Source organism: Choloepus didactylus, chromosome 13, assembly GCF_015220235.1.
Source record: "Choloepus didactylus isolate mChoDid1 chromosome 13, mChoDid1.pri, whole genome shotgun sequence".
In the NCBI taxonomy this organism is placed as follows: domain Eukaryota; kingdom Metazoa; phylum Chordata; class Mammalia; order Pilosa; family Megalonychidae; genus Choloepus; species Choloepus didactylus.
This window is the reverse complement of record NC_051319.1, coordinates 1,207,154-2,233,411: the sequence shown is the minus strand read 5'-3', so window position 1 is coordinate 2,233,411 and position 1,026,258 is coordinate 1,207,154. Positions and strand designations below refer to the sequence as shown.

General features: G+C 36.8%; 9 protein-coding genes and 6 pseudogenes across 29 annotated transcripts; 8 read left to right on the top strand and 7 right to left on the bottom strand.

Annotated features, from left to right (window-relative positions):
* Positions 1-60,300: 60,300 nt before the first annotated feature.
* Positions 60,301-61,517, top strand: LOC119508395 (annotated as a pseudogene).
* A 43,004-nt stretch (positions 61,518-104,521) lies between these two features.
* NLN (neurolysin) lies at positions 104,522-244,264 on the bottom strand. The gene is made up of 13 exons (XM_037801563.1): positions 244,044-244,264; positions 201,148-201,407; positions 196,644-196,792; positions 183,291-183,398; positions 181,076-181,178; positions 180,288-180,448; positions 164,573-164,708; positions 162,017-162,383; positions 159,321-159,522; positions 147,111-147,297; positions 146,642-146,770; positions 145,356-145,492; positions 104,522-106,927 (listed from the first exon to the last, which is right to left on the bottom strand). Exons 1-13 carry the CDS (start codon positions 244,082-244,084, stop codon positions 106,793-106,795), a joined length of 2,115 nt encoding a protein of 704 aa, XP_037657491.1. The 5' UTR covers positions 244,085-244,264; the 3' UTR covers positions 104,522-106,792.
* Positions 244,265-244,397: 133 nt separating this feature from the next.
* On the top strand, positions 244,398-309,824 carry SGTB (small glutamine rich tetratricopeptide repeat containing beta). 2 transcript variants are annotated; one of them, XM_037801939.1, is made up of 11 exons: positions 244,398-244,600; positions 245,711-245,833; positions 255,159-255,262; positions 258,214-258,283; positions 267,100-267,199; positions 298,389-298,493; positions 301,463-301,601; positions 301,706-301,768; positions 304,613-304,650; positions 304,887-304,970; positions 309,598-309,824. In XM_037801939.1, exons 2-11 carry the CDS (start codon positions 245,734-245,736, stop codon positions 309,707-309,709), a joined length of 915 nt encoding a protein of 304 aa, XP_037657867.1. In that variant the 5' UTR covers positions 244,398-244,600; positions 245,711-245,733; the 3' UTR covers positions 309,710-309,824. The 2 variants fall into 2 exon arrangements, with proteins under 2 accessions (XP_037657867.1, XP_037657868.1); XM_037801940.1 differs by lacking the exon at positions 298,389-298,493 and having other exon boundaries at positions 309,598-309,735.
* On the top strand, positions 286,546-289,061 carry LOC119508306 (annotated as a pseudogene).
* Positions 305,301-308,241, bottom strand: LOC119508308 (annotated as a pseudogene).
* Positions 309,825-317,362: 7,538 nt separating the features above from the next.
* Positions 317,363-389,235, bottom strand: TRAPPC13 (trafficking protein particle complex 13). 5 transcript variants are annotated; one of them, XM_037801054.1, is made up of 14 exons: positions 389,096-389,235; positions 388,783-388,900; positions 358,967-359,035; positions 358,345-358,444; positions 344,758-344,842; positions 338,148-338,275; positions 328,883-328,955; positions 327,765-327,809; positions 324,621-324,638; positions 322,559-322,692; positions 321,297-321,495; positions 320,040-320,140; positions 317,721-317,871; positions 317,363-317,638 (listed from the first exon to the last, which is right to left on the bottom strand). In XM_037801054.1, the coding sequence occupies exons 2-14, from the start codon at positions 388,877-388,879 to the stop codon at positions 317,531-317,533; spliced, it is 1,308 nt and encodes a 435-aa protein (XP_037656982.1). In that variant the 5' UTR covers positions 388,880-388,900; positions 389,096-389,235; the 3' UTR covers positions 317,363-317,530. The 5 variants fall into 5 exon arrangements, with proteins under 5 accessions (XP_037656982.1, XP_037656983.1, XP_037656984.1 ...); XM_037801055.1 differs by having other exon boundaries at positions 317,721-317,868; XM_037801056.1 differs by lacking the exon at positions 324,621-324,638.
* SHLD3 (shieldin complex subunit 3) lies at positions 384,555-389,229 on the bottom strand. 3 transcript variants are annotated; one of them, XM_037801061.1, is made up of 2 exons: positions 388,783-388,855; positions 384,555-386,053 (listed from the first exon to the last, which is right to left on the bottom strand). In XM_037801061.1, the coding sequence occupies exon 2, from the start codon at positions 385,992-385,994 to the stop codon at positions 385,239-385,241; it is 756 nt and encodes a 251-aa protein (XP_037656989.1). In that variant the 5' UTR covers positions 385,995-386,053; positions 388,783-388,855; the 3' UTR covers positions 384,555-385,238. The 3 variants fall into 3 exon arrangements, with proteins under 3 accessions (XP_037656989.1, XP_037656990.1, XP_037656988.1); XM_037801062.1 differs by lacking the exon at positions 388,783-388,855 and adding an exon at positions 388,603-388,623; XM_037801060.1 differs by lacking the exon at positions 388,783-388,855 and adding an exon at positions 389,096-389,229 and having other exon boundaries at positions 385,188-386,053.
* Positions 389,236-389,808: 573 nt separating the features above from the next.
* On the top strand, positions 389,809-459,385 carry TRIM23 (tripartite motif containing 23). Of its 9 annotated transcripts, XR_005211479.1 has the most exons (13): positions 389,809-389,950; positions 394,031-394,193; positions 397,551-397,672; positions 399,536-399,814; positions 400,410-400,592; positions 408,173-408,388; positions 411,332-411,466; positions 446,159-446,288; positions 446,801-446,911; positions 448,168-448,292; positions 450,383-454,734; positions 454,896-454,926; positions 458,624-459,383. XR_005211479.1 is itself a non-coding variant. In XM_037802143.1 (11 exons), the coding sequence occupies exons 1-11, from the start codon at positions 389,870-389,872 to the stop codon at positions 450,560-450,562; spliced, it is 1,668 nt and encodes a 555-aa protein (XP_037658071.1). In that variant the 5' UTR covers positions 389,809-389,869; the 3' UTR covers positions 450,563-459,385. The 9 variants fall into 9 exon arrangements, 5 of the variants coding, with proteins under 5 accessions (XP_037658071.1, XP_037658070.1, XP_037658072.1 ...); XR_005211477.1 differs by having other exon boundaries at positions 454,896-459,385; XR_005211480.1 differs by lacking the exon at positions 454,896-454,926.
* LOC119508341 lies at positions 400,696-402,150 on the bottom strand (annotated as a pseudogene).
* Positions 454,383-476,468, bottom strand: PPWD1 (peptidylprolyl isomerase domain and WD repeat containing 1). Of its 4 annotated transcripts, XM_037802140.1 has the most exons (12): positions 476,234-476,305; positions 475,896-475,931; positions 472,974-473,068; positions 468,160-468,260; positions 467,888-468,008; positions 465,956-466,403; positions 461,788-461,978; positions 460,780-460,969; positions 457,771-457,952; positions 456,636-456,717; positions 455,716-455,898; positions 454,384-454,672 (listed from the first exon to the last, which is right to left on the bottom strand). In XM_037802140.1, the coding sequence occupies exons 1-12, from the start codon at positions 476,303-476,305 to the stop codon at positions 454,529-454,531; spliced, it is 1,845 nt and encodes a 614-aa protein (XP_037658068.1). In that variant the 3' UTR covers positions 454,384-454,528. The 4 variants fall into 4 exon arrangements, with proteins under 4 accessions (XP_037658067.1, XP_037658068.1, XP_037658066.1 ...); XM_037802138.1 differs by lacking the exon at positions 475,896-475,931 and having other exon boundaries at positions 472,974-473,076; positions 476,237-476,468; XM_037802139.1 differs by lacking the exons at positions 455,716-455,898; positions 475,896-475,931 and having other exon boundaries at positions 454,383-454,672; positions 472,974-473,076; positions 476,237-476,468.
* Positions 464,437-465,881, bottom strand: LOC119508516 (peroxiredoxin-like 2A). Its single transcript, XM_037802150.1, has one exon. The coding sequence runs from the start codon at positions 465,717-465,719 to the stop codon at positions 465,063-465,065; it is 657 nt and encodes a 218-aa protein (XP_037658078.1). The 5' UTR covers positions 465,720-465,881; the 3' UTR covers positions 464,437-465,062.
* Positions 476,469-476,563: 95 nt separating the features above from the next.
* CENPK (centromere protein K) lies at positions 476,564-575,113 on the top strand. 3 transcript variants are annotated; one of them, XM_037802148.1, is made up of 12 exons: positions 476,659-476,998; positions 481,471-481,608; positions 483,935-483,991; positions 486,106-486,178; positions 495,017-495,063; positions 519,512-519,594; positions 519,691-519,789; positions 520,113-520,239; positions 525,111-525,164; positions 527,541-527,677; positions 558,846-558,862; positions 574,981-575,113. In XM_037802148.1, the coding sequence occupies exons 1-11, from the start codon at positions 476,903-476,905 to the stop codon at positions 558,847-558,849; spliced, it is 915 nt and encodes a 304-aa protein (XP_037658076.1). In that variant the 5' UTR covers positions 476,659-476,902; the 3' UTR covers positions 558,850-558,862; positions 574,981-575,113. The 3 variants fall into 3 exon arrangements, with proteins under 3 accessions (XP_037658077.1, XP_037658076.1, XP_037658075.1); XM_037802149.1 differs by lacking the exons at positions 476,659-476,998; positions 558,846-558,862; positions 574,981-575,113 and adding an exon at positions 476,564-476,644 and having other exon boundaries at positions 527,541-528,074; XM_037802147.1 differs by lacking the exons at positions 558,846-558,862; positions 574,981-575,113 and having other exon boundaries at positions 527,541-528,074.
* Positions 575,114-575,215: 102 nt separating this feature from the next.
* ADAMTS6 (ADAM metallopeptidase with thrombospondin type 1 motif 6) lies at positions 575,216-1,004,498 on the top strand. The gene is made up of 24 exons (XM_037802152.1): positions 575,216-575,353; positions 577,473-577,837; positions 596,146-596,314; positions 600,874-601,085; positions 601,599-601,682; positions 602,201-602,346; positions 759,608-759,651; positions 763,116-763,221; positions 861,742-861,888; positions 869,966-870,107; positions 905,316-905,423; positions 913,209-913,354; positions 915,562-915,625; positions 931,934-932,036; positions 939,120-939,253; positions 942,511-942,634; positions 943,158-943,238; positions 950,424-950,587; positions 950,970-951,108; positions 966,449-966,578; positions 975,802-976,006; positions 984,728-984,904; positions 987,389-987,545; positions 1,002,300-1,004,498. Exons 1-24 carry the CDS (start codon positions 575,257-575,259, stop codon positions 1,002,407-1,002,409), a joined length of 3,354 nt encoding a protein of 1,117 aa, XP_037658080.1. The 5' UTR covers positions 575,216-575,256; the 3' UTR covers positions 1,002,410-1,004,498.
* Positions 821,318-822,894, top strand: LOC119508513 (annotated as a pseudogene).
* On the top strand, positions 922,312-923,022 carry LOC119508340 (annotated as a pseudogene).
* Positions 1,004,499-1,026,258: the final 21,760 nt, after the last annotated feature.

Sequence of the window (1,026,258 nt, the reverse complement as noted above, 5' to 3'; positions counted from 1 at the left end):
AAATGACCCGCGAAATTGCCTCAAGATAGTGCCTTTGTTAAAGGAAACATTGAGTATACTTCGAATGCTACGTAGGCTTTCAACCCCAGCGGTTTCGGTGGTGCGGTGGTTGAATTGCGCTGGTCCTAACAAATCAGCCTGGCAGGGTGTGCGTTTATTGCGGAGAGCGACTCTTGAGCGTTGTCAACACATATGGCATAGAAAGCCTCAACCATAACATTGCAGTTTTGCAGCTACTGCTTTAGATAGATTAACAGGAAAGACGGCCTCGTTTTACCCGGAGAAGGAATAGAAAAGAGATGAAGCAAACCACCGCCGCCCCCCAGTCTCTGCTGTACTTAACTGTGTACAGTGTGATGGTAATTAGTCTTTGGGTCCCTGAAGTAACAGGTTCAGTTCTTCCGTCTTCCAGAGATAATTATTTATTACTAAGTTTGAATAATGAGCTGTATGCCTTACAGGTGATTTGTGGTTTGAATCCAAAGGGAGGAGTTCATAAAGTCCATCAAATAATTGTTTACCAAGGTGAATTGTTTATAGTGAAAAGTATTTGAAATAATTCATAAGAGATTCAAGACATACTGAGGGGTGGGAGTATTTCAGCTCCCTCCAGAACTTCTGAAATTAACACAGCTATTAGTTTCTTAGCATAAGCAGAAGTTGAAGTTTCACCCATAATACAACTAATCTGAATGTATTCAGAGCTTACTTAACTAAAGGTAAGAGAGTTGTAACTAGACGCTAGGTAACAGCAGCCAGGTGGACTAATAATACCAAGCTAGGTGTCCATTTTATATGAATAGCAATCTTAGTCATTGTATAAAATCTAAACTTAGCATGTCATATAAGCTATGTTAAAACACATAAGGAAGATTTATTCCCCTTCTAAAAACTGGTTTGTCTCACCAGAGCTCAGTGTTACAGCTCTGAACTGAAAGGGTCACTCCCCTAAAGCTCCCAGGGTGGAGTACTTCCCATACCATTGGGAGACTGGATTCTGGGATTCCAGAGCTGATCTAGTCTCAGATTGATTCAAGTGTGCTTTAAATGTGGTGCTGTAGATTCATCTTGAGTGTATTCCAGCTGAACATAACCATCTCCTCTATCCTCCCTAACCTCACCCCATCCCAACCCCCAAATAACTTAAATAAGTAGGACCATACCACATCTATAGGGTGGTTCTACCTTCCCTGGTCCTAGACTTTTTTTTGCTTGAACCCACACTCAGGGTCAATCTGCCTGACAATTCCGCCTAGAAAAGTCTCCATAACCAAAATCCCTTCCTCCCACTCGAATTCTGCCATTAGAGTTTTATTCTGTTGAGTAGTTTATTTCTCTGGCATAAAACCATAATCCTGGGAAAGGTAATATTTTAAGCCCTATTGGTTATTTATACCTAATTCATCAGATTATTTCCCAAAAGCAGCTTTTGATGGGAGGGAACAGAGAGAACGTGTTAACTCTGAATAGGTAGGAAAAGGAAATGTAGTCGCATTCCTTGGAGCAATATATGGAGAATCTAAGAGGAGTGTAGACAATAAAATAGCCCCCATTTGATTGTTAAATAAATCATGCTTACTCATAAGAATGAACCCCAAAACACTGGCCTTCAGGGGATGAAAGCCCTTGTAAATAGTTATCTATTTATTTTGTCAAATTTTTTTTAATAATCCCTTTATAAAGTAAGCAATTGGTTCTGTTAGAAATGTGCCTTCAGCAGGAATTTTTGCATCTGTGCTCATACAGAAGGATGAAAGGACAGTTATGACCAAGGTATTCAATAAATCAGGTAGAAATAATTATTCATTTTTGTTATTCATTGCTGACTACTTATTTCTAACTCATATGAGCTGCACATACATAGCCAAATCTTCCATTTGTTCATTTTTACAATAAGGCATTCCTGCTTCATACTTTACAGCTTACTTTTCTTTGAATATCCTCCCCCAGGACCGTCAACAAAGATGGACTTTACAGTTATGATTAAAAGGAGAACTAAAACTCCACCCTAAACAAGACTGCCTGACTGTGATTCTCTAATGATTAACAAAACTCCAGACCACTTTAGAGGGAAAGCTAATAAACATTTGTTGATCATGTAGCTTGGTCTTCACCATTGTGATTCTCTAAATGATTGTGAAAGTTAGGAAATCCTTTCTTTAGGATTCCCCTTCCAAAAGGTTGGGCTCTGCTCCTGTGAGGTATTTCTGCCTATTAGAGATAAGCCGCTCATCTGAAGAGGAAGCCTTAAGGCCTTAAGCATTCCAGGGAATGCATATGGCTCTTATCAGAAAAAAAAGTCCCTGGGGGAGAGCCCCTCCACTGTTTTTTTGAAAGAGTGGTCACCCTGTCACTTCCCCACACCAGCCAGGCAGCTAGGCAGAAGCATTGAAAAGAAAAAGTGACAAAGGATAAGGAAAAGTTTGTAATGATAGTTCTTTTAACTCCTTATAAGAAATTGGTTACCTAAAACCAATTTTTTTTTTTTTTTATCACGGTGGTTCTTGGGGAAAGTTAGTATTCAGGCTAGAATAGAGTTAGATTCAAAAAATGTCTAGATGAATTGAATCAAAATGCATTTGAAAAATTCATAAAACAAATTTAACTTTGGTAGACTAGAAAATAATGTATAGGATAGAAAAAGTATTATCAAACATATACTAGACTTTTCGTAAAGTTTTTCACAATAGAGGCAGATGTCCCTTTGACTTTGATTAATAAAATATTACTGAAAATATATTTGAATGGCAAAAACATGTTATGAGGAGAAGTGGTTCCATTCCCAAAGAGTTAAAATTATTATAAAATCCATAACTATTATATTATATATATATATATATATATATATATATATATATTTAAATAGCTATTTAACTTCTCTATTTCCTTTTCCATTGTAGACCCTAGATAGAGGGCAAAAAGTCAAGGTGGCAAGTCTGTGGGAATGGGGATGCTTGGGTTCAAGTGAAGCAATACATGCAGAAATGAAACTTGCAGATTTCATAATAATTTTAACTCTTTGGAAATGGAACCACTTCTCCTCATGACATGTTTTTGCCATTCAAACATATTTTCAGTGATGTTTGTTAATCAAAAAGAAGTCTGCTTGTATTGTGAAAAACTTTACAAAAAGTCTTGAAGGTTTTTTTTCACCTAGTATATGTTTGATAATCTTTTTCTATTCTGTACATTATTTTCTAGTCTACCAAAGTTAAATTTCTGTTTTATGAATTTTTCAAATGTGGAGAGAAAATTAAAAAGGCATGGTGATTACACATGTGGCTTCTAAAACAAGAGTGCCTAAATTGGAAACTTGGTTACTGAGTAAACTTCAATAAGTTCCTGAACATATCTATAAATGTAAACCTGAGCTTCCTCATCTGTAGAATCAGGGTGACAGTACTAACTGCCTCTTATTCTATTGGGAGGACTACATGAGACAATGCTGGGACAATGCCTGGCACATTTTAGCTCTTTTTTTTTTTCTTTAATGTTTATTGTGGTAACATAAGTACAACACAATATTTCCAATTATAACCATTTTCAAGCATACAATTCAGTGGTGTTATTTACATTCAAAAAGTTGTGCTACCATCATCACCATTCATTATCAAAACTTTTCTAGGGTATTTTAAAGACTCAAAAAGTGTTAGGTATTACTGTAGTGCACTTTTAAATGCACTGATATAATATGCCATGCTTCCTTCATTTCCAAGTTGATATAGTTTATCATTCAACCCAGGACACGTCTGAAAATGAAAGCAGATGTTATTAATAATTACACAGGGACAACAAGTGAAAAACCAGGGTTGCCCGGGCCAACCCAGGCAAATTACCCTAGTCATTTCCAATCTATTGCCTTCTTCTGATCCACTTCCTCTTTCAAATCCTCCCTAGTATGACTCACAACCTATTTCCATCATATTATGATAAGCACACCTCTTTCCAAGTCACAGTGGTATCAAATGAACAAAAGAAAAGCATGAATACTGATGCTTATTGCCCTTCCATGCAACTTGCACTTAAGAACACTCTTTGGATAACAAAGCTGCTGCTTTCCTACTTAAGGCAACGTTTAATTGCTTTAAATTATTTCTAGTATTTTGTTTTTAAAAATGTTTGGCATCAAATATACCATGAAAATAGCCAATACATGGGTATTAAATCTGAGGTGTAAAAAGGGCTTAAATGATCTGCTCTAAAATGCCAACTACTACATAAACTTTTCTTGAGTTATGTGCCTATCATTCCTATTTTCATGGAAAGAGTAAATCCTCTCCTCTATAATGTCAATGACTACCATGTCATAACCAGACTACTGGATAAATTGCACCTAAATCTATTTTAATCAGTATTTGGAAAATGGTATTTCTCAATTAGATTTTCTAAAATAATTCTGAATACCATTTAACACTCATTTTCTTCTCTTGGAAACACACTCATTCTGTGAGAATTGACTTCAAATTTCCTTCAAAAGTGCTGATCCAAATATCATATTTGTAAATGTTTACTCTCTCCTGTTTTTCCCTAGTCCAATCCCTTTGCTTTTATATGCCACTAAATTAACCATCAAATCAATCATATAATATTTTAGTTTTTACTTTTAATTTTCTTGTTTGTTCCATTTTCCTCTAAAACAGATGCTGAATTTCTCTTCTGTCTACCTCTGGAAACTCCCTGTGAGGTTTATTGTTCTCCTATACAAAACTTTCTATAGTTTCCATTATATAGTTACATACTTTATATAGTTTCTGCTATACAATACACCAAATTATTAATAGAAACTTCACTTTGCTTCCAAATGATACCTGTTTTACTTCCTTATAGGGTAGTTTTCAAATATTTTACAGTTTTCAACATTATTTTTATTTTTTATTCTTCCTATTTTATTTCGTTTACCAGATTACTGGTTACCCTACCTCACAGATAATTGATACTTCTAGTTTGTTTTCTATAGTAATAAAAACCTAGCCAATAAATCCTTTCTTACTGATATTATCATCTTTCAGAAATGTTCTGGCACTGGCATAAGGGTTAATAGCTGTTGACCTTGAACAAATCATTTAATCTCTCTGGGCAACAGTTCACAATCTATAAAATGGAAAAATAAACCCTGCCTATGTACCTCATAGAGTTATTGTAGGTACCAAATGAGATGATGTATGTGAAATAAAAGCTATCTTTTTTCCTACATTAGTAGTAATACAATTCATTATTATTATCAATAAGCTATAAAAAGCCATATTAGATGTCTATTGACTTTGTGACTCCACAGGATGCATCATTTAGAGTACATATTAAATGAAGTGCCTCTTTGCTATAAAGTCTATAATGTATAAGAGGAGACGAGTACAAACTCATCAAATATTTCCTAAAATCCATTAATTCAGATACAAAAATTTAGAACTTTTGATAAGTCAGACACTGGCTAGACTTTATCTGTGAAAATGTTGCTAAGCAAATTAGAAGTGTTAGTTACAGGGAGAATATTTAGCCCACTTAAAGAAAACAAACTCTTAAAACTCTGGAATCTGAGAAATTTGAATAGTGACTGAATGTTAAAGCAGGAAGGGATCTTACAGGTCATGTGGTTTCTAGAAGAAGTGCATCTTATAGGTCAGGAGACTTAGATTTGGAGGCTTGCCGGAAGTCACACTGCTGCTTAACAGCAGAACCATAATTAGAACCCAGCTCTCTCCTAGTTGAGTATGTCTTTTACTATACCACATTGCCACCACAAAGCAATTCAAACCTGGAGCAACCCAGAAGCCACAAAGGAAAAGTTTGACAAATTGGACTATTTAAAAATTTTAAACTTCTGTTGGCAAAAGACACCACAAACAAAGTTAAAAGAAAAATGAATATATAACACAGTGAATCTTTTGGTAGACAATGTCCATAATTAACTGTACAAATATTAAAAAGTTCTTTCATGAGCTAGAACAAATTTATAACACTATTACAAGGAGTTAATAATAGAGGTGTATATGGGAAAAAATGTACCTATTGCAAACTATGGACTATAGTTAACAGTAATATTTTAATACTCTTTCATCAACAGTAACAAATGCACTTACTAATATGGGGGAAGGGAGTGTGGTAGAATTTGGATTTTCTTTTTTAGCCTCATTTCTTCTCTGGAATAATGAAAATGTTCTAAAATTGATCATGGGGTTGAATGCACAACTATGTGATGATTCTATGAGCAGCAATTGTATGCTTTGGATCATTTGTATGGTGTGTGAATATATCTCAATAAAAGTGCATTAAAAAGAAGAACAGTCTGGAAGAAAATATAACATATATAAGAAACAATAGTTAATATCCATAATATAGAAAGAACTCTTATAAATCAAGAAGAAAATAATCCAGTAGAACTATACACAAAAGATATAAACCAATAGTTCACACACACACACACAAAAAGAAATACAAATAGCCAATAAACATTTGAAAACATTAAGGGCTTAAAAATACATATGGGGTGCAACTCCATTTTAAAAATAGAACACAAACTGCAGCCAGCTTTTGCTGTTGTTTTGGAAGTTGGGCAGCCAGGGGGTGGTGGTGGTTTTTTCAGCTTTCGCAATGAGTAATAGGAACTCCAGTGGCCTATACCAAAGGGTGCTCCTATGACCTTGCCAGAAAGGGAAGTGAACCAATCTGATGACAAGTAGTTTGTTATTAAACTGGTTTAAACATGGTCCCAGAAACTAAACATAAAGTCTTTCTTTTACCCCCTTCCATGAAGATCTATAAGGAAACTCAACAACACCACCTGAAAATAGTCAGGACTGGGCAAACGCTAGGGAGCCCCTCCTCGAGCATTTTACCCTTGGCTCAACCACCATGCTTCTGGCATGTATTTGCCACAGTTTGCCCAAATTCCAACCATTATATCCTTTGGAAACCATGGATTTTAAACACTAAGTTCCTCAAATAAGGGCCAAACAGTGTGATGTGGTAGCAAATTGTTCTTGCAAATCAAAGTGCTATTTGTGTATTGGGTTTAACTCACAAGTTCATCCTGGTTCCTGAATTAAAGTTCTTTTGGGGCTGGAGAATCCTGTGAGAGGATCCAAAGGGGCAACTGCGGGAGCAGAGAATGGGGGAAGGAAGACAGCCCCACTTTTTCTGCCTCTGTTTATATATGTTATATGTTTGTAAAAGTGGACTCTCCCCTCTTCACATTTCTCTGGATTTGCTTCTAGCCAATTCTTATAAATGGGTATTAGAGAAAAAATATAGGATCAGGTAGGAGAAGAAAAAAAAAGTAGACTAGTAGACTCAAAACAATTTTTAAAAAAAGACTAAAGCAGGCCTGAAACTAGGAATTTAATTAAAAATAAAATACTGTTAAAAGAATGAAATAGTTTGTAGAAAACAAAACAGATGATGGGGGAGAGAGAAAGTGAGAGTTATAAACTACTAAAAGAGCAATGGGGGTGGGGGGAGACTTCAGGTTAAACTCTCTTTAACCCAGAAAATGAAACTGGCCTCAATATATATATATGAGAAAAAAATAGAGTAAAAAAAATAAAAGATGAATTGCATTGACATTAAGGGGAGTGGCAATAAGATTAATTTTTTAAAAAAAAGTTACAAATTAGAAAGAAAACAGAAGCCATTCAGTTCCTGACTGAGTTTGAAATTCCCAGGAAACAGGATTCTGCTGCACTAGCAGCCTTTTGGGTGGTGAATTGATGAAGCAAAGAGCAATGAACTGCCTTGAGACACTGAGGCTCCTGGTTCCTAAAGTCCTGGTCTGCTACGTGTGGAAGCAGATAACTGGGCTTCTGAGAGCCCAAACTTCCACAGCTGATCCAAGCCGACTGGTCTACAGAAACTTCTCCCAGGTCTTCCACTCCCTCCTCTTCTTCAGTATATCCTTATCAGAATAATAAATTATGATGCTGGTAATAGATGACTTGCCTACACAACATCACAAGTAAATTGTAGTGAATGGCAGAGCTGGAATGTGAACCTGGTAACCTGAGACCAGTGTATGAGCACCGACCATGAAACTACATATAGTCCTTTAACTGCTTTTACTACCTGTACCAGTAGACTTTCTACACCAACATTTTCACTTCTAATCATTCTTTTATTCATAATCCACGACCTGCTGTCAAATAAAAGCAAAAATAGTTTACTTTCATCTCAAAATACTTCTTTATCTTCTGCTATTTCTGCTCCTTTAAAACAAAAGCTGGTCCCTTTCTTTTTTCTTTTCTTTCTATTAAAAGGCAATATGCATGCATTGTAGAAAATAAGGGGCTTACAAAGGATGCAAAGTAGAACAAAAAAATTCCACCAAGTAGAACAACAAAATTATGATCCTCATAATGGTGTTACTCAAATACCTGAGTTAAACTGGGCGGTTGCAAGGACTTTTCTCCAGAACACAGAGCTTATTTTTGGGTAGCAGCAGTAAAAAAATTGTGCTATATCCATAAATAGAGTCATATCCTCCTATACATTAGGCTGAATGAAAAATTAGCCATTCCAATTTGGTTCTACAGTAGTTTTTCTTAAAGTAATGATACTGTGTTTTCTCTTAGCCTTATTTATAATCATTCCATCTCATTTTACCATAAAGAGTTTGCATTGGAATCTTGCCGATAACCACTCTTTTCACATGTCTAATGTAATATAACAAAAATAGAGTGAGGATGGCTTCAATACCAATATGCTAAATGGTCTCTAAGATCTTGTGTCTTTGTCTTTCCCCTTAATTTTATATGACTCATTGATGCTTCTGAGCCACTAGTGGATAAGTAGTTTAAAACTCATTACTGACAGAAATTTCCATTCACAGACTCTACCTTTTACTTTCTCACACCACCTCATTTAAAGTCTTTTGTGTTTAGAAGTATGTAATAGCCCCAAAAGAAGGTATTATGTGTTTCATCTGTTGCTCCAAAAGAAGCGAAAAACTAGACTATTAACCCGCTGTGTAATCCCTACACAGACTACAACGCCTTTCAGTGGGAAACCAGGCTCTGCCAAGAGCAGGGAGGATTTCAGTTTAAACATCACAGTGTCAAGTTCAACATTTGTTCCATTCACAGAACTCCCACTGACATCAATGGGAGTTTTGTGCAGAGTAGAATTTCTTCTCAGTTAAATTATTTCTATAATGCTTTCTATTTTGCCAGAACATATTCCACAAAGAATGTAATCAAGAAAATATATGTAGTACTCCTCTTATTTTTTTTTTCAGACCTACTCTTGATTTCAATAAAATGTTATCTACAAAAAAAGCATTTTTCTTATAGGACATGATTTAGAAGACAAATCAGCCATTTTGCAGAGAAGATGAAGAGCCTTTTACATCATTCTAAACTCCTCTGTTTGCAGTTTTTGAGATTTTTTTTTTTACCTGTGATATAAAAAGCTCAAATGAATTCAATCAACAGTCTTTGAACCTCTGGAATTATATGCCCCATGATACATCATAATTGACTGATTGGGAGCAAGCACTTCTTAAACTTATTAGGCCAAGGGATGGGGAGCTAAATATCAATTCCATAAATCATTCCCAGTTAAATAAAGGCTGTTAAATAGTAAAAATGAAAGCACTGAGATTTATATAATTGTTGTAAAGGTGGGCAATCAGTATTAGTGAAGAGTATGACAATGCAATTTAATTTTATTGTTAAGCAATATAGTAATATCAACTAAAATTAATTATTTTAATAAATAAATATTCATGATTTACAATTACCTCATTGTTCATGTGACGTAATTTTAAGGAATCTTTTAGTTTGACATAACATTAAATTTTCTCTCTTTGGCTATAGTTATCTGACTTAACATTGCTATCAGTTTGGGAAATTACACATTAATTTACATTAAAAATCAATTTCAGTGTCTAACACCATAATTTAAGACCATCTTTGACTTTTAAGATTAAAAAGAAAATCTGAGTTTTCTCATAAGCCAAAGAAATACTCCAGACTCTCAAAAATCTGGTGTATGTTTGTTTAATTTCTGGGATATTTTAAAACAGATTGGATTCTAAACATGATTAGTAGTCTATAAAAAGCTTTGGCATAATGTATTCATACTTCACATAAGGGAGAAGCTCCTGTTTTTCTTTTGCTTAGTAAAGTTTTTAAAAAGGCAAAGGAAAAGGAAGAAGAAAACTGATAGAAAGTAAAAATAAAATAGAAAACAAAATAGGCACTCTGGCCTCCACAACAACTTACTCCCTGTTATCACCAAGCATTGCCTGACTGCAACATTTTATAATGAATTCTAGTTTTCTGGAGAGGTTCCATTTTTCTTTTAACTGTAACTATATCAGGTTTTTCACAGAATAATGAGATCATACCAACTACTACTGATTGATGGTATGCTCAATCAATAAGAACTTCTGAGGCACTTAAACAAAAATCAGACATCATCAATATTTATGGAGTGTCTGTTATGGGCCTAGTATCAGGCCAGGCGTATCACATGTGATATCTCATGATGTAATTTAGGAGATACTAAATTATGAAGTCTTAGGATAAATCTGTAAGATATATGGCAGTTGCAAGAGGAAACAATTGTTCTGTAGTCCTGGGAATCAGAAAGTCTCCACTATGAGTTGCCATGACAAATGAACTCTGTCAATTCTTTTGTGGACTTTTGAGGTGGCAGCTGATCACCAGATATGGGGGGTTATTAAGGATGGCGTGGCAGTTTTAAAATATGTCCACAAATTTTTTGACATTCCTCTCACTAAGAGGCATGGTCTATGAAGCCTTTCTTTGAAAATGGATTGGCTTTTGATTCTTTTTAACCAATAGAGTACAGAGGAAATGGCATAATGTGACTTCCCATGCTAGGATAGAAAAGGTGATACAGCTGCCACTTTGTTCATTGGAAAACTCACTTTTAAAGACATCAGCTGCAAATAATAGACTTCCATGAGGCCAACCTGTGGGAGAAAAGCAAAACGTGAAGAGACCAGATGGAGAGGGCCTGTGACCACATACAAGCAGAAAGTGAGCTGCCAGGGCAGCCTCCAGCTGCTCCAGCCTTGTACCCAATCACCCTCCCTTGATTATTACAGCTCAAGCCACCATTGCAAAGGAAACAAGAGCCAGAATTGTCCAGCCAAGCTCTTCCCAAATTTCTGACCCAGAGAAAATATGAATGATAATAAAATGATTATTGTAGTTTAAGCCAGTAAATTTTGGGGTGATTTATTACACATCAATAGTAACCAGAACAGGTATTGCTATTTAGTCAGGGTTTTTCAGAAAAACAGAACCGCTGGACATATAAATACATAAAGAGATTTATTACAGGAATTGACTTACATGACCATGGGGATCAGCAAGTCCAATTTTGTAGGTGATGTCATCAGTTCTCCCTTTAAGGCCTTCAACTGATTAGTTGAGACCTCTCCTATTGCTGAAGGCAATCTACTTTGTTGATTGTAGATGTAATCAGCCATCTGATTACTGACTAATGATTTAAATCTGCCAAATAGCCTTACCATAACAATGCTGACTGGTATCCTCAGAACAGGTCAACTCGTTCACTTGATTATTAAAATTCTCCTATGCTGAAGACACCCTCTGGTGAGCATTCACATAAAACAGCAATACCTTCATGGTTTTCACCCATTCAGAAAGATCTGTCTACATACCTCTCCCCTATACCTCTTTGTCACCAATTTTGCAATCATGTTCCTCACACAGTGAGACTCAAATTCTTGTTTTCAGAAACCTCAAGTCTAGGGTTACAAGAAATAAGAGTTTCTTTCAGGACACACATAGAAACTTTCATGTCTTTCATGTGGCACTTGATTTGGGAATTTGAAGCCTTGAGATCATCCCTTTCTTTAACAACTGTATCCAGTATATTATACTCTTTAACATCATTGCACTTTTTAACCCCACAAAACTCTGTTAAGGTATCAAATACACTATCACTCAGAGCCTTGCCTCTCACATGCATTTGAGCAACAGTATCCAATGGTGATATTTTCCTTATCTGCTGCCACTTGACACCATGGACTATCACTGCCATCAAGATCATTGGAAATAGTGTGATTTGTGCCTTTTAATCTAATCAGATTGGAGAACCAATTCCAAAAACCCCAAAACCACTCAAAAAACTAATTCTTAAGATTCTGTTTCTCAAGAACCACTCTTGATACCAAAATCTGTATTAGTCAGGGTTCTTCAAAGAAACAGAACTGACAGAAGATATTTATTATAGGAATTAGCTCAAGCGACTGTGGGGATTAGAAACCAAATTCTGTAGGACAGGCCACAAGTCAAGAACTCCAATGAAGGCTTTGATGAATTCCCCAGGAGAAGCTGGCTGGTTGAGTAGGGATATTCTTTCTGACTGCTAAAATCATCCATTCTCCCTTTAAGGTCTTTAACTGATTGGATGAGACATCTCTCATTGCTGGAGGCAATCTCCTTTGTTGACTGTAGATGTAATCAGCCATAGATGTCATCAACTGACTAATGGTTTAAATCCACAAAATACCTCCACAGTAATAATCAGCCTGTGCATGCTTGACCAAATAACTGGACACCATAACCTAGCCAAATTGATATATGAACTTAGCCATCACAGATATATATTTTTTAGTTTTAAAAAATTTATTACATGTCATGTGATATCATACTTCAGTATGAATCTCTAAAAATATAGACTTTTACTTATATAACCGAAATGCCTTTATCACACTTGAGAAAACTAACAATAACTCTTTGGTATCACCCAATATCCAGGCAATAAGCAAATTTCTGATTCTCATAAATGTCTTTTTACAGTTGTTAGATTCATCATCCAAACAACATCTGCACACTCATTTTGTTGCCATATTTCTTAGCCCCTTTTATCAGAAATAGCCATCCTCCCTCTGCCCCTTTTCTCCCTGCCATTAACTATTTGCAGAAATCAGATAAATTTCCTGGGGAATATTTGCTTGCTTGTGGTGTCATTTAACTTGCTCCTTTATCCCTTGTAGTTCTTGTAAATGAAAGTTGGCTCTAAAGATTGATTAGATTCAAGGTAGACACTTTTTCCTGCCATACAAATACTTTATAATTGCTGTGTGCTTCTTGATGCATTACCCCAGAACTCACACAATGTCCAGTTGCTCTACTTGTCGTGATGCTCGGACTGATCCGTCATATGTTGACAGCCTGATCTCACATGGTAATGGTCCCCATCAACCTTCAACTAATAGTTTCATCCATTGATGATCTTTGCCTAAATCAAGTGTTTCATAATGGCTACTAGGTTGCAATTGCTTATAAGCCTTTTCAGAAAACAGTGCTAAGAAATATGTGTATTTGAAAAGGAAAAAAAATGATGAGTAAATAATGATATTTCCAAATCAAATTAAACATTAGAGTTTTTTTTCACTTAATTTGATTTCCTACTTGTTTCTTTTACATTAAAAATCTTAGTTTCTAACATCAAAATAATTATTTGTGTTAATCTTCAGTGTATTTAAAATAGTTTCAAAATAATGATAACAGTATTACCTCTAAACTCTAGACTAATGAAAGCAGTCTAGAATTTCTTTGTATCTCTGTTCTTAGAATATGTTTCACTAGGCTATACCCTTGAAATAATTATTTTATTTGTATCTTTTTAGTTGAGTCTTTTTATGTTACCTACTTGATATTAGTTTCAAAATTTCAATTCATTCACTTCAGTTCAAGTTAGGTTCCTTTGTTTCAGTTTGTATTAGAGTGTACAGATTGCTTTTAAAAATTTTTATTTTATTTTTTGAGTATGTGAATCATTCATATTCCTTTTATGGCCAAACTATATAACAAGATATCATTGGAGAAGTCTCATTTCCATTCCTGTCCCTATGCTATGTTCTCTCCCTTTAAAAGTAGCCATTTTTATTAGTTTTGGTTTAAGTGTTTTCAAAATATTTTCATTTATTTAGTTTATTTTGATACATAGTAAGAGATGACAGCTTGGCTTTAGGCTGAGTTTCTACCAGATCAGGACAACTATAGATTGAGGAAGAATTAATCTTCAGATGAAGTGGTCTTCATAAAAACAAGTCATTTTGGCCATTCTTGCCTCACTGCTTGTCTACCAAAGCCTTATTAAAATTCTCTGCATCTCTTCCTCATGGTTATTTACCACCTCTACTGTAATATGCTTACCTAGCTAAAAGACTTTTCAAATAGTTGAAAAATATAATTCATAATAGGATTCCATATTACATGTATATATTTGCAAGAGAAAAACTAATGACAACTATACAGCAATGTATTTATACTACTTACTTATGGAGAGTGGAATTTCAGATGATTTCATTTTTATTTATATTTTCCTATTCTGTGCAGTGATGATGTACTTGCATAACTGTGAAGGGAAAATGTGCTTCCTTTATATAAAAAGATAATAAAAATAATCATTTTTAAAATGGCTACAAACAATCCCTAGTATTCAATGAAACTTATTAAGCACCATGATCTTGCCATGCTTCAGTTATGTTCTTTAGACAGTGTGGTATTTTGAAGCTGTTATGTACCCCAGAAAATCATCAATCTTGCTTGATGTATAAGAACAACAAATGAAAACTTATTTTATTGAGGGACTGAGTGAGCATTTTCATACATTATGACATTTAATACACAAAATCCATGAAATAAACACTTTGTTTATCTCCATTTTGAAGATGAAGAAATTGAGGCTAAGAAAGATTAAGTAACTCCTCAAAGGCCACTCAGCTATAAATGGCAAAACTAGAATTTGGCCAAGGTCTGTTTGACACCAAATCCTTGCTCATTAGGACCATGCATAGTGTGATAACACCAGCTCTATATTGTCATATAGGGACTTGTTACACAGCATCCCTGTAGTTATAAAAAATTCTTTCATAACTTTCCAACTATGAGTTTACTTAAGAAGTCTGTCAAGTGTACTTTTAAACTTTTATATTTCCACTATGTTTAAAACATTAATAGTGCAATCATGGAAGACATTCCCGTGATTATTATCCTTACTAATTTTATAGTCATGTTAAATAATGACAATTGAGGCACACATTCTATTTTGGTTAGACAGAGTCAATAAGAAGGTGCACTCTAGGATGTATTCTGAACACATTTTTCCAAGATGAGATCAGCAGTTTGCTAGAAATGCTGGAGAAAATCACCCAATTATCTTTCTGAACCCAGCAACTTCAGAATCTCCAGGGTCTAGGCAGAAGACTAGGGTTTGGATTAGGCCTGAGTTTAAGAAACACGGTCACCTTGTGCATTTTCCATCTAGTCTGGAAGTTTAGAGTGCACAGTTTGTTAGTGTCCATGCAGAGCAGCACACTTGTCCCAACATCCACTCCCTACTTCTTCCCTCTACTCCAAAGTTCTCAGGAGTAAATGCTGCTTAAGGGATGGTAGAATTAGGGTCCATTAGGCTCTTCTTTCCTGGCTTAGACTCCTGCAAGGATCCTGGAAGCCAAATCCATTCCTTTAGATGCCGTTAGGTGTTTTGATTCTGAACCTGATATGTGGCTGCACTCTTCGATGGATATTTCTATGGGCCTCTTAAACTGACACTTCAGACACTAAAGCTTCAAGCTTGGAAAGGAATAAACTACCTGAGGTTTGGAGTGTAGACCAGCAGCCATGAAGTGAAAACGTGTCTCTATAGAGAACCTGCTTATAACTTTGCATTGTATTGACTTGATTTTCCCAAATAAAATACAAAAATGAATTCATTTAAAACACGTGATGATGCTTCCAGAGCTGTCAAGACAAATGTAAATTTAGGAGCATTATAAGCTCACTCCTGAAAGAAATGAGAATAGCAATGAAAAATATCAATATTACCAATACTTTAGTATGAGGATGAGAAAGCAAAATTCATGCCAACAATCTGTCCAGTCACACAGAACTGAAGTCTGAGCATGCAAAGTAATTAGCTAATCAGGATCAAAGGTGGAACAGAAACCAAAAAATGTCCAGAAGTTTGACCCTCTTGGAGTCCAAAAGATTTGGTGTTGAATGTATTTTCCATACTCTTGGTTAAGCCCATATGAGAAATTCTTCACATATATTTCTACTTCTCATAAATGTGCTTCAGCCATTGTACAAATGGTCAGCATTTGAAAAAAAAAAAAAAGGTGAGCCTACCACCCCAATTCAAAAGTGACAAACTCTTAAGTAACCATGGAAAGACATGCACAGAGAATAATAAATGCATTTTCAGTCCTTGCTCATGGAGTAAAGATGTGGAATAGAGAATCCAAAACAGAGATAACACCCAAATTGTTCATACTTCAATTTAAAATACATTTGTTAATTGTCAATTGCTTCCCTAATTTATGCTTTATTTCCATCCAGGTTTCTCAACAACACCACTACTGACATTTGGGGCAATAATTCTTTGTTGTAGAAAGCTATCCTCTACATTGTAAGATGTTTTCCAGCATCCCTGGCCTCTGTCACTAGATGCCAATTGCACCCCTCAGTTGTGACAACCCAAAATATCTCCAGACATTAAATGTTCCCTGGGGGGGCAAAATTGCTACCAGTTGAAAACCAATGATTTATGTTAATATCATAATTAGTTTGCCTTTCCTGATGGGCATACACAGCTGGGTAGGAGTGAATGTGATGGAAAAGAATATAAGAAGCTGACCCAAAACAAAGAAAATTCATTGCAGATAATCTGCATTGTGTATAATCAACAAGTAATTCAAGGAAATTAAATATAGGCCTAGGAGCATCTTATTAGAATCAAGTTTCTGAATTTGGTAGACAGTGAGTGATCAAGGTTGATATAAATGCCAGATATAGTTATAATCACCTTCCAGCCACTAGAAACTGATCACCCAAGATCAAATCAAGTATTCCTTTTATAGAATTGCGTGACTTGATACACATCATGCAATTGAGAGTTGGCTTGTTTTCAATTCATTGACAGCTGGTATAGCAGAAAGCCTGCCAGATGCTTGGGTCATGCAACCAATTCTCAAAAAGCATATTGGGCCTGAGTAGATAAAGAAGCAATGACTAAGAATTTTAAAAAGAAGAAGTAATCACGTCATTTCTGACATAAATTTGTGTTTCTGATGCATTTAGCAAGGTATGTTTTAACCTTGTTTATAGGTTTTGTATATATTTTAAGAATAAAAATTTTATTTATATGACAAAATGTTAAATGATTACAGCATGATAGTTCATGAAGTGGTACCCTGAAGACTAGTACTACAAAATACAGGTTCAGAAGGTACATTCTTTAATTACTTAGGGTTTTCTAGGGAAACAGAACCAACAAGAAATATCTATAAATATAAGATTTTGTAAAAAGTGTCTCACACAACTGTGGAGATACATGAGTCCAAATTCCATAGGACTGGATGCACGAGTCCAAATTCCATACAACAGGCAGCAAAGTGGCAACTCTGATGAAGGTGTTTGATGAACTCCTCATGAAATGCTTCACAGGCTAATGAAGAAGAAGTGAAGTTTCTCTCTCTTTCCCCCTTAAAAGTCAACTGATTGGATTAAATCCAGCTGATTGAATTCTCTCATTGTGGAAGACATGCCATTCATTGATGCAATCAGTCACAGGTATAGTCAATTGACTGGTGATTTAATAAACCAGTGTTCTAGTTTATTAACCAGCTATAAATGTCCTTGCAGTAATGGTTAGGCCAGTGATTGCTTGACCAGACACTTGGACACCATCATGTGGCCAAGTTGACACATGAAGCTAACCATCACAGTCCACCCCTTGTCAACTTGGCAGTTATATACATCACCTTAAACCATACTTACTCTATAAATAGAGCACAATTACAGACATATATTTTGCCTAACAATACTCAGCTGTCCTTCATATAACTGGAAACACAAAAATCTCTCCAGAATAGGGTACAAATCCTTGGGTAACATTGACTCTTAAACTTGATTTCCTATAACTTAAATACTGCAAAATGAACAATACAGCTGTCATATGATAAGGAGATAAGATAGGGAAGAAAACAAAGATATTTGCTTTATGGACAAATAAAGACCTACTCATAAAAAAACAAGGAGGAAATATTCACGCCATCATAGTCCTCATTTCTGTAACTGGTCACATGGTCATATTTATCACCACCTTCTTCCTCTATCCATCTCATGTTCCCTTTACCCTCAGTAAGCACTTCAGCTGGCCATAGTTCTTTGCCTGAAGGGGTGACCCAAACCTTCATTCCTGAAGTTTCTTAGCCACTGGTAGTCCTGCCTGGATTGGGTTGTTGCAATTTTCCATTTACTTTAATCACAGGGCATGGTAGTACTAAGGGATGCCCCAGAGGATGTCCTGTATTCCAGGAAAACTCTTCTTTACTTCCATTGTGTCGTTGTAGTGCTATTTTCCCTTGATAATCAGGATCAGTCACCCCAGCCAGTACAGTAATCCCGTTCCTTGCCTGTTGATTCAAAGGAATGGGAAGCTCAAAGTGGCCAGGTGACAGTCTTAACTTCCAGTTCAATGGGATTATTGTTGTGTTTCCTGGTGGACGCACTCCTCCTTTTGGAACTAAGACTTGCAGATCAGCAGAACTTAAGCTTTCAGGAACAGGAAGCAAAAATTTTCCTAGTGGATCACTAGGAATGATAGTGAGTGGTGCCACTTCTGTTTCCACCCCTTGCTTCCTGGACCCATGAATCCTGACTATGGGAGAAACAGCACCATAGAGTGGATGCTGATTTAAAGCATACACAGCCTCCTGGAGAACACTGCCCCAACCCTGCAAGGTATTGCCACCCAGTTGGTACCATAATTGAGTCTTCAAAGGCCATTCCACCATTCTACCAACCCAGCTGACTCTGGATGATGGGGAACATTGTAAGACAAGTAATACCATGAGCATGTGCCCATTCCTTCACTTCATTTGCTGTGAACTGGGTCCCTTGATCAGAAGCAATGCTGTGTGGAACACCATGATGGTGGATAAGGCATTCTGTAAGTCCACAGATGGTAGTCTTGGCAGAAGCATTTCATGCAGGGAAGGCAAACCCATATCCGGAGTATGTGTCTATTCCAGTGAGAACAAATAGCTGCCCCTTCCTTGATGGAGTGGTCTAATGTAATCAACCTGCCACCAGATAGCAGTCTGATCACCTCAGGGAATGGTGCCACATTGGGGACTGAGTGTGGGTCTCTGCTGCTGGCAGATTGGGCACTCAGCAGTGGCTGTGGCCAGGTCAGCCTTGGTGAGTGGAAGCCTATATTGCTGAGCCCATGCATAACCTCCATCCTTATCACCATGACCACTTTGTTCATGAGCCCACTGGGCAATGACAGGAATGGCTGGGGAAAGAGGCTGACTGGTATCCACTGAATGGGTCATCATATCCACTCAATTATTAAAATCTTCCTCCGCTGAAGTCACCTTCTGATAAGCATTCACATGAGACACAAATATCTTCATGTTTTTTGCCCACTCAGAAAAGTCTATCCACATACCCCTTCCCCAGACCTCTTTGTTGCCAATTTTCCAATCATGCTCCTTCCAAGACCCTGACCATCCAGCCAAACCATAAGCAATAACCCATGAATCAGTATACAAATGCCCCTCTGGCCAGTTCTTCTTCCAAGCAAAATGAACAACCAGGTGCACTGCTCGAACTTCTGCCCACTGGGAGGATTTTTCCCTCACCACTGTCCTTCAGGGACATCCCAGAAAGGGGCTCAATGCTGCAGCTGTCCACTTTTGGGTGGTACCTGCATATCATGCAGAACCATCTGTAAAGCAGACCCAAGTTTTCTCTTCCTCAGTAAAGTGACTGTAAGGAACTCCCCAAGATGCCATAGCTATGGGCTGGGAAAGAGAAGGTAACGTGGAAGAAGTGGGGGGCATGGGCATTTGGGCCACTTCCTCATGTAACTTACTTGTTCCTTCAGGATCTGCTCAAGCCTTATCTTGTGTATACCATTTCCATTTTATGATGGAGTGCTGCCGTGCACACCCAACTTTATGGCTTGGTGGGTCGGACAACACCCAGCTCGTGAGAGGTAACACAGGTCTCATGGTAACTTGGTGACCCATAGTTAAGTATTCTGTCTCTACTAAGGCCCAATAGCAGGCCAACAGCTGTTTCTCAAAAGGAGAGTAGTTATCTGTAGAAGATGGTAAGGCATTACTCCAAAATCCTAAGGGCCTGCATTGTGATTCTCTGATAGGCTCCAGACAGCATCTCTATTTGCCACTGACACTTGCAGCAGCACTGGATCAACTGAATCATATGGTCCACGTGGCAGAGCAGCTTGCACAGCAGCCTGGACCTATCACATAGCCTCATCTTGCTCTGATCCCCACTCAAAACTAAAAGCTTTTCTGGTCACTTGGTAAATGGGCTGGAGTAGCACACCCAAATGAGGAATATGCTGTCTCCCAAATCCAAAGAGGCCAAGTAGGCATTGTGCCTCTTTTTTTGGTAGTAGGAGGGGCCAGATGCAAGAGCTTATCCTTCTCCTTAGAAGGGATATCTCGACATGCCCCACACCACTGGACATCTAGAAATTTTACTGAGGTGGAAGGCCCCTGTAATTTTGTTGGATTCATCTCCTATTCTCTGACACACAAATACCTTACCAACAAATCTAGAGTAGTTGCTACTTCTTTCTCATTAGGTCCAATCAACATGATATCATCAATACAATGGAGCCGTGTGATGTCTTGTGGGAGGGAGAAATGATCAAGAACCCTATAGACAATATTATGACATATGGATGGAAAGTTGATATACCCCACTTGTGTCCTTCAAGTCCTTAAGAGTGGCATTAATCTCTGAAATCCCTCCAGGAATCTGGTGTTGCTTCTGGTTTACTATCTTCCTATGCAGGGGCAGTTCTAGTGGCTTCCACTTGGACTTTGCCACCATAACAGCCCTCACTCCATGAGTCAGGGTACCAATGTGGGGATCCTGCCATTTGCTGAGTATGTCTACTCCAATTATGCCTTTTGGAACTGGGGAACTAACCACAGAGTGGGTACATGGACCAACTGGACCCAGTGTGAGATGGACCTGAGCTAAAACTCCATTGATCACCTAACCTCCATAAGCCCCTATTCTGACTGGTGGACCAGAGTGACATTCTGTGTCTCCTGGAATTAATGTCACTTCTGAGACAGTGTCTAATAATCCCCGAAATATCTGATCATTTCCTTTTCCCCAATGCACAGTTACCCTGGTAAAAGGCCATAGGTCCCCCTGGGGAAGGCTGGGAGGAAGATTAACAGTATAAATTTTTGGCAGTGTAACAGGATCCTTCCTCAAGGGTAACTGGCTTTCCCTTCATTCAAGGGGCTCTGGTCTGTAAGCTGTCTCCAGTCTGGTAATTGATTAAGGGGACATGACTCTCTGTTTTTGTAATTCAAGGTAGACTTTTGTTCACTTGACCTAGAATTCTTCTGCTTAGACAGATCAAGAAAGAATTTAGCAGACTGCCCATTTATTTTACTTCTAGGTACTCCATGATCTACTAGCCAATGCCATAAGTCTCTGCGAGTCAGATTATTTTGACTGCTGTTTTAAGCCTGTTTTCCATTATGTAACCATGCCCACCTTGCCTTGGCAATTAACTGCTGTCATGTGGCTTCTGCCAACTTGGGATCTGATTATTCCCATTGTGTTTAAGGATTCCAGCTCAGTGACAGCAGTTCCCACAGTAATATCTGATCTATATAGAAGGGTGACTACAGAGCTCTTCAGGGTTGAGGGAGCTAGTCTCACAAATTTATTCCTCACAGTCCTGGTAAAAGGTGTGTCCTCTGGACATTCCAGGGGTGTATGAGCAGATCTTCCAAGATAAATCCACTCGAACACTACAATCTCTCTAAGTCGTTGAATCCCCTCCTCTGTGTTATACCAGGGCAGTTCTGGCATTTTGACCTCAGGTAATGTTGGCCACCTTTTGATCCACATTTCAGCCAACCACGCAAACAAACTGTTAAAGCCCTTTCTAACCCCTTGAGCTACAACATTGAGTGCAGAGTCTCTGCTTAGTGGGCCCATATCAATAAATTCAGCCTGATCCAACTTTATATTCCTTCCACCGTTATCCCAAACCCTTAATATCCATTCCCACACATATTTCTTTCTACATAAATTGGAAAACTCATGCAGTTCTTTTGAAATATAGCATACTTCCTCATGGGTCACACTTTGAACCTCATCCTTTGGGGCCTGTTGGGACTTTAGTCTAGTTACAAGTCTTGAAGAAAAGAGTGGTGGTGGGGAGTGGGTCATGGAAAGAATTAGAAACATCCCTCAAGTCAATTACCTCAGGACATTCTGTTGCAATTTCATCTGGTGAAACAGGATTAATCTCTCCAGACAGAAGAGTGAGGGCTGCTTCCTCAGGGTGTTGATTACAGGTTTTCAGTAGGCACTGAAGGGTTAATCTCTTTAGGTAGAGGTTGGATGGCAGGCTCCTCAGGGCAGGTTGGAGGTCAAGAAGCTGTTTCCTCCAAGCATGCTGGAGGTTGGGTAGCTGTCCCAGGGCAGACTGGAGGTGGAGGGACTGTTTGCTCAAGGCAGACCACTACAGGTATATCTAGCAAAGACTCAGCAGAATCCAGGGTTCCAGTGTCCTCACTGCCATTATTGTCAATCTAGATGTCCCCATCCCAAGTTTTAGGATCCTATTCTTTTCCAGTCAATGCCTTTACTTTAACAGCAGATACCCTGTGAGGTTGAGATTTTAGTTTACATTGTAAATCTGCCACTCTCACAATGAGACCCTGGGTCTGGTTTCAAGAAATCTCAAGTCTGCAGCCATAGGAAATAAGATTTTCTTTCAGGGCACACATAGAAAACTTTACATCTGTCATACGCCATTTAAGTTTCAAATTTGAAGCCTTTAGCTCATTCTTTTCTCTTATAACTTTATCCAGAATATCCAAGAACAACCAGCCAACATCATTATACTTCTTAACTTCACAAAACTCTGCTAAGGTGTCAAAAACACTGTCATCCAGAGCCTTTCTTTGTACAAGAGTATGATTAGGAGACTCAAATGGTGATTCTTTGCTTATCTCCATTGCCAACTCACACCATGGACTCTTAGTGCCATCTTGATTATTGGAAATGGAGTCATTAGTGCCTTTGAATATAATCAGAGTAGAAAACCAATTGTAAAAGCCCATTTTAAGATTCTGTTTCTCAAGAACCACTCCAGGTACCAAGCTCTATTAAGTAGGGTTCTCTAGGAAAACAGAACCAACAAGAGATATCTACAAATACAAGATTTTATAAAAAGCGTCTCATGCAACTATGGAGATACATGAGTCCAAATTCCTTAGGACAGGATGCATGAGTCCAAATTCCGTAGGACAGGCAGCAAAGTGGCAACTCAGACGAAGGTGTTCGATGAACTCCTCAGGAAACACTTTGCTGGCTAGCCAAAGAAGAGGTGAAGATTCTCTCCCTTTCTCCCTTAAAAGTCAATTGATTGGATTAAATCCAGCTGATTGAATTCTCTCATTGCAGAAGACATGCCCTTTGTTGATGTAATCAGTCACAGGTGCAGTCAATTGACTGATGATTTAATAAACCAGCCTTCTGTTTTATTAACCAGCCACAAATGTCCTTGCAGTAATGGTTAGGCCAGCGCTTTCTTGACCAGACACCTGGACACCATCATATGACCAAGTTGACACATGAACCTAACCATCACAATTTTTTAGAAGAATACAGGTGTTCAGTGTATTTCTTCTTGTTCTTCCATTAATCTTAATAACTGTGCCCTGAGCTCTGTTGTCTGCCCACTGTTAGGCGTTTAGCAAAAAGTCAATACACACATACCTGTAGACCAAGAGATAGCTTAGTTGCCCTTATATGAGGTTCAACAATTGTTTTCTCTGCATGTTCATTATTAGATTGCTATCTACTTGCCCACTTAGAGGGAAACCAGAGTTAAGGTATGTGTTCAGGTGTTGGTCCTTTAATCTAGTTTATGCAGCAATTTTATCAGTCAATTTAATGAAGCCCCAGAAGAGTCATTTATTGTATCTCTAACACAATGCCTGGCAAAAATATTTGTTGAATGAATGATGGATCGAAAAAATGGATGTCACATAACTCCCTTAGGGGCAGAGTCAATATGGTCAGTAAAAAAAAAAGTTATTTCAGAAAATAATAATATTTAAAAGGTAAAGCAGCATGTCCTAGGTCAGACAGCAAGAAAATGGATGAACTGGATTACAAACCCAAGGTGTCTAATTTCAAAGCACTTAATCTCTAAACTAGGTAGAAAGCTTAGAAAAGAAATGCTAATATGGATGAATGTAAATGCCTTCATTTTAGAGGCAAAAATTAATCATACAAGTGCAGAACTATGTACTGTTAATGACCACAGATCATATAAAAGAGACCTGGTAGCTTTAGTTGATCACAACTCAGCAGATCCCACAGTGTGATACACTATTACAAAAGATAATGCCACCTGAGGCTATGTTAATCGACATATAATACCCCAATCAAAGCAATGAAAGTCCTGTTAAAGCCAGTTCAGCACCTCTCATTTTTCTCTCCCTGGAAGGATGTTGTAAAAAGATTCAATCCTTGGTCCTGTATTTTATTGCCACTGGAAATATGCAGGCTTCATGTCATACAGATAAAACCCTCCAACATAATCTTTTGCTTCAGGTCCAATTCCTGCCTTCTACCTGTGCCCTTCACATGATATTTTGGATTGCCCCTTCCTGCTGATCTGCCCTCTCATGGGAAGTGGGCATCAACTGCCTTTGCTTTATGCCCCACAGACCCAAGCCCGCAAGATCAAGCCCCACAACCAGCCTGAGAATCCTGGCCAGGGCCAAGTCCTTAACCCTGCTAATTTGGAAAAGGAATTGGCATGTCCCAGGTTACATTACAGACCATTGTACATAGTTATGGGAGCCTCATTAAGACAGATACTGATAAGCCAAAAACAACCAAGATGATGAAATGTCTAGAAACCATACCACACGTACACATTTGATCTTAGCCAAAAGACTGAGAAAGAATATGTTATATAAGGAAAAGCTGAAGAAACTGGAGAACTGAAACAGGACAAGAAAAGGCAACATTGTCTGGTAAGCATGATTGTGTTCTGTATGTGAACAGCTGTTACGCAGAAGAGGGAAGAGTTATATTCTCATTTTAGAAGTAGGGAATACAAATAGATAGAAGCTTTAAGGGGAAGTTTTGGTCTGATGGGAGGAAGAACTTAACCATAAAGAAGCCTCTGTATTAGTCATGTTACAACCCAACTCAAACCAGTTTACTCACTAAAGAAAATGTCCTGTCTTACGAAACTGAAAAATTCAGAGGGAGGATTAGCTTCAGACTTGAGGGAAAAAAGGATAAAGATACTATAGCGGTAAGGAATTGACAACATTCTTGAGTAGTTCTAAATTATCTCCAGAGTCAAGGTTGCAGTGTCTTAGTGCAAGTGTCTTCTTGGAAGAGGTTAGTTTTTTAGATATTTTGAACAATAGAATGGAGATGATTTTCAGGGAAACAATGAAATACTGTTCTACACAATACAGCTGGGGTTGAGAGAAGAGAATAATGGGTTTGTAGTAAGAGGTTGTCTGATAGACTGGAACAAAAGGTGTGGAGTAGAATGAAAAGATAGAAAAATTTGAGACAGTGACAGGATGAGTGATACGTTAGTCTTATTCTAGCTCTCCTGGTTACCTCCACAGCCTCCTCAATGGTTTCTCTCTCTGTAGTTCTGTCTTCCTTCGATTCTTTCTCCACACTGCAGCCAATCATGTCACTGCCATTCAAAAGCCTTGAATGGCTCTCCATTGTCCTCAGGAAGAAGTCCAGCTTCCTTTATATTCCACATTTGTATATATCTTCTTCCCATACCCTTCTCTCATCTTTAATTTCCTACTGAGGTGAACTTAACCCATTCCTGCAGGTGTGAACCCTTGTAAATAGGTAGGTGTTCTGAATATATGGAATATGTATCCCATATATTCCTTTACATATATATGCCTTTTCATCATTTCTCACCACCTTCCCCTTCTGTGTTCCAGTGTTTCCATACCTGGAACTCACCATGTCCTCTCATATTCCCGGAACAATCTGCTTCCCCATCTTGGCCTGGTTTAATTCCTATTTATCCTTGAATTCATCAAGGTTTCTCTTCCCCCCAAAAGCCTTCTCAGTCCCCCAAATCTGAATTGGCAAACCCTCGTATGTGTTTCCATAGCACCCTCTACCTCCTACTCTGATTTTACTGTGGTGTACTTATTTCCTCTGATTCCCACCCAAGACTCTCAGCTCTGTGAAGACAGAGACCACATCCAGATGCTCATGGCTACATCCCCAGCATCTAGAACAGGTCCTGGAATGCATAAGCACTTAAATCAGTTGGAGATGTACTCAGGAGAAAGAAGTATACTTAAATAAGTTTGTCATATTGGGAAATGGAGACTTTCCTAAGAAGAACCACAAAAAGGAGGGATCTTATCAGTTTCATTTATTAAATTGTGTTAATAATACAGATTTGTTCATCAATATTGTCTTAACTGAATTCCTGGAAGGAAGGCATTAGAATGTTTCATTTGGGTTGAGAGTATATTTATATTGAGGATATGCATTAATAAGTCTGGTTCTCCTGCTAGAGAATTCTATAGTATAACAATACCTAGACATTGAATGTTATTTGACTGGGATTTTATTAAACTTCTCTGAAAGTCCCCTTTTGCAAGTCAACACTCTCTATCTTATAGCTCCTATCTCTTCACACACACACACACACACACACACACAAACCTAAACAATCACTTTCTAGTTTATAGTATTCTATCCTAATATGAGGACATTGTTTTTACATCTTAATAAAATGACATGAATTTCAATTTTTATAATATCATACATTGTGTTTCTTTAATTCTAAGGTGTCAAAGATTTAATTATAGTTTTTTTGGGAAAAAACAAATCTGACATTAAATGCAACCAACAATTTTAGGACTGGACCCCAATTTCAGATATATAAAATGAAAGAAATTGCATCTTAAACACACATACACTTGGAGAAAAGAATGAAAAGAAACACATCAAAATAAATAAAGGTTGGGGGGACATGCAATTATGAGTAATTTTTCTTTTCTTCATTCCTATTTTTTCCAATGTTTCTATGAGGGGACGGCTGCAAATTTTTGCATGATAGACTAAAATTAATAAACTTTTGAATTAGGTGTGAAGGTTTTAACATGTCTGTTGGTTCTCTCCATATGCTTAAGGTCCTAAGTTCTCAGTTCATGAAATGAATTAACACACTGTTGTCTTCATTTTAGGCTACATGCTCTATCCATTTGAGCCTATCATTGATGGTCCTTCTGCTATCATTCTTTGCACAGGAACACCATTCTACCTTCTGGATGTAACCGCATAGACAGGTTTTGCATAGTCCTCAGTTCATTATTCCTTGTGTGGCTGCCAATTTTCATCTCCATCAGCACTTGCATGTTTTAGGACAATAAGAAAATGAATTAGGGCCTCTAACATAACTGTATATTGCAATGCAAATGAGAAATCACAGAAATTAGTTTCTGAGAGCTTGCAGATGGTATTAGATTGTATGATCATGCAATTAAATTAGTGAACAGTGGAGAAAGTGCTTCATAGGTGTTCCATAAATGCTCCCGTTCTCATGCTCATCATGTTTGAGAAAAGAATGAGGTAGCTCAATAACGTTTTTTTCTTCTCTTTATTTTGCCTTTAGCATTTCTTACTCAAACAAAAAGTCTCTAGATTTTATGGATCTCTTTCCTTCAAAAAAATGTAAACAAACAACTTATTAAATAGCACTTCCAGGAAAGCAAAGTTAACTTCAGTATCTTACAGTTTGACTGAGAGCTGCTACCCTGGTTCACAGTGACAGGATAGAGGTATTACCTTGTGAGAAAGAGCCAGTATAATCAGCATTTGTACCCCTTGAGGAACTTTTTAAAAAGTTCATTAGGTAGAAGAAGAATGGGAAGAAGCATGAGATCCTTCAGTTTGCAGGATAGGACTCTCCCTAAAAGAAAATTTTCTTACCTACTCACTATGTGGTCATTCCAAATTTTGAGCCACTAGACTCAAACTGAGAAGTTGCTAAATTCTGATAGCAATAATGATACATTGCTTCAGTGTTGTCCCTTGTCTTTTTGCTAGCACATTTCTATACAACTTTAGCCATTCTCATGGAAGAAATCAATTCTTTTTAAAAGATTAACTCATTATTTTTTCCAACATGCCCCCATATACAACAGTAGATTTCATCCTCTCCCATGGGTCTTCTTACCATCTATATGCTAGTGGCTCCTAGTTCTACGTCTCTTGTCCAGACTCCCTCTCCTGACTCCCAAACAACAATTGCCAGCTGGACATCTTAATTTGGATGTGCCAGAAGCACTTCATGCACTACATGTTAAATACTTATCATCTTCTTCCCATACCCTTCTCTCACCTTTAATTTCCTACTGAGGTGAATTTAATCCATTCCTGTGGGTGTGAATCCTTGTAAATAGGATGTTTTAATGAAGTTATTTCAGTTAAGATGTGTCCCAACTGAATCAAGATGGGTCTCAATCCTATTACTGAAGGCCTTATAGAGAAAGCTTGAGAGAAAAAGCCACAGGGGGAGCAGCCAGAAGCCAGAAGTCAATAGAAACCAGAAGAAAAGCCAGGAGAGGCCACCGTATGCATTGCTATGTGACAGACAAGCCAAGGATGAAGAATCACTGGTAGCCAGCCCTAAATGCCACAGTCTTCCAGGATAAAGCATCGCCATGATGATACCTTGATTTTGGACTTCTCATAGCCTCAAAACCATGAGCCAATAAATTCCTGTTTTTAAGCCAGCCCATTGCATGGCATTTGTTTTAGCGGTCAGGAAACTAAAACACCATCCCAAACCAGTAACCTAACTGTCATAATTGACCCATCCCTATCCATCATCTCCACCCCACTCCCAAACGCCAAGACTTGTTGATTCTATTTGATAACCTATCTTCTTAAATCCATCTACTTCTTGCCATCCCTTCTGACACTACCATAGTCCAGGCCACCATCATTTCTTGCTTCAATAACTGCAAAAGTCTCCTAAATCACCCTCTTGCTTTCAGTCTCTTTCCTCAACAATCCAATCTACACATTGTATCTAGAGTAATCTTTCCAAAACAAAAACCTAATCACGTCACTCTCCAGCTACAAATGATATACTGGCTGCCCACTGACGTCACTACTAAATCCAAATTTCTCAACCTTGCTTTATAAGATTTCATAATCAGGCCCCCTGCTTGTTTCTATAACTTTATCCTCTCTCGCCTCCCTTTACGCCAAGCCCTGCTATAGCCACGGTGCACTTTATTTTTTTTTTTTAATTTATTTTATATATTTTTATTGTGCATTTTAACATATATACAGTGATGACTTTCAAAGTATGATTTACAAGTAGTTAGAGAGTAAATTTCAAAGGATATTATGGGTTACAATTCCACAATTTCAGTTATTTCTTTATCATAAAATATAACCTTTATACATAAAAATGATAACTTTCAAAGTATAGCCCAACAAGTAGTCATATATGCAATTTCAAAGTTCTTTCCTTATTGTGAAATATAAGCTATAAACATAAAGGTGATAACTTTCAAAGTACAATTTAACTAGTAGCTATAGAGCAAACTTCAAAGAATGCTATGGGTTACAGTTCCACCATGTCAGTTATTTCCTTCCAGCTATTCTAATATCCTAGCATCAAAAAAAACCAAACAAACAAACAAAAAAAACTCAAATAAAGATTCAGTATTCATAAGCCTTTGTTAAATCCTATCTTCTTTGTTGCTACCCCTTCCTCTCATTTTATCACTTTCTCAATCTTCAGGGGTGTCTAGGCAGAGACCACCCTAACTTGTTCTTATTGAAAAGGGTGTCAACATTATGGGGAAGGGGGCTGCATCTGATTGTTGTTCTTAAAAAGGCTGTGCCTCTGGGTTATAGGCCTTATCTGGCACAGGAACACTCTGGTGGATTTAAGTTTCTGAGAGATAAACTTAGTGAGTGAAACTTTCATAGAATCTCAGGAACCTAAGTATTTTGGGACTACTGTTGGCTAGTGCATGGCATACTGTGGCCATTTGGGATGTCTAGCTAGAGCTTGCATAAGAGAAACCTCCAGGATAGCCTCTCAACTCTATTTGAAATCTCTTAGCCACTGTAACCTTATTTTGTTACCTTTCTTTCCCCCCTTTTGGTCAAGAAGGTATTTTCAATCCATAGATGCCAGAGCCAGGCTACACAATGGGCTTCTTTTTGCATGCTGTATTATTTCTTGGCCTTTGCATATACTACATTCACCGATTGGAACACTTTGGTTTTTCAGCGTCACCTATTTCTGTTATCTAGTAAACTCAGCCTCAGATCTCAGTGTAAATGTCACATTCCCTGGGATATCTTTCCAGCATCACTCCTGCCCTAGATAAGGTGCTTCCATAACATTCCATACATAGTCCTGTCAGAGTACATTGCACACTGTATTTTAATTTTTTATTTACTTGTCTATCTCTTCCTACTAAAGAGCTCCTTAAGGAAAAATACATCTTGTTGTATATTATCTGTTGAACCTAGTGAAATCCTGGCACCCAGTAAGCTCTCAATGAACATTTCTTGAATTAAAGAGTGAAGTTGTAGAAGTAACAGGTTCCCTGGTTGCTAGAACATCTACAAATGAAGCTTGAGTTACTCTATTTGGGTTGGTGAGGAAGGCTTCAGATCTCGGCTGGATTGGAGAAAATCAGGACTCTGAGTCTTGATAGAGATTAAGCTGACTCCAGAGCCGGCTGGTCCCCTAGCAGTCTGAGGCATGTGAATCATAAAATGCCCCTAATCCCTGCTTCTGAAAGAAGAAATTTCATCCTCAAGGTAGTTTATAAACAAGTCATAGTGAGATTCCTATTCTTTTCTTCATTGGAGCATTCCTCTGGGGATTAGACGGTTTCAACCTTAGATTCCAGAAAAACAGATAGACACGAGAAGATGAAGATTAGTGCTAGAGAACAATGGAGGGACCAAGTACATTGCACAGAGCTCAAACAGTGCTTTTGAATGAGAAAATTGAATAGCTGGAATATTTTTATGGGAATATGCCAGAAACAGAGGTGAAGAAGAGACAATGCCCCTGCTGTGTGGAAGGGAAGAGTCAGACAACAAATAAATCAACAAGATAAAATCAGAAAGTAATACATGCTACGATGTCAATAAAACAGGGTGATAGGGTGAGGTGATGATAGAGTATGGAAGTGAGGAGGTGGCTGCTTACAACAGGGGTCATGGAAGGAAGGCCTTTCTGAGAGGTGATATTTGAGCCAAGATTTCAAGGGTAAAAAGGAGACAGACACGTAAAGAAATGAAGGAAGGCTAATCCTGTTGGAAGGAATAACAAATGCAAAGAATAAATTTGCAAGTTCAAAGAACAGAAAGAAGACCAGAGTGAACGAAGGGAGCAGAAGAAGGCAGGGGCTCAGCGGGGTCTTTAGCCTGTGCTGAGGAATTTGGATCTGATTATCAGGAAGCCACTGGAAGATTCTAAGCAAGTCAACTGACTTTATCTAAATATGATTGCTTTCATAGACTGAGAAGGGGCTAAAAGTGACCCCCCAAAAGTATTTTTTTAACCTCTTCTACTTCAAGCAAAGCCATGTCGTTGTGCTTTTCAGCATTTCAGTACTTAGAATGAATTGTTGGCATATTAAAATTCATTTATTATATAATTTTATTTCATTAATTGAAGGGGAACTTTGAAATATCACTGCCGTTAATGATTCTAGGTGAAGAATTCCCTGCATGTTTTTTTTTTTTGCTTGTGTTTTTTTTCTTTATTGTTCCTACCCAATGGGACATCAGAAAGTAATTTTGTTTAAGAACTAAAATTAAAGTAATAATTAATTTTAACCTATTCTACTCCCATGTGGTTATCGCAATTAAAATCAGAATTTATAACAATTACATCCAACCAGAATGCAGGGTTTTAAAACCTTTCTTTCTAGACTGTCAAGTGAATAGCTGAAATCTTGCAAATCTTCTCTATTTAATTGCAATTTCCACAGCCTTTGTAGTGAAACTGTGAGGTTTAAAGGTGAATTGAATCTGAGTATAATTAAAAAGTTGTTTGGACAGCATTCCTTGCTAGGAAATGTTATCTACATAGTGTTTGTTAATGATTATAAAGCTTGGCTTGTTATCTATAATTTAGAAACTTTATGTGGTTCTCTGTCAAAATAAAAACATAATACACTGTAGTACTGAAAAAATATTTTTTTTCCTGAGGAGCTCAAAGCATTTCACTGGTGTTTTCTCATTAATCCTCAACATTTCCCCAAAGTAAGTACAGTAGATGGAAAGTGGTATGCACATTCAGTGGATGGAGAACAAGGCCAGAAGAAATGAATGAACATGCCCAAGGTCATAGAATACGTCAGTGGCAGGAGAGGGATGAATCTCAGGTCTTCTAATTCCCAGGGATCTGGCATTTTGTAACATATTGCAAGGTACCAAACCTGTTCTTGTCTGCATCTAGGTCCCCATGTATAGAGTTACGTGAACTAATAAGGCATCTGTTATAGTGCATATCTCTATGTCTAGTGTTTATATTGGCAATGATTGTTAACTGTTATTTTTAAATGAAGATTTGGGAGGGTAAAAAATATAGTAAGATTAAAATATTTATCTCATATATTGCATGTGGGTTTCCTGTCTAGGAATTTATATTGGCTATAGGAACTTTATCTTTTTATTAAAAACTAGACTTATTGCCTGCTGTTTAAGGAATTAGAAATATAAAAATCCATCCCCCACCCTCCCAAAAAATACCTTTCACTGTAACATTTTCCCATAATAAGATATATGAAACCCATGGGTTCCTATAAAAAGTTGTCTGTTTAAGCTTTGATTCTTAGATTTTAGGGTGTTTACATGTCTTCTCATATTAGTATGTATTAATACTCTTTTACTTTTCCACTCTCTCTCTCCTATGCCTGAATCTTTATTATAAAAAATTCTGAACACACACAGGTATAACAAGAAAAATACAGTGAACCTGCATATACCCATCACCAACATTCAATAATTATAAAGATTGTGCCACATTTATTTCATTTGTCTCTTTTTATTTTTTTACCTTTGTCAATCTTTAAAAAAAGAAACACCAGACATCAAGTCATCTATCTCACCCCCGTATACTTGACCTATGAGTCTAAAAACTTTTAAGATGTAGTCATAATGTAATTATAACTTTTAAGATGTAGTCATAATATAACTATAACACTCAAAATTTAAACAGTAATGCCTTTGTATCATCTAAAATCCTTTCCATAATCAAATTTTTCAGATCATTTAAAAAACAATCTTTTCATAGTTAGCTTGATTGATTCAGGATGTAAGCAACATCAGGTGGTCTCTTCTGCTCTAGAGCAGCTCTTCCACATTTTCTTTCCCCACTACCTTTGACTAATTGCATAAAGCAGCTAAGTTGTCTGGGAGAACATCCCACATTCTGAAATTATTTGCTTCTTCGTGCTATCATTTAGCTTGTTTCTCTGTCTCCCATTGTTCCTATGAAAGGAAGTCAGCTATAGATGCTTCATAAGATTCAAGTTCAAATTTTTTGTTGCAAAAACACTTTATGGGAGGTGCTGTGAGCTTCCTATTGCACCACACGAGGAGGCCCACAATGTGTGGTTGTCCCAGTCTTAGTGATGCTAAGATTAATCAACGAATTCATTTGGTGACAGCCTTATCCCTTCATTGTATGGCATCATAAAGTTTCCCATCAACCTTTTAACTAATGGTTTCAGTCATTGATGATCTTTGCCTGAGTCAGTTATGACAGGGGTTTCAAATAATTATTTTCTAATTCCATTATTCCTCCCATATTTATTAGCTGAAATTCTTTTGTAAAGAACTAAAGTCCATTTGGTTAAAGAGAAAAATAAATGCTTGTCTTTCCTTTTATTTGATGAGGAATTGGTATCCTAGTATGTTCAACAGTGTCACAAGGAGGATTTCAATTAATTGCATTTGTGATTTTTCTTGATATTCAAATTCTGGCACTGAATTTTTACTTCTAACAACAGCAAATACTGTAAATATATAATATGGGTGGAGTAGTCGCTACACACTGATTTGAGGGGAAAGCAATGGAATAGCATATACACCCCTCTCTGGTACCAAGTACTTCCCCATCTCAGCAGAATATTTTCTTCTGTTCCCTTGGCTTTCCTCCACTGCCTAGTGGCTATGAATGGGTTGTAGAAACAACGAAGAGGAGAAAGAGTGAAAATGGACAATTAGAAACAAGAGGGGGGCAATTGTGACTCATATTCCAAAGCCAAGCTTCCCAGAAAAAAGAAATAAATATTTATTTCAAGGAAATTTTAAAAACTCTTCTACTTCATCTCCAGCCTTGAAGGAAAGGAACCAACTACAGAAAGTTTGTCATACTTCTGTTCAAGGCATAAAAGACCAGAGCTTTATCAGTCTGTTACCTTAATAATTTTATGACTAATAGGCGAGGGTAGCTAAAATGGGGAGACTTTTTGAAATGCCCAAATTTTTTATGTTGCATATCAGAACAAGACCACCAAGGAGAAGTATCCTGATAAATCCAAAGGCCAAGGTGGATTGCACTTTTGCTTTACCTATCAGCTCACAGGGTTTATTAAGTACTAAACTTGACAGGGAACCTGGTCTTGTTTGCATAACTACTACAAGTCTAATTGGTTGGATACCTTCTTTCATATAACCATCTTTTATTCAGAAACAATATATACTTTTTTATGGTAGGTATCAAAAAATAATTTCATCCTTTACTCATGTGCAAAATAAAGTTGGGAGACAAGCTTTCAGCAATGAAATTTGTAAGAACAGTTTAATATCTTTTAATGTTAGAAAGAACACAAAGATTATTACCACAAAATGAGAGTGGCTTGCCAAAGCACTGTTTCCCTTACCAAAAAAAAAAAAAAAAAAAGTAAAGTGGTAAGGTTAATACACAATATTTTTTTATGGTCCAGAAATTAATGTGGAAAACCATAGTTCAGAATAAGAATACCTTGCTTTTCATTCACCTTCCTCTAATGGAAATTAATCCCTTAAAGTGTAAAACTTTTCTCTGCCCTGCCAAGTTACATATCCTAAGAATAAAATCTAATAATGCAGGCCGACAGTTTTCAAAGTTAAACAGCATTAGGGATATAGGGCTTAGAATATTTGATGTAATGTAGTAACTTATTGACTTTTTACAGAGAACAGCTTAAACGATGCCTTTTTTTCCCCCAAAAAACAATGGAAAAAATCTGATACTCAGTTCTGCTCTCGAGTTAATGGTAGTCCATGTGGGAAAAAATTTATCCAAAGATTAGATTTGGAAAGTTTTAATAATGAGCTTCCGGAGGTTAAAGTGGACATAATTGATTTTGGGTATCTTGGCAGTATTTCTCACTGAGCAGTGTACATATTTGTGGATGGAAATATAAGTGTGGGCATTAAGTGTGAAGATCTTTGTATCAGGATAATCTATCATGAAAGAGGTGAAAAAAAAACAAGTAGACAAAATGACTCGGCTGGTTGATACACTGGCCTCATGGGCACAGGACCGTGGCCATGGGGAAAGAAAGAGTCTGTGCATGAGCCCAGTTGTATGGGCTACCTCTTTCCAAATCTGATCAAACAACTGCCATTACCAAATGTCTATCAGGTCATTGACAAGACTGATGTTGAGCCACCACTGTGACACCATCCTCCAAAAAAACCAAACAGCCACTTGGTGGGAAGTTGAATCCATTAGACCATTTGTGCCCTTTTTTTTTCCTGACAGTAATAGACACATATTCTGGTTATACATTAGCTTTTCCTACCTGCAGAGCTTCTACCAGCACCACTATTCAAGATTTTACGGAGTGTTTGATCCACCAGCATGGGCTTTCGCATAACATCCATCAGCAAAGGAGATGTAGGAATGGGCCCATGAGCAAGACTTTCTGGGGTGCTGGAAACATGTATCACACCAACCAGAAGCTGCTAAATTAATGGACTGTTCTTGGTCCACAATAAGGGTGCTGCGGAACACCCATCAGTAGAACTCAGACTTTGAAGAAATGATAGTGGGTTCATCCTAACTCTTACTTGGTTTCCCTTGGTCAGGAGTGAGACCAGTGAACAGGTTAGAAATTAGCAGTATCTATGCTTAGACATTCACAGGAAAGCAGATGATTGGGGGAAAACCCTGTCCAGGCTGGTGTCAGTTTCATTAGAACATAAGAAGGAAAAATGACAAAAGGTAAATGGAACACAGTTTACTCGTGGCAAGATGGGAAGCTTGGCCATCCTCAACCAGATGTCTACTGCAGCGCTCTAGGAAAGTCACTGTTAAGCTTTGGTCCAAAAGCCTATGTGGAACCCCAAGTGTTACACCAGAATGGATTGTAAGGGAACCACAGAAACTGCCAGTCCTCTGACCTAAAAGCAGTTACTCTCGTCCAGGTCCAGAAATGAATCTCCACAGGTGAAGCTCACAGCCATAATGATGAGCAAAAGAAGCCAGACACACAGGACAACATACTGTATGATTCCATTTATATGAAGTTCAAGATCAGCAAAACTAATGTATGCTGATAAAGGTCAGAATAGTAGTTACCTCTGGAGTCAGTGTTGTGACTATATGATACTGCTTGGGAATGGATTTGAGAGACTTTCTGGGGTGTTGGAAATATATATTTCTTGATCTGGGTGAAATTTACTGAGTGTATCCAATATGTAAAAAGCTGTACATTTAAAATTTTCACACTAAAAAAGTAGAAAAAGAAAATGCACTCATTTTTAACCCCGTTTCCCTATTTCCCTCCCACCGCGCGCACACACACACACACACACACAGACACACACACACACAATTATGTAGATAGTCCAGGTGCTTTGGCCATTTATGTCAGAGCTCTTCTTCCTCAGGAAATGGAGTGTAGGGAGGGGCAACCTTGAATTTCCCACAGAGCGGGGGTTGGGGGCTGAGTACCTCAATAGAAATTCATTTCCTGAAATTTGAAGGTCAGGTGGGCAAGGCTGGAACACTAAAGGAAAGGGGTACCTACAGGGTACTTACGGTCTTGTAAGACAAGAATACTTACAAGAACTAAAGGGACTTGGCTACAAAAAGCACTCGAAATAAACCAATATTAAACCTTTACAAGATATCAAGACCTTGTCTATTATCTGCATGACTTTCGGCTTTGAGATTAATGTGTCTCTGGCATACTGCACATAACAGAATGAAAGGATGGAATCTAATTGCAATCAGTAGACTCATGAATATAAGCAAAGCTTGTCTATGGTCAGATGTAGATGCTATTGTAATCCAAAGGACAGAGGGATCTCCATGCAGTCATTTAAGGATAACATTACCCATTTTGGCAGGCAAAGACAACAATGCTGTCAGAAACAACAGCTGCATCTCAGAAATACACTGCAGTCATCAGAGACTGTCACCAAACTGGGCAATCATACAGAAGTCCAGGATTTAATTAAGTGTAGAGCTTGTACCATGCTAACCTGCTTCTGGTCCTGTTCTCCAGTGCTATTTATTGAAGCAATTTTTTTTTTCAGTTAGGACAAGAGTGCATGTTTATAAAGGTGAAAATATTATTCCCAGGAATAGGAACTTCTGCTGGATTCATCTTCCCAAAACACTTCTTTAGGATGCACCCCCCCCCCGCCTTTGCTCAAGACTGTTAATGGTTCTTCTTTCCAGCATATCAAAAAGGAATTATTTTAATTGGCTTTCAAGACGCTGCATAATCTGGCCACATTTTCCTTCCTAACTACTTGTATAAGTCCTTCTGCTTTGGCCAATCTAGAGAGCCTTTGCTTGTGCTACTTTCCTTACCTAGACCAGCCTCTCAGCTTCCCTCCCACCTGTTCAATCGCTGAGCAAGCTCCAGAGCCCAGTTCAAGATTCCGTTTCTACAGACCCGCAGCTGTCATTGATTCTTTCAACCCTCAGTGAGCTCCTTTTCATCAAGTACCTCAGCAGTAAAACTCCCCAGGCAATCTAGCCCTTCATGTTACAGGAACAATATTTTCTTTTTTGCTTTTGTTTGAGACTTTTAATTTAGTCTTTCCCAGTGCCTTAGCAGTTCCAATATGCCCCCATCCTGATGACATCCCCATCTCTCCCCCACAAGAGGAGGCCTGTAGTAGCTTGGAGTTATGCATCCCAGAAAAGCATGTTCTTAATCTTAATCTATTCCTGTGGGTGTGAACCCACTGTAAATAAGACCTTTGGAAGGTTAAGGTGTGGCCCAACTGATCAGGGTAAGTCTTAATCCTTCTACTGGAGGCCTTATAGAGAAGGCAACAAAGAGAGAAGCCAAGGGAAGCAGCCAGAAGCTGAAAGTCAATGGAACCCAGAAGAGAAAGGAGAAGTCACCATGCATGTTGCCATGTGACGGAAAAGCCAGGGAGCCCCAAAGATTGCCACCAGCCAGAAGATAACTACCATGGGAGGAAGCAAACGTTCTAGCCTCTGAAACCATGAGCCAATAAATCCCTGTTGTTAAGCTAACCTATTATATGGTATCTGTTTTAGAAGCTGGGAAACTAAAACAATCTATATATCTTTATTTTTGTGATTCACACTTTGATTGATTTTTTTTATTAACTAATCAGATATCCGCACCGTCAGTTAAGAGGGCTTCTATCACACTACTGAGGGACAGTGTCTGTTAAAGTATAAAGTAGGGCACAGACACATAAATGAAAAAAGAAGCCATGCTCAGCAAATTACTCGTTATGCCTCCAAAGATAAAAAGACAACCTGACTTTACTTATCCTAGGATGATGTGCTGTCAGTTGACTCCAGTGGTTTAAACAACACTCTGCCATGCCACATAGACCATATCTGTTCAGTGGGATTAAGTGGGACCTTAGGCCAATCAAGCTGTCAATAACTTTATTGAGATTTTAGACCTGTAATCTAGTAGTGATTTTAAAAACAATGTGTAGCATCCCAGAGTAATTTGGGCAGATAATAAAAAATATATTTACAGCCTCCCCCTCCCCAGCCCCGAGGATCTTGGGGAAGGTGCGGATGTGTTGGACATCCTCACCTGGACTGGTGTTGATGTTGTCACAAACATTGGGACTGGCGGTTTGATGTGCTGAGCCCTCGAGCATGGGACTTGCCCTTATGAAGCTCATTACCACAAAGGAGAGTCTAAAGTTGTATGTAATGGTGCCTAAGAGTCTACCCCTGAGTACCTCTTTGTTGCTCAGATGTGGCCCTCTCTCTCTCTAACTGAGCCATCTCGACAGGTGAACTCGCTGCCCTCCCCCCTATGTGGGACCCGACTCCCAGGGGTGTAAATCTCCCGGGCAACGCAGAGTATGACTCCCAGGGATGAATGTGGACCTGGCATCGTGGGACTGAGAGTATCTTCATGACCAAAAGGGGGATGCAAAATGAGACGAAATAGTTTCAGTGGCTGAGAGATTCCAAATGGAGTCGAGAGGTCACTCTGGTGGACATTCTTACGCACTATATAGATAACACCTCTTAGGCTTTAATGTATTGGAATAGCTAGAAGTAAATACCTGAAACTACCAAACTCCAACCCAGCAGTCTGGACTCCTGAAGACAATTATATAATTGTCCTGAAGACAAATATAACAATTATATAATAATGTAGATTACAAGGGGTGACAGTGTGATTATGAAGACCTTGTGGATCATAAGATAAAGGTAGATATATCCATACCTTTATCTAGTGTATGGATGAGTGGAGGAATGGGGATAAAAACTAAAGGACAAATGGGGTGGGATGGGGGGATGATTTGGGTGTTTTTTTTTTCACTTTATTTTTTATTCTTGTTCTGGTTCTTTCTGATGTAAGGAAAATGTTCAGAGATAGATTGTGGTGATGAACGCATAACTATGTTATCATACTGTGGACAGTGGATTGTATATCATGGATGATTGTATGGTGTGTGAATATATTTCAATAAAACTGAATTTAATAATAAAAAAAAAAACAATGTGTAGAACCAAACATAATGAAACTTGGTCATTCTCACTATGGTCTCTGGTGTAGAGCATTTTATTTCTATGGCAGAATATAAAGTCCCATATTTCAAAACTGCTGAACACATGGAGCCTTCAACAGAAGCATGGTGTGTTATCTGCCAAAAAGAATTAAACAAACCAAAATTCATCTGGTGTTTTCTGTAAATAATTCACTATTATTGCCTACCATCTTATAAGTATCAACCATGTGAAAACAGAATTCTAGAAATGACTTATCCTAATTCCTGTGACTTCACTAAAGACAGAGCCTATTTTTCATTTATGTATTTCAGATTGGCATTTTTTTAGCATTAATATTTTATTCTTGGCATATGAAGACATATGAAGACATAATATTGCCCCACATGAAGTGATTTTTTATTTCTTTGCAAGTTAGTAGAGGATATATATCATAATCTTCATCATCATTATTAACAATAAATATTGAGTGTGTATCATATACAAGGCCCTACTGCAGGAAGTTTGGTGAAGGATATTCAAATGTATGACATGCAGTTTCTGCTATCCAAAAGCTGACAGTCTAGACAGGAAGATTGGATGTAAATAGATGAAAAAAGATAATCATCATACTACCTCTTATTGAATTATGAATTACTATGTTCTGGTATTGTGTTAAATGCTTCTCATAATTACCTCATTTAAGCCTCACAGTAACCCAATGTGATAACTAATATGTCTCCATTTTAATAATGAGAAAATTAAAGCTTAGCAGGAACTTTAATGTGACTGTGAAGAGTCATTCCTTCATTTGATAGTGATAATTTCTTAAGTATCAGATATTACATAATACAGGGATTTAAGGGAGGGAGAACTCTAGTTGTTAGCCCTTGATCTAAGCTTCATGGTTCTGTTGGATTTTAGCAAATAGGAAAAAAGAGGGAGAGCATTGCAAGCAAAAGAAAAGGCATTTGCAAGGGTCAACCATGAAAGTGTATTTGGTAAGAACAGTGTGGCTCAAGTGAGTATTTATAGGAGAACTGAAGATTGAACTAAATTCTATTAATGAATGCTTCTAAAAGACTGGTGAAAAGTAATTTGAGACCAAACGGTTGAGTGCTTTATAGATAAAGCTAAGAAGTTTAGACTTTATTCCATAGAAAATGGTGAGTCAAAAATGAGTTAATATATTTAAATTTTAAAAATTATAACAGAAACATATATGCATGTAAAAAATTCAAACAATACACATGTGTAGAAAGAATGAGGCAAAATATCTCCTCCCTCCTACCATGACATGCATAATTCTACTCTTCAGACATAATCACTGTTTGTAGTTTGATGACAACCTGCCAACCTTTTAAAATTCATAAGAATATAGATCTACTTTTTAACATCAGTGGAATTGTAGTACACATGCTTTTTGGCAAACTGTTATTTTCCTTCAGCAATGTATTATGGAAACTTTGCATGTCAATACATATGTACTGGTTTGAAGCTGTTATGTACCCAGAAAGGGTCATGTTCTTTTTTTTTTTTCATAATCAACTCATCTATTTTTAATTCAATTTTATTGAGATATATTCACATACCATGCAGTCATACAAAATGTAATTCAATTATTCACAGTACCATTATATAGTTGTCCATTCATCACCAAAATTAATTTTTGAACATTTTCATTACCACACACTCAAAAATAATAAGAATAAAAATTAAAGTGAAAAAGAACGATTAAAGTAAAAAAGAACACTGGGTGCCTTTTTTTTTTTTTTTTTTTTTGCCCCCGTTTTTCTACTCAGCCATCCATACACTGGACAAAGGGGAGTGTGGTCCATATGGCTTTCCCAGTCACATTGTCACCCCTCATAACCTACATTTTTATACAATCATCTTCAAGATTCATGGGTTCTGGGTTGTAGTTTGATAGTTTCAGGTATTTACTGCTAGCTACTCCAATTCACTAGAACCTAAAAAGAGTTATCTATATTGTGCGTAAGAATGCCCACCAGAGCGAACTCTCGGCTACTTTTGGAATCTCTCAGCCACTGAAGCTTATTTCATTTCCTTTCACATCCCCCTTTTGGTCAAGAAGTTGTTCTCCATCCCATGATGCTGGGTCCACATTCCTCCCCAGGAGTCATATTCCACGTTGCCAGGGAGATTTCCACCCTGGGTGTCAGATCCCACATAGGGAGGAGGGCATTGTTTTCACTGCCACGCTGGCTTAGCTAGAGGTCATGTTCTTTTAATCTGTTCTTGCGGGTGCAGACTTGTAGCTGAGACCTTTTGGTTAGGTTACTCCAATCTGAGATGTAACCCACTCATTCAAGGTGGGTCTTAATACTTACTACTGGGGTCCTTTATGAGAGGATAAAGGACAGAAAAAGCCCAGGAGTTGCTAAGAGAAGCCCCACAGAAGAAGCCACTGGAACCAGAGCTGAAGGCAATGAAACTTGGGAGCGAAGGACCAGCAGACACCAGTCACGTGCCTTCCCATGTGACAGAGGTGTCCCAGATGCTACCAACCTTTTCAGAATCCAGGTATCATCCAGTTGATCCCTTAATTTGGACATTTGCTTGGCCTAAGAACTGTAAATTGTAAGTTAATAAATCCCCTTTGTAAAAGCCAAACCATTTCTGGTATATGGCATTGCAGCAGCTTTAGCAAACTGAAACAACATGCATGAAGGCCTTTGAATAGCATAAAGCATTTCAAAGCCTGGATGCACTAAAGAAAAAAAAATCTAGAAAATATATATTAACATAACCAATGTTGCAATAAATATCTTGGTATGAATAGCTTTGTAGACTTGTCCTATTATTTCTTTTTTTTTAAATGCAATACATGATCCTGGATGGGATCTGGCAAGGGTGGAGAAAAGGCTCAAAAGGGCATTATTGGGATATATGAAAAAAAAATTGGAATATAGACTATAAGCTTTATATCAATGTTAAATTTCTTCACCTTGCTATCTGCTTTTTTAAAAATTCAATTTTATTGAGATATATTCACATATCATAAAATCATCCAAGTGTACAGTTGTTCACAGCACCATTATATAGTTGTACATTCATCACCACAATCAATTTTCGAACATTTTCATTACTGCTAAAACAAAAGAATAAGAATACAAATTAAAGCAAAAAAGAATACCCAAAACATTCCATCCTCCCATCCTCCCCATTATTTATTTACTTTTCGTACCCATTTTTCTACTCATCTGTTCATACACTGGATAAAGGGAATGTGAGCCACAAGGTTTTCACAATCACACAGTCACACAGTGTAAGCTATGTAGTTATACAATTGCCTTCAAGAATCAAGGCTACTGGATTGCAGTTCAACAGTTTCAGATATTTCCTTTTAGCTATTCCAGTACACTGAAAACTAAAAAGGGATATCTATATAATGTATAAGAATAACTTCCAGAATGTCCTCTTGACTCCACTTGAAATCTCTCAGCCATTGAAACTATTTTGTTTCATTTCCCTCCCCATTTTGGTCAAGAAGTCTTTCTCAATCCCTTGATGACAGGTCCAGGTTCATCCCTGGGAGTCATGTCCCACATTGCCAGAGAGATTTACACCCCTGGGAATAATGTCTGACATGGGGGGGGGGCAGTGAGTTTATCTGCAGAGTTGGCTCAGAGAGAGAAGCCACATCTGAGCAACAAAAGAGATCCTCTAGGGGTGACTCTTAGGCACAGTTATAAGTAGGCTTAGCCTCTCCTTTGCAGTAACAAGCTTCATAAGGACACGTCCCAAGATCAAGGGCTCCGCCCACTAAACTGGTAGTTTCCAATGTTTGTGAGAATATCAGGCATTGCCCAGCTGGGGAAGTTTAATATTTCCACATTTTCCCCCAGTGCCTCAAGGGGGCTTTGCAAACACATTTTTATTATCTGTTGAAATTACTCTGGGATGTATCAGGGTTTCACACTAACTTGTACAAACCAATTAGATCTCACCCTCTATTCAAAGTTCTGTGTAATTATGGTGTTTGAATAAACTGACTACACAGGTTAAATTATATAGTGTGCTGTAGAAAATACAGATTTTGCAACAAATAAACATCTCTTCCTTGGGTCTTACACAGAAGTTGAAGTTTTAAAACACCATCAATATCATCCTTTACCCTTTAGTCTGATTTAACTCAGTCCTAACCAACTCTATTTCATTTATATCTCTAATTGAAGTTTGATCTCTTTTTCAACCTCTTTAATATTTGCTATATGGGGTAATACTGCATTTATAGCTGCTGAACTCTAGCTCTGAGTCTCAGGTGTCATGTCACACAGATACCCATAGTTCCAGGGACTGACTAGGTTATACACAAACAGCTCAGCATCTCAGAATTTAGAGACAACTGTTACAACTCATGATTAGATGTGACTTCTGTAAGAGCTTACAATCTAGGAACCTTTACCAAAAGCCTTCCCCGGTTAACCTATGCTCTCAGATTCAATTCTCAGAGTTTGCGCATTATAGTTAGTCTATTTCAGGGAGGTATTGTAATGTTTGTCTTTTCATTTCTGGTTTATTTCACTCAACATACTGTCTTCATTGTCCATGCATCTAGTTGCATACCTCACAACTTCCTTCTTGTAGCCACTCAATATTCCATTGTATGAATACACCACAGTTCAGCATTCTGTTCATCAGTTGATGTACTCTTAGGCCACCTCCATCTATTACAAATCATGAATACTGTCACCACAAACCTCACTGTGCAAATGTCCATTTGTGTCCCTGTATATACCCAATAACAGGGTTGCAGGACCATATGGCAACCCCATGCTTAGCTTCCTGTGGAATGACCACACTGCCCTCTAGATGGACTGCACCATTCTACTTCCCCTCCAATAGTGATTAGGTACCTCCCTCTCTCCACATTTTCTCCAGCACTTTCTGTTTATTTTTTAAACAGTTTTATTCACACACCATACATTCCCTCCTAAGTAAACAATAAAACATTCCCAGTATAATCCCATAATTAGACACTCACCACCACAATATATATGAGGACATTTCCATTTCTTCCACAAAGAAAGAGGAAGAGGGTAAAAGATAAAAAGGAAAACAGAAAAAAAGAAAAAAAAATGATGACTGATTTTTCTTTTCTTTCTTCAATTCAGCATTTGCAGGGTCATTCTCCAGTCTATATCCTCCTCCAGAGTTTCAAACAATTCAGAATTGTCTTTTTTTTTTTTTCATTTTTTATTGTGAACTTTAACATATATACCTAACAGTGATAACATTCAATGTACGATTTCACAAGTAGTTACAGAGAAAAACTCAAATAATGTCATGGGTCACATTTCCACAACTTCAGCCATTTCCATTACTGTAAAATATAGCATACATACAGAAAGGTGTCACCTCACAATGTACAGCTTAACAAGCAGTCATATAAGTAATTTCAAAAATTGTTATGGGTTACAGTTCCACAATTTCAGTTCTTTCCTTATTATGCAATACAAGGGATATACAGAAAGGTGAAGACCTTCAAGACAAAATTCAATGAGCAGCTGTGGAGCAAATCTCAAAGGATGAATCCCATTAACATACTATGGTCACTTCCGACCATTTTCATACCATTAACATCACCCTCATTATCACATCTGTACATGTTAGATCATTGTCTCCCTTCACTAAGTTCTGACTATCTCTAAGTTCCCTATATTCTGTTTTTTAGACACTTATTTTACATTTTTCACAGAGTTCACATTAGTGGTAACATACAATACCTCTCCTTTTGTATCTGGCTTATTTCACAGCATTATGTCTTCAAGGTCAGAATTGTCTTTTATTTCATTGAGTCTCTGGAGAGAAGTTTTCTGGAGCTGTTTACATTGCCATGTTGATAATGTCACCTCCCCATTATTTCTTAAGGCTAAATTCCTGAAAATGGGATTACTGGGTGTGATGGTTAGGTTCATGTGTCAACTTGGCCAGGTAATGTTGCCCAATTGTCTGGTCAAGCAAACACTGGTCTGTTACTGTCAGGATATTTTGTGGACTTAAATTATCAGTAAGTTGATTGCATCTGTGACTGATTACATCTACAATCAACTAAGGAGAGTTTCTTCAGCAACAAGAAGTGTTTCATCCAACCAGTTGAAGTCCTTAAAAGGAGAAGTGATGACTTCAGCAGTCAGAAGAGGGGATTTTCATCTCTACTTCTGCCAGTGAGCTTCTCCTGGGGAATTCATCAAAAACCTTCATCATTGTTGCTAGCTTGCAGCCTGCCCTTCAGAATTTGGAATTGTGCATCCCCACAGTTGCATGAGACACTGTTATAAAATCTCATAATATTTACAGATATCTCCTGGCAGCTCTGCTTCCCTAGAAAACCCTGACTAACACAGCTTTGGTACTGGGAGTGGTTCTTGAGAAATAGAATCTTAAAAATGGGCTCTCTGAATTGGTTCCGGAGTTTTTGCAATTGGTCCTCTCCTCTGATTAGATTCAAAGGTACTAATGACTCTATTTCCAATAATCAAGATGACACTGGAAGTTTATAGCATGAGTTGGCAATAGAGATAAAATATCACCATTGGATACTGCTAGTCATATGCTGATAAGAGGCAAGGTTCTGGGTGAGAGTGTTTTTGACACCTTAACAAGTTTTTTTGGCATTCAAAGGTATAATGATGTTGGCTGGATGTTCCTAAATATGCTGAATACAGTTATGAAAGAGAGAGATGAGCCCAAATCTTCAGATTTGCAACTAAGTGCCACATGAAAGTTTCTGTATTCCCTGAAAAAAATTTATTTCCTGTAGCTGCAGACTTGAGATCTCTGAAAACCAGACCCAGAGTCTCACTGTGTGAGTGGGCAGAGTTACAACGTAAACTAAATTCTCAACTTGCAGAGTTCTCTGCTATTAAAGTGATGGCATTGATTGGTAAGGAATGGAATTGTAAAAATTGGAATGGGGATATATGGGTTGGTATTGATTGCAGTGGGGACATTGAAACCCTAGATTCTGCTTAGTCTTTGCTAGATAAACCTGCTCTGAGGAAACAGCCACCCAACCTTCAGCCTGCCTTGAGGAAACAGTTCCAAACTCCAGTCTGCCCTGAGGAGCCTGCCATCCAACCTCCACCTAAAGAGATTAACCTTACAGTGCCTGATAAACTTGTAACCACCTCCCCTGAGGAGACAGCCTCACTCCTCTGTCTGGAGAGATTAATCCTGTTCCACCAGATGACACTGCAAAGGAATGTCCTGAATTAGCTTGAAAGGCACTTCTAACTCATCTTGTGACGCATCCCCACCTCCTCTTTTCTTCCACCCATATAACTAGACTAAACTCCCAAAAGGGCCCAAAAGGTGAGGTACAAAGTGTAACCCATGAGGAGTGTGATGGTTACGTTCATGTGTCAACTTGGCCAGGTTATAGTACCCAGCTGTCTGGTCAAGCAAACACTGGCCTAACAATTGCTGTGAGGACATTTGTGGCTGGTTAATAAACCAACAGGCTGGTTTATTAAATCATCAGACAATTGACTGCAGCTGTGACTGATGACTCACCAAAGGACATGTCTTCCACAATGAGGGAATGCAATTGGCTGGATTTAATCCAGTTAATCAGTTGAAGACTTATAAGCGAGACAGATAGAGGACCTTCACTTCTTCGGCTGCCCAGTGAAGCGTTTCCTGAGGAGTTCGTCGAAGTTGCCACTTTGCTTCCTGTGGAGTTCATTGAACACATTCGTCGAAGATCCCAGTTCATTTCCTGAGGAGTTCATCAAAGTTGCTGGTTCATTTCCTGAGGAGTTCATCGGACATCTTCCGTGGAGTTGACAGTTTGCTGACTGCTCTACAGAATTTGGACTCATGCATACCCACAGTTGCATGAGTCACTTTTATAAATTTTATAGTCATAGACACCTCTCACTGATTCTGTTTCCCTAGAGAACCCTAATTAATACAAGGAACTACGTTACACTCCAAAAGAACTGCATGAGTTTTCCAATTTATATAGAAAGAAATCAGGGGAATATGTGTGGGAATGGATATTAAAGGTGTGGGATAATAGGGAAGGAATATAAAGTTAGATTAGGCTGAATTTATTGATATGGGTCCACTAGGCAGAGATTCTGGATTCAATGTTGTAGCCTGAGGGGTTATAAAGGACTTTAACAGTTTGTTTGTGTGGTTAGCTGAAGCATGGATCAAAAAGTGGCTAATATTACCTGAGGCCAAAATGCCGGAACTGCCCTGGTATAATGTAGAGGAGGGGGTCTGAAGGCTTAGAGCAATTGGAATGTTAGAGTAGATTTATCATGGAAGATCTGCTCACCCACTCCAGGGATGTCCAGAAGACACACCTTTCACCAGGACTATGAGAAATAAATTTGTGGGACTAACTCCATCATCTCTGAAGAGCTCTGTAGTTGCCCTCTTCTGTAGGTCAGATATTACTGTGGGAACTGCTGTCACTAAACTAGAATCCTTAAACACTATGGGGATGATTGGATCCTGAGTTGGCAGAAGCCATGTGGCAGCACTTAATCAACAAATACATGGTGGGCATGGCTATCATAATGGACATCAGTCTCAAAGAAGCAATCAAAATAATCTAACTCACAGAGACCTATGGCATTGGCTAGTAGATCATGGGGTGGTACCTAGAAGTAAAATAGATGGGCAGTCTACTAAATTCTTACTTGATCTGTACAAGTAGAAGAGTTCTAGGTCAAGTGAACAAAAGTCTAACGAACTACAAAAACAGAGAGTCACAGCCTCCTAATCAATTCCCAGTCTTGAAAAGTTTATATATCCAGAGCCCCATGAATGAGTGGAGGGCTGGGTCCCCTTGGGGAAGGACCCTGTTACACTGCCAGAAATTTACACTATTAATCTTCCTCCCAGCCTTCTCAAAAGAGACCTATGGCCTTTTATCAGTGTAACTGTGCATTGGGGAAAAGGAAATGATCAGATTTTTGAGGGATTATTAGACACTGGTTCAGAAATGACATTAATTCCAGGAGACTCAAAACATCATTGTGGTCTTCCAGTCAGAGTAGTGGCTTATTGAAGTCTAGTGATCTATGGAGTTTCTGCTCAGCTCCATCTCGCAGTGGTTCCAGTGGATCCCCAGATCCATTCTGTTATTTCCCTAGTTCCAGAATGCATAACCGGAGCATTCATATTCAGCAACTGGCAGAAATCCCCACAATGTTTCCCTGATTCATGGAGTGAGGGCTATCCTGGTAGGAAAAGCCACGTGGAAGACACTAGAACTGCCCCTACCTAGCAAAATAGTAAATCAGAAGTGATACCAGTTTCCTGGAGGGATTTCACAGATTAGTGACTCACTTAAGGACTTGGATTCAAGGATGGTGATTCCCTCTACATCCCCATGCAACTCTCCTATTTGGCCTATGCAGAAAACAGGTCTTGGAGGATGACAGTGAATTATCATAAACTCAACCAGGTGGTAACTCCAATTGTAGCTGCTATTCTACATGTGGTATCATTGCTTGAGTAAATCAATACATCCCTGGTACCTGGTATGCAGCTTTTAATCTGGCAACTGCTTTTTTCTCAATAGCTATCAGTAAGGACCACCAGAAACAGTCTGCTTTCAGCTGGCAAGGCCAGCATTATACCTTCACTGTCCTACCTCAGGGGTGTATCAACTCTCCAACCCTATGTCATAATATTGTCCATAAGGACTTTGATCATTTCCCCCTCCCACAAGACATCACACTGGTCCACTATATTGATGATATTATGTTGATTGGACCTGGTGAACAAGAAGTAGCAACTACTCCAGACTTACTGGTAAGGCATTTATGTGTCAGAGGATGGGAGATAAATCCAACAAAAATACAGGGGCCTTCCACCTCAGTAAAATTTCTATGTATTTAGTGGTGTGGGGCATGTAAAGATATCTCTTCTAAGGTGAAGGATAAATTAGGTGTGCATGGCAGCACTCCATCACAAAATGGAACTGATATATATGAGATAGGGCTCAAGCGGGTCCTGAAGACACAAGTAAGTTACATGAGGAAGTGGCCCAAATGGTTGTGGCTCCCACTCTTTCCACATTACCTTTTTTTTCCCAGCCCAGAGCTATGGCCTCCTGGGGAGTTCCCTACAATCAATTGCCTGAGGGAGAGAAAACTCAGGCCTGGTTTACAGATGGTCTACACTGCATGCAAGTGCCATCCAAAATGGACAGCTGCAGCACTGCAGCCCCTTTTTGGGATGTCCCTGAAGGACAGTGGTGAGGGGAAATCCTCCCAGTAGGTGGAACTTCAAGCAGTGCACTTGATTGTTTCTTTTACTTGGAAGGAGAATTGGCCAAAGGTGTGTTTGTATGCTGACTCATGGGCTCTTGCTAATGGTATGGCTAGATGGTCAGGGACTTGGAAGGAACAGGTTAGAAAATTGGTGACAAAGAGGTCTGGAGAAGAGATATGTGGATAGACCTTTCTGAGTGGGCAAAATACATGAAGATATTTGGTTCCATGTGAATGCTCACCAGAGGGTGACTTCAGCAGAGGAAGGTTTTAATAATCAAGTGGATATGATGACCCATTCTGTAGGTACCAGTCAGCCTCTTTCCCCAGCCACACTTGTCATTGCCTAATGGGCTCATGAACAAAGTGATCATGGTGGTAGGGATGGTGGTTATGCATGGGCTCAGCAACATGGACTTCCACTTACCAAGGCTGACCTGGCCACAGCCACTGCTGAGTGCCCAATCTGCCAGCAGCAGAAACCCACACTCAGTCCCCAATATGGCACCATTTCCTGATGTGATCAACCTGCTACCTGGTGGAAGGTTGATTGCATAGGGCCACATCCATCATGGAACGGGTAGTGATTTATTCTAACTAGAATATACACATACTCCAGATATGGGTTTGCCTTTCCTTCACACAATGCTTCTGCCAAAACTACCATCCAGACTTACAGAATGCCTTATCTGCTGTCATGGTATTCCATACAGATTTGCTTCTGATCAAGGAATTCCCACTTCACAGCAAATGAAATATGGGAATGGTTACATGCTCATGGAATTCTCTGGTTTTACCATGTTCCCCATTACCCTAAAGCAGCTGGCTTGATAGAACAGTGGAATGGCTTTTTTGAAGACTCCTTTTGGGTGCCAACTAGGTGGTAATGCCTTGCAGGGTTGAGGCAATGTTCTCCAGAAGGCTGTGTATTCTCTAAACCAGTGTCCACTCTAAGATGCTGTTTCTCCCATAGCAAGGATTCACAGAATCAAGGGGTGGAAATGGGAGTGGCACCACTCACTATTATCCCTAGAGATACATGAGAAAAATTTTTGCTTCCTGTCCCTGCAAACTTAAGCTCTGCTGGTCTACAGAGCTCTTCCTAAAGGAGGAGCGCTTCCACCAGGAGACACAACAATTCCTTTTAACTGGAGGTTATGACTGTCACTGGCCACTTTTGGCTTCTCATGCCTCTGAACCAATAGGCAAAGGATATTACTGAACTGGCTTGGATGATTGCTCCTGACTATAACTACACAATGGAAGTGAAACGGAGTTTGCCTGTAATACAGGAGATCCCTTAGGTTGTCTCTTAATACTATCATGCCCTATGATTAAAATCAATGGAAAACTGCAACAACTCAGGACTACCAATCCCCAGAAACTTCAGGAATGAAGGTTGGGGTCACCCCACCAGGCAAAGAACCACAGCCAGCTGAGGTGCTTTCTGAAGGTAAAGGGAACATGGATGGGTAGTGGAAGTAGGTAGTGATGAATATGAACTTGATCATGTGCCCAATTACAGAAACATGGACTGTAATGGTATGAATATTTCTTCCTTGTTTTGTTATGAGTATGTTTGTATATGTACACAAAGCAAATATCTTTGTTTATTTCTTTATCTTATCCCCTTATCATTTAACATAAATTATACTGTTTATGTCATAGTATTTACGTCATAGGATACCAAGTTTATGAGTGTACATTACTTAAGGACTTGATCCTATTCAGGAGAGATCAAGTGAATTTCTGGTTGTATGCAAGACAGTTTTGAGTATTGTTAGGCCAAAAATATGTCTGCTATTGTTTGTTGTTTAGACATTAAGTATGGCTTAAGGTGATGTGTAAAGCTGCCAAGTTGACAAGGGATGGATTGTGTTGGTTAGGTTAATGTGTTAATTTGGCCAGGTAGTGGTGCACAGTTGTCTGGTCAAGCAAGCAACAGCCTATTACTGGGAGACATTTCATGGATTTATATTATCAATGAGTTGATTGCATTTATGGCTGGTTACATCTACAATCAACTAAAAAAAGTTTCTTCAGCAATGAGAGATATTTCATCCAATCACTTGAAAGTTATAAAAAGGAGAAGTGATGACTTCAGAAGTCAGAAGAGAGAATTTTCATCCCTACTTCAGCCAACCAGCTTCTCCTAGGGAATTCATTGAAAACCTTCATTGGAGTTACCAGCTTGCAGCCTGTCCTACAGAATTTGGACTTTGAATCCCTGCAGTTGCATGAGACACTTTTATAAAATCTCATAATGTGTACAGATATCTCCTGCTGGTTCTGTTTCCCTAGAGAACCCTGACTAATATGCTGGGTATCTACATATTTTCAAATCGCTCTCTGTCTGGGAAAGTTATACCTATTTATTCTCTGACAGAGGTGTTTGAATGTTTTTTTCTCTCTACCTTCACCAATACTGGATATTATCAACAAAGAAGCTTTTTGATCAAGGGTATGGCATGACCATAGCTGTTGTATGTCATGTAGCTGGTCTATTCCAGATCATTGTTTTTAATACATAATTCATTATCTATTTAACATCTTAAATCCATAAACTGGGTACTCAGAAAGTAAGGAAATGAAGATTTCTAATGTATTAGGATGTCAACTAAACATAGAATAATTTTCATCTGGCAGAAAACTAATTTTATTATATTTAGTCAGTGGCTCTTAAACCTTAGTACAAATTGAAATCATCTGGGAAGTTTAAAAAACATTGATATCTGGGTTCCACTCCCAGGATTCTCATTTAATTGATCTGCAATGTGGCCTGAGCATCGAGATTTTTAAAAGCAACTTGGGTGATTCTAATGTGAGCCAAGATCGAGAAACCCTGCTTCAAATGTTATTGTTAAAACCTACTTGGACTCCATGTGCACCAATCTCATAATGATGCCCCCTGTAGCTTCCTTTTACTGAGGCTCTCTTAAAACAATGATGATTTTAAGTATGATATTGTGTTTCACGTTTGGGAGAAACCTCACTAGATTCAAACCAGGCACTGTATAGTAATAGTCTGAAGAAATGTGTATATTTTTTCTTGGCAAAGACCCTGCACTGTTTTTCCAAGGTTTAATTTAATTTCTATACCTTGAGCCACAAAGACTAGGAAACATAACTATTCTTGGGTTTGAGTCAGACATTATGTTAGGCCTCCAGTGAATCAAATAGAAGCCTGGTAAATCTACAGAAAATGAACAAAATGAACAAACATGGTTCTTAGTAAATTCTCTTTAAGATAAAATGTATAAGTTAGAACAGCTCTGGGTTGTCTGATACAGAAAAGGTAGGATTTATACAAGGCAATATTAGTAGAATAATAAATAAGCTAGTCCAGTGGAAAATTTTTCTTTAGGTACTTCAACTGAGTAATATCTAACTTCCTCCATCTTATTCCTACATAATCTTCAAACATATTCATTGTGATTAATGATATTGGAAGGAAAATCTCACCATGTTTTGAGGGACAGATGTCCCCTCACCCTACTGACTGGGAGAATGAGTCACTCACTTCCCAGGGATCTTAGGATATTTTGGGGCTCCATGTCAACCTATCACTGCCAAGCAGCAGCTGACACTGTTAAGTGAACTTCTGAGAGGATAGGGAATGAGGTGTTAAAACTTAATTGGTGCAGAATTTCTGTTAGAGGTGATGGAAAAGTTTTGGTAATGGAAAATGGCGATTGTAGCACAATACTGTGAATGTAATTAACACCACTGAATTATATATTTGAATGTGGTTAAAGGGGGAAATTTTAGATTGTCTATATATATATTACTAAAATAAAGATAAAATTAAAAAGTGAACCTCAGCCTTTCAGAGATGCAACTGAGCTCTAAACTTTGGGAATCTGAGTTGCACATTGTGCCTGGGTTGGTAGCCAAGGCTGCAAGGCAGCAGCCACTTTCCAGGTATGATGAGGAGTGGGTTGCTGATTACTGGCAGCAGAGCATGAAGCCTGGGATTCATATCCTGACATCCCAGAGGAAAAAGGATGCTCTATCAGTGGTGTGCTGGTAAACCAGCCCAGGTGTGTATGTGTGTGGGGGAGGGTGGGAAATGGGGGGAGGCCCTGATTTATAGCATTTGTCAGTTTTTTTAAATGATTCAATTTATTCTTTAATTCACCTTTTTTTATTAAGATTTATTCACATACCATAGCATCATCCAAATTATATAATCCATTGATCACATTACCATCACATAGATGTTCATTCATCACCCCAATTAATTTTATTTAACATTTTCCTAGTACCACAAAAAGTGAAAGCAAGAATTAAAAAAAAAAAAAAGAGTAAAAATAGACCACCCAAATTGTCCCCCCATTCTTCCTTTGGTTTTTTGTTTTGTTTTGTTTTGTTTTTTGCCCCCATTTTTCTACTCAGCCATCCATACACTGGACAAAGGGGAGTGTGATCCATATGGCTTTCCCAATCACATTGTCACCCCTCATAAGCTACATTTTTATACAATCATCTTCAAGATTCAAGGGTTCTGGGTTGTAGTTTGATAGTTGCAGGTATTTACTGCTAGCTATTCCAATTCATTAAGACCTAAAAAGGGTTACCTACATTATGCGTAAGAGTTCCCACCAGAGTGACCTCTCGGCTCCTTCTGGAATCTCTCAGCAACTGAAACTTATTTTATTTCATTTCACATCTCCCTTTTGTTCAAGAAGATGTTCTCCATCCCATGATGCCAGGCCTAGATTTCTCAATGGGAGTCATATTCCACGTTGCCAGGGAGATTTACACTCCTGGGTGTCAGATTCTAGGAATAAATTTAACCAAGGATATAAAGAATCTATACACAGAAAAGTAAAAAATACTGCCAAAAGAAATCAAGGAAGACCTAAAAACTGGAAGGACATACCATGTTCATGTATTGGAAGACTAAATATAGTTAAGATGTCAATTCTACCCAAAAATGGTTTATAGATACAACACAATACCAATCAAAATCCCAACAACTCACTTTGCAGAAATAGAAAAACCAATAATCAAATTTATTTGAAAGGGTAGGGTGCCCTGAATAGCTACAAAATCTTGAGAAAGAAAAATGAAGTGGGAGATCTCATACTACTTGACTTTAAAGCACATTACAAAGCTATGGTGGTCAAAACAGGATGATACTGACATAAAGATAGATGTACTGAACAATGGAATCAAATTGAGGGTTCAGAAATAGACCCTCTCATCTATGGACAATTGATTTTTGACAAGGCTCCCAAGTCCACTCAACTGGGTAAGAACAGCCTCTCCAACAAATGGTGCTGAGAGAACTGGATATCCATAACCAAAAGAACGAAAAGGATCCCTATCTCACACATTACACAAAAATTACTCAAAATGGATCAAAGACCTAAACATTAGCACTAAGACCACAAAACTCTTAGAAGAAAATGTAGGGAAATGTCTTTAAGATCTTGTGGTAGGAGGTGGTTTCCTGGACCTTACACCCAAAGTGCAAGCCATGAAAGAAGAAATAGATAAATGGGATCTCCTCAAAAGTGAATACTTTTGCACATCAAAGAACTTTGTCAAGAGAGTAAAAAGGCAGCCTAATTCAATGAGAGAAAATATTCTGAATCCACATATCTGATAAGGTGTAATATCCAGAATTTTTAAAGAGATCTTATGGCGCAACAACAAAAAGACAAACAACCCAATTAAAAACTGGATGAAAGACACAGATAGATACATTTCCAGAGAGGAATTGTAAATGGCTTAAAAGCATACGAAAAGATGCCAGCTTCACTAGCTATTAGGGAAATGCAAATCAAAACCACAATGAAATATAATTTCATACCTACTAGAGTGGCCATTATCAGAAAAGCAGAAAACTATAAGAACTGGAAAGGTGTTCTAGTTTGCTAATGCTGCTGCTAAGCAAAATACCAGAAATGGATTGGTTTTTATAAAGGGGGTTCATTTGGTTACACAGTTACAGTCTTAAGGACATAAAGTGTCCAATGTAAGTCATCAATAATCGGGTACCTTCACTGGAGGATGGCCAGTGGTGTCCAGAAAACCTCTGTTAGCTGGGAAGGCATGTGGCTGGCATCTGCTTCAGAGTTCTGGTTTCAAAATGGCTTTCTCCCAGGACATTCCTCTCTAGGCTGCAGTTCCTCAAAAATGTCACTCTTAGTTGCTCTTGGGTCATTTGTCCCTTTTAGCTTCTCTGGAGCAAAAGTCTGCTTTCAACAGCCATCTTCAAACTGTCTCTCATCTGCAGCTCCTGTGCATCCTTTGAAGTGTCCCTCTTGGCTGTAGCAAGCTCGCTCCTTCTGTCTGAGCTTATATAGTGCTCCAGTAAACTCATTAAGGCCCATGCTGAATGGGCAGGGCCACATCTCCACAGAAACTATCTAATCAGGGTCATCACCCACAGTTGGGTGGGGTGCATCACCATGGAAATACTCAAAGAATTACAATGTAATCAACACTGATACATCTGCCCACACAAGATTGCATCAAAGATAATGGCGCTTTGGGGGACATAATATATTCAAACCGGCACAAGAGGATATGGAGAAATGGAGAAACTAATTCACTATTGGTGGGAATGTAGAATGGTGCAGCCAGTCTGGAAGGCAGTTTGGTGGTTCCTAAGGAAACTAAGTATAGAATTGCTGTATGATCCAGCAATACTGTTACTAGGTATATACTGGAAGAACTGAAAGCGGAGTCACAAATAGACATTTGCACACCAATGTTTATAGTGGCATTATTCACAATTGCCAATAGATGGAAACAGCCCAAATGTCCATCATCTGACGAGTGGATAAACAAATTGTGATATATACATATGATAGAATATTATGCAGCTGTAGGGTGAAATGAAATCTTGATGCATGCAGCAACGTGGGTGAAATTTGAGGGCATTATATTGAACAAAGTAAGCCAGAAACAAAAGGACAAATACGGTATGTTCTTACTAATATGAACTAACTATAGTGAGCAAACTCTGAGAGTTAAATTTGAAAGCATAGATTATCAGGAGACAGAAAGAGGGTAGAGATTAGGCAATTGATGCTTAAGGAGTACAAAATGTTTAATAAGGTTGACTGTAAACATTCAGAAATAGCACAATACTGTGTGACGGCAGCACAATAATGTAAGTATAATGAACAAAGCTGAGTGTGAGTATCATTGAAAGAGGAAGGCTAGGGTCATGTATGTCACCAGAAGAAAAGCTAGAGGATAAAAACTGGGACTGTATAACTTAGCAAAATCTAGGGTGGATGATAATGGTGGTATATTGTACAAATATAAGAAAGTTTTAAACTAGAACAAATGTCCTATTACAAGGTGTTAAAAATGAGATAGCATGTGGGAAAATACAATTAATGCAAACTAAGGTCAATAGTTAACAGTAGTAATTTTGTAATATTCTTTCATTAATTGTAACAAAGGCACTATACAAAGCTAAATGTCAGCAATAAGGCTATATAAAGGAGGGGTATGAGATATTTTTTCCCTTTCTTTTCAGAAGAAATGGGATGTTTTCATCTAGAGGTGGTGGTTGTACACTTAGGATGGATTGTATGGTGTGTGAATAAAACTGTTTAGAAAAATAACAAACTGCAAGGGTTGGAGAAAAAAGAATAATAACCTGGAGTCTTTTCCCATTTCAAATGATGGAAAAGTTTTGGTAATGGATGGTTGTGATGGTAGCACAACATTGTGAATGCAATTAATATCACTGCACTGTATACTTGAAAGTGGTTAAAATGGGAAATTTTACATGTGTATACATGTTACTACAATAACAATTACAAAGAAAAACCATAGAAATGTATAACACAAAAAGTGAACTTTAATGGAAACTATGGACTTTAGTTAATAATATAATTATAAAATATTGGTTCATCAATTATACAAAATGTATCACATTAATGCAAAATGTTGATAATAGGGAAAGCTGGGGGGAAGGGGAGGTCATTATATGGAAACCCTGTACTTTTTGCATGATTGTTCTGTAAACCTACAGCTGCTTAAATTGAGTACCTCTTTGTTGCGCAGATGTGGCCCTCTCTCTCTAGCTAAGCCAACTTGGTGGGTGAATTCACTGCCCTCCCCCCTATGTGGGACCTGACTCCGAGGGGTATACATCTCCCTGGCAACACAGGATAAGATTCCTGGGAATGAATCTGGACCTGGCATCATGGGACTGAGAACAGCTCCTTGACCAAAAGAGGAAAGTGAAATGAAACAAAATGAAGTTTCAGTGGCTGAGAGATTTCAAATGGGGTCAAGAGGTAACTCTGGTGGGCATTCTTATGCACTATATAGATATCCCATTTTAGGTTTTAGTGTATCAGAATAGCTAGAAGTAAATACTTGAAACTATCAAACTGCAACCCAGTAGCCTTGACTCTTGAAGACAGTTGTATAACTATGTAGTTTACAAAGGTGATAGTGTGATTGTGAAAACCTTGTGGATCACACTCCCTTTATTCAGTGTATGGGTGGATGAGTAGATAAATGGGGACAAAAACTAAATGAAAAATAGACTGGGATAGGGAGAAGATTTGGGTGTTCTTTTTTTTTTAATTTTTTATTCTTATTTTTATTCTTTCTGGTATAAGGAAAATGTTCAAAAATAGATTGGGGTGATGAATGCATAACTATATGATGGTACTGTGGACAGCTGATTGTACACCATGGATGATTGTATGGTATGTGAATATATCTCAATAAAATTGAATTTTAAAAAAGAGGGGAGAGGGGCAAGATGGTGGTATAAGGAGGTGTGGAATTTAATTAGTCCTCTGAAACAACTAGCATATAGCCAGGAACAACTAATAAATAGTCTGGACCAATGGTTTGGGGTCATCTGTGACCAGACAAACCTCATCCACCAATCTGGAATGGGTGGAACAGCTGACATCTCAGCATAAGAACAGGAAACCTGATATTGATTATAACCTCTTACTGAGACCTGGGCCTGTCTGGTCTGGGAAAATCTGATTGGGGTAATCAAGGAAACCAGATGCCTACACAACAAAAAACTATGAAACACACTAGAAAACAAAAACAAAAACAAAAAAAACGAAGATACGGCCCAGTCAAAGGAACAAATTTACACTTTAAATGAGGTACAGGAGTTGAAACAACTAATTAAAGATCTTCAAACAAATATGCTAAATCAATTCAAAAATCAAATCAATGAGTTGAGGGAAGATATGGCAAAAGAGATGAAGGATATAAAGAAGACATTGGGTGAACATAAGGAAGAACTTGAAAGTTTGAAAAATCAATTGGCAGAACTTATGGCAATGAAAGGCACAATAGAAGAGATGAAAAACACAATGGAGACATACAACAGCTGATTTGAAGAGGCAGAAGAAAGTATTCAGGAACTAGAGGACAGACCATCTGAAATCCTACACGAAAAAGAATGGATAGGGAAAAGAAGGGAAAAATATGAGCAACATCTCAGGGAACTGAATAACAACATGAAGCACATGTATACATGTCATGGGTGTCCCAGAAGGAGAAGAGAAGGGAAAAGTGGCAAAAACAATAATGGAGGAAATAATGACTGAAAATTTCCCATCTCTTATGAAAGACATAAAATTGGAGATCCAAGAAGGGCAGCGTGCCCCAAACAGAGTAGATTCAAATAGACCTGCTCCAAAACACATACTAATCAGATCATCAAATGTCAAAATCAAAAAGATAATTCTGAAACAGCAAGAGAAAAGATCCATCACATACAAAGGAAGCTCAATAAGACTATGTGCAGATTTCTCAGTAGAAAGCATGGAGGCATGAAGGCAATGGCATGATATATTCAAGATACTGAAAGAGAAAAACTGGCAACTTAGAATTCTATATTCAGCAAAACTGTCCTTCAAAAATGAGGGACAGTTTAAAATATTTTCAGACAGACACTGAGGGTTTGTGAACAAGAGACCTGCTCTGCAAAAAATACTAAAGGGAGCTTTACAGGCTGATAGGAAAAGACGGGAAGAATGTAGTAATGAAGACTATTAGTGAGGGTAAAAAGAGAGAGAGGCTGTGAGGAGGAGGTGGTGGAGGAGAAGGCTGCTCGCAGAGAGCTGCAAGCTAAAGCGCGGAGCATGAGTGAGGGAGTCCAGCCGCCTGCCCGCCAGCCTCTGTCGCCTCCGCCGCCTCCCCTCCATAAGCAGGAGCCCCAGCCGGGGCCGGGACCCTGCCCCTGCTCCCTGCCCCTGCCCCAGCCCCTCCCTCATCATCAGGCCTAGAAGACAGCGAGAGCGAGGCAAAAGGAGAGCAAGCGCCGGGAGAAGGCGGCCTGACCCATGAGCGCCACCACGTGTGGCTTGAGGGGAAGCCGCCTGCCCACCCCCTTCGCCTTCCCTCCCCCCCACCCCTGCTCCCCGCCTCTCCCTGGCCGCGGAGCAGCACCCTGTCGGCGCCGGTGGCCAAAGTCAGTAAAAAGGAGCTCAACTCCAACCACGACGGGCCGGTGAGACCTCAGAAAAAGAAGAGCAGGAAGCAATTGAACATATTGATGAAGTACAAAATGAAATAGTCAGACTGAATGAGCAAGCCAGTGAGGAGATTCTGAAAGTAGAACAGGAATACAATAAACTCTCTTTCAGAAGAGGTCAGAATTGATCTCCAAAATTCCAAATTTTGGGGTAACAACATTTGTCAACCATCCACAAGTGTCTGCACTTCTTGGGGAGGAGGATGAAGAGGCTGTATTATCTGACCAGAGTTGAAGTGACAGAATGTGAAGATATTAAATCAGGGTACAGAATAGATTTTTATTTTGATGAAAATCCTTACTTCAAAAATAAAGTTCTCTCCAAAGAATTTCATCTGAATGAGAGTGGTGATCCATCCTCAAAGTCGACTGAAATCAAATGGAAATCTGGAAAGGACTTGACGAAACGTTCAAGACAAACACAGGAAAAAAGCCAGCAGGAAGAGCAGCATGAAGAACCAGAGAGCTTCCTTACCTGGTTACTGACCATTCTGATGCAGGTGCAGATGAGCTAGGAGAGGTCAGCAAAGATGATATTTGGCTAAATCCATTACAGTACTATTTGGTTCCTGTTATGGATGATGGAGAAGGGGAAGGAGAAGAAGATGATGCTGATGAAGAAGAAGGATTGGAAGATATTGATGAAGAAGGGGATGAGCATGAAGGGTAAGAAGATGAAGATGATGATGAAGGAGAGGAAGGAGGATGAAGGAGAAGATGACTAATAGAACAATGCTGGATTCCAACCTTCCCTTTTTAATTTTCTCCAGTCCCTGGGAGAAAATTGCAGTCTTTATTTTATTTTATTTTTCCTCTTGTGCTCAGTCACCCTGTTTTGTTTTGTTTTTTCAATCTTCATTGTATTGAGATATATTCACATACCATGCAGTCATACAAAACAAATCGTACATTCGATTCTTCACAGTACCATTACATAGTTGTACATTCATCACCTAAATCAATCCCTGACACCTTCATTAGCACACACACAAAAATAACAAGAATAAGACAAAGTGAAAAAGAGCAATTGAAGTAAAAAAGAACACTGGGTACCTTTGTCTGTTTGTTTATTTGTTTTCTTCCCCTATTTTTCTACTCATCCATCCATAAACTAGACAAAAGGGAGTGTGGTCCTTATGGTTTTCCCAATCCCATTGTCACCCCTCATAAACTACATTTTTATACAACTGTCTTCGAGATTCATGGGTTCTGGGTTGTAGTTTGATAGTTTCAGGTATCTACCACCAGCTACCCCAATTCTTTAGAACCTAAAAAGGGTTGTCTAAAGTGTGCGTAAGAGTGCCCACTAGAGTGACCTCTCGGCTCCTTTTGGAATCTCTCTGCTACTGAAGCTTATTTCATTTCCTTTCACATCCCCCTTTTGGTCAAGAAGATGTTCTCCGTCCCACGATGCCGGGTCTACATTCCTCCCCGGGAGTCATATTCCACGTTGCCAGGGAGATTCACTCCCCTGGGTGTCTGATCCCATGTAGGGGGGAGGGCAGTGATTTCACCTTTCAAGTTGGCTTAGCCAGAGAGAGAGGGCCACATCTGAGCAAAAAGAGGCATTCGGGAGGAGGCTCTTAGGCACAACCACAGGGAGGCCTAGCCTCTCCTTTGCAGTAACCGTCTTCCCAAGGGTAAAACCTACGGTAGAGGGCTCTACCCATCAAACCACCAGTTCCCTATGTCTGTGGTCATATTAGCAACCATGGAGGTGGGGTAGGCGAATACCCCTGCATTCTCCACAGGCTCCTCAAGGGGGCACTACATCTTTTTTCCCTTGTTTTTCTTTTTTTTTTTTTTTAACTTTCCCTTCTTTTTTTTTTTTTTTTTTTTTAATTCAGTTTTATTGAAATATATTCACAAACCATACAGTCATCAATGGTATACAGTCAACTGTTCACAGTATGATCATATAGTTATGCGTTCATCACCACAATCTATTTCTGAACATTTTCCTTACATCAGAAAGAATCAGAATAAGAATAAAAAATAAAAGTGAAAAGAGAATACCCGAACCATCCCCCCATCCCACCCTATTTGTCATTTAGTTTTTACTCCCATTTTTCTACTGATTTTTTTTCAATTTTTTAACTTTGTTTATCAAAAAATTAAAAACAAACAGGCAAACAACAACCAAAAAAACCCCACAACATTTCAAACAAAGCAATGGATTAAGGAAAACAAATAACCTAAAATAACTACTTTGCTTCCAATATGTTCCTACCATACCCCAAGAAAATTAATAAACCATGTCCAAACAGAGGAGTAAGAAAAACAAATAATCTAAAATAACTACATTGCTTCCAACATGTTCCTACCATACCCCAAGAAAATTAACAACCCCTAAGAAAACAAAGGAATAAGAGAAAAAAAAAACCTAAAATAACTCTATTGCTTCCAACATGATCTTCCTATATCCAAGAAAGTTTACAAACCATAATCATTGCTGAGCATTCCCATAACATAGAGATTACCCTCCATAGTTTATCTGTTCTTATTAGATTATCATTCCCCCTCCACTAATTGCTATCTCTAGGTCCCCTACATTCTACAGTATAAAACATTGTACATTTTTCACAGAATTCACATTAGTGGTAACATACAATATCTCTCTTTTTATGCCTGGCTTATTTTGCTCAGCATTATGTCTTTTTTTTTTTTTTTTTTTTTTTTTTTAATCTTCATTTTATTGAGATATATTCACATACCACGCAGTCATACAAAACAAATCATACTTTTGATTATTCACAGTACCATTGCATAGTTGTACATTCATCACCCAAATCAATCCCTGACACCTTCATTAGCACACACACAAGAATAACAAGAATAATAATTAGAGTGAAAAAGAGCAATTGAAGTAAAAAAGAACACTGGGTACCTTTGTCTGTTTGTTTCCTTCCCCTATTTTTCTACTCATCCATCCATAAACTAGACAAAGTGGAGTGTGGTCCTTATGGCTTTCCCAATCCCCTTGTCAACCCTCATAAGCTACATTTTTATACAACTGTCTTCGAGATTCATGGGTTCTGGGTTGTAGTTTGATAGTTTCAGGTATCCACCACCAGCTACCCCAATTCTTTAGAACCTAAAAAGGGTTGTCTAAAGTGTGCATAAGAGTGCCCACCAGAGTGACCTCTCGGCTCGTTTTGGAATCTCTCTGCCACTGAAGCTTATTTCATTTCCTTTCACATCCCCCTTTTGGTCAAGAAGATGTTCTCCGTCCCACGATGCCGGGTCTACATTCCTCCCCGGGAGTCATATTCCACGTTGCCAGGGAGATTCACTCCCCTGGGTGTCTGATCCCACGTAGGGGGGAGGGCAGTGATTTCACCTTTCAAGTTGGCTTTGCCAGAGAGAGAGGGCCACATCTGAGCAACAAAGAGGCATTCGGGAGGAGGCTCTTAGGCACAAATATAGGGAGGCCTAGCCTCTCCTTTGCAGCAACCGTCTTCCCAAGGGTAAAACTTATGGTAGAGGGCTCAACCCATCAAACCACCAGTCCCCTATATCTGTGATCATGTTAGCAACCATGGAGGTGGGGTAGGTGAATACCCCTGCATTCTCCACAGGCTCCTCAAGGGGGCACTACATCTTTTGTTTTTTTTTCCTTGTTTTTCTTTCTTTTTTATTTTTTTTTTTAACTTTCCCTTCTTTTTTAAATCAACTGTATGAAAAAAAGTTAAAAAGAAAACAAACATACAATAAAAGAACATTTCAAAGAGACCATAACAGGGGAGTAAGAAAAAGACAACTAACCTAAGATAACTGCTTAACTTCCAACATGTTCATACTTTACCCCAAGAAAGTTACCTAATATAGCAACATTTCTGTGCACTTGTTCCTACTATATCCATCAGAAATTAACAGACCATAGTCATTCCTGGGCATCCCCAGAACATTAAATAGCTTATCTGTTCTTCTTGGATTATTGTTCCCCCTTCCTTAATTGCTCTCTATTGCTAGTTCCCCTACATTCTACATTGTAAACCATTTGTTTTACATTTTTCAAAGTTCACATTAGTGGTAGCATGTAATATTTCTCTTTTTGTGCCTGGCTTATTTCGCTCAGCATTATGTCTTCAAGGTTCATCCATATTGTCATATGTTTCACGAGATCGTTCCTTCTTACTGCTGCGTAGTATTCCATCGTGTGTATATACCACATTTTATTTATCCACTCATCTGTTGAAGGACATTTGGGTTGTTTCCATCTCTTGGCAATTGTGAATAATGCTGCTATGAACATTGGCGTGCAGATATCTGTTCGTGTCACTGCTTTCCGATCTTCTGGGTATATACCGAGAAGTGCAATCGCTGGATCGAATGGTAACTCTATATCTAGTTTTCTAAGGAACTGCCAGATTGTCTTCCAGAGTGGCTGAACCATTATACAGTCCCACCAACAATGAATAAGAGTTCCAATTTCTCCACATCCCCTCCAGCATTTGTAGTTTCCTGTTTGTTTAATGGTAGCCATTCTAACCGGTGTTAGATGGTATCTCATTGTGGTCTTAATTTGCATCTCTCTAATAGCTAGTGAAGCTGAACATTTTTTCATGTGTTTCTTGGCCATTTGTATTTCCTCTTCAGAGAACTGTCTTTTCATATCTTTTGCCCATTTTATAATTGGGCTGTCTGTACTATTGTCATTGAGTTGTAGGATTTCTTTATATATGCAAGATATCAGTCTTTTGTCAGATACATGGTTTCCAAAAATTTTTTCCCATTGAGTTGGCTGCCTCTTTACCTTTTTGAGAAATTCCTTTGAGGTACAGAAACTTCTAAGCTTGAGGAGTTCCCATTTATTTTTTCTTTTTGTTGCTTGTGCTTTGGGTGTAAAGTCTAGGAAGTGGCCGCCTAATACAAGGTCTTGAAGATGTTTTCCTACATTATCTTCTAGGAGTTTTATGGTACTTTCTTTGATATTGAGATCTTTGGTCCATTTTGAGTTAATTTTTGTGTAGGGGGTGAGGTAGGGGTCCTTTTTCATTCTTTTGGATATGGATATCCAACTCTCCCAGTCCCATTTGTTGAAAAGACCATTATGGCTCAGTTCAGTGACTTTGGGGGCCTTATCAAAGATCAGTCGGCCATAGATCTGAGGGTCTATCTCTGAATTCTCAATTCGATTCCATTGATCTATATGTCTATCTTTGTGCCAGTACCATGCTGTTTTGGCAACTGTGGCTTTATAATAAGCTTCAAAGTCAGGGAGTGTAAGTCCTCCCACTTCGTTTTTCTTTTTTAGAGTGTCTTTAGCAATTCAAGGCATCTTCCCTTTCCAAATAAATTTGATAACTAGCTTTTCCAAGTCTGCAAAGTAGGTTGTTGGAATTTTGATTGGGATTGCATTAAATCTGTAGATGAGTTTGGGTAGAATTGACATCTTAATGACATTTAGTCTTCCTATCCATGAACATGGAATTTTTTTCCATCTTTTAAGGTCCCCTCCTATTTCTTTTAGTAGAGTTATGTAGTTTTCTTTGTGTAGGTCTTTTACATGTTTGGTTAAGTTTATTCTTAGGTACTTGAATTTTTAGTTGCTATTGAAAATGGTATCTTTTTCTTGAGTGTCTCTTCAGTTTGTTCATTTCTAGCATATAGAAACATTACTGACTTCTGTGCATTAATCTTGTATCCCGCTACTTTGCTAAATTTGTTTATTAGCTCTAGTAGCTGTATCGTCGATTTCTCAGGGTTTTCTAGATATAAGATCATATCATCTGCAAACAATGAGAGTTTTACTTCTTCTTTTCCAATTTGGATGCCTTTTATTTCTTTGTCTTGCCGGATTGCCCTGGCTAGCACTTCCAGCACAATGTTGAATAACAGTGGTGACAGCGGGCATCCTTGTCTTGTTCCTGATCTTAGAGGGAAGGCTTTCAGTCTCTCACCATTGAGTACTATGCTGGCTGTGGTTTTTTCATATATGCTCTTTATCATGTTGAGGAAGTTTCCTTCAATTCCTACCTTTTGAAGTGTTTTTATCAAAAACGGATGTTGGATTTTGTCAAATACTTTTTCAGCATCTATTGAGATGATCAATTGATTTTTCCCTTTTGATTTGTTAATGTGTTGTAATACATTGATTGATTTTCTTATGTTGAACCATCCTTGCATGCCTGGAATGAACCCCACTTGGTCATGGTGTATGATTTTTTTAATGTGTCTTTGGATTCGATTCGCAAGTATTTTGCTGAGGATTTTTGCATCTATATTCATTAGGGAGATTGGCCGATAGTTTTCCTTTTTTGTAGCATCTTTGCCTGGTTTTGGTATTAGATTGATGTTAGCTTCATAAAATGAGTTAGGTAGTGTTCCATTTTCTTCAATGTTTTGAAAGAGTTTGAGTAAGATTGGTGTCAGATCTTTCTGGAAAGTTTGGTAGAATTCCCCTGTGAAGCCATCTGGCCCTGGGCATTTAGTTGTGGGAAGATTTTTGATGACTAATTGGATCTCTTTGCTCGTGATGGGTTGGTTGAGGTCTTCTATTTCTTCTCTGGTCAGTCTAGGTTGTTCATATGTTTCCATGAAATTGTCCATTTCTTCTACATTATGTAGTTTGTTGCCATACAGTTGTTCATAATATCCTCTTATAATTTTTTTAATTTCTTCAGGATCTGCAGTTATGTCACCTTTTTCATTCATTATTTTGTTTATATGGGTCTTCTCTCTTTTTGATTTTGTTAGTCTAGCTAGGGGCTTGTCAATCTTGTTGATCTTCTCAAAGAACCAACTTTTGGTGATATTTATCCTCTCTATTGTTTTTTTGTTCTCTATGTCATTTATTTCTGCTTTAATCCTTGTTATTTCTTTTCTTCTACTTGGTTTAGGATTGGTTTGCTGTTCATTTTCTAGCTTCTTCAGTTGATCCATTAGTTGTTTCACTTTGGCTCTTTCTTCCTTTTTAATTTATGTGTTCGGTGCTATAAATTTTCCCCTTAGCACTGCTTTTGCTGCATCCCATAGGTTTTGGTATGTTGTGTTCTCATTTTCATTCATCTCTATATATTTAACAATTTCTCTTGCTATTTCTTCATTAACCCACTGATTGTTTAGGAGTGTGTTGTTTAACCTCCAGGTATTTGTGAATTTTCTAAGTCTCTGATGGTTATTGACTTCTAATTGTATTCCATTGTGGTCAGAGAATGTGCTTTGAATAATTTCAATCTTTTTAAATTTATTGAGGCTTGTTTTATGTCCCAGCATATGATCTATTCTGGAGAAAGTTCCGTGAGCACTAGAAAAGTATGTATATCCTGGTGATTTGGGATGTAATGTCCTGTATATGTCTGTTAAATCTAATTCATTCATCAGATTGTTTAGGTTTTCAATTTCCTTATTGGTCTTCTGTCTGGTTGATCTATGTATAGGAGAGAGTGATGTGTTGAAGTCTCCCACAATTATTGTGGAAACATCAATTGCTTCCTTTAGTTTTGCCAGTGTTTCTCTCATGTATTTTGTGGCACCTTGATTGGGTGCATAGACATTTACGATTGTTATTTCTTCTTGCTGAATTGCCCCTTTTATTAGTATGTAGTGGCCTTCTTTGTTTCTCAAAACATCCCTGCATTTGAAGTCTATTTTATCTGAGATTAATATTGCTACACCTGCTTTCTTTTGGCTGTAGCTTGCATGAAATATTTTTTTCCATCCTTTCACTTTCAGTTTCTTTGTGTCCCTGTGTCTAAGATGAGTCTCTTGTATGCAACATATTGATGGTTCATTTTTTTTGATCCATTCTGCGAATCTATATCTTTTAATTGGGGAGTTTAATCCATTTACATTCAACGTTAAAACCGTGAAGGCATTTCTTGAATTGGCCATCTTATCCTTTGGTTTATGATTGCCATATTTTTCCCTCTCTCTATTAATATCCTTTATTGTACCCATACCGAATCTCTTTAGTACTGAACCTTTCTCCAAGTCTCTCTGTCCTGTCTTTGTTTCTCTGTCTGTAGGGCTCCCTTTAGTATCTCCAGTAGGGCAGGTCTCTTGTTAGCAAATTCTCTCAGCATTTGTTTGTCTGTGAAAAATTTAAGCTCTCCCTCAAATTTGAAGGAGAGCTTTGCTGGATAAAGTATTCTTGGCTGGAAATTTTTCTCACTCAGAATTTTAAATATATCGTGCCAGTGCCTTCTCACCTCCATGGTGGCTGCTGAGTAGTCACTACTTAGTCTTATGCTGTTTCCTTTGTATGTGGTGAATTGCTTTTCTCTCGCTGCTTTCAGAACTTGCTCCTTCTCTTCTATGTTTGACAGTGTGATCAGAATATGTCTCGGAGTGGGTTTATTTGGATTTATTCTATTTGGAGTTCGCTGAGCATTTATGATTTGTGTATTTATGTTGTTTAGAAGATTTGGGACGTTTTCCCCAACAATTTCTTTGAATACTCTTCCTAAACCTTTACCCTTTTCTTCCCCTTCTGGAACACCAATGAGTCTTATATTTGGACGTTTCATATTATCTATCATATCCCTGAGGTCCATTTCGATGTTTTCAATTTTTCTCCCCATTCTTTCTTTTATGCTTTCATTTTCCATTCTGTCATCTTCCAGGTCACTGATTCGTTGTTCAACTTTCTCTAGTCTTGTACTATGAGTGTCCAGAATCTTTTTAATTTGGTCAACAGTTTCTTTAATTTCCATAAGATCATCCATTTTTTTATTTAGTCTTGCAATGTCTTCTTTATGCTCTTCTAGAGTCTTCTTGATTTCCTTTATATCCCGTACTATGGTCTCATTGTTCATCTTTAGTTCTTTGGGTAGCTGCTCTAGGTGGTGTGTCTCTTCTGATCTTTTGATTTGGGTGCTTGGGCTTGGGTTATCCATATCATCTGGTTTTTTCATATGCTTTATAATTTTCTGTTGTTTTTGGCCTCTTGGCATTTGCTGAACTTGATAGGGTTCTTTTAGGATTTGTAGACCAATTGAAGTCCTTATCTCTAATTTATCAGATCTACAGCTTCGTGGAGTACACTTTCTCTAACTAACCAGCAGGTGGCGTCCACGAGCCACCTGTTCTCCACAAGCCAGTTCTCCCCTGCTTAGCCTTTTTGGTGAGTGGGGGAGTGAGTCTTGTGGGGTCCAATTGGTGTACCAAGCTTGCGTGTGTAGTTGGTGTTGCCCGCCCTGTATATGGGGTGTGTTTCTGGGCAGTCAGGGAGGGGGGGTGGCTCTAACAATCAAATCTCCCTGGTGATCCTAGAGTTTTAAAGCTGCTGCAATAGTCTAATCCTTCAGTTCAGTCCTGCCACAGTTTGTCTCTGCCACTGACCCACAAGTCCTTGGTATTGGCATATCGCTCCTGAGACTTGCAAGTGGGCCCCTCTTCCAGGCTGTGCACCCCAGGTCCTCTGTTGAGGGATGACTGTGCTATGTCACAGGTGAGTGCCGTCCCCCCAGGGCAGTTCTGGGCTGCTGGGCTGTGTAGGGAGGCTCCCAGTCTGCTGAAATGATGACTGAATGGGGCTTTGTTAATTCACACTGCTCTACCTTCCCAACTCTGGGACAATCAGCTGAGGTTGCAGGGAAGGCTAATGTCCACACCCAGTTTTGTGGTGTGTGCATGTTATTTGAAGCACTTCTGTCACACTGGGTTGTCTGGGGCATCTCTGGGCTATGGGGCTGGCAATGGGCAGGAGTATTTCCTGTCCACCAGAATGATGGCTGTGAGCGGACACCCCCCTTTTCTTGGGAAGTTGTGGTGTTTAGTGAATTTTCTCAGCCACTGGATTATTGCCTTTTGTCTCAGAGCTCTCTTAGTTCTGCTCTTGTCTTGACCTGCCCAAATTGCAAGTCTTTGAAGCTTTCTGTATTGGGCTTCTTAGAGTAATTGTTTTAGGGAAAAAAAAAAAAAAAAAAGGGCCCTCCTCAGAGATCTAATGGGTTATTGAAATGCTAAGAGACAAAGCAATTAGGGCCATTAAGGAAAGGTCCACAGGGCAGAGAGATCAGCTTTTCTTCGGGATTTGCATATGAGCCTCAGGGCCTGAGCTCTGCCCTTCCCCTTTCTATGTTCACCAGAACTCCAAAAATCCTCCGCTTTTATTTTGGAGTTTTTCGTGTTGTTTTTTTCTATGCCTGTCTACTCTCTGCTGGGCTGACTGCTCTCAGATTCTCTGGTGTCTGGTCTCAGTCTATCTATGGTTGGAGTTTTGATCAGTAGAATGAGTTTCCGATAAGGGCTGCCACTGCAGTTCTCCCTTCTCCTTCCCGGAGCTGACAGTCCCTCCTCCCACGGGACTGAGCCTGGCAGGGAGGGGTGTGGGTCCCCTGGCCACAAAAACTTACAGATTTCATTGATCTCAGCAGTTCCACATTTTCATGAGTGTTGTATGAAGTATGCCCAAAGTCAGATTGCTCTGTGGTGTCCAGTCCACGCAGTTCCTGTCTTTCTACCTACTTTCCTGGAGGAGTAACTAAAACATACAGCTCACCAGTCCACCATCTTGCCCCGCCTCCCAATATGGTTTATATTTAATTAACCACAACACTATTTCCCTGACTCAAAATAGGGTAAACTATTAGATAGCAGAAAAACTGATACTCTAATCAGAAGATTTTTTTTTTTCATACATGAGCAAGGTAAATGTTGCTAGCTACTGATTTTGGAAATAGTATTATTCCTTGAAAACAACTATAAGTTTCTTCTATTAGCAGCAGGAACTGTTTCTAAAGGCTTCCTCTGTGCCAAGCATGGTGTTAAACCCTTTGTAAGTAACATCCCTTTTGAGCCTCACGAAAACCTTCTGTGATAGGTATTATATTCTTTTTACAGATAGTAGTAATAGCTAATAAATATGACCACTTAGTCTGTGCTAGACATTGTGCCAAGTATTTTACATGCATTATCTCATTTCAATCAGCCCAACAATCTTCTGAGATAGGTAGCCAGTTTGCTAATGGATATACTATATAGGTAAATTTGATGTTAGAGTTATAGAACAGGAAGCTTTTGATTACATATTATCTTACCCTCTGAAATTACATAATTTCAAGGATCTGCCAAGACTATTGTGCCAGAGCCAGTTCCATTAAAAATAGTTATTGAAGTTGAGATAGGAGAGAAAACAGATATTGGGGCAAAGTTATACTCAAGGTGTGTTTGTGTAGCATAACATTGTGAATGTAATTAGCAGCAATGGAATATATATTTGAATGCAGTTAAAAGGGGAAAATTTAGGCTGAATATATGTTACTAAGAATAAAAAATTTAAAAACAAAACAAAACCATAGGACTATACAACACAAACGAACACTAACGTTACCCACGGACCATAGTTAATAGTACAATTATAATATTCTTTCATCATTTGTAACAAATGTACCACACTAAGTGAAGGTGCTAATAATGGGCAAACCCTAATGTAAACTATGGACGTTACTTAATAATATACCTATAAAATACTGGTTCCTCAATTGTACCAAATGTACCACATTAATGCAAAATGTTAATAATCAGGGAAACTCTGGGGGTGGGCTGCAGGAGGTATATGGGAACTCCATATTTTCTGCATGATTTTTCTGTAAACCTACAATTTCTGTAATTAAAAAAAAAAAAGTCTGTTTGTACATTCCTTTGATAATCTTTCCACACCCACTACCCATAGTTGTAGAATAAGATAGGCTATGAAAAATTTGAATTTGGGGGAGCCAGGCCACAGGTAAAAATAAATTCAGTTTGGAAACTGCACATTTGAAGAGTAAACTGTCCTTAATACTCAGTAACACATCATAGCTTTTCCAAAGATAAAAATGGTGATATGGTTAAAGAAGTATGTTGTTTCAGGGCGTCTGTTGCTATTAATAAAACAGCCTCTCTGCAGGAAGTACACATAGACAGCTCACAAAAACCGGAAAGTCACTCAGGAACCTGCTTTAAAACTTGCAGTCTGAACTCCTGAAATTGTCCTCAAGCCACAAGGAATGGATATCACAAATTAGAAGTCAAAGAGAACAAGGCAGTTTCTCTCATACTTTATTCTAACTCAGATAATGTATTTATAATTCTGTGACGACTGATGCAGGCAGCTTAGAACAGAACTTTTTAGACCAATCTCTTTGTTTTACAGATAAAGAAACTTGCCTGCCCAAAATTCATTTTCCCTTCTGGTAACAGCCCATCTCAGGGACTTTTCTTTAGGGAACCCTCCCCAGTGGATCATGGCCTGCTTGCTTAGGAGAGGGATGGTCTCGCCTTCAGCTCCAGGGGTGGGCATGAGAAAAGGTGTGGCCAGAGTCACATTAAAACTTTCACTGACAGACATGAGGCAGAATCTGAATCGGGTTAATACAGAGATTATAAAGTAAATCCAGGGTCACAGTTATTGTCAAAACTAGGACTAAATCCCAAGTTCCCTGCTTCTCAATCCAATGCTGCTGTCAAGCTACCACATAAACTACATAAGAAAGAAAAAAAAAAGTCTTACTAATTTAAAAAGTAGCTATAGGTCCCATTTTGGTATTAATAAGCTGGATTGTCTCAGGATCTATGCTACTTCCTGTTTGTGCATTAGGTACCTGGAATCTACACCCGTATTTCCCTTTCTTTCCTTAAAGGGAATAATAAGGTATACCTGGACAAAGAGAGGCCGATGATGATTCAGTTACTTTATATTCAGTGTTCCACTAAGGCCATTTACAAATATTATCTTATGCCACTAGGATACCTCTCTATATTCAGTCAATAAATAATTGTACTATAATTTATAGCCATCTGAAAAAGGGAGCTAGGAAAGAAATGGGAAGAAGTACAGAATCTCATAATGTGGTTTTATTGCAGTGAAAGGATTATATGTAATTTCCCCTCATTCCTTTATTTTTTCATTTTTTGGTAATACTATAATTCAAAAATAAATAAATTTATATTTTTCTAAAAATCCAATTTTCAAAGACCAATTATCTATGTTTCAAATCTTTCAACCCTTTTGCACTTGTACTATCTCACAAGGCCTGCCTGTCATTTCTGTTTTGGCCATTAATCTCCTTAATTTGGCAAGGACAGAAAGCTGTGCGACTCAAACCAGACAATATTCTGCTTGTTTCCAGGGCATATTTTTCATAAGAGAGGCTGTGTGAAAGTGTGACTGGATCAGGGCCAGTGCATCAGAGCTCCTAGGGAAGTAGCTAACACCCAGGAAAACAGTGAACAATGAAGAGGAGGAAATTAGGAATTACCCATATCAATTTTAATTAACCGTATCAATATGGTTTTTCATTACGTCAGGAAACTTGGAGTTGGTTCTACTTAATATCATATTTGGGTGTTACGCCAGACCTCAAACACAAAATGTATGAACTGAATTCATTGTCTTCTTTCCAAAATAGTTACATACCCATACACCCATCTTTATGAGTGATACCATTATCCATACAGACCAGGACGCTGGAATTTTCCCCCAGCTCTTCCTTGCTGCCTACATTTAGTAATCCATCAAGTCCCTCGTGTTTTCTTCACCTTTCTCATGGTTGCTACCCTATTTGAGGTCCCCATTAATTCCTACTTGGACTAATGTAATAGTTTCTCAGCCACCAGTCTCCTCCTCCTCTCTTCCACCCTCCACAGTGACCTTCCGAATCACAAATTCAACCAGGACATTCCTCTGTCCCACCTCCATCCCCACTCAAAACTAATCAATGGGTCTTCACTTCCTTCAGGACAGAATCCAAATTTCTTAGTATGGCGTTGAAAGCCTTTGGATCCAACCTCTGCCTATCATTTTAGCATCGTCTCTCACCCATACACTAACAAATCTCACATCAGTCCTTCAGTCACACCTAATTATGTGAATTGCCTGCAGTAGATGCACCATGATCTGTTTTTTTTTGTGAGGCTTATTGCATTCTTGTCTGAAATACTTTGACTCCTCTATCTGGGGTTGATTAATCCACACTAGTTTTTTAAGTCTCAACTCAGGATTCACCTGACCACCTCCACTCACCCACCCCACCTCCCACCCTCACCCTGCCCCAGGTGAGATACGGTGGTGGTTTAGAAGGCAGTGGCTGTGAGGATGGAGAAAAGAGATGGGTTGGAGGAACATTTAGAAAGGAGAATTGTCAGGTCTTTCTGGAAGTGAAGGAGAAGGAGTTAAGAATTCCTCCAAGGTTTCTGGACAGAGCAGCTAAGTTACTGATGATGTTATTTACTGAGATACGAAACAATGGAAGAAGAGTAGATCCTGGGAGAGGATGACAAATTCAGTTTTGGATGTGTTGAGTTTGAAATGCACTTAGTTCACATGTCTATTCTACAATAAAACTTACCATATGATAATGTAATGATCTATTTTGGAATCTATTTCTTTTTAAGGGTAGGAATCAATCTTTATTTTATATCCAGCACTTAGCACAATGCCTGGCATAATGCAGTTATACAAAAAATGTTGAGTTGCTTTCCTCTTTGGAAACATCTTTTATTAAAAATGTTTTCAACTCATATCACAGGCCAAAAGATGATTTCCTTAATGTAGAAAGAATTAGTACAAAGCAATAAGAAAAATGATTCAATCTATTAGAAAAATGAACAAGTAATATAGAGAGAGATTTTTCATGTTAGGAAATACAAATGAATTTTTAAACATGCAAAAGACCTCTCTCATATTTAGAGGAATTTAAAGCTACAGTGAGATACCATTTTTCACCCAAAAACTAACAAAGATTAAAAAGTTTGCTAATTCACTGTGTTGGTATGGGGAAACAGGGATTCTTATATTATTGAGGCAAAATTTTAAATGCCCAAAGCCATTTTTATCCTACAGATATATTCTTTTTTTTTTTTTTAATTCAGTTTTATTGAAATATATTCACAAACCATACAGTCATCCATGGTATACAATCAACTGTTCACAGTATGATCATATAGTTATGCGTTCATCACCACAATCTATTTCTGAACATTTTCCTTACATCAGAAAGAATCAGAATAAGAATAAAAAATAAAAGTGAAAAGAGAATACCCAAACCATCCCCCCATCCCACCCTATTTGTCATTTAGTTTTTACTCCCATTTTTCTACTGATTTTTTTTCAATTTTTTAACTTTGTTTATCAAAAAATTAAAAACAAACAGGCAAACAACAACCAAAAAAACCCCACAACATTTCAAACAAAGCAATGGATTAAGGAAAACAAATAACCTAAAATAACTACTTTGCTTCCAATATGTTCCTACTATACCCCAAGAAAATTAATAAACCATGTCCAAACAGAGGAGTAAGAAAAACAAATAATCTAAAATAACTACATTGCTTCCAACATGTTCCTACCATACCCCAAGAAAATTAACAACCCCTAAGAAAACAAAGGAATAAGAGAAAAAAAAAACCTAAAATAACTCTATTGCTTCCAACATGATCTTCCTATATCCAAGAAAGTTTACAAACCATAATCATTCCTGAGCATTCCCATAACATTGAGATTACCCTCCATAGTTTATCTGTTCTTATTAGATTATCATTCCCCCTCCACTAATTGGTCAGATATATTCTTAGATGTACGGAATTTCACATGTTAATGATGCATTGTTTGTAATGGCAAAAAAATTGGAAATAACACCAATGTCTATCATCATGCATTTGAGAAAATAAATTATGGTTATATCCATGTAATGGAATACTATGAAGTCGTTTAATGGAATGAAACATTTCTGTGTTCCTGTTGTAAACTAATTTCAAAGATATATTATTTAGTGAAAGAAGCAAGGTACAAATGAGTGTGTATTATGGGGTATAAAACACGAGACTTTATCTACATATGTTTCCATATGCAGAATATGTTTCCAGAAGAATACACAAGAAACTGGTAAAACAGGTTGCCTCTGGAGAAAACTGTGGAACAGAGATGTAGGGGTGGGAAAGAAACTTTTCACTCTATACTTATTTGTGCCTTCTGAATTTTGTGTCATATAAATATATTTACAATTTGACTAAAGCTAACTATATGTCTACTCTATGATCCAGCAATTCACTCCTAGATATAGACCCAAGAGAAATTAGTGCATATGTGCACCAAAAGACATGTACAAGAATGCGTGTAGCAGCTTTTCCTATAATAGATGCAAACTGAAAACAGTCCAAATGTCCACCAACAGGAGAATGAATTTATAAGCTACAGTGCTTTTATTTAATGTACTACTACATAGCAATAAAAAAGAATGAACTGTGATACAAACAATGGATGGATTTCACTTACAAAATCTTGAGCTAAAGAAGCCAACACAAAAGAGTAAATACTGGATAATTCTAATTATTTCAAGTTCAAAACAGGCAAAACTGATCAATGGTGATAGAAGTCAGAATACTGATTACCTCAGGCAAGGGTGGGACAGGAGGATATTGACTGAAAAGGAATAAGAGAAATTTTGGGTTACTGGAAGTGTTCTATATCTTGAACTGAGTGGAGGTTACCTGAGTATATCTATATGTAAAAAGCAATTGAACTAGAAAAAATAAAATAAATAAATAAACAAAAGAACAAAAGAAAAACAAAACAAAAAAATTGAGTTATACACTAAACACTAGTGCATTTTACTATATTTGTGTTATACCTTAATAAGTTTTGAAAAGCATGAAAAATATATACCAATTTGAAAAAGTTCAATAAAATAATTTTTAAAAATTTGCCCCCAAAAAGCAGAACACCAAAACAAAGCAAGTAACAGTAATAAAAAACAAATAAAAAAGACAGAAAAAACAAAAAATAAAAATAAAAAACAAAATTGCCCCAAATATCAAGTAATTTTTCCCTTTATAGTGATAAAACTAAATGCAACTTTCACCTTACTAAGAATCAAAAAGGGGGGAAAAGAAATAGGGAAAATACTAAGAATTTCTTTAAAGGAAAGAAAGAGAGACGTTTGAAGCCACTGTTGATTGTAAGAATAAAATTCTGGTTAAACCAATCAAAAAAAAAAACTTAGAATTTTCTATCGTGGCCCTAAGGACCCCCAAAACTATAATGCAATGAATGCTTCAGCCTGCCAGAGGCAGGAAAGTTTCTTTTACAAATGAGTTAAACAACTTTTAGAAGTGTAAGTGAATCAGAAAGACCTTTCACTGACATTTTATCAGGGGACACCATGGTAACCTGGAGGGAGTGGAGTTTGTGGGAAGTGGCAATTGAAATGAAAGTGACAAAGGCAGCGTTAAGTCAGTAAGTTTATCTGCTTGAGTTGTCCACAGAGAAGCAGAACAATGGCCATCTTTGTAGGCAGAGGGACAGAAGAACGAGGTTGTGAGGAGGAAGAGACAGAGAAAAGGAAGAGAAGATGCTATAGGCACCTTTTATCAGTGGAGCTCAAGAACAAGAGAAGAGAAGGGAAGAGTCACCAAAGTGAAAGCAGCACATGCTGCTTTTTAAAAAGACTTTCACTTTCAGTTCAGGAGCCTTAGTAGGTGCCAATAGGAGATGTCTGCACCCAGCCCCAACCCCCACAAGAGTCAGCATTGAGGATTTTGACATTTTTCTAGCTTGTCATGTTTTTTCTTTTAATAATTCTTTTTCTCATTAAAAAGTAATAGCTGTTACAGCAATAAAAAACAAATTTAAAAAAATAACAGACTTCTTGTAGAAAAATTTTAAGGAGAAACCAAAAATCACTCAAGGATGACCACTGTAGCATTTTTGGTATAGGGCAATTTCTAATAGGCAGAGAGCAGCAAAGCAAAGCAGCTCAGAGAAGTGCTTACTCCAGGAACCCAGGTGTTGTTTATTTTTGGAGATTTGTCATTTTTATTTTATTGGTGCATTTTTTCCTACTAGAATAAAACTCTGTGACAGCAGAGATTTTTGTCTGCTTTGTTCACTGCTGTGTTCCCAGTGGCTGGCACATAATAGGCTCAGTAAATATTTATTGAATTAGCTATTTTTATATCTACTTATGACTATTAGCTGCTACTTTTCATTTAGACCTTCCACAATTAAAACATTCAAAGTTATTTTCATGTTCCATTTAATGACTTTTCTTATCAGATCACTCTAAGTTGTGGAAAAATGTCAAAGTTAGGAAAAGGTTTAATGTGAACTAAAACTTCATTATTTATGTCAATATCACATTGTATTTCTTCTGTGATGCCTTCTTATGCACTCTCCCTGAATGTTAATCTATTGCTCAGTTAGCTTATCAAACAGAACTTGAAAATCAATTTGACATCTAGGGCATTGCAGCTCATTTTTCTTTAAAACCAGGATTTCTTCTTAGAATTCAAGTTGGGATCTTGTCCTAAATTTTTTTTTTCCTCCAAATTCAGAACTTGCCTTTGCATGGTGAAAATGATCAAGGAGATTCCATGATGCTTAGAAGTCTAATAAAGGAAATTACAATTATTGAATATTCTTGCGTAACAATTTTCAGGGAGAGCAGATGGAATTACTCGGACTTGAAATATAGCCAGAATTCTGTACTCAAATTCCCCACCCAGCAGTCTTTCATAATCATAGGTACCCAGGGCTTCAGCCACCCCAAGCCAACCAAAACCTCAGGGCCACAACACAGGCATTTTGGAAACAAACAAACAAAACCACATAGTTAAGCAAAAGGGGGTTTTATAGGTTTATATAACTGGGAAGTCTAGCGATAGTGCCAGGCTGGGCATGGCTGGGTCCAGGGGCTTAAATAGTGTCAGGGTTCTCTCTCCCAGCATCCATGGGATCAAATCTCAGATGGATTGGTTTTACGTGGGCCATGTACTCTTTGCTGGGCCATTAGCAGTGGCCAGAGAATAAGATACTTGAATTGGCAAGACCTGGACCATATGCCCATTCACATGAGTAGGAAAGTGGGGTCAACCTCACCCACACCAAGTGAAATGGATTCTCTACAAGAAAGCAGGGGGCTGGTACCACCTGGAGAGGTAAAGGGTACTGGTGACAATGTTGAACTTTACTTGAGCCTCCTGGGAAACAGTGACAGTCAAGAAATGCCCACTACATTTTTGTGTTCTGGGAAACAACTTGCTGCAAAGAGCCATTCTTCCCTGTATGACTTACATAAGACTCATGGATGACCCCTTGTCTACCTACAACAAGGCCAGACACTAACCCTCCAAAATCCCATTCTTTGTCTTCCGAATGATTAGCTGAACTGTGTGTCCCCATTGACCAATCTGGACAAAATGCTCATTAACTTGACATGTTCAACTTTAGCCAGGCTTCTCTCCTGCTCCTAGACCCCTGAACTTTGGCTCACGCTTGAGAATCAGAACAAAGTATAACCCCTCTCTGATGGTTAGGTTCATGTGTCAACTTGGCCAGGTGATGGTGCCCAGGTGTCTGATCAAGCAAACTGGCCTAACAGTTACTACAAGGACATTTCATGTCTGGTTAATACATGTAATCATCTATTGATCACAGCTATGATCAACTAAGGGAGTGTCTTCTGCAACGAAAGAATCCAATCAAGTGGATTTAATCCAAACAGTTGAAGACTTTTAAGAGAAAAGAGAGAACTTACGCTTTTTCTTCTGCCAGCCAATCTCTCCTGGGGAGTTCATCGAAGACCTTCATCGGAGTTGCCTGCCCTATGGAATTTGGACTTATGCATCCCCACAGTTGTGTGAGACACTTTAATAAAATCTCATATTTACAGATCTCTCCTGTTGGTTCTGTTGCCCTACAGAATCCTGACTAATACACCCTCCTTAATGGCTCCTTCCGAGTATCCACTGACCTCAGGGGAAACATTCCCCGATCCTTTGTCTGATCACTCTACCCATTCATCCCACTCTCCACACCCAGTTCTTTCCAGCCTTATTTATACCTTCCAGTAAAAGAAAAATCCTCTTCTTCCTAGCCTTTGAGACACTTGCCGATCTTATGTCTTTGGTCAGAATGTTCTCCCTATTGCAATAGTTCTCCTCCCCTAGTTGCAACAACCTTTTGAATAAAGTCTCTCCTTCCAAAATCTAGATTTATTTTTTATTTGACATTAGCCAGACAAATAAAAACCATAACACTGTTATCCAGTCTGATGGGGTTTGAGGGGATGATAATTAATGCCTCCCCTCCCACTCCTAGTTTTCAATCAACTGAGAAGTAGAAGCAGTAATCAGAGTTCAAAAGGTTAGCTGCATTACTAATAAAGCTGGTTGGAGAACGTGGCATGGACCTTTGGCCAAAATGGCTTGCTAATACTCACTTCCTTGAATTAAAATAAATTAAAATAAGTGCTTCAATTTTCAGGCCTTCTTGCAGGGCGGGACCTACTCCAGCAAACTTATCTAGATAGATAGGTACTTAAGGACAGGACACTCTGAAAGAGAGCAGGGCTGAGTCACACATTAGCAGAAATTTCCCTCAATCTTATCAAAGAAGGTGCTTTTTCCTAAGGAGAGAGCTGGTGAGGGGTAGAGGCCTGAGCCTCTCATACATTTGTCCCTTCCGGACTGAGCATTCCCCACTAACCAGCCTGTGAAAAGAACACACTAGAATGTCCTCGAAGTTAATATGAAAAACTGTGAGTAGCTGCTAAAATAATACAAGTTGGAGTGATCTTTTTTCCTAAATTAAAACAATACTGTTGTTTTGCCTTTTAAAAATATAATTTGCTGACATTGGAAGTACCACATTTATAACAATTTGATACACTCAATTTATTAAGTGGATAAAAGGGAAAAATAAAGGGGATTATTAGTTCACAGCTGGCAATTTATAATTATCCTAACTATTTTCTGGCTTTTTGTCAGGCAAAGTTCATTAATACTATCAGTGAAGCTGAACAGTATCAAAGTGTTTTAAATTGATATTAATGTCAAAACAACAGGACAATTTTGCATAGTCAAGTGTAAACCTGATTTACATATTTTTCTTTGAAAAGAAACATATCCACTCATGGTCAAAAACTTTGTCAGGTAAAAGATTAATTTGTATATACAAATTTTTTTAATGTAATAATTCAATTCATTATAATACTAGGGACATCCCTGTCTTTGTAACATCTCTGTGAAGAAGGTAGTGCACGTTTCATTTTTCTAGGTTATCAGATGAGGAAACTGAAGCATGATTATAATAAATTATATGCTTCTGATCCTGTTATTCAGGAGGTGAAAGAGCTGAATTTGAAACTCTATTCTCTTCTCTGTTTGGAAAGACCAGAATATCTTTAAATACAAGCTTCTCTCTCATCTAATTTATGGTAAAAGTGTCATTTTAAAAAGTTACTGCTATTTGCAATCCAGATTTTAAAGAGAAAATCTTAATCACACTGAATAGAAAAAATAACAAAAACATAAAACAAGACTGGAGAAAATATCTGTGTGGGGAACATCAGACAAATAAAGGAGTAAATTCAAAATAGGCTGTAGATGACGCTTTGGATAGTATGGAGTAAAAACTTTGTATCTTCAAAAGAATGAAAAGTAAGATGGACACTGTAATGTTAAAAACAACAACAACAACAACAAAAAACCCTCTATCAGCCCAAAGCACATTTGGCTTGAATAATTTCTACATCCTCAGAGGCATTTTCTCTCTAAGGAATCAATCCATTTAGGAAATTGCTTCCTAGAACTTTTATTAAAAAATGAGGCAGCCTTATCTATCAACTTTGCTTTGAGCGGAAAATGGTGTGTTTTAGATAAAACATTACAGTGACCAAAATATTTCCAATCATTCAACTTTATATTCCTCTCATTTAATTTCACATCATGCAGTTTGGCAGGATTCATAGGAGAAAAGCAGACAAGAACCTATTTTTACCATTGTTAAAAGCAAGCCAATTTGGCAAGGATGTGGAGCAATGGATGTTCTCATGCACAGTGAGAATATAAATTGGTTCAGCCTTTCTGGAAGGTAATTTGGCTCTATACAGGATATCAACATTTTAAATATGCATATCCTTTGGCCCAGATATTCAACTTCTGGGAATTTATCCCAGTAGAAGAATTGGGCAAATATGCAAAGAAATATACAAAGGGCATTTACAAAGCATTGTTTACAATAAGGATAAGTTAGAAACCATCAGAATGGCTATCACCAGGGGACTGATTAAATGCATTATGGCGTATGGCATTTTCAGTGGAGTATTTTGCACTGCATTAAAATGATCACGTATATCTTGTGTTGACTGCTAATAAAGATTACAAAATTGCATGTATAGTGTCTGTGTGTGGGGGGGGTTGTGAACATTTTTTGTTTAAAAAATATGGTTCTAAAAAAAATTAAAAAAATAAAAATAAAAAATAAAAAATATGGTTCTATATTGATTCATGTAAGCAACATGTATGAACCTCAAAAGCCAGGTACAAAAGGTCACATATTGCATAATTCCATTTATATGAAATATCAGAATTGGTAAATCCATAGAGACAGAAAGCAGGTTGGTGAGCGCCAGGTTCTAGGGGTGGGGAAGAAGTGGGAGGTAACCGCTTAACCAGTACAGTGCTTCCTTTCGGAGTGATGAAAATATTTTGGAACTATATAAACATAGTGTCTGCACAACGTTGTGAATATACTAAATGCCACCAAATTGTTCACTTTAAAATAGTTTTTATTTTATGTGAATTTTACCTCATTAGAAAAAAGGTATTGTCCTATGTGTATGATAAAAGCCAGAAAGACATACACAAAATTAATGTGATTATGACTGGGTTGTGGGGTATCAAGTGATTGTTATTTCTTTGTTCCTTTCATGTTGTTTGAAACTATACAGTGAGTATGTATCACTTGTCTAATCCTAAAAAACACATCTTCTAGCTTTTAAAAAAATTAAAATGTCAACTTAAAAAATGTTTTTTACATAGAGGTATCTATTTCTGTATTACTAAGGAAGATCTAACTACTTGTCAGAAAAATGTCTATAGATTTTAGAAAACAGAAAACTTGCATTTACCTCAAATCATATTCTCTTATCCATGGTCTGGCTACATCGGAAGATATAGGTGACCTTAATTATAATGAAGAGGAATTAAATGAATCCTCTTTATTTGGTTTATTTGGATTTGACCCTAATTTCTCCACATAGTACCAGACACCTGGTAGAGGTGGAGAGCTTGTGAGGGGAATGAGAGATGGGTGTTTACGTCACATCTGTCAGCAATTTCAGCCAACCTGAAATAGTCCGGCTTGTAAATGATTACAGCTCTTTGGGTTCTCAGAAGTAGTCTGGCTTTTACCAATTTTTATCTTCATCAGGGACTGAGCTATTCAGGACAACCTTGCTGTGTCCCTGGTTTGTGCCATTCTCTTAAGCATGCTCAATAGCCTTGGCTGATGGCCTGCAAGAGAACAGATACCCCTCTCTTCATTCTGAAAGTAGTTTTCTGTCCTCTTCAGAGACCTTCTCCATCGAGGTGGTAGCAGTTTTCAACCTTCCTGATGTGGGAACTTAAGTCTGGTGGGGATCTCTCAGTTGCAAAGTCCCATTGCTCTTTCTCCCAGTGACTATGGTGGAGGTAAGGTGGATTGACAGTACTTGGGTTGGGACGTGGGGTGTGGGTCGAGTGGAACTGACACCAAAGAAGATCAGGTCACTACAGAACTAAGCTGAGACTGGAAGGACAGTCAGGACTGGAAGGTCTGACTCAGTCAGACCCAGGCAATTCAGCAGCTGCCTGATTCTCCACGACAGCACCCAGGAACAGAAATCAATCCTATAGCACCTTCCATCCTTTGGCAGTTTACCTCCCATTACCATGAGAAAAATAAACAAAAAACAAACAAATAAACCTGTGCTACCTCCTCCTTTACACTGCCCCAAACACTGTTTTTGCTTAGTTGATACCACTTTCTCTTCTGGAAAGAAAAAGGAAAGGAGGCCTCCTTGTTTTTATATACAGAGGCCACTTTGCACTGGCCAATTTTTTTAAAACGCAATTTTATTGAGACGTATTCACACACCATACAATCATCCAAAGTGTGCAATCAATTGCTCACAGTATCATCATATAGTTGTGCATTCATCACCAACTGTTTGAACATTTTCATTTCTCCATAAAATAAAACTAAAAATAAGAATAAAAATAAAAATAAAATAAAAAAGAACACCCAAAACATCTCATACTCCTTTCTCTCCCCTATTATTCATTTACTTTTTGTCACTTTTTCTATTCCACTGACCATACACTGGATAAAGGGAGTGTGAGCCACAAAGTTTTCACAATCACGCAGTCACTCCATGTAAGCTGTATAGTTATATGATCATCTTCAAGAATCAAGGCTACTGAATTGCAGTTCAACAGTTTCAGGTATTTCCTTCTAGCTATTCTAATACACTAAAAACTAAAAAGGGATATCTATATAATGCATAAAAATAACCTCCAGAATGACCTCTGGACTCCGTTTGAAATCTCTCAGCCACTGAAACTTTATTTTGTTTCATTTCTCGTCTCCCTTTTGGTCAAGAAGGCTTTCTCAATCCCATAATGCTGGGTCCAGGCTCATCCCTAGGAGTCATGTCCCACATTGCCAGGGAGATTTACACCCCTGGGAATCATGTCCCACATAGCAGGGAGGGCAGTGTGTTCACCTGCAGAGTTGGCTTAGAGAGAGAGAGGCTACATCTAAGCAACAAACGAGATTCTCTGGGGGTGATTCTTAGGCATAATTAGAATTAGGCTTAGCCTCTCCTTTGCAGTATCGAGCTTCATAATGGCAAGCCCTAAGGTCAAGGACTTGGACTGGCCACTTTTTTACTGATTAACCCACTGCACACTGACTATCAAGCTTAGGGAAACCTCATGCATACAGGGCTTCTGATTGTCTGCTCTTGTATCTCATCCTTCCTTAGGTGAACACTACTTATCAAACAACACTTGGATTCTCATACCTAGAGTGCCCAGGATCATGGAAGTTAGAACCGAAAGGGACTTTGAAGGACAACCAGTCCCATTTCTTCCATTTTTGGATGACGTTTAAGATATGAAGTTATCTGGCCAAGAATATATTCACTGTGTGTAGAAATCTCCACTATTAAATCTAGGAATCATTAGGATTTCTTCCATTTTGTGGTTTGTTTTCAATGATGGCTTTAAGTACTTTGATCAGGGGAGAAGTGGGGAGAGAAAGAGAATCTCAAATCTGTCATTTTTGGTAGCTGTTCACAACTCAGATGTAACATTTTTGTGTTGAAAAAAGTTGAAATTCATGACTAAAATAAGTAATTTTTGAAAACTCTATATTCACTTAATGCTCTCCTATTATCATAGATATTCTAGAGTTTACAGGACTTAGCCTATACTGCCATTAGCCACATGGGACAGAACAGTTAATAACTATGGATAATACAACAAAATAGCTAGTTGAAAATGAAATAAGCTTGATTTCTTTTAAAATACAAGACATAAGGTAAGAAGCTGAGGTCACTGTGGCCGAGGGATCCCAAAGAGTCGAGAAGCTATCTTGGAGGTTTCTCTTATGCAAGCTCAGCTAGACATCCCAAATGGCCACAGTATGGCTTGCCCTTACCAAAAGTAGTCCCCAAACTACCTGGATCCCTACCTGAGACTCTAGAAAAGATTCACTCACTAAGTTTTGTCTCTCAGAAACTAAAATCCACCAGAGTGTTCCTATGCCAGACAAGTCCTAAAGCCCAGAGGTAACAGCCTCTTTAAGAACAGCAATCAGATGCAGCCCCCTTCCCCATACTGTTGATACCCTCTTTCAACATGGACAAGTAGGGTGGCCACTGCTTAGACACCCCTGAAGTTGGAGAAAGAGATTAAGTGTGAGGAAGGGGAAGCAACAAGTAAGATAAGATTTAACAAAGGTCTATGAATATCGAAACTTTATATAAACATTTTTTAGATGCTGGGATGTTGGAATTCCTGTGAGGAGGTAAATGACATGGTGGAATGATAACCTATAAAATCCTTTGGAATGTGCTCTATAACTACTCATTGAATTGTGCTTTGAAAGTCTTCACCTTTCTGTATATATCCTATATTGCATAATAAGAAAAGAACTGAAACTGTGGAACTCTAACCCATAACAATTTTTGAAATTACCTATATAGCTGCTTGTTGAGCTGTAAATCAGAAGTTAACACTTTTCTGTATGTATGTTATATTTTACAATAATGGAAATAGCTGAAGTTGTGGAACTGTGACCCATGACATTCTTTGAAACTTGCTCTCTAACTACTTGTTAAATCATACTTTGAAAGTTATCACTGCTACGTATATATGTTAAAGTCCACAATAAAAAAAATGCATTAAAAATACAAGACATAAAGTTAGACACACACACACACACACACACACACACACACACACACTTCTTCTTTTTAAAAAATAGACTTCATTTTATAGAACAGTGTAGGTTTACAGAAACATTACACAGAAAGTATGAAATTCCCATATCCTGTTTGGAGTTCACTGAGCTTCTTGGATCCATTGCAGTAGTGGTTAGGCCAGTGCTTGCTTGATCAAATATATTTTGTTTAATTTTGGAAGTTTCCAGCCACTATTTCTTCAAATATTCTTTCTGCCACTTTCTTTCCTCTTCTTCTGAGAATCCTATAATGTGTATATTGGTTCCCTTGATGGTGTCCCACAGGTCTCTTAGGCTCTGTCCACTTTTCTTCATTCCTTCTTTGTGCTCCTTAGACTGAATAATTTAAATTGTCATATTCAAAACCATGATTCTTTCTTCTACCAGCTTCAATCTGCCATTGGAATCCTCTAGGAAATTTATTGAAATTCTCATTTTGTTCGTATATCATTTTTCTGATATCTTTTTGTTTTTCTTCTCTGTGTTTTCCTTTAGTTCACTGAGCATACTTAAGACTGTTCGAAAAAATCTTTGTCTGGTATTTTCAAAGTCTTGTCCTATTCCTTGATGGTTTCTGATGTTTTATCTTGCTCCTTTGGATGGACCATTGTATTCTGTTTCTTTGTATGCCTTGTAATCAATTATTTCACACTGAACATTTTAATATTTTAATGTATTAACTCTGTGTTGGCTTGTGCTCTCCTTCAGAGTTTAGCCTTCTGTGATGGTTAGGTTCACATGTCAACTTGGACAGGTGATGGTGCACAGGTGTTTGATCAAGCAAGCACTGGCCTAACCACTACTGCAAGGACATTTGTGGCTGGTTAATAAACCAGAAGGCTGGTTTATTAAATCGTCAGCCAATTGATTGTATCTTTGTCTGATTATGTCAATGAAGGGAGTGTCTTCCCCAATGAAATAATTCAATATGCTGGATTTAATCCAATCAGTTGAAGACTTTTAAGGGAGAAGAAAGAGAACCTTCACTCCTTTAGCCACCCAATCTCTTCTGGGGAGTTCATCAAAGACCTTCATCAGAGTTGTCAGCTCGCTGCCTGCCCTACAGAATTTGGACTCATGCATCCTGCCCTATGGAATCTGGACTCATGCATCCCCACAGTTGCATGAGACACTTTAATAAAATCTCATATTTAAAGATATTTCCTGTTGGTTCTGTTCCCTAGAGAACCCTAAATAATATACCACCCTAACAATGAACCTAAAGAACAGCTTGAAGCTAAAGTGTAGGGTCCTCTTTCATCTTTCTAAGCATGTATCTTGTGCTGAGCATGCACTTTTGGCCTTAGAAATTTCCTCTTTTACAACGTTATGAATGCACCCTCTTCTTCTTACAACACAGTCTCTCCTCCCATTCCAGGGTGCTCTATTTCATGTCTTAAAGCTGGTTAACTTTTGCCCCAGCCTTCTGCAATTTGATTGTTTCTTAGGGGCCCAGGAGATGCTCGTACATGCAGGGCAAGTTCTGGGATGTCAAGGCAGAAACAAGTGTTCTGGTTCAGACCTTCTGGCTGCCATTAGATAGATTGATACAGATGGACATGCACCTCACTATGCACATGGGGGTTACTCTTCTCCCTCCAGAATCAGGACCAGGGACCCTGAGAATGCAGGCTGGCTCCTCACTGAGCTGGGGAGGGGGTAGGGAAAGGGCCAGCAAAGGCATCATGAGGTTTTCCTACCATTTTTAAGTTAAGTTGCCTTTTTCTTGAATTGGTGCTCACCCAGTTGCTGCAACCCTTTAACTATTTTCCAGAATGCTGAGAAAGATGGTTCTGCCAGTTTTTCCTAGTTTTTTTTTTTAATTTTATTGAGATTGTTCACATACCGTACAATCATCCAAAGATCCAAAGTGCACAATCAATTCCCCATGGTACCATCATACAGCTGTGCAGCCATCACCATAATTAATTTTTTTTCAATTTTTAGAACATTTTCATTACTCCAGAAAAGAAATAAAGGCAAAAAAGAAAACTCAAATCCTCCTATATCCCTAACCAGCCCCCCTCCTTTATTGACTCATAGTATTGGTATAGTACATTTGTTACTATTGATGAAAGAATGTTAAAATACCACTAACTGTAGTACATAGTATGCAATAAGTATATTTTTCCCTATATACCCCTCTATAATTAATTTCTAGCTATCGTGTCATACATTTGTTCTAGTTCATGAATGAGATTTCTAATATTTGTACAGTTAATCACAGACTTGTCCAGCACAAGGTTCACTGTTTTATACATTCCTATCTTTTAACCTCCAACTTTCCTTCTGGTGACATACATGACTGTAAGCTTCCCCTTTCCACCACATTCATACACAATTCAGCACTGTTAGTTATTCTCACAGTACTGTCACCTCTGTCCATTTCCAAACACTTAAGTTCAACTTAGTTAAACATTCTGCTCATAATAAGCAACTGCTCCCCATTTTTTAGCCTCATTCTATACCCTAGTAACTTATATTTCATGTCTATGAGTTTACATATTATAATGAGTTCATATCAGTGAAACCATACAATATTCGTCCTTATGTGTCTGACTTATCTCACCCAATGTAGTGCCTTCAAGTTTTCTGCATCAACCTGTTTTTTTAAAGATGGTTTTGTTCACCCACTGTACTGGTTTGAATGTATTATGTCCCCCAGAAAAAGCCATATTCTTTGATGCAATCTTGTGGGACAGACATATTAGTGAGGATTAAGTTGGAACGTTTGGATTAGGTTGTTTCCATGGAAATGCACCCCGCCCAACTGTGGGTGATAACTCTGATTGAATGATTTCCATGGAGGCGTGGACCCACCCATTCAGGGTAAGTGTGCCAGTTTGAATGTATTACGTCCCCCAAACGCCATTATCTTTGATGTAATCTTCTGTGGGCAGACCTATCAGTGTTAATTAGATTGTAATTCTTCGAGTGTTTCCATGGAGATGTGCCCCACGCAGCTGTGGGTGATGACTCTGATTGGATAATTTCCATGGAGGTGTTGGCCTGCCCATTCAGGGTGGGTCTGAATTAAATTACTGGAGCACTATATAAGCTCAGACAGAAGGAGCAAGCTGCTACAGCCAAGAGAGACACTTTGAAGAAAGCACAGGAGCTGCAGATGAGAGACAGTTTGAAGATGGCTGTTGAAAGCAGACTCTTGCTCTGGAGAAGCTGAGAGAGGACAAATATCCCAAGTGCAACTAAGAGTGACATTTTTGAGGAACTGCCACCTAGAGAGGAACATCCTGGGAAAAAGCCATTTTGAAACCAGAACTTTGAAGCAGACGCCAGCCATGTGCCTTCCCAGCTAACACAGGTTTTCCAGACACCATTGGCCAGCCTCCAGTGAAGGTACCCAATTGCTGATGTGTTACCTTGGACACTTTATGGTCTTGAGACTGTAACTGTGTAACCAAATAAACCCTCTAAAGCCAATCCATCTCTGGTGTTTTGCATTCTGGCAGTTTTAGCAAACTAGAACAGTGGGTCTGAATTAGTTCACCGGAGCACTATATAAGCTCACACAGAAGGAGTGAGTTTGCTACAGCCAAGAGGGACACTTTGAAGAATGTCCAGGGCTTAGAGAGGGGCTGCAGATGAGAGACAGTCTGAAGATGGCCGTTTAAAGCAGACTCTTGCTTCAGAGAAGCTAAGAGAGGACAAATGCCCCAAGAGCAACTGAGAGTGACATTTTGAAGAGGAGCTGTGGCCTAGAGAGGAACGTCCTGGGAGAAAACCATTTTGAAACCAGAACTTGGAGCAGATGCTAGCTACATGCCTTCCCAGCTAACAGAGGTTTTCTGGACACCATTGGCCATCTTCCAGTGAAGGTACCTGATTGTTAATGCATTACCTTGGATACTTTATGGCCTTAAGACTGTAATTTGTGTAACCAAATAAACCCCCTTTATAAAAGCCAGTCCATTTCTGGTGTTTGGCATTCCAGCAGCATTAACAAACTAGAACACCCACCATACATTCCATCCTAAGTAAACAATCGATGGTTCCCTGTATAATCATATATTTGTGCATTCATCACCATCACTGCTATCTATATACGGACATCCCCATTTCTTCCACAAAGAAGGAGGAAAAGAAAAAGAAAAGAAATAAAAAATTGACAGCTAAAAAGCAACAAAGGAAAAGATAGAATTAACTTAAACTACAATAAAAGAGCCAGACAACATCACCAATGCCAAGAATCCCATACCACTCCCTTATGTCCCCTATCTTGGGAGTGCTTACCCAAGCTGATGAAAAGGTCTCAGTCTGTGGTAGAAGCTGGGACTCTGAAACATGAGGAGAAAGGAGAGAACGAGAACACTCAGCCGCTCCTGGCTCTGGACTGAACCCCCAGTCGCCCAGATGCCCCCCACATCGCCAGCCTTCAGTGCTATCAGCCACCCAGGAAGCACATGAGCAACTGACCTTACACAGACACGTGCGTTCAGCTCGACACAGGCCTCCACTTCTGCCACCCAGTAAGAACTGTCACCGTCCTCTGTCTGGGCAGCCAAAGTTGAACAAAGACTTGGGAGATTTTTTTTTTTGTTCCCCAGTGAGGGGATTGGCAGATCATACAAGGCATTAGTGTAAACACAATCCCCCCGCTCCCCCATATTTATGGTACTAGGTGGATTGAAGAAAGAAAACCTAAATTTGATACACACATGCATTAGGACAAGGATTTTCCCAAGGCATCATACAGAGATCCTCTCCAGTTTTTGCAAATTAAGACTAAGTGCATTTTTAAGTAGATACATCAGAGTTAAACTGTGCATAGTTGTTCAATGTAGCGTAAAGCCCTGGGGCAGGAGTAGCTCCAGTAATTTCCATTCTGATTGAATTTCTTTCTTTGACCTCATCACCAGCATCCAATTGTTCCACCTAAGAGTATGTTCTCACTGCGGTCGCTCTTGACAGAGTTGGCTTATTGTGATATCCTGCAAAAGTGACTTTGACGTCACATCCTTTAACAGGACAACAGCTGACTGACATAGCTGATGTTAAAAGAAGACACACAGCATTTGAAATACGATTGTTTCATTTTAGCAGTGTGGTTTCCCACAGGCAGCCCTAATGCCCGAGAGTCCACTGTGTGTCTGAGGAGAGAGAGGAATCTCCCTGGGAAGGATGGTTCAGGATAGCCATGCATCACTGAAGTGAAGATGACAGGCCTACCTTCCTTCTATGCATTTCTCAACTGTTTCAGATTTTTAATTTTATTTTTTAAATTTTTTGGCTTTTATGAGGGTACCTAAGGGTTATTCTAAAGCAAAAAGTTTGAATGTGGGAATTCCATATGCCTAGGTTTTGCAAGATTGAAGCCAAGATAGACTTCTGGTGAAAGTTTGCATTGAAAGCCACATTTTAACAAGTCCCTCAGAATTATTTATTTTTTTACATTACAAAATATTTCAAGCAATAAAAAACAAAGCTCTCAAAAACCTTAACGTTTTTCCATATTTGCACTAGATTTTAAAAGAAAGAAAATGTTGCAGTTACAGTTGAAGCTCCTAGTGTATCTCTGCCAGATCTCATTTTCCTCTCTTCCTTACCAGAGGAAACTAGTCCTGAATTTGGTGTCCATTTTCATGAGGATTTTTTTAGACTTCGACCATTATGTTATGTATATATCCATAAAAGATACATAGTATTGCTTTGAGTATATATAACTTAAAATAAATGGTAACCTGAACATATTCTTTTGCAATGGCACTTTTTGCTCAACATTGTTTTTAAGACATATCTATACTGATATATGTGACTTTAGTTCACTCATCCTAATTGTAGTATAGCCCATTATTCAAATGTACTCCAATGCATTATCTACTTTTCTGCTGATGGATATTTTGTTGGGTTTTAATGTTTTGCTATTATAAACAAAACTACTGTGAACATTCTTGTAGACATCTCATGGTGCACATGCAGAAGTTTTGGGGTAGTAAATATTAGTTTTTTGGACAGGAATTATTGGGTGTGCTCATCTTCAACTTTAATAAATTTTGCCAGATTGCTGCCAGTCTGATGGGTGTGAAACGGAATAGCATTGTTGGTTTTGGAAGTATATTTCCTATGCCTATGAAACTATTTTCTTGAACTTATCCCATATTAGTGCACTGGGAATTTTTTTTCTTTCTTGTATCATGGAAAACCTTAGTGGCTATTACGAATGTCTTCATTTTATATATCTTAAGTTAGCCTGTTTTCTCCTTTGAAATATGTTTTATTTATTTATTGGACATAGAGAAATGACAGTGAGAGAAAAGAAATAAACAAATACACAGACATGTCATTTTCTCTCCAAAGTTTTGTTATTTGAAATAGGTAATTTTTTTCTTGGTAATTTATTGCTCACTTGACTAAATACATAATATGATCAGAATTTTGCTTTTTGTATAGGGAATGGAATGTGTCTCCTTTTCTTTTACTGGAGAAATCCTAAGACTAGAAGATTTAAGAATAGCAACAGATAACTGATTCGTTTAATTAGTGTTTGGCAACCCTCTTTAGTAGAAACCTTGAACATTGCACCTGGTGTGCAGAAATGACACTACTGAAAGATGCCGGTCTCAGATCTTAAAGCACCACTCTATTTTTACACAATGTCTACCTAAGAGGTTCAGTTGCACTTGGATACGCTTACTGTAAGCTCCCTGAAGAGTTTCCCTGTGTTTTGGGGAAGAAGATAGGTCAGTAAATCAAATTTACACCCTGCTGATCCAGGAAATGGAAAGACAACACAATAAACAAACATGAGATCATATTTCCATTTTGGTTGAGGACGTTTAATTATGAGCAGCAGTTGGGGAATGGGGGTTTGAGTAAAATGCATGGTGACTGAGATTATTCTGTTTCCTCTTGCAGTTTGCTTTGCAAAATCCAAGGGAAAGGAATAGTGTTTATTTTTCATGCTGTTCACACTTACCTTTTAAGTGTCTTAACTTCAACAGAAACACCCAGTCTGAAAGTGTGTCTTTCTTTACTCAAAGAATGTGGTGTAAATGAGAATGTGTTTGAGGGGTGGATATGGGAGGGGGAGCTTTGTGGGCCCAAAGAAAGACTGAAGATAAAAATCATAATAAAAAAATAATAATGTTCAAGGTTTAAGTCAGAAATACCTGATTGGGGAGAGTTATTTATGTTGGTTATAGGTTCCTAGAGGGTTGAACAATGCATTTGTCTTTTTGTTTATGGATTAGGCTGTTTGGAAATGCTACAAACTGATGTCAAGCCTGCCAAACAGCTCCTTTTACTTCTTTCTCCAGGGTCTCAAAATAAGAGGTAGCTTTTTTTGGCAACTTTAGTGATGTCCCATTAAAACATGACTACAAAGTTTTATACATAAGGGGTAAAAAGGAAGATTTTTTAGGAGTTTTCTTCTAATTCATGCCTTTTATATTAATGGTTTAAAAGACTGAAAATTCTTTGGAAGAAGTTAGCTATTCTCTTATAGTATTTTTGCAAAGTAAAACTTCCCCTACTCACTTTGAATTACGATAAATTGTTAAGCAAGGAGGTCTTTGAAATGTAAGACATCCTTTTCTTCCGTTTTAGTGTTCCCTTAGGTTTCTGCAGTTGCTCAGCCCTTGCCTGCCATCCAGTTCTCTGATCCTTGGTGCTAACCCTGCCCTCCCAGCATTTACCTTCTGATAAGCACATTTGCATGTCTGCCTCCACACCAACCCCTGTCACTGCCATCTCAAATATCATAAAACCTCAATGTGCCTTAAATGGCACTTCCGTTCCACCCTCTCCTGGCAACTGGAGCCCTTATAGCTGTTGGATCAGTGACCTTAACCTGGGAAAGTCAGTGTGCTCAGGGTGAGAGTATATCATGGACACATGATTCACTTACTAATGTAATGACTTCATTTTTATGATCCCAGAGGAATGCAGCAGGTATATTGACATTTTCTCCACTGGCACCAAAGAAAACAGTGTGTTGCTATACTAACATGCCCCAGCTGAATTCTGATAGGTTACAGTACTGAGAAACTTAAGTAGACAGAGGAACTAATCAGGCCTTTGTTGGGTTTCATATAAGTACATTCCCCCCTTATAAAACAAGTTGGCTTTAAGTAGCTCCCTCCACCCTTAACCTGAATTCCAGTAGGTAAAGGTCAACCAGGTAGCAGTCTGGCTTTCCTGGAACAAGTTGGTAATCTTTCTTATTTGGTTGATATATTATGAAAGAAGCCAAATCTTTGATACCTCTTCTGTGTTCTTCACTGACATTTTAAAAAGGCATTTACTTTTAAGAGTGGTTGTATATAATTTACTCATATCTTAATCATCCCAAGCCTCTCATTTAGCCTGTAGGCATTAAAACATTGTAATTTAACAATGAGGTGTGTGAAGAAAAGCCCACCAAGCCTCTACTCTCTAATTAAAAAGCACTTAGATCTGTTACCCATGGCCTCACTGGTCATGTTTTCTGCCTCAGACTTCTACCATGTTCCTGCTGGGATTTGGAGAGATTTGCCCAGGATCTTCCATCCATCCAACTGGACCTTTGGAAGAAGGAAAGATGAAAGAAAGGGAGGGCAGGAGAAAAAGAGAAGCTTCATATGGCTGCTTAGACCACCATATGTAGCTTATCTACTAAAGAATTAGTGCCATAAAAATAAGAAAACAGAAGGATTGCACTTCATGAATTAGAGGGGTCTGTCTTCATTTAGATAAGTCATCGTTAAGCTACTCCTATTCACACACACACACTCCCTCCCCAACTAAGGTGGAATTAGGAAAGGAAATGCAAAGTTGGGTCACATTCCCAAATGGCTTCAGAAAAACTTGCCTGACCAGGAGGACCCCAAAAGGAGGAAAGACACTATAAAGGTTTGATGGATGGAGTCTGAGAAATTTCTTTCTTGCCACCTTATCCCAGCTGGAAATTCACTGCCTCCTAACTGCATTGCTGACTGAACAAAACAGAGGATAATAGCCTCTGGCTGAGATTTTATAATTGAGGCTGAGACAGAGTGGGCCACGTGCATGTTTAGAACAGTGACTGCATTGTCAATTACAACAGAAGTCCCACTTGTCAGTCACACAACTGTTAAAGACCAGGGAAAGGCATCTGATTTGGGGCAGGGATGGCAAAAATGGATCTTTTGGTTTCCCCCACTTTGCCCTGAATATAAAGGGACTGATGACTGCCTTGTTCTGGAGTGATGTCTTACATTCCTTTTAGGACCTACCCAACAATTAAAGAAGAGAAAAAATTCCTGTCTGGAATTACTCCTACACTTTCTGAAAGAAGTAACCTTTTAGTCCTCATTAACCCATGGGATAGAAAGCAACATAAATAATTATCAAGCCGAGAAATTTTGCCTTGCTTGCAAACCATCACTTTTCTCCATTAATCTTTAGTAAATGCCTCAATGCTGTGCTAAACAATATTAAGAAACATGGTTCTAATTTGACAATATTTATGAACACCTAAAATGCTTTTACCCTTTGAACCAGAAATCACACCTTTAAGAATTTAACAGATGGAAAATAACATACTTAAAAGAATAATCATGGCAGCATTGTTTGTAATGTTTAAAGAGTAAAAACAACATAAATATTCATCAATAGGGGATCAATTAAAAAATTACATTTACACAATGGAACACTAGATAATCTATTTATTAAAATATGGCAGATATCTAAATACTGGTAAAGAAGGTGCAGAACAATGTGTATAGAATGCTATTTGTATGTATGGAAAGGATATATTCTTGTATATGTGTAGGATGTCTCCTGGAAGATTATACAAGAAACTGGTAGCAGTAGCTGCCTCTGGGAAGGGGATTTGGGTACCCAAGAGAAAAGGGTGGGAAGCAGACTGACTTTTCACCGTCTACATTTTTCATACCTTTTGAATTGTGTAATGTGTGCATATATTATCTCATCAAAAATGTAAATAATTACATGAATAAGGAATATAAAAAATAAAGCTTATCGGTCTGATAGACAAAAATAATGAGTTCTGCAATTATTTAAAGAAATAGAAGGAAATGGGGTCAAGTATATAAAGCCCAGTCCTACTTCCTTGCCCTGAATCTTGGAAATCTGGAGTTTTCATATTCTTTCATTGAACTGCTAAATTAGTTGCTAGCCCTATAAAAGAGAGTCCAAATAACAGGCAGTAAGGGATTGAAGAGTTGGGTGCTCTTCTTTTGAGTCTTATAAGTAATAGAAAATTACTAACATTGGCGGGAAAAGGAAGCACAGAATCTCTAAACAATTCAAAGGCCGTCTCAGTCCATTTTCAAGACTTACAGGATGCACCAATGCCTTGGCTATATAATACTTAATAGGTTGAAAGGAGTCCCACATCATTCCACTAATGGCTATAGGTTTATAACCATTTGACCACAGTGCACAAAAATGGTTCATGTGAACATTTTCATCTCTTGTCTGTGATCCTTTTAACCACAGGGCCTAAGAAACTCCTGGATATGACAGAGGTGGAAGAACTCTATTTAGTCTCACTGCTGAAATGCTAACAAGAGGAAAGTAACCATTTGGTTAAAAAGAAAAGTCTATGGGGGTAGGTATCATGGAACCATTTACAGACTTGTGGCACAAAGGTAATTACACAATTGAGTCAACCAATATTTGGGAAAAACAATTTTATACATCTCTTTCTTTTATAATTTATCTTGATGTATAATGAACTTATTAGCCTTTCCCACTACACTGTGAGCAACCTGAGTTCAGGGTTGTTCATTGTTTGTGTATCTTCAGTGCCTAGCACAGTGCTTGGTACAAGTTTTAGTTCCCTAGGATGCTCAAAGCAAATGAGTTCGTGTTAAACAATGGGAATTTATTCTCTCACAGTTTTGAGGCCAGGAAGATGTTCAAATCAAGGCATCATAAAAGCTATGCTTTCTTCCCAAAGACAGGCTGCTGGAGATCCTTGGCTCCTCTGTCATGTGGCAAAGTACATGGCAGTGTATGCTGTATGCTCTCTTTTCTTCTGGGTTTTGTTGATTTGAGTTTCTTGCTTCCATGACTTTCTCTCTCTCTCTCTCTGAATTTTATTCTCTTATGAAGGACTCCAGTAATAGGATTAAGACCAATCCTGACTGAGGTGAGTCACACCTTAACCGAAGTAAACTCATCAAAAGGGCCTACTTACAATGGGTTCACACCCACAGGAATGGATTAACTTTAAGAATATGTTTTTCTGGGGTACATATAGCTTAAAACCTCCACAATACCTTGTTGGCACTTGATAAATGATCTTCAAAATGAATTAAAAAACAAAAGTTTGAAAACAATTTGATTAAGACAGCAGTCCTTAAAGCTAGGGCCCCTCTCCCCAGAAAAACACACATACTAGGACACAAAAATTTTAATGTAACTGCAGAGCATTCATGGCACATCTTCTCTCCCTGTCCCTTTCATAGAACCCCTACAGAATCAGAGATTCCAGACCAAGAATTTCTAGGTTTTAGAATATATAATTATAGAGAAAAGAAGAGGAATTTTTGGAAACATTCTTTAGCCTCAAATTTTTCTTTTACAAAACACATGTTTCTTTTACCTACCTCATGCAGAAACTTTTAGTACCCTAAAGAGGCCTCTTCACGCAGAAATTTGCTTTTAGCAGTTGTAAAAATACTCTATATAGTTTTGAATTAATTTGCAAATTAGTTATTTCATGGTTATTGTACCATATTTGCATCCTTACGACAAAAAGGTAATTTTAAAGAAGGTATATTTATTTAACAACCATTTGTGAACCATTTACTATGAGTGAAGGACTGTGTAAGATGGGAAAGAAGCAATGCCTCAAAGGAATCACAATATGGTGAAGTGCATGCACCATAAGTCTGGGCATTTGAATCAGATTTTTGCCTCTATGTATGGGTGATGAAGATAGTGGTGGGTGGAATGGGCAGGGAGCAACTGTAAATCCTGTAAGCAAAGAAAACTTATCTTTACCTTTACCATGGCCACATACAACTATTAGTCTTCCATTATCAGCTCCCAGAAGACTGATAAATAGCCTCTGGATAAGCACTGGCTGATTACAAATGGGAAGTAAGACGTTTAAACTATAAAGGAACCATACCAACCATGAGGGAGCTGCAAACCCCAAATGCCATTTCTGAGATCTGACTTGCACGTTTTGTTTAGTGATGTTTTTGCAATGATTATTTCAAAGCTGATCTGGTATGCATGTCTATTCCCTCTGTAACACTCCTGGCAGCCACAGGCTTTGTTTGAACACTCATTAATAGGAAAATAATCTATTGTTAATTAAAAGTAATTAATAGAAACCTCTCTCTTATACTGAACTAATACCCCCAAAAGCTTCTAACCATTTCTCTATCTCTAAGCTTTGCCTTTTGAACCAATGCACAGCAAGTCTACTCTCTCCCATATCCTTCTTTTAATTAATTAATTAATTAATTATTTTTTATTTTGAAATAAATTCCAAGTTATAAGAACAGTTGCAAAAACAATACTAGCCCCATACACAGAATTCCATCATACCCTGACCCCCCTCCCCCGATAGCTCAATCCACAAACTTTAACATGCTGTCACATCACTATTTCTTTCCCTCCCTCCCTCCGTCCCTCCCTATCATCCATCATCTATTGCTCTGTCTTCTGAACTTATGAGAGTTAGCTGCACACATCCTTGAACATACACTATAATTCACATATACACTTCCCATGAACAAGTACATTCTTTTATGCAATTCCATTAAGCGCAGCTAAGAAGTACAAGAGATTCAACAATGATACAAAGCTTACATTCTGTATTTCCTTTTCCTTATGTCTCAACTGTGTCCCTTTGAGCCACCTGTCCTCTATCCTCCAATCCCATCCAAGTTCATCCTTGGCATTCAATTGTCATCTAGTTAGACTGTCTTTTTTTTTTTTTTTTCCAGTTGTGGAAACATATATACAGCCTAAATCTTCCCATTCCACCCCCTCCCTAGCCTTCCATTAGTGGGATTAATCATGTTTAGAATGTTGTAATGCTCTTTCCCACCATCCATTGCTAGAAATTTCCCTTCACCTCAAACAGCAACCCTACACTCATTTCTTAACTCCCCATTGCCCCGTCCCCCATTTCTCTTAAACCAAACTCTACTTTTCATCTCTAGTTATATTCTCTGATAATTTCTTTGTGTTTACTGTGGGGCTTAAAATTAACTTCTTAAATCCATATCAATCTTGTTTTTCTTTGATACCACCTTCACTTCAATAGGACACATAAACTATGTTCCTATACTCCTTCATCCCCCCACCTTTATATAGTTGTCTAAAATTACATATTTTACATTGAGTTCAAAACCACTGATTTGTCATTAGAGTTTGTGTAATTTATATCATGTAGGAAGTAAATAGTGGAGTTACAGTTCAAAAATTATTGACTTCTATTTGTATTCCATTGTGGTTGGAGAATATTCTTTGAGTATATTCAATTTTTTTTTTTTTTTTTTTTTTTTTTAAATTTCTTGAGGCTTGTTTTATGTCCCAGCTTATGGTCCCTTTTGGAGAAAGAACTGCAATCACTAGAGAAAAATGAGTGTCCTGCTGATCTGGGATGCAAGGTACTATATATGTCTGTTAAAATTCTCTATATCTCTTTCTCCTTTCTTTGTTTCTCTGTTGGTAGGGCTCCCTCCAGAATCTGAAGTAGGGCAGGTCTTTTATTGGCAAAATCTCTCAGCATTTGTTTGTCTAAAAAATTTGAGCTCTCCTTCAAATTTGGAGAGTTTTGCTGGATAAAGTATTCTTGGTTGGAAATTTTTCTCTCTCAGAATTTTAAATATGTCATGTCATTGCCTCCTCGCCTCCATGGTGGCCGCTGAGTAGTCACTGCTTAGTCTTATGTTGTTTCCTTTGTCTGTGGTGAATTGCTTTTCTCTTGCTGCTTTCAGAACTTGCTCCTTCTCTTCAGTATTTGACAGTCTGATCAGAATACGTCTTGGAGTGTGTTTATTTGGATTCTATTTGGAGTTCACTGGGCATTTATGCTTTGTGTATTTATATTGTGTAGAAGGTTTGGGAAGTTTTCCCCAACAATTTCTTTGAATACTCTTTCTAGACCTTTACCCTTCTCTTCCCCTTCTGGGACACCAATGAGTCTTAAATTTGGACATTTTATTTTATCTATCATATCCCTGAGATCCATTTCAATTTTTAAAATTTTTTTTCTCCATTCTTTCTTTTGTTCTTTCATTTTCTGTTCTGTGGACTTCTAGGACACTGAGATGTTGTTCAGCTTCCTCTAGTCTTGTATTGTGACTATCCAGAGTCTTTTTAATTTGACCAACAGTTTCTTTTATTTCCATAAAGCTCTTCTATTTTTTTTATTTACTCTTGCAATGTCTTCTTTATGCTCTTCTAGGGTCTTCTTTATGTCACTTGTGTCCTGGGCCATGGTCTTCTTGATGTCCTTTAAATCCTTTGCCATGTTTTCGTTCCTCGATTGTAGATCTTCAATTAATTTTGCGAGATATTGTGTTTCTTCCGATATCTTGATTTGTGTGTTTGGAGTTGGATTCTCCATATCTTCTGGTTTTATCATATGCATTAAGATTTTCTGTTGTTTTTGGCCTCTTGGCATTTCTTTTGCTTGATAGGGTTCTTTCAAGTTGTAAAAAAATAAAGGATATCGATCTGATTTTTCAGAAACACAATTTGGTGATGTACACTTTCTCTAACTAACCAGCAGAAGGCATCTGTGGGTCATTTTTATCCCTCAAGTCAATTCTCATCCTTGTTCCCATGGTGTGTGGGGAAATGATTCTTGTGGGTTCAGTTGGAGAACTCAGTTTGGGTGTGTTGCTGGAGCCGTCCACCCTGAATGTGGGGCATGTGTATGGGTGGCCAGGGAGGAAGGGCAGTTTTAATGTTCAAATCCCCCAGGTTCCCGGACATTCAAGGCCACCGCAAGAGTCTAAGCCTTCATTTCAGTTCAGCCCCAGACCCTCTCTCTCACTGATCCACAAGCCACTGGATTTGGCGTACTGTCCCTGGGTTCTCGAAGTGGGTCCCCCGCCCAGCCACGCTCCTCCAGGAGCTCAGCTGAGGGAATGCCGTGCTACGTCACCAGTGCACGCTGTCCCTCAAGGGAAGCCCTGGGCAGCTGGGCCATGCAGCGGCGCGCTCTCAGGCTGAAGCAAAAATGGCTGAACGGGGCATCTCAACCCCTCCTCCTCACAGTTCCTCCTTCCCAGCTCCGGGACAACTGGCGGGACTCTGGGCTGTGGGCATGGCCCCAGGCAGGAATTTATCCAGCCCTTCGGGGGGCCAGCTGCTAGCCGCGGGGTTTCTTTCTGCTTCCAGCTCTCCCCTCCGTTCCCCCAGCCCCAAGGGTATCTGCAGCGGACTATCTTCCCAGCCAGACACCGAGAGGCCAGCCCAGCCCCCTCTTGCTGTGTTTTATTGCGTGGTTCCCACTATTGCAGCTGTTGCTGCTCCTGGGTTTTTCCCTTTGTTTTTTTTTTAAAGAGCCAGCCAGTCTCCAAACGCTGAGCCCTGGCTTCCCCAGATGCCGCGTGGCTGTGTGTCTTCCAGCCAGCTTACTCACTCATTTCAGAATGCAGACTCCTGGTTTCAACAAGTATATGGCCCCTCTGGAGCTAGGAGACCTTGTCCAGCTGGCACATCGCTGTAACCGGTGTTATGGGTCACCTTCTGGTTTTTAGCTAGTGTTTCTCATGGAGGTGTTTTATCGCCCTGTCTCAGCTAGCCGCCATCTTAGTTTCTCCCTCTCCCATATCCTTTTAGTATTTGAAAGCAACTATCATTTGTCTTTCTGAATTTTCTTACCTCTAGAGTGAACTTTCCCTAATTCTTTCATGCATTCCTCTTGAGAAGTATTTTCAAAGTCAAAGCTGTCCTGTTCTGTTCTCTTACAAATGCTCTATACTTGGCTGAAGTCTGCTTAAAATGTGACACCCTAGAACAGAACATGATATTCTAGCTGTGACTGACCTTATCACGCTGGAGTACAGAGGGATTATTCTTTTGATCTGGACACATACTTCCATCAATACATGGTTAAAAGGCTTTAGTTCTCCCCTCCTATCCCTCTCCCTAGGTGTGCTATATTGTGGGCTTATATTGGCATTCAGTCAAATAAAATGCCAGGTCTTCCCTGTATACCACTATCAAGTCAGGTTTCCCCTCCTTTTTACTGTGGCATTGCAATATGTCCATTTTCAGCTTACATTTGTCTCAACACTGAAATAATTTTATATCTTAATAATATCATGTTTAACCATTCCAACTCTGTTATCTGTAAATCTGATAACATTTCCCTACAGAATTCCTCTTGTCGTCATTCAAAGCACTGGAAATTTCCCTTCAACTTAATGTGAATCATTATTTAACTTTCTCAGGCTGGGGGGTTTCAATAGCTGGGAATCCACCTGGCTACACTATTATGCAGTCATATCCTACTTCTTAAGACACAAAGATGTCAACAGAGATGTCAAGTGTCTTGTTGGATTCATAAACACTGTTCCTCTAAACTATTCTTAGTCATACAGTTTCTCTGATGACAAATGCTAGAGACATTTAATTTATAGTAAAATTTTAGGTGAGTCGCCAGGCTTTGTGAAATAAAACAGCTAGAATGGGTGCCAGCTCATGTGAGCAGAAAACAAGAAAATCTGTTTCAGATTCACCCCTTCCCTTTTCCTGTACACAGCGTGGGTCAGATATATTATATTTTATCATAATGGAAACTACAAGGTGAATTCAACCAAATAAAAACTCAGGAATCACTCACTAATGGGGAATTGAAGCATTATTGTGGGTATGTTTGAAAAGGCTATTATGGCTTCGTCTTTAGGTTTTATAACCTATTACCATCAATAGAGGTGGCACTAGATTATCATGTAGTTAAGGTGGGTCTGTTTCCAGTGGAAATTTCTCCATCAAACATGTCTGAAAGATTAACTTTGGTCATTGACTTTTTAAAAAAAGGAAATGAAAGCATGCATGTCTTTTCTGCTTTTATTCTCACCAGATGTTACTAAGAGAAGACATATTCAATTTTGAGGGCCTATCCGATTTCGACAGGAGACACATAACTGTAGTAATGGTGTGTTGAGGGAAGAAAGAAACCTAGGGTTTCTCTTTTGGGGCTCAGTTAACTATGCTTAAACCTGGTTTGGGGGGCTAGTATTTTAAGAAATTTCCTCAAAGTATGGACAATTATTCTTGGGCATGATGGAAAAAAAGGCCATATGCATGCCAGCTGATGCAGTGAGAGGCAGGATCTCCATGTACCTTTAATTCATACATAAAGGCTAAAGGCAGAATGGTAAAGTAGAAAATTAAGCTATTCTTTACTAGGTAAGGCTTTTAAAAGTACAAAAATGTAGTATTTTTTCATTAAAGAACTATTTGCTCATTTTAGTCTCTTACACAATGCAGTTTGTCAAGCCTTAAAAGCAATAGATAACTACCTTTAATCATTTTAGCTTCAGAAAAAAGCAAGACCTTGGTATAAATATCTCAGGCAATAACTCTTCAAAATAATTTTTAGTGATTTATTTTGGAAACATGCAACATTTAAATCTGTATTAGGTAGTATAACATCAGGAGTTATTCTCTCTTCTCTGTAGCATCTTAAAATTAAACCTTTAGCAAGCATGCCTACCATACTACTGCCACGTGATGTTTTAAGAAACTTCCTTAGCAACAAAACAAAGCTCTGAAGACTTAAAGCAGGTCTGAATTGTATGAATCAATAACCAAGAGAGACTTTATCACATGGGGCTCAGTCCGTAAGTCTGAAGTGTAAGTTTGCCCAATTACAATTTTTATAGTTATTCACCATCCAGAACACCCCAGTGACACTTTATGCTTTTATCTGGAAAAAAGAACAAACAGATGGATGACCACATTCAAAAAGCTTTAAAAAATAACTCTTTCCTTTTGAACTATGCTAGATTTTAATCATTAGATGTGAACCCTAAATAAAAAGAATACCATAGTGTTTTTATTCTCCTATGTATTTCAGTTTTATCATTAAAGTACATAAAAGAAATGTGAGTGCATTATTATGGTTAATAATGAAACTTTATTGTGTGCCACACTTTTCACACCAATAATTAGTTTTTCTATGTGAAATAAAATTCAAAATGATAAAATTATCATTAAGGAGGCACACTAGGCAGTAGAAAAGGCTGAAGAGAATTTTTGTCTGAAATTGGAAGACTGAACAGTCAAAATAAAAAGATATGAGAAAACTATCATAGGTTGCTTAAAGCACAAAAACAGTTTTGGGGACCAGGAGTGATGATGTTGAGGGAGGGTGGGGGAAAGAAGGGCCAGGAAAATTGTCTCAGAAGGGTATGCTATTTAAGGTTTCCTTCTGGGCCTCTAGAATTCATGATTTTTTCCTTCCGTCCAGAATTTTATTACTTAGCATAATAATTTTTACCTAGCATAATCAAAGTCCATTTGGACTAGAGGGCAGACAAGCTCTAATTTTGTCTTTGGCCTGCAAAGTAATAACTCAGGTACACATTGGGAAGCAACGGAAGAACTATACCAGGGTATGCTCATTATTTTGCTTATCTTATTATTTTATTATCCTGCTTCTGTTTCCTGTTTGAGTAGCTTTCTAGAGGAAAAATAAGTAATGTGAGTTTACTAGTCTGCACAGAATTGGAACTTGGGTCCACAGTAAAGAGTGTTACAGAGCAATTCAGAGGTTAACTTAAAAACATAACCAGACAAAATAGGCTACTGATGAACCTACTCCCCATGTGTTCAAGAAAACATGTATCACTCTGGAGCAGATGTCCTCAAATACTTCCGTTCAGAACCCACTCTTCTGGAGTTTCTCAATTCTTCTAATCCACAGCAGCTTCAGCTTTCTTCCCATGGCATTCTCAATAGCCATCTGTGACATGTTTACTCTGCCTGCCACTTTGTGTGAGGTGGGCAGTAATGGAGGCAAAGTCCCGACCACTTATTAAAAACATGAGAATAGAAAAATATCCTTGGTCTTGGCTTTAGTGCTCTAATCTGGCAAAAATGCCCAAAGACTGACAATCTTGTATGCTGAAGTAGAAATGGGCTAATCCTCTAATACAAGAAACAAAAACTTGCAATATGTTAGGACAGTAGAATTAAAACTCATTAATTGCTTGGTACTCTCTGACCGGACTTAAGACAGAAAAAACAAGCCCATGTGGAGGCACATAATTAAAGTGTGGCAGAAAGTTGGAAATCATGAGGTCTGATATATGAAGATAAATGCCCTACTGAGATTTATGGTCATGGCCCTGAGGTATAGAGGCAAAGAAGAGGTCATACTATATTGTGAGATACAGAATCAAAACTGATGCAGGACTTCAAGAAAATATTTATCAGAGGAATGTGTGATGATTCATTTATCAGTCCAGAAATTCCAAGTACAAAATTTCAAAATATAGGAAGGATCAAATCATATATAATATATATGATTCAATTTAAAAATTCTTAGCCCTCTTACATTATATTATGCAGATTATAATACTAAAAAATCAAATTACATTCATATGAAACTTTTATAAAAAGAAATCAAATCTAATTTTATGAAATTTTATAATACAATTATTTTCTTGTGGGTCTTTTCTTAGGTCACAGTATTTGTAATTCCATTTACATTTGTGCAATTTTTAAAATGAAAAAACAAAATGAAGTCAATAGAAATCTAAATGTTCATCTGCAAAACTCCCTTCAGTTTCCAGGCCAGTAACACGTGGTGATGTCAACTTGTCCTCCAGACATGGACGGCTACCAAATATCCCCTGTTTACGGAGCAGGCAGGCCTCGACTCATTAGGAATGCTTTTTGGTTTGGCTCACGTTTCAAGAAATTCTGGAGCATGTCCATGCCGTCTAGAGATCCCCCAGGTTTCAGGATTAGGTTTCTGTATTTCATTCCAACCTAATAAAATAAAACATCATGCCTAATAATTCACACAATACCAAATTTCCAGATCTCTAGATATAAAAAGAGAAAAGAATAGGGGTGAAGAAAAGGAACTTCAGCTTTACTCTGCTTGGATATATTCTTTTACCTAGACTAACGATAGTTTTGAAATATTTATTTATTTTGGTAGCTAAGAGCTTTGGAGCTTAAACCGCAAGTCTTCTGCACACCCCTTCTTACTGTCTTCCCTTCTTAGATTCTCAGCAGTGAGCTGACAATATGAGCAAACAGACAAACAAAACATAACCGAATGGAATGTATAACATGTTCCTGTTTGTTACCCCATCTCAAACATGATTTCAAAAGTCTTAGCAAAGCAGGTACTCAAGAATGCTTTGCGCTTGTGTGTCTGGAAGCAGTGGCACATGCACAGTGAAATTACTTCTGCTATGTTCCTGCTATGTATATATTAGGGGCTCATAAAAGACCCTTCTCTGTGGATGGGAGAAAGGCATATGTCATAGACATTTGAATAATGTAGTCTAAGACACTTCTGTGGTCCCAGTGCTGGAAATGAGGACCTTTGTAAAGCTTCTTTGGGGACAGAGGTCTAAAATTTAAAATATATCACAGTTCCTCTGTCTTTATTTATATAACACATGAGCAGATGAAGCGAAAGCAAATAGTTGTTATTCAGTATAGTGACTGACTTTCACTTCCTTTTCAGTATCCTTTTAGGAAAACAAGAGAATTCAATGAAAAATAACCCTAAGTAAACACATAAAGTAAACAGTTCACAGAGTAGCACTCTGAAATTTATATCCATTATATCTTTTGATCAATGGGATTGATAATCTTTTTAGTACAAAAATTGCTACAGAATTTCCAGATATCAAGTGACCAATTTTTGATTTATAATAGTGATTCTTCCTGATTCAAGCATCAGAGGTAAATCTAGTAGAACTGTTAAACCAAATAAAACATGGATGAATAAATTCTTCTAAGTTTAATGTTTACTGTTTACTGTTCTACAAGGCAACACAAGCCAAACCTTAGGGCTACCTTTTGCTTGTGTACAGAAACCATTTGCAACTTATCAATTAACTGCAAGCTAACAACTTAACTTCACAGAGAATGGGCCCTAATCAGAAGTAAAAATTAGTCAAACAAAGTTACCTACATGTAGACTCTAGAGCAGCGATGTCCAACAGAAATCTAAGTATTATGATGATCCCCAGGTGACCTTGTTAGACAATGCTTTAATGTGACATCGAAAGGGTCAGGCAGCAGTCTTGTTGCCTTGGTTACAAGTTTTGGATACATTTGTTTAAAAAGGGAAAGCCTGTAGTCACTGGATACTGGACTTTCTGAAAACCCTGGTGATGAGGGCTTGGAGCCAGATTTAAATTGTTTTAGAAAATGATGACATATCTTTCCTTGCTTGGTCTGCAGCAATTCATTCCCGCAATCTAGACTCTAAATATGAATGATGGCTATTCTTGTCATAGACTTTATTGTTCTAAGAAATAGCATATCAGAGCTCTTGAGCCCAACCATAATTTATCTCCCTTCCCCTATTTCTTTTATTGCCCAATGTATTTTTTATTTGACCAGTGTTAGGTTAGTGGGTGGGGCAAGGAAAGATTGTGTTTTCTGGGTGTAGCGGTGTAGGAGGAACTTAGAAAATGTTAGTTAAATTTATCTGCAGAATTACAAAAACAGTTACACCTTTTATTATCGAACACTTAAAATACACAATAGTAGAGACAACCGTATAATGAACTTTCATGCACCCATCACCCAACTTCAATAATTACTATTTATCTAAATTCTTAATGCTCAAGATCTATGATTCTGTCATCTATTAAAAGATATTTTTGGAAGATGGCATAATAGGAGAGGCAGAACAAACCTCTCCCCCATGGAATAACTAGAGAAAAGGCAGAAAATGACCAGGACAGTGGTTCCAAAGTACAAGGGGCCAGAGAAAGACTTCTACAATATATAGTGGGGAATTGGTTGAAAGAGCGGAGAAATTACGACTCAAAGGACTGGGACCATCACCGGGCTGGTAGCTGTGAGCCAGTGGGCCGAGCAGGGGAGGGAGGAGCTCTCCACTCCCACGCATCCATTTCAGCAATGTGCTGTGGAGATAACCCTTCTGAGTCCTGTGGCCTGGAGCTCCTGTGAGGGAACTCGAGAACCAGCTGACCTGTGTTGACTGCACACAGAAAACCTGGTACATTTACTCTTCTCCATGGAAGCCTGCAGTGTGCACAGGTGAGAGTCAGGGATAAGTGAGGGTGCCACACAGAAGTCCCAGGACCCCTCCCACACCCAAAAGGCTCATGGGCATGCAGTGGGGCACTTTTGAGCTGGCTGAGGTCTGGGGACTGTGAGACTCGCAGCTGCACAGCCCAAGAGTGATCCATCTGGAAGCCTGGGAATCACTAGACTCGCTGTGCCCTTAAGCAGACTCTCTGCCCAACTGCACAGTGCCCACCCCCCACCCTCAGGGCTGGCAGTTCCCAGTGCACAAGACAATTGGATTTCCACCTGGTTTGGACCCTGCCCAGCATGCAGCCACAGTCAGGGAAAAGTGGGCTTGAGGGGAAGAGGTGGCTCAAGAGCACTATCTGCTGGAAAGACAAGGAGAGTGCACTCCAGCAAGCTGTGGCTCTGCCAAATTTGACATAAATGTCCAAACAGTCCTGCATTTCCAAAAATAACCTTACCAAGATAAGCAAATGCCATGAAGTCTACAGAAAATCACAAAGCATATGAAGATCCAAGAACATATGGACAAGCCAGACAACCAAATTAAGAAGCCAGAGGAGAGAAAGAACTTAGAGAAATTAATCAAAGAAGTACATACAAATCTCCAAAACATCTTCAAAGGGTTGGCTAAAGGCAGAAAGGACATCAAGAAAATGCTGTAAGAGCATAAAGAAGAATTTGAAAGAGTAAACAGAAAAATAGCATATCTCACAGAAATAAAAGATACTGTAGATCAAATTAAAAATATACTAGATATACACAATAGTAGATGTGAAGAGGAAGAAGAATAAGTGAACTAGAGGACACACAATTGAATGCGAATGCATAAGAACAAATGGTGAAAAAAAAAATTTGAAATGGATCTCAGGGAAATGATGGACAAAATGAAGTGCACGAATATAAGAATCATTGGTGCCCCAGAAGGAAAACAGAAAAGGACTAGGAAGAGTATTTGAGGAAATAGTTGGGGAAAACTTTCTAACCCTTATAAAAAACTTAAACATGCAAATCAAAGAAACCCAACGAACTCCAAATAGAATAAATCCAAACAGACTCACTCCGAGACATATGCAAATCAGATTATCAAAGGCTGAACAGAAGGAGAAAGTCCTGAAAGCAGCAAGAGAGAAGTGATTCATGACATACAAGGGAAAGAACATAAGACTAAGTTCTGACTACTCAATGGGCCCCATGGAGGTGAGAAGGCAGTGGTATTTAAGATTCTGAAAGAGAAAAATTGCCAGCCAAGAATTCTTTATCCATCAAAGCTCTCCTTCAAAAGTGAGGGAGAGTTTAAAACCTTCACAGACAAATGCTGAGAGAATTTGTTAACAAAAGACCTGCCCTGCAAGAAATACAAAGGGAGCTCTATTGGCTGAGAAAAAAAGAAAGGAGAGGTCTGCAGAAGGGCACAGAAATGAAGAGTATTAGTAAAGGAAAATTAAGGCAAAAAAGAGAGAGAGGGGAAACAAACAGATATGACAAATAAAAACCAAAGGATAATATAGTTGGTTCAAGAACTGCCTTTACCTTAATAACTTTCAATGAGAATGGACTAAACTAGTCAATTAAAAGACAGACTGGAAGAATGGAGTAAAAAGAATGATCCATCAATATGTTGTTTACAAGAGACTCATCTTAGATCCAGCAACACAAAGAGACTGAAAGTGAAAGGATGGAAAAAACATTCCACTCAAGCTGCAGCCAAAAGAAAGCAGGGGTAACTATATTAATATCAGATAAAATAAATTTTAAATGCAGAGATGTCATAAGAGATAAAGAAGGACAATACATATTAATAAAAGGGATAATTAACCAAGAAGAAATAACAATCACAAATGTTTATGCACCCAATCAAGGAGCTCCAAAATGCCTGAGAGAAACATTGGAAAACTGAAGGGAGCAATAGATGCTTCTACGATAATACTGGGAGACTTCAATACACCCCTCTCTTCTATAGATAGAACAACCTGACAGAGAAGCAATAAGAAAACTGAGAACCTTAGCAACGTGATAAATGAACAAACTTAACAGACATATATAGATCGTTGCATCCCAAATTACCAGGATATACATTCTTCTCTAGTGTTCATGGAACATTCTCCAGGATAGATCACATGCTGTGGCAAAAGACAAGTCTCAATAAATTTAAAAAGACTGAAATTATTCAAACAACATTCTCTGACCATAATGGAAGGTAGCTGGAAATCAATAACCACGAAAGAACCAGAACTTTCACAAATACATGGAGTTTAAACAACACACTCCTACACAATCTGTGGGTCAAAGAAGAAATTGCAAGACAAATTGGTAAATATCTAGAGACGAATGAAAATGAGAACACCACATATTAAAACCTATGGGATGCAGTGAAGGTGGTGATAAGAAGGAAATTTATAGCTCTAAATGCATACACTAAAAGGAAGAAAGAGCTAAAACCAAAGAACTAAATGAACAAATGAAGAAGTTAGAGAAAGAACAGTAAAGTAACCCTAAAGCAAGTAGATGAAAAGAAATAACAAAGATTAAGTCAGAGATAAATGATCTGGAAACAAAAAGACAATAGAAAGAATAAATAAAAGCAAAAGTTCATTCTTTGAGAAGATCAACAAGATTGACAAACCCTTAGGCTAAACTGACAAAGCCAAAAACAGAGAAGACCCAAATAAACAAAATCAGAAATGAGAAGGAAGTCATTACTATGGAACCTGAAGAAATTTAAAAAATCATAAGAGGATGCTATGAACAACTGCACACCAACAAACTAGACAATTTAGAGGAAATGGACAATTTCCTGGAAACACATGAACAACCTAGACTGATCCAAGAGGAAAAAGAAGACCTCAACAAACCAATCACAAGCAAAGAGATCCAATTAATCATCAAAAATCTTCCTACAAAGTCCAGGGACAGATGGCTTCACAGGGGAATTTTACCAACTTTCCGGAAAGAACTGACACCATTTCTGTTCAAACTCTTTCAAAACATTGAATCAAAAGGAACACTATGTAACTTATTTTATGAGGCTACCATCACTCTAATACCAAAACCAAATAAAGATACTACAAGAAACGAAAACTGTGAGCCAATATCCCTAATGAATACAGATGCAAAAATTCTCAACAAAATACTTGCAAATCGAATCTAAAAGCACATTAAAAGAATTATACACCATGACCAGGTGGGGTTCATTCCAGGCATGCAAGGATGGTTCAACATAAGAAAAGCAATCAATGTAATACAACACATTAACAAATCAAAAGGGAAAAAAATCAAATCATCTCGATAGATGCAAAATAGCATTCGACAAAATTCAGTATCCTTTTTTGATAAAAACACTTCAAAAAAGTAGGAACTGGAGGAAACTTCCTCAATATGATGAAGGGCATATATGAAAAACCTACAGGCAGCATGATACTTAACAGTGAGAGACTGAAAGCCTTTCCCCTAAGACTGGGAATGATACAAAGCCTTTCACCACTGTTCTGGTTTGCTAATGCTTCTGTTATGCAAAACACCAGAAATGGACTGGCTTTTATAAAGGGGGTTTATTTGGTTACAAAGTTACAGTCTTAAGGCCATAAAGCATCCAAGGTAAGGCATCAACAATAGGGTACTTTCACTGGAGAAAGGCCACTGGCATCCGGAAAACCTCTGTTAGCTGGGAAGGCACATGCCTGGCGTCTGCTTGTTCCCAGGTCACATTTTAAAATGATGTTCTCCAAAATGTCAGTATTAGCTTTCAACTGCTGTCTTCAAAATGTCTCTCTAAGTTGCAGCAGTGAGCTCCTTCTGTGTGAGCTTTTATATATGACTCCAATGATTAAATAAGATCTGTGCTGAATGGGTGGGGTCACACCTCCATGGAAATAACCTAATCAAAGGTATTACCCACAGTTGGGTGGGTCACATCTCCACTGAAACAACCTAATCCAAAGATTCCAACCTAATCAACATTATTAAGTTTGCCCCCACAAGATTGCATTAAAGAACATGGCGTTTTGGGGGACATAATATATCCAAACCAGCACAACCACTATTATTCAACATTGTGCTAGAAGCTTTACCCAGAACAATTAGGCAAGAAAAAGAAAAAAAAAAAAAAAGTCATCCAAATAGGAAAGGAAGATGTAAAACTGTCATTATTTGAAAATGATATGATCTTATACTTGGAAAATACTGAGAAACTGATGACAACATTCTTGAGCTAATGGACAAATTCAGCAGAGTGGCAGGGTATAAGATTAATGCGCAAAAGTCAGTAATGTTCCTATACACTAGTAATGATCTAAATGAAAAGGCAATCAAGAAAAAAATTCCATTCACAACAGCAACTAAAATAATCAAGTATCTAAGAATAAACTTAACCAAGGAAGTAAAAGAGCTCTACACAAGAAATTACAAAACATTGCTAAAAGAAATGAAAGAGGACCTAATAGGTGGAAAAACATTCCATATTCATGGATAGGAAGGCTATATATCGTTAAGATGTCAAGTCTACCCAAACTGATCTACAGATTCAATGTAATTCCAATCAAAATTCCAACAACCTACTTTGCAGACTTGGAAAAGCTAGTTATTAAATTTATTTGGAAAGGAAAGAGACCTTGAATTGCAAAAAAACATTCTAAACACGAAGAACAAAGTGGGAGGGCTTAAGACTTCCTGACTTTAAAGCCTACTATAAAGGCATAGTGGTCAAAACAGCATAGTTCTGGCACAAAGATAGACCTATTGATCAATGGAGTCAAATTGAGAGTTTGGAAATAGACCCCCAAATCTATGGTCAACTGATTTTTGACAAGGCAAACAAATCTACTGAACTGGGACAGAATAGTCTCTTCAACAACTGGGGCTGGGAGAAATGGATATCCATATCCAAAGGAATGAAAGAGGACCCCTACCTCACGCCCCATACAAAAATTAACTCAAAGTGGATCAAAGACCTAAACATAGAGCCAGTACCATAAAACTCCTAGATGATAATATAGGGAAACATCTTCAAGAACTAGTAATTGGAGGTAGCTTCTTAGACCTTATGCCCAAAGCACAACAGTGAAAGAAAAAAATAGATAAATGGGAACTCCTCAAAATTAAAAGTTTCTGTTCCTCAAAGGACTTTGTCAAAAAGGTGAAGAGGCAGCCAACTCAATGGGAGAAAATATTTGGAAACCACATATCTGATAAGAGACTGATATCCTGCATATATAAAGAAATCCTACAACTCAATGACAATACTACAAAAAATCCAATTACAAAATGGGCGAAAGATATGAAAAGACATTTTTCCAAAGAGAAAATGCAAGTGGATAAAAAACACATGAAGAAATGTTCCCCTTTACTGGCTATAAGGGAAATGCAAATCAAAACCACAATGAAATTATCATCTCACACCAATAAGAATGGCTGCCATTAAACAAACAGGAAACTACAAATGCTGGAGAGGATGTGGAGAAATGGGAACTCTTATCCACTGCTGCTGGGAATGTATAATGGTACAGCCATGGTGGAAGAGAGTTTGGTGGTTCTTTAGAAAACTAAACATTGAGTTACACTTCGATCAGGCAATTCCACTACTTGGTATATACCCAGAAGATATGAAAGCAGTCACATGAACAGACATTTGCATGCTGATATTCAAACAGGCATTATTCACAATTGCCAAAAGATGGAAACAATCCAAGTGTCCTTCAACAGACAAATGGATAAACAAAATATAGTATATACATACGATGGAATACTATATAGCTGTAAGAAGGAATGAGGTCCCAAAACATATGAAAACATGGACGAACCTTGAAGATACAATGCTGAGTGAAATAAGTCAGACACAAAAGTAGAGATATTATGTTTTCACTAATATGAACTCTCTGAATTACTGAAATCAGTGTCTTAAAATGTAGAATATAGGGAACCTAGAAACAGATAGACGCTAGAGAAGAGGGAAATATTACATGCTATGTGTAGATCTGTTAACAAGGTTAAACTTAAAGATAGGGAATGGATGGGGTGATGATAGTTTGTTAATGGGATTGTAAGTATTAGTGTTGTATTGAAGGCGAACATGATTGAAAGGGGTTGTTTAAAGGGATGTATCCCTCAGATTAGCACTAAAAATATATATAAGTGCTTGCATGATTTACTTCTAAAGTATGACAATGGTACAAAGAGTTAACAACAGAGTGGTATATGGGAAAAACTACCTTTTGCATACTATGACCTATATTTAATAGGATACCTTACTAGCACCACACTACTACTAGGGATAAATAATTAGGGGGTGATAAAAGTTTTGGGATGTTTTGGGTTATGACTGTTCATAATTGAGTGACAATGATTGCACAACTAAGTGAAGATAATGTGAGACATTGATTGTTTAACTTGGATAGAATATACACTATGTGAAATTAGAGACACCTTATTTAGTAAGTTAAGCTCTCAATCTTGAGGCTTGCTCTTGTGAAACTTACAGCTGTAAAGGGGAAGCTAAACCCATCTATAATTATGCCTGAGTCACTTCCAGAGAACCTCTTTTGTTGCTCAGATGTGGCCTTTCTCTCTCTAAGCCCCCTTCTGCAAAGAAATTCATTACCCTTCTCCCTGTGTGGGACATGACTCCCAGGGGAATGAGCCTGGCCCAGGCACTGAGGGATTGAGAATGCCTTCTTGACCCAAAGGGGGAAAAGAAAAGTAACAAAATAAGGTTTCAGCAGCTATGAGATTTTAAATAGAATCGAGAGGATATCCTAGAGGTTACTCTTATGCAAGCTCCAGCTAGATATTCTAAATGGCCACAGTATGCCAAGCGCAAATCAACAGTAGTCCCCAAAATCCTAAAGAATACCTAGGTCCCTATCTGAGACTATAGAAGTTTCACTCACTCAGTTTATGTTTCAGAAATTAAATCCTACAGAGTATTCCCATGCCAGATAAGCCCCCAAACCCAGAGGCAGCAGCCTATTCAAAAACATCAACCAGAAGCATTCCTTTTCTCCATAATGTCGATACCCCTTTACAACATGAACAAGTTAGTATGGTCACTGCCTAGACATACCTGAAGATTGAGACAGTGATCAAATGAGAAGGAGGAGTAGCAACAGATAAGACAGATTAACAAAGGATTACGACTACTGAAAATTTATGTAAATATTGTTTTCTTAGTCTCTAAGGTATTAGAATAGCTAGAAGGAAATAACTGAAATGGTGGAACTGTAACCCAAAATATCTTTGAAATTTGCTCCGTAACTAGTTGTTAAATCGTACTTAGAAAGTTTTCACTTTTCTGTACATGTTATCTTTCACAATAAAGAAATAACAAATTGTGGAACTGTGATAACATTCTTTAATATTTGCTCTATAACTACTTGTTAAATTGCACTTCAAAGTCAAAAAAAATTTTTTTTTTCACTCCCCAAATATTACAGGAACATTAGTGGAAATCTCTCAAAAAAAGTAAAAATTCACCTACAATGCTAATACCTGACTATGTTTTCTCATTTTGTCCAGAGAAGTATAATTTTAGGCAGTAAAAAAAGCAAGCATTTGAGGAGTTCCATAATTGCAAAGAGACAGATGCTGACTCCTCTGAGTGGCAAAGTCATTTTAGAGCAGGGCACTGTTCAGTCTCACAATATGTGGCTCAGTGTAGCTGAAGTTTTCCTCTGCTTATAAGCTCCAAACAAGTTGATTCAATTTCCTGAATTATAAAGCAATGGTCTTTTAATAGTTTCATTTCCTTTGCAATGAAGTTTTGAGATGCATTTAAAAGTCATTTTGGTAACAGGATGTTGCTTTTCTTAAAAAACAAGAGGTAAGTGGATGTTTGTGTTTTAGGAAGGTACCAGGATCTGGGGGAGAGAGGACACAGTCTGGGTGCTGCAGGTGGAAAGAGCTTGCAATGAGTTGTTATACTTTTTTATGCAATAAAGAATCTTTAACTGCGAGGAAAGCAGGAGGAGAAGCATTAAGACAACCAGTAAAATTTTTTAAGCTAAAAATATCCTTCAGGAGGATCTGCCTATAGTAAGAGTTCCTATAAGCTATCCAATGAAGGAAAATTTAGTGTCACATCATCCTTGTGGATTTTTATTTTATTTTATTTTTTATTTTTTTTGACATTGCAAGGGATGAGTCAAGATTGAACAGGGGTTGGCCCAGTTCAAAGCCTGTTCTCTTCCTCTTTTTTTTTTTTTTTTAATTTTATTTTGAAATAAATTCAAACTTACAGGAACAGTTGCAAAAACAATACAAACCCCATATACAGAACTTCAACATACCCCGAACCCCCTCCCCGATACCCAGAACCACCAACTTTAACATCTTGTCACACCACCATTTCTTTCTTTCCCTCCCTCACTCCTTCCCTCCCTATCTATAATCCATCCTCTATTGCTCCGTCTTCTGAACATATGAGAACAAGCTGCACACATCATGGAACAAACACTATAATTCACATATACGATTCCCATGAACAAGAACATTCTTTTATGCAATCCCATTAAGTGCAGCTAAGAAGTTCAAGAAATTCAACATTGATACAAAGCTTACATTCTATATTTCCTTTTTTTTTCTTATGTCCCAACTGTGTCCCTTTGAGCCTCCTGTCCTCCATCCTCAGATCCCATCCAGGATCATCCTTGACATTCAATTGTCATCTATTTAGACTGTCTTTTTTTTTTTTTTTTCCGATTGTGGAAACATATATACAGCCTAAATCTTCCCATTCCAACCCCTCCCGAGCATTTCATTAGTGGGATTAATCACATTTAGAATGTTGTAATGCTATCACCTTCCCACCATCCATTACTAGAAATTTCCCTTCACCTCAAATAGCAACCCTACACTCATTTCTTAACTCCCTATTGCCCCTTCCCCCACTTCTTGTAACCCACACTCTACTTTTCATCTCTGTGGTCAAATTCTCTGATAGTTTCTTTGTGTTTATTATGGGGCTTAAATTTAACCTCTAAAATCTTGGTTTTCTTTGATACCAACTTAACTTCAATAAGACCCATAAACTATGCTCCTATACTCCTCCATTCCCCCGCCTTTATATAGTTCTTGCCCAAAATTACATATTTTACATTGAGTCCAAAACCACTGATTTGTCATTTGAGTTTATGTATTTTATATCCTGTAGGAAGTAAACAGTGGAGTTACAAATCAAAAATTATTGACTTCTATATGTATTCCATTGTGGTAAGAGAATGTTCTCTGAATATATTCAATTGTTTTTTTGTTTTTTTGTTTTTTAATTTATTGAGGCTTGTTTTATGTCCCAGCATATGGTCTATTCTGGAGAAAGTTCCGTGATCACTAGAGAAAAATGTGTGTCCTGGTGATTTGGGATGTAAGGGTCTACATATGTCTGTTAAAATTCTCTATCTCTCTCTCTCCTTTCTTTGTTTCTCTGTCGGTAGGGCCCCCTTTAGTATCTGAAGTAGGGCAGGTCTTTTATTGGCAAAATCTCTCAGCATTTGTTTGTCTGTGAAGAATTTAAGCTCTCCCTCAAATTTGAAGGAGAGTTTTCCTGGATAAAGTATTCTTGGTTGGAAATTTTTCTCTCTCAGAATTTTAAATATGTCATGCCACTGCCTTCTCGCCTCCATAGTGGCTGTTGAGTAGTAATTACTTAGTCTTATGTTGTTTCCTTTGTATGTGGTGAATTGCTTTTCTCTTGCTGCTTTCAGAACTTGCTCCTTCTCTTCAGTATTTGACAGTCTGATCAGAATATGTCTTGTAGTGGGTTTATTTGGATTTATTCTATTTGGAGTTTGCTGGGCATTTATGCTTTGTGTATTTACATTGTGTAGAAGGTTTGGGAAGTTTTCCCAAACAATTTCTTTGAATACTCTTTCTAGACCTTTACCCTTCTCTTCCCCTTCTGGGACACCAATGAGTCTTAAATTTGGACGTTTTACTTTATCTATCATATCCCTGAGATCCATTTTGATTTTTTTGATTTTTTTTCTCCATTCTTTCTTTTGTTCTTTCATTTTCCATTCTGTGGTCCTTCAGGACGCTGAGTCATTGTTCAGCTTCCTCTAGTCTTGTATTATGAGTATCCTGAATCTTTTTAATTTGGTCAACAGTTTCTTTTATTTCATAAGATCTTCTATTTTTTTTATTTACTCTTGCAATGTCTTCTTTATGCTCTTCTAGGGTCTTCTTCACATCCTTTATATCCTGTGCCATGCTCTCATTGTTTGTCTTTAATTCTTTGATTAATTGCTCCAAGTACTGTGTCTCCTCTGATCTTTTGATTTTGGTGTTTGGGTTTGTGTTACCCATATTGCCTGGTTTTTTCATATGCTTTAAAGTTTTCTGCTGTTTTTGGCCTCTTGGCATTTGCTTTACTTGATTGGTGTTTTTCATACCCTGAAAGAACCCTATCTCTAATTTGTCAGATCTGCAGCTTGGTGGCATACACTTTCTCTAACTGACCAGCAGATGGCATCCGTGAGTCACCTATTCTGCTCAAGTCAGTTCTCCCCAACTTTGTCTTTGTGGTGTGTGGGGGTCTGATTCTTGTGGGGTTCAATTGGTGCACTAAGTTTGGGTGTGTTGTTGGTGCTGTCCACCCTGAATGTGGAGCGTGTGTCTGAGTGGTTAGGGAGGCAGGGAAGTTTTTATTATCAAACCTCCCAGGTGTTCCTGGAGATTTAAGGCTGTTGCAAGAGTCTAAACCTTCATTTCAGTCTTGCCACAGATTGTCTTTGCTGCTGACTCACAAGTCCTGGGTATTGGTGTAGGGTCTCTGGGATTTCTGAGCGGGTCCCTTTTCCAGCTGTGCTCTTCTAGGACCTCTGCTGAGGGAATGCTGTGCCATGTCACAAGTGTGCGCTGGCCCTCCAGGGAAGCCCTGGGCCGCCAGGCTGTGCGGGGGCATTCCCAGCCTGCTGTAAAGATGGCTGAATGGGGCGTGTTCATTTCCCCCCCTTCGCACAGCTCCGCCTTCCCAACTCTGGGACAACCAGCTGTGGGTGCACCAAAGGCCACCGTCCAGGCCGATACTGTGGCATGTGCGCGGTGCTGCGGGAAACACTCCCCATCACACTGGGACCCCTGGCGCGGCTCTGGGCTGTGGCTCCGGCCCCGGGCAGGAGTGTCCCCAGCCCGCCGGGAAGATGGCTGCAAGGGCGTGGTTTCTTTCTCCTTTTGGCTCCCCTCTGCCCTCCTGGCTCTGAGACAATTAGCAGTGGGTGTGGGAAGGGCTATCTTCCATGCCAGATATTGAGGCGTTTGCAAAGCCTGGTCCTGCCATGCTTCACTGCGTGGTTCTCACTGCTGTATCCATACCCGCTCCCTGGTTTTTTTTTTTTTAAAAGAACTAGTCCATCTCCAAATGCCAGCCCACAGTTTCCCCACACTGCAGCACAGCCGCCAGACTTTCAGCCAGCTCACTCACTCGTTTCAGAACGCAGACTCCTGGTTTCACCAAATGCATGGTCCCTGTGGATTCAGCAGACCTTATCTGGCTGGTGCATCGCTAGAACTGGTGTTCTGGGTCACTTTCTGGCTTTTATCTAGTATTTTTCATAGAGGTGTTTTTTTGCCCTGTCTCACACAGCCACCATCTTCCTTCTGTCCTTTGTGGATTTTAAATCTGGAAGATTAGCATGTACCTTTTGACAATTTTGTGCAAGTCCTTTCTAATGTTGATGTTTCTAAAGCCTCAAGATCAGGAGTTTTTAAGTCAGGCCCAGATAACAATCTTGGGTCCTTTCTCAGCTATGTGATCTTGGGTCTTGGTTTCCATATATGTAAAATGGGAATACGTAACTCAATCTGTTGATGGGCAATTAGACATGATTTCAGTGTATTGCCCAATTTCTAGTAAGATATCTGGCACAAAATGGTATTCAATAAATTTTAGAGTCATCTATCCCTCCTTTTATTTTCCTTCCTTTCCCACTGTCCCCAAGTTCAGTTATTCATATATAATTCAGATAAATAAATGCATTCCTGGTATGACATTTCCTTAAAATTAGTTCTGTCTCCTAATAAAGGTAGAGAAAGGCACAAAGAGATTTCGTCTCCACTATTAGTAAGAAATAGAAAATATAATTCCACAGGAATATTAAGTAGGAAAGGCAAGCATATTTTATGCAGTAACATGCAACGTTTACTTGAGGCAGTATTTTAATAGCAATCATAATGATCAGAATGACGATGCCCATCATTTACCAGTAATGAGAATATATAAATGGGAAACAGATTGGTTCTCCTGCTCTCTCTGGCATTTCTGAAGCAGCACATGAAGGCCCCGGTACCTGTGACACTCCCTCCCCACTCCTTCCCACCATGGTTGACTCTGGGGAAGAGATGCCTTCTTCTTACCCTGAGTAACAGGCACCAGGGAAGCGTATATCCACCCAAGGACAGGAGACGACGATCAGGCACTTAACTGGTTCACCAAGTGCTTTAAAACTGGACTTTGACACTCTTCCCTAACACAATCCATCTGTAGGCTCCTTCCCTACGGCAAACCCTTTGTTTTCTCTGAGGGTTGGGAGGTGGTGGGTAGAAAAATTTTTTTAAAGAATACCTTTGACAACAACAAAGAAGGGGACAGAGAGCAAATGACTGGCGCTGGTTGTCAGGGAGATGGAAACAAGAACAGTGGTCAGAATCAATGTCTGCCCACCATGAGGAAGTTTTTGATTAAAAGAGGCCTTCTGGAAACCTTAAGCAGAGCTCTAATTTGTGAAGATAGAGGGATAAACATATATTTGGTAGTGATGGTGGAGAGGTCAGGAGAAAAAAAGTATTAGGAAAGTAGAAAGATGAGAGCAGGTGGGAGGAACTTTCAGGTCCAAAAAAGTATGCATATGTAACAATCATAATTAAACATGTACAAAGCATAGGAAGGAAGACGAAAATGAGTAAAACAGTTCCTATTTCAAGGGTTTTAAAATCTGTAGGGGAGGTAAAGAACAGACAACTAGCAAACGGAGATTTTAAGAGTTCTAAGAGAAAAACAAAGAAGGGTTTTAAGAACACAGTGGAAGAAAAACTGCTTCTACTTGTTGGGCTTCAAAACTTAGAAGGCATTACTTACTAAATATTTAAGAAGTAGGTTAGAAATCATTCCCCTTTCCTTCCTTTGTCTCTTAAATCAGACAAAACATGAGACTACTAGAAAAAGTTGAGGTATAAGAAAAATAAGATGTTGAGTGTAGATCAGGAAAGCTGAAGCAAGGTTACCAAATGGAAAAGAATCAAAACCACTTGTAAGGACCTTCAAGAAAGGAAATTTTATATTCCCCCAACAATGCATAGCAGAAATTGGGCCTAGGATTATGTTTGAAGAGCACTGGATTACTTAGCTTTATAGTACATATTTTCTGCCAGGTAATCTTTTTCATTTTTGACAAAGACACTTCGTGTTTCTGTACCTGTTACTGAATGTAAGATCTAGCTACTTTCCTTGTGACATTAAAGATTAAAATATAATTCTTACACTTAACCACCTTGACTTTCTTGTATTCCTTTCAGGAATGATACTTAGTTGTATTTCTCCTTCGCTGATGGAAGAAACAAAGCTTAGAAAAATTTCTCTAAATACAAAAGAGGAGGAACCACAAGCAATGAAAGAAAAATTCCTAAAAATTGAATATGTCAGTGCTTCAAAGGACTTTGACAGTAGGGTGAAAAGGCAATCGATTCATTGGGAGAAAATATTTGGAAACCACATATCTGGTAAGGATTGGATATCTAGAATATAAAAAGAAATCCTACAATTCAACAATAAAAAGACAAACAACCCAATTAAAACATGGGCAGAAGACATGAGTGGATATTTTTCCAAAGAAGAAATACAGATGGCTATAAAGGACATGAAAAGATGCTCAGCTTCACTAGCTATTAGGGAAATGCAAATCAAAACCACAATGAGATACCATCTCACACCTACTAGGATGGCTGCTATTAAATAAGCAGGAAACCATAAGTGTTGAAGAGGATGCGGAGAAACAGGAACACTTATTCACTGCTGGTGGGAATGTAAAACTGTACAGCCACTGTGGAGGATGGTTTGGCAGTTTCTCAGGAAGCTAAGTATAGAGTTGCCTTATGACCTAGCAATCTGGCTACTTGGGATATACCCAGAAGATCTGAAAGCAGGATACAGACATTTGCACATTGTTGTTCTTAAAGGAATTATTCACAATTGCCAAAAGATGGAAACAACCCAAGTGTCCATTAAAAGATGAATGGATAAACAAAATACACAGACAATGGAATATTATTCAGCAGTAAGAAGGAACGAAGTCCGGAAGCACATGACAACATGGATGAAACTTGCGACAACATGGATGAACCTCAAGGACATTATGTTAAGTGAAATAAGTCAGACACCAAAGGACAAATATTGTATGATCTCACTGATACAAACTAATTAGAATATGTAAACTCAAAGACATAAAATATAGAATTCAGGTTACCAGGATATAGAATGAGGCTAAAGAATGTAGAGCAATTGCTTATTATGTGCAGAATGTTTAACTAGGTTGCACTTCAATATTTGGAAATGGACAGAGGTGATGGTAGCACATTATTCTGAGAATAATTAACAGGGCTGAAGAGTGTGTGAGTGTAGTGGAAAGGGGAAGTTTAGAGGCATGTATTTACCAAAAGGAAAATTGGAGGTTAAAGTAGGGGAATGTACAACACAGTGAATGTTGTGGTGGACAATGTCTGTGATTAACTGTAAAAATATAAAAAAGTTTTTTCATGAATTAGACAAATGTACTACACTGTTACAAGGAGTTAATAACAGAGGGGTGAGGATGACATCATCAACATGGCGACGTAAACAACTATGAAAACCTCTCTCAGAAATTCAACAAAAAAAGGACAACTCTGAATTGTATGAAACTCTGGAAGAGGACATAGACTGGAGGAGGACCCTGCAAATGCCAAATTGAAGAAAGAGTAGAATATCAGCTAGGAATCTTCTGTCCCAGACCAGTCGGTCCTTTTCCTTCTGCCTCACTTAGTCTCATGTGGGAAAGGCACAGAATCAGCAGATGGGAGCCCTCCCACCATGGACACAGACTACAGAATCTCTCAAAGCAGTGAGAAAAACACCCACTGTTTGAAGACCTGGGGGACAGGGGAGGACATTTCAAGGCCCAGGTCAATGAGGGACAAACAGACTAAGAAAAGGTAGACAGACACTGTATTTCCAGCCCTTCCCCACCCTTGAGGGAAGCAGCAGCCAGGGGCTGTTTCCTTGCCTCGGGGATGGCTGGAGTTCTGGGTCACCTGAGGCAGTACCAGGTGGAGCCCCACATTGAGCCAGATTTTTATCAACAAAGTAAGAGCATAGGAATCCCGCAGTTTCAGCTCACCTGTGTAGATGCAGCCTGTGCTTGGAGGCAAAAGAGCTTCAGAGATCAATTAAGTTACTGAACAGCGTTATGTGCTGGACAGTACAGAAGGTACAAGGGAATTGAAAACTTTTAAAAAGATACTTCAGACCCTTTCGTAGGACAAAAGGAGCTGGTCTACATGCCCTGTACAGAAACCCAGCCCTGTCTTGGCTGAGAAATACAGAAGACTTAACTGTTAAAGCAGGGCTCTAAAACAAATCCAGGTCTTGCTGGCTGGTGGAAAGCAGAGCATACAGCAAACCAACAGACTTGTATTACCAGAACAGTAAACTTGCTGGGGGGCCCAGTGCCTACTTCCCATTCCTGCCTCAGGCCATCATGGGTGCCTGATTCTGGGGGGAAGACTGGGGGCAGAGCCAATATGACAACTGGACAGTGAGAGAAACAAAGAAAAACAGAGAGAAAAGACAACCAACAAGAAAACCTTAGAAAAAGAGAGGAAAATAACCTCTAAAATAAACTAATCAAGAAAATCAGATGCCCAGACTGCAAAAAATCACAAGTCACACCAGAAACACGAAGATACGGCCCAGTCAAAGGAATAAACTAACTCAACTGAGATTCAGGAGTTGAAACAACTAATTAAAGATGCTCAAACAAATCTTCTAACTCAAATCAACAAGTTGAAAGAAAATGTGACAAGAGAGACGAAGAATATAAAGAAGACACTGGGTGACCATAAGGAAGAATTCATAACCTTGAAAAAAGATATGGCAAAACTTATGGGAATGAAAGGCACAATAGAAGAGATGAAAAACACAGTGGAGACATAGAACAGGAGACTTGGAGATGCGAAGAAAGATCAGTGACTTAAGAAAGACAGGACATCTGAAATCCTATACACCAAAGAACAAATAGGGAAAAGAATGGAAAATACGAGCAGGGTCTCAGGGAACTGAATGACAACATGAAATGCATGAATATACATTTATAGGTGCCTCAGAAGGAGAAAAGAAGGGAAGAGGAGAAGAAATAATAATAGAGGAAATAATCAATGAAAATTTCCCAACTCTTATGAAAGATATAAAATTACAAGTCCAAGAAGTGCAGCATACCCCAAACTGAATTGATCTAAATAGACCTACTCCAAGACACTTACTAATCAGATTTTCAAACGTCAAAGATAAAGCAAGAATTCTGAAAACAGCAAGAGAAAAGCAATCCATCATATAAAAGGGAAGCTTGAATAAGACTAAGTGTAAATCTCTCAGCAGAAACCATGGAGGTGAGAAGGCAGTGGCATGATATATTCAAGATACTAAAAGAGAAAAACTGCCAACCAAGAACGCTATATCTGGCAAAACTGTTCTTTAAAAATAAGGGAGAGTTTAAATTTTTTACAGATAAACAGTCACTGAGAGTTTGTGAACAGGAGATGTCCTCTAAAGAAATACTAAAGGGAGTGCTACTGACAGGAAAAGACAGGAGAGAGAAGTTTGGAGAAGACTGTAGAAACGAAGATATCAGGAGATAGAAAGAGGGTAGAGATCGTACATTTGATGCTGAAAGAGTATAGAATGTTCAAGATCCAGAATGTATAGATCCAGAAATGGATAGCACAATACTGTGTGATATAGCACAATATTGTAAGTACACTGAACAAAGTTGATGTGAGTATGGTTCAAAGAGGAAAGGCTAGGGGTAGGTATGACACCAGAAGGAAAGATAAAAGATAAAGACTGGAACTATATAATTTAATGAAACCTAGACTGGTCAATGATGGTGATTAAATGTACAAATATAATGTTTTTACATGATGGAGAACAAATAAATGTCAACTTTGCAAGGTACTGATAATGGTATGGCAGTGGGGAAAAAAAACAATCAATGCAAACCAGAGCCTATAGTTAACAGTAACATGGTAATATGCTTCCATTAATTGTAACAAAGGCAATATACTGAAGCTAAAAATCTATAAGAAGGGGTTATAAGGGAGAGGTATGGGACTCTTGGCATTGGTATTGTTGTCTGAACTTTAATTTTAATGTTATTTTTTCTTTTATATTTTTAGTCATCATTTTTTTTCCTTTTTCTTTTTTCTCCTCTTCCTCATTCTTTGCAGAAAACATGGAAATGTTCTTAAATAGATTGTGGTGGTGAATGCATAACTATGTGATTATACTGGGAACGGTGCTTTTAAAACTTCAATTTCTGTGTGAGGCAAAAGGAAGAGATGTTTATTTGGTACAAAATCTCTATTTTCTATAGCACACTATATATTTGAACTTACATTGTCATTGTCATTGGAGAAGACTGTAGAAATGAAGAACACCAAAATTACATGGAACTTTGAATAGGGAGTGAGATCTGGTTGGCTCGTACAGGTTCATGTGAAGCCCTGATACATCTCAGAGTAATTTCGACAGAGAATAAAAATGTATTTGCAAAGCCCCCTTGAGGGACTGGGGGAAAATGTGGAAATATAAAACTTCCCTACCTTGGGAATTACTGATATTCTCACAAGCATTGGGGACTACCAATTTAGAAGACCGAGACCTTGATCTTGGGGTTTGCCCTTATAAAGTTTGTTACTGAAAAGGAGAGGCTAAGCCTACTTATAATTGTGCCTAAGAATCTCCCTGAGAGAACCTCATTTGTTGCTCAGATGTGGCCTCTCTCTCCGAGCCAGCTCTGCAGGTAAATTCACTGCCCTCCCCTCTACGTGGGCCAGGGGTGTAAATCTCCCTAGCAACATGGGACATGACTCCTGGGTATGAACTTGGACCTGGCATTGAGGGATTGAGAAATCCTTCTTCACCAAAAGGGGGAAGAGAAATGAAACAAAATAAAGTTTCAGTGGCTGAGAGATTTCAAATAGAGTAAAGAGATCATTCTAGAGGTTATTTTTATGCTATATAATCATCACTTTTTAGTTTTTAGTGTATTGGAATAGCTAGAAGGAAATACCTGAAACTGCTGAACTGCAATCCAGTAGCCTTTATTCTTGAAGGCAATAGTACAACTATATAGCTTACAATGTGTGACTGTGTGATTGTGAAAACCTTGGGGCTCACACTCCCTTTATCCAGTGTATGGAGAGATGAGTAGAAAAACAAGGACAAAAAGTAAATGAATAATAGGGAGGGATGGGGGGTAAGTGGGATGTTTTGGGTGTTCTTTTTTTTACTTTTTATTTTTATTCTTTTTTTTTGTGGTAATGAAAATGTTCAAAATTGACTGTGGCAATGAATGCACAACTATATAATGGTACTTTGAATAAGCAATTATACACTTTTTATGAATGGTATGTGAATATATCTCAATAAAATTGAATTAAAAATATGGAAAGATAAAAAATAAGAGGGGTTATATGGGAAAAATAGTACATGCTACAAACTATGTGCTATAGTTAACAATATTTTAATATTCTTTCATCAACAGTAAAAAATGTATTACACCAGTACTATGGGTCAATAATAGGGGAGTATAAGGAGTATTGGAGGATTAGGGTTTTCTTTTTTCTTTTTGTTTCTTTTCTGGAGTAATGTAAATGTTCTAAAATTGATCATGGGGGTGTACAACCATGTGCATGATACTGTGAGCCAGTGATGGTATACTTTGGATGGTTTGTATGTTGTGTGAATACAGCGCAATAAAATTGCATTCAAAAAATAAAGAAAAAGGGGGGGGGAGACAATTGTGGATTAACAATGTAATTCCTTTGAATCCACAATGTCTATTACCTTTTAGGAAATTTCCCACAATAAAGTTTTCTATTAAAAAAATGGACTTCATTAAAATGCCCCCATTCTTTTCAATCTTACGATTACCTGCTGGATTTTGAAACTATATTTGGTCACTTCAATGATATCCTTAAGGAGCTACTAGAGCTTGCTTAAGTTGTTTAAGAGAACAACAGTTAGAGAATCACAGATATGTTTGATAATGAGACAACTTCTCCATGTTCTACCAGAACATCAACATCCAATTAAATAGTTAAAATGTGAACTATTAACAATGAAGAAGAATACAGAAAAATTACAGATAGAACAAGAGATAGCAAAGTTTTAGACTATTTATAGGTAAGCTACTAGTTCTAACATTTTGATAGGCATCCTCAAAACAGAATGAAAACAATTGTACCACACCACAAAATATTCTACTATTTCTATCTGGCATTCAGAAGACTGCAGGTTTATATTTGAACCTTCCTATTACTGTTCTCCCAGTGAGCAGCACACTTTCTACAGTTCTGCTTGCTAAGGTCTGAAATGGTTCTCAGAGCAGACAGGGTTTTACAGGATGGTGAGGGAGATTATGGACAGAAGGTCTGTAGACATTTTCCCATATCCTATGACAATAATGTCGTCAATACATGCCCCCTCAGCCCCCAGCCTTTCAAATGCATGGGGACTAAGAACAGTAGGGACTGACTCGTTGAAGAGTCATCCTGTTACCTTCAAGTTGATCCAGACACACATTGGGGAAAGTGAAGCTTTGAGACAAAAAAAGCCAGTATGATATATTATGATTGCTTTAATTTCCATGACTTCAGATCAAATTGAGCATTACTTTATACTATAAAAAGTCTTATTTTTATCCTGTTTATATAGCTGGTGAAGTCATCACCCATGGACATGTGAGACTAAAGCAAATGCACAAAAGCTGAAACAACACAAGTTAATGCTATCTTTTTCAGTGTTGATTAAACGACAGGGCTCTGTGACTTTGGCACAAATTAAGCAGTGCATGGTTTATCGGCTTGAACAATATTTCTCTTTTTATTCACCACAATATAGTTGTAACAAAGCTCTAAGCTTTTTGTAGAACAGGATTGTTTTTTCCAAAGTATTAAGTTTTCATAAGTGGGTATTTGAATTTTGTCCATCAAGTGTTATTTTAGAGCAGACATTTGTAAAAATAAATAAAAATTAAAAACAAACAAACAAATGGTACAGTGCAGGACAGAAGATAATGACTCCTTAAAAAGCTGGCTCTAATATCTGCCACTGATGCAAAGGGTCTGGGTGTGGGTGCAGAGGGATTCTCCACAGCCAATGGAGCCAGGTTTCTACCATCGACTGTGAGAGTAGGGGGAGTACAAAATGACCAGCATACCCCCAGAGCATTTGATAGCAAAGAAAAAAGTCAGAAGGAAGGGATGAATTAAAGCCCATCTTCATTGGCATATAAAACATCTAATAATATGTAACACTGTTGACATTAAGAATGTTAATTAAATCTGAAAACTGTTTTTAACATTACAAGGAAACATTTTCAAGTTGTGTCCTCGTACTGTCTCTTCACTACTACTTACAATTTTGTGAACCTTTCTTTCTTCAATTTCAACTAAGCCCCTTTGTCTAAGTTAAAACTTTCTGAGTGTAAAAACGGGGGGGGGGGTTCCTGAAAGTTGGGGTCATGCTAGGTCTCAGCTGAGGTGGGATCAGATGGGGGTGCTCCTTGAACTGCTTGGACCTGGATCTCAAGGCTGGCAGGGGGTACTGCTTCACCTATGTGGTCTGCTGCCAAAGGATGACAACAAGAAAGGTGCTGGAAAGTTGATCAAGAAAAATAAGGACCCATTGAAAAAATCTGGGGGCCAGACCAAAAAGAAGCAGCAATCCAAAGGCAAAGTTGAGGACAATTCCAATAACCTAGTCTTATTTGACAAGGCCACGTATGACAGATTCTGTAAGGAAGTTCCCAACTATAAGCTTATAACTCCTGCTGTCCCCTCAGAAAGACTGGGGATTCGTGGTTACCTGGCTAGGGCAGCCTTTCAGGAGCTGCTTAGTAAAGGATTTATCAAGCTGGTTTCAAAGCACAGAGCTTAAGTAATTTACACCAGGAACACCAAGGGCAGGGATTGCCCTAGGCTGCTGGTGAAAGATGCAGATGAACAGGTCCTGTTAACTGTACATTTTGAAAAATAAGACTTCATTAAATAAAAAACAAAATAAAATTAAAAACGTAGTCTGGCTGCCTGCCAAGCTGCAAATCTTGAGATTCAGAGGGAGTACACAGGGAAAACTAAGATGGCGGCTAGGTGAGGACAGGGCAAAAAAAACACCTTCGTTGAAAAATACTAGATAAAAACCAGAAACGGACCCAGAATACGGTTTACAGCGATGTGCCAGCTGGACGAGGTCTGCTAGTTCCCAGGGGCCGGTATACTTGGTGAAACTGGGAGTCTGCATTCTGAAATGAGTGAGTAAGCTGGCTGGAAGAACCCGCAGCCACATTGGTGGTCTGGGGAAGCCAGGGTTTGGCGTTTGGAGACCGACTGGCTCTTTTTAAAAAAAAAAAAAAAAAAAGGAAAAACCCAGGAGTGGCTGCAGCTGCGATAGTGGGAACCATGCAGTAAAACAAAGCAAGAGGGGGCTGGGCCGGCCTCTCGGTGTCTGGCCTGGAAGATAGCCCGCTGCAGATACCCTTGGGCCAGGGGAACGGACGGGAGAGCTGGAAGCAGAAAGAAACCCCGCGGCTAGCAGCTGGCTCCCCGGAGGGCTGGATAAACTCCTGCCCGGGGCCGTGCCCATAGCCCAGAGCCCCGCCAGTTGTCCTGGAGCTGGGAAGGAGGAACTGTACGGGGGGGGGGTTGAGAAGCCCCGTTTGGCCATTTTTGCATCAGGCTGAAAGCGCCCCAGCATGGCCCGGTGGCCCGGGGCTTCCCTTGAGGGACGGCGCACACTGGTGACGTAGCATGGCATTCCCTCATCAGAGGTCCTGGAGGATCGTGGCTGGGCAGGGGGACCCGCTCGGAGAACCCAGGGACACTACGCCAAGTCCGGTGGTTTGTGGGACAGCGAGAGAGAGGGTCTGGGGCTGAAATGAAATGAAGGCTTAGACTCTTGCGGCGGCCTTGAATCTCCGGGAACCTGGGGGATTTGAATATTGAAGCTGTCCTTCCTCCCTGGCCACCCGTACACACGCCCCACATTCAAGGCAGGACAGCTCCAGCAACACATCCAAACGGAGTTCTCCAAACTGAACCCCACAAGAATCATCTTCCCCACACAGACCGGAGACAAGGTGGAGAAACTGACTTGAGGGGTATAGGTGACTCACAGACGCCATCTGCTGGCTAGTTAGAGAAAGTGTACACCACCAAACTGTGTTTCTGAAAAATTAGATAGGTATTTTTTTTTTTTACAACTTGAAAGAACCCTCTCAAGCAAAGCAAATGCCAAGAGGCCAAAAACAACAGAAAATCTTAATGCATATGGTAAAACCAGACGATATGGAGAATCCAGTTCCAAACAAACAAATCAAGAGATCAGAAGAGACAGAGTACCTCACACAATTAATCAAGGAACTACAATCGAGGAACGAAAACATGGCAAAGGATTTAAAGGACATTCAAGAAGACCATGGCCCAGGAGGATAAGTGACATAAAGAAGATCCTAGAAGAGCATAAAGAAGACATTGTAAGAGTAAATAAAAAAATAGAAGATCTTATGGAAATAAAAAAGAAACTGTTGGCCAAATTAAAAAGACTCTTGGATACTCACAATACAAGACTAGAGGAAGCTTGAACAACATCTCAGTGCCCTAGAAGTCCACAGAACAGAAAAAGAAAGAACAAAAGAAAGAATGGAGAAAAAAAATCGAAGAACATCGAAATGGATCTCAGGGATATGATAGGTAAAATAAAACATCCAAACTTAAGACTCATTGGTGTCTCAGAAGGGGAAGAGAAGGGTAAAGGTCTAGAAAGAGTATTCAAAGAAATACTCTTATTTATGCAATATATTGGAATGTTAATAAGGAAGAAAATGTAGAAGGTTTTAAAAAAAGAAAATTTGGATTAGAGTTAATCAGTTTTTCTCCACAACTTAGTAACGATACATGATGATTCAAGAAGATGCAAGATTTTAAAGTTAAAAGCTCTTACCAGATCATTATGCAAGACTAAGATGATGGCGTAAGATGCTCCAGGGTGCCATTCCCAACAGAATCTTTGAAAAACTAGCAAAAACTGGCAGAGCTACCAACCTGAAAACTCCAAAAAAACGGCTAAAGGGTTGCAGGGCAATTGGGCGACTACCGAATCAAGAAAAACACAGCTTTAAAAACAGCAGAAATTTGTGGTCCCTTGCGGGTACCTCCTCCAACTCCTCTCCAGCGTAGTGTGGAGCCAGCCTGCACTCCCACTGTGGGTCCCTGGCTCTGTTCTGGGGGGAGTACAGTAAACCCTTTCTGGACTCTGGGGTGTCTGTACTTCAGTTCTATCGGTTGGTGGCCTCAAAGACTGAATCAGGACACTGTCTCTTAGCATCCCAGTGCTTGCCTTGCAGACATAAGCAGTTTGCAGACAGCTAAAGCAAAGTAAGAAACAATTAAGTCAAAGTGGCTTGGTACAAGGGATTACCAAATTTAAGAAACACAAAAGAACACAATGTAGAAGGGACAAGTTTATTTCAAAGGGCACTGAGGGGGCACTGGAATTACTATAAACAGGGGTATTCTAATGACCAAGAAATAGCACAAGTCCAGGACAAGACTCAGGCTCAGAAAAGACAGACAGGACCCTGTAATTCCCTCTTACCTTAGGGTAATCTTGATAGGAGAGCTAAACTCTGAAGGAGATCACCAGCCAATGCAGGATCAATTTGCAGAGACCAGAAAACTTTTTTTTTTGTCTTGGATTGTTTATTTTTGTTAGCTTCTGTCCTATCACTAACTGGATACAAACTTAAGGAGTGGACAGCTTAGTTACTAAATCCCAGGGTTAACACTTTAAAATATTAAAATACATAGTGTGCAACAAACGATTCTAAGACAAATGACAAAATAGAAAACGATGGTCCATCCAAAGGAACAAGATAAAAATTCAGAAATCATCAACAAATAAGACCAGACTTTGGTCATACTGGATACAAACTTTTTAAAAAATGATTGTTGGATCCCTTAAAAGTTAAAGACCGAAGATGGTGGCATGGAAAGAAGTGGAAGACTTAGTCTCCCCCAGAACAATTCATAAATGAACAAAAAAAACAGTAAATAACCTGGAATGGTAGCGGGGAGACAAACGTGACAGTACACTCAACTTCCACCGACATGAATTGGGAGGAATGCCCGAGATCACAGCATAAAATCTGTAAGTAAAATTGCGGACCCACGCTGAGAGCTGAGAACCTAGAGCCGGGAGCCCCTCCCTCATGGAAGCCACGCTGTGCACTTTCTTAGCCCAGCTCCAAGTGAGCTTTTAATAATAACTGCTCAATACAGACAGCGAATCCTCAACAAGCAGACAGAGGCTTTTGGTGACAACTGACCTTGGAAGAATTGGGGGAAATATTCTGTCTCTCGCTCTCTCTCTGTGGAGAAAACCTCAGCTGTTCTCAGCCAACAAGGCATTGCAGTAAAGACAGCCTCACACATTCTGCATTCTGAAACGAGCTGAGAGCCCCATGGCACAGCCAAGCGGCCCAGGGCTTCCCTAGAGGGACGGCACACACTGATGATGTAGCATGGCATTTTCTCTCAGCTGAGGGAGTTTTGCGGCTGGGAGGGGGGATCCACTCGGAGAACCCAGGGGCACTACGCCAAGTCCGGTGGTTTATGGGACACAGAGAGAGAGCTGCCCTTCCTCCCTGGCCACCCATACATGCGCCCAACATTCAGGGCAGGTGCCTCCAGCGGTACGCCCAGGCTGAGCTCTCCAACTGAACACATAAGAATCATTTCCCCTCACTACGCGAGAACTGTCTGGAGGGATATAGGTGGCTCACAGATGCCATCTGCTGGTTACTTAGACAAAGTATACATCACCAAACTGTGTTTCTCAAAAATTACATCGATATCCCTTTTTTTTCATACAACTTGAAAGAACCCTATCAAGCAAAACAAATGCCAAGAGGCCAAAAACAACAAAAAATCTTAATGCATATGATAAAACCAGATGATATGGAGAATCCAGTTCCAAACACATAAATCAAGATTTCGGAAGAAACGTTATACCTTGCAAATTTAATTAAAGAACTACGAGCAAAGAACAAAAACATGGCAAAGGATTTAAAGGACATCAAGAGGACCATGGCCCAGGATATAAGCGCCATAAAAAAGACCCTAGAAGAGCATAAAGAAGACATTGCAAGAGTAAATAAAAAAATAGAAGATCTTATGGAAATAAAAGAAACTGTTGGCCAAATTAAAAAGACTCTGGACATTCACAATACAAGACTAGAGGAAGCTGAACAACATCTCAGTGTCCTAGAAATCCACAGAACAGAAAATGAAAGAACAAAAGAAAGAATGGAGAAAAAAATTGAAAAAATTGCAATGGATCTCAAGGATACAATAGATAAAATAAAATGTCCAGAGTTAAGACTCATTGGTGTCTCAGAAGGGGAAGAGAAGGGTAAAGGTCTAGAAAGAGTATTCAAAGAAATTGTTGGGGAAAACTTCCCCAACCTTTACACAATATAAACACACAAAGCATAAATGCCCAGCGAACTCCAAATAGAATAAATCCAAATAAACCCACTCCGAGACATATACTGATCAGACTCTCAAATACTGAAGAGAAGGAGCAAGTTCTGAAAGCACCAAGAGAAAAGCAATTCACCACATACAAAGGAAACAATATAAGACTAAGTAGTGACCACTCAGTGGCCACTATGGAGGCGAGAAGGCAGTGGCATGACATATTTAAAATTCTGAGAGAGAAAATTTCCAGCCAAGAATATTTTATCCAGCAAAACTCTCCTTCAAATTTGAGGGAGAGCTTAAATTTTTCACAGACAAACAAATGCTGAGAGACTTTGCTAATAAAAGACCTGCCCTACTTCAGATTCTAAAGGAGCCCTACCAACAGAGAGACAAAGAAAGCAGAAAGAGATATAGAGAATTTTAACAGACACATATAGTACTTTACATCCCAAATCACCAGAACACTCATTTTTCTCTGGTGATCACATATCTTTCTCCAGAAGGGACCATAAGCTGGGACATAAAACAAGCCTCAAGAAATTAAAAAAAAAAAAAAAATTGAATATACTCAAAGAACATTTTCCAAACACAATGGAATACAAATAGAAGTCAATAATTTTTGAACTGTAACTCCACTATTTACTTCCTACATGATAAAAAATACACAAACTCTAAGGACAAATCAGTGGTTTTGAACTTAATGTAAAATATGTAATTTTAGACAACTATATAAAGGTGGGGGACTGAAGGAGTATAGGAACATAGTTTATGTGCCCTATTGAAGTGAAGGTGGTATCAAAGAAAAACAAGATTGATATGGATTTAAGAGGTTAATTTTAAGCCCCACAGTAAACACAAAGAAATTATCAGAGAATATAACCATAGAGATGAAATTAGAGTTTGGGTTAAGAGAAATGGGGGAAGGGGCAATGGGAAGTTAAGAAAGGAGTGTAGGGTTGCTGTTTGAGGTGAAGGGAAATTTCTAGCAATGGATGGTGGGAAAGAGCATAACATCATTCTAAATGTGATTAATCCCACTAATGGAAGGCTAGGGAGGGAGTGGAATGGGAAGATTTAGGCTGTATATATGTTTCCACAATTGAAAAAAGGGGGAAAAAAAAAAAAGAGAGACAGTCTAACTAGACGACAATTGAATGCTAAGGATGAACTTGGATGGGACTGGAGGGTGGAGGACAGGTGGCTCGAAGGGACACAGTTGAGACATAAGGAAAAGGAAATATAGAATGTAAGCATGGTATCATTGTTGAATCTCTTATACTTCTTAGCTGTGCTTAATGGAATTACATAAAACAATGTTCTTGTTCATGGGAAGTACATATGTGAATTATAGTGTATGTTCAAGGATGTGTGCAGCTAATTCTCATATGTTCAGAAGACAGAGAAATATATGATGGATGACAGACAGGGAGGGAGGCAGGGAGGGAAAGAAACAGTGATGTGACAGCATGTTAAAGTTTGTGGATTGAGCTATCGGGGGAGAGGGTCAGGGTATGATGGAATTCTGTGTATGGGGCTAGTATTGTTTTTGCAGCTATTCATGTAACTTTGAATTCATTTCAAAATAAAATAAAAAAAATGATTGTTGGTTTGCTCAAGGAGATAAAGGAAAACAAAGAGAAAGAACAAAAGGATATCCAGAAAACAAAAAATGAATAATATGAGAATGTCAATAAAAAGAAATTTTAAAAGCAACAAAATAAAAATACTGATGTTGTGAACCACAACAACTGAAATGAAAATCCCCCTAGAGTGTTTCAATAGCAATATTGGGACTGGCAGAAGAAAGAATCAGTGAACCTCAAGAAACGACAATTGAAATCATACAGTGTGAGTGACAGAAAGAAAGAATGAAGAAAGAGAACAGAGCTTATAGTGGGACACCATCAAGTGTACCAATATAGCTATTGTGGAAATCCAAAATTAGAAAGAAAGAAAGGAAGGAGCCAAAGGAATATTCAAAGTAATAATGGCAGAAAACTGCCCAAATTTAACAAAAGAAATGAATATACACATTGACAAAACCAAATGAGGGAGTGACAACATCAACTTGGTGACGTAAACAGCTACTGAAAATTTCTATCCAGAGATTCAATGAAAAAAAAGGACAATTCTGAATTTTTTGAAACTCTGGAGGAGGATATAGATGGGAGAAGGATCCTGCAGATGCCAAATAGAAGAAAGAGAAGAATATCAGATAAGAATCTTCCATGCCAGACCAGCTGGTCCTCTCCCCTCCCCCTCACTTAGACTCAGTGTGGGTAAGGCACAGAATCAGCTGACGGGAACCCTCCTACCAGGAACATAGATTTAAAAATCTCTCACAGCAGTAAGATATACCGTCACTGATTGAAGACCTGGGGGACAGGGGAGGACATTTCAAGGCCCAGGTCAGTGAGGGACAAACAGACTGAGAAAACATGACCAGACTTTATGTTTCCAGCCCTGGGTGTGAAAACACTTTCCCCAACCTTGAGGGAAACAGCAGCCAGGGGCCATTTCCTTGCCTTGGGGATGGCTGGAATACTGGGTCAGCTGAGGGAGTACTTTGACACAGGTGGAACCCCTCATTGAGCCAGACATGGCTGGCAAATTGAGCGCACAGGAATCCCGCAGTTTCAGCTCAACTGTGTAGATGCAGCCTGTGCTCAGAGGCAAAGCAAACTCTGAGGACAATTAAGTTACTGAACAGCGCCATCTGCTGGACAGTCTGGAAAGTGCTAGGAAATAGAAACAATTTTATACAGATGCTCCAGACCCTTTATTAGGAGCACAGGAGCTGGTTTATACACCCTGCACAGAAACCCAGCCTGGTTTTAGCTGATAAACACAGACAACCCAACGTCAAAGCAGGGCTCTAAAACAAATGCAGGTCTTGCTGACAGGCAGAAAAGACAGCACCACTGGAAGCCAGCAGATCTATATTACTACACACAGTGAACTTGCTGGGGTGCCCAGTGCTTACCTCCCAGCCCTGTGGCAGGCCATGGTGGGTGCCTGATTTTGGGGGAAGACTGGGGGGCATGGCCAATATGACAACTGGCCAGTGAGAGAAATAAAGAAATGTAGACATCAAAGAAAATCAACAAGCAAACCCAAGGCAAAAGAGAAAACAATCTCCAAAATAAACTAAGAAAATCACATGCCTAGACAGCAAAAAATTACAAGCCACACCAGGAAACACGAAGACATGGCCCAGTCAAAGGGGCAAACTAACACCTCAACTGACATTCAAGAGTTGAAATAACTAATTAAAGATGTTCAAACAAATCTTCTAAATCAAATCAAGTTGAAAGAAAATGTGAAAAAGAGATGACGGATATAAAGAAGACAATGGGTTACCATAAGGAAGAATTTGTAAGCTTGAAAAAAGAAATGACAGAACTTATAAGAATGAAAGGCACAATAAAAGACATGAGAAATACAATGGAAACATGCAAAAGCAGACTCGGAGAGGCAGAAGAAAGGATTACTGAACTATAGGACAGCACTTTTGAAGTCCTACACATACAAGAACAGATAGGGAAAAGAATGGAAAAATATGAGCAGGGGCTCAGGGAACTAAATGACAACATGAAGCACATGAAATATATGTGTTATAGGTGTCTCAGAAGAAGAGAAGAGTAAGGGGCAGAAGGAATAATAGCAGAAAAAATCAATAAAAATTTCCCAACTCTTATGAAAGACATAAAATTACAGGTCCAAGAAGTGCAGCATACCCCAAATAGAATTGCTCCAAATAGAACTAATCCAAGACACTAATGAGATTGTCAAATGTCAAAGACAAACAGAATTCTGAAAGCAGCAAGTGAAAAGAAATCCATCACATAAAGGGAAGCTCAATAAGACTAAGTGTGGATTTCTCAGAAGAAACCATGGAGGCAAGAAGGCAGTGTAATGATATATTTAAGACACTAAAAGAGAAAAACTGCCAGCCAAGAATCCTATATCTGGCAAAACTGCCTGTGCCGGTTTGAATGTATTATGTCCCCCAGAAAAAGCCATATTCTTTGATGCAATCTTGTGGGGCAGACATAATAGTGGGGATTAAGTTGGAACGTTTGGATTAAGTTGTTTGCATGGAGATGCGCCCCACCCAACTGTAGATGATAACTGATGGGATACTCCCATGGAGGCGTGGCCCCACCCATTCAGGGTGGGCCTTGATCAGTGGAGCCATATAAATGAGCTGACTCAAAGAGAAGGAATTCAGTACAGCTGTGAGTGACGTTTTGAAGAGGAGCAAGCTTGCTAGAGAGGAACGTCCTGGGAGAAAGCCATTTTGAAACCAGAACTTTGGAACAGACGCCAGCTACGTGCCTTCCCAGCTAACAGAGGTTTTCTGGACACCATTTGCCATCCTCCAGTGAAGGTACCCAATTACTGATGTGTTACCCTGGACATTTTATGGCCTTAAGACTGTAACTGTGTAGCCAAATAAACCCCTTTTTTATAAAAGCCAATCCATCTCTGGTGTTTTGCATTCCGCAGCGTTACCAAACTAGAACATTGTCCTTCAAAAATGAGGGAGAATTTAAAATATTTACAGATAAACAGTCACTGAGAAAGTAGAGGAGACCTCCTGTACAAGAAATACTAAAGGGAGTGCAACAGACAGATAGGAAAAGACAGGAGAGAGTGGTTTGGAGATAGTGTAGAAATGAAGATACAAGGAGACAGAAGAGGGTAAAGATCAGGCATTTGATGCTGAAGGAGTACGGAATGTTCAACAGGATTGATTTAATAGATCCAGAAATGGATAGCACAATACTGTGTGATGGAAGCACAATATTGTAAGTACACTGACCAAAGATGACTGTGAGTACGGTTGATCAAGAAAGGTTACAGGCATGTAGGACACCAGATGGAAAGACAGACGATAAAGCCTGTATAACTTAGTGAAACCTAGAGTGGTCAATGACTGTGATTGAAGGTACAAATATAAGACTGTTCTTACATGAGGGAGAACAAATGAATGTCAACTTTGCAAGATACTGAAAATGAGATGGTATTGGGGAAAAAATACAGTCAATGCAACCTACAGTCTATACTTAACAGCAACATTGTAATATGCTTCCATTTTTTGTAACAAAGACAATATACCAAAGCTCAATTTCTATGAGAGGGACCTAAGAGAGGGGCATGGGATTCCTGGTGTTGTTTTTGTCTGACATTTTAGTTGTATTTAATTTTAATTTTATTTTTTCTTTTCTTGCTTTTTAGTTGTTCTTTTCTTTTCTTTTCTTTCTTTTTTTATGCTTTTTTCACCTCTTTCTCTTTCTTTGTGGAAGAAATGGAAATGTCCTCATATAGATAGTGGTGGTGAAGGCATAACTATGTGATTATACAGGGAACCATAGATTGTTTACATAGGAGGGAACGTATGGTGCATGAATAAAACTGTCTAAAAAATAAACAGAGGGATACAAGTGCTGAAGAAAAGGTGGAGAGAGGGATGTATCTAATCACGGTTGGTGGGGAAGTAGAATGGTGCAGTAGCTCAACAGGAAGCTAAGCATGGGGTTGAAATACGGTCCCGCAACCCTGTTATTGGGTATATACTTGGAAAAACTGAAAAGAGGGACATGAATGGACATTTGAACAGTGGGGTTTATAGTGGCAGTATTCACAATTTGCAATGGATGGATGGCCTAAGGGTACATCGACTGATGAACAGAATGGCGAACTGTGATGTAAACATACAATGGAATACTGAGCTGTTACAAGAAAGAATTAAGTTGTGAGACATGCAACTAGGTGAATGGACATTGAGGACAGCATGTTGAGTGAAATAAATCAGAAATGAAAAGGCAAACATTAAAATGCCTTACTTATATGGACTAACTATAACATGCAAACTCTAAGAATTGAATCTGAGAGCACAGGTTAACAGGGGAAGGCTTATCGTAAATGTTCCTAGGTTGTAAGCTCGTACAGCAGTTAACATCTATTCCTGAATTGTAATGGCTATTTCTAAATTCTGAGATGCTGAGCTCTTTGTGTATAACCTGGTTGGTCCCTGGAACTTTGGGTATCTGTGTGACACCTGAGACTCAGAGCCAGAGGCCAGCAGCTATGAATGTCAACATTACCCGATACAGCAATTGTGAAAGAGTCTGAAAAAGAGGTGAGAATTCAGAGATATGAACGAAATGGGCTTGATGAGGACTAAGGTAAATCAGACTCAAGTGTAAAGGATGATATTGACAGTGTTTTACAACTTCAACTTCTGTGGGAGACAAAAGGAAGGGATGTTTATTAAGTGCAAAAACTATTTTTTGTAGCACACTATATAATGTAATTTGTATGGCAGTTTATTCAAACACCATAATTACATGGAACTTTGAATAAGAAATGAAATCTGGTTGGTTTGTCCAGGTTAGTGTGAAGCCCCAATCCATCCCATAGTAATTTGGGCAGAGAACAAAAACATATTTGCAAAGCCCCCTTAAGGGACTGGGGGAAAATGTGGAAATATTAAACTTCCCCACCTTGGGAGTTACTGATATTCTCACAAACATTGGGGACTACCAATTTAGAACGCCAAGCCCTCGATCTTGGGGCTTGCCCTTATGAAGTTTGTCACCGAAAAGGAGAGGCTAAGCCTACTTATAATTGTGCTTAAGATTATAAGAACCTCTTTTATTGCTCAGATGTGGCCCCTCTAAGCCAACTCTGCAGGTAAACTCACTGCCTTCCCCACTATGTGGGACATGACTCCCAGGAGCGTCAATTTCCCTGGCAATGTGGGAAATGACTTGCGTGGATGAGCTTGGCCCCGGCATTGTGTAATTGAGAAAGTCTTTTAGACCAAAAGGGGAAAGAGAAATGAAACAAAATAAAGTTTCAGCGACTGAGAGATTTCAAATTGAGTTGAGAAGTCATTTTGGAAGTTATTCTTATGAATTATACAGATAGCCCTTTTTAGTTTTTAATGTATTGGAATAGCTAGAAGGAAATACCTGAAACTGTTGAACTGCAACCCAGCAGCCTTGATTCTGAACTGCAACCCAGCAGCTTTCATTCTTGAAGATGACTGTATAACTATATAGCTTACACGGTGTGACCATGTGATTGTGAAAACCTTGTGGCTCCCACTCCCTTTATCCAGTGTATGAGTAGATGAATAGAAAAATGAGGACAAAAAATGGTAAATGAATAATAGGGAGGGATGGGGTTGGGGTATGTGATGTTTTGGGTGCTCTTTTCACTTTAATTTTTATTCTTACTCTTTTTTTGTGGTAATGAAAATGTTCAAAAATTGATTGTGGTGATGAATGCCAACTATATAACATTACTGTGAACAACTAATTGTACACTGTGGCTGACTGTATGGTTAGTGAATATATCTCAATAAAATTGAATTTTAAAAAACATTACAACAAAAAAGAGACCCAGTGGACCCCAACAGGATAAAGTCAAAGAGAACCATGCTCAGTCACATAGTGGTCAAACAGTCAAGTACCAAGGACAAGGAGAGTTCTGAAAGCTGCAAGCAAAAAGCAACATTTCTTGTACTAGGGAACCCCAATAAGATTAAGTGCCAAAATTTCATCAGAAATCATGAAGCCAAGAAGGCAATGGGAGGAGATATTTTAAGTGTTGAGAAAAAACAATTCAAACAGGAATTTTATAACCATTAAGACTGTCTTCCATAAATGAGGGAGAGATGAAAACATGCCCAGATACACAAAAGCTGAGGGAGTCTGTCACCACTAGACTGCCCTACAAGAAATGTTAAAGGCAATTCTTCAGACTGAGAAGAAGGGACACCAGACAGAAGATCGAAGTGGCATAAAGAAATAAAGATCTCTGGTGAAGGTAACGACATTGGTAATTATAAATGCCAGAGTCTTGTATTTTTTGGTGTAATACCAAATATTATTCTTCAAGGTCATAAAATGCAAATAAATGAAAAGTAATGATAAGTCTATGGTGTTAGACATTGTACGAAGACAAACCTGTAACAAGTACAACAAAAAAGCAGGGGTGTGGAGGGGTACAGGAACAGTGTTTAACAACTTCACTTGAATAGCAAACAAATGTGACTGTGATAGATTTATGATATTAAATTAAAGCTCCATGGTAACCTCAAAGAAAATATATTAAAAATATATACAAAAGGAAATAAGAACTCAAAATCGTACAGTAAAAAAAAATCAAATAATATGACATTAACAGAAGAATGGGGGACAAAAAAGTTATAAGACTAATGGAGATCAAATAGCAAAATGATAAGAGAGTCCTTCATTATCAGTAGTTACTTTAAATGTAAATAGATTAAATTCTCCACTCAAAAGGCAGTGATTGGCAGAATGGATTAAAAAAAAAAAAAAGGACCCAACCATATGCTGTTTACAAGACACTCACCTTAAATTCAAGGGCTGAAGTATGTTGAAATTGAAAGGATGGTCTGTGTGAGAGTGGGGTGTATGGGAACTCTGTACTTTCTGCTTGATGTTTCTGTAAACCTACACCTGCACTAATTAAAAAAAAAAAAAGAGGAAAGAATGAAAAAATACATAGTATTCAGATAGGAACCAAAAGAGAGCTGGGGTAGCTATAAAATAGACTAAGTCAAAAACTGTTATGAGGGACAAAGAAGATCACTACATACTGATAAAAGGGTCAATTCAACAAGAAGACATAGCAATTATAAATATGTATGCACCTAACAGCAAAGCCTAAAAATATTTGAAGCAAATATTGACAGAATAGTAGGAGACATCAATAGACCACTTTCAGTACTGGATAGTATATCTAGACAGATGATCAATAAGGATATAGAAGACTTGAATGATAGTATAAACCAACTAGATCTAATAGACATACGTAGAACACTTAACCCACGAGCAGCAGAATACACATTCTTCTCTAGTGCACAGGGGTCATTCTCCGGGATAGACCATATATTAGGTCACAAAAAAAGTCTCAACAAATTAAAAAATATTGAAATCATACAATGTATATTCTCCAATCACAATGGAATGAAACTAGAAATGAAAAAACAGAGGGAGAAATAGAAAATTCACAAATATGTGGAAAATAAACAATACACTGTTAAACAACCAACAGGTCAAAGAAGCATGTGTTAAAAATGGTTTCCTAGACTTTATACAAAAAGCATGAGCAACAAAAGAAAATATAGATAAACAGGACCTCGTAAAATTTAAAAATTTTGATGAAGCCAAAGGACTTCATCATGAAAGAAAAAGACAAGATACAAAGTGAGAGAAAATATCTGGAAACCACATATCTGATAAAGGTTTATTGCCTGGTGTATATAAAGAGATCCTACAACTGAACAACAAAAAGATAAACAACCCTATTAAAAAATGGGCAAAAGATTTGAATAGATATTTTCCCAAAGATAATACACAAATTGCCAAAATGTGTATGAAAAGGTGCTCAACATCATTAGCCATTAGGGAAATGCAAGTTCAAAACCACAACGAGATACCATTTAACACCGAGTAGAAGAGTTACTATTAACAAAATAGAAAATAACAAGTGTTGAAGTGGATGTGGAGAAACAGGAAATCTTGTTCATTGTTGGTAGGAAAAATAAAATGTTGCAGTTACTGTGGGAAATAGTTTGGCCATTCCTCAGAAAGTTAAGTATAGAATTAACATATGACCCAACAATCCCACTTTTAGGTACATACCCAAAAGAATTCAAAGAAGCAGAGACTCAAATAGATATTTGCACACCAATGTTCATAGACGCATTATTCACAATTGCCAAAAGACGGAAGCAATCCAACTGTCCATCAGCAGACGAGTGGACAAACAAAATGTGTTATATACACAAATGGAATATTATTCAGCCATAAAAAATTAATAAATGTGACAACACAGATGAACCCTTAAGACATCATGCTGCATATAATAAAGCCATATACAAAAAGAAATATTGTATGATCTCACTGATATGAAACAGTTGGAATAAGCCAACTCAGAGTAAAGAGCCAGAATACAGGTTATGAGGGGAGGGATAGGGAATGGGAAGTTAATGCTTAATTGGTAGACAGTTTCTATTTGGTATGATGGGAAAGTTTTGGTAATGGATGGTGGTTGGTAATGATAGAATGCTGTTAATGTAACACCACTGAATTCTCTTTTTAAATGTGGTTAAATGAGGGAAAATTTAGATTATACATATATTAGAATAAAAATTAAAAACAAACAAATACAGGATTGTACAACACAGTGAACCCAAATGTTAGCTATAGAGTATAGTTAATAATACATATTTTTTAAAAAGCTGGTACCAAATTTCTTACTCTAAAATCTAGGTGGAATAAATATTTTATAGTAGGAGTTAAAGGAGAGGGAACAACTACATAATTAACAACAGTAGAAAAAAATACAATACCTCTGGATTCATTATCCCTTCTTTTTTAAAACAGCTGTAAAACATGTCCATGGAAAATACTTCACTCCAAAGATATCCATAATATTGTCCATCATATCCCCCTGCCAAATGTCCAAAAGTAGCTGGCATATTTGTGCCTTTAAGGAAAGATACGTTTCAATTAATGTGATGGCAAAGGTTAATTATCAGGTGAGCAGCTAATTAAGGTTTCCTCATGGGAAGAGAGAGACAGAATCTCACCTCTAGTGCACCCTGGGGTTCATGCATTCCTTTGGCCAAGATGTTTACAAACGTCTCTGCTATGAATGGCTCAGAGCTGGTTTCAGCCCTAAGCTCTGGAATGCCTAACAAGAGTTTCAGCAGCTTTGCCCACACCTTCAGAGAGTTCAGTGTTTCACAATTCATTAGTTCTGTCTTATCCCTTAGACACATATGTCTCAAAAATATTAACCCTACTCTTCGTCACGTCTTTTTTATCTAACGTGTCAGAACGGCACTTATTTTGGTTGATAATTACTCAAAAAGAACTCTTCAATTGAAAAGCAAAAGGTTTCGCAATTCAGTCTAGCTCTAGTATTACTTTGAAAAGGAGTTTAAGAAGCTTGGGGCACCAAGTTGCTTTATGGTTTACTAGAAGCAGATCACAAAAGGAGGTGAGAAACTTAGATTGACTCAACTGACCATTCTAATCTTCATTTTTCTTAAATGTGGCTGATTCATAGTAATAATAATTTCCTTGGTAAGAACAAATTCACCTTACCAACTACATATACATATACATGCCAACTACATGTTGGCTTAAAAGGAAATGTATACACACACATAAAACAATCCCAATATGCTAATGAATCTCAGGTTAGAAACCAGTAGTCAAAAGGCCATTACAATCAGAAACAAGGTAGAAGTTTGTGTTTTACTCTAAAAATGCCCATTCTGGCAATTTCTTACCAAAAATCACATAGAAGTCATGGTGCATAAGGGAGGGAGGAGCCAGGCTGGCGCTTCCAAATATGAATGGCTGTCTCTGCTCTGGGGTGGAGGCCAACTGCTCATGCCTGATTACACTAAAATGCAGTAGAGCTGGAGCCACCTTTCCTTCAAGCACATTTAGACAGGGTAACCCATAGGGACATATTATATTTATCTGAAAGTCATGCCCTGATTACAGAAATCAGAAACAAATGAAATCAGGTAATCTGCTTGACAAACTCTACCCTCCCTGGCAGTTTCAGGAGTACAGCCTGTGGTTCACAGAAAAATGAACACAAACCTTAGTATTTACATACCTGGAGTAGCTGAAACACCTAAAATTTCTGTGCAATATCTGGCATATTCACTTGCAGCATCCAGTGATGTGTTGGTATGGAGAGACTGATCAACTTTGCTCAAAACAATCTGGCGTAGGGTCAGAAGACCTAAGAATATAAGAATGTTTGGGAATGTTTTGGAGAAGACATAACAGTTGTTCTAATAGCACAAGATCATACAATTCAAAAACTGATTCCAGCAGTACTCATCACAAAATAGGAGCAAGATACTTCATTTTATTTAAGATTTAAAAGGAAATTTTTTTCTTTTTTAAGACATAAACCTAGGGTTTCTTCTTCCAATATATTTAGCATTCTTCCTTCCACATACGAGCACTCTGGGGTACTATTATTATTAATCAGGAAATAAGTTCTATGGAAGAATATTCCAGCAACTCTGCATTAAGCAATTCCAATTTATTTTCCTTTCTAAAATTTTAAGTCATACCTGTGTTGACCAGTCTAGAAGCAACAAGTTTTTCAAGCAAATAATCTGTAATAGGACTTCCATCTTTATAATGTTTTGACAGTCTTCGGAGGGAATCAATGTCCCACACCCAATTTTCAAGCATTTGTGATGGCACTTCTACAAAGTCAGTTTCCACATTTGTTCCACTAAATCGTGCAAAATCCGTCTAGAAAAAAACATAGAAGTATTTTGTAATGCACCGAATGAAAATTATATATGTGTAACTCACCAAAACTTAAAAAAGAGTCAGTCAACTGCCCCTTTGAATAAAGAGTTAGAATAATCTCAAATTTAAATAAAAACAAAACAGCAACCAAGCAGCATGAAAAACAACCCTCAAATAGTCTACATTAAGGTAATATTTCATTCTTTTGAATCTCATACAAACTTGTAACGATCATCAGCAAATCTTAACTGGAAAAAAAAAAAATCAGCCTAAGCTAAAACAATCTTTAAGCTGTGAAAGTAAAAATATTTTTAAAGAATTTTCCATTAAAAACAAAGAGATCCATAATCTTAGACAAGCAATTTTTCCCTAGGTCCCCTTCTGTTTGCTCACCTTTGTTTAGTCTGAACATGCTTTTCTGGGGGCACTCATCACTATTACTTAACTACTTAGTTCTAACAAAATCAGTTAAAGGGTTAAACTACAATATTACCATCTGATACACTTTGTGTGTGACGTTTTGTGTCATAAACTTTAAAATAAGAAGCCACTTCAATGGGAATCATGGATGCAAATTAGCTGGCAAGCAGGGTGAGGTAAATGCTATAGAAAAAGAGAAACAAAGGATATACTCACAAGTTAAAGCACTTGTGTTAAAGGACTTATTCTGAGGTCCTAGGCTAAGAATAATAGATGGAGTTAAAAAAAAAAAAAAAGCAGAGGCAAATTTAGTAAATTGTTGAGTCAGATGTTAGAAAAGCTCTTGAGCAGAAAGCTGGAGAATCACTGGAACAGATTAGTGCTTTTTAACTTTCATGCTGTCAATGGAACATTTGCAAAATTGCCACTGAGAAAGGAGGCTTAGTATTCACCCTCCTGGGTCATCTGCAGAATGAGGATCATCACTCTGTTGTCTTTCCCTGAACTTTGGTCCTATTCACATCTACAGATGCTTTACATTCCAACCGTCTCTCCCTGACTTCACCATCCCTGGGGCTCTAAATGGAGGGTTGGGGTGGGGGGGGGGGACTTAACCACCTGAGAAAGCAGCAGATGGGGAGCCAAATCAGCAGCAAATTACCATTTTGGACCTGGGCAGAGACACAGATGTCAACGCCATCTCACATTCTGCCTTCCTCTTTTTATGGGAAAAAATGATTTGCTTGACTTCCCATTATAATTACGCTGATTCTAAGATATGAAGAACTGCAAATACTGAAGGGCCAAGGAAAACTAAACTCACTAGGAACTGGAATTAGGCTACCTCTGTTGAGGACATCTCAATAAAAAATTCTTATAGGAAACAGGCAAAAGTCCCCAGAAAATGGAATATTTTGCCTCATTCTGATATATAATCTTTGAAAATAGCCCTATCCTACATTATAGATAAAACAATTTTATATATTAACTCTAATAACAGCAAACATCTACTGAGACTTGACTAGGTCGGGCATTACGCTAGGCCCTTTACATGGATTAGCTGACTTAAATTCCAAAACAACTGTATGAAGGAAGTACTACTATCTCCATTTTTGAGATAAGGAAACTGAGACATAAAGAGATTAATATTAGACCTAGGATTTGAAGATTTGAACCAGGGGGTCAGACTGCAGAAACCACAATCTTAACCACTAATGCTATAGTGACTATCTTACAGAAAAATGAAACAAAGGGTTAAATTATGATATTACAGAATGACTAAATTCTCTTGGAAGTGATCTAAAATGGGCATGTCTTATATCAAACTCCCCTTTAAGTGAAGAATTACAGTGAGGTTTCAGGGCACTTACTGAGAAATCTGACTTCAACTATATATTGGATGATTTTTCAAAGATCAAGCATAAGGCCAAAGTGTAAAGGCCATTTGTAACCATGTATCCTGGACTTGGAATGGTAGTGATATTTGTAATACAAACTGCCTAATATTTTACAAAAATATAGTTTTAAAATAGGAACTCCCACAGCAAACAAAGGTAAAATCATACCAATAGCTACCACCATACAATAGTTTGACAAAAATATAAGCTTTATATATCCTGCTTGTGTGAACATTTTTCAAATTTAGTATTCGCAGATGAGGGGAGAACAATCAATACCAAATAATATCAAAAAAGTGTATGTGCATAGGGAAGGAAAGGGTGGGAGAAGGGTTAAATATCCAGAGAAAACATGAACAAATGAATAACTCATGAGGTACTGTTAAAATGGAATAAAATTAAGAATCAACATAGTTATGTCACGCAGAGTAGAGAAGAGAGGGCTTATTCTATCCAAAAGCAATCTTGTAAGGGGGGAGAGAGTACAGCAAATGAATGAACAGATCCACAATGTCTTCTAAAGAACAAAAGGAAACGTTTGCAGGGAGTAAAAGCTAAAAATAACCCTTGAGCCTACTAATTTCCCGATAGTCAGTCACGCTGTTTCTCTGTGTGCCCTTTGGGCAACATCATTTAAATATTTTTCAAATGAGTACAAAGAACCTACAAAATTCAAAAGCTCTATTTCCAGCAAACAACTAAATTCTAAAGTGAAAGGAATCCATAGTCAGCTACTGTGTCTGTCCACACAGAAACCACAGGCAAGGCTTAGAATCTAGCAGCCTGATGGGGTATTGCAGGCAAAACAGCATTGCTCCTGAATTATTACTCCCTCATTTAAAAATTACAATCCAACGAATCCCAAAATACTTAATACAGTTTTTAATATGAACAATTCAAGAGTGCTGAATCAAGTAGTTTTGTAGGATATGGTAACTACCAAGTTTAATGTATCTTCTAGATAAAACAGAGTATTCTTATTCCAAAATAAACACCACAAAATAATCCAGTTAGGAAATCATTTTGCAGATGACACTTCACAAAGCTTTACTGAAGGAAATGTTTTGGCAACAGAACCCTAGAAAACAATGTAAACTTCGATTCCTGTTTAGTTAGAAGTTACTGAGAGGAAGAAAGTTGTATGAAGATGAGATTTTTCTTTATCATCTTTTAAAATAGGCAAAAGGATGCCTAAAATATACTTTGTACAACATAACAGAATCTTTAACAGATGACTTGGTTCTATAAAGAGAAATGAACTTCTCAATTCATATAACACAGTGTGAGCTGGAGCACAATTATATAAACTGTAGCTCCAAAAGTCTTGTGTTAGCTTTTGTTGTATTTAAATGCCAAAGCCCTGTGGGTTATTGCTCTAAGTAAGAGACCAGCTGCTTTTAGTGATTACAACTAAGTGTTATTTTAATGATGGCAAATCCCAACTCAAAGAACAGGCAGTTGCTGAAATCAGTAAGTGCCTTGTGTTAAGGAAAAAGAACAGGCTTCAGAAGAACTGACCTTGGCTGTTTGGGGGTGGTCCACTATTTATTTCTTAGTAGTCATGTGGTATCTTGACCTGTCTGATCTACCCCTAAATCTTGGGAAATGAGTAAGTTTATATAACAAGGCAAGACATTAAAAACAACAAAAAAAGTGACTATGATCCACTAAACTTTGTCATAAATAGAAAGTTAAAAGGTCATACTCGCTTCTATTTGGGAAGATGGGAAAGTTTTGGTGATGGAAAGTGGTGAGGGTACTGCAGCAGTGTGAATATTAAAATACCACTGAATGGTATGCTTGAGAATGGTTGAGATAGGAAAGTTTATGTTTTATATATGTGCCCACAACAACAACAACAACAACAACAAAAAGAAGGAACAACTAAAGAGACAATGACAAGTAATACATGTTCCTGGATGGGATCTAACAAGGGAGGATAGAAAGCTAAAAAAGGACCTTATTGGGACATATAAAAAAATTGAAATATAGACTGTAAGCTTTATATCAATGTGAAATTTCTTGAACTTGATACCTTGCACTTAAGGTGGTTACATAGTGAATATCCTTGTTCTTAGGAAATGTATGTGGCAGTATCAAGTGTTCAAGGAGCATGATTTATATGACTTACACTCAAATATTCAGGAAATGGATTGTTAAATACATGGACACATAAATGGACTGATAGATAGGTGGAATGAAAGAATGATATGGTAAATGCGGGCAAATGTTAAAATTGGTGGATCTGGGTATCTGGTGGTGGTGGGGTTGGGGAATGTTGGAGTTCTCTGTATGGGGTTTGTATTATTTTTGTAATTGTTCTGTAAGTTTGAAAGTATTTCAAAGTAAAAAGTTTTTTTTTTTTTTTAACAAAAAGGTCCTATTTTAACAATCACTAGAAGTAATAACAGCAACAGAGAACGAGTAAACATTTTATTAATCTTCACAATAGTCTTACAGTTCAACAGATACGTATCATCATCATCATCATTTAAAAGACACATGACACAAAACATAACCAGCAAGTCTTGAATATCGCATCTTAAATCTCCAGACCTCCCCCCAAATTGGCTATATTCTTCTATGTATTCCTATTTAAATTGCTTCTTTTTAGATGAAAACAACAAAAAAAAATACTATTCAAACTAAAATGCCGTCTAATCCACGAATCGCTCAATAAAGCTCTGACACCATAAAAAACAAATAGCCAGCAACCAACAAGCAAAACCCCCAAAATGCAAATGGTTAAGATTAGGGATTATGCCTTATTACCACTGTCTCCAAAGTCCAGCGCGTAGCCAGAAAAGTAGTAGGTACTCACAAATATTTGTGAAATGAATGAAGCTGTGAGGAAAATCTGTATGTATGAAAACTCAGCCTTAAATAATCCTAAGAAATTTCTTATGATCATACTTGACTTGACTTCTTACCCATCCTTGACCTAACATCGCCTTTCTTCTATCTTCTCTCAGAATTACTAAATATTTAATTTTTATCATTGTACTTAATACTGCTTTAAAATTTTAAGTTTTGTATTTCATGTCCGCAAGCTAAACTCTGAACATTCAAGACACTCTTTTCTTTATTTTGAATCCCATCCTTCCACACCTAGTATAACACATTAGACACAGTAGATGATAACTCTCTTTCTTAAATAATCAACCAAACATTTCTTTTAAAAATATTTCTCTAATTATTAAAAAAAATACATGTAGGCTTTCATGAAGATGGTGCAAAGGTGAAGAAAGCCCCTGCTTCTCTCAAAACTGAAGCCAAAGCAAAGACTTTGAAGGCCAATAAGATAGCGCTGACAGGTGTTCACAGCCACACAAAAAAAGATCCACACATCATCTACCTTCCAGTGGCCCAAGACTCTGCATCGCCAAAGATAGCCCGAATATTCTTGGAAGAATGACTCAGGAGAAACAAGCTTTGCCACCATGTCATCCTCAAGGTCCCCCGTACCACTGAGTCAGCCACAAAGAGAGACGTCAACAACACACGTGTTCATTGTGGATGTCAAGAACAACAAGCTCCAGCTCAAAAAGGCTGTGAAGAAGCTATAAGACATTGACGTGGCCAAGGTCAACACCCTGATAAGGCCTGGTGGAGAGAAGAAGGCATACATTTGACTAACTCTTGACAGTGCTTTGGATGTTGCCAATAAAATTGGGATCATTTAAACTGAGTCCAGCTGGCTAATTCTAAATATAAGATTTTTCACTACTGAAAAGAAAAGTAGAAAATACAGTAAGCGAATGAAAGAAATAAGCACCACCCCAAATAAAAATAAACACCATGTAGATTACATTTTGATTTATAAATTTAAATGTTCATTCTATGTATGCACTTGTATATAAACAAATATCAATCAAATATCAAAAATGAGATCCCTGAAAGAAATCACTTCTGATGTTGAAGTAAAAAATTATAACAGTGTATAGGGGTTAGGGAGAGGGATATAGGATGACAGTCAGCAAAGGCTACAGTGTTTTGGTTGATAGTTCACTGTACTTTAGGACCAAACCTCAGTGTCAACTTACATGGAGGTAAACATGATACATGACAAACTCATTTACTCCACACAAGCTTACATGAGACTGATTAAGAGAGAATGCCATTTAAGAAACTTAGGAGAAAGAACTCCATCCAAAGGTAATACACACTTGGGAGGCCAAATTCAGATCACATGACATAGTGCTGTCTCAGTCAGAGGGCAAAGAATGGTACAGGCAATAGAGTGGTGAACAACATGATTGTGAGATCTTGGGCAAATCATTTAACCTTTCTAAGTCTCACTTTTTTTCACTTTGAAAAAATGGGGAAAATAATACTCCTTATCTCCTTTACAGAGTATAATGAGGACAAAATTAATTAATGGAAAGCACTGTGCAGAGTGCCTGGCACAAGGTAACTGCTCAGTAAATCTTGGCTGCTATTATTCTTCTTGGCCCGCCCAGCCTGCCCAACCAGGTAAGATCTTGGCTGGGCTGACCAAGCTTGTCCTCAGCTTCCTGCAAATATCCCTTGGTGTTAATGCTGAAGATAAACATACCCACATTTCTCTTCAACTAATGCCCCACCATCTCCAATACTCTAAACTGCTCATTCTGTTCTTGCTTCTAAGCAGATACTGATAATTAAAACACAACAACAAAAAACACAAACACAAACATGGTAGCTTCCAATCACCTTCCACAGATCTTTATTTTGGCTTTTTTTTTTTAAGCCAAAAAGGATATATTTTGGTTTTTATTGCATTCAGACTCACATCCCCAACCTGAAACATGCAGAGAGCATATTGGGAGTGGTCCGAACTCTGCCACTGCCTGGCCACTGTTGTGACCTTGGGCAAATCATTTCCTTCCTTGGTTGGTGTTTCAGTTTGCTAAAGCTGCTGGAATGCAATATACCAGAAATGGCTTGGTTTTTATAATGGGGATCTATTAACTTACGATTCACAGTTTGTAGGCCATGAAACTGTCCAAATTACGGCATCGGCAGGATGATACCTTCTTTGAAGAAAGGCTGCTGGCATCAGGAACACCTCTGTTACATGGGAAGGGCACATGGTTGGCATCTGCTGGTCCTTTGCTTCTGGGTTTCATTGCTTTCAGCTCTGGTTCCAGTGGACTACTCTTCTGAGTTTCTGTGGGGCTTCTCTTAGCATCTCTGGGGCTTTTCTCTCTAAGCGCTATGGGCTTTTTCTGTCCTTTATCCTCTCAAAAAGGACTCCAATAAAAAGGAATAAGACCCACCTTGAATGAGGTGGGTCACTTCTCAAATTGATATAACCTAATTCAAAGGCCCCACCAGCAATAGGTCTGCACCCACAGGAATGGATTAAAAGAACATGGCCTTTTCTGGGGTACATAACAGCTTCAAACCAGCACAGCTGGACTGTATCAGCTCTCAAACCTGTCTGTACTTCGGAACCACCCGGAGAGGTTCTTACAGACCTACTGAGTGAGAATTTCAGTGACAGGGCTCTTCCACAGATCTTCACTCAAAATTCATCGAGGGTTAGCTTGTCTTGAGGCAGTTTTTTATTTAAGTTTTGAGTTGTGTGCTACTTATTAATCCCAAAAGAGCTGAATTATATATAAGCAGAATAAGAATAATACTTCAAATATGCATAGCACTTTTCTAAGTGCCTTTTCACACATTATTTTATTTAATCTCCCCAGCACTCCAAGGACATAGGCACAAGAATCACTGTTGCTTCCATTTTTATGAATAAGAAAAATACTATGGTTCAAAAAGTTCAAATAACTTGTCAAAAGTCACACGGGCCCACAAACACATGGATGATTTCTAATCCAGTGTTCTTGCCATTACACCAGAGCACCTAATACAGTGTATGTTTACTTACAACAGTATCTAATTCAACACATTTATAGCAGATAAGATGCTCTGTTATTAGTCTTATGACCAAAGTGACAGATTATTTGAAATTATGTAAATTTTTTTTTTTTTTTTGCCCCTCCATTCCTTTTCTTTTGAATTAAGAAGGCTTTATTGTGATTCTGATGTATTGCCTTAAGATAATTATCCTTCTCAGTTCAAAACTCATTACTGGTTGCTTTCAATGAACAAACTAACAAAGACATCACAACAGAGGCTAAGAGACATTACTCTTTGATTCTACAGAAGTTCAAAAGGCCAGTGATTACTGAGATCCCAAACCACAATAAAGCCATGAAAAAGGAACAAAATAGGAGAGATACCACCTCTTGACTGCTATTGTCAAAATTACCTACCTTGTAGAGTAAACACAAGAAAATACAGGTGAAACTCATGCCCTGAATGATGTGATAGTACAAGTATTGAACCAGTACATCTACATGTTTGAAACTGGTTGTTCCTGTTGACACATTTAAATATTACTAGGACAAGCTCAAATGAACTCTTTTGTTCATCAAACCTGCAAACTGCCAGAGTGGAGAACTCAAACATTGAAAAAGCATATCTTAAAAAAATCCACAGAACATATATGGCAAAATTTTTATTCACTATATATTTCTCAGATAAGTCAAAAGTATTACTGAATATAGAAGCTATTAAACTCCTTACTTAGTACAACCCAGTTTAGGTCAGTACAAAAGGTTTGAAATTATTATAAAGTTGCAAATACAGATCTGTGCTTATACTTAAAACAAAAGTAGTGACAAATACGGTTACCTCAGAGGTTCTTAAAATATTATTAAGACATCTGAAAGGATTAACAGACAAAAAAGAGATTATTCTGAGATAATCTCATGAGATGACCAAGCAAAGGACTGTACTAACACACTATTCATCCGTATGACACATTTTGTGCTCATGAATAAGGTTAGGCAAAACTCCAGCTACTGAACATAGAGCACAATTTCAAGAGAGAGAGATATCAAACTGGTGAATGCAATATTTATAGCTTATTCACTAGCCAAACAGCTCTAAAATGTCAGAGTACCAAGAAAATTTTTTCTACTGATAATGCGGCTATCCTAAGGGATCAAAATAATATAAGGAATAATAAGAACAACATAAAGAATTGTGGAGCAGTGCATGATGAATACATGGTAAGCATATGTTATTAGTTATAAAAGGACTGTGCCTGAAAATAAGAACATACATAAAGAACACTGAAAACTCTATCTGAAGATCTATTATTTTAATAGTGTGATTAAAACCATCAAATTACTTCCTCGTGAACTCATCAGCCTATTATCAACATCCATATAAGGAGGAAACCTGCTGCAACCTGGGAGTTCTTAACTTGGGATCCATCATGGCCTGGTACTCAAGGAGTCTGTGAGCCCTTTGGAATTCTGTGTGAAATTCTGGGTGTATCTGTATGTGCCTTTTTTGGGAAGAGGTATCTACAGCTTTTTCTCAAAAGGGTCCTCAGATCCAAAAAAGTTAGGCATCATTGTTTTAAAAGCAGGCCATTGTTTATCTATGTACAAATACATAACTAGATCTTGAATAATCTAAATAATATTCCACAAGCCTGAAATTAAGAACAGTATTTGATTTTTCTAAAATACTCATAAAAAATTTTAGAAAAATGGAAATTGGACTTATCCCAATTAAGGGAAACTTCATCCACAGAACAGACACTGGTGGAAGTCTAATATAATAAATATTTCAGGAAACAAGTGCTATGATAGCAGACTTTCAAATTACCTAAGAAAGAAAGTTTGGATTATTCTGAAAGACTCCCTCTCCTGGGATTAAAGAGAGGGTAGAAATCGCTATATCGGGACTTATTTATCTGGACAGATGCATGTCCTATTCCTCCCCTTTCCACCCACTTTTAGATAAAAGACAGAAGCACCAGGATGTAAAGATAAAATGTTGAAAAAAATTAAAAAAGTTTTTCAACAAAGGCAGTGGTGGTATTTTGGAAATGTGTGGGTACATTTTTGGTTATTTCAATGATTAGGGGCACTCTGGGAGCTACGGATGCTGGATGTCCAGGACGTCCCACATATGTCAGGCAGTAAATAACTGCCCCATATCTTGCATGTCTTTCATATGTCCTGATGGACATTTATGTAAATAAACAATTATAATTAAGTGAACCTAGAAACTAACTCCATTGTACATATTTTTGCAAAGTATTTTTTACAGAATTTTAATTTCCAAACCTATTAATTACTGGGCTCTAATATAGAAATTAGAGTTAGATTATACTTTTTTATTTGAATGTTTCCTAAGAGATGTTCACCATTTTGGAAAATCATGTCACTGTCAGCAATATCAATCTTGGATTTGAGTTGACAACACAAACCACTTGTATCAGCCAGCAGGTACCACTCCTGCATTCAGAATTATTTACATATAGTACAAATCTCTTAATAATTCATTATGTCTTACTGCATAGTTGTGCCCAAGCCCTAACTTTTGAAAAACATAATAAATATCTTCCTTTTTTTCAGTTAGAAAACTAAATAGATTTTAAAAAAATTCTCTGTATGAAAAAAGGACATAGAGGCAAATCTAATAAAATCTGAATGAAGAATGGAGTATATCTGGGAGTTCTGTACCAATGTTGGTTTCTTAATTGTAAAAGGTCTACCCTGTAAGATGTTAACAACAGGGGAAACTGGGTGGATAGTGTATGGGCAATCTCTGTACCTCAAATGCAACTTTTCTGTAAATCTAAAACTATTCATAAAAAAAAAAGGTTATTAAAAAAGTTTCTTTAGAGACTCATAGAGATTTCAAATTTGGAAAAGTATCCCTCTATTTCTGTCACTATCAATTTATTCAAACTATTAGGTCAAACTACTGAACTAGATGTTTTCATATGTCAAAAATGGTTAAATATCAGCAAGTTCATATGGTTCAACCTAAATTACTGGACTGTGTGACAAGCTGAGAATAAACATACTTTTTACTTTCAGAAAACCAGAAAAATCAGTTACAATCCATTACACTCCCCCCTTCTACCCCTGGCAAATTCTCTACATGGTTGGGTTATATTATCTATGATTTTAAATTGAGGCTAACAAAGAGAGGTGTTTAAAAATATTTATTATAAAAAAAGAGTATATTTGCACACCAATGTTCTTAGCAGCATTATTCACAATAGCCAAAAGGTGGAAGCAACCCACGTGTCTATCAATGGATGAATGGATAAACAAAATGTGGTATATACATACAATGGCATAAGTTATACAGCTGTAAAAAAAGGAATGACGTTCTGATGTGTACTACAACATCGATGAACCTTGAGGACATCATGTTGAGATAAGCCAGACACAAAGGACAGATACTGTATGATCTTACTTATATGAAATAAGTAGGATATGTAAATTCATAGTCAGAAATCGGAATACAGGTTACCACAGGCAGGAGTGGGGATGGGGCACAGGGAGTTAATGCTAACTTACATAGAGCTTCTGTTTGGGGCGATGGAAAAGTTTTGGTAATGGATGATGGTGATGGTAGCATAATACTGTGAATATAATTAACACCACTGAACTGTATACTTGAAAGTGCTTAAAACAGGACATTTTATGTTGTATATGTTACCAGAATAAAAATTTTTTAAAAAACCATAGAATTGTACAACACAAGGAGTGAACCCTAATGGAAACTATGGACTTTAATAACATGATTTTGGTTCATCAATTGTAACAAATGTAAAACCACTAGTGCAAAATGTTAATAATAAGGAAAACTGCATGTGTGTGGGGGGATATATGGGAACTCCATATTTTCTGCATGATTTTTCTGTAATGATATAATCTTACAACTGCTCTAAAAAAGTAAATTTTTAAAAATCAAATATTGTAAAAAAAAAAAAAAGAAACAGTCTGAAAGGGTTGAAAACTACTGAACTGAAGGAAACAATTAGCAGAAGAGACAGTATATCTCAGTTTTTATCTCTCATACCAAATTCCTGTGAAGAAAATAATTAAAAGGAAAAATCATAACATTTATAATCTTTCCTTAATGATAATTTTTTTCTTTTTCCATATTACTGGTATTCAATGAAACTCTTTCACCATTGGATTAACCACCTCTGAGTAAAAATATATTGTGAAAGAGACAAGATGAGAAAAAAATTTGTGTTTTTGCAGAAGGTCTAGGAAATTCTCAACCATGTTCAGCTTCTGAAAACACATTTTGAGTGGAGAAACTTGACAGCAGTGGAAAAAAAATTTCTGGGAAAGCAAGAGGGAACTGGTAGGTTTACTATCAAAAATCACTCACCTGTGCACAAATCTGATGCATGACATGACCGAACTCATGGAAGTAAGTCCTCACCTCATCGTGCCTCAGGAGAGAGGGACGACCTGCTACCGGCTGTGAGAAGTTCACCACAAGGGCAGCCACAGACATCATCCGGCTGCCATCGGGGAGAAGGCAGCCAGGCTGGAGACCAAAGCAGGCTGCGTGGTTGTATTTTCCTTCCCTAGGAACCAGAAACGTACGTTGGTTAGACAGGAAAACTATTCTCGAGTAACAACAGTGATGTGGACTCTGTCAATCACTAAGCCATATTAGATACCAGAAGACACATAATACATTTAATTTGCCTTTTGGAAAACAGGTCAATGTCTTGTTAAAATGGAAAAACTGAAACAAAACAAACCAACCAAAATGCCACCACCACTTTCCTTGGGTTGTTATGTCCAAGGCTTCTTTTGTTGACAAAGCTCAACATGAGAACTGAGAACCTACATCACATTTAGTGTATAGATAAATGTCCAATTTGTTTTAATGGGCTCCCACCTTCCTTCTTCAAAGATGGAATCAGTTTGGTTTTCCTTAAACCATGTTGAGACAAATTTGAAATAGAAGATACAGTTTGATTCAGCAGGTAGTTTTTTCCTTAAAATTAGAATAAATAAAAAACTAAATTCCAGACTATAAGGTTTTTCCTTTTATTCAAGAGGAAAGAATCACTTCTCACTATTAAATGAGCTCTTTTTATAAATTAGACAGCCTTTGTGAAATAGGATCCTTTTTGTTAGCCTTGGAAGAAAGCATAAAATATACTATAAAGTCTTCTATTCTTAGACAATGTGGTATCAGCGATGGTCCTTCCAAAAGCTATAGGCCCTAGGCACCATTCTAAGAGTAGGGTTTCTTTGTTTTTTTTCTTGGAAGACTAACAGTGCATTTGGGTTTCAGGTAGATTTTTTAGTTTGCTTTTTTTTATTTGCATGTATTTTTCTGTATTGTTGTTCTTCATGACTCTCATTACTTTCTGTTTATCCCTGCTGAAGCTAGTCTAGTTAAAAATAAACTAGTCTTCTTCCAGCTTTCTATAAAGGCATATACAACTGGAAAGGGATTGCTCCTACCCTTACACTAACAAGAGAAACATGCAGGGCCATGTGCAAATCACAACTTTTCTCAAATCCATCAGAGAACAAAGGTTGAATGACAGTCTAAAATAGGTGCCTCCCAGGAGAGAGAAGCAGCAAGTACTTGCTTACCTGGGACTTACTTACCTGGGGCAGACACTGCCAGACACCATCAAGAAGAGTTTTCAATGAAATCTTAATGGCTGATGGTGGGTCAGTAAAAACAGGGAACCCTAGGGGGCTATAAACAAGGGCAATTTCACCACCCATTTGCAGGGTCTTCTCTAAGAACCTCATGAGGAAGACAAGGCTGGGTGAGAGCCCTGAGAAAGCGTTAGCTTTGAGCTCTGGTGCAGGCCCAAGGGAAGGGAATGGCCGCTGTAGTCAAGGAATGGAGCACTGACTAGATCCTTTTTACCTCTTTCTCCTACAGAACTGCTGGAGGAAAGGAACAGGGGAAAAAACCCTTTCCCCTTGAAGGAGGGGGCAAGAATGTGGCTGGGGTCCAGACCGACAGCTGAGAGTGGGGCAGGATCACCAAATAGGTCCTAGTCGGTAGACCCAGGGACCCAGAGGCCAACCAAGATGGAGGCCTCCCTTCCCCTAATAAGCAGTGAGTAACAAATAACAGCAGTCTACTGCTGGGAGAGAAGCAAGATCTTTGAGAGACCTGCTCTGAAGCACAGCACTAAGGGAAGACCTAAAGCTGAAAGTTGAACAGATACTGAGAAAAACTCTTGGCAAATCAGTTCCTACTCTAAAAACAAGACAAAAATACAGGAATTTGAATCATGTGGTGCACTGAGAGTAACCATAGTGACAATAAATCCCAAACCAAGCTGAACTGCTAAACAGATTAAATCAAACCCCCACACTAGTGGCCTAGAAGAAGAAAAGGTGTGCCCATTTCCAGGCATAAAAACTGTTTGACTCAGTTTTTACTCTCCTAGCCAAAAGTCTGGCTTTTAAAGAAAGACTTTCTTTAAAAAGATGCAGGAGGGTGGCTGGGGCGGGGCAGAAAGAGCACACTGATAAGAAGCAAAGGAAACCAAAGCACCAGACTCAGATATCTCAAAGACCTTGGAGCTATCAGAGTTTTTAAAGTAACTATGATCAACATGTTAATGAATCTAGTGAAAAAAGTAGAAACCATACATAGTCAGATGCTGTCTCTGAGCAAGACTGAGGGGAATGGCCAAAGATTTAACAGTACTGAGAGACAGATTTTCTTAATAACAAACATTTTGGGGAGTTAATTTTAAATTAAATAAATGCAGTACACTAACTAAATGATGAAAATGATAGCAGCTACTATTTATTAAGCACTTGCTATGTGCTGGGTATCCTTCTAAATGCTTCGCATGTAATTAACCAATTTAATCCTTACAATAACCCTATGCAGCAAGACCTCTTAGTATTCCCAATGTATAGGACCTGGAATAGAGGTAAAGAAACTGAGGCCCAGAAAAGTGAAGTAACTTGCCAAGCAAGTGATGAAGCCCCTATACTGTGAACCACACGTGAGAAATAAGGAAGTCTTCAACTGGGTACCAGTTGAATCCCTAACGTTCCATCCAACAATGTGCTCCTTAGTACCTTGGATAGAGGTCCAAGTAGAATTGGCCCAGTACTTCTCCTGTAGCTTTATCCTTCACAGTGTAAAGCATAACACTTTTATTCCAAACGTGAGCATCTGCCACTTGCTCAAATGAAAGTCCCAACAACTCCTGGTAGATGTTTAGCAACCCTTCAGTGACCACTTCAATTGGGAAGTATTCCTTTAGGATTTCTTGGTCAACGGAGTACTTGAGTTCTTCTGTTTTAGTCATGTAGTAATGTAGATCCCAGGCATTGATTTTCCCATCATATTCAAAACCTCTCTCTTCACATTCCTTCTTCTTCAAATTCAAAATAAACTCTCGTTCTGCCTCACCTAAGGGTTTTAATTTCTGGCTTAAATCATCTGTGGGGGGAGTGGGAAAAATTAGTGACCTCTTGTTCTTGGTAGGAAGCATATTCATGCATACCACTAGTATTTTAGCATGGAGCCTCCTTCTTTGTAGCACCCAATGAAGGTAAATAGGTAAACATGCAGGCAGGAAAGAAGGAAAGAAGAAAGGAAGCAGGAATGGAAAAGGGGAGGGGAGCAGGCTCTGCTAGGGCAGCTACAGTTTTTCTCTTCAGGGTGATTTATTTTATGGCTCCTTCCCCATTTTCCTTTTTGCACTACCAAACAAGGACACAATCTCCTAACAGAAGTAACATAGCTGAAGTTTATCTCAGAGAACTCAAAAGAATGTTGTGATTCAGGGAACAAAAGCAATAGGGAAACTAAACTCATATCTTGATTATTATTCAGTGAGGCTAGGCTCCTCAGAAAGCCAGGGGAAACAAATAAGATGCCACCTCTGTTCAGTACTATCTAAAAAGTGCTCAATGCACTCAATAGCCATGGGTTTAGATGATCACTACCACATTCTCATCAAGAGGGTCTGTTTGGACATAGCAATTCCACTTTTTAGATGGAGAAACTTCTGAGTACTACAAATTGCATACTATGGTTACTTTTGTGACTATTTCATTGTAGTTGGTTAGATGGATAGGCTTTTACTATATAATTATTCCTTACAACTTGTTAGCTATGTAAGGTGAACACTGCTTGGCTCTCTAAGAGACATGGCTATTTAGGAGGCAACCCCATCGTATGAGCTGGAGGCAGCAGCCCAGGCAATGCTGTGACGAGACAGGGCAGCTCATGGGGGAAACAGAGACAGAGAATTCTGATTAGACCTGTGGGAAAATACGTGAAAACAGGTAGTAAGAGAACAACCGTGAGAGAAAAAGCCAATTTTAAATTACAGAGACTACTACTTTAAAGAAATTAAGTTAATCATGTAATTACCAAGGAAAAATTTCAGTATGTGCAGTCACTACTAAAGGAAACATTCTCACCACACACTCAGTGTCATTCTCTGGCATTATATGCATCAGACTGTATGACATTTTTCTGTTCACATCTCTGTTGCTCCCACTGAGCAGAAAATTCATTGAGGAAAGGAGCCCTGTCTTACTCCTTTCTATAGTCTATTATTTAGCATACTGCCTAATACAAAGTAATTATTTCATAACAGTCTTGTAAATGCATAAGTGAATTATATAAAAATAAATAGCTACATTTTCTGGAACACCTGCTGTATGTCAAATACTATGCCAGTATATACATCAGTGAATTAATGTATGGTCATTGAGGACCCAGGCAAGTCAATTCTGGGTTGAAAGCTCATTTTAGCACATTAATTATTTCTAACTGAATTTAGCTAATAAAAGGATATTAAGATTAAATGGCTATCAAAGTAATAGACTAAATATTTTGATTAGCTGTTGAAAATGAGTAGCTTGAAAGGGGTAAGTGTGGAAAATTAAAAACAAAATCAGACTCTGGACAATTCTGATTAGAGATAATTACAACAAAAATTAGAATCTTTACTATGGCTAAGTTATTCAACAATTTTCACTAAGTTGAAGGAGAAAAAAGAATAACTATTGGAATAGTGGCGCCTAATTGAGAGGGGGGTGGGAAAGAGTGATAAAGACCCAGTGACTAAAAGCCATGGCCATACTAAATGTGATTTTTAAAAGACTGCTATAAAAATAATTTTTGATGAAAGTGAATATAGTTATTATAGTTTTGGTATATATTATTTTATATTGCTTTAGTTTCTGGAGCATGAAACATTTATTTTTTGTTTATCTATTTTCATTTATGCTGATTTGTCAGCTTAGTTCATGTGAATTCATAAGTAGCTATAACTGCCAAACATCTGGTGGCAGTGAATAAAGGCAATGGGCTAATACTCTGTTAGAATCCTAGACATCTTGTGAGGAATTAGTGTAAATATCCTAAATAAGATACAAAGTAGAATGAAGGAAGAACTATAACAGTAATACAAGCAACAAGCAATCCTTAGAACCAAGCACAGTTTCTGGACTATACTAGTGATTAATAAGCTTCTCTGCAATGAATGAAAAATAGGACCAGATGCCACATTAGATTCTGAGGCCCTACGTCAAGCTGCTATGATGCAGCAAAACAGTCAAAGAGAAAAAGAAACGAAAATCATATAACTGATTTAAAAAAGAGAAAGAACTAACCTAGAAAAGTTGTTACGTGGCTTGTTCTCTTTGCAGTGTTCATTTCAAGTACAAAGTCAGCATGTGTGCTATAGCCGAGTAGTTTTGCAACTTTGGCCCGCAGTGGAAGTAGCTGCTGCAAAATTATGGTATTTTCCTGGGAATAAACAACAAAACATTAATAATTAACTGGATCCAAAGAACTGAAAAGAAAAGAGTGCTTACATATATTTTTAGGTTGGTTAAAAATTTTCAAATATTTTTAGACTAACAAAACTTCTACCAAGTTATTCCATATAATTACATGGAATATAATTTATATATATAAAAGTTATATACTTTTTAAGGAGGGAGTGGGAATGGGGTTTAGAAGTCCATAGGAAAGCACTTTATCTCTAGAGGAGAAAAATTTTGCTCCCTTTCTAGAAGATTTTTTTGTTTCAGAGAGAGCAAATCATCAATTGCAATCTTATGACAAAGCCAGACTTCAAAATACCACAACCTTAGCACTCACTGATGAGAGCCAAGAATACAAACTAAATTTCAACTATACGGATAATCATAGTTGCTAAAAAAAAAAAAAAAAAAGTGACTATATTTGGTAATTCCTTCCTGCAGCCTCAATCCAAGATAACAGTGAAGTGGGGACATTCATATGCAGATGTTTGAAATTTCTCTTAGAGAGACTTCAGTGCTCTACTTTCAATAATGGTAGAAGAATCAGGCAGAAGTTCAACAAGGAAATATAAGACAACACTATAAACCAACCAAACCTAATAGACATCTATAGACATCTAAACAACACTCCACCACATATTCTTCTGAAGTGCAACATGGAACATCTTCCAGGAGAGACCATATGCTACATTTTTTTTTTTTTTTTGCCCTAGAGATTTTTTTTTTTTATTAAATTCAGTTTTATTGCAATACATTCACATACCATACAATCATCCATGATATACAATCCACTGTCCACAGTATGATAACATAGTTATGCGTTCATCACCACAATCTATCTCTAAACATCTTCCTTACATCAGAAAGAACCAGAACAAGAATAAAGAATAAAAGTGAAAAAAAAACACCCAAATCATCCCCCCATCCCACCCCATTTGTCCTTTAGTTTTTTTTTTTTTTTTAATCTTCATTTTATTGAGATATATTCACATACCACGCAGTCATACAAAACAAATTGTACTTTCGATTGTTTACAGTACCATAACATAGTGGTACATTCATCACCCAAATCAATCCCTGACAGCTTCATTAGCACACACACAAAAATAACAAGAATAATAATTAGAGTGAAAAAGAGCAATTGAAGTGAAAAAGAACACCGGGTACCTTTGTCTGCTTGTTTCCTTCCCCTATTTTTCTACTCATCCATCCATAAACTAGACAAAGTGGAGTGTGGTCCTTATGGCTTTCCCAATCCCTTTGTCACCCCTCATAAGCTACATTTTTAGACAACTGTCTTCGAGATTCATGGGTTCTGGGTTGTAGTTTGATAGTTTCAGGTATCCACCACCAGCTACCCCAATTCTTTAGAACCTAAAAAGGGTTGTCTAAAGTGTGCATAAGAGTGCCCACCAGAGTGACCTCTCGGCTCCTTTTGGAATCTCTCTGCCACTGAAGCTTATTTCATTTCCTTTCACATCCCCCTTTTGGTCAAGAAGATGTTCTCCGTCCCACGATGCCAGGTCTACATTCCTCCCCGGAAGTTGTATTCCACGTTGCCAGGGAGATTCACTCCCCTGGGTGTCTGATCCCACGTAGGGGGGAGGGCAGTGATTTCACCTTTCAAGTTGGCTTAGCTAGAGAGACAGGGCCACATCTGAGCAACAAAGAGGCATTCGGGAGGAGGCTCTTAGGCACAACCATAGGGAGGCCTAGCCTCTCCTTTGCAGCAACCGTCTTCCCAAGGGTAAAACCTGTGGTAGAGGGCTCAACCCATCAAACCACCAGTCCCCTATGTCTGTGGTCATGTTAGCAACCATGGAGGTGGGGTAGGCGAATACCCCTGCATTCTCCACAGGCTCCTCAAGGGGGCACTACATCTTTTTTTTTTCCTTGTTTTTCTTTTTTTTCTGTTTTTTTTTTAACTTTCCCTTCTTTTTTAAATCAACTGTATGAAAAAAAAAGTTAAAAAGAAAACAAACATACAATAAAAGAACATTTCAAAGAGACCATAACAAAGGAGTAAGAAAAAGACAACTAACCTAAGATAACTGCTTAACTTCCAACATGTTCCTACTTTACCCCAAGAAAGTTACCTAATATAGCAACATTTCTGTGAACTTGCTCCTACTATATCCATCAGAAATTAACAGACCATAGTCATTTCTGGGCATCCCCAGAACGTTAAATAGCTTATCTGTTCTTCTTGGATTATTGTTCCCCCTTCCTTAATTGCTCTCTATTCCTAGTTCCCCTACATTCTACATTATAAACCATTTGTTTTACATTTTTCAAAGTTCACATTAGTGGTAGCATATAATATTTCTCTTTTTGTGCCTGGCTTATTTCGCTCAGCATTATGTCTTCAAGGTTCATCCATGTTGTCATATGTTTTACGAGATCGTTCCTTCTTAGTGCCACGTAGTATTCCATCGTGTGTATATACCACATTTTATTTATCCACTCATCTGTTGAAGGACATTTGGGTTGTTTCCATCTCTTGGCAATTGTGAATAATGCTGCTATGGACATTGGTGTGCAGATATCTGTTCCTGTCACTGCTTTCCGATCTTCCGGGTATATACCGAGAAGTGCAATCGCTGGATCGATTGGTAACTCTATATCTAGTTTTCTAAGGAACTGCCAGACTGACTTCCAGAGTGGCTGAACCATTATACAGTCCCACCAACAATGAATAAGAGTTCCAATTTCTCCACATCCCCTTCAGCATTTGTAGTTTCCTGTTTGTTTAATGGCAGCCATTCTAACCAGTGTTAGATGGTATCTCATTGTGGTCTTAATTTGCATCTCTCTAATAGCTAGTGAAGCTGAACATTTTTTCATGTGTTTCTTGGCCATCTGTATTTCCTCTTCAGAGAACTGTCTTTTCATATCTTTTGCCCATTTTATAATTGGGCCGACTGTACTATTGTCATTGAGTTGTAGGATTTCTTTATATATGCAAGATATCAGTCTTTTGTCAGATACATGGTTTCCAAAAATTTTTTCCCATTGAGTTGGCTGCCTCTTTACCTTTTTGAGAAATTCCTTTGAGGTGCAGAAACTTCTAAGCTTGAGGAGTTCCCATTTATCTATTTTCTCTTTTGTTGCTTGTGCTTTGGGTGTAAAGTCTAGGAAGTGGCCGCCTAATACAAGGTCTTGAAGATGTTTTCCTACATTATCTTCTAGGAGTTTTATGGTACTTTCTTTTATATTGAGATCTTTGGTCCATTTTGAGTTAATTTTTGTGTAGGGGGTGAGGTAGGGGTCCTCTTTCATTCTTTTGGATATGGATATCCAACTCTCCCAGCCCCATTTGTTGAAAAGACCATTATGACTCAGTTCAGTGACTTTGGGGGCCTTATCAAAGATCAGTCGGCCATAGATCTGAGGGTCTATCTCCGAATTCTCAATTCGATTCCATTGATCTATATGTCTATCTTTGTGCCAGTACCATGCTGTTTTGGCAACTGTGGCTTTATAATAAGCTTCAAAGTCAGGGAGTGTAAGTCCTCCCACTTCGTTTTTTTAGAGCGTCTTTAGCAATTCGAGGCATCTTCCCTTTCCAAATAAATTTGATAACTAGCTTTTCCAAGTCTGCAAAGTAGGTTGTTGGAATTTTGATTGGGATTGCATTGAATCTGTAGATGAGTTTGGGTAGAATTGACATCTTAATGACATTTAGTCTTCCTATCCATGAACATGGAATATTTTTCCATCTTTTAAGGTCCCCTTCTATTTCTTTTAGTAGAGTTATGTAGTTTTCTTTGTATAGGTCTTTTACATCTTTGGTTATGTTTATTCCTAGGTACTTGATTTTTTTAGTTGCTATTGAAAATGGTATCTTTTTCTTGAGTGTCTCTTCAGTTTGTTCATTTCTAGCATATAGAAACATTACTGACTTATGTGCATTAACCTTGTATCCTGCTACTTTGCTAAATTTGTTTATTAGCTCTAGTAGCTGTATCGTCGATTTCTCAGGGTTTTCTAGATATAAGATCATATCATCTGCAAACAATGAGAGTTTTACTTCCTCTTTTCCAATTTGGATGCCTTTTATTTCTTTGTCTTGCCTGGCTAGCACTTCCAGCACAATGTTGAATAACAGTGGTGACAGCGGGCATCCTTGTCTTGTTCCTGATCTTAGAGGGAAGGCTTTCAGTCTCTCACCATTGAGTACTATGCTGGCTGTGGGTTTTTCATATATGCTCTTTATCATGTTGAGGAAGTTTCCTTTAATTCCTACCTTTTGAAGTGTTTTTATCAAAAACGGATGTTGGATTTTGTCAAATGCTTTTTCAGCATCTATTGAGATGATCAATTGATTTTTCCCTTTTGACTTGTTAATGTGTTGTAATACATTGATTGATTTTCTTATGTTGAAACATCCTTGCATGCCTGGAATGAACCCCACTAGTCATGGTGTATGATTTTTTTAATGTGTCTTTGGATTCGATTTGCAAGTATTTTGTTGAGGATTTTTGCATCTATATTCATTAGGGAGATTGGCCGGTAGTTTTCCTTTTTTGTAGCATCTTTGCCTGGTTTTGGTATTAGATTGATGTTAGCTTCATAAAATGAGTTAGGTAGTGTTCCATTTTCTTCAATGTTTTGAAAGAGTTTGAGTAAGATTGGTGTCAGTTCTTTCTGGAAAGTTTGGTAGAATTCCCCTGTGAAGCCATCTGGCCCTGGGCATTTATTTGTGGGAAGATTTTTGATGAGTGATTGGATCTCTTTGCTTGTGATGGGTTGGTTGAGGTCTTCTATTTCTTCTCTGGTCAGTCTAGGTTGTTCATATGTTTCCAGGAAATTGTCCATTTCCTCTACATTATCCAGTTTGTTGCCATACAGTTGTTCATAGTATCCTCTTATAATTTTTTTAATTTCTTCAGGATCTGCAGTTATGTCACCTTTTTCATTCATTATTTTGTTTATATGGGTCTTCTCTGTTTTTGATTTTGCCAGTCTAGCTAGGGGCTTCTCAATCTTGTTGATCTTCTCAAAGAACCAACTTTTGGTGATATTTATCCTCTCTATTGTTTTTTTGTTCTCTATGTCATTTATTTCTGCTTTAATCCTTGTTATTTCTTTTCTTCTACTTGGTTTAGGATTGGTTTGCTGTTCATTTTATAGCTTCTTCAGTTGATCCATTAGTTCTTTGATTTTGGCTCTTTCTTCCTTTTTAATACATGCGTTTAGTGCTATAAATTTCCCCTTAGCACTGCTTTTGCTGCATCCCATAGGTTTTGGTATGTTGTGTTCTCATTTTCATTCGTCTCTATATATTTAGCAATTTCTCTTGCTATTTCTTCTTTAACCCACTGATTGTTTAGGAGTGTGTTGTTTAACCTCCAGGTATTCGTGAATTTTCTAAGTCTCTGATGGTTATTGACTTCTAATTGTATTCCATTGTGGTCAGAGAATGTGCTTTGAATAATTTCAATCTTTTTAAATTTATTGAGGCTTGTTTTATGTCCCAGCATATGATCTATTCTGGAGAAAGTTCCATGAGCACTAGAAAAGTATGTGTATCCTGGTGATTTGGGATGTAATGTCCTGTATATGTCTGTTAAATCTAATTCATTTATCAGATTGTTTAGGTTTTCAATTTCCTTATTGGTCTTCTGTCTGGTTGATCTATCTATAGGAGAGAGTGATGTGTTGAAGTCTCCCACAATTATTGTGGAAACATCAATTGCTTCCTTTAGTTTTGCCAGTGTTTCTCTCATGTATTTTGTGGCACCTTGGTTGGGTGCATAGACATTTATGATTGTTATTTCTTCTTGCTGAATTGCCCCTTTTATTAGTACGTAGTGGCCTTCTTTGTCTCTCAAAACATCCCTGCATTTGAAGTCTATTTTATCTGAGATTAATATTGCTACACCTGCTTTCTTTTGGCTGTAGCTTGCATGAAATATTTTTTTCCATCCTTTCACTTTCAGTTTCTTTGTGTCCCTGTGTCTAAGATGAGTCTCTTTTATGCAACATATTGATGGTTCATTTTTTTTTGATCCATTCTGCGAATCTATATCTTTTAAATGGGGAGTTTAATCCATTTACATTCAACGTTATAACTGTGAAGGCATTTCTTGAATCAGCCATCTTATCCTTTAGTTTATGTTTGTCATATTTTTCCTATCTATTAATATCCTTTATTGTACCCATACCGAATCTCTTTAGTACTGAACCTTTCTCCAAGTCTCTCTGTCCTTTCTTTGTTTCTCTGTCTGTAGGGCTCCCTTTAGTATCTCCAGTAGGGCAGGTCTCTTGTTAGCAAATTCTCTCAGCATTTGTTTGTCTGTGAAAAATTTAAGCTCTCCCTCAAATTTGAAGGAGAGCTTTGCTGGATAAAGTATTCTTGGCTGGAAATTTTTCTCACTCAGAATTTTAAATATATCGTGCCACTGCCTTCTCGCCTCCATGGTGGCTGCTGAGTAGTCACTACTTAGTCTTATGCTGTTTCCTTTGTATGTGGTGAATTGCTTTTCTCTTGCTGCTTTCAGAACTTGCTCCTTCTCTTCTGTGTTTGACAGTGTGATCAGTATATGTCTCGGAGTGGGTTTATTTGGATTTATTCTATTTGGAGTTTGCTGAGCATTTATGATTTGTGTATTTATGTTGTTTAGAAGATTTGGGAAGTTTTCCCCAACAATTTCTTTGAGTACTCTTCCTAGACCTTTACCCTTTTCTTCCCCTTCTGGGACACCAATGAGTCTTATATTTGGATGTTTCATATTATCCATCATATCCCTGAGGTCCATTTCGATTTTTTCAATTGTTTTCCGCATTCTTTCTTTTATGCTTTCATTTTCCATTCTGTCATCTTCGAGGTCACTGATTCGTTGTTCAACTTCCTCTAGTCTTGTACTATGAGTGTCCAGAATCTTTTTAATTTGGTCAACAGTTTCTTTAATTTCCATAAGATCATCCATTTTTTTATTTAGTCTTGCAATGTCTTCTTTATGCTCTTCTAGGGTCTTCTTGATTTCCTTTGTATCCCGTACTATGGTCTCATTGTTCATCTTTAGTTCTTTGAGTAGCTGCTCTAGGTGCTGTGTGTCTTCTGATCTTTTGGTTTGGGTGCTTGGGCTTGGGTTATCCATATCGTCTGGTTTTTTCATATGCTTTATAATTTTATGTTGTTTTTGGCCTCGTGGCATTTGCTGAACTTGATAGGGTTCTTTTAGGATTTGTAGACCAATTGAAGTCCTTATCTCTAATTTATCAGATCTACAGCTTCGTGGAGTACACTTTCTCTAACTAACCAGCAGGTGGCATCCACGAGCCACCTGTTCTCCACAAGCCAGTTCTCCCCTGCTTAGCCTTTTTGGTGAGTGGGGGAGTGAGTCTTGTGGGGTACAATTGGTGTACCAAGCTTGCGTGTGTAGTTGGTGTTGACTGCCCTGTATATGGGGCGTGTTTCTGGGCAGTCCGGGAGGGGGGGGTGGCTCTAACAATGAAATCTCCCTGGTGATCCTAGAGTTTTAAGGCTGCTGCAATAGTCTAATCCTTCAGTTCAGTCCTGCCACAGTTTGTCTCTGCCACTGACCCACAAGTCCTTGGTATTGGCGTATGGCTCCTGAGACTTGCAAGTGGGCCCCTCTTCCCGGCCGTGCACCCCCTGGTCCTCTGTTGAGGGATGACTGTGCTATGTCACAGGTGAGTGCCGTCCCCCCCAGGGCAGTTCTGGGCTGCTGGGCTGTGTAGGGAGGCTTCCAGTCTGCTGAAATGATGGCTGAATGGGGCTTTGTTAATTCACACTGCTCTACCTTCCCAACTCTGGGACAATCAGCTGAGGTTGCAGGGAAGGCTAATGTCCACGCCCAGTTTTGTGGTATGTGCCTGTTATTTGAAGCACTTCCGTCACACTAGGTTGTCTGGGGCAGTTCTGGGATATGGGGCTGGTGATGGGCAGGAGTGTTTCCTGTCCACCAGGATGATGGCTGTGAGCAGACACCCCCCTTTTCTTGGGAAGTTGTGGTGTTTAGTGAATTTTCTCAGCCACTGGATTATTGCGTTTTGTCTCAGAGCTCTCCTAGTTCTGCTCTTGACTTGACCTGCCCAAATTGCAGGTCTTTGAAGCTTTCTGTATTGGGCTTCTTAGAGTAATTGTTTTAGAAAAAGAAAAAAGGATTAAAAAAAAAAAAAAAAAAAAGGGCCCTCCTCAGAGATCTAATGGGTTATTGAAATGCTAAGAGACAAAGCAACCAGGGCCATTAAGGAAAGGTCCACAGGGCAGAGAGATCAGCTTTTCTTCGGGATTTGCATATGCGCCTCAGGGCTCTTCCCCTTTCTATGTTCACCAGAACTCCAAAAATCCTCCGCTTTTATTTTGGAGTTTTTCGTGTTGTTTTTTTTCTGTGCCGGTCTCCTCTCTGCTGGGCTGGCTGCTCTCAGATTCTCTGGTGTCTGGTCTCAGTCTATCTATGGTTGGAATTTGGATGAGTAGAATGAGTTTCCGATAAGGGCTGCCACTGCAGTTCTCCCTTCTCCTTCCCGGAGCTGACAGCCCCTCCTCCCACGGGACTGAGCCTGGCAGGGAGGGGCGCGGGTCCCGTGGCCGCAAAAACTTACAGATTTCGCTGATCTCAGCAGTTCCATGTTTTCATGAGTGTTGTATGAAGTATGCCCAAAGTCAGATTGCTCTGTGGTGTCCAGTCCACGCAGTTCCTGGCTTTCTACCTACTTTCCTGGAGGAGTAACTAAAACATACAGCTCACCAGTCTGCCATCTTGCCCCGCCTCCGCTACATTTTAAAACAAGCCTCAAAAAATTTAAATGGAATTAAATAAGAAATCAACAACAAAAGGAAATTTGGGGAATTCACAAACGTGGAAATTAAACACCACACTTACAAATGACCAATGGGTCTTCTGAGGAATGAATCAGGCCCCCCACCGAAAGCATGTTCAAGTCCCAACCCCTGGTCCTATACGTGTGAATCCATTTGAAAACAGGACCTCTGAAGATGTCATTAGTTAAGGGGCGCCGAACCTAATGAGGGTGGGCCTTAATCCACCATGGCTAAAGTGCTTATAAGCAAAGGAAATTGGACATAAAAAAACAGGAAACCACAAGGAACAGTTAGAAGCTGGAAGTCAACAGGACCAGGAAGGGAAAGATGAAGATGTTGCCATGTGCATTGCCTTGTGACAGAAAAGCCACGGAAAGAAGCAAGCCTTCTAGCCTCTGAAACTGTGAGCCAATAAATTCCTGTTGTTAAGCCAATCCATGGTATGGTATTTGTTTTAACAGCTAGAAAACTAAACCGGGGTGAAAGAAGAAATTATTAGGGAAATTGGAAAATACTTTGAGATGAAATAAAATGAAAACACAATATAATGGATATAGCTGAAGCAGAGTGCAGAAGGAAATTTATAGCTATAAATGCCTATGTTAAGAAAAAGAAAGATCTCAAATCAATAACCTAATGTTCCATCTTAAGAAACCAGAAAAAGAAACCTAAACTCAAAGCAAGCAGAAGGAAAAAAATAAAGATTAAAACAGAAATAAATGAAATAGAGAAATAGAAAACAATTGATAAAATCAATGAATCCAAAAGCTGACAACCCAATTGACAAAATGACAGCCTTTAGCCTGACCAACCAAATTCACAAACTTTTAGCCTGAATGATCAAGAAAAAAGGAGAAAAGACACAATTTATCAAATTCGGAATATAAGAGAGGACATCACTATTGACTTTACAGAAATAAAAATTGTAAATTAATACTATGAGCAACAGTATGTGGAATTAGGAATTAAAGCACTTCATCCAGAGAAAAGCCAAGGCCCAGGTTTCTCTAGTGAATTCTACCAAACATATGAAGAAGAGAGTTCACCAATCCTTTAGAAACTCTTTCAGAACATGGAAGAGGGAACACTTCCCACTTCATTATATAAGGCCAGTATTACCCTGACACTAAAGTAAGGAAAAGGCATCACAAGAAAACTACAAAACAATGTCCCTTACAAATATAGGTGCAGAAGTGCCCAATTAAAAATGGTAACAAACTGAATTCCAGAACAGATATAAAGGACTATACACCATGACCAAGTGGCATTCTTCCCCAGTAATGCGAAGTTGGTGTAACATGAAAATCAGTCAATGTAACACATCATATTAATAGAATAAAGGACATTAAAAAATATAGAATAAAGGACAAAAAACACATGGTCATCTCAACAGACAAAGAAAAAAGCATTTGAAAAAATCCAACAGTCCTTTACAATAAAAACATTCAACAAGACAGGATAGAAGGTATGTTAGTCAGGGTCCCCTGACCACCCAACATTTGGAAATTCTCTAGAATGAGATGAGACTCAGCATGTAATTGTATCCACAGCTAAGATTTATTATTGTGATGCAGTAAGAATACAAAGCCAGATCATAAGAGAAAAAGGCACAGACATAGGCTGGAGAAATCCAAGTACAGGCTTCCTTATGCTCTCCCCCCATGAGGGGTTACACAGAGGGCACTCTTCCCCTTTCAGTGAAAATTCGGCAAAATGCATGTGGTGTTTCTGTCCAGAGAAGCCCATGACAGACTCAGTGCCCAAGATTTTTACTGGAGACTGGTCACGGAAGTACTCTCTGCCTGGTATGTACCAAAATTCTAGACTCCCATAAGTAAAGCAGATGTTCTGCTCAAACCATATTTTTGCCGAACAGTCCTATATATTTAGTACATTCCTATGTGAATATGCTAAAAACCACTGAATTATATACTAAAAATTGGTGAATTGTATGGCATATGAATTACTTCTCAGTAAAGCTACTGCATTAAAAAAGGGGGCTTTTTGTAGAAATGACAACCTGATTTAAAATTTTATGTAAAAATGCAAAGGAACTAGAACAGCTAAAACAAATTTAGGGAAAAAGATAAGTGTTTTTAACAAATTGTATTGGGATAACTGGCAATCTCTATGGGGAAAATGAGCTTTGACCCTTATCTCACACCATCCACAAAAATCAACCTAAAACATTACAGATCTCTAAGACAAAAAAGGAGAAAAATTTCGTGGTCTTGGCATAGGCAAAGGTTTCTTAACAGGACAAAAAAGGCTCAACTATAAAAGAAAAAACTGACGAATTGAACCTATCAAAATTAGAAACTTCTGCTCCTTGAAAGACAGCATTAAAAAAAATACAGATCAATGATTGAGGGATAGACGTTTAAAGAGCAGAAAAGGAGGGGGAACAATATATCAAAGAAAATTTTTTCCAGGATAACCCCCGTTCTCCCCTCTTCCCAAAGAGCCTAGTAGAAAAGGAAGATCTAAGACTCCAGCTTCCCTGGAGAGAGTGAAGTAGCCCTCTGAAGTGGATACTCTGGTGTGGGATATGCACCCTTAGTCTATTATGAAACAATTTACTACTATCCTTCAAAAGTTCTACAATATTCCATTAAGAAGCTCTCCATTACTGCACAGATTCGCCAAGGATGGGCTCAGGGCAAGCGTAAAGAAAAATTATACACAGAAATACTTGTTTGTATTTTTTTTTTTTTTTTGACCATGTATACAGTTCACAGAGGAACAGTGCTGAAAATCCACATCATGGGATAGGTATTCTGTGATCCTATGTTAACTTCTAACTCTTAAAAAACAGTCATTAAAGGTGGTACTGCTGGGACTAAACAGGAACACGCTAAGCACTGGGAAAGACCCTACTGACAGTGTGGAAACTTATCTGTGACTTAGGTTTCCAACTGAATCTCATCTCACACTTCGCCTGACCTCAGTCCTCAGTAGTTGAAAGCCAACTTAATGTTGATAAAGTGGCTTGAGCCATTCTTTATTTAGTGTGAATCAAGTGAGATGCACTCTTCTCAAAAAAAGGTGAAATAAGCCTCCCAATTTTGAATATCTTGCAAATATTTCCAGTTGACAGTATCTTTACTTTGCATTTCAACATTAAGAGATTTTGCTGACCAATATGCTCACTGTTTTCTAGAAGACAGGGCTAAAATTTATCATGAAATATGAAAAGTTTATTCAGAGTTGCTCATTAGGATGACTAAAAATCAGATCATTTGAGAAGAATCATCAATAAGTAAACATTATGTTTAAAGCAAGATGAACAATATGTTAAAAAAACACAAATCTTCCTAAAGCGCTGATTAGAGATTTTTACTGAGTATTTAATAAACAAGTTCAGAAAGACACATTTAGATGCTATTTATTACTCAGTTATATATTACTCATTATATAACTATAAAGTTTTCAACCTAAGAGACATTCGATACTCACTGTGGATACTAGTTTAATAATGTTGCCAAAAACCTTATGAAATTGTGATAGCAATTATATAAAAATGTGTTTATATATGAAGGTGATATGCAAAAATAAAAGTAGTTTGCTGGGATACATGGGATATAGTGGATGTTTGAGAATTTCCCCCAAATTAATATTGTAAATATTTTCTTTAATGATATTGTTTCATTGTCTCTTAACAATGAAAGTAAAAGTATTTCTCTCAGAGAAAGTAAATAAATATTAAACCCAAAGAAAAACTAATCCCAACAATTAAATCAATAAATGATTTATTGACAGATTTCTAAGGAAGAGCATACACTGAGGTCAGACTACTGGGGTTCAATATTTTGCTCCATCTTTACCAGGTGACTGACCTAGAGCAAGTCACTTAACCTTTCTGAGCCTCAGCTTCCTCATCTGTAAGAAGTAAATAATGAAAGTTGCTATGTTAAAGGGTGATGATTGTGAAGATTTAAATGATATTATATGTAAAGTGCTTAGAAAAATGCCTGGCACAAGAGCAAGCACTATATAACTGTATATTATAATTATTATTTTAAAATTAGGAATGGAAACATGGATAAGAGAAACATAATACAATTCCCCAAGTTCTAACAATAACTAGTTTGAATTTTTCTTTCATCTTTTTCAGTTTCCCCAGACTTTCCTTCTAGACTGACAATTTTCTCCTAATACCTATTCTCCCATTCTTCATTTTAGAAAAAGAACTGAGTTTTTGCTGGACAATGGAAATCTAGCTTCTTTTCCTGAAGCTAGGTATGGCTATGTGGCACATACTGGGATAATGAAATGTGAGTGAAGTATGGAGTAAAATTTCTGGGTGATCGCTCTATAGATGCTTACCTTGTTAGCTACAAAATGAAGATGAAAACAATGACCCTGAAAGCCACATACTGAAGACAGCAGAGCTGTCCTCCAGCTCTGGTCCACTCATTCTGGACAGTTAGTTGCAAGAGAAACAAACTTCTATTTTATTAGAGTCACTATATTTTTGGTTGTCTTTTGGTACATTTGCTTAGTTTGTACCTTAACTCACACAGAAAATGGTACCAGGAATAGAGGGTTGCTATAACAAAAACGAAAAATTTGCAGGAATGTATTACTGATTGGGTAGTGGGAGCTGAGGATCCAGTTATTGTGAGCTGGGAGTCTGGTGATCCTCATCATAACATAGAGTAACACTTATTACAGCTATTGCTCACCATAACTTGAACAGCAGGTCCAAGAAATGTACTTTCTGATTCTTAGCTCTAAGGGAATTGGTTGGGAAAAGTAATAAGGTTGGTGTGTATTAGTTGGTGTTTGTTGCTTTTGGAAAGATTACATGACTGGTAAGGATTGGCCTGTTTGCAAAGATGGAAGGAAAAAAGTTCTGCTAAGGGAAGGCTCTACCTGTGGCCCAGGATCTGGGGCTTCTGTACTCTTAACATCAGGAAAAGACTGTCAGTCAGAGCCACTCAGTTGCAGAGATTAGATTGAGAATACTGCCTTTCTCCTCAGGCCTATTGTTTCAGTTGGTCTTAAAGCAGATACCATCAAATTGAGGAAGGGTGGGATGGTCAAGACACAGAAGCCAGTAAATAAGAAAAGATTTGGTAGGTTTGAGAACCATGACTGAAAGCAATGATTAGGTGTAGGTATTTGGACATGAAACTAAATGGAGGCAAAAGGATAGGAAGCCTAAGTTTCGGAGGTAGTTTTATTACCAAAGAAATCATAAGCTTGGCCTTCAAACTCTGTGATTATTTGATCACTAAAGCAACCCTCTGGCTTCAAACTGGTATTGGCAGGAATATACTAGTAGCCATCAAGGATATGATCACTGAGGACGATGGACAGGAAAGAACTCCCTGCAGATAGTACCAGGGGCCATGGAGGGTAACTGCCAGAAAGCAGATCCAACTAAGTCCATTGGGCTAACCAAGGAATTTCACCAGAGCATGGAATAATCCTTAGAATCCCTGCCAAGCATTTTTTGAAAATTGCTGTGGTGCTTGCTATATTTTCCATTCTTTCCTTCTACAAATGGGAATCTTTAGTGTGGTTATCCTATTCCTATTCCACTACTGGGTGTCTGTGTTGGGGTTAGAGGACCAAAAATATCTGTCTTTCTTTTCTTAGGGTACAAGTTCATGAGAAGCCACAACTGGGGAGGACTGTGTATCACCCAAAGATCTTAGCCTTTGAGCCGAAACAGTAACTGGTGGGGAGACATATATAGGTTTAATGGGTCCTATGTGTAGAAAAAAGGGTTCATGTTTACTTGGGTAGCCAGAGAGGCAGACTGCGGTGAAGCTGGCTAGTTGACTCTGTGAATACATTTTTAATTCTTCCTTTCTTCTTTTTGAGTAATAGAACCCCCTCAGCTAAGCAAATGGCTTGTCAACTAGACATAATTTCCAGGCCTCCCTTATAGCTAGACATGGCTATATGATTGAATTTTGCTTAAATGGGATATGAATGGAGTTGATGCATGTCATGTTTATGTCTTCTTTTTTTTTTTTTTTTTTTTTTCAGAAGAATTCCAAAGATTTTATGTAGATAGTATACCTTCAAGGAGAGAGAGCATAAATCTCAACTCTAAGTGTGGGCTGCACATAGTAACTTATTTCTAAAGAGTACAGTATGGAAAAGAGGAAAGAAAGAGTAACCCTACAGTGCAGAAACCTGGCAAACACTACTTCAGCCAAGTGATCAGGATCAACAATAACCATCATAATTCATGTTGATATTATGGACCCTTGGTAGGATATGATAAAAATCTCACTTTACCTCTGTGGTCTTCCTCCCCCAAACCCATAATCCCAGTATAATCATGAGAAAAACACCAAGCAAATTCTAATAGAGGCATCCCATAAAAACTTGACCAGTACTCCTCAAAACTGTCACAAAAACTCATTATGTCTTCTTAAATATGTTTGCTCTGTACTCTTTCCTCCCCCTTTTCAAGTTAGGAAATGGTGACAACTGGAATGACCTTGGAAGTCACTCATGGAGGAAGGAAGAGATGCCTCATTGGCCCTGGACTGTTGTTTTGAAAAAGGAATAAAACTTTGAGTTTATTTAACTTATTCTATTCTTTAGAGCAGTTTAACTTGTGCCCAAACCAGACAAGGTACCCATGAGCAAAGGAAAGGCTAAGAGTCTTGTAGGAGACAGATAAAAGGGGGGTAAAGCACACATAAATAGGCGTATCCATTTCTGAGCTGACTTCAGCGTTGGTAAACAAAGCACATCTTTCTCTCAAATTTTATTTACAAAACAAAGACACATTCACAGTACCTCTTTGCACCTTGAATTAAAAGCCATTTCCATCTTCCTTCTGGTTTCAGGGACACAACATTTCTTCATGACAGGAAAATAGTGTGGATATTTTAAGGTAACTTTATACTTGTCACCATCTGTCTTTTCTAAACTGTCAATGAAATCATCAGGAAGAGCACCTGCAAAAAATCATTTTCTCATACATCGATTTTTCTTCTCATTATTGGTTTATTTAGCACTGGCATGCCTTTAAATAGCTCTAGGAATTTTGTGGAGTAACTAAAATTCAAGTAAAATAATGACAATCCTTATGCTATGTTTTTGATGTTAGTGGAAACAGGGTGGAGTTTAGAGGCCAGGTGTCTCAGGAGATGGTCATTCACATTATGAATAGGCTTCAGTGCACTTGTGCAGATGGTGTTTTGATGGATAACAGGCAAAATTAAGCCAAGAAAGACCCAGAACAGAATAAGAAGAGACTAACTTAAGTTATAATGTAAGACACATAGTCAGGCAGAAAACATTTTAAGGCACTGAAGGCTGCTAAACAGAAACAAAGTTACCAAGAAAGATTATAAAATCTTCTCTGGACTGTCTCTAGAAACAATATATACTCTTAGTAGTCTAAAATCTAGGCTACTGGTTTGGTTGTCTTTTCTGTAGAATGGGTGTGGTGGGGGACAATTTTTTTTTAAAGGATACTTTGAACTTTGATTTAGGTTTTGTATCTGGAAAGTAAGGCAAACTGAGGTGACATTATTTGCCCAAATTACATAATTTAATCCAGAAAAATAACAAAATTTTACCAAGTTCAGCCTTTGAAAATACAAGGAAGGTATCATCCTCATTGAGGTTTTTGTTAAAGTCAATACAAAGCTCACTCATTCTTTTCTTCATTACTTTGATTTCCTGAAATGAAGATAAAAACACAGGACATTTAACAATACAATGAAACTCATTTTTATCACTATCAATCTAGTAAGATTCACTTTTATATGAAGATACCCTTCGGAATTATTTTTTAGAGATGTGCTTGATAAAATAGCTGCAGTCTTCCATGTCATATGCATGTATATCTGTATGTAGCACATATAGAAAGGCAATTGTAGCAATCTATTAAAATTTGAAAAAACAAAATAACTATAAGAGGTACAGTAAAAGTAGTATCTGGCACATAGTATGCACACAATAAAAAACTGTTGAGTGAATGAATGAATCTAGTAGTCCTTTCCTAATTATCATACTTCTAATCTTTCCAGTTCTAACTTTTAATTAAGTAATCAGTATCTGGTGCTGAAGTAATTCCAAAAGATAAGAACTAAGTAATTAATTCTATGGTTGCTTAGGTCTCAGTTTTACAAAGCTTTGTAAATAAAGGTGATTTATGGGCCCTCATACTCACATAAGTAGTGTTAGGTAGGAGATAAAAGGAAGCAATAGGAAGGAAACCACAAAGAAAAAGCCGGAAATATTTTTATTAACTAGTCCTATTACTCTTCAAAAAAATGATAATGAAGTTTACTTAAGCTTTTGGTTCTAAAAGTGTGGCTTTGACAAGAAGCATCAGCACCACCTGGGATCTTGTTAGAAAAGCAAATTCTTGATCCCAAAATTAGACCTATTGAATTGCAAACTCTAAGGGGTGGGTTGAGTAATCAGAATTTTAACAAGCACTTTAGGTGATTCTGATGCACACTCAAGTTTGAGAGTCACTGATTTACCACATGCTGTCCCCCCAACACTCCTTCCAACCAATTCCCCACACTACCCCAGCCACAGTGTTTTGGTGGAACTTGATCCCATCTGAAGCTCCAGGAGTGTGCCCTCTACACAATTCGAGGCCCTCCAGGTAGTGATCAGTTCAGATAACCCAGGCCAGACAGTCCCCTGACTAAAGAGAATTCAGGATTAGGCACATGAAATAATCTGGGTCATTAAAGACATGAGGGGTGGTTGGATGGGGGCTTCTTTATGTTCTTCTGGATTGGGGGAGGGAGTAGATCTGCAGCCATTTTAGTAATGAAAGTACATAAGCCATTGGATAATGCTGACACTAAGACAGAGTAGAGAAGCAGAAAAATCAGGTCTCTGTTGACACCACCGAGCATCTGGATCAAACCAACCACGAAGCCCATCTACCTCTGAGTCTTCCAATTATACAAGCAAATAAATCTCTTCTGTTGTTTAAAGAAATTTAAACTGGGTTTTGTTAGCTGCAGTCAAATAGATCTTAACTAATACCATGTTCATGCTCCAAAAACAACTGAGAGCTGAGCAGAAAGGTAAAGGGTCAGGTAAGTGAGATCAGTCACATTCCCCCTCTTAGTAGGATGAAGAGGGTACAAGGCGTATCAAGGGCATTTAGGTGGAAGAAAGGTTCCCTTATTCCAGTGGAGCCTCCAGTTACATCTACCAGGCTGACTCCCTTGGCTTGGATTTCTTTCAAACTTATTTCCAGTTCTGCTGGCCAGAAGAATGACCTGTAAATAAACAGTGGATTATATTTCCTGCCCAAGAAGAATGAGGTCAATACTGCAGCTGAGTTTACTCCAAAATGGAAAGACTTGACTGGCATTACACAAAAGAAAAAGTGTGAGAAGCACTACTCAACAGAAAATCTCTCATCTTTTAAGGGGCATATATTAATAGGGGCCCCAATCCAAAGGGGTGGTTTTAAAATACTCCATCAATAATTTATTACCAGTGCCTTATCTTGGTATGACCGGGGATTGAGAATGTAAATCAACTATTAAGACCTGGAACTAGCTCTTAAACAATGTAAAACAGAGCAGGGAAAATAAGCCCTATACAAATGAAACAAAACTTATACAGGATTAAAGAACAATCAAGTATCAGTCAGTCACTATGAGGTCACAGAATTTAAAATCACTGAACACCAAACACATTGCAAATGGATCTGTATCATGAGTTATTTTATTACAACCTCTTTCCTGTTTTCTGTTTAATTTTGTTTTCTTTATTCATTTTTTTTCCCAAAAACAAAAGGAGAGGTAAACTTACATTCTGAACTTGTTCTGGAAGATGGAGTCCATTCCTTTTTCCCATTTTAATTGACTTTTCCAAGTATCGTCTGGCTTCAGGCTTTATCTTTCCCAGATCACAGATTTCCTGAAAATTAAAGAGCATGACAACCATTTCTGTTGCAACAGTGCATGGGTAAATTATAAACTACAAGGACAAAGCTAATTTATTCATCATCTGTTGGGCTATGAAACACATAGGTGATTATGAGGCAGGCCCTTTTGAAGACCTAATTTTACAGTTGTCTGTTACCCTATAGTGTGCTCTTGTTCATTCAAAATGGGGAAAAAAATAAAGCTAGCCAGAATTTTCTTGCCTTGTGTCAGAATCAAGAGTGCCTGGAACACTTGAAAGCGTGATAACAGAAGCATTTGCATAATCTCATCTGAGCATTCTATATGACTGAATGGTCTTTTTTGCAAAATATATTCCTTATCACAAATCAGCTGGATTTAATTTTCTATCATTTGCTAACCTGGCTCCACTTGAGAGGCAGGAATAGAAATTATAGGCAAATTAGACACAAATGGAGTAGGACTCTTTTGCCAACATACCAAACAAGGACATCTGGATAAAATCCCAGCAAAAGGCTTCCAATGCTTCAAAAATGCCTCCTTGTCATTTGGCAAGAGAGATCAAGGAACTACAGCAAGCAGTATATGAACAAATAAATATCTGGGGAAAATGAGTCAGCACTGCACAAAAAAGAAGAAACCTAGAGAGTAAATTTGAATCTGCATACATCAACACAAACACAGATGACCCTGGAGGAAAGAAAATTCCCTTCCACAGCAACATACCAAGAACACCACACATTTCTCTAAAATGGTTAGCAGAATATACGCAGCACAGCTGGGTAGCTGGTCAGTTAGTGGTACCTGGGAGGAAATGGAATCAACACAGATTCAGCAGGTGTAATAGACTATTTGGTTGAGGGCCAATGAAGGACTTCTGTTTCTGGAGTCTTAGAGACCTCCTATCACCTGGACTTCCTCTCCAGAGATCTGGGCTGTCCATCCATGAGCTTTATATTTTGCCAACTAATTAGATTTTATTAGGTCAGGGATTGCATTTAGCTTTAGAGCCTGCATTTTAGATTGTTAGTGCTAGGCTCTTGTTGCAATAATACTGTAACTTTCTACATTTTGTTGCCATAGGTTTGTGTTCTGAGTAGGGGTACTATTTAATACAACAAACTGTTGCTATACCTACCAATAAATAATTTTGTATCATAGTACTAAAGCACTGTGTATGCCTTACTCACAGTTTCTTCTGAGTTTATTCTCAGTGAAGACAGAAAACAGACTCCTGTTTCCACAATAACTTCCTTTTGTATCCTTGGAGAATTAGTGAGCATGCTGGCATGACTGGAGTTGGAACCCTCCCTATTTGGTACTGATGCATATTGGGATCCCAGCATTAGGTGCCTGTGATGGGAAAAAAAACAGACTGGCCAGGGAGATAACTGAGTTATTGGCTGGTTCCCTCAGGAATGGTCAGCAGGTCAAATCACAGTGTTCATGCAGATGTGATTAACTTGGGTCAATCTAGGCTGGCTTGTTTAGCGGTGCCAAGAAATCTGTTCTGAGGTATGCGGCATGGCAACAGCAGTCTCCAGACAGTATGACACTGGAAGTTGCAAGGCTGGGGAGAATCCAGGCACTAGTTGTGAGTAGCAGGGGGGAAGAGGAAAAAGTCCCTGTGGAGAAGGGGCTGGCAAGGGCTGGGTAAGTTGTTAAGGATCCAGAGCACAGAACCATTCCAGCAGGTAACTGAGCCGAGGCAGAAGCCCAAGCATATAGCTGGGCAGCAATGTGGGTACTTAGGTTTCACCGTAGCCAAATTTGACCCTGAACTTAGAATAGGCTCATCACAAAGCCTCCCCAGCTAATGTAAGCTGAATCCTTACTCTGTGGCAATGCTTGATCAGCCTAGTTTCTCACACTAGGTGGGTCTGAATTTGCCATATACATCTGCTAGCAGCAGGGCTGCTACTTCAGAAAGCCTGGAGGTACACTCAGGATAGTAAACTCAAAACTAATAGTCTAGATTAGGTAAAAACTACTTACTCCCCAAACATGTGATACATATGTAAACAGGTACGAAGGTATTTTAAAAAATTCAGCCCTGAATTAGGTCTAATTAAAATTTTAGATCTAAATAAAATATGGCTGTGCCAAAATTAATTGTGCTGAAATATTTAACATACCATAAAAAGTACACTTTTCAAAAACCTGACTCAATTATAACCAGATACCCTTTGCCAGTGAGACTCTGAAGTCTCAGGAAATCTCTAGAGGTCTCTAGTAGGAGTAAGGCACTTATAAAATGTGCTTCTAAAGCACATTCCTGTTCCAGAGCTGATTATAATAATATTCTCTTTTATAATCTCCTGGCAAGGTCAGAATTACTGCCTAAAGATTTTCTAAGAGGGAATCAGCCAACACTTCTAGACCATTCTGTTGTGGCTGTACCTTCCTTCCTGAACAAAAATTGCCCCCCTTTAACCCGAACCAGGCTTCAGGCCTCTTTGAGTGAAGTTTCTCCTCTTTAGAGGGGAGCTGAAGTTCTCTGAAGCCATTTTAAAATTTATATAATATGAAAGCATGGGCCCTTATTTTAATTTCTGTGGTGACAATACTTAGTTTCCCCAACTACCTCCTGAAACAAAAAGCTTTTATATAAACTTGTACACACACACACACACACACACACACACTCTTACATTATGTTTATTTTACAGATAAGAAAACTGAGGTCAAATGACCTATAATCATACAGAGATCTACTGCAAAGCTGAGGATAGAAATAAATTCTTCAAATTCTTAGCTAGGTTCTTTACCTGATGTGCCATACTACTACATTGCCATCCTTAACTCATTACCACTTTTTAAAATTTCATGATAAAAAATGAAACTTTTTCTTAAATTCTCCCAAATCCTCCCCACCTTCTGTCCCTTGACTTGGTCCTTTTCTTCACAAGACCTTCACATTTTTAGTTTCTAAAATATGTAAATAAAAAATTATTTCAGTGGGGTTTTCTGTATTGAGCACACTGTAAATACAAAGTAGAAATCACAATGTTGCTAAAAGAACTCTGAAGATTAAGAAAATAAATTACTCATTTAGAAAGAACTGACTCAGAAACTCTGAATTTGCTATGGAAATACAGTAAGACAAGAGTATGATAAGGAGCCTGCTTCAAAAGCTGAAATAGACCAGTTTAATTAAATGTGTTATATTTGCAGTTTCTTTCAAGCCATTACATTCACTGTTAGGTTTCTAACCTAACAGCGAGAAGAGGGCATTCTTAGGCAGCTGCTGGCATTCCTGGACTGGAGGGATGCTTCAGAAAGGTCTGCTTGCTAACTACTAACTCAAATTGCCATCATATGATCCACTACTTTGGTGTGAACCATAAGACAGAGCCACAAGAGGACACTGGGAGTTGGTCCTATATTGCATGAAGACATATTTTAACTGGGGCTAGTTCAGTTCCATGCAATGTACATTTATTTACTGAGTACCTATTTTTAACAGGTACCAGAGAAACAAAGATGGATATTCTTGAGGAGCTCTAAAAGTCCTATAAAGGGGGAAAAAAAAGATATATAACAGATAACTTCAATATAATATGGTGAGCAAAAAGAGAGATAGGGAAACACAAATGAGGTATACCTGGCTGATGGGAGAAAGCTAAGCCAAGGAAGATCATGTTTTGTATCTGGGTCCCAAGGCTTTAAAAGCCTGACAAAGTTTCACATTTCAGTAGCATTGATGGCCAGTGACTTGGTTTAAACATTTCAAAATCAAGAAGGAATTGTAAGTAAAGTGAATTAAATTGTAACTGAATTCTGGCCATTGTTCCTCCACCCCCACCAGAGTTTAACGGCACTGTTTTTTTAATTTGTATTTTAATTTGGTACTGGGCCTCCATGGCTGGTAGAGTAGAAGAAATCGATGCTCAAAAGCAACTTTATTTTATTTCCATGACCTATTCATCTGCACTGTAATATTAAAAACTTTCCTAACTGGCTAAGGCAAATTGGCAACACCAAAAGTACATAGCTCTGAAAAAATGTACACAATATCACAATAAATAACTACATTTCTCAAATTTAGCTTGCATAATTCAGCCGTTATTTCTCTAAGAAGTCCTCATGTACCTTTAGGTCACTGGATAAATATTACATGCCTGAATTGTTTTTGGTTTTTTTTAAACAGATTTATTGAGATGTAATTTGCTTACCATGCAATTTAACCAATTAAAGCGTACAATTCAATGTTTTTAGTATATTTACAGAATCGTACAATCACCACCACAAGCAATTCTAGAACATTTTCAATACCACCAAAAGAAACACTGTACCCCTTAGCCTTCATCCTCACCAAACTCCTCATCCTCCCTGCCCTATTCATCACTAATCTGCTTTTTATCACCATAGATTTCCCTATTCTGGAAATTTCATATAATACTTGTTCTATTGTGACTGGCTTCTTTCACTCAGCATAACATGCTCAAGGTTCATGCTTGTCATAGCATGTACCAGCCCTTCATTTCTTTTCTTTTCTTTTTTTTTTTTACATTTTATTTTGAAATAAATTCAAAGTTATAGGAACTGTTGCAAAAACAATACAAACCCCATACACAGAACTCCAGCATTCCCTGACCCGCCCGATACCCCGATCCACTAAGTTGTCATACCGCTATTTCTTTCCTTTCCTCCCTCTCTCCCTCCCTCCTTCTCTCCCTATCATCCATCATCTATTGCTCTGTCTTCTGAACATATGAGAGCTAGCTGCACACATCCCTGAACAAACACTATAATTCACATATACAATTGCCATGAACAAGAACATTCTTTTATGCAATCCCATTAAGCGCAGCTAAGAAGTACAAGAGATTCAACAATGATACAAAGCTTACATTCTATATTTCCTTTTCCTTATGTCTCAGCTATGTCCCTTTGAGCCTCCTGTCCTCCATCCTCAGATCCCATCCTTGGCATTCAACTGTCATCTATTTAGACTTTTTTTTTTTCCCTCAATTGTGGAAACATATATACAGCCTAAATCTTCCCATTCCACCCCCTCCCTAGCATTCCATTAGTGGGATTAATCACATTTAGAATGTTGTAATGCTATCACCTTCCCACCATCCATTACCAGAAATTTCCCTTCACCTCAAACAGCAACTTTACTCTCATTTCTTAACTCCCCATTGCCCCTTCCCCCATTTCTCTTAATCCATACTCTACTTTTTATCTCTATGGTCATATTCTCTGATAATTTCTTTGTGTTTACTGTGGGGCTTAAAATTAAACTTTTAAATGCATAAAAATCTTGTTTTTCTTTGATACCAACTTAATTTCAATAGGACTTATAAACTATGTACCTATACTCCTCCATTCCCCCACCTTTATCTAGTTCTTGTCAAAAATTACATATTTTACATTGTGTTCAAAACCACTGATTTGTCATTAAAGTTTGTGTATTTTATATCATGTAGGAAGTAAATAGTGGAGTTACAATTCAAAAATTATTGACTTCTATTTGTATTCCATTGTGGTCAGAGATTGTGCTTTGAATATGTTCAATTGTTTTTTTTTTTTGTTTTTTTTTTTAATTTATTGAGGCTTGTTTTATGTCCCAGCATATGGTCCATTCCAGAGAAAGATCTGTGATCCCTAGAGAAAAAGGAGTGTCCTGGTGATTTGGGATGTAAGGTTCTATATATGTCTGTTAAAATTCTCTGTATCTCTTTCTCCTTTGTTTCTCTGTCGGTAGGACTCCCTTTAGTATCTGAAGTAGGGCAGGTCTTTTAATGGCAAACTCTCTCAGCATTTGTTTGTGAAAAATTTAAGCTCTCCCTCAAATCTGAAGGAGAGTTCTGCTGGATAAAGTATTCTTGGTTGGAAATTTTTCTCTCTCAGAGTTTTAAATATGTCATGCCACTGCCTTCTTGCCTCCGTGGTGGCTGCTAAGTAGTTACAACTTGGTCTTATGTTGTTTTCTTTGTTAAAACAGTGGTGAATTGCTTTTCTCTTGCTGCTTTCAGAACTTGCTCTTCTTCAGTTTTTGACAGTCTGAGCAGAATATGTCTTGGAATGGGTTTATTTGGATTTATTCTATTTGGAGTTCGCTGGGCATTTATGCTTTGTGTATTTATATTGTGTATAAGGTTGGGGAAGTTTTCCCCAACAATTTCTTTGAATATTCTTTCTAGACCTTTACCCTTCTCTTCCCCTTCTGCGACACCAATGAGTCTTAAATTTGGATGTTTTATTTTATCTATCGTCTCCCTGAGATCCATTTCAATTTTTTCAATTTTTTTCTCCATTCTTTCTTTTATTCTTTCATTTTCCGTTCTGTGAACCTCTAGGACACTGAGTCATTGTTCAGCTTCCTGTAATCTTGTATTATGAGTATCCAGAGTCTTTTTAATTTGGCCAACAACTTCTTTTACTTCCATAAGATCTTCTATTTTTTTATTTAATCTTGCAATTTCTTCTTTATGCTCTTCTAGGGTCTTCTTTATGTCCCTTTTATCCTGCTCCATGGTCTTCTTCATGTCTTTTATATCCTGTGCCATGTTTTCATTCCTCGATTGTAATTGTTTCATTAATTGTGCCAAGTACTGTGTCTCTTCTGATATTTTGATTTGGGTGTTTGGGATCAGGTTCTCCATATTGTCTGGTTTTATCATATGCATTAAGATTTTCTGTTGTTTTTGGCCTCTTGGCATTTGCTTTGCTTGATAGGGTTCTTTCAAGTTGTAAAAAAAAAAATACCAATCTAATTTTTCAGAAATACAAGTTGGTGGCGTACACTTTCTCCAACTAACCAGCAGATGGCGCCTGCGAGTCACCTATACCCCTCAAGTCAGTTCTCCCAACTCCGTCTCTGTGGTGTGTGGGGAAATGATTTTTGTGGGGTTCAGTTGGTGAACTCAGTTTGGGTTTGCTGTTGGAGCTGTCCGCCCTGAACGTGGTGCATATGTCTGGGTGGTCACGGGAGCAGGGCAGCTTTAATACTCAAACCTCCGAGGTGTTGCCGGAGATTCAAGGCTGTTGCAAGAGTCTAAGCCTTCATTTCGGTTTTGCCCCAGATTTTCACTGTTGCTGACCCACAAACCACCGGCACTGATGTAGGGTCCCCGGGTTTTCTGAACGGGCCCTCCTTCTCAGCTGTGATCTTCCAGGACCTCTGCTGAGGGAAGGCTGTGCTATGTCACTAGTGCACATCGTCCCTCAAGGGAAGCCCCGGGCCGCTGGGCCATGCAGGGGCGCTCTCTGCCTGATGCAATGATTAGCCTATAATTCTTGACTGGTGTAAGTTCTGAATGAAAGGCAGGTAGTAGAGCTGGGCCCCACCCCTTTCCTCTTAGAGAAGATAGATGCCTTAGGGGGAGGTCATTAGCATTTCAATGGTCTCTCTCTGCCTGTGCCACACCCCTGAAAATGGCTGAGGCTTTCTCCACTGAGTCAAAAAAGGAACAGAGCTAGTCCGAGGCAACCCTCCAGCTCTCCAAGGTCGGTTGTCACCCAAAGCCTCTGTCTACTTGCTGGGGATTCGTACCTCATAGTGAGCAGTTCACACTCGCTAACTAAAACCCCAGTTGGAGCTCAGCTGAGCTATATTCGCTTGCTGGGAGAAAGCTTCTCTCTGGCACCATGAGGCTTTGTAGCTCGGGCTGTGGGGGAGGGGTCTCCCAATTTGGATCTGCAGTTCTTACTTACGGGTTTTATGCTGTGATCCCAGGCAATCCTCCCAATTCAGGTTAGTGTATGATGAGTGGACGGTAACGTTTGTCCCCCTGCAGTTATTCCGGATTATTTACTAGTTGTTTCTGTTTTTTTTTTAAGTTGTTCCAGGGGGACTACTTAGCTTCCACTCCTCTCTATGCCTCCATCTTGGATCCCTCCGCCTGGATTGTTTTAAGATGAAGACACTGTCAATTTTTTTCTCAACAATTTGGCTGAAACCTTCTTTTGTAACAAGGAAGTTAGGATTTAAGGGATGATTATGGTTTCTGAACTATTATATAGATATTCCTTTTTACTTTCTGGTATATTAGAGTAGACAGAGGAAAATACCTGAACTCTCTGAACTGTAATTCAGCTGCCTTGGTCTCTGATAATGATTGTATAGCCTTGATCTTGTGCCCTTGTGATGTAAAAACCTTGTGACTAATCTTGATTTGTACCCATTTTATCTAGTTTTTTCAATTTTAGATTCTTAAGATCACTAAAGACAGCCCCTAATGTTTATTAATGAAGGGTCTTGGGTCAGCCCAGAAGTAATCCACCCCAAGTCCAAAATTATACGGATAACCAAAACTGGTTGTAATTAAAATGGGCCCGCCTCACATACACAGTAGCTTAGACTTTAACCTATAAATCACCTATACCTCATTATAATACTAAAAATCACACCCATACTAAGGCCACCATTTTCTTACACATGTTCTGCAACTAAGCATGTAATCAATCTGTGCACGCTCAATAATTAGATTACTTCTAATGACATCATCTGAATACTAAAACCTGCCCATCTTTTAATACTGCACAAGTATCAGAATTACTGCAGTTGGGGGAGACAGATTTTTGGGCCAATAGGCCATCTGCTCTCCCACTTTAAGCCTAGCAACAAACTCTTTCTGTGAAACTCTGCTATTTCAGGAACTGGTCATTTGAACGCATTGGGCAAAGAATCCACTGCCTGGGTCCACTAACACTGACTTTTAGCCAACAATCGAGACTCTTGTCAGGACTGGCAAATACCAAGACCTGTGGTCATAATGACTGACTTTAGACATTTGGCCATTTTTTAGTTAAAAGGATGAGGAAATCCTTGTTTTTGCTTGTTTTTCTATTATTTCTTTGGTAGAATTAAGGACAAATTTCATATATTAATTTCTATGCAATATTTTTTATCTACAAATGAATCTAACCACATGTATGAATTTAACTACTTGTATGCAAGTTATGAAGGCAAATTAAAACAACTTCAACTTATGAAATAGAACATTAATAACACTGTTGCATTTACCTCTTCTTCAAGTAATCTATACAAAAGGTGTTAAACTATTTTTTCCAGTTTTATCACTGGACACCAGTCATATTGGAATAAGCACCAACCCTACTCCAGTATGAGCTCTTCTTAACTAATTACATCCACAACAGCCCAGTTTCTAAATAAGATCACAATGTGAGGTACTCAAGGTTAGAACTTCAACATATCTTTTGGGGAGACAACTCATAACACCACTTATGAATACATACTGTTTAGTGTTGCTTCTTTTTGAGCCTTAGATAAGCATATCATGCTGTATGAGTGTTCTGCAACTTCTTTCTTTCTCTTTCACTGTTACTAAGTTTATGTTGTTGCATATTGTTGTAATTTATTTATTTGATTACTATAAAATATTTCATTGTGTAAATATAAATTACTGATCCATTTTCTTGTTGAGGGAAATCTGGGTTGTTTCAGGTTTTTGCCATTGTAAGTAATGGTGCTATGAACATTTGCTCTAATTTGTCTGTATACAAAATGCAAAAACAGAAGTATCTAGATAAACACCAAGATGGGGTGGTGGAGAGGATATACTAGGTTGCAGAGAATGTGAGAAGCAACTTTATAAGACAGCATTAAATTTTCCCCTAAATTTGTTACTTTTCTTTTTAAATCAGTTATACTCATACTAGAAAAGCAAATATTCCCATTGATCTACACCCACATAGACACTTGGCATTGTCAGACTTCTTAATTTCTGCCTATCTTTTAAGTATAAACAGTATCTTACTGTGGTCTTCATTTGCATTTCCCTGATTACTAATGAGGTTGAGCATCTTTTCATTAACTGCCATTTGTATTTCTTCTGAAATATCTCTTCATGCGGTTTGTCCATTTTTCTATTGGGATGTTAGTCTTTTTCATTGATTGAAGAGTTCTTTATAAATCCTAGATACTAATGCTTTGATAGTTTTAGTATTTGGTCTGTCTTTTTATGTTCTTTATGGAGTTTTTGATGAACAGAAGTTCCTTATTTTAATGTAATAAAGTTTATCAGCATTGTAAGTTTAAAATTAGTACTTTTTGAGTCTTGTTCCCTGCCCAGATGTAATAAAGATATTCCTACAAACTCCCCAAATTTTTAAAGTTTGGCCTTTTAAGGCTTTAGTTAATTAGAAACTGTTTTACAGTTTGGTTGTGAGGAAGAGAGCCTCTTAATTTTTTCCTATGTGGATAATTCCATGTCCCAGCACCAATTACTGAAGCCTATTTTCTGGATCTGCCACTAACTGGTTTCTCACTGTAGTTCAATGAACTTTTACTGAAAGCTTACTTAGTACCAGGCACTGTGCCAGGATACAAAATAGAATTAAACATGATACCTCCCTCCCTTGAGGAGTTTAACAGTGACATTACTTCTGGCAAGCTCCTTACCAACTAGCTTTGTGGCTTCTGGAAAATCACCATTTCTGAAGCTCTATTTCTTCACTTACAAAAATGGGCTACCTCACAAGCTTGGTATAAAGGTTAAATTAGAATACTATATTGCTATAGAAATGTAAAGTAGTGTTACTAGCCACATCGGGAGGGAGGCAGGAAGACCAAAGCACATTGGTCAGTCTCACACTTTATTATAATTTCATCCATCCAGTTAGTCAACCAAGTTGTTACTGTGGAGGTTTTGCAACATGACTACAAATTGTTTGGTACTCCTCAGATGGAGATGTGATATTTAGGCCCTGTTTCCTTGAATCTGGGATGAGTATAGTGACTGGCCAACCAATACAGAATGGCAGAAGTGATGCTGTGTGACTTCTGAGCTAGGCCATAAAATGCAATACAGCTTCTCCCTGGTTCACTGGAACACTCATGAAGGAGCCCTGAGCCTCCATGTAAGAAGTTCTGCCACCCTGATGCAGCCAGACTCTGAGGAAGCCCAAATTACCTCATGTGAAGAGATTATATGGAGATGCCTTGAGACTACATGAAGAAAGGGGAATGCCTGGTTAGTCCCACCTCCTTTAGCTCCAGCCACCATCTGCCTGAAACCACAAGTGAGACCCCAAGTCAGCACTGCCCAGTGATTCCTTCCTGAATTCCTGATCCACAGAAACTGTGAGAGATAACAAAATGATTGTTCTTGTGTTAAACCACTAAGTCTGGGATTAATATGTTATGCAATGATAGGTGACTAGTAGACTCCTTGAGTACAGATTTTGCACAAAGAATGGCAAAAAGTAAAGTAATTTCACTTGTCTATTTATCAATCCTAAGTGAAAAATAACATCAGAGCTAGAAAATATTTTATACCCAAATTGAATAACACTATATTTGATTATTGTCTACACAGCTGGTATCTCGAGATCTCAGAAACATTCAGAGCAGCCTCATTTTAGTAGAGCATGCCTGAAATTTCTGGTTTTTTATTAATGAAGGCTTTATATGTTACATCATGGTTACCCTATTTCACCTACAGTATTACAAAGAAGAATAAATAGAATACTTGGACATATTTAACTTTGTCCTTTAGGTATGAATGGGATAAGATTTACCATTTATTAGACAGCATTAAAATGACTCTGATAATTCTAGATTTTAAAATATCCTATCTCAGTAGACACAACATTTGTCAAGGAAGATGTTTAAAGAAAACAAAAGTCACCCAACAAGCTCCAATGTAAAAAGAAATAAAATGTTTTTTAAAAAATTATTCTGATATAGCTTGAATAGCCATTGTAGAAGCCTCTAAAACTGTTCACACAATGATCTACATGTAGGACAGTAATCACTCCACTGGAGAGAGAAAAAGATTATGGAACCAAATCTGAAACTAAACTGTTACAATAAAATCTTGAAGTGAACCAGCCCAAACAAATCAGATGAGGGCATTGGTGTTTTTTAGGTCACTATAGTGTGCTAATCTACTGTGATACTCTACAGAAAACAATTTATTCCCAAATTTAGTGGTCCCAAATTTAGTGGGATGAGTCCCAAATATATACAAAATTTAAAAGTATAACAAAGAAATCTGAAGCGACAAATCTTCCATACCTTTGGATGACATGCATAAGAATCAAGGAAGGTGAAATAGCAGCAAAAACATCAGACTTGATTAATGACATTAAGATTGCAATACCTTTTGGAGGTTAGAAATATCCAAGTGAGAACTTAGGAGTCAGGATGAAAACAGAGTTAATCAAAGGATATTAGAAAATTTAGGAAAAGATTCTAAAATACATATTTTATACAGAGCTAGAGAGGAAATTAGATTATTTGGGAATGAAATAGAAATAGAAGACTATGAAAGCCATGATTCAAATCATATAGAATAAAAACTGTGGTCAAAAGGAGAAAAGAGAACAATTTAGCTAGTAAAGAATAATTATCATGATATTTTCAATTAATATTATTTTATAGTGACAATTTATATTATTTTATAGTGCTATCATGAACCAAATAGATGATTATAAATTATAGGGTGAAAAATGCTTATATGACATGAGAAATTAAATAGCATGAACAGTTTACATGCATGTGAAAATAAAGTCTTGATTACATATTCTGTAATGAGTTACAAATAAAGGAACATTTTTATTTAAAATGTTTTACTTTAACTGTTGTCATAATTTGTTAAAAAGGAACAAAAAATTGAGGTTTTGCAAAAAGGAAAATGTAAAAATTAAACAAAAATATCCAGGATTGTAAATCACTGGTTGTTTTCCAAACAAATTGCTGAAGTGTCATGAAAATAAAAATTTAAAGCAAAGATATGATGGAAATGCTAGGGAGCAAATCAATATTGGTGAAGAAAAGATCAAAAACACTCAAAGCAAACCCACCCAGAACATTTGTTACTCATAATTTCCATGAGTCCTGAAAAGTGTAAGGATGTCAGGCAGGAATGACTAGTGTGCAGCGTTAACAGTACGTCACCAATATCATGGCCATAAGCACAAGATATTTACAAATAAACAACTCAATTTCACTTGCTTTTAGTTTATTTCATCTAATATAAACTTTGCAGTATTTTGAATATTCAAAGAGGTTTTTAAATTGAACCATCAAATTCATGGTGGTTAAAAAGCCCTAGATTTATCAATGTACATTCTTCTTCACTTGTTCTTTGATCTTTAAGTGAATGTAATTTGCAGTTCAGTAGAAACTTAATTGGTATAATATAACATTTTATAATATGCTCATTATTATAATCACTGGGGAAAAAATCCAGAAAAATTCAAATACCTGCTATTTCTGGCCAAAGGTTATTACTTTATTGTTGTAGTTTTTTTTTTTAAAGGGATTTATAACATCATTTACCTGTAAACGAACAATTCTCTGAAATATATCTTCTCTCATGCTCATCTCAATATCAAAACGAGAAAGTCTTTTGTCTGCTTCTGTACTTGCTGCCCTTACTTCTTTGTCAGAGGAAACGTGCTGGGGAAAATCTAGCATGGTTCTTTCCACTGTTGACAGAGAAAAAAAAAAATTAACACTATAGTACTTGTCAAATCAGTATTAAGCCAGATACCTCCTACTAGATAAACATTTATCCCAACATAAATTTTTCATTTTAAACTTTCTGCAATGGTTCCTATGGCTACCAAGAAATAATATCTAATGCAGGACTTGGCTACTCCAGTTGGCAATATTATGAACATTACGTTTGTGCACAGAACACTTACCAAAGTATGTTAAGGTATAATTTATTAACTGGGAATATAAAAAGATAAAGACATAGTTCTTGTACTCAGATGCCTTCAAATTGAAGGAGGGATATATACATGAAAAAATAAAGAACAATTAACAAGCACGTTAGTTATCAAATGAACAGGGCTGTAGTTCAAAGGCAGCAACAACCAAGGGCAGGGGTACTAGGTAATGCTTTATGGAGAAGGGATCAATTGGATTGGACCTTAGAAGATGGGCAGGGCAGGAAGATGGGTTCACTAGGGGGTTGGAGAGGTGGGGAGTCCAAGTGTGAGGTGTGGCAGAAACACTGTTTAAGAACAAGCAGATCAATTTAGAGAGATGAGATTTGTTTTGAACAGGAGCTCTTAACTTTTTTTTTTTTTTTTTTTTTACTACAGACTCCTTAGAGAATATAATCACCCCAAAATGCACACATGCATATAAACACAAAAAGTTCCATAGAATTTCAGAGGATTCCAAGATTCCCAGAAATCTCAGAAGACATATCCAGTAAGCAAATGGATAGTGGGGCTACTTCCTTTTAAATAACGATGGTAATGTAGTCTATTCAAATCTTCACATATTAAACTTGGTTCTTAAGTATTTTATAACACTTGTATTTTGATGTTAATTGGTCAAAAATCTCTGATGCCAGTGAAATAAGCCATACTATAGAACAAAAATGAATATGGCTTATATTGATGGTTTTGACTATGCTGTGACAATGAATATATTTTTATTTTATTATCTTCAGTATTTTGAAGGTATTGTAAATAGATAAAATTTACACATGAGATATTGTAGACAGTAGATCTATCCTTTACGTAACAAGAATTTGTAGAGTTAAACAAGCTACCTCACTCATACCAGTTCTCTTAAAACATTGTTACAAATAAAGCCGTAATTAAAAAACAAAAAACATTGCCACAAGTATCTAAATAAATCCATGATGTGTATTTTTAAAAAATCAACTTAGGTAAATTAAATTAGTCAGGGCTCTCAAGGGCAACAGAACTGACAGGAATTACATATATATTATATATATATAATATGTATTATATAAATACTAAAGATTTATTATAGAAATTGTCTCAAGCAACTGCGGAGATTGGCAAGTCCAAGTTCTGTAGGGCAGGCCGCAAGTTGGGAACTGCAGTGCAGGTTTGTATGAATTCCCCAGGAAAACTGGCTGGCTGAAGTACAGGCAGAAATTGTTTTTTACTGCTGAACTCATCGGTCTCCCTTTAAGGCCTTCAACTGATTGGATGAGACTTCTCTCATTGCTGAAGGCAATCTCCTTTGTTGAGTGCAGATGTAATAGCCAAGATGTAACCAAGTGACTAATGATTTAAATCCACGAACTATCCCCACAGTAACAATTAGGCCAGTGCTTGCTTAACCAAAGAAGTGGACACAAAAACCTAGCCAGGTTGACACATGAACTTAACCATCACATTAGGTAATTATGCTTTTATCACTTGGATAAAGAAATAACAGAATAGAAGTTTTAAAATTTAATACATATAGCACTTATTTAATTAATAATTTAGTATATACAGTTACAATTTGTTTACTTTTAAAAATTAGCCCAAACAGATAGTAAGAAAGAATCGAAATTGCTCAAGAACTTAGATGAGCAACATAAAAAACACAAGCCTAAAATTGGAAACATATTCTTAAACAAACAATAATGCTGAAAACCATTTCCTTCCTTACTTTGCCACAAAGACCTGGAAGCAGACTTGAGGTATCCCTGCCGAGCTATAAATAATGCCCAATACCTGATAAAGGACAAATCAGGTTTTAACAGCTATTACAGGAGGCATAATGAACTCTGAAAATATGCAAAGATAAGAGAAAGTTAGTCTTTAAATCTATTTCCAAACTCAAAATTTTTGCTGATTAGCCTGCAAAGATGTATTTATAGGAGAGCAGGAACAACTATTACAAAAATAAAAGTATATTCAAAAGATCTATTACTGGGGGAAGGGGGGACCTATAATTTAAAATAATTCTTTCTTTAAGGTTTGGCTTATTTCACCTCCCTGATTTTTATATTCTTCAAATGCATACACTACCAAGCTGTTCCACCATCTTGCCATAAGTGATGGAAGAAGTGAGCACCTGACCCAAGGACAAACCATTTATAGGGTGAGAGAGGCAATGAAGTTGCCTGCTGGCAGAGAGCTGCTGATTAGGAACCAATCCCACCCTTTTGGCTTTTTTTCCCCCTATATTTTTTATTGTGGTAACAAACACACAACACAAAATTCCCATTTTTAACCACTTTCACATGTACAATTCAGTTATATTAACTGCATTTACAATATTATGCTACCATCACCCCCATCTATTACCAAACCTTGTCTATCACCCCAAACAGAAACTGTACACCACTGAGCAGTAACTCCCCATTTCAAAATCCTCATCGCCCTCATCTGGCACTTGATAACCTGTAATTGACTTTCTGTCTCTATGAATTTGCATATTGTAGGTATTTAATATAAGTGGAATCATATAAAGTATGTCCAAAACTTTTCCAGCACCCCAAACAGAAACTCTATACTAATTAAGCATTAGCTCCACATTCCCCACCCCCACCCCAACCCGTGCTAGTCTAATTAATCCTATATTCTAATTTCTGACTCTGTGAATTTGCTTATTCCAATTATTTCATATCAGTGAGATCATATAATATTTATGTCTGGCTTCTTTCACTCAACATGATGTCTTCAAGGTTCATCCATGTTGTTGCCTATATCAGAACTTCATTCCTTTTAACATCTTAGTAATAGTCCATTGTATGTGTAGACCACATCTTGTTTATTCATTTATCTGTTGATAGACACCTGGGTTGCTTTTACCTTTTAGCTATTGTGAATAATGAGGCTACATTATTCAAATATCTGTTTAAACATTTGTTCAAATACAAATATCTGTTCAAGTCCGTTTTAAATTCTTTTGCATATATACCTAGAAGCGAGAATGCCAGGTCATATGGTAATTCTTTGTTTAACTTTCTGGGTCATATGGTAATTCTATGTTTGACTTTCTAAGAAACTGCCAAACGGTTTTCCCTGTACATTGGACTCTGAAATGAGACTAACCAATCCTTTTATTCAGGAATTTAAACTCAAGACTTGTAACACGATTTAGTGTATAGTAATGACAGTGAATCGGTTGGTATTAGGGCAGAAACTGAAACAAATGCAGAGAGATAAGAGAGAAAGTAGCTAAGTCCCTATTACAGTAGAAGACAGGGTACAGAACTCATGGTGTTCAGACACTGGTGAGGGCAAGGAGATGACCTGGACAATCTTCCAAATTGCAAAATGCATACATGTGTTTATGAGATCCAGCTTTACAGCTATGCTATGTTCTTAGAAAGTCTGGATATACAGCCAAGATTGTGTAGCCATAATTATCCTACAAAATATGTCCAATCCTTACAGGGAAGCTAAGTAGTCCTCTTTCCTTATAACTCAAAGGGCCTGATACATTATGAAAAAATATATACGTTTGGTGTAGGAAATGTGGAAAATTAAGGAAAGCATAAATAGGAAATCAAAAATCAACCGTAAACCTACCACCCAAGAAATTATCCATTATTAAAATGTGGGTATTTTCTTTTACTTTTCTTCTGTGTCCTCTTTTTATGTGTCATTAAACACTGATCTCAAACATGGTTTTAATGGCTGTTACAGAGGATGGATGCATCATAATTTATTTAACCATTCTGTCAATTGACATTTAGAAGTTGTTCCCAAGGTTTTGCTATGATAGAGTACCTATATATACATAAATTTATGCACAAATTTTGCTTGTATCTCTGATTATTTCCTTAGAATACATGCAGACATGTGGAATTACTGGGCTAGGGTAAGAATTTAAAAGCTTTGTCAAAATGCTCTCCAAAAAGCAGTGTAATAAGTGTGTATATTTTACAGCACCTTTGTTAACATAAAGTTTAAAAAAAAACTTAGGTGATTTAATTCTAAGCAATTAATTAGTCATTATGTAAAAATCAATCTCTTATAAAACTGGAAAACTGATTGCTGAGCCAGAAAGCATAAAATGGGTTTTGATGCCCATAAAATTAAATATTGATGTGTTTTTGCATCCTACTCACCTATATACTTCACTTCTACATCTGCCAATGCCTGCAAACAGTTCTCATAAGTTACTTCCTCAATATTAAGCATTCCAATATCATCATACACTTGCTTGGTCTGCACAATCAGCTCCTCAGTTCTTGTTTTAATTTGTTCTGGTGACAGGTCCCATCGTAAAACATTTCTGCCAGCTGCAGTATAGGAAGACATCGCCTGAAGAGAAGACATTACTTCTCTTCCTAAAGTCATTCTGAGTAAAATCCTGGAACCACCAACCCTAAAAAGAATCAGAAAAAGAGTAATTAGGGATTTCTGTCCTAAGTCAACATATAAATGTTCACTATCTAATTAAATTTTAGATTAAAAAGGACTTTTAATAAAAAGAGCAAATTTATTACAGATAAACATATGCATAAAACTAAATGTTCTTGTTATTTTCTATTTTTATTGCAGAATGACAGGTTTAATCAAATTCATAGTTTCCAAACACTGAATTGTTATATAATTAAATCATACAGAAAAATAAAATTAGGAGTCAGAGACATAATAATTGTCTTTTATAAATTAAACCAGCTAATCTTTCTTATTTAAATGTGAACTTCCACCTACTATGAATTTAGACTCAAAAAAACATTTTGGGGTCAGCAAGGAAGCATTTTCAAAGTTTTATTTTCATATTGGACACAATTTTTTTTTTAAAAGAAACAAAATTTCATGTAAATCAAGAATGGCAATTTGAATTTAAGACTTTGAAAATAAACTCTGTAATAAGCTATGGTATTATCCTGAGGGAATAAAGAAATTTTATGTTGTACATATAGTAATAGAATTAAAAAAAAAAACTATGGAACAGCACTGCACAAAGAATGAACTCTAAGTTAAACCATGGACCGCAGTTAATGGCACAATTATAAAAATGTGCTTTCGTCAATTGTAATGAGTGTGTACCACACCAATGCAAAGTGTTAATGACAGGGTGGTATTTGGAAATCTTGTATTTTATGCATGATTGTTGTGTAAACCTACAACTTTTCTAATTAAAAAAAAAAAAAGAATAATGATATCAACTGTGATGGTTAGGTTCATGTGTCAACTTGGCCAGGTGATGGTACCCAGCTGTCTGGTCGAGCAAGCACTGTCCTAACTGTTGCTGAGAGGACATTTGTGGCTGGTTAATAAACCAACAGGCTGGTTTATTAAATCATCAGTCAATTGGCTGCAGCTGTGACTGATGACATCAAATAAGGGTAGTCTTCCACAATGAGAGAATGCAGTCAGCTGAATTTAATCCTATCAGTTAAAGACTTTTAAGCAAGACAGATAGAGAACCTTCACTTCTTCTTCGGCCGACCAGCGAAGTGTCTCCTGAGGAGTTTGTGAAAGTTGCCAGTTTGTTTCCTGAGGAGTTCATTGAACATCTTCATTGGAGTTGCCAGTTTGCTGCCTGCCATACAGAATTTGGACTCGTGCATACCCACAGTTGCGTGAGACACTCTTATAAATCTTATAGATATCTCTTACTGATTCTGTTTCCCTAGAGACCCTAACTAATACATCAATCCTTCACTCCATTAAAACACTCAAACTAATAACATCGATACCTTACAAATATATATACTTTTTTAGAGCTTATAAATAAAACATGTTGTAATTAATAGCTAACATTTATTGTGTGCTCCGGCACTGTTATAAATGCTCTCCATGTATTAATGCATTCAGTCCTCACAACACATCCCTGAGGAGGATACTATGGTTATTCACATTTTATTGAAAAGGAAACTAAAACATAGAGAAATTAAATAACTTGCCAAGTCATACAGCTAGTAATAGGGTAGGAGCTAGGATTAAAAACCAGGCTGCATGGCTCCAGAACCCATGTGCTTAACTACTATGCTAAATGCCATTTCTATTATCTCACAAGCCACCCCATAAAGTAGGCAGGGGATTATTCCCTTTTAACAGATGAGGCAATTGAGGTTCAGAGGGACTAAGTGACTAGTTTAAGGTCATCCACTCAATAAGTATAAGCACATAGTGTGTCTGGGGTCACTGTGATAGGCAGTGGGGATGAAAGGGCAAATTGATTGGGACCGAGCTATCATAGCATAGTGGAGAAGATAAATGAATAAATAGACAATTATACTACACTAAGTGAGAGCTGTATGATAGGGGTAAATAGAGGGTACTCTGAAAGGCTACAGAGGGGAGGAATGGTGTCAAGGAAGATTTTTCTAAGAGTAACAAGGAACAAGCCGAGATCTGAATAACTTATAGTAATTATCCAAACACCAAAGACTGTAAGGAGTGAAGGCTGAAACGGGTGGGGACTAGAAAATGGAGAGCCTTGGGAGGGATGAAAGACTTCAACCTTATTCTGGAGACAATGGGTGAGCCATAGAATGGTTTTAATCAGGTGAGAGATGTGTACTTCAGAGAAATCACTCACCCTATAGTGAGCTGAAATGTTTGCAACATGGAGATCATTCTACAGGGAAGCTGTTACTGTAATCAGGGCATAATTATTGTAGACTGAACTTGGAATAGGATGAATTAAGAGTGACTTAAGAGATATTAAAGGCAGAATCAAAAGGGCTTGGTGAGTGAACGGATATGGGAGGAGGGAGAATTGAAGGAGTTAAGGATGCTTTCCAGATTTCTGGCTTAGAACTGGAGGGAATGGATGGTGATTGCCATTTGCTGATACAAGGAACACAGAAAGGGGGGAGGCTTTGGGGGTGTAGATGAATTCAATTCTGGACATGCTATGTTTGAAGTGGCTGTGGCACATGTAAGTGGAATTCATCAATATTAAACGGTACTTGAAATTATAGGATGGACGAACTTCCTCAAGGAATTGTGCAGAGTGAGAAGAGAATAACTAGGCTCTAACTACAGTGATCAGTGAAGGAAAAGGAAAAGCTAGCCAGTATGGGTTCTAGGAAGTTGTGAAAAGCAAGCACTGAAAAAGGGAGGGAATGAATAATAGTAACAAATGTTGTACAGATGTCAAGAAATACTGAAGAGTCTTCACTGAATTTAGCAACAGGAATGTTGTTGATGACTCTGGCAAGAGCAGTTTCAGTGGGGTGGTAGGAGTGAAGTCAGATTACTACAGCTGAGGAGTAAGAATTAAAGAACTGGAGAGTGCACCTAAGCACCTGGCTGTGAAAATGAGGAGTGCTAGAGCACTGTAACTGGAAGGGGCCCAGGCATTTTTAAGAAAGGAGAGACCCAACTATTGACCCCCTTAACTGTCTCTTTACAATAATGTCTCTCTTCTGTAAAACATACTAGTTGAGGCTTACAGTCGAGACTATTTCCTAATATATTTTCACATTTCTTCTTCCACCAGTTGAGTTATATGCTTACCATGGCCCAAGTCTCTTCCAAAATCTGTTTATACCTGCTAAACTTGTTACCATGTAATTTTAATATTTAATTGATTAGGGGGAGTGACTGGCCATAGATGGTTCCCCACAGTATGTGGAGGGGATGCTGACAAAAACACGAGAGAGATGATGCCTCAACAGACACAGTGAATTTGTTCTGGATGGGACCTCCTCCGACCCCCTAGTGAGACTGCCATCGGGCAAGGGAGTGAGCAGCAGCTCTCCACTCCTGTGCACCTACCATGGCAGCTAGCTGGAGAGGTGACTGTCCACAGCCAGATGGCCAGGAGTTCCTGTGAGGGAACCTGGGAGGCAGCATTTGCTCAACCCCAATGGAAGTCTGGGGTGCACTCATGAGATGCAGGAAAATGAGAGGGCACCATACCAGCAATCAGGAGCACCTCTCACACCCCAGAGACTTGCAGGCGCACAGCAGGCAGGAAGTGGGGCACCATCCATCTGCAGGGTGCCCTATGAGCAGACTCCCTGACTAACTGCTCAGGGTCCACATCACAGCCCCAGGGCAGGTTTTTCCTAGAGCATATGGAGTACTAGTGCACTGACTGGTTCCCCAGCCGGTTTGGACTCTGCACACTGCACCAGAGAAGTTTGAGGAAGACTGCTTGAGAGTGCTACCTGCTGATAGGATTGGGAAACTGCACTCCAGCAACTGCTCTCCCAAATATATACAAGCTCAAATAATCCTGCCTTTCTCAAAATAATCTTATCAATACAAGCAAATGCCCCAAAGTCAACAGAAAATCACAAAGCAATTCAAGAATCTAGAAGATATGGATAAGCCAAATGAACAAATTAAAAAGCCAGAAGAGACACAAAATTTGGAGCAATTAATTGAAGAAGTACAAACAAATCTCTAAAACAACTTCAATGAGATGACTAAAAGACATAAAGGAAATCAAGAAGACCCTAGAAGAGCATAAAGAAGAATTTGAATGAGTAAATAAAAAAACAGCAGACCTTATGGAAATAAAAGATACTGTGGATCAAATTAAAAATATACTAGAGACACACAACAGCAGATTTGAAAAGGGAGAAGAAAGAATAGGTGCATTAGAAGACAGGGTAACCAAACACAAATGCACAAAAGAACAAACAGTGAAAAGAATCAAAAAATGTGAAATGGATCTCAGAGAAATGATGGATAACATGACACGAATAAACATAAGAATCACTGGTGTCCCAAAAGGAGAAGAGAAGGCTAAAGGGCTAGGAAAAGTGTTTGAAGACATAGTCGGGGAAGGCTTCACAACCATTCTAAATGACATAAATATGCAAACCAAAGATGCCTAGCAAACTCCAAGTAGAATAAATCCAAATAAATCTACTCCAAGACATATACTGATTAGATTGGCAAATGCTGAAAAGAAGAAGAAAGTTTTGAAAGCAGCAAGAGAGAAGTGATTCATCACATACAAGAGAAACAACATAAGACTAAGTACTGACTACTTAGCAGGCACCATGGCAGGCAGGAGGCAGTGGTGTGACATATTTAAGACTCTGAAAGAGAAAAATCGCCAGCCAAGAATTCTTTATCCAGCAAAGCTCTCTTTCATAATTCAAATAAATTCATCATCTCCCGCCCCATGACATGGGACAGTACTCCCCAGGTGAGTGTGTCTCCCTGGTGATGTGGGACACGGATACCAGGAATGAGCCTGACCCTGGCATTGAGGCACTGAGAATGCCTTTTTGACCATAAGGGGGAAAAGAAAGGCACAAAATAAGGTTTCGGTGGCTAAGAGAATTCAAATAGAGTTGAGAAGCTGTCCTGGTGGTTACTCCTATGCAAGCTTCCACTAGATATGCCACATGGCCACAGTACGATAAGCCCAAGTCAAGGGTAGTCCCCTAAACCCTAAAGAATACCCAAATCCCTATCTGAGGCTCTATAAAAGTTTCACTCACCAAATTTATTTTTTAGAAACTTAAATCCTTCAGAGAACTCCTGTGACAGCTAAGTCCCCAAACCCAGATGTTCTCTTCAAGGTTGGGATTCCTACATTATATGGACTTGGAGGGGCCCTTCCTTTTTTGGTTATGCTAATGATGGACTGATGAGCTATATCTTTCTTTGGTTCCTTTCAGGCACTGACCTGGGTGAGGACTAGGTATGTATGAGCCAAAACGAACTCACTGCTATGGGTCTTAGGGTCCCTTCCCCCTCCTTTCTTCCCTCTCAGAGAATTCCATCCCTTAATCTCAAGGAGTGCTGAAGGGAGTTCAGTCTTCTGTAACTGCTTCCTGCTGACAGAGAGGGCACCGTCCCTGCCTATATGGGACCAGAATTCTCTGGCTATTATATCTAATGATTCTTCTGGGAGGATATGGGGGTTTTGGCATCTTTCTTGTTCTGGTGTGACCCCTTGGTTTTGGAGGATGACACCAGCTAACGAATTTACTTGGGATTGGAGAATGGCTGAGGTGGAGGCCGTTCATTCGATGCTAGTTGATAGCTGGAGGGAGAGATTCTGGTGGATCCACTCTGCAGGGGCTATTCCTATGGCTCCAGTAGCTACAGCTCCCCCAATCCTGATGGTACCTAGGAGTGAGATCAGGAATGGGACTGCTCTTTGACTCCAGTTTGGTATGACAGGTTGGGAAGCTGGGAGTAGAAAAGGCTCATTTCCACTCTTAAACGTGAGTACTGGGGTCACAAATACCAAAGTGCATGTCCTTGACCACCATGGGGGTAGGCTTAGATAGGTTTTATGCCCACAAAGGAAGAACACTCCCTGAATGGGGTCTAGGGATACAGCAAATGTTAGGTTGCCTACTGGTCTGAATGAAGGGCTGCTGGTTGCTGATGTGACCAGCCAGAGTTCAATTTGCTTGTGAGTGATCATGCGCTGTTGAAGGCTGCAAGGCAGGGGCTTAGGGAGTTGTCATTAGAATTGCACACGATGCCCTGATTTTTATCCCAGACCATCCCTGGAGTTCCTGTCAGGTGGTCATAGAATTTGACACAAGGATTGGATACAGTCTGAAGATAATACAGGGGATTTGCATCTGTTCCCCAGACGACCCTGGCAGAACTGGGGAGCCTCCCTCTTGGAAGTGAGTGATATTTTTTTCCTAGGAGTTTAAGTTTCCTGGGGTACTTAGACACAGTGAGTGTGCCTTGTAGTGCCTTCTTTCTGGTAGATGATACTGTGGCCAGTGCTGATAGTGACAGGGTCCTCAGTGATCCAAAAGTTGTATCTGCAGAGTGTTGAATTAAGGCTCCCTAAATCTACTTGACGGGGATGTCTGGAGTTGGTATATAAGCAGAAGGGCACTGTCTTTACTAGGGGTGATAGGTGGGCACCTGTGGACAGAACACTTCCAAATGGTATGGCAAGAGGTGCTAGGGTGATGTTGGATTTCTGCAGGAGATGAAGGAGTTAATCGACAGCGTGGAAAATGAAGGCAATGAGGGTGTACTTGATATGAAGAGAGACTATATTTTCAGTAAAATAAATAAGATGGGTAAAATGGTAGTAGTAAGTTATAGTAAAAAAGTGAGATGTTTGAATTTAAGAATTCAATGGTTAAGTGGTATGAAAAATCTAGGGTATTATCCTGGAAGTGGATAGTTGATGTACAGAAGTTGAAGAATACAAGGAACCAAGAGTCCAGTACTGTGTAAATTGTCTACCTGAACACTGGAGTCAGAAGCTGAATGGCTGGGCCTGGAAGTAGAAAGAAGACTGAACCAGGAACCAAAGTCTTCAAAAAATGGAGGGGACCAGCTAGGTGGCTGGGAGGAGAACCATGAGCTGAGTATAGGTTAGTAAACTCAGATTGTAAGTCTCAAGGTGTTTTTCTGCCTTTGGAGGTATAAATGGTAGAGAAGTGTTGATCTGGGAGCATCACTGGGAGTTGAGGGTTGGAGCTGGGGAACAGAGAAGATGCTGATCTTTCCTACTTACTTTGTGGTATGGGATTTGGAAGAAAGAGGATGTAGGGAAAATATTTTTCTCAAGGTTGAATGGATTTTCATAAACAAGGAGAAGGGAAGATCCAAGGAAATGTATGAAAAAGTGGAGTTTGTTTACCATGGGACAAGGATTCCAGAAATAACAATGGAGAAGTCTAGGAGTGTAGTACTGGGCTAGATATATGTTGGTTATCTAGCCGTTCACTTTTTTCTCTCTATCTATACATGCATTTTCCTCCCAGTACCCACATATTTCCTACATGGTCCATGTTTTTTGAAAGTGGCTATCCCTACCCCTAAAGCCTTGCTTGGAATGCTGTGAAAGAAGAGGGTCTCATTCCCACTGAGTGTAAATGAGCAAGTTTCTATCGTTGATTGCAGCTGGGAGCCATTCTATGAAAATGACTTATGATGAAATAAACATGAATGGAGAACAAAGGAAGGAAACCATATATTTAATGATATCATTGAGCCCTGAAATCAACCTATCCTGAAGCCTGACCTAGAGCTGGACTTTCCAGTTATGTGAGTCAATAAATCCTCTTTTCTGTTTGAAGCCAGTTACGATGTGGTTTTATATTAGTCACCTCATACAGAATCCTGATAAAGCAACAAAAATTGATGAAGGAATAAGCACAGGAAAAAAAAAAACAACAAAAAATGAATGCCTGTTAGAGGACAAGAAAGGATGGATGACTGGAGGGTCTTGCAGGCTGGGTGGTGGCATAAGATAACAGGGATGTGAAGTTCGATGTGTGGAGTTGGCTAAAAATATCTAAAACAATTATTCCCAGCAACCCCTCCAGAATGCACAGAACTGAAGCCTCTAAGGAGTCAGCCATAACCATGACTGATTGTGCTTTCAAGGTAATTCCAGTACAGGTGAAGAGGCTGCCCACGGGATTACTGAATCATGAATAGTAAGTGGAAGAACAATGAATAAAACATAGGACTTCTGCTTTGAATACTCTGCTCTTTTCACCATTCCTCTTAGTACAAACCAAGGACAATGGATGAACTTTCCATTGTGAAAGAAAATTACTTCTAACACTTCATGGAAAAGATGACCTCCACTGATTTTCATTTATTTTCAAACATTTACCAAAAAATTGAAAGTGTTTGGTCACAGCATACCTGATTTTAGCTCAGTTAAACCAATAAAAATGTCAACACCTCCGTCTTGACTGAACAGATATTCCCCTGATCACTCCTGTACAGTTTCTGTTATAACTAATGAAAAGCTACCCCTCCTGTATTACAATATTATTCCCTGAACATGGAAAGGATAAAGAGAAAGGAACTAAAGTTAAAAAGCATGCTCTCATGGGTCAACAGAACACATTAAATTTTTATCTTAATACCTTCTTTTCTCAGTATTCTAGGATTTTATCTTAATTCCTTCCAGTATTTATAATTCTTCATTACCAAAGAAAAGAAATGGAGACAAAGATTCCCTTAAACTTCTAAGACATTTTGATTGTTTTCCTTTCTGCATTATTTGTTTTTCCTCTTCCACCTTCATTTTACTCAGTATCTCTCCTCTTCCCCTTTGTTACATTTTCAAGTTCATCCAATGTACACTTCTCTTCCCCTTCAGTGCCTCTGCAGCCCTGGAGAACTGGTTAGGATAACCAGTGCACCTGTAGTCACTCTAGCAGCTGTGCTTGCACTCTTGAGGCTCTGGTGAGAATTTTTCACTGACCTATTGCAACTGAGAACTTCTAAACTGAAAATGCAGCCACCACAGTATGAGCCTGTTTGTCTCCACAGGAGTTATTGATGCAATTATTTGATAATGAAAATCTGGATCAAATCTGAGATTTCTACCATCTGATTCTCAATTTTTTCTTCTCTACAAACTTCCTGGCTCTTTTTTATTTCTACCCCACCCCCCACTCCCCCATTTCTTCATTGTCTCCTCTCTTTTCAGAATGTGACCTTGTGAAATTCTAACCAAGAAATACAGAGAGAATGCTATACTGGAATTGACAGACATGTGCACTTGTTAAGGTTATTGTCTCCTGTATCCAAAAAAACACAAATGAACTGCTTCAAGGCAAAAGAAGCAAGCTGCATAGATGTTGACAGACCTCACCAGGTGGCAAAATTTCATTTGGTTAAATAAGCATGCTACAGTTATTCAGAATTAATTATTTTCTTGAAACTTTTGCGAAATATTTTATGGAATGTACTCTCCAGAATGTTTTGATTTACTCGTTTCATTTTCTTTTGAAGTATACTTTAAAAGCCTCTACTTCCTCCCATCAAGTCTTCTTTGATCATTCCAGTTCATCCAGATGGGAGATTGCATCACCTTTCAGCCATATCATTCATTTCAGTGTTTCAATTACTGTCATTGACCTGTTGATTAGTTTGTTTTGGAGCCTAAGAGAAACTGGGATTTTCTCAAGTATGAGATGATTGTACAATTCTCTTGTCACCCACCCCCAGCTCAACACTCTGCATTCTGCTAAGCACATAGTAGCTGCTCATTAAATACTTGAATCAAGATGGAACTGATACTGCTAAAACACTACAGCAACACTACCTTCCTTCATCACCATCAACATTCATAAAGTGAAATGTGTTTTATTAGAGCCAGGACTAGAGTGAAACTCTATTATGTAAATGCTACAACTTCCATTTCCCCCCAATTTACATTTTTTCCATGTTCCCATCTCCTTTCCCCACAGTATTACTGTGTTGTATTACATGGTTTACAAGGTAGGTCCTCAAATTTGCCCTAATTCTCTGAAACACTTGGCAAATATTTCCAGTATTTTTTTTTTCTCAAGTTACTACTGAAGTCTGCATTACATTAATCCCTCCTGGAATACCTGTAAAAGTGTAAATGAACTATGCTATAATAGCTAATTTATTTTAGTTATCTCTCTTGTTTGGCTATTTCATCAGAGCCACTCCCCTCTAAACTTGATTCCTATTGAGGAGTTGACTTTTTCAGCCATTGATTTGACTAAGTCCCCCCTGTCCTTACAACTCAGAGCAGAGTTCAAGTCCAGGATCCTTTTATCAGGGCACAGGGGCTCCTTAATTTCAGATTTTGCCATTGCTGAAACCCAGCCATGCATTTTGCTGAGCTTACCTGTTCTTTTAGGCACTTGGCCCACTTGTACCTTAAAGCCAAGCAGCACCTTATTCACTAGACCTTGCTGTTCAATACAGTAGCCACATGTGGTTATTTAAATTTAAATTAATTAAAAGTAAAGAAAATTAAAAATTCAGTTCCTTGGTTCCACATGTGGCAAATGGCTACCAAATTGGACAGCACAGAGAGAAAACATTTTCATCACCACAGGAAGTTCTAAAGGACAGCACTGTACCATAGATGATCTCCAGCCTTGCCCATACTTCCCATGGCACTCTCTCTTTCCACTTGCGAAGCAGTGCACTTGGTTGTCTTCTTTGGAGGGAAGAAAGGATAGAGAAAGAAACGAAGGATGGATTCATTTATTGAGTAGTTCCCATGGGCCATGAACCATTTTAAAACACTCAATCTTTGTAATGCTCTGAGAAGTAAGCATAAGTAAGCACTACTGTAAAGAGCATTAGTGTGGTAGAAAAGATTTTTAGTTCTTTCTAGAGGGAGCAGGGCCAAAGTCATTGACAATAGAAGTAAAATATAGACATGGTTTTTCTACAAGACTTTAAATTCCACAAATCCATTATTTTACAATTGAGAGTTAATCTAATTTATTGTGTTTACCAATATAGAGATCAAGTTACAAGATTTTACTAAATGTTCACAGTAATAGACCCTTAATACATCAAGTATTTTTGAACTTGCTGTTTTCTCCCTGCTCTGACTATCCTTTCATGCCTCACATCCCCGCCACTGTCTCAAATGTTAAGCATCCCCAGTTGGTGATCTCTTCCAAACTCCCAGTCTCTCTCATGATACTCAAACTTCCCTACATCCTCAACCTGGTCACAGAACACTGTCTCTTTCACTTTTTCTTAACTGGAACCCGGATCCCTGCGGAATATACTGCCTCCCCTACGACGTGTAATTATTTTCTCACTGGGTCCTGAGACAGGCTGAACTTTCTCCCAGCTTCCCAATGTGGTTTCCAAATCAGTACCTTACCAAAACCCTAATCTTCTGAGGCTGCTGCCATCTTGCTATATCATTCACTAGCTCCCTTTGTTGCCGTCATCAACTGATGTCTTTGCCATTCCCTCACATTTATAAAAAAATTGGCCATATAGTCTTCTCCATCCTAAGCTCCAAAATCACCCTAGGGGGACTCTAATGGTAGATGGATGAGCCATACCATTCCCTTAATTTCAGTTTCTTGACCTACTTTGCTCCAAGGACCTTCACATTTATTCTTCTTACTCCCCATTCAGAGATGCATCTCAAAGATTATTAATTTTGATATTCCATTCTCTGACCACAAGTTTCTATTTTTACAACTCCCACTTTTCTACTTCCATGATTCTTATTTTTCCATCTCTTAGACATCCAGTTCTGTGATCCCTCTATTTTCTCCCACTCTAACAGGCTCCTTTTTTAGGTCTGCTCTTAGACCTGGGCAATTGCTGCAGTTTAGAGCCCCACTTTGGTCCTTCTGTGGCACACTCCAATGACAAGAGCTAATGGGATGTGCCCATGAAAAGCCAGCCTACCCCTCATCACACAACTATGCTTGGAGTCCCAGGACTCCAGAATTCATTGTTCAGTGGCTCCTAGAGCCTGTGGGGGCCTCTTCCCCAGGTCCTTCCTCCTGAGGGTGAACTGTACCATTGGTGGGTATGCCTCTTACCCTGAGGGGTAGCCATTAGTATGGGAGAGGTGGGGGTGTTCATCCACATGTGCGGCCCCTCATGATACCAGAGGGAGACAGGACCAGGCTTCCAACATTGCACAAATGTTAGAGGTGGGCCTTATCTCTCAATTCAATCATCTTTCACTGAAAACTCAGCTGCCTTTCCTATTCCTTGTGCTACATCCATCTTAAAACCTCTGCCCAGGACCCTATTTACCAGTCACCTTCTTCTTACATGCAGGTTACTGAACAGAGGCTATGGGTTTTGATGCTATTATATTATGATCTCTAATTTTAGTTGAACTCTAAAGGCTTCAGGAAAATTCATTCATGATGGTCTGCCTCCCATTCTCAAACCAATTATTTCAAACTATGACCAGCCTCCCAAGTTTTTCCTTTCACTGACCTTGCTATATCGCTAAGGTCATCAGAAAGAAATTTCCTTGGCTTCTCACCAACAAATATAGCTACATCTATATTACCCTTTCCTCAACTCCTAACTCAGTATAAGAGGTATCTGTTTTGTCCAAAGACAGTTTTTTTCTCTCTGCTTGGGTCCTATCCCATCTCTTTCTGGACAACACTCCATTAAACATCATCTCTCTTAGCAGAAATTTTTTTTTTAAACATCACTAAAGTCATTTATTTATTAAGTATGTGCACATGATTTTGTTTTGTTTTGTTTTTTGTTTTTGTTTGTTTTTTAAATTCAGTTTTATTGAGATATATTCACATATCATACAATCAACTGTGGTATACAATCAGCTGTTCACAGTACCATCATATAGTTGTACCTTCATCACCCCAATCTATTTTTTGAACATTCCTTATTCCAGAAAAAGCAAAAATGAAAAAAAAAAGTAAAAAAGAACACCCAAATCATCCCCCCCCCACACTATTTTTCATTTAGTTTTTGTCCCCATTTATCTAGTCATCCATCCATACACTGGATAAAGGGAGTGCAATCCACAAGGTTTTCATAACCACACTGTCATCCCTTGTAAGCTACATTGTTATACAATCGTCTTCAAGAGTCAAGGCTACTGGGTTGCAGTTTGATAGTTTTAGATATTTACTTCTAGTTATTCCAGTGCATTAAAACCTAAAAAGGGTTATCTATATAGTGCGTAAGAGTGCCCACCAGAGTGACCTCTTGACTCCATTTGGAATCTCTCAGCCACTGAAACTCTGTTTCATTTTGCATCCTCCTTGTGGTCAAGATGATGTTCTCAATCCCATGATGTCGGGTCCAGATTCATTCTCGGGAGTCATAACCTGTGTTGCCAGGGAGATTTACACCCTTGGGAGTCAGATCCCATGTGGGGGGAGGGCAGTCTCACATGATTTTTAATTAGAAATGTATCCAAAGGCAAAACAGCACAGACACATACAAACTTTTAAAACTTAAAGAAACAGAGGACTGAAACTAATATATAGGCAAATGATACACTGAGAATCCAATGTACCAGTTTTTCCCCAGTCCCCAAATGTTTAAATGTGTTGAATTTGGATTAGCAGAATCTTAAATGTCTCATCTGAACTGCTTCTTTATACACATGCAAACACTTGAGTGCATAGGTTTCATCTAAGTAAAACAAAACAAAAAACAAAAACAAAAACTTGGTCCTGGATCCCTCAATAAAAACCACTTTCTCTCTCTTTTCTTCCCTTCACCTCCAAGATTTTTCATAGTGGTCTAGCCATGCCATCTTTAGGTTCTAATCTCTCATTCATTCCTCAATCTACATCAACATGTTCCCGGCCTCATATTAAATAGAAACAGCTCTCATCAAGGTTCCCAATGATCTCTAAATCCAAATGACATTTTTCAATACCTGACTAATTTGTGATATATGACAATGCTGGCCACTCCTTTTTCCACGCCCTCCTTTTTGAAACTCTGTCCTTCCTTAGCTTCTGTGATAATGATTCCTGTTTTCATTCTATGTCTTTGGCTGGTTTCTTCACAATTTCCATCATCTGCCCCTTCCAGATTCAGTTCTATGCACTCTTCTCTTTTCACTTTGCACACTCTTCCTGAGGTATTCTGGTCTATTTGCATGGCTACATATGCCATTCATAAGCTAACGACTTCCAACTCTCTACCTCCAGCCCAAATCTCTTGAGTTTTACCCCATATATCTAATTGCCTATTGGATAGCTCAACTTGGCTGTCAATGGTCACCTCAAAGCCTGTATGTCTAAAATTAAACTCACCATGTTCCCTGGCCTCCACAATCAAACCTTTCCTCATCCTGTATTCTCTGTCTCAGAGAAGATCACCAGGATGCACTCAGTTGCCCAAATCACCCAGGAGACTCTATTTTGTAGACTGCCAGCAGACTAATCTTCCTAAAATGTAAATCTGACTATGGAACTCCCCCTCAGTGGCATGGATTCCCAGTGACTTCAGGATCAAGTTCAAGCTCCTTATTTAACATGAGGTCCTCCTGGTACTGCCTAACTACCTAACACCTCTCTGACTTGCTCAGTGTCATTCTGACTGTCACAACTATGCTCCAGACATAATGAACTACTTTCACATCTCCCTCCAATTGTTAAGCTCTCTTCAGGCCTTTGCAGTGTTTTCCGATCTGCCTGGAACACCTTTCTTCTTTCAAATCTCAGTTCAGACTTTACCTTCTCCAGGAAGCCTTCTTTGACTACCTCAGCTGTTTCAGAAACTCTTCCTCTATGCTCCCACAGTATCTTACACATAACACTGACAAAAACACTCATCATACTGAATAGTATTTACCTATTTACTTGTTTGTATCCCCAAGAGACTTTGAGCAGAGGCTACATCTTAGTCATCTAAGGTCTAAGTCACCCTGAACTTGACATAGTTTGAGGTACATGCTGGGTACTCAATAAATTTGCCAGAGTTATATGTATATTTTAACTGTAACTATTTTTTAGAAAATCCACTTAAGCTTATTTGTTTAATGCCGTTCTTCTTTAATCTGCATGTGCAATATATAAGTAGTTCGAACTGAGAGTGTTTACCTTCCATAGAGCATTATGTAAAGTCCTGATCTACACTTAGTGAAGATGGTACAGACAGGATATAATAGCACATATTCAAGCATCCTGAATGCTGCCAATAATTTTTCCTCTGAATGGACTGCTACACAGGGGAATCAGATTTAGGAGTAGTGCTCAACATTTATTGAGCCCTCTAACTTGAGTACCTATAGTCCCCTGACAAAGGTTAGTACCTGGTACTTGAATAACTAGTGTTCCAGACAGTGGGCTTTTTAATTTAAGGACCTTTTAATTAGGCTTAGGACTGAACTGCTTTACGAGCAGAATGTTCTAGAACTAAATGTCTTAGCATAAGTCAACTTTCAATGGTAAACAGAGACTCACATTCTTAGCCAAAAGTGTTACTTCTGATGCTCTTTAGTGGAACAAGAAGAACTGATATTCAGAAAGGAGATTCTAGCTCATTTCTAAATTTACAGGAAATTTAATTAGGTGTGATAAATGTATCTGTATTTGTACCCATTCCTATCTTTTCTTCTCTTACAGAACAATGTACCCAATTTATGGTTTTCAGCTTTTGTACTTAGAAATATCTCATTGACTGTCTCCATTTCTTTGCCTATCAAGACTTCTTCCACAGTATTCAAATAAAAGTGCTATGGCAAAAGTCACTTTTCCTTTTTCCTTGTTCTTCCTTCTTCCAGTTTTTAACCATTCCTTCTCAGTCTCCTTTGCTGGCTTCTCTTCTTGTACCCACCTGTAAAGTTGGTGTCTCCTATGATTCTGTGCTCAGTTTTCTCTTTTCATTTTACTTATTCGTCCTCAGAGAAGCCATCCACTCTCAGGGCTTCAATGAGTATCTAAAATCATCTACTGTAAATCCATCATTTCCATTCAGATCTTTTGCTCAAACTCCAGACCCACATATCCAACTGCCTCAGATACTGCAAATGCTACATGTTCAAAACTTGATTTTTCTCATGGATTCCCAATCTGAGTTTACATGCCCTACCTAGATGCCTAAGCTAGAAACCTGTTACACACATGACTGGTATATATCATCATCACACCTAATACTTACTGAACCCTATTAATGTGTCAGGAACTACACCAAGAATTTACAGATGTTTTCTTATTTAATCCTCCCAACAAGCCAAGAGGCAGGTATTAGTGACCCAATTTTACTGGGCTCAGAGAAGTAAAGTGGCTTGCTCAAGATCACACAGCAGGTACAGGATTCAAACCCAAGCCTGACTCCAAAGCCCGTATTCTTAACTATTATGCCTACTGAGGTTGTAACTGCATCCCAGAAAAGGAAGGCACCAAAGTTCTAACCAATTACACCTTCCTGATCTTTCACTCTGCTTTTAATGGAGAGAAACATCTTTATAGCACTTCTCTGATTTGTTATCTATGCCACTCCCTGAGGGATTGCTGCATAGTCTGTGGAGGAGTGCCCCACTTTAGCTTTCATTCAGCTCTGAAAAACAGGCCATGTTGGCTTGGGCAGCTTTTAGTCACCCATTTCCAAAGACTAAAACAACACTCAAACTGGGACTCCTCGGATGGCTACCCTTTGCACCCGGGTCTCATTCTTGTCTATAGACCTTTAATTAACTGTTCTTAGGTAATCAGTAAACCACTTCAAAGAGTGTACCCCCAGAAAGTAGCAAACTCTTTCTTAAAGTACTCAGGCAAATAAATAATAATGGATAAGGCTCAGCTGAGACATTATAAGAGAACTTTCTAGGTAATAAATGTGTCTTTATTCCATAGTGATTTCTCAGATAAAAATAATGATTTGTTGCCATCATGTGTAGTTATGTTTACACTGCAGACTCTATAGATAGATATCTCATTATAAAGCATCTTTCCATGAAATAAATTACTTGATTCAGTCATTAATTTGCAAGCATTCATTGAGAATCTATTATGTGCCAGGTACTGTGACTACAATGAACAAGTCTTATTACTATTAAACACTTCAGGAGTTTATAGCCCATGAGCAAGGGACACAAAGATAGATTTCAATATGTGGTAGCACATGCTACATGACTAAAGTGATCTGGGAATACAGAGGACAGGCAAACTAATTCTGCCTTGCGAAACAGAGGAAAGACTTCAATGAGGATGTGACATCCAAGTTGGCTGAGTGTTTCAAGACAGCTGTATGAAGTATGGAGGGTATGTGGATTTGAAGGGGTGTGAAGGGTGGTATGTGGATTTGATGGGGTGTGGGAGGTGACTATTAGGAATAAAATAGTAGGTTATACCCAGACCATGGATGTCCTCAATAATTTACACATCCACACTGATGATGGAAACAAAAATCCTTTAGTTGGGTTGGAAATTTCTGATAAACAATGGATTAAGATGAAGGATAGCTTGGGGCTTGAGAGATACTACTAAATATTGGTAGCAGCTAAATCTTGCAAGAAATTCTGGGGCCATTCTTTTCTATCTTCCATAATTATGAGGTGTTCCAATATCTCTTCCTCTACACACACAACCTTAGAATTTGGTTCTTCTCTTCCTTTGATACCCTTTGTAGTAATAAAAAGCCAAAAGAATTGACCTAGAGTATCATAATTTTATTTTATTCCAACCAGCATTTGTGGAAGGTCTTCTAAGTATATTCCAGAAAACATTATCCACATTAGCTACTTCTACCTGAAAATTCCTTAAGTTCAAGGTCTTAGGGTCTATAATGTCAATTGATTACTTGCTCTATCCATTCTGTATTGAAAAACTTAAAAATAAATGATGCTTCTCCTCTAAGACCATTTTGGCCTTTTTAAAAAAATCAATAAGGAAAAAAGAGTAACTTTACAAATCAAGTCTGTATATAGTGCCTGGCATATCAGAGGTACTCAACAGATATTTCTTGAATGAATTAAAGTATGTGTGAATACTGAACCCCTCATTGCCCATCATACAGTGGTTAGAGATAGATCAGGAAGGCTGAATGATCTGCTGCCCATGCCAGGGAAGGAATGAAGAAAATATCCTCCTTTCCATTCTACTAGAATATACGCTCTTGAAAAACATGGTCCATATTTCAGCTACCTTTTTATTTCTTAGCAAACATGGAGAACTGTACTCAGCACATAGCATATATGTGATAACTGTTGAATACATGAGTGTAGAAAAGAGATGAAAATTTTAAATTAATCTGTCCTAGAATGATGACTAAATTTAACCGAAGGCACCAAGTAAATAAGAATGTTACAGCAATCAAAAGAAGGTGCTCAAACACAAAAGAGTTGTTGAAGAAAAGTAATTAAGTGAGGGATATATCACAAAGATACTTTGATTCATGGATAGGTAATCTACACTACATGCTAGCATACTTGGAAAGCAAAGCACAATTTGACTGCTCTTGCTTCCACCTGCTGGTATAGGAAAGTAATTTTTTAGATTGGGTAGAAATTATATAGCAGCACTGGAAAAAATGATGCATCTTTATGAAAACACTGAACTTTCAAAAGTTCTCTTCTCAAGGTAATACAGCACATTTCCCATAAACAGCCGTTCACTAAAATGTACACCATGAACTCAGCTACAAATATTTTGAGTGCAAAACAGAATTGCCCTAAATATGGAGCCATTCCAGTGGTCTTTAGCCTGAGTAGCTTCCAGTGTCCGAAAAACTGAAAGCATTATCAGTTTCCTTTCATTATAAGTCCCTTTTTATGTATTCACAAAAGTAGCATTTAAGTATAATGACTAAAATGATCAGTGCAATGTTAATGGTTCAAACTTGCTCTTACACAGCAGAAATCTAGTATTTAATTTGGAGATAGTGTCACATATAACCTCATTTTTGTACGACTGCCTCTGTCAGTAAGAATTAAAAGTGTAACTAATTATACAAAGGCTCCCCCTCAGAATGAATAACTGATTTACCTTCAGTTTTTTCTCAAAACATTAGTGATCCACTAAAAAAAAGAAACAAAGGTCATTTTATTTTAGATTTTGGAATGTAATGGAAATAAGAATTTCTTGTTTCCAGATTTCATCATTAATAAAAAGGGATTCTTCAAAGTCTTGTTTTCCAAGAAATATAAATAAAATTTAAAAATGCTAGAAACTGCTCAAAATCATTTGAAGAACTGTTTGACATTAGAAACACATGCAGTATTTCCATCCTTAACAAACAGAACTTTTAATTAGAAAAGGTCCATACTACAAAATTATAAAGAATGAAATAAAGAACAACCTCAGGTTCTGAAAAATAAGAAACAGTAGATAACAGTCTAATTTATATTTCTCCTAATTCTGTTTATGAGACAACTGGTTTCATAATTACAGGTTCTAAATAAATTTATATAGATAAATATAGAAGGATTTCTCTTCTTAAATTTTGTAACTGAATTAAGCAAGGTCACCTAAGACCACAGATTACATTGAAAAAGTGTTACTTCACAAATGAAATCAACAGAATTCCTTAATAATTCATTAGCAAAGGGCCCTATGAACATGCACGGAAAACCACAACTCAAAAAGACATTGCAATTTTATTTGTCTCCAGAAGCCTGAGTAAATTGCTTTTGGCACATTTAATTGGTGTTTGGGGCACACTTTTCAGAATTGAAAACCTTGGTAAATTACTCAGAGGAGACTGTTAGCTCTTCAGTACATTATTTAATACTTAAGCTTTTTTTTTTTTTCATCTATACATGTATATTTTGTTGTGTGAATGATGTCTAAGCACTCATCCTAAAGCCTATCTAATAACTAGTTTGCTCTTCTTTTTAAGTCTGATATAACTACTAATAATTTAAGCATTCATTGTTTTTACCTGTTAAATTGGTATTGTGATTATGTTAAAAAAAAAACAAACAACTTTATCTTTTAGAGCTATATACTGGAAAGACTTGTGACTGGTAAATGAAAAAAGACTGGCCATGAGCAGGTAATTTTGAAGCTTGGTGATGGGGTTAATGGGGAAGTTCATTATAGTAATTTCCAAGTATTTAGTAACTCTTCATATGCCTAGGTCTAGTTGCTAGTCTAAATTTAGACATGGGATCCAAAAATATTTGACTTCAGCACTGAAACAGTAATGTTGGCCAGCATCCCAAAAGGAATAATAAATGTAGTAAACCCCAAGGGAGAAAGTATTGGTCAGATAAGTAAAATATACTTGACCAGTAAATGAAGATTTATAAATTGCAAATGAAACCAGCTAGATCAAATCCATTACTTTAATGATAAAGGCCAGTGATGTTAAAGCACAAATTAACTCTCTTTGTGTATGTGTATTCTTTTTTGTTTTTAATTAGACATGTTACGGGTTTACAGAACAATCATGCATAAAATAAAGGATTCCCTTATATCACCCTATTATTAACACCTTGCATTGGTTTGGTACATTTGTTACAACTGATGAAAGCATATTTTTGTAACTGTACAATTAACCATGGTCCATGGTTTAAATTAGGGTTGATTGTGTTGTGCTGTTCCATAGATTTATTTTTTTAAATTCTTAATTCTAGTACCATATATACAACCTAAAATTTCCCCTTTTTAACAACATTCACAAGTAACTCTTAATTACAGGCCCAGGCTTAAGCACTTTACTTTACTACAGATATTGTGAATGTTATGTTAGAAAGAGACTGCTGAAGAAGATTCAAATGATACTGATTTCCAGTGTGTCTAAAACTTGAGGTTGGCAACTATGAGCACAGTTTTCAGATGGTTTGCATACTACTTTATCTAGCTACCAGGTAAGATTCTTTAACTGTTCCTTGACTACTGCCAACTGTCACTACCACCACTATCAATAGTAGTAGTAGTAGTAATAATAATAATAATAATAATGTCAAACATGTATGTAGCAGGTACTGTTCTAAGTGCTTTACATACACTAACTCATTTAATCCTTCCAACAACTCCACGACATAGACCCTATTATGATCCCTATTTTTAGAGATGATGAAACTGAGGCAGAGAGGTTAAATAACTTATCCAAGGTCACAAGGTCACACAGCTGGAAATAGCTAGTAATCGAGGTAGTCTTGCTCCACAGTTAATGCTGTTAAATACTACTGCATACTGCCAATCACACTATCACTTCGGTAAGTCTGACATTCTCTTCAAGTTGCCCACAGTGATTAACCTAACACATTATTAGTATCTACAATTTTCTTTATTCTTTCCCATCCTTGTTGAGGGAAATGCAGGGACATAACAAGAGGACCTGGCCTATGTGGCACAGTGTTGAGCCATGCCTCTTCCCCAGATTCTCCTGTTCGTCTGGCACTGAAAGTCCTAAAAGTCACCAACTGTTATTAACTCAGGAGGATTACGTGAGTGAGCTACCAACGGTCTACACAAGAAAGAAATACAATGATGAGACCTTGTATTTCTAGAGTATATGCAAATACTTAGCAAATATTACCTCCAGATGATAAAAATGATTTCAAATTCTATGATTTTCTACATACCAAAGGGCTATTCTTTTTTTTTTTTTTTTTTTTTTTTAAAAAAAACTTGTTGTTTTATTAAAAATTAACAAACTACACACACACACACACACACACACACACACACACACAAACACACACACACACACCGCTCCAGGGTTGAATTTACCTAGCTGAAGAGTTCAGACTTTGCCCAAGTCAGGGACTGATAATTGACTTCAGTTCAGGGATTCATTTTCCCATTTCTCAATATTGAATGGCGATCTCTTTTTTTTTTTTTTTTTTTTTTTTTGACCTTAAAAAAAATGTTTATTTTGTTTTCAGATTGGGGTTATTTTTGTTTTTGTAACAAAAAATAAATGTTTTGATCTAATCTTGATTTGCCTCAAAAATCTTTTGCCTCTAATCATTAGTTTTCTCATACTGCTATGATTTTCCGGAATCTTATTCTATAAAGACAGTAAAATTTTGTAGTATGAAACTTTTATTTTTAATGTTAATTGAAGCTCAGAGAGATGAAATGATCTGAGGCCAGAATTCATCTGATTCCCAATTTGCTACTTTTCTTAAACTATAGACTACTTTTTTTATGCCATGTTAAATCTTTACTTCTGTATTTTGATAACTTAAACAACATTTATTGATATTTCAAAGGTGACCCTTCAAAACTCATGTTTTTAAATATTAATCATTTTAAATTGTTGTAAATTACTTAGTTCCTGAGCCATTAATATTATTATTAGTTGATAGAGTATTAATACTTACACTCCAGAGGTTTTTTCACCACAGTTGTAAGAGCAGTGTTCTCTGTTAAATTGTGGTGGTGGGCTTTACATTCTTTATCAATGTGCACATTTTCCAGGTATCTAATAGCAGATTCATTTAGCACAGTTTTCTGTAAAGTGGTTTCTGTTGCCACATCTACTTTTTTTTTTTTTTTTTTTTTTTAAATCATCATTTTATTGAGATATATTCACATACCACGCAGTCATACAAAACAAATTGTACTTTCGATTGTTTACAGTACCATTACATAGTTGTACATTCATCACCTAAATCAATCCCTGACACCTTCATTAGCACACACACAAAAATAACAAGAATAATAATTAGAGTGAAAAAGAGCAATTGAAGTAAAAAAGAACACTGGGTACCTTTGTCTGTCTGTTTCCCTCCCCTACTTTTCTACACATCCATCCATAAACTAGACAAAGTGGTGTTTGGTCCTTATGGCTTTCCCAATCCCATTGTCACCCCTCATAAGCTACATTTTTATACAACTGTCTTCGAGATTCATGGGTTCTGGGTTGTAGTTTGATAGTTTCAGGTATCCACCACCAGCTACCCCAATTCTTTAGAACCTAAAAAGGGTTGTCTAAAGTGTGCATAAGAGTGCCCACCAGAGTGACCTCTCGGCTCCTTTTGGAATCTCTCTGCCACTGAAGCTTATTTCATTTCCTTTCACATCCCCCTTTTGGTCAAGAAGATGTTCTCCGTCCCACGGTGCCAGGTCTACATTCCTCCCTGGGAGTCATATTCCACGTTGCCAGGGAGATTCACTTCCCTGGGTGTCTGATCCCACGTAGGGGGGAGGGCAGTGATTTCACCTTTCAAGTTGGCTTAGCAAAGGGCTATTCTTAAAGCAAGAGTGTGAGCTTCCTAACCAATAAAAGGTAAAAGGCAGTCTTTAAAGAATTTTTTCCTAACAAAGATGAAAGATGAATCATTACCAACCTTAGGTCCTTTAGGATTGAAAGCTGTATTGAAACCAGATAAAAGCATGATCGCACCTACTCAAGTTAATACAGGGTCATTCATTTATGGAGTGCTTATTATGCCCATGCACTGTGCTAAGTGTTTTCTATGCATTATCTCATTCTACAGATGAAGAGACTGAGGCAGAGAAAGGTTTATTTTTCATCCCAAAGTCACACAGCTAGTTAAGTGGCAGAGCTGGGATGTGAACCTGGCACTCTAATTCCAGAACCTGAAATCTTTACTATTTACTAAACTGCCTCTTTTAACCTAAAAATTCTATTTTGTATAAGCTAAGCTGCTGGTCACCAATAATTTCAGAAGTGGAAGTCATCTAGTTTGGTTCTATGTCAAATAAGTGTATATTTTCTACCATGGCCCCAACATGACTTGGTGGAGTAGGGGTGGGAAGAAAGGGGGAGTCTAAGATAATGACATTTCTGTTTTGTGTGGATATGAATGACAGTGTCAGTCACCAAGCTAAGGGAGTCAGGAAGATAAGCAGGTTAGAATGTATGTGTGTGTGTGTGTTTTGTTTTGTTTTGTTTTTAATTAAGGGGGAGGTTAGAAGGGGTGTGGAAAAAGGGAGCTTTATATGTATTCTATTTTAGACATCTGAGTTTCTGATGCCAGTAGGATATCCAAATAGAGATGTGTACCAGGTATCTGAAAAAGGGCACAGGGCTAGTTGCTAAAGATAAAAAGATTATAAAGGCCTCAAGGAACTTACTGGCTAGTATGGCAGAGAAACACTTAGCATTCATTTAGCAAATACTTATTGAGCACTTATGTGTCACCAGGCACAAATAATGGCAATACAGTGTTGTAAATACAATTATAGTGTTACATACAGACATTATGGCTGTCTTGAAGAGTGCATAGGATAGGACTCACAAAGGCCCCTTTTTCAATCATTGGCATAGTGTATTCCAGGAATTACAGCATTTTGGAATTTAGAAGTAGAACTGGAAAGAGATGAGGCTGGAGAGGTTAAAGGTAAGATTCCATGGGTTCTTTTATGTCATGCTAGAGAACTTAAAAACTTATATTATAGGTAATAGTCTTCAGTTAGAGGGTGAGGTCTGTATTTCAGTTGGGCATGCAAATAGCTATGGAGGGTGGGGAAAGTTAATTTTAAGGGGCAAAGGAGACCAATTAGGAGGAGGCTGCCAGTAATTCAGTAATAGGAATTAAAAGTGGTGGTAGGAGTGGAGAAAATAGTGGATTCAAGAAATATTCAACAGGTAAAACTGGCAGGATTTTGTGAAAGACAGAATGTTCCCAAGTTTATAGTTTGGCAGAGTGTGGATGGTGGTACTATCAATGAAACCTACTGTGCCGGTTTGAATGTATTATGTCCCCCAGAAAAAGCCATATTCTTTGGTGCAATCTTGTGGGGCAGACAGAATAGTGGGGATTAAGTTGGAATGTTTGGATTAGGTTGTTTGCATGGAGATGTGCCCCACCCAGCTGTGGGAGGTGACTCTGGTGGGATACGCCCATGGAGGTGTGGCCCCACCCATTCAGGGTGGGCCTTGATCAGTGGAGCCATATAAATGAGCTGGCTCAAGGAGAGGAAACGGAGTGCAGCTGTGAGTGACGTTTTGAAGAAGAGCAAGCTTGCTAGAGAGGAATGTCCTGGGAGAAAGCCATTTTGAAACCAGAACTTTGGAGCAGACGCCAGCCACATGCCTTCCCAGCTAACAGAGGTTTTCCGGACGCCATCGGCCATCCTCCAGTGAAGGTACCCGATTACTGATGTGTTACTTTGGATACTTTATGGCCTTAAGACTGTAACTGTATAGCCAAATAAACCCTCATTTTATAAAAGCCTATCCATCTCTGGTGTCTTGCATTCTGCAGCATTAGCAAACTAGAACACCTACCAAATTTACAAATGGGTAACAGAAAACGCAGGAGCAGTAATGGGTTTGGGGAAATATTACTACCTAAGTTTCAGACATGTTGACTTCCGAGTGCTTGTGAGATATGCCAGAGTGTGGTGATTTGGCAATCAGATACATGAATCTAAGGATCTGGAGAGGGGTCAGGGTTGGAGACATAGATATAGAGGTCTTCAGACAGTAGGTGAAATTCTTAGGAAGGGCTGGGTCACCTAAGGAAAGTACGTGGGTAAGAAGAGTAGAGGAGACTGGAAAGGGAAAGGAAAAACTGCAGTAGTTGAATTGCAGGAAACTTTCAGGCAAGAGGGTATATATGGAAGAGATTTGTGCAGGTATTAACGGGAAAGGAAACAGTACTGAAAGAGATTTATAGTACAAGTTTGGACTAGAAACTTGAGAAAAACCAACACTCGTGGGACAGGTTTTAGGAAAAAGAAGCTTAAAAGGAATCTGAGGAGTACCCAGAGGAAAGAAAAATTAGGAATTTGTTCCTTGGAAAATAAGAAAGGAAATGTGGTCAACAGTGCAAATGTTATACGGAGACCAGTAAGGTCAGAACTGGAAAGTGTCCATTGGATTTGGTAACTAACACCCAAGATTTAAAGTATCATTTGATCAGTGACACTATCTACTCTTGTTCTTTGGCAGGCACACTTGGAAACAACATTTTTTCCTAAGTGCTGCTCTTATGTTACCCTGCTTTTACTTAGGTGATTTGTTAAGCTTAAATACAAGATTTCATATTTAAAGCTATTAAGAATCACCTTATTAGACTGATGTTCTAGTGAGTAGAAATCTTTCAGGAACTTTAATTTTTCACCTTTACTTACACAGTGACTTGAAAATTTTATCAAGTAGGTCATCTCTATCCTCATCTCAGTCGCTGGTAAAGTATTTGTGACTTTCAATATCCACATACAGCCAGTTCTTAATTATGTAAGGGTTGATTACTCATTCCTTACATGAATTATCCAGGTCCTTAAGACTCCTTTTCTCTACTTAGAATGTAAGAGAGGAAACTATAATTTACTATATACCTATTTGGTATCAAGCACTGTGCTAGATGTTTTCACAAACATTAGTTCCTGCAATCTTTAAAAAAAAAAATCATGGGAGCTAGTTAATGTTATCTCTAGGTTAGGGTTGAAGAAACCGAGGCCTCTGTGAGTTTACACAAGCATTTGAACTTGGGTCTGTCTCCAAAGTCCATGTGATCGGCAGTATGGCATATTCCCTTTCTGGGAGCCATTTCATCAGTTTTAACATCTTTGCCTTGGGAACGCAATTTATTCAATGTGACCATTTCTAAGCTCTGGTAAATAGTCTGGGGGGAAGAGGACACCCTCCTTATCTTTAGAGATCAAAATCCTACCATCCTTTGAGCCCAGTTCCAACACATAAAATACTTCCTTGTCCTGCCCTTCTATCTTGGACGTAATATCTCCCTCCCCTGAACTCCCATGTGAATTTCTATTACTCTCTGTGGTGCTAATCACCTTCTATCTTGTATTATAATTATTTATGTATGTGCCTTATCACCCTTACTAGGCTGCATTACCTTGGCCTTTTAAGAAAGGTCAAAATAAGAAATAGTCCTATGAAATCTACTTCTGCATTTACTACATAAGCATTCTTGAGGCCGTTATTCATTGCATTACACAATTTCCCTTATACAACGAATCTACAAGGAAAAAGTACACCAGGAAGAACTCTTTTCCTAATAATCCGTAACCATGGTTTCCCTTGCCCTCACTGCCAGAAGTCTCACAGTAAAATTCTGGACCCAATTACAACAACCAGGCTAACCTTAATGCTCCTTTTATTATTATTTTTGTTTATTATTCTTTTCCCTTTACATTTTTCTTTTTTAAATCTTTATATATATTTTTGTAATCAACCACAAATTATTTTTGGTGAAGGGGAGTAGAAAATAAATTTCAACTAGTAAATATCAACACAAGTGTCTGGCAGATAGGATCTAAGTTTGCCTTAAACATCTACCCTCATGCTACTTACTATACTCCCTTGTTTATAGTTATTCCACTCAGTTCATGTTTGTGGCATGAGTTAATGAAGATTTGGAGGTTATTTATGGGTTTCAATCAGCCACATTCTACTACCCACCATTTCTGTAACTTTACAATTTTTCAATGTCATTAAAAATTTTCAATGAACAGTTACATTGAATAGTCTTGCTTGGGCTCTTTTTGCCACTGTAAGAAAATTTTCCATATTTTTACTTTTCTTCAGCTATTTCTGTGCAGGTATGAAAATACAACACTTACAGCACAGGGTGCTAGATCTAATATAAAGCCATGATGTGTTCTGGGATATGGATTCCCCATCATGGTTTCCTCCAGTTCTCTTGGACACCTTTCCTACCAGGTAGGGCAAGCTACATGACATTACCTTCTTGGTCTGACCACTAAGTCTTTCTGCTTCTTTCAGGATTATGCCCTGCTCAATCACAACTTCCCCAGTTCCAAGTAACTCAAAAGTAAATATAAATCTGGCGAGCCTGGCTCCCTTACCCTGGGCTGACCTCAGGCATTCCCATGAGAAGTCTGCCTTCTGTTCTTCATCAGCTGTGGTTGCTTCTGATCCAGTACTTCAGAGGTTGGCACCCCCTTAAATTTATTCCATACCCAGACTGACAGGTTTAGTAGGAACTTTTCTTCCAGAATATTTATTAAATTACCACTCTCTAGACACACCAACTGGGTCTACAAAGCACCATGTCACTGTGTGAATGCCTCCAATGATGATAAGGGACTATGACAAAGTTCATGCCTTTCAATTTGTGACTTTTTCCTGCCTCCCAAATGCCAAATCTAGGTCTATTCTCTTCAGATATTAGCAGTGAACACTGACTTTCCAGTTAGTATCACTGATGACATCTTTTCATCCAGTCATTCAATAAACGTATATTTTGAGCATCTACTATGTGAAAGACACCATGCTTAGTATTGGAGATCCAGGGATTAACACCAAAAAAAATAGGCTTCTGCCTCAAAGAACTTGTAAACTAGTTGGGAAAATAAACACTATTCATAATAAGGTGTGTGCTACGGAAGTACTTACAGTTGTATTCAGGGAGACCTAATTTAGTAGCAGTCAGGTCGGTTCACCCCAAGGAAGTGCAGACTAAGCTAATGTTGACAGTACCTATCACCAGAATACTGGTTTAGAGATGTGTTTACTCTCTGATTCCCTGACAAGAGTGAGGTCATGAACCTGTGAGGTCAGGGATGGTGTCTATCTTGTCCACAGCTACATTCCCAGAGTTTAGGTCAGCAGCTGGCACAGATCAAACATTCTATAAATATATTTTTTTGAATGAAAAATAGGAAAGGTATCTAGAATATATAAGTGATTCTTAAACTCAATATGAAAAATATAAACAACCCAATAGGAAATGGGCAAAAGAAACTAACAGGTATAAAATGCAGATAGCAAACAGACATGAAAACATGCTCAAAGTTAAATAGATGTGATAATGCATATAAAACCCAAGGGATACCATTTTACAACCACTGGATTGGCAAAAAGTTTAACAACAAGAGTTGCCAACAATAGTGGATCAATGGATATTCATGAGCACTATATGGGGAGGAAGAGATTAAATTACTCACCACTTTGCTAAAGAATTGGGCATTCTTTGATAAAGTTGAGTATGTGTACATCCTACAACCCAGCAAATTTTCGCTTAGGTCTATACCTTGCACATAAGCATCAGGAGACATTACAAGAATATTCATAACAATATTGCTTATAATAGCAAAAAAGATAGAAAAATACAAATATTTATTAACAAGAAAATGGATAATAAATGCAAGATCTTACAACAGTTAAAATGAACCACAGCCATGTGAAACTGGCTTCATCATGTGAAACTAAGCCATATATTGTTTATAGATATATATGTCTGCATTACCATTATGAGGAAAAGGAAGAGGGTGATAAATACAAAATTCAGGACATGGGTTATCCTGGAATTAGGACAAAAGAGATGGTTGGAGAGGGACATACAGGGACTTCAAAGGTATGAGAAATATTCTTTTAAGTATAAAGATACCTTTTCTCATTCTTTTTATGTATAATTATACTCTTGAATATAGTATTTCATAACTTTAAAGATAACAATGAATAAGTAAGTGTTAGCTAGGCTGTGGAAAGGTGAAGGAACACAAGAATGTTTCAAATTAAGGGATCAGTATGTGTTAATTAAGCTGGGAGAGGTAAATTGGGGTTAGAATACACAGGGATTTAAAAATCATATTAAGGAGTTTTTATTTTATCTTAAGGTTAATGGCAAGTTAAAGAATTTCAAACTAGTGTGATATGAAATTTGCATTTCATAAAGATTCCTTTTTCATGAGGAGAATATATTAGTTAGAAGCAAAAATTGAGGCTGGGATATGACAAAAGTTTGGATTATGAAGGTGGTACTGAAGATAGAGGAGGAACCTGAAGACAATTTAGGAGTTGGTGGCTGATGGAAAAGGTAAAGGAGATAAAGAAGCCAGGGTGGCTCCTAGACTTGTGACTTTCATAAATGGTGACATTTACTGGGACAGAGAACAATGGCAGAAGAGTAAGTTTATAGGGAAGTGTTTTACATTTAGTCCAGGACAAGTTAATATTGAGATTAAACAACATAACAGGTGCTCAAAACATGTCTGTAAAATGAAAAAGTAACTGAATGTGAGACCTCCAACAGAAGCTGTCCAATTGGTAGCTGGAATCCAATATCATTCATTTCTTTTAAAGAAATAATTCATGTTTTCCTATTTTGTATCTTGACAGAGAAGGATATAAAACCTTGAAAATAATTCCTATGAGAATCTGAAAGATGTATATATGCATAAATTTCAGTGTAGAATGACAGCATCTAAGTGAAGTATGTAGCCCTTACAATATGGATGTTATGTATCATAGCAAGCAGGTTTCACCTGAAAGCTGTGATTATTCCAGTCACTGTAACTGTGTCTAGGATGTAAGGCAGAAATAAAAATTTCCTCTTGGTCTTGACCACAAATAGAATTAGGTATCAAAGATACCAGCAAAATGTGGCTCAGACATGAGAGGGCACCACTTTGAATGCCAGGCAGGAGCTGTAGATAATCTCAGAATTGGTGGAATGGAACAGGGTCTTACAAAGTAAACCATGGTAAATCAGGAACCTACATTTTGTAAGCTGGACTTATTCTTGTACTCCTTACAGCTTCTGTGTTGATTTCCTTTTCGTTTTACTTAGTAACTAGAAGACTTTCAACAAAATGTTAGTCTTCCTGGATAATAGGTGCCTCATTTATACTTTCACTGATACTTTTAAAGAAAGATTTTCTCTTATTTCTCTATTGAATCTGCTTCAGAACTTCTTACAATTCATATAGCAGCCACTGAATAAAGAACTAAGAATATCACATATTTACTAATTGTTGGTATGAAATGATATCAGCGATAATGGTATTTTATGAATTGGTTGGCTTTTAATTTTTCTTTTGAGATTAATTAGAGTCACAGGAAGTTACAAAGAAGTGCATTGTGGCATTGTGGTCTTTTTTAATTAAATGCTATAAGACAGTCATTTTCTCTCTCTGTTTCTGTACCGAAACTATAATATATTGTATTAGTTAGGGTTCTCTAAGGTAACAAAACCAACAAGAAATATCTGTAATTGTGCGATTTTATAAAACTGTCTCATGCAAATGTGGGGATGCACGAGTTCAAATTCCATAGGGCAGGCAGCAAGCTGGCAACTCCAATGAAGGTCTTCAATGAACTCCCCAGTGGAGGCTGACTGGCTGAAGAAGAAGTGAAAGTTCTCTCTCTTCTCCCTTAAAAGTCTTCAACTGTTTGGGTTAAATCCATCTGATTAAATTATCTCCTTGCAGAAAACACTCCCTTCTTGATGAAATCAGCCACAGATGCAGTCACTTGACTGATGATTTAACAAACCAGTATCTGGTTTATTAACCAGCTGCAGATGTCCTTCAGTAATGGTTAGGCAGCGCTTGCTTGACCAGAAACCCTGGCAGCATCACCTGGCCAAGATGACGCATGAACCTAACCATCACACATATTGATCATGCCTATTTCACAAGAATGCTGGAAGAAATGATTACCAAATGGTTTTGCAATTCTAAAATAAAATGATTCTGAATTAAAAAAAAAAAAAAGTTAGCCTTCCTGATAGTCAAAGGGTTTAAATGTAAAAAATGAAACATAAAATCACTAGAAGAAATGTAGGTGATTTTTTAAATTTATAATTTTGAGGTGGAGATGGGCTTTCTAGACATGAAACTAAAGGCAGAGATCATACAGGAAAAGACTGATACATGACTGATTACACCAAAAATTTAAACTTCTTTATGGTGACAAGAAAAAAGTAAAAAGCAACAACCCACTGCAAAGTGCAAAGACAAAAACAATGGGAAAAAAACGCAACATCTGTGAAGGGCACTTACAAATTAATAAACCCAATTTGAAAATCCCCAAAATAAAACCAGGCAATTTATAAAAGTAAAAATAATAGTTAATATTTATTGAGATTTTTTTATGTGCCAATGTGGCAGACTGATTCCTTAAATGGCCTCAATTCTCTACCCACCTAGGTATCCATGCCTTCTTACAGTGTAAGTTTGTTGTTCCTCTATCAAGAAGGAGAGACTCTATTTCTTTATTTCTTGAATCTGGGCTAGCCTTGAGACTCGCTTTGGCAAACAGAGTGTGGCAGAATTGGGGTGTTCCAGTTCCAAGCCCAGGACTCAGGAGGCCTTATATACTTCCACTCTCTTTCATGGAACACTACCACTAACTGTCAGGAGATCGAGCCAGAGGTAGCCTTCTGGAGGATGCAAGATCATGTGATAGCCAAGCAGCCCCAGCTCTGGCCATCGTAGACCCCCAAACATGTAAAAGAGCCCAGCCAAGATCAGCAGAGCTACCAACATAACCCATGGCTGACTGCAAGTGCATGAATGAACCCATCAAGACCAGAAAAACTGCCCAGACATTAGATTTCCATGCAAAAATAAACATTCATCATTGCATACCACTGATGTTTTGTTTTTTTACACAGCATTTCTATGATAACAGTAACAGACACAGACAGGCAATGTTCAAAGGGCTCTATATTTATTATCACTCAATCTTAAGAGATGAGTATAATTTTCACCTCTCTGATTTCATCTCCTACTCACCTCTCTGACATTTATTCATTATACTCACAATGGCCTTTTCACATTTCAGACACACCAGGCACACTCTGGCTTTCAGAGCCTTGGCATTTGTTGTTTTCCTTACTTGGAAGGCTCTTCTCCCAGGTATCCACAAGACACATTCCCTCTTTACCCAAGTATCACCTTCTCAGTGACCCCCATCCTACTGACTCTAACTAAAATTCCAACACTGCTCCCCGCAATACTGAGTACCTCCTTTTCTTGCTTTACTTTTGCGCCTTAGCACATTTTCCCATCTAACTCATTATGTATTTTATATAGCTGTCTTTCCGGCTAGAATACAGCTCAATTTTGTTTGTTTTGTTTCTTGTGGTATCCCCAGACATAGAATATTGTTTGGCTATGTAGATACTCCATAAGTATCTGAGGAATGAAGAAATCAGCCAATCAATCCTCAATTTACTGGTGAAGAAACTGAGACAAAGAGAAGTCAAGTATCTGCCTGAGATCAAAGAGCTAGTCAATGGCAAAGTCAGTATTCACACTCAGGCAAGATGGCTTCTGATCAGTGTAATACAGTATAGTACAGTACAGTATATATCTGACATGCGTTTTCTAATCCAGAGATTGACGTACACATATGCATTCAATAGATTTCAATTTCCTTGGTTCTTCATGTTTTGAATCTAGCTGCTTCTCCTGTGCCTTACCAAAGAGGTGATAATATTTAAATTTGAGGAAGTAAATTTCTGACCAAAATCAGGCATAAAGAACAATCAAAAGCCTCCTTTTACAATTGTTTTTTTAAATCCATTTTAATATTCTCAGTCTAGCCTTTAACACTTATAACTTAAAAACCCTTTTTTTTTAAATACTTTTTTTTCCCCTAGTATAATTCCCCTAAAATTTTGATGGCTTTGTCTTTTTGATTTGGGGGGATAATCTCAAATTTATTTAATTAACAGTCATATACACGAAGACTGTTAAATTTATGAATAATTTAAATTTAATTAGTCTGGCTTTCTAAGAGTTTCCATTTGAAGAAATTGTAACTTCAGGACACAACCTTTCTGGTCTCTAGACTACAGTCTGAAATTTTTTTTAGTAAACATACTCAATGAATAAACCCTCAAAATATGTAGAGAAATGCAAATTATAATGAGTTACTACTTATTAAATTTGTAAGGATAAAAATAATTAAAATGTCAGTGTTGGTAAGGGCAGAAGAAACTAGCATTTAGAGCTCTACTGATAGGAGTATAATTTGAGAGAACATTTTTGGAGGAGAATATTGATAGTAGGTACCAAAGACCTGAAAGATGTGCAAGTCTCCTGACGTACAAATTCCATTTCTGGTAACATATCCTAAGGAAATAATGAAGAATTTGCAAAGAGACTTAGTAACAAGAATGTTTATGTAAACACTGTTTCTCATAGCAAGAAGTTGGAAACAGTTGACATCTCCAGTAGTAAGGATTAATTAAATCATCATACATCCCCAAATGGTCTATGTTGAAGATATTTATATTATGGACAGATGTTTATATTATTACATGATAAAAATTATAATATGGTTAAGTAAGGTATAATCTCATTTTAAAACCATTAACAGTAGATGGATTGTGTGTATTTCTATATTTTTAGTATTTTCTTTTTCATGTCAGTATTTTCCAAGTTTCCTACAATGAACATACATTGCTGTCATAATTTTAAAAACCAATCTATTTTTTTTAATTGAATAAGAGAACTAGGGCTGTTACGTGTACAACTTGGGCTAAATAGTGTCGAACCATCTTTCCCATTAGTTTTTTGACCATGTCATCCATTTCTCATTCTATAATACACATTTAGACTTTGCTTGGCTAACATGCTGTGCAATCTGGCTGAGGCAGGAAGAGCATTCTCCTGATTTAATAGTTGTGGCAATATTTTAGAGTTGAATGAAACCCAGATGTCATTTTGGCTAGTCCTTTTCATTTTACAAAATATGGAACTTAAGAGAGGTGTCAAGAAATTGAATGATTTACTTAATGTCACAAGGTCAGTTGAATAACAACTACAATCTAGTCTCCAGAGTCCCAGTTCACTGATTCCCCAAAAATTGGCTTAAGACCCCATCAATGATCCTTGCTACCACACTGGCTGTAGGATGGGAGTACCGTAGCTCTGCTAGCAGTAAAACTAATGGGAAGCCATAAGTTAGTTCAGGTAAAGACTAGTTACCACTATACACCAAATGATCTCCCATATATCAATGTAAACAGGAAAAAAATTTCTACCACCACTAGTTCAGAAGAATACAGAAGGCACTCCACATTGTATAATATCACCTCCTTTTGGAGAACACAGATTTTGAAACAAACAGCAGATTCTGTGATTAAGTCTTTTGTAAGAGCCCTAGGTTAAGGACTAGTGTATATGATAATTAACTGCAATATATTTTCTGAAGTAACACAATAATTGATATATTTATGGTAGATCGCCAGCTTCTAATAAGGTAACAATCATATGGTTTTTAAAACATATTTCTTTGCTTTCATGCATGTGCCAGTTTGAATGTATTGTGTTCCCCAAATGCCATTATCTTTGTGGTCTTGTGGGACAGACGTTTTGGTGCTGGTTAGATTTGCTTGGAATGTGCCCCACCCAGTTGTGGGTGGTGACTTTGGTGGGATACTCCCATGGAGGTGTGACCCCACCCATTCAGGGTGGGCCTTGATCAGTGGAGCCATATAAAACATGCTGACTCAAAGAGACTGAACGGAGTGCAGCTGTGAGTGACGTGTTGAAGAGGAGCAAGCTTGCTAGAGAGGAACGTCCTGGGAGAAAGCCATTTTGAAACCAGAACTTTGGAGCAGACGCCAGCCACGTGCCTTCCCAGCTAACAGGGGTTTTCCGGACGCCATTTGCCATCCTCCAGTGAAGGTACTTGATTACTGATGTGTTACCTTGGACACTTTATGGCCTTAAGACTGTAACTGTATAGCCAAATAAACCCCCTTTTTATAAAAGCCAGTCCATCTCTGGTGTTTTGCATTCTGCAGCGTTAGCAAACTAGAACAATGCATAAGCAAAGAATCTGGGTACTACAAATCAGAGTTTCTCAAAGTGTGGTCCCTGGTGGTGAGGTGGGGTGAGGTGTCCCTGATACCCTTTCAAGGAGTCTGCAAGGTTAAAAATATTTTCATATTAAAACTAAGACACCATTTACCTTTTTTTACTTTGTTTATATTTTTACTGATGGTGAAAAAGCAATGGTGGACAAAATCGTTGGCATCTGAACACAAATCAAGGCAGTGGCACCAAACTGTACTAGTTAGTAGTCATTGTGCCAGTTTGGATACCTTATGTCCCCCCAAAAGTCATATTCTTCAATGCAATCTTGTGGGGGCAGACTTATTAATCTTTTTTTAATTTATTTTTTTATTTTTTTATTGAGATTGTTCAGATACCATACAACTATCCAAAGATCCAAAGTGTACAATCAATTGCCCACAGCACCGCCATACAGCTGTGCATCTATCAAGACAATTAATTTTTTTTTCAATTTTTAGAACATTTTCAATACTCCAGAAAAGAAATAAAGACAAAAAAAAAAAAAAAAAAGAAACTCAGATCCTCCTATACCCCTAACAATGCCCCCCTCCATTATTGATTCATAGTTTTGGTATAGTACATTTGTTACTGTTGATGAAACAATGTTAAAATACTACTAATGTAGTATATAGTTTGCAATAGGCATATTATTTTTTCTCTATATGCCTCTCTATTATTAATTTCTAGTTCATGAGAGAGATTTCTAATATTTGTATAGTTAATCATGGACTTTGTCCACCACAAGAGTCACTGTTTTATACAGTCCCATCTTTTAACCTCCAACTTTCCTTCTGCTGACATGCGTGACTCTGAGCTTACACTTTCCACCACCTTCACACACCTTTCAGCACTGTTAGCTATTCTCATAACATGCTACCTTCACCCCTGTCCATTGCCAAGCATTTAAGTTCACCCTAGTTGAACATTCTGCTCATGAGAAGCAACTGCTCCCCTTCTTTAGCCTCATTTTTATATCCAGGTAACTTATATTTCTTGTCTATGAATTTACATATTATAATTAGCTCATATCAGTGAGACCCTGAAATATTTGCCTTTATGTGTCTGTCTTATATCACCCAATATAGTGCCCTCAAGGTTTCTTCATCAACCCATGTCTTTTAAGATGGTTTATTCACACACTATACATTCCATCCTAAGTAAACAATCACTGGTTCCCTGTATAGTCACATATTTATGTATTGAGCACCATCGCCACTCTCTATATAAGGACATCTCCATTTCTTCCACAAAGCTGGAGGAAGAGTCAAAAAAGGCAGAAAGGCAAAAGAAAAAGGCAAGAGAAAGAGAAAAACAAACAAATTAAAAAAAAACTTGATAGCTAGAAAGCAACAAAAGGAAAGACAGCATTAACCTAAAGTAGAATAAAGAGTCAGACAACATCACCAATGCCAGGAGTCCCATACCCTTCCCCTATTCCCCACCCCCCCATATGCATTTAGCTTTGGTATATTGCCTTTGTTACATTAAAGGAAGCACAATACAATGTTTCTGTTAATTCTAGCCTCTAGTTTTCATTGACTGTATTTTCCCCCCAATTCCACCCTATTTTAACACTTTGCAGTGTTGACATTTATTTGTTCTACCTCAGGTAAAAACATATTTGTACCTTTTATTACAATTGTTGAGCACCCTAGGTTTCCCTGAGTTCCACAGTCCCAGTCTTTATCATTCGTATTTTGTTCTGATGTCCCACATGGTCCCAGCCTTCCTCCTTTAACCAATTCACAGTCATCTTTGTTCAGTGTACTTACATTGCTGTGCTACTATCTCCCAAAATTGTTTTCCAAACCTCTCACTTCTGTCTTTTCCTTTCTGTCTGTAGTGCTTCCTTTAGTGTTTCCTATAGAGCAGGTATCTTGTTCACAAACTCTGTCATTGTCTGTTTGTTAGAGAATATTTTAAGCTTTCCCTCATATCTGAAGGATAGTTTTGCTGGATATAGGATTCTTGGTTGGTAGTTTTTCTCTTTCAGTATCTTAAATATATCACCCCACTTCCTTCTTGCCTCCATGGTTTCTATTGAGAAATCCACACTTAGTCTTATAAAGCTTCCTTGGTATTTGATAGATTGCTTTTCTCTTGCTGCTTTCAGGATTCTCTCTTTATCTTTGACATTTGATAATCTGATTATTAAGTGTCTTGGTGTAGGCCTACTCAGATCCATTCTGTCTGGGGTATGCTGCGCTTCTTGGATCCGCAATTTTCTGTCTTTCATAAGAGATGGGAAATTTTCATTGATTATTTCCTCTATTATTGCTTCTGCCCCTTTTCCTTTGTCTTCTCCTTCTGGGACACCAATGACATGTAAATTCTTGCTTTTTGTTTTGTCTTTAAATTCCTGGAGACGTTGCTTGTATTTTTCCTTTCTTTTCTCTATCTGTTCTTTTGTGTGTAGGCTTTCAGGTGCCTTGTTCTCCAGTTCCTGAGTGTTTTCTTCTGCCTCTTGAGATCTGCTGTTGTATATTTCCATTGTGTCTTTAATCTCTTGTGTTGTGCCTTTCATTTCCATAGATTCTGCCAGTTGGTTTTTTGAACTTTCAATTTCTAACTTATGTACGTTCTGTGTTTTCATTATACGGTTCAGCTCTTTTGCCGTATCTTCACTGAACTTTTTGAATTGACTTATTAGTAGTTGTTTTAATTCCTGTATCATGGGTGAAGTGTAAGTTTGTTCCTTTGACTGGGCCATAACTTCATTTTTCTTAGTGTAGGTTGTAGTTTTCTGTTGTCTAGGCATGGGTTCCTTGGTTACTCCAATCAGGTTTTCCCAGACCAGAATGGGCTCAGGTCCAGAAGGAAGAATATTCAGTATCCGGTTTCCCTGAGGGCGTGTCTTAGAGAAGTGGTACACCCTGTGATGCCTCAGGTCACTGTGCTTTTCTGCCCAGCAGATGGCGCCTGTTAGCCTGTAATTCTTGACTGGTATAAGGAGGTGTGGCTGTTTTTCCCCTGGCTCTGGGGTCTGGTTCTGAATGGAAGGTGGGTAGTAGAGCTGGGCCCTACCCCTTTCCTCTTAGAGAAGACAGACCCCCTAAGGGGAGGTCATTAGCATTTCAATGGTCTCTCCTAGCCTGTGCTATCTCCATCCTTGCCTGAGTCACAGCACTGAGAACTGAAAATGGCTGAGGCTTTCTCCACTGAGCTGAAAAAGGAACAGAAAGTCCCCTTCAGAGATAGTCTAAGGTGACCCTCTGGCTCTCCAAGGTCAGTTGTCACCCAAAGCCACTGTCTGCTTGTTGGGGATTCGTACCTCGTAGTGAGCAGTTCACACTCGCTAATTAAAACCCCAGATGGAGCTCAGCTGAGCTATATTCACTTGCTGGGAGAGGGCTTCTCTGGCACCACGAGGCTCTGCAGCTCAGGCTGTGGGGGGAGGAGTCTCCCAACTTGGATCCACAATTTTTACTTACAGATTTTATGCTGTGTTCTTGGGCATTCCTTCCAATTCAGGTTGGTGTATGATGAGTGGACGGTCACGTTTGTCCCCTGCAGTTATTCCAGATCATTTACTAGTTGTTTCTGTTTTTTTTTGTTGTTGTTATTCCAGGGGGACTACTTAGCTTCCACTCCCCTCTATGCTGCCATCTTCGTTGGGCTGCCAGACTTATTAATCTTTTTGATTAGGGTGTGATGTTTTGATTGAATGTTTCCATGGATATGTGACTTACCCAACTGTGGGTGATACTTTTGATTAGATTATTTCCATGGAGGTGTGGCCCTGACCACTCCAGGTGGGTCTTAATTAGAGCATTTTTAAAAAATTCATTTTACTGAGATATATTCTTATACCATGCAGTCATACAAAACAAAGCATACATTCGATTGGTCACAGTACCATTACATAGCTGTGCATTCATCACCAAAATCAATCCCTGACACCTTCATTACCACACACACAAAAACAACAAGAATAATAATTAAAGTGAAAAAGAGCAATTAAAGTGAAAAAGAACACTGGGTGCCTTTGTTTGTTTGTATTTTTCCTTCCCCCATTTTTCTACTCATCATCCATAAACTAGACAAAGGGGAGTGTGGTCCATATGGCTTTCCCAATCACATTGTCACCCCTCATAAGCTACATTTTTATACAATTGTCTTCAAGATTCATGGGTTCTGGGTTGTAGTTTGATAGTTTCAGGCATTTACTGCTAGGTACTCCAATTCACTAGAACCTAAAAAGGGTTGTCTATATTGTGCATAAGAGTGCCCAACAGAGTGACCTCTTGGCTTCTTTTGGAATCTCTCTGCCACTGTAGCTTATTTCATTTCCTTTCACCTCCACTTTTGGTCAAGAAGATGTTCTCCATCCCACGATGCCGGGTCTACATTCCTGCATATTCCATATTGTCAGGGAGATTCACTCCCCTGGGTGTCTGATCCCACATAGAGGGGAGGGCAGTGATTTTACCTTTCAAGCTGGCTTAGCTAGAGAGAGAGGGCCACATCTGAGCAACAAAGAGGTATTCAGCAGGAGGCTCTTAGGCACAATTATAGGGAGGCCTAGCCTCTCCTTTGCAGCAACAGTCTTCCCAAGGGCAAGTCCTGTGGTAGAGGGCTCAACCCATCAAACCAACAGTCCCCTATGTCTGTGAGCACATTAGCAACCATTGAGGTGGGGAAGCCCAATACCCCTGCATCTCCACCAGCTCTTTAAGGGAGCTCTGCATATATATATATTTTTAATTAACTCTTTTTTTTTTTTTTAAATCAACTATATAAAAAATAAAAAAAATTAAAAAAATTAAAAAAACATACAATAAAAAAAACATTTCAAATAGACCATAACAAGGGAATAAGAAAAAGACAACTAACCTAAGATAACTACTTTACTTCCAACATGTGCCTACTCTACCCCAAGAAAGTAACCTAATATAGCAACATTTCTGTGAACTTGTTCCTACTATACCCATCAGAAATTAAAAGACCATAGTCATTCCTGGGCATTCCCAGAATGTTGAGTTTACCCACGGTAGCTTATCTGTTCCTATTGGATTATCGTTCCCCCTTCCCTAATTGCTCTCTATCATTAATTCCCCTATTTCTACATTATAAACCATTCGTTTTACAGTTTTCAGTGTTTACATTAGTGGTAGCATATAATATTTCTCTTTTTGTGCCTGGCTTATTTCACTCAGCATTATGTCTTCAAGGTTCATCCATGTTGTCATACATTTCATGAAATTGTTTCTTCTTACTGCCGCGTAGTATTCCATCGTGTGTATATACCATATTTTATTTATCCATTCCAAGTGGGTCTTAATTAGAACATTTTAAAGGGACAAAACACCCCAAGAGAAGCTGAAAGATACATTTTGGAGATGGCCGTTGAAATCTGACACCTGGAGATGCTTCGAGAGTGCAGACAGTAGGATACTTGAAGATGCTGAGCCAAGACACGAAGCCCAGAGTTTGCCTCAGAGAAAAGAAAGGACCCCACCCCCCACCCCTGCCCCAGACCCTTAGAGAGAAATGTCCTGGGAGAAAGAAATAAGGATGCACAGGAACTGAGAAAGAGGAGCTAAAACAGATGCTCAGAAACATTTTGGAGAAAGCCATTTTGAAACAACCCAGGAGTAAAGGACCAATAGAAGCCAGCTACGTGCCTTCCCAGCTGACAGAGGTGTTACGGAGGCCATTAGCCTTTCTTCAGTGAAGGTATCCTCTTGTTGAAACCTTAGTTTGGACACTTTCATGGCCTCAGAACTGTAAATTTGTAACCCAATAAACCCCCTTTATAAAAGCCAATCCATTTCTGGTGTTTTGCATAAAGGCAGCATTAGCAAACCAGAAAACAGAGTAAGAAAAATACACTGATATGGTTTCAGATTGCACACTGCAACTAACCTTTAGAGAACTACCACTTGAACATTGGTACGGTTTCAAAGAATATCTGTTACTATCTTAAAAGCCTATTAAAATACTCCTTTCTTTTCCAACTACGTATCATTGTGAGATGGTATCCTCTTCCTCTTCTTAAACCAAAACAAAACAGCATAGTCTAACAGACTAAATGCAGGAGCAGATGTAAGAATTCAGCAATCTTCTATTAAGTCACATATAAGTTTTTTAAAAATAAAACAATAGCACGCTTCTTACAGATTTTTTTTGAGGGGTGGAGAACGTGGACAACAGTTATTTTTCAATAAAAATGTTATTTATGCATATAATGAGTTTATTACTATTATCTGAAAATAAACTAAGACATAATTTTAGTTTTAGAAAATTTAAATTTCTAGTATGGGATAGATATACCTCATATAAACAGAAGATCTTAGAGCCTCCGTAATTTTTAAAGGGTAAAGGGATCCTAAGACTAAAAAAGTTTGAGAACTGCAGCCTTATAGGAAGCTTTATTCTCTTTGACACCTGAGTCCTGTAAATATTTCATTTGCTAGTATGGCTTCATTTGACAATTGTAATACATGCAGCCTGGAGAGCAGCAAAAAAAGACATCCTGAAATACGGTCAAAATCATCATATGAACTTTCTATAATTACTATTACCGCCTGCATGCACCATGATTCTTAAGGCTTGAGCAACACAAAGCTCCACAGAATATGTCACAATGTACAACAGAAAACGGTAAAAAGCTTAAATGCGGATACGTTCCAAAGTAATTTTATTACAGATATCTGGCAGATAAACGCATTTCCTTTTTTTTTTTCTATTGGATATTCATTTGGATTTACAGTTCAGGGCCAGATATGGGAATGGGGGTGATGGCAGCATTGTTTCTGAACACCACGCCATCCGGCGCAACCGCGCAAAGAATTTAATTCAGCATCCTGCTACTGGTCTATTGTAGAGGGGTGTGTTTAGGCAGCTAGGAAGCACTCCAAAACGGCACTAGAGGCTCCTCCAAACCGTGTTCAAGCAATAATTTTTTCCATTTGGGCCAAGTCAATTTGCCCGTGCAAGACCCAGAATGTTTTCCGGTAGGAAAACAAATAAGTAAATGAGAAAGCACGAACGGAAGTAAGCAGCAAAACCAAAGTGGTTTCATCTTGCGCGGATGTTAAAGGATTGGTATGCTAATGATGTGCGCGAGGGACCAATGAGAATTGTTATTCCTGAGTCTACAGCAGTGGCATTTTTAGTGGTAGGGTGGGGGTGGGGGCTTAAGTCAAATAATTTTGTCATCTGGGGTACCTTTGTGGATTCATTTTGGGCCAGACCTGTGACCAGTCACGCTGACTGCGGTAGCCAAACAAAAGGGAATGCATGCCCTCCCCAGGGAGCGGCGGCGGGAAAGGTGGCCCCAAGGTTCCCGCACCAGGTGTCCCTCGGGGATCGGCCTTGGCCCCGGGAGGGAGGGTCCCAGGAGAGTAATAGGAGTGCAGTTTGGAAAGGGTGGGCCGCGACACTGCCAGTGCAGAACACCCCGCCCTGTCCACGGTCAAGGTTAACAAGCGCACGGGAGGTACCTGTGGAGGACTCGCACAGCCGAAAGGCACCGGAAGATCATGAGAGCGCCGAGAGGCCGGCGACGGCGGCGGGCGCTTTGTCCTTCGGCTTGGCAGAGGAAGAGGCAGTGACGGAACAGGAGAGCCCTGGAACCGGGAAGCGGCCTAGCTGAGGAAGGCAACGGCGACAGCAGCGGCGACAGCCAGCCCAGCCCAGCCCAGCCCGCTCCCTCCCACGTGCAGCAGCTCCACACCAGCGATCTCCTCAGCCCCGCCCCGCGCCCCCGCAGCGCCCGCGCCCTGCAGCCACGCCCCTCACCACGCCCCACTCGGTGCCCGCCCCGCCCCGCTCGTCCTGCACCGCCCTATGGGCGGTTTTGGCGAAACAGGCGCCCTCAGCAAAGCGCACTGTTAGGTGGGCTGAGGGGACGTCGGCGGCTGTGGAGCCGGGGAAGTTCGGGTGGCCGCTGCCTGCGCTGCGACTCGGGAGGCAGGCTCAAGCCTCAAAGACTAGAGTCGGGCGGACCGGCCTACGACGCTGGCGGGCCTGCTGCGGTCGTCTCGCGTCCTCTTGCCGGGTAAGGGGCTTCTGCTCGAGAGGGTGCGTCTTTCGTCGCCCCAGCTGAAGGCCTGCACCCCGCACCAGGCTGCGAACCCATTCGGGACGGAGGCGAGGCCTGGGTGCTAGAGGGAGGGAGAGGAAGGTCGATGTTCTTTGGGGAGAAGGGGGAGAAGCTCGGAGGAGGGGAGACATCTCCTTTTTCCTTTGCATCCCCTTTTCGTTTCTCTCCTTCTGCCCTGGGGCCTTATTTTGTACTTGGAACGCCATGGCTTCGTGGCTGGATTTGCCTTTAAAATAAGTACACAAATAAAAAATATCCCAGAGGAGACTACCACACCCTGGCTTTGAATTAGGGAACCTGGGGAGCAGATGGATGATGTGATTCGGTGGAAATAAGCCATTAATGCCGGCTGGCCCTGCACCAGTGTTTGGATGCGATAGTATTCCATATGAATGAACATGATCCGGAGCTTCCAGCTTGTCCAGGAGAGCACAGCTCCTGCAGAGAGCACTGGGTCGACTGAGACAATGATTTTGTGACACGTCTATTGATTAAATATAAATGTCCTTCTTATTAAGAATGACACTCAGCAGTTGAACAACCCTTCATCAGTATATTTTCTCATCATATAACTGCCCCAGCCTACAAAAGTAGATGGAGTGTAAATTATGCATACATTAAAAAAAAATTTCATGAAATAGAGAAAGATGCCGGATGGGGATCAGCTTCTGAGTCAGCAGTATGAAATCTTCCTCAACTTGGTACTGAGGCCTTTTGGGAATATCGATGTTTATATCTGTATCTGTATATGTATATATACTGTTAATATATGCTGAGATGTTCAGTAAGAGTCTTAGCTTATATTGTACAATTTTTGAGAAAAATTTTACATATGCAAGATTTAACATCTATTATTACTGGTAAAATTGAAAATATGTAATAAGTTAGCTTAACAATACTTAGTGTCCTATTCCTTAAAAAGAGAAAGAAGAGAAGCTAGTACAGGTTTTTTAAAAAAACTTAAATGTAATTTATAACCCTTGTTTTTTATAACCTTTGAATTTGTAACTTTTGTGACTGATTTTTTAAAACAACTTAGTTCAGTGTTTTCATTTTTCTTATCAGGGAAAAGTGTTTAAACTTCTAAAATGTCATCTATCAAACACCTAGTTTATGCAGTTATTCGTTTCTTACGGGAGCAAAGTCAAATGGATGCTTATACTTCAGATGAACAAGAAAGCTTGGAAGGTAGGTGCCTGTCCTTTGTGTTCATTTGTATTATAATTTTAAGTAAAACTAAAATAGCTATAAGGCCTATTTTATGATACATTTTAACAAAATTAGAGTATTTTTGTTGATCTTTTAAAAAGGGAGGCCTAATTATAAGGTTATCTTATTCCCATTTTCTGATGCTTGTTTTGTTTTAAATTAAAAAAACAGGATAAGGGGACTATCATTCTTTTATTAAATGACTACTTTGTGTCAGAGCTATGCTATTCCTATTGTCAGGAATTTATTTTTCACAGTGACTATTGAGTTAATATTATCCCCATTTAACAGATGAGTAAGTGAAATCAGAACGGTTAAAGTAACAGCTAATATGTGTCAAAGCTGTGATTTAAATCCTGGTTCTTACTCTAGAGCTCTCCTTGTCTGTCTAATAGGAAAGCAACTATTTTAGAAACAGTGCATGAAAATACCTTAGTCATAATAATAGTACCATGTAAAAGCCTAGTAATTATACCACTAGTGAGTGCTGGCAAGTATTTTGTAGTGTCGGTTGACTGGAAAACAAGAGGATTTCACTTTTGTTTTTATAAGGGCTTTACATATTGTATTTGGTCATTTGTAAAGTTGAACTGGATTTGGATGAAAGCATAATATGTTTCCTTGACAGCATCTTTTGTGATTCATGATTATTCATTATAAAATGCAAATTCTGTATAATTATCATGAGGTAGAACTCCACAGATGGGTTTGTGGAGGTTCACTGAACTTGTGGATGGTTCAAAGAGCCTAGCGTTCTTGTGACCTAAACAATTATTTTGCTGTTGTGAAACAGTACATTTGGGAAAACTTAATAAATAACAGTGCAGTTTGAATTTTCTTTCTTGAAGCTGCTTCTCCTATAAAGGGACACATCTATTTACTTCAACAAGCAGTTCCCTTGTGAATATACTTTTAGGAGGTGGGGAGGAAAATTGGACATTTGTTCTAAATCTACTTGCAGTCTGGTGAGATAATGTTTTTCCAGGTGGCAATGAGAGGAGCAGGTGATACACAGTTGGAGAATACTGCAATCAGTCCATTTATTATTAAGGTCTTTTTGTCCTCCTTCATAGACTATGTGAAGATAAAGGTGATTGGTTATCTAAGGGAGGTATTGATTGTGGTTGCTCTGTGGAAAACAGATAAATGCAGTTGTGTAATAAAAGATGTTATTTTCTAGTCAAAGACAGTATAATATTTTACAGGCCAGAGTTTTTTTTAAAACCGAGATGTTAAGTCCTATTTTTAGTACAGTATTCAGCCAAAAATGTATGCCTTCAACTGTTTGTTATACATGGCAGCCAGAAATGGTGCCAATTGTTCTTGACTGTGAGTCTAATTTAATGGAATATGAGATCATGTGGAGATGTCTGCCCACCTTCTAGATATTTTAAAAAGCCCTCGAAAAGGAGCCTAAGTTTTAGTACTGGCTTCACCACTATTGTCAAGCTGGTGTACCATCAGCCTCACCACTATTGTCAAGCTGGTGTACCATCAGCTTTGAGTCTTGTCAACAGATTATGTTACACACTCCTCTTAATTGTTGTCATCCGCTGACATCTGCTTCATTTTTCCACTGTTGTGTTCTTGGTTCTGCGCATTGTCTAGCACTGCTCCTCTCTAGCATACTCCTGTCTTAATTCTTGGCAATTACAATATACTTATAGAATTGGCCCCTCAATTCTTTGACCCATTTCCTTGCTGTTTTCTCCTCCAGTGATCTTGTCTTTCCCTTTACTTTAACCGCTTACTCCCTTAATCATGCCCTAGACCAGTGGTTCTCAGTCAGGGGCCATTCTGCAATGTCTGGACACATTTTTTTTTTTTTTAAATCCAGTTTTATTGAGATATATTCACATACCATACAGTCATCCATGGTGTACAATCAACTGTTCACAGTACCATCATATAGTTGTGCATTCATCACCCCAATCTATTTTTGAACATTTTCCTTATACCAGAAAGAATCAGAATAAGAATAAAAAATAAAAATGAAAAAGAATACCCAAGTCATCTCCCCCATCCCACCCTATTTTTCATTTAGTTTTTGTCCCCATTTATCTAGTCATCTATCCATACACTGGATAAACGGAGTGCCATCCACAAGGTTTTCACAATCACACTGTCACCCCTTGTAATCTGCATTGTTATACAGTCGTCTTCAAGAGTCAAGGCTACTGGGTTGGAGTTTGGTAGTCTCAGGTATTTACTTCTAGCTATTCCAGTACAATAAACCTAAAAAGTGTTATCTGTATAGTGCGTAAGAATGTCCACCAGGGTGACCTCTCGACTCCATTTGAAATCTCTCAGCCACTGAAGCTTTATTTCATTTCATTTCACATCCCCCTTTTGATCAAGAAGATGTTCTCAATCCCATGATGCTGGGTCCAGATTCATCCCTGGGAGTCATATCCTGCATTGTCAGGGAGATTTACACCCCTAGGAGTCAGGTCCCATGTAGTGGGGAAGGCAGTGAGATCACCTGCCAAGGTGGCTTAGTTAGAGAAAGAGGGCCACATCTGAGCAACAAAGAGGTCTGAAGACATTTTTGTTCTTCATGACTGGAAGAAGGGGTATATCATTACTGGCATTTAGCAGGTAGATGCCAGGGATGCCACTAAACAACCTACAACGCACAGGACAGTCCCCAACCAAAAAAGAATTATGTGGTCCAAAGTGTCAGTAGTACCAAGGTTGAGAAATCCTTTCCTAGACCTTGTCTTTACCAAACTTCATCCTCTCCATAAGCTCAATCTTAAACATTTCACTTCCTTGCTACTACTGCCTCTGTTTCCAGCTCACTCCTTTTGGAATCCTACTCCAGCAATTCCCCCAGATAATGGTAACACACCCCACCTCTCCACCCATGCCCCATCTCCCTCCAGTCTTTGCCAAATCTCTTTTCTCAGTGAGGCCGTCTCTGACCACTGTTAAATCTGCAGCCCGCTTCCCTGATTCACTCCCCACACTCCCCATCCTCCTTTCCCTGCACTACTTGATTATTCTTCATAGTTTACCTCTCTCCCAGAGGAAGTGTCAAGAAGGTAAGTGCCAAGAGGTCCGGGATATTTTCTGTTTTGTTCTCTGATATATATCCCAGGTATCTAGAAAAGTGCTTGATATATATCTCAGTGCCTAGAAAAGTGTTCAATAAATATTTGCTGAATTGAACTGACGAATTGAAATAAGTGATCCTGGGCATATAGCTTAGATAGTCTGTATCTTAGTTTTTAAGTCTGTTAGGTGGAGATCTCTGCCACCTACCCGTCTGTTGTGGTTTGCTACAGCTGCTGTTATGCAAAATACCATAAATGGGTTGGCTTTTATAAACGGGATTTGTTAGGTTACAGATTTACAGTTCTATAGCCATAAAAGTATCCAAACTAAGGCGTCAACAAGAGGATACCTTCACCGAAGAAAGGCCAGTGGTGATCATAACACCTCTCTTAGCCTGTCAGCTGGGAATGTATGTGGCTGGCATCTGCTGGTGCTTTGCTCCCAGGTTGCATTGCTTTCAGCTTCTGATTCTAGTGGCTTTCTCTCTAAGCATCTGGAAATCCTCTCTTAGCTTCTCTTGGGCAAACTCTGGGCTTCACCTCTTAGCTGAGCATCTCCAAATATCCTTCTCTCTGTGTCTCCAAGCATCTCTAAGCATCTCTTTTGGCTCTGGCTCCCTCAGTTTCTGTGTGTCCTGGCTTGGTATATCCTGGGGTGTTTTCTTCTCTGCTCTCTGTGTGAGCTCTTTAAGGACTCCAGTAAATTAATGAAGACCTACCCTGAATGGGCCAGGTGAAATCTCCATGGAAACATTCAATCAAAATGTCACACCCCACAAGATTGGATTAAAAGATCATGGCTCTTCTGGGGGACATAGTGTATACAAACTGACACACCATCTAGTAGATTTGTGAAGAGAATCAGAATCAGTGAATTGTGGGTGTATGACATATGAAAGCTTTTGAATAAAGTGCTATACAAATGAGATATAGTATTACTGAATACAATTCTTGTCTTTCTCTTCATCAGTACCAAACATACCATTATTGTTTGGTGTTAGAATGGAACAATAATTATATACAATACTTCTTTAGAGTGTTATGTCTTTTTCCTGACTTTGATCTCCTAAAAAGAGGATTAAATGTAATAATTTGTTTTATTGTTTCATAAATGAGAATCTTGAGGTAAAAATAAGTTGAATTATTGCCCACAGAAATTATTTAATTTTGGGGGATGGATTAATAATGATAATGAGATAATCATGAGTTTCAAGGCTGTGGTGGCCCTGTTCACAAAACCATATCTGTCTTTCTAAATATGTGTTAGTGTTGAACACTAAACATTTCGGCAACTCAGTGTGCTTATCAAAACAGAATTGTGTTTTTTTTAAAACCAAAATAACCATCTCCTTCAGTGATATTTGGATTTAATGTATGCCAGATCCATGTTCTAAGATTAATGGCAAAGAAAACTACATAACTCTACTAAAAGAAATAGAAGGGGACCTTAAAAGATGGAAAAATATTCCATGTTCATGGATAGGAAGGCTAAATGTCATTAAGATGTCAATTCTACCCAAACTCATCTACAGATTCAATGCAATCCCAATCAAAATTCCAACAACCTACTTTGCAGACTTGGAAAAGCTAGTTATCAAATTTATTTGGAAAGGGAAGATGCCTCGAATTGCTAAAGACACTCTAAAAAAGAAAAACGAAGTGGGAGGACTTACACTCCCTGACTTTGAAGCTTATTATAAAGCCACAGTTGCCAAGACAGCATGGTACTGGCACAAAGATAGACATATAGATCAATGGAATCGAATTGAGAATTCAGAGATAGACCCTCAGATCTATGGCCGACTGATCTTTGATAAGGCCCCCAAAGTCACCGAACTGAGCCATAATGGTCTTTTCAACAAATGGGGCTGGGAGAGTTGGATATCCATATCCAAAAGAATGAAAGAGGACCCCTACCTCACCCCCTACACAAAAATTAACTCAAAATGGACCAAAGATCTCAATATAAAAGAAAGTACCATAAAACTCCTAGAAGATAATGTAGGAAAACATCTTCAAGACCTTGTATTAGGAGGCCACTTCCTAGACTTTACACCCAAAGCACAAGCAACAAAAGAGAAAATAGATAAATGGGAACTCCTCAAGCTTAGAAGTTTCTGCACCTCAAAGGAATTTCTCAAAAAGGTAAAGAGGCAGCCAACTCAATGGGAAAAAATTTTTGGAAACCATGTATCTGACAAAAGACTGATATCTTGCATATACAAAGAAATCCTACAACTCAATGACAATAGTACAGACAGCCCAATTATAAAATGGGCAAAAGATATGAAAAGACAGTTCTCTGAAGAGGAAATACAAATGACCAAGAAACACATGAAAAAATGTTCAGCTTCACTAGCTATTAGAGAGATGCAAATTAAGACCACAATGAGATACCATCTAACACCGGTTAGAATGGCTGCCATTAAACAAACAGGAAACTACAAATGCTGGAGGGGATGTGGAGAAATTGGAACTCTTATTCATTGTTGGTGGGACTGTATAATGGTTCAGCCACTCTGGAAGTCAGTCTGGCAGTTCCTTAGAAAACTAGATATAGAGCTACCATTCGATCCAGCGATTGCACTCCTCGGTATATACCCGGAAGATCGGAAAGCAGTGACACGAACAGATATCTGCACGCCAATGTTCATAGCAGCATTATTCACAATTGCCAAGAGATGGAAACAACCCAAATGTCCTTCAACAGATGAGTGGATAAATAAAATGTGGTATATACACACGATGGAATACTACGCGGCAGTAAGAAGGAACGATCTGGTGAAACATATGACAACATGGATGAACCTTGAAGACATAATGCTGAGCGAAATAAGCCAGGCACAAAAAGAGAAATATTATATGCTACCACTAATGTGAACTTTGAAAAATGTAAAACAAATGGTTTATAATGTAGAATGTAGGGGAACTAGCAGTAGAGAGCAATTAAGGAAGGGGGAACAATAATCCAGGAAGAACAGATAAGCTATTTAACGTTCTGGGGATGCCCAGAAATGACTATGGTCTGTTAATTTCTGATGGTTGTAGTAGGAACAAGTTCACTGAAATGTTGCTATATTATGTAACTTTCTTGGGGTAAAGTAGGAACATGTTGGAAGTTAAGCAGTTATCTTAGGTTAGTTGTCTTTTTCTTACTCCCTTGCTATGGTCTCTTTGAAATGCTCTTTTATTGTATGTTTGTTTTCTTTTTAACTTTTTTTTCATACAGGTGATTTGAAAAAAGAAGGGAAAGTTAAAAAAAAAAAAAAAAAAGAAAAAAAAGAAAAAAGACAAACAAGGGGAAAAAAAAAAAAAAAAAGATGTAGTGCCCCCTTGAGGAGCCTGTGGAGAATGCAGGGGTATTCGCCTACCCCACCTCCATGGTTGCTAACATGACCACAGACATAGGGGACTGGTGGTTTGATGGGTTGAGCCCTCTACCATAAGTTTTACCCTTGGGAAGACGGTTGCTGCAAAGGAGAGGCTAGGCCTCCCTGTATTTGTGCCTAAGAGTCTCCTCCTGAATGCCTCTTTGTTGCTCAGATGTGGCCCTCTCTCTCTGGCTAAGCCAACTTGAAAGGTGAAATCACTGCCCTCCCCCCTACGTGGGATCAGACACCCAGGGAAGTGAATCTCCCTGGCAACGTGGAATATGACTACCAGGGAGGAATGTAGACCTGGCACCGTGGGACGGAGAACATCTTCTTGACCAAAAGGGGGATGTGAAAGGAAATGAAATAAGCTTCAGTGGCAGAGAGATTCCAAAAGGAGCCGAGAGGTCACTCTGGTGGGCACTCTTATGCACACTTTAGACAACCCTTTTTAGGTTCTAAAGAATTGGGGTAGCTGGTGGTGGATACCTGAAACTATCAAACTACAACCCAGAACCCATGAATCTCGAAGACAGTTGTATAAAAATGTAGCTTATGAGGGGTGACAATGGGATTGGGAAAGCCATAAGGACCAAACACCACTTTGTCTAGTTTATGGATGGATGTGTAGAAAAGTAGGGGAGGGAAACAGACAGACAAAGGTACCCAGTGTTCTTTTTTACTTCAATTGCTCTTTTTCACTCTAATTATTATTCTTGTTATTTTTGTGTGTGTGCTAATGAAGGTGTCAGGGATTGATTTAGGTGATGAATGTACAACTATGTAATGGTACTGTAAACAATCGAAAGTACAATTTGTTTTGTATGACTGCGTGGTATGTGAATATATCTCAATAAAATGATGATTTAAAAAAAAAAAAAAAAAAAAAAAAATATTAATGGCAGCAGAGATAAAGGAGCTGGAATAGATTGTCTCAACAAGATAGGGACTACAAATCCCTCAGAGCCATCACATAGTCTTTTTACCTGTGAGTGTTTAGCTCTGACGTTATATGCTCTATTTTTGGTTAAGGGCTTGGTTGAGTTCTATCTGTTTTACACATGGCTGTGAATTAATGTTTTTTGAGGGGAGGAGTGCTCTCTTTAACAGATTTGATTGATTCTGTTTCCTCTGAAATTAAAATATTACTTCCCAATGCAGATGATTAAATTTATTGAGTGTCTGTTATTTGCCAGACTCTGTTAAGAGTCAAAGATGAGTAAGATGCAGGCCCTGTCCTCAAGGAAACAATCTAATATGGGAGACAGATGTGTAAGCACATAAAAATACGTGCACTAAGTACAATAAAAGAGACAATAGAAGCTACATGGCACAGTAAAGGAAATGATCATGAGGGAGGATGTTAATCAAGAATGGAGAAAAAATACACACACACATATGTGATTTTAAAAAATTTAATTGTCTTCATGACAATGAACCTATTTTCTTATGGCCCATAATTAAAAGTGCAGCTACTACTGCATTGACAAGAATAGGAAGAAAGAGAATGAGGGATGGGTAAATAAGATTGTTTTCCATCTAAAAGATACTTTGCCTTTTTTGAAATTGGTAACTTAGTTTCTTAGTTGCTTTTCTAAGGAGAATTGTTCTGTTGCTCTGGGAGTAGTAGTATTTCTTTTATGACAGATAATTTTCTCAGGACCACAATTAATATCTAATGTATCTTTTAAAAGTCATGTACAAATGTAAGTGAATCTATTCCACACTGTCTGGAAGTATCCTGGACATTTTGGCTAGATTCTCATCTTGTTGAGCCAGGAGAAAATTCCTTTCTTAAACAAGAGAACTATCTCCCTCAGAGAGTACTTGTAGAAAGGACAAGTTCTGCTCTCTCCTTTTTTATTGTCTTAGTTCAGACTCCTTGTCTGTTTATGTCACTTTGAGGAGCCCACCTGGTTTTCTGCTTCTGTTATCTCACTGGACTTTCTTTAATCCTTTCTCAACATTCCTAGAAGACTTTTAGTTCTAAAACAAATCCAGTTATGTTATTCTCCTTCACTGAGTTCTTTAATAGCTCTCCATTTGTCCATAACCTGAAGTCCAAATCCCTTAAAAATGCCATTTAAGGTGCTTGTCATCTTATGCCAAACTTCTTTTTAGCTTATCTCCTACCATGTCTCTCCAGGCAGTCTGTCCTGTAGCCATACCAGTTATCTTCTCATACTGCAAATATAGAAAAGGCACTTGTCACCACTTAACATGCTATTTATTTTAATCATTTTGTTTGTCTGCCTCTTTCTGTTAGATGTAAAATTTTTGTTTGCTATCTTTTCTGCTGCCTCCCTACTTCATTAGAGCTGTGTCGTATACATAAGTAGGTGCTTAGTAATCTGCATGCATGAATGAATTTTTAAAAGTCAATCTATCGTCACAAAAGTATACCAGGATTAATATTTGGAGCCTCCTATGTGCTAATGAGTACACTTTCCTCACTGTTTTTAATCAGGTTGAGAATTCTATTTCTCACTTTAAAAATAGATAATTTTTTAGTTTTGTTCAAGGCATTAAGACTTTAGTGGTTAATCAGATATTTTGTTGGGGGGTTAAGTTGTTAATGACTTGCTCTTTCTGGTAGACTTCAATAAGAATATGATGTAATTCATATTTTGAGAAATTATATTCTAGATAACATTTTTACTTATGTAAAAAATAAGAAATCAGTTGTCTTCCCTTCATAGTTGGTCTATAAACAGAACTATCTGTGCAGCTGAACCATTTAGTTTTCCTTATGTTCTGTGATCATAATGCTGAATTATCACAGATTGCAAGCCTACCAGAAAAGAAAAAGGTTGATTCTTTTTTAAGTTGCTGTTTTTTTTTCTTTGTTTGTTTTTCACTATTAAAATTTATTTCAAGTTGCAATTCAGTGCTTGGAGACGGTTTTTAAGATCACCTCAGAAGATACACACCTAGCGGTTGCACAGCCCTTGACAGAAATATTCACAAATTCCCTCTGTAAGGTAAGTTGTCACTGTTTTCTCATTAGTATCTGATTTAAGTATGACTACAATTTTATGTTAGTTTGGTGCATAATTGAGGGGTCAGGCAAAAAGGGAACTAATTTCTTTCTGTTTTATTGTATCTTAGTTTTACATATTAGTAGCTATTCTCATCCCCTCACCTTCTTTTGTATTTAATAATATGTCTTAGTCAACTTTTAAGGCCTTTTCAATATATGAGTATTTTTAGACTTCTAACATCTGAATTGGCATTTCTCCAAAACATGGTACACAAGTTAAAAACAAAAATGGTTACTTTAGAAGCAACGTGTAGAAATAGTTTCATCAGAAATTGATTGATGAAATCTGTTCATTTCTGAAGCAGATTTCATCAGATTTGGCCATGAATGGGACCCTTTAAAACAGGGAAAGAATCAGGGTCAATATCCAAAACTGAGACTGGAACCCAAGTTTTCTGATCCTTGCTCCCAAGTACAGTTTATGTGGTCTGTGATTTCCAGAAACATTTTTAAATTGGTGAGTTTAGGGTCCTAGGATGACCTCCCATGTGTTTTGTTTTCATTGCATTTTAGTGCCTCACGGACTCCTTTTGTTATTCTAGCTCTGTATTCAAGCTTCGGGACAGAATGAGGAATTCAGGAGTGAAGCTGAAATGTGTAGTGTATACTTCAGCCTGTAATAGACATTGTTGATGATAACCTCATCTGACTAGATTCTCCAGGCTCTGAATCTAGAACTAATTTGAAGAGGTTCTTAGAGTTGTAATGAAGATGTTAATTTGGTACTAAACTACTCCCTCTTTTTATATGTAGAAAAATAATAATGTACTTATGCATTGATCAAATAGATGAATTCTAATGGTATGGTAAGATGTAGGGAGACAGTGGCATGCCTCTCTGTGTTCCTCATCAGAGAATTCTCATTTTCTTCCCTTTGGTTAAGGTGGATGTGGTTCTCTCATTCTCTGGTCTTGTGGCTTCCTAAAGATACCCTGTTTCAGTGGCTGGATATGGTTACGGCTGAAGCTTACCTTCTTCACTCTTAGGTGCTCAAGAGGCCTGTGCTTGAGACTGCACTTGGAGTTGCTCACTTTTTAGCTTCTGCTGTTGACCTAGTATGAAGAGATCAGAACTTTCCTTACTGCCCAAGAAGCTCAAAGTGACTTTTACACACTGTATTTGAATAAAACTTTCTTTTTCTGCATCTCTCAGATTGTATTTAATAGTATAGAATTGGTTGCTTACTTTTTTTTAAATATTGTTTCTGAAAACGGGCTTGATAGTGTATCTGCAGTACTGTTATTTGTGGTATAATCTTTTCGTAGTCCTGTTTTATAGCTTCATGTGGCTTCATGACATATGTGTGAGTTAGCAGAGTATGAAAGTCTGAAACTTGTCTGAAATAGCATCAAGATTGTTATAATTAAAGAAATTATTTGTCTCATCAAGTATACTTGATTGTTAAATAGGTTTTTTTATTTTTAGGATACTGTTTTTCTCTTTTTTCCCTCCAATTCAGTTTATATACTTAAATGAGTGAATTCCCATTGTTTATCCCTTTAAATAATGCTCTTCCCCACATCATAGGCTACTCAAATTTATTCAGTGAATACGAGAATTAGTTTTTGAAGTTGTAAAGCTGAGGTACTTTCATTAAAATAATTTATAAGGGTTTGGAGGACAGAATGGATTGTAATCTAGCTTTCAGTGTGCTATTTTTCTGACCCAAAAATTCACTTTTAAAAATTTGATGCGTAAACTCTGCCTAGGCTTGTTGGGAGATTTGAAATGGAAGGAACCCTTAAAAGCAGTAATGTGTCTCTGAACTAAACTGACATCCTAAGTAACTATAGTCAGTTTTAACTAGTGACCTACCTCTTCTTATAGAAGTTCCCATTTTATTTGTTTCTATAGTTTTTTTTATTCCATTAGTTTATGCTTAGAAAAACTGATTAGAGAAAGATTTTCTAGAAATGAGGGCAAGATTCATATGCTTTAACAGTGATTTTGTACTTGTGAATGTTTTTGTATATTAAACAAAGTATATGTACAATGTTAGATCTAATTTTACTGAAACTTTGGTCACGACAAAAGTAATGGTGGGTATATATTTAAATATAGTACATAGACAAAATGGCTATATATAATGCTTTTTGAAAACTGTGTACTTATTTATAACCTTTATAGTCAGATTTAAAAGCAATGCAATTTTAAAAAATCTTTCAAAAATGGAAAAATATATAGCGTTCCCAGAACCACTGAAGATATTTCTGAATTTTCAATTTAGTTTTCACAAACGTCTTTGGTTTGAACCTTATTAATACCAAAGAGGTTTGAGGATGACAGTAGGTGCCCAAAACAGGAATTTTATTGTTTTTTTAAGACAAAAATAATGCATGTTCATTGTTTTATAAAATTTGAACGTGATATTAAAAAACCTGAAAATTCCATCTCTGAATATTACTGCTGTTAACCTTTTGCTGTACACTTTTCCAGTGTTTTTTTTTTTTTTAAACCTATTTGCCTGTTGCCTGTTTACCTGTGATTTTCTCAGTAGGTTATCTCTTAGATAAGATAGTAAATATTTTATATCAAAATTTTCACAAATACAAACAATCTCTTGAACAAACTTCTATATATTCTTTGTATCCTATTTCAATTTTTTTTTCATGAAATGGGATTGTTGGGTGTAAGAAAAGCAAATAAAAATTGATTTGCAGTTGCCTGTTTTCTCCAGAATGTTCCATATATTCATATTTCTAATTAAAGTATGTGAGAGGACTTTTTTCCTATTTCTTGCTAATGCTAGTATATAGGTATTAACTTTCATGACATGGAATTATAGGTTTTATTATAATGTGGATAATAATTAAGTATTATTTTACTTGCAGTTCTTTGGGATGACTATTTATGTAACTCAGTGGAAGTCCATTGATTTTTATTTAATTTCAGAATGATATTGTGCCCCTCTTAAACTCGGTGGCTGAAGATGTGGGGAAAGCTGACCAATTAAAAGATGAAGGTGAGTATTTCATAAAAAAAATTTCTTTTTTAGTAAAGCTGTCTGAAACTCTGGAGAAAGTAACTCTGTCAATCAATGTGATTCTGGTTTACACACCAAGAAATTAATGTGATAGGTAAGAAGCCTGGAAATACGGAATGGCTTGTGGGCAGCATGGGTATAGCTTGCTTCAAGTGAAGCAGATCTGTTGTGAGTAAAACTTGCAAAACAGATAACTTAAGGGCTGATTATTTTAACTATATTTGCTATGTTTACTCTCTGATCCCAATTTCTTTATGCTTAATCAAAGAGAAGAAAATAATTTTCAGTATTATTTTTAACTCTTGAATGTTTAGTGCTTTGAGCTCCATCTTAGCTTCCTATAGCTGGTGTAAAAAAGTAGCAGGACCTGGGTGGCTTAAAGCAACAGAAATTTATTGTATCACAGTTCCAGAGACTAGAAGTTAGAAATTAAAGTGTCAGAATGGCTGAATGGCTATGCTCCCTCTGAAGTCTGTAGGAAGAATCTATTTCATTCCTCTCTTCTGTCTTCTGGTGGTGGCTGGTAATCCTTGACGTTCCTTGGCTTGTGGCATAAATCAGTCTCTGCCTCCCTGTCATATGGCTGTCTCCTTTCTCTGTGTCTGTATTTCCTCACTCCTCTTTATAGGAACATCAGCCACACTGGATTAAGTATCCACTTGACTCCAGTATGACATTTTTTTTAAAAATAGTTCTTTTTTTAAAAAAAATTTTATTGTGGTAACACGTATACAGCATAAAATTTCCCATTTTTCACCACTTTCAAGTATACAATTCATGGTGTCAATACATTCACAATGTTGTTTACCATTTCAACACCCATCAGTAGGACCCCATTTTAATTTAACTGATTCCATTTGCAATGACCTTATTTCTAAATAACGTCACATTCACATGTGGGTTATGACTTCAACTTATTTTTGTGGGGGACACACTTCTAAACCCATAGCAAGGTCTTGGAAATTTGTTAATGCATGCATATAGCACTTGATTTAGGTGTTTGTTAGCTGGCACATTTGATTACCTACAATATTAAATTTTTGACAGTTGGCACTTGAAGCATTCTTTATTTTAACAAATACAGTAGGATCTTGATTTACACAAATTTAACATGCAAATTCAGCTATATGTGATTGGCAATTGAAAAAAATAAAGGCAGAGAGAGAATTAAGATTTTTAAAGATTATTTCTATGATTAATTTTGTTTACTTATTGTTACTAAATAGCTTATTTATTAAAAATGAGTGATAGGTTGTTCATATAAGAAATACTTATTAAATAATGGGGTTTGCTATTATGTGTGATTTTCAACTTACATGAAGGGTCTTAGAATATTTGGTTGCGTAAAACAAGGTCCTGTATTTCACTATTCAGGATCTGTGCTCAATTTTTCTATCACATCTATTATGTTAAACTGTAGAGAAAGGACAGGTCAGGACAAAAGATTTGTATTAAGAAACTGTAGGGCAGAGTCCTTGTCTGTAGCAGAGGATGAGAGCCAATAAATTCCTTGTCCTATAGGTAGAGAGCTGTTAGGGAATATGCTATGTACAGAAACTATACATAGAACTATGTTGGGCCTTTTCTTTAGTTTGTGCCCTGAAGAAGGCAGTTAGGTTTTGTTTGTTTGTTTGTTTGTTTATTTTAAATCTCTTGGTGTCTAAAAAGGTATATATGGCAAAAAATACACTTTTCCTGTTCCTTGGGCCAGGTCATCTCTCTGGGTCAATAAATATAACTAAAAAACCATTTTTAATGGCAGCATAGTGTTCCATGGTACTATTAGACCATGATTTACTTACACAGACAGATAATTTTGTAATCCTAAGTAGCATAGTCTTCAGTAATTTTGTGCATATTTCCTCTATTGTGTGATTGTCTTCTTAGGATTACATTATTAAAATGCTATTTTTCCAGCAAATAGATTGGTTTCAGTTTTCAATATTTTGTTTCCTTTAAAAAATATCAGCACAGTGGCTTAAAAACTTAGAATATAGTATGACTGTCATAATTACAATGCAAAATAAAGTAACGACCTGATCTTTGTTATCAGTGAGTTATTATGTTTCCCAAAGAATTTGGATTCAAATTATTCAAATACAAATGCATTTTACATATATTGGTTTCTAACTGAAACAATTTAATCTGATTTTTTTTTTCCCACCGATTGTGTGTGAAACCTTCAGTGATGTAGTAACATTTTCTGCTGCAGGTTTCTTGGTTTAGTTTTAGTAATAATGATAAGTAAATAGCAGATTGAAAATTTATTTTTGTCACCCATATTTATTCCCTCAGCATGGCAGGACACTGGTACAGTGCATTCCCTATAGAGTTTGTTTTGACATAACGGATGTTAGCAAGAAGAGAGTTAGAGGGTAAGCAGGGTGAGACTCATTTACTGTGGCAGCAGGAGCATATTGAATTACTTACTGCTTTTGCCTTCAACCAAAAGGCAAACTAAAGTCTTTTGTTTTCACTGACATGTTACATCTAAGACATGTTACGCATAAAGTTAAAATGATTGCCATTCTTTGCAGGTTTTGCTGTTTGTCTGCAAAGCAAATGATCATGGCAGATTGTCAAGAATAGGGTTATCCCAGGCTGCATGTTGTGCTTATCTGTCTCTTTAACCAAGGCTTTTAGACAGCTAGTACCTTTTGGGAAGTTTGCTTTAAAATATTTTGGTGTTTTGGTGTGCTTTGAGTCTGAAGAGCTGCAATAAGATCAGTATAAATCAAGAAGAATTCGTTGCTGTCATTCCCTGACAGATCACAGAAGTGTATCTCACGGGGTTGTTGTGAAAATTAAAGGAGACAATTTTATAGGAGAATACCATTAACCATTAAATACTGTACAAATGCATACTTTTTACATTTGTCCTTCAAAATTTTTCATTGCATTCTGAATTTTTATATATTGAATATTTTATGGCTTGAAGCTTTTTATTATTAGCTTACATTATACTGTGTATTTGTATAATATTTGTAGTACATATCTATACATTAGAATATATACTCATTTGAGGTATTTATAATAAAGTATACAATAAGGTTTTGATAATAATAATAGTAGTAATAATAATAAAAAATGCTACTGCAAGATAAAAAGGCCCAATAGTAACAAGAGAATTCTAATAAACCCAGAAAATTAAAATCTTTTACATGGAAGAAGCAAATCTATTTAACTACCTGGGCTAATGTAGTTAACATTCTGCTTAATCATAAGAACTGTATTATTGACTTCCAGAAGATGGCCGTTAGGAGAGATAGGGCAAAAAAACACCTCTGTGAAAATACTAGATAAAAGCCAGAAAGTGACCCAGAACACCAGTTCAGTGATTCACCAGCTAGACAAGGTCTGCTAAATCCATAGGGAACATGCACTTGGTGAAACCGGGAGTCTGCATTCTGAAACAAGTGAGTAAGCCTGGCTGAATATCCGGCAGCCACACTGCGGTGTGGGGAAACCATGGGTTGGCATTTGGAGTCGGACTAGTTCTTTTTAAAAACGTGAAAGTCTGCAGATACAGCAGCGAGAACTGCACAAGGAAGCGTGGCAGGGACGGCGTCTCCACAGCCTGTGAATACGCCTCAGTATCTGGCGTGGACAATAGCCTTTTGCGCACCCACTGCTAATTGTCTTGGAGCTAGGAAGGCAGAGGTTAGCCAAAAGGGGAAAAAACTATGCCCCTTACAGCCATCTTCCTGGTGGGCTGGGAATGCCCCTGCCCGGCGCTGGCGCCACAGCCCAGAGCTGCACCAAAAAACCCAGTGCGATGGGAAGTGTTTCCAGCAACGCTTGCACATGCCACAATATCTGGTGTGGACAATAGCCTTTCATGCACCTGCAGCTAACTGTCCCGGAGCTTGGAAGGCAGAGCAGTGCAAAAAGGGGAAAATTAACACGCCCCATTCAGCCATCCTTTCAACAGGCTAGGAACTCCCCTACATGACTTGGCAGCCCAGAACTTCCCTTGAAGTTCAGTGCTCACTTGTGACATAGCACAGCCTTCCCTCAGCAGAGGCCCTAGAAGGGCATGGCTTGGAAGAGGGACCCACTTGGAAATCCCAGGGACTCTACGCCAATACCAAGGACTTGTGGGTCAGCAGCAGAGACAATCTGTGGTGAGACCAAACTGAAGGTTTAGACTCTTGGAACAGCCTTAAATCTCCAGGAACACCTGGGAGGTTTGAGTGTTAAAGCCGCCCTCACTCCCTAACGGCTCAGACACACACCTCACATTCACGGCAGGAAGCACCAACTACACACACAAAACTGGTGCACCAGTTGACCCCACAAGAATCAGACTCCCACACAACACAAAGACAAGGTTGGAGAGAACCGGCTTGAGGGGAATAGGTGGCTTGCAGATGCCACCAGCTGGTTAGTTAGAGAAAGTGTATGCCACCAAGCTGTAGATCTGACAAATTAGAGAGAAGTCTTTGAATTAGCATGCATATCCTAAATGAATCCTATCAAGTTAAGCAAATGCCAAGAGGCCAAAAACAACAGAAAATTTTAAAGCATATGAAAAAACCAGTTGACATGGATAACCCAAACCCAAACACCCAAATCAAAAGATCAGAGGAGATGCAGTACTTGGAGCAATTAATCAAAGAACTAAAGACAAACAACGAGACCATGGCACAGGATATACGGGACATGAAGAAGAGCATGGCACAGGATATAAAAGATATGGAGAAGAACCTAGAAGAGCATAAAGAAGAAATTGCAAGAGTAAATAAAAAAATAAATGATCTTATGGAAATAAAAGAAACTGTCGACCAAATTAAAAAGATTCTGGACACTCATAGTACAAGACTAGAGGAAGCTGAACAATGAATCAGTGACCTGGAGTAAGACAAAATGGAAAATGAAAGAACAAAAGAAAGAATGGGAAGAAAAATAAAAAAAATCAAAATGGACCTCAGGGATATAGTAGATAATACAAAACATTCAAATATAAGACTCTTTGGTGTCCCAGAAAGGGAAGAGAAGGGTAAAGGTCTGGAAAGAGTATTCAAAGAAATTCTTGGGGAAAATTTCTCAAACCTTCTACACAAAGCATAAATGTCCAGTGAACTCCAAATAGAATAAATCCAAATAAACTCACTCCAAGACATATTCTAATCAGACTGTCAAATACTGAAGAGAAGGAGCAAGTTCTGAATGCAGCAAGAGAAAAGCAATTCACCACATACAAAGGAAAAAACATAAGACTAAGTAGTGACTACTCAGCAGCCACCATGGAGGCAAGAAGGCAGTGGCACGACGTATTTAAAATTCTGAGAGAGAAAAATTGCCAACCAAGAATTCTTTATCCAGCAAAACTCTCCTTCAAATTTGAGGGAGGGCTTAAATTTTTCACAAACAAATGCTGAAAGATTTTGCTAATAAAAGACCTGCCCTACTTGAGATACTAAAGGGAGCCCTACTGACAGAGAAACAAAGAAAGGAGAGAGAGATATGGAGAAAGGTTCTGTAATATTAGATGAAGATGCCTTTTTAAAGCCATATAGTGACCATTGAATATAAGTTTGGCTTTATTATCATCATAGTCATCATAAGACAAAACCCTGTATTAAATTATTTTTAATTCCGTGTTTCAGAGAGGAATAAACAGATATTGCAGAATGGTGACATTATGAAGGAGAAAACATACTTGATATCACATCCTATTCCATGCTACCATTTCTTTCACTCTATTTCAAATGGATAACTCAGGTTTATGGTATGGCATTCTTTCTGAAACACTAGAAGTCAGAAGATGAAGATACTTGCCCCACTTTTCTGCCTTGCTGATTGTAAATGTGGTCATGGCACTTAACTTGTAAGATGACTCTTAGTTTCCTAATTGGTAAAACAGGAATTAGACTAAGAATAATTAAAAACTATTAAATTTAAGTCTGAAAATACAGACTTCTTTTGAAAATCCAAAGGAATACTCTTATACTTTTGGAGAGCATTGAAAAAATGTGTATTCTCAATTATGTTTTATTGGTCAGTGTAGATTAGATGCCCTCGTCTGGAGATAGGCATGGGATATATAGAACAAAAGCGTATAGGGAGCAGTGTTGGTGAAAATGTCTATTTATATATGGAGAGACATCTGTTATTGTAGTCATTGAACCACTAAATTTAAGTGGCAATTATTAACTTCTGTTTCATAGAGTGAAACAAAAGAACATTAATTGTGGGCCCAAGATTTGCTATTTATTGCATGGTTAATGGAAAATACTCAGCCATTTTAGCTTCTGAGTTCAGATAGAGGGTTTGGCAAAAAAAAAAAAAAAAAAAAATCTATTTACTCTCTGATCTCCCTAAGCTTGTATAGTTTACAGTGAGAATTCCTATAAACAAAACAAAATTATCTCAATGCATTTAGTTCCTTGGTTCAGATAAAAATAATTTGAATAGCAAGGGTTATGTGTAGGCATGTTTGTAAATGTACAAAGGAGGAAGAAGGGGAAGTATTGATTTGTATTCAGATTTATTCTGCAACCCATGTATGGTGAGAATAGTGTAACAATATCCTCATTTGTAAAATTTATAACATGGCCACTATTCTGTGATATCAAATAATATGATTATAAATATCTGAAAATTAAATACTATTCTGAAACTTAAAAAAAAATAGAGGGGCATATAGGGAAAAAATATACCTATTGCAAACTGTGCCAGTTTGAATGTATTGTGTCCCCCAAACGCCATTATCTTTGATGTAGTCTTGTGGGGCAGACATTTTGGTGCTGATTAGATTTGTTTGGAATGTGCCCCACCCAGCTGTGGGTGATGACTGGTGAGATATTCCTATGGAGGCATGGCTCCACTCATTCAGGGTGGGCCTTGATCAGTGGAGCCATATAAATGAGCTGACTCAAAGAGAAGGGACTCAGTGCAGCTGTGAGTGACGTTTTGAAGAGGAGCGAGCTTGCTAGAGAGGAATGTCCTGGGAGAAAGCCATTTTGAAACCAGAACTTTGGAGCAGACGCCAGCCACGTGCCTTCCCAGCTAACAGAGGTTTTCCGGACGCCATTGGCCATCCTCCAGTGAAGGTACCCGATTACTGATGTGTTACCTTGGACACTTTATGGCCTTAAGACTGTAACTGTATAGCCAAATAAACCCCCTTTTTATGAAAGCCAATCCATCTCTGGTGTTTTGCATTCCGCAGCATTAGCAAACTAGAACAAAAACTAATTGCAGTTAGTAGTATTTTAGTGTTCTTTCATCAACAGTAACAAATGTACTATACCAATACTATGAGTCAACAATGGAGGGGGGCTAGTTAGGTGTATGGGAGGATTTGAGTATCCTTTTTTTGTGTGTGTGTATTTCTTTTCTGGGGTAATGAAAATGTTCTAAAAATTGAAAAAAAATATTAATTGTACTGGGGGCAATTGATGGTACACTTTGGATCTTTGGATAATTGCATGGTATATGAACAATATCAATAAATAAAAAATTTTAAAACAAAAGCAAAAACACACAAACAAACAAAAAAATGTGTTATCTTCCTTAGAGACTTTATATATATAGAGAGAGGTAGAGGGAGTGGGGGGGAGATCCAAATTATTCTTATTTGACTTTTTAAAATTAGGATATGATTCACATACCATACAATTTACCCCTTGAAAGTACAATTCAATCCAATGGGAATGTAGTATATTCACAAAGTTGTGCAGACATGACCACAGTCAATTACAGAACATTTTCAACACTCCAAAAAGAAATCTTGTACCTATTAGCAATGATTCTTTATATTCACTTCTGATTGCTAATTTACAGAAAGTTTTGTACAATTTTAGATGCTTTTATCTACCTGCTTTTCCTTTATTCTTCATGTTCCTGTTCCCTGCAGACTTCTGTCTCCCCTCCCCCATTAGGTAGCTAATGGTCTATTAATAAACAAGGTTAATAGGTGAGCTCGGGTTTAGAGAAAGCTGGATGGAATCATAGAGGCCATTGTGATATAAATCCTTCCTCATAACCCCAATTTATTCTGTAAGATTCAATTTTGAACATTGGTTCATGTAAGTGGGCAGGACATTTTTTTCTGCTTAAGGGAATACCAAAGATAGCCACAGGAAATCCCTTATTTCGCTGACCAGTTGTTAACCCAGCTAAATTATTGCCAGATGTAACTGCAGATGCACTTCCTGAGAACTGCAGATACTGGGGGCCTAGCCATAGTATCTGATATTCCGTCTTTATAAAGATTAATCTCCCCAAATCCTCCCTTTTAAAGAACCTATCTCTGGAAGGTATGACACCTAAAAATAGTATCTGCCAATAACATAAGAACATGATTAGTTTACTAGCTTATCTCTAGCAGAATTCTAAGAGTGTGGTTATTCAGCAGGTGTATGTTTTGGCAGGGAAGGAGTGGGAGGAAGACTCAGCCCAGAGTGAGATTGGTGTTTGAGGAAGGGGTTGCATCTGGAACAGGGTGGGACAGCTCTGAAAGTGGGGAGACAGATGAAGATAAGGAAGGTGAGAAGAGATTTTGCCTTGAGAGAGTCAAATTGTTGTACTTACTTATTGAGGACTGGATCTTATAAAGTAGACAATATTAATATGTTAAGGCTCTGTATTGTTAAAATCATTTAAGTGCACTGAAGGCTAAGGAAGATCAACTATATAGTACGGCATAAAACTCATCTCCAGTGTGACTGAAAATCATGTGGCTGCCCTTTGTATTATTGTAGTTTGTGTCATTAAAATTTATTTTTCAGACTTTAAATATTTTTTTTTGTATATTGTACTTACTATGTGTATTGTTTACTTTATTTCAGGCAATAATCACATGAAAGAAGAAAATTATGATGCTGCAGTGAATTGCTATACACAGGCAATAGAATTGGATCCAAAAAATGCGGTTTATTACTGCAACAGGTACATTGGCACTATTGTGGCAGGGTCACAGTTCTTAAACATTTTGATTAATAGGTCTGAAGATCTATATAATTTATTTTTTATTTAGAAAAATTTAAACGTTCTATGAAGTATAAAGATGGAATTAAAAATAAACTCAAACTTATTCTTGAAGGCAATCACTATCAAACTTTTGGCTTTTTTCTATATAAGTATAACTAATTTTAGACTCAGTGTTGCTTTCTAGGCATATCATAAACATTTCCCTGTTTTATTTAAATCCTTCATAAAATTTTTAAATGGATACCAATTAGTCTATCATTGCCTCTTTTTCTCTTTTGTATTTCCAGCACCTTTTGTTGTGCCTGGCAAACAAGCACTCATTATGAACTGTGGTCGAGCAATTGAATAGAATAATTTACTTAACTGCTGTCCTACTGATGATGTTGAGGTTGTTTCTGTTTTTGTTTTTTTTAAATATTATGAAACTGCAGTGAACAACTTTGTTTTTAAAATTTCTTCTGGACTTCAGATATTCTAGATTTTGGACAGAGCCTTGGAAATGTACTTGGTGTAAAGATTTAAACATTTAAAATATTGTTGATGAAAATTGCAAAATTGTTGCAACTTCTTTGAAAATACCTTGAAAATTAATTCCCTCCCACAGAGTGTTCTTCCACATTCTTACCAGCACTAAGTATTCAAATTATTTGCTACTTTAAATTTAATATTATTATTATTTTAATATCAGCTGTTCAGAATTTATATTTCTTTAATTATTAGTGCAGTTGGGTAGTTTTCAAATATTGGCCATATGTGTTTTTTGTACTTCTATTATCATTTTTACCTATGCCAGGCTTTACCCTGTTTGACTTCAGACTTATTTCTATTTCTTTCCTGTTCTGCTCTTTATAACAGGGAGCTAACCGCTACAGGCTGCATTTACCAGGTCTCTTTGTTTCCTGGCTTCTATCTGGGTTCAGTCATGGGAAGTCTGGCAGGAGATTGGAGGGTGAAAGGAAGGGAAAAGCTCTGGTGTTTCTTCCCCCTCTTTTTACATCAGAGTTTGTGTCTGGTAGGGACTCTGTTTCATCCTTGTCTCTAGCCTCCACCAGGAGACCTGCTATGGTCCCAGCTATTGCCGGGTGACTTTGGGTTTTGGACTCTGGCTCTTGTCCTTCTGGCTTTGGAGTGGTAATGGCTTCCTGCTGTTTCCTAATCTCTGGATTGTAACACAAATCCCTGTTTGGCATCTCAGCTCTGTATCACCTATGTAATGTATTCCCTCCATTAAATTACTCTGTTTTCAATATTTTAACTGATACATGTCCTTTGACCATATTTTTGAGTATTCTTATGTTTTTTCAAAATAATATATGTGTATATTTTATATTGGTGTTGTCCAATAGAACTTTCTGCAATGAAGGAAATTTTCTGTATCTTTGCTCTCCAATACAGTGGCCAGTAGCTGTGGTTGCTTTTGAGCACTTGAGAAATAGCGAGTGCAATTGAGGAACTAAATTTTTAATTTTTAAATTTATTTAAAATCAATTATATCATTTAATTAGTTAATTTAAATTACAATAGCCATATATGGCTAGTGGTGACTATTGGACAGTGCAGCTCTATATTAAAGATATAAGCCCTTTGTCATAATTGCAATTTGTTTGCCTTTTTTTTTAACTTTATTTATCGAAAAATTTAAAACAAACAACAACAAAAAAACACATTTCAAACAAAACAAAGCAAAGGATTAAGAAAAACAAATAACCTAAAACAACTACTTTGTTTCCATCATGTTCCTACCATACCCCAAGAAAATGAACAAACCATAATCCAACAAAGGCATAAGAAAAACCAAATAACCTAAAATAACTACATTGAAGCTAAATTTTTTAATGCACTAGTTTTTTTTACTTTATCAAAAAATTGAAAAAATTCAAACAAAACAAAGGAATAAGAAAAACAAGTGAATAACTAAATAAGCAAAATAATTGTATTGCTTCCAGCATGTCCCTGCCATACCCCAATAAAATTAACAAACCTTAACAAAACAAAGGAATAAGAAAAGCAACCTAAATTAACTACATTGCTTCCAACATGTTCCTACCATACCCAAGAAAATTTGCAAACCATAATCATTCCTGAGCATTCCCATAGCATTGAGATTACCCTCAATATCTCATCTGTTCTTATTAAATTATCGTTCCCCCTTCACTATTTGTTATCTCTAGGTCCCCTACATTCTATAATATAAAATATTTATTTTACACTTTTCACAGAGGTCACATTAGTGGTAACATACAATATCTCTTTTTTTGTGTCTGGCTTGTTTCACTTGTTTGCCTTTTAATGTTTTTCAACATACAATGTAAAATTTACTACTTTAACCATTTTTAATTTTACAATTTAGTGTCATTGATACATTCACAATGTTCTGTGATCAATCCCGCCATTTCCAGTATATTTTCTTCATCCCAAACAGAAACTCTGTACCCATTAAGTAATATCTCTATTCCCTACTCTCTCTAGCCCCTGGTAAGTACTATTCTACTTTCTGTCTCTATGAATTTGCCTATACTCTAGATACCTCACATAACCTGAATCATACAATATTTGTCCTTTTGTATGTGAGTTATTTCACTCAACATGATGCTTTTGAGGCTGTCACATGTATCAGAATTTCATTCCTTTTTATTGCTGAATAATATTCCATTGTATATACATACCACATTTTCTTTATCCATTTGTCTGTGGGTGGACATTTGGGTTGTTTCCACCTTGTGGCTATTGTGAATATTGCTGCTTTGAACATTGGCTTACAATTGTCTGAGTCCCTGCTTTCAATTCTTTTGGGTATATACCTAGGGGTGGAATTGCCAGGTCATATGGGAATTCTGTACTTTGTGACAAACTGCCAAACTGTTTTCCACTGCAGCTATACCATTGTATATCCCCACCAGCAATATATGAGGATTCCAATTTTTCCACATCCTTGTTAACACTTATTTTCTGTTTTATTTTTATTTTATTTAATTTTTTTTTCTGTATGTATGTGTGATAGTAGCCATTGTAGTAGGTGCAAAGTCATATCTCATTATGGTTTTATTTGCATTTCCCTAGTAACTAATGATGTTGAACATCTTTTCATGTGCTTGTTGACCATTTATATATCTTCTTTGGAAAATGTTCAAGTGTTTTGTCCATTTTTTAATTGGTTTGTTTTCTTTTTGGTATTAAGCCTAGCAGTTATTTATATATTCTCAATGTTCAACCCTTATCGTGTGTATGTGTATATATATATAATTTGCAAATATTTTCTCTCATTCTGTGGGTTTTTTCACTTTCTTGATAATGTCCTTTGATGCACAAAAGTTTTTCATTTAGATGAAGTCCAATTTATCTCTTCTATCTTTTGTTGCTCATCACTTTGTTGCCTTATTTAAGAACCTATTGCCAAATTCAAGCTCATGAAGATTTACCCCTGCGTTTTCTTCTGAGAGTTTATGGTTTTAGCTCGTATCAGCATAATGTTTTTGAGATTCAACCATGTTGTTGCATATATCGGTATTTTGTTCCTTTTTATTGGCCAATAGTATTCCATTGTTTGAATATACCACAGTTTGCTTAGCCATTTTCCTGTTGATGGACACCTGGGCTCCTTCCAATTACTGACTATTATGAATAAAGTAGCTGTAAACATTCTTGTACAGATGTTTTTGTGAATATATATTTTCCCTTTTTTGGGGGGGTAAATACCTATGAATGGAATTGCAGGGTTCATGGGGTAGGTTTAAGTTTCATTTTTATAACAAACAAAACATTTTCCAAAGTGGTTGTACCATTTTAGATTTCCAACAATGTAGGAGAGTTCCACTTGCTCCACATTCTTGCCACCATATGATGCTGTCCATAATTTCAATTTTAGCAACACTGGTGGTTGTGTAATAGTATCTTCATGTGATTTTACACAGCTTTGATGACTAATGATGCTGAGAACTTTTTCATGTTTCTGTTGGCCATTCTTTTGTCTTCTATTATGAAGTTTCTGTTCAAATTTTTCAGCCTTTTAAAAATTGGATTGTTTATCTTTTTCATTACTGATTTGTAGGAATTTGTTATATATCCTGGATACCAGTCTTTTGTCAGATGTATGTTTTGGGAATATTTTCTCCAAGTTCATGGCTTGACCATTTCCTTAATGATGTCTTTCATGAACACATGTTTTTTAAATTTGACGAAGTCTAATATAACAGTTTTTTCTTGTATGGTTAATGCTTTCTGGGACCTTTCTAATACACCATTGCCTACCCTTAAATAATAAAGTTATCATTCTTTTGTTTTCCTCTAAAACCTACATTGTTTTAGGTTTTACATTTTAGGTCTGTGATCCATCACCAGTCAATTCTTTGTATACGGTGAGAGGTAGGTGTTAGATTCCTTTTTTTTTTTTTTAATCTTCATTTTATTGAGATATATTCACATACGATGCAGTCATACAAAACAAATCGTACTTTCGATTGTTTACAGTACCATTACATAGTGGTACATTCATCACCCAAATCAATCCCTGACACCTTCATTAGCACACACACAAAAATAACAAAAATAATAATTAGAGTGAAAAAGAGCAATTGATGTAAAAAAGAACACTGGGTACCTTTGTTTGTTTCCTTCCCCTATTTTTCTACTCATCCATCCATAAACTAGACAAAGTGGAGTGTGGTCATTATGGCTTTCCCAATCCCATTGTCACCCCTCATAAGCTACATTTTTATACAACTGTCTTCGAGATTCATGGGTTCTGGGTTGTAGTTTTTTTTTTTTTTTTTTTTTTTTCGTGATGTAATTTTTTTTTTTTTTTTTTTTAATCATTTTATTTAGATATATTCACATACCACGCAGTCATACAAAACAAATTGTACTTTCGATTGTTTACAGTACCATTACATAGTTGTACATTCATCACCTAAATCAATCCCTGACACCTTCATTAGCACACACACACAAAAATAACAAGAATAATAATTAGAGTGAAAAAGAGCAATTGAAGTAAAAAAGAACACTGGGTACTTTTGTCTGTTTGTTTCCTTCCCCTACTTTTCTACACATCCATCCATAAACTAGACAAAGTGGTGTTTGGTCCTTATGGCTTTCCCAATCCCATTGTCACCCCTCATAAGCTACATTTTTATACAACTGTCTTCGAGATTCATGGGTTCTGGGTTGTAGTTTGATAGTTTCAGGTATCCACCACCAGCTACCCCAATTCTTTAGAACCTAAAAAAGGTTGTCTAAAGTGTGCGTAAGAGTGCCCACCAGAGTGATCTCTCGGCTCGTTTTGGAATCTCTCTGCCACTGAAGCTTATTTCATTTCCTTTCACATCCCCCTTTTGGTCAAGAAGATGTTCTCCATCCCACGATGCCGGGTCTACATTCCTCCCCGGGAGTCATATTCCAGGTTGCCAGGGAGATTCACTTCCCTGGGTGTCTGATCCCACGTAGGGGGGAGGGCAGTGATTTCACCTTTCAAGTTGGCTTAGCCAGAGAGAGAGGGCCACATCTGAGCAACAAAGAGGCATTCAGGAGGAGACTCTTAGGCACAAATACAGGGAGGCCTAGCCTCTCCTTTGCAGCAACCGTCTTCCCAAGGGTAAAACTTATGGTAGAGGGCTCAACCCATCAAACCACCAGTCCCCTATGTCTGTGGTCATGTTAGCAACCATGGAGGTGGGGTAGGCGAATACCCCTGCATTCTCCACAGGCTCCTCAAGGGGGCACTACATCTTTTTTTTTTTTTCCTTGTTTGACTTTTTTTCTTTTTCTTTTTTTTTTTTTTTAACTTTCCCTTCTTTTTTCAAATCAACTGTATGAAAAAAAAAGTTAAAAAGAAAACAAACATACAATAAAAGAACATTTCAAAGAGACCATAACAAGGGAGTAAGAAAAAGACAACTAACCTAAGATAACTGCTTAACTTCCAACATGTTCCTACTTTACCCCAAGAAAGTTACCTAATATAGCAACATTTCTGTGAACTTGCTCCTACTATATCCATCAGAAATTAACAGACCATAGTCATTCCTGGGCATCCCCAGAACGTTAAATAGCTTATCTGTTCTTCTTGGATTATTGTTCCCCCTTCCTTAATTGCTCTCTATTGCTAGTTCCCCTACATTCTACATTATAAACCATTTGTTTTACATTTTTCAAAGTTCACATTAGTGGTAGCATATAATATTTCTCTTTTTGTGCCTGGCTTATTTCGCTCAGCATTATGTCTTCAAGGTTCATCCATGTTGTCATATGTTTCACCAGATCGTTCCTTCTTACTGCCGCGTAGTATTCCATCGTGTGTATATACCACATTTTATTTATCCACTCATCTGTTGAAGGACATTTGGGTTGTTTCCATCTCTTGGCAATTGTGAATAATGCTGCTATGAACATTGGCATGCAGATATCTGTTCGTGTCACTGCTTTCCGATCTTCCGGGTATATACCGAGAAGTGCAATCGCTGGATCGAATGGTAACTCTATATCTAGTTTTCTAAGGAACTGCCAGACTGACATCCAGAGTGGCTGAACCATTATACAGGCCCACCAACAATGAATAAGAGTTCCAATTTCTCCACATCCCCTCCAGCATTTGTAGTTTCCTGTTTGTTTAATGGCAGCCATTCTAACCTGTGTTAGATGGTATCTCATTGTGGTCTTAATTTGCATCTCTCTAATAGCTAGTGAAGCTGAACATTTTTTCATGTGTTTCTTGGCCATTTGTATTTCCTCTTCAGAGAACTGTCTTTTCATATCTTTTGCCCATTTTATAATTGGGCCGACTGTACTATTGTCATTGAGTTATAGGATTTCTTTATATATGCAAGATATCAGTCTTTTGTCAGATACATGGTTTCCAAAAATTTTTTCCCATTGAGTTGGCTGCCTCTTTACCTTTTTGAGAAATTCCTTTGAGGTGCAGAAACTTCTAAGCTTGAGGAGTTCCCATTTATCTATTTTCTCTTTTGTTGCTTGTGCTTTGGGTGTAAAGTCTAGGAAGTGGCCGCCTAATACAAGGTCGTGAAGATGTTTTCCTACATTACCGTCTAGGAATTTTATGGTACTTTCTTTTATATTGAGATCTTTGGTCCATTTTGAGTTAATTTTTGTGTAGGGGGTGAGGTAGGGGTCCTCTTTCATTCTTTTGGATATGGATATCCAACTCTCCCAGCCCCATTTGTTGAAAAGACCTTTATGACTGAGTTCAGTGACTTTGGGGGCCTTATCAAAGATCAGTCGGCCATAGATCTGAGGGTCTATCTCCAAATTCTCAATTCGATTCCATTGATCTATATGTCTATCTTTGTGCCAGTACCATGCTGTTTTGGCAACTGTGGCTTTATAATAAGCTTCAAAGTCAGGGAGTGTAAGTCCTCCCACTTCGTTTTTCTTTTTTAGAGTGTCTTTAGCAATTCGAGGCATCTTCCCTTTCCAAATAAATTTGATAACTAGCTTTTCCAAGTCTGCAAAGTAGGTTGTTGGAATTTTGATTGGGATTGCATTGAATCTGTAGATGATTTTGGGTAGAATTGACATCTTAATGGCATTTAGCCTTCCTATCCATGAACATGGAATATTTTTCCATCTTTTAAGGTCCCCTTCTATTTCTTTTAGTAGAGTTATGTAGTTTTCTTTGTATAGGTCTTTTACATCTTTGGTTAAGTTTATTCCTAGGTACTTGATTTTTTTAGTTGCTATTGAAAATGGTATCTTTTTCTTGAGTGTCTCTTCAGTTTGTTCATTTCTAGCATATAGAAACATTACTGACTTATGTGCATTAACCTTGTATCCCGCTACTTTGCTAAATTTGTTTATTAGCTCTAGTAGCTGTATCGTCGATTTCTCAGGGTTTTCTAGATATAAGATCATATCATCTGCAAACAATGAGAGTTTTACTTCTTCTTTTCCAATTTGGATGCCTTTTATTTCTTTGTCTTGCCGGATTGCCCTGGCTAGCACTTCCAGCACAATGTTGAATAACAGTGGTGTCAGCGGGCATCCTTGTCTTGTTCCTGATCTTAGAGGGAAGGCTTTCAGTCTCTCACCATTGAGTACTATGCTGCCTGTGGGTTTTTCATATATGCTCTTTATCATATTGAGGAAGTTTCTTTCAATTCCTACCTTTTGAAGTGTTTTTATCAAAAACGGATGTTGGATTTTGTCAAATGCTTTTTCAGCATCTATTGAGATGATCAATTGATTTTTCCCTTTTGATTTGTTAATGTGTTGTAATACATTGATTGATTTTCTTATGTTGAACCATCCTTGCATGCCTGGAATAAACCCCACTTGGTCATGGTGTATGATTTTTTTAATGTGTCTTTGGATTCGATTTGCAAGTATTTTGTTGAGGATTTTTGCATCTATATTCATTAGGGAGATTGGCCGGTAGTTTTCCTTTTTTGTAGCATCTTTGCCTGGTTTTGGTATTAGATTGATGTTAGCTTCATAAAATGAGTTAGGGAGTGTTCCATTTTCTTCAATGTTTTGAAAGAGTTTGAGTAAGATTGGTGTCAGTTCTTTCCGGAAAGTTTGGTAGAATTCCCCTGTGAAGCCATCTAGCCCTGGGCATTTATTTGTGGGAAGATTTTTGATGACTGATTGGATCTCTTTGCTTGTGATGGGTTGGTTGAGGTCATCTATTTCTTCTCTGGTCAGTCTAGGTTGTTCATATGTTTCCAGGAAATTGTCCATTTCCTCTACTTTATCCAGTTTGTTGCCATACAGTTGTTCATAGTATCCTCTTATAATTTTTTTAATTTCTTCAGGATCTGCAGTTATGTCACCTTTTTCATTCATTATTTTGTTTATATGGGTCTTCTCTCTTTTTGATTTTGTCAGTCTAGCTAGGGGCTTGTCAATCTTGTTGATCTTCTCAAAGAACCAACTTTTGGTGATATTTATCCTCTCTATTGTTTTTTTGTTCTCTATGTCATTTATTTCTGCTTTAATCCTTGTTATTTCTTTTCTTCTACTTGGTTTAGGATTGGTTTGCTGTTCATTTTCTAGCTTCTTCAGTTGATCCATTAGTTCTTTGATTTTGGCTCTTTCTTCCTTTTTAATATATGCGTTTAGTGCTATAAATTTCCCCCTTAGCACTGCTTTTGCTGCATCCCATAGGTTTTGGTATGTTGTGTTCTCATTTTCATTCGTCTCTATATATTTAGCAATTTCTCTTGCTATTTCTTCTTTAACCCACTGATTGTTAGGAGTGTGTTGTTTAACCTCCAGGTATTTGTGAATTTTCTAAGTCTCTGATGGTTATTGACTTCTAATTGTATTCCATTGTGGTCAGAGAATGTGCTTTTAATAATTTCAATCTTTTTAAATTTATTGAGGCTTGTTTTATGTCCCAGCATATGATCTATTCTGGAGAAAGTTCCATGAGCACTAGAAAAGTATGTGTATCCTGGTGGTTTCGGATGTAATGTCCTGTATATGTCTGTTAAATCTAATTCATTTATCAGATTGTTTAGGTTTTCAATTTCCTTATTGGTCTTCTGTCTGATTGATCTATGTATAGGAGAGAGTGATGTGTTGAAGTCTCCCACAATTATTGTGGAAACATCAATTGCTTCCTTTAGTTTTGCCAGTGTTACTCTCATGTATTTTGTGGCACCTTGATTGGGTGCATAGACATTTACGATTGTTATTTCTTCTTGCTGAATTGCCCCTTTTATTAGTATGTAGTGGCCGTCTTTGTCTCTCAAAACATCCCTGCATTTGAAGTCTATTTTATCTGAGATTAATATTGCTACACCTGCTTTCTTTTGGCTGTAGCTTGCATGAAATATTTTTTTCCATCCTTTCACTTTCAGTTTCTTTGTGTCCCTGTGTCTAAGATGAGTCTCTTGTATGCAACATATTGATGGTTCATTTTTTTTGATCCATTCTGCGAATCTATATCTTTTAATTGGGGAGTTTAATCCATTTACATTCAACGTTATAACCGTGAAGGCATTTCTTGAATCAGCCATCTTATCCTTTGGTTTATGTTTGTCATATTTTTCCCCTCTCTCTATTAATATCTTTTATTGTACCCATACCGAATCTCTTTAGTACTGAACCTTTCTCCAAGTCTCTCTGTCCTTTCTTTGTTTCTCTGTCTGTAGGGCTCCTTTTAGTATCTCCAGTAGGGCAGGTCTCTTGTTAGCAAATTCTCTCAGCATTTGTTTGTCTGTGAAAAATTTAAGCTCTCCCTCAAATTTGAAGGAGAGCTTTGCTGGATAAAGTATTCTTGGCTGGAAATTTTTCTCACTCAGAATTTTAAATATATCGTGCCCACTGCCTTCTTGCCTCCATGGTGGCTGCTGAGTAGTCACTACTTAGTCTTATGCTGTTTCCTTTGTATGTGGTGAATTGCTTTTCTCTTGCTGCTTTCAGAACTTGCTCCTTCTCTTCTGTGTTTGACAGTGTGATGAGTGTATGTCTCGGAGTGAGTTTATTTGGATTTATTCTATTTGGGGTTCTCTGAGCATTTATGATTTGTGTATTTATGTTGTTTAGAAGATTTGGGAAGTTTTCCCCAACAATTTCTTTGAATACTCTTCCTAGACCTTTACCCTTTTCTTCCCCTTCTGGGACACCGATGAGTCTTATATTTGGACGTTTCATATTATGTATCATATCCCTGAGGTCCATTTCGATTTTTTCAATTTTTTTCCCCATTCTTTCTTTTATGCTTTCATTTTCCATTCTGTCATCTTCGAGGTCACTGATTCATTGTTCAACTTCCTCTAGTCTTGTACTATGAGTGTCCAGAATCTTTTTAATTTGGTCAACAGTTTCTTTAATTTCCATAAGATCGTCCATTTTTTTATTTAGTCTTGCAATGTCTTCTTTATGCTCTTCTAGGGTCTTGTTGATTTCCTTTGTCTCCCGTACTATGGTCTCATTGTTCATCTTTAGTTCTTTGAGTAGCTGTTGTAGGTGCTGTGTCTCTTCTGATCTTTTGATTTGGGTGCTTGGGCTTGGGTTATCCATATCGTCTGGTTTTTTCATATGCTTTATAATTTTCTGTTGTTTTTGGCCTCTTGGCATTTGCTGAACTTGATAGGGTTCTTTTAGGATTTGTAGACCAATTGAAGTTCTTATCTCTAATTTATCAGATCTACAGCTTCGTGGAGTACACTTTCTCTAACTAACCAGCAGGTAGCGTCCACGAGCCACCTGTTCTCCACAAGCCAGTTCTCCCCTGCTTAGCCTTTTTGGTGAGTGGGGGAGTGAGTCTTGTGGGGTCCAATTGGTGTACCAAGCTTGCGTGTGTAGTTGGTGTTTCCTGCCCTGTATATGGGGCGTGTTTCTGGGCAGTCGGGGGGGGGGGCGTGGCTCTAACAATCAAATCTCCCTGGTGATCCTAGAGTTTTAAAGCTGCTGCAATAGTCTAATCCTTCAGTTCAGTCCTGCCACAGTTTGTCTCTGCCACTGACCCACAAGTCCTTGGTATTGGCGTATGGCTCCTGAGACTTGCAAGTGGGCCCCTCTTCCAGGCCGTGCACCCCGGGTCCTCTGTTGAGGGATGACTGTGCTATGTCCCAGGTGAGTGCCATCCCCCCAGGGCGTTTCTGGGCTGCTGGGCTGTGTAGGGAGGCTCCCAGTCTGCTGAAATGATGGCTGAATGGGGCTTTGTTAATTCACACTGCTCCACCTTCCCAACTCTGGGACAATCAGCTGAGGTTGCAGGGAAGGCTAATGTCCACGCCCAGTTTTGTGGTGTGTGCCTGTTACTTGAAGCACTTCCGTCACACTGGGTTGTCTGGGGCAGTTCTGGGCTATGGGGCTGGCGATGGGTAGGAGTGTTTCCTGTCTACCAGGATGATGGCTGTGAGCGGACACCCCCCTTTTCTTGGGAAGTTGTGGTGTTTAGTGAATTTTCTCAGCCACTGGATTATTGCGTTTAGTCTCAGAGCTCTCCTAGTTCTACTCTTGACTTGACCTGCCCAAATTGCAAGTCTTTGAAGCTTTGTGTATTGGGCTTCTTAGAATAATTGTTTTAGAAAAAGAAAAAAGGATTTAAAAAAAAAAAAAAAAGGGCCCTCCTCAGAAATCTAATGGGTTATTGAAATGCTAATAGACAAAGCAACCAGGGCCATTAAGGAAAGGTCCACAGGGCAGAGAGATCAGCTTTTCTTTGGGATTTGCATATGCGCCTCAGGGCCTGAGCTCAGGCCTGAGCTCTGCCCTTCCCGTTTCTATGTTCACCAGAACTCCAAAAATCCTCCGCTTTTGTTTTGGAGTTTTTCTTGTTGTTTTGTTTCTATGCCTGTCTCCTCCCTGCTGGGCTGGCTGCTCTCAGATTCTCTGGTGTCTGGTCTCCGTCTATCTATGGTTGGAGTTTGGATCAGCAGAATGAGTTTCCGATAAGGGCTGCCACTGCAGTTCTCCCTTCTCCTTCCCGGAGCTGACAGCCCCTCCTCCTACGGGACTGAGCCTGGCAGGGAGGGGCGCGGGTCCCCTGGCCGCAAAAACTTACAGATTTTGCTGATCTCAGCAGTTCCACGTTTTCATGAGTATTGTATGAAGTATGCCCAAAGTCAGATTGCTCTGTGGTGTCCAGTCCACGCAGTTCCTGGCTTTCTACCTACTTTCCTGGAGGAGTAACTAAAACATACAGCTCACCAGTCTGCCATCTTGCCCCGCCTCCTAGATTCCTTTTATTCCTGTATGGACATCCAGTTATTCCAGCAGCATTTGTTGTAAAGAGTTTTCTTTCCCCATTGGATTACTTTGCTACCTTTGTCAAAAATCAGTTGACGCTCTGTTTCTGCATAGTATAGTGCTTTAGTTTTCTAGGCTGCTGCAGCAAGTACCATGAAATGGGGCAGGTTAAACAATGAGAATTTATTCATTCACAGTTTTGAGGTCAGGAAAATATCCAGATCAAGGCATTATCATGGAAATGCTTTCTCCCCGAAGACCGTGGCATTCTGGGGCTGGCTGCTGGTGATCTTTGTTCCTCTGTCACATGGCAATTCATATGGTGGCATCTCTTGGTCTCTTCTTTCTCTTCTGGGGGCCATTTCAGCTTCTTGCTTCCTGTGACTTTCTCTCTCATGTCTGAATTTCATTCTCTTATAAAGGACTCCAGAAATAAGATTAAGATCCACCCTGATTGAGGTGGGCTATAACTTAACTGAAGTAATCTAATCAAATGGTCTTATTTACAGTGGGAAAAACCCACAGGAATGGAATAACTTTAAGAACCTGTTTTTCTGGAATACATGGTTTCAAATTACCACATAATAAATAGTATGCCAGTTTATAAATTAGCATGTTAATTTATGAAAAAAAAGCCTACTGGGATTTCAATTGGAATTACATTGAATCTATAAATCAATTTGGAGAGTATTGCTACCCAAAGAATACTGAGTCTTCTGATCCATGAATATGGTATGCCTCTCTGTTTATTTAGTCTTTATCTGAACAGTGTTTTGTCGATTTCACTGTGGATGTCTTGCATGTCATATGTTGAACTTATTACCACGCATTTTATAGTCTTAATTTTATTTTTCCAATTATTTGCTGTTATTTTTGTATAACCTTGGGTCCAGCAATCTTGCTAAGTTCACTGTTAGTTCTAGTAGTTGTTCTATAGAAACCTTTGGATTTTCTATGTAAACAATCATATCATCTATAAAGAAAAACTGTTTTATTCTTCCTTTTCAATCTTTATGCATTTTAGTCACTGGTATGCTGGAGCTGGCTTGCCCAGGCCCGTGAGAGATGATTGTGCATGTGTCCTCCCAAGTTCGCATTCAGTGACATCACACTGATAGCTTGAATCAGCCATGATAGCAGCATGTATACAATGGAAATCAGCAAATACTGCATATCAGTTCTCCTTCCCACCCCAACGTAGGAGAGCTGGTTGTTAAACATTTACCAGCATAACCCCTACTTGCTCGCTTTTTTTTCTTTTTCCTGTATTGCCATGATTAGGACTTTCAGTGCTAGGTTGAATAGAAGTGGTGAGAATGGGCATTCTTGTCTTGTTCCTGATCTTAGGAGGAAAGTTTTCAATATTTCAGTTATGTATTATGTTACTTGTAGATTTTTTTTAATATATGCCATTTATCAGAAAGCAAATGTTCCCATCTATTCCTAGTTTGCTCAGATTCTTATCACAAATGGGTGTTGAATTTTGTTAGATGCTTTCTCTCTATTGAAATGATTATGTGGTTTTTATTCCTAGTTTATTAATATGGTGAATTATATCGATACACTTTTTGAATATTATACCTATCCTTGCCTGCCTGAGATAAATTCTATTTGGTCATAATGTATTATTGTTTTTACATTTTCTGTGGTTCAATTTACAAATAAAATTTTGCAAGGCAATTTTGCATCTATGCTTATGAGGGAAGTTGATCTATAAAATTCTTTTTTTTTTGTAGTGTCCTTTTCAGGTTTTGGTATCAAGGTTATTCTTGCTTCGTTAAATGAATTGGGAGGTGTTTTATCTTTTTTCTGATAGACTTTGTCTAATGATGGTGTTGTTTCTTCCTTCAGTGATTGATAGAATTTGTCAGTGAAACCATCTGGGTTTGAAGCTTTCTCTGTGGGATTTCTTAAATAGTTTTAGACATATTTAGATTTTCCGTTTAATCTTTTATCAGTTTAGATAGGTTGTATTTTTTGAAGATTTTTTTCTATTTCATTTAGGTTGTCAAATTTATTGGCATAAAATTTTTGATGATATTCTCTTAATGGTCAGTTTAATCTCTGTTGATCTGTTGTGATAACTCCCTTTTTAATTAGTCTGGGTAAGGAATTATCAATTTTGTTGATCTTTTCAAAGAAGCAACTTTATGTTCTGTCAGTTTTCTCTATTGTTTGCTTTCTTTTTTATTGATTTTGCCTCTTATTATTTCTGTTCTACTTACTTTAGATTTACTTTTCTATTCTTTTTCTAATTTTCAAGGGTGGAAACTTGGTATTTAAAAATATATATATTGCAGAACACAGTAATTTAATTTTTGTTGCATTTCAGTTCTATTTGGTTGAAAATATAGCATTAGTCAGTACCACAAGGTCCTTGGTCTTACTGAGTTTTAACTCCTCATGTCTTCAATTTTTTTTAAAGCAGTTTTATTAAGATATATTCACATACCATACAATCCATCCGATGTATACAATCAATGGCTTTTAGTATAATCACAGTTGTGCATTCATCACCACAGTCAATTTTAGAACATTTTCATTACTCCAAAAAGAAAAACCCAGTACCTCTCTATCCTTCCATAGCCCTTCAGAACATCTAATCTAATTTTGTCTCTTTGGATTTACTTATATTACATATTACATAAATGGAATCATGTGATATGTAGTGCTCAGTGTCTGGTTTCTTTCACTTGGCATAATGTTTTTAAAATTATTATTATTTTTTAATTAGAGAAGCTATAATTTTATATAAAAGTCATATAAAAATAGAACATTACCATATACTGCCTTTTTGTTGACACTTTGCATTGGTGTGGTAACTGTTAAAATTGATGAAAGAATATTAAAATATTGCCGTTAGCTATAGTCCATAGTTTACATTAGGATTATTTTCCCCCATATATCAACCTATTATTAGCACCTTGTAATAGTGACATACATTTGTTCTAATTCATAAAAGAACATTCTTACATTCGTACTGTTCACTACAATCCATTGTAGAGGGAAAACTTTCAGTCTCTCACTATTGAGTACAATGTTAACTGTAGGTGTTTCATATATGCCCTTTATCATGTTGAGAAAGTTTCCTTTTATTCTTATCTTTCAAAGTGTTTTTATCAAGAAAGGATGCTGGATTTTGTCAAATGCCTTTTCTGCATTTGATCATATATTTTTTTTCCCTTTCAATTTTTTTAAATTCAATTTTATTGAGCTATATTCAACTTGAACACATTTTAAAAAATCTTTGAACATTTTCATTACTCCAAAAAATAAAATAAAAATTAGAATAAAAAGGAACATCCAAAACATTCCATTTCCCTCTTCCCCCCATTGTTCATTTACTTTTTTCCACACTCAGTCATTGTTTTTTTAAGCTTTATCAAAAAATTAAAAAAACGAACAATAAAAAAATTTCAAACAAAGCAAGGTAATAAGAAATAACCTAAAATAACTACATTGCTTCCAACATGTTCCTACCCTACCCCAAGAAAATAGACTATAACCCAACAGGAATAAGAAAAACAAATAACCTAAAGTAACTACATTTCTGCGAACTTGTTCCTATCATACCCCTCAGAAATTAGCAAACCATAGTCATTCCTGAGCATTTCCAGAACATTAAGTTTACCCTCCATAACTTATCTGTTCTTATTAGATTATTGTTACCCCTTTACCATTTGCTGTCTATTGCTAGGTCCCCTATATTCTACAATATAAACTATTTATTTTACATTTTTCACAGTGTTCACATTAGTGGTAACAAACAATATTTCTCTTTTTGTACCTGGCCATATAGTTCTGTTTCTTAGTATGGCTTGTCATATTTTGGTGACATCTAAGCATCTGATTATCTTGATGAGAATACTGTGAAGGTCAGCTTCTCTTTCTTGCCTAGGATTTTATTGTTGATTGCCTCTGTATTAAGGCTCCCCCTTTGGCACTTGTTTCCACTTCTTCTACTTGTTTAGAATTGCCTGTTGTTAACTGATCAGATTTTTTTCAGCTCTTCTCATCTGATTCTTGCCTGAGGTATGCAATACAGTTTTTAAGATTGTACTATTTGTGCAATTGTTTCATTCCCAGGAGAAGGTTTGCTTTCCTCTCTTCCTTCTCTGGGAGTGCTGATATGTTCTCTTTGTTTTTGTTTTGCCTCTATAATTTTTTTTTTTTTTTTACTATTCCTTTCCTTGCCTGTAACTGCTTTTGCCTGGAGGGAAAATTCTGGGGAGTGTCACCCTGAAAAGGACTTTCCTAAGTCAGTATTTCCCAGTCAAAACAGGCCCAGGGACCCAATAAGGGGATGCAGACCAGCTCCAAAGGGCCCTTGGGAGAGGGTCAGGAAAGATGCTAAAAAGCCTTTTTGATGGCTCACTGAAGTTGTGCTTTCCCTGTTACAGTGGCCTTGATTCCTCAGTTATGTATTTTTTTTTTATCATATGTTCTGCCTTATCTTATAGTTGTCTGCATATTTATTTCTTCAGGTGAAGGACAGAGCTGGGTTTTGTATCTATTTGTATCACCCATAGCATCTAACACTGTACCTCATAGGAGTTCAGCACTTTTTTGTTGGATGAATGGAGGACTATAGAAGAAATGTAACAATTTTCCAGTGATGTTGAAGCAAGTAGACATTCACAATAACATTGTAAACATAAAACAATAAACATTGAGTACAGATCTTAAACACTTCTGAGTACTTTATGATATGAAACAAATAGCATTTTCTATATCTTTTGTTCCTAAGCAAGAACAATATTCTTACTTATTTTGTAAAACATCAGTACTGAGTACATTACTTTACCCATAGTACGGTAATGTTTCTAGGATGGAGAGTGGTTGAATGACTGAGGCAATAAATGGAAAAAAAGATACCTAGGAAAGAGAAACCGTGGTGGAGGGAAGTTGTCAGGGACAGCCTTTCAGGTGATGAGGAACTTGAGTTGGGACTAGATTTGAGGGTAAGTAGAACTTGGATAGACAGAGAAGAGGGAAAGGCATTTTAGGATGGGGAGTGTTTTAGTTTCCTTGACTGTTTAAGCAAATGCCATGCAATGGGTTGACTTAAATGGGAATTTATTAGCTCATGGTTTTGAGGCCAAGAGAAAGTCCAAAATGTCATCAAGGTGATGCTCTGTTCCTGAAGACTGGCATTTTGGGGCTGACTGCCAGCAATCCTTGGTCCTTGGCTTCTCTGTCACATGACAATGCACATGGTGTCCTCTCCTGGCCTCTCACTTCTTTTCTGGGTTCCATTGAATTTCAGCTTCTTGCTTCCTGTGGCTTTCTCTCTCTGCCTGAATTTCATCCTGCTTATAAAAGATTCTGGTAATAGGATTAAGACCAATACTGATTGAGGTGGGTCACAACTTAACTGAAGTAACCTCATCAAAAAGTCATACCTAAAATGGGTTCACACCCACAGGAATAGACAAAGTTTATGAACATGCTTTTGTGGATTACATACAGCTTCAAACCACTAGAGAGATTAGTTTAAAAAGCAGAATCAGAAAGTCAGACCATTGTAACAGGGAATGCTGATGACGACTAGCCTTCTAAGTGCTGAGAAAGATGGGCACAGAGACTTCATTAGTTTTCCCTTTGTTTTTCTCCACCTCTATGGGCAGTTTACTGGGATTTGAATTTGGTTTGTTGAACTTGAAGTTGAATTTTGGTTCTGCCACTTACTAGCTATGATCTTGGGCTGGTACTTAATCTTTCTGAGCCTCAGTTTCCTTGCTTAAAATGTAGAGATAGTCCTAAGCACTTACCAGAGTAGTTGTAAGGAGTTAATATATACAAATTCCCTGACATAGTACTAGGCTTTCAATATTTGTTTCTTTTCAAAAAGCAATGCAAGAGTTTTTTAGTTGTGAGAATAGGTTTTGACTATTTTATTTATGTTTGATATACAATATAGAAAGTGTGACATACCTATGGTTTTTCTTTACTGCCTTATTTTCTACAAAAATAGGAACACAAATGATTTTCATGCCCTTTCTCTAATAAGATGAAAAAAAGGGGGGGAGGTGTCTTAAAACATGGTGCTGTGTCTGAATTGTTCTACAGAAATTTCATTAGATATGCACTGACAGCCAGACATCAGAGGCATGCAGAGCAGAGCACTTTGTTATTCGGTTCAGACATCGACATTTTTGGCTTCATCTCACAGGGGATTTGATCACTGCCTGACTTCTCTTTCCTTTCCTCGTCTTAGAGGCTCATGTGCCTCCCCACCTTCTTTTCTGAGCTGTGCAAATCTGCTTTCACTCTAGCATGTAGCTTGTGATTAAAGCTATCAAGATTGAAACAGGCCATCGGTTGCAGTGCGGCCGGGTGCGCAGCATGCGGCGGGGAGCATGAGGGGCGGGCCCTCACGCCGCAGCCCTGGACCCAGCGAGCACGCTGACGCCTGACACCAGCGTCCTGCTGGACCAGATTGTAAGTGCCTGGAGACCAGGAACCTGAGCTTCTGTAGTCTCCAGCCTGCGACCTCCAGGCAGCTTATTGATGTTCTTGAGGACCCTGCCATCAGGAATGTAATTGTGCTACAAACAGTTCTCCAAGAAGTGAGAAATAGGAGTGCCCCAGTATATAAACGAATCCGAGATGTGACTAATAACCAGAAGCATTTTTATACGTTCACTAATGAGCAACATGGAGAAACATGTAGAACAAGAACAGGGAGAAAATTCTAATGACAGGAATGATAGAGCCGTCCAAGTAGCAGCAAAATGGTATAATGAACATTTGAATAAAATGTCAGCAGAGAACCAGCTGCAAGTTATTTTCATAACAAATGACAGGAAAAACAAAGAGAAAGCCATAGAAGAAGGGATACCAGCTTTCACTTGTGAAGAGTATGTAAAGAGCCTAACTGCTAATCCTGAACTTGTAGGTGGTCTTGCTTGTTTGTCTGCAGAAGGGAATGAAATAAAAAGTGGAAAAATAATATTTTCAGAGCATCTTCCTTTAAGTAAGCTACAAGAAGGCAAAAAATCTGGTACATATCTTCAAGGAACATTTAGAGTCAGTAGGGAAAATTAGTTAGAAGCTACACAGTATGGATTCACTGAGACAATGAAGAAAATAAAGAGATAATCATACAAGGACTTCAAATTTAAACTGAGCTATCCATGAAGATATTGTGGCTGTGGAGCTTTTCCTCAAGAGTCAGTGGGTAGCACCATCTTCTGTGGTTTTACATGATGAAGGTCAAAATGAAGACGATGTGGAGAAGGACGAACAGAAAGAATGCATTGTATGAAACCAAGAAGCTCAAGACTGTTGTAAATGAAAACATGTTAAAGCCTACTGGTAGAGTTCTAGGAATAATAAAATGGAATTGGTGACCATATTGTGGCATGCTTTCTAAATCTGGTGTTAAGGAGTCAAGAAGACATCTCTTTACACCTGCTGATAAGAGAATACCTCGAATTCGGATAGAAACCAGGCAGGCTTCCACAATAGAAGGACAAAGAATTATTGTTGCTATTGATGGTTGGCCCAGAAATTCCAGATACCCAAATGGACACTTTGTAAAAAATTTAGGTGATGCTGGAGATAAAGAGACTGAAATAGAAGTTTTGCTACTTGAGCACGATGTTCCCCATCAGCCTTTTTTACAAGTTGTTCTTAGTTTTCTGCCTAAAATGCTCTGGAGCATTACTGAACAGGACATGAAAAATTGAGAAGACCTGAAGCATCTGTATATTTGTAGTGTTGACCCAGCAGGATGTGCTGATATAGATGATGCTCTACATTGTAGAGAACAAGGAAATGGAAAATTGGAGGTTGGTGTTCATGTTGCTGATGCTTAGCCATTTCATTGGGCCAGGAAATGCTTTAGATCAAGAATCAGTCAGAAGAGGAACAACTGTGTATCTTTGTGAAAAGAGGATTGACGTGGTTCCAGAGTTGCTTAGCTCTAACTTGTGTTCCTTAAGATGTGATGTGAACAGGCTGGCATTTTCATGTATTTGGGAAATGAATCACAATGCTGAAATCTTAAAAACAAGGTTTACAAAAAGTGCCATTAATTCAAAGGCTTCTCTTACATATGCTGAAGCTCAGATGAGAATTGATTCAGCAACCATGAATGATGGATGATATTACTACTAGTCTCCGTGGACTAAATAAACTAGCTAAAATTTTGAAAAAACTAAGAATTGAAAAAGGGGCCTTGACTCTTTCTTCCCCAGAAGTTCGATTTCACATGGACAGTGAAACTCATGATCCCATAGATCTGCAAACCAAGGAACTTAGAGAAACAGATTCCATGGTGGAAGAATTTACGTTACTTGCTAATATCTCTGGTGCAAAAAAAATTCATGAAGAATTTTCGGAATATGCCCTGCTTCGGAAACATCCTGCTCCTCCCCCATCAAATTATGAAATTCTTGTTAAGGCAGCCAAGTCCAACAATTTGGAAATTAATACTGATACAGCAAAGTCTCTGGCTGACTCTTTGGACCAGGCTGAATCTCCTGCTTTCCCATCTCTAAATACTCTGTTAAGAATATTAAACATTCGCTGTATGATGCAAGCTGTTTACTTCTGCTCTGGAATGGATAATGATTTTCATCACTATGGTTTAGCATCACCAATATATGCACATTTTACTTCACCCATCAGAAGATATGCAGACATCATTGTTCATAGGTTGTTGGCAGTGGCTGTTGGAGCACATTGTACTTATCCAGAGTTGACAGACAAACACAAGCTTGCAGATTTATGTAAAAATCTCAATTTCCAGCACAAAATGGCTCAATATGCCCAACGCGCATCAGTGGCATTTCATACCCAGTTATTTCTCAAAAGCAAAGGAATAATAAGTGAAGAAGCCTATATTCTTTTTGTAAGAAAGAATGCTACTGTGGTATTAATCCCAAAGTATTGTTTAGAAGGTACAGCCTTTTTTGAAGAAAAGGACAAACCAAGGCCACGGCTTACTTATGATGATGAGATACCTTCACTTAAAATAGAAGATACAATCTTTCACATATTTGATAAAATTAAAGTGAAAATCATGTTAGACTCATCTAATCTTTAGCATCAGAAAATCCGAATGTCCCTGGTAGAACCACAGATACCAGGAATAAACATTCCTGCTGATATTTCAAACATGGATATTAACAAGCCACAGAAAAAGAAGCAGCTTGGAAAATAGCAGTGTACAGCAAGAAAACTTAAAAGATTGGTTTCCCTAAAGGACAAACGGGGTGGGATGGGGGGGATGGTTTGGGTGTTCTTTTTTCACTTTTATTTTTTATTCTTGTTCTGATTCTTTCTGATGTAAGGAAAATGTTCGGAGATAGATTGTGGTGATGAACGCATAACTATGTGATCATACTGTGGACGGTTGATTGTATACAATGGATGATTGTATGGTGTGTGAATGTATTTCAATAAAACTGAATGAAAAAAAAAAAAAGATTGGTTTCCATTTTTTAAAAACACTTGAGAACACTTCTAAGCCTAAGAAGTGTGTGATACAATTTGTTACTTTCAAATACATTTTAATAATTTTTAAAATTTGCATTTTGATTGAAAAAAAAAGATTGAAACATAGTGAGTCTCTTTCTTCCGTGTTCTTCTCCCACATTTGGATTTGGTTTTCCCTGTGTCATTCATTCCCTATCTTATATCGGATCTGAAGCCACAGATTAGGAAGTCTTCCTCCTTGTCTCCCTTGTTCATGTTCCTCCCAAATAGCCAATTTATTCCTTCCTCCATTTTCGTCACTTCTCCCTTTGTTCAAGTTCCTAACTTTTGCTAAACTAGTGTTGTAGTAACTTAAATTGGCCTTCCATTTCTACTTGCTCTCCCCACTTGCCTTCTGCCAAAAAGGATCTTCCTAAAATGTGAAATTGATCATCTAACTCTTGCTTTCCATACCCTAGTTCTAAGTGTCCACACGATAAAATTTAAGCTCCTTAACATGCTATATAAGATTTTTTATAATCCAGGCTCTTTCTTTTACCTATTTTTAAATTTAAATTTTATTTTAGTAACATATATAGAACCTAAAATTTCCCCCTTTTAACAACATTCTTTTCTCTTTATTTTCTACACTTCCTACCACCATTCTCTCTTTACCCTCCATACACATGTAATGTAAAACTTAAAGATTTCTTAGAAATACAGTTTTGAGCCATCTCTCCATGCTTTTTTCTGCTGCCTTGTTTGCCTAGAATATTTCCCACCTCATCTAATTGATGACTGCTAGTCATCCTTCAAGATCCTGGTTAGATGTCAGCTCTTCTGGGAAGAGAAAAATTTCTTTATTTCTTTTCTCCCCAATCTCCCTGACCATTTCCTTTTGTTTCCCTCACTGTCCTATGCAGTGGTGCTGTCCAGTATGGTAGCCCCTAGCCACATGTGGCTATTTAAATTTAAATCAATTAAAATGTAATAAAATTAAATATTGAGTTCCTTGGTCACACTAGCTACATTTCAAGTGCTCAGTAGTCACATGTAGCTACTGGCTATCTTATTGGCCAGAACATATATAGAATATTTTCTTCAGTAGAAAGTTCTTTTGGAATTCTCTATATATGGTTAACCATACTTTTCTCTGTAATACCTCATCCCTTGACACATCCATTGTTGTACTTTTCATAAGATTTTTTTTATTTTCATGTCTGTCTCCCTATGTAGACAGTGAAAGGTTGGAGGGTAGGGATATATCCTCTTTGTCTTTGTATGTTTGGTTTGATTTCAGGTCCAGCATATTAGATATGTTTAATACAAGTTCGAGTTGAATTTGATTGATTTAGTGAATTTTAGGAGAATTGCCTCTATCTGAATACTTCTAGTGTCAAAGCATTCACATGGCAGTATGTTACATTTTTTTAAAGTAGATTTTAAAAGAAACAAATTTAAATCTATTTAAACTTATTCAGACTTACTGAAAGAGGAGTGCAAAGAACATCCGTATATGTTTACCCTAGAATCACTGCCAATTGCTAATATTTTCCCACATTTGTACTCTCTCCGTCTCCCTATGGAGGGTGTTAGTGTGTGTGTACATGTATACATATTTACAAATCTTTTCTTGCTGATCCTAAATACTTCAGCTATATTTCCTAAGAATAAGGAAATAGCTATCATAACATTCATACTTAAGAAAATTAACATTAATATCAAAATTTCCTCCAGTTGTCCTTAAAATATCTTTTATATTTGTGTTTCCCTTCTCCCAGAGCTAAAAACCTTGCTTTACAGTAGCGCCAGCATTTTTACTCATTTGCCCTGTCCATCAGTGTCCTTCAGTTGGTATTATTCTACCAATAAAATCTACCAAGTAAACTTTAGATTTTCTTTACAATCTTTTTTGTCCTCAGATTACACCCTACTAAGAATACATACTCAAAATACTGTGCTCAAAAGTTACTTGAATTATTTTTCTTTTTGATGTACAGTTAGGATTGTGTTTTAGTTTTATTCTGTTTTAAGGTTTTATTCTGTTTAAAGGTTTGCCTTTTCATCCATTTTGAAGTCTTACTCCCACTTCCCAAAGCCTACCCCTTTCCATCCATCTCTTATAGGATGAGAGGGAGACTTAATATAGGTTTGGCTTCTGAGCCGTGTAAATGTTTTGTGTATCCAAAAAATGAACTTGAAAAGGATGATAAATAAATATTGACTCTATCCAGTAATGCTATTTGGCTTACGTATGATGTGAATATTTCAACACCAGCTTTATTTTGCTTGGTGTTCAGTTTGTCTGGTTGCTTTTTTTTCCCATCCCTTTGACTTTCAATCTATGTGTGATTATGTTTTAGGTGTTATCTTATGTATCCAACTTGAGAATCTCAGTTTTGTCTGGGAAACTTTGACATTTACTTTGACATTTGAATTTTCTGCCATCTTACTTTCTTTAGCATACTTTTTCTTGGCTCCTTACCCCCTCCCCCCTCCCCACTTTTTTTTTGCCTTCTGTTGGATTGATTGACTTCTCTTTACTTCATTTTTGTCATTCTAATTATTTGTCAGTTATACATTCTGTATCTATTTTAATGGTCATCTGGCCATACTGTGTTGAGTATTCTGTCCTATAAACTCCATACTTTTCCACATGAACTACTAAAACAGGTTAATTGAATCCTGCACTTTCACATTAAAATTTTTTTAACTGAAGCAAAGGACAATATGTTTATTTCAAATTTTTTAATCTTAGTTTGGTGAGGTAAGACATGCTGCATGAGGAAAAGTTGATAGAAAACTGGACTCATTATCGCCTTTTCTTTATCATCTGCCAGTCCATCCCACCTCCCTCCACTAGAATCTAAGCACTGTTGAGTTCAGGGTTATTGTTTTGTTTGCTGATTTATCCATTGTGCCTAGAAAGTGTTTATGTATTAGCTAACCCTCAATGGATATTAGTTGAATGGAAAAAGTATGAATATTTAGTTTAGAGAAGGATGGATGGAGTGGTAGGGGAATGGAGTGTAGAAGATATTATGGAACCTGTCAGTTTGAAGGACTTAAATGTTGAAAAATAATTAATTTGTTTAGTGTGGCCCTAAGTGGTAAAGTGAGAATCATTAAAGGGAAACAGAGAGCCATCAACGTCAGGATTGTCGGGAAGGGGGATAATACATGGCTTCATTATGTTGTCAGTTCCTGGTAATTTTAGGAGAGTTTTGTAACTGGGGTATTATGGAAGGGATTAACAGATCAGATAAATGGTCCTTAATGGCTCTGAGAATCTGTGCTAAGTAGATGAAATACATTGCCATCCTTAATTTACAGCTAGACTTAGGCACACAGGTAAGTTTTATTTTTCAGTTTTAGACTTGCCAGATGACCCTAATATTTGGTAAGGCCATGTATACCCATAGAATGAGAATTTTGGTGTCAGGCATACCTTGGAGTAACTGCAGGTTTGGTTCCAGACCACCGCAATAAAGTGAATAACTCAATAAAGTGAGTCACGCAAATTTTTTGGTTTCCCAGTGCAAATAAAAGTCATGTTTACACTATTCTGTAGTCTGCTAAGTGTGTAATAGCATTATGTCTAAAAAACAACATACATACCTTAATTGAAAAATACGTTATTGCTAAAAAATGCTAACCATTGTCTGAGCCTTCAGCAAGTCATAATCTTTTTGCTGGTGGAGGGTCTTGCCTTGATGTTGATGGCTGCTGACTGGTCAGGGTGGTAGTTGCTGAAGGTTGAGGTGGCTGTGGCAATTTCTTAAAATAAGACAACGGTGAAGTTTGCTGCACTGATTGACTCTTCTTTTCATGAAAGATTTATCTGTAGCATGCAGTGCTATCTGATAGCATTTTACCCACTTTAGAATTTAGAATTTCAAAATTGGGGTCAGCCCTCTCAAACCCTGTCACCACTTTATCAACTAAGTTTATGTAATATTTTAAATCCTTTGTTGTCATTTCAATGATGTTTACCACATCTTCACCAGGAGTAGATTCCTTCTCAAGAAACCATTTTCTTTGCTCATCCATAAGAAGCAACTCCTCATCTATTAAGGTTTTATCATGAGATTGCAGCAATTCTGTCACATCTTTAGGCTGCACTTTTAATTCTAGTTCTCTTGCTGTTTCCACCACATCTGCAGCTACTGAAATCTTGAACTTCTTAAGTCGTTCATGAGGGTTGAAATCAACTTCTTCCAAACTCCTGTTAATGTTGATTTCTTGATCTCCTCCCATGAATCATGAATGTTCTCAATGACATCTAAAGAGGTGAATCCTTTTCAGAAAGTTTTCACTTTACTTTGCCCAGATCCATCAGAGGAATTACTGTCTATGGCAGCTATACTCTTACGAAATGTATTCTTCAATATTAAGACTTGAAAGTCGAAATGATTCCTTGATCCATTGGCTGTAGAATGAATGTTGTGTTAGCAGGCATGAAAGCAGCATTCATCTCATTGTACATCTCTTGGGTGACCAGATGCATTGTCACTGAGCAGTTACGTTTTGAAAGGAATCTCTTTTATTGAGTAGTAGGTCTCAACAGTGGACTTAAACTGTTCAATAAGCCATGTTGTAAGCAGATATGCTGTCATCCAGTCTGTGAATATTGGCTTCAACTTAAAGCCACCAGCTACATTAGCCCCTAACAAGAATCAATCAGCCTGTCCTTTGAAGTTTTGAAACCAGGCATTGACTTCTCCTCTCTAGCTATGATAGTCCTAAATGACATTTTATTCCAATAGAAGGCTGTTTCTTCTATGTTGAAAATTTCTTGTTTAATGTCCACCTTCATCTTAGCTAGATTTTCTGGTTAACTTACTGCGGCTTCTCCATCAGTACATGCTGCTTCACCGTGTACTTTGATGTTGTGGAAATGGTTTCTTTCTTAAACTTCATGAACCATCCTCTGCTAGCTTCAAACTTTTCTTCTGCAGCTTCCTTACCTCTCTCAGCCTTCATAGAATTGAAGAGAGTTGTTAGGGCCTTCCTCCAGATTAGGCTTTGGCTTAAGAGAATGTTGTGGTTGGTTTGATTTTCTGTCCAGACCATAAAACTTTCTCCATATAGGCAATAAGGCTGTTTTGCTTTCTTATCATCTGTGTGTTGCACTTTTCATCTATTGAAGAATTTTTCCTTTGCTTTCACAACTTGGCTAACTGTTTGTCACTAGAGGTCTAGCTTTCAGCCTGTCTCAACTTTTGACATGCCTTCCTCACTCAGCTTAATGATTTCTAGTTTTTGATTTCAAGAGAGACACAAGGCTGTTCCTTTCACTTGAACACTTGGATGCCATTGTAGGGCTATTAATTGGCGTAATTTCAATATTGTTGTGTCTTAGGGAATAAGGAGGCCTGAGGAGAGAGAGAGTGATGAGGAAACGGCTGGTCAGTGGAGCAGTCAGAACACACACAACATTTATCAAGTACGCTGTTTTATATGGGTGCGGTTCATGGTGCCCCAAAATAAATACAATAGTGACATCAAAGATCACTGATCGAAGATCACCATAACAGATATAACAATAATGAAAAGGTTTGAAATATTGTGAGAATTACCAAAATAATGCACAGAGACACCAAGTAAGCCCATGTGGTTGGAAAAATGGTGCTGATAGACTTGCTTGACCAGGTTGCCACAAACCTTCAATGTGTAAAAAATGCAGTATCTGTGATGCACAATAAAAGGAGGTATGTCTGTATTGGGAGGGCATGAATTTATAGGAATTAAAGATAAATTTTTAATTATTAAATGAAGACATACAATTACAAAATACATTGTTAACATGACATCAAGAATTAAGTCATCTGTTTACAACCTAAAATATAATTTATGTGATATTGTGAATTCTCTTTAATTTGTGCTATTTTAAATACTCAGGAGTATGCTATGTGCTATATATTATGTACAGAGAACTCATTTTGTGGCTACATTTTTAAAATCACAAGATAGATACCTAAAACAAGCATTGCCTTTCTGTTACTTGAGGATGTTTAGCAAATGCTTGTAGATTTATTGTTGATTTTTAACCAAATAGTTCTTTCTGTACATCTCCCTTCTCACAATCTCCCTTTTCTCTCTCTCATTGCACTGACTTTCTTATCCTTTGTGCATATTGCTATGCAAGTGTGAATGCACACACACTGGTTAGAAAAAAAGACATTAGAGAAGAGATGAGATTGGGGCATTTTTTGTTCTATAAAATCACTTTTAGATTTACTTAATGGGATGTCAGTGATAGACCAGATTCGAAATATTAGCTATAAGAACAGGGCTTGATACAAATGTCATGCTCAGTTCCTGGACAAGGGTTTTTTGTGTTGTTGTTTGTTTGTTTGTTTGGTAGCTGTGCTTATCATACATGATATGATCATTTAAAAAAATCTATCTTAGAACTTAGGCTGTTAGCTTCTTCTCCTCCCATTAAAATGTGGTTAATTCTTAGAGGGATTTTAGTAGGTTTACATTCCCAGGTTCTCCTTCTGAGTTGGCATTAATTCAGTAAATATCTGTCAGTACTGTATTCCAAGCAACTCCAACCACTGACAGGGTAGGCAAGTAGGTTTGAGTCCTCTTAGCAAGTACTTTCTGGCTCTACATCCTAGAATCACCTACAGAAAAGAGAGCTTTCGATGGGGCTGGGGAAATGGAGCTTGCTCTGAGGCAGACACCCAGTTCCTCCCTAGTATTTTTCCTGTTGTTACTTTGACACAGAGTTTTAGTTCCTACTGTATTGTAGCTTAGGAGGCCAAATTACTTTGGTCCTATGTATGAATATTCTTGAAATTGAGTCTACTTTTTGAGACTCAACACATTTGCCAGCCTTTGAAGTATATATACTCTCCAAGGCTGGTCACTGAAATTATCTTTGCGTTAGACTACTCTAAAAGGAATATCTATACATCACTGTAGGTTTGTGCCCTCTATATAACAACTTTAATAAATGCTCATTCCCTTGGAATACTTGTATTAGAATGGGGAAATGTCAGTGATCCAGATTCACATGTTCCTACTCTGTTTTGTGGAAACCAGGCTATGATAGGCACCCCGCAGTGATCAGAACTGATCTCCTATTTCTTCTTTATCCTCCCAGTAAATGTGATTAAATCTTAGAGGAATTTTGGTAGGTGTGAAGTCCCAGCTCACCTTCCTGAGTTGACAGTATTTTGCTCTTAGCTCCTTCTATTCAGGTTTGGTTTCACATAGCACATTCTCTTCTTTGTCACCTAGCAAACAATCTGTTATTATTTATGAAGTGCAACAATAAGCTTGATGTGATATTCGAGAATCCCAACCTATAGTTTGATTGCCAGGAAAATAGAATATGCTTAAAGAATGCTGAGGATCAGTGAAGTGCAGAAATTGTAGTTAAATGGTGTTTTAATCAGTTTTGTTGTTTTCTTGTATTCTTAATAGAATCCAGATAGGTCTCTGAAAGAAGTGACTCTTGACTAATTTCAAAGAAGATAGATAGTTCAGTGGGTAAATACAAAGTTTTTTAGGACAATGGAAACAATAAATGTGGGTAAGGACAGAAGAATAAAGAGAGCAAAAATGAGAGTAGTGCTTCTCAGATTGCAGTGAGAGAGGACCAGGAGACCAGAGAGTTTGGAATAGCATGGGGGAATTCCAGAGGACTTCTGTCTGTAGACTCAAGAAGAACATGAAGGACCTAATTTCTGGGCTTGCAAGCAAAACTTTTTAGAAAATCTCTTTACCTTTATTAATAGAAAAGGTACCAGGTCTTGGAGGTACAGTGTTTGAGGCAGAGGCTTATAGCACAGCATTTTTCTTAGTAGTTGTGAGAAATCTATGAAGTGATCACAGCAAGTAATGATTATGGTCTGGCTCTCATACCTGATTCAAGAGAGTTGACTGCGATTGCTCATGTAGCTACTGTTCGTTGACTTGTGGTCCCCTATTACCTTTCTAAGCATCTACATTAGATTTTCTGTTTTCCTTTCCTGTTTCTCCTCTGAGTTAATTAGCTAACTACTTAGAAACAGTGGGGAGAGGCCACAATTACAAGAATTTAGGTCTATGCAAAGTCCTTGTTTTCCAGAGTTGGTTTTTTCAATCTTTGGCTGAGGTACAATATTATGAGAACTTATGACAGACTGAAAGAATTTACAATAAAGTTTAGTCTGCCTCAGAAGTGAATGAATGGGATAAATTGCTAGAGGACTAGAATGTTACTTTTATTTGTACTTTAACCCCACGGATAAAGATTTGGTTAATAGCACAACATTGTGTGTGTAGTTGTTTACAGAATCACTCACTGTGTGCCTTCTTAGTGTCCTCAGATGTCCTAGCATTTTCAGTTTTCGGTTTGAGCAATAAAGAAAGGCAGTTAGGAGGTAGAGAAGTTGAATGACTTGCATATTTGTCTTTTCTGTAGCAAAGCACACAGCAAAAGGCAGCTCGTATATTTTCTCTGAACAGAAGTTTCTGAGCGTTTTTTTGGTTTGATTATCAAAGTATCTTAGCCAGTTTGATTTACACATTTACTGGGAGTGTCCTATAATTTGGGACAAGGAAAATGTAGTGTCATTAGTACTTGAAAATCAAAATTAGTTCCTGTAATGGTTAAGTTCATGTCACCCCTTGGCTAGATTATGGTGTCCAGTTGTTTGGTCAAGCAAGCAGGGGCCTGATTGTTATTGTGAGAGTATTTCATGGATTAGTTGATTGCATCTACAGTCAAAAGGTGATTGCTTTCAGCAATGAGAGAAGTCTCATCCAATCAGCCGAAGGCCTTGAAGGGAGAATGGATGATTTCAGCAGTCAGAAGAATTTCTGCCTCTACTTCCACCAATCAATTTCTCTTGGGGAATTCATTGAAATCTCCATCAGAGTTCCCAACTTGTGGCCTGCCCTCTGGAATTCAGACTTGCCAATCCCCATGGTTGCATGAGCTAATCCTATAATAAATCTCTTAATATTTACATGCATACACACACACAAACACATACTTTGTTGGTTCCTTTTCTCTGGAGAACCCTAAGACAGTGCCTTGAAGGCTGCTAATAAAAATCTCTTCTCTTTCTCTTAGGGCTGCTGCTCAGAGTAAATTAGGTAACTATTCAGATGCAATAAAGGATTGTGAAAAAGCAATAGCAATTGATTCAAAATACAGCAAGGCCTATGGGAGAATGGGGTAAGTCCTTTAAGAATGTTCAAAGTAGTATCAAATAGTTCCAGATTTGCTGTTCTTTATGACTTGGTTTTGAATTTCCTTCTCAATATTGTACCCTCCAAACTAGTAAGATGATATTATAACATAAAGGAAGAAATGATTACAATTTCTGTGAGTTGGGAGTGAGATGAATGGTTGGTTGTTGGAGAGACTCACAGCCATAGTGAGTAGATTCATTTCATGTTCCTGACCACAAATCTCAAATGAGCACCCAATATTGACAGACAGTCCTATCATATTTCCTTCTAAGTTCACCCCATCACTCTCTTAAATGTCTATTTGACATTACTACTCTCTTAAAATTTCCAGAACTCTCTCCATGGGGACTCTCAGCTGATTGATATTGCCTCACACTTGAGAAAATAGATTCATTTAGAAGAAGAGTAACTCATCTTCCTACTTCCAGATCCACCAATCTATTTGCATTTGTACCTATACAGATTACCTTTATTCCTGTTAAAATGAAGAATTCTTATCTAAGACCATTCCCTCCATTCACATTTTACATCTCATCTTTTTGTACCTTCTCCCAGACTTCACATTGCAATTATCTTCTACAACACCAGTTTTTCAATCTTTTATAGATGATGATGACTGGCATGTGAAAAAGTAATTAAAAAATCATCCATCTGATCCTTCCTTCTATGCAGTGTTTCCCTCTGGTTACCACCTCATTTCTCTGTTCCTCTTTTTCTGCAAAGACCCTGAAGATGTCTGTACTTGTCTCTTCTCTCATTTTCTTTTCGGCTCACTGTAGTAGGGCTTTAGCCTATATCACTTTACAAAGATAGCTCGATCAAAGGTCACCAGTTATCTTTATCGTACTAAGGCCAATGTTTGGTTCTATGTCTTCATCTTACTCTACTTTTTAGTATTTGACACAAGTAGCTTATTTTTGAAATAATTCATTCTCTAGACTTCTGTGAAACCACACTTACCAGGTTTTCCTTCTACCTCACTGGTTATTCTTTTCTTCCTCCCTTGCTGGTTCTTCTTCCTCTTCCACCTCTAAATAATAGTGTACTTCAGGGCTCTATCCTCTGCTGCTGCTGTTTCCCTGTGTACACTCCCTTCCGATTTCATTCCGTCCCATGCTTTAAAATTCCGTCTCTATGTTGATGGGTCTCTTAAGTTGTATGTCCTCTGAAATTCATACTCATATATTCAAGTACTATTCATTTCCACTTAGATGTTTAATAGGTGTCTTAAACTTAACATGTCCCAAACAATACTCTTGTTCCCTTCTTAAATCTTTTCCATCTCAGCAAATGGTACCGTCACTCTTCTACTCAGTGCTCGGACCAAAAGCCTAGGGGGTCATCCTTGATTCTTATTGCACTTGACACTTCCAATCCATCAGCAAGTTCTGTCAATTCTAGTTTCCGTGTATATATTGAATCTGAGCATTGATCACTATCTTGCTCCCATAGTTGAAACCACCATCTCTCACCTAGACTACTGCAAAAGCCTCCTAACTCTTCTCCCTGCCTGTGCTCCACCCCTGCCCATGCTGATCCTCCACAGAAAAGCATAGAATACAAATCAGATCATCTCACTGCAGTCAGAATAAAATCTAAACTCCAAACCATGGTGCTGTATGAGCAGGCACCTGGAAGCTCTCTGACATTTTCTTTGCATACTTTGTTTTCTGTGTTCCCTTCTCATCAGCCTTTGTCCTGTACTTTAAGCATACTAAGCTTGCATCTTTCTCAGGGCCTTTATGGCTGCTGCTTCTTAGAATGTTCCTCCCCTGGTTTTCATTAGACTTCTTTCTTGTCATCATCTAGGTCTCAACTTGGATGTTTACTTTTTCAATATAGCCACCTTTGAGCAGCTCTACCAATTCATTCTCTTGAACAGTTCCCTTTTTTATTTGCATGTGTATTGTCTGTCTTCTTTTTTATTTGCATGTGTATTGTCTGTCTTCCCCAGGTAGAATGTAAATTGCTTAAAGTTAGGAACTTTATCTTTTTCACTGTGAAATCCTCAGTGTCTAAAAAAGTGGACATAGAAGGTTTTCAATAAATATGGAGTAGGTTTTCAATATTTATTGGCTGACTATTGATTAACTGGGGACTCTGATGAAGTATCTTTCATGGTTTACTAGTAGAAAACTAATTTGGTTCTGAGAATTTTTCTGTGGTTAGGTACTGTATTTTATCCAGACCAGAGACTGTGAGGTAAATCAGCAAAGAAAGAATTGGAGTAATTTGTTCAAAATCAAATCCTAACACTGTCTCTCCATATATAGTATTGGCCACTATTGTTTAGTTTCGAAGTAATTTTCCAATAAAAAAATTTAACTATGTGGAGGTAAACATTAAAATTTGATAACTTACTCTTTGATCAGTGCCTGGGATAATTTATGCTATTTGATTTTTAAAGGATGCTAATTTTATCTATTTAACAACTAAAGTATCTTTTTCCAAGGATAGCCAACTGCTATGCTATAGTCTAGTTTTTTTAATGGCAAATTGATATATACTGTGACTCAACTTCTCTGTAGGGATGAAAGTTGGACATTAGAAGCACAAATCTAGTTCAGAGTCCTTAAAATGGTTTTAGCATTGTGGAATTATATGACCACAAGATTGTTAGACAGCTCCCATCTTTGTGGAGCTTAATCTAGGCATTCATAAAGCAGCTATTTCACATTGTAGCCTTAAAAATATGATAGGGTAGATAAGGTTCATCTCTAAGCATAAAGTTCGTGATACATATTGGACAGCCAAGGTTGTCAGCAAGCAGAGTGGAGAGTTCAGACTTATAGAATCTTGGAATTAGAGGGAATGTTAGTGTTCCAGTGATACATTCCCAAGATAGTACAGTGAGTAAGTTATGTAATCTGAATTGGAATTGACTACCAAAATAGATGTTGGACTATGTTTGTGATATCCTGCTATTCTTTAATCATGTATCTTTCTTTTTAGGTTGGCCCTCACTGCAATGAATAAATTTGAAGAAGCAGTTACAAGTTATCAAAAGGCATTGGAGCTTGACCCTGAAAATGATTCCTATAAGTCAAATCTCAAAATAGCAGAACAGAAGCTAAGAGACGTATCCAGTCCTGTAAGTTATTTATGTCAGATGAATGAAATATTTTCCGTCATTCATACTTTATTGTAGTTAAATTTTGGTGGTTGGAATGATTCTCAGATATACTTGTTTTACAGATAGGAACTGGATTGAACTTTGACATGGCCAGCTTGATAAACAATCCAGCCTTCATTAGTATGGTGAGTGTATTTCCTTTTCTTCTCTGCTGGCTCTGTTTTCCATAGAGCCATATAGCTCCAGAACGTTTTAGAAACAAATAAGCGAGGTTTTGTGGTGGTGATGGTATGTGGTGGTGGTATAAAGCTGTGGGAGAGGTTCTTAACCGGTCCATGGATCTCCTTGTGGGAAAGCCTGTATGGACTTTATAGAAAGTCCATGGATTCTCTGAAATTATATGTAAAAATTTGTGTACATGTGGATATGTGCATTTTCTAGGGAGATAACCATAGTTTCATCTGATTGGCAAAGGAATCTGAAAATCCAAAAGTTTAAAACCAATCTTACATGGAAGTGGTTGTAAGAAAATATCTAATAATTGAGGTCTGAGGGTTTTGACAATAATGGTTCCATAGCTCTCCCCTTAGCATTGTCTGCCTTCGCTTCTATCTTATGAGTTTATTTGAACTTTTCATATATTTCGCATAAAAGTATACTCCCCGTCCTTCAACAAAATTCAATTAGGGACCTTTTTGAAAATATACATGCTCTGGCCCAATATGTAGAGACTCTTATTTAATACACCTGGGATGTTACCTCAGTATATAAAACTCCCTTGGGTGACTGCATACTTCTGGTTGAGAACTACTCTACTACAGGCTATGGCCTTGGAAGGCAGGAACTACTTTTTGTTCATCTCAATTTCATTCAAAAAATGTGTCTTGCAGCCACTAAATCTTTATCTGAATAGAAGTGCACAGATGACTCATTCCTCTAAGACAAAGAAGTCTTTTGAGCAATTGGTAGTTTTAACTTTTTTCCCAATCTAATTGAGGTCATTCTTCCTACCTACCTGACAAAAAATGTATGCCTCTTTGCAGGTTTTGTGACATTTTTGAACATTGTTGCCCATTTTCAGGTCTCAGGTTATCCTGTTTTTATAGGATGTGAAAATGGAATTATTTTAGTTTCGAATTTGACTTAGACCCCAAGATACAACATTCCAGAGTAAGGTGTGAAACCATCATGGAGTTGCAAAAGATGGGGCTTAACACCATATTTTGTCACTCTCAAAAAAGAGTCAGGTAAATAGAGATTAGGAGAGGGTTTTGGAGAGAGCTACTGGAGTTTCAGAGCCTTGTTTCATGGGTGAGGGAAGTAGTTGGGGCCTGTCCTCATCTCAAGTCCACTGAGAAAGAAATACGATTCTTAGTTTAGAAAACAGTGGACTGCTGTCTGATTTGCTCAAGAAGCCTGCGGTATAATTAATGCTGTGGTTTGGGAAGTAATTATACTTATGACAGTGGAGCAGAGATATGTTTCTTGTGGATCAGAGCTGAATACATATGTTTTTGAGAGAATTCCAGTCTGAATCTTTCTAATGGGACTTTGCCTGAAACAGCCTCCTTGAAGGTGATGGGGCTATGAAGGAAGACTGCTAAAAATCTGGGACCAAAGGGAAAGTCATAATCATCTAGGCAGGGAAAATTACCCTTTTCAGAATATAGGTGGGAAATCCCCAGGAGGTGAGGGGGTATGGAAAGGGGTGGGGAGGGGAAATAGGTGTCTAAAGAATTCAGAAAGTGCTCTGTGAGAGATCCAGGGTAGTTTTAAACAAATTTCAAACCCATAGAGTACCAATGCAAAACCACTGTGATTAACACTAGTCATCAAATAAGAACTTTCCATCTTCCCTTACCTCTCTTGCCTCCACTGAAACCCTAAGCATGGAGGGCCAGAAATCTTGATCATCAGATTAGGAGGAGTAAAAGCACTTTGGGGTGGGAAGGGTGGGTAAAGAACAGCCAATCATGCCCTTCTTTTCTATTACAACTGGCTAACCTGTAGCAGGCCTATGCTGTAGCCGGAAAAGTTTTACCTATAAAGGAAGTTTTATGCATTTGATTATTACACTGAGCAAGACTGATTAATTACTGAACTGGAGGTCATTTTGTAACTTACAGTGATTGGAGGACTTCATACTTAAAAGTTATTAGAAAACCTGTAGGACCTGCTTTAGATTTCTTTCAGGTCGTAGATTCTAAAAGAAGGGGAAGAACTAGTTTTGCAGCACCAGCTTAAAGGCACTGTGTAACAAAATAAAATGCTTTGTGTTTATAGCTCATAAATCATGCTCTTTCTATGTGTGTAATGCCTATATTATTCATGTGTTGGCTCAGAGGCACCAATACTGACTGAGACTCGAGGACAGTTATTGAATTATTTGCAAGTCAGTCAAACAATTATCTTTCTGCTAATAAAAGCAAGTGTTTTTTTTTTTTTAACACCTCATTTCAGGTCAGTGAATTAAAAGTTACTTTTATGAAGATTTAGGCTAAATTTAAATTTTACATGAATATTGTTGACAGGACCTATTTGAGGCAAAAAAGAAAATTATGCCTCCTAAACAGGAAGTTTTGAAAGTGTGCATCTGTGTGTATAAATACACTCTCCTTCCACTCCACTCCTGTAAGCATGGGAAAGATTGAAACTGGGTCCCAAGGAGCAAGGGCACGTCTCTTATAGTACACTTTTGGAATGCACCATCTCAAAAGTATGAGATTCTTTAAGTTTTCTCTCAAAATTTTTTTCTTTTGGTTCAGTTGATCTGATCAGTAGAAAATAAACTGCCATCAATATCCTGTTTATAGTATTGTTTGCAATCTCTTTAACCTTGCAATGTATTTTTAATGCCTTTTTTTCTAGTAACTCTTTTTTTCCATTTCAATTTATACAGCACTCTAAAACTCTACAAAATGTTAGAATATAGTTTAGTCTTCATTCTCTACTTTTTTTTTGTTTGTTTCTTTGTTAAAGATCCCTAAATATTAACTGCCTTAATGGGAGATGCCATTTTTCAATTCCAGGCTGCAAGTTTAATGCAGAATCCTCAAGTTCAACAGCTGTAAGTATAGAAAGAACTTATTACATTTTCCCCCTTCCACCTATCAGGCCCCTAATTTGAGCACATCAGCTCAAAAATGATAAAACTGCCCTGAATGCCAGTCAGTGGGACCTTACAGCTATGCTTTCCCTAACCTCTTACATAATGTAGGTATATTTAACTGACTTTTCTTTGGGCAGTTATAGTACTTGTTAAGAATGTACTAACCCCATGGCTATATCTCTTGTGTACTCTAGAATGTCAGGAATGATGACAAATGCCATTGGGGGACCTGCTGCTGGAGTTGGGGGCCTCACTGATCTATCCAGCCTCATCCAAGCGTAAGTGTTACTTAAAAGAGAACTAGTGAAAATGTATTTTATGTTTTACCGTTTGTCTCTAAGGTGAGGGAACCAGAACCTTTAAAATTTTTATTTTATTGTCTGACCAGATCTGTCTCTTCAGAGGGAAGCAATTGTGTGTGTTTAATATACCTTTTTTTTTTGAAGTCTTCTATAACATTAATTTAAAAAACACACAAGTGAAAATTGCTCTTTTTAAAAAAATTACAACTTTTCCCTACTTTATAACAATGTGGAATGATTTCAGGTATCCTGTACTAAAAGCTGGACTTTTAAAAAACTGGTATTGTAATGTTTGATATAATGATTTCAATCAGTAGTGGCTTCAGTTTCAGGTGGACTGCGAATTAGTCTTCGAATTCCTCTTTTTCCTGCAGGACCTTTTGGTTTCGCAAAACTTTGCTTATGAGCATGTTGCTTGGGGTGTACTTTTTTTTTTTTTTTTTAATTAAATTCAGTTTTATTGAAATACATTCACATACACCATACAATCATCCATGGTATACAATCCACTGTCCACAGTATGATAACATAGTTATGCGTTCATCACCACAATCTATCTCTGAACATTTTCCTTACATCAGAAAGAACCAGAACAAGAATAAAAACTAAAAGTGAAAAAAGAACACCCAAATCATCCCCCCATCCCACCCCATTTGTCCTTTAGTTTTTATCCCCATTCCTCCACTCATCCATACACTAGATAAAGGGGGTGTGATCCACAAGGTCTTCACAATCACACTGTCACCCCTTGTAATCTACATTATTATATAATTGTCTTCAGGAGTCCAGACTGCTGGGTTGGAGTTTGGTAGTTTCAGGTATTTACTTCTAGCTATTCCAATACATTAAAGCCTAAGAGGTGTTATCTATATAGTGCATAAGAATGTCCACCAGAGTGACCTCTCGACTCCATTTGGAATCTCTCAGCCACTGAAACTATTTCGTCTCATTTTGCATCCCTCTTTTGGTCAAGAAGATACTCTCGGTCCCATGATGCCGGGTCCACATTCATCCCCGGGAGTCATACTCTGCTTTGCCAGGGAGATTTACACCTTTGGGAGTTGGGTCCCACGTAGGGGGGAGGGCAGCAAGTTCACCTGTCGAGATGGCTCAGTTAGAGAGAGAGAGGGCCACATCTGAGCAACAAAGAGGTACTCAGGGGGAGGCTCTTAGGCACCATTACATACAACTTTAGATTCTCCTTTGTGGTAATGAGCTTCATAAGGGCAAGTCCCATGCTCGAGGGCTCAGCACATCAAACCGCCAGTCCCAATGTTTGTGATAACATCAACACCAGTCCAGGTGAGGATGTCCAACACATCCGCACCTTCCCCCAGATCCTCGGAGCTGGGGAGGGGGAGGCTGTAAATATATTTTTTATTATCTGCCCAAATTACTCTAGGATGTGTCACTATTTCACTCCAGCCTATACTAACCTACCGTATCTCACTTCCTATTCAAAGTTCCATGCAATTGTGGTGTTTGAACAAATCGACTGTAGAGTTGTACCGTTTAGAAAATTTAGATCCTGTACCAAATAGATATCTATTCCCTTGGTCTCATATGAAAGTTGAAGTTTTAAAACACAATCAGTTTCAACCTTTACCCTTTGGCCTGGCTTGCCCTGGTCTTAACCAGACCTGCTTCATTCATATCACTAATTGAAGTCTGGGCTCTTTTTCAGCTTTTTTTTTTTTTTTTGACAGTGGCTGTATGCACTAATACTGACATTCAAATCTGCCGAGCTCTAGCTCTGAGTTTCAGGTGTCTCAGAGATATGCATTGTTCCAGAGACCAATCAGGTTATACGCTAGGGGATCAGCATCTCAAAGTTTAGAGATAGGCCTTACAATTCAGGGATAGAGTTAACTGCTGTAAGAGCTTACAATCTAGGGACTATTACAATTATTGTGTCCACGTTAGGCTATGTTCTAAGATTCAGTTCTGAGTTTACACATTGTAGTTAGTCCATATTGGTGAGGCATCATCCCTCTCACCATGTTTTCTCCAACACTTTTACTCCTATATATATATTTTCCTACAATTTTATAGAGTTATATTCACATACCATACATTTATCCACAGTGTACAATCAGTTGTTCATGGTATCATCATAAAGTTGTACATTTATCACCACAATCAGCACTTGAACATATTGATTACTACAAGAAAAATTGTTTTTTTTTTTTAGCAATAAGAAAAAAATGATAAAAAGAAAAATAACATGTCATACAATACAATATACTAGTAAGGACAGCAAATAACACCACTACCAAGAATTGGGGTGTACTTTTTCATAAAGGAAGTCTGCAGTCAATTCATCCCCATTATCTATTCAGTCTTTCTAATTACATCCATTTGTAGTTGTCTTTCTACAGTTTCTAGCAGAGGGCTCTTGCAGCTAGAATACAGCATCTATTCTATTATACTGCATGTATATCAAGGCATTGAATAAATAAAAACTATGGACTCCAAATACTCTCCTTCATGGGAATGTTTATACAGAAAGAAGTGATAACGTGCTGAATCTTTGGGAAACCTCTTTGGCAAATCTTTTAGTTCTGTATTTGTTCTGTTGGCCAAAATTATAATTTCATTTTTTATATCTGTTTCCAACTGCTTGTAGTTGAGCTGTTATTCAGTTTTTCCAAAGCCTGAAAAGCTTCCTGAGAAATAGGAAATGCTACCCCTTGTAGTGTTTGATGCTTAGTGTCCACACTCACATCAGTTTGTTCCTCATTAATTTTAATTTGTCGTAATTCTTCCTCCACTGCAGTCAACGGGGCAGGGGAAGATTGCGATAGCAAATATTTTTTTATATCCATGTAATGCTACATCTTCCTTTACGGTTCCAAATACTTCATCTTTAATGTGGCCACCTCCAAACTCCTTCTTTAGAGTTGCTTTCGTTGCTGCATACATTTTCTGACGAACATGAGAATGATCTGGAGACCATGCAATGAATATCCATTCATATCCCTGGGCATTCTGAGAATCTCATCTGAATAATACATAGCACGGTTGTTTGTCCTCCGGGGGGGGGTAGAACAAAGGAATCGTAATCCTTATCCCAGGAATCTGAAGGTTGACTGCATGACCCAATCACAGATTGCTCGTTTTCAATAGATATTTTCAGAAGTCTGTATTGCCCATTTCTTGCTGTGGCAAAGATCTCTTTAATGTCTTCACTACCTTGGATGCCAGTGTCATGGGACATGGCAGCAGCTGCGGGCTCCAGGCTCCGCCACTGACTGCCTAATGTACCTTTTTAAAAAGGGTTTTTCAAGTACCAGCTGAGTCATTTTTTTCCCCTTGTAACATCTCAATAAGGCAGGTGAGCAACAGATATTAATGGAAGGGGAGTAAGTAATTTACATCCCTATTCAATAGCTAGAGATACTGAAGCACAGGGTAATGACTTAATAAAAGCTCCAGAGAATCCATGGGAGAGCTAGGTCTGCATCTAGTCTTTTGACTTGTAGCCTAAGTTTTCTTTACTTAATTATGCTGTCAGTATATTAAGGTCCTTAATTTCTTTAAATGGGGCTAACAATACAATAATCTTTATTTATAGTGGGTCCTAAGGTTTGGGGATTGGTGCTTTTGAGGGCAGGGAAACAATAAAAATCGTATGTCCAAACAAAATGTTATCTTGTATATAAAGCAGTTAATCCCCCATTTTTCTCAGTGAAGAATCAAGAAAAAGTTTTTTAGCAGATTTGAATATGTAACTTCTCAGGGATGTAGATGAAAAGTCAAATATCTAGTTAAATTATGTATTAATTTGGGTACACATGTACATTTTAAGATCATATATTATACATATAAACTTTAAAACAATTTTTTATTAGACTTATAATTTAGGAAACAATTTTATTCAAACTTCTTTCAGTGTCTATCATCACTAGAGAAACTCTTTACATCTTTTCAATGTACTACTTGAGTATATTGCCTTCACTTCCATCCAAATTGCTTAAGAGACATTGCTTTTGAATCTGCATATAATACTGTCACTGGAGATTTTATACAAAGCCACAAGTACTGTACCTATTTGTTATTTGTGATTGTAACCATATAACTACTTAAAATATTGCATTTTTAGTGATTTTAAGTGGCATGATTATAATGCTGTCCAACACTTGGAATTGAGAGTATCACATTCAGGAATTTGTGTTAAAATTCTTTGCCCTTTAAAAAATCAATCCTGTTAGGTTTTCAAACTGGGTATTACACTGAAATATGAGAGATTAAGATTTGAATATGAGTAAATACCTTGATTATATGTGAGCATATACAATAAAAGCATATACTTCCTTAGTCCTTTGCATCTTTATGGTTAAGCACCAGAGTGAGTGGTGGATTCCATTTAACTCAGACACTCAGTTTTTAGCTTGGGTGTTTTGATTCTTATAAAATATATTGCTCTGTAATAACTCTATATGGAGGCAGTGGTAAGCTTGCAAATACTCAAGTTGTGATTCTAAAACTTGTTTTTATAGAAAGTTTCCTTTGAGTAGTCCCCCACAATCTTTGCAGTTCTTTTTGCACAAGTGTTGTATGACTGGGAATTCCCTAATTCATACCATTTGTCTCTTTATCACAGGGGACAGCAGTTTGCTCAGCAGATACAGCAACAGAATCCTGAACTTATAGAGCAACTGAGAAATCATGTCCGGAGCAGGTCATTCAGCAGCAGCACTGAAGAACATTCCTGACTTGACCAGGGACCATAGCTCAGAATGCAAATGGTTTCTCTGAAATGTTTACCATAGATAATGGCCATAAAAAGCACCATAGCTGATTTTTGAAAATAATGGAGCAAAAACTCTTGTGTCTATTCAAAAAAAAAAAAAAAAAAAAAAAAAAAAAAAAAAAAAAAAAAATCTGTTTAGCTAATAGATTTATTACTGACAGACTTGAACATAACATGACTCCTTTGGATACGAATGATCAGTAGGCCTGTTAACTGTAAGTGCCAATATAGCACTGGACAAGATTCCATTTTCAAACCTTTATTATCATATTTGTATATTAAGACTTAACAGAGTATATTTATTGAATAGTAGGGCTATTTATTGGTGAGTTCTTGAGCTCCAAATTCCCTCAAGCAGGCATTTTTGAGAGGGGAGATGAACAAAAGGAAAGTTTTTCCATGTTGGTGTAGAAGAAATATACTTGCCACTAAGCAGCATGTCAAGAGAAGAAAATGTTTATTTAGGTTTAACTTGGATAGTGCTATCAGTAATGAATGTGTTATCATAGATGCCACTGCCATTTTAATGTTGCTTATTCTGATACATGCCAGAGGATCTTAAGAGCTGGTGAAAAGTAGCATTTGAGCAAGGGATGTTGTTTTGAAAAGAAAAATAGATGAGGTGAATGTAAAGAGAGTGAAGGTAGGATGCTCAAGTTTTCTGCCTAGTTCTCAAGTAATCTTGCCTGCAGTTTCATATTGATAACATTAGCATGGCAAATTGTGCTAAGTAAATAATAAAATACACTTAGAAATCCTTAATTGTACTGGTTAGGTCAGTCATATTAACTATTCAATTTAATTGGCACAATCTCACCATTGGTGATCTTCCATGGAAACTCTCAAAATATAGGTCAGGATATACCTGTATTTAAATAAACCAATGGCTTGACCCTAAGTTAAAGATTTTCTAAGTGGCATTTAATTGTTTTCATAAACATTAAAAAAAAAAAACCTCAGTAATTAATGATTAATGGATTTCAAAAAGCATCTATCACTAACATTGCTTGTTCATGTAGTTTTCTGCTCCTATAATTTGGCTTTGCATGCCACTTATGCTTAACCTTAATTTGATGCAACTAAAACATAATAGGAGACTTAAAATATTTTATTGTAAATTACATGCCGTAAGAGTGGAGAATAGTGGCATTGGTATTATTGGCATGCTTCTAACTATAGTGATGGATGAGACAGTTCTAATTCCAGTTAGAATTTGTTAATCACAAAATTGGTAAACTGGGGGCTGACATGATTTCACAAGTATTGAGTGAAAACTGAAATAGACGATAATATAAAATATGTCAGTAATATTGATGATCAGGGTCTCCCCCCCAAAGACCAACTTTTTTCTTTCTTTTCCTTTGTGAGATTAGAAAAGTGATTCTCTAATTCAGGTAGTTCTGATGTAGGTCCTAGGACTCGAATTTAGAGAAACGCTAGGTTAGAGTTTCTCCTCCATTAGACCAGGGAGTACCTAAGCCTTTGGGCTCGGCTACATTGAAGATCTATATAGTTCTGGCCAGAGTAGATGAGAACTTAAATTTTAGGCATTCTGAAATTAAATCTCTTATATTCCATCTAAACCAACTTAATTTTTCATGAAGTCAGCTGCTTGTGTTCAAATGTTACACAGAATAAAATGCTAACCAATCAGATAAAAGTGATGACTCTGATGAAATAACAAAAATACTGGAAGCAAAGTTGATCCTTATAAAAGTTAGTCACTCTTATCCCATGTTGAATAAGAAGTTAACGTTTCCAGTGTAACTATCTTGAGTGCATTAAAACACTTCCAGATCAATAAAATTGATAATCCACTTGTCGGATGGACTAAGAAAAAATATAGAAAATAAAATTAATAGTATCAGCAATGAAAGGGGGAATTATCACTATAGATCCTATAGTATATATCAAAAGGATAATTTAGAAAATCCCAACTTCAGATCTAACAACTTAGATGAAATACGTTAATTTTAAGGTACAAACTACCAAAATTCACTGAAGAAATAATGAATAGACCTATAATATTTGTTTAAGAAATTGAATTTATAGTTAAAAACATTCCAGAAAAGAAGGAATTCTACCAAATATTTAACATAGACATACTGTCAATTCTATGCAGCCTCTTCCAGAAAATGAGGAACCACTCCCCAACTCAGTTTATTTGGCTAGTGTCACTCTGATACCAAAATCAAACAAAGACATTATAAGAAAAAATAAATGTCTTGATGTGGTAACATTGGTAGTTAAGGAAGCCATTCTTTTTACATGAAATAACGGGAATGATGTATTTCTTCCATTTTACCCTTCTAGTTTGTTTCTTTGCTGATATAACACTGATAACAAATACAATCTATATACCTGTCAACTACCTGGATTTCCATTCCATCCAGGGCCCTTTGGTCTTCAAGGAAGTACTTTCTTTACTTTGGAATCATTGCATTGCAAGCTGTTTGAAGAGATGGGTCTATGTATTGGATTGTGCTAGCAACTCTTAAAACTCTAAGAAATGCCCTAAATATTATTCTTGCTTGTCTGGAAAAAATACAGTCCCAATCTAACTAAAGGAAAAAGAGGGCATTGCAGTAAATCTTTGTATCATTTTAATTAGGAATGCTTGACTTCCATTAACCACACTTCATTGTGGTAGCTGTAGCTGTTATGATGCTATGTAAAACTTAACGTGTCCTGTTTATGCAAATAATGTTTTTATTTACTGTACCAAATTGTTTATCTTGTTTTTATAATATGGTTTTAACAAATCTTGTCTAAGGTGGCATTATCTAACCCTCACTTTAAAAGTATATGTCTGGGTTATTGTTTTCAAACAAAAGGGACTTTATAAATTAAATCAAATAAATAGATACAAGTGACCATTATATCTTACATTTTTTTTTTATTTGAAACAGGGTGAAACAGAAGGTTCAGTCATGAGAAGTTTCTTGAAAAACAATCAAAGTGCCCTGAGCCAGTAACTACAAAATCTTTTTTCCTCATTTAATTAATCTTAATTTACTTTGGAAGACTTCAATTTTATACTACTTGAGCTTTATTTTGCAGAGACATTTCATTAGTTATTAATCCAATTCTGGACAGAGCTTTCATTTTGGACCAAACAATTCGTTATGGCAATAAATAATTAGGCATTTAAGAAAAGCCAATTTTTTATTTGACTTAATGTACTTTTTTTTTTTAATTTTATTTTGAAATAAATTCAAAGTTATAGGAACAGTTGCAAAAACAATGCAAACCCCATACACAGAACTCCAGCATACCCTGACCCCCTCTCCCGATACCCCGATCCACCAACTTTAACATGCTGTCACACTGCCATTTCTCTTTCCCTCCCTCCCTCCCTCCTTATCTATCATCCATCATCTGTTGCTCTGTCTTCTGAACATGAGAGCAAGCTGCACACATCCTGGAACAAACACTATAATTCACATATACAATTCCCATGAACAAGAACATTCTTTTATGCAGTCCCATTAAGCGCAGCTAAGAAGTTCAAGAAATTCAACATCGATACAAAGCTTACATTCTATATTTCTTTTTTTTTCTTATGTCCCAACTGTGTCCCTTTGAGCCTCCTGTCTTCCATCCTCAGATCCCATCCAGGATCATCCTTGGCATTCAATTGTCAACTATTTAGACTATATTTTTTCAATTGTGGAAACACATATACAGCCTAAATCTTCCTATTCCAACCCCTCCCTAGCATTCCATTAATGGGATTAATCATATTTAGAATGTTGTAATGCTATCTCTTTCCCACCATCCATTGCTAGAAATTTCCCTTCATTTCAAACAGCAACCCTACACTCATTTCTTATACTCCCCATTGCCCCTTCCCCCACTTCTTGTAACCCATACTCTACTTTTCATCTCTATGGTCATATTCTCTGATAATTTCTTTGTGTTTACTGTGGGGCTTAAAATTAACCTCTTAAATCATAACAATTTTGTTTTTCTTTGATACCAACTTAACTTCAATAGGACACGTAAACTATGTTCCTATACTACTCCATTCTCCCGCCTTTATATAGTTCTTGTCAAAAATCACATATTTTACATTGAGTCCAAAATCACTGATGTGTCATTAGAGTTTGTGTATTTTATATCATGTAGGAAGTACATAGTGGAGTTACAAATCAAAAATTATTGACTTCTATTTGTATTCCATTGTGGTCAGAGAATGTGCTTTGAATATATTCAGTTTTTTTTTTTTTTTTTTTTAATTTCTTGAGGCTTGTTTTATGTCCCAGCATGTGGTCTATTCTGGAGAAAGATCCGTGATCACTAGAGAAGAATGTGTGTCCTGGTGATTTGGGATGTAAAGTTCTATATATGTTTCTATATATGTTTCTTAAAATTCTCTATATCTCTCTCTCTCCCTTCGTTTCTCTGTTGGTAGGGCTCCCTTAGTATCTGAAGTAGGGAAGGTCTTTATTGCTCAGCATTTGTTTGTGAAAAATTTAAGCTCTCCCTCAAATTTGAAGTAGAGTTTTGCTGGATAAAGTATTCTTGGTTGGAAATTTTTCTCTCTCAGAATTTTAAATATGTCATGCCACTGCCTTCTTGCCTCCATGGTGGCCGCTGAGTAGTCACAACTTAGTCTTATGTTGTTTCCTTTGTATGTGGTGAATTGCTTTTCTCTTGCTGCTTTCAGAACTTGCTCCTTCTCTTCAGCATTTGACAGTCTGATCAGAATATGTCTTGGAAAGGGTTTATTTGGATTTATTCTATTTGGAGTTTGCTGGGCATTTATGCTTTGTGTATTTATACTGTGTAGAAGGTTTGGGAAGTTTTCCCCAACAATTTCTTTGAATACTCTTTGTAGACCTTTACCCTTCTCTTCCCCTTCTGTGACACCAATGAATCTTAAATTTGGACATTTTATCTATCATATCCCTGAGATCCATTTCGATGTTTTTTATTTTTTTCTCCATTCTTTCTTTTGTTCTTTCATTTTCTGTTCTGTGGTCCTCTAGGACACAAGTCGTTGTTCAGCTTCCTCTAATCTTGTATTATGAGTATCCAGAGTGTTTTTAATTTGGCCAACAGTTTCTTTTATTTCCAGAAGATCTTCTATTTATTTATTCTTGCAATTTCTTCCCTATGCTCTTCTGGGGTCTTCTTTATGTCCTTTATGTCCTGTGCCATGTTCTTCTTCATGTCTTTTGTATCCTGTGCCATGCTCTCGTTCTTTGATTGTAATTCTTTGGTTAATTGCGCCAAGTACCATGTCTCTTCTGATCATTTGATTTGGGTGTTTGGGATTGGGTTCTTCGTATCGTCTGGTTTTATCATATGCTTTAAGATTCTCTGTTGTTTTTGGCTTCTTGGCATTTGCTTTGCTTGATACGGTTCTTTCAAGTTATAAAAAATACCAATCTTATTTTTCAGATCTACAACTTGGTGGTGTACACTTTCTCTAACTAACCAGCAGACAGCGTCTGCGAGTCACCTATTCCCCTCAAGTCAGTTCTCCTCAACTTTTTCTTTGTGGTGTGTGGGGAAATGATTCTTATGGGGTTCAATAGGTGAACTCAGTTTGGGTATGTTGTTGGTGCTGTCCGCCCTGAATGTGGGGAGTGTGTCTGGGTGGTTAGGGAGGCAGGGCAGCTTTAATAATCAAACCTCCCAAGTGTTCCCGGAGATTCAAGGCTGTTGCAAGAGTCTAAGCTTTCATTTCAGTTTTGCCCCAGATTTTCTCTGCTGCTGACCCACGAGTCCCTGGCATTGATGTAGCATCCCTGGGGTTTCTGAGCGTGCCCCCTTCTCAGCTGTGATCTTCCAGGACCTGTGCTGAGGGAAGGCTGTGCTACGTCACAAGTGCTGCCATCCCTCAAGGGAAGCCCCAGGCCACCGGGTCGTGCAGGGGCGCTCCCAGGCTGATGCAAAGATGGCTGAATGGGGTGTCTTAACCCCACTCCCCCTTTTCACACAGCTCCACCTTCCCAGGTCCGGGACAACTAGCTGTGTGTGCACCCAAGGCCACTGTCCACAGCCGATATTGTGGTGTGTTCGCGGTGCCGTGGGATACACTCCCCATCACACTGGGTTTCCTGGGCAGCTCTGGGCTGTGGGTCCGGCCCTGGGCAGGAGTGTCTCCAGCCCGCCAGGGAGCCGGCTGCAAGCAGCACGGTTTCTTTCTCCTTTTGGCTCTCCCCTCTGCCCCCTGGCCCTGAGGGAATTAGCAGCAGTCTATCCTCCACGCCAGACACTGAGAGGTTGGCACAGCCCGCTCCTGCCGTGCTTCACTGTGCGGTTCTCGCCGTTGTAACTGCAGTCGCTCCTGGGTTTTTTTTTTTTTTTTAAAACAACTAGTCAGTTTCCAAATGCCAGCCTGCAGTTTCCCCACACCACAGCGTGGCCACGGGACTTTCAGCCAGCTTACTCACTCGTTTCAGAATGCAGACTCCCGGTTTCACCAAGTGCATGGTCCCCGTGGTTTTAGCAGACCTTGTCCAGCTGGTGCATCGCTGGAATTGGTGTTCTGGGTCACTTTCTGGTTTTTATCTAGTATTTTTCATGGAGGTGTTTTTTTTTTGCTCTGTTTCACCTAGCCGCCATCTTAGGTTCTGACTTAATGTACTCTTAATTTAAGAAACTATGTATACAGTCTTGAATTTCAGCTTACTAAAATAGGATAGCTTCTATTTAACAACATAAGCTTTTGTTTCCCTGACAAAATATTCTAACCTTTTATTACATTCATGTTCCAAAATTGTTTACAGCCTTAAGTTTCTCACTGTTTTGTTCATGATGTAAGTAAACAAGTTTGATTACATGCAGAGAGTTTTACTACATTAATACATGATTTAGAGTTCAAGATCAAATACCATAAGCGGAGAATCCTTTAAATGTGCCTTATGAAAAGGAGTAGCTTTATTTTTCAATGGCAACAAAACCAAACCAAACCAACAAAAGGAACTTTTGGCTTAGAATGAGAAAAATTATTAGTCTACTTAATTAGAAGTTAACTGAGTAATCAACAACCTAAGAAACGAAACCAATTCTGATCTGCTGTCTAGTAACAAACTTTTCTTTGTGTGTATCAACAAGCACACATACATACCACTACAGTCAAAATACAATGATTTTGAAAATGATTAGAAAAGCTCATCCGACATTGTGTTAGAAAATACCAGTTTACAGGAATACTAACCCAAATATTTTACACATTTTTTCTGTTGACTGAGGACCTAGAAAAAAAGCTGGGGGTAATTATTATGAAAATTCTAAATTTCTAAGAAACAACTATCTTCTAGATTGGCATCAGCAAACCAGAAAACCAGCTGGCCTGTTTTTTTAATACATCTATGTTTTTTCATTTACAATTGTCTATGCCCTTTTTTTATACCACAGTTGCAGAGTTGAGCAGTTACTATAGACACGATACAGCCCACAAAGTGTAAATTATTTTCTTTCTAGCTTTTATGGAAAACGTTTGCTGACCTCTGTTCTAGATGCTTGCTTGATAAAAATGGTCTTAAGTGTAGAACTTTTGGAGAACAAAGTTCAATAGTCATCTAACATGGAACAAAATGAGAGGTACAGGAAATACACAAATGTTCATTTAGCATATAACTCATAAGATAAAATCAGAAGATCCTTTTTAAAACAAATATTTAATATTTTAAAGAAATCAGTTTTACAGGAAAGAAATAAATAATACATACTTATTTTTGCCGTTAAATTGATCATTTAACAAAGCTGACAAAAATATAGAAAGCAGTTCGAAGAAACTAAATGGAAAACATAACATTGGAAATTTTCTTCAGCTTTCCACTTTAATGGCCGAAGATACCACACAGACTTGTGCAATGTCATCATATTCGTATGTTCTCTTTAGGAAAGTGTCTGTCAGTCTTAAGCCGGAAACACTCTATTGAGAGAAAATATAGACATATGTTACATGATTATGGGTTAACAGTCCCCAATTATTGAAATTATTCAAAAGAGCATACTTGCAGTCCCTGTACTGAAGACAGCAGAGTAAGGGCAAGGCAGAGAGAGGAACTTGGATGTAGCTTTCCAAGCTGTCTTCCTGAAACGCCACACCAGTGGATGGAATTGGTATTGCACATCTCCAAAACAAGATCCATAGTCCTTTCACTGCTGGACGAATCAGAAAAATAGGAATAAATCTTGTTTCTTTCACAAAGAGGTATTGTGAGATTTCTTCCATTATTGCTAATGAACTTGTTTTCTGGGTCTTCAGGGGAATAAAAATCAGATATAGTTCTGAAAACCTATTATACCATTTTTATTTCACTTAAGATAGAATCAGGAAAATGAAAGGAGATGGCCTCTTTCTGGAACTTAAAATGGCATTAGACTAATCTGCCTGACTGGATGTTGGCCTTGTGGTTCCAATATTGAAACTGGCTCCCTGGTGCTGATCTGTTAAGAACTTTGCCATCTCTCTGGAGGGCTTGCAAACATTGTGTCTAATCTTGCTGCTAGGCATTCTTCCTATTTGTGTTAGGAACTCTTCAGGAAGCAAAAAGGGAAACTGAGTCTGACCCAGTATCTCTGACATGTAATCTATCTTCCCTTACTATTATATTCAGCTAATGTGAAAATGAACAAGATTCTTAAGAAGTAAATACTATTCATGTTTGTTCACTGTATTATTTAACAGGAAAAGACTGCTTTGCTTATAACTGGTACCACCAGTTCATCCTAAACATTTATTAAAGTTAAAAAAAATTAATGAAAGCTTATGCACATTGTATTTTAAAAAATAATCTTGGCTTATAATGAAAAAGTCTCTTAGTCTACCACCATAACTACTTTCAACTTTTTTTCCCTCATGGTTGGTTCTATATTTTTGAATATTTATTTTAATTTTTAATTTATTTTTAGACATACTGACTTTATATTTAGTCAATGTATATACACCTCCATCTCCCCATCAGGCATTTGAAATGATCACTATTTGCCAGAGAACAGGTTAGATGAACTACATTAGTTTTTCATTATATTTCACAAGAATGCAGTAATATTATGGGTGTTATGTGCTTGTGGGTCTGTGAGGAAACTGAAGATCTAAGAAACAAGTCCTTTTTAGAAAACTCTTATCTGAACCACCAAAAGTTAGTGAGCACTAAGAAACTGAATTTATTTTTTACAGCACTTTTGTCAGTTGATGAATAACTGATTTGCTATGCCTCAAAAAACCCCAAAATAAACTGTATAAGCACAGGGTCTTTACCCTGTATGTGGGTTGTTGTTTACTGAGCTCCTATGATCTGGTAGGCACTGCATATACAAAGCTGGGTAGGACACGATTCTTTTCCTTGACCAATTCACAGCTAATGAGGAAGAGACCAATTATTATAATAATGTATGTAGTACTGCTAAAAAGCTATCGTAAAATTTGCCATGACAGAGAAAAGAATTATTGGGCTTGGGAGGTCTAGAAAGCTTCATAGAAGAAACCGGTATTTCTATAATTTTGAAGGATGACTATTTCCTAGCTCCCTAATATCAAAAAGTTGGAATGGATTTGGGATTAAAGAGGTTTATATATTCTGAATATGGGGTTGGGATTCATCACTGCAATATTATCAAAGTGCTCCAACTAATAATACATACCAAGGAGTAACAAATGTAGTAGAACTGGGATTTAATCGTCGGTTTTTCTGACTTCAAAGATCTGTGCCCTTTGCCTCCCAATAGGTACATTATGTTCTCTATTTATTAGAAAATCTCTATTTTACAATTAATGATTATCCATCATATTAAATTCATACCTAATTTCTGGTTTCTTAATACTAAAGATACCACTTAAGTACAAGTATGCCTCAGAAAATCCATCTTATTACTTTAAATCTATAATGTATCTTCCCAAAAGAATCCCCTAGTTTGTACATTAGTAATCTGAACTGTGAAGAAAGTATAAACAATGAAAAGCGTATGGACTTGATAGTCAAATACACTTGGATTCAACTTCTGGCCCCATCTTTACTAATTCTGTGAGCTCAAATAAATCACTTAATCTCTCTCAGTCGGATTTCTCCTACATAAAATGTGAACAATTAATAATCACCTCATAAAGTGTGATGTATGAATGAAATACAGAAAGTGCCTAAAACATAGGACCTCAAAAATATTTAATATACTACTGCCAAATGAAGAACTTGGTATTATTCAACATCAACACCAAAGAAGGCTACATGCCAACAAGAACCTTAAAAGGAGACAGTGTATGTAAAAGCTTTTAAATTGTCTTTTAGGTAGGTGAGGAGGAAAGGGTATCTATCCACAAATACTGACATTACCTGCAGTTTGTTATTTTACAGGTAATATGAAAAGGTTCTTCTAGGTTTACGGTATCTGGGATTGCCTCCAAAGATAATCTAACATCTCCATAACCTGGAGCCTAAAAAAAAACAACACAGTTAATATGTTTATATTACAGAATCTTTTTGTTTTAATGAAAGCAGCAAACCAGCATATTTGCTCAATAGTTGTTGGGTCGCCAAGCTTAAGTTCTGAGAAAACATTCATCCTGTTTCCTCATTCACTGTTTTCTCATTCTGTCTTCTTGTGCTGCTACTATCTGAGGCACAGCATTGCAGACCCTATTTGTTTTTGCTATAACTACTACATATGCAGTAGATGAATCTCATAGGTAAATAGATAGTAAAGAAATTTCATGGGTCTGACCTTAAAGGGATGCTTTCTAGAGATACTGTAAATTCTACACACATAACTCTAAATAGACAAGGTTATTGCCTAAACAAAAGATGGAAAACACTTTGAAATGAGCTGTATTATATCTCTTCACAAGACACACGGGCAGGGACCATAGAAACATCAGATAGGCTTAAAATGTGCCATAGCAGGACAATAGCTAATTGGTATATTTAAAAATAGGCCCCATGACTGTCTTTTTAAAAGAAATTATTTGAAATTACTCCAAATAACGGCTATGTAATGAATGAATATCTTTCCTTTTGTAAAATTATTACCTCAAACAGTGAAAGGAAAGTAAATTTTAGAATATATCAGTATAGGTAATACCCAACATAAAGGGAGAGCCCTGTGGCATGTTTTCATTAGCACAAGAAAAGACTCCCAGAACAGAAATTAGGTAAAATGTCCAACCAAGGTTTCCAAGATAACTATCATGGGAGTCACCTTCATTCTGCCTCAAATTTTTAACATCTTTAAAAAGGTATGAACTGAGTAGATGAAATGTACTAAGTCCAAGAGTTTCAGGATATTACAAACAAGAAAAATTTACTGTTAAGTCAGATGGGTAGTGAACATTAATTAATGTAGGAGGGACAACTGATAAGCAGTTATTTTCATCTGTTGTTAAAACAACATGTATTAAGGATTAATTAACATTTGAACACTTCTGATTCATCTCAATATCAGTTTTCTACCCAGAGATAGAAAATATTGACCTGTTATCTCTTATTCTCTAGTAATATTAATGATTTTTACTGGCAGATCTAGGAAAATTTAAGTTCTAACCGCCTTCTCACCTCAATGCCAAAACACCCACCAAACTTCCCTTCCAGACTTACCATTCTTTGAAGTTGGCTGGTCTGTAACCTTCCTCTTTCACCCAGATTTGTTTTCCATACTATATCCAATTTTCCAATTACAGTTACTCCCTTAATGATGCCTGCCTTTTCTGCAAACTCTTTCTTGGGCTTTAGGCAGTATAAGTACTGGCGTGTATCCATTGGTTGCAAATAGGCTCTTGATCCAAATGTAGACGCACTGAGAGGGGAAGAGATAGAGATGGAAAAAAGATTTAGCATATTTTAAAAGAGAAATGATGGCTGTGATTATTCCTTTAGGACAAGAATTGTATGATTTATCATTTAAAGATCAAGACTAGAAGAGATCAGTGGGTTTCAACACAAATGAAAAGGACTTGTACTACAGAGGGTTTATTTTTCTTTAATTATTTTCATCTGATTGATGTGTTATTTATATAGAATAAACTGCATATGACTTGGAACATCTTCAGGTTCTTTATAATAGAATGAAATGTATAACCTAAAATACTGGACATGCATGAAGTAAATGAAAAATGTAATAGAAACAAGAACCTGAAGTATCCTGTCCCTTTTCTCTAAAATTGTCAAATAAAATAGTTTAGAATTAAAAAGAGACATTCCATTCTGAAATAAACAATCATTTTCAAAATGAAATAAGAGAAAAGAGGTCACAGATTAGGAGAAGAAGGGAAAATTGTTTTCCTCAGTGGGTGTTGGGGGTGAGTGATGTGGAGGCTACAGACTTTTCTGTATCTGTCCACCATAATAAGATAAAAGGAAACGTTTATTCTTATTTAAGAAAATGAGGTACTACTTTCCTCAGCTATTACCTTATCCATATTAATCTCAAACATATATCTATTTATTCTTCCTCTTGTAAATTACTTATCAAAAGACATGACTGCTTTTCATGAAAAAAATTAAACCATTTGTCCCTATGCCGAATCCTTTTATTGTTGGAAAGTATTTCTTTTTAAGATTCACTCTCACTCTTACCCTTTCTAACTTCTCCACTATTCTTTACCATGATTCAGTTTCATCATTTGCAGGATAGTTTCTGTATTTATCTCACTGAATTTTTGTTAGAACTGGAAGAACAAGTACTTTGAATAGTAAAATAAAAAATGCAAGGGGCTAGAATCCTTATTTTTTTTTTTAATGGATAAGTGAAGCACTGATGTAGTATTGTTGAGATAAAAAATCTAAATCACCCAAGAGTAATGGATGTTAGAAAAGCTCGTATATTTTAAAAACAAGAACAGTTTGTAATCCATATTTACCATTCTCCAGCTTGGTCCACAGAATTTAGTTCTGCTACATTGTACATTATAGATGGCTCCAATGAAACCTTCTCCATAAACATGGGTGAGGTTGTAATATTCTGAATCTGGGCTTCGAGAAATACTTCATCAGTCTGAGGATATGAAAAAAACAACCACCAAAGTGTGATGGTACCTTAAGTATTTAACTTAATAACAATATTTGATCTATATGAAGAAAAAATATTAACCACAAATGTGATTAGTTCATGCCTGCAAATCAAAGTTATCATAATTAATGCAAGAAAAGAAATCTTCATCCCAACATAATTAACAGGAGCAGAGTCAAATGTTAGTCAACTGATACCTTGCCAAACAATGGATGGGGGATAATTGTAATGTATTTTGTATTAACATTCTAAAAATATGTATGTAACTGAAATTGCATTTACAAACATCCTAAATCTTTTCATGTCATTAAAAAGTTAAAATGCACTTTAGTATGAAGAATTTACCCATGAACCTATGATTTTAGCAATATGTTATAATGCAAGATATTTAGGTCTTTATTAAAATATTTCCACATAACACAACTTCAATTGTGGTCATATACTTCAATTAATACTGTATAGGGACCACTAGTACTGCGAATAATCATTTTATAATCTTGTAGGATTTAATTAAGGCAATTTGTAAATGGTCACCAGTGAGTCTTGGTTCATTTTAAATGTATATTTACAGCTAGGAGAAGAATATGTGAATTCTACAATGTTAGAGCTTTTAAATGAAGCAAAAGGTAATTTGTAGCCTTAGTAACAGATGAGAAAACTGATATTATTGAGCAATATTTCAGTCATCATGTGTTATGTACTTAATTTTATATACATTTTTTATTCCCTGATTATTGACACTAAAGGTCTTTATTTTTCTGCTATTTTGTTATTTTCTTTAATTGAAGGATAACAGACTAACTTGGTTCATACTTGAAACAAACCTATATCAAAGCTGATATATTAAGAGTATGGAAGAATTATTTTGTTCAAAATTTCCTAATAATAAATATACAGAAATATAAAAAACTTGGCATTTATGAAGTTTTGTAATAAAAAGTCAGAATAATAGAAATCATTTGCAAAAATGAAATGATGAAGTTATAATTTAATGAACTATTATTGAAAATAAAAGATTCTTTAGTCCCTGGCACATGTGCTCAAATGAAAATAGAAATATAATGATTTATCAGCATAAAAGGATGCAGCATTTAAGGGCATTATTCTGTTACCTTTTTTTTAAAAAATAAGTATCTCCCATCAATCCATTGCTTTTTAAAAATTAATCACAGACCCACATTTCAGTTGTCTGCATAAGTTTAGGAAGAGTTTAGACAAATGAAAGAAAAACAAGCAGCATAATGGAAAATCAAGTTAGTCTGAACAGTTAGTATAAAGTAATTTTACATCTGAAAAATTAATACAAGAATTCAGCAAGGCAACTGATGATGTTATTAAGTGTGAAATGTGATATAAAAAATGTTCCTTATTTTATGTGGAAATTGGAAAATATAATTTTAGCCAATTTGGGAAATTTTAATTTTCTTCTGTTTACTGTTATTGTCAAAAAGCTCATCTTTACCAGATTCAGACTTAACATTGAAAAGTGCTATGCATTTGAAGATGGATTTTAATTACACAGTCTATTCAAAGAATTGAAGGATGGTAGAATATTTTATAGCAAGGTGGTGAAAATCTCAAGGCTATTTTAAACAAGGTTAACGTGCCTCTTTCAAAAAAACATGTGAAGGAGAAATACTAATATGAGAATATAATTGTTTCAATGACAATTTACCTTTAATCTAATTTAATCTAATTTTTTTCCCACAGAATAAGACAATTTAACCTTTAATCTAATTTTTTCCCACAGAATAAGACAATCAATATAATATATATAGCTTTCTGAAGCCACATAGGGGATATTCACAACTAACTTTGTTTTTCCACTATGTTTTATAGAGAGATTAATTAGGCAGACAGTCAATAAGTGGTGAGTAAAAAAGCATAGAAATTTATAATAAAAATCAAATTACCACAGAACTGAGGTCACTCTAATGGAAAAATAAAAAAGAAAAATTAGAAAAATCAGAGTTAAATATTAAAGAAAAAGAATAACTTTAAAATAAAATGCATTTCTGCATTTTTTTGTTCTTTACTAAACAAGACAGCATTAGTACACAAGAAAGTAAACAGAAAGCAACACGGATATATGACAAATCATTTTCCTAAAAAGGTGAAACTGTTAAGGTTAAATGACAATGATACAGAGAACACTACAGCTGAATATTTTAACAGGAACAAATATATTTAAGGATACATTTTAGGGGAGAGAGGTATCTCAGGCTTTTACAGTTCAGTGACTCTTTAACCCACATTGTAATTTTTCACAAATCATTTTGTAGGATATACACCATCCACCACATTCAGAATAGATGTATCCTATACAGCTTCTCCTAAGCTTATCTAATAATGGAATTCTTTTCCAAGGAGCATCGTGGGTGATTATAGTTCTATGGATCATACTTTGGGAAATGCTGGGCACGGCCACTTCAGATGTTCTATGTTTATCCTCTTCATGTTAAAGATTTCATAGTTAGTCTTCTTTTTCATATATATTTTTAAAGCTACTTATATTTATCAAGGTTTATCTCAAATGTTACCTCCTTTGTAAAATGTATAGCTGGAAATAGTCTTTCACCTATGTTCCCAATGTATACTGCTTATACTTCGTTATTATTTTTTTGAGTTATATTGTAATTATGTCAATGACTTACATTAGCTCTAAGTTCTTTGATATTGAGAAGATGTCCAGATTATATTTGTTTCTCTTCAGTACCTGGCATGGGGCTCTGTCCCTAGCAGGTGACCGAATGTTTGCATCCTTGCTTCTAATATTACCAATCTTCTTGCAAGGCTTTCCTATCTTGGAAAACTACAACAAAGTTTCTCATGAAATTTCTCTTCTCTTAGGTGATTCGCCTCTTATTAGAAACAGCCCCAAAAGCTTATGTTTGAGGCAAATGTGTGGCTAATAATATAATCTTCGTGTAAGGACTACAGCACAGAATAATAAGCTTCACCTCCTATGCTAGTGTGGTTTACTGACTCCTATAGTCTATCTGCAAGTCCTGGTTGGGGTCAACAGAATCTGCCTTGTGCTACTGGCTGAAGAGTATTTGTATGCTTAGTGGGTAATATAAAATATCTTACAGATACATGCCCATTTATTCACTCGTGGTTTCTAAAAAGACGTCTATTTTCAGAAGTTCAAAATTTTACCTAAAATATTTTCCTCAAGTGTGCTGGCAAAGTTTAAAGATTATGTCTAATTTTCTAACTAACAATTAAATTGTTACTATGATTATAAAAACAGAGTATTATTATGTAAATGAAAAGAGAATGAAAGAGAATATGAATTAATGAAAATCAGTTACTTGGTAGTGTGGTATAATTGTGGGGTTTCCTTTTGTGGGCATGTGACTGCTATATTATTTATGGAATAACCAGGAATAAAAAATAGTTTACAAATCTGAATATCAGTGTTGTAAAACTACTTAACAAGTATCTTAATGTACCACATTTTCAATAAAAAAAATCTAAAATAGCTGAATATGTGCCTTTTTAGGAGGCAATTATAGAAGTAATACCCACCTCTAGCCTGATTTGTTTTTAATTTTCTAACATATCTATTCTAACAAAATAGTTGATATTCTCCCCTCATACTATGAATGAAAACTTTTCTAGCACAGATAGACTATTTGAAATTCACAAAGTTGAATGGCTATACTCTAATTAATTAACCATATACCAATAGCAAAAAACATGAAACAAATTATGTAGTATCCCAACTCCCTTCCCCCAAAAAAGAAATGTCAACTCTTAAAATATCTACTTCTCTTCTTAAAGAGACTGTTCCTCCCATCAAATATGATGTTCTTTACTATTACTCAATATTCCAGGTGTATCTGTAACCTTGCTTGGAATGCCCTCTCTGTTCTGACACATGTCTATTTCCAACATCCACTCCTTCTAGTCTCCACTCCAGTTTGCCTCCTCTTCCACCAAGCTTGTTCAGACTTTTCCAAGTCTTTTTTCTATTCCTAGAATTCCTGTAGCATACCTTGTTATATCATTCTCTTTAGATTTATTATCAAATTTGTCATATGACTGCAAATTTCTGAACGACATCAGGGTTTAGACTAATAGAGATATAATATTCAGTCCAAAATACTGTATTTAGATATCTTTGAATTCACCACTGTGGTAAGAAATACATCATTTTGGGGTGGGGGTGAGGGGGCTAGAGGTCATGAAAAGATATGGTTTCTCTGAAGCTCTATAAGTCAAGATAAAATAGAATACTGTAAAAGAAATCCAATCAATAAAATTCTTCTCTTATGGCAAATTCTATTTTTATCTCTTTTTGTTAGGAGAGGAGATAGTTTATCTTCTATTCTGAAAGTCACTTCTTTCTCTATTTTTTTCTAAAGCTGTTTCTCCCAAGTATATTTTCAAGCCATTCACCAAACTCATCAACCTACTTCCAACTTCCCAGGGCAAGGAATTTAATGTGCTGAGCTTTACTTGTCAATATTTTTCCATGTGAATATTAAATCTACTTTGTAAGGTTAGATCTACTTTTTTATAATATATAGAACACTATAAATGGATTGTCATTGTTCTTAAACAATAGCAACAACCATTAAATGGAATTACAGAGCAATCATTTAATGAAGTGGGGGAAGCCTCACAAAATTAACTCAGAAAAAAAAATCTTGATTCCATGTAGGCTGAAAACAGCAGATTAAGAGCTGTACACTTGAAATTACTTTTAAAGAAAACATTTAATTGTGGTAACATATATACAACATAAAATTTCTCATTTTAACCACTTTTCAAGTATATAGTTCAGTGGTGTTAATTACATTCACAATGTTGTGCTACCATCACCACCATCCATTCATTACCAAAGCTTTTCCATCACCCTACTCAGAAATTCTGTACCAATTAAGCACTAAGTTCTCAGAAACTATTCACTTTTGATTGAACTTTATACTCATTTTTCACAAAGAATACAGTCATATCAGCAATTTACTTCAATGTAATATATCAGATTTTTAGTAAATTAAGACCTTAATGTTTAATTCCTAAAAATCCCAGGAATACCCAATACTTACTTCTGCATTGTAAAATTTGGTTTTCACATCCAATGGTTTGAGAACCTGGTTGAAAAAAGCATATCAATGAGAGGAGATTCTTATCCTTTGAACATTTTATTTTTGCTTATTTTAAATCACAAGGCCTAAAGTCATCAAACCCATTTTCCAATTTTAATTTTAAAAGACTTTTCTAATGGGTATGCAACACTTGGAAAAAAAAAAAAAATCCAAATGTAGTTTCCAAATGCATCATTTCTTGACTGGGTGATGGTTACACAGTGTTCACTTCATAATATTTTGGTAAAGTGAACATATATTTTATGTATTTTCTATATGTATGTTATATTTCACAAAAAATGTTTACAAAAAAAGCAAATGAGCCTCCTTTCATTTTCTTTTAGAAGGCATGCAAAAATCTTAAACAACTGATTGCTGCAACAAAGCAATTGCAAATATTTTTCCTACTGAAAGTGCTTTTTCTTCCATTTACAGAGGAATAAAAAAAAAAAAAAACAGATCTAGATTTATATTTACATAGATACATATGGCATTTCCTATCTCCACTCCCCTCCCACTGCTCCCCTCTCCCTTCTAGCCCCATACAGATACAAATGTATTAAACCAGTGGGTTTTCACCATTTTTGGATCATGGACTTTGAAAATTCCAAGTAAGTACAAAATTCTACCTACCATTCCAGTAATACATGAAGTCTCTGAAGAAGTTTGGTTCACTCACCGCAAGTCAATAATCTCTCCTTTAAATAGTTCTTTAGAAATTGATAATATTTATACTCATTTTAGCTGAACTTGACACTCATTCATCTCTTGTCTATATTCTTGTATGTTTTATCAAATCATGAAAAAAACAATTATTTCCTTTGGATAAAAGTCTTCCAGTTTCATTACAAAAAACATTACATTAGCAACGATATTTTGCTCTTTTATTTAACTTAATTTAGGCTAACTTTATATTGCTAGTAATATGACAAATTCAAAAGGATTGAGCTATTTGCTTTATTTGGTGTTTGTTTTCATTGCAGATAAACAGGAATAACTATACAGTTCTGGGGGTGGCGTGAGGTGGGTAGGTGTTTAAAAACCATTTAAAAACTGGTGACCATTTTCATATTCAATACCTGAAATTTGAAGAACTTTCTAAAATACATTTTTTCTCCACTTTGAGTTGTATAACTCACTGCACACACCAAGCTGAAATAGAAAGATGTCTTAATGATTTGTAATCATTTTCAATTTTATTGCTTAACAATAAATGTAACATACCTCAATATTACCCACAGAGTTGAAAAACCCTTACACCAGTGATGTGAAAACGTAGCCAAATGAAGCTAAAGCATGTTAAAAAAAGTTCCAGCAGATGTAGAGCTAACGACATGAAAAAGAAAGCTCTGATTAGTAAAATGAAAGACACAATTTTGGAGCAGGAAGCCAGGACATTTTCCTTGGAAAGGTGAAATATATTAAAAAATAAATCCCAGAATAACCAAAATAAAAATAAAAAATAAAATTATAGTAACTAGAAAAAGATACACACAAATTTATTTTTTTTTAGATGGGGAAAAACTTAACATAAATACAATGAAAAGGAAAAGACTATTAGATTAGTTTACATAAAAATTTAAAAATAAAAATAAGTAAAAAACACTAAAACAAAATAGCAGACAATAAACTGGGATAAAATACTTCTAATATATGATGAGAAAATGGTTAGATTCTTAATACACAGAGTTCTTATAAATTGAAAAGCATTAATATCTCACTTAAAATATGAGCAAAGGAATACATAGATAAATCACAGTACTGTAACTACCTAACAAAAATGTGAAAATTTCCAGCCTCCCAATTAATCAAAGCAAATTAAAACAATAGATAAGATTTTTCCATCTATCAAGATTTGGCAAAAATTCCCTATAAGTGGTATCAGGGTTGGTGAAGGTCTGTAGAAACTGATCTTTCTTACTCTATTTGTTATAAGGAATTTGGAAAACATACCTTTAGCAAAAGAGCCTTAAAAAATACTTACATGTTCCCAAGGTAAACCTACTTCAAGCAATCTATCATGAAGGACTATTAAGCATTTTGTATATAAAGGTGTTCAACACTGTGTCATTTATACTAGTGAAAAAATGGAAACAACTGAAGCATCCAGCATTAGGGAAAACGAAGTGTATCAACCAAATGATTGTACAAGATGCAGCTGTTTAAAAACTGTTTTTCAAATAATATTTGCTGATGGATGAAAATATTCACAGTGAATTGAAAAAGACAAACACTTGTAATAAATCAAATTTTGTAAAATGTTAAATTATTTATATACATTTGCTTATATATATGCACATAAAATGACTATAAAGAATATGTTAATATTTTAACAGTGGCTTTACTAGGTGGTGATATAAAAATTTAATTTCTCCATTATACTTGTGTCCAATACTAAGCTAGGTACTAGAGATAAAGAGTTGATCAAAATACAACATTTGTCCTCAAAGTGCTCACGGTGGGAAGCACTGTAAGCACAGTACAGGTTGGAAATTAGATCCGTAATTGAGTTCTATGCCATCATTTACTAGGTATTAATTCCACATGAGTCTCATATTTTATAAAGCAGGGATTTTACACATTTAATAGCATTTCAATAAATTTACCTTCAACAAATACTGACTACTGTTCTCTCCTAGATCCTGGGGATATATCTTACTTTATCCACCTCCACAGCTTAATGGTATGGAATATTGGGATTCTAAATAATTGTTAAGTATGAAAGACATAAAAAATAAGTTGTAGGTGCTATGGAATACACAAAAGTTTAATCCAGTCTAGGTAGGCAGGAAAGACTCCTTGAGGAAGTTATACTAAAACTGAGATATGAAGAAAAAATGGAAGTTAACTAAGCAAAATGATGAAAGCATTTCTTTGTAAGGGGAAAACAAATTTCAAGGCATGAAGTTCTGAGGTAAAAGAAGTCCAATATGACTACAGTGTAGAGAGGGAATGGATGAGTGACCAAAAAAGTGAGAACTAGAATGGTTGGTAAGCATTAGGTTATGGACAGCTTTGTAAAAGCTATGCTAAAGTCAGAATTTTCTCTAAGAGCAGTGGAGGTCATTGAAGAGCTAAGTGGCTTACCAAGATCACATTAATAAATGGTGGAGGAAAAATTTGACTCCAAAGCTCAAATCAAAAACAATATATATTAAAAAGTGCCTACAACAGAGGTTTTCACCAAAATGACTGAATAAATAAAAGCAAATCTATAATTTAATGGGTACAGACAAAGAAGAGAAGCAAAAATGGATACAAAAGTAGAGATGGAGAGGAGGGGTGTTATGGTTTGCTAAAGCTGATGAAATGCAATATAACAGAAATGCATGGGCTTTTAACAATCAGGGATTTATTAGCTTACAGTTCTAAAGCTGTGAAAATGTCCCAATTAAGGCATCAATAGGGCAATATCTTTGATATTTTAATTTCTCAAGGTAAACCCTAAAATATATCTTTTTACTTCAAGTTATTGCAATGGATTTGTTCTTTCACTTTATAAAATGAGGTGCTAAAAATAGTTAAGTTCATTTAATATGTTATGAGTTGCATGAGAAGTGTTTAAGAAATATAAAAATTACAGCGATTTTCTAACATTCTGTTGTTTAAATTTATATTAATAAAATATTGTTCATATAAACATTTAGACTATATAAAATTTCTAAAAATGGTGTTCTCATTGTCCATGTTATATCCTAATATTAATCTGCATGTTAGACAACAGTATAATGCTATTAATAGTTTTAATTATTTTAAAGATACTATATGTCACAAAAACAATCAACCTTCTTTATCAGTTGCATTATTTTTCCTAGTAAAAATATGAAAGAAAACCAATAGAAAAACTTTCGCTATAGTCTGTGGTTAATAACCTAGAGATAAGTCACTGACAAATGTTTTGTTTCTGGAAATAGCTTCATTTGGAAGATGCTCATAAAAAAATCAAAGCCCAGACTGTAAGCTCTTACAACAGTCACATTTATTCCTGAGCTTCACTTGCTACTTCTAATTTCTAAAATGCTTTGCTCTTTATGTATAACCTAGTAGCTCCCTGGAACTTTGAGTATCTGGGCAACACCTGAGACTCAAAATTAAAGTTCTCTTGCTCTGCAAATACTAAAGGAGCTACATTAATTCTAGAAAATGACTCCATGTAGCCACTATTGAAAAAGCTCTTAAAGGAAGGATCAAACTTCAATGAAACTGATTTAACTGGAACTAAGGTGAATCAGAATTCAAAGTAAAAAAATCATATTATCTATATTTTGAAACTTTAATTCCTATGTGGGACCAATGAAGAAAAATTTATTTTATACATACTCTAAATTTTCTGTTTTAGTCAACATAAAACCTAATGAGAAATATTTTCCTCACTCACATCCAACCAGGCTGACATACAATCCCTCCTAAACATTTGACTGATGGGAGAGGAAATGATCACTGTCTTAACAAAAGCAAGGGAAGAAGCAGATAAAGAAAATCATGACCATTCCAGTCACCTAATTAAAGAGACCAGATAACTCAGCCATCCCAGACAGGATCCTGGGTGGAACTATCTAGGTGATCAGGACAAACAGAAGCTAGAACACGATCAGAATATGAACATGCTCCTGAGGGGGAATGAAAGCCACTGGGAAAAAGCCCATAAATTTGAACAAGATTAAAAACAGAACAGACACCGCAAGAATTCTCTGTCCTTGACAGACTAAAGGAATGTCTAAGGCTCTGTACTACCCTAGACCCACAATCCTCTGAAAGCTCTAGGCAGCACAGTCCTCAAAGCACACTTTCTTTTACAAAGTGCCCAGGCATCAGGTGCAAGCTACAGAAATCAGAGTTAGAACCTGACCCCCCCCCCCCATCCCATGTCTATGCTGGCAGAGGTTGCCAACAAGATGTTCAACAGTTGAGATACAGAGGATGAAAAGAAAAAGGTCAGAAAGGCCCAGCAGAATGCCACCCTGATGGCTGTTGCCCTCCAGTGTCAGACGGGTAAATCAGGAAAGAGATTTGTGCAAGAGACAGACGACACTGGTGAGTGAGCCCCCACTGCCCAGGAAGAAAGAAAAACCATGGAAGTTAAGGCCAAACCAGTATGCCTATTGTAAGTAGGACAGGCGCTGGAAAGGGGACTGTCCCAATCGACCACAGTGAGGGAAGAACAGGGAATGCCCTAACCAGGTCCCCCTGAAGACACTTTCAGATGATCCAGACAGATGAAGAATAATGAGGTCTGGGAGCTCCTCACCAGCCCCCCAGGCATATCAGCATAACTCCCGAGGGGCCCTGGCTGACACTGGACATAGGGGACAAGCCTGTCAAATTTTTAATAGACACTGGAGCCACATAATCAACACCAAACTTGGCAGATTTACTCAACAAAAATGTAATATAATGGGGATAACAGGAAATGCCAACAGTAAGTCATTTATAGAATCCTGAAGTGCAAATTAAATGAATAAACTGTTGCATTCCTTCCTGTACATCCCAGAGTGCCCCAACCCTTTATTAAGAAGATATCTCTTATGTAAGTTAGGAACAGTCATATCTATAAGGAAATAAGTTAGAAATAAATGTTCCCCTCTCATAGGGACACAAACTTCTCATGTTAATGACCAAAGGGACAGAAGAGGCCTGGTCAATCCACCTCTTACAGACCTGCCAGGAATAGATCCTAGAGACTGAGCACAAGGGCTAGTAAGATGGGCCAAAGAAGCCCAGCCAGTAATAGCAACGCTAAAACCAGGGCACACCTGTCCCAACAGGAGACAATATCCCTAAAGCAGGAAGCCTTGAAGGGCAAAGCCCCTATAATGAAAAACCTGCTAAGTCAAGGACTCTTTCAGCCCTGCAGATCAGCCTACAACATCCCGATCCTTCCAGTTAAAAACCCAACAGGGTGTACTGGATAGTGCAAGATTGAAGAACAGTCACTGAGGCTGCCGAGGACATCTACCCTGTAGTCCCAAATCCCTACACCTTGCTAGCTTCTCTATCTTCTGAGAATACTTGGAACTCAGTACTAGATCTCAAGGATGCCTTTTACTGTATCCCTCTAGTCCAGGAGTCCCAAGAGATATTTACCTCTGAACAGCAAGACCCAGACACCCAGTAAAAGAGGCAGTTCTGCTAGACAGTCCTGCCCCAGGGATTTAAAAACTCCCCAACTATCTTTGGAGAAATTCTAGCTAAAAATTTAAGTGATTTCCACCTTGACCAAGGGGTTCTGTTTCAGTATGTAGGTAGCCTGCTTACAGCCAGCTCATCCAAAGAACTACCAGATAAAAATACAGTTACCACCTTAAACCATTTATCCAAAAAGAGCTAAGTATCCAAAAAGGCGGCTTAAATCTCACTCACTAAGGTCATCAACCTAAGATTTACACTAATTAAACACACAGTAGTCTCTCTCAAGAAAGAAAGGAAGCTATTTGTAATCTGGCCTCACCCTAAACAAAGAGACAACTCAGGGACTTCTTGCGGATGCAGGGTTCTGTTGGATATGGATACCTAACTTTGGCCTAATAGTCAAACCCCTCTATGAGCAACTTAAGAGCAAGGAGGACGTCCCTATAGAGTGGGAACCAAAATGTAACTAAGCCTTTAGAAAGCTGAAAAGCTACAAGCTCTGGCTCTATGTCTTCCAGACTTCACTAAGCCTTTTCATCTCTTCATCTGTGAGAAAGCAGGAGCAGCCCTTGAGGTATTAACTCAAAAGCTAGGGCCTCTAACTAAAGTGGTAGCATGCTTCTCAAAACAGTTGGACCAGAAATCAAAGGACTGGCCACCATGTCTAAGAGTAATAGCAGCCACCACTTCCCTCTTAAAGGGAGCAGGGAAACTAACTTTTGGCCAGCCTGTACCCATCTGGACACGATACCGAGCGCAGACTCTAGTTAAGGCCAAAGGGACTGAATGGCTCTCACCAGGAAGGACAATCCAGACCCAAGCCATGATATTAGACAACCCAGAATTAACTATGAAAACATGCTAAACCCTAAACCTTGCCACTTTGTTGCTAGAAGAATCAACAGCCCTAGAGCATGACCTGTACTGAAACAATAGATGCAGTCTACTCCAGCAGAGCAGATTTAGAAAGTGAGCAACAAAATGGTGCAGAGAAGGAATAATTTATGGATGGGAGCAGTTACATAAGAGAAGGGAAGAGGCTAGAAGGATATGCAGTGGTATCAAACAATAGAGGTAAGAGCATTGCCTCCAGGAACCTCTGCTCAGACAGTGGAGCTCATGGCCCTGACCCGAGATTTGTAATTAGGAAGACATAGTAGTAAACATTTACAGACTCCAAGTATGCTTATACCATTCTCCATGCCCAGAGAGCTATCTGGAAGGAGAGGAGAATGCTCACCTCAGAAAATTAATGAGTAAAAAATAGTCCCACTATACTATAACTCTTAGACGCAGTAAAACTCCCAAAGAAAGAGGCAGTAGTCCATTGCAGAGGACACCAAAAAGGGGAGGCTAAAATAATAAAAAGGAAATAACAAGGCAGATTCTGTCATGAGATGAGCAGCCCAAGAACACTGCAGAATATCAATCCTGCCCCTTCTTCCTAAAAAGCCCAACACAAAGAAATATGTCCCCATATACACAGGGGAAGGAAGAAAAGGAAAAAGCATTAAAAGGGGGGTTCAGTGAGAACAGGCGCTAGTTTACCAATAGGCATGGACAGTTTTTCTTCCAAAAAACTATTACCTTTCATGCATTCAGAGAAGAACATGAAAGAACCCATTACAGGAAGGAAGACTTACATAACTGGGTGCGGGATGTTATGATTACTCCAGGGTTGAAAAGCCTAACATCCTTTGTAATCGAGAGACTTGAGGCCACTAAGTTACAGATGATTATAACTCAGGGTTACAAACAATTAGGTCTTCAACACAGTGACAATCAAACATACCTTAAAATAGCCAGGGAAAACCTCTGCTCCTCTATGGGGCCCCATGACAATGCCCACATTCAGCTGGATGCAGCTACAGAAGAGAGACCTTTAGCCTTCAGCACCCCTCAAGAATGAGGTGCAGGGTACAGAGAGAGGAGGGATTTGTCATCAGGATGAAGCCTGACACAGAAGGTCGCCCATAAAAACTTCCATCGAACTTCTGTCTTTGCTTGAGATGTACATATTTTCAGAAAAATGTAACTGCAAACATCTGCAAAGAAGCTGAACTGCTAAAAACTGCAGCTCCTGCAGCCATTGCCCCTATGCCTGTGGTGAACCACAAAGTCCCCAGCAAATGAAAAAGCAAGAACCCATCTCGATGCTAACGTAGGTTCCTGCCTTGCTTTAGCAGGGACAGTCTCCTTCCCAGAGCACGTGCACTAAACCCCAACCCTGACCCTACTTCACCTTTGCTTATTGTTCTAGTTTGCTAATGCTGCCGGAATGCAAAACACCAGAGATGGATTGGCTTTTATAAAAGGGGGTTTATTTGGTTACACAGTTACAGTCTTAAGGCCATAAAGTGTCCAAGGTAATGCATCAGCAATTGGGTACCTTCACTGGAGGATGGCCAATGATGTCCAGAAAACCTCTGTTAGCTGCGAAGGCACATGGCTGGCGTCTGCTCCAAAGTTCTGGTTTCAAAATGGCTTTCTCCCAGGATGTTCCTCTCTAGGCTGCAGTTCCTCAAAAATGTCACTTTTAGTTGCACTTGGGATATTTGTCCTCTCTCAGCTACTCCAGAAGCGAGAGTCTGCTTTCAACAGCCATCTTCAAACTGTCTCTCATCTGTAGCTCCTGTACTTTCTTCAAGGTGTCCCTCTTGGCTATAGCAAGCTCACTCCTTCTGTCTGAGCTTATATACTGCTCTAGTAATCAAGACCCACCCTGAATGGGTGGGGTCACACTTCCATGGAAATTATCCAATCAGAGTCATCACCCACAGTTGGGTGGGGTGCATCTCCATGGAAACACTCATAGAATTACAATCTAATTAATACTGACAGGTCTGCCCACATCAGATTACATCAAAGATAATGGCATTTGGGGGGACATAATACATTCAAACTGGCACACTCATTATAGTAGTAAATTCTCCACCTCTGGGCAGAATTTAGATGCCCTTTTCTGATCATATGATGTATGTATCTAGTATGACCGAAGACTGTGCATGCTCAAAACCCATTCTTCAAAAAGCCCCTTGAATTCTTTAGAAGTCCTCTTGCCCACCTGCCCCAACCACCTGCACATGCATCCCCTGAAGGATCCTACTCAACGTCCCTATGGGGAGAAGTTACCTTTAGAATCCCACTCACCTCCCTTTGGGGAGAAGTTACCTGATGAATCCCTCTCACCTCCCTTCTGGGGAGAAGTTACTTGATCACTCCCACTCACCTCCCTTCAGGGAGAAGTTACCTTTTGGACATGAGTTCACCCTTCTCCATTCTTTGGCCAAAGAATAAAGGGCTGCTGTGCTTTACTGAACCTGGTTTCGTTCTATTGGTGTGAGTGACACCAGACAGGAGACCCATTTGGGTGGGTGGGGGGAGTTTGGCCAATAGAGGAATGGTAACACCTTCTCTGAAGACCAGTTACTGGCAACCTTGGGCTCTTCTGTCAGATAGCAAGGCACATGGCGACATCTGCTGGTCCTTCTCTCTTGAGTTTCATTGCCTCAGTTTCTGGCTTCTTCATCTGTGGCTTTTTCTCTAAACTTCTCTGGGTGTTTCTCTCTTCTAGCATCTCTTAATTTCATCTCTTAGCTTCTGTATGTGTTTTATCCTCTTATAAAGGACTCCAGTAAGGATTAAGACCCACCGTAAATGCAGTGGGTCACATCTCAAGTGAAATAACCTAACCAAAAGGTTGCATCCACAATAGGTCTACACCCACAGGAATCGATTAGAAGAACATTACCACAAGGGGATGAATGGAAAACATTTAAGAGGAATTAATACAACTTTGAATTGATTAGACGTGAAGGTAGTTAGGGAAATGGAAAAGTCTAAAATTACTTCAGATGGCTGAAATTTTCATATTCGCTTCTCAGACTAAAAGAAATGTAGAACATTTATATATAAATACAGACAGCAGTCAGGAATACAGAATTTGAATTTTTCAACATCTACATGGCTTTCCGCTTTATAGACAGAACTGTCTATAGACATAAATAAGAAACTAGAGGTAAATGAGGATAAACCAGAATTTTCCCTATGGAAGAAACATTTAAAGTTTGTTTCTGGTAAGTATGTAAATACAGAAAAAAAAATTACTTTTGAAGTCAATTTGGCTTAATGATAAGAGGGAAGAAAGCAAAAAATGTCAAATAAAGATATTTTATTAAGAAAAAGACTTTTAGAATGAGTAAAATTAAACCTTACATGTGTGTTCCAATTTCCTTTACTTCATGATGTATTACATCATCAATACAACAATCAGGTTTAAGTTCAGCCACCGCAGCATTGGAGGCTGAAAGATTTAAACGCTGAGAACTTGTCTGAAGATCAGCCTTAAAAAAAAGAGATAAGAAAAATCCAATCGAGACTGGTTACCTATAGGGTATGCGTGGGTATGGGTGGAAAGAATAGGGGATTAGAAGGGAAGAGGAAGAAGGGATGAAGGGGGAACAACATTTCTCTGCATAAACTTTTCTGTATAGCTTTGATGTTTGGAACCACGGGTCATATCCCCTCCCCCAAAATAAATAAATAAAATCAACCAGGAGGTGGGGAAACCCAAAATAGAATAGAATACAAAAAGTAACAAATGAACCTAACTGTGTTACAAATAAAGAACATAAGCACATTGGAGGGGAGAAAGGGGTAAAAAAGAACTAATTTAAGTTTGGAAACCAAAATCTTGACTGTAGTGTAAGGCTAAAAACAAGAACGTTCACAAATATTATCCTGTTGTTAGTACATTTGTTTTTCAAGAGGTATGGGCTAGGAATTCTGTAACTAGGCTTAAAGAAACAAACAAAAATAAACAGGTTATGGATAATCAGCAACAGGTTTCTCACCTTTGGAGAAAAAAGGTACAAATGTTGAAAGGGGGAAGGCTAGAATGAAAGCTTTTGGTGTTGGACTGGAATTGGAGGCATTACAGAAACAAATATAGATATATGTGCATACATTTGTTAGTATAAACACTAAAAGATAATAAAAATAACCTTTCAAAACAATAATATTAGATGTCAGAGGTCAATTAATTTGTAAGAGAACTGGAGAACAGCATTAAAATCACCAACTAAGAAAGGACTACCTTCTCTAAAATAGCACCCCCCTCAGTTACTATTATATTCCCTCTTTTATTTCTTTTTGAACACTTATTACTCTAATGACCTAAAATAGCACCCTCCCTTAATCGTGGATATTCTCTATCACATTCAATTTATATCCTTTGAACATGTATCACAATCTGTTAATTACCTTATTTATGATTTTGTTGACCTGTTGCTTTCTGTCTCCCCTACCAGAAATGTAAGGTCTATGGAGGCAGGAACCTCTTGTCTTCTCTTGCTCACCACTATAGCACGGTGCCTGGCACACAGTAGGCAATTAATAAATATTTGTTGAATATTGAATGAATAAATGAAGTTATGATAAAACTTCAAGGCAAATGTCAAGAAAAATTCAGAAAAAGCAAAGATCACATTAGGTTATGGGGACCAGTGAAGGTTTTTAACATAAGAAATAGATTCTTTTAAGTTTTCGTTTCTTTTAAAACCAGTTAACAGGTTTTAGGCAATTAATTCTAATCTAACACTCCTGATGCTGAACTCTTTGAATTGGGATATCAGTGCTGTCTCTTTTCTTACATTCAGTTATAAAATCCCAGTAATTCATGTTTATTGGGTACCTATTATATGCAAGGCCCTATTCTAAGCACATTACTCATTAAATCCTCACAATCCTTTATTATTATCCCTACATTACAGATAATGAAACTAAGGCTTGGAAAAGTAACAACTTACCCATGGTTTTACAAATAATTAGTAGTGTGAGCTGAGATTCAGATTCCCTAACACACATTTTAGAAATCAGAGAAAGAAGGAAAAAAAGAAATACTGAAACCCACTGGCTTCCTATCCAACATATTTTCGTTGTCATTTTTTAAACATTAAGCATAACTACAGTGTATATCATATATGGCTGAAAAGTTTTGTTTTTCTCCTTTTTCACTGTTATAAATAATGCTGTGATGAACATTTATTTCCTAATTATCTACTACAATAGGGCCTTTTCCAAGAACTGCAGATGTATCAGTGAACAAAACAGACCAAAATTCCTGCTCTAGGGAGTTTACATTCTCCTGGGAGGAGCAGGGAAACATGACACAACTAATAATAAACAAGTAAATTATTATAGTTTGTTAGAAGCTTGTAAAAGAGCAGCATAAGGGGGAAATGGAGGCCTGGTTTAGGGTAGGGGAATAAAATTTTAATTTTAGGGCAGGCTTCTTGCTGCAAATTGTTTTTAGATTAGTAGGATTTGAAAAGGCTGAGAGGAAAACACGCAGGGGAAACATTCCAAGCAAGTTGAATAAAGCTAGCAAAATATACAATGTTTAAAATTGTAAGACCTCTTCAGAGTCTGTTAGGAAAAAGTTCGGTATAGTTAAGGGGTCCATGTTCAAGAAAAGAGAAAAAAATATTTTTAAAACCTTTAAAATAAGTTTCCAGAGAACAGAGGTTTCAAGCTATCAAATGGTAGTTGGGAAGATATGTGCAGTCAAGTCTCATGAGCTGCTACAAGCTCGTACCAGGCGGCTCAGATATACCATTGTATAGTATTCCTGCCAAAAATACAACACTCAATCTAATCATGAGGAAACATCAGATAAACCCAAATTGAGGGATATTCTACAAAACATCTGACCCTTTTAAAAGGCCACATCTTAGTGCCCCCTTGAGGAGCCTGTGGAGAATGCAGGGGTATTCGCCTACCCCACCTCCATGGTTGCTAACATGACCACAGACATAGGGGACTGGTGGTTTGATGGGTTGAGCCCTCTACCATAAGTTTTACCCTTGGGAAGACGGTTGCTGCAAAGGAGAGGCTAGGCCTCCCTATGGTTGTGCCTAAGAGCCTCCTCCCGAATGCCTCTTTGTTGCTCAGATGTGGCCCTCTCTCTCTGGCTAAGCCAACTTGAAAGGTGAAATCACTGCCCTCCCTGCTACGTGGGATAAGACACCCAGGGGAGTGAATCTCCCTGGCAACGTGGAATATGACTCCCGGGGAGGAATGTAGACCCGGCATTGTGGGACGGAGAACATCTTCTTGACCAAAAGGGGGATGTGAAAGGAAATGAAATAAGCTTCAGTGGCAGAGAGAATCCAAAAGGAGCCGAGAGGTCACTCTGGTGAGCACTCTTACGCACACTTTAGACAACCCTTTTTAGGTTCCAAAGAATTGGGGTAGCTGGTGGTGGATACCTGAAACTATCAAACTACAACCCAGAACCCATGAATCTCGAAGACAGTTGTATAAAAATGTAGCTTATGAGGGGTGACAATGGGATTGGGAAAGCCATAAGGACCACACTCCACTTTGTCTAGTTTATGGATGGATGAGTAGAAAAATAGGGGAAGGAAACAAACAGACAAAGGTACCCAGTGTTCTTTTTTACTTCAATTGCTCTTTTTCACTCTAATTATTATTCTTGTTATTTTTGTGTGTGTGCTAATGAAGGTGTCAGGGATTGATTTAGGTGATGAATGTACAACTATGTAATGGTACTGTAAACAATCGAAAGTACGATTTGTTTTGTATGACTGCGTGGTATGTGAATATATCTCAATAAAATGAAGATAAAAAAAAAAAAAAAAAAAAAGGCCACATCTGACTTTTAAAAAATGTCAATGCCATGAATGCCAAAGAACTGTTCCAAAGTAAATGAGTCTAAAGAGTCATTATTTCCTGGATCAAAAGGAAAAGATATAAAGGACATTATTAGGACAATTAGAGATTTAAATATGGAATGTATATTAGACAATAGTATAGGCTGAATGTTAATTTTTCTGAATGTCATTAATTGTAATATAGTTATATAAAGGGATGTGCTTGATCACAGGAAATATACAGTGAAATACTTAGGAGCAAATGGGTACGATTTCTGTAGCTTACTCTCAAATAATTCAGAAAAAAAATTACCCACGTGGAGAAGAAGAACAAGAGTGTAAATGTGGTAAAATGTTAATAACTGATAAATTTGGTATGATGGATATACTGGTATTTTTTCGTACTATTCTTTGCAACTCTTTTCAAGAGGTATGGGCTAGCAATTCTGTAACTAGGCTTAAAGAAACAAACAAAAATAAACAGGTTATGGATAATCAGCAACAGGTTTCTCACCTTTGGAGAAAAAAGGTACAAATGTTGAAAGGGGGAAGGCTAGAATGAAAGCTTTGGTGTTGGACTGGAATTGGAGGCATTACAGAAACAAATACAGATATATGTGCATACATTTGTTAGTATAAACACTAAAAGATAATAAAAAATAACCTTTCAAAACAATAATATTAGATGTCAGAGGTAAATTAATTTGTAATTCAAAATTATTTTAAATAAAAGTTCTAAAAAATTGGGAAAAAAAAAAAAAAGAGAGCAGAGGGCTTGTCTGTTTTGTTTCTAGCTATAACTCTAGTATCTAGAATTGTGCCTGGCATATGTGTTTGTTGAATAAATGAGTGAATGACTAGGATAGACCAGTGCTTCTAAAAGTATGGTTCCCAGAGCAACAGAATCATCATTGGATGGGAATGTGTTAGAAATGCAAATTCTTGAGCACCATTCAATAACGAATAAACTAGAAACTCTGGGATTAGAGACCTAGTGATCAGTGTTTTAACAAGGCCTCCAGATGATTTTTATGCCTTCTAGAGTTTGAGAATAACTGGTATACATCATAAGAGTTATACTCTGTAGACCTCTATGCAAATAAATTTGAATATCTAAATGAAATGGATCATTTCCTAGAAAAAGCACTTTACCGAAACTGGTCCCATTAGAGATAGAAAGCTTAAAGAGACCAATAGCCATAGAAACAAATAGAAAATGTCATCAAGGAACTACCCCCCAACCCCCACCAAAAGAAAAAAAAGCACCAGCCCAGGTAATTTCACATGGGAATTCTAGGGAACCCTTCAAATACCAGATAACCTAAATTCTCCATATATTATTCCAAAGCATTGAAAATGAAGGAACATTTCCTAAACAAATAAAGCAACCATAACATTTGACAACTAAAACCTCATAAAAGCCAGTATAATGGTGTTTCTTGACCTATATCTTCCTCAGTGATCTTGTTGTCAAAAACTAGCTTATGGGTTTATCATCTGTCTGAATGTCTAGCAGTGCCTGCTAGTTCCTGCTCAATAAACATTAGCTTTTATTATTCTAAACACCAATGCCCTTAAAGAAATTAAAATATATTAAAATATAAATTTGTATTTCATAACATGCATTATAATATTGTATTATCTGATGTTTATAATATTGGTAAATTATATGCATTTGTTGATTTATTAATCTAATTTATATAAAAAATTCAACATTTACTGAATGCTAATAATATGCCAGGCAAAAACATGTTCTCAAAGTTCAGAAAGTAACATCTTTCCATAATCAAATGCAGAAGGTGGCAAAACTTTTTCTTTTAAAGGCCAGATAGAAAATATTTTAGACTTTGCTGGAATATACAGTCTCTGTTGCAACTGAACAACTCTGCTGTTGTAACTTGAAAACAGCCACAAATAATACAAGCAAAAATGAGTGTGTGAGTGTGTTTCAATAAAACTATTCATTGACACTGAAATTTGTATTTCATATACTTTTCATGTCATGGAATATTCTTTGTTTCTTTTCAACATTAAAAAAATGTAAAAATGATTCTTAGTTGCAAGGCCCACTAAAACAGATAACAGCCCAGATTTGGCCTGTGGGCTGTAGTTTGCCAACCCCTGAGCCAGTGCAAGGCAGAGATTCCACTTGTAGTTTCACAAATATATGTACACATATGCAAAAATTTGCATCCAGTTTCTGGAAATTGGGTCATATAAGAAACGTGGAATATTGCCCTCTAAAACTCTATGATCATCTCCTTCAAACTCATTCTAACTGGACTTCCTTTTTGGTAATACTCCAGTGACCTAAGTTACCACTTGAAGATAGCTTTGACAACTTCTGCCAATATAGTGCTTTTTTAATTATCTTTATGCCTTTTGTACTTGTGAATAAATTGCAGGTTGTTTGAGTTACCATATGCTATGGCTTGATTTCTAAACTACTGCAAGAGTCTTCAAACTGGTCTGTCTTTCCAACAATTCATCTCATACGATGCTCTCATAGGCATCTTCCTAACATGAAATGTGAATATTTTCTGCTCAATAGCCTCCTCTGAAGGCCCAGACTTTAAAAGAAAAAAAAAAAAAAAAAAAAAAAAAAAAAAAAGGCTAAAACTTTAACCTGACATTCAAATGCTCCACAGAATGGCTACTACACATCTCTATAACCTAACCTATTATCCAATTAATTATATTCACTGCTACCAGAACATGTTGTGTATCCCTATGTGTCTCTACTTATTATCGTATCCCTCCTGTCTTTTTCTCTAAATCCCACTATTCCTTCAAGATCCTCTTGTATTTCCCTTCCTCTAATAAGCCTTCCTTATTGATACAATGCACAGTGATCTTTCCTCCTACTTCCAAATCATATTAGGTTAATACAGTATCAAAAACTTTAATTATTGTTATTTGCTTTTGAACAGTATATTTTCTCACCCAGACTATGGCCAACTTTGAGGACAGGAAAAATGTTTATTTGCCCAGCATAATATTTCATACTTTAGGTATACAATCAATACTTGTTGTTAATGACAATAAAAAATCCTAGTATCAAACATGCATTTTAATGAAGTTTCAAAAACATAATAGAAATAAAAAAGTTTTATTTTCTTAAAGAGTATATCTTAGACAAGAATACCACTTACTTTTACCAATATATCCTTTACAACTTGGTTGCTATCATTATGAACGCTGATATAACTGGAAAAGGTCTCTCCCAAAAATATGTTCCTGTAAAATAAAATACATTTTCAGGCAAAAATTCATTCAAGTTTTATCATGAATATGCCATATGAGCAGGACTGAGAACTTCAAATAGAAAAAAATTTACTAAAGGATAGAGATTAGATGAAATACTGCTTCAACATTGTTTTTTACACATTGTCGTTAACCTTGTGCAATCCAAAATAGAGATTTAATTTACAAAACATAATATATCTTGGTCCTAAACTGCTACATAAACTGCCAGTCTTCCTAGACATAGCAGTCATTGAAATAAAATGCATGCTAACAGTGTTATGCTTTGCACCTCTAGAGGCCAGAAAACTCAATTTCCATTTTTGGAAATTGTTCTGAACCTAGAAGGGACCCAAGTTATTGATAAAGTATCTGGGATACTTCTACCAATCTATTTTTCCAAGATGTTCTAAAAAATAATGACCACCGACTTTACTTTAGTTTTATATACTTTACATGAATTTATTTCCAAGTTTTTAAGACAAGTCAATGAGCACATTCTGTAAAACTACAAAAAACTAATAATTCCTTTTGTCTCAAATTTCTCAAACAGTGGAACCAGGAACTTCTACCTAATTAAAAATACAGAGTAAGAGACAGCTGAGAGCAAGGGGAAGAATACAAAATTTTGAGGTCCTAATTAGCTGTAATGTCTGTTGGGAGAGGGCTATGAGGCTGAACAGAGGTGGTGCTTCTAAAGAAACACATTTAGATTAATTCAGTTAAAATAAAAGGAATGTAAGACCATTAAAAAATATAAAAGATGTAAATAAGAAAGCCAAAATTTTATCACCTGGGAACCAATATTAACATTTTGGTATGCATCCTCTTTTTATTATTTTTAAAAGAAAACCAGAGTAGCATAGTAGAATTTTAAAAAATATTGTTACTGTTTAATTGTATCATGAGCATTTATTTTCCCATCCCAGCATTTTACTTCATTTTTTCTTGTAAATTACAGAATTTGCAGAAAAATCATACAGAAAATATACAGTTCCCATACACACACTTTCCCTATTATTAACAATTTGCATTAGTGTGGTACCTTTCTTATAATTGATGGAACAAGATTATTATAATTATCCTACTGTTTACAGTCAATAGTTTACATTAGGGTTCACATTTTGTGCTGCAGTTCTATTGCTTTAAAAAATTCTTATTCTAGTATATATATATATAAAACCTAACAATTTCCCTTTTAACCATATTTGAATATATAATTGTTTTATTAGTTATATTCACAATGTTGACCTACCATCACCATCATCCCTTACCAAAATTGTGCTGTAGATTTGTTACAACTGATGAACACACATTTTTATAATTTATGGGTTTACATTTTTATAAGTTTTGGGTTTACAGAACAATCATGAATTAAATACAGGATTCCCGTATACCACTCACTTTAGTCTGCTAGGTGGCCTATATGCAATATACCAGAAATAGCCTTTCAACAATGGGAATTTATTAGTTTATAAGCTTACAATTCAGAGGTTGTGAAAATGCCCAAATCAAGGCTTGATTAAAACTATACATGCTTCCTAAGAAAGGTTGCCAGCGATCCTGGACTACTTTCTTGGATGGCAAGGCACAAGGTAGCATATACTGGTCTCTCCCTTCTCTTCTGGGTTTCTTGCTTCCAGCTTCTGGCTTCAGTGGCTTCCTCTTTTTCTGTGGCTTTCTCTCTCAGCTTTTGTGTCTCTTTCTCTGTCTTTCCATATTCATCTCATTTATAAAGGACTCCAGTAAGAGGATTAAGACCTACCCTGAATGAGGTGGGTTACATCTTAACTTAAGATCCTACTCACCAAAAGATCCTAGTTAAAATATGTCCACAGCCACAGGAATGGATTAGTTTTAAGAACATGATTTTCTGGGGTACATAACAGCTTCAAACCATTACATCACTATTCTAGTTTGCTAATGCTGCTGGAATGCAAAACACCAGGAATGGATTGGCTTTTATAAAAGGGGGTTTATTTGGTTACACAGTTAACAGTCTTAAGGCCATAAAATGTCCGTCAACAAAGGGTACCTTCACTGGAGAATGGCCACTGGCATCTGGAAAACCTGTTAGCTGGGAAGGCACATGGCTGGTGTCTGCCTGCTACCAGGTTGCGGTTCAAAATGGCATTCTCCAAAATGCCTGCATCAGCTTCCAACGGCTGTCTTCAAAATGTCTGTCTCAGCTCTAGCTAGCTATGAGCTCCTTCTGTCTGAGCTTCTACAGTGTTCCAGTAAACTAAATAAGGCCCATGCTGAATGGGCAGGGCCATGCCTCCATGGAAATTATCCAATCAGAGTTATCATCTACAGTTGGGTGGGTCACATCTCCATGGACAATGAACCAGGAGGTTCCAACCCAATCTACACTAATACGTCTGCCCACACAACAATGCATTAAAGAATATGGCTTTTTCTGGGGGACATACATACACAAACCGGCACAACCACCCTGTTATTAACACCTTGCATTAGTGTGGTGCACGTGTTACAACTGATGAAAACACATTTTTATAATTGTACCATTATCTATAGTATATGGTTTAACTTTGGATTCACTGTGTAGTGCAGTTCCACAGATTTTTTTTTTTTAATTTTTTATTCTAGTACCATATATACAACCTAACATTTCCCCTTTTAACCACATTCAGATATACATATTTCAGTGCTGCTAATTATGTTCACAATGTTGTGGTACCATCACCACATCCATTACCACAACATTTCCATCATTCCAAAAAAGGGACCCTGTTTATTTAAAGCTTTTTGTTGTTGAGTTGACAGATTTCTTGAAAAGCCCTTACTGGCTATAACCCATAATGTTATTTGAAATTTTCTGTATAGTTACCTATTAAATTGTACTTTGAAAGTTATCACCTTTCTGTATATACGTTATATTTCACAATAAGGAACTAACTGAATTGTGTAATTGTAACTGATAACATTCTTTGAAATCGTACTTTGAAAGTTTTCATGCTTTCTGTATATATATTTCACAATAAAAAATACAAAAAAATCTTATAAAACTATCAAATATTAGCCAAAATTAACCACAAGAAAAATAATTCCTTTCCAAAAAGCCTTCTTAAAAAAAAAAAAAATACCCTTATTGGATATGTGGTTTCCAAATATTTTGTCCCATTGTGTTGGCTGTCATTTTACTTTCATGATAAAATCCTTTTAGGTAGAAAAGTTTATCTACTTTTTTCTTTTTTTGTTTGTGCTTTGGGTGTAAAGTCTAAGAAACCATTGCCTAAGACAAGGTCCTGAAGATGATTCCCTTACCTTTTCTTCCAGAAGTTTTATAGTTCTGGCTCTTATATTTAGGTCTTCGATCCATTCTGAGATGATTTTTGTATATGGTGTGAGGGAGGGATCCACCCTCATTCTTTTGCAAATTCAACCATTTGTTGAAGAGACTAGTCTTTCCCAACTGAATGGAGTTGGCACCTTTATCAAAAATCAGTCAGACAGAAATTTGAGGATTCATTTCTGAGTCCCTCAACTTCATTCTTCGTTTTCAAGATGTGTTTGGCTATTCAGGTTCCCTTAATCATCCATATAAATCTGATTGGCTTTTCCATTTCTGCAAAGAAGGCTGTTGGAACTCTGGTTGTGATTGTATTTAATCCATAAATTGCTTTGAGTAGAATTGACATCTTAACAGTATTTAAGAATATTTAACAATATTCTTCCAATCTATGAACACGGAATGTCCTTCCACTTACTTAGGTATTTGACTTCTTTCAGCAATGTTGTGTATTTTTCTGTGTACAAATACTTTAATCCTTGGTTAGATTTATTCCTAGATATTTTATTCTTTTGGTTGTTATTGTAAATTGAATTTTTTTCTTGATTTCTCCTTCCAATTGCTCAGTGCTAGTGTTCAGAAACACTAGATTTGGGGGTGTTGATCTTGTACCCACCATTTTGTTTAATTCATTAATTAGCTCTAGGAGTTCTGTTGTGGATTTTTAAGATTTTCTATAAATGGGATCACATAATCCCCAAAGTTCTTCCTTTCCAACTTGTTTGCCTTTTATTTCTTTTCCTTGTGTAACTGCTCTGGTTAGAACTTCCAGTAAAATGTTGACTAACAGTGGTGACAGTGCATACCCTTGTATCCTTGTCTTTTTTTTTTTGGTTGGAGTCAGGACAGATTTTGTTTTTCTAAAGTGTACAATCAATTGTTCACAGACAGTATCATCATATAGTTGCAGTCAATTTTTGAAACCTTGTCTTCTTCTTGATTTTAGAGAAAAAACTTTCAATCTTTCATAATTAAATATAATGCTACCTGTAGACTTTCATACATACCCTGAATCATGTTGAAGAAGTTTCATTCCATTCCTAATTTTCTAAGGTTTTTATCAAGAAGGGGTGCTGGATTTGCTCAAATACATTTTTTTTCTTCAATAATTGAGATGATCATAAGGTTTTTTCCCCTTTCTGTTAATGTGGTATATCACATTAATTTTTTTAATTCAGTTTTATTGAGATATATTCACTTACCATACTCACTAATTTTGTTATGTTGAACCACCACTGCATACCTGTGATAAATCCCATTGATCATGCTGTATAATTCTTTCAGTGTGTAGTTGGACTCAGTTTACTATCATTTTGTTGACGATTTTTGTGTCTATATTCATAAAAAATATTGGTCTGTAATTTTCTTGTGGCATCTTTATCTGGCTTTGGTGTGAGGGTGACATTAGCCTCATTGAATGAATTAGGGAGTGTATCCTTCTCTTCAATTTTCTGGAAGAGTTTGAGAAGAACTGGTGTTAATTCTTGGAGTGTTTGGTAAATTCCCCTGTGAAGCCATTTGGCTCTGGGCTTTTCTTTGACTCACTGTTTTTGATAACTGAGTCAATCTCTTAATTATTTACTGGTTTGTTGACATCTACTACTTATTCTAACATAAGTAATTTGTTATCCATTTCATGTAGGTCATCTAATTTGTTGGTGTACAGTTGTTCATAGTATCCTCTTACAGTCCTTTATATTTCAGTGGGGTGAGTAGTATTGTCCCCCTTTTCATTTCTGATTTTAGTTATGTGTCCTCTTTCTCTTTCTCTCCATCAGTTTACCTAAAGATCTGCCAATTTTATTGATCTTTGCAAAGAAGCACATTTTGGTTCTGTTGATTCTATTTTTTTTTTCTTCCTATTTCCTTTATCTTCAATGCAATCTTTGTTATTTCCCTCCTTATGCTCACTTTGGGTTTAGTTTGCTCTTCTTTTTCTTGTTCTTCCAGTTTTGAGATTAGGTCTCCGATTTTAAATCTTTCTTCACTCTTAATGTAAGAATTTAAAGCTAAATATTTCCCTCTCAGCAATGATTTTTCTTCATCCCAGTTCTGCTACATTGTATATTTATTTTCATTTACCTCAAGATATTTTTGAATTTCTTTTGTGATTTCCTCTTTAATCAATTTCCACATATTTGTGAATTTTCCATTTCTCCCTCTATAATTGATTTCTATTTTCATTCCACTGTGGTCAGAGAAGATAAAATGTATGATTTCAAATTTTTTTTAATTTATTGAGGCTTGTTTCGTGACCTAAAATGTGCTGGTTTGGATGTAGATGTCCCCCAAAAGGCCATTATGTTTCATGCAGTCTGGTGTGGGCAGGAAATGTATCAGTGTTGATTGGGTTGGAGACTTTTGATTGGATATTTCTGTGGAGATGTGATCACTCAACTGTGGGCAAGATCTTTCACTGGATAATTTCCATGGAGATGTGGCCCTGCCTATTCAGATGTTCTATCCATTATTGAAAGGGATCTGCTAAAATCTCCTACTATTAATGTAGAATCACCATTTTCTGCCTTCAAATCTGTCAGTATTTGCTTCATTTATTTTGAGGGCACTGTTAAGTACATACATATTTATAATTATGTACATACATAATTATCTCTTTTCGCTGAATTGACTGCTTTATCAGTATACAATGCCCATCGCTGCCCCTTGTAACTGTTTTTTACTTAAAGTCTATTTTATCTGATACTAGTATAGCTACCCGAACTTTCTTTTGGTTACTACTTGCATATTTTTTCCATCCTTCTTTTAACTTATGTCTGTGAATTTAAGGTAAGTTTGCTGTAGACAGCATATAGTTGGGTCATGCTTTTTTTATCCATTCTTCCAATCTCTGCCTTCTGATTGGAGACTTTTTATTTAAAACCACTACTGAAAATGCAGGATTATCTTCCGCTATTTTGCCATTTACTGTTTGTGTTATACCTATTTGTCCCTAAATTCTTACATTAATGTCTTTCATATTTACTTGATTTTTTTTGTATTGTTCCATGTTGAATTCTCATTGTTCTCAATCTTATCTGTATACATATATACATATATACAACACATATATTTTCCTTGTGATTACCACAAGATTAAAATGCAACAATCTAAATATATCACAATCCAATTTGATTTGATACCAACTCAACTTCAATAGCATACACATACACTGATCCTATACTACTCCATCACCCCCACCGTTTTTAGTAATTGGTAGAAGTTATAACTTGGTACAGTGTATGTTGAAAATAATAAATTTCTCATTGATGTTTGCCTTTGCATTATATCATCTGTAAGAACTGGAGTTACATACCAAAAAGTACAATATTATAATACTGGCATTTATAATTACCCAGATGGATACCTTTACTGGAGGTCTTTATTTTTTTTTCTTCTAGTTTGCATTCATTATACTTTTCCCCCAACACCACTGTGCTGGTGTGAATGTATTATATCCCCCCAAACGCCATTATCTTTGATGCAATCTTGTGTGGGCAAATGTATTAGTGTTGATTAGACTGTAATTCCTTATTTCCATGGAGATGCAATCCACCCAACTGTAGGTGATAACTCAGATTAGATAGTTTCCATGGAGGTGTGGCCCTGCCCATTCAGCGTGGGCCTTGATTAGTTTACCAGAGCATTATATAAGCTCAGACAGAAGGAGTGAGCTTGCTACAGCCAAGAGGGACACTATTAAGAATGCACAGGAGTCGAGAGAGTAGCTGCAGCTTACAGAGACATTTTGAAGACGGCCGTTGGAAGCTGATGCAGACATTTTGAACGCCATTTTGAAACGCAACCTGGGAGCAAGCAGATGCCAGCCATGTGCCTTCCCAGCTAACAGAGGTTTTCCGGACACCATTGGTCATCCTCCAGTGAAGGTACCCGACTGTCGATGCATTACTTTGGACACTTTATGGCCTTAAGACTGTCCCCGTTTAACCAAATAAACCCCCTTTTATACAAGCCAATCCATTTCTGCTGTTTTGCATTCTGGCAGCATTAGCAAACTGGAACCACCACCCTATTTTTAACACCTTGCAAGGCTGACATTCCTTTGTTCTCCCTCATGTAAAAACATACTTGTACATTTTATCACAATTGTTGAGTACTCTAGGTTTCACTGAGTTACATAGTCCCAGTCTTTATCTTTCCTCTTTCCTTCTGGTGTCCCACATGCTCCTAACGTTCTTCTTTCAACCACACTGTTCTAGTTTGCTAATGCTGCAGAATGCAAAACAGCAGAGATAGATAGGCTTTTATAAAACAGGGGTTTATTTCGCTACACAGTTACAGTCTTAAAGCCACAAAACGTCCAAGGTAACACACCAGCAATCGGGTACCTTCACCAAAGGACGGCCAATGGCATCCGGAAAACCTCTGCTAGCTAGGAAGGCAGCTGGCGTCCACTCCAAAGCTCTGGCCTCAAAATGGCTTTCTCCCAGGACGTTCCACTCTAGCAAGCTTGCTCCTCTTCAAAACATCACTCACAGCTGCACTCTCTTCTCTCTCTTTGAGTCAGCTCATTTATATAGCTCCACTGATCAAGGCCCACCCTGAATGGGCGGGGCCATGGCTCCATGGGAACATCTCATCAGAATCATTGCCCACAGCTGGGTGGGGCACACTCCAAGCAAATCCAACCAGCACCAAAACTTCTGCCCCACACAAGACCACAAAGATAATGGCATTTGGGGGACACAATACACTCAAACCTGCACACACACTCACAGTCATCTTTGTTCAGTGTACTTACAGTGTTGTGCTACCATCACCCAAAATTGTGTTCCAAGTTTTCACTCCTGTCTTTTCCTATTTGTCTGTAGTGCTCTCTTTAGTATCTCCTGTAGAGCAAGTATCTTGTTCACAAACTCTCTCATTGTCAGAGAATATTTTAAACTCTCCCTCATATTTGAAGGACAGTTTTGCTGCATATAGGATTCTTGGTTGATGGTTTTCTCTTTCAGTATTTTAAATATATCACACCAATTCCTTTTTGCCTCCATGGTTTCTACTGAGAAATGCACACATAGTCTTATCAAACTTCCTTTGTATGTGATGAATTGCTTTTCTCTTGCTGCTTTCAGAATTCTCTCTTTGTCTTTGACCTTTGACAATCTGATTATTAAGTGTCTTGGTGTAGTTCTATTCAGATCTATTCTGTTTGGGATTTGCTATGCTTCTTTGATCTGTAATTTTGTCTTTCATAAAAGATGGGAAATTTTCACTGATTATTTCCCTCTATTATTGCTTCTTCCCCTTTTCCCTTTGCTTTTCCTTCTGGGACACCCATGACACGTACATCATGTGCTTCATGTTGTCATTCAATAACCTGGAACGTTGCTCATATTTTTCCATTCTTTTCCCTATGTGTTCTTTTGTGTATAGGATTTTAGCTGTCTTGTTCTCTGGTTCCCGAGTGTTTTATTCTGCCTCTTAAGATCTGCTGTTGCATGTCTTCATTGTATTTTTCATCTATTGTGTTGTGCCTTTCATTGCCATAGATTCTGCCAGTTGTTTCTTCAAACTTTCGATTTCTACCTTATTTTAGCCCAGTGTTTTCTTTATATCCTTCATCTCTTTTGCCATATTTTCCCTGAACTTGTTGATTTGGTTTTTGAGTTGATCTAGCATATTTCTTTGAAAATCTTTGATTGTTTCATTAAAGTGAAACAATATCTCAATTGTATCTTAATTGAGGTGTAAGTTTATTCCTCTGGGCCATATGTTCGCTTTTTTCTAGCATAATTTATAGTTTTCTGTTGTCTAGGCATCTGGTTTCCTTGGTGTTCTACTTTCCTAATGCTGCCAAAATGCAAATCCCCAGAAATGGATTGGTTTTTATAAAAGGGGGTTTATTTGGTCAGACAGTTACAGTCTTAAGGCCATCAAGTGTCCAAAGCAATGAATCAACAATCGGGTACCTTCACTGGAGGATGGCCAATGGTGTCTGGAAAACCTGTTAGCTGGGAAAGCACAAGGCTGGCAACTGCTCTGGAGTTCTGGTTTCAAAATGGCTTTCTCCCAGGATGTTCCTCTCTAGGCTTCAGCTTCTCTCCAAAATGATACTCTCAGATGCTCTTGGGGAGTTTTTCCTCTCTTAGCTTCTCCAAAGCAAATGTCAGCTTTCAAAGGCCGTCTCCAAAATGTCTCTGTAAACTGTGGCTCCTCTCCCAGCTCCTGTGCATTCTTCAAAGTGTCCCTTTTGGCTGTAGCAAGCTCACTCCTTCCCTCTGAGCCTATATAGTGCCCCAGTGACCTAATGAAAGCCCACACTGAATGGGTGGGGCCATGCCTCCATGGAAACCATCCAATCAGTTATCACCCACAGTTAGGTGGGTCGCATCTCCATGGAAACAAAGAATTACAATCTAATCAACACTAATATGTCTGCCCACACAAGATTACATCAAAGATAATGGCATTTTGGGGGACACAATACATCCAAACCTGTACACTTGGTTACCCCAATCAGAATGGGGTTATACTCAGTTCTGAGTTTCCTTGAGGGTATATCTTAGAAGAATGACAGACTTTCCCGTGAAGCCTCTAGTTGCTATGCTTTGCATAACCTGCCAAGTAGGTGGCGCCTGTCAGCCCATTGCTCCCCATTGGTGCAAGGAGGTGTGACCCCCTAGTTTCTGTTTTGGCTGTTTTCCCCCAGGTTCTGGGGTCTGAGTACTGAAGGGGAGGCTGGCCCTAGAGCTCGGCCCCACCTCCTTTCTTTTATGGAAGATATACCTTCTAGGACTTATCTTCTGCATTTGAATTGCTCCTTTGTCTCTCTGACTCTGTTAACTCCACCCTGTCTGGGTCAGAATGCTATGAATCGAAAATGGCTGAAGCTCTCTCCACTGAGCCATTCAGGTTGAGAGAGAAAAAGAGAAAGAAAGCCCCCTTTCAAAACCAGTACACAGCCCCCCAGTTTTGCACATCTTTCAGAGAGAGCACCTGGTCTTCTGGGCTCCCTTTCTGGAGCACAGGAGTTTTTTGTCCCTTTAAAGTCAGTCATCTCTAAATGCCTCTGTCTGATTGTTAGGGGTTTGTCTATGTTTGTAGCTTGTATTCAGCACTTCACATTTGTTAAAACCCCTGTTGGAGCTGGGCTGAGATATATTCGCTTGCTCTGGGACTGCTGATTTATCCCACAGAGAGGTCCCATAGCTCAGCCTGCCATGGTGGGAGGGGGCTTCCAGTGCGATTCTGCAGTTTTTACTCACAGAATTTATTTTAGTTTGCTAATGCTGCTGGAATGCAAAACACCTGAGATGGACTAGCTTTTATAGAAGTAGGTTTATTCGGTTACAGTTACAGTCTTCAGGCCATAAAGTGTCCAAGGTAACACATCAGCAATCAAGTACCTTCACTGGAGGATGGCCAATGGTGTCCAGAAAACCTGTTTTAGCTAGGAAGGCACGTGGCTGGCGTCTGCACTAAAGTTCTAGTTTCAGAATGGCTTTCTCCCAGGACATTCCTCTCTAGGCTGCAGTTCCTCAAAAATGTGAGACTTAGTTACTTTTGGGGTATTTGTTCTCTCTTAGATTCTCCGGAGCAAGAGTCTGCTTTCAACGGCCATCTTCAAACTGTCTCTCATCTGCAGCTACTCTCTCAGCTTCTGTGCATTCTTCAAAGTGACCCTCTTGGCTGTAGCAAGCTCGCTGCTTCCATCTGAGTGTATACAGTGCTCTAGTAAACTAATCAAGGCTGAGGCTGAATGGGCAGGGCAACACCTCCATGGAAATTATCCAATTATCCAGTCATCACGTACAGTTTGGTGGGTCGCATCTCCATGGAAACACTCAAAGAATTACAATCTAATCAACATTGATACATCTGCCCACACAAGATTACATCATAGGTAATGGCATTTTGGGGGACATAATACATTCAAACCAGCAGAGTTTATGTGGCGATCTTAGTCATTCCACCGAGTCCAGGTTGATGTATGATGTGTGGACAGTTATGGTTGTCCCCAGCAGTTGTTCCAGATTATTTACTAGTTGTTCCTGGTTGTTTATTAGTTGCTCCAGGGGACTAACTCAAGGTTGGAAGTCTTTATTTCATGTTTCTCTGAACCACTGTCTAGCGTCCTTTCCTTTCAGCTTGAAGCACTCTCTTTAGCATTGCTCTATGGGAAGTCTAGTGGTGATGAACTCCCACAGCTTTTGTGATCTGGGAATATCTTAATCTCTCTCTAATTTTTGAAAGTAAATCTTGCTGGATATAAATTACTTTTTGGCAACTATTTTATTTCCACACTTCAAGTATTTCAACTCAGTGCCTTCCTGCTTCCATGGTTTCTGAAGATCAGTCTGCACTTATTCTAATTGGGACTTCCTTGTACACACCAAGTTGCTTTACTCTTGCAATTTCTGGAAATCTCTCCTTGTTCTTTGCATTGGACAGTTTGATCAATACATGACAGAGAGTATTTTCTTCAAGGTTATCCTGCTTTGTGTTCTCTGGGCTTCAAAACTCTGTCCTTGTCCCTGGTCTGTTTGATTAACATGGGTCTAGGGATGGTTATCTTTATGTTCATCCTGTTTGGAGTTTTCTTGGGTTCCTGAATGTGCATATTTTCATCCTTTTTTAAATTTGGGAAGTTTTCTGCCATGATTTCTTTGATTAATCCTCTGCTCCATTCTCTTTCTTCTCCTGGGACTCCAAAATGTATAGTGATAAGCTTCTTGATGTCCTATAGGGTCTTGAGCTCTGTTCACCTTTTTCATTTTTTCTGCTTTCTGCTCCTCCTGAATCATTTTAATTGTGTTGTCTTCAAGTTTCATTTTTCTTTTGCCAGCTCCAATCTTCTGTTCAAATCCTCTATTTTCATTTTCATTTCAGTTATTGTGGTCTTCAACTTCATTATTTCTGTTTGGTTCCTTTAAAAAATTTCTGTTTATTGAGATTCTTGTATTGTTCACTCTTCATTTTCCGGATATCCCTTAGTTCTTTCTCCGTGTTTTCCTTTATCTTCTTGAGTATGTTGAAGAATATGTTCTTAAAGTCTTTGTATATTATATTCAAAGTCTATTCTTTGTTGATGGTTTCTGGATTTTTAAGTTGTTCCTTTGGATGGGCTATCAATTCCTGTTTGTCTTGTGAATCTTCTGCTGTACATTGTACATTTTAGTGTTGTAATGTGTTACTTCTGGGATTTAGTCCCTGAGCTGTTTGTTCTTTAAGTTTGTATCCTCTTAGTGATATGACAGAAGTGCCAGGACCTAACAAAATAAACCAAGGCACAAAACATCTCTCAGTCTTTGCAAATTGGTTCTGCATTTGCTGGGGGTCTCCTTCTGAGTTTAGCCCTCCCATCAAGATCAGCCCAAGGTTAAGAAGAAAGAATAGGGTCTTCTCTTGATTTTCTGAGTCCGAGTCTTGTCCTAGGCTTGTGCTACCTCTTGGTCTTCAGACTTCCCCTCTTTACAGTAATTCCAATGCTCCCCTTGACTCTCTTTAAAATATACTTTCCCTACCTCTAGGGTGCTCTATTGCATTTCTTAAAGCTAGCATTCTTTTGCAGCAGGCCACCATAACTTATTTATTTCTTCGATCACTTTAGCCCTCTTATGGAGATCAGCCCAAGACAACAGTCAAGTGCAGGATCCTCAGTCTTTTCTAAGCCTTTACCTCGTCCTGGGCTTGTGCTTGCTCCTTGCCCTAGAAATTTTCCCCTTTTCAGAAATCTGAATGTCCTTCCCTATGGGGTGGTGCGCTATTTTATGTCTTAAAGCTGGTGATCCTTTGTCTAGGCTATTTTAACTTAATTGTTTCTTACAGTACTTAACTTGTCTGCAAGCTATTTTTGCCTGTAAAGACAAGTTCTGGTGGGTAAGACAGAGACAAATGTCCTTGTTCTGTCTTTCAGGCCACTACCTAAGAGACTGGCATTGAAATACAGGTATCCCAGAATGCGCATAGGTATTAATCTGCTCCCTCTGGAACAGGGCCAGGGACTCACAACAGAAGCACAAAAGGGGTCTATACTCTATCCTGGACAGGGTGGGGGAGATGTCAGGAAGGGGCAGCACAGGCTTCCACCATTTTTAAAGGTGTGTTTTCTGATTTGGCAACTGTCCAGTGGTGCAACCCTTTAAACGTTTTCCAGAGTTTTGAGGAAGATGGCTCTGCCAGGTTTTGACAGTTTGCATTTCTCATTTGAATGTACCATTCTTACCCGAAATTCTGTGGTAAAGTCAACATTTCTCCCAACATTAAAACTTCTGCACAATTAACAGTCGAAGGATCATCTCTCATGAGTTGGTTAAAGAGATCTCCTGTAGCAACAGAAAAACATAAAATTCTAACATCTATCTTGCAAATAAGTTTTATTTACATAAATTTCTGGAAGAGTTACTTAAAATCTAATTTCCAATTTTTAACACAACAAATGCATCCAAAAAAAATCTGGTCTTACTGAAAGAAAAGGAATACTACATAAAGGAAGGTAAAGTAAGTCATGAGATATAAAATATATGAAAAAAGACTCAATAATTATAAATTTATGGCATCCTAATAACGTACATGGATCATGTTTTAATATATTATGAAAAGGAATGTATATTTAGTTAAATTAAAAGTTTCTTGTTGCTATGGGATATCAACAGTGTCTTGACTAAACAGATTGTGAGTATGGACTGTTACTCATATGGCCACCATTTACATGGTACTAAAATAGATAAGTGATCCAGCAAAGGGCTAGCATAAGATTGGAAAACCTAGGCTTATTCCAAGGACAAGCAGGCAATGAAGGTTTCAGCTTTTACACAGGTATAAGTAAGACAAAGAATATACCATACCAGGTAAGTCTTTTTCTTCACAAGTCACTGGAATATTGGTGAATAAAGTAGGCTTAGTCAACCGCATCACTGTGAATTAAGAAAGTGAAAACAAACGAACAAAACATTAATACTAACTTGGGCTAGTATTCTCAGGTTGTGTGACTGAGAAATTAAGAATTAACAAATGATTATGATTAATGAATCATTGTTCTTTTCTTTCTGTATTGTAGAATACCAAAAGTTAATACCTGATATTACTGAAATTCAACTAGTCTCAACCTGGTGTATACTTAGTATTGTAATAGTTATTCTAGCCTAGTCTTAGCCCTGCTTATACCCCCCAACCCCCTAAATAAGACTTTGTCTGAATTTTAAACAGATTCATGGACTGATGGCTCGTAACCATCAGCTCGTTCCTCTTTAGCATGTGTTGCATCTCCAGTTGCTTTTCCAGAACTACTATCTTCACCGTGAAGCTCCATGACTTTTCTCAATTCAAACTTGGGCTTCTTCAGCATTTTTACTTTTCTAACAAACACATCATGGAGAAGATAAATAGATTGGCAAGCCTTTTCTTTGTCTTTACCAATGCTTTCTGGAATCAATTTACTGACCATTTCTTTCAAGACATTTGTCTGCATGACTTCCATCATCTTTCTCCTGATTTGGCGGACCTGCTGGTGCTGAGTTTAAGAGGTCTTCCGAATCTGATTGTTGCTTTTTTGGTAAAACCAACACAGAAAAGACAAAGCAAATAACCATTGGTAGTTTTGATACTGACATGAGCTTCAATCACGGTCTGCCATTTTTTTTTTTTTTTCATTTTTATTGAGATTGTTCAGATACCATACAATTATCCAAAGATCCAAAGTGTACAATCACTTGCCCCTGGGTACCCTCATACAGCTGTGCATCCATCACCACACTTAATTTTTGTTCAATTTTTAGAAACTTTTCATTACTCCAGACAAGAAATAAACTGAAAGATGAAAAAAGAAAAAAAGAAAAGGAAACTCTAATCCTCCCCTATCCCTAACCAACCCCTCTCAATTGTTGACTCCTAGTATTGATATAGTACGTTTGTTACTGTTTATGAAAAAATGTTGAACTACTACTAACTGTAGTATATAGTTTGTAATAGGTATATAGTTCTTCCCTATATGCCCCTCTATTATTAACTTCTAATTGTATTGTCATACATTTGTTCTGGTTCATGAAGTGATTTCTAGTATTTGTACAGTTGATCATGGACATTGCCCACCATAGGATTCAGTTTTATACATTTCCATCTTTTGACCTCCAACTTTCCTTCTGGTGACATATATGACTCTGAGCTTCCCCTTTCCACCTCATTCACACACCATTTGGCGCTGTTAGTTATTCTCACATCTTGCTACCAACACCCCTGTTCATTTCCAAACATTTAAGTTCATCCTAATTGAACATTCTGCTCATACTAAGCAAGAGCATCTACATTTCTTCCACAAGGCAGGAAGGAGAGTCAAAGAAGGTAGAGAGGCAAAAGAAAGACGAAACAAAAAAAAAAATGACAGCTAGGAAGCAGCAAAAGGAAAAATAACCTTAAATCAAAGTAGAATAAAGAATCAGACAATACCAGCAATGTCAAGTGTCTAACATGCCTCCCCTATTCCCCCCTTATCTGCATTCACCTTGGTATATCACCTTTGTTACATTAAAGGAAGCATAATACAATGATTCTATTAGTTACAGTCTCTAGTTTATGCTGATTGCATCCCTCCCCCAGTGCCTCCCCATTTTTAACACCTTGCAAGGTTGACATTTGCTTGTTCTCCCTCGTAAAAGAACATATTTGTACATTTTATCACAATTGTTGAATACTCTAGATTTCACCAAGTTACACAGACTGGGGGGTCTGCCATTTTTTGACCATGGAACACATTTTGTCATGGGTAAGATCCATGCCACAGAAGTTGGTTAGTTTTTGCCCTGCACATCCTCAGTAACTAGCTTGAATTTTCTAAATGCAACTTCATCATTTTGCAGATGAGCGAGGCTCACTTCAAAAACAAGACCCTTAAGGCCATCGGATGCAATTTTGGTTCCTTGAGTCCTTGTAACTAGTGTTTTCCCAATATTTCTTATATTAAACATTGCTGGTGCTTTCACATCATACCAATCTTTCTTAGAAAATGGGTCAACTACTTTTTTTCTTGGCTCCTTTTTTGCCACCTTTTGTAAGGGCGCTTGTTCTTGCCAACTGCCATGGTGCTTCTCCAGCCCTGCTTATACTTTTGTAACGGTTATTCTAGCCTAGTCTCACCCTTATTTACACCTACTGTAATGGTTATTCTAGCCTGGGCTCAGCCTTGTGTATACTTACTATTGTAATGGTTATTCTAGTTCAGTCTCAGCTCTGTTTATAATTGATATTGTAATAATAACAACTCTATCTCCACTTGTTTGAAACCATAAAACCCTAAACTTCTTAGACCACCTGATCTCCTGCTTCATGCATAGCAATAAACTTTTTTTCTGTTTGAAACCCAGGTGTTATGGATTGGCTGTTATGTGCATCAGGCAGAGAACTCCTGATTTGTTCTATATGAGTTGTATGGTATTCATCAATTTTATACTAGTATAATTTATAACCTAAATATTTCCTTAACTAAATGTAATACTAGATACTCTCTAAGATTACTACACATCAATACTTACTAAAAATGTTTATATGTAACAAAAAGAAGGGTATGCCTTTTTACATGAGAAAAATGAGTTAGAAAAGTTTTGCTTTTATTCACAACCTGATGAATTATAAGAATTGTGTGTATATATAATACTTGCTTCTTATAGAAAAACTGGAAAATAAAAGAAATTTTAAAACTTAAGGTATATTAAGAGCATTAGATTTTTGTTCTAGTTTGCTAATGCTGCCGGAATGCAAAACACCAGAGATGGATTGGCTTTTATAAAAGGGGGTTTATTTGGTTACACAGTTACAGTCTTAAGGCCATAAAGTGTCCAAGGTAACGTCAGCAATTGGGTACCATACTGGAGGATGGCCAATGATGTCTGGAAAACCTCTGTTAGCTGGGAAGGCACGTGGCTGGTGTCTGCTTTGAAGTTCTGGTTTCAAAATGGCTTTCTCCCAGGACATTCCTTTCTAGGCTGCAGTTCTTCAAAAATGTCACTTTTAGTTGCACTTGGGATATTTGTCCTCTCAGTTTCTACGGAGCAAGAGTCAGCTTTCAACAGCCATCTTCAAACTGTCTCTCATCTGCACCTCCTGTGCTTTATTCAAAGTGTCCCTCTTGGCTGTAGCTCCTCTTCAAAAGTTCACTCTCAGCTGCACTGTGTTCCCTCTGTCCGTCAGCTCATTTATACGGCTCCACTGACTCAACTTAGACCCACCACAAATGGGCGGAGCAACACCTCTATGGAAATTATCCAATCAAACTCATCACTCACAGCTGGGTGAGGTGCATCTCCAAATAAACATTCAAAGCATTACAATCTAATTAACACTGATAACGTCTGCCCACACAAGATTACATCAAAGATAACGGCGTTGGGGGGGACATAATACATTCAAACCGGCACAATTTTTTAAAAAAAATCTTGAGTGATTTCACTATAAGCATTATCAACAAAATATTAACCAATATTAGCATGTCAAGGAACAAATTTAGGAGCAATATTTTGAATATGAAACAATTTTATGCCAAAAGGATCTTTGTCATCTTTATTCCTCAGTTATAATCACTGGCCACTGGCAGTTCAGTAAGAATTCCTTAAAGTAACATTAAGGAGATGTGTGTAGAAATTAGTAAAATATCAATGAGTAATTATCGATTAGTATTACTTATATGGAGATGACTAATAGTAATCATAATATCAATAGCAATTAATGTTAATAGTAATATCAATTAGAATTACTAACATTAATTAGTAAAATTAATGTACAGGTTTACATAACTGCAACCAAAATGAAGGTTTTTTCCTGGGTTTTATCTAGAAAATAAAAAAATTTAAATGAGCTTCGGAAATAAATGGGAAAAATGAGGAAGAACTGTATTAATCATATATTTAACCACTCTTAATTGACTTATTAATGCAAGATATATAAACCAATATATTGAACAGTAAAAAGAAAAACTATTAGGACACAGCAAACAATTTAACCAAAAAAGAACTACTCATTAATTATAAATGACTAGGACAACTGGTTAGGTATCTGGGAAAAACAAAATTTAATTTATAAATTGATATCAAATATCAAATAAATTTCACATGTATCAGAGAGTTAAATAGGCAGAAATTAAGCCACAGAAAACTACAAAAAGTGAAAGTGAGTATTTATTAACTTTCTCATGAGGGGAAGACATTTTAATTGTTTAAAATTTTTCTTAAATTATTTCTAAAGACTGACATTTAGCCACAAAGTAAAGACAAGCACATACAGAATTGTACATCATACAAAATTGTATAACTTTCCAGAAATTCTATCATAGAAGGCTATTTTGTTATTCTCAGTTAAAAGTGATCGTTCAAACAAAAAACAAAAAATTTAATGAGAAATAGATCTAAATTGTCACTTGAAAATATAAATGGTACTCACTGGCATTTATAGAAATGTATCATCTAATCATTATTTAATTATTAAAAGAACTCATATCAGATTTAGTGCCTTTCTCATTGTAGTCTCAGCCTAAATGTCACCTTTTTTTTCAGAAAAGAAATAACTGGTCATCCTGTTTCCCTCATAGCACTCTGTATTTATCATGAACTGTCTTTCTTTACATATTTGTTTGTTTATATCTCCCCAAATTCTATGAGGTCTAGTCCCTTATGTATTCATGTTTAGCTTTATAGTCTCAGTTCCTGAAACAGGGTCTCTTGCAACAGTATATTCTACAAATCTTTGCTGAACGAAAGAATTACCACCCCACCAAAGTCTTCATGTAACTACCATTATTTTGAAGGTACAAATCTCATTAACTGAGACCAGTAAACAACCTCTTATATTAAGTAGCTGCCTTCACAAATAGTCAATGAATGCTTAACATTTAAGTCACCTTATATAGCATTTATCAGTGCCAAGTATTGCACTAAACTCTTCATAAGTATAACATACTTAATTCACATGAATACTCTACAAAGTTGGTATTATTGTTAATTATTCCCATTATACAGATGGGATACTGATGCCTGATGAGGGGAATTTGGATATGAAGGACTATACAACACAAAAATGGAATAATCTAGACTTTGATCCAGGAGCATTCACTTTCTGTTTGAAAATAATTCTCTACATTAATTATTAACTAAAGCCTGGGGTCATAAATCTGGAACATCATGCCTTATGAGAAACATCCTATGAGAATTCAAAGTAAGACTCTATTCCAAATAGAATATTAACTAGATATAGATCAATGATGTGCGGGTGAAGCAACTGGGGAGGTGTTTCTGACTTTTCCCTTCACTCTCATTTTTAATTGGTAAAATATTAAAATTATTAAGTACAACCTGAAGGGAATAAAAAGGTGCCCAAAAAATGATATAAGGGAGAGTTTCTCCCACAGGCTAAATATCTAAGACTCCAAATTCACTTTTTAAAATATTTTTTCTTCATTTGAGAGGCTGTGGGTTTACAGAACAATCATGCATAAAATACAGGATTCCCATATACCACCCCACCACCACCACCTTGCATTGGTGTAATGGTACTAGTAAAGTCCATGGTTTAACGTAGGGTTCCCTGTTTGAATAGTGTAGTTCCATGGATTTTTAAAAAATTTTTTATTCTGTAGCCATATATTCATTTAACATTTCCCCTTTTAATTATATTCAGATACACATTTCAATGTTGTTAACTTCATTTGCAATATTGTGCTACCATCACCATCATCCATTACCAAAAAATGTCCATCATTCCAAATAGGAACCCTGTACATTTTAAGCTTAACTTCCCATTCCCTATTTGCACTCCATCCCCTGGTAACATATATTCTGGCTCTTTACTCTGAGTTGGATTATTCTAATTGCTTCAAATCTGTGAGAACATATAGTATCTGTCTTTTGTGCCTGGCTTTTTCACAACATGATGTCTTCAAGTTTCATCCATGTTGTCATATGTATCAGGACTTTATTTCTTTTTACAGTTGAATAATATTCCAATGTATGTATATGCCTCACTTTATTTATCCATTCATCAGTTGATGGACATTTGTGTTGCTTCCATCTTTTGACAATTGTGAATAATATTGCTATGAATACCAGTGTGCAAATATCTGTTGGAATCCCTGTTTTCAATTCTAGTGGGATTTCTGGGTCATATGGTAGTTCTGCACTTAAGTTTTGTGAGGAACCATGAAACTGTATTCCATAGTGGCTGCAACATTTTGTACTGCCACCAGCAATGAGTAAGTATTCCTATTTCTCCACATCCTCTCCAACACTTGTTCTTTTTCTTTTTTTTTTAATAGCAGTCATGCTAATGGGTGTGAAATGGTCTCTCATTGTGGTTTTGATTTTCATATCCCTAATGGCTAATGATGTTGGCATATTTTCATGTGCTTTCTGGCCATTTATACATCTTCTTTGGAGCACTGTCTGTTCAGGTCTTTTGCCCATTAACCCTTTATCGGATATGTGGTTTCCAAATATTTTCTCCCATTGTGTTGGCTGTTGTTGTACTTTCATGATAAAGTCCTCTGAGTTGCAAAAGTTTTTAATTTTGATGAGGTCCCATTTATCTATTTTTCTTTTTTTTCTTTTGTTGCCTGTGCTTTGGGTGCAAAGTGTAAGAAACCAATGCCTAACACAAGGTCCTGGAAATGGTTCCCTACATTTTCTTCTAGGAGTCTGAAAAGTTTTAGCTCTTATATCTAGGTCTTCAATTCATTTTGAGTTAATTTTTGTATCTGGGGTGAGGTATCCATTTTTCTGAAAATGGAGATACAGTTTTCCTAGCACTATTTATAGAAGAAACTATTTTCCCCAATTGTGTGGTCTTTTCCCCTTGTCAAAAATCAGTTGGCCATAAATGAAGGCTGATTTTTGATCTCTCAATTCAATTCCATTCCCCATTAATTCTTGTTTCACCTCTTAAGAAATCAAATCTTAACAAACCAAAAGAAAATATGTTCTCAAAGGACTACTGAAACTTGTTTAAACTGCCTTTGAGTTCACTCAAACATGTGACCACTCATTTGCTTATGGGTTCAAACTTTCATTAAGTATGAAAGTCTTATAAAGTTTAGTTTTTGCTAATCCTATGGTTCTTTAGGAGACAGAGAGTGGTGGTGGTAAGGACCAACCCGCCATTAAAAAATGATCCTAAATTAGTACTGAAAATATCTGTTTTCTTCATACATTCAGTAAGGGTAAAAAGTAGTTGGTAGGAAATATCATTTTGGGGACTCAAAGAATATTATTATGAAGCACAACCTATTATACTGAAGATTCTTAATCACCAACTGAAGAAGGTGAGTTAAATGACATACACTATCCCATTCCTTGAATATTTTAATTAACTAGGATTTCACTATAGCTGTCTAGAAAGAAGACAATCCAAAGCATTCCAATATCAATCAGAGATCTAAAACTCAATGTTTCCTATCTTATAATGAATTACTGGACTTCAAAAATAAACATAATGTTGGCTAGAAAAGACTAAATAAATATATAATTAAGGTTTAATAAGAAAGCACTGGTGATTAAACAGTAATCTTGTATCCAGACTTGAATGTTAAAACTGGTTTTGGGGAGGCGGGGCAAGATGGCAGACTGGTGAGCTGTATGTTTTAGTTACTCCTCCAGGAAAGTAGGTAGAAAGCCAGGAACTGCATGGACTGGACACCACAGAGCAATCTGACTTTGGGCATACTTCATACAACACTCATGAAAACGTGGAACTGCTGAGATCAGCGAAATCTGTAAGTTTTTGCGGCCAGGGGACCTGTGCCCCTCCCGGGCAGGCTCAGTCCCGGGGGAGGAGGGGCTGTCAGCTCTGGGAAGGAGAAGGGAGAACTGCAGTGGCAGCCCTTATCGGAAACTCATTCTACTGATCCAAACTCCAACCATAGATAGACTGAGACCAGACACCAGAGAATCTGAGAGCAGCCAGCCCAGCAGAGAGGAGACAGGCATAGAAAAAAAACAACACGAAAATCTCCAAAATAAAAGCGGAGGATTTTTGGAGTTCTGGTGAACATAGAAAGGGGAAGGGCCCTGAGGCGCATATGCAAATCCCGAAGAAAAGCTGATCTCTCTGCCCTGTGGACCTTTCCTTAATGGCCCTGGTTGCTTTGTCTCTTAGCATTTCAATAACCCATTAGATCTCTGAGGAGGGCCCCTTTTTTTTTGTTTGTTTTTGTTTTTTTTGTTTGCTTTTTTTTTTTTAATCCTTTTTTCTTTTTCTAAAACAATTACTCTAAGAAGCCCAATACAGAAAGCTTCAAAGACTTGCTATTTGGGCAGGTCAAGTCAAGAGCAGAACTAGGAGAGCTCTGAGACAAAACGCAATAATCCAGTGGCTGAGAAAATTCACTAAACACCACAACTTCCCAAGAAAAGGGGGGTGTCTGCTCACAGCCATCATCCTGGTGGACAGGAAACACTCCTGCCCATCGCCAGCCCCATAGCCCAGAGCTGCCCCAGACAACCCAGTGTGATGGAAGTGCTTCAAATAACAGGCACACACCACAAAACTGGGCGTGGACATTAGCCTTCCCTGCAACCTCAGCTGATTGTCCCAGAGTTGGGAAGGTAGAGCAGTGTGAATTAACAAAGCCCCATTCAGCCATCATTTCAGCAGACTGGGAGCCTCCCTACACAGCCCAGCAGCCCAGAACTGCCCTGGGGGGACGGCACTCACCTGTGACATAGCACAGTCATCCCTCAACAGAGGACCCGGGGTGCACGGCCTGGAAGAGGGGCCCACTTGCAAGTCTCAGGAGCCATACGCCAATACCAAGGACTTGTGGGTCAGTGGCAGAGACAAACTGTGGCAGGACTGAACTGAAGGATTAGACTATTGCAGCAGCTTTAAAACTCTAGGATCACCAAGGAGATTTGATTGTTAGAGCCACCCCCCCCTCCCTGACTGCCCAGAAACTCGCCCCATATACAGGGCAGGCAACACCAACTACACACGCAAGCTTGGTACACAAATTGGACCCCACAAGACTCACTCCCCCACTCACCAAAAAGGCTAAGCAGGGGAGAACTGGCTTGTGGAGAACAGGTGGCTCGTGGACGCCACCTGCTGGTTAGTTAGAGAAAGTGTACCCCACGAAGCTGTAGATCTGATAAATTAGAGATAAGGACTTCAATTGGTCTACAAATCCTAAAACAACCCTATCAAGTTCAGCAAATGCCACGAGGCCAAAAACAACAGAAAATTATAAAGCATATGAAAAAACCAGACGATATGGATAACCCAAGCCCAAGCACCCAAATCAAAAGACCAGAAGAGACACAGAACATAGAGCAGCTACTCAAAGAACTAAAGATGAACAATGAGACCATAGTACGGGAGATAAAGGAAATCAAGAAGACGCTAGAAGAGCATAAAGAAGACATTGCAAGACTAAATAAAAAAATGGATGATCTTATGGAAATTAAAGAAACTGTTGACCAAATTAAAAAGATTCTGGACACTCATAGTACAAGACTAGAGGAAGTTGAACAACGAATCAGTGACCTGGAAGATGACAGAATGGAAAATGAAAGCATAAAAGAAAGAATGGGGAAAAAAATTGAAAAAATCGAAATGGACCTCAGGGATATGATAGATTATATGAAACGTCCGAATATAAGACTCATTGGTGTCCCAGAAGGGGAAGAAAAGGGTAAAGGTCTAGGAAGAGTATTCAAAGAAATTGTTGGGGAAAACTTCCCAAATCTTCTAAACAACATAAATACACAAATCATAAATGCTCAGCGAACTCCAAATAGAATAAATCCAAATAAACCCACTCCGAGACATATATTGATCACACTATCAAACACAGAAGAGAAGGAGCAAGTTCTGAAAGCAGAAAGAGAAAAGCAATTCACCACATACAAAGGAAACAGCATAAGACTAAGTAGTGACTACTCAGCAGCCACCATAGAGGCCAGAAGGCAGTGGCACGATATATTTAAAATTCTGAGTGAGAAAAATTTCCAGCCAAGAATACTTTATCCAGCAAAGCTCTCCTTCAAATTTGAGGGAGAGCTTAAATTTTTCACAGACAAACAAATGCTGAGAGAATTTGCTAACAAGAGACCTGCCCTACTGGAGATACTCAAGGGAGCCCTACACACAGAGAAACAAAGAAAGGAGAGAGAGACTTGGAGAAAGGTTCAGTACTAAAGAGATTCGGTATGGGTACAATAAAAGATATTAATAGAGAGAGGGGAAAAATATGACAAACATAAACCAAAGGATAAGATGGCTGATTCAAGAAATGCCTTCATGGTTATAACGTTGAATGTAAATGGATTAAACTCCCCAATTAAAAGATATAGATTCGCAGAATGGATCAAAAAAAATGAACCATCAATATGTTGCATACAAGAGACTCATCTTAGACACAGGGACACAAAGAAACTGAAAGTGAAAGGATGGAAAAAAAATATTTCATGCAAGCTACAGCCAAAAGAAAGCAGGTGTAGCAATATTAATCTCAGATAAAATAGACTTCAAATGCAGGGATGTTTTGAGAGACAAAGAAGGCCACTACATACTAATGAAAAGGGGCAATTCAGCAAGAAGAAATAACAATCGTAAATGTCTATGCACCCAATCAAGGTGCCATAAAATACATGAGAGAAACACTGGCAAAACTAAAGGAAGCAATTGATGTTTCCACAATAATTGTGGGAGACTTCAACACATCACTCTCTCCTATATATAGATCAACCAGACAGAAGACCAAGAAGGAAATTGAAAACCTAAACAATCTGATAAATGAATTAGATTTAACAGACATATACAGGACATTACATCCCAAATCACCAGGATACACATACTTTTCTAGTGCTCATGGAACTTTCTCCAGAATAGATCATATGCTGGGACATAAAACAAGCCTCAATAAATTTAAAAACATTGAAATTATTCAAAGCACATTCTCTGACCACAAGGGAATACAATTAGAAGTCAATCACCATCAGAGACTTAGAAAATTCACAAATACCTGGAGGTTAAACAACACACTCCTAAACAATCAGTGGGTTAAAGAAGAAATAGCAAGAGAAATTGCTAAATATATAGAGACGAATGAAAATGAGAACACAACATACCAAAACCTATGGGATGCAGCAAAAGCAGTGCTAAGGGGGAAATTTATAGCACTAAACGCATATATTAAAAAGGAAGAAAGAGCCAAAATCAAAGAACTAATGGATCAACTGAAGAAGCTACAAAATGAACAGCAAACCAATGCTAAACCAAGTAGAAGAAAAGAAATAACAAGGATTAAAGCAGAAATAAATGACATAGAGAACAAAAAAACAATAGAGAGGATAAATATCACCAAAAGTTGGTTCTTTGAGAAGATCAACAAGATTGACAAGCCCCTAGCTAGACTGACAAAATCAAAAAGAGAGAAGACCCATATAAACAAAATAATGAATGAAAAAGGTGACGTAACTGCAGATCCTGAAGAAATTAAAAAAAATTATAAGAGGATACTATGAACAACTGTATGGCAACAAACTGGATAATGTAGAGGAAATGGACAATTTCCTGGAAACATATGAACAACCTAGACTGACCAGAGAAGAAATAGAAGACCTCAACCAACCCATCACAAGCAAAGAGATCCAATCAGTCATCAAAAATCTTCCCACAAATAAATGCCCAGGGCCAGATGGCTTCACAGGGGAATTCTACCAAACTTTCCAGAAAGAACTGACACCAATCTTACTCAAACTCTTTCAAAACATTGAAGAAAATGGAACACTACCTAACTCATTTTATGAAGCTAACATCAATCTAATACCAAAACCAGGCAAAGAGGTTACAAAAAAGGAAAACTACCGGCCAATCTCCCTAATGAATATAGATGCAAAAATCCTCAACAAAATACTTGCAAATCGAATCCAAAGACACATTAAAAAAATCATACACCATGACCAAGTGGGGTTTATTCCAGGCATGCAAGGATGGTTCAACATAAGAAAATCAATCAATGTATTACAACACATTAACAAGTCAAAAGGGAAAAAATCAATTGATCATCTCAATAGATGCTGAAAAAGCATTTGACAAAATCCAACATCCCTTTTTGATAAAAACACTTCAAAAGGTAGGAATTGAAGGAAACTTCCTCAACATGATAAAGAGCATATATGAAAAACCCACAGCCAGCAAAGTACTCAATGGTGAGAGACTGAAAGCCTTCCCTCTAAGATCAGGAACAAGACAAGGATGCCCGCTGTCACCACTGTTATTCAACATTGTGCTGGAGGTGCTAGCCAGGGCAATCCAGCAAGACAAAGAAATAAAAGGCATCCAAATTGGAAAAGAAGAAGTAAAACTGTCATTGTTTGCAGATGATATGATCTTATATCTAGAAAACCCTGAGAAATCGACGATACAGCTACTAGAGCTAATAAACAAATTTAGCAAAGTAGCGGGATACAAGGTTAATGCACATAAGTCAGTAATGTTTCTATATGCTAGAAATGAACAAACTGAAGAGACACTCAAGAAAAAGATACCATTTTCAATAGCAATAAAAAAATCAAGTACCTAGGAATAAACTTAACCAAAGATGTAAAAGACCTATACAAAGAAAACTACATAACTCTACTAAAAGAAATAGAAGGGGACCTTAAAAGATGGAAAAATATTCCATGTTCATGGATAGGAAGACTAAATGTCATTAAGATGTCAATTCTACCCAAACTCATCTACAGATTCAATGCAATCCCAATCAAAATTCCAACAACCTACTTTGCAGACTTGGAAAAGCTAGTTATCAAATTTATTTGGAAAGGGAAGATGCCTCGAATTGCTAAAGACACTCTAAAAAAGAAAAACGAAGTGGGAGGACTTACACTCCCTGACTTTGAAGCTTATTATAAAGCCACAGTTGCCAAAACAGCATGGTACTGGCACAAAGATAGACATATAGATCAATGGAATCGAATTGAGAATTCGGAGATAGATCCTCAGATCTATGGCCGACTGATCTTTGATAAGGCCCCCAAAGTCACTGAACTCAGTCATAATGGTCTTTTCAACAAATGGGGCTGGGAGAGTTGGATATCCATATCCAAAAGAATGAAAGAGGACCCCTACCTCACCCCCTACACAAAAATTAACTCAAAATGGACCAAAGATCTCAATATAAAAGAAAGTACCATAAAACTCCTAGAAGATAATGTAGGAAAACATCTTCAAGACCTTGTATTAGGCGGCCACTTCCTAGACTTTACACCCAAAGCACAAGCAACAAAAGAGAAAATAGATAAATGGGAACTCCTCAAGCTTAGAAGTTTCTGCACCTCAAAGGAATTTCTCAAAAAGGTAAAGAGGCAGCCAACTCAATGGGAAAAAATTTTTGGAAACCATGTATCTGACAAAAGACTGATATCTTGCATATATAAAGAAATCCTACAACTCAATGACAATAGTACAGTAGGCCCAATTATAAAATGGGCAAAAGATATGAAAAGACAGTTCTCTGAAGAGGAAATACAAATGGCCAAGAAACACATGAAAAAATGTTCAGCTTCACTAGCTATTAGAGAGATGCAAATTAAGACCACAATGACATACCATCTAACACCGATTAGAATGGCTGCCATTAAACAAACAGGAAACTACAAATGCTGGAGGGGATGTGGAGAAATTGGAACTCTTATTCACTGTTGGTGGGCCTGTATAATGGTTCAACCACTCTGGAAGTCAGTCTGGCAGTTCCTTAGAAAACTAGATATAGAGTTACCATTCGATCCAGCGATTGCACTTCTCGGTATATACCCGGAAGATCGGAAAGCAGTGACACGAACAGATATCTGAACGCCAATGTTCATAGCAGCATTATTCACAATTGCCAAAAGATGGAAACAGCCCAAATGTCCTTGAACAGATGAGTGGATAAATAAAATGTGGTATATACACACTATGGAATACCATGCGGCAGTAAGAAGGAACAATCTTGTGAAACATATGACAACATGGATGAACCTTGAAGACATAATGCTAAGCGAAATAAGCCAGGCACAAAAAGAGAAATATTATATGCTACCACTAATGTGAACTTTGAAAAATGTAAAACAATTGGCATATAATGTAGAATGTAGGGGAACTAGCAATAGAGAGCAATTAAGGAAGGGGGAACAATAATCCAAGAAGAACAGATAAGCTATTTAACGTTCTGGGGATGCCCAGGAATGACTATGGTCTGTTAATTTCTGATGGATATAGTAGGAGCAAGTTCACAGAAATGTTGCTATATTAGGTAACTTTCTTGGGGTAAAGTAGGAACATGTTGGAAGTTAAGCAGTTATCTTAGGTTAGTTGTCTTTTTCTTACTCCCTTGTTATGGTCTCTTTGAAATGTTCTTTTATTGTATGTTTGTTTTCTTTTTAACTTTTTTTTCATACAGTTGATTTAAAAAAGAAGGGAGAGTTAAAAAAAAAAAAAAACAAGGAAAAAAAAAGATGCAGTGCCCCCTTGAGGAGCCTGTGGAGAATGCAGGGGTAATCGCCTACCCCACCTCCATGGTTGCTAACATGACCACAGACATAGGGGACTGGTGGTTTGATGGGTTGAGCCCTGTACCACAGGTTTTACCCTTGGGAAGACGGTTACTGCAAAGGAGAGGCTAGGCCTCCCTATGGTTGTGCCTAAGAGCCTCCTCCCGAATGCCTCTTTGTTGCTCAGATGTGGCCCTGTCTCTCTAGCTAAGCCAACTTGAAAGGTGAAATCACTGCCCTCCCCCGTATGTGGGATCAGACACCCAGGGGAGTGAATCTCCCTGGCAACGTGGAATATGACTCCCGGGGAGGAATGTAGACCTGGCATCGTGGGACGGAGAACATCTTCTTGACCAAAAGGGGGATGTGAAAGGAAATGAAATAAGCTTCAGTGGCAGAGAGATTCCAAAAGGAGCCGAGAGGTCACTCTGGTGGGCACTCTTACGCACACTTTAGACAACCCTTTTTAGGTTCTAAAGAATTGGGGTAGCTGGTGGTGGATACCTGAAACTATCAAACTACAACCCAGAACCCATGAATCTCGAAGACAGTTGTATAAAAATGTAGCTTATGAGGGGTGACAATGGGATTGGGAAAGCCATAAGGACCACACTTCACTTTGTCTAGTTTATGGATGGATGAGCAGAAAAATAGGGGAAGGAAACAAACAGACAAAGGTACCCAGTGTTCTTTTTTACTTCAATTGCTCTTTTTCACTCTAATTATTATTCTTGTTATTCTTGTGTGTGTGCTAATGAAGGTGTCAGGGATTGATTTGGGTGATGAATGTGCAACTATGTAATGGTACTGTGAACAATCGAAAGTACGATTTGTTTTGTATGACTGCGTGGTATATGAATATATCTCAATAAAATGAAGATTAAAAAAAAAAAAAAAAAAGACAAAATGCTGAGCAAAATAAGCCAGGCACAAAAAGAGAGATATTGTATGTTACCACTAATGTGAATTGTGTGAAAAATGTACAATGTTTAATACTGTAGAATGTAGGGGACCTAGAGATACCAATTATTGGAGGGGGAAGGATAATCTAATAAGAACAGAGAAACTATGGAGGGTAATCTCAATGTTATGGGAATGCTCAGGAATGATTATGGTTTGTAAACTTTCTTGGATATAGTAAGATCATGTTGGAAGCAGTAGAGTTATTTTAGGTTTTTTTTTTCTCTTATTCCTTTGTTTTCTTAGGGGTTGTTAATTTTCTTGGGGTATGGTAGGAACATGGTGGAAGCAATGTAGTTATTTTAGATTATTTGTTTTTCTTACTCCTCTGTTTGGACATGGTTTATTAATTTTCTTGGGGTATGGTAGGAACATATTGGGAGCAAAGTAGTTATTTTAGGTTATTTGTTTTCCTTAATCCATTGCTTTGTTTGAAATGTTGTGGGGTTTTTTTGGTTGTTGTTTGCCTGTTTGTTTTTAATTTTTTGATAAACGAAGTTAAAAAATTGAAAAAAAATCAGTAGAAAAATGGGAGTAAAAACTAAATGACAAATAGGGTGGGATGGGGGGATGGTTTGGGTATTCTCTTTTCACTTTTATTTTTTATTCTTATTCTGATTCTTTCTGATGTAAGGAAAATGTTCAGAAATAGATTGTGGTGATGAACGCATAACTATATGATCATACTGTGAACAGTGGATTGTATACCATGGATGACTGTATGGTTTGTGAATATATTTCAATAAAACTGAATCAAAAAAAAAAACAAAAAACAAAAAAAACTGGTTTTGGGTTAAAAAAAAAATTATCCATTTCTCCCTACTAGATTAAGAGGGAAAAAAGAATGTTATATTTAGTTGAGAGTATCAAATATTTGCCAGACACATGGCATAGTTAGTGCCATGTGTACAGAGATGCTATCAGTGGAAATCATAAAACACAAACTAATTTCATTGACATAAAAAACTCAGGTTTCATCTAAAATTTTGTAATATAAATCTTCAACAAATTAAAACAAACACAGGCCAGAGGCCATACACTAGTGAACTGGGACTAATTCAACTTGTGTACACATTGTACTTGGCTAAAGCATAAACTTCTTCAGTTTCCAAGCACTTAACAGTGGAACCTGGACACTGTCCTTAGCCCTTATGTTCAAATGAGGCTTCAAAGAAGTTCTAAATGACTTCTTGGCCCTCCATTACTTCTTAAGCAGTGTAAAAGTAGATAAGAAATGAATCTCTTTTCTTCTTTTAAGATCATGGCACTATTTGCAGTAAAACTCAATCTTCAGTATTCCAATTCTGAATAAGCTTTTCATTGTTTCTCAGAGGGGTAGAAAGTAATTTATATAAATTAGAAAAAAAAATCTGCCACATATGAACATGAAGAAGCTCTTTCCAGGGTGTGATTTTTGGTTTAAAAAACTGCTAACAAGTAAGGGTCCATGACTCCTCACTATACCTTAAATTTTTGGTTACATAGCATCATTTCAAAATATTCAAACTGTATCATAAACATTGTCTTCTATGCAAGAGACTTTTGATTAGCAACCTTATGGTAAATAAGACCTGAACAAGAAACCCACCATTTATGATTGCCAAATAATCAAACAACTCTTCTACTTGCAAGCTCACTGGTGATACTAACTTCTTAAGGTTTCTCCAGAAGTCATGGTTGATAAACAAGATAATTGAAATGAAAAAGGAAAGAATTACTGAAGAAGTTGCCTTGGAAACTGTCGCTCCTTCCAGTGTTTTTTTTTTTTTGCTTGTTGTTCAAAGACTTTTGGAAGCATCCATGCACAAGATTATTATATGAGAAAAGAGCCTCATTTGAGAAACAGTAAAAAAGTACCAGAATTAATTAAAAACAAGAAACAGTCTTTGATTAGAGTGAAATTTTTCAGGTAAAGATTATTTCTTTAAAAATTAGTGGCCTCATATTTTTAAACCACCTCAATCACCACAGTCTGTGAAGAATCCCTCTGAAGGGCACGTTAACCATGTATTATCAAGCTCCTACCATGCCAATCACTGTGCTACAAGGCAAACGTGGCAAAATAATCTTAGTGCAAACAGTCTTACTGGTGTTTTTTGTAGGGAGTTGGTTTGGCTACTTAATAGTAATAATTCCACATAAGATCCAAGAGAGCAGGGTCCATGTTTCTCTTTCTTTACTATATCCTTGAACCTGAAACATGGTAAGCACTTAAATATATTGAACAGATATATACTTATATGCTTTGACAAAAAACTATTTTATTATATAATCACTAGTTATTTTTATGAGGTGATCTGTACACCCAATTCATAACACTCTGTTTAAGGGAAACAATAATCAATCCTACAGTCACTCCAAGAACCAAACAATTAATAATCAACATTAATATTCCTTAAGATCAAACTACCTGTATTACAAGTTGATCTTTTGTCCACATTTGACAGTGTCCTTAGAAACAAACTATAGCTTTAAAGATACATTATACTGACTTCTGGGAAGATGGTGGATTAGGAGAGATGGCAAAATTAGCCTCCATGAAAAACACTAAAGGACAGAAAGTGCTCCAGAACAGCAGTTCCAGGTTTCCACAGGCTGTGTAGGTACTTCTACACCACAGTGAGTATGTACTTGGAGAAGCTGAGACTGTGTTTAAGACTGGTGAGTGTTTGGCCTGGAACACCACCAGGGAATGGGTGGTTGGAGCTGGCTGACGAACATGGAGGGGAGCAGCCTTCCATGCCCCAGGCACCCTCCTCAGCACTTGGCTTGGGTGATAACCCTTTGCAGACACACGGCCAGGAGCCCCCAGGCCAGGGACTGGCAATGGAAGCAGGCAGAACAGTGTGGAAGGGAGCAGCTTTCCACACCCTGTGCAGCCATCTTTGCAGCTGGCTGGGGAGACAATCCATCACAGGCCTGAGGCTGAGGGTTCCCTTGAGGGAATTTGGGATTCAGCGGGCTTGTGACAACATCCACTCTTCCTCCACGGAAGCCTGCAGTGTGCACAGCCTACAGGCAGGGGCACTGCACGGTAGAGTTAGATGTCCTCCTCCAATCCCAAGGGACTTGCAGGCTCAAGACAGAGAGGGACATTTGACCTGGAAGTGAGATGTGCAGCTCTGCAGCCCTAGAGTGCTCAACCCATGGCCCTGAGAATGGCCAGAACCACTGTGTCCTGGAGCGGTTTCCCTGCCAAATTGTGAAGGGCACACACCCAACCCAGAGGGCTGGCAGTCCCCAGTGCAAACAGAAAATTGGTGCACTGATTGGACTTGCACATGGTTTGAAACCCCCACTCAGTGCACAGATGAAGTTGGGGGAGAAGTGGCTCAAGAGTGCCATCTGCTGGTAGGTAAGGGAAAGTGCATTCCACCAAGCTGTAACTCTGCCAAATTATAGATAAATGTTCATATAATCCTGCATATCCTAAAGGAACCCTATCAAGATAATCAAATGCAAAGAGGTCAAAAGCAACAGAAAATTATAAAGCATATGAAGAAAACAGAAGATATGTATAGCCAAACATCGAAATTAAAAAGCCAGAGGAAACACAGAACTTGGAGCAATTAATCAAAGACGCATACCTAAACATCAGTGTCATGGCTCAAGATATAAAGGACATGAAGAAGACCCTAGAAGACCATAAAGTAGAATTTTCAAGCGTTAGTAAAAAAAAAAAAAAATGGTAGATCTTATGGAAATAAAAGATACACGTGAAACACATAATAGAAGATTTGAAGAGGCAGAGGAATGAATGTGTGAATTCGAGGACAAAATGATGGAATGCGAAAGCAAATGAATGAATGGTGAAAAAAAATAAAAAAATTTGAAATAGATCTCAGGAAAATGATGGACAACATGAAGGGCACAAATATAAGAATCACTGGTGTTCCAGAAGGGGAAGAGAAAAGGGCTAGGAAGAGTATTTGAAGACATTCTTGGGGAAAACTTCCCAACCCTTCTAAATGACATAAATATGCAAATCAAAGATGCCCAACGAACTCAGAATAAATCCAAATAAACCCACCCTGAGACTGATTCTGATCAGACTGTCAAATGCTGAAGGCAAGTAGAAAGTTCTGGAAGCAGCAAGGGAGAAGTGATTCACCACATACAAGGGAAACAACATAAGACTAAATACTGACTACTCAGTGGGCAACACACACAAGAAGGCAGTCATATGACATATTTAAAATTCTGAAAGAGAAAAACTGCCAGCCAAGAATTCTTTATCCAGCAAAGCTCTCCTTCAAAATTAAGGGGGAGCTTAAAATTTTCATAAACAAATGCTGGGAGAATTTGTTAACAAACGACTTGCCATACAAGAAATACTAAAGAGAGCTTTATCAGCTGAGAAAAAAAAGAAAGGAGAGAGAGGCCTGGAGAAGGGGACAGAACTGAAGAGTATTATTAGGGTAACTTGAAATAAAGAGAGTGAGGGAAAGAATAGATCTAACAAATAAAAACCAGAAGATAAGATGGCTGATTCAAGAACTGCCTTCACAGTAATAAAATTGAAAGTGAATGGATTAAACTTCCCAATTAAAAGATATAGATTGGCAGAAAGGATTAAAAAATATAAACCATCAACAAAAACATAAACCTTCTATTTACAAGAGACTCACCTTAGACCCAGGAACAGAAAGAGACTGAAAGTGAAGGGATGGAAAAAAATATTCCATGCAAGCTACAGCCAAAAGAAAGCAGGCTAGCAATACAAATTTCAGATAAAATAAGACTTTAAATGCAAGGATATCATAAGGGACAATTCACCAAGAAATAACAATCAGAAATGTTTATGCACCCAATCAAGGTGCTCTAAAATACATGAGAGAATCATTGGCAAAACTGAAAGAAGCAACAGATATTTCCATAATAATCAAGGGAGACGTCAATACACTACATTCTTCTATAGCTAGACCAACCAGACAGAGGACGAATAAGGAAACTGAGAACCTAAACAATGTGTTAAATGAATTAGACTTCACAGACATATATAGAGCATTACATCCCAAATTATCAGGATATACATTCTACTCTAGTGCTCATGGAATTTTTTCCAGGCTAAATCATATGTTGGGGCATAAAACAAGCCTCAATAAATTTAAAAAGATTGAAATTATTCAAAGAACATTCTCTGACCACAATGGATTGCAACTAGAAGTCATTAACCATAAAAGATCTAGTACATTCACAAATATACGGACGTTAAACAACACAGTCCTAAACAATCAGTGGGTCAAAGAGGAAACTGCAAGAGAAATTGCTAAATATCCAGAGATGAATGAAAATGAGAACACAACAATTATAACGTATGGGATGCAGTGAAGGCAGTATTGAGGGGGACATTTATAGTTCTAAATGCATACATTAAAAAGAAAGAAAGAGCTAAAATCAAAGAATTAATGGAACTGAGGAAGCTAGAAAATGATCAGCAAACTAATCCTAAAGCAAGCAGAAGAAAAGAAATAACAAGGATTAAAACAGAAATAAATGATATGGAGAATAAAAAAAAAATAGAATAAAAAAAACAGAGTTGGTTCTTCGAGAAGATCAACAAGACTGACAAATCCTTAGCTAGACTGACAAAGTCCAAAAGAGAGCAGACCCAAACAAGCAAAATAATAAATGAGAGGGGGGACATTACTGTGGATCCCGAGGAAATTAAAAAATCATAAGATGATACTACTATGAACAACTGTATGCCAACAAACAAGACAATTTAGAGGAAATGGATAATTTCCTGCAAACACATGAACAACCTAGATGGACCACAAAAGAAACAGAAGACCTCAACAAACCAATCACAAGGAAAGAGATCCAATCAGTCATCAAAAAACTTCCTACAAATAAAAGCCCAGGGCCAGATGGCTTCACAGGGGAATTTTAACAAACTTTTCAAAAAGAACTGACACCATTCCTACTCAAAAATCCTTCAAAAAATTTAAGAAAATGGAACACTACCTAACTCATTTCATGAAGCCAACATCACTCTAATACCAAAACCAGATAAAGTTACTACAAGAAAGGAAAACTACAGGACAATCTCCCTAATAAATACAGATGCAAAAATTCTCAACAACATGGTTTCAAATCGAATCCAAAGACACATTAAAAAAATCATACACCTTGACTAAGTGGGGCTCTTCGCTGGCATGTGAGGGTGCTTCAACACAAGAAAAATCCATCAATGTTAACACAACACATCAACAAATCAAAAGGGAAAAGTCAAATAATCATCTCAATAGATGCTGAAAAAGCATTCAACAAAATTCAGCATCCTTTTTTGATAAAAACACTTCAAAAGGTAGGAATTGAAGGAAACTAACTCAAAATGATAAAGCGCATATATGAAAAACCCAAAGACAGCATAGTACTCAATGGCAAGAGACTAAAAACCTTCCCTCTAAGATCAGGAATGAGACAAGGATGCCTACTGCTACCACTATTATTCAAGATTGTGCTAGAAGTTCTAACCAGAGCAATCCGGCAAGACAAAGAAATAAAAGTTATCCAAACAGGAAGAAGTAAAACTGTTTTCATATGCAGATGATATGATCTTTTATTTGGAAAACCCTGAGAAATCAACAACATGGTTACTTGAGCTAATAAACAAATTCAGCAAAGGGGCGTGATTCAAAATTAATGTACATAAGTCAGTAATGTTCCTATATGCTAGAAATGACCTAACTGAAGAGACACTCAAGAAAAAGATTCCATTCACACTAAAAAAATCAAGTATCTAGGAATAACTTAACCAAGGATGTAAAAGACCTCCACAAAGAAAATTACATAACTTTACAAAAAGAAATAAAAGGATACCTAAGAGATGGAAAGATATTCTGTGTTCGTGGATAGGAAAGCTAAAACTCATTAAGATGTCAATCCTCCCCAAACTGATCTACAGATTCAATGCAATTCCTATCAAAATTCCAGTGACCTACTTCGCAGATTTTGAAATGCTAGCTATCAAATTTATGTGAAAGAGACAGGGGCCTTGAATTGCTAAAAACATTCTAAAAAAGAAAAAGTGGGAGGACTTACACTTGCTGATTTTGAAGTCTACAGTAGTCAAAACAGCATGGTATTGGAACAAAGATGGACTTATTGATCAATGGAATCGAATTAAGAATTCAGAAATAGACCCCCAGATCTATGGACGACTGATTTTTGATAAGGCCCCGAAATGCAGTGAACTGGGACAAAACAGCCTGTTCAACAAATGGGGCTGGGAGAACTGGATATCCATATCCAAAAGAATGAAAGAGGACCCCTACCTCACACCCTATTCAAAAATTAACTCAAAGTGGATCAAAGACCTCAACATAAGACACAGTACCATAGAACTCCTAGAAGATAATGTAGGGAAACATCTTCAAGACCCCCTAACAGAGGTCACTTCTTAGACCTTACACCCAAAGCAAAAGCAACAAAAGAAAAAATAGACAAATGGGAACTCCTCAAAATTAAAAGCTTCTGTACCTCAAAGGAAATCGTCAAAAAGGTGAAGAGGCAGCTAACGCAATGGGAGAAAATATTTGGAAACCATGTATCTGATAAGAGACTGATATCTTGCATATATAAATAAATTATACAACTCAATTACAACAGTACCAACAGCCCAATTATGAAGTGGGCAAAAGATATGAAAAGACATTTCTCTGAAGAGGAAATACAAATGGCTGAAAAACACATGAAAAAAATATTCATCTTCACTAGCTATTAGGGAGATACAATCCAAGACCGCAGAGATACCATCTCACACCAATTAGAATGGCTGCCATTAAACAGGAAACTACAAATGCTGGAGAGGATGTGGAGAAATTGGAACTCTTATTCATTGCTGGTAGGACTGTATAATGGTACAGCCACTGTGGAAGACAGTTTGGTGGTTCCTGAGTAAACTAGATACCGAGTTACCCTTCAATACAGCAATAAGATCTGAAAGTAGTGACACGAACAGATATTTGCACACCAACGTTCATAAAGGCATTGTTCACAACTGCCAAGAGATGGAAACAATCCAAATATCCTTCAACAGATGAGTGGATAAATAAAATGTGGTATATACATATGATGGAATATTCAACAGCAGTAAGAAGGAATGAGGTTGTGAAACATATGACAACATGGATGAACCCTGAAGATATAATGCTGAGTAAAATAAGCCAGACACAAAAGGAGAGATATTGTATATATGCACTAATATGAACTCCATTAAAAATGTAAAATAAGTATCTTATAATGTATAATATAGGGAACCTAGAGATAGAAGCTAGTGAACGGGAATCATAATTCAATATGTACAGATACGATAATGAGGGTGAACTTAATGGTACGGGAATGGTCAGGTGTGACTATGGTTCGTTAATGGGATTACAAATATCAGTGATGCCTTGAAGATGAACATGTTTGTAAATGACTGTTCAAAGGCATGTAACCCAGAGTAGCACCACAACCCTAAATAAGTGTTAGCATGATATACTTATAAGGTATGACGACACTGTTGCAGAGGGTTAACAGAGTGGTATATGGAAAAACTACCCATTACATGTTAAAGACTATATTTAATAGGAATATCTTACCAACACTACACTAATACTACAGAAGAATAATTAGCAGCTGCTAATTGTTATGCTCAATAAGCAATAGTATTACTAATTATTATGCTCAATACATAATAGTAGTATTGAGTTCTGAGGTGTATTGTTATGAATATTGTTTAAAATAGAAAGTAATGATGATTGTATAACTAAGTGAAGATAATGTTAAGAAAATGACCATTTATCTTGGGATAGAATATATATTAAGTGAAATTAGGAATCCACTACTTAACAAATCAAGCCCTTGACTTGAGGCTTGCTCTTGTGAAAGTTAGGGTTGTAAATGGGAGGCTGAGCCCTCCTATAATTATGCCTCATAAGCACCTCCAGGGAACCTCTTTTGTTTCTCAGATGTGGCCTTTCTCTAAGCCCAACTTGGCAACTAAACTCATTAATCTCCCCTCCATGAGGGACAGGACTCCCAGGGGAATGAATCTCCCTGGAGACGGAGGACATGATGCCCAAGAATGAGCCTGGCCCTGGGAGCGAGGGATTTAAAATGCCTACCAAAGAGGGAAAAATGAAAGGTAACAAGCTAAGGTCACAGTGGTTCAGAGATCCCAAATAGTCAAGAGGCTATCCTGGAGTTTTCTCTTAAGCAAGCTCCAGCGAGACATCCCAAATGGTCCCAATATGCCACGCCCTTAGCAAAAGTAGTCCCCAAATACCTAAGTCCCTACCTAGATTCTATAAAAGATTCACTCACTAAATTTTATCTCTCAGAAACTTAAATCCACCAAAGTGTTCTTATGCCAGACAAGTCCTAAAACCCAGAGGCAACAGCCTCTTTATGAACAACAATGAGATGCAGCCCCCTTCCCCACACTGTTGATACCCCCTTCCAATATGAAGAAGTTAGGGTGCTCATTGCCCAGACACCCCTGAAGATGGAGAAAGAGATTAAGTGAGAGGATGGGGGAGCAGCAAACAAGATAAGACTTATCAAAGGTCTACAAATACCGAAACTTTATATAAATGTATACATATATTTAGATGCTGGGGTGTCTGAATAGCTGTAAGGAGGTAAATGACATGGTGGAACTCTAACCTATAACATTCTTTGAAATTTGCTCTATTGCTACTTGTTGAATTGCGCTTTGAAAGTCTTTACCTTTCTGTATATACCCTATACTGCACAACAAGGAAAGAACTGAAACTGTAGAACTGTAACCCATAACAATTTTTGAAATTACCTATATAAATGCTTGTTGAGCTGTACATTGAAAGTTAACACCTTTCTGTATGTATGTTATATTTTACAATAATGGAAATAGCTGAAGTTGTGGAACTGTGACCCATGGCATTCTTTGAAACTTGCTAACTACTTGTTAAATCGTACTTTGAAAATTATCACTTATGTAGATATGTTAAAGTTCACAATTAAAAAGTGCATTAAAAAAAGATACATTATCCTTCTTGTACTTTTGTTTCAAAACAACACAGCAACTGTTGTCTATTACATATCTTTGCCAACATCCATAAAAATCTGGGCTGGTCTCTCACTTTGTACATTAATGCAACCTGAGCAACATTCTCAATAGATTTTCAATTCTAAGAATTGTCTGCAATTTTATTGGAAAAAAAATCATTACACTTCAGATGAAAAAATAAAAAAATACAGTAAAATTAGATTCAGAGCATTCACTGAAATCCAACCTAGTTATCTTAAGTCACAGGAATATCTAATTCAATCACTAGAAAAGTAACAAAAGGAAAAGAAATATTTTACCTTCAAATTCACTTTAAATAAATTATCACAATTAATTTAAAAGAAGGTTGCTAATAGGAAGAACCCAGAAAGTTCTTGAGTTAATGACAAGGCTAGGAATTTCTTGATACACATCCATTTTTGGGGTACAGACTGTATACATAATACCACACAATTATTTTTCCACAATGTTAAGAGCAAACAGGCTATATGAACAAAAGTTCAAATAAAAAGAAAGTCATTAAAATGTAAAAAGCAGTAAAACATTTATTCATCTTACTATTTCACATCCATACTCAGTTCATTTACAATACTTTTTAACAATCAGTGAAATTCATTACATACTAAAAATAACACCATATTTATGTACAAATAAATTCATTTTCCCAGAAAGAGCTAATCTTCTTTTAAGAAGATTTCCCACATATTCACAGTACATAACATCACAGAAAACCCATATTTGGCCTAAATGTCTCTGAATTGTTGCATTACAAGATGGTAGTTCATTGTGCCTGATAATTTGATTGAGTTTTGCCCAAATGTCTTCCAGTGTTTGGCTGTTACAAATAGTGTGTTCTATTGTCCATCTTCCTCTATAAAAAGTGTGCAAATTTAATGCCTTTAAACTATCTTGCAATTTTTTAGATAAAGGAAAAACCTTTTCAGTACAATTACTGCTGGGAATTGAGACACTCCAAGACCTCTTCAAGTTCTGTTTTCCTTTTTCTGATTGTTTATTTATATTTTCAGAATTAGTCTGTTCATTCAGTGTGTAAGACCTGATTAAGTGCTTCGTTTTTTTCAAATTAGGTTGAAACTCCAATAGATCTAATGTACAATCATAACTTCGTGATTTCATATCATGTTCTGAAATGGTTAAGTACCATTTCACATCTTTAGTTGCCTCTTTAGAAATCACAGGTGGTGATCTTTTAGGTTTGAGTGGAAGTCTGGATCCATCATGTGGAAACCAAGGAACAAATCTTGATAGCGGACGAGTAGGAAAGTCTTGAATTGCTTTTTCTGCAAGTTTTGGCAGTTTTGTAGGGTCACTTTCATATGGTCGATAATGTAATATTACTTCTGTGGTCATTCTACAGTAATCCAGTTACTCTTAATGAAGAGAAAATTTCTTAGCTGAGTTCCTCAGACCTAGAATGTAATTTATAATTACATGACTGTCTCTCTTCAAATCAGGAGGAAACAAAACGTAAAGTGGAAGTACTGCAAAGAATAAGATATGGTAGCGGTAGCCTGTCCAAAGAAAGGCAGGGAAAAGAGGAAAATCAAAGTTCACCCCAATATGATATTTCACCAAAGTGACTACTGGTAAATGTGAATGTAATCCACAAACTTAAAAAGAAAACTACTTCTCTCACCAAAATAAGGGATCTGAATTAGATGCCCTATAAGATCACTTCCAGCTTAAAGATGATAGTAGTCAAATGTTCAATTCAAGAGATATAAAGAATGTGGAAATATTCATATTAATATAGTTAAGTAATAATAGTTTTAAGACTGTAGACACAGAGTAAATTAGTGATTCTTAAAATACTAGATTCACATGAAACACATTATCACAAAAATGTGATATTTAAAAATTTGAAACATCTGAATTGAGGGCAATAAAAATCACTAATTTTTAATCTATTTGGAAGAAAATCGATTATTTTATATTTTAAAATGAAATGAATTCCACTAAATAAATATACAGATTGAACACTTACTGATTTGGTCCCATTCTCAGTAGCAAACACAAAACACATGGATATGGTTTAACTGTTTTAATGAGACAAGGAACTGACTTTGTGACAAAGGGTTTTCTGTAACATCTGGGGCACTTAAGCAGTATCAAGACCCTAGTACCATGATCCCTGAATTCCAATTTGGAAAGGAAATTGTACAAGAAGTCTAGACTCTATTTTTTTCCTCTTAGAACAAATAAGTTTTTAAGTTGCCCCAAATTAAATATTGATAATAGGTTCCAGCATATAGAACACAGGCTCAAGAATGAAGCCTTTCAGGGCATGCAAGTTAGGCCTCCTAACCAGGCCCAAAACTGCAAGAGCCACAATGCAGGCACTTTTATATATTTAACTATTATAGAAAAAAACAAGGAGGTGAATCCCCTCTTCTCAAAAGTCATTAGAGAATTACTTGATGAGGGGTCTCCTACTGCTAGGGAACCCATGTGTGGAGACTCGTCATGATGTCACAATACTTAAACTGACCACTGTCTCATTCTTAAGAGTCAGAAGAAGTAACCAACAATGATTCTTTTCACCTACTGCTAATGTCCACTGACAAATATATTTGACAGTCTCAAATTTATAAATGACAGATTCTTAGCCACAATTTTTTTATGGACCTAAACCTGGGATAGCATATTCTTTCAAGAATTAATAATGCTCTCATCTTGTTTCTTGCCCCTTCCTTATGATTTCCTCATGGCAGATATGGCACTGAGGATTCCTTCACGGTTTTCTCAACTTACTCAGTGTTATAATTCAAGGACACCTGAAGGTGTGAGAGTTCCTTTTAAATCAAACTGTCTTTTGTAGACTAACTATATATAAGAACTGAAAAGTCAAAGAAATATTTAATGTATTTGGCATTCGACATCAGTAAAATTAAGCGATTAGCACAATAGGGAAGAGTGGTGACAAAGAGTTTTAATAAAGTTGAAACTATCAGTGAATTTCAAAGCACTTCTCTTTCCAGGCTCCTAAAATACTCTTTCCCAGGTATTTTCTGTTTTGGAAAATAAGAAGAATAACAGAAAACTGAAAATTTCTAATAGCAGTTAGCCTCTGCAGTGCTGGAATTTAGCTGTATTCAACAGCTTCTAATTTGTACAAAATCATACTCAAAAGGTAATACAGCTGTTCCAAATTCCCATTACAGCAGTGCCTAAGGTAATAATCTCTGAAAATGCTGTTTCCTTAATAAGGAGGCAACACAGCATCTTGGAAACAGGGAGGCACTTTGTGTTGAAATATTGCCTCAGTCACTTAACTAGCTATACAATCTTGATAAAGATACTTAGATACGCTTTGTGAGATTAAGAGACAAAGAACATGACAATTAGTTCCTTTTTCTCTTTTCCCTTTCCTTGGAGTATAACACATTTCAGTACAGATCATTTGCTCAGGCTAAGTTTACAGGTTCCATCACTGTATTTACTCAATATTGCAGAGCTTCTTGGTTCAACAGTTAGAGGTGGTCCTGTCGACTCCAGCCATCAGTATATGATTTATGTTACCCATGAGACTGGTGAACTTCTGGAATGTTTGCTGACTGCATCATAACAGGGAAATGCCTGTTATGATCCCTCAAAATGGATGCCATAAGGAAGGTTAAGTGTAATTCCAATGTCTATTGAGCACTTCTGTAGCTCAATCCAAGAAGGTACTGGTATTCACATATTAGAGCATCCAAGAAATAAAAAGTGCATTTGTGGTAGCAAAATCATGAAATAAAGCTGAAACACTTCAAATAAAAGATCTTCAGAAAGCAATTGGAATTCCAGGAAAACTCTGAATTCCTGCTGTTTTTCCCCCCAAATAATGACCTAATTAAATAATTAAACTTACTTAAAATTGTTTTTCCGTGTACAAAAAATGAAAATTGACATGAGATTTTGGACCTATTTCCCCTATACACAATACTTTGAAGTAAACTGCAGTTAAGTTTTAACAAACCTGTTATATGTTGTAGTAAAGTGTATTTCTAAACCGTTGGCACTGCTGTCATACAATATTACACTAATTTTACAGATGGAGCTGAAGCCTGGTAACTTAGTGCCACATGAAGAGACACGAGACCACGAAAAACTACTTTCGATGTACGCTGCAAATCATCCTGATTCACGGGGATCTCACCGAGAACAGTCCGCACATCAGCTCCTGCGGTTAAATTCTGTCTGGTGATTGCACGAGCACTGATCAGAAAGAGTGATGTACCAGGTATCCATTCCATTCTAGAGCGCGGCTCTCAAACCTAAAAAGCAAAGAGGCAATATCGCTTCCTCCCGCTCTTCAAAAAGGGACAGAGCAGGAGGGCTAGACCCGACGCTGTTTTAAGAAGGGTGAGGCCTACATCCCAAGAGACCAAGTCTACACGACAAAAGCTTCGACAACCAGGGAGAGAAGGGAAGAAAACAGAGTAAGGGGACCCAGGTTCCCAACAATTTACCTTTCAGCGCCAAGAGGTGCTCCTGTTTGAGAGGATTCACTTCCATCTTGAGCGGTACTACGGACCCACCGTCTACGGAGACTGAGGAGGTTCAGCCTGGCCCACAAAACAGGAAAGCGCTTGTTCCGGAAGACCTAGCGCCAAACACTTCTAATAACTTGTCTGCCAGTGGTGCCTTAAATTCTCTTTCTTCTTAGTCCTTTAAGGACCCAAAGGCTTCTTTTCACCAGTCATCGCTTGTCTCATATATATCTACATATAAAATACCTCTGCATGTTCCAGGTACACGCTCACATCGAGGCTTAGACCACTTCCGGGTAACAATATGCGGCCTCCCAAACGCCTACACTACCCGCGTAAAAATAGCGACAAGCGGCATGCTGGGATTTGTAGTTTATACAATACCGCATTGCATTTAGGGGAATGTAGTTCCTTTGGCCTTGGGGAGGAGAAATCTTTACAAAAGCTTGAGTTTCACCCCCAAAATTTACTTCTGTTTTATCCCATCCTTTTTTCTTGACTTTCTTTCCCCTACCAACTGCAGATTCCTGAATACCAGCAAAAAATAACGAACCGCCCATGCACAAGGCCGCGAAGACAAACTTAACTACAATCCAGTAGGAAAGCAATCCAAAAAAGCCGGCCGAGGGGCGCGCGGCGTCGTACTGCGCTTGTGCGCCAGCGGCGTTCGCCGAGGCGTCTGGGTAGGTGGCTGCACTTTGCCTCCTAGTTGAAGTCTGTGACGACTGCTTGTGCTGCGCCGTTGCTCCCGGGATGGCTGCCCTGGTTGTAAACAAGCCTGGAGCAGCTCTAGACAGTGGCCGGCAGGCCAGCCGGGGGACGGCCGTGGTGAAGGTGAGGGACTTTGCGTGTCTTTTTTCACCATTGGCCTCCCTTTCTCTGGGTTCATCCCGAAGACTTGGCGGTGTCGCTGTGGCCCAGGTTTCGATAGGAATGATGCGAGGCCTTTGGGCCCCTCTTAGCTTTACAAGCTTTGCTTTCCTCTCCTCTCCGCTCCTGTCCGCTGACCTCAAGTTGTCTGGTCTCCTGTTCATGCCAGCCCTGTGCTTGGCATCGCCAACTGGGGCAATTTTGAAAAGTAGCTTGTAGGCCTGTGAGAGTGACCTGAGGCGGTCTTTCCCAGGTCCTCTGCTTTTAGTTCAGCTCAACAAGCATTAATTAGTTTATTTTTTATTAAATTGAACTATTATTATTGCGAGATACTGTTAGGTGCTTTAGGTCGTTAATATCTATGAGTAGATGTTAATCCCCCTTTTAACAGATGAGGATTTAGGGTAAGTGACAGTGTGTGGCAGAGCCAGAGTTGACTGGTTCTGAAATATGTTCATTTCACTACTGCACTACTTCTACAATGGGATATCTATTATTAGTTGAACTGCCTCCACCCGTGATAGTACAGTTCATCAACATTTTTGAGGAGTCTCTAATTGCAGCATAGCAGAGCATTAACGTTAGTGTTATGAAGTATTTCAATTGCTTGAAATTTAAGATTTTAGTATATATAAATGTTCCAAAATGCATTTGTTAAAAATCCAACTGAAATAGGTGGAACTCATTCTTCCCTTCTGCTATGTATGTGAAAAGATCTGGGATGGAGAGCTGATTTCGGTGGCTGTTTGAGCCACCTTCAGGATCATCTGAAATCTGAGCGATTGGTAGTTCTCATCCCTGGCTGCATATTAGAGTCACTGAGTAATTTTTAAAGCTGCAGATGCAACCCTCCTCCCTCAGTTCTGATTCATTTGATATCAGTATATTTTTAAAATCCCCTGAGATGATTTTAATTGCAACCAGGGTTGAAAACCACTGGACCAGGTAATATCTGAAGTCCTTTAAAGTCTTAAATGGTATCTGTGATTTTTCACCTAATGTTGCTTTTATATGACAGTAAATGATATATTTCTGACCACAATTTAGCATCAATCAATATTGGTGATTTATGACTCATGTAATTTTATATAATAATGAAGTTATTCTGAAGGTACATAGCATATCTGAGATGTAGATACTATTATTTTATTAGGCATGTTGTATGCTTGAGATATTATTTGTTGTGCTTTTTCTAAGAGCACACCTGCAGATTATTTTGTGAATTAACTTGAAGTTTAAGAAATTTTATGCTATAATTGGAATGGATATCATTGCTGTATTTTTGTTACCCTGTTTACATTATAATATCAAAAGTATATCACAAAAAGAGTATACCATAGCCTGATATAACTCCAGTTTGTTAAAGCACAGAATTGGATTTCTTAGAGTCTCACTTCATTCATTTTGATCTTTACATGTGAAATGTATCGGTGCTGTGCACCAAGTAGTCCTTTTTGGCAAGATACTTATGCCATAATTCATGAAGAAAATGGTGGTATAAATTTAAGAATCTCATTGTCATTTTCATAGATAAAAGTAAGAAGTATTCATTAGAAGATAAAGCTCAAGATGCCTTTTTATCATTTTTTAATTGTGGTAACATATATAACAGAAAATTTCTCATTTTAACCATTTTTAAGTGTACATCCTAGTGGTATTAATTAAATTCATAATGTTCTGCTACCATCACATTCATCCATTACCAAAACTTTTCTATCACTCAAGACAGAAACTTTTTAATCATTCCTCCCTTCCCCCAGCCACTGGCAACCTCTAATCTATTTTCTGTCTCTATGAATTTGCTTATTCTAGATATCTCATGTAAGTGGAATTATATAATCTTTGTCCTTTTGTGTCCGGCTTAGTTCACTCAACATAATGCTTTCAAGTTTCATCCATGTTGTAGCATGTACCAGAACTTCATTCCTTTATACGGTTGAATAATATTCCATTGTGTGGCTATGCCATGTTTATCCATTCATTTGTTGATGGACACTCAGGTTGTTTCCACTTTTTGGCTATTGTGAATGATGCTGCTGTGGTCTCTGCTTTCAATTTTGAGTTGGTGCTTTCAGTTGTTTTGGGGTATAGGTAGGAGTGGAATTGCTGGGTCATATGGTAATTCTGTGTTTAACTTCTTGAGGAACCAGCATTCTTGGCCACAGAGGGTGTACCATTTTAAAGTTCTACAAGGGTTCTATTGTACACGGGTTCTAATTTCTCCGTATTCTTGCCAACTCTTATTTTCTGTTCAAGTAAATAGGCATCCTAGTTTGTGTGAAGTGGTGTCTTGTGGCTTTGATGTGCATTTCACTGATGACTAATGATGTTGAGTATCTTTTCATGTGCTTATTGGCCATTTGTTTGTCTTCTTTTGGAGAAATGTCTATTCAGGTCCTTTGCTCATATTTTAATTAAGTTAGTTGTCTTTTTGTTGTTGAATTGTAGCAACAGTTATGTGATTGTTAGCTATTTTCTTTCAGCCTATAGGTTCTTTTTACTTTCTTGATAATGTCTTTTGATGCACAAATGTTTTAATTTTGATGAGGTCCAGTTTATTTTGTTGTTGTTCATGTTTTTGATGTCATATCTAATAAGTCGTTGTCAAATCCAAGGTCATGAAAGTTTTCCCCTGTGTTTTTTTCCCAAGACTTTTGTGGTTTTTCTCTTATGTGCAATATTGGCTTCTTGCTTAAAGAACAAATTGACAATGATAGAGTCAAAACAAAGACACAAAAATGAAATCATTTACAACAAAAAGAAATCCCAGAAGGTTTCTTTTGATTAGTGAGCCTTCTTAGTACTTTAACGTCTGGTATGATTTATTAAAATTTTATTTACCTGTTGGTAACCCTCTTTAGCATGTTTGTGAAGTTTATTAATTTATAAAATTAATAGTTTTTTTTCTATCTAGGACTTAATTTCTTATACTTTTAGCCATAATTCCTATTTATAAATACTGAAGAAAGGATTTCTGCTCTGCTGTTTACCAAGTTGATACAAAATAGTCTAGTAATCTAATTTTTGGACCTGGGTATGGTTTTCTAAGCAATGGAATTTTACTAGTGTTTTTTGAAAAAATTTATAGTAGCAACATGTTTTTTTTAATCTTGTGTATTGATGAGGTCAGATATATAAGATATGAATAAACTATGAATGAAATAAGTAAAATTTTTATTTGTTTCTTTGGAGTTTATTGTCATAGATAAGTTTAATTTATCATAGTATAAATAACAAAAATATTTATAAAACATGTTGCATTTTTCATACTACCTAATTCTATTGTGAATATCTTTTCTATATTTAATTGAATTTCAGTAAGGATAGATATTTAAGGAAAATTTTTTCTTGTCCTTTTTAAAAATGTAGGATAAGAAGTGTGTGTATGTGTTTAATACATATAATATTATGTATAGCCCCCAGCTATTCATTTCCCTTTCTTATATGGAACCAGTGTTTTCTATGTATCCTTCCAAAAGGATTTAAAAGTATTTATGTTCTCTTTTCACTTTGCTTTATTCATATGGAAATCATTCTGTATGTGTACATAAAACACTTCCTAACTCTTCCTCATCAGGCTGCGTAGTTATTTCCATGTACCTTTACTTTGTTCCTATTCTTTGGCTAAGAATAACCTTGTCACAGGTGTGATGGTGTGTGTGTTGGAGGTGTGAAAATTACAGGGAACTTGCTTAAGAACCCAACTTTAGTAGAATTATATATTGATGCTACATGCTCAAATGTAAAGAGTAAAGTCATCATTTGCAAAAGATAGACATAACGTTAATTTATAATGTTATGTTCATCCTTAGTCTTTCAAGGAGATTTCACCATGACATGATTTTGGTAGGTTCTATCGGATGGAACAACTGAAAAGTGATTTAAGGTTTTATAGCTTAGACAGCTAATTTTTTTTTTCATGGAGTAATAAAGTAATTTGTCTAACAAAGTTGATTCAATATTTAAATCTTTAAAAAAAATTAAAAATGTGTACTTTAGCTTTAAAATCATTTGAAGAACACATATTCCCTTTCCACATTTCAGGTGCTGGAATGTGGAGTTTGTGAAGATGTCTTTTCTTTACAAGGAGACAAAGTCCCTCGCCTTCTGCTTTGTGGCCACACAGTCTGTCATGACTGTCTTACCCGCCTGCCGCTTCATGGAAGAGCAGTCCGATGCCCATTTGATCGACAGGTGACAGACCTAGGTAGGAAAATATATGTGTATGCCTTTAAGTTTTAAAATTGTTCATGTAACACAAATGTTACAGAAACAATTTCTTTCCACTTGATTCTTAAATGACAAAATTCTAAGGAGGTTTCATAAAGCCTGGGTTTCTATTAAAGTCAATAGTTTTGTAAATAGAATCTAGCCCATTTTAGTTACTAGTTTTAGTTTATCTTCTGAGATGTTTATATTCGGTACTTATATGTGAAAAGCTTTAAGACACCTGAGAAAAACATGCTTCCCTTATTTAAAGAAATAAGTATATTCATCACAGAGTAAATGATTTGCCTGAAGCCATTAATCCAATAAAATAGTTTTTTTATAAATGAATAAGCCAATAATGAAAATATAGATGAGTTTCAATATTTTTTTTTTTACTGATTTGAGAAATTTATTTGTAGCTTGTGATAACTATCCCTTATTTTCTGAATAAAATATGAATTTAAAGATCTAGTGGATGTTTTTCAATTTCATGAATATTTTTAGAAGTTTGCTTTATATTTCTCAAAATGAGTTATTACCCTGGGATACCAGATTTGGAAATAATATTAATATTTTGAAAAATTATTTTACAAATATAAGTTCTGTAAGTTTACTCTTTTTGATAAGGGAATTTCTCCAAAATAAATATTTTAGTTTGCCATTTTTTCTCAGGTCAGTTGCACTATTTAAGACTATTTATTCGTACAGTATGTCAAGTGGAACACTTTCAAAATTATTTATCCACTGAAAAAAGGAAGCAAAAATACCCAGATTTTTGTACTAGAAAGCTTTAAAATGCTAAGAAACATGGTTTTAAAATGTTTCTTGTATAGAAAGAGAAGTATTTCTTAAGGTTTTGGTGGTCTTTGAAGTAAATAAGTAGTACAATCAGTTTGACAGACAACTTAAATAGGACAGTGATAGCATTATTATGGTTATCATTAACTTACTATTAGCCAAGAAGTATGAGTGTAGGGAGAAGTGTCTCTATTTTGAGGTTCTTTTATTTGGCTTTTTATTCTGTAAAATATACGTATATCATAGTATCTTCTTTATGTAAAACTATACTTACAGAAATGGTAACATTTTGCAAATGGAGGATAGACCCTTTCATCCACTGTTTTGAAGAGCACTGTAGTTTCTCTGCATATTAATGTCAAAGTGTGGATTGTTAACCTGCAACTTTTAATTAAACTAGACATTTATGATGGCATGGCTAGTCATAGCCTAGGTTGAAATCAATCATGCCTGCTATTACATCAACATTAGATCAAACAAACAACTCTGACTTTGGGTACAGATTGTAATTACTATAGCTTACTGTGATTTTATTGTGATTCCAGCCTGTGGAATATGTTATTGACTCTTGATATAGTTGGATGTCATTCTTTAAAAAAAAGGAGATCTAATTTTTAATTGTATTATAGAAATAATGTGTTATATATTGTAGAAAATTTGAAAATATAGAAAAGAAAGAGAAAGTCATCTGTAATTCCTCCTTCAAGAGAAGGTAACCACCCTCAATGTGAGAAGTCTTAATCAGATTTCTTCTCTAGTTCAAGAAGAATATCAGTAGTTATTTTTGGTAGTAGTACAGTTCACTGATATTTCCACTTCTCCTTTCTGTCTAGTTCCCTGCCCTCTTTAGTAGGTATGGCTGTGTGATTTCTTTTTAATTAGTGAAATGTAAGAAGAAGTGAATGGTCACCTACAGGCAGAAGCCATTATAAAAAGGTTTATAGTGTTTTTCCACAAATCCTTTTCCCTTATATGGTGACTGTAAATGGTCCAGGTAGTTGGAGGCTAAGTGGTTTGTGTCCCTGAAGTGGACAGTGGGGAACAAAGACTCTCTTGCTTCTTCCCCAACCCCCTGAGATGTTACGTGAGCAAAAATTAAACCTTTGTTGCCTTAAGCCACTGAAATGTTATAGTTGTTTTGACAATTAGAGAAGTATTAAGTGATATGCTAGGCAATGGATAGATTCTGCCTTAATACTGCCAAGAGTTTATGTGTTTATTACACAATGACTGAATATTTGGAAAATTATCAAAGACCTTATTTTTAAATAAAGGACTTATTTAGTATGCTTCTTAACCTTTGTAAAAAAGACTCAATAGAACTCAGCTGGTTGTAGAACATGTGTGAAAAATTAAAACACTTAAGGAGAAAGCCTAATGTAGTGACATGGCTGAGAGGAAATACTTGGTGGGCTGCATGAAAGTACTTGGGAAAGGAGGCATAGATTTCAGAGAAGAGGATAAAGGCATTTAGCCTAGATTGAAATTTTTTGGCAAACCACAAGAACAAATGGTTTTTTCTTTTAGAAAAGAAGGGCCAAGAGGAAGGGGAGCCCTGCAGCCAATGTTCTCATCATTCTTTTAAATATTTATTCATTCAACAAATGTTTTAGGTGGTAGCTAAGTGTCAGATGGCATTTGTTGCATAGAAACTCATTAACAGGTAGATATTCCTTTTAACTGCTGAAGGATCTGGCATTTATGTATAGGCTCTGGAAGGGTTTGTGTGTATTTGTGTTTGTATGCACATGTGCACATATATCCACACTCATCTGACCCATTGGTCCACATTCAAATGTGCCTAGTCTTATCTATCTAGAAGAGAATGTTGTCTTTCTTTGGTGTGAGCTCTGTATGTTTGTGTGAGAAGGGGTTTATTTAGTTTTTGCTGCTACAGGTTAGAGAAGGGATGGAGAAAAATATTACTTTTATTATTTCTAATTAAATATTAATTAGTTCTAATTCTAGTTTACTTAGAGGTAGTGTTTTTAGGTTTATGTCACTTTTTTTTAGGTCAAAGTGTGTCTTTTGTACTGTGGTTTTCACACATAACTTAGCTGTGGTCATGAAATCAATTTAATTGTTGTTAACAGTGTTTTTTGAAAAACAAAAAATAAAAAAATATCAGAGTATGTTGCACACTGTAAGGGTAAATATTGATTTGTGAAATTTTGTTTCATTTATATTTATGTATGTTGTCCTGGGTTGCAACATGGACTGTCTTTCTTATTGTAGACTGTTGGAAAAAAATAATTTGAAAGTCTGTGATTTAGTGTATATATATGAAAGTTAGTAACAAAAAAAGATTTGTAAAGTTAAATGATAGAAAAATATTTGGATTTTAAAGTATGTTTCTACTTGGAATGCTGAGGGGTGCTTCAGTGTTTTAAAGACTGTTACCATAACATAAATGGAAAATGGGGAAATTATGAATTTTTAAGATTTAGAGATTATTAGTGATTAAACTATAAGACTTAGAAATTAGTATTGAAGTATGAGTAAAATGATTGATATTCCATTTTGTTAAATTTAGTTTTTGTTTTTACATTTATTCTAGGTGATTCAGGTGTTTGGGGATTGAAAAAAAATTTTGCTTTATTGGAGCTTTTGGAACGACTACAGAATGGACATATTGGTCAGTATGGAGTTGCAGAAGAAGACATTGGGGTATCTGGAGAGGTATTGATTGAACTTACTAAAATATTCATCATGAGCATGATTTTTTTCTTTTAATTTAAAATGTTTGCCTTTATAAGCATAATATTATTGCACCTATTCCAGCAGGTGGATTTCTAGAATCACAACCCTTCATTACTTTTCAGTTTCGAAGGCAACAGTATTCTCAACAGAACAAAAGTAAAACTGAAACTTGAATTCACTGAAAATTCTTAGCCCAAACTGTGTTTTATGTGTAAAATTGTCTTCTTATTATCATTCAGTTCTATCCAAGGATAAAGTGAAAGAGTAAGATTATGGAAGAGTAGCAAGAATGTAGGAGCTACATTAGAGTGAAGGATGCAAAATAAACCACTCACCAGCAAAGCACAAGGAAAGAACCAGGAGTACCACCAACTTGAACAATAGAGCAGTCTCTGGAGAAGTTTATGAAAGAGGCCAGTTAGTGTGGAGGCAAAACACTTTAAAGATATAAGTAGCTCCTGAGGGAATTACTACTATTATTAAATATCTTCCAGAAAGGCTTAAATTATGTGTAGATAGATGTACTCTCTTTATCCAGACAGAGTCCTAGTAAGTATTAGAAAGAAATCCATCAATATGTGTTAAAATACATTTTTTCGCTTAAAGAATTGGCTCTTTAGCTCTTGTAATGCAAAGAGTTCTAGAATAAGAATAATTGTAGTAAATGGCAATTAATGATTTTGGTGATCAATTTTAAAACCACATATTTGGCATTAAGGGAAAAAAGTTAGATTGATTTCCACTTTCCCTTTATTAGATGATGATTTCTTCATATTAAAGTGAACCAGTTAAATGAATTTCAAACTGAAGCACTATTTTCTAAAATGTTTGCCATTCTTTCATGCTTTATTTTTTATCTTTATTTCAAGAGGATATTACATAATGTTGACCTTGTAAATTATTTATTTGTCAGGACTGGAAAAACAAGACATGAATTTTTAATGTTACATGTACACATGTATACATTTCTCATAATTTCAAACATAACTGTTCAACTTTGGATTTGTTTTTTATTTAATGTGATAGTGAATCACTGTATTTTCTAATTTTTATTTCTGGAAAAATGTGTACAACTCTTTCCCTTTTCAATTATGGCCTTTCAATATTCAGCAAAAGTTTTCAAAGCATTCTTGGTTATCTGACATGTAATTTTTTTAACCACTTGAATTGCTTTTTAGTAATTAATGAAAATTATAAATGATATTTAGTGGTTTGCATATAAGTGTTTTTTTTTTTTTTTTTTCCTATTTGCTTAAATGAGTGGTTTTCAACTACGATTATGCAATAGACTCACCTGTGGAGCTTAATTAAAAAAATACAGAGTTCCAGGTTTTACCCGTAACCCACTGAAATAAGAATTTCTTATATTGGAGTCTGAGCATCTGTGTTTGTAAAAGCTTCATGGCTGGTTCTGATTCACACTCTGTGATTATCAAAATAGCATTCGTACTTTGTTTCTTTCCATACATGATCATGACAAGTAATATTTAAATCAGTGAGTTGTGTATTTCATATCAAATTTTTTTTTTTTTAAAAAAGGGCTTCTAACTTCAATGGTGGATGATGTCTTTGCACAGACTGTGAAGCTATCAGAGTAGTTTTCATTTTTGCCTCAAATTCATAGCATATATTGGTTATCAGTCTTGGAAATAGCTTCTCACTCACCCACAGAAATGCGTACTTTCTCAGATGAGTAGCAAATGACTTTTGTACTAGTTTCCAATGTATTTTCTTGAATAAAGGCTCATCAGTAAAAGAAAAAAAAAGCATCTTTTATATTTAAATATTTGTCATTACAGTGATTGAGATTCAGTTTTAAGGCATTGATCTTTTGTTTGTCAGAGTATCACTCGTTGTGATGAAGATGAAGCTCATGTTGCATCTGTATATTGCACTGTATGTGCAACTCACTTGTGCTCAGAGTGTTCCCAAGTTACCCATTCTACAAAGACATTAGCAAAGCACAGGCGAGTGCCTCTAGCTGATAAACCTCATGAAAAAACCATGTGCTCTCAGCATCAAGTGCATGCCATTGAGTTTGTATGCTTGGAAGAAGGTTGTCAAGCTAGCCCACTTATGTGCTGTGTCTGCAAAGAATACGGAAAACACCAAGGCCACAAGGTATGAATTTTATTAAAGTAGATGACTCCAGCTAGTTTACCAGCCCAGTGTTTGTTTTTACTGCCCTGGTTCTCTGTGTTAAAAGTAGGGATTGAAGAAGAATTAGGTGGTGAACAAGTTGGGTTTGGTAGCATGAAAAGAAAGGAAAGAGTTAATTTCTGAAAGTCACAACAAAAATTCCAGAGATGCCTCATGGAATCTTTACTGAAAAATAGCTTCCCAGCAGTAAACAAAAATCGTCTTCTGTTTGCATGTTTTTATAATGCACTGTATTGTTTTGGCAGTATTTACATGTATTAATGTACTATTACTAATGATACAATTTTGAAGATACAGATCTCTTGATTTCTTGAATAGTGATAAACAGATTTCCAAATTTTAAATTATTTATTTGCAGGATAAATAGTTGTCTTATGAAGGAGTGAAGGGGAAATATTTTTTTCTTTAACCTTTTATGCTGTGCTTATTCTGAATGTGTTATGAAAGCTGCTTGTGGCTGATGCTTTTTTTTAATAGGAGGGGCTTAAAAATATATTATTTTATATCATTCCTCAATACAGTGAGTTTTTTTTTGTAATTATGCTGTGTTTTATAGCATTCAGTATTGGAACCAGAGGCTAACCAGATCCGAGCATCAATTTTAGATATGGCTCACTGCATACGGACCTTCACTGAGGAAATCTCAGATTATTCCAGAAAATTAGTTGGGATTGTGCAGCACATCGAGGGAGGAGAACAGATAGTAGAAGATAGAATTGGAATGGCTCACACAGAACATGTATGGATTTTTTCTTCTTTCTTTACTTTCTTCCCTTTTCCCTTCTCACCCTTTCTCCTTCTAATAAGAATTTATTGAGCAATTACAATGTATAAGTAGTGTTCTAGTCACTGGAAATCAGTTTTTTAAAAAATGTTTCTAACTTCATGGAGCTTGTAGTCCACTATGAAGCGAGTTTAAAGTGTGGTAACTGTTTATTTTATGAGAGAAGTACAGGGTGCTATAGAAGTGTATAAGAGGGGCATCAATTTAGGTGAAGCAGAGCAGCCTCCCTAGAGGAAGTGGTGTCTAAATTGAGATTTGAAGGAATTAAGTCAGAGAGAAGAGTGAGGTGGGGAATGAATTGTCCCAGAGAGGGAAGCATATGTTGAAATGCCTGGAAGTGAGAATTAGATGTGTTACAAGAAGCTTTGAGTATTGGGTGGGGTATAACACGAGAAGACATTGGAGAGTTAAGGGCCAAATCCAGCGGGATCTTGTTAGCTATGTTAAAGAGTTCAAACTATATATACATATATATACACACATACACATACATATGTACATATATACATTGTGTGTGTGTATATGATACTATCCCCATTTTATTGGTACAGAGGCCCATGAACACATCGTCTATGTAAAGACTAGAGTTAAGTGTTTGTGGTGTCTTGTAGACTTTGATGGCTACATTATTGGAGATCACATCGGTAGCTCCAGCGGTATAGTCAGGATAAACTGGCCACTGGTACATGTCATAGAAGATATAGTATTTGCTGCTTTTGTTTCTTATGGAAGGAGCACCACAGTGAACACAGCCAATCCAAAAATCCTGGACACCAATTTGTTCTAAACTTTGAAGTTTTCAATAAGATTTGACATGTGAATAAATACATCATTGTCTGCAGTCATAAGGAATCTGGCATGTGGACAGAATGTATTTGCCCAACAAAACTGCAGAAGTAATTTCAGAGTAAGACTGTAGAAAGACATCAACAGAGTCTTGCTGCTGAATTGTATCATTGTACATTTGGTTTTCCAATTCCAGTTTTCTTTGCATTTCTTCTCTCTTCAGTGGATTAGAAAGAGTTCCTAAGACAAACAGAGTTTTGATGTTGGCATCAAGTTGAGACCTAACATACTTCTCATTGCTCCATGTTTTTCTAATTGCAGAACAATGGCCGTAGTTTTCAGGAGCACTCTTTTATGAACAGTGAAAGGAGGATGTCTTGGGCTTGATGCTTTTCCTCACGGTTAATCAAGTAACCATGCTTAAAAGTCAGGCTATCATACACAAAGTCATAGCTATTTATGAGATATCTGTAAGAGTAGGACTTCATATGGTTCATGATTTGACTATCATTCAGTCCCCACAAAAACATAAGGTTTAGCATAAAACAAGTGGCACATAACTGAACAAACTGCCATATCTATAAGAGTAGGACTTCATATGGTTCATGATTTGATTGTCATTCAGTCCCCCTAAAAACATAAGGTTTAGCATAAAACAAGTGGCAAATAACTGAACAAACTGCCATTTTTTGACTCTTCTGCCACTAACAAACATTCTCATGTCCATTCAGGTCTGTTTTTATTTAGGACCAGTTTTATGCAGGTGCTTGCTTCTTCGAGATCAGAACATTTTGTACTTTTCAAAACAGATGTCCATCTTAATACATATTGATGATTACAAATTTAAAAAGGGGCTTCTAATTTCACAAAGTACTTCCTTTTAATAACATTTTTTTCTGTGAGTTCAAAAGAATGGAATGCACTGTAGAACAAGGGCATTGGCACATCAAAGTTTTTCCGTCTTGGCGTCCATGATTAGCCTCGTGTAGCTCTTCCGTTTACTTGTTTTTGTGAATGTTAGATGAAACTGTGTAGCAGGCCATAGGCAGGGTGCTGTAAAGGCTTCAGAGATGTCTCAGGTGACATCTTCTACCGAAGAGTTAAGTAAATATTCCAGTACAACCTGGAATCTGTACCTTTTCCTTTTAGAGTAAGAGTCCGAAGGACAGGCGATTCTTATTAAAAGGTCTCTTGTTAGACTACTCATGTCTTGAGCTTATGGGGGCCAAGTCCAAGCTCAGCTCCTTAAACTCCCAAATGGAGGTCAGCTTTCCTCATCATACCAGAGAATAGAGTCATTGGTCTCAAAAAAAAAAAAATGTGCCCATTTTAAATTTGGGCGAAGACCCAGCAGCCAGAGCTTCTCTTGTCTGGCTTCCCCTGCTGGGAGCAAGCTTGGACCTTATCTTAAGGGCATTGATGAACCATTGAAGAATTGACAGAGGAATGACATAATCATATTTTCATTAAAACTTGCAAATGTTAAATATTTTAATGTATAAAATAAATTGGAGGAGCAACAAGATTTGAAGCAGAGAGACCTATTAGGAGGTTGCTAAAGTTATCCAGTTGAGAGATGTTTATGGCCTGTAAATACTAGGGTAGTAAGAATGGAGAGAAGTAGATGGATTTGAGATTTTAAAGAAGTAGATTAGGTAGGTCTTAGTGGTTGGTTGATAATATTGAGTGGATAGTTAATTGGAGGGTCAAGCATGATGTCTGGGTTTCTACATTGCCTGACTGGGCAGATGGTGATGTCATGCACTAATAGGAGAGGAGGGAGGAAGAGTTTTTGGAGGGGATAAAGGGAGTAAGTTTAATTTGAATGTTGAATTTATTATTCCTGTGAAATAATCAAGTGGAGTTACCCTCCAGTGAATTGAAGAGCAAGTGGGTGTTGAGAAGTAAGTGTACCTAACTGAAAAATTTTGTCTGTGGAGGAGAAGAAATTAGGGTGGTAGCTGTAGTCAATTTTTTTTTTTTTTTCTGGGTTGGGGTCATTCATTTTTTTTTTTTTTTCCATTTTTGTTGAGATTGTTCAGATACCATACAATTATCCAAGGATCCAAAGTGTACAATCACTTGTCCCTGGGTACCCTCATACAGCTGTGCATCCATCACACTTAATTTTTGTTCAATTTTTAGAAACTTTTCATTACTCCGGACAAGAAATAAAGTGAAAGATGAAAAAAGAAAACAAGAAAAAGAAACTCTAATCCTCCCCTATCCCTAACCAACCCCCCTCAATTGTTGACTTGTGGTATTGATATAGTACATTTGTTACTGTTTATGAAAAAATGTTGAAATACTACTAACTGTAGTATGTAGTTTGTAATAGGTATATAGTTATTCCCTATATGCCCCTCTATTATTAACTTCTAATTGTATTGTCATACATTTGTTCTGGTTCATAGAAGTGATTTCTAGTATTTGTACAGTTGATCATGGACATTGCCCACCATAGGATTCAGTTTTATACATTCCCGTCTTTTGACCTTCAACTTTCCTTCTGGTGACATGTATGACTCTGAGCTTCCCCTTTCCACCTCATTCACACACCATTCGGCGCTGTTAGTTATTCTCACATCTTGCTACCAACACCCCTGTTCATTTCCAAACATTTAAGTTCATCCTAATTGAACATTCTGCTCATACTAAGCAACCACTCCCCATTCTTAAGCCTCGTCCTATATGTTGGTACCTTATTTTTCATGTCTGTAAGTTTACATGTTATAATTAGTTCCTGTCAGTGAGACCCTGCAATAATTGTCCTTATGTGTCTGGCTTATTTCACTCAGTATATTGCCCTCGAGGTTTTGTCATCAACCCATTTTTTTTTTTTTTTTAATATGGTTTTGTTCACTCACCATACATTCCATCCCAAGTAAATAATCGATGGTTCTCTGCATGGTCATACATTTATGTGTTCACCACCTTCACCACTATCTATATAAGGGCATCTACATTTCTCCCACAAGGCAGGAGGGAGAGTCAAAGAAGGTAGAGAGGCAAAAGAAAGAGGAAAAAAAAATGACAGCTAGGAAGCAGCAAAAGGAAAAATAACCTTAAATCAAAGTAGAATAAAGAATCAGATGATATCACCAATGTCAAGTGTCTAACATGCCTCCCCAATCCCCCCCTCTTATCTGTACTTACCTTGGTATATCACCTTTGTTACATTAAAGGAAGCATAATACAATGATTCTATTAGTTACAGTCTCTAGTTTATGCTGATTGCATCCCTCCCCCAATGCCTCCCCATTTTAACACCTTGCAAGATTGACATTTGCTTGTTCTCCCTCGTAAAAGAACATATTTGTATATTTTATCACAACTGTTGAATACTCTAGATTTCACCAAGTTACACAGTCCCAGTCTTTATCTTTCCTCCTTTCTTGTGGTGTCTCACATGCTCCCCACCTTCCTCTCTCAACCATATTCATAGTTACCTTTGTTCAGTGTACTTACATTGTTGTACTACCATCTCCCAAAATTGTGTTCTAAACCACGCACTCCTGTCTTCTGTCACCCTGTGGTGCTCCCTTTAGTATTTCCTGTAGGGCAGTTGTCTTGTTCACAAAGTCTCTCATTGTCTGTTTGTCAGAAAATATTTTGAGCTCTCCCTCATATTTGAAGGACAGCTTTGCTGGATATAGGATTCTTGGTTGGCGGTTTTTCTCTTTCAGTATCTTAAATATATCATACCACTTCCTTCTTGCCTCCATGGTTTCTGCTGAGAGATCCGCACATAGTCTTATTAAGCTTCCTTTGTATGTAATGGATCGCTTTTCTCTTGCTGCTTTCAGGATTCTCTCTTTGTCTTTGACATTTGATAATCTGATTATTAAGAGTCTTGGTGTAGGCCTATTCATATCTCTTCTGTTTGGGGTATGCTGCGCTTCTTGGATCTGTAATTTTATGTCTTTCATAAGACATGGGAAATTTTCATTAATTATTTCCTCTGTTATTGCTTCTGCCCCCTTTCCCTTCTCTTCTCCTTCTGGGACACCAGTGATACGTACATTATAGTACTTTGTTTCATCCTTGAGTTCCCGGAGATGTTGCTTATATTTTTTCATTCTTTTCTCCATCTGCTCCTTTGCGTGTAGGCTTTCAAGTGTTTTGTTCTCCAGTTCCTGAGTGTTTTCTTCTGCCTCTTGAGATCTGCTGTTGTATGTTTCCATTGTGTCTTTCATCTCTTATGTTGTGCCTTTCATTTCCATAGATTCTACTAGTTGTTTTTTTGAACTTTCGATTTCTGCTGTATATATGTCCAGTGTTTCCTTTACAGCCGCTATCTCTTTTGCAATATCTTCTCTAAACTTTTTGAATTGATTTAGCATTAGTTGTTTAAATTTCTGTATCTCAGTTGAAGTGTACGTTTGTTCCTTTGACTGGGCCATAACACTGTTTTTCTTAGTGTAGGTTGTAATTTTCTGTTGTCTAGGCATGGTTTCCTTGGTTATCCAAATCAGGTTTTCCCAGACCAGAACAGGCTCAGGTCCCAGAGGGAAGAAATATTCAGTATCTGGTTTCCCTGCGGGTGTGTCTTAGAAAATTGCTCCACCCTTTGATGCCTCAGGTCACTGTGCTTTTCTGCCCAGCAGGTGATGCCTGTTAGCCTGTAATTCTTGCCTGGTGTGAAGAGGTATGGCCGTGTTCCCCCAGGCTCTGGGGTCTGGTTCTGAATGGAAAGGGCTCCACCCCTTTCCTCCTAGAGAAGACAGACCCCCCCTGGTGGAGGTCATTAGCATTTCAGTGGTCTCACTCTCTGCTTGTGCTGTCTCCACTCTTCTTTGAGTCACAGCCCTGGAAACTGAAAATGACTGGGGCTTTCTCCACTGAGCCAAAAAAGAAACAGATAGTCCCCTTCAGACCCAGTCCAAGGCGACTCTCTGGCTCTCCAAGGTCAGTTGTCACCCAAACCCTCTGTCTGTTTTTTGGGGATGCGTACCTGTAATGAGCAGTTCACGCTTGCTACTTAAAACCCCAGTTGGAGCTCAGCTGAGCCATATTTGCTTGCTGGGAGAGAGCTTCTCTCTGGCACCATGAGGCTTTGCAGCTTGGGGTGTGGGGGAGGGGGTCTTGCGACTTGGATCCGCAGGTTTTACTTACACATTTTATGCTGTGTTCTCGGGCATTCCTCCCAGTCAGGTTCGTGTATGATGAGTGGATGGTCTCGTTTGTCCCCCCTCAGTTATTTTGGATTATTTACTAGTTGTTTCTGGTTTTTTGTAGTTGTTCCAGGGGGACTACTTAGCTTCCACTCCTCTCTGTACTGCCATCTTGCCCCGCCTCCTGTAGTCAATTTTTAAAAATAGAATTGTATAGGAGAAAGGAGTCTTTTCAGAGAGGAATATAAAATACAGGGACAGTGAAAAGGTAATGTTTTGGTAATCAAACAAATTTAAAACAAAATCATTGGGAAATAAAGCTAGAGCTGCTCTGTCCCATATAGTAGCAACAAGCTATATGTGGCTACTTAAATTTAAATTAGTTAAAAATTAAATAAAATCCAAAATTTAGTCCTTCCTTCTCACTAGTTTCAAGTGCTCAATAGGTGTATGGAGCTAATGGCTACCATATTGGACACCACAGATATTGGTCATGTCCATCATTCCAGAAAGTTCTATTGGAAATTGCTGTGCTGGTGTGTAGCTATTTCATTCATTCCCCCAGCAAGTATTTATTAAACGCAGACCAAGTGCCAAATACTGTTCCAGAGGTTGGGGATACCATTATGCAAGATAAAAATCCTTGCGTTTGAGCAGTTTACATTCTGATGTGGCAGAAATATGTTAAGGTTGTTGGAGAAGAATAGTGGAAAGGGGAAGTGTACTTTTATATAGGGTGTTCAAGGATAGACTCCTTCAGAAGAAGAGTGGAAGTACAGAAGCCCTGGAGATAGAGTGTTCTGGTGTGTTCAAGAAGCTGTGAGGAGCTAAGTGAAGCTAGAGCAGAGTGATGGGGATGGGGTGGGAAAGATAGTAGGAATTGAGGTCTAAAAGTGACTTTTAAGCACTTGTTCTTCTCTCTGCCTGGAATGCTCTTCCCCAAGATATTCACATGGTTCCCTCTCTCACTTCCTTCAAGTCTTGGGCCAAATGCCCCCTCAGAGAGTCTGTCCTTGAACTTTCCATATAAAGGACTTTAGCATTTACTCTGAGTGGAATGGAAAACCAATGGAGAGTTTTGAGCAAAAGAGTAACATAATCTTTCTAACTTAACATTAAAAAAAGGATCATTGTGGCTGCTGTATGGAGAATTCACTGTAGGGGTTAGGAGTAGACCTAGTGAGAACAGTTAGTAGTCTATTATAATAATCAGGAGAGAGATGACGATGTCTTGGATGAAGCTGGTAGAAGTAGAAGTGGTAGGGCATGATCAGATTCTGGATATATTTTGAAGTCAGCAGAATTTGCTGAGAGGCTAGATACGAGTTATGAAATAAACGTGTTAGGAATGACTCCAGTATTTTTGGGCCGAACAACCAAGATGGAATTGCCATTTACTGAGTTGGAGGAAACTGGGTTCTGGGGTGAGGGAGACTGGAGATGAGGTATTCCATTTTGCTTGAGCTTTCAGTTAGGTAACTGGATAGACAAAGTATAGCTGAGGGCACAGGTATAGTGTGAGTATCTAAATTTTGGAATTTATAAGGCTATAGACGGTATTTAAAATTTCAGTTTTTCACGTATAAAATCTCTGTTAAGTTTACAATTGTTTAAAACTTATTTTTATTTTGTTAGGTACCAGGTAGTGCAGAGAATGCCCGGTCATGTGTCAGAGCTTATTTTTCTGATCTACATGAAACTCTTTGTCGTCAAGAAGAAATGGCTTTAAGTGTTGTTGATGCCCATGTTCGAGAAAAACTGATTTGGCTCAGGCAACAACAAGAAGATATGACTATATTGTTGTCCCAGGTTTCAACAGCCTGTCTTCATTGTGAAAAGACTTTGCAGCAGGTAGGTAGTTTAAACATGGTGAGGACATAGTTTAAGAAAGAGAATTTTTAAGGTTAAGTAGATAATCACCAGATGTATACTCTAGTTAATGTTATTAAGTTAATAAATATTTAGTGTCTACTGCATGTATTAACTTTGTGCTTAGGACTCTTTCTGTAGCCTTGAATTGATCTGTCAACCATCTCAGTGTCTTCTCCTTCATGTGCCCTCTCTACCATAAAACCGTGGGTTCTAGAAGCCCTCTGACTTGTCATTCTTCAGTTTTGTCATGCTTTTACTACTTTTCTGCCAAACACATACTATTCTTTTTGCTTGGAGTGCCTAAATCTCTCTTTTTGATAGTGGAAATCCTCCATCTTCAAGGTCTAGCTCAAATGTTTGCTCTTCTTTAAAGTACTCTCTTCCTTGCAAACTTTTTGGATACCCCTCTGATGTGTATTACTACCTCTATTCTAATTCACTGGTTTTTAACTTTGATGTCACAGCAAACACATATTTTGTGGTGACTGAATTATAAGCAATTTGTTACCCGGTTTAAAGATGATTTTCTTAAAAAAAAATAAATTAGAGGCTGATAAGAGCTTTGGGGTGTTTTGGGTTACGATAATTGTTTAAAATTTGAATGATGATGGTTGTACAACTAAGTGGAGATAATGTGGAACATTGTTTATATTGGACAGAATATATGTCATGTGAAATTAGGAACCCCCTACTTCATGAGTCAAGACCTCAATCTTGAGGCTTACTCTCTTGAAACTTACGGCTATAAAGGGGAGTTTTAAGGCTACCTATAATTATGCTTAGGAGTCACCTCCAGAGAACCTCTTTTTTCGCTTAGATGTGGCCTTTCTCTCTCTAATCCCAACTCTGCAAATAAATTCATTAACCTCCCCCCTACATGGAATATGACTCCCAGGGGAGTGACTCTCCCTGGTGACGTGGGACACAACTCCCAGTAATGAACCTGGCCTTGGCATCAAGGGATTAAGAATGCCTTTTTGACCAAAAGGGGGAAAGAAAGGTAACAAAATAAGATTTCAGTGGCTAAGAGATTTCAAATAGAGTTGAAAGGCTATCCTGGAGGTTACTCTTATGGAAGTTCCAGCTAGATATTCCGAATGCCAACAGTATGCCAAGCCCTAACCAACAGTAGTCCCCAAAATACTAAAGAATACCTAGGTCCCTATCTGAGACTCTATAAAAGTTTTGCTCACTAAATGTACTTTTCAGAAACTTCAGTCCCCCAGAGTGCTCCTATGCCAGATAAGTCCCAAAACCCAGAGGCAGCAGCCTCACCAAGAACATCAGCCAGGTGCATCCGCCTTCCCCATAATGTCAACACCCCTTTTCAATATGAACAAGTTAGGTTGACCACTGCTCACATATCCCTGGAGATTGAGACATGGATCAAACGAGAGAGAGGGGTAGCAACTGACAAGATAGGATTTAACAAAGGATTACGAGTACTGAATCTTTATATAATTAATTTTTTTTTTTTTTTTTTTTTTGGTTTTTAAGGTACTAGAATAGCTAGAAGGAAATAACTGACATGGTGGAACTCTAACAACTATAACATGCTTTGAAATTTGCTCTATAGCTGCTTGTTAAATTATACTTTGAAAGTTACAACATTTTTGTATATATGTTATATTTCACAATAAGGAAATTACTGAAATTGTGAAACTGTAACCCATAGTATTCTTTGAAATTTTCTCTATTTTAACTACTTGTTAAATCGTACTTTGAAAGTTATCAGCTTTCTGTATATGTTGTACTTCACAATAAGGAAATAAATAAATGGTGGAAATGTAACCCATAAAGTTCTTTGAAATTTCCTCTCTAACTACATGTTAAATCATACTTTGAAAGTTATCACTTTTCTGTATATATGTTATATTTCACAATAAAAAATTAAAAAGTAAACTGAAGGGGGGCAAAGATGGAAGGAAGGAGTTCTATAGTTAGGAGGATGTTGCAGAATTCCAAGTGGGAGGTAATAGTGGCTTGGATAGTGGGAGTCAGAAGCAGCTACATTCTGGATATCTAATAGGATTTGCTGACAGATTGCATTTGTGACATGAGGGAGAGAGAAGGCAAGAATGCAAGAATGACTTCAAGGTTTTTGAACTGAGCAACTGCAACAATGGTATTGCTCTCAACTAACATGGATATCCAACAGTGAACAAAAAAGAGACAGTACCACTATTCATGGAGTATACATATTCATATTGTTGAGGGACCTCTTTCATATGAAGAATGTATTGGTTTATACATAAAATATCTATGGAAGAATACTCAAGAAACTGGTAAGTATTTGACTTTGAGGAAGGAGACTGGGGCTATAGAATGAGAAGGATATTTTTCATAGTTAGACCTTTAGCTTTAGTCCTTTATGTTTTTTTAAACCAATACGTGTATATCTTAAATTATTTTTCATACTTTTTATAGAAGCATAACTATAACATAAATACAGAAATGTGTGCATAAATGTTTCAGACTGGACATTGACTATGTAACCAGCACCCAGAAACATTATCAGCATCTTAGAAGCCCCTCACATACTCCATTCTAGTCACTACCTGCATTCCCCACCAAGAGTAAATCATCATCCTGACTTCTAATGCATATTTTATTTTTGCCTATGTGATAATTAATATAATTAGAATCTTAAAGTATGAACTCTTCACGTCATGTCTTCTTTTACTCTACATTATGTTTATGAAATTCATATCACATGTAGTTTGGTTTTATTTATTCTTCTGATAGGCCTTTAAATTATTTATTAATACCCAGTTATTATTATCGTAGTCAAATTTATATTTAAGATAACTTTGATTGCTGTAATGTTAAATGAGCTTTTACTAAGTTTTGGTGGTTTAAGTTTCTTTTTAGCTTATTTCTCTAATAAAAAGTTTATGAGAAATACTGTGTTCTCTTCTGTAGGATGACTGTAGAGTTGTCTTGGCAAAACAAGAAATCACAAGGTTACTGGAAACGTTACAGAAACAACAGCAGCAGTTTACAGAAGTTGCAGATCACATTCAGTTGGATGCCAGCATTCCTGTCACATTTACAAAGGTAATGTACTGTACTTCATTTTTAGGTATGTTTTCTGACAAGTCATAATTGATTTACATTCTATGATAATGAGTTTAAAGAGACAGGAAATTCATGAATTATAGGATTATTTTTAAGTTGTGGAAAATAGAATGGTACAGTGAATCTCCCTGAATCCATCACTTTTTCTATTTTAGAGAAGTTGTGGGTTTACAGAACCCATTACCTAACTTTAACAATTAAAAACTTGTTGCATCTATCCTTTCCGCCTCTACTCTCTACTCTCCATCTGACAAGTTAAGGCAAATCCCAACATCATATCATTTCATCTATGAAATGTAACAGTATTTATCTCCAAAAGATAAGGACTCTTTTGGAAAACATAACCAAAATATCATTATTACACCTAAAATTTTTAACAAATCTCTCATATTAACAACTGTCCTGTTAGTGGTTAGATTTTGCAGATTGTTTCAAAAATGCTTTTTTTTAGCAGTTTGGTTTTTGTTCTTGATATGTTTAACCAAACATTAAATGGATCCCCCTATTTTAAAAAGGCTCGTGTTTCATTTTGTTTTCTATTTCTAGGGACTTGTTAAAAAATTCAATTTTGTTTATTACTTACATGAACTATTTAAATTATCTGAAGTCAGATCTACAAAGCAAGAAAGATTCAGAGATGTCTACCTCTCTGTCCTGTTAATCCTATTTTCTGCCCTTCCCCATTGAAAAACATTTCGAATATTTTCTTATTTTTATTTCTTACATTTTAAAAATGAAGAGAAATGTTTATGCATTTGTATGCACACTTCCCACAATTAAAGGCTGAATACTTTTCACACTTACCTCCACCTTGCTCTTTTCACTTAACTGTATATCCTGGAGCTCACGGCACCACAATGTAAAAAGATATTTTCCATTCCTTTTTACAGCTTCAGGGTACGTTACTGTGAACATGTGTCATATTTTATTCAACTAGTCTCTTGTTGGTGAAAAACTGGGGTGTGTAGTCTTTTGCAGTTATTAATAGTGCTGTGATAAATAGCCTTGTACATACATGTCTTTTCATACATTTGTCAGTGTAGCTTTGGTATAGATTCGTACAAGTGTGATTGCTGGGTTACAGCATAAATGTATATGTAAGTTTTTTTAAATCAGAAAAGTTGTAGGTTTACAGAAACTTATGCATAAAATACAGGATTCCATTTGCCACCCTATTATTACCAATACCTTGTATTGGTAAGGTACGTTTGTTACAATTGATGGGAGTGGATTTTTATAATTGTACTATTAACTATGGTTCAAGGTTTAACTTAGGATTCACTGTGTTGTACAGACCCATGGATTTGTTATTTTTTAAGTTTTTATTCAAGGAACATATATACAGTCTAAAATTTTCCCTTTTAATCACATTCAAATATATAATTCAGCATTGTAAATTATATTCACAGTATAATTATGTGAACTGCCATCACAGCCATCCATTGCCTAAACTTTCCCATCAGCTCATATCCTTATTGGCTTATGATGTTGAGCATATTTTCAAGTACTTTATGACCATTTGTATATTTTCTTTGGAGAAATGTCTATTCAAGTCTTTTGCCCACTTTTTAATTGAATTGTTTATCTTTTTCTTAGGTTGAAGAATTTCTTTATATATTTTGGTTATTAAATTCTTTTCAGATATGTAGTTTCCAAATATTTTCTCCCATTGGATTTTTATTTTCATAATGAAGCCCTTTGATTTCTAAAAGTTTTTTAATTTTGATGAGGTCCCATTTATCTATGTTTTCTTTTATTGATTTTGCTTCTGATACAAAGTCTAAAAACCATTGCCTAAAGCAAGGTCCTGAAGATGGGTCTTTGTGTTCACTTCTAAGAATTTTATAGTTCTGGTTGTTATATTTAGGTCTTTGATCCATTTTGAATTGATTTTTATATATGATGTGAGGTACCTTTATTCTTTATTCTTTTTGCATATGGACATCCTGTTTTCACAGGGCCATTTGTTTAAGAGACTATTCTTTCCCCATTGAGTGGACTTGACACTTTGTGAAAAATCAGTTGGCCATAAACATGAGGGTTGACTTCTGAACTGTCAATTCGATTCGATTCCTTTCATCTAATTGCCTGTCCTTGTGCCAGTACCATGCTTTTATTTTTTTTCATACTGTTTTGATTACCATACTTTGTAATAAGTTTTACGATTGGAAAGTGCGTCCCCCAACTTCATTATTATTTTTCAGGATCGCTTTGCTTATTCAGGGCCCTTACCCTTCATAAATTTGATGATAGGCTTTACTGTTTCTGCAAAGAAGGCTATTGGAATTTTGATTTGTATTGTGTTGAATCTGTAAGTCGCTTTAGATAGAATTGACATCTTGACAATATTTAGTATTCCAATCCAGAGGTTCTCTGTGGGTGACTCTTAGGCACAATTTTAAGTAGGTTTAGCCTCTCCTTTGCAATAACAAACTTCATAAGGGAAGGCCGCAAGATTGAAGGCTTGGCCTTCTAAACTGGTATTCCCCAATGCTTATGAGAATATCAGTAAATCCTGAGGTGAGGAAGTTTAATATTTCCACATGTTCCCTGAGTCCATCAAGAGGGCTTTGCAAATACATTTTTATTCTCTGCCCAGATTACTCTGGGATGTACTGAGGCTTTACACGAACCTGTATAAACCAGCCAGATTTCACTCCCTATTCAACATTCATGTAATTATTGGTGTTTGAATAAACTGACCATACAAGTTAAATTATATAGTGTGTTACAAAAAATATAGATTTTGCACCTATTAAACATCTCTTCCTTTGGTCCCACACGGAAGTTGAAGTTTTAAAACACCATCAGTATCGTTCTTTTACCCTTGAGTCTGATTTACCTTAGTCCTCATCAAGCCCATTTCGTTCATATCTCTAATTGAAGTCTGATATCTTTTTCAGACTTTAACATTTGCTGTATGGGGTAATGCTGACATTCATAGCTGCCAGACTCTGGCTCTGAATCTCAGGTATCACACAGATACCAAAGTTCCAGGGACCAACCAGATTATACACAAAGAGCTCAGCATCTCAGAATTTAGAAATAGCCATTACAGCTCAGGAATAGATGTAACTGCTGTAAGAGTTTAAAATCTAGGAACCTTTACAGTAAGCCTTCTCCTGATAACCTGTGCTCTCTGATTGAATTCTCAAAGTTTGCACATTATAATTAGTCCATATTAGTGAGGCATTATAATGTTTGTCTTTCATTTCTGGTTTATTTCACTCAACACACTGTCCTTAGTATCCATTCACCTAGTTGCATACTTCACAACTTCATTCCTTCTTGTAGCTGCTCAGTATTCCATTGTATGTACACACCACAGTTTGCCATTCTGTTCATCAGTTAGTGTACCCTTAGACCACCTCCATCCACTGCTAATCGTGAATATTGCCACCATAAATCCCACTGTACAGATGTCCATTCATGTCTCTCTTTTCAGTTCATCCAAATATATACCCAGTAGCAGGGTTGCGGGACCATATGGCAACCCCATGCTTAGCTTCCTGTGGAACCATCACACTGCCCTCCAGATGGGCTGCACCATTCTACTTACCCACCAATGGTGATTAGGTATATCACTTTCTCCACCTTTTCTCCAGCATATGTATCCCTCTGTTAGTTTTTAGACAGTTTTATTCATATACCATACATTCCTTTGTAAGTAAACAATCACATAGTTATGCATTCACCACTACAGTGACGTAGTTACACTGTATAATCATACAGTTATGCATTCAAAATAGTTATGCTGTATAATCACATAGTTATGCATTCACCAGTACAATTTATATGAAGGCATTTCCATTTCTTCTACAAAGAGGAAGAGGCAAAAAAAAAAAAAAAAAAAAAAAAAAAAAAGCAACAAAAGAAAAAATAAAATAAAGTACGATAAAAAGGTCTGACACCAACACCGATGCCAAGAATCCAATAGAATTAATGGAAGCATATTACAGTGTTACTGTTGACCATAGACTCCAGTTTGCTTTGATTATGTTTTTTTCCCAAATATCAACCCTTTATCAACACTCTGCATGGTTGACATTCATTTGTTTTCCCATATGTGAGAATATTTTTATACTTGTACATTTAGTAACAGTCGTTAGGCCACTCCAGTTTTTGCCAAGTTATACAGCCCCAGTCTTCATCATCTGTCTTTACCTCTGGTGTCATACATTCCCCTATCCCACCTCTTTCAGCTTTACTTGCAGGCATCTTTGTTCAGTGTAGTTAGAATGTTGTCAGCCATCACACAGTATTATGCTATCTATTTCTGGATCTATATAATAAATCCTGTTGAACATTATGTACTCTTTCAGCATCAAATACCCAATCTTTACCCTTTTTCTGTCTCCTTATGTCTTCCTTTCTACATTCTTCTCCAAATCTCTCTCTCCTGACTTTTTGTATGGGTCTGTAGCACTCCCTTTAGTATTTCTTGTAGAGGAGGTCTGTTCACGAACTCTCTCTATCTATTTTTCTGTAAATATTTTAAACTCTCCCTCATTTTTGAAGGACAGTTTTGCCGGATATAGGATTTTGGTTGGCAGTTTTTTTCTTTCAGTGTCTTGAATATAATCATCACCACTGCCTTCTCGCCTCCATGGTTTCTATTGAGAAATTCACACTTAGTTTTATCGATCTTTCCTTGTATCTGATGGACTGCTTTTCTCTTGCTGCTTTCAGAATTCTCTCTGTCTTTGACATTTGAGAATCTGATTAGTATGTGTTGTGGAGTTGGTGTATTTGAACCAACTCTGTGGTATGCTGTGCTTCTTAGGCCTGTAATTTTATGTCTTTCATAAGAGTAGGGAAATTTTCATTGATTATTTCCTCTATTATTCCTTCTGCCCCTTTTCCCTTCTCTTCTCTTTCTGGGATACCTATAGCACATATACTTGTGCACTTCAAGTTGTCATTCAGATCCCTGAGCTCCTGCTCATATCTTTCCATTCTTTTCCCTATCTGTTCTTTTGTGTGTAGGATTTTAGATGTTCTGTCCTCTAGTTCAGTAATCCTTTCGATCTGCCTCTTTGAGTCTGCTTTGCATTTCTCCATTGTGTTTTTCATCTTGTCTGTTGTGCCTTTCATTCCCATAAGTTCTGCTGTTTTTTTTTTTAAAGCTTGCAAATTCTTCCTTATGGTCACCCAGTGTCATCTTTATAATGTTCATCTCATTTGTCATGTTTTCTTTCAACTCGTTGCTTTGGTTTTGAAGATTTGTTTGAACTTTTTAATTAGTTGTTTCAACTCTTGAATCTTCATTGAGGTGCTAGTTGTTTCTTTGACTGGGCCAAATCTTCATGTTTCCTGGTGTGGCTTGTGATTTTTTGATGTTTTAGGTATCTGATTTTCTTGAATAGTTTATTCTGGAGGTTATTTTCTCTCTTTTGCCTTGGTTTGTCTTTGATCTCTGTATTTCTTTGTTTCTCTTGCTGTCCAGTTGTCAGATTGGCTGTGCCCTCCAGTCTTCCTCCAAAATCAGGAACCCACTGTGACCTGCCCCAGGGATGGGACGTAGGCACTGGGCACCCCAGCAAGTTCACTGTGTGTGGTAATACAGATCCGCTGACTTCCAGTGGTGCTCTGTTTTCTGCTTGTCAGCAAGACTATTCCCTTGCACTTTCCGGACTGTCTAGCAGATGGCGCAGTTCAGTAACTTAATCGTCCTCAGAGGCTGCTTTGCCTCTGAGTACAGGCTGTGTCTACACAGGTGAGCTGAAACTGTGGGACTCCTGTACCCTCAGTTTGCCAGCCAAAATCTGGCTCAGTGTGGGTCTGCACCTACGACAGAGTACTCCCTCAGCTGACAGTGCTCCAGCCATCCCCAAGCAAGGAAACAGCTGCTGGCTGCTGCTTTTCTCAAGGGTGGTGGAAGGGTTTTCAGACCTATGGTTGGAAATGTAGTCTCTATCCAAAATTTCTTAGTCGCTTTTTCCCTCATAAACCTGTGCCTTGAAATGTTCTCACCACCCCTATCCTTCCAGTCTTCAAACAGAGGGGGTATGTTTCGCTGCTGTGAGAGATTTTAAAATCTTTGTCCCTGGTGGGAGGGTCCCCGTCTGCTGATTCTCTGCCTTTCCTGTACTGAGCCTGAGTGAGGTTCAGCGTAGAGGACTAGTTGGTCTGGGATGGAAGATTCCTACCTGATATTTCTTCTCTTTCTTCAATTTGGCACCTGCAGGGTCCTTCTTCAGTCTCTATCCTCCTCCAGAGTTTCAATGAAGTCAGAATTGTCCTTTTTTTCATTGAATCTCTGTAGAGGAGTTTTCAGTAGCTGTTTGCATCACTGTGTTGATGATGTCACTCCTGCAACACCATTGATTTTTGCATGTTGATCTTGTATCCCGCCATTTTGGTAAACTTTCTTATTACCTCAGGTAGCTTTGTTGTTGTCTTTTCTGGGTTTTCTAAATATCATGTCACCTTGCATATTTTCCTTCTTTCTTTCCAGTTTGGATGCCTTTTATTTCTTTATCTTGCCTAATTGCTTTAGCTAGAATTTCCAGCAAAATGTTGAATAGCAATGGTGACAGTGGGAATACTTGTCTTATTCCTGATTTTAGAGGGAAAGCTTTCAGTCTCTCACCATTGAGTATGTTAGCTGTGGGTTCTTCATATATGCCCTTTGTCATGCTGAGGAAGTTTCCTTCATTTCAATTCCTACCTTTTGAAGTGTTTTTATCATGAAAGGATGCTGAACTTTGTCAAATGCCTTTTCTGCATCAATCGAGATAATCATGTGGTTTTTTTTACTTTTAATTTGTTAATGTGGTGTATTACATTAATCAATTTTCTTGTGTCGAACCAACCTTATGTACCTGGAATAAAATCCACTTGGTCATGGTGTATAACTCTTGATATATTGCTGAATTCCATTTACAAGTATTTTGTTGAGGATTTTTGTGTCTATATTCATTAGAAAGATTGGTCTGAAGTTTTCTTTTCTTTATACAGCTTTGTTGTTAGTCTACTTTTGTCTTCATGGAATGAGTTAGGTAGTGTTCCCTCTTATTCAATTTTTTTTGGATGAGTTTGAGCAGAAATAGTATTAATTCTTCTTGGAATGCTTGGTAAAACTTGCCTGTGAAGCCATCTGGTCCTGGGCTTTTCTTTGTTGGTAGGTTTATTTATTTATTTATTTTTAGATGAAATTCAGTTTTATTGAAATATATTCACATACCATACAGTCATCCATGGTATACAATCATACGTTCACAGTATGATCTCATATAGTTATGTAGTCATCACCACAATCTATTTCTGAACATTTTTCCTTAATATCAGCAAGAATCAGAATGAGAATAAAAAATAAAAGTAAGGAAGAACACCCAAACCATCCCCCCCATCCCACCCTATTTTTCATTTAGTTTTTGTCCCCATTTTTCTATTCCTCCATCTATACACTAGATGAAGGGAGTGTGGTCCACAAGGTTTTCTCAATCACACTGTCATCCCTTGTAGGCTACATTATTATACAATTGTTTTCAGGAGTCCAGACTACTGGGTTGGAGTTTTGATAGTTTCAGGTATTTACTTCTAACTATTCCAGTACATTAAAACCTAAGAGGTGTTATCTGTATAGTGCATAAGAATGTCCACCAGAGTGACCTCTCAACTCTATTTGAAATCTCTCAGCCACTGAAACTATTTCATCTCATTTTGCATCCCCCTTTTAGTCAAGAAGATATTCTCAATCCCACGATGCCAGGTCCAGATTCATCCCTGGGAGTCATATCCTGCATTGCCAGGGAGATTTACATGCCTGGGAGTCCGGTCCCACGTAGTGGGGAGGGCAGTGAGTTCACCTGCCGAGGTGGCTCAGTTAGAGAGAGAGAGAGGCCACATCTGAGCAACAAAGAGGCACTTAGGGGGAGACTCTTAGGCACAATTATATGCAAGTTTAGCCTCTCCTTTGCAGTAACAAATTTCAGAAGGCCAAGTCCCACGATAGAGGGCTCGCCAGTCAAACTGCCAGTCCCAATATTTGTGACAACATCAACACCAGTCCAGATGAGGAAGTCCAACACTTCTGCACCTTCCCCCAGCTCCTTGGGGTGGGGATGGGGGGAGGCTGTAAATATATTTTTTATTCTCTGCCTAAATTACTCTGGGATTTGTCACTATTTCACTCTAACATATACTAACCTACCGTATCTCACTTCCTTTTCAAAGTTCCACGTAATTGTGGTTTTTTTTTTTTTTTTTTTGTAATTGTGGTGGTCTTTTTATTATTGGGCTGGTTTGAAACTGTTGTGGATCTCAGAAGAGCCATGATCTTTTATTCCAGTCTTTTTGGGTAGAACCTTTCAGTTGAGTGTTTCCATGGAGATGTGATTCATGCTACTGTGAGTGAGACCTTTGATTAAATTGTTTCCATGGAGGTGTAGCCTCACCCATTCAGGGTGGGTCTTGATTGGTTCACTGGAGTACTTAAGAGAGCTCAAGAGCAGACACAGACACTGACATTTAGAGATGCTTGGAGATGCAGACAGAAGGATGTTAAGTAGGTGATGAATCCCAGAGTTTGCCCCAGGATATGCTAAAACAGGACCCCCAGGCACTTAGAGCGAAATGTCCTGGGAGAAAGATCCAAGAATGCACAGGAGGTGAGAGAGGTGCTGGAACACAATCCAGGATCAACAGACGCCAGCCATGTGTGTTCCCAGCTAACAAAGGTTTTCTGGACCTCGTGGTCCTTTCTCTAGTGAAGATACCCTTTTGTTGGTGCCTTAGTGTGCCTTATGGCCTTAGAACTGTAAATTTGTAACTTGATAAATCCCCTTTATAAAAGCCAGTCCATTTCTGATATTTTGCAAAACGGCAGCATAGCAAACTGGAACGCTTCTTCAGAGTTTTCTCTTTTCTTCTCAACCAGCAATACTCCCTTTAGTAGTTCCCTAGGGCCAGTCTCTTATTAACAAACTCTCAGCTTCTGTTCATCTGTGGATATTTTAAACTCTCCCTCATTTTTTTTTTAAATTCATTTTATTGAGATATATTCACATACCATGAAGTCATACAAAACAAATCGTACATTCGATTGTTCACAGTACCGTTACATAGTTGTGCATTTATCCCCAAAATCAATCCCTGACACCTTCATTACCACGCACACAAAAATAACAAGAATAATAATTAAAGTGAAAAAGGGCAATTAAAGTAAAAAAGAACACTGGGTGCCTTTGTTTGTTTGTTTGTTTGTTTTTTTCCTTCCCCCATTTTTCTACTCATCCATCCATAAACTAGACAAAGGGGAGTGTGGTCCATATGGCTTTCCCAATCACTTGTCACCCCTCATAAGCTACATTTTTATACAATCGTCTTCAAGATTCATGGGTTCTGGGTTGTAGTTTGATAGTTACCGCCAGCTACCCCAATTCATTAGAACCTAAAAAGGGTTGTCTACATTGTGCGTAGGAGTGCCCACCAGAGTGACCTCTTGGCTCCTTTTGGAATCTCTCTGCCACTGAAGCTTATTTCATCTCCTTTCACATCCCCCTTTTGGTCAAGAAGATGTTCTCCATCTCACGATGCCAGGTCTACATTCCTCCCCGGGAGTATATTCCACGTTGCCAGGGAGATTCACTCCCCTGGGTGTCTGATCCCATGTAGGGGGGAGGGCAGTGATTTCACCTGCCCAGTTGGCTTAGCTAGAGAGAGAGGGCCACATCTGAGCAACAAAGAGGCATTTGGGAGGAGGCTCTTAGGCACAATTATAGGGAGGCCTAGCCTCTCCTTTGCAGCAACCGTCTTCCCAAGGGCAAATCCTGTGGTAGAGGGCTCAACCCATCAAACCACCAGTCCCCTATGTCTGTGAGCACATTAGCAACCATCGAGGTAGGGCAGGCCAATACCCCTGCATTCTCCACCAGCTCTACAAGGGGCTCTGCTTATTTTTTCCTTGTTTTTTTTTTCTAAACTTTTTTTTTTTTAAATCAACTGTATGAAAAATAAAAAAAATTTAAAAGAATTTAAAACAAAAAACATACGATAAAAGAACATTTCAAAGAGACCATGACAAGGGAGTAAGAAAAAGATAACTAACCTAAGATAACTACTTTATTTCCAACATGTTCCCACTCTACCCCAAGAAAGTAAACTAATATAGCAACATTTCTGTGAACTTGTTCCTACTATACCTATCAGAGATTAACAGACCATAGTCATTCCTGGGAATTCCCAGAACATTAAATTTAGCCATGATAGCTTATTTGTTCTTATTGGATTATTGTTCCCCTTTCCTTAATTGCTCTCTATCGCTAGTTCGCCTACATTCTACATTATAAACCATTTGTTTTACATTTTTCAAAGTTCACATTAGCGGTAGCATATAATATTTCTCTTTTTGTGCCTGGCTTATTTCGCTCAGCGTTATGTCTTCAAGGTTCATCCATGTTGTCATATGTTTCACGACGTCATTCCTTCTTACTGCCATGTAGTATTCCGTCGTGTGTATATACCGCATTTTATTTATCCACTCATCTGTTGAAGGACATTTGGGTTGTTTCCTTCTCTTGGCATTTGTGAATAATGCTGCTATGAACATTGGCGTGCAGATATCTGTTTGTGTCACTGCTTTCCGATCTTCCGGGTATAACCAAGAAGTGCAATCGCTGGATCGAAGGGTAACTCCATATCTAGTTTTCTAAGGAACTGCCAGAATGACTTCCAGAGTGGCTGAACCATTATACAGTCCCACCAACAGTGAATAAGAGTTCCAATTTCTCCACATCCCCTCCAGCATTTGTAGTTTCTTGTTTGTTTAACGGCAGCCATTCTAATTGGTTTGAGTTGGTATCTCATTGTGGTCTTAATTTGCATCTCTCTAATAGCTAGTGAAGCTGAACATTTTTTCATGTGTTTCTTGGCCATTTGTATTTCCTCTTCAGAGAACTGTCTTTTCATATCTTTTGCCCATTTTACAATTGGGCTGTCTGTACTATTGTCATTGAGTTGTAGGATTTCTTTATATATGCAAAATATCAGTCTTTTGTCAGATACATGGTTTCCAAAAATTTTTTCCCATTGAGTTGGCTGCCTCTTTACCTTTTTGACAAGTTCCTTTGAGGTTGAGAAACTTCTAAGCTTGAGGAGTTCCCATTTACCGATTTTTTCTTTTGTTGCTTGTGCTTTGGGTGTAAAGTCTAGGAAGTGTCCGCCTACTACAAGGGTTTGAAGATGTTTTCCTACATTATCTTCTAGGAGTTTTATGGGGTACTTTCTTTTACATTGAGATCTTTGGTCCATTTTGAGTTAATTTTTGTGTAGGGTGTGAGGTAGGGGTCCTCTTTCATTCTTTTGGATATGGATATCCAACTCTCCCAGCCCCATTTGTTGAAAAGACCATTATGACACAGTTCAGTGACTTTGGGGGCCTTATCAAAGATCAGTCAGCCATAGATCTGGGGATCTATCTCCGAATTCTCAGTTTGATTCCATTGATCTATATGTCTGTCTTTGTGCCAATACCATGCTGTTTTGACAACTGTGGCTTTATAATAAGCTTCAAAGTCAGGGAGTGTAAGTCGTCCCACTTTGTTTTTCTTTTTTGGAGTGTCTTTAGCAATTCGAGGCATCTTCCCTTTCCAGATAAATTTGATAACTAGCTTTTCCAAGTCTGCAAAGTAGGTTGTTGGAATTTTGATTGGGATTGCATTGAATCTGTAGATGAGTTTGGGTAGAATCGACATCTTAATGACATTTAGCCTTCCTATCCATGAACATGGAATATTTTTCCATCTTTTAAGGTCCCCTTCTATTTCTTTTAGTAGAGTTATGTAGGTTTCTTTGTATTGGTCTTTTACATCTTTGTTTAAGTTTATTCCTAGGTACTTGATTTTTTTAGTTGGTGTTGAAAATGGTATCTTTTTCTTGAATGTCTCTTCAGTTTGTTCATTTCTAGCATATAGTAGCATTACTGACTTGTGTGCATTAATCTTGTACATGTCCTGCTACTTGCTAAATTTTTTTGTTAGTTCTGGTAGGTGTATTGTCGATTTCTCAGGGTTTTCCAGATATGAGATCATATAATCTGCAAACAATGACAGTTTTACTTCTTTCTTTCCAATTTATGCCTTTTATTTCTTTGTCTTGCCCGATTGCCCTGGCTAGCACTTCTAGCACAATGTTGAATAACAGTGGTGATAGTGGGCATCCTTGTCTTGTTCTTGATCTTAGAGAGAGGGGTTTCAGTCTCTCTCCATTGAGTACTATGGTGGGTGTGGGTTTTTCACATATGCTCTTTATCATATTGAGGAAGTTTCCTTTAATTCCTACCTTCTGAAGTGTTTTTATCAGAAAGGGGTGTTAGATTTTGTCGAATGCTGTTTCAGCGTCTATTGAGATAATCATTTGATTTTCTCTTTTGATTTGTTAATGTGTTGTAATACCTTGATTGATTTTCTTATATTGAACCATCCTTGCATGCCAAGAATGAACCCCACTTCGTCATGGTGTATGATTTTTTTAATGTCTTTGGATTTGATTGGCAAGTATTTTGTTGAGAATTTTTGCGTCTATATTCATTAGGGAGATTGTCCTGTAGTTTTCCTTTTTTGTAGCATCTTTGCCTGGTTTTGGTATTAGATTGATGTTAGCTTCATAAAATGAGTTAGGTAGTGTTCCATTTTCTTCAATGTTTTGAGAGAGTTTAAGTAACTTGGTGTCAGTTCTCTTTTGGAAAGTTTTGTAGAATTCCCGTGTGAAGCCATCTGGCCCTGGGCATTTATTTGTAGGAAGCTTTTTGATGACTGATTTAATCTCTTTGCTTGTGATTCGTTGGTTGAGGTCTTCTATTTCTTCTCTGGTCAGTCTAGGTTGTTCATATGCTTCCACAAAATTGTCCATTTCCTCTACATTATCCAGTTTTTTGCCATACAGTTGTTCATAGTATCCTCTTATATTTTTTTAAATTTCTTCATTATCCGCAGTAATGTCACCTTTCTCATTAATTATTTTGTTTATATGGGTCTTCTCTCGTTTTGATTTTGTCAGTCTAGCTAGGGGCTTGTCAATCTTGTTGATCTTCTCAAAGAACCAACTTTCGGTGTTATTTCTTCTCTCTATTGTTTTTTTGCTGTCTATGTTATTTATTTCTGCTTTAATCCGTGTCATTTCTTTTCTTCTACTTGGTTTAGGATTGGTTTGCTGTTCGTTTTCTAGCTTCTTCAGTTGCTCCGTTAGTTCTTTGATTTTGGCTCTTTCTTCCTTTTTAATATATGCGTTTATTGGTATAAATTTCCCCCTCAGTACCGCTTTTGCTGCATCTCATAGGTTTTGGTATGTTGTGTTCTCATTTTCATTCGTCTCTATATATTTAGCAATTTCTCTTGCTATTTCTTCTTTAACCCACTGATTGTTTAGGAGCGTGTTGTTTAACCTCCAGGTATTTGTGAATTTTCTAAGCCTCTGATGGTTATTGACTTCTAATTGTATTCCATTGTGGTCAGAGAATGTGCTCTGAATAATTTCATTTTTTTTAAATTTATTGAGGCTTGTTTTATGTCCCAGCATATGATCTATTCTGGAGAAAGTTCCATGAGCACTAGAGAAGAATGTGTATTCTGGTGATATGGGATGTAATGTTCTATCTGTGTCTGTTAAATCCAATTCATTCATCAGATTGTTTAGGTTTTCAGTTTCCTTATTGGTCTTTTGTCTGGTTGATCTATCTATGGGAGAGAGTGATGTGTTGAAGTCTCCCGCAATTATTGTGGACACATTAATTGCTTCCTTTAGTTTTGCCAGTGTTTCTCTCATGTATTTTGTGGCACCTTGATTGGGTGCATAAACATTTATGATTGTTATTTCTTCTTGTTGAATTGCCCCTTTTATTAGTATGTAGTGGCCTTCTTTGTCTCTCATAACATCCTTGCATATAAAGCCTATTTTATCTGAGATTAATATTGGTACTCCTGCTTTCTTTTTTTCTTTTTAAATTCAGTTTTATTGAAATGATATTCACATACTGTACAGTCATCCATGGTATACAATCAACTGTTCACAGTACGATCATATAGTTATGCATTCATCACCACAATCTATTTTTGAACATTTTCCTTATAGCAGAAAGAATCAGAATCAGAATAAAAAATAAAAATGGAAAAGAATACCCAAATCATCCCCCCCATCCCACCCTATTTTTTGTTCAGTTTTTGTCCCCATTTTTCTACTCATCCTTCTATACACTGGATAAAAGGAGTGTGATCCACAAGGTTTTCACAATCACACTGTCACCCCTTGTAATCTGCATTGTTATACAGTCATCTTCAAGAATCAAGTCTACTGGGTTGGAGTTTGGTAGTTTCAGGTGTTTACTTCTAGCTATTCCAATACATTGAAACCTAAGAGGTGTTATCTATGTAGTACATAAGAATGTCCACCAGAGTGACCTCTCGACTCCATTTGAAATCTCTTAGCCAGTGAAACCATTTCGTCTCATTTTGCATCCCCCTTTTGGTCAAGAAGATAGTCTCAGTTCCATGATGCCAGGACAGTATTCATCCCTGGGAGTCATATCCTGCGTTGCCAGGGAGATTTACACCCCTGGGAGTCGGGTCCCACGTAGAGGGGAGGGTACTGTGTTCACCTGCCGAGGTGGCTCAGTTAGAGAAAGAGAGGGCCATATCTGAACAACAAAGAAGTACTCAGGGGGAGACTCTTAGGTATAATTATATGCAAGTTTAGCCTCTCCTTTGACTCCTGCTTTCTTTTGGCTGTAGCTTGCATGAAATACTTTTTTCCATCCTTTCACTTTCAATTTCTTTGTGTCTCTGTGTCTAAGATGAGTCTCTTGTATGCAACATATTGATGGTTCATTTTTTTTTTGATCCATTCTGTGAATCTGTGTCTTTTAATTGGGGAGTTTAATCCATTTACATTCAACGTTATAACCGTGAGGGCATTTCTTGAATCAGCCATCTTATCCTTTGGTTTATGTTTGTCATATATATTTTTTCCCTCTCTCTATTAATATCCTTTAACATACCCATACTGAATCTCTGTAGTACTGAACTTTCTCCATGTCTCTCTCTCCTTTCTTTGTTTCTCTGTCTGTAGGGCTTCCTTTAGTATCTCCAGTAGGGCAGGTGTCTTGTTAGCAAATTCTCTGAGTATTTGTTTGTCTGAAGAATTTAAGCCCTCCCTGAAATTTGAAGGAGAGCTTGAAAAATTGGTTGGCAATTTTTCTCGCTCAGAATTTTTAATATGTCATGCCACTGCCTTCTTGTCTCCATGGTGGCTGCTGAGTAGTCACTACTTAGTCTTACGCTGTTTCCTTTGTATGTGGTGAATTGCTTTTCTCTTTCTGCTTTCAGAACTTGCTCCTTCTCTTCCATATTTGACAGTGTTATCAGAATATGTCTCGGAGTGGGTTTATTTTGATTTATTGTGTTTGAGTTCGTTGGGCATCTATGTTTTGCGTATTTATGTCATTTAGAAGTGTTCGGATCTTCTCCCTAACAATTTCTTTGAATAGTCTTCCTAGACCTTTACCCGTCTCTTCCCCTTCTGGAACACCAGTGAGTCTTATATTTGGATGTTTTATATTATCTATCATATCCCTGAAGTCCATTTTGATTTTTTCAATTTTTTTCCCCATTCTTTCTTTTGTTCTTTCATTTCCCGTTCTGTCATCTTCCACGTCACTGATTCGTTGTTCAGCTTCCTCTAGTCTTGTACTATGAGTATGTATAATGTTTTTAATTCGGTCAGCGGTTTCTTTAATTTCCTTAAGGTTATCTGTTTTTTTATTTACTCTTGCAATTTCTTCTTTATGCTCTTCTAGGGTCTTCTTCATGTCCTTTATATCCTGTGCCATGGTCTCATCATTCATCTTTAGTTTTTTGATAGTTGCTCCCAGTACTCTGTCTCCTGTGATCTTTTTATTTGGGTGCTTGGGCTTGGGTTATCCTTATCATCTGGTTTTTTTACATGCTTTAAAATTTTCTGTTGTTTTTGGCCTCTTGGCATTTGCTTAACTTGATAGGGTTCTTTTAGGATTTGTAGACCAATTAAAATCCTTATCTCTAATTTGTCAGATCTACAGCTTCGTGGAGTACACTTTCTCTAACCAGCAGGTGGCATCCACGAGCCACCTTTTCCCTGAAGCCAGTTCTCCCCCGCTTTGTTTTTGTGGTGAGTGGAGGTGTGAGTCTTGTGGGGTCCAGTTGGTGTCCCACGCTTGTGTGTGTAGTTGGTGTTGACCACCCTGTATATGGGACGTGTGTCTGGGCGGTCAGGGACGGGGGGTGGCTCTAACAATGGAATCTCCCTGGTGTTTCTGGAGATTTAATGCTGCTGCAATAGTCTAATCCTTCAGTTCAGTCCTGCCGTAGTTTGTCTCTGCTGCTGACCCACACGTCCTTGGGATTGGTGTATGGACCCTGAGACTTGAGAGTGGGTCCCTCTTCCAGGCTGTGCACCCCCTGGTCCTCTGTTGAGGGATGACTGTGCTATGTCAGAGGTGAGCACCATCCCCCCAGGGCAGTTCTGGGCTGCAGGATTGTGTAGGGAGGCTCCCAGTCTGCTGAAAGGATGGCTGAATGAGGTGTGTTAATTCACACTGCTCCACCTTCCCAACTCTGGGACAACCAGCTGAGGGTGCAGGGAAGGCTAATGTCCATGCCCAATTTTGTGGTGTGTACTTGTGTTATTGGAAGCACTTCCCATCACCCTGGGTTGTCTAGGGCAGCTCTGGGCTTTGGGGCTGGTGACGGTCAGGCGTGTTCCCTGTCTACCGAGATGATGGCTGTGAAAGGACGCCCCCCTTTTATTTCGAAGTTGTGGTGTTTAATGAATTTTCTCAGCACTGGACTTGTTGCCTTGTGTGTCAGAGCTCTCTTAGTTCTGTTCTTGTCTTTTTTTGTCCAAATTGCAAGTCTTTGAGGCTTTCTGTATTAGGCTTCTTAGAGTGATTGTTTTAGAAATGAGGAAAAGATAAGAACAATTAAAGGGAAAGGCCCTCATTGCAGGTCTAATGGGTTATTGAAATGCTAAGAGACAAGGCAATTAGGGCCATTAAGGAAAGGTCCAGGGGGCAGAGAAACCGGTTTTTCTACTGGATTTGCATATGAGCCTGAGTTGATCTGAGCTCTGCCTTTCCTCTTTCCATGTTCACCAGAACTCCAAAAAGCCTCCGCTTTTATTTTTGGGTTTTTCTTGCTGTTTTTGCTATCCCTGTCTCGTCTCCACCGGGCTGGTTGCTCCTGGTGTCTGGTCTCAGTCTATCTGTGATTGGAGTTTGGATCAGTAGAATGAGTTTCCGATAAGAGCCACAACTGCAGTTCTCTGTCCTCATTCCCAGTGCTGACGGCCCCTCCTCCCACGGGACTGAGCCTGGCAGGGAGGGGTGCGGGTCCCTTGGCCGTGAAAACTTACAGATTTCGCTGAACTCAGCAGTTCCGTGTGATCATCAGTGTTGTATGAAGTATGCCGAAAGTCAAATTGCTCTGCGGTGTCCGGTCCACGCAGTTCCTGGCTTTCTACCTGCTGCCCTGGATGAGTAACTAAAATGTCCACCTCACCACTCTGCCGTCTTGCCCCTCCCTCTCTCCCTCAGTTTTGAAGAACAGTTTTCCTGGATAGAGAATTCTTGGCTGGCAATTTTGCTCTTTCAATATCTTTAACATATTGTACCACTGCCTTCTTGCCTCCATGGTGTCTGATGGGAAATCAGCAATTAGTCTTATTTGACTTCTCTTGTTTGTGGTGAATCTCTTTTCTCTTGCTGTTTTCAGAATTTTCTCCTCTTTGGTATTTGACAGTCTGGTTACTGTGTGTCATGGTGTGGGTCTATTTGGATTTATTCTGTTGGGAGTAAATTGGGCTTCTTGGATTTGCATATTTATGTCTTTTGTAAGGGTTGGGAAATTTTCAGCCAGTTTTTCTTCAAATATTCTTCCTGGCCCTTTTGCCTTCTCTTCTTCTTCTGGGACATCCAGGATGTGTATATTTGTGTGCTTTGTGTTGTCAGTCATTTCCCTGAAATGCTTTTCAAATTTTTTCCATTTTTTTTAATCAATTTATTCTTTCATCTGTACAAATTCAGTTCATCTGTCTTGTAGCTCACTGATTCTTTCTTCTGTCTCTTCAAATCTGCTGTCGTGTGTCTCCGGTATATTTTTAATTTCGTGTACAATATCTTTTTTTCTGTAACGTCTGTTATTTTTGTCTGTATTCTTTGAAATTATTCCTTATGCTCTTCTAGTGTCTTCTTAATATCCTTTATATTTATACACATTCACCTTCATTTCTTTGAATTGATTCGGAGATTTCTTATCACATTTTTGATTGGTTGTTCCAGATTGTGTATGTACTTCAATTTTTTGATCTGTTCCTTCGATTGAGGCATTTCTTCTTGAGTTTTAATATGCCTCGTGATTTTTTTTTTACTGTTATATGGTCATCTGATTATTTTGATGGGCCTATTCTGGGTTGATTTCTCTCTTATCTAGGATTCAGTTGTTGCCTGAGTTTGTATTAGGGCATTGCTTTGACAGTTGTGTCGTTGTCATTTCTCAGCCTGACAGCGACAGGTACCCATGCAGGGGGTATAGATCAGGTCTGATGGAACTTGGGTAGGGTCTCAGAGGCTCTGAAAAGCCCTGTAGTTCCCCTGCACTTTCCAACTTGCCCAGCAGTTGGTGCTGTTTGTTGACTTAGGCTTCCTCAGAAGCTGTTTACCTCCTGGAACCCGGGGAAGTATCTGACTGGGCAGGGCTGAACTGCGGGTTTCCTTTGGCCTCACTTTGCTGGCCAAATTCTGGTTCAGTATGAAGCTGTGTCCCCCTACTTTACTTGTTGCAGAGGATTCCTCCTGCTGCCCTAGAGTCCAGCCATCCCCCACGCAAGGATTGGGCCTCCAGCTGCTGTTTTCCTTAAAGGTAGTGGATGGGCACCAGGACCTAGGGCTGGAAATAAAGTCTCTGTCCATGTTTTCTCAGACTCTTTGTCACTCACTGACCTGGGCCTTGAAATGTCCTTCCCTGTCCCCTGGGTTCCCAAGCTGTTGATATGGGTAGTTTTTTCCCGGCTCCTTGCTGCTTTTAGGGTAGATTTTGCTGTTCCCTCCCTGATTTTCCATTTTGGAAGCTCTTCCTTGCTGCCCTTTTGTATTCCACCCTCTCCAGCTGCTTAAATCCTGCCATGTCCCTGTGTGCTTGGGTTTCTGTGTCTGGATATAGGTGGGCATCTGTCTCACCGCTGTGAGAGATTTTATAGTCTTTCTCCCTGGTGGTAGGTGGGAGGGATCTCAGCTGCTGCCTCTTGGAACTTCCTAAGCTGGGTGGGACCAAGTAAGCGGGAGGGGAGAGGACTGGTTCATCCGAAGAGGGAGTTTCCTACCTGATATTTTTCTCTATTTTCAAGTCAGCATTTGTGGTATCCATTTCCAGTCTATATCTTCCTCCAGAGTTCTGAACAAGTGAGAAATGTCCCATTTTCAACTGATTCTGTCAGGAGATATTTTCAGTAGTTGTTTACATCGCCATGTTAATTATGTCACTCCTCTTTTTTTTTTTTTAATTGTTCTCTATCTCATTTATCTCTTATTTCCTTCCTTCTGTTTTCTTTGTGCTTAGTTTGTTGTTCTTTTTCTAGATCCTCTTCTTTTGAGGTAAGGTCTATGATTTGAGATCTTTTTTCTTAGGAATTTAGAGCTATAAATTTCCCTCTTACCACTGCCTTTGCTGCATCCTATAAGTTTTGGTATGGTATGTTTTCATTTACATTTGCCTCAAGGTATTTCCTAATTTCCCAAATGATTTCTTCTTTGGCCCATTGGTTGTTCAATAGTATATTGTTTCCATGTATTTGTGTATTTTCCACTTTTTCCTCTGATACTGATTTCTACCTTCATTCCGTTGTGGTTGGAAGATTGATTGGATGATTTCAATATTTTTTAATATATTGAGACTTACTTTGTGACCTACCATATGGTTTATGTTAGGTCTAGATGGTTTAGAGTATCATTCAAGTTGTCTATTTTCTTGTTGATTTAGCTGTTCTATCCATTATTGAAAGTAGTGTAAAGAAATTTGTTAATGTAGAACCGTCTTATTTTTTCTCCTTCAAATCTGTCAATATTTGTTTCTTATACTTGGTGCTTTGCTGTTATGTTCATATATATTGATAATTGTTATTTCTTCTTATTGAATCGATACTTTTATTAATGTACAATGAACTTCTTTGTTCCTAGTAACAATTTTTTACATAAAGTCTGTTTTATCTGATACTCTTACAGCTACCCCAGCTCTCTCTTGCTTCCTAATTGCATTGTATATTTACTCCCCATCCTTTCGCTTTCAACCTACTTATGTCTTTGATTTTAAGATGAGTCTCTTGTAAAAGAACATATAGTTAGGGTCATGTTTTTTAATCCATTCTGCCAATCTCTGCTTTTTTTACTGGGGAGTTTAATGCATTTACATCTAAAGTAACTACTGATTATGTATTTCATTTCTTTTTCCATTTTGCTATTTTGTGTTTGTAAGTCATACCTTTTTTGACCCTCAATTCTTGAGTTAATATCTACTTCTATATTTATTTAGCTTTTTGTATTGTCCCATTTTGAGACCCTTCTCATTTCTTTCTGAATGTATTTTTCATGTATTTTCTTTGTGGTTACCATGGGGTTAAAATTTAACATCTTGGAGGCGGGGCAAGATGGCGGACTGGTGAGCTGTATGTTTTAGTTACTCCTCCAGGAAAGTAGGTAGAAAGCCAGGAACTGCATGGACTGGACACCACAGAGCACTCTGACTTTGGGCATACTTCATACAACACTCATGAAAACGTGGAACTGCTGAGATCAGCGAAATCTGTAAGTTTTTGCGGCCAGGGAACCTGCGTCCCTCCCTGTGAGGCTCAGTCCCGTGGGAGGAGGGGCCGTCAGCTCCGGGAAGGAGAAGGGAGAACTGCATTGGCAGCCCTTATCGGAAACTCATTCTACTGATCCAAACTCCAACCATAGATAGACTGAGACCAGACACCAGAGAATCTGAGAGCAGCCAGCCCAGCAAAGAGGAGACAGGCATAGAAAAAAAACAACACGAAAAACTCCAAAATAAAAGCGGAGGATTTTTGGAGTTCTGGTGAACATAGAAAGGGGAAGGGCAGAGCTCAGGCCCTGAGGCGCATATGCAAATCCTGAAGAAAAGCTGATCTCTCTGCCCTGTGGACCTTTCCTTAATGGCCCTGGTTGTTTGTCTCTTAGCATTTCAATAACCCATTAGATCTCTGAGGAGGGCCCTTTTTTTTTTTTTTAATCCTTTTTTCTTTTTCTAAAACAATTACTCTAAGAAGCCCAATACAGAAAGCTTCAAAGACTTGCAATTTGGGCAGGTCAAGTTAAGAGCAGAACTCAGAGAGCTCTGAGACAAAAGGCAATAATCCAGTGGCTGAGAAAATTCACTAAACACCAGAACTTCGCAAGAAAAGGGGGGTGTCTGCTCACAGCCATCATCCTGGTGGACAGGAAACACTCCTGCCCATCGCCAGCTCCATAGCCCAGAGCTGCCCCAAACAACCCAGTGTGACGGAAGTGCTTCAAATAACAGGCACACACCACAAAACTGGGCGTGGACATTAGCCTTCCCTGCAACCTCAGCTGATTGTCCCAGAGTTGGGAAGGTGGAGCAGTGTGAATTAACAAAGCCCCATTCAGCCATCATTTGAGCACACTGGGAGCCTCCCTACACAGCCCAGCAGCCCAGAACTGCCCTGGGGGGACGGGACCCACCTGTGACATAGCACAGTCGTCCCTCAACAGAGGACCCGGGGTGCACGGCCTGGAAGAGGGGCCCACTTGCAAGTCTCAGGAGCCATACGCCAATAACAAGGACTTGTGGGTCAGTGGCAGAGACAAACTGTGGCAGGACTGAACTGAAGGATTAGACTATTGCACCAGCTTTAAAACTCTAGGATCACCAGGGAGATTTGATTGTTAGTGCCACCCCCCCTCCCTGACTGCCCAGAAACACGCCCCATATACAGGGGAGGCAACATCAACTACACACGCAAGCTTGGTACACCAGTTGGACCGCACAAGACTCACTCCCCGACTCACCAAACAGGCTAAGCAGGGGAGAACTGGCTTGTGGAGAACAGGTGGCTTGTGGACGCCACCTGCTGGTTAGTTAGAGAAAGTGTACTCCACGAAGCTGTAGATCTGATAAATTAGAGATAAGGACTTCAATTGGTCTACAAATCCTAAAACACCCTATCAAGTTCAGCAAATGCCACGAGGCCAAAAACAACAGAAAATTATAAAGCATATGAAAAAACCAGACGATATGGATAACCCAAGCCCAAGCACCCAAATCAAAAGATCAGAAGAGACACAGCACCTAGAGCAGCTACTCAAAGAACTAAAGATGAACAATGAGACCATAGTACGGGAGACAAAGGAAATCAAGAAGACCCTAGAAGAGCATAAAGAAGACATTGCAAGACTAAATAAAAAAATGGATGATCTTATGGAAATTAAAGAAACTGTTGACCAAATTAAAAAGATTCTGGATACTCATAGTACAAGACTAGAGATAGTTGAACAACGAATCAGTGACCTGGAAGATGACAGAATGGAAAATGAAAGCATAAAAGAAAGAATGGGGAAAAAAATTGAAAAAATCGAAATGGACCTCAGGGATATGATAGATAATATGAAACGCCCGAATATAAGACTCATTGATGTCCCAGAAGGGGAAGAAAAGGGTAAAGGTCTAGGAAGAGTATTCAAAGAAATTGTTGGGGAAAACTTCCCAAATCTTCTAAACAACATAAATACACAAATCATAAATGCTCAGCGAACTCCAAATAGAATAAATCCAAATAAACCCACTCCGAGACATATACTGATCACACTGTCAAACACAGAAGAGAAGGAGCAAGTTCTGAAAGCAGCAAGAGAAAAGCAATTCACCACATACAAAGGAAACAGCATAAGACTAAGTAGTGACTACTCAGCAGCCACCATGGAGGCGAGAAGGCAGTGGCACGATATATTTAAAATTCTGAGTGAGAAAAATTTCCAGCCAAGAATACTTTATCCAGTAAAGCTCTCCTTCAAATTTGAGGGAGAGCTTAAATTTTTCACAGACAAACAAATGCTGAGAGAATTTGCTAACAAGAGACCTGCACTACTGGAGATACTAAAAGGAGCCCTACAGACAGAGAAACAAAGAAAGAAGAGAGAGACTTGGAGAAAGGTTCAGTACTAAAGAGATTCGGTATGGGTACAATAAAGGATATTAATAGACAGAGGGGAAAAATATGACAAACATAAAAATAAAATAGGCTTTATATGCAAGGATGTTATGAGAGACAAAGAAGGCCACTACATACTAATAAAAGGGGCAATTCAGCAAGAAGAAATAACAATCGTAAATGTCTATGCACCCAATCAAGGTGCCACAAAATACATGAGAGAAACACTGGCAAAACTAAAGGAAGCAATGGATGTTTCCACAATAATTGTGGGAGACTTCAACACATCACTCTCTCCTATAGATAGATCAACCAGACAGAAGACCAAGAAGGAAATTGAAAACCTAAACAATCTGATAAATGAATTAGATTTAACAGACATATACAGGACATTACATCCCAAACCACCAGGATACACATACTTTTCTAGTGCTCATGGAACTTTCTCCAGAATAGATCATATGCTGGGACATAAAACAAGCCTCAATAAATTTAAAAAGATTGAAATTATTCAAAGCACATTCTCTGACCACAATGGAATACAATTAGAAGTCAATAACCATCAGAGACTTAGAAAATTCTCAAATACCTGGAGGTTAAACAACACACTCCTAAACAATCAGTGGGTTAAAGAAGAAATAGCAAGAGAAATTGCTAAATATATAGAGACGAATGAAAATGAGAACACAACATACCAAAACCTATGGGATGCAGCAAAAGCAGTGCTAAGGGGGAAATTTATAGCACCGAACACATATATTAAAAAGGAAGAAAGAGCCAAAATGAAAGAACTAATGGATCAACTGAAGAAGCTAGAAAATGAACAGCAAACCAATGCTAAACCAAGTAGAAGAAAAGAAATAACAAGGATTAAAGCAGAAATAAATGAAATAGAGAACAAAAAAACAATAGAGAGGATAAATATCACCAAAAGTTGGTTCTTTGAGAAGATCAACAAGATTGACAAGTCCCTAGCTAGACTAACAAAATCAAAAAGAGAGAAGACCCATATAAACAAAATAATGAATGAAAAAGGTGACATAACTGCAGATCCTGAAGAAATTAAAAAAATTATAAGAGGATATTATGAACAACTGTATGGCAACAAACTGAATAATGTAGAAGAAACGGACAATTTCCTGGAAACATATGAACAACCTAGACTGACCAGAGAAGAAATAGAAGACCTCAACCAACCCATCACGAGCAAAGAGATCCAATTAGTCATCAAAAATCTTCCCACAAATAAATGCCAAGGGCCAGATGGCTTCACAGGGGAATTCTACCAAACTTTCCAGAAAGATCTGACACCAATCTTACTCAAACTCTTTCAAAACATTGAAGAAAATGGAACACTACCTAACTCATTTTATGAAGCTAACATCAATCTAATACCAAAACCAGGCAAAGATGCTACAAAAAAGGAAAACTACCGGCCAATCTCCCTAATGAATATAGATGCAAAAATCCTCAACAAAATACTTGCAAATCGAATCCAAAGACACATTAAAAAAATCATACACCGTGAACAAGTGGGGTTCATTCCAGGCATGCAAGGATGGTTCAACATAAGAAAATCAATCAATGTATTACAACACATTAACAAGTCAAAAGGGAAAAATCAATTGATCATCTCAATAGATGCTGAAAAAGCATTTGACAAAATCCAACATCCCTTTTTGATAAAAACACTTCAAAAGGTAGGAATTGAAGGAAAATTCCTCAACATGATAAAGAGCATATATGAAAAACCCACAGCCAGCATAGTACTCAATGGTGAGAGACTGAAAGCCTTCCCCCTAAGATCAGGAACAAGACAAGGATGCCCACTGTCACCACTGTTATTCAACATTGTGCTGGAAGTGCTAGCCAGGGCAATCCGGCAAGACAAAGAAATAAAAGGCATCCAAATTGGAAAAGAAGAAGTAAAACTGTCATTGTTTGCAGATGATATGATCTTATATCTAGAAAACCCTGAGGAATCAACGATACAGCTACTAGAGCTAATAAACAAATTTAGCAAAGTAGCGGGATACAAGATTAATGCGCATAAGTCAGTAATGTTTCTATATGCTAGAAATGAACAAACTGAAGAGACACTCAAGAAAAAGATACCATTTTCAATAGCAACTAAAAAAATCAAGTACCTAGGAATAAACTTAACCAAAGATGTAAAAGACCTATACAAAGAAAACTACATAACTCTACTAAAAGAAATAGAAGGGGACCTTGAAAGATGGAAAAATATTCTATGTTCATGGATAGGAAGGCTAAATGTCATTAAGATGTCAATTCTACCGAAACTCATCTACAGATTCAATGCAATCCCAATCAAAATTCCAACAACCTACTTTGCAGACTTGGAAAAGCTAGTTATCAAATTTATTTGGAAAGGGAAGATGCCTCGAATTGCTAAAGACACTCTAAAAAAGAAAAACGAAGTGGGAGGACTTACACTCCCTAACTTTGAAGCTTATTATAAAGACACAGTTGCCAAAACAGCATGGTACTGGCACAAAGATAGACATATAGATCAATGGAATCCAATTGAAAATTCAGAGATAGACCCTCGTATCTATGGCCGACTGATCTTTGATAAGGCCCCCAAAGTCACTGAACTGAGTCATAATGGTCTATTCAACAAATGGGGCTGGGAGAGTTGGATATCCATATCCAAAAGAATGAAAGAGGACCCCTACCTCACCCCTTACACAAAAATTAACTCAAAATGGACGAAAGATCTCAATATGAAAGAAAGTACCATAAAACTCCTAGAAGATAATGTAGGAAAACATCTTGAAGACCTTGTATTAGGCGGCCACTTCCTAGACTTTACACCCAAAGCACAAGCAACAAAAGAAAAAATAGATAAATGGGAACTCCTCAAGCTTAGAAGTTTCTGCACCTCAAAGGAATTTCTCAAAAAGGTAAAGAGGCAGCCAAGTCAATGGGAAAAAATTTTTGGAAACCATGTATCTGACAAAAGACTGATATCTTTCATATATAAAGAAATCCTACATCTCAATGACAATAGTACAGACAGCCCAATTATAAAATGGTCAAAAGATATGAAAAGACAGTTCTCTGAAGAGGAAATACAAATGGCCAAGAAACACATGAAAAAATGTTCAGCTTCACTAGCTATTAGAGAGATGCAAATTAAGACCACAATGAGATACCATCTAACACCGGTTAGAATGGCTGCTATTAAACAAACAGGAAACTACAAATGCTGGAGGGGATGTGGAGAAATTGGAACTCTTATTCATTGCTGGTGGGTCTGTATAATGGTTCAGCCACTCTGGAAGTCAGTCTGGCAGTTCCTTAGAAAACTAGATATAGAGTTACCATTCGATCCAGCGATTGCACTTCTCGTTATATACCCGGAAGGTCGGAAAGCAGTGACACGAATAGATATCTGCACGCCAGTGTTCATAGCAGCATTATTCACAATTGCCAAGAGATGGAAACAACCCAAATGTCCTTCAACAGATGAGTGGATAAATAAAATGTGGTATATACACACGATGGAATACTACGCGGCAGTAAGAAGGAACGATCTGGTGAAACATATGACAACATGGATGAACCTTGAAGACATAATGCTGAGCGAAATAAGCCAGGCACAAAAAGAGAAATATTATATACTACCACTAATGTGAACTTTGAAAAATGTAAAACAAATGGTTTATAATGTAGAATGTAGGGGAACTAGAAATAGAGAGCAATTAAGGAAGGGGGAACAATAATCCAAGAAGAACAGATAAGCTATTTAACGTTCTGGGGATGCCCAGGAATGACTATGGTCTGTGAATTTCTGATGGATATAGTAGGAACAAGTTCACAGAAATGTTGCTATATTATGTAACTTTCTTGCTGTAAAGTAGGAACATGTTGGAATTTAAGCAGTTATCTTAGGTTAGTTGTCTTTTTCTTACTCCCTTATTATGGTCTCTTTGAAATGTTCTTTTATTGTATGTTTGTTTTCTTTTTAACTTTTGTTTTCATATAGTTGATTTAAAAAAGAAGGGAAAGTTAAAAAAAAAAAAAAGGAAAAACAAGGAAAAAAAAAGATGTAGTGCCCCCTTGAGGAGCCTGTGGAGAATGCAGGGGTATTAGCCTACCCCACCTCGATGGTTGCTAACATGACCACAGACATAGGGGACTGGTGGTTTGATGGGTTGAGCCCTCTACCATAAGTTTTACCCTTGGGAAGACGGTTGCTGCAAAGGAGAGGCTAGGCCTCCCTATGGTTGTGCCTAAGAGCCTCCTCCCGAATGCCTCTTTGTTGCTCAGATGTGGCCCTCTCTCTCTGGCTAAGCCAACTTGAAAGGTGAAATCACTGCCCTCCCCCCTACGTGGGATCTGACACCCAGGGGAGTGAATCTCCCTGGCAACGTGGAATATGACTCCCGGGGAGGAATGTAGACCTGGCATCGTGGGACGGAGAACATCTTCTTGACCAAAAGGGGGATGTGAAAGGAAATGAAATAAGCTTCAGTGGCAGAGAGATTCCAAAAGGAGCCGAGAGGTCACTCTGGTGGGCACTCTTACGCACACTTTAGACAACCCTTTTTAGGTTCTAAAGAATTGGGGTAGTTGTTGGTGGATACCTGAAACTATCAAACTACAACCCAGAACCCATGAATCTCGAAGACAGTTGTATAAAAATGTAGCTTATGAGGGGTGACAATGGGATTGGGAAAGCCATAAGGACCACACTCCACTTTGTCTAGTTTATGGATGGATGAGTAGAAAAATAGGGGAAGGAAACAAACAGACAAAGGTACCCGGTGTTCTTTTTTACTTCAATTGCTCTTTTTCACTCTAATTATTATTCTTGTTATTTTTGTGTGTGTGCTAATGAAGGTGTCAGGGATTGATTTAGGTGATGAATGTACAACTATGTAGTGGTACTGTAAACAATCGAAAGTACGATTTGTTTTGTATGACTGCGTGGTATGTGAATATATCTCAATAAAATGAAGATAAAAAAAAATTTAACATCTTTAATCCATTAGAATCACATTTGCTTTGATACCAAGTTAACTTGAGTAACATACCCGTACACTGTTCCTATACCCCTTCATCCCCACCCACCTTTTTGGTGCTTGCTACGAATTATATCTTTATACATTGTATCTCCAAAACCATAGATTATCATTACTTTTTATGCATTTGCATTTTAGCACCTAAAAGTAGTAAGTAATGGAGTTACATACCCAAAAAGTACCCTATAATTGTTCTGGTTTGCTAATGCTGCTGTTCTGCAAAATACCAGAAAAATATTGGCTTTTATAAAGGAGGTTTATTTGGTTATAAAGTTACAGTCTTAAGGCATAAAGCATCCAAGTAAGGCATCAACAACACGGTACCTTACTGAAGGATGGCCATTGGCATCCGGAAAAGCTCTGTTAGCTCGGAAGGCATGTGGCTGGTGTCTGCTTGCTCCCACGTTGCGTTTCAAAATGGCATTCTCTAAAATGTTGCTCTTGGGGTGTTTTGTCCTATCTTAGCTGCAGCTGCTCTCCAAAATGTCACTCTCAGTTGCTCTGTGGTCCCTCGCTTTGTGAGCTCTTTTTATAGGACTCCAGTGAACTAATCAAGACTTACCCTGAATGGGCGGGGTCACATTTCCATGGAAACATTCACCCAAGAGGTCACACCCTAATCAAAGATGTCACTCACAGTTGGGTGGGTCACATCTCCATGGAAAAACTCAGTCTGAAGGTTCCAATCTAATTAACACTAATACGTCTGCCCCCACAAGATTGTATAAAGAATATAGCTTTTTCTGGGGGATATAATAAATACAAACCAGCACAACAATAGTACTGGAATTTACAATTACCCACATAGGCACCTTCACCAGAGTTCTTTATTTCTTTATGCCACTTTGAACCACTATCTATTGTCCTTTCCTTTCAGTCTGAAGAACTCCCTTTAACGTTGCTTGTAGGGGAAGTATACCAGTAATGAACTCCTTCAGCTTTTGTTTATATAGAAATGTCTTAATCTTCCTCTCATTTTTAAAAGAAAGGCTTGGTCAATATATAATTTTTTATTGGCAGTTGTTTTGTCAGCACTTTAGCCTTCTTGCCTCCGAGTTTGTCATGAGAAATTTGCAGTTAATATTATTGGGATTCATTTGTATATAACTCATTACTTTTCGCTTGTATCTTTCAGGACACTCTCCTTGTCCTTGGATTGAACAGTTTGAATACTCTGTGTTTAGAATTAGTACTCTTTGAATTTATCCTGTTTGGGGTGCATTAGCCTTCTTCAGTGGTGCATATTCATGTTCTTCATTCTATTTGCGAAGTTATGTGACATTATTTCTTTAAATATTCCTTATGCTTCTTCCCCGCTTTCTCTCTTCTCCTCTGGGTCTCCCATAATCCATATATTGGTACACTTGATGGTGTCCCTCAGGTCTCTTAGGCTCTGTTCACTCTTTTTTATTCATTTATTTTTTTGCTACTCGACCTGAATCATTTCAGTTGTCTGTCTGCAAGTTCAATGATTTTTTTCTTCTGCCACCTCCAATTTGCTTTTGAAATCTTGTACAGAATCTTAAATTTTAACCATTCCATTCTTCATTTCCAGTATTTCTGTTTAGTTCCATTGAGAATCTCAAAGAGATTAATTATCGTATTGTTCATTCATTGTTTTTCTCATATCCTTTAATACTTTGTCTGTGTTTCCCTTTATGTCCTTGAGCATATTAGGATCATTTTTTTAAAGTCTTTTTCCAGAGAGTGCAAACTTTGGTCCTCTTCATTGATTGTTTCTGGATTTTTATCTTGTTCTTTGTATGGGCTGTCATTTCCTGTTTATTTGATTCTCTTGTAGTCTCTTGTTGCACACTGTAAATTTTAGGATTTTAAAGTGTTAACTCTGCTATTCACTCTCCCAGCTGTCTGTTCCTTTTGTCTTGTATTCAGCTACTGATATAACAGAGATTTATTTGAGTTCTAGTAGCTAACAGAACAAACCAATGCAAAAAAAAAAACACCTTTCACAGTCTTTGCAGATTGGCTCCAATTAAGATTAGCTAAAGGCAAAAGTGAAGTCCAGGTCGTCTTTGCCTTTTCTGAGTTTGCGTGTTTTCCTGGCCTTGTGCTCTCTTTCTTGTAGCCATAGGAATCCCCACATTTATATAAATCATTATATAAATGATTTACCTATGAAATAGACATCCTTCCTCCATACACACATCCGAGGTGCTCTGTTATATCTTTTAAAACTGGTAATCCTTTGTCCCATACTGCTTTGACTTAGTTGTTTCTTATACTTCTATAACTGTTTGCAAGCTACTTCTGTCTGCAGGGCAAGTTTTGGAAGGATGAGCCAGAGAAGAGTTTTCTGGTTCATTGTTTCATGCTGCCACCTGATAGACTGTCATGTACATACTAGTACCCCATATGTGCGTAGGGCTTCATCTGGAACAGTGCCAGTGACCCATAATGGGAACACAAGCTTGCTCTGCACTGCTTGGGTGGGATTAGAAGAAGGGCCAGCAAGGGCCCCAAGGGCCTCTATTGATTTTTAAAGTACATTTTCTTGATTTGGCACTTGCTTAGTTTCAGGAAACATTTAACTCTTTTCTGGAGTTTTGAGGAAGATGGCTCTGCCAGTTTTTGCTAGTTGTTGAAAGATTCTGTGGGGGAATCAACACCCTGGAACACCCTATGCTGCCATTTTGGGCAGCCTGAAGTCCTTGTAAAGTTCGTCTTCATGAATTTTTTTTTTTTTTTACTTTTAATGTTTACCAAAATTGGTGATATAGTTATGTTTAGATTCATTAATACAGAATTAATTGATCATAATGATAACTCAACCCAGAAGAATTATTTTTAAAACTTAGGTTCTTGTAGTTAGAAATTTTAAGAAGTTTTCTTTTTTGTAAGTATTTTGCAGGGAATAGGGTGATTAAAGTCTTCTAAAAAAATCTCCATATTAATTCCTTAAGGTAAAATTCTATAGAGGACATAGAATGGACAGACAATTTCAAAGCAAAAAAGGGATAAAATTTCCTACTGTTATCAGCATTTAGATCCAGTTGGATACATTTAAAAGTGATATAACTGCATTTTAAAAATCATCAGCATTTATAATCCTGGCAACTTCATCTTTTGTAGCTATTAAACTTATAAAAAATTTGAGATGTCAACTTAAAATTTTTTGAGAGGTTATGTAATTTTTTAGAATTTTTTGAGGTATATACAAATAACAGAATTTTGAAGACTACTGTTAGAAACCATTAAAGGAGTTCGGATTTTTTCTTAAAAGTTACCATTTGAAGGGTTTCCATTGTGAAATGACACAATCAGATTTGCATTTTAGAACAATCATTATTTTTGAAAATGGATTGGTAGAGTTCCCTAGAGGTTACTAGAGGACAACTGAGACCAGTTAGAAGACTGTTAAAGTGATCTGAAAGAAAGGTGATGATGGCCATAGGTATAATAGGCATATAGAGAGGTGAATGAAGTGAAGATATTAGGTGGGTAATGGCTAATAATTGAACAACTGATAGTATATGAAGGGTAAGGTAAAGAGAGAAGGCAAAATTGATGGCCAGCTAGCTGGATGGTGATGTATTCCTGAGCAAGGGAAGACAGAAAGAAACAAAAGGGGATGTGTGATGAAATTTTGTTTTGGATATTTTGAATCTGTTGGAATGAACACCAATGCATTAAAATCTAAAAAGGTTTATCTATGTAGTGTGTAAGAAAGCCACCAGAGTGACCTCTCGACTCCATTTGGAATCTCTCAGCCACTGAAACTTTGTTTCATTTCGCATCCCCCTTTTGGTCCAGATGTTCTCAATCCCACGATGCCGGGTCCAGATTCATTCTTGGGAGTCATATCTTGTGTTGCCAGGGAGATTTACACCCCTGGGAGTCAGATCCCATGTAGGGCGGAGGGCAGTGAGTTCACCTGTTGAGTTGGCTTAGCTAGAGAGAGAGGCCCACATCTAAGCAACAAAGAGACACTCAGGGGGAGACTGTTAGGCACAATTTTAAGCAGGTTTAGCCTCTCTTTTGCATTAATGAGCTTCATAGGACAAGTCCTGAGATAGAGGGCTCAGCACACCAAACTGCCAGTCCTCAATGTTTGTGAGAACATCAGCAACAATCCAGGTGAGGAAACCGAACACCTCTGCATTTTCCCCCAGCTCCTCCAGGGGGGCCCTGCATATATATTTTTATTCTCTGCCCAAATTACTTTGGAATGTGTCGCTGCTTCACACTAACCTATACAGACCTACCAGGTCTCACTTCCTATTCAAAGTTTCATGTAATTATGAAATTTGAACAAACTGTATGAGTTAAATTGTTCAGGAAATACAGATCCTGCACCAACTGAACATCTCTTCCCAGGTCTCACATGGAAGTTGAAGTTTTAAAACACAGTCAGTATCGTCCTTTACCCTCTGGCCTGATTTGCCTTAGTTCTAACCAGATCTGCTTCATTCATATCTCTAATTGAAGTCTGGACTCTTTTTCAGCTTTTTTAGCAGTTGCTGTATGCGCTAATACTGACATTCATATCTGCCAAGTTCTAGCTCTGAGTTTCAGGTGTCACACAGACACCCAAAGTTCCAGGGATTGATAAAGTTATACACAAAAGGATCAGCATCTCAGAATCTGGAGATAGCCCTTACAATTCAGGAATGGATGTGACTGCTGTAAGAGCTTACAATCTAGGGACCATTACAATAAACGTTCCCCTGATAAGCTGTGCTCTGATTCAATTCTGAGTTTATACATTATAGTTAGTCCATATTGGGGGAATTAAAGTGTTTGCCTTTGCTTCTGGCATAATTCACTCAAAATGCTGTCTATAGGATCCATTCACCTCGTTATGGGTCTCACAGCTTCACTCCTCACAGTTGCTCAATATTCCTTTGTATGCACACACAACAGTTCACTATTCTGTTCCTCAGTCTATGTATCCTTAGGCCACCTCTGTCCATTGCAAATCATGCATACTGTCTCCATGAACACCAGTGTGCAAATGTCCATTCATGTCCCTGTGCTCAGATCCTCCAAGTTTATGCCCCACTAATGAGGTTGCAGGACCTTATGGCAACCACATACTTAGCTTCTTGTGGAACCACCACACTGTCCTCCAAGAAGGCTACACCATTCTGTCTCCTGACCAACAGAAAATACATATGTCCCTCTCTCCATGTTTTGTCCAGTACTTTTATCCCTAGTTATATTTTTCCCTGCAATTTTATAGAGCTATATTCGCATACCATTTAATTATCCACAGTGTACAATCAGTTGTTCATGGATCATCATTTATCACCAGTCAGCACTTAAACATATTGATTACTACGAACAAAAGGTATCTGGCAAGTAGTTAATTATTTCCTAGGCTTAAGACTGGACTAAAGGTGTAAATGTGGGATCCATCATCTTACAGAGGATAGTTGAAGCTCATGGGAATAAATGAGTTAGTATGAGAAGTGGTCCTTGTATAGACCCTTAAGAATACCAGTGTTTAAAAGGTGGATAAAAGGAGTATGTGAAGGAAGAGAAGGAACATTCAAAAAAATGAAATGAAAACTAGGGAAATATGATACCATGAAAACCAAGAAAATAGTTTTCAAAAGAAAGGAAAGTAATAATTGCTGACACTTGTATAGCCCCTACTATATGCCAGGAATTATTCTAAGATCTTTTACATATATTCTTTTAAATTAGTCCTTGCAAGAATTCCATGTAAATTTGGTGCCATGTATGTTCGTAACAGCATTATTTGTAATATCAAAAAATCAGAGATGACCTAACATCTGTCAGTTGGGGATTGGCAAAATTGTGGTTCATGGAATATAATGAGGCCATTAAAAGAAAAAAAGTAGGTCTGTATGTATTGAAAGGATTCCATAATATACTGTTGAATGAAGAAATCTAGTTTTAGTGTATGTGTATGGTTTTGTTGTTTTAAAAAATGTTTTTTTAAAAAATATATTTGTGTTGGGTGTGTTGTCTAATGTGTGCATAGCAAAGTGTGTGTAGGGATAAATATCAAATTGTTAACAATGGATATTACCAGGAAGTGAGCAGCAATTTTCATTTTTAATTTATATATTTCCTCCTATTTTGAGTTTTTTAGTACAGCATAAAAATTTGTTTTTTAAAGAAGATTTGGTTGAGCTAGAAAATCTGGAAAAATTAAGTGGGTGTGTGTATTTTTTAACCTATAAAAAGATGAGGTGTAGTCAGTTATGCTGAGGAGAGATTTAGCAATGGGAAGGCAAATTCATGTCTAAGAAGATCAGGTTCAAGGGATGTGGGGGACTACAACCCAGATTATAGTATGTTAATGAATAAGTTGGAGATGAAATAATTAATGAAGTTATATTATAAATAAGGAGAATAGTATAAATGCTAATACTTTCTAACTCTATGTCAAAATAACAAGATTTAAAACAATTTTAAATTACAGGACAACAGAGTTCACATTGGACCAAAAATGGAAATTCGAGTTGTTACTTTAGGATTAGATGGTGCTGGAAAAACTACTATTTTGTTTAAGTTAAAACAGGATGAGTTCATGCAGCCCATTCCAACAATTGGTAAGTATGAGTGTTGCTTTTTACTTTAATGGACATTTTATAGACAAAGTCTAGCTTTTAGTTAAGTTCTCAGGGTCTGATTTGCTGCAGACCCATGGAGTGGGCTCTTTTCTTGTTTCAAGACACTAGCATTTCAGTGGCTGTGGGACTGAAATGTGGATGGTGGAATAGAAAGGAAAAGAGTATTTGTAGGATAGTAGGAAGGAATAGAGGATTAGTGACCCTGGCTGATATGAGGTGTGGAGGTGGTAGTGGTGTAGAATAGGCACGTTCTTTGCTTCCAAGGTCCTAAGGACCCTGATGGAAGTTTAGAGCGTTCACAGTTGTTAAAGGTATAGATTCCCCATGTAGATTTATTAGGAGTGGAGTTGGTTGGGCAGCAGTAGATAATGCTATATGCAGATAATTTGTAAGTCACAGTTGTAACTAGGGGGTTGCCTGTGGTGTGTCACTCATTATAAATATAAATGCAGTATAAAAGTATATATATTTTTTTTTTATTAAAAAAACAGGATTTAATGTGGAAACAGTAGAATATAAAAATCTAAAATTCACTATTTGGGATGTAGGTGGAAAACACAAATTAAGACCATTGTGGAAACACTATTACCTCAATACACAAGGTAAGAATGAAAAATGGACATTTTAATTTTTCAGATTTTTAGGATTCCAGTTTTCAGTACACCAATTTAACTAGCAAAGCAGATATTTGAATACTGATTAAATACTTGACTATACGTTTAAATATTGGTGGTTAGCCCTATATATTTTTAAAATTGAGGTGGAAAGAGTAGATGTACTTGTGGTTTATTTCATGATAAAACCATGATTATAGCGTGAAAACCATACTTAGATATGTAGGCACGTAAGAGTACTAACCTCTTCTGCTCTTGACAGTTAAAGTATATTATTATTGGTCATATGGGTATAATCACTGACAATATGGTGGTGTACTGACTTGAATTTGTTGTCTATGGTTCTGCTGCTCAGTTTGATATACAAAATCTCTCAATAGCTTTACTTCTTCATTTCCATTCCCAAATGTTTATTATCTTCAGAAGAACTGACATTGACTTGCTTTTGACAAAGTTGTGTTTATATCACATATATTCCATCTAACTTTTAGCATATTCACATTTGGGCCTCATTGTACATTTTTGCCTCCTACACCCCAACATGAACCTTATTTTCATTCCACTTGTTCCATATGTCATCCCACTTTCCACCTAGACAGAAGACTAGATCATTTTTTTTAATTTGGGATTTTTAATATTAAGTTCAATAAAAGCCAGTGATTAATGGGGAAAAGTATAATCTTTAATACAAGGAATAATCGAAAGTGCTGCAGATGGTTTAACCTAGAGAGAATACAATGGAGAGACAAAGATGGTGATATTTTTATATTTGAAAGACTATCTTTTGGTAAAGGAAGTAAAGTAGCATGAGTAGGTAGAAGATCATGAGAAGCATGTTATTAAGAAAAAAGTATTAATTGATAAAGACAGCAACTTGTGTTTGGCTTGCAGTTGTTGTAAATCCGTGTTATAGATGGGGAAACTAAATGTCTTTTGAAGTTGTGTGAACTACTTTATTATATCTGTTAAGTAGTGGCAGAATTAAGTGAATATGTCCTTTAGTTATTGCTAGATGCTTCTACAAATACAAGGTGGCCTTTATGTGAAAATAGTGACAGTAGACAAAGCCTAACCGTAATATAAGTCCTTAAAATATTTGATCCATTTACTGAAACATAACAAGTGACTAATTGTGTGTGTGTGTGTGTGTATATATATATGTGTGTGTGTGTGTGTGTGTGTATATATATATATGTGTGTGTGTATATATATATACACACACATTTGTTTTTTTTTTTTGGTAGCTGTTGTATTTGTTGTTGATAGCAGTCATAGAGACAGAATTAGTGAAGCACACAGTGAACTTGCAAAGTTGCTAACAGAAAAAGAACTCCGAGATGCTTTGCTCCTGATTTTTGCTAACAAACAGGTAATATGTTTACATCTCAGAATATATATTTTAGTAGTTTTGTGCATTCCATGTCATAAGGTAACTGGAAAGGTTTCAAAAGAATCAATTCAAGAGATATTTATGAAGTTTATGCTGTGTTTTGTGAGCTTTGTGGAAAATGCTGTGCTGGGTACTTCCCTGTAGTTTACAGAAAGAAATATGGTAGTTAATGCTCACCAGAAGCTCCTGTGTAGATGTCTGAACATATATGTAAATGTATGTGAGATTCTAATACAGAAAAGACTGGTAAGTAACTTCAGTAATTTTAACAAAGTTTCATGGGAAATTAGGAAAGAGAGTTCTAAGATTACATCTTGTAAGATTTGTAAAAAGTAAGATTTGATTGAATGTTTAATTATAGTTAAGACTGACTCAATATGTGAAGGAAAAATTCATATTGAGTCAAACGTAAAATTCATATTGAGTCAAAGGTAGAGAAAATAAGGGGTGTTTTTGGGGAGCATCAAGCAGAACTATTTATGATGGGAAAGTAGTAGGATGAAGAAAATCTAGAATTGTGAAGGCCTGAGAGAGCCAGATTCAGAAATTTAGGTTTTATTCTATTAACAGGAGAATCATCAAAAAGTTTTTGGACTAGGAAATGATAAGCTCATATCAGTGTTTTAAGACTGCAATTCTGGGGGTAGCATGTAGAGTGAATCAGAGGGTAAGGGACCGAAATTAGGGAGATGAAGTGAATTTTGGTGGTAATTCAAGTGAGTGAGTTCAGATACTGCATTAGAGGAGTAGAAAGGTGGAAGCAGATTGAAGAGACTTTGTGGAGGTACAGTTGTTAGAATTTAGTGACTGAATGGGGAGGATGAAGGACAAAGAGTAGCTGAAGATTCCTAGATCTTATGTCTAAGGTGGTAGGAGTATGGGGACACTTTTAAGTGAAATAGAGGGGCTTAGACAGCATAGGCAGGGAAGAGTAGGATGAAGAATAAAGACTTTCCCCCTTAATTAAAAAAAAAGAGCAAACTATTCAGAACTGATACATTCAGCCTTACTTATGAGTAAAGACAAGCAATAAGCCAAAGTGAAATACCGTTTTCCACCTATCAAGTAAAAAATGTTTGATAATTCTTGGAGACTTACATACACTGTTGGTGTGGTTATTAAGTTGATATGTTTTCTTGGAGGGTAATTTGGCAATACCTGCCAAAGTTTCAGATGCATTACACCCTTTTTACCCTGCAATTCTATCTGTAGTAATGTATCCTGCAGACAAATATTCTAAGGTTATACTGCGGATAATTTTGCAAATTATAGTGATATATATAGTGATTACAATAGCATATAGTGCATGACTTAAATCTAAATGTCCAGTGTAGTCCTGGTTAAATAAATTATGCTACATACACACACAGTGGAAAGCAATTCAAATGTTAAAAAGAATGTGGATAATCTGCTTGTGCTGATAGTGAAACGGTATCTACCTTTAAGATACGTGTTAAGTAAAAAGAAAAAAAAAACCTGCAAGGTATAGAATATGTCTGGAGTATGTTTCTGTTTGTATGACTTGTTTCATGTCTTTACTCATAAGTAAGGCTGAGCATATCAGCTTTTAGTAGTTTGCCTTTTTTTATTTGCTTTTTTTTTTTTTTTGCTTGAATGTACATGGAAATTTTCTGGGAAAATGTGTGAGAAATTTTTACTTGTAGTTTCTTCTGGGAAGTAAGATGAAGAGTTTGAGGTGGGAGAGAAATGAACTCTTCATTATATGTACCCTATGTAGAATCCATTTAGTGTTATTTGTTTTTAAGGTTGATGGCCTTATAGTGATGACTCAGGCTGTATATTTCAAGGTGCATGGTTTTTAATGATTTCATCATAAAGTTGTTCTTTCAAACAGTATGTATATATATATATATATATAAATAAATCATTTTAACAAAAAGTCTTAATTCTGTTCTTTTAATCTCAGAATAATTATTTAAAGGTAAACTGGGTTTTACTCTTGTTTAGGCTTCTCTTCGAATTGTATCAACAAATTTCTATAGAAATAGTAATAATTAGGAAAATGATAATTTGGGTGCATACAAACATGATGTGTATATATCTTTCAGGATGTTGCTGGAGCACTTTCAGTAGAAGAGATCACTGAACTTCTTAGTCTGCATAAACTGTGCTGTGGCCGTAGCTGGTATATTCAGGGCTGTGATGCTCGAAGTGGTATGGGACTATACGAAGGGTTGGACTGGCTTTCACGGCAACTTGTGGCTGCTGGAGTATTGGATGTTGCTTGACTTTAAATGTAGCAGTTGCTTAATGTTTTGTGGTTAAGGGTTACTTTGCATATAATATGTTGTAAAGATAGTAGTTAATCTCAAAGATAGTAGTTAATTTAGGGTGTGTATAGAAAAGGAATCTTGGATTGGGAATTCAGTACAATATTACTTTACAAAATTATTCTTTGGGGAAATTTAAATATATAACTGAGCAGATTAGATTGGATTAAATAGGAAATTTTTGAAATTTACATTTTTTAAAAAAAGTAAATTTGTTATTTAAAGTTTTTAGATTATACGTGACCCATATATTGGGGCAGAAGTAGTCATAGAGAAAGGGCAAATGGAGGTTTATTCTTTCAATGAAAAAAGAATAGTCAGCTTAGTGCCTAATGGAACCTCTGTTGTGAAGCAAAGCTTCTTTAACTTGCCTTTTCATGAAATTTTGGCAGTATTTAGTAGCAAAAATGGCAATGGTTTAATGAAATCAAATCCAAACTGCATCTCTGGCTAATAGGACTTCTTTACATTTATGTTCAGGATACCTGAATACATTTAATACTAAAAAGTATAAGCTATATACTGAGAATATTAATTTTTTATAGTGTTTCATTAAAACTTTCTCCTAAAACATTTTGTATAAAACATGGTGAGAAATAATAAAATGTTACACAACTAGGCCTGATTGTCAGATTATTGAACAATAAATAATAAAACTGTGAAAGTCAGATTATGTTCTAGTTTCTTTTCACTTATGAAAGACCCATTTCCAGAGCTGAACCTAGATTTAACTATTATTTCCTAGGTCAGCACTCTAAGTTGGTCCTTATATATCTTAACACAGGCATAGTACTTAGTAGTGTTTCTTTTTAAATTATCATATCCTTAGTGACTGTAGGTAAACACGTAGTGAATTAGAGTCAGGTAGGCTTTACATAAAGGATAGATGCCTAAATACCTTTATCTTAAGAGAAAAGTCGTTTAAACAGTGGGAAATGCTTATTACGTCAATTACTTTACAGTATTTTCCCCAAATAAGTGCATTTATCTTGATAATAAAATGTGATGAAGGTGCTTCTTAATAAGGCCTTGAAAAGTTAACAGGAACAGCATGTCTGAAGAAGGAAAAGAAGAAAAATGTTCAAAAAGTTTACGTCACTTTTATGATGCAGTGTTCTGAGTAAAAGTTTAAAACTTGTGCTCTTTACTGTTTTTCGGTTTTTAAGGTTATTCTTATTATGAAAACATGATTTATTATATTTTAAAACAGCTAGATTGAGATTTCATGTCTTTTTAATGCTCTTTATATTCTAGGATGAAGTTGAATCCTAAATCTATTAATTGAATTATCTTAAGGACATAGATGTCTGATAAGATTTGGCCTTAGGTGGCACTGTTTTGGTTCAGTCTTTTCAAATGTATTTTTGTTTATTTAAAAAAAACAAAACTTTTAGGAAACAAAGCATTAAAAAAAGCCCATCAATGTTACGGGCACCATGTAAATAAGTAACTATAATATATCATCCTTTATTTTTCAAGTATAACGTCATGCTGTTACAAGTATAGTTTGTGTACATATTTCTAAATTAAATTATTTAATATCTGTCATTTCAGTTTAACTGTGAAAAATAAAAAAGGTCTTGCGTTTGCCTGTGAGCCCTTGAGCTGTTTTCTCTATTAGGTAATTTGAAAAAAAAAAGAACCCAACTCTAACACTTACATATGAACTTGCTTCCCTTGTAAATTATTTATTTTACCAATTTTGTTTAACTTTGTAATTCACATTCTTAACATATTACTGAATACAAGTTGAAAACTGTTTAAACCTATGGTTAATTGTGGTTATAAGGTATTTGACTGTAGTGTTTGTGTATGATTTTTTTTTAAGAATGTTTTTCTCAGGTTCTTACCACTATTTGTTATTGTATTCTTTCACTAATCATTAGTTAAGAATGTACTAATTTCCCCTGGGAAATGCCAAATTTAAGGAGAGAGATGCTTTAAATACATTTAATAGAGGATTTGCCTCATAGCTCTGAATTTCCGTATTAAACCTAAATAGTATTATATGCTTTACGTAAGGCAGATTTGTCAAGTGTATAGTCCTGGTTTATAATTCAGGAATGCTGTATAACCATCAGAAGCCATTATTTGCATTACATATATTACATATATATGATTAGTATAGATAGCAATAAAATGTCAAAATCATTTTAAAGGAGAATTCATTCTTGAATCATCTATCCACTAGTAATCAATATAAAATGTTGTATTTGTGCTAGGGTTAAGAGAAAGAATAAAATAAAATGAGATGGGGATTGATTTGCATGTCAGTTTTGAGATGAAGTAACTGACTATTTGCAACTTAGGTTCACATTTAAATGATTGTTTTGAAGGGGAGCTAAAATTTACATAGAGCAAAGTGAAACTACTGCTTTTTAAATTTTTAGCTTTGTTTCTTACAAGAACATAGCATTTTGAATGACTGCTCTAGAAAATGGCTTTTAAAACTTAGCTGTCACTTATGAACTAATATTGCTAAGAGAAAAGCTTTTTATGTAACATTGGGATGCTTCTCAATTTGCAAAGTGGTAATGGAAAGGACTAATGAATAAGTATCAGATTGCATCTTGCTGATAATTCATACCATGCTTTACAAAAGACACCTGGCAGTGAATATTTGTAGATCTAACGATTCTGTTAAATTTTTGACATGGAATTGAAAAATACATGAATCAAATAATTTTTCACTCAAATTAAAGGAATTGTATTCTGGGGGTATGAGGTATTAGTACCACCTGGTGGCAGTATTACCAGAAATTTAGGAAAAAGCTTTCAGGCATGAATAAATTGATAGGTAGATTAAGTTGAGACACTTAAAATTAGGAAGAAAAGGTAAATGTCACAGTAAAAAATCACTTTATGTTGAACTTTTATGTTCTACTTTTGTAAAAGAAGGCATAGTAAAGTAGAGAAATTTGGCATATTCTTCTGAAAAGAGTCTGTGGGTAAAAAAAAAAAGAATAAAGGAAATGATCATGCTGATCAACAAAAGCAAAGTTGTAGGCTTATATTTAAAGCATAAGAATGTGATATCTCTAAACAGGTCTGTTAAACATGTTCTGCCTATAAGTTTCTTGAAGAGTCTGCAGAAGCAGTGGTTCTTAGTAGTTAGGAAGTAAGCTGAGACGGTAAGTGAAGAACAAATGAAATCAATTAACACAAGACTTATGACATACTTTTTTATAGCTCCAATTTCTACTAAATCTCTCCATTATTAGATACTAAAATTTTTATTCCATGTATATTTTCTTGAAGTTATTAAGCCTTAGAATATTTACTAAGAAAAGACATGCTGTAAGTTAAGGATGGAAAAAATTGTTTATATTTTTGGAAAAAATAGTGAACTTACATACAAAACCAAGGATTCAGATATTAATTTATTAATTTATTCTGATTCTTCTATTTGAAGGACTATTTCATAATTACTGAAGAATTTAATAGCACTTTTAACCAAAGGAACTTCCTATTTATTTATTGAAACTTTATTTACCGCTGCTTACTTATGCTCAAAAGAGAAAACTATTTGGCACGAAATACAAATTTTGTACAAGAAAACAAACCATACATAGCAGATCCTGGTATCTTTTCTTGGTGATCTAAGGAAACACTATAAGGGCAGAATATCCAGCAGGTTTTTAAAAAGTTAAGGAGCTTTACATACCACTATCATTAATATGATTTTGAATATCTTAAGAAATTCCCCTTAAGGAGTGCTATTTGCCCAAGTTTTTTGCATTTCGATTTATCAACTGCCAGGATGAGAAATGTCGCAAAAAAAATCAAAAGCCGACTTTCAACAAATGGCCTTTAATGAAAAGTAAACAAATATAATATTGCATACTTGAAACATGATTTGTATGTTCAGTGCTATGTTTAATAGATGTTTAGTTTTATTTGAAAGTACACTGAAACATCTTTATTTTACTTGACAGTAATATTTATGATGCTGACATCCTCATAGGGCTTATCTGTTTTGGGATTGACTTTGACGTTAGAGATCCTCTGTACAACTTCCATTCCTTTAGTAACTCGTCCAAATACTGTGTGCTTATTATCAAGCCAAGGCTGTATTGGAGGACAAATGGAAAATCTTGATAAACCTGGAGTTCTTAAATCACACCCTCTGGGTGAGCAAATTAATGAGATTTTAAATTTATGCTTCTTTTTATTACACAGTTAAAAAGTAAAATAATTTCATTTAGTAGTTTTTAAAAGTGATTTCCATGTTTATATAAAAATTATAAAAGAATAGTATAATAACATTGAATTAAATATCTGCATTCTTTAGACCAAAGGGAGCTGGAAGATGTTTGCTAAAGGTAAGTTACTTTGCATAGCTTAAAGACTTACCGTTAAGGCTATAAAAGTTCTCTGCAGGAATCCTACCTTAACTAATTAAGAGGCAGTATGGAATAGTGTAAACAGCATGTGCTTTGGCATTAATCAGATGGGTGTGCAAATGTTGGCTCTGCTACTCACTTGGCTTTGGGCAAATTAATCCTGTCTCTTTTGTATCCTCATCTATTACTTAAAACTGGGGTAGTGATACCAGAAGTATTGTGAATGCATACATATTTCTCCTTTCTTTAGTGCTTGGTGCTGAATTCCAAAAAATAAACTGTGTAATGTTTTATAAATTTGTGGAATTATATAGTAATAGAGCTAGAAGATAGTATACTGTATTTCATCAAATCTAAAATGCCATTGATTATGAGATGTATTCAGGTTTCAGAGATATAAAAATGTGGAAAAAAATCTTAAAATCAGGAATCCATATACTCTTATCTGCATTTTAAAGATGAGGAAACAGGCCCAGAGTTGTGAAATAATTTTGTTTCAGGCTGCACAATTACGAGTGGCAGAGTTAGACTTAAATCATCCTGAATCATGGTCCTTTGTGCTTTCTATTACATGAAATATTGTTTTACCAAGTAAAAACAGATTTGTTAGGTAATTTAACATTTTCTTCTCTAAATTGTTTTCATTCTTACATCTTGGCAGATTTAAATAAAGATAGAGAATAATGTAGTTCCCTTTTCCACTGAATTCACTCTCTTAGATCATGACCTATGAATCTCTGGTTTTTAGAACAGTACTAATGTACTTACTGTTGGTACCACTGTTATGAAAAACTGGGATCCATTAGTATTCGATCCAGCATTGGCCATGCTGAGTGTATATGGTCTGTCATGTCGTAATGTTGAATGAAATTCATCTTCAAATTCTCCTCCCCATATACTTTCTCCTCCCATACCAGTACCTGTTGGATCTCCAGTCTGAATCATGAAGCCCTTAACAGAAAGTATACAGAAATCATATAATACTGTCCTTTTCTATATGTATGCTTTGGACTTTTATTAATTCCTGCCAAATGTGCTTTATATAATCAGTGAAATTTTAACTTCCTTAACAGTCACTCTACAAAGTGACTTGATTAAATCCTTAGTAAGCTGTACTTTAAATTTGGATGATGTATTTCTATTGCTCAACCATCAGCTTATATGCAGTAATTGAAACAAAAATTTTAAAGGTCTTCTCATGTATAGACATGCACAAACTTCCCAGATAATCAATAATAAAGTCAATAATTCAAACCAGTTGATAATACTGTGTAAGTAAGTCTTAGGATCTGGATCTGTACAGTATTTTATGTCTTATAAAATGTGCAAGAAAATAAAGTTGTAGGATGTCTACAATTGTTACTTCCCCAGAGTGAATTTCTTTGCCTTCCTATTAGCTCGTCACATAAATACTCATCACATAGTACATTCATATGCCTGTCTCTTCCCACCAGTTGAGTTCCTTAAAGGCAGAAACTATTTTATTCATATAATCTGCTACCAATAAAGGATTTCAATACATGTTTATTGAATGGAGATGTCCATCCTTCACAAATGGGAAAAAAATACAATGGTTCTTCTGACAATGCCATTTTTCTTACCAGTTTCATCAGTCCTTGCTCTCTGCCTACTAAGTTTAGATCAATAACATAGCATTCTTTAAATTATGTAACATTTGTATAACGTACCTTAATTATACGGTGAAATGTATGCCCATTATAATAACCATTTCTGCTGTGAACACAGAAGTTTTCCACGGTCTTGGGGCACCTAATAGGATAAATATTAAAGATATGAAACCTATCTAAATCATCTTAAGACAGTTTTCTTTGCACTTCTGCCTCCTAATGATGTTTTTAATGTCTTCTGAATGTTTCAGAAGGATAAGTCTTTTATCATAATCTCTTCTAATCTTAGGACAAGCAAGAGTAGATGGGCATGTAAATAGGCAGTATATTATTATTTAATGTAGTGTCGTTAGATCATGATTGTTTATTCGCGTTTGACTATTTAGATTAATATGGTGTACTATTACTATTACATTGCTAGTATATTAAATTGCTAGAAGTTCTCTCTTAGAACTGAGAATGGAAGGGGAATCAAGATGATCTTGAACCAAGTACACCAGTAAACAGATTTAATGGGTACATGGGTTCTGACTGAAATAAGACTACCCAGGAGTCTGGAACTGCGTAATCCTTTGTTCAGTGCCAAACTATGGTATGACAGAAACATTCATATCCCAAATACAAGTACATAAGTACTTTTAGGTAAAGGATGTCACCTTCAAATCAACAACAATCAGAGATACTCTGTTGTATTTTGTATTACATGTTCATTTTACGTACTTTTAAGCTATCCAGAGTACTTTGAGCTTCTTTCAGTTGAAGCCTTTGTTTTTTTCTGGAATTAGTTTTTAAAACATACAGCTATTGGGACTAAAGAAGAGGTACCAGGTGTCTAGCAAATGTCAGGAAGGGAAAAAAAAAAATTCCTTCCCTTACGGATTTGTGTTAAGAGGAAGGCCATGAGACCTAGAGCTGGGACTGTGTAGTTAATGGTAAGAGTACTATACATTTATATTTGTATATCACTTTATAGTTTACATCAGCTGTTTCACAGGCAGTATACTTCGTCCTCCCAACAAACCTTTATGTATGTATAAAATTTTCCCATTTCCTAGGTAGAAAACAATTAGGACAAGAAAGATGCGCTATCAGACATTTCAGTTTTTTAAAATTCCCAAGTCAAAATAATTAAGTTTCCTCAAATACACATATTTACACTGTTGTTTATTTAAGACAATAAATAAAAAGTACATACTCAACCGGAAAAAGTTTGATGTGAATATCTCCCATGCTTGTATGGATAATAGCACTATCTGAAACTCGTTTAGGTCCTTCAGCTTGAGTAGCTGCCATGACTTCTTCCTTAGAAGGTTTCTCATTAAAAACATCTCGGTCAGAATCTGCACTTTTTGTATCTTCTGGTTCTCGTTTGGTAAACTAGAGGAAAATTTAAAAAATGAATGAATTACTCTTTTTATCTGGTGAAAATTTATGAACAAGCAAGTTTCATTTCTAGTGAAGTATTTGAGAAGAGTAAGAGTTCACATTAGAATAAATATTTCAGGAATCATATCCCATCATAAGATGTGTAATGCAGTTAAATTATTTTTACATTTGTCTATGATGAAAACAGTCTATGTAATATAGTGGAAATGTATGGTTTCAGATGGGATTTAATTTACTTTTGGATGGAAACTTTCTTAGGTACACATTTAACAGGATACAGTTTTATTTGAGGTAGCTCTATTTCTCCCTTCTAGAATATCTTAGCCTGCCACCTGTTGTTGCTCACTTTTCACTGTTTAGATTGCCTGGGTTTGAATTCTAGCTTGGCCACCAGTAAGCTGATTTCTTCTGTTTATTCTTTCATAAAATAGGAATAGTACTACCTCACAATGGTATCTATTGTAAAATTAAATGACGGGACATAAAGTGCTTACAGAAGTGTGCCTAACACATTGAAAGCACTACACACACACACACACACACACACACACACAATCATTATTACAACTATCTGCAGTACCACATGCTAGGAACGATGGTGACTCACAAAGATAAATCGGTAATAGGTCCTGACCCTTTTTTTTTTCTTTTTCTTTTTGCAGAGCCTGACCTGATCTACCTACACCCTAAAGCCTGGCAGAAAGAATGCAAATTTTGAGTGAAATTGCTAGAAATCTCAGGATCCCCTGGGTATAGGGAGAAATGAGAAAAATCTTTGGTGGTTAAAATTTTGGAATTCTCAAGGCCTATTTCTTTTACTTGACTCTCAGTAAGTAGACATCCTCTCTCTTAAGCTCTACCTTATGTCAGCTGAGTTCCAGGAAGGTGCAGCTAGTCCCCCAGTCCCTGTCTTGCCTAATGTCATTCTTTGATCTGATTGGATAGATTCCACATAAAGTAACAACCAAGCTAGAATGTTACTGCCTTAACATCTTATTCTACAGTTTATAAAGGAATGGCATGTCTGTTTTACTATTTATTTATATGGATTTTTAAAAAGTTATCTCCATTTAGCTTACATGTGGAACTACTGAAGTTCAAGATTTATAAAATACTACTTCATTTCATGAATTTGAAAAGGAATACAAAATTTATATGTAAAATGGTATAAATATATAAATGATATGTCTATATATATATACCACTTCAGTTTTGCTTAAGAAAATGCACATCTGATAAGACTGAAAGACACTTTATGAAAATGTTAGCTGTATATGGAAACACTATGATTTATTTATTTCCTCAAACTATACAATGAACATGTATGGTTTAATCAACATCATAAGCTTTGGAGAAAGAAAAAGAAAACATAACTTGTTAATAAAACAGATGGAAAATTAACAAAATATGTGTGCTTAGTGTGTATCGTTTCCTTTTTGACTGATTTTTACCTTTGTAATAGAGTTAAATTACAGATAGAAAGCAGGACAAATTTTCCTTTAACGTATGTTAGTAAGTTTTTAGCAGTAACTTTGAAAGTTATAAGCAAAATTCTCATCTTAAAAGAATTTACCCATTTTATATTGAAAGCCTGATTGGGATACAGCAACTGCTATTTCAATACATGTAACAAGTGCTGGCAACCTAACAGCATCACAGCTCCTTACAGTATATTAGATGAATGAATACTCTAATGGCCCAGAAACTTTACCGGAAAATTGTGGATTTACTAGGGAGTAAGACTTAGTGCCCTGTCTTTATGGATTTTATATTATCTTGAGGGAGAGATGGCAATGTTAGAAACAAAAAGTCAACACATTATTCCAGAAAGTGTGACACATGCTTTGACGGGGGAAGCAGAAGAGGAACATGAGCAGGCACACTTAACCCAGACTTTATGTTAAGGGAAGGCTTCCAAGCTGAGACCTGTAGTATGAGTAGGAGTTAGGGAGAGGTGTGTGGCAGGCAGAAGAAATAGCCTGTGCAACAGCCCAGATGAAAAAAAGAACATCCACTAATAGGAAATGGGAAAAAGTTCAGTATGATCAGTATAGCACGTGAACTAAAAATGCAGAAAGATAAAGCTATAGAAGCAAGGAGGTTCAGAAAATGTAGAGAGCTAGTGAGTCATTAAATGTTTTAGGCAGGTAAGTATCAATCATGTTTCAGTCTTAGAAAGTTCTGTGGCTAGAGCATGCTGGCTAGAATACAAGGATAGAGGTCTCTTTACTTAAGATTTTTTTTTTTGCATAGGTGAATAGTTAGAACAGTGCTACTCCTAAATAGCTTAAGTAGTTTGATTTTGAACCCAATTTTAGTCAACAGGTAAAGTATTTTTAGTTCTGCAGAGAAAAAAAATTTCTCAAGAATATGTAATTCCAAGGTAGTGCCATTAAAATAGATACGAATAGCAAGAAAGGAAATGCACTTATAAAAAGCTGTGCAAGTTCAGGGGAAATAAATTATTTTCAAGAGTAAAAGCTGTAAAATAATAACATTAAAAAGAAATTTAAAAACCCCTTAGCAAAACCTATTTTAGATGCAATTATGTCTCCATAACCACTTACTACTGCCTACCATCTTAGATAACACAAACAGTTGTAGAAACCAGGTTGAAAAATTTTCAAAACTGAATGGAAAACAGTGCAAAAATACTTAAAGTCATCTCTTAGTTAAAAATTCTACAATTGTGAGATGGTATTCTGGTTGTTTAGAAAGTCTGCCGTATTGCCAACATTCTCTTCAGTTGAAAGCACAAGTTAAGAAACAAACTCCTAACCAAACTGGAAGAAACCATCTCTTTAGTACTTCCACATACCAGATAAAACCTATTCTTTTTGAAAGACGTACAGACTATCGTTGGGTCAGCTTGAATATTCTGAAGAACAGGGTTTTCAGAAGCTTTCATTTCTATAGTAGTTGCAGCACGATGTTTTTTGGCTATTCCCTGGAATAAAGCCAGCTGCATCACTCTGATATTTTCTTGCTTGCCTAAGATCCGTACACACCTGGAAAATACGTTTTATACAATAAAATTACCAGATTAACTCCAATCCTAACAACCTGACAGAAAAAAAAAGCAGGCATCAAATATCCTTTATCTACTTAGAAAATAAGTAATGAAAGGTTTTTAAAAGTATTCTTTACCCAAATTGGTTGGCAATTAAAAAAAATAATTCAGGTTAAAAAAATACAATCATTTAGTTAAACAGTTTTAACCTATCCCTATTTTAGTCTTTCTGTAAGCCTTCAAAGATTTTGTATTGCCAAGAACTACAATATCAATATGTTTATATGTAGGAATGTACAGCACAGGATTTTTTTTTTCTCCTTAAAATGTACTTGAAGTTCTTTTCATTTACATTCAGCAACAGTATCTGATTGTAGCTATGTTTTACTAAGACCAAATGGACTGTTTGTACAAAAGGCTTATTGTGGTTTCATGCATTTTAACTTCTGATTTTATGTCTAGCAGGATGTAATGCTGAATTCTGTGGTTAAAATATTTGGCAGCATTTAATGCGAACCATGCTAATTTAAATCAACAAGCAAAAGACAGACTAAAACTTGTAAAAAAAAAAAAAAACTTGAAACCATGCATATCTTCTTTCCATTTCTTTTACAAACATGATTGGAAACTTTTTACATGAGACTATAAACAACCAAGAGACCACAGAAAAATCCAGTCAAAACATCTGGCTAAGCTGAGACATTTGGGACCATTCTACTTGTCTTAGAACAAACAAAACTCCCATTGTTTCCCTGTGGAGGAAATGTTCCCCCATAAATGCATTTTTTAAAAAACATACATCTTACTAAAGCTTACCGGTTTGTTTCTACATTTATGACTTTAATGCCCAGCATTGTTCCATATAACACAAAGTGTCCAGTTTCATCAAAAATTATATTAATTAATCTTACTGCATCCAACTTCTCCAACTCACGCTCTACAGCCATTCGTCGGCCAAATTCCATGTCTGGTAGCTGTTGTCTCATCTGCTGCAGTTCAGTAAACATCTAGGAAACAAACCATTTATTAACCAAAAAAAAAGCTATTTAAAAAAGGGAATGAGAATTTAAATAGAAGCAGAGTACACATTAAGAGCCACTGATAGTTTGTGTACTTATCTAAGTGAGATTCTAATACATTAAGACACTAGTAAGTTCAATCATAAAAATGAGTTAACTGGTTCTTCTAATTAAAAAAAAGTCGGTTAATATAACTACCACTTTTTCCATAGAAATAACAATATATATCACTGCTTTTTATAAGCTACAGACTAGCACTTTCCAAAAGAAATATAATGCAAGCCAAATATATATTTTTAAAAATTTTAGTAGCTACATTAAAGTAAAAAGAAACAGGCAAAATTAATTTTAGTAATGTTTTATTTAACCCAAATATACAAAATATTATCATTTCAATATTAAATGATATTTAAAAATTGAGATACTTTACATTTTGTTTTTCATATTTAGTCTTTGAAATCTGGTGTGTATTTTATACTTCTAGCACATCTCAATTTGTACAAGCCACATTTCAAGTGCTCATTAGCTCCATGTGGCTAGCAGCTACTGAACTGGACAATGCAGCTAATGATTGTGAGCTTCTTGAGCAAGGATCATGTGCCTGGCACATAATAAGCATAGCAAACACAGTTATTATGTGTCAGGTACTGCTGTTACTGCTGGAGATACAATCATGAGCCAAAACAGAGGACCAGGTCACAAAGAGCTTAGTGGACTGGGAATGATACACATTAACTACATAATAAAACCTTATCAAATGCTCTAAAACAAAATAGTGATACACAGTCACATGGGGAAAAAAAAAAAAAAAGCTCTCCTAAACTGGATGAACAATGAAAGCTTCCCTGAGGAAGTAACTCTTCCAATTAAGATTTGAAGGATAAGCAGGTGTTCAATAAGGTAATGGAAGAAATGGGGAGGAGAGTATATTCCAGGAGAGGAAACTAAATATAAATATGCAAAGGCCCTGTAGTAGGAGACATAGTCAAGAAACTGGAAAAAGACCTAACTGGCTAGATTAAGAGGCAGGGAGAAAGGTGATAAATGGTACACCAGAATGGTAGGCCAGGGCCACAACATGGAATGTCTGATAGGCTACAATTTTGGTCTTGATCCTAAAAACAGGAAGTCACTGAAAGCTGCTGGGTGAAGGACTGACATGATCAGATATGTGCTTTTAAAAGATTGCTCTGGCTGCAGTGGATAACAGATTAGGAGGAGGCGATAATAAATTAATACAGTAGGCCACACAACAGACCAGGCAAACGATCACGAACTAGTGACAGCTGTGTGCGGGACACTGATTACGTGCTTCGACTTGGCGGGCCTGGGCCAGGGGATCGGCCACCCCTGGGGAGGGTAGTGGGTACGGGTGAACAGCGCCCTTCACAGCCCCCCGGGCCTGGGAAAGTGAGGCCGGAGGCAGGCCCCATTTCCTCACCCAAAATACCACTGTTAGGAGAGGCTTGCCGGAGGGAACCGCCTTTTCCCCACCCCCTTATCTTGCCCGGACACTCCCCGTTGCCAGTGCAACTCCCATCACCACCAGTGCGCATACATTGTTGCCAGACACCGTTGCCAGAGCAACTCCCGCCCCTTTTCAAACAACCTCCGCGCCCTCTTAGAACCAATCCTAACCTCCGCACCCTCTCAGAACCAATCCTAGCCTTTATCCCCTCAGCATTGACTTGTAACAACCCCCGCCCTCTATGCCAGCCTATATAACCTGTGCTCACCCCTAATAAACTCTCTTGGCTTCTTCACCCTCAAAGAACCGTGTCCTGCCTGTTCCTTCTCGCCGCCCTCCACACCTTGCACGCCTCCGCCGGGGACCGGGCCCAGTCCCCCGCCTCGCCCTCGCCTCCGGGAAAGAGCCCCCGCCGCCGGTACCCTCCGAGCAACGCCGAGAGCCGAGGGTTCAGCAACCGACCGCCCCCCCCCCCCTTAGACAACTCAACTGCGACCGCAGCTGTGATGAAAAAAAATGGATGGATTTAATATAGATTTAGAAAGTAAAATTGGCAGAATTCATAATGAATTAAATAGAGGGGTGAGGGAAAAGAGCTAAGGATGACTCCTGGGTATCTGGCTTGTGCAACTAGCTGAATATTGGTGCCACTCATGGAGACAGTGAAAAAACGGATAGGACTAGGTTTGTTCATAATAGAAAGCTTAAGAAATAAAATTTGTAGTATCATATAGATGGGAGTAAATAAAGAGTGAGAAGAGGGCCTACGATTAGTTTTGAGGATCTGAAGAGTATATAAGCTTGCAAACAAAACTGAAAAGGAAGCGACGTAAGTAAGAAGATAACTGGCTGGGAAGGTGTATCATAAACTTTGGGAAGTTTTGAAGATCAACAATGGAAGACAAATATAGTTGAATAATATCTTTAATGTGATAAGAGAAAATAGCAATCAACCTAAACTTTTTTTTTTTTTTTTCATTGTGATAAATATTTTTATTATTAGTTCTATCAGAAAAACTTGTATATATAGGTGATTTTAAAAGACAGGATGCTTTCTGATACATAATTTGTTAGAGCCAGAGAGGATCATTTCTTCTAGAAGGACAAACCTCTAAGGTTAGACCAGAAAACAATGGAAGAACAGATTTCACTTCATAATTACCTGTATCAAATCACCCTGGAATACATCAATTCCATCATATGAGTCTTATTTTATGTAACAAGTCATTAATAGAAAACACACACGCCAAAAACCTTATATTCTCTAATCTTTAAGTCAAACATCAATTTTTCTTAATTTTTGAAGGCGTGAACACAAAAAGCATTGCAAACAACAGCATTATTATTGTGATGAGAGCACTCAAGTTTAAGCCAGCTTTTAGCTGAAATAACCCTACTCATAGATTTTTGTCAGGTTTGTTTTGGAGCTATTTTGGCTTATTGGGCCTCAACAGGGTACAATTTTAAAATATGCTAATAATCCATACCGAGAATAAGGTACAAATGGATTCTAACTCCTTAGAGATACAAGTGAAACATTAACTCATCCCATGAACACAGGTGAGTATCCCCAATTATCCCTGAGCTGGGCAGTTTCAATGAGATCAGTTTTTCTCTGGGACTGAGGTCTGCGGTTTGATCTTCCTAGCGGCTTCCAGAACAGAAACCTGGTTTACCTTGTCTCCAAATTCTTTCTCTCTGTGCTCAAGAAGTATGCCCTGCTTTCCTGATCCCAACACAAAAACTCCCCCAAGGATGAAGCCCTCGCCATCCAGGTTTCCGGAGAAGCCTCCATTCCGGGCCCGGAAGAAGTTGTACCAGACACCCAAACGGATAAATCCCATAAACATCATCTTCCGTCTTTGGGGCCCATAGAACTTTTTCTTGTCATCCAGGAAGATTTCTCCTTTGAAGTATGGCTGGAAGTCCTGCACTTCAGTCCCAATCTGCTCCTTCACCACTGCATAGAGGGGGATGCCCAGTTCATCCAACCTGGGCTTCAGGGAGGACAGGTCTGCAGCCTCCTCTCGACATAGGAAACAACCTGGCCTCCTGACAGCCATAATCACAGCTCCATTCTTTTCCCAGAGCTCCTTTGCTTTGAAAGTCCTTGGTTCCTTCTCCAGTGTTTTCAGGTCTATATCCTCCAGATACTCCAGCGTTGCTTTCTGGGGCTTGGACAGAAACACGTCTGTGTTGGCCAGAAGCAGTGCCACCGCAGCAGCCCCCAGGGCCCCTGCACCAATGGACCATATCCCCATGGTGAAGAAACTTGGGTCCTGCGCCGCGGTGGAACCCGTCTACGCGGACGTCACGTGCCTCGCAGAGCTCTGCGTGCAGCACGTACCGCTTGCGCTTCCGGCCCGGGCGCTGCGGGACCGACCCCCTCCCGGGACCCAGGGGTCCCAGGGGTCCCCCTAAACTTTTATATGCAGCAAAAATCTTTCCAGAAATAGCACAAAGTAAAGACATTTTCAGAAAAATAAATGGTACTTACACTTAGTGATTCATCAAAGACTCTCATGAGTTTTCCAGTTAAAAATCTGAAAATTCTAACTTTTCTATCAGAACCAATAGTAGCTATTTTCTTCCCATCAGGTGAAAAGCATATGCTGGTTGGATAAGCCTTGCACTTGGCAAATTCATATAAATCTGTGTCAGTTTTATATTCCCAATTCACATTTTTGGGGAATTTATATTCATGAGGAGGCCCAGTCCAGTACTCAATCATTCCAGATTTGTCAGAAGACACTATTGCTTTGTAAACTTGGTTTAGTCGTATCTGAGTAAGAGGTGATGTATGGAGTTTGTCAAAAATATGAAGTGGTTGGTTATCTCCTCGACCATCATAAATGAAAATTTTTCCTGTACTCTTCTCAGAAGCAGCAACTGAAGATATGGCATCCCCTGGGCAATAGATCCACTCACATTGTCCAGGAAAATAGCTAGAACAGTAAAGAATTCGGGGGGGGGAGTTAATATAACAAGCCAACAAATAAGCAGTTCACTCCTTCCAACTCATCACAAAAAATAAAAAACAAACAAACAAACAAAAAAAAACCACACACAAAAAACAAAGAAAACGTCCCAGCCAGTGGACTCCTTTCCTTGCCCAATAGTAGCAAAGAAAGATACAGAATGGGGAGGAAGAGCTAAGAATATTTACTAATTTTTCTGACATCAATGCAATGATAACTTCTAAGGATCTATCAAACATACAGCAGTCCATTTACTTCCCATGGATGGATAAAGAGAGCTAATCAGACCTGGGCCTTAGATATTCTGGGGCATTGCTTTTTGGATCCTTTTAAATAGATTAGCATGTAGTAGTATATTTATAAATCATTCTTGAAATATTTAAGACCACAGTATTTTAGTTACAGCTATGCTTAGTAGAATAACACTCACATTGAATGCTCATTATTACTAACTTGATCTTGCTATTAAAACTATAAGCTTTGGACCTGCTGCATGATGGATGAATATAAAAGGACTGGGGCAAATTTAATCAATATACCAAATTTGTACATTCAGGTGAGTGTTCTCTTCAAAGTAGTCTGAGAAGTTAAGTTATTCCAACCATGGTGCTGATGCACAAAACTTTTTTGGAACTCTTCTATTAGCATTTCTATCAAAGCCTGAAATATACTCGAGTATCCTCAAAGGTGCCAAGTATTCAACATTTGATTTCTAAATGGATTTGATTTTTAAGAATGGCTAAAGTCTGGGAAACAAAACTGGGGAATAAAACAGATGATCAAGTCACGTAATTCTATTTGTGGTCAAAAAAATAAGTTGTGACCATAAATGAGACTGATTACCTTTAGTAGCCTATGAATTGATTTTGAAGGAAATTCCAAAAGAAGCTCCAAATTTATTTTTCACAATGCTACAACTTTCAAAGTGGCCTTCATTTAGATGTATATAAATTCAGCATGTTATCTTAAAAAACACACACAAAACTTTATCAGTCTCATTACTGTGCAGTCTAACCACATAGTTTGGATAGCAATATATCCAGAATTTAAAATCATTAAGTACCCCGAATTCCCCCAAAATGTACATAAGCCGTATAAGAACACAATATCATAATACTGAAATAAATACAGCAAGGAAGTTAATATACTAAGCACCAGTAAATTAGACATGATAGATCCTTCTTAATTTACTAAGTCATGTTAATTAGATATAATGAATCCTCATTATGTCATTTGGAAATTTTTGCTGTAATAAATAATGATCAAAACCACAGCAGAAACGTTCAAACAGCATCATAACAAGGATTCATTATTTTCCCAAGCAATAGCCAAAGGCACATTTTTTAATGGCATGATAATATATTCTGTTTAGAAATAACCTCTGAAATGGTAAAGTTTGGTTTAAAAATTATTTCACTAAGTTAAAAAAGATATACTTTAAAAAGACTTACCCAAGTTTCAGCATATTGATCATGTCAAAGTTCACCACATCAAACACCTTCATGGCTTTATCATCACCCACGGAACAGAGCAATGCTCCCTCAGAGCTAACTGCAATACTCTCAATAACTCCTATTAAAATAAATCAAATTAAAACAGTCTAGTAAATACCAATGAAATAAATGTGCATAATTCAAAGGAAAAAATGACATTTTAAAAGAAACTAACCAGTACAGTTTAAATGAGAACTACAAAAATAAAAAATAAAAGGTGAAATTCTTACCCAAGTGGCTACGAAAATGTTTGACAAATTCAATTCCTTCTTCTATTTTTTTCCAGAACTTAACATGTCCATCATGACTGGCAGTAATAATAAAATCTGTCCTGCAAATACAAAATTTTAAAAGTTAATTTCTAAAAGAAATTTAGGGAATCAATATCTCCAAGGCAATCATTCACTAAGATCTTTAACTCTTTTATAATGGGTTTAAAAAAAAAATTCCTCTATGCAGATCACTCTATTAGGGTAGACCATTGTAAATTTTGAAGCTATTTTCTGGATATCCTAACAGTTACTGCTGTAGTAATTTTAATCCCAATAACTAGGGTCAGAATTGACTAGTCCTTAGTAGAAGAAGAAGGAAGGAAGGAAGGAAGGAGAGCCCCCATTAGTAGATCACTAAACCTTAGGATCCTGTGATGGTTAGGTTCATGTGTCAACTTGGCCAGGTGATGGTGCCCAGGTGTCTGGTCAAGAAAGCACTGGCCTAACCATTACTGCAAAGACATTTTTTATTAAGTCATTGCATCTGTGGCTGATTACGTCATGAAGGGAGTGCTTCCATAACGAGATAATTCAGTCAGCTGCATTTAACCCAATCCGTTGAAGACTTTTAAGGGAGAAGAGAGAGAACTTTCACACTTCTTCAGCCAGCCCGCCCATCCTGGGGAGTTCATCAAAGACCTTCATTAGAGTTGCCAGCTTGCTGCCTGCCCTAAGGAATTTGAATTCATGCATCCTGCCCTATGGAATAGGGACTTGAGCATCCCCATAGTTGTGTGAGACACTTTTATAAAATCTCATATTTACAGATCTCTCCTGTTGGGTTCTGTTTCCCTAGAGAACCTTAACTAATACAGGTCCCCTAAGACTAAAATCACCTCATAGGCAGTCTTTTCATGGGAAAATCTATTATTTTGCAGAAGTTGATAAATAATTAAATATCAATGTACTACTCTCACGTGCAGCAAAATTCAATGCAAGTCTGTTTTGTATCTTATCCAAGGTATTTAATTTATTTAAGTATCAAAAAGACTGTACAGAATATTCTCCCCTGTAAGATATATAAAAATGGATACCATTTATTGAAACCTAGTATATTTTGAGTACTTTATACATATTACCTTAGTTAATCTTCACAGCAAGTCTATTAGGGTGGATATTTTTATTACCATTTTAAAAATGAGGAAATTGTTTCAAAAAATGTTAAATTTATTCATTCAGGATCCAAAGCTAGAGAGCAGCATTCAACATAAGATCTGCCTAACCCCAAAGCCTAGGCACTTTTTTTTTTCCACACCTCATGCCTTGGGTTTAAAACAAAAAACAAACTTGAGAGTGATGGTAATACTAGGACATATATGCTTCTTCAAACATCAACAAATTCAGACTAGGAAGGTGTTTTAGTTTGCTAATGCTGCAGAATGCGAAACACCAGAGATGGATAGGCTTTTATAAAACGGGGGTTTATTTCACTACACAGTTACAGTCTTAAGGCCACAAAGTGTCCAAGCAATCAGGTACCTTCACCAGAGGATGGCCAATGGCGTCTGGAAAACTTCTGCTAGCTAGGAAGGCAGCTGGCATCTGCTCCAAAGCTCCGGCCTCAAAACGGCTTTCTCCCAGGACGTTCCTCTCTAGCAAGCTTGCTCCTCTTCAAAACATCACTCCCAGCTGCACTCCGTTTCCTCCCCCAGTCAGCTCATTTATATAGCTCCACTGATCAAGGCCCACCCCGAATGGGCGGGGCCACGCCTCCATGGGAACATCTCATCAAAATCATTTCCCACAGCTGAGTGGGGCACATTCCAAGCAAATCTAACCAGCATCAAAACCTCTGCCCCACAAAACCACAAAGACAATGGCATTTGGGGGACACAATACATTCAAACTGGCACATTCCACCCCTTGGACCCCAAAATGACATTATCTTTCCAAATGCAAAATACATTCATTCCATCACAATATCACAAAAAACTTACATTATTTCAGTAACAATAGTTAAGCACAAAATCCCATCAAAATCCATTTAGGCGTGGTAAGTCCCAAGGCACAATCTTTCCTTTAGCTGTGGATCTATGAACTTAGAATAAGTTATATGCTTCCAATATACAAAGGACAGACATTCATAGGATAAACATTTCCATTGCCATAAGGAGAAACAGTAAGGAAAACAGGGTTAACAGGAGCAAAACAGTTCCTAAAACCCGCAGGACAAACTCCATTAGATTACAAAGTCTGAGAGTCATTAACAGAACAACATTGCATCCTTAGGGCTTGAGAGAGCGGGAGCCTAACCCTTCCCAAAGGCCTTTTTGGCAGCTGTTTCCTCTCTAAATGCTTGGGTGAGTGTTCCAACATATCCACACATTGGGGAGACCACCTTCTCGGCCCCACCCTCCTCAAACATCGGGGCAGCTCCCGGATTCCCTTCCATCTCCAGGGCACACGCTCAACCCCTTCAGAACAGTGGGGTGGCAGCCAGGCTCTCCCCAATTCCCTGGAAATGTGCTCCACCCTCTTTCGGACCTGAGGTGGCAAAACTCTTCCAGAGCATCGAGGCGGAAAGCCCGCCCTCGACCTCCAGGGCAAACTCACCCTTTCCATGCATGTGGGCTGTTCCGCTCTCCCGGCCTGAGACCTCCTGACTCCAGACCTCAACCTCCATGGCTCTGTCTTTGAAGAGATTTTTCCTTTAATTTTTTCCTTGTCTGTCTCCTCCAGTCCAGACCAGCAATGGCTCTGTCTATAAAGATCTTGCAAAAATTCCGTTGGCTTTGCATGAAGCACGCAAGGGTCAAAGCCATCAGACAATAGGACTTTCCACAAATCCTTTCTGCTTAACTCCTTTTCCAATCTTGGCTTGTACTGAAATGGCGGCTGGTTTCCATGTTCGGTTACATCCTCATGTTGGGCTGTAGCTTCTGGGATTCCACCCCCTGGAAGCTCATAATTTTCCAAGCCATCGGCTTCTGGTTTCTTTGAACCCAAGAGTTCAGTTCTAAGTTTATCTCTCTCCTCTGGCATTTTACTATAAGCTGCAAGAAGAAGCCAGGGTATGTCCTCCACATGTAGTCTGGAGATCTCCGCAGCTAAGTATTCCAGGTTGTCACTTTCAAATTCTTCCTTCCATCTGACACCAGGGCTCAATTTTGCCAAATTCTCTGCCACTTTAAAACAAGGATCACCTTTCTTCCAGTTTAAAGCAGTTTTGGCCTTTTCTATCAAGCTCCTCACAATTCTTCCAGAATCTTCCCCTTATCCACTTAAAAAGCTGTTCCAACATGTTTGGTATTTGCAAAGTCAGCAGCAAAAGCACCCCAATTCTCTGGTACCAAAATCTGTTCTAGTTTGCTAATTCTGCAGAATGTGAAACACCAGAGATGGATAGGCTTTTATAAAACAGGGGTTTATTTCGCTACACAATTACAGTCTTAAGGCCACAAAGCGTCCAAGCAATCAGGTACCTTCACTAGAGGATGGCCAATGGCGTCTGGAAAACTTCTACTAGCTAGGAAGGCAGCTGGCATCTGCTCCAAAGCTCCGGCCTCAAAACGGCTTTCTCCCAGGACGTTCCTCTCTAGCAAGCTTGCTCCTCTTCAAAACATCACTCCCAGCTGCACTCCGTTTCCTCCCCCAGTCAGCTCATTTATATAGCTCCACTGATCAAGGCCCACCCCGAATGGGCGAGGCCACGCCTCCATGGGAACAGCTCATCAAAACCATTTCCCACAGCTGAGTGGGGCACATTCCAAGCAAATCTAACCAGCATCAAAACCTCTGCCCCACAAAACCACAAAGACAATGACATTTGGGGGACACAATACATTCAAACCAGCACAGAAGGGTACTAATATTAGCCAGATTATCCTAGAAATGAAATATAAAGATATTTTATTTAATTGGATTTGTATCTCTTATGTTTCCCAAATGTGGTTTGTCTCCAAGAGATCAAGAATGGACTGGTCCAAAGAGGAGAATGAAATAATCCATCTAACTTCTTTCCATACTCACTGCCAATATCCAAGCCACCATCATATCTTGTCCAGTTTTCTGTACCAGCCTCCTAACTGCTCTCCCTGTATCCACTCTTGCCCTATTTGAATACATTCATCTCACTACAGCCAGAGTGATCCTTTAAAAAAATAAATCTGATGTTACTCTCCTGCTCACATGATAAAATTCAAAACCAATATAAGGAATAGAAAGTCCTCCAGGATTCAGCCCTTGCTTTTTTCTCCAGTTCATCTGCTATGTAGTCTCTCTAAACCTGAGTTTCTTCATCTATAAAATGAAGATCATGAAGATCACATGATTATTCTAAAGATAAACGACATAATTTATGAAAAAGCGTTAGCACAATACCTGGACATACTATGTGCTCAACAAACAGTAGACTATTACTTACTATCATTACCTTTCTCCCAATCCCCTATTCATCATTTTTGATGGTCCTCTGGTATTTCCAGCATGTCTTAGTTCCCAATACTTTCCCTATTAGTGTCAAAGAGGAGAGCTACCAATTACTCCCATCTTAACTAAAGTACACTTTTCTCCTAGGAAGCTTAAACATCACCTAGTTCAACCCACTCTTGGTATTTATCTCCAAAGTGTTTTCTATCTTAAAGAATGCATTCCTTGTATGATATAAGGAAGAACATACAGGCTTTATTTAACTTAAATTATCACAGAGTCTATGGAATTAAACAGACATCCATAATATCCTAAAGTCATTTGTATTAATCCACCACAAGACTGGAAACATTAAAAAAAATAAACAAACTTCTCATGAAAAAATAAAAACGAGATAGACTTACTTGGTGCACACCACATGGGTAATAACATCTCTGTGCATGTAACTGCGCTCATACATGGATGCACTGGGGAGATTATCAAGATAGACTCTTTCAAACTCTAGAACTGAGAAAAAAAATAAAGTAAGTTTATTTTTAAAGTAAATGGAATAAAATACTATTTTTTATCTTATTTAAAATTTTCTAAATTCTATTTTAATTTTTCTCAACTCACATGTAATGATTAAAAAAATCCATTGTGTTATGTCAGTTTAACTTTTATTATTCCAGATATTGAATAGCACTGTTAATTAGTTATGACCAGTTCTCAGGTATTATATAGATGCTTATCTCTACCCAGGACTTAACTGGATCTGGCTTAATATGAAGGTTCCATTAATAAAAACTAAAGTTTCATGAAAATATCACACCCATCTTTCTCATGATATAAATTCAATTAGTGACAATTTAAATAATAAGAGGCCAGTGGCCATCTATAACATGTCTCAGTTTATCATTAAGGCTGATCCTCTTTGAAATCACTGATACTGGGTTTGAAACATGTAAACATGATAAAATGCTTCGATTTTTAGAACTGAGAAAATCCTAAAGATTATCCAGTTGAGTGCTTCTCAAAGTTTTCCCAGGGGGCAAAACACCTTAAGAGTGGTAATCTGAGAACATCAGGAAATACTGATTTCATTATATGAACTATGAACTGCAAAAGTGATATTATGCATGCAACAAACAAAATAATCCAACCAAACATGCCTATAAATAGTTCTTAATTTAACCATGACCACCTGAATCGGTTTTCAATAACTGTTGTATATAGCAGAGTCAAAGAAGTCTTTTACAAACTACTTTTCCCTTTATTTTTAGTAACAGAAACTCCATTTTCAAATGGGTATATCGACATCCAGCTATAAGAAAACGCTTCTCAGGCTCCCCTGTAGTTAGGTGGGACCATGTGCCTGAGTTCAGGCCAATGAGATTAAAGTGTAGGTGTTGTATGACAGGAAATCTCCCTAAAAAAGGTGTGCTCCTCTTCCCTTCTTTAATCCTGCAGCCTGGAACTGGTGCATGATTGCAGTAGTTCTAATAACCAGTCAGTACACTGAAAAGAAGGGCCATATCCTAGTGCTAATCAGGCAGAGAGCTGTTAAGAGCCAAGGTTGCTGATGACATTGGAACCTGCATACCAATCCTGTTCTGCCTACTTTGGGACATCTTTTACACATGAGAAGTACATTTCTATTTTTTTAAAGCCATTGTCATTTTGGGTTTCTCTGTAATATATAGCTAGATTTAGTTACCCGATAACATGTTCCTTTTGCTGTTAGTTCACTTTTTGAACAAATATTTACTGAGAACCAGATTTCAGGATGCATGATATAAAGGGGAATAAGACATAGTTCCTGTTTCTAAGATGCACTCAGTTTAATTAAAGGCCGTGCCATATATTCATATATAATGCCTTTCTTAAAATGTACACAAAAGCCCAATGTTCAAATATTTGTTAAAGGTGAAGGCTCTATTTTTAGGAAGCTAAAAATATTATTAAACCCTTGCTATTTTAGACAAAATCTTCAATATATTTTTCTCTAACGTTTTATACATGATTCTTAATTTCAATTTTTTAATTCAAATTGAATATACTATTGACTGGCTTAAATCCAATGAGCATCTAATTATGGATAAAGATTTCCACATCGAATGATTTTTATCTGTCTCAATTATATTAGGTTTATGAGATCTTTGTCTCCTAATTTCAGCACTTTTATATATTCGGATTTTTCCATTTTCTCCCACTCAGTGCCATAAAAAAAAGGACATGTATAGACACTCAAATGCAATAAAATAAACAGCAGCATAAACTTTATAATATTCATTCATTCAATAAGTACTTATCAAGCACCTGCTTATATGTATCAAGCACTGAAGCAAAGTAGGCATGGTCCTGAGTCTTAGCAGTGGAGAGAAGCACTAATCAGACAGTCACACAAATAAATACACAATGGCAAACTGTGGCAAGTACAATGAGGAAAAGGTTGCTATGAAAAAACTTTTAACAGGAAGACCTGGCAGTTAAAAAGATAATATATGTTAAATGTGTTAATGTACAATGTTCAAAAAAGTAGCTTCTTCTAAAATTGGATACATAAGATTTGAGGACTACTTGTAAATTCAGCGTGATAAATATTTGAGGACTACTTGTAAATTCAGCGTGATAAACATTACTTCAGAGTTATGATCAAGGTGCTTTAGAAACCCATCCCAGACTGGAGAAGTCAGCCTTCCCAGAGGAGGCAACAGCTGAGCTGAGTGCTAAGGGTTGAAAAAAAGTCAGGCCTCCAAGAGGAGAAAGAGAACATGATCCATTCTCAAGTGATTTAGCATGGCGGAGCACAGAGTAAGGAGGAAAGACGGGGTGGGAGAGGGAGTAATGGAAAATGTAGTTGGGGAGGGCAGGAGAGATCATATCTTAAACGGCCTTCCTGGTAAGGTGCGATACGGAGTTTGGACTTTATTTTGAAAACAATAAGAAAGCACTGAAGAGTTAAGTAGGGGAGAGTGATAAAGTAAGATCTGACTTTAGAAAGATCACATTTTAATAATGGTCTTATACTTCAATGAAAACATTTCACAGAAAATTTTTAACAAAACAAGACAATTTTAACAAGACAATTTAAATCTATTCCTTTCCCCACCCTTTTTATTTGATTAAAAAAAAAAAAAAACTGTCACTATTTCACTTCAGAAGCAAAAGGCTTCAGCCCGTGGCATCCCATTAGTACGGTTTGAGAGCCACAGACCTCGGGTTTTAGGTGAATTTTACGATCCAAGAAGCTTAAGTCAGAAAATTTCCGTAAGTCAGAAAATTCATTAGTGGAAGAGTTAAGGGTTGAAATTCTCTTTACCTTTTACAGGTACTCTCTTTCACACCTGCAAAACGGGGTTAGAAATTTCAACCTCATATGGCTGTTGTGGGGATTAAATGAGAGATGCTAAGCACATAAATAAAGGGAAATATTAGCGTTAGTATCTATTGTAACAAAATAGTGATAAATGCTAGTTATTATTTTTAAAAAGACGATGTACTAAGCCCAAATCACTATTTCGGAAGGACATTAAAGTACAGAGTGGCCAGAAGTGAGAAAGCGACCCTCTTTTCTTAGGACACAAAACCCCACAGTCACACACCATCCCTTTTCGGGTCCGGCTTCAACTTCCCCATTCAGTGGCCTCAGTATTCCAACTTGCCCTGGGTCTATCTCTGCAACTACCTTTCCTTTTCTTGGCCAGTGTTGCCTCCACAGGTAAAGGCCCAAACCAGCGCTCTTCATTCTCCTCATCCTTCTCTTGGGCCACCGCCACTGCCATTGCCAGCTCTTTTTCGCCGAGTTCCGTTTTTTCCGCTTCCTCTGGGTCCCGAGAGCTCCTCCTTCTCTGTTGTGAATCGCCACCACCTTCCGCCGCCATGTTACCAGAATCTTTAGGAAAGGCGCGACACACAGCTCCGCTACCAATCGCGGAGCAGCGGCGCAGCTTTGTCGTCAGCCGCCGAGCGAGTTACGCGATTGGCTGAGATGGGTAGCGGCCGATCGAATCAACAAGCAGCGCGCGCTCTGGTCCTGGGCGGGGAGGAGTTGACCTTGCAAGGCTGAGGAGAAGGTGTTCGTGTCTCTGTCAAGGTAAGAAGTTGGAAGGGATGAGCGCAGTAACCGTTGAAACTTGCCGCCGGGGCTGGCAACTCACAGGATATGGAGCTCTAGCTCCGAAGCTGGGACCCTTACCGCTGAGGAACTGGATATCCGACATCCAGCTTCGCCTTGAGTCCCGCTGGTCTCGGGCTTCCGCGTCTTCTCCATTTCCAGAACTCCGCTGGTTCCGAGAAAGACCGAGGGGTGGGGAATTGAAGGCACTGGTTAACTTGCGAGCATGCCCCAAGTATGTCTCCTCCCCTGAGCCCCTTTATTGTCTCACAGTCTTTGAAGAAGTTGGTGAATGCTTGTTACTGTTTCCGGAAGGAGAACCAGCTACCCCAGGTAATCTAAGTGGTCCCCGACAGCCTTCACCCTGGCCTGGGCTTCCATCTCTTGGCGGTTTTCTGGACTTCAGGCTCTCTTCTTTTCCACCCATTACATACAACTTGATAAAATGACCTCTCGAAACTACAGGTTTCAAACGTCTCGTGATTGTCCATTTCAAACCACATGTATCTCTACTTTTGTCTTAAGGTGAACACCAGACACAAAGGAACTGCTCATAGTAGGCACTTATAAAGAGGTTTTTGAATTTCAAGGGCCCCCCTTATTTGACTCATCCTACTTAGCAAGTCTTTTTTTCTTCTCTGCCTCCTACTCTAATCAGTCCACTTTCTTTTGTATCTCACAAATGTACCTTTGCTTATTCTTGCCTCCCAATCTTTACTCACATTTTAATGCCTGGAAAGCATTCGCCGCCACAGCAAATCTAGCCTTTACCTTTACTGTTTCTCATCTTTTTAAAGCTTATGACAATAAAAGTAAGGATTAGGATGATAATGGTAGGGAGCTAATTAGCATTTATTAAGCACTACTGTGTATCAAGCACTGTGTTAAGCCCTTTGTCCTTCCACATAGGTTTCCCTGACCCCTCTCCTGAATTCTGAGAGTACTTGCAAGTCTGTGTTCTTAATTGACCATTGCATAGCACATCTAACTGCCTGAAATTATATCATATATATATAGTTATCCATTTGTTTATATTGTCTGTCTCTGGTGAGATTGTAAGCTGGAGGACAGAGACTTTTTATATATAACCACAGTATCTGACAAATGGTACATATGAAGAATGTATTTGTTGAATAAATGGATCCAGCTTAAAATTATATGGATATTTTTATTTCTTTATTTCAAGTATATTAATCTTGTTTTTCGAATAAGGAGTGTGAGTTTCTTTAAGTTGGTATTAGAGCTTTTAATTTTGTATGGCATAGAATCCTTAAATACAGAGAGATTGTTGTCCTTCAGTATTGATTAGAAATGGAGTACTAACTGGGCACCTCATAAAGGAGACTTGCTCTGTTTATAGAAAGATGGGTTTAAGTATACAAAAATGTGTGAAAGGGATAAAGTTAAACTCTTAAATATTTTTACTTATTTGTACTCTGTTACACTGAATAGCCAATCCAGCTAATTTGTTGGATGTGCCTCCTGTCTGCCTCTCTCTCTATATACACACACTCACACAGTTTCACATTTTTTCATACTGAAAATGTAATTTAGTAGTCACTATTCTACAGATGGGGAAAGATCAATTTGCACATAATTCTGAGTTAAGGAATATTTATAAAAGAAATATTTATATAATGTTTGACTTTTTTGCTTAAAAATATTCTAAAATTTTTTATGACTGGTATGGCTTTGTGAATTTAAACATATTTTATGGGTATAGCAGAGAAGATGTTTATAACTTAAACATTTTTATGGATATGACATAAATTAATTAACCAGTCTTCTAGTTGATATTCAGATTGTTAGTAGCTAATAGCTAACAGTGATATAGCTCATTATATGCTAGGTACAATTAAGAGCTTTACATATATTTATTTCATTTAATTGTGAAAACCATATGGGGAAGTAATATTAGTCTCATTTTACAGATAAGGAAAATGAGGCACAGAAAGTTTAAGTGACTTACCCAAGGTCCCATAGCTTGTAAGTAACGAAGCTGGGATTAAAAACTAGACAATCTAGTTGCAGAGTTGATCCTTTTAAAGTTTCTTATAGATAATGCTGCAGTAGTATACTTGTATAGACTTATGCAAATATATCAATCTGTAGGATAATCCCTAGTAGTAGAATTTCTGAATGAAAAGATATATGCATTTCAAATTTTGATCGCTATTGCTAATTCTACAGAGAGATTGATCTGTCACTGGTGTATGCCTCTTGTTCCACACTTGCCAATATTGTCTGTTGTTAAATTTTTCATTATTTCCAGTCTAAATAAAAATAATTCTTATTTAATTTGCATCTTTATAAGTAATGGGTGAGTCTGAGAATATATTTTCTTTTCTATATTTAAGAATTATTGTAATTTTTTTCTTTAAATTCCTTATTTGTGTTCTTTGCCCATTTTGTATTAGGTTGTTATTTACCTTTTTATTGTAAATTAAAACACATATACAAAAATACTCCACACAATAAATGTAAAGTTAATGACTTATTGTAAGGCAAACACCTTTCTCACCATGCAGGTGAAGAAATAAACTTTGATAGTCACCTCAGAAGTCTTTCCATTTGGCCCATCTCAATCACATTCCTTCACTACCTCTCTTTTTCCCTCCAAATGTAATGAGTATCCTAACTTTTGTGGCACTTTTTAAGGATTCTTTATGGTTAGTTGTTTTTTTTAATTTAAAATTAATTTGTATACATTCATTTTACATTATGGAAATGAGGTCTTGGCTTGCCAAATATGTTGATAATATTTTTACTAAGTTTGAAAATTTAATTTCGTTTTATTGTTGATTTCTTTTTTTAAATTCTGTGTTCTCTTTTCACTTTTTAAAAATTATTATTAGGGATATTATGGGTTTACAAAACAATCATGCATAAAATACAGGATTCCCATACACTAACCCACCACCACCACTTTGCACTGGTGTGGAACATTTGTTACAAATGATGATAACACATTTTTATAATTGTACTATTAATTAACTCCCTCAGATTTTGTTTAGCTGAGAATGTGTTAATCTCTTCCTCATTTTTTGATCGAGAGTTTCGCCGGATATAAACTACATGGCTGGCAGTTGTTTTCCTTCAGCAACTGAAGTATTTCAACACACTGCCTTTTTGCCTTGGTAGTTTCTGGTGAGAAATCAGCACTGAATCTCATTGAGACTCCTTTGTACGTAACACATTGCTTTTCTCTTGCAGCTTTCAGAATTCTCTCCTTTGCCTTTGCATTCAATAAAGTAATTAATATATGATTGGGTGTTTTTTTTTCTTCATGTTTATCCTGTTTGGTGTTCTCTGAGTCTTGTGGATTGCATATACACATCTTTTGCTAAGTTCGGAAAGTTCTCTGTCATTATTTCTTTGACAATTCCCACCCCTTTCTCTTTTTTCTCCTTCTGGAACTCCCATAATGCATATATTAGTGCACTTGATGGTGTCCCATAGCTATCTTAGGCTAGTTCCACTTTTAATATTTCTTTTTTCTTTCTGCTCCTCAGCCTGAGTATTTTCAAGTGTCTTGTCTTCAAGTTCACTGATTGTTCTGCCAGTTCCAATCTGCTCTCAAAACCCTCCTGAGCATTTTTCATTTCATTTTTTTTTTGGTCTTTTTAACTCCAGTAGTTGTTTGGTTCTTTTTTAAAATTCCTGTTACTTTACTAAGCTTCTCATATTGCTCATTCATTGTTTTCCTGATATCCTTTAGTTCTTTCTCTGTACTTTGCTTTATCTACTTGAGCATTTTTAAGATCATTTTTTTAAAGGCTTTGTTCGATATGTCCAATTCTCACCTTCTTTGTTGGTGTTTTTTCCCTCTTTATCCTCTTCCTTTGGCTGGACCATCATTTCCTGTTTCCTTGTTTGCCTTGTACTCTTTTGTTGCACACTGTACATTTTAATACTTTAAAATATTATCTCTGGGATTTACTCTGTGGGATGTCTGTTTCTTGATTTTGTAACGAGCTGGTAATAGGACAGAAATTTTCTTGAGCTTCAGCCCTCCTGTCAGGAAGGTCTGCCCATAGTGAATGCAGTGTGCAGGGCTTTCCCTGTTTTTCTGAGCTTCTGTCTTGTCCTGGGCCTTTGCTTGTTAGTTGTTTTGGAGTTCCGCTGTTTATAGTTCGGTTGTCCCCTCTGCTTCCCAGGAGACAGACCTCCCTCTTCCAGATATTTGAAGCAGGCTGGCTTTTGTCCCAGACTGTCCACCTCTGTAATTTTTACATTCCTTTTATTGTCTCACTGTGCTTTTGTCTAGAGCACAAATTCTGGGAGGAGGTTCAATCCCTATTGTGTCTCTGTCCTCGTCTCCTACTACCTTCTGCCCTACCTACTCTGCTCTACTCATACTGCCTCTTTAGTGCTCTAGGGACACATCAGGCGTACTCCCACTTCAAGAGCTTTGCACTTTCAGTTCCCTCTGCCTGTAGCCTATTCCCCTAGATATCACCCATGGCTCACTTATCTCCTTCATGTGTGCTCAATCGTCTACTTCTCAATGACCTTTTCTGACCAACTTATTTAAAGTTACATTGCCCCTTAGAATTCCCTGTGTTTCTTCCCTGCCTTGCTTTTCTCCATAGCATTTGTATATTAAATGCTACAGAATGAATTTCAAAAAACTTTTTGGCTACTGTCTGTCTTAACTAGAATGTAAGCTCCATGGTAGGAGAGATTTTGTTCATTTTGTTCACTGTTATATTCCTTGTTCATAGGTGAGTCTTTGGCAGCTAATAGGTGTTCAACAAATATTGTTGAATTGATAAGCATTGTTTACTGGTTTTTCTTGTCATAAGGCTAAGAATATCACAAAGCACATGTCAGTGAATCAGCAAGATCTAGATCCAGATAGTACTACGAATGTCGAAAATGTTACAGATCCTGAAGAAGAACTTATTAAAGAATGTGAAGAAATGTGGAAAGAGATGGAAGAAGTAAGTATCAAGAGAGAAAAACAATGTGTCAATTAAGAAATATAAGATTTAAATCAAGTTCAATAAAAGCTATTGGAAAGAATTAATTGTGCTGACTCCCAAGAGCCATTATATCATATGATAAATATTTATATAGTATTTAGACCTATAGTCATTCATTCAAGAACCTCTATAGTAGATGAGAGATAGAAAGAGTAAAAATTATAACAATCCCTGTTCTCAAGGAGATTATTATCTTATAGAGGCAATAGCCTTCATTTTATGTTATATACATATTATAAGCATTGTGGTAGAGGTTCAAAAACTATAATTAGGAGGGGTACCAAAACTAGACAGAAGGGGTCAAGGATAACTTTCTAAAAGAGTTAATAACTGAATTTATATATAAAGGATGAATAGCAGTTAGCCTGTGGAAGTCAGGGAGGTATACAAAACACAAAGAACAAAATATAGAAAGGTTAGGAGTTTAGAGATCTCTAGGTAAAATAATATGGCTAATATAAATTAGGAGAAGACCTGTGGGTGGAGACTGGAGAGGAAAGCAGGGGCAACCACATGAAGTGTTTTGCTGAGTGTGTACTGTGGGGAGCCATTAAGGATTATAATGGAAGTGACATGATCAGATATACAATTTGGAAAGATTGCTCTGGTGGCTTTGAAGAATATGTGATGCAAAAGGGTGAGACCATAGGCAGAAAGAGCATTTAGGAAGTTCTAGTAAGAAATGATGGCCTAAATGCTATCATTGCAAATAAAGAGAAAAACTGATTTAAGAGATATTAAGGAGATATAGGACCAAGATGACTTGGAAATTAATTTAATGTGAAATGTGGGGAAATTATGGATAGTTTCAGGTTCTTGGTTTGGGACATTGGGTGGTTTGTGGGGTTATTTTCTAAGAGAATACAGATATGGGATGAACACATTGGTGGAGTTTGGTTGAAAACTTGAATTTATTTAGAAAATGTTAAATTTGAAATTTATGTACATTTTCTGAATCAGCGAAATAGAACTGCTTTTGATACTCTACATTTTGTTGGTAAAAATTTGTTCTACTTAAAGTAGATTAATGTATGATATAGCCCACAGACATTTTTAGCATGGTATTCTTGCCAATGAAGTTTCAGATTAGGGCAGATTAGTAGGTTTTTTTCTTTTTTAAAAAATGTGTTTTACACCAATGTTCATAGCAGTGTTATTTACAATAGCCCAAATGTGAAAATCAGCCAAGTGTCTGCACATTGACAGATAAATGGATCAACAAGATATGCTATGTCCATAGAATGGAATACTATTCAACCATTACAAGGAATGAAGTTCTGATACATGCCATAAAATGGATGAACCTTGAAAACATTATGCTAAATGAAATAAGCCAGACACAAAAGGACAAATATTATATGATTTCATTTATATGAAATATCTTGAATAAGCACATTCATAGACACAGAAAGTAGATTAAATGTTACCAGGGACTGTAGAGAGGGAAAATGCTTAAAGGGTAAAGAGTTTGTTTTGGGTGATGAAAAGTTTTAGTAATGAAGATGGTAATATTAGCACTTAGCACAACAGTGTAAAAGTCTTTAATGACAATGAATTTTGCAAATGATTAAAATGGCAAATTTTATGTTATATATATGTTGCCACAATAAAAAAATTAAATTTCAAAATATGTTTTAACATAAATATTTGCGACTCTATCATTAATGTATTTTCAAGATAATTTATACAATCTATTTTCTTTTTTTTGCTTTTGACGTTTTTTTAGTAGAGAAATTTGGATTTAAAAATAACTTTAAAATTTTTACAGGAGCATACTGATACTAGAAATAGGCACAGATAAAATTAAAATTTCCCCTCTTTTTACCCCTCAAATATAGTCAGCAGTTTTGCATTTTTTAATAACAAAAAATACCTCCTGAAGTTATATTTTCTTATGATCTTATCTTTTTTATTTTTTATTTTATCTATCTTTTTGTTATTTTTCTATATTGTTTTCTCTCTTATTATCTTACCTCCCATTTTTCCATTATCTGGCTTCTAATCCACCCTAGATATTTATTGTTTTCCTTTTCCTTATTTCTTTATGCTCATTTCTTTACTCTGTACAGATACTCTCTTTTACTCTTTGATTTTTTTCACTTTGGGGACTGTTTGACTGCCTTCCTAATTTTCTTGCTTAGAAAGTGAAGGTTTTAAACAAACTCTTCTCGTAAATCAAATATTTGTATATTGTTTCAGAGTTGTAGTACAATTGGTTTAAAAAGGCAGGGGAATTGTCTGTGGATTGTATAGTGACTTGTTTTTCTTTCATTTTAAAATCCAGTGTCAGAATAAATTATTGCTTGTTGGAACTGAGGCACTCACTGAATCAAATGCTCAGGTATGAACCTTTTTTCCCTTCCTAAACATAGGTAAGTGGAATTCATTGTGTTTTGAATAAGAAGTTCATCTGTCTATACTTTCCCTAAATGAATAGCTTGTTAATACCTATATGCTAAATTGTTTGGAAAATTCCATATTCTTTGTGATTTAAGAGTTAAAAGTCCTGTAAAAATTTTTTGTAACAGGCTATTGTAAATAAATAAGGCAGCATTTTAATTTTTTTTATCTTTTAACAGTTGTACATACTTTTGACGGTTGAGTGAATTACCGGTTAGCTACTATTATACCTCGTTAAAAACTAGAACAAAGACTAATTTACTTTATTGGGTACTCTAGCCACAGATGTTACTATCTGTGTGGAATCTTAACTGAGTTTACTCTAGTCTTAAAAAAAAGGATTAAAATATTGACTATAATAATCAGAGCACTATGGAATTGGTTAGGTGTAGATAAATGTATTGGTGGAATAGATTAAGAATTTAAAATATAACAAAGATTATTGTTCAAATCTGTGGCGAAAGGATGATTTAATAAATGATACTGGTACAACTAGAGATCCATCTGTAATAAAATAAAATTTGACCTCTATTTTTCACTGCATGCAACTCAAATTGCAGATGAATTATCAGAATAATCTTGTAAGAAAAGCTGAGAGACCATATGTGCAATTTAGAGACAAGGGAAAACTTCTTGGCTAATATTAGAAATCTAGACTTAATATAAAAGAAAAGTTAGATATATTTGACTATGTAAAAATTTAATAACCTTTATGTGATAATTCTAAGAACAAATTCAATATTACAAATGATATCAATGAAAGTTCCCCAAAACTGATGGGGCCATGTCAGAAACACAGGAACCAATTTGGAGGCATTCTTGCAGTCCAAAATTTGGTATAATATGCACATCAAAAGGAACAATGCCTTTAATTAATTATTAGCATATGAAAAAATAAAAATTCGTGAGTATAATGAGAGAGAGAGAGAAGGGAAAAAAACAATTCTTAATCTAAAAATTGGTAACGAATTTTGCCTTTTTTTACGTCCATAAAAAATTTTGAATCCATCAATAAGTACAGAGCTTGTTGTGTGGGCTAAAACCGAATACTCTATTTGGAAAAGCATTATACAGTAGGCAGTCTGTCTTCTCATATTCTTAGGAAATGGTACCTAAGTTGTGGATAATTAGATTCTCCTGGAGTAAAGATTTTTAAATGCCTATAAATGCATTTTTATATAATTATATAAAGCTTTCATAGGAACTTCAGGTTTTTGTTTTTGCTCTGACAGTTTTCAACAGCCAATTTTATGATATAGAGCAATCTTTGAGATGCCATGGATTAGATATGACGTTGTTGGCCTATTGTTATAAATCATACAGCAATACCCCCACTGCATTTTTGAAATGTAAAATTTTGATCTGTCTGGCTACCAATAAGAATCATACACAGGAGAGAAAAGTGTTCTGAAATTTAGCTTCAATCATGCATGGATTTTAATCTTGTGGTCTAATCAGTCAACAAATTTACCAGATAGATTTGCAGTTATAAAAATTGGAATCAAAATTCATACTCAATTTAATTTAATTTTTGGCTAAGGGATACACCATTTATAAACTAGTAAAACTGTAATGTGTGACTTGTGGAATCTTTCTAATTTTATAATCATCTCCATATATGTATTTAAATATATTTTTAGCCACTCAGCTAAAGACAGTTACAATTTTTCTGAAAGGTCATAGGGAGGAAAAAGGACATTTTTAAAGCAAATTTGTCTAAAAAGTATTGGTAAGAAATAGCATCCTGGTTTTTTTATTTTAAGAAATATTTATTTAGGAAATAAACTTAATGTATTACAGTCTTTTAAGTCGAGTAATGAAGCAGAATTAATCATTTTTAATACTATATTATACTGCTAATACCACAAGTTGTTTATATTAATTAGCTTGGTATAAAACAGAATTCTGTTTTGAGGGATAATTTTTTATAGTTTAAATGACTGTAATTTATGTTAGAAACTAGTGTTAAAGTATTATGAATGAGTACATTTCCTATAAATAGCTATGAATATTCCCCAAAAAATGACTTTTTATTCTCTTATTCTTTTTTTCTAGCTGTCATTATTAATTATGCAAGCAAAGTGTTTGACTGCTGAACTTAGTCAATGGCAGAAAGAAACTCCTGAAAGTAAGATTCTTATTTTTAGGTTTGCCTTTTTGTACACAGATAAATTGCAAATAAATTCAAGAATTACAAGATCCATTTGGCCTCCTAGAAATTGCCTAAATTCCATTGATGTTAGAGGCCACCCCATATTGTGCTTATTTCATTATAGATGAACATATCTGTTTCACATTAGATTATATAATCTTGATTATATAGACCTTATCATAGTCATCCTTTTATCATCATAGACACTGCCTTATGCTTAGTAGAAGCTACTGTTTCTTTAATGAGTGAATCTTACCTAGTGAAAGAGAAAAGTTATTGAATTTTAGATACTGACATAAGGGCTTCATAGACTGCATGTTGCCTCTTGACTTGTCCGGTAGGGGCCAACTGTATTTTTGTCTTTAGTTGAACAATTCAAGATGACTTAAAAATACCCAATGTCTTAGTTTACCAGGGCTGCTATGAAAAATACCACACAATGGTAGATAGCAACTAGTGAAGGGAGAATGACAATCTAACAAAAACAGATAAGATATTGAGGGTAATCTTAATGATATGGGACTGCTCAGGAATGACTATGGTTTGTTAGTTTTCTTGGGGTATGGTAGGAGCATATTGGAAGTAGTATAGTTATTTTAGGTTATTATTTGTTTTTCTTATTCATTTGTTTTGTTTGAAATTTTTTTTTTTTTTTTTTTTTGATAAAGTTAAAAAAAAATACCACACATGGGTTGGCTTATACAATAGAAATTGTTTCATGGTTTTGGAGGCTGGAAGTCCAACATCAAGATATTGCTAAGGCTTGCTTTCTCCCTGTAGCATTCTGGCAATCCCCTGTCACATGACAGTTTCTCTCTCTTTGTGTCTGTTCCTCTCATTTCCACTACTTTTGGCTTCTACTGTCTTCTGGCTTATACTGCCTGCTCTGTCAAATTTCCTTTGTTTATTGGGACTTCAGCCATATGAATTAGGCCCATCCTGATCCACTTTGGCCACATCTAAATAAGATCTTCGCAGATCCTATTCACAAATGAGTCTACACCTTAAATAATAATAATGTCTTCAAAGGTCCTGTTTACAAAATGTATTCACACCCACAAAACGTGGATTAAAACTTGAACATGTCTTTTTGGGGGAGATGATTTAATCCTCAACACTCAACTAGATATATTTCTATTATGAAAACCTAGGTTTTTTTTATATCATATGTATACATATCTGCATTGGTGTTCTATATGGATTGTACTCTTTTTCAGTATGTATCTCCATTACCCTTTCTCCTCTGCACTCTGTCTCCTTTCCCTTTAATTGTCCTCCTTCCCTTCTTAGTCTCTTGTAGCTTATCCTTCTCCACCCCAGTTATTGAGATTCCCCAAGGATCAGCCTAGGCTATCTTTTCTCATTCTCTTCCTGGACAATTTCTTCCATATACTTGTTTTAATTACCATATTCATTCCAGTATCCACGATTTTCCCACATATTCACTACCATTTGTCATTGTTATTCTTTTTAATTTTAGCAATTCTGGTGGGCATATAGTGGTGTACAATTGTGACTGTATGAACTGATCTGTTTATTCCCTGACCCTTGAGTGGAATCTACCTGGTCAGCCAAAAATTTGAGTCCTCCTGGATTCTTCCTGTTTCATATTCACATATATCAGTCACTAAATACTGAGCCACAATTCCTCAGATTTACTTCAGGCCCACATTGCCAATACACTAGATTATTAAAAAAGTCTTTTATCCCCTTGTGTGAATATATATTTTTTAATTATTGAAGTTTTCAAACTTCAAAGTTACAAGTTTAGTATAATGAACCCCAATGGATCCAAACACCAGCTTTAACAGGTATCACCATTTTTCAGATTTTGTGTTGGGCTTTTTTGTGTAGCTTAAAACAACATATGTTTATTATCTCACAGTTTCTGGAGTCTGGAGTCTAGGCACAGATTAGGTCCTCTGTGTAGGGATCCTGAGGCATAACTGAAGTATCAGTCAGGACTGGGCTCTCATCAGAGGTTTATCTGGGGAGGAATCTTCATCTAAACTCCCTCAGATTGTTGGCAGAGTGCATTTCCTTGTAACTTGTAAGAGTCATGGCAGCTTGGTTCCATGTTTTTCTGTTTCTGTTGTTCTTTCTTTCTTCCTGATGTTCCAAGTTTCCTTCTTTTATATTTCCTTTTTATTTCAAGAATTTCTTTTAGCCATTCTTATAGAGTAGGTCTACTGGTAATAAATTCTTTTAATTTTTCTTTGTCTGAGAATGTCTTGATTTCTCCTTCATTCCTGAAAGATATTTTCAGTGGATATACAATTCTGGCTTAACAGGTCATTCTTTTAGCACTTGAAAAATGCTGTGCCATTTCCTTCTGCCTCCCTGATTTCTTATGAAAAATATGCTGTCATTCTAATTGTTTTTCCTCTATAGGGAAGACATTGTTTTTCTCTGGCTGCTTTCAAGATTTTTCTTTGTCTTTAGTTTTCAGAAGTTTGATTATGATATCTCTTGGTATGGATTTATTTGGGGTTCCCTCAGATTATTAAATCTGTAGTTTTATGTCTTTTGTCAAATTTGGGAAAATTTCAGTCACTATTTCTTTGAATACTTTTTTCAGCTCCAATGACAAAAATGTTAGATCTTTTGTTATAGTCACACAAGTCCCCAAGGTTCTGTTCAGTTTTTTTCAGTCTATTTCTCTGTTGTCAGATTGGATAATTTCTACTCTGTCTTCAGTGTCAGTGATTGTTTCCTCTGTCCTCTTCATTTTGCTGTTGAACCTATCCATTTGGTTTTTTTATTTCAGTTATTGTATTTTTCTATTCTAAAATTTCCATTTGGTTCTTCTTTATATCTTCTATTGCTTTGCTGAGCTTTTGTATTTTTTCACATATGTTTCAAAAGTGTTTATATTTGCTTATTGAAACACAATGGCTGCTTTAAAATCTTTTGTCAGGTATTTCCAACTTTTTTGTCATTTTGGTGTTAGGGCCTGTTAATTTTCTTTTCTCATTCAAGTTTAGATTTTCCCAGTCTTCGGTATAACAAGTAATTTTGATTGTATTATGGACATTTTAGGTATTATTCTATGAGATTCTTACTCTTATTTCAATGTTCTGCTTTAACAGATCTCCTCTGACATTGTGGCTGATGGGGGGAGGGGACATGGATTCATTGCCACCAGCTGGTAGTGAAAGTTCAGGTTTCCCAGTCAGTCTTTGACAACCTGGATGGATGTGGTGGAGGGGTACATTCAGGAATGCCTTGTTACTGGTGGACAGAGATAGAATTTCAATAGGATGCTATTAACACCACCCTGGCTGGGAGGTGGTGGGACATCTTGTTACTGCTCCACATGTAGCCTCTGCTGACAATGCAGGTGAGGGGAGGAGGCCTAACTACAGCTAGATGGGAATTAAAGTTTCAGTTTCCCACTTAGCCTCTTCTGACCCTGATTGGACAGGAGAGGCTTGCCACATTGCCATTGGGTAGGGGTGGAAGTCTGGCATCCCCATGTGGCCATCACTTCTCCCATGGGGGTGGAGAGAGGTTTGATACTGCTGTACTGGGATAAAGTCCCAACTCACTCCGTCTTCTCTGATACCATGTTGGTGTTGTTCAGGTGGAGGAGGAGATGCTTCTTGAAAGCTCAGTGAGGGTGAAAATCTAGTCTCCCCCTGTTTAGCCTTTGTTGACATCTGTGGGTGTGGGTTTCTTTTTCTGTGGTGTTTGAGTGGGGTAGGGTGGTTATTGTCTGCATTAGTTTCTTATTGCTACTGTACTAATTACCACAAACTTAGTGGTGTGAAATATTACAAAGTTACTATCTTACAGTATTGAGGTGAGAGGTCTGAAATGGGTCTTAGCTAAAATGAAGATGTTGCCAGAGTTGCTTTCCTTTCTGGAGGCTTGAAGGGAGAACCCATTTTTTTGGCCTTCTCCAGCTTCTAGATACTGTCCACATTCCTTGTCTTATGGGCCCTTTCTGTCTTTAAAACCAGTAATAGCAAATGGAGTCTTTCTTAAAATTGCATCACTCTGACGTCGACTCTTCTTCTTCCCTCTTCCACTTATAAGGATCCCTGTGATTACATTGGGCTCATTTACATAATCCAATATAATCTCCTTATCTCAAGGTCAGCTGATTAGCAGCCTTAATTCTAACTGCAGCTTTGATTTCCCTTTGCCATGTAACCTAACATTCACAGGTTCCAGATATTTGGACATCTTTGGGTAGGCTATTATTCTGCTTACCACATTGTCTAAAAGTTTTATCTTGCTTGTTTGCTCCTTTCCTAGTCCTTTGGCTAGAGGGAGCAAGCTTTGGTTGGGGCTTTTTTCATCTAATTCTAGTGACATTTTCAAGTTGCCAGCTTCTTCATCACTTTGTACAAGGTATCTGAGGCAAAAAGGACTCATCACTGTGTCATTCTATGGGTAGCAAGTTCTGTCTGTCTTCTCTTTACTTTTCAGTGTCATTTCATGTTTGTTTTATATATAATGTCTAGAGTTTTTAGTTGTACTTAATGGAAGAAATAGGAATAAGTACAACTATCCCATCTTGGTCCTCAACTGAAAGTTTCCAAACTTGTTTTATCCCTTCCCCAGCCCCTTTTTGTCCACCCCCATGCTATAGTATTTTAAGTAAATGCAAACATATTATTTCATCCATAAATATTTCAATATCCATCTCTAGTAGATAATGACTTTAAATGTAGCCAAAATATTATTATTGTACCTAACTCAATAAGTATATACTACCATCTAATAACCAGTCCAGTTTCAAATATGGAAATATACTCAATTTTGCTCATATTAATACCATATTTTAAAGCCACTTAAAACTATTCTTTTTCTTTGTCATTGTGCCCCTGACAGGTTCATTTTTTCAATTTTATTTTAATATTTAGGGCTGTTTTTTTCATTTTGATTGGGTTCTCGTGTATAATCATGTAAAACATTTATAAGGCTTCAAAGTAAGAACTGTTCCGTAAGATACAGCCTAGCTTTATCCCTGTCGCTTTTTTCTTGTTCCTTTCTTTTACCATGGACAATTGTTTTATTACTTTCTCATTCTTATATTATTTCTTTATGAAAATATTAGTGTTTTGGTTTGCTAAAGTTTCTAGAATGCAGTATACCAGAAATGGTTTGGCTTTTATGATGGGGATATATTAGTTTACAAATTTGCAGTTCTAAGACCATGAAAATGTCTTAACAGGATGATACCTTTTCTCAAAGGCCACTGGCATCTGGGGTTCCTCTGTCAGATAGCAAGGCACATGACCGGCATCTGCTGGTCCTTCACTCCTGGGTTCTGCTGCTTTCAGCTTCTGATTCAAGTGGCTTTCTCTCTGAGCATCCTTGGGTTCTCTTTAGCATCTCTGGGGCTATTCTCCTTTAACTCTCTCTGGGTGTTTCTCTTTGAGCTCTCTGGGCCCTCTGTCCTTTATCCTCTTATAAAGGACTACTGTAGAAAGGATTAAGACCCATCTTTAATTGGGTGGGTCACATCTCAATTGAAACAACCTAACCAAAAGGTCCCACCCAGAATAGGTCTGTACCCACAAGAATGGATTAAAAGAACATGGCCTTTTCTGGGGTATATAACAGCTTCAAACTGGCACAATAGTAAATATGAGTGTATGTGTGTATTCATTCATACTTCTCCTTTTTCTTTCTTTATAAATACTGTTTTGTAGTTTTGTACCTTGCTATTTTTAGTCAATATAATCATGAAGACCCTCTTCATTAATATATAGAGATCCCCTCCCCCACTGTTTTTTTAAACTTTATTTATCAAAAAAATTAAAAAAACAAACAATTAAAAAACATTTCAAACAAAACCAAGGCAAAGGAATAAGAAAAACGAATAACCTAAAATACTACATTGCTTCAAACATGTACCATACCCCAAGAAAATTAACAAACCATAACCAAACTAAGGAATAAGAAAAACAAATAACCTAAAATAACTACATTGCTTCCAACGTGTTCCTACCATACCCCCCCAAAATTAACAAACCTTAGTCTTCCTGAGTATTCTCATAACATTAAGATTACCCTCCGTAACTTATCTGCTCTCATTAGATTATTGTTCCCCCTTCACTAGTTGCTGTCTATCGCTAGCAAGGTCCCCTACATTCTACAATATATAACATTTGTTTTACATTTTTCACAGAGTTCACATTAGTGGTAACATACAGTATCTCTTTTTGTGCCTGGCTTATTTCACTCAGCATTATGTCTTCAAGATTCATCCATGTTGTATGTTTCACAACCTTGTTCCTTCTTACTGCCACGTAGTATTCCATTGTATGTATAACCACATTTTGTTTATCCACTCATCTGTTGAAGCACATTTGGATTGTTTCCATCTCTTGGCAATTGTGAATAATGCTGCTGTGAACATCGGTGTGCAAATATCTGTTTGTGTCACTGCTTTCAGAGCTTCCGGGTATATACCAAGAAATGAAATTGCTGGACTGAAGGGTAACTCAATATCTAGTTTTCTAAGGAACTGCCAGACTGTCTTCCAGACTGGCTGTACCATTATACAGTCCCATCAACAATGAATAAGAGTTCCAATTTCTCCACATGCTCTCCAGCATATGTAGTTTCCTGTTTGTTTAATGGCAGCCATTCTAATTGGTGTGAGATTATATCTCACTGTGGCCTTAATTTGCATTGCCCTAATAGCTGGTGAAGATGAACATTTTTTCTTGTGTTTTTTAGCCATTTGTAGTTCTTCAGAGAAATGTCTTTTTATGTCTTTTATAATTGGGCTGTCTACTATTGTCGTTGAGTTGTAGGATTTCTTTCTGTATGCAAGATATCAGTCTTATCAGATACATGGTTTTGAAATATTTTTTCCCATTGAGTTGGCTGCCTCTTCACTTTTTTGTCAAATTCCTTTGAGGTACAGAAGCTTTTAATTTTGAGGAGTTCCCATTTATCTATTTTTTTTTTTTCATTGCTTGTGCTTTGGGTGTAAGGTCTAAGAAGCGACCTCCTAAAACAAGGTCTTAAAGATGCTTCCTTACATTATCTTCTGGGAGTTTTATGGTACTGTCTTTTATATTGAGGCCTTTAATCCACTTTGAGTTAATTTTTGTGTAGGGTGTGAGGTATGGGTTGTTTTTCATTCTTTTGGATATGGATATCCAGTTCTCCCAGACCCATTTGTTGAAGAGACTGTTATGTCCCTGTCCCCACCATTTTTTTTTCAACAGCTCTATAATAACTCTGTATGGAAGTACTGCAGTTAATTAACCCATTCTTAAACTGCTGGAAATTTGAATTATTTCCGGTCATTTGCTCATATAGATAATGCTACAGTTAATAGACTTATTCATATATTATCTCAACAATTGCCAGTATATTTTGAGGATTGATTCCTAGAACGTGTTTAGTAGGTCAAAAAGTAAATGCATACGTAATATTACTAGATGTTACCAAAATTCCCTCTATGGTGGTTGTACAGTTAATGAATTTTCACCAGCAGTGTATAAGAGTACCTGTTTTTCCACAACCAGTCCAATGGAATGTATTGCCAATTTGGGGATTTTTACCAATCTGATTGATAAGAAATTGTATCTCGGGGAAATTTAATACGTTTTTCTCTTATGATCATCGTTTACAGTTACACCATGTCCTAGTAACATTGAACACACATGCAGCCTTGTTGGCTGGGTACCCACTAGCTTAGGGTTGCCAGTCTCAGAGGCTTCCATACCAGAAGGACTTTAAAAATATTTATATCCTTAGAACCTGTGCATTGCATTTGTTGAAATGATTTAGTAACCATCCTAGAGGTGCCTATAACCAGTTACAATGCAGGGCCTATGAAGCATATGTAGGGAGCTCCTTCTTGTTAGAGGATTCTCTAGAATAGCAGTTGGCTTGGAAAGTTTTCTGTGGCATTATCATTTGAGAAATGTCAAATAGCACTTCATTAGAAATGATAAACTTTTCTAAGTATAAGGATTGGGCAATTAATAAATTTTGCTGTACAAAATTTAAAATGAAATACTGGTTTATAGTCAGCAGACTGGCAAAGTTTTAGAAGAGTTTATAATTATGATGCCTTTTGCTATTTCTTATTCACTGATTATAGAAATGTTTCCAGAATGGAATCTGGCATCCTCTATTAAAATTCAAAATATACATTTCCTCCTATGAAATTCCATTTCTGGGAATCCCACAGAAATCAAAGTACTAATAGGTAAAAATAGAAATGAAAGGGTGTTTGCTACATCACTGATTGTTTGGGCTAAAAATGAGACACAAAAGTTAATGCTTAGTAGGGAAATTGTTCAACACATTATCACTGTGAAATATGCAGTAATTTAAATTATGAATTTGTTATTAAACCATATAGAAAGATTTCCATAGGGGTTTTGTTGAGTGAAAACAAGATGAGGAAAATAGAGCATATGGTATGATCCCATTCTTATAAAACCAGCAATGACAAAAACGATAAACCTTGAAGTATGTGTACGAATGTATGTGTGTGAGTGTATGTGTGTGTGTGTGTGTGCATAGGATCATGACTATAGAGAAAAGTGTTTGAAGGAGACACTGTAGAACTTTGCTTCTGGGGGGTTGGGAAAATGAAGAAAAGAATAAAGAGCACTAAAAACACAATGGGCAAATATGGTTACATTTATATAAAGTTAAATAAATATAGTTGTTTTATATGTGAAGATATAAAATAAAAATAATTTAGTAAAAATTGCACATCTCATAAGAAGTTCTGTAATATATAATTATGAAGATAAAGGTTTATCTTAGAAAACCACATTTTTTATTTTTGAAAATTAACATATGTATAATTTTGGTTTATTTCTTTAGTAATTCCACTGAATCAAGATGTTCTGGTAACGTTAGGAAAAGAAGAGGTAAGTCATTTTATGAATTTGTATTAACTCCAAATAATTTATACCCAGAATTTTTTTGGATAAATTCATGACATAAGAAATAAGATGAAACTACTTTAAAGTCATATTAATTTTTCTCTTTCTATTTCAATTATGTTTTTTTGAGTAGAATATTTTAACAGACTTCGATTTTTGAACTCAGTTTTTTATATCTGAACTATTGTTAAGGTTAGTGTTTAATACAATGTGGAGCAAGTAGCTATATGATGTGTTGTGGGAACATAGGTTCAGGAACAATGGAACTTTCAGCAAATGACTGCTTTATTACTTACACAGCACAAAGGGTCCAAAAGAGCAGGGGAAGAGATCCCATTGTGGCTGGGCTCCCCTGGAGGCCAACTGCTCAGGTCAGGTTTGGGGATAGCAACTCCACAATGCCCCACTTTGCTTCCGAGAGGAGGGACAAATGTGTACTGTTTGAGTGTTGAGTATTTATCCACCCAAGGGGGAGGGGATCCTGCCACTGAGTTCCCGCCTGATAAGCATTTGGGACTGCTTTTCCTCATTTTCAGGTTTAAGGTATGGTTGGGTCTTTTCATTAGACCTAACATCTGCCCCAGGCTGTGAAATGGAAATAGACTGAAACATCTGCGCACAATAGAAAATGAGTTGGAGGGCCGCGGGTGTGTCTGTGACTTCCCTAGCAGTCCACTCCTTGGCCTCTTGACCAAGTAGGCCTTCCTGCTCCTCCACATTAGCTTCCAAAACATAAGCCCACCTTGGACTTGAAGGTGGATATGGGTTGAGTCTACCAGCCTATGGCTCTCAACAATATTGACAGTGAAGTTTTGGGAACATCAGCAGCTGCAGCACATTAGGAGGACTTCACCTGTGTATACCATTTCTCCAAACAGGGTGAAGTCTAAGGCAATGCAGTTATCAAGCACTAAAATTTACTGAGACATTTGCCAGTTTCATTACATTGGGAGTTGTTGAATCCTGACAGGTTGTCCAGGGATGTGGAGAAGAGTACACAGCCAACAGCTGTGCAGTTATCTTTCTCTCAGGTTATAAATGAAGGATTTCCTGGTGTTAGTTCAAATGTGAGGCAGGGAAAATCATCTCCTTGAATGTTAATTCAAACTCAGCAAAGAGGAGAATAGGGAGCAAGAGATCAGATGGCAGATTCAGCTGTCGACCAAGTTCCCTGCTCTCGCAGTGGCTCAGGTGAGCTGGACAAAGGTGTTTTCCTTTCAGCGTGCCACTGGGTGAAATCTGTGGAAAACCAGAGAGGGAAACCGTAACTCATCCTGACAGGCTCCTCATACAGCTACTTCCCATGGGAGATACTTTCCTCAGACTATTTGCATAAACTTATCTTTTCCCTCTAAGTCTACTTGGTCTATCTGCCACTTGCCGTGAGCTATAACGTCATCCCTTTCCCATTGATCCAAGTGCCTCACTCATATCTTCCAGCCCACTTCCACCCCTTCCTGATAGATGGGAGTTGTTGGACTCCTTGAAGTTGTCGCATGACTATTCCCAAGGGGACTGGTGGCCCATCCAGGGGTAGGTATTGCCCATTAACCTCCAGTATGATTGTTTAAGGCCCCACAGGTCCAGCCCACTGGCTTGTCATGTGTGTTAAGCACTTCTAGGTACACTTCTGTCATTCCACCCCTCTGCTGGTGGTCCTATCTTCCTACCATCCTGAGAATTGTGTGGAGGGTGTTTTAGGGTAACAAGTGGGATGATCCCCAGACGGTAGCTGAAAAGGAGAGTCCCAAGTGGTATCGTCTTGATCCTCCTTTCAGGGCCAGTCTTCATATTGATGGTGTAAGGCAGATGCTCAGCAAAGCTTGGGTTCTTCCCCCACCTTCATCCCCTCCCTGTGACAGGAAGCAGGCGAAGGCCATGTTTCCCCTACCAGGAACTGCTGAGTTCAGTTTCCGGAGGGCTGAGTAATATGGAGGACAGTTCATCCGTTAAGAGAGTTGCCATGGTGTAGATGCCAAACCTCTTTTTTTAGGTGGCCATTAAAATACTCCACAATGCTGATTGTCTGTGGGTGGTGGGTGATATAGAGGGTCCATTTAATTCTGTGTGTCTGGGGCCATTGTTGAGAGGATTGTGCAAAGTGGGACCTTGGTCAGAGGAGATGTCACCTGGGTGCCTGAAGGGGTGATAAAGCAACTTTCCCAAGTTATCCAACGTATGTGCTGTATCTGCATGATGAACTGGAAACAAAGGCTATGGCCTGAATGTGCCTAATGCAACCAACGCATAGCACCCTTGGGGTGGTAGGAGAGGGCTGATGTAGTCCACTTGCCATGAGTGGCCCAGTGTGACTCCTTTGGGAATAGCTCATAAATGCCCTTTTCAGACTCTGGTTTATTGTTGATATCTCTCACATTGGCAAATGGCAGATTGGGCCTCTTAATGAGAGAGGTACTCTGTGTTCCTGGGCCCATAATTTCATGGTGTCAGAATTTCCATGCCTAGTTCAGTGGTGAATCCACCCAGTGGCAGAAGCAGCCATGGGAAATTCAGCTACTTCACAGATATCATCAAGGCTAAGTCCATTGTCATCATCCTCCAGGCAGGGCCCTTGTCAGGTGCGTAAGGCAGCTCAGTACATCCTTTATTGGCTAGGTCATTCCAATAATGTTCATTGCAATATGGGCCTTTGCCATGTACATCAGCACAGATGCCTTTCCACATCACCAGTTGTTTCCAAAGGTCCCTGTTCTGGTTTACTAATGCTGCCATTATGCAAAATACGAAAGGGGGGTTATTTGGTTACAAATTTAGAGTTCTAAGGCCATAAAAGTGTCCAAATTAAGGCATCAACAAGAGGATACCTTTACAGAAGAATGGCTGGTGGCATCTGGAACACTTCATTCGGCTGGGAAGGCATGTGGATGGCGTCTGCTGTTCTTTTGCTCTCAGGTTGCATTTCAAAGTGGCATTCTCCAAAATGTCTCTGGGTCTCTCATGGATTCTCTGGGGCAAACTCTGAGTTTCATCTTTTAGCTTAGCAACTCCAAACTTCCTTCTGTCTGCATCTCCACCTGTTTCTAAGGGTTAGTAAGTATCTGTGTCTGTGTCAGCTTTTAGCCTTTCTCTTAAATACTCCAGTGAATTAATCAAGATCTACCCTGAATGGGCAGGGCCTCACCTCCATGGAAATAATCTAATCAAAGGTATCACTCATAGTTGGGTGAGTCACATCTCTGTGGAAACACTCAATTGAAAGATTCCACCCTAATCAAAAGACTAATAAATCTGCCCCCACAAGATTGCATTAAAGAACATGGCTTTTGGGGGGACATAATATATCCAAACTGGCCCAGTCCCTTACCCACACCAGGGAATCTTTATTTTCCAATCATGCTTCCTCCATGAACCTGACCAGACTGCTAAGCTTTTGGTAAGGCCTGTGAGCAAGTAAACAAGTGCTTGGGTCTGAGTGTTGCAGGGCTAAGAGGACCACTAGCAGTTCAGCCCATTGGATACTCTTTCCAGTGCCAGGCATGATGTATATATATAGTCTGCCTGAGACAAGGAAAGCAACAGCTGCTGCCCAACAAACACCAGATGGCTTCAGCTTGGCTACTATAGCAGTGAACTAGTGCTAACATCTGGGACATCCTTGACTTGAGATCCCCAAGATGCCAATGTAGGGAGGGAAGGGCCCTTGTCTGGTGTTGCAATAGGTTCATTGTTGAGGGGAGCCTCCACCACCCACTCATGCGACTGTGTCACTCTGTTGGGGCCCGGGCAAGCGCAATTCTGAATGTAGCACTTCCATTTGATTGATAACTCTTGTTTTTGGGCACTGCCTGGGTTTGTGTTCTGATTACCCAGGAACCAGGACATGATGGGGATTTCTGGCCTCAGGGGGACCTGGGAGTGCTCAGTAATCCTTTCTGTTTCCAGCAAGGCTCAGTAGCACTCCAGAAGTTGCCTCTTGAAGGTGTCTAGCAGTGGGCTGCATCTGGGAATTTCTTGGTTCAAAAACCCAAGGATCTGCAAATTCCTGTTGCTCCATCCTGCCAGGTGAACCAATTGGCAGATGTCCAGGTGGCAGAAACCTGTAGCTTGAATGGAGATCCAGGCTCTAAAGGTCTTAGAGGTAGGGCCACTGCAGCAGCCTTTTTACCTCCTGCAGGGCCTGCTCCTCCTCCATTCCCCAGGGCAAATTACCTGCTTTTCATGTCACCCAACATAGGAGTTTCAGGAGGATACCCAGATGAGGAATATGCTGGTACCAATTTGCAAGTAGGCCAGTCAACTGCCAGGCCTCCTTTTTGGAGGTCAGTGACTTTAGAGAGAGTAATTTGTCTCATACTGAGTCAGGAATCAAGCACTGGGCTCCAGCCCATATACTACCTAAGAAGGTGACCTGCTGGGCTGGGCTTTGTTTCCTGTTGGGATATATGGCCCAGCTGGACTGTTGAAGCCCAGTTAACAATTTGTGCAATCCCTGGGTGGTTTGCTCCTCGCTCTAGCCCACCAAAATGATGTCATCAATATAATAGAACACTTGGAGTCCTTTGGGCAGGCATGGTTTACTTAAATCCTGTTCCACCCATTGGTGGCAGATAGTGGGGGAGTTTAAACAGCCCTGTGGCAGTACAGGGAAGATATACTGTTGGCCTCACCACTGGAAAGCAAATTGATCTTGGTCCTCCTCCCAGAGTGGGATAGCAAATAAGGCATTCACCAGGTCAGCTGCATGCCAAATGCCAGGGCAGGCCATAATGGTGCCAAAGGGGACACTTCTGCATGCAATCACTGGTAGTCTATAGTTAGCTGCCATGCTCCATTCACCCTTTTCACTGGCCACATCAGGCTATTATCAGCAGAGATCTTGGAGAGAAAGACAGGTACAGATAGAAGATACTTTATGAGTTTGGTAATGTCTTTTTCCCCATGGTAGTGCCACTGCTGGACAATGTGGCAGAGAGGTAGTAGCACTGGAAGTTCTCCATCTGTCCCTAGCCTAACCGTGATGGCCAGAATTTAAGATAAGGGAGTGTATCCTTGCAGTTGCCACTGGGATGTGCCAAAATGCAGGATATCAATTCCTGTAATAAATTCCCAGTGGGAAACACAACCTCTAGGGCAGCCATAAGTACCAACCCACAGGGTAGCAGTTACTTTCCTTTCCTCTTCCTGTGTGAAATGCCTGAAACCTCCCAACATTATTCGCCGGCCCCTCCCGTCGGAATGATAGTGACCTGGTTGCCTTTATCCAATAGTTTGCTGCCCCCAAATTGTACATGCACTGGGATATATGGCCTTTGGTCCCTGGGTGGTGGGCAAGGCCCTTGGCCCACCCCAGGTCATTTTCAGTTTAGTCCAGTCTTTAAAGAGGGTGCTAGACTCCTCAGTTGGGGCCAAAGGGAGAGGTGGGAGATCTTTAGAATCCTCTGCCTCCTCTACTGCTCATATCTGGGGATTATGCAGAGGAGGTCGGACAGGGGTAGATTGTTCCTGTCGAGTCTGTGGCCCTCCTTCCAGCCCACATTTTCCCCAGGGTTTGCCACTAGAGATCCTGTCCATGCTGCCTTCTGGGAACCCCCTGCTCCAGCAGCTACAAGAAAACATTTCAGCAAGTGGAGGCCTTGAGAGGAAAGGGTGGCTGCTGAATCATCACTGGGGTCACAGGTCTTGCTGGGTTAATAGTTATGTGCCCACTACCCATGGACCCAGCTCTCCTGCCAGTCACCATGTCAGCCACTCCCTCCCCCTAGCATGGGAGTCCCCACCCCAAGCAGGGAGGGCAGGATATACCCACTCAATCATGTCTCCCAGGGAAAGCCCTGGGGCAAGGAGCAGAATCACCTTATTGCCCCATTCAGGAGAGCCCACTCCAGTAAAATCATCAATGTCCACCGCAAAATGAGAACCCAGCAAGGGGCCAAATCTCTGGTGGGGGCAGCAGACCATGTCACAGCACAGACCATGACTTCCTCTTTGTTACTCCAAGGCTTAGTTATAATTCAGGGGAGGTCATCCAGAGTGTTTTATGCTCATCTGACTCCCTGAAGGATCTAGTCAGATAGAGGCTGCAGCCACAACACACCTGTGGCTGCATAGTCAGTTGTTCGTTCCTCGCTTCCCATCTCCTTCTCCCTTAACTCCAACTCACTAAGAGTTTGTTGGAGGACAGAGTTGGATATGAGTTGGCCAAAACTCCTTCATTTAGCCTGATTGATCAGGGTTGTAGTGGTGCCCTCATCGTAAAGTCAGAAAAGCTACCAGAGGAGATTTTCTCCAGGTTTTTGTATATACCTTTTGTAACCCATATCTCCTCCATAAAAACTCACACTTTCATTTTCACTTCTGGGTCCTCATGTTCAGTTCTAATAGTTTCCCGAATACTGAGCAGCTTCACACTAACCACAGGATATTCTGGGTAGCCTGAGGGTGGGTATGCCTGAACCCAGAATGAGAACAGATATAAGAAGTCATGAGCCAAGGGAGTGTATACTGGGTGGTAGAGGCCTTAACCTCATTGAGCTCAGCATTGAACCAGCCTGCCAACTTGCTGACATTGGTGGGGGGATTCTCAAAGTCCCATTTATCACCACCCTTCCCCCAGAGGATGGAGACAACACTGCCTAGGACCCCCAACTGTGCGTTGGTTCCTCTACCCAGACTGGTAGGGCAGGGATGACCTTTCAGTTTAGCCCACAAAGCCATGAGTCCTGTATTACCCAGTACAAAAGGAACACAAGAGCGATGAAACGAACAGCAAAAAAGCCATCCCACTCCTTAATTCTCTGTGAACCCTGCTTGCTGCACCAAAATCTGTAGAGTGAGTTGCTATATGGTGCATTGTAGGAACACAGGCTTAGGCACAACAGGAACTTAAAGCATATTACTGCTTTGTTACTTAACATAACACAAACGATCCCAGAAAACAGGGGAAGAGATCCCATCGTGGCTGGTCTTCCTTGGAGGCCAACTGCTCAGGTCAGGGTGCGTGAATGGCAGCTGAACACACCCCACTTCACTTTGGAAAGACAAATCTGTACTGTTTGAATGTTGAGTATTTATCCACCCCAGCGGAAGGGAGCCCTGTCACTGAGAGTTCCTGCCTAATAAGCATAAGGGACTGCTGGTTTCTGGGTTGGAGGTATGGTTGGGCCTTTTCATTAGATCTAACATCTGCATGCAGTAGAAAAGAAGGCAAAGGTTAAGCGAGTGCTGGAGGTCCCTAGTGAACACACAAGTTGGCCATAGGTCAAAAGCCCCCTACGTGAACCCAGAGTTTTTACTAAGTTTTCAAGGGTTGAGTATGAATGCCTAGCCAAGGATCGTCATACATTTGAGAAATGCCTCCAAATGTAAAAGCAGAAAACCAGAATCATTGAACAAAGACATTTCATTGAACTAAGACATTTCATTGAATTAGAGACATTTCAGGGAAAAGAAGAGAATTAAAATTTATATATATCAGGAAAGGTTTTTTAATCCATGAAACAATACCAATTTTAAGAAAAAGAAGGACCACTTCACACCCACTAGGATGGTTATAATAAAAAATACAGGTAATTACAAGTGTTGGTGAGGATTTAGAAAAATTGGAACCCTCATATACTACTGGTGTGAATGTAAAATAGTGCAGCCACTTTGGAAAACAGTTTGGCATTTCCTCGAAAAAACAGAAGTTCTATATGAACCAGGCATTTTACTCATAGCTATATACCAGTAGTGGGTTGAATAGTGTTTCCCCAAAATTCATGTAATCTAGAACCTCAGAATGTGATCTTATTTAGAAGTAGTTTCTTAACAGATGTAATGAGTTAAAATAAGGTAATACTATATCATGGTGGGTCTTAAATCCAGTGGCTGTTGTCCTTATAAGAAGAGGAGAGAATATATAGACATACTTGAATGGCCATCCAAGGCAGAGATTGAAGTGATGCAGCTATAAGCCAAGGAACACCAAGGATTGCCGGGGGAGGCGTCAGAAGCTAGGAAAAGGCAAGGAAGTATTTTTCAGTAGGGCCTTAAGAGGGATCATGGTGTGTTGACATCTTGATTTCAGATTTCTATCCTTCAGAACTATGAAAGAAAAAATTTATGTTAAGTTACCCAGTTTGGGTACTTTGTTAGGCAGCCCTAAGAAACTAATACAATACCAAGAGAAATGGAAACACGTCCATGCAAAAACTTGTACGTGAATGTTCATAGCAGCATTTTTTGTGATAGCCAGAAGAGGAAATAACCCAAATGACCATCAACCGATGAATGGATAAATAAAATTTTATCTGTCCTTACAATAGGGTATTATTTGATAATAAAAAGAAATGACATACTAATATATATACTACAAAATGGATGAACCTTGAAAGCAGTATGCTATTTGAGGTAGCCAGACACAAAGGATTACATATTATATGATTACATTTATATGAACTATCCATAATAATCAAATATACAGATACAGAAAGTAGACTGTTGATTTCCTGGGGCTGGCAGTTGGAAGGAAAACAGGGAGTGACTGCTAATGGAGATGCAAGCCCTTCCCAACAATTGGCCCTAGCATTATCCATCAATATTTGTGGCTCTGCCTGACTCCTTTCACTGAAGCCCCATCATCATTCTTGGATGTGAATTCCCTTAATCTGCTTATTCTAGTTAATAAGTCTTTTACCTCTGTATGCCACTACTTATTAAAAGTGAAGTCAGCTTGTCCCACAATGCCTAGAGTGGCATTTTCTGTCTGTGGATCAGTGTTTAATCCACCATATATGTCGCCATTGTGTACTAATGGCTTGAATGCAGTTAGGATACATGTTTTGTACCCAAAAATGTTGGGCCGCCATACTAGGATTAGATGAGTGGTAGTCACATGCAGATATAATTTAGTCTGAGTATGTCGTAAGGCCTCTATAACCTTTGTCTTCCTGGTGTGCAACCATTCTCCAGGGGCATTCGGGATTACCACATGAAGCCTACTGCTTTATTCCCATCAGAAACTCACTGTCTTCCCCTATTCTGTTTTACAGCTTTCAACCCATAAAACAAGGGTGATATATGTATTTGTGCACAGAATACTGTGGCATGTCAGACATACAGCTGCTATATTTTTGTCCTTTGTAATCAGGGAGCTTTTTAAGCACTTATGCATCAAGATTAATAGTTACACAGTAATAAGTCTGCTATGAGTTGTGCATTGCATGATTCGATGGCCCAATGGGGAGTAGCTCCCAGAAATCTCTTCTCAAATGATAATCTTTTTAGTGACAACTGGTCATAGGATATGACCTCACAGGTAAGGCCACACAGGTGATTAAACTTCCATTTGACCCTGCCAGGTTCTACAACCAGGAATGGTCTTGGCAAACATATTCAGGGATCTGGATAATTATTCTAGAGACAATATTTTTCTCTTCCTTGGAGCCTCTTTCAAGGCTCCAAGGCCGTGGATTTCCATCATTGCAAAACACATTTATTCATTCCTTTACCCTCAGCTATTTCTTCTTTCCATTTGTCATTGATTTTTGTTTATTTATTTTATTAGAGAAGTTGTAGGTTTATAGAAATATCATGCATAAAATACAGCATACTGGTAGACCACCCAATTATTAACAGCTAACATTAGTGTGGTATATTTATTTCAATTGATGAAAGAATATTTTTATAACTGTAAATTTTAGTATATTCCATGGTTTTTATTAGGGTTCACTGTGTTGTACAGTCCTATGGTTTTTTAAAATTTTTATTCTAATAACATATATACAACCTAAAATTTCCCTTTTTAACCACGTTCGCATATATAATTCAGTGCTATTAATTACATTCACACCATCACCACCATCCATTACCAAAACTTTTCCATCAACACATATAGAAACTCTGTCCAATTTAAAGATTAACTTCTCATTCCCTACCCCCACCAAGCCCCTGGTAACCTACATTCCAGTTTCTGTTTCTATGAGTTTGCTTATTGTAATTATTTCATATCAGTGAGATCATACAATATTTGACCTTTTGTGTCTGGCTTATATCACTCAACATGATATCTTTAAGGTTCATCCCTGTTGTCACATGTATCAGATCTTCATTCCTTTTTATGGTTCAATAATATTTCATTATATGTATATAATGCATTTTGTTTATCCACTCATTGGTTGATGGACACTTGGGTTGCTTCCATCTTTTGGGCAATTGTTCATAAAGCTGTTGAAAACATTAGTGTGCAAATATTTGTTGGAGTCCCTGCTTTTAATTCTTTTGGGTATATACCTAGAAAGTGAAATTGCGCAGTGATATGTTAATTCTGTTCTTGGCTTTCTGAGAAACTGCCAAACTGCCTTCCACAAGAGCTGCACCATTTTACATTCCCACCAACAATGAATGAGTGTTCCTATTTCTCCACATTCTTTGTAACAACTGTAATTTTCTGTTTGTTTTTTTTTTTTTTTGTAAATAGTAGCCAATCTAGTGGTTATGAAATGGTATCTCATTGTGGTTTTGATTTGTGTTACCTTTTGGCTAATGATGTTGAGCATCTTTTCATGTGCTTTGTAGCCACTAGTGTGTCTTCTTTGGAGAAATGTCTATTCAAGTTTTTGCCCATTTTTTAATTGGGTTGTTTGTCTTTTTGTTGTTAAGTTGTAGGATTTCTTTATATATTCTGGATATTAAATCCTTATCAGATATGTGATTTCCAAACATTTTCTCCCATTGTATAGGTTGTCTTTTCACTTTCATGTTCAAGTCCTTTGAGGAACAATAGTTTTTAAATTTGATGAGATCCCTATCTAGTCTTTCTTTTGTTGCTTGTGCTTTTGGTGAATAGTCTAAAAAACCATTGCTTAACACAAAGTTCTGTAGATACTTCCCTATGTTTCCTTCTAGGAGTTTTATAGTTCTGGTTCTTATATATAGGTCTTCGGTTCATTTCAAATTGATTTTTGTATATGACATGAGTTAGGAGTCCACTTTTGTTCTTTTGCATATGGATATCCAGTTTTCCCATATCTTTTGTTGAGAAGACTGTTCTTTCCCTGTTGAGTGGACTTTGGCACCCTTGTCAAAAATCTGTTGGCCATAAATGTGATGGTTGATTTCTAAACTCTCAATTTGATTCCATTGGTCTATATGTCTGTCCTTGTTCCAGTACCATACTGTTTTGATTACTGTAGCTTTGTAATAAGGTTTAACATCAGGAAGTGTGAGTTCTCCAACTTGTTCTTCTTTTTCAAGATGGCTTTGGGCTATGGGGACCCTTATTCTTCCATATAAGTTAGATGATTAGCTTTTCCATTTCTGCAAAGAAGGCTGTTGGAATTTTGATTAGGATTGCGTTGAATCTGTAAAATGCTTTGGGTAGAATTGACATCTTAACAGTATTTAGTCTTCTAATCCATGAACATGGGATGTCCTTCGGTTTATTTAGATTGTCTTTGATTTCTTTTAACAATGTTTTGTAGTTTTCTGTGTACAAGTCCTTTACATCTCTGGTTGAATTTAACCAAGGTATTTTATTCTTTTAGTTGCTATTGTAAATGGAATTGTTTTCTTGATTTCTTCTTCAGATTGCTCATTACCAGTGAATAGAAACATTGATTTCTGCATGTTGATTTTATACCCCACCACTTTGCTGAATTTGCTTATTCATTGTAATAGCCTTGTGGATCGTTCAGGATTTTCTGTATATAGGATCATGTCATCTGGAAATAGAGAACATTTTACTTCTTCCTTTCCAACTTGGGGGCCTTTTATTTTTTTGTCTTGCATATTTCTCTGGCTAGCACTTGCAGTACAATGTTGAATAATAATGGTGACATTGGGCATCCTTGTCTTCTTCCTGATCTTTGAGGGAAAGCTTTCAGTCTTTGACCATTGAATATGATGTGAGCAGTGGGTTTTTCATATTTGCCCTTTATTGTGTTGAGGAAGTTTCCTTCTATTTCTAGTTTTCGAAGTGTTTTTTGTCAAGAAGTGTGATGGCTTTTATCAAATAGCTTTTCTGCATCAAATGAAATGATCGTATAGTTTTCCTTCATTCTGTTAACGTGGTCTGTTACAGTAATTGATTGTCTTATGTTGAGCCACGCTTGCACACTTGGGATAAATCCTACTTGCTCATGGTGTATGATTCCTTTAAAGTTTTGTTACATTCGGTTTGCTAAAATTTTGTGGAGGATTTTTGCATCTGTATTGATAAGGGATATTGGTCTGTAATTTTCTTTTCTTCTGCTATCTTTATGACAGTTTGGCATGAGGGTGATGTTGGTTTCTTTTTTGGTAGAGATTGAACAGGATTGATGTTAATTCTTTTTGGAATGTTTGGTAAAATTCACCTGTGAAGCCACCTGGTTCTTGGCTTTTCTTTTTGGGAAAGATTACTGATTGAATCTCTTTACTAGTTATTGTTTTGTGGAGATCTTCTATTTCCTGAGTCAGTATTGATCATTTGTATGTTTCTTGGAATTTGTCCATTTCATCTAGTTATTTAATTTGTGAACATACCGTTGTCTGTGGTATCCTCTTATTGTCCTTTTTATTTCTGTGGAGTTAGTAGTAATATCCCCCTTTACATTTCTGATTTTCATTATTTGTATCCTCTCATTTTTTCTTCATCAGTCTAGCTAAAGGTTTGTCAGTTTTACTGATCTTTTCAAAGATCTTTTCAAAGAACCAACTTTTTGTTATGTTGCTATTTTCTTTTTTTTATTCTCTATTTCATGTATCTCCACTCTTATCTTTGCTGTTTCCTTCCATTGGCTAACTTTGGGTTTAGTTCACTCTTGTTTTCTAGAATATCCAGTTTTGAAATTGATTTAACAGATTTCTTCTTTTTTAATGTAAGCATTAGTTGTTGTATTGCATAAGTTTTGACATGCTGTGTTCTCATTTTCATTCGCCTCAAGATATTTCCTAATTTCTCTTGTGATTTCTTCTTTGCTGTATTGGTTTTGTTTAAGTGTACATTGTTTAGAAACTGAATATAGTCTCCTCCTAAGACCTGAGCCCATCAGGTCTGGGAAAATCTGATTGGGGTAACCAAGGAAACCAGGTGCCTAGACAACAAAAAATTACAAATCACATAAGGAAAAACGAAGATATGTCCCAGTCAAAGGAATAAATTTACATTTCAACTGAGATACAGGAATTGAAACAACTAATTATTAATCAAACAAATCTCCTAAGTCAACTAAAAAATCAAATCAGCAAGTTGAGGGAAGATATGGCAAAAGAGATGAAGGATATAAAGAGGACATCAGGCAAGCAAAAGAAAGAACTCAAAAGTTTTAAAAAACAATTGGCAGAACTTATGGGAATGATAGGCAAATATAAGAGATGAAAAACACAATGAAGACATACGACAGCAGATTAGAAGAGATAGAAGAAAAGATTCATAAACTGGAGGTTAGCACATCTGTAATGCTATCCACAAGAGAACAGATAGGGAAAGGAATGGAAAAATATGAGCAGTGTCTCAGGGAATTGAATGACAACATGGAGCACATGCATGTACATGTCATGAGTGTCCCAGAAGGAGAAGAGAAGGGAGAAGAGGCAGAAACAATAATGGAAGAAATAATCACTGAAAATTTCCCATCTCTTATGAAAGACATAAAGTTACAGATCCAAGAAATGCAGTGTACCCAAACAGAATAGATCCGAATAGACCTACATCAAGACACTTAATAATCAGATTATCAAATCAAATGTCAGAGACAAAGAGAGAATTCTGAAAGCAGCAAGAGAAAAGCTATCCATCACATACAAGGGAAGCTTGATAAGACTATGCAGATTTCTCAGTAGAAGCCATGGAGGTGAAAGGGAAGTGATGCGACATATTCAAACTACTGAAAGAGAAAAACCATGAACCAGGAATTTTATATCCAACAAAACTGTCCTTCAAATATGAGGGAGAGTTTAAAATATTCTCAAACAAACAGACACAGAGAGTTTATGAACAAGATACCTGCTCTACAGTAAATACTAAAGGGAGCAGTACAGGCAGATAGGAAAGGACAGGAGAGGGAGGTTGGGAGCACAGTATTTGGTGATGGTAGCACAATAATTTAAGTGCACTCAACAAAGATGACTTTGAGTACCGTGAAAGAGGAAGGTTAGGGGCATGTAGGACACCAGAAGGAAAGATAGTAGATAAAGACTGGGAGTGTATAACTTAGTGAAACCTAGAGTGGTCAGTGATTGTGATTAAATGTACAAATATGTTTTTACATGAGGGAGGACAAAAGAATGTCAACTTTGCAGGGTGTTAAAAATGGGGCAGTATTGGGGAAAAATACAATCAATATAAACCAGAGTCTATAGTTAACAGTAACATTGTAATTTGCTTCCATTAATTGTAATAAAGGCAATACACCAAAGCTAACTGTGTATAAGAGGAGAATATAAAGGCGGGGAGGAGGCGGGTATGGGATTCTTGGTGTTGGTGGTGGTGTTTGACTTTTTTATTGTGTTTTATTTTAATTTTATTTTTTGTTCCTTAGTTGTCTTTTTGTTCCTTTTTAGTTGTCTTTTTGTTCTTTTTCTTTTTTCTTTTTACTTTTTTTTGCCTCTTCCTCTTTGTGGAAAAAACAGAAATGTCCTTTTATAGATAGTGGTGATGAATGCATACCTGTGTGATTATACAGGGAACCATTGATTGTTACTTAGGAGGGAATGTATGGTGTGTGAATAACACCATCTAAAAAATGAACAGAGGGATACAAGTACTGGAGAAAATGTGGAGAAAGGGATGTACCTAGTCACTGTTGGCAGGGAAGTAGAATGGTGCAGCCTATCTGGAGGGCAGTGTGGTGGTTCCACAGGAAGCTAACTGTGGGGTTGCCATATGGTCCTGCACCTTGGATATTGGGTATATAGTTGGAAGAACTGAAAAGAGGGACACGAATAGACATTGCACAGTGGGGTTTATGGTGTCAGTATTCACAATTTGCAGGGGATGGAGGTGGTCTAAGGGTATATCAACTGATGAACAGAAGGGCGAACTTTAGCGTGTGCATACAGTGGAATATTGAGCTTCTACAAGTAGTGAAGTTGTGAGGTGAATGGATATTGAGGACAGTATGTTGAGTGAAATAAACCAGAAATGGAAAGAAAAACATAATGCCTCATTAATATGGACAAACTATAATGTGAAAACTCTGGAAATTGAGTCTGAGAGCATAGGTTATCAGGGGAAAGCTTATTATAAAAGTTCCTAGATTGTAAGCTCTTACAGCAGCTATATCTGTTCCTGAGTTGTAATGGTTATTTTTGAATTCTGAGATGCTGAGCTCTTTGTGTATAACCTGGTCGGTCGCTGGAATTTTGTGTATTTGTATGACACCTGAGTCTCAGAGCCAGGGTCTAGCAGCTATGAATGTCAGCATTACCCCATAGAGCAAATGTTAAGGAGACTGAAAAAAGAGGTCAGACTTCAATTAGAGATATGAACAATAAGGACTTGGTTAGGACTAAGATAAATCAGACTAAAGGGTAAAGAATGATATTGATGGTGTTTTTAAAACTTCGACTTTTTTTGTGAGACCAAAGTTAGCAATGTTTATTAGGTGCAAAATCTATATTTTTTGTAACACACTATGCAATTTAACTTGTATGGTCAGTTTATTCAAAACACCATAATTACATGGAACTTTGAATAGAGAGTGAAATCTGGTTGGTTTGTGCAGGTTAGTGTGAAGCCCCAATACATCTCAGAGTAATTTGGGCAGGGAATAAAAATGTATTTGCAAAGCTCCCTTGAGGGACTGTGAGAAAATGTGGAAACATTATATTTCCCCACCTGGGAAATTAATGATATTCTCACAAGCATTGTAGGCTACCAATTTAGAAGGCCGAGCCCTTGATCTTGGGGCTTGCCCTTATGACATTTGTTACTGCAAAGGAGCGACTAAACCTACTTAAAACTGTACCTAAGAGTCACCCCCAGAGACATCTTTTGTTGCTCAGGTTTAGCCTCTCTCTCTAAGCCAACTGTGCAGGTAAACTCACTGCCATCCCCTCTATGTGGTACGTGACTCCCAGGGGTGTAAATGTCAGTGGCAATGTGGGACATGACTTGTGGGGATGAGCTTGGTCCTGGCATTGTGGGATTGAGGAAGCCTTCTTGGACCAAAAGGGGGAAAAGAAATGAAATGAAATAAAGTTTCAGTGGCTGAGAGATTTCAAATAGAGTCAAGAGGTCATTCTGAAGGTTACTCTTATGCAAGCTTCAGGCATTTTTTCAAATTGCTGTGGTATGCCAAACCCCAACCACCAGTATTCCTGAAAACCCTAAAGAAAACCCAGGGCTCTAAGTCTCTATAAAAGTTTTACTTATGAAGTTTATTTTCCAGAAACTTAAAACCTCCAGATTTTTCCTATGTCAGATAACTTAGAGGTACCAGTTTCTCCCAGAACATCAACCAGTTGAATTCTCCTGCTGCATATTGTCTACACTCCTTTTCAACATGAAGTTAGAATCATCATTGCCCAAATAGCCATGAAGACTGAGAAAATGATCAAATGAGAGGGAGGAGTTGTAGCCGAGAAGTTAAGAGTTTAAAAAATGATTAAGGCTACTGAATCATTATATAGATAATTTCTTTTTAGTTTCTAGTGTATTAGAACAGCCAGAAGTAAATACCTGTAATTGTGGAAATGTAACTCATGTTATACTTGAAATTGCTGTATAACTACCTGTTTGAAATTTATCACTTTTCTGCATATATGTTATATTTCACAATAAAAAAATGTTTTAAAAAATGTAAATTGAACTATCCAGTCAAAGGGCCGACATTGCCAGAATGGATAAAACAAAAACAAAAACAAAAAACTTCCAATTCTATGCTGTTTACAAGAGACTCACCTTAAAATCAAAGACATAAGTAGGTTGAAAGTAAAAGGATGGAAAAAAAACTACACCATGCAGTTCTCAAAAGAGAGTTGTAGTAGGTATAATAATGTAAGACAAAACACATAGCATTCTGGAGCTGGCTTGCTGTAACCCTTGGGGTTCTTTGGATTACATCTCTCTTCACATCACATGGTGAGGGCCACTCATTTATTTCTCTTCTGGGTTCCCACTGACTTTCAGTTTCTGGCTCTTCCCTGTGGCTTTCTTTCCCATTTACATTTAAAGTAACTACTAATGCAGGACTTCCTTTTGCCATTTTGTCTTAGTAAGTCTTCTACCTTTTTTGACCCTCAGTCCTTTCACTAATGCCTGCTTTATATTTATTTGATTTTTGTATTGTACCATTTTGAATCCCTTTTTATTTCTTTCAGACTATATTTTTCATGTTTTTCTTTTTGGTTACCATGAGTTTAAAAATTTAAGATCCTAAATCTGTAACAATCATGTTATTTAATGCCAACTTATCTTCAATAGTATGTACATACACTGTTCATATACCCTTCCAACCCCCACCTTTTTTGTATTTGTTACAAATTCTACATTGTATATCCAAAACCACAGATTTTTCTTTGCTTTTTTTTGCATTTGCTTTGTATGCATTTGCATTTTAGCACTTGAAGAAGTAAGAAGTGGAGTTATATACCCAAAATACAGTGCAATAGTACTGACATTTATAATTACCCATATGGGTAACTTTATTGGAGGTCTTTATTTTCTTAGTCTGCTTTGGTCCACTGTGTAGTTTCCTTTTCTTTCAGTCTGAAGAACTCCCTTTAGCATTGCTTCTAGAGCAGGCCTAGTGATAATGAACTCCCTCAGCTTCCGTTTATCTGGGAGTGTCTTAATCACTCTCATTTTTGAAAGAAATTCTTGCCAGATATAAAATCCTTGGTTGGCATTTGTTTTCTTTCAGCCCTTTAAATTTTTTGTACCACTGCCTTCTTGCCTCCATGGTTTCTTATGAGAAATTTACACTTAGACTTATTGGGATTCCCTTGTACTTGTTGCTTTTCTCCTGCAGCTTTCAATATTCTTGGACAGATTGATTACTCTGTGTTGGGCATAGTCCTCTTTGTGTTTCTCCTATTTGGGGTTTGTTGTGCTTCTTGTGTATGCATATTCATGTATTTTTTTAAATTTGGGAAATTTTCTGACATTATTTCTTTGAGTACTCCTTATGCTCCTTTCTCTCTTATTCTTCTAGGACTCCATAATGCATATATTGGTACACTTGTGATATTCTACAGGTCTCTCAAGTTCTGGTCACTCTTTTTTATTCTTTTTTCTTGCTTTTCCTCAACCCGAATCATTTCAATTTTCTTATCTTTGAGATCACTGAATCTTTCTTCTTTCACTCCATTCTGTTGTTGAAACCCTCTAGGGAATTTTTCATTTCAGTCATTGTATTCAACTCCAGTATTTCTGTTTGGTTCAATTGAGAATCTCAGAGAGATTCCCATGTTGTTCATTCATTGTTTTCCTTATAAACATTAGTTCTTTCTCTGTTTCTTTGTCTTCCTGAACATAATGAGGATCATTTTTAAAATATCATTGTTCTATAAGTCCAAAATCTGATCCTCTTCGTTGATGTTTTCTGGATTTTTATCTTGTTCCTTTGGATGGGCTATAACTTGCTGTTTTTTTGTCTTATGACCTACTGTTGCATACTACAGTTCAATATTTTAATGTGTTAACTCTAAGATTTAGTTCCTGATCTGTCTGTTCCTTAAGTTTTTTTTTTTTTTTTTTTTTTTTTTTTTTTTTTTTTTTTCATTTTTTCATTTTTATTGAGATTGTTCAGATACCATACAATTATCCAAAGATCCAAAGTGTACAATCACTTGCCCCTGGGTACCCTCATACAGCTGTGCATCCATCACACTTAATTTTTGTTCAATTTTTAGAAACTTTTCATTACTCCAGACAAGAAATAAAGTGAAAGATGAAAAAAGAAAAAAAGAAAAGGAAACTCTAATCCTCCCCTATCCCTAACCAACCCCCCTCAATTGTTGACTCCTAGTATTGATATAGTACGTTTGTTATTGTTTATGAAAAAATGTTGAAATACTACTAACTGTAGTATATAGTTTGTAATAGGTATATAGTTCTTTCCTATATGCCCCTCTATTATTAATTTCTAATTGTATTGTCATACATTTGTTCTGGTTCATGAAGTGATTTCTAGTATTTGTACAGTTGATCATGGACATTGCCCACCATAAAGAATCAGACAATACCACCAATGTCAAGTGTCTAACATGCCTCTCCTATCCCCCCTTCTTATCTGCATTTACCTTAGTATATCACCTTTGTTACATTAAAGGAAGCATAATACAATGATTCTATTAGTTACAGTCTCTAGTTTATGCTGATTGCATCCCTCCCCAATGCCTCCCCATTTTTAACACCTTGCAAGGTTGACATTTGCTTGTTCTCCCTCGTAAAAGAACATATTTGTACATTTTATCACAATTGTTGAATACTCTAGATTTCACCAAGTTACACAGTCCCAGTCATTATCTTTCCTCCTTTCTTGTGGTGTCTCATGTGCTCCCCACCTTCCTCTCTCAACCATATTCATAGTTACCTTTGTTCAGTGTACTTACATTGTTGTGCTACCATCTCCCAAAATTGTGTTCCAAACCACACACTCCTGTCTTCTATCACCCTGTAGTGCTCCCTTTAGTATTTCCTGTAGGGCAGGTATCTTGTTCACAAAGTCTCTCATTGTCTGTTTGTCAGAAAATATTTTGAGCTCTCCCTCATATTTGAAGGACAGCTTTGCTGGATACAGGATTCTTGGTTGGTGGTTTTTCTCTTTCAGTATCTTAAACATATCACACCACTTCCTTCTTGCCTCCATGGTTTCTACTGAGAGATCCACACATAGTCTTATTAAGCTTCCTTTGTATGTAATGGATTGCTTTTCTCTTGCTGCTTTCAGGATTCTCTCTTTGTCTTTGACATTTGATAATCTGATTATTAAGTGTCTTGGCGTAGGCCTATTCATATCTCTTCTGTTTGGAGTACGCTGCGCTTCTTGGATCTGTAATTTTATGTCTTTCTTAAGAGATAGGAAATTTTCATTAATTATTTCCTCTATTATTGCTTCTGCCCCCTTTCCCCTCTCTTCTCCTTCTGGGACACCAATGATACGTACATTATTGTACTTTGTTTCATCTTTGAGTTCCCGGAGACGTTGCTCATATTTTTTCATTCTTTTCTCCATCTGCTCCTTTGCGTGTAGGCTTTCAGGTGTTTTGTTCTCCAGTTCCTGAGTGTTTTCTTCTGCCTCTTGAGATCTGCTGTTGTATGTTTCCATTGTGTCTTCCATCTCTTGTGTTGTGCCTTTCATTTCCATAGATTCTACCAGTAGGTTTTTTGAACTTTTGATTTCTGCTGTATACATGTCCAGTGCTTCCTTTACAGCCTCTATCTCTTTTGCAATATCTTCTCTAAACTTTTTGAATTGATTTAGCATTAGTTGTTTAAATTCCTGTATCTCAGTTGAAGTGTACGTTTGTTCCTTTGACTGGGCCATAACTTTGTTTTTCTTAGTGTAGGTTGTAATTTTCTGTTGTCTAGGCATGGTTTCCTTGTTTATCCAAATCAGGTTTTCCCAGACCAGAACAGAGGGAAGAAATATTCAGTATCTGGTTTCCCTGCGGGTGTGTCTTAGAAAATTGCTCCACCCTTTGATGCCTCGGGTCACTGTGCTTTTCTGCCCAGCAGGTGACGCCTGTTAGCCTATAATTCTTGACTGGTGTGAGGAGGTATGGCCGTGTTCCCCCAGGCTCTGGGGTCTGGTTCTGAATGGAAAGGGCCCCTCCCCTTTCCTTCTAGAGAAGACAGAGCCCCCAGGTGGAGGTCATTAGCATTTCAATGGTCTCTCTCTCTGCTTGTGGTGTCTCTGCCCTTCCCCGAGTCACAGCCCTGGAAACTTAAAATGACTGGGGCTTTCTCCACTGAGCCGAAAAAGAAACAGATAGTCCCCTTCAGACCCAGTCAAGGCGACCCTCCGGCTCTCCCAGGTCAGTCGTCGCCCAAAGCCTCTGTCTGTTTTTTGGGGCTGCGTACCTGTAGTGAGCAGTTCACACTTGCTACTTAAAACCCCAGTTGGAGCTCAGCTGAGCTGTATTCGCTTGCTGGGAGAGAGCTTCTCTCTGGCACCACGCGGCTCCGCAGCTCGGGCTATGGGGGAGGGGGTCTCCCGACCTGGTTCCGCAGGTTTTACTTACAGATTTTATGCTGTGTTCTCGGGCATTCCTCCCAATTCAGGTTGGTGTATGATGAGTGGATGGTCTCGTTTGTCCCCCCGCAGTTATTCTGGATTATTTACTAGTTGTTTCTGGTTTTTTGTAGTTGTTCCAGGGGGACTGCTTAGCTTCCACTCCTCTCTATGCCGCCATCTTGCCCCAACCTCCCCTTAAGTTTTTATACCGCTAGTGATATGACAAGAGATTTTCTTGAAAGCTAGTAGCTAATCAGAACAAATAAACCAAAACAAAAATCATCCTTCACAATCTTTACAAATTGACTCTGCTTTGGGTGGTGGTCTTCTTTAGAGTTTAGCCCCCATCAAGAAGATCAGCCCAAGGCAAATGCAAAGTGGAGAGTCCTGTCTGTTTTATCTGACCCTCTGTGGTGCCATGGACCTTGCCTCTTTTCCTGGAGTTATGCTTGCTAGAGGCCTTATGAATTCCCCCTTTTACAGTTTACAGGAATTTGAGTGAACTCCCTTCTATTCCCTTTGATATACAATTTCACCCACTCCAACCCCTTTCCAGTACTCTCTGGTGTGACTTTATGCAGTTAGTCCTTTGCTCCAGCTGCTTTGAATTAATTTTTCTCACCGTGTCCCAACTATCTGCAAGCCATTTCTTTGCCTTCAGAACAGTCTGGGAAGGCGCACCCCAGATGAGTTCCTTGACTCAGTTCTTCAGACCACCACCATATAGATTGCCACTGACATACATGCACCCCAGTATACACACAGGGACCACTCTTCTCTCTGTGGAACAGGGCCAGGAACCCACAATGGAGTGCGATCTATCTCCACCTTGAATTGTGGAGGGCCTGAGGGAAGGGCCAGCTAGGGCACTAGGGGCTTCTTCTATGGTTTTAAAGCTGTGTTTTCTTGGTTAAGCACTTGCCGAGGTAATGTAGCCCTCTAACTGTTTTCCATAGTTTTAAGGTACATTAATGTCTTTAAGATTCCTTTCCCACCTTTGCATGAAGGGGATTAGAACAATGGCCTTCCTCAGAGAGGGGCCCCGGCAAGCTGAAGTAGCTGATCAAAAGCAGTTATCAGCAATAAGACTGTACCCTCATAGAGTTTGGAGGAGTAGATCTTTATAAGCTGTGCCAGCAGCCCAAGCAGCAGTCCCCACCACTGCCTACCATGATGCTGTGGATTGGGGGATGATAGCCACTGTAGGGAAAGTGAAACTCACTGGTATTTATCACAGTTTGCCAACCTCTTTCTCCCTGCATGATGCAGTGTTCCACTAGACTCTGGAGTTTCAAAATAGCTGATTCAAACAGTTCCTGCCAGTTCAATAGTTGTTTTTTTGTCATGGTTCTGGAGCTTCCTACTTTGCCAACTTCCATAAATTCTGTTCTTGAGTTTTACTCAAACTTTTATGCCTTTGGAAGGGCCATTAGGTTCAGCTGTTATGCTGATCCAGATCACTGGATCCAGTCTAGCAGTGCCTCCTCTTCATTCCATTCCCATTCATGTAGGACAGGATTCTATAAGTACAGAACTAGTTGGCTATCTCAACCACTATGTAATAGAGCAGCATTTATTGTCAACTCCATTTTTGCTGAATAGTGTGAAGACACAATCCATCCCATCCAGTCTTTAAGAATTCTGGCACAAAGGTTTACAAGTATTTTTAGTTTCTTGTTTATATATCATCTCTGCTTCCAGTACCCACCACAGTGGCAGCCCTGGCCCAGAACTCCTGCATCAGTTAGGAAAGAAGAAAGTAGGCAATATGTGGGAGAATTAAATAGTCATACCAGCATCCTCCCCTCCCCACTCCCCCAGAGCGCTCAGAAATGCTGAGCACATACTCATGGAAGTATGTAAACCAGTCCTTTGTGCCTGTATCTACTCCTGTTTTAGACAATAGTTGTTTCAGTTTCTCATTCCAACCTGTCTAGGAATGATATGCAATACCGTATGTCCATTTGATGTGACATCTCTTTGCCCACTTTTGGGCACTATGGGCTGTAAAGTGTGTTCCTCAATCCAAAGAAATGCACCTCAGTGGTGCAAATTGGTATAGTATCCAGTTCTTTTATAGTGTTTTGAAATTTGCATCCATCATCAGGAATGTAATACCCAGACCAGAGTAAGTATCTTTTCCTCTCAGGATCCATTTATAGCCACTTGGGACTACCAGTAGTGCTCTAATATAGTCTACTTGCTGGCTGTGTGTGCGGGAGGTACAGGGACCTTCTTCCCCAGGATTCTGCCCCATAGCCATCTGCAGCCATCAGCAACAGAGATAGCTTGTAGACAGTCCACTTATTTTTGGCACATTGTATCTCAGAGGGTGCAAAAGAAATATGTTGTTGATCAGCCTATCTCTGTATTGTTGCAGCTCCCCCATGTTCACTCATTTCATGAACCCAGGTGGGCACCTGAAGTGTGCACACCAAGAAATCTACTTGTTGGTTTCAATCATCTCTGGAAAGGAGTTCTTCTGATGGGCGTAAATATATCCTGTTTTAATGAACCTCTTAAATTCCAATAATGGTTTCCATAGAACTGTTTCTCACATGAGCATCTCTTCAGTAGTCTGGTTTTTCATTGCCCATCTGCCTGACCAGATGGTCAGGACATTGGTCACTGCCCATGAATCAGTATACAACCAAATGTGATAACCTCTTATCGTTTGATTCTTCCATCGTTGCAGGGAAATAGCTTGCAGTTCAGTCCACTAAGCAGATTTATTCTTCCCTTCTTCAGTCAGTTTTTCCGTCAGACAGTTGTGGGGAGGTGGCCTTCCAAACAGGATGCTGTCCATCTCCCTTGGAACAACCACCGTAAACTGAGCAGCTTTTTATTGGGCAATCAAGAGCTGTTCAAGGGGACCATCTTTGTGGCAATAGAATCCAGCAGCTATTCAGGTCGTTCCAAAGTCAGCCCTAGTAGAAAAGAGGCTACCTGCTTATGAGGCTACTTTTGCATTCCCACCCCTTTCAGCAATATCTGGTAGTCTATAACTAATCAATAGAGGTCTGTTGAATGAATGATTTTCATTTGTGTCGTTTTTGTATGGTCTTCTTAGAAAAGAGACCTAATTTACCTGATTACTGAAAACTTGCCATTAGCTTGCCTTTCAGAATGAAATTGAAATATATTGCTCAGAATTCCTTCTTATATTTTAAAATTTAGCCTTCTATAAGGCTTTCTACTAGGCTTTTTTTGCTATTGATATATGAAGTGAAGTTATGTGTCCTAGACCAATATGTAAATTTCACTGTCATTCAAACCTATAGCTATTCATAGGATTAAGTACTCAACAATTTATTTGAATTATTTTGTTCTAGTTCCAAAAATTGACACATGATCTTGAAATGGTACTGTCTACTCTTCAATCAAAGAATGAAAAATTACAGGAAGACTTGGAAAGGTAAATTATGTTGTAATTACCATTAATCATTGATATGTGTTGAAATCGGCAGTTAATGTTTTATTTGGCTGTTGTTTTATGTTTCCATGTTTAAAGGGAGCAGCAGTGGTTGGATGAACAAAAACAGATACTGGAATCTCTTAATGTTCTACACAATGAACTAAAAAATCAAGTTGAACCATTTTCTGAATCAAGGTATTGATTAGATTTTTAGAATAGGAGAAAGTATTTTCTTTTATATGTAACATAAAATACATAGTTGGAAAGAAGGTAAATTTCTATTAGGAATCATAGGTTTTTTCCCTAACTTTTGCCAATCGTTAGTTCATGACCTTTATGAATGGCTTGACTTGTTTATACTTTTAGTTTCCCTCCATGTTAAATAGAGAATATTACTTTCATAAAGTTATTTATTTGGTTTGAGCAAACAAAGTTCAACAAAATTTTTGATCAACTTTATGAATGTGCATATGGATTTTGTCAACTAAATGTTTCTCTTAATTTTTTTAATCTATTAGAATTTTTAATGGACTGAAAACTAAAATGCTTCGTATAAGAGAATATAAGGAGAAACTCTTAATTACCTTGGGTGAGTTTCTAGAAGACCATTTTCCTCTGCCTGATGAAAGTGCTAAAAAGAAAAAGGTAAGTTTTAGAACAAATATTCATTTAGCTATATATTTGAAATGGTTTCAGGTAGGTTCAAAAGCAAACTTTTGATAAGTTTTTGTATATTTCAAATATTTACACACCTATATACATATACAGAAATATTCCCTCATCACATTATAATATTTATTAAAATTAGAAGCAATGTAATTGTTCAATAAAATGGGATTTGTTTAATATATTTTTTGTATTGTAGCTTTATGATGGAAAAATATTCAGCTTTTAAAAGTAGTATTGTGAGCACTATTACAATAGTTAAGGAAATGCTCACTGATAACTAAATTGTATGAGTAATTTGTATCAAATCTGCAATAGTGCTTATGTCTATGGTTTAGAATTATATGAGATTATTTTCTTTTTTGCTTTTCAATGTTTTCTGAATTTTTTAAATCAGAAGATATTTTTTAAAAACTATTAGTTAAATATAAGTTATTGACTGTTAAATGATAGTTATGATGGAATAAACCTTTTCCAAAACAGCAAATAAACATTTCATTGGGTGGTAGAACTGTGAACAACCACTTTATTTCCTTTTTTTAAGAACAGTCTATAGTATAAATAAATATAACTTGTGAAAGTGGAATAGGCATTATAATTGCATTCTACTTACAGAGCAGATAGAACAAAGGAGTATTGGAGTATCTTGATATGTCTTGTATTGATGACATATCTGGCCATAGGAATTATTTATCTCTAATGAATCATCTCCCTGAATTTTCTTTTCTTCCTTCTTTCTCATGCTTTAATAAATATCTGAAATGCAAGGACTATAGGCCTACAGCAAATAACATGGGACATATATTCCAGACTGCTGTAAAATAAAATATTTAAGTACTATTTAACTTATATATTTTGGTCATTGAGGCTCTGGAATTTGTATAAACTGAAGCTGGCTATTATATATGGTGAATTAAAAGACAGCTTGTCTTTTTTTTTTAACTGTGATAATGATAACATTTATAACAAAAATTTTTCCATTTTAATAATTTTTAAGTGTACAATTCAGTGGCATTAATTATACTTATTGTGTTCTGCTTCTGCCATCACCATCCATTACCAAAACTAAGCCAGCTTTTTGAAGGACAATTTTTCCTGTTTAAATCTTTTGACTGTGTTCATATCCACCTCACTGCTTCACAGATACAGCTCTGCAGCTCTGCAACTTTTCCTATCTTAAACCTTCTCTTACTGGCATCTTAGTCATGAGGCAAAGTATGGACATGGTTTGATGAAATTGCCTAGAACAATTGTCCTCAACCTTTTTTAAAAGATTCTGATATGTCCCCTCATGAAACATAATGGTGTGATTTAAAATCTTGGGTCCCTAGATACTACAGGGCATGCTGATTCTTTTAATACCTGAGCATTTCTGTTTAATGCCTGTGGGGTCAGTAGTCATGTTTCCTATATCATGCCTGATATTGTAATTTGTTTTCCCTCTTTCAAATCAGTTTTACCTGGGTTTGGTCAATTTTATTAATCCTTTCAAAGAACCAGTCTTAGCTTTGCTGATTTGCTTTATTGTTTGTTTTTATTTCATTCTTTTTTCTTTAGGTTTAATTTTCTCTTTTTTTAGCTTCTTGAGATAGCTCAGATTACTATTTGTAAATCTTTCTTATTTCCTATTCTATGCATTTAAAGATAAAAATTTCCCTCTAATCATGCTTTAGCTGCATTCTGTAAGTTTTAATATGTTGTATTTTCATTATCTTTGAGGTCAGAAACATTTTCTAATTTGCTTTGCAATTTCTTCTTTGACTTATGGGTTATTTAAAGTGTGTGGCTTAATTTTTAAACATTTGGAGGTTTTCTAGTTATCTTTTTGTATTGGTTCCTATTTAATTTTGTAGTGGTCATGAACATACTCTGTTTAATCTCAATCCTTTGACATTTACTGAGACCTTTTTTATGACCCAGCATATGGTCTTGAAAAGATTATATAGTCTCCAGATGTTGAGTATAGTATTCAGTAAACGTCAGGTCAAGTTATTAAGTGTACAAATATTCTGTATGCTTATTGGCCTTTTCTGCTGTTCCTATTATTTATTGAGATTTGTTGTTAAATGTGATTATGGATTTGACTATACTTCTTTTAGTTCTGTCCATTTCTTGCTTCGTATATTTTGAAACTGTGTAATATTAGGTGCATTCCTATTTAGGATTGTTAGGTCTTCCTGATGAATTGATGCTGATAATTATGAAATACCCTTTTTATCTCCAGTAATACTTCTTACCTTACTTCAAGACAGATTTCTTATGAATAGTATGTGTATGTATATTCTTTTCCATTCTTTTACTTTCAACTATCTTCTTATATTTAAATATGTTTCTTGTAGCTGGCCTGTGGTTAGGTCTTTTTTTTTTTTTTATCCAGACTGATGATCTTTTAATTGGGATGTTTCGTTCATTAGCTTTCAGTGTGATTACTGATATGCTTAGGTTTAGATTTACCATTTTGTCATACGGTTTTCATGTGTCTATTCTGTTCTTTGTTCCTCCTTTTGCCTTCTTTTGGGTTTATCTTTGTTTTTACTATTTCAAGCATACTTGTTCTATATATGTACATTAATAAGCTTATATCAGATTCCTCTTTCCCTCTGTAAATTTGACGTGTTCAAAACTGAACTCTTTTTCTCTTCCCATCTTCCTTCCTCATCCTTGCTGCCCCCACCAAAACCAAAACAAAGAACAACTAACTTGTATTTACTCCTATTTACTTCTTTTTTGGTGCATGGCATTGCTACCTACTTGGTTTCCTGAACTAGAAACCTGGAAATTCTCTTGCATTCCTTTTCCCTTAAATTGGCATTGTCAATTAATTTTGATTCTGCATCCCAATTCTTTTCTGAAAAACTCTCATATATTCATTCCATTGCCACTCTTCATTTGGTTTCTTGTCATTAAACTAGGCAAAAACCTCTTTACTGTTCTTGCCATCCTTGATTCTTTTCCCCTCTGATCTGTTACTTTTTTCTGCCTTATACCTTCTATTCTCTCTGCCTAGGAAACCTTTCCTAGCTCATGAGGAAAGTAAATTCTTATCTAAGACAGCTCAGACATCATCTCTTGTGTGAAGCACTGTGTGAAATATAGACATCCCTTTATTAGTGCTTATCACGTGATTTTGTAATTGTCATTTTTGTCTTTCTCACCCACCCACCACCATGCACTATGAACTCCTTAATGTCTTTTATTCATCTTTATATCTCTACTATCTTGCATATCTAGTCTAGTGCCTTCTGAGTTCATATTTGTTGAGTAAATGAGAGCATACTAGGGAAAGAAGAAATATTTCTGCCTATGTTTCTTACAATCTGTGTTTTCTTTATTCTTCCCTTTCTTCATTTATTATGGACTATGTCCCTCATTCTATCCATTATTGTTATCATTCTTATTCATTTCTGAAATTGTTGACAGACTTATTTTGACCATTTCATTTAGCCCGTGGTTCCTTGCCTCTTAAACTTAATCCTATAACAACTCACTGATTTATATGCACATCTCAGTCTCCCTTTTTTTTTCAACTTTTTTTCTTAACCTGCCAGGCATTTCCACTAGTAGAAACACACCAGTTTGAGAAGACTGAAAGTGTTCTGAAAAGAAAGCATTAATTACCAGAAGCCAGTATGGGCTCAATAAGAAATCATAGTCTTACAAATAAACATTTTAATAAATTAATAAAAATAATAAACATTTTTTATAAAGTATAGGAACTATTGGTACATGTTATAAAATGGAAGATTCCTTTCTGTCTTTACAACTAAGCAGTAATATTGACTTTATAATTAAAAGATGCATACAAAATTTCCAAATTTTTTGAAACTAAGAGGGCTAGATAGTAAATACATATATGACAGAATTAGGACTATATTTTTTCAGCTGGCCAGGAACTAGGCCAAATAAAATAGAATGATGTTCAGTAGCGAGACACAGAATATCTTTCTTGGGTTTAAAACATTAAAATAATGAGAGAGACATACTTTAACCAGATATATGAAAAAGACTTTGGCCTTTTATTTGATAGTATGCTCAGACAGAAGTCAGCAGGGTGAATTATATGCTCCAAAGCTAATGCATCTTAAACATAATGAATAGAATTCTAGCATCTACAAGTATGGAAGTGAGTCTCTTTATCGTCTTTGGTGGTCCCATCACACCTGGATTTAAAAAAAAAAAAAAAAAAGAAAGATAAATTAGAACACATTCAGAGAACAACCATGATATAGAGGGGCCTAAAAATCTATAGCATATGAAAAAATTCTTGAAGGAACAAATGATGATTAATATGGAGAAGAGAAGATTTGAGGCTCTTAATAGCTGTCTTCACATATTTAAAGAACTTTGAGTAAAATTGGAATGAGATTTATCTGTGTCATTCCAAGAAAAAAAGAACCAGTGATTGGACTTAACATGAAGAATTATCAAGAACTGTAGAAAGATGAATAAGGCTCCCTGGGAGGCAAGTTCCCTGTTTAAATTATATAAATATAGTCTGGAATGTCTTTTGTTTGGGAAATGTTTGTTGGGGGATTCAAACGCTGGGTTTTGTTTTATATGATTATGTATAATATGTATACTATAATTTTTCTGTTATGTATTTATGGATAGTTTGAATTGTATCTTCTAGTAATTATAAAGTTTTTATTGTCAAAGAAGTTTGAACTGCATTTTTATGAACCTGATTGTTAAGTACAATCAGGTTATTTATTTTCAGAGTTATTTTTAATTCACCATTAGTAGAGCTTGTACCATTGCATTAAGAAATATTAATTTTAAAAATACAGTCTAATGTCTGCCATTTGCAGAATTTAAATGTTTATTCTTTGTATTCACAATTTCTCTCAAAGAAAAACATTCAGGAACCAACAGTACAGCTGATAACACTGCATGAAATTTTAGAGGTAAGTGTTTTGTGTATTTAACTGTCTGTCTTGAAGATTTCTCTTAGTGATTTGTGAACAATTAGACACAGGCTTGAAAAGAGCAATATTACTTTAGTTTATATATATATATCAATCTTTCATAAATGTATTTACAATAATTTGTCATTAGTACAAAATTAATTTGTTTTCCATGTAGTACTAGAAAGAATATTGTCCCTTTTAAAAGAACATAAAATTGAAATCTAACTCTTACATCCTATTATCACAGGTAAACACTTTAAAAATTTTTAATGATTTTATTTAGTATTTACATGGTGAAATTCTATGCCCTTACATTGTTGGAGTCTAGCTGACAGCTATTCTAAAATATGTATGCGAGCTTAAGGATTCTTTCTACAAAGTTGCTGGAATTTTGCACATTTTTTCCTCAAATAACATCAGGCTCTTTTTTCATTTTATAAGGATTGAGAAATTCTTTTTCTGCTTGAAGGTCTCCTTCCTTTACAAATATCTTTAACCTTTTTAAAAAATATATATATTTTGAACTTCAGCTGTAAACTACGAATTATCGAATGTATTAAATACTTTAGAAGATCTTAATAAGACCATCTTTGGCAAAATGGATATAGAGAAAGGTAGAGTAGTTTATGAAGAGCAAGATATTTGACAATTAGTATGGCTTTTTAAATTTTAGTTGCTGGTAAGTTTAGAAGAAAGAATGATTTCAGAAAACATGTTTCATTATAATTTTATGAATTGTGCTCTGAAGTCTCTATTTTTGTCCCAACTATCTAGTCTTGGTGTCTTAGATTCTCTTAAATACAGAATATTATTGCTTATAAAGCAAAATACAAATATTTCTCAGATTTCTTATTTGAATCTTTTAACCTGTTGCTAGCTACTCCAATTTGTAATGAAACTAAGAAGTCTTCTGCTTCTCATGGATGGCTTAACCTATTATTTTTTAATAAAGATTGTCATTTCTGGGGCAAATATTTGATAAGTATTAACTATGAAATACCTGTGTAATTTTTGAACAGTGGAGTATGGAATATTGTCTAAAACTTAGAAATCATTTTTGCCTCCTAGGCTCAATGATAGAATTAACCAGTATTTAAACTGCAATTCAGTGAAAAATAAAACTTCATATAAATGTTTATTTTTAAATTTGAATTTTTAGCACTTAACTATTTTTGGCATTTACTAGAAGTTTGACTAATGTAATTAAAATAGGAATGAAAAATTAGAAAGATTTAAATTATAGTAAAACAAATAATTGCTTTAAAATAGGAATAATAGTTAATTCTTTATCATGATACTTAAATGAAATGAGACCAAAAGCTTTTTTTCCCAGGAGCTAGGACTTGAAATAGCTAAAATTAATGATAGATGAAAATTTTATTTCAAGAATTGAGATACTGATATTATGAAATATAATTGCAATGAGAGCTTGACAATCTAATTTAACCATTTCTGTAGCACTTTATATTTGTAAGATGCTTTTCCTTTTCCAAGTTCCTTACAGTAATAGTATTTCAGTTAAAGTTTTGGCCTGGCAATTTAGATAAGGAAGTTAATCCATGATCCTTCACTAATTTTATATATCCCTGAAGAATCTCTTAGATTTTCTAAGTCCAGTTTTATAATTTTTGAAAACACTGGGAGGTACCTGGGGAGGCAGAGTGATCATTGAACTGCATTTAGTGCTTTTCACTGTGTTTCATAGAACATTACTGTTCACAGAGTTGTAAATATGTATTCCTTGAATAAGTATTCTAATGCCAGTGGATTTGGAAAAGGCAGGTGATTCTCAGTACACTTTAGCAATCTTTCCCAAGTTTATTTGACCACAGTAGCTAAGCTTTTTTCAAAAACTAAGAATATCTGTAGGGAGACCAATTCCATGGAATGTAGTTTGGGAAGTGCTAACCTATGTAATTTATTAGTATTCACCATTTATGAGCATTAGGTTATTTTTGTTGTTTTGATTTAATTTTGGTTTTTAGATTATTTCTTTCTAGATATTAAGACATGCGTGCTCACTTCCTTTTGAACTCTGTGTTTTGTTGATATTTAATTTTTAAAAGTTTCTTATTTTAATTTTTTATTGATGGTTTTAAGTAAACTTCTATGCTAAAGAAATTATTACTCCAAAGTGGATAAATTAGTTTCAGGAAGTGTTTTCAAAAGTTAAGATGCAGAAATACATTTTCAAGCTTTTTTCTTTCACAAATATCTGTAGTCTAAAGAAAACAAAGTCAGTTGGTTAAGTCAGTACATGAGAATTATGATTTAAAGATCGACATTCTTTTGTGAAGAACTTATTAATGCTTTATTGTAGCTGTATTGCATTTTTCCGAAATAAAATATATTTTGAATGATATTTTTTCCTAGATTCTTATAAATAGATTATTTGATGTTCCACATGATCCATATGTCAAAATTATTGATTCCTTTTGGCCACCTTATATTGAGCTGCTACTGCGTAATGGAATTGCCTTGAGACATCCAGAAGATCCAACCCAAATAAGGTTAGAAGCTTTCCATCAGTAAAAGGATTTTATCCTTTTCACACAGTACTTTTCATTCAAGGATAATGGAAATACCGAGGACTACTTGGATAAAGAACATTATTTGCAAATCAAAAACAAAGTCCATCTTCCTTTTATCCTTAAATGACATATGCTACAATCTATTACTCATTTTTAGATTGTCACTTCTCATTCAGTCTGTACATCAGTGTTTTAATCTGCATGGACAAAAATGCATGTGAAAAAGTATTCTAAACTGCTATAAAATATTTGATGCATTTTATCTCACGCAGTATTCTTCAAATAATTCTTTTTAATTTGATATTTCTAATATAATATTTTAATTATAAAATTTGATAGTTTTTTTAATGCATTTTTTGTTCCATTTGATGCTTAACTCCTTTATGTTTAGTAATTTTAATGGAAAAAAACATTTAATTTGCAAATGGTTTTAAGATTGAAATGGTATCTCATATAAAAGGCATATAATTTTAAAATATTTAGCAAATCTGTTTCAGTTATATTGTCTTAGTTCTAGATTTGTTAAAAATTGGAAGATCAAAAACTAATGGAAAAAGTTAGAATAAGATATTTTAATGTATATTATATACCAAGTAATATTATATATTAAAGCACTCTTCATTCTGCTAATTATTACTAATGAAGTTGTGTTCATAAATTTTTGCTTATTTTTTGAATTTTCTATAAATAAAATTCATCTAAAAATTTCTAGCTTTTTGGTGACATGGTGGCACAATATTTTTACAAACAGAATAGACTTTTTCACAGGTAGATAAATTAAGATATTAGGGCTCATTCAGGATTATACACAAGCTAAACTAGAGAATTCTAAACCCATTTAGTTTTCTGAGAGGACTTTGTGTGTACTTTTATACCTGAAAAAACTTTTTACTGTATGTTATTCAAGTTTCTTGCTTACCTTAAATATTTCATCTTTTTTTTAGTAAGCAAATAATAGTCCAAATATATCATGTTCCTTACATAGAAAATACAAATATGTTATATTTTAGAGAAGGTACATTGTTTAGGGAAGGATAACATAGAAAGACCTTCCTAGTATACTCCACTAGGAGGTCCAAGGAATGAGCAACTTTTTATTCCTTAAAGTTACTGGAGAGGTGAGAAATGGTTCCAGCAGGGTAGGCCTGACAGTTCTTCAGAGCAGGTAATAATATTGTCCTTAAACTCCTCTGCATTGCAAATTACAAAAAGGAATGGATAAAGGCAATAAACAACTTGGCGATTTATCTGAAGTATTCTTTTTATGTTTTACTGATAAATTTAAGGTTAGGATCTGTTTACTACATTATCTTGTATAAGGGTCTAAAGAAGACTATGATGATAGCATCCTACTTTAATTCAAGATTAATTTCCCACTTTTGATCTCAATCATAAACAAAGTAAATTATACTAGAATTAGACTTGATTTGTAGTCCTCCTAAGCTTACAATCAGAAAATGTTTCAAGTGCTGAGAACCAATAGGAATCTTCATTTTTCACTGATTTAAGAAAATCACTGAAATCTAATAAAACTTAGAATTTGTTTTTATATAATTGACTTAAATATGATAATGCAAAGACCGTATTTTAGCTTTCCCATACCAGATTGTTATGATAGCCTAACTCAAAAATTTGTTTCAGTTTACTACAAAGTATGTTTAAATTTATTATTGGTTAATGTGAAGTTCTAGATTGATTTGGGAGAAATAAAATCTCTGCTCAGTTGAAAATTCTACTCTGTTGAGTCTTATCAGTGTTTTATTTAGTTGCACATCTGTATTAACATTTTTGTCTCCCTTATTTTCCTTGGTTTACTTTGTTGTTTATTTTTATTTATTTATTTGTTTATTTTTCTTCGTTTCTTTTACCAAAAATTGTATTTTTTAATTCTGTACAACTCATACCCCAATGTAGTTTCCTGAAAATTTCTAATAAGTAATTATTAATAACCTTCTCAGGAATTGTAAATGAAATGAACTATTGCCTTTTGGTATCTGCTAGTCAAGACATTAAATATATGTAATCTTTATTCTGGCTGTGTCTAGTGATAGACCATTTTTTCCCTACAAGTCTGTATGTATATATCAATATGTTCCTAGTTATCAAAAGCAGCATACCAAATATTTTGATTATTGTTGCATTTTATGACATGTTGACTCAGAAATGACATCAGTTAGTAAAGTGAAAAATTACATGCTGTTCTGGTTTGCTAATGCTGCCGGAATGCAAAATACCAGAATTGGATTGGCTTTTATAAAGGAGATTTATTCGGTTATAAATTTAAAGTTCTAAGGCCATAAAAGTGTCCAGACTAAGACATCAACAAGAGGATACCTTCACTGAAGGAAGGCTGATGGCGTCTGGAATGCCTCTGTGAAGGTACTGTGACTGGCATCTGCTGGTCCTTTGTTCCCTGGTTGTGTTTCAAAATGTCCTTCTCTAAAATGTCTCTGGGCTTCTGTCTTAGCTCTTCTCTCCCAACTCCTGTGCATCCTCTCTTCTTTCTGCCAGGGTGTTTCTCTCTAAATGTCTGGGGGTCTTCTCTTAGCTTCTCCAGGGCAAATTCTGGGCTTCATCTCTTAGTTTAGCATCTCCAAATGTCCTTCTGTTTGCAACTCCAAGCATTTCTCAGCGTCAGCAAGCATCTGTGTTGTCTCTTGAATCCTCTTAAGTAATCCAGTGAAGCAATCAAAACCCACCCTGAGTGGGCGGGGTCCACACCTCCATAGAAATAATTTAATCAAAAGTATCACCCACAGTTGGATGAGTCACATCTCCATGGAAACAATCAACAGGTTCTACCCAACAAGATTGGATTAAAAGATCATGACTTTTGTGGGGAGCATAATATATCCAAACCGACACACATGCTTTTAAATTATTTTTGATATTTTCCTTAGTTTGTCTTTTTAGCCTTGCTTGGGTTGAACTTCCCTTTCTTCAGCATGGAAATATTTTAATTTTTAGCTGATTTTCAATTATATAAGTGCTACATGAATGCATTCTTTTTTGAAAAATGTTGACATTACAGAGAAACCTAAAGTCTCCTTTGACCACATTTCCAATCTGGGTCCCCCAAACCATGAGGTAGCACTGTTCAATATTTGCTATTTTTTTCTTTCACATTACATGTCCTACCATGTGATTATGTCCAGCATGTAATAGCATCATCTTAATGAATCTACTTTTGTAATAATCAGAATCAAATAACATCATGGTAAATTGTTACATCTGTTGTTTTCTGTTGCCAAATAAAATTTCTACATGATAAAGTTTAACTTGGGTGTTAGCACAAGTCCTTACTTAATATAATTTAGCTAGTTCAACTGTATTTCGTGGGAAGATAATTTTGGTTAATTTAATTTCTAAATTGTACTTTAACTTTTCTGAGTAATAAAATGATTGTTTTAAACCACCAAAGTGCTCTATTCTTTAATTCAATATAAAAAGCAACATATGCCAACCTTTGCTATATATCCATGGGACATACAGTCAACTGCTCAAGGAAATTTACAGCAGTATGCAGTCATGGGTAATTCATGTGGCCCAGATTTACTAATATAATGTGATGGGAGAAAAATGCATACATTCTCTTGAAAGTACTGTGGCAAATGTGTCTGTTTAAACATTATGGCTTACTAAAAGCACTAAATTCATTTCTAGTTGGTAGGTGGTTTGGAGTAGCTGGTTTGAGAGAGAAGAATCTTGAGTTTTGGTAACTTAGTTGTTTGGTTTTGCTATCCCTGCTGCTTCTTAAAAGACATATCTAAAAAATTACATTTCTTTTTTCTAACTTGGCAACTTTTAAAAAATTTTTGTTGTGATAAGATATATAGCATAAGATTTATCATTTTAACCACTTCTAAGTACACACTTCAATGACATTGATTAAATTCACAATGATTTGCAGCCATCATAGCTGCCCATTTCCAAACTATATCACCCAAAACAGAAACTGTACCCACTAAGCAGTAACTCCCCAGTCCCTCCTCTTCCAGGTCCTAGGAAGTACTGATATACTTTATGCCTCTATGATTCTGCCGACTGTAGATACTTCATATAAATGGAATCATACAATATTTGTCTTTTTGTGTCTGGCTTATTTTACTTAGCATGTGTTGTCAAGGTTCATCCATTTTGTAGCATGTATGAGAACTTCATTCTTCTTAATGGCTGAATATTATTCCATTGTATGTATCATCTATTGATGATCACTTGGGTTGTTTGGCTACTGTGAATAATGGTGCTGTGAACATTGGTGTACAAGTTACCTATTTGAGTCCCTGTTTTCAATTCTTTGGGGTTTATGCCTTGGATTGGAATTGCTGGATCATTTCATTTTATGTTAATGTTTTTGAGGAGCTTCCAGTTTTCCAAGCAGCTGCACCATTTTACATTCCCGCTAGCAATGAGGGTTCCAGTTTTTCCCTTTGCCAACATTTGTGATTTTCTGTTTGTTTTGTTTTGTTTTTGTTTGTTTGTTTGTTTGTTTAGTAGCATTCTATTGGGAGTGAAGTGGTACGAAATTCATTTTTCTTGCTTCTATTTCTGTCAGCTCTATTTGGAGGAAAGTAGAGGAATGGATGGAACATTGATATATAAAGGCTCATATAGTTTTTAAATGTCCACTGACAATATGTTAGATAACTACTGATAAATCTATGGTGTCTTCTTTGCAAGGTGTTGCTGAATGTTGGTGAGATTTAATAGATCAGAGCATGACAGTTTATTATAGCACTGCAGATAGGAGCATCAACATAGTTGTGCTGTTTTCCTTTGTCCCCAAGTCCCACAGAATAGCCTGATGGGCCTAGATGGAGGCTACACATGCAATTGGTTTTGTCACAGCTAAGGAAGCCAGGACAAAGGCTTATCACCTTTTGTAGCATGCAACAAACAAGCCAGCCCCCTTATCGTAGACCACTTATATCGCAGTTACACTATGGTTACGTTGACATGATTAGTTGCCTTTGTGGCTAGCTCCAGGAACTTCTCAGTATGAGACAGATAAGCCTTGAGTTTTACACAGCAAGAACATGCAGGGATGCTCAGAGCATATGAGACATAAATATGAGACCAAATACCCAAAGCACGAGCAATCAAAGAAGAAATAGAAGTGGGATCTCCTCAAAATTAAACACTTTTGTACCTCAAAGGACTTTGTAAGAAAAGTAAAAAGGCAGCCTATGCAATGGGAGACAATATTTGGAAACCACATATCAGATAAGGGTTTAATATCCAGAATGTATAAAGAAATCCTACAGCTCAACAAGAGAAAGACAGTCCAATTTAAAAATGGCAAAAGACATGGACAGACACTTTTCTGAAGAGGAAAAACAAATGGCTCAAAAACATTTGAAAAGTTGCTCAACTTCACCGGCTATCAGGGAAATGCAAATCAAAACCACAGTGAGATGTCATCTCACACCTACCAGAATGGCCATTATCAAAAAAAAAAAAAAAGAAAAAGAAAAAGAAAAAGAAAATTACAAGTGCTGGAGAGGATGTGGAGAAAGAGACACACTTATTCACTGTTGGTGGGAATGTAGAATGGTACAGACACTCTGGAAGGCAGTGTGGTGCTTCCGCAGGAAGCTAAGTATAGAATTGCCATATGATCCAGCAATTCCGTTGCTAGGTATATACTCAGACAAACTGAAAGCTAAGACACGAATGGCCATTTGTAAATTGATGTTTATAGTGGAATTATTCATGATTGCCAAGGGACAGAAGCAGCCCAGATGTCCGTCAACAGACAAGTGTAAACAAACTGTGGTATATACACACATGGAATATTATGCAGCTGTAAGACAGAACAAAGACATGGAACATATAATAACATGGATAAACCTTGAGGAAGTTATGTTGAGCAAAGTTAGCCGGAAACAAAAATACAAATACTGTATGGTCTCACTAATATGAACTAACATTGATAAACAAACTTTGAGAGTTAAAGCTAAGAACATGGGTTATCAGGAGATAGAAAGATGGTAGAGATCAGGCATTTGATGCTGAAGGATAATAAATGTTCAACAGGATTGACTGTGTAGCTCCAGAAATGAAGAGTGCCGTGCTGTGTGATGGTAGCACTGCATCATAGGTACACTGACCAAAGATGTCTGGGAGTAAAGTTGAGAGAGGAGGGCTAGGGGCATGTATGATTCCAGAGGGAAGGATGGGTGATAAAGACTGGGACTGTGTAAGTGAAACCTCAAGTGGCCAGTGATGGTGACTAAATACAGAAATGTAAAAATATTTTTACATGTGGGAGAACAAATGAATGTTAACCTTGCAAGGTGTTGAAAAAAGAGATGGTATTTGGGAAAAAATACAATCAGTGCCACTCAAATCTGGGGTTTATAGTAACATTGTTATATGCTCCCATTAAATGTAACAAAGGCAATATACCAAAGCTAAATGTCTATGAGAGAGGAGTGTAAGGGAGGGGTACAAGATTATTAGTAGTGGTGGTGTTGTCTGACTTGATTGCTGTGTTTTATTTTATTTTTACTTTTTTATTATCCTTTTTGTTCTTCTGTTTCACGTCTTTTCTTGAGTAATGAATATGTGTAAGTGCTCATTGTGGTGACAAATGCAAAGCTATATGATACTGTAAATGATTGTACACTGTGGATGATTGTATGGTATTTGAATATATTCCTATAAAATTGCAGGGAAAAAAAAAACAAACGGGGATACAAGTGCTGGAGAGAAAAAAAATATATGAGACCAAACATATTAGTCATAATAATAAGAATTGGCTTAACTCACAAAGCAAAACCCAACTTCAGATAGGAGTTAAAACTAAAGCAAAATGATTCTGAAAGATTAAAAATAAGGGATGTGGAAGAAAGTATATCAAGCAAATGGAAAATAAAAAGTAGTTGTAGAGAGCCTGATATGAGACAAAGTAGAATTCAAGCTGAAAGGCATTAAATATGACCAAGAAGAATACTTAATGCTAACAGTCAAAACCCACAATGAAGATATAATACTTAAGAACAGATGCACCAAGTAACATAGTAGTCACTTTTAGGATGCAAAACCACAGGAAATGCAAAGAGACAAGTAGAAAACTCAATAATACCAGGAGACATCATATTTGACTCTTAATACTAGACAGACCAAGTAGATAAAAAATATAACACAGCTAATATGGTATCTTGAATATATATGAAACTCTATATCCCAATAATAGAGAATACACATTCTTCTCAAGTGCCTACAGCACATTAGCAAAAATTGATCATATATTAAGTCCTAAAGAAAACAAAAGTAGCTTCCAAAATTAGAAATGTTGCAAGCACTCTGATCACAATTCAATAAAACAAGTATTTAAAAAAAAAAGCCACAAAGGCCCTTCCATTTAGATATTAAAAACCCTCCTGTTTCAAAACTCCTTGAGGAAAAGGGAAAATACAAACTAAAATCACAGGATTTTAAAATAATGTCAATGGAAACACCAAATATTACATATGAAAAGCATTTAATTGTTTTAAAGTTTGAGGTTGGGAAAGTGTCCATATTAAGGTGATGCTTTCTTTCTGAAGACTGGCTGCTGGAGATCCTTGGCTACTCTGTCACATGGCAAGACACATGGCAGCTTCTGCTGGTCTCTCCTGTTTCTTCCAGGATTTTTTTATTTCAGCTTCTTCCTTCTGTGGCTTTCTTTCTCTCCATCTGAATTTCATTCTCTAATAAAGGACTCCAGTAATAGAATTAAGACACATCCTGATAGAGGGGGAGTCACACCTTAACTGATGTAGCCTCACTCACCACAATGTCCTTCTTACAACGGGCTTACATCCACAGGGACAGATTAGGTTTGAAAACATTTTTTTCTGAGTTACATACAGCTTCAAACCACCCCTGTGTTGATCAGAGGAAAATTCCTTGCACAAAACACTTTTTTTAAAAAAATGGAATTTTATTGAGACGTATTCACATACCATACAATCATTCAAAGTGTACAATCCATTGTCCACAGTATCATCATATAGTTGTGCATTCAACACCACAATCAATTTTTGAACATTTTCATTACTCCAAGAAATAAAAATGAAAATAAGAATAAAAATAAAAGTACAAGGCCCTGTACAGCCATCTTTTCAGCGGGCTGGGAATACCCCTGTGTGGTGCTGGGACTTAGAGCTTCCCTTGGGGATTCTGCTCGCCTGTGACGTTGCGCAGTCTTCCCACCATGGAGGCCCGCGGAGTGCACGGCTTAGAGGTGGAGTCCCGCGTGGAAGTCCCAAGGGCCCTACACGAATCCAAGGGACATGTGGGCTTGCGGCAGAGAGAGATTGTGGGGAGTCTGAGCTGAAGGGTTGGATTCATGCAACAGCTTTAAGTCTCCAGGAATGGCTGGGAAATTTGAGTCTTAAAGCCACCTTGCCTCCCTAACTGAATGAGTTGCAACCCCACCTTCATGGCTTTTCCAACTGCACATGGAAAGTTGGTGGACTGATAGGACCCCCACAAGGTTCGGACCCCAACTCGCCGCATGGAAGAAGTTGGGGAGAACTGGCTTGAGGGTAATAGGTGGCTTGGGGGTGCCATCTGCTGCTAAGTCAGGGAAAGTGCACTCCACCAAGCTGTAGCTTTGACAAATTACCGATAATTATTCAAATAAGCCTGCATATCCTTAAAGAACCCTGTCAAGATAAGCAAATGCCAAGAGGTCAGAAACAACAGAAAAATTTAAAGCATATGAAGAAACCAAAAGATACGGATAACCTAAACCCAAACACCCAAATAAAAAAATCAGAGGAGGCACAGTACTTGGAGCAATTAATCAAAGAAGTGATCACAAACAAGATCATGGCACAGGATATAATGGGCATGAAGAAGACCCTAGAAGAGCATAAAGAAGAATTTGCAGGAGTAAATAAAAAAATAGGTTATCTTATGGAAATAAAAGAAACTTGATCAAATTAAAAAGATTCTCTATACACACAGTACTGGGTTAGAGGAAGCTGAGGAAAGAATAAGCAAACTTGAAGAGTGCAGGCTTGAAAGTGAAAGGGCAAAAGAAAGAATGGAGAAAAAAATAAAAAAATTTGAAATGGATCTCAGGGATAAGAATGAAAACATAAAACACAAAAATATAAGAATCATTGGTGTTCCAGAAGGGGAAGAGAAGGGTAAAGGTCTAGGAAGAGTATTCAAAGAAATTGTTGGGGAAAACTTCCCAGCCCTCCTAAACCACATAAATATGCAAATCATGGATGCCCAACGAACTCCAAACAGAATAAATCCAAATAAACCAATTCTGAGATGTATTCCAATCAGATTGTCAAATGCTGAAGAGACGGAGCAAGTTTTGAAAGCAGCAAGAGAGAAGCAATTTACCACATACAAGGGAAACAACATAAGACTAAGCAGTGACTACTCAGCAGCCACCATGGAGGCGAAAATGCAGTGGTATGACATATTTAAAATTCAAGAGAAAAATTGCCAACCAAGAATTCTTTATCCAGCAAAGCTCTCCTTCATATTTGAGGAAAGGCTTAAAATCTTCAGAGACAAATAAATGCTGAAATAATTTGCTAACAAGAGACCTACCATACAAGAAATACTAAAGGGAACCTTACTGGCAGAGAAACAAAGAAAGAAAAGGGAGATATGGATAAGAGTTCAGAACTAAAGAGATTTGATAAGGGTTCATAAAAGAAATAAAGAGAGAGAGGGAAAAAATATATCTGACATACTAAAACCAAAGGATAGGATGACTGCTTCAAGAAACGCCTTCACAATATTAGCATTGAATGTGAATGGATTAAACTCCCCAATTAAAAGACATAGATTGATGAATGAATTTAAAAAATATGAACCATCAATATGTTGCTTACAAGAGACTCATCTGAGACCCAGAGACACAAGGAATTGAAAGTGAAAGAGTGGAAAAAATATTCCATGAAAGCTACAGCCAAAAGAAAGCAGGAGTACCAATATTAATCTCAGATAAAATAGACTTTAAATTCAAGAATGTTATAAGAGACAAAGAAGGTCACTATATACTAATAAAAGGTACAATTCAACAAGAAGAAATAACAGTCATAAATGTCTATGCACCCAATCAAGGTGTCCCAAAATACATGAGGCAAACATTGGCAAGACTGAAGGAAGCAATATATATTTCCACAATAATTGTGGGAGACTTCAATACACCACTCTCTCCTATAGATAGATGAACCAGACAGAGGAACAATAAGGAAATTGAAAACCCCAACAATCTGATAAATGAACTTGAATTAACAGACATATATAGAACATTACATCCTAAATCACCAGGGTACACATTCATCTCTAATGCTCACAGAATTTTCTCCAGATTAGATCATATGCTGGGCCATTAAACAAGCCTCAATAAATTTAAAAGTATTGAAATTATTCAAAGCACATTCTCTGATCACAATGGAATACAATTTGAAGTCAATAACCAAAAGAGACTTAGAAAATTCACAAATATCTGGAGGTTAAACAGCATACTTGTAAACAATCAGTGGGTTAAAGATGAAATAGCAAGAGAAATTCCTAAATATAGAGAGATGAATGAAAAAGAACACAACATATGAAAACTTATGGGACAGCAAAGGTGGTATTGAGGGGGAAATCTATAGCTCCAAATGCATACATTAAAAAGGAAGAAAGAACTAAAATCAAAAACTAATGGAACAACTGAAGAAGCTAGAAAATGGACAGCAAACTAATCCTAACCAAGTAGAAGAAAAGAAATAACAAGGGTTAAAGCAGAAATAAATGACATAGAGAATGAAAAACACAATAGAATAAATAACACCAAAAGTTTGTTCTTTGAGAAGATCAACAAGATTGACAAGCCCCTAGCTAGACTGACAAAATCAAAAGGAGAGAAGACCCAAATAAACAAAATAATATATGAGAGAGGCAACATTACTGCAGATCCCAAAGAAACTTAAAAAATTATATGAGGATACTATGAACAACTGTATGCTGACAAACTAGATAATGTAGAAGAAATGGACAACTTCCTGGAAACACATTAACAACCTAGACTGTCCAAAGAAAAAATAGAAGACCTCATCCAACCACTCACAAGCAAAGAGATCCTATCAGTCATCAGAAAGCTTACCATAAATAAATGCCCAGGGCCAGAAAGCTTCACACGGGAATTGTACCAATCTTTCCAAAACGAACTGACACCAATCTTATTTAAACTCTTTTGAAACATTGAAGAATATGGAACACTACCTAACTCATTTTATGAAGCTAACATCACTCAAATACCAAAACCAGCTAAAGATACTACAAGAAAGGAAACTATGGGCCAATCTCCTAATGAATATAGATGCAAAAATTCTCAATGAAATACTTGCAAATAGAATCCAAAGATACATTTTAAAAATCATACACCAGGACCAAGTGGGGTTCATTCCAGGCATACAAGGATGGTTCAACATAAGAAAATCAATAAATATATTACAACACATTAAAAAATCAAAAGGGAAAAATCAAATGATCATCTCAGTAGATGCTGAAAAAGCAGTCGACAAAATCCTACATCCTTTTTTGATAAAAATACTTCAAAAGGTAGGAATTGAAAGAAACTTTCTCAATATAACAAAGAGCATATATGAAAAACCCACAGCCAGCATAGTAGTCAATGGTGAGAGACTGAAAGCTTTCCGTTTAAGATCAGGAATGAGACAAGGATGCCCACTCTCACTACTGTTATTCAACATTGTGCTAGAAGTGCTAGCCAGAGCAATCCAGCAAGACAAAGAAATAAAAGCCATCCAAATTGGAAAGGAAGAAGTAAAACTGTCATTATTTGCAGATGATATGATCTTATATTTGGAAAACCCTAAGAAATCAATGACACAGCTACTTGAGCTAATAAGCAAATTTAGCAAAGTTGATTAATCCACATAAGTCAGTAATGTTCCTATACACTAGAAATGACCTAACTGAAGAGGCACTCAGGAAAAAGATACCATTCTCAATAGCACCTAAAAAAGTCAAGTACTTAAGAATAAACAACCAAGGATGTAAAAGACTGATACATAGAAAACTACATAACTTTACTAAAAGAAATAGAAGGGGACCTAAAAAGATGAAAAAATATTCCTTGTTCATGGATAGGAAGGCTAAATGTCATTAAGATGTCAATTCTACTCAAAATCTACAGATTCATTGCAATTCCTATCAAAATACCAGCAACTGCTTTGCAGACTTGGAAAAGCTAATTATTAAATTTATTTGGAAGGGGAAGATGCCTTGAATTGCTAAAAACATTCTAAAAAAGAAAAATGAAGTGGGAAAACTTACACTTCTTCACTGTGAAGCATATTATAAAGCCACAGTATTCAAAACAGCATGGTACTGGCACAAAGATAGACATATTGATCAATGGAATCGAATTGAGAATTCAGAGATAGGCCCCCAGATCTATGGTCCACTAAATCTTGATAATGCACCCAGATGCACTGAACTGGGACATAACAGTCTATTCAACAAATGGGGCCGGGAGAGCTGGATATCCATTTCAAAAAGAATGAAAGAGGACCCCTACTTCACAACCTACACAAAAATTAACTCAAAATGGATTAAAGACCTCAACATAAGACACAGTACCATAAAACTCCTGGAAGATAATGTAGGGAAGCATCTTCAAAACCTTGTATTAGGAGGTTGCTTCCTAGATATTACACCCAAAGCACAAGCACAAGCAACAAAAGAAAAAATAGGTAAACTGGAACTCCTCAAACTTAAAGATTCTGTACCTCAAAGGAATATGTCAAAAAAGGAGAAGAGGCAACCAACTCAATAGGAAAAAATTTGGAAACCATGTGTCTGAGAAAATACTGATATCTTGCACATATGAAGAAATCCTACAACTCAATGACAATAGTAAAGACAGCCCAATTATAAAATCGGCAAAAAATATGAAAAGACAGTTCTCTGAGGAGGAAATAAACACATGAAAAAAACGCTTGAAATAATGTTCAGCTTCACTAGCTATTAGGAATATGAAAATTAAGACCACAATGTGACATCGTCTCACACCAATTAGATTGACTGCCATCAAACAAACAGGAAACTACAAATGCTGGAGAGGATGTAGAGAAATTGGAACTCTTATTCATTGTTGGTGGAACTGTATAATGGTACAGCCACTCTGGAAGACAATCTGGCATTTCCTTGGAAAACTAGATATAGAGTTACCCTTTGATCCGGCAATTGCACTTCTCAGTATATATGTGGAAGATCTGAAAGCAGTGAGATGAACAGGTATCTGCATGCCAGTGTTCCTAGGAGCATTACTCACAATTGCCAAGAGATGGAAACCACCCAAATGTCCTTCAACAGATGAGTGGATAAACAAAATGTATATGCACACAGTGGAATACTACACGGTAGTAAGAAGAAACATGTGAAAGATAAGACAATGTGGATGAACCTTGAAGACATAATGCTGAGTGAAATAAGCAAGGCACAAAAAGAGAAATATTGTATGTTACCACTAATGTGAGCTCTGTGAAAAATGTAAAATCAATAGTTTATATTGTAAAATGTAGGAGACCTAGCAATAGACAGCAAATAGTGAAGGGTGAACTATAATCTAATAAGAGCAGATTAGGTATGGAGGGTAAACTGGGAATGCTGAGGAACGATTGTGGTTTGTTTATTTCTGGGGGATATGGTAGGAAGAAGTTTCCAAAAATGTAGTTATTTTAGATTATTTGTTTTTCTTATTCCGTTGTTGGGTTATTGTCTGTTTATTTTCTTGGGGTGGAGTAGGAATAGGTTGAAAACAATGTAGTAATTTTAGGGTTTTTTAAAATTATTATTCCTTTGTTTTGGTTTTGTTTGAAATTTTTTTGTTTTTTAATTTTTTGATAAAATTAAAAAAAAATAAAAAGTACAAAGGAACACACAAAACATTTCATACTCCTTTTCCCTCCTTCTTATTCATTTACTTTTTGTCCCCCTTTTTTCTACTCTTCTGTCCGTACGCTGGCTAAAGGGAGTGTGAGCCACAGTGTTTTCAAAATCACACAGTCACACAACACAGTCTATATAGTTATACAATCATCTTCAATAATCAAGGATACTGGATTGCAGTTCAACAGTTTCAGGTATTTCCTTCTAGCTATTTGAATACACTAATAACTAAAAAGGAATAGCTATAAAATGCATAAGAATAACCTCCAGAATGACATCTTGACTCCATTAGAACTCTCTCAACCACTGAAACTTTATTTTGTTTCATTTCTCATTCCCACGAGTAACATTTCATGTTGCCAGGGAGATTTACATCCCTGGGAATCATGTCTCACATAGAGGGGAGGTCAGTGAGTTTACCTGCAGGTTGGCTGAGAGAGAGAGGCCACATATGAACAATGAAAGAGGTTCTCTGGGGGTGACTCAGGCACAATTATAAGTAGGCTGAGTTTCTCCTTTGCAGTAACAGACTTCATAAGGCCAAGCCCCATGATTGAGTGCTTGGTCTACTACGATGGTATTCCCCAATGCTTGCAAGAATATCAGGAATTCCCCAGGTAGGGAAGTTTAGTATTTTGAATTTTTCCCCAGTCCATCAAGGGGGCTTTGCAAATACATTCTTATTCTCTGCCCAAATTACTCTGGGATACGTCCGGGTTCATGCTAAGCTGTACATACCAACCAGATATCACCCCCTATTCAAGGTTCCATGTAATTATGGTGTTTGAATAAACTGACCATACAAGTTAAATTATATAGCATGCTACAAAAAATATAGATTTTCCACTAAATAATCATCAATTCATTTGGTCTCACATAGAAGTTAAAGTTTTAAAACACAGTTAACATCATCCTTTTCCCTTTAGTCTGGTTTACCTTAGTCCTAACCAAGTCCATTTTGTTTATATCTTTAAAATCTGATTCCTTTTTCAGCATCTTTGACATTTTCTGTATGGGGTAATGCTGACATTCATAGCTGTTGGACTCTGGCTCTGAGTCTTAGATGTCACACAAATACCCAAATTTCCAGGGACCAAATGGTTATACACAAACAGCTCATTATCTCAGAATTTAGAATTAACCATTAGAACTCATGAATAGATGTGACTGCTGTAAGAGCTTACAACCTAGGAACCCTTACCATAAGCCTTACCCTGATAACCTGTGCTCTCATTCAATTCTCAGAGTTTGCACATTATAGTTAGTCCTAATTAGTGAGGCATTATAATGTTTATCTTTTTGATTCTAACTTATTTCTCTTAATATGCTGTCCTTAAGGTCCATTCACCTAGTTGCATACTTCACAACTTCATTTCTTCTTGCTGCTACTCAGCATTCCAGTGAATGTATACACCACAATTCACCATTCCATCTATTGGTTGATATACCCTTTGGTCACCTTTATCTGTTGGGAATCGTGAATACTGCTGCCATAAACACCGGTGTGCAATGTCCATTCTTGCCCCTGCTCTCAGTTCTTCCATATATATACCCAATAATGCGGTTGCAGGACCATATGACAACCCTTAGTTAGCTACCTTTGGAACCACCACACTGCCCTTCAGATGGGCTGCACCATTCTACTTTCCTACCAACAGTGAATAGGTACAAACCTCTCTCCACATTTTTCCAGCACTTGTATCCCTGTTTATTTTTTAAACAGGTTTATTCACACTCCATACAATCCATTCTAAGTAAACAATCAATGATTCCCAGTATAGTCCATAGTTATGCATTCACCTACACAACCTATGTGAGGACGTTTCCATTTCTTCTGCAAAGAAAAGGAGAGAAAAAATGAAGAATGTAAATATAAAAGATAGAAGAAAAATAAAAATAAAGTAACATACATTGAATAGGTCAGATACCACCACCACCAAGAATCCCATATTAATCCTTTATAACCTCCTCTTATAGACATTTACCTTTGTTATATTGCCTTTGTTACAATTAATGGAAGCATCTTACATTGTTAACATTAACTATAGACTCTAGTTTGCATTGATTGTATTTTTTCCCTTGTACCATCCAATTTTCAGTACCTTGCAATGTTGACATTCATTTGATCTCCTTCTTTTAAGAACATTCTTATATTTGTACATTTATCCACCATCATTGACCACTCTAGGTTTCACTAAGTTATACGATCCCAATCTTTATCTTCTATCTTTCCTTCTGTTGTCATGCATGCCCCTGGCCTTCCTCTTTCAGCTGTACTCACACCCATCTGTGTTCAGAGTACTTACAATATTGTACTGCCATCACACAGTATTATGCTGTCTATTTCTGGATCTTTCAATCAATCCTGTTTACCCTTCAGCATCAAATGTCCACTTTGTAACCTCTTTCTATCTCCTGATAACCTGTGTTCTCAACTTTAGCTCTCAAATTTCACTCATAAATGTTGGTTCATATTAATGAGTCCATAAAGTACCTGTCCTTTTATTTCTGGCTAATTTCACTCAATGTAATGTCTACTGTCTAATTTTGACTTTTGGATTTTGTATGCCATACCTTATTTTATTTCCCCCCTCTCTTTTTTTACTCTCATTGATAGTCTTCATTTCTACTCTCTTCTCCAAACCTCTTTCTCCTGTCTTTTCCTATCTTCCTGTAGTGGTCTCTTTACTGTTTCTTGTAGAGCAGGTCTTTTGTTCACAAACTTTCTGTTTGTCTGAAAATATTTTAAACTCTCCCTCAGTTTTGAAGGACAGTTTTTCCAGGTAGAGAATTGACAGTTTTTCTCTTTCAGTATCCTAAATATATCATGCTACCACCTTCTCATCTCTATGGTTCCTACTGAAAAATACTGAAAAATCTGTATGTAGTCTTATCGAGCTTCCCTTGTATGTAATCTATCACTTTTCTCTTGCTGCTTTCAGAATTCTCTCTTTGTCTTTGACATTTGATAATCTGAGTATTAAGTGTCTTGGCCTAGGTCTATTCAAATATATTCTGTTTGGGGTATGCTGTGCTTCTTGGATCTGCAATTTTATGTCTTTCATAAGAGATGGGAAATTTTCAGTAAGTATTTCCTCCATTGTTGTTTCTGCCCTTTTTCCCTTCTCCTTCAGGGACACCCATGACACGTATATTCATGCACTTCATATTGTCATTCAGTTCTCTGACACACTGCTCATATTTTCCAGTCTTTTCCCTATCCTTTTTTTGTATAGGATTTCAGATGTCCTGTCCTCTAGTTCACGAGTCCTTTCTTCTGCCTCTTCAAATCTGCTGTTGTATGTCTGTATTGTGCTTTTCATGTCTTTTGTTGTGCCTTTCATTCCCCTAAGTTCTGCCACTTGTTTTTTTCAAACTTCCAAGTTGTTCCTTATGTTCACCCAATGTCTTCTGTATGTCCTTCATCTCTTTTGCCATAGCTTCCCGCAACTCAGTAATTTGATTTTTTATTTGATGTAGCATATTTTTCTGAAGATCTTCAATTAGTTGTTTCAACTCCTGTATCTTATTTGAAGTGTAAGTTTGTTCTTTTGGCTGGGCTATATCTTTGTTTTTCCTAGTGTCATTTGTAAATTTTTCTTTTCTAGGCATGTAGTTTCCTTGATTACCCCAATCAGATTTGCCCAGACCAGACAGGCCCTGGTTTCAGGAAGAGAATTCAATCTGTATCAGGTTTCCCTGAGGATGAGACTCAGCAGGTTGTCAGACTTTCCTGTGATACCTCTGGATGCTGAGCTTTTCCTACCCTGACCAGTGGGTGCTGCTTGTCAGCCTGAAGCTCTCCACAGTTGTAAAAATGTGTGTTGCCTTTAATTCTTAGTATACCCTGTCCCTGCCAGAGGCTGAGAGTGTCAGAAGCCAAGCGTAAACTGTTTCTGTTTTTTTTCCCCTTCAGGCCATATAGTCCAAGTTCTCTGAAGGAGAGCAGCCACTTGAGCTGGGCCCACCTCCGCTTTTTCTTCAGGAAGATAAGCCCTTTAGGGATTTATCTCCTGCATTTGACTTCTTCCTTTGTCATTCTAACTATCCTAAGTCCACCGTTGCCTGGGTCAGCACTGACAATTGAAAATGACTGAGGCTTTTTCTAATAAGGTACTTAGAATGAGAGGGGGAAAACAAAAGGAAAAAAGAAAGGAATCCCCTTTTTGGAGCCCATTCCCAGCCCCTCAGTTACCAGTTAAGAACCAGAGTTTGTGCCTGGTTCTTTGCCCCTTTTCTTGGCACGCAGCCCTTTTGCAGTATTCTGAGCTCTGCCAACTCTAGAAGCCTCTGTTTTTACTTCCTTTTGTGTCTTACTTTTCCATCACCCCTGCCTCCTCTCTGCTGGAGAAACCTTGCATTCCTTTCCTGCTTGCTCTGGGTGTATCTGTGCTCGTAGCTTGTATTCAGTAGTCCAAATTTGTTAACTAAAACCAGAGTTGGAGCTTGGTTGGGCTATCTTCCCTTTTTCCCAGTAGACTACTTTTTTTTTTCCCTACAGGGAAATGTTTCAGTTCAGCCTACCTCACCGATGGGGGAAGGGCACGAGCTCCACCATTTGGAGAGCTTTACTTATAGTTCTGTGCTGTGATCTCAGGTGTACCCCCCATTCCAGACTGGTGTATGATGTTGTCTGGTCACAGATATCCCCAACAGTTGTTCCAGACTATTTACTAGTTGTTCCTGGCTCTATGCTAGTTGTTCCAAAGGACTAACTAATTTCCACACCTCCCTATACTGCCATCTTGCCCTGCCTCCACCCACAAAACAGTTTTATCAGTGAAATTGAAAGAAAAAGATGAATTAAATAACCAGCTCTAAAACCTAGAGGATAAAATCCATAAAGAAAACCAGAACAAAGTACAAGGAAGGAAATAATAAAAATAAAAGCAGAAGTTAATGAGGAAGAGAAGTTAAAAGCCATGATCTTAATTAAAAACCCTACATAAAAAAATTAATAAACCCTTCACTAACTTAAGGAAGAACATACAGATATCAAAAAGAAGTCATGACAATGGAGAAATAACCAATTAAATGGAAATTTTAAAAATCAATACTTTGCAAAACTCTGCAAATAAACTTGAAAACTTAAATGAATGGGATTTCCTAGGGAAATACAGATTGCCAAAATTTACCCCATTAGACTAGAAAGCTTAAGCTGAACAGTTTCCACAATAAATTGTGATGCTTGTAAAAGAACAACCACACATAGAAGCCCAGATTATTTCAAAGGTTAACCCTGCCATACATTCAAAGACCTGATAGTCACAATGCTCTATAAACTATTACAGAATATTGTAAAGGATGGAAAACTCCTTAATTTCTTTTATACAGTAAGTATAACTCCAATTCTTAGACCAGATAAAAACACTATAAGGAAAGAAAGCTTCAGATCTCTGTCACTCATGCATATCAATGAAGAAAATTCTAAAAAATATATTGGCAAATATCCAACACCACATTAAGAAAATAATGTACCATGAATTTGGTATTTATTCTAGGAAGGCAAGGAAAGTTCAATATTAGGAAATTCATTAATATCAAATATAACAAATCTAAGGAAAATGAATCATTTGATTATCTTTATAGATGCCTAAAAAGTCTTTGACAATTTTGAATCCTTGACAGTACACTCAAGAAATAGAAATTGTGGAATATTTTTTAACATGATAAATAATATATGTCTCTTTATATATCTTAATACTAAGGCCAGTATCTTAATGGAAAGTTACTAGAAGCATTTCTACTAAGATCTAAAACCATGCAAGGCTGCACCCTACCTCCACTACTAACCAATATTAAATAGAGTCATTTGCCAATGCAATTAGAAAAGGAAATTTGAGGCATAAGTATGATATAAAAAAATTAGGAGAACTATTTCTATTTGAAAATAATGTGATCATCTCTCAGGAAAATCCCAAAGAATCGATAGTAAAACTAAAATAAGAAAATAATATGTCAGAGTTGCAGGATCTTAAATTAACATACAAAAATCAATAGTTTTCATATACATAAAAAGTGAATAAAATAGTAGGGTAAATCCCATTTACAATAATAACAAAGAAGCTTGAAGACTTAGAAACAAATTTGTAAGAAATGTACAAAACCCTTATAAGGAAAAATGTACAAAACCCTTATGAGGAAAACTCTCCTGCAAGACACAAGAGTAATCTTTAATAAATGGAAAGACATTCTGTTTTTGGATAGGACAATTAAATATTATATATGTGCTATTTCTATGTACATGAATTTATAAATTCATTGCAAAAATTCAATAAATATACCAAAAGCTATTTTATGGAGTTAGACAAGTTGATACTAAAATTCATATGGAAAAACAAACTTACAAGAATGTCTAAGAAAATGCTGAAAAAGACAAACTATGAGAAAATCTAGCTGTATCAGATGTTGAAACATATTATAGTTAAAACTGATACTGGTTGAGCTAAGATGGTGGCATAGAGAGGAGTGGAAGACTGTTAGTCCCCCTGGAACAATTCACAAACAACCAAAAAACTAGTAAATAACCTGGAACAACTGCAGGGAGACAAACATGACTCTCCACTCATCACACACCAACCTGAATTGGGAGGAATGCCTGAGATCACAGCATGAAATCCATAAGTAAAAACTGCGGACCCACGCTGAGAGCCAAGAGCTGAGAGCCCCTCCCTCACGGAAGCCTTGTGGTACTAGATAGCAGCACTCTCTGTAAAAGCGAGTGTACCTCAGCGCAGATCCAACCGGAGTTTTAATGTTAACTGCTCAATACAGACAGCGAATCCCCAAAAAGCAGACAGAGGCTTTTGGTGTCAACTGACCTTGGGAGAGTCAGGAGACATATCTGTCTCAGGATGGGGAGCCCAGAGGATCAGGTGCTATCTCTGGCCGACAGGTGAATCTGGGAGCTTTCTGTTCCTTTCTCTCTCCATCAACCTGGGCGGCTCAGTGGAGAAACCTCAGCCATTTTCAGCCCACAGCACTTTGCAGTAAAGAAAGCCTCAGCCATTTTAAAATCGCAACATTCTGACCAGCAGAGTCAGAGAAACAAAGAATATTTATATGCAGATGACCTCTGGAGGGGGCATAGCTTCCCAAAAGGAAAGGAAGGGGTCCAGCCCTTCTACTACCTGCCTTACATTCTTATATTCGGAACTAGACCCCAGAGCCTGGGGGAGGAGAGCCGCTGGCCACACCCGCTTACACCAGCCCATGACAGGCTGACAGGCGCACCTGCCAGAAAAGCACAGGGTGTGTCAGTCCTCTAAGAAAAACCATCAGGGAAACTGGATACTGAATATTTCCTCCTTGTGTGACCTGAGCCTGTTTTCCTCTGGGAAAACCTGATTGGGGTCGCCTGGGAGGTCAGATGCCTAGACAACAGAAAACTACGACCTACACTAAGAAAAACGAAGTTATGGCCCAGTCAAAGGAACAAACTTACACTTCAGCTGAGATACAGGAATTTAAACAACTAATGCTAAATAAATTCAAAAAGTTTAGAGAAGATATGGCAAAAGAGATAAAGGCTATAAAAAAAACACTTGGCATACATAAGGCAGAAATCGAAAGTTCAAAAAAACAACTAGCAGAATCTATGGAAATGAAAGGCACAACACAAGAGACAAAAGACACAGTGGAAACATACAGCAGCAGATTTCAAGAGGCAGAAGAAAACACTCAGGAACTGGAGAACAAAACACCTGAAAGCCTGCACGCAAAGGAGCAGATGGAGAAAAGAATGAAAAAATATGAGCAACATCTCCGGGAACTTAAGAACAAAATGAAATACAAGAATATACATATCATTGGTGTCCCAGAAGGAGAAGAGAAAGGAGAAGGGGAAGAAGCAATAATAGAGGAAATAATCAATGAAAATTTCCCATCTCTTATGAAAGCCATAAAATTACAGATCCAAGAAGTGCAGCATACTCCAAACAGAATAGATCTGGATAGGCCTATGCCAAGACACTTAATAATGAGATTATCAAACATCAGAGACAAAGAGAGAATCCTGAAAGGAGCAAGAGAAAAGCAATCCATCACATACAAAGGAAGCTTAATAAGACTATGTGCAGATCTCTCAGCAGAAACCATGTAGGCAAGAAGGAAGTGGTGTGATATATTTAAGATACTGAAAGAGAAAAACCACCAACCAAGAGTCCTATATCCAGCAAAAATGTCCTTCAGATATGAGGGAGAGCTCAAAATATTTCCCAACAAACATGATGAGAGACTTTGTGAACAAGAAAACTGCCCTACAGGAAATACTAAAGGGAGCACTACAGACTGATAGGAGAAGACAGGAGTGAGGGTCTGGAACACAATTTTGGGAGATGGTAGCACAGCAATGTAAGTACACTGAACAAAGATAACTATGAATATGGTTGAGAGAGGAAGGTTGGGAACGTGTGAGACATCAGAAAAAAGGAGGGAAAATAAAGACTGAGACTGTGTAACTTGGTGAAATCTTGAGTGTTCAGTTGTGATAAAATGTACAAATACATTCTTTCACTAGGGTGAATAAGCAAATGTCAACCTTGCAAGGTGTTAAAAATGGGGAGGCATTGGGGGAGGGATGCAACCAACGTAAACTAGAGACTGTAACTAACAGAATCATTGTATTAAGCTTCCTTTAATGTAATAAAGGTGATATACTAAGGTAAAGGCAGATAAGAGGGGCGGATAGGGGAGGCGTGTGAGACACTTGACATCACTGGTGTTGTCTGGCTCTTTATTCTACTTTGATTTAAGTTCATCTTTCCTTTTGCTGCTTCCTAGCTGTCATCTTTTTTTCCTCTTTCTTTTTCTTTTGCCTCTCTACCTTCTTTGACTCTTCCTCCTGCTTTGTGGAAGAAATGTAGATGCCCTTATATTGACAGTGGTGAAGGTGGTGAACACATAAATATGTGACTATACAGGGAACCATCAATTGTTTACTTAGGATGGAATGTATGGCATGTGAACAAAACCATCTTAAAAAAAAATGTGTTGATGACGAAACCTTGAGGGCAATATACTGAGTGAAATAAGCCAGACACATAAGGACAAATATTGCAGGGTCTCACTGATATGAACTAATTATAGTATGTAAACTCACAGACATGAAATATAAGGTACCAAGATATAGGATGATGCTAAAGAATGGGGAGCAGTTGCTTAGTATGAGCAGAATGTTCAACTAAGATGAACTTAAATGTTTGGAAATGAACAGAGGTGTCAGTAGCCAGAGGTGAGAATAACTAACAGTGCTGACTAGTGCATGAATGAGGTGGAAAGGGGAAGCCTCTTATGTAACCAGAAGGAAAGTTGGAGGTCAAAAGATGGGAATGTGTAAAACTGAATCCTGTGGTGGGCAATGTCTGTGATTAACTGTACAAATATTAGAAATCTCTTCCATGAACCAGAACAAATGTATGACAATACAACCAGAAGTTAATAATAGAGAGGCATATAGGGAAAAAATATATACCTATTGCAAACTGTATACTATAGTTAGTAGTATTTCAATGTTCTTTCATAAACAATAACAAATGTACTATACCAATACTATGAATCAACAATGGAAGGGGGTTGGTTAGGGATATGTGAGGATTTGAGTTTCCTTTTTCTTTCTTTCTTTCTTTCTTTCTTTCTTTCTTTCTTTCTTTCTTTCTTTCTTTCCTTTGTTTTTTGCTTTATTTCTTGTCTGGAGTAATGAAAAGGTACTAAAAATAGAACAAAAATTAAGTGTGATGATAGATGCACAGCTGTATGAGGGTACTGGGGGCAACTGATTGTACACTTTGGATCTTTGGGTAATTGTATGGTATGTGAACAATCTCAATAAAAAATTGAAAAAAAAACTGATACTGGTTGGCAGATGAATTCACATATCCACAAGAAGAATGGAATAGAAAATCTCAAACTAGATCCAAATACATAGTGAAATTTAGTATATGAATAAGGTTAATATCTTATATTACTGGGATGAAAATGGACTTTTAGAAAAAAGATACTGGGACAACAAGGTGGATATTTGGAAAAAATAATATTAGATCCATGTCCCATACCATATACAATAAACTTCAAATGGGTTGGATATCTAAATACAAAAAAAAAATGTTATACCAGAAAACTTGGGTAAATAACTCTTTAACATTTGAGTAGGGAATGGCTTTCTATGACCCCAAATCCATAGGCAGTTAAAGAAAAGATTGATAAATTTATGTTAAAATTTGCATGACAAGACACCATAACAATGTTGAAAGACAATGTACAAGAGGAGTGACATCATCTAGATGACAGTAAGAAGCTCCAAAATCCTGTTCCATAAAAAAAATGAAAAACAAGCAGAAACTGGCAGAACCAATTTTCTCAGAAATGTGGGAAACAAGCAATGGTTTACAGCAACTAAGTGAATGCTGAATAACAAAAAGGCCATTTTAATATGGTAGGAAAGACTTGTGGTATTTTTATTGCCCTTCTCCAGTTGTTCTGTGGTTTAGCACAGCAGTAAGTTGTGCTCCCCGTGCAGTTCCCTGGTCCCCAGGTTCCAGAGGGAATCAGGGTACCCCTTATTTGCATACTGGGGTGATACATCTGTTCCAACCCATCTGGTGGCAACCTGAATGCCTGAACCAAGGTGCTTGTCTCTCTTGCCTGTCCCAGAACTCATACTGCACAGGGGAACAGCTAGCATGGGTGCTAAAACAGTGTAAGAAAACAATCAAATGGCAGCTGCCAGGGGCAAAAGATTACAGTTGTGACATGTGATAGACTACTTGGGACCCAGGAGGAAAGGCTGTAGAGAATTTCTTGGGGGAAATTGGGGCATTCAGAGTGTCCATGTACACAGGAGAATTTGTCAGACCATGCACATACCCAGTGCAAGGCATATATTCAGAAATGACCTGAAAGAACCTTAAGCTTTTACGTTAAGTTGTTCTTTAGGCACCCTGCACTGCTGAATTAGTGCCTAAGGAGACCCCCAACACAGAGGCAATCTGCAAAGTCTGGGAGAGGTGTTTTTTCTTCTCCCTCCTTCCTACTCTCCTCCATCTCCCTTTTGTTACCTCCTGAAATTCAGGGGAAACTCTGTGATACACTAGTTGAACACAAGCTAAAAGAACAGAGACTTAGGGATTATACATATCATGGTATACAGTTTTTGCAAGACTAGTTTGAGGAAAAAGCACTAAACAAGTAGACCGCTACAACATTCAATAATAGTAAGGAAAACAAAACAAAAGAGCAATCTCAGGGAGGAGGGAGAACCTTATTTTCAGAGTTAACAAACTAAAATATTAAAATGTCCAACATTTCAACAACAAAAACAAAAATCTCAGGGTATATAAAGAAACTGGAAAAACTAAAGCCAAAGGAACAAAATAAAGCAACAGAAGCCATCAATGAGGAATCTTAAAATATTGGACTTACTAGACAAAGACTTTAAAACGACTGCCAAATATTCTCAAAGAGCTAAAGGAATACACAGTGAAGAATTAAAGGAAATCAGGAAAATAATACATGGACAGATTAAATTTTAACCCATAGAATAAAGTAAATACCCATGAATCCATAGTGACTGTGGTAGGTTGACTTTGTACCTCAATATAGACATGTTAATCTTTTTTTTGATTTTTTAACTTTATTTATTGAAAAACTAAACAAACACAAACAAACAAACCCAAAACATTTCCAACAAAACAAAGGATTAAGAAAAACGAATAACCTAAAATAACTACTTTGCTTCTAACATGTTCTTACCATACCCCTCAAAAATTAATAAACCATATCCAAAGGAATAAGAGAAACAATCTATAATAACTGCATTGCTTCCAATATGTTCCTACCATACCCCAAGAAAATGAACAAGCCATAATCAAAGGCATAAGAAAAACCAAATAACCTAAAATAACTACATTGAAGCTAATTCTTTAATGCAATAGCTTTTTTTCACTCTATCAAAACAATTTAAAAAAAAATTCAAACACAACAAAACAAAGGAATAAGAAAAACAAATAACCTAAAATAACTATTGCTTCTGACATGTCCCTACCATACCCTAAGAAAATTAACAAACCCTAACAAAACAAAGGAATAAGAAAAACAAATAACCTAAAATAACTACATTGCTTCCAACCTGAACCTACCCTACTGAAGAAAGTTTGCAAACCATAATCATTCCTGAGCATTCCCATAACATTGAGATTACCCTCAATAGCTTATCTGTTCTTATTAGATTATTGTTCCCCCTTCACTAGTTGTTGCCTATCTCTATGTCCCCTGCATTCTAGGATATAAAAATATTTATTTTACGTATTTCCCAGAGTTCACATTAGTGGTAACATACAATCTCTCTCCTTTTGTGTATGGCTTATTTCACTCAGCATTTTGTCTTCAAGTTTCATCCATTAGATATATTAATTTTAATTCATATCTCTGTGGGGGTGAACTCATTATAAATAAAACCTTTTGAAGATGTTATTTTAGTTAAGATTTGGCGAATTGTACCAGGGTGGGTCTTAATCCAGATATAAGGAGAATACCACAGGTATTATAAGGAGAAGACCACAGGGAGAAGCTGGAGGAGAGGACATCACCATGTGGCAGAATGCCAAGCCAAGGGAACACCAAGGATTGTGACAAGCCAGCATTAGAACATTACCGACCCCAGAGGAAGCAATTGTTCTAAGCTGTAAAACTGACAGACAAATTCCCATTGTTTAAACCAACCCATTGTGTGATATTTGTGACACACAGGCAAACTATGTCAGTGACATAAAATTATATTTCAATAAATAAATGAATGGGAGAGAATGGGCAACTTTTCTTTACAGAGGTGTTGCAAGTAACAAGGTTGCTATATGCAAATACCATAGTAATAATTTTGCAGACAGGATTTTCTGATGGATTCTAAAATTAGTGGGTGAAAGTTCAAGGAGAAACAGTTTATTTGCATAGCCTCAACATATCTTCCTCAATATATTCATTAGCTAATTACAGCTAAAAACTTTGCACATTATATGTGAAACACATGTAAGAAGACTCTGAAAAGTAGAGAGAAGAAGGTGGACAGCAGCAAGTTCCCTAGGTTTTCTTTTTGTCTTATATATCCTGGATGGGGGTGCTGAAGAAGCATGCAACCCAGAAATGCTAATGAGAGAAGGCAAAAAAAGAAAAATCCCCCACCGCACCCCCAAAGCCTACTCTTTCTTTCCAAAGCACAAGGAAAGGGCAACCTAGAAAGAAAACTTTTAGACAGTATCTGCCCTACTTCAGCCAAACACCACAGGAAAATAAAACATGCAGCCCCATTACCACTGCTGTCAGCAAAGGCCAAATGGAGAGCCTTGATGTCTGACTGTAACAAGACATCCCACCCTTCCCTTGCCCCTGGAGTGGATCAGAGAGAATTGAGTGAGAAGTTGAGATTTTCATCCCTGCCGACAGTTGCAGGGCCACATACAGATCCTATACTTATATAGGCACAAACAGAAATGTCAGACAAGTCCTAACTAATCAATAATTACATTAGATATGAATGGTCTACATACATCAGTTAAAAGACAGAAATTGACAAAGTAAATAAGAAAATATGACCTGACTATATGCTGTGTGAAAAATGCCAGTCTCAAAAGGTCACATACAGTATGATTCCATTTATAGAATAATCTGGAAATGACAAAATTATAGAGATGGATAACAGATTAGTGGTTGCCAGGGTTTAAGGATGCTTGGGTGGAGAGGAATGGTGTGGCTATAAAGGAGTAGTTTGAGGGACATATTTGTGGTAATGGATTATTCTTTGTCTTGACTGCAGTGGTGGTTTCACAAATACACACATGATAAAATGGCATAGTATTATGCATGTGCATTGTACCAGTATCAATTTGCTGGATTTGCTATTGGTCTGTAGTTACATTTCTTGTCACCACTGGGGGTAATTGGGTTAAGAGTACATGTGACCTCTCTTTATTATCCTTTAAATGTTCCGTGGATCTGTATTTATTTTAAAATAAAAGGAATGAATTTAAAACATCAGAAAGGGAGAAAAAACTTATCAAAAATTGGCATATTTGAAAAAAGCAAATAAAAATTCTAGAAAGGCAATATCATTTAAATTAAAAATTCAGTAGATGGATTAAAGAATAGATTAGATGATCAATTGATTGAAAAGAAAATTGGTGAACTGAAGATAGATATGATAAGATATCCTAGAAAGGAGCACAGATAGACAAAGATGAAAAATATGATAGAGTTTAAGATACATGGAAGATAGAATGAGGGAGTATAAGAATGAGAGGCTCTAATATAGTCAAATAGGAGTCCTAGAAGGAGAGAATAGCAAGAGTGGGAAAGAGGCAGTTTTCAAAGAGATAGTTCGGAAGTTTATAGGCCTGATGAACCAATTATATACTTAAGTTCAGGAAGCACAGGGAATCTCAAAGATTTTTTTTTAAATCCACATCTAAACATTGTAATGAACATTTAGAACACTAAAGACAAGATTTTATAAACAGTAAGAAGGAAAAAACACTTGCAAATTAGACTGACAACAGACTTAAGAGCGACAAAGAATGGCAAATACTAGTGGAATGATATTCTAAAAATGTATGCCCCTACTTTGTCATTGGTGCTTCATCATCTTGCCCATCTTAGTCATAAGTTCCCCTTTTAAGTGACCACCCCAGTTAGTCTAGTCATGGCATAACCATAACTAGTAAGGCCTATTTGAATGATAAGAGCTGCCCCCAGTTTCTCCAAATGGCCTTTGCTGCTTCTGCTTTTCATGCAATATAGTTTAAAACTTCCAATCTCCAGTATCCATAGGAAAATCCTATTCCTTCCCTTGTCCCAATAAAGGCAAGAGCCTGGATCCACAGGTGCTCTTCTTCACCTATTATGGAAGACTAAGTTAGGTAAGCTTCAGCTCCTCTGCTACCCTTATTCTCTCCTGTTCCCCTCCAGGCTCTGTGATCTAACAAAGCTGTCCTTCATGCATTCTTGGTTGGCTGGCTGGCTGTGTTTGCATCTCATCATCTGAAGAACTTCCACATAACATCTGTTCTGGTTTGCTAACCCTGCTGGAAATGCAATAAACCAGAAATGGACTGGATTTTAATAATAGGGATTTATTAAGCTACAAATATACAGTTCTAAGGCCATGAAAATGTCCAATTTAAGCATCAAGAGGTAGATACCATCTTTGAGGAAGGGACAATGGCATCTGGGATTCCTGTCATATGGGAAGGCACATGGCAATGTCTGCTAGTCATTCTCCTGGGTTCTTGTTTCAAAATGGCTTTCTCCAAAATGTCTCTGGGCTTCTGTCTCTCTTAGCTTCTCCAGGGCAAACTCTGAATTTCATCTCTTAGCATCTCCAAATGTCTAGTTCTGTGTTGGCTCTGAGCGCTCTCTCTCTCTCTCCCCCCCCCTTCCATCACTCTCTCTGTCTCTTAAGGACTCCAGAAAACTAATTAAGATCCACATTGAATTGGTGGGGTCATATCTCCATGGACGATTGGATGGGTCACACTTCCATGGAAACATAATCAAAGGATCCCGACCACAATAAGTCTGCACCCACAAGATTGGATTAAAAGAACATGGCTTTTGTGGGGTGCATAATAGATTCAAACCAGCACAACATCCAAAAGAGTCATTCAAAAACACGACTGAAATAAAAGGATTTTTAGATAAATAAACATTGTTAACATTATCAACAGCACCTCACTGAAGGAAATTCCAAAGGATATTATTATTGAAAGAGGAAAATAAACAAAGAAGGAAAATCTATTACAAAAGGAATAGTGAATTAAAATTTGCTAAATGTGTATAACCTAAATAAGCATCAACTGTATAAAATAATGATAATATATAATTTGGAGTTCCCTACAGTTGTGCTTCATGCAACCTGCATAGCCATATTCAATAGCTCTCGTGGGAGAGGAGAGGAGTAGGAAACAGGAAAGAACTAAATTCCCAGGAAACAATAATATATGTGGGTAAAAGTATTTCTGAACTCCTTGGGTAGAAGTTTTGTTATGCTGGTAAACTTTAGAGTTTAAGCTAATTATACTTGTGCAAATTTAAGAGGAATCATTAAAAGAATAGAAATAGAGTGAACATCTCTCAGATGGAGAAAATAAGTGGACCTTTATGAAGACCAAATCTGTCAATAAAAACAAAGGTAAGGAAATAACAGAAAAAAGAAAAAAATCAGGACAAATAGCAAAAAATAGATGGTAGAAATAAACCCAAATATATCAATAATCACATTTTATGTAAATGTCTCAAAATTGCCCATGAAATAGTTTTATTTTTTAATTTAAAATATTTTTATATGCTGTTTACAAGGGCCATGCTTCAAACATAGATCATAGAACAGTTTGAAATTAAAAGACTGGAAAAGATATTCCAGGCAAATTTTAACTGAAAGGAAGCTGATATAGCTTCTATTGTAAGACAAAATAAACTTTAAGGATTAAAAAAGGGTGTGTACTAAGTTGCTGTATGGTGTGTCATGGGAACACAGTCTCAGGCACAACAGAAACTTTCTCAGCAAGTGACCACTTTAATATCTACATAGCACAAAGGGTCCAAAAGAGCAGAGGAAAAGATCTCACCTTGGCTGGTCCCCTGGGGAGGCCAACTGCTTGGGTCAGGGTTGTTGAATGACAGCTCCAACATGTCCTGCTTTGCTTCAGAGGTGAAGGACCAGTTGTGGCTAGTCCCCTGAGGAGGCCTAATGCTTAGCAACTCAACACACCTCTCCTCACATCAGAAATGAGGGATACCTGCACTGCCTGAGTGCTGAGCTTTTATACCCTTCAGGATGGAGTTTAAAATAAAACTAAATATTTCTTTTTTGCCACTGCAATAAAAAGTATGAGGTAGAATGACTGAATTTATGAGCTAAATCTAATACATGAGTTTCACTAGCCTTGCTTACCCATGAATAATTACACTGCTATTACGAATTTAAGGTATAGAAGTCCTACTGAAATTGATAGATAAATTGTAATAATAAATATCAGTAATCGTCCCTTTTTCTTTGTTTTTTAAAACTGTAAATCATTTCAACAGTATTCAGATTACACACCACCCTGAATTAACAAATGTTTATATATTATGATATTAATTCAGATATTTTGTTTTTCAAACAAAATTTTACAAATTTAGTTCCTGTCCAGTTTGTGCTGCTCCTTAATCTGATTCTCTTCTCTTTCTTCCCCAGGTAACTATAACCTTCAGGTTAGTATATATTCTTCCTGTGTAGATTTTTGTAAGTTTGAGATATGTATTTTATGTGTTTTAAAAAATTAATAGAAGTATCATATTGTATACATCCTTTTCCAATTTATGTTGTGATGTGTCCTATTATATAGCAATTATATAGCATTTCAACTCAATGCTATACAGTTTGCCCATGGTGACACTGTGGATTTAGTCCATACATTTAAATGTTGTATAGTATTTCATTAGATGATTAGATTGCATTTATTTATTTCTCTATTGATAATCATTTAAGATGTTTCCAATTATTCACTGTGACAAATAGTGCTGCCATAATTATTAATGGGAGTTTCTCAAGTGCAATAATTTCTTAAGGTTATATACTTAAAATTGGAATTGCTGGGTCAAAGATTATGTACATCGTCTTTATTAGATATTGCCAAACTGCTGTCCATGGTGTTTGCACTTTATTTTTATTTTCATTCATAGTATATGAGATGTCCAGTACTCCAAATCCTCCCCAACATTTGATATTATGCAATTGTACCATTTTGGCCACTATGGTAAAAGAAAATATTTGCATTTCCTTGATTGCTAATAAGGTTGAACCCCTCATTATTTGTTTATTGGTAATTAGTTTTTTTCTCCTATGATTTGCAAGTTTATGCCACTTTCCTATTTAAAATTTTTTGCCCTTTCTTTTATAGATTTGTGAGATTTCTTTAAATATTCTAGATATTTACCCTGTTTCAGTTATATGTGTTGCAAATGGTTTCTTTTATCATACAGAAAAAATTTCATTTAATAAAGTTCAATTTATCAGTCTCTTCCCATTGTTTTGGGCCTTTGTGTCTCACTTAAGAAATTTTACAATGGTATTTCAAATGATGAGAAAATGTTTATTTTTTTCTATATCAAACTCAAATTCTATCCCATTGAAAGAATAAAATGTATTGTGTAAAAGTGTATGAAATTTTCTTTTAATGTATTTCCTCTGGTTTTAATGTCTAGAAGGTAGAATTAAAAAATCATCATCTTTTAGAAATAGTCAACTCCGTTTTAGTAATTCTAAGAAAGCATAATATCAGAATTCTTTATCCCATTTTCTGCAAATACAAGTAAGCAATCTTGTTTTCAGAAATGCCATGGTTTAGCTAAAAACTTTAATTTACATCCTATTGTATAAGAATTCTGAGAGTCTCTGACCAAGATAGTGTGGTATTGGTGAAAGAATAGACAAATAGGAAAATAGACCAGAATAGAGAGCCCTGAAATAGTCACAAATACAGTCAGCTGATCTTTGACAAAAGAGCAAAGGAAATTCACCCACATCCAAAAAAAACAAAAACAAAAACAAAAACAAAAAAAAATGTTTTTCGATATAAACCTTACACCTTTCACAAAAGTTGACTCAAAATAGATCAAGGACCTAAATGTGAAATGCAAAACTATAACACTTCTAAAAGAACAAAGGAGAAAATGTAGGTGACCTTTGGTTTAGTGATAACTTCTTAGATGCAACACTAAAAGAATGATTTATGAAAGAAAAATATTGATGAGTTGGACTTCATTAAAAAAATTTTTAAAACTTCTCTGCAAAAGACAGTGTTAAGAGAATGAAAAGACAAGCCACCATCTAGAGAAAATATTTGTAAAGCAGATATCTGACAAAGGATTATAACTAAATTATACAAAGAACTCAAAACTTGACAATAAGGAATAAAATAACTCAAATAAAAATGAGCAAAAAATCTGAACAGACACCTCACCAAAGAAGATATACAGATAGCAAACAAGAAAATTAAACATGCTCAACACTGTATATCGTTGGGGAATTGAAACAACAAGATACCACTATATACCTATTAAAATGACTAAAATCCAAAACACTGATAACCTCAAATGCTGGTGAGGATGTGGAGCAAAAGGAACTCATATTCATTGGTGGTGGGGATGCAAAACAGTACAGCCACTATGGAAGACAGTTTGGCAGTTTCTTATGTCGCTGAACATAGGCTTACCATAGGATCCAGCAAGTGCACTCCTAGAAATGTACCCAAATGAGTTGAAAATATGCCCACACAAAAACCTACATATGAATGTTTATAACAGCTTTATCCATAATTTCCAAAATTGGAAGCAATCAAGATGTCCTTCCATAGGTGAATGGATTAACTATGCTACATCAATACAATGGATTATTATTCAGTGCTAAAATGAAATGAACTATTAAACGATGGAAGAAACTATTAAGGTATGGAAGAAATTTAAATGCACATTACAAAGTGAAAGAAGTCAGTGTGAAAGGCTACATACTGATACTATAGGCTGCCAACTATATGACTTTCTGGGAAAGGCAAAACTATAGAGACAGTAAAAAGATCAGTGTTTATCAAGGGTTCAGGGGGAGGTGGGGGAGTGTTGAGTTGATGGAGCACAGGGCATTTTCAGGGCAATGAAACTATTGTATGATACTGTGATGATGGATGCATGACATTATGCATTTGTGAAAACTCATAAAACTACAACACAAAGAGTGAACCTAATGTAAACTATGGACTTTAATAATAATATATCAATATTGATTCATCAATTACATTAATGCAAGATTTTAATAGGAAAAACTGCATGTATGAGTGGGGATGTGTATATGGAACTCTATACTTTCTGTGCAATTTTTCTATAATCCTAAAGCCACACTAAAATTAAAGTATATTATAAAAATGAAGTATACTAAAAACAAATTAAAAAAGCAAAGTGGCAGAGGGAAGAGACAATAAGAAGGTGATGGTTATGTTGAGAAGTTTACTTTGTAAAACTTTATTAGACTGAATACTCATCATCAAACTATACATGTATTTATGAACTTTTGCACATATGTTCTATTTCAATGAAAAGTTTACTTAGAAATGAGTCTTAAGAGAGAGAACACCTTCATACAATGTATGGACCATAATTCCAATAAACAAGTTTTTTAAGCTTTTATTTGCAATTGAGGATATCTGAACATAGATATTTGATGAAATTAATAGTTAATGTTTTCAGAGTGATAGTGATATAGTAGCGATTATAAGTATAATTTTGAGTCTTTATACTTTAGAAATACAAGGCAATACTTAATGGGATTGACTTCACAATAATCCAGTGGGGTAGAGCAAGTGAATGGGGATATCGATGAAACAAGATTGGCCATGAGGAAAACTACAAAATATTGCTGAAAGAAGATATGGAAGACCTAAATAAATGGAAAGATATCCTGTTTTCATGGATTGGAAAACTTAATATATTAAGATGTCAGTACTACCGAAAGTGATCTACATATTCAATGCAATATAGATCAAAATTCCAACAGCCTTCTTTGCCAGATTGAAAAGCTAATTGTAAAAATCATATGAAAGGCCAAGGGACCCCAAATAGCCAAATCCATCTTGAAAAAAAAAAAGAAAAAAATGAAGTTGGAGGACTCCTCACAGTTCCCAATTTCAAAACTCATTACAAAGGTACAGTAATGAAGACAGTATGGTACTGGGCCAAGGATATACATATAGACATATGGAATAGAATTGAGAGCACAGAAACCCACACATTGATGGCCAATTGATTTTTGACAAGGGGGTCAAGTCCACTCAATAATAGAAAAAACAGTCTCTTCAACAAATTGTGCCAGAAAAACTGGATATTCACATGTATAATAAATATGAATGTAGACCCCTACCTCATACCATATATAAAAAGCAACTGAAAGTGAACCAATGACTTAAATATAAGAGCTAAAACATAAAATTCCTTAGAAGAAAACAGGGGAATATCTTCAGCATCTCATACCAGACAATAGATTTTTAGATATGACACCAACAGCATGAGCAACAAAAGAAAAAATGGATAAATAGGACTTAGTCAAAATTAAAACTTTTTGAGCATTGAAAAGACATCAAGAAAGTGAAAGGACAACCTACAGAATGGGAGAAAATAGTTGGAGACCAGATATCTGGTAAGGGTTTAATATCCAGAATACATAAAGAACTCCTGCAACTCAACAACAAAAAGACAAACAACCCAATTTAAAAATGAGCAAAGAACTTGAATAGACATTGCTCCAAAGAAGATATAAGAATGGCCAATAAGCACATTAAAAGATGCTGAACATCATTAGCCATTAGGGAAAAGCAAATCAAAACCACAGTTAGATACAATTTACACCCTTTAGGCTGTTTTTTAAAAATGGAAAATGGCAAGTGTTGGTGAGGATGTGGAGAAATAGGAACCTTTTACATTGTCGGTGAGAATGTAAAATGGTGCAGCTGCTGTTGTAAACTGGTGGTTACTCAGAAAGCTAAATGTAGAATAACTATATGACCTAGCAATTCCACTCTTATGTATATACCCCAAAGAATTGAAAGTTGGAACTTGGACAGATATTTGTGCACCAATATATATAGCAGGATTATAGTCACAATAGCCAAAATGTAGAAGAAATCCAACCGATGAATGGATAAATAAAATGTGGTGTATATACACAATGGAATATATTCAGCCATAAAAAGTAATGAAGTACTGATATATGCTACAACATGGCTGAACTTTGAAGACATCATATTAAGTGAAATAAGCCAGACACAAAAGGACATATATTGCATGATTACACTTACATGAAATACCTAGAATATGCAGATTCATAGAGACCAAAGGTAGATTACAGGTGGGCCTGGTGGGATGTGGATGGGAGGGAGATGGGGAGTTATTGCTTAATGGGCATGAGGTTTCTGTTGGGGATATGGAAAAGTTTTAGTAATAGATAGTGGTGATGGTGGTACAATACTTTGAATGTAATCAATACCATTGAATTGCATTCTTGAAAGTGGGTAAAATGGGAAATTTTATGTTGTAAGTATGTTATCACAATAAAAATTTTCAAAAGGAAGAAAAAGAAAAAGGAAAAAGGATTGGTCATGAAATGATACTTGAAACTTGGTGATGGCTACTTTGGAGTTCATTATACTATTTTTTTCTACTTTTGTATATGTTTGACATTTTCCATAATACTCTCTCTATATGGATATATTTAAATTGACACTTCCTGATTCCTCACACATAATATTTTCATACCCTCTTTTTTTTTTTAATTAGAGATGTTTTTAGAACAATCATGCATAAAATTCAGGATTCCCATACACAACCTCCCCACCAACATTTGCATTGGTGTGTCAAATTTGTTACAATTGATGATAGCACTTTTTTTTTTAAATTCTACTATTTTTAACAGTAGTTACATTTGTTACAAATTGATGAGAGATCATTAAAGTAGTACTATTAACTATTGTCCATAGTTATGTAAGGGTATTTTTCCCCATATTCCCAAACTATTATTTATTTAGTTTTCCATGCATGTCTTTATTTTATTACTCATCTACCCATACACTGGATAAAGGGGGTATCAATCCCAAGGTTTTTACAATCACATGGTCACAGGATAAAAGCTATATAATTATACAATCATTATCAAAGATCAGTGCTATTGGATTACAGTTCACCATTTTCAGGTGTTGCCTTCTAGCTACTCTAATACACTAGAAACTTAAGGGAAATATCTACGTAATGAGACAGTAGTCATAATCATTTGTAAAATCCTAACTTCTCCATTACACCCCCTCTCTCATTTGATCATTCTTTCAATCTTCAGGGATACTGGGCAATGACTATTCTAACTTCTTCATGCTGAAAAGTGGTGTCGACATTACCGGGTAGAGGAATGAAACTGGTTGATGTTGTCAGAGAGACTAGTACCTCTGGGTTTCAGGGCTTATCTGGCATAGGAACAATCTGGAGGCTTTAAGTTTCTGAAAAAATAAACTTGATAAGTAAAGCTTTTATAGATTCTTCGATAGAGCCTAGGGTATTCTTTAGGGTTTTCAGGAATACTTAGACCCTACTCTTAACTCTTTAATTTATTTCTCCTTAACCTATTTGGAGGGAAAAAGGATGTTAGAAAATTTTCATTACTCTCTTTAGACACACGATGGCACTATTGGAATAAGTAAATACCTGAAGTTCACTTCTCACTGAATAAGCTTCTTTCCTTTACAGTGCAGCTACTTCCTAGGGCTGTTGATCATAGTTGAGAGTAAAAACTTTTCAGATAGCTTGTATAAATGATTACTGCCCACACCTTAATTTTAGGTTGCAGTACTGGCTGCATCTATCTACTACCAGTACCTGAAAAATTAAGGAAGAGTAAGATTTGCAACTATTTAAGGGGTGATTTGGTACAAAAACAACTCTGTGCCCACTCCTCTTATTTTTGGTGTTTATAATTTTGGTGTTGAATCTCCTTATGTATTTTAATGCAGTTATATATAATTTACTACCATAGGAACCATATTTTAAACCATCAATGCCAACCACAGGACATTTTTCTATGTTTTAAATGGCATTGAGCCAAATATTAAGGTGAAGATGAGTACTATTAACTCTGTGGACAGATGCTTTCTCTTTCAACCCTTGAAGGACAATTGAAATAACTATATTACTGGACGTCCTCAGTCTGATTCATACCTTCTTTTAGCCAACTATTCATGAATTCACCAGAAGAATTACACCTACTACCTCCGGTGTAGGATGAAAAAAAAAAAAAAAATCAAATGGGCAATAATGTTAGCAGAAACTTGAAACTTTATAGCTGGTCTTCGGAAAGGTCTTCCTTTCCACCCCCTTCCCTCAGCTCCAATTCCTCTTTCTCCTAGCCATCGGAAATTGACTTGGCGATAACTAAGGACTGGAATTTTAAGGCGTCAATTCCTCCCTCCTCCCTACCCCTTCACCCCTCCCTTCGACCTCGGAAACTTTAAATTGCTCCCTACCATACACTCAATTGTAGAGATAGATAAATGATGCAGCAGATTACACCGCCAAAGGACTACTTTAGTCCTGAGCTATTTTCACATTTTTTTTCCTGTTTCCGATTTGTGTGCCAGACTTTGTTTGCTTGCTTAGGACGTGGAAAACAGTTTCGGGTATTTTTTCCACAGTTTGATGCCGGTGGCTTTCTCCCAGCATATGAAAGTGAAAGTGCTACGTTGTAGCAGTATTTTATCCTTAAAGTCTGGACTGGCAGCTGGTGTGTAGGAGGAGGGGCGGGGGACGGTGGGGGGCTGTGAGAGGGATTGGGAAGCTTGAAAAGCCAGTTTTGAGGTTTTGTTTGTTTATCTTGAGATTGCAGCAGAGTTCCTGCCCCCCCACCCCCAATCCCCTTTGGGGTCTGACTTCAAATTTATTTTCATCTGGGCAGTCATTGAAGTTTCATTCAATGTAGTGACTTAAAAAAATACACTCCACTTGTAGCTTTCCCCGGTTGCACTTTAAAACACCATCCAGTCTCACCCTCATCTGGAAATAATGCAAGCTTCTTTCTCTTCCCCCACTTCCTCCTCCCCCACTTTTCTTTTTTTTCTTTTTCTTTTCTTTTCTTTTTTTTCTTTTTTTTTTCCCCCCCCCTTTTAAAGCCCCACATAAACTGAAGTCAATAATCAGATGGAAAACGTGCTGGTCTTAGTTTACTTTAGTTGACTTTCCCTTTTGGTGACAACTTACTTGTTAAAGTATATATAACACACAGGCGTTTTGTACACATATGTAGCTACCGAGTTTTGAAATCTGCCTGCCCTACTGATCTTAAGTTTTTTGCTATGTTTCCTCAAAGGCACTGCTTATGAGCAACTTTTAACATTTTTATTTTGTGGATTAAATCTATCTAATCTATCTATCTATCGAGAGAGAATATTACAACGGTGATCTTAACCAGTGACATTAGTCCATCTAGAATCATTCATCCTCCCCCACTCCTTCCTTTTTCAAGAAACAGCTAATGACAAATCAGGCTAGAATTTCTAAAAAATTTAGAGGAGGAGGAAAAGAGGTGGAGTGGGACAGGGGAGAGAGGTTAGTTGGGCCAGAATTTCTCTCATTCACAGGGTGGAAAAGTTGACATTGTCTAAACCCTTTCTGAATGGCTAGTAGTTGGTTACCCCGATTGTACCTCTACCTCCCCTCCCCCTCCACGTGACGACCTAGGACACATGCGCACCCGACGCAGCCCAGGCACATCTGCAGACTGACGTCAGTGTGCTCTGCCTCCGAGGAAAAGCTGCCAAAATTTTCTCCTGCCGCAATTCAAGTTGGCTGGGGGCCGGTAGTGAGATCTAGGGCTACTTCAACAAAACTTTGCTGCCCTTCCTGCTCCTCTTGTCTTCTTTTCTCCTGATACCTTTTGATGCTCTTCACATGTTATTTGCATAGCAAAGGCACTAAGTTGTCCAGGAAGAGAGGGCACCACTTCCACCCCCAAAAAGTCTGTTTTCCTTCCTTGCTTTCTTTTTCCTTTCCTTTTTTTTTTCTTTTTTTTTTTCTTTTTTTTTTTTTTTTTTTGAGGGGGGCGGCGGGGGCGGAGAGAAAGGGGGTTTACAAAGGCAGCATCTCAGGGTGATAGCCTGAATATATTGACGGCATCTCTTTTTCTGCCAAATCCGAAAGTCCGTTCTCTGAAGCCGGGGTTAGCCAGACTATAGGATTTTATTCTGGCTGCAGAATAACTGGCTGGTGTGGCTTTGCAAAGGGGGGCAAAAAAAAAAAAAAAAAGAAAAAAAAAGAAAAAAAAAAGGCAGAGAGGAGAGGGAGTGCTTGAGTCGTCCAGTGCAATCTCTATTGTTTGAAACTTACTTTTTATCAGAATTTGAAGATGAAAACGGTAAGGAAGAGTTCGCAATATTCAATGAAACCTTTTTTAAATTTGTGTTTTGCTTGTCTTCCGAATAACTCGTAGAAAACTTTTTTACTGTGTGTGTGTGTGTTTTTATGGCAATGAGTGAGCTTGACTGAACTCATTTTACAGATAAAAATCTTTTAAACTCCAGACTAGTCGAGGGTTAGAGAATTCTGGGACTTGCAAATACTTTATGATGCAAAAATATATGCATTTATTATATGAATATACATGTTTTGAGAAGTATGACTTGATTTTGATTATTGTAATCTTTTAACTAATCACCAAATAGTAATCGGGAAAGAAATAATGCTGTGTTTTAAACCGATTTCCAATTTTCTTAAAGAAAAACGTTCTGCGTTTTACAGTTTCATGTCACTGTCTTAAGTCAGACAAGTGCATATTTTATGCCTGGGCTCAGAGGGTAGGATTAATGTGCTAGCTGTAGCCCCGATGCTCTAGGATATGTAAAGCTCTTAATAGGCTAATCAAAGAGATGGAAGCGTGTGTTTTTGATTTACTTTTGGCCGCTTGGGACGTACTAGACTCATAACCCTCTGGAGCCTTGTTTATCGGGGTATGTCTGTATATATTGTGTATGGGACAGAGTTCAGGGATTGGCGGGGGTGGGGAGGGGGGCAAGAGTGCTGGAGGGGTATTGGAAAGCCTTTTGATAATGTGTGCTACAATTCCTGTCTTTGGTAATTTCTTTCATTGTTGTGCTAGAGGCAAAGAGAGCAAGAGAGTGAGACAGCGCGCTGAGAAGGAACAAGAGAGTGAGTTTCTTACTCTTGTTTTTATTTGAGCTGCCGGTGCAACGCGTTTGGGCCAAATGCCAACTGTCTGGGTCACACGCGTTTTATCCAAATAGATTTAGCGCTGCTGTCTGGAAATGGGCTGCTGAATGTTAACTTTAGGATCAACTCAACCAGGGCAGCTCAGACTGTTACCCTCTGTCTGGGCGAAGTGGGATGGGGGTGAGTGGGCGGGGGCGGCTGTTGCAAGGCCAGAGAGGAAAGGGGAAAGTAAACCATTGCTTATAACTTGTAAAAAGACACTGGTGTGTGATTTTGAACATATTCTTTAATGTTCAGATTTCTTAGAGTAATTTTTTTTTCTTTTTTTTTGCTTATGCTGAGGAGACTGAAACTTTTAAATGGAGGAATGACAGTTCTCAGAGTTCAGGACAAGGAAAGAAACAAGAATGGTTGTAGTTGAAGGAAATTAATAAAAGTATTTTGAAGATAATTGTTTTCCTGTATTTCACCAAGGTGGCAGCTGCACTTCTGGTTTATCTTCATTTAGTGCTTAAATGTGATCATTGTTGTTTTGGACTTTTGAAGAACTGTATATAAAGGCAAATAAGTTGATTTCAACAATACCATTCATTCATTTGCCACAAATGGCGCCAAATGAAATCTGTGTTGTGGTACTGATGTATTTGTGATTCCCAAGGAGAAACATCTCTAATATCAAGACTTGAAATATTATAATGCGTTTCATGTCTGGTCCAATACCTGTAAAATTAATTCCTACTCTTATCTACTTTTACCACTCCCTCTTCATTTCCTTAGCAACTAGTAGTAGCTACAAGTGATTTAGAATGGGTCTCTATGTCAGATCTCACCCTTTATTGAGAGAATAAAGAGAGTTAACTTAAGAAAGTTAGCAGCATATTCTTTGGAACATTTTTGGCGGGGAGTGGGAGAGGAGGAGAGGTGGACAACTCTCTTAGTTCGACCAAAACACATGGTTGATTATTAACATTTTGAGCTAATCTCAAGAGAAAAAGATGTTGTTTCTGTTTTTAGAAAGAAGTTGTGATACAGATAACCTTGTCATCTGGAAAAAAAAAAATGTTTGGGACTATACGTAATTTGGGGACTTGAATTTTTAATATGGTGTTCTGTATTTTTGCTTTGGGCTCATTTGCTTTTCTTGCTAGATAAGTTTTGAGTAATTAATGTGTTTACACCTTTCTTTGGAATGCAATCTCGTAGAGTTTATAAAGACCTGGAAACCTTTGTACTTAGAGCCTAGTTGTGTCCTTGGCATAGAGTAGGTGACAAAAAATGTTTGTTGAGATAATAAATGGAAAATGAAATAAGAAGCTAATTTCCAATATAAAAATTAAACACCTGAAGGAAGCATGGTATTGTTACTTCCTCTTTGGAGACCAAATGGGCCTTTTCTTTTTTTTTTTTTAAGTGGGTCTTAAAATAAATAACCAGAGTTAAGAGGTTGAGAAGGATGGTTTTTAGCTCCATAGTAGTAGTTCGTGAGAGGAGATTATTGCCTTGGCAACTGTCAGATCACTTGAGTGGGAATTAAAGATGCTTAAGTGAGGGAAAAAGACAAGTAATACCCTTTAAGCAAGGCAAACTACTGAGAGAATTACTGTAGTGCAAGTTGTCTGATCTTGTTTCTACTTAGCTAGTGTAGCCTTGATCCATGGAAGCAGGTAAATAATTCCTTAACTTTACTGGCTGGTGCATTTGTTTTAGGGAAAAAAGCATATATAGAATCAAAGTAAAATGGAAGTTTTTTATTCCGTTTCAAATGTAAGCAAAGTTATTGTGACCTAAGTTCCTTACTGTTTGTTCTAAAAGACAGTGTAACCTAGTTGATTGATTTATGTCATCATTTCCAACTATTTCACATTTTTTAAGAGTGGGAGAAATGTGAAACTATTATTGAATAAAGGTCTTTGAAAAGTGCTGAGCTACATAACGGGGGGAGGGGAAGTAACATTTATTCAGTCCTTAAAGTGTGCAGACACTTTACATCATGTATTCTCCAATTTAAGATCTCAACAAAATCTTTGTAAGATAGATATCATTATTAGTACCAATCAAAAATGGTCGGTTGTCTGCCCGATGAGTTCAAATGACCAATTCCTGAGCACTAGGGTTTCAAAGAGAGAAAGAGTTTATTGCTAGGCACAAAGCAGGAGATCAGACAGCCTATCAGCCTCAATATCTGTCTCCCCAAACTGCAGTAACTCTGATGGTTTTATAGTATCAAAAGATGGGCAGATTTTAGGATAATGAGCACAATGGCTCTAGATGATATAATTAGAGGTGATCTAATTATTGAGCATGTACAGATTGATTACATGTTTAGTCACAGAATGCATGTAAGAAAATGGCAGCCTCAATATGATGACGGGCATGATTTTTAGTATAAAGAGGTGTAGGTAGGTCACTTATAGGCTAGAATTTAAGTTAATGTGCATATTAGGCTGTTCCATTTTGGTTAGATCCAGCTTCCTTTATCGAGATAGATTTGTGGGTTCATTCTGGGCTGACTCAAGGCCTTTCATTAATAAACAGCAAGGGCTCTTTAGTGACCATAAGACTATGAAGTTGAAAAACTGGATAAAATAGGTAAAAGTTAGGGTCATTCACAAGGTTTTTACAATAATAAGGGCACAAGATAAAGGATATACAATTATTATCAGAGATCAAGGCAGCTGGATTACAGTTCAGAGATCTCGGGTACTTCCCTCTGTCTACTCTAATACACCAGAAAGAAAAAGAGGAATACCTATATAATGATTCAGTAATCATAATCATCCCCTAACTTCTTGGTTACAATATCATGATTTTATAGGTGAGAAAACAGATAAAGAGAGGTTAAGTAACTTGTGGATTCAAAGCCTTTGTTCTTTCCACAACATTGTAATGCTTCTACTTGAAGAGTTAATGCATTATAATTTCTGAAAAATTGTCAGGATTTTTATGTCAGTTGAACCTTGGAAACTATATCTGGAAAAGTCAGTGCTTACATATATTTGTAGGTGGTGTCCAGATTAACCTCTCCAGCTAATATCAGAAAGTAGGTTAACCCCTTCATTTTTATTGTATAGGTACCTAAGAGAGGTTAGATATGCTACTGATCATTGATTTTAGTTGAGCTGGAGCTCACTGTTAAATTCTTTCACTAGGCACTACAGACTTGAAAGGAAGTGGGGAATGAGGGAGAAGATGAGAAACAACAAAGAAATTTGAATTTATTGAGGGTCCATGTGCCAGATACTGTAGCTAGTGGTAGAACTAAGACAGTAACTCTGGTTTGTTTGACTTCAAAACTCCTGTTCTTTCTACTATGTATCAGTGCCCTTTTTTCTAGGAGTCTTTAATAAAATGTTAGTCTACTTATGACCAAGTAGTTACATATTAACATTTTCTCTCAATGCTACTAGCTTAGTTAAGTTGGGTGCTAGTAAGGGTAAGAGTATAGGTTGCCAAACTGTGAAGACCAGGAAATTTCTCAAGGGGGAAAATTTTTGTTCCCTAAACCCAGCCTATATTACTCTACATTGTAATTTTGTGTCATTAGTTTCAAAGCTGTGGAAAATAGGAAAGAAGACAAATAATTTAGTACAAATCTATCATCATTACTAGAAAATTAACTCAAATGTTTTAATTATATATGCTTCTTTAAAGGAAGATTAAATGTTAAAGTATCTGAGGGACTCATTGGTGTTAGGCACTGTTATACAAAAAAACTAGTGATTTGAAAAAATAAGCAGTGTGTATGAATGTTCATGAAGCAACAATTATATTTAATATCTGATGTGAAGTTTTGGAGTATGGAGATTGTCTGTAAGTATGTTAGGAACCGAAAGAATTGGGTTGTTTTCATTAACATTATTGAATAATGATGTGACAATCTCTTTATACATTTTTGCCTGAGAAAGGGATATATTATATCTGTTATCTTTCCTAAATGACTATAGAAGTAATTTTAAGATGAAAGTCTTTGAGTGTAATGTTGCTAGAAACTATTCACATTAATCAAACAATAACTTTTATGAATGTCTTATTTGACACTGGTTTACAGTTGCTACTGAATGTATGTCAGAGTGCCTTAAACTGGAAGTGTGATAGAATAAAAAAAAGTTTAGATTTTAAAGACAGCCTTGCGTGTGGATCTGGGCTCTGATATTTTCTAGCCATGTGATCTCTATGAGCTTCAACTTCTTTATGTGTAAAATGGGGGCTGTATTATTTATCAATTTCCTCATAACAAATTTACCAAAAATGTAATGGCTTAAAACAACAACTATTATCTCACAGTTTCTGTGGGTCAGGAGTCTGTGATGGCTTAGATGGGTCCTCTGTTTCAGGGTCTCTCATGGCGGTGCAATCCAAGTATCAGCCAGGGCTGGTGTCTCCTCAGAAGGCTCTGCTAGGGAAGGATCTGCTTTCAAGCTCACATGGTAGTATGCAGAATTCAGTTCCTTGAAGGCTATTGGACTGAAAGCCCCTGTTCCTTATTGGAGGTTGTCTGGAGGCTGCTCTTGGTTCCTTGCCACATGGGGCTTTCCCATGGCAGACTACTTCATCAAAGCCAACAAAGAAGAAAGTCTGCTACCAAGACAGAAGTCAGAATCTTTTGTAATCTAATCACAGAAGTAACATTCCCTCAACTTTGAGTTATTCTATTGGTTAGAATAAAATTATACAAGGGGAGAGAATTACATAAGGGCATAAATACTAGGAGGTGGGATCATTGTGGGACCATCTTTGAGTCTGCCCCCACAGGGTCTATAATACCTACTCCACAAGATTGTTGTAAAGATAAAAAGAGGTAAATATATATTCAAGTTTCCTTTTATTTTTGGTCTGACCTTTAACTACCTTTCCAGATATTAACTGTTAATCTTCTGCACAGCAACAAAATTTACTCTTACTAGTATTACTAATACTATCTACTATTTCCCATTTTTTTCTTGCCATCTAGACATTGTGAAATGGGATTGCTCCCAGTAGTTTGACTTGTGAAATTCTGTCCATCTACCAGGGTCTGTCTCAAATGCTACTTTTCCCTTAAATTTTCTTTGACATATCCTTTTCCTGTAACCCCTTTTCATAATTTTATTTTGGCACTTGCTATAGTCTGCCTTGAAGTTTTTTCTCTGTTACTTAGATTATGAGCTCCCCAAGGACAGTATTGTGTTTTAATCTTTTCTCTATCCCCATTTTGGTATAATGTCATTTTTAAAACATAGTTAGATGATATTTGTTTGTTAGTGAATTAGTTTCTCAAAGGTTTAGCAGGTTAGTAATTTATAGAGGCAGATGTAAGGAATTTTAAAATGGTTGTGGTTGTTTTATATGTTGTAATAACCAATATTTCTAGTAGCATAGGGAATGAAATATTACAAATAATTAATTTTCCAATTAACTACAAATATTCTTTTATATGCCCAAAGTGATTTTATTTTAACAACAATTCATGCACACATTCATTCATTTTTTCAACCAATAAATATATAGTGAATATTTTCTATGTGATAATCCCTATCTATATTAAGGATTTGGCATGAAAATCTTTCTCATATCTTTTGCATACTTCTCTATCTTAATAGTAATTTATCTTTTAAAAGAAATTTAACCTTTTGTTTCTGACTAAGGCATAGGATTATGGATATCAGATATTGAGTTATAACACAATTATACACACAATAGAAACTGTTAAACTATATAAAGGCCCTTTGCTTCTACACCAAAGTGTAATAATTTGGGTTTCCAAACCTACTTTTTAGTCCGCTTTCCCCCCTTTTTGGTCACTTTTGTGCTGTCTGTAAGTTTGTTTCTAGTCCCTTTGTTATTTTCTTCTTCCAATGATCCGTGTGCTGGGAAATCAGGTGGTTAAGTACGATAGTGTTCTGTATAAAATGTGAATACATGGACCCTGAACTTGGTTGTATGCTGAAAGGAAAGTACATGAGCAAGGCCATGAAATCTGTTGTGATTGCTTAGATGCATTTTTAAAAATTTCTTTTTCTTCAGTTACATTCTTGGTGGTTGAAATTGCCTGTAGATTCAAGAATTACAGTATATATGGTTCAACTTTTTCAGAAGTTTAGTTTCTACTACTGTCTGAGTGCTCACTGGCAGCTGCTAAATGTCACTTTGTATTTGTAGAACTACTTTGTCATAAAAAATATGTGCCTCATAAAGCAACAAAACAATCTCTTTATATGAGTGTGTTGAAAAGTATGTTGAGGAATGGGATCACATACTTTGATTATAAAAGCAGTTCTTTTTATTTTATCAAAAGGAGGTTAGCTCCATGTACCCACTCATTGTTCTCTTCAAAGTTTTGTTTTTTTTTTAAACTTTGGTTTCTTTTCAGATTCCTTCTTTGATTATTAAGTAGCTCTGGCACTATCCTACTTACCATTTAGATTTCAAATTCTGTGTTTAGTCTTGGGAATGTTTATTTTGACTGTAAAGAACAATGGTCTAATTTAATTATATTAGTTATTTTGTAGTTTACGTTCTTCAGCAAGTATTCAGTCATACATAGTAAGTCTGTCCATTCAGAATGTTTTTTAGTTAACTTAATCTTTTTTGTTTTATTTTTCTAGGTGAAAATATGGCAATATTTTAGTAAATTATTTGCCTAATGCTTTATTGATGAAAAAATTTACCATCTTTTTTTCATTTCGGATTGAGAAAATGAATTCAGATGTAGAAGAAAAAACGGGATGTTGGAAAAAAGTACCTGTTAAACAGTGGAACATCTAATAAGTGATTTTCAAGAAAAATTAAAGAAATAAAATTGTTATGCTTCGATTTTGGTATGGTGTTTACTCGCTAGCACATAGGTAGCCCTCTGAAAATTCATCCAGTTTTTCTAAATTATGGAAATTTTGTGGAAGACGTTGACCTGGATTTTGAGCCTCATCATGGCATCATCAGAATTTTATAGTGATAACAGGCTTTCATACAGTTCTCAAGGTAGGATTCCTTAATTTGAAACTGAAAAAAATTACTACTATTAACCTGACAAGGATAGATTCTCAATATTTGGATTGGATAAATACTTTCTTTGGGATAGGTGGTGTAGGAGCAGAAGCTTATTGTGTCAATTCAGTGCCCATTTCATAAATGTTAGGGGCTCTAAGATTTTGATTAACTTGTCCTATAGTAACTAATACCCAGTGGATTTTAGAATTGGCTGGTCTTTCCGAGAAGATGATAGACCCCCGCCCTCTTCTGAATCCTAAGCTCATCTAGTTGTTAGGATTTATGGGCAGTCTTGTTCAAAGGTAATTCAAAATCTTATGCTGTAAAAGAGTAAGAAACCTGACAAATTTGGATACAGGACCCTTCCAATAAGGGTCCTTCATGAAAATATACTTTTCCAAACTTAAGAATTTTAATTTAAGGATTAGAACCTGGGTAAAAGAGTAAGAAACATTAAACTTTTCAAATTCTAATCCTTAGGTCCCTGTAATTATAATTTTAATCTACAGAATTGAATTTAATATCATAGGAAAGACCATATGTGTGAATGCCACTTTGTTTTCCCAGGACAGTCTAATACTCATAGAATTATTGAAAGACATACTTTTGGATCCTCCTTCCGTGGATGTATAGTAACAGCTCACTTTTTGGTGATGATGAGCCAGAATTTCAAGGCTATTACAGATTGATGTATATGTCTAAAAGTCAATGGTTACAGAGTGTGGTTCTCAAAGTAGATTGACAAAGCCATGGCGTTTAATATGAACATTTGTTTTCAGGGAGTGAATGAAATACTGTCTCTCAATTTATTTCCATTTGGTTATGGTTTCATGGAAGTTTATATTTGTAGGTGAACTCCATGTAGAGACAGTGCAGCACTGGGCAGATATCTGTTTTCCTTCAGTAGTAAACCTACGTAAAGGAAGGTATGACTAAAAAGCTAGATGGGTAATAGTTATTAAATGTTAAGTGAGGAAAATATGTTTAATAGTCCTCTGAATGTTTAGTTGCTCTGATTTTTTTTCACAAGTTTATTGAGATATAATACACATTCTATATCATTCACCCATTTAAAGTGTACAATTCCATGGTTTTTAGTATAGTCACAGAGTTGTGCAATCATCTCTGCAATTAATTATAGAACATTTCTACGGGAAGAAACTCTGTACCCATTAGCAGTCATTCTCAAACTCTCTGACTTTCCCCTGAATTAGGCAGCCACTCATATGATTTGCCTAGTCTGGACATTTTGTGTAAATGGAATTGTATACTATGTGATCTTTTGTGACTGACTTCTTTCACTTAGCATAATGTTTTCATAGCGTTAGCATAATGAACTTTGATTATGAAGGCAGTGATTATTAAGGTTCATTCATGTTGTATCATGTATCAGTACTGCATCCCTTTTTATGGCAGGATAATATTCCATTGTGTAGATATACCTCATTTTATTTATCCATTCATCAATTATCAGTTGATGGACATTTGGGTTGTTTCCCTTTTTTAGCTATTATGAGTAATGGTGCTATGAACATTCATGTACAAGTTTTTTGTGGATATGTATGTTTTCATATCTCTTGGAGTGGAATTGCTGGATCACATATGGTAATTTCAAGTAAATGAAATGCCAGACTGTTTTCCAAAGTGACTGCACAATTTTATACTCCCACTGATTTTTAAAAAATTTCTACAAAGCTATAGAAACTATAAATTCTTTAGGATAACTCTTTCACCTACAGATTTTTATCTGAGCTAAACTCGATTCTTTTACAGATGTATAGTTTTCACTTTTTTTTTTATTTCAATGTAAAATATTCAGACCTCCTGTAGAATTAGCCCTTTGAATCCATATTTTTAGAAGTAGTTTAATAAAGAAAAACAGTTCCTCACCATTAATTTTAAGAAATGAAATAATTGGGGCTTTATTAGTCTTTAGATTTTTAACTTTGTCATTTTTGTTTAATATAACATTTTTTGCCTATATCTCACATGCAATGATGTGTAGTTTTAAGCAACATAGTTATTGTTTATACTGCTACTTCTTTGTTCTGTTAAATTTTCTTTTCTTCCATGTGTTTTTTTCTGGATTCTCTTCCTTGTGATTACAAAGAGGAATTCCTGACATATCTTGAACACTACCAGCTAACTATTCCAATAAGGGTTGATCAAAATGGAGCTTTTCTCAGCTTTACTGTGAAAAATGATAAACACTCAAGGAGAAGACGGAGTATGGACCCTCTTGATCCACAGCAGGCAGTATCTAAGTTATTTTTTAAACTTTCAGCCTATGGCAAGCACTTTCACCTAAACTTGACTCTTAACACAGATTTTGTGTCCAAACATTTTACAGTAGAATACTGGGGGAAAGATGGACCCCAGTGGAAACATGATTTTTTAGACAACTGTCATTACACAGGATACTTGCAAGATCAACATAGTACAACTAAAGTGGCTTTAAGCAACTGTGATGGATTGGTAAGTAGATGCTACATTTTAAATTTCTCATGGGGAAATAAATTCTGAATGAAATGTCTGTCCTTGGATTAAAAATATATTTATAGATGGTATAAAATTTTTTGTTGTTTCTGCTATCTTTCCTTTTGATAGTCTTTTAAATGACTTTTTAAAGTAAGAGAAGCATTGACTTTTTAAAGTAAGAGCAGCCTTTTAAAATCCTATTATTAATAGAGAAATGAATGAAACTTCAGGTTTCACTTTAGGCTTAAAGATTTTCTGTTTAAATGAGATATCTTTTTATACATAAATAAAACTCAGTCATTGATAGAGAATTTAAGATTGTGTGACACTGATGACCTCTTTAGGTTTCTTTCTATAATATGTTTCTCTGGTAGCTAACCTACTTATTTTGACCTACTTATACAAGTTCTTGATAACTGAAGAAAATCTTTTATATCAAAGTCTCTTCTTTATGAAATAATTTTTCCCCACTTTCATATGTAGGTTGATGATAAATCGTATTTTACTTAGAACGCAGGGTATATGCTGGGCATTTGAGTCCATTCTACTCTAATAGTAAATACACAGTTCAAAATTGCACGTAGTAATGGCTTCAGAACAAAGCATATTCCCATGCTTCCTCTTCTGCTTTTGCCCTGTTCAGGCTAATGTAGATGTTCCATTAAGGCTTTACCAAGGTAAAATATTTTGATGCCCAAGTCATATTTTCAGAAACTTTTTTCCCTTAGTTTAATATACTCATATCCTTATTCATACTTTAATGTTAAAAAACTACATAGTTAAGTTGTGTTTAAATAAGTGCTAAATTTGAAAGGAATATTAAGAAATACAATAGGAGAAAAATGTTCGTTACAGGTATAAATATAAAAATTTGTTCATCTTGTCCATATTCTATAGCTGTTAAATGAACTGAAATAATAACTTGATCTCAAAGTTCCAATTAATAGAAACATTGGGTACATTTGTCACTGGTTTCTCTATAAACAGTGTTAAGACTTCATATCCAAAATAGATTTACCTTTTTGAATAAAAAATTGTTCGATATAAATCTGTACTCTAAAACTTCTCGTTTATTAAAGTGCCACTTGCTGTTTATTATCACAGAAAAGTACTGTTCCTAGCCATTGACTAAATTCTTTAAGCGCGTCATTAGCATTAACTATGACATTGATAGTTTCAATAGGGCAGTGAAATGAAAAGATTTGTGTTTTAGGAAAAAAAAGTTATTTCCATTGTGGGATTTGAGGTTGGAGGAGTTATGGAGATAGAAAGATGCATTAGGACATGTAGGAGATAATGAAGGCCTATAAAAAGATAATGACACTCGGAGTGGAGAAGATACAATAAATTTGAACTGCATTTTGGTGAGAAATTTAGAGGATTTGTGTACTATTAATGTTTTCTTCTCTGACATATTATGTAACACATAGTACATAGTAAGCATTTAATAATATTTCTTTTTAATTGAAATATCATTGAACTAGGTGTAGGATGGAGAGAAAGTAGTTGAAGATGAGTGAGGTTTCTCTTTTTGGATGAGGGTTTATATGAATGTTATTAGCTGAGAAAATAAATGCCAGAGGAGTGCTAGATTGGGGAGCAAAATGAAGAAAGTGATTTGACATAGTAAATGTGAGGAATCTGACGAAATAAAGGCTAAAGATATCTAGTTTGGCATTTGGGAAATAGAGCGCTGAGATTTAGGAAAGAATTCAAGTTTGGAAACAATTGATATGAGAGGCGTAAGTGTCTGTCTATGAAATTGTGAAATGTTTGAAGAATCAAAAGTGAGAATAAGATTGAAAATGAACCCTCTTCTTTCTTTAGGGAGCTAGTGGAGTTAACCATCTAATCTTCATACACACGGAAACTTTCTGACTCTTGTTCTCTTTCCCTCTGTTTCTTAACACCTTTCTGGTTTCATTTGCTTCCCACTGAAACTGCATGGTCTATGTTAACTTTGGTCAGTTGGTTAGGTGTGGTCTGCACATTTGTCCACTGAAGTAACTATTTTCCCCTTGGCAATTAATAAGGATTTTATGAGCAAAATTTTGAGATTATGTAAATATTTGATTATCCATCACACTTTACTGATTCTTATTTTGTATTGTTGCATTTTTTTAATCAAATGGAATATGTAACCAAGTTTTTAAAAATCCCACTTTCCAAAGGCTACCAGTTTTAACCAATTCTGCTTAAAATTTTTCTATATAAAATGCTTTTCAATTCAGAGTTCATTAGTGTTTTCTAATCACATTTCCTCATCTATGGTTTCAGTGTTACAATTCTTGCACTGTTCCAAGGACAAAACTCCTAGTATCACATTTTTCCAGTTCAAAATAATGTCACATTTTAGTTTGCTTGATATTGGTCCATGGCTTTCTTATCTAGGTTTGTTTTTCTGAAGTTTCTAATTATTTTTACTGAGGAAGAAAATATGCTTTCTTTCCCAAGTGACCAATATTACCCAGTTCCTTAGTCCTTGTATCTATTGTTGGAATACATTCCATTCTTTTTGCAGGCTTTTTCTTGGAGCCTACTGTTGAAGTAACTTCTTGAGTTGCTGTACATCTCTCATCTTGAGATTTCTTTTTTCTTAGATTAGTTCCACATCTTTCTTTGAATTTACATCCTGCAGTTTTTAGAGAACATCCTCAAATAATTACCTCAGAATAGGTGTCTGAGAAGTAAAATTTCTGAGTCCTTGACTATTTGAAGTGACTTTATGTTGCCTTCATGTTTTTTTTTTTTTTTTTTTTTTTTTTTTTTTTGGCTTTTATAAAAAGGGGGTTTATTTGGCTACACAGTTACAGTCTTAAGGCCATAAAGTGTCCAAGGTAACACATCAGTAATCGGGTACCTTCACTGGAGGATGGCCAATGGTGTCCGGAAAACCTCTGTTAGCTGGGAAGGCGCGTGGCTGGCGTCTGCTCCAAAGTTCTGGTTGCAAAATGGCTTTCTCCCAGGACATTCCTCTTTAGCAAGCTTGCTCCTCTTCAAAACGTCACTCACAGCTGCACTGGGTTCCTTCTCTTTGAGTCAGCTCATTTATATGGCTCCACTGATCGAGGCCCACCCTGAATGGGTGGGGCCGCGCCTCCATGGAAATATCCCATCAGTTATCATCTACAGTTGGGTGGGGCGCATCTCCATGCAAACAACCTAATCCAAATGTTCCAACTTAATCCCCACTATTATGTCTGCCCCACAAGATTGCATCAAAGAATATGGTTTTTACTGGGGGACATAATACATTCAAACCGGCGCACTGCTTATTTGTATATTTAGTTGTCTTTTGTAGTGCACCCTTTAGAATCCCTTTTCATTTCCTTCTTTGTGTATTTTCCAGTATTTTCTTTGTGGTTTACCCTAGGGCTTAAATTTAGCATCCTAAATCTGTAACAATCTCAATTGATTTGATGCCAACTTAACTTCTATGGTATGCACAAACTATGTTCCTTTACCCTACCACCCCCACCTTTATTTAGTTATTTTCATAAATTACGTATTTATACATTTGAGTCCAAAACCATTGATTTACCATTACTTTTTATGCACTTGCATTTTAGATCCAGTAGGAATAATACAAACAAAAAATACAATAGCATTGACATTTACATTTACCCATGCCATTACTTTTACTGTAGATCTTTTTTTTTTTTTTTTATTTTATTTTATTATTTTTTTTTTAAATCATCATTTTATTGAGATATATTCACATACCACGCAGTCATACAAAACAAATTGTACTTTCGATTGTTTACAGTACCATTACATAGTTGTACATTCATCACCTAAATCAATCCCTGACACCTTCATTAGCACACACACAAAAATAACAAGAATAATAATTAGAGTGAAAAAGAGCAATTGAAGTAAAAAAGAACACTGGGTACCTTTGTCTGTCTGTTTCCCTCCCCTACTTTTCTACACATCCATCCATAAACTAGACAAAGTGGTGTTTGGTCCTTATGGCTTTCCCAATCCCATTGTCACCCCTCATAAGCTACATTTTTATACAACTGTCTTCGAGATTCATGGGTTCTGGGTTGTAGTTTGATAGTTTCAGGTATCCACCACCAGCTACCCCAATTCTTTAGAACCTAAAAAGGGTTGTCTAAAGTGTGCATAAGAGTGCCCACCAGAGTGACCTCTCGGCTCCTTTTGGAATCTCTCTGCCACTGAAGCTTATTTCATTTCCTTTCACATCCCCCTTTTGGTCAAGAAGATGTTCTCCGTCCCACGGTGCCAGGTCTACATTCCTCCCTGGGAGTCATATTCCACGTTGCCAGGGAGATTCACTTCCCTGGGTGTCTGATCCCACGTAGGGGGGAGGGCAGTGATTTCACCTTTCAAGTTGGCTTAGCCAGAGAGAGAGGGCCACATCTGAGCAACAAAGAGGCATTCAGGAGGAGACTCTTAGGCACAAATACAGGGAGGCCTAGCCTCTCCTTTGCAGCAACCGTCTTCCCAAGGGTAAAACTTATGGTAGAGGGCTCAACCCATCAAACCACCAGTCCCCTATGTCTGTGGTCATGTTAGCAACCATGGAGGTGGGGTAGGCGAATACCCCTGCATTCTCCACAGGCTCCTCAAGGGGGCACTACATCTTTTTTTTTTTTTTTTCCCCTTGTTTGTCTTTTTTCTTTTTTTTTTTTTTTTTTTTTTTTTTAACTTTCCCTTCTTTTTTCAAATCACCTGTATGAAAAAAAAAGTTAAAAAGAAAACAAACATACAATAAAAGAGCATTTCAAAGAGACCATAGCAAGGGAGTAAGAAAAAGACAACTAACCTAAGATAACTGCTTAACTTCCAACATGTTCCTACTTTACCCCAAGAAAGTTACATAATATAGCAACATTTCAGTGAACTTGTTCCTACTACAACCATCAGAAATTAACAGACCATAGTCATTTCTGGGCATCCCCAGAACGTTAAATAGCTTATCTGTTCTTCCTGGATTATTGTTCCCCCTTCCTTAATTGCTCTCTACTGCTAGTTCCCCTACATTCTACATTATAAACCATTTGTTTTACATTTTTCAAAGTTCACATTAGTGGTAGCATATAATATTTCTCTTTTTGTGCCTGGCTTATTTCGCTCAGCATTATGTCTTCAGGGTTCATCCATGTTGTCATATGTTTCACCAGATCGTTCCTTCTTACTGCCGCGTAGTATTCCATTGTGTGTATATACCACATTTTATTTATCCACTCATCTGTTGAAGGACATTTGGGTTGTTTCCATCTCTTGGCAATTGTGAATAATGCTACTATGAACATTGGCGTGCAGATATCTGTTCGTGTCACTGCTTTCCGATCTTCCGGGTATATACCGAGGAGTGCAATCGCTGGATCGAATGGTAGCTCTATATCTAGTTTTCTAAGGAACTGCCAGACTGACTTCCAGAGTGGCTGAACCATTATACAGTCCCACCAACAATGAATAAGAGTTCCAATTTCTCCACATCCCCTCCAGCATTTGTAGTTTCCTGTTTGTTTAATGGCAGCCATTCTAACCGGTGTTAGATGGTATCTCATTGTGGTCTTAATTTGCATCTCTCTAATAGCTAGTGAAGCTGAACATTTTTTCATGTGTTTCTTGGTCATTTGTATTTCCTCTTCAGAGAACTGTCTTTTCATATCTTTTGCCCATTTTATAATTGGGCTGTCTGTACTATTGTCATTGAGTTGTAGGATTTCTTTGTATATGCAAGATATCAGTCTTTTGTCAGATACATGGTTTCCAAAAATTTTTTCCCATTGAGTTGGCTGCCTCTTTACCTTTTTGAGAAATTCCTTTGAGGTGCAGAAACTTCTAAGCTTGAGGAGTTCCCATTTATCTATTTTCTCTTTTGTTGCTTGTGCTTTGGGTGTAAAGTCTAGGAAGTGGCCTCCTAATACAAGGTCTTGAAGATGTTTTCCTACATTATCTTCTAGGAGTTTTATGGTACTTTCTTTTATATTGAGATCTTTGGTCCATTTTGAGTTAATTTTTGTGTAGGGGGTGAGGTAGGGGTCCTCTTTCATTCTTTTGGATATGGATATCCAACTCTCCCAGCCCCATTTGTTGAAAAGACCATTATGGCTCAGTTCGGTGACTTTGGGGGCCTTATCAAAGATCAGTCGGCCATAGATCTGAGGGTCTATCTCTGAATTCTCAATTCGATTCCATTGATCTATATGTCTATCTTTGTGCCAGTACCATGCTGTCTTGGCAACTGTGGCTTTATAATAAGCTTCAAAGTCAGGGAGTGTAAGTCCTCCCACTTCGTTTTTCTTTTTTAGAGTGTCTTTAGCAATTCGAGGCATCTTCCCTTTCCAAATAAATTTGATAACTAGCTTTTCCAAGTCTGCAAAGTAGGTTGTTGGAATTTTGATTGGGATTGCATTGAATCTGTAGATGAGTTTGGGTAGAATTGACATGTTAATGACATTTAGCCTTCCTATCCATGAACATGGAATATTTTTCCATCTTTTAAGGTCCCCTTCTATTTCTTTTAGTAGAGTTATGTAGTTTTCTTTGTATAGGTCTTTTACATCTTTGGTTAAGTTGATTCCTAGGTACTTGATTTTTTTAGTTGCTATTGAAAATGGTATCTTTTTCTTGAGTGTCTCTTCAGTTTGTTCATTTCTAGCATATAGAAACATTACTGACTTATGTGCATTAATCTTGTATCCCGCTACTTTGCTAAATTTGTTTATTAGCTCTAGTAGGTGTATCGTTGATTTCTCAGGGTTTTCTAGATATAAGATCATATCATCTGCAAACAATGACAGTTTTACTTCTTCTTTTCCAATTTGGATGCCTTTTATTTCTTTGTCTTGCCGGATTGCCCTGGCTAGCACTTCCAGCACAATGTTGAATAACAGTGGTGACAGCGGGCATCCTTGTCTTGTTCCTGATCTTAGAGGGAAGGCTTTCAGTCTCTCACCATTGAGTACTATGCTGGCTGTGGGTTTTTCATATATGCTCTTTATCATGTTGAGGAAGTTTCCTTCAATTCCTACCTTTTGAAGTGTTTTTATCAAAAAGGGATGTTGGATTTTGTCAAATGCTTTTTCAGCATCTATTGAGATGATCAATTGATTTTTCCCTTTCGAGTTTTTAATGTGTTGTAATACATTGATTGTTTTTCTGATGTTGAACCATCCTTGCATGCCTGGAATGAACCCCACTTGGTCATGGTGTATGATTTTTTTTAATGTGTCTTTGGATTCGATTTGCAAGTATTTTGTTGAGGATTTTTGCATCTATATTCATTAGGGAGATTGGCCGGTAGTTTTCCTTTTTGTAGCATCTTTGCCTGGTTTTGGTATTAGATTGATGTTAGCTTCATAAAATGAGTTAGGTAGTGTTCCATTTTTTTTCAATGTTTTGAAAGAGTTTGAGTAAGATTGGTGTCAGTTCTTTCTGGAAAGTTTGGTAGAATTCCCCTGTGAAGCCATCTGGCCCTGGGCATTTATTTGTGGGAAGATTTTTGATGACTGATTGGATCTCTTTGCTTGTGATGGGTTGGTTGAGGTCTTCTATTTCTTCTCTGGTCAGTCTAGGTTGTTCATATGTTTCACCTTTTTCATTCATTATTTTGTTTATATGGGTCTTCTCTCTTTTTGATTTTGTCAGTCTAGCTAGGGGCTTGTCAATCTTGTTGATCTTCTCAAAGAACCAACTTTTGGTGATATTTATCCTTTCTATTGTTTTTTTGTTCTCTATGTCATTTATTTCTGCTTTAATCCTTGTTATTTCTTTTCTTCTACTTGGTTTAGGATTGGTTTGCTGTTCATTTTCTAGCTTCTTCAGTTGATCCATTAGTTCTTTGATTTTGGCTCTTTCTTCCTTTTTAATATATGCGTTTAGTGCTATAAATTTCCCCCTTAGCACTGCTTTTGCTGCATCCCATAGGTTTTGGTATGTTGTGTTCTCATTTTCATTCGTCTCTATATATTTAGCAATTTCTCTTGCTATTTCTTCTTTAACCCACTGATTGTTTAGGAGTGTGTTGTTTAACCTCCAGGTATTTGTGAATTTTCTAAGTCTCTGATGGTTATTGACTTCTAATTGTATTCCATTGTGGTCAGAGAATGTGCTTTGAATGATTTCAATCTTTTTAAATTTATTGAGGCTTGTTTTATGTCCCAGCATATGATCTATTCTGGAGAAAGTTCCGTGAGCACTAGAAAAGTATGTGTATCCTGGTGATTTGGGATGTAATGTCCTGTAGATGTCTGTTAAATCTAATTCATTTATCAGATTGTTTAGGTTTTCAATTTCCTTATTGGTCTTCTGTCTGGTTGATCTATCTATAGGAGAGAGTGATGTGTTGAAGTCTCCCACAATTATTGTGGAAACATCAATTGCTTCCTTTAGTTTTGCCAATGTTTCTCTCATGTATTTTGTGGCACCTTGATTGGGTGCATAGACATTTACGATTGTTATTTCTTCTTGCTGAATTGCCCCTTTTATTAGTATGTAGTGGCCTTCTTTGTCTCTCAAAACATCCCTGCATTTGAAGTCTATTTTATCTGAGATTAATATTGCTACACCTGCTTTCTTTTGGCTATAGCTTGCATGAAATATTTTTTTCCATCCTTTCACTTTCAATTTCTTTGTGTCCCTGTGTCTAAGATGAGTCTCTTGTATGCAACATATTGATGGTTCATTTTTTTTGATCCATTCTGCGAATCTATATCTTTTAATTGGGGAGTTTAATCCATTTACATTCAACGTTAAAACCATGAAGGAATTTCTTGAATCGGCCATCTTATCCTTTGGATTATGTTTGCCATATTTTTCCCTCTCTCTATTAATATCCTTTATTGTACCCATACCGAATCTCTTTAGTACTGAACCTTTCTCCAAGTCTCTCTGTCCTGTCTTTGTTTCTCTGTCTGTAGGGCTCCCTTTAGTATCTCCAGTAGGGCAGGTCTCTTGTTAGCAAATTCTCTCAGCATTTCTTTGTCTGTGAAAAATTTAAGCTCTCCCTCAAATTTGAAGGAGAGCTTTGCTGGATAAAGTATTCTTGGCTGGAAATTCCTCTCTCTCAGAATTTTAAATATATCGTGCCATTGCCTTCTCGCCTCCATGGTGGCTGCTGAGTAGTCACTACTTAGTCTTATGATGTTTCCTTTGTATGTGGTGAATTGCTTTTCTCTTGCTGCTTTCAGAACTTGCTCCTTCTCTTCTATGTTTGACAGTGTGATCAGTATATGTCTCGGAGTGGGTTTTTTTTGGATTTATTCTATTTGGAGTTCGCTGAGCATTTATGATTTGTGTATTTATGTTGTTTAGAAGACTTGGGAAGTTTTCCCCAACAATTTCTTTGAATACTCTTCCTAGACCTTTACCCTTTTCTTCCCCTTCTGGGACACCAATGAGTCTTATATTCGGACGCTTCATATTATCTATCATATCCCTGAGGTCCATTTCGAGTTTTTCAATTTTTTTCCCCATTCTTTCTTTTATGCTTTCATTTTCCATTCTGTCATCTTCCAGGTCACTGATTCGTTGTTCAACTTCCTCTAGTCTTGTACTATGAGTGTCCAGAATCTTTTTAATTTGGTCAACAGTTTCTTTAATTTCCATAAGATCATCCATTTTTTTATTTAGTCTTGCAATGTCTTCTTTATGCTCTTCTAGGGTCTTCTTGATTTCCTTCATATCCCGTACTAGGGTCTCATTGTTCATCTTTAGTTCTTTGAGTAGCTGCTCTAGGTGTGTCTCTTCTGGTCTTTTGATTTGGGTGCTTGGGCTTGGGTTATCCATATCGTCTGGTTTTTTCATATGCTTTATAATTTTCTGTTGTTTTTGGCCTCGTGGCATTTGCTGTCCTTGATAGGGTTCTTTTAGGGTTTGTAGACCAGTTGAAGTCCTTATCTCTAATTTATCAGATCTACAGCTTCGTGGAGTACACTTTCTCTAACTAACCAGCAGGTGGCGTCCACGAGCCACCTGTTCTCCACAAGCCAGATCTCCCCTGCTTAGCCTTTTTGGTGAGTGGGGGAGTGAGTCTTGTGGGGCCCAATTGGTGTCCCAAGCTTGCGTGTGTAGTTGGTGTTGCCTGCCCTGTATGTGGGGCGTGTTTCTGGGCAGTCGGGGAGGGGGGGTGGCCCTAACAATCAAATCTCCCTGATGATCCTAGAGTTTTAAAGCTACTGCAATAGTCTAATCCTTCAGTTCAGTCCTGCCACAGTTTGTCTCTGCCACTGACCCACAAGTCTTTGGTATTGGCGTATGGCTCCTGAGACTTGCAAGTGGGCCCCTCTTCCAGGCTGTGCACCCCGGGTCCTCTGTTGAGGGATGACTGTGCTATGTCACAGGTGAGTGCCGTCCCCCCAGGGCAGTTCTGGGCTGCTGGGCTGTGTTGGGAGGCTCCCAGTCTGCTCAAATGATGGCTGAATGGGGCTCTGTTAATTCACACTGCTCCCCCTTCCCAGCTCTGGGACATTCAGCTGAGGTTGCAGGGAAGGCTAATGTCCACGCCCAGTTTTGTGGTGTGTGCCTGTTATTTGAAGCACTTCCGTCACACTGGGTTGTCTGGGGCAGCTCTGGGCTATGGGGCTGGCGATGGGCAGGAGTGTTTCCTGTCCACCAGGATGGTGGCTGTGAGCGGACACCCCCCTTTTCTTGGGAAGTTGTGTTGTTTAGTGAATTTTCTCAGCCACTGGATTATTGCCTTTTGTCTCAGAGCTCTCTTATTTCTGCTCTTGACTTGACGTGCCCAAATTTCAATTCTTTGAAGCTTTCTGTCGCCTTCATGTTTAATAATTTGCTGAATATGGAATTCTAGGTTCAAAAATTATTTTTCTTTTAAGACTTGGGTGATGAAATTGGGAAAGGTGATATGGGCATCATATTTCTCTATAAGGCTTTATATTTTAAAAAAACAAAAAGATCTTTAGATCTTTAAAAATAAATATTGATTGATTTTGTGTGTCAGGTAGAAGTCTGTTTCTAGTCTGATTCTTGCTTTCTTATTCTTAAATTTTTTTTTCTCAATGGATGCTTATATGATCTTCCCTTTATCCTTCCTTTGCAGAAATCTTATAACAATGTCGCTATGTATGTTTTATTTTTCTTCTCCTTGCTTGGTATTTGATGAGTGCTTTCAATTTAAAGACCCTCCTTCAGGTTACAGAATTTTTTTTTTTTTTTAAAAGAATGTCTTTAGTAAGTTATTCTACTTGTTTTTTTTTTTCCCTCCCTTGCTTTCTATTTCTGGAATTGGTTCTTCTCTTATCTTTCTCTCTTTTTCCATCTTTTTCTCTTTTGTTATTATTCTATGAGATTTCCCCAATTTTGCCCCCTTTTCCTTCAATTGATTTAAAAATTATACCAGCCATATTTCTAATTTTCAAGAGATCTTTCCTATTTCTTGATTGTTCCTTTTTTCTGTTCCTCTGAAGTTACTAGTGACCATGTAGCTAATTAGACAAATTCTGTGACCTCATTAAACTTTCTGTTCATTTTGTTATGTCCACAATTGCCCTTCTACTCTTCATTCATCAAATACTTATAAGCACCTACTATATACCATACACTGTTCTAGGTGCTGGGAATACAACAGTGAACAAAACAAAATACGCTACCAACGTGGAGCTTGTATTCTAGTGGAAGAGACACATAATTAATAAAATAAATAAATAAAAATCATGGTATGTTGGATAGTGATATGTTAAGAAGAAAAATTGAATGAGATCCCGAGGAAAATGATGAAGGAAATGGTTGGTATCAGAGCATAAGATTCCCAGGTGGAAATGTGCAATTTCAAAGGTTCTAAGCTGAGAGTGTTTGAGGAATAGCAAGGGGAGCAACTATGACTGGAGCTGAGTTAAAGAGAATGATAGAATAATAGGAGGTGAAGTCACAGTAGTAACTGGGTGCCAGATATGTTTTTTTAAGGATATAGGGTTAAATAATAAAATAAATTATGGCTCCAGGCTTGAGGACTGAGCAACTAGGAGAATGTAGCCACCATTAACTGAGATGTCAAAACTAAGAGGAGTAGGTTTGGGGGGGTGGGAGAATAGGTTCAGTTTTGGACATGTTAAACTCGCGATGTTGTATAGGAAGTTGGATATGCCAGTCTGGAGTTTGGAAGAGGGATGTGAGCTGGAACTATACATTTGGGAGTCATTGATGTATAGATATTTAATGCCAGGAGAATACTTAGGGAGTATGAAATTACTTAGGGAGGTAGTATAGATAGAATATAGATCTAAGGTCTGAGTCTTTGGGTACTCCAAAGGTCAGGGAGGTCATAGAGATGAGGAGGAAACATCAAAGAACAAAGGAGGAAGAATGTTGAAGGAAAACCATGTAAATGACATGGAAACCAAGAGAAGGAAGTATTTCAAGAGGAAAATGTTGATAATGAATTAAAATAAGAAGAGGACTGAGAACTGACCCTTGCATTTCTCTATGAGGTGGTCATTGGTCACTTTGACAAAAGCAGTATTGATGGAGTTATGGTGGGGATTGGAAGAGAGGCAAAAAACTAATTTGAATAGATTTAAGAGATAATGAGAAAAGAGAAAAAAGTATATAGACAATTATTTTAAAGATAATTGGAAAAGCAAGATATGTGTCAGTAGCTTCAGGTGGAAGTGGGGTCAGGAGAATTTTTTTGCTTAGTGCTTGTTTTATAAAGATGGCATGATTGTGTAGAGAGAAGAGAGAAGGGAAATAGCTCACTAAGAGCATAGACAGTTCATCTATAATAACAGAAAACAAAATAGATGATATAGACATGAGATACAGGTAGATGGGCATTTGTGGTTATAGGAGTTTGTGGTTGTAGGAGGTTTTGCAATGTCTATTGAGAGGGAAGATAAGGGAATGAGGTGTTGCAGGATTGTGAAATCTGGAGAAAGTATGAAATATTTATCCTGATTAGTGGGATACTGAATAACGTAGAGAGACATAGTATAATTGCCATGCCACATTAAGGACACATTTGAAATTAGTGATGATAAATTTAAAGTGGGTTCAGTTAGCATGTTTGTGTGTTTCTCTCCAGCAATATACAGTTGAAGGATAGCAAAGATGAATTTAATCAGGGGTGTGGTTTAGCCAGATTAATTAAAAAAAGTGAAAAAGAGGCAAGGGAATTGAAGGTGAGTAAGGAGGGAAGTGAGGACATAAGAGGATGTGAAGGACAGTGAAAAGGTGATGGGATCAATGGATTGTAGGTCCTGGTGGGATAAAAGGGTTGTCCCTTGGAGTCAGGATACCAGACAGAGAGAGTGCTGGAAAGAGAGGAGAGTGGAATGTTTGAAATTGAGATTATGGAAGGGTTGCAAACATTGATAATGTTAACGTCTGAGCATGAATGTCTGAGGTAAAGTGAAAGACAAGAAATTTGAAGGTAAAAAGGTCAGGAACTCAAGAGGCCGGGATTGAAGAGACTATCTGTGTGCGTAGTTCATAACCTGGGGTCCATGGATGGAATTCAGGGTGTTTGTGAACAGGAATGGGGAAAAATTTCATCTTTGTCTTTATTAACTTTTAACTGAAATTTAGCATTTCCTTTTATTATGAATGTAGGTAACAAACCAGTACCTGTCACTTTGTCACCCATAAAAATCACAGATATTTGCGTATCTCATTATAGTTTTTGCAGGTTTTTCAAAGTTTATGTTTATCACTATTGTGATATTATGGCATTTATTACATCCACTGCCAGATCTTCGTACTTAAGGTGTTATAAAAATCATATGTATTACTATATTGCACTTTAAAAATAGTTTGATAACTGTACTTTGCCATAATGGGTTTTATTTATAATCATATATATATATATATTTATGCATTTAAAATATTATTCTGAGAAGGGGTCCTTCGGTTTCACTAGACTTCCAGAGATATCCAGTGCATGTTCACATACACACACACACAAAATTAAGAACCCAGAATTTAAGAAAAAATTCTGATATACAAGAATATTGATACCAACAATTACTCTAGGAATATATTGCAGAGACTGATAGTGATCCAGAAGTTAAAATCTTTAAGGAAAGAGGGGAATGGCTCAGGGTCAGTAGGTAACTGCGACCAGGAGAGGTAGTAGGTGATGCAAATAGGAGATGTAGTAGATGTTGGGCATGAGGGTTTTTATTTGTTTGTTTCTTTTGAGGAGAGAGGGAAAATTATTTGGAAATGGCAGAGAGTCACAAGGACACTTGCCTCATCTCCACGTTCAATAGGAGGCATGTAGAAGAGAAAATAGCCACTACATGAGAGGACTACAGAGTGTCATTAAGGGAGATTCAGGTTTTTGTTAGAGTATAGGAAATTTTGTTGATGAGGGCACAGTGATAGAGCGGGATTGAAGATAGAAATCCCAATCAGAAAACAAGGTGTACATAACTATATGGGGAATAGAATCTGGAGGATGAGTCTTGGGCTACTTGGAGGGACTGACATGACAGGGGAAAGAGACATGATTAGTCCTGAGGGTTCCAAGGCAAATAATGTAGAGTTGAGTGGGAGTGCTGAGAGAAAGGAGAGTGGGGCTTTTGCTATGCATGCAGAGACCTGTGGGATGCCAACTTAATTCAGGTCCTCCATCATCTGGCCTCCTGTGCCTTTCTAATTTTATAATCATTCCCTCTCTTCCTTCCACTTGCCACAGTATTTCCTTGTTGCTTCTCAAATAGCACAAGGATGCTCCTACCTCACTGCCTTTGCATTTGCTGTTCCCACTGTCTTCACCAAGATACCTATTTGGGTTGCTCCCTCACTTTATTCAGGTTTCTGTTCAAATATCACCTTGTTAGAGAGGGTGTCTCTGGCCACTCTAGTTTACCTAGTCCTCTTACTTCTCCCTGTCCTCTTACCCTACTTTATGTTTCTTCTTAACATTTATCACGACTTGACTCATCATTTATTTATCTAATTTATTAATGAATTGCTTTCTGTCTAGCTCTTCTCACCAGAATGAAGAACAGAAACAACTTAATTTTGTTTGCTGTTATATCTCTAACTCCTAGAACAGTACCAGGCATATGACAGCACTTAATGCATGTGTGTTGAATGAATACAGTCAGAAACAGTCCTTGGAGTATAAGGGAAATATAGTATAGTGGTTAAGAGTCCAGGCTCCAAAGTCAACTGATTGGGTTATGTAACTTTGCTCAGTGTTGGTTTCTCATCTGCAAGTGGAGATGATAGTAATACTTCAAAGAGCTGTGAAGATTAAATCAGATATCACCTGGAAATGGGAGCAATCTAAAAGCTGAGGAGGGCCACCCACAGGACAAAAGTAGAGCTCCAGAGGAAGAAGGTAGAGGCAAAATTCACAAATTTCAACTGTTCAAGCCCACACGCACTTACAGAATGCTGAAAGGCTTGAACAGACACTGGGCATTAGTGTTAATTTTCACATATTGAGGGGAAAATATTAAGGGAACACAGGGATACAAAGAGAGGAGTCAAGGAGAAAACAGTCACATTATGGGGGTGCAAATAGAAGACTTGGAGAAAACATTCCAGGAAATAGAGGGACTTTCAGATAACAACATACCTTGGACAACTCTCACAGAAAAGAACGCGCATGTAACGTCCATGAGAAAAAAAAGAGATGAAAGATGTAGAAATAAATCAACTGAATGAGATAAAACAAGGGAGCTGGAAGAGCTAAGAAAAGAAAGCAGGGACAAAAAATAATTTTAGAACAAATACATAAAATAGAAATAACAAACAGCATAATTTATGCAGTAGCTGCCTTAATATGTGATGTGGAGGTCAAGCTTAAGACAATCACATAAATTTCATAGGGAAAAACAAAGAAATAAAAACAATTAGAAGAAGACGGAAGAGAGGCCACAAAGAGCCGGAATACCAATTTGACAGAACTTGTTGATTGTTGATCCAGTAGCCATTCCCAACCCACCTCTTCTTTGCCTACCTCTACTGTAGAGGATACAAAAAAAGCTAAATACTCAATATCTCAGCTCTGGAAGATACACATCTTCTGACTTGAAAATACGTTGACACTACTTTCAGTGAGAGAAGCAAGTTGTAGAATTGTACAGGAAAAGGAACTATTGTGTTTAATAAAAAAGATTAAATGAGATAATGTGTATAATCATCTTACACAGTACCTAAGACATAAAATCACTGTATTGTCCTTTCTGAGTCCTTCCATTCTTGAAGTTAGAGATTTTATTTCTTACTAGGTTTCTGACTCCATTTTTCCCCAGCAAGTGAGTTTCATGTCTTGGGGTCTTACAACTTCTTTCTGCCCAAAACTGAATATGCCTTTGGTGCCCTAGCTTTCCTGGGCAGTACACTATGCCCTACTTTGTACACTCTCCTCTTATTGAAACTTTTTATATATGCCCCCTTTTCTGAAGAAACTGTGCTCAATTTGCTAGCACATTGTTAATATACCTTTTAACGTAATTCATGTTCAGGTGATAGAGTATGTTAATAGCATATTATATTACTACTGTCAGTATTTTTACTTAATTTTGAGACTATTATCCTTAAACTAAAGCAAACGATGAAAATGATATGGAGTGATTAAGGACTCAGACCTTTTTTTCTTCTTTTTTTCCGTTATCCCAAGAAAGGATTTTAATTTAATTTTATTTTGCATTCCTCAGCTCATTTTGTGTAGGTGGCTGCCAGCTTCATCTGTAAGTTAGAGCAATTTTAATTATGTCTTATCTTTTTTTTCCAAGCATGTGGTACTTAACATGAATTTCCCTAAACAGAATCATTCAGATTTAGAATTAAAAGGGATTTTAGAGATTATCTGAACCAGAAGTTTTCAATTTTTTTTCTTTTTAAAGCTGCTGAACCCCTTTCTCAAGTGAAATGATATGTGGAAACTTAATATATAAGTTAATAAAAGTACAACTGAAGTTCCTAAACCCTGGAATCCAAGCCATTTAGATCTCTCTTTGTTGTCTGGGGCAATCCCCTGAAGGGACCTCATGGAACCCTTAGGGCTCCCCAGAGTGCTGTTTAAAAACCACTAATTTAGACTAACCCTTTCATTTTTTTCAGCTGAGAAAATAGGCCCAGAGAGTTTGTGTTCTATCTAGTTTTAAAGAGTAAGTTACTTAGATTTCCTAAGTTTTACTTAAGAAAACACTATTAGACAAAGATGAAAGTTCTTATGATTCAGATAACTTTTGCTACCTCATTTCTTTTAATCAGCAAATATTTATTTAGTATGCCTACTACATATGGGACAATTTCTATGGCAATAACTGGTACAAAGAAATATGAGACATAACTCTTTGCCTTAAGGAGGCAAATAGTCTAGTTGGGAAGATAAAATATACTGTTGAAAAGCTAAATAGAGAATTTAAATAAAACTTGAAGATTTGAGATGTAACAAAGCAGTATGGAATTAATTGAAAATAAATGATAGTGATATTTGGTAACTTTTGTTGGTCAGAGGAGGGTGAAGCTACTCCAGTTGGGCTACAAAAGGTTTTAAAGAGGTATGATTTAGCTGGCTAGGACTTGGATAAGTAAATAGGTGAAAGGCAATATAATACTGTTAAAAAGAGCAGAGATTTATTTAAATTCCAGCTCATCTTGTCTCTATATAATCTTGGGTAAGCTCTTAACTTCTGAGCCTTTTGCTTCATTTGCAAAATGGGGATGTGTGTTGATTAAAGATACATTAATTGGTGTAACATAGGCCTCAAAATCTCTGTGGCTTATCACAACAGAAGTTATAGTTCTTCTCCTTTGTCAATGTTCATGTTGGACAGCTTTCCAGTGTTCATGTTAGATAACTTTTACTCAGCGACTCAGGTTCCCTATCTTTTGGCTTCTTCCTTCTCTAGGTCTTTGGAGTTGTTCCCATTCAGTTGGTAGTGGGGAAAGAGAAAGAGTAGAGAATTTCACTGGGGAGGTTCTCAGGCACCAGTCCTGAAAGTAGTATACAACACTCTGCCCATTTTCTATTGGCCAAAATTCAAATCACAAAGCTATCCTTAAACAGAGAATGTGGTTAAGTTGTGTGCACAATTCAGAAAGGAAATAAATTTTGGTGGACACATAAAAGTCTCTGCTACCTCACAGAGTTGTTGGAAGATTGGATGAACTAATGTATTTGAAGTACTTTGTATAGTGCATAGCATGTAGAGGTATTTAAACATCCTTTTTAAAGAATAGGGAAATTTATATGATGTTTTGCTGAGTATAGGTAATGTACTAAATCTCTATTATGTTTTAACCTACCATTTGCATAGGTATCCATTTATGCTTGACTGTTTGTATTAATGATAATTAATATTTAAGATGATCCTCCTTGGTAAATTCTTTGTTTCTTTTTCTTTTAGCATGGTATTATTGCTACAGAAGATGAAGAATATTTTATTGAACCGTTAAAGAATACCACAGAGGATTCCAAGCAATTTAGTTATGAAAATGGCCATCCTCATGTTATTTACAAAAAGTCCACCCTGCAACAAAGGCATCTATATGATCACTCTCATTGTGGGGTTTCAGGTGAGTGAGTGTGTGGCTTTTAGAAAGCATATTGTATCATATTACCACTTTCTGTTCTGGCGAGTATCGTAAAGTTAATAATAAAAGTAAATAGGAATTTGGGTTATTAGAATTATAATCTTTAGAATGTTCTTAGAAGATGCACCCACCAGTAGTTTAAAGTCAATTTTAAAAGATCTTTCAGAAGTTATTAAAATATAGTTCTCTGTAAAATTTGATGTTTTTTTTTCTTTGGGGGGAAAAGACCACCTTATTTTATCTGAGTAATAGTTACAACTTTCATGCACAGGTGTCCCATAGTACTTTATTCCAATGATGTTTGGTTAGCCTGATATTTTCATGATAGGACCAGGAATCCCAATCCTTGGATAAGACTTGAAGAATCTTTGACGTAGTATTCAAAGGTAAGGACAGCACTGAATTAGGGTACTACAGAAATACATTGTATGGACAACAAACTTAGACTTTAGTGTCAAGGAAGGCTTTCTGGAGGAAATAACTTCTAAACTGAGGCCTGAGGAATAAGAGGAATTAGCTGGGAAAAAAGTAGAGGGAGCAGTAGTGTTCCGTGTAGAAGAAATAGCATTTACAAAGGTCCTGAGCTAACAGAGAGCATGTCATATTCCTGGAATTAAAGGTTCGTATAACTGGATCTTAGAATTTGGGTTTGAGGGGTAGGAGTGGGGTTCACAGTACTTGGGAAGAGTGGTAGTGTGAGGTGAAGCTAGAGAGATAAGAAGGAGTTGAATCATGAAGGGTTTGTAAGCCATGCCAAGAAGTTTGTTTATCCTAAGTGCTCTGGAGTCCCACTGAAAGATTTTAAGCAAGAATACCATGATCAGATTTGTGTTTTAGAAAGATCATTCTGGCAGAATTATGGAGACTGAATTAGAGAAGAGCAAGGCTAGAGGTAGGGGGAACAGATAAGAGGCTGTGTTTAGTGTAAAGATTAGAAAACTGAAGGGAAGGGAAGATTTAATACAGTTTAGAAGAAAGAACATGGGCTTTGGTACAGCTTTGGACAAATTACCTAACCTCTCTGAGTAATCCTCTTAGTGCCCAGCAAACATTAGTTACTCAGTCAAATTGTAGCTTTCATTATTATCAGGATGGCTGTTTCCATCCTGATAAAGGGCTATTAGGTTAAAAAAAATAAAAAAGATTAGAATTGTTCTAGATAGTTTTAATAGTTAGAGGCAGATTTCAGCCTGATGCAAAGAAGAGTTCAACAAGTAGATTTAGTAAAAAATGGAATCGGTTGCCTTGTGAGTAAGTGAATGCATCATTATTTTGCCTCTTCTCCATATCCTTTATGGGTTCCTTTTCTTCTGCCTTAAGTGTAAATTTCCTTTTGCAGTCTTTCCTCAAACTGTTCTCATTCTGCATACTCTCTTGAGTAATTTCTGAGGCTTTTAATTATGGGAAGTCCTTGTTGGTTGAGAAAAATTGATACCAGAAAAAGGCCACTTAAAGTGAATCCAGTTAAAATATGAAATACGATTTCATAGTAAATAATTGTCTTAGTTTACTAGAGCTGCTATGACAAATATCACACAGTTAGTTAGTTTAAACAGTGAGAATGTATTAGTTCATGGTTTTAGAGACCAGAAGTCCTAACTCAAGGCATTGGCAAGGCCATACTTTCAACCTGAAAAAGTTTGTGGCATTCTGGTGATGGCTTCTCGCAATGCTTGGGGTTCATGGATTTACATCTCTGCCTCTGTTATGTGGGCTATGTCATTGATCTCCTCCTGTGTCTTTGTTTGACTTCTAGCTTCTCTTTATAAGACTCCAGTAATTGGATTAAGGCCCACTCTGATTCAGTATGGCCACACCTAAATAGGATTTTAGAAGATCCTGTTCATAAATGAGTCCAACTGATAACACATCTTCAAAGGGTCCTATTTTTCAAATGGGTTCACACCCACAGGAACCTGGATTAAGATTAAGAATGTGTCTTTTGTTGGAGTACATGATTTAATCTACCACAATAGTGAAAATGAAAAATGGTTTGGTTTTTGTACTGAATAATGAAACTGAACATTATGGAGAAAGTTTATCTTATGTTTAATAGAAAAATTATGTTATAAGTACAAAATATATTCAATGAAATATATATTTAATAGTGTAGTTTAAAGATCAATTGATAGAGGTGAATTAGTTATTAGGAACAAATCAAGATATAAAATGTAAAAACCCTTTTGACAATGGGTATATTTATCTCTTATTCAGATATGAATTTTCCCATCTTAATTAGATTAAAAACTATTGATGTTTTCTTTTTATGAAATTAATATCTATTCTTTATAGAAAATTTAGAAAATATAGGGGAACAACAGAGAAAAAGAAAGGAAAATGAAAATCGCTCTTACACTACTACTCAGCGACAATTAAATATCCTTCCAGCATATTGATAGAGATATTGCTATATCTCCAAACCTGCATTACCTATGTGTATGTTTATCAAATAAATATTCATTTAGCATATATATACCAGACTATTTTAGGTTCTGGTGATAAAGCAATTAATAAAGCAGGAAAAGTCCTTGCTCTCATGGAGCTTACATTCTTGTGAGAGGAGACAGTTAACTAAATAAGTAAACAAACAAACAAATAAATACATGGCTAAATGTCAGTAAGTAATAAGTGCTATGAAAGAAAAATAAAGTAGAGCAATGAAATAATCTTGACTGGCTATATATATTCAGAAATATTTTGGGATTGATCAAAAAATTAAAATCTTATTTCAGATGTCAGAGATCCATATTTATTTGGTTTGGGGGAAAATTGTTACATGTTTATGGAGGAAATTTTCTTTACTGTTCTACACTCTATCCAAAATTAAATTGAACAAAGCACATGTCATTTGAAGAACTGACCTTTATTTTAAAACAAAACAAAGCAAGTCAATCATGATTCCGTTTTAGACAAAAAAGGTATTAGTTGTGGATAATTAAACTTAACATCAAGAAGTCAGTTGACAATTATAGAATGAAGATATCCTTTTGAGATGAACCCATCTCAAATCTGGCTAAGTGTGATGGATTAATTTAATTTTCTAAATGAAACTGAAGATATTCTCTCCCTTGGTTTCTTTCATTTGGTATGTGTGTATATAAATATGTGTGTGTGTATGTGTATGTGTGTGTGTGTTTGTATGTTTACCAACATGGCTGCTTGCTTCTTCCAAGCCAGCAAGAGATGGACTTTAGTAAGATGGGTGCCTACAATATTTGTAACATAATCATTAGTAATATACATGTAGTCACATATAGCCCATCTTCATTGTCATATTCTATTGGTTAGAAGCAGGTCACAGGTCCTGCTCACACTCAAACGGAAGGGATCATATAAGGGTGTGAACATTAGGAGGCACGGGTTATGAGGGCCACCATAAAAGTGAGTCTGCCACAACTGTATGTAAAGAAACTCTCTGATTGTCTTGAGGATATACTATTGAAATAAGAAGCATTATGTTTCTGTCTCTGTTGGCCTTTGGGAATAAAGACACATTGCATTTATATAAGTTTCAAAAGTAGTTCTTCTCATGGTCATTTTACATCTCATATTTCTTAAGATTTATAACATCTACCCACTGTAATTTTTAAAAAGGAGAGGGTAAAGAAGTTAGTAAGATAGAGAATAGTGCCACTTTCTGTTAAGTATATCACATATTTTAATTTAATTTTTCCTCACTGAACTTCTCAGTAAGTGATGATGCTGAAGATTTCCTATCCAGTGTAAAGATACGAAAGCGAAGTATGCAGAAGCCTCTTCTGCTTCAGTTCATTTAATAAGGATGAATGTTAATGAGATGTGTATGAAAATGTCCTGATAAAAGGTTTCCTCTATGTTGATGAACCAAATGTCTAAAAAACAGGATAAACTACAGACCACACTAAAATGTTGTTTAAAGGAAGTTGTGCTGGAATCATCATCTTTCAATTCTTGTACTGGTGCCATTTATCTATAGGCTTTGGAAAAGCTAAAGGATAGGGTACTGTGCCGGTATAAATGCATGTAGACTGCAAAACTAAATGAAAAAAAAAAAAATTCACAGCCTTTTAGAATTGGGATTTCTAGAGCAGTAAAACTGACTCTACAATAATTTAATAAAAGCATCGTACTTTAACGTAAAGGCTCAAAAGCATTCTAGGATTACATTTTTGCAACATCTATATTCTGTCTCAGACTGTTTTGAAAGTTAATACTCCAGTTGCTTTTCAACAACTTTAAAGAATTTTTTAGTATGTATTCTAAATTTTTAAGAAATTATGATGTAATTACTCACTGGAATAATGTGAAATGATTATTTGAATGTTTTTATTAAGTAGTTTCTTAGATTTATTTTGTTTTGTTTTCATGAGCAGTTGAATGTTATTATTCTTTAGTTTTTTCTGAAAAAGAGTTTAATTTTCTCACTACTGCATTACCTTCCCTTGCTTTGAAATATCTTAATATGTTACAGATTTTATAAGAATTACATCTGCATGAAGGATCTATAAATAAATAAGTTTAATAAGCGAACCTATCTGAATTGGTTAAATTTTTTATTGTAGATCTCACAAGAAGTGACACACCTTGGTGGCTGAATGCTACATCTGCTTTTCCTTCTTCGCTACTAATTAATGACACACATATCCGTCACAGACAGAAGAGATCAGTAAGCATTGAACGATTTGTGGAGACATTGGTTGTGGCAGACAAAATGATGGTGGGCTACCATGGACGCAAAGACATCGAACATTACATTTTGAGTGTAATGAATATTGTAAGTTTGATCCCTCTATGTAATATTGTACTTAATAGTTTGTTGTGGTTTTTGACTAATGTCATGGATTTTTATTGTGAAATAAATAATGATTTTAAGAATGCATTTGTCTAAAATGAGGGAGAGTTAACCTATTAATTTTTCAGATCTTTAGAAACTAAATTTAAAGGTGACTTTATTGTCCATTTTCAGATTATATGACTTTTATAACGGGTCATGTTAATTCTTGTTTAAGGGGTTGTCTTTACCTTGAAACATCAACTCACCCTCTAATTACTATATTGTAGTTTGCTTCTAGGAGAAAATATTTCTTGAGGTACACTTGAATAAAAAACCTTTATAACAAGGCGTCTTAGAGTAGAGTTCTAAGTAATATAGGGGAAAATAAACCTTTTTCTATGTACAATGGTTAAATTCATGAAAAATTGTATTATCCCTCTTTTAAAACATATCAAGCTATAACACTGTGATTTTTGTCTGACTTTGTGTCTTTTCTTATTTTCTGGAGGTCAGGTTGCCAAACTTTACCGTGATTCCAGCCTAGGAAACGTTGTGAATATTATAGTAGCCCGCTTAATTGTTCTCACAGAAGATCAGGTAAGAATGAGTTAGTTTATAAATCTAAAACTCTTAATATACAGGTTATATAGAATTAGATATTATAAAAGGATTTATTTTATTATTGCTCCTCCTAGGAAGTTTTAGTTGAGTATGATTTTTCAACTGTAAGCATTTAATATTTTAAGCAAGATTTAAGTAGCTTACAAGAATATACCTCTTAAAACATGTTAAGGCTTTACATATGTATGTTAACTATATGTTTCAATACAAGGATGAACATCTGCATGGCAAACTTTATAGTGATGGCTCTGGTTGGTTTCGCATGCCAATCATCTCACATATATTCATGTTTTCATTAAAGCTGGAACTGGCAAGAATGTCTATTCAATAATACACTGAATGATTTCTAGTCAGATTTCATAGAGATAAAACTTGGCAAGAGATTATTCCTTGAGACCACTGCTTCTCATTATAGTCCCATTTTAGTCTTCAAAAGTTTTAACTGACCTTAGTAATTTGTTTGGAACATTTCTGGTATGCATGTTGTATTGCAGCCAAACTTGGAGATAAACCACCATGCAGACAAGTCCCTCGATAGCTTCTGTAAATGGCAGAAATCCATTCTCTCTCACCAAAGTGATGGAAACACCATTCCAGAAAATGGGATTGCCCACCACGATAATGCGGTTCTTATTACTAGGTATGATTTGTTGCAAGTATTTTTCCTTTGATTATTGTGCTTATTTTTCTATATTTGGTTCACTTAATGAGTAAAGAAAAAGCAATATGATAATTTATTATTCACCACTAAGAAAGAATGTGTTATGTCATTATTGTGTTTAACAAATAAGAAAAAAGAAAAGATTAACTTAGAAATTTAATGAATATCTTTCATTCTACTGATAAGATTCATAAGGTTTAATTGAAAGCACATATATGATCTGTTAATTGAATAAAATTCCCACTAAAGACAAGATTAACAAGTATGAGATTTAAAAAAATAAGTTATCACTTTTGAATATAAAATATGTTACCTATTCTCAACCCCAGGTTGTGTTAAAGCTTGTTAAAAGGTAGGAGGAGATGGTAGTTACACAATTTACTTAAATGAAAGTTTGTTTAATTAAAAAAACTCTTAATTAAGATATGTAAGTATAAAGAAGCAGATTTATTACACTGTATGTTGAACACTTGTCTCTCAAGCAAAATTATGATTCCTCAGTAATAACCCGATGTATTCATATATTGCTTTCCAGTTACACAAAAATTATATTCGGATCCATTTTTTCCTTACTCTCCAAAAACGATTCTGTGAAGTAGGTATTGTTATTATTTTCCCCATGTTAGAAATGAGGAAACTAGTTCAAAATAGTTAGCTAACTTGCTTAAGATCATTCAGCTAATATGTGAAAGAGCAGGACTCAAACCCAGGTGATCCTGTGCTCTTTGATGATACCATATTATCAGTTTTAATTTTTTTATTCTCTGATTATCATTAGTTAAAAATATTATGCTTAGATCATTTTAATACAACTGTCTTTTGACCTCATCATTATTTAAAAATACAAAAATAAATAAATAAATAACAACAACAAACAAGCAAAAAACAAAATGGAAATAACAGTCTCTTGGCTAAATGTAATTGCTTTATCTTGATTATTTCTTTTAATTTGCAAGGCTGTATTTAAGATATACTTTATCTGTGGTTGGCCCATTGACTACATTAAAGTTCCCTGGAGGGAGTATGGAGTGTATAGGATCAGAATCTTGAGACCAGTAAGATAATGTCAGTTTAGCTTTTAGTATAATTTCCCTGTTAACTTTATTGCAGAGTTAAAGTTTCTGACCATATATATATTTTTACAGTTAATCTTCTTTTAATTGACTTCATCTACCTGGCATCATAAACCAGGTATGACATGCTTCTTGAATTAAAAAAAAATACTGTATGGTTCTATATTCATATGTGTTGACATAGTCTGATAAATTCTGCAATTCCTCATAGTCTGCAATGATTCCCAAATATACTTAAAGAACTAAAAAATTACTAGGAAATGTGCAAAGGTAGAAACCTTTGTGTAAAAATATATATGCATATGATTAGTGTCAATGAAATTACTGGAGGAAATGTATGTTATATTTTGTATTCTTAACAAAATGATCACAGATATTTATATTGGCTTTTAATTTATATATGTAAAGCCCTGCCTCTCCCTTAAAACTCAGTGTACAGTGGGCTACTGATACTTCACTTTTTTATTATTCAATCTGTATTTGATTTTTAACTTTTACATTGCATGAGAGAAGATATAGCAAGGGTGTGCATGTGTAAGTATTCATGTAGTGGAATACAACTGTACATTTAGCCACCCTTTTTTTGCACTGGCTACAACATTCAGTTGTCTGACTCATTGCTCTGAATTGGCCCATATATTCTGATCTTCTGCAGAGTTCTTCTTTGCCACTGTGAACTACTCCAATGTTAGCCTCCCGCTAACATTGATCTTTGATGGGTGGAATTTGAACATAAAATTTTATTTTTAAACATGTTACCTATTGGTCAGACTAGAACTAGAAATTAGAAATTATCTCAGGATTTAAGAGGCAACAATTCAGAGTTCATATCTTGTATCATTTTAGATTGGTTATGTAATGGGGGTTAAGAAAATGCCTCTTTGGTACAAATAGCATACCTTTTTGAATTATTATTAAAGTCTCAAAGTAACTTCTAGCTTATTTAAAATAATAAGCTTCTAGCTTATTTAAAAGTCTGCAATTGATCTTTCAGTTACAGAGGCCACAGCATGTCTTTCTTAAATCAGATGTCTATCATTTCTAATAGATATAGTATATTTATTTTTTTAGTTGCCAGCACTCAATTCTCCCTTATGTATTTTTAATTTGTGAATTAAATATATGTTTTAATCTCACTGAAACTTCTAGTAAAAATAATTATGAGAATTCCACAGTTGATTTTATATTAATGTTGAAAATTGCTTCAAATAGCTAACTTATTTACATGTTCAGAGTTATGATCCTACCATTTAGAGGTAAGATCATGATTTATGTTCACTTGAAATGTCAGCTCACTAGGAAGAATATATTAGGTGCTTATTGAAAATTTCAGAGGGAAACAGATGAGTATGTTTATCTCCATGAAGACAAATTTTGTCCTACAGATTTAAATCTTTTAAGCAGAAAACCCTTTGGAATTATAGTCAATTTGGAAATAATGTTACTTTTGGAAAAAAAAGAACAAAAACTCAAAATGTTACCTCCCATAACAAATGACATCTCATTGTTCTATTTTATTGATTTAAAATAAAACAAGCTGTTCTGTAAAGCTCTCAGACCCACCTTGACTGGACAGAAAATTTTAGAAACAAAATTTAAAATTTTAAAATATTGTTATTTATCTGGTATCAATAATGTTGAATTAACCACAACAGCATCTTACCGATTATCTTTATATACACATATCTATATTTATATACATGTTTATATACGTATAAATACATAGTGAACATTTGTTACCTACCACCTAGCTTTATCAAATCTTAACTTTATACCATACCAAAGAGCAGCTTCATGCCACTTTCTAAAATGTTATACAGTTAATTCTCTCTGGTATATCACCACATGATATCTTATTTCAGAATACATATATATGCATATATGTACTTATATGCTTTATGTATATAAGTTATATATATATATAACTTTGGTATTCAGATTTATATAATGTACACATTTGTGGAAATATGGCAATATGAGATAAATAAACATTAATAGTGGAATAATGAAACTGATCTTTCATTTTTGTGATTTTTTTTTTCCCAAAATATCAGAATTAGTAACTGGTATTTATTGTTTCCCTAGACTAGACCATTTGAACTATTTGGTGTTTGCTAGTGTTCATCTAAATCAGATTGATGATTAGTACTTTTAAACAAAATGGTGCTAAAAATAGTGATATATAACTATTTAACTAAAGAAATTATAAATGCTCTGTACTGCATTTGAAATTCTAGAATCAGAATATAAGAAGGTATAACAGGACAGTTGAAATACACTTTATTTATCTTTATTAAGTTTATCTCTATTAAGCTTTGCATTGACAAAATTGACAATATGAAGTCAGGAAATATCTACCACAAGTTTAAAGTCAAACCGATTTCTAAATTTGTTTTGTGGCAAAGTATTCATGTAATCCATTTATAGTTTGAAATTCAGTAAGAATTTAGTGACAGAGTGTACTTGCATCAGGGTTTAGCAATTAGAATGAACATATGAATGCCTACATTTCTTGGCTTTCTTTCCTATAAAGAACTGGAATCATGTTTCCCATCTTTAAGGTATTAACATATAACAGTTTATGTATATAGTTTAGGAAATATAGCCTAAGTTTGTTTCTTTTTCTTTTTTTTTTTTTTTGATAACAGCTTTATTGAGATTTATTTTTTATACCATGCAATTCTGTGGTTTTTAGTATATTCACAGGTTTGTGCAACCATCACCACAATCAATTTTAGAATATTATTTAATCATCCCAGAGGAAACCTACTACCCTTTAGCAGTCATCTCCCATTCCCCTCGTTTTCCTCCTACCCCCAACCCTAGGCAATCACAAATCCACTTTCTGTCTCTGTAGTTTTGCCTATTCAGGAGATTTCATATAAATGGAATTATACAATATGCCGTCTTTTGTGACTGGCTTCTTTTTCTTAGTGTAATGTTTTCAAGTTTTATCCATGTTGTGGCATGTATCAGAACTTCATTCCTTTTTATTATCCTAAGTGCTTGTAAATTCAAGGCACCAAACTTTTAAGAATGCCTCTGTTAATTAAATAGACTACTCTGCAATAATTATACTTCCTTTAAAATTTTTTCATTAATGAAAAGCATGTGATAGGTAAATACATCTCAAAATACAGATGTGAAAATTGCACACCTAATCAAATAATTTTAAGTCTTTAATTAAAATGGGCATATTTATCCTCTTAAAGGGTCATGACTGTTGGCTTTGATGCTGCTGGATTATAAAAGGATTAAAATTTCCAAAGTCAACTACAACATTTTCAGGTGGGAGTTTAAAAATAGCTGTAAAAATGGTTTCTTGCCAAAATGTCACCTGCAAAGTATGGAGTTAAACAGTTTTATTATTTTCAAAAGACTGTATCTATCAGGATTATATATGGCTTCTTGATTGTATAGAGAAAAGGGAAATTAAATGTGGTGCTTCAATATTTATTTGGCATTCATTTATGGATTTTTAAAAATCTTTACATAAATGCAGTTAAACATTTATAAGCTATTCTTGAACTTTTAAGAATATGCCAGGTTTATAAGTCCCAGAGGAAGTCTGAATTCAGATTGTGCATGAATTGATTTCAGTACTTGGGCATTAAGAGCCATTTATTATTCTCTTATAACTCTGGTCCCATCATTCCCACCCATCCTTCCCCCACACCCATTCTCTTCCTTCTTTAGTTTCTTTTCCTTCTGTACCTGGCTTGTTCATTCCTTACTCAATTGTGTTCATCTAGATTCTATTTCCATTTCATTCTAGGACTATGACAAACTGGGGTGACCATATAATTTCTTGTGCAAACTACAGTACTTTTAAGAGTGAAGGAGAGTGCCATTAACAGTTTTGCCTGGATAACAGGCCCAAACTAATACCAAGCAAAACAGGATTATGGTCATCCCAGGTATTACCTATGTTTTCTTGTTAAACTTCAACTGAAAATGTCAATAAGAAGCAACTTTTCCCTTAGTGCCTAGGTTGACTAAATACATGCAATGTAGTGTAGTGTCTTTGTACTCACCTTGGCTAAAACTCTGCCATATGTGAAGTAAACATCACTAAATTGTTAAATCAAGGGAGGATGTGTTGTAATAAATACTTAGTGTTATGAAATGGTAGGTTTAATATTTATATTGTTATATGGATATGTTGATGTATGTGTGTAAGCAAGTGCTTATTATGTGACAAACAAGTGGTTTACAAGTACTTACTCATTTAAACTTCACAATAATTCCCTGAGATAGATATCATGATTATCTCCATTTAATAGATGAGAAAACTGAGACACAGGGTAGTTAAATGATTACCTTCACATCGTAATTAGTAGACCCAAGACTTACAGCTCCAGAATCCTTTTAGAGGAATTATGACTGCTCAACAGCAACAGCAAAAAGAGTGGAGATTCTTTACTAACATTTGTGCCTGTAGACTTCTAATATAGCTCTCAATGATCTCCTCCTCCTGGTATTGTGCAAACTGCAATACTTTTAAGTGTAAAGGAGAGTGCCATTAATAGTTTTGCCTGGATAATAGGCCCAAACTAATACCAAGCAAAACAGGATTATGGTCATCCCACGTATTACCTATGTTTTCTTGTTAAACTTCCTTGTAAACCTTGTGTAACTCCCTTCCCTTGAGCATAGGCTGGAACTGGGGAATTGACATGTGAACAATACTGAGACTTTGTACCCATGAACATGGTATATTTATTTATTTAGCTCTTGTTTAATTTCTCTCAGAAGAGAATTATTGTTTTCAGTGTTTTCAAATTTTTGGAGGGTCAGATTTATCTCTAAATACCTTATTTTTTATGTTATTTTAAATCATATTGTTTTCAAAATTTCATTTTACAGTTGCTCTTCACTGGTATATAAATACACCATTGATTTTTTTTTAAACAATTCTTTTTAATAAAAATTTTAGGTTCAATTTACTAGTCACATTATTCTATTCATAAATCTATTGACTGTTAACAATAACTTTTAAGGGGACTTGATTAATAATTGGTTCTGTTTTCAAAATTAAAACTACTTTAGGCAGTATACTGCATTTATTCATTCCATATATTTGATTTTCACTTTTAAACATAATCGACTGACAAACTAGCCTCCCAAGTACTTTTTTTTTAAACTTTATTTTGAAATAAATCCTATAAATAAATTTATAGGAACAGTTGCAAAAACAATACAAACCCCATACACAGAACTCCAGCATACCCTGACCCACCTGCCCCAATACCCCGACCCACCAACTTTAACATGCTGTCACACTGCCATTTCTCTTTCCCTCCCTCCCTCCCTCCCTATCTATCATCCATCATCTATTGCTCTGTCTTCTGAACATATGAGAGCAAGCTGCACACATCCTGGAACAAACACTATAATTCACATATACAATTCCCATGAACAAGAACATTCTTTTATGCAATCCCATTAAGTGCAGCTAAGAAGTTCAAGAAAGTCAACATTCATACAAAGCTTACATTCTATATTTCCTTTTTTTTTTTTTCCTTATGTCTCAACTGTGTCCCTTTGAGCCTCCTGTCCTCCGTCCTCAGACCCCATCCAGGATCATCATCCTTGGCATTCAATTGTCATCTATTCAGACTGTCTTTTTTTTTTTTTCAATTGTGGAAACATATACAGCCTAAATCTTCCCATACCACCCCCTCGCTAGCATTCCATTAGTGAGATTAACCACATTTAGACTGTTGTAATGCTATCACCTTCCCACCATCCATTACTAGAAATTTCCCTTTACTTCAAACAGCAACCCTACACTCATTTCGTAACTCCCCATTGCCCCTTCCCCCACTTCTCGTAACCCATACTCTGCTTTTCATCTCTATGGTCATATTCTCTGATAATTCCTTTGTGTTTACTGTGGGGCTTAAAATTAACCTCTTAAATCCATAACAATCTTGTTTTTCTTTGATACCAACTTAACTTCAATAGGGCATGTAAACTATGTTCCTATACTCCTCCATTCCCCCACCTTTATATAGTTCTTGTCAAAAATTACATATTTTACATTGAGTCCAAAACCACTGATGTGTCATTAGAGTTTGTGTATTTTATATCATGTAGGAAGTAAATAGTGGAGTTACAAATCAAAAATTATTGACTTCTATTTGTATTCCATTGTGGTCAGAGAATGTGCTTTGAATATATTCATTTTTTTTTTTTTTTAATTTATTGAGGCTTGTTTTATGTCCTAGCATATGGTCTATTCTGGAGAAAGATCCGTGATCACTAGAGAAAAATGTGTGTCCTGGTGATTTGGGATGTCTGTTACAATTCTCTGTATCTACCTCTCCTCTCTATGTTTCTCTGTTGGTAGGGCTCCCTTTAGTATCTGAAGTAGGGAAGGTCATTTATTGGCAAAATCTCTCAGCATTTGTTTGTCTGTGAAAAATTTAAGCTCTCCCTCAAATTTGAAGGAGAGTTTTGCTGGATAAAGTATTCTTGGTTGGAAATTTTTCTCTCTCAGAATTTTAAATATGTCATGCCACTGCCTTCTTGCCTCCATGGTGGCCGCTTAGTAGTCACTACTTAGTCTTATGTTGTTTCCTTTGTATGTGGTGAATTGCTTTTCTCTTGCTGCTTTCAGAACTTGCTCCTTCTCTTTAGTATTTGACAGTGTGATCAGAATATATCTTGGAGTGGGTTTATGTGGATTTATTCTATTTGGAGTTCTCTGGGCATTTATGCTTTGTGTATTTATATTGTGTAGAAGATTTGGGAAATTTTTTCCAACAATTTCTTTGAATACTCTTTCTAGACCTTTACCCTTCTCTTCCCCTTCTGAGACACCAATAAGTCTTAAATTTGGATGTTTTATTTTATCTATCGAATCCCTGAGATCCATTTCAATTTTTTTCATTTTTTTCTCCATTCTTTCTTTTGTTCTTTCATTTTCTGTTCTGCGGTCCTCTAGGACACTGAGTCATTGTTCAGCTTCATCTAATCTTGTGTTATGAGTATCCAGAGTCTTTTTAATTTGGCCAACAGTTTCTTTTATTTCCATAAGATCTTCTATTTTTTTATTTACTCTTGCAATTTCTTCTTTATGCTCTTCTAGGGTCTTCTTTATGTCCTTTATATCCTGTGCCATGTTCTTCTTCATGTCCTTTATATCCTGTGCTATGCTCTCATTCTTTGACTGTAATCCTTTGATTAATTGCACCCAAGTACTGTGTATCTTCTGATATTTTGATTTGGGTGTTTGGGATTGGGTTCTCCATATCATCTGTTTTATCATATGCTTTAAGTTTTTCTGTTGTTTTTGGCCTCTTGGCATTTGCTTTGCTTGATAGGGTTCTTTCAAGTTATAAAAAATAGCAATCTAATTTTTGAGATCTACAACTTGGTGGCATACACTTTCTCTAACTAACAAGCAGATGGTGTCTGCGAGTCACCTAGTCCCCTCAAGTCAGTTCTCTTCAACTTTGTCTTTGTGGTGTGTGGAGAAATGATTCTTGTGGGGTTCATTTGGTGAACTCAGTTTGGGTGTGTTGTTGGTGCTGTCCGCCCTGAATGTGGGGCATGTGTCTGGGTGGTTAGGGAGGCAGGGCAGCTTTAATAATCAGACCTCCCAGGTGTTCCTGGAGGTTCAAGGCTGTTTCAAGAGTCTAAGCCTTCATTTCAGTTTTGCTCCAGATTTTCTGTACTGCTGACCCACAAGTCTCTGGCATTGAGTTTTCCGAGTGGTTCCCTGGGTTTTCTGAGTGGGCCCCCCTTCTCAGCTGTGATCTTCCAGGACCTCTGCTGAGGGAAGGCTGTGCTATGTCACAAGTGCGTGCCATCCCTCAAGGGAAGCCCCAGGCTGTGCAGGGGCGCTCCCAGCCTGATGCAAAGATGACTGAATGGGGTGTCTCAACCCCCCCACCTTTATGTACAGCTCCGCCTTCCCAGCTCTAGTACAACTAGCTGTGTATGCACCCAAGGCCACTGTCCACAGCCGGTATTGTGGCATGTGCACGGTGCCATGGGATACACTCCCCGTCACACTGGGTTTCCTGGCGCAGCTCCAGGCTGTGGGTAGAGCCCCGGGCAGGAGTGTCTCCAGCCTGCAGGGGAGCTGGCTGCAAGCAGTGTGGTTTCTTTCTCCTTTGGGCTCTCCCCTCTGCCCCCCGGCCCTGAGGGAATCAGCAGCAGTGTATCCTCCACACCAGACACCGAGAGGTTGGCACAGCCCGCTCCTGCCGTGCTTCACTGCATGGTTCTCACTGTCGTAACTGCAGCTGCTCCTGGGTTTTTTTTTTAAAAGAACTAGTCCTTCTCCAAACACCAACCCCCAGTTTCCCCACACCACAGCATGGCCGCAGGACGTTGAGCTGGCTTACTCACTCGTTTCAGAATGGAGACTCCCGGTTTCACCAAGTGCACGGTCCCTGTGGTTTTAGCAGACTTTGTCTGGCTCGTGCATCGCTGAAACTGGTCTTCTAGGTCACTTTCTGGTTTTTATCTAGTATTTTTCATGGAGGAGTTTTTTTGCCCTGTCTCGCCTAGCTGCCATCTTAGGTTCTCCCCACCACTGATTTCTTAATTTTCATGTTTTATCCTACAACCTTGCTAAGTTCATTTATTAGTTTTAATAGTTTTTTTTTTTTTTTTGCAGGTTCCATTGGATTTTCTACCTAGATTATGTTGTCTAAGAGTAAAGACACTTTCAGTTCTTCCTTTTAATCATGAATGAATTTAATTTCTTTTTCTTGCTGTATTGCACTGTTTAGAACCTTCAGTACATTGCTGAATAGAAGTGGTGAGAGCAGACATTCTTGTCTTTGTCCTGATCATAATGGGAAAATACTCAGTCTTTCTAAGTTAACTGTAAGTTTCTCATAGTTGCCCTTTATCAAGTTGAGGAAATTCCCTTCTATTCCTGGTTTGCTGACAATTTTTATCAGGAATGGTTGTTGGAATCTTTTTTTTTTTTTTAAATTCAGTTTTATTGAGCAATATTCACATACCATACAATCATCTGTGGTGTACAATCAACTGTTCACAGTACCATCATATCATTGTGCATTCATCACCCCAATCTATTTTTGAACATTTTCCTTATACCAGAAAGAATCAGAATAAGAATAAAAAATAAAAATAAAAAATAACACCCAAATCATCCCCCATCCCACCCTATTTTTCATTTAGTTTTGTCCCCATTTATGTACTCATCCATCCATACACTGGATAAAGGGAGTGCCATCCACAAGGTTTTCACAATCACACTGTTACTTCTTATAATCTACATTGTTAATACAATCATCTTCAAGAGTCAAGGCTACTGGGTTGGAGTGTGGTAGGTTCAGGTATTTACTTCTAGCTATTCTAATATATTAAAAACCTAACAAGTATTATCTATATAGTATGTAAGAATGTCCACCAAAGTGACCTCCCAACTCCATTTGAAATCTCTCAGCCACTGAAACTTTAGTTCATTTCATTTTGCATCCACCTTTTGGTCAAGAAGATGTTCTCAATCCCACAATTCTGGGTCCAGATTTATCCCTGGGAGCCACATCCTGCATTGCCAGGGAGATTTACACCCCTTGGAGTCAGGTTCCACATAGAGGGGAAGACAGTGAGATTACCTGCCAAGGTGGCTTAGTTGGAGAGAGGGCCACATCTGAGCAACAAGGAGACACTCTTAGGCACAATTATAAGCAGGTTTAGCCTCTCCTTTGCAGTAGCAGGCTTCATAGGGGCAGGCCCCAAGACAGAGGGCTCAGCATGTCAAGCCATCAGTCCCCAGTGTTTGTGAGAACATCAGCAGCAATTCAGGTGAGGAAGTCCAACACCTCCACATCCTCCCCCAGCTCCTCAGGGGGGCCCTGAATATATATTTTTATTCTCTGCCCAAATTACTTTGGGATGTGTTGATTTCATTGTAACCTATACAGGTCTGCCATATCTTACTTCCTATTCAAAGTTCCATGTAATTCTGGTGTTTCAACAAACTGACTGTAGAGTTTACATTGTTTAGAAAATATAGATCCTATACTAAATAAACATTTCTTCCCTTGGTCTCACATGGAAGTTGAAGTTTTAACACACAGTTTCAGCCTTTACCTTTTGGCCCGATTTGCCCTAGTCTAACCAGATCTGCTTCATTCATATCTCTAACTGAAGTCTGGGCTCTTTTTCAGCTTTTTTTTTTTTTAACAGTTGCTATATGTGTTAATACTGACATTCATATCTGCCAAGCTCTAGCTCTGAGTTTCAGGTGTCACGCAGAGACCCAGTGTTCCAGAGACCAATCAGGTTATACAACAAGGGATCAACATCTCAGAGTTTGGAGATAGCCATTACAATTCAGAAATACATTTGACTGATGTAAGAGCTTACAATCTAAGGACCGTTACAGTAATCATTTCCCTATTAGACTGTGCTCTAAGATTCAATTCTGAGTTTACACATTGTAGTTAGTCCATATTGGTGAGGCATTATAGTGTTTGCATTTGTTTCTGGCATACTTCTCTTAAAATGCTGTCTACAGGATCCATTCACCTCCTTGTGTGTCTCACAACTTCACTCCTTCTTGTAGTTGCTCAATATTCCATTGCATGCATACACCACAGTTCACCATTTTGTTTTTCAGACGGTGTACCCTTAGGCCACCTCCACCCACTGCAAATCATGAATACTGCCTCCATAAACACCAATGTGCAAATGTCCATTCATGTCTCTGCTCTCAGATCTTCCAAGTCCATACCCCATAATGAGGTTGCCAGACCTTATGGCCCCCACATACTTAGCTTCTTGTGGAACCATCACAGTGACTTCCAGAAAGGCTACACCATTTTGCCTCCTCATCAACAGTAAATAGGTACATCCCTCTCTCCATGTTTTCTCCAGCACTATTACCCCTATTTATATTTTTTCCTACAATTTTATAGACATATATTCACATAACATACAAAATTTTATAGACATATATTCACGTAACATACAATTATCCACAGTGTACAGTTGTTCACAGTATCATCATATATTTATACATTTATCACCTCAGTCAGCACTTGAACATATTGATTACTTTGAAAAAGTTTTTTTTTTTTTTTTTGGTGAATAATAAAAAAGATGATAAAAAAAAAGGAAGTGTCATACAATACAATATATTAGTAAGGACAGAGAGCAACACCTCTATCAAGAATCCCATATCCCTCCCTTGTATCCCCCTCTCATACGCATTTAACTTTGGTGTATTGCCTTTGTTACATTTAATGGAAGCATATTACAATGTTACTGTTGATAATAGACTCCAGTTTACTTTGATTATGTTTTTTTCCCAAATATCATTCCTTTTTCAGCACTTTGCATGGTTGACATTCATTTGTTCTCCCACATGTGAGAACATTTTTATGTTTGTACATTTAGTAACAGTCATTGGCCACTCCAGTTTTTGCCAAGTTATACAGTCCTAGTCTTTATCATCTATCTTTACCTCTGGTGTCATACATTCCCCTTTTCCACCTCTTTCAGCCTTACTCACAGACATCTTTGTTCAGTGTACTTAAAATATTGTGCTACCACCACACAGTGTTATGCTCTCTATTTCTGGATCCTGCTGAACATTCTGTAGTCCTTCAGCATCAAATGCCTGATCTCTACCCTCTTTCTATCTCCTGATAGCCTGTGTTATCAGCTTTTAACTCTCAAAGTTTGCTCATTAATGTTAGTTCATATTAGTGAGCCCATACAGGGTTTGTCCTTTTGTTTCTGGCTAACTTCACTCAACATCATGTCCTCAAGTTTCATCCACGTTATTATATGTTCCATGTCTTTGTTCTGTCTTACAGCTGCATAATATTCCATCATGTGTATATGCCACAGTTTGTTTATCCACTCGTCTGTTGATGGACATTTGGGCTGCTTCCATCTCTTGGCAATCCTGAATAATGCCGCAATAAATATCAGTTTACAGATGTCTGTTTGTGTCTTAACTTTCAGTTCCTTTGAGTATATACCTAGCAATGGAATAGCTGGGTCATATGGCAGATCTATACTTAGCTTCCTAAGGAACCTCCACACTGTCTTCCAGAGTGATTGAACCATTCTGCATTCCCACCAGCAATGACTAAGTGTGCCTCTTTGTCCACATCCTCTCCAGCACTTGTAATTTTCTGTTTTTTGGATAATTGCCACTTTGGTAGGTGTGAGATGATATCTCACTGTGGTTTTGATTTATATTTTCCTAATAGTCAGTGAAGTTGAGCATTTTTTCATATGTTTTTGAGCCATTTGTATTTCCTCTTCAGAAAAGTGTCTGTCCATGTCTTTTACTCATTTTTTAATTGGGTTGTTTGTCTTTCTTTTGTTGAGTTGTAGGATTGCTTTATATATTCGGGATATTAAACTCCTATCTGATATGTGGTTTCCAATATTGTTTCCCATTGGGTAGGCTGCCTTTTTACTTTTTTAACAAAGTCCTTTGATGTACAAAAGTGTTTGATTTTGAGGAGATCCCATTTGTCTGTTTGTTCTTTGGTTGCTCACACTTTGTGTGTAAGGTCTAGGAAACCACCTCCTATCACAAGGTCTTTAAGATATGGTCCTATGTTTTCTTCTAAGAGTCTTATGGTCTTAGCATTTATGTTTAGGTCTTGGATCCAATTTTTTGGAGTTAATTTTTGTATAAGGTGTGATGTAGGTGTCCTCTTTCATTCTTTCGGAAATGGATATCCATTTCTCCAAACACCATCTTTTGAAGAGGCTGCTCTGTCCCTGTTGCCTTGGCTTGACTGCCTTATCAAAGATCATTTGCCTGTAGATTCCCGAGTCTATTTCTGAACACTCAATTCAATTCCATTGATCAGTATCTCTGTCCTTATGCCAGTATCTCTGTCCTACATACTGTTTTGAGCACTATAGCTTTGTAATATGCTTCAAAGTCAGGTAGTGTGAGACCTCCTACTGTGTTGCTCTTTCTCAAGACATTTTTGGCTATTTGGGGCCCTGTGCCCTTCCAGATAAATGTGGTTATTGGTTTTTCTATTTCTGCAAAGTAAGTTCTTGGGATTTTAATTAGTATTGCATTGAATCTATAAATCAGTTTAGGTAGAGTTGACATCTTAATTACATTTAGTCTTCAAATCCATGAACACAGTATGTTGGAATGTTGTTTAATTTTTATTTTGAAATACTTTCAACTTGCAAGACAGCTTAAAAAATAATACAAAACCCGTTTAGACAACTCCAATATACTCCAACCCCCTGCCCCCGTGATACCCAGATACACCACTTTTAACATTTTGCTGACCATCTATTTATCTATTTCCTAAACATATGAAAGTAGGTTGTATACATCATACTACTTGAATCTTTAATAATTCCATGTATAATTCATAAGAACAAGGATATTCAGTTATGTAACCATCTTAAGTGCAGTTATCAAATTCAAGAAATTTAACAATGGAAAGTTTATAATCTATATACAGTTTAGTTTTTTGTGTTTTGTATCTTCTATCTGTATAATATTGTCTTGATTGTTTTGGCTTATTTTCAGAAATGTTTGAGTTAGAATCAAGAAATAATGAATTTTTTTCTTAAATTTGCATTTCATAGGTGATTTGAGGGACTTTGATTATTAATGTTAGTATTATTTAAATATAAGGTATTTTGGGTAATTAAAATGCATCAGAGAGTCAGGGATGAGCTGCTCCAGCAAGCAGATGATTGTGGAAGTGGGTATTTCCCATGCCCTGTGCAGCCATCTTTGAAGTGGGCTGGGAGCCATCCTTCACGGTGCTGTAGCCGAGAGCTTCTTCAAGGGAACTTGGGATTTGGCTGGCTGTGACAGCGCAACTCCTCCCCCATAAAAGCCTGCAAGGTGCATAGCTGAAAGGCAGGAAAGCCACCTGGAAGTGACAGGAGCCCTACACCAAGCCCAGGGACTTGTGGGTCCATGGCAGAGGGGGACTGAGGGGAGTTTGAGCTGAAGGGATGAATGCCTGCTGCAGCCCCAAGGTATCACGGGTGCTGCAGCCCCAGGATATCACAGCTGCAACCCTGGGAAAAGCTAGGAGTACTGGGTCTTAAAGCCCTCTTCCCTGCCAAACTGCACAGGGAACAACCCACACCCACAGGGCTGGTGGTCCCCATTTCACACGGAAAATTGGTGCACTGATTGGACATCCACATAGTTTAGACCCCAACTCACTGTGTAAATGAAGTTGGGGAGAACTGGATTGAGGATAAGAGGTGGTTCGGGAGCTCCATCTGCTGGTAGGTCAGTGAAAGTGCACTGCATCAAGATGTAGCTCTGTCAAATTATAGATAATTGTTTCAATAAGCCTGAATATCCTAAACAATCCTATCCAGATAAGCAAATGCCAAGAGGCCAAAAACAACAGAAAATTATAAAACTTATGAAGAAACCAGAAGATATGGATAATTCAAACACCCAAATTAAAAAATCAGTGGAGAGATTAATCAAAGAAGTAATCACAAACACCAGTACCATGGCTCAGGATATACAGGATGTCAAGAAGACCCTAGATGAGTGTAAAGAAGAACTTACAAGAGTAAATAAAAAAAATAGAAGATCTTATGGAAATAAAAGAAACTGTTGATCAAATTTAAAAGATTCTTGATACACATAGCACTAGATTAGAGGCAGCTGATGAATGAATAAACAAACTGGAAGAGTGTAGGTTGGAAAGTTAAAGCACAAAAGAAAAAATGGTGAAAAAAATTGAAAAATTTGAAATGTATCTCAGGGATATGATGGACAACACGAAGTGCACAAATATAAGAATCATTTGTGTTCCAGAAGGGGAAGAGAAGGATAAAGGTCTAGGAAGAGTATTCAAAGAAATTGTTGCGGAGAAGATCCCAACACTTCTACATGACATAAATATGCAAAACATAGATGCCCAACGAACTCAAACAGAATAAATCAAAATAAACCCACTCTGAGACATATTCTGATCAGCTTGTCAAATGCTGAAAGAAGGAGCAAGTTTTGAAAGCAAGAGAGGAGCAACTCACCACATACAAGAGAAACAACATAAGACCATGTAGTGATTACTCAGTGGCCACCATAGAGGCAAAAAGGCTGTGGTATAACATATTTAAAATAGGATACTATGAACCACTGTATGCCAACAAACGAGATAATGTAGAGGAAATGGACAATTTCTTGGAAACACATGAACAATGTAGACTGACCAGAGAAGAAATAGAAGACCTCAACAAACCAGTCACAAGCAAAGAGATCTAATCACTCATCAAAAAGCTTCCTACAAATAAGAGTCCAGGGCCAGATGGCTTCACTTGGGAATTCTACCAAACTTTCCAAAAAGAACTGACACCAAACTTATTTAAACTCTTTCAAAACATCGAAGAAAATGGAACACTACGTAACTCATTTTATGAAGCTAACATCACTCTAATACCAAAACCAGGTAAAGATGCCACAAGAAAGGAAAACTACTGGCCAATCTTCCTCATGAACATAGACACAAAAATTCTCAAAAAATACTTGCAAATTGAATCCAAAGACACATTAAAAAAATCATGCATCATGACCAAGTGGGGTTCATTCCAGGCATGCAAGGATGGTTCAACATAAGAAAATCAACCAATGTATTACAACACATTAACAAATCAAAAGGGAAAAATCAAATGATCATCTCAATAGATGCTGAAAAAGCATTCAACAAAATCCAGCATCCTTTTTTTGATAAAAACACTTCAAAAGGTAGGAATTGAAGGAAAATTCCTCAATATGGTAAAGGGCGTATATGAAAAACTCATAGCCAGTAGGGTACTCAATGGTGAGAGACTGAAAGCTTTTCCTCTAAATCAGAAACGAGACAAGGATGCCTGCTGTCACCACTGTGCTAGCACAACATTGTGCTAGAAGTGTTAGCCAGAGCAATCTGGCAAAAGAAAGAAATAAAAGGCATCCAAATGGAAAGGAAAAAGTAAAACTGTCATTGGTAGATGATATGATCTTATATTTGGAAAACCTGAGAAATCGATAACACAGCTACTTTAGCTAATAAACAAATTTAGCAAAGCAGCAGGTACAAGATTAATGCACGTAAGTCAGTAAGGTTCTTATACACTAGGAATGACCTAAGTGAAGAGATACTCAAGAAAAAGATTCCATTCTCAATAGCAACTAAAAAAATCAAGTACCTAGGAATAAACTTAACCATGGATGTAAAAGACCTATACATAGCAAATTACATAACTTTACTAGAAGAAATAGAAGGGGACCTAAAAAAATGGAAAAATATTTCATGTTCATGGATAGGAAGGCTAAATGTCATTAAGATGTCAATTCTACCCAAACTCATCTACGGATTCAATGCAGTTCCTATAAAAATTCCAACAACGTCCTTTGCAGACTTTGAAAAGTTAGTTATCAAATTTATTTGGAAGGGAAGGTTGCCTCAAATTGCTAAAAACATTCTTAAAAAAAGAAAAGCAAAGCAGGATGGCTTACACTGCCTGACCTTGAAGCTTACTACAAAGCCACAGTAGTCAAAACAGCATGGTACTGGCACAATGATAGACATATTGATCAATGGAATCAAATTGAGAATTCAGAGATAGTCCCCCAGATCTATGGTTGACTGATTTTGATAAGGCACCCCCCAAAATACTGAACTGGGACATAACAGTCTCTTCAACAAATGGGGCTGGGAGGACTGGATATCCATATCCAAAAGAGTGAAAGAGGACTCCTACCTCACACCCTACACAAAAATTAACTCAAAGTGGATTAAAGACCTCAATATAAGAAACATCACCCTAAAACTCCTAGAAGATAATGTAGGGAAATATCTTCAAGACCTGGTATTAGGAGGTTGCTTCTTAGACCTTACACCCAAAGAACTAGCATCGAAAAAAAAAAACATAGATAAATTGGAACTCCTTAAAATTAGAAGTTTCTGTATCTCAAAGGAATTTGTCAAAAAAGTGGAGAGGCAGCCAACTCAATGGGAGAGAATATTTGAAACCATGTATCTGATAAAAGAGTGATATCTTACATACAGAAAGAAATCCTACAGCTCAACGACAGTAGTACAAACAGCCCAATTATAAAATGTGGAAAAGGTATGAAAAGACATTTCACTTAAGAGGAAATACAAATGGCTAAAAAACACATGAAAAAATGTTCATTTTCTCTAGCTATTAGGGAGATGCAAATTAAGACCACAATCAGATATCATCTCACACCAATTAGAATAGCTGCCATTAAACAAACAGGAAATTACAAATACTGGAGAGAATTTAATGAGTAGGAAGCAAATTTGAGAAGAAATAAGTTGGTGGCCTTCAATCCCTTAATTGGGTTTTTCTTTTCAATCTTCAAAACATTAAAAATATTGATTTTTTTTTAAAAATAGCAGTATTATAATCACCATATATTTGAATTCTACAGGTGCATATTTTTAATTTGTAGTTTTTATTTTTAAAAGTTTAAAAACTTAAATTTTGAAGTGATTTTAGAATTACAGAAAAAATAGTACAGAAGTGCTCTGTGCTCTCTTGTGAGCCTCACTCGCTTCGCCCAATGCTAACATCTTATGTAAAAGTAATAAAGTTGTCAAGAGTAAGATGTTAATGTTGGTAAATATTAACTAATTTAAAACATTTCAAATCAAAAGAAAATACAAAAATTATATAACAGATACTCATGTATCTTTAGCAAATGTAAACATTTTACCATATTTTCTTTGAATTCTTTTAAAAAATAGGATTATTCATAAAGTTGAAATCTTCCCTGTACCCCACTTCCATTCCCTTCACTTCTTCATCAAAGATAACAACTATCCTGAAGTTTGCATGCATCCTTCACATCCATATTTTTATTTCTTTTGCTACATCTGCATATATACCCAGGTGTTATGTTTATAACAATGTACCTAATAGATTTTTGTTTTGAGCTTTGTTTTCAAAATTAAATTTGTGTTTAATTTTGTTATTTAATTGCAGGGTTTACAAAACTCAAATTATCCTTTTCTAATTTGATTTTTAAACTCATCTCTCCATTTTCAAGTTTCATCTGTTTTATATACATGGGTCTATTTAATTCATTTTAACTGTTGTATAGTTTGAATATTTATCCAAACTTTTACTGATAAGCTTTTTTTTTTTTTTTTTTTTTTTAAATTGACCTAATATTTGGTTTTATTTTTGAAAATTAAATTGATGAGTTACTTTTTGCAACATATCAATCTGACATTTTCCCTCTGTTATCCTCAAAATGTAAAAAATGTTTCACTTAGTTTGTGTTCATTTAGAATACAAATGTGTTTAAACAGTGTCTGAGTATCACAAAATGTTTTGAAGTTCAGTAAGATGTTGCTGTGAGATACTCACTGGGATGTTCTCGGAAACGTGGATGTGGAAGACAGTGTTTCTGTAACTAAATTATTTGGGTTTCCTGACACCCTCCAATAGAGAGATGATATCTACTGGCTAAAAGTTCTCAAGTGATGCAAGTAGATAACTTAATTTAGCTTTTTTTACATCTACCAGTGACACCATAATAAATGGAGACCTCCACTGTTGACATTTATTAAAACGCACAAGGGCAGAAGTTGGAGTTACAACTGGGGAAAAATAACAAAAATTATACTTTAAAATCCATCCTGGAAAATTAATATTGAGGTATTTTCTAGTTAGGTTTTAAAAATAGTAGTTTGTCATTTGAGAATCAACACCAAAAACAGATGCCACCATCTCATAAAATAAACATGCAGTGAAAGGGTAACACACACATTAGCCGCAAACTGAGTCTGCAGCCAATACAGTATGATGAGAAGGAATACTCAGTATGGTGTGATGTGCGATCGAAGCCATTAGCCATATGGTGCAGTGTGAAGAGAGCCTCTGTGACTGAATAACTGTTGTATGTTATATGGTTTATTAAATAATTATGCAATGGCAAGCAACACTTTTATAATTACTGGCTGTTTTTAAACTATTTTTGTTAATCTAGCTGCATTTACCAGGTTGAAAGATGCGTGTTCCAGCAGATCTCCATGTTTCCTATCTGCTTTGTGTATTGAATGGAAATAGGCTGCCATATTGAAGATTTAGGGCACATTTCTTTCTCATACTGTGTACCATCAAGGTATGCCACAGGGCATTTAGTAATATAGGGGCGCATTCCTTTTAGAGTTGCCTTCCCACCTGCCACCTGTCAGTGGAGACACTATATGTGGGATACAGACTGTGTTATTTTCATGCAATTTCCACAGAATGAGATGGGGAAGTATTAAGACATCCAGATGAAAGTCAAAATATGCAATAAAATATCCAGATATTTTGCTATATGACGCAGTGGTGGCTTCCATTTGGATTCTTTTTTTTTTTTTTTTTTTAATCATCATTTTATTGAGATATATTCACACACCACGCAGTCATACAAAACAAATTGTACTTTCGATTGTTTACAGTACCATTACATAGTTGTACATTCATCACCTAAATCAATCCCTGACACCTTCATTAGCACACACACAAAAATAACAAGAATAATAATTAGAGTGAAAAAGAGCAATTGAAGTAAAAAAGAACACTGGGTACCTTTGTCTGTTTCTTTCCTTCCCCTACTTTTCTACACATCCATCCATAAACTAGACAAAGTGGAGTTTGGTCCTTATGGCATTCCCAATCCCATTGTCACCCCTCATAAGCTACATTTTTATGCAACTGTCTTCGAGATTCATGGGTTCTGGGTTGTAGTTTAATAGTTTCAGGTATCCACCACCAGCTACCCCAATTCTTTAGAACCTAAAAAGGGTTGTCTAAAGTGTGCGTAAGAGTGCCCACCGGAGTGATCTCTCGGCTCATTTTGGAATCTCTCTGCCACTGAAGCTTATTTCATTTCCTTTCACATCCCCCTTTTGGTCAAGAAGATGTTCTCCATCCCACGATGCCGGGTCTACATTCCTCTCTGGGAGTCATATTCCACGTTGCCAGGGAGATTCACTCCCCTGGGTGTCTGGTCCCATGTAGGGGGGAGGGCAGTGATTTCACCTTTAAAGTTGGCTTAGCCAGAGAGAGAGGGCCACATCTGAGCAACAAAGAGGCATTCAGGAGGAGACTCTTAGGCACAAATATAGGGAGGCCTAGCCTCTCCTTTGCAGCAACCATCTTCCCAAGGGTAAAACTTATGGTAGAGGGCTCAACCCATCAAACCACCAGTCCCCTATGTCTGTGGTCATGTTAGCAACCATGGAGGTGGGGTAGGCGAATACCCCTGCATTCTCCACAGGCTCCTCAAGGGGGCACTACATCTTTTTTTTTTTTTTTCCTTGTTTGTCTTTTTTCTTTTTTTTTTTTTTTTAACTTTCCCTTCTTTTTTAAATCAACTGTATGAAAAAAAAAAGTTAAAAAGAAAACAAACATACAATAAAAGAACATTTCAAAGAGACCATAACAAGGGAGTAAGAAAAAGACAACTAACCTAAGATAACTGCTTAACTTCCAACATGTTCCTACTTTACCCCAAGAAAGTTACATAATATAGCAACATTTCAGTGAACTTGTTCCTACTACATCCATCAGAAATTAACAGACCATAGTCATTTCTGGGCTTCCCCAGAACGTTAAATAGCTTATCTGTTCTTCTTGGATTATTGTTCCCCCTTCCTTAATTGCTCTCTACTGCTAGTTCCCCTACATTCTACATTATAAACCATTTGTTTTACATTTTTCAAAGTTCACATTAGTGGTAGCATATAATATTTCTCTTTTTTTGCCTGGCTTATTTCACTCAGCATTATGTCTTCAAGGTTCATCCATGTTGTCATATGTTTCACGAGATCGTTCCTTCTTACTGCCGCGTAGTATTCCATCGTGTGTATATACCACATTTTATTTATCCACTCATCTGTTGAAGGACATTTGGGTTGTTTCCATCTCTTGGCAATTGTGAATAATGCTGCTATGAACATTGGCGTGCAGATATCTGTTCGTGTCACTGCTTTCCGATCTTCCGGGAATATACCGAGAATTGCAATCGCTGGATCGAATGGTAGCTCTATATCTAGTTTTCTAAGGAACTGCCAGACTGACTTCCAGAGTGGCTGAACCATTATACAGTCCCACCAACAATGAATAAGTGTTCCAATTTCTCCACATCCCCTCCAGCATTTGTAGTTTCCTGTTTGTTTAATGGCAGCCATTCTAACCGGTGTTAGATGGTATCTCATTGTGGTCTTAATTTGCATCTTTCTAATAGCTAGTGAAGCTGAACATTTTTTCATGTGTTTCTTGGCCATTTGTATTTCCTCTTCAGAGAACTGTCTTTTCATATCTTTTGCCCATTTTATAATTGGGCTGTCTGTACTATTGTCATTGAGTTGTAGGATTTCTTTGTATATGCAAGATATCAGTCTTTTGTCAGATACATGGTTTCCAAAAATTTTTTCCCATTGAGTTGGCTGCCTCTTTACCTTTTTGAGAAATTCCTTTGAGGTGCAGAAACTTCTAAGCTTGAGGAGTTCCCATTTATCTATTTTCTCTTTGTTGCTTGTGCTTTGGGTGTAAAGTCTAGGAAGTGGCCTCCTAATACAAGGTCTTGAAGATGTTTTCCTACATTATCTTCTAGGAGTTTTATGGTACTTTCTTTTATATTGAGATCTTTGGTCCATTTTGAGTTAATTTTTGTGTAGGGGGTGAGGTAGGGGTCCTCTTTCATTCTTTTGGATATGGATATCCAACTCTCCCAGCCCCATTTGTTGAAAAGACCATTATGGCTCAGTTCGGTGACTTTGGGGGCCTTATCAAAGATCAGTCGGCCATAGATCTGAGGGTCTATCTCTGAATTCTCAATTCGATTCCATTGATCTATATGTCTATCTTTGTGCCAGTACCATGCTGTTTTGGCAACTGTGACTTTATAATAAGCTTCAAAGTCAGGGAGTGTAAGTCCTCCCACTTCGTTTTTCTTTTTTAGAGTGTCTTTAGCAATTCGAGGCATCTTCCCTTTCCAAATAAATTTGATAACTAGCTTTTCCAAGTCTGCAAAGTAGGTTGTTGGAATTTTGATTGGGATTGCATTGAATCTGTAGATGAGTTTGGGTAGAATTGACATCTTAATGACATTTAGCCTTCCTATCCATGAACATGGAATATTTTTCCATCTTTTAAGGTCCCCTTCTATTTCTTTTAGTAGAGTTATGTAGTTTTCTTTGTATAGGTCTTTTACATCTTTGGTTAAGTTTATTCCTAGGTACTTGATTTTTTTAGTTGCTATTGAAAATGGTATCTTTTTCTTGAGTGTCACTTCCGTTTGTTCATTTCTAGCATATAGAAACATTACTGACTTATGTGCATTAATCTTGTATCCCGCTACTTTGCTAAATTTGTTTATTAGCTCTAGTAGGTGTATCGTTGATTTCTCAGGGTTTTCTAGATATAAGATCATATCATCTGCAAACAATGACAGTTTTACTTCTTCTTTTCCAATTTGGATGCCTTTTATTTCTTTGTCTTGCCGGATTGCCCTGGCTAGCACTTCCAGCACAATGTTGAATAACAGTGGTGACAGCGGGCATCCTTGTCTTGTTCCTGATCTTAGAGGGAAGGCTTTCAGTCTCTCACCATTGAGTACTATGCTGGCTGTGGGTTTTTCATATATGCTCTTTATCATGTTGAGGAAGTTTCCTTCAATTCCTACCTTTTGAAGTGTTTTTATCAAAAAGGGATGTTGGATTTTGTCAAATGCTTTTTCAGCATCTATTGCGATGATCAATTGATTTTTCCCTTTTGACTTGTTAATGTGTTGTAATACATTGATTGTTTTTCTTATGTTGAACCATCCTTGCATGCCTGGAATGAACCCTACTTGGTCATGGTGTATGATTTTTTTAATGTGTCTCTGGATTCGATTTGCAAGTATCTTGTTGAGGATTTTTGCATCTATATTCATTAGGGAGATTGGCCGGTAGTTTTCCTTTTTTGTAGCATCTTTGCCTGGTTTTGGTATTAGATTGATGTTAGCTTCATAAAATGAGTTAGGTAGTGTTCCATTTTTTTCAATGTTTTGAAAGAGTTTGAGTAAGATTGGTGTCAGTTCTTTTTGGAAAGTTTGGTAGAATTCCCCTGTGAAGCCATCTGGCCCTGGGCATTTATTTGTGGGAAGATTTTTGATGACTGATTGGATCTCTTTGCTTGTGATGGGTTGGTTGAGGTCTTCTGTTTCTTCTCTGGTCAGTCTAGGTTGTTCATATGTTTCCAGGAAATTGTCTATTTCTTCTATGTTATCCAGTTTGTTGCCATACAGTTGTTCATAATATCCTCTTATAATTTTTTTAATTTCTTCAGGATCTGCAGTTATGTCACCTTTTTCATTCATTATTTTGTTTATATGGGTCTTCTCTCTTTTTGATTTTGTCAGTCTAGCTAGGGGCTTGTCAATCTTGTTGATCTTCTCAAAGAACCAACTTTTGGTGATATTTATCCTCTCTATTGTTTTTTTGTTCTCTATGTCATTTATTTCTGCTTTAATCCTTGTTATTTCTTTTCTTCTACTTGGTTTGGGATTAGTTTGCTGTTCATTTTCTAGCTTCTTCAGTTGATCCATTAGTTCTTTGATTTTGGCTCTTTCTTCCTTTTTAATATATGCGTTTAGTGCTATAAATTTCCCCCTTAACACTGCTTTTGCTGCATCCCATAGGTTTTGGTATGTTGTGTTCTCATTTTCATTCGTCTCTATATATTTAGCAATTTCTCTTGCTATTTCTTCTTTAACCCACTGATTGTTTAGGAGTGTGTTGTTTAACCTCCAGGTATTTGTGAATTTTCTAAGTCTCTGATGGTTATTGACTTCTAATTGTATTCCATTGTGGTCAGAGAATGTGCTTTGAATAATTTCAATCTTTTTAAATTTATTGAGGCTTGTTTTATGTCCCAGCATATGATCTATTCTGGAGAAAGTTCCGTGAGCACTAGAAAAGTATGTGTATCCTGGTGATTTGGGATGTAATGTCCTGTAGATGTCTGTTAAATCTAATTCATTTATCAGATTGTTTAGGTTTTCAATTTCCTTATTGGTCTTCTGTCTGGTTGATCTATCTATAGGAGAGAGTGATGTGTTGAAGTCTCCCACAATTATTGTGGAAACATCAATTGCTTCCTTTAGTTTTGCCAGTGTTTCTCTCATGTATTTTGTGGCACCTTGATTGGGTGCATAGACATTTACGATTGTTATTTCTTCTTGCTGAATTGCCCCTTTTATTAGTATGTAGTGGCCTTCTTTGTCTCTCAAAACATCCCTGCATTTGAAGTCTATTTTATCTGAGATTAATATTGCTACACCTGCTTTCTTTTGGCTGTAGCTTGCATGAAATATTTTTTTCCATCCTTTCACTTTCAGTTTCTTTGTGTCCCTGTGTCTAAGATGAGTCTCTTGTATGCAACATATTGATGGTTCATTTTTTTTGATCCATTCTGCGAATCTATATCTTTTAATTGGGGAGTTTAATCCATTTACATTCAACGTTAAAACCGTGAAGGCATTTCTTGAATCGGCCATCTTATCCTTTGGATTATGTTTGCCATATTTTTCCCTCTCTCTATTAATATCCTTTATTGTACCCATACCGAATCTCTTTAGTACTGAACCTTTCTCCAAGTCTCTCTGTCCTGTCTTTGTTTCTCTGTCTGTAGGGCTCCCTTTAGTATCTCCAGTAGGGCAGGTCTCTTGTTAGCAAATTGTCTCAGCATTTGTTTGTCTGTGAAAAATTTAAGCTCTCCCTCAAATTTGAAGGAGAGCTTTGCTGGATAAAGTATTCTTGGCTGGAAATTCCTCTCACTCAGAATTTTAAATATATCGTGCCACTGCCTTCTTGCCTCCATGGTGGCTGCTGAGTAATCACTACTTAGTCTTATGCTGTTTCCTTTGTATGTGGTGAATTGCTTTTCTCTTGCTGCTTTCAGAACTTGCTCCTTCTCTTCTATGTTTGACAGTGTGATCAGTATATGTCTCGGAGTGGGTTTTTTTGGATTTATTCTATTTGGAGTTCGCTCAGCATTTATGATTTGTGTATTTATGTTGTTTAGAAGATTTGGGAAGTTTTCCCCAACAGTTTCTTTGAATACTCTTCCTAGACCTTTACCCTTTTCTTCCCCTTCTGGGACACCAATGAGTCTTATATTTGGACGTTTCATATTATCTATCATATCCCTGAGGTCCATTTCGAGTTTTTCAATTTTTTTCCCCATTCTTTCTTTTATGCTTTCATTTTCCATTCTGTCATCTTCCAGGTCACTGATTCGTTGTTCAACTTCCTCTAGTCTTGTACTATGAGAGTCCAGAATCTTTTTAATTTGGTCAACAGTTTCTTTAATTTCCATAAGATCATCTATTTTTTTATTTAGTCTTGCAATGTCTTCTTTATGCTCTTCTAGGGTCTTCTTGATTTCCTTCATATCCCATACTATGGTCTCATTGTTCATCTTTAGTTCTTTGAGTAGCTGCTCTACGTGCTGTGTCTCTTCTGGTCTTTTGATTTGGGTGCTTGGGCTTGGGTTATCCATATCGTCTGGTTTTTTCATATGCTTTATAATTTTCTGTTGTTTTTGGCCTCGTGGCATTTGCTGAACTTGATAGGGTTCTTTTAGGGTTTGTAGACCTACTGAAGTCCTTATCTCTAATTTATCAGATCTACAGCTTCGTGGAGTACACTTTCTCTAACTAACCAGCAGGTGGCGTCCATGAGCCACCTGTTCTCCACAAGCCAGTTCTCCCCTGCTTAGCCTTTTTGGTGAGTGGGGGAGTGAGTCTTGTGGGGCCCAATTGGTGTACCAAGCTTGCGTGTGTAGTTGGTGTTGCCTGCCCTGTATGTGGGGCGTGTTTCTGGGCAGTCGGGGAGGGGGGGTGGCCCTAACAATCAAATCTCCCTGATGATCCTAGAGTTTTAAAGGTGCTGCAATAGTCTAATCCTTCAGTTCAGTCCTGCCACAGTTTGTCTCTGCCACTGACCCACAAGCCTTTGGTATTGGCGTATGGCTCCTGAGACTTGCAAGTGGGCCCCTCTTCCAGGCTGTGCACCCCGGGTCCTCTGTTGAGGGATGACTGTGCTATGTCACAGGTGAGTGCCGTCCCCCCAGGGCAGTTCTGGGCTGCTGGGCTGTGTAGGGAGGCTCCCAGTCTGCTCAAATGATGGCTGAATGGGGCTTTGTTAATTCACACTGCTCCACCTTCTCAGTTCTGGGACATTCAGCTGAGGTTGCAGGGAAGGCTAATGTCCACGCCCAGTTTTGTGGTGTGTGCCTGTTATTTGAAGCACTTCCGTCACACTGGGTTGTCTGGGGCAGCTCTGGGCTATGGGGCTGGCGATGGGCAGGAGTGTTTCCTGTCCACCAGGATGGTGGCTGTGAGCGGACACCCCCCTTTTCTTGGGAAGTTGTGTTGTTTATTGAATTTTCTCAGCCACTGGATTATTGCCTTTTGTCTCAGAGCTCTCTTAGTTCTGCTCTTGACTTGACGTGCCCAAATTGCAATTCTTTAAGCTTTCTGTATTGGGCTTCTTAGAGTAATTGTTTTAGAAAAAGAAAAAAGGATTTAAAAAAAAAAAAAAAAAAAAAAAAAAAAAAAAAAAAAAAAACGGCCCTCCTCAGAGATCTAATGGGTTATTGAAATGCTAATAGACGAAGCAACCAGGGTCATTAAGGAAAGGTCCACAGGGCAGAGAGATCAGCTTTTCTTCGGGATTTGCATATGCGCCTCAGGGCCTGAGCTCCGGGCTTGAGCTCTGCCCTTCCCCCTTCTATGTTCACCAGAACTCCAAAAATCTTCCGCTTTTATTTTGGAGTTTTTCGTGTTGTTTTTTTTCTATGCCTGTCTCCTCTCTGCTGGGCTGGCTGCTCTCAGAGTCTCTGGTGTCTGGTCTCAGTCTATCTATGGTTGGAGTTTGAATCAGTAGAATGAGTTTCCGATAAGAGCAGCCACTGCACTTCTCCCTTCTCCTTCCCGGAGCTGACAGCCCCTCCTCCCACGGGACTGAGCCTGGCAGGGAGGGGCGCGGGTCCCCTGGCCGCAAAAACTTACAGATTTCGCTGATCTCAGCAGTTCCACGTTTTCATGAGTGTTGTATGAAGTATGCCCAAAGTCAGATTGCTCTGTGGTGTCCAGTCCACGCAGTTCCTGGCTTTTTACCTACTTTCCTGGAGGAGTAACTAAAATTTTACCTACTGATAAGCTTTTAAATTATTTCCTATTTTTTCCATTATTATAAACAATGCTGCAATCATTATGTCCTTAAGTATATGTAAGGAGTTTTCCAGGGTAAATACTGAGAAATAGAATTTCTAGGTCTTAAAAGGACAGGCATTTTCAACTCTATTAAGTATTGACTGATTGCTCTACAGTATGGTTTCACCAGTTTACACATTCTAAAGGAAGTGTAGGAGAGTTCCTGTTTACCCCAATTTGCCTAACACAGTACTTAGCTTTATAATGTTTATCACTTTGTAAGGACTCATTAAGTGTTAGCTATTAGTTTTTATTATTATTGGATCCAAATTGTGATTTTACTATTTTAAAAATTTACTGGTAAACTATGAGGCAAGATTTAGAGAAGTAATATATGCATTTATCTGCTATGAACTTGGCTTGTCATTTTCTTCCACCTTTAGTTAGTGGTTCATTATAATATACTCCCACCTTCCCCACCTCAGAGATAAATAAAATCAATGGTAGATGCAGTTCTATCAATTTCTTTTTTTTCCTATAACAACTTTTTTGAGATATAATTCACATATACAATTCACTCTTTTAACTTGTACAAATCTGTGGTTTTTAGTATATTCACAGTGTGCAGTTATTACTACGCAATTTTGGAACATTTTATCACTCCAGAAAGAAAGACTGAACCATTGGTAGTCACTCCCATATCCCCCCAGACCTAGGGAACAATTAATCTACTGTCTGTCTCTATGGATTTGCCTATTCTGTACATTTCATATAAACGGAATCATACAATATGTTATCTTTTGTGACTGGCTTCTTTCACTTAGAATAATGCTTTCAGGGTTCATTCGTGTTGTAGAATGTATCAATATTTCATTCCTTTTTATTGTTGAATGCTATTACTTTGGATAGATATACTATATTTTATTTATCGATTCTTTGATTGATGGCCATTTGGGTTGTTTCCCCTTTTTGTCTGTTATGAATGATACTGCTGTGAACATTTGTGTACAAGTTTTGTGTGAACATACGTTTTCTTTTCTCTTGTGTATATACCTATGAGCAGAATTGCCAGGCATATGGTAAATCTGTTTAGCCTTTTGAGGAACAGCCAGATTGTTTTCTAAAGTGGCTGTGTATTTTAAATTCCCACCAGCAATGTATGATTATAGGCATCCTAGTGGGTGTGAAATGGGATCTCATTGTGGTTTCATTTGCATTTCCTTGATGGCTATTAATGTTGAACATTTTTTTCCATATGCTTGTTTGCCATTTGTGTATGTTCTTTGGAGAAATATCTATAGTACTTTTATTGACTAGATTGCATTTCTTTTATTTGCAAAGTATTTTAGGTGCCTTATAAAAATACACAACAAAATGAAAATATCCCTATCCTATGAATCATCTCTTAAAAGAAAGTTATAGATAGATGAGTGTTTAATTTTATGAAAATCAAATAGTCTCTCTGCGTATATTAATTATTCAAATATATATGCAGTAGGTATTGTTGCATGGTGGAAAGAAGGTGGGCTTTGCAGTCATATGACCTTGAATTCTGCTCTGCCATGTTTTAGTTGGTGACCTGGGGCTGAATACCAAAGCTCTTTGAGCTTGTAGAATGATTGTTTGGTTATGACAGTAATGTGTGTGAGTCACTTTGTATAGTGATATGTACCTGGTAGGTTGGAATAATAGTAATTTGGAGTTATTATTGCTACTATTATATGTTAGACAAATCAGGTTTTGAGAAGACAAAATATAATTGAATAATAGAAACAGCACTTAATTTTTTGCATGGAGGAGAATCCAAGCATTCCTTCATTCAGGGTATAATATTTGATGAGGGTTCTTAAAAGGCTTTGTATGTCATGCTTGTAAGTTTAGCACCATAGTATAGATATAACCATTTCACCCATTCATGAGTATGTAAGTTGATTTATATACCCTTCCTTTCTCTTTCTTTGTTTCTTTTTCTTCTCCTTCCTTCCTTCTTCCCTCCCTCCCTCCCTCCCTCCCTTCTTTCTCTTTTTCTTTCTTTCCTTCCTTCCTTCCTTCCTTCCTTCCTTCCTTCCCCCCTTCCTTCCTTCTTCATTAGAAATGATGAAATTCTCTTTGTAAACAGATAAAAGTATGTGCATAGTATGCAATGCTAATCAGGAATATATGGACATGGAAAAATCTTGAAGACAATGTAAAGTAAAACAACAAACAAAAATTACAAAATAATGCACGTCATTATTTTGTGTTAAAAAACACTGAAAAAAACTAATAATGGGTGATGTTGGAGAAATATAAACAGAAAAGTGACATGATCAGATTCCAGAAGTGTCCCTGGCAGAGTGTGGAGGATATTGTGTGTGTGTGTGTGGGGGGGGGGGGGGGGTGTTTAAGTGCTTATATTTGCAAAGCAGTGAAAAACAGGTAGGAAAAATTCAATGCCACTTTTCTTTCTTGTTCACAAAGGCTTTTTAGAACCATTGAATTAATATTTTTACTTGCCCTTTTCTTATCTCAAAGCACTGGATGCCAGGCAAAAATAAAATCTTTGAGTTCTGATGTTGAAGGTAAGCAGTTTTTGGCTAGAGATGAAAGATAAGGGAGAAAAAGAGACAGGAGATTTGGGGGATATAGAAAGAGAAAATTCTATTTAGAGACTAACTTATTACAAGTTCTTCCTCTCTTTTTTTTCCTACTCCATCCCAAGAAAAATGTATCAAAGACGAGTATCCATACAAATTATGTTCTTTCTAATTTCATAAATTCTCAACACCTTAGCAGTAGACCAATGTTAAATAAATGTGGATAGAAATAATTCTAAAAAGTTATTCTAAACTAAGAAAAGCAATGTTTGAGTATTTCTGCGTTTCTCTCAAAATTTCTACTTATGTTCACTTTTTTAGCAATATTGTTCCTTTCCATGATTTTGAGTACCATCTATACAGTGACTCCCTAATTAACATCTCCAGCCCTGAACCCTCCCCTGAACTCCACATTTGTATATCTAGTTGCCTAATTAACATCTCCATACATCTCAGTCTTAACATGTTTAAAATTAAATTCCTAATCTGTCCCTCAAACCTGCTCTTTCTGCACCCTTTCTCATTTCAGGATGTCCTGACATGGCAATTATAATAGTTTTGTCTGTGTACAAAAAGCTAAAGTAATCTTAATCAGACAATTAATATTAGGAAATTAATGGGTTGACATTGGGAAAATAATATATGCTATTTCAATTCTCATGGAGTTTTAAACTCCGTTTCCTTGTTTTACTTTGATATTTTGTGTCTCCCATCTTATAGTTTACATATGTCATGTGCTAACGAGAAAAACATACGTATTTAATTAAGAGGGAAGAAGATGAATTACAGTTACTGCAAAGGTATATGACACATTTGAGGGGATCCTGACCACAAGTCCATTTCTCTGGAGTCCCGGATTTAACTTTCCAAATGGGTTTGGGGGTCTTGAAGACATACTTAAAATGGTACAATAGTTTTTCAATGCTTCCTTAAAAAACACGATTGTCTTTTCATTTTACTGGTGATAAAGGATATGCGGAAGGCAAAGGCTCAGAGACTAAAATGTCTATAGGATTACAGTGGAAAGACTGGATACAGGTATTGGAAATTTTTAAAAAGTAATTTGAGGCTTTTAGAAATAGTTATATCCTCCAAGAAGTAGCTTAAAGTTGCATTTGTTCTTTCATTGAGACATTCAACATTTATTGAATGTTTACTGTGTGTAGGTTATTAGCATCACAACAGTGAATATGACAGATAAAACTCCCAGCCCTTAGAGATTTTAGATCGTATATATGTTACTAACATAAAAATTAAAGGATAAAACACAGGACTGTATAACACAGTGAAACTTACTGTAAATGATGGACTATAGTTCATGATACAAGTATAAGAATGTTCTTTCATGAACTATAACAAAATGTATGACGCTAATACAAGGTATTAATACTTAGGTGGTATATGGGAAAAATAAATCTAATGTAAACTATGGATTAAAGTTAATGGTACAGTTTTAATCTTTTATCAGTTGTAACAAAAGTACCATACCTATGCAAAGTGTCAACAATAGGGGGTATATGGGAATGCTGCATTTTTTAACATGATTTTTCTGTAACTGTATAACTTCTAATCAAAAAAATTTTTAAAAAGGAAAAAAAAAAGTCCCAGCCCTTAGAGTTCTTTCAGTCTAGAGAGAGAAACAAATTATGAATAAGTAACCAAAAAATTAATGTAAAATTTAAATTATGATATGTGTGTAGCTTAGAGGGAGAGAAACCCAAATTAGATAAGGTAGTAGAAACATCTCTCTTATGAGATAATTTTATTAAAAAGATCTGAAGGATTTGTTAGCCATATTGGAAGGGGAGAATGACAGTGGCATGTGTTTCATACTAAAGGAATAACGTGCAAATAAAAAATAAACAATAGTAAATGAAGTGCAAAAATATTTGAGGATATTTGCTACAAGTGCATGCACACACACTCACTTTTAATGATGCAAAGTTAATGATACATTAACTTTGTTCCTTTCCTTATTTTCCCTCTAATGAGACCACATTGCTATGACATAACATAGGTTTTGATATGTGGTATTTCCTTGTTTTCTATTTCTAAATGTTTTAAATTTTAATCACAATTTCTTTTTTGATTCTGTTATTTAGAAATGGGTTTTTAAATTTGACTTCTACCATAGTCAAAGAATCTTGTGATCTGTAGGGTATTGATTCTTGGAAATTCCTTGAGTTTGCTTTATAGCCTAGTATGTGATCAATTTTGTGTGTTTAAGTACCTTATGTATTCTTCTAATTGTTATATGTAGGGTTGTATAAATGGCCATTTAATAAGTTTGTCAATTGTTTTGTTCAGGTCTTTCCTCTATTTAATTACATGTCAGTAATTAAAAGACACATTTTGATGTGAATATGACAATTTATTCCTGTGGTTCTGTTAACTTTTTCTTTATTCATTTCATGCTATTTTATTAGATACAGGTTTGAAATTATCTGTTCCTACTGCTTTGAGTGTTTTCACATACTATATTGACTCTCTTTATCGCTGATGTTTTTTTTCTTATAGTCTAGCTTTCTTTTAGTTAGCATTTGGCAGCTATATATTTTTAAAACTCTTTTCCTTCTAACATTTTCTTTTATTTATTGTTGTTCCTCTGATAGGTGTTCCTCTGATAAGTAGCAAATAGGTTTGAGAGCTGTATCTTTATTCTCTCTGATGATCTCCGTATTTTAACTGGAGTTTTTTCTTGTTTACATTTATTATGATTTTTAATGTATTTTGTTAAACTTCTGTCATCTTACTTAGCGTTTTCTATTTATCCCATTTTATAAATCCTTTTTAAAAATCTCTCTTGTGTCTTTTGGATTTGAGTTTTTAAAATAACAACTTTATTAAGATGAAATTCATAGACCATATAATTCATCCATTTAAAGTATACAGTTAAATGGTTCTTAGGTATTCACAGAGTTGAGCAATCATCACTACAATCAATGGATTAATTGAGTTTCGTGTGTTTGTTTTTCTTATTCCTACCTCTAATCTTTATTAGTTTGGAAGTTATATACTTCTTTTCTGTTTTTTAGTGGTTACTCTAGAAATTTTACCAAGAATACTAACAAAGTAAATATTATTGTCCTTTCCTGAACATGCAATCAATTTTATATGCGTACCAACTTCTTCACTGTGCTTCCTTGTGTACCAGGAAGTATGGAATGAAGTATGGAGTTTATCAGTTTCTTTAGAGAAAGTCTTGTTTGGAGTGAACTGTCCCTGTTTATCTGCAAATATCTCTATTTTGCCCTACTTCCTGAAGAATAGTTCTTCTGGATTCACAATTACAGGTTAATAATTATTTTCTCTCAAGACTTTGACAGTGATATTTTATTTGCTTCTTACTTCTATTGTTTTTGAGATGTTTGAGGTTAATATGATTGTCATTGTGGGTGTCATCTGTTTTTTCTTTCCAGCTGCTTTTAAATTCTTCTCTGTATCTTTGTCATTCTGATTTTCTTTTAAGGAATGTATATCTAGGAGTTTATCCTTGTTAGTATTTAAAGTGTTTGTGAATTTGTATGTTTCATCAGTGTTTGTAAGTTTTCAAATATTAGATTTTCATCTATCGCTTCTCCTCACTCTTCCAAGTCTCTTCTATGGGACTCTGTTTAGATGCATTTGACCCTCTCATTTGGCATCCAATTTTCTTAATCAGTTTTTTTTTTCATATTCTTTATTTCCTTGTCATGCCATGCTGCAGTTGGTAATTTCTTCATGTCTACAAGTTCCTAGTTTTATCTTTTCTCTTCTGCTGTGCCTAATCTGACAATTATCTAATCCATTGGGCTCTTATTTAAATTTTATATAATTTTTCTTTTTTAGAAGTTCTGTTTTTTGTTGGCCTAGCCATTTTGACATTCTTTTTTTTCCTTGCTTTGTGATATTTTATTCCATGTTTTACTTTAACATTTTACTTTCACTTTTTTTTTTTTTTTTTTTTTTTTAATTTATCCAGTTTCTCTTTGTAAAATGGAAGGTAGATTAGTTCTAAAACCAATAATTGAACTCATGTTGTAAATCTTTCTTTTTGGCTTAGCTTATTTTTATTTAATAAGATAATGAAGTTTTAGGAAGATTTAACTGATAATGGCTAAATTGAACTAGGCACAGAGAGATCAGTACACATGGCATAAGTATACTGAAGAATTAGAGTGTATGAAACTTATGTTTAGAAGAAACATCACAAAGAATTCTCAAGTATTCTATGTGAGAACCAAAAGGGAGTAGTCAAAAATAACCCAAGTTTTCTAAGAGAATTCGAAGTGTCAGGAGGTTGTCCTGGAGGTTATTCCTATGCAACCCTCACATAGATATGCTATTATGACCACAATATGACAGTCCCAAGTCAACAACAGTCCCGAAAACCTTAAAGAATGCCTGGAGCCCTATCTGAGACTCTATAAAGGTTCCCTCACTAAGTTTTTTCATCAGAAACTTAGGTCCTTCAGAGTTCTCCTATTCCAGCTAAGTCCCAAAACCCAGAGGCAATAGCCTCTTCAAGAACATCAACTAGATGTGTCCCTTTAGCTCATAAAATTGACACCCCTTTTCAACATGAACAGGTTAGGGTGGTCACTGCCTAGACATCCCTGAAGATGAGGAAAGCAATTGAACTAGAGGAAAGAGTTGCTACAGACAAGATGGAATTTAACAAAGGATTATGAATACTGAATATTTATATAATTTTCTTTTTCTTAGTTGCTAGGGTATTAGAATAGATAGAAGGAAGTAATTGAAATGTTAGAACTGTGGCCCATAGCATCCTTTGAAATTTGTTCTATAGCTACTTGTTAAATGGTAGTTTGAAAATTTCCATATCACCAGTGGAAAGAGAGTGGAACCAGGGAGTATGATGAAACCTCCAGAGGAATTAAATTCAAAAAAATGACAAAGTACTAGGGAGTGAGATTTAGTTCTAAAAATAGATGTGGAGCTCAGTGATACTGATAAAAAGTGGTGGATTCTCTGACAGATGAGCTCAAATGACCAATTCCTGAGACACTGGGGTTTCAAAAAGAGAAGGAGTTTATTTCTAGGCTTTGAAGCAGGAGATCAGATGACCTATAACCTAAGCTCCGTTTCCCAACTGTAGTAACTCTGATAGTTTTATAGTATCAAAATATGGGCAAATTTTAGGAAAATGAGCACAATGGCTCAAGATGACAAGGTTAGAGATGATCTAATTATTGAGCATGTGCAGATTAATTACATGCTTAGTCACAGAAGGTATGTAAAAAACGGCAGCCTTAATATGATGATGGGCATGATTTTTAGTATATTGATGTATAGGTCACTTATAGGATAAAGTTTAAGCTACTGCACGTGTCAGGTCCTTTGATGTGCAAAAGTGTTTGATTTTGAGGAGATCCAACTCAGTCTGGTAGCTGTGGAATTCGGGTGGATTAGTTCTGGGATGACTCAAGGCCCTTATTAATAAATATTAGGGACTGTCTTTAGTAATCATAATGTATACAGTTCAGTAGTTTCAGGTATTTCCCTCTGGCTATTGTAATATACTAGAAAGTAAAAGAAACCTCAAAAAAGAAATATCTATATAATGACTCAGTAATCATATTCATTTCTTAAATCCTAATTTCTTGGTTACAACTTCCCTGTCTCATTTGTTCATTCTCTCAATCTTGAGCATTCTAACTTCTTCATACTGTGAAGGGGCGTCAACATTATGGGGGAGAGGAATGAAACCTATGGTTGTTCTCAGAGAGACCAGTACCTCTGAGTTTTAGGGCTTACCTGGCATAGGAACAATCCAGAGGCCTCTAAGTCTCTGAAATATAAACTTAATAAGTAAAACTTTTATAGAGTTCTAGATAGAACCCAGGATATTCTTTAGAATTTTCAGGAACACTGTTGTTTGGAACTTGGCATATTGTCGCAGTTTGCAGTATCTGGCTGGTACTTGCAAAGGAGTAACTCCAGAATGACCCTTCAACTCTATTTGAGATGTCATAGCCACTGAAACCTTTTTTTTTAAATTTCTTTTCCCCTTTTTTGGTCAAGAAAGCTTCACCAATTGCTTGATGTCAGGGCCTATCCCTGGGAGTCATGTTCCATGTTGCCAAGAAGAATTATACCCATGGAAATCAGGTCCCATGTAGGGGGGAAGGTAATGAGTTTATTTGCAAAGTTTGGCTTAGAAAGGGAGAGAGAGAGGCCACATCTGAGCAACAAAAGAGATTCTTTGGAGGTGACTCTTGGGCATTAATCATAAGTAGGCTTAAATTTGCCATTACAGAAATAAGTTTCATAAGGGCAAGGCTTAAGATTGAAGACTTGACTTATCAAATTGGGAGACCCTATTGCTTCAGAGAATAGCAGGAATTCCCCAGGTGGGGAAGTTTAATAGTTCAATGTTTTTTCCAACAGTCCCTCAAGGGACTTTTGCAAATACTGTTAAATTTTATGCCTGCAATACTCTGAAATGCATCAGGGTATTACATTAACCTGTACAGAATATTAAGATCTCATTCCCTATTCTATTAGATAGTGTGCTACAGAAAATTTAAATTTGGGGCAAAATAAACATCTCTTCCATTGGTCTCATACAGAAGTTAAAGACATCATCTTTTACTCTGTATTCTGATTTTTTTTAGTCTTAACCAGATCAGCTTCATTCACATCTCTAATTGAAGTCTGACCGCTTTCATTTTCTTTAACGTTGCTGTATGGAGTAATGCTGATTTTCAGACCTGGAGAAATCTAATTCTGAGTCTAGGTGTCCCACAGAAACCCAAAGTTCCAGGGAACTATCAGGTTATACACAAAGAACAAAGCACCTCAGAATTTAGAAATAATAGTTAAAGTTCAGGAGTAAATGTGACTGCTGTGAGAGTTTACAATCCAGGTCTTAATTTTCTTATAAGCATTTTCTAAATGAAGCTATTTTTAAAAATGTAAACATTTGACAGTTGGTTTACATTGGCGTCATCAACCACAAACCATAGCAGAAGTTTTGTCCTGACTTACCTTTACACAATTACCAGGATTTTGTTAGTTAACCAATAGAACATCATTTATATACTTGCCTTGCTTCTCTTTTAAATCTCTTTTTGTTGAAGATGAAGTTCTGACTTATAGCTGACCACATGTACTTCTTTTTTAAATTAAATTCAGTTTTATTGAGATATATTCACATACCATACAGTCATCCATGGTGTGCAAATAACTGTTCATAGTACCATTATATAGTTATGCATTCATCACCCCAATCTATTTTTGAACATTTCCCTTACACCGGAAAGAATAAGAATAAAAAATAAAAGTAAAAAAGAACACCCAAATCATCCCCTTCCCATCCCACCCTATTTTTCATTTCATTTTTGTCCCCATTTTTCTACTCACTCATCCATACACTGGATAAAGGGAGTGTGATCCACAAGGTTTTCACAATCACACAGTCACCCCTTGTAAGCTACATTGTTATACAATCATCTTCAAGAGTCAAGGCTACTGGGTTGGAGTTTGTTAGTTTCAGGTATTTGCTTCTAGCTATTCCAATACATTAAAACCTAAAAAGGGTTATTTATATAGTGCATAAGAATGTCCATCAGAGTAATGTCTCTACTGCATTTGAAATCTCTCAGCCACTGAAACTTTATTTTGTTCCATTTCACATCCCCCTTTTGGTCAAGAAGATGCTCTCAATCCTATGATGCCAGGTCCAGATTCATCCCCAGGAGTCATATCCTGCATTGCCAGGAAGATTTACACCCCTAGGAGTCAGGTCCCACCTAGAGGGGAGGGCAGTGAATTCACCTGCCGAGTTGGCGTTGCTGCAGAGAAATGGCCACATCTGAGCTTCCTCAGGAATGTAAGTATGGATTTGCCGTATGACCCAGCTATTCCATTGCTAGGTATATACTCAGAGGAACTGATAGCTAAGACACAAATGGACATTTGTAAACCGATGTTTATTGCGGCATTATTCATTATTGCCAAGAGATGGAAACAACCCAAATGTCCATCAATGGACGAGTGGATAAATAAACTGTGGTATATACACATGATGGAATATTATGAAGCTGTAAGACAGAACAAAGACACAGAACATATAGTAACGTGGATGAAACTTGAGGACATGATGTTGAGTGAAGTTAGCCAGAAACAAAAGGACAAATACTGTATGGTCTCATTTATATGAACTAACATTAATGAGCAAACTTTGAGAGTTAAAAGTCGATAACACAGGCTATCAGGAGATAGAAAGAGGGTAGAGATCAGGCATTTGATGCTGAAGGACTACAGAATGTTCAGCAGGACTGATTGTATGGACCCAGAAATAGATAGCGTAATACTTTGTAATGGTAGCACAATATCTTAAGTACATTGAACAAAGATGTCTGTGAGTAAAGCTGAAAGAGGTGGGTTAGGGGCATGTATGACACCAGAGGTAAATATAGATGATAAAGACTTGGACTGTATAACTTAGCAAAAACTGGAGTGGCCAATGACTGTCATTAAATGTACAAATAAAAATGTTTTTACATGTGGGAGAACACATGTACTTTTAAAGAAGCATTAGAGCTCAGCAGTATAACTTGACAAGTAAATTTGTTTATTTCTGTGATCTGTAACCTTTTTCTAAAAATAACTAAAACCATGACTAACAACATCATATGTTATCTAACATCATGCAGATCAGTATCAGAATATTACAAGGACAATATTACAATATTACAGAATATTACAGTGAGAACATTGGAAATTCTATACAATACCTAAATATATGAATAACATTTTACCCATATAATTAGCTAACAGAAAGATAGAAAATCTCTTTTAATTATAGTAATACTTCCCAAACACTTCCTATGTAGTATGTTAAATTATTTTATCACCTCACTTTTACAAGGTGAAAGAACACATCTTTCACAGCAATTTTCCTTTAAAAGTGAGATTTGTCTTCTGAATTAAAGGATAATGAGGCCAGCAAAACATCAACAAGGATATCATTCTGATAAGATATAAAATCTTTATCTTCTAAACAGAGTACTCTGATGGTTAAGAAAAACATTTTATAACCTTTCATTAAGAGCAGGCCAACAATTCACATTATTTTAACAGAGAAAACTAAACTCCAATTTTGTATGAATATGTGGTTTGACACAAATGCTCTTTAAAAAATATTATAAACAGGCCTATGACAGACAGAATTCACTTTCACAAACCTACTACAACTTTCCTTATCCATTCAGGTCTTGTCTTACATATTAAAACTAGCCATTTTACTGTTGGACAAACCATACTCCCACTTTAGGACAAGCTATTCTCCTGTAGGCAACCTTATCAAATTTTAGTCAGCATTGACTACAATAAACAAAATTCATTTTCATTAACCTTCTACAACTTTCCATATCCATTTAGGTCTTATAGTCAGCAATGACTACAGGGAACAAAATTCACTTTCACAAACCTTCTACAACTTTACATATTCAGTAAGGCTCTGCCCTACACATTCTCAAAGATAAAACTTCACACTTTTCTTTAACAAGGCACATCGTGTATATTTTACATACCCGTGTACTTTAAGTTATCAAAAAGATCTTTGACGCTGTCTTTAAGCATCTTACAAAACATAGTTATTTTTAAAATAAAGTTTGTCAAAATAATAATTTCATTAAACTCAAACTTACTTTTTTTTTTACCATCTAGCTTATTTTATTGGTATAAATTTAGAGAGAACATACTTAAGTAGAACAAAATTGTATTTATTTGATTTAAAAGGTCATCAAAAAAACAGGAATAGGACTAGATTTGTCACTATAATTTTTTAACAGCTTTATTTGCTTTTTATATTCTTTCTATAGGAAGTTTAAAAAATCTCTTTATTTTCATAATATCCCAAAATTATGAACAACTGCAAAAGTATATTGACTATCAAGCTCTGGAAAATATATTACAATTGTTTAATTTGTCCCAAGCATAAATCCAGGAAAACTTTTCCATAGTTTTTAAGGACATTTTCTTTTTTGTCTGTTTGTTTTTTAACCTTCTGTTTATTTTTTAGACAGTTTTATTCACACACCATACATTCCATCCTAAGTAAACAATCAGTGGTTCCCTGTGTAATCACATAGTTATGCATTCACCAATACTATCTATATAAGGACATTTCCATTTCTTCCACAAAGAAAGAGGAAGAGGCAAAAAAAAAGTAAAAAGAGAAAAGAAAAATAAAGAAAAAAAATGACAACTAAAAAGCAACAAAAGAAAAAATAAAATTAAAATTAAAAACAAAAAAGACAACAACATCAACACCAAGAATCCCACACCCCTCCCTTATATCCCCCTCTTATAAACATTAAGCTTTGGTGTACTGCCTTTGTTACAATTAGTGGAAGCATATTACAATGTTATTGTAAACTATCAGCTCTTGCATTGATTATATTTTTCCCCCAATACTACCCCATTTTTAACAGCTTGCAAAGTTGACATTCATTTATTCTCTTTCCTGTAAAAACATTTGTGCATTTAATCACACATATTGACCATTATAGGTTTCACTAAGCTGTACTGCCCCAGTCTTTATCTTCTATCTTTTCTTCTGGTGCCCTACATGCCCCTAACCTTCCTCTTTCAACTGTACTCACTGTCATTCCTATTCAAAACTGTTCAGTACTTACATTATTGTGCTACCAGCACCCAATATTGTGCTGCAAACCTCTCTCTCCTGGCTTTTCCTGTCTGCCTGTATTGCTCCCTTTAGTATTTTTTGTAGAGCAGGTATCTTGCTCGCAGACTCTCTCAGTGTCTGTTTGTCTGAGAATATTTTAAACTCTCACTCATTTTTGAAGGACAGTTTTATCAGAATTCTTGGTTTGCAGTTTTTCTCCTTTAATATCTTAAATATATCATACCACTGCCTTCTTGCCTCCATGATTTCTACTGAGAAATCTGCATATAGTCTTATCAAGCTTCCCTTGCATGTGATGGATTGCTTTTCTCTTGCTGCTTTTAAGATTCTCTTTTTGTCTTTGACATTTGATAATCTGATTTTTAAGTGTCTTGACATAGGTCTATTCGGATCTATTTTGTTTAGGATATGCTGCGCTTCTTGGATCTGTAATTTTATGTCTCTTGTAAGAGATGGGAAGTTTTCAGTGATTATTTCCTCTACTATTATTTCTGCCCCTTTCCCTTCTCTTCTCCTTCTGGGACACCTATGACAGATAACATTCATGTGCTTCATGTTGATATTCAGTACCCTGAGATGCTGCTCATATTTTTCCATTCTTTTCCCTATCTGTTTTTTTGTATGTAGAATTTCAGATGTCTTGTCCTCCAGTTCATGAATCTTTTCTTCTGCCTCTTGAGATCTGCTGTTGTATGTCTCCATTGTGTTTTTCATCTCTTGTATTGTGCCTTTCATACCCATAAGTTCTGCCAATTGTTTTTTCAAACTTTTGAGTTCTTCCTTATGTTCGCCCAATGTTTCTTTATATCCTTCATCTCTTTTGCAATATCTTCCCTCAATTCATTGATTTGATTTTTGGATTGATTTAGGAGATTTGTTTGATTAATAATTAGTTTTTCAATTCCTGTATCTCAGTTGAAGTGTAACTTTATTCCTTTGACTGGGCCATATCTTTGTTTTTCCTAATGTGAGTTGTGATTTTTTGTTGTCTAGGCATCTGGTTTCCTTGATTACCCCAAACAGATTTTCCCAAACCAGACAGGCCCAGGTCTCAGGAGGAAATATAATCAGTATCAGGTTTCCCTGAGGAGCAGGTTGTCAGATTTTTTTTTTTCTCCTCAGGCCCTTGAGTCTGATTTCCCTGGGGGTGGACAGCCACTTGAGCTGGGCTCCTCCCCCATTTTCTTATGGAAGATACACCCTGTAATGAGTTATCTTCTACACTTGAATTCCTCCTTTTCCTCTCTGACTCTGTTATCTCCACCCTTTCCTGGGTCAGCACTGACAATTGAAAATGCCTGAGTCTTTCTCTAATGAGCTGCTTAGAATGAGAGAAGAAAAAAAAGGTAAAAGAGCAAAGTCTCCTTTTCAGAGCCAGTCACCAGCCCCCCATTTTCTCTGGTCCACCAATGGTGGTACCCAGTTCTCTGTGCCCCTTTTCTTGGGACACAGCCATTTTCCAGTATTTTGAGATCAGCCAGCTCCAAACACCTCTGTTTTTATTTATTTATGTAAATAAAATTATGTAAATACGTTTTTTGTCTGTCAGCTCTGCCTCCTCTCTTCAGGGAGGAACCTCAGATTCCTTTCTTGTTTGTTCCAGGTTTATCTGTGCTTGTAGCTTGTATTCAGTAGTCCAAATTTGTTAATTAAAATTGCATTTGGAGCTTTGTTGAGTTACTTTCCCTTGCTTCAGGTAACCAGCTGCTTTTTTTCAAAGGGAAGTATTTCAGCTCAGCCTGCCATCCAGATGGGGGAAGGGTGCCAGCTCTCCAGTTTGGGGTGCTTGCTTACAGTTCTATGCTGTGATCTCAGCCATTCCACCCATTCCAGGCTGGTGTATGATGCATGTCCAGTCACGGATGTCCCCAACAGTTGTTTCATACTATATACTAGCTCTTCCTGGCTATTTACTAGTTGCTCTAGAGGACTAACTAAATTCCACACCTCTCTATGCTGCCATCTTGCCCCACCTCCAAGGGCATTTTCTTTTACTTACTGAAATTTGGCAATTAGATCTTATTTTATCACTCTTATTCCAAGGCTTTTTTATATTTCAATAATTATTTGTTTAGTATGGTTACTGTTGCAAAGGTATTATTGGAAAAATAATTTTAATTGGGGAATTCTTTCAGAGCAAACATGTCCTATTCTGCAGCACTCCTATTCCCACTATTTCTAATCTCCAGGCCCAGGAGAAAGAATTCTAAACCAAGCCCATACCTCCCCCGTCTTTCTGCACCCAACCCTTCCCCCATAGCTGCCTTAATTGGTTGGGCCCTGAGGGCAGGGATAGATGAGACAAAAAGAAAGAGCCTTGTCTGTTGAACTTGGTTTTTTAAAAGTTTTTAATGAGGGTGGTGGGAACTAAGGTAGACTTAGTGTTGATAAGAGTTCTATGCCCTTCTTTTAATTGTTTCCAAGTATTATATCTATTTTGTTTAAATTTATGGCCTGGACAATTGGGAAAGTCTTTTAGGCAGTTTCTATCCAATGTCCAGATTTGTTTACAGTAATTACAAAAACTAAGGTTTTGAACCTTGTTGCCTAGAGGACCCTACCCTCCAGGACTCCAGGAGTACTAAATTATATATATATATGTATATTCATCTTTAAGCAATTTGAATAGAGCTCTTTTAAGAATGTTTTTGCAATTTGCTAAAACCATTTGGAGGTATGAAAATATACATTGAACAAGCAGACAGACAGAAATAGAAAGTTATTACATGAAAAAGAAATGCAGAAATGCACTTTTTTTTAGATTAAATTTTATTGAGATTGTTCACATACCATGCAATTATCCAGAGATCCAAAGTGCACAATCAGTTGCCCACGGTATTGTCATATAGCTGTGCATCTATCACTACAATTAATGTTTTTTCAATTTTTAGAACATTTTAATTACTCCAGAGAAGACATAAAGACAAAAAAAGAAAACTCAAATCCTCCCATACCCCTAACCACTCCCCCTCCATTATTGACTTATAGTATTGGTATAGTACATTTGTTACTATAGTACATTCTTGATGAAAGAATGTTAAAATACTGCTAACTGTAGTACATCATTTGCAGTAGGTATATTTTTTCCCTATATACCCCTCTATTATTAACTTATTTTTATAGTGTCATAGATTTGTTCTAGCTCATGAAAGAGACTTCTAATATTTGTATTAATCACAGACATTGTCCACCACAAGACGAAGCTTCGAGTCACATATGTCACCAGAAAGAAAGTTGGAGGTTAAAAGATGGGAATCTATAACACAGGTTAAAAGATGGTAATGTATAACACAGTGAATCTTATGGTAGACAGAAATATACTTTTGAATCTTGTGGTGGACAGAAATATACTTTTGAGATGGTCAAATAAAGGATTGAATATATATTATCTCATCCCATTTCTGCTCTCTTGCTGAACAACTCTAATGTTAATACAGTGTTCTTTTCTATAGAGCCATTCTCAGGCCATTTCTTTCCTGGTTCTGAATCATGTGGAAGCCAGAATATGTTTGAGAAGTAAACTGTTTTTTTTTGTTTATTTCATAGCCTCGTAATTAAAATTGTTTCAATTTTTCAAAGTATAGCACAAAGGGCTATATTCAGAAATGCTATTAGAATTAAAATTTCCCATCTTAAAGAATTTCTGCAATCCGTAACCAGTTTTGGAACACTTCAGCAACACCAATGCAGTGACATACCAACTAAAATGTTTAAACAGACACTTCACGCTTACTTTATGTTTAAGTAAAACACCAATTAATACCTAGACTGAACATACCGATTAACAATTAAATAAGCATTAAAATACTTACTTTACCCAGGGCACACACCAATTAACATTTAAACAAGCTTCATGAATTTGCTTGATTTCATTGAATACCAATTAACTTTTTGTTTACTTATTTTCAAGTTGTATACACAACAGAAAAGTGTAGAGGTCAGTGCAGTGGGCGATTGTTCTGGTAACAGGACCTGGGCCTCTGTCCCAGGTCCAGGGAACTCATAGCTCCATACTGACATGTGCAGTCACTTCCCAACCCACTTGTATCTTGATGACCCACTCCTAGTCTGATGTCTAGATTTGAAACTGGAAACTGTTTCTCTGTTTGAAGCTTTCTATGGCACCGAGGGTCTGGAGTGCCAACAGAACAGAGAAAAACCTGGTTGCTGAGCCTCTAGAGCATAAGAGTCTATGGGCCACAAGAGGCTTGATTACCATGCTCACCCATTCTACTGGGGCTGCAGTACTTCAGGCAATTGGATGTTTTCTTAGGAACCTTGGTCCCATCTGGGTTGCCAAATTGATACTGATCAAAAGCAGTGAGTTCTCTGCCCAATGTGTTCAAATGACCAATTCTTGAGACACAGTGATTTCATAGAGAGAGGGAGTTTATTGGTAGGTGCCAAGCAGGAGATCAGATGGCCTGTGGGCCTAAAAATCTGTCTCCCTGAACTGCAGTAACTTATAGTTTTACAGCATCAAAAGATTTTAGGATAATGAGCACAATGGCTTAAGGTGACAAGGTTAGAGATGATCTAATTATAGAGCATGAGCAGATTGATTACATGCTTATTCATGGAACATATGTAAGAAAACGGCGGCATTAATAGGCATTTTCTTCCTTTATTATACATGGTTATTACTATTATAATGAGGTGAAGGTCATTTATAGGTTAATGTTGAAGCTACTGTGTGTGTCAGATGGGCCAATTTTGATTAAATGCAGCTCTGTCTATCAAGATAACTTTGGAATGGGGTGGATTAGTTTTGAGCCCATCCCCAGCAATTGATATCAAAGAATTGTGGTGGGTTCTCTGCCATATGTGCTCAAATGACCAATTCCTGAGACACTGGTGTTTCAAAGAGAGAGAGTTTATTGCTAAGCATGAAGCAGGAGATCAGATGGCCTATGGGCCTAAAAATCTGTCTCTCCAAACTACAGGAAGTCTGATGGTTTTATATTATCAAAAGATAGGGATGTTTTTGGATAATGAGCACAATACCTCTAGATGATGTACTTAGAGGTGATCTAATTATTGAGCATGCGCAGATTGATTACAAGCTTAGTCACAGAACGTATGTAAAAAATGGCAACCTTAATGTGATGATGGGTGAGATTTTTGTATTTTAATGAGGTGTAGATCACTTATAGTTTAAAGTTAAACTGTGAATGTCAGCAGGCTAATTTTGGTTATATCCAGCTCTCTCAAGATAGCTGTGGAATTGGGGTGGATTGGTTCTGGGCTAATGCAAGGCCCTTCATTAATAAACATTAGGGACTCTCTTTAGTGATTGTAAGACTCTAAAGTTGCAGAACAGGCAAGGGGGTATAAGTGAGGATCAGTCACAAGTTTTTTCAATCACAAGTTAAAGTCTGTATAGTTATACAATTATTATCAAAGATCAAGGCAGCTGGATTACAGTTCAGTAATTTCAGATGTTTCCCTCTGGCTACTGTAGTATGCTAGAAATTGAAAAGAAATATCTATATAATGGTTCAGAAATCATAATCATTTCTTAATTTCTAACTTCTCGGTTACATCATTGAGCAATACAAACAGTATGGTTAAGATGTCTAGATAAATAAAATCTCTTAAACCATTGATAAATTCACTAAGACCACAAGTTTTGTTTTACTAGTTTTTCTCTATAGAATTGACTTGATGTTTTTTTTTGTGCATTTACTTTTTTTTTCCTAAGTAGGCATTTTCTTCCTTTATGATACTACCCTAATATTTATTTGATCCATTGCTATGTTTCAAATTATACTGTAATAGAATCATTTGTTATCAGGTGTTCTCAGAGCTCTAAACTGAAATACAGTAGTAATGGAAATGATTGCCCCCCCCAAGTATGCTCACTTTAGTACTATTAAATGTACAATCTATTTACATATTTTCATATCAGTTTTGATATGGTGCAAGATTAAGTGCATTTGTTAACTTTATGCATCTGTTTTCCAGCATCCTTGACTATATGATAAACTAGTATTTTGAATTCCCAATTGAAAAGCAATATATTTAATGCAAAAGTGAATGAGAGTGAATACTCAGCCTTTATCTATAAATTTGATTTCCCATCTAAAACTCACCATTTAATTGCCTGCTTCATGAATTCAGTAGTAGATCTTTTGGGAAAATGAAGGTTTTGGAAAAGCTTTGATTTATTCTATTTTCATGATCTGTACTTTAAAGTATAATTTTCTTTGCTTGATTACACATAGGGGAAGGAAGCACTATGGTGATAAAGGGGGAAAATCAAAGTAAGCTATGCATTAAGAAGGAAAGAAAGGAAAAGCAGTCAGCCTAGAAAGCAAATTTGACCTCTTTGGTTTTAGATTATTTCAGCTAAACCCTGTAATGAGGGAAATCTTGGTGAACCACTCATTTCCTACAAATGCTGCTAATGTCTTGTTATCTTGATATTTAGGAAAGAACGTGTCAATATGAATAGTCACCACATGTTTGATCAGTTACATAAATTTGTTCATTGTTAGTATGTCTTCTTAGATGAAAAATGTAGAATGGTTCTGAAAATGGGCTTTTCAAATTTTTTTTTTTTTAGTAGCAGCTATTCAAGTATAAAATAGCAGTTTTACATACCATGTTTTGCAACTAAAATTGGGTAGGAATCCAAAAAGATATATAACTTCAAATGCATTGTTGTCGTTATTGTCATATTTTAATTTCTTTATTCTTTGACAGTTTTCATCCTAGTGTAAATTTGAGATTTGGTTTACTGGAATAAAAGAACACAAAAAGAAAATATTTTTTCTTGAACAATAGATTTTTACACAGGCCTTTGCTATTGATTATCAGCTTAACAATGTTATATTAACTTTGGGAAGGGTGCCTTACTTATTCAACTTCTGTTTGACCTTAAACCAGCAATGCTAAAGTCATGTCCCGGAAATAAAAATGCTGTGTTCTCAGATTCTGGAAATAGATACTATAGTGAGATAAAACTTATTAAAAAACCTCTCTCTTTTTAAGTTAAGAGACCCTGAGGGTTGGATTTAGAACGCTTTTCCCCTTGCAGAAAACAGCATTTGATTTGTGTTTACTTTAATCTAATCAGTTGGTAATTTAATTTTTTTTTTTAATTCAGTTTTATTGAAATATATTCACAAACCATACAGTCATCCATGGTATACAATCAACTGTTCACAGTATGATCATATAGTTATGCGTTCATCACCACAATCTATTTCTGAACATTTTCCTTACATCAGAAAGAATCAGAATAAGAATAAAAAATAAAAGTGAAAAGAGAATACCCAAACCATCCCCCCATCCCACCCTATTTGTCATTTAGTTTTTACTCCCATTTTTCTACTGATTTTTTTTCAATTTTTTAACTTTGTTTATCAAAAAATTAAAAACACACAGGCAAACAACAACCAAAAAAACCCCACAACATTTCAAACAAAGCAATGGATTAAGGAAAACAAATAACCTAAAATAACTACTTTGCTTCCAATATGTTCCTACCATACCCCAAGAAAATTAATAAACCATGTCCAAACAGAGGAGTAAGAAAAACAAATAATCTAAAATAACTACATTGCTTCCAACATGTTCCTACCATACCCCAAGAAAATTAACAACCCCTAAGAAAACAAAGGAGTAAGAGAAAAAAAAAACCTAAAATAACTCTACTGCTTCCAACATGATCTTACTATATCCAAGAAAGTTTACAAACCATAATCATTCCTGAGCATTCCCATAACATTGAGATTACCCTCCATAGTTTATCTGTTCTTATTAGATTATCATTCCCCCTCCACTAATTGGTATCTCTAGGTCCCCTACATTCTACAGTATAAAACATTGTACATTTTTCACAGAATTCACATTAGTGGTAACATACAATATCTCTCTTTTTGTGCCTGGCTTATTTTGCTCAGCATTATGTCTTTTTTTTTTTTTTTTTTTTTTTTTTTAAATCTTCATTTTATTGAGATATATTCATATACCACGCAGTCATACAAAACAAAACGTACTTTCGATTGTTCACAGTACCATTACATAGTTGTACATTCATCACCCAAATCAATCCCTGACACCTTCATTAGCACACACACAAGAATAACAAGAATAATAATTAGAGTGAAAAAGAGCAATTGAAGTAAAAAAGAACACTGGGTACCTTTGTCTGTTTCTTTCCTTCCCCTATTTTTCTACTTATCCATCCATAAACTAGACAAAGTGGAGTGTGGTCCTTATAGCTTTCCCAATCCCCTTGTCACCCCTCATAAGCTACATTTTTATGCAACTGTCTTCGAGATTCATGGGATCTGGGTTGTAGTTTGATAGTTTCAGGTATCCACCACCAGCTACCCCAATTCTTTAGAACCTAAAAAGGGTTGTCTAAAGTGTGCGTAAGAGTGCCCACCAGAGTGACCTCTCGGCTCCTTTTGGATTCTCTCTGCCACTGAAGCTTATTTCATTTCCTTTCACATCCCCCTTTTGGTCAAGAAGATGTTCTCCGTCCCACGATGCCAGGTCTACATTCCTCCCCGGGAGTCATATTCCACGTTGCCAGGAAGATTCACTCCCCTGGGTGTCTGATCCCACGTAGGGGGGAGGGCAGTGATTTCACCTTTCAAGTTGGCTTAGCTAGAGAGACAGGGCCACATCTGAGCAACAAAGAGGCATTCGGGAGGAGGCTCTTAGGCACAACCATAGGGAGGCCGAGCCTCTCCTTTGCAGCAACCGTCTTCCCAAGGGTAAAACCTGTGGTAGAGGGCTCAACCCATCAAACCACCAGTCCCCTATGTCTGTGGTCATGTTAGCAACCATGGAGGTGGGGTAGGCGAATACCCCTGCATTCTCCACAGGCTCCTCAAGGGGGCACTGCATCTTTTTTTTTTCCTTGTTTTTTTTTTTTTTTTAACTTTCCCTTCTTTTTTAAATCAACTGTATGAAAAAAAAATTAAAAAGAAAACAAACATACAATAAAAGAACATTTTAAAGAGACCATAACAAGGGAGTAAGAAAAAAACAACTAACCTAAGATAACTGCTTAACTTCCAACATGTTCCTACTTTACCCCAAGAAAGTTACCTAATATAGCAACATTTCTGTGAACTTGCTCCTACTATATCCATCAGAAATTAACAGACCATAGTCATTCCTGGGCATCCACAGAACGTTAAATATCTTATCTGTTCTTCTTGGATTATTATTCCCCCTTCCTTAATTGCTCTCTATTGCTAGTTCCCCTACATTCTACATTATAAGCCATTTGTTTTATATTTTTCAAAGTTCACATTAGTGGTAGCATATAATATTTCTCTTTTTGTGCCTGGCTTATTTCGCTTAGCATTATGTCTTCAAGGTTCATCCATGTTGTCATATGTTTCACGAGATCGTTCCTTCTTACTGCCACGTAGTATTCCATCGTGTGTATATACCACATTTTATTTATCCACTCATCTGTTGAAGGACATTTGGGTTGTTTCCATCTCTTGGCAATTGTGAATAATGCTGCTATGAACATTGGCGTGCAGATATCTGTTCGTGTCACTGCTTTCCGACCTTCCGGGTATATACCGAGAAGTGCAATCGCTGGGTCGAATGGTAACTCTATATCTAGTTTTCTAAGGAACTGCCAGACTGACTTCCAGAGTGGCTGAACCATTATACAGTCCCAACAAAAGTGAATAAGAGTTCCAATTTCTCCACATCCCCTCCAGCATTTGTAGTTTCCTGTTTGTTTAATGGCAGCCATTCTAACCGGTGTTAGATGGTATCTCATTGAGGACTTAATTTGCATCTCTCTAATAGCTAGTGAAGCTGAACATTTTTTCATGTGTTTCTTGGCCATTTGTATTTCCTCTTCAGAGAACTGTCTTTTCATATCTTTTGCCCATTTTATAATTGGGCCGACTGTACTATTGTCATTCAGTTGTAGGATTTCTTTATATATGCAAGATATCAGTCTTTTGTCAGATACATGGTTTCCAAAAATTTTTTCCCATTGAGTTGGCTGCCTCTTTACCTTTTTGAGAAATTCCTTTGAGGTGCAGAAACTTCTAAGCTTGAGGAGTTCCCATTTATCTATTTTCTCTTTTGTTGCTTGTGCTTTGGGTGTAAAGTCTAGGAAGTGGCCGCCTAATACAAGGTCTTCAAGATGTTTTCCTACATTATCTTCTAGGAGTTTTATGGTACTTTCTTTTATATTGAGATCTTTGGTCCATTTTGAGTTAATTTTTGTGTAGGGGGTGAGGTAGGGGTCCTCTTTCATTCTTTTGGATATGTATATCCAACTCTCCCAGCCCCATTTGTTGAAAAGACCATTATGACTCAGTTCAGTGACTTTGGGGGCCTTATCAAAGATCAGTCGGCCATAGATCTGAGGGTCTGTCTCCAAATTCTCAGTTCGATTTTATTGATCTATATGTCTATCTTTGTGCCAGTACCATGCTGTTTTGGCAACTGTGGCTTTATAATAAGCTTCAAAGTCAGGGAGTGTAAGTCCTCCCACTTCGTTTTTCTTTTTTAGAGTGTCTTTGGCAATTCGAGGCATCTTCCCTTTCCAAATAAATTTGATAACTAGCTTTTCCAAGTCTGCAAAGTAGGTTGTTGGAATTTTGATTGGGATTGCATTGAATCTGTAGATGAGTTTGGGTAGAATTGACATGTTAATGACATTTAGTCTTCCTATCCTTTACATGGAATATTTTTCCATCTTTTAAGGTCCCCTTCTATTTCTTTTAGAAGAGTTCTGTAGTTTTCTTTGTATAGGTCTTTTACATCTTTGGTTAAGTTTATTCCTAGGTACTTGATTTTTTTAGTTGCTATTGAAAATGGTATCTTTTTCTTGAGTGTCTCTTCAGTTTGTTCATTTCTAGCATATAGAAACATTACTGACTTATGTGCATTAACCTTGTATCCCGCTACTTTGCTAAATTTGTTTATTAGCTCTAGTAGCTGTATCGTCGATTTCTCAGGGTTTTCTAGATATAAGATCATATCATCTGCAAACAATGACAGTTTTACTTCTTCTTTTCCAATTTGGATGCCTTTTATTTCTTTGTCTTGCCGGATTGCCGTGGCTAGCACCTCCAGCACAATGTTGAATAACAGTGGTGATAGCGGGCATCCTTGTCTTGTTCCTGATCTTAGAGGGAAGGCTTTCAGTCTCTCTCCATTGAGTACTATGCTGGCTGTGGGTTTTTCATATATGCTCTTTATCATGTTGAGGAAGTTTCCTTCAATTCCTACCTTTTGAAGTGTTTTTATCAAAAAGGGATGTTGGATTTTGTCAAATGCTTTTTCAGCATCTATTGAGATGATCAATTGATTTTTCCCTTTTGACTTGTTAATGTGTTGTAATACATTGATTGATTTTCTTACGTTGAACCATCCTTGCATGCCTGGAATAAACCCCACTTGGTCATGGTGTATGATTTTTTTAATGTGTCTTTGGATTCGATTTGCAAGTATTTTGTTGAGGATTTTTGCATCTATATTCATTAGGGAGATTGGCCGGTAGTTTTCCTTTTTTGTAACCTCTTTGCCTGGTTTTGGTATTAGATTGATGTTAGCTTCATAAAATGAGTTAGGTAGTGTTCCATTTTCTTCAATGTTTTGAAAGAGTTTGAGTAAGATTGATGTCAGATCTTTCTGGAAAGTTTGGTAGAATTCCCCTGTGAAGCCATCTGGTCCTGGGCATTTATTTGTGGGAACATTTTTGATGACTGATTGGATCTCTTTGCTTGTGATGGGTTGGTTGAGGTCTTCTATTTCTTCTCTGGTCAGTCTAGGTTGTTCATATGTTTCCAGGAAATTGTCCATTTCCTCTACATTATCCAGTTTGTTGCCATACAGTTGTTCATAGTATCCTCTTATAATTTTTTTAATTTCTTCAGGATCTGCAGTTACGTCACCTTTTTCATTCATTATTTTGTTTATATGGGTCTTCTCTCTTTTTGATTTTGTCAGTCTAGCTAGGGGCTTGTCAATCTTGTTGATCTTCTCAAAGAACCAACTTTTGGTGATCTTTATCCTCTCTATTGTTTTTTTGTTCTCTATGTCATTTATTTCTGCTTTAATCCTTGTTATTTCTTTTCTTGTACTTGGTTTAGGATTGGTTTGCTGTTCATTTTGTAGCTTCTTCAGTTGATCCATTAGTTCTTTGATTTTGGCTCTTTCTTTTTAATATATGCGTTTAGTGCTATAAATTTCCCCCTTAGCACTGCTTTTGCTGCATCCCATAGGTTTTGGTATGTTGTGTTCTCATTTTCGTTCGTCTGTATATATTTAGCAATTTCTCTTGCTATTTCTTCTTGAACCCACTGATTGTTTAGGAGTGTGTTGTTTAACCTCCAGGTATTTGTGAATTTTCTAAGTCTCTGATGGTTATTGACTTCTAATTGTATTCCATTGTGGTCAGAGAATGTGCTTTGAATAATTTCAATCTTTTTAAATTTATTGGGGCTTGTGTTTATGTCCCAGCATATGATCTATTCTGGAGAAAGTTCCATGAGCACTAGAAAAGTATGTGTATCCTGGTGATTTGGGATGTAATGTCCTGTATATGTCTGTTAAATCTAATTCATTTATCAGATTGTTTAGGTTTTCAATTTCCTTATTGGTCTTCTTTCTGGTTGATCTATCTATAGGAGAGAGTGATGTGTTGAAGTCTCCCACAATTATTGTGGAAACATCAATTGCTTCCTTTAGTTTTGTCAGTGTTTCTCTCATGTATTTTGTGGCACCTTGATTGGGTGCATAGACATTTACGATTGTTATTTCTTCTTGCTGAATTGCCCCTTTTATCAGTACGTAGTGGCAGTCTTTGTCTCTCAAAACATCCCTGCATTTGAAGTCTATTTTATCTGAGATTAATATTGCTACACCTGCTTTCTTTTGGCTGTAGCTTGCATGAAATATTTTTTTCCATCCTTTCACTTTCAGTTTCTTTGTGTCCCTGTGTCTAAAATGAGTCTCTTGTATGCAACATATTGATGGTTCATTTTTTTTGATCCATTCTGCGAATCTATATCTTTTAATTGGCTAGTTTAATCCATTTACATTCAACGTTATAACCGTGAAGGCATTTCTTGAATCAGCCATCTTATCCTTTGGTTTATGTTTGTCATATTTTTCCCCTCTGTCTATTAATATCCTTTATTGTACCCATACCGAATCTCTTTAGTACTAAACCTTTCTCCAAGTCTCTCTGTCCTTTCTTTGTTTCTCTGTCTGTAGGGCTCCCTTGAGTATCTCCAGTAGGGCAGGTCTCTTGTTAGCAAATTCTCTCAGCATTTGTTTGTCTGTGAAAAATTTAAGCTCTCCCTCAAATTTGAAGGAGAGCTTTGCTGGATAAAGTATTCTTGGCTGGAAATTTTTCTCACTCAGAATTTTAAATATATCATGCCACTGCCTTCTCGCCTCCATGGTGGCTGCTGAGTAGTCACTACTTAGTCTTATGCTGTTTCCTTTGTATGTGGTGAATTGCTTTTCTCTTGCTGCTTTCAGAACTTGCTCCTTCTCTTCTGTGTTTGACAGTGTGATCAGTATATGTCTCAGAGTGGGTTTATTTGGATTTATTCTATTTGGAGTTCGCTGAGCATTTATGATTTGTGTATTTATTTTGTTTAGAAGATTTGGGAAGTTTTCTCCAACAATTTCTTTGAATACTCTTCCTAGACCTTTACCCTTTTCTTCCCCTTCTGGGACACCAATGAGTCTTATATTTGGACGTTTCATATTATCTATCATATCCCTGAGGTCCATTTCGATTTTTTCAATTTTTTTCCCCATTCTTTGTTTTATGCTTTCATTTTCCTTTCTGTCATCTTCCAGGTCACTGATTCGTTGTTCAACTTCCTCTAGTCTTGTACTATGAGAGTCCAGAATCTTTTTAATTTGGTCAACAGTTTCTTTAATTTCCATAAGATCATCCATTTTTTTATTTAGTCTTGCAATGTCTTCTTTATGCTCTTCTAGGGTCTTCTTGATTTCCTTTATCTCCCGTACTATGGTCTCATTGTTCATCTTTAGTTCTTTGAGTAGCTGCTCTAGGTGCTGTGTCTCTTCTGGTCTTTTGATTTGGGTGCTTGGGCTTGGGTTATCCATATCGTCTGGTTTTTTCATATGCTTTATAATTTTCTGTTGTTTTTGGCCTCGTGGCATTTGCTGAACTTGATAGGGTTCTTTTAGGATTTGTAGACCAATTGAAGTCCTTATCTCTAATTTATCAGATCTACAGCTTCGTGGAGTACACGTTCTCTAACTAACCAGCTGGTGGCGTCCACGAGCCACCTGTTCTCCATAAGCCAGTTCTCCCCTGCTTAGCCTTTTTGGTGAGTTGGGGAGTGAGTCTTGTGGGGTCCAATTGATGTACCAAGCTTGCGTGTGTAGTTGGTGTTGCCTGCCCTGTATATGGGGCGTGTTTCTGGGCAGTCAGGGAGTGGGGGGTGGCTCTAACAATCAAATCTTCCTGATGATCCTAGAGTTTTAAAGTTGCTGCAATAGTCTAATCCTTCATTTCAGTCCTGCCACAGTTTGTCTCTGCCACTGACCCACAAGTCCTTGGTATTGGCGTATGGCTCCTGAGACTTGCAAGTGGGCCCCTGTTCCAGGCCGTGCACCCCGGGTCCTCTGTTGAGGGATGACTGTGCTATGTCACAGGTGAGTGCCGTCCCCCCAGGGCAGTTCTGGGCTGCTGGGCTGTGTAGGGAGGCTCCCAGTCTGCTGAAATGATGGCTGAATTGGGCTTTGTTAATTCACACTGCTCTACCTTCCCAACTCTGGGACAATCAGCTGAGGTTGCGGGGAAGGCTAATGTCCACGCCCAGTTTTGTGGTGTGTGCCTGTTATTTGAAGCACTTCCGTCACACTGGGTTGTCTGGGGCAGTTCTGGGCTATGGGGCTGGCGATGGGCAGGAGTGTTTCCTGTCCACCAGGATGATGGCTGTGAGCGGACACCCCCCTTTTCTTGGGAAGTTGTGGTGGTTAGTGAATTTTCTCAGCCAGTGGATTATTGCGTTTTGTCTCAGAGCTCTCCTAGTTCTGCTCTTGACTTGACCTGCCCAAATAGCAAGTCTTTGAAGCTTTCTGTATTGGGCTTCTTAGAGTAATTGTTTTAGAAAAAGAAAAAAGGATTAAAAAAACAAAACAAAACAAAACAAAAAAACTGAAAAAAAAAAAAAAAAAACGGGCCCTCCTCAGAGATCTAATGGGTTATTGAAATGCTAAGAGACAAAGCACCCAGGGCCATTTAGGAAAGTTCCACAGGGCAGAGAGATCAGCTTTTCTTCGGGATTTGCATATGCGCCTCAGGGCCTTTCCCCTTTCTATGTTCACCAGAACTCCAAAAATCCTCCGCTTTTATTTTGGAGTTTTTCGTGTTGTTTTTTTTTCTATGGCTGTCTCCTCTCTGCTGGGCTGGCTGCTCTCAGATTCTCTGGTGTCTGGTCTCAGTCTATCTATGGTTGGAGTTTGGATCAGTAGAATGAGTTTCCGATAAGGGCTGCCACTGCAGTTCTCCCTTCTCCTTCCCGGAGCTGACAGCCCCTCCTCCCCTGGGACTGAGCCTGGCAGGGAGGGGTGCGGGTCCCCTGGCCGCAAAAACTTACAGATTTCGCTGATCTCATCAGTTCCACGTTTTCATGAGTGTTGTATGAAGTATGCCCAAAGTCAGATTGCTCTGTGGTGTCCAGTTCACGCAGTTCCTGGCTTTCTACCTACTTTCCTGGAGGAGTAACTAAAACATACAGCTCACCAGTCTGCCATCTTGCCCCGCCTCCGGTAATTTAATTTTAGTTTGCAATATGTGTATAGAGATCATAGTATTTATGTATTATGTTCAAACAGTATTTTTTTCAGATTTTGTTATTTTCCAATAGAAATGTCACAGAAAATTTTAATTTTGGATGCGAACACACTCAAACACACAAACCACATGCAAGCTTTAAAGTGATTGACAATATTCCAAACTGTAAAACAAAGGTGAGACTGGCGGGAACTATAGAGAGCTCTCACTTTTTAAATGTTCTTGTAATATTTTATTTTGTTGTATATGCATGAGAATATTATTTTAGAAACAAGAAAAGCAGCAAAAGACACATTTAGAAATCAAAAGTAATTTTTTTGTGTGTTTTAATACAGATGCTGTTTATTTAATTATATAGAGGTATCTTCTTTAGGTAGATTTGCCATTCATTTGAGAACAATATGATCCATATATATAGACATTAGTTTATAACTCATTACATTTCCTGTGTTGCTACTATGCCAAATCTTGCAATCTACTGTGTATTTCTTGCAATTTGCACTAATTTCTCAGAAATCATTGTTAAAATCTTTCATTGCTTCCTGTGGGATTGACTAGCCCGTAATAGCAACCCATGATTATTGCACCATCTTTTCCATAGCCTTGATTTTCCACTTCTCTTTTAATAACCCGTACTTATATAACAGTAAACTGCTACTAAACATTTTTTGAAGGATAGCATATGAATATCAAATTAATGAAAAATTAATGTAATTTCCATAATGATATATAGCTCTCCTATGAGAATCATTCCTAAGGAATATAGAAGATTTTTTTAAGTATATAATAAATTTAGACATTGATATCCCAGACAGTATTGAGGAGTGAAGTACCTGCATAAAAATTTGTATCTTGCTACGTTCATTTTGACTAGTTAAAATGAGAAAGAGTTCAAAGTAATCATTCAGTAAATAATCATAGCAGCAATCAATACTATTACTCATAAGTGTGTAATATTAATATATTGTTAATTTGCATCTGACTTAAGAGTTGCCAGATTCAGTAATGTCTTTGAGATTCAATAATGACAATTGAAATAAATGTTTTTCCCTTTACATGTCCAATTTATTGTCCAGCACATTTAGAGGGATTGTTATGGAGTGAAAAAGATAGGACAAAGTGATACAATTTATTAGAATTATGATTAAAGATAATGTAGTCTAATCCTCTCTCTTATTGCTATTGTCTTCATTGTTTCCTATATGTAGAAGGAAATGCTATCTCCGATTTCATATTTAACATGTAGCTTTAAATTGAAAGCATAAATTTCTAATAATTTTAATTTTAGTGTATTTTAAAGAAAAATTTTGACTTTTATTTCTAACTTCTTAAATGATCTTAGAAAATCCTTTAGAAAGTGATTTTATGATGGGAGAGCTAAACACAGAACTGATACAAAGACAATGCTTTGAGGTTTACTATAGTATTACACCTTGGCTTTTAGAAAAATTTTTTAAAAGGTGAAATTCTTATTTGGCATTACGAATGCCTTCTGAACACAATTACACATTTTAAATAAATTAAAGATTTTCTAATAAAGTTAAATAGAAGAAAAAAGAAATAAATGATTTTGAGTCTTGGTAGGGACTCAACTGGCTTCACTAATTATTAAGAAAAAGGGCTGAGAGCACAGGGTCCATAGTAGGAATCAGACTTAGGGGAATGACTAAGAAAGACATAGGATAGTTGAGGTGGAAGAGAGGAGAAAGGGGATCCTGGGGCAATTTTACACCATGAGTTTCTGGTAGCATCACATACTAAAACTTAAGATTTGGGAAGAAGGAAGGAGGCATTGACATGTGTTTTCAGTTCTCTTGGATCTACACCTAGACATGGAATTGGTGGGTCATATGGTATTCTGTTAAGCCATTTGAAGAATTCCCAAAATGTTTTCTATTTTACATTCCGGCCAGCAATGTTTAAAGGTTCCAATTTCTCTCTATCCTGACCAACACTTGTTATTGTTTGTCTTTTTGGTTATAGCCATACTAGTGTGTGTGAAGTGGTATCTTGTTGTGGTCTTGATTTAAATTTCTCTAATGACTAATGATGTGGACTATGTTTTTATGCATTTATTGGCCATTTTTTTTCTTCTTTGGAGAAATGTCTGTTAAATCCTTTGTCTATTTTTAATTTGGTTATTTGTCTTTTATTGTTCAGTTGAAATAATTTTTTATATATTCTGTATAATAGATCCTCCTCAGATACATGATTTTTAAATATTTTCTCCCATTCTGTGAATTGTTTTTTCACGTTCTTGATAGTGTCCTTTGAACAAAAGTTTTTAATATTGATGATGTCCAATTTATCTATTTTTTCTTTGGTTGCTTATGCTTTTGGTATCACATCTAGTAAATTATTGCCTAACCCAAAGTCACAAAGATACACTTTTATTTTTTTTTTTAAAGTGTCATACTTTTAGCTCTTACATTTAGTTCTTTAATACAGTTTTAGTTAATTTTTGTATATGATGTGGGATAGGGTCTAAGGGCACTTCTTGCCCTTACTTATCTGTTAAACACATTGTCACGGTTTTTCCCTTTACTTAAAAATGTTCCTGCACTTGGGCTGTTCTTCCACATTCTGAATAAGCTCTAAATTCTATCCATTCCTTATGTTCTGATCACATGATCAGAAATCCTTGTTAAATTTCTTTTCTACACCTTCAAGAAACCAAAAATAATCTTATCTCTCATGTGGCTTTATCTATATACCTTTTACAGCAACTTTATCACTTTCTACCTAGTATTATCTTTATTTATGTAAATGTGTTAGCGTTCCCTTAATAAGGGCTTGCCATGTTTTCCAGTTTAGCATTTAGTATATATCTGTTGATTAAATTATGATAATAGACTCCTAGTATAGTGGAGCTAAAAGAAAATTATGTTTAACTGTTTAGGGAAGAAATAAGATTAATCTAAAACACCAGTAGAATTGCAGTCTTCAGTGACCACTGTGAACATGTAGAATCTGTATTTTTATTGGAGAGCCCTTTATTCATTTGATTGTTCTAATTTGTAAGGAAGGGGTATACTTTTATTGTAAAATGAAGTGGCATCAAGTTACAAATGAAATTTTTGATGGGATTAGAAATGTAAGACATCAGATGAGACCATTCTTTGAGATAGAGTCCTATTTTAAATATTAATCCTCTTTTAAAATTGGATATATATAGATAATAGTGAAAAATGTTTACTTAAAAAAATTTCTGAAGTGCTTGTTATTGAAAATGTCCTTGGAAAACCTGAATATGCTTTGCCCTACTGAAGAAAAATGCCTGGGAAAACTGACAGCTTACATTAAGGTTTGCAGTCTTGCTTAGGTATCTTGCCAAGTTTTCATTTATTTGTTTTCTTGAAAGTGGAAAGAAACTTTGAAAAATATAAACTGACCACAGTGTCCCCCTAGAGAAATCATTGTCATGTGATAGGATATCCCACTGAGCCCACTTACAGTTTTAGCCAGTGTTTGTTTAAGACAATATAGAGGTCCATTGATAAGTCTTATAAGGTCATTCTGAGAGGCTTGAAATTGATCAAAAAGACAAACTCTTCCTTTGGTTCTAGAAATTAGTATATGCAGTTTCATGAACTTTATTAGCAACCTGTAATCAAATTATAAAGGCTGGCAAAAACTTGATTTTCATAAAATTAAATTAAATACTATGGTAGAGAGTATTGAGGTTCACACAAAAACTTATAAACTCATACAGTTTCAGCTGCAAATAGTAGGAATTTTGGAAAAACACTTTGTTATCAATGTTATCTTGAATTAGTCTTGGTTTTCACTTACTTCAATTCTTGCTTTTCAATTGTGTATAATTATTGGTTTAGTTTCTTCATTTATTTTGTTTTTATTATTTGGTATCAAATATATATTTTTCATAAACATCCTTTTTTTTGTTTATTTGTTTGTTTCTTGCCTTTAATTTTCCATTAAGCATACTTTCATATTTGATATGTCCAATAGGAATCACCCATAACCTTACTGCTGAAACAGCTGTATATAAAAAACTCCCTTCTCCAAATTTATTTGTACAGTAATATGTTGTTGGTGATGTGTGTCAATGAATATGTAACATGTAAATACCTTTCAGCATTCTTCAAAGGTAAGAGTAATAAGATTACTTTAAAATATTTACAGGGCATTGTTTTATGTTATAAAATCATGTGTATATGGTGAAGTAATATGTGTTTGTGTATCTGCTTACACTTAAAAGTGCTTATACATGACCACAATCCTAATCCACTCTTGCAAGGACTAACCTTATGAATAAATGAGACTCTACATTAGTATTTGTCATTCTACTTTTATTACAATTTAATCTATTTGTTCTTAAAGGCTTTTAACATTTGTTATTATTTTAATTTTTTAACGCATACTCTTCAAGAATATATCATATTTTAAGCATGTATTATATTAAAGATCTTCTTTGCTTTATCACTTTCTAACTGTGTGGTCCTGGGCAAGATACTTCACTTCTTTGTGCTTAAGTTTTCTCACTTATAAAAGGGAGATTATATTAAAAGCCTACCTCACAGAGTGGTTGTGAAGATTAAATGATATAATTTATGTAAATACTTTAGAACAGTGCCTGATATAAATTAGCACTCAATAAATGATAGCTATTATTAACATTTACCACCCTAGTAGAATTAATTGGCTAGGTAGGAGACTTATGAATGCGATACACAGCATTGCATTTCTAATTTCCTACTTCCTTACACCTAAGGGCATAATAATGTAAACAATAGAAGAATCTAATAGTTTAGCTGGTGACAACCTTCCACATATTTCCTGAAGACTTCTGTTTAATTGTTACTCCATAATATATCCAAATTTATTTTAATATAAACTGTTGTCAGTTGTCAGTTAAATTATTTTTTTCTTTTTTCTTCCCCAGTATTCCCCATCTTCAAATAAAATTAAAGCAGCAAGAAGATGCCCCAGATTTATGTTATGATTTGCTTACTTTGTGGCAAGCTGCCAAGCTCCCCTAGATACTCATACTCTAACTTGAGAAGCACAAAGGATCAGATAGACTATGGTGAAGGACTGGCGTAAAAACATTGGAGGCAACTGGAGTAGAGATAGAATGCTGATGAAAGAGATAATAGGATTCTAAAGGCAAACTAATACATAATTTTGCTTAGGCCAGTGTTAGTCTTGGTACTTAAAATTTTTTGAAAGGTCATCTTTGGTTCAAATGGCATAACTTGTTAGTTTCCCATTTGGAGTTGAATTGTTATTTGGAAATGTTTTTATACGCTGTTTAATTTTACTGTATTGTGCTGGGTACAGTTAAAAGGACTTATTTGATTGATAATTTCATGAAGAGGAGGCATTCATTCATAATTACTGGTTGCAAATATGCATTTAGTTCAATTTCAAGTTTCCTTGTTTCAAGAAATCCCTCCAATGTATACCCTGTAAGTACCATGTCTTTTCTGGGGGCCATCATTTAGACCCCAGTAAGCACTTATTATGTACTGTGCATAATTTTCTAAGTGTCAAAGATACAACAGTGAACTAAAGAAGCAAAAACTTTGCTCTCTTTGATGAGGTTACATTTTAGCAGGGTACAAAGATGAAAAGCAAGATGAATAAATATTGAGACTAGAGAGTTACAGTATGTATCTTTGTATGTATGCAGGAGTTTCTATTTTACATAGGTGGTCAGGGAACACCTCTCTTAAGATGACATTTAATCAGAGACATAACTGAATTGTGAGTAAGCCAGATGGATATTAGAAGAATGGCATTCTGGGCAAAGGAAGCAGGAATAACAAAGACCTTGATTCAGATTCAAGCTAAACATAGTCAAGGAATAACCAAGAAGCCAATGTGACTGGAGCTGAAAAAATGATGGAAAGAGTAGTAGGAAATAGGAACAGAGAGGTTTAGGGACTACATCATGTATGACCTTGAAGACCATGAAGATTGTATTTTACTGTGAGATAGAATGGCATTGCAGAATCATTTTCTCTTCTGAATGGATAGTAGTCTACAGAGGAGCAAGGGTGAAAGCAGAGTGGCCAGTTAAAAATTGGTCAACAAAAGGGGGATGTGAAAGGAAATGAAATAAGCTTCAGTGGCAGAGAGATTCCAAAACGAGCCGAGAGATCACTCTAGTGGGCACTCTTACGCACACTTTAGACAACCTTTTTTAGGTTCTAAAGAATTGGGGTAGCTGGTGGTGGATACCTGAAACTATTAAACTACAACCCAGAACCCATGAATCTCGAAGACAGTTGTATAAAAATGTAGCTTATGAGGGGTGACAGTGGGATTGGGAATGCCATAAGGACCAAACTCCACTTTGTCTAGTTTATGGATGGATGTGTAGAAAAGTAGGGGAAGCAAACAAACAGACAAAGGTACCCAGTGTTCTTTTTTACTTCAATTGCTCTTTTTCACTCTAATTATTATTCTTGTTATTTTTGTGTGTGTGCTAATGAAGGTGTCAGGGATTGATTTAGGTGATGAATATACAACTATGTAATGATACTGTAAACAATCGAAAGTACAATTTGTTTTGTATGACTGCGTGGTATGTGAATATATCTCAATAAAATGATGATTTAAAAAAAAAAAAAAAATTGGTCAATATTTCCAGACATGATAGGGGCTTGGACTGGAGTATTTATCTTGTAGTCACATTTTGAATATGTTCTTTGAAGGAAGAGTCAATGGATTTTGCAAATGTATTGAATGTGAGGCAAGAGAGAAAGAGATTAAGTGAAAACTTCAAAGCTTTAGACTGACTAACTGGTTGAATGTTTTTTGTTTGTTTGTTTTTGTTTTTTTAATAAGAGATGGGAAAGCATGCTGGCTGAACAGGTTTGTAGGGGAAGATAAAAAATTACTAATCTTGATATTGTTAACTTTAAGGTGCTTGTTAAATAGTTGAGAAGAAATGTCAAGTAGGTGATTGGGTGTAAGTCTGGATTTCAGTTGGGAGGATGGCTTTGGAGATAAAAAATTTGAGAGACGTCAGTATATAGCTGGTTTTAAAAACCATGGAACTGGATGAGATCACTGAGGGAATAAGTGTGGATAGAGGAAAGAAGTAGTCCTGAGATTGAGTCTTGGGTTCACTTCAATGTTTAGAAGTGAGGAAGAAGAGAGAAAATCAAGAAAGGAGAATGAGAAGAAGCAACCATTCTCTTCTAAACAGAGAATGGTGTTCTGGAGGACAAGTGAACAAAGTATTTTGAGAAGGAGGGCATTGTCAATTATTTCAAATGTTACTGATAGTTTAAGTAAGATGAGGCCCTAGAAAGCAAGATTGGATTAGGAGAGATGGAGACTTTCGGTGACCTTAAAAAGATTGGTTTCAGTGGAGGGATGAGATGAAAGCCTGATTGGAGTGGGTTCAAGGAAAAAAAAAAGGAAGGAAAAGAAGTGAAGAGAGTGAATATAAACAACTTTGTCAATGAATTTTGACATAAAGTTGACCAGAGAAGTCACATAGTATTTGGAGGAGCCATGGAGCCCATGAAAGTTTTTGTCTTTATCTTGTTTGGCTTTTTAGGTTGGAGAAATATTACGTATGTTATATGATAACGAAAATGATCAGAGATGGAAAAACTGGTAGTGTAGAAGAGAGAAGGGAAATCTGCAGTATCAGTATCCTTGAGAAGTCTTGAAGGGATGGGATCCGGTACTGAAATTAGGAGTTGGCCTTGGATGGGAGCTTGAACAATTTATTCATTGTAATAGTAGAAAAGGCAGAGAATGTGTATTACAATATAGTTGATCAGATTTGATTTGGGAGCATCTGGAAGTTTTATACTAACTGCCTTAATTTTCTCAGTGAAATGGAAGGAAAGTCATCAGTTGAGAGTAAAAAAAATGGAGGAAATATTGGAAGTCTGAGGAGGGAAGACTAGTGTGAAATATTCAGTGATGAAAGTAAAATAGTGGCCAGTGAATGTAGTATCATTGTTGGGCATGACTAAGGGCTTACTTGAGGTCACTCATTGAATTTAAAGTGAAATCAGTTATCTTTTGTTTTTTTTTTTAAATTCACATTCACCTGGTTGTGTGCAAGTGTAAAATAGGTGAGGAGTTGGATATTCCTAAGACTGGGAATACACTGAAGGGAAAAAATGGAAAGGGGCATGAGGGTATAAGTAAGTAAGTGACAATAATGATTAACCATGTAGTCTAAACCAGGACAGAGGGAAGTAATTTCTTGTATGGAGTGAGGAATAGTGAAAAGTGGTAAGAAGTTGGAAAGATGGGAGGTGATAGTGAGAGTAATGGCAAGGTTATGACCATGGGCATGTGTGGCTAAGGCACAGAGAGGGCAGGCCATTGGAATTAAGGATGTTAAAGAAATGAGAGGCCAAGGTATTAGGATGATTTGAGTTGGTATTGAAATGATTTAGTTATGGCCAGTGATAGTGGAGATAAAGAGGGAGGAGAAGGAGGAAGGGAGGGAGAGGGACAAGGAGAAATTAAAATCTTCCAAGAATGGAAAGGTGGTATCTTCATGCAAGTCATTCTCATATTCTCTGTTCTAAAAGAGGAGGCAAGATGAAAAATTGAAGTTGTGTTAGAAAAGATTAGACTAAGGACTGATTTAGTTAATTATCTTCAAGGATCCAAGTGATAGTTGAGGGTGAGTTGCTAAGCAGTTATTTTCTATGTCCAAAGGATGGAATATAAGTGTATATAGTACCCAATTATAATAATTCTGCCCTACTGCACAGGCATGGTGCTTTTTATTCTTTATTATGGGTGTTGTGAGCAATCATGCATAAAATATAGGAGTTCCGTATACCACCCTATTATTAACACCTTGCATTGGTGTAGAATATTTGTTACAATTGATGAAAGCATATTTTTATAATTGTCCTATTAACTATAGTCCATGTTTAACTTAGGGTTTATTAAATTTTATTAAATTTTATTTATTAATTTTTTATTCTTTTGCCATATATACAATGTAACATTTCCCCTTTTAATCACATTTAGATATATATTTCAATATTATTAATTATATTTACAATGTTGTGCCACTATCTCCACCCATCGATTTTCAAAACATTTCCATCATTCAAAATAGGAACCTTGTACATTTTAAATGTTACCTTCCCATTCCTTATCCACACCCGTCCCCTGGTAACCTATATTCTAGATTTAAAATCTATCAGTTTTTTTATTCAAATTATTTCAAATCAGTGAGATCATACAACTTTGTCCTTTTGTGTCTGGCTTATTTCACTCAACATGATGTCTTTAAGGTTCATCCATGTTGTCGCATGCATCAGGACTTCATTCCTTTTTATTGCTGAATAATATTCCATTGTATGTTTATACCACATTTATTTATCCATTTCATTGGTTGATGGACACTTGAATTGCTTCCATCTTTTGGCAATTGTGATTAATGCTGCTGTGAACATTGGTGTACAAATAACTGTTCGAGTCCCTGCTTCCAATTGTTTTGGGTATGTACCTAATAGTGGGATTTCCAGGTCAGATGGTAATTCTATACTTAAATTTCTGAGGAACCACCAACTTGTCGTCCACAGGGGCTGCACCGTTTTACATTGCCACCACCAATGAATGAGTGTTCTTATTTCTCTTCATCCTCTTCAACACTTATTTTCCATTTTAAAAAAAATTGCATGCATTCTAATGAGTATGAAATGGTATCTCATTGTGGTCTTGATTTGCATTTCCCTGATGGCAAATGATGTTGAGCATCTTTTCGAGTGCTTTCTGGCCATTTGTATATCTTCTTTCTATTAATGCCTACTTTTTAGTATTTATTTGATTTTTTGTTTTGTACCTTATTAAGTGCCTTCTCTTTTCTGTCTGGATATACTTTTCATGTATTTTCCATGTCGTTATTATGGGGGTTAAAGTTTAACATCCTAAATACATAACAGTCATATTTCATTTGATACTGACTTAACTTCAATATTACACACATATACTTTTCCTACACCCCCACCTTTATTTGTACTAGTTACCACTTAAATCTTTGTACATTGTATGCCCCAAACCATAGATTTACATTATTTTTTGTGCATTTGCATTTTAGCATCTTTAGGAACTAAGAAGTGGAGTTACATACCAAAAAATACAATACAATAGAAATGGTCTTTATAATTACTTAAATGGATAACTGTTCTAGTTTGCTAATGCTGCCCGTTATGCAAAATACCAGAAATGGATTGGCTTTTATAAGGGGGTTTATTTGGTTACACAGTTACAGTCTTAAGGTCATAAAGTGTCCATCAACAAAGGGTACCCTCACTAGAGGAAGGCCATTGGCATCTGGAAAACCTCTGTTAGCTGGGAAGGCACATGGCTGATGTCTGCTCACTCCCAGGTTGCGTTTCAAAATGGCGTTTTTCCAAAATGTCTGCATCAGCTTCCAACAGCCATCTTCAAAATGTCTGTCTCAGCTACAGCTGTGAGCTACTTATGTCTGAGTTTATATAAGGCTCTGGTAAACCAATCAAGGCCCCCGCTGAATGGACATGGCCACACCTCCATGGGAATACTGAACCAATAGGTTCTAACCTAATCCACACTAATATGTCTGCCCCCAGAAAATTGCATTAAATAATTTGGCTTTTTCTCGGGGACATAATATATACAAACCAGCACAGTTACCTTTACAGGAGATCTTTATTTCTTTATGCCACTGTCAACCAATGTCTAATGTACTTTCCTTTCTGTCTGAAGAACTCCCTTTAGCAGTGCTTGCAGGGCAGGTTTAGTGATGATGAACTCTTGCTTTTGTTTATCTGGGAATGTCTTAATCGCTCCCTTATTTTTAAAAGTAAGTCTCACTAGATATATAATTTTTTGTTGGCAATTATTTTCTTTCAGCACTTTAAGTATCTCAATCTACTGCCTCCTTGTCTCCATGGTTTCTTTTTTTATTTTTTACCTTTTTTTTTTATAAATTCAGTTTTATTGAGATATATTCACATACCATACAGTTATCCACAGTGTACAATCAGTTATTCACAGTACCATCATATTATTGTGCATTCCTCACCACAATCAATTTTTGAACTTTTTTCTTACTCCAAAAAAAAAAATAAAAAATAAAAAGAATAAAAATAAAAGTAAAAAAGAACACCTAAAACATTCTATCCCCCCCATCCCACCCTATTTTTCATTTAAGTTTTGTTCCCATTTTTTTACTCGTCTGTCCATACACTGGATAAAGGGAGTATGAGCCACAGTGTTTTCACAGTCACACAGTCATACAGTGTAAGTTACGTATTTAGACAATCATCTTCGAAAATCAAGGCTATTAGGTTGAAGTTCAATGTCTTGGTTTTAGGTATTTCCTTCTAGCTATTCCAATACACTAAAAACTGAAAAGGGGTATCTATAAAGCACATAAGAATACCCTCCAGAGTGACCTCTTGACTCCATTTGAAGTCTCTCAGCCACTGAAACTTTATTTTGATTCATTTCTATTCCCCCTTTTGGTCAAGAGGATTTTCTCAATCCCCAGGGGTCATATCCTGTGTTGTTAGGGAGATTTACACTCCTGGGATTCATGTCCCATGTAGTGGGGAGGGCAGTGAGTTTACCTGCTGAGTGGGCTTAGAGAAAGAGAGGCCACATCTGAGCAACAAAGAGTTTTCTCTGGGGGAGACTCTTAGGCACAATTATAAGTAGGCTTAGCCTCTCCTTTGCAGTAACAGGCTTTGTAAGGGCAAGCCCCAAGATTGAGGGTTTGGCCTACTAACTTGGTAGGCCTCAACATTTGTGACAATAACAGCAATAACCCAGGTGGGAAAGTTTAGTATTTCTGCATTTTTCCCCAGTTCCGGGGAGGGGGGGTGGTGCAAATACATTTTTATTCTGTGCCAAAATTACTTTGGGATATACTCTCCATGGTTTCTGATAAGAAATTGGAACTCAATCTAATTGAGACTCCCTTATACATAACATATTGCTTTTTCTCTTGCAGCTTTCAGAGCTCTCTTCTTGTCCTTTGCATTTCGTAGTGTGATCAATATATGATGGGGTATATTTTTCTTCATGTCTAGCCTGTTCAGTGTTTTCTGGGCTTCTTGGAAGTGCCTATTCATGTCTTTTGCTAAGTTTGGGAAGTTCTTTGTCATTATTTCTTTGAGTATTCCTTCTGCCCCTTTCTCTTTTTCTTCTCCTTCTGGGACTCCCATAATGTGTGTAGTGGTACACTTGATGGTGTGCCAGAGGTGTCTTAGGCTATTTTCACTTTTTATCTTTATTTTTCCTCTCTGCTCCTCAGCCTGATCTATTTCAATTGTCCCGTCTTCAAGTTTGCTGATTCTTTTGCCAGCTCCAATTTGCCCTTGACACCCTCCCAGGAATTTTTTGTTTCAGTTATTGTGGCCTTCAACTCCAGTGGTTCTGATTGGTATCTTTTGTGAATTTCTATCTCTTTACTAAAATTCTTATATTGCTCACTCATTGTCTTCCTGATATCCTGTAGTTCTTTGTGTTTTCTTTCATCTCCTTGAGCATTTTAAAGATCACTTTTTGAAAGTCTTTGGTGTATCTACCTTCTGGTCTTCTTTGTTGGTGTTTTCTAGATTTTTATCCTTTTCCTTTAGACAGGCCATGATTTCTTATTTCTTTGTTTGTCTTGTACCCCCCTTTTTTAGCTTAAAAATTGGAATTTATTAGCTTACAGGCTTACGGTTTTGAGGCTGTGAAAATGTCCAAATCAAGGCATCATCAAGGCAATGCTTTCTTCCCAAAGACTGGCTGCCAACAATCCTTGGCTCCTCTGCCACATGGCAAGGTACATATGTGTCTGCTGGTCTCTCCCTTCTCTTTCTGGTGTTTTTGCCTTCATTTGTGTTTTCTTGCTTCCATGGCTTTCTCTCTGTCTTGTATTCTTTAGTTGCACACTGTACAACTGATTTCTGACTTTGTGTGAGCACTTATCCTAAGGATAACTATGATGGACAGTGATAAGAAGTTTTCTGCTGTGAAATCTCTAATTGTTAGAAAATTGGAGGGTTGGAGAGAAAAGCAGGGGAGGGATTGAGAACATGGATGAGATGTTTCAGGTGAAGGGGGACCTGAGGAAAATCTGGATGGCCATGGATAGGAAATGCTTGTCTGTTCCAATCAGATAGTAGTATAGTTTTCTTTATCTCATAATCTAAACATTTTAAGCCCTGTGAGTTTTATCTTAGCATTTCTTTTTCTGAACATAAATATTTTATTTAGATAAAAACTGTTATCCCATTCCAATTCTCTGCAAGACTTATTAAAATGGTTGTATAGATGCATAAAAACAGGGTTGGAAACTAGAAATTACATCATCTGTCATGTTTATTCACTTTCCAAAGTGAAAAGGGATAGAATACTTTTCAAGTTCTAGTTTGCTTTCTTGAGATAATTAACTAATTTGCCTTATTTTTTTTCTCTGTAAATTTTCTAAAGGGAGATAAATACTTAGGCCAAACTCTTTTGTCAGGTTGTCTTAATTTTATTTATTTGTTTAGTTTTTAAGCACTGAAGTGCCATTTTAGTAATTAAATAACTGCATTGTGACCTATGCTTGGACTAATGTGACAAGTGTGTGGCTGGACTAATGTGACAAGTATGTGGATATGCAGTGAAATGTCTTCATGTTTCCAACCATACTTAGTTGTTTTCAGATATATATAGCTGTCATAATTACTGTGCCTGTTATACTGTTATGATTGTGTTTATTCTAATAGTAGAACTTATTATTCATTTGTCAAAATGTAAGTTGTGAGGTTTCTTTGTACCATCAGCTAGGGAGACATTTTTGGTGTATCTTTTCAATGTTGCAGAAGGGACCAGAGATTTACAGTAGTACTCCAGAAGCTTTAAAATATTAACAGCCCATTAAGTACAGGATATGGTTCATGAGGTTTAATGGGAAGTTGTTAAAAGGAGATGGAACTATTCCAGTGGTTGAGGAGGGGTAGTTAGTGGCATAGAACAGGGTAGAGAGAAAAAAGTTTGTTTTTACTGTAAATAATATTTATTATTTGGGCATGCTAAATAACAACAACAAGAACAACAACAACAACAAGAAACTTCTCCTATCCTGATAAGCCCTACTTGGAGCTCAGTGTGTATTCCGCTGGGTGCATACGTTAACTTTCCTTTTCAGAGGACATTCGGCAGTGTTGTGTTAAAAAATTTCCTGTGGATTTGGGATGCTTGGCATTCATTAAATCAAACCTTAAAGGACTTTGAAATAGCACCTACTTTGTTTAACATTTAAAAAATTACAAGGCTCCTGAGACTAGTCATTGGAATAGCCCTTAGTGATTATCCAGAGTATAATAAAAATACAAGGTTTTCAGAGCAGGGTATTTTAAAAGCAAAACACTAACAGCATAATATTTTATATGCACCTGAGTCTTGGTTCCTAGGAGAGTGGCACATTTACAGCACATACCACATGGTCAGTGACAGTTAGAGTCTAATATATCATTTGTTCTATGCACATGGCTTGACTCCCAGGTCAGGGTAGCAGGCCTACTCATCTACTTGGATTAAATACTTTTTTTTTTTCCCTAGCTCTTCCTTCAATCCTGAGTAATTTGCATAATTTTTCTGAGTCTTAGTTTTCTCTCTATAAAATATAGCTCTATTATTTCACATGGTTATTTTAAGATAATATTAAATCATGTACAGGAAAGTATTTTATAAGTTATTACGTTATAAGCATAGTATATATAATAATATTAGATTAGACTATGTAAATCAGAAGCTAAAACTCTGGAGCTTTGTAAATAGGCCCAATTATTGGAAACGTAGTGGCTCTACTTAATGCAGTTGCTCTCTCTTTTCAGCAGACCACAGTTAGCTTTACTACATATGCTTCATGATTTTTTTTGCTTTGGATTTTATATTAGACTGATATTTTTAAATAGTATTTGAAGAAAACTTCAGAAAGCCCTGTGGAAACTTGAATGAGAATTACAGTAAACATTCAGCATGACTTCCACTCCTTTAATTCCTAACCTGGGCATTCTCTTCAACTCAGTGAATGGTATTATTCATTATTCACTGTTTGGAATGCTAAAATGTTCAAGTTATCTATTGCTGAATCACAAATCATCCCCAAATTTTGTGGCTTAAAATAACAATCATTTTTATTGCCTAAGGTTTGTCTGGGTCAGGAATTTGGGAAGGGCTCAAATAGGCAATTCTGGCTGGGGTCTCTGATGCGGGTACAATTAAACTATGGCTGGAGCTTGGACAGCACAGGGCTGAAGCAGCTTGGGGCTGGCTGGACAACTTTCTTTATATGGTTTCTCCATGTGGGCTAGTTTGGGCTTTCTCACAGCATGCTTACATTGCACCTCCAAAGATGAGTGTCCCAAGAGAAACAAGTGAAAAGCTTATTGCCTTTTATGATCAGCCTCTGAAGTCACAAGCCTGTCAAGATTCAATGGGAAGAAACATAGAATCCATCTCCTGATGGGTGGAGTGTCAAAGACAAATTGTATGTGAGATGGGAATGTTATTGTGACTATTTCTGGAAAAAAACTATCTGCCACGAGACTGGTGATTAATTTTGTCACTTCATATATAGTTCTTGCTCCCTGTTAACGTGACCTCTATAGGACACAGTATGGAATGATTTTACTCTCCCTTTTCTTTTTCATCTACATGACTTTCCTGGTACATATGAACAAGGAAGAAATAAAGGCTAAAAGTGATAGGACTACTTTTTTTATACTAACTTATGTCTAAAATCAAACTCATATTGGACAGACTATTTGAAATATATGATTAAAAAAGCACCTCAATTTTTACTTGGAATCATATTTAACAAAAGATGTGCTCCTAAAACTTGGTCTGGAAAGTGCTTATTTTAAAAATGCATTGCCACTGACTTAGACCAAAACTGCAGAATATCATGCTTGGAGAAACATTTGTGCTCTGACTAGTAAAGAGGATATTTTTTCTGTTTTCCCATGGCCCTATTTTGTAAATTTCTTTTATCAAGTTAATCACTTTCTATACTCTGTTATAGTTATGTGCATACCAACTTCCCAGTACGTTCTCATCTTATTAAGGATGGACTTTGTTGCTGATTCATCACTGCTGTAGGTGCTCAATAAATATTTGTGGGATGATTGGATAAATCCTTTGATGTCCATCAGTCTTTGGGAAAATGATCTGTTCAGGATACTGACAATAAATGACTCCTGGGATAGAGATGGGCAATCCCCAATAAGTCAGCATTCCTCTACAATCAGTGGTTGGTGCCCATAGGTAATGACTATTATTCCTTATTAAAGAACATTAGTTATTGGCACATTTTTGAATTGTAATATTTTAAGCCAAGAGAGTAATAAAGAAGATATTCTTTTTTAATCTCTTTCCTATATGTCCATTTAAAGGATAGTTTATTTACTATTCATTTTGGCTTTAATGTTTGGACTAATAATATTAGTTTCAATTAATAATTATTCAATTAATAATATTTGTTTCAAGGCTGACTTGAAACAAATGACTATAAATGAAATATACTGAGCACATTTTGAAAATCTGTTTGTAATGGGAAAAGTAAAAGAAAAGCATTGCTAATTTGAAATGTTGAGAACATTTGGCAGAGTTGGCTTGGGAATATTTAGAATACAGTAATCAGCTCCTGATATTTTAATAAGTTAGAAAGAAATATAAAATGTAAAATTTTAATATTTCATCATTATTGTATCTTTGATGGCTGTAAACTTGTTGGGTAATTATGACATTTAAATTCTTAGACATTGGATTTTCAGTTTTAAATCACCAGGCCATTTTATATAATACAATGTTGGCTTCTCCAATGTTCTAGAACCTCCTGATAGTGTCCTTAAATTCATTTGTTTCTCATTAGGCTATGATAATTGAAGTGGCACTATTTTGGGACAATGACCCAGAATACAAATGCCAAAGCAGGCATTTACTTCACCTTATATGTTTATTTTTACCAGAATATACTTATGTTCATTTAAAAAAAATCATAAAAATGAAAATCTAAAGCAAAAAAAAAATGGTCAGAAAACCCCTGGGAATATACTTGCTGAGCAGAAAGAGTTTGTAGACTCCTAGGAGAGAAACATTGAATTATCGGATTTAATCCTGATAACAGTCTTAATAGGTTGGTATTATTTTACCATTTTAGAGATGAGAAATTGATGCTCAGAGAAATTAAATAATTTACCTCAAATCACACAGTCAGAAAGTACATTTAATTCCATTTCTTTGTAGCTCCAATAGGCATGCTCTTTCTGTTGAAACAAGTTGCCTAAACTAAAAGTTTAGGGGGGAAGACTGATGTAGGCTGAGAGTTTCAGAATTATAACTTCATACCCTGGACCTCCTTTGAATTTTCAGATGCAGTGGGCTACAGAAGTGTGGTAGTTGGGGGGGTGATAAGGGTTGAATTGCATATTTAGTGTAACAGTCTTACAGCTTTTACTATGTAAATTTTGTCATTTATTTGTTTTTTCCCTTTGGGTCCCATACTTTAGATTGGCATCCAAAGGGATGAGAGTATGTAATTAAGTTCACTGTTGTTCCAATTCATTTAATAGTCTTTCATATGTTGTAGTATGTGGTAATCTACATGGTTTGTTTTTTGTTTTTGTTTTTTTTTGGCTAGAAGATTAACCAACAAACCTCACTGTGGAAATTTCCAGGGCAATCCATGAGTTTAATACACATGAGGTACACATCCAAGTGGTTACTGATGTTCTCCTTCTCCACCATCCTCTGAGACCATTAATGTCATCACTATAAAACTTCTGATTATTACCTACTTGGAGAGGAAGATACTTATCCATGCAATCCAATGCCCTGTTCCATCACTCAAATATCACATTGGCTTGACCTAATGGTGAATCTAAAGTTTACAATGACCTTACTGTCAACCTGTCAGATATTTTAAACTTTTGATTTAAAAGGCACAGTTAATCATATATAAAGTGTGAAATTCTAGTCCTGGACTGGATATAGAATTATAGATTTTTTTAAAAGTAATATTGAATTTATAGTTGTAATAGTTTATGACTGAGAAATGATGGAATGGTTAATCTGGGAGGTACAATTTATCTCATTTTGACTATGGTTAAAAAAGAAATGCCTATGAATATTCGTGTTTAAAGGTACTTGTATATATGATATAAAGCTAGTTTTCTAGTGTTCAAACTAAACTTCAGACTAATAGTATAAGTTTGCATTAAAATAATGTTTTAATTAAAGTAAATAAATCAATACACTGATAGCAGTAAATGCTGATTATCATACATACTGGCCCATATTTTGAATGAAAGAATAGCTCTCTATTGATGGAATTTCAGGTATTGGGGAAGGTTAACATGAGAGAATTTTGAGGGCAGTGGGTTTTTATGGATTTATATGGAATGATGTTTTATAATTTCCAAATAACTAAAATGTTAACTGGTTTACATTATTGCTCTTCCTTCCATAACAATCCCATCAAGTTAATTTTTGTTTCCCAATAATAATTTTTTACTCGCCAAGAACAAAAAGTTAATAGTCAATGCTTGTTAAGGTATTGTGTCATAGGTCCTCACATTCCCTGTGATTATTAGTATAATATTTCTGAAAGACATTTTGTCAATGTGAACCAATAGCCTTAAATATTTTATATACTTTTTGATATATCAGATGCATTTCTAGGAATCCCTTTTAAGGACATGACAAGATATGTTGTCAAAGATTTGTGAGGAAGATTGGATGCTACTTAAATATTCCTATAAATATTTTATATTTAAATATGTTTAAATATAAAATTTTTTATATTTTATATTTAAATATGTTTAATATATAATTTTAAAATTTCTAATATGTACACAATAGAATAGATATGCTCATTACCCAGCTTCAATAAGAAACATTTTTTAAAAAGAATAAAATAAGATATTTTCAATGTCAAAGATGATATAATAATATATAGGATGGAATCCAATCAGTAGAAAAGTGTGTTTAAAGATGTAGCCAAGAAACCACTGGAGTACATTTCTTAGAGGGACTCACAGCCCACATAGAATTATAGCTAAATTAGTAAAATACAGAGCTCATATTGTTAAAATGTTCAAGTATTTTCCAGATATTCGTAATGAACATACATATCTTATAATCAGGAAAAAAATTATTAAAAAACAGATTTTGAGGCCTTGATTTTACAACAAGCTCATGTCATATTTTATTTTCTTGAGATTTCTTTTTAAAGTCTCAGCTTATTTTACTATTGATCAAAAGATGTATACTGAATATGCCCAAATTCATACCTGTACTTTTTTCTGTTCTGAGGATTACAGATAAAAGCTCTGGGAATGTCCTTGTCTTTGAAGAGTTTGTAATATAATATATTCAGAGAGAAAGCTCAGCTTACATGGAATAGCAGTGATTGATACAAGCAAATGATATAGAAACAAGACTACCTTGTGTAATGTGGAGCTGAGGTAGTTGAGGAGAAAGAAATCAGGGCATCAAGAAAGGTTATTTGGAAGAGATATGTTTGGGATTAACTTTAAAGGTTGATTTTAAGTAGATGAAAATCCCTTTAGTTGAGTATAACAGCATAAGCCAAGGAAAGGAGGCAGGCATGCATCTGGAGTTTTTTTTTTAAGGGGATTAGGTAAGATCTTACATATGGGGTAAAAGTGAAAAAAGTGGTATATACAGTGTTAGTTGCCTGGATGGTGACAGCTTGGAAGTAGGGATGACAGTTCAGAGTTTCCAGCAAATCTGACTCAAGGGCTTAAACTGAATTAGTGCCATGGGTAAACACAGAAAGAATGGATGTAAGATGTATCTTGAAAGAAAAATAGATAGAAATTGATGTTTGATTATATATCAGGAGAAGATAGAGAAGAATGAGTTAAAGGTTATCCTAAGAGTTCTGGAAGAATAATGATACAACAGAAAAATTTGGAGGAGAAAATACATGCATTTTATATTTGAAATCATGGTTCAACATCTAATTTGAAATGTCCATTTGCCAGATGCTGATACTATTCTTTGTTCTTTTTGTTTACGGCACCCAAATTCCTCCTTGAGAGAAATTTACAAAAACAAAACAAAACAAAACAAAAATAGATATGTGGAGTCAGAAGTAGAGAGCATAGTTTAACTTTTTTCATATCTATTTATTAATATTTTATTACCTTATCATCATTATTCTTATTGGAATTCTAATAGGGGCCAAAACATCCCTCTGGATTGTGCAGGGAGAGATCATTGGAGTGTGTGCTCTGCAAAGGCTTTTAAAGGGTAATTAAGTATGGTAATATGTCTTTTCAGGTTGTTTGGCAATCTAAAATTCCATTATCAACTTCTTCAAGAATATCACATGTCAGAATCAAGTGGCAACTTTGCCACGTGGAAATGGGAAGAATTTGGGGAATATGAAATAAGCAAGACAACTAAGCAATGGGTCACAGAGCATGTGGTGACGATGGCATATGATCAAATACCTTGAGAGCCCACAGTAATAAAATGAAATTAAAAAAGGAACATAGTAAATGCTTGTGTCTATCATTCCCACTAAAAAGGTCCCATTTGAGTACTAGCATTAATGCTGTTGTCTTTACTGACAAATTCAATTTTTTTAATGATTGAAATGAGACCACATCTCTTTTATGATACTGTTCTGATTTTCTTTAATATGCTTCTCTGGCATAGTTTCTGATATATGAATATATGTAGTAAGTCTTCCATGGGGGAAATATCCTCCCCATTCCATTCCATCCGCCCCACCCCTTTTTTTCCTATCTCAACAAGTTTTGGATCTTAGCCAACCAGGTTACCTAATAATTGACTTAATCTGGGAAGTAGAACTGTTTTAAGTGCATGTGAATATATGATTTTTTGGGCTCTCTGTGCCTAAGCCAAAACCTTTTGTTCCTTTTTTAATGAAAACATAGATTTTGAGGCTCACTGACCTTCAAAAATAAGTTCCTCTGCCCAGAAGAGTATACACTGCCCATTTGGTTTCTATGCAAAACTCTCCCTTTGAATGTAATGGTAAACAGCAGTCTTTGTTCCCCCAGGAAGTTAGATTTGTTACCAACCATGAAATCTGAGTGACTATATACTTTTCTGGTTCTGATGATTTCTAGAATTGCTATCTTGGTGCAGAATTAATCACAGTAGGAAAAAATGTGCCAACATGGAAAATTTTAGGCTGAACAGAAGCCAGATAGATCATATTTGTATAGCTTGTTAATAATATACCTAATTTATAGTACTTAATAACCCTGTTCCATTACTAATCTGATTTAATAAAATGTCAAAAGATTTTAATATTCACTCTTATCAGTTGTGTACTAGTTTGTGTATATTATGTCCCCCAGAAAAAGCCATGTTCTTTGATGTAGTCTTGTGGGGGCAGACATATTAGTAGGGATTAAGTTGGAACATTTGGATTAGGTTGTTTCCATGGAAATGAGCCCCACCCAACTGTGGGTAATAACTCTGACTGGATAATAATGTGGCCCTGCCCATTCAGCATGGGCCTTGATTAGTTTACTGGAGCACTATATAAGCTCAGAGAGAAGGAGTGGGCTTGCTACAGCCAAGAGGGACACTTTGAAGGAAGCACAGAAGCTGCAGATAAGAGAAAGTTTGAAGACAGCCGTTGAAAGCAGACTCATGCTCCGGGGAAGCTAAGAGAGACAAATGCCCCAAGAGCAACTGAGAGTGACATTTTGAAGAGGAGCTATGGCCTAGAGAGGAATGTCCTGGGAGAAAGCCATTTTGAAACCAAACTATGGAGCAGAGGCCAGCCACATGACTTCCCAGCTAACAGAGGTTTTCCGGACGCCATTGGCCATCCTCCGGTGAAGGTACCTGATTGTTGATGTGTTACCTTGGACACTTCATGGCCTTAAGACTGTAACTGTGTAACCAAATAAACCCCTTTAAAAGCCAGTCCATTTCTGGTGTTTTGCCTTCCAGCAGCATTAGCAAACTAGAACAAGTTGTCATTAAGACTATTTAAGTGGGTGCTTAAAATTTTTTGATGTAATTAGTTGTTTTCTGTAAAATTTGGTTTGGCTGTAATCACAGTTTACATTTGCTTTATTCAGTTTCTAGTGGGTTTTTTTTGTTTATTTTTTAAACTACGCATAACAGTGATCAATAGTTTATCTGCTTAAGAACATAAGGAACATTTGAATACTTAGCAAAAAAAAAAGCAAGATTTTTCTTTCTGAAGTTTCCCTACTTCTTAGTTTAAACCAAAAAATTACCATTTTTGTAGGTAAACTAGGCAACTTCATATGGTTCAACCTATTATTTAGTTCACAGTAATAAATTCTATGGTCGACCCTCCTCTAGCCACCTATCCAAGACCTAAAACATGGGCTATAAAATAACAATTTATCCCGGTTGTACATATTTTGCCATACTTAGAACGGATTTTCAGATTTCAAAAGCAGTTTATTTTGTAATCTAATGCTTTAATTATATTTAAAATTTAAGGTCAATGCAGATTACAGAATTATTGCATCCTATCTGATGAAAACAGTATTCTGTGTATAAGTAAAAGTCCCCTCTCACTTGCTGCTTCAATGGATCCTTGATTGTTTGGTTAGGACAAACAAAAACAGACAGAAAATCAAACTGTTATTGGATTCATTATGTAATAAAGGTATTCAAATAAAACAACATGCTGGACATTTGATATTAAAGTAACTGTATTTGAAGAGATACAAAATTGTTTCCTGAGGAGAAACTCTGACTTTTCCTATAAGAGCTTCTGTATTTTATAGCTGTGTAAGTGAGGGTGGTTTTCAACAAGGCAAGACTACATCATGCTTAAATTTTTATAACAGGACTTTTCCAAGTATTTATAACATGGATATTTGCTTTGTCAGCAACACAGAACACTGCATAAATAGCATTTCTTAGCAACCCCAGTCTTTCTGCTGTCCAGTTACTGTTAAATGTCCAATGAAGAGAGATAATGTTTTAGAAAGGTTATCCCAAAGGACATGTTAACCACCCATCTTTCTAGGATAGTTCTTATTTTATGTCAAATTAGAGTGCTAGACTAAATAACACAGCTTTCAGAGACACAATTTTCAGCTGTACATCCTAGTTCAGTTTCCCTCCCTCCCTCCCATCCTTCCTTTAATTCATTCATGAATATGATTCAGTCCCTAACCTTTCTTAACGTCCAATTCACAGACACATGCAAATAAAATGTTATTCCGTTTTCCTATGTAAAAACTTGGTGATAAATTCTTTATATAATTCATGTTGAAGTTTATTTCCGCACATTGACATGCTTCCTGTTATTTACTGAATTTAATGGAAAACTCAGTAAATAAATCCTTTACTGGTTTAAACAATTTTTTTTTTTATGTAACAAGAAGTCTGGAGGTAGACAGTCCAAGGGCGGCAGGGGCTCCACGAAAACATTAATGTTCCAGGCTCCTTCTGTTTTTCTCCTTTGCCATACTTAGCATGTAGCTTTCATTCTCTTTCTTGTTGTTTTTGACCCAAGACAGCTGCTACACTTTCAGGCATTACATCCACTTTCCATGCAGGAAGAAGAAGAGAAGGATCAAAAACCTCATTCTTGTAAGGCTTCATTCTATCCCCCACAAATTGTTTCCTAGGGAGAAACTCTGCCTTTTCCTATAAGAGCTTCTGTATTTTATAGCTGTGTAAGTGGGGGTGGTTTTCAACAAGACAAGTCTTCTCCTTGGACCTCTGCCTGTATCTCATTGTCCGAAATTGTGTTACATGCCTAAGAATATTTTAGTTGAGTATTTTAGTTTCCTCTGTGGTAGGGGAAGACAAGGAAAAGAGATGTCAAAATGGGTGTTGAGTGACTCTGTAAAGCTACAAATGATAAAACATTCATAAATGGGATACAACTTATAAATGGGAATAAATTCAGGACCAATTGTGTTGGTTTTTGCATTCTACAGGCAGGTGTGCTTTGAATAACATCAGGATCTTAGAGGCATGCTGGTTTGGTGAAAAGAAAGCTTAAATAAGCAAAAAGAGTTCCTATATTAAATATGAAAAGACAAACATTCATTTCTGATAACCATGACTTTTACAGGGAAATGTAATAATAGAATAAGGGGACAAAATATACCTACTAGGACTAATTCTAAAATTTTAAGTGACCTTAAGTCTTATCTTTATTAAATATTTCCTTTCAAAATGTAGCCCCCAAGACCTTCTGAATTAGATGATGTTAGTGGTAGACTTTTATCTTTTGATTGCTTTTCCTATAGAAGTAAAGTCTGAATTAAGAAAAAGCATTTTTTAAAGTAGACTATGATATAGAGTGATCTTAAATAGAATTTTATGTTATTGGTTTTATGTGCAGTCCTTTGATTTATATACAGCACTTGCAGGTTGGTTCCCCAGGAAGCAGGAGATTAACATGCAGTATGTTTGTTAGTGAGAACTTTTAGGATTTATAGCTGTGGGGGGACGGAAGGAAGCAGGATTAAGCAGTAGGAAAAGTTGGGCCATGACGTAGTCACAACAAAGGCCTCAGCCAGTCTCATAGAGAGGCTCTTTGGAGTTGCTGCGGCTTGAGCTAAGGGTATGGGGGTATTGCGACAAGGGGATCTACAGAGGCCTGACAACAGGGCTGAGAGCAATTAGTGAATAAGTCTTTCAGTCCTAATTTATTTCAACGTTGTATCTGGGGCAAATTAGACTTAACTTATGCATTTTAGTTTAATGTCACACTTTTTTAGGAATATTACCCACAGTAAGTACAAGATCTACCATTACTTGTTCCCAATTAATGCTCTAGGGTTGGACTTTTAAAGGTGACTCATTTCAAACTCAAGATAAAGAGATTTTTTTAAAAAAGATCAAAATGGAACCTTCACCTGCGACTCCACAAGTAGTAGATTAGTTCTGTTTAACTCACTTATTTGCAGCAGCATTCTGCATATGCTGAGTACTAAGAATAGTGAATTGTCATTCAGTTTTTGTTTTTATTTTTTTTTTAGTTTTTAATTTAATTTGCTCATGGGAATATTCATTTAAACAGAGCTCTATGAATATCTTCGTAATATTTTGAAGGATTCTGATGTCACACATAATTCTCCATTGCCTTGTCCTGGCTCACAAATTAACTGGCCTATATTAAAAGAGTTTTTCCCTTTATTCTTTTTCTTGGAATGGAAGCTTAGAAAGGAGAGAAGCTGTGTTGGTTGTTACCCATGCCTTCCTTGCCTTTTGGACAGACTGCTATAATTTATTTTCTTTTGGCCTTTCCCTGAAAGTCATCCAGAAGCAACAGTATTTATAGAACAGAGCAGCTCTACTTCTGAACATGGCAGAGGTTAGGAGGTGAGGGAGCTATCCTCTAGAGCTTGAATTGACTGCAAGAACAGCAGTCAGAAGGATTGAATTTAGATTTTATTGATTTAACATTTAGAATAATCTGTACTTTAAATCTGTGACCCAGTTTGTGAGAATATGGGGTTAGAAGGTAAAAGTTTTAGGAACATGGATTTTGATGAAATTAGATTATAGTGGACATATTATTTACATGAGTCTCACATGTTTTGTGTAGCAGATTAACAATTTTTGAAGTGTTAAATCCACAAGGATAAAAAACATACTGGATGAAGAATCATTTTACTCAGCTGCCAGGGGCATTGTGAGTAGCTTGGTTCATGGTCCTTGGTTAGATTCGAACAATTCAAACAAATAGCTTAGTTCAATTAACATTGAGAAGACTTTTCTATTGAAAATACTCCCATTTACAAAATAGTACTTGCATACTGTGTTTCAAGTAATAGAGTACTTTGACATGTTTCTTAGTTTATTATAGTAATTCTATGTAGTAGTTAAGACAGTTACATTACTGTCCCTAAACTATAGGTGAGTGATTTGAGACATATAATTAATAAATGGTAGATCTCCTGACTTATGGTTTTTCTTCTACCTCATACTATTTTCCATGGATGATCAATTGTTTTGATTTCAGTAAAAGTTAAGCTGAGTTTCTCTCTGTTTCATATTTGAGCAAGCAAACCCTCTTTTAAAAGGACAGGAGAGACCCACCAGGACGGAGGAGGCAGGGGGGGAGCGTGCCTGCGTCGCTCCGTGTGGTGACAGCGAGGAGCGCAGCGCGGAGGTCGGTGGTAAGGGGAGTTTCCCGTTCTCGCCAAGTGGAGCCCTAGGTCCAAGCTGCGCCAGCGCCTTCCGCCTGTGTCTGCGGTGCCAAACACCTGCCGAGTTCCGAGCGGCAGTCCGGCTGAGCCTTCGGCCTCCAAAGCCCTGCCAGCCCGGGGGGGAGGGAGCGGAAGCCACTTTATGGCTCCTGGCCCCACCTCTTGCCCCCACCCCAAATCCTCCGAGATTTCAATATGTCGCGGGTTCGGGCGCAAAGAAAAACATCACCTGCCTGCTACTTGCTCTGAGATCATTTTTGTACTCCATTCTGACTTCATCAGAGAAGTGTATCTATCTTCATAAGCATCTGAAATCAAATCATACAGATCCAGAGGATCTCCAACCTGAGCATATGCCAGTTGACATGGGAACACTGAGGCCAGCAATTTAAGGATTTTCACATTTGCTTGCAGTGTTACTCCTCCAGGAAAGTAGGTAAAAAGCCAGGAACTGCGTGGACTGGACACCACAGAGCAATCTGTCTTTGGGCATACTTCATACAACACTCATGAAAACGTGGAACTGCTGAGATCAGCGAAATCTGTAAGTTTTTGCAGCCAGGGGACCCGCGCCCCTCCCTGCCAGGCTCAGTCCCGGGGGAGGAGGGGCTGTCAGCTCCGGGAAGGAGAAGGGAGAATTGCAGTGGCTGCTCTTATCGGAAACTCATTCTACTGATTCAAACTCCAACCATAGATAGACTGAGACCAGACACCAGAGACTCTGAGAGCAGCCAGCCCAGCAGAGAGGAGACAGGCATAGAAAAAAAACAACACGAAAAACTCCAAAATAAAAGCAGAGGATTTTTGGAGTTCTGGTGAACACAGAAAGGGGAAGGGCAGAGATCAGGCCATGAGGCGCATATGCAAATCCCGAAGCAAAGCTGATCTCTCTGCCCTGTGCACCTTTCCTTAATGGCCCTGGTTGCTTTGTCTATTAGCATTTCAATAACCCATTAGATCTCTGAGGAGGGCCGTTTTTTTTTTGTTTTGTTTTTTTTTTTTTTAAATCCTTTTTGCTTTTTCTAAAACAATTACTCTAAGAAGCTCAATACAGAAAGCTTCAAAGAATTGAAATTTGGGCACGTCAAGTCAAGAGCAGAACTAAGAGAGCTCTGAGACAAAAGGCAATAATCCAGTGGCTGAGAAAATTCACTAAACAACACAACTTCCCAAGAAAAGGGGGGTGTCCGCTCACAGCCACCATCCTGGTGGACAGGAAACACTCCTGCCCATCGCCAGCCCCATAGCCCAGAGCTGCCCCAGACAACCCAGTGTGACGGAAGTGCTTCAAATAACAGGCACACACCACAAAACTGGGCGTGGACATTAGCCTTCCCTGCAACCTCAGCTGAATGTCCCAGAGCTGGGAAGGGGGAGCAGTGTGAATTAACAGAGCCCCATTCAGCCATCATTTGAGCAGACTGGGAGCCTCCCAACACAGCCCAGCAGTCCAGAACTGCCCTGGGGGGACGGCACTCACCTGTGACATAGCACAGTCATCCCTCAACAGAGGACCCGGGGTGCACAGCCTGGAAGTGGGGCCCACTCGCAAGTCTCAGGAGCCATACGCCAATACCAAAGACTTGTGGGTCAGTGGCAGAGACAAACTGTGGCAGGACTGAACTGAAGGATTAGACTATTGCAGCAGCTTTAAAACTCTAGGATCATCAGGGAGATTTGATTGTTAGGGCCACCCCCCCTCCCCGACTGCCCAGAAACACGCCCCACATACAGGGCAGGCAACACCAACTACACACGCAAGCTTGGTACACCAATTGGGCCCCACAAGACTCACTCCCCCACTCACCAAAAAGGCTAAGCAGGGGAGATCTGGCTTGTGGAGAACAGGTGGCTCGTGGACGCCACCTGCTGGTTAGTTAGAGAAAGTGTACTCCACGAAGCTGTAGATCTGATAAATTAGAGATAAGGACTTCAACTGGTCTACAAACCCTAAAAGAACCCTATCAAGTTCAGCAAATGCCACGAGGCCAAAAACAACAGAAAATTATAAAGCATATGAAAAAACCAGACGATATGGATAACCCAAGCCCAAGCACCCAAATCAAAAGACCAGAAGAGACACAGCACCTAGAGCAGCTACTCAAAGAACTAAAGATGAACAATGAGACCATAGTACGGGATATGAAGGAAATCAAGAAGACCCTAGAAGAGCATAAAGAAGACATTGCAAGACTAAATAAAAAAATGGATGATCTTATGGAAATTAAAGAAACTGTTGACCAAATTAAAAAGATTCTGGACACTCATAGTACAAGACTAGAGGAAGTTGAACAACGAATCAGTGACCTGGAAGATGACAGAATGGAAAATGAAAGCATAAAAGAAAGAATGGGGAAAAAAATTGAAAAACTCGAAATGGACCTCAGGGATATGATAGATAATATGAAACGTCCGAATATAAGACTCATTGGTGTCCCAGAAGGGGAAGAAAAGGGTAAAGGTCTAGGAAGGGTATTCAAAGAAATTGTTGGGGAAAACTTCCCAAATCTTCTAAACAACATAAATACACAAATCATAAATGCTCAGCGAACTCCAAATAGAATAAATCCAAAAAAACCCACTCCGAGACATATACTGATCACACTGTCAAACATAGAAGAGAAGGAGCAAGTTCTGAAAGCAGCAAGAGAAAAGCAATTCACCACATACAAAGGAAACAGCATAAGACTAAGTAGTGACTACTCAGCAGCCACCATGGAGGCGAGAAGGCAGTGGCACGATATATTTAAAATTCTGAGTGAGAGGAATTTCCAGCCAAGAATACTTTATCCAGCAAAGCTCTCCTTCAAATTTGAGGGAGAGCTTAAATTTTTCACAGACAAACAAATGCTGAGAGAATTTGCTAACAAGAGACCTGCCCTACTGGAGATACTAAAGGGAGCCCTACAGACAGAGAAACAAAGACAGGACAGAGAGACTTGGAGAAAGGTTCAGTACTAAAGAGATTCGGTATGGGTACAATAAAGGATATTAATAGAGAGAGGGAAAAATATGGCAAACATAATCCAAAGGATAAGATGGCCGATTCAAGAAATGCCTTCACGGTTTTAACGTTGAATGTAAATGGATTAAACTCCCCAATTAAAAGATATAGATTCGCAGAATGGATCAAAAAAAATGAACCATCAATATGTTGCATACAAGAGACTCATCTTAGACACAGGGACACAAAGAAACTGAAAGTGAAAGGATGGAAAAAAATATTTCATGCAAGCTACAGCCAAAAGAAAGCAGGTGTAGCTATATTAATCTCAGATAAAATAGACTTCAAATGCAGGGATGTTTTGAGAGACAAAGAAGGCCACTACATACTAATAAAAGGGGCAATTCAGCAAGAAGAAATAACAATCATAAATGTCTATGCACCCAATCAAGGTGCCACAAAATACATGAGAGAAACATTGGCAAAACTAAAGGAAGCAATTGATGTTTCCACAATAATTGTGGGAGACTTCAACACATCACTCTCTCCTATAGATAGATCAACCAGACAGAAGACCAAAAAGGAAATTGAAAACCTAAACAATCTGATAAATGAATTAGATTTAACAGACATCTACAGGACATTACATCCCAAATCACCAGGATACACATACTTTTTTAGTGCTCACGGAACTTTCTCCAGAATAGATCATATGCTGGGACATAAAACAAGCCTCAATAAATTTAAAAAGATTGAAATTATTCAAAGCACATTCTCTGACCACAATGGAATACAATTAGAAGTCAATAACCATCAGAGACTTAGAAAATTCACAAATACCTGGAGGTTAAACAACACACTCCTAAACAATCAGTGGGTTAAAGAAGAAATAGCAAGAGAAATTGCTAAATATATAGAGACGAATGAAAATGAGAACACAACATACCAAAACCTATGGGATGCAGCAAAAGCAGTGCTAAGGGGGAAATTTATAGCACTAAACGCATATATTAAAAAGGAAGAAAGAGCCAAAATCAAAGAACTAATGGATCAACTGAAGAAGCTAGAAAATGAACAGCAAACCAATCCTAAATCAAGTACAAGAAAAGAAATAACAAGGATTAAAGCAGAAATAAATGACATAGAGAACAAAAAAACAATAGAGAGGATAAATATCACCAAAAGTTGGTTCTTTGAGAAGATCAACAAGATTGACAAGCCCCTAGCTAGACTGACAAAATCAAAAAGAGAGAAAACCCATATAAACAAAATAATGAATGAAAAAGGTGACATAACTGCAGATCCTGAAGAAATTAAAAAAATTATAAGAGGATATTATGAACAACTGTATGGGAACAAACTGGATAATGTAGAAGAAATGGACAATTTCCTGGAAACATATGAACAACCTAGACTGACCAGAGAAGAAATAGAAGACCTCAACCAACCCATCACAAGCAAAGAGATCCAATCAGTCATCAAAAATCTTCCCACAAATAAATGCCCAGGGCCAGATGGCTTCACAGGGGAATTCTACCAAACTTTCCAGAAAGAACTGACACCAATCTTACTCAAACTCTTTCAAAACATTGAAAAAAATGGAACACTACCTAACTCATTTTATGAAGCTAACATCAATCTAATACCAAAACCAGGCAAAGATGCTACAAAAAAGGAAAACTACCGGCTAATCTCCCTAATGAATATAGATGCAAAAATCCTCAACAAAATACTTGCAAATCGAATCCAAAGACACATTAAAAAAATCATACACCATGACCAAGTGGGGTTCATTCCAGGCATGCAAGGATGGTTCAACATAAGAAAAACAATCAATGTATTACAACACATTAAAAACTCGAAAGGGAAAAATCAATTGATCATCTCAATAGATGCTGAAAAAGCATTTGACAAAATCCAACATCCCTTTTTGATAAAAACACTTCAAAAGGTAGGAATTGAAGGAAACTTCCTCAACATGATAAAGAGCATATATGAAAAACCCACAGCCAGCATAGTACTCAATGGTGAGAGACTGAAAGCCTTCCCTCTAAGATCAGGAACAAGACAAGGATGCCCGCTGTCACCACTGTTATTCAACATTGTGCTGGAAGTGCTAGCCAGGGCAATCCGGCAAGACAAAGAAATAAAAGGCATCCAAATTGGAAAAGAAGAAGTAAAACTGTCATTGTTTGCAGATGATATGATCTTATATCTAGAAAACCCTGAGAAATCAACGATACAGCTACTAGAGCTAATAAACAAATTTAGCAAAGTAGCGGGATACAAGATTAATGCACATAAGTCAGTAATGTTTCTATATGCTAGAAATGAACAAACTGAAGAGACACTCAAGAAAAAGATACCATTTTCAATAGCAACTAAAAAAATCAAGTACCTAGGAATAAACTTAACCAAAGATGTAAAAGACCTATACAAAGAAAACTACATAACTCTACTAAAAGAAATAGAAGGGGACCTTAAAAGATGGAAAAATATTCCATGTTCATGGATAGGAAGGCTAAATGTCATTAAGATGTCAGTTCTATCCAAACTCATCTACAGATTCAATGCAATCCCAATCAAAATTCCAACAACCTACTTTGCAGACTTGGAAAAGCTAGTTATCAAATTTATTTGGAAAGGGAAGATGCCTCGAATTGCTAAAGACACTCTAAAAAAGAAAAACGAAGTGGGAGGACTTACACTCCCTGACTTTGAAGCTTATTATAAAGCCACAGTTGCCAAAACAGCATGGTACTGGCACAAAGATAGACATATAGATCAATGGAATCGAATTGAGAATTCAGAGATAGACCCTCAGATCTATGGCCGACTGATCTTTGATAAGGCCCCCAAAGTCACCGAACTGAGCCATAATGGTCTTTTCAACAAATGGGGCTGGGAGAGTTGGATATCCATATCCAAAAGAATGAAAGAGGACCCCTACCTCACCCCCTACACAAAAATTAACTCAAAATGGACCAAAGATCTCAATATAAAAGAAAGTACCATAAAACTCCTAGAAGATAATGTAGGAAAACATCTTCAAGACCTTGTATTAGGAGGCCACTTCCTAGACTTTACACCCAAAGCACAAGCAACAAAAGAGAAAATAGATAAATGGGAACTCCTCAAGCTTAGAAGTTTCTGCACCTCAAAGGAATTTCTCAAAAAGGTAAAGAGGCAGCCAACTCAATGGGAAAAAATTTTTGGAAACCATGTATCTGACAAAAGACTGATATCTTGCATATACAAAGAAATCCTACAACTCAATGACAATAGTACAGACAGCCCAATTATAAAATGGGCAAAAGATATGAAAAGACAGTTCTCTGAAGAGGAAATACAAATGGCCAAGAAACACATGAAAAAATGTTCAGCTTCACTAGCTATTAGAGAGATGCAAATTAAGACCACAATGAGATACCATCTAACACCGGTTAGAATGGCTGCCATTAAACAAACAGGAAACTACAAATGCTGGAGGGGATGTGGAGAAATTGGAACTCTTATTCATTGTTGGTGGGACTGTATAATGGTTCAGCCACTCTGGAAGTCAGTCTGGCAGTTCCTTAGAAAACTAGATATAGAGCTACCATTCGATCCAGCGATTGCACTTCTCGGTATATATCTGGAAGATCGGAAAGCAGTGACACGAACAGATATCTGCACGCCAATGTTCATAGCAGCATTATTCACAATTGCCAAGAGATGGAAACAACCCAAATGTCCTTCAACAGATGAGTGGATAAATAAAATGTGGTATATACACACGATGGAATACTACGCGGCAGTAAGAAGGAACGATCTGGTGAAACATATGACAACATGGATGAACCTTGAAGACATAATGCTGAGCGAAATAAGCCAGGCACAAAAAGAGAAATATTATATGCTACCACTAATGTGAACTTTGAAAAATGTAAAACAAATGGTTTATAATGTAGAATGTAGGGGAACTAGCAGTAGAGAGCAATTAAGGAAGGGGGAACAATAATCCAAGAAGAACAGATAAGCTATTTAACGTTCTGGGGAAGCCCAGAAATGACTATGGTCTGTTAATTTCTGATGGATGTAGTAGGAACAAGTTCACTGAAATGTTGCTATATTATGTAACTTTCTTGGGGTAAAGTAGGAACATGTTGGAAGTTAAGCAGTTATCTTAGGTTAGTTGTCTTTTTCTTACTCCCTTGTTATGGTCTCTTTGAAATGTTCTTTTATTGTATGTTTGTTTTCTTTTTAACTTTTTTTTTCATACAGTTGATTTAAAAAAGAAGGGAAAGTTAAAAAAAAAAAAAAAAAAGAAAAAAGACAAGGAAAAAAAAAAAAAAAGATGTAGTGCCCCCTTGAGGAGCCTGTGGAGAATGCAGGGGTATTCGCCTACCCCACCTCCATGGTTGCTAACATGACCACAGACATAGGGGACTGGTGGTTTGATGGGTTGAGCCCTCTAACATAAGTTTTACCCTTGGGAAGACGGTTGCTGCAAAGGACAGGCTAGGCCTCCCTGTATTTGTGCCTAAGAGTCTCCTCCTGAATGCCTCTTTGTTGCCCAGATGTGGCCCTCTCTCTCTGGCTAAGCCAACTTGAAAGGTGAAATCACTGCCCTCCCCCCTACGTGGGATCAGACACCCAGGGAAGTGAATCTCCCTGGCAACGTGGAATATGACTCCCGGGGAGGAATGTAGACCTGGCATCGTGGGATGGAGAACATCTTCTTGACCAAAAGGGGGATGTGAAAGGAAATGAAATAAGCTTCAGTGGCAGAGAGACTCCAAAACGAGCCGAGAGATCACTCTGGTGGGCACTCTTACGCACACTTTAGACAACCTTTTTTAGGTTCTAAAGAATTGGGGTAGCTGGTGGTGGATATCTGAAACTATTAAACTACAACCCAGAACCCATGAATCTCAAAGACAGTTGTATAAAAATGTAGCTTATGAGGGGTGACAGTGGGATTGGGAATGCCATAAGGACCAAACTCCACTTTGTCTAGTTTATGGATGGATGTGTAGAAAAGTAGGGGAAGCAAACAAACAGACAAAGGTACCCAGTGTTCTTTTTTACTTCAATTGCTCTTTTTCACTCTAATTATTATTCTTGTTATTTTTGTGTGTGTGCTAATGAAGGTGTCAGGGATTGATTTAGGTGATGAATGTACAACTATGTAATGGTACTGTAAACAATCGAAAGTACAATTTGTTTTGTATGACTGCGTGGTATGTGAATATATCTCAATAAAATGATGATTTAAAAAAAAAAAAAAAGGACAGGAATAGGAGTTATGGGTTATAAAAGATGCAGGTCTTGATCAAGCTGGCAAGAGTTGTGACTTGATAAGTTGATGTGATTTGGGCAGCATGTCTACAATAACTGGACTATGTCAAAATAAGCCAGGATTCCATAATCAGGAACTTAATAAGACAGCAAGAAAGCTTTAATGATGGTGGGCGATATTGGGGGTCTGAGTTTCTAAACTCCAGAGGGCACATTCTTATTGTATTCTATGTGAATGTTACTCTCTGGAGTTGTACAACATGGTGATACTGGGTAGTAAATTAAGCATTCTGAAAGAGAGCAGTTATTCAGTGAAGAAGCTCTGAAACTGAGGCCTTTTATTCTGACTAACTCTGATAATCAGTAAGTTATTTTCCCAGACAAAATCTTTTAGTCTTAAAAGGCTGAGGTCAACTATCACAGCTGCAGTTTCTCCAGGGAAGCATTCATAGTCCTTGTACTTAGCCAAAAGCCTTTCACGTCAATATGTGAAGAGAGAGAGCCATATCCTGCAGTCAAATGGAGTATATTTATGCCCTTTCCAAACATGGAGAGGTTGGCTTCTTATATGGATGAACTGTGTTTGGCAAAGTGGCAGGACACCAGAGTCCTTATCATATCTTTATGGAATTTTTGCATTCCAGTTTTTTTAAATTCTAAATGGTTAATGAAGGTAGCTCTCAGTTGGCTCTGAGGATTTTAAGTTATGCCTTAGAGCAAATAGAAATATCCTGGGATGATTTAAAAATGATTCATAGTTAGGTTCAAGCTTTTCACGACATTAAAATCACATAGAAAATCACTCTTTTTCAAATGGTTGATGATTTATTTTGATTTGAAATTCTAAATCCCAAAGATAATTTTCTTACCATGAATGTTGTGTTGTTTGGCAGGTAACTTTCCCTAAAGATTATTTAAAAGTCTTTTACTCTTAATTGAATATGTTACACAGCATAGAAGTCTACTAAGCAATGCTTCCAAAAATTATTTGCATTTAGTGGATTATGCATAACCCCCTTTTAGAGTTGATGAAAGGAGTCAATAATAGAAAAATAAGCTCAAATGTGTTTTCAAGATGTTGAAACACTCATTGCCAAAAAGAAGAATACATATTGGGCTGAAATGAATTAACAGTAAACTTTGTGTCTTAGACGAGAAAGTATCATTTTGGGGAAAGGAAAGGATTAAAAAACTTCGTTAATGCTCAATTTTCCTTTCATTTTTCTGATGCTTACTTTAAATTTTGCCAAAATAGCATTGTTTGTAATGTTGGCAGAAAAATTTTGTGTTTTCCTTTCACAAAAGAGTTTGAGGCTGTTGTTACAACCTTGTTGGCCATAGAGTAAGCCATTATAATATCTCAATCATATTGATTTAAAAGTAAGAAAATAGAAATAATCAGCATTTGAAGCAACTTATGTTGAAATTATGTCTAATTTTTTCCAAAAAAGTTGGAGCATTAGATACTCAATTTAATTGAGAATCACAATATTTTATCCATGGATTAGTATGTATTAATAGAGCTAGACTACAATAAATACTTATCCTAAAATTGCTTTGAATATAATTTAATATATTATGAATCAGAAGCCCTGAGAGGGTCCTGCAGTGTCTTGGGTACATCTTTATGAATTCCAGACATTGAGCAGTGCCATAGAAAAGTGCTAGTTGTTTTAATTTTACCTTTTAGATTTTGATAAACTGGGATTTAATATAGATTCTACATTCTTTGATGCCAAATTTGCAAAAACAAATTATTTTTTTTCAGTGACATTTGAAAGCTTTAAAAGATTATCTACTGAAATTGAGTAGCTCTATTGTATTTATGAATGACTCTATTCTGGAATTGAAAGTTGTAGGCTGAGTTCTGTTTGTCTCTTCCAGCTGCAGAAGGCAGAAATCTCTTTTGAAGTTAATGAAGGGTTAGCACAGAAAAGAAAGATATGTGCTGCAAAGAGTTGAGCCCAATAATTCCTGCTATTATGGTAACACTCATCTGAGTCATGTACTATTCAAGCTCTATTCCCCATTATTGAGTTAATATTATAGATATCTATAGAATATAATTTTGAGCAGTGTTTATTTTTCTAGATTTGTAATTTAATTTTTTAGGAAAAAATTTCAGAGCCTTAGACAATTTTGGGGGATTGGGGGCATAATATTCATTGGCACAATTTTCTCTGGGTTAAACCAATAACAGAAAAATGAAGTTATTTTTATTTTCAATTAGCTAGGAAAGAAAGTTTATTACCTACTTTTCTGCTTATGTGAAATACCTCATCTGATTCTCCTAGCGATGCTATGAGGTTGAGAGAGCCAGTGTAAGGAAATTTTAGCATAGCAAAATGGCTTGCCAAATGGTATATATTCATGTTCTCTTCAGCCAGCCAGAGTTTCATTTTATAACCTGTTGATGACTATGCAGCCAAAATTTTAACATTATAAAAATTAGCTCTTTCAGAAATCTACTAGAATGATTCCTTCAGGTATTCCTTAATAAAAAGCAGGTTTTTTTAAGTGATAAATACAAAACTACCATGGTAAATATAATTTTAACTCAAAAAGGTTGAGAAAAGACATAAAATGATGCATTGAGTTAAGGCACCAATTTCTAACCCAACCAATATAGATCTTTATCCTGACATGCCTTTGGTGGTACCTCCTAGTCCCTCATGGACTTTTCTCCACATCAGACAAAACCACTGAATGGTTTTTTGCAGTCTGGCAGGATCGTTAGTTGCAGTGGTGTAGAAAAGGAAACAATTTGGGAGTTGTAGGTTGAAACTGAGGTGCCTGGTTTTATGAAGTGGTATTGGTACTGCACTTTGAGTACCAAATTTATGTACGTATTTTAAACTGTTGTTTTTTTTTAAGGTGGATGGTGGTGCTGACTATTTGAGTGTCTTTGGAATACTGAGACATTCAGCATAATTGTACATCTTATAAAGAGGAATTTTGGAGCAGAGTGGGTTGTAAATTAACTGCAAATTTGGAATCCAAAGAAAACTCATTTCATATTTGTACAAACTATTTTAAAACATCTTGATTTTACTAAAAATTGTTTCTCTAGTCTGTAGTTTTCATTTTTAAGGCTAGCTTCCCGTTTCACTGTAGGATACGTATTCAGTGGCCCTGCTGAATCACTTCTAGATTTGTCCCAAGATAGGTGATGCCTCTTTATTTGGTTAAGTCCATCATAAACTTTATTTACAAATAATGATTGAGGATCCATAGGATCCACTAAATGCTTGGGGGAACTACATGGTAGAGAGAAAGCAGCACTTTCCAAAAGCTAACTTTAAAAGGGCATTAGACGAGTTTACCAAAGCATGGTAAACTATCATAAAAAACATGAAAAATTTTATCAAAGAGATACAGCAGTAAGGGTGTATTGTCAGAAAATTCTATATATGAAGTACGTACATTTGGAGTTGTTTCAAGGACATACTCTCTTACTCTTTTGAACCCCATAACATTCAATATCTTTCTTAAGTCTGGATTAAAGGACTAAGCCACAGTGCTTTGTACTGTGTATGATAAACTCTCAGGAAGTGAATGAAATTAGAAAAATGGTTTTGAATTCTAGATTACAAATACAGTATTGCCTTAAAATATACAATTTCATTAAGTTTTTTATAAAGTCATCTTGTCTATTTGTTTCCCAAGTAATTATAGACATGAAATAAGTTTATACACAGTTCGAATCCAGTGTGAACTCTATTAATCATGCTTTTACTGTTTGTTTGACACTCCCTTCCTTTACCTCCATCCCTACCTGAACCCCAAAGCAAAGTCTGCCGGACCCGGTTAGTGCATCCTCATCTGTGCTAGAGACTGTTTCATTAATAATTTTATCACTCCTGGAGGATAGGAATATCTTCATTTACAATAAGAAGCTAAATAAAACTGAATTGAAGTACAGAAAGGAAACAGGCAGAGGACGCTGAACACCTTCAGTGTACATTCTCCAACAGAATTTTAGCATACCCTAAAACTTCAGGGGGCAGTTGCATCAATATTTGGTTAGAATTTACAATCTCTAATAGATTCCAACTCCCCAGCAAGAAAGAATTCGGGCAGAGTTATAACTGTTACTATGGTGTCATTGACTTCAATTAATGGTATAAGACTAGTGAAGAGACATGCATAAAAAGGATTCTTGGCAGTGATGGTAATGCATGTAAACAAAAGCTATTAAATGCTAAAGAAGAGAATGTGTACAATATTTTCCCTAAGAAAATAATTCGCAAGGCATTGCTCTTGAGGGCTAGCCAGCTGCCCTCTGCTCCTAGGATGTAGGGTCCTGTTGCACTGATCCTCAACTATTGCTTGCCTTCTAATCTTAGGGAATATGATTTTGAGAGAAACAAGGAGAAAGGAATAGCTGTTCTCATTTGACGTAATTGTAGAATTGTAGAGAGATTCAATGACATGCCAAACCAAGACCAGGATGCGGTTCTTCTATTTGCCGAAAGCAGTGCTCTTTCTGTAGAAGACAGATAATTAGAAAGAGATACACAAAATGTTCTATTTTCAAGATAAGATATTTGCAGATGAAAATATTTTTGTAGTTTATTATTAGAAATGTCTGGGTCTTGATCATTTTTTTTTTAATGATTCTTTGTATTTTCTGGATATAAAATTAGCAAAATAGTTACACTGAAGAATAGGATATATGAAATGTATTAACAAAACCAGAAATGGTGCAGATTTATAACCATTTAAACATAAGCTAAGAATATGTCTAATTAAAGTAGGAGCCCTGATTATTTAAAAAAAGTATCTCCTTTGAACATAGTTGGTCTCTTAGCATCACTGTATTGTGTGAATGTGTGTGCTTGTGTTTAACCTAGGAGGGTAAGAGTAGTCCACTATAAAATGAGGTAATGAGAGGAAGCAATTTAAAAAAAAAAAGACAGAATTAGAATATATAATCCAATGTTTTGACAGCAATGATAAATTTCAGAACATATTTTATGAAATAATTTCATATCTGAAAAGTGTGTATTATTAGTTTTATAAACTTATTTCTAGTCCTATTATACTACTAACACATACTTTAAAAATTTAACTAAATTGAAGCTGATAATGTTAATAGATTTTCAAAAGTTTTGGTTCTAGACTAGACTTCTTGGTCATACATTGGAAAGGGTGTTAGATTTCCTTTGTTTACTCCTTCTTTTACTATTTTACATGGGTGGAGGAAATTCCATGCTATTTATCCAAGGTGGCTTTGTGTCTAATCTCTCAAGAGGTCACTATTTTGAAACCACTAAGTGCCATGACTAGCAAAAGATGGATTTAGAGAAGGCATTTGATTTGAGTGAGCAAGAGGATATATTTACTTTGGTCAAATTTTTTTTTCTTGGTTCAGTAATGCCAGATATGGATGTGACAGTTTAATTTCCCTTTTGCCATACTGATTCCTTGGTGAGATTACAATCATATCTTATACAGCATAGGAATGGAGTAAATTGATAATAGGAACTGAAGACTGAGGTGAAGGTAAATTTGCCAACCATTTGGTATTTGGAGGGTCATTCTGTATTGTTTAATCTTGCCCTCCCTGCCTATAAAATGTCACTGCTTGATTATTGCCTTGGCTTTGTACATTTTTTTTTCCACTGCTGGTTTTTTGTACATTTTTAAAAATAATTTTTTATTAGAGAATTTGTGGATTTATAGAAAAAGCATGCAGAAAATATAGTGTTGTAATATGGTACAACCACAAACACACAATTTTCCCTATTATTAACACTTTATAGTAGTGTGGTAACTTTGTTACAACTGATGAGAATATTATTATAATTTTACTATTAACTATAGTTCATGATTAATTAGGGTTAATACTGTTTATGTGATACAATTATTGTTTTTTTAATTTTTAAGTTTATTTCAAAATAACTAACTATGCTTATAGAAATACACTCATATTGGTTAATAGAATGAAATTGAAATTTAACTTATGCTACACAAATTTGAATCAAAAAACTTGGTACATCGTTTATGATATTAAAAAAAGAAAGGATTTGCAATCAGGTTTGTTTTTCATCTATTACAAATGTATACAAGTTTCAGTTGTCCCTCAAATGGTGCTATAGCAAACAGCAAGAACCATAAGAAATTTAACTTTGGTTTGCTTCAGAAAAATAACATGTACTACACTGATTAAAAATTGATGCAGCAAACATCGTTGTAATGTTTCAATGCTGTTTACAAAGTTCAATAACTAATGGATATCTGTCAGGGAAGGGGAGTGGGTAGCCTATGTACACATGGTAAAACTGTAAGAGCTATCTGATTTCATTAATATTGCATGTAGATTGCACATCTGCACAAACCAAGTTTCAGATCATTCCTTCAGTCTGAATTAACACTCAGCTCAGTTCATCTGTTGAGGTCAACAAGGAAGCTCGGCAAATTGGCTGCAAGTTTTACTAATTTATACAAAAAAGAACAAAATTAAGTTTCATCTCCAGCTTTTCAGTCTAGAACTGAAACTGTTTTTGCAGGAAAGGTGTTCCCTCCAGAGTCAGCATTCATGGGATAACATGCCATGGATCTACTTAAGTTTAAATTCATATCAGCACTCATGCAAAATAGTCCCCAAAGGTCAAAGACCACATAACTTCAGAAGTGATTAAAAAATAAAAGGGCTTTTCTTGGAAGACTACAGAATATCTACCCACTTTTAAGAAGGCTTTTCAAAAATGTGTATTCTGTTGTGAATTTCAACTCAAAAAAAAAAAAAAAGAAGAAAGAGAGAAGGAAAAGAAAAGTAGCCCCAAAGGAAGTAGCAGTTCTGAAAAAGAGGAAAAAAATATAATTTAAAGTATCTTGAAAAGCAGTGTGAATATATGCTCAAAAGATGGCTAAATGACACATTTTTTAAAATATTCAGTTTATTGAGATATATTCACATACCACGCAGTCATACAAAACAAATCGTACATTTGATTGTTCACAGTACCATTACATAGTTGTACATTCATCACCAAAATCAATCCCCGACACCCTCATTACCACACACACAAAAATAACCAGAATAATAATTAAAGTGAAAAAGAGCAACTAAAGTAAAAAAGAACACTGGGTGCCCTTGTCTGTTTGTTTGTTTGTTTGTTTCCTTCCCCCACCTTTCCACTCATCCATCCACAAGCTAGACAAACGGGAGTGTGATCCCTATGGCCCCCCCAATCCCACTGTCCCCCCTCATAAGCCACATTTTTATACAATTGTCTTCAAGATTCATGGGTTCTGGGTTGTAGTTTGATAGTTTCAGGTACCTACCATCAGCTACCCCAATTCATTAGAACCTAAAATGGGTTGTCTATATTGTGCATAAGAGTGCCTACCAGAGGGACCTCTCAGCTCCTTTTGGAATCTCTCTGCCACTGAAGCTTATTTCATTTCCTTTCACATCCCCCTTTTGGTCAAGAAGATGTTCTCCATCCCACGATGCCGGGTCTACATTCCTCCTCAGGAGTCGTATTCCACGTTGCCAGGGAGATTCACTCCCCTGGGTGTCTGATCCCACGTAGCGGGGAGGGCAGTGATTTCACCTTTCAAGTTGGCTTAGCTAGAGAGAGAGGGCCACATCTGAGCAACAAAGAGGCATTCGGGAGGATGCTTAAAAGACACATTTTTGTAAGACTACCTAGAATTAGGCTTATAATGTATCCAGTGTTTCAGGTTCTTACTAGTTACTAAACATGAATTTACAAGCAATGTGCTCGTTGTTTGCTCTTTTATCAAACAGAAAATTCTAGCTTCAACTCTTTGGGAGGAGGACTGAGAAAATTATAACTTCTATACAAATATCACATTTTTCAAATGGAAGAACTTCCAACTGGACCAGGAAGTTCCTATTACCAATATAATTTCACTCATAAAATTTTCATTAAATACAAATACAGGCATTAAGATTCAGAACCTAATATAGGCCTGAGAATCAAGTTCTATGTTCTGTAAGAAAGGCCTCAAGTTCTGCTCAATCCCCAGTAACAATGTTTTTACAGATCAATAATTAGGGATTTAGTTTCTTGTGTATTTTTGTGTTTAACATTCTAGTCTAAAAACTGGATTAGAAATTTGTTGAATTCTTCAGCATTCTCCAGCAGCCAATTTTTAAAATTTTGATGGAAACAACCCACAAAAACCCCGTCCCCAAACTGTGATTTCCAATCTCCAATCTATGTGCAAAATCAATCTTTATATATATATATTATAAAAGGTAGCTTAAGTAAAATGTACCCATGCACATTAAAACTAGATGTTAGAAAGATTTAACTGGCTTTATAATTTTTGTCTTAAAACATACTATCTGCAGCTTGATCTTCTGTTGACAATGATTGTTGGAGGCTAGAACTCAACATCATTTAATTCCCATTCATACACACAAAACACACACCATATAATACAACTTACTCCTCATGTCTTGAGAATCTTCTGTTCTCTTAAATTTTTGGCCTCCCAATCAATTAAGTTCAAACATCTTTTAACTAAAAATTCACTTTCAGAGGTTTTTCACCTGTACTTTATCAATGCTTTTACTAACTTTTAAAGTTGTACTGCCAAAATCTGAAACCGGACTCAGAGATAAAATAAAAAGGTAATAAATGAAATATTAAAGGTGGTTATCCCAGAATAGGACATGGGAGGTTAGAATTATTCAAGATTCCCTGTTGGAATCATACTTTTACATCAGTGAATGGCAAGAATTGCCAAAAATCCTATAATGGAGCCTTTCATATTTTTTGGCAACTGACCAAAGAACTTACAAAGAAGTTAAGGAATATATACCCTTTTTCACACAAAGTACCCCTTAGAACACTAATATAGTTGCAATTCATTTGAGGCCTCATCCGTAGAAAAAGGCTGTCATAGAGACAGCAAGGACAGTCACTAATTTGTGGAGAGCCCTGAGAAAGTGTGATTTTTAAAATCTGGGACAGTACTTTTAAGTTTTACGAGCGTTTTTCACTGTATTCATAGGAAACTGCAGCTGGTCTGCCAGTACTCATACTACCTCTCCTACCCTAGGTTTGCCATGTAATAGTTTGGCTTTGGATTTTCACAAGTGATATTGTGTATAACTTGAAGGAATTATTATGTCTCCTAAATCCCAGTTTGCACTTTTCAAATATCACTTGCAGTTCTTTATTCGATTGAGTAGTCATATGGACACCATATATCTATGAAAAAGGGCTTACCTCAAAGATATGATTTAGCATTGTACAGTTAGGAAGTACAATAAAAATAATTACTGACGGTTGGTACCTAAGATAAAAGTCCATTAAAAACAAAAAAGTCCATTCAATCTAGAGCCTAGTGGCTTATTTATTGCAAAATCAAAATTCAGAGTTGCAAATTTACTACATTCATTTAAATAAATAAATTATATAAGAAAATAATATTCCAGCATAGATATATGAAAATCAAACCAATGGATTGAACCTACATGTTTCATTTGCTCACAAACTTGCACATACTAATACTCTGCCAAAAAGACAATTGAAACAAAGAAAAAGAAAACTGCCCTTTTGCAAACAAGACTAAAATCATTTTTTTTTTAATTTATTCTGGTTACAACCTAAAATTTCCCTTTTTAACTACATTCAAGTATTTAATACAGTGGCTGTTAAATACATTCATGATGCTGTGCAACCAACATGAGCACCCCTTACCAAACTTTTCCATCACCCAAAGAGAAATTCTGTACCAATTAAAAATTAACTACCCATTCCATATTCCCTACCCCAGCCCCTGGCAGCCTGTATTCTAGTTTCTGACTCTATAAATTTGCTTATTCTATTCATTTTATATCAATGAGGTCATATTCTTTTGCGTCTGGCTTATTTCACTCAACATGATGTCTTCAGTGTTCACCCATGTTGTTTCCTGTGTAAGAACTTCATTCCTTTTTATGGCTGAATAATATTCCATTTTATGTATATACCACATTTTGTTTATCCATTCATCCTTTGATGGCCACGATCTTGTTTGGTAATGCTGCCATTATGCCAAATACCAGAAATGGATTGGCTTTTATAAAGCGGGGTTATTTGGTTACAAAGTTACAGTCCTAAGACCATAAAATTGTCCAAACTAAGGTATCAACAGGATACATTCACTGAAGGATGGCCACTGGCATCCTGAAAACCTCTATTAGCAGGGGAGGCACGTGACTGGCATTTGTTGATCCCGGGTTGTGTTCCAGCTTCTCTCTCAGCTCCTGTGTGTTTTTGGTTCTTTCACCCAGGACATTTCTCTCTAAGCATCTGGGGTTCCTGTCTTAGCTTCTCCAAAGGCAAACTCGGGGCTTCATCTCTTAGCTTAACATCTCCAAACATCCTTCTGTCTGTGTCTCCAAGCTCTTAGCCTCTCTCCAAAATGTCCCTCTCAGCTTGAGCACACCGGGCCTGTGATGGCTCTTTTTAAAGGACTCCAGTAAACTAATCAAGACCGCTGAACAGGCAGGGTCAGATCTCCATGGAAACATTCAATCAAGAGGTCACACCCTAATCCAAAAGGTTAATCAATCAATATTCCCCCACAAGATTGCATTTAAGAATATGGCTTTTTTGGGGGGACGTAATATATACAAACTGGCACACATGGGTTGCTTCCATAGTTTGGCAATTGTGAGCAATGCTGCTAGGAACATTGTGTGCAAATATCTGTTTAAGTCCCTGATCCCAATTTTTTGTAGTGTATGCCTATAAGTGAGCTTGCCGAGTCTTATGGTAATTCTACACTTAACTTTCTGAGGAACTGCAAAACTGTCTTCTGCAGTGGCTATACCATTTTACATTGCCACTAGCAATGAATGAGTGTTCCTATTTCTCTGCATCTTCTCCAACACTTGTTACTTTACGTTTTTTAATAGCAGCCATTCTACAGGGTGTGAAATGGGATCTCATTGTGGTTTTGATTTGCAATTCCCTGAGGGCTAATGATGTTGAGTATCTTTTCATGCTTTTCATGCTTTTCATGTGCCTTTTGGTCAATAGTATATATCTTCTTTGGAGAAATTCTATTCAAATCTTTTACCCACTTTGGAATTGGGTTGTTTGTCTTTTTCTTGTGGAGTTGTAAGATTCTTTCTATATTCTAGATATTAAATTCTTTTTGGAAATGTTGTTTCCAAATAGTTTCTCCTATGAGTAGGTCATCCTTTTACATTCATGATAAAGTCCTTTGATGCACAACAGCTTTCAATTTTGATGAAGTCCCCTTTATTTTTCTTTTTGGTTACTGCTGCTATTGGCGAAAGTTTAAGAAACCATTGTCTAACACAAAATACTGAAGATGATTTTCTATATTTTCTTCTAGAAGTGTGTGGTCCTTATATTTAAGTCTTTGATCCATTTTGAGTTAATTTTTGTATATGGTGTGAGGTAGGGCTCCACCTTCATTCTTTTGCATATGGATTTCCAGTTTTCCCAGTATCATTTATTGAAGAGATTATTCTTTGCCCATTAAGTGGACTTGTAACTAGTCAAAAATCAGGTGGCCATAGAAGTGAGTATTTATTTATGAACTCTGAATTAGATTCCATTGGTCTAATGTCTGTCTCTGCACAAACAGCATGCTGTTTTGATTACTGTAGTTTTGTAAAAAGTTTTAAATCACTCTTTTAGTTTCCTAAGGTGCTGAAAGTGATATACCATGAAATGGTTGTTTGGCTTGAACAATAGGAATTTATTCACTTATGGTTAGAGTCTGGGAAGATGTCCAAATGAAGTCATCATTAAGGCAATGCTTTCTTCCTGAAGAGTGGCTGCTGGCAATCCTTTGTTTCTCTGCCACATGGAAAGGCACATAGTGGCCTCTGCTGGTCTCTCCCTTCTCTTCCTGGTTTTGTTCATTTCAGCTTCTTACTTCTCTTTGTCTGAATGTCTTTCTCTTACAAAGGACTCCAGTAAAAGGGTTAATAACTACCCAGGGCCAGGACTTAACTGAAGTAAACTCATCAAAAGGTCCTACTTACAATAGGTTTACACCCACAGGAATGGATTAGCTTTAAGAACATGATTTTCTGGGGTACAAAAGGTTCTCAACTGCCACAGTTGGGAAGTGTGAGTCCTCCAACATTGTGCTTTTTCAAGATGGCATTGACTATTTGGGTCCCCTTACCCTTCCATACAAATTTGATGATTGAATTTTTCCATTTCTGTAAAGATAGCTATTGGAATTTTGATTGGGTTTGTGCTGAATGTGTAAATCACTTTAGGTAGAATTGATATCTGAACAATATTTAGTTTTCCAATCCATGAACATGGACTGTCTTCCCATTTATTTAAGTCTTCTTTGGTATCTTCTAGTAATGTTTTGTGTTTTTCTGTGTTTAAGTCCATTACATCCTTCGTTAAATTGATTTCTTGATATTTGATTCTTTTAGCTGCTATTGTAAAGGGATTCTTTTTTTCATTTCCTCTTCAGATTGTTCATTACTAGTGTAATATAACACTACTGGTTTTTGTGTGTTGACCTTGTATTGTGTCACTTTGCTGAATTCATTTTGGATTTCCCAGGATTTCCTGTATATAGGATCATGTCATCTTCAAATAGGGACAGTTTTGCTTCTTCCTTTCCAATTTGGGAGAATTTTATATCTTTTTCTTGCCTAATTGCTGTAGCTAGAACTTCTAGTACAATGTTGACTATCTGGTGACAGTGTTCTTGATCTTGGAGGAGAAGCTGTCGTTTTTTCACTAAGTATGGTGTTAGCTGTCAGTTTTTCATAGATGCCCTGGATCCTGTTGAGGAAATTTCCTTCTATTCCTAGTTTTCTAAGTTTTTATAATCAAGAAGGGATGGTGGATTTTGTTACATGTCTTTTCTAAATCAACTGAAATGGTCATGTGTTTTTTCTCCTTCATTTTGTTAACACAGTGCATTACATTAATTGATTTTCTTTTGTTATTTCATCTTCTCATACCTGGGATAAATCTCACCTGACCGTCATGTATAATTCTTTTAATGTATTATTGGATTCTATCTGCTAATATTTTCTTTTCTTGTGGTATTTTTATCTGGTTTTGATATAAGGGTAATGTTGGCCTTATAGAATGAATTCTGAAGAGTTTCTTCTCCTTCAAATTTTTTTTTTTTTCCAGAGTGTCAATTTTATTAGAATGTTTTTGGGAAGACATTGTATGTGAAAACACATATATTATAGTGTACCAAATGCAAGGGTTGCGTTAATTTTAAGATAAAACAGAAACTTCCAGATGCTTTGGGCTTTGCCCCAGACCCCTGGAAGATACTTTCACATTCCTCTTTGATGGCAAAACTGGAGAGGCTCAGTAACAAGCGTTGTGTGACAAATAGATTCTCCCCAGCATCCAACTCCTCCGAAGCCCTCAAAAATTGACAATTCAGTTTTCGAGCTCAGTTTTATAAAGAACTTGAGTTCCTTATTGCCCAAGTTCACATAGCTAGGAAAGTGACCCAGCCATATTCAAACCAGTTCTGTTTTGACATCTTTCAACTAGCAACCGTAGACAAGCGGCATTTCACCGCCAAACCCCAGGGCTCCCAGCACCTTAATCCCACCAATTAACCAAAAACAAGCGCTTTCACACCCGACCAGTTCTATACTCCTCCCCAAACCCGGCCCCTTCCTTCAGAGCCACACCTTCCCTCCAGCCCCGATCCCTTCTTTCCCAAGAGCCTTCCCTTTCCTGCAGTCACACTCATTTCCCCAAACCAGGTCCCGCCCTTTTCCTCCAGCCCCGCCCCTCAACTTTCCCAAGCCCCGCCCTTGCCTTGCGGCCTCGCACCATTCCCCGCTCTCTTTTTTTTTTATCTTCATTTTATTGAGATATATTCACATACCACGCAGTAATACAAAACAAATCGTACTTTCGATTGTTTACAGTACCATTACATAGTTGTACATTCATCACCTAAATCAATCCCTGACACCTTCATTACCACACACACAAAAATAACAAGAATAATAATTAGAGTGAAAAAGAGCAATTGAAGTAAAAAAGAACACTGGGTACCTTTGTCTGTTTGTTTCCTTCCCCTATTTTTCTACTCATCCATCCATAAACTAGACAAAGTAGAGTGTGGTCCTTATGGCTTTCCCAATCCCATTGTCACCCCTCATAAGCTACATTTTTATACAACTGTCTTCGAGATTCATGGGTTCTGGGTTGTAGTTTGATAGTTTCAGGTATCCACCACCAGCTACCCCAATTCTTTGGAACCTAAAAAGGGTTGTCTAAAGTGTGCATAAGAGTGCCCACCAGAGTGACCTCTCGGCTCCTTTTGGAATCTCTCTGCCACTGAAGCTTATTTCATTTCCTTTCACATCCCCCTTTTGGTCAAGAAGATGTTCTCCGTCCCACGATGCCAGGTCTACATTCCTCCCCGGGAGTCATATTCCACGTTGCCAGGGAGATTCACTCCCCTGGGTGTCTGATCCCACGTAGCGGGGAGGGCAGTGATTTCACCTTTCAAGTTGCCTTAGCCAGAGAGAGAGGGCCACATCTGAGCAACAAAGAGGCATTCGGGAGGAGGCTCTTAGGCACAACCATAGAGAGGCCTAGCCTCTCCTTTGCAGCAACCGTCTTCCCAAGAGTAAAACCTATGGTAGAGGGCTCAACCCATGAAACCACCAGTCCCCTATGTCTGTGGTCATGTTAGCAACCATGGAGGTGGGGTAGGCCAATACCCCTGCATTCTCCACAGGCTCCTCAAGGGGGACTACATCTTTTTTTTTTTCCCTTGTTTTTCTTTTTTTTTTTTTTAACTTTCCCTTCTTTTTTAAATCAACTGTATGAAAAAAAAAGGTAAAAAGAAAACAAACATACAATAAAAGAACATTTCAAAGAGACCATAACAAGGGAGTAAGAAAAAGACAACTAACCTAAGATAACTGCTTAACTTCCAACATGTTCCTACTTTACCCCAAGAAAGTTACATAATATAGCAACATTTCTGTGAACTTGTTCCTACTATATCCATCAGAAATTAACAGACCATAGTCATTCCTGGGCATCCACAGAACGTTAAATAGCTTATCTGTTCTTCTTGGATTATTGTTCCCCCTTCCTTAATTGTTCTCTATTGCTAGTTCCCCTACATTCTACATTATAAACCATTTGTTTTACATTTTTCAAAGTTCACATTAGTGGTAGCATATAATATTTCTCTTTTTGTGCCTGGATTATTTCGCTCAGCATTAAGTCTTCAAGGTTCATCCATGTTGTCATATGTTTCACGAGATCGTTCCTTCTTACTGCCACGTAGTATTCCATCGTGTGTATATACCACATTTTATTTATCCACTCATCTGTTGAAGGACATTTGGGTTGTTTCCATCTCTTGGCAGTTGTGAATAATGCTGCAATGAACATTGGCGTGCAGATATCTGTTCGTGTCACTGCTTTCCGACCTTCCGGGTATATACCAAGAAGTGCAATCGCTGGATCGAATGGTAACTCTATATCTAGTTTTCTAAGGAACTGCCAGACTGATTTCCAGAGTGGCTGAACCATTATACAGTCCCACCAACAATGAATAAGAGTTCCAATTTCTCCACATCCCCTCCAGCATTTGTAGTTTCCTGTTTGTTTAATGGCAGCCATTCTAACCGGTGTTAGATGGTATCTCATTGTGGTCTTAATTTGCATCTCTCTAATAGCTAGTGAAGCTGAACATTTTTTCATGTGTTTCTTGGCCATTTGTATTTCCTCTTCAGAGAACTGTCTTTTCATATCTTTTGCCCATTTTATAATTGGGCTGTCTGTACTATTGTCATTGAGTTGTAGGATTTTTTTATATATGCAAGATATCAGTCTTTTGTCAGATACATGGTTTCCAAAAATTTTTTCCCATTGAGTTGGCTGCCTCTTCACCTTTTTGAGAAATTCCTTTGAGGTGCAGAAACTTCTAAGCTTGAGGAGTTCCCATTTATCTATTTTCTCTTTTGTTGCTTGTGCTTTGGGTGTAAAGTCTAGGAAGTGGCCGCCTAATAAAAGGTCTTGAAGATATTTTCCTACATTATCCTCTAGGAGTTTTATGGTATTTTCTTTGATATTGAGATCTTTCATCCATTTTGAGTTAATTTTTGTGTAGGGGGTGAGGTAGGGGTCCTCTTTCATTCTTTTGGATATGGATATCCAACTCTCCCAGCCCCATTTGTTGAAAAGACCATTATGACTCAGTTCAGTGACTTTGGGGGCCTTATCAAAGATCAGTCGGCCATAGATCTGAGGATCTATCTCCGAATTCTCAATTCGATTCCATTGATCTATATGTCTATCTTTGTGCCAGTACCATGCTGTTTTGACAACTGTGGCTTTATAATAAGCTTCAAAGTCAGGGAGTGTAAGTCCTCCCGCTTCGTTTTTCTTTTTTAGAGTGTCTTTAGCAATTCGAGGCATCTTCCCTTTCCAAATAAATTTGATAACTAGCTTTTCCAAGTCTGCAAAGTAGGTTGTTGGAATTTTGATTGGGATCGCATTGAATCTGTAGATGAGTTTGGGTAGAATTGACATCTTAATGACATTTAGTCTTCCTATCCTTTACATGGAATATTTTTCCATCTTTTAAGGTCCCCTTCTATTTCTTTTAGAAGAGTTATGTAGTTTTCTTTGTATAGGTCTTTTACATCTTTGGTTAAGTTTATTCCTAGGTACTTGATTTTTTTAGTTGCTATTGAAAATGGTATCTTTTTCTTGAGTGTCTCTTCAGTTTGTTCATTTCTAGCATATAGAAACATTACTGACTTATGTGCATTAACCTTGTATCCCGCTACTTTGCTAAATTTGTTTATTAGCTCTAGTTGCTGTATCATCGATTTCTCAGGGTTTTCTAGATATAAGATCATATCATCTGCAAACAATGACAGTTTTACTTCTTCTTTTCCAATTTGGATGCCTTTTATTTCTTTGTCTTGCCGGATTGCCCTGGCTAGCACTTCCAGCACAATGTTGAATAACAGTGGTGACAGCGGGCATCCTTGTCTTGTTCCTGATCTTAGAGGGAAGGCTTTCAGTCTCTCACCATTGAGTACTGTGCTGGCTGTGGGTTTTTCATATATGCTCTTTATCATGTTGAGGAAGTTTCCTTCAATTCCTACCTTTTGAAGTGTTTTTATCAAAAAGGGATGTTGGATTTTGTCAAATGCTTTTTCAGCATCTATTGAGATGATCAATTGATTTTTCCCTTTCGAGTTTTTAATGTGTTGTAATACATTGATTGTTTTTCTTACGTTGAACCATCCTTGCATGCCTGGAATAAACCCCACTTGGTCATGGTGTATGATTTTTTTAATGTGTCTTTGGATTTCATTTGCAAGTATTTTGTTGAGGATTTTTGCATCTATATTCATTAGGGAGATTGGCCAGTAGTTTTCCTTTTTTGTAGCATCTTTGCCTGGTTTTGGTATTAGATTGATGTTAGCTTCATAAAATGCGTTAGGTAGTGTTCCATTTTCTTCAATGTTTTGAAAGAGTTTGAGTAAGATTGGTGTCAGTTCTTTCTGGAAGGTTTGGTAGAATTCCCCTGTGAAGCCATCTGGCCCTGGGCATTTATTTGTGGGAAGATTTTTGATGACTGATTGGATTTCTTTGCTTGTGATGGGTTGGTTGAGGTCTTCTATTTCTTTTCTGGTCAGTCTAGGTTGTTCATATGTTTCCAGGAAATTGTCTGTTTCTTCTACATTATCCAGTTTATTGCCATACAGTTGTTCATAATATCCTCTTATAATTTTTTTAATTTCTTCAGGATCTGCAGTTATGTCACCTTTTTCATTCATTATTTTGTTTATATGGGTCTTCTCTCTTTTTGATTTTGTCAGTCTAGCTAGGGGCTTGTCAGTCTTGTTGATCTTCTCAAAGAACCAACTTTTGGTGATATTTATCCTCTCCATTGTTTTTTTGTTCTCTATGTCATTTATTTCTGCTTTAATCCTTGTTATTTCTTTTCTTCTACTTGGTTTAGGATTGGTTTGCTGTTCATTTTCTAGCTTCTTCAGTTGATCCATTAGTTCTTTGATTTTGGCTCTTTCTTCCTTTTTAATATATGCGTTTAGTGCTATAAATTTCCCCCTCAGCCCTGCTTTTGCTGCATCCCATAGGTTTTGGTATGTTGTGTTCTCATTTTCATTCGTCTCTATATATTTAGCAATTTCTCTTGCTATTTCTTCTTTAACCCACTGATTGTTTAGGAGTGTGTTGTTTAACCTCCAGGTATTTGTGAATTTTCTAAGTCTCTGATGGTTATTGACTTCTAATTGTATTCCATTGTGGTCAGAGAATGTGCTTTGAATAATTTCAATCTTTTTAAACTTATTGAGGCTTGTTTTATGTCCCAGCATATGATCTATTCTGGAGAAAGTTCCGTGAGCACTAGAAAAGTATGTGTATCCTGGTGATTTGGGATGTAATGTCCTGTATATGTCTGTTAAATCTAATTCATTTATCAGATTGTTTAGGTTTTCAATTTCCTTATTGGTCTTCTGTCTGGTTGATCTATCTATAGGAGAGAGTGATGTGTTGAAGTCTCCCACAATTATTGTGGAAACATCAATTGCTTCCTTCAGTTTTGCCAGTGTTTCTCTCATGTATTTTGTGGCACCTTGATGGGGTGCATAGACATTTACGATTGTTATTTCTTCTTGCTGAATTGCCCCTTTTATTAGTATGTAGTGGCCTTCTTTGTCTCTCAAAACATCCCTGCATTTGAAGTCTATTTTATCTGAGATTAATATTGCTACACCTGCTTTCTTTTGGCTGTAGCTTGCATGAAATATTTTTTTCCATCCTTTCACTTTCAGTTTCTTTGTGTCCCTGTGTCTAAGATGAATCTCTTGTATGCAACATATTGATGGTTCATTTTTTTTTATCCATTCTGCGAATCTATATCTTTTAATTGGGGAGTTTAATCCATTTACATTCAACATTATAACCGTGAAGGCATTTCTTGAATCAGCCATCTTATCCTTTGGTTTATGTTTGTCATATTTTTCCCCTCTGTCTATTAATATCCTTTATTGTACCCATACCGAATCTCTTTCGTACTGAACCTTTCTCCAAGTCTCTCTGTCCTGTCTTTGTTTCTCTGTCTGTAGGGCTCCCTTTAGTATCTCCAGTAGGGCAGGTCTCTTGTTAGCAAATTCTCTCAGCATTTGTTTGTCTGTGAAAAATTTAAGCTCTCCCTCAAATTTGAAGGAGAGCTTTGCTGTATAAAGTATTCTTGGCTGGAAATTTTTCTCACTCAGAATTTTAAATATATCGTGCCACTGCCTCCTTGCCTCGATGGTGGCTGCTGAGTAGTCACTACTTAGTCTTATGCTGTTTCCTTTGTATGTGGTCAATTGCTTTTCTCTTGCTGCTTTCAGAACTTGCTCCTTCTCTTCTGTGTTTGACAGTGTGATCAGTATATGTCTCGGAGTGGGTTTATTTGGATTTTTTCTATTTGGAGTTCGCTGAGCATTTATGATTTGTGTATTTATGTTGTTTAGAAGATTTGGGAAGTTTTCCCCAACAATTTCTTTGAGTACTCTTCCTAGACCTTTACCCTTTTCTTCCCCTTATGGGTCACCAATGAGTCTTATATTCGGACGTTTCATATCATCTATCATATCCCTGAGGTCCATTTCGATTTTTTCAATTTTTTTCCCCATTCTTTCTTTTATGCTTTCATTTTCCATTCTGTCATCTTCCAGGTCACTGATTCGTTGTTCAGCTTCCTCTAGTCTTGTACTATGATTGTCCAGAATCTTTTTAATTTGGTCAACAGTTTCTTTAATTTCCATAAGATCATCTATTTTTTTATTTAGTCTTGCAATGTCTTCTTTATGCTCTTCTAGGGTCTTCTTGATTTCCTTTGTATCCCGTACTATGGTCTCATTGTTCATCTTTAGTTCTTTGAGTAGGTGCTCTAGGTGCTGTGTCTCTTCTGATCTTTTGATTTGGGTGCTTGGGCTTGGGTTATCCCTATCGTCTGGTTTTTTCATATGCTTTATAATTTTCTGTTTGTTTTTGGCCTCATGGCATTTGCTGAACTTGATAGGGTTCTTTTAGGATTTGTAGACCAATTGAAGTCCTTATCTCTAATTTATCAGATCTACAGCTTCGTGGAGTACACTTTCTCTAACTAACCAGCAGGTGGTGTCCACGAGCCACCTGTTCTCCACAAGCCAGTTCTCCCCTGCTTTGCCTTTGTGGTGAGTGGGGGAGTGAGTCTTGTGGGGTCCAATTGGTGTACCAAGCTTGCGTGTGTAGTTGGTGTTGCCCGCCCTGTATATGGGGCGTGTTTCTGGGCAGTCAGGGAGGGGGTTGGCCCTAACAATCAAATATCCCTGGTGATCCTAGAGTTTGAAAGCTGTTGCAATATTCTAATCCTTCAGTTCAGTCCTGCCACAGTTTGTCTCTGCCACTGACCCACAAGTCCTTGGTATTGGCGTATGGCTCCTGAGACTTGCAAGTGGGCCCCTCTTCCAGGCTGTGCACCCCGGGTCCTCTGTTGAGGGATGACTGTGCTATGTCACAGGGCAGTTCTGGGCTGCTGGGCTGTGTAGGGAGGCTCCCAGTCTGCTGAAATGATGGCTGAATGGGGCTTTGTTAATTCACACTGCTCCACCTTCCCAACTCTGGGACAATCAGCTGAGGTTGCAGGGAAGGCTAATGTCCACGCCCAGTTTTGTGGTGTGTGCCTGTTATTTGAAGCACTTCCGTCACACTGGGTTGTCTGGGGCTGCTCTGGGCTATGGGGCTGGCGATGGGCATGAGTGTTTCCTGTCCACGAGGATGATGGCTGTGAGCGGACACCCCCCTTTTCTTGGGAAGTTGTGGTGTTTAGTGAATTTTCTCAGACACTGGATTATTGCCTTTTGTCTCAGAGCTCTCTTAGTTCTGCTCTTGACTTGACCTGCCCAGATTGCAAGTCTTTGAAGCTTTCTGTATTGGGCTTCTTAGAGTAATTGTTTTAGAAAAAGAAAAAAGGATTAAAAAAAAAAAAAAGGACACTCCTCAGAGATCTAATGGGTTATTGAAATGCTAAGAGACAAAGCAACCAGGGCCATTAAGGAAAGGTCCACAGGGCAGAGAGATCAGCTTTTCTTCCGGATTTGCATATGCGCCTCAGGGCCTGAGCTCTGCCCTTCCCCTTTCTATGTTCATCAGAACTCCAAAAATCCTCTGCTTTTATTTTGGAGTTTTTCGTGTTGTTTTTTTTCTATGCCTGTCTCCTCTCTGCTGGGCTGGCTGCTCTCAGATTCTCTGGTGTCTGGTCTCAGTCTATCTATGGTTGGAGTTTGGATCAGTAGAATGAGTTTCCGATAAGGGCTGCCACTGCAGTTCTCCCTTCTCCTTCCCGGAGCTGACAGCCCCTCCTCCCCCGGGACTGAGCCTGGCAGGGAGGGGCGCGGGTCCCCTGGCCGCAAAAACTTACAGATTTCGCTGATCTCAGCAGTTCCACCTTTTCATGAGTGTTGTATGAAGTATGCCCAAAGTCAGATTGCTCTGTGGTGTCCAGTCCACGCAGTTCCTGGCTTTCTACCTACTTTCCTGGAGGAGTAACTAAAACATACAGCTCACCAGTCCGCCATCTTGCCCCGCCTCCTCCTTCAAATTTTTAGAAGAGTATGAACAGGAGTAATATTAATTGTTCTTGGAATTTTGGTGAAACCATCTGGTCCTGGGTTTTTCTTGTTGGGAGATTTTTGATTACTGATTCAATCTCTGTTCTAGTTATTGGTCTATTGAAATATTTTATTTTTTCTTGAGTCTGTGTATGTATTTTGTGTATTTCTAGGAATTTTTCCATTTCATCTAGGTTATCTAATTTGTTGGTGTACCAAGTAGATAACTGGTATACACTGTACACCAACAGATAAATAAATCCTCTTTATTTCTGTGGGGTTGGTAGTAATGTTTCCCCTTTCATTCCTGATTTTGGTTATTTGAGTGCTATTTGTCAGTTTTGATAAAGATTGTTGATTTTATTGAACTCAAAAAACAATTTTAGGGTCTGTTGACTCTCTACTGTTTTTTTATTTGCTATTTCATTTATCTCTACTCTAATCTTTGTTATTTCCCTCCTGCTCATTTTGGGTTTACTTTGCTCTTCTTTTTTTAGATTCCTCAGTGTGAAGTTAGGTCTTTTATTTGAGATCTTTTTCTTTAATGTGGGCATTTAGATTTATAAATGTTGTTCTCAGCTCTGACTTTGCTGCATGCCTATGTTTTGGTAAGTTGTGCTTTAGTTTTAATTTCGAAGCTAGTTCCTAGTTTCCCTGTGATTTCTTCTTTGATCCATTAGTTGTTTAAGAGCACATTGTTTAATTTCCACATATTTATGAATTTTTCAGTTACCACTTTCTAGGTTCATTCCATTGTGGTTGGAGCAGATATATTGTATGATTTCAACATTTTTTAATATATTGAGACTTGTTTTATGACCTAAGATGGTATACTTTGGGAAGTGATACTTGCACACTAGAGAAAAATGTGAATTCTATTGCTTGGGTGAAGTGTTCTATATATGTCTCTTAGATCTATTTGGTGTATAGTATCATTGACGTCTTCTATTTTCGTATTGATCTTCTGTCTAGATATTCTTTTCATTATTGAAAAGGTTGCATTAAACTCTTATTATTAATATAGATCCATCTATTTCTCCCTTCAAATCTGTCAATATTTACTTCATATATTTTTGGGCTCTGCAGTTAGGTGCATAGATATTTAAAAGTATTGTCTTCTTGTTGAATTAACCCCTTTATCAGTATATAGTGACCTTTTTTGACCCTCATAACAATTTTTGAGTTAAAGTCTATTTTATTTGTTATTATATAACAACCCCAGCTCTCATTTGGTGACTAATTTCATGGTATAATTTTTTTCCATCTTTTCTTTCCCTTTCAGCCTATTGTGTCTTTGAATTTAAGGTGAGTGTCTTGTATACAGCATATAGTTGGTTCATGTTTTTTTATCCATTCTACCAATCACTGCCTTTTGACAGGAGAGTTTAATCCATTTACATATAAAGTAACTACTGATAATGCCATTTTGGTATTTTGCTATTTTGCCTTTGAAAGTCTTATTATACTTTTTTTGTTCCTCAATTGTTCTGTTAATGCCTATTTTCATATTTATTTGATATTTTGTATCATATGTTTTGTGTTTCTTTTCATTTCTTTATACATATATTTTTATTGTTCTAGTTTCTCACCTGGTAAAGCAAATACCACCTAGTTGATTGGCTTAAATAATGGTAATTTATTGGCTCACAGTTTTAACACTAGGAGAAGTCCATAATCAAGGCATCAGCAAGGCATTACTTTCCCCTGAAGGCCATGGTATTCTGGAGGTGACTACTGACTATCCTTTTCATTCCTTGGTTTTTCTGTCACATGATAATGCACATGGCATTACCTTCTCTCTCTCCCCCTTCCATTGACTTCCAGTTTCTTGTTTTTCAGTGTCTTCTCTATGTTTGTTTTCTTTTTTCTCTTTATCTTTTCCATTAGTAGAATTAAAACCTATCCAGATTCAGTTGTGTACATTTTGGCTAATAATAACTTCATCCAAAGATTCTATTTACGATGGGTTCTCACTGACAAGATTGTAATAACAGCCTTTTCTGGGTACATAACTACAAGCCACACATATATAGTTTATATATTTTCTGTTGTTACCATTGGGCTTAAATTTAGAATCCAAAATCTATAGCAGTCACATCTGATATGACCAACTTAACTTCAATAGCTATACATATATACAGTTGCCATACCACTCTGTCCCCCCACCTTTTTGTTGTACTTGTTACACTTATGCTTTATACATTTTATGCCCCAAGTAATAGATTTGTGATTACTTTTCATGCATTCACATTTTATAATCCCTAAGAAACCTGAATTTAATAACCTGTAACTCCCTTTAGCGTTGGCTTTATGTCAGATATAGTGGTGACAGAGTCCCTCAGCTTTTGTTGATCTGGGATTGTCTTAATTGCTCCCATATTTTGGAAGACAGCCTTGCTGGATATAAAATTGTTGATTGGCAGTTTCCTTTCAGCACTTCAAATATTTCTTTTCATTGCTTTTTTGCCCTATGGTTTCTGATAAGAAATTGGCACTTAAATCTTATTGGGGCTCCCTTACACATTACTTTTCTCTTGCAGCTTTCAGAACTCTCTTCTTGTATTTATCCTTTTCTGGGTTCATTTTTCTTATTGAAGGTACATATTCATACATTTTATTAAATTTATGGATTTTTCTGCCATTATTTCTTTGAATATTCCTTCTGCCCCTTTCTCTCTTTTCCATCTCAGACTCCCATAATGTTTATATTGGTACGCTTGATGATGTCTCAAATATCTCTTAGGCTCTGTTCACATTTTTCTCTTTCCTTTTTCTTTCTGCTCCTCAGCCTGAATCATTTCAATTGTCTTGTCTTTGAGTCAGCTCCAATCTGCTGTTGCAACCGTCAAGGGAATTTTTCATTTTAAATATTGTCATCTAAAGTCAACTCAAGTATTTCAATTTGTTTCCTTTTAAATTTTCCTCTCTTCATGGAGCATCTCATGTATTTCCTTCATTGTTTTCCTAATATCCTTTAGTTCTTTCTCTGTGTTTTCCTTATCTCCTTAAGAATACTGAGGATCATATTTTAAAGTTTTTACAAGTATGTCTAATGTCTAGGGGGTTTTGTTGTTATGGTTTCTGGATTTTTATCTTGTTCCTTTGGGTGGAGCATCATTTCTCTTTTTTTTTTTTTTTTTTTTTTGGCCTTGTTACCTTTTGTTGCACACTATATATTTTAATATTTTAAAGTGTTAAGTCTGGAATTTAGTACCTGGACTGTCTGTTCCTTAAGTTTGTATCCAGCTAGTTGTATAACAGAAATTTCCTTGTGTGCCAGGTGCCAAAAAAAGCACCTTTCCCAATCTTTGCACATTGCCTTTGCATTGGCTCTTGCTCTCCTTCAGAGTTCAGCCTAAGATGAAAGTGAAATATGGGGTCGTCCCTCTGTTTTTTCTGAGTCTATGTCTTCTCTTGATCTTGTGCTCTCATGGCCTTAGAAATCTCCCCCCACCCCCCGCCCCACATACACACTTTACAGGATATCTTCTCTTCTTCCTATAAAATACCTTCTCCTTTCAGGGTGCTCTATTTTATGTCTTATAGCCAGTAATCCTCTGCCCCAGGCCATTTTGATTTAATTGGTTCTTAAACTGCTTTAGCTGTTGGCAAGCTGCTTCTGCATGCTGGGCAAGTTTTGGTGGGAAAAGGCAGAGGTAAGTATCCCTTCAGGCTAGTCTTTCAGGCCACCACTGGACAGATTGGCACTAACATATAGACAATCCAGTATGCACATAGAGATTACTCCATTTCTTCCAGAACAGGGCCAAGGAACCACAATGAGAATGCAGCTGACTACACACACTGTGCTGGGGACAGGGTGGAAGAGGCTCAAGCAAGGGCACTAAGAGCTTCTCATTGTTTTTTTAAGCTTTTATTAATACTTATCCATAAAATAGTTTTCATATACCACCCTAATATTAACACCTTTCCTTATTGTTATAATTCATGAAAGAACATTTTTATAATTGTACAATTAACTATAGTCCATCATTTACAAAACATTCCCTGTTTCTGTTGTACAGTCCTATATTCTTTTAAAAATGCTTATTCTAATAACATATATTACCTAAAATTTCTCCTTTTAACCACATTCTAATATATAATTCAGTGCTGATAATTACATTCACAATGTTGTGCTACCATCACCACCATTCACAACCAAAACTTCATGATCAACCTAAATAGAAACTCTGTACAATTTAAGCAGTACTTGCCATTCCCAACATCTGTCCCAGAACCTGGTAACCTATATTTTAGATTCTGACTCTATGAGCTTGCTTATTCTAATTATTTCTTTTCAGTGAGTTCATACAATATTTGTCCTTTTGTGTCTGGCTTATTTCACTCAACATGTAGTCTTCAAGTTTCATCTATGTTGTTGCATGTATCAGAACTTCATTCATTTTTACAACTGAATGATATTCCATTGTATGTATGTACCACATTTATTTATGCATTCATTGGTTGATGAATACATGGGTAACTTCCATCTTTTGGCAATTGTGAATAATGCCCTATGAACATCATTGTGCAAATATTTGTTTGAGTTCCTGCTTTCAAATCTTTTGGGTATAGACCTAGAAGTGGGGTTGCCAGGACATATGGTAATTATGTACTTAACTTTCTGAGGAAATGCCAAACTGTCTTCCACAGTGGCCTACACCATTTCAGTTTCCCATGTCAATGAATGAGTGCTCCCATCTCACCACATTGTCTCCAGCACTTCTAATTTTCCGTTTTTTAATAGGAACCTTTCTAATGGGAGTGAAATTGTATCTCATTGTGGTTTTGATTTGCATTTCCCTAATAAAAGTTAGTCATGTTAGGCATCTTTTCATGTGCTTTTTGGCAATTAGTATATTTTCTTGGGGAGAAATGTCTATTCAATCTTTTGCCCATTTTTAAATTGGTTTATTTGTCTTTTATTCTTAAATTGTAAAATTTCTTTATATATCCTGCATATTAAACCATTATTGTGTTTGTGGTTTCCAAATATTTTCTTCCACTGAGTAGGTTGTCTTTTTACTTTCATGTTAAAGTGCTTTGATGCTTTAAAGTTTTTAATTTTGATGAAGCCCCATTTAACTGTTTTTTCTTTTGTTGCTTGAGCTTATGTAACGTCTGAGAAACCATTACCTAAAACAGGTCCTGAAGATGCTTCCCTTTGCTTTTTTTTTTTTTTTTAATATTAAATTTCATTGAGATATCTTCACATACCATACAGTCATCCATGGTGTACAATCAGTTGTTCACAGTACACATTATATAGTTGTTTATTCATTACCAAAATCAATTCTTGATTATTTTTATTACCACACACAAAAAAGAATAAGAATAAAAGTTAAAGTAAAAAGAACACCAAAACAATCCCATACCCCCCTTCTCACCCTATTATTCGTTTACCTTTTCTCCTCATTTTTCTATTCATCTGTCCATACACTGGATAAAGGGAGTGAGAGCCACAAAGTTTTCACACTCACATGGTCACACAGTGCAAGCTATATAGTTATATAATCATCTTCAAGAATAAAGCCTACTGGGTTGCAGTTCAACAGTTTCAGGTATTTCCTTCTAGCTATTTCAATACACTACAAACTAAAAAGGGATATCTATATAATGCATAAGAATGCCCTCCAGAATGAACTCTCAACTCTATTTGTGATCTTTCAGCCACTGAAACTTTATTTTGTTTCATTTCTCTTCCCATGTTTGATCCAAGAAGGCTTTCTTAATCCCACAATGCCAGGGCCAAGCTCATCCCCACAAGTTGTGTCCCATGTTGCCAGGGAGATTTACTGCCCCCCCCCCCGGAGTCATGACCCTTGTAGGGTGGAGGGGCAATGAGTTTACCTGCAGAGTTGGCTTAGAGAAGAGAGAGGCCACATCTGAGCAGCAAAAGAGGTTCTCTGGGGGTGACTGAGGCACCATTTTAAGTAGGCTTGGCCTCTCCTTTGCAGTAACAAACTTCATAAAGGCAAGCTTCAAGATTGAGGGCTTGGCTTTTTAAATTGGTAGCCCCCTATGCTTGTGAGGCTATCACTAATTCCCCCAGGTGAGGAAATTTAATATTTCCATATTTTCCCCCAGTCCCTCAAGGGAGCTTTGCAAATACATTTTTATTCTCTGCCCAAATTACTCTTGGATGTATTGGGGCTTCACACTCACCTGTATAAACCAATCAGAATTCACTCCCTATTCAACATTCCATGTAATTATGTTGTTTGAATAAACTGACCATACAAGTTAAATTATATAGTCTGTTACAAAAAATACAGATTTTTCACCTAATAAACATCTCTTCCTTTGGTCTCAAACAGAAGTTCAAATTTTAAAAATACTGTCACTGTCGTCCTTTACCCTTTAGTCTGATTTACCTTAGTCCAAACCAAGTCCATTTTATTCATATCTCTAATTGAAGCCTGATCTCTTTTTTCAGACTCCTTAACATTTTCTGTATGGGGTAATACTGACATTCATAGCTGCTGGACTCTGGCTCTGAGTTTCAGATGTCACACAGATACCTAAAGTTCCAAGGACTGACCAGGTTATAGACAAAGAGCTCAGCATCTCAGAATTTAGAAATAGTCATTACAACTCATGAATAGATGTAATTGCTTTAAGAGCTTACAATATTTTTATTTACAATAAGCCTTCTGCTGATAACCTATGCTCTAGACTCAATTTTCAGAGTTTGTACATTATAGTTAGTCCATATTACTGAGGCATTATAATTTTTTCTTTCCATTTTTGGTCTGTTTCATTCAACATACTGTTTGTCCTCAATGTCCATTCACCTCACAACTTTACTCCTTCTTATAGCAGCTCAATATTCCATTGTATGTATAAACCACAGTTCGCCATTCTTTTCATCAATGTACCCTTAGGCGACCTCCATTTACTGCAAATCATGAATACTGACACCATAAACCCTATTGTGCAAATGTCCATTTGTGTCCCTCTTTTTGGTTCTTCCAAGTTTGAACCCAGTAACCTACTTGCAGGACCATATGGTAACCCCATGCTTAGCTTCCTGTGGAAGCATCTCACTGCCCTCCAGATAGGCTGCACCGTTCTACTTCTCCATCGTCAGTGATTAGGTACATCCTTTCTCCATATTTTATCCAGCTCTGTTATCCCTCTGTTTATTTTTTAGATGGTTTTATTCACACACCATACATTCCATCCTAAGTAAACAATTATTGGTTCCCTGTATAATCACATAGTTATGCATTCACCACAACTATCTATATAGGGCCATTTCCATTTCTTCACAAAGATGAGGTGAAAAAAGGAAAAAGGAAAAAGGAAAAGAAAGAAAAAAATGACAACTAAAAAGCAACAAAATAAAAAATAAAAATAACATATAATAAAAATGTCAGATAAAACCAATGTCAAGAATGCCATGCCCCTCCCTTATATCCCCCTTCTATGGGCATTTAGCTTTGGTATACTGCCTTTGTTACAATTAATGGAAGCGTATTACAATGTTACTGTTAACTATAGACTCTAGTTTGCGTTGATTGTATTTTTTCCCCAATAACACCCCATTTTTAACAGCTTGCAAAGTTGACATTCATTTGTTTTCCACATGTAAAAACCTATTTATATATTTAATCACAATCATTGACCACTCTAAGTTTCACTAAGTTATACAGTCCCAGTCTTTATCTTCTACCTTCCCTTCTGGTGTCCTACATTCCCCTAACCTTCCTCTTTCAACCATACTCAGCCATCTTAGTTCAGTGTGCTTACATTATTGTGCTACCATCACCCAATTGTGCTCTCCTGTCTTTTCCTATCTGTCTGTAGTGCTCCCTTTAACATTTCCTGTAGAGCAGGTCTTGTCCACAAACTCTCTCAGTGTCTCTTTGTCTGAGAATATTTTAAACTCACTGTCATATTTGAAGGACAATTTGCTGGATATAGAATTCTTGGTTGGCAGTTTTTCTCTTTCTGTAGCATAATTTATATCATACCACTGCCTTCTCACCTCCATGGTTTCTACTGAGAAATCCGCACATAGTCTTATCGAGCTTCCCTTATATGTATTGCATTGCTTTTCTCTTGCTGCTTTCAGAATTCTCTCTTTGTCTTGAATTATTAAGTGCCTTGGCATAGGTCTATTCAGATCTATTCTGTTTGGGGTATACTGTACTTCTTGGATCTGTGATTTTATGTCTTTCATAAGAGATGGGAAATTTTCAGTATTTATTTCCTCCATTATTGTTTCTGTCCCTTTTCCCTTCTTTTGTCTTTCTGGGACAGTCATGATATGTACATTCGTGTGCTTCAGGTAGTCAATTCAATTCCATGAGATACTGCTCATAATTTTCCATTTTTCACCCTATTTATTCTTTTGTGTGTAGAATTTCAGATATCCTGTCCTCCAGTTCATGAATCTTTTCTTCTACCTCTTCAAATCTGCTTTGTGTGTCACCATTGAGGTTTTCACTTTTGTATTGTGCCTCTCATTCCCATAAGTTCTGCCAATTGTTTTTTCCAACTTTCAGGTTCTTCCTTATGTTCACCCAGTGTCTTTTTTTTTTTCATATTCTTTTATTGTTGGATATAACATATATAAATAGAACTGATAACTTTCCAAGTGCAATTGATCAAGTAATTCAAATTTCAAAAAAAAAAATTATAGGTTACTGTTCTACAGTTGCAGTTATTTCCTTATTAATAAATATAACATGTACACAAAGGTAATTTATTTCAAAGTATGATTTAACAAGTAGATATATAAAAAAATTTCCAAAGTTGTAATGAGTTATAATACCATAGTTTCAGTTATTTCCTTGTTGTGCAATACAAGATATATACAAAAAGGTGGTTTTCAAATTACAATTTAACAAGTGGCTATAGAACAATTTTCAAAGAATGCGTTACAGTTCTACCGTTTCAGTTTTTCCTTCTATCTATTCTAGTACCCTAGCAACTAAGAAAAAGAAATACATAAAGATTCAGTATCCATAATCCTTTGTTAAATTCCATCTTTTCTGTTGCTACCTCTTCCTCTAGTTTTATCACTTTCCCATTCTTCAGGGTTGTCTAGGCAGTGACCACCCTAACCTCTTCGTGGTGTAAAGGGTGTAAACTTTATAAGCAAAGGGACACATCTAGTTGATGTTCTTGAAGAGGTTATTGCCTCTGGGTTTTGGGAACCAGCTGGCCCAGGAGCACTCTAGAGGATTTAAGTCTCTAAAGAATAAACTTAGTGAGTAAAACTTTTAGAGTCCCAAATAGGGATCTGGGTATTCTGGCTTTTGGGACTATTGTTCACTTGCACTTATCATGTTGTAGTCATTTGGCATATCTAGGTAGAGCTTGCATAGGACTAACCTCCAGGACAACCTCTTGGCTCTGTTTGAACTCTCTTAACCACTAAAACCTTATTTTGTTGCCTTTCTTTTTCACTTTTTGGTCATAAATGCACTCTCACTCCCTTGATGCCAGGGTCAGGCTCATTCCCAGAATCCATGTCCCATGTCACCAGGAAGGCCCATTCATCTTGGGGTCCTGTCCCACATTGGGGGAGGGTGATGAATTTATCTGCAGAGTTAGGCTTAGAGAAAGTTCACATTTGAGCAACAAAAGAGGTTCTCTAGAGGTGACTCCTAGGCATAATTATAGGTGGGCTTAGCCTCCCCTTTACAACCATAAGTTTCCCCCAAGTAAGCCTCAATATCTAGGGCTTAGCTTATAAAGCAGGGGGTTCGTAAGTTCACATAGCATGTGTTGTATCCATGATAATCCATCCATGTCTCACATTATCATCACTTGACTGTACAATCCTCATCACTCTCCATTTTAAACAATTGTCATGACCCAAAATATCTCATAGCTCCTGTCAGCCCTCAATTATTTGTCCCTAGTATGGTATTCCTATTAATGTCCCTAGTATGAAATATGTAGATTTTTCCCCTAAACCCTTCTGTTGTCAACTCTCTGCACTAGTGTCATACCTTAGAATTATATCATGCAAGCACCTATCTGTGTTTGTGGTGCTGATCTGTGGGAAACATGCCCTTTCAATCCTATTCACATTTATGACATCTCTGGTATTTATAATCCCATTTACAAACAATTGTCACCCTTATCCATTACCATACTTTTGAATTCACCATCATTAACATATCTGAACATATTAGATTATCATTTCCACTCAGCTGCTACTATCTATCACTAGGTCCCCTTTATTCTACATTATAAGACATTCATTTTACATTGCTCAGATAGTTCTTAGAAGTGGTAACATACAATATTTCTCCTTTTGTGTCTGACTTATTTCACTCAGAATTATATCTTCAGGGTTCATCCATCTTGCCATATGTTTCAGGACCTTGTTCTTACTGCTGCATAGTATTCCATCATATATATATATATACCACATTTTGTTTATCCATTTATCCGTTGAAGGACACTTGGATTGTTTCCATCTCTTGGCGATTGTGAATATTGCTGCTGTGAACATCAGTGTATAAATGTCTGTTCATTTCACAGCTTTCAAATCTTCTGGGTATATGCTGAGAATTGGAATTGCTGGACCATAGGGTAATTCAATATTTAGTTTTCTGAGAAACTGCCAAACTGTCTCCAGAGTGGCTGTACCATTATACAGTTCCACCAGCAATAAGAAAATAAGAATAAGAGTTCCAGTTTCTCCACATCCTCTCCAGCATTTGTAGTTTCCTGTTTGTTTTATGGCCGCCATTCTTATTGGTGTGAGATATCTCATTGTCATCTTGATTTGCATCTCCCTAATAGCTAGTGAAGATGAACATTTTTCCATGTGTTTTTTAGCCATTTGTATTTCTTCTTTGGAAAAATGTCTTTTCATATCTTTTGCCCATTTTATAATTGGTCTGTTTGTACTATTGTCATTGAGTTGTAAGATTTCTTTATATGTGCAAGATATCAGTCTCTTATTAGACAGATGGTTTTGAAATATTTTCTCCCATTGCGTTGGCTGCCTCTTCACGTTTTTAAAAAATTCCTGTGATGTACAGAAGCTTTTGATTTTGATGAGTTCCCATATATCTATTTTTTCTTTTGTTGCTTGTGCTTTGCGTGTAAGGTTTAAGAAGTGACCTCCTAATACTAGGTCTTGAAGATATTTTCCTACATTATCTTCCAGGAGTTTTATGGTACTCTCTCTTATATTGAGATCTTTGATCCACTTTGAGTTAATTTTTGTATAGGGTGTGAGATAGGGGTCTTTTTCATTCTTTTTGTTACGGCTATCCAGTTCTCCCAGCCCCATTTGTTGAAAAGACTGTTCTTTCCCAGTTCAGTGGATTTGGGGGCCTTTTCAAAAATAACTCGACCCAATATATTGGGGTCTATTTCTGAACTCTCAATTTGATTCCATTGATCAATATGTGTACCTTTATGCCAATACCATACTGTTTTTACCATAGTAGCTTTATATTACGCTTCAAATTCAGGAAGTGTAAGTCCTCCCACTTTGTTCTTTTCTAGGATGGTTTTGGCAATTCGAGGCCTCTTTCCCTTCCAAATAAATTTGATAATTAGCTTTTCAAAGCCTGCAAATAGGTTGTTGGAATTTTGATTGGAATTGCATTGAATCTGTAGATCAGTTTAGGTAGAATTGACATCTTAACAATTCTGTCTTCCTATCCATGAGCATGGAATACTTTTCTACCTACTTAGGTCCTTTTTTTATTTCTTTTAGTAAAATTTTGTAGTTTTCTGTGTAGAGGTCTTTTACATCCTTGGTTAAGTTTATTGCTAGGTACTTGATTTTTTTTTTAGTTTCTATCATGAATGGAATTTTTTCTTTTCATTGCCTCTTCATTGGGTCATTATTATTGTATAGGAACATTACTGACTTATATGCATTAATCTTATATCCCACCACTCTGCTGAATTTGTTTTTTAGCTCAAGTAGCTTTGTGGTCGTATTCTCAGGATTTTTCAAATATAAGGTCATATCATCTGCAAATAATGACAGTTTTATTTCTTCCTTTCCATTTGTATACCTTTTATTTCTTTGTCTTGGTGAGTTGCTCTGGCTAGAACTTCTAGCACAATATTTAATAATAGAGGTGATAGTGGGCATCCTTCTCTCATTCCCGATCTTAGGGAGAAGGCTTTCAGCCTCTTGCCATTGAGTATTATGCTGGCTGTGGGGTTTTTATGTATGCCCTTTATCTTATTGAGGAATGTTCCTTCACTTCCTACCTTTTGAAGTGTATTTATCAAAAAGGGATGTTGAATTTTGTTAAATGGTTTTTCAGCATCTATTGAGATGATCATTTGATTTTTCCCTTTTGATTTGTTAATGTGTCAAATTACATAAATTGATTTTGTGATGTTGAACCACCCTTTCATGCGAGGAATGAACCACACTTGGTCATGGTGTATAATTCTTTTAATGTGCCTTTGTATTCAATTTGCAAGTATTTTGTTTAGGATGTTTGCATCTATATTCATTAAGGAGATTGGCCTATAGTTTTCCTTTTTTGTAGTGTCTTAATCTGGTTTTGGTATCAGAGTGATATTAGCTTCATAAAATGAGTTAGGTAATATCCCTTTCTGTTCAATTTTTTGAAAGAATTTGAGCAGGAATGGTGTCCGTTCTTTTTGGGAAGTTTGGTGAAATTCTCCTGTGAAGTCATCTGGCCCTGGGCTTTTATCTGTAGGTAGATTTTTTGATGACTGATTGGATCTGTTTGCTTGTGATTGGTTTGTTGAAGTCTTCTATTTCTTCTTGGGTCAGTCTAGGGTGTTTATGTGTTTCTAGGAAATTGTCCATTTTCTCTAAATTGTCTAGTTTGTTGGCATACAGTTGTTCATAGTATCCTTTTATGATTTTTTTTTTAATTTCTAGGGGATCTGTAGTAATTATCCCCTTCTTATTTATTCGGGTCATCTTTCTTTTTGACTATGTCAATCTACTTAATGGTCTGTCAATCTTGTTGATCTTCTCAAAGAACCAACTTTGGTTTTATTTATTCTTTCTATTTTTTTTTTGTTGTTGTTCTCTAGCTCATTTATTTCTGCTTTAATCTGTGTTACTTCTTTTCATCTACTTGCTTCAGGATTACTTTGCTGATCATTCTGTAGCCTCTTCAGTTGTTCAGTTAGGTCTTTAGTTTTAGCTCTTTCTTGTTTTTTGGTATTTACATTTAGAACTATAAATTTCCCTCTCAGCACTGCCTTCACGGTATCCCACAGGTTTTGATATTTTGCCTTCTCATTTGTGTTTGTCTCTAGATATTTACCAGTTTCTCTTTCAATTTCTTCTTGTACCCCCTAGTTGTTTAGGAGTGTGTTGTTTAACCTCCATATATTTGTGAAAGATCTGGTTCTTTCAGGTGGTTGTTTATTTCTGGTTGTAGTCCATTGTGGTCAGAGAATGTGCTTTGAATAATTTCAATCTTTTTAAATGTATTAAGACTTGTTTTGTGCCCCAGTATATGAATCTCTCTTGGAAAACATTTTCATGGGCACTAGAGAAGAATATATATCCTGGTACTTTGGGATGTAATGATCTATATATGTCTGCTAATTCTAGTTCACTTGTCAGATTGTTTAGGTTCTCAGTTTTCTTTTTGGTCTTCTGTCTAGCTGTTCTCTCTATAGAAGAGATTGGTGTATTGAAGTCTACCACTATTATTATAGATGTGTGTATTGCTCCCTTCAGTTTATATAATGTTTGTCTCATGTATTTCGGAGCTCCTTGATTGGGTGAACAAGCATTTATACTTGTTATTTCTTCTTGGTGAATTATCCCTTTTATTAATATATAGTGTCCTTCTTTGTCTCTTCTAACATCTTTGCATTTGAAATCTATTTTGTCCAATATTAGTATACCTACCCAGCTTTCCTTTGATTGCAATTTGCATAGAATATTTTTTCCCATCCTTTCACTTTCTACCTCTTTGTGTTGCAGGTTCTAAGATGAGTCTGTTGTAAACAGCATATCAACAGGCCATATTTTTAAATCCATTCTACCAGTCTGAATCTTTTATTTGGAGAATTTAATCCAGTCACATTCAATGTTATTACTGAAGGAAGTTCTTGAACCAGCCATCTTATCCTTTGGTTTTTGGTTATTAGATCTATTTTTTTCCCTCTTTCTTTTTTTCCTTTAAGTTACCCTTATTAATAACTCTTCAGTTCTGTGCTCTTCTCCAGACCTCTCTCTCCTTTCTTTTTTTTTCTCAGCTGGTAGAGCTCCCTTTAGTATTTCTTGAAGGGCAGGTCTTTTGTTAACACATTCTCTCAGTGTTTGTTTGTATGTGAAAATTTTAAACTCTCATTTTTGAAGGAGAGCTTAGCTGGATAAAAAATTCTTGACTGGCAATTTTTCTCTTTCAGAATGTTAAATATGTCATACCACTGCCTTATCACCTCCATGGTTCCCCCTGTGTAGTCAGTACTTAGTCTTATGTTGTTTCTCTTTTTTTCTTTTTTTTTTTTTTTAATTTTATTTTGAAATAAATTCAAAATTTTAGGAACAGTTGCAAACACAATACAAACCCCATACACAGAACTCCAGCATAACCTGACCCCCCTCCCCCGATACCCCAATCCACCAACTTTAACATGCTGTCACACTGCCATTTCTCTTTCCCTCCTTCCCTCCCTCCCTCCCTATGTATCATCCATCATCTATTGCTCTGTCTTCTGAATATATGAGAGCACACTGCACACATCCTTGAACAAACACTATAATTCACATATACAATTCCCATGAACAAGAACATTCTATGCAATCCCATTAAGCACAGCTAAGAAGTTCAAGAAATTCAACATTGATACAAAGCTTACATTGTATATTTCCTTTTTTTTCTTTTCCTTGTGTCTCAACTGTGTCCATTTGAGCTCCTGTCCTCCATTCTCAGATTCCATCCAGGATCATCCTTGGCATTCAATTGTCATCTATTTAGACTGTCTTTTTTTTTTTTTTTTTTTCAATTGTGGAAACATATATATAGCCTAAATCTTCCCATTCCACCCCCTCCCTAGCATTCCGTTAATGGGTTTAATCACATTTAGAATGTTGTAATGCTATCTCTTTCCCACCTTCCATTACTAGAAATTTCCCTTCACCTCAAACAGCAACCCTACACTCATTTCTTAACTCCCCATTGCCCCTTCCCCAACTTCTCGTAACCCATACTCTACTTTTCATCTCTACAGTCATATTCTCTGATAATTTCTTTGTGTTTACTGTGGGGCTTAAATTTAACCTCTTAAATCCATAACAATCTTGTTTTTCTTTGATACCAACTTAACTTCAATAAGACATGTAAACTATGTTCCTGTACTCCTCCATCCCCCCACCTTTATATAGTTCTTGCCAAAAATTACATATTTTACATTGAGTCCAAAACCACTGATTTGTCGTTACAGTTTGTGTATTTTATATCATGTAGGAAGTAAATAGTGGAGTTACAAATCAAAATTATTAACTTCTATTTGTATTCCTTTGTGGTCAGAGAACGTGCTTTGAATATATTCAATTTTTTTTTAAATTTATTAAGGCTTGTTTTATGTCCCAGCATATGGTCTATTCTGGAGAAAGATCTGTGATCACTAGAGAAAAATGTGTGTCCTGGTGATTTGGGATGTAAGGTTCTATATACATCTGTTAAAATTCTCCATATCTCTCTCTCCTTTCTTTGTTTCTCTGTTGGTAGGGCTCCCTTTAGTATCTGAAGTAGGGCAGGTCTTTTATTGGCAAAATCTCTCAGTATTTGTTTGTCTGTGAAAAATTTAAGCTCTCCCTCAAATTTGAAGGAGAGTTTTGCTGGATCAAGTATTCTTGGTTAGAAATTTTTCTCTCTCAGAATTTTCAATATGTCATGCCACTGCCTTCTCGCCTCCATGGTGGTGGCTGAGTAGTCACTACTTAGTCTTCTGTTGTTTCCTTTGTATGTGGTGAATTGCTTTTCTTTTGCAGCTTTCAGAACTTGTTCCTTCTCTTCACTATTTGACAGTCGGATCAGAATATGTCTTGGAGTGGGTTTATTTGCATTTATGCTATTTGGAGTTTGCTGGGCATTTATGCTTTGTGTATTTATATTGTGTAGAACGTTTGGGAATTTTACCCCCAACAATTTCTTTGAATACTCTTTCTAGACCTTTACCCTTCTCTTCCCCTTCTGGGACACCAATGAGTCTTAAATTTGGACGATTTATTTTATCTATCATATCCCTGAGATTGATTTCAATTTTTTAATTTTTTTCTCCATTCTTTCTTTTGTTCTTTCATTTTCTGTTCTGTGGTCCTCTAGGACACTGAGTCGTTGTTCAGCTTCCTCTAATCTTGTATTATGAGTATCCAGAGTCTCTAATTTTGCCAACAGTTCCTTTTATTTCCGTAAGATTTATTTTTTTATTTACTCTTGCAATTTCTTCTTTATGCTCTTCTAGGGTCTTCTTTATGTCCTTTATATCCTGTGCCGTGTTCTTCTTCATGTCCTTTATACCCTGTGCCATGCTCTCGTTCTTTGATTGTAGTCCTTTGATTAATTGCGCCAAGTACTGTGTCTCTTCTGATATTTTGATTTGGGTGTTTGGGATTGGGTTCTCCATCTCATCTGGTTTTATCATATGCTTTAAGATTTTCTGTTGTTTTTGGCCTCTTGGCATTTGCTTTGCTTGATAGAGTTCTTTCAAGTTGTAAAAAATAGCAGTCTAATTTTTCAGATCTACAACTTGGTGGCATATACTTTCTCTAACTAACCAGCAGATGGCATCTGCAAGTCACCTATTCCCCTCAATTCAGTTCTTCTCAACTTTGTCTCTGTGGTGTGTGGGGAAATGATTCTTGTGGGGTTCAATCGGTGAACTCAGTTTGGGTGTGTTGTTGGTGCTGTCTGCCCTGAATGCGGGGCATGTGTCTGGGTGGTTAAGGAGGCAGGACAGCTTTAATAATCAAACCTCCCAGGTGTTCCCGGAGATTCAAGGCTGTTTCAAGAGTCTAAGCCTTCATTTCAGTTTTGCCCCAGATTTTCTCTGCCACTGACCCACAAGTCCCTGGCATTGACGTAGCATCCCTGGGTTTTCCAAGCGGGCCCCCCTTCTCAGCTGTGATCTTCCAGGACCTCTGCTGAGGGAAGGCTGTGCTATGTCACAAGTGCGCACCATCCCTCCAGGGAAGCCCCGGGCCACTGGGCCGTGCTGGGGCGCTCTCAGCCTGATGCAAAGACGACTGAATGGGGCATCTTAACCCCCCCTTTTCACACAGCTCTGCCTTCCCAGCTCTGGGACAAGTAGCTATGTATGCACCCAAGGCCACTGTCCATGGCCGGTATTGTGGTGTGTGCACGGTGCCATGGGATACACTCCCCGTCACACTGGGTTTCCTGGTGCAGCTCTGGGCTGTGGGTATGGCCCTGGGCAGGAGTGTCTCCAGCCCACAGGGGAGCCGGCTGCAAGCAGCGTGGTTTCTTTCTCCTTTTGGCTCTCCCCTCTGCCCCCCTGGCCCTGAGGGAATCAGCAGTGGTCCATCCTCCATGCCAGACACCAAGAGGTTGGCACAGTCCGCTCCTGTCATGCTTCACTGCGCGGTTCTCACCGTTGTAACTGCAGCCGCTCCTGGATTGTTTTTTTTTTTAAAAAGAACTAGTCCATCTCCAAACGCCAACCCCCAGTTTCCCCACACCGCAGCATGGCCGTGGAACTTTCAACCGACTTACTCACTTGTTTCAGTATGTAGACTCCGGTTTCAGCAAGTGCACAGTCGCTGTGGTTTTAGCAGACCTTGTCCAGCTGGTGCATCGCTGAAACTGGTGTTCTGGGTCACTTTCTGGTTTTTATCTAGTATTTTTCACAGAGGTGTTTTTTTGCCCTGTCTCACCTAGCCACCATCTTAGGGTCTCCATGTTGTTTCTCTTTTATTTGTTGAATCCTTTCTCTCTTGCTGCCTTCAGAAGTTTCTCCTTCACTTCAGCATTTGACAATCTACTCAGTATATGTCTTGGAGTAGGTTTATTTGGATTTATTCTATTTGGAATTCATTGGGCATCTTTGATTTGCATATTTGTTATTTAGAAGGTTTGGGGAAGTTTTACTCAACTGTATCTTGAATCACTCTTCCTAGCCAATTACCCTTCTCTTCTTCTGGGACACCAGTGATTCTTGTATTTGTTCCCTTCATGTTGTCCGTCATTTCTCTGAGAACTGTTTCAAATTTTTTTATTTTTTCCCCATTTGTTCTTTTGTTTGCTCACTTTCAATTACTCTGTCCTCAAGTTCACTTACTCTTTCTTCTGCCTCTTCCAATCTGCTATTGTGTGTCTCTGGTATTTTTTTTAATGCTCAAAAATATTTATTTATAAAAAATACAATGGGATAAGTTTATGCTCAGAAATGCAGCAGTAAAGACAGCTGAAGAAAACAGAGCAACTCTACATGGATACATTGGCACAAACAGAAAGGGCAAACGCACCACCCAGACCTAAATGTCTGCAGGCCGATTTTATACATGCTCCTTTAGAAACACCACTCTGCCAGCTTCGGGAAGAGAATGAATACACATTTAATCACAAGTGCACACTGACCATGACTTTTAAAAATTAGCAAACAATACAAAACATTGATATGTAAATTCCTAAAATGCTGCATCATAGATTTAGTTGGTAAAGACCACATTTAGCTATAAGCACAAGTTTAGTGTTCCATGTAGAAAGCAGATACTAAACTGTAAAAATAAGAAAAACAAGAAAAAGAAAAAAAAGAAGTTTCCTCTTGTCTGAAAATACCAGTTTAAGGTTGTAAAAATGCATAGATCTTTAATAAAAGAATTGGCTGTACAAGAGTACTCCCTTTTCACAGTATTCCTTTTTTACTTCATATGCAAGTTATTGGTTTCCTGTATGATTTAACTGTTACAGCACTAAAAGGCAACTATTTAAGGAAGAGGCAGAAAAAAGGAAAAAGTAACGTATATAAGGCAATATTTCTTTTAGGTACAATAAGTCTTTAGTCATTTTGTTGAAGTTGTTTTGGAGATTTGTTTGTATTCGTTTAATTAGTTGCTCCAAATTTTATGTCTCTTGTGGCTTTTTAACTTGTTCACTTAGCTTATCCATATCTTCTGGATCCTTCAAGTACCTTGTAATTTTCTGTTGGCTTCAGGGCATTTGTTTGTCTTAATAGGGGTATTTTGGTAATTGCAGAATTATTTGAGTATTTATATTTAATTTGGTTTGCTGGATTGCAGTTTCCCATTTCTACCAGCAGTTGGCGCTCTCAAGCAGGTCTTTTCCAAACTTTTCCTGTGCTGCTGGCTGAGTCCAAACCTGGTGGGGTACCAATCAGTGCACCAGATCTCCATGTACATTGGGGAATGCCTGTCCTGGGGCTGCTAAGCAAGCTCTGAGCAGGTAGGCAAGGAGTCCAGTGAAGTGCACCCCGCTGATGCATGGGCCCTGCCTGCCGGTTCTCTGCTGCCTTGTACCGGTGAGTCTTTGGGGTGTGGGAGGGGTTCCTCATCACTGTTATGGCACCTCTCCCTTCCCCACTTCTCACCATTGCACCCACCCCGGACTTCTCTGGGTGGAGGGGAGAGCAAATGCTGCCCACAAGGTTCCCTCACAGGAGCTCCCCACTGTCCAACCATGGAAGATCATCTTCTCCAACAAGCTATCAAGGTAGGTGCATGGGAATGGATAGCTACTTCTTACTCCCTTGCATGGCAACAGTTTTGCTGCTGCTGGCCTGGGAGGGCGGCAGCAGTCCAGAGGCAGAACAAACGCTGCATCCTTCCAGCCACTATCTCTCTTCCATTTTTTTGTCAGTGTCTCCTCAGTGTACTGTGGGGTACTCTTTATGGCTGTTCACACCCCCAAAACCGCAGTCCCTGGGGTCCTTCGGCCCCTTTCTAGTTAGTTTCATGGAGGAGGAGAAGCCTGTTCTGCCTCAGCTCCTCTGCTATCTTCTCATTTTTCTCCCCATGTTTTCTTTATATTCTTCATCTCTTTTGTCATATCTTTCCCTCAACTTGTTGATTTCATTTTTGAATTGATTTAAGAGATTTGTTTAATGATTAGTTGTTTCAATTCCTGTATCTCTGTTGAAATGTAAGGTTGTTCCTTTGACTGGGCCATATGTTCGTTTTTCCTAATGTGATTCATAATTTTTTGTTGTGCAGGCATATGGTTTTCTTGATTACTTTAATCAGATTTTCTGAGAACAGACAGGCCCAGATCTCAGGAGGAGGCTGTATTCAGTATCAGGTTTTCCTGAGGGTGAGAAACAGCAGATTGTGAGACTTTCCTAGGAGGCATCTAGACTGTCCTTTTCCTGCCCTGCCCCGCAGGTGGTGCTTGTGAGCTCTTAGCTCCCTACTGTTGTAAAGAGGTGTGGCCCCTTTCATTCTCAGCAGACCCTGTCCTGGTTGGGGCTGTGAGGGTGTCAGAAGCCAAGCTAAAGTTGTTTCTGGTCCCCCTCTCCCCGCCCCCCATGCCTCACACCTCAGGCCCTGGGATCTGAATTCTCTGAGGGAGGGCATCCACTTGAACTGGGCCCCACCCCCCTTTTCTTAAGAAAGATACATCCTTTAGGGAGCTGTCTTCTACACTTGAATTCCTTCTTCGTCCTTCTTACTGTTAACTCCACCCTCCCCTGGGTCAGCACTAATAATTGAAAATGTTGGAGGCTTTCTCTAATGAGCTACTTAAGGTTGAGAGAAAAAAAAAAGTAAAAAAGAGAAAGCCCCTTTTCAGAGCCATTCCCCAGTCCCCTTGTTTCGTTGGTCAACTGGTGTTGGTACCCAGTTCTCTGTGCCACCCCCCTTCTTGAATTGTAACCATTTTCCAGTATTCTGAGCTCAACTGTCTCCAAAAGCCTCTGTTTTTAATTATTTAATTATTTACTACTATTTATATGTTTTTTTCCATCAGCCTTGTCTCCTGTCTGCAGGAAGGAACCTCCATGTCTTTTCCTGCTTGCTCCAGGTTTATATGTGCTTGTAGCTTGTATTCAGTAGTCTAAATTTGTTAGTGAAAACCCAATTGGAGGTTCGTTGAGTTACTTTCTGTCACTTTAGGTAACCTGCTTTTTTTTCCCACAGGTAATGTTTCAGTTCAGCCTATCATGCTGGTGGGTGAGGTGCACTAGGTCTGCAGTTTGGGGAGCTTTACTTACAGTTATATGCTGTGATCTCAGCCAGTCCATCCATTCCAGGCTGATGTACGATGTGTGTTCAGTCATGGATGTCCCCCCACAGTTGTTCTAGACTATTTATTAGTTTTACCTGGGTATTTACTACTTGCTCTAGAGGACTAACTAAATTCCACACCCTTCTATGCTGCCATCTTGCCCTGCCTCCACCCCTTTGTTTTTTTCTAGGCATTTTATAGTTCAGTTTTTTTATATATGGGTCTATGATCCTTTTTACGTTGGCTTTTGTATATGGTGTGAAGTAGGCGTCTACCTTCATTCTTTTGCTTGTGGACATCCAGTTTGCTCAACAAGATTTGTTAAAGAGACTTCTTTTCCCATTGAGTGGACTTAGCATTGTTGTCAGAAATCAGTTGGCTATAAATGTTAGGGTGATTTCTGATCTCTCATTTCAATTCTTTTGGTCTATATATCTGTCCTTGTGCCAATACCATGCTGTTTTGATTACTATGGCTTTATAATAAGTTTTGGGATTGGGAAGTGTGTGTCCTGCAATTTTGTTCTTTTCCCAGATGGCTTGGGCTATTTGGGTCCCTCTGCCTTCCTATAATTTGAAGATTGGCTTCCCCTATTCTGCAAAGAATGCTGCTGGAATTTCTATTGTGATTGTGTTGAATCTATAATTCACTTTGGATAGAATTGAGATCTTAACAATATTTATTCTTTCAGTCCGTGAACACAGAATGCCTTTCCATTTATGTAGGTCTTCTTTGATTTCTTTTAGTTTTCTGTGTACAAGTCCTTTACTTCCTTGATTAGATTTATTCCCAGCTATTTCATTCTTTTAGTTGCTATTGTAAATGGTGTTTCTTTCTTGATTTCTCCTTTGGATTGTTCATTAGTAGTATATTGAAACACCACTGATTTTTGCATGTTGATTTTGTACCCCACCATTTTACTGAGTTCTTTTCTTAGTTGCAGTAGTTTTGTTGTGGCTTTTCCAGGGTTTTCTATATATAGGATCATGTTATCTACAAATAGGGAAAGTTTTGCTTCTTCCTTTCCAATTTGGAATAATTTTATATCTTTTCCTTGCCTAAATGCTCTGGCTAGAAGTTCTAGTATAATGTTGAATGTCTAGTGACAATGGGTATCCTTTCCTTGTTCTCGATGTTAGAGGGAAAGCTTTCAGTCTTTTGCAGTTAAGTATTATATTAGCAGTGGATTTTTCTTAGATGCCTTTGATTATTCTGAGGAAATCTCCTTGTATTCCTAGTTTTCCGAATGTTTTTATCAAGAAGCGGTGCTGGATTTTGTCAAATGCTTTTCTAAATCAATTGAGAAGATCATATATTTTTTCCTTTGTTCTATTAATGTGGTGTATTACATGTATTGATTTTCTTATGTTAAACCACCCTTGCATACCTGAGATGAATTTCACTTGATCATGATGTATATAATTCTTTTGATGTGCTTTTTGGTTCTGTTTGCTAATATTTTGTTGAGTATTTTTGCATCTTTGTTTATTAGGGTTATTGGTCTATAGTTTTCTTTTTCTTGTGTTATCTCTATCTGGTTTTGGTATGAGGGTGATGTTTGCCTCATGGGGTGAGTTAGGGAGTATTTCCTCCTCTTCAGTGTTTTGGAAGACTTTGAGCAGAGGCGGTGTCAATTCTTCTTGGAATGTTTGGTAAAATTCACCTGTGAATCTATCTGGTCTTGGGTTTCCTTTGTTAGGAGCTTTTTTCCCCCAGATGTCCTGGATTATTATTATTTTTAACTGTTGGAAGTTTATATTTCTTTTTATTTTTTAGAATCTTTATATTAATTATTGCTTTGTTATGGAAGTTGTAGTTTTATAGAAATGTCATGCATAAAATATATAAAATACAGAGTTTTCATATACCAGCTGTTCTGGTTTGCTAATGCTGCCATTATGCAAAATACCAGAAATGGATTGGCTTTTGTAAAGGGGGTTTATTTGATTACAGATTTACAATCTGAAGGCCATAAAAATGTCTAAATTAAGGCATGAACATGAGTATACCTTCACCAAAGGATGGCCAATGGCGTCTGGAAAATCTCTGTTAGCTGGAAAGGCACATGGCTACATCTGCTGATCCAAGATTATGTTCCAGCTCCCCTCTCAGCTCCTGTGTTTTCTTCAAAATGTTGCTTTTGGGGTGTTTTGTCCTTTCTTAGGTTCTCCGGAACAAACAATGGACTAACATCCCCAAACTGTCAGCAAAAGTCTCTTTCAGCAGTCATCTCCAAAATGTTTCTTTGAGCTGCTCTCCAAAATGTCACTCTCAGCTGCCCTGAGGTCCTCCTATTTGTGAGCTTTTATAGGGCTCCAGTAAACTAATCAAGACCCATGCTGAATGAGTGGAGCCACACCTCCATGGAAATAGTCTAATCAAAGTTATTACCCACAATTGAGTGGGTCACATCTCCATGGAAGCAACCTGATCCAAAGATTCCAACCTAATCCACACAAATACATCTGCCCCCACAAGATTGCATTAAAGAACGTGTCATTTTGGGGGACATAATACATCCAAACCAGCACATGAGCCAATTATTAATCTCCTGCATTAGTGAGGTGCATTTGTTGTAATTCGTGAAAGAACGGTTTATAATTTTACTATTAAGTACAGTCCATTGTTTACAATAGGGTTCATTGTGTCGTATAGTCCTGTTTTTTCTTTTAATTTTCATTCTAGTAACATAGATGACCTAAAATTTCCCCTTTTAATATTTGAAGTTTTTGATGACTGATTCAATCTCTTATCTTGTTATTGATTGTTGAGATTTTGTATTTATTCTTGAGTCTGTATAGGTAGTTTTTGTGTTCCTCCTACAGTTTTTCTTTCCTTTAATTTTTTTTAATTCATTTTATTGAGATATATTGACATACCATGCAGTCATACAAAACAAAGTGTACATTCAGTTGTTTACAGTAACATTATATAGTTGTGCATTCATCACCAAAATTAATTTTTGACATTTTCATTACCACACACAAAAATAATAAGAATAAAAATTAAAGTGAAAAAGAGCAATTAAAGTAAAAAAGAACGCTGGGTGCCTTTTGTTTGTATGTTTGTTTTTTGTTTTTTTTTTCCTTCCCCCAGTTTTCTACTCATCCATCCATAAACTAGACAAAGGGGAGTGTGGTCCATATGGCTTTCCCAATCACATTCTCACCCCTCATAAGCTACATTTTTATACAATCGTCTTCAAGATTCATGGGTTCTGGGTTGTAGTTTGATAGTTTCCGGTATTTACTGCTAGCTATTCCAATTCTTTACAACTTAAAAAGGGTTGTCTGTATTGTGTGTAAGAGTGCCCACCAGAGTGACCTCTCGGCTCCTTTTGGAATCTCTCTGCCACTGAAGCTTATTTCATTTCCTTTCACATCCCCCTTTTGGTCAAGAAGATGTTCTCCATCCCACAATGCCGGGTCTGGATTCCTCCCTGGGAGTCATATTCCACGTTGCAAGGGAGATTCACTCCCCTGGGTGTCAGATCCCACGTAGTGGGGAGGGCAGTGATTTCACCTGCCAAGCTGGCTTAGCTAGAGAGAGATGCTTCTACAGTTTTTAAAGTTACGTTTTCTTGATTTGGCACTCAGTCAATTTCTGCAACTCTTTGACTAATTGTCCTTAGTTTTGAAGAGGGTGGCTCTGCCCGTTTTTGCTAGTTGTTCACAGATTCTGTGGCAGAAGGGCACCCAAAGCACATGCCATCAACTTTGTTGAATGTAAGTCTGTACAGTTTTAGTATATCTCTAGCATCACAGCTTTTTACTGTTCAGTAGCAAAATAATATGATAATTTTGTTATAGAACATTACCAGATCATGTTGGTTCATTTCTTTGGATTACAGTAAATTCTTAAGAGCAGGTATCAGAAAAATTTAGTCTTGGAAGCAAAGAGACAAGGAACTAGAGAAAAAAAATTATACTATACACTAGGTTTAGCCAACAAACAGCAAGAATACTTTGGGGTTTTCGAATGTAATTTATAAAATATTCCACAAAAAAAGGTTTTTTTGTGGTTGCTATAATACCTTTTCTGACTCTTCATTTATCTTAACTACATACTGGCTAATCATTTTTTAGGCTGGCAACCTCCAAGGATAACCTTGTTGAAGATTCTGCATAAATTTCAAGGCTGTTCCTGCCTTGTTATTCATTACATTATAATTCTACATATACTATCTTTCCATGTCTGTTTTGTTGATATATTTAAGTGGGAATCTATAGGAAGTAGAATATTGTTACTTCTTTCATAACATTTAATAAGTTAAACACAGCTCCTGATGCCAAATGTGGAATTTGTGATTGTTTTAGTATGGAGATGAAAAGAAATTCCTAGTATTATTAAACATAATTTCAAAAGACTTATTTCCATTAACATTATTGAATTAGACTAACTAACCTTATTATTTAGTTCATAAATATTAAAAAAATTACTGATATAATAAAAGCAACAATAATTGCAGTAACAACATTTATTAAGTACTCATGTCAATATGCACACCATATGTGCATTATTTAAATTAATCCACAAAACAGTTCTAGTAGCCATAGTTACTATTGCTTTTCCCACTTTACAGATGAGAAGACTGATGTTGCACAATTAGAATGAGGGGTGGGGTGTTTCTGAGACTATCACCCATGTTAGAAATCTATTAAGGAATATATAGAAACAATAAAATCACTGTCCCTGTTCTCAGTGGACTTACAAGCTTGTTGGAGAGAGAGATTCAAATGGAAAAAAGAAAAATGAGAAATTTGAGACAATATGTAATTAAATACATAATTTAAGTATGTCTGGAACTCAAAGGAGAAGTCAGTAGAATAGTCCTCAGAAAATGCTTTATAGATGAGGTGAATCTTGAGTATGTCATTTTCGTATATAGAGAGGGTAGAAGATAAGAGATACGGGCAAAGAAAACTTGCATGTCTGGTAGAAGCCATGAACATTGCATTTGAGACCAATCCAACTGGAACAATGAGCTTATAGACACTAGTTGTGTGTGGCATACAATTTCCTAATTATCTGATAAACAGGGATAAAATATTTTTTCAAGGTTTAGAAATTTTTTACTAGTTGCTAGTATATTGTAAATGTTCATAAAAGTATTTTGGTAGAATGTGTGACATATATAATAGATCGTTAGCTATTTATAAATACATGAATTAAATAAAATTAAGTATTTAGTTGCTTAATATTTCTTATTAGGTTTTATTCCCAAATAGAGGTAGTTAACATTATTTCATTACTTATTGCTTTTAAAATTTAGTAATTTATTGGAACAAGGAATCATCTTTCCAAACTTCACTTTATGCACATGCAAAGGTCGCATATAGTTGTAGTTCCACACCACTTTAATGCTTTAGAAATTTAATATTTAGAGTTCTGGTCTGAAGCCTACAGATTCAGTTGTTTTCCACTCTTCCATAGAAAAGTGATTTTTTTTTGCACATATTTTTTTCTATATTGTCAATAGACACTAAAATTGATATTGCCCAATGTTTTGGAGGAGTTAACTTCCTCTAAACATTAAGATCCCCCAAAATAGAAATGCTATGTGTCTCGTTCACTGCTGTGTTCACAGAACCTAGAACAGCACCCAACATATGGTAGGTTCTCATTAATTATCTGTTGAATGAATGAATGAATATATGAATATATAAATTTGCAGAGTTTGTGAGTGACATCACAGTTTTTAGTAGGAGGACACTTAAGCATTTTTCAAATGTTAATGACTGGCAAATATTACAGTCATTTTATTTAACTAGGAGTGAAAGAATATTGAGAGTTCATGTTTACTTACTGTTCCATAATGATTCATTATTGAGGACAAAAATCTTCAAATTTCCTCCCTTTCATCAGTATAAATTTTCATTGTTTTACCTCCAACAAATGATAAAGGCACTAAACAGTTTTTCAAACTTGCTGAGTTAGAATCTCACCCAAATTCACCATTACTAGCTTAATACTCTTGGGTACTATGGTGGTTTGAAGCTGTATGTACCCAAGAAAAACATATTCTTAAATCTAATCCATTTTTGTGAGTGAGAACCCATTGTAAGTAGGACTTCTTGATGCGGTTACTTCAGTTAAGGAATGGACCATCAGGATGGGTCTTAATCCTACTACTGGAGGCCTTTATAAGTGAGATGAAATTCAAGCAGAGTGAGAGAAAGCCACAAAAAGCCAGAAGCTGAACCCAGAAGAAAAGGGGAGACCAGGAGATGCCACCATGTACCTTACCATGTGACAGAGGAACCAAGAATTCTTGGTAGCCAGTTCCAGGAAGCCAGTTTTGGGGAAGAAAGTATCACCTTGTTGATGCCGTGATTTGGACTTTGTTTTAGCTTCAAAATCCCCATTGTTTAAGCCAGTTTATTTCATGGTATTTGCTTGAGCAGCCTAGAAAATGAAAACAGGTTAACTTATGTAAATCTCGGTTTGGTCAGTCATAGAATGAATCTAAAACACTTTTTGCTTTCTACACCATGGAGGTTGTTGTGAGGTCTGTTCTAGTTTGCTAATGCTGCCAGAATGCAAAACACCAGAGATGGATTGGCTTTTATAAAACGGGTTTATTTGGTTACACAGTTACAGTCTTAAGGCCATAAAGTGTCCAAGGTAACACATCAACAATCAGGTACCGTCACTGGAGGATGGCCAATGGTGTCCGGAAAACCTCTGTTAGCTGGGAAGGCACGTGACTGGCGTCTGCTCCAAGTTCTGGTTTCAAAATGGTTTTCTCCCAGGATGTTCCTCTCTAGGCTGCAGTTCCTCAAAAATGTCACTCTTAGTTGCACTTGGGGTATTTGTCCTCTCAGCTTCCCCAGAGCAAGAGTGTTTTCAACGGCCGTCTTCAAACTTTCTCTCATCTGCAGCTCCTGTGCTTTCTTCAAAGTGTCCCTCTTGTCTGTAGCTCCTCTTCAAAACATTACTCACAGCTGCACTGATTTCCCTCTGCCCGTCAGCTCATTTATATGGCTCCACTGATCAAGGCCCACCCTGAATAGGTGGGGCCATGCCTCCATGGAAATATCTCATCAGCGCATTTCCATGCAAATCTAATCAACACCGATAAAGTCTGCCCCCACAAGATTGCATCAAAGATAATGGCATTTGGGGGGACACAATACATTCAAACTGGCACAAGGTCCAAGTGAGAAAACTCTGGAAACTACTAACTTTTGTACAAGTCTAATATTTAAAGTGATTTCTTTAATGTTAACAATGTTTCAGGCTAACTTGTACTGTTTAGATAACAACTTAATATTAAGCCAGTTATTACTATGACATTAATTATATGGAATACAGGTATATATCAGTAAGGTAAGATTCATTTATTCATATGAAGATCTAAAGAAGAATCCTCAGGTAGGGACAAGACTTGCATATTTGGGGAATAATATAGACCAGTGTGGTCAGTTCTTAGTGAGTGAGAAGGAATATAATACTGGAAAGGCAGGCAAGTTGAGATCTTTTAAGGGCCTTATGGGCCATGGTAAGTAGTTTGCATATTTCAAAGTGTAATATATTTTATGCTTATTTGCAATACAATGCTCTACCACCAGGAATGAAATCTTATTTTGTAATTGGAAGAGAAATGAAGATAGAGATTTTTAAGTTTCATATATACACAACTGGATTATGAGAGGTAAGTTATCTATATATTTGGTGGTATACTGCACATTTTTTAGGTTAAGAAAAATTATTAATTACTCCCTATTATTATTGAATACAGTGCCTTATATAAATTTATTTCTATTCTTGTCATCTTTTTGAATCTACCCCAAATTTCTTCAGGCCATGAATTATTTTACTTAACCCAGTGTAGAACATAATTTTTTCTGATTAAAAATTTTTTCATCAACATGTTATTATGTTAATATGCAGCAGTCTCTTGCCCCTTCTCTTCTACTCATAGTCCTGTAGCCCCAAGGAAATGACTGTTATTTCTTTAAGTTGTTACTTCTTAGAGTTAGTACCAGATTGCTAAATAAAATGATTTTATCACAATGATTTAGTTTGCCAAGTTGAGACATTTTCTTCCATTTGCTTCTCTGATGGGTAATCATTTCACTGGCTTAATGTACTGACTCTATGCCCATCTTCTTAATATATTTAATCATTTTAAAATTCCTTTTTTGATTACCATTTTAACTTTAAGTAGCAAATTAACTTTATTTCCGTTTTCATCACATGTAAACATGTTTTGAATCTTCCCTTTGTACAGGATGATATTAGTGCCCAGTAGATGTTTTTATAAGTTCGCTAGAAAAACTTGGTTCAAATGGAGCATAAACCATGATTGCTTTTCTTTACTGGCCCTTGTCTTCCAACTCTTAAGTACATTTACTTCTAAACTTTATATGATCTGTCTGTAATCTGTAATTCATGTCTGTGTGGTAGCTATAGTTGGTGTTATGAACTTTGCCTGGCACTCTTTTTATGCCTAATGCTCTTTAGCCCCTGAGACAGTCATAGTTGGTTTGGGACCTGAAAGTGATGGAGCAAACTTAAAAAGTTCTCTATAATTGTACTTTTTAAGTGGACTATGAATTCTAGCACCCAGTCTTTTAGAACTCTCAAATCCGTTGTAGACCATGTAATGATTAATTGTTCTAACATTCTTAATAAATTATTGGCAGTTGGAGTTTGAGAGAAATATGATAAGTGGCATCCATTCATTTTATCACAGTAGAGAGTAGTATTAGACTAAAATAATTCAGCAAGTTGGAATATTGATTAGAAACCAGGATAATGAAATATAGAAGGGACAAGCAAAGCAGTACAGTTAGAAAGGAAAAAGAGCATTGACTCTGGAGGATAAATAACTGTATTTAAGTAAAGTTGGAAAAATTGCTCAGTAGTAAAGGAATAATAAGATTAGTATGAGTTAACAATGTAGTGTTGTGGTTAAAGCAAACACAATTCTAGGTCACAAAAATAGGAATTGAGAATGTAAGAAACCTGAGATCATTTTTTCCCTTGTACTTGCCATTTGGTCAGACCCTTACAAGAACATTGTTTCTAGTTCTGAGCTCTGCCACTAAAGAAGAACATGGAGAACTTGGAGAAAGTTCAGAGGAGGACCACAAAGATGATTAAAGGGTTGAAAATGAAGCCTACAGTAAAAATTTAAAGTACCAGGGATTATTATTCCAGAGAAGGGAAGACTTAGAGGTATTTAACTTATGCATAAAGGATGGAGACCAGATGTTCTCAATCTTCACTGAAGGGCAAACAAAAAGAAATCAACTTAACCTGCAGCATGAAGATTTTCAGTTAGATATGAGGAAAATTTTACACGTAGAATGATGGAACAAGTGACTAAGGGACATTGTGAAATCTTTTATAACACTTTAGATCCTTATGTAGATGACAAGGATTTGCTCAAAGGACTTTTGAGCCATTTATCATTCTAGTCTTCAGTAAACCTGCATTTTTTGCACTTTCTTTTCCTGAGTGGTAAAAATTAACAGTTGATCTGGAAATCCTAACTTAATGATCAGTCCTTATGGAAATGTGTCTGGTTGACTTGATAGAGGTAATTTGAGTTACAAGTCAATTCTGTTTATTATATAGGATAGTATAATGCTCCATTAAATCAGAAGGATAGACAATATGACCCCTCAATGTCTTTTTAGAATTCTACTTTCTTTTAACTAGACCACATTTTATAAGACAAATGACAGCTGTTGTTTATCAATTGGTTTGATGGTAAATTTCAATAAAAAGATAGATGATTATGTTGAATTTTAAATTTTCTATATTTTAACTTTTATACATATTTACAAATGCAAAACAATGTTAAAGTGCTGCAGTGGTGTTTTTCTAAGGACAGTCCTTTCATATGCATTTTTTAATGAAATGGGGCTTTCAAAATCAATGTTTTTGCAGTGGCTTGCCTGACCATAAATAAAAATTATTTATCTTTGCAAATCAACTGCCAAAGTACTACCTAGCAGAACTAACTAGACTATTGGTTGTTTGTGGGTAGATTTAGTAGACATGTATACTAACAACAGAAAAATTATCCCTATTGAGCTAGGTTTAACATGTAGATTATGCTTTTCCTTTCTTGATTTAAATAACTTCTTTGGTTTTGAGGTCTTTGCAGAAGAAGACAAAATAAGCTCTGCACTTTATTTTAAGGCAAAGAGCTATTGTGGTCTACCATGTTCTGTAAAACCAAAAAGAAGCTGTAGTAAAAATTTAGAAAAAAAAATTTTAGATGTAGTAAAGTATATAGAGAGTTATTTGTATAGAAATGTCCTCATATTATAAATAATATATAAATGGACTGGTCATTTTACATTATTTGTAAAGTGTTCCCATTGTATGTTGATGTCAAATATAATGTTTTTGTTATGCTAGAGGAAGTTGCGTTTTTAATAGTTGGGTAGTTAGTTTTACAAGCAAAGGCGAACTGTTAAATATTTTACTTTTTAGAAAATCAACTTTTTTTAATTAATAAATTTTATCCATTTTTGTTCTAGGTACTATAATGACTGTAAATGTTTTAAAATTAAAAATGCATAGTATGTTTGTTTGTGTAGCTACAGGGTGTTATTAGGATTTTTGAATTTAGTCCCTGAAGAAGGCAGTATATCTCTCAAAGTGTCATTTATTAACTTGCTGAATTTAGAATACTCTAAAACTTGGCCTTTAACCTTGGAGACTTAAAAACCTATTCTTTGCAGCATGTGAATCATTTTTAGAGATAAACAGACTCAGTTAAACAAACTCTTGAAACTGATCTATAGGAAACAAAAATGCCAACTTATTAATTTACAATGAAAAATATAATTGAAATTAGACTAGAATGTATAAATTAGCATAATCAGCACTTTTCCTCCTTGTAGTTAAACCACATGAAAACCTTAATTATAATCTGAAGATCATTTAATAATTTAACAATGAGAAATGTACATATCCCAGAGATCGGAAACCCATAAAACTCTCATATTCTTGTTTTTCATACTTTTTTTGTTCTTGATTTTTCTTATTTCCTCCTTTTTTAGTGGGGGTGAGGAAGTAGATTTTACTGTATCCCTTAAATACCAATGACAGTATTTGGGAGGAAGATAAGGCTTATGTAAGTAACTGTTGTATAAAATAACAATGTGAAACACATGAATGCTGTCTAAGAGAATGGATCAGGTCAGGCTTCATGAAGGATAAGATAGCAGAACTGAGAGCTTAAACAATGCCTAAAATTTCATAGTTACAATGGTATGGAGGCTGAAAAGATCAAAGCCTTATTAGAGAGTGGAGAGTATATAATAAAATTTGGCTAGAGCAGAAGACATATGTAAGGAAAAGTAGAAGATATTTCTAGAAAGGAAAATTGAGACTAGATTTTGAGAGATCGTGAACTCCAAGCTAAGGTATTTAGACTTTATAAGGCATTTGAGTTTTTGAGTCAGAGTATGCTTTAGAAATAATAAGTTATGTAAAAAATAGATTTGGGTAAAACATGTCTGAATTCTTCCCAACAAGAGGTAATTAAGGGTGTAAATAGACTTGGAACTTAAAGGATTAATATACCTACCTTTAGAAAAGATTATTCAGTGCCTGATGATTGACTCTATGTGAAAGAACAAAGGAAAGGGAGAACACAAAAATCAGTCCATAATGAACAAAGTTCAGTGCAATCCATTGTATTCCAGTGGTGTAAAAGAGTGAAAACACTTTCTCTTTCTGGTAGTGCCCAATTAAACCTTTCCTGATTTTAGAAAGGTTTCTAAGCTCCTCTAAATGAGGAATTAGCTTAGTCTTGTTCATGTTTATCCTTGATAAACATGGTAAGCTCTCAGTAAATATTTGTTGAAAAGAAATAAAATTTTTCATTCAATAATATGAAAGAATATTTTAGTACATAAATTTTTACATGAATCAAACCTATTCCATTATCTACTTAACAAGGTAGCACTATGTTAAATGTACCTGTAAAAATTTTTTGCTTCCCCGAGAGACACATAAGAACTTCATTATCCACCTATGTTTTTATACCTTAAAAATTACTTTATTCTTATTAACTGTTGGCAGTGGTATTGGCAAATGTCCTTGTGGAAATGTAAATCGATACAGCCTTTCTGGAAGGTTTTATTGAACACTTACTGTGCACCAGGCATTGTCCTATGTGCTAGGATACAATGATGAGCAAAACAGGCCAGTTCCTAATTCCAAAGAATTTTTAATCTAGCAGAAATGATACCTATATAAAATTACCAGTGTGATGATAACTATGAAGGAAAAGTTTAGGAAGCTCAGAGAATACTTATTAGGGGAATCTCATCTAGTTAGGGAAGTCTTCTTTAAGGAAGTCCACTGACTGGAGATCTGAAAAATTAATAGTAGTAGTGTAGCAAAGAGAGTGGAAGTGGGTAGAAAAGTGTTCCAGGCAGAGGGGATAGAAAGGTCAAAGTTTATGAAATGGGAGGTAACTTGGTATGTTTAGGATATGAAAAGAAGGAAAATATGTCTTGAAATTGGAAAGAGAGGGAAACACAGGTGAACATAAGGCTAGAGAAATGGGCAGGGGCCAGATCATGACAATATGAATGAAAATTGTTAAATTTGTTTTTTTTATTTGTAAGAATTTATAATGGAAAAAATCAGATAAATATACAAAGATATAATGATGCTTTGCAGTTAAAACTTTTTTAAGTCATCTGTTGCCTGTGACATCTAAGTCAGATATGCAGTCAATTTTATAAAAGTGACAATTTGGGAATTACTTTTAAAGTTTTCAACAAAATGGAATTATTTAAATAAGTTTTGACGTATCCATACAATGAAATATCATAAAGCCATTAAAATATGTAGATATATTTTTACTGACATAGAAAGATTTTCAAATCTTTTTTAAAAATGCAGTATGCAAAAAATGTAATATAACATTTTTGTGGAACTGTAAATCTGTAGTAATTATTCGTTGTAAACAAATGTTATGTCATAGTTTAGTGATAGAAACAATCGAAGGGAAAGTTACTTAGTTAAGATGTGAAGGAAAACAGAATAGTAATTAAGAAAACAGAGGTCAAATGTGATAATCTGTTGAATTGAGGTTATTGATAATCTCAAAAGAGTAAACATCTTACGTTGGTAGGCTTTTATAGCTTAGATATGGAAGTCTCAATTTTGTCAGCTGAATCAATATTCTACAATGATCTGGGAACAATTTTGCAAGTGGAAAAGGCATACCTGGCTAACTACCTCTAAAATCTACAATGGAAACACTTTGCCAAAATGAATGGAAAATTCATCCTATGTTATGATGTGAATAGCCAGTGAGGAATAATAATGTCTGCTCATCAGATAGTAGACATGTGGCTTGTCTTAGACAGGTTTTAGACATTCAAATATATGAACAAGTAACTTTCTTCAGATAATAAATGTCATTTAGATAAAGTGATATTAATATTATCAAAGATATAACTCATGAAATGAACTACCCAAACTAACCAAATTACCTATTTATTAATAATAGCTTGCAATCTTTTTCATTTATCAAAGAGAAGTATGCACTCTTGCCTATATTGTGTTAAAATATTATTTTCTATCCATTATTTTATTACAATTATTTTTATAACTGAAGTGTTTTCTTTGTCGAGAAAGCAGAAAAGAGCTGTCACTATCATTTGGTTTTCACTGCCACATCTTAGAGAACTAAATGAGACAACAATATAGGGCATTCTGTTTGGAAGTTTAGCTCTATGACTCATTGTTAAACAAATGAGACAGTACATTTTCAATTCATTCCATGTTCAAAACTGAACCATTAATTTCTCTTACTAAGAATGGAATGTAGTTCTTTGGAAAGGTTTAGAAATCCACCCAAATATTTTATCATTGTAAGGTAGCGCTGTATTTTTCTAACCATAAAATGAAATATAACCATATGTTTTTGTTAGTTTCTTCTGGTAGCCATGTTTAGCCAGAAGTGATTAGATTAAAGAGTTGAAAGTATCCATAGCAGAAAAGTATACCTATGTTATGGTCATTCAGCTTTCCTCTCTGGTTTTGATCTTGCTGAAGTAGTCCAACCTCATTGGGATTTAGAGTAAGGGAATGACAACATTTGCACTCATCTACTTATCCAAAAGCAGAATCCTGATTAGTTGTAGGTAATGGGCTTTATATAGGTTCCCTAATATCATGTTTCTTAGTTCTTGTCTTCTGCCATCATGTCTTCATTATCATTCTATGAAAAGAAAACAAAAAAAGGTACCACCGTGATAATGTGCTGTTTTTCTATCTAAACTGTTCAGGGCAGAATCCAGGGAACCTTTTCTAATCATATTTCAGCTTTTTGATCATTTCTTATGATTTCAGAATACTTCTTAGCCTATGCTGGAGTTTAGACCAGTGGCCTAAATTTAGGGACTTCTGCCACATCTGAATTGGTCAAGATTTAGTAATGTAAAGGATACTGAAAATGAACTTCTCTTCCTCATTCTCTCCTCTCCTCAATTCTTATTGCAGCAAAGTAAGTCCTAAGAGCACACTGATTATATCATTGATATAAAGCAATATTCCTTGCATTATTTTTCTTTGAAATTTTTCCTGATGTGGCTAAGTTTTGGAGGAAAAAAAGTCAAAAGCATAATGTGGCAGAAAAATGTTGATGAGATAGAATATGATACAAGGTAAAAAGGAGAAGGTCAGGAGAAAGAATGGGAAATAGTATGAAGTTTTGAAAGTTATTATAATGGCATAACATTGAAAAATGATGCTTAAAATTAAAACGTGAGAAAATTGAGAGTTCAAGAAGGTGAAATAAGTTGGTTCATACTTGACCTAATTTAGGAAACCATAGTTTAAGTGTAATACTCCTTGAATTAGATGACTTCTCAAGATTCCATTCTTCTCTAGAAAAATCAGGCTGAAAGCAAAAGAAATAGTTGTAAGAAAACAAAGAACCAGGAATTTATACATGAAAAAAGGAAAAATGGAATGAGAGAGTAGATGCAATTAGAGGAGGATAAAGAAAAAAGAAAATTAAAAAGAAATAAACGGTAAAATTGAAAGAATAGTAAGTTTATAACATACGGAAATAACTGAATTAAAGCAATTTTCAGATTGTTAATATCTCAGATAATTATCTTGCACTTATGCTGAATGTTTTGTTATGTGCAGGCAGCACGATATTGATCAAGCACACCCAATCACAGTATGGAGAAAATGCTTGTATTCATCAGTTTTATACTGAAGTAGAAGTTTCCCTTCAATAGAAACTTTAGTTTTTGTTATTTATCATTCTTAATTTAAGATATAAATACAACTTGATTTTCTATTATATACTTCATAGATAGTTATGACTGGAAAGTTTTTAATCCGTGCCTGAAACCTTCCTTTTGCTCATAGTTTGTTTCTACTATCCCATGGCACATATTCAGGGAAGACAATTGTAATAATAGCCTAAAGTAGGTAAATGTGTTAGAAACAGTTATCATGGTGGACAAAGCTACATAAAGATGAGTTGGTTTTTTTTGATTATCCTTGCAATTTCTCCCTTCATCAATCAGGAATTTTTATTGTTGCAAAATTGATCTTAGCTAATATTGCCAGGCAAACTCTCAGGGTTTGGTGGATGAGGTTTGCTATCAGTTATATGAAGGAACACCTTGGACCAAATTGCATTACACACACAAACATTTATTAAACAAACATTAATTAGCAAGGAGGCACAAAGGAGTTCACACACCCTATTGTGTAAGCTTTTTATGACATCCCAATTCTCCATTATGTAGAGAAAATGCATGAAAATGTACTCTGTATGTAAATGAAAGTACCCTAGGGATGGTTCTGTTACCCTTATATTTGGCATTAGGCACCATAATCCTCCAAACCAATGGGTAGACACATAAGACCAAATCTCAATGCTTTACATACAAAGCTTGCTGATTTTTTCATGTGTTCATGCAGTGTGGATAGTGCTTCTGAAATATTCTAGCCAATCTACACACCGTGAACACCATTAATTTCTTTCTTCAATGAAAGACACATTTTAAATATTTATGAATCATTCATTATACTAATTCAGTTCTTTCTTGGGTTAATCATCAGAGGCAAATATAACTGAAACACTGTCTGGAGTATGGCATTTCTGATTAAATGCACGTTATACAGAAAAGCTATGCCTATATAATAGGTAAAATCATATTCACCTTACTCTCTCACCTCCATTAGAGATAGTCACTGTTATCTTCCCAGATTGATATCTATATACACACTCACATAAACATACTTTTTTTTAAACAAAAACTTTTTCTTACTGGGAAAACTATTTTCCAAGTTGCCTTTGCCTATAGGAAAAGATAAATCTGAATTCCTTGTTCTGTATTCAAGGTGCTTAATGATCTGTCTCTCCCCGCAACCCCCAATGCTGTAAATTCATTTTCTAATATTTCATTCTATGCATCCAATGTTTAAACTTCTCTGAACTTCTCATAGTTTCCTGGAAATGGCATACCCTTTCCAGATTATGTGTTGAGTATAACACTACACTAACCATCTTTACATGTTATTTCATTTAATCTTCTTTCCATGTTATATTGTAACTTATCTCTTTTGGGACTGTTTCCAAATAGATCACAACTAACTTTCTTATCCATCTTTAGATTCTTAGTATATGGTACTATACCTGGGCATATAATGTATACTTAGCATGTTCATGTATGAATAAATAATAAATGTCAAAATGTTGTTCTTCAGTACTTGACATTAAAGATAATGCATAGAATCATGGCCATGTGGTGAACCCAGCCAGATAGACTTTACTTACCCACATGTGTTATTAATTATGAATTGATTACTGGTATGTAAATATAGGGGAAATTACACATTAAAATCTTCATTTCTGGGAGACCTATGAATAGGCAGTATAGAGAGGAGTGGAAGTTAGTTAGTCCCCCTGGAACAACTAATAAACAGCCAGGAACAACTAGTAAATAATCTGGAATAACTACTGGGGGACAAACTTGACTGTCCACACATCATATACCAACCTGGATTGGGAGAAATAACTGAGATTGCAGCATAAATTCTGTAAGTAAAGACTGTAGACCAAGCCGGGAGCCCCCTCCCCCCAGAGCAGCCCAAACTGCAAAATCTTGCTGTGATAGAGAGCAGCACTCTCCGAACAAGTGAATATACCTCAGTCCAGCTCCAACTGGGGTTTTAATTGGCAAATGTGATGGCTCAATGCAAGCTACAGATCCCCAACAAGCAGACAGAGGCTTTTAGTGATGACTGACCTTAAAGAGCTGGAGGACTTCTCTGTGCTAGGAGGTGGCGCCCAGAGGACTGGGTGCTGTCTCTGGCCAGTAGGTGAAGCTGGGAGAACCATGGGCTGGCCCAGAAGGGGGGCTTTCTGTTCCTTTTTCTCTCTCTTAAACTGGGCAGCTCAGTGGAGAAAGCCACAGCCATTTTCAGTTCACAGCTCTCTGACCCAGACAAAGGTGGAGAGAACAGAGCCGGAGAGATAAAGAACCTATTTAAATGCTAATGATCACTCCCTAGGGCGTGTATTTTCCCTAAGAGGAAGGAGCTGGTGCTACTACCAGCCTTCCATTCAGAACCAGACCCCAGAGCCTGGAGTAAAACAGCCAAAACAGAAACTATGGACTAAGGGGGCCACACTTCCTTACACCAGTCAGGAGCAACAGGCTGACAGGCACCACCTGCTGGGCAGGTTAGGAAAAGCACAGCCAATTGAGGCCTCACAGGGTGTGTCAATCTTCTAAGACATACCCTCAGGGAAACCAGATACTGAATATTGTCCCCTTCTGAGATCTGAGCCTGTTCTGGTCTGGGAAAACCTGATTGAGGTAACCAAGGAAACCAGATGCCTAGACAACGGAAAACTACAACCTACACTAAGAAAAATGAAGTTATGGCCCAGTCAAAGGAACAAACTTACACTTCCGCTGGGATACAGGAATTGAAACAACTAATGCTAAATCATTCAAAAAGTTTAGGGAAGATATGGCAAAAGAGATGAAGTGTATAATGAAAACACTGGGTGACTATAAGGTAGAAATTGAAAGTTTGAAAAAACAACTGGCAGAATCTGTGGCAATGAAAGGCACGACACAAGAGATGAAAGACATGATGGAGACATACAACAGCAGATGTAAGGAGACAGAAGAAGACACTCAGGAACTGAAGAACAAGGCACCTGAAATCCTACAAATAACAGAAAAGAGAAGGAAAAGAGTGGAAAAATATGAGCAACATCTCAGGGAATTGAATGACAAAATGAAATGCATGAAGATCAGAAGGAGAAGAGAAGGGAAAAGGGGCAGAAGCAATAATAGAGGAAATAATCAATGAAAATTTCCCGTCTCTTATGAAAGACATAAAATTACAGATCCACGAAGCGCAGCATACCCCAAGCAGAATGGATCTGAATAGGCCTATGCCAAGACACTTAATAAGCAGAGTATCAAATGTCAATGACAAAGAGAAAATCCTGAAAGCAGCAAGAGAAAAGTGATCCATCACATACAAAAGAAGCTTGATAAGACTGCATGCGGATTTCTCAGTAGAAACCATGGAGGCAAGAAGGAAGTGGTGTGATATATTTGAGATATTGAAAGAGAAATACAGCCAACCAAGGATCCTATATCTGGCAAAACTGTCCTTCAAATATGAGGGAGAGTTTAAAATATTCTCTGACAAATAGACAATGACAGAGTTTGTGAACAAGATACCTGCTCTACAGGAAATACTAAAAGGAGCACTACAGGCAGATAGGAAAAGACAGCAGTGAGAGATTTGGAATGCAATTTTGGGTGATGGTAGCACAGCAATGTAAGTACACTGAACAAAGATGGCTGTGAGTATGGTTGAAAGAGGAAGGTTAGGAGCATGTGGGACACCAGAAGGAAAGAGGAAAGATAAAGACTGGGACTGTATAACTCAGTGAAACCTGGAGTGCTCAGCAACTGTGATAAAATATACAAATAAGTTTTTGCAAGAGGGAGAACAAATGAATGTCAACCTTGCAAGGTGTTAAAAGTTGGGTGGGATTGGGGAAAAATACAATCAATGCAAACTAGAGACTACAGTTAACAGAAACATTGTATTATGCTTCCTTTAGTTTAACAAAGGCAATATACCAAAGCTAAATGCCTTTAAGAGTGGGACAAAAGGAAGGGGTATGGGACTCTTGGAATTGGTGATGTTGTCTGACTTTTATTCTACTTTCGGTTGACTCTATCTTTCCTTTTGTTGCTTTTTAGCTGTCGTCTTTTTTTTTTCTTTCTTTTTCTTTTGTCTCTCTGCCTTCTTTGACTCTTCCTCCTTCTTTGTGGAAGAAATGGAGATGTCCTTATGTAGATAGTGGTGAGGGTGGTGAATAGATAAATACGTGACTATACAGGGAACCATCGATTGTTTACTTAGGACAGAATGTATGGGGTGTGAACAAAACTATCTTAAAAAAAATGGGTTGATGAAGAATCCTTGACACTGTATTGAGTGAAATAAGTCAGACACATAAGGACAAATATTGCAGGGTCTCACTGATGTGAACTAATTATAATATGTAAACTCATAGACATGAAATATAAGTTACCAGGATATAGAAAGAGGCTAAAGAATGGGAAGCAGTTGCTTATTATGAGCAGAATGTTCAACTAAGTTGAACTTAAGTGTTTGCAAATGGACAGAGGTGACAGTAGCACATTGTGAGAATAACTAACAGTGCTGAATGTTGTGTGAATGTGGTGGAAAGGGGAGGCTCAGAGGCACGTATGTCACCAGAAGGAAAGTTGGAGGTTAAAAGATGGGAATGTATAATACAGTGAATCCTGTGGTGGGCAATGTCTATGATTAACTGTACAAATATTCGAAATCCCTTTCATTAACTAGAACAAATGTATGACACTATAACAAGAAGTTAATAATAGAGGGGCAGATAGGGATAAAAGTATACCTATTGCAAACTATATACTACAGTTATTAGTATTTTAACATTCTTTCATTTCTGGAGTAATGAAAATGTTCTAAAAATTAAAAAATTAATTGTGGTAATGGATGCACAGCTGTATGATGGTACCATGGGCAATTGATTGTACACTTTGGATCTTTGGATAATTGTATGGAATGTGAACAATCTCAAAAAAAAAAAGATAATGCATAGATAATAATTGCTGCCATGAAGGTAAAATAGAGAATGATACAGTGTGAATAGATTGCAAAAGCCATGAGAGAATTGCAAGTCTTTTTCTTACAGAATATATTCTACACAATTCTATAAGAGTATTGGGGAAAGCTCAAGAAAATGTTCTATGGATATTCTGTAAATAGAATTATTTTAGTTTAAGATGCTTTACCCTGTATTGTTGGTTGATGGCTTTAGCCCATATACTGTTATTTATGGCAATTGTGACAGAATGATATTAACATTCATTATGAGTGTTCCTTAGAAGATGTAGTCAAAATGAGAATAGTGTAGTTGAGAGGGCATGAGAAATGTCTAATATGAGTTGGAAATACACATTAAAGTTTTCTGTGGTCTTCAAAATTTGTGCTTTTTTTTTACCTACTAAAAATTTTGGTAAGTGATGTGCCCTTTGCATATTTTTCAATTGATATCTAAAATATTATTTATCATAAATTTAAGTAGCTACAGAAACTAAAATATTATTTATCATAAATTTAAGTAGCTACAGAAACTGTAGTTAACAACATATCCTCTATATTGAATATATGCCTTAAAGAAATTTGTCAAAACTTTCGAGTTGCATTTAGCTCAATCAATCATGAAAAATATTCACCAAATAATACAGTTGGCTAAATCAGCCCCCATTGTCAAACTGCTTAACTAAGGAAGACTTATTGTCTGTCAATTAAAAAGTCTGACTCATTTTTCAGATCAAATGAATATGTTAACAAATTTCTCATGACAACCATCTCACTTTGAATTTTAATTGTGAGATAGATACATAGACTGATATTTAAACAGTCAGAGAGACTGGCAGAAATGGCAGAGCCTTGCCACAATGAAATAAGCACCATACTTTTCTATTTTTCTTACTTTAAAAAGGTATTATCCCCCAGGAATAATGCATTCTTGAATTATTTCTTTGCCTTATGTTCTGGAGACTTTTACATTGTGGGGCAATGCATCGTAAGGTTTAGGATGGGTGAAAGATAGGCTTTCTTTTTTGTAAAGGAGGAAATGGAGATTGTGAAAGAGGGATGAGGAAAGGAAAGGAAAAGAAAATGGTGGGCTTTAGATGCATTCTCAGGTACATCAATGTTAAGAAATGGTATATATGGAAGTTGAGGATCTGGAAATAGATTCCCTTTAAATATCTGTATCTGCATTATCTGTGAAAAGTCTTTGCTGGCAGTATCTTGATGATTGTTGGTATGGGTTGTTTCTGTGTAGTATCATGGGCATAATGCACCATGATCACAAGATAAATTGATTGTGTCACCCTGGTCACAAGCATGTATTGATCAGAATATACTTTCTGGTGCTTTGGTGAGTACAGCTGTACTCTCTATATACATTACTTTTGACACTGTTCTAGACACTGCAATCCTGTGGTTTACCAATCCCAAGAGAAGAAAGAGAGGGGATGAGTACATGAATGGTTACAAGTAATGATTATAAAAGAGGGGAAGAAAATCCCTGTCCTGAAATGTAAAGTGAGCAGGATGGAGAGTTTGAAATTCTAAAAATTGGCAGAGAGAACTTAATGAGTTCTACAACATAGTGGTATGGCGAGTTGTAACATTTGTTTCTTGAAAATACATTTGGTTGGCTGATTGATGAATAAGAATGGAATTCATTATTCACTGTCTCCTTTGGTAATATCAACTAAGCATTATTTATATACAAGAAAAGAGAACTTATATAACTTAGATTTTCATGTAGTTTTTGTAATTTTATTTTTTAATTGAGAATATTTTTTCTAACATAAATCTAAAAGATTTCTAACATAAAACATAGGCAAGTAAAAACACCTTTTCACTTAGTTTTTAACTAACCTTTTACAAACTGAATATTTTTGGTTTTAAAGATTAGTTCACAAGTATATCATTATAAAAATGCTTAAAATAAATGAATCAATATTGACTTAGCATTATAGATGCAATATATTTAAAAATATGCAACATTACTTTATGGACTCCATCTTTTGTATTGAGTTATAAAGCAATACTGCATTAGCATAAGTTTGACCAACCTTAGGAAAGCTTTCTATTGCTTTTGAGCAGGTTATGTGTCTGTTTGGAAGTACACTTAAAATATTTGCATTTTAAATCAGGCTAATTGCTTGTTACACAGCTAGGAAAAGTATGTGATATCAATTTTATTCCCATTACTACATTATACTAACTTAATTTTTTTAAACAAGAACCTGAGTTGAAGGAACTTCAAACACTGCATATAGCTCAAAAGTATAAAAGTAAAATACTATCTTTGGCAATAACAAGGAAATATTCCAGTAGGTTCAAAGAGGGTGGGAATAAAGAGTCACTCGTTTGCATTTTGTAGAACCAGTGATAATCTGCAGACAAGCTGTTCTAGCTTCAAACAGTATGGTAGATAGTTTTATGGAGCTTGTGATTACAAAAGTCCACTTCAACCTTTCTTACTGGCAGGTGTCCCACTGGTTTGCGGCCAGAGGCTGTGAGTGTAGTACAGCCGGTGTGTCCCCCGAGTGCTGAAAATGCCAACGCTCCAGCCGGCTGTTCATAATTGCACTGATTGTGGTCAGTGCAGAGCTCTAAGAGAGAAATGTGATGAATATACAAAGATATTTTACAAATTCGATCAGATTACAAATTTCATCTCTCTTTTTTTCTCTTCCATAGATATGATATCTGCACTTACAAAAATAAGCCCTGTGGGACACTGGGTAAGTTGTTTTAATAACAGGATTATCTTTCTTGTGCTCCTCCAAAATCGTTTGTTTTGTAAAAACATTTCTCTAGTATTCTAGAATTTATAAAATCACATTTTGTTTTAGAACCTAATTTTATGTTGTTTGAAAGTTAACTGCAAATATAGTAGACCAAGTTAATTATGTGAGTAGTTATTTTAAGGAACAGGTGCTTTTTTTTCTATAATAAATTTATTAGTGTCAAGAGACCTTTTACATAGAAGTTAGGCAACTGAGGGTGAAATCTCTAGTTTCTTTCTGGAAAGTTTCCATTTTTTACTTTATAAAGTAATAATTATGAAGCTCTTCCTATGTTGCTCAAAAAGGACTTGGGGAAGATCAAATTAAAGGAGAGATGGGAGAAAAAGTGTTACCCAACTTCCCTGGAAGTTCGGTGAAACATCTCGTTGGAGATTAAAAATCCTCTTGGTTGTTTTACCTGTTTTCCCAGTTTCTCCCACCCTATTTCCCTCAGGATTAATGGCTAAAGAACTCTGGTTAGCCAGTGCCAGGTAGGGACATTTCCTGGTTAAAAAACACAGCTACAGAAATCTCTCTTTGCTGAGAGGGCACACTTCAAAAAGATTTTCTTTCTAGTGTTTTAGATTAACAAAACCAGCATGGTCCAATGGAGGGGGACCTGAACTGGAAACTAACAACTGGCTTTGGGAGTTTCAGTGCATTACTTTGCATGGCTTATTTGAGCTCTTTGTTCCTTGATTTGCTTATCTATAAAGTAGGAATAACATTTGCCCATATGCTACAGGAATATTGTTAAAAATCACATATAGCAGAAAATGTAAAGGTGTTTAGTAAAGTAGGAACTATAAAAATAAACTGGTATTATTTAAATATGGAAATTATCTATACTGTTTAATTTACTCCAGTTTACTGTTCACATTCTGTAAGCGTTTACTAAGTGCATTAGATTCAATAGATATTAAGCCTCAAAACAGGAGCAATATAAGCTAGAACTTGCATTTTTTAGTGGGAATATGCATGTATGCATATACCTTCTTTACATGTTATATGTAATATGTGTATATGTACAATACAATTTCTGTGGATAGATTATTTACATTGAGATATGTCCTTCATTGTGACATTAGCAATACCACTGCCTTGTACTTTTGTTGTCATTACTATCCAAGGAGATTTTAGATAATTCCTTACCCTTCCCCTCCTTTTATTTTTTCAAAATACTCTGTTCCAACTGTGATAGCTAATTAATTTCTAGAATAAATACATTAATAATTAGGTACATACCAATGAATTTTCAAGCTCAATATAATTTATTTTTCAAATTATAAACCATTATAAATTGGTCCTTACACTCTCTGTTGACCTTCATATGTGGTAAATGTATTCTCAGTAGAGAGTTGATCAAGTTATCACTTTTTGATTTGTTATTCTGGTAACTTTAATGTTATTTTTTAAATACTGATTCTTCCATATTCTCTTGCTTAGTACTTCTGATGACCAGTTGTAACATGGCTGAGTAGGTTAAAGGGTGTGAACCGTGGCCATCAAACTGAGGAATCTAAATAACCCAAATAATAATCAAACCCTTATTAGCACAATCACAGTTAAGAACTTTGACACCCTCAATTTTATAGGGATACAGAAGATGGTGGGGGATTGTTAAAATACATTAGCATTTAAAATACTATTTCATTTTAGCTAGATTTATTCTTTCTTAAGTTCTTTTTTTAGTAGAGCTAACAATTATATATCAAATACCAGAGGTAATTCAATGATTGCAAATGCACCTTGGGGAGTCATTGGAATTCTCAATATAAGTACAATCACATGGTGCATAGCAAAAAAAAATCTAACCAGTGAACAATATATCTTGAGAAATATGAGAAATAATAATTCAACAATAATTATTCTTAGTAATTCTTAGTGTGGCTTTACTCTTCCCATCTAATGGGATGCATTGAACCCTAATAGCTTAAAGTCAGATAATGAAAAATCTTGTACTACATTTTCTTTATTCTCTCTCTCAGTGGGGTTTGGAAGGAGATTTATTAAAAATATCTGATTCACAACAAAATTTAGGTCATCTTGCTGGTCTGCCTCTTTTTACTTCTTTTCCACATCCCAAGGTATCTAATTGAATGGAGGGGCAGCCCATGGGTACCAAAAGTTTTATAACAACTCTGTGAGGCAGAAATAAATCACTTTCCCCTCCTACTCTCACACAAAATATAGTAGGAAAAACAAACACTCCATTGGTAAATCCAGCACTAATCTGATCTCTGTTCCATTGTGGTTATGTTGATATTTTATGTTAGAAGATACAGAGAAGGACTGTTAGTAAAAAATGGATTGAAAAGCTTTTGCTGCTCTGAATTAGCAAACAGGGAAATTGTACTTAGCCCAGAATATTGCTTACTGCACTTAGTATTCATTAAATTGAATTGAAATCACTCTAGTGGGAAAGTAATTATTAATATTTGGATCAAGATAGTAGACTACTAACATAGAAAATGCTTTTCCGACCATTCCTCCAATTTCTTATAAATAACTTTTAGTCCCTGTGTGTTAAGTATGATTTGGTGTCTGTTTCCTTACAAGGGATGACATTTTTTATTTTGCACAAGAATTCTTTTTTCTAAGCATTTTTAAAAAGTTCTGTACTAGTTTACAGAGGATGATATTCTTTTGGAAGTGAATATTAAAGCTCTACATACTAAAATTCCCAAGGGAAGAATGCCTTGAATAACATAATATTTCACTAGAATCAGCAAATTAACGCAATAGTCTTTGCTTTATTAGTAGAACTAATACATTGAAGGGGGTGGGAGAGAGGGGACCTGCAATGAATGTGTGAATGACTTTCCTCCCATTAAACTGCTTAAAGAAATTCTTGAGTCACCATCAGAACTAATTTTAGATTAAAAAGTGCAAAAGCCTCCCATCTTTAGCAGTTCTTTTTCTCTTTTGAATCATTCATTTTTGTTTTTATAAAATGTCATTAAAAAAAACCATTGGGATTCCCTTTTTTTGGGTAACGAGAAAGTTGCTTGTATATTTTTATGAACCCACTAAACTTGAACAGATCTTTTTAGAAAAATAATGTGGATATATTTTGCTTTCTGCAGCCTGAAGAATGTTAAAATAGAAATGCTTTCTTGAATTCCCTCTTCTGGCTCAAGTTACTAGGTGGTCCCAAGTTACCAGAAGTAAAATTTATAAATCTAACCCCTAGTCTAGACATTTTCCAGCACTGACTGCAGTTCAAAAAATATTAATGTCTAGCCGGCAAAGTGAAATTCCCCCCAGTGATTTTGCAAATGACTCGAAAGTTAACCTTTTGCCAACTGCTCCTTCTGTGCATGGAGGTTATTAAAAAGAATCCAGGCATTTATAAGTATGGGTTTTTAAAGACTGAAACACCTTGGCTTGACCCTTTGTGTCTCCTTCTGTTTATTCAGGCTTGGCCTCTGTGGCTGGAATGTGTGAGCCTGAAAGGAGCTGCAGCATTAATGAAGACATTGGCCTGGGTTCAGCTTTTACCATTGCACATGAGATTGGTCACAAGTGAGTGAGTTTAAGAAAATGAAAATAAATTTTAGAACTTCACTCTTTTGAGCAACTAGTAACTACTGTGTGGAATGCCTGTGCTCAACTATATTTTTCTGCTTTTTTTTGTCTAATCTCAAAGGAGAATGTTATCCTCTACAAAGCAGCATTATGGGTATTGGGATAAATTATCCTAAGAACTAGAAACTTGTTAAATAATCTTTCTGATTCAATAATTAGTATCATCAGTGGTGAATACACTAAATTTAAGTTTCATTATATAAATTTGAAATGGTTTGCTCCACACCCAATTCTTTATACTTCAAATTTTTAGAAATATCTTTTTTTTTCAAGTGACAATACTATATATTTCGAAATCATCATTGGCACCACTACCATAAAATGTACTTTTACTTTTCACTCTCAATGCAACTGTGAACATACTTTTTCCGGGTATAAAGTCTCTGCAACCATTGCTATGTAACTTGTATGTTCAGGTGCATATGTATGTCACTGAATAAAAAAAAACAATTGATGTAACAAGTGTAGTGAGATATCATCCTCACTTCTTTTTAGGAGAACCTAGAGTTTTTATATTTGTTTTAAATAAATCTGTGCCAATGGAAAACTATCCTATGATTTTCTTTCCCACTCTGAATCAGAATAAAACCCTTACTTTATTTCAAACAGTAGGCAATAGTAAACATAAAACCCTATTCATGTGGCAGTAGAAAAATTTGAAACTTTGCTTCCCTTTTTCAAATGTTTGTATTCCTAACACTGAAAGTTGACTTATTTTTAGTCAATTTCTAAAGTGATTCTGATATTCTTTTAAAGGTAAAAAGTAAACAGAATAACCTCCAATTCACTAACAGATTAAGTTCTTTAGCAGGAAAGCCCCTTTCCACTAAAATAGAATCTATTAACATTTAGCAAATGGTATGTTATATCTGGCAAACTGCAAAATGAGAAAAAACTAAAAAGAATACTCCAGTCTTTTTAGCTAAAACAAGCAGCCTATTTGCAAGAACCCCTGACATTTCTATGATTTAAATTTTACAATATGGTTGGGGAAAAGAGAACAAATGGAAATGAATGCTTATTATGTACCCACTTCAGAGGTAATTTCTGTGATAAATCTGAAGTTCATTTTTTTTTTCAATTGGAAAGTAACATTGGGTTAGTCTGCTTTGCATTATTTTAAAAATTACAATTCAAATTTTATGAAATTGATACTGATTTAAGTGTAAATTGAGGTGATCACCAAATTTTGAATCTGACTTGATTCAGGCACAGGAAAAATCAGTATTTCATTTTTAATGAAGTATGAAAAATATTGGTATTCTAGTTTCCATTGTAATAAACAGCAACAGAACAAAGGGGAAAAGCTTTGTTTATCTTCAACTCACTTAAAAATCTGGCTCATCAATAACTGCCATAATCTTCTGCAACCAGACTGAATTTAATAGGGTCTGTTAAATTCAATTAGATTAAAAGGTTAGGATAAGTAACATAAAATGGGTGAATAATGTGTGTATGAGAGCACTATTACTTCATGCAGTCACAGGTTATTCAATGTCATCACATACCTTACAAGTATGTGCTTAAATAGCTGAGGTGAAGGTTTGTCTCTTTTATTAAGCTTCTAACTGGCATACTACTCAGGCTTCCTATTCTGCATAACGGATCTGTCCAGGTTATTTTTCTTGGCTTTATGGGTAATTCATCTGGTGTCTTCCTAAAATGAATGGTTTGCACCTTGTGTAAAAGAATTCTAGAAGTAAAGTAGAATAACTCGAGTTTTTGCCCTAGAGTAATGTTTATCACACAGTTAATTCTGTTTGAAAGTGTATATGTTACAAAGGGGGTAGGGGTGCAGAGCTCCACAAAATCCTTAGATTGAGAGCTAGAAGAAATGCTTCCATACAAAAATGTTATTTAACACTACCCCCCCCCACCTCAAATTAGTTAACTTTCTTTCCATGTCTAGTTGATTACCACATACCTATTCTTCTATTCTCCTTTTCCCAGGCAGGATGTGTTTAACACACACTCTTTTCAATATGCTAAATCATTATTTGGTCAGTTAGCGCAAATGTATTTCAAGGATGCAGATTCTTTAGGGTTTTGTCCTGAGGAACTTAGCTAGTAGACTCTGGCACAACTCATGTCATCATACAATACAGGGATCTCTATTTTTCCTGAAACAAGATAATAGGCATGGTAAATATTGACAGATCAAGTATTCTGAATTTTTTGTGGCCCTTATCCTTTAGTAGAATCGACATTAAGTGATGTGATGATATCTGTAGAGTCATTACAGTGAAGAATATTTGACTGTGAGTTACTGAGAGAATTCCAACTGAGTCACTCTACAGTGAATATTTTCTAATTCTCTTTAAATTGGGTAGAATATGGCTTTGAGCCCAATGTATGTCTGTATAGGAATATAACATCAATTTCAGACAACTGTGGGGCAACTTTTTCTTTGATTGGACCTTAGTGACCACTTTTATTTCTCTCCATTTTTTTTGTGTAAACAAGAAATTCGTTTTCTTGTCAAATGAAAAATTGAGGTTTATGCTATATTTAAAAGACATGTCTAGCTTTAATATAAGCTACAAGCCTAAGACATTTGATAAATTATTATGGGAAAGAATGTTCTTTGCAATACTATTATTTTAATTAATTATGTCATTGCCCTAGGTTTCAGAAATTATAAAAACCATTATGTTGAAGAAGGTATCAAGAACAAATATCTAGTAAATTGAGAAAGCTATCTAATAAATCCAAGCTGTACAAGAACAGTCTGAAGAACAAGTCTTAAAAATATTAATATTTTTAGGGATGCATATTAAAGTATGTAGGAGTTAAATGACAGCTTGTTTGATATGCTCTTAAAAGAAAGGAGAAAAAGGAAAAGATGAAGCAAGAGTAGCAACATTAAATTTTAGAATCTTGATGATGTATGAGGGCTCGTGATGCTGTTCTCTTTACTGTTGTATTTGTTTGAATTTTTCACACATGAGAAGAGTAGGTTTTAGATGATTTAACCCATTTGTTAATAATAGTGATTGAGTGAACTATAACTCTGATTTTAAGAGAATTTTAAGAAATATTAAAATTTATATGGAAAGCTGTAGAAATATATTGGTCTTGCTTTTGGAATCAGTATCGAAGTTTTGTCTTATCCATATTGATGTACTTTGTATAGAATATTGGTTAGAAATTGAGTTTTTTTAAAAAAGGAGAAATGTGGCAAGGCTTTAGAGTAAAATTATAAATTAGGTTACATGTGTTAAGAATCTCTAACCACTGTTATCTTGCATCCTAACTTCCCTGCTCTTTCTGGAAGTCTCAATAAATGCTTGGTTAGCACTGTGCTTTCCTAAAGGAAGGCTAATAATAAATATACTCACACTAAGGTATTTGAGGCTTAATATATTTGCTTTTCCATGAGCATATTTTAAAATATTATTTAGTTATAATTTACATAAAATGAAGATATCAATTGTTCTATTACCTGAAAAAAATCCCTTATATACCTCTTCACAGTCAGTCTCTACCTCCTCCCTGCTGTCTTGGTCCCAGACAACCACTCATCTACTTTCTCTCACTATAGATTTTCTGTAGTTTTCTATTAATGGAATTATATAGTGCGTATTCTTTTGTGTCTAGATTCTTTCCCCCAGCATAATGTCTTTGAGATTCATATATATTGTGTGCATCACTAGTTCTTTTTTTTTTTTCTTTTTGAATTGTATTCCGTATCACAGCATCACAAGTTATATAACCCAATCGGACAATTGAGTTGTTTCCAGTTTGGGGCTATTACAAATAGAAATGATATCAACATTCATGTATTGATAGGGACATATGCTATCATTTCTCTTGGGTGGCATTGCTGGCAGTATGGTAAGTGTTAGCTTAACTTTATAATAAACAAACAAATTGTTTTTTGAAGTGGCTGTAAAGTTTTGCATTCCCAAAATCAGTGTATGAGAAGTCTGGTTTTATCAGATCTTCATCAACATTTATTATTGTAAGTCTGTTCCTTGTGTTCCATATTCTTAATGGTATCTTACAAAGAGCAGAATTTAAAACTTTTGATGAAGTCTAATTTTCCATTTTTTTCTTTCATGGTTCATGTTTTTTGTGTCCTATCTAAGAAAGGTTTGTTTACCCTTGATTATGAAGATTTTCTATGTTGTCCTCTAGATGTTTTATAGCTTTAGCTTTTATATTTAAATCTGTGATTTTGAGTTAATTTTTATATATTTTGTGAGGCAAGGGATGAAGTTTCAATTTTTCCTTCTGACTATCCAGATATTCTAGCACAATTTGTTAAAAAGACTTTAAATCTGTTCCATTGATCTATATGACTATCCTTAGGCCATTACCATACAGTCTTGGTTACTGTAGCTTTAGGGTAAATCTAGAAATAAGAGACTACAAGTCCTGCAAGATTGGAGGCCTTATTTCTTTAAAATGGGTTTGGCTGTTTTATGTTCTTCGCATTTCCATGTAAACTTTAATGTTGGTTTATTTATTCTATGAAAAATTCTACTGAGATTTTGATTGGAATTGCATTGAATCCATAAATCAATTTGGAGGAAAATTAAAATCTTAATATCGAGTCTACTGACTTCTCTCAGCAATGTTTTATATTTTTGTTATACAGATCTTGAATATATTTTGTTAAATTTACCCCTAAATATTTCATTTCTTATGCTATCATAAATGTTTTTAAAGACAATTTCAATTTCTAAAAAAAAAACAAAGCAAAGGAATAAGAAAAACAAATATCCTAAAATAACTTGATTGCTTCCAACATGCTCCTACCATACCACAAGAAAATTAACAAACCATAATCATTTCTGAGCATTCACATATCATTAAGATCACCCTCAATATCTTATCTGTTCTTATTAGATTATCGTTCCCCATTCTCTAGCTGCCGTCTATCTCTAGGTACAATGTAAGACACTTGTTTTACATTTTTCGCAGAGTTCACGTTAGTGATAACATACTATATCTCCTTTTGTAACTGATTTTTTTCACACAACATTATGTCCTCAGGGTTCATCCCTGTTGTCATATTCTTGATAACCTCGTTCCTTCTCACTGCTGCGTAGTATTCCGCCGTATGTATATACCACATTTTGTTTGTCCACTCATCTGATGTAGGATATTTAAGTTGTTTCCATCTCTTGGCAAGTGTGAACAATGCCTCTATGAACATTGTTATGCAAATATCTGTTTGTGTCACTGCTTTCAGGTCCTTTGGGTAAATACTGAGAAGTGGAATTGCTGGATCATAGCGTAACTCAATACCTAGTTTTCTGAGGAACTGCCAGACTGTCTTCCAGAGTGGCCGAACCATTATACAGTCCCACCAGCAATGAATAAGAGTTCCAATTTCTCCACATCCTCTCCAGCATTTGTAGTTTCCTGTTTGTTTAATGGCAGTCATTCTTACTGGTATGAGATGATACCTCATTGTGGTCTTGATTTACATCTTCCTAATATTAGCGAAGATGAACATTTTTTCATGTGTGTTTTTAGCCACTTGTAGTTCCTCTTCAGAGAAATGTCTTTTCATATCTTTTGCCAATTTTATAATTGGAATATTTGTACTAATATCACTGAGTTGTAATATTTATTTATATATACAAGATACCAGTCTCTTATCTGATAGATGGTTTCCAAATATTTTCTCCCATTGAGTTGTCTATCTCTTTACCTTTTTGACAAATTCCTTTGAGGTACAGAAGCTTTTAAGTCTGAGGAGTTCCCATTTATCTATTTTTTTCTTTTGTTGCTTGTGCTTTGGGTGTAAGGTCTAAGAAGCAACCTCCTAATACTAGTTCTTGAAGATGTTTCCCTGCATTATCTTCTAGGAGTTTTATGATGCAATCTCTTATATTGAGATCTTTGATCTATGCTGAATTAATTTTTGTATAGGGTGTGAGGTAGGGGTCCTCTGTCATTCTTTTAGATATAGACATCCAATTCTCCCAGCCCAATTTATGGACGAGGCTGTTATGTCCCAATTCAGTGAATTTTGGGAACTTATCAAAAATCGTTCGATAGATTTTTGGTCTATTTCTGAATTCTCAACTTGATTCCATTAATCAGTGTCTGTCTTTGTGCGAATATCATGCTGTTTTGACTACTGTGGCTTTATGGTAGGCTTCAAAGTCAGCCAGTGTAAGTCCTCCCTCTTTGTTTTTCTTTTTTAGAATATTTTTAGCAATTCGAGGCATCTTTCCCTTCCAAATAAATTTGATATTCCAAGTCTGCAAGGTAGAGTGTGATTGTTGGAATTTTGGTGGGAACTGAATTAAATCTGTAGATCAGTTTGGGTAGAATTGACGTCTTAACTATGTTTAACCTTCCTATCCATGAACATGCAATATCTCTCCATCTCTTTAGGTCACCTTCTGTTTCTTTTAGTAGAGTTATAGAATTTTCTGTGTAGAGGTTTTTTACATCCTTGTTTAGGTTTATTCCTAAGTACTCAATTTTTTTTCGTTGCTATTGAGAATGGAATCTTTTTCTTGAGTGTCTCTTCAGTTATGTCATTTCTACTGTATAGAAACATTACCAACTTAAGTGCATTAATCTTATATCCTGCCACTTTGCTGAATTTGTTTATTAGCTCAGGTAGGTGTATCATTGATTTCTCAGGGTTTTCCAAGTATAAGAGCATATCATCTGCAAATAATGAGAGTTTTGCTTCTTCCTTTCCAATTTGGATGCCATTTATTTCTTTTCTTGCTGAATTGCTCTGGTTGGAACTTCTAGCACAATGTTGAATAATAGTGGTGACAATAATAGTGGTGACCTTTTCTGTTCCTGATCTTAGAGGGAAAGCTTTCAGCCTCTCACCATTGAGTACTATACTGGCTGTGGGTTTTTCATATTTGCCCTTCATCAAATTGAGGAAGTTTCCTTCAATTCCTAACTTCTGAAGTGTTTTTATCATAAAAGGATGCTGGATTTTGTTGAATGCTTTTTCAGCATCTATTGAGATGATCCGTTTGATTTGTTAATGTGTTGAATTATGTTGATTGATTTTCTTGTGTTGAACCACCCTTGCATGCCTGCGGTGAACCCCATTTGGTCAGGGTGTATAATTTTTTTAATGTGTCTTTGAATTTGATTTGCAATATTTGTTGAGAATTTTTGCATCTATATTCAGGAGGGAAATTGGCCTGTAGTTTTCCTTTATTGTAACTTTTTTTTAATCCGGTTTTGGCAGTAGAGCAATGTTGGCTTCATAAAATGAGTTAGGTAGTGTTCCATTTTTCTTCAATTATTAGAAAAAGTTTACGTAGGAATGGTTCAGTTCTTTTTGGAGAGTTTGGTAGAATTCCCCTGTGAAGCTGTTATCCACAGCAGCAGCACCATTTTAAATTTCCACCAACAGTGCACAATGGTTCCTTATTTCTCTACATCCTTTCTAACTGCTCTCTGTTAAATTGATATCTCCCCCTAGGGTGCTCTGTTGTGTGTCTTAAAACTGATAATCCTTTGTCCTGGCCATTTTGAATTGTTTCTTACACTGCTTTAGCAGTTGGCAAGCTGTCTGCCTAAAAGATAAGTTCTGGAAGTGTGAGCAAGTGCTGAGTGACATGGTTCACTGTTTCAGGCTGCCACCCAATAGACTGGCACCGACATACCCCAGGGATGTGCATAGGGGTTGCTATTCTCCCTCCCAAAGAGGGCAAGGGACATACAGTGGAAGCACAGGTGGGCTCCACACCATGCCAAGGAAGAGATGAGGGAGGAATGAGCAAGGGACCATGAGCTTCTCCTAATATTTTTAAAGCTGTTTTCTTGATTTGGTACTCACTGAGTTGCTATGATCCCTTAACTGATTTCTGGAATTTTGAGGGAGATGTTTCTGTCAGTTTTTACTACTTGTTCAAAGATTCTCCAGCGGATTGGCATCTTGGGTCATCTAAGGCCACCATCTTGGTTGGCTGGAAGTTTCTTTGGTTAATGTTTAATAAAAAGATGCAATATGATGAAGTTGAAAATGTCATCAATTAGATATCAGAAACACTTAAGTTCTTGTATAATAAGAGATCATTCCAAATCCATTGACTGTTGAGCAGAAGTGAATCCTAGTGGATGAGAGAGACGAGATGGGGGTGAAAGAAGGAAAGTCACCAGCAGCACTTTTCAGAACAGTGACCTTAGGTAGGTCATCTTTCTTTTTCAGAACTTGTTTATTACTCTATAAAATGAGGGTATTGGACTATATCTCTTAAGAATCCTTCTACCTTTGGCATCTATCAGTTGTTTAAATGCAGTTGTGCCTGTATTTAAGATAATTTATCTCTTGATGAAATGAATAAATTTAGGATATCACTATTTAAAGCTATTCACCTTTTAAGAAAGTCATTTCAGCATTTTTGTTGTTGTTTGATATTTTATTCTTCTGATTTATTTCAAATAGAATTAATTTGCCAGAGAACTCTTAGGTTAAGTCTTTTAGTCAATTTCATATATCTGTAGAAGATTTCAGTGTCCACAAGTTCTTACCATCATAAGTTAAAGTGAGCCAATCCCTCTCCATTTCAGGAACATACTTTGCAGAAGCACAGATGTCTTCACTTGTAGCTTTTGATCAGCATTTAAAAAAAAAACTATGACTCCATGGTCTTCTCTTCTAAGACCAAAACAGCTTCACGTAATATTTCAGCTTAATATAAGGCTATGTTATATTCATCTGTATTTTAGTCACTTTGATCTCATTCAGGCATATCCCAAAATTAAGCCCCTCCAGGTATTGAATGTTCCAAAATCTTATTCTGTTCTTTTCTACTCCATGTAATACTACCTATACTGCTTTTTTATTTCTGCACCACTTAGAACTCTTTCCTTGTATACTGTGATGGTTAGGTTCATGTGTCAACTTGGCTAGGTGATGGTACCCAGTTATCTGCTCAGGCAAGCACTGACCTAACCGTTACTGCAAGGACATTTCATGGCTGGTTAATAAACCAGAAGGCTGGTTTATTAAATCATCAGTCAATTGATTGCTTCTGTAGCTGATTACCTCTATGATCAACTAAAGGAGTATGTTCTGCGATGAGAGAATCCAGTCAGTTGGATTTAATTCAGTCAGTTGAAGACTTTTAAGAGAGAAAAATTTTCATTTCTTCTTCAGCCAGCTAGCCTCTCCTGGGGAATTCATCGAAGACCTTCATTGGAGTTGCCAGCTCACAGCCTGCCCTATGGAATTTGAACTCATGTATCCTGACAGTTGTGTGAGATACTTTTATAAAGTCTCATATTTACAGATATCTTCTGTTGGTTCTGTTTCCCTAGAGAACCCTGACTAATACATGTACCCATTTTCTTCACAATTCTTCCACCTTTTTGCTTTCAGGGGCCATAATTCTTCCATTTGTGCTTTCAATAGAAATGTACATTCAATAGAGGATGTACATTTTCCCATACAATACCCAAGATTGGATTTAGTAACTCCTCCCATTGCAGTGTTGCCTGGAGTCAGTTCCTTGACCTCTCATGAAATCCTCTTCTTTTCTGAGGTCTGTGCCACTACACCAAACTTGGCTCTGTTTTCTTGTTGGCAGCTGCTTCTGGCTTGCTGCCGTTTCGTGCACTAGTATTATTCAAAAATTTTTACTTTTAGTAGATAGTCTTCTTTTCCACATCATTTTTTGCCATCACCTTAGGCAGCCCATACATCTAACATTTTGGCTTTAGAGTTCCTTCTTTTATCCTCTATCTTGATCTAGTCCTCTTGAATATACCTTTGTGGTGGTCTGAAGCTATATATATTCCAGATAAACATGTTCTTAAATCTAATCCATTTCTGTGGGTGTAAATCCATTGTAAGTAGGAACTTTTGATGAGTTAAGGTGTGACCCACCTTATTTAGGATGGCTCTTAATCCTCTTACTGGAGTCCTTTATAAATGAAATGAAGAGAGAAGGGGAGAGAGGGAGAGAGAGGCACCAGAGAAGCAAGAAGTTGAAAGCTACAAAACCCAGAAGAGAAGAGAGAGACCATCACATGCCACCATGTGCCTTGCCAGGTGGCAGAGGAGCCAAGGATCTCTGGTAGCCAGTCTTCAGGAAGAAAGCATCTCCTTAATGATGCCTTGATTTGGACATTTTCTCAGACTCAAACTGTAAGCTGGTAAATTTCCATTGTTTAAAGCTGAACCATTTCATGATATTTGCTTTAAGCAGCCTAGGAAACTAAAGCAAACTTGAACCTGATTATTAGCTGACTGATTCTTTTCTCCTGAGATATTCCCATTCTGACTACAACTTCATATCATTTGATTTCTCATATACTTATTCAAACTTTATGTTCTTTAACTTCATTGAGGCCACTGATTTTTTATTTTTTAAACTTTGCAGTAACAAATACACAACTAAAAATTTCACTTTTTCACCCTGTTTTAGTTTGCATTTCACTAGTATTAATTATATTCACAATACTATGTTACTATCACTGATATCCATTACCCCTACTTTTTCACCACCTCGAATAGAAACTCTTCACCCATTAAGCTATAACTCCCTTTTCCTGTCCCACCTACCCAGCTTCTGTTAACCTATAAACTATTATCTGTCCCTATGAAGTTTTCTTCTTCCAGATATTTCTTATAAGTGAGATCATGCAATATTTGTCTTTTTATGTCTAGGTTATTTAATTTAACATGATGACTTCAAGTTTCATCCACATTGTTACATGCATCAGAACTTCCTTACTTTTTCTAGCTCTATAATATTCCATTGATATATATACACATTTTGTTTATCCACTCATTGGTTGATGGACACTTGGATTGCTTCCAACTTTTGGCTATTTTGAAAATGCTTCTATAAACATTGGTGTACTAATATCTGTTTGTGCTCCTTTGGATGTATTATGTCCCCCAAAATGCTACTATCTTTGATGCAGTCTTGTATGGGCCGGAACTATTGGTGTTGATTGGGTTGGAGACTTTTGATTGGATGTTTCCGTGGAGATGTGATCACTCGAGTATGGGCAAGATCTTTCATTGGATGATTTCCATGGAGGTGTGGCCCCATGCATTCAGAATGGGCCTTGATTAGTTTACTGGAGCACTATATAAGCTCAGACAGAAGCAGCGAGCTTGCTACAGCCAAGAGGGACACTTGCAAGAATGCACAGGAGCTGAGAGAGGAGCTGCAGATGAGAGACAGTTTGAAGACAGCTGTTGAAAGCAGACTTTTGCTCTGGAGATGCTAAGAGAGGACAAATACTCCAAGAGCAACTAAGAGTGACATTTTTGAGGAACTGCAGCCTAGAGAGGAATGTCCTGGGAGAAAGCCCTTTTGAAACCAGAACTTTGGAGCAGACACCAGCCACGTGCCTTCCCAGCTAACAGAGGTTTTCTGGATACCATTGGCCATCCGCCACTGAAGGTACCCAATTGTTGATGACTTACCTTGGACACTTTATGGCCTTAAAACTGTAACTTTGTAACCAAATAAATCCCCTTATAAAAGCCGATCCATTTCTGGTGTTTTGCATTTCGGCAGCATTAGCAGACTGGAACACTGTTCAAATCCCTTCCTTCAGTTCTTTTGGGTATATACTTAGAAGTGGTATTGCTGGGTCGTATGGTAATTCTATTTTCAACTTTCTGTGGAACCACCAAACTGATTTCCAATGTGACACACCATTCTACAGTGCCACCAGCATCCTCACCAACACTTTTTGTTTTTTTAATAATAGCCATTCTAGTAGGTGTGAAGTGGTATCTCATTGTGGTTTTGATTTGCATTTCCCTAATGATCAGTGATGTTGAGCATCTTTTCATGCACTTATTGGCCATTTATATATCTTCTTTAGAGAAATATCCATTCAAGTACTTTACCTATTTTTTAATTGGTCTATTGGTCTTTTTTTGTTGTTGTTGTGTTATAACCATTATTTATATAATCTGGATTTTAGGCCTTTATCAGATATATGGATCGTAATTGTTTTCTTTCATTCTGTAGGTTGTTTTTTCACTTTCTTGATAGTGTCCTTTGAGTACAAAAGTTGTTAATTTTGAAAAAGCTCATTTTATCTGTTTTTTCCTTTTGTTCCTAGTGCTTTTTAGTGTCATACCTAAGAAGTCACTACCAAATCCAGTTTTATGAAATGTTCCATTTTGTTATCTTCTAGGACTGTCATGGTTTTGGCTTCTATATTTAAGTCCTTGATCCATTTAATTTTTTGTATATAATGTGAGGATCCAACTTCATTCTTTTTTCAAGTGTATGTCTAGTTTGCACTTGTATTTGTCCAAGAGATGTTTCTTTCCTCAATTAATATACTTCTAACCTTTGTCAACAATCAGTTTTCCATAGATGTATGCGTTTATTTCTGAACTCTTAATTCTATTCCATTGGTGTGTATGTCTGTCTTTATGCCAGTACCACATGGAGTTGATTACTATAGATTTGTAGTAAGTTTTGAAATTGGGAACTGTGAGACCTGCAACTTTGTTCCTCCTTTTCAATATTGATTTGGCTATAGGGGGCCTCTTGCCATTTCATATGAATTGAGGATTGGCTTTTCCATTTCTGCAAAAATGGCTGCTGGGATTTTGATAGTTTTTTACATTGAATCTTTAGATAGAGTTGGGTAGTATTGCTATCTTAATAATATTATCTTTCTATCTATGAATATGGGATGTCATGCCATTTATTTAGGTCTTATTTTTATTTCAGCAAGGTTTTATACTTTTCAGTGGACAAATCTTCACCTCCTTGGTTACATGTATTCCTAGGCATGTTCTTCTATTAGGAGCTATTGTGAATGGGATTGTTTTTTTAAATGTCTATTAAATAATAATCTTTGTTGGTGCATAAGAACACAACTGAGTTTTGCATTTTTACCTTGTAGCCTGCAACTTCACTGAATTTGTTATCAGTTCTAGTAGTTTTCTTATGCATTCCTTGGGATTTTCTATGTAAATGATCATGTCATCTGAAAATAGAGATAGTTTTACTTCCCACTTTACAGTTTGGATGCCTTTTATTTCTTTTTATTTTCTATTTGTTCTATTTGGTAAGGACCTCCAGTAAAATGTTGAAAAGCAGTTGTGAAAGTAAACATTCCTGTCTTTTTCCCGTCTTCTCAAGGAAGATTTTCAGTCATTTGTCATTGAATATAATCTTAACTGTGGGGTTTTTATGTATGCTCTTTCTCAGGTTGAGGAAGTTCCCTTCTATTCCTTTTTTTTTTTTTTTCCATTTAATAGCTATTGCCATTTTTATGCAAAATTTTAAAATTTGGTGAACTTTCAGTTTTATATCAAATACAAACATTTTTTTTTTTCATTTTTATTGAGATTGTTCAGATACCATACAATTATCCAAAGATCCAAAGTGTACAATCACTTGCCCCTGGGTACCCTCATACAGCTGTGCATCCATCACACTTAATTTTTGTTCAATTTTTAGAAACTTTTCATTACTCCAGACAAGAAATAAACTGAAAGATGAAAAAAGAAAAAACGAAAAGGAAACTCTAATCCTCCACTATCCCTAACCAACCCCCCTCAATTGTTGACTCCTAGTATTGATATAGTACATTCGTTACTGTTTATGAAAAAACGTTGAAATACAACTAACTGTAGTATATAGTTTGTAATAGGTATATACTTCTTCCCTATATGCCCCTCTATTATTAACTTCTAATTGTATTGTCATACATTTGTTCTGGTTCATGGAAGCAATTTCTAGTATTTGTACAGTTGATCACGGACATTGCCCACCATAGGATTCAGTTTTATACATTCCCATCTTTTGACCTCCAACTTTCCTTCTGGTGACGTATGTGACTCTGAGCTTCCCCTTTCCACCTCATTCACACACCATTCGGCGCTGTTAGTTATTCTCACATCTTGCTACCAACACCCCTGTTCATTTCCAAACAATTCAGTTCATCCTAATTCAACATTCTCCTCATATTAAGCAACCACTCCCCATTCTTATGCCTCGTCCTATATCTTGGTACCTTGTATTTCATGTCTATGAGTTTACATATTATAATTAGTTCCTGTCAGTGAGACCCTATAATAATTGTCCTAATGTGTCTGGCTTATTTCACTCAGTATATTGCTCTCAAGGTTTTGTCATCAACCCATTTTTTTTTTAATATGGTTTTGTTCACTCACCATACATTCCATCCCAAGTAAATAATTGATGGTTTTCTGCATGGTCATATATTTATGTGTTTACCACCTTCCCACTATCTATATAAGAGCATCTACATTTCTTCCACAAGGCAGGACGGAGAGTCAAAGAAGGTAGAGAGGCAAAAGAAAGAGGAAAAAAAAAATGACAGCTAGGAAGCAGCAAAAGGAAAAATAACCTTAAATCAAAGTAGAGGAGGCGGGGCAAGATGGTGGACTGGTAAGCTGTATGTTTTAGTTACTCCTCCAGGAAAGTAGGTAGAAAGCCAGGAACTGTGTGGTCTGGACACCACAGAGCAATCTGACTTTGGGCATACTTCATACAACACTCATGAAAATGTGGAACTGCTGAGATCAGCGAAATCTGTAAGTTTTTGCGGCCAGGGGACCCGCGCCCCTCCCTACCAGGCTCAGTCCCATGGGAGGAGGGGCTGTCAGCTCCGGGAAGGAGAAGGGAGAACTGCAGTGGCAGCCCTTATCAGAAACTCATTCTACTGATCCAAACTCCAACCATAGATAGACTGAGACCAGACACCAGAGAATCTGAGAGCAGCCAGCCCAGCAGAGAGGAGACAGACATAGAAAAAAACAGCACGAAAAGCTCCAAAATAAAAGTGGAGGATTTTTGGAGTTCTGGTGAACATAGAAAGGGGAAGGGCAGAGCTCAGGCCCTCAGGCTCATATGCAAATCCCAAAGAAAAGCTGATCTCTCTGCCCTGTGGACCTTTCCTTAATGGCCCTACTTGCTTTGTCTCTTAGCATTTCAATAACCCATTAGATCTGTGAGGAGGGCCCTGTTTTTTTTTTTTTTTAATCCTTTTTTCTTTTTCTAAAACAATTACTCTAAGAAGCCCAATACAGAAAGCTTCAAAGACTTGCAATTTGGGCAGGTCAAGACAAGAGCAGAACTAAGAGAGCTCTGAGACAAAAGGCAATAATCCAGTGGCTGAGAAATTTTACTAAACACCACAACTTCCCAAGAAAAGGGGGGTGTCCGCTCACAGCCATCATCCTGGTGGACAGGAAACACTCCTGCCCATCGCCAGCCCCATAGCCCAGAGCTGCCCCAGACAACCCAGTGTGATGGAAGTGCTTCAAATAACAGGCACACTCCACAAAACTGGGCATGGACATTAGACTTCCCTGCAACCTCAGCTGATTGTCCCAGAGTTGGGAAGGTGGAGCAGTGTGAATTAACAAAGCCACATTCAGCCATCATTTCAGCAGACTGGGAGCCTCCCTACACAGCCCAGCAGCCCAGAACCGCCCTAGGGGGACGGCACTCACCTGTGACATAGCACAGTCATCCCTCAACAGAGGACCAGGGGGTGCACGGCCTGAAAGAGGGACCCACTTGCAAGTCTCAGGAGCCATACGCCAATACCAAGGACTTGTGGGTCAGTGGCAGAGACAAACTGTGGCAGGACTGAACTGAAGGATTCGACTATTGCAGCAGCTTTCAAACTCCAGGATCACCAGGGAGATTTGATTGTTAGAGCCACTCCCCTGCCTGACTGCCCAGAAACACGCCCCATATACAGGGTGGGCAACACCAACTACACATGCAAGCTTGGTACACCAATTGGACCACACAAGACTCACTCCCCCACTCACCACAAAGGCAAAGCAGGGGAGAACTGGCTTGTGGAGAACACGTGGCTCGTGGACACCACCTGCTGGTTAGTTAGAGAACGTGTACTCCACGAAGCTGTAGATCTGATAAATTAGAGATAAGGACTTCAATTGGTCTACAAATCCTAAAAGAACCCTATCAAGTTCAGAAAATGCCAAGAGGCCAAAAACAACAGGAAATTATAAAGCATATGAAAAAAACAGACGATATGGATAACCCAAGCCCAAGCACCCAAATCAAAAGATCAGAGGAGACACAGCACCTAGAGCAGCTACTCAAAGAACTAAAGATGAACAATGAGACCATAGTACGGAATACAAAGGATATCAAGAAGACCCTAGAAGAGCATAAAGAAGACATTGCAAGACTAAATAAAAAAATAGATGATCTTATGGAAATTAAAGAAACTGTTGACCAAATTAAAAAGATTCTGGACACTCATAGTACAAGACTAGAGGAAGTTGAACAACGAATCAGTGACCTGGAAGATGACAGAATGGAAAATGAAAGCATAAAAGAAAGAATTGGAAAAAAAATTGAAAGAATCTAAACGGACCTCAGGGATATGATAGATAATATAAGACTCATTGGTGTTCCAGAAGGGGAAGTAAAGGTTAAAGGTCTAGGAAGAGTATTCAAAGAAATTGTTGGGGAAAACTTCCCAAATCTTCTAAACAACATAAATACACAAATCATAAATGCTCAGCGAACTCCAAATAGAATAAATCCAAATAAACCCACTCCGAGACATATTCTGATCACACTGTCAAACACAGAAGAGAAGGAGCAAGTTCTGAAAGCAGCAAGAGAAAAGCAATTCACCACATACAAAGGAAACAGCATAAGACTAAGTAGTGACTACTCAGCAGCCACCATGGAGGCAAGAAGGCAGTGGCATGATGTATTTAAAATTCTGAGTGAGAAAAATTTCCAACCAAGAATACTTTATCCAGCAAAGCTCTCCTTCAAATTTGAGGGAGAGCTTAAATTTTTCACAGACAAACAAATGCTGAGAGAATTTGCTAACAAGAGACCTGCCCTACTGGAGATACTAAAGGGAGCCCTACAGACAGAGAAACAAAGAAAGGACAGAGAGACTTGGAGAAAGGTTCAGTACTAAAGAGATTCAGTATGGGTACAATAAACAATATTAATAGAGAGAGGGGAAAAATATATATGACAAACATAAACCAAAGGATAAGATGGCTGATTCAAGAAATGCCTTCATGGTTATAACGTTGAACGTAAATGGATTAAACTCCCCAATTAAAAGACATAGATTTGCAGAATGGATCAAAAAAAATGAACCATCAATATGTTGCATACAAGAGACTCATCTTAGACACAGGGACACAAAGAAATTGAAAGTGAAAGGATGGAAAAAAATATTTCATGCAAGCTACAGCCAAAAGAAAGCAGGTGTAGCAATATTAATCTCAGATAAAATAGACTTTAAATGCAGGGATGTTTTGAGAGACAAAGAAGGCCACCACATACTAATAAAAGGGGCAATTCAACAAGAAGAAATAACAATTGTAAATGTCTATGCACACAATCAAGGTGCCACAAAATACATGAGAGAAACACTGGCAAAACTAAAGGAAGCAATTGATGTTTCCACAATAATTGTGGGAGACTTCAACACATCACTCTCTCCTATAAATAGATCAACCCTATAAATAGATCAACCAGACAGAGGACCAATAAGGAAATTAAAAACCTAAACAATCTGATAAATGAATTAGATTTAACAGATATATACAGAACATTACATCCCAAATCACCAGGATACACATACTTTTCTAGTGCTCACGGAACTTTCTCCAGAATAGATCATATGCTGGGGCATAAAACAAGCCTCAGTAAGTTTAAAAAGATTGAAATTACTCAAAGCACATTCTCTGACCACAATGGAATACAATTAGAAGTCAATAACCATCAGAGATTTAGAAAATTCACAAATACCTGGAGGTTAAACAACACACTCCTAAACAATCAGTGGGTTAAAGAAGAAATAGCAAGAGAAATTGCTAAATATATAGAGACGAATGAAAATGAGAACACAACATACCAAAACCTATGGGATGCAGCAAAAGCAGTGCTAAGGGGGAAATTTATAGCACTAAACGCATATATTAAAAAGGAAGGAAGAAGCAAAATCAAAGAACTAATGGATCAACTGAAGAAGCTAGAAAATGAACAGCAAACCAATCCTAAACCAAGTAGAAGAAAAGAAATCACAAGGATTAAAGCAGAAATAAATGACATAGAGAACAAAAAAACAATAGAGAGGATAAATATCAACAAAAGTTGGTTCTTTGAGAAGATCAACAAGATTGACAAGCCCCTAGCTAGACTGACAAAATCAAAAAAGAGAGAAGACCCATATAAACAAAATAATGAATGAAAAAGATGACATAACTGCAGATCCTGAAGAAATTAAAAAAATTATAAGAGGATACTATGAACAACTCTATGGCAACAAAGTGGATAATGTAGAGGAAATGGACAATTTCCTGGAAATATATGAACAACCTAGACTGACCAGAGAAGAAATAGAAGACCTCAATCAACCCATCACAAGCAAAGAGATCCAATCAGTCATCAAAAATCTTCCCACAAATAAATGCCCAGGGCCAGATGGCTTCACAGGGGAATTCTACCAAATTTTCCAGAAAGAACTGACACCAATCTTACTCAAATTCTTTCAAAACATTGAAGAAAATGGAATACTACCTAACTCATTTTATGAAGCTAACATCAATCTAGTACCAAAACCAGGCAAAGATGCTACAAAAAAGGAAAACTACCGGCCAATCTCCCTAATGAATATAGATGCAAAAATCCTCAACAAAATACTTGCAAATCGAATCCAAAGACACATTAAAAAAATCATACAGAAACATAAAGAAACAGTCCCCTTCAGACCCAGTCCAAGGTGACCCTCCAGCTCTCCCAGGTCAGTCGTCACCCAAAGCCTCTGTCTGTTTTTGGGGATGCGTACCTGTAGTGAGCAGTTCACACTCGCTACTTAAAACCCCAGTTGGAGCTCAGCTGAGCTATATTCACTTGCTGGGAGAGAGCTTCTCTCTGGCACCACGAGGCTTTGCAGCTCGGGCTATGGGGGAGGGGGTCTCATGACTTGGTTCCGCACGTTTTACTTACAGATTTTATGCTGTGATCTCGGGCATTCCTCCCAATTCAGGTTGGTGTATGATGAGTGGATGGTCTCGTTTGTCCCCCCCCCCAGTTATTCTGGATTATTTACTTGTTTCTGGTTTTTTGTAGTTGTTCCAGGGGGACTACTTAGCTTCCACTCCTCTCTATGCCGCCATCTTGCCCGAGTCCCTATTCCTATTTTCCTGAATGTTTTTATCGTTAAAGGATTTGTGTTTTGTCAAATGCTTTTCTCCATCAATTGAGGTGATCATGTGACTTTTTCATTCATTTTGTTAGAGAGGTACATTACGTTGATTTTCTTGTGTTTCTTGCATTCCTGGATAAATCCTATTTGGTCATGGTGTATAATTCTTTTCATATATTGTTAGATTCAATTTGTGGATATTTTATTGAGAATTTTTACATCAATATTCATGATGGAAACTGGCCTGTAGTTTTCTTTTCTTGGAGTATTTTTAAATGGCATTGGCCTTAGAGTTAATTTGGCTACATAGCATGTTTGCTAATTCTTCAATGTTTGGATAATTTCAAGAAGGATTGGCATTAATTCTTCTTTGAATTTATGGTAGAATTCACCAGTGAAGCTGTGTGCTTCTGAAATTTTCTTCACTGGGAATTTTTTTTTTATTTCTGACTCAATCTCTTGTTATAGATCTGTTGAGATCTATTTCTACTTGAGTCAGTTTAGGTGAGTTTTGTGTTTCTAGATGTTCCAGTTTGCTAATGCTGCTGTTACGCAAAATACCAGAAATGGATTGGCTTTTATAAAGGGGGTTTATTTGGTTACAAAGTTACAGTCTTAAGGCCATGAAAATGTCCAAATTAAGGCATCAAGATACTTTCACTGAAGAATGGCCGATGGGGTCCGGAAAACTTCTGTTAGCTGGAAAGTTACGTGGTTGGTGTCTGCTGATTCCAGGTTATTTTCCAGCTCCTCAGCTCCTGTGTGTTCTTGGTTCTTTCTCCCAGTTTGTTTCTCTAAGCACCTGGGGGTCCTGTTTTAGCATATCCTGGGGCAAACTCTGGTCTTTAAATCTTAGCTAAACATCCTTCTGTCTGCAACTCCAAGCATTTCTAAGCATCAGCATCAGCAAGTGTCTTGGGCTGCTCCTTTTAAAGGATTCCAGTAAATTAATCAAGACCTACGCTGAATGGGTGGGGTCAAATCTCCGTAGAAAAATTCTATCAAGAGGTCACACACTAATCAGACATATTAATAAATCTGCCCCCACAAGATTGCATTAAAGAATGTGGCTTTTGGGGGGCATAATATATCCAACTGGCACATTAGGAATTTTTCCAATTCCTCTAGATTATCTAATTTGTTGGCATACAGTTGTTCATATATTCTCTGATGAACTTTTAATTTCTGCAAGATCAATGATAATATACCCCTTTCATTTCTCATTTTAGTTATTTGTGCCCCCTTCCTTCTGTTCTTTGTCAGTCTAGCTAAAGGTTTATCAACTTCATTGATCTTTTCAAAGAACCAACTTGTTTCATTTATTCTTTCTATTGTTTTTCTATTATCTGTTTCATTTATCTCCGCTCTAATGTTTATTATTTCTTCCTTCTAGTTATTTACGTTTAGTTTTCTCTTCTTTTTCGAGTTCATCCAGATGTGAAAATCAGGTTACTGATTTGAGATCTTATTCTTTTTTATATGTAGGCATTAATAGCTGTAAATTCCTGCTGATCACTGTTGTGTTGTGTTTTCATTTTCATTCCTCTCAAGATATTTCCCAGTTTTTCTTGTGACTTCTTCTTTGACTCATTGATTAAGTGTATGTTGTTTAATTTCCACTTATTTATGAATTTTCCAGTTTTCCTTTTGTTACTGATTCTGGCTTCATTCCTTCCTGGTTGGAGAAAATGCTTTGTATAATTTTAATCTTTTTAAATTCATTGAGACTTTTTTGTGACCTAACATGTGGTGTATCCTGGAGAATGATGTGCACTTGAGAAGAATGTGTATTCTGCTGTTGTTGGATGCATTGTTGTGTATATGTCTATTGATCTGGTTGGTATGTAATACTGTTCAAATCCTCTGTTTCCTTATTAGTCTCTGTCTAGATGTTCTGTTATTGAAATCTCGACATTATTGTACAATTTTCTATTTCTTCCTTCAAATCTCTTGATATTTGCTTCATATATTTTGGGGCTTCACTATTTGGTGTATATATATTTATAATTGATATGTCTTCTTGTTGAACTGACCCTTTTATTAATATATAGTGTCTTTCTTTGTCTCTTGGGCTTAAAGTATATTTTATCTGATATATAGCCTTCCCCTTATTCTAGTTTTGGTATCAAGGTAGTGTTAGTCTTTTAAAATTAGTTGGGAAGTGTTCTATTTTCTGGAAGATTTTATACATGTAAGGATATATCAATTCTTTAAATGTTTGATAAAATTCTACAATGAAGCCATCCAAGCCTTGAGTTTTCTTTATGGAAGATTTTAAGTTAATAACTTAATTTCTTTATAAGATATAGGACAATTTAAATTTTCTAAATCTTTTTGTTATTGTTTTGTAATCATGTCTTTCAAAGTAGTAGTTCATTATCTTAATTTGCAGAGTCGCTGTAAAATACTATTTGGCTTAAAGACAGAAATTTGCTTTCTCGTGGTTTTGGCCACTAGAATGTGAAATCAAGGTGTCAACAGGGCCATGCTTTCTCTAAAATAAGAGAATCCATTCCATGCTTCTCTCTTGGCTTCCAATGTTGTTGCTTAGTGTTCTATGACTTGTGGTGTCATAGCTCAATCTCTGCCTATATCACATGGCCATCTTACTGACTGTGTGTAAATTTCCTCTGCTCAATAGGATATCAGTAATATTGGATTAATAGTGTCCACTATAATTCAATTTGGCCTCATCTTAACAAATAGTATCTTTAAAGATCCTATTAAATAAATTCACATTCACAAGACTCAGATAAAGGACTTTAATATGTCTTTTTGGGGGAACACAGTAGAATCCATAACATCTATTTCAGCTAAATTGTCAAATTTATTAACATAATAATATTCATAATATTTCTTATTGTCTTTTTTAATGTTTGAAAGATATGCAGTGATGATTCTCTGTTTACTCCTGATATTGTAATTGTGTTTTCTCCCTTGTTCTTGATCAACCTAGCTAGAGGTTTATCAATTTTATTATTCCCTCTAAAAAATTATTTCATTTCATTCATTTTGTCTATTCTTTCATTTTCTATTTCATTGGTCTGCTCTTTATTATTTCCTTCCTTTTACTTATTTCAAGTTTAATTTGTTCTTTTTCTATCATTTTAAGGTGGAAGCTTAGCTCGTTGATTTTGTAGTAGTCTTCTTTCCTAAATTAAGCACTTAAAACCTATGAATTTCTTTCTGATCACTGCTTTATCAGCATCTCACAAATTTTGTTGTGTGATATTTCATTCTGTTCAAATTAATTTTTTGTGATTTCTTCTTTGATTATGGTCAGATCTTAATCCTTCTAATGTTGAGATTTGCCTTATGATCCACAGTATGTTATATGTTTATGCTTGATCTATTACTGAGAGAGGAGTATTGAAATCTACAAATGCATGTTGCGATTTGTCTATTTCTCCTTTTAGTTTTCTCAGTTTTTACTTAGTATATTTTGACATTTTCTAACTAGGTGTATTGACATTTAGGATTATTATGTGCTCTTGATGAATCAACCTCTTTTTCATGATGAAATGCCTCTATATTCTTAGTAATATTCCTTGTTCTGAAGTCTACTTTTGGTGTGTTGTGAGTTCTACTCCAGCTTTCATCTTATTGTTTGCACGGTGTGACAGTTTGGATATATTATGTTCCCCAGAAAAACCATATTCTTTAATGTAATCTTGTGGGGGCAGACTGATTAGTCTGTTGATTAGGGTGGAACTTCTGAATAAATTATTTCCATGAAGGTGTAGACCCCTCAGGGTGGGTCTTGACCCAGATGCTTGCTTATGCTTGGAGATGCTCAGAGATGTGGACAGAAGGACATTTGGAAATGCTAAGCTAAGAGATGAAGCCCAGAGTTTGCTCTGGAGAAGTTAAGAGACGACCCCCAGATGCTTAGAGAGAATGTCCCTGGGAGAAAGAAGCAAAGACACACAGAAGCCTGAGAGAGAAGAGCCCAGAGACATTGTGGAGAAAGCCATTTTAAAACACAACCCAGGAGCAAAGGACTAGTAGACACCAGGCACATTCCCCAGCTATCAGAGGTGTTCTGGACACCATCAGCCATTCTTCAGTGAAGGCATCCTCTTGTTGATGCCTTAGTATGGACACTTTTATAGCCTTAGAACTGTAAATTTGTAACCTAATAAACCCTCTTTATAAAAGCCAATCCATTTCTGTTATTTTGCATAATGGCAGCATTAGCAAACTGGAACACAAGCCTTTATATTTAAAGGGGATTTGTCTTAGATAGCTTGTATTTAGGGGTTTTTTTTCTTACCCTGTCTGGAAGTTCCTATATTCTAGTTGTATGTTTTAATGTAAGTATTGCTATAACTAGCTTTTAGTCTATATATTTGCTGTTTGTTTTCTACTTTTCTGCATCTGTTTTTTGTTCCATTTTTCTCTTTTCAGTTAAATGAATATTTTAAAATATTCAAATTTATTTTCACTATTCACTTGTTACTTTTATCTCTTTGTTTTATTTTTTTTTTCCTGGTTGCTCTATGGTTTATAAGAGCATTTATCACAGTTTACATTCCGGTAGTATTTCACTTCACCTGAAATATAAGGTAATATGTTTCACTTTCCTCCCTCCTATCCTCTGATTATTGCTGTCATACATTTCACTTCTTCATATGTTATAAATTCTATGAATCCTCCTTGTTATTATTTTTGCTTTAAACAGCAAATTATCTTTTACAGAAATTTAAAAATAAGAAATAATTTGTTATTTTTACTAATGTATTTGTCATTCCAGGTGCTCTTCATTTCTTCATATAAATCCAAGTTTTCTCTTTCATCATTTTTCTTCTTCTCAAGAACTTTCTACTTTTTCTTTTTCTAAAGAACACTAGGTGCCTTTTTTTTTTCCCTTCCCCCATTTTCCTACTTGTACATCCATAAACTAGACAAAGGGGAATGTGGTCCATATGGCTTTCCCAATCACATTCTCACCCCTCATAAGCTACACTTTTATACAATCGTCTGCGAGATTCATGGGTTCTGGGTTGTAGTTTGATAGTTTTAGGTATCTACTGCTAGCTATTCCAATTCATTAGGACCTAAAATGGTTGTCTATATTGTGCATAGGAGTGCTCACCAGAGTGACCTCTCGGCTCCTTTTGGAATCTCTCTGCCACTGAAGCTTATTTCATTTCCTTTCACATCCCCCTTTTGGTCAAGAAGATGTTCTCCATCCCACGATATAGGTCTACATTCCTCCCCGGGAGTCATATTCCACATTGCCGGAACGGGGAGGGCAGGGATTTCATTTGCCAAGTTAGCTTAGCTAGAGAGAGAGGCCCACATCTGAGCAACAAAGAGGCATTTGGGAGGAGGCTCTTAGGCACAATTATAGGGAGACCTAGCATCTCCTTTGCAGCAACAGTCTTCCCAAGGGCAAATCCTGTGGTAGAGAGCTCAGCCCGTCAAACCACCAGTTCCCTATGTCTGTGAGCACATCAGCAACCGTCGAGGTAGGGGAGCCCAACATCCCTACATTCTCCACCAGCTCAAGGGGGCTCTGCATATTTTTTTCATTGTTTTTTTTTATTAACTCTTATTTTTTTAAAATACACTATGTCAAAAAAAATTTTTTAAACATACACTAAAAAAACATATTTCAAACAAACCATAACAAGGGAGCTCAACATGCTCTTACTCTACCTCAAGAAAATAACCTAATATAGCAACATTTCTGTGAACTTGTTTCTACCATAGCCATCAGAAATTAACAAACCATAGTCATTCCTGGGCATTCCCAGAACGTTAAATTTACCCATGATAGCTTATCTGTTCTTATTGGATTATTGTTTCCCCTTCATTAATTGCTCTCTATCGTTAGTTACCCTACATTCTACATTATAAACCATTTATTTTAGGAGTGTGCTGTTTAACCTCCAGGTGTTTGTGAATTTTCTAACTCTCTGATGGTTATTGACTTCTAACTGTATTCCATTGTTGTCAGAGAATGTGCTTTGAATAATTTCAATTTTTTGAAATGTATGGAGGCTTGTTTTATGTCCCAGCATATGGTCTATGATCACTAGAGAAAAATGTATATCCTGGTGATTTGGGATGTGATGTTCTATGTATGTCTGTTAAATCCAATTTGTTTATCAGATTGTTTAGGTTTTCAGTTTCCTTATTGGTCTTCTGTCTGGTTGATCTATCTTTAGGAGAGAGTGATGTGTTGAAGTCTCCCACAATTATTGTGGAAACATCCATTGCTTCCCTTAGTTTTGCCAGTGTTTGTCTCATGTATTTTGTGGCACCATGATTGGGTGCATAAACATTTATATTGTTATTTCTTCTTGTTGAATTGCCCCTTTTATTAGTACGTAGTGGCCTTCTTTGTCTCTCATAACATCCTTGCACTTAAAGTCTATTTTATCTGAGATTAATATTGCTACTCCTGCTTTCTTTTGGCTGTAGCTTGCATGAAATATTTTTTCCATCCTTTCACTTTCAATTTCTTTGTGTCCCTGTGTCTAAGTGAGTCTCTTGTATGCAATATATTGATGGTCCATATTTTTTGATCCATTCTGCCAATCTATATCTTTTTATCGGGGAGTTTAATCCATTTACATTCAGTGTTATTACTGTGAGGGCATTTTTTGAATCAGCCATCCTATCCTTTGGTTTATGTTTGTCAGATATATTTTTTCCACCTCTCTCTTATTGTCCTTTAATGAACCAATATTGAATCTCTTTAATACTGAACCTTTCTCCATCTCTCTCTCTCCTTTCTTTGTTTCTCTGTCTGTAGGGCTCCCTTTAGTATCTGAAGTAGGGCAGGACTTTTAATAGCAAAATCTCTCAGCATTTGTTTGTGAAAAATTTAAGCTCTCCCTCAAATTTGAAGGAGAGCTTTGCTGGATAAAGTATTCTTGGTTGGAAATTTTTCTCTCTCAGAATTTTAAATATGTCATGCCACCGCCTTCTCGCCTCCATGGTGGCCGCTGAGGTCCATTTTGATTTTTTCAATTTTTTCCCCATTCTTTCTTTTATTCTTTGATTTTCCATTCTGTGACCCTCAAGGTTGCTGATTCATTGTTCACCTTCCTCTAATCTTGCACTGTGAGTATCCAGAATATTTTTAATATGGTCAACAGTTTCTTTTATTTCCATAAGATCATCTTTTTTTTTTATTTACTCTTGCAATTTCTTCTTTATGCTGTTCTAGGGTCTTCTTCATGTCCTTTATATCCTGTGCCATGCTCTCATTGTTTGTCTTTAGTTCTTTGATTAATTGCTCCTAGTACTGTGTCTCCTCTGATCTTTTGATTTGGGTATGGGTTTGGGTTCTCTATACTGTCTGGTTTTTTCATATGCTTTAAAATTTTCTGTTGTTTTTGGCCTCTTGGCACTTGCTTTACTTGATAGGGTTCTTGTAGGATATGTAGGATTATTCAAAGACTAATTTCTAATTTGTCAGATCTACAGCTTGGTGGCGTACACATTCTCTAACTAACCAGCAGATGGCATCCGCGAGTCACCTATTCCATTCAAGTCAGTTCTCCTCGACTTTGTCTTTGTGGTGCGGAGAGGGTTTGATTCTTGTGGGGTCCAACTGGTGCACCAAGTTTGTGTGTGTTGTTGGTGCTGTCCACCCTGAATGTGGGGCGTGTGTCTGAGTGGTTAGGGAGGGAGGGCAGCTTTAATAATCAAACCTCCCAGGTGATCCTGGAGCTTTAAGGCTGTTGCAAGAGTCTGGACCTTCATTTCAGTCTTGCCACAGATTGTCTCTGCCACCGACCCACAAATCCTTTGTATTGGCGCAGGATCCCTGGGATTTCCGAGTGGGTCCCTCTTCCAAGCCATGCCCTTTGAGGGCCTCTGCTGAGGGAAGGTTGGGCTACGTCACAAGTGTGCACCATCCCTCAAGGGAAGTTCTGGGCCGCCGGGCCGTGTGGGCGCGTTCCCAGCCTGCTGTAAGGATGGCTGTATGGGGCATGTTAATTTCCCCCTTTTTGCACAGCTCCACCTTCCCAGCTCCAGGACAGTTAGCTGTGGGTGCACAAAAGGCTATTGTCCATGCCCAGTATTGTGGTATGTGTGCATGTTGCTGGAAACACTTCCCATCGCACTGAGTTTTTTGGCACAGCTCTGGGCTATGGCTCTGGTGCCGGGCAGGAGCATTCCCAGCCTGCCGGGAAGATGGCTGCAAGGGGCATGGGTTTTTCCCCTTTTGGCTCACCTCTGCCTGCCAGATATTGAGGCATTCGCACAGCCCGTTCCTGCCACGCTTCACTGTGTGGTTCTCGCTGCCGTATCTGTAGCCAGTTTTGGGTTTTTTAAAAGAGAACTACTCTGCCTCGAAATGCCAACCCATGGTTTCCCGAGACCACAGCATGGCTGCCGGATATTCAGCAGGCTTACTCACTCGTTTCAAAACACAGACTCCCAGTTTTACCAAGTGCACAGTTCCTGTGGATTTAGCAGACAATGTCCAGCTGGTGCATCACTGGAACTGGTGTTCTGGGTCACTTTCTGGCTTTTATCTAGTATTTTTCATGGAGGTGTTTTTTTGCCCTGTCTCTCCTAGATGCCATCTTAGGTTCTCCCCAAGAACTTTCTGTTAATATTTTTTGCATTGCAATTTTTCTGGCAAATTTTTCTGCCAAATTTTCTTTGTCTGAAGTTTTTAATTTTACCATTAATTTTTTCCTTTAAATTTCTATTTATTAATGTAATACTTGTATGGAGATTAAAAATCAAATATTATATACAAGGCAAAATGACCAATTTACTGTCCTATCCTCAAATCCTGACATCCTAAGGCAACCACTTTCAGTGTGTTAGCGTTTTCAGTAGTATTTAATGTTATGTTTCTAAATAATAAGCTTATGCTGATATTTCTTCACTCATCAACTTTCAACACTGCCTATTAACTTCTAGTTAACATATACAATCTTCCCAGGACTATATGTAAGCATATCACTTCGCTCATCTTCCCCAAAAAATTATATCAATTTGGTGGTGGACAGGGGGTGGTAGTAAAATTCCTGAGATTCTTGTTAATATAACCAATCATCAAGAAATCTATTTCTTCTACTCTTCTTCTTTGTTTTAGATCATAGAGTCTTCCATCCTCCTTATCCCATCTTGTCTAGTTCTTTTCTAGACCTGCTGCACAGATGGCTCTTGCCTTTACCTTCATCTTGGGAATTCCTTTCATCCATCTTATTCATTAGAGTTCCTAGTTCCTAGGTCCTATATTTTTTTCTTTTGGGTTCATTTTTTTTAAGTGTAATTTGTTTTTAGTATTTCTTCTAAGGTGCAAGAGAGGTAAAGTTTCATACTTCACAAGTCAGTAAGTGTATTTATTGTATCTTTACACTTGTTTGATAGATTAGTTAAGCATAGAGTTCTGAGTTAGAAATAATTTTCTATTAAATTTTTGAAGATATTGTACAATTACCTTCAAGTTTGGGTATGTCCATTGTGAATTCTGAAACCATTCTGATCCTTAATTCCTTTCCTCTGAAACCCATTTTTATTTACTCCTTTAGAATATTTTAGTTTCTTCTTTTTATTAGGATAATTCTGAAATTTCAAGTTGATGTGTCCTTTTGAAAAATCTACAGAAATCCATATCTACCAAACATACACTTTCCTTTCCACCGGCTTCCTGCCACCCAGTGATATAGTTTTAACTCCTAAGTCATTGGTCCACTTTGAGTTAAAATTTTGAATATGGTGTGAGGTAGGGGATCTAGCTTTATTCTTTTGCACATGGTTATTCAATTTTCCCAACACTAATTGCTGAAGACGCTCTTCTTTCCCCATTGCTTGTACTTAGCACCCTTGTAAAACATCAATTGGCTAAAGATGTGTGGGTCTGTTTCTGGATTTTCAATTCTGTTCCATTGGAATATATGTCTATTTTTATTCCAGTACTACACTGTTTTAATTACTGTAGCTTAGTTGTACAATTTAAAATAGGGAAGTTTCAGTCCTCCAACTTTTTTCTTTTTCATGATTGTTTATGTGGGCCCCCTTGCTGTTCCATATGAATTTAAGGATTGGCTTTTCGATTTCTGAAAAAATGCTACTAGAATTTTGATCAAGAGTGCATTGAGAGGATCTAAGATGGCGGCATAGAGAGGAGTGGAAGCTAAGTAGTCCCCATGGAACAACTGAAAAAAACCAGAAACAACTAGTAAATAATCCAGAATAACTGCAGGGGGACAAACATGACCGTCCACTCATCATACACCAACCTGAATTTGGAGGAATGCCCGAGATCACAGCATAAAATCTGTAAGTAAAAACTGCAGATCCAAATCAGGAGACCCCTCCCCCACAGCCCGAGCTACAAAGCCTCATGGTGCCAGAGAGAAGCTTTTTCCCAGCAAGTGAATATAGCTCAGCTGAGCTCCAACTGGGGTTTTAATTAGTGAGTGTGAACTGCTCACTACAAGGTATGAATCCCCAACAAGTAGACAGAGGCTTTGGGTGACGACTGACCTTGGAGAGCTGGAGTTTCGCCTCAGACTAGCTCTGTTCCTTTTTCGACTCAGTGGAGAAAGCCTCAGCCATTTTCAGTTCCCAGTTCTGTGATCCAGGCAAGGGAATAGCACAGGCAGAGAGAGACCATTGAAATGCTAATGACCTCCCCATAGGGCATCTATCTTCCCTAAGGGGAAAGGGGTGGGGCCAAGCTCTACTACCTGCCTTTCATTCAGAACTTACACCAGTCAAGAATTATAGGCTAACAGGTGCTACCTGCTGGGCAGAAAAGCACAGTGACCAGAGGCATCAGAGGAGGTACCAATTTTCTAAAACACACCCTCAGGGAAACCGGATACTGAATATTTCTTCCTTCTGGGACCTTAGCCCATTCTGGCTGGGGCGGCCTGATTGGGGTACCAAGGAAACCATGCCTAGACAACAGAAAACTACAACCTTCACCAAGAAAATTGAGGTTATGGCCCGGTCAGGGGAACAAACTTGCACTTCAACTGTGATGCAGGAATTGAAACAACTAATAATAAGTGAATTCAAAAAGTTTAGGGAAGATATGGCAAAAGAAGTGAACCGTATAATGAAAACACAGGAAGTACATAAGGTAGAAATTGAAAGTTCAAAAAACCAACTGGCAGAGACTATGGAAATGAAAGGCACAACACAGGAGATGAAAGACACACTGGAAACATACAACAGCAGATCTCAAGAGGCAGAAGAAACACTCAGGAACTGGAGAACAAGGCACCTGAAAGCCTACACACAAAAGAACAGATAGAGAAAAGAATGGAAAAATACAAGCAATGTCTCCAGGAACTTAAAGACAAAACTAAAAGCAAGAATTTACATGTCATTGGTGTCCCAGAAGAAGAGAAGGGAAAAGGGGCAGAAGCAATAATAGAGGAAATAATCAATGAAAATTTCCCATCTCTTATGAAAGACATAAAATTATGGATCCAAGAAGCACAGCATACCCCAAGCAGAATAGGTCTGAGTAGGCCTACACCACAACATTTAATAATCAGACTATCAAACGTCAAAGATAAAGATAGAATCCTGAAAGCAGCAAGAGAGAAACAATCCATCACATACAAAGGAAGCTTGATAAGACTATGTGAGGATTTCTCAGTAGAAACCATGGAGGCAAGAAGGAAGTGGGGTGATACATTTAAGATACTGAAAGAGAAAAACCACCAACCAAGAATCCTATATCTGGCAAAACTATCCTTCAGATATGAGGGAAAACTTAAAATATTCTCTGACAAACAGACAATGACCGAGTTTGTGAACAAGAAACCTTCTCTACAGGAATCACTAAAGGAAGCACTGCAGACAGAAAGGAAAAGACAGGAGTGAGCAGTTTGGAAAACAATTTTGGTAGATAGTAGCACAACAATGTAAGTACACTGAACAAAGATGACTGTGAATATGGTTGAAAGAGGAAGGCTGGGATCATGTGGGACACCAGAACACAAGATGAACTATAAAGACTGGGACTGTGTAACTCAGGTAAACCTAGGATGCTCAACGATTGTAATAAAAGGTACAAATATGTTTTTACATGAGGTAGAACAAATGAATGTCAACATTGCAAGGTGTTAAAAATAGAGTGAGACTGGGGGGAAAATACAATCAATGCAAACTAGAGACTAGAATTAACAGAAACATTGTATTATGCTTCCTTTAATGTAACAAAAGCAATATACCAAAGCTAAATACATATGGGGGTGGTGGGGAATAGGGGAAGGGTATGGGACTCCAGGCATTGGTGATGTCTGACTCTTTATTCTGCTTTAAGTTAATGCTGTCTTTCCTTTTGTCAACTTCTAGCTATAAAGTTTGTTTGTTTGTTTGTTTTTCTTTCTTTCTCTTGCCTTTTTCTTTTGCCTCTCTGCCACCTTTGACTCTTCCTCCATCTTTGTGGAAGAAATGTCCTTATATAGAGAGTGGCATTGGTACAATACATAATACGTGACTATACGGGGAATACATAAATACGTGACTATACGGGGAACCAGCAATTATTTACTTAGGACAGAATGTATAGTGTTTGAACAAAACCTTCTTAAAAGAAATGGGTTGATGAAGAAAACTTGAGGCCACTATATTGAGTGAAATGAGACAGACACATAAAGGCAAATATTGCCGGGTCTCACTGATATGAACTAATTATAATATGTAAACTCATAGACATGAAATATAAGTTACTAGGATATAGAATGAGGCTAAAGAATGGGGAACAGTTGCTTATTATGAGCAGAATGTTCAACTAGGGTGAACTTAAATATTTGGAACTGGACAGGGGTGAAGGTAGCATGTAATGAGAATAACAGTGCTAAAAGGTGTTGAAGGTGGTGGAAAGGCTAAGCTCAGTCACGCATGTCACCAGAAGGAAAGTTGGAGGTTAAAAAGTGTATGAAACAGTGACTCTTGTGGTGGACAGTGTCCGTGATTAACTATACAAATATTAGAAATCTCTCTCACAAACTAGAACTAATGTATGTCATTGTAACTAGAGGTTAATAATAGGCATATAGGGAAAAATATGTATCTATTGCAAACTATATACTGCAGTTAGTAGTATTTTAACATTCTTTCATCAACAGTAACAAATGTACTATACCAAAACTATGAATCAATAATGGAGGTGGGGCGTGGTTAGGGGTATGGGAGGATATGAGTTTCCTTTTTTTTGTCTTTGTTTCTTTTCTGGAGTAGTGAAAATGTTCTAAAAATTGAAAAAAATATAATTGTGTTGATGGATGCACAGCTGGATGGTGGTGCCATGGGCAACTGATTGTACACTTTGGATCTTTGGATAGTTGTATGATATCTGAACAATCTCAATAAAAAAAACAAATTAAAAAAAACAGGAAACTACAAAAAAAAATCTATATCTGTTTTCTCTCTCTCTCCCCCTCTCCTCCCTCCCCCACCCCATGTGTCTATGTCTCTCTCTCTCTCTGTCTCTCTCTCTCATTCCCTCCCTCTCTCTCAAAGGACAGTAAAACACCAGTTACTTCCAATAATTTTGTAGAAAATTTTGAAACTGGGGAGTGTGAATCCTCCAACTTTGTCCTTTTTCAAGATTGTTTGACTATTCTGAGATCCTTGCATTTCCATATGAATTAAGGATCACCTTTCAATTTCTGCAAAACATATACAAAGAGTTTTGATTGAAATTGTGTTAAATCTGATCGATTTGGTGAGTATAGTCACATTAGCAATATTAAGTCTTCCAATCCCTGAATGCAGGATGTCTGTCCATTTATTTAGGTCTCTAATGTCCTTCAGCAATGTTTTGTAATTTTCAGTGTTACAAGTCTTACAATTCTTTTGGTAAACTTATTTCTAAAGATTTTTTTTCCTTTTTGATGTTTAAATGGAATTGATTTCTTAACTTCATTTTCTAATTGTTCAATGCTAGTGTCAAGTAACTACTCAATTTTTGTATATTCATCTTATATCCTACAAATTTGTTGAACTTGTATATTATTTCAAATATGAATTTTGTTGTTGTTTAGTGGAATCCTGGGGATTTACTATACACAATTCATGTAATCTGCAAATAATTTTTCCTTACCAATGTGGATTATTTTTATGTTTTTTTCTTGCCTAATTACCCTAATTCCCCTCATGTACAATATTGAATAGATTAGTCTTCGTCGTAAAGGGAAAGCATTTGGTCTTTCACCATTAAATATGATGTTAGATACAGGATTTTTTAGATGTGATTTATAAGGCTGAGGAAGTTCCCTTCTATGAATAGTTTGTTGAGGGTTGTTTTTTTTTTTTTTTTTTTTTAATTCAATTCTGTTGGGATATGTTCACATACCATACAATCATCCAAAGTGTGCAATCAATTGTTCACAGTAGCATCATGTAGTTGTGTATTCATTACCCCAATCTATTTTTTGAAGATTTTCCTTGTACCAGAAAAAGTGAAAATAAGAATAAATAATAAAAGTGAAGAAGAACACCCAAAGGAAAAAAAGAGTGCATTGAACTTTGTAGATGGCTTTGGGTAATATTGACGTCTTAACAATATTAAGTTTTTCAGTACATGAACATGGCATGTCTTGCTCTTTATTTAGTTTTGTTAATTTCTTGCAGTGTACAAGTCCTTTATATCCTTGATTAAAATTATTCCTAGATGTTTTTTGAAAATGCTATTGCACATGGAATTATTTTCTTAATTTCCTCTTCAGGTTGTTCATTGCTAGTGTGTAGAAACACAACTGATTTTTACATTTTTTTCTTGTATCTTGCCACTTTGTTGAAATTGTTTATTAGCTCTAGTAGTTTTCTTGTGGATTCCTTTGGATTTTCTGTAAATAAGATCAATATGTCTAGAAATAAAGATAATTTTACAACTTTATTTCCAATTTGGATATCCTTTCTTTCTTTTCTCTTGCCTAATTGTTCTGGGTAGAAGTTCCGTTACAATGTTCAATAGCAGTGGTGTAAAAGCATCTTTGTCTTGTATTTTTTCAGAGGAATGCTTTAAGATTTTCTACATTGAGTATTATGTTAGCTGTGGGTTTGTCATAGATACTCTTTATCAGTTTGAGGAAATTACTTTCTATTCCTAGTTTTCTGAGTGATTTTATCAAGAAATTTTGTTAGATTTCATCAAATGCCTTTTCTGCATCTATTGAGATAATCAAATGGATATTTCATTTGTTCTACTTACATAGTGTATTGCATTCATTGATTTTCTTGTGTTGAACCAGCCTTGCATTCCTGGGATAAATCCCACTCATTCATAGTGAATAATCTTTTAAATATTCTGTTGAATTTTGTTTGTTAGTATTTTATTTTGTTTGGGACCCTGATGTTAGGTGAATATGTGTTTATAATTGTTTTCCATCTATATTCATAGGAGAAATTATTTGTAGTTTTCTTTTCTTGCAATATCAATCTTTGGTATCAGGGTAATGCTGAACTCATAGTATGAATTAGGAGGGGTTCCCTCCTCTTGAATTCTTTGGAAGAGTTTGAGAATAATTGTTGTTAATTCTTTAAATGTTTGTTAGAATTTACCAGTGAAGCCATCTGGTCCTGAAGTTTTTCTTTAGTGGAATGTTTTGGATTATTGATTTAGCCTCTGTACTTGTTACACATTTGTTGAGGTTTTCTATTTCTTCTTGATTCAATTTAGGTAATCTGTATATTTCTAGCAAGTTTTCCCTTTTGTCTAGGTTATCTACTTTGATGACATAAAATTGTTAATTGTATTCTCTTCTCCCTCTTATATCTGTACAGTCCATAGGTTTTTTTGTTTGTTTGTTTGTTTGTTTTCATTTCTGATTTTAGTTAGTTGCATCTTTTCTCTTTTTGTCTTTGTCAGTCTGGCTAAGGGTTTGTCAATTATAATGATATTTTTCTAAGAATCAATTTTTGTTTTGGTTATTCTCTCAACTGTTTTTCTGTTCTCTATTTCATTTATGTCTGCTTTAATCTTATTTCCTTCTTGGGCTAACTTTGCATTTATTTTCCTCTTCTATTTCTATTACCTCAGTATTGGGAATTAGCTTATCAATTTGAAACTTCTTTCTTTTTTAATATAGGCATCCATAGCTACAAATTCCTCTCTGAGCACTACCTTTGCTGCATCCCATAAGTTTTTGTATATTGTGTCTTTGTTTTCAAATTTTTTCTAAGTATTTTCTAATCTCCCCTTTAACTTCCTCTTTAATCCATTGGTTTATTAACAGTGTGATGTTACATTTCCACTTATCTGTATATTTTCTAGTTTTCCTTCTATTAATTCCTTGCTTCACTCCATTGTGGTAGGAAAAGTTACTTTGTATGATTTCAATACTTTTACATTTATTGAGACTTCTCCTGTGGCCTAACATATGGCCTATCTTGGAGAATGATACATGTACACTTTAAAATAATGTGTATTCTCTTGTTGGGTGAGGTATTCCATTTAAGTATGTTACATCTAGTTAGTTTATAATGTTTTTCAGGTCCTCTATTCCCTTGTTGATCTTCTATCCAGATGTTCTATCCCACATTGAAAGTGGTGTATATTTACAACTATGATTATACATGTATTTCTCCCTTCAATTCTGACAATACTTTCTTCATATATTTTGGGACCTCGATTTTAGGTGCATATATGTTTATAATTGTTATGTTTCTGTTGAATTTATTGTTTTATCAATATTTACTGTCCTTCTTTGTCTCTTGTAATGGGCTTTGATTTAATTTCTATTTTATCCGATTTAGTGTAGCCACCCATCTCTCTTTTGATTACTATTTGCATGGCATAGTTTTGCCACCCCGTTAACTTTAAACCTGCTTGTGTCTTTGGCTCTGAGTCTCTTGTAAACAGCATATAGTTGATCATGCTTCTTTATCTACTCTGCCAAATCTCTGCCTTTTGATCAAATAATTTAAACTATTTACATTTAAAGCAGTTACTGATAAGGCAAGACTTAGCTTCTGCCATTTTTCTAATTGTTTTTTGCAAGTGTTATTCTTTCGTATTTTGCCTCTTCTTTCCCCACTACTGCCACCCTTTTTGTTTAGGTCATCTTTTATAATGAGCCACATTGAATCACTTTTTATTTCCATTCAGCTAAATATTTTAGATATTTTCTTTATAGTTATGAGTATTAAATATAACAACCTAAATCCATTATGATTTAGTTTACATTGATACCAACTTAACTTAAATAGCCTACACATATTGTTTTCATCACCCTCTAACCCTCCCCTTTGTGTACTTCTTATCACAGGTTACATTTTTCTGCATTGTGTGTCCAGTAACAAGGATTTGTGCTTAATTTTTATGCATTTTAAATTTAATTCATATAAAAAGTAAAATACAACATTATAAATGAAGAATACAATAATAATTGGCATTTATATTTACCCATGTAATTACCTATACTGGTGGTTTTTATTTCTTCATGCAGCTTTGAGTTACTCTCTGGTGTCCTTTCCTTTTGATATGAAGAACTTTTAGTGTTTCTTGTAAGGAAGGTCTAGTGGTAATAAACTCCCTCAGCTTTTGTTTATCTGGAAATGTTTTAATTTATCCCACATTTTTGAAGAACAGATTTGCCAGACTTATTATTCTTGGATAACAATGTTGTTTTCTTTAAGCAGATTAAATATATCTTCTGTCTGCTTCCTGGCCTACATGGTTTCTAGTGAGAAATTGGTTGTTAATTTTATTAGGGATCTCTTCTTTGTGATTCACTGCTTCTCTCTTCCTGTTTTCAAGATTCTGTCTTTGTCCTTGATATTCAACAGTTTGAGTATAATGTGTCTCTGCGTTGATTTCTTAGGGTTCCTCCTGTTTGGTGTTTGTATTTTCTGGAATTCCATAACATATCTCTCATAAGATTTGGGAAGTTTTCAGCCATTATTTCTTTGAATATATATCCCCTTTATGTCTATTCTTCTCCTGTTGGGACTCATATAATGTGTAGATTGCCACATCTGGTGATGTTCCACAGGTTGCTCAGAACATGTTCATCTTTTTTTCTTTCTTTTTTTTTTTGCTCCTCAGACTGGAGAATTTTAATTGTTTTAGTTCAGCTTCACTGAACTGTTCTTCTTACTCCTCCAATCTGCTTTTGAACTCATATATTGCAGTTTAATGCAATTTTACTGAAATACATTCACACACCATACAGTCATCCAAAGTATACAATCATTGTTCACACTATCATCACATAGTTGTGCATTCATCACCACAATCAATTTTTGAACTTCATTACATCAAAAAATAAGAATAAAAATAAAAATAAAAGTGAAAAAGAACACCAAAAATATCTTGTACTCCTTTTCTGCCACATTGTTCATTTATTTTTTTGTCCCCCTTTTTTCTACTCATTTGTCCATACACTAGATAAACAGAGTATGAGCCACAAGGTTTTCATAATCACACATTCACACCATATAAGCTATATAGTTATATGATCATCTTCAAGAATCAAGGATACTGGATTGGAGTTTAACAGTTTCCGGTATTTCATTCTAGCTATTTTAGTACACTAAAAACTAAAAAGGGATATCTATATAATGCATAAGAATAACCCCCAGAATGACCTCTTAACTTCATTTGAGATCTCTCAGCCACCAAAACTTTATTTTGTTCCATTTCTCTTCCCCCTTTTGATCAGAAAGGCTTTCTCAATCCCATGATGCTGGGTCCTGGCTCATCCCCAGGAGTCATTTCCCACATTGCCAGGGGGATTTATACCCCTGGGAGTCAGGTCCCATGTAGGGTGGAGGGTGGTGAGTTTACTTGCCAGCTGGGGTTAGGAGAGAGAGGCCACATCTGAGCAACAAAAGACATTTTTAGGGGGTGACTCTTAGGCACCATTACAAGCAGCCTTAGCCTCTCTTTTGCAGTAACAAGCTCCGTAAGGCCAAACCCCAAGATCGAGAACCTGGTCCACTACAATGGTATTCCCCAATGCTTGCAAAAACATCAGGAATTCCCCAGGTCCTCAAGGGGACTTTGCATATACTTTTTATTCTCTGCCCAAGTTGCTCTTCCTTTGGTCTCACACAGAAGTTGATGTTTTAAAACACAGTCAATATCATCCCTTTGGTCTGGTTTAACTTAGTTCTAATCAAGTCCATTTTGTTCATATCTCCAACTGAAGTCTGAACTCTTTTTCAGCTTTTTTAACATTTGCTGTATGGGGTAACGCTGACATTCATTGCTACTGAACTCTGACTCTGAGTCTTAGATATCACACAGATACCCGAAGTTACAGGGACTGACCAGGTTATACACAAACAGCTCAGCATCTCAGAATTTACATATAATAATTACAACTCATGAATAGATACATCTGTTGTAAGATGTAAGAGCTTAATCTAGGAACCTTTACCATAAGCCTTCTCCTGAAAACCTATGCACTTAGATTCAATTCTTAGAGTTTGCACATTATAGTTAGTCCATATTAGTAAGGCATTATAATGTTTGTCTTTTCAATTCTAGCTTATTTCACCAATATACTGTCCTCAATGTCCATTCACCTAGGTGCATATCGCACTTCATTTCTTCTTGCCACCACTCGGTATTCCATTGTATACACCACAGTTCACCATTCCACTTATCAGTAGATGTACCCTTAGGCCACCTCCATCCATTGTGAATTGTGAATATGGCTGCCATAAACACCAGTATGCAATGTCCACTCATGTCCCTGCTCTGTTTTTCCAAGTATATACCAAATAATGGGGTTGCAGGACCATATTACAACCCCATAATTAGCTTCCTGTGGAACCATCATACTGCCCTCCAGCTGAGCTCTGCCATTCTACTTCCCTACCAACAGGGAATAGATACATCCCTCTGTCCACATTTTCTTCAGCACTTGTATCCCTGTGTTAATTTTTTTAACAGTTTTAGTCACACACCTTAGAATCAACCCTAAGTAAACAATCATTAATTCCCAGTACAATCAGATAATTATGCATTCACCACCACAATATATATGAGGACATTTCCGTCTCTTCCCCAAGGAGGAAAAGGAAAAAAAAATGAAGAACAAAAATGCAAAAGATAGAAGAGAAATAAAAATAAAATACAATGAAAAGGTCAGACAACACAACCACCATCAAGAATCCCATAACACTACCTTATATCCTTATCTTATAGACATTTAGCTTTGATATATTGCATTTGTTAAATTAATGGAAGCATCTTTCAATGTTACTGTTTCAATGCTAGTTTGCATTGATTGTATTTTTCCCCTATACCATCCAGCTTTCAACATCTTGCAATGTTGACATTCATTCGCTCTCCCTCATTTAAAAACATTCTTATATTTGTAAGTTTAATCACCATCATTGACCACTCTAGGTTTTGCTGGTTATACAATTGCAGGATGTACCTTCTGTCTTTCCTTCTGGTGTCATACATGCCTCTAGCCTTCCTCTTTCAACCGTACTCACAATCATCTTTGTTCACAGTACTTATAATATTATGCTAACATCACACAGTATTTTGCTATCCATTTCTGGATCTATACGATCAATCCTGTTGAAACTTCTGTACTCTGTCCACATCAAATGCCCAATCTCTAACCTCTTTCTGTCTCCTGATAGCCTGTGTTCTCAACTCTCAAATTTTGCTCATCATTGTCAGTCCATATTAGTGAAACCACACAGTATCTGTTCTTTTGTTTCTGGCTAATTTTACTCAATATAATATCTACTGTCTACCATTTTGGATTTTATATGTCATATCTTACTTTATTTTTCCCTCTCTCTCTTTTTACCCTTGCTGATAGTTTTCATTTCTACACTCTTCTCCAAACCTCTCTGTCATGTCTTTTCCTATCTGCCTGTAGTGCTCCCTTTAGTGTTTCTTGTAGAGCAGGTATCTTGTTCACAAACTCTCTCAGTGTCTGTTTGAAAATATTTTAAACTCTCCCTCATTTTTGGAGAACAGTTTTGCTGGACATAGAATTCATGGTTGGCAGTTTTTCTCATTCAGTATCTTAAATATATCATACCATTGTATCTCACCTCCATGGTTTCCACTGAGAAATCTGCACATACTCTTATTGAGTTTCCTTTGTATGTGATGGATTACTTTTCTCTTAATGCTTTCAGAATTCTCTCTTTGTCTTTGACATTTGATAATCTGATTATTAAGTGTCTAGGAGTAAGTCTACTCAGCTCTATTCTTTCTGGGGTATATTGCACATCTTGGATCTGTAATTTTATGTCTTTCTTAACAGGTGGGAAATTTTAAGAGATTATTTCCTCCATTATTCTTTCTGCCCCTTTTCCCTTCTCTGCTCCATGTGGGACATCCATGACACATATATTCATCTGCTTCATGTTGTCATTGAGTTCCCTGAGACCTTGCTCATATTTTTCCATTCTTTTTCCTATCTGTTCTTTTGTGTGTAGGATTTCATATGCCCTGTCCTCCAGTTCATGAATCCTTTTTTCTGCCTCTTCAAGTCTGTTGTATGTCTCCATTGTGTTTTTCATATCTTCCATTGTGCCTTTCATTCTCATAAGTTCTGCCTGTTGGTTTTTCAGACTTTCTGCTTCTTCCTTTTGCTTGCCCAATGACTTTTTTATATCCTTCATCTCTTTTGCCATATCTTTCCTCAACTCATTGATTTGATTTTTGAATTGATTTAGGAGATTTGTTTGATTAATAAAAATTGTTTCAATTCCTGTATCTCATTTGAAGTGTAAGTTTGTTTCTTTGACTGGGCCATATCTTTGTTTTTCTTATTGTGACTTGTAATTTTTTGTTGTCTAGGTATCTGGTTTCCTTGATTATCACAATATGATTTTCCCAGACCAGACAGGCCCAGATGTCATGTGGAGGCTGTATTCAATATTAAGTTGCCCTGAGGGTGAGACCCAGAAGATTGTCAGACTTTCCTATGAGGCCTCTAGACACTGTGCTTTTCCTATCCTGCCCAGCAGGTGGTGCTTTGTCTGCCCACTGCTCCCCATTGATGTAAAATTGTGTGGTATATTTAATTCTCAGTGGGTTCTGTCCCAGCCAGGTACTGACAGTGTCAGAAGCCAAGCTTAAGCTGTTTCTGTCTGCCCATCCCCACCCAGGCCCTCTGAGGGAGGGCTGCCACATGAGCTGGACCCCACCACCTTCTTTTCTTAGGGATGATAAGCCCTTTGGGGAATTGCCTCCTATGCTTGGGTTTTTCTGTTCTCTCTGTCTTAACTCCACCCTTGCCTGTGTCAATGCTGACAATTGAAAATGCCTGAGACTTTCTCTAATGAGCTACTTAGAATGAAAGAAAAAGGAAAAAAGCAAGAAGTTCCCTTTTCAGAGCCAGTCCCCAGCCCTCCACCAGGCAAGAACTGGAATTGGTTCCCAGTTCTGTGTGCCCCTTTTCTTGGGGCATGGCTGTTTTCCAATATTCTCATCTCAGCAGACTCTGAAAGTCTCTGTTTTTATTTATTTATGTATTTTTTTCTGTCAGCCCTGCCTCCTCTCTCCCAGGATAAGCTCTCAGGTTCCTTTCCTGCTTGTTCTGAGTTTATCTGTGCTTGTAGACTGAATTTAGTAGTCCAAATTTGTTAATTAAAACCACAATTGGAGTTTTGTTGAGCTACATTCCCTTGCTCCCAGCAGGGACTCCTTCTTTTTCCCACAGCAAAGTTTTGCAACTCAGCCTGCCATGCTGGTGGGTGAGGAGCTTTACTTACAGTTCTATGCTGTGATCTCTGTCATTCCCCCCATTCCTGACTGATGTATGATGTTTCCAATCACAAATGTTCCCCCATCAGTTGTTCTTGACTATTTTGTAGTTGTTCCTGGTTATTTACTAGTTGCTCTAGGGGACTAACTAAATCCCACACCTTCCTATGCCGCCGTCTTGCCCTGCCTCCCATTTATTGCATTTTGCATTTCAGTTATTGTACTTTTCAGCCCCGGTAACCAGTATTCTATGAATTTCCTTATTCTCCTTTTTTCGTATCAGTGAGATCATACCATATTTGTCCTTTTGTGTCAGGTTTATTTCATTCCATATGATATCTTCAAGGTTTATCCATGTTGCATGAATCAGCACTACATTCCTCTTTATGGCTGAATAATATTCCATTGTATTTATATTTTATTTTATTTATCTATTCATTGGTTGATGGACACTTGAGTTTTTTCCATCTTTGGGCAATTGTGTGAATGATGTCACTATGAACATTGGTATGTAACAATCTATTTGAGTCCCTGCTTTCAATTCTTTAGAGTATATGCCTAGTAATGAGATTGCTGGGTCATGTGGTAATCCTATTCTTAATTTTCTGAGGAACTGCCAAACTGTCTTCCACAGTGGCTGCACCATTTTACATTCCCACCAGCTCTGAGTTTTCCTGTTTCTCTGCATCCCCTCTGACCCTTGTTATTTTTCATTTTTTAAAGCAGCCAGTAGGAGGCCAGGAGAGAAACTAAGATGGCGGCTAGGTAAGACAGGACAAAAAAACACCTCCATGAAAAACACTAGATAAAAACCAGAAAGTGACACAGAATACCGGTTACAGTGATGCGCCAGCTGGATGAGGTCTGCTAGTTCCAAAGGGGCCGTATACTTGGTGAAACCAGGAGTCTGCGTTCTGAAATGAGTGAGTAAGCTGGCTGGAAGACCCGCAGCCACGTGGCAGTCTGGGGAAGCCAGGGTTTGGTGTTTGGAAACCGATGGGCTCTTTAAAAAAAAAAAAAAAAAAAAAAAAAGGGAAAAACCCAGGAGCAGCTGCAGCTGCGATAGTGGGAAACACACAGTAAAACACAGCAAGAGGGGGCTGGGCCAGCCTCTCGGTGTCTGGCCTGGAAGATAGCCCATTGCAGATACCCTTGGGGCTGGGGGAACGGAGGAGAGAGCCGGAAGCAGAAAGAAACCCCACAACTAGAAGCTGGCTCCCTGGAGGGCTGGATAAACTCCTGCCCGGGGCCGTGCCCACAGTCCAGAGCCCCGCCAGTTGTCCCGGAGCTCGGAAGGGGGAACTGTGTGAGGAGGGGGGTGTGGAGACACCCCATTTGGCCATCTTTGCATCAGGCTAAAAGCACCCCGGCACGGCGGCCCGGGGCTTCCCTTGAGGGACGGCATGCACTGGTGATGTAGCACAGCATTCCCTCAGCAGAGGTCCTGGAGGATTGCAGCTGGGTGGGGGGACCCACTTGGAGAACCCAGGGACACTATGCCAAGTCCAGTGGTTTGTGGGACAGTGAGAGAGAGGCTCTGGGGCTGAAATGAAATGAAGGCTTAGACTCTTGCAGCGGCCTTGAATCTCCGGGAACCTGGGGGATTTGAATATTAAAGCTGTCCTTCCTCTCTGGCCACCCGTACACATGCCCCACATTCGGGGCAGAGGGCTCCAGCAACACACCCAAACTGAGTTCTCCAACTGAACCCCACAAGAATCATTTCCCCACAGACTGCGGGGACAAGGTGGAGAACTAACTTGAGGGGTATAGGTGACTCACAGACGCCATCTGCTGGTTAGTTAGAGAAAGTGTATGCCACCAAACTGTTTCTGAAAAATTAGATAGGTATTTTTTTTTACAACTTGAAAGAACCCTATCAAGCAAAGCAAATGCCAAGAGGCCAAAAACAACAGAAAATCTTAATGCATATGATAAAACCAGACGATATGGAGAATCCAACTCCAAACACACAAATCAAGTTATCAGAAGAGACACAGGACCTTGCACAATTAATCAAAGAACTACAATCAAGGAATGAAAACATGGCAAATGATTTAAAGGACATCAAGTAGACCATGGCCCAGGATATAAGTGACATAAAGAAGACCCTAGAACAGCATAAAAAAGACATTGCAAATGTAAATAAAAAAATAGAAGATCTTATGGAAATAAAAGAAACTGTTGGCCAAATTAAAAACTCTGGATATTCACAATACAAGACTAGAGGAAACTGAACAACATCTCAGTGTCCTAGAAGTCCACAGAACAGGAAAAGAAAGAACAAAAGAAAGAACGGAGAAAAAAATTGAAAAAATCAAAATGGATCTCACGGAAATGATAGATAAAATAAAACGTCCAAACTTAAGACTCATTGGTGTCCCAGAAGGGGAAGAGAAGGGTAAAGGTCTAGAAAGAGTATTCAAAGAAATTGTTAGGGAAAACTGCCCCAACCTTCTACACAATATAAATACAGAAACTCAAATAGAATAAATCCAAATAAACCCACTCCAAGACATATTCTGATCAGACTGTCAAATACTGAAGAGAAGGAGCAAGTTCTGAAAGCAGCAAGAGAAAAGCAATTCACCACATACAAAGGAAACAACATAAGACTAAGTTGTGACTACTCTGCAGCCACCATGGAGGCGAGAAGCCAGTGGCATGACATATTTAAAATTCTGAGAGAGAAAAATTTCCAACCAAGAATACTTTATCCAGCAAAACTCTCCTTCAAATTTGAGGGAGAGCTTAAATTTTTCACAGACAAACAAATGCTGAGAGACTTTGCTAATAAAAGACCTGCCCACTTCAGATTCTAAAGGGAGCCCTACCAACAGAGAAACAAAGAAAGGAGAAAGAGATATAGAGAATTTTGACTGACATATATAGTACCTTATATCCCAAATCACCAGGACACTCATTTTTCTCCATTGATCATGGATCTTTCTCCAGAAGGGACCTTAAGCTGGGACATAAAACAAGCCTCAAGAAATTAAAAAAAAAAAAAATTTGAATATACTCAAAGCACATTCTCCAACCACAATGGAATACAAATAGAAGTCAATAATTTTTGAACTGTAACTCCACTATTTACTTCCTACATGACATAAAATACACAAACTAATGACAAATCAGTCGTTTTGAACTCAAGGTAAAATATGTAATTTTAGACAACTATATAAAGGTGGGGGAATGGAGAAATATAGGAACATAGTTTACGTGTCCTATTGAAGTGAAGGTGGTATCAAAGAAAAACAAGATTGATATGGATTTAAGAGGTTAATTTTAAGCCCCACAGTAAACACAAAGAAATTATCAGAGAATATAGCCATAGAGATGAAAAGTAGAGTTTGGGTTAATTGAAACTGGGGAAGGGGCAATGGGGAGTTGAGAAATGAGTGTAGGGTTGCTGTTTGAGGTGAAGTGAAATTTCTAGTAATGGATGGTGGGAAAGAGCATTACAACATTCTAAATGTGATTAATCCCACTAATGAAAGGCTAGGGAGGGGGTAGAATGGAAAGATTAGGCTGTATATATGTTTCCACAATTGGAAAAAAAAAAAAAAAGACGGTCTAAATAGATGACAGTTGAATGCCAAGCATGAACTTGGATGGGATTGGAGGATAGAGGACAGGTGGCTCAAAGGGACACAGTTGAGACATAAGGAAAGGAAATATAGAATGTAAGCTTTGTATCATTGCTGAATCTCTTATACTTCTTAGCTGCGCTTAATGGAATTGCATAAAAGAATGTTCTTGTTCATGGGAAGTGTATACGTGAATTGTAGTTTATGTTCAAGGATGTGTGCAGCTAGCTCTCATATGTTCAGAATTCAGAGCAATAGATGATGGATGATAGATAGTGAGGGAGGGAAAGAAATAGCGATGTGACAGCAAGTTAAAGTTGGTGGATTGAGCTATCGGGGGAGGGGGGTCAGGGTATGATGGAATTCTGTGTATGGGGTTAGTATAGCAACTGTTCCTATAACTTTGAATTTATTTCAAAAAAAATAAAAATAAAAATAAAGCAGCCAGTAGTGTCTGATTGTGTTTTGATTTGCATTTCCCTGATGGCTAATGATGTTGAGCATCTTTCATGTTCTTTCTGGCCATTTGTATATCTTCACTGGGAGAGATGTCTGTTCATGTCTTTTGCCAATTTTAAAATTGGGTTGTTTGTCTTTTTGTTGTTATATTATAGGATTTCTTTATATATTCTGGATATTAAACCTTTGAAAGATATGTGGTTTCCAAATATTTTCTACTGTTCTGTTGATTGTCGTTTTACTTTCATGATAAAGTCCTTTGAGGCTCAGAACTTTTAAATGTTGATGAAGTCTCATCTATTTTTTCTTTCATTGCTTGTGCTTGGGATATAAATTCTAAGAAACCATTGAGTAACACAAGGTCCTGAAGATGATTCCCTATATTTTCTTCTAAGAGTTTGATAGTTCTGGTTCTTACATTTTGGTCTTCGATCCATTTAGAGTTGATTTTTGCATAAGGAGTGAGGTAGGGGTCCACCTCCCTCTTTTTTTTTCTTTTTTCTTTTCTTCTTTCTTTTTCTTTTTCTTTTTCTTTTGGCAAATGGAGATCATCTAGTTTTTCTACCACCATTTATTGAAGAGACTGTTCTTTCTGAATTCAGTGGTCCTTGCCTTTTTCAAAAATCAGTTGGCCACAAATGTAGGGTTAATTTCTGAGCTCTCAAGTTGTTTCCATTGGTCCATAAAGTTGTGCCAGTGCCATGCCGTTTTTATTACTATGGCTTGGTAATACATTTTAAGATTGAGAACTGTGAATCCTCCAACTTCATTCTCATTTTCAAGATGGCTTTTGCTATTCAGGGCCCCTTACCCTTCCATATAAATTTGATGATTAGCTTTTCCATTTCTGCAATGCCAGTTGTTGGGATTTTGATTAGAATGTGTTGAATCTTTAAATTGCTTTGGTTAGAATTGATATCTTAATAGTCTTCCAATCCATGAACATTATGTATCCTTCCATTTATTTAGGTCTTCTTTGATTTCTTTTAGCAATGTCTTTTTAGTTTTTTGTGTACAAGTCCTTTTTACCTCTTTGGTTAGATTTATTTCTGGGTATTGATTCTTTTAGTTGCTATTGTGAATGGAATTTTTGTCTCAGTTTCTTCTTCTGATTACTCATTGCTTGTGTGTAGAATCAATACTGATTTTTGGATGTTGTTCTTGTACCTTGCTACTTTTCTGAATTCATTTGTTAGTTCTAGAAGCTTCATTTTGGATTTTTTCATGATTTTCTGTATATAGGATCATGCAATCTGCAAATAGGGAAAGTTTTAATTCTTCCTTTCCAATTTGGGAGAATTTTATATCTTTTTCTTCCTAATTGCTCTGTCCAGGAATTCCAAAATTGTTGAATAACAGTGGTGACAGTAGGCATCTTGTCTCATTCCTGATCTTAAAGGGAAAGCTGTCATTCTTTCACCATTCAGTAGAATATATACATCAGGTTTTTCATAGATGTCATTTATCATGTTGAGGAAGTTCCCTTCTATTCCTGTTATTCTAAGTGTTTTTATGAAGAAGGGTCCTAAATTTTGTCAAATGCCTACTCTGTGTCAATTGAGATGGTTGTGTTTTTTTTTCTCCTTCATTCTGTTAAAGTGTTGTAAAACATTAATTCTGTTTCCTATTTGAACCATCGTTGTATACATGGGATAAATACCACTTGATCATGGTGTATAATTATTTTAATATGCTATTTGATTCATTTTGCTAGAATTTTGTTGAGAATTTTCCCATCTATATTCATAAAAGATACTGATCTGTAATTTCCTCTGCTTGTTGTATCTTTATCTAGCTTTGGTATGAGGATGATGTTGGCCTTGTAGAATGAGTTAGGGAGTTTCCCCCTCCTCTTCAATTTTTTGGAAGATTTTGAGCATAATTGGAGTTAAATTTTCTTGGAATGTTTGGTAAAATTCTCCTGTGCAGTCATCTGGTCCTGGGCTCTTCTTTGTTGAGAGGTTTTGATTACTGATTCGATCTCTTTATGAGAACTTGTTTTGTTGATATCTTCTATTTCTTCTTGAACCAATGTCAGCAGTTTGTGTGTTTCTAAGAATTTGCCATTTCATCTAGGTTATCTAATTTTTGGTGAATAGTTGTTCATGGTATCCTCTTACAGTCCTTTTTATTTCAACAGAGTTGGTAATAAAGTCCCCTTTTCACTTCTGATTTTTGTTATTTGTATCCTCTCTCTTTTTCTTTGTCAGTGTGGTTAAAGGTTTGTCAATTTTGTTGATCTTTTCAAAGAACAACTTATGGTTTTGTTGAATTTCTCTATTGTTCTTCTTGTTCTCCCTTTCTCTCTCCTCCAATCTTTGTTATTTTCTTCCTTCTGCTCACTTTGGGTTTAGTTTGCTTTACTTGTTCTAGTTCTTCCAGTTTTGAGGTTAGGTCTTTCATTTGAATTCCTCCTTCTTTAAGCATTTAGAGCTATAAATTTGGCTCTCAGCACTGCCTTTGCTTCATTCCACACATTTTGTTATGTTGTATTATTTTCATTTACCTCAAGATATTTCATAATTTGCCTTCTGGCTTCCTCTTTAACAACCATTGGTTGCTTAAGAGTACACTGTTTAATTTCCATATATTTGTGATTTTTTCATTTCTCCCTTTGTTATTGATCTCTAGCTTCATTCCATTTTGGTTGGAGAAGATACATTGTATTATTTCAACATTTTTAAATTTATTGAGACTTGTTTTGTGAGCTAAAATATAGACTATTCTAGAAAATGACCCATATGCATTAGAGATGAATGTGTATTCTGTTGTTGTTGGATATTTTCACTTTTGAGGGATCATGGCCTTTTTTTTTTTTTAGCAAAGGCACCCAAGATATGAATGAATATGCTGTATCATGATGATATATGGAATTAGTGATGCTGAAGGGTGAAGTGTAAAAACAAGAAGTTGTAAGATGATACTAGAGAGGTAACCAAGAGTATATAAAGGGCCTTGTATACATATTGGGAGCCTGCATCTTTATTTTTATGGATGTAGGAAGCCACTGAGTAATTTTGAACAGTGACAACATGGTCATATTTTCATTTTAGATAGATCACTCTAGAACTGCATGGAATATGCCTTTCACATGGGATACCAAGCTGTTTTAGTTGTCCAAGTTAATACCACTAATAATATTTTTGCGAGGCATTAACATGTTCGAGAAGTATGTTCTGCACAGCAAATGCAAACAATAATAATCTCCCCCTTTTACATATGAATTAACCATCTCACAGAGAGATTAAGTAAATTGCCCAAGATTACATCAGTAATAAGTGGTTAAACCAGCATTGGAGGCAAACCTTCTAACTCTAGATAATTGCTCCTAATCTGCACTAGGATGAAAGTTGGAAGAAGGATGGTGGGTATTGAGGTTGGATTAAAAACACTCTTAAGAGATAAAATTAGCAGGATTTAATGCTTGATTATATGTTAGGAATGAGAGAGAGAAAATTAAGATATTTTCATTTAGTTCTGCTTTTCGTGAGGACAGTGAACACACTGGTGCTGTCTGCTTAAGATAAGTTGATCCAAGTTTATTTGAAGAAGTAAGAAGTACAGTTTTTGACATATTCAGGTTGAGGTACCTGCAGGGTATCCAAATGGAAATATACAGAAGGCAATTGGACATACAAGTCAAAATTTAAAAAGATGAATGTGGGCTGAATATATAACTTTGAGGTCATCCATAAATGTAAGGTCACAGAGAAAATGTATAAAATAAAAAGGGCAGAGGGCTCATATCTGCATATATAACATCTGGTAATGATTTTAACCTTAAATTTTCTAAGTATTATTTAAATTGTTATATGTCCCAAATATTGTGTTTTATTGCCTATTTGTCAATGTATAATAACCATCACTAAGGAAAGAACTTGCCTGTAAGAATTGATCTCAGCATTTTAGAAGTTCTTGTTTTGGAATGATAAAGTTTCAGTTGGGCACAAAATATAGCTTATTAAATTAAGATGATAAGGCTAAGATGCATGTATGTGTGATACTTAAATTTATGAACCCTAAATCAAAGCAGCATTCTTTTAAAACTTCAAAAAAAGAATTTTAGGACAAATAAAATTATATTTACTCCTTCTCACAGTAGTGAACTTATCAAATTGATTATGTTAAAAGATGTTTCAGCCTGAAAAAATTAGTTTTGACAGTTTTGGGTCCTCTGCTCTTTTAAGCCCTCTCTCTTTGAGAGTGAGGACCATTACTTATTCATATTTGCATCCACAATGTCTACTATATGTTCAGCCTTTATCTGTGGAATAAAAGGTCTTCAAATACTAAATCCATAGGGATAGGAACTCCAAGAGTCATTCCTGCATACTTAAACTTTTGAATTGATGTAATGGTTACCTTTGATTTGATTCTGTTGTTGATATTGAATTCCGATAATATATCAAAAATATCTAAAACATATTATATCAAAATAACATAGCATATATAGTCATTTTGTCAAATGTTTGGGGATGAATAAATTAACTATAGAATTTCTTTAAACTTTAATATTCTTTAAACTTGAATATTTAAACAGCAGTAATCCCTTTTGTGTAACATCAAGCAGTGGAGATGTATGTAATTTAAAAATTGAAGGCCAATCAACTTATAAGTATTTAATTTAATTTAAAAATCATATTTTTAACATGACATTTGAGTGTATGTATACAGGTGTATGGAGTAGACTAATGTCATGTCTGAAGGGGGGAAAAACTATCAATGTTATGTTTTTACTCATCTGTTCTAGAATTGAAATCAATTTTTTAATTCTAGTTGAATATTTGTATTAAGCACTAAAAAATAATATACTAATTCTTGTAATTTCCCACAAAATATGTAATATGTTTATGTATGTAATTTACATGTAAGTATATGATAATTTTTATACATAATAAACAGCAAAAATGATCCTTATTCTTTTTGCCAATGATGTCATCTTTCTCAGACACTCAGGTTTGGCACATAGACTTCCGGTCAATACATTTACATATATAAATTTTTTTTTAATAAAAATGGGATTATACTTACATGCTTTCATTTTTTTAAGTTATATTTCTATATATTCATAGCTCAGTTTCTCAATTCTATTTTAACCATTTATCTAATTTATTCCCATTTTAATTATAGTAGTCTCATAATATATTTGACACCTGATAAAATATTGTTTTGCATTTTCAAGATTTCTAATATCCATTTTTCTACATTTCATTCCCAAATGAACATGAGGAATTTGTTTCAAGCTTCATAGAAATATCTATTGGGATTGTGATGGGATGGCATTAACTTTATAGGCAGGAACAAAATATTTCTCTCCATGTATTCAGGTCTTTATTTTCCATCAATAATGATTTGTTATTTTATTCATAAGATTTCTTCCTTTGTTTATTTCTAGGTGTTTTTTGTTTTTACTGAATTGTGAATGGGATCTTGTGTCATTATATTTTCCAATTTGTTATTGTTGGAACCAGAAATGCCAAGGATTTTTTTTTTTTTAATGCTGCTCTTATATCTGGCCACCTTAAGTTTCTTGTTAGTTTACCAATGAGTTTCTTGGAATTTTTAGGTAGACAGTTGTAATTTCTCCAAGTAATATGTGTTTTGTCTTATGTGTTTCTTTCCAATATTTTTGCCTCTAGATTTCTTTGTTTAATTTATTTATTTGTTTTAGCTGGTGTCTCCAACAAAATCTTAAAAGGTATTGATAGTAGACATCCCTTAGTCGTTATATGTATATCAACTTATCAAGCAATATTATCAGCCATGCTTCTCATGTTTTACCATAAACATAATATTGTTCCTCATATTTCTGTTTTTTCTAAGGATTTTTTAAAAATCAGGAATATATTTTGAATTTTTTTTTTAATGCTTTTTTGGCATCTGTTGAGATGAAACTCCCTAGATTCAAATCCTAGCTTTGTTACTTACCAGCTTTGTGACCTTGGGCAAGTTACTTAACTCTTCTGTACCTTAATTTCTTTAGCTATAAAATAGAATAAAGTGATCAGAAAGGAATTATTATATGTAAAGTACTTAGAATACTATTAGAATATTAAGCACTTTATAAGAATTTTTCATTATTTTTTAAAAGATTGTTAGTATGTATTTGTTGACGTATAGTGATTTACATAATGTTAAACCATCCTTACATTATTAGTATAATCCTTGCCTGATCATGAATGGTATTTTTTTCAATATGCTGCTACATTCAATTTGCTAATTTTTTTTTTTTTTTGGAGTTTTGCATTTATCTTACTAAATGAAATTGGTTAGTAGGTTTTTTTCCTTATACTATTTGATCCAATTTTGGTATCATAGTTTAGCCTCATATATTGAATATACATTGACATATATATATTTTTTACCTTATCTTGTATGGATCATGTTTAATGAGAACTTGAATCTAAATGCTTTTATTATCTATTTAGACCTTTATATGCAGTGTTTTCTTAATTATTAAAATCATTGTGTCAATACATTGACTACAAAATTGCACATGTATTCTAATTTATTTCTCATGTTTTGCAGATATAACCTTTTAGATGTTAATAATTCAATAATAATTTATGTAATCTGGTTGTTTTTGCAAAACCATGTTAAGTTTCAAGCGCATACTTTACTTCCTAAAGAGAGTAAAGCTAATTGAGAACAGATATTCTGCATGATTTAGCTTAGCACCTTCAGCAGTAGAAACAGCATTTGGAAGATAGTACTCATTTTGTCAATAATTGTGAATGAATGAATGAATGAATGAAGAATGTTTGCATTGTAAGGTCTATCTCTAAAATGAAACTTTTGGTCCTTTAAGCCCCCTTGGAAGAAGGAAATACACTCATTTTTTTATGGTATGGAAATATTTTCAGTCAGTATAGCATGTCTGAAGAGTTTTATTCTGCCAGTTGATTGAGTTTCTGAGCTATATAGTGCCATGGTTCTTTACCCAAACTAGTAAAACCATGTCTGATATTGTTATTTTCTGATTTCTCCTCATTTGTATTAGATTTTTATTAATCCATTATAAAATTTGTAATATTTTTCAAATAAGAATTTATCATTATTACTATTATTAAAATGGTGCCACATATTACCTTTTAATAAATATTAAATTCTGGTCCGGACCAATCAGAAGTCAAAATTATGCTACATATGTTTACATATGTTTGTATGTCTGCATGTGAGTGCATGTATATTTATATATACACTCATACACATGTATTCACACATGTATGCACTCATATATACATTATAATATATAGACATACTTTTATATATAGGCATTTATGTATGAGTGTGTGTGTGTGTGTGTGTGTGTGTGTGTGTGTGTGTGTATTCCCATGGTAGCTAAAAGAATAATAGTAATAGAAAGAAATTCCTTAAAAGAGTTTTTCTAATAAAAAATCCTACAATTAAGTTATTTTAATAATTAAGCCCTTGATATGTTATGCACTGGCACAAAAATAGTTAAGACCAGGAGAGTGATTATTGCATTTTGTTTCTGGAACTACAAAATAAAATGTAGGGGGGAAGGTGTGTTAGAGAATTAATAAATCAACTGAAGTAGAATTTAGTCACTGTTAACATTAGAAACTTTGGTAAGATATTTCCTTCATTTTGTTGGGAAAATAAAGAAATGAATTTGTAGGCAGATACCTTATATGATTGATTGTTACAAATTTCAACTCCCACAAAGTGACATTTTGCCCTTAATATTCAAGAAGATAAGAATGGCAGAACTTTTCTTGTTCCAGCTATCTTCCCTATCTTTGCCTTAATACACACACACATACACACTCACACAACATCTTGATACATCTCAAATAGCTTGTTTCCTCACAATCCTGGCAACTCTACAGTTAAAATGAAAGGAAAAGAACAGAAAATGGCAGTAGAAAAGGTGTAAGTGTATTACAGTAATTTCATAAGCTTTTGCAAAGAGTCCAGGTCCTAGATTCTTTAAAGCACCATCCTTATTAACTATCTTCCTATATAAGGTCAGAATCTTGAGTTCATTAGTTTCAGTAAATTGTATATGAAGTCTAAAAATAGAATAAAATTCCAAAATATGGTTTAGAAAACACATGAGCAAATTGTAATAATTATCCTATTGGGTAGCTACTAAATCTAAAAATGTTTGCCAGATGTGGTTATAGAAGGCTCTGAGTACACCCCTTCAACTCAGTCTTTGCTTTATTACTACAAATGATTCATAGTTAGGATCAGTTATGAATAAGAGCAGGTCAAAAAGTTTATTAACAAAATAATTCTAGAGAAAGCTGTCCCTTTATTCCCTTTATTTTTCTGTTACAATGTGAGGACTTAATTTTGAGATTTTATAGCTGTCACAATTTATACGACAGTTATCTCATCACTTTTAAAAGTTATTTCTGAACCAAGAAACTATTCTTTATTCCTGTAATTGTATATGTGGTATCTTTTTGAAGAACTGAGTGATCATTTATTTTCTCCTTTCATGGCAGAGTTTAAGTACAAATACATTCTCTATGTATCAGTGATTGTTTAACAAAATGCTAGACAGAGTTTTAATCAACACGATTATCTAAGAAAAACGATGTTGAGATATTAGCAACACAAGTGTCATAAGTTTTAAAATTAAGATTGCTTAGACACAAAAATTGAGTTAAGGAGTTTAAAGATTTTCTTTAGCTATACAGATCTTCTGTCTGGTTTAAAAACATCTGTTCTGATTTTGAAAAGAATTTCCAGACTAAATGCATACTAAATTTATACTCAGTAGGCTATGTTTACTCTTTTTTATTCTTATGAATCTTCCAAAAGAACCGAAGAGAATTGTGTACCAAAATCAAGAGTAAGCTATTACTTTGTGATACAGAACATATCATATTGCTTTCACAATGTTAAGTTGTCATATAATAAAGGGTGAAATAAAGCAAAATAAGGGTCACAAATGAACTACCTTGTAAGTCCTAAAAAATGAAAAGAAATAACATATCCTCTCCTTTACCAATATAATTGCATGCTTACCATATATAACAAATTTTGTTTTGTCAAATGTGGTTTTAAAGGGGAAAAAAAATCATTTGCTATAGAAAACTATCTAATATGCTATTAAAAAATATTTGAACAAAGCGTGTGTGTGTCAACAGATTCATGTATAAGATAGACTCCCTGAGTTACAGAAGGTTAATTTAATGAATAACCTTTATTGCACAATCTCTCTGGTTCTATACAGCAACTACCCTGTCTCTGGCTGGTAATGCCACTTATTTTATTAGGGAAATAGCCAGCCCAAACTATCCCCCCTTTCCCTTTTATTACTTATAATGTGATATTATATATTTTTATTAATTACTCATCATCGAGGGAGGCATACAATATGATACTTCCCAAATTATCTGTCTTTCACGGTTTATAGTTAATCAACAAGTGGTCCCTCACTCATGTACAATTTATTTGATCCCAGAGATTTATAGAATATCTACTATAGTTACTGAAGGTAGTGTATCATGAATAGATTGATGATGAAAACAAAGCTCCTATCCTGGAGGAACACATCTTTTTACTCACTTTTCTCTTTTCTTCAATATCTTGATCAATTACCTCAAGGTAAAATTATTTCTCCTCCAATTCACCTCATTCATGAGCCAAAGCAAAAAGCAAAACCCCTAGGATAGAAGTGTATACTGTTCATGGTCTATCTTTATAAAGAGAAAAGAGAAACAAATTTTTAAATTTAGACATGACATAGCATAAGAATCATTTACCTGTAAAATGTTTTGATAATACTTATGTTACCTTTAGAACTTTTCAGTAATCCTCATTTGTCTTTCCCTGATATTTGCTTTTCCTCAAGTACTATTAATTCTGCAGAAAATTTAAAAATGTTACATTTTGTTTAATCACCAATTCCAGCATTCCTATATTATTTTTCATTTTTGAGGCATGGATTTAGTCAGTAAAATAGGTTAAATTGGCTTATGTGGAACCATCCTGGAAATACAATGAGAATACTATTATTTCTGGAATAAAATGTTTCAAGGTCACAAAAATCAGCTTCCAGACTTGAGAACCAAATCTATTTAGAAAACAAAGTCTGCTCTCTTGTTTAGTCTAGTTTAATTGTTTAATTAGAGGAAAAAATCAGTTGCTAAATTATAGAACACAAAGTATTCTGTGTGTAAGCATTTACATGCATTTAACCATAGACATTTTCTTTTAATATGTTTACTTTGAAATATTCTGTGTTTGTTTATGTGTATTTGTTTGTGTGTGTATATATATTATAAAAAAATCTTTTGCTCACTGTTAAGATTTAATAAATGTTAACATTTTCCCTTTTTTTTTTTTTTTGGCTTTTATTGGTTTTTCAAAATTCCTTGTGCCAATATTACATTGCTTTAATTTCCATAGTTCTATAATAGACATTGAAGTTTCCCCCTCTTTGTTGAAAATTAACTTGGTTCTTTCTGGCCTTGTACTTTCCCGTATTAATTTTAGAATCCTATTATCAGTTTCTATATAATATATCTGATAGAATTTTAATTAATCTTTTCCTTAAAAGGCCTTGGTGACGCGTTAACAGTTGACTGAAGTGATTCCTAAGTATTTCCCCATGCACTGATTGAAGACCTGTCTTCATGTAGGTTAAAGTCTAAAACCTAGGTTTAGCTTTAGTGAGAGCACTATTGAGGGAGGGCTATGCCCCAGAGAAGAAATAAACCCTGCTGGATAGGGCAGGTGATGACGTTAGGCCAGATGAATAGGTAATATCCTTTTTTTGTTCAAAGGGATAGTTGCAGTTCTTAAGATCCCATGTTAATTGAAAACGTGTTTGAAGAATTGTTTGCATAAAAAATTGATTGGTAACCAGAGTTTCAAACTCACAATTTCACAGTTATAGTTATTTTTTCCACAGAAATTAAATTGCTAAAGGTTTAAAACAGCCTGACAAAACAATTTTAATTGCATCATCTTTTTTCTCTTTAAGCCACACTCCATAGCCATTCAGCTTCTCTCTTGGCCTTGACTTTGTAGTTTTGCTTGCAGCATAATGCATAAGCCTCAATAGTTCTTAACAAAAGCCCACAAAAACCATGAGTAAAATAACACTCTAATAAGGGGTCTCAAATAAAGCAGTATGTTTTTATGCTGCAGACATAAGCTTTTTCCCCTAAATTGGTCTAGTTCCCAATACTCCCTGCAGTATAACTAACAGGCCTCTATTCAAAGCAAATTATGTTAACTAATTAATTAAGCACATTATGTCCAATTGATACTGTGAGAACTTTTGTTGTAACAGTGCCTTTACTAGTTTAGTTTGGCAGCAGTCTTAGATAAGGATTTAGTCAGGACATTGTTAGTATCTTGGAAGCCCTTGTGGATAGCTTTAGTGTGTATGCCAGAGGTAAAGCAAAAGGGAATCTGTGTTTCATACCCAGGACTTTAATACCCCAAAGCCAAATAGAATCCTTGCTCCAAAAGAACTGGAGTACTTGCCAAAGTATTAGAGTTTCAGGAGCAGGTAAAGTAAAAAAGAGATTCAGTTACTGAAACTGTGGTGCAGGGTAGTATCTTTTTAACAAGGAATAGAACCAGAGCTCAGCTACTAGAACTGCCTCAAAATCCAGAACACAAAGCTACTGGCTCTGTCTCTTCACATTCTTCCTAATAATAAACAAAATTGGTTCCAGAACCCAAGAGCAGTGTTGAACTTGTTTATGGGAATTGTGTAATTCTAATTATGGTAATTGCCAAAATAAGGGTACAGAAAAAGGTAGAGTTCATTATAGTGAATATAGAATGCGTGTCAGATTCAATGGATCCTACCTTTGCAGGAAAATCTTTATTAGATCTGCATTTTAACCTTGTGAGTCTCTTCGGTTTATCCAAATTAATTCTTAGCTAATAGGTTTTTATTCACATCACTAAGTCTTCATCACCAATTTTTTATATATATTTATATTTATATTTATTATATTATCATATTTTTATTGTAGCATATAACATATATACATAGAAGTGATAACTTTCTAAATATACTTTAAGAAGTAGTTAAAAAGATACCAACTATCAGCGTGAAGTGGGATCTGCTCTTTCAAACCTTGGGCCAGACACATACCTACAAAGAATTTGATGAACTGTGTTTTGAATTTGATCTGGAACTTGATGAAATTACTTCTGAGAAGGAAATTATAAGCAAAGAACAAGGAAATGAAAAGGCAAAGGGGGCCTTTTATATAGTTCTTTACAAAGTTGATGTCCCTGCCAATAGATATGATCTCCCATGTCTGGAAGGATTGGTCCGAGGACTTCAAATCTTTAAAGAAAGGGTAAAGGCCCCAGTCTATAAATGGGTAATGCCTAATGGAGAAACCCAGAAATTAATTATCACAGAAGAGACAGCCAAGATACGCCCTTATGCTGTAGCAGCAGTTCTCCTAAATATAAAGTTTACCAAAGATCAATATGACAGTTTACTAAAGATCGATATGACAGCTTCATGAACTTCAGGAGAAATTACATCAGAATATTTTTCAGGAAAAGAGCATTGGTTGCTGTTGACACCCATGATTTGGACAGTTTGTCAGGCCCTTTTATACTTACTTATACTGCAAAGTCATCCTTCACATGTCAAATTCAAGCCTCTAAGTAAGACCAAGGAGTATATAGCCTGTGAACTGATGAGCATATACAATACTAACAAGCAACTTAAACAGTATTTACATATCATTATGATAGCAATGGTGTTATCTTTTCAATGCCTCCAATCATCAGTTGGGATCATTCCAAAATAACAGTAAAGACAAGAAATGTATTCAATGTACAGGAACTGACTTTACTAAGGCAAAAATAGTCCTGGATATTATTGTCACCATGTTCAGTAAACATTGTGAGAATCAATTTACGGTCGAAGCAGCTGAGGTAGTTTTTCCTAATGGAAAATCATATACCTTTCCAGAACTGACTTACTGAAAGGAGACGGTGAGAGCTGATTGAATTAAGAAAGTTGGAATCAGAGAAACTCCAGAAAATCTTGCAAAGCTTCCAAACAGGATGTATTTAAAGTCAGAAGTCACAGGTGATGGGAATCAGATACAGATTGAAATCCCTCCAACCAGGGCTGACATTATCCATGCAGGTGATATTACAGAAGATGCAGCCATTGCTTATGGATATAACATTCAGATGGCTCTCCCGAAAACATATACCATAGCTAATCAATTTCCTCTTGATAAGCTCACAGAACTTCTAAGATATGACATGGCAGCAGAGCTGGATTCAATGAAGCCCTTACCTTTGTTCTGTGCTCCCAAGAAGATGTCGCTGATCAACTTGGCTTGGATATCTCTGCAACAAAGGCAGCTCACATAAGTAATCCGAAAACAGCTGAGTTTCAGGTGGCACGCACTACCCTTCTTCCTGGCCTCCTAAAGACAATAGCAGCAAATCAGAAGATGCCCCTTCCCCTGAAGCTGTTTGAAATCTCTGACATTGTAATAAAAGATTCCAGCAGAGATGTAGGTGCAAGAAACTACAGGCATCTCTATGATGTTTATTAGAACAAGAACCCTGGGTTTGAAATAATCCATGGGCTGCTGGACAGATTTATGCAGCTGCTAAATGTGCCTTCTGGTGAAAAGAAGGAGAGATATTGTGATCAAAGCATCGGGCGGCCCTGCTTTCTTCCCCGGGCAATGTGCTTAGATCTTTGCCAGGTATCAGAGCATCGGGAAGCTCGGGGTCCTTCATTCTGACGTTATCACCAAATTTGAGCTGACCATGCCCTGCTCCTCCCTGGAAATGAATATCAAGCCCTTTTTGTGAAATCAGTCTCAGTTGTAAGATCCCCTCCCATCTCCCCACAGTGTCCTTCAGCTCTCCTCCACAGGGAACATCCATTTTGGCTTTAATTTTTAGTGAAGTAGAAAACACTGTCTGGCTCCATTGGTAGATAGCACCCATTCCCTGTATTAGGCCAGCTTATGCAATGTATCACTGTGGTATCAGTATGCAAAGCGTCATTGTTGGGCAGAAGCCCCAGCAGAGTGCCACAGAAATTCACTAGCCAAGAGCAGATCAGCTCTGAAAATCAGAATTGCTTCGCAGACATCAGAGCTTCGTGCTGTAGCCGATTGCTCTTGCATAACAGGATCCCATTCTTTTCCTTTGTGCATGAAACAAGATAATTAATTAGACCATATGTCGAACGAGTGTGACCATAACTACAGGTTTAGTTTTTACTTCCTACATTTGACGTGTGCTCGTCATTGGGAAACAATAAAATAACACTATTTTTAGAAATTGTTTAAGAAAAAAAGTAAGTAAAGAGCAAATTTCAAAGAGTATTATGGGTTACAGTTCCACAGTTTCCGTTATTTCCTTATTGTGAAATATAACATACAAAAAGATGATAGCTTTCAAATTACAATTTAACAAGAAGCTATAGAACAAATTTCAAAGGATACTATAGGGTTACAACTAGAGGAAGGGGTAGAAACAGACAAGATGGAATTTAACAAGGGATGATGAATACTGAATCTTTATATAATTTTCTTTTTCTTAGTTGCTAGGGTATTAGAATAGCTAGAAGAAAGAATTGAAATGATGTAACTATAACCCATCACCAATTATTAAATTCCAATTATATACTAAGTACTTTGAATACTGCTCAGCAGAGTAACTGGTAAAAAAGTGGAATTTAGGGCCATACATAGGCTTAAGATTTTACTATTAAACAAATAATATCCTTTCTTATGAAACATTTACTATGTAAACAGAAAATATAATTTGTTAACTAAAGCCAGACATGACAACATAACAAAAAAAATATTCAGTCAGTACAAATAAAGTTAAAAATTTTAGAGATTCTGAACTATCGTCATGCTTCTGTAACATCAAATTGTGCAGTGAATTTTGGAAATTACATGTTTTAAATTGCTTGAGCACCATATTGAATGGTGCTATATCTGATAAATGATCTGTCCCATACTATTTCTTATAGTTTTTATGAATTTTAATTTGAGGAAAGAATGTTTTACCACAATAAAAAATGGGAATTCTAAAAAAATAATAGTTAACTAAATGAAAGGCAATACAGAAATTGCTTGGACAAACTTGGACTGATGTAACCACTTAAATTTTCTATTTTAGTAACTTGAAGATAAACTTTTTCTATTCCATTTTTTAATGATTGTATTGCTAAGCTAAGCTATGATAATGTAAAAGCAATGATAAAATTACTGCAAAATTTCTTTTTTTTTTCCCTGTACAATAAACTTGACATGCATTTGGAAATTCATTGGAATAAAAAATACAAACACATAAGCTCCCATAATTAGGCCTTCATATTTTGTGTCCAGTTGAGTAATTATAATAAGTTATGTAATTCTTTCCATTATACACTATTGTATTGATACTTAGCATATCAATAATCTTAGAAAAATTATGGATAATTTAAGTATCACTAGAATTCAATGAAATTTTGGCCAGGGATTGTTTTCAATGTAGGAAAAAAACAGATAATTTTCACCTAGCCTTTAAGACCTTGGTATTGTTATTGTTCATGATCATACAAAAAAAAAAAAAGGAAAAAAATCTGGCTAAAGGTGGTAGCCTCTGTGAAAGCTCTTAGCAAAGTGTTTTCATAGATTGTTCTACAAATAATTCATCTCTTTCTATTTCTAGCTGTACAGTACTCTCTTTCATGAATGATAGAGTAATTTTTTTTTTACAACATTCTTTCTTTGGTGAATGGAGGTAATTTTTACTAGAGAGTGACCAGTAATAGTTTAAGATTACAATTGCATAGCAAATTTAGAGATGAGAAGGAAACGATCTAAAATTTACAATTAAATGATAGATTGATTACTCCTTAGGCCATTGAAATAGACAGTGGATTTGTTGTACCATTTAAGGAATTTTACCTACTCTATTGTCTTGATGGACTTCCATCAAATAAATCTGAGTGAATTAAACCATAATATTGTAGATAAATTTTTTAAAAAGAAAATCCAACCAAGGTTGAATTCTATTCAAGTATAATTTATTTTGTTCAATATTAATATACTGATTTTATTTTTAATTTTAATTGCATATTATTTTTATCAAATATGTTTTTAAACCAAATGGCACAGAAAGCTTATAATAAAAAGCTATAGTCCCCAATTCAAGCTCTCCCCACAGACAGTCCTCTTATCTACGAGTGTTCCAGTTTGCTAGTGCTGCCGTTAGCAAAATAGCAGAAATGGATTGGCTTTTATAAAGTGGAGTTATTTGGTAACAAATTCACAGCCTGAAGGCCATGAAAATGTCCAAATTAAGGCATCAACATGAGTATACCTTCACTGAAGGAAGGCCAATGGCATCCAGAAAACCTCTGTTACCTGGGAAGGCACATGGCTGGTGTCGGCTGATTCCAGGTTGTGTTCCAGCTCCTCTGTCAGCTCCTGTGCGTTCTTCAAAATGTTGCTCTTGGGGTGTTTGTCCTCTCTTAACTTCTCTGGAGCAAAGTGTCAGCAAAAGTCTGCTTTCAAAGGCCATCTCCAAAATGTCTCTCTAAGCTGGTTTTCAAAGTGTCGCTCTTAGCTTCTTTTGTTTGTGAGCTCTTTTATAGTATTCCAGTGATTAAATCAAGACCCACTCTGAATGGGCAGGGTCCATATCTCCATGGAAGTAATTCAATCAAACGTTTCACCCACAGTTGATTGAGTCACGTCTTCATGGAAACACTCAATCAAAGGATTCCAACCCAGTCAACACTAATATGTCTGCCCCCACAAGATTGCATCAAAGAACATGGCATTTTGGGGGATATAATACATCCAAACTGGCACATTCCACCTAACTGGACCCCAAAATGACATGATCTTTTCATATAAAAAATACATTCATCTCATCACAGTTATCATAAAAACTTAAATCATTTCAGTAACAATAGTTAAATACAAGATTCCATCAAAATCAGTTACATGTGTGGTCTTGTCCTAAAGCAAAATTCTCCTCTGGCTGTGGATCCGTGAAACTTAAAACAAGTTATCTGCTTCCAATATACAAAGGAGAGACAGTCATAGGATAAACATTCCCATTTCCAAAGGGAGAAATTGGAAGGAAATCAGGGTCCACGGGGCCAAAACAATTCCTAAAACCTGCAGGGAAAACTCCATTAGATTTCAAATTCTGAGTCATTTAAACGATGATGTTTTATCCTTGAGGCTTGAGAAAGCAGGATTCCAACCCTTTCCAAGGGCCTTTGCAGTAGCTCTTTCCTCTCCAAATGCTGGGGTGAGTGCTCAAATATACCCACGCATTGGGGAGACCATCTTCTTCATCCCACACTCCTCAAACATTGGGGCATCACCCAGACTCTCTTCCATCTCTGGGAAGAGAACAGTGGGGTGATGGCCAGGCTCTCCCCAATCCCTGGAGAGTGTGCTCCACCCTCTCAGAGGCCTGGGGTGGCAGCACTCTTCCTAAGCATCCAGGCAGGAAGTCCTCACTCTGCCTCTGGGGCAAACTCACCCTTCCATGTGCATGGGCCACTCCACTCTCCCTGCCCAATAGCTCTTGATTCCAGACTTCAATCTCCATGGCTCTGTCTTTGAAGAAATTTTCCCCTCAGTTTGTTCCTTCTCCAACACCTGCAGTCCAGACCAGCAGTGGTTCTGTCAGATCTTGCAAAAAATTTGTAGGCTTGCCATGCAGTTTACAGGGATCAAAACCATCAGACAATAGGACTTTCCACAAATCCTTTCTGGATAACTCCATCTCCAATCCTGGCTTGTACTGAAATGGTGGTCCGGTTCCATGTTTGGTTAAATTCTCATGTGGGGCTGTAGCTTCTGGGGTCCCACATTCTGGAAGCCTATAATTTTCCAAACTATCAGTTTCTGGTTTCTTTGTACCCAAGAGTTCGTTTCTCAGCTTATCTCTGTCCTATTTCATTTTACTGTAAGTTGCAAGGAGAAGTAGGCTACATCCTCCACACGTCGTCTGGAGATCTCCTCCACTAAGTAACCCAGCTTGTTGCTTTCAAATTCTGTCTTCCATCTGACATCAGGACACAATTTTGCCAAATGCTCCACCACTTTAAAATAAGGATCACCTTTCTTCCAGTTGGCAATGACACATTCATCATTTCTTTTCAAGTCTTCATCAGAGCTATCTTTAGAGTCTGTATGTCTAGCAACAGTCTCTTCAAAACATTCTAGGCCATTTCTGTTGAGCTCCTCATGATGCTTCTAGAATCTTCCCCTTATCCATTTAAAAAGCCTTTCCAACATGTTTGGTATTTGCAAACTCAGCAGCAGCAGTAACCCCACTCTCAGTACCAAAATCTGTTCAGTTTGCCAATGCTGCTGTTATGCAAAATACCAGAAATGGATTGGCTTTTATAAAGGGGTGTTATTTGGTAAGAAATTTATAGTCTGAAGGCCATGAAAATGTCCAAACTAAGGCATCCACATGAGTATACCTTCATTGAAGGAAGGCCAATGGTGTCCAGAAAACCGCTGTTAGCTGGGAAGGCACATGGCTGGTGTCCACTGATCCCAGGTTGTGTTCCAGCTCCTCTATCAACTCCTGTGCATTCTTCAAAATGTTGCTCTTGGGGTGTTTGTCCTCTCTTAGCTTCGCTGGAGCAAAGTGTCAGCAAAAGTCTGCTTTCAAAGGCCATCTCCAAAATGTCTCTCTAAGCTGGTTTTCAAAGTGTCGCTCTTAGCTTCTTTTGTTTGTGAGCTCTTTTATAGGACTCCAGTGATTAAATTAAGACCCACCCTGAATGGGCGGGGTCCATATCTCCATGGAAATAATACAATCAAACATTTCACCCACAGTTGATTGAGTCACATCTTCATGGAAACAGTCAGTCAAAGGATTTCAATCTAATCAACACTAATATGTCTGCCCTCACAAGATTACATCAAAGAGCATGCCATTTGGGGGGGACATAATACATCCAAACTTGCACAAGCATTCACTTTATCTCTGTAAATGATTTGTTCTTATATATAAGCTCATACTTCTAAATAATATCCATTAAACTTTCTTGTTTTATCCAGCTTAGATATTCACTATTAATCTCCTGCTATAACAAATTAGTTCGCCATCTTACATCTCTATTGTCACTGTGCCCTACATCCTGACTTTTACTGTCTGTACTTTTATATTTTCAATGTTGACAGTATTTATGTTACATTCTATAATAATGATTAAGCCCTCTGAATGTAGCCTGTACCTTAATTTGAGTGTTGAAAAAATTGTAATTGTAATCACTGCTGACTACCCAATTTCCTTAGAATTACCCTTCTTAAAGCCCACGATCCACCTGCTCCAATTGAGACTAGGTTTTTTCATAGCTAAAATCATGTGATTCCTGTCATTTTCCTTTATTGAATACACTGTATCCCAGATGAGTGAGAAATGAGTGAGGTATACGCACTCATTTTGTCAGACCACATCCACAAATAACTTCCAAGGAAAGCACATGTTGAGGGTAAATTTTTTTTTTGTCCTTGCATTATGGAAATGTCTTTATAATGCTCACATACTTGATTGACTGTTTAGCTAGGTATAGAATTCTAGATTGAAAACCATTTTTCTTCAGAAATTTAAAAGTGTCAGTCTTCCAGCCTTCAGTGATACCAGTGAGAACTCACATGTAAGACAAATTTGTGTTCCTTTTTGTAGGCGTTTTTGTGAGTGTGTGTGTGTGTGTGTGTTTAATTTTTGGAAACAGAAATATTCTCTTCCTTCTTGCTATTCTGAAATTTCACAATAAACTATCCCTGTTTGGGTCATTTTTCTTTTTTTTCTTTTTTTCTTCTCTTATTTATCTATTTTGAATGTTAATCATCACTGGGAAATCCTCTGATCTTATATCTTACATAATTTCATTTCTCCCATTTTTTTTCTTCTCTGTTTCTGGAATTCCTTTCATTTGGTTGTATATCCTACATTGATGTCCTGTCTCTTATCTTTTTGCTCATATTTTCCAACCCTGTGTATATTAGTTCCACTTTCTGGGAAATTTCTATACTTTTTTTTGTTTAACTTCCAAGGTCATTTTATGAGGCTGTGTAAACCTGTTACCAAACCTAAGATAGACTATATGGGAGAGACAAATTAGAGGCCAGTCTCTTTCATGAATTGTAGCTGCAGCATTCTAAATAAAAATTTAGCAATGTATAAAAAGGAGAAAAACATGACCAATCTGGGTTTATTACAAGAATTCAAGGTTGTTTAAATATTAGAAAAATTAATTAGTTTCCATAACAGATTAGCAGATCAAAGGAGAAAATTATTTATTCATCCCAACAGAAAGACAAAAAATGATTTTAAAACATTAAATGTGCATTCATGATATAAAAAGAAAACATCTTGGCAAAGTAGAAACAGAAAAGAACTTTTTTAATCTGATAGGTTCAGCATATATCTACTTAATGAAATGTTGAAAAATTTCCCTTTGATATTGAGAATAGAAAATGATTCCTAACATCACCACTCATACTCAACATTGTACTGGAGTTCTTGGAAAGCTCTATAATAAAAGCAAAAGAAATATAAGATATCAGATTATAAAGAAAGAAGAAAAACTGTTATTTGCAGATTATATGATTGTGTGCATAGAAAATGTGTAAATATCTATAGATAAAGTATTGGAATTAGTAAGAGTATCTAGCAAATTTCCTAAATACATATTCATTATAAAAATAAATTTCATTTCTTTGTACTGCAAAAAGTTTAAAAATATGGTTTTTAAATATATGGGTACTGCTGGGGATGATCATGGAGTACGGAGCACAATGACAGAGTTTATGAACAAGATACCTGCTCTACAGGAAACACTAAAGGAAGCCCTGCAGACAGAAAGGAAAAGACAGGAGTGAGAGGTTTGGAACACATTTTTGGGAGGTAGTAGCACAGCAACGTACATACACTGAACAAAGATGACTGTGAGTATGGTTGAAAGAGTAAGGTTGAGACCATGTGGGACACCAGAACAAAAGACAAAGGATAAAGACTGGGACTGTATAACCCACAGAAACCTAGTATACTCAACAATTGTAATAAAAGGTACAAATATGTTTTTACCTGAAAAAAAAAAAAAAAGGAGAGTTTAAAATATTCACAGATAAACAAACTGAGAGAGTTCATCAACAAGAGACGTGCCCTGTGAGAAATACTAAAGGGAGTCCTGCAGGCTGAAAGAAAAATACAGGAGAGAGTGGCTTTGAATAGTATAAAGAAATGAAGATTATCAGTAAGGGTAACTAAAAGGGTAAAAGAGAGACAAAAAAAATAAACAAATAAGATAAAACATTGTTGTGGTTTGCTAAAGCTGCCATTATGTAAAATACCAGAAATGGATTGACTTTTATGAAGGGGTTTTATTAGGCCCAAATTTACATTTCTGAGGCTATAAAAGTGTCAAAACTAAGGCATCAACACAAGGATACCTTCAATGAAGAAAGACTGATGGCATCCAGGACACCTCTGTCAGCTGGAAGGCATGTGGCTGGAGTCTGCCAGTCCTTTGCTCCCAGGTTCTGGTTTCAAAATTGTTTTCTCCAAAATGTCTCTGGGCTTCTGTCTCTCTTAGCTTCTTTTTCTCTCAGCTCTCTGCTTGGTTCTCCTGGGGTATTTCTTTCTAAGCATCTGGAAATCCTCTCTTAGCTTCTCTGAAGCCTCATTTCTTAGCTTAGTATCTCTAAATGTCCTTCTGTCTGCATCTCCCAGCACCTTCAGTCTCTGGGTCTGTGATGGCTGTTAGCTTCTGCCAGGGGCAAATTCTGGATTATGTATTTTAGCTTCTCTCCAAAGTGCCTCTCTCAGCTTCTCTGAGCTCCTTATAAAAGACTCCAGTGATCTAATCAAGAACCACCCTGAATGGGTGGGGTCCACACCTCTGTGAAAATGATCTCATCAAAATGGCTCAGCCACAACTGGGTGAGTCATATCTCCATGGAAACATTTAATCAAAAGGTCCCCCCAACAAGATTGTATTAAAAGATCATGGCTCTTTTGAGGTCCATAACAGTTTCAGGCTGGCATAAACATATAAAAACCAAAGGATAAAACGGCTAAAGTATGAACTGCCTTTACAGTAATAACATCAAATGTTAATGGATTACACTCCCCAATCAATGGCAGAATGGGTAAAAATGCGCAATCCAACTATACACTGTTTACAAGAGACTCACCTTAGATGCAAAGACACAGATAGGTATTACCACAAAAGTCAGGATAATGATTCTCTCTAAGAGAAGGAAGAGGAATGATTTGTGGAGATGAAATGAGTGGCAGGGCTTTATTATTCTGAACATGTTTCATTTCTTAATCTTTTGGAAATTACATGAATGTTTGCTTTATAATTAAATGTTGATAAATGATTTATTCTTTCTTAAATATGTATGACAAAATATTATATATGATGTATGTAAGAGACTAAAAGACCACACAAAATCAAAACAATCAATAAAATATAATTAGAAAGTATGATTATGGAGTTAATTGGACTGGTGACCAATTCCACTTGGATTGTATTCATTGTCTGCTATGACATTTTAAAACAAAGCTGAAGTTTGTCTTGAGTTCTTCTTCAAAGTGACATTTACACTCAATGTGGCTAGGTGCAAAGTTCTTGCTAGGCATTGCTTCATGGTCTGTTGGTATTAAATGTCACCATAGAGAAATGTGAGGCTAATCTGACTGTTTTTACCATTATAGACATTTTTTTCTTTTGTCCTGATTGCTGAAAAGATACTTTATTTTTGAAGTCTAGTAAGCTTGCTAGAGTGTAACCTAACAAGGGTTCATCCTGTGTCAGTTTTTCCTATTACGTAGAGTACTTCACTTTCAATAAAATTTTAGTCCCAGTTTAAATCTGGAAAGTTTTCTTGAATTCTATTTTGATACTTTTCTTTCTGTTTTATTACTTTTGTTCTCTTCTTTAGGGACAATACTGACACATTGAATTCCTTTACACTGACTTTAATCATGTTAACTCTGTCCATTTTCATTTTGCTTATATTTATCACACCTGTGAGAAATTTGTTTCAGTTGTTGTCTTTTGGGTTTTCTTTTCTTTTCCTTCCTTCCTCCCTTCCTCCCTCCCTCCCTCTCTTCCTTCCTTCCTTCCTTCCTTCCTTTCTTCCTCAACATAGCCTTCATTTTGTCATGGTTTTATTTTTCCTTTCCACTTTCTTCCTCTGTCAGTTCATATTTTGTCTTCATCTGACTTTTCATATCTTCACTGATTATTTTTATCTACATGAAATTCTTGTTTTTCTAGAATGATGGCTTTATTAACTTGAACTGAATTCAAGGGAGGATGTTGTTCACAGTTTTAATCTTTGCTGTAGCAACATTTTCTTTTTCTGCTGACTGTTTAATCTTCTGTTTATATATTTCTCTGCCATCTTTAAAAATTTTAGTATGTTTGTATATCTACTTTTTCTTTTTGAATTACACATTTTTAAATGTTAGATTTTTCTGTATGGACTATTTGTTGAACGTTCATATTGGGCAGATGCCAGTGCCACTTTCCCAACTAGTAGGAATTTATTAATGCTACAATATTAATCTCCCTATAAAGTATTAATCTCTCTGCATTATTAATCTCTCTGTTTCTTCTATGAAATTGCAAACCAGGCATAATCTCTTTCATCTCTCCTCACCGACAGGCTGCTTATTACAAATATGGTTTGTGTGACTTCCATTCAGCCCAGCTCTTCTTCCTCTGACAAAATAGAACAAGGATAGTATATTCCAATAGCTTGCACACCCATTCCTATAGCTTATTAGAAGATATTGTTGATTTTGCCCCTCAGACTGTCGCAGTTTGGAGAAACATGTTCTGTTCATTTTAGTTTAGATGTTTGCTTAATAGTGTCTTCTGCACTCCTCTTTGACTTGGTTGTTTTGCTCAGCCCTTCTATTTACCTTATGATTTTGTAGTTTATGGTTTTAGAAGTTCCCTACTTCTTGTCAAATATGGAGTTTGTGTTTCTTTTTCTTATTTTCCAATTACTTTTGGGTAATATCTTAGAGGAAATGGGGGGAAACATTTTACTCAAGGATTTGAAATAAAAATTTTCTCTAAAATTTTGAGAGATGAACCAGAAATTATTAAATGTGAGAGAGAGAATTTATTATCTTTTACTTGAATCCACCCAGAGATTTAAAAAAAAAATCTTCTACAGTCAATTTATTTTCCTGGAAGAAAACACAACAAAAATCTCGCATTATTTTAATATCTATTGTTAAGAATTTGAGCTTCATTTTCTGAAAATTTAAGACTATTTTAGGTACTTTGTGTTCAGGATTGCTTAGTTTTCCATGATGATTGAGCATGTTACCCTAATCAACTACAAAATTCTCTCTCTCGTTGAATTTCATATTTGATTTTACCCTACTTAGAGCTAATAAGTTAGCCTACTACTGTTTCATGGCTATCCACAGCAGAAATGAGATTCCTAGGTCAGATAAAAAGCATTTTATTATTCATAATGTGGCAAACAGCATAAGTATCAGCATATTTGCATTGGTTCCTTTTGGCCACAAATCCCAAGGGGATAACACAATATGGCCCAGGTGAATGTTTATGTCACAACTGAAAAACACTGAGCTTTGGGAATCCACTGCTTTTATATTAAGTAGTAAGCAAAACTGCTGTTTGTCCAGAGGGAGATGTTATTGCATCTCTGAAATTTATCCTGAGAAATGAACTTAGAAAAAAAGAATGACCAGGGGTTTGCAGTCTTTTTTTTTTCTTCTTTTTTTTGCCTTAGGGAAGTTGTAGGTTTGCAGAAAAATCATGCATAATATACCAGCCTATTATTAAGACTTTGCATTAGTGTGGTATATTTGTTACAATTCATGAAAGATTTTTATAATTGTACTGTTAAGTATAGTCCATCATTTACAATAAGGTTCATTGTTTATTTTATACAGTCTTATGGTTTTTTAAGATTTTTATTCTAGTAACATATATACAACCTGAAATTTCCCCCTTTTAACCACATTCACATGTATAATTCAGTGCCATTAATTATATCCCATTTATCTATTTTCTTGCCACCATTCATTACCAAAATTTCACAATCAACTGAAATAGAAGCCCTTTACAATTTAAGCAGTAACTCCTCATTTCCTATCCCACTACATCCTCTGATAACCTATAGTCTAGATTCTAATGCTGTGAGTTTGTTTATTCTAATTATTTCATATTTGTTAAGTCATACAATATTTGTCTTTTTGTGTCTGGCTTATTTTATTTAATATGATGCCTTCAGGGTTCTCCCATGTTGTCACATATATCAGAACTTCATTCCTTTGTAGGACTGAATAATATTCCATTGTATGTATGTACCACATATTTTTTTTTAATCCATTCATTGGTTGATGGACACTTGGGTTGTCTCTATCTTTTGGCAATTGTGAATAATGCTACTATGAACATTGCTGTGCAAATAACTGTTTGAATTCCTGCTTTCAAATTTTTGGGGTATATACCTAGAAGTAGGATTACCAGGTCACATGGTAAATCTGTACTTAACTGTCTGAGGAATGGCCAAACTGTCTTCCACAGTAGCTACACCATTTTACATTGCCATCCTCTCCAATACTTCTAATTTTTCCATTTTTTGTTGGTAGCTGTTCTAGGGGGTGTGAAATAGTATTTCATGTGGTTTTGATTTGCATTTCTCCAATAGCTAGTAATGTTGAACATCTTACCATGTGCTTTTTGACCATTTGTATATCTTTGGATAAATGTCTATTCAAGTCTACCCAATTTTTTATTGGGTTGTTTGCTATTATGTTGTTAAGTGATAGGATTTCCTTATATATTCTGGATATTAAACCCTAATGAGATTTGTGGTTTTCAAATATTTTCTCCCATTCTGTAGGTTGTCTTTTTACTTTCATGATAAAGTCCTTTGAGGCAAAGAGGTTTTAATTTTGATGAGGTCCCATTTATCTATTTTTTCTTTTGTTCCTCATGTTTTGGGTATAAGGTCTAAGAAACCATTGGGTCCTAAAGATGCTTCCCTATATTTTCTATTGGAGTTATATGGTTCTGGTTCTTATATTTAGGTCTATCAGCCATTTTGAGTTGATTTTTGTATGCAGTGTGAAGTAGGGGTTCATCTACCTTCATTTTTTTTTTTCCACATGGACATACAGTTTTCCCTGCACTATTTGTTGAAGAAACTATTCTTTCCCCATTGAGTGGACTTGGCACACTTGTCAAATATCAGTTGACCATGAGGTGAGGGTTGATTTCTGAACTCTCAATTCAATTCCACTGATCTGTCCTTGAGCCAATACCATGCTGTTTTGATTACTACAGCTTTGTAATAAGTTTTAGGACTGAGAAGTATGAGTTCTCCAACTTTGTTCTTCTTTTTCAAGATGGCTTTGAGTATTCAGGGCCCTTTGTCATTTCATTATACATTTGATGATTGGCTTTTCCATTTTTGCCAAAAAGGCTGTCAGACTTTTGATAGGGATTGCATAGAATCTGTAAATCTTTTTGGGTAGAATTGACATCTTAACAATATTTAGTTTTCCAATCCATGAACACACAATGTCTTCCATTTCTTTAGGTCTTCTTTGCTTTCTTTTAGCAATGTCTTTTATTTTCTGTGTACATGTCCATTACATACTTGGTTAGATTTATTCCTCAATATTTCACTATTTTAGTTGCTATTGTAGATGGAATTTTTTTTCTTGGTTTCTTAATCAGATTGTTCCCTACTAATGTATGGAAACACTACTAATTTTTGCCTGTCGATCATGTACCCTGCCACTTTACTGAATTCATTTATTAGTTCCGGTAGCTTTGTTGTATAGTTTTTCAGGATTTTCTAAATATAGGATCATATGATCTGCAAATAGGGAAAGTTTTACTTCTTCCTTTCCAACTTGATGCCTTTTATTTCTTTCTCTTCCTTAATGGCTTTAGCTGGAACTCCAGTACATGTTGAATAACAGTGATGACAGTGGACATCCCTGACTTGTTCCTTGTCTTAGAGAGAAAATTATCAGTCTTTCACCATTTAGTCTGATGTTACCTGTGCATTTTTCATATAAGCTCTTTATCATGTTGAAGAAGTTTCCTTCTATTTCTAGTTTTCTAAGTGTTTTTATCAAGAAAAGGTGCCATATTTTGTCACATGCTTTTTCTGCATCAATTGAGATGACCATGGAGTTTTTCTCCATTGTTCTATTAATGTGATTTGTTACATTTTTTTATTTTATGTTCAATCACCCTTGCATACATGGAATAAATCCCACTTGATCATCATGTATAATTATTTTAATGTGTTGAACTTGGTTTGCTACTATTTTGTTGAGTGTTTTTGCATTTATATTTATAAGGGATATTGATATGTAGTTTTCTTTTGGCATCTATCTGGCTTTGGTATTAGGGTGATGTTGGTTACATAGAATGAGTTAGATAATTCTCCCTCTTCAATTTTTTGGAAGACCTTGAGCAGAATTAATATTAATTCTTGAAGTGGTTGGTAGAATTCACCTATGAAGCCATCTGGGTCTGGGCTTTTCTTTGTTGGGAAGTTTTTGATTACTGATTTGATCTCTTTACTAGTTATTGGTTTGTTGCGATCTTCTATTTAATTTTGAGACCATCTATGTAGTTTGTGTGTTTTTATGAATTTCTCCATTTCATCTAGCTTATCCAGTTTGTTGGCATACAGTTGCTCATAGTTTCCTCTTATAATCCTTTTTATTTTTCTGGTATGAGTGGTAATGTCCCCATTTCATTTCTGATTTTAGTTATTTATGTCCTTTCTCTTTTTTTCTTTTTCCATCTAGCTAAAGTTTTGTTGATTTTATGATCTTTTAAAAGAATCAGGGGAGGCAGGGCAAGATGGCAGACTGGTGAGCTGTAAGTTTTAGTTACTCCTCCAGGAAAGTAGGTAAAAAGCCAGGAACTGCGTGGACTGGACACCACAGAGCAATCTGTCTTTGGGCATACTTCATACAACACTCATGAAAATGTCGAACTGCTGAGATCAGCGAAATCTGTAAGTTTTTGCGGCCAGGGGACCCGCACCCCTCCCTGCCAGGCTCAGTCCCGTGGGAGGAGGGGCTGCCAGCTCCAGGAAGGAGAAGGGAGAACTGCAGTGGTAGCCCTTCTCGGAAACTCATTCTACTGATCCATACTCCAACCATAGATAGACTGAGACCAGACACCAGAGAATCTGAGAGCTTCCAGCCCAGCAGAGAGGAGACAGGCATAGAAAAAAAAAAAAAAAAACACGAAAAACTCCAAAATAAAAGCAGAGGATTTTTGGAGTTCTGGTGAACACAGAAAGGGGAAGGGCGGAGCTCAGGCCCTGAGGCGCATGTGCAAATCCTGAAGAAAAGCTGATCTCTCTGCCCTGTGGACCTTTCCTTAATGGCCCTGGTTGCTTTGTCTATTAGCATTTCAATAACCCATTAGATCTCTCAGGAGGGCCCTTTTTTTTTTTTTTTTTAATCCTTTTTTCTTTTTCTAAAACAATTACTCTAAGAAGCCCAATACAGAAAGCTTCAAAGACTTGCAATCTGGGCAGGTCAAGTCAAGAGCAGAACTAAGAGAGCTCTGAGACAAAAGGCAATAATCCAGTGGCTGAGAAAATTCACTAAACACCACAACTTCCCAAGAAAAGGGGGGTGTCCGCTCACAGCCACCATCCTGGTGGACAGGAAACACTCCTGCCCATCGCCAGCCCCATAGCCCAGAGCTGCCCCAGACAACCCAGTGTGACGGAAGTGCTTCAAATAACAGGCACACACCACAAAACTGGGCGTGGACATTAGCCTTCCCTGCAACCTCAGCTGATTGTCCCAGAGCTGGGAAGGTGGAGCAGTGTGAATTAACAAAGCCCCATTCAGCCATCATTTGAGCAGACTGGGAGCCTCCCTACACAGCCCAGCAGCCCAGAACTGCCCTGGGGGGACGGCACTCACCCGTGACATAGCACAGTCATCCCTCAACAGAGGACCCGGGGTGCACAGCCTGGAAGATGGGCCCACTTGCAAGTCTCAGGAGCCATACGCCAATCCCAAAGACTTGTGGGTCAGTGGCAGAGACAAACTGTGGCAGGACTGAACTGAAGGATTAGACTATTGCAGCAGCTTTAAAACTCTAGGATCATCAGGGAGATTTGATTGTTAGGGCCACCCCCCCTCCCCGACTGCCCAGAAACACGCCCCACATACAGGGCAGGCAACACCAACTACACACGCAAGCTTGGTACACCAATTGGGCCCCACAAGACTCACTCCCCCACTCACCAAAAAGGCTAAGCAGGGGAGAACTGGCTTGTGGAGAACAGGTGGCTCGTGGACGCCACCTGCTGGTTAGTTAGAGAAAGTGTACTCCACGAAGCTGTAGATCTGATAAATTAGAGATAAGGACTTCAATAGGTCTACAAACCCTAAAAGAACCCTATCAAGTTCAGCAAATGCCACGAGGCCAAAAACAACAGAAAATTATAAAGCATATGAAAAAACCAGACGATATGGATAACCCAAGCCCAAGCACCCAAATCAAAAGACCAGAAGAGACACAGCACCTAGAGCAGCTACTCAAAGAACTAAAGATGAACAATGAGACCATAGTACGGGATATGAAGGAAATCAAGAAGACCCTAGAAGAGCATAAAGAAGACATTGCAAGACTAAATAAAAAAATGGATGATCTTATGGAAATTAAAGAAACTGTTGACCAAATTAAAAAGATTCTGGACACTCATAGTACAAGACTAGAGGAAGTTGAACAACGAATCAGTGACCTGGAAGATGACAGAATGGAAAATGAAAGCATAAAAGAAAGAATGGGGAAAAAAATTGAAAAAATCGAAATGGACCTCAGGGATATGATAGATAATATGAAACGTCCAAATATAAGACTCATTGGTGTCCCAGAAGGGGAAGAAAAGGGTAAAGGTCTAGGAAGAGTATTCAAAGAAATTGTTGGGGAAAACTTCCCAAATCTTCTAAACAACATAAATACACAAATCATAAATGCTCAGCGAACCCCAAATAGAATAAATCCAAATAAACCCACTCCGAGACATATACTGATCACACTGTCAAACACAGAAGAGAAGGAGCAAGTTCTGAAAGCAGCAAGAGAAAAGCAATTCACCACATACAAAGGAAACAGCATAAGACTAAGTAGTGACTACTCAGCAGCCACCATGGAGGCGAGAAGGCAGTGGCACGATATATTTAAAATTCTGAGTGAGAAAAATTTCCAGCCAAGAATACTTTATCCAGCAAAGCTCTCCTTCAAATTTGAGGGAGAGCTTAAATTTTTCACAGACAAACAAATGCTGAGAGAATTTGCTAACAAGAGACCTGCCCTACTGGAGATACTAAAGGGAGCCCTACAGACAGAGAAACAAAGACAGGACAGAGAGACTTGGAGAAAGGTTCAGTACTAAAGAGATTCGGTATGGGTACAATAAAAGAATCAACTTTTCATTTTTTTGATTCTCTATTTTTTTTAATTCCTTTTCTCATTTATTTCTTCTCTAGTCTTTGTTATTTCCTTCCCTCTGCTTGCTTTGAGTTTAGTTTTCTCTTCTTTTTTAGATCCTGTAGTTTTGAGGAAGGTCTCTGATAGAGTACTTTCTTCTTTTTTAATATAAGTTTTAAGAGCTATAAATTTCCCTCTCAGCATTGCCTTTGCTGCATCCCATAAATTTTGGTATGTTGTATTTTTATTTTTATTTGCCTCAAGATGTTTACTAATTTGCCTTCTGATTTCTTATTTGACCCATAAATAAAGAGTACATTGTTTAATTTCCACATATTTGTGAATTTTCCATTTCTCCCTTTTTTATTGATTTCTAGCTTCATTCCTTTTTGGTTGGAGAAGATACATTGTATTATTTCAACATTTTTAAATTTATTGAGACTTGTTTTGTTAAAAAAACATGTGGTCTATCCTGGATAGTTATCCATGTGCTCTAGAGAAGAATGTATATTCTGCTGCTATTGAGTGAAGTATTCTATATATGACAGTTAGGTCTAACTAGTTTAGAGTATCATTAACGTCTTGTATTTCCTTATTGATCTTCTGTTGACAGATGTTCTATCCATTATGGAAATTGGTGTATTTAATCTCCTACTATTAATATAGAACTAGGTATTTCTCCTGTCAAATCTGTTGCTATTTGCTTCATATATTTTGGGGCTCTGCCGTTAGGTATATATGTAGTTAAAATTGTTATGTATTCTTGTTTAATTGAACCCTTTATTGGTATATAGTGATCCTCTTTGCCCCTTGTAACAGTTTTTGACTTAAAGTCTACTTTATCTCATATTTTATAGCTATCCCAACTCTCTTATGATTACTACTTACATGGTATATCTTTTCAATCCTTTCACTGTTAATCTACTTATATCTTTGATTTTAAGGTGAGTCTCTTATAAATTGCATATAGTTGAGTCTTTTTTTTTTTTATCCATTCTGCCAGTATCTGCCTTTTGGCTGCAGAGTTTAATCCATTTACATTTAAAGTAACCTTTGATAATGCAGGCTCTTCTTTTGACATTTTGCTATTTTATGTTTGTAAGGATTATCCTTTTTTTTTTGACCTTCACTTCTTCCATTAATAGCTACTTCTATATTTATCTGACTTTTTGTATTGTACTATTTTAGTCCCTTCTCATTTATTTTTGAATTTATTTTTCATGTATTTTCTTTGTGCTTACCATGGGGTTAAAATTTAACATCCTAAATCTGTGACAATCATATTTGATTTGATACTGACTTATGTTCAATAACATATACATACACTGTTCCTAACCCCTCCATTCACCATCTTTATTTTCTACTTCTTACAAATTATATCTTTGTACATTTTATGTCCAAAACCATTCATTTATCATACTTTTTATACATTTTATGAAGTTGCATCCTAGCACCTTTATGAAGCAAGAAGTGGAATTAGACAACAAACAATGCTGTACAAATATAGATAGGTGCTTGCATGATATACTTCTAAGGTTTGACACTGGTACAGAGAGTTGAAGACACAGTGGTATATGGGAAAAATCTACCTGTTGCATACTAGGGACTATAATTAATAGGAATTCCTTACTAGCACCACACAAATATTATGGACAAATAATTAAGGGCTGAAAAGAGCTATGGGGTGGTTTGGGTTGTTAGAATTGTTTAAAATGGAGAATGATGAGGACTGTACAACTAAGTGATGATATTGTGAGATGTTGATTGATTATAGTGGACAAAATGTGTACTGTGTGAAGTTAGGAACCCCCTACTTTGTAGGTCAGGCCCTTGGTCTTGACACTTGCTCTTCTGGGACTTATGGTTGTAAAGGGGAGGCTAAGCCTACCTATAATTGTACTTGGGGATCACTTCCAGAAAGCTTCTTTTGTTGTTCAGCTGTGGACTTTCTCTCTCTGGGCCCAACTCTGCAAATAAATTCATCAACCTCCCCCTGATGTGGGAAAGACCCCTTAGGTGAGTGAGTCTCCCTGGCAATGTGGGACATGGATTCCACAGATGAGCCTGGCCCTGGCCTCAGGGGGCTGGGAATGCCTTTTTGATGATGGAGGGGAGAAGAGAGGCAGCAAAGTAAGGTTTCAGTTACTTCGAGATTTCAAGTGGAATTGAGGGGCTGTCCTGGAGGTTATCCCTGTGCAGGCTTCAGCTGGATGTTGCAAATGGCACAGTATGATAAGCCCAAGTCAACAGTAGTCCCCCAAACCCTAAAGAATACCCAGGTTCCTATCTGAGACTCTATAATTTCACTCACTAAGTTTATTCCTCAGCAACTTAAATCCTCCAGAGAACTCCTATGCCAGCTAAGTCCCAAAACCTAGTGGCAATAGTGTCTTGAAGAACATTAACCAGTCATGTCCACTTTTCCCATAATTCAACACCCCTTTCAACATAAACAAGTTAGGGTGGTCACTGCCTAGACATCCCTGAAGATGGGGAAAGTGATTGGGCTAGGGGAAGGGAAAGCAACAGACAAGATAGAGTTTGGCAAAAGATTATGAATACTCTCTATGTAATTTTTTCATTCTTGGTTGCTGAGGTATTGGAATGTCTGGAGGAAAATGACTGTGCTATAACCCATAGAGTTCTTTGAGGTATGCTATATAGCTACTTGTTTGAAAGTTGTCACCTTTTTGTGTATGTGATATATTTCACAATAAGGAAATAGCTGGGGCTGTGGTACTGAAATTCTTGGAAATTTCCTGTATAGTTGCTTGTTAGATCGTACTTTGAAGGTTATCGGCTTTTTGCATAGATGTTATGTTTTACAGTCAGGAGGCGGCTAAAGCTGTGGAGCTGTGACCCATGGCATTCTTTGGGGTTTGCTCTCTGACTGCTTGTTGGATTGCGCTTGGAAAGTTATTATTTCTGTGTGGGTATGTTGTGTTCCACAAATAGGAAAAGAAAACAATACTATATATATATATATATATATATATATACCATTATAGTTACCAATATAGTTACCTTTATCAGAGGTCTTTATTTCTTTATGCTGCTTTGATCCACTGTCTAGCATTGCTTGTCAAGCAGGTCTAGTGATGACAAATTCCCTCAGCTTTTGTTCATCTGGGAATATCTTAATGCCTCCCTTAATTTTTTCCCATTTTTAAAATTGTGAACTATAACATACATACATAACAGTGACAACTTTCAGTGTATAATTTCACAAGTAGTTAGAGAGCAAATCTCAAAGAATGTCATGGGTCACTGTTCCACAACTTCAGCTATTTCCATTATTGTAAAATATAACATACATACAGAAAGGTGTCATCTCTCGATGTACAGTTCAACAAGCAGTCATATAGGTAATTTCAAAGCTTGTTATGGATTACAGTTCCACAAATTCAGTTCTTTCCTTATTATGCAATACAGGGTATATACAGAAAGGTGAAGACTATCAAGGCACAATTCAACCAGCAGCTATAGAGCAAATCCCAAGGGATGCTATGGGCTACAGTTCCACCGCGTCATTTACCTCCTTCCAGCCACTCCAACACCCCAGCATCCACATATAAATACATATATATATGTGTAATTATGTAAAGTTTCAATATTCATAGACCTCCGTTCAATCTTATCTTGTTTGTTGTTACTCTTTCTTCTCAATCTGTTTCTCCATCTTCAGGAGTGTCTAGGCAGTGTGCAAAAGGGGGTGTCGACAGTATGGGGAAGGGGGCTGCATCTGATAGTTGATCTTAAAGAGGCTGTTGCCTCTGGGTTTTAGGACTTGTATGGTATAGGAATACTCTGGTGGATTTAAGTTTCTGAAAGCTAAAACTTAGTGAATGCATCTTTTATAGAGTATCGGGTAGGGACCTAGGTATTTGGGGACTACTTTTGGTAAGGGTATTGCATGCTGTGGCCAATTGGGATGTATAGCTGGAACTTGCATAAGAGAAACCTCCTGGATAGTCTCTTGACTCTATTTGGGATTTCTCAGCCTCTGTGTCCCCAGCTTGTTACCTTTCTCTGCCCTCTCCACCTTTGGTAAAGTAGGCATTTTCAGTCCCTCACTGCCAGGGCCAGGCTCATTCCTGGGAATCATGGCCCACATTGCCAGGAAGATTCATTCCCCTGGGAGTTATGTCCCTCATTGCGAGGTGGGGGGTGGGTAATGAATGTATTTGCCGATTTGTGCTTAGAGAGAGAAAGGCCACATTTAAGCAACAAAGGTTGCTTGGGGGTACCTTTTAAACATAATTATAGGATGGCTCAACCTCCTATTTACAACCCTAATTTTCACAAGAGCAAGTCTTAAGTCAATGGCTTGATTTATTAAGTAGTGGGTTCCTAACTTAATATATATATTGTATCCCAAGATAAACTGTCAGTTTCTTACATTTTCTTCACTTAGTTGTACAATCACCATCACTCTCAACTTTAAACAATTATCATAATACATCCCAGAGCTCTTGACAGCTGCTAATTATTCATCCCTAGTATTAGTGTAGAGTTGGAAAGATATTCCTAATAAATATAGTCATTAATACATAATGGATAGCTTTTCCATACCACTCTATTGTTAACCCTCTGCAGCAGTGTTATACCTTATATCATGCTGACGCTTATTTACGTTTGTGGTGCCACTCTGTGGTTTACTGCCTTTAAACAACCATTTATGAACATTTCACCTTTAATGCATCACTGATACATATAATCCCATTAGTGAACCCTAGTCACTCTTGACCATTCCCATACCATTAAGATCACCCTCATTATCACATCTCTACCAATTAGATTTTTGTTCCCCCTTCACTAGGTTCTGACTATTTCTAGGTCCCCTATATTCCACATTTTAAGACACATATTTTACATCTTTCACAGAATTCATATAAGTGGTAACCTACAATATCCCTCCTTTTCTGTCTGGCTTATTTCACTTAGCATTATGTCTTCAGGGTTCATCCATTTTGTCATATGTTTCATGACCTCATTCCTTCTAACTGCTGTGTAGGATTCCATTGTGTGTATATACCACATTTTGTTTATCCACTCATCTGTTGAAGGACATTTGGGTTGTTTCCATCTCCTGGAAATTGTGAACAATACTGCTATGAACATTGGTGTACAAATATCTTCATGTCACTGCTTTCAGATCTTCTGGGTATATACCAAAAAGTGAAATTGCTGGGTCATAGGGTAATAACTACATTGATTTGAGTGACTCTTCAGTTAGGTCGTTTCTTGTGTATAGGAACTTACTGACTTATGTGCATTAATCTTGTATCCTGCCACTTTGCTAAATTTGTTTATTAGCTCTAGTAGCTGTATCTTCGATTTCTCGGGGTTTTCCAGATATGAGATCATATCATCTGCAAGCAATGACAGTCTTACTTCTTCCTTTCCAGTTTGGATGCCTTTTATTTCTTTCTTTTGCCAGACTGTTCTGGCTAGAACTTCTAGCACAATGTTGAATAACAATGGTGACAGCAGGTATCCTTCTCTCCTTCCTGATCTTAGAGGGAGGGCTTTCATTCTCTCACCATTCGGTACTATGCTGGCTGCGGGTTTTTCATATATGCCCTTTATGATACTGAAAAAAGTCTTTAATCTCTACCTTTTGAACTGTTTTTATCAAAACAGGATGCTGAATTTTGTCAAATGCTTTTACAGCATCTATTGAGATGATCATTTGATTTTTCCCTTTTGATTTGTTAATGTGTTGTATTACACTGATTGATTTTCATATGTTGAAACATCCTTGCATGACTGGAATGAACCCCACTTGGTCATGGTGTATGACTTTTTAAATATATCTTTGGATTTGATTTGCAAGTATTTTTGTTGAATTTTTTGTCTATTTTCATTAGGGAAATTGACCTGTAGTTTTCCTTTCTTGTAGCATCTTTATCTGGTTTTGGTATTAGAGTGTGATGTTGGCTTCATAAAATGAGTTAGGTAGTGTTCTGTTTTCTTCAGTGTTTTGAAGGAGTTTAAGTAGGATTGGTGTCAGTTCTTTTTGGAAAATTTGGTAGAATTCCCCTGTGAAGCCATCTGGCCCTGGGCTTTTATTTGTAGGACGCTTTTTGATGACTGATTGGATCTCTTTGCTTGTGATTGGTTGGTTAAGGTCTTCTGTTTCTTCTCTGGTCAGTCTAGGTTGTTCATGTGTTTATAGGAAATTATCCTTTTCCTCTAAATTGTCTAGTTTGTTGGCATACAGTTGTTCATAGTATCCTCTTATGATTTTTTGAATTTCTTTGGGATCTGCAGTAATGTTCTCTCTCTAATTTATTATTTTGTTTATTTGGGTCCTCTCTCTTTTGGACTTTGTCATTCTAGCTAAGGCCTTGTCAATATCGTTGATCTTCTCAAGGAACCAACTTTTGGTTTTATTTATTCTCTCTATTTTTTTTGTTGTTGTTGTTCTCCATAACATTTATTTCTGCTTTAATGCTTGTTATTTCTTTTCTTCTACTTGCTTTAGAATTAGTTTGCTGTTCATTTTCTAACTTCTTCAGTTATTCCATTAGTTCTTTGATTTTAGCTCTTTCTTCCTTAAAAGGAAGATGTATGCATTTAGAACTATAAATTTCCCCCTCAATACTGCCTTCAGCTGATCCCATAAGTTTTGATATGTTGTGTTGTCGTTTTCATTCATCTCTAGATATTCAGCAATTTCTCTTGTAATTTCTTCTTTGACCCACTGATTATTTAAAAGTGTGTTGTTTAACCTCCAGATATTTGTGAATATTTTTGATCTTTGATGGTTATTGACTTTTATTTGTATTCCACTCTGATCAGAGAATGTGCTTTTTTTAAATTTTTATTTTGTTTATTGAACAACTAAAACAAACAACAAAGAAAACAACATTTTAAACAAAATAAAGCAAAGGATTAAGAAAAACAAATAACTAAAATAACTACTTTGCTTCTAACATGTTTCTACCATACCCCAAGAAAATTAATAAACTATATCCAAACAAAGGAATAAGAAAAACAAATAATATAAAATAACTACATTGCTTCCAACATTTTCCTACCATACCCGAAGAAAATTAACAAACCATAATCAAAGGTATAAGAAAAACCAAATAACCTAAAATAACTGCATTGAAACTAATTTTTTAATGCAAAAGTTTTTTTTACTTTATCAAGAAATTAAAAAAATTCAAACAAAACAAAAGAATAAGAAAAACAAATAATCTAAAATAATTGTATTGCTTCCAACATGTCCCTACCATACCCCAAGAAAATTAACAAACCCTAGCAAAACAAGATAATAAGAAAATCAAATAACCTAAAATATCTTCATTATTTCTAACATGATCCTACCATGCCCAAGAAAATTTGCAAACCATAATCATTCCTGAGCATTCCCCTAACATTGAGATTAACCTCAATAGTTTATCTGTTCATATTAGGTTATCATTCCCCTTCACTATTTGCTGTCTATCTCTATGTCCCCTACATTCTACAATATAAAATATTTATTTTGCATTTTTCATAGAATTCACATTAGTGGTAACATACAATATCTCTCTTTTTTGTGTCTGGCTTATTTCACTCAGCATTATGTCTTCAAGGTTCATCCATGTTATCATATGTTTCACTACCTCATTCCTTCTTATTGCCACATAGTATTCCATTGTGTGTCTATATCACATTTTGTTTCTCTCTGATCACAATGGAATACATCTAGAGAATGTGCTTTGAATAATTTCAATCTTTCTAAATTTATTGAGGCTTGTTTTATGCCCCAGGATATGATCTATCCTGGAGAAAGTTCCATGAGCACTAGAGAAGAATGTATATCCTGGTAATTTGGGATGTTCTATATCTGTCTGTTAAGTCTAATTTGTTTATCACATTGTTTAGGTTCTGAATTTCCTTGTTGATCCATCTATAGGAGAGAGTGATGTATTGAAGTCTCCCATGATTATTGTGGAAACATCTGTTGCTTCCTTCAGTTTTGCCAATGTTTGTCTCATATACTTTGGAGCACCTTGATTGGGTCCATAAACATTTGTGATTGTTATTTATTTTTGGTGAATTGTCCCTTTTATTGGTATATAATGTCCTTCTTTGTCTCTTATGACATTCTTGCATTTAAAGTCCATTTTATCTGAAATTGATATTGCAACCCCTGCTTTCTTTTGGCTGTAACTTACATTGAATATTTTTTTCCATCATTTCACTTTCAATTTCTTTGCATCGTTGGATCTAATATGAGTCTCTTGTAAGCAACATAAAGTTACCCTTACTAAAGCTCTTCCATTCTGTGCCCTTCTCCAGACCTCTCTCTTCTTTCTTTTTTTTTCTCAGCTGGTAGGGCTCCCTTTAGTATTTCTTGTAAGTCAGGTCTCTTTTTAGCAAATTCTCTCAGCATTTGTTTTCTGAAAATTTTAAGCTCTCCCTCAATTTTTTTTTTATTAATAATAAATTTTATTTTGAAATAAGTTCAGTCTTACAGGAACAGTTGTAAAAACAGTACAAACCCCCTACATAGAATTCCATCATAACCCGCCCCCCTCTCCCGATACCCTGATCCATCACCTTTAAGATTCTCTCACACCACTGTCTCTTTCCCTCCCTCTCTCCCTCCCTCCCTCCCTCCCTAACACTATCATCTATTGCTCTGTCTTCTGAACATATCAGAGCAAGCTGCACATATCTTTGAACAAACAATATAATTCACATATACCTTTCCCATGAACAAGAACATTATTTTATGCAATCTCATTAAACGCAGCTAAGAAGTTCAAGAAATTCAACATTGATATAAAGCTTACATTCTATATATTTTTTTTTCCTTCTGTCCCATCTGTGTCCCTTTGAGCCTCCTCTCCTCCGACCTCAGGTCCCTTCCAGGATCATCCTTTGCGTTTAATTTTCATCTATTTAGACTGTCTTATTTTTTTTTTCAATTGTGGAAAGATATATATAGCCTAAATCTTCCTATTCCACCCCTCTCTAGCATTCCCATAGTGGGATTAATCACATTTAGAATGTTGCAATGCTATCACCTTCCGACCATCCATTTCTAGAAGTTTCCCTTCACCCCAAACCAAAACCCCTACTCTCATTTCTTAACTCCCCATTGCCCCTTCCCCCACTTCTTGGAACCCCTACTCTACTTCTCATCTCTTTGGTCGTATTCTTTAATACTTTCTTTGTGTTTACCATGGGGCTTAAATTTAACCTCTTAAATCTATAACAATCTTGTTTTTCTTTGAAACAAACAACTTCAATAGGACACATAAACTGTGTTCCTATACTCCTCCATTTCCCCACCTTTATGTAGTTCTTGTCAAGAATTACATATTTTACATTGAGTCCAAAACCACCAATTTGTCATTACAGTTTATGTATTTTAGATCCTGTAGGAAGTAAATAGTGGAGTTATAAATCAACAATACAGTAGTAATGGTCTTTATATTTACCATGTGATCTTTACTGGAAATCTTTATTTCTTCATGTGGTTTCAGTCAACTGTTTAGTGTCCCTTTCTTTCAGCCTGCTTAGGACTAATCTACTGGTGATGAAGTTCCTCAGCTTTTGATTGTCTGGGAATGTTTTCATCTCCCCCTCATTTTTATCTTTCAGGTGTTTGTGAATTCTCCAAGTCTCTGATGCTTATTGACTTCTATTTGTACTCCATTGTGGTCAGAGAATGTGCTTTGAACAAATTCATTTTTTTATTTTTTATTTTATTGAGGCTTGTTTTTATGTCCCCGCATACAGTCCATTCTGGAGAAAGATCCGTGATCACTAGTGAAGAATGTGTGTCCCAGTGACCTGGGATGTAATATTCTATATATGTCTGTTAAAAGTCTCTATATCTCTCTTTCATTTCTTTGTTTCTCTGTCAGTAGGGCTCGCTTTAGTATCTAAAGTAGGGCAGGTCTTTTACTAGCAAACTCTCAGCATTTGTTTGTCTGTGAAAAATTTAAGCTCTCCCTCAAATTTGAAGGAGAGTTTTGCTGGATAAAGTATTCTTGGCTGGAAATTTTCCTCTCTCAGAATTTTAAATATGTCATGCCACTGCCTTCTTACCTCCATGGTGGCTGCTGAGTAGTCATTACTTAGTCTTATGTTGTTTCCTTTGTATGTGGTGAATTGCTTTTCTCTTGCTGCTTTCAGAACTTGCTCCTTCTCTTCAGTATTTGACAGTCTGATCAGAATATGTCTTGGAGTGGGTTTGTTTGAATTTATTCTATTTGGAGTTCGCTGGGCATTTATGCTTTGTGTATTTATATTGTGTAGAAGGTTGAGGAAGTTTTCCCCAACAATTTCTTTGAATACTATTTCTAGACCTTTACCCTTCTCTTCCCCTTCTGGGACACCAATGAGTCTTAAATTTGGACGTTTTATTTTATCTATCATATCCCTGAGATCCATTTCGATTTTTTCGATTTTTTTCCCCATTCTTTCTTTTGTACTTTCATTTTCTGTTCTGTGCTCCTCAAGGAGGCGGAGTTGTTCAGCTTCCTCTAATCTTGTATTATGAGTATCCAGAGTCTTTTTAATTTGGCCTACAGTTTCTTTAATTTCCATAAGATCTTCTATTTTTTTATTTACTCTTGCAATATCTTCTTTATGCTCTTCTAGGGTCTTTTTTATGTCTTTTATATTCTGTGCCATGCTCTTCTTCAAGTCTTTTATATCCCATGCCATGCTCTCTTTGCCTGTCTGTATTTCTTTGATTAATTCTGCCACGAACTGTGTGTCTTCAGATCTTTTGATTTGAGTGTTTGGGTTTGGGTTCTCCATGTTGTCTGGTTTTATCATATGCTTTAAGATTTTCTGTTGTTTTTGGCCTCTTGGCATTTGCTTTACTTGATCTTTAATTTGTTAGAATTGCAGCTTGGTGAGATACACTTTCTCTAACTAACCAGCAGATGGCGTCCGTGAGTCACTTATTCCCCTCAAGTCAGTTCTCCCCAACTTTGTGGTGTGTGGGGATCTGATTCTTTTGGGGTCCAATTGGTGCACTTAATTTGGGTGTGTTGTTGGTGCTGTCTGCCCTCAATGAGGGGCATGTGCCTGAGTGGTTAGGGAGGAAGGGCAGGTTTAACAATCAAACCTCCCAGGTGTTCCCGGATATTTAAGGCTGTTCTTTGCCGCTGACACAAAAGTCCTTGGTATTGGCGTACGTTCCCTGGGATTTCCAAGCGGTTTCCCCCTCTCTGCTGTGCTTTGCCAGGACCTCAAGTGAGTGCCGGCCTCCAGGGAAGCCCTGGGCCCCCGGGCTGTGTAGATGCATTCCCAGCCCGCTTCAAAGATGGTTGAATGGGATGCGTTAACTTCCCCCTTTCCGCACAGCTCCCCTTTCCCAGCTCTGCGACAATTAGCCGTGGGTGTATTCAAGGCCACTGTCCACAGCCAATATTTTGTCGTGTGAGCGGTGCTGCGGGAAAGACTCCCTGTCAGGCTAGGTTTCTTGTCTCGGCTCTGTGCTGTGTGTTCGGCCCGGGCAGGAGCAGCCTCGCCCGCTGGGGTGACGGCTGCGAGGCTGGGTTTCTCGGCTCGGCTCTGTGCTGTGTGTTCGGCCAGGACAGGGATAGACCTGCCCGCTGGGGAGATGGCTGCGAGGCTGGGTTTCTCGGCTTGGCTCTGTGCTGTGTGTTCCACCCCAGGCAGGAATAGCCCCGCCCACTGGGGAGATGGCTGTGAGGCTGGGTTTCTCATCTCGGCTCTGTGCTGTGTGTTCGGCTCTGGGCAGGAGTAGCCCCACCCGCTGGGGAGACTGCTGCAAGTCGTGTGTCTCCCCTTTGTGTCCCTGGACCCGAGACAATCAATAGTGGATGTGGGAAGGGGTATCCTCCACCCCAGACACCGAGGCGTTAGTCCAGACTGCTCCCGTCTTATCTGCAGCTGTTCCCGGGCTTCTTTTATTTTTTTAAAAAATGTCAACCCACCTTTTCCCCAATGCAGCATGGCCAAGGGATTCAGGCTACTCACTCACTCGTTTCAGAATGTAGACTCCTGGTTTCACCAAACGCACATTCACTGTGGCTTTAGCAGAACTTGTCTAGCTGGTGCTACTTTGGAAGTGGTGTTCTGGGTCCTTTCTGGTTTTTTATCTAGTGTTTTCCACAGAGGTGTTTTTTTCTCTGTCTCACCTAGTCGCCATCTTAGGTTCCTCCAATCCATTCTCTCCCTCAGTTTTGAAGGAGAGCTTTGCTGGATAAAGAATTCTTGGCTGGCAATTTTTCTCTAAGAATTTTAAATATGTCATACCACTGCCATCTTGCCTCGATGGAGCCCACTGAGTAGTCACTACTTAGTCTTATGTTGTTTCCCTGCTATGTGGTGAATTGCTTCTCTCTTGCTGCTTTCAGAACTTTCACCTTGTCTTCAGAGTTTGACAGTCTGATCAGAAAATGTCTCAGAGTGGGTTTATTTGGATTTATTCTATTTGGAGTTCACTGGGCATCTTTGATTTGTATGTCTATGTCGTTTAGCATGGTTGGGGAGTTTCCCCCAACAATTTCTTTGAATACTCTTCCTAGTCCTTTACCCTTCTCTTCCTCTTCTCAAACAACAATTATTCATATATTTGTGTACTTCATGTTGTCCATCATTTCCCTGAGATCCATTTCAAATTTTTCAATTTTTTCACCATCCGTTCTTTTGTGCTTTCACTTTCCATCACACTGTCTTCAAGTTTGCCAATTCATTCCTCTACTTCTTCAAATCTGGTGTTATCTGTCTCAAGAATCTTTTTAATTTGATCAACAGTATCTTTTATTTCCATAAGAGCTGCTTTTTTTTTTTTTTTTTTTAATTTACTCTTGCAAATTCTTCTTTATGCTCTCCTAGAGTCTTTTTCATGTCCTTTATATCCTGAGCCATGATACTGGTGTTTGTGAGTACTTCTTTGATTAATTTCCAAGTTTTGTGTCTCCTCTGGTTTTTTAATTTAGGCATTTGGGTCATCCGTATCTTCTGGTTTCTTCATATGCTTTATAATTTTATGTTGTTTTTGGCCTCTTGGCATTTGCTTATCTTGATAGGGTTCTTTTAGGATATGCAGACTTATTTGATCATTTATCTATAATTTTACAGAGCTACAGCTTGGTGGAGTACACTTTCCCTGACCTACCAGCAGATGGTACTCCTGAGCCAACTCTTATCCTCAAGCCAGTTCTCAACTTCATCTGTGCACTGATTCGGGGCTCAAACCATGTGGAGGTCCAATCAGTGCACAATTTTATGTGTGCAGTGGAAACCACCAGCCCTGTGTGTGGGGGGCATGCCCTGTACAGTTTGGCAGAGAGTCTGCTCCAGGACACCATGGTTCTGACTGTTCCCAGGGCTGCAGGTGGAGTACCCTGGGGCTGCAGAGCTGACATCCCACTCTCCAGCTCAGATGCCCCACAGTCCCTCTCTGCCATGGGCCCACGAGTCCATGGGATTGGGGGAGGGCTACTGGCACTACCTTGTGGCACCCTTGCCTCTAGGCTGTGCACACCATGGGCTTCCGTGGAGGAAGAGTGGGCACCATCAGAAGCCTGCTGAATCCCGAATGCCCTCAAGGAAGCTCTCAGCCATGGCACTTTGAAGGAGTGGTTTTTAGCCAACTGCAAAGATAGCTGCTCTGAGCATGGAAAGCTATCCCCTTCGCTGATCATCTGCCTACTCCAATGGCCAGTTCCTGGCATGTGGGCTCTTGGCTGCGGGTCTGTGAAGGTTATCACCCACACCAGGTACTGAGGAGGGTACCCAGGGCATGGAAGGGTACTCCCTACCACACTCATCCACAGCTCTGGCTATTCATTCCCTGGCTGCGCTCTGGGCCGAACACTCACCCATCTCCAAACACAGTCTCTCAGTTTCTCTGGACAGTCACTATGGGTGTAGACATCCCTGTGCAACCAGTGGAACCCTATAACCACTGTTCTTGAGCACTTACTGTCCTTTATCTAATATTTTTCATGGAGGAGAACTTTGCTCTGTCTTTCCTAATCTGCCATCTTGGATCCACCACTGCCTCCCTTAATTTTGAAAGAAAATCTTGGTAATTATAAAAGATTGGTTGTTTTCTTCATCACTTTAAATATTTTGTACCACTGTCTTCTCTTGCCTCCATGGTGTCTGATGGGAAATCGGAACTTAATCTTATTGGAATTCTTTTGTACATAACTCATTGCTTTTCTTTCGTAGCTTTCAGAACTCTCTCCTTGTCCTTGGCATTGGACAATTTGATTACTTTGTGTTCAGGTGTGGTTCTCTTTAATTTTTTCTGATTTTAGTTTGTTAGTCTTCTTGAATATTCGTGTGTTTCCTTAAATTTGGGAAGTTTTCTGTCATTATTTCTTTGAAAATTCCTTCTGCCCCCTTCTTTCTTCTCCTTCTGTGACTCCCATAATGCACATATTGGTGTCCCACAGTATCTTAGGCTCTGTTTGTTTTTTTTTATTCTTTTATCTTTATCAGCCTGAATCATTTCAGTTGTCTTGGCTTTGAGTTCACTTGACTTTTCAGTTCATTTTTGCCACCTCCAATCCTCTGTTGAAACTATCTAGGGAATTTTTCATTTCATTTATTGTGTTTTTCAACTCCAGTATTTCTCTGGCAAGTTTCCCATTATTGTTCATTCATTGTTTTCCTCATGTCCTTTAGTTCTTTCTCTGTGTTTTCCTTTATCTCCTGGAGCATTTTGAATGTCATTATTTTAAGTCCTAAGTCAGGTCTTCTTCGTTGATGTATCCTGGATTTCTATCTTGTTCCCTTGCATGGGCCATCATTTCCTGTTTCTTTGTCTTGTAGTTTTTTGTTGCATGTTGTACAAATTAATATTTTAGTGTTAACTCTTGAATTTAGGGGCTCTCCCTTAAGTTTGTATCCAGCTAATGATATGATAGAGATTTTCTTAAATGCCATTAGTTAATTAAAACAAACAAAGGCAAAAAAACATTTTTCTTTGAAAACACAGATCAGCCTGAAGCAAATGGAAAGTGCAGGGTCCTCTCTGCCTTTTCTGTGTCTGAGTGGAAACACAGGATCCAGGGAGCCTGCTTCTTCTGCTGGGCTTGTGCTCACCTAAGGCCTCAAGAATTCCTTGTTTATAGTCCATAGAATTTTGAGTGAATGCCCCCTCTACTCTCTTTGAAACAGCATTCCTCTCCTTCCTGGGTGCCCCCCTCTAGTGACTTAATGCAGGTAATCTTTTGTCCCAGCCGGTTTCAACTTGTTTCTTACACTGTCCCAGCTATCTGCAAAGGGCTTCTCTGCTTTCAGGACAAACTGGGGGAGGTCAAGCCTGAATCCCTAGCTCAGTCTCTCTGATTTCCACCTGAGAGAGTGATGCTGACATACATATATCCCAGTATACACACAGGGGCCAAGAGTGTTCTGAATTATGTGATTTCTTTCAGCCCACTTTTATCATCTTAACCCAGTTAATGTACACTTTGAATTATATGTTTGGCCTCAAAACTGAAATCAATAATGAAGTCTCAAGTAAGTGCTTGGTAGCCTTTGAAGTGCATGAATATCTAATTTTACCTAAATCTGTTTTGGGGAAGATTACCAGTAGAATGCCTTGGTATGATTATTTGATACAACCAATTATTGTACATAAAATGGATCTGCATATACAGACTATAATGAATAAAAGAATGTAAGACCAAAAAAAAAGACACATGATTCAGAACAGTGCCAGGGACCCACAATAGGAGCACAAGCTGGCTCCCCACCTGAATTATAAAGGGGTTGGGGAATGGGCCACCAAGGGTGCCAGGTGCTTATTCTATGGTTTTGAAGCTGTGTTTGTTAACTTTCCTGGTTATTTCAGCCCTTGAACTGTTTTCTGTAGTTTTGAGGAAGGTTACTGTTTTAAGACTCCTTTTCCACTGTATCCCTGGAGTTTTGGAACAATGGCTACCATCAGAGCTGACCCCAGTGATCTGAAGTAGCTGATCAAAAGTAGAGATCTAGGATCCAACCACACATCCCTGGAGTTTAAAGGACTAGTTCATTATGTCCCATTCTGGTGCCAGCAAGCTGAGCCAGTAACAGGAACTCCAGACCACCCACCGCCCCCCGCCACTGCTAGGCACAGGGCTGGGAAAAGGGGAGTGGTAGCCACTGCAGGAGGGTGAAACTCACTGGTGCTGCAAATTACCAGCCTCTTCCTCCTGGTCCTACCACTCCTTCCTGGATGGTGCTGTGTTCCCCGAGACTCCGGAGTTTCAAAGTGGTTGGTTGATTCATGTAATTCCTGCCAGTTCAAAAGAGTTGGCAGAGGAACTGATTCCCGGAGCTTCCTACAGCCATCTTCCCCAATCCACCCTTCATGTCGGGCCTTGCAGTATTGGCACATTCCACTCACTAAGACATGTAGGATCTCAAGAGGCCTAAGGGAGACTCTCTAGACTGTCCATCCCAACATCTTTCTCCCTCTCTCTCTGTTCCTAAAACCCTGCACAAAAGACAAGCAATCAGTAATTCTATGGAATCTGAAATGTTTTATCCACCAAAAATGTATTTATGTTCACATAAGTAGAAGAGGATGAAAGGAGTTTGTTGTAGAGATCTCACTCAATTCTTCGAACTTCTTTTGAGTTATTCGTCAAACAATAACCATGGTGATCTGTCATCAGAAATTATTTTTGGCAATCTATAGCTGTTAATTTGATTAGATCCTTCTTCAAGCTTGATGCAAGTAAGGAATTGGAAACTACCTTATGTGTAATTCAATTATTAAAGTCATTCACCTTCTCAACATTGAAAACAAGTGTTTCCAATTGTCTCTTTTCTTGACACCCATAAGTTTTTATACCCCGAAGCAATACCCTGTTGAAAAATTATGGATGGCTGAAAGATATGCCTTTCTAGATATTGATTCTCTTAAAACTGTCAACATCCACCTATCCCCAAGTCTCGGGTATGTGTAAGAATACTGCTAAAAGGAAATAATATTTTCAAAAGTATCATCACTTAAATAGAATCATAATAGTTTTAACATGGTAGTATTAACTTTTTTTTAATTTTTATTTTGAAATAAATTCAAACTTACAGAAACAGTTACAAAAATAATACAAACCCCATACACAGAACTCCAGCATACCCCAATCCCCCTCCACTGATACCCTGATCTACCAACTTTAATATTTTGTCACTTTACCATTTCTTTCTTTCTTTCCCTCCCTCCCTCCCTATCATCCATCATCTGTTGCTCTGTCTTCTGAACATATGAGAGTAAGTTGCACACATCCTTGAACAAATAATATAATTCACATATACATTTCCTATGAACAAGAATATTCATTTATGTAATCACATTAAGTGTAGTTAAGAAGTTCAAGAAATTTAACATTGATATAAAGCTTACATTCTATAATTCATTTTTTTCTTAAATCCCAATTGTGTCCTTTTGAGCCTTTTCTCCTCTATTCTTAGATCTCATCCAGGATCATCTATGGCATTTAATTGTCTTTATCTATTTAGACTGTCTTTTTTTCAATTGTGGAAACATACATACAGCATAAATCTTCCCATTCCAACCCCTCCCAAGCATTCCATTTAGTGGGATTAATCACATTCACAATGTTGCAATGCCATCACCTTCCCACCATCCATTACTAGAAATTTCCCTTCACCCCAAACAGAAACCCTACACTCATTTCTTATTATCTCCCCATTGCCCCTTCCCCCACTTCTTGTAACCCCTACTCTACTTTTCATCTCTATGATCATATTCTCTGATACTTTCTTTGTGTTTACTGTGGGGCTTAAATTTAACATCTTAAGTCTATAACAATCTTGTTTTCTTTGATACCAACTTAACTTCAATAGGACACTAAACTATGATCCTATATTCCTCCCTTCCCCCTCCTCTATGTAGTTCTTGTCAAAAATTACATATTTTACATTGAGTCCAAAACCATTGATTTATCATTATACTTGATGTATTTTAGATCCTGTAGGAAGTAAATAGTGGAGTTACAAATCAAAAATACAGTAGTACTGGTATTTATATTTACCATGTGATCTTTACTGGAAATCTTTATTTCTTCATGTGGTTTCAGTCAATTGCTTAGTGTCCCTTCCTTTCAGCCGGCACAATTCCCTTTAGCATTTCTTATAGGACTGATCTACTGGTTATGAAGTTCCTCAGTTTTTGATTATCCAGGAATGTTTTCATCTCCCCCTCACTTTTTTTTTTTTTTTTTTTTTGGATCTGAAGGCCTTTTTTTTTTTTAAATCTATCTTCATTTTATTGAGATATATTCACATACCACACAGTCATACAAAACAAATCGTACATTCGATTGTTCACAGTACCATTACATAGTTGTACATTCATCACCTAAATCAATCCCTGACACCTTCATTAGCACACACACAAAAATAACAAGATTAATAATTAAAGTGAAAAAGAGAAATTGAAGTAAAAAAGAACACTGGGTACCTTTGTCTGTTTGTTTGTTTCCTTCCCCTATTTTTCTACTCATCCATCCATAAACTAGACAAAGTGGAGTGTGGTCCTTATGGCTTTCCCAATCCCATTGTCACCCCTCATAAGCTACATTTTTATACAACTGTCTTCGAGATTCATGGGTTCTGGGTTGTAGTTTGATAGTTTCAGGTATCCACCACCAGCTACCCCAATTCTTTAGAACCTAAAAAGGGTTGTCTAAATTGTGCGTGAGAGTGCCCACCAGAGTGACCTCTTGGCTCCTTTTGGAATCTCTCTGCCACTGAAGCTTATTTTATTTCCTTTCACATCCACCTTTTGGTCAAGAAGGTGTTCTCCATCCCACGATGCTGGGTCTACATTCCTCCCCAGGAGTCACTTCTAACCTCCAGGTGTTTGTGAATTTTCTAAGTCTCTAATGGTTATTGACTTCTATTTGTATTCCTTTGTGGTTAGAGAATGTGCTTTGAATAATTTCAATTTTTTTTAAATTTATTGAGGCTTGTTTTATGTCCCAGCCTATGGTCTATTCTAGAGAAACTTCCGTGATCACTAGAGAAGAATGTGTATCCTGGTGATTTGGGATGTATATGTCTGTTAAATTTCTATCTCTCTCTCCTTTCTTTGTTTCTCTGTTGGTAGGGCTCCCTTTAGTATCTGAAGTAGGGCAGGTCTTTTATTAGCAAATTCTCTCAGCATTTGTTTGTCTGTGAAAAATTTAAGCTCTCCCTCAAATTTGAAGGAGAGTTTTGCTGGATAAAGTATTCTTGGTTGGAAATTCTTCTCTCTCAGAATTTTCAACATGTCATGCTACTGCCTTCTCGCCTCCATGGTGGCCACTGAGTAGTCACTACTTAGTCTTATGTTGTTTCCTTTGCTTTTGCTGCTTTCAGGACTTACTCCTTACTATTCACTATTTGACAGTCTGATCAGAATATGTCTTGGAGTGGGTTTATTTGGATTTGTTCTATTTGGAGTTTGCTGGACATTTATGCTTTGTGTATTTATATTGTGTAGAAGGTTTGGGAAGTTTTCCCCAACAATTTCTTTGACTACTCTTTCTAGACCTTTACCCTTCTCTTCTCCTTCTGGGACACCAACGAGTCTTATATTTGGACGTTCTATTTTATCTATCGTATCCCTGAGATCCATTTTGATTTTTTTGATTTTTTCCCCATTCTTTCTTTTGTTCTTTCATTTTCTGTTCTGTGGTTCTTGAGGTCACTGAGTCATTGCTCAGCTTCCTCTAGTCTTGTACTATGAGTATCCAGAACCTTTTTAATTTGGTCAACAGTATCTTTTATTTCCATAAGATCATCTATTTTTTTATTTACTCTTGCAATTTCTTCTTTATGTTCTCCTAGGGTCTTCTTCATGCCCTTTATATCCTGTGCCATGGTCTCATTGTTTTTCTTTAGTTCTTTGATTAATTGCTCCTAGTACTATGTCTCCTCTGATCTTTTGATTTGGGTGTTTGGGCTTGGGTTATCCATATCATCTGGTTTTTTCATATGCTTTAAAATTTTCTGTTGTTTTTGGGCTCTTGGCATTTGCTTTACTTGATAGGGTTCTTTATGATATGAAGGATTATTCAAACACCAATCTCTAATTTGTCAGATCTACAGCTTGGTGGCATACACTTTCTCTAACTAACCAGCAAATGGCGTCCGCGAGTCACCTATTCCCCTCAAGTCAGTTCTCCCCAACTTTGTCTTTGTGGTGTGTGGGGGTCTGATTCTTGTGGGGTCCAATTGGTGCACCAAGTTTGGGTGTGTTGTTGGTGCTGTCTGCCTGAATGTGGGGCTTGTGTCTGAGCAGTTGGGGAGGCAGGGCAGCTTTAATTATCAAACCTCCCAGGTGTTCCTGGAGATTTAATGCTTTTGCAAGAGTCTAAACCTTCATTTCAGTCTTGCCACAGATTGTCTCTGCCGCTGACCCACAAGTCCTTGGTATTGGTGTAGGGCCCCTGGGATTTCCGAGTGGGTGCCTCCTCCGAGCCATGCCCTTCTAGAGCTTCTGCTGAGGGAAGGCTGTGCTACATCACAAGTGCTCGCCATCCTTCAAGGGAAGCCCTGAACTGCTGGGCCATGCAAGGGTGTTCCCAGCCTGCTGTAAAGATGGCTGAATGGTGCATGTTAATTTCCCCCTTTTCACACCACTCTGCCTTCCCAGCTCTGGGACAATTAGTTGTAGGTGTGCAAAAGGCTATTATCTACACCCGATACTGTGGCGTGTGTGCGGTGTTGCCAGAAACACTTCCTGTTGCACTGGGTTTCTTGGCGCAGCTCTGGGCTGTGGCCCCGGTGCCAGGCAGGAGCATTCCCAGCCCACCAGGAAGATGGCTGCAAGGGGAGTGTGGGTATTTTCTCCTTTTGGCTCACCTCTGCCCTCCTTGCTCTGAGACAATTAGCGGTGGGTGCGCAAAAGGCTATCTTCCACACCAGATATTGAGGTGTTCGCACAGCCCGTTCCTGCTGTGCTTCACTGTGTGGTTCTTGCTGCTGTATCTGCAGCTGCTTTTGGTTTTTTTTTTAAAAAAAGAACTAGCCTGCCTCCAAATGCCAACCCATGGTTTCCCCACAATGCAGCATGGTTGCCAGACATTCAGCAGGCATACTCACTCATTTCAGAACACAGACTCCTGGTTTCACCAAGTGCATGGTCCCTGTGGATTTAGCAGACCTTGTCCAGCTGGTGCATCACTGGAACTGGTGGTTTAGGTCACTTTCTGGCTTTTATCTAGTATTTTTCATGGAGGAGTTTTCTTGCCCTGTCTCTCCTAGCTGCCATCTCAAGTTCTTCCCAGTAGTATTAACTTTTGAAAGAAATATTGAATAATACATTTATTGAATTACAAATATATACTTCTGAGCTCCTTATGTTAATCTGTAGTTGATTGTTTTGACTGAGTATATTCAGCCTAATTCAACAGACTTTAAATTTATCATGTTCCTAGACCATTCAAGGAGGTTGACTTCAGTGCATTGATATTAAACTAGAAGAATAAATATTGATTGCTGGAAAGGTTTATGATTTATCATTGAAATGTACATTGGTAACTAAGCATGGCTATACTACACAGGTAAAAACAACAAAGAAAAATTTTGGAAAATTCAGGGAAGCCATGGCAAAGAAAAATTGCCTTTCTCCATAATTTTTAAATGTATCAAGGTTTTTTAAAAATGTGTTTTTAAAGCTCACACACACACACAAATTATGTGTGCTTTAATTCTTCTTTATTCATATTAATAATAAAATGAACTTCTGTGTTTGGCCTATGCCCTAGAACTCAGTGGATCACACCTGTCTTTTATATTTCCCTTTTGGATTCAGAATAGTGAGATATAATGAACACTGGCATGTTTAAAGATGGGTCCACTAATAATTTCAACACTTACTGTGTGATCTTTACTAAATCTCAGTTTTCTCACTTATAAAGGAAGGATTATGATATATTCTCTTTCTGTTCAAGGAGAGATTTGAGTAACATGTGAGATAACATGAGAGTATATGATAAATTTAAAGTTTTAGTAATATATAGTGTCATTGAATTATTTCTTGGTTTCTTTAACTTTAATCATATATATATATATGTGTGTGTATTTCCTCAAAGGATGTGGTCTGTCTTGATGAAAAGCATTTATTAATAAGGCTAACAAATAGTCCAATAAGGAAATAAAGGATGTGTTGGGGTTTCTTTTATATTTTTCTTTCTTTCTTTTCTGTTTTTTATGTTTCTTCTTCATTAAAACAGTTTTGGTATGAACCATGATGGAATTGGAAATTCTTGTGGGACGAAAGGTCATGAAGCAGCAAAACTTATGGCAGCTCATATTACTGCAAATACCAATCCTTTTTCCTGGTCTGCCTGCAGTCGAGACTATATCACCAGCTTTCTAGAGTAAGTAATCTCTGGAGAGTGATGATGAATTGCTCCAGAAGTAAGCCGTTGTAGAACCCTAATATGTGATGCTTCAAATTTTGCATAATGAGTAGCTTTTATAGGGCCCAGTAGTATCAGTCGGTTCCCAAAGTACTTGAAAAAATATCATTGTGGCAAAATTTTTTTCTTCATACTCAAACTCAACTTACTGAAAGATTAGGGGAGCTCAAGCAAGGATATCAGTGGGAGTTGACGAGATGTGAATGTTAGAATTTTTCAATAAATGGGAAGCAATGGCAGAAAGAATTTAGATTTATATAAATTAATAGAGAATTGGCAAAACTTTAATTCAGTTTTTATATATTTCATATTGTTGATGAAAAAACTGAGTTGTATAGGAGTGCCAAAGTATATAATAGTAACAAACAACAACAACAAAAAACCCAAACACCTAGGAAATGAACACTTTGAGAAAATGAAAAATTGTCTTTGAAAATTTATTTAGTGATTCACCTTTTCTATGGTTTCGGAGTTTCTTTGCTTGTTCTTTATTGTTTATTCCAAAATTATGGTTATTTAAGTGTGAAGATTATAAATTTAGTTCATATATAACTATGTTCAGGAAAGCAGACATTCTCCCACATGTCTTATCTCAGCTTTTGGATTGGGCTTTAAAAACTGATAGATTTGGGTCTCATTTTCTAGCTGTGCAACCTTGGCCATATTACTTAACCTTTCTAATTTTCAGTGTTCTCATCTGTTAAATGAGTTTAGGTAACAATACCTACTTCATAAGGTTGTTATGTATATAACTATATATAATGTTGTTATGTATATAAAGCATGTAACAGGAATTCATTAGATGGTAAATACTGTTATTTTAAATAATATTTGGCATTTCAGTACTTCATTGCACTATCATTACCTTCAACTCTTTTGTGCTGTTTTTTTCTTGGGGAGGAGAGATTAAATACTTTGTGAAAAAGTGAGACACACATAAGACACAGGTGAGCAATGAAAATTATTTTTAAAAATTGGCTTTGTTCAAAGTTTCTATTAACATGATTATATTGTGAAATTTTAAAATATTCAGGTACATCTATTCATTATTCATTAAAATTTTGGTTCATATGTACTAATAGCCAGATCATATATTCCAAAGGCATAATTACATGTAAAAAAAAAAAGGTATCCCAAACAAGAGACTTTCAAGTGCCTCAGTCAGTGCTTTGCTCAATTGAAGATAAAAAGATAAATGTTTGAAATGGGTTCTTTTGAATTAATGTAATATTAAAGTTGAAATAACTAGAAATTCCCTTAATAAGTTGGCTCATCTGAACAACCATACTATAACCTAACAATTTTTAATCTTAGTAATACATTATTATGGCATTGTCTTGCCGTGTCAAAATTGCATGAAGTGCTATAAAAATAGACCACAGAGAATTAGTTTGTTATCTTATGGTAGTTTTTAACATAAAGCTCCGGAATATCACTTCCAAGATGTTTTTAATGAGATTATATTACCTAGATTTTAAATGTGTTGATGATCTGCTCTCTCCAGAAACCAAGTCAGAGCTGGAATTTCTCCCTTGACGTGGTTTATGTTTTTATAATGGAATCTGAGTGTCTATCATCAGAAAGACAAACTGTATAACATGCTCAGGATGCCTGTGCATTTTTGGAGTCTATCCCCCTCTTTGTTTTTAAGTTCCATTTTCTTTTCCCCTCTCTTCTATTTCTGAACCATAGGCTATTACATAGACCATTTGTTAGCATCTTCTCTGTATGCTAAGTACAAGGACCAGTTTTGATCTCCTGCCAGACTCTGCCTAGTTGAAACCATGTTAAGGCTGTTAAAAAACTCCAAAAGGGAATCCCTAAATTGCTGGTAAAATGCAGTTAAGAAATCTCCACTGATTTGGTGAGAGATGTAAAATTATTATATGCAATATAGTGTTCCATTGAATTAATGAAAAGAATTAATCCAAAAAGCATTAAGTCTTATTGCCTCTTTGCATTTTGTGTGTTTAAGCATGATTAGTGTTGACAGAGTTCTACTGGGCTTATTTATCCTGTATTTATAAAAGTATTTCTATTATGTATCTTCATAGGAATGTGTACAAATTGTAAACCATCAGTAAAGGATAGATGTGAAAGAATAAGCAATGGGTAGACTTGGGAAAGTTGTGTTTTTTTCTCCTTTAATAATAAACTAAATAACTTTGATTATAATCTGACCATGCAATAAAGGTTTTTTTGAAAACACAAGGCCCTTTAAAATAGGTCAGTTCACTGGAGCACAAAGACATAATAGTAACTTTCTTGACTTTCTTTGTTCCTTTTTATTAATGCAGTGACTTAATTGCTTTAACAGCTATATGTGATATTTTTAAAAATCCAGTGATATTTTGATCAAGGATTGAGGTTACATTTATGGTTTATACTTGGCTCAAAAAGGCTCATAACATTTTATTTTAGTTTCTCTTCTCCAGAAAAAGAAATCTTGAAAGATGAATTGTTTAGGAACAGCAGCCCAGCCAACAATATGCATACCTTCTCTACTTAGTGACTGTGTAGGCCAAATATGATGGTGGGTTTTAACAATGAGCTTTCTATGATTTATAAGATTCACTATTCACTATGTTCAACTGAAAACTTATTCCATGGCCTTTAAATGCCAATAGAATAAAGTCTTTCATGTCATTCTGAAACACTAGGTGCTATTGATCAATCAGGAGATGGTGTTTACCAACTCCCAATATTTTTTTTCAGATTTCTTAAACTCGGTGATTCAATAAGTGGTTCATGAATCGCCCAGAAGCCGTTCTGATTAAATAATAAAGAACCCATTTCCGTTAAAATGGACGTGTTATTCCAGCTTCTGATGTTTTCCGACGACGGCTTTGCAGGTAGTGTCCTTCCTATCTGCCTGCGGGACTTATTTATTTATTGAGAAAAGAGAAAGATGAACCTGGTTTTATGGCTCACACTCATTGATAACTATGGGCTAATTTACCAGGCAGTGGAAGGCAGCCAGAAGCATTTTTCATACATTTTCCACTACTTAGAGGTAGTATAAAGTAATTTTGTGTAGTTTTCAACAATTCTGGGGGCTCTGTGAATCAACTCTTGCTCTATTTAAATTAAAGTCTGTTAAATTGTTTGAACTGTCAGAGATCCATAGTAAAATTTCTTACAGTTCCAAATTAAATACAGACTAGTCATTTTCAAAGAAAGCATGAAAACATTTTGAGAGGCAGTGGTTGAAGGCATACTGGAAGAGAGCTGAATGACAAGAGAAGAGAAATAAAATTAAGAGGATGACCAAGGCACTCATATTTTCTTCCTAGCAATTACCTTTAAAAGTCAATATCAATCTGTTAGACGTAAAATAATCTTTATAGATGGAACCTTTCTTTACATGGAACTCAAGAAACAGCTTGGCAAGACAGATTTCTCCTCTTTTCATTTATCTGTCACTTCTTTTGAGGACCTCATTCTAATCTTAAATATCTTTGATAAGTCATAATTCCATATGGGGAAAAAAAAGAACATAACTGAGTAAACCATCATCAGTACAGAGTTTATATCCTGGAAACCTCAAGCTCAGTTATATTTGAGCATCTCAGTCATACAAGGGCAAAAGAGAAAGGCCTGACTTAGAATAATTCATTTTAAAAGGTAATATATTGTTAGTCTCATGAAAAGTGATAGAAGAGTTTATGAGAACCCTTGACTTGTCATAGATGATACAACCTAATTAGTTTTTTCCTTAATTTAGGTAAATCAGGACAACTCTGAGGAAAAAAATTGGAGATGGCATTAGATGTTAATTTCTTGTTGTTGTTAAGAGACTGTTAAGATATACACAGAGTTATATAGAAATATTCACTTTTTAGATTGACCCACTGTTGTTATAGACTGAAAGTCTGTACTTTAAAGTATAATTGTTTTAATAAATATAAACCTAAAATCACAATTAAGGGCATGTCCTCATGTGTTCTGGAAACAGCTAGGAATGCATAGTGTAAATAGAGATCTGTAAATTTAACTGAAGACTGAACTCTGGCTCATGTTCTTATTTACAAGGCAAGTTTTGGGACTATGTAAATAAGATCTGTAAATTAGAAGTAGAATACATAAAACATGAATCTCACATCATGCTGGAAAGATTTGTAGAAATATGAATATACTTTGATTTACTAAGAATTTCAAAATCAAGGCAAAAGCATATTCTTACGTGAATACTTATTTTTTGCATGGTCTTAGAAGCATAAACAAAAGTAAAGTCTATGAGTTTGATAATTATATTGCTGTAGATATTAATAAGGTTGGGGTTTTAGTTGTGATACATATGTTGCTAGGGAAATAACCCTAGTTCAACGTTTTATGCATACAGTTTTGCTCTGGACAAGTATATCTACGCTTAACAATAACAAGTTGTAATAGCATCTTATAGATGGAGACTGCCAAGAATTTTCTTCATTTTGTTTATTTAGTGAGGTCCATGTTTTCTAAGGAGAAAAATTGCATATGACACAAAGTCACAAGTCATCTTTGTGTTATTTGATGAGAAAATTCAAGAAGATTTATATATAATATGACTAGTGTTATTATTTTGATAACAGTATCAGAAATAGCACTTATCTAGCATTCAACGAGTTGTATGGTTGTATCTTGATTAGCTAGATGATTGGCTAGATTAAATACAATCTCGATTAGCTAGGTTAAAAAAAACTTTCCCATTACTTAAATTTTTTTCAAAAGGATACAGTTACAAGTTACAAGAAAAGAACTCATTTCTAATTTTAAGGAAGGAAAAGCATTTATGCATTTGTACCAGGAGACATACAAAAATATTCATATCGTCATAATTTGTAATTGCCAGAAATGTGAAATAACCCAAATGTTTGTTAATAGAGGAATGTGTAAATAATTGTGGCACAGCCTTAAATAGGATATTAAAGAACAATTAAATGAACAAGTTACAGCTACACACATCAACATGAAAGAATCTCATTCATAATATTGAGCAAAAGAATACGGTTGCACACACAAAAAAAACCCCTTCAGTATGACTCCTTTTAAACCAAAACAAGCATATAAATAATTGGGAGGTAAAACTATTGAGAAACTCAGGAAATTATTATAAAAATCAGGATAGTAGTTACTTCTGGAGAGAAGATGTGGAGTGGATTGGGTTTGAGCACTCAGAAATTTTCTGATTTCCAGGGTTAAATGTACATCTTTCAGATCCATGTCCCATACCCTCTATACCTGTAACTGTAATACTTCATAATAGTTATTGATGATTCAGAAGTATGGAAATATCCATAATTATTATTTTTCTAAGAGATCAGGAGTTCAAGTAGACTTCACTCACTTGAAGTGGGAAAGTAGCAGACAAATTTTAGTAAGATTATACCAAAAACATTTTTGTTGTTTAACTCTTAGTTAAGAGCTAACATATATAAAGTACCCTATCCCCCAAATACTTTTGTTGAGGTTTTACTGTATATACCACATATGGTTACTCGGTGAAAAATATTTAGTAGATTTTATACCCAAAATGTAGAGACAATTTAAAACAGCCCTGCAGTCATCCCCACCGTTGCTTTCCTGGAGCCTGTAATAGTAGATAAGTGCTCAACTTGAAGCATTGGTCGTTTGTACATCTACAGCCAAATCCCTTTCAAAAAGCTTTGTTAACGTGATGTTTTTAAACACATGTTCATTTCTTTAAGATCCATAAGGTTTTTTGCTTATATTTTATTTCATATTGTTTTATTCTTTTGTGAAAATATGTAGAACAAGACTTGTCTACATATTTAAATTAGATCACACTCTTGCAAAGCAATGGATGTTTCCAAAGAACTGAAAAGAAAATATACTTTGGGAATAAACTTACTCAGAAGTTTTGACCATGAGTGTCCACAGTGCATGACGTTAATGGTTATATGAAGGCCCTTGCAGAGGATCATCTAATTTGGTATTTTTAAAGAACATGAACAACCATTAATACTTGGAATGAGAGCTTTAAATGAAATAATTATCCTTATTTCCTCCTGGGATAAGCCAATTTTAAGTTTGCTGTTTTTCCTCAGGGTATTTACCTGTAGACTCTTCTTTGAGACCCAAGTATTTCTTCATCTAATTTTTAAGGTTATTTTTCCGTATTCCTAAAAGTAATTAAGTATAATCACTTTTAATAGATTCTGAGTTGGTTCCATGTAGGTGAATATATCTTGTACTTTCTTTGTTATGCTATTGGTAAATATATTTTTACCTATAGAATCCTTACTTTTCTTTAACTTTTCTATTGATTTATAGTAGTTCTTGACTAATTTTTTATTATTATTGCATATTTAATACCTTCCATAAAGATATTTATAATTATATTATAGAGGATATTTTAGAAGGAAAATTGGGGAATTAAACTACTTATTCACCCATCTCACAAATATTTCATATTATTGAAATTGCCCTTGTTCTATTGTACCATTCAAATTTGATCTCTTCATTATCCCTTATATAGTGTCTTGAATTTACTAGCAAAATTACATTTGTTTGAAGTTTGCATATCCATACAGGTTAAATATATTTCGCATAATAAAGTAAAAGATGTTGCTATTTTAAAAATTCATCTAGAAATAATTTTTCTTGCTGGGATACGTATCAATTTCTAAAAGTACAATAAATAGGAAATAAAGTGTTGTGTTATAAAAACTGAAAATGGGTGGAAAAGGTTGTTCTCTTTTAGTTAGATACCTTTAGCAGTGATTATGGAAATGATTGCAATAGCCAATAGCAGAATACATCTATATTAGTACCATATTTAATATTCCATCTAAATATTTTGTATTGACTAAAAATCAAGAGGACATAAATGAAAGAAAAGGGATGTAAAGAAGACAGTATTCCACCATTTGGGTCTTTGAATCTAGCAGCTTAGGAATAGTATGGTTTGATTTTTGAAGGTATCAATTTGCTGCTCTGCTTTATATTTTACATTATAAAAATATGATAAAAATTTCAATGAATAGAAATGCATTATTATGCATGGTTCTTTCTTAACTTATCTATAAATGAAAATTTGTACTGTCCTGTATAACAGTTAAGGAACTTCTACTTGTGAAATTATTTTCCTTTGGCAAAGTGGATGGAAAAGATTTGGGAAAAAAACACAAGTGCTGGCACAATTGACAGGAATGTTGGAAAAAATTTTTAAATGTTGGCATAGGAATTCTTTAACAATTCTAACTTACTCACATGTGAAATGAAAGTAAAAAAGCATCTGTCTTATTTTATGCACACTGGCTAAATAAAAATGAACAATTATATTTAGGAAAGTATAAAACTCTTTAAGGTATTCTGTCTGGCTTTTGGCAATCTTTATGTTATTTGTTCCACTGAATTAAAATATTATGTTTGAGTGCAGGCATACTTTAAAAAGCAGAAATTATAGAAAGAGGAGAACATTTCTCTTTTCCAACTCTGATGACCCTAAGATGAAATATGAAATTTTTGAGAGACTAAACACTTCTAATATACTTGAAGAGAATTTTTTATTCTGGCCTCATCTGTCATATAGCCCATTTCTTTTTAAAATATTTCAAGAACCTATAGTATGCATGTCTTACGACAGCATCTATTTCTCTGCACAAGGTAGAAATATATGATTAGATCTTTAAGGATTACCACCACAATTTTTTTTCCACATTTCATGTTTTTAATTCTACTACCAGATGTGGTTATATTTTCACTGAAAACAAACAAGAGGCTTAGAGCAATGTGACATTCTCTTTTGATTCCTCCAGAAATTAGTTTAAATTAATGTTCAAAAGGCCAACTTGACATTTTCAGATCGTTGTCTGAGATGCTTTTATTGTGTCTTGGTGCTGGAAAAAACTGATTGGAGCTTTTATTCAGGTGTTAGTAAAGCTATTCTATTTTGCCATGTGGTTATTTATTGGCAGAATGTATTGTTTTTATGCACATTTTTAAAACAAAGAGCTTAATACATGGTTTCATAATTGTGACTGAAATAGTCCATGGAGTGCCTAATTTTCCTTTGATCCTTTATGTTGAACAGTTCAGGCCGTGGTACTTGCCTTGATAATGAGCCTCCCAAGCGTGACTTTCTTTATCCAGCTGTGGCTCCAGGTCAGGTGTATGATGCTGATGAACAATGTCGTTTCCAGTATGGAGCAACATCCCGCCAGTGTAAATATGGGGTAAGAAGTTTTAATCCTTATGTTTAATCATTTAATCCTTTCACGACACAAATCTTAAGATGGAATTTTGATGAACATAGTTTGCCTTTAATAACATCATTAATGCAAATATGACTCTTTTTCTAATATCTTTGTATAACGTATTTTTAAATGTTGAGTAATCCTGAATTAGACAAGTTTCAAATTTCTTGTGAGGGGTGCTGTTAAAGTTTTAATTTTTTCTAACATATTTATTTATTCTTTAAGTCATGAGTTTATGGTGCTAACTTTATTTTATTTGAAATAAAATAACTATTTCATTTGAAATGTTATTGTTTTGAAATTCCCTTTTTCTAGTTCTTTTAAAACTGAGCTAAGGGCTTTTTTGCATTGGCTAGGAGGCTTTACTTTAATTCATACTTTCTAGTACTGAGTCACTTCAAGTTGCTTTATCACTGCCTGTAATCCAACACAATTCAGTGGGGACAAGATGACATTAGCCCACATAATGAAACAATAAAAATTGCTGTGAAAAAAAAAATGTAGGCTTCATTTCGTGACTACCTACAAAAGTCACAATGTCTATACCAGAATATATATGAAAACATTCCTCTTACACTTCATAGAGAAAGATTTCAGTGTCCAGTATGGGAATATGTTCATAGTAGGAACATAGTATACGTGTATTGAATTAAGAAGTGAGGTTTTAAAATACCAAATTGTTTCTCCCAAAATTTTCAGGTTTAAAAAAAAAGTTTAAAGCTTGGTTCCTATTTTATGCAAACAGTGTTTAAATTCCTTTTAAAAAAATAATGACTGTAAAAGGGAAAGGTTTAAGGTACTTAAGATTAAGCAATATACTCATTATTCTGTACCAATTATTCCTCTTGGGTACAATACAAAGGGAAGTGATTTTTTAATATCCCTTAGGTGACAAGTATATTATTATTCTAGGTAGGCTTTTGGCAGCACATTTTATACACTAGATTTAAAGATTGTGTGCAACTGTTTGAATATCCAGAGCCCTGAAAAAACTTTGGCCTCACTTGTTTCTCTGTAAAGGGTCTTTACTTGTATTCTTGTTTCTAGTGGATCTTGTTTCCTAAGGTTGCTTATTCCCTCGGAAAAACTCCATCAATCTTTAATCACAGTATTGTTTGTATATACTTGCAGTTTGAAATTAATGATCAATTGAGATGAGAGATTTTCTGTTAGGTTTTCTATCCTCTCATTTCTTTGCTAGCAAGTGAAATGGTTAATCTACATTTTTGTTGTTCTATTGGAAATTGAGTTTTAACTTTACTTATAATTTTCCATATCAGATAATTTATATTATCAGTTTTACAGGATCTGTGGATGAATTTGTTTTTTAAAAAAAATTAATTAAAAATTTGACCTGCTAATTCTTTTTACCTTTATGTATCATTCATTTCAGACTAGTTGAAGTGAGATTAAACAGTAATTAAGAAATTGTAGGTTTTCGGTTTATATTCCTCATGTTCTGCTTTTAGGTTTTATTTCTTTATGTTCTATGTTTATAAATACTTCTAGAATAGATGCAATAAATTGGAAAGCTTGGGAAAAGATAGTAGCATTTTACAATCCTGTACAATTTCATGAATTTTATCACAAACCTTTTTCACTTTGATTTGCAGCAAAATGATGGTTTTCCTGGACTTATATTCTATATGAAAACGCTTTCATTATTTTTTTAAATACTATATTATACTCAAAAGTTTCTTGAGTCCTAATCATTCCCACCTCTTTAACCTATGCCTGGAAAATTACGTTTCCACAGTTGATAGCACCCAAATCCATACCAGGTTTTAGCTGAAAAATCCCTAAGGTTTTAAAGGATTCTAAATACACTTTAGAAAATGACAGTAGCTTTATAGATGGCAGTCCATTCAGGTAATGCTTAAGATGGCATGCTTCAAAAGCCATGCTTCAGAAGACATGCTTCAGATAGTAGTGGGAGGGAAAACAAGCCTGTCCTGATTTAGATAGCTGTCTGAGTGTAACATGCTCAGATGAACACTAAACATATTTGTAGTTGATTTAGGAGAGCACACTGCACTGCAGCCTGTAGGTGTGGAATTGGGGGCAAATACTCCTGGTGTTGCAGCATCATGAAATTATTCCTCTCTCAACTAGTAGTTCTTATATGATGTTAGGGAGGATTTTAAACAACTACAGAATGATCCATGATGAATGCTGCAGTGATCATTATTCCATCTCTTCCACTTCAGTAATCATTTAGTCTTTGCTGGTATTACCAGTAATTACATCTGTAGCTATGAAAAATCTTGCCTGAAGTCTTTTTGAGTGGGTTCATTAATACGCATGTTCGTCACATTTTGGGGATTTACATGAAAAATTTTCTTTTTTATTTAAATTCAGGAATTTTTCACTAGTATCCTTATATATCATCTACGTATCCTTTCCAGGTGTTCCTAAATTCCTATAGAAGTAGTGAGGAGATTGTAATGACAGCACAGTACAATATACAGAGTAACATAGTTGTATAGTGCAGTAATCTGCAAATGATACATAGTTCCATAGTTCCTGGTATTTACATAGTGCCTTTTTGAGACCCTTCAAAACGTTTTGATAAAAAATGTAATTATCTTATATTATTTTATAGGTGGGGAAACTAAAAATACAGGATGTGATTTTTTTTATCTCAAATTAATAAAAAAGTCTAAATCTGTCATTTATGTTTTCTACTGGATATAATAATTATGTTTAATAAAATAAAGATAGGAGATGTATTTCATTTCAGAAGACATTTTTTATTTAGCTTTCATCAGGTGATGTCTGCTTGTAAAAATCTTTTTAGAACTCCCCATCTTGTCCCAATCTTTTTTGGAAGAGAGGTGATCAGGAGACCTTTATTAAACTTATTCCCTGAAATATTTGGAATGTTCTAAGGTGCAAATATTATTTAAATTCAACTCTAAATTTTAGATTTGAGTATTTTCTTTTATCTTATAATAGAGAAGTATGACCTCACTAAGGTATAATGTAAATATAGACAAACATCTTGGAAAGCAAGACCCCTACTGGATCATCTGAAAAAAAAAAAAACCTGCTTGGTATATTAGCAGATTTCTAAGGGGCCTTGGAAGCTTCCTGGATGAAAATACCTTGTAAATAAAACAGCGATATCAGTATTCCAATAAATTTGTCTTTGCTTATTTAAGGTAACAAACTGCTCTGTAGGATCTATTGTTTCATACTCTTCCACTCTCCATTAGTCTCCTCTTTCTTTTTGAAAAGAAAAATTAAAACTGAATTAACAAAAAAAGCATATTACAGTAATAACAATTTTAAACTTAGGAAAGAAGTCACTAATGAGCATATGTATTGCAGCTGCTCTGGGTGATTTTTGACTGCTTTCCAAAAAACACAGGTTAATTCATGATTAAATTCTCATATTTAGCACCATATTTTCTTATTCTTTTACTTTAAATCATATCCCAAACATTGTTTTCAAAAGCACTTAATGATTCAGTGGGTAAACAATATCCAGCACATAATTAATTAATGGTGATCACTGAGAGATGAGAGCTTATCCACAAGTAGATTTAAGGTCTCAGACAAAAACCTGTAATATTCTATAGATATCATGGCTTTGTTTAACTTCTGGGGAAATTTTATTATTGATGAAATTTATCACTGTCTCCATAGACTTAAGAGTTAGCACATAGATGTACAATAGTATATTGTACATTGTTATTGCCTACTTTAAGGTAGAATATAGCAATGTTTGTCAATGGACCATATATTCTAAACCATAAATGGGAACACATGATCTAATACATGGTTTGGCAATGGAACAGAATATTTTTTAAAAGAATATTTTAAATGAGAAGTCTGCTCACCATTATGTGTCATCTATGACCTCAAATGACCATTGATATATTTTACTCAGTCCTGGGAAACTTTTCTCAGGGAACAGCAGCCAGGTTGTCCCTGTAGACTTCAAATAGCAAAAGGGCATTTCAGGCATGCAAACTGCATTTCATTTACCTAACACATGGCAGGCATTCAATAAATGTTTCCCTTTTCTCTATGAATATCCATATCATCCATGATATCATTCCTATATAGCTGATATGCTGGTACTACTTTGATTAAAATATGTCAGGCTTTTAAAGTACTCTTCAGAGGGAGGATACTTAATTAGAAAACTCAACTATCTTGTCACTAGCAGGTTACTCAGTCTGCAAAGAGCTATACTTCAGGCTGCCATTATTATTATAGTTATTAGTTAATATGTTAATAAAATAATCTATATTGTTCTGTATTTTAATTCTATGCTTACAGAACAACCTTTTGTTAATCAGTTGCTTTCTGATTGAGATTCATTCATTTCATTAATCTTACTAGCAAACTGTTGGCCACCTACCCAATAGCTATGACTCCCTACTTCTATTCTAGCCTAGCCCTGATTTTATTTAGGTATCTCACTCTTCCTTTGGTTGTGTACTTCAGGAAAACCTAAGTCCTGTCCCAACTCCAGGATTAAGTCTTGATTAGTCAAAAATACTCATATAATTCTCTTCCCTTCACCAGTGATTGATTTAGGATTGATAATTTGTGGCTATATGAGAAGCGAAAAATCTGCTGAGACACAAGAAAGCAGTTGGCCCCTTTTCTAGGATGCTTGATGTGTGAGGATGTAATGCAACCATGAAGGGATCTGATTTGTATGCTCAGAATGAAAGATATAAGAAGGCCCCTTCTTGCAACTTCCTGTTGTATGAATTTAAAATTTCCTTATTGTATAAGTTGTTTTGAGTTGAGTTTTCTCTTATTTGTAGCTATAAGCATCCTAACTGGTTACAGCCACACTGAGTTCTTAGAGTAACTTACTGTTTTGCCTATAAGTCTGATTTAATCAGAGGAGGAAAAATCAGTTTAATAGTTATAGGACTAGCTAAAGCTATTGGCTTAATACATGAATGTGCATGAACTCAATTGTTCTGGTTTGCTAATGCTGCCATTTGCAAAATACCAGAAATGGATTGGATTTTATAAAGGGGGTTTATTTGGTTACCAAGTTACAGTCTGTAGGCCATGAAAATGTCCAAATGAAGGCATCAGCACAAGTATACCTTCACTGAAGGAAGGCCAATGGCATCCAGAAAGCCTCTGTTAGCTGGGAAAGCACATGACTGGCTTCTGCTGATCCCAGGTTGTGTTCCAGCTCCACTCTCAGCTCCTGTGCATTCGTCAAAGTCTCTCTCTTGGCTGCAGCACCTCTTTCTGTATGTTAACACATTTATAGGACTCCAGTGATTCAATTAAGACCCACTCTGAATGGGTGGGATAGCACCTCCATGGAAATTATCCAATCAAAGGTCTCACCCATGGTTGATTGAGTCACATCTCCATGGAAACACTCAATCAAAGGATCCCAACCTAATCAACACTAATACGTCTTTCCCCACAAGATTGCATCAAAGAAAATGGTGTTTTGGGGGGCATAATACATCCAAACTGGCACATTCCACCCATTAAACCCCCAAATGACATGATCTTCCCATATACAATATACATTCATCCCATCACAATATCATAGAAACTTAAATCATTTTAGTAACAATAGTTAAGTACAAGATCCCATCAAAATCAGTTACAGGCATGGTCTTGTCTTAAGGCAAAATTCCCTTCTGGCTGTGGACCTGTGAAACTTAGAACAAGATATCTGCTTCCAGTATATAAAGAAGGGACAGTCATAGGATAAACATTCCCATTGTCATAAGGAGAAACTGAAAGGAAAAGAAGGTTCACAGGACTGAAACAGTTCCTAAAACCCATAGGGGAAACTCCATTGGATTTCAAAGTCTGAGAGTCATATAGAGAATGATGTCTTATCCTTGGGGCTTGAGAGAGCAGCAGTCCAACCCTTTCCAAGGGCCTTTGTGGCAGCCCTTTTCCCTCCAAACACTGGGTAAGTGCTCCAACATATGCACACATTGGGAAGACCACCTTCTTGGCCCCACCCTCCTCAAATATCAGGGTGCCACCCGGACTCTTCCTCTCTGGGGCAAAGGCTCTCCCCTCCTTGAACAGTAGGGTGGTAGCCAGGTTCTCCCCAGTCCCCAGGGAATGTGCTCCACCCTCTCTGAGGCCTGGGGTAGCAGCATTCTTCCTGAGCATCAAGGCAGAAGGCCTGTGCTCTGACTCGGGGGTAGACTCACCCTTTCCACCCACATGGGCTGCTCTGCTCTCCCTGTCTGAGACCTCTTGACTCCAGACCTCAATCTCCATACCTCCCTTTGAAGACATTTTCCCTTCAATTTGTTCCTTTGTCCCCTCCAGTCCAGACGGGCCATGGCTCCAGCTATACAGTTCTCTCAAAAATCTCATTGGCTTGGCATGAAGCACACAGGGGTCAACCGTCAGACAGTAGGACTTCCCACAAATCCTTTCTGGATAACTCCATCTCCAATCCTAGCTTGTACTGAAATGGCAGTCAGTTTCTATGTTTGGTTGAATTCTCATGTGGGGCTGTAGCCTCTGGGGTTTCACTTTCTGGAAGTCCAGAATCTTCCAAACCATCAGTTTTTGGTTTCTTTGTACCCAAGAGTTCATTTCTCAGTTTATCTCTGTCCTGTAGCATTTTACTGTAAGCTGCAAGTAGAAGCCAGGCTACATCCTCCACACGTAGTCTGGAGACCTCCTCCGCTAAGTATTCCAGCTTATTACTTTCACATTCTGCCTTCTGTCCAACACTAGGACACAATTTTGCCAAATTCTCTGCCACTTTAAAACAAGGATCGTCTTTCTTCCAGCTGGCAACGACACATTCGTCATTTCTGCTGAAGACTTCATCAGGGGTATTTTTAGAATTCATATTTCCACAAACAATCCCTTCAAAGCAGTATAGGCCTTTTCTATCAAGTTTCTCACAATTCTTCCAGAATCTTCCCCTTCTCATTTAAAAAGCCATTCCAGCATGCTTGGTATTTGCAAGTTTAGCAGCACCCCACTTCCAGTACCAAAATCTGTTCTGGTTTGCTAATGCTGCTGTTTGTCGAATACCAGAAATGGATTGGCTTTTATAAAGGGGGTTTGTTTGGTTACCAAGTTACAGTCTGAAGTCCATGAAAATGTCCAAATGAAGGCATCAACACAAGTATACCTTCACTGAAGCAGGGCCAATGGCATCTGGAAAACCTCTGTTAGCTGGGAAGGCACGTGACTGGTGTCTGCTGATCCCACGTTGTGTTCCAGCCCCACTCTCAGCTCCTGTGCATTCGTCAAAGTCTCTCTCTTGGCTGCAACACCTTCTGTCTGTGAACACTTTTATGGGACTCCATTGATTCTGTTAAGACCCACCCTGAATGGATGGGGTAACACCTCCATGGAAGTACTCAAAGGATTCCAACCTAATCAACACTAATAATTGGATATTTTCCTTTGTTTAGGTAAGAGAGTGTTACCATTTTTAGGAAATACGCACTGAAGTATTTAGGGGGTAATAGGCCATCATGTCTGCATCCTATTCTCAAGTAGTTCAGAAAAAAAATAGTACATGTATAAAAAATGAAAGAATGATAAAGCAAAGTGGTAAAATTGTAACAACTGGGGAATCTGGGTGAAGAGGATATGGAAGTTCCTAATGCTATTCTTGCAACTTTTCAGAAAGTTTGGAATTATTTAGAAATGAACTTTTGAAAGTTAACAAAACTTAAAATTTCAAACTCTAAAAAATGTAGATAAAGGTGTGAGTTTTTTCATGTGGATGAGTATAGTCTTTTATTACTAAGAAATTTACCTTATTCTGAGCTTTGAGACTCAAGTTAAAAAAAAAAAAAGATTAAAATATGTGGTTAATTTAAGAGAGGATAGTAGTGAAATGTTTAGAAGGACTTATAAGGAAAGTTTAAAGAAATTGAGTTTGATTAACCTGTGAAAAAAGAATGCTAAATTTCAGCTTCAAAACCACCCTCAGACTCTGGAATCCTTATTATATTTGATTGCCAGTAACAAATCATTCTCCTTCCTTACCGAGAGCATAAAAAGCACAGTGGTCGTAATTTTTACTGCTGGAAGGTTGTAGATTAGATAGTAGGAAGAATTTCAAGTTTTTAAATATTGGCATGTTTCACTGAGAGATAGCATAGAATCACTTTCCTTGAAGGTTTTAAGGTATTACATTTTCTAGTGTAGTTTGAATAAAAGGCATGTAAATATTTTAGCACCTCAGTATTCTTTTGGAGTCCAAACACATAATTATCAGGCATATACATGGCAAGAAGTTGATTTTTTTTAAATTGAGAAGTTGTGGGTTTACAGGACCATCATGTATAAAATATAGAATTCCCATACACCACCCCACCAGAAACACCTTGCACTGGTATGGAAAATTTGTTACAATTGATAGCACATTTTTATAATTGTACTATTAATTAAAGTCCATGGTTTAACTTATGATTCACTGTATAGTACAGAATCAAGGGTTTTATTTAAAAGTTTTTATTCTGTTACCATATATATAATCTAACATTTCCCCCTTTTAATCATATTGAAATATGTTTCAGTGCTGTTAATTGCCTTACAATGTTGAGCTACCATCACCACCATCCATTACCAAAACATTTCCATCATTTCAAATAGGAACCCTGTACATTTTAAGACTTAAGTTCCCAAAGTTCTCTATCCCCACTTTGTCCCCTTGTAATCTGTATTCTATATTCTGACTCTAGAATACAGTGAGAGCATACAATATTTGTCCTTTTGTGTCTGGCTAATTTCACTCAGTGTGATATCTTCAAGGTTCATCCACGTCATCACATGTATAAGGACTTAATTTCTTTTATATGGCTGAATAATATTTAATTGTTTGTACATACCATATTTTATTTATCCATTCATGAGTTGATGGACACTTGGGTTGCTTCCATCTTTTGGCAATTGTGAACAATGCTGCATAATGAACATTGGTGTGCAAATATCTCTTTGAGACCCTGCTTTCAAATCTTTTGGGTATATACCAAGTAGTGGGATTGCCAAGTCATATGGTAGTTCTGTATTTAGCTTTCTGACCAACTGCCAAACTGTCTTCCACAGAAGCTGCACCATTTTACATTCCCACCAACAATGAATGAGTGTTCCTATTTCTCTGCATCCTCTCCAACACTTGTTATTTTCCACTTTTTTAAAAGAAGCCATTCTAATGGGTGTGAAATGGTATCTCGTGGTTTTTAAAATTAAATTCCATTTTATTGAGATACATTCACATACCATACAGTTATCCATGGTGTACAATCAACTGTTCATAGTACCATCATACAGTTGTGCATTTATCACCCCAATCTATTTTTGAACATTTTCCTTACATCAGAAAGAATCAGATTAAGAATAAAAAATAAAAGTAAAAGAGAACACCCAAATCATCCCCCCCCCACTCCACCCTATTTTTCATTTAGTTTTTGTCCCCATTTTTCTACTCATCCATCCATACCCTGGATAAAGGGAGTGTGATCCACAAGATCTTTACAATGACACTGTTACCCATTGTAAGCTACATTGTTATACAACCAGCTTCAAGAGTCAAGGCTACTGGGTTGGAGTTTGGTAGTTTCAGATATTCATCTCTTGATTTGCATTTCCCTGATGACTGATGATGTTGAGCATCTTTCTATGTGCTCTTTGGACATTTGTATATCTTCTTCAGGAGAGATTTCTATTCAAGTCTTTAGCCCACTTTTAAATTGGTTGTCTTTTTCTTGTTGTGTTGTAGGATTTCTTTATATATTCTGGATATTAAACCCTTATTGGATATGTGATTTCCAAATATTTTCTTCTATTCTGTAGATTGTCTTTTTACATTCATGTTAAAGTCCTTTGAGGCACAAAACTTTTTAATTTTGATGAGGTAACATTTATCTATTTTTTTCTTTTGTTGCTTGTACTTTGGATGTAAAGTCTAAGAAACCATTGTCTAACACAAGGTCCTGAACATGCTTTCCTGTTTTCTTCTAGGAGTTTGATTTTCTAGCTCATAGATTAAGGTCTTTGATCCATTTTGAGTTGATTTTTGTATATGGTGTGAATTATTTTCTTGATTTCCTTTTTTGATTGTTCATCAATCTGGAAGAGTTGATCTTGTACCTTGCCACTTTGCTGCATTTATTTATTAACACTAGGAGCTTTGTTGTGGATTTTTCAGGATTTTCTGTAAGTAGGATCACATCATCTGCAAATAGGGAAAGTTGTATTTCTTTCTTTCCAACTTGGATTCTGCTTATTTATTGTTCTTACCTAATTGCTCTGGCAAGAACTTCTAGCACAGTGTTGAATAACAGTGGTGACAGTGAGCATACTTGTCTTTTTTCCTGATTTTAGAGGGAAAGCTTTCAGTCTTTCACCATTAAGTAGGACATTAGCTCTGGGCTTTTCATATATGCCCTTTATCATATTGAGTTTTCCTTCTATTCCTAGTGTTCTAAATGTTTTTATCAAGAAAGGCAAATGCCTTTTCTGTGTCAATGGAAATGACTATGCATTTTTCCCCCTTCATTCTGGTTATGTGGTATGTTACATTAATTGATTTTCTTACGTTGAATCAACCTTGCATAGCAGGGATATGATTTGACTTTGATTTTTTCTGAAAACTCAAGGCAAAAATCATAGGTCCATTGTCATTTATATCCTTAAAGAAGAGTAGTTTTTACTCTAGGTATTCTTTTATAGTTTGGTTTATTTTTTAATCATTTAATCTTTTTTTTTCCTCCAAAACCCCTCAAATTGCTGATTAGTTATTTAACCTGAATTTCCAGAGTAGGTTTTTTGATATATACTTATATATATTTGTTTTGTTTTTGTTTTTGTTTTGCCTTTCTAGGATTTCTTGCACTTAAGTTATTCACATAACAGAATTAAACCATTTCAGGCTGAAAGAAGGGTATATTATCCTTTTTCTTCAGATGGTTACTAAACTCCTGGAGCCAGGCAAAGGGTCACCAATGTTGGTTTTCAGTTTTCCTTTTGTGTGATAAAATGATAAGTAACCTCTCTAATCACTGATGCTCCTTTCCAACTACCTCTTTAGGGCTTTGCTCCACCCACCCCCACCCCGTTTTTCAGGATCGTTTATTGCAAACAGCTGTTTGGGGATGTTATTGATGAGGTAATGAGGACAGAGATAGTCTTATATCCAGAATCAAGGACCCAAGATGGCATAGGGTTTAGGGTTTCCCAAAGGCAGAAACTTTGTGCATAAATCTTTTATGGTCTTTATAGTTGTTTAAAAAAGCAGTAAAACAAAAACCCATTAATGATAAAGAAAAAGTTCATGTAACAATAAAGATGCCGCTATCTCTTCATAAAATGTTTTACTTCCTTATTGATATAATAATTGTAAAAATGATTTTGTACTTTTATGATTCCCCTTTCTCCCTTGTGTAAACTACTAATTTTCATTTTTCCAGGTTAAAAGAAGGGTTTCCCTTCTTACTTTTTAGTCTCTTTTAGGAGTTATAATTACTTGCAAAGAATGGAAGGATTAGAAAAGATTATTTCAATTTCTTTTATTCTTTTCTTTATTGAATATAAAATGATCAATTTTTCTATTGTGATCTGAGGAGCCCTAGTTCAGTTCTTTACAAACTATTTTCTGATTATCCAGTCAATTATTTTATATTAAATAATTAATTTAAAACTCTGTTCTCTACACTGATGAATATTTTATTACCATTTATGATTTGTTAATATTCATTTATTATTGTTAATTTTTGCAAGAGTGTTATTCATCTAAAAAATTAAACAAATTGGAAATTTGGAAGTTGATATTAAAATTTTAAATAAGTAATAATTATTTTTTAAATGTTTTGTTTTTTGAAATACTACAGAATAATTTTGAGGAGTACATAACAATATCCTTTTGAAATCCAACAGAATTGGTGTTGTTATATTCAGAAGATCCAGTAATAATAATTTTTAAGTTGATGACTCAGCTCATATATTGAGTGAATATTTTATTGATTAGCACGTCAGTTTTAATTTGTAGATATCTTCCTCTAAAACTTTACAAATACAGGTAGATAATATGTCGGTATTATAAATGCATAGTGTAATTTTATATTGTGTTAGAATACAAGTAAATCTTTACTAATTATGCTTAATCTAATCCTTACTAATCATTCCAGTGACATTAGTCAATTCTGATCCATTTAAGAGAAATGGGGAATTAGCTTAGTTGTGTGAAATAACTTAGATATTGATATCGACCGAATTGATTCAAATCTAGATTTAATTAGAATAGAAGCAACTTGCTAAATCTCTCTGAACTTAAAATTTCTCACAAACTTTCTAAAAGAATTGTCTTTGTGATTGTATAATATACAATATGAATTTGCCTAGCAGAGTAGTTGATGGTATACCCTGGAAAAGTCTTAGTTCTTTTCTCTTCTTCCTGCCTGCAATGTCACTGGTAGGTGGTCATAAAGCATATGCTAGAGTATCTCCAGTGGTAGAGATTGAATTCTATTTCATCATTACTCTGGCTTTTGGAAGAGTCTTCTACATGTTTAACTGAAATCTGCACCACCCTAGCTTTTACTCTTGGTTGAACTGATGTCTTCTAAGTTGATATGCATATTTTTTCTCCAATCTTTAGCTTTCTAAAGTCTAGGAAAAGAGTTCCAATGTTAAAAACACAACAAACAGTAGACACACACTTCTCCAAGTATGAAAACAGAAGTGCTAGATCAAATAAAACTAACAAAAAAATGATTAAATGTAGTTCATTTAGCTGCAACATGTGTTCCTATAATGGAAAGAAACAATGTACAATTGACAAATTAGGGAATGATGCCAGTATAATGCATAAATCTTGTTCATATGTGATTGTTTCCTAGAATGCTAATGATCTGAAGCTATCGGGCATGCTTTTTCACAATTTAAGAGAAAGTCTATGTGCTATTTAAAACAGTTTAGAAAAATAATAAAATATCCTAAAGAAAGGGCTTCTTTTAGTAGACTTCATGTCTGGGTGAATGGATTCATTTCTAAAACACTAGTCTATCTAATGAAGTGATGAGGGCAGGTGAAGAAGTGGTGAAGATACATACCTTTGGGGTTGTGGTTTTTTGTTTTTGTTTTTGTTTTTGTTTTTGTTTTTCAAGTTGTTTGATGAAGAAGCTACAACTTGGATCCAATTCTTAATTTTTATGAAAGTGGCCTCTGTTGTAAGTAAATGCCCTTGAAGGCCTATATCTGGAAGAAGGAAGCCCCACAAGCCATAGGGCTTAATGCTGCAACAGATCAACTGACTAGAATACTGGAAAAAACACCAGCTGAGATTTAACAGTGCAAGTGTTCTAATTAGTACCATTAATGTTTTTGCTTGTTTTCTGGTTACAAGGTTATATAGGTTTTGAGTGATACACACCAACTGATTTCCCCATAAACCTTGTTTTTTGTTAGTTTGTTTGTTTTTTAAATTGTTTTAATTGAGATTGTTCACATGCCATACAATTATCCAAAGATCCAAAATGTACAATTAATTGCCCACAGTACCATTATACAGCTGTGCATCCATCACCACAATTAATTTTTTTTTCAATTTTTAGAACATTTTCATTATTCCAGAAAAGAAATAAAGACAAAAACAACAAAACTGGAAACTTAAATCCTCCCATACCCCAAACCAACCTCCTCCATTATTGACTCATAGTATTATTATAGTACATTTGTAACTCTTGATGAAAGAATGTTAAAATACTACTAACTGTAGGATATAGTTTGCAAAAGGTATACTTTTCTCTCTATATGCCTCTCTATTATTAACTTCTGGTTATAGTGTCATGTGTTTGTTCTAGTTCATGAAAGAGATTACTAGTATTTGTATAGTTAATCACAGACATTGCCCACAGCAGGATTCACTGTTCTATACATTCCCATCTTTTAACCTCTAATTTTCCTTCTGGTGACATACGTGACTCTAAGCTTCCCCTTTCCACCACATTCACACCCCATTCAGCAGTGTTAGTTATTCTCACAAAGTGCTACCATCACCTCTGTTGATTTTCAAACACTTAAGTTTAATCTAGCTGAACATTCTGCTCATAATAAGCAACTGCTCCCCATTCTTTAACCTCGTTCTATATCCTGGTAACTTATATTTCATGTCTATGAGTTTACATATTATAATTAGTTCATATCAGTGAGACCCTGCAATATTTGTCCTTATGTGTCTGACTTATTTCACTCAATATAGTGCCCTCAAGGTTTCTTCATCAACCCATTTTTTAAGATGGTTTTGTTCACACAGCATACTTTCCATCTTAAGTAAACTATCGATGGTTCCCTGTATAGTTCTGTATTTATGTATTCACCATCCTCACCACTATCTATATAAGGACATCTCCATTTCTTCCACAAAGAAGGATGAAGAGTCAAAGAAGGTAGAGAGACAAAAGAAAAAGAGAAAAAAAAAACACGACAGCTAGGAAGCAACAAAAGGAAAGATAGCATTAAACTAAAGTAGAATAAAGAGACAACATCACCAATGCCAAGAGTCCCATACCCTTCCCTTATGTCCCCCTCTTATATGCATTTAGCTATGGTATATTGCCTTTATTACATTAAAGGAAGCATAATACAGTGTTTCTGTTAATTATAGTCTCTAGTTTGCATTGATTATATTTTTCACCCAATACCACCCTATTTTTTTAACACCTTGCAAGATTGACATTCATTTGTTCTCACTCATGTAAAAACATATGTGTACATTTTATCACAATTGTTGAGCACTCCAAGTTTCACTGAGTTTTACAGTCCCAGTCTTTATCTTTCCTCTTTCCTTCTGGTGTCCCACATGCTCCTAACCTTCCTCTTTCAACCATACTCACAGTCAACTTTGTTCAGTGTACTTACATTGCTGTGCTACCATCATCCAAGACTGTGTTCCAAACCTCTCACTTCTGTCTTTTCCTATCTGCCTGTAGTGCTCCCTTTAGTATTTCTTGTAGCACAGGTATCTTGTTCACAAACTCGGTCATTGTCTGTTTGTCAGAAAATATTTTAAACTCTCCCTCATATCTGAAGGACAGTTTTGCTGGATATATGATTCTTGGTTGGTGGTTTTTCTCTTTCAGTATCTTAAATATATCACACCACTTCCTCCTTGCCTCCATGGTTTCTATTGAGAAATCCGCACATAGTCTTATCAAACTTCCTGTGTATGTGCAGATCACTTTTCTCTTGCTGCTTTCAGGATTCTCTCTTCATCTTTGACATTTGATAATCTGATTGTTAAGTGTTTTGGTGTAGGTCTATTCAGATCTATTCTGTTTAGGGTATGGTTTACTTCTTGGATCTCTAATTTTATGTCTTTCATGAGAGATGGGAAATTTTCATTGATTATTTCCTCTATTTTTGCTTCTGCCCCTTTTCTCTTCTCTTCTTCTGGGACACCCATGACATGTACATTCATGCATTTCATGTTTTAATTCAATTCCCTGATAAATTGCTCATATTTTTCCATTCTTTTCCCTATCTGTTCTTTTGCGTGTAGGATTTCAGGTGTCTTGTTCTCCAGTTCCTGAGTGTTTTCTTCTTCCTCTTGAAATCTGCTGTTCTGTGTCTCCATTGTGTCTTTCATCTCTTGTGTTGTACCTTTCATTTCCATAGATTCCGCCAGTTGGTTTTTTGAACTTTCAATTTCTACCTTATGTACGCCTTGTGTTCTCATTATACAGTTCATCTCTTTCGCCATATCTTCCCTAAACTTTTTGAATTAATTTAGCATTCGTTGTTTCAATTCCTGTATCTCAGCTGAAGTGTAAGTTCGTTCCTTTGCTAGGCCATGACTTCATTTTTGTTAGTGTAGGTTGTAGTTTTCTGTTGTCTAGGCGTCTGGTTTCCTTGGTTACCCCAATCAGGTATTCCCAGACCAGAACGGGCTCAGATCTCATAAAGGGGCAATATTCAGTATCAGGTCTCCCTGAGGGTGTGTCTTAGAAGATTGACACACCTTTTGAGGCATCAAGCCACTATGCTTTTCCTAACCTACCCAGTAGGTGGTGCATGTCAGCCTGTAGCTCCTTACTGGTGTAAGCAGGTGTGGCCTCCTTAGTCCTTAGTTTCTGTTTTGGCTGTTTTTCCCAAGATCTGGGATCTGGTTCTGAATGGGAGGCTGGTAGTAGGACTGGGCACCACCTCCTTCCTCTTAGGGAAGATACACCATCTAGGGAGATTTTATTTGCATTTAAATAGGCTCTTTGTCTCTCTGACTCTGATATGTCCACCCTTGTTTGGGTCAGAGAGCTGCAAACTGAAAATGGCTGTGGCTTTCTCCACTGAGCCACCCAGGTTGAGAGAGAGAAAAAGGGACAGAAAGCCCCCTTTCAGTACCAGTTCATGGTCCCCTCAGCTATATCCACCCTTCAGAGATACACCCAGTCTTCTGGGCTCCGCCTCCTAGCACAGAGAAGTCTTCTGGCTCTTTAAGGTCAGTCCTCACTAAAAATCTCTGTCTGCTTGTTGGGGGTTTGTAGCTTGCATTGAGCCATCCACGTTTGTTAATTAAAACCTCAGTTGGAGCTGGACTGAGGTATATTCGCTTGTTCAGAGAGTGCTGCTCCCTATCACAGCAAGGTTTTGCAATTCGGCCTGCCATAGGGAAGGGGCTCTCAGTGCAGGTCCACAGTCTTTACTTATAGATTTTATGCTGCAATCTCATGCATTCCTTCCAATCCAGGTTGGTGTATTATGTGTGGACAGCCACTTTTGTCCTCCAGCAATTATTCCACATTATTTACTCATTGTTCCTGGTTGTTTATTAGTTGTTCCAGGGGGACTAACTAACTTCTGCACCTCTCTCTGCTGCCATCTTCTTTCTCTCCCTTGTTTTTTTAATAAGTAATTTTGCATAATGCAGAGATTTCAGGGAATCCATTCATCACCTTACAGCAGAAAGTCTTTATATACCATAGTCAAAAAGGGAGAGATGGAGGGATGTACCAGAAATGAGGAAGGATTTTAATCAGATTGGTAAACTTGTGAGTTGATGTTGCCCATGTTGGGGTAAGAGAGATCATGTTGGGCCATGAGATAAGGAACTGGAAATGAGACCTTTCATAAAGTCAGAGAACTAGAAGGGCCATCTCCACCATGAAAAATTCATTAAATAGATGTGACAAGAAAGCTTATCTACCCATTTCTCTGGTTGGGGAAAAATGGCTCCCTCAAGAAATTAGAGCCCTAGGCTTGCACCTTACATAACAGAGTAAGAAATTATCTAATGTACATGGTGATGACCAAATAAATCAACATTGAAGACAGCTTAATTGAAAAGCTTGGGCTAGATAATAGAAATAAATACATGTTTTTACAACTCAGGTGGCACAGAATGCTCCAAGAAAAAAGCAATCTTCACTGAAGATAAGCCTGAAGAAAAAATGTCACATAATATCAAGAAACAACTCACCATGAAGTAGAGTTAGTGGTGAATCAACAAGAATATAAACACCTAAGGAAAGAAAATACAGAAAATATGAAAGAGAGATTAAGAGACATGGTGGTTGGAATGAAAAGGTCCAAAATAAGTTCAATAATAGTTCCAGAAAGAAAGGATAGAAAGAATGAAGAAGAGGGATATTAAAAGAAAGAATCTAGGAACATGGGTTATCAGGGGAAGGCTCATTGTAAAGGTTCCAGGATTGTAAGTTCTTACATCAGTCACATCTGTCCATGAGTTGTAATAGTTATTTCTAAATTCTGAGATGCTGAGCTGTTTGTGTGTGACTTAGTCAGTCCCTGGAGCTTTGGGTGTCTGTGTGACTCCTGAGCCTCGAAGCCAGAGTTTGGAGCTTTGAGTGTTGGCATTGCCCCATGCGGCAACCATTAAATAGGCTACAAAGGAGATCAGACTTCAATGTATGAACAAAATGGACTTGGTTGAGATTGGGGTAGATCAGACTAAAAGGTAGAGGATGATATTAACTGTGTTTTAAAACTTTGGCTTCTGTGTGGGACCAAAGGAAGAGATGTTTATTTGGTGCAAAATCTCTATTTTCTATAGTACACTATATAATTTAACTTGTATGATCAGTTTACTCAAACACCATAATTACATGGCAACTTTGGGTTGGTATGGGTTATCATGAAGCCCTGATACATCCCAGGGTAATTTGGGCAGAGAATAAAAAGTATTTGCTATGTCCCCTTGAGGGACTGAGAGAAAATATGGAAATATTAAACTTCCCCAGCTGGGGAATTCCTGATATTCTCGCAAGCATTGGGGACTACCAGTTTAGTAGGCCAGGCCCTCAATCTTGGGGTTGACTTTATGAAGCTTGTCACTGCAAAGGAGAGGTTATGCCTACATATAATTGTGCTTGAGTCTCCCCCAGAGAATCTCTTTCGTTGCTCAGATGTGGCCTCTCTCTCTAAGCCAACTCATCTGGTAAACTCACCACCCTCCCCCCTATGTGGGACATGACTCCCAGGGGTGTAAATCTCCCTGGCAATGTGGGACATGACTCCTGGGGATGAGCCTGGCCCTGGCATTGTGGGATTGAGAAAGTCTTCTTAACAAAAAGAGGGAAGAGAAAGGAAACCAGAGAAAGTTTCAGTGGCTGCAAGATTTCAAATGGAGTTGTGAGGTCATTCAGGAGGGCATTCTTAAGCATTATGTAGATATCCCTTTTTAGTTTTTAGTTTATTAGAGTAGCTAAGAGGAAATATCTGAAACTCTTGAACTGCAATCCATTATCCTTGATTTCTTGAATACAATCATATAACTATATAGCTTATATGGTGTGAATGTATGATTGTGGAAACTTTTGGCCCACAATCCCTTTACCCAGTGTATTGACTAATGAGTAGAAAAATGGGTACAAAAAGTAAATGAATAATAGCAGGGAGAAAGGGATTGGAATGCTCTGGGTGTTCTTTTTTATTTTTATTTTTATTTTTGGGGGTAATAAAAATATTCAAAAATTGATTGTGGTGATGAATGCACAACTATATATATATATATATATATATATATACATATATATACTATGAACAATTGTACACTTTGGATGATTGTAGGGTATGTGAATATATTTCAATAAAATTGCATTAAAAAATAAATAATGACTAATAATTTTTCAAAATCAAAGAAAATCATGAGTCCTCAGAAGCACAGATCCTGAACATCAGTCTCAAGTAAATAAATAAAATCTACGTCTATATACGGTAGTGAAACTGCACCAAAGCAAAGACAAAGAGAAACTATTAAAAGCAACTAGACAGACTTAAACACAAAGGAACAGCAATTGAACTGTCATGACCTTTTATTAACCTTTATAAAGGCCAGTGGAATGATTATCTTTAAAATTCTGAGGTAAAGAAAATATTAGCCTAGAATTCTATATTCAAATAACCTATCGTTGAAAAATAAGGGGAAAATAAATAGATTTTCAGACAAATGAGAAAAACAGAGTCCCTTGCTAAATTAACAGGTAAAATATATATGTCAGGAAGAAAGAAATTGAATCAGAAGATAAAGGTGTGATATAAAAAGCAATTGGTATGGAAAGGAAGAAGGAAAACTGTCATTGTTTGCAGATGATATGATCTTATATCTGGAAAACCCGGAGAAATCGACGATACAGCTACTAGAGCTAATAAACAACTTTAACAAAGTAGCGGTATACAAGATTAATGCACATAAGTCAGTAATGTTTCTATATGCTAGAAATGAACAAACTGAAGACACACTCAAGAAAAAGATACCATTTTCAATAGCAACTAAAAAAATCAAGTACCTAGGAATAAACTTAACCAAAGATGTAAAAGACCTATACAAAGAAAACTACATAACTCTACTAAAAGAAATAGAAGGGGACCTTAAAAGATGGAAAAATATTCCATGTTCATGGATAGGAAGGCTAAATGTCATTAAGATGTCAGTTCTATCCAAACTCATCTACAGATTCAATGCAATCCCAATCAAAATTCCAACAACCTACTTTGCAGACTTGGAAAAGCTAGTTATCAAATTTATTTGGAAAGGGAAGATGCCTCGAATTGCTAAAGACACTCTAAAAAAGAAAAACGAAGTGGGAGGACTTACACTCCCTGACTTTGAAGCTTATTATAAAGCCACAGTTGTCAAAACAGCATGGTACTGACACAAAGATAGACATATAGATCAATGGAATCGAATTGAGAATTCAGAGATAGACCCCCAGATCTACGGCCGACTGATCTTTGATAAGGCCCCCAAAGTCACTGAACTGAGCCATAATGGTCTTTTCAACAAATGGGGCTGGGAGAGTTGGATATACATATCCAAAAGAATGAAAGAGGACCCCTACCTCACACCCTACACAAAAATTAACTCAAAATGGTCCAAAGATCTCAATATAAAAGAAAGTACCATAAAACTCCTAGAAGATAATGTTGAAAAGCATCTTCAAGACCTTGTATTAGGCAGCCACTTCCTAGACTTTACACCCAAAGCACAAGCAACAAAAAAAAAAATAGATAAATGGGAACTCCTCAAGCTTAGAGGTTTCTGTACCTCAAAGGAATTTCTCAAAAAGGTAAAGAGGCAGCCAACTCAATGGGAAAAAATTTTTGGAAACCATGTATCTGACAGAAGACTGATATCTTGCATATATAAGGAGATCCTACAACTCAATGACGATAATACAGACAGGCCAATTATAAAATGGGCAAAAGATATGAAAAGACAGTTCTCTGAAGAGGAAATACAAATGGCCAAGGAACACATGAAAAAATGTTCAGCTTCACTAGCTATTAGAGAGATGCAAATTAAGACCACAATGAGATACCATCTAACACCTATTAGAGTGGCTGCCATTAAACAAACAGAAAACTACAAATGCTCGAGGGGATGTGGAGAAACTGGCACTCTTATTCATCGTTGGTGGGACTGTATAATGGTTCAGCCACTCTGGAAGTCAGTCTGGTAGTTCCTTAGAAAACTAGAGATAGAGATACCCTTCGATCCACTGATTGCACTTCTCGGTATATACCCGGAAGATCGGATAGCAGTGACACGAACAGATATCTGCATGCCAATGTTCATAGCAGCATTATTCACAATTGCCAAGAGATGGAAACAACCCAAATGTCCTTTAACAGATGAGTGGATAAATAAAATGTGGTATATACACACGATGGAATACTACATGGCAGTAAGAAGAAACAATGTCGAGGAGGGGCAAGATGGCGGCATAGAGAGGAGTGGAAGCTAAGTAGTCCCCTGGAACAACTACAAAAAACCAGAAACAACTAGTAAATAATCCAGAATAACTGCGGGGGGCAAACGAGACCATCCACTCATCATACACCAACCTGAATTGGGAGGAATGCCCAAGAACACAGCATAAAATCTGTAAGTAAAACCTGCAGATCCAAGTCAGGAGACCCCCTCCCCCATAGCCCGAGCTGCAAAGCCTCGTGGTGCCAGAGAGAAGCTCTCTCCCAGCAAGCGAATATAGCTCAGCTGAGCTCCAACTGGGGTTTTAAGTAGCAAGTGTGAACTACTCACTACAGGTATGCATCCCCAAAAAACAGACAGAGGCTTTGGGTGACAACTGACCTGGGAGAGCCGGAGGGTCACCTTGGACTGGGTCTGAAGGGGACTATCTGTTTCTTTCTCGGCTCAGTGGAGAAAGCCCCAGTCATTTTCAGTTTCCCGGGCTGTGAAGCGGAGAAGGGTGGAGACAGCACAAGCAGAGAACGAGAACATTCAAATGCTAATGACCTCCACCTGGGGGGTCTGTCTTCTCTAGGAGGAAAGGGGTGGGGCCCTTTCCATTCAGAACCAGACCCCAGAGCCTGGGGGAACACGGCCATACCTCCTCACACCAGTCAAGAATTATAGGCTAACAGGCATCACCTGCTGGGCAGAAAAGCACAGTGACCCGAGGCATCAAAGGGTGGAGCAATTTTCTAAGACATACCCGCAGGGAAACCAGATACTGAATATTTCTTCCCTCTGGGACCTGAGCCTGTTCTGGTCTTGGAAAACCTGATTTGGATAACCAAGGAAACCATGCCTAGACAACAGAAAATTACAACCTACACTAAGAAAAACAAAGTTATGGCCCAGTCAAAGGAACAAACGTACACTTCAACTGAGATACAGGAATTTAAACAACTAATGCTAAATCAATTCAAAAAGTTTAGAGAAGATACTGCAAAAGAGATAGAGGCTGTAAAGGAAGGACTGGGCATGTATATGGCAGAAATCAAAAGTTCAAAAAAACAACTAGTAGAATCTATGGAAATGAAAGGCACAACACAAGAGATGAAAGACACAATGGAAACATACAACAGCAGATCTCAAGAGGCAGAAGAAAACACTCAGGAACTGGAGAACAAAACACCTGAAAGCCTACACGCAAAGGAGCAGATGGAGAAAAGAATGAAAAAATATGAGCAACGTCTCCAGAAACTCAAGGATGAAACAAAGTACAATAATGTACATATCATTGGTGTCCCAGAAGGAGAAGAGAAGGGAAAGGGGGCAGAAGCAATAATAGAGGAAATAATTAATGAAAATTTCCCATCTCTTATGAAAGACATAAAATTACAGATCCAAGAAGTGCAGCGTACTCCAAACAGAAGAGATATGAATAGGCCTACGCCAAGACACTTAATATTCAGATTATCAAATGTCAAAAACAAAGAGAATCCTGAAAGCAGCAAGAGAAAAGCGATCCATTACATACAAAGGAAGCTTAATAAGACTATGTGCGGATCTCTCAGCAGAAACCATGGAGGCAAGAAGGAAGTGGTGTGATATATTTAAGATACTGAAAGAGAAAAACTGCCAACCAAGAATCCTGTATCCAGCAAAGCTGTCCTTCAAATATGAGGGAGAGCTCAAAATATTTTCTGACAAACAGACAATGAGAGACTTTGTGAACAAGACACCTGTCCTACAGGAAATACTAAAGGGAGCACTACAGGGTGATAGAAGACAGGAGTGCGTGGTTTGGAACACAATTTGGGGAGACGGTAGCACAACAATGTAAGTACACTGAACAAAGGTAACTATGAATACGATTGAGAGAGGAAGGTGGGGAGCATGTGAGACACCACAAGAAAGGAGGAAAGATATAGACGGACTGTGTAACTTGGTGAAATCTAGAGTATTCAACAATTGTGATAAAATGTACAAATACGTTCTTTTACGAGGGAGAACAAGCAAATGTCAACCTTGCAAGTTGTTAAAAATGGGGAGGCATTGGGGGAGGGATGCAATCAGCATAAACTAGAGACTATAACTAATATAATCATTGTGTTATGCTTCCTTTAATTTAACAAAGGTGATATACCAAGGTGAATGCAGATAAGAAGGGGGGATAGGGGAGGCATGTTAGGCACTTGACATTGGTGGTATTGTCTGACTCTTTATTCTACTTTGATTTAAGGTTATGTTTCCTTTTGCTGCTTCCTAGCTCTCTTTTTTTTTCCTCTTTCTTTTGCCTCTCTACCTTCTTTGACTCTCCCTCCTGCCTTGTGGAAGAAATGTAGACACTCTTATATAGATAATGGTGAAGGTGGTGAACACATAAATGTATGACCATGCAGAAAACCATCGATTATTTACTTGGGATGGAATGTATGGTGAATGAACAAAACCATATTAAAAAAAAAATGGGCTGATGACAAAACCTCGAGGGCAATATACTGAATGAAATAAGCCAGACACATTAGGACAATTATTGCAGGGTCTCACTGATAGGAACTAATTATAATACGTAAACTCATAGACATGAAATATAAGGTACCAAGATATAGGACGAGGCTTAAGAATGGGGAGTGGTTGCTTAGTATGAGCAGAATGTTCAATTAGGATGAATTGAAATGTTTGAAAATGAACAGGGGTGTTGGTAGCAAGATGTGAGAATAACTAACAGTGCCGAATAGTGTGTGAATGAGGTGGAAAGGGGAAGCTCAGAGTCATATATGTCACCAGAAGGAAAGTTGGAGGTCAAAAGATGGGAATGTATAAAACTGAATCCTATGGTGGGCAATGTCCATGATCAACTGTACAAATACTAGAAATCGCTTCCATGAACCAGAACAAATGTATGACAATACAATTAGAAGTTAATAATAGAGGGACATATAGGGAAGAACTATATACCTATTACAAACTATATACTACAGTTAGTAGTATTTCAACATTTTTTCATAAACAGTAACAAATGTACTATATCAATACTAGGAGTCAACAATTGAGGGGGGTTGGTTAGAGATAGGGGAGGATTAGAGTTTCCTTTTTTTTTTTTTTTCCATCTTTCACATTATTTCTTGTCTGGAGTAATGAAAAGTTTCTAAAAATTGAACAAAAATTAAGTGTGATGGATGCACAGCTGTATGAGGGTACCCAGGGGCAAGTGATTGTACACTTTGGATCTTTGGATAATTGTATGGTATCTGAACAATCTCAATAAAAATGAAAAAAAAAAAAAAAGAAGAAGAAGAAACGATGTCGTGAAACATGACAACATGGATGAACCTTGAAGACATAATGCTGAGCGAAATAAGCCAGGCACAAAAAGATAAATATTATATGCTACCACTAATGTGAACTTTGAAAAATGTAAAACAAATGGTTTATAATGTAGAATGTAGGGGAGCTAGCGATAGAGAGCAATTACGGAAGGGAGAACAATAATCCAAGTAGAACAGATAAGCTATCATGGGTAAATTTAACGTTCTGGAAATGCCCAGGAATGACTATGGTCTGTTAATTTCTGATGGGTATACTAGGAATAAGTTCACAGAAATGTTGCTATATTAGGTAACATTCTTGATGTAGAGTAGGAACATGTTGGAAGTAAACTAGTTATCTTAGGTTAGTTGTCTTTTTCTTACTCCCTTGTTAAGGGCTCTTTGAAATGTTCTTTTATTGTATGTTTTTTTTTAATTTGTTTTTTATTTTTTTATTTTTCATACAGTTGATTTAGAAGAAAAAAAGTTTAAAAAAAAAAAAAAACAAGGAAAAAAAATATGCAGAGCCCCTTTGAGGAGCTGGTAGAGAATGCAGGGGTATTGGCCTGCCCTACCTTGATGGTTGCTAACATGCCCACAGACATAGGGGACTGGTGTTTTGATGGATTGAGCCCTCTACCACAGGATTTGCCCTTGGGAAGACTGTTGCTGCAAAGGAGAGGCTAGGCCTCCCTGTAATTGTGCCTAAGAGCCTCCTCCCGACTGCCTCTTTGTTGCTCAGATGTGGCCCTCTCTCTCTAGCTAAGCCAACTGGGCAGGTGAAATCACTGCCCTCCCCCCTAGGTGGGATTAGACACCCAGGGGAGTGAATCTCCCTGGCAACGTGGAATATGACTCCTGGGGAGGAATGTAGACCCGGAATCGTGGGATGGAGAATATCTTCTCGACCAAAAGGGGGATGTGAAAGGAAATGAAATAAGCTTCAGTGGCAGAGAGATTCCAAAAGGACCCGAGAGGTCACTCTGGTGGTCACTCTTATGCACAATATAGACAACCCTTTTTAGGTTCTAATGAATTGGGGTAGCTGGTGGTAGATACCTGAAACTATCAAACTACAACCCAGAACCCATGAATCTTGAAGACAATTGTATAAAAATGTGGCTTATGAGGGGGGACAGTGGGATTGGGGGGGCCATGGGGATTACACTCCCCTTTGTCTAGTTTGTGGATGGATGAGCGGAAAGGTGGGGGAAGGAAACAAACAAACAAACAAACAGACAAGGGCACCCAGTGTTCTTTTTTACTTTAGTTGCTCTTTTTCACTTCAATTATTATTCTGGTTAGTTTTGTGTGTATGGTAATGAGGGTGTCGGGGATTGATTTTGGTGATGAATGTACAACTATGTAATGGTACTGTGAGCAATCGAATGTACGATTTGTTTTGTATGACTGCGTGGTATGTGAATATATCTCAATAAAATGAAAAAAAAAAAAGCAATTGGTATTAATTGGTAAACATAGAGATACATATAAATAAACATTGACAATCAAGTGTTGGGCAGTGAGTGAATTTCCTCTAAACAGTCTTCCCCAAAATGAGACTTAGGATTATACACAGGAACCAAACACACAGGCAATGATTTATTAGTTCATAGAGGTCATGAAACTAATCTTAATAAATATTAACTTTTCCTGTCAAGAATCATGAGTATGCCGGTTTGGATATATGATGTCCCACACACGTGTCATGATCTTTTTTTTTTTTTTTTTTTTTAAAGAAATTAACTTTATCAAATAAAAAAACATTACCAAAAAAAAAAAAAAATACAAAGCAAAGCAATGGGAAAAATAAATATCCTAAACTAACTTCATTCTTTCCAGTATACTCCTACCATACCAAGAGAACCATAGTCACACCTGAGCATTCCTGTATCATTAAGATCACCCTCAATATCTTGTCTGTTCTTAGTAGATTATTGTTCCCCCTTCCCTAGTGACTGTCTATCTTTAGGTCCCCAATATTCTACAATATAAGATACTTGTTTTATATTTTTCACAGAGTTCACATTAGTGGTAACACACAATATCTCTCCTTTTGTGTCTGACTTATTTCACTCAGCATTATGTCTTCATTATGCATTATGCACTCCCTTTCAACATTAGTAATTTCTGTCAATCTCTTTCCCTATTAATTTTACAATTTTAAAATAAAAGATGTCATAAAAACTGTTCAGTGTGCAATTGCCGCCTTTATGCAAAATACCAGAAATGTATTGGCTTTTATAAAGGGTATTTATTAAGTTAAAAATTTGCGGTTCTATAGCCATAAAAGTGTCCAAACAAAGGCATAATCATGAGTATACCTTCACTGAAGAAAGGCCATTGGCATCTGGATTACCTCTTGTTAGTTCGAAGGCAGGGGGCTGGTGTCTGCTGATCCTGGTTGTGTTCCAGCTCCTCTCTCAGCTGCTGTGTGTTCTTGGTTCTTTCTCCTAGGTCGTTTCTCTCTAAGTGCCTAGAGGTCCTCTCTTAGCATATTCCAGAGCAAACTCTGGGCTGTATCTCCTAGCTAAACATCCTTTTGTCTGCATTTCCAAGCACGTCTAAGCATCAGTATGAGCAAGTGTCTGGGCCTGTGTGGCAATTTTTTTTTTTTTTTTCTGTTGCTCTTATGCACTTTTGTTGTAATTTTTTTTTTATTGGGATTGTTCAGATACCATACAATTATCCAAAGATCCAAAGTGTACAATCAGCTGCCCCTGGTATCCTCATACAGTGGTGCATCTATCACCACACTTAATTTTTGTTCAATTTTTAGAAACTTTTCATTACTCCAGACAAGAAATAAAGTGAAAGATGGAAAAAAAAAAAAGAAAGAAAGAAAAGGAAACTCGAATCCTCCCATATCCCTAACCAACCCCCCTCAATTGTTGACTTGTAGTGTTGGTATAGTACGTTTGTTACTGTTTATGAAAGAATGTTGAAATACTACAAACTGTAGTATATAGTTTGCAATAGGTATATATTTCTTCCCTATATGCCCCTCTATTATTAACTTCTAGTTGTATTGTCATACATTTGTTCTTGTTCATGGAAGAGTTTTCTAATATTTGTACAGTTAATCATGGACATTGCCCACCATAGGATTCAGTTTTATATATTCCCATCTTTTGACCTCCAACTTTCCTTCTGGTGACATATGACTCTAAGCTTCCCGTTTCCACCTCATTCATGTGCCATTTGGCACTGTTAGTTATTCTCACATCTTGCTACCGACACCTCTGTTCATTTCCAGACATTTAAGTTCATCCTAGTTGAACATTCTGCTCATACTAAGCAACCACTCCCCATTCTTAAGCCTCATCCTGTATCTTGGTACCTTATATTTCATGTCTATGAGTTTACATATTATAGTTAGTTCTTATCAATGAGACCCTGCAATATTTGTCCTTATGTGTCTGGCTTATTTCACTCAGTATATTGCCCTTGAGGTTTTGACATCAACCCATTTTTTTTTTAAGATGGTTTTGTTCACAACCCATACATTCCAACCTAAGTAAACAATCGATGGTTCTCTGTATGGTTACATATTTATTTGTTCACCACCTTCACCACTATCTATATAACGGCATCTACATTTCTTCCACAAGGGAGGAGGGAGCGGCAAAGAAGGTAGAGAGGGAAAAGAAAGAGGAAAAAAATGACAGCCAGGAAGTAGCAAAAGGAAAAGCAACCCCAAATCAGAGTAAGGTAAGGAGTCAGACAACACCACCAATGTCAAGTGTCCAACACGCCTTCCCTATCCCCTCCTCCTATATGCATTTACCTTGGTATATTGCCTTTGTTACATTAAAGGAAGCATAGTACAATGATTCTGTTAGTTACAGTCTCTAGTTTACATTGATTGCATCCCTCCCCCAGTGCCTCCCCATTTTTAACACCTTGCAAGGTTGACATTTGCTTGTTCTCCCTTGTAAAAGAACGTATTTGTACATTTTATCACAATTGTTGAACACTCTAGATTTCACGAAGTTACACAGTCCCAGTCTTTATCTTTCCTCCTTTTTTCTGGTGTCTCACATGCTCCCAGTCTTCCTCTCTCAACCATATACATAGCTATCTTTGTTCACTGTACTTACATGGCTGTGCTACCATCTCCCAAAATTGTGTTCCAAACCACGCACTCCCGTCTTTTCCTATCACTCTGCAGTGTTCTGTTTAGTATTTCCTGTAGGGCGGGTGTCTTGTTCACAAAGTCTCTCATTGTCTGTTTGTCAGAAAATATTTTGAGCTCTCCCTCATATTTGAAGGACACCTTTGCTGGATATAGGATTCTTGGTTGGTAGTTTTTCTCTTTCAGTATCTTAAATATATCACACCACTTCCTTCTTGCCTCCATGGTTTCTGCTGAGAGATCCACACATAGTCTTATTAAGCTTCCTTTGTATGTGATGGATTGCTTTTCTCTTGCTGCTTTCAGGAGTCTCTCTTTGTCTTTGACATTTGATAATCTGATTGTTAAGTGTCTTGGCGTAGGCCTATTCAGATCTATTCTGTTTGGAGCATGCTGCGCTTCTTGGATCTGTAATTTTATGTCTTTCATAAGAGATGGGAAATTTTCATTAATTATTTCCTCTATTATTGCCTCTGCCCCTTTTCCCTTCTCTTCTCCTTCTGGGACACCAATGATATGTAGATTCTTGTACTTTGTTTCATCTTTAAGTTTCTGGAGAAGTTGTTCATATTTTTTCATTCTTTTCTCCATCTGCTCCTTTGTGTGTAGGCTTTCAGGTGTTTTGTTCTCCAATTCTTGAGTGTTTTCTTCTGCCTCTTGAAATCTGCTGTTGTATGTTTCCACTGTGTCTTTCATCTCTTGTGTTGTGCCTTTCATTTCCATATATTCTACTGGTTGTTTTTTTGAACTTTCAATTTCTGCCTTATATATGCCCAGCGTTTTCTTTACAGCCTCTATCTCTTTTGTGAAATATTCTCTAAACTCTTTGAATTGATTTAACATTAGTTGTTTAAATTCCTGTATCTCAGTTGAAGTGTACGTTTGTTCCTTTGACTGGGTCATAGCTTCGTTTTTCTTAGTGTAGGTTGTAGTTTTCTGTTGTCTAGGCATCTGACCTCCTAGGCCACCCCAATCAGGTTTTCCCAGATGAGAACAGGCTCAGGTCACAGAAAGAGGTAATATTTCAGTATCTGATTTCCCTGATTGCTTTTCTTAGAGGATTGAGACACCTGTGCTTTTCTGCCAGGCAGATGTACCTGTCACTGCCTGTGTAAGAGGGTGTGGCCTGTGGCTCTCCTCCCCCAGGCTTTGGGGTCTGGTTCCGGAAAGACTGAAAGAGGGGCAGTAGAGCTGGGCCCTTCTCTTTCCTCTTGGGAAGCTATGCCCCCTCCAGAGATGTCATTTGCATATCAGTAAGTTCTTTGTTTCTGTGACTCTGCTGATCAAAGTGTTTTGGTTTTAAAATGTCTGAGGCTGTCTTTACTGCAAAGCATTGTGGGCTGAGAACAGCTGAGGTTTTCTCTACAGAGAGAGAAAGGGACAGAAAAACACCCAGGTTCACCTGTCAACCAGAGATAGCACCTGATCCTCTGGGCTCCCTGTCCTGAGACAGATATGTCCCCCAACTCTTCCCAAGGGCAGTTGTCACCAAAAGCCTCTGTCTGCTTGTTGAGGATTCGCTGTCTGTATTGAGCAGTTAATATTAAAACCTCACTTGGAGCTGGGCTGAGAGAGTGCACCACACGGCTTCCATGAGGGAGGGCCTCTCAGCTCTCAGCGCAGGTCCACAGTTTTACTTACAGATTTTATGCTGTGATCTCGGGCATTCCTCCCAATTCAGGTTGGTGGATGATGAGTGGACAGTCACGTTTGTCTCCCCACTGTTATTCCAGGTTATTTACTAGTTTTTTGGTCATTTCTGAATTGTTCTGGGGGGGACTAAGTCTTCCACTCCTCTCTATGCCGCCATCCTCTCTCAGGTCCTGTGTGGCAATGTGTCATGATCTTTTAACCCAGTCTTGTTGGGTGGAACCTCTTGATTGAGGGTTTCCATGGAGATGTGACTCACCCAACTATGGGTAGCATCTTTGATTAAATTCTTTGCATCAAGGTGTAGACCCTGCCCACTCAGGGTGGGTCTTGATTAGTTCACTGGACTACTTAAGAGAGCTCAAGAGCCAACACAGATGTTGATGTTTAGAGATGCTTGGAGTTGCAGACAGAAGGACATTTGGAGATGCTAGAATAAGAGATGAAGCCCAGAGTTTGCCCTGGAGAAGCTAAGAGAGGACCCCTAGATGTTTAGAGAGAAACACACTGGGAGAAAGAAGCAAGAATGTACAGGAGCTGAGAGGAAGGAGCTGAAACACAACCTAGGACCAGCAGATGCCAAACATGTGCCTTCCCAGCCATCAGCCTTTCTTCATTGAGGGTATCCTCTTGTTGATGCCTTAGTTTGGACACTTTTATGGCTGTAGAATTGTAAATTTGTAGCCAAATAAACCTCCCTTGTAAAAGCCAATCCATTTCTGGTATTTTGCATAATGGCAGCATTACCAAACCAAAACAATGAGTATCTGAAGGAAAACAGTTCTTGTAGGAAATAAGTTGATGGCTAGTTAAAACATTATTATTCCCTCTCCATAACATACCCCATCACCTCATGTATTTAGAGAAATTAATTTGCCTACTATGTTGGTTGCTATACAAATTCCCAAGAGTCAAGCAATTTCAGAGCCTGTGACCTATCTTAGGGTGCAAAGTGCAATTGTTACACATGTGCAAATGAAACTGATATACCTATGCAAATATATCTTCCATGTTCTAGGATTCCTTATTTGGAGAATGAAGGGTATTCCTCAAGATATGAAATGTTCTCAAGTTCTTTCTGGTAGTGTACTTCTTGTTTACTTGGTATTAAATGAAATTTTCCTGGTGTTTATTTTTCTTTTTTCCTTCAAAAGTTGTCCTGATGGTTTGATGGGTTGAGCCCTCTACCACAGGTTTTACCCTTGGGAAGACGGTTGCTGCAAAGGAGAGGCTAGGCCTCCTAAGATTGTGCCTAAGAGCCTCCTCCCGAATGCCTCTTTGTTGCTCAGATGTGGCCCTCTCTCTCTAGCTAAGCCAACTTGAAAGGTGAAATCACTGCCCTCCCCCCTACGTGGGATCAGACACCCAGGGGAGTGAATCTCCCTGGCAACGTGGAATATGACTCCCAGGGAGGAATGTAGACCTGGCATTGTGGGACGGAGAACATCTTCTTGACCAAAAGGGGGATGTGAAAGGAAATGAAATAAGCTTCAGTGGCAGAGAGAATCCAAAAGGAGCCGAGAGGTCACTCTGGTGGGCACTCTTACGCACACTTTAGACAACCCTTTTTAGGTTCTAAAGAATTGGGGTAGCTGGTGGTGGATACCTGAAACTATCAAACTACAACCCGGAACCCATGAATCTCGAAGACAGTTGTATAAAAATGTAGCTTATGAGGGGTGACAATGGGATTGGGAAAGCCATAAGGACCACACTCCACTTTGTCTAGTTTATGGATGGATGAGTAGAAAAATAGGGGAAGGAAACAAACAGACAAAGGTACCCAGTGTTCTTTTTTACTTCAATTGCTCTTTTTCACTCTAATTATTATTCTTGTTATTTTTGTGTGTGTGCTAATGAAGGTGTCAGGGATTGATTTGGGTGATGAATGTACCACTATGTAATGGTACTGTGAACAATCGAAAGTACGATTTGTTTTGTTTGACTGTGTGGTATGTGAATATATCCCAATAAAATGAAGATTAAAAAAAAAAAAAAAAAAACTCTATTAATTAACCTGTTTCTGAACAAAACCCCCAAAAAAAAAAAAAAAAAAAAAAAAAAAGTTGTCCTGATTGGAATAACAAAATCTTTCTTATCTACGTGGAGATTCCAATTACAAGATCTATTTGAAAACTCTTCAGAACCTTCTTGGTGACTAGTTTAACATCTTGGGATGGTTTCCTATACATAGATTTCCAGTCCCATATTTTAAATGGTAAGAAGCTAATGCAGTAGTAAAACGTGAATCCCCAGGGGCCACTAGGTAATGAACTATTGTCAGAAGTGGGAATTTACCTTTCAAAATGCGTTATTCTCTAAAGGGTAAGTGGTCTCTGTCAGTGGGATCTTGTCAATCTTTAGATTGTTTTGAAAAAAGTTTCTTGACTTGCCATTTTGAAGAGGTTTTCAAGGCACTTCTGGAAAATAAAGTTTCTGTAACCTGACTAGTATATTTTTCCGACAAGTGGTATAAAATATTGTCCTTTTCATTAATAGAATTTTCATTGTGTAGTATATCTAAAGTAATCATTTGGTTTCCTTTACTTCTGTCTAAAGTAGGTTTAGGCTTAAGAAAGATTCCTAAAGGATCAGAAGTATGGCCCAGGACTATGGATAAATTTTTTTTGGTGATCTTTTTATATAGAAATTTTTTATATAGAAATGTTTTACTGTTTTTTGTGAACACAGTTTTCTGTAACTTTGGGTCATTTTTTGATATATGGGACAATATTTTAAAGCCCTAAATGTTAGTCCTACTACTCTTTTAATATTAAGCCAAAAGAATATATTTAGGAACATATGCTAAGAAACAATCTCATATGGAAAAGAAGAATAAAGTTGCATAAATAACTTCTTAAAACAGAAACTAAAACTTTGAAAGAAGTGGATTTTGCAATAAATTGAATTATGAGAACAGAAAGTTTTATCTTTATATTACAACTCATAGGACATGTTTTTCTTTTGTAAAGTTTTAACTCTCTTATTCTAGCTCAGTACTCCAAATGGAGTCTAAATTTTTTTAAAAAGTATTTCAAAAGCTTAGCAGAATTTGAATTTCTCCTTCTCTACCTGCAGGGGGCCACCCCAAGAAAGGACTCAAAGAAATCCCCTTAATTTGCTATACTCTGTGGGGCAATTCAATTTGTAAGAATGGTTAACCAGTGACTTCATATCTTGATGCTCTGCTTTCTTTCTGAATTGTGTTTATGTGACATGAGTTCTTTTTTTTTTTTTATTAAATTCAGTTTTATTGAAATACATTCACACACCATACAATCATCCATGATATACAATCCACTGTCCACAGTATGATAACATAGTTATGCGTTCTTCACCACAATCTATCTCTGAACATTTTCCTTACATCAGAAAGAACCAGAACAAGAATAAAAAATAAAAGTGAAGAAAGAACACCCAAATCATCCCCCCATCCCACCCCATTTGTCCTTTAGTTTTTATCCCCATTCCTCCACTCATCCATACACTAGATAAAGGGGGTGTGATCCACAAGGTCTTCACAATCACACTGTCACCCCTTGTAATCTACATTATTATATAATTGTCTTCAGGAGTCCACACTGCTGGGTTGGAGTTTGGTAGTTTCAGGTATTTACTTCTAGCTATTCCAATACATTAAAGCCTAAGAGGTGTTATCTATATAGTGCGTAAGAATGTCCACCAGAGTGACCTCTCGACTCCATTTGGAATCTCTCAGCCACTGAAACTATTTCATCTCATTTTGCATCCCCCTTTTGGTCAAGAAGATACTCTCAGTCCCACGATGCCGGGTCCACATTCATCCCCGGGAGTATGTGACATGAGTTCTTATACATGTATTTGGGGATTTAAAAAATCAATTGGGCGATAGAAGCAATAGAATTAAATTATTTTACATATTAACTTTGTATGATCAGATTATCATATTTTTATGGCTAATATGTATTCTCTACTAAATAGTTCTAGTTTAAATTAAAGCTTGTAACATCAGTAATGATGTTAGTTGATAATTGTATAAAAAGAAAAACTATGAAAATTTTGAGTATTTTCTTCAAAAGAAAGCTTTCTTTATTTTTGACTGTTAGTTGAAAACTTTACTCAGGAATATGTTGAACAGCTTATTTTAGACCCTGATGGATTAATGTAGTATAAACAAAATGAATATTGCCAATTTGAAAATAAATGCTGTAATTCTCCCATGTTGAGGTAGAATAATAAGAAATCATTATAAATAAGACAGGTCCAAACAACATTTGCAACATGCCTGTTATGGAAATGGCACATAAATGGCAGCATTTGTTTAAAACCAAATTTCACCTTCATGTAGATCAGCTGCGTTGGTGAACTGCAAATAACATTACTAGATTGTTCTTAAGCATCTATTAACTTTAGAAATTACTCCAAAATATACTTCAAATGTCTTTAAATTCATATATTAAATTCCTTCCCATCTCCATTGTCTCTGTCTCTTTTTCCTATTTTAAAATGGTCTTTATTTGAATAGTACAGTAGGTCTAGGAAGTCATCTACCTGGCAACACTATATTAGTGATTGGTAACTTTATGCTATTGTATGTTCCTGAAAGTAATAAACGTATATATTTCCTTTCTATCTATTCATTCTTTCTCCCTGCTCTTCTATGTTACTGAAACTTGTGCGTGCTATTTAAAAGACCTAATTAATATTAAAAGCCAAGATATACTTTATCCACTGAAATAAGAATAATGAAGACAAATATTTAAGTGATTCTTTGGAATGAGTGACCCATCTTCCATAAGAAATCCCTTCAAAATACTCCTTTCTGATTCTTTAACTGCAGCATGAGATCAGGGAAGTCTACCTGTGGTCTCTTTTTAAAGTAATTCTGAGTGACTGTAGGCGTATTTTATGGAAGAACTGGAAGTAATTTTAGACTCTACTTCTGATCAACTTGCTTTTGCCTTCTTTCCTAGGAAGTGTGTAGAGAGCTCTGGTGCCTCAGCAAAAGCAACCGTTGTGTCACCAACAGTATTCCAGCAGCTGAGGGGACACTCTGTCAAACTGGGAATATTGAAAAGGGGGTAAGCACAAATGATTTACCAGGTGTTTGAAATGTAGCCTAAACTGATACATTTCTGGGACTGATATTAAAGTACTAGGAAATCATGTATATTAAATTAAAATATACTTGCAAAAACAATAAATTCCTAGCCATAATGGGTTTTCATATCCTGATAACTGTGCAAATGCATTGTTTAGAAAATTACAATGAGTAACTATTTTCTGGTTCAGTTTCACCTTTCTGTAGGTATATGTATGAATTATATTTATACAAAAAAATCCAAAAAAGTCTTAGAATCATATATTGTAATCTGTTTAATTGTATTATATAGAGCTTTTTTCCAATAAACAATTCCCAGGAAAATTTTGTAAACCCAAAATAGACTTTGTAGCTATAGTCTAACTAGAGTCACTTTTAAACTGTATTATGGGAAAAGGGAATAATACAAGAATAATAAAATAATCTATTAAGCATAGAGATTGGAGCTGAACAATTTTAGTTTCATCTGTCTAGTTTTCAAAAAAAATCATTTTCAAGAATTAGTCAAACAGATAGGAACAGTTATTTGCCATTCCAAAAATTCTCTAGGAGTTTGTGTGTGTGTGAATTCTAGAATGTATTGCTATTGATTGAATTTATGGTAATAACTACTACTGTCATCTGTCCTCAGTTATGACTTCTGACGTGTTAGTTGGGCTAGTTTCAACAAAGATTATACTGAATTTCAGCTTGCAATGTGATGTTTAAATAAAAAAGATGAAAGCTTTTGGGTAGCTGTCACAGTTTATTAATCTTTGCTGATGGCTTCATGCAGGACCTGTGACTTAGTGCCATGTTGATGGCTTTTCCATGCTGAGTTTGCAAATATTGGTAAATTATGCTAAGTGTATGAATTGATAGGGTAAATTTTAAGGGGTTAAAAGTTCTTTTTTGATATTTTATAAATATGCAATAAAAATATAGAAACCTTCATATGCTACCAAAGAGTCTTTTTCTTTTCTTCTACCAAAGTAGTAGAAAATATTACAAGCCACATTCTTGAAACAACAGTCTAGGTTTATTTTGGAACCAACAACTCTTGTCACCGACAAGTTACAATTTAAGTCAATCTGTACTTAGAAGAAATGCACAACTCTAAGGGAGAAGTCACAGTGAGAAACTGTTTCTCTGTTTACTATTGATTGATTATTATTCTAGTGATCTAGTCCATGGGCCACTGTTTCTATTTGTCCGTAAATGACACTATCATTAGGCCTGATGGCTTTTTAAAGTTTGTTTTTCAACCAAATGCTTGAAGAATTCATTCTTTTAAACACTTCAGAGCCCTCCTAGAAGCATTCCATAAATTTTGTCATCACTCCTAATAAGTAAAACATGGGTCGTGACTATATGAGAACACAGCGCAATACAACCAATCATTTATATGGTAAACAATATTTAATATCTTATCACTTGTGTTTAATAGCAGAGTAATATCATACAGCTATCTGCATATATATGCCAGAGATATTTCTTTGAAATTATAGACAATTTTAAGTGCTTTTAGAAAACACTCTCAAAAAATAAAAAAAATAACAGTATTGAATATAAATTTTGATAAGCAAATAGCTGATGGAGGGGAAATATAGTTACTTCTATGCATATGAGTAAGAATAAGCACAGACAAGAGAAAGTAAATAAAATTGGGCAAAACTATATTTGATTTCTAAAGATTCTCATCTTTAATCTTTGTTAGTGGTTATCAACTTTTTGATCCCTAAAACCCTTTCATTAAATTAAGTCTACAGAATTCCAGTGTATACATTTGACAAGAATGGAAATGTTCTGGTTAAAGGTGCCTCTTGCCTGCCCCTTTCCCTTTCCTTGTACCCCTGACAGCTCCTGACATACCTCTGCAAAACAGCTTGGGGGCTCTATTTAAAAATCTTTAAAGTGTAGGAAAGTTTGCGTGTGAAGGGGTCATTTATATTCAAAACATAACAGTGTAGTATCATAAAGTAAACACATTGAATGTCACCATCTAAAATTAATCTACAAACCAAACATAAGCCATTCTTCCATAGGCTTGGGACATAGATAGAGAGTTTTAGGAATGGCACTGACAAATCTTAACATGAATGAATGAAAAAATGAACCAAGGAATGAAAGAACAAATACTTACATAGACTCCTAAAAAGGAAAAGGAAAGAGTGCTAAGAGACCCTTGAAATATTCCTATCAGTAACTTTGAATTTATGAAAGGCTTTCAAAGAACTGAATCAACCTTCATTTTAAAGAAAAAATAAATACAAAGAACTAGACATGTTAGCTGAACACTTTTTAATTTATTTTTAATTTCTTTCTTACTAACTGCATTTGCCATGTTATCCCCTGTATGAATACTGTTTTTCATTGGCTTCAGTTATTTTTTTTCATTAAGAGAGAAACATGTTTACTGTTGCCAAATGCATGTTCTCCCCTTAAGGCTATATCTATTTGGAAATTAAACCAGAGCTCAGAATCTTGACTCAAATCAAAACAGCTATGCAAAGAGCAAGTGACAAAATTAAAATGGAATTTTCAATTAATCTAGTCAACTCTTTATGGTCAGTCTGTATATTTGTCACCTAAAAACAGCTGACATTCCTAGTAATGATGATGATAATGAATTTTTAAAAGCACTTACCATGTCTTAGGCACATATTGCTAGGTGCTTTACAACCGTTATTCTGTTTAATATTATAAAAAATCCTATGAGGTAGGTACTGTTATAACTCCATTTTACATGAAGAAAGTAAGACTTAAGAGCCCAAGACTGCATAGCAATTTAATGGCAGGTCTAAGATTCCAGCCCAGGTCTTTTCTGATTCCAGAGTTAAAGTCTTTGTACCACCGTACCACCTCTGATTTTACTGTAGCTTCTGATGAGAAAGTTTGCAGAGAAAAAAAGGCAGTTTTTCTTTGTCATGGGAGCAAAGTGGGTCACTAAGTCTGAGAGAGATGATGACAATGTATTACACCCTTTAATACTAAGTGGATTTTAAATTCATCTACCTGTAAGAGTTTGCCAACTCAGGAATTACAATGGGAAGGCACTATGGATAGGATGTTAAGCTATGGAGAGGATGTTAATATACCATCGTGTGACAGTAAGGTAAAATAATGAACACCCACTTTAAAATGAGAAAAAAAACTATTTCTACATTTTAGATATAGTATGAGGATGGAGTGAGATAGTATCTCAGCGAGGTTTTTATGAGCTTCCTCAAGGGAAGGTACTATATAATTATTAGAGCATCATCGTTCTTTGTCATCATTATTTGCCAACCTTAGATGATGGTGGGCAGAGATTTCTTTGTCAGACTGGCTCAACTGGCAGTAATGAGCATCAGAGAGCATAAGCAAGAGTTTTTGTGTCTCAGGAACATGAATGAAATGCCCATGACCTCTGATCTTATCTCTGAGTTTCAAAACCACTCTCATCTGAAGGAACAAGAAAGAACCTACATCCTGTCTAGCCAGCAGGATGAAATCAAAGCTGTTCATAGTGTTTGAATAAATCTTTTTTTTTTTTAAAAAAAAAAAAAAAAGGAGAGGGGGTGGAATATTGTTCAAGTGATAGCATAGGCATATCCAGAGGATTGGATCCACAATGATCTCGTCAAATTCTGGCTGCAAAAAATATGGGATCCCTGCCCTGAGGCACAGTTCCACAAATGTTCCATGTAAGTATGGGAACTGTTCCATGCACATTTTTCAGATGGAGTAAGAAATATGGCCAAAAAATTAAAAACTGATCTTTGCGTGAGTCCTGGGGGGTCTGACATCGCTTATACAGCCATTGGATGTTTGCCTGAATAAGCCATTTAAGGACTGAATAAGAACCATATGGTCTGAATGGATGTGCTCAGCAACAGTAGCATTAACCAAAGGAGGAAATTTGATGAGCCCAGATGGTGCACTGGTACTGTGTGTCCATGGGTCAGACTTCTACAAATCAATCAAGGTAACTTTCAGCCAAATAACTTTCCTTGGATATGGCATCAGCAACAGCCCTTTGGACAGGAATCAGAAGGATCCCATATTTGGTGAAATAGTAAACAAGGATTTAGATTGTGAAAACTCCAGTAGTAGTGTTGGCATTGTCACTGAACAGGATATTAAGGATAATCAAAACCCAATCCTTGCTAGCCCTGATAGTGACCACAAAGAAGGTTTCAACAACTTGGTTTGTTGCCAAAAGTTTGATTTAATGATTCTACAAGACCCAATTAGAGAGATAGCCCAGAATTTAGGATTACATATGTGACATTGATTCCTAATATCTTTGCATGGGAAACGTAAGACTGGATTATAATTGGATTATTATGTGCCCTGCTAAAGCACTAGATATATAATATGACATTTGAAGCTTAAGAATTAATTCACTTAGGTTAGAATATAATATATTTTGACTGGGTCCCAAACTATAAACACAGGAAGTGAAGAAAAATAGCCCTTCCAATTGCTCTAGAATTTAAATAGTATGGGATGACAAGTTCTGAATTAGAATTGGTCTGAAATGTAGCTTTAGCATTCCTGTACCTGCACAGCAGAAAGATAAAGCTTTTAATAGCACTGTGCTAGAATCTTCAGCTCTTCTGACTTGGGAAGAATGTTCTATATTGAATCACCAATATCACTTCCCTTAGAATCTTAGGATTTCCTTAGAGGTCTCTCATTCCAGATGCTGGCTGGACCCAGTACTGGCTTTGGTACAAGATACACCATAATCACATCCTAAAATGGCCTAGCTGAGAAGGAAAAAAAGTTATTTAAAAACATTGTATATACCCATCTTGAAATTTTCCTTTGTAGAATTCTGATAAATTCTCAAAATTAGACTGTTGATTTATAGTATATCTTGCTTGGGGGACAATCCTCTGATGTCTTTGAGGTAAAGATACTTAGTGACTCATGCAATTCAGTGTTCTAATAGTAGGACATGTTGTTTAATGATGAATAATGAATAGTGTTTTTAAAGAAAACTTTTAAAGCCTCACTGGAATATGCCACCTTTTTAAATAGCATTTGAAAGGATGTGTTTAGAAGGAATGTGAAAAGCAAAAATGAACAGCTCTGTGATTATATAAATAAATATAAAACCAAGTTTTAATGGTATTTGAAATCAAGGATGCTAAGTTACCCACTTGAAAAAATAGATGTTTATGATTGATGGGCTTGAGATTTTTTAAAGTTTCAGTTGCCATTAATTGCAACCAAGGAAAAAAATCAATAATTGTTGGCTAGGACTATTATCACTTAGTTCTTCACATAGGAAAATAGGTTCAGAAATAGGTATTCTTACACACAGCTACTAGTAGTAATGAAAAGGTAAAATGGAGATTATTTGGCCCAATCTTGTGCCTTTTATGTAGGAGAAAGTTTAACATAATTGGTATATCATTACACAGATGGATGGTCTTCAAGACCAAGTAGGTGAGTCATAGGTTGGCAGCTGAAGCAGTCCCTATCCCTTAGTGTACATTAAAAGTAGCTCTCCTCCCAGAGTTGGTACTACGTTATCAGTTCAGCCAACTGCCTCTGCTTCATCATTTTGGACAGACTAGTTTTTTTTTTGTGGTGATTTTCATTGTCATAAACTCATAATCTTTCTTAACATCTTATTTCAGAGTGTTCTTTGTAATCGCAAACCAAATTTTTATTTCCCTTTGCCTAAATTTTTATAGACAAAAGCAGCCCCCTAAAAAGTTCTTTATGTTGTTACAACTACCAAAGCATTCACTGAGTGCCAACTCTGGTCCAACTACCAGGGAATGAAGATCAAGTTGACCTTCTTTACCCTCTAGTATCTCTAGTTCCTTTCTGACATATAACCAAAACAGTCCACAGCATTCTGTAATTTAGCTAATGTATTCATTCATTCATTCATTCAATAAGTTTTTGTTTCCTGTCCACTGTATGCCAGGTACCATTCCAGGCATTCAGTGTTTCCAACAGAACATTCTGCAATGATGGAAATGTTCCATATCTGTGCTGTTCACCATAGTAGCTGCTAGCTACGTGTCTATGGAACACTTGAAATGTGGTTAGTGGGTCTGAGGAACTGAATTTTTATTTTAATTAGTTTAAATTTAAATAGCTGCAAGTGGCTATTGGCTATCATATTGTATACTGCAGGAATTTCCTTGGTCTTAAGGCTTTTACATTCTAGAGAGGGAGACAAACAATAAACAAGTAATTTGAAAAATAACAAGGTAATTTCAAGTAGTGTTAAGTGGTGTGAGGGAACCAGTGATTACATTCTAAAAGTGGTCAAGGAAAGACCTCTCTCCTGCCAGTAGACCTGGGAGTACTGAATGATGGGAAGATGGAAATACAAAGAAGTGGGAGAATAGGATTCCCAGAAAGAGCAGCAAATGCTGTAAGGAAGAAACAAGGTTCATATATGGAAGAAAAAAAGAAGGCCAGTGTGTCTGGAGCAATTTGTGCAAGGAGAGGATGGGGCTGAAAAAGGATGTAGAGGCTACATCACAAAAGCCATTGTTCCAGAATTGAGGGAAGTAAGAAACCACTCTGATCTTTTAAGCAAAAAAAAGTGATGTGATGAGATGTTTTTGAAAGATCTCTCTAAAAGCTCTCTGGAAAATGGATTATAGGAAGAAAAACTTGGAGACGGGAAGACTATATAAGAAGCTATTCCATTTTGCTAGTTTGGCCTAGGGCAGTAACAGTGGAGATGGTGAAAAGAGAACAAATTCCAGGTATATCTTGAAAGTAGACCCAACAAAGCTTGGTGATAAAATTAGTATAATAAACTGATTACTTTCTAAGCATCACATGTCATATCCCTTTATTTTTATTTAACAACCTAACATTGTTGACACAGTCAATTCTAATAACCATGCTCCCTATTATTATTGATATAAACAAACAACTTTCATAGCATCGGTATGGTTTGTCAAAGTGTGATAATTCAGCAACAGTCACCAATAAAAGCCTACAAGTGTTTGGTTTAAAAAATATATATAAGGCTTTCATTTAGCCATATTCTACAAATAAGATTTATCATGCTAGAGTTATGAGCTGATTATGCGATGTCTGCGTCTCGATAAATTATTCCTGGCTTGCTACTTATGTGCAGTCTGTGTGGTTTATTGCAGTGAGTACAGCTGAGCAGAATTCCAGTACACATGTTCATGCAGGAGCCATACACATGGCTAGTCAGTGTATATAAGGGTTTTTTTTGTACCCAGTCCCTAGTGTCTTGGCATTACTTTTATTATGTCTGCAGTGCTCATGTAGATGAAATGCCACAACACATTCTTTTACCCTTGTAGCCTCAACCAGCTTCTCTCTCTCTCTCTCTCTTTTTTTTTTTTTAAGAAAAAGCAATTGCCATCATAAAAATTCCTTACTGGAGAACTTTCCATACTGCGTTATCATTCCATGAGTCTAATAATAGTGGAATATAAAGAAAAAAAATTTAATACTGAAATAACTAAAAAAGACTTTTGAGGTCTGTAGCTACCTCTGTAATGAGAAACCTCTGGAGGAGGAGAAACAAGGAAAAAGAAGCAACCTCAGGTCTTTTAAAACTCCTGGTATGTGTTAGAGATTTATAAATCATGACCTACCTAAAGATAATTTGCAAATCACATGTACCTTCACCAATGTCTAAACACAGTTAAAGAACTATCAGTCTGTTGTCTATTGGGAGAATGCTAATGCCTATAATTGGTCATTACCTGACCCTCATGTGTTTCTGTCCTGATAGCTCTATTTGCCTAAAAGCTAATTCTGTGTTTTCTGTGAAATCTTGCAGTGGTGTTATCAGGGAGATTGTGTTCCTTTTGGCACTTGGCCCCAGAGCATAGATGGGGGCTGGGGTCCCTGGTCACTATGGGGAGAGTGCAGCAGGACCTGCGGGGGAGGCGTCTCCTCATCCCTAAGACACTGTGACAGTCCAGCGTAAGTAGCTAAAGTAAGCCGGAGCCAACAAAAAGACACAGTTGGAAATGATTCAAAGCTGTGGTTTCACATGTTATCTGTAAAAACGTTTCACTAGTGAGCCAAGTGCTTGTCTTCAGAACAAGTAATAGGCACAGGAAAGTGGAGGAGCCCTATTAGACAGACTTTCTTTTTCTTCCTTTCCCTTTACTGTGTAACTAAAACTAAAAAAAAGAAAAAGAAAGGAAAAATGAAAAGCATTGTGTATCTATCCCAGGTATAACCAGACTTTTAACTGAGTAATAATCAGATAGATTTCCTCCCCCAAAAACTATTGAATTATGAATGAATTCAGGTCTGATCTTAGCTACATTACCATTATTCCCAGGAAACTTAAGTTCTTTTCACATGTCACATAAAATTATTACTGCTACATTAGTATCAAAAGAACCAATGAGAGCACTTCAAGGGTTGAAATGCCTTGATTCGCATCACAAATCACAATGAAAAGAATACTGCCCATGTGTTAAAATAGTTACCATTCACATGCCCCCATTAATCATCTTCCAGAACTGCCACCACTTTTCTCTCCATGACTGTTTTATGCAGGTCAGACTGTTCCTCTCCCACCACTCTTCTCCAGCCAGAGTCCCCCTGGCCCAAAGCCAGCCCCATCAGTATTCTTTGCTAGCTGTACTGCTTCTCCCCCCACCAATGTCGAATACAGGTAAACCATTCCTCTAGCTGTACTTTCCTGCCCTCCCTGAGACTAAACTGCTCCTTAGCTGCTGCCTGACAAGTGGTCCCATTTTTGTCCAGAACTCAGGTCAAGGGGCTTTTTTCCCTTGCAGTATGATGTTATATTACTTCTGCTCTCTTTTCTCCCTCTGGGGTAAAAGATGGCTTATTTTTATTTTTTATCATTTCTCATTTTAACTCAGTACCTCTTTCCTTAGTTCCTCTCTCCAAATGTAGTCTCTTTTCTTCTCTTTTACTATTTTTAGTTTGAAATTATTTTCCTTTATATTAGTTATGTGTTTCCATTCTCCTGCTTTCTATTGATTATTACCCTCCTGCTAAACAGAGCTCACTGTTACCACTCAATTGAAACTAGTCGTGCTATAACCATCTCCACTACATTGTTTTTGATCAACTCATTTCTCTTAAGCTGGTTCAAGCTAGACCATGTCCTTTCCTTATTAAACTCAGCATTCACTGACATTCAAAATATGTTCAAAATGCAACTTTAATTATCCCAATCAAACCAGTAAGCCAAAATTATAATTTAAATCTTTTTTTTAAAAACAAATGCAGAATATATATATATACAGCCTAAGTTCCACTGTGGACTACTGTAAATTAATAACCAAAAGTAAGAAACCCTATGATAATAAATAATAAACCCAATACTAAGGGAATTTTTGGACCTCCTTTAAAAGAAGTTTGTTGTTTTTCTCTATTCAGGAATACCATGTCTAAATAATAGCATATGGCTTTCCCCAAAGTTAAACATTTTAAAGATTAATTTAGGCAAAGGAAAGTGGAGGGGCCCTATTAGACAGACTTTATTTTTAATCCTTTCCCCTTACTGCATAACTAAAACTAATTTTTTTTATTTCTCACTAATATGAGTACAATATAAACTATTTATATAATGCAAAGCCATCTGATTTTTAGTTTTAATTTTTTTAAATTTCACATCATATTTGAAATGAGATAGTAATTCATTTCTGTGTTATTTACTTTGAGCTAAAGCTATTTCTGGAGATTTATTTCGTGTCCTCTCGTTTCCAGTGTGTTAAAAAAAAAAGCAAACTTTTCATTTTCTACTTGGTGAACACTTAACATCAGATTATGGTTTTTGTTGAATATGATTCAAGTGGCTTTTCATTATAAATAAGTTATTTTTAAACTCATGTTGAACTGAGCACCTGGTTACTACGACAATTAGAAAATACACTGATTTCATTCATTTTCTTAACTATGTAAATCATGACTATTAAGAGAACTTCTAAAGTTGCTCATAGTAAATTGCCTTAAATTTGTTTGCTAAACAACTATAATCACTATTGCTAATAATTACTAACATAATTATAATTCAACAATTAATAAATGTCAAATTTTGTATTTTATTAAAGTAAATTTAATATGTTTTCAACAAGCAATATATGTAGCCTGTGTGTGGATAGATATGTTATATTCACATGTTAAATGGCATGTTTTCTCAGACCTTCAGGTGGTGGAAAATATTGCCTTGGGGAAAGGAAACGTTATCGCTCCTGTAACACAGATGTAAGTAAAACCAAATTCTACTATGAAAAATTAGCTTACTTTTTCCCTAGAGCAGGGAAATTTTTAAAATTGTAAACTATTTGATCAGAAATCCATGTATGTGAAGGTCACATGAATTTCTAAAATTATTAATAATGAATGGAGCCAGACTTTGCTCTATCACTTCCATCAACCAAGGTCAAGAGGGAGCTCCAGCACCAGGAGTACACTTCCCCAACAGGTATGAAGTGAAAGCTCCGTATACCCCGAATGGCCCCAACCAACACTCACAAGCTCACCACTATTTTTCGTGAGTTCTCCAGTATAAACTTATTATGCACTGTATCCCAAATTCCTAGAACGTCCCTCATCTCTTGCCATCCAATCCCGTAAGACTTGACTTCTGTTCTATTTCCTATTCTTCCCTGACTACTAACACTTCTCCTCTCTGGCCTCTGGAATTCACGATCCATCATTAGCAAAAGCCCTTGTATCCCGACTTTAAATATTCTTTCCCTTCACCTTGTTGTAATGGAAACTTGCTCTTATCTGAAGGTACTGCATCCTTGGCCTTCTAAAGTGGGGGCTGCTGTTTTCTCCCTTAGGCCTGGAAATGGATGAGTATTTCTCGTTACTCCTTCCAGACCATTTTTCCTCCCTCCTATCTAAAAATGACAACTTTTAACTTCATGTTATCAGACTATTGCCCACTACCATGCACTCTCACATTCTCCAGTCCTACTCTTATTTTAATTCTTGGTGATTTCAAAATATTCTCATCTAGGTTTTTCCATAAGCTTACAAACATACCATTATTTCTCCCATCTTAAAAGAAAACAACAATTAAAAAACCTGTGTCTAGAACCTACTTCCCCTGCCAGCTGTTGTCTCATTTCTCTGTTCTCCTTGAAGCAAAATTCCTTAAAAGATTTGTCTATTGTCACTGTGTCTAATTCCTCTCTCCATTTTTTTTTCTAAAATTATTCCTTTCAGGTTTTTGCCTCTATCACTCTGTGGAAAATATTCTTGTCAAGTTACAGATGACTTCCATGTCACTAAATCCAATATTCAAATCATTCCTCATTGTACTTGGTCAAGTGTGGCACTGCAACTTCTTGGTTGTCCTCCTTCCTCACTACTTGCACCTTATCATTTTCCTTTGCTGGTTCTTACTCTTTCCCTGACCTCTAAATGTTATAGTACCCAGGGCTTAGTCTTTGACCTTTTTCTCTGCTCTGCCAATACTCATTTGCTTGGTGATACCATCCAATTTCATTGCTTTTGAATCATTTATATTCCATTTGACTCCAATCTTGTATATTCAACAAAGACTTCTTCCATAAATTCCAGACCAATATCTTACTACTTGTTGGCACTCTCAATAGACATCTAATATTTAACATTTTCAAATGTTAGCTCCAGAACATCTCCACAAGTCTGTTCCTCCAACAGTCTTCCTCATTCGATGCTGACTCCATTTGGCTTAAGCCAAAAAAAAAACGAGTCATTCTTGATTCCTTTCTCTGCCTCCCTACCTATATCCAGTCTTGAGAAAATTCTGTGGACTTTGCCTTCAAAATATACAATGGATCTACCATTTCTCACTATCTCCAATGCTACCTGGTCTTTTACTGGATTACTCTAATAGTCTCTTAAGTGGACTCCTTGTTACTACTCTTGCTTCCTACAGTCCTCAATATAGTGAGCATAGTGAGTTAGATTGTTCTTTACTCACAACCCTCAAATGGTTCCCTGTTTCACTTAAATCCAAAGTCCTTACAAAGGCCTGTAAGACCTACCCAATCTGGCCTTCCATTACTTCTCTGAACTCAACTCTTACTACTTACCTCCAGCCACACAGGTCTCCCTCCTTTAACACGCCAGGCATGCTCCCACCTTAGCTTTTTGCATTGGTATTTCCCTTTGCTTGGAATACTCTTCTCCCAAACATCCACATGGCTAACTCTTTCACCTCACCTTTGCTCAACTGTCACCTTCTCAATGAAGCCTGGCCTGAATACCATATTTAAAATTGCAACTTCCCCTACTCCCTGCAACCCTGGAACTCACAATCCTCCTGACTCTGCTCTATTTCCCCCCATACCACCTTCTAACACACTCTATAATCCATTTATCATATTTAATTCTATTAAATTTTGAAATAATAATCTGCAACTTCATTGCAGTGATCATTTCAAGTTACCAGCCAGATTTATTCATGCATTCGCTCAATAAATCATTGAGATCCTATTGTATATCATACTGTGCTAGGGTGAGAAAGACAATCTCTGCTTTCAAAAATTTATTAGAAAATTACTTAAATACAGAATATCACAATACAGGGTGATAAGTGATATGAGAGAATAAGTATGAGATACTATAAAAGCACATAAAATTGTTACGTAGTCTATTCAGGGATTTAAGGATTGCTTCCCATAGAAAGTTTAAGACTCAAAGGGCAAATAGGAGCCGACCGGAAAAGATAAAAGAGTGACAATGAGAGCATTCTAGGCATAAGGAAAAGTAACTGTAAGTCTTGGAGGTTAAAGAATGTGATCTTTATCTTGAGGCAATAAGAAACCACTGAAAAATTTATATATGTGACTGACAGCCTCAGATTCCTGCTTTAGATGAGAATGGATTGGAGAAAGGAGAAATTACAACAGAACAACAAACAAAGCAAGAGGAGTTTAAAAATACTGGTAAGAAAACAAAACAAACAAAAAGAATATTGGTGAGAATGATTGAAGGGCTGAGCTGTGGGTTCTACACTAGGAATGACAGTGGAGTCAAAAGAGGGCTAATGGAGAAAATTAAGAATTAAATTCAAAAAGCCGTAAAAATCAAAGAATCAGTGTAAAAGGAAAAATAGGGAGAGGTAGATAGAAGGTGAGTGGAACAGGGAATGGAATGCATTTGAATTTAAGATATGAGAAATGAGGCTGTTCTCAGTGAGAACAAACCTGAGGTATGGCCATGGAAGTATACACGTAACCTTGAGTGGAGGTGAAGGAATTCAAGGAAATTTAAGGCTAGTGAGTAGGGTCTGCATGTGAAATGTTGAACACTCAGGATGATGCTAGAACTCAGAGTGTAGAGTGAGATTGAACCAGATATCAAACTCTTTAATAAATGAGGGAACCTGAGTATCGTGAGATTGGTAAGAAGCAATGATGAAGCCAGATAGTGATTTGGATAGATTTTGAATCTCAGAGGAAGAGAGTAAAAGAATTGACTACCTACTATATATTAAAAGCTCAAATTGTAGAGCCTATTTGTGGGTTGACACTTCAGTACCATCTTTGCCTTCTGTTTCAGTTATTAACAAATCATAAGGAGATACAGTTAACATAATTATATCATATACACAAATAATTAATGATTTTTTGTCATTAATTTGGACTCCACTAGTTCAGAACTTGAGGTAATTCAGATTCTATCTGAAATATAGTCAATAAAGTTGACTGAGCTTAATTTATAAAAGATAAATCCTGCTTTAATGTAATATTATCTATAAAAATTTGAGCTTTCCAAAACACATAATCTAGTGCTCTCCAGTAGAACTTTCTGCAACGATGGAATTGTTCTATACCTGCAATTTTCAGCCTGGTGGCTACTAGCCAAATTAACCATTGAGCTCTTGAAAGGTAACTAATGCAACTGGATAACTGAATTTTAAGTTTAATTATTTGAATAGGTACATGTGGATAGTAGGTACCGTATTGGACAGCATAGAATTATACAGTATAGATATGCAGTAGAAAAATAACTCTCATAAAGAAGATTGTAACTATTATATGTAAAATTCTCCAGATAAAATCAAATTTAGTTCATTTCAGAAATAAATGTACAGAGGACTTACATTTCTGGTAATGATAGATTAGGTTATGCTGACAGGCTTTCCTACAGAAATTTTTAAAAAAGACAAAATTGCGGAATAAGATTTTTTTTTTACCATTTAAAAATCAACAGAGAGCTGACAAGATAATGGGGGAAATGTCAGGTAAAAATCTGGGAGAAAGGGGAACATGGAAAGGTAAGTGGAGCATCAGAGCATCTAAACTACATTTGCCCTGTTAGTATTCAGAGGAAGAGAGAGGATAAACTGCTCTAATATCTCTTAAGTATGAGAAGAGTTTTTCGCAAAGCCCCTTCTCTGCTACCTCAGCGGATTTTATTGACTATGAGGCCACATGCCCACCCCTAAGCCAGTCATTGGCAAAGGTAGTACAATTACCATAAATGATTCAGACTACTCTAGATTTGCCCCTAAACTGGGATTAGAGTAACCTTCCCTGTGAGGTAGATTCCTGGGGAAAAAAAGAGTTCTGCCAGCAAGAAAGTAGAGAGAAATAGATATTGGGTAAGCCACAAGTATCTGCCTCAGCACTTTTCTAGTTTCCATCTTCATTAGTAAAAGAAGTAGCAACAAAAGTAGTAGAAGTAGCTGCTGCTAACATGTATTGGCATTTAGTATATACCAGACCTATTATTTTTACAGTATCTTTTCTTTTCCTGAAAGAAGGTCTCCCGTTTCTTCTCAGTAGTGAGTTAACCTGGTAGGATATTTTATATTTCCCTTCTCTCAGTATAAATCTAGGAAAACTATGATGATTTTAAGAATTAATGATTTCTTTTTTTACAACCTTGTTTTCTGCAACATTAATTAATGAATGTTAGGGAATGAGCTATTTTGTGCTATATTTTGTGCCCCTAAGCAATCTAGCAGCTGTACTTAAACTACACTGACACAGCTGAACAGCTGAAGGAAATTGTCCTGGACATGTTGACCATTCACTCCACATTCTCCTTTATGCTGTTTGGTCATGTACTCCATCATAGAACTACTTACTGAGTAATTCTGCCCGTTCTTTGTATGTTGTCTCTATAATTTAGCAGCTTTAACCCTTCCTTGTTAACTTAATTTCACTTTGATTTTTTAAAGGTAAAGTCCTATGTATACTCCATTATTTCTTTGTTAGTAATTTACTGTGTACTTTTTAAAATTATGCTACTATTTTATTAGAATTGGTACAGTTCTTGTTAGTGCTCTAGCTTTGAGTTGTCTACCTCTAGTTCTATTTTTCCCATATGTCTGTTATATTTAGTGTGCAATTTTGCAGAATGAAATTTTTTAGGAATACATGTATTCTATTAGAACAGAAACTCTTTCCTGTATTTTCAAAATCTACTCTAAGGAGTTTCTATTATATAGACTAATATAGGACAAGGAATCTAATGATAAAGATTGGAAGAGGGTTAGTTGATTGAAGCAAGGGTGAGATTGAATAATGCAAGCAAGGGTTAGTATTTTCCAGTTAGCAAATTATGGATGCTACTTTAGAAACATTATAGAGCTATTATGTCTGTGTCCTTTAAATTAACCTTGGTACTTTTTCTAAAAATATAATGATTTAAGTGTTCTTTCTTTTACACTGCACTGGTGTCCATCATGTGTCAGCTACCCTAATTTAAGGGCTTCAACAGAGTTAACTTGTCTTCTATCAGTTCATCCTCTTCCCTTTGCATGTTTTATATACTTTCATCCTACGAGGATCATATTTTATGGCCCTGAAAAATAAGACCTGAGAGAAAACTTTACAGTTAGTCAGAAATCAATTTGACAGTCAAGAACTAGAAAACAATTCGTAAGTATTTTTGACTTGGTCATTTACAATGCAAGACATTTTCTTGAGATTTAAATAGGGAATGATAAAAAGAATAAATTCAAATTATCCTGAAAGACTTTTCTAATCAGTTCTTGAAATAGGGTAATGCCAATTGGTTAAACAGCAGGAGCACCAGGGTTCTTTATTTAGTGTCATGATGAGTAGCAGCATTTTGAATCTTTAAGACTTGCTCTGTGCTTTCTAACCTATGCCCAGAATGCACTTTATAATAGGCAATAGAAAATCTAGAAGACATTAGGTTGATTCACATGAATGTGGTAGGTCCTACTTGAATTCTTTTTAAGAACTTGCAGCCCATAGCCTATCAGTTTCTCATCTCAGTCTTGACCCTCTCATTTCTGTGATTGACCAGCTGTTGCTATAACCCTCTGATTTGAGTTTTTAGCTTAGAGCAAAACATTCAAAATAATAACTTAAAAATAGAATAAATTTGAAAACTGAAGGAAAAGGAAAATAATAACTAGCTGAGATGGGATCAGTACATAAATATTTACCAGAAGGTCCTTCCACTTGCTAAAGGTGGGCCACAAATTTTGTTTCTGAGTTTCCCAGTGATCAGAGTAAAGAGACAAATACCGTAAGATTTGTCTTGTAGACCTGAAAAAAGGAGATATATGCACAAAGGAATACTACTATTTTGAAGCTTTGATACCCCTCTTCTGTGTAACCCGAATTCTACAAAATTGGAGTGAAACATATGAGGCTGACAGGACCCTTTTTGCTTAGATTAGAGGAGAAGTAAGGACCTAGAAATAATATAGGTCAAACAGTCTTAAAAGTACCAGGCAAGATATCCACAGTTGTTCCCTAATGTTGATTTAATTCTCATCACAGACATTTGAAGGGTATAGGAGTTCACTGAAGAGAAAAGCTGTCCAGTGGAAAAAGGACCCTGTTCCTATTACCTCCTGTTCCCCATACCCTGGTTTCAAGGAGAGAGATCCACAAAGAAAGAAGACACAACTTATACACACAAAACTTTCAATCATTAAAGATTCAAAAATATATCAGAAGAGGATGTCCAGCAGCAAAATTAGTCTGTCCACTCCCAACAGCAATATAACCAGCCTAGAGGTTGAAGGTATTCAGATGCTGGACTCTGAGGCCAATTATCTGCACCAGAATGTATTTGGATGTACAGTTTGTTCTCTACGCCATCATTGGTCATCCTAGATTGCCTCCAAAAGTAGCAAGGCAAGGACCTTTTGTTTAACATGCACATGATGGTCTCCAGGTCAGAATAGCAGATAAAGCCAATAACTATAGTAGGAAAAATTGATATACTTTTCATCTTGAAGCTTCTGAGAAACCAGGAGCATTTATTATAGACATATGGGAGAACTGGATGAAGTTTAGTCTCACCATTAAACCAGGAATTATAATTGAGTATTTGACATCATGAGCTAAGCTGATAGATAGGACATTGGGAAACTTGGATTTGGAGGGCAGAATTTTATGGAAGTCATGATGCTAAGGCTCATTGGTTGAGGACACAGTTCCCATCTTTGGGCATAGAGATAGACAGTTAATTAGGTCCTGACATTTTTTATAAATGTGCAAAGGTTGGAGCTGACATGATTATTTGGTAGTGCCTTCATGAGAAGTAAAGACCCTAGATCTGTGCTGGATCTCCTGCAAAGTATTTGCTCAGAAGCTGCTCAAAAATATACTTTTGATCCATTTAACCTCAAGGAGCACAATACTTACAAATTCTTTTTTATGGCATAAAAGAATGTTGACCACTAATGGGGCATTTCTGCTTTCCTGAGCAATATTTCATTCCAATGACTTAAAACTATCACGCAGAATTTTCTAAAAGGGTAGAAATTGGTGTGTATGTTGTAAGTACTTTTTTTTTAAGTAGTAGAATTTAATGGTTGGTGTGGTAAATACCTTAATAGAAAACTTGATATTTGAAAAGAGTAAAAATATGACTGCATTAGGGTTATAAATCAAATTTTATATGAAAGCCTGAAGCAGACATATTAACCACTATGAAAAGGACTTTTCTGCATTTCTAGAAAGAATTTTCTGGGGTTGTTTAGTTGTTTTCCAGAAGCCAAGAAAATCTTTGTGTTTTGCCTATTCCATAATATTTGTGATTTGTGTATCTGCTTAATAATATGACTAGGATAGAACTTCTGGTGAAACACCTAAGTCCACTCTGCCTGGAATGGGAATCCACAATATTCTTGCATTTTAAACAACTCATTTCCCCTCCTTTATGCATCTAAGCTATAAGAAAATATATGGAGTAAAAGAGTTTTCCAGGTGGTCTGAAGTCTGTTCTAAAACTTAAGCATAGATCATGTAGTATGTGGATGTTCCCTCAGTTAGCTTTGCTAGAGGAGCATGTTACTCAGTACTCTTTTTCTTCTTCAATCCATTGCTTAGGGACGTTAAACAGTGCTATTGCCATAGCTGTGGCTAGACAGGAAAATTATAGCCTATATTTGGAGGTAGGATTGTTAGTGAAAAGCATGGACTTTGCAGTAAAATTGTCTTGAGTTTGTATCCTGACGCTGATACTTGTTATTTGACCTTGGCAAGTCACTTAACATCACTAAACTTCAGTTAACTCCTATATAATTTGAGTATAATTGTATCAAATTTTCAGGGTTGTTTGAAAATTAAAAGAAGTAATATATGTAAAACATCTAGGACTATTCATAGTACTTAGTTGGTACACAATATAGTGCAGCTATTAGTATAGGTTTATGTTTTATATACTTACATATGAGATACATAAACACATAGTCTCATTAGATCTTCAAATCACTCTTACGACGAGAAAGAGGGCAAGTATTATATACGCATTTTAAAAACTGAGTAAACTAAAGCTCAACAGCAAGCTAGTATTCTAGAATGGATCCAGGAAAGGCAAAGAATTTATGATTCCTGATCTAATGCTCTCATCACAGATAGAGCCCTTAGGAAGTAGGTTTGGCAAGGTCAACATCCTGAAAGAGATGTCACATTTGACCTTGTCTTACTTCCATTCTAACCTTACCCTACAGCAGAATGAGATAGCTGAGAACATTCTGAAACTACAGACCTTATCTCTAGGGAGAGGTGTGGGTAAGTGATAACAAGGTAGAGTTGATCCATTATCTATAAATGTAACCATGTATTAAATTAAAATTAGAAAACATATCTGTATCAACCACTTTATTCTTATGTGTGTGTGTATATATATATATACATATACATATTCATATACATGGCAAAAAATAATGGGAACAGTGTCATTAATTTTCCTTAGGTTAGTATGGATTTTATGGTATGCATTATGTTTTGAGAAATAAAGTCTAGCTTTTAAGCACAAAATAAAGCTTGCTTGTTTATTTTGTGCTTAAAAGGGACTTTTAAAAATTACAAAGTAAAATTTTGTTTCTTAACCTTTTTTATAGGCTTAGGAAAGAATTATGCTATGGATAGATGACATTTTAATTACATAATTTAGGCTATCCAAGGCATATAAAAATAATTTTAATTTTTAAAACTCTCATAGAAGATTATGGTATCAAACATGACAGCTAGATTCAAGTTTGTCTAGACAATATGGGTTTGTCAAGCATTTTTCTTTTTCTTTTAAAGTAAATATACAGTGAAAAGTTCAAAAAAAAATCAGAAGCTGTTTAGGGAAGATGATATAAGAGGCTGAATCAAAACTGGAGTTGAGATAATTCATAGCATGCACTGAGCACTAAATTTGACCTTGGAAATGCCCTAGTGTGCAAATTAATTAGATAATCAAATAGTACCTGATGACTAGAGGATCAAGAATTTTGTTTGCAACATGTAAAAGAAGGTTTAGGAAGCAAGGCCTTGGTAGTCCTTGTGGCATCTTTGTGTGATTTAGAAAAAGGTACCCCTCTCTGTGAACAAATAAGAAAAATGCATCTCTTCATCACATGTCAAATGCATGACTAACTAAGCAGAGCATGGGTTGGATATCAACCTCCACTTGTGTACCCTAAACTAACAGGGTACAACCTGCTAAGAATATGTTGATGTTTCAGTTTCCTGGTTGGTAAAACAAATACCATACAAAGGTTGGGTTTAGCAGGAATTTATTGGCTCAAGGTTTCAGAGGCTAGTAAGATTATTTCCTCCCAGGTCAGTTTCTTCTGTCAGGCAGGAATCCATCTTTGTGGTTTCTCACTTTTCCGTCACATGGCAATAGACAAGGTAGCATCTTCTCTCTCTCTTCTGTATTCCATTGACTTTCACATTCTCTCTCCTTCCCTACTCTCCTTTGTTTATAAGGACTTTATCATACTGGATTAGGGTCCACCCTCATTTAGTTTGGGCACACCTTAACTAATAACATCTTCAAAAGCCCACAGGACCAGGGCTTGGGACCTGGGCGTACCTTTGTTGAGGGACATGATTCAGTCTCCAACACTTGCCATCCTAGCGAGGAAGAAGAAAATTAAATTTGGCTGATCAGGAGTAATAGGGATAAAGAAGAAGTGCCAAATGCATATGAAATGCTGCACAACAAATGTATGAAAGCAGAAAAGAAGAAGAAGAAGGTGGGAGAGAGGTAGAGAAAAAAGTAGAAAAACAAAGTGCCAGTTTCATTCATTTTGCGATTTTGCCTAAGACAATAGGATCCTTTGTGTCTTCTATCCTTTTCCTATAGGAAGAGGAGAGGAATGGAAAAGTGGAAGAAAACATTTTTTTCTCAGCTTCCTTTTTACCCTTTATTATCCATAAGATACAATACAGTATTTTCAGAATTTTCCTCAATTAAAGGACATTTGGGGATTATTTCCGTTGAAGGTAAGGGCATTGTCATGGTCCAAGAGGGCTTTTTCAGCTGAAGGACTAAAGAAAGCACCGGACACGTTCTGAGACGTGAGCTTTTATTTTGGGGCTTACCTACAGGGTGGGAAGTCGGTCACATTGCCCTGAATTCAGGAGCTCTGCTGAATGGATTCGGGAGCTGCTCTGAACGCCGGCGGGTTCAGAGCTCAATGTGACAATACTCTGCAAAAGCAGGGGGTGCCAGGGAGTGGTTTATAAGGGTTAGGACAAAGAGATTCAAATGGGTATGAGAGGAGCGGGGGTCTTGTGACGTAGGGAGGGATCAAGTGTAGCCCACAGGGAAGAGGGGAGGAATTTAGATTATAGCCTTAGGGAGTTTCAGGGAGGTGGTAGTTTCAGGAGGGAGGCAAGCCACAGATAACATTTAGCGTTGGAGGCCTGATTTTACAAGGAGAGTAGGTCAAACCTTAACTGACCTAGGTCAAACAAGCTGCTGTGTGCAGTCTTCAAGGCACTTGGGGAAGGCCCTGGGCCTGGGGCTCCCACAGACATTTTGGGTATGTTTTCCAAATGAAAGAAAAGAGATGCAAAAGGGTCTGGGGACTTGCCAAGGTCACTCTATTCTTTGGGACAAAACCAGGATTAGGACGGTGGTAATAGAAATGCCACTGTAAAGCTTGTCAGTGGAATCCGAGATTTCTTTCTACGGCAACTTTCATGCCCCAATGAATTATTCTGTTTTTTTTTTTTTTTTTTTTTAGATTTGTCTACCAATAAAAAGTCTTAAGTAAAAGGAGATACTTCTGGGTGATAACTATAATTAGAAACTCAAGATAGTCTGTGGAATGTGCTAACATATTGATCTCTGAAAACAAATGTAATTACAGTGCTAGTATTTTTTTTTTTATTTCTTTGAAATGCTAAGATCAAAAGATGCTGAGACCTGCAACTTTGCTCTCTGGATTTATGGGGGACCCTGCTGGTCAGTTTTTAGAGGAAAAGGATGCTTGATTACTGTTAGCACTAGGAGGCTGAAAATCTGTCAGTCTTTCATAAAAAATCTTTTGCTTATGCCCACTGTTTTCTGTTGGAGTTTCTGCATAGTGTCAGCATTCAGTATCCTTAAGTAATTTATAAAGCATTACTCTTTAAACTCTCCACTATTCCTAAACAAAACTAAAATGTATTTTACAAGACTTTTCCTTAAGATTACTCTTTCGTTTGACCACTCTCATTCTTTGGAACCAGTGTATACAACTTCTACTGAGCCTATTTCTAATCCAAGCAAATTCAGAGAGAGTATCTACTGAAGGAAACATTGAAATCAGGAGAAGAGAACATGAGCTAATGTATTCTAGAAACTGACACACATGCGGGAGATCAAGTCCCGATATTACTGTAATTCCTTTAAGCCCTTCCATCCCCCATGCTTTTCAGTAAACACCCTAAATACCCTCCTGCCTCAAGGCCTTTGCAATTACTGTTTCCTGGAACACTCTTTCCACAGATATGTAAGTCACACTCTCAGTTTTTTTTAAATCTCTGCCAAAATACAACGTTATCAAAGAGGATTTCCCTGATAGTACTATTTAAAATAGCTTCCCTCCCACCTCACTATTGATTCTTACCCTGCTTTCTTTTTCTTTCTCATTTCCAAATAAAGTAAGGTCCATGAAAGCAGGGATTTATTCTGTTTTGTTTATTGCTGTATCCCCAGAGCCTCGATTATGTCATGTAATGCATTTTAGAAATTTTGCTGACTGGAAGACACTTCAGACCAGTTCTTTGTGCCTCATTTTAGGAGGGCTAATGATAAATTATGATACCTTATGAAAATTATCAAGGTCTAAACACCTTTCAATTATAGGGATTAGATTTGTTCAGTGCATATTCAGAAGAAAGGAGAAAGACCACTGGGGTACAGCAAGGCAGGCTTAGTTCAACATAAGGAAGAACTTACTAATAATTGCAGCAGTTTGAAAAGTATTTGATTTACTTTTCTGTAGATGTTCATACAGATTAGATGGCCACTTTAGGGATAATTGAAGAGGAGATACAAGTCTCTTGTGCAAATTAGATTAGATTACTTCTAGCACCAATTCTTAAAAGTGTATGATTTGTATAGACTCAAAAATTAATCTGCTCTTCTGTAAAATGCAGCCAGACAGATGTATCTATTATATTAACACCCTAAACCAGGGGTTGGAAAATTGTAGCTCACAGCCCAAATCCCACCTGCCACTTGCTTTTTTGTAAATAAATTTTTATTGGTACACAGTCATGCCCATTCATTTGTATAGTGTCTAAGGCTTCTTTCATAGACAATGACAAATTCAAGTATTTGTGACAGTAGATTGTTGTCTGTTTCAACTGTCTGGCCCTTTACAGACAAAGTTTCCAGTCCTAGCCTGAATCAATAAACTGCAAAAAATAACGAATGAAAACCTATATCTATTCAGTCTCCCAAATTACTTCATTATTATTAATATTAGTAGAAATAATAATAGTGTTGTGAATTGTTGCATCAGTCAAGATCCAACCATATGATATCAAACATTGTTAATATTTAATGCAGGGAAGTGGTTGCATGGGTAATGAAAGAGGTTGAGAAGCCCATAGACTGTCATTAGCAGAAAGATGCTACCACTCTTTCCAGGAAGATGCAGGAAGGAGGTAGTTTTATCAGAGTTCAAAGGCCAGAATCATACAGCAGAAGTTGGCACCATAGGGTGGTGGTAGGAGGTTGTTGCCTAAAGTTGAGACCATAAAAATATTCTGCTTCTGCCTGAGATGCTGCCTGGGGCAGAGAGGTAATGAAAGAAATATCTTTGCTTCTCTGTGGCTGCCTTCCACCGCTTGAACCCAACCTGAAGTCAGCTGACACAGAAGCTTGCGAAATGAAGCCTGTAGGGTTAGTTACTCTGAAATACAGAGTAAAGGAGGAGAAAAGTGAGAAATGAATCTGAGGACACCCAGGCCTTGACCAGTGTCAAACTTACTTGACTAGCTGCTAGTAAGTTTTGAGTGCTACCAATATGCCAGGTACAAAACTAAACATTTTACAGACATCCTTATCTATGGATAAAGACTAATATTATCCTGTTTATAGATGAGGCTCGGAGAATTAAGTAAATTGCTCAAGGCGATGAAGTAAATAAGTGATCCTGTTAGAACTGAATCCAGATCTGCCTTGCTCTAAACTCATGCTTTTAGTCCTCATTTAATCAATGAGAAGAAAGTACTTTGGGGAAGATAAGAAACTTGGAGCTGGTTAATGACAGGGCTAGGTCTAGAATGCAAGAGCTACTGTTAGGTTGTTGTACTTTGTAACAGAGTTAAACTCTTATGCTATTACTGTAGCATTTAGTGAGTGTCCAGAGGAGGCTCCCACACACATGGAGGGAGGTGACCTTGTTCTCTTAAAGATTAAGTAACCTTTCTTTGCCCCAGTTTATTCTGATGTAAAATGGGGATTATTAATTATGATTACCTCATCAAAGTGTTGAGAGGCATTAATAGATAATGTATCCAAGGACCTTTGAACAGGGCCACAGAGTAGGTTCTCAGTAAATAGTAGGTAGCTGTTGTTATTGTTAATATTTTAATTATGCTGATGTTGTGAATGATTTTTGTAGGAAAAGAGTGGAAAATAAGAAATTTTATGAAATGTTATCCAGCTGCTTAATTCAGCAGTAATATCCTCTTATTGGACATTTTACTTTTCTTCTAATTAGGGGAATCACTGGAAGATATTCAAATATAGGATTTTTGTTTTGTTTGTTTTTTTAAGTGAATGGCCCTTATAATGCCTTAATTTACTAATTCAGGGCTTTTCTATGTACCAGACTCATCTCATCTATGAAATGTCATCTATTATGCTTTTTCATTAGGGTGGCCTTTTTCCAACTAGTCCCATTATATGACTTTTTCCTTCCTGTCCCCATGACTTTACTTGGCTTCATTCCTCTTCTTATTTTTTTTTCCTAGAAGTCCTGTTCCTTAACCAGGTCAATTCCTATAATACTTTAGTACATGCTTAAGATTTCTTCCTCCACAAATATATCCCTAACTAATCACCTGACACATTGATCTTTCTGTTTATATTGCTTCAGGACCTATAGATAACCTGTAGTGTGCTGTCATATACTTTATATTGCCTGAAATAGTAGTTTTTCCATTTTTTTAAACCTTTAGGTGTTTGGTGCTTTACAAATACTTAAGTATTATGTGAAAACTTGTAGCTAGAGTTGAAATTATCTGTATTTTTGTAAATTTAATATCTGCTTAAACAGTAGTCTTGCTGCATGGCAGAGTCACTGAAAACTTTTGTCCCTGTGTGGGATTCCCTGAAAGTGACTAGAAAAGGAAAGTTTTCCTTTGATCCAAGGATGTAGCAAACCATGAAACAAAAGATCCTGGAAGTATACCCTTCCAGGATGATGTACTATGTAGTCCATAATGATTAGTTATTTTTCATTTCTTTTTAAAGGCAAGCACAAAAGGCAATTTGACAAGCAGAATTATTAGGTTTGACGTTGCAGTGTCATGTTTTAATGTGCTGTAAAAAGTTTAAAATGCAAGGCTCATAACAGCAGGTAGAACTGCTGCCACTATCTTTAGAATCTGAGGCTTAGGACTTGATATGGTAGAAATTTGAACCATAGCATATAGGAGGTAATGATGACCATGTAAACATTTGCACATTGTGCGCTATTATTATTTCATATGCTTCAGATGGACCTCTCACAATGTACTGATCTGGGAAACTGTGCAAAGCAAATGTAGGGATCCAAGGGAGGGACAAAAAAGTCCTCAGAGTAATCTCTGAGAATGCCTGTAATATACTACTTATTTATTCACAATTAAATTGTATTTTTATCTAATGACTTGTTCTGTTCTCCATTTTTAAGGAGAATGTTTTCTGAATCAGTGTTTCAAAATCTGTAGCTTTTTTTTTAAGTGCTGTAGCTGCAGAACTCTAAAAGATAAGTCCATTTAGGTCATATTGCTCAAACACTATGAGATGTTACATTTTGAATTTTTTTGTGAACTCAAAGGTTGAGTTTTGGATGATCCTGTAGTATTTGAAAATCTAGGCAGAGCTAGATTGGCCAGAATTTTTTCCTTAAAAAATTCAGATAGCATAGCATTCCACGCTTCTTAAAAACAAATAATCTTCCTCTTCACCCTTTCAACATCTCCCCACCCCAAGAAGCATACACATGCTTTGGACCAATTTAGTATTTTATTCTCTGTGATGTTAATTGGTTAAATGGAACTCTTAGTAAGTACAAACTCCTTGGATTTGAAGATGTTTAGACTTGAAGCCTAGCATTTTGCCCAGCTCATTCCATGTCTTAAAATATGATCTTTGTCAGGGCTAGACAAAACAGTACAGTAGTAGGACTCCAAACCACAATTAGTAATGTTGAATGTCATGCTACAAACCTGCCTCTTGATTCCTTAAAATAAAGAACTGGGAGCTGTTGTGGCAACTGGAACTCAAATTCTGTTGCCAAAAGGGATTTTGGTTTTAGTTTCTTCACCTAGTTTTTATATAGATACCTGATAGATTGATTGTAGAGTGGACTATGACATGTAACTAGTGTAATGTTATATGGAATCTGTCTAACACTTAACTTTTTAAATTACTGCAGTCATTTGTTCTATGGCTAAGATTACAATTCAGACACTTCAGTCTGAATACTAACTGTAAAATAATAAAGCAAATGTGTGGATCACAGCCATGGGATCAGGTCGTAAGCTAATGTGATGGAGTTCAGGCAATTTTAATTTTAAAGGACATTGTCCCTTGGTTGTGGTACTTTCCAACAATTGTACTATTTATGATTCTATTTTATTTTAGCTATGCTCTTTGGGGTCCCGAGATTTTCGAGAGAAACAGTGTGCAGACTTTGACAATATGCCTTTCCGTGGAAAGTATTATAACTGGAAACCCTATACTGGAGGTAATGTATAACCTAGCAGAGCATTCATCATGCTTTGGAGTTTTGCACATATTGAAAAAAAATACACACATACATTCATGCACGTACTAGTAAAAATTAGTGTCTGCAAATCAGAGCATTAAGTGCTTATAGTACTATAAAGGTCATAGGTTTTAATTTCCCTTTAATGAAGCTCCTATATTAGTACAAATTATCAGAAACTATTTTAAAAATATTTCTATTTTAACAAGGTAAAAAGTTCCTAGAAAGGATGTCTGCACATATATGAAGCCATATAATAATTTTGAGTTCTGCTTGAGATGTCCTTGGGGTATAGGTACATTACATTTATAATCATTGAACAGTTGGAATTATGGCCCTAAAAACAAATTATGACAATATAAGTCAACTCAAAAGACGCCAGGAAAATCTGCGTTCTTTCTTGGTCAAAAGCCAAGGATCTCCCCACAGATTATTATTAATCTTTTTACTGTTGGGAAACATTTTTGCACTTTAATATGGGCATGTATAAAACACTAGTTATTGAGGAACATAAGAAGTTTTTTCTTAAACTCTCAAATCTGAAGTCAATTTTCTGGAGATTTTCTCTTGGAAAAATTGAATGTACTTTTGAAAAACTTGATTTATTGTTTTTCTAACATTTTGTTATTAAAATCACCATTATACAGCAAAATTATGTACATCACCAAGATTCCACCACTAATATTTTACTGTGCTTCCTTTAGTATATCTGTTATCTCTCTGTCCATTCATCAATCCATCTTATTTTCTGATGCATTTCAAAATAACTTGCAGTTATCAGTGCACTTCTCTAAATACTTCAGCATGTATAACACTAACCAGAGTTCAATATTTGTTAACTTTTTTCTTTTGAGGTAAGATTACATACCATGATATGCACAAATCTTAACTGTCCTGAGTTATTTTTAAAATTTTAAATTTTTCTTTATTAGAGAAGTTGTGGGTTTACAGAACAATCGTGCGTAAAATGCAGGATTCCCATATACCACCCTATTATTAACACCTTGCTTTGGTATGGAACATTTCCCTGAGTTTTAACAAATGCATACATCTGTATAAAACCAAACATATTGAAAAATAGAATATTACCATTACCTCCAAAATTCTCATAGTTCTCAATCCTCATAGTCCTTTTCAATCAATAGTTGCCTCTACCTACTTCTCTTGAAGCACAATCACTGTTCTGATTTTTTTTTTCTCACCATAGATTAGTTTTGCTTGTTCCAGAACTTCATGTAAATGAAATCATGTTGTATATACTCTTTTGTATAAGACTCCTTTAAGCTTAATGTTTCTGAGATCCAGTCACATCATTGCATGTATTAGTAGTTCATACCTTTTTATTGCTGAGCAGTATTCCATTGTATGAACCACGGTTTGTTTTTCCTTTTTCCTCTTAATGGACCCCTGGGCTGTTTCTAGCTCTTTCCGTTATGAATAAAACTGCTATGGACATTTGTGTACAATTCTTTTTATGAGCATATGTTTTCATTTCTCTTGGGTGGAAATGCTGGGTAATAGGGTAGGTATGAGTTTACTTTTAAAAGAAATTGCCAGATGTTTTTCCAAAGTGATTGTGTACCATTTTATACTCCCACCAACAATGTATGAGAGTTCTGTTTGCTTCACATTCTTGCCAACGTTTGCTGTTATCAGTCTTCTACTGGGGATGTGTATTGGTTTCTCAAAGCAGTTTTAATTTGCATTTTTCCAGTTAGGTTGAACATGTTTTCATGTGCTTATTGGCCATTTTTTATATCTTTTTTTGTAAAGTTTTCAAATCTTTTGCCTATTTTTAAATTAGCTTATTTATCTTTTGATTCTTGAGTGGTAGTCATTTATCAGATATGTGTTTATGAATATTTTCTCATAGCCTGTGGCCTTCCTATTACTTTTTAAATGGTGTTTTGGAATGAATATAAGTTTTTAATTTTGGTGAATTCCAGTTTATCAATTTTTTTCTTTATAGTCATTTCATTCTGTGTCACAGCTAAGAAATCTTTGCTTTCCCCAACTCAAAAAATACTTTCTATGTTTTCTTTTAAAAGCTTTATGGTTTTAATCTTTATATTTAGGTCTATGATCTGTCTCAAAATAATTTGGGAGACTGGTGTGTATATCTAGTATATTTGTAGATTCTATTTTCTTTCATTTATTTATTTTTCAATCCTATGTCCCTACTACACTGACTTGATTACTGTCGGTGTATAGTTAATCTTCAACACAAGTAGTGTAAGTTCCTCCAACTTTGATCCTCTTTTTCAAGGTTCTTTGGATATTCTAGGTGCTTTTTATTTCCATATGATATTTAGAATCAGCTTGTTAATTTCTACAGAAACTCTGCTGGGCTTATGATTGGTATTATATTGAATCTAGATCACCTGAGGGAGAACTGAGATATTAATAATATTGAACTTTTTGATTTATGAACATGATATACCTCTCCATTTATTTATGTCTTCATTAATTTCTCTCAGGTATATTTTGTAGTTTTAGATGTAAGGTCTTGCATATCTTTTGTTAAATCTATTCTTAAGTTATGTTTTTTGACATTATCATAAATAAAGCTTTTGAAAATTTTATTTCTAATTTTTTGCTCTAGTATATAAAAGAAAAATTAATTTTTGTGTATTAAAATTTATTCTATGATCTTTCTAAATATCCTTATTAGTTCTAATGCTTGTTTTGTAGATTAGTTATGACTTTTTGGTAAATGACCCATTTTATGGAAATAGGGGCAGTCTATTTCAATATATATGCCCTTTTTCCTTCATTTTCTTACCCTAAGGCACTGAATAGGTCTTCCAGTACAATTGTGCATCTATGATAGTATGTTTTTCTTCTCTATTCTGTTAATAGACAATAAAATTGTCTAATTTTATAATGTTAAACCAACCTTATATTCCCAGAGTAAACCCTATGTGGTCATAATGTATTATTTTTTGTATATATTGTTGGATTCAATTGCTAATATTTTATTAAAGATTTTTGTGTTCATGCAGTATGTTTATCTGTAACTTTTTTCTTGTCTTGTCTTGTCTTTGACAAGTTTTGGTATCAGAGTCAGTCTGGTTCAAGAAACAGAATTCTTGTTCATTTTTTAAAAGTTTGTAAGATTTATATTATTTCTTCCTTAGAGTAGCTTTCACTAGTAAAACCTAGTAAAATCATCCAGACTTGATATTTTCTTATTTACTTAGTGAAAGTTTTGTTTGTTTGTTTTCTTTTTGCTTTTCTTTTTTTTTTTTTTTTTTTTTTTACAAATTCAACTCCTTTAATAGATATAGAGCTATTCAGATTTTTAATGCCTTCTTTTGTCAGTTTTGGAATTGGTACCTTCAAAACGTTTGTCTGTTATATAATTGTCCAATTTATTGACATAAAATTGATCATAACATTCTCTTATTCTCCCCTTTGATATCTGTAGGATCTGTAGTGGTGTCACCTCTTTCATCTGTAATATTGGTAATTTGTGTTTTGTCTCTGTTTTTTCTTGATCACTGTTGCTTGAGGTGTTTGAGGTTTCTGTTGCTTTGTCTTTTTTAAATCTCATGGACTTTTTTTTTTTTAATTAAATTCGGTTTTATTAAGATATATTCACATACCACACAATCATCCATGATACACAATCATCTGTTCATAATACCACCATACAGCTATGCACTCATCACCCCAATCCATCTCCAAACATCTTCCTCACACCAGAAAGAATCAGAATAAGAATAAAAAATAAAAGTAAAAAAGAACCCCCCAATCATCCCCCTCACCCTATTTTTCACTTCGTTTTTATCCCCATTTTCCCACTCATCCATCCATACACTGGACAAAGGTAGTGCAATCCACAAGGCCCTCACACCATCACCCCCCATAAGCTATATTGTCATACAGTCATCCTCAAGAGCCAAGCCCACTGGTTTTGAGTTTGATAGTTTCAGATATTTCCTTCTAGCTATTCCAATACACTAAAACCTAAGACGTGTTATCTATATAACGTGTAAGAATGTCCACCAAAGTGACCTCTCGACTCCACTTCAAATCTCCCAGCCACTGAAACTCTACCTTGCTTCACCTCACATCCCCTCCTGGTCAAGAAGATGTTCTCAATCCCACGATGCCAAGTCCAGACGCATCCCCAGGAGTCATATCCTATGTTGCTAGGGAGATTTACACCCCTGGGAGCCCATGTAGGGGGGAGGGCAGCGAATCCACCCACCGAGTTGGCTTAGCTAGAGAGAGAGGGCCACATCTGAGCAACAAAGAGACACTCGGGGGAGACTCTCAGGCACAATTATAAGCAGGTTTAGCCTTTCCTTTGTGGTAACAGGCTTCATAAGGGCAAGCGCCAAGATAAAGGGCTTGGCACACCAAGCCTTCAGTCCTCAATATTTGTTATCTCATGGACTTTTGCTTTTATAATTATTATTTTTTGCCTTTTACTTATTTTGTGTTTATTTTGCTCTCCTGATCCCCCAAATTTTATATGTTGTATTTTAATTTCCTTTGGTTCAAAATATTTCCTTATTAATGATGGATTTTTCTTTTAATCATGGGTTATTTAGAACTATGTTGTTCTAAGTAGTTGAGATTTTCCAGTTATCTTTTTGTTATTGATTTATAATTTAATTCCATTGTGATCAAAGACTATTCTGTATTATTTACATTTTTTTAAATAATTGAGACTTTGTTTATGACACAGTTTATTGTCCATCTTGATGAATGTTCCATGTACATTTGAAAAGGATATGTTTTCTGTGATTGTTGGATATAGTATTCTATAAATATCAATGAGGTCAAGTTGGCTGAGAGTGTTGTTCAAACTTTTTTATATTCTTGCTGATTTTTTTGCCATATTTCTTCTGTTAATTACTGAAAGGTGTTTTAAAATATCCTACAATTATTTTATAAATTTGCCTTCTTTTTGTAAATTTTGCATCATGTATTTTGAAGTTCTTTTATTAGGGGCATATAACATTTGGGATTATTTATCTTACCATAGACAAACTGAAATAATTCACAGATTGGATAATTAGCATCTAGATAATTGTGTGTTTAGTGAATTAATCCCAAATTCATAATAAGCTTTAACTTAAGTTAATAGATTAGTGTCACCTTCCACTTACAGCCTCATATTATATCCCTTCTTGAATTGATAAAGGAATCTCTTATGAAAGCTCATTGTAGCAGAGGGGACTGGACACATATTTGGCAGTAATCCAATAAGAAATTTGTAACTATTATCATTGCATTGTATAGTGGGCTAAGGAATACTACCCTAGCATTTGTATGTCCAGTCTCTCGAATACTAGCCTACATAATTAATATAATGTTAAAATGGAGTAAAAAAAAATAAACTTTTAAAACCTCACTGTTTAAAGTCTGATGCATAAAATGCTACATAAATTCCAAAGCATTGTAATTTTAAAAATAAGAAAACTATATTGGTTAATGGAAAAAACATTCCTAGTAAAATTCATGGAAATTTACAGCTATTTTGTTTATGAGAATTTTACCAAAAAGACTATATATAGCTTGATTTTAAGTTCATAATGATTTTATTTTAATTTTTTTGATATTTTATGTTCAATATATCATTTACTTAAGCCTAATAATGTTATGAATTTATAGATCTATGGCCTACAAACATTGAAATTGGAAGAAAACATGGACTTTAGGCCAAAGATTGTAAACTGGTAGTCCAAGGACCAGATTCTACCTACAAACTAGTTTTAGCCTACACATTATTTTCAAAAACTTTGAATGAATTGCCAGTATTTAATAATCAGATGATTTTACATTTTAAAAATCTTCTCTTGAAAAAGCAGAATGCCTTGCAATATTGGGCCCATCTTCTTGCGTGCCAACAATCAACTGTAACAGTGATTTCCTTTAGATAGTGTACTCCAATTCATCCTGTTCTCCACAACTCAGTTTATTCCCCTCTTTTACTTTGCATACATTTACCATACATAAATCTAACTTCTACCTTCACTGGGTCCATGGCAAATCATTTTATTTTGCTGCCCTATTTTCTTCATTATAAGTAGTCTTTATTTTGAGGATAAATTTTATAATCACAATTAGAGCAAGGCTAAACATGTTTTAAACTTCATGAGATAAAGGTTCTACAGAGAGTGTATTTAAGTCATGACTTCAATTAAGAATTATGTATTTATAAGTAGTAGTTCTTTCACATGCTGTTTTGAATAAATTCAATCCACATTCATTGCTACTTTTCCAATATACTTTAAAATTATAGTATGTACTCTACTTGTTTTTTAAATTGCAATCATCATGCCTATTTTTCACTTCAACCTTAACAAATACACAATTTAATTATGAAATTAAAATGTTTGAGCTATTATATGCATTCATTCACATAGCAAAATTAGTGTTTTACTTTTGAAATCTGATGCTATATTTAATATTTCTCTTTGATTTATCTCATAAGAATTGTTCAAATTTTTATAATTAATTTTATCTTTGATTTGCTAGTCTCATAAAAACTTATCTCCATGCTGAAGCCAAACTCATGCAATAGGATATGTTTAAGACAGGTACAAATTTAGTTTTATTTTATAACTACCATATCCCTGCTTGAAGTAGCAGAATTCTTGTATCAACTTCAGTAACAAGTGACATATTTAGCAGAAATTACTATTATTCAAGGTAATTGTGTCATGTCTATAAACTTTATTTCTTTAGTTCATTTTTTTATTTTGTTTTGTTTTTTGTTTTTTGTTTTTTTATTTTTTGTTGTTGTTTCTGTAGTTCATTTTTAAAAATAGTTTTTACTTCATCCATTTATGTCCAACATTCTTATAAATACATTGGAAGTATCTGACAATTTTTAACTTTGAAACTGCTCAGCAGGTCCTCTTTCAAGTTGCATAAGCAATGAAAATAAGCATGAAATTTTAGCAAATGGGGAAAGAAATCTACACAAGTAGGTGTATAGTAAGGGAATGGTATCTATATGAATTGTAAAATTGCTGTAGATAATACTGAATTGCTGTTCATTAGGAGAACCACCCCACTGATTTCTCTTCTGCTATATTAATCCAGGTGGAGTAAAACCTTGTGCATTAAACTGCTTGGCTGAAGGTTACAACTTCTACACTGAACGTGCCCCTGCAGTGATTGATGGGACTCAGTGCAATGCGGATTCACTGGATATCTGTATCAATGGAGAATGCAAGGTTGCTCAAATTATGATTTGCACCCCTTTTTGTTAGCGTTTTTGACTTTTTTCCTGAGATAGCAGCTCCTAATTAATAATATGTTCAGTTTTAATTAAGAGAGCCTGATTTTAGAGAAATTTAATGTCCAGTAATGATGACGATAAATGTAGTTAAAGAAGAGTAACACATCATATTCAAGCACCATACAAATGTGATTTATTCTGGTGTTCTAATTAGATTTATAGTGATTTCCAGAGTTACGAAAATATTTTGGACTTTTGTTTCTATTATTCTTCTGTTTACAAACAAGATGATGGAAAAAGAGAGGGAAGGAAGATTCAACTCTTATTCATATGTCTACCATATATTCTCATTGGAGGATTATTTGATTTATTTCATAGCATAATTTTTACTCAAACTTTGAAACAACTATGGTCCTCCTATTTTGAAGAATTTACAATATTTTTCATTATAGAGTTAGTCTTTACCTTATTTAAGCATTTACTTTGGGGAATTATCCAGACTACTTGGGAATTTGTAGGAGTTAACATGCTATTTTCCTAGACCTGCATATGAATCTTATCATAAGAAGAAAAGTGTGTGTGTAGCCATGAAAGCCACCATTCTCATAATTTTTTTTGCTTGCTTGTTTTTTTTTCTTTATTTTAAGAAAGCACGAAACTAGGTCTCAGAACCTGAGAGCAGAAAAATACACTGTCTACTTTACTTAGTCTCTTAGTTTCTTGCAAGTGTCTATTCTTCTAGCTACTTGCCTCCAAATGATGGATCCTGTGTGTGTATGTGTGTGTGTTTATTTTGTTTCTGTGACTGTATTCAAGTTTATTAAGATAAAAAAGACTTAGATACTGCTTTAATTTGGAGATGACATACTTAGTTTCAATGGCTAAAAGTCAATTGTGCAAATTCAACTGCCAATATGTATACCAAATGCATGTTTTAAACTTTATGTTTCTCTGATTAAAGGAAAAATTGAAAGGTGAAGTTTCAGCTTCTTAAGTTGTATGCTTACATCTCCTTTCTTGTTTATGGCAATTTTATTCAGCCATTGGAAACAGGTATTCATTTTAAAAGATTTGCCCAAGTGTGAATTCCACAACTAATTCTTGACACTAACAATTGGATATCCAAAAAGAACTAGTGGTTTAGGAAGGGCAAGCCATAATGCTCAGTCATGACTCTTGCTCTCATAACCCAGTGTAGGACCTACACATCTGAGGTGTTTGCCAATTTTTCTTGGTTCTTCCATTTCTTGATTAAGGGTATAAATAAGAGCCTGTTGCTAACAAGTGACAATATTTTTTTTTAATTCAGTTTTATTGAAATACATTCACAGACCATACAATCATCCATGGTATACAATCCACTGTCCACAGTATGATAACATAGTTATGCGTTCATCACCACAATCTATCTCTGAACATTTTCCTTACATCAGAAAGAGCCAGAACAAGAATAAAAAATAAAAGTGAAAAAAAGAACACCCAAATCATCCCCCCATCCCACCCCATTTGTCCTTTAGTTTTTATCCTCATTTTTCTACTCATCCATACACTAGATAAAGGGGGTGTGATCCACAAGGTCTTCACAATCACACTGTCACCCCTTGTAATCTACATTATGGTATGATTGTCTTCAGGAGTCCGGACTGCTGGGTTGGAGTTTGGTAGTTTCAGGTATTTACTTCTAGCTATTCCAATACATTAAAACCTAAAAGGTGTTATCTACATAGTGCATAAGAATGTCCACCAGAGTGACCTCTCGACTCCATTTGAAATCTCTCAGCCACTGAAACTATTTCGTCTCATTTTGCATCCCCCTTTTGGTCAAGAAGATACTCTCAGTCCCATGATGCTGGGTCCACATTCATCCCCTGGAGTCATATTCTGCATTGCCAGGGAGATTTACACCCCTGGGAGTCGGGTCCCACGTAGAGGGGAGGGCAGTGAGTTCACCTGTCGAGATGGCTCAGTTAGAGAGAGAGAGGGCCACAACTGAGCAACAAAGAGGTTCTCAGGGGGAGACTCTTAGGCACCATTACATGCAAGTTTAGACTCTCCTTTGCGGTAATGAGCTTCATAAGGGCAAGTCCCATGCTCAAGGGCTCAGCACATCAAACCGCCAGTCCCAATGTTTGTGACAACATCAACACCAGTCCAGGTGAGGATGTCCAACACATCCACACCTTCCCCCAGATCCTTGGGGCTGGGGAGGGGGAGGCTGTAAATATATTTTTTATTATCTGCCCAAATTACTCTGGGATGTGTCACTATTTCACTCCAGCCTATACTAACCTACCGTATCTCACTTCCTATTCAAAGTTCCATGAAATTGTGGTGTTTGAACAAATCGACTATAGAGTTGTACCGTTTAGAAAATTTAGATCCTGTACCAAATAGATATCTCTTCCCTTGGTCTCATATGGAAGTTGAAGTTTTAAAACACAATCAGTTTCAACTTTTACTCTTTGGCCTGACTTGCCCTGGTCTTAACCAGACCTGCTTCATTCATATCACTGATTGAAGTCTGGGCTCTTTTTCAGTTTTTTTGTTGTTGTTGTTGTTTTTTTGACAGTGGCTGTATGCACTAATACTGACATTCTTATCTGCCGAACTCTAGCTCTGAGTTTCAGGTGTCTCAGAGATAATGCATTGTTCCAGAAACCAATCAGGTTATACGCTAGAGGATCAGCATCTCAAAGTTTAGAGATAGGCATTACAATTCAGGGATGGAGTTAACTGGTGTAAGAGCTTACAGTCTAGGGACTATTACAGTTATTATGTCCACGTTAGGCTATGTTCTAAGATTCAATTCTGAGTTTACACATTGTAGTTAGTCCATATTGGTGAGGCATCATCCCTCTCACCATGTTTTCTCCAACACTTTTACTCCTATATATATATATTTTCCTACAATTTTATAGAGTTATATTCACATAGCATACATTTATCCACAGTGTACAATCAGTTGTTCATGGTATCATAAGTGACAATATTTTAAGAGTTGGAGTGTGGTATCTATTTGAGAAGTCTAGGTCAAAAACATAGGCATAAATCCTTGAGCAATTATAATTTTTAAAAACTTATGTTTTGAGAAATGTTATCTAGAATTCATTGGAAAGTGAAAAGAGGAAAAATTTCTTGTTCTGATTTCCTTTACTGGAAAAATAATAAATAAATAAATAATATGTATTTGATTTAGTTATGGTTCCAAGAATTCCTCTTTTTGACACACTGAATATTCTTCTCTGTTTTCAGCATGTAGGTTGTGATAATATTTTGGGATCTGATGCTAGGGAAGATAGATGTCGAGTCTGTGGAGGGGATGGAAGCACATGTGATGCCATTGAAGGGTTCTTCAATGATTCGTTGCCCAGAGGAGGTGAGTTTGTAGAGAGAACTCTTCTTCACACCTCTGGTATACTTGGAATAGCCAAAACCTTTGATTTCCTCCCATATTTTTAAATTTCTTCATTTAGGCAGACAAGCTTATGTTTTTCCCAAATTGCTTTCAGTCCTTTAAGTATTAAATGTGGCTTCATGTAAGATATTTTAAAAATGTATTAATTTCTGTCTACTAACTTCATTTAGCCACAGTTGTTTGAGATGTGCATTCCAACAGTTCAATGAAGTGAGGGCCATGTGTTGGGAAAAAAAGATGGGTCGTGTTACACATGTTGAGGCTTTAAAGATGTCTTGAAATAATTTTAGATAAAAAGAAAAATAATCTAGATGCACTCATGCTTTCAAAGGGGAATTTGCCATTATTTTGTAATTTATAAAATACAAAGTCTAAGAAAGAATGTAAGAATAAAGAAACTATTGTTACCTAATGTTTATTAAACAGTCACTTTTTCACTTGGGCTGCAGATCCTAATTATTACTGGTTATCTTCTGTGTTCCAGGCTACATGGAAGTGGTACAGATACCAAGAGGTTCTGTTCATATTGAAGTCAGAGAAGTTGCCATGTCAAAAAACTATATTGGTGAGTAGCATATTTTGCTAGATTTTTAAAGTTTATGAGGAAAAGCAGCACAGTATCATGAAGGAAAATACATACTGCTTTGAGGTAGCATGTATTTATGCTAAAATGAAGGAAGTTCCAAGCTTTATGGGTCCAGATATAAAATGCTAAAATCATTGGGTTGATAATTTTATTTTTTTAATCAATATTATTGAGGTATAAGTTACATGGAATAAAATGTATCCATTACCAGTGCACATTTATTTAGGTCTTTAAATTTTCTCAACAGCCTTATTTTTCAGAGTATAGGTCATGAGCATATTATTTCATGCTTTTTGATGCTATTGTAAATGGCATTGATATTTTAATTTCATTTTTCAACTGTTTGTTGTTATTATGTAATACTACAATTCATTGCTTATTATATTGACCTTATATCCTGTGACCTGGTTACACTTACTTATTAGTTCTAATAACTGTTTTATAGATTCCTTTGGATTTTCTACATAGATGATCATGTCATTTCTCAACAAAGAGAGTTTTAACTCCTGTCTTGCTAGTTTTATGCCTTTTATTGCTTTTTCTTGCCTTATGATAGTGGTCAGGATCTTTAGTATGATATTGACTAGAAGCGATGAGATTGGACATCCTTTCCTTATTCCTGATCTTGTACCATTAAATGTGGTTAGTTAGTTGGAGGATTTATGTAGATGCCCTTTATCAGGCTGAGGAAGTTCTCTTCAATTTCTAGTTTTCTGAGAGTTTTATTCATGAATGAATGTTGAAGCTTTCTGAATATATTGACTTGACCACGTATTTTTTCTCCTTTACCCCAGTAATATGGGAAGTACATTGATTGGTTTTCAGATGTTAAAGTAACATAACATTCTTGGGATAAAACCCACTTGTCATGATGTAGCATCTTTCTCATTTATTCCTAGAATTGATTTGCTAATATTTTTATAAGAATATTTGCATCTGTGTTCATGAGGGATATTGGTCTATGGTTTTCTTTTCTTGTAATGTCTGTTGGTTTTGCTATCAGGATAATACTGGACTCATGACTTGGGAAGTGTTCCTTTCTCTATTTTCTGAAGTAGTTTGAGGAAAATTGGTATTTTTTCCCAATGTTTGATAGAATTCACCTATGAAGCCATTTGGGCCTGGAGTCTTCTTTGTGAAAAGTCTTTAATGAAAAATTCAATTTCATTAATAGTTGTAAAGTTGTAGAATTTATTGGCCAAAACTGGTTTGTAATATTCCCTTGCTATCCTTTCAATGTCAACAGGATCTGTAGCAACAGTTTATACATTCTTCATATTGATAATTTGTGTCTTTGTTTTTCTTGATCATTCCAGTGGAGAGTTTTATTAATTTTATTATCTTTTCAAAGAACAAGCTTTTGTTTTATTGATTATCTCTTTTATTTGTTCATTTTCTTTACATTGATTCCCCATTTTTCTCTATTATTTCCTTTTATTCTACTCTTTTATGTTTAATTTGCTTTTCTTTTTCTGGCATCTCAAGTAGAAACTTGTAGGTCATTGATTTTTAAATCTTTCTTCTACTCTAAAATAAGCATTAGGCACTATAAATTTCTGTGTAAGCACTGCTTTGACTGTATCTCACGTATTATTATATGTTGTATTTTCATTATAACTCAGTTTAAAATATGTTCTTATTAACTTTGTGAACCATGGGTTAGAAAGTATTATTTAATTTACAAATATTTGGAGATTTTCCAAGATATCTTTCTGTTATTATTTTCTCATTTTATTCTATTTTGATTAGAAAAATATGATTTCAGTTCTTTTAAATTTCTTTTGTTTTATGTCCCAGTATATGGTCTAGTTTAGTGAATATTATGTGTGTATTTGAAAAGAATGTAAATTCTGAGGTTACTGAGTTTAGTATTCTATAAATGTCAATTAGATTAATCTGGTTGATAGTTTTGTTCAAGTTTACTATATCCTTACTTATTTTCTGCCCTCTTGTTTAAGCAATAACTGAATGAATTGTGTTGAAATCAACTACAATTGTGAAGTTGTTTATTTCTCCATGTAGTTTGTGTGTTTTTGTTTCATTTATTTTGAAATTTTCTTATTAGATATAAAGACATTTAGGATTGTCACATCTTCTTGATCTAGTGACCATTTTATCATTATTATGTACGCATCTTTATCCCTGGTAATATTCTTTGTCCTGAAGTCTACTTTGTCTAATACTTATCCAGCCACTCTAGCTTTCTTCTGATTAGTATATGCATGTAAATCTTTTCCCATCCATCCATTTTTTACAGTAGGTGTCTCTGTATTTAAAACGTTTCTATAGACTGCATGTAGTTGGGTCTTGATTTCTTATTGTGTCTAACAATCTTTGCATTGTTAAATTGCATTCTTTAAATTGGGGGAGACTTGGAAAGTGAATATTTTCAGCTTTGCAGGATGTACAGTCTCTGTTGCAACCAAATTCTGCCATTGTAGTGTGAAAGCTGACAAAGATAATACACAAATGAATACGTGTGGCTTGTTTCAATAAAACCTTATTTACAAAAACAGTTGGTGTACCATATTTGTCCCATAGGCTGTGTTTGCGTACCCCTGGTCTAGCTCATTTACATTTAATATAATTATTTATATCATTGGGTTTAAGACCACCATCTTGCTATTTTTTATTTGCCCCATATGTGGTATTTTTCCTTTTATTCACCTATTCTTTTTCTTTTGGATTAATCAAGTGTTTTATAATGTTCCATTTGATCTCCACTATGGCCTTATTAGCTATACTCCTTTGTTCCATTTTATTAGTGCTTGCTTTAGGGTTTACAAAATGTATCTATAATTTATCCCAGTTCACCTTCAAATAATATTATACCATTTCATGTATAATATAAGAGCCTTAAAAAGTTTAATTTCATTGTCCCCTTCCATCCTCTGTGCAATTTTTAATACATTTCACTTTTCGTAGTTATAAACTCCACAATACATTGTTACTATTTTTGCTTTAAAGAGTCAATTCTCTTTTAAAAATTTTTAAAAATTATTATAATTACCCACATACTTATAGTATCCAGTAGGCTTCTTTTCTTTATACAGATCTGAGTGTCCAACTGGTATGATTTTTCTTCTGCTTGAAGAATTTCCTTTAACATTTCTTGTTAGTATAGGTCCATTAATTCTTGCAGCATCTGTTTATGTAAAAACATTCTCTTTGTTTCTTCTTCATATTTAAAGGATATTTTTACTTGATAGAGAATCTTAGGTTGTCTTTTTTCTTCTTGCAATAAAAATATATCATCTCTTCAATTTGCATTATTAATTTTAAGAAAAGACTTTGGTCATTCTTTGTTTTGTTCTCTTGTACTTAATGTCTCTTTTTGCTCTGGCTACTTACAAGATTTTCTCTTTATGACTTGATTTCAGGAATTTGATTATGATGTGTTTTGGTGTGATTTTGTGTGTGTGTGTTTATCTTGCCTGGAGTTTGAGCTTCTTGTATCTGTGGCTAAAGTTTGGAAAATTTTCAGCCATTAATTCCCTAAATATAATTTTCTACCCCCATCCAATTTTTCTGGGACTCTCGTTAAATGTATGTTAAACTGCTTGATATTTTCCCACTTCGGCTCTAGTCTTTCTTCTTCTTTTTTTTTTTTTTTTTCTGTAGTTAATTTGGATAGTTTCTAAAGTTAACTGATATCTTGTGAAGTGTCTATCATGCCCTTGATCATATCCAGTGATTTTTCAGATTTTAAAATTTTCATCTCCAGAAACTCCATAATGTGTTTGTGCATGTGTGTGCACATGTGTGGGTGTGGGTGCATGTGTGGTGTGTATCTTCCCATTTCTTCTCATTATATTTTTGTTTTCCTTTAAAATCCTGTTTGAAAGTTCATTTCTGCTAAATGTCTCTATCATTTCTGAATCTGCTTTTTTTCTTATTCTTTTTGCTTTTCTCCTGGTTTTCATTAGCTTTTCCTGCTTCTTCTCATTTCTAGTAATTTTTATTGGATGTTGTACATTGTTAGTATTTCTTTGTTGAGTGTCTGGATTTTGTTTCTTCTTTTAATGAGTGTCCAGTAACTTGTGAATCAGCTTAATCCTTTTGAGTCTTGTTTATAAGGTTTGTTTGGGTGAGTCCAGAGTACCTTTCATTCTAGAGTTGCTTAGCCCTATTGCAATGTTCTTGGGTCTGTGCTGAATGCTCCAGGAGTTGAAGCATAATGGTTCACTAGTGCTGCAAATTACTCTGCTTATAGCCACCCTGTAGTTTTTTTACTGGCTTCATGGAATTTCATCCTGTACATACATAGATTAGTATTCAGCAACAGATTCCTTCCCTCCACCCCAGTTCTCTGGTCCTGTAAATTCCTGATATCTCAGCTTCCAAATTTCTGATATCCGTCTTCTTAATGCAGGGAAATTACCATTCTTTGCCTAGGTTCCCCCTTTTTTTGCACTGCCAGAAAGTATATAGGCAGAAATCCAGGCAGATCAGAGGACTTACCTTGTTTCCCTTGTTTCATATATATCACACTCCTGCACAATCTTACCACAGTCCTGTTCAGTGTCTAAGAACAGCCGATTCTGTATTTTGAGAGTTTTCTAGTTGTTTACAGTTGGAGGGCAAGTCCAGTTCCAGTTATTCCAACATGGAAAGATGTGAAAGTTCTGTCTATTTGATGTTTGATCCTTTGGGAAATGTAAATTGATACAGCTTTAGATTCCCCAGAGACCCCTAGTGAGACCTGAATAAGTTCTCATTCCCTTCAAAATATCACCCCCTCTCTCTTAAAGCTTTTTTTTTTTTTTAATATGATTCCATTTATATGAAATGTCCAGAAGAGGCAAATCTATAATACAGAATGTAGATGAGTGGTGGCCTAGGGCTGAGGGTTTGAGGGGGATGGGGAGTAACTGCTAATAGGTACAGGGTTTCTTTTGGGGGTGATGAAAATTCTGAAAATGAAATCTACAATGGTTACATGAGTCTATGAATCCCTTAAAGCTTTTTAAGATAACAGTACATACAGAATGCATCCTCCAGACAGAACACTTGTATCATCAGGCTTTTCCTTCCTTTATTTAAGAAGACTCCTTTATTTTTACACCATAATTTTGTATTATCGTCTGAATCAGCAGGACCCAAAACCGAAATAAGATTTCTAGCATCAGCTTTATCCCTTTGTCCATAAGGGACAATTCCTCCCTTGGGCAATTCTTATTCATTCCTTCTAAATTCTTGGTGTTTTCCTCAATTATATAATGGTATCATTGATTAAGTATTTCTAACACTGTTTACATCACAAGGGGAGTTAGGATCCCTTCATTTAGTAGTTGATCAAATGGAAAATAAGAGCTCAAATTGAAGGAGAATTCAGAGTTGGGGGTTATTTTTAATTTTGTTTTTACTATTACTTATTATATAGGCACTTGATTTTTAGCCCAGTTGTCCTTATAAAGCCTAAGTGATTTTGATTTTGTTAAATCAGAAAGAAAACCACTGCAAGTGACAATTGAAAATAAAATTTTTTAAATAGAGGTAACATTCAAGACTATAAAAGCCTTAAATTTGGTTGACATGTTTCTATCTCAAAAGATTAATTAGAGTTATTTTTGGACAATTAAAGTCAAGAAAGTGCAAATATATATGCCTAGCAGATGGAGGAGGTGGGGAAGGAAAATGGTCTGTAATATTAGTCAGAGACTCTCTGCACCATGACCCTTTTAGTCCTTTTGGACTGTTTGCTCACCTGGCCTAATGGATTAGAGTTTTTGAAGCAAGCTAGCAAAAACTTTAACTAAAAAATCTAATGAACATATTTATCACTGTCTCATTTATTTATTGGAACTTTTGTATAGTAGTGCTTAATTACCGTTTCTGTCATATATGCTTTTTAACTTTTTTATACAATTTTCTTCTTGTAGAAGTTTTTAAAAGTTATACGTGCATATAAAGTCGTCTTTTCCTTTCCAGTTTCTAGGCTTCTTGTGCTTAAAAAAGCTTTTCATACCCAATATTATTTTTTTTAAAGTTCTTCCATCTTTTCTCCTGGCATTCTATGATTAAACTATTTTTACATAGATCTATCCATCTGGTATTTATTTTTTTTATTCAGGTGATATTCACATAACATGAAATTAACCATTTTGACATGAGCAATTCAGTGGTATTTCGTATTTTCATAAGGTTGTACAAATACCGTCTTTATCTAGTTCTAAAACATTTACATCACCCAAAAGGAAACTCCATACTTGTCAAGCAGTTACACCTCATCACCCCTTTTTTTCCTAGCCTTTGGCAACCACTAATCTGCTTTCTATCTCTATGTATTTACCTAATCTGAATATTTCATTTAAATGTAATCGTAACACCTGGGGCCCTTTTGTGTCTGGCTTTTTTCACTTACTGTAATGTTTTTGAGGTTCATCTACATTGTAGCATGTATTGGTACTTCATTCCTTTTTATAACTGAATAATATTCCATTATATGTATATACTCCATTTTGTTTATCCATTCATTTGTTGTTGGACACTTGGGTTGTTTCCACTGTTTGGCTATTGTAGTAAGTGTTGCTATGAACATGTGTATATAAGTATTTGAGTACCTGTTTTCAATTCTTTCAGGTATAAACCTAGTTGTGGAATTGTGGCATTTGTTCTTATAGAAAGAATGAGACATAAATTCAGCATTTTTTATTTTTGCTAAAATTCTAGTCATTTTTCGGAGAACTATATCCTTGTTTCATTAATTTGAGATGCTTCTTTTGTCATATTCTAAATTCCCCTATATTTCTTAAAACTCTTGGTTCCATTGTTCTGTTGGTCAGTCTGTGTGCTAGTATCACAGGTTCTCACCTTCCCATATTCACTTAATTGCTCTTTTAGTAAATGCAAACTAAAGTCTTTTCCCCACCATCATCACTAAATATTTCTTTTATTCATAATTCTCCTTACTAGTTCCACACATTTATTCCTCCAGATAACCATCTATTCTTTTCTTTCAATGACATTATAAATACTTAAGTAATATCTTGTTCATATGGAAAATTATTTTAATTTGTACTTAAGAGAATGATCAAGAATTCCATCTCTAAATGGAAATGGGTTTTCATCATATACTTCAGTGCAGTTGTTAATCAATGATATTGTGGTAAGTGAAGTTTCACATTTTTAGGTGGGTTGTGATTTTTTTTTCTTTTTTTTTAGCTTTAAAATCTGAAGGGGATGATTACTACATTAATGGAGCCTGGACTATTGACTGGCCTAGGAAGTTTGATGTTGCTGGAACAGCTTTTCACTACAAGAGACCAACTGATGAACCAGAGTCCTTAGAAGCTTTAGGTCCCACCTCAGAAAATCTCATTGTCATGGTAAATGTGTCTTTGCCATTCCATTTCTACTGTTTGTAATCTCTCTGTGAGATAGGAAGGATCAGGCTTTGTTATCTGTTTTTCATGTGACAAAATTAAGGTAAATAAAGGTAAAATGGTTTGCCCAAGGGTTTGATCTTTTCAGTGCCTATTGGAATATTATTTTTATATCCAAATAAGATAGATGAGAGAAATGGCCCCAAAAACCTATCCATGAAAAATGGAAAGAGAAAATTCAATATAAGTGCATGTGTTTTAAAAGTCACCTAAAATTCCCTGTAAGACTTGCTTTATGATGTTTTCTTCTTCAGAAGAAATAATAAACATCTGAATAAAGGCTCATTGTATTTTAATTGTCTTCACCAGTTATTTTCAATGGCAGGTTCTGCTTCAGGAACAGAATTTGGGAATTAGGTATAAATTCAACGTTCCCATCACTCGAACTGGCAGTGGAGACAATGAAGTTGGCTTTACATGGAATCATCAGCCTTGGTCAGAATGTTCAGCTACTTGTGCTGGAGGTAAGACACCCACTAAGAAGCCCACCCAAAGGGCAGGATGGAAAGCAAAATGTATTCTAAGCTATGTTTTGTGTTTGCTAAAGAAGCTAATTGAAAACATTTCTTTCAGGTTTGCTTCAAGCTGTAATTTAGCAAAAGAAACTTTGCTTTATATTATATTCCATTTGTTTTCAACCTCATGTAATTTGTACAGATTTGTTGGTTAAATGCATCTTGGCACAATGAGTGTCTCTGCTGGTGCTTCTCCCAAGACTATCTTGAAGGTGGGCTATTTGCTTTTCATGAACGCATTCTTGGTATAGAGCATCAAGAGTTTTAAATCAGGAAATAAGACTGCACAGTTGAACCATCTTGTAATGGGGGTTGAGAATGTATGTATGTGTGTCGGTGTGCTTGTGTGTTTCCCAATCCCTATTCAAATTCCCTTCTCCAGCCATCAAAGTTAAGTGACTATATACTGTATACTGGGATACTACAATAATTACTTGTGTCTGGGTCTCTGGGTTAATGGTGTATGCTGACCCATTATAGTCCTTCAGATAGGTAGCTGCTAGGCGGTGGTTGGTGAGGTGTTGGTTGTCCCATGTGCGTTTTTCATGGGTGCCTTTTCCCCACAATTTACTCTATTCCTAATCCTCCTCCCTCTAGTGGCCACCATTGCAATTCTTTACCTCTGGCTGGGAGAGCAGGACAGTTGGCTTCCTTCAAAGCCAACACCCTTGCTGCTGCATGGACTGGTGAGTAGAAGTGCTGTGCAAGCAGCATCTTCCTTCTCTCTGGAGACTAAATGCATCTCCTCCACCATACACCTTAATCCCAATAGGCAAGGAAAAATCCTATCCCTCAGCCATAGGCTGGGCTAGAGCATCTCACCATTCCAAAAGCAATCATTAAATTTTGAATAGTGATATTTAGAATGGACAAAGTTAAAATAAAGTGAACCATCCTATTTTGCCCCATATTCAATGCATTATCTCTTTCTTCCGTTCTCTAAACTGCTTAGAAACATGATTTCTCATGAATTTCATCTTGTCTTGTACTGTTCTCATTGAATTTCTGAACATCTATTATTCTCAAGACTTGAAACAGAGAAATTATTTTCAGGAGAAGGATTATAATTTAATAGATTCAGTACTTTGGGCCTCAGACATAATTAAGTAATTCATTAACCACTACTCCACCTTTAACAGTAAACACTATACAAAAGAGTAAACCAAACCAAATGAAGATAATAAATATTATTATTATGTTTTCTCTGTGTGAACTGTCATGAAATATAGTTATGTATAACTTGGAGCATATTTAAAATGAGCTCTAATTCCCATCCATTTGTGTGTGAAATGGCTGGTGATTATATAAATATAAACTTTAAAAAAACTATAAGACATTACCGTTTCTTTTAATAAAATAAAGGATATTTTGCAATTAATTGTTCAAGTGAATGCCATTATATTGCCTTTTAGTGGCATTTATGCATATATCCTTCTTTGTTCCATATTAAATCCTTTATTCAATCTATAAATTAACTTTACCCCTTTACCATATACTAAAGTAGTTCTTCATTAGAACAAGAAATACAATTCAGTCCTGAGGTGAGGTGGGATAAACTTATTCAAGAAGAGTCAAATAGTTTAGTGTTTAGAGAATCTAATGAGGAAAGTCTAAATGTTGAGGCTGATTAGCTTGGAGGAGAGAAGGCTGAGGGAAAGCATATTAGTATCAAGTAATGTGACAGAATGTTGAATGGGAAATTCTTAGTGCCTGTTCTTGTACTAAAAATTGCTATATTTGGGGATGGTTTAGGCAGTCTTGTCTGAGGCCAATGAAGGATTAAGTGAATTCTCAATGTTCCTTCTAATCCTATGATTTTATTGTTCAGAAAGGAGATAGTGCAACTTAAAAGGAAAAAAGAAGAGTTGTATTGAGAAATAGGAGTGATTTCTTACGATTAACGGATGAAATAAGTAAATGAAACCAAAACATAAGAAAAACAGGGAGAAAGAAAATCCCCTGGAATGGCAAGTTTCCTCTCTGTTTATTTATACTTCTTTCTTTGATTCTAGAGCTACCTGCTCCAAGATATGTGATTTGGGGAACCTAAATTCTGCTTTGTTGTGAGTGATAATGATAGCACCCAGACAGCCCATTGCCTTCTTTGGTAGAAGGATGTACCATGCTTGAAAGTTGGCAGATGTGCATGAAAGGGTACTTTGTCTTGGTAGTGGTTCTCAAAGTGAATTCCTGGAGCAACAACATCAACATCACCTGGGAACTTGTTAGAATATCCAAATACTGGAGCCCTATCTCAAACCTACTGAATAGAAACTCTGGGGTTGGGCCCCAACAATATATTTTAACAAGCTCTCCAGATGCTTTCTTAAGTTTGAGGACCAGTGGTCTTGGCTGATGGAGAAACTGAAAGCTACCATTTTAGACACACAGAATCCACATCCTCATCACTGAAGACCTGTGCATCTTTCTAGACTCACTTTGTACCTAGAACAATGTCTGGAACATACTAGGCAGTCAGTAAATGTTTATAGAATGATGTGAATGACCAAAAGGAATTCATTTTGACATTTATGTATTAGTCCTAGTTCTTTCCAATATGGGAAGTGAAAGTTTAGAATTATGAGGTAGGACAAAGAGATTGCCAGAGAGGGACTATCATTTTTATTAGCATGGATAAGTAAAACCAAGCTCCTCTCATTTGTTTTCTTTGCTTTGAATAGGAGAAAAATATTTCCTAGGATGTGGAGTGCAGATATCAATTGTTAGAGTCACTCTTCCCTCACATACCTCTACTTTTAACCCCAGGTTCTTTAAATGTGGGAAGTCAAGGAAGTAAAGCCCATTAAGGTTGAGGAAGTTTCATCAAAGAGAGAACTAGAATCATCTGTAGGTAATGGTAAAGGGAACTTCATCTACAGTTAAGCAACCTTTCAGAAAAAAAGGTCATTTTTGTGACTATTTCCACTTAGTTTTCACCCAGGAACGAAGAATGAATACTAGAGTCATTTCTTAACTGGGATTCTCCACTCTCATCATCGCAGGGAGTGGTTGGATGCCTTTTGAAGCTGCCAATTTTTTTGTTAATGGAAAAAGAAAAAATCAAAGATAAGAACTTTCCACTGCAATCGCAGAAACTCCTCATTGTTTTCACCTGTTACCATCCAGCACATGTTTTAATTAACAGGAGAACCTTTGGAATTTGATTGAGTTTGGGAGAAATGATGATGGTGTTCCCTTATGAGATCTTTTAAGATAAGTTTTGAGACTGTTTTTCTGTTGCTTAGCAGACCCAAAATGACGAATTTAATGCTGCAGGAAGCGTTGATGGTGATTCAGTCCAACTAATGGTCTTTTCTCTGAGTCAGTGATGAAACACTTCCTTAACCTGATTAGGAACATTGAGACACTATGGGGTGTTGTCTTCAGAATAAATGTGATTTTAAAGATACAGTTGTGACTAGTCCTCTGAGAGAAACTCAAGCCCAATAAATTAAAACTTAACTATTTGCAGAACCACTGTCACTCCTTCTAGATTTTTTTTTTTAATTCCTTATCCAAAGTATTGTGTACTCTGTAATTTATCTGACTCCTAAGTTTATATTACTACCATTGCATTAATAATTGTTATAATGTGCTAATATATAAGCTTGGTCTGGTCCTTGAAAATTGCATTATTTTAAAATGTAAAGGTGTAGGAGTTTTTAAAATGTTTTAAACTACTTTTAATTTAAAGTAGTAATTTATACCATGTACCTTTGCACTGTGACTTTGAAAGGATCAGATAACAAATATTGTATATTTGTCCTTTGGTTTTAGTCATCCATACTCTCTTTTTTAATGATGTTTGGCTAGATGAATGGTTCTTAAATTTTAGCATGCATTAGTGAGGTATAGGGTAGGAGCCAAGAATTTTCATTTCTAACAGGTTTACAGGTGATGCTGATGCTACTTGTCGGGGAACCACACTCCATTAAACAACAGGCTTAGATTTCATGAAGTGAATACCTATTAAAACAAAGTGACAAAGTAACAAAACATTGTCTGGTATCCTATTTCATTTGACCATCCTCAACAACCCTATGAGATAGGTATTGCTATTATTATTCCTATTTTCTAGATAGAACTCAAGTTTGGTAACTTGCTGAAATCAAGAGCTAGAAATTGAGTCCCTCATGCACTTTTTAAGGTAGGATTTTCTCTCATAATCAAAATGGTCCTTTACCTTGAACAGGACTTGATCACCAGTTGGTGACCTAGATAGATCAACATGATATAGCCCTACTTAAAAATATTTCTTTCACTAGCTTAAAATTTCATTATTTCATGTGCTTTCCCTAGAGCAGTGTTTCTCAACTCTTGCCGCATATTAGAATTGCCTGGAGAGCTTTAAAAAATGCTGATGGTTGGGTCCTACCCCTCAGAAATTCTGATCTAATTGCTTAGGGATGTGGCCTGGGCATCAGATCTTTAAAATCTCCCCAGGTAACTCTAATGTAAATTCAAGGTTGAGAAATAGTGCCTTTGAGAGTGACTGAAAGTTTATTTAGTTTTCAAGAAATTTACATTCAGATGCAAATACCTCTAAGAGCTTTACTAATACATATCTGGTATTAACTGGCTGCTAGTTGAATGCAAAGGTTAATGAGATTAGATATAAGTATCTACTGTGGGGAGGTAGAGAGGAGAATTAGAGGAGGGAATGAAAGAAGTAGTCGACTACCAATTAATTTAATAATTTTGCTTAGTGTGACCATTGGCCTTGGGCGTACCTATAGAAATCTTTTTAAGTAGCTCAGTTTTCTTACAGGCTTCCTTCTTTGCCTGGCTAATCATTTTTAAAGTGTCCAATTAATGCTTTTAAAACTGACTTAAATTGTGCTAAACAGACTTTCCACAAATCTTCCCATTTAAATTTTTTGGTACTTAGGGAGCTAAAATGAATAAATGATTATATATTAAATCAACGATCTTTAATTTATTTCAATTATTTTACTTTTCAGCTCCAGAATTTCTGTTTGGGTCCTTTTAAAATTTTCTATCCCTTTATTGAATTCCTCCTTTTTCCATGTATTGTTTTCCTAATTTCCTTTAGTTCTTTGTCCATGTTTTCCTTATTTAGAACTTATTTAGAAGAGTAGGCCCGATGTCTTATTAATTCCAATGTCTGGGCTTCCTCAGGGTTAGTTTCTGTTGTTTTACTGTTTGTCAGTTTTTTTTAATGTTGTAACTGTAGTATAAACTGCTTCTCTATTGAGGATCTCCTTTAACACTTAGCCCAACTTATACTGAGCCTATAGATCACCTCAAGTGGAATGTTTAGGGTCTTCTCAGATCTTTTTCAGCATGTGTCTTTCCCTGTGCATGCACAGTAGCTTTTATTCCCCAGTATGCATAGATGCTCCTGGGTGTCCTGTGTCTCCTCTCACCACCCACCCACCCCCAACAAAAACCTCTCTCCCCAGCTTCTCTTTCCAGGCCTCAAATGATATATTCTATATCTCAACCACAATCTTTTACCCCATGTGTCTGTGGTTTGCTCAGTTCCATGCCACTTCTCAATACCATTTCACTTCACCAAGTGAGTTCCAAGTTAGGCAAAAAGAAAAGCACCTTGAGTCAGTCTTTCGGGGAGCCAACACACATATTGGAAAAGGCAGACAAACACACTAAATTTATGTATTAGGTGTGCTCTGTCCCGTCCATAACCAGACACCAGGGACCCACACTGGGAATGTGGACTACCATCCTATAGGTGTGTCTGAGTAGGGAGCAGCTCAGAGCAAGTAAAAGTGCCATGTACCTTCCCTATCATTTTAGTTTGCTTTTTTCTTTGATTCAATGTTTGCTTGGTTGCCTTGACCTTTGACTATTTTCCAGAGTTCTGGGAAAGTTGGTTCTAACAGTTTCTGCTTGTAGTTTTTTGTTTTTGTTTTTGTTTTGTTGTTTACATTTCTGTGGGGGAACATGTGTTTGGAACTTCTTACTCCACCATCTTGTTTAGCCAACTTTAACTTACATCTACAAGTCAGAACATAAGAGGTATATGGCCCTGTTTTAACTCAATATTTACAGAAACTAATAATAAAATGTGATTTTTTTTTCTCTTTCTGATTTATGGTTCTAATCAGAGAAAGCCTTCTATAGTTTTAGGAAATTGCAATTTCTTCAGTAAATGAATCTTTGCAGAATGAAGCCATATTTATGATAATTTCCTACCCGACTATTCTGGTTTCCTAATGCTGTCATTATGCAAAATACCAGAAATGGAATGGCTTTTATAAAGGGGGTTTATTTGGTTACAAATTTATAGTCTGAAGCCATGAAAATGTCCAAATTAAAGCATCAACATGAGTATACTTTCACCAAAGGAAGGTCAATGGCTTCCAGAAAAACCTCTGTCAGCTTGGAAGGCACATCACTGGCATCTGATCCTGGGTTGTGTTACAGTTCTTCTCTCAGCTCCTATGTGTGCCTCAAATGTTGCTCTTGAGGCATTTGTCCTCTCTCGGCTTCTCTGGAGCAAACTCTGGGCTAGCATCTCCAAAGTTTCAGCAAAAGTCTGCTTTCAGCAGCTGTCTCCAAAATGTCTCTCTCAGCTGCTCCCCAAAAATGTCACTCTCAGCTGCTCTGAGGTCCTTCTGTTTGTGAGCTCTTTTATAGGACTCCAGTGATTAAATCAAGACCCCTGACAAAGAAATCCAACCTAATCGACACTAATGCATCTGCCCCCATGAGATTGCATTAAAGAATATGGCTTTTCGTGGAACATCATATATCCAAACTAGCACACCTACCTTTCTGGATTTGCTTTCATTTCCCACTGTTCAAACCATTCCCCTTCCATCACCACAACCTCCCCAATCCCTCTTCTTATTTACTACAACTCTTTAGCTTTAAAGTAAAATCTTCCAATTAGCTAAGAGTTTTGCTGTAGTGCCACATTTAACTCTGCACCTGTTCTGTTATAAAAGAAATCTTATGGCATCTAGGAATGAACTGGCAGGCTTACAAATGTAATAAATGTGTCATCTTTATTGAATTTGCTTATAGCGGTCATGCAAACAAAATATATTTAAAAGGTCAGGAATATACATGAGGTTTTACATTTATTACAGTTTTAAATTTACACCATAAGTATATAGTCTTTTTTCTGCCATTAACTCTATTGACACTCCTAATTGCTTTCTCTAAGTTGTTTCTTCTAGGGTTTTCTTTCCTTCTTTTTGTGTAGAAATACGAAAGTTATGTATCAAAGAACCCAGTTTAGTCAGGTTTCTGCTGACAGAGGCATCTATACTAAACATGGCTTGGTAGCTCAGGGGGAAAAAGATAAGCTAAAGCTATGTATGCCTAGATAGAGGAGGAGGAGGAAGACAACAGGTTTATTTTTAGAGGCAATTTTGATATTGTTTGAAGATCAAAAAGAACAGATTTTCCTTATATATACTATATGATTATTCAGAAACATTTCATGATTGGCTGTCATTGTTTAAAATGTTGGCATTATTTTTTTTTACATTTATAGAGCCTATTTAATTACTTTACATTAATGCTTGCTTGCTTATTTATTTATATATTTATTTAGTATTCTCTTACTTCCCAGATGTCATTTAAGCCTAATTTGTATGCAGTGGTGGTGGGCAGATTAGGCAGAGAAATAGCATATAAATATAGAAGATATTATGTTTTTCTTCTTTTTATTTTCATGATTTAGTACATGTTTTTCAAATTGTACACTGAGGTATCCCAGAGCAGTGCAGCAAACTCAAGGAGCACTGCATAATATTTTAACTTTTCAAGCAAAACAAAGTGACATTGGTCAAATGCCCCAAACAAATTCCTATGTTAAGTTGTCTGGACCCAACTTAATGAACGAAACTCTTAAATGTTTGTTCAGCCTTGGAGATGTTGTGAAAAAATTACTGAGACACAAAAGGTGCCATGATCAAAAAAAGGTTTGGGAGCCTCTGATAGGGCAAAACAAGTGTCATTAAAGTGGGATAAAAGTTATTCATCTCATTTCCTTTCAGTAAATGTTGATTTACATTTTGTAAGAGGAAAGAAAATGAATATATTCAGGGTCCTGATAAAGTTCAGCATTTAAAAACGGAGAGTCTTCTGCACTCCCAGTTAAAGATTTAGGAACCTTGAATAATATGCAAACTTTTTTTTCGTATCTGTGTTAAGTATTCCCTCTAATGTGTCCTCCTGAATAGGTTTCCTTTCTCTGCCTCTGTCAGTTCAGTTTAAGGTTGATGGGTGGGGAGAGAGAGAGAGAGAGGGAGAGAGAGAGGGAAGGAGGGAGGAAGGGGAGGAAAGGAACACTATATGTCTAAAAGAGCTTCTGAGAGTAATTGCTTCCTTGTGATTCACAAACAAATTCAAATAATAATCTATACTTTTCCATTTTATTGTGACATACTTTTCATTTATTGAAATGAATCTGTCATTGAGATATTTTAGGCCTTTTAAGAAGTTGGCTATTTCTACATTATTTCTATGGAAACATTATATGTTCATGTTATATATTTTATCTTTTTCAAAAATGATCTAGTACAAGCATAATGTACACTTAAAAGTATAGTTAAGTCCTTTAAAAATAACAATTATTTAAATTGTTTTTAAAATGTGATTTTTAGAAAAATATAATGAAATCTTTAGGCTAGTACTAGTAACTGACTGAAAGAGAGTAACTCAAAATACCAGATAAAGCAAAAGCAAATGATATTTTCACAGATGTCCTTTTATTTCTTTGCCAATTCTAAGATGTCTAACACATGTAACATCACTAAAAGGTAAATTCACATTATTAATGAAGTAACAGAGTATGCTTCAATCAAATAAGTGTTTTGAGATGACTTTTATAGTTATAATAACAACATGATTAACATTTGTATTGCAGCGTATAAAGTATCACTGTAACTATACTGTAACTTTGACAGAAACTCAAAGTGGGAATAATCCCCAAACTGAGCAGACAGAGAAAGCAAAATCCAATTATTTTTTCAGGGTTCATAATATACTTGACTGAAATTAAGTATGAGAAACATAATCAGGTTGTTGACTTTTTAAACTAAATTAGCTTATCTTTGAGTTAGAGAATTGCCATATAAAAGTTATTTTCAAAGTGAAAGATAATAAGTGGAAAATTCAATTTGATTCATTAAAAGCACTTTTCTCATTGCTAATATACTTTTCCTTTTAAGAAACATAGTTGCAGAATTCATTTTTCAAGAAAAATTCCCAATAAAAGGTATTTTCTATGTGAAGTTGCACAATGTACTGTTGTTTGAAACTTTGAGCTTCCTTTTACATTTGATTCCTGTATATACCAGACTTACAAATACCGATCATTATGATGTTTTTTCATCAAAAACCCTGTAAAAAGTAACTTTAATTTTAAAAGAAGATAGTTTTGATCCAGATTTTTTCATTAATCCCTAATTTTCTCTTTGATCTGTGAGAAGTAAAATATTTATAATAATTATTTCCATTTATCTTTTCCCTTAAGCTTATGGCATCCCATATATAATCCATTTTTAAATTGTTTTGTGTATATTAAACATAATCATAACCTTCTAAAAAGTCTTACATATGAAGGCTTAGTTTGATTACTCTGACAATTTTTTTTACTGTTTACCTTGCATTTGTGGCTTGCATTTTGTCTAATGTTAAGATTTATAGCTGAAAGCAAGAAATCTCTTATTAACCCAGAATGTTTACCCTCTGACCCTAGTGTTTTTTCCTTCCTCTTTCATCTCATTTCTATTGCTTTAGATATTATATCCTTTCCTAACATGAGCAGGCCTTGGAAACATATTCATTCACTGAAAACTTAGTTAAGAGTGAAACCAGTTTTAGTGCATTCCTTTTAGATTAATGACTTATGTGTCACAGATCATGTTTCACTTGACAAAAATTCTGTCAAAAATAGCATTTTAACAGTCATATAACATTATGCATCTTTACAAGTGTCTGGTTTCCTAGATGCAAAGACAACTACTATACAATGCGTTGTCTTAACAACAAGAATTTATCAGCTCACTGTTTCGGAGGCTAGAAGCCTTGCTTCCTTCTGGGGTTGGTAGTTTCTGGCTGGCTATCAATCTTTGGGGTTCCTTGGCTTTCTCCCATCACCTGGTGATGTCCATAGGAAACCTTACTGTTAATATCTTATAAGTAGTAAGAATTTCCTCCAGGGATAGTGTGATTTCAAATAAACCCAGTGCATATATACCCCACCTTACCTTACCATCACTAAATACAGTTATTCTAGAAAAAGGCAATATTTTTAGAGCCACGTTTTCCTTTTGATAATCCTTATGTTTCCTTGGGCATCTAGTTTTGCATAGGACAGAGGGAAGACACTGAGAAGGCAGAGAAGCTTTTGAAAGATAAAAACTAGCAGAAGGCTTTTCAGGAGAGGGAAGCATATGGGTGGAGCTGATAGGAACCATGGGTGCCAGCTGTTAGATCCAAGGCAGATGGGCTTTGCTCTGCCCTGCAAATGCTTGTGTCTGACCAACAATCACATGGCACGATAGCCAGATTCAAGCAGTGAAAGAGCAGAAAGACATTTTTTCCTAGCACTTGTCACTCGGATGTTATCTGCACTGAAGATTTAGATTAAATTAATATTTCTGGCTATATACTCTGTATACTGTGGTTATATGTGTTGTCTTGGTTGCTAGCTACTTTGGATGCTGTGGTTAAGCAAATTGTTGCCTTAACCACCAGCTACATTTTTAGTACATGTTCTGACTTTTAAACATTTTTTTCCCTTTCTTCTCAGAAAACTGTTTCTTGGATAGATATGATGTGCTATGCCTCCAGGTTAAATTATGTAGATGCTGGTTAGCCCATCAATCCCAAGAATACATGTTTACTTCTCTGTCTTTTCCTTATTTACTCACTCATGGTTATAGACTGGCCATTTACTGATTGAATAGTCTAGGACTGAAATGCTGGGTCTTATAAGTAGATTTGAGAAGACCTAAAAGGCCCCTCTCTCAGTCTTAACTCCCCTACCCTTCTTGACTTAACACATATCACCCTTTCAAACGAAATTTCAGTGCATTAAGAGTTTCCTCTCTCTCCTTTTGAAATGGTGACCTGCCCTGAGAGAAGCAATATTTTGTGAATTATTGTGTTACAAATTAGTTTATAAAATTATTTAATTCTCTGTAAGAAGATAGAGATGGGACTACATGGGTCATAAAGGAGGGACTGAAAAGGAGATAGGAAATGAAAGGAGGTACATTCTCTGAAGTCTTTGCTCAGTGTTGGCTCTGGGACTTTAACTGCTGAGTAAAAGGCCCTAGAATCCTCACTTAACCTATCACCATACCCTAGAGAGGTTTGTCTTTAGTAAGCACAGCAGATAAGGATTCTACCCAGGACTCACTTAGAATTTAGTGGGCTTCTTCATTTTCCTGTGATGTAGGCTGATACAACCTACTATTAAAAGCCACTTCTTGAAGTATAGCTAAAGCAGTGATTCAAGTTGGTATCCTTCCTCCCACTGTACAGGAGAACCTTTGGAAGGTGAATATATTGTCTTTAACTTTTAACTATTGGTAGGAAATTAAATGTAAAATCCAACAAATTTAAAGGTACAGACTAAAAGTAAAGGGTCACATGTCCAGGTTAGAACAATTATGTTTGATTCTTTTGCATCAAAGAATCAAAAGATAAGCTAATTAAAAGACTCTTAAACAGTACACCCATTTTAAAGAGTTTAAAGTAAACTCTTTAAAGTAATGAAGCCATTACTTTTTTTAAGCATGAAAGAGGGATTACTTAAAAACAAACAATGGCAACAAAAAGAAAAAGTATAGAATTTGCAAACCAGTAACTTTAGGTGTCTAAGAATAAAATACAGTTAGTGCATTTTTAAATTTGGCCAATTAAATCTGTGCAGAACAACTGCATATCTCCGGGGGATATGGACTCTAAGGCACTAGAATTTTCTTTTCAATTAGGCATATACTGACTGGTGGTCATGTGGACATATTATGCTTTTGGTTATGAACTATAAATCTTTGGATTTGAAAGCATAGTGATTTTGTGTAACTGGATATAGTTATTCCTGACAGGGTTTAAATCAACTTATTAGCAATGTTTTACAGATTACTTTAAAGAAACTATGTACAAGAGGCTTGATCATATAAAGATTCTAAACTTAATAATTTCATTTAACTTAGATTATTTCCAGTTGATGTGTATTTTCTACTTTCTAAAAGCTGAATTTTACTTAATCCAAAAGTATGTGTTTAAAAGTCTATCCAATTAAGTGCATCTGTTTAGAATGTTATCCTGTTGCTACTGACTTAAAAAGAAGAAAAGAAAATCTGCAAACCTGCCAGTTTGTGGGGGTGGTAAAAGTTGGAAGGAGATTTGCATGTTGGAGGAAAATAGTACAGCATTGTAGGAAGATTTGGAATAGATTATTGGTATAATCATTTCTTGAGTGTGAAATACCCTGCTCTTGAATATAATATTTTAGAAGAAAATTAAGAAAAGGTGAGTGCAAGGAAAAAAATTCACTTTCATAAAATATAGAGTAATTTCAGCCATCTTTTCAAGAACTAATTTTTATTTCATAAAAATAGCATTCTTAAATTACAAAGCTGAAATGAAACCAAAAGTACCCTTAATTTCTAGTTTTTGAGATGTCTAGAAAAAATAACCAAAATTCAGTCAATTTTTAATTCTTAACACTTAGCCCAATACCTCATAGAAAGCAGTGTCTTGTTTTTAGTAACTATTCTCTGTCAAATGAATGAATGAAGTGAATGAATGAATGACTTGCCAGCCACATGTAGCTGGCAGTTTTGGTTTGTGTACGTTTGTAATCTTTTAAACTAATTAATGAATCCTACATTAGACAAAGTAGCGCTAAATATAAAGGTCCAGAGCAAAGATACATGATTATGGGTAATTTTTATTTTGTTCATTGTGCTTTTATGCATTTTCCAAATTTTTAACAATAAAAATTAAGTAGCAAAGTTTTTTTGATGTATTTACATGGCCTGAATTATCTTAAAATGAAATATAAATTTCACCTCTAACTAATATCTCATCTGTGGTTCAAATTGCAGAGGCCCTGCTTTTAGGTGAAAGGCTACTTTTTAAAACAAGTATAATTATATCCAAACAATATTTCTAGGGTTAATTTAAAGGAAGTAGAATTTAATATTAACCTGTAGAAACTGAATTAATGTTTCTGCCACTGGTACAAGGCAACATCAATTCCATTTACAAAGCAACATCAGTTCCATTTTGCAGTGTGAAAATATTTACCCTTTTCTGAAAAACAACCAAAATACTATATTGAATACCAGCTTTCTTGTTGCAAGTATAATTATATTTGAATAACTTAAAAGGGGAAAAAAAACCCATGCCAATCTATAAATACAGTCCCCTGCTCTCCCTGATAGAAATAAAATATTGGGCCAGGGTGGATGGATAGTCTGACTGTTGTAGCAGTTGATAGTTATCCTATGACTAATGGTAGAGAGATCTGTCTAGGTGAACCACATGGACTTAGTTATCTGCCCACTGGAATGACACAATGGGAGATATCTGAGGCATATTGTGGAACATCTGCGAATGGATTCACAGCTATGCCTGATGTGAATCATTCTTCCCTCAAAAATCTGAAGTTTAATAGTTCAAAAATTCCAACCTGTTGTCACATAATCTGAAATGTTTGGCTTATTCTACAGGTTTGGAGGGAATGAATACAATGTATACGCTAAGATATTATGCCAGTAAGTTGTTTGAGTATGTTTTATACCTCTAAATTTAGGAAAACCTAAAATACTTTGTTGCTGCAGGAGATCAGTAAGAATCTTGTATCACTGCAACTTCTTCAACTTCCAAAACCATCAAGAAGGCTGCAGGACTTAAGTCTTATGAGCTTGATGGACTCAATAGATTTCCCTGGCAGATCTTTAAATTCAAGGGGGATAGTTAAAGGTGTGCATAACATGGTTACTGAGGCAGTCTGACCTACAGAATTTCCATAACTCTTGAAGGATATTGAAGGAAGCATTTGGTGCCTAACTCTTTAGGTGACAGTTTTCTTCACTGAATGATCCTGTTTCACATTGATTTCCCTAATTTGGTCACAAACTCTTTTATTTAGGGTACTATTAAAAACAACTGAAGGATAGTGTGGGACTAGCTAGGTGTGAAGACATAGTTTCCTGGATATTCCTAAAGCTGCTTTTACAACTCTTTCTGTGTAATTTAGCTTACCTGGTTATAGGGAACAAGGTGGGCGGGTGGATGGGAAGTTGAGTTTGTGCCTTTATTTCCAAATCCAGGAGTAACCTGCTACCTCTTCTAGATAATCTGAAGCATATAGTATTGTCCTGTAGCTTGGCTTTTTTCTTTTTGATATCTTGATACACCTAGCTTTGTTTCGTTTGATTCCTTGACACCAAAGAGAAGATGCGTCAATCTGTTCACCAGGATATTTTCAAATAAGAGTGTGTGTTTGTGTGTGTCTTCGTATTTTGTGAAATGTGAGCAAGTTGTGGTGGATATCTTTGCCAATAAATAATAAGCACCTATTTTGAATTTTACAATTTTTATAATGAGAATATTTTTAGCTGTGTAAACAGGTGACATATATTAATTTTTAAGAATGAGATAAGTATTTCGTAAGTTATTATTTGACAGAATATGTATGCATCTCTTTAACAATGATATAGTCAACAGAGAGCAAACTCTGTTAGACTAAACAGACTAATGGACTACAGTCTGAAAGGGGCCCACTGCAATCTTTAAATTCTAGATTTTGTGGGCTTTTAGGGAAATAAATCTATAAATGGAAGAATAAATGAGATGTGTGAATGTTTGTGTTCTTGACAAAAACTAAATTGATGGAGTTTGTCCTACAAAGTATCAAAAAGTTAATTTTTCCCCAGTGTTTTATTTTTAAGTTAATGTACAAACATTGTTTTTCATTGAAACTGATATTCATTTATTTTATCTGGTGATACTTTAGGAAATTGAAGTTGTTTTTTAAGGAAAGCAAGAAGAAAATACAAATGGGAATACTAATTGTTTAAAACTACCAATAGTTTCTTTTATGAACTTGAAAACAGTTATGTTTCTAAATATGAAGACTGATTTTGCCTAAAATTACTGTATAATGACCAGGACATTTCTCCTTTTTAGAGACACAGTCAAGTGTTTCTGGAACAGATAAGACAGCAACGATCCAGTGAGGTTGATTCCCCACAGAGGAAACCTATGCAAACCCAACTTGTTGGAAGGTAAACTACTCTTCAATTAATGATGTCCTCCTTTTCTCAAGGTGTCCAAAGACAAGAGGTGGTCTGTAAAAGGTTGGATGACAACTCCATTGTCCAGAACAATTACTGTGACCCTGACAGTAAGCCACCTGAAAATCAAAGAGACTGCAACACTGAGCCCTGCCCACCTGAGTAAGTAAGAGAAAGCAGTGAGAATTGTTTTCTTCAGGTGCAAAGGGAAAATCATTAGATATTCATGTCTGGAAACATATTCATCTGATATGAATAATTTGAGCATAAGGGAGAAAATAACAAAGGGTAGAATTTTGATGTCCCTTTCATTGAGCAAAGATTCCTGTTTATCTATAGGTTTTAGTAATTAACTCCTTTAAGTCAGGAATTTCAGTGAGGTTGGTCCTGGCATCAATTCTAAGACACACATCTTTTGACATTTTAACATCTCTGAATCAGGATTCATCTTGTGTATTGTTTTACAGTAATAACTGGCATTTTTTCTCTTTCTTAATGGCACATAAAATAATAGTCTTAAATTCAATAAAACAGTTGATTGTTAGGCAGTCTTATATTTTCCAGATATTTATCCTGAATCCTAAAGATTTTTACAATGTTTTAGAAATAACTTGCAGTGGAATATTAGTGGTTTAATTTGCTGACCCAGGTTTAATTTCCTTCACCCAGGCAGTCTATCTTTTGAGTATCAAGCACAGGCATAGAGGTCCACTTCAGTTTCTATTGATTAGCAATTATCAGCTGGTGAGAGGCTCACTAGAAAGAGAGGCTCAAGGAGAGCACATATTCATCTTAATGATGACTTGAAAATGAGACCTGCTTTCAGAACAGAAAGATTTCTTGATTGAGCAAATTCAGTGATTATGTGAAAAAGACATGGATGTTGAGTTGACTGTGAAACTACTGAACTTTGTAGGGACTTGCCTGCTGGACAACTGCCAGACAGAACATGTGTGAGTGGCATTTCATTCTTATTTGAAAAATCAGATTAACTGTCATAATATACCCTGGTTAGCTTTTTATTTCAACATGAAATTGATAAGGAAAAAGAGTAAGCAAGTGAAAATATATATCCAAAGAACTGAGACAAAAGCTTTACAATGAAGTAATTCCTTTTCCTAAAATTGACCACAGTGGAATGAAAAAAAAACCGGCACTTACAAAGGATAAAGAATCCCGGTCTAATATAGTTAAAGCAAGGGGCATTTCTTATTATTTGCTTCAAAACAGTAATGCTTTATGAACTTTGATTATACAAGTCAGTGTCTGACTAACCATTTGAATTTTAAAGAGAGTTGTTTACTGCTAGTCTCTTGTCAAGGTTTAGGGCAGTGGCTACCAAATAAGGAGTACAAGGAAATCTAGAGTTATTAAATAGAAATTCTCTTTCTAAAACTTCTATAATTTTATATTGGTTCTTTTCAAAATGTGATCACCTTATATCTAATCCCTTAAAAGCTAGACATGCAAAGGCAAAGAAATGTTTGCCTTACTATGATATGCATTACAAAGACAAATTTATGTATTTACATTTTCATTTTCCTCTTTTCTGCCAATTATTTTTATAAATCTATCTCAAGAAAAACTGAAAAACTATGTAAAACAAAGAGATACTTGAAAACCAAGGTCTAATTGTATATTAGTCCCTTCCTATGTGTCCGTAACTCTTGCACGTTTTCAGTTAATTGTGAGTCTCAATCCATCACACCAATTCCCTGACATTCATGATTTTAAGTATTATGTTTGGCATTTGATCAGCCATTTAAGGCATCTGAATGGGCTTGGTCACACCTGTTCTGTTTTGGCCTAAGTTTTTATATTTTTTTAATCTTAAATATTATCCGAATGTCCTTAGAGATTTCAGTGGTTGGTTTTTCTTCCCATATATTGTGGGTTTGGGTATTACATAGGAGGGTTTTTTGTTTTGTTTTTTAAATAGTTTAAAGATGACTGATATTTTGAATTAACATACATGATTAAAAATAAGTTTCTTATCTTCTTTCCTTTGGTAGTTTTGAAATAAAAGGTCATTTGAATGTGGTTTTTATTTGTTAACTTCTTAAAGCTTAGTAGCTTTAAGAGATATGGGGAGGTGGGGAGATGAAATTAGAAAGAGAAAGAGAATGTAGGAAGGCTAAAAAAGTGAGGTTGTTTCTTTTTCGGAAAGATCTAAATCTGTATATTTAAAATATTACTCTTTATTAGACCATTTTTCGTAGTTCTTTTGTATTTTTTCTTTATCCTTTGAATTCAGGCTATTTAAAAGAAAATCTTAATTCTTCAGAATGGTTGTCATATATAATAAGATTTCCTGGCTATTATACAAATAAAAATCATAGAAAGAGTACTGAATACAATAAGACTTAAAATGAGTATGGAAGAAAGAAAAGAGATGGGTTTATTTCAGGTGAGGATGTGATAATTGTATTTGTTTTTGTAATACATATTCATTGTATCAATTTTTAAAAATGCAGACAAGCAAAAAAAAAATTTTTAAATTTATAATACCATTGTTAATATTTTGGCATGTTTATTTCTAGTATTTTTTTCTATGTATACCTAGGCATGCATATATAACAAAATGGTATTATAGTATTTATGATGTTTTGTAGTCTGTTCTCAATATATTTTGAACATATTTTCACCTCACTAAACATCTACCACAACATTTTGTTGATATATCTACATTTAAGTTTCAGTATATTTACTGTTGAATAATTTTGGCTATGTCCTAGCTTTTGAATCCCCTATGATACCTCAGCATTCAATAGTTTTGCTGCTAGAATTTTGTCCTCCATAATAATGCCCTTATGCTAGATTGGGACGGAATTGCTGGTTCAAATGGAAGGACATCTTAGTCTTTGAGACGCATTGTCAAATTGGTCCCCAGAAAGATTATATGAATGTATACTACCACTCACAGTATATAAGAATGCCTTTTCCCTGAACTACACCATACTGGATATTATTATTTTTAAAATAATGTTTGACTGTTATTTTTCTGGTACAAAATTTATATTCTCTGTAACATACTGTATAATTTAACCTGTATGGTCAGTTTACTTAAACAACATAATTACATGGAACCTAGAATAGGAAACGAGATCTTATTATTCTCTATAGTTTATTTTGGGCAGAAAATAAAAAAGTATTTGCAAAGTCCCCTTGAGGGACTGGGGAGAAATGTGGAAATATTAAACTTCCCAACCTGGGGAATTCTTGATATTCTCGCAATAGGGATGCCCAATTTAATAAGTCAAGCCCTTGATCTTGGAGCTTGCCCTTATGAAATTTATTCCTGCAAAGGAGAAGCTAATCCTACTTACAATTATGCCTAAGAGTCACCCCCCAGAGAACCTCTTTATTGCTCAGATGTGGCCACTCTCTCTTAGCCAACCTGCAAATAAATTCACTACCCTCCCCCCTATATGGGACATGACTCCCAGGGGTGTAAGTCTCCTTGGCAACATGGGACATGATGAGACTGGCCCTAGCATCATGGGATTGAGAATGCCTTCTTAACAAAAAGGCGGAAAAGAAATGAAACAAAATAAAGTTTCAGTGGCTAAGAGATTTCAAATAGAATTAAGAAGTCATTCTGGAGGTTATTCTTATACATTATATACCTATTCCTTTTTAGTTTTTAGTGTATTAGAATAGCTATAAGGAAATTCCTGAATCTGTTGAACTGTAATCCAGTAGACTTCATTCTTGGTGATGACTGTATAACTATATAGCTTTTATCATGTGAGCATGTGATCGTGAAAACCTTGTGATTGACAATGCTATTATCCAGTATATGGGCAGATGAGTAATAAAATAAAGACAAAGAATATGTAAATAATAGGGAAGCAATAAGGGGTATGGGATGTTTTGGGTGTTCATTTTTATTTTTATTTTTATTTTTTCTCTTCTTTGAAGTAATGAAAATGTTCTAAAATTGATTGTGGGTATGACTGCACAACTATATGTTGATACTGTGAGCCACTGATTGTATATTTTGGATGAATTATATGGTGTGTGAATATAGCTCAATAAAATTGCATTAAAAAATAATGTTTGAAAGTTTTGTAGGGAAAAAAGCCCTGATATCTAGTTGCTGTTTTGTGTTGCATTTCTTGGATTGCTGATAAGGCTGAACATTTCAAAAAATGTATTTGTATTTTTGTATTACTCCTTTTTTGCCTGTCCTATTCATGGCTCTTGTTCATTTTTATACTGAAGTGTTTATCATTTTATTTTATTTGTGTGAACTCTATGCATTAAGGCTATTAACTCTTATACCTGTGTTATAAATATTTTTCTAGTTTGTCATACATCTTTCATATTATTTATACTGTTTAGATCTATTTTTATTTATAAGATTTTACAAAAATTTTATATAGGAAAACTGTCAAACTTTCATTTCTTTCATTGCTATAATGCTTTAAAAGGCCTTATCCATTCTAAGGTTTTACTTTCAAAGTCGCATTTTTAAAAAAGTAAACTTTAATCTATCTAGAATGTATTTACCTGATTTGAGAAAAGGATCTATATTTATTTTCAAGCATTACTGTTTTCCCAAAACCATTGATGTAAAATCCTAAAAGGTATTTTATGAGAAAATATCTGAATACTTCAAACGTCTTTTAGCTATATTGAGAGATTATAAGTAGAGTGTGGAAAAATAGAGAACAGTAAGATTTGCCTTTGTTGCTGTGTAAAGAAAATGGCAGGAGATTAGAAAGAATAGACAAAAGAGTCATTGGTAAAGATGTAAGAATAGTGTTTATTTGGAAGACTTTTAGGAGCCAGAGGGACCTTTGCTGGGGAAAATTAAAGTGCTCATGGCACTATGAGAAAGAGCATAGCAGTCAAGGTGATGAGGTGGCTACAGACAGGAAAATAGCATGAATTCTGGAGGAATTGAGTAAAAATGGTGGGATTCATGACATAGGCTTGAATAATTGGAAAAAAAGGAAAGGGAGGAGTTGATATTAAAGGACATGACTGATAGGAAGCTAGTGCCCCACCATAAAAACAGGAAATAATGCTAGTTGGAATCCGAAGAGAAAGGCCAGAAGTTCAGTTTTTACCATCCTGTCTTTTAATAACAAGAATATTTTTATATATGACCTCATGTAAAGAATCCTTGGATACTAAATATTATTCTTGTTTGATAGTGTGCCTTTTAAATTTGTGGAAAACAGGTGAAAACAATAACAAATACTATATATTGTGGTAATACTATGACCAAGAATTAAAAAACATTTATTAAGCAACCACAATGTGGAGGGCACTTTGCTTTGGGGAAAATGATTCCTTTTCTTAAGGACAATCTAATTGGGCAAATTTTTATATAAATAACTATAGTATAAGACAAAATATGATAAATATAATAAGAGAGTTATAAGCAAAAGTACTGAAGGAAGTTCAGAGTGGAGAGAGATTAATTTTTACCCCAGGGCTTGATTTTATTCAATGGTATCTTTTATGGTATAATGTTTCATAGTTATTTTGAGTCATTGTACCTCACCCATGGACAACTATAACTGGTTATTTTAAGTTTAGAAAAATATTCGGCAGGGTCCTGTATATAACTCCAAAGTTTAAGACCTGAGAAGGATTATAGAAATAATCTAAGCCAACTCCCATCATTTTATGGATGAGTGTATGCTAATCTCTAGTAATGTTTTTCCCATTATACCGGATATTACTGACTTTGTAAGTTACAAATCAAATGTCTGGTGGCACTTTAATACTTGTAATTTTACTTGCTTCTTGACATTCTCAATTGCCACAACTTCAGAGATGTTTATGACACTGATTAAAATAAATTAGAAAAACTTCGACTGTGGAATATTTAGGGCATAGAGAGTTCTGTAATATTAGTTTTACTTTCCTATTTACTAAGGAATGACCAAAATTTCTTTCTTTTTCTTTTAACCAACTTTTTATTTTGAAAATCTTTCTAAAAATCATTTTAATACTTTCCTACCTTAGTAAGTAGACAATAGTTTATGTAGTTGAATCTCTTTTGGTTAAAGATGTTCATGTCAAATTCTGAAGATTATTTTTTATTTCACTGTGTTAAGGACATAAAACTTGGACAAGACTAGGAGATCTCTCTCTCTCTCTCTCTCTCTTTCTCTAACCAAATATCTAATATCAGTCTATTTTCCTAACTTCTGCTATTTTCCTTTAAATTGAAAATCAGAAATAAAATTCTGGTTTTGAAGTATTTTTTCTTCAAAAATATTCTTGTTAACCAAGGTTGGGGTGTCATTGTTTATTATAAAGTCTCTCTTGACCACCTCCCCACAATAATATTCTTGCTTGTCCTATTAATCTACAGATTCCACATGCTGCAGGAAGCCACTTTTATTTCAAACACTCAAACATTAATCCCACTAATTATTAGTATCTAGTGGAAATGAAGGCAATGAGGATGAAGACAATTTGATTGCTGGGTATTGGGAAGAAATCAAAAAGATACAGTCCTGGACTATCCAGACTTATGATTCAGCAATTTATATTTTTAGAGAAAATTTCTGCATTGATATTTTTACCACGAAATCTAGAGAAGGAAAAAAAGACAGAGAAATAAGGAAATTGCCCTCAGAGGGTCAAATACATGGAGAATGAAGTTGAAGAAAGCATTATGTCTTATACTACCCAGGAGGGTGGAGAAACTGACACAAGTAGACACAGTGGTAAAATTGCAAAACTATTTAAATAACTAGGGTGTGATTCAATCCTTTAGAGAGACATGGGAAGGGATGATTTGATGAGCAATAAAGACAGAACAGGAACGGAATATGAAGCCTGAAATCAGACTTAAAGTTAGAAGGGAAATTGGGAGTATGGTTAATAATTTTACTTTTATACATTCCAAGTTCAAGTTTTGAGTGATACACCTAGACTGAGTTTCTGAGGAAACATGGTTGGCAATAAAAAGAGAGGACAAAGAATAAAAAGACAGAAGTGGCCCTGACCTTGTGCAGCAAAGAACAGCAACACCTCCTGAATCACCAGAAGTGACTCTGGGCACCTGTGTTTGATTTGAAGGTCTCCATCCCTCTTATATTATGAGACTTAATGAGATCATGGCTGGAGGTGGTATGACTGAACTTTTTGTGGCTGTTATACACATTTCTGTTTTATTCCCTAATCTTGGTGATGAAATCACTGTTGTGAATTGAATCAGAGTTTCACTACGGCTGGCATGCAAGTTGTTATTCTCAGAATACATTTCCCTCTTTACCAAAAATGGTACTAACAACTTAAGATCATGTTCATCTGTGGAAAACAAAAAGAAAAGAATATGAAAATCACTTTAAATTTCCTTTGGGAAATTACTTAAAAGAAAAATATATTGTTAATATCAGGTTTTTTGAATTCAATTTTAAATTATCAGTCTTTAAATAAATTTTAGGTTGAAGATTTTTAGATTTTGACCAAACATTTTAAGTTTGAAAAACTGGTTAATTGTGATATTTCTAAATGCAGATTTTCCTCTAAAAGTAAAGATAATCTAAATAATAATAAACAAAGATAATTGTGGCTTAGCTGGCTAAATGCAGACTCAAATTTGGAATACTAATACTCTTACTTCACTAAGATACTATCTTCCAAATACAGAGATGGCACAATGGAGCTGTGTTCCTGGAAGTAGTGAGAATTTTGTACTTGGCTTTTCATACTCTTCTCTCTGCTTAGCATCTCACCCAAGAAAACACCATGTTTCATAACCCTGGAATGAAGAAAATGCCTTTCCTGTTCATAAAGTCACTCATGCTTGTGACTTAGGTGGTACTGTTCAGCAATGTGAACAATGAAATTCAGTACAAATAGCAATTGATGGGGATTTAGTGCTATCACTGCCTCTTTTCATGACTTTGGAGAACTGTTTCCCTAATGGGTTTTACTTTCTTTTATAAAACAAAGCATAATGCCTTGAACATGTTAGGCATTCAGTAAATATTTACTGAATGAAATGCGGTGATCTATTGTTCAAGAGTCTGGCTGCAAATAACACAACCTCAACTTCAGCTAGCTTCTACTCATGAGAAAATTTATTGGTTTGTATGACAGTTGAGGGAAGTATAGGGTGAAACCAGGTTGAGGAATAGCTAGAACTACAAGGACTCAAATACTATAAGGACTTTCTAGCTTCTCTGCATTCTTTCAGATCAGCAAATTACACTTGACAGGAGACATGACCACCAGCAGACATGACACCTTTGTGACCAGAAAGAAAAAGGGACCCTTTTGCCCCAGCTTGATATATAAAAATTCTAAAGCATAATTCTCATTGGTCTAATTTGGATCATGATCCACATCCCTTGGACCAATTAATGTGCCCAGGGCAGTGAGTCCTGCAGAAGTATTGTGAAAAAATCTTGAAAGTTCATTGATGGCTTTAGGGAAAAGCAGTGTTATACTTGCAAACATGAGGGGTGTTCATTTTGTTAAGACATTTGAATTTCTTCTCAAATTAGCTGTGTAGATGTTATTTTGAGGAGCAAAGAGGTCCAAACAAGGGATTTCCATGTTTTCACAGTGCTGGCTCAAGGCTCTGCTCTTTTTGCAATTGGTTTAAAACTCCCATATCCTCAATGATGAATATGAGGCCTTATCCGCCCCTGTTAGGATAGCAAAGGCCTTCTATCTTGTACAGAGTCTGAAGTTCATTTCTGGGACATGAAACATAAATCTCTGCTCCTTTAGGGTGGATTTGGCACAAAATCCTAGATTATGGACGAACCTGCCTCAATGTAATAATAATAAAAATGCTACTGTTTCTTGTTTGTAGTTTGCCAGACACTGTTAGAAGCTTTCAGTGGTATACTAGCACTGGCTCAGAGGACCCTCTTGTTAGCATATGTTTTCAACCCTACATTCCTTATGTCAAGCTGGTGGCTTGAAATTGACTATAGTGGGGTATTTATACCATAAAAATTGGCAAACACAACAAATCAGTACTCTCTCTTATCACCATGGAAGCCAGTTGTTAAACATTTACCAGCATGCCGCTGGGAGCTTTGTATACATTACCTTAACTGATCCTCAGGACATTTTATGAGATTGATATTATTGTTACCCTCATTTTGGAAACTAATAAAAAAGGATAAAAATCAAATAGTTTTAAAAACATGTAGTGCATTATTTGCACCTGGGTTCTGCGTGCTCCAAAGGCCATGTATTACACTTTAGAAGGGGACTGACAGTGAATTATCTTTTCCTTAACTCCTCCATTTATCATTTGTCACTTCAACCAACACTGAAATGTAAGCTCTTCTCAGAACAAGAGGTAGTCCACTAATGAACATGTCTTCACTCAGCTGAAAATCTCTAGCTGCACTGAGGAAATGCTTTTCTGTGTTTCGTCCACGTCTTGCTGCAGGTGGTTTATTGGGGATTGGTTGGAGTGCAGCAAGACTTGTGATGGCGGAATGCGCACAAGGGCAGTGCTCTGCATCAGGAAGATTGGCCCTTCTGAGGAGGAGACCCTGGACTACAGTGGTTGTTTAACTCACCGGCCTATTGAAAAAGAATCCTGCAACAACCAGTCATGTCCACCTCAGTGGATGGCTTTGGACTGGTCAGAAGTAAGGAAATCTGAGGCTGTTATGTTTTGAGATGTCTTAAGTATCAGTGCCAAAGCATTTAATATTAAGGACACCTGAGTGTGTGAGCATCTTAGAACTTAACAAGTAAGGACTGCATAACAGTGAATTTGGCCATGTTCTTGTTTACTGCTGCTTGTCAGGAAGTAAGGGTTTTTCAACTCAGGGAAATCAATGAAAAACTCGTCATCAATTTGTTTTAAAAAAAAAAATCTAAAGTCAATTTGAAAGACCATTATAGTGCTTACTCACTTAAGTTGTTTTTTGTCCCTCCCTCTTCCTATTCTTGAGCAGCATTACTGACTCAGAATTAGAATGTGATTAAAAACTGATGTTCAAAAGGAGAGTCAAGAACCTTTCTTACACCTAAATTTACTGAAGACCTAGACTGCCCTTTTCTATAATCTCAGTGGAAAGGCACAGATTACTTATATTGTTTTTTTAAAGTAATGTTTCAGCCTAACTATGTAACTCTTTAGACTTCAGTCTTTATCAATTTATTATCACTTGATAGATATCTATATCTATTTATGTATCTATATATTTTAATTGTCTCTTTTCTGTTTGGGGAAGAATCATAGACCTGAGGTTATAACATAACAAAAAGTCAAAGATCAGAATTTACCATTACTTCTACTTAAATGGTCGGTGAAAAGACATGATTAAGATAATGTTTTTCTGGCATATCTGTCTGAAAAGAGTCTAAAAAACATCCAGGGGCTCTCAGAAAGATGATCTTATGAAAAATAAAGTAAGAGGTAGAATTAATCCTTGAATCCTTGGTATTCATCAGACCTAAACACATATACATCACACCCTTCTCCACATTTCCCAGAGGGTAGCAGGATCCTTCTGTAGTGTTAATGTTAAAAATATTGAGCACCTGACTTTATAACTGGAGATTATTCTTTTAAGTTAGCATAAAACAGGATGCATTTCAGATTCTATTCTAATGTGTTCTGCTGAAAACATTGCTTTGGGTATTTCCTGTAGCCCTCTATAAGCTAAGCAGTCTTTTTTTTTTTTTTTTTTTTTTTTTTAATTAAATTGTCCTTTAGGAACCTCTGAATGAAACTTTTTGCTGGAGGTCCAGGGCTAAAAAAGGGTCTGGGTTTCAGATGGCACAAGGAAGTGGTGATTCTGACCAGTTGTGGTTATTCATGGAATCCGTGGCAAGAATTGGAAGTGTTCTCTCAAGTTTACAGGCCATCCTCCAGCTTCAGTAATTATATTCAGCCTCCCTAACATTTATTTGTAGTATCAGTCAAATGTAGAGACATTCTTGGTATTGTTTACTCAATGTTTATGGGAAACAGTATGGATACTCTAACAGTGGGTAGATTGACTCCTAGATTCACTTGAAAGATAAAATCCATTGGTAAAGAATATACATTTTACAGAGTTGTTGCACATTTTAGTGTTATTTTACCTGCAATTTATTGCCCAAGGCCTTTATAGAAATCCATAAATAATCATTACTAATGAAAAATTTGTTACTGAAAATCATAATGGAAGATCTGATGATTGGTTGCAACAGTTTTAGGGTTTCAGGTCAAGTCAGTAAGTATTAATTAAGGGCTTACTAAGCACACTGGGATGGCACTATGGAGAATATGAATGAATCTTAAAAGCCTGGGCAAATAAGATCTGTCCATGAGACAACTAGAGAATAATATAAGACAGTATTTACTAAAACAGTGGGTTGTGAGGTATAAACATATATATGATATAGAAATTCAGAGCTGAGAAAGAGTGGCCTGGAGAAGGATCACAAGGCTTTTAGGTGATGGGAATTGAATGAATGTTGAGTGAGTGTAGAATGTGAAGGAGGGAAGAGAATAAAGAAGGTGGAGGTGATACTCCTGATAAGAAAAACAACTGAACAGAAACACAAAGATTGCGTGAAGGAAGTAGGTGATAGGTAATAGTCAGGCTTGAGTACAGAACTGTACCACACCATCCTTCTAGAAAAAGTAGAGAAAGACAAGCTCATAAGCAGAAACAAGAAGAAATTTCTGCTAACCTTGAAAATACAAAAACTTCCCCATTCACAGACATCCATTATTGGTCTTTTGACCTACAGTTTTCTGTATCATTTAATTTTTTGTTTTTAACATGAAACTACCAAATATAATCACCTTAAGAAACAGTTTATATGTGTTACTGATATGCTTCCATTCCAAATACAGTTTTAAGATTTTCTTCTGAATTTAACCTCATGTAAGTGGTACTTGCATGTCCTTGGAGTTTATACTCCCCTTTGCCTTTACCCCACTCTTAGACTTCTGATTCTTCTCAATCCAGTCTTTGAAGTGACTTGCTCAAATGGATCTAAGAGACTCAGGCACTTCTAGAGGCTGCCTGAAGAGACATATATGAGCTAAGGGGGCTTTTAATCACATTTCTGCTATTTTTTAAGAGAGCTGAGTGAAGCTTAGTGGAAAGAAGTGGTGCTGAGGGGATGGAGTACACATTTTGGGACTGCCACCTCAAATACAGTGTTGGTAGCTCCACAGACAACCCAGGGAACCTATTCTGGGTTAAGCATAAGTGAAGAAATGCTGTGGTTACTATCTCAAAAATTCTAGTTGAACATCATCTTTACTATCATCTTCACCCTTTGTTCAGGAGGAAAGAGATGATTTTTGCCCCATACAGCTTCTCCTGTTTATTTTTCAAAAGGGTGAGGGGTGGGGGGTAGGAGGCACACACATTCTTCCTTTTCATTACTTAACCAGGCAGCTCCCCTCTTTCTTAGATGGGTTAAATAAAACAAGAATTAAAAAAAAAAAAAAAAAAAGAATTACATGAAATAAATGTCTGAGCAGCTATAGAGAATAAAGTGAGAAAAGTAGCCTGTTCTTCCCAGAGGAATGGAACACTTCCTGCTAATGAAAAGAGGAGGTCCCAACAGAAGAGCAGGCAAGGTTTAATCTCTTTCAGTTAACCTTTTGCAAATATTTCACACAATTTTCTTTTGACACGCCTATGAAAACTTCCCTCCTCTTTCTGTTCCTCACCTCTGCCCCCTCCCCACTTCCAACTATCAGCTGTCTGAGCTTTGCTAATCACAAGGGTGAGGTTCAACTGGTGAAAACATGTTGCGGCAAGAGGAATTTACCCTTTGACCCTTTCCTTTTCTTTGCTGGCTGCTCTAAATATAAAATTTCCATTGTTGCAAAGCCAGGAACCATTTTCCCCATCAGCGAAACCTACCCTGTGCTTATAGCAAAGGAAAAAAAAAAGCCAAATTACCTCAGTGGAAAATGGCAGTGTTTTGAAAAACTAATGAAGCCACAACTTTCTCATTTCCTATCATTTATTCCTCACTCCTGGGATCATCCATATTATGTTGGACTTTAAATGATTTTCTGTTTTTGCCCTCTCTTGGCAAGTAGCTCTTAAAAGCATCACTGCATACTGTGGATGAGCTCCAGCAGTCCTAATCTGTTCTTTTGATGTGTCAGAATAATTTCTTTTGACTCCTACAGAGTACCCACTAAAAAAGTTCTGTTTCTCATACTTACTCTTGATAAGTGGATAACTGGCATTATATTGAACTGACCTTACAGGCTTTACATCTAGGTAGCATCATTTAAGAAAGATGGGGAAATAATCTACCTATGCAGGACTGCTTGTTTGGCAAGACAATTGTGACACCACTTCACTTACTCCTAGGTTCTACTCTGATCTTATGATCAAGTAAATCAAACCCACCTCTCCAGAGAGAATTTAGTCTAACCCTGAAATGTTAACATTTCTACCCTTTACAAACGAGCACCAAATGGTTTTCCCTGGTATGGTTTCACATCCTTTTTCTGCAAAAAGTATGTTTTTTTGCTTCTTAATCATGCAACATTAAGTGAAAACATAAATACACTTCTCATAAAAATCACCTCTTATATCCCACTGAGATGAAAATAAAAAACAGATGGTTTGGTCAGATTTTAGACAATTGTGAGATTCTGATTATATGAATAAAAGATGAAATAACATGTATTTACCTGCAATAAGGAGAAAGAGCGAGAAATAATTCTACTAAAGAATGGATTGTCTCTGAAATACTATCTTCCACCTAGTGGTTTATTATGAGAATGATTGGAATGGGTTTTGATGTTTATAATGGTGCTTTAATCTTAAAAAGTGGATTTTTATTAATGAGTTAAGTATTCAAATTTCTAAATATTAATAATGAATTTTATTGCACCCTCAAAAAGTGTGCAAATGTATGCTTTTTCTGTGGGTATAGACCAATGATTATCTCTGGAGATTGCTATGAAGTTATTGGTAATACCTGTTAACCACATATATAACCATGGCTACATACTTCTTTTCTAGAACTTCTCATTTTTTAGATAGCTAAATAAAACTGAGGCTGTCATATGGATAAACAGATATACTTATCAGAAAGCTAAAGAGAGGCAAAGATGAAATAAATTTAGGCTAAAGAAAGCAGAGGGTAGAAATAAAAACAAAAAAAAACAAGCTGAGGACATCTCTGCTTGAACATCTCTGACATATGGTCAGAAGGATTTGCTGGATAGAGTTCTACATAGAATGAAGCTGGTCTTAAGTGACAACCATTGTGCTAGCACTATTTTATATAAGTAATTTTTAAACATTCAATTTTATAGTCACCCTTAAGAAGTGCAATATTTGCAGAGATCAGAGTTGAGAGTCTGGCTTTGGATATGTAATTTTTGTGGATAGCTCTATAGGACCCAGGACTAGTGTATTAGTTAAATAAGAATGTGGCAGAAACAGTTTTTGATCATTCACTGTTTTGAGAATCCAGTTGATTATCTCTCTACCTCTACTGCTACAGGGTAGAATATCCTTGGCTTATATACTGGAGTTTGGGTTGTAATGTTCTAAAATGATTTCTTACCTCAATTGAAGATGTCATTTTATGTTCAGCTTTGTATATTACTGCATATTGTCCCACAGAGGGTTTGCCTCATTTTACATTTATCTTTCAGAGCTTTATTTTCATAGGAAATATGAAATCTCCTCCTCCTCCTCCTCCTCCTCCTCCTCCTCCCTTCCTCCTCTCCTCCCCTCCTCCCTTCCTCCTTTCCTCCCCTCCTACCCTCCTCCCCTCTTCCCCTTGTCCCCTCCTTCCCTCCTCCCCCTCCCTTTCCCCTTCCTCCTCCTCCTCCATCTTAGGAGTTCTTTTTTCGGGGGTTGTTTTGGTTTTGGTGTCCTGGGGACTTCTCAGAGACAATGAATAAATTGTCTGTCCTTGCATTGTCTGCCTCATCTAATTGTAAGCAGGATTTGGCATATGTTCATAGGAAAGACTGCTAGATATTACTACATTCTTAAAATAATAACAGAATCTTCTTGCCACTGGAAAAGAGGTTAGAATAAGAAAGGGACATTTGTCCAGGCTTTAATATACATATGTATGTTTTTAAAATGTGAAGGGTCAGGGGAATGGTACAAGTGCATTTTTCAATAAATGTTCCCAATTTAGAAAATTAATGATAGCCTCAAAATACTAAAACTGAATTCCGTATACATCATATGTGTTTCTGCCTATCTCCGTAATGTTTAAAGTACACTTCTCTCTTCTCATACTTCACCTCAACTTAACCTCAGTCAAGGCGCTTAACTTTCCTCATCTGTAGCAATTCTCAAAAAGGTGTTTAAGAAATAATGTATATGAAAGTATTTTGTGAGCTGTGAAGCTCTGTTGGAATGTAAGGTAGTAATTATATTCAATAATTTTATTAAGCATTAAGAGAGTGGCAGAAATCTTCTGTCTTCGGCTTCTAGCCTTGGTGGACAGTGGAAGAGAGTTGGTATGAAGTGAAGATGATGGAAATGGCCTAGACACAAGTGGAGCAAGCTCAAGACACTTGGGATCAGGACTTTATCCATTCTACAAAAATATGTCGCATGTCTTGGTTTCTTCAAATATATAAAGTGATAGGGTTTTTATGAGGATTAAATAAGGTAATATATACAAAGTGCATAGTGTAGTGCCTGCCATGCAGGAAACAGTAAGAGTTAGCCTTAGCATGCTCTGCCATTTAATAGCTGTATGATTTTATACCAATCACTTTTTTTATTAGAGAAGTTGTGAGTTTATAGAACAATCATGCATAAAATACAGGTTTCCCATATACCACTCTATCATTAACAACTTGCATTGGTGTGGCACATTTTTTACAATTGATGAAAGCACATTTTTATAATTGTACTATTAACTATAATCCATGGCTTAACTTATGCTTCACTGGGTAGTGAAATTCCATGGATTTATTTTTATTTTTATTTTTAGGGAATGGGAAGTTAAGGCTTAAAATGTACAGAGTTCATATTTGGAATGATGTAAATGTTGGTAATGGGTAGTAGTGATGGTAGCACTACACTGTGAATGTAATTAACAGCACTTAAATATATATGTGAATGAGATTTAAAGGAGAAATGTTTGGCTGTATATGGTTAATTGTATGCCAATTACTTTAAGTTTATTTCATCATTTACAAACAGGATAACTGCCATCTCAGGATTTTTCTGAGGACTAAATAAAGTATAGCACTTGTTACAACATTTGACACATTCAGTGTTTAATGGTGGCTGCTAGTGTAGTAGTAGTAGTAGTAGTAGTAGTAGTAGTAGTAGTAGCAGTAATAGTAGTAGTAAGTAGTAGTGTAGCTGCAGCAAACCAGCATTAGCATTGTGCCTGGCACTGAGCTAGCACTAAGGAAACTGAATTGTTTAGTATGGCTGGGATATAGAGACATGACTAAAGAATTAAGCAGAGCCTTACCATCAGGATCTAGTAAACATATTAAAGAGTTTGTATTTTTATCTTGAAAGCAATGATGAGCCATTGTCTCACTATTGAAATCAGAAGAGAATATAATCAGATTTGTGCTCTAGAAAGATCCCTCTGACTGTAGTTTGGAGAGTGGATTGGAATGAGGCAAGAGCAAAAAAAAAAAAAAATGGGAGACCCGTTAAGAAAGCAATTGCAATGTTCCATGTGCATAATAATGTTTGTCTCAATTTAAGTTAGTGGCAGTGGAGAAGGAGAAAAACCAACAGATGTGAGAGAGATTTAGGAGTTGGACTAATGAGATCTGGTGATTGACTATATGGAAAAAATGAGGCAGCAGCAGGAAATAAGGATGTTGATTTGACTATGAAAGGGAATTACAGGGATCAGGAATTTCCCTCTTCTCTTTTGGTCTCTAACCAAAGCTTCTTCTGGAGCCTAGAATGGTATGTTATCTCCTTTGAAATGCATCTTAATGAATCTTTTTGTTTTAAACTGGAGGAAATGTGTTATGTAATTACATATATTGTATTGTAGAGTTTACATAGGATCCTTAATGTTTATCTGAAAAAAAAAGTTAATATTTTTCTCTTTCTCTACCTGATGTAGCAGGCTCAAGGATTGTCCCTGACAAAGCCACTCAGGGATGTGTACAGTGTTCCTTGGGACATCCCTAGCCCAAATATAGCACATCTCCTAGAAAAACAACTCGGGGATGTCCTCATCTGATGGTGAATTAAAAACATCATCTTCCCAGATAAAGGATAGCAAATATTTTTGTGTGCCTTACTCAAAGCCCTCTGCTGAATACTGAGGGGTGGGGGGTACATAGATGAAACAGAAGTGGACTATAATCCTAAGGAGTTTATAGTTGGGAGGGATGAGAAGAGATGTACATAACTGACTATAAAACAGGCAGGTGGTGATTAGGGGCATGAGAATTTATATATTCCACATCCTCTTTTATGGTACTTAGTATTAACCATGTGTTCTCATGCCTATCTCCTTCATAAGACTATGAGTTCCTGGAGGGTAGAGACTGTCTTACTCATTTTGATATATCCCAAAGTGTAGTATAGTTCCTGTAGGAGATCTGGAAATGTTGTTGAATGAAAGGTATAAATATCATGCTTAAATGTTATGGTTAAGGTCTTTGCTTAGCTCAAAGAAAGTTCAGATTTTTAAGGACAGGTGCAGACATGCAGAGGGGGAAGCAGGAGGACCTTGGTCAGTTACCATGTTAAATAGGGAGCCTGACTTCTAAAAACAGGGCAGTCCAATTAGCCCGGAGAAGAGATAAATAATAAGGTTTGTGACATGGGAAAAAGCATCTTTTCCTTAGTCTGGAGGACAAAGGGGACCAATTCTAAAGAGCAGTCAGATTCATTGTGTTTAACTGATAGGGATGAGTCCAGACATATTTGGTGCAATAAACCTTCACCTGTGACCATGTAATTTTAGCTACCATGCTATAAGAATACACATCTAAATCAACCTTTAGCTTGCTTTACAGAGATAAGTTTTTGTGGGTTAGTAATAGCATAAAAATTCTTTTCAGAGGACTACACCCACCAAGTAGGAAACTTAAGATTTCACATTCTAAAAATTAGCATCTTATCACAGCTGAATGAAGCCAAGGATAGAGGATTAGAGGAATGAACCTATCCCCAAAGAAGAAGAAAATAAGTTAGCCAAGAAAAGCAAACATTGGATTTTGCTCTTAAAGACCTTAGGGAAAGATAAAAGTCCTTCTGCCTAAAATCTTAAGGAATTTTCATATCTGCAAAACATTCCCTCAAATTTTGTGTGTATGTTTATTGTATACTCAAACACACATTTACTTCAAGAATCACTTTCTTCAGATTTTCCTCTGTTTTTAGGCTGTCCTTATTCATCAGCATTTGTTTTATTTCCAGTGTACTCCAAAATGTGGTCCAGGATTCAAACATCGGATTGTTCTGTGCAAGAGCAGTGACCTTTCTAAAACATTCCCAGCTGCACAATGCCCAGAGGAAAGCAAACCTCCTGTCCGCATCCGCTGCAGTTTGGGCCGCTGCCCTCCTCCTCGTTGGGTGACTGGAGACTGGGGCCAGGTAGGGCAATTTTACCATGGGTTTCTGCTGAAGCAGTACCTTGGGGCATGGACTTGAAGCAGTACCTTGGGGTAAGGGATCAAGAGATGGGTAATGAATAACATATAAAACTCTAGGTATAAAATCTGAGTGTGATATATTGCACAAATACCAGCAGTCACACATGGGCACACACACATAAACTTAGGTATGTTTCTACCATACCTATAAACTTCCTACTTCTACCTACTCCTTGTATCCTAAAATTTTAAGTTAAAATTAAAAGAGACATAGTCTAAGTGGCCAGAGATTTGAACAAGCTGTGAAAAGTTAGGATTCTCCTACCAACTCAAGTAATTCAAGAACAAATCAGTTAACTTATGTATCTTAATTTTCCCACTTGCAAAATAGGCATAATTCCTTTAGTTTTATAGAAAAGTGAGGATTTTAATTAGCTTGATAGTGTGATTTAGAATATTTGGAAAGGTTATTAATACCTTACAATTGATTTATTTTAATCTGATGGACACTATGAATTGGGAAGCAAGTATATAGGATTTTGGCATGTATTTTTATATTAGACTTATTCCATTGTATGGCCTAATTCCTGTTTCTGCTTTATACTTTCTCACCTACTTTTAAATTGTGTTATCTTGCTGTAAGCCACCTAAAATCCTAGAAAAACAGGTTGCTATATTTGGATAGGAGGAAAATTAAGAATTGTTCTTTTGAATGTTAAAGAGGAAATCTATTAGATTACTATATTAACCTATTAAAAAAGTTTTTAAAAAATAGTGCCCTAAGAAATAAATTTCCATCCAATCAATGCCCTTATCCTGTGGTTTCATAATTAGCCTTGTAGTTTATAACATATTTTCAAATATCTGAGACTTTAAATCATAATGACCTATAGCTAAACCAGTGTAGTAAGATTTTGTTTGTGCTCTGGGCCTGCCATTACTTATTAAAAATGGCACTTCATAGAAGTAGTTACCAAAATTTGGTAATGCTAGAATACAGCAATATCTTCATACCTCTTTTGTTTCATTTAGGAGAGGGCAAAGATTTTTAGTCCCCTTTAAGGTAAACAAATATGTATGCCCTGTGCTCAACCCTGTGGAAAAATTAAAGAAGTAGGATCATAAAATAATTAATGCTTTGCATTTGTCTAGCAATTTCTAGTTTAGTTCACAAAGTGTTCAAGTCGAATATAAATGACTAAGTTAATCATTGTACACAATTGTATCAAAATGTGTTTCACTGTAGAAGTGACAATTTCGTAGTATATAATTGGTATTATGAAATTAAAGAATCAATACAGATGGCTCTCAGGATTTTTATTTTAAAACAGGTAGGCATTTCCTTCCTTGTACATCCTTTGTTTTGGTGTACTGTTATATAAGCATCAGGTGAAAGTTTTTGCATGATACTGATTTCACCAAATTTACAGTCAATTTGAGATCATTTCTTTGTGTTTTCATGTCCTTTCCTTCCCACCTACCTTTTCAATCCAGTTCCTAAAATTGAAGATAACTAGTGAAATTACGTCTTCAAAGATGCTTTAATAATTATTTTTAGAGTGCATTCATTTTCCATTCTATATTATAAACTTAAAAATAAGGTAGTATCTTTAAGAATATCCTTGCAAGTCCTAGAGTATGCTGAGAACTTTTTTTTGTTAGCAAACCAAACAGGTCTGTAAAAATATAACAGAGCTTGTGAACATCATCATACCCCATCTTGGCACTTGTTAGCTCTTCATCACTTTGATACCAAACCTCACAAGTTTTCTGGGTGGCAGGCCCAGAGAATAGACTCAGTCCCATTATTCACCTTGAACAGCTGATCAGTCCCACTGAAACTAAGCCACTCAGAGAGTGACTTCAGATCTGAATCCCTGAACAGATGAAAAAAGGGGAGGGAGGCATGCTAATGGCTAACATCAGACCCACTTCTCAGGTTTTTGTGACTGACAATACCTTGGAAAAATAAGGAACTTATTTAAGCTATTTTAAAAAGCTGGGCCCATCTCCAGGCCCCAAAGCAGTCACTGCTGTTCCATTGAACTAATATTTTGATCAGATATAGAGCATTCCATTAGGATATCGGGTTATTTGCTGACAAGCCTTTAATAGATAGGGAGCAACTGTAATCTCAGCCCTAGAATCTCTGATAATTCTACTTCATTGTGAGGATTTTCTCATTACATTCCAGTTAGAGCTCACCAACCCTGCTTAGAATTGTTGAAGTGATGTCCCAAGAAATCCCTATGTATTGTCTTCTGGGAATTAATTGCTTCCATTTTCTAGGGTAATGACATGAACATGAGCCTGATTTTCAATCCTGTTCTATAGAGAATGAGTTAATCATACCACTCTACAAGATGAACTACAAATGGGTTTTAAAAGCTAATACGGATAGTGATTGCAGTGACACAGTGTCTTTTTTACTACCTGAAAATTATTGAGATCAATATTTTGTTTCTCTCTGGGTCTTTGGATGTAGTGTTCTGCTCAGTGTGGCCTTGGACAGCAAATGCGGACAGTGCAATGTCTCTCCTACACTGGACAGGCATCTGGTGACTGTCTAGAAACTGTTCGGCCTCCGTCGATGCAGCAGTGTGAAAGCAAATGTGACAGTACCCCCATTTCCAATACCGAAGGTGAGTTTGTCATGGGGAAGGGGCCTGGGAACACAAACACAAGTGTGTCTCTAATGACTCACCCTACTGGTTATGAGGGTTTAAGGAAACTCCTATATCCTCCATTGTATTATAGTTTGTATAGCACATTTATAAAAACTGTGTGGTGGAGTGGGAAGTATGTTGGGCTGGCAATCAGGTAACCTAAGTTTTTTCCCAGACTCTCTCACTGACTAACTGTGTGACTTGTTAACTCACTTAACCTCTCTGGGGTTAAGTTTACTTATCTACAAAATGAGAGTTTGGAATGGATAATCTCTAAGGTCACATGCAACCTCATGTTCTGTTTGACTTGTCCTAGAACTTTAGTTTCTTTTTACATATGACAATGGATCAGTACCATCATGAAGATAAAATTCATATTTGTTACACATATAATGAAAGCATATGTTTGAAACTACCTGTTCTCAAATGCTAATTTTCTCATTGTAGGAAAGTGAAAAAAGATTGTTATACAGCTGTTTATAAAGGAGGACAAAGGTCTTTGGACTCTAAAATTTCTCCTTCTTTTTCCTGGGTAATACGAAATCCCTCTATTAACAGATTCCAGCCAAAATTGTGAATTTTCTTTTCCCTCATTCAAATGTGGTATTTGTTGATTCATTGGAAATTATTTGAATGTTCACTATGTCAAAGGCATTATAACAGAAACTATGGGGGAGGTAGAAACAAATGTGGCATAATCAGGAAGTTCAGACTCTCATCTGAAAATAGCGGCATGATCAAATACAGGCACTGAACAATTTCTGAAGCCTGGAATTTAAATTATGTAAGAACCCAGTTATAAAGTTCTGCTTAAAAGGCAAAACAAAAATAAGCCACTATCATGAATATATGACCATATAGTTTACTAATATACTCCAAATGAAAATTATATACTCATAAACCTATTAAAAAGATATCTATTTCTTTTGATCAGATTTATCCAGTTGAAGAGACTTTTTTAAAACCTAGTGTTTCCCTGGGAATTTCATTTTAGGAAGAGCAAGCATCTTGTAATTCAGAATGCAGAGAATCTCTCATCTTTGCAAGTTGTCGATTTTTATACATAAGCTTCAACCCCATGTACTTATTGTAAGTATAATTTAGCCTTTCACAGAAGTACAGCCCTATCCTACATTCATTCAAAATCATAATAAAATGAAAATCAAGTTCACTAACCTGTGTTGAGTATCATGTTAGGCCCTTTGTATATATTATCTTATACTTTATATATTTCATATACATAAATACATATATTTATATATATTATTTTATATAAGCCTGACAACAACCCTCTGAGAGTTGGTATTACTGATGAGGAAATTGAGACACAGAGAGGGTTAGTAACTTGTCCAAATTATAAAACTAGGAAGTGGTAGAGCCAGGATTTGAACCCACATTTGGCAGAGCCCAAGGGCATGTCAAATTCAACTACATTTAAGTGCTATTCTTAATTCACTCTTTAAAACAAGGTATCTTGACATGAAAACATAGCTGTTGGTTATAAATTGGGTCCTTCTGGCATGGCTGTGAGCATAATTCAATAGGTTGAGAGTTAGTCATTGTAAAAAGTCTGGCTTTTTGACATGCCCACAATAGTGTGTATGTTGAAAGCTCCATTATAGGCCAGATTAGTAATTTCTCCAAAAGTTTCTCTATAGTGGATAATTTTTTTTTTTTTTTTTTTTTTTTTTTTAGTAATTAAGTTGTATATATTATCTAGTTAAATTCCACCCTTCACCACATCATTTTGTCTCCACAGACATGGCAGTAGGTAAATATTTTTACTTAGGAAAAATTTCTAAGGGAATAATATAACCATGATAATGGCTTTCATTTGATAAAATACTGTAAATTTAATATTGAATTCTATTTATGATCCTCATAACCTTGAGATTTATAAGCAGAAAATATTACCAGTTACTTGGTATGTTTAAGATGTTAGCATTGAGAAAAGTAAACTTTTATTTGATATTGGTGGAATAAACCTTTTAAATAACCTTTTACTTGACATTAGTAGAATAAGTCTCAACTATTCGAGGAATATAAGACGGTTAACTCTAGAGAATGCTTAACAGCCAGATCTTAAAACTATTTTTCAAGACTAACATTCACTGTAATTATCAACTAACAAAGGAATTACAATAAAACATTATAGTGGATAATTTTTATACGTGACCTTCACAGCTGAAGATGCAATATTATTTTCAGAGTGGGTAGAAAATCATTTGCAACTGCAACTATTTCTGCTTTAAAGAAATTTCCTTAAAATGGATAGGTGTTACTCTGAGGTTTCTTGGATTATTTGGAGAAATACATTTTGGTGATTTCATCTGCCTGGCCAAATCACTTTTCACTAATATTAATATGAAGTAAACAATTAAGACAATATTTTTGGCCTTCTCGGTAAAGGAGGGAACTTTTGGGAAATAATTAATCCAACAAAGTATGACCAGTCTTAGAATTGTTATTCCCTAAAGCTCTTGAATCACTTAAAAGAGAAAGAATCACTCTCTTTTTCATAATTAAATTTAAAGTATAAACTAGCATGTCTGTCATAACTTGTTTTGTGTTCTCTTTAGCTTCCCAATAGTATATATTGAATGCTATTAAATACCTGAAACCATTTGTTCATTTAATCAGCAGCTAATTATTGAATGCTTGCTGTGGCCAACCGCTACTACGCTTTATGGAAAGTTCATAGTCTTGCGGGAAAAATACTTTAAAGACAAAGTGGAATGTGTTATGAGGAGCAGTTTATACAGGTGCTAAAGTTACTCAGAAGAAGGAGCAAAGATTTTAACTGTGGGGATCAAGGAAGGCTTCATAAACAGTGGTCTGTGAGCCAGTCTTAATGTGTAGTTGGAAAAACCTAGGGCATACCCTTGGAAAAGCTGGTGAGCTCTATTATAACTTGTCATCCATAGAGATGTGGAATAGGCAGATAACTTAGATACCAAAAGACAAGAAGCTGTTGCATGAAAGTGGTGGTAAGTGGTCTGATGTGGCTCATGGGAATCAGATCAGAGAGAAGAAGAATGCCTCCTACTAAGGGAAGATTGGGAAGAAAGTCAAGCAATGGGGGAAGGGGCAGGTTCTAGGTAATGCAAGAAGGTAGAAGAGGAATCCTTTTTCCTTAGCAGAATCAGGTTCCTTTGTCTCTTAATGGGAGATTACCAAGGGCCATCTCAGCTCTACCTCAAGACAGGACAGGATTATAGAGAGATCATTTGGAACCTAAAATATGGTCTTTCATTGGGGTCTCTATGGGTAAAATGGGCCGCTGAGAGAATCTTGAGAGTTGAACTACCAAGGTTCAGGTAATGGATTCCCCCACTGCAACATTTTATCATGAAAAGTTCAAACATAGATCAACGTTTACAGAATTTTGCAGTGAATGCCCACCATCTACATTCTCTCATTAATGTTTACTGAATTTTCTTTGTGACGTATCTATCCATCTATCCCTCAATGTGATGGTTTTTAAATTACATGTTCCATTCATCCAACTATTAGTTTATTTACTTAGCAAACATACCTGCTATATGCCAGGCTTTAGACTATACAAGGAATACAACAAGGTCCCAGTCCTCAAGGAGGGCACACTTTAGTAGGGATGGCAACATGCAATCAAATCTTTTCCACACTGTAAACAGTGCTGTAATAGAGGTAGAAGAAGCCACTGTGAGTTCATGGAGGAGGGGTTAGTCAGAAGAAGTATCATGGAGAAGGCAAGCTTGAGCCAAGCACTGGAAGATATAAAGCAATTTGCCAAGAAGCCATTGAGATGTGGGGCATTCCTGGCAGAGGAAGCGTGTGTGGAGTCACGGAGGCATGGAGGTAGTTCAATATGGCAGCAGTGGATTGGCGGGTGAACAAGCAGTGAAAATGAGTCTACAAATAGAGAGACAAAGGCTTGGTTTTAGAGGATCCTGTATGCAGTGAAAGGAAGTTTGGATTCTATCTATGAGTTTTGGGGAAAAAGTGGAGGTAAATTGGGGAGTGGCATGCTCACAATGGCAGGATTTTAAAGTGATGGAGGGAGAGCAGTCTTGTGTGGGAAAAGAATTAGAAAGTTATTCTGAGTTCAGAATAGAGATGATGATGGCTTGAACTAGGGAAGATACAGTAGGGTTCAAAAGGATGATGAATTGATGAAAAAGAATAAAATGGAAAGGAAAATAAAAGGAACTTGATGAACAGTTAGACGTAAGAATGAGAGATACAGAAGTGTTTAAGATGACTCCCAGGTTTCAGATTTAGGTAACTAGATACCATAATTGTGACAAGGAATTTAGGCATCTATAGAGAAATTAAACACATTAGTCGCCAGAAGGTATAGTAAAGTAATGGAATTTGAATAAAGTAAAAAATAAAAATAAAATTAAATATGAAGAGAGAATAAATAAATGGAGGGAGGTTTGGACAACAAATGAGATAGTAAAGAGAAAGAAAATCAGAAGTGGGGCACCAAGAAATTAAAAGTAAAGGCTGAGAGGGGAGTATGAATAAGGGAGATATAATTTGCCATGTTCAACATCTGATTTAGTTTTTTATTCCTGAAAGCCTTCAGGGAAGAGTTAAAACACTATAGGCGTGATCTTGACAGACTGCCACTGATGAGAGTAACACTACATTACTGCTGAGAATGAAATATAGACATACTGGATATCATTGCATTTGATATACTATTCAAAATAATTTTTAAAGCACATATACCAGTTGGAACTAGCCTACTCAAGGTCACCTGAAATTCTATCCAATTTTATTCATCTTTTATGCAGTTTCAAGTGCCCTTTTAGTTTATGTGTAGTCTTTTCAGCTTTTAATGTTTATTGCTGCCGGGTAAGGATTCATGGTGTGCCATGATCTGGTGACCAACCAAGCAAAGGTGTAGTTGGTGTAGACTGGTTTACTGTCCCAGGCTGTCTAATGGTGGCTTTGGTGGGTCTCTGTCTCCCTCAAGTAAACAGCTCTAAGAAAGCCTAGGCAGCTCTAGAAAACTCATACCAAGATCCCCAGAACAAAACAGCTACTGAATTGTGGTTTAAATATGGCATCTGATATATTAAAACCAATGAAAGAAATGGTGAAGGTCATTGTAGACTTTGATTTCAAGGAGGGGAGAAAGACCAGTTTTTTTCCTTGCCATTTCAAAAAGCTCATAACCCACCTTAGCATTCAGGTTCACATTCCTGTCTGTCTGGTTTGGAGGGAACTCTGGATTTGGGTTGGGATCATACCACCTCAGGGCTGAATGTGGGTAGCACCCAAAGAATCAAACTAGGTGAAAATAAACTGAGAAAGCAAAGAGAGAAAGGAATGGTTTAGTCCATGGTATGATGAAATCAGAATAAAGTTCCATCACTGATAATACCTTGCTTCCAGGATAAAAAGAAGCTGGTGATCTGTTCCCATTGCAATGAATAATGTCAGGTTCCCAACTGAAATGTATTTCATCCTTTTCCAACCTGAATATGTAAAATTTTATCAGGAAAAGTACATTGATTACATATTACCCACCCCCATCTCCTACATTATACATGCACATGCCCAGCCTTTGCCATCTCATGTCTCACCAGGCTCTATATCTCCTTGGGCAGTTTTACAAAGGTACAGCTGTTTGTATTTTTTTAATCCAAAAGATAGACTCTTAAGTGCATAAGTTATAACTCTTTGCTGTGTTCTTCCTCTGAATCTCATAAAGAGCTCACAGGCAGAAGGCAAACATTCTCCAAAGAGAGGTGCTGATTGGTCCAAGCTGGTCATGAAAAGATCAGTCCCTGTGTATCCCAACTCATTCCAATGATACAAGTAGGCAGACTTTGCAGGGGCTTATGGAATAAATACAAGAGTGCTGTATTTGAGGATCAGGTCTCATATACCATGGACCAAGTTAAGCCTTCAAAGTTACAATGAATCTGAATCCAACTGCATCCTAAATTCACAAGCCTCTGTTCAGGTATTTTGAAATCATGTCTTTTAGGTCAGGGTTTTGAAAGATTAATGTAAAGCACCTGGGGAAAATCCCATTGGCCCAGCAATGATAAGTAGATGCATGTGTTGCCTATGAAACAGGTTGTCTGATTTTATCATTCGACTCTACCAAACCCAGATTACCAATTAGACCTACTCCAGCATGTCTGGGAAGTTACTTTGGATTCTATTAATGGGTCCAGTTTACATCACAAGGCTTGGAGTCTGCCTTTCAGCTTTAATTATTCCCAAGTCTCCATGGGAAGGATTTGGGAATACTCCATAAACTGTCATTCCCATCAGAAGTCTCTGGCCTTGGGTGAAGGGCAATTTTACCAACACAATGGGTGAAGTTGTGTGTTAGGTCCACACAATATTTCTTGGAAACAACACAATGAAGATCTCTCACTTTTCCAATAAGCCTGGATAAAGTGCATCTTATCACTCTCCTCCCATGAGAGTATTTAGCTGGTACATAATGATAGTAGAAGAGACAAGTAGGTTCTTTCATCTTTAATCCTTGATCTTGTCTCAGATTCCATCACTGAAAATGCAACAGATATAAGTGTATCTGCATGAAAATAAGACAGTAAGAACAAAACTTCAAAACGAATCAGTTACAGAGTGATTATATTACACAAAGATTCTTCTGAAACTAAAGAATTCCTTTAAATAAATCCCTAGTATAATTGTTTATATTCTACTTGGGTATAGAGAAACCTTTAATTTTTGGATATTTCAAGGATTAGCTGTAAATGAATGCCAACCAAAGATCAGTCAGAAATTAAGACAAAACATTGCTGCTTTTATTTCAATGGGAAAATCAGATTTAATTTACATGCAACTTTTCCAGAATGGTTTTTTTTTTTTTATTTAATTTTACTGAGATTGTTCACATACCATACAATTATCCAAAGATCCAAAGTGCACAATCAGTTGCCCCCGGTACCATCATACACTGGGCATCCATCACCACAATTTTTTTTTTCAATTTTTACAACATTTTCATTACTCCAGAAAAGAAATAAAGACCAAAAAAGAAAACTAAAATCCTCCCATACCCCTAACCACACACCCCCATTGACTCATAGTATTGGTATAGTACATTTGTTACTATTGATGAAAGAATGTTAAAATACTAACTGTAGTACATAGTTTGAAATGGGTATATATTTTCCCTATATATCCCTCTATTATTAACTTCTAGTTATAGTGTCATACATTTGTTCTAGTTCATGAAAGAGATTTCTAATATTTGTACAGTTAATCACAGACATTGTCCACCACAAGATTCACTGTTTTATACATTCGCATCTTTTAACATCCAACTTTCCTTCTGGTGACATACATGACTCTAAGCTTACCCTTTCTACCACACTCACTCACCATTCAGCACTCTTAGTTATTCTCACAATAATGTGCTACCATCACCTCTGTCCATTTCCAAACACTTAAGTTCAATGAACATTCTGCTCCTAATAAGCAACCGCTCCCCACTCTTTAACTTCATGCTATATCCTGGTTACTTATATTTCATGTCTATGAGTTTACATATTATAATTAGTTCATATCAATGAGACCCTGCAATATTTGTCCTCATGTGTCTGACTTATTTCACTCAATGTAGTGCCCTCAAGGTTTCTTCATCTATCTTTTTTTTTTAAAGATGGTTTTGTTCACCCACCATACTTTCCATCCTAAGTAAACAATCGATGATTCCCTATATAGTCATATATTTATGTATTCACCACCATCACCACTATCTATATCTCTTCCACAAAAAAGGAGGAAGAGTCAACGAAGGTAGAGAGACAAAAGGAAAAGAAAGAGAAAAAAAACAAAACAAAACTTGACAGCTAAAAAGCAACAAAAAGAAAGACAGAGTTAACCTAAAGTCGAATAAAAGAGTCAGACAGCATCACCAATGCCAAGAGTCCCATACCCCTCCCTTATGTCCCACTCTTAAAGGCATTTAGCTTTGGTATATTGCCTTTGTTACTGTTAAAGAAAACATAATACAATGTTTCTGTTAACTGTAGTCTCTAGTTTGCATTGATTGTATTTTTTCCCCAATACCACCCTACTTTTAATACCTTGCAAGGCTGACATTCATTTGTTCTCCCTCATGCAAAAACATATTTGTACATTTTATCACAATTATTGAGCACTCCAGGTTTCACTGAGTTATACAGTCCCAGTCTTTATCTTTCCTCTTTCCTTCTGGTGTCCCACATGCTCCTAACCTTCCTCTTTCAACCATACTCACAGTCATCTTTGTTCAGTGTACTTACATTGCTGTGCTACTGTCACCCAAAATTGTGTTCCAAACCTCTCATTCCTGTCTTTTCCTATCTGTCTGTAGTGCTCCCCTTAGTATTTCCTGTAGAGCAGATATCTTGTTCACAAACTTGCTCATTTTCTGTTTGTCGAAGAATATTTTAAACTCTCCCTCATATTTGAAGGACACTTTTGCCAGATATAGGATCCTTGGTGGTTTTTCTCTTTCAGTGTCTTAAATATATCACCCCCCTTCCTTCTTGCCTCCATGGTTTCTGCTGAGAAATCTGCACATAGTCTTATCAAGCTTCCTTTTGATGTGATGGATTGCTTTTCTCTTGCTGCTTTCAGGATTCTCTCTTTGTCTTTGATGTTTGATAATCTGATAATTAAGTGTCTTGATATGGGCCTATTCAGATCTATTCTATATGGGGTACACTGCACTTCTTGGATCTGTAATTTTATGTCTTTCATAAGAGATGAGAAATTTTCATTGATTATCTCCTATATTATTGCTTCTGCCCGTTTTCCCTTCTCTTCTCCTTCTGGGACACGCATGACATGTACATTCATTTATTTCATATTGTCATTCAATTCTTTTAGACATTGTTCATATTTTTCCATTCTTTTCCCTATCTGTTCTTTTGTGTGTAGGATTTCAGGTGTCTTCTTCTCCAGTTCCGGAGTGTTTTCTTCTGCCTCTTGAGATCTGCTGTTGTATGTCTCCATTGTGTTTTTCATCTCTTGCGTTGTACCTTTCATTTCCATAACTTCTGCCAGTTGTTTTTTCAAACTTTTGATTTCTACCTTATGTTCACCCAGTGTTTTCTTTATAGCCTTCATCTCTTTTGTTGTATCTTCCCTGAACCCTTTGATCTGGTTTTTGATTTGATTTAGCATATTTCTTTGAAAATCTTTAATAGATTGTTTCATTAAAGTGAGGCAGTATCTTAACTGTATCTTGATTGAGGTGTAAGTTTGTTCCTTTGACTGGGCCATATCTTTGTTTTTCCTGCTGTAGATTGTAGTTTTCTGTTATCTAGGCATCTGGTTTCCTTGGTTACCCCAGTCATATTTTCCCAGACCAGAACAGGTTCAGGTTTCAGAATGGGATTATATTCAGGGTGTATCTTAGAAGAAGGACAGACTTTTCTGTGAGGTCTCCAGTCACTGTGCTTTTCCTAACCTGCCCAGCAGGTGGCTCCCAACTGGTGTAAGGAGATGTGTTTTGGCTTCAAATTCTGTTTTGGCTGTTTTCCCCCAGGCTCTGGGGTCTGGTTCTGAAGGGAAAGCTCAGCCCCACCTCCTTACTCTTAGGGAAGGTACACCTCCTAGGGAGTTATAATTTGCATTTGAATTGTCTCTTTGACTCTGTCAAAGAACTGAAAATGGCTGAGGCTCTCTCCTCTGAGCCCCTCAGGTTGAGAGAGAGAAAAGGGGACAGAAAGCCTTCTTTTAGAGCCAGTACATGGCCCCCCAGTTTCACTCTTTGGCAAGAGGTAACACCTGGTCTTCTGGGCTCCCCCTCCTGGGACCGATGAGTCTTCCAGTTCTTTAATGTCAGTCATCACTAAAAGACTCTGTCTGCTTGTCAGGGTCTGTAGCTTGCATTCAGCAGTCCACATTTGTTAATTAAAGCCCCAGTTGGAGCTCAGTTGAGCTATATTTGCTTGCTGGGAGAGTGCTGCTCTCTATCACAGTGAGGTTTTGCAGCTAAGTCTGTCATGGGAGGAGGGGATTCCCAGCATAGTTCTGAGGTTTTTACTTACAGATTTTATACTGTGGTCTCAGGCATTCCTCCTAATCCAGGTTGGTATACAATGTGTAGACAGTCACTGTTGTCTCTCAGCAGTTATTACAAATTATTTACTAGTTGTTCCTGGATGTTCATTAGTTGTTCCAGGGGACTAACTAACTTCCACTCCTCTCTATGCTGCCATCTTGCCCCAGAATGGTTTTATCACATATGTAAACTGTACTGTGTATTGGCTCAAGAGTGGGAAAGGAAAGACTAAGTATTTCATATTTTCAAGGGGTTTTGAGGATGATGCAGAATATTGACAAGTTAAGTTTTATAATTAAGACCTCTCAACTATGTCAGCATAATGTCAAAGAGTCAATTCAAGAGCTCAACAAATCAATCCTCTCTAGCTAGGCGGATGGACTGAATGCACTAATATAAGTTAAAACTGGTACTAAGATTTTTTAAGATTACAGTCAGAAATAATAATGGGACTGTGAGACTTCTTTGTATGATTAAAATCATCTTTTAACTAATTTATTTTTACAAAATTTAAAGAGGAAGATAAAGTTGAAGAAAAAGTAGGAAGGGATAGTTCAGACTATTCTAAATGCCTGTGACATAGAAACTTCCTTTTAAAAAGCTTTTTCCTCCTTCTCTAAGTTGGCAGAGCAAGTCTGCCCAAAACGAAAGTCCTGTCTGTGATTTCCCCAAAGACTGACTCATCATCAATAGAATCAGTCAAAAATACAGAGCCATAGACAGGCAGAAACAATTTTGCATTTAGGTGTCAAGAATGCTGGCAATGTGGAGTGGTTTTGAAGTCAGACAGATCTGGGTTCTGGCCCCAGCTCTTATACCACCTTGCTGTGTGACCCCGTACAAATTTTGGAATCTCTTAGAACCTCAGTTTTGATGTCTATAAAAAGATGATATTTTATATACTTAAAAGGATTAATATATAAAACCTGGTATATACAAACCTATGTAGCACCTGGTACATAGGAGGCACTTAGAAAATTAATGTTAATTTAAATTTTAATGTTTTCATTACCCAGTCAAGTTCTTGTCGAGTTAAAAGACTGAGAGAATGAAAGACTAGTCATGACTGGCTTGGCAAACAGATTTTCATCAACCCAAAGATGTAATGAAGTGATTCTTCCCATCAGGGTAGGTCCTAAATGGCAAAACCAGGGTACAGAAATTGGATCTTCCAGATCCCTTCTCCTTCTTAGGAGCCCCCTACACTTCATGAAGACTGAATGTCCTTATTCAGCCTAAAAGTCTGTATTTTAATGTTCCCTCAAGTCCTATTGTCCAAGTCTTGGCAGTCCCTAAACCCTGGATCTTCCCGAGTTTCTCTCCACTCCTATGTCCATCATAATTTAACTGCTCTCTGTTTAATATCTTTCTGTTAATTTGCTTATGTGTGCAAATGTGTAACCCTTCCTGGGAACCTATATTCATTTTGATAGGGATTGCAGAGAAATATTGCAGGATGATTATTCTCAGAGGGAGATGTTTTGGTGCTAATGATAGTGAGAATTAATAAACTTAGTGCTTACTTGGTGCCAGCAGCCATAGAGTGTGCTTTATATGCATCAACCCATGTAAGCCACAGACATCCAATGAGCAGGTATTTTCATCATCTCTGCTTTACCGATGCAGAAACTGAGGTTCAGAGAGGTGAAGTAACTTGGCAAAGATCAAACAAATACTGGAAAGGGGCAGAGCCAGAATTCCTACCCAGGCCCATCAGACTCCAGATCTCCTTACCCTAATCATTGTGTTTCACTACTGGTGCAGGCAGATCATGGGAGCACCTCATAATCAGTCCCTCCTCCCTAAATTTGATCCTGCTCCCAGGATCTAACCAACTTCCTGCTTTCAATCAAGTTGGAAACTGACTTAACAGGGGGATTGGGAAGTTCAGAGAGGGGCACTCTGGCAGCTGGCCTCCAGCCTAAACCTAGGTCAGATACTGCTCCTCAGACAAAGGGCTGTGCTCTGGACCTCTGCCTGCTGGGGGAGGGTGGGGAGTAAGGTAAAGTAGGAGTATGGATATGTGGGGGTGTGGTGTCTTCTCCTTTCCAAAGCTCACCTGAGGAGCAGGAATATTTGTAATAGCCTAAATGGTTCAGCAGATGGGTAGATGGAAAGAAAGCAATTTATAAATCTTTTATTCATTATTTATTATCTATTATTTAGTTAGATTCCAAAGTCTACATCTAAACAAAAAAATCTATGTACTTGCTTGCATTTGCTCAGCTCAGAATTTTCCTGGTCTAGCAACTTTTCCTTTACTTCCAAAGATGGAATAATGAATCTCACAATAAAGTTGTACCCAGGAAATATCCTTCTTTTTTTGTCTCCATACTGACTTGTGACTCTAGGATAGTATTATCTCAATAGTAAGCTAAATATTGCATCCTCATTCAGACTCTCAGAGCCCAACCCACTGCCTCCTTCCTCTCATCAGGTGTTGAGAGAATAATAATTGATAATAATAATTATAATTCAATAACTAACATTTATTGAGTACTCTGCATCAGGCACTGCTCTAGGTAATACATGTGGTCATACACACGTATGCATTATATATTACATATATGTATTATATATAGCACATCTATGTATTATATATATGTACATATATTAGCATAATCATTCCTATTTTACAAACGAGGAAACAGGCACACTGAAGTTTGCTCAGAGTCAAAAAGTTTATAAATGGTAGAACTAAGATTACACCCAGGCACTCTGACTTTTAATTTTATTTCCTTGTACTACCAAAAGGGAAAACAACTAGTCCTCTTCTATATGTTTATCAACTAAATCATTTTTATATTTTGGCAAAGAAGGCCAAAGCTAAAGTTTATTTCCCACCAAGTCCTGTGGTAGAGCGGTCCTTTCTGCTGACTGGCTGCCAGGTAAGTACTATGATTTGGAATCATACTACTTACATAGTAAGTACTATGAACTGAGGAGGAGTGACATTGAGTTGGCAGGTATATGCTCACCTTTTCTCCTCATTTTAATAATTGTATTACCTTGACAATATATTCCTATTGGTAACAATGATAAGAGCTTATTTTTCCACAAAAATATTCTTGGCCTAAATGTTTTGGGGTAGCTTTTTTCTGATCATGTTTGTTAGACAGGAAAAGGAAAAAAAAATAATATCAATTGATTTCCAAATTAAAATATGTGGAGATCTTTTCACGTTAAATTCAAACTTGATCCACCAAATAGTGTCTGGTTTCTTTTCTTTTTCTTATGTTTTAGTGCGAAGTTTAAAGAAGTTTTTCATATCCTTCCTACCTTCCTTCAGCCAAAGCTTAAATTTATTAAGAATCTGTGTGGGGAAAGTTTCAATTCAAATCTCTAACTACTAGTCTCTTTTGTAAATAAAATCTTGAGTAAGGGAACTTGGTGATGACAGAGCTTATGTTTTCAGAGGATTTGTGTGTTTCATGTTTAAATTTTAAGACTTTCAGTGAAAAAGTCTTTAACAAGATCAATAAAATTGTTACCTTACCTTTCAATAATAAGAACCTGAAACTTTCCGTTTCTTGGCACTTAATTTTCCATGTTTATAATATGGCTCATGTACCATGAACTTGATCTTCTAGAACTTTAGTGGATTTCTGCAACCAGAAAAAAATAAGCAAACAATAAAAAACTGTTCTGTTAACACTGAACTTTACCCAGCACTCTGCCTGATTCTTAATTACTTTAAACAATTTACCCAGGATGCCTCACTACAACAACTGGAAAAATGAGGGTGGAACTTTGATTCTGGGAGGCATATGGAAATTTAATTACTAAATTTCCAAAGTATTTAAAAATATGCCAGATAAAAGTGAGCAGTGGAATAGGAAAGAATATCATTATTAGCAGTGTAGAGTAGGGAAAAGATTGAGAATCAAAGGCCTGTGTCGTTTTCTCTACACTGGTCATCCGGTCCCACCTTCTACAGTCAGCCTCAAGGGGAGGTGGAAGAAAGAATTGTGTATTCACCTCTGGCTGCAGGAACTGTGGCAATTCTAGCACTGAGGAGAAACTACACATAGGAAAAAAGGAGGCCATGTCTCACTTCCAAATTAAAAAAAGACATTTCTACATGTTTCCATAACCCACAGACTGCTGCCATTTGAGGCCAACCCCTCAAAGCTCTCCTCTTTGTCTAGTGTAGTTGCTGAATCTCTGCCACTGTCAGCAGTTCTTGTCATTCACCCAGTCCCATCGCAATGCCTCACAGATGCAGAGATTCTCTTGAGGCATGTGTACTTTGGTATCACACAATGCAACTCATGTTTGATTTTGGATAACCTTACACTGCTGAATAAAATAACCCTTGAGAAAGAAGCAATAAAAGTGCTGTAAGAAAAATGACTCATGTTTCCAAGCTGTCTAAACTGATCACTTATCCCAACAAATGGTAATTCTTTCAAGACACAGTGGGCATACACCATACTTATAAAATTTTGGGAGAAAAGCCTTGCAAATATTTTTTTTCTTTCAGTTTGTGTTAAAATATATCAAAAGAATATTTCTGGTAGGCTGTACCAGACAGGGGATGCTTAAAAACGAAAACAAAAACCACATGGATGTGAAAGCCAAGGTGGATTGGCCTAAAGGAGTGGGAGTGGAGGGCTTGCTGAACATCCAGGCTCATCTGCTTGTTGATGTACTTATGTGCCTCTCATTGTTTTCTATTTTCTTCCCCCATTCATTAGAGTGCAAAGATGTGAACAAAGTGGCTTATTGCCCACTGGTGCTGAAGTTCAAGTTCTGCAGTCGAGCATACTTCAGACAGATGTGTTGTAAGACCTGCCAAGGACACTGACCCATGGAAGGGCAGAGAGAGAGCCTTGTCATTTCATTGTGGAAGTGTGTCCATCAAAGAGAGCCACCCAGAGGAAGAGGATTGATGTCCTTGCAGATACATTACCCTGTGGAAAACATAACCACTGGTCAGCCCTAGCTGACAGGATTTCAATATTATTTTAACTTCTGTGAAGTGGGATTTATTGATCCAAAGTTCTGGACACAGTATTAGGAGGGAATGCCAGATTGGAGAGATCCAAACAACACAGGGAGACTTGCTTACTGTGGAACGTTTGTGTTCTTTCGAGTAAATCCAATAGCCTGTTTACCTCCTTGGACCATTAAGATAATTTTTATTATGGACTTAGCAATGACACTGAATCCATTTGTATTTAAAACTGTTTCAAATGTAGCTGTTATGACTTGGTCAATGATGGAAGTAAAGAAGATTCAGAAATCTTAAGTCCTAGCTTAAAAATATTTACTATACTTTATCTCACTACAAAAGCACCAAATTTAAATTATCAAACAGGCTTTGAACTGTAATTTAAGGAGCAATTATAAATTGAAAGTAATGAAAATTTGTATTATTTTTCTTCATTCCACTTAATTTTCTTAGAAATAACTCCCCTGTTCTGAACACTGCTGTGAGCCATATATAAAACTGTATTAAACTGAAGAACAATAAGGGACTTAGTATAAAGCAGTGCATCAGTTATTGCAGCTGTGTGACTATAAATTCAGTGCTAAAAGGCTGTGGCCAACTTGCCATTGTGCAAGGGAAGCTGAGATTTCCATTAAAACTTCAAGAGAGAAACATTTCAATCTCATGCAGAAGCCAGACATGAGGTATGGTAGAGCCTAAAGGACCAGGCCCTTTGCTGCCATCACACAGGATGCCTCCCTTCTTGTTTAAGACACCCCAACTCACTTATGTTTATACTCTCACCAGCCACAAAATGGCTTCTGCCCCGTAGGATGTTGCTCACGTGTTGAGCTCACTGAGATGATACCATGCAAAAGATAGACTGGCTCGGTAACAACCAGGCAGACCCTTTTGCAATTTGCTGACAATTATGATGGGTTCCAGATGTCCCTGCTTTGATATGGTAGAAGGGTGTTTATTTATATGAGAGCAAGTATGCATGTGTGCGGGCGCTTTTGAGTGTGTGGATAGATGAGTGTGCTTGCACATAAATGTGCTATTTCTGTGAGTTTTAAAGTAGGCAAGGGATAACAACCAAAGAACTCATGAAGACTAGAGATCATAAAGCTTAATTTTCATAGTCACCCAACCAAGTATTTTGTATTTCTTACAGATACTCTGAATGGCAATCAAATGTGAAACCCGGTTTGTTGGGCAAGTAAAATTACAGAATCAAATGTATCTAAATTAAAACAACTAGCTCATGTTTTCCCTATCCTCAGGTTTCACATCTTGCTCATCAAAAGACTCAATCAAAAGAGATTTAAAAACAAAATAAGAGGGTACTTGTTTATATTAATATTTTGTACTTGAACACTTGTAGCTTGCAGCAGGTACTTGCTGAATGTGCTTCGTGTCCAGCACAGCTCCTTTGCTGCAGTATAGCATGTGTACACCAACACCCAAAGCACAACAGCAAATGGCTACTTTGTAAAGATTGTCCTTGCAGTTAAAGAGCATGTTTGACAAATCCATCAGAGAGTTCTGAAACTATGTGCTAGGTGTGTGATATATGCCATGACCTAATCTGAATGATTAGGTTTTTTCAGCAAAGAGAGCCTCCAAAATCCAACCTAAATTTCCATGTTGGCTTTAGATAGTTGGCATGAGACCTGGTTCTGCATGCTTAGTCATGTCCATCCATATCTCATTACCTGCTTTCTCTCTCAGCATCACAGCTCATGTCCTTGAGCTTTCCAAACAGAAAAACAATATATGAGAGCGTCCTTGCAGGGGCCTCTTGGTGCTGCCCTTAGAAATAGCCCAAGTGCCATTTTAGCATTCAGCGCAGGGGGTGGGGAAAGCCCACAGGCAGCGCAGCACCAGCACTGGATTCCCTTGGCTCTTTTCAAAGAAGAGTTAATTTGGTGCTAATATGTCCTGGTGAAATAAAATAAAATAGAGGAAGTTGGAAGGAAGGAAGGGGAGGGAGGGAGGGAGGGCAAAGAGGGAGGGAGGGAGGGAGGGAGGTTATTGTGACATTTAGGTATAGGTTTTGCTATCAGGATCTGATTTTTCTCTAGGGCCGAAATATCAGCTCATGCTTCCATTTCAAAAAGATTTCTTGCATTACTAACAAAAGGCTACTTTTTACCTTACCTGGGCACTGCACAATGCTCCAACCGGTGTTAGAAGAGGAGGGCAGCCAGTGGTCCCTCTGGGATATGCAAAAACACTGAGGTCAGGATGCAGAGAATTCCCTGGGGCAACATCAGACTACCTTCCCAAGGGAACCAAGCATAGACTATGTAGATATTCAAATAAGGCTAGAATTTAAACCTGAATGGGAAAAAAAATATTCCACAGCGCATGACAATGCTACTGCTACTGTAGCCACCCATGTGGCTAGTTGATTCTCTATTCCTAAGTAATAGCAATAGGATCACCCGTGGGGGCTGAGCCACCATGGCTGCCCCCCACCCAAAGTAATAAACTTTACTGCATAGGGAGTCCCAAGAAAACTGGTGCCACACAGCTGGAAGCAGCATCCACCACTGGTATAAAGGCCTAACAAAAAGAGGGGAAAGGTAAAATGTACCCCAACTGATTAAATCCCTCATGATACATATGACTCCCAAACAGTCCATTTCATTATGAACCTTTTTTGAGTGAATGTCACATAGGTATTCTTAATAATACAGAATGAAATTACTTTTGTATTATTGTGATTAGTTGTTGCTTATTATTTTATACTCAGTATTAATGTGGTACACTGTTACTTTTTTTGCTTTTGTAAATTATATTCTAATTTATTGCCATGTTTCCTAACACTTGTCCTACATCCATTCTCCGACTTGTAATGAAAATGAAAAAGACATTGTAACACTTGATGGAGTGAAATTACACACCAGGCACAGATTTTTTTTTTAACATAGATAATTTAGTAAAAATAAAAATTCCGCTTGTAAGAATGATTCAGATGGAAGTTGTCTATTCCCTGAAAAGCTGGTATTAAAATTGCAGTAGGAGTCTATCTCATAGGATACCACAGCTATGTTGTCTAAGTTATACAGATAGTATCCAGGATTGAAATAATTTGTCACATGCTTATTACCCTCTCCAGAGACTGAATCTATTTGTGATTTTTTTTTAGTTATATCTAAATGTAAAGACCTCAGATGTGTCTGGTGGAGCTATATCCCCATATGCCACTAGCCAACTATTCTGAGGCTGGAAAGAAAATCCACACCAGCTACTGCCACACACTGTCAACTCTTTTCTGAGAGCAACCCCTCCTTTCTTTGCCCTCTGTGTAAATACTGTAATATAGAAGGGGGTGTAAGATATCTGATTGTGGGAAAGGGTGCTGAGAAAAAGTATTCATAGCTGAAGGATTTTTCAACTCAGATCTGACAGGGAACATAAAAACCTGATGAGGATACTTTTCACTTTTAGACATTTCCTCTCAGGCTAAAGATGAACAAATGGCTCGGTCTTTTGTGGAGCTGAAGCTATAATATACAAAGGTAACTCAGAAAATTTCTAAAACTCAGTAGTTAATACGAAGGTGATCATTCTGCATGCATAGCTATTGGAATAATCTCACGATGATAACTTCATTAATTTCATAACAAGTTGGGGAGTGCCTGAGCACAACTGGGCTTTCATTCACCCACACCCAGCCCCCATAAATATACATCCAGTCTTATACATTATAAGAATTCAGGTTCAGCCTAGTGAGATTATTAGATAGTCTTGGGTGACTAATTCCCCAAGGTCACCCTAGGAGCCCCAAACCTAAAGTACTGAGAATACTCAGTTCATGAGAAGACTCCATGTGCCAACCATTTAAACCTTCCACTGCATTTTCCACTGGGGGTTGAGAGGGGAATGCCAAGAACCAAGTTTTGCCTCAGCTTAGACTCCTCTGATTCAGAGTCCAGCTTTTCATCTACAGTGGTTTCTGAACTTCCCATTAAATGCTATCCTCCCTTTGAAATATTGAAGGGCACTATCCTTCTGCTGAGGGCACTGACTCCAAGGACCATCTGCCCTCCATGGAGATTCTAACCCTCCCCAGACATCACTAGGATCATCTTCAATCCTTTATGCTCCAAAAGGCCAGGTGAATTTTTCCAAGCAAATTAGGAAGAAAGTTAGATGCTGATCTTGGTAACAAAAATGTGTGAATTCGCATGGCTAGGATATGATTCATTACTTTAAAAAGAAGGAAAAAGAAAAGTAATTCAAGGAGAAAAAAAAACAAAGTCACAGCCCCCAAGAGGACTGGAACATGCTAAATAAGTGACCACAGGAAAGAGAAAAGATCAGCCACTGAATGAAAAAGGGACAGATAGGCTGTCTTTGGAGTTCTGTCTCATTCATATCATCAGATTGTGTGGAATAAACTAACATGCTTTTCAAAAGAATAGCTGTTCATAGTGGTTTGTTCCCAGACTTCAAAAACCTTAACCTGGAATTTAAAAGGAAAATGGTCCTTTCTCCCATGCTCCCATGTCTTTTTCAGAGGTTATTTCTAGCATTCCTTGTCCGCCATTTCATCCATTGATGATATATGAGGCCAGAAATGGAACTGTGGTTTGAGAGCTGGCTCCACTCTGTGGGTGAAACCAAGGTTTTACCCATGTTGTATTTTGGTAGGATGGATCCCCTTAGCTGTGAGCTGCATAGGTGATGAAAGCTAATTTCCACTGCACTGTCTTGCTTCAGAACACCACCGGTGGTTACAGAGGGTCCAATAGGGCCTGAAGGCCCCACTCCAGGGACTGGGGAGCCCGATTATTCGTGTTCACTTAAGGGCACAGAATGTCATGCCAACCACCCAGAACTAGTTATCGCACAACTTCAGGCTTGTGAAAGTCAATTGAAAGTTCTTTTCTTGGATCTGTGGCTTGAATACCTTACCTTATGGGGAGGTGTCACATAAGAGATGGCAAGTTATCCCACTAGCTCAAGGCCTCCTGGAGGTCAGGGGGCCTTCCTCAGGCCAAGGGCTCAACAGTGAGTGGCCTCCTTTGGCTCAATGCCTGTGTAGATCTTGGAGGAGCAAGAGCAGTTGTGGATAGCAGTCTCCCTTATGAGTCCACTGAGCTGTGCTCATTCTGTTTGGAATTCCTGCTGGCAGAGCAGCAATTGAGATGAAATCCCTGAAATCCAGAGCAAATGTGGCAGCTGGAAGTTCCAGGCCAGGCCAGGTGAGGGGCTCTCTTTCTGGAGAGTGGCTTCAGCCACGGTCAGCCCCCCATATAACCAATGCTGGCTGAGTGTCTGCTTTGTCCAGGCCCTATGCTCAGCACCTTGACATATGCTTTCTCATTGGATGGATTAAAACAACTCTGTGGGGTCAATGTTATCAATCCCCCTTTCACAGGTATCAGAACTGAGGCTCTGAGAGGTTGACTAAGTCACAGGTCACAGAACCAGTGAGGGTCCTTGTTCTAGTTTGCTAATGCTGCCAGAATGCAAAACACCAGAGATGGATTGGCTTTTATAAAAGGAGGTTTATTTGGTTACACAGTTACAGTCTCAAGGCCATAAAGTGTTCAAGGTAACACATCAGGAATCGGGTACTTTCACTGGAGGACGACCAATGGTGTCCGGAAAACCTCTGTTAGCTGGGAAGGCACGTGGCTGGCATCTGCTCCAAAGTTCTGGTTTCAAAATAGCTGTCTCCCAGGATGTTCCTCTCTAGGCTGCAGTTCCTCAAAAACGTCACTCGTAGTTGCACTTGGGGTATTTGTTCTCTCTTAGCTTCTCCGGAGCAAGAGTCTGCTTTCAACAGCCATCTTCAAACTGTCTCTCATCTGCAGCTCCTGTGCTTTCCTCAAAGTGTCACTCTTGGCTGTAGCTCCTCTTCAAAATGTCACTCTCAGCTGCACTGCGTTCCTTCTGTTTGTCAGCTTATTTATATGGCTCCACTGATCAAGGCCCACCCTGAATGAGTGGGGCCATGCCTCCATGGAAATACCTCATCAGAGTCATCACCTACAGTTGGGTGGGGCACATTTCCATGCAAACAACCTAATCCAAACATTCCAACTTAATCCCCACTAATCTGTCTGCCCCACAAGATTGCATCAAAGAATATGGCTTTTTCTGGGGGACATAGTACATTCAAACCGGCACAGTCCTCCTTGGGAAGCATGGGTCCAAGGCCTTGGGAGGAAGGGACTCAGAGGCCCTGAAGGGTGAACTTTGGGCTCCTGTCTTGGTAGGTGGTGGTATTCACTATGAAAATTCCCATGTCTGGTGGCCAAATTACAAGTGGGGACTCAATGTGGTTTCTAAGCCTGTAGTTACAGTTAGCAGGAAGGGGAGGAAAAAGAAGGTCAGAGACATTCTAGGACAAAACGTGTCTGCAGCCAAACACAATTTGAGGGACTTTCATTTCCTCTGAAATACCTTATAGAGCCTGTCCCTGTCTGACACTCCCCATACCATTTCCAGACATTTCAGATAGCCTCGCTGACCCCAATGGGAGCACAATGATCCCTGTGTTGGCTTTGGGATAAGTTTTGAGTGAAGAAAGGTGGGTTTTTCTCTGTTTCAGTCAGGCCAGGAACATCAGGGCTTGAAAAATCTGGTCATCAGGTTGCCGCCAGTGAGTACATTCTGTGACCTTCTGTGGTAGGTCCACAGAGTGGAACCAGGTGTTCTTTCAGCTCATGCCAGAATGTACTGGCCACCCAACTGGCTGCCTGCCGCCGCCCCATCAGCAGGGCTTTGGCTGGTCCTCTACCAAACAGCTGTTCTACGAGCCACAGGTGGCCGCCCACACTCGTGCCCAGGCCAGCAGCTGCATTGGCCCGACTCAGTCTGGCAAGACAGAAGATGGACCCTGCGTGCGCCTCCACCTCTGCCCAAACTCATTTCTGAGCCAGGGCTCTCAAGGGGGCCAAGGGGAAGGAAAACCAAAGCTTAAGTTCACTAAGGAATGGCTTCCTCACAAACCTGTTTCATGGTTCCAGAGACCATGAAAAGACATAACGTTCTCTTCCCTTTCCTTAATTATCATCAATTTTAGTATTTTAAACATCCAAATAAATTTGATATTAATAAATAGAAATTCAGTTCTTTTTCGTCATGCACATTATTGCTAGAATAAAAATCTCCTGCTGCTATTTATCTTATATGAATATGAAGGCAAAGGAGGATACATAGTATCTGGGAAACCATCCCATGTACCTAAATAATAACTACATCCAATAGTGTTAATTGATATACTGAAAAACATCCACGGAAGTGAGCTTGAATTAAGGTAAGCAGCACACTAATTGCAATAAGAGATAATTTGATTCATAGTTTTAAACTTTAGAAGAGAGAAAAATCAACAAATTAAGTGTTTTATTTTATTGAAATTAGGAAGAAAATACATGTTGAACCTATAAGATAAGAGATGCAACCTGGACAACATTTAGCTTTGAAGGTTTTTCTGAACATAGTTTGGGCCAGGAAGATGTGCTCAGAGTCCATGTCCTTACCAACATGGAAAGCAACTACTAGAGGGAAGTAGCAGGTGACCCACAGTTTTATTTGAACTCCTATATTTAGCTTTTTTAATCAATACATTACAACTTCACTTTCCAAATGACTGTTGTCCCTTTCCATATAATCACTGAGGTTTTCTGTACTTACTGTAAGAGCATAATAATCTTTCAAAACAGTTTTTAAATTGCTTAGTTAGACCTGCTCCCAGTGCCTGTGACATTCTTTTGATAGTCTCTCTGGTAGCACATTTTCTTGTAAGGATAGATTGGATTTTCAAAAAAGCCCCAACTCACTCAAAACCAAATCTGGTGAGTAATTTGCATATAATAATTTTGGCCCAAATAACACGTCTGTCTTACAAATTGACCCCAGGTGATACCACAAAAGGACTCCAAATAGGCTTTAAGAAAATCAGTGTTATTTGAATAAGTGACTATTGAAGAATTTCACTCATTTGGATATGAGAGTGCCAGTGTTTTTGTCTAAAAATTATTGATATTGCATTGCAATTCAACTTTAATATAATACCAGATTTCACCAAATGCTTTGCAATTTCCAGTTTTAAAGTTAGCTGAAACCTGAGCCACCTAAACAGAGTGTTACCTATTAGGAGAGGAAAGAGCTCTTGACTCTGCTGCAGATTGAGTAATCCTTAAACCCAGGATGTAAAACGGCTCCCCCAGACCCTGGGAATTAGCCAGGAATTAGCCTTCCTGGAGTTTCTGGAGGAAAAGTTTTTCCAGAGGGGCTAATTAACCAAGGTCTGTCAGTGACATTCATGAAGCGGCTGCAGAGTATACAAGATTCCAAACTCTGCTTCCCCATGCCCCAATTCACACAATTGTACGTGTGTTCAATTGTTATGGCTTGAATCATTTCTCATTGGCTTACGTGATAATTCCAAGAGGAGCCTGCCTTTGACTGAGCCTTAATTGGCTGAGTGGACTGACTACCAATCTGTGTCTTCTCCCTTGGCCTGCCTTCCCCCCACAATTTTTGAGGAAATTGTTAATGATATGTAAACAAACACTTAATCATATGGGCAAGAATGCTCCTTTAAAGAATTCTAAGAGTCAATCTTTTGAAGAAGAGAAATACTCCCTTATTTACCTATTTTTATTATATATATATATATATATATATATATATATATATATATAAAATTTTCCCATGGGGAAAAAACAAATTATCTTTAATTCACATTCTTTCTAAATAGCTTCAAAAAGCCTCCTTGGGTGGCCAGAAATTCCTGTTTCTCAGAGTTAGCATGGACTCTTGGAGTTGACTATCAAGAAGAAAACTTCACCTTAGAACACTTAAATATTTTTATCTCTTTCATCAACTTCATATTAATTCAATGAATTGCCTATAATTGACTAGAAAAACAGATAGTTGGGGTCCCCTCAGGGAGTTCTAATGAAAGAAAGAGTGCAAAACTATGTATTTATTTAAACCAATGTCCTTTTTAAGGGTGAAGGATGCTGAAAATTGAGAATTGTTTCCTATACTATGGCTTCAGGCAAGAAATATTCAATTTTTGTTGTTTTATTTTGGAAAACTTCCTGAATTTAACAAAAGACATGAATAGATGCATCAAGACACTTAATGAACTCCAAAAAGGGATAAACACAAATAGACTTACACCATGGCATATTATAATCAGACTGTTGAATGCCAAAGAAAGATAAAGGGAGAATTGTGAAACTGCAACAGAGAGAGAATGTGTCACAAACAAGGAAGCCTCAATAAGATAAAGTGCAAATTTCTCACTGGAGACCATGGAGGTGAGGAGGCAGTGAGCACATGACCTTTTATGGGGTACATAACAGATTCAAGCCAGCAGAGATCCCAAGTCCACAGGTAACAGATGTAATAGCCACGGAGTCGGTCATGATGCAAGACTGTGGTCAGTCGTATTGTTGTTCCCTCCTGTCCCTCTGTCCTTGCCCCATTGACTTTGGTTTTGGCCATATGACTTGCTGTGTTTGGCCAATGGGATGTGAGCAAATGGCATATGCTTCACAGCCCAGTAATTGGTGGTTGTCTCTTGCTTTGTTCCCTTTGCAGAGACATTGGCTTGCCCCAAGTGGGCACTGCTTGGATGACTTCCATTTTAGATGCTCACTTTAGTGTACTGGAAGCTGTTTTAGTTCCTAGGGCTGCTGTAACAAATTGCAAACTTGATGACTTAAGACAACAGAAATGTATTCCTCACAGTCATGGAGGCCAGGGTGTCGGTAGGGCCATGCTCTCTCTGGAAACTCCAGGAGAGAATCCCTCCTTGCCTCTTCCAGTTTCTGTCAGCATTCTAATTTCAATCTCTGCCTTCATCTTCACTTGGCCTTCTTCCCAGTGTTTCTGTGTGTCTCAAATCTCCCTCTCCTTTCTCGATTAAGGACACTAGTCATTAGATTTAGGGCTCACCCTAAATACACTATGATCTCATCTTGAGTTTTTTAACTTAATTACCTCTGCAAGGACCATATTTCCATGTAAGGTCTTTTGAGGGATGCAGTTCAACTCACTACAGAAGTACACATTCTCACCCAGCACAGGAAAAATGCAGACATGTGAGCACTATGTCCTTTAAATGCTTGTTTTCCACTTACTTAACAAAGAAGTGGTCCTCTTCCCCTTTTTTTCTCTCCGTAACTCTCTCCCTCACTTCCCTCATAGGTTGAGATTTTCCCCAAAACACTGCCCTTGATAGTGTTCTTTCCCCCATAGCCATGGCTTTCCAATCTTGTGAGCCAGGTCCTAGCCGAGGATGACTATTCTGAGATTCTGTTGTGAAATCTGTCTTCCTCCAAATTTATCTAGAAGAATGAGAAGAGCACCTCCTCATGAGCCCGTGAGAAATTCCAGGAGCTCTTGCTAGAGCATCCAAAGGGAAAGGTCATTTCTTCAGACAGACTGTGGTGCCCGAACCTGGAGTGAAGGAAATGTTCCTCAGCGGAACCTGGTCCCTAATCCTTCGTCCTTAGCACATATAAACACACCCTTCATTATTCTTGGTTTTCTTCCCTGTACTGATATTCAGAATTTTTCCACTACGCCTACTTGGGATGTGTAAGTTGCTAAATCTAGGGCAGATTTCCCCAATGTAACTCTGTAGGAATTCTTGCCTGCTCCCTCAGTGTCTTCCCAAAATAAGTGCAGTCATGAGAGATGCTGTCACCCACAAAATGCAGGCTGCTGTCCCCTGGGCTGTAGAACAGAGAGAGGAAATGGGAGAGAGTTTTTGCTAAAGGAGGCCTGTGGCAGAGGCCTGGGTGCATACACTTACCATACAGAAAATAGCCCAAGATGACAACCTCAACTTATTCTTGATTGTTAATTCCTAGTTATTGTACTGAATACAGATTTAGAAACAATCTATGCATGGAGGGTTTGTAGTGAATGTGGTGGACCAGTTGACCAAGATGACAGGATTGTTGTCAGTTGGTCTCATCTCAGTTGTTTATATCTGTTCCATGTAATATATAATATGAAACAGCATTGCACTCCAAGTCCTATGCCTCAGAAACCTAGCTGCTGGCCCTGCAGAAATACAGGTGGCCCTGTCTTGAGAAGAGTCCTCCAATCAAAGTCAACCAGAGGCACAAGGTGACACTGTAGCAGAAAGAGCTCTAAAGGAGGGGTCAAATGAACTCTTTTCCACCTCTGCCTCTGCCACCTACCTATACATCACTGGCTTCAGTTTCTTCTAGAAGGGTAAGGCAGAGCTCATGCCTACCTACTCAGTATGCTAAAGTGAAGCACAAATGACATCTTGTGTGTAAAACATAAGGTCTCTGTATAAAGATAGATATATTCACTAACTGAATTGAATTGAGAGTTCTGAGATAGACCTTCACATCTATGGCCAACTGATATTTGACAAGGCTGCCAAGTCCACTCAATTGGGATGGGATAGTCAACAAATGGTGCTGGAGAACTGGATATCCATATCCAAAAGAACGAAAGAGTACCCATATCTCACACCTTACACAAAAATTAGCCCAAAATGGATCAAGGACCTAGATATAAGAGCCAGGACCACAAAAATCCTAGGAGAAATGTAGGAAAGCATCTTTGGGATTTTATAGGAGGCACTGGTTTCACAGAACAAGCAACAAAAGAAAAAAACAGATAAATGGGATGTGCCGGTTTGGATATATTATGTCTCCCCAAAGACCATATTCTTTAATGCAATCTTGTGGGGGCAGATTTATTAATCTTCCTGATTAGGGTGTGACCTCTTGATTGCATGTTTCCATGGAGATTTGGCCCCACCCATTCAGGGTGGACTTGATTAGTTCACTGGAGTCCTTTAATGGGAGCTCATGCAGAGAGCAGGAGGACAGAAAACGCCCCAAGAGATTCTTGCTGATGCTTAGAGATGCTTAGAGATGCTTGGAGATGTAAATGGAAGGACGTTTGGAGATGCTAAACTAAGAGATGGTATCCCAGAGTTTGCTCCAGAGAAGCTGAGAGAGGACCCTGATGCTTAGATGCACAGGAGCTGAAGAAGCTAAGAGAGACCCAGAGACATTTTGGAGAAAGCCTTTTGAAACACAACCTGGGAGCAAATGAACAGCAGAACCTCCAACCATGTGCCTTCCCAGCGGAGAGAGGTATTTCAAACACCATCGGCCATTCTTCAGTGAAGGTATCCTCTTGTTGATGCCTTAGTTTGGACACTTTTATGGCTTTAGAACTCTAAATTTGTAACCAAATAAACCTCTTTATAAAAGCCAATCCATTGCTGGTATTTTGCATAATGGCAGCTCTAGAAAACCAGAACATGGGACCACTTCAAAATTAAAAGATTTTGTGCTTCAAAGTACTTTGTCAAGAAAGTGAAAGGGCATGTTATTCAATGGGAGAAAATATTTGGAAACCACATATCCAATAAGGGTTTAATATTCAGAATACATAAAGAAATCCTACAACTCAACAATAAAAAGACAAACAACTCAATTTAAAAAAAAAAATGGGCAAAAGACTTCAATAGACATTTTTCCAAAGAGGAAATATAAATGACTAAAAAGCACATGAAAATATGCTCAACATCACTAGCTATTAGGGAAATGCAAATCAAAACCACAATGAGATATCATTTCACACCCACTAGAATGGCCACTATTAAAAAAACAAAACTACAAGGGTTGGAGAGGACATGGAGAAATAGGAACGAACATTCATTCAGTGCTTGTGGGGATGTAAAATGGTGCAGTCACTATGGAAGGCAGTTTGGCGGTTCCTCAGGAAGCTAAGCATAGAATTGCCATATGATCTTGCAATCCCACTACTAGGTATACACCCAGAAGAATTGAAAGCAGGGATGCCAACAGACATCTGCACACCAATGTTCATAGCGGCATTATTCACAATTGCCAAAAGATGGCAGGAACCTAGATGTCCATTAACCAATGAATGGATAAACAAAATATGGTGTATACATATAATGGAATACTATTCAGCTGTAAGAAGGAATGAAGTCTTGATGCGTGTGACATCATGGGTGAACCTCGAGGATATAATGTTGAGTGAAATAAGCAGACACAAAAGGACAAATATTGTATGATCTCACTAATATGAACTAATTATAATAAGCAAACTCATAAAGTTAGATTCTAGAAGATAAATTATTAAGAGAATGGGGGTAAAGAATGGGGAGCTGATGCTTAATTTGTGCAGAATTTCTAATTAGGTTGATTGTTAATGTTAGGAAATAGAGGTGATGGTAGCATGTTATTGTGAGTATAATTAACAGAGATGAATTATGTGTGTGAATGTGGTTGAAAGGGGAAGTTTTGGGTCATGTATGTCACTAGAAGTTAAGCTAGGGGATAAAACATGGGACTGTATAACACAGTGAATCCTGTTGTGGATAATGATTGTGCTTAATAGTACAAATATAAAAATATTTCAAGAACTATAACGAAAGTACATCACTATTACAAGATGTTATAAATAGGCTGGTATATTGGAAAAAATACACCTAAAGCAAAATATGGACTATAGCTAACAGTAACATTTTACTATTCTTGTACCATTTGTAACAAAGGTACCACACCAATGCTAAGTGTCAACAATAGGATGGTATATGGAATGGAATGTTTTATTTTTTATTCTTAGAAAAATGTTACATGTCACAGAAGCAATCAAATTTTCTTGTCAGTTACTGTTTTATAGTTAACTGTTTTACTCTGATGCCTCTCTGAAAGTGCATGAGGTCAGCTGCAGGTCAAACTTCATTTTCAGCAAAAAAATTTAAAACAAAAAAAACCTTTACACAAGTATGCCAGTTTGTATATATTATGTCCTCCAGAAAAAGCCATATTCTTTAACACAATCTTGTGGGGACAGATTGATTAATCTTTTTGATTAGGGTGTGACCCCTTGATTGAACGTTTCCATGGAGATTTGACCCCACCCATTCGCCGTAGGTCTTATTAGTTTACTGGAGTTCTTTAAAGGGAGCATGCGCAGAAAGCAGAAAAAAGAAAATATCCTGGAATATGCTAAGCTAAGAGCCGACCCAGATGCTTGCTGACACTTTTGAGATGCTAGCCCAGAGTTTGCTCTGGAGAAGCCAAGAGAAGACAAACGCCCCAAGAACAGCTGAGAGAGACTTTTGGAGAGATGCCTGGAGTTGGAGACAAAAGGAGGCTTGGGGATACTAAGCTAAGGATGCACAGGATCTGAGAGAGGAGCTGAAACACAACCCGGGACAAACAGATGCCAGCCATGTGCCTTCCCCGCTAACAGAGGTTTCTGCAGATGCCATGGGCCTTTCTTCAGTGAAGGTATTCTCTTGTTGATGCCTTAGTTTGGACACTTTTATGGCCATAGAACTGTAAATTTGTAGCCAAATAAACCCCCTTTATAAAAGCCAATCCATTGCTGATATTCTGCATAATGGCAGCATTAGCAAACTGGAACAATGAGAAACAAAGGCAAGTATATAAGTTATCTTCTACCTGTCAATTAACATAACCCTGGTGTTCTAGTTTGCTAATGCTGCCAGAATGCAAAACACCAGAGATAGATTGGCTTTTATAAAAGGAGGTTTATTTGGTTACACAGTTACAGTCTTAAGGCCATAAAGTGTCCAAGGTAACACATCAGGAATTGGGTACCTTCACTGGAGGATGGCCAATGGTGTCTGGAAAACCTCTGTTAGTTCGGAAGTCACGTGGCTGGCATCTGCTCCAAAGTTCTGGTTTCAAAATGACTTTCTCCCAGGACATTCCTCTCTAGGCTGCAGTTCCTCAAAAGTGTCGCTCTTAGTTGCACTTGGGGTATTTGTCCTCTCTCAGCTTCTCCGGAGCAAGAGTCTCTTTCAACGGCCATCTTCAAACTGTCTCTCATCTGCAGCTCCTGTGCATTCTTCAAAGTGTCACTTTTGGCTGTGGCTCCTCTTCAAAATGTCACTCTCAGCTGCACTGTGTTCCCTCTGCCTGTCAGCTCATTTATATAGCTCCACTGATCAAGGCCCACCCTGAATGGGTGGGGCCACGCCTCCATGGAAATATCTAACCAGAGTTATCACCTACAGTTAGGTGAGGCGCATTTCCATGCAAACAACCTAAACCAAACGTTCCAACTTAATCCCCACTAACATGTCTGCCCCACAAGATTGCATCAAAGAATATGGCTTTTTCTGGGGGACATAATACATTCAAACCAGCACACCTGGTAAGAATGTAAAGGTGGGACAAGGTCAAATGTCTCAACTGCTAGGCCCTTTTGGACACTGTGGTGGTTTGAAGCTGTTATGTACACCCAGAAAAGGCCACGCTCTTTTGATCCATTTCTGTGGGTACAGACAGATCTGTTGTGGGTGGGACATTTTGGTTAGGTTATTTCTATTGAGATGTGACCTACCCCATTCAAGGTGTGTCTTAATCCTTTTACTGGAGTCCTTTATGGGAGGATAAATGACAGAAAAAGCCTAGAGGACTTAGAGAGAAAATACCAAGAGAAACTAAGAGAGGACCCACAGAAGCTCAGAAAGGAAGCCACTGAAGCCGGAAGCTGAAAGCAATGAAACCTGGGAGAGATGGACCAGCAGATGCCAGCCATGTGCCTTCCCATGCGACAGAGGTGTCCCACACACTGGCAGCCTTTCTTCGGAGAAGATATCATCCTTTTGATGCTTTGAGTTGGACATTTTCATGGCCTAAGAAGCATAAATTGTAAGTTAATAAATCCCCATTATAAAAGCCAACCCATTTCTGGTATATTGCACTCTGGCAGCTTTAGCAAACCGAAACAGGCATCTTGAACTTTATCTAATCGCATACTTCTATGGGATATAAATGTGCCCTTGTCATAAGTCTGCTTTCTGGACTGATAGAGGCTTTTCCTTGTCACAAGACTACTGCCCTCATAGTAGCTAAAAATCTATTAAATCTTCCAACCTGGGGAATTTCTGTTACTCTCAGAACAGAAATATATAAGCCTTGCCTAATAAAGGAAAATATGCTAATAAGCCAAGCCCTTCATCTTAAAGCTTGTACCTAGGAACCTTATTTCTGTAATAATGAAATTAAGTCTAATTATGATTAATGCCTAAGAGTCAGTCCCTGCAAACCTCATTGTTGCTCAAGTGTGGGCTCTCTCTAAGCCAAACTGCAAATAAACTCACTACCTTTCCCCTACGTGGGACATGACTACCACAGATGAGTTTCCCTGGTGCTAAGGGATTATTACTAAGTGTTAATTAGAGATGCATTCAAAGAAAGATCTTGATTAAAAGGGGGACGTGTTAAATAATATAGAGTATTAATGGCTAAGAGGCCTCAAATAGAGTCAGGAGGTCATTGTAGAAGTTATGCAGGTCTCAGCCAGATTCCACAAACTGCCACAGTTTGCAAAGCCTCAAACAAAAATGCTCCTGAGGACCCTAGGGATGTCCAGACACCATACACAAGCCACATGGCTACACGAAATCAACCCCCCACCCCCAGTGGGCTCTATGTGGGACTCTTTAGAAAACCTAATATAACATAGTTATATTCACTTATAAATCCCCTAATTGTGATTCCTGTACTTCTCTTATTTGAACAAGTAAATTTTCAATTTACTTGTTAAGTTTATTTCTCAGAGACTTAACTCCAGATTGCTCCTATACCAGTTGAGCCCTGAAACCCAGCAGGTATGTGGTCCACTCCAGCTCTCCAGTTCTTTGGGCCTACCATGGACAACAAAATGATGATGATGGGTCAGCCCCATCCTGAAAAAAAAGGAGTATCTTCAACTACAAGTGAAATGATTCCATTCCTCTGCCCCATGATATCTACATCCCTTCTCAGCCTGAAGCAGCCAGAGTGGTCACCATCCCAAATCCTCAAGACTAAGGAATGAACAACCACGGACTACAGAGAATTTATTGTTATTGTAGGTATTATCTTATGTTAACTGAGTAATTTGTAACATTGCTTAAAAAAAGAGAAAGATAAAGGAACATGATATATGCAAACTATACTTAAAAGGGCCAGGGGAAAAAATAATGTGTACATGTTAAACACTGGTGAATTTGGGTAATGAATATAAAAGAGTTCTTTGTAATATCCTTGTGACTTCTCTGTAAATTTGAAGTTATTTCAAAATAAAACATTAAAAAAGAACATAAGGTCTTGTTGTCAGAATCCCACCATTGCCCTGGTGTACTGGTTTGTATATATTATGTCCCCCAGAAAAAGCCGTGTTCTTTGATGCAATCTTGTGGGGGCAGACATACTAGTGGGGATTAAGTTAGAACGTTTGGATTAGGTTGTTTGCATGGAAATGCACCCCACCCAGCTGTGGGTGGTGACTCTAATTGGATAATTTTCATAGAGGTGTGGCCCCACCCATTAAGCATGGGCCTTGATTAGTTTACTGGAGCACTATCTACACTCAGACAGAAGGAGCGAGCTTGCTACAGCCAAGAGGGACACTTTGAAGAATGCAAGGAGCTGAGAGAGTAGCTGCAGATGAGAGACAGTTTGAAGATGGCTGTTGAACGCAGACTCTTGCTCCAGAGAAGCTAAGAGAGGACAAACACCCCAAGAGCAACTAAGAGTGACATTTTGAAGAGGAGCTGTGGCATAAAGAGGAACGTCCTGGGAAAAAGCCATTTTGAAACCAGAACTTGGAGCAGACACCAGCCACATGCTTTCACAGGTCACAGAGGTTTTCCGGATGCCATTGGCCATCCTCCAGTGAAGGTACCTGGTTGTTGATGTATTACCTTGGACACTTTATGGCCTTAAGACTGTAACTGTGTAACCGAATAAACCCCCTTTAAAAAAGCCAGTCCATTTCTGGTGTTTTACAGTCTGGCAGCATTAGCAAACTAGAACACCTGGCTTATGGTAGATCTCAAGATGGTCCTATCTCACTATCTTAGTCACATGTAGGGGCTTAGCTTTCCTCTCCACCATCCATTCTTAGGGCCTTGTGAGTGTGCTTCATCTTTAGATGTTCCTTTGGGGATGATTAGTGGGTGTAGAGCTGCCTATTGTCAACTAGTGACTGCATCCATACCTCAGTGTGCATCCCTGTTCCTGGAGCATGTCTCCTGGAATCCATATTCATTCCACTCCAAGGAAACTCACTGAAGATTCTGGCAAAGCTTAGAGTACCTCTTAACCCTGTCCCTAAGAATCAGTCCTAGAGAAGATCATTTGACAAATCATGTGAATCAACACTATTCTCTCCATATTAGTAGAGACAAGTGGATTGACAGGGTGAACAGGGAAAGTCTATCCCAGCAGAGACCAATGAATGTCCCAGCTCCATAATGAAATGCATCAGCAACCACAGCCCAAGGATATTATCTACAGGAAAGGTGGAATAAACCCTGGTACAAACATCTTTTTTAAAAAAATTTCCAAAAAACACCATAGCCCACATCCTCCAACCAAGGTTTTATATAATTTCTCATCCATCACCTCACTCTGTCATGGAAAGCAGACAGAAAAACACCCAGCCCTGGATCTGCAATTTTAAATGGAAGACAAGTCTCAGATGAGGTGGGAAGAGGTCAAGTAGAATTTATATGAATATATATATGCATATACATGTGTGTGTCTGTGTGTGTGTATATGAAACACATGCACACATAATATCAGAACAATTAAAAGATCCAGCATAGCTACCAGTGTAAAGAATCACCAAGATGAAAACAAATGGAGTGGAAATTATGAAAACCATGAGTGGGGGCACTGATGGAGTGGAAATCAACATAGAAAAGACAAATAAAGAATCCAGTCTGGAAGAAAACAAAACGCATAGAATAGAAGAAAATTCCCCATAAATGCTTTATTCTATAAAAGAGCTTTAAAAGGCATAAATTCATTGATGAAGGGTTTAAATGTAAGATAATAAAAATGGGTATGGAACGACCAGGGAAACAAAATGCAATTACAGAAAGAATGAACAAATTAGAAAGTAAATTTTCAATAAAACCCAGGCTGAAAACTGCCATGTAATACTGAATGAGATGAAAAGATTTAGACGATCACAGTGAATGCATTAAAATAAAAAAGACTTTGAAATAGTGAGTTGAAGTCAGCTTGTGAGGGACTACAGTTTACATATTTTTGGGTGCCTGCCCAGCTCCTCTTCTCTTCTCATCCATTGGGTAAGAGCCCCACAGACAGATTTGTGCCATGAGACCCTCCTCCTTGGCTGCGGCTGATAAGGTGGCACATTGGTGTAGGTGGGCTGATGGATCTTCCCTGGGAATGTGGAGTTGGATTCAGATGCAGCAATCTCTGGGTATGGTTAAAGGACATAGAAATTTGTGTCCAGTGAGGCAGGCATCTTCTTCCATGTGCAGAGAAAGATGGTCTAAACAGAGAGGAGAAAAAGTAGACACACAGAGACGAGATCCCAAATGGTGCCAAAGAGACAATGCCTCAGCTCCTGACAGCGTCTGAGGGTCTGATTCCAGTCCCTTGTGAGGCTTAGCTCCTTCCTTGCTATTCCAGGAGACTCTCCTACATCCTTATACTACATCCTCCTTTTTTTCACTTACACTAGATTGAGTTGATTTCTACCATTTGCAAATATAATAATCTTAACTAACTTAAGATCCTTGCAGGTAAAATTAGGGAGTTTAGACTTTCACTATTAAGCAATGGGGGCAGTACACAATAAATAAAGCAGTAGCTCCTCAAACTATCACTTAAATTAAATGTCGAAATGCAGCTGGTACAACAACTTGCACATAGCAGCCACTCAATAAATTGTTCTTGAATTAAAAAGTCAAGATCAGATAAGTCAAGTGTGGGAGTCTATACTATATTCATTAAAGGAGAAGAAAATGTGAGAACAAGCTGCCATTATCTGTTACCTCTCACTAACTTCAGGACAATCAAATGTTTAGGAAATGATATCATCTGGGGTTCTCCATCTCTTCTAAGCAGTATATTTTCAGGCTATACCTATATATTCTGGCATCTAATGGTGGAACAAGAAAGACAATATTTAAGGAGACTCCTTTAATATATGGTAATCACAGATAGATGGATGGAAACAATTCAAAATACTACCAACAAAAGATATTTCTCAAAAACATATGAATATTAGGAGGATGCTAGTGTGGGGGGTCAGGTGGAGACATGACATTTCCAGCAGTTCAGTACTTCTTAAGTCTCCCCTCATTATGCTGTACTTGAAGATTTGTTAGGGACAACAGAATAATAGACGCAACACACTGGAGAATGAACACATAAAAACATATTAAAACACCACCATGAGAGGATCTAACACATTTAAAAACAAGGTTTTGAACCAGAGCATATTTGGCATGGAGATAACTTCTTCAGGCGTTCACACCTGTCTTTAAATATTTTAAAGATTTTCAAGATGGAGAGAAATGACACTCCTCCTGGGTTCCTCCAGAGGAGCAGAACAAGCAATATTGTCCCAACAATATTGAGTTGCTATCGTTTTTCTCTGCCTTCTGGTAGCAGCCCCTGTGCTTGGCCACACCTGGGCATGTGACCCACGAGGCTGGGCCAGTCGTGGAACCCCGAGCCTTGGCCATTTCCACTGTTTGATTCATGAATCCTGAATCCCCCCATGCCTCCAAGTGGAAGTGGATTCATGTGCAGGTCACTGACTGCATCCTACCTAGGACCCATACAAGGCCCCTGATGAAGAAGGCTGTCTCCAAGCAGCACGTTCCCATCCCCAAGGGATGTTCACAGAGGGGCAAGAAGCAGCTTACACTGGACTTTGGAGAAAGTGACTGATCAGGTGGCGATCCAATAACAACTGTGCTCCCTCACGTTTTCATGGTCATCAAATCATTATGAAATCCTTCCTTCACAATGTATTCATTGACAAGCAGAAAACAATGGGTGCTACCTGGCATATAAAAAATTTAAAAATAGCAAAATAATGTAAATAAATTAATACTATACTCAATTGCAATTTTAAAACTTATGACTCTGCATGTGCATTATTTGTAAGTAGGATCTTGGAAGATGTTAAAGCCAAACTGAATTAGGGTGGGTCTTAATCCATTATGGCTGGACACCTCAAAAGCAGAGGAAATTGGACATGGTGGAAGTAGAGGCCATGGAAGGAGACTGAAGGAAATCAATATGTTGTAGACAGAGATTGACTGCTAGCAATCCAGCCCTAGAACCCTACAGACTCCAGAGAAAGCATGGCCTATTGATAACTTGATTTGGGACTTCCAGCCTCCAAAACTGTTGAGACAATAAATTCCTGTTGTTTAAAAAAAAACAAAAAGCAAACAAAAAACAAAAAAAACTTACCACTCAGCTCAGCTTTATTTGATATCTACCGCTCCTCTTGGACTGTCAGTTCCATGAGAACAAAGTCAGTGTCTTTCTGGTTATTTTCTATATCCCCAGGGCCTAACAAACATTTTTTAATTAATTGAAATACAGGCAGATTTTTTTTTTTTTTTGCATAGTGATTTTTTTTATTATTTTTACTTTTTTTTTTTCATTTTTATTGAGATTGTTCAGATACCATACAATTATCCAAAGATCCAAAGTGTACAATCACTTGCCCCTGGGTACCCTCATACAGCTGTGCATCCATCACCACACTTAATTTTTGTTCAATTTTTAGAAACTTTTCATTACTCCCGACAAGAAATAAACTGAAAGATGAAAAAAGAAAAAAAGAAAAGGAAACTCTAATCCTCCCCTATCCCTAACCAACCCCCCTCAATTGTTGACTCATAGTATTGATATAGTACATTTGTTACTGTTTATGAAAAAATGTTGAAATGCTACTAACTGTAGTATATAGTTTGTAATAGGTATATAGTTCTTCCCTATATGCCCCTCTATTATTAACTTCTAATTGTATTCTCATACATTTGTTCTGGTTCATGGAAGCAATTTCTAGTATTTGTACAGTTGATCATGGACATTGCCCACCATAGGATTCAGTTTTATACATTCTCATCTTTTGACCTCCAACTTTCCTTCTGGTGACATATATGACTCTGAGCTTCCCCTTTCCACCTCATTCACACACTATTCGGCACTGTTAGTTATTCTCACATCTTGCTACCAACACCCCTGTTCATTTCCAAACATTTCAGTTCATCCTAATTGAACATTCTGCTCATACTAAGCAACCACTCCCCATTCTTAAGCCTCATCCTATATCTTGGTACCTTATATTTCATGTCTATGAGTTTACATATTATAGTTAGTTTCTATCAGTGAGACCCTGCAATAATTGTCCTAATGTGTCTGGCTTATTTAACTTAGCATATTGCCCTCGAGGTTTTCTCATCAACCCATTTTTTTTTTAATATGGTTTTGTTCACTCACCATACATTCCATCCCAAGTAAATAATCGATGGTTCTCTGCATGGTCATACATTTATGTGTTCACCTTCTTCACCACTATCTATATAAGGGCATCTACATTTCTTCCACAAGGCAGGAGGGAGAGTCAAAGAAGGTAGAGAGGCAAAAGAAAGAGGAAAAAAAAAATGACAGCTAGGAAGCAGCAAAAGGAAAAATAACCTTAAATCAAAGTAGAATAAAGAGTCAGACAATACCACAAATGTCAAGTGTCTAACATGCCTCCCCTATCCCCCCCCCCCTATCTGCATTTACCTTGGTATATCACCTTTGTTACATTAAAGGAAGCATAATACAATGATTCTATTAGTTACAGTCTCTAGTTTATGCTGATTGCATCCCTCCCCCAATGCCTCCCCATTTTTAACAACTTGCAAGGTTGACATTTGCTTGTTCTCCCTCGTAAAAGAACGTATTTGTACATTTTATCACAATTGTTGAATACTCTAGATTTCACTAAATTACACAGTCCCAGTCTTTATCTTTCCTCCTTTCTTGTGGTGTCTCACATGCTCCCCACCTTCCTCTCTCAACCGTATTCATAGTTACCTTTGTTCAGTGTACTTACATTGTTGTGCTACCACCTCCCAAAATTGTCTTCCAAACCATGCACTCCTGTCTTCTATCACCCTGTAGTGCTCCCTTTAGTATTTCCTGTAGGGCAGATGTCTTGTTCACAAAGTCTCTCATTGTCTGTTTGTCAGAAAATATTTTGAGCTCTCCCTCATATTTGAAGGACAGCTTTGCTGGATATAGGATTCTTGGTTGGTGGTTTTTCTCTTTCAGTATCTTAAATATATCACACCACTTCCTTCTTGCCTCCATGGTTTCTGCTGAGAGATCCGCACATAGTCTTATTAAGCTTCCTTTGTATGTAATGGATCGCTTTTCTCTTGCTGCTTTCAGGATTCTCTCTTTGTCTTTGACATTTGATAACTGATTATTAAGTGTCTTGGCATAGGCCTATTCATATCTCTTCTGTTTGGAGTACGCTGCGCTTCTTGGATCTGTAATTTTATGTCTTTCATAAGAGATGGGAAATTTTCATTAATTATTTCCTCTATTATTGCTTCTGCCCCCTTTCCCTTCTCTTCTCCTTCTGGGACACCAATGATACGTACATTATTGTACTTTGTTTCATCCTTGAGTTCCCGGAGACGTTGCTCATATTTTTTCATTCTTTTCTCCATCTGCTCCTTTGCGTGTAGGCTTTCAGGTGTTTTGTTCTCCAGTTCCTGAGTGTTTTCTTCTGCCTCTTGAGATCTGCTGTTGTATGTTTCCATTGTGTCTTTCATCTCCTGTGTTGCGCCCTTCATTTCCATAGATTCTACTAGTTGTTTTTTTGAACTTTTGATTTCTGCCGTATATATG

Excerpts from the sequence above, each read along its gene's own strand:
- ADAMTS6 (XM_037802152.1), top strand. The coding sequence starts at position 575,257 with ATGGAAATTTTGTGGAAGACGTTGACCTGGATTTTGAGCCTCATCATG. Across the intron at positions 942,635-943,157 it reads TGATTCGTTGCCCAGAGGAG|GCTACATGGAAGTGGTACAG; the intron begins GTGAGTTTGTAG and ends TCTGTGTTCCAG. Across the intron at positions 951,109-966,448 it reads TTCAGCTACTTGTGCTGGAG|GTGTCCAAAGACAAGAGGTG; the intron begins GTAAGACACCCA and ends CCTTTTCTCAAG.
- TRIM23 (XM_037802142.1), top strand. The coding sequence starts at position 389,870 with ATGGCTGCCCTGGTTGTAAACAAGCCTGGAGCAGCTCTAGACAGTGGC. Across the intron at positions 389,951-394,030 it reads GGGGGACGGCCGTGGTGAAG|GTGCTGGAATGTGGAGTTTG; the intron begins GTGAGGGACTTT and ends TCCACATTTCAG. Across the intron at positions 446,289-446,800 it reads GCAGCCCATTCCAACAATTG|GATTTAATGTGGAAACAGTA; the intron begins GTAAGTATGAGT and ends TTAAAAAAACAG.
- LOC119508516 (XM_037802150.1), bottom strand. The coding sequence starts at position 465,719 with ATGGGGATATGGTCCATTGGTGCAGGGGCCCTGGGGGCTGCTGCGGTG.
- TRAPPC13 (XM_037801054.1), bottom strand. The coding sequence starts at position 388,879 with ATGGAATGGATACCTGGTACATCACTCTTTCTGATCAGTGCTCGTGCA. Across the intron at positions 359,036-388,782 it reads TGATGTGCGGACTGTTCTCG|TGATGCGGTTGACTAAGCCT; the intron begins GTGAGATCCCCG and ends CTTAATTCACAG. Across the intron at positions 317,872-320,039 it reads TGTAAAATAACAAACTGCAG|CAGTGAAAGGACTATGGATC; the intron begins GTAATGTCAGTA and ends TGATTCGTCCAG.
- CENPK (XM_037802147.1), top strand. The coding sequence starts at position 476,903 with ATGTCTCCTCCCCTGAGCCCCTTTATTGTCTCACAGTCTTTGAAGAAG. Across the intron at positions 476,999-481,470 it reads AGGAGAACCAGCTACCCCAG|GCTAAGAATATCACAAAGCA; the intron begins GTAATCTAAGTG and ends TCTTGTCATAAG. Across the intron at positions 495,064-519,511 it reads TAACGTTAGGAAAAGAAGAG|TTCCAAAAATTGACACATGA; the intron begins GTAAGTCATTTT and ends ATTTTGTTCTAG.
- SGTB (XM_037801939.1), top strand. The coding sequence starts at position 245,734 with ATGTCATCTATCAAACACCTAGTTTATGCAGTTATTCGTTTCTTACGG. Across the intron at positions 301,602-301,705 it reads TAAGAGACGTATCCAGTCCT|ATAGGAACTGGATTGAACTT; the intron begins GTAAGTTATTTA and ends CTTGTTTTACAG. Across the intron at positions 304,971-309,597 it reads CTATCCAGCCTCATCCAAGC|GGGACAGCAGTTTGCTCAGC; the intron begins GTAAGTGTTACT and ends TCTTTATCACAG.
- NLN (XM_037801563.1), bottom strand. The coding sequence starts at position 244,084 with ATGATCTTCCGGTGCCTTTCGGCTGTGCGAGTCCTCCACAG. Across the intron at positions 164,709-180,287 it reads TTAATTCAAGGTGCAAAGAG|GAAAATACCATAATTTTGCA; the intron begins GTACTGTGAATG and ends GTTTATTCCCAG. Across the intron at positions 159,523-162,016 it reads TACTTGGACCTCTATCCAAG|GGAAGGAAAATACAACCACG; the intron begins GTACTAAGGAGC and ends TCTGGTTCCTAG.
- PPWD1 (XM_037802138.1), bottom strand. The coding sequence starts at position 476,432 with ATGGCGGCGGAAGGTGGTGGCGATTCACAACAGAGAAGGAGGAGCTCT. Across the intron at positions 468,261-472,973 it reads ACCCATGTGGTGTGCACCAA|GACAGATTTTATTATTACTG; the intron begins GTAAGTCTATCT and ends TTGTATTTGCAG. Across the intron at positions 466,404-467,887 it reads ATCAATATGCTGAAACTTGG|CTATTTTCCTGGACAATGTG; the intron begins GTAAGTCTTTTT and ends TTACTGTTCTAG.
- SHLD3 (XM_037801060.1), bottom strand. The coding sequence starts at position 385,994 with ATGACCACAGAAGTAATATTACATTATCGACCATATGAAAGTGACCCT.